General features: G+C 44.7%; 10 protein-coding genes across 17 annotated transcripts; 5 read left to right on the forward strand and 5 right to left on the reverse strand.

The window, feature by feature from the left end:
• Positions 1 to 32,780: 32,780 nt before the first annotated feature.
• Ak2 (adenylate kinase 2) lies at positions 32,781 to 54,055 on the reverse strand. Of its 2 annotated transcripts, XM_042680869.1 has the most exons (7): positions 53,845 to 54,054; positions 44,171 to 44,296; positions 41,440 to 41,550; positions 40,923 to 41,017; positions 36,328 to 36,400; positions 35,078 to 35,273; positions 32,781 to 33,002 (listed from the first exon to the last, which is right to left on the reverse strand). In XM_042680869.1, the coding sequence occupies exons 1-7, from the start codon at positions 53,941 to 53,943 to the stop codon at positions 32,998 to 33,000; spliced, it is 705 nt and encodes a 234-aa protein (XP_042536803.1). In that variant the 5' UTR covers positions 53,944 to 54,054; the 3' UTR covers positions 32,781 to 32,997. The 2 variants fall into 2 exon arrangements, with proteins under 2 accessions (XP_042536803.1, XP_042536798.1); XM_042680864.1 differs by lacking the exon at positions 32,781 to 33,002 and having other exon boundaries at positions 34,908 to 35,273; positions 53,845 to 54,055.
• A 23,926-nt stretch (positions 54,056 to 77,981) lies between these two features.
• On the forward strand, positions 77,982 to 109,640 carry Azin2 (antizyme inhibitor 2). 2 transcript variants are annotated; one of them, XM_042680803.1, is made up of 11 exons: positions 77,982 to 78,136; positions 78,230 to 78,350; positions 79,033 to 79,214; positions 80,916 to 81,089; positions 89,297 to 89,469; positions 90,269 to 90,403; positions 91,206 to 91,371; positions 92,854 to 93,016; positions 94,162 to 94,274; positions 103,401 to 103,615; positions 106,498 to 109,640. In XM_042680803.1, the coding sequence occupies exons 3-11, from the start codon at positions 79,110 to 79,112 to the stop codon at positions 106,634 to 106,636; spliced, it is 1,383 nt and encodes a 460-aa protein (XP_042536737.1). In that variant the 5' UTR covers positions 77,982 to 78,136; positions 78,230 to 78,350; positions 79,033 to 79,109; the 3' UTR covers positions 106,637 to 109,640. The 2 variants fall into 2 exon arrangements, with proteins under 2 accessions (XP_042536737.1, XP_042536746.1); XM_042680812.1 differs by having other exon boundaries at positions 78,011 to 78,136; positions 79,053 to 79,214.
• A 4,306-nt stretch (positions 109,641 to 113,946) lies between these two features.
• Positions 113,947 to 139,017, reverse strand: Trim62 (tripartite motif containing 62). Its single transcript, XM_042680792.1, has 5 exons — positions 138,610 to 139,017; positions 129,025 to 129,120; positions 124,344 to 124,600; positions 122,957 to 123,072; positions 113,947 to 116,216 (listed from the first exon to the last, which is right to left on the reverse strand). Exons 1-5 carry the CDS (start codon positions 139,015 to 139,017, stop codon positions 115,666 to 115,668), a joined length of 1,428 nt encoding a protein of 475 aa, XP_042536726.1. The 3' UTR covers positions 113,947 to 115,665.
• Positions 139,018 to 194,267: 55,250 nt separating this feature from the next.
• Znf362 (zinc finger protein 362) lies at positions 194,268 to 234,775 on the forward strand. Of its 2 annotated transcripts, XM_042678224.1 has the most exons (9): positions 195,127 to 195,268; positions 207,496 to 207,621; positions 212,551 to 212,614; positions 212,778 to 213,024; positions 217,529 to 217,868; positions 218,497 to 218,721; positions 228,672 to 228,750; positions 228,855 to 229,013; positions 232,951 to 234,775. In XM_042678224.1, the coding sequence occupies exons 2-9, from the start codon at positions 207,584 to 207,586 to the stop codon at positions 233,065 to 233,067; spliced, it is 1,269 nt and encodes a 422-aa protein (XP_042534158.1). In that variant the 5' UTR covers positions 195,127 to 195,268; positions 207,496 to 207,583; the 3' UTR covers positions 233,068 to 234,775. The 2 variants fall into 2 exon arrangements, with proteins under 2 accessions (XP_042534164.1, XP_042534158.1); XM_042678230.1 differs by lacking the exons at positions 195,127 to 195,268; positions 207,496 to 207,621 and adding an exon at positions 194,268 to 194,414.
• Positions 234,776 to 241,283: 6,508 nt separating this feature from the next.
• A3galt2 (alpha 1,3-galactosyltransferase 2) lies at positions 241,284 to 257,012 on the reverse strand. The gene is made up of 5 exons (XM_042678242.1): positions 256,963 to 257,012; positions 244,911 to 244,991; positions 244,676 to 244,765; positions 244,299 to 244,436; positions 241,284 to 241,971 (listed from the first exon to the last, which is right to left on the reverse strand). The coding sequence occupies exons 1-5, from the start codon at positions 256,983 to 256,985 to the stop codon at positions 241,284 to 241,286; spliced, it is 1,020 nt and encodes a 339-aa protein (XP_042534176.1). The 5' UTR covers positions 256,986 to 257,012.
• Positions 257,013 to 259,187: 2,175 nt separating this feature from the next.
• Phc2 (polyhomeotic homolog 2) lies at positions 259,188 to 355,602 on the reverse strand. Of its 4 annotated transcripts, none has more exons than XM_042677751.1 (15): positions 355,395 to 355,602; positions 310,508 to 310,735; positions 307,776 to 307,934; positions 306,803 to 306,880; positions 306,095 to 306,259; positions 304,034 to 304,120; positions 302,638 to 302,950; positions 287,426 to 287,838; positions 286,985 to 287,150; positions 267,985 to 268,187; positions 266,368 to 266,497; positions 265,581 to 265,695; positions 264,339 to 264,480; positions 263,170 to 263,446; positions 259,188 to 260,529 (listed from the first exon to the last, which is right to left on the reverse strand). In XM_042677751.1, exons 2-15 carry the CDS (start codon positions 310,679 to 310,681, stop codon positions 260,375 to 260,377), a joined length of 2,577 nt encoding a protein of 858 aa, XP_042533685.1. In that variant the 5' UTR covers positions 310,682 to 310,735; positions 355,395 to 355,602; the 3' UTR covers positions 259,188 to 260,374. The 4 variants fall into 4 exon arrangements, with proteins under 4 accessions (XP_042533685.1, XP_042533692.1, XP_042533677.1 ...); XM_042677758.1 differs by having other exon boundaries at positions 287,426 to 287,532; positions 304,034 to 304,186; XM_042677743.1 differs by having other exon boundaries at positions 304,034 to 304,186.
• Positions 355,603 to 381,353: 25,751 nt separating this feature from the next.
• Zscan20 (zinc finger and SCAN domain containing 20) lies at positions 381,354 to 405,584 on the forward strand. Of its 2 annotated transcripts, XM_042685506.1 has the most exons (8): positions 381,354 to 381,415; positions 385,010 to 385,507; positions 397,028 to 397,214; positions 397,888 to 397,964; positions 398,463 to 398,547; positions 399,891 to 400,577; positions 402,704 to 403,120; positions 404,332 to 405,584. In XM_042685506.1, exons 2-8 carry the CDS (start codon positions 385,064 to 385,066, stop codon positions 405,570 to 405,572), a joined length of 3,138 nt encoding a protein of 1,045 aa, XP_042541440.1. In that variant the 5' UTR covers positions 381,354 to 381,415; positions 385,010 to 385,063; the 3' UTR covers positions 405,573 to 405,584. The 2 variants fall into 2 exon arrangements, with proteins under 2 accessions (XP_042541440.1, XP_042541444.1); XM_042685510.1 differs by lacking the exons at positions 381,354 to 381,415; positions 385,010 to 385,507 and adding an exon at positions 386,102 to 386,159.
• A 12,404-nt stretch (positions 405,585 to 417,988) lies between these two features.
• Csmd2 (CUB and Sushi multiple domains 2) lies at positions 417,989 to 944,816 on the reverse strand. Its single transcript, XM_042684124.1, has 71 exons — positions 944,604 to 944,816; positions 878,757 to 878,973; positions 835,645 to 835,757; positions 766,620 to 766,814; positions 759,273 to 759,480; positions 689,821 to 689,933; positions 676,103 to 676,180; positions 670,917 to 671,004; positions 670,085 to 670,209; positions 662,257 to 662,378; positions 648,485 to 648,588; positions 647,806 to 647,918; positions 631,464 to 631,646; positions 604,820 to 605,146; positions 600,825 to 601,019; positions 590,730 to 590,868; positions 589,593 to 589,780; positions 588,749 to 588,937; positions 588,451 to 588,567; positions 584,022 to 584,237; positions 582,504 to 582,692; positions 576,098 to 576,267; positions 566,925 to 567,081; positions 564,467 to 564,658; positions 560,925 to 561,051; positions 537,873 to 538,075; positions 531,922 to 532,113; positions 527,576 to 527,714; positions 524,058 to 524,245; positions 513,915 to 514,109; positions 512,972 to 513,088; positions 511,937 to 512,050; positions 504,952 to 505,047; positions 503,902 to 504,105; positions 503,326 to 503,450; positions 502,567 to 502,663; positions 500,805 to 500,909; positions 496,402 to 496,520; positions 495,796 to 495,865; positions 493,994 to 494,110; positions 490,979 to 491,188; positions 488,200 to 488,388; positions 485,106 to 485,283; positions 484,006 to 484,151; positions 474,063 to 474,143; positions 473,476 to 473,589; positions 472,198 to 472,386; positions 469,613 to 469,759; positions 466,752 to 466,940; positions 462,260 to 462,445; positions 460,936 to 461,130; positions 459,695 to 459,868; positions 457,277 to 457,450; positions 447,398 to 447,571; positions 445,838 to 446,026; positions 444,326 to 444,499; positions 442,703 to 442,885; positions 438,779 to 438,955; positions 438,344 to 438,523; positions 437,794 to 437,967; positions 434,500 to 434,673; positions 434,124 to 434,197; positions 431,682 to 431,793; positions 430,994 to 431,173; positions 427,601 to 427,663; positions 425,416 to 425,577; positions 423,784 to 423,896; positions 421,957 to 422,044; positions 420,359 to 420,497; positions 419,765 to 419,980; positions 417,989 to 418,814 (listed from the first exon to the last, which is right to left on the reverse strand). Exons 1-70 carry the CDS (start codon positions 944,800 to 944,802, stop codon positions 419,821 to 419,823), a joined length of 10,833 nt encoding a protein of 3,610 aa, XP_042540058.1. The 5' UTR covers positions 944,803 to 944,816; the 3' UTR covers positions 417,989 to 418,814; positions 419,765 to 419,820.
• On the forward strand, positions 707,442 to 708,023 carry Hmgb4 (high mobility group box 4). The gene has a single exon (XM_042679706.1). The coding sequence runs from the start codon at positions 707,442 to 707,444 to the stop codon at positions 708,021 to 708,023; it is 582 nt and encodes a 193-aa protein (XP_042535640.1).
• A 16,942-nt stretch (positions 944,817 to 961,758) lies between the features above and the next one.
• Positions 961,759 to 993,810, forward strand: CUNH1orf94 (chromosome unknown C1orf94 homolog). The gene is made up of 7 exons (XM_042685227.1): positions 961,759 to 962,081; positions 979,197 to 979,912; positions 983,014 to 983,253; positions 984,628 to 984,803; positions 987,918 to 987,995; positions 990,059 to 990,255; positions 993,735 to 993,810. The coding sequence occupies exons 1-7, from the start codon at positions 961,759 to 961,761 to the stop codon at positions 993,808 to 993,810; spliced, it is 1,806 nt and encodes a 601-aa protein (XP_042541161.1).
• Positions 993,811 to 1,153,433: the final 159,623 nt, after the last annotated feature.

Raw genomic sequence — 1,153,433 nt, forward strand, 5'->3', positions numbered from 1 at the left:
ATGCTGCTGAAAAATCAAGAAAGATAAGAACAGAAATATGACCATTGGATTTGACAGTACCAAAATCCTAAATGGAGGGAAGGAGGGTTTATCTTTAAGTAGAAAGGTGATTTGATACTAGATGGCTAAAACAATGTCTGTATCTTAATCAGAATAGTCTTGTCTCTGCTGTGATAATAAACAATTGAATATCCCAACGACTTAATAGGGGTATATTTCCCCATTCACCTAAAGCCTACCATAAGGTCAAAGTATTCTAGAGATTCAGGGATGCTTCTATTCTGGGTTTGACCATCTCAGTACAGGATTGGAAAATTCCAAGGTGAGGGTGCCAGAAGGAAAGGCATAGGGAGAAGGCAAGGGCAAGATCAATCTAAGGAAGTAAGAGCAGCAGGGTGTGACAGGAGAATAGAATGTCTGAAAGGTTGTCAGAAGTGAGAATAGAAAGGTGCTATATTATGGTTCCATTAGATGCAATGAACAGAAAGCCTGGTATGAGTAAGCTTAGGCCAGAGTGTTTTGGTTCAAGTGACTGTGAACATAACAGCTGAGCCCAAGGACCAATTGCCATCTAGCTGAATCTGGGGAACCACCCAACTATTATACCCTATCATTAATCTTTGCTTCTTTGCATGGCCACTTCTTTGTTGTTATGGTTTAAAAATTACAAAAAAAAAAAAAAAAAAGACAGGCACTAGTGGCTCACGCCTGTAATCCTAGCTATTTAGGAAGCTGAGATCTGAGGATAGTGGCTCAAAGCCAGCCTGGGCAGGAAAGTTCATGAGACTTTCATCTCCAATTAACCACCAGAAAGCCAGAAGTGGAGCTGTGGCTCAAGTGGTAAAGCACTAGCTTTGAGCTGAAGAGCTCAGGGACAGCACCCAAGCCCAGAGTTCAAGCCCCACAACTGACAAAAATAAAATAGGGCTAGGTGCTGGTGGCTCACGACTGTAATCCTACTTATTCAGGAGGCTGAGATCTGACTATCATGGTTCAAAGCCAGGTGGGGCAGGAAAATCCATGAGACTCAAAAAACCTGGAAGTGGCTTAAGTGGTAGAGTGCTAGCCTTGAGCACAAAAGCTACCAGATAGTGCCCAGGCCCTGAATTCAAACCCTAGGACTGGCATAAAAAATAAACATAGGGACTGGGAATGTGGCTTAGTGGTAGAGTGCTTGCCTAACATATATAAAGCCCTGGGTTCGATTCCTCAGTACCACATAAGCAGAAAAAGCCAGAAGTAGCGCTGTGGCTCAAGTGGTAGAGTGCTAGCCTTGAGCCAAAGAAGCTCAGGGACAGTGCCCAGGCCCTGAGTTCAAGCCCCAGGACTGGAAAAATAAACAAACAAACATAGAATGTGCCATTTTAACCAAGTTTAAGTATATAGTTCAGTGACAATCACATTCATAATTATTATGGAGCCATTGCCTCCATCCATCTTTAGAACTTTTGCATCGTCCCAAACTGGAAATCGGGACCCATTAGATACTAACTCATCTCCTCCCACCCTTTTTTTGTGTGGTGGTGGGGATGGAACCCATAGTCTTGCACATGCTACATAAAGCCTCTTCCACTGAGCTGTCTCCCTAGCCATCCTCCCACCTGCATTCATTTTCACTTTTCTTCATTTACTCTTCTCTCCAAGTTTCAACTATGCCTCGTAGTAATTACAAGCTTATACTTCCCAGCGTCCTCACCAGAGAGACTAGTAATTCTTTTTGTTCAGATCCTCAAAATCTGATAAAAGAATTAACTAGGGTTGGCTACATGTTCACACACATAGGTCATAGGCCATGAAATGCACTGATTGATAATTTGGATCTTAAATGAACCCCAAAGGCTCCTTCCTCTGGCCTCAGGAGTGACTGCTACCTGTTGTGACTCTCACCTTTTCTCTCTGAATCTAGAGTAATGAATCACTGGTTAGCCTGATCTGACTTACCTCTTAATCTCCTGGTTCTCCTGGCCTTTTCTTTTCCCTCTGTCTCAGTGATCTCCCCATCCTGGAAACCCTCTTGCCCTGAACCCCACATCCAGGTTCTATCCATTTTACTTATGGAATCTCACTACACTTCGCTAGGCTTATAGGCCCTGTCCTGTTTCAGGCTTCATTCTACGTCCTGCCTGGACTTTATCTTCAGTCCTCAATTGAACTTTTTTTGGGAAATCCACTAGCTCAGACATAAGCAAACATTTTTTCACAACCTAGATGCTTCATCTCCTTCCATGCCTCCTGGGCTCAAGCCATTTCACTTTATGTTATCTATACATGCCAGCGATTGCCAAACCTGGCTTCCTTATGAATAATGGACCATCTCCCCGTTGTGTCTATCCTCTTCATGTAATCCCATACATATGTACAGGCTCATTTCTATGGCTATCACCATTTTTTCTACAATTAGACTTACCTCTTTCCATCCTTCATGTCCCAGGGCATCATGTACATAGATGATTCTAATCAAACCTATTGTCCCCACATAATTTGCTGTCTAAACTAGGAGATCTTTGAAAAGGAAAGGCTATTAATTACTGTGGTTCAACCGGTATCCATTTTTCTGTTCCAGGAAAACTAGAATATAGGGCTACCCTCTACACACCACATCATTTGTAAATCCCATTAGCTAGTGCTCCTTTTTATTTCATCCCTGTCTTTCAGCAGCCCTGTGAGACTGATGAGAGAGCTTTGTAGGCAAACAACCAGAAAGTGGTAACAGCCAGCCTAGAAATCCAGGTATCTAAATCCTGAACTCTTCTGACTCCACACCTGTATACTCTAATATCGGAGTCCTATTGTTGAGGATAAATGACATGTGGTCCCCTGTGGGGAAGTACAAATGAAGTCTTACAGTGAAGCTTTCAGTGCCTATTTATAGGATAGATGACTGCTTGAAGATAGAAAACATGTGTTTTATCTTAAAATCCAAGCCTCTCCTCTCTCTGTAAATGATTGCTGTACATCATTCCTGCATTCCATTACCATTAAGCACCTACTTTGTGCATCTAGGGGAGTCTCAGATTGTAGTTCTCCTGCTTTCTGTCTACATTAGTGGGGGGTGGGGTGGGGAGCAAACAGGTATTCTGAGATCCTCATATCTACCCAGGAAAGGAGGGATTGGGGCCCAGATAAAGGCAACCTTTGGCAGGTTTTTCAGGTATTTACAGCCTTTGACTCCATTCAGTTCCTCTCTGTGTGTATACAGTACTGGGGATTAAACCCAGAATCTAATAGATATTCTTTGTTGTTTTTTTCCTCCTGTTAATCTACCGTCAGTTCATTATGGAATTTTCAGAGAGAAGAGAAAACTTATGACTCCCCATACTTGGTCCTGTGTTGGTGTTATGAAGAAGATAAGCAACACAGACCAGATTCCCGCTCTCACGGTGGGGAAAGCCCGCACAAAAGCAATCATACAAATAAATGTAGTGACCGATCAGGATAAATGCTAAGAAGGGGTGGGAAAAAAAAACAAACTGTATTTGAGACATAAGGAATATTTTAGAAGTGAACGTATCAGGTTTGAAATTTCAAATTTGACAGGGGCAAGGGAGAGGGAGGTGGCTGCTCAGGTTTCTGCCTGAAATGGAAGAGCAGGCTGGGAAGTGGATGTGTGGGGCTTGAGACATCTATGGGGTTTTCCTTTTTGACCTGCACCCCTCCAGCCAAGCTAATGAGTCGTCCCAAACCCCAAACTGAAGGCCAATTATGCCTGCTTTCACCCAGCCCAAATAATACACCTGGCCTCCAGACAGGATACCATGGAAAGAAGAGCAGGTGGATGGAGGCAGCAGAAGCCGAGGAGAAGGGAGGGGGGAAAGGCTGTGTGTGCCTGCGCTGTCGTCAGACCTCCCAAGCTGCGGGCAGGAGAGCCACTGGGGGCCAGACTGCGGATGACACCAGGTGGAAGGAGCAAGGCCGGCGCGCTCCGCCGGCGCCGGATCCAGAGAGGGGGCCGCGGCGTGACTGGAAACCCGAGCCAGCTCCGGCTCGCTGGGCTGGGAGACCCGCCAATCGGGCTGCGCCTGGTGGCGGTGCCACGTGACCAGCCAGCATTCCCCGCCCCCCCCCCTCGCCTCCCTCCCGGGCCTTCCAGGGAAGACCGGCATCCCCGCCATCCCGCCCCCGCCCCTCGCGTGCCGCAGCAGCCGCGTGGGAGGGCGCTCCCACCCGGGCCGGGATTCCTCCGCAGTCCGCCGCAGCGTCGGGGCGGGCGGCGGGGAGCGGGGAGCGGGGAGGGGGCGGGGAGCAGGGGAGATGGGAAGAGGGAAGACGGGAGGCGGGGAGTGAGCGAATGGGTAGCCGCAGTACCCCGCAGTGTTTTCGGCCAAGGTCAGGCATGCCCACCCGTTGGCGAGCCGGCCTCCAAAACCCTTTCTCGGACCCTGCAGCTATCTTCCCCCTTCCCCCGCCCCCACCTCCGCGCCTCGGCCCCGAGGCCTGGTCCTGATCGCAGCAACCCTGGGCCTCCAGGACCACTGACCCCAGCTTCTCGCTGGGCTTCCTGAGGGGCGAGGCGAGGGGGTGGGGGGAGATGAGGGGATGTCAGTCTGTCCCAGCCTTGCACCTTCTCAGCCATTTTTCTCATTTTCACAGCTCTTGGTTTAAACCTCTTCTGAGGCTGGGGGCATAGCTCAGTGGAAGAGGCCAGCTTGTGCCAGGCCTGGGTGCAATCTTCAGTACAAACAGACAAACATAAATAATAGACTCCAAACCCCATCTCAGGCTCTCAGTACCCTATAAGAAAAGATTTAAGTCTTTCAAAACCAAACACCTGGCTAATCCTGTCCAGCCCTGTCACCTTCTTCACCACAGACGCCAAGGCCTCTGGACCCCACCCTTTCCCCTGGCATGCTTCAGCGATTGCTGCTGCTAACTTTCCACCCAAGCAAGTCTGGCAGATTCTCAGACCCAGCATGATGATAATGCAGCACAGGGCAGAGGCTGCAGTGCCTCGAGATAAAGGTCACACACTTGAAAACCTACAAGGTGGAGGAGGAGAGAGAGATAAATAAGGATGTGGACAGAGAAATTAAAAAAAAAAAACAACTGTCTAAAGAGTGGGACCCCATAGGACCAGAATGTAGCGCAGTGGTTGCCTAGCAAGTGCAACATTCTGGATTTGATCCCCAGTACCAAAAAAGAAAAGACAAAAAAATACAGTTAAAAATAGAGTGGGACCCCAGTCTCTCTTAACAGAAGCATTTGCCTTTGGAGAAATCTAGGTCCTATAATTACACATTTTTTTTCTGTCTACAAGAAAAAAAGTACAAAATTAGATCTTTGCACAATTTTAAAATGTTGATCTGATTTATCTTTTTAACACTCCTGTGATCTCATAGATTCTTTAGGACATGACCTGCATTGTTAGGGAAGAGAATAATTTTGTGTGTGCATGTGTGTGTTGTGTGTGTGCCCATGCATGAGCTCACACACCTTATTGGTACTGGGGCTTGACTTCAGAGCCTTGTACTCTTGCTTGAATTTTTCTGCCCAAGGCTGGTACTCTGCTACTTAAGCCACTTCCAGATTTTTACTGATTAATAGGAGATAATCATTAGTTCACACTTTTCTCAGTTCTCAGATCTCAGCCTCCTGAGCAGCTAGGATTTCAAGCATTAGCTGTCAGCACCTGAATAATTCTTCCCTTCCTCCTTCCCTCCCTCCCTCCTTCCCTTCTTCCTTTCTTCCCTTCGTTCCTTTTCCTTCCTTCCTTCCTTTCCTTTTTCTTTCACTTTAAGCATTAAAAAAAATCACACAGAAGTGAATTTCATTAGGAAAATACTTTGAAAAACTGTTGAGGGTGAAGCTGTAGCCTTAAAATTCTGAGGGGTAACTGTTATGGTGGCAACGGGAAGGAAACCTGGATTTGGTCCTCCCGAAATCACTCTGGATACCTTGAACAAAAATCTCACTGAGAAGCTAGAGAGGGCTCATATAATCTCCCAAATCTAGAGGACTGGATGTGGGAAATGGGCAGGAGCTGAGGGTACTGAAGAGTGGTAGGCAGCAGGAAGTCAGCTAGGGCCACCCACCAGGATCACCTGCTATAGATAACAACAGATGGTTTTCTCCACTCTATGATGGCTACATGAGAGCCAGAATGAGGTCACTGTGCTTTTTCCAGGTGTGTTGATGGGGAAGCCAACTCTTGTAGTCCCCAAGGCTTGACACAGTGGAATATGCCTGGAAGGGACCTGGAGAAGTATCTGAGTGAGAGGAATAGCTGAACAATGCTCATGTCCATTATTAAGAGATATCTCCAGGAGGTGACCCATGATTGAGGGGCTGGGAACAAGACAGCGTGAAGGGAAACTAGAGCGAACTGAGACTGTCTTGGGAACACAGATTTTTGTTTTTGTGTGTAAATTCACCCCGAAGTTTTTCATAGCTATGATGTGATGTCCTTTGTCTTCCATTGCTGGATCTCTTTAGAAAAGTCTCACACATTCAGAAGCTGCCTTGACTCTTTTGTGAAAATAGCAGGGTCTTACATGTGTTTTGGTGTAGTGCTGACTGAGAATAGTACAAACTGCAGCAGGAGCTAAACAATAATTCCTAGGAACTGGCAATAATTTTGTAAAGAGGTCTTGGACTTAGTGCTTGGGCTCAGCCCAAAAGACCTCAAGCAATCAGGGAACTCTTGGCCCTTATCTATAAAGTATCAGCAGCAACTCTCTGAGCTGCTTAGTGTCTTGTTTATGCAAGATACTGGCTAAATGCTTTACAGACATTATCTCCATTATTTCCACAGTGATTTCATGGGGAGGAAATACCATTATCATATCCCCCTTTTGACTAATGAAGAAATTAAAGCCCAGAAGTCAGTGACTTGACCAAGGCCCACAGTACTGGGACTTGAACTTAGGGCCTGGGTGCTGTTCCTTGGCTTATTCTGCTCTAGGCTGGCATTCTTAACTTGAGCCACAGCTCCACTTCTGGATTTTTGGTAGTTAATTGGAATTGGAGATAAGAGTCTCACGGGGTTTTCCTGCCCAGGCTGGCTTTGATCCCCATATCTCAGCCTCCTGAGTAGCTAGGATTACAGGCATGAGCTACTGGCACTTGGCTGTATGTCCTTCATACACACGCACACACACACACACACACACACACACACACACACACACAGAGTGATGATGAGTTAATGCCAGAAGAACTGTTTTCTCTTGCCTTCAGCATGCCTAAGTGGTCAGTGTAGAATTTCACTTTGGGATGTGGTAATCCATGGAACTCATTCCTATTCCTCAAAGGAGAGGATGCTTGCATTTCACAGCCTGTCACATATACACTAAGAAGAAACCCAGGAGGAGAGTCAAACTTAACTGTCAATAGTAATTATCTCTGGGTGGTAAAGTTATGTGTAATGTTTATTTTCTTCTCTTATTTGCTTATTTTTTTCCTACCACAAACTTTATACTTCTGTCATCAGTAAAATGATATGGCAGGAGGTATGGCTCAGTGGCAGTTTGATCTCCAGTACCTCAAACAAAAAATGAAATCGAAAGAAAGCAAAATTATCCTCTGTTTTAACAATTATTTGTGAACCTGAGTTGTGGAGTAGGTCTATTGGAACAGTCATATAGGGGTCTTTGTCCTGAACCAGGGAGGAGGTAGGCAGTGAGAGGTCACTAGAGACTGAAGACAGGTCACCATTCTGGAGGAGTCACTCTGATCCCAGTTCCTAGTCCGTCCTTCCTTCCTTCTTTCCTTTCTTCCTTTCTTCCTTCCTTCCTTCCTTCCTTCCTTTCTTCCTTCCTTCCTTTCCTCTTTCCTCCTCCCTCCTCCCTTCTCTCCCTTCTTCCTGTGGTATTTGGGATTGAACCCAGGACCTTGACCATGTTAGGCAAGTACTCTACCCCGGTAGCCATGCCTCCAGTTCCCTACCTGCAGATCTCAGACACTAGTTTAAGAGATAAGCTATTATTTTACAGCTGAGGAAATCAAAATTCTATTTTTAATTTATATTTATTCTTTGTGCTGGTCCTGGGACTTGAACTGGGAATTTTCCCTAAACTTTTTTTTTTTTTTTTGAACATGGCTAGTATTCTGCCACTTGAATCATAGCTCTACTTCCAGTTTTGTTGGTGCTTAATTGGAGATAAGAGGCTTTCCTGCCTGAGCTAGATTTGAACCGCCATCCTTAGATCTCAGCCTCCTGAGTCACTAGGATTATAGACGTGAGCCACTGGTGCCCAACCAAAGTTCTGTTTTATAGACAAAACCAGACTTCAAGAAGTTTGTTGCTTGACCAGAGACACAGAGCTAAAAATAAAAGTGAGGGACAATTTGAGTGACTTCATAGTCTGAACACCTGGCCCTCCAGGTGAGGGATGCTTCTGTATCAACAGCTGGTCCCATGTAGGCACTCACTGATATTAGTAGAGGTGTCCAGAGTGCTGATGAGGCAAAGATCATTGATCCATTTTTCAGATGAGAACATTAAGTCCAAACAGGTCACTTGCTCAGGGTAGTTAGCTGAAGTAACAGCAATCCTTCTAGAACCCAGGCTTTCTCCCCTCAGTCAGCTCACCTCCTTTGCTATCTCCTGTAAACTGTGGAGACTTCCTTCACCAAACAAACAATTCATGGTAAATCGCTAGCTAGACTTCCCCTTTCTCAAAAGACAGGAAGTTGTGTATGTGTGTTCGTAACCCCTGTGCGTGAACAACTTCAGGTCAGTTATAAAGCAGGGAGGTGGGCATAGGAGATTGGATCTGGCAGGTGCTACTGGCAGTAGCACACCTGCATTCTTCCTTCCTGAGGTCATGTCAGTGTGTCTCTCACGTCACGCTTGAAAGCCTATCCCAAGAGCAGACTGACCTTAGAAAAATGAATGCAGAAGAGAACTCACCCTGCCTCCATTAATCACAACACCTCAGTATTATTTAATATTTATGGCACATTAACCTTTCTACCAGGCACTGTGCTAAGTGGCTGGCATGTGGACCTATTTGAGTTCTGTAACAGTCCTGCAAAGAAGATTCTGCAGCTTTGGAGCCAAATAACACTGGATTCAAATCTCAGCCATATCATTTCTCAACCGGGTGACCCAGGGAAGTTAATGACATTCATTTAACAAATAGTTTTGAACATCTACGTGCCACACGTTGTTGAGTGAACACAAAGATTCAGCTCTCTCTTTGTGTTAATATTCTGTAATGGGAAGCAGACAAACTGTAAACATAATAAATATATAAGTAATGTTAGAAGGTGATGAGGGCTATGGAAAAATCAAACAAGAGCGGTGTGAGGAGACAGAAGGATTGTTGCAGAGCAGGAGTTGGGAGGCTAGCATTCAAACAGTGGCATTAGGGAGGGTCACCCTAAGAAGGTGATATTTATACAAAACTGTAAGGAGGTGAGGAAGTTAGCCATTCAGATAACTCAGGGAACTGCTTTCTGAACAGGAGGCACAACCAATAAAAAGACCTAAGTACATTTGGTGATTTCAAAGAGCAGCAAGAGTTGGGTACCAGTGCTCATGCCTATAATCCAAGCTTAGGAGGCGGCAAAATCTAAGGGCTGTGGTTCAAAGCCAACCCAGGCAGGAAAGACCATGGACTTTTTTTTTTTTTTTTTGGGTCGTGGGGCTTAAACTCTGGGCGCTGTCCCTCAGCTCTTCAGCACAAAGGTGAGTGCTCTACCACTTGAGCCACAGTGCCACTTCCAGTTTTCTGGTGGTTTTATTGGAGATAAGAGTCTCACAGACTTTCCTGCCCAGGCTGGCTTTGAACCGTGATTCTCAGATCTCAGCCTCTTCAGTAGCTAGGATTACAGGCATGAGCCACCAGCGCCCTGCAACTATGGACTTTTATCTCTAATTAACTAGCAAAAATCTGGAAGTGTAGCTGTGGCTTCAATGGTAGAACACTAGCCTTGAGTGAAAAAGCCAAGGGACAGTGCCCAGGCCCTGAGTTCAAGGCCCCATACTGTCTGTGTGCACACGCACACACATACAAGCACACATACACACAGCAGAAGCAAGAAGGGCCAGTGTGGCTGATGAGAGTGAGGCGGGGAGAGAGTTCTCTTGATCTTCAGTACTGATTATTATTTCTTGTAACATGGTTTCTGTTTCCTTCATTGGTCTTATTTTGGTTTGTACGTCTTTTCTTCACTTCAATGTTTATTTCTTGTTTCCTTCATTAGCTCTGAGCTCCTTAAAATCAGAGGTCTTGTTTTGTTCATGGAAAGCATTTAAAGTTGATTTGATGAGGGCTAGGGTGTAGCTCAGGGATAGAGCTCCTGCACAGCATACAAAAGGGTATAGGTTCAATCTCAATACTACCAGCACATTTCCCCTTCCCCCCAATCTTGGGGCTTGAACTCAGGGCTGTTCTTCTAGACCTAGCTCAATTTAAAAAAATTAAGCTGGGTGCTGGTGGCTCATGCCTATAACTCTAGCTACTCAGGAGGCTGAGGATAGTGATTCAAAGCCAGCCCAGGCAGGAAAGTCCATGAGACTCTTATCTCCAATTAACCACCACCAGAAAACTGGAAAACTGGAAGTGGCACTGTGACTCAAGTGGTAGAGTGCTAGCCTTGAGCTGAAGAGCTCAGGGACAGCACCCAGGCCCTGAGTTCAAGACCATGACCAACAAAAAAATTAAAAAACCAGCTCAGAATGAGAGTGACTTCACCAAGTACACACAGCCAGTGGGTGACAGAGTGTGAGTTCAGGCTCACGTGTGACTCCAAATTGCTCGCCCAAAGTGCATCCCAATGGTTCTTAAAAGGGTCTAACAGGATTTTCTCCTTCAACACTAGCTGTTGCCTATTTTGACAAACCATGGCCTGGAGAGAGGGAATTGTGTAACTGTGGTCTTTAAGTCAGAAAGACAGATGGCTCTTGACTGCCTGGGAGAGTTCCAGGACCCTGGGGGACCTGATCAATCCTTGCTAGAGCCAGTATCCTGCTGCCCCTTAGATCAGAGACTTTTCTTCTCTGGTGTCTGTGTCCCTGTTGCTGGGTGGCCTGATTCCCATGCAAATGTGGAGACAGAAAACATCTGGAGTGACATGGTTGCCAGGCAACAACCAGCTAGTCATTCATTTGACAGAACCAGAGAAGTTATCTGATGCTGGCAGAGATATGGATTTGAGGCCTGGAGACCCAAAGTTCTGCTTTGCTATATGATATTGGGTAATTCCTTGCCTCTCACTGAACCTCAATTTCCTATCCCTTGTAAAAAAAAAAAAAAAAGTGGTCAGACTGTATGAGCTGCAAGATGAGCAGATGCCAGGTGGTCAGAATTAAAACAATAGGAAGGACAGATGGAAGCTCCAGGATAGGTCACCAGTAAGGATGAAGTCACTGGTTAGAAAGACTCAGTTCTCCTGCCAATCATGCCCCAGGCTGTTCTGGCCCTGGTTACCAGATGAGGGTAAGGGACAGTTCCTTTCCCACCTAGAGCTAATCTGGGCACCCAGACTCCACCCCAGAGACCACTCTTTCAGAGTCTGGGAATTGCCTTTATACACAAGAGTTAGCACAGCACTCCCGCCTACCCAGTAGTCATTTCTGCAAAGGGAGTTTCCTCCATTTCTGCCAAAGTGAAGTCATCCAGTTCTGCGTGTTCCTCTGCATACCCGTCAGAGGATCTTCAGATGCTGTTGGTGTAAATCACACTGAGAGAAGACCCCAAGGGTAGCATTGTGTTTTGTGGAATCAGCAGAACTGATATACTCCATTTCACATCCATTACAAGATATAATAACAGTGGCTGCCACTTGCTGGGCCTGGCACAGCACCAAGTGCTTTATGTATACGATCTCATTTAATCCTCACGCAATCCAGAGGGTGGGAACAAAGGCCATGCAAGGATAAGGCAATAGGACCCCAGAGAGGAGAAATGATCTGCAGAGGCAGTATCTGAACTCAGAGCCAGGGTTTAACCACCATAAGGCACTGTTTCCCCCACAGTCCCATCAAAGCAGGTCAAAACCAAAAGGGCTCAACCTATCTCCAGCATTTGTCTTACAGCTAGACAAATCAAAGTCCATGGTTGGGCCTCACCATTTGACTCCACTTCTGCCCCCGGAAGAGGTAAGAGAATAAACAAGAAGTTCCAAGTCTTAAGAAATCCCCAGCACTTCTTAGGAAGTTGAACAGTGGGAAGGGTTCACAGGCAATGATCTCCCAGAGGTCCTTGGGTTAGATAAGGTCCCAGTATCCCTCTGGGCACAGGAGGGCTGTGGGTGTTGCTCTTCTGGGCCTACAATTCCAGCTACTGGCCAAGGTGACATGTATGCGTAGAATATTCCCCTTTCTCAGTTGTCTTGCTGGCTAATGCCCTTCTTCAAGTTCAATGTCACTTCCTCTGAGAAGGTGTGAGGCATAAGCTCCAATTCTCATGGCTCCAGCTTGCTCTTTTCTATCATAGCACTGACCCATTTTGCCCTGTGGCCTCACATTAGAGGCACATTGAACTAATACCACTTTAGAACCTGTCCTCCAACCCCTGAGCTCCAAAGATGTCACTTCACAATTCAGTATAATTCTCATAAAATTAAGCTTATCTTTCAATACTCACTGGGGTGCTTAAAAAAAAAAAAGACAGAAGCCAAGCGCTGGTGGCTCACACCTGTAATCCTAGCTACTCAGGAGGCTGAGATCTGAGGATCACGGTTCAAAGCCAGCCCGGGCAGGAAAGTCCTTGAGACTCTTATCTCCAATTAACCACCAGACAAACAAGAAGTTACACTGTGGCTCAAATGGTAGAGTGTGCACCTTGAGCTGAAGAGCTGAGGGACAGCGCCCAGGCCCAGAGTTCAAAAAAAAAAAAAAAGACAGTTTTATGGATGCCATAAGCATTCTACCCAATCTTAAATTCATTCCTAGAGAGGAGGTCATTTTCTTAAAGGCAGAGTGGCTTCAGTATTCAGATTGCCTGAAATGGCCTTTCCTTGAGCTATACCTTGTAACTTAGATAGTTTGTTCTCAGATCCAAGTGTAAGAGAATTATTGTGCAGTATACATAGTTTCTTTCTGTGTTTTGTTGTTGTTGTTGTTTTGTGTGCTGAGAATCACACTAGGCCTTTGTAAATAGGAAACAAATATCCTACTATTGACACAGTATACCTAATTTAAGGTCTTTAATTGTGGATTCTGAATTATTTCTTATCACTTGACTGCTGTCTCTAAAATGGTATTTGTAGCAGGGTGCCAGTGGGTTATACCTGTAATCCTAACTACTCAGGAGGCTGACTCCTACAGGATTTAGGTTCAAAGCTAGAGTATGCAGAAAAGCCTGTGACTTTCCCTCTTCAATGAACCAGTAAAATACTGGACTGGACGTGTGGCTCAAGTGGTAGTATGCCAGCATGAGCAAAAACGTTGAACCAGACTGTGAGGCGTTGAGTTCAAGCCCAGTACCAGCACCAACCAACCAACAAACCTTGAAGTTATTTCAGAGATACCTCTCTATAACTCTAAACATGAAGACCACTGAATTTCTACACCAAGGCCAAACCAGAAGTCCTATGATTATTTTGTTTGGTTCTTCCCTTTGTACCTGCACCAAACACCATTTAAGGCACAGAACAGGAACTCAGTAAATGTTTATTGAAGAAATCAACCACATATGCTTATTTGTGAAAATAACACGAGAAGTGGTCCGTGAGGTATTTCTTTAAGACCTCTGTGCACCTGCTCCTTTGCATGCACAAGGCCAGAATTAGTGTGAATGTGAAAGTGGATGTGGCTGTATTGGCTCACACACCATGTAAAAATCAGAGACCTTATTTTATTTATTTATTAGCAGTTCTGGGGATTGAGCTTGAGGTTTTGCACTTGAGCCACTCTTCCAGCTCCTTTTTGCGTTGGTTATTTTTTTTTTTAAGGTAGAATCAATCTCTCCTTATGCTCAGGCTGGCTTAAGCTGCAATCCTTCTACTTGTGCTTTCCAATATCACTGGGAATAACAGGTGCATGCCATCACATCCACCATTGGTTGAGATGGAATCTTGCAAACTTCTTTTTGTCTAGGCTGTCCTACCCTGCAATGGCTCAGAGACCATTTCTCATCTTATAGTTCTGGAGGTCAAAAAAGGTCTATTGGGGGTTAAAGCAAAGTGTGGGCAGGGCACCCTACTCCTTCTGGTGCCTCTAGGAGGGAATACATTTCTTGAACTTCCCCAGCTTCTAGAGCTGTCCTTGTGGTCCTCCATCTTCAAGGTGAACAAAACAGTATTTTTAAATCTCTTTCATAAGGACTTTTGTGAATGTTTTAGTTGCTCAGATAATAATTCAGGATAATCTCTTCATGTTAAGATTCTTGGTTTAGTCATACCTGCAAAGTCCCTTTTGCCCTCTAAGGCTCAGGCTCCACAGGCTCTGGAGATTAGATGCTGATATCCTGAGGGGGCCATTATTCAGGCTATGCATCATAGCATACCCTGCTCTATTGAGTAGAATACTCGGTATATGTTGAGTGTGTTTGGAGAATTGCATCATAACCAAAGGAAAAACTACTGCCTCAGTAGGCAGCCCACAACAGAAGACCCTGCCTGGAGTTAGGAGTGATGAAATCAGCTGGGTGTCCATGGCTCAGGCCTGTAATCTGTGCTACTTAGGAGGCTGAGAGCAGAAGGATCACAGTTGAAGGCTAGCCTGGACAGGAAAGTTCAAGAAGCCTTATCTCAAAAAGTAACCAGAAGGGGCTGAGAAGGTGGCTCAGTGGTAGAGTGCTTGCCTTGCATGCATGAAGCCCTTGGTTCGATTCCTTACCACCACACAAGCAGAAAAAGCCAGAAGTGGTGCTGTGGCTCAAGTGGTAGAGCGCTAGCCTTGAGCTGAAGAGCTGAGGCACAGCACCCAGGCCCAGAGTTCAGGCCCCAGAAATCCGCCCCCCTCCAAAAAAAAACAGAGCTGGAGGTGTAGCTCAAGTGGTAGAGCCCCAGCTTAGCAAGCTTGGGCCCTGAGTTCAAATCTCTGTTGCCTCCCCTAATGGGGGTGGGAGGGAACATATAAAATGATTAGTACCTGCCAGGCACCAGTGGCTCACGCCTGGAATCCTCGCTACTCAGGAGGCTGAGATCTGAGGATCGCGGTTCAAAGCCAGCCCAGGCAGGAAAGTCCATGACTCTTATCTGCAACAAACTAATCAGAAAAAGTGAGAAGTAGCACTGTGGCTCAAGTGGAAGGCTCAAGGGCAAGGCCAAGGCCGAGAGTTCAAGCCTCAGGACCCCCCCCCACGACTGGCCAAAAAAACAAAACACACACACACACACACACAAACTCATCAGTACTCCATCTCCAGGCTATTGCTATTTTCTTTCCCAGAGGTACTGATAACTCTTGCTCTAATCTCTTCCAGGGATTTTTTTCTTATTTTACATCCTGAAGGAATAATTTGCAAGTTTTATTCCTATAACATCAGAATCTTGATTTATCAGTGAATCAAGGATTAAAAAAAACATTGTTTTGGTTAAGCTTAAACTTTGGAGTCAGAAGGACCTTGACTCTTTTACTTAGTAGCTCTAAAATGGTGATTTTACCTTTGTGAGGAGTTTCAAATGATGGTTCTCTTCTGTTTGTGTGTTAATCTGTGAAATAAGAGTGATAACAGAACCCATCATAGCAGAAATTTTCTTAAGGTGGTTGTGACAATATAAAGTACACAATGGTTCTCCAAGTGTAGTCTCCCGATCAACACCGTCCACATCACCTGTGAATCAGCCTCAACCTCTGACATACTGCATCAGAGACTTGGGTATGGGATTCTGCCATCTATGACAACATGCCTTCCAGGGAATTCTGGTATAAGCATAAGTTTGAAAACCACTAAGACAAATGTAGTGTGCTAAGCATAAAGAGCCAGATACTCAATAAGTACTCAAGAAATTTTTATTAACACTATAATTTACTAGGATAGTTTCCTGTGATGTTGAGTCAGATATACATGCACACATATATGTATGTATACATATATACACATGTATACATATGTATATATGTATCCCCCATCAAGTCCTACAATTGCTGTATATATTTGGATGGCCTACTAATGTCACTAATCATCTACAGCTGCCCTTTTTTGTTGTTGTTGGTTATGGGGTTTGAACTCTGGGCCTGAGGCTGTCCCTCAGCTCTTCAGCTCAAGGCTAGCGCTCTACCACTTGAGCTACAGCGCCACTTCCGGTTTTCTGGTGGTTTATTGGAGATAAGAGTCTCACGGACTTTCCTGCCTGGACTGGCTTTGAACTGCGATCCTCAGATCTCAGCCTCCTGAGTAGCTAGGATACAAGCGTGAGCCACCGGCACCCAGGTATAGCTGCCCTTTAATGAGTCAGACTTATAGCCTCCACATTTTCAGCAACAGGGGGCTCACTATCTGGACAGGTTAAGCCCTTGGTCAAACTCTATCCATATACCTGAATGCCAACTATACATGTCCTGTAAAGACCTTACCTGGTGAGTCTCCTCTCCAAATCCCTTGGCTGTGCTGAAGTTTTTCTCCAAGTTCAAGCCAGCTTTCCTGCATGCTAAACCTCACTTGAGGCCTGCCCAGCCCTGAGGCGCAATGGAGCTTTTCTTCCTCTAGTGGAGTGGTGTGTCTGTTTGCCTCATATTTTGGCAGTCACTTCACTATGCTGACTCACTCTGGTCTGAGGTCAACCAAAAGCACCAAGCCTTTTTCTTAGGAACTGCAGATGCTCTGGTTGATCTGGTCACCCCAGCCCTTGATGTAGGCAATTCATTTCTTTAAAATAGCAGTACTTTCTGAATTATGAAAGTAATGCATGCTGCTGGGCATAGTGGTATGCAACAGTAGTCCAAACACTTGGGAGGATGAAGCAAGAAGATTGCAAGTTTGAAGTCAACTTGGGCTAGAAAGTGAAACCCTGTTTTCAAAAAATAAAAGTAAGCAGAAAAGCAATGCATGCTCAATACAGTAAGTTGGGGATAATAGGGGGAAAAATCTCACTGGTTATGGTCATTTTTTAATTGGCTGATTTTCAAGAAATAGTCCTGTTTTTGTACTGAAGGAAAAGAATCCCAACTTAAGTAATTTCCATTTCTGTTAGAAGAATTGGAGAAAACTTATGTACCATAGAAGTAGCTGCAAATTCTCACACACATGTATATTTTTCTCAAAATTCAAACATATGAAACATAACCATGTACACTCATCCCTTAGAGCTACCAATGCTAATGATTAGGGTATAGTCTCTGGGCCTGTACAGTTAACATCCTATTTTTAAAACTTAAATCTAAGCTAGGCGCAGGTGGCTCATGCCTAGCTACTCAGGAGGCTGAGATTTGAGAATCATGCATGGTTCAATGCCAACCTGGGTAGAAAAGTCCATAAGACTTATCTCCAGTTAACCACCACAAAGCCAAAAGAGGAAATGTGTCTCAAGTTTTATGGTAGAGCATTAGCCTTGAGCAAAAAAGCCAAATGAGAGTGGTAGAGGCCCTGAGTTCAATCCCTAGTACTAGTTCAAGCCCTAGCACCAGGCTCGGGAGCCTCAGTTTGATCACCTGTAAAACGTGCATGATAATATTGCCCAGGATGTGACAAAGATGAAATAAATGGAAACAAAGCCGCTGGCTCACAGTTAAAAACTCATATTGGGTTGTTATGGTTAGGAACCTGCCACCTGGCCAACGGCCGTTCTCTTCCTGATCTAGGTCAGATGCCATCCACTTCCTTGCCTGGCCACTCCACACTCTGCCTTGCTGTTGCTGTCTGTTATCGTGTCAGTCACGCGCTGCGGTATGCCTCTCCAGGTTAAGCCCACCCGGTCCATTCCTGTGTCCGGCAGCGAGTGTTCTCGCGTGGGTGTCCGGAAGTGTGCATTGAGAAGGGGCTGGGTGAGGATATGTTAAGAACGGATGAGTGGGGGAGACAATTCATGAATGGATGAGTGGGCGAATGAATGAGTCGGGGCCTGCAATGTCACTCACTGCACCTATCTCCCTTCTAGGTGGAGAGGAAGCTGTGCCTCCCAGGTTGCAGAACTCGGCTCCCGTCTAGCCCCGGAAGAGAGGCCCCGCCCAAGGTGACGGGCGGCAGGGGCGGGGCTTGGAGGGGCGGAGGCGGAAGCCGCGGTGGGGAGCCGGGGACGGGGGACCGGGGAGCTGGTTACCGGGGATAAAGGAGCTAGTAGCCGGGGATCGGGCAGCCGATAGCTGGTAGCCGGGCATCGGTAGCCCCGGACAGGAGAGCCACCCACCCCGCCCCCATCCCAGTCCTTTTGTGACTGCGGCTGCGCAGACGCAGCTCTTTCAGTCTGTGGCCGCACTAGAGTAGGGATTCCCTCACCAGCTCCAGGTCTTCACAATGGAGAAACTGAGCCTCAGTGCTGGGAGGCAGCAGCCCAGAGACTGACGCGTCCAATCAGGTGCTTGATTAAGGTGTGGCCTTAATTAAAACACGTCTGCTGGTGGAGCTGTGTGCCTCCTGCTTTAGACTTGGGCACGCTTAGGAATCTTGACTCTCAGGGACCATACAGAACAGAAATCTCCGAACGGGGCACCGGAGACAAACCGGTAATCCTAGCTTCTCTCCTTAGATTGAGATCTGAGGATCACTGTTCGAAGCCAGCCCAGGCAGGAAAGTCAGTGAGACTCTCATCCCCAATTAAACACCGAAAAGCCAAGAGTGGAGCTGTGGCTCAACTGGTAGAATGCCAACCTTGAGTGGAAAAGCTGAGAGACAGCACCCCAGTCCTGAGTTCAAGCCCCAGTACACACACACACACACACACACACACACACACACACAATCTCCTAGTAAACAGAAACCTAGTACTCAGAGACTTCCAATCCACTGAGTAGCCCCTTTGGTGGAACAGAGCTCAGACAGAAAATCAAGGTTATCCTGAGCTCACCCTAATTCTTGTACCGTTCCCCCCCCCCCCCCCACGACTGGGAGGACTTCAGAGCTCCGTTGCTTCAGAGGGGTGGGTGCGCGTGGTCAAAGCTAACTGGTCAGTCCGTGGATACTCTGCAGGGAGCTTGCGGCTAGGGAGTTTTTCGAGAAGGAAATAGTAGTGAGGCTGAATGGTGGAAAACCCCAGTTCCTGTGCTAGGCATTCTCACGGTGGGATGCTGTCAGATTTTGTAGCTCCCGGACCCATTCACCTTCCACAGAAACTACCTGGTGTTTACTCGGTGCTGAGACTCAGCAGCAAGGCCTCTTTCAGCTGGTGAACCAAGCACTTGCCATCTCTGTCCTTAGACACCCTCACCACCCACTTCCCAGCAGCTACTCATCCCAAGGTTGGTCCCACCAGACGAGCTTCTGTTCTGCACTCTTAGGGTTGGGGCACAGGGAAACAGCCTTTGCAGTTCGCTTCTGATTTGCTGGTGACAAGTGAGATCCTGCTTTCCTTTCTTTGGGGGAGAGACTGTGCAATTGCATCTAGGTCTAAAGGCATGATCTTGGGCCTTGGTAGTTGGGCCAAGCCAAGTATCTAGGCTAAATTTATTTTGTCAGCTCTGGGTTGTTAGACAGTCATGAATAGCTTGGAAAAGGCCTAGCATTCTGTTTCACTTCCTCATTAACAAAATGGGCACATTGTTTTATTTCTCAGCTTCTGGAACTTGTTTGGCTTGCTTGCTTAGCTGGTGTCACTCATCCAGACTTTTTGCTGGTTATTTTGGAGATGGAGTGTCTCATGGACTTTTCTACCTAAGCTAGCTTTGGACTGCAGTCCTCCAGATCTCAGCTTTCTGAGTAGCTAGGATTATAGGTAAGAGCCACCAGCACCTGGCTAAGCTAAGCACCCCTTTAAGCTCCTCCTTCCTTCCCTGTAAGAGAGAAGGGTGAATGTATAGGGTCTTAGGGCCTGTGACCTGCTTCCCAGCTGTGCTGAAGAGCAAGCCATTGCACCTCTGTGATCTTAGTTTCTCCATTGGTCCAATAGGTGTATGTCCCCTCCCTAGTCTCAAGAGTTATACTTAGTCTCCCAGGTGACAGGTATAAAAATATTTTGAGGGAAGGGAAGGGATAGTAGGGGAAAAGCAAAGGAGGGGGTAACAATGCTCGATAGGAAATGTACTCATTACCTTATTAATGTAACTGTAACACCCCTCTGTACAGTATCTTTACAATTAAAAAAAATTTGAACCAGGTGCCAGTGGCTCATGCCTGTAATCCTAGCTAATCAGGAGGCTGAGATCTGAGGATCGAGGTTCAAAGCCACCCTAGGCAGGAAAATAGGTGAGACTCATCTCCAATTAATCACCAGAAAATGGGAAATGGCATGTGGCTCAAGTGGTAGAATGCTAACCTTGAGCTGAAGAGCTGAGGGACAGCGCCCAGGCCCAGAGTTCAAGCCCCAGGACCATTTTTTTTTTTTTTTAAACAGGAAAGAAAACAACAGCCAGGCATGGTATTGCATTCCTGTAACCCCAGCTCTTGGGATGCTGAGGCAGGAGGAAGGCAAATATCAAGAGATTAGCCTGGGCTACTAGTAAGACACTGTTTCAATAAATAAGGAGGGGTGGGGGGAGAGAGGAGGAGAGAGAGACACATACACACTAATGTCAGCTTAGACCAGTCTCATCCCTCTTTGTGAGGGTTCACAGGCATGCTCCATCCCCTCCACAGTGTCTGCTGGAAGTAACCCCCTCCACCCTCTCTCCCCCCCCCCCCCCCCTTTCTCTCTCTTGGTACTGAGGCTTGAATTCAGGGCCTTATGTTCCTGCTTGGCTTTTTCTGATCACAGAGCTCTAACCTTTGAGCCTTGCCCACAGTTCCAGGAAGTCACCTTTGGTCTTTGGAATGGTCTCCCTTGGGACTTTTGTTAGACACCTTTTTACTGCTTCTCTACTGTTCCCATAGGATCAACCTCCTCATCCATTCAAAACTCTACCACTTACATCTAACTCTTCCTATTCTCTAAAGGTACACCAGAATCTTTTCCAAACAAGCTTGTACTTTTCTACCTCCAGGCCTTTATTCATCAGTTCTAGGTTGGATTTTCCATGCCCCCCTTCAGATCTGTTCCTCTTTCACTGCTTTTAAAATCAGAGGCTCATTATATCTAGAAGCTCATCTTGGAACTGGAGTGTATTATCCTCAGTTCCTTTTCTCCCTACCCATATTTGCAGGAGCCCCAACCCATAAAAATGTTTTCTGAGAATCCACCTTTTGTGTCTTTTGTGTCCTCAAGCCATGAGGAAGTTGTGGGAAGAGACTGAATGAATGCACATCTTCTCTATGGCTGGCCCTGTGTTGACGCTGCAGGCACTCAAGTGGGTCAGTCTTTTTCCAGAGGGGCTCCAGGCTGGAGGGGAATGGTCACATAATCACAGTCCTGGACTTGCTTCTTTGCTTTCTTTACATTAGGGTCCTGCAAGTAGAATCTATAGCTCTGTCATAGTTAACACCTATAAACACTGCTGGAGAAGAATGGGACCATTCTGGATAGCCAGGGGAAGCCTCTCTCTGGACCTGTTTTGCCTACTGCATCCTGGTGTAGCATCAAAGAAGGGAAGGCTGGGTATTTTCCTACATACTTAAAAGCAATAGTTGTCTGGGCAGAGTAGGTGAAAAGAGACAGAGGCACAGATGTTTAGATGCCTGACCACAGAGGTGGGTCTGCTCCTGCCAACAGATGCCGCTAGGTCACCAAGCCCCATCCTTGTCCTTACATCTCACATGAAGATGGAGAGCCTTTTGTGGAGTCTTGACTAAAACGGGTCGCTGGTTAGCTCTTTGCTCAAGCCCTCCTGGATTATCTAATTGGCCCACGGCCTAACCTTGCCAGTGATTGGCTGCTTCTCTCCAATTTGCTAGGCCCTGGAATCCAGGCTGGGGAAGCAGAGCCCTGGATTCCTGTCTAGTGCTAGAGCAGCAAAGGGCTTCTCAGCCAGACAGACCTTAATTTCAGACCTACCATCAAACTTTGATGGAAGGGTTAATTTTACCCATTTGACAATGTTACCGTGTCAAACTTGATTGGGTCATGAGGTGTTCAGATAACCTCAGAATTAAGCCATTGGCTGTCTTGAGTCTCCAGTTTGCTGACTTGTCCTACAGCTCTTGGCTTTGCTGACCTCTATAATCATATGATTCTGTATAAATGCTTTTGGTTCTGTTTCTTTGACTAGTAACAAAGGCGTGGGCAATTTGCTTACTCACTTTGAGCCTCTATTTTGAAATCTGTAAAATATGAAAATGATTTCTAGTACAAATATTACTTTCTGCTTTAAAACTTCCATTATTAAAAAAAAAAAAACTCCCACTATTTGCTGAAAAGAATTCCAAATGTTCTTTGTGAGTATTTCAAGGCTCTTTACTACCCTGCCCTGGCCAGCCTTGCCCAAGATTCACTTCTTGGCAATGGCTGGATACTCCAGCTGGACACCTTGCGCCTCCACACAAATTGTTCCCTCCCTTGCAGTGCACCTCTCCTATCTACTTGGGAACTCTCACACATCCCTTGGGATCTGTTTCCAATGTGCATCCCTCAGGGCCTTCCCTGACTTTCCTGGGAGCTGCCTTACCCTCACAATGTCTGGCACACCCCTTGGCTGTTGCATTATTGATACCATGTTTGGGTTGTGGCTCTGCATGTCTGCCTCCTTCAAGACTGAGACCCTAGTAGGCCTTGTTCCAAACCACGTCTGGATACAAAAGCAGTATTGTGTTCCTCTTCTTTGTGCTGGTTCAGTGTTTTTTATTTTACCAAGCACTTTTAGATCCACAGTCTCAAACCCATAGACATTTGAGGAAGGAAAACGAGCCAGGATTAAAGCCTCCAGTTCATCTCCCATCCCTAGACAGGAGAACACTTGAGGGGAATAGGAGTTGGACCTTTAGCCACTAAAGCTCTAAGCTGGAGGTGGCTGCAAAAGGTGCAGGAACAGACAAAGGCTGCAAGAATGGGGTCAAGTCTGGGACAAGTAGAAAGGGGATGGATCTGAATCCAGATGTGTTCCTTTTCATATGATAGCCTTGGGCAGCTTTTTGTTTCTCTATCTTTAATCTCTTTAGATCCATCAAAGGTAGCTTTTTTTTTTGTCCCCCAGTTGTATGGCTTGAATTCAGGTCTGGGCGCTGTCTCTGAGCTTTTTCATTCAAGGCTAGTGCTCTATTACTTTAAGACACAGCTCCACTTCCAGTTTTCTCGTGGCTAATTGGAGATAAGAGTCTCATGGACTTTTCTTTCAGGGCTATCTTTGAACTGTAGACCTCAGATCTCAGCCTCCTGAGTAACTAGCATTATAGATGTGAGCCATTAGTGCCGAGCTAAAGGTAGCTTTCTGAGGGTCTGTGTAGAACATACAAGATAATCAAGCGGCAAGTGATCTGGAAATGAAAGACTGAGGACCAGAAACATCTGTCCCCCAGACATAGTCAAATGTTTAGATTGCTCCTGATTCTGTTGTTGGAACCTTTTCTCTAGGGCCCATTGCATTCTTAACCCTTTGTCAGAAACCAAAGCTCCTCTCCCTAGGGATTAGAGACCTTCTCTCAGGGATCCAGAGGGGCTTGAAAAGGGTTGAAATCTTGAGTCCAAAGACAGCTGCTCTAGTTTCAGAGTATGGAGACTCAGTGCTGAAGGGCTTGGGGCTGCCAGAGCTCACACTTCTCTCTGGCAGGTGGTTCCCACACCACCAGAGAGGCCTACACTGCCTGTCCCTCATGTAGGCATCATGTTACTCTGCTCCATCTAAAAAGCAACTGTGCTTTATGCGCAGGACCTGATTGTCCCCAAGTCAAACACCTCCAGAGCTGCTCTCCTCTCTTTCCAGGAAGGTTTTCCCAGGAAAGTCCCTTGAGTGTCTGTCATCCCAAGAATGGCTTGGCTCAAGACAAATCTGGGAAGAGGAGCACAATTTTCTTTCATGATGTCAGTAGGTTATCTCTGCTGATCACACAGTGACTCGGGGTCTTGTCTTGGTTTTGACTTTCTGTGGGACACAGGTGGATCCTTCAGGCTTGTCTTGGGGATAGGGGTGTGTGTGTGTGTGTGTGTGTGTGTGTGTGTGTGTGTGTGTGTGTGTGTGTGTGTGTGTGTGTGTGTGTGTGTGTGTGTGTGTGTGTGTGTGTGTGTGTGTGTGTGTGTGTGTGTGTGTGTGTGTGTGTGTGTGTGTGTGTGTGTGTGTGTGTGTGTGTGTGTGTACATGCTTGTTTGTCTTGGGGATAGGGGTGTGTGTGTGTGTATACCCTACCTTATTGAGGATTCAACAGGATCCTTCAGGCTTGTTTGTCTTGGGGATAGGGGTGTGTGAGGATTCAACAGGACCAGATGAAAATTCCTTGCTGTTGAGATCTGAATGGCAGAAGAATATCAATAGAAGGATGTGAGACAGCAGGTGTGAAGTCAGACAGGACAAAATGGAGTTTTGGTCCCTGATCCCCAGGGCTGGCCAGGTGACCCCAGCTGGTCCTTATACTGGCTGAGGTTCTTCCCCCTGCAGGGTCCCTGCATCCTGGGGTTCAAACTGAAGCATGGCTTTCTTAGGGACACCTTTCCTGTCTGCCCAGAGAAGTCAGCTCCCTGTGATAAAACTCTCCAGCTGTCTTTTTTTTTTTTTTTTTGTCGGTCGTGGGGCTTGAACTCTGGGCCTGGGCGCTGTTCCTCAGCTCTTCAGCTCAAGGCGAGCGCTCTACCACTTGGGCTACAGAGCCACTTCCGGCTTTCTGGTGGTTTTATTGGAGATAGGAGTCTCACGGTCTCTCCTGCCCGGGCTGGCTTTGAACCACGATCCTCAGATCTCAGCCTCCTGAGTAGCTAGGATTACAGGCGTGAGCCACCAGCGCCCGGCGTGTCTTTTTTTTTTTAAACCCAACATAATTATAATGATTGGCCTGATGGCATCTAGATTCCTAGCCACAGCTGGGCTCTCAATAGAACACATCTGCCTGTCCAGAGACCCACCTGCCCCAGTAACTTCCCGTGCCACTTTATGGGTTCTGTGTGTCAGCTGCCTCACTAAGCTGCTGGAAAAGCCTCAAAGATAGAAGATGCACCCAATATGTGAGGAGTTCAGAGTGAATGGGCTGCTATGTGAACAGCTTTATATGGAGGAGGGGCAGCATCTTGCAATAGGCAGCACAAGGAAGTGGGTGGGCCAAGCTAGGGACTCTAGAAACTTGACCTCTCCAGGCCTATAAGGCCTAGCCTGGGAACTTTTATCTGTAGCTCCTCCCACAAACACACACACACTGTCCTCTCTCTGCATCTGACACATGGAACCTACCCCTGGACTTTTGCACAGGCTGTTTCCTCAACAGGAAAATGCAACATGTAATTCAGATCCATGTTCTTCCTACTGGGAAGCTTTTGAAGCTGCTTCAGGCAGTCAGTTGCTCCCTGTGGAGCCCCATGACTATCTGGCCATCCTTCTCTCTGTGAAGTAATGAATTTACCACCCTGGGCTAATTGCTAAGTTCACTAACATCTGCTAGCTAGCTACTTGAAGGCAGGGATCAGACCAGCCTTCCTTGGTGACCCAGTGCTCAGCAGGGCCTAGCACCAAGGAGAGAGTCTAAATAACCTGGGGTCAGTTTGAGTTTCTAGGCAGGTGTAACAACTCTGTGGTGCCCCATATCCAGCCTGTTGAATGTGATATTCAGGAGGCAGGTCAAGGATAGGAGTGATCTTACTCATTTGAGAGGGCAGGGATTTGCCCAAAGTCCCACAGTGCACACCAGCCACCAAGCTGAGCCTAGAACCAGGGGTCACCAGACACTTGGTCCTCAACTTTGGCTGTGGTAGCTGGGAACAGGGTCCAGGCATGAAGCCAGGGGCCCAGAGGTCCTGGCTCTGCAGCTGCTTGGTCTGTGCTGGCTCAGTCCCTCTGGCTGGGCTCTGAGCCAACAGCTGCATGGGGTTCTAGCTGCCCCTGTCAAAGGTTGCACCGTCAGCAACTTGGGGAGGCAGCCAGGGCACTTCCTCAAGGGCAGCTTAGACACAAGACTTAGGGCAGTGTCTCCACTGGACCCAGAGCTCTGGTCTCCAGGCTGACAGTCTTTCTGACCAAGCTGATTAGAGTTTGATTAAAGCTGAGGCTACTGTCTGAAATGCACAGAGCAGAGGTAGATGGAACATGAGCTCAACAAATTGATGGGGGTGAACCCCAGCAGCACACTAACCAGAGCACTGGCCCGAAGGGGCCAGCTACCATGTAAGGTCAGACTCTACCACTGCTGGGGTGTGCAAGTTACTTCACACTTTCATCTCTGTGTCTTTACAATAGGGATTATAGTAATGCTTGTTTCCTAGGGTATGGGAAAACAAAACCATTTAGTAGGTACTTTTTTTTTTTTCTTCTCTAGTTCTGGAGTCTGAGCTCAGGCTTGGAGTTAGTGCTCTAACCATTTGACCCACTCCTGTAGTCCTGTTTTTTGTTATTTAATTGGAGATAGGATCTCAGTTTTCTGCCTGGGGCTGACTTTGAACCTTACTCCTCTGGATCTCAGCCTCCTAATTAACTCTTTACCACCTCTGTAGTGACCCTGGCTCCAAGTGCAGGCTTCTGAGCCAGACTAGTTGGGGCCAAGTCAAAACCGTGACCTCTGGGCTCAATCTTGTCTGTAAAATGGTTCTTGCAGGACCCTAAGTGTTCATTCATTGGGATAGTGCAGAGGGACTCACATGAGTCCTGCCACAGAGGAAATGCTTGAAACCTCTTGGAGGGCTGTCCTCTCCTCCTCCTTACCACACCCACTGCCTATATCTTGCACAACCGTAGAGTTTGGGCAGTCTCTTCTTTGCATAGCTTCCTGCTGACTGTGTCATCCTCCTTCCCTGCTCTGGACTCTAGTAGCCTTGTCTGCCATACAACTCAAAAGAGTATTCAACGGGACTAGATTACCATTGGTTTACCTCCTCAGATCCAGACTGCTTTTCCCTTTCTTAAATTCTCCATTTCCAAGCCTGGAGCTGGTGGCTCACACCTGTAATCATAGCTCTTCAGCAAGCTGAGATCCAGAGGATAGAAGCTAGCGCAGCAAAAATCAGGGCTGGGAACATGGCTCAAGTGGTAGCACGACCAGCTGAGTGAGCAAGCAAGCCAAGTGAGCACAAGGTCCTGAGTTCATTGTCAAGTATACCAGCCCCACAGCTGGGCACCGGTGGCTCACACCAGTAATCCTAGCTACTCAGGAGGCTGAGATCTAAGGATCTCGGTTCAAAGCCAGCCTAGGCAGGAAAGTCCCTGAGACTCTTATCTCCAAAAAGTCACTAGAAAACTGGAAGTGGCGCTGTGGCTCAAGCAGTAGAGTGTTCGCCTTGAGCTGAAGAGTACAGGGACAGAGTCCAAGTGCAGAGTTCAAGCCCCACGACTGACAAAAAAAAAAAAGTACACCAGCCCTGGCCCCCCTCCCCAAAAGAAAACAATAAAAAACATCAATTTCTAGTGGGAATCAACAGTTCAGATCAAACAGCCTTTCCCTCAATTCTAAGGGTAGGATACACGGTCTAGGCTAAGCCAATAAATGACCCCTGCCTCTAATGGCTGATTCACACGTGTTTGTGAACTTAATAGCCCACAGTGAATCTCAAGACTTTTGCTGGGAATTCTGGGATGTAGATTCAATTTTTTTCTTGTTCTGGTGTGAAATTCAAATATGATGTCTGGAACTGCTGCAGCCATTTTGCTACCTGAAAGAAGCCAGCCCGAAAGTGATATTGAGGGTAGGTAAGAGATCAAAATACTATTTCCAAGAACTCCTGGTGTTGGTTCACTAGGTTCACAGGCTGAGGCTCTGTGGACCCAAATGGGTGTGCTCACCTGAGGTGTGGTTTTCATAGAGGCCTTGATTTGGTATAGTAGTCCAAAGATGATGGGGAAGACCCTGAGGAAATGGGAATGGATGAAAGATAACACCTAAAATACTCATGACCATGGCAAGGTTTTTTTTCCTCGGCAAGTGCCAATGGGAAAAGATGAAGAATCATTTATCAGGTAGCTGCTACTTTTCATTCTCTTTGAGGCTGGTTCTAAGGCTTGAACTCAGGGTTTCCTGCTCTTGCTTGGCTTGCTTGCTCATATCTGGTGTACTACTACTTGAACCAGGCCTCTAGTCCAGCTTTTTGCTGGAGGCAGAATCTCATGGACTTTTCTGCCAGGCTGACTTTGAATGTGATCCTCAGATCTCAGTCTCCTGAGTAGCTGGGATTACAGGAGTGAGCCACCTGCGCCCAGCTTCTATTACCCTTCTAATGGATGCTGTGATTCTCATTTTAGAGTGAGTTTGTTGAAGCTTAGAAGTGTCCTTCACCTCCCTCCTTGTCAAGGCACATAGGAGGCTGGCCCTGCCAGGATCTAATCACCAATTTTTTACTCTAGTACTGGGATTTGAACTCAGAGCCTAAAGCTTGCTCAGGTGATTCTGTACCACTTGAGCCATGCCTCTAGCCCCACAGGTCATCTTTGTCATTCCCAGAACTCATACTCATACCACTGGGCACATGTTTGGAACACAGCTTACAAAATTGAGGACTTCCTCCTCCAGTGCCATAGCAAAGACCTTCTCCTTCATTGCTTAAGCACAGACTGCAGTGTGTCCAGGGAGGAGGAATGGCACATGGAATGAACTTAAAGGTGCATCAACTGTATGTATATTTTTTTCTGCTTTTTTTTCCTAAGCGTTAGCAGGTTTTGAATTCAGAGCCTTGTGCTTGTTTAGCCAGGCACACTACCATTTGAGCATGTCCCTGGCCCTTTTCATTTTGCTTTTCAGTCTTATTCTGCTAAGCCTGGTGTGGCCTAGGTTCTTATTTATACCTCCCATGTAGCTGGGATGTTAAGGCACTCACTACCACACCTGCCTCATTGCTGAGTTGGGAGCATCTCACTAACTTTTGCCCAGGTTGGCCTCAAACCAAAATCTTCCCAATCTCCCTCTTATGTGCCTGGGATTATAGATCTGAGGCCACCATGCCATCTTTTCTGGGTTCTTGATATCATTAATAAACTAACAAATCCCTTTCTATTGTATTTGTACTTTGTTTGAAAAATACTATTTCCAAGAACTCCTGGTGTTGGTTCACTAGGTTGGCACATCCCCAGCACAGCGGCCTCTCTACTTTCCCTTGGACTTCACTCTGTACTGGAATCTTCCCTCCCCTGCATGCAGTCTCTGACCTCCTGTACCACACAATTAGCCTGCTTCTCCACTCCAATTCTTTTCCAAAATAACTTACGGCAGCTCCCAACACACAGACACAAAAATGCAAAACATAAAGCAACTGGAATTGGGGTGGGGAAAGAACTGTACTAAGAAATCCTGGCAGAGAAGCATCACAGCTGAACACAACACAAGTTTCCTTGCTGCCAGGCCAAAAAAGAAAAGAGGTGTGGCTCAAGTAATAGTCTCAGCCTTGAGCCAAACCAGAGCTCAAGGCCCTGAGTTTAAGCCCTAGTACTGGCACAAATAAAGCAAAACCCAGAAAATGCTGCCCAACTAAACAGGGAACATAACTACTTCCAGTCTAAGCTCAGAAGGACTTGTCCTAAAAGTCTCTAAGGGACACTATACAATGGAATGTCTGCGCTTTATGTCTCCACAACAAATAATGCAGATGTGTTTGGTTTACAGCCATCTGCACAGGTTTGGCATCTGGTCTTGCTCTCTGATACCATCGTTGCACTCCCATGTGCTCTCTGCCTGGCCATCTCCCAGCACTCAGAAGGCAAAGGCAGCTCATCACCACATTGTCCTATGCAACTCTAAACACAGCTGCTTCCAATTTTACAGCAACAGCAAGGAAGTCGCAGGATGGTAAAAGAGAAATGGGCCTTACCTGTGTCAATGTTCCCCACTCAGGTCCTTCACACTACAAAGTACATGTACTTGATTTTTTCCTTCTCATGTGATTCATGGCGCACAGTCTTTTGTCTCAGGAGTGCCTCTGACCTTTCACCTTCCCAGACATGCTGGCAGAGCGGTACAAGACCGGATGTGGCATCACAGACCTGAGCTCAGACTTGGGTTCTGCCATTCCTAGATGTATGGACCTCAAAGTGCAGACATGACATGGAGACGATAATGGCACTGATCTCCACATGGCCACTGAGAACAAATAGTGTATGCAGAACCTCCCCCACACAAGCATTTCATATGTGCTAAGCTACTGGTAATGAAAACACAAAAAGAAAACATTGCGCATATAATCTTGAAGGTCACGACTTCTAGGAGGTGGGCAGGTAAAGAATCCTTAGCATGATTCCTGATGTCCAAAAAGATAACAGCTTCCCAAGGTCTACATTGTCTGTGAACTCCATCAGCATTTACTGAGCATCTGCTATATACTAGCCATCCTGACTTGTGAGCCTTTTGGTCATACCTGAGCAGGGACCATTGTTCCAGACCTGGTAGTGGAGGAGTAGGGCTGAGATGTTTTCTGACTCACTGAGCTATCTTCTGAGCAAAGACCGTGGTTCCCAACAACACTGCTCCTTATCCCACGCTGCACACATAGGAGATCCTAATATTATCCTGTGTTCTCAGAGCTGTTGACTCCTTCAAAACCAGTCTGGTACCCAGTGTCCACTGTTACTCAGAGAGGCCAAGTACAGCTGCAAGAATCACAAATCAACAAAGGGGAGGGGTCAGTTTCAAGAGACTGTGTATTAATTCCAAATCTGCCTCTTCTGTGTGACCTGAGGATGAATGTGACTTCTGTGAGTTTTGGTTTCCTTTTCTATAACACAGGAGGGCAGATCTGACCACACAGGATGCTGTGTGAGGTGACATGTGGGAAGAGCGAGAAGCCTTTTCATAGGGCTTGACTCCAGTCTTCCGGAAGGGATGATTCTTCTCTCACCCAATCTTGGTTTGCAAGGAGGAAACCAAGGCCCAAGGAGGCAAACAAGTAACAGCTTACTCATTCTTCTCTTTGGTGTTTCTCAGGCTGGCTTGACAAACATTTCTTCTCAATTGGATGCATGATTACCAAGAAAGGGAAGAAAATGTTCAAGCGCATTTGAATAGCTCAGGGAATGAAAAGATATGAAAACACAAAAACATCAGGCATGTTGATACCTTGGAGTTGCCAGCTAGGAAGGAATGGAGGAGTGGATGAATGAGGAAAGGAATAGCTCATGGAGCAGGATTTCTTGTGATAGCCAGGACCCTGCCTCTGTCACAGGATGCCTGAAGAATGGTGGTACTTTCAATCCAGATCCTTCTGCTTTTGGAAACAGAACAATTTCTCAGAAACCTCAAAGGCAACCTTCCAAAAGCATGAGAGTTTCTGTTTGAACTGATGGTTCAAGCTTATTTCTTCTGGGAAGTAAAAGGATTTAAATCAGGACACACAAAGCAGAAACCAAAGGTTGTAAAAGCAGCAGCTAAAAATGTAACTGAAGACCTGCTTAGAGGTCAGAAACACTGGTTTTCTAGGCTGTGTACAACTGCCCATTCCAAAATTATCAGCTTGGCAGGGAGCAGATATTTTCCAATCCAACTAACATTTACCCACTTTTATGTGGCAGGCACCAAGCCAACAGTTTCTTCTTTAAAACTCCATTTAATACCAGTAAGTCTGAGAGGGTGGCATCACCAGTCTTTTTCAGAGAAAACAGGAGCAGAAGCAGGGTGCCAGTAGTTCATGCCTGTAGCTCACACCTGTAATCCTAGCTACTAAGGAGGCTGAGACCTGGAGGATCATAGTTGAGGCAAGCCCAGGTAGAAAGGTCTGTGAGAATCCATCTCCAATTAACTAGCACAAAGTTGGTTGGGAGGCATGGCTTTTCATAAAAAGTCAGTCATGACCAAGAACGGTGAAAGTGTGAGACCCCAAGTTCAAGTCCCAATATGAGCATGTGTACCCAAAAGACATATATACATACTCTACCACCACTACCACCACCACCAATAAACAACAAAAACCCCCAAAAACCTGGAGCAGAGCTGGGATTTATTCCTTGAACTCTAACCACAGTGCTGTCTTCATTAGACCAAAGTGCATGGTCTGGGCTCAAGGAAAGCCCATAGAGAGCTTAAGGTCATAGGGTACAGGTTCTCCTTAGGAGCACGCCTGGATTCCATAGCACCCAGCTGCCAAGGACCATGAGATAGTGCTTTAAGCCAGGTCTACAACTTACTGTCAATTTTAGCCCAGATTCCCTTAAAAAAAGCCACAACAGGGGATACAAATTTTTAACATTCTTTATTGACTTAGGGGCCAAATAAGGCAGCATCTGGTCAGTTAAGAAAGGCACCTTGTTGAAAATAATACATCACAGTGCTGTCAAGTGATCTCAGTCACAGAATGTGAGGATGGAAAAGACAATCTTTGGATGATATAGCTTAGGATACGTGCTCATTTGTTTTTTTCTTCACAGTCCTGGGGATCAAACCCAGGGCCTCGCACATGCCAGGCAAGTGCTCTGCCTCTGAGCTATACTCCAGTCCTTATTTATTTAAAAAGGTTGCTTCATACACCAGGGATGAAATTCAGTAAGGCTTGAGGTGGCTGCTGAGAGTTATGCCACGAGAGCAAGTAGACTGGTAAAGTTAGGGGACAGGATTAAAACTGTTTTCTCCCCCTTCATAATTTTAGTAGACTTGCTTTACTGAGCCATCACCTGAACTAACACACTCTTTATCTTTCACAAACATAGAGATGATATTTTGATCATAAGATGTTGTCCGCAGTCAAATTCTCCCTGTTCCATGCTATAGACAGACAAGACCACGGTTTGATTTTCTGTGTTCTTGGTGGAGCACTCCATGAGGTTCTGATTTTAGAGCATTGGCTTTAAAAAAACATCTGTCACCAGTCCAGAGTAAACAAAACCCTAATTGTTTATAATACTGTATCTCCCTATTTGTATCCACACCCTCCAATCACAGTGTCTTTAAAAAAATTAATCTTTCTTTATACTTCTAAAACTCCCATCCATGTGTAAGAAAACCCCATTCACTACAGCAGCACTGCTCTTCCAAGTTATGGTCAAGTCCCTCACCACCCCTCCCTTTCCCTCCTTCCCCTGACCACCCTTCCCTTCTGCCCAGCACCTAAAAACAGGGATCACGCCGTGGGGTGACGAACAGTGGTGCAGTCTTGCCTGGCCTTCTGCTACTAAGCTGAAATAGAGGAAACAGAGAGAACAAAAGGAGTTTTTAAGAACCAAGTAAATATCAGGGAAGGCTGGCATGCAACCAATTGCATTCAACACGAGCTATTTCTCTGCCAGGTCAAAGTCTCATGCCTGCTGAGGTTAAGACTGCAATTAGATGATGCAAAAAATATAGTTCTAACTACCTCAAGGGCAAATGTATCCCCTGTGATTTTCCAGTTCTCACCTGCAGCCCACATATCACATGCACATGTCTGTGCATGTATGCACATGTAAATATACCTGGACAGAATGATAAATACTCGGGCAAGGATCATGCACATTCAAATCAAATTTTCAGGGCTCTCATCTTTCAGGCCAGAGTGCCTGCAACCATCCCCACCCTGTCAAGGAAAGGCCTCCCTCACCCCGGGAAGGATCCTATACTCCTACAGGCACAGTTAATAGTTTTGGTTTCACTCCTCTTCCTACCTCATTCCCAGCAGTTTCACTGCTTCCCAGAAATACACAAAAGTCAGAGAGTGTTTCTGTTAAGAGTGGGTGGAGTTAACTCAGAGCCAGGGAAACAAGGCAAGGCAGAGGCAGCACACACTTAACTTGGACAGGCAAAAAAAGGAAGCAAGATGGCCACATACCCACAGCCACGTCTCATGCAGATAAAGGACAAACCCTCTCGCAGTCCCAGACAGCAGGGGAGCTCAGGTTAGATGAGGACCCGGCCCTTTAGAGTCCACTGCACCGAGTCAGCAGCCGATTATGCTGAGGCAGGCAGCGTCATTTACTGGATGTGCCATTGACTTTCTAATGGTTTTTCCAGAGGCCACACGTTTTTAAAGCTTTTCACGGGGCCCATTCATCTGTTTATCACCATGCATAGCATGGACTGGGGAAATGCGTAATAGCTGGGGAGCTAAGGTTACAATTAAAAGCTGGCTCCTGTCATTAAGTGGTCTTCTTTTTGGCTGGTCTTTTCTTGGGTGTCTTTGGATCCCACCATCATGAAATAAGGGGTGAAGGGTTGGATCTGAGAGAAAGAAGGTTCATGTTTTGAAGAGGCACATTTAATTTGGGTTTTTAAGTCCTGGACTCAGACTGGCTTAGAATAAATTCTCATCAAACTGAGTCCTAGAATCCATAACCTCCAAATGTTTTGCTCAAACTTGGCAACAGAGGTGAACATTGAAAACAAAAGCAAACTTAACTGGTGCTGTTTTTGGAGAAGTAGGCTTGGCTGTTCTTAGAGGTCCAGACTGGATGTCCAGAAGACAGTCTCAGTTCCAAAGGACTTTCACCTGGCTGAATTCTTAGGCAACAATTCCATTTTTAGATCAAAGCCCCAAATGGTGTAGATCACAGAAATATTCCATCTTGGCCTGGATCTTTATACTTTGATACCTAGTAATTTCTGGAATTTGTAATGGTTTTTTTTTTCCTTCCATTTGGGGGGAGGGGAATTAATGATCCCTTTCTACCCAGTGACTCATGTTGCTTTTCACTGGAGGCTGACAACAGGTAGACTTCCTTGCCAACAATGTGCAGCAGGAACTGTGACCCTGCTTGACTTCACCTGACCCTGGACTTGTAGCCAGCTACTGGAGGTGGGATAAATACTGAGGCTTTGGAATGGGGGGTGTCTGGAATTTACTTCGGTCAAAAAAAAATAAAATAGAGGAAGTGGCGCTGTGGCTCAAGTGGTAGAATGCTAGTCTTGAGTTGAAGATCTCAGGGACAGGGCATAGACTTCAAGCCCCACAACCAACCAAAAAAAAAAAAAGCAAAAAATAAAATCAAGACAAGCTGCTAAAGAAGTAAATAGCTTGAAAAGCAATCTAGACCAAGACATAGAAAGTAGGAGTAAACAAATACTTATACTATACACACAGATGAGATGAGAGTGGCACACACCAAGATGTATCAAGTAAGTGCTTTTTAATCAATACATCCAAAGGTATTTTTGCTAGCCTGAGGAAGGAAGCTTCCTTCTGCCTACCTTGCCATTTCTGCCCGCTCCCTCAGTAGAGAAAGGAAGAAGAAATTCCTTTTTGAACCCACAACATTAGATAAACATAACCAAGTCTTTACATGTGGCTTTGGAGAAGGCTGCTAGGATGCTTGCAAACACGACATCCGGGGTCTGGGATGCATCGATAGCAGAGTGGATTCCCCGTTTACTGTAGTACTCTACCAGCGGGGTGGTCTGAGTGTGGTAAGCCTCCAAGCGGATCTTCAAGGCCTTCTCATTATCATCTGATCGCCGGATCAGGGGTTCCCCAGTGATCTGAGAATAAGATGTGGGGAGAGTGAAAAGTTGGGACTATGACCAAGTCTCCTTTACCTATGCCAGAAGCAGATAGGAGATAAGACCATTCTACCTAAGGTGCTGTCTATTCCCACAGTGCATCAAAGGCAAAGACACATAAGCTAGACCCTTTCAATGAAGAAGTGCGCTACTCTCAGAAGCAGACCAGCTGGTGCAGAGAAGTCAGGGAGAAACAGCAACTGCAAGGAAAATGGACTCACTGAAGGAAGAAAGGCAATTCTCTCTAACAGCTCTGGGCTCAGGCTGTTCAGCTTCCAAGACAAATACTTCCAGGGTTAGAAGAAGGAAGATAGAGGCCTCAGAGCTGCATTAGCAAGTGTAATGTTAATTGTCTAAATACTTAGCATAGGTATTAAAGCAACATTCACTAACATTCTAAAAGAGGCAAATGAAAAGAGGAAGAACTCTAAATGGTAGAGTTAGCAATACTGTGAAATATGACTAAGTTGACATCGTGGGTTTGGAACATGTACACAGAAAGCTTGGATGACCTGATGAACTTGTCTCATATGACACAAGTAAACTGGGAAACTTCTCGCTATTGCCTGAATGCTTTAAAACACATCACATGCACTCTTTAGAGAATGTATGAGAACCCATGGAACAGCACAGCAGTTTCTGGAGTATAGGAGTGTATTCTGGAGTAGGATGGGTCAATAAACTTCTCTTCAGTACTATTTTCCTCCTCTAATCCAGAGTTTCCTAGCAACTTTCTGATGAGGTGACAGCTTAGGGGGCCACAATGCCAGAAAAGGACTGTTCTGAAAAGAGGACAGTCCAAACTGGATGCTGGTAAACAGCTAGCACTGGTAGGTACTCTGAGGTCAAACAATAACTTATCTGAGAAACACTATGAAGAGCTGTCTTACCCATGTGATTTACTTGATAAAGATAACTTGTTATGATTAAATCAGTAATATTTGTAAAAGAGTAGAAGTTTTTTGTTTGCTTTTAAAGAAAAGAAAGAAAACAGTAAAGGAAGAAATAAAATTCCCATCCCAGGTTTACATACGTCATCTTTCATGGGTTCTTTTGGGGGGTTGAACTCCTCATGGTAGGACCGGCCACTCATGGGATGAATCAGCCTGAAAGACAGCAAGTGATCGTGAGTCAGGCAGCCTGGAAGTTCCTCTGAGCCCAAGAATCTCCAGAATGACAAGTACAGGCAGAAACTGGACAGTAAGACTTTTTGCCCAACAGAGAATCCATCTATCCACACCTTTCACTTAGGAAAATAACTGACCTTGCTTAGGAAAATAACTAGGCCAATAATTCTGCCAACAGAAAAGTAGGATTTCTACTTTCACCCAGCATTATAATGAATGCCTGAAGAGGCAAACTGCTGGCTTTACTGCCTAATTCAGCACTTGAGAGAAGGAACTCTGGTGCTGGACTCACATAGCCATCCATTCTATTTTCACTCCTTCCTAGTCTAATTCCGACCTTAACCTATATCTAGCGGTCAGGAAATGAACAAACTGCAATCTGTTCTCCAGCAACACTTAAGGCGGGGAGAAATTGTGGAGCTAAGTAACTACATCCAATTTGATAACGCTTTTACAGAGATTGCTACAATGTGCTATGGGGACAGGAGACAGAGGAATACAGCCTACTGTTTCTTCCCTTCTGTTCTTTTGAGACTCTGTTATGTTGCCCAGCCTGGACTCAAATTCATGATCCTCTAGCCTCAGGCTTCCAAGCAGCTGTGATTACAAGAATGTACGACCACTGTACCTGTCATAATCCTATTTTTCTAACCTTCTTTTATTACCAAAAAAGACCAGTGTTAACAAAAAAGAACGTTTTATGGATGCAAATATGGACACAAGACAATGCAGAACTCCTCTGAGATGACATAGATCAAGGACAGCCATTCATTCTGGGCCAATGTTCAATTCATTAGGAAAAATGACATATTAAACAATGTATGCCTATAATCCTACTCAGGAGGCTGAAATTTGAGGATTATATAGACAAATGTGAAAGACTCAACTCCAAATAACCATCAAAAAGCTAGAAGTGAAGGTGTGGCTTAAAGTGGTAGAGTACCAGCCTTGAGAGAAAAAAAAAAGGTAAGAGAGTAAGGCCCCAAGTTCAGGTCAGTACTGGGGGGAAAAAAAAGAAAAAAAACAAATCATGAAGATAGGCTTTTTTGTCACGCATATAGTTCCAGGTTCTCAGGAGGCTAAGCTGGGAGAATACTTTGGCCTAGGAATTAAAGATGACTGTGAATAACGGACAGGCAGAATGAAGTACAAGCCAGAACAGCCCAAGAACAGATATTCATTGGACACTGAGGATATGATGCTGAACCCTCTTAGATAACAAGCCCTTGTTCCTGACTGGAGATGGTCATACACAGGAGTCCAGAAACTCAAGAAGGGAATGAGGCAGGCTCTGCTTAACTGCCAGGCTTGCTTGCATTGCGTACTTTCACCAAGCTGGAAGTGAAGGTTTGCTCTCCTCATAAAGGTGTTTCCACCTGTTGGCATGCATACATACATTTTTTTAGTGGGGCCTGTAATGGCTACTCTAGGCCTGCCCAGTTGTTTGGAAGGTTGAGGGGATCAATATCTTAGCACATCAGTTGGGAAATGTGTTTACGCTTATTGCATTATTATCAGTAAAATGTGATAATTGCGTTTTATTCACAGTATCCTTATAGAAGGATTTAAGATGATCCAGTTATTGAAAAAGGTTAAGTGGGGGAAGGCAGGGTAACTCACAGAAATAAGCTCTCCTCAGCCAGGTGTTGGTGGCTCATGCCTGTAATCCTAGCTATTCAGGAGGCTGAGATGTGAAGATCACAGTTTGAAGCCAGCCCAGTTAGGAAAGTCTGTGAGACACTTATTGCTAGTAAACCACTAGTCTTAAGCAAAAGCACTAATCTTAAGCAAAAAAAAAAAAAAAAAAAAAAAAGCCAAGGGACAGTGTCCAGACCCTAAGTTCAAGCTCAGTACTGGTACCAAAACCTAAAAACCAACACTCTCTCCACCCAACAAAAAAGAAGTTAAGAGTGAGCAGGTGTGTAACTCAGTTTCATACAGTAAGGTTGGCTCCACTATTAGAGTCCCTGGGACTACCACTTAAGCCATATTAAACTGACTAGTACTGGTCTCACTTTCTTCTGACCATCATATCAGCATAGTAAACTAGGAGGCAGAAAGCAGGTTTCTGGTACTAGCCCTACCATTCACCTGTCAGACAGACTTGAAAAACAGACCTTCACTCCTGTGGCATGTCCCATGAAGGTGTGGGTCCTCTTTATTCACACTAAACCACTCACATTGCAAACTGAGGGACCCAGTTCTTCCCTTCTTTCCTTCACTCAATCCTGCAACTTGTTCAGAAACTGTCTGCTCCCTCAACTAGTAACAGGGCTCCATCACTCCATGTGGCTCACTAGTGATTCTCTCAATTTAATTTATATGCCAGCACCAAGATAATATTCTTTAATGCTGTACTTTCCCCAACCCCTAGCTCAAGATTATTCCATGATGGCAGAAAGCTTTGTCAAGTCTTTTCAGCCCAGAAGATCTGCTAAGCCCCCATACTGCTACCCAGTCCCCAGAATACTCCTTAAATTTTGGGCAAAACATGTAGTACTAGCCCCCAATTCAGATTCATTTTTGTTTCTATTCCTTTTTGGGAAAACTTCACTGAAATTCTCTTCATCCACCAAGGTTGAGTGCATGTTACACTGCTCCTAGGCAGGCTTCCTCACTAGTCCTCAGATTCTAATCTTGGACTTCCTACTGCACCAAATACAGAACAATCCAGATTTCATGCATCACTCTTGGAGGTCAGAGATGGACATCACTTTATTATTTTGCAGGGGTAGGGAATCTGTGTTCTGCCAAGGGCCATTGAGATATTTATAACATCATTTGCAGGTCATACACAGTTATCAATATAGGCAGATGGGTGATGGGCAGTCGAGCCAAGAGCCAAAGAGAATAAATGTTTGCCATGTAATGTATCAAATGACTTCAAGGGCCTTATATAGTATTCCCCATCTCTGTTCTTGAGTTTTTCCTAGTCTTTGACCTCAGGGCTAATATTGTGGCATGTAGAGATGTACTCAGGGTATTGGATCTATCCAGCCAAAGGCTCCCAGTGTTGTCTGGTTCTGCTAACATTTGCTTTGCATCTCAAGGACTCAGGTCTGATGACATCCTTATTGATAGCCTTACCGTTCTTAGCCTACATTATAACTTTGTCTTCTCTCTACCTAACAGGGGCACAAAGAAGCAAAAAGCCCTGCATTGAAGAAGTCTATAGAAGAATTGGAACATGAAACTAGAACACTTGAAAAGAAAAATAACAAAGTAGAATCAATTGTATATCTAACACAACCTTGCCAGATAACACTTTTCACGTTTGGTATAGACTACCAACACATGGAAAAGTTACCCAATCTTATAACAAAAGTCAAAGTTATAGTCTAAGACATTTTCTTCCTAAATTAAAAACTTAGCCAATCATGTTAGCACACTCTTGTAATTCCAGCTACTTTGAGATAGAAGAGCAAGTTTGAGGCTAGTTTGGACAATGTTAGCAAACCCTATCTCAAAAAGAAAATATACATGAAATGACTGGAAGCATAGCTCAAGCGACAAAGCACTTGCCTATCAAGCATGAGGCCCTGGGTTCTATTTGCCATCGCTACAAAATAGTTCCAAGTTGACACACGATCTAATGTGGTCGTAATCTTCATTTAATAGTGGCTGAAACACAAATATATGTCATAAGGGAATAATCAAGTAAAGAAAGCTTCCCTTAATACTGTGAAATATGTAACAATTGAAAATAATTTTCATGAATGTCTAGTTCAAGATGGTGGGCTGAGACTTTATTAAAATAACAAGACATTAAAAAAGCTCTATCTCACAATAAAGAGGAATACGGAAGGCCCATTAATGGTTGAGAGCTTCCAACATATTTCTGGGAAGCACAAAGCAGATGGCAGAGTGCAAAGAGAAATAGGGTTTAGGTAACAGCCTAAAACAGCTCTAAAGCAGCTCTTCAGAATAAACTTGTTCAGAAGCAAAAGCATTTCTATGCTGCACACAACTATTATACAGAAAAATACACAAAAACTAAGGTGGCTATACTAAGAACAAGTTTTCCCTCCATTTTCTAAACTTTATGTAGCTAATCATATTATTTTTGTAATTAATAAAAATTCAGTGGCAAAGTATGGCAGTTCCAATTGAAGCCATATTTAGAAAACACTAGAACAGAGAGAGACACACACTTGAAAGGAATTTGACATTTCTTAGTATCTATTGTAAGCAAAACACTCATCTATATACTTTATGTCATCTAATATATGCACAGCAATTCTTTGAGGCAGGTACTATTAACCGCATTCTCCATATAAGGAAGCAACCTTGGACAGGTTAACAAATGTGCCTGCCTGACTTCAAATCCCTTGCTCTTTTTCCTGTATCACCACATCCCATGTCACACCCCAGTCACCAAATAAGACCAATCTATGTTGACATAGCACTTAGCTTCATGGCTGGGAGCAGGCAAGAGTAACTGTCATAATCTGATAAACCTCTGAAGAAGCATGAAAAGGAGAGACCTTCAAGGGACAGGTACCTTCCGGTGATTCTCCGAATGAGCAGGGAGTCTGGGATGCAGAACTCAATCACAGAATCAAGCTTCTCTTTCCTTTTCTCCATGAGGTCATCAAGCTGTAAAAGAGCATTTGACCCACTTAAGCTACCATACCTATATACTTCAAAGGAATTAAAAGGGTCAGGGCTGGGAAGGTGGCTCAGTGGTAGAGTGCTTGCCTTGCATGCATGAGGCCCTGGGTTCAATTCCTTAGCAATATATAAACAGAAAAAGTCAGAAGTGGTACTGTGGCTCAAGTGGTAGAATAATAGCCTTGAGCTGAAGAGCTCAGGGACAGCCGCCCAGGCCCAGAGTTCAAGCCCCACAACAGAAAGAGAGAAAGAAAGAAAGAAAGAGAGAGAGAGAGAGAGAGAGAGAGAAAGAGGGAGGGAGGGAGGGAGGAAGGGAGGGAGGGAGAGAGAAAGAGAGAGGGAGGGAGGGAGGGAGGGAGGGAGGGAGGGATCAGAGTTTGTCTTCATGCAATAGTGATACTACCCACCATTTCAGCCTGCCTCACAGTCCGAGGGAAGCCATCTAGAAGGAAGCCATTTTTGCATGAAGGGGTCTCCAAATTCTTCTCAATAAGCTCCACTACCATCTCATCACTCACCTGGACGTTAAGAACAAAGGAGCCAGGCGTTGAAATTTGTTATTACGTGCTATTAGCCCAACTTCAAGGTCAAAAGTTTGTGTGTGCATAACCTAATTACTTAATGAGATAAATTGCCTCTCCCTTTCCCTCTGCCCCTCTTTCTCTCCATCTCCCTCTCCTCCCCCTTCTCCTAGCAGCTGTGCTCCATCATGTGCTTTCCACCTTGTTCTGCTGGTAGGAGCCCAGAAACGATGAAGCCAAGTAACGTTAGACTGAACCCTCTGAAACCATGAGCCAAAATAAATATTCCCTCTTTTAAGTTAATCTCGTCACAGTGACTCAAAGCTGCCAGATTCAGGCCCCATTTGCAAGCCCAAAATTCAGGATTTCCATATTTGCCACATATATAGTATCTTCTCCTGAAACTCTCCTGTGTTTCCATAAGCTGGTGAGGGAAGAGGGACTCCAAAGCCTCAGAAGAGCTCCATGTCACAGGTCCTGAAGGCCTTCCCTGCCATTAAATCAAGTCTTAAACACAAGATAACAGCTTATTTTGACAACCAGCTGTTCTCAAGTCATAAGGAAAGTGAGGGCAAGGGCAGGGAAATTACCTCAGGAGAACTAGAGCTGGGACTGATCAGGGTGCAGGAAGGTACTAACTCTCCCAGATTCACAGTTTTCACTAGGCTAACAGTATCATGATTGAGATGTGTGCTTGTCATACATTTGGCCAACTTTGGACATACATGAAGTCCTGTACTTTTTGCCCAGGCCAGCTCCCGACTGCAGTTCTTCTATCTGTGCCTCCTATATACCTGGGATTACAAGTGTTTGCCTGCCTTTCATGTCCAAAATACTTCTGAGCCTCCCTAAAAATCTCAGGAAGGTTAAGAACTAGCGGCTCAAACCTACAATCCTAGCCACTCAGAAGGCTGAGATCTGAGGATCACAGTTCAAAGACACTCTGGAAAATCCATGAGACTCTTTGATCTTCAGTTAACTACCAAAAAGCAGAAGTGGAGCTATAGCTCAAGTGGTAGAATGCTAGCCTTGAGCAAAAAAACTCAGGGATAGCACCAATCCCTCCTGGTATTCAAAAAGAAATTTTTTTTCTTTTTGTGCTTTTATAGAAATGAAAAGTTCCTATTCTGTATCATACAGATTGGCAAGCTGTTATCTCTTAAAACCAACTATGAATGTGGGGACAAAGTACAAATTCTATTACTAAGTGAAGACTGGAGATAAGCAATCTTATTGCCACATCCCAATTTTTTTCAGTAAAGAATTTTTTGCCAAGACCCAAAGTCCAAAATATCTAGCTTTCTGCTTGATTCAAGGCCTCCCTAAATTAAAGGGAAAGCTAGAAAGCAATGGGTAGAGGGGACAGATAGATAATAGTACCACTCAATATAGTACCTCAAAGCCTAACAGGACATAACTCGGGGATGAAAATGAAGTTCATCCCTTATTCAACAAATATTCCCAGTGACCCTGTGTTCAGGGATCAATCTCTAGCATGAGCAAAAAACAAAACAAAAGCAAAGGATCATACATAAAATGACTTCTGAAAGTGATTCCTAGAGGTCAAGTTCCAGGATAACTATTAGAATTAAGTTCTGGCACTAATCAAAGACCTAGCAGACAATATATTGTATTTGTCCAATCAGACTAACTGGCCTAAAACTAGGACAATCCTATTATGGTCTCCAAACAGGAAGACTGCTTTTGTCACAGTGATCAACTTTTTTGGGTGAGACACTGAACACTGAACCACAGGAGTTAACAAATACTTCTGTGACCTCTCAAGTCTTCTCTGAATACATTCGTAAATTCTAATCTAGAGACAGCAGTTTCATTTTTGACCTTATAATTTGGGTGAGTTTTTTTTATTTTGGGGCTGGGAGTAAGGGGAGGCTTGAACTAACAGCCTGGGTGCTATCTCTGAGCTTTTTCACTCAAACCTAGTGCTCTACCACTGGAGTCACAGCTCCATTTCTGGCTTTTTGGTGGTTCATTGGAGATAAGTCTCACAGACTACCTGGGTTACTGGTGGCTCATGCCTATAATCCTAGCTACTCAGGAGGCTGAAATCTCAGGATCGTGGTTCAAAGCCAGTCCGGGCAGGAAAGTCCTTGAGACTCTTATCTCCAATAAACCACTAGGAAACTGGAAGTGGTGCTGTAGCTCAAGTGGTACAGCGCTGGCCTCGAGCTGAAGAGCTGAGGAAATGCCCAGAATTCAAGCCGCACGACCAACAACAACAACAAAAAGTCTCACAGACTTTCCTGCCCAGGCTGGCTTTGAATCACAATCATCAGACCTTTGCCATCTGAGTAGCTAGGATTACAGTTGTGAGCCACTGGTGCCTGGCAAACTTGGATGTATTTTAAAAAGCATTCAAGTAGCTTCAAAGAAAACTGTGAAAAAATTAATCATCATAAATTCAGAATAAACTAAGTAACTTGCTATTCTGAAAGTTCACATTATCTACCAGTTTGTTAAAAAGATCCTCTAATTCAAGTTTCTTTCAGAAGGAAATGCTCTGTGTCTGTGTTTGCTGGTGAATGTCTGAAATGGCTTTGATACTAGACAGTTCAGATCTGCACTCAGGATAATCAGCATTCACTGGTATACTCACCAGCTTTCCAGCATCCATAGTTGCCTTCAGTTTTTTCCCAAGTTCTGAACCAGAAGCCACCATGGCCCTCAGCATATCACCAGTGGCCAAATGACAGACACAGAAGTTCTCAGCCAATTTTGGTGCCTGTGGAGAAAAACACAAAAACCAAGCTAAGATTTAAAACTGAAGGCCCTGGGTCAGATGGCCTGGGTATGAAGCAGGTCTATGTCATGTTTATACATGTTTATAAGGGGCTATGTGAACTCAAGCCTCAGTTCATCTATCTTACATTATATTCTCATGTAAAATAATTATAGTAAAGCCAGGCGCCGGTGACTCACGCCTGTAATCCTAGCTACTCAGGAGGCTGAGATCTGAGGATCATGGTTCAAAGCCATCCCTGGCAGGAAAGTCTGTGAGACTCTTATCTCCAATACAAAACACTAGAAAACCGGAAGTGGTGCTGTGGCTCAAGTGGTAGAGCACTCGCCTTGAGCTGAAAAGCGCAGGGACAGCGCTGAAGCCCAGAGTTCAAGCCCCACAACTGACAAAATAAATAAATAAATAAGTAAATAAAATAATTTAAAAACTGATTATAGGATTATGGTAACAGATATATTACAACATATGCAAAATACTTAAAACAGTACAACTAACAGAAAACAAGCCAATACTAGCTATTATTACTATGTCCACTAGACAACAACACAGATCAGTTTCCCTATTATAAATGGGAATAAAAACAGCAGTATTATCAAGTGCTCATGGCTCATATCTATAATCCTAGGTACTTAGGAGACTGAGATCTGAGGATCACGGTTCAAAGTCAGCTCAGGAAGGAAAGTCCTGTGAGACACTTATTTCCAACTAACTACCAAAAAGCCAGAAATAGAGCTTTGGCTCAAAGTCATAGAGCACTAGCCTTGAGCACAAAAGCTCAAGGAAAGTGCCCAGGCCTTGAGTTCAAGCTCTAGGACTGATACACGTACACACACACAAAAGCAGTATTAACACTTCACATAGCTGTTGCAAAGTGTAAATAAAACCATATATATATGTGTATATATATGGTATATGACACATATGAAACAAGGCATGGCACATAATATACTGAATACTTGCCACAGGAGAAAAGAACAGAGGTTTACTCCAGACAAATTTGGGCTCCTCCCCTTCCTTGTCAGTAGCACGTAGCTATGTCATTATCTTGGCCAATTCACTTAACTTTCCACAGGCTCAGCTTCCCTTTCTCATTTGCTTGATATAAAACAGAACAGGATCCTCTCAGAAGGTGGCTGTGAGGCTTAGATGAGATTATTTAGGCAGAACACTTGATGAGTTGTACAGTATAGTTCTCCCCGACTCACACTATTTAGTAGTCTGGCCTTAAACTCTGGCTTAGAATAAATTTATTCTAAGGGCATGAACTTAAGAGTCAAACTGCCTGGTCTTGGACTACAGGTGCACCCATCACTACATACCTAACTTGGGAAGTCATTTTACCCTTTTGGTTTCAAATTCCTGTGAAATGGAGATGTTAATCATGGCTGTCACCATTGAGTTGATAAGATGCTATGGCACTAGGCATTTGTAGCACACAGTATGTAAGTCCTCAGTGAGCGTCCTCTGTTAGTCACCTCTTCCCTAGTCCTCTATTCACTTACATGGAAAGAAATCATTTACTTTACCAATGTCTCTCCAAAGAACGCTGTTAAGAGTCAAGGAAATAAATGAACAGGAGACATAGATCCTATTCTCAAAAGCTCATAGTTTTGAGCCAGGACTACAGCTTAGTGGCAAAGCACTTACCTAGCATGTACAATGTCTCTAAGAATCAAACCCAGTACTGCAAAAAGAGCTCCCAGTTTGGTGCACTATAAATCAGGATGCACAATTGGACTGGAAGAGATCTTGAATGGTTCAACATAGGCTTTGTTGTGGCTAAACAGGGAAAATAGAACTCACATGGAATTGAATCAGTTCAAGTAGCTCATGGCTATCTTTCTAGTTCAGTTGTTTCAGAAAATAAGTAGCTGGGTTCCAGTTCAAACCAGTTATTTGGGTCTTAATGCAGGAAATTCTGGTTTGTGATTCATGGATTAATTCAAGTGAAGACATTCCTTCAGAGCAAAAAGGAACTCAGATAAGAAGGCATTATAAACTGCATCTTTAAATGTTTTTAAATTATTATAAAGGCAATGTACAATTACATAAGCCAAAGTCGGGTAAAAAGTATATTTCTTTTTGACAGTGTCACCTCTTCCCTCACTATACACTGCATCTTAATGTATAAAAGGGAGACTGGTGGAGGGGAGATCAGTGGGTGGAGAGAGGGAAAAAGGAGATGATACTGGGGGTGGGGAGGATGTGTGTGCATGTGTGCCCATGCATATATGTAGATAGTATAATAAAACCCAGCTGGGTACTAGTGGCTTATGCCTGTAATCCTAGCTACTCAGGAGGCTGAGATCTGAGGATCATGGTTTTTCAAAGCCAGCCTGAGCAGGAAAGTCTGTGAGACTCATCTCCAATAAATCACAGAAAACCAGAAGTGGCACTGTGGCTCAGGTGGAAGAACACTAGCCTTGAGCTGAAGAGCTGAGGGATAGCACCCAGGCCCAGAGTTCAAGCCCCATGACTGACAAAAAACAAACAAAAAAAACAAGCCAAGCAGGACTCTTATATACCATAAAGTACACACACTAGTACAAACCAAGACTACCTCTTTTACTTCCTGCTGGCCAAGTGGGGATCCATATAATTGGCTGAATCCTGAGACCCTCAATAGCTCTATGTTATCAGACTACTCAGTTCTCAAGAGTTAGCTTTACCACTAATCAAGTGGGGACAATGGCTACTTCATAGGACCCTTAGGAAGGTAAATGGAATAAAATACAAAAATATCAGACCTGCAATAAGCACTCAACAAATACAAGACTTCCATGGTCTTTGTTGTTGTTGGTTATAGGGCTTGAACTCAGGGCCTGGGCACTGTCCCTGAGTATCTTTGTACTTAAGACTAGTGCTTAAGCCACAGTGCCACTTCTGGTTTTTGAGTGTTTTAATTGGAGATAAAGAGTCCCACTGGGACTTTTCTGCCCTGGCTGGCTTTGAACTGCGATCCTCAGATCTTAGCCTCCTGAATATCTAGGATTACAGGAGTGAGCCACCAGGGCCTAGTATCATGGTCTTTCTTATGTTACCCTTTCTTTGCAGACTATAAAGGCCTGGAGAGATAACTTTATTGTAATTCCTTAGCACTTTAGACTTACATTTTACATTAGATTCTCTTACTCTGAATTACTTGGGCTGGTGGGAGGTGGGCAAGGAGTGATGCTAACTTGCAGATTTGATTCAGTACAGTAGGCATCTAGCATGTGTTTAGTTGTTGTTGTTTTTTTTTTTTGGGGGGGGGTCTGGTCGTGGGGCCTGAACTCTGGGCCTGGGCACTGTCCCTCAGCTCTTCAGCTCAAGGCTAGTGCTCTACCACTTGAGCACCTTCCCAGCCCTGCATGTGTTTAGTTTTAAGGCATCTCGTCTGGATGGGTGGCTGGCCTCTGGGCCACACTCTTGAGAGGAAAGGTCTAGAATCCACATAACCACTCTGCTGCTGGCCACACTGATGCTGAGCTCAAGGAATAGGCTTAACACCTACCTCTACCAGAACCCTGACAATGGGGAGGACGGTGGGAGACTGTTTTAAGGCGTGTGTAAGAATGGCTAAAAACACGAGAGGCACAGTATGTGGTTTTGTGTTTTCAAACTTTAGTGTACTGACAGACCCTGGCTTGCTATGGTTTGACTTATGAATCCTCTCTCCTCTCTCCTCTTTCTCCCTTTCCTCATCTCCCCATTTCTGCCTTGTGCTAGTACCAGGGCTCTATCAAAGCCCTTTTGTTCATTGCTGGCCTCCTCCAACTTGAGCCAAGCCTCCACTTCTGACTTTTTGCTGGTTAATTGAAGAAAAGAGTCCAATTCACCAGCACATGTCTACCTGGGCTTGCTCTGGATGGTGATCCTTTGATCTCAGCCTCCTGAGTAGCTAGGAATACAGGCATGAGCCACTGGACCCAGCTAAATTTTCTTCCGTGCGCCCCCCCCCCCACCTTTTTTTGGTAAAAATACAAGTTTATTCTTAAATGTACAACAGACTCCCAAAACAACACTCATTCTAGTTATGGTTGTCAAGAGGTGTTATGGAAAGGAACTTGGATATTTAAATAGAAATGGAATCAAGAGACTCTATCATCTTAAGCAAGAAGAACAGATTGCTTTTTGCCACATTTCTTTTTTTTTTTTTGTTAGGCACGGGGCTTGAACTCTGGGCCTGGGCACTGTCCAGGCTCTTCATCTCAAGGCTAGTGCTCTACCACTTGAGCCACAGCACCACTTCAGATTTTCTGTGATTTATTGGACGTTAAGAGTCTCTTACCTCTTATCTCTCTCTTCCTGCCCCGTCTGGCTTTGAACCCAAATTCTCAGATCTTAACCTCCTGAGTACTAGGATTACAGGTGTGAGCCACCAGCACCCAGCTGGCCTTATTTCTTACTTCCACCTGTGGCCAGGTTCCCTTTCCAGTGTCTTCACTCCTTTTCTTATTTCTGCTTGAAGTCTTATCTTCCCCATCCATCTCTTTTGGGCTGTTTCTTGAGCTACTTCAAGGATTTAGTCATCTTCATGGTTCATGGTTGGACATGGTTCCTGCCACCTGTGTGTGTTAGTCCAGGGGTTTGCATTCAGGGCCTGGGTGCTGTCCCTGAGCTTTTTTGTGCTCAAGGCTAGTGCTCTACCACTTGAGCCACAGCTCCACTTCTGGCCTTTTTGTTGGTTAATTGGAGGTAAGAATCTCACAGGGAATTTTCTGCCTGGGTGGCTTCAAACTGCAATCCTCGGTCACAGCCTCCTGAGTAGACAGGATTATAGGCATGAGCTGCCAGTGCCTGGCTTATGACTTTTAATGATGGGATACATTATCAGATTGTAATCCCATATAAAAAAATCTGTATTATAAATATCCAAGGCACTTACTTAAAATACAAATGCCAGACCCATTCTTAAATTTTGTGATTGGGGGGCTGGGAAGGTGGCTCAGTGGTAGAGTGCTTGTCTTGTATGCATGAGGCCCTGGGTTCAATCCTCAACACCACATAAACAGCTGGAAGTGGCACTGTGGCTCAAGTGGAAGAGCGCTAACCTTGAGCTAAAGAGCTATAGGGACAGCACCTAGGCCCAGAAATTAAGCCCCATGATTGACAAAAAAGAAAGAAAGAGAAATTATGATTGAGTGTTCTCAGGTAGTTATCTAGGTGGTTCTTCTTTCTTTCTTTTTTTCCTCTCCAGATAGGAACTCTTGCTTGATTCACTTGCTTCAACCTTCTAAGTGCTGGTATCACAGGCATGCACTACTACACTTGGCTAAGAAATACACTTGGGTTTGGCCACAGTACAGGAGCATCCTATTCCAGAAGGGAGAGAGAGAAACACAGTAAAAATAGCAGGACTGGCAACTATGGCTCAGGTGAAGGAGTGCCAGCAAATAAATAACCTCAATCAAGTATTTTAGTTGCTTTAAAACATTATTTTAATATAAAAACAGACCATTTTCAAATGGCTATTTTTTTGGTGAAACTGGGGTTTGAAGTCAGGGAATCATGCTTGCTAGGCAGATGCTGTAGTCCTTGGGCTATACCTCTAGCCCTTAAATAGTTATTTTTAAATCAAGAGTTTTCAAAGGAAAGATAATCTCAGTCATGCCCATATGGAACACATAGAACTCTGAGTTATATAGGTATAACAGGAAGTAACAATGGGAAAAAACCAAATGTCACTGAGTAGGTTCCAGTTACTAAGCCCCAGCTTAGGGATTTTACACCAAAGATTGCAAACACTTGCCAAAGATGGCCAGGCAGGCAATGCAAATGAATGAACTAAGTCTAATGTGCACAAAAGGCTGTGAGGGGCCAGGGGCCAGCAGGGAGCAATGGTGCCCTTCTAAATAGAACTGCCACTCTGCAGCTAAGGAGTACTGCCACACTGGTATGGAGGCCCACTGCTACCCAGTCTGTTCATTTCTCAAGAGAAACTGGAGCCCTAGCACAAATGAAAACATTCAATTTAGTATTTTGAAAGTTGGCAAAAAAAGAATAAATGACACATTAACTCTTCTATATAGAACATAAGACTGGGTAATGAATAAAGGAACATTTCTTCTGATAAGAGTATCTCAGCCAGTAAATGAAAAGTGAATAGAGTTAGGACACCAATCATTTTGTCATCCATAATGAATGACTGGACTGTGGCACTGAATAACAGTATCTGCAAACAACACAGAGGTGAGCAGACAGCAGGTGCTTCCTGACAGCGGAGCACCACTTGTGGTATTGGGCCCAAACCCTGAATCTGATTAAGCATATGAAGTAAACTAAGTAATTATAGGAACCATGACAGAGGCGGATGTTAAATGCTAACAGGACACACGTGAAAATTCCTAGAATAAGGAATAGTACTCCCAGGATGTACTAGATTCTTTCACAAATATATAGTATAGAAAAAGAGAAAAGAGGGGTTGGGAAGGTAGGTCAGTGGCAGAGTGCTTGCATCGTATGCATGAGGCTCTGGGTCCAATTCCTCAGCATGATATAAGCAGAAAAAGCCGGAAGTGGCGCTGTGGCTCAAAAAAAAAAAAGAAAGAAAGAAAAAGAGAAAGGAATAAAAACTTGGGAGTTCAAATGATCACATTTGTAAGACAAATACTAACTTGAACACTAATTCCAATTAAAATCATTAACTTTTTTTTTTTTTCAGTCATGGGGCTTCAACTCAGGACCTGGGTGCTGTCCCACAGCTCTTTTGCTCAAAGCTAACTAGCACTTACTACTTTGAGCCACAGTTCCACTTCTGATTGTCTGGTAGTTAATTGGAGATAAGAGTCTATGGGACTTTCCTGCTTAGGCTACCTTTGAACAATGATCCTCAATCTCAGCCTCCTGAGCAACTAGGATTACAGATGTGAGCCATCAACTTCCATCTTAAAATTGTTAAAGAATAAAAATTAAAAAGTTAACTTTTTAGAGCACTCTGTGTGTGTGTGTGTTTGGGAGTGTATCAGTACTTAAAATTCTGGATCTTGTGTTCTGGGTAGGCCTTTTTCACTCACAGCTGGAGCTCTAATATTTGAGACATATATTTCCACTTCTAGCTCTTTGTTCATTAACCAGAAATGAGAGATTATTGGATTTGTTTTCCTCAGCTGGCTGTGAACCCTGATTCTCAGATCTCAGCCTCTTGAGTAGACTTGATTGTAGGCATGAGCTACTGGTGCCCAGCTTGTACTTGTATTTTACAAGAATTTATCTTGCAGATATTCGAAATATTCACAAATGATGTGTTATGGTACCTGAGAGTTGCTGTATAATGACTTGTAATAATTTGTAACTTGTAGGGAGAAGCAATAACCACCAATTGATGGTTACTGAGGCTCATTATATTATCCTTGTCTTCCATGCATTCAGAACTTATCATAATAAAAAGTTAGTGTGTGGGGGGTGTATCTGCAGGCTAAATGCTGCTGCTGTAGACCTCTGAAACCTCTGACTTATAAACTTTTTAAATACAATTACCAGAATTCCTATTGTTCTATGAACTGGGAAGAGTACCTAATTAAGCTAAATGACATTTGTAGCTCTTACCTTTTCCTTAAGTGCCACTTCTAATCCCTCCACTTCACAAAGCTGTCTCTGAACAATTCTCACTATTCCTACACCTTTGTCAACCAGCCTGTAAGTGTAATTTTCTTCAAAACTTCGAAATAAATCATGTTTTATAAAGAAATACATCAAAATTGGAAGATGTGTTAGAAAGATGTGCGGGAAGATGTGTTAGAACAATAAGTGAGTCAATATTCATCAAACACCTATTATGCTAGGCCTTCTAGTATCCTTGTGAACTTTTTACTTTTCAGGTAAGAACATGGAGGCTCTGAAGTCACTGAACTTGCTAGTTCATAAAACTCTTGTCTCAGCATTGGAATGGGCTGTTCATTTCACAACTACTCAAACTACTGACGTCAAAAGAAAAAAAAAATCTCATTTGAACTATCCTGTTTGTACTTCACTAGTCATAGCACAAATCCACAGAATCTGGTGTAAAACCCTAAGGTTGCAGGTTACCTAATAACAGAAGTTGGCAGCAACAGGAAAAAGGAGTTATCGACATCACTGGGCACAAAGGAGGGGTCAGTACAGGTGGAGTCCCAAAGAGAAGTAGCTCAGTTTACAGACAGACCTGGAAAAGTGATCCTTTCTAATCTAGTGCATGTAGGCAGAAAGCCAAGTCACACTCATCGCCTATATTATCATGTCATTCATCCTTTTCCACTAACTCCAACAAGTTTCAAGCTGTGTGCCATAAGGGCCCCCGAAATGAGCAAGATGGTCTGTTTGCCCAGACTTCAGAATTTGGCAAGTGCCCGAAAAAGTGGAGAGAGCCCAGACCTACACAAATTCCTTCTTCATAGTCTAAGGATGAACTAGGGCCCAAGACCTAAGGTTTGATGTGGGAAGGATGGCAATGCTAAACCCTAAGGCAGAAAAGTGGCATCAACTACCCATCCCATGAGTTTGAGAATCTAAATAATACCATAAATCTGAACCCTAATCTATGACCCCATTATGGCCTAGATCTAGAGAGAGCCCAGATTCCAAGTGAAACCCTGTGATCTGCTAGGGCAGAAAGGCAACTACAATCTGGGTCCTCTAGGGACCCAAAGCTTCTAAATTTCGCTTCATGTCCAGGAAACTAATTTGACTAACTTGGGAAAGCCAGTTGATTTCTCTAGACTTGTTTCCTTACCTGTTGATCCGGGAAGTTATTTCGAGTTCCTTCGCATCTAAAATCATTTGAATCACCTGAGCAGCTGCTCAGCCTTCCTTCAGACTGATCCCGGAGTAATCAGAGACCTCGTGTGCATTACCAATCCTTCATTGGGGCACTATTCAAAGGTTCAAACTCGGAAACCCTCATGGATCCAGAGGTTACAAACCAGATCTATTCTTCCACCTCCAGCTTTCCAGACAAACGGGGAGAATCTTAGGGTTTCCTCCCACCCCCCCACAACATAAAAAGGGCACCCAGGTCACACCTCACTCTTCTCAGTAGTACTTCTAATCAGTACATACCAGCTCCCACTCGGCCCCACGGGCAGGAAACAGCCCTCCACCCCAAGTCAATAATCATGATTAGAAAAGTTCTCCTACAAGCGCCGGGGAGTAAACCTGATTCAGGACAATCCACTCCTAACTCGCAGGTACTCTGAAACTTCTGGCCTCCAGGTGGCCTGTAATCCAGAGTCTCAACCACCGGCTCCGCCACCCCTTGAATCTCCCAGTCTCTTACCGCCGCCGCCCCCCCACCCGCCCTGCCCCCCCCCCAAGGCATCTAACAGCCCCTAACATCCTTTACCACACCTTACTTCAGCCAGGGGCTTTCAAGGACCCCAATCCTAACCCAAACCTGCCGACCTCCAATTTGGATCCTCCCCCTGAACACTTCACCAGACCGTAGCGAGTCCCCCTCCTCACTAGGCCTCGGCCCATCACCAGATCCTGGGCGAGAAAAGGGCTTTCCAGAGCTCAGGCCGCCTTGACCTTGGAGTTTCTCGGGCTCTACCACCGAGCCCGGTCTGGACGCTCACCTGGGTACCTTTGCCAGCTCCAGGAGGCCCCAACAGTACCGCCCGGATGCCTTTAGGATACTTCGGTTTGGGGTCGGTCGCTAACGCGGTGGGAGCCATGTCCGCCAAAACCTCTCACCGCCACCCGCCAAGCACACCTCCCAGGTCCAGTGCTTCCAGGCCAGCGCGCCACGCACACCACGCACGGCCCACTCTCCAAGGCTGCACATTGGCTAGGTACCGAGTCCATCAGCCCTCTCGGTCCGCCCCTAGAACTAACGGACAGTTCAGTTTACCAATCGCTCGTCGACACTGAGGAAGGCTGCTTCTAACTGGATAGAATGAATTCTAGAGTAAGGAAGAGGCGGGCCATCACGAACTGAGTGGGGCGGGGTGTTCGTGAGGCTCGCGGCCTGTGTGCAGAGTGGGCGGGAAAACGTGAAGGCAGGCAGCGGCCAGGACAGGGAATTCTAGTTCGGCAATTGACAGTTAATGACAACTGCAACTCCCGTGGGCAATGGGTAAAATAACTCTTAGCAAACAAATAGATAACTTGTATTACATACAAACACTTTAGTTCAGGAATTTAAAGGACATAATGATACATATTAAGTTTTGTGTAACAAAGATGTGGATTATTACCCAAATCCCAAAACGAAACAGAAAGAAAGAAAGAGATCAATTATATTAATTGCAACAAATGTGCGTATTGAACCTTTCCCATTGCGTGACTATCTAAATCACTGGGAAATGTTCATTTGTAGAATACAAAATTACAGTTACAACAAAACTCCCAATTTTGTTTGATCATTACAAGTGGAGATCTCTGTCCCGTGACTAGAGCAGCTTCTCTCCTTCGTGCAGTTTTATATTTCCATAATGAATTCTGTAGTAAATAAACAGATACTACTTTTTAAAAGGGGGAAAACCAACCTTTTTAAAGTCAGGGGGGAAAAAAAAGATCTATTTCTCAGGAGAAATGACTCTCAAGACAGTGAAATAATTGCTACAGCTTTTTTGGTGTGTCAAAGTTTCATCTAGCCCCAAGAGTCCCTTTGGACCTAAATTTAGTGAGAGTGTGATTAGGAAACCATTATGTTTGGCCTACAGGCTCATAGCAACTATTTTCTACAACTTAGTAATGAAATTGCTCTCCAGTTACTTCTACTGTACATCCCAGAAGTTAACCTTCACTTCTCATCTCCACACTGGGCTTTTATAAGTTGCTTCCTTGATTTTGTTGGGTCCTCCCAGTGACTTAGAAGGAAGCAGAGATGGTCACACCCATTTTTTTTTTTTTTTCCCCAGAAAGGAAGCTGAAGTCTGGAGATAGACTGTGATCAATCCACAGTTACACAATAGCAGAATTACAAAAGACTGGGGATGACAAGCTGGCACCCCAGAGGGCACAATGCTCTGGCAAGTAAGCACTTTCTCTTTGGTGGAAGCTTCTATGTACCCAAAACTTGTTTCTAATAAGACAAGTTTCTTGGGATTTGCTGTGAGCAGGGCATTACGAAAGGAGTAATGGAGCTGCCTTGCCTTTCCACTACCAATTCCCATAATGATTTCCTTCAGGCATGGACTCCTGGGAGGAAAAGCAGCTAAGACTACACATAAAGACACAAAATGTAAGATTTATCCATTCTGCTAAAATAGTCAAGGCTTTGGGGGCATAGTAAGGAGCCATAAGAATATTGACATTCCAGGACAAGAGCAACCCTCATTCATTTAGTCACTCAACTATTAATCTTTAATTATAACTGCACTAATCTACCTATTACTGGGTACTAGGTATGAAGCAGTGAGCTAAGAATTTTACATGTATTAGCTCACTCCTTACAGCTACCTATAGATAAGTAGCTACTTTATTATCTGGCTTTAACAACAACAACAACAAAAATGTGTGTGTGCCGTTAGTGTTGCTTGGACTCAGGGCCTGGATGCTCTTCCTTAGCTTTTTTAGCTTCAGGCTGGGGCTCTGCCACTTGAATACCAGCTCTACCTCCGGCTTTTTGATGGTTAACTGGTGATGAGTCTCTCTGATTTGTTGTCCAGGTTGGCTTCAAACCATGATCATCAGATCTCAACCTCCTAAGTAGCTAACAGGTGAGAGCCATGGGTGCCTGACTTATCTGCATTATTATTATTTTTTTAAACAGAGGAAGCTGACATACAGAAAGGTTAAGTATTGCACCTTGCCTGAGGTCACATGACTAGCTGTGGCTGAGCAGAGATTTGAGCTCTGGTCTGGCAAGCTGGCACCTAGCACTGTCAGGTAACAGACGTGGAGCTCACAGTCCATCTGGAGTTCATCAGGTATGAAACAAAAATACCTTGAAAAAAAAGTACCTTTGAGTAGGAGACAGTTCAGGCTGACAGAACCTCCAGGAACAGAAGAAAGCAGATGTGCTATGGGTTTTATTCACTTGGCTTGGGAAATTGGGAAGTTTCTGAGGCAGCAAAATAATGACCAAACTTGCATTATTTTATTTTATTTGTTGGTCATGGGGCTTGAACTCTGGGCCTAGGCACTGTCCCTGCACTCTTCAGCTCAAGGCCAGTGCTCTACCACTTGAGCCACAGCACCACTTCTGGTTTTCTAGTGGTTTATTGGAGATAGGAGTCTCACAACTTTCCTGCTGGACTGGCATTGAACCGTAATCCTCAGATCTCAGCCTCCTGAGTAGCTAGGATTACAGGCGTGAGCCACCGGCCCCCTGGATTGCATTATTTTATTAATTTTTTTGTCTGTCATGGGGCTTGACCTCTGGGTCTGGGTGCTGTCCCTCAGCTCTTCAGCTCAAGGCTAGTGTTCTACCACTTGAGCCACAGTGCCACTTCCACTTTTTCTGTTTATGTGGGGCTGAGGAATCGAACTCAGGGCCTCATGCAGGCAAGGCAAGCACTCTACCACTGAGCCATCTTCCCAGCCCCAAATTTGCATTATTTAAAGATCATTTGCAGGACCAGACTGGAGAGGAGGGAAAGAAGTCAGTGTAAGATCAGTTAAGCCAGGTGCGGTGGCTCACGCCTGTAATCCTAGCTACTCAGGAGGCTGAGATCTGAGGATCACAATTCAAAGCCAGCCTGGAGGAAAGTCCATGAGGCTCTTATCTCCAATCAACTGCTCAGAAAACCAGAAGTGATGCTGTGGCTCCAGTGGTAGAGTGCTAGTCTGGAGCTGAAGAGCTGAGGGACAGAGCCCAGGCCTACAGTTCAAGCCCCATGACTGGCACAAAAAAAAAAAAAAAAAGACCAGTTAAGAGTGTTTCTGAGCTAGGTGTCAGTGGCTTGTGCTGAGATTTGAGGATTGAAGTTTGAGGCCAGCCTGGGCAGGAAAGTCCATGAGACTCTTATCTCTTATTAACCAGCATCAAGCTGGAAGTGGAGACATGGCTCAAGTGGTAGAGCACTAGTCTCGGACAAAAAAGCTAAGGGACAGAATCCAGGCCCTGAGTTCAAGTCCCAGTACCTGAAGAAGAAGAAAAAAACGGCGGTATGATTCACTCCTGTATTCCTAGCTACAGCAAGAAGTCTAGAGAGGAAAATTACCATCCAAGGTCAGCCTCAGGTAAAAAGTGCAAGACTCTATCTGAAAAATAAAGCAAAGGAGGGCTGGGGCCATAGTGGTTTAAGTGATAGAATGCCTGCCTAGCAAGCGTAAGTCAAGGAATGATGACAACCATTGAAGCTGGGGAAGGAAGATAATAGATTCTCTGTTGGAAGGAATATGGCCCTGCTGACCCCCGCTGATCCCTGGGATTTATCCATAGAAATCCACTTGGTCTTCTGATATTTAACATTGTAACATCATAAGTTTGCCTCAACAGGTATCTAACATTTTGGCTCATTGGCTAGCGTTCCCCCAACTGAGCCACACCTCCAACCCCAAAAGATACATGCTTTTTCCACTATGTTTGGGGGTTTTCTTTTCTTTTTGTTGGTTGTGGGGCTTGAACCCAGGGTCTGGATGCTGTCCCAGAGCTCCATTTTTGCTCAAGGCTAGCCCTCTACCACTTTGATCCACAGTGCCACTTCCTGCTTGGGGGGGGGGGAGGGAGGGTTGTTGTGGTTTTATTTATTTATTTTGAGTCAGGGTCTTGTTTTGTTGCCTAAGCTATCCTAGAACTCCTGGGATGAACCAATCCTCTTGCTTCAGTTTCGTGAGTAGCTGGATGTGTAGTCATGCCCCACTGAGCCCAGCTAGGCTATGATTTTCTAGTACTACCTAGGACTGAGTGGAGAGGTGTAATTTCAGCGCACATATTTACCAGTGAGCGTACATCTCAAACAGCTGTCAGGAATAAAGAAGACATTCTAATCTCCCTCTACTTTATTTCTGTGGCTTTTGCCTCATTTGGTTCTTAACTTTGGTAAGACCACTCCCTAAAACAAAAGATAATTTTTTTCTTTCTTTTTTTTTTTTTTTTAGGTCTGAGATCTACCACTTTGGCTCATTGGCTAGCACTCTCCCAACTGAGCCATACCTCCAACCCCAAAAGATTTTTTGTTTGCTTTTTTGTTGGTCATAGGGCTTGAACTCTGTGCCTGGACACTGTCCTTCAACTCTTCAGCTCAAGGCTCGTGTTCTACCACTTGAGTCACAGTGCCACTTCCAGTTTTCTGAATGGTTTGTTGGAGATAAGAGTCCTATGGACTTTCCTGCCTGGGGCTGGCTTTGAACGGCTATCCTTAGATCTCAGCTTCCTGAGTAGCTAGGATTACAGGCATGAGTATCTGAGCCCCAGCTAAAAGATATATATTTATTTTTTTACTACTCATAAAATAAAATTTCTTTTTATATAAACATTTTCCTCAAGCCTACAGGAAATGAGAGACATAGTTCTCTAAAAGCAAATGATAATAGTTTTCAAAATAAGCAGAGAACTATTGGTTAGAAGCAAGGTACACTCTGAAGTGATCTAGTGCAAAGGTCCAAACCATGGAGGCTGAATTAATGGGACTTGAGTCCAGACCAGATGGGGATAAAGAATGCCCGAGTATGGAGCCAAGTGACTTAGACGATGGTGGTAATGGAACCACCAATATTAATGGAATATTCATCTCTCATTCTTGAACTAATTTAAAATACACATAGTAGGTTCTTCATATGTACCCAGTATTGTGTTTGCTGCTTAGGATCCAGTGCTAGGTATGGTGGGATGTCCACTCTTGCAGTCTTGTGAGGAAATACACAAATAAGACAGGATGGCTGAGTGCTGGTGGCTCACACCTATAATCCTAGCTACTCAGGAGGCTGAGATCTGAGGATTCCGATCCAAAGCCAGCCTGGGCTGGAGAGTTTGTATGAGACTCTTATCTACAATTCAATACCAAAAAGCTGGAAGTCGAGCTGTGGCTCAAGTGACAAAGTGCCAGCCTTGAGTGAAAAAGCTAAGGGACAGTGCCTAGGTCCTGAGTTCTAGTTCTAGTACCACACCACACAGACACACACCACCACCACCACCACCACCACAACAACAACAACAAAAGCCAAGGATGGGAGATGTACAGGCTATAGAGAGAACACAGTAGAGACACGTCTGTCTCAGATTTGAAGTGGAATTTCATCCAAGTGAGAAGAAACTTTCGGGATGAGGTTGAGAAGCAGGTTCCAAAGGGAACAGTGTGTGCAAAGGCCTAAGACAATGGAGCCTGAGGACAGCTGAGGTGAACGTCAGGACTCAGCAGAGGAACCCCTTTCCTGTGTAAATTCTCTTTCTGCAAGGGGCTCAGCAGAAAGCAGCCTGTTTCCCTCTACAGAGGTAGGAAGAGCGAGTCTTGACTGCTACCTGACCACAGGGGAGCAAACATGACTAAGTGCAGCAGCTGGGTGTTTCTGCCCAGGACTTTGCCCTTTGAAAGGAGAGAGATGGAAGGGACAGGTCTGATCTTGGAGGGGGTGGAAGGCCAACAACAGTGGGTATCCAATGGCCCCTAGTGGTTGTCCAGCCAGATTCTGTCTGTGCTATGTCTGACTAATTGCTGTTGTTTCCTACTTGGTTTTGAGATTGGTGAGAATCTTACATAGTTCAAAAGATTTTTTCCCCCACTACTTAGGTTGGCCACCAAAAATCCTGAATGGTTCAGAGCCAGGATAGTCTAGCTGGAGTTACAACAAGAGAGGGTAAGGGCAGCAAAATAAGAAAGGGGAAGTAGGGTCCCACAGAGTTTCTCCAGGAGCCTTTTGGGGGAAGACTTTGCTTTCCAGTAAAAAGAAAAAGAAAACATGGCATTGGTGATTCACATCTATAATCCTAGCTACTCAGGAAGCTGAGACCCAAGGATTGCAGTTCAAAGTCAGCCTGGGTAGGAAAGGCCACAAGAGTTTTTTTTTTTGTTGTTGTTGTTTTGTGTTTTTTTTTGGGTCCGGTCGTGGGGCCTGAACTCTGGGCCTGGGTGCTGTCCCTCAGCTCTTCAGCTCAGGCTAGCGCTCTACCACTTGAGCCACAGCACCACTTCCGGCTTTTTTTCTTTTTGCTTATGTGGTGCTGAGGAATCGAACCCAGGGCCTCATGCATGCAAGGCAAGCGCTCTACCACTGAGCCACCTTCCCAGCCCAAGGCCACCAAGAGTTTTTATCTCCAGTTAACTACAAAAAGCTGGAGGTGGAGCTGTGGCTCAAATGGTAGAGCACTATCCTTGAGCAAAAAAACCTCAGAGACAATACCCAGGCCCAGAGTTCAAGCCCTAGGACTAGCAAAACAAAGCAAAGAGCTGGAAGGAGAAACTTCATGCCTGCTTTTAGATGCTGAGAGAAGATGCCATGTCTGAAGCTCTAGCTATCTTGGAACCATAAAGGACTCAAAAAGAAGCTGACCAAGGATACCCTTGAATTGTTGAATTAAACAACCTGGTGACAGAAGGAAAACAACCTCTAATTTTTAAGCCATATTTTATTCAACTATCCAGGTATTTGCTACTGTAAACACTTTACTAGACATTGTAAGTCATCTGACTTCTCTGGGCCTCAGCTTCTCTTTACAGAATCAGGTTGGTAATCCCTACCTTACAGAATGATAGTGAGTGCTGTGACACAACATTAAATAACAGAAATAATTAGTTAGCACAGCACCTTACTTATGGTAAATAATAGTAAATGTTAACTATTACTACCTAGATGAGTTTGTCCTGGAAGAAAGAGGGTATAGAGAAGAGAAAGGGGATGGAAACCAAACTCTGAGGAAATCAACAATTAAGAAAAAAGAGGTAGCTTGACAAAGAGTCAGGGAATTATTAGAGAGTTAAGAGGAAAACATGACATTTCATTCAACTACTCTTTTTCATCTGGAAAACTCTTACTATTAAAATCTGGTATAAAGTCAAGCACTGGTGGCTCACACCTGTAATCCTAGCTACTCAGCGTAGATCTGAGGATTACAGTTCAAAGCCAATCCCAGCAGGAAAGTCAAGGTTGAAACCCTCTTTTTTTTTTTTTTTTGGAGGGAAGGGGAGAGAGGATTTGTGAGGCTTGGACTCAGAGCCTGGGCACTGTTCCTGATGCAGATGCTGCTCAAGGCTAATGAGCTCCACTTTCAGTTTTTCCATGGTTTATTGGAGATAAGAGTCTCACGGGGACTTTTCTGCCTGAGCTGGCTTCAAACCGAGATCCTCATATCTCACCTTCATGAGTAGTTAGGATTACAGGCATGAGCCACCAGTGCTGGCCAAGGCTGAGACTCTTATTTCCAATTAATCACCAAAAAGCTGGGCATGGATCTGTGGCTTAAGTAGTAGAGTGCTAGCCTTGAGCACAAAAGCTCTGAGACAGTCCCCAGGTTCTGAGTTTAAGTCCTGGGACCAGCACGCATGCACACACACACACACACACACACACACACACACACACACACACACACACACACACATTATCTGGTTTAAATATTTCATTCTCTGTGAAGGCTTCCTGGGCCCTTGGTTTATAGACATATGTTCCAAGCTAGCTGTCCTGATGCTCTGATTCACCTTCTGTTCTTGCAGTTGTTGTGATTTATTGTGTCATGATTTTTGCTCTTTCTTCCATCTCATGCTTCAAATGGTGGATGAACTCCTGAGAAGACAGAAAGACTGACTGGCTCTCATGCTCTCAGCCTGGGGTCTGACAGCTAGTAATAATAGTAAAAGCTTGTCATTTGATACAGGGTGCTAAGAATCTTCTATGTGTTAAATCATGCAATCCTCATGACAAATAGATGAAGTAGGTGCTGAGGTTCAGTGTCTTGCAGAAGATTATGGCTAGCAGTATTGTGGCAGAGCTAGGCTATACATTCAAGTGATCTGCCTCTGTAGCCTGCACTATATCCATTCTGTTATATTCTCTCTTCTATGAAGCAGATGCTGATAGTTTGTTTGTTGATTTAAAGGGTGAGGAAAGAGTGTTATCAAACACAAAGAGTTTTTAGCACATATGTTAGTTAGCTTCATTTAAATTGCGCTGCAGTGACAATCCCAAAGCCCAGCTTACAGATAGAAAGGTTCCATGTCAGCTATGGATCATGACCCTATTGAATATTAGGGATACAGGTTTATGGAACAGCTTCTAATCCTATCTGGAACAATGCTGTTCTTAGGGGAGAGCATAAGACACATGGTTATTGGAGTTGGCTTGCATTAAAGGAGAGCTGATAGTGTGCACTTCTTCTCAACCTCACACTCAGTAGCAGCTTAAATCAGTCATAGTAGGAACATTAAAGCTATGGAAGCCAGTAAATAAATTTCCCTTTAAAGAGCTAGTTGTTAGATATTTACCAGCACTGTACTAGAAAAGGACAATGAGTAGCACACATTGCTTCTTAACGCCTCTGCCCAGAAGTGGCCTAGGTTATGGAAGTACCCACATATGCCCACAGATCACATGTGCTCACAGTTTACTTGTCAGAGAAGTCTCATGGACAAGCTGCCATTGGTGGGACCAGGGATATACTTCTTCTTCATTGAGGGAATGAATATGGAGAAATAAAAACAACATTTAACTCAGATACTAAGTGGCTCAGGCCTGTGATCCTAGTTATTTGGGAGGCTGGGAATAGGAGGATCACACTTCAAGCCCAGCTTGTGAGACTCATTCAATCCATAGCTAGACACAATGATGTGTATCTGTCATCCTTAACTGTGTGGGAAGCTGAGATTGGGAGGATCATGTTTCCAGGTCAGCCTGGAAACAGATAAGTCTGAAAGATTCCCATCTCAATGGAGAAAAAAATTGACGTAGTATCTGTCAGCAATGAGTGGATCAAAGTCTAGGTGCATGCTGAGCAGAAATCTCAAAAATAACCAGCGAAAACGTCGTTGGAGATGTAGCTCAGGTGTAGAGCACCTACCTAGCAAGTACAAAGCCCAGTTCAAACCTTAGTACCACCAAATAACCATGATCCACCTTCTTGGAGGAGAAAAGATGAGAACTGAGAAAAGCCCTCTGGAATTATCACCAATAAGTTTGTCCATGATCTCTAATGGGGAGTAGTTTCAGTTTCAAAAATGGCCACAGGCTTCCGTGTTACCCTTATCTTGTGCAATTTAAGTTCTTTATAATTTAATTTTAGAAAGTTACCATTTATTGAGCAAGTATTTGGGCTAGGCCCTTATGCAACCCATTACATCCAGTCTCACTGAGTCATCACTATACCCTTGCTAAAGTAGAACTACTGTTCCTACTTTATTCTCAGGGACACAGGCGCAGCATGATTAACTGGCTTGCTTGGAGTCACACAGCTAGTGAAATCTCCCCCACTTTTTTTTTGTGGTAGACTACCACCTTCCATAAAATTTTCTTTTTCTCCCCCTGATATTGTACACATGTCCTATTGAATTTGGATAGGGGCACATGACTTGCTTTGCCCAATGATAGAGGAGCTGAAGTCATAGATATGTGGCTTCATGATGTTACTTTTGAGGACCTAGGCAGGATTTCTACATTCCCTTTCCCCTTCCTCTGAGGTCAAGGAAACCTGTGGTAAGATAGAATCTCCATTAGCATAGGTCTTCTTTTTCTTCCTTTCTCCTTCCTTCCTTCTTTCCTTCCTTCCTTCCTTCCTTCCTTCGTCCCTCCTTCCCTCCCTCCCTCCTTCCCTCCCTCCTTCCCTCCCTCCTTCCCTCCCTCCCTCCTTCCTCTCTCTTTCTTTCTTTCTTTCTTTCTTTCTTTCTTTCTTTCTTTCTTTCTTTCTTTCTTTCTTTCTTTCTTTCTTTCTTTCTTTCTTTCTTTCTTTCTTTCTTTCTCTCTTTCTTTCTTCACACCATGAAGCTTGAACTCAGGGCCTGGGCACTATCCCTGAGCTTTGTCTCTCAAGGCTAGCTTTCTATCTCTTTGGCCACTTCAGGTTTCTGGGGGTTAATTGGAGATAAGAGTCTTACAGGCTTTGAACTGTGATCCTCAGATCTCAGTTTCCTGAGTAGCTAAGATTGTAGGCATAAGCCACCAGTGCCCAGCTCCAGTTATTTCTTATTGCAAAAACTAGCCCATCCTGACTGATCTGCCCCTCATTGGAGTCAAAACAAAGAGGCTGGAGGGGTTGGTCTTAGCAGGTGGGCAAGATCTACTTACCTTGGTCACTGAAGATTTTGAGTCCTAGGGACTTTTGAGCTGCACAAACCAACTCCTCCCACTGTAATATACTTCCTGTCCCTTTGCCATTCAAACCACAGCAGTAGAATAGCTTTCTAAAGAACTAAGCCAGCCTTTCTACTGAATAAAGTAAGCCTTTCTACTACTGTTTTGTGGTCACTATGGCCTAGTACTGATTTTCATAAAAGCTGCCAGCTTTCCAAAAAACAAACAAGCACAAAACAGCTTATGGTATTAAAAGCAATTGTTAAAGAAAAAAAAATCCAAGGAAACTTGTTAAAGCAGAGTAAGGCAAATTTGCTGGAGACCATTATAGGTAAAGTAGGACCACTGTTAAAGAGTCTTGCAACAGGGAAGACACAGTAGGGTAACTTCTGAATGCAGAAGGGCCAGGTGGAAATTTATAGGGAGCAGAGGAAACATAGTCTGACAAAAGAATATTATGACTGAACCCATTGAACGGGATTTTTGCTGAAGGCAGGCCAAGGTGATCAGACATCTCCTGGAAGATAGTTGAGCACAAGGAACTGAGCAAATACCAAGAACGATCCAATATCCAGGATGGAGAGTTTTTTTTCTGAGCTGATTTAGCTGGATTTTTTTTTTTTTGTCATGGTGCTTGAACTCTGGGCACTGTCCCTCAGCTCTTCAGCTCAAGGCTAGCGCTCTACCTCTTGAGCCACTGCACCACTTTCGGTTTTCTGGTGGTTATTGGAAATAAGAGTCTCATGGACTTTCCTTGCCCAGGTTGGTTTTGAACCACAATTCTCAGCCTCCTGAGTAGCGAGGATTATAGGCATGAGCCACCAGCACTGGATTCTTTGCTAAACTTGGTTTTTAGAAGAAAGTAAAGCAAACAGGTGGGTGCTGGCACCTTCTATCTGTAATCTTAGCTACTTAGGAGTCTGAGATCTGAGAATCCTGGTTCAAAACCAGCCCTAGCAGTAAAGTCCATGGTTAGGTGAAGACTCTTAATGGTGAAGCTGTGGTTCAAGTGGCAGAGAGTCACAAAAAACTAAGGGACAGAGACCAGACCCTGAGTTCAAGTCCCAGTACTGGCATGTGCACATATGCACAGGCACATGTGCGCGCGCGCACGCGTGCACACACACACACACACACAGATGGGCCTGGTAAAAGATTCGGAAGTCTGACTGAAGTTTTTCCAAGCACAGAATCCATATCACAACAAGTATACAATCAATTGGAAATGTTACACATTAGACACATCCTGTGAGAAAATTCTTATGGAATGAGCTAGAAGTTTTACTGGAAAATGACAGTTCAGAGCAGAGAGCACTGGGATCAGAAATATTTGAACTTACTGAACACCTACAATGTCTGGTGGTCAGAATTCTGTGGACTCTGAGTGACAGGCAAGTTAAGTGAGCAGGGGTGCTAAGACATGCTAACAAATGAGAACTGTTGGTTCATCCATCTATCCGTCATCCATTCTTCCACGAATGCTTACTTACTGGGCTGTCCTGCTATGCTAGTGACTGGGCATTTAGTATAAACAAGACAGGGCCATCCTTATCCTCTTGAGTTAAGGTCTAACAGATATGAGAAGTAGGTGCAAATTCCCGTGGGAACATTTAGCAGGGGCAAGTGACCTAAGGTAAAGTGGGATGAAGGTGGAATTATGGGATACATCTTTTAGAGGACATTGTCCCAGAACTGAGTCCTAAAGGATAAGAAGGAAGGAGGCAGAAAAGACTGGGAAGGGCATTTCGGGCAGAGGGAACCAGCATAAGCAAGAGCCTGAAGGCATGAATCAGTTTAGCTCATTAGATGAACACAAGGTGTTTGGCATGACCTGAACGCATGAGTATAAAGAGGGAGACTAAAGCTGGGTGCCAGTGGCTCATAACTGTAATCCTAGCTACTGAGGAGTCAGAGATCTGAGGATTACAGTTCGAAGCCAACCAGGGCATAAAAGTGCCCGTGAGACTCTTATCTCCAATTAACTATTCAAAAACCGGAGTGGCACTGTGGCTCAAGTGGTAGAGCACTAGCCTTGAGCACAAAGAGGCTCAAGGACAATGCTCAGGCCCTGAGTTCAAGCCCCATAACTGACGAGAGAGAGAGAGAGAGAGAGAGAGAGAGAGAGAGAGAGAGAGAGAGAAGACAGATAGGGACTACGTGTGTGTGTGTGTGTGTGTGTGTGTGTGTGTGTGTGTACTAAGGCTTAAACTCAGGCTTTATGCTGGTTAATTAGAGATAAGAGTCTCGTGGACTTTCCTGCACAGGCTGGCTTCAAACTATGATCCTCAGATCTGAGCCCCACAAGTAGGTAGCCACCAGTGCATAGCTGCTTTTTGGAATGATTTTTTGGGGGGGAAGAAAGAAAAATGGGGTAGATGGTAAGATATCAGAGCCAAGAAAACAGTGCAAATAAGAGACATTGAGGCCTTAATAAAAGCAGAACTATCTGCATTAGAGAAATGGCAGAAGATTTAGGGGGTATATCTAGAAATTGAATGCACAGGGCATGGTGGTCAAGTGGTTAGACTTGGTGTTTAGTCTAATTAACTTGCTTATCAGAGCCTGAAACTATAAATGTACTTGAGTAATTAGTCACCTAATGTCTTCCTTCTCTGGTAGATCATAAGCCCATGAAGACAGGGACTGAACCTCTTTTGCTCATCACAAAATTTTAGGATCAGTGTCAGGCACAATTCTTTTTTTTTTTTTGTCGGTCGTGGGGTTTGAATTCTGGGCTTGGGTGCTGTCCCTGCGCTCTTCAGCTCAAGGCGAGTGCTCTACCACTTGAGCCACAGTGCCATTTCCGGTTTTCTAGTGGTTTATTGCAGATAAGAGTCTCACAGACTTTCTTGCCAGGGCTGACTTTGAACCGAGATCCTCAGATCTCAGCCTCCTGAGTAGCTAGGATTACAGGCGTGAGCCACCGGCACCCAGCTTCAGGCACAATTCTTAACATACAGCAAGTGCTTATGAGTGAGTGAATAAACGAGCTTTCAAGATGGCTGTACCCCCTTGGTTATCATAGCTGCTCTGCACATTGTCTATAGACACAGTTCACATGTGGGGGAGGGTAGAAAGGTGATGACGTGATGGATACCAAGCGGCTCTTCTTTGCCGCTGGCTTCTGAATTTTTCCTGCAGCAGGGCTTCATAGCTAATTTCTACAGCCCTAACTCTGGGGCTTGTGGACCACTTGATCCCTTGACCTATTATATTCTGGTAACATCCTTGGCTTTCTTTCTCCGGTGTCCATCCTTTCCCTTATTTTCAGTAGCACGAGGGCAGGTTGGCAAGGAAGTATAGTAAGCCACTCAACAGGCATCAAGGAATGAGAAGTCAGACACCCCCTGGTGGCATTTCAAGGCAGATGACTAATTCATTTGGCTTCGTCCCAGTTATCTTCAACTGGGTAACATGTTACCCTAACCTTGGTAGCATAACATCATCACCATTTTTATCATACTCATAGAGTTTGAGTCAGAAATTTGCCACAGGAGACATGACTTGTCTCTGCTCGTAATAAGTGGTCTCCAAAATGTCTCCCTTTGACGCTGCTTTCCTGGTATTCATGCTACATGGAGTTTTTGCCCACGTTGGATTATGTCGGTCTATCTGACCAGTGGAGCATGGTGGAAGTAATATGTGCTGTGGCTTGGGGATGGTCTTATTGTGTTTCTCAGAGGTTTATGTGCTGAAAACTTGATCCTCAGTATATATTGAGATATGAAAACCTAGGGGAAAGTAATTAGGTCATGAGAGCACCACTCCCAGAAGGGATTAATGCTCGAGTAAGTTAATTCTACTAAGAAGGAGTTGTTATAAAGAGAGCAAACCCTGAAGCCTGAATCCCTCTGGTTTCCTGTCTTGTCCTTTGTTGTCTTCCTTCCACACATACATACTTCTGCTACTGTGGTGCTGCCCTCCACAAGACTCTCATCAGAGGCCAATAAGTTGGGCTGCTTGATGTGGACTTTTAGTTTCCAAACTGTGAACTAAACAAATCTCTTTTCTTTAAAAAGCATCCAGCCTCGGGTATTTTGCTATAGCGATGGAGAAAAGACTGTAAGAGCTAGTGTGACTTTTGGCTCTTGCTTCTCAGATCATTTGTTTTGGGGAGAGCCAGCTGCCATATTGTAAGGTCTCTCCTTTGAGGTACCTTGCCAATGGCCATGTGAATGGATCTTAGAAGTGGATCTTCCAACTGTAGAGAAGGTCTTGGATGGCTGCTTACCTATTTTTTCAACAAATGCACTCTAGGCAGAGGAAGGAATTGTGCAAAGATTCTAACATGAAAGAGAGCTTGGATGTTAGCAAAGCAAAGAAAGGGGATTCACTGTTGTTACTTTCCTTGCCTAGAATGTACCCTCCTTCTTTAGATAACAGACCTCCCATTCTTCCTTTGGGGAATTTACATTTTTCACTTTTTGCTCAAAGTAAGTGTGGGGGGGTCATACCAACCTAAGCTGGTGGAGGGGACAACTGAAGATCCAGATGTAGCCAGTTAGAGATGGCCATATCAATGGTTGGGGCCAAAGAATAAGAGATAAGAGATGGTGCCAAGAGTCCGCCTGAAGGAGAAGCCAACTCCAACGAGGGCTGGTTCATGGAGCTGAAGGAAAGCTGGAAAAATGACTGTGGGGAGAGTGAGGAGATGGGCATAGATGGCTCTAGAACTGAGTCCCAGATGGAGGATATAAGGATCTGAGACTTTGTTCCAAGAATAATGGGCAGTCATGACCGAGTTTTATTTTTTTTGGGAGTCCGGTCGTGGGGCCTGAACTCTGGGCCTGGGTGCTATCCCTCAGCTCTTCAGCTCAAGGCTAGCGCTCTGCCATGTGAGCCATAGCACCACTTCCGGCTTTTTTCTTTTTGCTTATGTGGTGCTAAGGAATTGAACCCTGGGCCTCATGCATGCAAGGCAAGCACTCTACCACTGAGCTGCCTTCCCAGCCCAAGTCCATGATATTCTTATTTCCAATTAACCACCAGAAAACCAGAAGTGGTGCTGTGGCTCAAGTGGTAGAGCACTAACCTTGAGCTGAAGAGCTGAGGGACAGCGCCCAAGCCCAGAGTTCAACCCCCTTGACCAACCCCCCACCAAAGCAGAAGAAGGAGAAGAAGAAGAAGGAGAAGAAGGAGAAGAAGGAGAAGAAGAAGAAGAAGAGAATATGACTTAGTATTTTCTCTTCACCTCTCAGGAGCTCTGTTCCACTGTAGACAAAGGCCAGCTCCTCTGCTGTAAGGCCAGGTGGAAGCTTTGACTTTCAAGGAGTGACAGAGAGGCCCAGTTACACCAGTGTCCCCAATGAGCTTCTAGATGACTCTAGTCCCAGCTGACATCAGATTACTATCATACAGGAGAATGTCTTAGTCAGTTTATATGTTACCACAAAGTTCCTGAGGCTAGGTAAATTCCTAAACCCATGGACAAACTTTTGCAGTTCTGGAGGATGGGAAGTGCAAGATCAAGGCACCAGCAGGTTTGATATCTAGTGAGGGCACAATCCTCATAAACAGTGCCATCTAGATATCCTTGCACAGTGACAGGAACAAAAGGAAAGGACATTCTCTGAAGCCTCTTTATCTAAGGGCATTAATACCATTCATAGGCCCTAAAGGAAAGGGCTTAATTACTTCCGAAGGCCTACTTTTGAATGCCATCTAAGTGGGATATAAGTTCAAACATACAAATTTTGGAGGGATGCAAATATTTAAACCATAGCAGACCCTAAATGAGATCAGCAAAAAAACAAAAACAAAAACAAACCCTCAAAATACCAGCTTAACAGGGACTGATCAAACTATTTGTATTGTAAGCAATAATAGAAATTATGAGTTGATGTTAGTGGAATGAACCCCAAGATAAGTATTCAAATTTTTTTTGTTTTTTTTCTTTTCATGCAATTTTTTTTATCATATTGATAAGATGGTTTCTATGTTGTATGTCCCTCCCCCACAGTATAACCCATACTTTCACTGTATTTGATGTTGGTATAATTTGTGGTGGGGAAGGGAATAAAACAAATTATTTAACTAGGGATACAGGTGGACCCATTGCAACAATGAGATGTACAAGTCGTTATATCAAAAAAACGAACTTAACAACTTTGGTGGGGGGGTGAGGGGAGGACCGGATGTGGGGAAGGGAGGAGTATGGGAAGGGATGGGAAGGGGAAACAATGAGGAGGCAACAATGCTTGATAAGAAATGTACTCGTTATCTTGCCCATGTAATTGTAACTCCTCTGTACGGTATTCTCACAATTAAAAATATATATATATACAACTTAAATAAAGGCTGGGAAGGTGGCTCAGTGGTAGAGCGCTTGCTTTGCATGCCTGAGGCCCTGGGTTGGATTCCTCAGCACCACATAAGCAAAAAGAAAAAAGCCAGAAGTGGCGCTGTGGCTCAAGTGGTAGAGTGCTAGCCTTGAGCTGAAGAGCTGAGGGACAGCACCCAGGCCCAGAGTTCAGGCCCCACGACTGGACCCCAAAAAAAAACCAACTTAAATAAAATATATAAATCCCTAAAAAAAAGAATTAAGTGGAGAAAATGAAAAAAAAAGAAATTATGAGTGATTTTTTTTAAGCCACTGAGATTTGGAGTAATTTCTTGCAAAGCACTAGCTAATGGAAGCATGTGTAAAAACTATTCAAGAAGTGGAAAGGAGTGGAATGGAAGAAAAGGTATCAGAATGGATGTGAAGGAGTTTAGTTTGGGAATGAGTTCAGAAATGAGAAAGGAATCAATCTGGAAAGAGGTGATGAGTAGGATTTTGGATACATTATTTCTAGATGCTAGGGATGTGCCAGGTCATAGTTACAACAATCCTGTCAAGTGCTTTTGTCCAGGCTGTACCCTGAGCTAGAGTTGAGCAAGGACAGATTATAAGGAACAAAAGCCCACCCAAGCCAATGCAAATGACAGGCAGTAACAATGGAAACCTGTATATCCCCAATTGGATCAGTGACTTAGTCCATTTTGATGACTATATCTTGGGCTAATTAGTTAGTTTTTTGTCAGTCATGGCACTTGAACTCAGAGCCTATACGCTATGAGCTATGAGCTTTTCTGCTTAAGGCTAGCACTCTATTACTTTGAGCTATATAGCTCTACTTCTGGTCTCTGGTGGTGAATTGGAGATAAGAGTCTCACGGACTGTCCTGCCTGGGCTGGCTTTGAACTGTGATCCTCAGATCTCAGCCTCATGAGTAGCTGAGGATTACAGATTGAGTCACCAGAACCCAGATAGACTAGTTAATTTATAAACAACAAAAATTCACTGCTAATACTTCTGGAACTAGGAAGCCCAGTGTCAAGGAACTGTCAGACTTAGCGTCTGGTGAGGGCTGTTCTCTGCTGCTCCAAACATGGAAACTTCTGGTCATTCCTGTAAAGGCCACTTTCTGGAAGTTGATGTCACATTATGGCTTCTTAGCCTCAGCCTCCAGAGCCCCAGGAAGGTTACAATCCAAGTCCAATTTATTTAGAACCTTCAGTCCAAGACCCCAACATCATGACCTCAGCTTGTTCTTAGTCTTCTGGCTTTGTGGCTTTTGGTGCTGTGTGTTGCTAAAGCAGGAGATGTGGTTGCTGTCTTGGTAGATGTGACTGTGAGCAATCCTGATGCTGGTGCTTGCTTGGGGGTATATACACAGTGAACTGGGCAGATGTGACTTTGAAAAGCTCCCAAAGCAGGGCTGGGAAGGTGGCTCAGTGGTAGAGCGCTTGCCTTGCATGCATGAGGCCCTGGGTTTGATTCCTCAGCACCACATAAGCAAAAAAGAAAAAAGCCAGAAGTGGCGCTGTGGCTCAAGTGGTAGAGTGCTAGCCTTGAGCTGAAGAGCTGAGAGAAAGAGCCCAGCACCTCCCCCCCCCCCCCATGCCACAGCCCACCCCGCCAAAAAAAGAAAAGCTCCCGAAGCAAATCTTGCTCTGAATACCTTTGTGCTATTGAGACAAAACCTGAACTTTAATCTTGGAAAGTTACCAAGAAATCATAAGAGTGGAGGGTGATTTCATTTCACATGCTTAGTTGTTTCCCATAAAATGGGTACAAACATATCTGTTCAAGAAAAAAAATTCTTTACAACAAAGGCAATGAAAAGGGAAGCCTATAAGTTATATTTATGGCTTAGGAAGGGAAGCAAAGAAGTAAGATGGCTTAATTTGTAGTTTCGGAATTCTCAAAGCACACAAAAATAAAAGAAGCTTTTATGCAGAACCCCAGGGAGTCACTACTGTTCAGTTATAACAACGGCTTCCAGCATCACCAGAGTCTTTTCTTTTGGTTAAATTGATCAAGTTAATATTGTACTTAGAGACCTAAGAGTCTCCTAACAATTGAAAATTTTATCTCTGGGAGAAATGTACAAAAAGTATTCAATAGGTTGGATACCAAAATGGAGAAAAGATAGCAAGTATCTCCCTTCCAGAGAGGGGCCGGGGCAGGAGGCTAATGGGTCTTTCCCTCCCTCTTTCCTTTCTTTCCTCCTTCCCTCCTTCTTTTCTTTATTCCTTCCCTCCCTCCCTCCTTGCTTCTTTCTTCCATCCCACCTTTCTTCCTTTGAGATCTGGTCTATGAATCTCAGAGTAGCTCCTGTAGTTATCTTCTTTAGTGCTGGGACTACAGATGTATACCACCACCCTTGGCTGATGACTTCTTCCAAAGGTGCATTGCTTTGACCTATTTGCTGCCATACTTCAAGGTCTTTTATGCTGGGAAGGGTGGTGGTGGTGGTTCCCAGGCCAGGAGCATCAGCAAATCTGTGGAGCTAACTGAATCAGAAACTTGGTGTGTGTGTGTGTGTGTGTGTGTGTGTGTGTGTAGCTAACTGAATCAGAAACTTGGTGTGTGTGTGTGTGTGTGTGTGTGTGTGTGTGTGTGTGCTCTGTGGCTTCACAAGCTTCCCAGGTGGTTCTGATGTCTATCAAAGACAAAGAACCCTGGAGACCAGGACAGAGGCCCAGCTAGTAGGCTCATCCACTGGGTTCTCTGATGGTCTGAAGACAGCAGGGTAGAAAGTATTTTCAGTTGAGTGGCATGTGTGTGTGTGTGTGTGTGTGTGTGTGTGTGTGTGTGTTTTATCAAGTTGTAAGAAGTGACTCAGGTCTAGTTGGAGGGAAAGTATGTGAATTCCTTAACTGTCACATGTTGTACCTGTTTTTCACATTTGTTTGTAGCCCCCAAGAGAATGAAAATAAAAAGAAATCCTGCCAGTAGCTCACATGTATAATCCTAGCTACTCAGGAGGTTGAGGTCAGAGGACTGAAGTTCAAAGCCAGCCTGGACAGGAACACTGTGAGATTGTTATCTCCAATTAACCACCAAAAAGCTAGACATGGGGCTGTGGCTCAAGTGGTAGAGCACCAGCCTTAAGTGAAAAATACTAAGGGACAGAACACAAGCCTTGAGTCTAAGTCCTAGTATTGGCATAAAACAAAACAAAAATCCCTAACTACAGAGTTTAGCATCTAAGCATATTTGTCCAGGAGAGGGCCATAAAGGCAATTCCCTATTCAGTTAACAACTTGGACTTTGTCTCCTTTGTTCCTGCATAGACAGGCTGCCTAGAGACAGATACCCCACTTATAACTAGATCTCAAAGGTTCCAAGAGCTGGGATCCTGCGTTCTATTAAGAGGACCCTAGTTAACAAAACCCTGTTTTGAGTTTAGGCTCTGCCACTTACCTGCTGGGTGATTGTGGGCAAATCACTTGGTATTTCTGGGCCTTAGAATCCATTTTTCCCCCAACGGGAGATAGGACACAATTCAACCCAAACTGCTACTGAACACTTCTTTTCATATAGACAAGACATAGATAGAATTGGCCATATCTAGCTGCAAGGGAAGTGGAAGATGTAGGCTTTAGCTGAGTGTATTTCTGTTCCTCTCACCTCTATAAGGCCAAAATACTAGGAAAGCAAGGGAGAGTGGATATGTGTGATGACTGGCAGTCTCTGTCTCAATAGGAAAGATTAGTTCCCCCTTTTAAATGTCAGTACAGTATACCACCAAATATGGTGGTATATGCCTATAACCCCAGCATGTAAAAGGTGAAATCAAGAGGACTTCAAGTTTCAGGTCATTCTGGGATATATAGCAAGACGCTGCCTCAAATGAACAGCAACAACAATAAAGTCAGCATACCCACTTTAGAATTATTATGCCATATATTCCATAGGGAGAGGTAGACAAAGAAGTAAATAAACATTTATTGAGAAACATGCTGCATAGATGTTGCCAAACAACTGATCGCCAACCCTGCAAGAAAGATGTTTTGATTTGAGTTTATACACCTAATGAGCAGTGACCAGGAATTTTGGTCTGTCAACTAAATGAGATGTGAGATGTGAGGAGATGTGCCTTGGAATAGGGCATAAGGCCAGAATAAAGAATGAAAGGACCAGACAAAGAGAAAACCGCAGAAGGCCAAAGTAGTGGCTGGACTTCAAGGGAAGACACCAGATTAACTCATAGAAAAGTACTCAGTAAGTACTGCAAACTCCCAAGAGCATCAGTGACCGGAGGCCCTGAAGTCACAGAAGACAGAAGCAGAGATTTGCAATGTAGTCAATTTGGTCTGGAACTTAGCATCCTCCTGTCTCAACTTCTTCAGTGCTGGTATTATAGGAGGGAGTCACCATACCTGGCAGCCTCAGGACTTTTTGAGGTTGGAGCTATCCACATCTAAAGGATGAAAGCTGTTCCTGATCACTGTGCTCTCTGCTTAATAGTAATTGCTAATATGCTTGCATGCTTGCTATAGTATGTCTATATATTTATATGAAAATCTTTAAATAACCAAGCATCAGTGGCCCATTCTTGTTATCCCAAATACTCAGGAGGCTCAGATCTGAGGATCCTGTCTCAAAGCCAGCCTTCGCAGAAAAAGTCTGTGAGACTCTTATCTCTAATTAACCAATAAATACTGGAAATAGAGGTGTGGCTTAAGTGCCTTGAGCAGAAAAAGCCAAACAAGAGCAAGAGGTCCTAAGTTCAAGTCCTCATATTAACACACACACACACACACACACACACACACACACACACACACACGCACACACACACAAAACCATTTTTTTCCATCTTAAAAAACCTTCAAAGCCAGGCGTCAGTGGCTCATTCCTGTAATCCTAGCTACTCAGTAGGCTGAAATCTGAGGATCACTGTTCAAAGCCAGCCCAGGCAGGAAAGTCCATGAGACTCTTATCTCCAATTAACCACCAGAAAACTGGAAGTGGCACTGTGGCTCAAGTGGTAGAGCGCTCACCTTGAGCTGAAGAGCTGAGGGACAGCATCCCAGCCCAGAGTTCAAGCCCTACGACCAACCAACCACCAACCAACAAAAAAACCCTCCAAGATAGAAAGATGACATAGTGTTCTATTCTATTGCTGTCTCTTCTTGCTCACATGTCATGGTTTTATTTCTTCTTCTAATGTCAGGGTAGAACTCAGGGCTTTGTACTCAGTTTGCTTTACTGGCACTTTACCATTTGAGATACACCTCTAGTCTGGCATTTTGCTGGTTAATTGGAGATGGAGCCTCATGGACTTTCCTGTCCAAGCCATTTTTGGATCATGATCCTCTAGATATCAGCCCCTATTATTCTCTCTATATAGCTAGGATTAGAGGCATGAACCACTGGTGCTTTGGCACCACTGGTAGTTTCTTTTCTTTTCGTGCTATATAGTAGAGGAAATCCCTTTTTTCTCTTTTTTCCTCCCTCATCTTTTTTCCTCTCCCTTCCCCTCCTGATCCTTTATCCTCTCTTCTCCTCTACCACTGAGCCACATCCCTGGCTCCTTCTTTCTACTTTTCCAATAATTTTTTTTTCTATTGATCATGGGTCATTGGTCATGGGTGCTTGAGCACTTCAGCTCAAGGCTAGTACTCTATCACTTGAGCCAAGAATTTTTTTTTTTGTCTCTGGGCCTGGGCGCTGTCCCTCAGCTCTTCAGCTCAAGGCTAGCTCTCTACTACTTGAACCACAGTGCCACTTCTGGCCTTTTCTGTTTATGTGGTGCTGAGAAATTGCACCCAGGGCCTCATGCATGTGAGGCAAGCACTATACCACTGAGCTATCTTTTCAGCCCTCCAAGAATGTTTTGACTTCTCCTCCTCCTCCTCCTCCTCCTTCTTCTTTTCTTCTTTCTTCCTTTTCTTGTCCTGGGGCTTGAACTCTGGGCCTGGGCGCTGTCCCTGACCTCTTTGGCTCAAAGCTAGTATTCTATCAACTGAGCCACAGCATTACTTCCAGATTTTTCTGAATGGTTTATTGGAGGTAAGGTTCTCATGGACTTTCTGCCCAGGCTGGCTTCAAAACACAATCCTCAGATCTCAGCCTCCTGAGTAGCATTACAGGTGTGAGCCACTGGCACTGTTCTTGAATAGCTGTTCAGATGCATTTTTTTTGTGTGTGCCAGTCCTAGGGCTTGAACTCAGGACCTGGGTCCTGTCCCGGAGCTTTTGTGCTCAAAGCCAGTGCTCTACCACTTGAGCCCCATCTCAATTTCCAGCTTTTTGGTAGTTAATTGGAGTCTCATGGAGACAGTCTCATGGACTTTCCTGAAGGCTGACTTTGAACTTCAATCCTCAAATCTCAGCCTTCTGAGTAGCTAGTATTACAGGCCTCAGCTTGTTTATTTTTTTGAGATGGTTCTGATATGTAGCCCAGGTGGCCTCCAGTTCATGACCTTTCGGACTCATCCTCTTGAGTGTTGGGGTTACATGGTCACCACCACACGGGGCACTTTCAGGTATCCCAGGCTCCTCTACTACCGTAAGGAGATAAAGTTTCATCCCTGTCTTTGGAATTTACAGAGTAGCCAAGAAGTGTTATCATGACAAGAAGTGGAAAACATCGGGAACCTTAGCTACAAGTAGAGACTCCAATGAGTGAGATGTCCTGGCAGAAATAAGTGCTATGAGTTATGTCGTCTCTTGGGGCTAGAACAGCCACGGAAGGCTTAAGAGAGGAGGCAACACTATATTGGACTGTGATGGATGAACAGGAGTTTGTTGGCATTGAAGAAGAGAAATGCTTTGAGCCGAGGAAGTCAGTCTCTTGGAGGAGACACATTTTACTTAACGACGGTGAATATGGATCGTCCTGAGTCTGGAAACTCACAAAAAGACTATGTGAACTCCTAAGCGCTGGAGCATGAATTTAAAAAACTGATTTTATTAGATAGAAAACAATATAAGATGACATCCGACTTGGTCTTCGAGGGAGGAACAAATACTTCACCAGGCCAAGAGAGTTCTGCCGTGACGGAAAAGCCTTCCTGGATTCAGAGTGGCCGTCGTGCGCGCTCTCCCAAGAAGACCCAAGATGCAGGATCGCAGGTTTCCATCCGCGCAGACGCTCGGAACTCATCGGTGACGGCCCGGCAGTTCCCGATTTCCCAGCGTGGACATCTACACAGAGAGGTCAACGCCGAGGTCTGTGGCGCAGGTTTGCCGAGCTGGCCCGCACAGCTGAATGCTTTATGTCCGAATCGACCAATGGGCTGGCGGCACCCGGTTGCCAAGGATACGGGGCAGGCGGAGGCGGGGTCTGAAGGCGAGGGGCGGGGCCGGGGCGGGGCTTATATAAGCGGGCCGCGGGCGGAAGGCGGGGCGTGGGGTCGGTGGCTGCTGGGCGCGCGGGGCGCAGGCCGCGGGGCCGGAGGCGGGGGGAGCGAGCGAGCGGAGGCGCCGAGGATCCGGTTCACTCGCTGGGGAGACCTATGGGCCGAAGCCGTGTAAATGCGTTTTAAGGCGAGTGCAGGGAGTGGCTTGGGGAACCCCAGGGAGCGAGCGCCCGGGGCTCCGGTGCTGACCGGTGTCCGGGCCCCTTTTGCCCCCTCTCAGCAGGGGCCTCGGCTCCGCAACTGCCACTCCTCCTCGGGGTGTTGCACAAGTTTCGAGGTCACCGGCGACCCCCCCTAGCAGCGCGCCTGGCTCTGGCCCCCGCGAAGGAGGACGGGGCTTGGTAAGGGGGTTCGGGGGAGGGGCGGGGCGGGACTTTCGCCCTGCACTCGAGAGGGGTTACCCGGATAGAACCTCGGCTTTCAGCCCTTGCCCGGGAGCCCGCGGACCCCACCCGCTGTGTGGCGACCCCTCCACCCCCCCCCCCCCCCACCGTGCACGCTTAGAATGATGTAGCACGGCAGGACCAATCGTTTACAAGCGGGAAACTGAGGCCCCCAGAGCAGTCACGCTGCCGAGAGGGCTCGCCAACCTCTCAGCTCCAGTTCTTCGGCTGAGAATCTCTGGGCTGGGCCACCGGCGCCCCCTTTAGGTGGGCGTAGCCAGGACCAGGGGGGGCATCCTGGAAACTTGCACACCTAGGTTTCTCAGGTTTCTTCCTCCGTTGTTTAATCCTTTCCTTTCCAATCCAGACTTTTAGAACTGGAAAGGAGCTCCGAATCCATCCATCCCTTTTACAGATGGGGCAGCTGAGCTCGGGCTGGCGTGACCTGGAGGCATACAATCCCATTGCGGAATCCAAGATTCCTGACCCATCCCCACTCCTCCCAGTGAACCTAGCCCCCCTCTCCCCTCCCAAGTGTGTGCTGGGGAGGGGAGGAAGAGGGGATTGGGTGTGCCTAGATTGGGAGGTGAGCCTGCGCGTAAAGGTTCTTCCATCTCAGCCTCCTCTCCCCCACCCACAGTGTGTTGCATACTTTCTAAGGCGGCTGAGGCGGCAGTTGCTGCCGGGGCTCCATCCAGCCAGTGGCTCCTGGTCGGCATGGCAGGCTACCTGAGTGAATCGGACTTTGTGATGGTGGAAGAGGGCTTCAGCACCCGAGACCTGCTGGAGGAGCTCACTCTGGGGGCCTCCCAGGCCACCACGGTGAGGAGCTGGGAGTGGGGATGGGCATCTGTCCAATCCTCTGGAAAAGGACCCTTCATCCTATAACACTCACTTATATAGCATGCAACCTTTGCTTTTGCAAGAGACAGGCTAGTTTTATCTCCACTTCCTTGGACCTTGCCCCCAAATCCATCGAGTCTCCTGCCTTGATGAACAGCCCCTAACTTTGCAGTTCAGAAATCTGTGTATTCTCTCTCTCCGCCTCCCACCTCATCTCTAGGTATTACCAAGCTCTCTGAAGTCCACTTCCTTAAATAACCCTCCAAGCAACTCACATAGAACTTATCTTTATAGCCCAGTTCCAGTCTCCCTAAGGGCCCTCTGACCTCAGTTTCATTCCACCCCCTCCAACTGTATTATACATAGCCCTCCTCAAAATCAGAATTCCTTGGCAGTTCCCCATTGCTTCAGGATCAAGTCTGCCTCATCAAGTCTCCATCAGCCTCATCCCTGCTCCATTCATGTTTCCCAGTGATGAGATACCCTTAATTCACATGCCTTTGCCTGGGGCTGTTCCCTTAGTCTGGAGCATCCTTCTGCTGGCCTCTCCCCTTTACCCATTTGTAGTGTTCCTTACTTCCCATCTGTGTTGCAACATCTTGGCTGCCCCAAGGAGGTTTTATATTTTCTTTTTCCATAGCCCCTAATACCTTTTATTTAAGTGCAAACCTAGCATTTGTTGAAGGGACTTGTAATTAGTTAAGCGTCTATGTTCCTCCAGACCCAAATTAGAGCTAGATCTCTCTCTGGTCTTCTCTGTCCCTTACCATCACCCCTGGCACCAGTGGATACCAGTAAAAATATGTTAATGTGCAACAGGGAGGGTTGGATAATATGGTCTCATCCACCTCTTCATCATTCACACTCAGTGTCAGCCACTCTGTGATGCCCAGTTGACCACAGTGGCAGTGGGATGAGCACTTGTATGTAAATTCCAGAGGGTTGTGGGCCACAGCTTCTGCCTTCCCCAAACTGACCTTTTTCTGGACCAGACAGATGGCTATACTATTCTAATACACATATGCTTTGAAAGCAAAAAATTCAACAGTTAGACGGGCACCAGTGGCTCACACCTGTACTACTAGCTACTCAGGAGGCTGAGATCTGAGGATCATGGTTCAAAGCCAGCCTGGGCAGAAAAGTCCCTGTGAGATTCATCTCCAATTAACAAGACTCCTCTCCAATCAACCACTCAAAAAAAATGAAAGTGGTGCTATGGCTCAAGTGGTAGAACACTAGCCTTGAGCACAAAGAGGCTCAAGGACAACACTCAGGCTCTGAGTTCAAGCCCCACAACAGAGAGGGGGCAGTCGGGACAGTAGTCCTGAGAACCTTCATGACCACTTGCCTTTTGGGCTTGAGGAAGAAGCATTTGAGCTGAAATTTGAAGGTAGATTGGGATTTCTCTAAACCCAGCAGAGAAGGCTTAGAGGTGACAATGTGATCCAGTATGAGTTTTGTCTGTGTTGGTAAAGAAGGTCTATAGTGCAAGATTACAGAGCCTTGAATTCCAGCCTGAGGAGTTTGCCTTCTATCCTCCTGGAGGCTTGAGGAACATCCTCCCCCTTCAATGACAACAGGCTAGAGCTGAACTGGGGGGAGGGGGGGGGAGCATCTATAGGGAGGGAGCTGGGTGTGTGTGGGGGGTATGTGTCTCACATCCATATGCCTTTTGTATAGGATAAGGTTGCTGCCTTCTTCGTGGCTGACCTGGGTGCTGTAGTGAGGAAGCATTTCTGCTTTCTGAAGTGCCTGCCTCGAGTCCGGCCCTTTTACGCTGTCAAGTGCAACAGCAGCCTGGGTGTGCTGAAGGTCCTGGCTGAGCTGGGGCTGGGCTTCAGCTGTGCTAACAAGGTGAGCTCCTGACCCCACCCATGCACTGACCATTAACGCTGACAAGTGTAGCCTTGTTGCTGTGGGTGGATCCTGGGGAACAAGAGTGACCTGCAGTTGGCCACTGTCCTTTAGGAAGGCCACCCACCAGGAGGAGGCAGCAGGGAGGAAGGAGGAGGAAAAGCATATAAAATCTGTCAGCCTTGACGGTCCAAATTGGATCCTGTATATCCTTAAGTAGAAAAAGTAGAGGTTTTAATTTTTTTCTTTAAAAAAATTCAGTTGGAAGTTTTAATAGCTATATATGCTATTTTAATTAAAACAAATACTTCTAAATTATTGTTTTTTAAAATAATCAACCATGTGTATTTTTCTTAAGTAATCCTTGTACAATTCTTTTTTGGGGGGATCCAGTCATGGGGCCTGAACTCTGGGCCTGGGCACTGTCCCTCAGCTCTTCAGCTCAAGGCTAGCTCTCTACCTCTTGAGCCACAGCGCCACTTCCGGCTTTTTTCTTTTTGCTTACGTGGTGCTGAGGAATCGAACCCAGGGCCTCATGCATGCAAGGCAAGCACTCTACCACTGAGCCACCTTCCCAGCCCCTCCTTGTACAGTTCTATTGCTGTTGTTGCTGCAAATTCTAACTTGATTTCTGCTGTTAATTAGAGGTTAATTTCTTACTGCTGTCTTTTGTGGACTTCGCTTACATATTGTGACTCAGCAGTCATTGAACTAGGGTGTTGTAGCTGACTCTGCTTGGGGGAGGGACTGCTGTAGAGCCAGGCAGACCTTGAGTTGAATGCTTGGTTCATCTACTTTCCTTCGGTCCTTACTAGATAAAAAAAAAAAAAAAGCCTTGATCTATGAAGTTTCCTCAAGGTACAGCTTTGGGTACGACTCATTTATTCATTTAGCAAATAATCACTAAGCAAATAATGCTGCCAAATATATACTAGGTGAGAATATAGGCTAGAATAAAACCAATTTAAAAAAAGCCTTTCCTTCTTGGAGCTGGTATTCTAAAGAATAAACAGACAGTGAAAATGTATAGTGTTATAGGTGGGAAGCAGGGAATGCTGAATGACAGTTTGATCCAGGAAGGCTTGCCAGGTTTGAATATAAACCTAAAGGAATCAGGAGGTCAAGCCAGGTGGAGAAGTAAGGAAGAGCCTGCCAGGTAGAGGAACTAATAGATATAGAAGCCTGAGGTTGAAGCAAGTCTCTAGGCAGTGGTTTGTGACATTGGCACTGCCATCATTCACAACTTGTCATGATGGTTCTGAGGCAATCCCCTTTTAACTCCCAAGTTGGTAGTATGGCTTAGATGTTGTGAGGAGGGTTCTAGGAAGTATTCCCAGAGGAGAAGGGAGGAGAGCCAGCCAGGGAAGGATGACAGGGCTGGAGCCACAGCTGAGGGACAAGTGTGTATAAGATAAGAAGCTCAGAATGTGTAAACTAACCTTTGCCAAAGGCCGAATGCTTTTGCTCTTTGCTGTTTATAGTCTATGAGCCTCCTCTTCTGGCCCTGGCTTTCTTACAACTTGTTTCATGTGTCTATTACATGAAAATCTGTGAGGCACTCAGAGGAGACTCTGCAGAGCCAGAGCTTTACCCTCTTTTGCTGCCTTCCATGACCTGGTGGGCCTCCCTGCAGAGTTACAAGGGACAGTATCCAAACCCCACTAAGTAGAATCCTGGTGAATGGCTGGTCCTCCAGTCTCAGGGACTGGCTTCCTAAGGGCACAGCTATTGGGCATAGAAGTCATTGAAGACAGTAGGGGACAGTAGAAGCTTCTACTGTTGGTTGACTGCAGCTGCTGGGCCTGGCACTTTGCCAAGCCTTTTCTGTGCATGATCTCACTTTATTCTTGCAAAAACCCCATGAGGTGATTACTGGGATTCAGACAACAGTTCTGGGAAGATACATTGAACATAGAAGGGAAGGCAGAGATTGAGTGACTCACTAGGGTTATGCAGTGAAAGGTGACAGCCTTAATTTACCAATGTGGTCCTCTCAGCCTCTATTACTGTTGTCTTTTCTAAGATCCTCAGGAAGGATGTGGCTGAGCTGGCACTTGTCCAATGAGGGACACCTTGCCCTCATTTTACATCAAGGGCAAGAGGCCTAAGCCCCATCCCTGGAGTGGGGGTATGCGGACTTTTTGGTGCAGTTACTAAGATAAGAGATGGCTCCTGGAACTCCCTTGCCCCTTGTGCTGGAGAATATGGTAGGCAAATGCTTTCCCACTGGGCTCCATCCCCAGGTACCTGAATTAGAACTTTTTCTAATAGGGTATGTCTGCCCTCTTGTGGCCAGTTTTAGTGATTGGTCATGCATAATGGCACCACGGCTTTCTGGATGTTGACCAATGAGCTTGGCTTGATCTAAGGCTCATGGAAGGACAGACACACATTGGACAGACTCCAGGGCTAGAGACACAGGCTATAGCTTGGCAAAGGGACGCTGGCTTACCAGACCTCTTTCCTGAGTAACTTGTGTCATCCATTTCACCCACCTCCACCCCTTGCTCTTTTTTGCCTAGGTCCCTTGCCCTTCTCCCACTTAAAAACAAAACAACAAAAAAGCCTTCCTTGGATAACAGCTGTCTCCAATACAAACACTCCTTCCTTGTTACCAAACTCAGCCCTGCTTCTCAGCCTCTACTCTTACTCCTCCAACGAATTTCCTCTAATCAAAAGTACCCAGGAGCCTCTAGGATTCAACAAATACTTTATGTTCAACAGTAATTGTGAACTATTCAACTAATACATGGATTCATTCACCCACAGAGAAAATGAAACACTAGCTTTATATCTCCATAGATAATCACACATCGTGGGTTTGGTGGGTATATAGCACTTCAAAATACACAAAATGTCCAGAGAAAGTATTTAAAATATTTTGGGATTTTGTAACATTCCTGGTGTGCATCATGTTCCAGCAGGTTTTGGAGCTTTGCCCATGTGGATGTGGATGGATTTGGACCTGGGCTGAAGGACAGTCCTTGATTTTCTTCATCTCTCTTATCAACATTCAGCAGGACATTCTTTTTTTTTTTTTAAGTACTTAATAATAAAATACACTCCCAGTTTTAAAGACTAAAGTAGTACCTAGGATGAGCGTGAACATTGCTCCAGATCTGCCTGCTCCCCCCCCCCCCGAGACTCTCCCCTCCCCCCCCCCCCCCCCCCCCCCCCCGCCACTGAGGCTTCCCATAGGGCTCACATTCAAGTTCTGACCCCCACAGCACTGTCTTTCCCCCACTTCCAATCACACCTTGGTCCACCTGTCTCTCATTTTGTTGTACTGCATCATAAACCCTCCCTTCATACTTTTGACTACTTGTCATTCTGCCATGGATCAGAGTCCATTTTTGACTGCTGGTATTCCCCACAGCCTGAACACTGTGTACAGTCCAAGACCCTGGCTGCTTTCTTCACTTGTTTGCATCATACAGGTCAATGGATGATCGAAAGATATCTGCCACTGGAAACAGATCTGTCAGTTACTTTCTCAGCTATGCCATTATAAGCTGTGTAACTCTGGGTAGTAACTTAACCTCTGTTAGCCTCAGCTTCCCACTTCATATGATTATGAAGATTGAATGAGAGTGTAGATGCAATTTCTGTGCAAAGAGTGACACATAGTAAGCCTTCCTAGAATGATATGCTTATTTACTAATCAAGGCCCAATCACAGCCTCTCAGTGCCATCATTGCTCTTTTCACTCACTGTGCAAAAAACACATTTGCCAAATCACCCAAACTCTGGATGGGGGCACATTTGCCTCAGGGAAGTGAGCTTTATGGCCATAAGTCCAACCCTGGAGATGGGCATTTGTGTCCTCCATGTTGTTCATTGACTGTCATCACAGGCAACAGACCCAAGACAGGTTTTTCCTCTGTGAAATGTGGCCAGATAATACTTCCTAGGATACTTAAAGGAGTTATTAAATAATGCATATAAATACCTGGTGCTGAAAAGTTACCAAATCCAAATTCATCTTAGGGTGGTTACAAATGGCTCTTCTGTCTCCTACCATGTTTCAAGACTGGCTCTCCTGACTTGTCTCCTTATTCGTGGTGAGTCAGACCTTGGTATGGACATTGCTTTTGCCAGGTAGCTGCTTCATAGCCTTAGCATGTTTCTTTCTCTGTAGAATAGAGCTTATACCATTCCAATAGGTTGCAAATCCAGTGTTCCCCTGATTTGTCCTATCCTAGCCACGCACATTCACTTTGGCACATCTGTGGTTGCTTTCATGCCACCATGGCCGTTAGGTAGTCATGGCAAAGACTGTATGGCTTGCAAAACCTGCAACATTAACATGAGCCCTGTAGAGAAAATTTTCTCTAGCATTGAGGAACTTCCTGAGACTACACCCCTCCCCTCATTATCTCTGGCCTTATAATGCAAAAAACAAGCTGCACCATGTCCTATAAAGGGAGGAAAGGCTGGATGTGGAGCTCGGGGGGGTAGAGCATCTGCCTAGCATGCATGAGGCCCTGGATTCATCCTAGGCACCACAAATAAACAAGCCAGATGCTAGCAGCTCACATTTGTAATTCTAGCTACTCAGGAGGCAGAGATCTGAGGATTTCAGGTGGAAGCCAACCCAGGCAGGAAAGTCTATGAGACTTTTTTTAAAAATAAGTTTTTTATTGTGAAAATACTGTACAGAGGGGTTACAATCACATGAGCAAGGTAATGAGTACATTTCTTATCAAGCATTGTTGCCTCCTCCTTTGTTTTTCCCCTACCATCCCTCCCAGCTCCACAACTACATTCCCCCTCTCCCGGGAATGACCAAAATGCTGGAGGTGGAGGTATGACTTAAGTGGTGTAGTGCTCCAGCTTTGAGCAAAAAAGCTAAGAGAGAGCATGAGGCCCCAAGTTCAAGCCCCACTACCAGCACAAAAACAAAACAAAAACAAAACAACACAGAAAGGTGAGGAGGAAGAGGAAGCCCTGGGGAGAAGGCTGTGTGGACTCACCCAGCACAGCTCCCCATACAGCACAGACCTTGGGAACTGAGTTGATCTGTGGCAGAAATACTCTTCATCTTGTAGACTTTGAAGTATACCAAATAGCATTGTGATTTCTTTACTTAATAAGTTAATAATAGTTATATGTTTGTAGTATGCACATGATGTTTGGTGATTGGTTTTTTTTTTCTTTTTTCTTTCTGGTCCTGGGGCTTGAACTTGGGGCCTGGGTTTGTCCCTGAGCTTCTTTGGCTAGCGTTCTACCACTTGAGCCACAGCATCACTTCCAGCTTTTTCTGAATGGTTTATTGGAGATAAGAATCTCACAGACTTTCCTGCTCCCAGTGGCTACAGACTGTGATCCTCAGATCTCAGAGTAGTTAGGATTATAGGTGTGAACTGCCTGTGCCTAGCTCACACATGATGTTTTGATATATGGATAAGTTGCTGAGTGGCTAAATCAAATTGACACATGAATGAATCACATTTTGTTGTATTTTTGTGATGAGAAAACCTAAGTTCTTTGTTTTTAGCAATTCCTAAATATGTAGTACTCTGCTACTACCTATTGTCACTATCATGTAAAGATCAGTCCTAAACTTATTCCTTCTAGCTGGAACTGGATATTCATTTACTCACATCTCCTCATGACTCCACCTCCCCTAACAGGCAATGACTGTCCACTCTGCTTCTCTGAGTTTGACTTTGTAGATTCTGTATATAAGTGAGATCATGTAGTTTTGGTCTTTCTGTGTATGGCTTATTTCACTTAATTTAATATTCCTCTAGATTCGTTTATGTTGTCACAGATGACAGAACTTTCTTCTTTTTCAAGGTGAAATATAATATTCCATTGTGTGCATGTACTACTTTTTTTTTTTTCTTTTTTCTTTTGCCAGTCCTGGGACTTGAACTCAGGGCTTGGGCGCTGACCCTGAACTTCTTTTGCTCAAGGCTAGCACTCTACCACTTTGAGCCATAGCCTCACTTCTGGCTTTTTCTGTGTATGTGGTGCTGAGGAATTGAACCCAGGGCTTCATGTATGCGAAGCAAGCACTCTACCACTAGGCCACCTTCCTGACCCTGTACTACCTTGTTGTTTTTTTTTTACCTTTCTTTATTCCTTCTCCCCCTCCCCCTCCCCCCGCCTTTTTTTTTTTTTTTTTTTTTTTGTGAGCACTAGGGTTTGAGTCCAAAGCTTCATATTTTCCAGGCAGGCACGCTACCACTTAAACAATATCCCAAGTCCTTTGTACTTTAGTAATTTTCCAAATAGAGTCTCATTTTTGCTTAGGCTACAGTGGATAGCGATCCTCCTGTTCAAATTTATCACATAGGATCACAAGTGCATATCATTATACTCAAATTATTGCTTGAGATAGGGGCTTGCTAACTCTGCCTGGGCTGGCCTTGAACCTTGAGCCTTCTGATTTATGTTTCCCAAGTACCTAGGATTCAAAATATGAATCACAGGCCTAGTTCTTTTATTTAGCTTTTTTTTCCTTTTCTTTTTTTCTCTTTCTTTCCTTCCTTTATTTCTTTTCTTTCTTTCCTTCTTTCTTTCACCAGTCCTGGGCACTGTCCCTGAGCTTCATTTGCTCAAGACTAGCATCCTACCACTTGAGCCATAGCACCACTTCTGGCTTTTTCTATTCATGTGGTACTGAGTGCATGCTAGGCAAGCACTCTACCACTAAGCCATATTCCCAGTCCAGATTTTTATTTTCTTTACTGTTTATTTTTTTCTATTTTTGAGACAGTCTCATGTGTAGTTCAGGCTGGCCTTGAGCTTGCTATGGGCTTGGGCTGGTCTTGAACTCCCTATTCTCTTGCCTCAGCCTCCCACTATGCCTAGCTATACCACATTTTCCTTTTATTTCTTTCCTTCCTTCCTTCCTTCCTTCCTTCCTTCCTTCCTTCCTTCCTTCCTTCCTCCCTCCCTCCCCCTCTCCCTTCCTCCGTCCCTTCTTCCCTCCTTTCTTTTCTTTCTTTCTTTCTCTCTCTCTCTTTTTTTTTGGGAGGGGGGGTCTGGTCGTGGGGCTTGAACTCTGGGCCTGGGCGCTGTCCCTCAGCTCTTCAGCTCAAGGCTAGCGCTCTACCACTTGAGCCACAGTGCCACTTCTGGCTTTTTTCATTTTTGCGAATGTGGTGCTGAGGAATTGAACCCAGGGGCTCAGGCATGCAAGACAAGCGCTCTACCACTGAGCCATCTTCCCAGCCCCTTCTTCCTTTCTTTCCTTCCTTCCTTCCTTCCTTCCTTCCTTCCTTCCTTCCTTCCTTCTTCTTTCTTTCTTTCTTTCTTTCTTTCTTTCTTTCTTTCTTTCTTTCTTTCTTTCTTTCTTTCTTTCTTTCTTTCTTTCTTTCTTTCTTTCTTTCTTTCTTTCTTTCTTTCTTTCTACCAGTCCTGGGGTTTGATCTTTTTGCTCAAGCTAGTGCTCTATCACATGAGACACAGCTCCACTTCCAGCTTTATTTTTGGTAGTTTAGTGGAGATGAGTCTCACAGACTTACCTGCCTGGGATGGCTTCAAATGGTGATCCTGAGATCTTAGCCTTCTGAGTAGCTAGGATTAATAGGTGACTTTTAAAAAGATATCTGATAATGAATATACTGATTTTGTTAGGATGTGATTTTTTTGGCAGTATTGGGATTTGAACTTAGGGCCTCATGCTACCTATGCAGATACTCTTAACTGCTGACCCATGTCTCCAGCCCTGATTTTTTGCTGGTTATTTTTGCTGGATTGTACCTTAGTGCAATCTACCCTCGTTAGAATTTGTAAGATAGGTAGCTAGGCTAATAGGAACACTCCAGCTTGCCTGGCTCTTTGTTGAGAAGGAGGTCTCATAGATTTTTTTTTCTGCCCAGCTAGGCCTAGAATTGCTATCTCAACAATCTTAACTTCTCAAGTTGCTGGGATTATAGGTGTCAGCCAGTGGTGGCACATAGCATTAGAATGTGATGTTTTAAGGCCAAGGAATTATAATAATGTCTATTTGCCCCGTATTTGCTGTGAGCTGGCTCCCTGGAATTGTGCAGTGCACTCCCCATGTGCTGTATGTAGCCTGTCAGAGAGTGGTGGCTCACAATAAAGTCCTAATGGTTGTGACTCTAAAGGGCTACCCATTTGTTAGGGGCCTCCCCAGTAGCAACTAAGACTTTACCCCTTTATGTGTGCTTCGTTGTGCTCCATGGTCCAATAGGCCCTGGTACCTTCTTACCACTGTTCTTGGGACCCCACAGGCAGAGATGGAGTTGGTCCAGCGTATTGGTGTCCCTGCCAGTAAGATCATCTACACCAGTCCCTGTAAGCAAATTGCACAGATCAGGTATGCTGCCGAGCATGGGGTACAGCTGCTGAGTTTCGACAATGAGATGGAGCTGGCAAAGGTGGTGAGGAGCCACCCCAGTGCCAAGTAAGCCAAGAACTACTCAAACGGTCGGGGGGGTGAGGGCAGTGGAGTGAAGGGACCCAAGGAATGAATAGAACATGGGGAGGGCATAAATGGAAAGCTGCAGAAGCAGATGCATGGGTGTCAGGAACAGCAGGGGGCATCAGAGGGATAAGCAGAAATTTGCTGTGCCTCAAATGTGCCGTGTGTGTGTGTGTGTGTGTGTGTGTGTGTGTGTGTGTGTGTGTGTGTGTGTGTGTGTGTGTGTGTGTGTGTGTGTGTGTGTGTGTACACATTATGGGGAAGGGACACAATGGATGACACACTGGCCATGGAGCAGGTACCTGAAGCAAATAGATTCTGGAATGGTCTAAGACTGGTCATCTTGCTCTGGCTATGGCTTTTACTGCTTCCTTGGCACCCTGGGGACCCAGAGAGGGTCAGGGGTAGGTTGCATGGTGGCCTACTCTGGTTCACCCAAAGCAGCTTCCATCATTAGGGCCCACTGTGGGATTTTGATTCCCTTCATCCATTGTGAGTTTGAAAACTGCTTGGAGTGGAGCCAATTTGGAGGATTGGACTGTCTAGAGGAGACCTGATGGGGCTGGGGTGGTCAGGGGCGATGGGAATGGGTCCTGGGTTGTTTAGAGACTGGGTTGAACAGGACTTAGAGATTAACTGATATATAGGTAGAGGAGGGAGCAGGATTTCTGTGTGCCCAGTAGGACCCGAGCCATGTGGTTCACAGTCCTGGTTTCTCAGGAGATGTGGCAGGAGTGGGACAAGTGGGGCTTACCCTCTTCCATGTACTGTGTCTCCTCAGGATGGTTCTGTGCATTGCTACTGATGACTCTCGCTCCCTGAGCTGCCTGAGCTTGAAGTTTGGGGCACCACTGAAATCCTGCAGACACCTGCTTGAAAATGCCAAGAAGAGCCACATGGAGGTGGTGGGTGTGAGGTGTGCGCTGGGAGCCCTCCCCCACTCCCACCCACACCACACCCGCTGTCTCTTTCCCGGGAATTAGTCATGCTGCATAAAACTTTTCCCCCAAAGGTTGGGCCTGGAATTCTGTCAGTTGGGAATTTCCTCTTTTTTGAAAGGAAGTTTCTAGATGTTCCCCTGCCCTAGCCCCACAATCCAGAAGGTCTTGCCCATCCCGCCCCCCCATCCCTCCATCCCCTCTCCATCCCCCCCTCTAGTCTCTCTGTCCCCCTCCCACACCTGGCCTAGAGGGAGTTGAACCAGCTTATAGGCAAAGGTTGTACAGCCAGGCTCTGGAACTGCCTCTTTTTTTTTCTTTTCAAGGATATGGAATAACAATGGTCAATTATATAGCTTCATTTATTTAGTTTAGTCATTATTCATTATTCATTTATTCATTATTACTTCCCACACTGCTGAGAGTCTCATCTCCATCATTCCACAGCCTGTGCTACAGGCACTTATCCTTGCTTAGTAGAGAGGGAGACATGTAAAGGTCAAGCTTCGGTGGCTTGTCCAGGCCTTACACTGACAGGTACTCCAAGTCTGGATACCCTGGCTCTCCTTCCAAAAGTTTCTCTCTCAGGGAAGCATTGAAGGGTAGAAGGAGCACCAAGTGCCTCCTGTCTATTCCTCACTTGCCATATGGCTCTTTGCCACCCATTTAATGTGTTAGGCGTCAGTCACTGTACCTGTAGCATGGGCACATTGTCCCATGTATCTGTTCAGGGCTGAGGTGGTGGCACCTGGGGCTCTGAGACTATTCTTCCCTTCCCAGTTTTCATGTTGGCAGTGGCTGTCCTGACCCTCAGGCCTATGCTCAGTCCATCGCAGATGCCCGGCTTGTGTTTCAAATGGGTGCCGAGCTGGGCCACACGATGCACATTCTGGACCTTGGTGGTGGCTTCCCTGGCATAGAGGGAGCCAAAGTGAGACTTGAAGAGGTAATCCTGGGCTGGAGTCTCTTGCTGGGCTCTTTGGGTAGGGAGTGGGGAGAGGTTTCAGGGCAGGGAGAGTAGAATGATTTTAGGCCCTACCTTGATTGTGTTACCACTTATTAATCCTGTTGCTATCGCTGAGTAAACTGGAACTCATAGAGGTTTCAGTTGCCTGACACCACCAGCCCATGAACTTAGCCAGCCTATATGAGGCTTAGCCAATATATGGGCATGTGACAATGCTCCTTGAGGATCTGAGTATGTCCTATTCACCCTCTGACAGGCTAGGGAGAAATCTAGTAGAGAAAGGAAAACCCACCTGTGAGATGAGGGTAAGAAAAATGTGCAATAGCAGTCCCTACTGTAATTACTAGGGGCACAGCTCCTTAGAAACAGGCTGCTTCTAAAATCTCCACATTTAGGAACTGACCATCTGAGACAATTCAGGAAAGGATCTAAATAATTAGCTTCATGGCTCACTCCTGTAATCCTAGCTATGGAGGAGGCTGAGATCACAGTTCAAAGCCAGCCTAGGTAGGAAGTCTTTGAGACTCTTATCTCCAGTTAACCACCAAAAAGCCAGAAGTAGAGTTGTGGCTTGAGTGGTAGAGCACCAGCCTTGAGCAGAAAAGCTAAGGAACAGTGCTCAGGCTCTGAATTCAATCCACGCTGGCTCATACTTCACACACACACACACACACACACACACACACACACACACATACACACACACACACACACACACACACACACACACACACACCCATGACAAAAGAATATACACACAGCCAGGCACTGGTGGCTCATGCCTGTAATCCTAGCTGCTCAGGAGGCTGAGCTCTGAGGCTCTGCTAGCCTGGGCAGGAATGTCTGTGAGACTCATATCTTCAATTAGCTACCTGAAAACTAGAAGTGGCACTGTGGCTCAAGTGGAAGAGCACTAGCCTTGATCTGAAGAGCTCAGGGACAGCGCCCAGGTCCAGAGTTCAAGCCCCACAACTGACCAAAAAAAAAAAAGAATATGCACACAGTTCCCATCATATTTATAATAAAAATTGTGCTTGCATATTGGGCATAGAAATAATTAATAGAACTACTCTTTTAAAAAGTCCACAATGTTTAGATTTATCTGGATAATAGAATTAGAAACATTTATCTTTTTATTTATCTATATTTTAATTTTTTCTATAATGTATTATTAACTGGTTATTTGTGAAAGAATGATCTACATCATGGCTTCTGGAATCTGGTCCCCAAGCATTACAGTAAGTGCCCCTTCCCATTGTGGGGTGTTGAGGAGGGTATCCACCAAGCCCTGTCCCCCTTCTGCCTTTCTGGCTAGCTGTCCCCAGTTACCAGCTGGGCCTTAGCAGCTGCCAAGTTCTTCCTAAAATCAAAACAACTCTCAAGAAATAGACTTGGATCTGTAGCAAGTCTGCAGCAGAAACACCACATTTCAAGCACACAATTGTTCCCCACCCCCACCAGATTGGTTCTGTGATCAATTCAGCTTTGGACCTATACTTCCCTGAGGGCTGTGGTGTGGACATCCTTGCAGAGCTGGGACGCTACTATGTGACCTCCGCCTTTACTGTGGCAGTCAGCATCATCGCCAAGAAGGAAATTCTCCTAGACCAGCCCGGCAGGGAAGGTAGGTATTTGGTGGGCTGCAGAGCCCTGTTCTGCCCTGAGGCTGGCCACAGAGGGGTAGGGGGTAGTGAGCAGTGTCTGGTTTTGGGTGCAGTGACAGGTTGGGGAAATCTGGGTAAGAGGACTTGCTGAAGGGAGCTGTATTGTCTTTCCTTCTCATCCTCAAACAATATTTAGCATTTTTTCTCTAGGTGTGTTCAAATTCTGTGCAGGTTGAGATCAGAACATTAGGGAGGTGAGATACTCTTTTGATCCCATTTGACAGATGGGGAAACAGAGTCAGAAGGAATAGAAGTGAAATGATTAATAGCCAATCAGAGGTGAAGCCTGCATTTGACCCCATATCTATCTTCTCTGTGAAGTACAGGCTCAAAAATCATTATATTTGTTTAAGTCCATTTTACAGATGACAGAATGTAGGTTGGGAGAGGTTGAGTCACCAACTCAAGGTCATTCAACTGGTAAAGAATAAAGTTCAGGGCATGCTGACTCAGAACTGTGTGCCCCACACTGCCAACATCAGTGTTCCTCCTTGCCTGCTCCAGGTAGATTAGACCTACCTGAAGGATCTTTCAGAAGCTTGTGAGTGGCAAGTGTCAGGGAATCTGGTCTCTTAGCTGAGGGGGATGGGGGAAAATAATAAACTTGTGTAGAGGGGTGGTGGGCTCTAGTTAGAATGGTGTGTGTGTGTGTGTGTATGTGTGTGTGTGTGTGTGTGTATGTGCACAAGCACATGCACATGCATGTGTACATGTGGGTGCACATATTGACATTCGTCTAGCCATCTCTATAGACCTAGGAGACTGTCCTGTCTAGTCCGCCCAGGAGCCAGGAAACCTGGCTTCTTGTTTCATAGCATTTCCTGTTATGTGCTTCGTTCTTGGAATCTTGTGTCTGGGCAGGCCTGCTCTTCTGCCTTTGCTGGAGCCTTTAGGGGCTCAGGTGCAGAGGAGTGTGTTCTGGCAGAGAGTTTTGGCTGCAAAGGACAGTGTTCCCACTGTGGCAGTGAACCCTTGTCACTATGATGGCCGTTGGTGAGGAAAAGGCAGCTCTGTTGCTCTTGCTGAGCCACCATGGTTCCAGCGACCTACTGCCAGGCCCCTCGCTTTCTGCTTGTACTCCTCCTGTCACCTCCCTTCCCTGCAGAGGAAAATGGCTCCACCCCCAAGACAGTTGTGTACCACCTTGATGAGGGCGTGTATGGGATCTTCAACTCAGTCCTGTTTGACAACATCTGCCCTACCCCCATCCTGCAAAAGGTGAGCCTACCCTTATGGGTCTCTTTACATTGTGTGTGTGTGTGTGTGTGTGTGTGTGCCTTTCAATAACATCTCGTGCTTATATCTCATTCTGTTCATTCTCTTCAGAGGAGCAAACTTAAGGCCTTGACATGCTAGGCAAGCATTCTAACACTGAGCTACACACCAAGCCACATATTTTTACTTTTTTAAAAATTAGATACAGGACTGAGGATATAGTTTAATCATAGAGCACTTGCCTGACGTGCATGAGGCCCTGGGTTAATCTTCCCTCAAAAAGTAGAAAAAAATTGACAGAAAGAGGCTAGGTGTGGTGCATGCCTATAATCTCCATCTTCAGGAGGCTGAGGCAGGGGGATCTTGTCTGGTATTTGATGCCAATCTAGGCTTCACAATGAGATCCTTTCTCAAAAAAAGAAAAAGACAACAAGGTTAAATATTATATTTCCTTTTATTCTTTTAGAAAATTCATTTTAGGGGCTGGGAAGGTGGCTCAGTGGTAGAACGCTTGCCTTGCATGCCTGAGGCCCTGGGTCGATTGCTCAGCACCACATAAGCAAAGAAAAAAGCCAGAAGTGGTGTTGTGGCTCAAGTGGTAGAGCACTAGCCTTGAGCTGGAGAGCTAAGGGACAGCGCCCACCAGAGTTCAGGCCCCACGATCGGACCCAAAAAAAAAAAAAGAAAAAAGAAAATTCATTTTATTTTGCTTTCATAAAGTTGGGATCATATTGTTCTGAAATATATATATGTGTGTGTGTATATATATATAAATAAATATATATATATATATATATACATATATATATGGATTGTAATTATTTCCAAGTCATTAATCTTTCACAAGTTTTTCCATTGCTACATAGTATTTCAACCAATGTGACTCTAGTGGTTGGCCATTTGGTTTCTTGTTTTGAGCTTTGTGAGTCTGGGGACATACAACTTTGGTTACTACCCTGGGGGTAAATTCCTAGAAGTAAAAGAATGTTAATCTGTGATGAGTTTTTCATATTGGTAGGGGAACAAGAACAACAAAACAACAAAACATTCCTGGGTTTCCAGTGGCTTTAGTGGGAATCTTAAGAGGGAAAAATTGGCTATGTTGTTGTGTTTTCATAGCTCTATGTCTTTGAAATCAGCTTCTCCTGGGAGAGCTCTTCTTACCCCTCATCTCTCTGTGGGGGGAGAGGGGGCAGGGGATGGGGGGGGAGGGGGGGAGGCTGTGTCCCTCTACTTCTTCTAGGGGCCTAGATATTATGCATCAACATAGTGGGTCCTCATTCCATAATTAAATATGATTATTCAGTTTTCTACTCAGACACACTACACCCTACTGGCTACATTCTTTATATATCCTATATCCAACAGGCCACACCATACCAAAAAAGGGACTGGACTAGTCTGGGCCAGCCAAGCCCAGCTGGTAAGCAGGCAGCAGCTCTCCTCCTTGTCACCCTCTTCTCATTTGGTGCCATCTCTGACTCCACTCTCCATTCCTTTCATCAGCGGCTCAGAAGAGTAGATCTTAGTCCCTGCCTACCAGTGCCCCAACCCACTTGTGAGTTGTCCTGCCAGGGGCTACGCTTTAACCAATCTCTAGACGGCCTTTCTGGCTTGAGTACCAGGAAAGATGCTCCTGTTCCTTGTGGTTTGTGCTGTGCCTTCTGTGGGTGACCTACCTCAGTTTACTCCTTTGGGCTGTCAGACACTCAAAGCAATGGTTACAACAGATTTGGGATCCTGTTTTTCCTTCCCAAGGACTTTGATTTTGGATTTATGGTGTGAAAGGTTGCGTTAGCTGGGTGCCAGTGGCTCGCACCTGTAATCCTAGCTACTTAGGAGGCTGAGATATGAGGATTACAATTCAAAGCCAAGCTGGGCAGGGAAGTCTGTGAGATTCTTATCTCCAACTAAACACCAAAAAGCCAGAAGTGGTAGAGTGCTCCCCTTGAGCACAACAAACAAACAAACAAAAGCCTCAGGGACAATGCCCAGGCCCTGAGTTCAAGTCTCAGGATTGACCCATGTTTACATGCAGGTCCATGGGCACGCGCACGCAGACACAACACACACACACACACACACACACACACACACACACACACACACACACACACACACACACACACACACTATGTAAGTAACTTAAAACCTTCAGGGAGGGCTGGGAAGATGGCTCAGTGGTAGAGCGCTTGCCTTGCATGCATGAGGCCCTGGGTTCGATTCCTCAGCACCACACAAGAAGAAAAAGCTGGAAGTGACTGGTTCAAGTGGTAGAGCGCTAGCCTTGAGCTGAAGAGCTCAGGGACAGCGCCCAGGCCCAGAGTTCAGGCTCCACAACCGACAAAAAAAAAAAAAAAAAACCTTCAGAGAAGTTTTAAAAAAGTAAAACCCTCTCCAACACTCTGCCCTGATGGAAGTCCTTCCATATCACAATCCCTTTTCTGTCAGCATGCACAGGTAGGGCTTTGTGTTTTTCACCACACATATGTGAAGGCTAACATTAGGGTGTACCTATGGTAGCAGGTACTGTGCTAAGCACTGGGCATGACAATTACTCTCTTCACATTTGCCAAAATCCTTTAGAGTAGACCCTATGGATCATTTTACACTGAGAAAACTGAGTTCAAAAAGGTGAGTTACCTTGTTTAAAGTCACATCCTTAATAGGAGGTGATGCTTGTTAACTACAGCTTGTGAGCCCTTGGGGGCTCATGGCTTAGTCATCTCTGATTATCTGTCTGGTGCCAGAGAAAGCTCTTAACTCTTTTCCTATAGACCTACACCTTCCTATAAAGTTGCTGTATCATTGGGCATTTAAGCATTGATTGCTCTCTTTTTTTCATGTTATTTTTATTAGTCTTCCACCAATATTCTCATGAATATTGCTTGTGTGTTCTTTGCTAATCTTCCTGCCTAGATGGCTTATTCTACATGGTAGAATGAATGTATTCATTTAAAAAACTATTTTCATATGATGAGTCCTTGAATTATTACCAGGTGTTTCCAGCTGATCTTCCCACAATCTTAGTCTAATATGTACTGTAACCCCGTGTACCTTTTTCACAATAAGCTCACAGGCATTGCCTCCTGTGACCTTTTATTGATGGACAGTGTATCTGAAAGGTCATATTTTAGCACAACGCAGGTCTTTGATAAACTAAAGCATTTTGTTTTGGTTATTGTTTTGTATGCTTTGATGTCAATTTTTTTTAATATTTTTTATTGTGAAAATACTGTACCGAGGGGTTACAATTACATGGGCAAGATAATTCAATGGCTTTTTTTTTTTTTTATATTCCCTGTTCTTCTAATTTTTTCTTGCCAATCCTAGGGCTTGAACTCATGGCCTGGGCACTGTCCCTGATTCTATTGCTTAAGGCTAGCACTCCTACCACTTGAGCCAGAGCACCACTTCTGGCTTTTTCTGTTTATGTGGTACTAAGGAATCGAACCCAGGACTTCATGCATGCTAGGCAAGCACTCTACTACTAAGGCACATTCCCAGCTCTGTTCTTTTAATTTGAGATGTCTTAAAGTGACTTTTGTTTTTTATATTTTTTAAACAAATAGAGAAGATCTTGGAAGGGTTTGCATGTGTGTTTCATGTGATAGTTGATAGTTTTTTCAATCTGTTCATTTGTTATTCTAGTTTTGTGATTCTGATATACAATTATGTTATACTATCATGTGGTTTTTTTTTTGTGTGTTTTTTTTTTGGGTCTGGTCGTGGGGCCTGAACTCTGGGCCTGGGTGCTGTCCCTCAGCTCTTCAGCTCAAGGCTAGCGCTCTACCACTTGAGCCACAGCGCCACTTTCGGCTTTTTTCTTTTTGCTTATGTGGTGCTGAGGAATCGAACCCAGGGCCTCAGGCATGCAAGGCAAGCGCTCTACCACTGAGCCACCTTCCCAGCCCCACTATCATGTGTTTCTAACTGTACTCTGAGTAACTAAGTTGTAAAGATATTTGTCTCACTTGTGTTATTCAAGTTGTAAATTATGTATGCATTACTCCAGTGTTTCTTGTTAAGGAAATAGAATGTTTACTGGAGAAAATTTAGCACAAACAATAAAATTAAAGAATTTATAAATCTCACTGGTAGCACATAACTCTGAAAATTTATCTTGATTCCTTCTTTTTAAAAGGTGTTACAATCTGGACACTGGTGGCTCACACCTGTAATTCTAGCTACTTAGGAGGCTGAGATCTGAGGATCACAGTTCAAAGCCATCCCAGGCAGCAAAGTCCATGAGACTCTTATCCCCAGTTAACCACCAAAAAGCCAGAAGTGGAGCTCTGTAACTCAAGTGATATAGAGCTAGCCTTGAGCACTAAAACTGAGAGGCAGTGCCCAGGCCTTGTGTAGGGGCACACACACACACAGACACAGACACACCAAAAAGTATTATAAGTACATATTGTTTTCCAAGAGGTTAATTTTATAAATTTTCAATAGTTAGGGCTTTCTACTCAAGATTATACTGCATTTCTTCAATTACTAAGATTTTAAAAACCTCTGTAAAAGTTATTTTCATGCAGGGACTTCACCGTTTTTTTTCTTCCCTTCTCCCTCCCTTCCCTCCCTTCCTTCCTTCCTTCCTTCCTTCCTCAGGGTCTCATACTTGCTAGGCAGGTACTCTACCACTGAGCCATACCTCCCACTTTTCTCTTTTTCTTTTTAGGTTGGTCATAGGGCTAGAACTCTGGGCCTGGGTGCTGTCCCTGAGCTCTTCAGCTCAAAGCAAGAGCTCTACCACTTGAGCCACCGCACCACTTCCATTTTTTTGGTGGCTAATTGGAGATAAGAGTCTCATGGACTTTTCTACCCAGGTTGGCTTTGAACTGTGATCCTCAGACCTCAGCCTCCTGAGTAGCTAGGATTACAGGCATGAGCCACCAGCACCCATCTTTCTCTCTCTCTCTCTTTTTTTTTTTTGTTCCAGTACTGGGGCTTGAACTCAGAGCCTAGCTCTTTCCTTGTTAATTGGACATTAAGAGTCTTATGGACCTTCCTGCCCAGACTAGCTTCAAACTACAATCCTCAGATCTCAGCCTCCTGAGTAGCTAGGATTACAGAAGTGCTACCAGGGCCTGGCTTTCTAAATGAGATTTTAATTACAAGGTTTGGTTCTATATTAACCCCCCCTTTTTTAATATTGCCTTGTTCATCACATTTTTTAAAAAATATTTTTAACACTTTATATATGCAAAATTTATTAGGAATTATTGATTTATTTTTAGAAGTTGGGGGATTAATGAGGAAATGTATTAGGTCCTATATGGTTTTAGTGTTTGATTTTATTTCTTCTGGGGAACTATTCTCATTTTAGGCCTCAAAGGAAAGTAACTGGATTAGTGCTGGCTCAGAATTCTGTTCGTATAACTATGTCAGAACTTGCAGCAAGTCATGTCCCCTCTGAGTTTTCTAATCTCTAAGACCAGTTGTGCAAGTGTGCTGCCTTACCTCTTAGATAGGATGTGAAGTTGTAGTGGGAACGCTTTATAAATGAGGAAACCCTGACCCTTTTCACCGAGGGGCCCAACGTGCACATAATTAGGCATGTTGTTTAGTTGCCTTCAGTTGTCAGACTTGTAAACAAGGCTGAGATTATCATCTTTTTTTTTTTTGCCCTGGGGTCTGAATTCTGGGCCTGTACGCTGTCCCTCAGCTCTTCAGCTTAAGGCACTCTACCACTTGAGCCACAGCTCTGCTTCCGGCTTTTTCTACGTATGTGGTGCTGAGGAATTGAACCCAGGGCCTCATGTATGCAAGGCAAGCACTCTACCATTGAGCCGCCTTCCCAGACCCTTGTTGTCATATGCTTTGGAATATTTTTTTTTAAATAGTGGGTTTAAATAGTGAAAAGGAGCCTTGCATACTGGTATATGCCTATAATTCCAGCTACACAGGAAGCAGAGAAAGGAGGATTTTTGTTTGAGACCAGATCAGGCAAATGAATGAGACCCTATCTAAAAGGAAAAAAAAAAAAACAACCTAAACTAAAAACTAAAGATGAAGGTGTAGCTCAAATGGTACTTTTTGCCTAGGAAGCTTGAGACTGAGATCAAACCCCAATACTTCCAAAAGGAAAAAAAATAGTAAAAGGGTAGATTGGCTTTACTTTTTCATAAAGTTTTAAAATCTTATTTTTATACATTTTATTTGTACCACTAATAAAAAAATGACAGAATGCTGATGTATTAGAACTCCAGGGTGCCTTTTCTCTTTATTGTGGGAGAATATTAAAGCCTGTTTTCTTAAACATCCTTGTGGATACATTTATAGAGTGTTTCTTTCCTAAACCTTTAAATGTTAGCTTAATGTTTCTTAATGATGGCAGCTAAGGGAGATGATTCAGAGAAAGCAAGATTAATTTCACTCATTATCCAAAAGCTTGTAACAAAAAGAACATTAAGTTAAATGAACAGTATTTGTTTCTCTCCCCTTCCTGGAACAGGAACTTGACAAGCATAGGAACCTTAGTTTTGTTTTTTTTTTTTTTTTGGTCGGCCATGGGGCTTGAACTCTGGGCCTGGGCGCTGTCCCTCAGCTCTTCAGCTCAAGGCGAGCTCTCTACCACTTGAGCTACAGCGCCACTTCTGGTTTTCTGGTGGTTTATTGGAGATAGGAGTCTCACAGTCTCTCCTGCCCGGGCTGGCTTTGAACCGTGATCCTCAGATCTCAGCCTCCTGAGTAGCTAGGATTACAGGCGTGAGCCACCAGCGCCCGGCTTCGAACCTTAGTTTTTTGTGAATGCACACTCACTGATGCATCTTCACTTCTGGTACCAAAGCCTGGCACATAGCAGATGCTCAATTAGGACTTGGTAAATGAACAAGTCAAAATATAGAAGTGTTCCCTTTTTTTCTTGTGGGCATATTGGGGTTTGAACTCAGGGCTTTGCATGTGATAGGCAGGTGCTATACCATATGATACATGCCATCCAGCCCTTTTAGCTTTCATTATTTTTTGAATAGGGTCTTGCTTTTTCTCCTAGGTCAGCCTGGACTGTGATCCTGGACTGTGATTCTCTTGTTTACATTTCCTGCCTTAGCTTAGAGGATAAACCCCCACTATCATATCCAGCTTTTCTTTGTTAAGATGAGGGTCTCCTGAACTTTTTACCTGGGCTGGCCTTAAATCATAATCCTCTTAATTTTAGCCTCCTGAGTAGGTGGGATTACACGTGCTTGCCACTGCCTTTAGCTCCATTCTTAGATTGAGTAATGAATGCATGTTGTTTTTTTTTTTTATGGGTAGGACCGATTTCTTATTAACTACTTTCAAATATGTGAGTGTTATTTCTGCTTATAGAAGCTGAGACATATTTTTCCCTCAGTTTTATTAATTCCTGTTCCTGCTAAGGTGTCAAAATGACTTTTTTTTTCTCCTTGGTCTTTACTACCTCCTTCTAGACTTCTCTATGGCTTCAATTCATATCTTTTTTCTTTTCCTTCTTGTTTTCAACATCTGTCCATTTAAAAATATTGCAGTGAGCAAGGCACTGGTGGCTCATACCTTTAAAACTTAGCTACTCAGGAGGCTGAGATCTGAGGATCATGGTTGGAAGCCAGCCTGGGCAGACAAATCCTGAGAGACTTTTATAAAACTTCAAATAGCCAGCAATATGCTGGAGGTGGAGGCATGGCTCAAGTGGTAAAGTACCAATTGTGAATGGACAAGAACATGAGGCCCTGAGTTCAAGCCCCAATACCCACACAAAAACTATTACAATGAGCATCTACTTTGTGCTGGACTGCCAGGCCCACAGGAGTTGGGGAAGACCTGTACTGATGCCATCCCTGGACTTGTAGAGTTTTGAATTTGTCAAGAAATTTAGGCCAAACCAGATTCCACACAACTGTCTCATTACTAACTATAGTAAGTGTTATAGAGATAAAACTTGGACAGTTTAGAGCTTTAAGAAAGGTTTCCAGAGCCTATCTCTTCTGGAATCTACAGGAAAGGTAGGAAGTGGCAGATTTCAGGTTCTCAGGGGACAGCCTGGGGCTTTAAAGGAAAGGGTTGGGAGAGGGAAGCTGTTGTTACTGGAGTGAGAATGCAGTGGAAGGTGGAATGGGGATGGGCACATCTTGTCCCTTGGTGCTCACCTTTCCTCGAGGGCCTCCTGGACAGAGGCCCCACACTGTGACTAACTGCACCTCTGGTTTGTCCAGAAATGATCTGTATCGTAAACACCTTCTCTGGATCTGGAAGTCATTTAGGAAACATTAAAAATACAATGTTCCTTATCATCTATTCAGTTGCTACATTTATTTTTTTCTTCTTCGTTTTTTTCCATCAGATGTTATGTATTGCGGCACAGGGATTTAGTCCATTTTGCATTATTTGTAGGTAAATTTTATAGAAGACTTAGATAAATGGATGAAAATATGTTTATCTTCAGTGGAAGGCTGGATATTGTCCAGATTATCTGATTCTGTAGGGTCTCTATCCTTTATTGTCCCTGAATTATTTTACGTTATTGGAAATTACATGATACTTATGGTAATGCAGATAATTTCCTCCCATAGAAATGCAAATTTTATCTTTTGGGATTCAGCTGATTATTGCCCTATAGACACTGAAAAGATTTAAAATTTTACATCTATTAAGCAAATATATTTTGCTTTTCTTAATGACCTGTATATGTGTGGGTTTCTTTTGAATTTTCCTTTGAACCAGTTGTAATATCTTACTGTTTGCTTTACTGATGGAGTCACTAAAAGCTTTGACATATATGCATTTTATATCTACACAAAGGCATGATTTATTTTCCTTAAAAAACTACTTAAAATGAAAAAATAAGAAATGAATCTTCTTCACCTGTCTTCTTAGCCTTATGAATATCTAGTAGGTACTATTTATCATTCACACTTTACAAATGAGGAAACTGAGGCAAAGAGTGATTATCTTGTCCAAGGTCACACAGCTAGCAACTGCTGGAACCTGGCTGCCAAGTGCAGGGGGCCACAAATTTGGGGAAGTGGGGAGGGCCTTGGATGCCAGCCTAAGAGGGCATACAGTCTTCACCCTGTTGGCTAAGGGAGCCATGGAAGGCATTTAGGGGAGGAAGTGCCCAGGCTGTGGTATGTGCAGGAGGGCTGACACCATCTTTGTCTCCCACAGAAACCAGCTGCAGAGCAGCCCCTGTATAGCAGCAGCCTGTGGGGCCCGGCGGCCGACAGCCATGACTGTGTGGCTGAGGGCCTGTGGCTGCCACAACTACACGTAGGGGACTGGCTAGTCTTTGACAACATGGGCGCCTACACCGTGGGCACAGGGTCTCTCCTCAGGGGGACCCAGGCCTGCCGCATCACCTACGCCATGTCCCGAGTAGCCTGGTAAGGAGGCCTTGCTGCGATATGGGGGCGGGGAGGCAATAGGGAAGCTGGGGGGACCTGAGACCCTGCTGCTCTGCAATCCAGTTTGACTGGGAGCCCCTGGCTGCTGGCTCTAGGTGAGGTCTGGGCCATGAATGAAAAGCTTACAACTCGGCTCTGTGAATAATGCCGTGCTGGGCAGGGCTGTGGCTCTCTGCAAGGCCCAGGCCTGTTCTTCAACAGGTGGAAGTGGTAGGCAGCAGTAGGTGGGAGGGGCAGACAGAAGTCCTGGCAGAAGGAACTCAGTGTGGTGTGTTTCATCCAAGGTACTGTTTCAGGTTGGCTATGACCAGAGAGGAGGTAGCAGGCAAGGCCTGGAGGCCCAGTGAAGGGCTGGGGTGGTGGGAAGCAAGGACTGAGTTAACACCTAGAAAGACCACCCTGGAGATACTGGGTTCATTAAGGAGGGCAAAGATAGACAATTCAGCAGTGATATTCACTAGACATTATATTGGAGATGAACTATACAACCCGGAGGGGAGGGGAGACAGGAGAGGGAAAACAGAGAGAACAAGGGTGTGGGGTGACACTGTTCAAAAGGAAATATACTCACTACCTGACTGTACCCCTCTGTAATCATCTTTATGATTTTTTTAAAGCATAGACAGAGGTGGCTGGTCAGGTGGCAGCTCTGTGACCTGGGAAAGGCTTGTTTCTACTCATCGAGCCTCAGTTTTCTCATCTAAGAAATGAGTCTAACACTAGCCCTCTCTGCTTTGCCAGCTGGTACTGGGATCCTGTAAGGCCAGAGGTGTAGGAGATAAAGAGTTATGCCTGTGGAACCCTGATGTCAGATCTTACATTAGGTAGCTTCTGTTTCTTCTTCTCACTACACAAAACTCTAAAAAGATCCATGTTATCACCAAGTGATGTAATTGTCCTGACAGATCCCACAGCTGGTTAGCAGTGAAGGGCCAAGGGAACAGGAGCACATTTGAAACTTCACGCGGTGTCCTGAGGCCCCAGGACACTATCAAACCCCGATCCCCAGGTCCTGATAAGACATCAGGAAAGTTGCATTTTTTTTTTAACCTGTGAGGGGCACAGATTGGACTTAGTCCTGAAGGGAGTCAGGACCCATTGAGGGTTTTTAAGAAATGGGGCCAAGCCATGTTTAAAGATAAGGAGATAGAGATTGAGACAGAAGGAGCTCTCCCACAAAGGTCACCAGCCTGACTGCTAATTTGCTGTTGATCTATACAGATCAGCTGAGAGGAAGGCCTTCCTGCCAGTGTGGGACTGGAACATGCTTGAAGTATAGAAGGACTAAGGGGAAGCACTGGATAGAAGAGGGAGGGTCTTGTGGAAACGCAGATTCCAGCAGAAGCAAAGGCAGGCTCTTGACATAGAACCCAGCCCTCCTTCTCTACCCACCGTCTACCATTTCCCAGTCTAGTGGTGGCTTGCTGCCTGGCACACTGGCAGTGGGGGCCACAGATGTCTTCCCTACTTTGCTGTAGGTGAAGCAATGTCAGGGAACAACCAGTAGATCTTGTTGTTTCCAGAATGAGTCCCACTGTGTTTGGGTCTTTGGGGGTGTCTCGGCTCCCCTGAGCTCTGTCACTGAAGCTGAGATCTAGAAGTAGAGGAGGAGTTAGTCGGGAGAGGGCTGGATGATACAGGCAGGAGACAAGCACAGTACAGGCCCAAGAAGGTCCACTGAATGACAGGATAGCATCTGGAGCCACTCAGAATAGAATGAGGGCAAGGTAGGCTGGGTTGATCTCTTGGGGCCTCAGCATGGAGGGAGAAGCTGGCGACTCAGGAGCAGGGGTCTATCTTTTGGAAAGATGCATCAGTGCTGGATCCCTCTGGAAAGGCTAAGATTCAGTCAGAGAGCCTGTGCTGGCAGTGTGAATGGAACAGGGTCTGGATTTGCTGGGGCTAGGCTGGGTGTGAGACAAGAGTTCCTGCGGTGGCCGAGCAGTTGGCCCCATACTGGAGCTCTTTATTCATTAGGGGACAGAGGAGGAGAATTTGTGTGTGGGATTGTCTGAAGGGAGCAGGGTGTTGTAAGGTGACTTATCCCAGAAAAATGGAATATTGGAGCTCTTATTATACAGTTAGCAGGCTACAGGCAGCCAGTTATTACAAAGGCCTGCAGCCCCCAAATACACACAGCACAGCCAGGAAACAGGCTAGAGAGGAAAGGAAGAGTAAAAACAGAGTAAAAACCAGCAAACCACTTCAGCTCTGATGGAGAGCTGAGTAGGAATGCCATAATGACTGGAAACAAAACAGGAGACAGGACATGACCACAGAGAGACACATGGTATGGCATAATGGCGTCTGGGTTGGTCTGGGCCTAAACAGGGTCAAAGCAGGCAGTAGGTCCACAGGAAATCCCCAGTCCCAGGCACTGGACTGACAGATTCAGTAACCTATCATCCAAGGGCCTGGTGGGGGTGTTTCCTTCTCCCAGTCTGAAGACAAGATGCCGGACCCTACCAACCACTATGTGTCCAATATGGCACTGGCCAGACCTGACCTTACTTCAAGGGAATGAATTGTTCACAATCCTTAAGTTTGGGGGCTGGGGACTGGGATGTGAAAACTGGAATCCTAGTTCTGCTCCCTGCTAGGAACATGGTGCTGCATAGTTATTCTTGATCCTTAGATTCCTCTCCAGTAAAACAAAGGAGGTAATGCTTCCCTAAGAGGGGTTCCCATTGTTCAGGGGAAGATGTAATTAGACACTTAGAAAGTGCACAATAAATGTAGGTTCCTTTCTCTGGGCACTGGGGTCAGGTCATCAGGCTTCCCTGGCCTCTACCCTTGGATTGAGGCTTGGAGGCAAACCCACCCCCAATGGGGCCAGGACTATGTGTGTCTCTTGCCCCCAGGGAAGCACTTCGAGGGCAGCTGCTGCCCACAGAAGAAGACCAGGACGCTGAGGGCGTGTGCAAGCCTCTATCCTGCGGCTGGGAGATCACAGACACCTTGTGTGTGGGCCCTGCCTTCACCCCAGCGAGCATCATGTGAGCGGGCCTGCTCCCCCCCCCCCAACCCCCGAACCCCAGCGGGGCCGCGGAGATGCCTCTGGGAGAGGTGGGGAAGGCGGTGAGCAGGCACCCTCTGGCCAGGACTCTGGTGCCTGCTCTGCTGCCCCCACACTCCACCTGTAGTGTTTCTGCCCTGTAAATAGGACCAGTCTTACACTCGCTGTAGTTCAAGTATGCAACATAAATCCTGTCCCTTCCATCCGTGTCTGCCTTCTCTGCAGCGCAAAGGGCCTGGTCAGTCAGGTGTGGGGGTGTTCTTGGGGTCTTCCTTAGTCTCCTTCCCACCTTTGTAAATATGAAACAAATAAATATTTAGTAGTTTTTTTTAATATTCCAGTGGAATCTGGAAGTTCAATTCACAAAGCAATCAGGGCCAGGCCTGGGAGAAACTTCCCTAGTCACCATGAATGAACCCCTGCACTTCCACTTCTGTACTGCCATGCTCTGAGCCCTGTCTACAGGGTGGCATCTCCCATTGGTACCCACCTCTCCCGATTTTCCCCTGTCCTCTTCACAGGCCTCTATGCCTGGTCTCCTGAGGAAGGGTGAGATGTTGGGGCAAGGCAGGGGTCAGAACAGCTTCATTTCATGGGCTCATGACAAGCTAGTGGCCTCGGTGTTACCCACCACTCAGCCTGAGGTCTGGCTCAGAGCAAAGAAAACTGATTACTTGATACAGCTGTGGAGCAAAGGGGGCAGAGTCCACATAGATTGCTTTTTTGTTTTGCGGTGCTGGACCTTGAGCATGCCAAAAGCAAGTGGTCTACTGTTGAATTGCACCCCCGCCCCATAACCCATTTTTCTTCTGGGAGGTTTTAGTAAGCCCTGTGTCCTTTCAGTAGAGTAATGCCAATATATTGTGGTTGGTTTGGCTCTCAGGCAGTGAGTGTTAGAATGAGGCCAGGCATAGTTTGTTGTGTCCAGTGCCAGTGGGCACTGCCTCACTCTGGCACGCCTCAGATGAGCAGTTCTTACCAGGACAAAGTCTCTTTCATACTGCCAGGATTCTAAGCTATGAACCTTGAGAGTATGAACTGCTGAGAAAAAGACATCAGATTTTAGATTGCCCTCAGCTGCTGTACGGGAAACCTAAATTCTTTTATCTACTTAGCTTTCTTTTTGTGCTGCTACGAGGCTTGAGCTCAGGGTCTTTCACTCTCGCTTGGCTTTTTCCACTCACAGCTTGTTCTCTACTTTTGGAACCACACTTTCAGTTCTGGCCTTTTGATGGTTAACTGGAGACTAAGAGTCGCTTAGATTAGTCAGCCCAGACTGGCTGTGAACCACTAACCTCAGATCTCAGCCTCTTGAGTTGCAGGATTATAGGTTCAAACCACTGGAACCCAGCATTTTTATTTTTAAGTGAAAAAAAAAAGATATAACTCAAGTAGCATAAAAATCTAGCCCTTTAAAGCATAAAAGTGAATGGTCTTCAGTGTATTTGGTTGTGCAACTATCACAACTACCAATTCTATACCTGAAACTCCCTAAAGAAGCTCCTTACCCATCAGCTGTCACTCTTTTCCCCTATCCTCAAGCCCTGGCAACACACATCCACTTTCCATCTTTATAGATTTGCTTCTTCTGGACATTTCACCGCAATAGTTTTCATATTTTCTTGAGGGCAGGCTTAGCCACCCTGCTTCACTTACTGCACATGGCGCTGAGGTAATCTAATGAGGCCATGTGCCATGTGTTGAGAGGAAATTAGGAGCAACATCTCCATTTGCAAGGTTGGGCCTCGTTTTTGTACTCAGGACATCAGGAGACTCAGCACACAAAGAGGTCTCTTGTCTCTTTGGTAACCACTCAGAACCATGCTGTCCAAATATTCCCATGCTGGTTCCAGGGCTCTGCCTGTGAGCCTGTTTCTGAAATGTCTTCCAAGCAGCTGAATCCATTCATACAGCTGCTTTTTTCCTCCTCCTCCTCCTCCTCCTCCTCCTTCTCCTTTCTCCTCCTTCCCCTCTCCCCCCTCCTCCTCGTCCTCTTCCTTCTTCTCCCTTTCCTCTCTCTCTCCACCCTCCTCCTCCTTCTTCTTTGTGGTGGAAATGGGGCCAAACATTGGGTTTTCTTTGAAACTGATAACTGTTGGCAAGTTACAGGTGTAACTCAATACTTGGTTGGGCGCTTGAGGGCCTTCTGTGACTTTTGAAGTGACAAGTAGCTTGACCTGGAGCTTCAACAGATCACTCCCACTGGAACCTTTCCCGTGTTTCTTGTGCTATTTGCGGTAAGGATTTGAAATTTGCTTTTCTGAGAAAGTTATGTACAGGGGTCTCGATGTGACTTATTTACTCCAGACAGGCACTGAACCTTTCCCTCTCAGGGCTTGTCCTTTCTTCCTCTTCTCAGTCCACCCTTATTCAGAAGCCAGATCCGTCACTCCTGTGACTCCATTTCACCAAGAATGACAAAGTCCTCACCAAACTACCTCTGACTCCCACTCTTCCCCCCTCACTAATCCTGGCCACACTGACCTCTCCATTCCTCACATCCCACTGCTGGTTTTGCATTTACTCTCCCCTCCCTCTGGAATGGTCTTTCCTGTGGCAGTCACTCACTTAAGTCCTTCTATTCAAATGTTTTCCTCAGGCAAAGTCTTCCTGGATCACCTTTGAGAAAACACCACTTCCAAGTCTCTTTTTCCTATTAACTGGCTTTTCTTTCATATTGTACCTATCACTACTACTCACGTTTGTCTGTGTATCATCTGTCATCCTGTCTAGAATGTAAGCTCCTTGGCAGCAGGAACCCTATTTATTTTTTCACTTCTGTATCCTCATCATCCAAACAGAGCAGGTGCTCAAAAGTATATGCCAAATAAATAAACATAGCTCTTAACCAATTGTTAACTCATTTGTAAAATGTGGCTACTCAATATATTTCCTTCAACGGGTAGTTATTAAGTAAGATGGGTAGAAAGCACTCAGCTCAGTGCCTAATATATCATTAGATGCTTAATAAATGACACTGGAAAGTCATTTCTTGGATGTTTGTTTATTTCTTTTTTCGTCAATTGTGGGGCTTGAACTCTGGGCCTGGGAGCTGTCCCTCAGCTCTTCAGCTCAAGGCTAGTGCTCTACCACTTGAGCCACAGTGTCACTTCCTGTTTTCTGGTTGTTTATTGGAATTAAGTCTCACAGACTTTCCTGTGCAGGCTGGCTTTAAACAGCAATCCTCAGCTCTCAGCCTCTTGAGTAGCTAGGATTATAGGCATGAGCCACTGGCACCCAGCCTGGATGTTTATTTCTTACCGGGGCTAGGTCTGTGCTAGAGACTGCTAATGCAGAGATGAGACTTCGAAGAACCTACAGGGCAGGAGTCATTGAGAACTTGAATGAGACAATTTGGAGCAATATGGAGCACTATATATTTCTGAAACACATGCATGACAGGACCTTAGAAGGCCTGATGGTGCCATGTTTTTCCTTTATCCCCCAGCCTGGGAGAGGTAGGCCTAGCCAAGGAGCCTGATGGAGGTCAGAAAGGATGAGTTGCCTCTCTGCTCCTGCTCATAAGGGAGATGGTGACTCTGAGCAGGAACTGCTTTTCTACCTCACCTTCAAGAAGTCCACTTGTCCATGACAGCTCATGCTGCCCTTCGCTGCATTTTAAACTCCTTTCCTGGCATCTATGAGATGAACAGCTAAATTTGTGCAAAATTACCTGCTAGGGGTCAGAGAGGATTAATGTTTTGAAACCTGACTCAATCCTGTCAGTCATCTGCCATAATCCTCTAGCTAATTCCCACTGAGATCCAATAAAAACTAAATTGCCTGAGATCCCTGCCTACTCTTTTCTCATATTGCACTTCCTCAGTATCTTGAACAAACTAGTTTTAATAGGGTAAAAGGTAGCCCTACACCCCCAGAAAGGAATCACTTGGGCCCCTCTCCCTAGCTCTTGAATAATCCTCAGTTTGTGCAGTGACCACTGGAAGAGCTGGGAGGAGTGTTGCCAGTGACCTCAGGGTTACAGTTGGGAAGACTCAGCTCAAGATATTTAGTGAGCTAGCCTATGGCCAGAGACATACATGTATATAAGACACCCTCAACTCTGGGTGACCTTGGGGTCAGATTGCCAGATTAAAAAAAATATGGTACACTCTGAAATTTCTGCTTAGATGAATGAGGGATACTTTTTATCTATCTTGTGCAATATTTGGGGTATTTTTTAAAATATTAAAACAGTACTCGTTTTAAGTTCAGCTCTCACTGGGTGTCTTTTTTTTTGGTCGGTTGTGGGGCTTGAACTCAAGGCCTAGATTTCCGCTCAAGGTTAGCGCTCTATCACTTTGTGCCATAGCACATCTTCTGGTTTTCTTGTGGTTAACTGGAGATAAGAGTCTCACAGACTTTCCTGACCAGGCTGGCTTTGAACAGCGATCCTCAGATCTCAGCTCCTTGAGGTTTTGTTTTTTTTTTTTTTTCCCCTTGGGTCCGGTCGTGGGGCCTGAACTCTGGGCCTGGGCGCTGTCTCTCAGCTCTTCAGCTCAAGGCTAGCACTCTACCACTTGAGCCACAGCACCACTTCCAGCTTTTTTCTTTTTGCTTATGTGGTGCTGAGGAATCGAACCCAGGGCCTCATGCATGCAAGGCAAGCGCTCTACCACTGAGCCACCTTCCCAGCCCCTCAGCTCCTTGAGTAGCTAGTATTACAGGCGTGAGCACCGGACCCTGGCTGGAGTCTCCATTTTATTTGCTAAGTCTGACAACCCGGCCTGGAAAGTCCTCTTCGGCTGTCTGGACGTCCCTCTATGGATTTCGTTTCCTCCATCCGTGGATCTGGGGGTGTTTCTGAGAGTTGCAAAGCGACTCCTTTAGGCGGGGAACCCCCACATCCTCCTGCTCAGGACCCGCAACTTTCGGGGATGGAAGCGATGCTCTTAATTACCGCAGAACGGAACCATGCCTGCGCGGCTTCTAGCCGCGTCGCCCCGCACGGTCTCTCACTCCGTCGGCTTCCTGTTTCGTGACGTCACTTCCGCATCCCCGGGCCGCCACAGGGTCTTGCGCGCTCTGCCCACCCGGAGGCGGAACCGACCTAAGTATAAAAACCAATGGAAGCCATTGGTTGAAAGCTACAGCGGCAGCTCCGCCTCCAATGGGAAACGGAACTTTCGCTGAGGGCTCCGGCGGGGAGGAGGTCAACCCGGGACGAGAGCGGCGTGGGGGGCGGAAGGCGGGGCGGGAGCGGGAGGGGGGAGAAGTGACACGGAATCCACCGGAAGGCCCCGCTTGTACCGGAAGTGGATTCTGGTCTGTCTGCGACTTCCGCAAGTTCCTAAAGAACCGGAAAGCCGGGTGGACGTGAGAGGACTCGTCTCTGCTCTCCCTTCGCTGTCATTTCATACTTGGGAGATGACATCTTTCTGACAGCAAAACGAGGCTTTGAAGGAGCTCTACCGAGGAGATGTTTGGCATTTTACTTTATTGTAACTCCTCTGTACAGTATTTTCACAATAAAAATAAATTAATTTAAAAAAAACATACTTAAGGGCTAAGAATGTGGCTTAGTGGTAGAGTGCTTGCTTAGCGTGCATGAGGCCTTAGGTTAGATTCCTCAGTACCATATAAACAACAATAATAATAAAATCATATTAAAAATTAAAACCATACTTAAAACACTCAAAAAGTTCCTGACAAATTAGAAAATTGAAGCTTAGATGTGAATTAACTTAAGAACAGTTAGAGCAAGTTGGGAAAAGTGTTTGCCTAATCTAAGGGACCTATCAATCACCCAAGCTGCTTTCATATACAGACTTGGTCACACTGAGGCCCAATGTTTTGGGGGAAGCTAACCAGGACCTGGGGCTTTATGCCTCTAACTTCTGTACCCACCATAGGCTACCTTTGTTGTGGCACCACGATAGGGAGCTCCTACGGCTGGGGCTCTGGGCCAAAATGTCAACCTTCCCTTACTTTACTCGACTCCCAGGAAGAGAATATAATATTTTAGAATAGTCAGAAATAAGAATTTATGAAAATTTGAGAGCAGACAGAGGACTTCTGTATTTTATATTGATATTAAAAACATAATTTTCACAAATACAAGGAACAGGCAAGTGAACACACTTCAGAATAAAAGCATTTTTCAGTCTGTTGCTAGTTTTGGACAGTTGAGTGTCTGAGTAGTATCACCCCACCTTTCTTCCTGCTCTGGTCTCTATGACCTCTTATGTGGTTTAGGATTCCCAGAGAGCCTGGGTAAAAGCATTGGTCCTCCAGTAAGGAGAAATACACATGTCCTGGTAGGCAGTTAGGATCTATCCATTCAGCACCTCGGTCAGTACTCCGCTCTTTTCTTCCCTCCCCTGAAGTCCCATGCATTTAAACCTATTACAAACCTTTGCAACTGACTTCAGTGGGGGTAAGTGGTAAGAAGTAAGAGGAACTGGTTGGAGAAGGGGGTAAACTGAGCCTGGACTCAGGCAGGAGGGGAGGAAGCAGAGTGCTGCCTAGATCTCAGCAGTCAGCTTCCTGGGATGGAGTCTCTGGCTAAGAGGGAAGGCCTGTTCCCAGAGCCCCTGAGATGAACATTGAGTTGCAAACAGGCCTTAAACTGTTGCTTTCTGTCTTTACTGTCACTCCAGAGAAAACTACCCAAAGATACTGGCCTTGTTAGGGACCAGGCAGGCCAAGATGTGGGACCCAACATTAGAAATACAGAATCCTGGACCATTGGTATTAGAATCCTGACAATCCGGGCTGGGAAGGTAACCCAGTGGTAGAGTGCTTGCCTTGCATGCATGAGGCCCTGGGTTTGATTCCTCAGTACCACATAAACAGGAAAAAAAAAAAGCTGGAAGTGGTGCTGTGGCTCAAGTGGTAGAGTGCTAGCCTTGAGCTGAAGAGCTGAGGGACACTACTGAGGCCCAGAGTTCAGACCCCACCACCAACCAAAAAAAAAAAAAAAAAGCTGACAATCGGTCTCAATAAACACAGGGAAATTGAAGCCCAGTGAGGTAGAAAGACCTGCTCAAGATCTCCTAAGGTTGTCATAAATCTACCCTGGGAATCATGGAGACACATGAAGCTTGGCCCCAAATTGAGATTTGACTTACAATCACACAATTCCATGAAGGCTGGTTTAAGCTCCATTTTGAAACTCAGGGGATCACAGTTCTGGTGTCATCACTGGAAGCATCCTCAAAAGTTTAGTTAGAAGCAGTATGGAATTTCCCCCATAGGATTACCCAGAGACTGGCCTAATGTAGTCATGTTAATTGTTTCTACATGGACAGGTAGGCAGACCTCTGTGTTTATCAGAATGAATGGGAATGACCACTGGCATCCTATAACTTTAATAAAAATTGACCATAGCTCACAAAATGGGCAATGTTTAAATAAAAATACTGGTGGAGGTGGCCCAGATTCTGGGAGTTGAGGCTCATAGGAGGCCCCAGTGAGTGGCAGTAGAGTCAAGCTTAGCTCTTCTGGCATTTTTAAGATGGGTGTGTTCAGGCACCCCCAAGTACAGAACTGAAGCTCGAGGATTAGAGAAGCCAAGGCTGAGGAGACATTTTGTCTTGATCTTGCAGGTTTACTTTTGGACTTTCACCTCTAGTTGCCAGCCTCTCTGCATCCTAGAAGGTTCCAGACGCCTGGCTGATGAGGGCCCTTGTCTAGAAGTTGCTGAGGACTTTGATCATTCTGTGATACATGTCCTTCGGGTTCCTTTAGTCACAGCAGTACACCTCCAGGCTGTGCGCCTTAAAATCAATACCTCAAGGTAGACTCTTCTTTGTTCTTCATGGTCGTATGCTGTGACAAAAGGTGCAGATGGACTTGTTCAGTGGCCACCTGTTTTAGTATGGCTGAGGCTGCAAAGAAGAAAACTACCTTTCCCAGATTCCTTTGCAGCTAAGGATGGGGTTCTGACTCAAGTTTCCACCAACAGAATCCCCTGTGGATATGTGTATTTGGGACCTGAGTTAAGTGGAGAAAGGCAGGCTTCAGAACAACCACTTACTGGTGGGGACGGTGGCAGTGGGAGCGCAATTCTCCCGTCAGTGGCTTCCCACAGATGGGAGCAGCTTTCCTGGTCATGAGAGACCCAGTAAATCTGGCAGCTGGAAATTGTTCTGGACATTCAGCAAAGACTGCTTCTTCAGCCCTTTGAATAATTTTGCAAGCCACAGGGGGCTGGCAATAAATCCTTGTCTAATTAAGCCAGCTTAAAGTGGCTCTTGTTTCTGCAGTAGGGTTCTAAGCGAGAGAGATGCCAAGTCTGAAAAGCATTCCAGCCTACAGTCTCTCCAACAGCTGCTCCTAGTGGTCTCTCTGCTTCCTAGCAGGTCACAGAGACTGGCTGGTGAGGGCCCTTGTCCAGAACTGCTGAGGACACTGATCATTCCGTGATGTCATGTCCTTCAGGTGTCTTTAATTAATGGCCTCTATTTCAGCCTCTGGGGAGCCCTTAATCTGCCTTTAGGTGGTGGACAGGAAAGTGACATGGTAGCTTAACATGTGGGCTCAACTACTGGGTGCCTTCCAGAAGCAGCATTGTCATCTCAGACTTTCAGACCATGGGAAAAGAGGAACCACAAGCTCTTCATACAAAGTAGGCAGAAGGTATTCTTAAGCAACCCTAGGATCAGCTACTGCCCATGTCCACTGTAGGCTGGGGTCAAGACTTAGTCAGAGTCAAGTTTTAGACCATGAGCATAAGAGGATTTTAGGCTGCCAACTATTGGCCACATTTGATAAACATCCCAAGGCCAGGGCAGCTGGACAGGAGGGAGGCAGAGGGAAGGAGTCCTCAGGGGGTGAGGGTAGGCAGAGGCTGCCCTGAGAGGCCATGTCAAGGTCAGGACAACAAAACATCAATGCTGGGAGAGAGTTTAAGAAACATGGAATACCATCTTCATGTCACAAGACAGGACAAGGCAGCTGGAGGATGAATCACCAGCTTGAGGTCTCAGAGTGGCTGTGGTAGGCTCAAGTCCAGGCCTCCCATCTGCTAGGAAGGGCGCTTGCTGGTGGTAGTGGCCCCAGAAGGCCTGGACTAGATGCGTACAGTGTTGATCCGCAACGGCTGGACATTCTTGCCATTGGCGTGGCTCTGGCCAGGGCTGAAGTAGGAGCAGAGCTTACCAGGGAACTTCTCACGGAAGGTGTAGAGCCAGGACATGTCATCGGCATTATAGAAGATGAGCAGGCCCTGGTCATAGTCCAGAAAGACACCCACCTTGTCAAGCTTGTCCCGGACGTTGAGCCGTGTCCAGGGCTCTGTGCAGGCGCTGTACTGGTTGCCATCATGCATGACGATGCAGTAGAAGCCACGGCTTGGCTGAATCTGGATGCTGCCCTTGCGACTGGCAGCTTCGTGTGCCAGCCCAATCACCCACTGGGTCTTCTCTGCCACCACCACCTCCCAGTAGTGGACACCACTACTGAAGGCCTCGGAACCAAGCACCGACACCTCGACGTCGAAGCGCTTTGGTGAGTCCTGTAGCGGCTGTGGGTGTAGGTTCCCATAAGCCACGATGGTGCAGTCATCAGACAGGATCAGGCGCTGGTGAGCAGTACCTGGATCCAGGGTCAGGGCAGCAGGCACTGTGGGGTGTGGAGAATGAACACATCAGTAGAGAGAACACTATAGTGCCTCCTCCAGGGAAGGGTTGTGGCATATGCTCCCAGGAAGGTCTCTGACATACCACATGGCCCTGAATAGAAGCCTGACCCGTCTAGGTCTCATCGTCCCACCCTGTAAAATGGAAAGGGTATTTAAGTCTGCTAGCTTTGCTCTCAGCTACAGGCAAGCAGGAACCTGGCTGTGTGGTCACTGCATGGAAAAGGTACAGAATGGTCATTTTATAGATGTGGAAGGTCTGGAATTAGGAATTTCAGAGCTGAAGAGAACATAGATTATTCAGATGCTACTGACCCCTAGAGGTTGATTTGGAAATCTGCAAAGGTGTTTAGGTTTATTCTTGACACAGGTGGGACCCAGGGATGCCAAAGACCCTGTGCGAGAATACACAGGACAGTGCTACTGAAGGACTAGCTCACTGTCCAGCTTACCAGTGATGTCCAAACGTCATGTGGATGAAAGCTTTCTTATAATGACCTAAAACTATAACATAATTCCATTTCCTTTATAAATGTGAAATAAGTTTTCAGTTTTAATATACACTGAGCATCTGCAATGCAACTACCATGCTGGAGGAAGGCTGAATTTTTTTGTTTTGTTTTCTTTTGGTTTTGGTTTACAATTTCATTAAGGACTATCTGCCTTCATGGTAAATACATCTCCCAGGGCAACATCTGTGTGAATGAGACCATGTCCCTGTATGGGTGGCAAATGAGGTAGAATAGTGTTTGACCTATAATATGAGCACCTGGCAGCACCGTTACATTTCCCAGGGTGGTTCTGAGTGAGTTTCTACACAGTGACACACAATATTAATAATAAAAAAATAATAATTTCCTTCTATTTCTCCTTTACATTATCATTACAGTATATAAATATATATACATGTAACTATATATATATATATATATCTGTGCAATAATTGTATCATCTTTGAGACATCACAAATTCTTTGTAATGAGAAGTATACAATGTGTCTGGAAGAGCTGAAAATTACTAATTCCCAGTCAACTCTTCCACTTGATAGAAAGGAAAACCAAGACACAGGGAAGGAAACATGACTGATCTCAGGTCAACCAACACCCAGCAGAGCCACGAGCAATCTGGCCCCAGTGCCTTCTACCAGCCCCACCCCACTCAGGCCCCAAAGCCATTGCTCATACTATCCCCCTAACTCCTCTCTGCTATTGTGATTACCCTACAAGGCTCAATTCAAAAGGACTGTACTGCTCAGCAGGCATGCCCCCTGAATTCCTGAGCTTTCTTGGTCTTGCTCCTTTCCTGGTATGGGACATCATCTCTTGTGCTCACCTCTTTCTTCATTTGCACGAGGAGTGCACGCATTGTGGAAGTAAACAATCTGTGTGTGTCCATTGGCCAGCACACAGCCTGCATGGGGCAGGCCCTCCAGAAATGCTTACTGATATAAGTTGATCCTTTGATGTTGGGAAGAGGTACAGCCTGGGTCACCTGCCTGTGGGCTGGCCATTCTGGATTAAAAGGTCTGATCCGGGCTGGGAAGGTGGCTCAGTGGTAGAGTGCTTGCCTTGCATGCCTGAGGCCCTGGGTTCAATTCCCCAGCACCACATAAGCAAAAAGAAAAAAGCCAGAAGTGGCGCTGTGGCTCAAGTGGTAGAGCGCTAGCCTTGAGCTGAAGAGCTGAGGGACAGCGCCCAGGCCCAGAGTTCAGGCCCCATGACCAGACCCAAAAAAAATATAAATAAATAAATAAATAAAAGGTCTGATCCTAACATCTCAAGAACCCTTATCAAGATCTATGTTTACACTTCCTCTTTATTCTGATGACCAGCCAGAGCAGTAGAGGGAATCCTGGACTTCAATGTCTGTAGCCTGGAGTAGCTATTTCCAGTCCTGAGCTGGAGAGGGGAGAAGTGGACAGAAGGGCTCATGCCACAGTTCCTCAGGACTTCTCCATCCGGAGCTCTGTTCTTTTGTATTTGTGGGAGTGGGAATATGAGGACACAGGCTGGAATGTGGCTCTCCAAATACCTGTATGATGGACTGTCCCAACAGGGAGCAGCAACCAGTTCCTGACTTGTGCTTCTATTCCTACATACACTAACAACAAGCTGGTGACGGATAGATCCCCCTCTTCCTGTCAGGAGTAGTAAATTTAGCCTTGCATTTCACACTTTTTTCCTCCTGCTCTTAGAACTCAGAGGGCTGTAAGGATACAACCAGCCCTGGGAATAAAGGGACACAAAAGAAGGAGCCTAGAGAAAAAGACTGTGAGTCCAAGGATGAATTGCCTGTGGTCTGACTGGTAACAGTGCAGCTGGTGAGCATCAGAAGGCTCCTGGCCCAAGGCATTGTGGGGAATTCCCATGGGTGGGGAGAGGTTTGTGTGTGTGTGTGTGTGTGTGTGTATGTGTGTGTGTGTGTAAGGGGGGAGGGAGAGAGGGACAGGGACAGAGATAGAGACAGAGACAGAGACCATGGAGAGGATCCCCTAATCAGGCAGAGGTAGAGGCAACCCTAGAGCAGTCTACAAACGGAGAGGGGAGCGGCAAAAGCAGCAGCAGTTCTCAGTGCTGGGGAGAATGTGACTTGCATCCCAGGTGCCCAGGATGTTACAACACACTAACCTTGAAGTTTAGGATGGAAGGACCACAGGGAGACTGGCAAGAAAGCATGAAGACAAGCCTCAGACTCCTAAGCCATTGTTGGGCAGTATGGGCCACTTCTGGAGTCACTGAGCAGTGAGGAAAATTCTAGAAGGCAGTGATCAGGTAATCAGGGGAACCTGACTATGCCAGTCCTGCAAGTGAAGCAGGGTAGGGCTTTTTGTGACCCATCACAGCCCTAAACCCCCAGGGGCTAGTCTCCTAAGGAGGGGGGCTAGAATTCTTTTTTTTTTTTTTGGTTGGTCATAGGTGTTGAACTCTGGGCCTGGCACACTGTCCCTGAGCTCTTCAGCTCAAGGCTAGTGCTCTACCGATTGAGCCAGAGCACCACTTCTGGTTTTCTGAGTGGTTTGTTGGAGATAAAGAGTTTCATGGATATTCCTGCCCGGGCTGGCTTTGAACTGCGATCCTCAGATCTCAGCCTCCTGAGTAGCGAGGATTGCAGGCATGAGCCACCGGCACCCGGCTAGAATTCTTATAAGACGGGTGTAGCCTGGCTCTCAGGGACCTCCTACAACCTCAAGGGTTAGTCTGGAACCTGATCTCCCACCTTATCATTATCAGCGGGTCCATTTTCTCATATCTCCTTTTTCCCTCCCTAAATCTGGCAAGAATAACAACCTTCAGACCTGAGAGAGAAGCCAATCCCCACAGCTCATGATTCACCCCCAGTAGACGCAGCTGACCTTGTGAAACCAAGGCCGTCCCCTGGGCTCAGCATTATCCAGGCCAGAACTCATTTCCAAGTTGTGGGACTCTGAATTCATAAACACAAAGGTCCGGTGTGAGGTGGCCTGTCTGTTCTCCAGGCATGTCCTTTCTTGAAGCCTGAGACCTCCGGCCACAAGGCAGAAAGAATAAGGGCTGTGGGGACCTTAGGATGTGTTTATTTCTCTGTCCCAACCACCACCCAGGCAGCAGAAAGAGCCCTCTCAGAGCACAACACAGTACCCCACTACTTGGCAGCAAGTGGCTTGTGTTTCTTTGTTCTCAAGGACAGCGGGGGGCAGGGACAGCAGGGGCCTAACTGTACAGGAAATGTGCAGCTTCTCTCCCCAGGCCTTCCTAAAGTCTGTTCCCTGAGTCCTTCCACTTTGTCAGACCTCAGCTGCCTGGCAGGAACATCATACAATTCCACACCCCCCTAGTGAGGAGGACCACCATTGCAATCCTGAGGGGCACAAATTACTGCACTTATTATTTTGTTTTTGAGGGAGAAACAGAGGATCTCTGAGTTCAGGGACTTGCTCAAGCTGCTCTGTGAACTGAGGACCAAAATTGGAACCTGAGCTAAGTCTTCTTACATCATGTTCTGTCTATCCTGTGGTCCCAGAAAGTCTGTTCAGCATCCGATGATTCAGGAGAAGAATAACCAGTAGCAAGTGTTTACTCAGTTACAGTATTATTATCACAAATGTATAAATTCATTTGTTTCCATCCCTACCCTGGGAAATAAATGTGACTATCCCTGTTGCACAGATGAGGAAACTGAGGCTCAGCCTGGGGCACTTTGCCTTGGATCAGGAGGGCGGGCCAAGAACCCGCTGGGAGTCAGCCATGATTGGATCCAGATGGGCAGGGAGAGGAGTGGCAGGAGAAGCAGTATCGAGTGTCCTTGGGACAATGGGCAGGCTGGCCCATGGCAGGGATTAGTGTCTGGGAGCTGGGTAATCAGGCCAGGTAGGTAGAAGGATGGCAGTGGGAAGAGGGCTGGGGGGGGGGGGGGGGAAGGGGATGATGCTGATGGAGAACAGGACAGGTGCTCAGTGGAGTTCATAAGCAATCCAGTAGGAAGCTTTGCGCTATGGGGGGGAGGGGACAGGAAGCTTTTATAAGCCACAGGCTGGGTCCCAGGGGTACCCCTCCCATCTGGTGCTGGCAGAGGAGCCAGAGTGACTTTACAGGCCCCACAGACAAAGGAAGGGGCCCAGTCAGCGGGCCCAGCAATCTGATGTCCCAGGGGCCTCTGCTCTGAGCAGGGTGTTTGGGGGCATACCCTGTGCTCCCTCGGCCCTTTGACAGGCAGCATTTTCTGGGGCATGGATGGTCTCAAGTTTGTTTCCCAAGGGACACTGGGAGATGTCACGACACTTGGATTTGGTGAAATGAGGCAAGAGGCCCTGCTCTATGCAGGTCAGGGACCTCAAGGGCTCAAAGGCAGTGGTGCTGAGGCAGAGAGAGTTGCTGAGGCAGACATCAGCAAGTTCCCTATCAGTTTGCTCACTGATGAGGGAGGTGAAAAGGAACCAGCATCTCTTACTCAGAGGAAGAAACTGAGGCTCTGAGGTGGAAGGGCTGTCCAAGGCTGTGTGGAATGGGAATCAACTTCACCATCATTCATTGAGCATATTCCATGTTAGGCACTATTCTAGAAGCAGAAGCTAGACTTGAATCCACTCTTCATTCATCAACCAACCTTGACTGTGCTGGATGGTAAGGCTGAGTCAGACCCAGTTACTGATAATTGCTTAGAGCTCACAGAGACAGAGCAGCAGAGAGACAAAGAAAAGGACAGAGACAGACAACAACAAAAGAGCAAGCCCCCAAATCTAGAAAAGCTTCTCAGACAAGCTGATTAAAAGCTAAAAGGCAGCTGGATGCCAGAGGCTCACATATATAATCCTAGCTATTCAGAAGGCTGAGATCTGAGGATCATATTTTGAAACCAACCTGAGCAGGAAAGTCTGTGAGACTCTTTTTCTCCAATTAACCACCAAAGAGCTGGAAGTGGAGCTGTGTCTCAAATAGTAGAGCACCAGCCTTGAGTGAAAAAGCTAAGGGACTCAGGCCCTAAGTTCAAGCCCTCAGAACAGCAGCACACACACCTAAAAAGACAAAGTTGAGTAAGAGTTGGCCAGTAAGACTGAGAATGATGGAGAGAGCTCCAGGCAAAGAGAACAGAACACACAAATGCATGGAAAAAGATCACAGCCCACTTATAACCTTAAGATGGCTCAATGGAGCCAGTGTGATACAGATGGAGGATGAGACGTTCGCAAGGCCCAGGTCTTAGAGGAACTATGAATGCCAGGTTGAGGTCCCTAGACTGCCTCTCTGAGCTGGGATGAAGCAGATGGCAACTAAGATAGAGAGCTCCTAGACTATCTGCTTTTTTGGGGGGGTGGGGGTGTTCCTGGGGTCCAGGATGAGAAGAGAAGGGGAGCCTGGATTCTTGCCTCCCTGGCTTACTGCTGCTTTCCCACGCATGGCCCTCATCCTACTGGGCTCATGTAGGACTCCTCAGGATGGGAACACCCAGCAACCAATCCTAGACAACAGCCTAGAACCACCACCCCGTCTGCCAGGAAATGGGCTCTTCCCCATCCCTTGCTCCCTTTGTCAACAAAGGTCCAGAACCAGAGACTTCCTTTCACATCAATCACAGTAGGAGCCACCTATCAGAAGAGGCCTGGCATCCATGGGAGCATCTCAGCTCTTATACCCTCAGCAATAGCCACAGGCTCTTGCTGTTCCTCCACGGGCTCAATTATGAACATCTTGGGATCCTCCATGCCCCAGCCGCAGATCCATCCCTCAAGCTTCCAGCTCCTAGTTCAAGCATCATTCGGAGCTTCGCTGGCCCCTCCCTGTCCTGCTTTTCGCCTCTTGTTCCCTCTGAGCTTCCATGGCACATGTAAGTCCCTTGTCATTATCCTGTCCCACTAGACTTGAATCTCTGGCTTGTCCCCTTTGACTCCTCTACGGGGTTCTAATACTATTTGTAGAGTGAAAATGAATCCAGGGAGGTGTAAGAACTCTGACTGCTGTGTGACCTCAGGAAGCCAGTGAGCCCCTCCGAAGCTCCCCGGCTGTCCCCCCAACCCCAGCTGGTATCAGTGGAAGAACATCTGTATTTCCATTTGGAGGATGGGTTTTCTAATAGAACCTGTCTCATAGGATGGGATTTGCCGAGCAGGGGGGTTGTGTGGATGCCCAGAACAGACCCTAGGACAAAGGCAAGGCACTTCGCTCATATCCCAACCTTGCCTATCCTGTCCAGCCCATAGTAATTCATACGTTTTTCTGGGCCCTCTTAGGGATAGCAGGGAGAGTTTCACCTGGATGGATGTCCTGGAACAGAGACTTCCAGATGGTGTACTGCAGGGGGCCTGTGTATTTAGAGGTTGGGAAGTCTTCGTATGTCAGGTTGGTCTCGTGGATTTTCCCCTTGAGTCTGAAAGGACAGCAGAAAGATGGTTCATTAAGGCCTGGATTCCTCCCACACTCTGGGGCCCTGTGGCCACTTTGGAGGTGGCTGACAAAGGGTGAGGTCACTAGTGAGACATCCACAGATTCAGATGCCAGTGTCTGCTGGTACCACCTCTGACCCCTCCAGCCATTACCCTCGGTCTTCGCACCTTTCAAGTGGGCACTAGGCTAGCACCTGCCTTCTAGGCTTGCTATACAGATTCCATGGTGTAATATACATTGAATGCTTACCACAGGGGCTGGGAAGGGGGCTTAGTGGTAAAATGCTTGCCTTGAATGAATAAGGCCCTGGGCTCAATTCCTCAGCACCACATAAGCAGAAACAAGCCAGAAGTGAAGCTGTGGCTCAAGTGGTAGAGCGCTAGCCTTGAGCTGAAGAACTCAGGGACAGCGCCCAGGACCAGAGTTCAGACCCCACAAACAAACAAACAAACAAAAGGCTTACCATGGGGCTTGGCTTATGGCCAACACCAAACTCATGATTTTGGTGTTCAGTGTTGATCCCCAAAACTAAGGTGTGTGTGTGTGTGTGTGTTTGTGTGTGAAACCTTTGATTCCTGCTCAGTCACCTTGTTGAAGGACCTTGGCCTCCTGATGTGGTATCTCGAAGCTCAGTTTCCACATGCATGAAATGGGGTTGACAGTGGTAACTACCGCTAAGAAAGTTATTATAACACATCACTATTACTGTATTATTATATATTATTCTATTATTATAGAATACTATATCAACCTAATTGTATGTAATATAAATATAATACACTATAAGATTATAAATACAATCAAATCACTTATCCTATAGAATACCAACAGCATACATTATACAGAGAATAATATAAATAAATAAAGCTTTCAACACAGACTCTGGCTCATAGCAGATATCCCATAAATGATTGATGAAGGAATGAATAAATGGCTCTCCACTGACACACTCCACTGCCCACAACTGCCCACATCCCAATTTCTTTTTTTTTTTGGGGGGGGGTCCGGTCATGGGGCCTGAACTCTGGGCCTGGGCGCTGTCCCTCAGCTCTTCAGCTCAAGGCTAGCGCTCTACCACTTGAGCCACAGCGCCACTTCCAGCTTTTTTTTTCTTTTTTTTGCTTATATGGGGCCAACGAATCGAACCCAGGGCCTCATGCATGCAGGGCAAGTGCTCTACCACTGAGCCACCTGCCCAGCCCCCACATCCCAATTTCTTCGCATGGGCTGGGAGAGGCAGCAGGTGGCACTTACCGCTCAGACAAGGAGGCTACCCCTGCCAGAAAGGTGTGCCGGTCTGTCTCAGCCAGCCGCTCCTGCAGGATCTGGGTGCCCTCCTGCACCTTCCGTAGCTGCTGGCTGTACCGCTGGACCTTCTGCTCTATGTCAGTCAGTGTGCGGGCCGTGTCAGCCTCCAGCTCCTCCAGCATGGCCTTCTGCCGCTCTCGCAATAGCCGGTGCAGGCGCTCGAAGGCCTCGCCAATGGTGGTCCGCAGGCTCTTAGTGGAAGACTGTGGGGAGACAATCACCAGGGGTTATGCATGGGACACAGTACAAGTAGGACTTAGCACAAACCCTACCATGTTAGTCTCCAATGACAACGGGAAGCCAAGAGCCTCAATCAGCAGAGGTAAGGTGGGGAAGACATGAGTGGATGGTGGCACAATCACAAGTAGGTAGGGACGGCATATAGTTCCATGAAGTCCATTAGAAATGAATGAAATGGTCTAGAAGAGACAAGAAGGCTGAGGAGGCAGAGATGGGAGCTCAGCTGGGCAGGGAAGAGGTATAGAGAAGATGCATGAGAGAGGATGTATTCAGTCTAGGGACAGAATGGGTGTGTGTGTGTGTGTGTGTGTGTGTGCGAGTGCTTGCACACATGTATGCATGCACATGTATACCAGTACTGGGGCTTGGAAATCAGGGCCTGGGCACTGTCTCTTTTTCTGTTCAGCACTGTGTTCTACCACTTGAGTCATAGATCCACTTGCAGCTTTGGTGGTTAAATGGAGATAAGAGTCTCACAGAAGCCAGGCACTGATGGTTCATGCCTGTAATCCTAGCTACTCAGGAGGCTGAGATCTGAAGATTGGGGTTCAAAGCCAGCCCGGGCAGGAAAGTTCATGAGACTCTTATCTCCAATAAACCACCAGAAAACTGGAAGTGGTGCTGTGGCTCAAGCGGTAGAGCACTTGCCTTGAGCTGAAGAGATGAGGGACAGCACTCAGGCCCAGAGTTCAAGCCCCACGACCAACCAAAAAAAAAAGTGTCTCACAGACTTTCCTGCTCAGACTGGCTTTAAGCTGCAATCCTTATGATAGCTTCTTGAATAGCTAGGATTATAGGCCCAGCTAAGTGAAGTCTTTATTTTTCACCTTTGGCTCAAGAGGAAACAAGTTCATGAAAGTCAGAGAGCTTCATAAAGTAACAAGGCACTGGACAAAACTTACCTTGTCCTGAGACCTTGGACTCTAAGCTAAAGATCAAAGACTAGAGTGGTCTGTTGTCAGAAAGGCCAGCATGTACCTGCATGGTTCTCTGCTTGTGGTCACCGTGAGGCCCAGGAGGATGAAGAGGGTTTGGTTTCCTGCAGCCTGGGAAGAGCTCCAGCTCTGGGTCCCTAGCTATGGCAATACCAGTAGCCTAAGCTTTATGAATTTTTATTTTCCTATCTGTGACATGGGTAGCAAAAATGACAGGGAAGGGTTTGGAGGTGTGGTTCAGCTGTTAGAGCGCTAGCCAATGAGCAAAAGTGTCAGGTACTAAGTTTGAGTCCTGGTCTCAGATTAAAAAAAAAAAAAAAAAGGCTGGGAAGGTGGCTCAGAGGTAGAGTGCTTGCCTCGCATGCATGAGGCCCTGGGTTTGATTCCTCAGCACCACCTAAGCAGAAAAAAGCCAGAAGTGGCACTGTGGCTCAAGTGGAAGTTGCTAGCCTTGAGCTGAAGAGCTGAGGGACAGCGCCCAGGCCCAGAGTTCAAGAGTTCAGCCCCCACAACCGACAAAAAAGAAAAAAAAAAAAAGGCCACGGATGGCAGGAGTTTGCTGAGGACAAAGTGAGGGGGTGTCCATCAGCTGAGAGGCAGAGCCTGGGTATAGCAAAGGGATGAATTCTGACATACACCCCTGGGGAGTCTTCATGGCTTTGAACAGGACATCTATGAGAGTGGACAGCGTCCCTTGTGGGTGGATGACGGGCAAAGGGCACAGCCTGAGGAAAGCTGAGAGGCAGGCGACATAGGATACGGCAGCATGTGGGGCCTGCCTCTGCAATTTCACTTTGCAGGCTTCTGGCTGGCAGTTCATGGAGTCAGACACCCCACTGTGTTCAGTGCCCAGGGCTCTGCAGGAGGCTCCACAAAGGCTCAATTAGGGCCTGTTCCCTCCCGTAGTGGCTGCTGGCCTGCAGGAAAAGCTGCTGGCAGAGGGCCAGCCTCCCTGCGCATGCCCACCCAGCCGGCCAGGCAGACAAAGAGGGGGTGGAGGAGAAGCTGGAAAGAGACAGCCAGGCAACCACAGCCTCCCAGGGCCCCTCACCCAGGGAGGGCTGAGGCCACTGCTGACGGGGAGGATGGAGGTCTGCCTCCCTTCCCCATACTCTGAAACTGACCTCCACAGGCCTGTGGGTCCTATATTACCAATCTGGCTCCTCCTAGCCTATGGTGAAGCAGCATTCATCCAATGGCCACCCCTTGCAGATGGAAAATCTTGGTTTGCCACATCTTGGGGGCAATTCCTCATCTAAAACTCAGCTTGGAAGCTCCCTTCTTAGTTACATTTAGGGAAGTTAAGCTGTTTCCAGGGCCTGTCTTAATACTCTCTTACTGTATTGACCTGCCTCTCCTGGGCAGGAATAATATCTTCCTCAGCCCTGTCCCCTGGGCTTCATCCCAGGGCCTCGCATCGGGCTGTGGCTCAGGAGCTGCGGAGTAGTCTGGAGGGAAAGAGGAACAGTGTGTCCTTGCTGATAAAACTGAGATAAGACATTGGTGGTTTATGCTTGTAATCCTTGCTACTCAGGAGGCTGAGATCTGAGGATCACAGTTCAAAGCTAGCCCAGGCAGGAAAAGTCTGTGAGACTCTTATCTCCAATTAACCACCAGTAAACCAAAAGTGGTGCTGTGGCTCAAAGTGGTAGAACTAGGTTTGAGCAGAAAAGCTGAGGGGACAGTACCCAGGCCCCCTAGTTCAAGTCCCATGACCAACAAAAAAAGAACAGTTCCAAGCTGGGCATCAGTGTCTCACACTTGTAGTCTTAGCTACTCCGGAGACTTGAGATTTGAGTATCCAGATTCAAAGCCAACCTGGCCAAAAAAAAAAAAAAGCATGTGAGACTTTTTAATTGACCAGCAAAAAAGGCAGAAGTGGAGGTGTGGCTCAAGTGGTAGACTCTTAGACTCTGTGCTGTCATGAAGGTGATGCTGTTGTAGAGGTGAAAATAAAGGGAAAACATAGATCTCAGCATAGAGAAAAGCTCAGTTCAGTAAATACTTTCTAGGCTGGAGCTACCCTGCCCCAAACCTTTTTGGTGCCTTGGCTGAAAAAAACAGCCAGCAGCCAGGCCCACCACATCCCTGCAACATATGGAGTTTGGAGTGGCTTTTTTAGAAAAAACACTGCCAAGAACATGACACCTTCTGGGCCGACCAAGGAAAACATAAGAGCCAGAGGAGGGAGTCCAGACAGGCCCCCAGGCCCCACCACTGGAGGGCAGGCGCCACAGGAAAACCAGTGAGGCCCCAGGTGAAATATGGCCTCAAAACCTCCATCAGCATTTCTTGTATAAATACACTGGTCCAGACAGGAAGCAGAGCTGGGGGAAATGGGAGGAGGAGGGAGCCCCACAAGACCCCCCAGAGGCAGACAGATGGACAGGAAAGCAGGGCAGGAGGAGGTCACTGGAGAAAAACAAAAATGTGGGGGTGGGAAAGGGAAGCAAATGTTGCTAGGGGTGGGGTGGGGTGGAGAAAGATCTGCAGATCTTTGCTCATTCAGAGGTTATTCCTCATCTCCAGAGAGGTGCAAAGTCACCAACTACACAGGGAAACTGAGGCTGTGAGCCACAATAAAGCTATAGTCCTCTGCCTGTTTCTCATTGGTTGCCCATTGAGGGTCCTGCCTGAAGGCTCTCTGGAATGTTCTCTGAAGAAATGTGTGGGATGACCTCTCTGAGACCTCACAGTGGGTTGGTGATCATGCTGGGATACAGATCTGGGTTTCCAATGGTTTCTCCAGGGCCTAGGCTGACCTCTGGGGGCTGAAGGTCCCCAGCTCTGCTCCAGCTGCTTAAGAACAGAGCCAGCCAATTGCTCTCCATGCTCCACACTATGTGTAATTCCTCTGTTATAAGTGAGACTCCCACCCTCCAGGCTCCATCCAGCCCTGGATTGCGTCCATCTCCACTGCACAGAAGGAAGACTAAGGGTCCAGAAAATTATGCAGTATATCTGAAGTCACACAATTAGTGCCCAGATTAGAATCCACAGTATTAAAGAAAAAGCTCCCCACCCCCACCACTGTAGCCAAGATACTGCAGGGTCTTGCCCTGTTTTTCCAAGTCTGTATCTCTATGGCCTAAACATAAGAGGGCTGGGAGATGATTTGGCTTGGACAGAAGAAGCTCATGGTTGGCTCTTTGGGCGACGCTGTGCTTAATAAGGGGGAGCAAAAGCCCTTCAGGTTTCCAACGGTCCCTGGCCCCATCCCATCTCCCATCCAAAACTGGAAGAAACAGACTCATCCTACATCCAGACATCAAAACTCAAATCCTCGCCTTCTTTCAACCTGAGGTGGGTCTTCCTCTTTATTTTCATTTAAGATCTCCCATGCCAGGTATGGCACTCAGGGAAGTCAGGTCTCCAGGTGGAGCCGTGGCCACGCCCCTCCCTTCCCAGATAGCTCTGCCCCCAGAAGCCCCGCCCCGCCAGGCTCAGCTCACCTTGGTCTCAGCCAGCTGTCGCTTGAGCAGCTGCAGTGCCTCGGTGTGCTCCCGTTCGCTGTCCTGTAGGGCCTGAAGCTGTTCCTTCAGCTCCCTCTGAAAACACATACAGGTCAGCACAGGGGACAGGCCACACCTGACCTGGGAATCCACGGTGATGGAGAGCCCAGCCCTGCTCATCCGGGAAGCCTTATCCTGCCCTCTCCTATCCATATCACCCCTTCTCCTTGCAGTTCAACCACCAGGTTCTGTTCAGCCCATTTCGTAAATATTTCTAGGATCCGTCCTCACTTTCATCTGGACGTTTGCAACAGTCTCCTCTCTGGCTTTTGGCCTCTCCAACTCCACACAACCTCTGCACACACACTACCCAACTCTGCCCCTAGTTAGTCACTGGTTCCCATTTAGAACCCTGATCCACCCATGATACACCATAGCTCATAGCTAGACTCATCCCTCACATTCCCTAAGCACGCACCTGGAACAGGCACTGCTCTCAGCCCTCAGTCTGTGTTCATTACTTAGACCCTCTGAAACTCTAAGCTAGGCTATGTCACTCTGTTGTGGGGAAGGAAGGCACACAGGCCAAGAAACTGACATCATGGCTGGAACTCTAGCAGCCATCTTAGGTCATGAGGCAAATGTAAATATGGAAGTCACAAGCCAGAAGATTAGAGGAAGGAACTGAGAACTGTGGAGCAGCTAAGCCACTGATATGCTCAATGACATGTAGAAATCTAGCTCTTTGGGTTAAAAAAAAAAGGAGGAGAAATGGTGAAGGAGGAGAACGAAGAAGAGGAGGAAGAAGAAGAGGAGCAGGAGGAGGAGGAGGGGAATAGGGAGAAGAGGAAGGAAAGAAGGAGAAAGAGAAAAGGAGAGAGGTAGGGAGGGAGAGAAAGAAATGGAGAGGAAGTGGAAAAGGAAGAGGGAGGGAAAGAAAGAGGGAGGGAGAGGGAGGCAGGCAGGATAGTGTTTGCCGATTTCTATGGGTGTCATTGCTCCTGCCAAAGCAATCTCAATTTGTCAAGTGTGAGGTCACTGGGTGCAGAGTCAGGAAGAGATGTATACAAGCAGCTCTCAGGAGCTGGTGCAGCAAATACAGCAACACTACAGCCTGGATCTTCTCCTATGGACTTGTTTTCTATGACAGAGAAAGATTTCCACATGGAATCCAGCTACTTGTCAGGTCATTTCTAATGTATCCCTTTCTCTTGGCTGAGTACAGAATGACTGCACTCAGACAGCCTTGAGTCTGTCCAGCTTGGTACTCCATCTGACAGAGAGGAGATATCTAAGGCAGGCCAAGTGCTACAATCCCCATTTGGGGTTCTGATGAGTTCATATAGGGCCCAGCCAACCAGATAGTTTGTCAGTATTTCTGAGAAACAGTTCTGGATGCTACTGTGCCTCACACTGCTCTAGCACCCAAGAGACCTGACAAATTTCTGCCTAATGTTGGACTAAGTGAATGAGAGGACTGGCCTGTTCCCTTCCTCCAGGACCTCCCTTCACTCATTCCATAAAATGTGCTGAGGTCTCCTTGGGCCTGCACAGTGCTGTGTCAGAGATGGGAACAGGGATAAGGGACAAACCCCTACCCACAATGCCATGTTGTGTGCATGAGTTGAGGAGAAAGGCATGAACACAGACACAGGAAAGTGAATGGACAGTGTTAGCAAACCCCCAGACCTGTTCCTCCTCACTGAGGAAACATGCTATCCACCTCTGTGAAGGGTAGGTACCCTACTAACACCATCCAAGCCAGAAGCAGGGACTCACCCTTCACACATCCTGCCCCAAGTCAGCTCAATCAGCAATCTTGTTTGGAATGTGATCTCTTCTCTACACAATGGCCCCTCTTTCAGTTTTCATACCTTCTTTTCTGGACTGTGGTACAGCCTCCTTCCTGCCTTTGCCTTTTCCCTGCTGCTCTAAGCCCCTGACATAGCAGCTGGAGTAACAAATGTGTAAAGGCTTCTCCCCAACTCTGGTGTCTTTCTGCAGACTTTCCACTGTCTGGGAGAAGGGTACAAGGCCTTAGGGTGGCAATTCAAGTTCTTCTACCACCTGCCCCAACTTTTGCTAGGTCCAATTATGGCTGCCAAGAACCCATTCAGCTATTTAAATTGCAATGACTTAAAATGAAGATCAGTTCCTCAGTAGTAGTGACCTAATTTTAAGTGCTCAATAGTCACCAGGGACTAGCAGCTACTATTACCAGTCAGTGCAGATGTAGAACTTTCTAGTGTTCCAGAACGTTCTATTGGATAGCACCAAGTGTCTTGTAGTGTTCTCTCTGGCCTTTGCATGCGCTCTGCTCACATGCTCACATGCCTATTTTCTCTCTACTGTGGGACTCACCTATATTAAGACCTAGACTAAAAGTCCTCTCTGCTGAGACCCCATTTCCTCCACTCCCAGTGCTGCCTCAGATACCCCTGTGTGGAAAGGCCCACTTTGCACGGCTGTGGGCTATTTACATTTTAATTCAAGATTACCTGTTAATCTCTCCTAATAGGACCTGAGTTTATAAGGGTGGAGACCAGGTCTGAGAGATTTTCACACTCTCAGTACCTAGGACAGGGCCAGGTACAGCCTGACCTCCTGCTTTGGTAGAATGAACCTGCCTTTGCAGGCAGGGCTGGGTCCAAGCTCCCCTCTGCAAGGGGCGGGGGGGGGGGGGGGGGGAGCCAGTCTATGCAATCAGATAAGATAGGAAAACAGGAGTAGCAGCCCAGCAAGCCACTCTCACAGGACAGAGCGTAGGAGGCAATCTGTGTTCTGCATCACCCTCCACCCACAGATCTCCTTCTAGGCTAGGTCATACAGATTTGGGTGAGGACTTGGCTAGCTCTGCCACCTACTGTGTCCCTGGGATGTCACCCAGCCTCTCTGTGTCTAGTCTCTTGCCTGCAAAAGGTATACTACTTCATTTCAGAGTTGAGATAGGACACAGGAAGTTTTTAGCCTCCCAGGACACAGACACTGGCACACACAGATGCCTGGAAGATGGGCAGTCCTGATGTGTATGAGGCTCTTCCAACACTTCATATGTGTCCAAGGGGCCCCTCCCTGCCTCCTCAATTGCAAGAGCAGGAAGAATAGGAGGGACCATCTGTTCTAATCCTAATCCTCCAATTGCCAGGACAGGAAACAGAAGTCCAAGGAAAGGGAGTCATTGGCCTATAGCCACCCAGTTCACCAGTGTAGAACAAACCGGAAAGTCGACTCCCAGCAGTGAGGTTGGACAGGAAACAGGAACCTGTTGATCAACTCATAAGTGACAGAGCTAACCAAGAGGCAGGACTCTGTAACCACAGCATGGCAGAGGCTCAGGATCAGAGGGGCTGGGAGGAGATGGACCTGGTTTGTGGGTTTGAATTTCATAGGCCTCTCATCACCTAGTTCTGACAACAAAGAGCAAGGTCCATCTCATGGATGGAGGAATTAAGGATCAGAGAAGTTAGGCAGCTTGCCTGCCTGAGGCCACACAGAAAGAGATGGAGGCAAGACTCTGAGTAACCCTAAAACTACCCAGCCTCTCTGTCAATGAACTCAACACAGCAGTGGTTTCTGAGCACTTACTGGGTATCAGGCTTTGTGCTGGTCACCCTGGGATTTGATGAGTTTGTTGAAGAGGCAGAAACTCGGATATTGAGAGAAAACAATTCTCATGGAGAGCAGTCTACCTAGAAACTGATATAGCTGTCATCAGTGGGTCATGCTTGTGACATTCACCCTTGACCTCAGTTTCCCCACATAAGTAAGTTGCAACAGCACTGGCTCCAAAGGACTGTGACCATCAGATGACTTCCTCTCTGACCCCGCATGCTGTACACAGTGAGTTCAATCTACCTAAGTCATTGTCACTCTATCATAAGTATATTCAAACCAAGCCTGTGAACTGGGAACACATGGAGGATGAGCAGGTGTCAGGGCTCCTTCAGTCTCCAGCATAGGCCAGGCCATTTCAGGTGGGGAAGACTGATTGGGCAGGAAGTGGAGAGGCTGGGACTGCCCAAGCCAGGTATGAGCCAGGTGAATAGAGTAAGTAGCTGGAAAGGCCAGCTGGGATGAACTGGGCTGAGGTAGAGGTGGCAGAGGCCCCAAGTCCCAGCTGGGAAGAGCTGGTCCCATCAGAGCTGGGTGAGGATAGAGAGAGGACTGTAAGTCACAATGAACATACAGTTTCACAGTTTTTTGTTGTTTTTGTTGTTGTTTTTGCCAGTTCTGGCGCTTGAACTCTAGGCCTGGACTCTGTCTCTGAACCTCTCTGTGTTCAAGGTTAGTGCTCTCCTACTTGAGCCACAGCACCATTTCTGGCTTTTTCCGTTTATGAGGCACTGAAGAATTGAACTCAGGGCTTCATGCATGCTAGGCAAACACTCTACCACTAAGCCATATTCCCAGCCCAGTTACACAAATTTGTCAGTTGCAAGGCCATTCCCATCAGTTTGAAGAGACTGGGACTGGGCACTGACCAGAAGCCAGGACTCAAATGTTCCCAAGGCCAAGGCTCAGATTGGCCTACTCTTAGTTAACTCTCTTTCTGGCCCAGAGGGACAAAGCTGCCGAGGAAGATATTTCAGCTCTGGCTTTAGGGACTTTTCTTATTCCGATGGAGATAGCATGAGCTCTGGAGTCAGAATACCTGGGTTTGAATTCTGGCTTTGCGATCTTAAGCCATCATTTCTTTAGCTCTTAACTATCAAATGATGAGAGGGGCCCTTGGGCTGTGATGTCAGAAATCCACACATGTGATGTAGACTTTTTCTATCACCTCATCTCCCACTGTGCCTCTGGATCCCTTTGGACTGTGCAATCCCTGCTACTAGTGATACCAGCTGCCCCCTTGCCCAAGGCCTCCCACTATCTGCATTTATTTTTGGAGGGCCAGACCTGGGCACTGTCCCTGAGCCTTTATGCTCAAGGCTAGCGCTTTACAACGTTTGAGCACAGTTCTACTGCCAGCTTTCTGTAGTTAAGTGGAAATAAGAGTCTCATGGGTTTTCTTGCCTGATCTGGCTTTGAACAGTGTGATCCTCAGATCTCAGTAGGGCTTGCACTCAAGGTGGAAAGAATTCTTAAGTGAATTTCTTTTCTTTCTTTCTTTTTTGTCAGTCGTGGGGCTTGAACTGTGGGCCTGGGCACTGTCCCTCAGCTCTTCAGCTCAAGGCGAGCACTCTACCACTTGAGTCACAGTGCCACTTCTGGCTTTTTCTGTTTATGTGGTGCTAAAGAGTTGAATCCAGGGCCTCATGCATGCAAGGCAAGCACTCTACCTCTAGCCATCTTCCCAGCCCTCTTAAGTGAACTTCTGAATCCAAGTCAGAGCCCTTGTCAAAATCTTCCGCACCCATCATCAGTGTCTTGTCAGGTAACAGCTGGGGGTCAGGTGTCAGGTAACAGCTGGGGGTCAGGAGCAAGTGATAATGCTGTGAAATCAACTTGGACTGTGTGGGTGCGTAGCTTGGTGAGTCAATCTCCTCATTTATAATATATGTAGAGGGTCAACCAGATGACTCATGCCTTTTCTGATGCCCTGAGATGTTAGCGTGCTGATGAGGAGGAGGGGCTTCCCAGACAGAACCAGTGGGTCCCAGCTCTTCTGCCTACTTAAGAGTGAGATCAGTGAGCCTCAGGTCATCATCTGAGTGAATGGTGCTAATCCTTATCCATCCCAGAGGATAGAGGCTGTTCCAAAGATTAAAAAATGCTTGTCACATAGTACCTGCCATGTAATTAAGTGCCTCCATAGCTTACATTTTAGAGCTATTATTGGGCTATTGTCACCAGATCATTTTATTCCTAGAAAATAATCATCTCAAAGTCCCTAACTTCAATCCCCAGTTTCTATTCCATAGCCTACAATCAGCCTGGCCAAACTGGACATTCCTGCCTGACTACCAAGAGAGCTGCAAAGAGGGAGGCAGAGATGCCAAGAGTCAGCCCTCCTCACCCCATAAGACTGCTGTGTGTTCATAGACTTCGTCCTATCCTGACAAAAGTGACAGTCACTTCCCAGGATTCAGAGAATCCCGCTGGCTCCCTGACCTACCCGTGAGTGCCTTCACACTTGTCATCTCTTGGGAGAGACAGCAGCTGTCTTTCCCTCTCTACATAGCAAATGCACAGTCTTTTCTGGCTCTCATTTCTCTGATTGGGGAAATGAGAGAGGACAAGGCTGAGCCTTCCACATGCCTGGAAGAATCCAGAGCCAAGATTTGAATCCCACCACTCCCAACTCTACTCTTTCCTTGTGGGCTGCCTTGGGCTTTCTGGATCATTATGTCCAACTTGTCAGAGCTCCCATCCAAGGGCTGTTCCTTGCTGCCTTTATTGGCATCAAAGAGGCCTTGGGAAAGGCTCCAGTGGTTACATGAGACCTGGAGGGGGTGGCAGAGTCGAATCAGATCCCCTCTCCAGGGGTCAGGAACTTGAGATGGCCAGAGAACCGGATGCCACGTCTGACCAAGATGACATCCCAGCCACCTGCCCTTGGGGTGTCAGCTGGTACTAACAGGCTGTGTTCCTGGTCTGATATTGTGCTGAGTGTTCTCGAGACAAAGACAGGGTGGTAGGAGACAAAATCCCCACTCCCAATTCCTTGAGGACTGTCCAGAGGCTTTATATGGCTCAACAGACTGGCCTCAAGTCTAGGCCCTGTCATTCGCCAGCAAAAAAGGCCAAACAAATCTCATAGCTCCTGAGCTTGTCTCCTCACCTACAAAAGGAAGACATAACAGCAAACCTACCCAGCAGGTGCAGTGAAGGTCCAACAAGACAATGCAAGCAAATGTCTCACTGCAGCCCCAGGCATGGGTTGAGAAACCCCAAACCCTTTGGAGATAGAGCCTCTCCCTCCCCTTTGCTCTGTGGATTCAGTAGCAATAGAAACAGGGAGGAAGATACTAATACACACATGTTACATATTACTCCTACATAAACATACAGTAATTATAGCAATAGTGGGAGTATTGGGGAATTTTAACTTTTCCATTATATTTCTCCACTCCCTATGCAAATTGTGTGTGTGTGTGTGTGTGTGTGTGTGTGTGTGTGTGTGTGTGTGTGTGTGTGAGCTTGAACTCAGGGCCTCACATTCTCGCTTGGCTTTTACACTCATGAATGGTACTCTACCACTTGAGACACACCTCCACTTCTGAAATAACTATTTTTTAAACCAGGCACAATTCCAGACATATTTGACCTATGACCAGGAAGGTTGTTTTGCCTAGTGTTAGAAATGACAACGAGAGGCTTAGCAAAGACCACTGGCTTAGTGATCTTAGTGATTACTGGCAAAGATCACTGGTGCTGGTGGCTCACGCCTGTAATCCTACCTACTCAGGAGGCTGAGATCTGAGGATCATGGTTCAAAGCCAGCCTAGGCAGAAAAGTCTGTGAGACTCTTATCTCCAATAAACCACCAGAAAAAAAACTGAAGTGGTGCTATGGCTCAAGTGGTAGAGCACGAGTCTTGAGCTGAAGAGCTTAGTACAATGCCTGGGCCCAGAGTTCAAGCCCCATTATTGACCAAAACATAAAAACAAAAAACCAAAACCATCACTTGACCAAGGACATGTGGCATATCAAGATCAGACCCCCTAGAATCTGCAGTTCAGAGCAAGTGTGCATGGCAGAGGAAGGAAGACAAGAGCTGCACAGAGAAGGAACACTGAGCTGAATCTGGAAGTCCAGTGGGCTTTTACTAGTATAGGTTCTTGACCAGGAGCAACTTTGACCTCAGAAGACATCTGTTGATATTTGGAGATATTTCTCTGGTTGGTTGTAACTTGGAGGAAGGGTGTTGCTACTGGTACTAAATGGGTAGAGGCCAAGGATGCTACTGATCTTCCTATAATGTACAGGGAACCCTGCAGAACAAAGAATTACCTGGTCCCAATGTCATTAGTGCAGAGTATGATGTAACATGTGATAGCTATCATTTACTGAATCACCAATGTGCTTAAATTCAGTTCTTATTTAATCCTAACCCCATTAAGAGTTAATGATATCAATAAAGATCCTGAGGCTCAGAGACAGCAAGTCATTTTTCTAAGGTCAAACAGCCAGTAAATAGCATAGCCAGGATAGAGCTTTCCGAGTTCAAAGCCAGAGTTCTCAGTCTTCCCATTTTGCTGCCTCTAGAATGTAAAAGACATGTAAAAGCTCTAGGCCAACTCCGAGGTAAGATATATGGAGACTCCAGCTCAGTATTTGGCTTCCTCTGGCTTCAAGGCTCTGGGCCTCTCCTTCCTCCCTCCTGCCGTTTCCCCATCTGTCAAGTAAATGTTGTACCAGATGATCTCCAAGGTCTTGCCAGCTCTGAGTCTGTCATTTTCCAGGACTGAGGCTACAGCTTAAGCTCCAGCAGTTGCCAGCTGCCAGGAGAGGTGGAGTGTGAGGACAGATGCAGCCTCATTCCCAGTGCATCGAGAGCTAATGAGTCCTGCTTCCCCACAAGCCACTAGGATGCAGAGGCAGATGGGAATGAGGAGGGCTTGAACCCTACTCAGGAATATATCCTCCCCAGGGGGGAGGCAGGTTTCTCTACAACCACCTAGCCAATTCCAAAGGATATACCAAAGCAAGCCTCCATATCAGGTGAGACAGGTGGGGCAGGTGTCGGGGGTGGGGGAAGGGACACTACGGGAGGACAAATGAGCTCTCGTGGGAGAAGAGAGAATAGGAACAAATGTTGTCCCAGTTCTTACCAACAATTTAGGCATCCAGAATAACAGGCTCAAGCCAGATTGGCTTCAGGAAAGTCCAGGTAAGAAGGTATGGTCCTGACTATGACAAGTATCAAGGTTTACCTGACATGTGGCTCCACTGAGTTATAGACAGCGCCCGAAGCAGGTCTAGGACCCCAGGACAGTGCACTAGAATTCATTCACTGCAGAATGAAAAGCCCCCGGAGACTCCTAGATATTCAACCTCCACCTTCTCAAATCACCATTGGGCCTTATTCTTCAAGGCTTGAAACGTATGCACTTTCAACAGCCTCTCCTCTGATTTAAATCCAAATGGGTCTTGCTATAGATGGACGACTCCACCCCAGTCTTAATCCTTCATACATCTTGGGGCTAACCTTTGGTACCCAGACCAGCATTATTAGCAGTTGGCTGATCCTAACTCTAACCCTTCTCTTAAGCACTTAACTCTTACCTGCCTAACACAATCACACCTGACTTCCCTCTACGTCCTGAGGCACACCTGACCAAGTCCCGCCCCTTCCCACCGCGCCCCCAAACCTGGCTACACCACTAAGCTCCTTGTAACCTAAACTGACAGTGGCTCTGCCCTTGCCCAGCTCTGATGTCCCTAACCCGACCTCAACCAGTAAACTGATCTAGCTCCGATATCATCAGTCTCCACGATCACGGCCCTGGCAGGGCCCGGCTTCCATCACCGCCTGAGGCCACGCCCCCGTCGGCAAAACCACGCCCCCAGTCAACACGACCACGCCTCTCCTCACATTAAGTCTGATAGGTCCCCGACCCTGCTGGCGGCTCCGCCCCTGGACGATCGTGCCGGAGCCCCGCCCCCGGTGCAGCCCCGCCCCCGGCCCGGTCCCCGCACCTGCAGCTCCTCGAAGGCATCGTCTATGCCGGTAACCTGGTGCTGCTCGTGCAGCGCGGGCTCGTCGCAGAAGAAGCAGAGCAGCGCGCGGTCGGTGAGGCAGAAGAGCTTGACCTTGTCGTGCGCCTGGCAGGGCCGCGCGGCGCGGCGCGCGCTGAGGATGGCGTCCAGCGGGAAGGCGCTGTAGCGCTCCACGATGTTGGCCAGCTTCAGGCTGGGCGCGAGCGCGGGCTCGGCGAACGTGCGCCGGCACTCGGGGCAGTCGCGGGCGCCCTGAGCCTCCTGCCGCACCCAGTGCTCCGTGATGCAGCGGCGGCAGAAGTAGTGCTCGCAGCCCAGGCTCACCGGGTCCTGGTAGATGCTCAGGCAGATGGAGCACAGCAGCTCGTCCTTGAGGCTGCACGCCATGGTGCCGGGGGCGGCGGGCTGGGGGACCCGATCGGCCGGGGAGCGGCGGGCCGAGCGCGGCGCGGCCGGGGGCGGCACCCGGGGAGCTGAGCGGGGCCCAGGCCCGTGGCGACACGGGCAGCAGCAGCTACCAGAGAGGGAATGAGGTGCAGCCTGGGGAGAAGACGATACACGGACGGGGTGCGGGGTGGAGACTCCCAGAGATGCGAGCCCGGGAGGGCGGTTTCGTAGTAGCGGGTGCCCCAGAGCGATGGGTGCGGGAGGGGAGAGGCCGAGGGTGTCCGAGGGCTGATGCTCCCGGCGAGAAGGCTTCAGAGAGTGGGACAGTCCGCAGGGAGGGGTGCTGGGAGCAGGAGACCCGGGAAGGGGGCGGAGGACATAGGGGGGCTGCAATCTCCCGGCGGGGGCAGTTGGGGGAGGGGGAAGAGCTGAAGATGGGAAATTCTGGGGGAGGAGGAAGCCACAGCGAGTTGCACCGCGGCTGTGACGGGCAAAGGAGAAGGGTGCGGGCGCGCTCAGCTGCCTGATCCCCGCCACAGATCCCGGCCTGGCGCGGCCCCTTACCCACGCCGGCTCAGCGGCCACCGCTTCGGTCCAGCGCAGCCTCTCAACCCGGAACCAGCCGAGCCGAGCTGCTGGCCGCCTCGGGTCCCTCCCCGCCCCCCGTGGGCGGCACCGGGGAGACTCCGCCCCCGAGGCGGGAGGTGGGGGGAGAGGCGGGGCCTGCAGACCAGACCCCGCCTCTCCGCTCTCCTCCGGCTCCCAGCTGTTCTTCAGCCGCTGCAGGCGCATCCAGGTCTTGCTCCGGGTCCCCGCGGCAGGGGGAGGGGAGGAGGAGGCAGCTAATGTGAGAGGACAAAGAATAAGGAGCGTCCTTCTGGATCCTCAGCTTGAAGACGTGGGAGAAACAATGTTCTGTCTTAAAACAATCAAGAACTCGTAACCTGCACAGAGGATATATATATATATATTTTTTGCATAGATTGTAAAGGTTCTTTGCTTAGAGCAAATCCAAGGCCCGCACACTCCTAAGCGTTAGGGTCCTATTTCCCCTTCACTTTCTTAAGGAGTACTTGGGGAGTGGGGAAGATGGGAGAGAGTCCTCACTGGTGTCTGACTCCAAGGAGTTCCCTCCACTCGAGAAACGATTCTGCAGTGCTGCATTTGTGTGTGCGTGGGGGGGGGGGGGGTGCTGTAAGGGGGACTAGGACAGGAGAGAGGGAGAAAGAGTAATGGAAGGTTTTATTTTCTGTAGCAGATGGAGAGGAGGTAAGGGATTTCTAAGCAGATGTGTATTGTGTGTGTGTGCGCGCGCGCGCGCACCCGGAAAGCCAAAGATGTGAAAGAGAAGGGCACCTTGATTAAAATGCCTGCCGTTCTGTACCGTTGGGGTGGGATAGGGAAGAAGCTTGGGTAGAATGGAGGGCATAGAAGGTTTTAGTAAAGATTTCCTTGAAGGTTTTGGGCTTTCATAAAAGGAAATACGATTTGGCTGGATTTTCATGCTATTACTCAACTGTATATCTGCTGGATGCCCAACACTACACATGCACAGAGCCTTGAGCCAGGGTCCGGTCCCTGCCTTCACTCTGTTGAAGGTTTAACACGCATCTCCAACTGTTATGCCAAGGTCGCAGGAACCCCCCCCCCCCAAAGAAGACCACTGAGAGTCAGACTCTACAGCTGTTTTATTTAAACGGGCTGCAGCTCTGGCCTCGTCCTACACTCCGACACAGCGCAGCCTAGGAGGAAAGCCCCAAGCTAAGGATTTGCAGGTCTTATAAAGGCACACAATCAACCAGGTGTTTTGATTATCACCACATGTTGCTTTGCTAGACAGAAACAAGCAACACGTGGTGGTCAGTGCCTCAAACTTTAACCTTTCATTCTTATCACCACCTTATCCCAGATCTAGAAGTGAGTTCTGTTTGGCCCAAGTTGATCCTGCCAGTGATGGTTTGGCCATGTCTGTCTTGAGTTGAGTAATAGCAGCAAGAGCATGGGTTGCAGGAGGAAGAAAGACTGGTCAGGGAGGTCACTTTGTCATTGAGCCTGTTGGAGGTGAGACAGAAGAAGAGAGAAGGCTAAAGGATTAAATACAAGAGCTCAAAATCCCCTTCCTCACCCCACCCCCAAGTACAGAATGACTCACCCTTTATCCAAGGTGCTCTTTCCCTCCACACTTCTATGGCTTTTCACACACACACACACACACACACACACACACACACACACACACACACACACACACACACACACACACACACACACACACACACACACACACACACACACACACACACACCCCTGTCTGCTTAGAAATCTCTTACCTTCTTTCCATTGGGCACAGAAGACCCTATGAAATTTAGTGAGGGATTGGATATGAGGATAAGGGAGAGGAGACACTGAAAAGGGTCTCCAGTTTCTTCCTTCTCCAGCAATGTATTTACCAGACTTAAATTTTACTGAGGTGCAATTTTTAAGAACGCTGTAAGTTTAAGCCTCTGTGGTACATATGTCCCCCAAGACACCCTCACCTGATTCGTGTCCCTACCATTGCTAGAAGCAAGTTGGTTGCTCAGGTAGCAGCTGTTCTTCAACTTTTATCTTGCACCCAGAGTTGTGATTTTGTACAGGGGGTCCCTTTATCCCTCTGACCAAGGGAAGACGGACCCTATCCCAGATCTAGAAGTGAGTTCTGTTTGGCCCAAGTTGATTATAATGGTTGTATCGTTCCTGCCAGTGATGGTTTGGGCATGTCTGTCTTGAAAAGCTTATTAGGTGGAGAGAAGACTTCTGGAAATGGTCTCCTTGTGCATGGAATTTTAGAAACCATCTTGCCCCCAGTCTAAGGATGCAGACTGCCTGGGAGCTGTTGGGGGGCGGGGGGAGAGAGGAGAGTTCTAGGGAGGAAGAGCTATTTCTCTGATGTAGATCCTGGCCTTTTGGATATGTGAGATGGTCCATCTTATTGTTCAGGCAAATTTAATAGTAGCAGACTGTCACTTGACAATCCAAGAACCCCAACTGATTTGTTGACAAACATCTCCTTTTTTCACTTTTAAACAGGGCATAGTCTAAAGTATTGAAGCATTTGAAGTGAAACGATGAAATACATGATGATGGGCAAAACGGTGACTTCCTTAGTCCACATGTATCTGCTGATATTGACTCTAGACAGGCCTTGAGTGAGTGAGTGGAACAAACTATGCCCCTTACTATTAAATAACTTGCAGTCTAGAAGGGTGAACAAGGAGAGATTCTTGATATCAGGACAGTAGAGGGTGTTGTCACATATATTATTGGGTCTGAGTCCCAAGGCAGTCTTTTTTTTTTCTTGTCGGTTGAGGGGCTTCAACTCTGGGCCTGGGTGCTGTCCCTCAGCTCTTCAGCTCAAGGCGAGCGCTGTACAGCTTGAGCCACAGCACCACTTCCGGTTTTCTAGTGGTTTATTGGAGATAAGAGTCTCATGGACTTTCCTGCCCGGGCTGGCTTTGAACTGAGATCCTCAGATCTCAGTCTCTTGAGTAGCTAGGATTACAGGCGTGAGCCACCAGCACCTGGCCCATAGCAGTCTTAACTATTAAATATTATTTCAAATTAACTGAGCCTCAAGGAATGGAGATGGTCTGGAAATTTCTATGGTCCACTGAGATTCTTCCTCCTATTCTATTGGAAGAGATTGCTAGAGACTGAACTTCCTAGCTTCTCTTACAACAGAGTATGGCTTTGTGACTAGCTAACTCTTTCCAAGAGATCAGAAATAGAAATAGGCCTAAGGCAGTGGACTTTTGCTCTTCCATGCTCCATTTCCTCTCCCCTTGAATTGGAACACAGATACGTCAGGGAACTCAGCTTCAAAAGGGCTGACAGAGAAAAGAAAAGGAAAAAAAATACTGGGTTTCTGAATGTGGAGTCGCATCCCACTGACATGAATGGGAATCAATGGTCTGAACTAAGACTTAAAATTCTGACTGTGGTGCAAGCCACCGGCTTCCACTCATACGCAAGAAATAACATCAGGATTTTTTTTTAGGAATTGTTGAATGAAAGAAAAAAGGAAAATAGGAAGACCCAAATATACATGGACACACACAGACCTGGGCATAATTTACAAACAAGGTGTTATTTGTGTAATAAAGATTCTTCAGAATCATATAGAAATTTGAATCATGTTCATCTGTGGGTTGGAATTATGAAAGAACTTTAACTTTTACTTAATGTATCTCTGCTTATTATATTTTTGTTCTTTTCATTTTATTTGTCAGTTGTCATTTATTTAAACATGATCACTCAGGTGTTCTACAAAGGGCTATCAATTCAACATGTCAGTTTCTGAGTACAATGCATCTGGATCATTCCATCCCTTCCATTGTTCTCCCAATCTCTCCTAACCTCATCCATTTCCTCAGGTTACTCACTTATTATATTAATTTTGTAATCAGAAAAATTCAGAAAAATCAATAGTTGATTTTTCATGATTTGTGGCTTGAGGTTTTACAAACTCCAACTATGCTTTTTTGCAGGGATTGGCTTCTGAGCCGTGAGCTAAAGCCACAAATTCAACTAGTCTTAAATTTTATTTGGAACTTTCAAATCAACATCTGTGGCGCTTTGGCAGCTGTTTGTGGAAGTACTTGTGGGCAGAGGTGAAAATAGAGTTGTCCCTAAGTCTCTTCCCAGCTGCAGTGGAGCAAGGAGAGGCTTGGCTTGCTTGTTTCAGCTCTCATTTATAAACAAGCATCTTTTGTGTGACCTACTCATTGCCACATTTCTCTATTTTTTTGTAGGTGCCCTTTCTCTCTTTTGGTGAGTTTGCTATTTAAAATGGTCCCAAGCCTAGTGCCCTAATGCTAATGCCTAGAACCTAAATGCAAGAAGGCTGTAATATGCCTTTGGGAGAAATATATGTATGTATTATATATGTATGTATGTATTATGTATGTATGTGTATATCTATAGATAGATAGATATACACATATATATTTGGTAAGCTTCAGACATGAGCAACAGTATTTTTAGCTATAGTTTAATGTTCAACATATGGCCTACTTAACCATACGTTCTGAATATATAGATTCCATCAACTACAGATTGAAAATATTTGAAAAGAAATCGCATCTGTACTGAATGAACATGAACACTTGTTCTTGTCATTTCCTCCTAAAATATGGTGCAACTCTTTACATAGCATTTACATTTATTGGATATCTTAAGTCATCTAGAAATGATTTAAAATCTATAGGAAGATAGTTGTGGTGTTTTACATTAGAGGATTTGGGTTTTGGTAATCCTTGGGGCTTCTGAGGAGCTGGAAGAATGACTGTTATATGCTAATTAACAGAAACACAAATAAAACAAAGATATGCATTGATCAGTTGCTAAAAATATGACCCTAGACTTGCAGGAACTTGACTCTATTTCCTCTTGAGGTAATGACTCAGTACTTGTTAATTCAGTTTTTGCAGGGACTTTATAGATCATAACCATCATGAATCATGAGAATCTATTCTATTTAAGGTGGTTGTCTGTACCAGCATTTACCAATACCAGATACCAGCATCTGGGAAACATCAGCTCAGGCTAACTTGAAGAGAGAAGAGCAGGAAGATGAACAGTGTCTGCGCAGCTATTATATGGCAGGCATTGAGTCAAGTCTTTATGTCATTATTTTATCAAATCCTCACAACAGCTTCCTAGACTGGATGTTTTTCTCCCCATTTCCTCTATCTACAGCCACAGTGCCATTGACTTTTTTACCCCAAGCATCAGAAAAAGTATCCATGGTTGTGAGGCTAGTACCTGGATCAAATCTTAGCTATCATCTCAGTCCTGGAGCCTTTAGAAATGCTTCTGGAGGGCTCCCTCTCTCATTCCCTCTCCATCATCCTAAACCTTGGGATGGACTCCTCTAACTCAGGGAGACACCTGCTGTTTCTCAGTGGGAGACCTTGCCTCCTATACAGAAAAGGAAGTAGAGTGTCTCTAGGGACTTCTCGGCTTCCAATCCCCTTCAAGCTATCAGTGTATCTATGGAAACCCTGCAGATCCTCCTGAAATGAGGCAGAGTGTAAAATAAACAAATGCATGAAGTAGATGCACTTCTCTCTTCATTCATCCTCCCTCCTGTCCCCTTCAGAGAACGAAGCTGGCCTTCTGTTCGAAATGAGTTCCTCCTTCTGGGCCCTGGTCTAATTCCCACCTCTGGGACCTGACTCCTTCAATTATCCCTGCTAGCAGCTCTATATTCTTGTCTCCTTTGTTACTATTTGGCAGCTTTTCCTTCCCCTATAAACATGCTCAAGATCCTCTAAAAATGACACTTTCTAGTCCCCCATCTTTAGCTACCACCCGTTCCTTGCTACCCTCCATGTAGCGACACATCCTCTGCCATGTGTCAGCTCACCGGCCCACCAAACTCATTATTAATCTCCTAATTGCTAATTAAAAATAGCTTCTCACGCATAGTGGCTACTGTTTATCAAAACAAACTAGAGGGAAAAACTAAGAGGAAATTTGAAATATTTGTGATTCCACCAACCAGAATTAATTGTTTTTAGTGTCTGTATTTTTATCCTTACAGACCTTCATCACACATAATTTAGACATACACACATATGGAGAATGGGGGAAGAGAGGAGGGGAGGAAGAACTATTATTAACATTTCTACTTATCTTTATAGACCTTTATCACACATATTGAGGCATACACACATATGGGAGAATGGACAGGAAGGGAATGGGGGAGGGAGAGAGAGAAAAAGAGGGAGGGAGATTTTGTGCTGGTATTAGGCCTGGACTCTCCTTTAGCTTTTTCATTCAATGATAATATTCTACCACTTGAGCTGAACCTCTATACTCAGATCTCAGCCTCTTGAGTAGCTAGGATTGCAGGCATGAGCCACAGCTTGAGGGAGAGACTTTTAAAAATAGAAATGACTTTGCTCTCTAAACTGCCGTTTCTTAAGATACAGTCCTCGGAGCACAAGTCTTTTTAGCGTGGGTTCTCCCATGAGCTGACAGAGACAAGGACTCCAAGGAGGAGTTTCTTTGAGAAGTGCATGAAAATAACTTCAACAGGGAAGTAAGTGATGCAGGGAAGGGGGCATTTGTATCATAGAGGCCAACTGAACGTTTACCCTGCAAGGGAACCCTGGGTAATGCCCACGACTGACCTCAGAATTACCCCAGGACAAGGGCACAGGAGCTGGGATATTTATTCACCATCCTGGAGTGCTGAGGCAGCTTCCTAGTGGTATTCAATTCTTCCGTACTTGAGAACTGTCATGTGTATGTTCACCTCTCTTTAGTTCTGGGAAGATCTCTTCAGCCATGATGCAGATGGAGGCTGGTCGTTGAGAGTCTTGGTTTTTTGGGGTTTTTTTGTTTTTGTTTTTTTTGGGGTCCAGTCGTGGGGTCTGAACTCTGGGCCTAGGCGCTGTCCCTCAGCTCTTCAGCTCAAGGCTAGCGCTCTACCACTTGAGCCACAGCACCACTCCTGGCTTTTTTTCTTTTTGCTTATGTGGTGCTGGGGAATCGAACGCAGGGCCTCAGGCATGCAAGGCAAGCGCTCTACCACTGAGCCACCTTCCCAGCCCTGGTTGGGAGTCTTGGGAGCACAATGATGTGTTTCAAGGACAAGGGCAGCTCAATGACAGGATTTGTCACAGTTCCCGCTTACACTTGCTCAGATATACTGACACTCACAGTCAGTTTCTAAGGTGGTGGCTAGTCACAATTAATAGAAGAGCTGGGTGCTGGTGGTTCACAGCCATAATCCTAGCTATTCAGAACTATGATCTGAGGATCATAGTTTGAAGCCAGACTAGGCAGAAAAGTGCATACAGGAAAGTATCTGTGAGACTTATCTCCAATTAGCTAACGAAAAGTTGGAAGAGGAGCTGCAGCTTAAGTGACAGAATATTAGCCTTGAGTGAAAAAAGGAATAGCACCCAGGTCCTAAGTTCAAGCACTTGTAATGGCACCAATAAACAAATAAGTAAAAGAAACTGGAGATGGGTGTGTTGAAGAGAAGGGGAAACAGACACTGGGAAGGTTCTGCATGTAGAACAAGTGTCAGCCCCCACTGCTGTAGTTAGTTCTTAGACTAACTCATCATCTCATCATCTTCCTCCTCTACCATCCACGTATGACATCCCTCACCTAGGGCAGCGGAAGTTACCTAACCTGCTATTGTAGGGATTCCTATCTTTCTTTCTTTCTTTTTTTTGCGGGGGGGTCCAGTCGTGGGCCTGAACTCTGGGCCTGGGTGCTGTCCCTCAGCTCTTCAGCTCAAGGCTGAAGTGCTTTACCACTTGAGCCACAGCGCCACTTCCGGCTTTTTTTCCTGCTTATGTGATGCTGAGGAATCGAACCCAGGGCCTCATGCAAGGCAAGCGCTCTACACTGAGCCACCTTCCCAGCCCAGGGATTCCTTTCTTTGCCTGCTGGTTTACTAGCATGAGGAGCCCCAAATTGCTCAGAGGCAGATATAATTTTAGGTTTCATAAAAACATTACTAGATCGTCTGCTACATGTATTTTTCCCTGTCCTCTGGGAAGTAGAATCTTTAGTCTAACAGAGCCTAAAGCTTTGGAGATAGGAAGGAGCATTTTACCAAGTGAGTCACTAAGAATAAAGGTGAGAGGAGGCCTGTAATTTTAGCTTCTCAGGACTGAAATCCGAGGATTGTAGTTTGAGGTCAGCCTGGGTGGAAAAGTCCATGAAGCTCTTATCTTCAGTTAACCACCAGAAAGCTGGAAGTAGAGCTGTGACCCAAGTGGTAGGTGAGGAAGCTAAAGGAGAGCACCCAGATGAATAAATAATAGATATTTTAACAAAGGTAAGATGTACCAGGTACCAGTAGCGTATGCCTATAATCCTAGCTATTTATGAGGCTGAGCTCTGAGGATCATGGCTCAAAGCCAGCCTGGGCCGAAAAGCCCATGAAACTCTTATCTCCAATGAAATATTCAGAAAAAGCCAGAAGTGGTGCTGTGGCTCAAGTGGTAGAGCACTAGCTTTGAGCAAAAGCAGCTCAGGGACAGAGCCCAGGCCCAGGACTAGCAAAGAAGAAGAAGGAGGAGGAGGAGGAGGAGGAGGAGGAGGAGGAGGAGGAGGAGGAGGGGAGGGGGAAGTTAGGGGAGGAGGGGGAGGGGGAGAAGAGGAGGAAAGGAAGGAAGGAATGAAGGAAGGAAAGGAAGGAAAGGAAAGGAAGGAAGGAAGAAAGAAAGAAAGATAAAAGTCAAGTGACTTCTTAGTTCCCAGACCTAGATATTCTGCCTATCAGGGATTCAGCACATACATAGTGCAATGGGATCAAGCATCATAAATATATTAAGGACAGCTTCTCAGCCCTGTCTCTTCCAGTTGATGCCTTAACCTCATCTTCAAATGGTTCTTTCAGCATGTTCTCACAATGGAAGCTTCTGGTAGATATGGTTTATACTAGGACACTTGAACAATAGTCTTGTATCCATTTCCTTCATGGCTGAGTTATGGAGAGTTGCGTGGTAAATGTGGGAATGATCATGTAGCAGTGTTAGCCAGGGCACTGTGATCAGAGAAGTCCATTCTGTGTCAACCCATGAAAACCTAGAAGAGCCAGAGCACTTGAGACCAATGCAATCAACCTATATGGGTGACTGACTGCGCCTCTTGAGGGCTGCTACCAACTCAAGAGCTAGGCTTCAGGCTCTGCTCAGACAGATTGAACACTTAGTGGTAGTAATATCTAGGTTAGCCTTGATGAAAGGGAGTTTGTGCTGTTTAGAATGTGTGTGTGTGTGTGTTTGCATGTATGTGCTAGTACTGGGGCTTGAACTCAGAGCCTCGTGCTCTTGCTCAACTTTTCCAGCTTACAGCTGGCACCTCCACATGAATTCCATCCTTGTCACCATGTTTACTTAGTTCATGGGTCAATCCTCCATGCTTGGAAGTAGCTGAAAAGAGAGGTAAACTCATTCACATTGAGTCAGTTATCCTGTCTACCTGGTTGTTCAATGCCTGCTCTACCTGGGGCACTCTATGGTAGACAGTAAATTGGGACACCATTCTATACATTTTATGTCTCCTCTCAGAGATCAGTCTCCATACTTGTTCCTTAGTCTTCCTTAACTGCAATCCTCTAAGCAACTGGCCAAACCATACACCATTACCCAGCCATTCTTGACCTTACACTACTTCTCTTTCTGTACCACATTGATGATTCAATATACTGTTTAAGGTTCTGCCTCCTGGAAAAGTCTCTCCTTTGGATGCCCTGCATGAGGCTGTAGTGTAGTAAGTTAATGTATTTTTACCATCCACTAACCTATTATGCCAACCTGTCTATGAGCCATGCCCAAGTATTTTGCTCTTCTGATAGCTGGTCACAAGAAATTCTCCCCGAGTTAACAGGTGTTAGCTGAGGAAGAGACTATGATGTAAGCAGAACTGACCACATGGGGGATGGGCCTGATTGTGTAGTTTTCAAACCCTCTGGTTCTGCTTAGGCCTAAATCCTGAACGTTCCATGTCTAGCCTACAATGGGTTGCTCTTGCACCTGCCTGACTGTGTGGCTCAGTGGATCTGAAAGGACACAATATAATCTATGAAGTGTTGGTCACATGGTCAGCTCATCTGCAATATCCAGCTGCTCAGTTTCTATTAGAACTAATGTCAGTCATTGGTTTTAATGATGAATGGTTTCTGCTACACGGGAATGCCTTTACTCCAGAGTCTTGGGAGTCTCTGCAAAGGCTTGACTAAGACAAGGGGAAAGTCCGGGAGAACTGATTCTGTACATACTGAACACGTGGCCTGTGGGACTCTTTCCCAGAGGAACCCAGTCTTTCTTTCAAACAATGGGCTCTGGAACTGAGGATTCAAGGGAAATTGTGATGGCTTCATCAGCCTTCAGATCGCCTGCTTTTGGTCCATTTTGGTTATAGGGATCAACAATATTCTTGTAGGTTGTCCGTTGATCTCACCCTTAGAACATCCTTAGGTAAAGCCCAAGTGGGCTTTCTGACTTTGCTGTCCATTATGGTAATTCCATCTACCTTGCTTTTGATGGTTAAGTGTTGCTACCTGGCCTCTTTGGTTTTGGAATCCCATTGCTAGCATTAATAGACACCAAGGAGCCTGGTTTCATAGCAACCTCCCCTACTGTTCACCTAGCTTGGAAGAGATGGCCACTGTTCTGCTGCTCAATAATGCTAGTGCTCGGCCTTTCTCCAGTAGTAATGGGGCATACACAGCTACTGCTTCCTCTTATTGTAGGCAATGAATTTCTTCTAGCAGGTCTATCTCTCTGACCCTTTCAATGGCTTCCTTTAGTGTGGCAGTTCATGCATTCTTTCAACATTTATTTGAATGGGTCTTTCTGGCAGTGAAGCAATTGCTTCTTAGCCCACCTCTAGCCCTTTATGACTGTATTGTGTACTGCTGGAGCTGAGACCTAGAAAATCACATTCATCATTTGCAGTTGCTTCCTGCCCTGCCTTGCCATTGAGGAGTACAGAGGGAGCCAACAAGGACTGCATCCGGAAGGACGTGTTTCTTCCTATTGGCTTCCTGTTCCTGTGAGCGTCGCTCTAGCAACACATCTTCCCTCTGGCATCAGCAGTGCCTTCCCTTGGCAGTAGCTGAACCCAGTTTGCAGTTTTCCCAACACTTTGCTGCACCAGTTCCCAACATGCTGGCATCCTTCCTCGGAGACTTGAGTTTCAGCTTCTTGGAACTCCTCTCTAAGCTTCTAAATTTAATCATGTGGCCCTCTTAGCTTGTTTCACCAGCCTGACATGGTACCTGCTCCAATCCTTGCTTCCTGTGTGATAACTTAGCACTCTTTACCTTTCGAAGCTCAATATCTATTTAACAGTAACTTATATTAGATTCTTCACTTAAAATAGTGTTGTGATTTCTTTTTTTGTATTTTTTTTTTTGTTCCAGTAGTAGGACTTGGATTCGGGCCTGGGAGCTATCCTTAGCTTTTATACTCAAGGATGGTGCTTTACCACTTGAGCCACCGCTCCACTTTCAGTTCTTTGGTGGTTATTGGAGATAAAAATCTCATGAAGTATCCTGCTTGGGCTGAGTTTGAACCACAATCCTCAGATCTCAGCCTCCTGAGTACCTAGGATTATAGGCATGAGCTACTGGTGCTCTGCTAGTGCTGTGGTTTCTATCTCTAATAGATTCTAATCATCATTCCTCCCAAGTTGCCCCAAATCTTCCCCACTCTAGGTATTCTTGCTAGGATGGTAAATGCAGAGGTTCGGGACAGTGCCTCAATAAACTCTTCTCCTTTGCATCCTTATGTTCTATTCCTGTCCCACCCATCACCATCAATACCATTCCCAGACAGGTCCTTCAGCTTTCTATTGGTTCTTTTTATTTTATTTTATTTTTTTGTCGGTCATGGGGCTTGAACTCTGGGCCTGAGTGCTGTCCCTCATCTCTTCAGCTCAAGGCAAGTGCTCTACCGCTTGAGCCACAGCACACTTCCGGTTTTCTGGTGGTTTATTGGAGATAAGAGTCTCATGAACTTTCCTGCCTGGGTTGGCTTTGAACCTCGATCCTCAGATCTCAGCCTCCTGAGTAGCTAGGATTACAGGCGTGAGCCGCTGGTGCCTGACTCAATTGGTTCTTATTAACCAGGTTCTGCAGTTCTTTTAGCAAAAATAGAAAGAAAGAAAGAAAGAACGAAAGAAAGAAAGAAAGAAAGGAAGAAAGAAAGAAAGAAAGAAAGAAAGAAAGAAGGAAAGGAAAGAAAAGAAAGAAAAGGAAAGGAAAGGAAGAAAGAAAAGGAAAGAAAAAGAAAGAAATCTTCTTTGTCCAAGTGGAGGTAGTGTTTCTTCAGTGGTATCATCCTGAGTCTTGGCCCCAGTGACTGGCCTACAGCCACAGAGGAGGTCCAAACAGGTCTTGAGGAAGACAAGTATCATCTTGTAAAGTATCTGCTTCAATGAAACCTCTGCACTGCCTCTAGCAAAAGGGAGAGGAAGCCTAGTGCTCCGTAGCAAAGGGAGTGAGATGTTTCTGTCACCCTTATCATTAGGTCATGGACCTGATTTTCAGCCCTCTCTGCCCTCCAGCTGCAAGAGAAAAAAATGTCATCATATGGGTTTTCTTTTAGGCCATTCCTAGTTTAGTAATTGGCTGGGTTGGCCCTATAATTTCCCTTCCTTTAGCACAATGAACAAACTCTACCAGTTCTTAATTGCCATTGCTTCCACATCCCACAGATGCTGGAGAGACACATAAACCACAGTTGTATCTGAGCACTCCCCACTCCCAGTTCATTACAAGCAAAAATCCTTATAATGGGGCTCCTACAACATGGTATGGACTACCAGCAAGAGGATCTAGCTGCCACTGTCTGGCAAGTTATATAATTCTAGAATCCATCTTAATGATCTTCTTTTCAAGACCATTTCTAGTATAAGCTGTCTTAGGAGACCAGAAGCTGAATCTTAGTGAAAGTAGCTTACTCAGAGAGTGTCAGTTACACTGGAAAGGAAGCAGGAACTGAAGAAGGAAAGGATCACAGCCAATAAGAGTGTGCAACTGGGATGAATTTGATCCAAGGACATTACATGCAGGTACAGAAATGCCACAATAAAACGACTTGGCACAATTAATATACACTAATAGAGAAAAGGAAGAGTGTACTATAACCCAGTTACAAGATTGGTTATTAAAGCCAGGAAAGTTTGGGACAATGTGCATAATGTTCTTCAGAAATAACCTATCTGAGAAATGAGGAAGCTGAGAGCCATTGGTTAAAGGTAGACACTACCAAGTGTCAGGAAGACCTAAGAGATATTGGTTGGGAATTTGATAATGTCTGCAACAACTTACATCTATGTCTGTACCACCCAATCACTTTCTTAAAGAACAAGTTCCTGATTAGGGCAAACCATGGTAACAGAGTAACATAATTTCTCTAAAACTTCCTGTGAGTCTACAAGCATTTCAGAATGAAAAGTTAAAAAAATAGATGACAATAAAGGAAACAAATGCAGTTAGTGTGTGTGTGTGTGTGTGTGTGTGTGTGTGTGTGTGTGTGTGTGTGTGTAGGTAGGTAGGTAGGTAGGTAAGTGGCTATTCAGGAGCCTGAGATCCAGACAATTGTGGTTTGAGGCCATTAGGGACAGAAAATTTTGTAAGACTACATCTCCAATTAGCCAACTGGGCTAGATTGAAAGTATGACTCAAGTAGTAGAGCACTAGCCCAGTGAACGTGAGGCTTCGCATTCAAACTCTAGTTCTGCCTCCCCAAATTATATATATATATATATGTATATATATATATTATATATACATATATATATAATATATATATGCTATTCACAAATTAAATTTTCAACTAGTGCACAAAACATTAAAAATTTACATGTTAATAGGGTCCATGTGATGCTTTTATATAAGCATACATTATGAAATGTTTAAATCATATGTGCATACATACATTATACAGATTTAGAGTGGGCTCCTGAGTTTAGGAAAGTATTATAAGAGGAACAGAAGCCCCTTTCTTCTCTTACTCTAAACATTTAGAAATGCTGTACAGAACATAGTAATACATGTCGAAATATATAAGCTTGCTGGGCACCAGTGGCTCACACCTGTAATCCTAGCTACTGAGGAGGTTTGGGTCAAAGCCAGCCTGGGCAGAAAAGTCTGTGAGACTCATCTCCAATTAACCACCAGAAAACCATAAGTGGTGTTGTGGCTCAGGTGACAGAATACTAACCTAGAGCAAAAAAGCTAAAGGATAGCACCTAGGCCCTGAATTCAAGCTCTAGTACCAGCACTATATATACATATATATAAATATATAATATATATAAATGATATATGTGTATGCATGTTTAACTATATATATATATATATATATATATATATATATATATATATATATGTTTAACTATAAAGCTGTAGGTAGGGAAGAGCAAGCTGGGAATAGTTATAATCACAGCTTGCAATTGAGCCAGGGTGGGTGTATATCACTATAGCATGGTAGAAGTGGTGGCTAGGGGAACCTTAGCCAAAAAATAGACACAAAATTTGTCTTGGAACTGATTAAAGTCATGGAACTTCTTGTGAAACTGTTCATGGTACTCCTCCACAGTGTAGGGCATGTGAATTTTCTTTTGCCCTAAAAACAGCTCTTAGTGCAGATTATCTTACAGCGCCAACTTTACAAAGTATGAGCAGGAAGAGCTGCTAGGAAAGAAAGGCAGAAGATGAAACAACTTGAACAAGTTGTGTGTCATGTTTCCTGAGTCCTCCAGAAAGTGAATGCAGAGGTGGAGTTGGGGGTGCAAGGGGTTTGTTGAGGAGTAATAACCACAGAAGCTAAGGAAGAGGAGGAAGCCATGCAGGGCAAAGAGAGCCTAAGATGGGAATGCAGATCTGACAGAGTCTTGGAGAACTACAGGACCAAAGTTTCCCATTAGAAGATCCTCATGTTGAAAAGCAATGACAGTAGCACTCCTGTATGCCCTGATATTGCTTAGAGACTGTGGAGGAAGAGTATAGTCCCTCCACAACAACAGGGGCAGATCCAGATAGCTCAAACATCTTGAGGTTGCCACCTGGCTGTATGCCTCATGGCTGAATGACAAGTTCTTTTTCTTAAAAAAGAGATTGAAGCGGGGGGTACAAATGCCTAAAGGTAGGACTATAGAACAATTCTGAAAGACTTTATTCAAGTATGTTTTAGAGGGAAAATTAGGAATGCAAACATAAGGCAAAAAGAGGTTATTAAAAAAAAAGCACCAAATAGAAAAATTAAGTATTAAAAACTCAATAGAGCCAGGTGCCAGTGGCTCACGCCTGTAATCCTAGCTACTCAGGAGGCTGAGATTTGCGGATTGCAGTTCAAAGCCAGCCCTGGGCAGAAAAGTCCCCTTGAGACTCTTATCTTCAATTAACCCCTCAAAAAATGAAAGTGGTGCTGTGGCTCAAATTGGTAGAGCACTAGCCTTGAACGAAAGAGCTCAGGGACAGAGCCCAGGCCCTGAGTTCAAGCCCCATAACCAACAACAACAAAAACCAACAGCAACAACAAAAACTCAGTAGAACATACAAGGCCTTTGGTTTAATTCCTACACTGCAAAACAGAACAGAGCAAAAAGATTATCTCATATATGTTTTGAAGGGTAGATTAGACCCAACTGTAAAGAGAATTACCAAACACAAGTTGATTGGAAGTAATGCTCAGAATGCAGCACAGAAGGAAATCTAAAGGGGACATTATGGAGGACAGTATAAATGCAGAGTCTGGGCTCTGCAGATCCAAAGCTGAGGCACAGTCTCAATCCTGTAAGTCACGGTACCAAGGTCTTAGGTGTGTTTTTCAATCTCTCTGTGTGTCTCAGTGGGGATATACTACCTCAGGATGTTGCTCTGAGGATTAAGTGAGTTTATAATTCTTGGCACAAAGTAAGTGTTCAGTAAATACTAGTTAATATTATAGAGGAATGGAAAATATGAAAGATAAACAAAGCCTCACAGAGGAAAAAATGAGGAATTCCGACATTTGTATTGGATTAGTATTTGGACTGGCAGCTTTGGGAGGAGAAGATAAGAAAGGGCAACACTAAAAAAAAGTGGTAAAGAATTTTCTGTAAGTGAAGAAAAGTGGGCCCCTAAAATGAAAAGGGACACTGAGTTCTGAGTTAGATAAAAATTCCATCCCTAGATATGTGGTTGAGGAGTTACAGAATAGTTAAGATAACGAATAAAATCTGAAAACCTACCAAAAGGAAGCATTACCACCCTAAAATGATATTCTGTTTAAGTTGACTTTTTTAGCAGCAACAATAAACACCATTGTTCTAATAGCTTAAGGAGATTAAAAACATTACAATCTTGCATTTAGCTATCCAGCGTCCAGTGTGAAGTTAAATAAAAATTTCAGATATACAGAGATTCAGCGTTTGCTAGTTTTTTATTTTTACTAAAAATTTATGTTCACTGTACACTTAAATGTTATTCTTTTCCACCTTCCTCTTGCTCAAATAATGTAGAAATGATGAACTTTAACAAGAAGAAATTAAACTCACAGGTCAGGCACGGTAGAAAGTGACTCAGCTCTGGGAAACTGAGGTAAAAGAATTGGGATCCAAGACCGAACCCTGCTTCCTTCTCCCCCAAAAAGCGAAACCTTATTTGAAAAATAATTATTGGGGGCTGGGAAGGTGGCTCAGTGGTAGAGTGCTTGCCTTGCATGCCTGTGGCCCTGGGTTCGATTCCTCAGCACCACATAAGCAGAAAAAACCCAGAGGTGTCACTGTGTCTCAAGTGGTAGGACGCTAGCCTTGAGCTGAAGAGCTGAGGGACAGCACCCAGGCCCAGAGTTCAGCCCCCACGACCGACAAAAAGAAAAAAAATATATTGAAACAATGGGCTCAAGCGGTACAGTGCCTGCCTAGCAAGTGATAGGCCTGAGTTCATACCCAGTGTCACCAAATAAGAAGATGAAGGAGAAAGAGGTGAAGGAGGAGGAGGAAGAGAAGGAAAGGGAGAAGAAACTAAATTCATAAGGATAGGAATTATCTTCTGGGCAAGATGGGATAAGAATAACCATATAATCTAGAGCAATAATAGTAACAGTCACATGGACAAACTTAACTGGTCAAAATATATGAAATAATGACTCTTGAGGCATTGGTCATTATACAGCAAAGGTTAGTGCGATGAGAAACAAGCAAGATGGGCTCTACAATTGTACCTGCTTGCTACCCAGGGAAGGTTCCCAGGCCACAGCAGACCCCAGATGGCTTCCTGAGATGAGGAGGCAGGGTTGCAAGTCCAAGGAAGCTATAGCCTGCAGCACAGAGAGCCAGACTAGAGACTGCTTCACAGTGCTGCGTGTTGACCAACAGGAAAGATCCCAGGTCTGGGGAAGGAATCCCCCAAAAGTTTAAAGGAAAAAAACTCAAGATTTTTTACCTACAGCTAAGAACCAATCACAATGGGGGGGGGGGAACCTATTTCTTGGTACCCTGGGGAAAGTATTCAGTTTATTTAAGCAACTGGGAAAATGAACTCTAAGCTGATTGCTGTGCTAGCAAAGATGTTAAAAGCTAGACCTGAAAGGATCGAGTTATTTTTGCGTAATTTAACCACATTTAGAACAAAGCTAAAGAATATTTATAGGAATAGGAAAATTAGCCCACACCCAACAAAATGTGAAATTCACAATGTCTAGCATCTAAATTAAAAATAAGATCACCAGATGAGTAAATCTGAGAAAAACATTTTTTTTCCTATCAAAGTATTTTGCTTCCTTTCTGTTAATGTTGTGAGAATTATTTTTCTGAAAAGGTCCTACTTTGGCCAGGGGGCTTGGCCCTTGTTAATTACTTTTAGTTACATCCTTTTCTCTGCTGCACTTTAGAACCTCCCATTAGAAGCCCCTTGAATTTTAATTACATCTTTAATTAAGCTACGTCCTTTTGCACGTCCTGAGCTCAGCCAATGTGAGAAGAAGGGCGGGAACTACTGGGTGAGAGATGAAAAGGGAGCAGCCTGCCTGCTCTGTGTGCTTGCTTGTCAGATTTTTGGCTGATGGCACACCCTTCTACAGAAGTAAAATCTTGCCTTGTTGAGTTCCTTTCAGGTTGATGTCATTATTGTGACCTACATGACACCTCAACATACTGAGCTATTTCAAACACAAAGAAGTTGGAGAATACTGTTTATAAGTGAGTTAGTCACATTGCAATCACTGGGAGGAGAAAATTAGCTTAAAAGAGACTCAATTTAGCCTGGCATTGGTGGTTCATGCCTGTAATACTAGTTACTAGGAGACTGAAATCTAAGCATCAAAGATCAAACCCAGCCTAGGCAGGAAAGCCTGGAAGACTCTTATCTCCTGTTAACCAGCAAAACAAAACAAAACAAAACAAAAAAAACCCAGAAGTAGAGCTGTGGCTCATGTGATAGATAGTGTCCTTAAGGGAAAAAGCTAAGAGAAACTATCCAGGCCCTGAGTTCAAGCCCCAGTACTGGCATTAAAAAAAAAAAGAAAAAAGAAAAAAAGAGCTGTGTGGGTGGCTCACACCTATAATCCTAACTACTTAGGAGACTGAGATCTGAGGATCGCAGTTCAAAGCCAGCCAGTGCAGGAACATCTGTAAGACTCTTATCTCCAATAAACTACTCAGAAAACTGGAAATGGTGCTGTGTGGCTCAAGTGGTAGAGTGCTAGCCTTGAGCTGAAGAGCTGAGAGACAGCGCCCAGGCCCAGAGTTGAAGCCCCATGACATAAACAAACAAACAAACAAATAAATAAGCTGGATTTATTTTGGCTCATGACTTCAGAGGTTTCAGTCCATAGTCCATTGATAATTGCTTTGGGGCCTATGGTCAGGCAGAAAGCATCATGGTAGGATGTGGTAGAGCAAATCCATTCATACCAGAGCCACAAACAAAGCAAGAGAGAAAGAAGAGGGTCTAGGGTCACACTGTTCCCTTCCCGGCTATGCCCCAACATGGGAAGGCAGAGATCTTTTATGAGTTGATCATTTAATGGCTTTTGAAATCTAATTACTAGGCTATAATTCCCCCAGAAAGAGGTTTGCTGGGTCACATACAAATGAATGTGTGTGTGTGTGTGTGTGTGTGTGTGTGTGTGTGCGCGCGTGCGTGCGCGAGCACACATGCGTTCTTTTTTTTTGGTCAGTCATGGTTCTTGAACTCTGGGCCTGGTCACTATCCCCGAGTTCTTCAGCTCAAGGCTAGCACTCTACCACTTGAACCGAAACGCCACTTCCAGGTTTCTGGTGGTTTATTGGAGATAAGAGTCCCATGGATGTTCCTGCCTGGACTGGCTTTGAACCGCGATCCTCAGATCTCAGCCTCCTGAGTAGCTACGATTATAGGCGTGAGCCACTGGCACCTGGCTATGTTCTATTTTTTGTTTCTGTAGGAAACAAAACGCTGCTTTCTTCCACAGCCGTACTAATTTACATTTATACACACACCACCCAATAATGTACAAGGATTCTCTTTTCTTCATTCTTAACCAACGTTTGTTCTGGCTTGTGTGTTTTTTTTTTATAATAGTTACCCTCACGGTGTGAGCTGATATCTCGCTGTGGGTTTTGATTTGCGTTTTCCTGATGATTATTGACATAAGACATCATTTTTATATACCAGTTGGCCATTTTTGGCTTTTTTTTTTTTTTTTTAAAGAAATGCCTGGGCAAACCCTTTTTCTATTTTAAAATCAAGTGGTTGTTGTATGGGTCCTTGATATATTTGGGATATTGATAATCCATAGGCTGCCTTTTTATATTGTTCCTTTGTGTGCAGAAGCTTTTTAGTTTAACTTAGTTTCATGTGTTTATGTTTGCTTTTATAATCTGAGCTTTTGGGGTAAAAATCTGAAAGACTCTTGTCAACTTCAAGGTCAAGGAACTTTTAGGAGTTTCAGAGTTTCAGGTCTTATATTTACCTCTTACTTTGAGTTGAAGTTTGTTGTTGTTGTTGTTGCTGTTTGATTTTGGTTTTGTCATAGTATAAAATAAGGATCCAAGTTTATTCTTTTGTGCGTGGAAATCCAATTGCCCCAGTACTGTTTAATTGAAGAGGCATTTCTTCTGTTACTGTGCTTCTTTCTCCTCATCTTCCTCCTCCTCCTCTTTTCTTCATCAGTACTGGGGCTTGAACTTAGGGCCTTGCATTCTTGCCTGGCTTTTTTACTCAAAGCTGGTGCTCTGTCACTTGAGCCATACCTGTACTTTCAGCTTTTTGCTCATTAATTGGAGATAAGTCTCATGGACTTTCCTGCCCAGGATGGCTCCAAACTATCCTCATATCTCAGCCTCCTGAGTAGCTAGGATTACAGATGTGAGCCACTGGTACCCAGCTTCCATATATATTGTCGGTCGTGGAGCTTGAACTCTGGGCCTGGGCGCTGTCCCTCAGCTCTTCAGCAAGTGCTCTACTACTTGAGCCACAGCGCCACTTCCAGTTTTCTGAGAGGTTATTGGAGATAAGAGTCTCAAGAAGTTTCTTGCTCAGGCTGGCTTTGAACTGCGATCCTTAGATCTCAGCCTCCTGAGTAGCTAGGATTACAGGCGTGAGTCACCAGCACCAGGCTTCCATATAATTTTTAAAACTGCTTTTCATGTTTTCGTGAAGAATGTCATTGAGATTTTGATAGAAATTGTGTTGCACTCATGTATTACTTTGAGTAGTATGGACATTTTAGCAGTGTTAATTATTCTAATCCATGAACTATGATGTCTAGTCCATAAACACATGCTGTCTTCTCATTTATCAGTATCTTCTTCAGTTTGGAAGAGTAACTATGGATAACCCTACAGCTTACATTATTCCTCTTGGCAAGAGACTAAATGCTTTCCCTTAAGACCAGAATCAAGGCAAGGATGTCCATAGCTGCTCCTTTTATTCCACGTTGTTCTGGGGATTCTTCCTGGTGCCACTAGAACTAATAATTAGTAAGGCTTCAAGATAAAAAATTAATATGCATGAATCTACTGTACATCTGTATGCTAGCAGCAGTCAGAAATTGAAATATAACACATCACTTAACAATATCATAGAAGTATGAGAAATACTTAGAGTTGAATCTGACAAAAAACAAGAAAGACTTAGATACTGAACACCACATTGAACAAAACATTGAGGAGACTTTGTTTTTTTTTTTTTGGTCCGGTTGTGGGGCCTGAACTCTGGGCCTGGGCACTGTCCCTCAGCTCTTCAGCTCAAGGCTAGCGCTCTACCACTTGAGCCACAGCACTACTTCTGGCTTTTTTCTTTTTGCTTATGTGGTGCTGAGGAATCGAACCCAGAGCCTCATGCATTCAAGGCAAGCGCTCTACCACTGAGCCACTTTCCCAGCCCATTGAGGAGACTTTGAAGAAGAGCCAAATGAGGGGGCTGGGAAGGTAGCTCAGTGGTAGAGCGCTTGCCTTGCATGCCTGAGGCCCTGGGTTCAATTCATCAGCACCACATAAGCAAAAAGAATAAAAGCCGGAAGTGGCGGTGTGGCTCAAGTGGTAGAACGCTAGCCTTGAGCTAAAGAGCTGAGGGACAGTGCCCAGGCCCAGAGTTCAGGCCCCACGACCGGACCCAAAAAAAAAAAAGAAAAGCTAAACGAGACAATATGCTATGATTTAGACTAGAGGATTCATGTGTAGCCAGGTATGGTGAAGTACACCATTACAGGTGTGCTCTCACATTTGGACGACACCAGAAGATCCTCATAAAACAAAAATAAGTCCTTAAGGACTCAGTGTTGCTAAGGCATCCATGCTCCCAAAATTCATCAACATAATCAACATAATCCAATGAAAACCTTAGCAGGATTTCTGAATTTGAGTGTGAAAATGAACAAGAAAACTCTAAAAATGTATAGAGTACTCAGAACAGCAAAAACAATTTTTTTTCTTTGAAAAAGGAGAAAGTGGAAGAACTTATGCTACTAGACTTCAAATGTTAACAAATCTTACAGAGATCAAAGCCCCATGGTATTGACATCAAGGTAGGGAAATACATCCAAAAAATTGAGAGTCCACAAACAGATCTGCACTGATTAGGCCAATTGCTTGTTGACAAAGATGTGAAGGCAATTCAGATGAAAAAGGATCATCTTTTCAACAAATAGTATTGGAGCAAATAGATATCCACAGACAAAGCCAAAACCCAAACAAAGCTTGAGCTACAAATCAAAATGGATCATAAACTTAAATGGAAATGTGAACATATAAAACTCCTAGAAAAAAAATCATATAGGCCTTGGGTTAGGTAAAGATTTCTTGGATATATCAAGAAAGAAAAAAAATTGGGTATAAGGCACAATTAAAAAATGGATAAACTGAATCTTGTTAAAAGTTTCATGAAAACTATTTTTGATAGATATTGCTATAAAATGAAAATATAAGCTACCAGAGTGAGAAAAATACAAATATTTGTATTTTCAAAGGTTTGGCTAGCTTCAAACTGAGATCCTCAAATCTCAGCCTCCTTGAGTAGCTAGGATTACAGGCGTGCGCCACCAGTGCCTGAAGTAGAAAATCTTGGTAAAGATCTTGTATCCTTAAAATATCAGTAAGTCCTCCTTATGAAACTCTCAGATGTCTGAAACCATCAATGGCCCTGGACACTATTCTTACTGTCTTCTTTTACATACATATCTGTTATAACCTATACATAAAGCACGCTAAGAGATGAACAACAAAAATGATAACACGGAACAATGAAAACATGGAACAATTATAACAATATATTGTGAGAAAAACTTGAGCTGTGGAGCCATTGTTAAGTGAAACAAGTTACTTGAGCACAAGCGTCCAAGATGGCTACAGGTGACAGGTAGCAGAAGGTCCACATACAGTGTAGATACACTGCATAAAGGGATAATCCAGGGTGAAAGGGCACAGGATTTCATGTTACTCAGGACAGTAAACAATTTGAAATGAATAGTTCAAAAGAACTCTAAAACCCAATGATAAGAAATCATACAACTCCCACCAAAGAGCCAAAATATGTATACATTTGCTTTGTTGAATGGCTACTCCTTTGCACAACTTCTTAAAGACAATGAAAATAGAATTTTTAAAAAATGTGCAATTCATTTGATGAAAAATATATATGGATGGGCAGGCACTGGTGGCTCATGCTTCTTATCCTACTCAGGAAGTTGAAATCTGAGGATCACAGTTTGAAGCCAGCCTAGGCAGGAAAGTCCCTAAGACTCTTATCTCCAATTAACCACCATAATCTGGACATCGAGCTGTGAATCAAGTCATAGAACACTAGCCTTGAGCAAGAAAAGCCCAGGGATAGCTCCAAGGCCTAGAGTTCAAGTCCCAGGACTAGCACACACACAAACAATGTCCATGAATGGTAAATTAGCCTATAGAAAGATTTTTGAAGGGCCTGCTCAAGTGATAGAGAAAGACCTGCCTAGCAAGTGTGAGACCATGAGTTCAAATTCTAGGGCTGTAAAAAAAAAAAAAAAAAAGTTTGGCATCATTAGTCTTCAGTAAGATGCAAATTAAAATAAAACCACAGTGAAATAATGTGTCTTAGACCACTATTAAGTGCTGGTGAGGATGAGGATAACTTAATTTTTCTCGTTTTGCTGGTGGGCATGTCAAATGTACATTTTGGAAAAATTGTCAAGTAATGTCATAAAACACTAAACATATACCTACCATAGATATCCCACTCCTCAATACCCACAAGAAATAAAAGCACATGTTTTTATAAAGATTTATATACCCAAACCTTTTTGTCTTTATAAAGATTTGTATATCAAAACCGTTTCTGATTTATTTATAATGGCCAAACTTTGTTTCTTTTTTCTTTTTCTTTTTTTTTGGCCAGTCCTGGGACTTGAACTCATGGCCTGGGCACTGTCCCTGAGCTTTTTTTTGCTCAAGGCTAGTATTCCACCACTTGAGCCATAGTACCACTTCTAGCTTTTTCTGTTTATGTGGTGCTGAGGAATTGAACCCAGGGCTTCATGCTTGCTAGGCAAACACTCTACCACTAAATCACATTCCCACCCTTGTTTCTTATTGCTTTTTAAGAGCTCTTTGTATGTTGAGGATTTAACTTTAGACTATCTGGTTTCTCAGGGTCACTGGAGTTAAGCAATGCTATTTCTTGTGAAGAGACTGAAGCCAGTTTCTGCCTCTGGTCAGTGGAGGGCAGCAGTGAGCAAGATTCACTGTCACTATGGATACACTCACCTACTCAGGTGCTGAACACACATATGTGCACATCCCTCTCCCCATGCACACACGAGATAAGAACCTTACACAGTATTTTTCAGGAAGTCTCAAGAACCCCCTACATTGTTTACTCCACAACCTACTCACCAGTCTCTAGAGAGCACTGCTCAGAATAGAGAAGAGAATCAGGCTGTAAAGTCAGAGTTTCCTCATTTGTAAAGTGGGCCCATAGTACAGTAAGGAAAGGTGAGCCCAGGAATGTTGCCTGCTAGCCTAGGAAGGTACTCAGTGAGTGTGTACCTGTGCTTGTTCCTGCCAGACCACTCGCAGTCTCTGCCCCACTCCCTCATTTGCTGAGCAGAAGGAGGCACTGTTCCTATTATGGTGGGTGGTGAGTGGGCTCCTTCCCCTGCTCAGGTCCACCAGGTTGCATTCATTCTGAGTTCTAGGACAGGACAATGTAGGGGAGAAGGTCAGTGAGGACCCATCCAACCTTAGGGTTGGGAGAGTGTTGGTGGCAGAGATTCTGTCCGCAGGCTGGAAAGGCTGGTACCAGATACTGATTAGCTCTGAGGGACCCAGGAGACAGCAGAAAGGTTCAGTTTTGTCTTGGAGGATATGAGTTGTACCTGCACTGTACTGTTTGAGGTTCCAGAGGGCCTTTCAAAGTGCTCCCTGCAGTAGAAGTCAGGACCTTACCTGCTCTTTCTCCATCCTTGGTCCTATAAAGCCTGGATCCATTTGGTCCAGGGATCATAAGGCTCTAGACTATTCAGGCTAGGGAGGAGATGATCTCTTCCTTCTTCTCTACTCTCCTATTCCATTGTTCCTCCAAATTTGCAGAGGAGAACAAAGGGGAACTATTTTTCTGGCTCAGAGCAAGGTAGGGCCTGAGGAGCTCTACATTGCTCAGGAGGAGAAAATGGGAAAATGGCTTTCTGATGGACACAACTATGGCCTGGAGGAAGTTGAATTACCCAGTCAGTAGTAGGAGAAGCAGGAAAGGTCCAGTTCAGGCCCTGAGATGTGGGCTTTGGGGAGAGGAGGGCCAGCAGGGAAGAGGGTGAGGTCCTAGGGTTCCACAATGGGGGAAAGGAGGGAGTTGTTTCTGTTTCTCTTAATCTCCAGCTTGGTCCCAGGACCAAGGCAGGACCCTTGGCTTCTGTTGATGGTAATGGCAATAATAGCCACTGATTCCTATAGGCTTGGCCTCCTGTTAATCTGTGCAGAAGCATTGTTTCATTGAATCTTCATTCATGATCAGGCTCCAATTGATAGATAAGGACACAAAAACTGAGAGGTTATGCACCTTGCCTCAGGTCACAGTGAGAAGCCAGGACACAGCCTTTTCTTTGATACCAGGGGCTAAGAACTCCCATCTTGGCACATGCCCACGTCCATCTCCTCCACCCAAGTCATCATTGGACTGCCCTCATGAGAAGGTACCTGTGTGGGCAGAGAGGTATTCTCAGAACCAACCAGGGTAAGCCCAAGTCATATGGGAGGCCTGGCTTGGTCTGTGGCATCTAGGGTCTGACTGTGACCTAGACAAAGACTCTTTGGTCTGGCTCTCCATGTCCCTTTCTGTCCAGAAGCCCCCATCATTTCTAGCCTAGGGTCCCAAACACCCAGAGACTATGAAGGCGAAGAAGCACAGAAGGTGCTGGACACCTTAACCACCATTAGATCTCTCAACCCACAGCTTTCCTGATGGCATACAATCCAGGCCAAGTTCTTTTTTTTGCTGTTGTTTGTTGTGGGGCTTGAACTCTGGGCCTGGGCACTGCCCCTCAGTTTGTCAGCTCAAGGTGAGCACTCTACCTCTTGAGCCAAAGCACCACTTCAGGTTTTCTGAGTGGTTTATTGGAGATAAGAGTCTCATGGACTTTCCTGCCTGGGCTGGCTTTGAACTGAAATCCTCAGATCTCAGCTTCCTGAGTAGCTAGGATTACAGGCGTGAACCATGGGTGCCTGGCTTCAAAGTTCTTTTAATCTGTGTGTCATGGGGAAGAAAAGAATGAAATGGGTTGACATTTGGTGCAGTACATAGTGAGGGGCCCTCAGACTGATAGGGAACAGTCAACAGAAGGAGGGTGTCAGTGGCTCTTTGGGGTTCCTAAAAGTAGTACTATGGGGGTATAGAGGGAGGTGGTATTGGCAATTGACCTGTGGTCAAGGGAAAGAGGGATGTTCCTCTCTTCTCTAGCTCCAGATAGACAGTCAGTGATGGGTGGGGCTTTCAGAATCTTATCAATCCCACAGGAATGTACGTGGCTTTAGCAAACCCCAGCCCCAGGCAGAGGAGTAGGGCTGCAGGCTGAGGCCTGTCCTGGCTGTGGGTGGGGAGCCTGGGGAGGGCCCCCACCAGGCAGGCTTGGGCCAAAGCCAGGTTTAGGGTGGAGCTGGCCAAGGAAACAGCACAGGAACACCAAATACCCCTATGCAAACTGTTAGGTTCCACCCAGCTTCTACCTCTCCATCGCTGGTCTAGATCAGTCCACAGGGTTGGTACAGCCTTAGCCATGTCTCAATGATCAAAACACAGCGTGACTGGGGCTGAGAAGGTGGCTCAGTGGTAGAGCGCTTGCCTCGCATGCATGAGGCCCCACCACATAAGCAAAAAGGAAAAAAAGCTGGAAGTGGCGCTGTGGCTCAAGTGGTAGAGCGCTAGCCTTGAGCTGAAGAGCTGAGGGACAGCGCCCAGACCCAGAGTTCAGGCCCCACGACTGGAACAAAAAAAACGACAGCGTGACAACTACCAGGCATTTCTCATTAGAATCAGTTTCAATTTTCACAATCCCTCCAATTTTTATTTTTAACCACTAGCTTATAGATGTAGAGATGTAAGTCTTAGCAGGGTTAAATGACTTGTCCAAGGCCAAGTAGCTACTGAATGTCAGAGCCAGGTACACACTGGCAGACTCCAAAGCTAATTCATCTTTCATTACTTTAGGCTGGGGTTTCAGAGAGACTAAGCTACATGCCCTTGGCCTTAAGAGGTACCAGCCTATTCCTAGAGGGATGAACAGACAGAAGATCTAACCATTACTATAACAAATGCCTGAATTTATCAGCTTTATAATGAGAAAAGGTTTGTTTTGGCATTACAGTATTAGAGGTTTTAGGCCCCTCTGCTTTGAGCCTGTGGTAGGGTAGCATATTATAGTGGGAGCTCATGGCAGAAGAAACCACGTACCTCATGGCTGGGAAGCAAAAAAAAAAAAAAAAAAAAAAGTAGAAGAAAAGACTATGTTCCTACAATCTCCTTCAAGGGCATTCTTCCAATGACCTAAAGGCCTCCCACAGTCTTACCTCTTAAAGTTTCTACACCCTCCCAATAGTCTCAAGCTAGGGATGAGGTCTTCACCACATGGGCTTTTGGTGGACATTTCAGATCCCAATTATAGATGCTGCATGAGTGGAGCCAGTAGAACACAGTGGATAGGCAGCTGCTTCTTCTTCTACTGTAGATAGTTTCCTCTGTCTGAGTGTGAGTATAAACTGAAATGATTCCAAGATTAAACTTCTCCAGCAAACGAAGAGAAGAAAGAAGACAAAGGAAAAGGAGGAGGAGAATAAAGGAAGGAGGAGACAGAAAAAGATAGCAAGATAGTGTGTGTGTGTGTAACACGTGTGTGTGCATACATGCACATAATGTACATGTGCATGTGTGTTGTTAACAGTACTAGCACCTGGATTCAGCTGCCCTGGAGCCTTTATTTCCAAAGTATCAGCCAACAACTTTTCATTTTTGCCTGGGCCAGTTTGACATTTGCAGCCAAGAGACTTCAAATTAATGTGACTCATGTGGCAGGCAATGGCTTCAAAATAAAACTTGTGCCTTTTATCCCTAAAATGTACACCTTTTCTATTCTCCTAGAGCTTATTAAATAGTTCCAACAACCATTCTATTGCTCAAGCCCTGTTTTCTACCCATCATCTCCACATCTAACCTAGCAACAAGTCTTGTAATTCCTACCTAAACAGATCACAAGTCCTTCTCTTTCTGTACATTTACATGAAACACAATGGAAATGTTTAACTTATATGTAATTGGACTCTAGGAGTGAAAGGAAAGAGAAAACAGGAAAATAATTAACGAGATAATGGTTGAGAGTTTCCAGAAGTGAAGAAAGACAAGGAATCGTAAGATGTATGACAAATTATGAACTCCATACAATAAAAAAACACAAAGAAATTTTACATATAAAAGCAAAAATCAACATCTGAAAATGTCTGAAAACCGAAGACAATAGAGAAAAATGTTAAAGGAAGCAAGAAGGAAAAAAGTCATACTATCTTCAAATTAGCTACAATAGGACTGTCAACAGACTTTTCCACTGAAACCATGGAAAAAAGAAGACAATGGAATAAGTAATAATCTCAGAAAACATGAGAATTTCAACCTAAAGTTCTACATCCATTCCTATTATGACTATATTTTCTTCAGTTCTCCCCTTCATTCAGTTTTGGTCATATTGGCTTCTTTGTTCCATACATGTTCTAGAACTGTTCCCATTATAGGCTCTTTCCCCTATGACTTATTATTCTCTCAGATACCTATGTTTATCTATCATGTCCTCATCATTTTCGAGTCTTTTCTCAAATGTCACCATTTCAGAGAGAAGTACTGTGACATATTCTGTCTCACATTCTCTCTTCTATATGTATCATTACCTTCTGAAATACTACAAACTTTAGTTCTTTATACTGCTTTGGCTGGTCACCTGTGGCTTAAGTGTAAACTGATAAATATCATTGTTTAATTTAAAAATCTATTTAAAATTAGCCAGGTACTAGTGGTTCATGTCTATAATGTTAACTACTCAGGAAGCTGAACTCTAAGGATCATGGTTCAAAGCCAGCCAGCACAGAAAATATTCATGACTCTTATCTCCAATTAATCTGCAAAAAGGCAGAAATAGAAGTGCAGTTCATATGGTAGAATATGTCAGCCTTGAGTGGAAAAAGCAAAATAAGTCCTGAGTTCAAGCCCCAGTATAGATAGATAGATAGATAGAGTAGATTGGCTGGATGGATAGAGAGACATACAGATAGACAGAAAGAATAGATGGATAAAAGATAAGTAAGTAGATAGATATCAATCTGTGTTTGAGTGTGTATGTTGTCAATTGCAACTTTCAGGGCACCCAACTACAAATAACTAAAAGAATAAAGACATTTAATCTTGCATAGAAGTCATCCAGAGGCCAGACTTCTCTAGTATTGGCTTAAGAATTACACAAAGTTGTTGCTATATCCATGTTGTGTCATAGTCAACAAGATTATATTCTTGCTAAAGAGTCCCCCACCCTCCCCACCCCCTCATCCACTATCTGTGCTGCTTTGTTTCAGACCTCCTTCTGTCTAATTGAACAGTAGCCAACATCAACAGAAGGCTGACACCTGACTGAAATCATGGTTCCATAGATGGGCAATCTGAGGATCTCATATAAAACATCTCTTAGTTTACAATTTAAAAAGTCAGGGCTGGGAAGGTGGCTCAGTGGTAAAGTGCTTGCCTTGCATGAATGAGGCCCTGGGTTCAATTCTTCAGCACCACATACACAGAAAAAGCCAGAAGTGGGTGCTGTAGCTTAAGTGGTAGAGTGCTAGCCTTGAGCTGAAGAGCTCAGGGACAGTGCCCAGGCCCAGAGTTCAAGCTCCACCACTGACAAAAAAAAAAAAGTCATTTCATATCCTTGAACTCACTAATCCCTAGCTAGCCAGAGATATTTTTGTCATCTTATTTTGCTGCTGAAGCTCAGAGATACTGGGTAGCTTGATGAAGATGAGAGAGTTAAAACATATCCAAATCCTGTCTAGGGATAGCTCTCCAAGTCCCATCTCCAGTGACCTACTTCCTCCTACTCTACCTCCTAAAGTTTCCACCACCTTCCAAAATAGCACCATCAGATCAGAACCAAGCATTCAATACGTGAACCGGTGAGGGGACATTTCACATCTAAATTATAACACTCACCTATGAATCAATGAAGGTTTTAAAACTTGGTCATAAAACTAGTACCTGAATACTGGGGCTGGTTCACGCTTATAATCCTAGCTACTCAGGAGGCTGAGATCTGAGAATCATGGTTTGAAGCCAACCTGGGCAGAAAAGTCCCCATGAGACTCTTATCTCCAATTAACCACTCAAAAAACCAGAAGTAGAGATGTGGCTCAAAGTGGTAGAATGCTAAGCCTTGAACAAAAAGAGCTCAGGGACAGAGCCTAGGCCCTGAGTTCAAGCCCCATGATGGACAAATAACAACAAAAAAAAAAAATTAGTACTTTAGTGCTAGTACATTAGTATGTAGCCAGAATCATTCATGAGTCAAAATACTTTTTGTAAAAAATAAAAATGTCCATCAACTAATGAAAGGGTAATCAAAATGTGGTGGAGCCACACAATGAAATGTTATTTATTCAAGAAAAGGATGAATACAGATACATGCTCTAACATGAATTAACCTTGGAAACGTGTTGAGTGAAGGAAGTCAGGCCCACCTAATCTCTTCCCAGATCTGGGGATTCCTTGGGTGCTTTGGAGAAGCAGATATTACTCATCCTGGGGAGAGCTGGATCTTGCTTTTTCCTATTCAGTTCTTCTCTGAGGGCATTTCCTTCACATCACAGATAGTTGAAGATTTCTGCTGTGGGTTCAAATTCCTGCAGTAGTTCTTGGAACACCTGCACTGATAACTTATTTGCCCTAACTCCAGGACTTGAGAAAAGGGTTCTAGCGTGTATGAATTTGCATTTATTCTATACAAACACTTGATTTTCCTCCTCCCATTCTGTTTTGGTCTTGTACAGGTTCCAGGCCACTCCTTGTCCCTCTCTGATGTCTGAACCCATATGGTACTTGTCAATACATTCACACACACACACACACACACACACACACACCACCTTCCCCTCAATCCCCACTCTTCCTGCTATGTCTGCAGATGGAATACCATCCTGCCCAGCAGTCCAAGCCTGTAGCCCAGGCCCCTCTTTTCCTTTGGAAGCTCACCTCAGCTCACTTCTAGACCTTCTTTGTTAACATGGCCTTTCGATGTCACTTGTGTTTTGATGCTTCTGGTCCTCATCTTTCCTTTGAATCCCCCTCCAACTTTACCTGTCTCCATGGATGGCTGAAAGGGACCTCAGACTCAACATAGCCAATAGCCATCTCTGGTTTGCCCTCCACAAACCTGGCTCTGGAACATCTTCCTTCTGTTAGGGAAAAACCACTTGGGTTTCCCATTCTCCCTGTATGGACCCCGACCTTGACTTTCCCTGGACTTCTTTTGTGGACCATACATCCATGAGTCAGGCTTTGTTGTAAGTACTTGGAGAATCCAATCACTGCTTAGCCTGATTCTACCTCTCAGAAAGCCTTGTCATCTCCCCAGGATTACTGCAATCCTCCCCCCCCCCCTTCTGCCTTTGTCTAGGTCTCACATGGCATCTTCGGTGAGCTTTTCAGGATGAAGGCCAAGGTGGAAGCTATCGCTGGATTTCTGTCTCTCTCAGATAAAGTCCGAGTCCTGATAGGGGCAGGTTCACCCCTCCACCTGCTGTTCCACCTTCTTTCCAGTCACATGGCCCTCTGTGCTCCTCTGAGAAGATGCTCTTACCAACACAGCCTTTGTCACTGCTGTTCCCTCCACAGGAATGGTTTGTCTCAATGCTATAGGGCACTTTTCCTCACTTTCTCCACGTGGATGAAGATAGACCATACTAAGACAGCTTTCCCTTAAACTCCAGCCCTTCCCTCCGTTTCCCTTTCCTGTAACACTCATCTTTGTCTTCTTCCCGTTTTACAGAAGCTCTGTGAGCTCGTGGATGGACTTGCCTTGCTTGTACAGCCCTGGTTTCAAGAACAAGATTCGGAGTACCAGAAGACACTATAGTAGTTACCTGTGGAGTGAACAGATCCCAGGCAGCTGTGCTTGTCATTTTTATTTCATCAGCCATGTAACCATTCATACCCTAGTCAATATTCCCTCTCAGACCTCCCTTCTTCCCTAGACAATTGTGCATAATCATTATTTAAATTTTTGCCTTTCTTTGTGTCAGTACTGGAGCTGGGACTCAGGTTCTTGTACTCTTGTCTTTTTTGATTAAAGCTGGGTCTCTACCGCTTGAGTCACATCTTGACTTTCAGATTGTTTGCTGGTTAACTGGGGATAAGAGTTTCACAGACTTTTCTGTCCAGGCTGGCTTCAAACCAAGATCCTCAAACATCAGTTTCCTGAGTAGCTAGGATTACAGGAGTTTGCCTACTGTCTGAGTATAGTTGTTTCTCTTGCCTCCTTTTCTCCCTGTCCACCCATGCTTCTGCCACAGCCATTTAAAGCTTTAGTTTTACTGGGCTTAATGTTTTATGCCTGTAATCCTAGTGACTAGGGGAGTAGCAATGGGAGGATCATGGTTTGAGGTCAGCCTAAAGAAAAAAGTTTCAGGAGACCCCTTCGACTCAATCCAGCTTGGCATAGTGGTGTGTATCTACAACAGGTATGGACAAGACTATACTTTGAGGGAATCATTTCTATAGTTTGTTACAACAGGTATGGAAGTAGCATAAACAAGAGGATCACTGTCCAGGCCTGCCTAAAGGCAAGACTCTGTTTGAAAACCTAAAAAGTACAACTGGTTAAAGGTGTGGCTCAACTAGTAGAGTGCTTGACTAGGAAGCGTAAGGCCCTGAGTTAAAACCCCACTACCACCAAAAACCAAAACAGCTTTAATTTTATTTTTCCCAACACATATTGCCAACGCAAGACACAAGTTAATGAAAAAAATAAAGGGGTGGGGGTATGGGTGCTGGTGGTTCATACCTATAATCCTAACTACTCTGGAGGCTGTGCTCTGAGGATTGTGGTTCATTGCCCACCCAGGCAAGAAAGTCCATGAGACTCTTATCTCCAATTAACCATCAGAAAACTGGAAAGAGAGCTGTGGCTCAAAGTAGTAGAGTTGTAACTTTGAGCTAAGAGACAATGTCCAGGCCCTGAGTTCAAGTCCCACCAAGAAATACAATAAGTTAGAAATAAGTAATCATGATTCAGACTATGAAATGTCTCATTTCTTGTTCCTTGTGATACTGGGGATGGAACCCAGAGCCTCAGGCATGCTAGGCAAGCACTCTAACACTTGATCCACTCCTGCCCCTTAGCTGTCATGTTTCTACATATAGTTGTGCCTTTACTCAATCATCAGATTCATGCCCTAGTTTGACATGTAACAGGAACAGCTCATGGTTCCATTTATTGTGCAACCTTAAGCAGGTTATTTTCTTTTTCTTTTTTCTTTCTTTCCTTTCTTCCTTTCTTTCTTCCTTTCTTTTCTATCCCTTCCCTCCCTCCTTCCCTCCTTCCCTCCCTCCCTCCGTCCCTCCTTCCCTCCTTCCCTCCCTCCCTCCCTCCCTTCCTTCCTTCCTTGCATTCTTTCTTTCTTCCTTCCTTTCTGTAGTGCTGAGAATGAAACCCAGGGCTTCATGCAAGCTAAGAAAATGCCCTACTGCTGAGTCACACGATCATCCCTGTTTATTCTTCAGTGCCTCAGTGTCTTCACTTGTAAAATGGGAATGCTATTCTTACCCACCTAATAGCAAGCAGGGAGGATTAAATCTGAACATGAACTTGGAAGTTGCTCAGTAAGTGTTCACTGTTGTTGGTTTCTGAGCACTTATGCTATACCAGGCACCATTTCAAGAATATTCTGTGGATGAACTCAGGTAAACCTACCAGCTGTCCTCTGAAATAGACCCAGTAATAACACAGTAACTTAAAGAAGTTTACATGGTTTTCCAAATGGAAGGGACAGCAAAGCTAACCTGGCTCTCTCCAGCTTATAGCAGTCAATGGAGGAAACATAACTCTAATAATTATAGTTGGTTGTCACTAAACACAATCAGCTTGAGCCCAGTTCTAAGAGTTTCATGTGCAGACATTCTTCTCCCAGCCTGTTTTCATAACTGATCTGCATAGAGCTTGGTGGGTCAATTAGAGAAGCCCATTTGCATACTGAGGCTTGTGATTGGTTATCCATGGATGGGGGCTGGAGGGATCCAGGAAACTGCAGCTGTCTGCCTGCCTGCCGTGTGGCAGCTGGCTGGGTTTTGCTTTGTTTATCTCAACAATGGCTGCTTCTCAAGGTGTGTTACTGATGATGCTGGTAGTGACAGAAAGAGGAAGACAGCATTTCTTTTTTTGTGTGTGTGTGGAGGGGGGAGGATAGAATCTAGATATAATCCAAGTTCAGGGATACTCATCAGCGCTCAGGTTTTAATGCTGTGCATACGTTGCTATGACAAATACCTTTATTATTAATAGATCCACAAGAAAAAATGACTTTGCAATAACTACACTGAATATCTCAACCCAACCACATTTTTGCATCAAGTTTTATAATTAACTTCAAAAGAACAGTAGTAATAATAATAACTTTCACTAACATTTATTGAGACCACTATTCATTGGGCTCTTTATACAGACGATCTATTTAACCTTTACAAGAACCTTCAGTTACTATGGGCTCCACTATTCAGCTGGGGGGATTAAGCTGCAGGATGCGGGGGAAGTTGCTCAGTGACCCTCAGAAAGAGGTAGAGCTGAACTCAGCACATGTTCTGGCTTGACCTGGCTGTAACCACTGTGTTATCCCTGTGGATTGCTGATCACATGAGGTTTCTGACTACTACAGCTACTCCAAAATGGCTGAGTATCCACATCATCTATTTAATTTTCCTAACAATCTTGATGATTAAATTTCGGACAAAGACCAAAACATGGAGATGTCCCACAAATCACCTCTGCAAAATCACCGAGCCAATAAGGGTCTGGACACCAAATGACACTCCCTAAATCCTGGAAGTCTTCCACTTTCCTGTCTGAGCCATCCCCTGATGTCTCCTCCCACAGTGCCCCATACTTGCCAGTCTACAGCTGACCATGACGGTCCTTCTGTATCACCTTGTGTAACTGAATGGTTGTCTCCCCAACTCCATGGCAAGCTCTGTGTGGCAAGATGAAGGTGGAGTTTTGCTTATCAGCATGTTCCTGCCACAAAGTGTATGGATTGAATAAGTGAATACTAGCTTTCTTTTGAGACTCTGAGCAGGACCTAGGGGCATCAGGACCCCACCCAGGTCCCTCTGTCCCACTGAATACAGCTTTTAAGCCTTGGGATGTTGGACTTTGCTGTCCAAACTCAGGGGCTATAGAAGCAAGTCAGTGCCTGAGGCCCCAGAAGGTAAAACCTTGAGTCACCTTTGCTTCCTCCAGCCCAATATTATCTGTTGGGCTGCTTGCTTAGATGCCCAGATAAATGTTTTTATTTTTTATTTTTTTTTATTTGGGTCCAGTCGTGGGGCCTGAACTCTGGGCCTAGGCCTTGTCCCTCAGCTCTTCAGCTCAAGGCTAGCGCTCTACCACTTGAGCCACAGCGCCACTTCCGGCTTTTTTTTTCTTTTTGCTTATGTGGTGCTGAGGAATCGAACCCAGGGCTTCAGGCATGCAAGCCAAGTGCTCTACCACTGAGCCACCTTCCCAGCCCCCAGATAAATGTTGATGACCTGAATGGATCAAAAAATGTGGTATATATACACAATGGAATTCTATGCCTCCATCAGAAAGAATGACATTGCCCCATTTGTTGGGAAATGGAAAGGCTTGGAAAAAATTATATTAAGTGAAGTAAGCCAGGCCCAAAGAAACATAGGTCCCATGGTTTCCCTTATTTGCAATATCTGGTATATGTCTGAGTCAAGCAGAAAAGGTCAGATAAGGTGATGTTAGGGAAATGAACCCTAAGATATCTATTCAAATGTTTTTTTTTCTTTCACATGTGTTTCTAACACATTTATAAGATTATTTCTTTGTTGCTTTGTATGTCCCTCCCCCACAGTATAACCCCTGCTTTCACTGTATTTGATGTCGGTATAATTTGTGGAGGGGAATGGGAAAAACAAATCGTTTAAAAGGGATACAGGTGGACCCATTGCAACAATGAGATGTACAAGTCGTTATGTCGAAAATGAACTTTACAACTTTCGTGCGGGGGGGGGGGGGGGGACTGGGGAGGATTGGATGTGGGGGGCTGGGGGAGGATGGGAAGGGATGGGAAGGGGAAACAAAGGAGGAGGCTACAATGCTTGATAAGAAATGTGCTCATTATCTTGCCCATGTAATTGTAACTCCTCTGTACAGTATTTTCACAATAAAAAAAATTGTTGATGACCCACACACTCCTACCTCTCCTTCTTCTGTGCAGGAAAGGCCTTTTTTTTTGTGGGCCCTGAACTCTGGGCCTGGGCACTGTCCCTCAGCTCTTCAGCTCAAGGTTAGCGCTCTACCTCTTGAGCCACAGCACTACTTCCAGCCTTTTCTGCTTATGTGGTGCTGAGGAATTGAACCCAGGGCCTCATGCATTCAAAGCAAGCATTCTACCACTGAGTCACCTTCCCAGTTCCAGGAAAGGCCTTTTTTATGAGTAAAAAAAATAACACAGTGTCATTGTCCATAATTATGTGACACACTGTGACATTTTAATTCACATATACAATGTGTAATGATAATATCAGAAAGATTGGCATGTCTATCCTACTGGACATTTCTCATTTCTTTGTGCTGGCAACATTCAAAATCTTTCTTACTAGGGATTTTGAAATCCTCAATGAATTGTTGTCAGTCATATTTATCCTATGGTGCTGCAGATCATCAAAGGTTATTCCTTTGGCCAAAAGTGCATCCTGGTACCCACTGACCATCCTCTCTCCACCCATTCCTCCTCCGAAACCCTCCCAAGTTCTGGTAACTACTATTTTAGTCCCTTCTTTGAATTTCCATTCATAAATGAGAACACGTGACAGTTGTCTTTTGGGGCCTGACTTAATTCGCATAACACAATGCCTTCTACTTTGATCCGCATTACTGCAAATGACAGAATTTTATTCTTTTCATGGCTGAATGAAAAGAATCTTCTTTATATATTTGTTTGTCTGTCCATGGAAAGACAGGCTGATCCCCTATCTTGGCTGTTGTAAATAGTATTTCAGTAAGCATTTGAGTGCAGGAGTCTCTGCAACATTCTGATTTTAATTATTTTGGAGATATACCCATTAGAGGAATTGCTGGGCTGTGTCGTAGTTCTATTGCTAGTTTTTTTTTGAGACAGCCCCATACTGTTTTCCATAATGGTTGTACTAATTTACAGATCAGAATGAGTGACATGTGTATGAACACTTCCAGTATGTATGAACACTGTATAAATTTCTTTCCCAAGGAAAGGCCTGGTAGGTTTTTTTGGGTTTTTTGTTTTTTTTTTTTTTGGTCTTGCCTCTTAGAGGCTACACACTCAAAGGATGGGCCCCTTTTTCAATACTGGGGCACAGATCACAATTCGTGTAAGTCATTCATGGCAATATTCTTCTTGCCAAATGTTAGCTGTGAAAGATACGTGATTCGGTCCTGGCCAATGGATGAGACTTCAGGATAAGTCTGATAAGGAGGCATCCAGTAAAGTCTAGTTCCTTGTAAAGATGCACAGGTTTAGGATGCCTTCTTCCCTGCATAGTGTCATGTCTGCAAGTAATGAAAACACTGTTGAATCTGTCTTGTGAGCAGGAGGCAAGTCACTGCCAGCATGTGAAGAAGGCTGGCTTCTTTGAAGACATTATTGAGTCACTGAATATCCAGCACCCCTCACCTTCAATTTCTCTCCCTTACTATGGTATGAGAAAACAAATTCCTTCTGACTGAAATCACCTTTAGTTAGGGTTTTTGGTCATTCTTGCTCAAAGCCTCCTGACTGTCACACTGGGAGCTGTGACTCCTGTTGAACTTATCTAGTTGTTCAGCTGCATTTCTGTGTTTTGTTTGCCTCATTTCAAGGATGGAGGGAGGTGGAGGCTGGAAACTAACATTTATGAAGTTCCTACCAAAAAAGCATTGCCTTATTCCTTCTGCTCTATACGTATGCAAAACAGGTCCTTTTTAATACTCAGTGTACTGAGAAGGAAGCTGAGGTATAGGCAGGCTAAGTGGCTTTTCAGGAGATATACCCGCAGGCTCCCTTCCTGTACATAAAACTGAAACTATTCAATCTGGCACCCAGTGCCCTCTAGGATTCATAATCCTTTCTACTGTCTTCTGTTTCCAATCTCTCCATCCTATACTCCTCACCTCTGCCATACTCCAGACAGGAGCATATAAACCTATGTATAAACCCTTGGTGTGCCCTTTGCACAGAGTGCCCACTACCCTCAGGGCAATCTTGTTTCCTTTCTGCTGGACCAAGTACCATTCACTATTCATTTTCCAGTGGTGAGGATGGAACTCAGGGCTTATGCTTATGCATATGGGAGCCCGGGGCGGGGGGGGGGGGGGGGAATGGGGGGAGAGGGAGGACTAGTCCTTTACCAGTGAGCCACTCTTCTGGTTCCCTAATTACTTCTTAGGCATTAATGGTACCATCACCATCAGCTTTTCATTCAGCATGGTGACAACTACAGGAGAGAAACAATTTCAAAGAGGAATAACTTACTTTGGCTAATGATTTCAATCCATGGATAGCTGGCTCTACGGCAGGAGGCCTATGGCAAACATAAACTCCATGGCCAAAGGGCACGGTGGAGAGAAGCTGCTCACCTTATGGTGGCTAGGAAGCAGAGAGAGAGAGAGCAGAAGGGGTTGGGCACAAGATACACCCTTAAAGCCATGTCCTGAGCAAAGTACTTCCTCCAACTAGGTCTCACCGTCTGATAGTCCATTCAGTTTTAATGTACTCATTAATCCATTGGATAAACACATTGATGATGTTAGAGTCTTCATCATCTAATTACCTGTCAATAGCATTAGTGCCAGCTGGGGCCAAGTCTTCAACATGTGGGCCTTTTGGGGGAGACAAGCCATATCTAAGCCAAAGTGCCTCCTTTCAAAAAGCCTTCCCTGACTTTGGCGATCCTTTATGCACATGCGCACAATGACCAATACTTCCCACATCTGTCACTTCCCACATTTTATATAATTACCTGGAGGCAGGTCTGTTTTCACATCAGACCATGAGCTTTCCGAGGCCTTAGAATCTGTTGTGGAGTAGTGGTCTAGAACATGTACTCTGGTGTCAGAGTTTGACCCCAGCTCTATCATTTCCTGGTTAGGGGACCTCAATGTGTCCTCTTACTTCTCTGTGCCTTACTCTCACCTCATATAAAATGAGGATAGTCAATAATTCCCCCCTTGCCCAATTGTGAGGAGGATTAGATTGGATCCTGCATATAAAAATACTTAGAACTATAGCTGTATTATTTCTAAATTCAAAGTGTTTGGCCCCTACCACACATTTGGCCAATGTTTGGTGATAGCCTAGGGTAATGAAATACAAGAGTACCCAGTGTAAAATTCCATGGGCTCTGAGGGCACCCAAAATCCACAATTGTTTAGGCTCTTGAGTCAGACAATCTTGAAGTCAAATCCTAGCTGTATGACCAGGAGCAAGTTGCTTCACCTCCCTGTACCTCCATTTCCTAAATTATAAAATAAGGAAACCAATACCTCCCACGAATGATTGTTATGTCTAGGAAAGATTCACCTGGCACAGAGCCCAGCATATAGTAGGAGCTCAAATACTTGAAGTTTCCTCCCACCCCACCCCCTCCCTGTCATAATTTTTGCCAAGGGCTACATCAGAAGAAAGAATGTTAGGAAATTGGCTTCTGTCCACTTAAAATCTCAAAGGATAAAGTAGCTTTTGTGATTTCAAGACCCCCTCCTCAGCTTGCACTGTCCAGATTCCCCACCATTCAAGGGCCTTTGAACTCACTCAGCTTTGGCAGGAAGCTGACCCCCCACTGCAGAGAGGTGGGAGGAGCTGGCCCTGCAGCTACCCGGCTGAGTGAGAGGGAGCAGGAGGAATGTGGGGTCCACAGAAAGCCGTACTGTATCCCTGATTCTGGTTCTGACTTGTCCACTGGCTCCCTGTGTGACCTTGACCACAGCCTGTGCCTCCCAAGGTTCCATGGGGCCCATCTGTCCAATGGTGCTGGACTTCATGACCTCTGAGGTCCCTTCCGGAGCAGGCATTCTGGGATACAGGAAGCAGGACTCCTGGCTGCCAGGAAGATCAAAGCGTGGTTTCCCAGAGGAGGCCTCACAGCTGCCTGCCCTCTGAGCAGCTCCTGGCTTCCTGCTCAGTACCGAGCCTGCTGTGCAGCCCTGGGAACACTGGGGGCCTCTGCTAAGGTCAGACATTGGGCTTCCTCACTCTCCCACCCCAGTCTTGGGTCACAGTTTTGACTCCATTTTCATGATGATAAGCCTTGTGGGTACCTTTGGACATGGGGGAATTTCACTGTTTTGGAACCTACCATAAATTCTCTATGGTTAATGGAAGCCAGTCACACTCCAGGTCTGGTCTTTGAGGTGCCATGATACCTATCCTGGCCTGTCTTCTTATCCTCAATCCCACTGAGCAGGTTTCTTTTTACTCTGCTCAATGTTTCCTCTTTACCTTAGCAAGTGCTATGTCTGCCCTAGCCCACCCCTCTGCAAGGTACTCAGGCCTTGATACTCTCCTGAGTCATCTACAAGAGAAGCATCATTGCTACCTTCATTTTCCAGGAAGAAGAGACAAAGACCTGGAAAGGTGTGGCTTCCTTTGGAAAATCTCCAGCACACTCCTGAGTGAGCCTAGCCTAGTCTAGACCCTACCTCCCCTCTCCACATTTAGGGCCTTGTTGAAGAAACAAAGTTTGCTGGATTATAGACTCATGTCTATAATCCTAGGTACTCAGAAGGCTGAGACCTGGAGGATGAAGGTTCAAAGCTAGCCCCAGGCAGAAACATCCACAGAGATTCCATTTCCAATTAACCAGCAAAACGCTGGCTTGGAGGTGAGGCTCAAGTGGTAGTGCACCAGCCATGAGTAAGAAAGCCAAGTGAATGCACAGTGTCCTGAATTCAAGCCCTGTTACCAGCACAGCCAAAAATAAATTAAAAATAAAAGGAGGGAAGGAAGGAAGGAAGGAAGGAAAGAAGGGAAAGAAATGGAGATTCAGTAATAAGAGTGTCATTGAATTAAAGGATGATGAGGCAGACAACATTCAGGACCATCACAAGTAGGTATGGACCACTGCAATAGGAACTGCAAAGAGGAAAAGAGATTGCACTTAGTTCCAAATATAGCAAGGGCAAGTAGGATTTTAAAGTCAAGGAGCAGGGTGGGACCAGTGGATAGAAAATGGTGAAGAGAACACATCAGGAAGAAGGGAGTTCCTAGCTAAATGGATGTGAAAGGATTTTTGTTGAACAGGACCAAGATGGTCAGACATCACCTGAGATATGGTGGATGATGGAGAGCAAATCTGATATCAAAGATGAGCAGATATCAAGGATAGAAAGTTCATACTAAATTGACAGCAAGGTTCTGTGAAACTGGACCTGTGAGAAAATGTGCAGCTAGACTGACAAGAAGATTCAAGATTCTGACCAAAGCTCAGTAAAGCAGTGAATCGTTGTCAGCCCTGTCCAAATGTCCTTCTTCTTTTAACGTTTGGAGATTCTTGGGTTTGCGTGACGTAGACATCCAACTTGAAGCAGTTAAGACCAAAGGAAGTCACTGATGCATTAGAAAGAGATCAAGTAGATCTGAAGGTAAGACTGTGGGGACACAAATGCTGTATCACTTCCTAACTGTGCAGCCTAGTTAGTGATGTCACTTTGAGAGGGCTTCCCCTCCCCTGTCTGTAGGATGGAGCTTAAACTAATGCTTCAATACTTCCTTCCCTAGTTTGCCAGGAGGGGGTCATGAATTAGGACAAAAACTGAAACCCACAGTAAGAAAGGTATTTTATATCATGATCCAGTTCAGACATAAATGCAAAACACAAATTCACAAAAACAATATTTCCCTGTACAATGCAAGATTAACTCTGATATTTTGTTCTAGAAGAGTCTTATTTTGTTTATCTAAAAAAAACCCAACATTGAGCTGTGTGTGGTGCACACCTGTCATCCCAGCATTGGGGAAGATGAGGCAGGAAAATCAAGAATTGAGGCCAGTTGGGTGTTAGTAACTCACACCAGAATCCTAGGTACTCAGAAGGCTGAGATCCACAAGATGTTGGTTTGAAGCCAGCTTGAATAGAAGGGTTTGCTAGACTCTAACTAAAAAAAAAAAAAAAAACACAGCAAAAAGGGGCTGGGAAGGTGGCTCAGTGGTAGAGTGCTTGCCTTGCATGCATGAGGCCCTGAGTTCGATTCCTCAGCACCACATAAGCCAAAAGAAAAAAGCCAGAAGTGGCGCTGTGGCTCAAGTGGTAGAGCGCTAGCCTTGAGCTGAAGAGCTGAAGGATATCGCCCAGGCCCAGAGTTCATGCCCCACAATCGGACCCCCCCCCCCCAAAAAAAGCAAAAAGCTCAGCTGGAGGCCTAGCTCAAGTGGTAGAGCACCAGCTATCTGAGCAAGCATGAAGCTCTGAGTTCAAGTCACAGTAACTAAATAAAAGTTTGAGGTCACATAGCCTGCATAGAAGACTGTCTCAAAATAAATCACCCCCTCCAAATGGTTTTATGACACCTTTCCCTGTAGGTTGAGTTTGAAAAGTATTAATGTCTATTAAGAACTCAACAAAACATCTGGCATATAATAAGGATGAATTACTTCTATTGTAGTTGTTACTAGAAGCAGACCAGCCAACCCTATATAAGGAGAGGCTGAGTGCAGCATGCACCTCAGTACAACAAGGGGTCTTTCCCACCTCTGTTTCTTACCTTGGCTACTAGTTATGCATATACATAGAGAAAAGACTAGTGCTAGTACTGGGGTTTGAACTCAGGGACTCATGCTCTTGATTAGCCTTTTTTGTTCAAGGTTGATGCTCTACCAATTAAGCTACACCTCTGCTTCTGCCTTTTTAGTAGTTAACTGGAATCTCTCAGATTTACCTGCGTAGGCTAGCTTTGAATCACGATCCTTAGATCTCAGCCCCCTGAGTAGTTAGGATTACAGGCATGAGGCACCAGCACTTAACTAGCAAAGTCTAATTTTAAAAGGATAAGTAGTGGGTTTAAAATGCAAGTTTATCTGGAGAATTCCTACAAGTAGATGGTGGCACATATAAACTGTGCAAATGTGTTTTCAGAGTAACTTCATCTGTTTGGTCGTGTGTGTGTGTGTGTGTTGCTTGTTGGTACTGGGACTTGAACTTAGGTCCTAGGCACTGTCCCTTAGCTTCTTCATTCAAGGCTGGTACTCTACCACATGAGCCACAGCTCTACTTCCTGCTTTATTGGGTACTTAATTGGAGATAAGAGTCTCAAGGACTTCATTCAAGGCTGGCACTCTACCACATGAGCCACAGCTCTACTTCCTGCTTTATTGGGTACTTAATTGGAGATAAGAGTCTCAAGGACTTTCCTGCCCAGGCGGCCTTTGAGCCTTGATCCTCAGCTCTCCACCTCCTGAATAGCTAGAATTACAGGTATGAGCCATCTGTGCCTGGCTTCATCAGAGTTTTATCAGTCAAGATAACACTGTGGCAGTCTGTGTCTCCAACCCCTTCATGTTAGACTCCGGTGTCTAGTGAACAAGGAGACTTAAAATAACAAGCACAGCAGAACAACGGCCCAAAACTCAACCCCTGTTAGTTTCTGACATTTTGTATGACTGCCTAGAGTTTTTCCCCCATGTATGACACTTTGGAGAACTTGAGACAAATGTACTCATTCTTTTCAGTCTCACTTCACTGATGGGAAATGCTGCAGAATAAAGGTCTAAAAGTGAAAAGACTTTTGCAGACAAAATGATGTCTCCACACGAAGCTGTGCATGTAGTAAGGATGGCGTTTGCAAAGTTAACCTCAGCGTTTGAAGTGCTGTGTGATCTGGAAGGCGATCTGTTCAGATTTTGCTCTCGACTGTACATGACAATTTTCCCCCCACTGAGTCATCTTTTTCTTTCTTTCTTTTTTTTTTAAGTGTCAAGCTTCAGGAGAGGTCAATCAGACACAAAAATATTCAGGATTAGCCAGAACCAACTCTGCTTGCTGTACAGTAAAAATATCCAGCTTTCAAATTGCCCCTTGTAGGTTGATATGTGGAAATTATGAAGTTCATTAACACTGCAACAACAGTGGGTAAGGAAATGAATATTTACATAGCAAAAGATAATCAAATATCAAAGAAAAGAGCTGTGGAAACAACAGAAAATGTTAGTGTGGTGTTTCCAGAAGAAACAAAGGGGAAATGTCTCAATGTCATGATCATCTTTATCAAGGATTGGATACTTGTCAAAGACAATAGAGCAAATAAGGCAATGTTCAGCCATTTTGTTTGATTCTGTAAAAGAGAAAAACAGGAGTTGTTTTTTTTTTAAAAGGAAGATCCTTTTAACCACATACAGCAGGAGTTGATATACTTTTGTAAATATATTTTCTAATTATTTATTCATTTAGTTATTTATTCATTTATTTATGTATTTTGAGGCTCTTTAGCACCGACTGGTTTTGAACTTACAAATCCTCCTACCTCAGTCTCCCAAGTGATGGGTAGTGACTAAGCTTTAGAAGAATTTTTTTTTTACTGTAAAATTTGAAACTATGTCAATTCAAAAGTAACAAAGCCACCAGTGAGGGTGACTCACACCTGTAATCCTAACTACTCAAGAGGCTGAGATCTGAGGATCACAGTTTGAAGCCAGACCAGGCAGGAAAGTCTATGCGACTCCAATTAGCCAGCAGAAAACTGGAAGTGGAGCTATGGGTCAACTGATAGAGCTCTAGCCTTGAGTGAAAAAGCACAGGGACAGTGTCCAGGCCCTGAGTTCAAGCAACATGAGCAACGGGGAAAAAAAAAAAAAAGCTGGACACTGGTGGCTCCTTCTTGTAATCTTAATTACTTGATAGGCTGGGAGGGGGAAAGTTGTGGTTCAAGGCTAGCCCAGACAGAAAAGTTCATGAGACCTCTTCTTAACAGATAACTTGGTGTAGTGTTGTGTACCTATCATCCCAACTATGATGTGAAGTTTAAAATAGGTGGATCATGTATGAGTCTGGGCAGGTAGTGAGACCCTATCTCAAAAAGAACTAGTGCAAAAAAAAGGGAGGGGGTCTTGAAGCTGGCTTAACAATAGAACACCTGCCTAGGAAGCTCCAGACCCTAAGTTTAAACTCCAGTACTGCGGGGGAAAAAAAAGAAAAGGAAAGTATCTGTTTGAGATGCCTAGACAAACCACTAAGACAAACAACCTTCAGTGGCATCCCACTGACTGTATCCCATCAGAAATATATAATCTAATTCTGATCATGAGGAAACAACAAACAGAAACTGAAAGACATTTTACAAAATAACTGGCCTATAGAATTTTCAGAAATGTTGAGGTCAGGAAAGAAAGAGAAAGGCTTAAGAATTGTTTCAGATGAAAGGAGACAACATAGATGACAATTCAGTGTAACGTGACACTCTGGATTGGGTCCTGGACTAGAAAATAGAGTTATAAATGATTAACAAAATTTCAGTATGTTGATTAGACAATGGATTAGGCAAGAGAATCAGAATGGTGTTCAATTGCCTGTTTTTTTAGTAATTTTTGTTTCTTTTGTGTATATGTATGGTGGGGGGAAGGGGGTCCTGGGACTTGAGCACAAGGGCGGAATTCCATCCTTGGTCTCTACCACTTGAGCCAAGTGGTATACTTCTGGCTCTTTGCTGATTACCCAGAGATAAGAATCTCACTGTTTTTCCTGCTTGGGCTGGCTTCGAACTGTGATCCTCAAATCTCAGGCGTAAGCCACCTGCTCCCAGCTTATATTTTTGTTTCTTAAGAAATCACTGTTGGGCTGGGAAGGTGGCTCAGTGGTAGAGTGCTTGCCTTGCATGCCTGAGGCCCTGGGTTCGATTCCTTAGCACCACATAAGCAAAAAGAAAAAAAAAAAACAGGAAGTGGTGCTGTGGCTCAAGTGGTAGAGCACTAGCCTTGAGCTGAAGAGCTGAAGGACAGTGCCCAGGCCCAGAGTTCAGGTCCTATGACCGGACCCCCCCCCCCCCCCAAAAAAAAAGAAATCACTGTAGTAGGGCTGGGAAGATGGCTCAGTGATAAAGTGCTTGCCTTGCATGCATGAGGCCCTGGGTTTGATTCCTCAGTACCACATAAGCAGAAAAAAGCTGGAAGTGGTGCTGTGGCTCAAGAGGTAGAGCACTAACCTTAAGCTGAAGAGCTGAGGGACAGCGCCCAGGCCCAGAGTTCAGGCCCATGACTGACAAAAAAAAAAAAAAAAAAAATTAAAAACAACTCACTGTTGGGCTGGGAATGTGGCTTAGTGGTAGAGTGCTTGCCTAGCATGCACAAAGCCCTGGGTTTGATTCCTCAGAAAAAGCCAGTAGTGGTACTGTGGCTCAAGTGGTAGAGGGCTAGCCTTGAGCAAAAGCAGCTCAGGGACAGTGCCCAGACCCAGAGATCAAGCCCCAAGACTGACAAAAAAAAAAAAAAAGAAATCATGGCTGTTCTTAGACAATATTCTCTGAAATCTTCAGTGGGATGAATTTGTATGTGTGTGTATGAAAAATACATATTTAGGTAGGGCCCAAGTGAATGCAGCCAAATAGGAACCCGAGTAAAAGATAATTGTGAGCTCCTTATGCGGTTCTTTCCACTTTTCTATAAAATTTAAAGTATTTCAAAATGAAAACAAATGTATCTCCCCCAGTGACTTCCAGGCACACACTGGACCCAGTGGTGTGTGACACTGAGCCTCTGAGGTCATTTTGATAATGACGCACACAGGCTTGCTACAGTGGGATAGGTGCTATTCACCCCATACAATGTATGTTCTTGCCTCACCTCCGAGAACTTGTATATACACACTTATTTTGTGAAAGGATCTTTGTATATGTAATGAAGTTAAGAATCTTGAGATTAAATCATTCAATACTTCTTAAGTGAATCTTAAATCCAATGACAATTATCCCTAAGAGGAAGAAGGAGGTCACATGATATTGAAGAAAACCAGAACTAGAGGCAAGGAAGGAAAGGGTACAGGAGGCAGCTCAGATCTGTGAGTATGAATGTGGACTTCTGGCCTCCAGAGCTGTGAGAAAATAAATCCCTATTTTTATTTTTTTAATTTTTTTTTGGGGGGGGGGGTCCGGTCGTGGGGCCTGAACTCTGGGCCTGGGTGCTGTCCCTCAGCTCTTCAGCTCAAGGCTAGCATTCTACCACTTGAGCCACAGCACTGCTTGTGGCTTTTTTCTTTTTGCTTATGTGGTACTGAGGAATAAAACCCAGGGCCTCAGGCATGCAAGGCAAGCGCTCTACCACTGAGCCACCTTCCCAGCCCGTAAATCCCTATTTTTAAAGTCATCAAGTTTGTGGTCATTCATTATGATAGCCTTAAGAAATGAATATACCTGCCCAAGGGGAAATTCGATTGGCCAAACCTAACCACAACCAATCTAATCTGTGGTTAGGGTGAACTCTGGCTGGGACCAGGCAGGGAACTGCTCTTCCACCTCTGTTCTCTCAGGTGGCTTCTTTGGGAGACATGATTGTGGGCAATTCCCAAGGGAAAATCAGCAAAAGAATTGTGATTGGTCTGTCCTGGGTTATATGACCTGCTAGTACAGACTAGAGTCATTTCCAAGGAAGGAAAGATGTTACTGCTGACAGAGGAGAGGGGCCTGGCCCACTGCACCAATGTCTACTTGTGACATGTGGGTCTCAGGCTGTGGCAAAGCCTAGAGTCTCCACAGTATAGTAGCATACAGACTGGGTCCTTCCACAATAGGGAGTGCCCAGCTCAGAGCACTAGGGTCTGGAGTCAAGCCTGTCTTGGATGCTCTGCCCCCTGTTCTTCCTGGACAAGCCTGGGTATTTCTGCCTTCCTGATGTTTGGTGTGTCACTTTGGTGTTAATGGTGCTTTCCCTCATGGTTCTGAAGGCAATGTACAAGGCCTTTGTTTTAGAGACCCCTATTTCTTTGGGCCTGACCTCTTCTCTTCCTGTTCCCTGGAAATGGCCAGAGGACATTGTAGATACTGCCTTATTGGCCACAGATGATTAGATCAAGAGAAATTACCTGACTCACATGGGCGAATAAGAGTAGCTGTGCTCAGGTGGCTGAGGCTCTGAACTGCTGGCTGGGGTAACTGTTGGTATGTGAGATAAGTCAACCAACAGATCTGTGGGTTTCAATTCATGGTTAGATTGGCCCTTGCTTTTGAGCCTGTGGTGAGACAGCTCATCATGGTGGAAGTGTGTGGCAGAGCAAAAGCTTTTTTACTGTATGGACAGGATGTGGAGAAAAAGAGAAAGGGGGGGGGGGCGGTAGGTTTGGGTGCTGATATTCTCTTCCCGACCACACCCTCCAATAATCGGAAAGCTTTCCACTAGGCTCCACGTCTTTAACTTTCTACTGGCTCCCAAAAGTGTCAGGTTGGATGGAGGCCAATTCTTTACACATGGGCCTTTGGGGTACTTTCCAGGTCCCAACTATCGTCTGTCTGCTGTTTATGCAGCTTTGTTCAACTCTTTTCATGGAAGAAATCCCCCTTTTCTGCGTACTTATTAGCCTAAGATAGAATTTTGTGTCCTAAAGTGTACAATGATTACTGCCAGTGGTTAAGTATGAATAGAATAAAGTCTAGAACATTCAAATGTTGATTCCATCTCATTTTATGAATGGAGAGACTGAGGCCTGAAGAGAAGAGTAAGTAGTGAAGCTGGAACCTTGAACACAGGACCTCAGCGGTCTACTAGTGTGAAACATGTCTTCTAAGGGCTCTTCTCTAACTGCACCCTGATTTGCATGTGATTTAAGGTGACTGGCCTTTTTCCTCTGGACCTCAATTTCCCCATCCTATCCCTGTGGGTATTCTATTCCTGGCAGGAGAGAAGGGGACCAGATGTGATGAAGTGGGCTGCTTTGAGCTCTCAGGGCTACAAAAGGCGATTATCATTTAATTACCGCAAATGGTAATTATAAGGGAAAGTAATTGTCTGCCCTTTCATTATGGCACTTCTGCCCTTTTCCTCTGGCAGCCCCAGGCTCGCCATAAAAGGTAGCTAGGTGCAGATCCGTTGTGCCTAAAGAAAATTCGGCCCAGCTGAGGAAAGGGATGCAAGTGGATTCTGCCTTCAGCCTCACCTTCTAAAGGTGATATGTTGGATAGCATACCCCCTCTACACCCAAGAACTCCTTAGGGTCCCCTAGCAAAGAGGGTCTGGGTTCTGTTCTGCCACCTCCCTTCTCTGCAGGGAGATCCTGACTGCATTAAGCCCATCAGGCACCTATTTTACACCAAAGATTTGGCAAATGGTGTTGTATAGTTCTTCTAATCCCCAAGAAGTAAGGATTACCGACTCCTGTTCAACGAGAACACTGAGCTCCACAGAGGCCTCAAATCTAGGGAGAACCTAAGATTTGGATCCTGAATGTGCCTGACCGCAAAGTGCCCAAACCTCTTGCTTCACAGCTTGTCCCCAATATGGTCAGCAGTTTTTGTTTGTGTCTTTCTTCCCAACATTGGGGATTGAATTCTGGGACTCATGCATGCTGGGTAGAAGTGCTGCCACTGAAATACATCCCCAGCCTATTTGCCTGAGCTGCCCTTGAATTTACAATCCTTTTATTTCTACCTCCAGACTAGCAAGGATTGCAGGTGTGTCACCACACCTGGCCTATTGGTCCATTTCTTAGATGAAGAAATTTGAGTGCCAGAGGTGCAACATGGCCTGCCCTGGCTTGCTTAGAGATTTAACAGAGACAGGACCTGCAGCTACACATCCTGCCCTGCCTGGTTGAGGTTCTTACTTGCTGCTGGTTTTTCTCCACCCTCTTGCCCTTTCCCCTGCTACCTGCCTCACCACTATTCCCCAGCTCATTACTGACGGTAGAGACACAAGAGGTAACTAAAGCAGAGGCTATACCCACTGGCCAAGAAAACACTAAGCTAAATTGTAAACCTGGATGCTGCTGAATTAGGCTGGCTTCTGGGTTGTTTCTGCCTATTACAGATGTAGCTAAGATTGAGGCTGAATTCTTCCTGCATTAGCACCTGGGCTCTGAGCCCTTTCACATTGGATAACAGTTGCCTGGACATTCCCATATCACATACTGTGGATATCCAATGGCATCCTCAAGATTAACTCAAATTTCAATGACATACAAAGTCTCAGTCACTTCTGGTCCAACTTTGTGGCCTCAGCACACCTGTTCTTCTTCTCTCTCTGCTCTGTCCAAGCCGCTCAGTACCAGCCTAACATAGCATGCAGCTCATTTTACTAAAGTCCAGGGAAGTAGATGGAGGTTGCATCATAGCAAGATGAAGGTCAGAAAATGGAATGATGAGTATTTCTGTTAATTGGGGATAAGGGTCTCTTAGATTTGTCTCTCTGGGATGGCTTTAAAAGAGGATCATCAGGGCTGGGAAGGTGGCTCAGTAGTGGAGTGCTTGCCTTGCATGCCTGAGGCCCTGGGTTCGATTCCTCAGCACCACATAAGCAAAAAGAAAAAAGCCGGAAGTGGCGCTGTGGCTCAAGTGGTAGAGTGCTAGCCTTGGGCTGAAGAGCTGAGGGACAGTGCCCAAGCCCAGAGTTCAGGCCCCATGACCGGATTCCCCCCCCCAAAAAAAGAGGATCATCAGATTTCAGCCTCCTGAGTAGCTAGGACCACATGTGTGAGCCACTGACATCCAGCTTGATGTCCTTGCTCTTTAAGACCCTTGTCTCTTGACCATGGCTCTTCAGGGTTTCCCCTTTTTCCAGTCACTTCATATTTCAAAATAATGCTCACATATTTTGGCTTGTTTATTTTCTTTGCCTTCAAAAAGTTGCTCTATATTACTTATTTATTAAATGAACCAGTGCAAATGTATTGAAGTTATCATCTGAAGTCAAGTTAAACTCTTAGATGTCTGAATGCAGAGTGCAGCTGGGGTAATTGTGCAAAAAGCAGAGAAGTTTCAATAGCATCCGAAAGGTGGTGGAAGACCACTCTCAGGATGTGGCTAAGGACAGAACTCCTCAAGTGAAAGGGCAGAGAGTATGGGTGTGATCAGGTGTATGGGGTACATTTGGAGAACATAGCTGATCGCAAAGGCCCTGGGGCTGAAGGAAACAAGCCTTTCATTAGCTTGCAGAACACTTGTATGGCTGGAGACTGAGACCAAGAGTGAAACAATTTTAGATAAAGATGGGCAAGGGGCAAACTATATAGTGACTCGTAGGCCACAATCCTTGCCTAACATTTTATCATATAGAGCAACGTAGACCTCTATCTCCTGTGAAGCTCATGAACAATGACAGTTTAGCAAAGTTTCCTGGACATCTCTGCTTCCCAGGGGGCCAAAGTGACTGTAAAGAAAGCAGTAGACGTTTTTCCCTCTCTGCCTCACTCCCCAGGAAAGTGGAAAGGAGAGAACGGAGAGACTGGGCTTCATAGTCACATGAATTTAGTTGCAAGGCCTGGGTGAAAATGACCTCACCACTCTCTTCTGGGTAGTAACGTGGAGGTGATGAATACCCCTGAAGCCTGGAGTTATTATTGCAGTGTTGGACCAGTTAGTAGCAGGCTCTATACAAAAACTTACTCTGCTCTGAGTTATATGCACAATAATTAGAATGTAATTAGGAGCTAGATTGTAAAAGAAAATCTAGTTAGAGAACTGGGAAGGCAGTCAGATATGGAGTGCTTCCTAGAGGGGAGTAAGGAAGATCTGCAGAAATGGAGAGGGCAAGTGTGGGTTTGCTGCCATTTTATCTCAGTGAACCTTCATTCTGATCACCATGACAAGTATTCGTCAGTAATGTGGCCACAGGGCCATAGACATCTGGGGAACCAGAGGAGAGCATCTCTGTCAATGCAAAGGATCTAGAATTGTTCCACAGAGGAGGTAATATCTGAGTGAGCTGTGAGGAAGAGGTGTTGGCCAGTCAGACAGACAGAAGAGATGGGAGAAAAAGGATGGAGACTCTCAGGATAAGGGAGGAGCCTGAGCAGAGATTGGGAGGCATGGTGGTGCATGGTGTGTTCATGGACAGGGAAGCACCTGGCATGGCTGAATTTGGAGGAGAGGAGTGTGGATGCAGGTGGCTGAGAGCTGTGACTCACCATTGCTTCCTGCACCTTCTACCATACCATTTCACAGTATCTTGGAAGGTCTGGGAAGGCTTTTGTCCAAGTTAAGACCTACAGGATGAGTTGAAGGTGGTCAGAAAAGCTAGGAATTGGCCCTTCACAGCTATAACTGTACCTACTCAGGAGGCTTAGAGATGAGGATCATGGTTCAAAGCCAGCTGGGGCAGAAAAGTTCATGAGATTCTTACCTCCAATTAACCAAGCAGAAAGCCAGAAGTGGAGCTGTGGCTCAAGTGGTAGAGTACCAACCTTGAGCAAAAAAGCCAAGTGACAGTGTGAAACCCTGAGTTTAAGTCTCAGTACTGGTGTGTGTGTGCGTGTGCACACGCACACACTGAGCAAGGGAGGCTGTTGCAGGTTCCCTTACAGAAGGGAGATGGTAAGATCTGAGATGGTGGCTCACTTCAGCTGGCTCCTGCATAGCTTTCTAGATGGCTAGAGAGGAGTCTGGTGAGGGAGACAACAAGTTTTTCCCTAACAAGTCTTTTCCAAAAGCTCCAGCTCAGTTGTCAAGGCCTGACAGGATTCTGTCTCCTCTGTTTTGTGTCCTAAACTCTTAAGTGCTGGAAGATAAGGATGGTGATATACCTGCTGAGGCCCCAAGACTATTAGCTGTGTGTTGAGCACTATGTCATTGGACCTCTCATTAATTCCATGGTTAGTACATTTTTACAGGATTTTCTATGTTATGGATTTTTCTCAGGCTATTTTTAGACTTAAAGAAAAATTGAGAAAATACAGTAGATGGCTCCCCTGTATGTACTCTCACCAGTTTCACTATTTTACAGCTTCCACAGTTAACACTACTACTGTCAGCGTACTGTGTGTTAGTATTACGATTATTGATGGATGCTTTGACTGACACATAACTATTAACTAACATTTATTTTCTTAATATTACTTTTTTCTGTTGTAGTATCTCAACTTGGACAGTACTTTATTTATTTACCAAAAAAAAAAAAAAAAAAAAAACAACCACCACCAACTTTTTTTGGTGTTAATCCTGGGGTTTGAACTCAGGGTCTGGGTGCTGTCCCTGAGCTTTTTTGCTCAAGGCTAGTGCTCTACCACTTGAACCACAGTTCCATTTCTGATTTTCTTGCCTGGGTTGGCTTCAAATTGGCAATCCTCAGATCTCACATCTGAGATCCTCAGATCTCAGCTAGGATCACAGGCATGAGCCATTGAAGCCCAGCTGGATAGTAGATTATTTAGTTGTCATGACTCTTCGGGCTCCTTTGTGCTGTGATAGTTTCTCATAGTTACTGATCATGATGGTTTCGAGAGATCCTAGGCAGGTATTTTGCCAGACATCCCATTAGTGGAGTTTGACATTTTTTCTCATGGCAAGTCTAGGGTTACAGGTTATTGGTGTCACTTTTATCACACAATTTGAAGTGTATGCACTGTCAACTTGACTCATGTCTGTTGACTTCGCTTTGGTCACTTGACTGAGGTGATAGTTGTCTGGGTTTTCCATTACAGTTACTCTCTCCCTTTCTTTGAAGAAACACTATGCTCTTTAGAAGTCACTACTACCCAGAACACACGTAAGAAGTAAGGTCTAAGGTCCCCTCCCTGAGTATCTACACAAGTTATTTGGAAATCTTCTGCAAGAAGATTTGTCTCTTCTCCATTTATTTGTGCTCTATCTCTTGGAACGTCTTAACAATGGATTGGTACTTTTGCCACTCTTATTTCTGAGAGACAAGAAGGCCCTCTTTTCTTCTTCCCCTGGCTCATCCCAGAGAGATTTTTCAGAAGACCACTCCTGTTTCTCTGGGGAAAAGAGTGGCCTCTTCTGGGTCCATACAATGCCTTATAATTTCAAACAACTCATGCCCCATGTTCTTATTGTGCCTCTGCTTTGTGCCAGATGCTGTGCTTGGGGCTGAAGGGCAAACAGCCTTTATGGGTCACATCCTCCAGTTTTCCCCAGCGTTTGCAGCTCCCTGAGGAGAGAGACAGACTTTGTGCAACTTGTTCAAGGCTGTGCTGGAAGTCAAGCTAGCCAGAAGCATAGTCGAGTAGTTTAGTAGGTCCTCAGTAAATGTTTGCCGAATAGAGACCTGGTGTGTGGAGGAGAAAGGATTATTTAATACACCGATCTTTCCCTGGGGATTGGGTGCTCCCCGAGGGCAGGGCCAGCCTTGATTCGTCCTAGTCTAGAGGCCGGATGGGCCACGGAGGGTGCCAAGAAATCCCTGCCTTGCGAAAGGAGTCGGGTGCCACAGCGTCCTCAGGTAGAAGTGAAGTTTGCAAACTGACACAGCCCAGGAGGCCGAATCAGAAGGACTTGGTGACTGATTGGCTGGGGAGGGTGAGGCGGGAGGAGGAGTCACCCAGATGGCTCTGAGGTCTAGAGCTGAGGGACAGCCGGTGCCACCTCTGATAGACTTCGAGAGGAGCCGCTGCCAGCCTCAAGCCGCCCCGTCCGTTGGGGTTCGGGCCTAGAGCCAGGAAGTGGTGGCCTGGCCTAGGCAAACTTCTACTCCCACCCCTGTGCCCTTGTCTTTAAAGGGAAAAAAACCCCTCAGCTTGGATGTTGAGCACGCTCGTTTGTTATCAGGTGTGAGGGGTCCCTCTCCAGCCTCGGTCTTCAGAGTGGACCCCCCCTCCCCAGGGCAGTCTCGCAGCGCGCGGGGTCAGGGTGGTGAAGCGCCAGGCCCTACCCGCCATCACCCGGGAGTGGAGGCGGCGGAGCCTGGGCGGGACAATGGCCGCGGCCGCCGGGGCCCCGGGAACCCCCGCGCTGGGGAAGGGGCTGTCCTAGGGCCGGGCTCCGGTGCCCTCCCCACGCGGCTCGGGCGAGCCGAGGAGGGGGGCTGGCGAGGAGTTCCTTTGTGGCTCAGCCTCCGGCGCGGGGCGGTGCGGGGCGGCGCGGGGAGGGGGGCGCCGCGCAACTTTGCCAGGCGGCGGCGGCGAGCGCGAGACGAGGCCCCGGGGCCCGAGCGGGGGCCCCCAGCGTGCGCCCGCCCCGCCCGCCGCCCCTTCCCCTCCCTCCCCTCCCCTCCCCGCGCGCCCACAGTCGCCAGCGCCCGGCGCTGCCCACTCGCCGGAGCCCCGGGGGCCGGGCGGGCTGTGCAGCGGAGAGGCGGGGGGGGCCCGACGCGGCCCCCCATCCCCCCACCCCACCCCCAGGAGCCCGGCGCGGGGGCTTCGCCGAGCGCACGGGGGGCCGCGCGGCGCTGCAGACCCGGCCTCCCACCGCCGCCGCCGCCGCCGCCGCCGCCGCCTCCCGCCGCCGCCGCCGCCGCCTCGGCGCTTGCAGAACCCAGAAGTGAACAGCAGGCGACCCGGAAGGTTTGCGCGCGGCTCCGCACCGAGCCGGAGCCCCGGAGTCCGGAGCCCCAAGCCCGGCCCTGCTCGGGCCGCCGGGCGCGGGGCTGCGGCCACGTCCCGGAGCGCCGCCAGCACAGCCAGGTCCGTGCGGGCCCGGGGCGCGCGGGGAGGGAAGAGCGGCGCCCGCCCGCGGGAAAGTTGCGCCGAGTTGCGGGCGGGGGCCAGGCCGGACGCGGGCGCTGTCAGCGCGGGCCGGGGCGCTCCGAGGGCCCCGGGGGCCGCCGGTGTCTGGAGCCCGGGGCCGGGGCCGGGGCGGGGGCGCGCGGGAGGGCGGGCGGGCCGACTCGGAAGTGTGTCTCCGGCGGGTGTGTGCGGCGGGTGTGCGAGTGCGTGTGTGTGTGTGTGTGTGCGTGTGTTTTCTTAAGCCGGGCTATTCAAACCTGCTGCAATTCTCCGGTAAACAATGATTCATGGGGCTTAATGCAAATAAACGGATTGCAAACGGCGCGGTTCGCGCACTTCGCAGCCGGCCCGGTGGAGCGGCCAGGGCCGGATTTCTCCGTTTTTTTGCAGATCTGCAGAATATGGCGTCCCTGTCCTGTTTTAAAAATAAGCCAGGCTGCCATTTTTGTTTTTCTTTTGTCTGAAAATTTTAATAAAACTGTCTGAGAATGTGGGAGAGGCGGCTGGAAGCAGAGGGGGCACCCGAAGGGTTGGCTTTTTTTCCTTTTCTTTGGCGAGAGCTTCGAGCCATTTCGGGGAGGTGAGACACAATGCAATTGCACTTTAAAGAAAAAAAAAGCGCGGGGGGGGCGGCCGATTTCGGGGGAGGGATGGGGATGTAAAGTTAACTCGGAAAGTTTTTTTTAAGCTTTTTTTTTTTTTTTTTTGGAAGGCGGTGAGATGCCCGCGAAAGGATCTTGGGGGCTCGCTTCACCCGCCCCCATCCCTCCCCACCCCAGCCCGCCGCCTTTGCAAGGGTTTGGGGGGGGAAAAGTTAACTGCCGGGTTCCTCAGTGCCGCGCAGGGGAGGGTGGGGGACGGATTGCCGAGGGCTTGGGGATGGGAGTTTTGGGGGGAACGGAGAGTCTTTTGGAAAGGGACTCTGTAGAAATGGCATTTCAAGGGACTATATTTCCAGATTTGGGGGAGGAAGGCTGGCACTGGAGACTCGGAAAGGATTCAGGGTTTCCAGGCTTGAAGAAAGAATCCTGCCTTCACACCACCCTGCCTTGGAGCATCTGTGGAACCTTCAGGAACCAGGGGTGGGCCTTGCTCCTTCCTTCATGGGTGGTCAGGACCCTTGGTAGGCAGGAATCTTGCCCTTAGTGGGTTGAGGTGTGTGTGTGTGTGTGTGTGTGTGTGTGTGTGTGTGTGAGATTCCCCCCCCCACACACACACACACTTGGGGCAAGTGGAGTGTTTGGCAAAGGAACCCCATTCTACCTGTGGTACTCTTGGCCCTCGGAGGTGGCATCTGGAAGGGGTGGTTGGTTTGTCAGGCCCCTCAGGCCGTGGGCCTCTCTCCCCTGCATTCCAGCCTACCCCTTTTTGCCACCCTTGCCCTGACACCCCAGAGGCCCCTGAGTTGGAGGCAGTTTGGACTTGGGTTGAGTTCCTGTCCTGAGGCTGGACAGGTCAGGACCTGCTGGCTCTATGGGCTGCAGAGGATCTAAAAGCCAGACCCACAAAATCCGGGGTGGCCTGTGCTATCTAAGGAGATGTGGGGTTGGGCCAGGCCTTTCCCTTGTTGGGAAAGTCTGTCTGTCCTGCACTCTGCTCTGAGCCCATGTAGCCACCTTCTCCCCCATTTCCTGGAGGGGAGCCCCTCAGGACACAGGTGATCTGTGTCCTGACTCCCTTGGGCTCTGTGAGCATCCTGAGGACTATTAAAGGTTGAAAGCTGGGGTTTAGGCTTTCTGAGCTGCAGAGCAAGGGCACGCCTGGATCAGAGGGTACCAAGACGTCTGGATTTCAGTGGGAGAAACTGAGGAACAAAGAGAAATAACTTGCCCAGAGTTCTGTTACCATAGGAGGATTGCTGAGAGCAGGACCATATTTCAGGTGCCCATGGCTAGAAGGCTCGTTTTGGACAGAACTGGATTGAGATGGGACAGTATGTCCCCCTCACTCCCTCTGACCTTTGCTCTTACTCTCCTTCTTTGGGGAAGCAGACTTCACAGTTTGCCCTGTGTGGTTCATGGTTGTTGCCATGTCAGGCTCCCCTCAAAATGGACTTGGAGTGAAATGTTAAGGTGGGGACAGTTGAGCCGTCATTATAAAATTTAAAATTAAAGAAAACAGAGGCTTGGAGAGGGCAGGCAGTGGCAGAGGAGGGTGTAGCTTTTGGCAGTTCGACTCCTTGTGTGGGCTTTTCCTAGGTGGGCCTTGGTGCTTGTGGGCAGGACTCTGCTCACTTCTGGTTTTTTGTCTTTCTTTCAAATTCTTCTGCTGACCTCAGTGACTGTGTAAAAATCCAGAGGCCCATCTCCCACCCCAAAGAATGTGAGAGATGGAAAAGCCCTAGGAGGTCATTCAGAGAGGGCAAGCCACTAGCTGGAAGTCACCCAGTGATTCTCCTCCCAGCTAGGCCTGGAGCCGTGGTCTCCTGTGTCCTCTAGGGAGTCACGGACAGGGAAGCACCCAGGCTTCCCTAGGTTTGGGGGAGAAACACTAGCTGCTAGGACTGGGGGATAATGACCACACTTGGCCATGACATAGGTTTCAGGCCAGGCGCTGAAGAACAGGCCACCTGTAGTTTTGGGGAATGGAGGTAAGCTAATCCCAGCTGGAGAGAGGAAGCTGGTATATGGTGAAGTACAGCCTGGGTCTGAAGTTACCCTGGCCCTGACCCTTCCCTGGGCACACCCTTCATTGCCCTGCCTTTCTCCATCATTCATTGTTTTTGGCTAGATTACCCATTCATTTGTTTCTATATTATTTATATATTCCTTTGTTGCCCATTCATTAATTCATTGATCAGTTATTTCAGTGGTCTGTTTTTCTGTCCATCCATCCACCCCATCCATCCATCTAACCATCCATCTGTCCATCAATCCATCCATCCAACCAACCACCCAGCCCATGTTGGACAGAAGTGAGATGCAAGTGTAGTCCTGTAAAGTCTCTAGAGCCAACAATAAGAGCTGAGGCCTCAGGCTCACCAGTCAGGGCAGCTGGCATTCAGTGAGTGCCTATCAGAGACTCCAAGGAAGGGCTCTTGGAGAATAGGAGTTCCATAGACTGTAATAGTGATAGACTTGCATCCTGAGATCAAGACCCATTTGTGACACTTGTTTTGAACACTCTCTTGCCTCTTCTGAGCCTTCTTTTCCTTATTCCTGAATTTCTCATGGGTTGTAGACTGATGTATCTGATATCATCCAAGCCTTTATGAAGCATATGGTAGGAGCTCTATCCATATACACAATGAATTCTAAGGATTGTTGATTACCTTGCCAGGCCTGCCTTTTTTTTTTTTTTTGACATTTAGAAGAAAAAAAATCCAAAATTCATTCTTGATCTTCAAGGCCCTTTGTGGTCTGTGAAAGCCCTGCCTACTCTTCAGCCTCAGCACTTCTGCCCTGCTCCTCAGTCTCTACCTTTGGCTCTCTGGCTTCTTTCTCTACCTTGAATTTACCAAAGCCTTGTTGACAGGGCCTTTGCACATTCCTTCACTTGGAATGTTGTTTCTGAAATTTACTCACCCCATCCCAATGTTACCTCCTCAGAGGGGCTTCCCTGACCATTTGCTCTATAATAGCTTTTTGCTGTCACCCTCCATCACATAAGCCTTTCGGATTGCTTTTGGGGCTCTTAGTATCTGACACCTCGTTTTTTGGGTTATGTGTACTTCTGCCTGGCTACCCCATTAGGACATTGAGGTTATGCCAGCTTTGAGCAAGGTATGGCTGATCCTTCAGCAGAGGTGAGGCCAGGCTGGGAAGTAGGGAGGGGGCTGGGGGTGGGAGGGGGCGAGGGGAGGTGGTCCAGGTGTGGCAGCAGCCTTGGTGGCTTGGCAGTGCTTGGGAAATGAAGTTATATTGAGGTCTGTTATCTTCCCCTGGGAGGCTCAGGATTGTTGTTAGGAAATAATGAGATAATTAAACCTTGGAATCTAAGAATCTCTCCCCATCTCAGAACCTTAGCAGCTTCTTAGCTCAGAACCTTTGACATCTCAAGCTTTGGCATCATCCGATCTTTGATTTAGGATCTTACCAAGTAGACTCTTACTGCCTTATTTAGTGACACAGGGAGCTCATTTGTGTCAGACCATGTCCTATAAGCCTTTATCAGTATGGAAGTATCTTACCTTCATTGTTATGACCCCAATTTTACAGGTGAGGAAACTGAGCCCTGGAGCTCTCTGGAGACTAATTGGCAGGGCCATTGCTAGGACTGGAATCCAGTAGTACTGTGGGTCTCACTAGGATCCCTGCACAGTGCAGGAACCCCTTTGCGCATCCTGAGAGAGGGACCTGTGATCTCTTCTAGAACTTTCCCTCTCATAAAACCCCTTCCTCCCTACACACCCAGCTGCCTATGGTCAGATAGTTGATGTGGGGAGAAAGATTTTCTTCTTTACGAAGTGTCAACTGTTGCAGCATTCCAGTGAGCAACACTTGGGGGGTGATGTTAGTGTTCTGATTTCCCAGTGCCTTGGCCTTGTGGTTTTTATGACGTCCATAGCTTCTTTCTCCCATCTGAGGTAGCAGCTACCTGTATCAGTTATCCAAAGAGTACTATGTTGAACATGTGAATGGACCTTGCACAAAGACTGCTGGAACACTTGGTATCTCCTGAACTTCTGGTGGTTTTGTAGTACCATGCTGGCACTTCTCTGGGCTGTTTGGATGGGCTTTCGCTGTACCTGAGGAGAGAAGGCACATGTAAGGTCTGTATCTGATGATGTTTGTCTATATAATCTTGGAAATCTAAATCCATGCACTGTTAAGAGGTTGATTCAGGTCATTTGGTCAAACTTCTTTTTACCCATTAAGGAAATGCGGGGAAGGCTTCCCAAGGCCTTACCTGGTGGGCTTTCACTCCCTGGGTGTCAACAAGTTGTTCTGCCTCTACCATATGACAGCATTTCTGGGCACTGAGGCAGCCCCGGCCCTTGAGTGACATTTAGCAAACTGGCTATGGTGGAGGTGGGTTGGGGCCATGGTAGTTGGGATGGCTTTCTGGAGCTTAGGAGGAGCTGTGTGTTGCAGACTGGGTAGGTGTTTGTAGTGGATAAGGAAGGTGTGAGGGACAGGCTGAAGGATGTGGCTAGAGAGGTCTTGCATTTTATCTGCCCCACTCCCAAGGATGACCTCAGGGTAATCCCCACCATCTGGATTCTTTTCTGAGCTTTGGATAAAGGTGTTAGATTCCTGAGAGGACAGTCTGGCTATTCTAGGTTCTGGGTTTCTGTGGAGGGATAGGGGACTGGGTTGTGAACATCCTGATAGGCTTGAGCACACAGTCAGCTATTGTAACTCCATGACTGACTTGACCTGGGCTTCCAGGAGCCAGGCAGATTGGAAGCCTGTCTGCTGGAGTGTGGGTCCATATACCCTACACACACACACATACACACACACACACACACACCCCACAAAGGAATGGGTACACACCCCGCCACTCACACGATCACACACTTGTGCACACATGCTTTTATGTACGATCACACACTTCTGCACACTTGCTTTTATGTGTAGGCACATGGTACAGGTATGCTTGTTTGCTTGGTGAGAATGCAGCCTCTTATCCTGGGCCTTGTACAGAATCCTTTGGGCACCCCCTTGCCCTCACATATTTGTGCTCCCTGCCGGAACCTGCTTAAAGAGATGGGTGTGGCAAGTACTTCTCCATTTCTCATCTGCGTTCAGTTGAGTGAGATTTGCTGTGCACATCTTATATCCCAGGTCCTGGGCCCCTGCAGGGGACAGTGTGAAAAAAACGGATGTAGTCCTCCCCTAGGCTAGGGAGACAGATTCTATACAAAACATAACCATAGGTACATGGCTCTGCCATTGCAGGTTTTGTTTTGGTGAGCTCTGGAGAGGAAATACTTTTTGGAAGGGCTTCTCTATCACTGCTTAGATAGACTACAGTGATGGGGAGGAGGGAGGACTGCTGAGAGGAAGTGACCTTTGAGCTGAGACCTGAGACCATTTCCTGGGTGAAGGGTGTTTCTGACCTGAGGTGGGAGATGCAGGAACATTGAGAAGGTGGGGGGGGGGGGGGGGTGAGTGATGGGGCGTGTAGAAGAGGGCCGAGCTTGTGGCAGATCTTCTCTGGCCTGCTCCCCTGTGGCTACCCAGCCCTCCTGGCTCAACTCTGCCCAGCCAGCCCTCCCATGGCTGCCTTGCTCTGCTGATGGCCTGCTCTACCTGTTGGCCTCTACTCAGGCCTGAGTCCACCTTACCTACCCTGCAGTTACTGCGGCATGCAGGGGTCTTTGAGAGACTACGTCAGAGGAGGTTCCTACCCAGGGCCCCTGGGATCTGTCCTGAAGGCTCCTGGAGCGTAGGCCAGAGCCCCAGCTCAGAAGTCAGCTTTTTGGTTTTAAGATTATATGGGAGCTGGAGCTCCATCCTTGACAGAACAGCCCACAGGGGTCCAGAGAGCTCCTCAGAGCTGTGCAGCTCTAGAACGCAGTAGGTTGAGTAGACTTCTACTCCCCTTTTGCAGATGATTGGGGATGGTACCCAGACATCTTAGTAGAGAACCCGCCAAGGCTGGCACTCAAGGATTCCTTCTGGGCAGGTACTGTCCTAAAGCCTCTCATCACTCATTGTGATCTGTACTGCAACCCTGTACCGGGGCCATCCCAGTTTACAGATGAGAACAATGAGGCCCAGGCCTGGGCTTCACAATCCATGCTTTCTAACATACCACATCACAACTGTGAGGGCCTAGGGACTCAGGCTGGGATTCTAACCGAGCCCCTTTATTTCTTAGATGAGGGAACTGAGGCTCAGAGAGGAAGTGGACTTGCCAGAAGGTTCTGCTCTCTTGGCCCTCACCAATGCGTGACCTTGGGAAAATCAGAACCGCTCTGAGCTTCATTCCTGACCCCAAACAAGGAAGAGGTTACTATAGAAACAGGGAGGGGAGCCTTTGGAATTGGGTGGAGACCATAATGGGGAAGGAACTTGGGGTGAAGGCTCCTTAGGTGTCCTGGGTGTGGGCTCTATCAGAAGTCATTTAGCTGTCCATGTATGTTCGAGGCAGCTTCTGTATCTGTGCAATCTTTCCAGATGCACATGCATCTGCCTGGGCAGGGGTCTGAGAAGTGCCCACCAAGCATCTGAGGTGCCTGGCAGGGAGGAAGTACTTGGCCACCTGCCATCCCTATCTTTGTCCTTTGCCAGCAGGAGTTCCCTGCTGGCATGGGAGCTAGGGGTCCCCAGAGGAGCTGGCGGTGGAGAGGGGTCTGGGCTCATAGTCTCTAGGGCATTTTCTCTCAGCCTAGAGAAAGTCCACTTACTGCTGGCTGTCTCTAGGTGGCTGGAGGTAGGAACCAGGGAGAGGGGGCTCCCAGAATGTGAAGGGCTGGAGAGTCGGAGGGCCAAGGAAGGGCCAGGGAGAGGAAGAACAGAAGTTCTCATGATCCAGGCCCAGACAGCAGTGGATAGCACCCTCCCGGGATCGGCTTCACCATCGCAATGAAAACAGCCCTTCCCAGCCCCGCAGGGCTGCGGAAACCCGGCCTAATTGGATCCAGGACCCTCGGGAGCCTTGTGCCTCACAGGAAGTTCCCAGGAGCCAGTTTCCAAGGCTGGCCTGGCTAGGGTCTTGGGGATGGATGGGGTGGGGGCAGCAGCTGGAACTCTAGGTTGAATGGAGTGTGTTCATGGGGAGGGAAGAGGGGCTGTGGGTGGTGACTTTAAGCACAAGGGTTCGAGGAATCTGAATGGTAGGAAACCTCACCACCTCCTACCACCTCCTACATGTCCTCTACAGGCTATCCTCTTGGTCCCACAAGGACCTGTCTGTCACAAACTTTGTCCATGGCTCCCACCCCCACCTTACTTTCATCTAAGCATGAGGCCTTAACTCTGGCCCTGTCCGTATCAACTGCTCCAGCCACCAGCCCCTGCCTCCCCTATACATTCCTGCACTATACCCACCCCAGACCAAACCCACTGGTGTACATTTTCCTGCCTCTGGTATTTGCACATACAGTTCCTTCTACTTGCTCTCCCAGAAAGCAAGTTGTATACACTGCCCCTTTGCCGGGAATGCTCCCCCACCTTTTCACTCTCCTGGATGGAAAGACTTCCTCCCATTGCTGCTTTCTACAGGTTTTTGAGAACTAGAGCCCCTCCCATGTGCTCAGTGCTTGGCTTAGGCTGAAGTGGTGGCCCTGTCCTTGTGGGTTTCAGCTGATGGGAGACAGAATACTTAGAGGTGCGATGTTTAGGTAGGGAGAATGCAGGGATGTGGGAGGGTATAACAGGGAGGGTATAATAGGAACCTAGCTCCTGCTGGTGAAAAGTTAGCATGTGATCTCTAAGCAGGCTGGGCTGTGGGGTTGAGTGGGGCCTTGGGGAACATAACTAAGAGCTAAACCCAAGCCTTACCCTTGCAGACTCCTGGCTTACTTGAGGAACTGGCCATTCAGCCAATAGGGTGACACTGGAGCTGAGATTCAGTGGCAGGGTGGTGTGACCCCTAGATGGGTGGCTCCAACTGGCATACTGTTTGGGATGCCTGCAAGTGGTACAGCGTACAGTGGCCTACAGTGTGGCTGGAGGACGGGTACAGTGGATATCTGTGCACGTGGCCAGCAGGGTCTTCCCGATGAAAATCTCAGGTGTCCTGCTGAGGGGTTTGTACTGCAGCCCAGAGACAGGGAGAAGATTTTGAATAGGATGGGAAAGAAGTCCTTTCCTGACTGCTGTCGTGGCTGGGGTTGGGGCTTGAGACTTTCAGCAAGTCTTGTCTTTCCCTTAGACCCTTCCCTGCTGAATGTACAGGATTTGAGGGGCTGGGCGTGTTGTTTTGCCAAAGCCTGATGGAGCTTTAGTTTTATTTAAAATGTTCCTTGAAACAGTCCTGTAGACAGACACCCTGCAGAAAAGTCATGAAATAGCAAGATGGTAAGTGAAACACCCCACTGTTAGATATGGGTATTTTCTAACTCTCCTTTCTCTTGGCATCCAGTTTTTATGTAGATATCATTGGTCTACTTATTCCTCTAATTTTTGCAGGGACCAGGTTTGAGTTCAAGGCTAACTAAGCACTCACTTACTTGGCTTGCTCCTCTACTAGCACTCTACCACTTCAGCCACATATTGCCAGCCTGGCATCTTGCTGGCTTTGAACTATAGTCCTCTGGATCTCAGCATCCTGAATAGCAAGTGGCTCATGTAGCCACTAGTTCCTGGCTATCTGTTTCTTTCTTTTCAATCTTCTTCTCCAACTATTGTATTTCTACATGACTGTAGGGAATTTTTTGAGCGTGTCTTACTGTGTAGCCCAGCTTGGCCTCAAATTCCCAGTCCTCCGGCCACAGCCTCCCAAGTGCTAAGATTGATTACAAGCATAAATCACCACACCGAGCATGCAAGGTGCTTTTGTGTATGTGTGTTCTTATAGGGGTTTTAAACTCAAGGTCTCACTCACTCTGCTTTTTCCGCTCACAGCGAGTGCTCTATTGGTTAATTAGAGATGGATTCTTTGCAGACTGTTTTTCCTGGGCTGGCTTTGAACTGGGATCTTCCAGGTCTCAGCATCCTGAGTAGCTGGACTTACAGATGCCTGGACTCTGCAGCACAGTGGTCTGGATTTGAATCCTATACTCGCAGCTTGACTTGGGGCAAGTTCCCTAATGTCTCTGTGCTGGGCTTCTGATAGGTTGAATGAGTATTAAATGAGTCTCGGCAGTGCCAGAGGCACTAGCAGTTATCTGTAGACAGTCACTGATGAGCATGATTTATAGAGCCATCTCCCTGTTGGCAATTTTGGCTATTCCAGATTTTTGCTATCATTTAAAAAAATCCTGAAGCAAACAGTTTGGTGCATGTAACTTTATCTTTGGGTTATTTCCTAGGGATGGATGACCGAGAATGTGATCAGTAGCCAGAAAGTCTGTGAACATTTGTAGAGCTCTTGACACATTATGGCCAGATTTTTTTCCAGAATGATTGTTCCAATTTACACTCTTAAGCCATAATCTGTGAGCATGCTAATTTCACCATACTCTTGCTAGGATTGGGTGTTATCCTTTTATTTCTTTTTGCTCTTTTGACGAGTGAGACTCTAATTTTCACTGCTAGGGAAGCAGAACCATTGTCTGTGCTTGCTAACTGTTCAGTCCTTGGGGGAAGGGGGGGAAGATGTTTCCAAGGCCTTACAGAACACATACAGACCCTTGGATCAAGTAGGAAATAAAGAACAACTGATGGCAGGAGCAACCATAATGCCAAAGAGGATGGAGGTGATTTGGAAGTGTGTGTGTGGGAGGGTCTTCTATCCATGCCAACACTTCCCATTCCTCTCACCTTAGCATGCATGCATGCCTGCATTCATTCATTGGTTCATTCGTTCAAACACCAGCCAGATACGGTGTAGGGCTTAAAAGGTAAAGAACTCAGCCACAATCCTTTCCTTCCTCCCCAACCGAGAGCACATGCCAGCAGCAAAGATGGATGAGACAGAAAAGAGGGTGTGCAGTGCTCTGATGATGGAAAAGTGAAAGCCCAAAGAAAAAGGAAGCTTCCTGGAAGAAGTGCTCTGTAAAGTCAGGCTGGAAGTAGGAGTTGAAATTATCCAGTGAACTGGAGAGGACAGAAGGCCCCAGGGAGGGGACACAGACTACTTGAAGGTGAGGAAAAAGGAAAGCAAGTTGAGTACTAGAAGGCAGGGCTGGGCAGAAGTAAGATAGGACAAGCAGTGACCGAAGAGGATACCAGAGTCTGCTCTGGCTGGAATCCAGACTGGGCCTGGAGTACATTAGGGAGCCACGGGAGGTTCCAGATAGGGGAGGGTGATCTGATTTATACTGTAGAATAGTCACTACAGTAGAAGAATGGGGTGGGGATGTAGAGATCCTTGGAGGAGGAGCTGAAGACCCTCTTTCCTCCGAGCCTGTGGAAATGTAATCAAGTTCAAAGTACAGATCGCCTTTCCTCACACCCACTGCCCACCCTGGTCATGTGTGCTTGGAAGGTGGGGCTGTGTGGGGCCTGGCATGCAGTGGCCGGTGGATGCCCACTGTCAGCCGATGGCTGACCCAGACTGCCCATGTTTCTGCTTCCAGACCCTGCAGCTGTGCCCCCTTGGGCTACCAACCATTTTCTTTCAAATTTCAAGAATAAATTTATTGTTTTCCTTATAAAAGCGACGGATGACATTACTAAGAATTTTGGAAATCAGAGAAACAAAGACAAAACCCAAACCAGCCCTTGCTAGCCTCCACTCCCATCCCTCCTTCCCCTGGGTGTGGTTCCCCGCAGCTTTGCCTTTCTGACGCAGGTTTTTATTTTTGCCTCTTGTAATCACAGTGTCCCGATGGCTTGGGTCCTGCTCTCTCTCTCTCTCTCTCTCTCTCTCTCTCTCTCTCTCTCTCTCTCTCTCTCTCTCTCTCTCTCTCTCTCTCTCTCTCTCTCGCTTGCTTTGTTGGGAGTTGGGTCCCATGTGACCACTGGGCCTGGGCAGATCCTGACTTTATTTAATGTCTGTGGGATGGGCTGGGGTTTGGGGAGGGGAGGGGCCTAGTTGCTTAACTCCTCCTCCTGTGTGGTAGCAGCTCCTTGGGTGGGTACAGCTCCTTGTAACCCACTGTGGCCCAGCTGCCTGCCCTTTTTGTGTGCTTCTGAACCTCCCCGTGTTGGCAGGGCCTGGTACCTGGCAGTGCCTCTTCCCTCAGTGCACGCTCGTTTGGTGTTGGCCAAGCTGACTTCAGAGGCTGCCTTTCCAGACCTTGAGCAAATTGTTTAACCTCTTTGGACCTCAGTTTCCTCTCCCATTTGTACATTGAGTCTATCGTAGCACTAAAGTCATTGCTGTAAATATTCTTGTCACAGTTCCCAGCCCATTGTAGATGACCACCATATATGCCAGATGTTATCCCTGGTGAATGAGCACCAGCTCTACATGGGGAGAGCTCACAGTCTGGTGGGGAGAGATACCAAGGTGCCATGGAAACAGACCACACTGGAGTGCACTGCTGGGCTGGATCTGAGTGGCATTGTGACTCCCTCACGTAATAGCTGTGTGACTTTGGGCATGTTGGTTGACCTTTCTGAGTTGTCTCCTCTGTTAAGTGTACATCACAGGGCCATTGGGAAGATTCAGTAACTGGGATCCTAATGTACTCAGCACATAGCCGACATTTTATTGTTATTGTTGTTGTTATTCCCATATACAAGGTGCTGTTGGGAACACAGAGGAAGTGACTGACTGGGGGTTCAGGGAAGGCTCCGTAGAAGAGGGAACACTTGAGCTGGGTCTTGAAGGATGAGTAGAAGTTCACCAAGTGGGAAAGGACCCTCTAGGTAAGGAGCCTGGCATTCCAGGTTGCGATCTGTCAATGAGGGGTTTGTTCTTTGGGGGATTAAAGCATCCGAGTGCCCCTCCTGGCCACCCTCAGGTGTGCCCTATGGAGAGGTGCTCAGCCTCCTGACACTTCCTGCTCATGGCAGTTGGGTCCCTACTGGGCCATGCTGTGGCCCTAGGTCTGTGTTTGTCCTATGTGGGGTTTGGTGCTGTCTGTCTGCATGTCTCTGTGACTGTGTTTGTCCAAGTCGGTGTCCAGAAACTTCCCAGCACCCTGTGGGGACAGCCTGCACACATCTTGGGCCTTCAGCTCTACCAAGTTACCAGGCCCCTGCCTCTCACCTCCCTTCTGCGGGCCATCTGCACAGGATCCCCCGTTGTCTCCCGCGTTGCCTCTCCAGAGCATTCTGCACACAGCACAGAGAGCACACAGAAAAGGGGTCTTTCCAAGCCACACATTCCACTGGTTACCTCCTGCTCCAGGTCCAGACTCCCACCAGGTCTCAGGGATCAATCTGCCTCTGAGCCTGGCCTGGCTGCCTCCCCAGCCTCATCTCCTATCTCCCAGTGGGCTCCCCTCACACCCATGTTTCTCACCTGTGGCCTTTGCCCAAGCCATTGGCTCTGCCAGAATGTCTCCATTTGTCTATGCCTGCCTAACTTCCCCTTACTCCTTAAGACCCAAGCAGGAGCATGCTCTTTCCAGGAAGGCCCTGGCCCACATTCTGACTGCTAATCCCTAACTTGGGGGGCACGGCAAGTGACCTGCCCAAGATCACACAGCTGGTGACTTGTAACCAGGATTTGAATGCAGGGTGTGTTGAGTTCCAAACACAGCAGACTGCTCTCTGGTGAGATGAAGTGCCACGACTAGAACTGGTAGAGAAGAGTAGGTAGATTAGAGAAATTCTAGAAATGGCTCTTGTGGATATCTGGGGATGGGTAGGGGTGAGGGGAGGGGGACGTGCTGTGGGTCTCTGTGGGTCATGAGTCTATGACAGGAACAGCTAGGCAGATGAGCTGTCCTGTTCAGAGGTAGGGGTGACAAGAAGAGGCACCCCAGAGATGAAAGCTGTGGCCAGAACAGGTCTGCTGAAGCTGAACAGCTGTGAAGCAGCCAGAGGGAGGGGCAGGGGGTAGTTGGAGAGCTGGGCCTGAACCCCAGGGCAGGGCTTGGGTGGGAGGTGGAGGCCCAGGCTTGGCTGCCCAGGAGCTGAGCTGCCTGGGGAAAGGAGAGACTCCCTCCCGTGCGGAGGAGTCCCATGCACGTAAGGGTCCAGGGGGCAGAGCAGGCAAGGAGGACATAGGGAAGGTGGTCCCTCAGCTCTGGTCAGGGGAGGTGGCTGGTGGTGGGTGGTGGATAGTGGGGCTCATAGTGGGAGCTCCTTGCAGAAGCCCACGAATTGTTGCTTCTGCTCACTTAGGAAGGAAGGGTGCTTTCCTCAGGCTCACTAGCACTGGTCCCTGGTTTGGCCCAGAGAGTGTGTCCGGGATGGAAGGATAGAAGTCTGGGTGGATGGATGGATGGATGGGTGGGCAGACAGACTGGCTGCTATCAGGAAACTATTTTTCAAGCAGCTCTAGAAATGTATCATTCATCCATCCATCCATCCAACTTTTTTCTCCTTTTAGAATGAGAGACAAAATGATGGCTTGCTAGCCCCACTGCAGGAGTCTGGTCCAGGCCCGGGGCTCATGGCCTCACCTCCTCCACCTGCCCTGCCTGACTGCCAGCCTGTCTTTTCAGCCCATCAAACAAGGATGCTCTATGGGGCTGGGAAGGTGGCTCAGTGGTAGAGCGTTTGCCTTGCATACATGAGGCCCTGGGTTCGATTCCCCAGCACCACATAAGCAAAAAGAAAAAAAAGCCGGAAGTGGCGCTGTAGCTCAAGTGGTAGAGCGCTCGCCTTGAGCTGAAGAGCTGAGGGACAGCGCCCAGGCCCAGAGTTCAGGCCCCAGGACCGGACCCCCCCCCAAAAAAAAACAAGGATGCTCCAACCCCAGCCCTACTCACTGTGGCTTCCCTAACCCTGGGTGCCCTCTGCTTCAGGGCTCCCCTGGGCTGCACACTCCTGGGAGTCTTTCTTGCCTGGATTCCCCCGACCCCTTGTCTAAAAACCTCCCTTTCCCTTGCCACCTACCACTCTCCAGCTCTTTCCCTGTTGGTGGGTGGCAGTTCATTGCCCCATGCTGGCCATGTGCTTTCCTACCTCCTCTCTTCTGCCCGAACATCTGTCCTCAGTGTACATCTGACCAGACCTCCCTCTAGCTTCGTTCCCTTCTCAATAACAGGTCTGAGTAGCCCATCCCTGAACACTTTCCCCTCACTTCTCTGCAGGGTGCATCCTCTTGTGCATGGGTCAGGTGGGTACAAGGAATACCTTCCCCAGCCCACCGCTTCCTGAATCTGGCACACAATGGTAGTTGGACATCACAGCCAGGAACATTGATTGAGTCATTAAAATACCCAGAAATCAGACAAGGGCTATGCAGATGACTGAGTGAGCAGAGCAATTTACCACCCTGGTTCTGGGCTTGGATTCCCAGCTTTTGGGGTAAGGGGCGGTCCCTGCCTGTCCAGGTCCTTGATAAGTGGCAGAGGATGCTCAGCCCTGACTATCCAGTTCTAGGAACCTTGAACTTAACATGGAGAGGATGAGGAGAGGACAATTTCCCCAAACCTGTCTGAGGAGCAGCCTGGTACAGCAGGCAGAGAATCTGGCCAGAACAGGAATAGGGAAAGGAAGGGAAGTCCATTCACTTCATCTTACACAACATGGAAACTGAGCTTAGAGAGTTGATGTCACTGCAGCAGCACAGTGCAGCTAGCTTCCTGTTTCCCCTCCATGTAGCCTAGAGTAAGGTGCTTCTGTCCTGCTGACCTAGCTTGGCCTTCTGTGGAAGGCAGTAAAACCTCTCCCCTTCCTGCCACTCTGCTGGAATTCTGAAGAGCTGTGTACACTGAGCATCTAGATAGTATGTGGGGCTGTGTGTGGGATTGTCTTCAAAATAATTTGAATTCTTACTCCTTCATTTTGTCATTCAGTTTGCATCGTAACCTCTGGGCCTGCATGCTGGGGATACACAGGTGAATTCGACAAGTATATCCAACTCCCAGACTGGATCATCTCCTCAGTCCTCTGTCCCCCCCAGCCCTTCCTTGTACCCATCCATGGGGTCACGACCATGCCATCCAGAGGCTGGGCTTATCAAGATGTTTTGTCCTGTGTTGAACAGCTAAGGGACTGATGCACTAGACTTTGAGTCAGGCAGATCATGGTGAAGTCTCAGCTGTCTGCCTACCTGTCACCAGTTGGGTGACCTTGAGCAAGTCACTTCTCTCAGAACGGTAGTTTTCTCAGCTGCAAAATGAGTACCTCCCCTTCAGTGTCATTGTGCTTGTTGACACAAGGTAGGCACTTGGTAACTTGGAGCCTCCCTGCTGTTATTCCTGTTTTGAGGGTTTTTTTTTAGGAAAGGAGAAAGGAAGTCCCCGGGGTTTGGAGCAGTCAGGGAGAACTGCAGGCAGGAAATGATTCTTGAGATTCTTGAGGCGATAAAGGGGCAGTGGTGGGGTAGGAGGCAGGGATTGACTCTGGATGGGTAGCTGGAAGGGCATCCTGGCATCCTGGTGTCTGGATGGTTAGAGTAGGAGGCTGACAGAGGGTCAGGGTTGCCTGGCTGCCCCATGGAAAATCCTTGGACCTCCAGTTTAGCCAGGGTCAGACCAGAGTGGCTCCAGGCTGGCAGAGGATTAAGGACTTTTACATTTAGGCACTGAGCTGTTTTATTTGCATGTGGGTAGGTGCTGCGCTACCAAGGACTATAGAGCAAGCTCTCCAGAGGAATCAGCTTGGGCAAATCTGGTTTTAATCTTGACCCTGGCACCCCGGTGCTCTGGTATTGGACAGGTCACCTCTGTCCCCTCTCTTCACTTCTCAAGGAAAGAATCACAAGTGATGATTTGCAGTCAGATTAGATTGTGTCTTTATTGAAAGACCCTATGCCTGAAGCCCTACTAGAGACTTCTCAGGCTCCTAAGAACAGGAAATGAGACCATTTTTGGTCTTTCTTCGCAAATCAACAGTTTCATATTAGTAACCATATCAGATAGATAAGTAGTTTCTGTAAGAGAGTTAAGAGAAACTCAGTAGAGGGCACTAACCTTATAAGTCACTTCTTGATTTATGTTAGAGTCACAGAAGACTCAAACCTTTGGAGGACTGAGATAGTGCCAAAGGTCCATTCCTGGTCCTGCCCTGACTGTAGAGGGGTCTGCCATGGATCTTACCAGTGGTGAGGACCATCAGTCAGTAGTTACACTTCTACTAAAGAACTCCAAAATGCCCTAGCCTTGGGCCTCCCTAACCCTCCTCAGCACAGGTTTTGGATGCATACTATGTTAGTTTCCTGAACATTCTAGCAGTATGACTTGAGTTGAAGGCAGGATTCATTGTCCTCCTAAACTGTCCAGAAAGGCTGTGTCTCTCTGATAAGAATATCTTTACTCAAGGGAGTGGGGTTGGGAGCAGAAGGGCAGGGATTGGGACCTACTCTGTGGACATTTGCAAAGCAGCTCCAGGCCCACCACCCCCACCCCATTTTTCTTTGGGTTGTGGGGGGATGGACCCTGGAATCCATGTGCCCATGATGTTGGCTCTGTAGCCAAGTCCTTCTGGGAGATTAGTCTGCCAGTGCCATGATGGAGGGGGTAGTGCTGGGGGCATTCTGGTCTGGATCTTCTAGGGCCCACTGAGGAACAGACTGAATTCCAGACATTTCAGCATGAAGATGTGGCTCCTTGGGCCTAGTGGGGCCTGTTGTGCTGCGGGGCTGAGGGTTCCATAGGGCAGGGGAATCCCAGATACTGGCCCTGACTTGAGCATAGCTAATGGCAACTTCCTGTGACAGTGACTCTCTCCCTGCAGGATGGCTGAGCCTCGCTTTAACAACCCCTACTTCTGGCCCCCTCCTCCCACCATGCCCAGCCAGGTAAGACTTGCGCTGCCCTTCCAGCTCTCGCCCCTGCCCATTGGAGCTGCTTCCCTTTGCCTGGGGTTTTGGGGTTACTTACATGATGAGGGATGAGGCATTTCAGACAGGCTTCCATGAGGCTCCAGCCCCTTCAGCCAGCCTGTGACTCTCCTTTCCACAGCTGGACAACCTGGTTCTGATTAACAAGATTAAGGAACAGCTGATGGCAGAGAAGATCCGGCCACCCCACCTGCCACCCACGTCAGCCTCATCCCAGCAGCCTTTGCTAGTGCCACCAGCGCCTGCTGAGAGCAGCCAGGCTGTTATGTCACTGCCCAAGCTGCAGCAGGTGCCTGGGCTGCACCCGCAGTCAGTACCACAGCCCGACGTGGCACTACATGCGCGGCCAGCCACTAGCACTGTCACAGGTAGGTGGCTGGGGCTGCTTGGCACAATGGGCGGAGCCTAGAGTGGGTGGGGAGAGTGGGCAGAGCCTAACTGTAGGTGAGACTGAATGGGCAGGGTCTGTAGGCTGGGTAGAGCTGAGTGGGTGGGGCCTAAAAGTGGGTGGGGCTGCATGGTCCAACTTGTGGCTTAGGCAAAGAAAGGACAGAGCCAGAACAGGTGTGGCCTTAGAAATGGATGGCGCTGGGGAAGACTGAGCAAAGGGTATGGGGAAGGGAATAGTCCAGGTGGGGACTTGGGGAGGGTAGAGCTGGCAGGACTAGGGTTATAGAAGAGGTTGGAATGGAGGGTCACATGTGACTAGCCATAGACCTTGGACTGGAAGGACTCCCTAACTCCAGTGGACAGGAGGAGGGCAGGTCATTGTCCACAAGGGTTGGGGTAGGGCTATTTAATAGGAAAGCCAAGTCAACATTAAGAATCTGGGAATCCCGTGAAGAAACTTGACCAGATTTAAGGGTTAAGAGAAGCCCTCCTTGGAGGTGACAAAATACAAAGAAAGACTGAGGAGAAACCAGGGAAGTGGGCCAGGCCGGGGAATAGCAGCTGTGAGGGGGAATTGTGCAGAACGCAAGTGACAGGCTGTTCAGGTTGGGGGGATAACGCATGAGGGGTGAGAGAGGCAGTTAACAGGACGTATTATCAGGACATGTTCAGCTCTGGGAAGTGAGGTGTAAGTTGAACAGCAGACCAGGTTTGGTTTATAATAACAATAGTGTGGTTTTATATGTTCCATTCTAATGTCACCATGCAACAGAAAGGAAACCGAGGCTGAGGAAGGTAAAAGCTATGTGTGTGAAAACAAGGTTTCTTGTCTAGCAAGAAGCAAGGGCAGCTGTCTGAATCTTTTTTTTTTTTTCTTTTGTGCCAGTACTGGAGCTTGAACTCAAGGCCTTGTACTCTCATTTGGCTTTTTTCACTCAGTGCTGGAACTATACCACTTGAGTCATACCTCCACATCCAGATTTTTGCTAGTTAATTGGAGATAAGAGTCTCATGGACTTTTCTAGGTAGGCTGGCTTTGAACTGTAATCCTCTGCTGAGTAGCTTGGATTACAGGTGTGAGCCACCAGCACCCTTCTCCAAGTCCAAGTCTTAATGTCGTTTCTGTGTACCCAGTCCTGCCAAGTCTGAGAGGCAGCAGGCACCAGATAACAAAGGGCTCTGTGACACACACCAATCAGTTTGGACTTGACCATAGGTCAGGAGAGAGCCATAGAAGGATTTTAAGTAGGGGAGTGAACTGTTGGCTTTAGAAATCAGTCTGGCTGCAAGGTACATATAGTTGTTAGGAACGAGCATAGAAATGCAGAAACCTTTAGGAAAGTGTGTGGGGTTAGGCCACACTGTGGGCCGGGGACACAGAGATGTGGACATAGCTGAGATACAGTAAGAAAGAAGAGTGGACAGGGCCTGGTACTGGGCAGGATAGAGGGATGGAGATACTCAGGCAGCACTGCCACTGGGAAGTGATCGCTGGAGTGTAGGTTCATGGGAAGGGGGAATTGGATCTTGGGTAGGTTGAGGTTGGTTCTCAGGGAATGCCTCAGGAAGGGTCAAAAGCTGGAGTCCCTGATGCCCTCTTTAGGGTATGGGGCACAGGCTTCCTCAGGAGGAAGTGAGGCAGCGCTCACCCCTACCAGCCAAGTTCCTCTCTCCCTCTGTTTCCTTCTCAGAGCCGCCTAAGAACTGTGGAGCTGGTGAGCCTCCCGTGGCCCCAGCTGTACTCTGCACATCTCCTGTTATTATGATTTTATTAAATTTATTTTTTTCATTATAAAAGTAATATTAAAAAAGCAATATAAGCATATTAAGGGAAATTTGAAGGGGGGAACAAAGAGCTAAGGGGGAAAAAAAAATCATTCCTCTCCAACCCCTTACCTAGAATCTTAGAGAACCCTTTGATTTATTTCTTTCCTTTTCTACATTTTCTTTTGGTTTTAATGTGTGTGTGTGTGTGTGTGTGCGTGTGTGTGTGTGTGTGTGTGTGTGTGTGTGTGTGTGTGTGTGTGGTTTTGCTGAGCTTGTGTGTCAGGGAGGGCTTTTTCTATGAGCTAGCTTCCTCATTTCCTACTTGCCATTCTGTCAGAATCACAGCCTTCCAATTTTATTATAAAGGTAGTAATGTAGCTATTAGAGAAAATTTAGAAATTGTAGACAAACTTAAAGGAGAACAAAATAGCCCTGTATTGTTAAGAATTTTAAGATATTTTCTCTATAATTTCTTTTATTTTTGTCCTTTAATCACAGATGTAAAAACCGGATGAATTTACCAGGTGAAAGATTCAAATAATATAGAAGCAGATAAACAAAGCATGAAAACCTGTCCTCCCTAGAGAGAGCTGCAGTTAGTACATTGATGTGTCCTTCTGATTGGTCCCTGAGTGTATATACATGTTTGTGCACACACATACACACAGACACTCTCTCTCTCTCTCTTTTCCCCCCTCCCCCCTCTCTCTCCTCCCCCCCCTCTGAAATAGATGTGCCCATGAAGCCTGTGGTTTACTTTGTTTAGCCAGTAGTACCTGTAGGCACTTGCTGTCTGTCCCTGTGTCCCAGCCATCTCATATGTTGGCTCTGTTGCTGTCTAGCAGGAGGAGGCCCCACATCTTAGGGTAGGCTTCTGCACACAGTCCTTGTGCCTATCTGCCAGTGTTTCTTTATGATTAGTTTTGAGAAGTTGAGTTAATTATATGCTTAAACTATTAGTGGCCCTCACCAAGTGCTGGTGGCTTACACCTATGATCCTAGCTAGTCAGAAGGCTGAGATCTGATGATTGAGGTTCGAACCCAGCCAGGGCAGGAAATTCTGTGAGACTCTTATCTCCAGTAAACTACTCAGAAAAACCTGAAAGTAGCACTGAGCTCCAGTGGTAGAGTACTAGCTTTGAGCAAAAGCAGCTCAGGGACAATGCCCAGACCCTGAATTCAAGCTCCACAACTGACTGGCAAAATAAATAAATAAGTTAATGAATTAATTAATTAATTAATGGCCCTCCCCAAAGGCTGCTCAAATGAACACTAAAGCCAACTGTGTGTGACACCAGTAAGTGAACCAGAACACACTTGCTCCAGCTTTTCCAAAGCATAGATATTTTTTGCTTACTGTTACAGTGATTGAATAGACCTTCAAAGCCCTTGGCCACTTGAGCCACTACACCAGTTTGTCAATGCACAGATTTTTGTTTTCTTTGTTTTTCAAAAAAGTAACTTGGGGCTGGGAAGGTGGCTCGGGGTAGAGCGCTTGCCTTGCATGCATGAGGCCCTGGGTTTGATTCCTCAGCACCACATAAGAAAAAAGCCAGAAGTGGCGCTGTGGCTCAAGTGGTAGAGCGCTAGCCTTGAGCTGAAGTCAAGCTGAGGGTCAGCGCCCAGGCCCAGTGTTCAGGCCCCACGACGGGACCTCAAAAAAAAAAAAAAGTACTCAAAAAAGTAACTTGAAGTACATGATAGATATATACTGATCAGTTTGGACTTTATCTTGGGTCAGGAGAGAGCCATGGAAGAATTTTAAGTAGGGGAGGGATATATTCAAACTTGGATTTAGAAATAAATATACTTAGCTACTAAATTTTATATTTCTAGTCCATTTTTTAAAAGAATAACTTTCATTACAGAAAAGCGAGTTCACCAACTGATGCTAGTGGCTTGCACCTATAATCCTAGCTAATTAGGAGGCTGAGATCTGAGGATCATAGTTTGAAGCCAGCCCAAGCAAGAAAGTCTGTGAGACTTTTTATCTCCAATTAACCAGCACAAAGGCTGGAAGTAGAGGTGTGATTCAAGTGGTAAAGCTCTATGAAGCATTCTGAGTTTATGTATTGGCACACACAAAAAGAACATTTTATTGTTAGGGAATCAGAAAGTACAGTGAAATCAAAAAGGGTTTTTGTTTGTTTGTTTTTAATTACCATGCACATTACATTTTGGTACACTATCTAATATTTTCATGGCACATACATATACAGGTTTTAAAATCCAAAGATAATGTATCCTCAGTAGAAGAGGTTGTTCACTATTTACTGAATAAATGCTTTAGCAATGTTGAGTATTTCTGGTTTTTTTCCTGAATATTCCCATTTTTGCTGTTACAATTTTTTTTTAAAAAGCAGTAGTGAGCATTTTTGTACCTCAGACTTTTTCTGCAGTTGGAATTATTTCCAAAAGTGCCTTTTTTTTTGAGGTTCTGAGGATGGAACCCAGAGCCTATGTATGCTGGGCAAGTATTCTACTACTGAACTATAGTAACAGTCCACGAAGTGCTTCTTTTATGAATTCAGTTTAGTCTAAGTTACTTACGACAGTTTATACATACACAAGCTCCTTCAGTTACCCTTGAGTAATAATTTGTGACTGAGAAGAAGTTCAGAGAGGCAAACTTGACCTGAGTCACACAGCTGGACCTCTGTGCTGAACCAGCCACTGTAGCTTCCCTCTCCTAATCCCCAATCTGTGTCTTCCCAGGTCTGGGACTCTCCTCCCGGACCCCGGCTGTGAGTACATCCGAGTCGAGCACCGGCAATGGCACAGGCACCGGCACGGGTACCAGCACCCCGTCCACACCCACCACCACCAGCCAGAGCCGCCTCATCGCCTCATCCCCCACCCTCATCTCAGGGATCACCAGCCCCCCCCTCCTGGACTCCATCAAGACAATCCAGGGCCACGGCTTGCTTGGCCCCCCGAAGTCTGAACGCGGCCGCAAAAAGATCAAGGCGGAGAACCCGGGGGGTCCCCCTGTCCTTGTTGTCCCCTACCCCATCCTGGCCTCAGGAGAGACCGCCAAGGAGGGCAAGACATACAGGTGGGAGTCTCCTTGGGATGGCGTCTGGGCAGACTGGGGTAGAGGCTTTCCAGGGCTGGAAAGGGAATCCGGGGCCTGAGAGTGAGGGCTATAGTCCAGAGGCGTAGGATGGAGTCCCACCCCCACTTCAGGCCATGTGGAAGAGGTGGGCAGTGGTTTAGCATTCACTCTGTTTCCTCCCACCTATAAACAGTGGGTTAGTATCTGGAGAGTTTTTAAAACATGCCAGGTCCATGCATTCTGAGCTAACTTGTTGGAGGTGCAGGCCCAAGGATATCAGGCATCTGTATTTGTTGAAACTGCACAGGGATTGTCATGTGCAGCCAGGTGGGGATTATTGATCATGAGAGCCTCTTCTCTTGGCACCATGGTGTGGCTGGGCACCAGCTTCCCTGGAACCTTGGAGTCTGCCTTCCTAAGATTGAGGAGCAGGGAGCTTCAGGTATCTCCCCAAGCTGTCAGCGCACAGGGTGCCTTGGCTGGCTGTCCCCAGAGCCACTTGGGTTCCTTTGCCAGCAAGATCTGACCTGTGTCCAGGGTATCCCTGATACGGAAGACCTTCCCCCAAGGTACACACTAGAGGCTGGGGGTTTTCCTCTCGGGCACAACCCTGCCTCTTGTCGCACAGGTGTAAGGTGTGTCCGCTGACCTTTTTCACCAAGTCTGAGATGCAAATCCACTCCAAGTCGCACACAGAGGCCAAGCCCCACAAGTGCCCGCACTGCTCCAAGTCTTTTGCCAACGCTTCCTACCTGGCCCAGCACCTGCGCATCCACCTGGGCGTCAAACCCTACCACTGCTCCTACTGTGATAAGTCCTTCCGACAGCTTTCCCACCTCCAGCAGCACACCAGGTAGGTGCTTACCCTGGAGCCCAGCCTCTGTGGCCTGGTGCATAGAGCAAGGGGGGGCAGAGACCTCTAGGTACCTGTTGCCCCACCATCAAGAATACATTTGTCGGGGGAATTTCCTCAAGGCTGTGTTTGATCCAGGCCTTGCCAAACTCATTGAGTGTAGCTCTCACCACTCCCAGCCTCCTCTGCTCCTGGCCTTTATAACTGCCGTGTCCTTCACCTGAGGCAGCCTGTTTCTCCAGCCAGCTTCTGGTCCTTGCAACTGGGTGTGGGGCCTTGCCTCTGTGTGCCCACGGGCCCTGTGGGTCCCCATCACAGCAATGATGGGACGGTCTGTCATGTACTTCCTGTGTGTTTTCCACTTTCTCCAACGTATTGGGATCTCTTGTTGTTGTTGACAACACTGAAGTTTAGACTCAGAACCTCCCGTTTACTAGGCATTTGATAAACCATTTTAGTCACACCCCCAGCCCTTTAAAAAAAATCCTAGTAGGAGTTTCTTGTTTTTGCCTCACATTGCAATCTTCCTACCTATGCCTTTTCCATGGTTGGAATTACAGTTGCATTCCACCATGACTAGCTTATGTATTGAGATGGGGGTCTTGCTAGCTTTTTGCCTTGACTAGCCTCAAACTATGTTCCTCTCCATCTCTGCCTCCCACAGTTAGGATTACATGCATGAGCCGCTGTGCTCCTACCGTGTGTTGGCATTTGTTAAAAATTCGTGGGATAAGTGGAGCTCTGTCCTGAGCAGAGGATCATCTGTTTAACAAATGTTTACAGAGTCCCCAGACTTTGCCAGACAATATTCTAGGCAGGAAACAACCAGGAACAAAACAGACAAAACTCCCATCCTGTGGGGCTTAGGTCTGGCTGAGTGTGTGGAAAGAAGACTCAAAGAAAGAAATACTTTATGGGAAGAAAATCTTGTGCAAGAGAGTATAGACATCAGAAGACTATACAAATGAAAATACTGTAAGTATTTATAGAAGCAAACCAAAGGTTTCTAAGATTGCAGTTGGAGGGCAGTCTGCTCTCACGGTTATCATCCCTGACAGCAGGGTCACCTGTTTGCCCTTGCCTACAGGTTCAGAGTCAAGGAGGGAAAGTGTTGCTGTGGAGTTGGGAACTTATTGACAGGACTTTTGAGGGCTGGACACTCTATAGAAGGACTCCATGTTGTTGTGGTTGTTAGTTTTCATTCATTCCATTGCCTTTGCATCCTTTATCCTAGGGTGCAGATTGGCTTACCTTGCTGTTTCTCTGACTTTGGGCCTAATAATAGGTAGGTTTAGAAGAAACCAGCAGAATGGCCACAGGGCAGGCGCTGTCTGTCTCCTTTCTTATTTCTGGCTTTCTAAGGCAGGTCTTTGACCTCACAACTTTTTGTCAGCAATTTTTTTATTTCGACATTACTTTTGTTTATTTTTAGTTTGGTCAGTGTAATATGCATACATATATACACAATGTGGATTGAGAATTACAGCACATGATATGACACAGAGTCTATCAGGAGACTCTTTAAAGCCTTGAAATAAAACTTTAACTGTGTGTGTGTGTGTGTGTGTGTGTGTGTGTGTGTGTGTGTGTGTGTGTAATTTTTTTTTTTACTTCTGCCAAGTGGTGCTTCAGTACAGGTAGGTCCCTCTTTCTGAAGAATCCTCTAGGGGGCTGGGAAGGTGACTCAGTGGTAAAGCGCTTGCCTTGCATGCATGAGGCCCTGGGTTCGATTCCTCAGCACCACATAAGCAAAAAGAAAAAAAAATCCTCTGGTTTGTCAATACTCCCAGAAAAGCAAAAATTGATTTTTTAAACATCACCTTCAAGGCTGCAATTCCACAAGCCTGGAACAGGTCCCATTGTTGGCTGGAGGTGTGGGAAGCCTCGTTCTCACATATGAAGTACCATCTTATCAGGCTTGTTGTGCTTAATTGAATAAGATTTGTCTTTAAATGTGTCATTTCTGGCACAGTCATGGTTGCAAATTTGATTTGCCCAATTATATCCTATTAGGAAGGGCAGATTCTTATTGAGTCTGTTTATAAAACTAATGAATGGATATGCAAAGGGCCTCATGGAAGGTACTGTGTATGTTTTTATTTAGTAATTATTCTGTTATTTTTAGATAAGACCATATATATAGTTTATTTTTAAATTTCTATAATTTATTAATGTATATTTGTGCTTTTTTGCTCAAGGTTAGTGCTTTGCCACTTAAGCCACACCTCCACTTCAAGCTTTTTGGTGATCAGTTAGAGATAGAAGTCTCATGTACTTTCCCATCTGGGCTGGCTTTGGACCATAATCTTTAGATCTCACCCTCTAGAGTTGGAGTATCTAGGATTATAGGCTTGAGCCATCAACACCCAACATATGTTAAATATTCATAGCTCCTTTCCCCCACCCTCCTATGAATTTTGAAGGGCTATTTGGCATATGATGCTGTTGAAGGAATATATATATTTTTCTTTTTGTTAACTATAGCCTCCTATAAACTGAGGATTAGAGACAGACCAAATGATAAAAGGGTTTTCTCATATGCCCTTTGGACAATGAAACAGCAACTGTAGTGAAGAAACTTTCGTCCAATCCTGGGTGATAATTCCTGCTGCTCTGACCCATGGAGCCAGCCTTTGCTTAGTTGTCTGCTTCTGCAATCTTGCCGTGGCCTCTAGTGGTGTCTGGTCTAGCTGGGCTGTGATGTCAGTCTCTTAGCTTGAGCCCATTAGTCTCCTGTAGTGCCCAGCCCTCTCTGAGGCTGTCCTTGTCTTGTCCTTTCTGAAGGCTTACTGTTTTACCTCCAGATCAAAGTAAAGGCCCTAAGGCAAATGTGAGGTCGGGAGAGACTGGTAAATAAAACTGAATGACTGTGGCCAATTTATTATAATCATCAACAGCATCAGAATAGAGGGGAAAAGAGCCCACTATCCAGGTTTAATACATGATCAATCTCTCAGAATACAGGCATATCATATTATAGGCAGCTAGGGTATTAGCTGGTCTGCAGTCCTTTAATTTATCCCATAAAACTAATAGATAATTGATCAGGGCAATTTAAATCTAGAGATAAATTTTGTTGTTTTTGCTGAGGATTGAACCCAAGGCCTTGTATAGCTGAGCAGTATCTCAACTGGAGACTGTATTTATATTCTTTGTCCTGGTCCTGGTTGAATTCAGGTGCTGTCCCTGAGCTTTTGTGCTCAACCTAATACTCTACCACTTGAGCCTCAAGGACTTTCCTGCCCCTCCTAGCTTTGAAGTGCAATGCTCAGATCTTAGCCTCCTAAGTAGCTAGGATTACAGGCATGAGCCAAGGCTAGCCCTCTACCACTTGAGCCACAGCGCCACTTCTGGCTTTTTCTGTTTATGTGGTACTGAGGAATGGAACCCAGGGCTTCATACATGCTAGGCAAGCACTCTACCACTAAGCCACATTCCCAGCCCTGGAGACAATATTTTTAAAGAGGGTTTTTTCAGCTACTTATTTTTTAGGGTCTGTACATTAAAATAGTATTTTTGTGTTTAGCTTCAAAATGCACAAAATAGGCTTCAGTAAAATACATATATTTAAACACACACTTATGTGTGTATAGAATTAATCCTTGGAGACTAAACTGTTCTTTTTTGATTTGTGCTGTGTGTGTGTGTGTGTGTGTGTGTGTGTGTGTGTGCGTGCGCGCATGCGTGTGTGCGCACTGGTCCTTGGGCTTGAGTTCAGGGCCTGGGTGCTATCCCTGAGCCTCTTTTGTTCAAGGCTTGAACAGCAATTCTGCTTCTGCCTTTTTAGTTTAGTAGAGATAAGAGTTTTATAACTGTTTTTGCTTTGAGGTTGGTTTTGAACCACAATCCTCAGATCTCCTGAGTAGCTAGGATTACAGGTGTGAGCCACCAAAGTCTAAGCAGTTTGTCATATTTTGTGTGTGTGCCAGTACTGGGGCTTGAATTCAGGACCTGGGCGCTGTCCTTTAGCTTTTTTCCTCAAGGCTGGCACTCTACCACTTGAGCCACAGCTCCACTTCTGGCCTTTTGATGGTTAATTAGAGATAAAGGTCTCCAGGATTTTTCTGCCTGGGCTAGCTCCAAACTGGTGTGATCCTCAGCTCCTAGCCTCCAGAATAGTTAAAATTACAGGTGTGAGCTACCTGGCTCAATTTGTCACCTTTTTTAAATACAAGCTTTACAGGGCAGTGGTTACTTTAACGTTGGTATAATTGAAGTTAGGGAGATAAGAAAACAGCCCAACTACCCTGAGCATCCCTCATTTTCTGAAGCAAGGGCTCATATCTTGGGTGTGGTCCATTGAGCATCTGGGAAGTTTGTGAGCGCTTGCCTATAAAAGACAACTTGGTAATTGTCTTGTTCTATCTAGGGTTGGATTTGAGAAAGATACTGCACACAGCTGGCAGAAAGGCAAAACAGGAGAATTAATCTGGTTAGAAATAGACACAATGCCAAGTAATCATAATGATTAAGGATTCTCTTGGTGTTTTTCAGTAGCAGACTTTAAAAATACCATTAAAAAATCTGTAATCTCCTGAAGGAAAGTATTCTGCCAGAATGTTCCTAGACCCAGAGATTTCTTCTCCATTCCTCAGGGCATAAGTTCATGCATGCATGCGCTCTCTCTCTCTCTCTGTCTCTGTCTCTGTCTCTCTCCTTCCCCCTTCTCCTCCACCCCTTCTCCCCTTCTCTCCTCCCCTTCCCCTTCTCCTCTCTCTCCTCTCCCCTTCCCCCTAGGGCTCCCTCTTCTTCTCCTTCTCCCTCTCCCTTTTTCCTTCTCCTACTTTCTCCTTCTCTCCCTTTCCCCCTTTCTCCCGTTCTCTCCCTTTCTCCCCTTCTCTCCCTTCTCCCCTTCTCTCTCTTTCCTTCCCTCCCTCTCTCTCCTCCCTCCCCTCTTTTATGTAATGGCAGGAAGCAAAACAAACAATATAAGAGGCTTCTATCAACATCTGGAAGAGAATTTATGATTCCTGAGGCTCTGACACATATAATTAGGGCAATGTGTCCTAACTCAGTGGCAAGAACATGGGTGCCCCAAATGCCCCCTAGACCTGGAATCATTTGGACACACACACAAAGCCAACAAATCCAAGCCTAAGAAAGCAACACAATTCTGGGCTACTCTCCTCTGATGTTTGATAGAGACTAGTTCTGGTTTTCTGCTCCTTGGCAGAGAACCAGACAAGGGACAATTAGATTCTATAATTAATCAAATCCATCCTTCCAGTGGTACTACCATTAATGAGGGGGATGCAAAAATGGCCATGTCCAAGGCAGAACCAGCCCTGGTCAAGAGCTAAGGAGAGAGTGAGCCAGGTCCACAGCTTAGAGACGGTAGCTGAGTGCCTGTGAACACTGTTGAGTGGCAAGGGGGAACGCAGTGCATCTTGGGAAAACCCAGTACATCTTGGGAGAATCTCAGTCATGAAAGGAAGGCATGTGTGGAGGAAAAGTAGGGGTCTGCCAAGTCTAAACACCACATGATTTAGAGAGAAAAATAAAAACATTTTCTATTGCCGCTCATGTGGGAAAGTGGCAATTGTCTCACACAGTCAGCACATGCATACAGTGGTCCCATTTCTACAGATTCCATGATTCAGGATGCCAGGTATGAAGTTGCTTCAGGAGACAGTAAATTAAAAGAAAGGACTCAGAGGTGTTTTTTTTTTTTTAATCTATTTGTGGAACTGAGTGCCAGACTGGGTGATGCTACATTTGTTGGTTTGTTTATTTGGGGTGCTTTGGTTTTCTTTTGCTGGCTCTTTATGGTGTGTGTGTGTGTGTGTGTGTGTGTGTGTGTGTGTGTGTGTGTGTGTGTGTGTGTGTGTGTGTGTGTGTGTGTGTGTGTGTGTGTGTGTGTGTGTGTGTGTGTGTGTGTGTGTGTGTGTGTGTGTGTGTGTCTGTGTGTGTCTGTGTCTGTGTGTCTGTGTGTGTGATGACAACAGCAGGGAATGCTGCAGACTTCTCTTCAATTCTGATGACAGTAATGGCGATAAAAATGATGGCAGTCAATCCTTCTTAAAAAGCTCTTCTGAGCCTGATTATCCCAACGGTGCTTGAATGTACAGGGCGCCTGTAAGTCCATACACAGCATGAGTTTGTGTTTCTTCCTAAGAAATATTGAAATTGAGAGATAACTTAGGGAAGAGTCACCTCAAGAATTGTCACTAAATCTGCATTGTTTTTGTTACAGAGCACAAGGTAGCTGAGGACATTTAGTAGTGTGTGAACACTCGAGAAATAAAAGGGTACTACTATAATAGTTATTGTCATACATTTAATAATATGAATAATAAGTTATTGGATTTAATGAGTCCATTATTTCATTTAAACACTGAATACATCCTCTCTTTGTTAATTATGCAGAAATAATCTATATTAAATATAAGTTAAGGTATTACAAACTAACTGGAAAATACTTTATGAATGCCCTGAGGTAAAGTCATTTAATCCTTACACTTCTTATAGGCTTGATTATTATCCCTATTTTAGAGATGAGAAAGGCAAGGTTACTTAGCCAAGGTTACCAACTGGGAGGTGACAGAATCGGGATCCAAGGACGGTACACAGGAGCTGCAGTAAGGAGGTGGGTGGGAATGTACGTGGTAGGAGCAGCTCAGTGGGGTGGAGGTGCTAGACAAGAATGTAGAGAGAGTCGTTGGGGCTCCCAGGATGGGGGCAAGCTTGGGCCATAGTGCAAAGAGCAGTCCAGGGACACCAGTTCTGTTCAGCTTCCCTGTGCTGGAAGAGCACAAGGACCACCTTGGACCTGCGAGAGCTTCCTGTCACCACAGATGTGGGAGCCAGGGCTGAATGGAGTCAGGGCTGGATGGTCCTGTAGTGAGAAGTAGATTCTGGTGGGAGAACTGAAAGCACAAGTCCCATTTGAAGTTCAAAGACTAAAGAGGAGAGCAGTTGTGGCCACTGGGGACAAGCAGCCTGCCCCTTCATTCATCCAAGGACTCCTTGAAGCCCTTTCTGAGCCAGCCAAGTCCTGACCCAGAGGGATCCCACAGCGAGGGGAGGATGGAAGTGTACAGCCCATGAGAAGAGAAGGATGAAGCAGAGAGTCAGAAGGAGGAGGTACTTCTGGCAGTGGGAACAGCATGAGCAAAGGCTCAAGAGACGTGCTTGGGCCAGGACAGCAAGATGCCTGGCTGGACGAGCGCTGACCCAGGAGTAACCTTTAGAAACCAGGAGCGGAATGGAAAGGGGGTTGGGACTCTTCTGAGTGACAGTAGTGGTTGCCTAGCGGAGGCCCACCCCTGAGCTGCTGCTGTGGCTGAAGTCAGGGGGACACTGAGTCAGAGAACCTTTAGAGGAGGCCAGGTGGATGAGAGGAGGCTGGAAGGCCAGTTCTGTAGACAAGATGGTCCCCAGGAAGGTGAGATCTTTACAGAACTGTCAGCCAACCACTCAGTCCACAAATGTTCATGAAATACCGTCTTAGCACCAGAAGTTGGTTATGTAGAGCTTATTTCTGTCGTCAGTGACTGGGGCAAACTCACTTTCCTTCATGTAGTCTGAAGTTATTTATTGAGGCCTGACTGGGCTAAGCCTGAGCCAGGACCTGGGAAATAGCCATGAATGAGATCAAAGGACATCTTGCTCTCATGGAGAGAGTGAAGTCAACAGTGACCAGAGACTGACAGAATAAGTACCATTAGTGAGCCTGCTGGGCACAATGCGGGAGGGGTAGAGTCTGCAGGGGTCTCACCCAGCCTGGCAGGATCAGGGAGGGCTGTCTAGGGAAGGGGATTTTGTACTGAGAATGGCCAGCTCAGCCAGGTATTCAATGTTTCTGGTGGTCTCTAGCCTAGAGAAAGGGCTAGAGGGGAGGAGGGCTCAGGATGCCAGATTTGCTGATGGGAGGCCAGGAAGGCTGGGCTCCAGGCAGAGGAAGCACCTGTGTATAGAGAGAGGAGATATCTGGGAGGGTGTTATACGGTTTCAGACAAAAGCATGTGTTCTGTGGACCCTCAGTCCTCCTGCTGCCTGCTTCCAACTGTATGAACCCCACATTCTGGAGAGGGCAAGAATGGGCTGAAATGGAAGGGAAGCCTGCATCAGCAGGAGCTGGGTCATGGCACCTTCAGGCTCTTCATTGTAGACTTCAAGCAGGGCCCTGGGAGGATGTCCCATACACGTGAGCCCCAGATGCATGCAGGTAGATAGGGGATGTGAGGACTGGCTTGGCTTCAGGTGGAAGGCATCAGTATGTTGTGGACCAGTCCTGGGCATTGCCCCTGCCCCTGCCTTGGGTGTAGAGTCATTGTCTAGAAGAGAATGGTGGGCCAGATGGCTTCTGGGAGCAGTACTGTGAAGAGGGCTTGGGATGCCTTGGGGGCCTGGGGATGTGAGAGGGGCCAGTTAGCACAGGGGAAGCTCTTCAGCCCTTGATCTTTGATGACCAGGAAGGATGAGCTGATGTCAGGCAGGCAGGCAGAGGAGTAGGGTGCAGTCAAAGCAGACTGTGGGGGAGAATCCCTAGATGTGGTTGCAGATAGTGCTGTCTGACAGGCCAGGTGGGGTGCTCAAGAGCAAGGAGGTAAGACCAGCACATCTGATGAAGGCCTAGGACAACACACTGAGGAATCTGACTGTCCATGTTTATCATAGCAGCCAATGCTTCATGCTCTTTGACAGCTGGAATACCTGGGTCCCTGTATAAGGCATTGGGCCTAGCTGAGAAGCCTTAGTTTCTTGAGTGAATTATTATTAGTTGGTGGATAGAGCAAACCTGGTCTAGGTGAGATGCTGGGCATAGGTAGAAAAGAGGACATGATTGGTCAATTCTGGATGCTCATCAGCATCCTAGGCAAATGATTTAGGCCCAGCTGGCATTTTGTTGACCACTCCATACTCCAGATTTGCCAGGACTGGTGACTCGGGACAGGTTGGGGACTAGCCCCAAAGGTCCAATATGGCATACAGGAAGGGTCATCCACTGATAGGTGCCACATAGAGACTTCATCACTCCATCCTGAGCTACTAGACAAGCACAAACTGTCATCTGCCTTTCGGTTGTTGCTACTATGTCACCTTCTCCATGAGGTCTGCCATCATACTCCTGGCACTCACGGTCTCCCTTCCCACACTTCTGCCTTCTACTTGTGGCTTCCTTTCTTACTTCATGACGATGGTTTATTTTATCAGGCAGTAGTTTTTGTCTGTTTCGTTCACTGATGAATTCCAAGTACTTAGCACAGTGCCTAGCACAGAGGTACCTGATGGAATAAATGCTGACAGAATGAACAACACTGGTAAATGTTTATTGATGCTGATGCTGACTGTGTGAACACCAGGTTTAGCCCCTTAGGTGTATTTTCCAGTGCAGTCTTCACAATTCTGGTAAGAGACCCAGTTTTTCAGATGAGGAAATTAAGGCTTGTTGATTTGCCCAGAGCCACTCACATATTGTGGATCCAGGATGAGAACCCAGGAATGGGGGCACAAGGGTTGCTCCCAGCAAGACCACAGAGGGGATGAGCCTGAGGACCACACTGTCCTGCCTGGGATAGTCCCTGGGATAATCACATTCCCATCATGCACAGGGCCTGACATCCAGAGATGGGAAATAGGAGTCAGCCAGGTCAGGGGAGCCATCTCCTGTGGGAGGAGATGAGGGGCCTGCCTGGTGGGGTTTTAGAGGGCAGGGGCAGAGTACACTCCTGCAAGCCCTGTGGTCAGGCCTAGGCATGGGTGTTTGAGTGGGCTCTGGTGGGAGTTGGGTGCAATGGTGGGGAAAAGGAAGGCTCTGTTCAAATTGCCAGAGGAAGCCAGAGAAGGAGGGAGTGGCCTTTGAGGAGCTCTTGCTTGGAGCTCACTCTCAGCCTGCTGGGGGCTCTGGGTAGAATGGGGATGGGAAGAATTGGGGCACCAAGGGCCTGGGGCTTGGAGCACTTGGAGGAGTGTGTGTCAGGAACCTCCTCACTGGGCTGCCATTGCAGAATCCACACAGGAGACAGACCCTACAAGTGCCCACATCCTGGCTGCGAAAAGGCTTTCACTCAGCTCTCCAACCTCCAGGTGAGTACCTGCCTGCCTCCCTGCCCCCCACACTTGGGAGCACAAGAAAGGGGTATGGCTGAGGGAGCCCCGTGCCTCACAGCCCCCCGCTGTGCCCTCCACAGTCTCACCAGCGCCAGCACAACAAGGACAAGCCCTACAAGTGTCCCAACTGCTACCGGGCCTACTCAGACTCAGCTTCCCTGCAGATCCACCTCTCAGCCCATGCCATCAAGCACGCCAAGGCCTACTGCTGCAGCATGTGTGGGCGGGCATACACCTCGGTGAGTATGCAGCCAGATCCCCTGACTCCCTGCTTTCTAAGAGAGAAACTGAGGCCCTGAGAGGGAAATGATTCCCCTTGATCACAGGGGTGGCAGAGCCAAGGCTTCTGCTCACCGCTTCCCTGTTTGGCTGGCCCAAGCCAAGCTCCCAAGCTCCTGCTCACCTTAGCCTGGACTCCTGAGGCCCTGCAGTCAGTCCTCAAAGCAGTAGGAGACTGCAAGCAAGAGAGGAGGAGGGTCTTCCTGCTGTAGGGAAGCTGTAGTTTCTATCGTGGCCACAAGGGGGCACAGTGACATGGCCCAGAGACCCCCCCCACCCTCCTCTCAGGGAAAGCTGGAACTGCACCAGGGATGATAGATCATACTCTAGCCCTTGTCCCCAGGTAGGAAAAATTTCAAAATGAGGGCATTTGTGCACACAGGTGAGTTATCTGTGTGTATGCCTCTGGTTTCTTGGAATATTCTGGTTAATAGGTCCTCATATAGCCAGCAGAGCTTCCTGTATTTCAGTTTTCTCACGGGTCACATTGATTAATGCGCATGATGGGTGGGGCAGAGGTGCTGGCTAGGCTGTGGCTGTGCAGCGACTTACTCCTTTTTGTCATAGGGTGCCATCTTGTGTTAGGATGATAAGTACCATCCACGGCCTTTAGCCACTAGGTGCCAAGCAGCATCCTTCTCCCCATCCTGTGACAACCAGAATGTCTCTAAATATTTCCAGATATCCCTGAGGCAGCAAAACTCTGAGCTTCACGCTCTAATAGGGAAAAAATGTTTTTAGAAACAGCAGGAAAGACAAAGTGGAATTGGGGAGCGTCTAGATAAGACCACCCAAGAAAGAGACATGTGGTAGTCAACTTTTTTTACTATGAGAAGATACTTGGGATAATCAACTTAAAAGAGGAAAAGGGGCTGGGATGTAGCTCAGTGGCAAAGCACTTGCCTAGCAAGTGCAACATCCTGGGTTCAATCCCCAGTACTAAAAAAAGACAAGACCAAAAAAAAAAATACAGTTAAAAAAAAAAAAGAGGAAAGGTTTATTTTGGATGACAGTTTTAGAAATTTTTTTTCTCCATTGACCCTGTTGCTTTGGGACTGGTGGTAAGGAGTACATGGTAGCTGGGTACAGGAGGTAGAGCGAGCTGCTCACCTCATGGTGTCTAGAAACAAAGAAAGGAAGCAGAAGCTGGGGGTCCCAGTGTCTCCTTCAAAGGCTTATTTACCCCTTAGTGGCCCAACTTCACTCAACAGGGCCTCTGAAGGTTCCATGGCATGGCATATAGGGGCCTACCTTTCAGCACATGTCTCTGAAAACCATTCTAGACTCTAACCAGAGCAGGGCAGTTTGAGGAGAAAGCGGGACAGGGATCTGTCATGCAAGAGCAGTGAATGCAAAACCCTGAGGTGGAACGAACAAACACGGTATGTAGCAGGAACCGAGAGCAAATTAGATGTGTGAGCCCAGGGGCCCTGTTAGGGAGGCTGGGTGTGTTTCCAGGTGGAAAAGGAAGCCAGGGGGAGGTGATGTCAGGAGATTGTTGAAAGGTTTCTTGCTAGTGGGAGAGGAGTGTGGGTCACAGCAGGGTCACCCACCATGCTTGACTCATGCTAGCCAGGGCTGTCATTTCTATAGTGCTAAGTGTGTGACACCCTTCCCTAGAGTTTGAGGGGCAGGAGAGACAGAAGATACACCTGCAAGGCGAGAGCCCCAAGTTGTGGGGAAAGCCCCAAGGGGGTGGGAATCCCTACTTGGTCCTGCCTCAACCCTGTACGCCAGCTTCACCATCAACCAGCCCTTCTTGTCTGGATGTCTATTGTTTGAAGTAAAACCCGGACTTACCAATATTTCATTTGTAAAAATGTTGTCTTTAATGAACTCTTTGCTTTTCTTTTTTTTTTCTTTTTTTTTTTGGTGGTCATGGGGATTGGGCGCTGTCCCTGAGCTCTTCTGCTCAAGGCTAGTGGTCTACCACTTTGAGCCACAGTGCTACTTACAGTTTTCTGGTGGTTAATTGGAGATCAGAGTCTCACGGACTTTCCTGCCCAGGCTGGCTTTAAACCATGATTCTCAGACTCAGCCCCCTGAGTAGCTAGGATTACAGGCATGAGCCACAAGCCCCTGGCTCTTTGTTTTTCTTTTCTTTCTTTTTAAAAAACACATAGAGAATATCTTTATAATTATTAATTATTTTAATTAATTATTTTAAAATAATTATTAATAATTTAAATTAATTAAAATATTTAACCAGAGTCTATTACCATCAAATGACCAGTCAGCACAGATATTGTCATTTGTCTCTTGAATGCTATATTTTGTTTTTATTTTTGTTTTGTGTCGGTCGTCGGGCTTGAACTCTGGGCTCTTGAACTCTTGAGCTCAAGGTGAACGTTCTACCACTTGAGCCACAGTGCTACTTCTGAATGCCATATTTTGTTACAGTATCATTTCTTTATCAAGATCTATACTTTCTTTTATGTGTGTGTGCTAGTACTGGGGCTTGAACTCCCAGGGACTGGGTGCTGTCCCTAACCTTTTTTGCTCAAGGCTGGTACTCTATTACTTGAGACACTGCTCCACTTCTAGCTTTTGTTGGTAGTTAATTGGAGATAAGAGTCTCACAGACTTTGCTGCCTGAGCTGGCTTCAAACCAAGATCCTGAGGTCTCAGCTTCCTGAATAGCTAGTATTACAGCTGTGAGCCACTGGTGCCTGGCACTATGTGTCTTTATCATATGCTTGGAAACTGCTGCTAAGTACTGCTGGCATCATATATAGCACTCTGTCACATGTGGGGGCTTCCTCTGCCAACTGGGAGCATATCAAGTATGAGGCTCAGGAATGGCCTCCAGAGACCCTGAGCACCCCTTCGTTCCTGGGCAAGGCCAGTGGAGGGCAGCTTAGCAGGAGTCACCTCCTTGCCCACTAAGAGTGCTGCCTTTGGGGAATGGAAGGCTCTGCTAGGATCAAGGAAGGGAGGGCAAAGGCCAGAATTTCCTCTACCACCTGGGATAAAATATAGGGACTGGGGAAGGAGAGGTCTCCTCAGCCCTCACTGCATGCTCAGGGCTTTATCCACATCACCATAGCAACCCTTCCCCATCCCTAGTAACAGAAGGAAACAGGTTGAGGGAGTTGAGATGACTGATGAAGGTCCCACTACTAAGAAATGGCAGAACTAAATGGGCACTGGTGGCTCACATTTATAATCGTAGCTACTCAGGAGGCTGAGATTTGAAGATCAGTGTTCGAAGCCAGCCTGGACAGGACAGTCTGTGAAACTTTTATCTCCAATTAGCCAGGAAAATCTGGGAATACAAGTGTGCCTTAAGTGGTAGAATGCCAGACTTGAGTGAAGAAGACAAGCAAGAGTGTGAATTCAAGTCCTAGTACTGACACAAAAAGTAAAAAGAAGCTGGGCACTGACTCACACCTGTAATCCTAGCTACTCAGGAGGCTGAGACCTGAGGATCGCGGTTCAAAGCCAGCCCAGGCAGGAAAGTCCGTGAGACTCTTACCTCCAATTAACCACCAAAAAAAATGAAGTGGCACTGTGGCTCAAGTGGTAGAGTGCTTGTCTTGAGCAGAAGTACGCAGGGACAGTGCTCAAGCCTTACCCTCACTGGGAACTTGAGCCAGGTACAGAGAGCTCTGCTCTCCTAGCAGGCAGACAAGTCAGCCAGTATACCTCAACTCCCAGAGCACTTGGCTAAAGGGCTGCCCTGCCTGCTGAGGGAAACTTGGTGCCCATTAATTCCCCAGCCAGCACTCTGCATGCTCAGGCTTCAAGAAAGCCACCAGCACTCACCCTGGCTGGAGTGCTGAGCTGCCACCACCAGCTGGCCTACCAGTAAAGATGCCCTCTAGGGGCCGCTCTGGGAACTGAAGTTCACAATGATGACAGGCTCTGTGTCTCCCCTTCCCTCCCCCTCCCCCGCAGGAGACCTACCTGATGAAGCACATGTCCAAACACACGGTGGTGGAGCACTTGGTGAGCCATCATTCACCCCAGAGGACGGAGTCCCCCGGTATCCCGGTGCGAATCTCCCTCATCTGAGCCACTGGTGGCACCGCCCAGTCCGGCACTGCCCGGCCCACTGGCAGACACAGACCCAGGCAGCATCAGGCCCTGACTTCCACAGGGGCCCACTAGGAACTGCCCAGCTCTCTTGCGACCTTCCCAACCCGCCGAAGGCTTGGTCTGCAGAATTCCTGCGTGGTCCAGCTCCCGGGCAGCCAGGCCAACTGCAAGACTCTGGACTGTTTTGGTGGCATCCAAAGAGGATCTCAGAGCACTTTGAACCTGTCTGTTGGTTTCTTTTTGTTTCCCCACCCTTCACTTGCTTCACTGTTTTTTTTTTTTTTAAGGTTTTTTTTTTTTAATAACAAAAAAAAAAAAAAAAAGATATTTATTGGCCAGGACGTTGGTGCTGCTAAGACCTAGAAATTAAATGAATCGGACAGATGGATGCAGAGAACCAGAGGGCAGCGTGGATCCTTCTCTGGCCATGGCCTCAGGTCTAGAGAGAAGGCTCAGGCCTGGGGTTCTGGACTATAAAGGGGACCACCCAGGTGGGAGGGGGCAGGAGGTGGCTGGAGTGAGCCCTTCAGCCCTGGGTCCCCAGTTTGAATCTTCCGAAGCTATGCCTGGGCTTCACGGAGCAGAAGATATGGCTGCTGCCAGGGCTGCCCAGGCTTCAGGAGGTGGAGAGAGGAGAGGAGAGGGGCCAGGAGATCTGCAGGACCAAAGGGTGCAGTGATGGGTAGGTGGCGGGCCCAGGGAAATGGGGTAGGTGGCCTGGTTAAGACCTGGCCCCTCCCCTACTGCCCTGAAGATCACCCCAGTCTACCTCGGTGCTGGCCAGGAAACCAATCGGCTACCTCTCCCGCCACCCCAGACTGTGGGCAGGGGCATGGGGAGGAACTGGAGCTTGGGACTTGACCCCCTTCCAGAATTTCCTCCAGATGGGGACAGGGCCCAGGGAAGGGGGCGTGGGAAGGGGATCCCAGCCCAGGCCCAAGCCCCTCAGCAGGGAAGGGGTCCTTGGAGAGGGTTCCAGCCCAGGAGCAGACCCTGCCCCGTGCCCCCCACAGACACACCCAAATCTGAAAGCCATGCGTGTCCGTGTATATAGAAACCATGTACAGAGCCCGGAGAAGCCCCTCCATATCCCCCCGGGAAAAAAAAAAAAAAAGAAAGCTAGACAGAAACTCATCTATATATTCTGTATCTGGAGTTCCGTTTTGAATATTAACCCTGTTATTTTTATACACTTTTTAAGCCTTAACTCGCCATTGATTTACCAGTTTAACGTTTCCTGGGGTTTCTTTTCCTAAGGGGGGGGTCTCTCCTCTGCCACCCCCACCCCTGTCCCTTTGTTTGACTTGCGTCGTCTGATATTCAGTATTGTAGCTTTTTGTCCGCATGTTACTACCCTGTAAATATGCTGTTATAATACTGTTAACACCCCTTTGCTTTTTTTCTATGGGACCTCCAGGCCACCGTATTTAGAACTAGATACCTTATTAAAAAAGAGAAAACCATTTGCTGGCTACTCGGTTTGCATCTTGGTGGCAGGGAGGCAAGGCCAGGTGCCCTTCAGACACTTCAGGAGAGATGTTTGCATTCTATTTAAAAATGGGAGTGGGGGAGCCAGACAAAACTCAAATGTGGGGGAAGAAGACTAGGGGACAAGAAACAAGGATTACAACCCTCTGCTCTTTGTATTCTCTGTTGTGAAGAATAAACTGTACCTGCACCTGGGTGGCGGTGGTGGTGTGTGGTGTGCTGTGTGGCAAGAGTGGGGTGGGGCACCTTTCCCTTGAGAAGGAAAAAGAGATGGTCGCTTGCTGTGGGCCAAGTCCTTTGCAGAATGCCTCAAGGCCCTGTGGAAGGAGGTAGCAAGCTAAGACTTTTTGCTCAGGACCATGCACTTACCAGGTCTTCATCTCCCGAAGCCTTTGTAGTTATGCTGAGTCCACCAGTGAGTCTCACTTCCCCTTTCCTCAGGAGCACCCCATCCTCTAGGGGGCTGTTGGTAGTACTTGATTTGTAGAAGCTCTTCTAGTGTAGAAGATGGAGCTCAAGAAATTGCACTCTGTGTGTGTTGGGCGGTGTCAATGTACCAGTTGTCCAAGGAGGTAATGCAGGAGTTAGTTCTTCCTCCCTCCCCAGTTTATCCAGGGCATGGGCCTGTGTAAACACAATGTGGAGGACGGAACTAGCCCAGCCACAACTCACTGTGCAGTTTATCGCTGGGGACTTCGAGCCCTCAAAGTATTTGTGTGTCAAGGCTTCCCTGCAACTGATAGGGAAGTCTAATTTAATGAGAGTTTATTGAGTTATGCAATGGGACAGTGGTGGAGCTCCTTTTGAGAGGAGTCAAAAGATGTGACTCTTATCTCTCCATTTGGCGCTGTTGTGAGTCAGCATTTCAGACACCTGTGGGGTTATCTCTGGCCTCAGCTCCGAGGTTTCCAGCAGCCATCTAGTCCTTTAGCAAAAGACTCATGGGGTCTTCCTAGTTCTGCATACTAGAACAATAGAGCAAAGCCCTCATCTGAAGCATGCCTCCCTAATGTAACCAGAGGGTATGTCACACTTTTTTGTTGTAACAATACCTGAGAGGAATTGTTTAAAAGAAACTATTTAATCATGGTTTGGGTTCACAATTTTGGAAGGTTCAATCCATGGTCCCTTGGTCTTGTCACACCTGGGCCTGAGGTGAGCCTGGATGTCAAGGTGGTGAGTATATGGTGGAGGCTGCTTACCTCATGACAGATAGAAGACAGGGTATGCCCTTCAAAGCCCGCCTCCAGTGACCTACTTTGTCCAGCTAGGCTCAACATTGTTACATTTCCACCAGCTCCCAAACAACCACCAACTGGGGAACTAACCTTCAACACAAGCCAGTAGGTAACATTTCATGTTCAAACCACACTGGCCCTCATTCCACTCTGGCTCCAGTCTATCTAAAGATGGAAAATGCATTCAAATTTAGCTCTTGAGTCCCCAAAGCCTCAGTGGTTCCAATGTTATTCAAATGTTCATGCTCAGAGTCTCAATGAGGGGGGGTGGGCGGCGAGGCCCAGTGGCATAGAGTGTAAACATTCCCATTCCCAAAGGGAGGACAGGAGACTAAACAGCGAGAGAGGATCACATCAAAGCTAGACTAAACCTCAGGATGGCACACATTAAGTCCTGTACCCATAGCAGCTGCTGCACGTTCTGACTCCCAGGAAGGTCTGAAGCGCTTGAGCAGCACTTCATCTGTAACCTTACCCTGCAAGCCACGTCTCCTCTCTTGGACTGGTTTTATGCCCTACACAGCTTTCCTTGGTAGAAGTGTCGTGGTTCTTGGCATCTCTTAACTTTTTAGGGTCTCTACTGCCTCTTGCCTGCAGCTTCACTATCACAGCCTCTCCCAGTGCTATACCAGGAGATTGTCTCCCAGACATTGCTTTGAAATCTGGGTGGGAGCCTCCATAGTCCCATGACTCGTGTGCTCTGAATGCCTTCAAAACTAGCATCATGTGGGTGATAATAAGGTCTGTTCCAGCTGGAGCAGTTGCCAAGCCTCCTTGAACAGGGCTACTATGGCCTCTGAGTGAGTGGATGGCTGAACTTCCCTAGATCTCTGTGAGCAGAGTACCCTGTAGTTCTCTCCGCCCTCTCCCTTTTTCCCTCCCCTTCCCCTCACCCCTCCTTCTCCTGGGACTTGTACTCAGGGCTTGGGCTCTGTCCCTGAGCTTCTCTGTGCTCAAGGCTAGCATTCTACCACTTGAGCCACGGGGCACTTTAAGCTTTTTCTGAGTGGATTAACTTATGGATGGAATCAGAGTTTTCATGGTCTGGTCTCCTCTCAATGATTGGACCCACCAGTTAGAGGCCACTTTCTATTCAAACCATCACAGTGTGTTACCATTACTGGAGATAAGTCACACAGACTTTATTGCCCAGGCCAGCTTTGAATCTCGATCCTCAGATCTCAGTCTCCTAAGTAGCTAGGATTACAGGCGTGAGCCACCAGTGTCCAGCTTGTAGCTTTCTTCTTAAAGCAATCTTTTAAGGAAATATGTACCTTCACACCTTTAAGCCTGTAATGTTGATTCTTCAGATGCTCTCAGGGCACATTTCCTAATCAGAGTGTGAAACATTTGGTTTATTATTTTTCCTCATTTTTGTTAGCATATATTAGTAGTAAAAAGGAAGTTTTCACTGTCTTTATTTCCATATATACATAGATGCACCCAATCAAAGTCCTCCTTACCTTTCCCAAATTCCAGCCACAAACTAATTCCAAAGGTTTTGGAACTACTTGATCAGTGGTCACAGTCACAACCTTACTTCTGGTACCAATTTTCTGTGCTAGACTTTCACCTCTATGACAAATACCAAAAAGAGACAGCTTAAAGAAGAAAAGGTTCATTTGGGGCTCACACTTTTAGAGGTTATGGTCCAATGGTTGGTTGGCTCCATTGCTTCTAGCCCTGTGGTGAGGCAGAACATCATAGAGGGAAGGTTATAGAGGAACAAAGTTGCTCAACTCACCACATTTGGGCAACAAAGAGAGGGAAGAGCTGAGGTCAAGTTACCCCTTCAACAGCACATCCCCCATGACCTTCTTCTTCCACTAGGCCCCACTTCCCTCTAATTCCCAATAATGCCACCAAAGTATGAACCCATCAGTGGATTAGCTTATGGATGGACTCAGAGTTTTCATGGTCTGGTCTCCTCTCAATGATTGGACCCACCAGCTAGAGGCCACTTTCTATTCAAACCATCACAGTGTGTTACCATTACAGTGGGGGAATGGAAGTGTATTATAGTACCCTGATTTCCTCAACACCCCAACACTCAGTCAATTGCCACAGCGGCTGCCCCTCACTATGCGAAGACAATGAAGAACAGCAATAAAGTCAAATAGCTCAGGGTATTTGAAGGCAAGCTCCATGGGGGAGGGGTGCCACTTGCAGGTGGCCAGCGGTAGTTTCACAATTAGCAAAGAAGCAAGTTACAGAAGCAGAGCTAGCAGTTAGTGGGTACAAACTGGCAATTATAATTCCAGTCATTCCAATAACCATGGCCGTAAGTCACAAGGCAAAGTCCTTATCCCAAATCTTCCCATCAAAGAAGCAAGTTAGTGAAATAGCAATTACGCTCTCTATAAGCAGAGTAATAAGTCCTCAAAGCAAAAACCACATACAAAATTTCTTATCACACTCCAAAATCAAACCACCTTCCAGGTTTTCTGGCTGTTTCTGAGTTTCACTGTTACCTACTGAATTCCAGCAACCTGGTATTTAATTCACAATTACTTCAAGTGTTTATCTTTGGAATTTTTCCTTTTAATGACTGTCCTGGAGTTTTTCTCTACAGGGAGATCCTGCCTTTCAAGTTTGATCCTATTCTTACTCATTTTCAAATTTTAGTAAATGCCAGGCCTTAGTTTGTTCCATTCCTAAGGTCTGTTCTTATGTTTCTCAGGTTACCTGGGACTTGTTTGTTCCAGTTAAAAAAGTTCATTTTTCCTTGGTCTAATTAATACTCTATTTGTTTAATTTAACCTGGTTCTAACAGTGACAAGCACATAACCAGCATGTCTTTAGCAACTTCACAGGCCTTTTCTGTTTCTCTGAAGCTGATCTTTGGTACCTGCTATACCAGAAAGGAATGGAGTCTGGCAACCATATTTGTATCACATGACTCTATTCCAGTTCCAATTGATTGGCCAGAGATGGACACCTGACTCTGTGACTCCGTAGATGCAGCCAGTGGTAAGTAACGGCAATCCTGGCTTATGAAAATGGCAAATGTTATCAGTCAGATATTTCCTTTCCCTTTCCTTCCCTCCCTCCCTCCTTTCCTCACTCGCTGAAGAAGCAGTTACTATTTCTGTATCTCTAAGGAGATAAAGCTGTCTCCTTAGATTTCTCCACTCTGTGAATCAGGAGCAAGTTAGCAGACAGTGAGCACTTGAACTGGTAGACTCTTATAGATTTACCAATTAGTTGTGGGAAAGGGTGGCTGTTTTGAGCCAGACTTACACAGGCAGGAGAACAAAAGAGGCAGAAAAAGGCAGAAACAGATGGAGACTAGATAACCTCAGTTCCTGACTTACAGTTTACATCTTTTGGTCAAGTTTATTTTCCTATTTGTTCTGACTTTAAGTTGCTAGTATAATATCAGAGTAGTTACTTAACCTCTTTGTGCCTGATTCTTCTTTTTCTTTTGTCAGTATGGGGCTTGAACTCTGGGTCTGAGTGCTCTTCCTCAGCTCTTCAGCTCAAAGCTAGCGTAGTACCACTTGAGCCACAGTGCCACTTACGGTTTTCTGGTGTTTATTGGAGATAAGAGTTTCACAGAGTTTCCTGCCTAGGCTGGCTTTGAACTGCAATCCTCAGATCTCAGCCTCCTGAGTAGCTAGGATTACAGGTGTGAGCCACTGGGTGGCCGGCTTCTGATTCCTTCTTATGTAAAATAACAGTAGCCAGTTTAAAGGTGGATGTGAATTAATACAAGTCAAATGTACACACAGCATGAGTATCCCCAAAATACACGCATCATCTCTGCTATCATTAGTTTACCCAATGTGGATGTACTCCAAGACAACTGAAGCTATGCAGGAATTTCTGGGGCAGCAAGTCAGCTAGCATGGCAGAAGGGAACACCTGGACAGGAGATTTTGCATGTACCAGTGGGACTCAGGGGACTGAATCTGATTCTCACAGGTTCCCTTAAGGACTGTTGAACACCCTGTCCCTCTGGGCAGGTGCTAAGGACAGGGGTCATGGCCATGGAAAGTACCTGCAGAAAGGTTTTCCTACCTTGCAGATCTGCCTCAGATTCAGATGGCCCTATGGCCTCTGTCCCTTCTTTAGGCCTCTGTGCTCCATAGGAAGGGACTATTCCCAAAAGGCTTCCCACCCCAATCAACCCTGCAGCTTCCTGGGACCTCTCTCCCTTCTTGGGAAGATGTCCATAGGTAGCACATGGCTGCCCAAAGCCCAGGAAACATCTGCCTGTGCCATTCATTCCCCTGTCAATCTACAAACCATTGTTCTTTGGAGAATCCCATGTACATATGAACTTGCAAGAAAAGGGTCAAACAGAGAAGGGGGGGGGAGGTATATTTCTAGAACATCCTGGCACTCCTGAAAGAAGCTGGCTGTCACCAGCCCCAGTGAGGAACTCCATCTCACACAGCTTAGGAGTGGATTTACATTCAGATCATATTAGCTTGTGGTCAGCTCTGCAGTGGTCCAGGGGTTATTAGAGTTGGAGAATATTGCAAAGTAAAGAGGAAGAGAAACTCAAAAACCTGAGCTTGGCATGGGTGGTTCACACCTACAATTCTCGCTGAAGCTGAGATCTGAGAATCATGGTTTGATGTCATCTAGGGCAGAAAAGTTCATGAAACTTATTTTTTTTAATATTTTAATTTTTGGTCGTGGGGCATGAACTCAGGGCCTAGGTGCTGTCCCTGAGCTTTTCTGCTCAAGGACAGCATTCTACTTCCCTCACTCTGAGCCACAGCACCACTTCTGGTTTTCTGGTGGTGAATTGGAGGTAGGAGTCTCAAGGGAACTCTCCTGCCTGGGCTGGCTTTGGACCATGGTCCTCAGATCTCAGTCTCTTGAGTAGCTAGGATTACAGGTGTGAACCACCCATGTCTGGCTTCCATGAAACTATTATCTCCAATTAACCACCCAAAAGCTAGAAGTGAAGCTGCGGATCAAGTGGTCGAGTGCTAGACTTGAACAAAAAAAGTTAAAGGAGAGTGCCCAGGTCCTGAGTTCAAGCCCCAGTATTGACCAGCTGTGTTCTTCCCTTGGTGGCTCACATTCAGAGGGGTTAGTGCTGGCTCTCCAGCTACTAGTATCTATCGCTAGGACTTCATTACATCCCTGGGTCAGGTCCGTGATGGTCCTCCTTCTTAATGCCTCAGTATCCCTGTATTTAAAAAAGAAGTGGGTGGGGGTTAAAACATCCCCTCCTACTGAATTCCATAAAGTCAGAGGTGAAATGTCCATGGACTGCCTGGCCTAGGCCCTGCTACGGTGGCCTGTACTCACAACTGAAAGTGTGGAAGGGCACACGGGAGGGATCCAGCGCCCCTCCAACCCCCCCCCCCCCGCTCCCCCCCCCCCCACTTTGTCTCTGCCAACCAAAGCACCACGTGGTTTCTGAAAGGGAATTCAAGTGGCTTCAGGGTCTCTTCCTCCTGTCATCCCCCTCCACAGGCCCTAGCGGCCGGGGCCGGGGCCTGCGCGCTAGTCCCGCACAACGCTGTACTCCTTGGGAGCCCAGAGGAGGCGCGGGTGGCGGATCTCAGACCGCCATCCGATGGCGGGGGCCCAGCAGAACTCGGGCGACAGCACCTTGGCGGGTTTGTGCAGCCAGAAGAACTTGTTGAGGTGGCTCTCGTCGTGCCAGCGCGCCTCCAGGCCGCGCGCGCGGTCGCGCAGCTGGCTCCGCGCGCAGTGCGCCGTCAGCCCGCGCAGCGCCGCCACGCTGCCCCCGAACACGGCCGCGTGGTAGTAGAAGTCGCCCTGCTCCGACGACAGTGCCGCCTCCGACCGCGTGTCGCGCTCGTAGGGCAGGAACCAGCGCGGCCAGCGGTAGTGCCAGGCGTGCAGCTGCGCCACCAGGTCGGCCAGTGTCTCGGGCCCGAAGGCGCTGCTGAAGTGCTGGTCCACATCCATGCAGAACACGAAGTGCGCCTCGCGGCCCAGGCGCCCGCCCAGAGCCTCGTGCAGCGTGCGCATGCGCGCCATGGACACGTCCTGCCAGCGCGGCTCCCGCGTCACGTGTTCCACACGCAGCCAACGGCCCGTGCCCAGTGTCACGTGGGGCACGGCTTCCGGTCGCTCAGTAAACACGTAGTACACCACGCGCTGGCCCACCATGAAGTGCTGCTCGGCTGATTCCAGGAAGCGCGCCAGGTACTTCTCCAAGTACCTATGGGATGGGGAGGTGTGGGGGGGGTCACCACAGTCATCCTGGACTGGCCACCTTGCTCCCTCCTGTCCCCCTTCCCCCCCCACACTCTTACCATGTCCACCGTGGGGGGCGGGGGAGGCGTCCCAGTCCTGCCCACACCAATTCTGGCAACTTCAGACCCATTCCTGGAATTTCTCAACCTTGGGGGTGGCCTCCCCTTAACGGGAAGGCCCCAAGTTGTTTGCTCTGAAGGGGTGGGGGTGCTGCTCTGTTTCTTCGTTGACTGGTTTTCTCCTGACTAGTACCAAGGGTGTGAGGATGGGTTGACCTCAGGGGATTGGCAGCATCTACCTCTTTTAATCTTTTAAGCAGTTGTATAAAGTTGCATTCATAAACAAAGCAGTTCCTGAATACAGTGCATCTCAATCAGTGTAGGCCCCTTTAACAGTATCACCCATTCCTCCCACCCTACCCCTTCCCTCACTTGTGTCTACTTCTTTTGCACTGTTTGTGTCAAAGGGTTCAGCTCTTGATGCTGCCATGATGGGAGGAAGCCCAAGCAGCTTCATAGAGAGCCCACATGAAGGGCGGGGTCCTACTTGTCTTCAGCTGCTAGTGTCCCAGTGGAGAATCAAACATTTGGTAGCAGTGAAGAACTTTGCCCCAAGTGAGCCCCTGTCTGAATCCTCTGCTCATAAATCACGAGCTACAAGAACAATCTGTTGTCTTAAGTCACTGACTGTGGACATTCCTGACAGCAGGAGTACTTGTAATACTGTACAGGTAGTATCCCTAGATAACTTGAGATACTAGAGTTTAAAGTAATAGTAATACTACCAAATATATTTTTAAGTATTTATCAAGTGGAAGACACTTCTGAGTCAATGAGCATTATTCTTTTCAAGAGTTCAAGGTGAGGGGGTTGGCTCTAGTGGTAGAGTGCTTGCTTAGTATGCATGAGTTCCTGAGTTCCATCTCTGATACCACAATAAATAAAATACTCCTAGTAACTTGTATAAGTGTACACAATTGGTACATGGTAGAGCAGGGATATGAGCCTAGCTTGACACTGGAACCTGAGCTTTCACTTGCACTGGTTTTATCCTTGGTAGAAATGTTTTGGAAACTTGAATCAGACATCTTGGAAGTCTCAAAATCCCAGGAACTAGGACTTTGGGACCCTAGAATTTCAGTTCCTTCATACTCTGGCCCTAGGATTAGTGTGCCAGGGCACTCTGCTCAGCCTCCGTAATGGAGAGGCCCAGGTCCTAAATAGTACAGCAGTTCTGCTCACCTGCTCCATGGGTCACCCCTAGGTCCTGTTTACCATCTTGTCTCAGTGGCCACACAGGCTTTCTCCCCCTTCTAGTGTAGTAGACAGAGTCAGAGGAGGATCCCAGAGCAGCTAGCTGTCTGGAGTACCTGGTAACAGAATTCTTAACTTTTATTTATGCTGTCAGTTCCTGAAAGAGTAACTCACATCTTCCACAGTAGCCTGTCCCAGCACCACAAATGTTCCCCTTATTTCCCTGGACTTGACCTCTCTTGTGTCTCATGGGCCTGAGGGCTTAGTTGCCACCCTCAGTCAGGAAGCATCTATTTTTTTTTTATCATTTCTGAAAGGTGTACACTGGTCTTAGACCCCCTCCCATCTATCATGGTTCACCCACCATACTTGCAGGGGTCTGTCCACTACCTGGGCCCCTGTTCTTTCCCTGACCTCTACCTGCAGTGATTCTACCCCACACCCTCCTCACTCACCTGCTTCTGTGACTACTCCCGACTTGTTTATCATCTGCATTCCAGTTCCAGACTATACTGTGAGGCCCCAGTGTGAGTCCCTGGTTCTTCCACCTCTGATTCCTGCACTCCCCCAAAGCTGATTCTCCAAGCCCTCTTATCTGGTGACCTTGCCACTCCTCAGTCACCCCTCTGTCACCCCTCTTCTCTACTCCTCTCCTCCATCAGGCTGTGATTCTGCAATTGAGCCATTGATCTCCATCAGGTACCTTGCTCCCTCTGTTGCTCTCCTTTCGACTTCTCCCCACTCACCTGAAAGACTCCATCATTTCCTCACCACAGACCCAGTGTCTCCATGTAGACCAGCTCTAGCTCCTAGACAGGGTCCTTCTAGGACACAGTTCTGAGCACCTGGCCATGTGTGGTGGGTGGGTTCTGTGTGTTGCTTTCCAGGGAGGAGACGAGGGGAGAAGATCTCTGGGTGTAGCTCCTAGTTGTACTTTAGAACTCCCTTGCAGAGGAGCCAGGCTCAAGACATTCTTATACACATACACCCCCATCCCACTCCCTATCTGGACAGCACTGCTTCCCTTGCCAGGCCTTACCTGCCTATAGCAAAGACAGTCAGCCCAATGGTGAGGTTCTGCCTTCTAGCCTCTTGCTGGGCTACATCTGGGTCAAAGGTGCCATCCCAAATAATGGGAGCGCCCCAGGAGGTACAGGTCAGAACTTCAGGCCGAGCCCTGGACAGGGCAGGAATGGGAAGCACAATTGCATTCACCTACCTGCTTGATATATGCACAGTCATCTCCCCAGGCTGGGCCCTTAAAAGCCTCTAGGTCAGAACCCATCCAGACAGAGGATTGTGATCAATGGGGCCTCTTGGGTTGGCAAGTGGAGCACTTAGGTGGGGATAAGAGGAAGGCAGGGCCTGGGCATAGGTAGGTTTGTGGCCATTCTGAGAGGGATGGTAGCTCCTTACCAGGGACGCAGGACACCTGTGAAGTTGTCTTTCAGCAGGGGCATTATGGCTGAAGGGCAGACACCCATAGGGATGAAGGTTTCCAGATACCTGGGGGGCAGGGGAGCAGAAAGGGGCATGTCACCTGCTCAGGAGCATAAGCCCACAGGGATCCTTGCCCATGGTGAGCCAACCTCCACCCTCTATCCCTGGGCCTGGTGGTCCCACTTCAGGTGCTGGAGGAAAAGGGTTATACCTGACCACAGGCAACCCATACAGGAACAGGCCTATGAGACCTGCAGGTAACATCAGCCGCCAGAAGAGTCTCTTCCTTGCCCTGGGGGGAAAGGCCATCAACAACTCATTTATATACTTGCATACACAGGGGAAATCACTGATTTTTAATGCTTCCTTTTATTGATTGATGTTTGAGTATGGATTTGTCAACAGGCAAAGGGATGTGTCAAGAGTCCATCCTGGTCCTCTGCATGGAGGTGGCCAGGGTTACGTTTCTTCCACATCCTTCCAAAGGAGGTCTTGGTATAGGCAAACGCACCCAAATTCAGTAGGCAGCACTCACTCTTCCTCTATTTCCCTACAGATAGCACAGTGGACATTTTGTTTTGTACCTTGTAGGTTTACTCATTTTTGAGGTAATATATTCCATCTGAGCTGAAAAGCTTTTTTTTTGTAAGTGCTGGACTACAAAATGCTGGGACTCACAAATACTAAGTAAGCTCTCTACCACTGAGCTATATAGATCTCAAGCCTCATCTCATTACTTAGAGAACCTCCCTCCTGGGTTGGGTATGGTAGTTCATGCCTATAACCCCAGCAGCTACTTGAGAGGTGGAGGTATGATGATTGAGTCCCAAGGACCGGCTGGGGAAAGCTTGAGATTTTATCTGAAAATCAAACTACAAGCAAAAAGATTGCAGTATGACTCAAGTGGTAGAGTGTGTGCCTGCTGAGCTTTAATCTCTAGCAACACAGGATGAATAAGAGGAGGAGGAGGAAGGGGTAGAGGAGGAGAAGGTGAAGGAAGAGGAGGGGAGGAAGAAGAGGGAAGAAGGAAGAGGAAGAAAGAAGGAAGGAGGAGAAGGTGAAGGAGGAGGAGGAGGAAGGAGAAGAGGAAGAAAGGGAAGAGAGAGAAGAAAAAGGAAGGAGGATAAGAAGAAAGGAGAAGGAAGAAGGAAGAAAAAAAAATACACTTGGACATGATAAATTATACAGGACTCTAGACATTCACAGAGACCAGAGGAGAATATTCTTAGGAAAGGATCACAAAGGCTCAATAGCTATGTGCATATGATCATATAAAATGATATTTATTGAATGAACTCCAAAAAATGGAAATGAGGGTTTTTTATATATTGCTTTTTTGAGGGTTTTTTTTTTTTTTTTTTGCCAGGGGCAGGGGTTCCTCCTTTGTCACTGTTTTTTGATTTCTGTATTTTTGACTTATATGTAAGTTTATCTGGTTTGGGGAGAGTTAAGGGGGAGCACAGAAATGGAGGGACAAAGGGTGAACAAATGCAGCAGTGACACTAGACACTATGTTAAAAATGAACTATACAACTGTGGAGGAGGGAGGAAAAAGAAAAAGAAGAGGGTGAGGAGGATGACGAGGAGGAAGGAAAAAGAAGAAATAAGAAGGCGAATCTCAGCTAGGCACCGGTGGCTCACACCTGTAATCCTAGCTACTCAGGAAGCTGAAATCTGAGAATCAGGGTTCAAAGCCAGCCTGGACAGGAAGGTCCGTGAGACTCCTAACTCCCAATTAACCACCAAAAAACTAGAAGTGGCACTGTGGCTCAAGTGGTAGAGCACTTGCCTTGAGCTGAAGAGCTCAGGGACAGTGCCCAGGCCTAGAGTTCAAGCCCCATGACTGACAAAAAGAGAGAGAAAAGAAGAAGTGAATCTCCCATCCTTTTGCCTAGTCACCTCATATGCCTTGGGTTGGAGAGCCTATTCTACCTCACCAGGGTTGTGAGGAGCCCTGATTCACCCTTTCCTTGGGCTAGCAGTTTTGCAGGCATGGCCTGGGCAGGCTTGGATGATAGGAATATTATTTGGGGTTGGGGCACTTAGTCTGGGTGGGGAGAAGACTGATATTGGTCAGGAGCGTCTTCTTCCCTGGACACAGGAATTTATGGCTTGGCGGCTAGAAGTAAAGAGAGCTGTCTAGGATGTAGAGCTGAGTTCTTGGACTGACTATGGTCAAAGATCACATCTTTTCCAACCCAGTCCAGCCTGGATTGAACTTCCTTCCCCACAGCTCAGTCCTGGCTAGAGGAGGTGGATACTGGAATTTGCCCATTAGTTGCTCTTCCAGGAAGGAATCAAATCCTGAAAATTTTCTGGAGACCCAAGGTAAGGAGCACAAACACTGGGACCTGGTCCCCAGGTTTGAATACCAGCTCCACCACTTACTAGTTCTCTGCACTTGGGCAAGGTCTGCTGCATGCCAGTCTCCTCCCCTGTAAGGTGGCCTTGTTTGTTACCCACCATCTTACCAAATCCCATCTGCAGAGGGCTGCCCTGGACTTGGGTAAACGTAGCTAAGCAAGACGTTGAACACTATAATCTTCCAGACTGCATCTCTAGGTCTCTGAAGAAGGCATCAGACACTCCTACTTTAGCCTTTCTTTATTGTCACTCAACTGCTGTGCACCATACATGTCTAGGACAATCTCTGAGGACCACCTTGGAGTCTGGTGTGAACATGTGTTGGGAACTGACAGTATAGTTTAACGGTCATCTTGACCCTGGTGCTCATTTGAAGGCAAGTACAAGGAACTGGCTTACTTAAAAACATCAGGTGCCCAGGATTGCTTTGCTATGTCTGCAGAGTTTGTTTTACTTTCTACCAGTTGATCTTGTCTTGTTTTTACTGCATTCTGTTTTTACTAAAATTTTCCTTGTTTTTCTGGACTATTGTAACCTTATGTTACCTCTTGACGTCTAATAGTATATATTAGGGAAAGTTAAAAATAAACGGTGCTAAAAAATAAATAAAATAACAGTGCTGCAGTCTTGAGCTGCAGACCTCCCGACCCCATCCTTTGTCTTATGTCTTTATTTTTCTGCATCCTCGCCCCCTAATTCAGGATTCCCTTTCGTTGCAGGCATTCTCCGGCAAGTGGCGCCCGAACAGGGACCTGAAAACCTGGGATCAAAGCAGAGGACCTCGCTAAGGTAAGAGGACATCCAAAAAATAGAGAGCGGGAGAGAGTATAGTCGGGAGTAAAAAATTATGGAGCAAGGTAACAGCCGCACGCTATATGTGCAGGCTCTCAAGGGTATGCTTCATGCTCAAGGAGTGAGAGCTAGACAGAGTCAGTTAGAATGTTTCTTTCACTTTGTTGAGGAAGTATACCCCTGGTTCTCGGAGGAAGGAACCATTAGTTTAAAAACTTAGCCAAAAAAAAAAAAAAAAAAGGAAAAAAGGATTCAAGTACACTATGATGCAAATGGCTGGTAAGTTAAAACATTGCTGCTTTGTAATTGTCTGGTATCTGTGTAGCCTGCAGGTTCTGTATTGGGGTTGGCAAGAGTCTTGGCGGACGCGCTATAAGTCAGCCAACTGGGTCGGTGGGAGACGTCCCCCGGATTCCCATCAGGGTAAACTATCCACTACTGCGGACATTTGGGCCCGTCTATAGTCTGGCACTTTCTGTCTGACAGTCTACAACGCGCGCGCTGTAAATGTGTTTTGTCTCAATGTTTGTGTGTATGTATTCTGGAATTCTTGGAATGTTTCTCCTCTCAGATTCATCCTGATTCGAGAGCCCGGAGGAGACTGGCTAACCCCCCTCAATATCTGCTTCTCTCTAGCTCCTCCTTTTTTACTTACATTTTAAACTGACCCCCCTTTCTACCCTTCACTGCCACCTCCTCCACCCTCTCTGGATCCAAAAGTGGGGGGGGGGGTGGTAGGGGGTAAGAAACCTGGAGCATCTAACAATAACTTAAAAGGGTCAGCAGGGAGAACTCACAGCCGGATAAAACTGCTACTGACCACCTGCAAGTGACACCAACAAGATATTAGCCTCGGGCCTTGGCCCAGGGAGTCTGAGCATGGGGGAAAACCTGTCAGTCTGAGGGGACGGCCTATAGGGACTTCTTTCCCTTGCCCCAAGATGACTGGAAGTTCTCCTCCACCTTAGAAGGCCCCTGGGTCAACGTTTGCAGGAATCTAAAAGAAAAATCCTCTGGAGGTGAGTAGAGGGAGTTCAAGTCCCCTGGTAAGTGGACTTGAGTCCCACTTGTGAATGGTGGTGAGATGTCACCCCATTCACTGAGACCTGATTTTGTTTTTGTGGCCACTTGTTTGTCTTGTTTACTTCGGTGTGTTTTCTGAGGTAGGGCTAAACTGGGGGCCCATTAGCCCCCAACTCAGCCTTTGGTTGTTGTCTTGTCTAGTTCTGTTTTAGAATTGGTACCAGTTTTAAATGTACGTACAACTGATTTTGATTTTTGCGCGCTTTAAGATCTGTGTGTGTTTTGTATGTGTTTGTGAACATGTTTAAGATAAGAATTATCAGCATGCTGTAACAATTGGGTGAGTTTAAGTTTAAAATTCAAAAGGTTATGAGGTTTGGACATTACCAAAAATTTTAAAGACCTTTTAAGGATTCTTTAACTTAAAAAATTAAAAAATCTGGTATTTTAAAATGCATAAGGCTGTTTACACTGTAATCAAGTTATCTGGCTTAACAAAAATGCATTGCTGTTTGGAATTTAGTTCCCTTGGCTAAAATTTGGGGATAAATATTAGAAGTTTAAATATAAAAGTTTGTTTAACACCGTCAAAGACATTACCTGTTCTGTCTGTCTAAAACTGTGTATCTTCATTCAAGAACCAAGAAATAAGAAAAGGAAAAAACTTAAAAGCCAAAAAAAGATCTATCTTTAGAGGTAAGGGGTGAACAGGCAAAAGTGCAGTTCAGCTGGTCATACCATACATGGTGGGACGGGCCATGGGAGGAGTCCACGCACGGTGAAAGAGGACAAGCTGGCACAAACGCAGTTCATCTAACCCTAAAGAGTGAGATTAGGTGCGTGCCCATTCTACAGGAGGGGCCAAGTGGCCCAGCTTTGTTCTGTCCTTTTTCTCTATAGATAAATACTAGAAAAATGATGGTAAAAATTAGTGATGTGATGATCTGATTAGTATTGTTAAAACTGGCCCTAGGACTTAAAAAGAGGGTTAAAAAAAGCTTTTGTATAATGTGACTTGCTTTCAATGATGTTCTACAATTAGGATATGTTTTTAAAAGTCATAAAGGTGTTAAGTTTAGCTTCTTGGTACAGTGATGGTGATTGTAATTCTTACAGTAAGAAAAAATTGTCATTTGAGTTTAAAAGTTTTAATGTGTATCTGTTTTAAAACAAGCAGCCAAGAGACAATGAGTGGCACTTGTCCTCAAGATTTTAAGGGATTTCTTTTTAAATGTAACTAAAAACTAAAATATAAAATAATAAAAGATTTATAGGAGGCTTAAAAAATTAGGAATGGATTTCTGGATATAAAGATTAAAAGTAAAATTATTCTTAACATTTGCCTCAAAGTGGAAAAATTAGGATTACCAAATTAATTGCTTAATTGCTATTCCAGTTTGTTCTTAGAGGTTTTTTAAGTTTCCAGCAAGCCAAGAGCAAAGCACAGAGGATTCTTATAAATTTGTCAGATGTAACTTTGGCTCTTAATAAGTTTCAGGTAAGAGCATGCTTAAAAGCTACTTCTATGTTGACCACCTTGTTGCTTTTATTGGAGTAAAGTGGCCTTTTATAAGACTCATTGATCTACAAATTGGTTCAAAGCCAGCCCAGGCAAAAAAAAAGGTCTCTGTGAGACTGTCACCTCTACTCAGCCAGCAGAGTGCTAAAAGCGCTAGCAGAGTTGCTTTGGGACTCAAAGTGACAGAGTGCTAGCCTTGAGCTGTAAAGCTGAGGGACAGCACTCAGGCCCCATGTTCAAGTCCAGCGACCAGCTAAGGGAAATGCCAATGAGGCAATTATCCCAGTGTAGAGAAGACATTCCTGGGACAAGAGCAATGGAGGAGCATCCAGAGGCAGTAAAGCCACTGCTTGGATGGCAGAAATGTCAGATCCTAGAGTCATTTGTGCTTGGCCCTTCAAAAATTGGTCTGAGCCAGGAGGTCATGAGAAGATAGTTTGTAAGCATGCCTAATGTCCATGACTATCTACCTTGTAGGGACAGACACTTGTTAGTAATCTGTGATAGTACTAAAAAGCTAAAGTTACAAAATGTGGGGGATGGTTTAAATCCTAACCCCTGTATGTGCCAAAAGCCCTAATTGGCAGTAACTTCTGAGCTAACTCCAGCTACATAAAATTTATCTGCTCAAGAAAAAAGGTTTGTAAACCTTGAGAGTATGTTTCTATTAACATCTGTCTAAAGGCCTATACAGGTGACTTAGACATTGTTAGGGTCACTAGAGGTCACATTCCTAAAGATGCTTTTACAAACCAGAGTGCTAAACAAGCTACACTGCTGTAGCCGGAGAAAAAGTCTGTGCATTTGTCAGAAGTTAAAATATTGTTCTTAATGACATCTAATCCTTGTAACCTCTTTGTAAAATAGACTAAAGTTATAGGTTCCTGGCTAGGTAGGATCAACACCCCTGAGTCAGCTTGAAGAAGTTACAGAAGATGAATCTTCGCCCATCATCCTCTTTTTAGAACAAAGGACCAGAGTCATAAAAAAAAAAAAATGTGGCAGAAGAAAAAGGCATGAAAATAGTAGTACAGGCCTGAGCCCTCTATATCTGCCTAGAAAATCAGCCTTATTAAAAGAACTATCTAGTTAAAAAGGTTGTCATCTTGGTAATTTGTCCTGGGCTATTGTCTAAATAGTCTTAAAAACTAGTGGGGCCACAGCCTGCCAAGCCTATGTATTACTTGTATCCTTAACCAGTCTGTGTAGAAATTTACAGCCCAGCACAAGGTGTAAGAGTCCCTTGGAGCCACTGAGAGACCCTGCTGCTGCTGCTGTGGCACTAACACAAAATGTACAAACTGCCCATTATCTTAATCAGCTTGCTCATAATACTACACAAGCCCTACCTCTGGACTCTAAAGTGGCAAAAACTGCTAAAAAACTGTTTAAGCAATTTCAATGCTATATCCCTTCCCTGACTTATGTTAAAGGACTGTTAATGTCATTGCTTGGCCTGGGAATGCTTTTGCTGATGGTTTTTCTATGCCTTCCTTGTATTATACATGCACTGCAAAACTCTCTTATGAGTTTAGCCAGCCAGCTACATAAGATCAAGCTCCATATAAATAAATTCCCCCTGAGAGGAACTGTAGCCAGAGACGGGTAAGAGGGGGTGCCAGTCTGACCAATCTAAGACAGGGCCTTCAGCTTTGCTCTGAAGAAGTTCCCAATGACGGGTAAGGCAGACAAGGTAATCCACCCAACCTAAGACAGGCAGGCTAAGACAGGCAGGTTTGCTTCTTTAAACAGACAGGGGAGATGTTGGGAGTTGACAGTAAAGTTTAAAGGTCATCTTGACCCTGGTGCTCACTTGAAGACAAGTACAAGGAACTGGCTTACAAACACCAGGTGCCCAGGATTGCTTTGCTATGTCTACAGAGTTTGTTTTACTTTCTACCAGTTGACCTTGTCTTGTTTTTACTGCACTCTGTTTTTACTAAAATTTTCCTTGTTTTTCTGGACTATTATAACGTTATGTTACCTCTTGACTTCTAATAGTATATATTAGGGAAAGTTAAAAATAAATGGTGCTACAGTCTTGAGCTGCAGACCTCCCGACCCATCCTTTGTCTTATGTCTTTATTTTTCTGCATCCTCGCCCCCTAATTCAGGATTCCCTTTCATTGCCGGCAGGCTCCGGCAAACATGTGTATCTCCTACTCCTCCCCCCTCCCAACGTTCCCAGCACTTATTCAGTTGACTAAGCCAGAACCTGCATTCAGCCAGGCCCTTCTTTCCTGCAACCAAACATGGTCAGTCCCCAGATTGTGTTGGGTTGGCTTCCTTGCCTCTGCCCTTCCTGTTCTTCCTGCAGCGGCCTCCATGGTGACCCAGGATTGCTCATTTCTCTCCTGGACTCCAGGAACTCCCCCGACTCAGCCTGCAGAGCCATCTCACAAAAAACATGGCAGCCTTCTTTAACAGTGTCTGCATTGCACCAACAGGTAAATCCTCAAGGGAGGAGCTCGTTTAGTAGGCAAAAGTATGGAAAAATCCTCACCCATTGTCACCCGTAACCAAAGACATCCAAATTAGAACAAGGTAGCAGGTTTTGCTTATAAAATGAGTATTTTATTTTGTTGGTTGTAGGGTTTGAACTCGGGGCCTGGGCATTGTCCCAGAGCTTTTGTGCTCAAGGCTACTAGCATTCTATCACTTTGAGCCACAGCTCCACTTCCAGTCTTCTGGTAGTTAGAGATAAAGAGTTTCACGGACTTTCCTGCTTGGACACTGGTGGTTCACACCTGTAATCCTAGCTGCTCAGGAGGCTGAGATCTGAGGATCCTAGTTCGAAGCTAGGCTGTGCAGAAAAGTGCCTGTGAGATATATCCAGTTAACCACTCAAAAATAAGAAGGGGTGCTGTGACTCAAGTGGTAGAATGCTGGCCTTGAGCACAAAGAGGCTCAAGGACTGTGCTATGGCCCTGAGTTCAAGCCTCACAGCTGACCAAAAAACAAAGAGATAAGAGGCTCACAGACTTTCCTGCCCAGGCTGGCTTTGAATCACAATCCTCTGATCTCAGCCTCCTGAGTAGCCAGGATTACAAGCATGAGCCACCAGTGCCTAGAAAGCCCTACTCTTAAAAAGAGGTATAAGGGCTGGGAATGTGGCTTAGTGGTAGAGTGCTTGCCTAGCATGCATGAAGTACTGGGTTCAATTCCTCAGTACTGCATACACAGAAAAAGCTGGAAGTGCTGCTGTGGCTTAAGTGGTAGAGTGCCAGCCTTGAGCAAAAGCTCAGGGACAGCCAGGTGTTGGTGCCTCACGCCTATAATCCTAGCTACTCAGGAGGCTGAGATCTAAGGATCGAGGTTCAAAGCCAGCCCAAGCAGGAAAGTCTGTGAGACTCTTATCTTAAATTAACCACCAAACTGGGTGCTGGTGGCTCACGCCTGTAGTCCTAGCTACTCAGGAGGCTGAGATCTGAGGATCACGGTTCAGAGCCAGCCCGGGCAGGAGAGACCGTGAGACTCCTATCTCCAATAAACCACCAGAAAACTGGAAGTGGCGCTGTAGCTCAAGTGGTAGAGCGCTTGCCTTGAGCTGAAGAGCTGAGGGACAGCGCCCAGGCCCAGAGTTCAAGCCCCACGGCCGACCAAAAAAAAAAAAAAAAATTAACCACCAGAAAACTGTAAGTAGCGCTATGGCTCAAGTAGTAGAGCACTCGCCTTGAGCTGAAGAGCTGAGGGACAGTGCCCAGGTCCAAAGTTCAAGCCCCATGACCGACAAAAAAAAAGCAGCAGCAGCTCAGGGACCAGTGTCAGGCCCAGAGTTCAAGCCCCAGGACTGGCAAAAAAGAAAAAAAAAAAGTATAAACTATAAGCCCTCTATCATCTTTATAATAACAATAAAAAAATTTTAAATACCTGACTTATGAAGCAGTAACTCCTTTGTACAACACCTTAATAATTTAAAAAAATAAGCGTGAAGTCAGGTCCAGAGAGACAAAAGATACATGTTTTCCCCTATGTGTGGAAACTAGAGATAGCTTATAAACTTATAATATGTTGGGTGTATGCAAGTGTATATAATAAACATATTAACTGAAATATGGTAGATTCAAGGGAGAACTCAAATAGTGTAATTCCTTAGAAAGGCAAAATCAAAGTTCAGTAAAATAAGATGCCAGGAAATGGACACTTGAAAGGGGTGGGATGGGGTCAAGAGGAAAGGTAGACAAGAGGAGAAGGGAGGGAGAATGTAATCAAGAACCCAATATATATCCCATGAAATTGGTATGAAGGTGCAGCTGCAGTCCTGCTGGAGCAGAGGTAGAGCACAGGTGGGGAATGCTGAGAGCCCAGGCTGCGGGGACCAACAAGACCAGGCCACAGGATACGCACTCCAGGCCTGGGCGCCTCAGATTTTATCTTAAGGATCAGTGGAGTCATTTTTATTTACTAAAGAAAACAAAACACTATTCGAAAGCAATCAGACTGGACAACAGAGCCTGCACTTGGTGGCCAGGAGGGTGAAAGATGAGTTCAAGGTCAGAGTACCAGCAGCAGGCATTACTGGGAATGTGAAAAGGGGTCCTGCATAAACACTTAACTGTAACTGAAGAGTCTTTGAGACAGGTTTACCTGCCAGTGACTTCAAACACCTCTCCGTGGCTGCTTTCTCCCTTATTTCAAGGAAACTCCCTTCTGGTGTCATCCTGTGATTTTCCTCCTTACAGCCCAGGTGCTGGACACCCCCCCACCCCCCCCCCCACACGACACACTCACACCATATATACCACACATACACATACCCAACACACACCAGACACACACATGCACACGAAACACATACATACCACACACACACAAACCACATGCACCCCACACACCAGACACACACCACATATATGCACATGTACACCACAACCCACACACATATGCCTGCCAGCCATGCAAAACACATACACACACCACACGCACCACATACCATACACACCATACACACAACCATACCCATGTGCTACACATGTACATCCCACACACATTCACACACTATACAAACACACAGCATTTCCCACTTCCATGGCCAATCCTCTACATTCACATCTACCCTCCCCCCCATGCTTTCTGTGACATCCCTGCCTTCCTGTAAAATTCCTTGTCGCCTCCCCCCCCCCATCATTCACCCTCCTCCCACTCTGAAGTTTCCTAAGCTTCCTGCAATTTAGTGTCTCTCCATCTTTCTCCAGGCTATTTCCATCACCTGCCAGTCATTCCTTAATTTTCAACTCCTGGCCCCCCACTCCCACCCAGTATGCTCCTTTGTTACCTCAACAAACCTTCCCTCTAGCTCTTGCCAAACTACAAGCTGTTCCTTTCCAGGAGTTTATTAGTTTGTAGTCTTGGCGCCAAATCCCAGAGCCTGCCCCCTCATTGGGGGTATCAATCATCCATTCAGAAGTGAATGAAGCCACGGATGGATGCTTTGTCTTCACTTTCTTTCCCAAACCAGTACACCTTTGTTGAGCAAGTCTGTACTTATTAACAGTGGACATGGAGCAAACACTCGGCTACAGTCTTGATAAAATCTGACCATACTGCAGGTGGTGGAGGCTAGGGTTCTTACCTTGGGAACCGAGAGGGGCGGCTCAGAAAGGCTGAAGTACTTGCTGTGGCTTACACGGCTGGTCGGTGGTGGGGCTGACTGTGGAGTGGGACCTCAAGGGTGGCATTGGGGCTCCACAGGACCAGGCCTAGTCCAAACCACAGCTGCTCTCCCAAGGACCCATGGCCCCTCCAGGTGGCCTTGTGTTTTCACCCCCAACGCACCCCAACCCCCTTGTAGCTGTGCTGTTCTGGCTCCCAGACTCCTGGGTGGGTCCTGGCGGTAGTACCAGAAGCTGGCAAGACTGCCATGCTACAGGGATAGGGAAAGGCCTCTCCGTGCCCTGAGCAGCTGTCCCCACCATCTTAGCTAGTCCCTCCCCCATCAAGCAGGTGTGGCTAGCGCAGCTTTATCTCATGCATATCTCAGGCTTACCTCCTGGAGGCACAGGCTATAACCGGGAAGAACTGACCCTGAGTATACAGGTGAAATCAGCTGGCTGGGCTAGAAGGGGTGCTGGGGTGGGGCAGGACCTACCAGCAACTCTTGTTTCTCACCCCACCACGACCCCGTCTGGAGTGATTGCCCACAGAGGTGCCTGCGTAACCCACTCTACATTCCTTGGTCAGGTATCTGCCAGAGGACCTGTTCGTCCCCAGCTCCATCTGAAGGTGGATATTCAAGCCCCTCCCAACCCCTGCTCCCCCTCTCCATTTTCAGATGGGCTAGGAGGCACTCGGTTCCTAAGCTGGACAGTCAGTCCCAGTAGGGACAGGGAGCTGTTAGTGGTGAGCACCTCTGGTGGCTGCTGTCTGCCTATGTGAAGGACGGAAGGAGAGGAGCTCGGAGGCAATTCACCCCCCTCACAGCCTCCTGGGACAGCACCTTGCCCTGACCATGTAGCCCACGTGTATCTTCTTGGAACCTCCTTCTCCCAGGCAGGATTTGTGACTCAGCTGATCCCTCTGGATCCCTTTCTACTTCCACCTCCCACCTGGTGGGGTCCCCTCTTACCTGAGTCTCTCCTTGATAGCCATAGGGAGAAGCCAGCTAGACACTCTGTCTTGAACTTCCCCAACTCAGAGCCAGGGAGGAAATGACCTGCTCCTGGGAACAGCTGCTGGGACAAATGGCTCCTCCCAGACCCTCAGCCGCAGGAACCACACCCACAGATACAATCAGGGATGGTTCACCCTGGGAGGGACCTACTCAGTGGTGTGGCTGAACAGAAGAAATTAGCTCCTGGATGCTTTCTGTACAAAAAGCCACAGGGGGCTGATCTCCTAGAAAAGGGTGGATTTCACAAGGCCAGTCCAGGTTGTTAGGAACTGAACTATTTGTACTGACTTCTTTCCCTATGATCCAGGAGCTCCTGCAGTGTCCAGTTCCTGAGTGGGCAGGGGCGCAGCAGGCTGCTCTGGTCCCAGGAGGCATAGTTTTACGACAGCTCCCTTTAAAGCCAATGGCACTGGGCCCAATGACCTTGGGCAATTCACTTCTGTTGGTGCCCTTTACCTGATCAGTAAAGTGGAGTATATGTACCCATCACCCAGGGGGGTGTCAGATAAGGTCAGGACTGGTGTTTTTTTTTTTTTTTGGGGGGGGGGGTCCGGTTGTGGGGCCTGAACTCTGGGCCTGAGCGCTGACCCTCAGCTCTTCAGCTCAAGGCTAGCGCTCTACCACTTGAGCCACAGCGCCACTTCCGGCTTTTTTCTTTTTGCTTATGTGGTGCTGAGGAATCGAACCCAGGGCCTCATGCATGCAAGGCAAGCGCTCTACCACTGAGCCACCTTCCCAGCCCCTGGTGGTGTTTTTAAAAGTTGTGTCCCATTAGAGGTCCAAGAGCCTGGTGACCAAGACTATAAAAGTAGGAACAGAGAATCGAAAGTCAGAATAATTCTCACATGCTTTTGATAAACACATGAAGTGTAGGTGTTTTGTAGATACATATGCCTATAATTTGAGTATGTATACAACATATTCCAATGAACACCTGTCAAACCTACATCAGGCTGGAGCCTTGTCTTGAGTGAAGAACTGCAATACCCATCTGACCACATACCTCAGATTCACCATGGAAAAGCAAACTCAGGTGGGGCCAGATTTTAATTTTTCCTAGGAAAGGAAAAATGAGAGGTCTGGAATGCTCAGGCTAGTAAGTGCCCATGTACAGGAAGGGCCTGTGTTCCTGAGCCCAAAGGGAAGAGGTAGGTGGGCAACTCCCTCCCTTCCTCCTTACCGTGCACATGTGTGAGCTCCAGGACTGTGCTCGGTCCTCTGGGGGTGCGGGAGGGGGTCCTACTTCCTGGCATTCCCTGCCTTTTGCACCACCAGGTTCTAGTCCCACCATATTTTTCCTCCTCCAGTTGGTGGCTACATTTTTTTTTCTTTTTGGTCAGTCCCGGGACTTGAACTCTGGACTTGGTGCCATCACTGAGAAGAAATTCTTTTGCTCAAGGCTACTGCTCTCCCACTTGAGTCACTTCTGCCTTTTTCTGAGTTTATTGGAAATAGGAGTCTCATGGACTTTCCTGCCTGGTTTGGCTTTGAACTGTCATCCTCAGATCTCAGCCTCCTGAGTAGCTAGGATTATAGAAGTGAGCCATTGGTCCTGGCTATTCTTAAAAACTACAGTGCCTAATCCTCCTTTAGAGGTTGAATCAATCAGGAGGGTGGGGGCTGGGCCTCAAAACCCACATTCTTAACAGGACCCTTAAGGAATAATCTGGTCAGGGTTAAATACAGGGTAGCAGCTCTCTTCCACCTGTGGTATGTAGGTGAAGAGTATACTCCAACCTCCCATAACACGGCACCGGACTGGCTCAAAGACAGGGCCAGCCAGCCCCGCCACTGCTGGCTGCTCATACCTCCCCTGACCAGGCCAGCTAACACAATCATTGGCACTGTCGCACTGCATTCTGACCTTGCTCATACTGCCTGGGTCTGGAATAATCCTCTTCCATGCAAGCCTTAGCTGTCTTCTCTGTCCTAATCATAGGAAACATTTGCAAAGTGCAAGCTGTCTCAAGGGCTCTTCGGGATGTCAGCTGTGTCCAAAAGCATTGCTGGAGGGTAGGAGCATCTCGGTCTGGACCAGCTAGCTCAGGAACCAAGGGGCTGGGCTATGGTTAAGACAGCCTCCCTCCCTCCCCTCCACCCTGGCCCATCCCTCTTCCTTGTGAGCAAACAACCATTTGCGCGGAAGCAGCCATGTGTACAGGAGAAAGGCACCAAAGAGCAAGGTTTTACAGATTTTATTTTTAAAAAACAAACAAAAGCTTAAAAAAGTCCTTCATTTCCAACCCTGCCTGGGGGCGTGGGTGAGGAATAGAATGAGCTGGGGAGAGTTGGACTTTCCCCAGGAGTGGTAAGGACAGGGCAAGTCAGAGGCAGGCCCTTGCCCTCTGCCCTGCCTCTCAGTTAGCTGTACCTGCTGTAGGAAGTTTGTTACAAGCAAAGAAGTGTGGGAGCAGGGGTTCAAGGGTGCCTCCCCACCCAGTGCCTCCAAGCTGTTCCCTCCCTTCAGAGCTCTGGCCCTATCTTGGGACTGCCAGGGTGGATAGCCAGATTACTGTGGTGTTCACCACAGCTTCTCAGTGCTGTTGGAGACAGCAGGGCACTTGGGAAGTGTCACCATGTGAGGAGGGCTTTCTGAGACCTCCTGGCCATCCAATCTCCACCTTTCTGATCTTGCCCTTTTCGAGGCTGCCCTTCGTTTCTATTCCCCATCCTCAGGCTGAGAGGAGTCCAGGACAAAGCACTAAGTGGCTGTTTGCTACAAAACACCTGGAGGTGCCAGAGGGCAGCTCACGTCTGCCAGTCCAGGTCCCATACAGTCACACAGTCATACATACACACAGCGTTAAGGCGTCTGTGCCGGCAGGCATGGCCAAACTGGGTCCAGCTTCTCTCTCTCCACCTGCAGAGGGGCAGCGGGTGGGGGAGCCCCCTGCTGCAGAGACAGGCTGAAGTGGGAGAAGCTGGCAACGGAAGGCTAACCAGGCCTGGAGAAAGCAGGAGGAAGGAAGGCAAGGGCTGTGAGGCCTTTCCAGGCCTGCTGGCTGCCCTTGGAAGTAACCCAACACAGGTTGGGAAGCCCTGACCATAACCCCCTGGAAAACGGGGGACGGAGGGAGGGGAAGAGAGCTGGGCTAGAGTATTGGGACTTTGGAGGAAGCCAGTGCTATCAATATTTACAAGCATAAAGCCCCATCTTCTGTGCCACCTACCTCTCTACCCCTCCCACAGAAAAGAAAGGCCCCTGAGAGCCATTGAGGAGGCACCCAGACCACCTCACCAGCTATGCCCCTAGGGAGAGCCCCCTCCCTCTGGCTGGCCCCACCTCCGGGCCCCTCAGGAATGTCTGTCTGGCTCTGCTTAGTGGGGAGGAGGAGTTCTGGGCCAGAACCCTGCTGCCCCACCAGCCCTAGGAGTCCTTAAGCATGCTGATGCGGGCATAGATCTTCAGAGCAGGCCCCAGCTTGATGTTCATGGCGCTCATCAGGTGGTCCTCCTTGAGCAGAAGCAGAGCTTGCCCATCAATCTCCTGGGCACGGAATTCCTCAGCAATTTCCTGACAGCCTGAGGAGGAAGGAACACCAAAGACAGCACTAGTGAGAGCCAAGGATTCACTCACAGCAGTCTCTCCACTTGGGGAATATTTCTGGTCTAACACTCAGAATTGTATCTTGAGGACAGTATTACTCTCTTATCTTGAAGCTTGAGAGGCTAAGTGACTGTGGAGGGAGCCAGGATCCCTACCTCCTTATGCATGCCTTTGTCCAGACCTCCGCACAAAGCTCACCAGTTAGAAGCTCCTCAAGTGACCACAGGTGATTTCTATGCTCAATCAGGGAAGGCAGGAAAACTTGCCTTTTTTTTTTTTTCTTCCTGTGCCTGTCTTGGGGCTTGAATTCAGGGTCTTGGGCTTTTTTTTTACTCTAAGCTAGCACTCACTTGATCCACAGCTCCACTCCTAGCTGTTTGATGATTAACTGGAGATAAGGGTCTCATGTATGTTCCTGCTCTGGGATTGGCTTTGAACCAACATCCTCAGATCTTAGCCTCCTGAGTAGCTAGGATTCCAGGTGTGAGCTACTGGCATCCTGCTTAGGCAGCTTATTTCGAAGGAAGCAAACCACCAGGTCAGAAAGCTCAAGCAGCTCTTAGGAGAGGTCCTGGTGGAGGGCAGCTGTGGCCTTTTACCAGAAACCAGCCCCAATTGCCATGTGAGTGCTTGGAAGCAGCTCTAATCCTTCAGAAGACTGCAGTCCTGGTTGACACCCTACGAGACCTAGGAGCCCCAGCCAGAGCTGCGTAGCTGAGCCTTCTGCATACTTCTAGCCTGCAGCACTGCTAGGTGAATATTTTTCAAGCCACTATGTATATATATATGTTTTTTTGGGGGGGGGGAGTGGGCGGGGATCGGTCATCGGTCATGGGGCCTGAACTCTGGGCCTGGGTGCTGTCCCTGAGCTCTTCAGCTCAAGGCCAGCGCTCTACCACTTGAGCCACAGCACTACTTCTGGCTTTTTCTGCTTATGTGGTGCTGAGGAATCGAACCCAGGACCTCATGCAAACAAAGCAAGCACTATACCACTATACCACTGAGCCCACTATCCCAGCCCCTCAAGCCACTATGTTTTGGAGTAATTTATATCACAGTGACAGATGACCAACACAATTTTGGTACTTTGGAGAAGATTAAAACCTCTAACTATATGGCTGTGGCCTTGGAACTGGCAGGGTAGCAGCTGGAGTGCCTGAATATCTAAGGTGTCTTGAGACCCTGAGAAGACGTGTGATGGCCATGGAGTATACTACTGGGAGGTTAAGGGGAGAGAGGAAACTACTAACGGAGGTCTGAAGAAACAAATTCAATTTGATATTGTTATGACATAGAGAATTTGACAACACCGTTGGTGATAACATGCACCTAATGAACAGAAGAGCACTAGCTACAGAGATTTTTTGGTAGGCATAGTGATGGAATTGCTGTTCATAGTAAAAAAGGGAGGAGGAAAATAAGGCAAAGCTGTTTAGCACAGGGAGCCAGTATTTGCTGGTTCTGGAGCTCCTGGTCTCTCCAGATGGCAAACACTGCTGAAATTATGAAACAGTCAAGAAAACTCAGTATACATGTAAAATGAAGGGGTGGATCTTAGGTGTTTTATTAAGGCTTCACGACAGCTAAGCATAGTGTAATCCCAGTTACCTGGGAGGATCATGGTTGGAGGCTAGCCCAGGCAAAAAGTGAGACCCTCATCTTAACCAACAATCTGGGTGTGGTAGGGGCATGCCTGGGCTCTCAGCTATAAGGGAGGCATAGGTAGGACAGTTGTAGTCTAAGGCTGATCCTGGGAAGAATCTAAAAAACCAAGACGTACTGGGGGCCATGGCTCAAGTGGTAGTGTACCTGCCTAGCAAGTGTGAGGCCCTGGGGAAAAAAAAGAGAGAAGATGGTTGAGCCAAGGGCTCCGAGGAGTCTTCAGGTAAGGCTCATATACTATTCAGCTCAAAAACAGACCTTGAGGCATAACTGCCCCTTCCAAAGTCCTTATCTATCTAAAGTAACCACACTATGACAAATCTGGATGATGTAGACAACACATATACTTTGTTAAGTTTCAACGCAGGGATTTAAACCCAGTTCTATGTGGCTTGAAGTCTGCTCCCAACCTCTATAGCATCCTCCACTCTTGAGTTACAGGCTTGTGGCTGCCATCAATGCCTGACTTGGGCAGTGGATGGATGAGAGTAGCAGAAAGAAGAGTCTTTTAAGTCCTCTTTGGGAACATCTTGGAGTGCTGTAAGATCTGCCCTTCCAGGTGTGATGTACTTGACCTCTGTCCTAAGGGCTACACAGCTGCACTGGTATTCTGTGACTTCTGCCCCTGCTCCAGCTGCTCCCATGGGCAGCTCTTTGGTCAGTATGACTTGAAAATTTTTTTAATTTTTATGTCTTATGCTCCCACCTGACACTCCTCTTGCCCCCAGAGAGGGTCTGCATTTTGCACAAATCATTTACCCTGTCAGTATCTATTTTACATTATAGCTATGGAATATTACTCAGGTTTTTTCTGGGCTAGAATATAAGCTCTCAGGGGCAGAAGCCTTGTGTACTTAATTTCTGCCTCCTAGTTCTAGAAACTGAGTTATTATCTTGAACTACTTCCATCAGTCCTTCCCTCCCATTCTGTGCTGACCCAGACAGGCCTTTACCTGGCAGAGAACGAATGAATTCATAGACATCTTCCACGTTCCACTTAGTAGGCTCACTCGGGAGGAAGTGGTGCCCCATGCCTACCAGGTCCCGCATGTGCATGTCAGGGAGCTCCAGATCCCGCTGCCCTTGTCGGCGGCGTGAGGTGGACGAACTGGCTGAGATGGGTGACAATGGTTCCTCATAGCTTGAGTTATCTGAGCAACGGCTGGAGTCTTCCTGGCTGTGTGTCAGCTGCAAGGCAGTAGTAACTGAAAGGGGTACAGTGCCTGTTGACTGGGAGCAGAAAGAAACAGCTTTCCTCAGAAGGGGAACAAGCCACCACTGGCAGCTCTGAGGGGCAAAGGCAGTGAAACAGTCTTCCTTTTCTTCTGAGTCCACCATGGCATCCTGGATTCCTGCATCAAACAGTACCTTTCTGCTGCTCCATCGCTGAACCTGAATCATCCCCGGTACTGCCCCCATGCTTTGCACTGTCCTGAAGTGATATCAATGTCTACCTTTTCTTTTAAATGTGACCTTTTAAATCTGGGCTCTCTGGGTCTATGAACTTCTTGGAACAGCATGAACACCTGGAGCATCTGGAACTTTTTACGCATGTTCACTTTGGACCAAGGCTTTTCATTAGATGCTTTAAGACAAAAACCACCATCGTAAGCAAAATTGAGCATAAGGTTAAGAAAGGTCACACAGGACTATGAGTTCCTTTAAGACTGTGTCCTTGGAGCTTTAGCCACACTAGAGTTCCCAGCATGGAACTGGGACTGAAAACTACTGAATGGACAAATGCCCAGATTGCTGGTGGGAAGTTCCAAAAATTCAGTGCTCCAGTGTCCATGTGGCAAAATGTGGAAGCTGTCATCTCACCCAGCCCTCCATGTGTGATGGGGTGACCTAAACAGCTTGTTTTCAGAGGGCCTGCAGGGGAGGTCCAATCTCCTGGGCCCAGAAGTCAAGGGTAGAGCTCAACTGCATGATGGGGATGGTTCTGGGCAAGGTACTTTGTAAGGGATCTACTAAGAGGCACAGGAAGGCTTCACCTATGAGACCCAATGTGGGATGGAAGACAGTGTGAAGCGTGCAGTAATGAGCTGTGGGAAGGGAACAGGGTGTCAGGGTCAGGTCAGAAAGGAGGATGGTAGGCATCTGTGGGAAGTGGACCTCTCACCTGCTTCTTGGTATCCTTGGTAAGTGGTGGCAGACTGGCCTTGCTAGCCCGACGGCGGTTATGGGTTGTGGCTCCTGACTTCTGCAGCTTGCTCCGGTCTGAGTGGAAAAGTCCCACTCGTTTGGTGCATCCCACATTGTACCTGTCAGAACAAGGAAGCAGGAAGTCAGAGCTACCTCAGGGCTCCTGGGTGCTAGTCAGAATAAGAACAGCCAAGCTGTTAGGCAAAATTGAGACTATTCATTGGTTTGAATCCTGACTCCATCATGTACTGCTAGTTGGAGACTCTGGGCCACCATGTAAGGACGGTGTCACAGTGACACGAGGAACTGTCACTGATGTATTACACAACCACTTGTAGCATGTTAGACACACTCTACTATAACTACCTGTGCCAGGAAATGTCTGTCCACTGTCCAGCAGGACAAGCCAGGTGAAGCTTGTGTAAAGGGCCCCGACTACCTCTAGCATAGCCTCAGGGGCTGAGGGCTGAGGACAAGAACTCCAGCACAGCAGGCAGGGTACCACTGCCTGAGACACAGACATTACCTTTGGGGCTTTGAACTTTAAGCTCAGCCACTTCTACTTTGACACAGAGATTACATAGGGCTTTAGGTTCAGAAAAGTCTAAATTCCAAAATCTGTAACTCACTAGCTGTATGACATTCAGAATAACTGTGTCTTAATTTTCCAACCTCTACAAAGCAGACAACAGTAAAAATACAATTGAGACAGCTGCCCTACAGTTATTTTGTAGATGAGGCCATAGATACCAACTGACTAGCATAATACCAGACATGCAGCACGTTCTCAATAAACCATAGTGGTTTTTATTATGCCCATCAGTCCCTAAAGATAGGTTATCACAGGGACACTGTACCTAGTGTCAGCGTTCTGGGCAAAAGTCTCTGATGCAGTGCTTTCCCTAAGGAGGTAGCAGGTGAAGAACAGGTACCACTAGGACCCAGGAGGCCACCCAGCTAAAGGGCTGCTTCCTTCCTCCAGGCTGCTCCTCTCTGATATCACCACTCCCTCCAGGTATATGGTTTCTTAGGCTTGGTATGTTAGGGATGGAACGCTACACCAGGCGGGTCAAGGAAATAGGCACCTGGATGAGCTGCATTTATGGCCTCCAAGGTGGACAGTTATTGGGGGGAGGACAGGTGTAAAAGCAAGATTCCAAGGTGAAATGCTGAGGAGAAATGAAGTGCTGCACATGGCAGCAGGGCTGAGGCCACTCACCTCTTTGCACAAGCCATGGAACAGAAGCGCTTGGAGCGCTTGAACTTATAGGCAAAGTCCACCCGGCCACAGAGCTCACACTTGAGTTTGAGGGGAGTACCCTCCTCTTTGGATTCTGAAAAGTAGTAGAAATGGTAAGTGTGGAGGGGGAGGAATTCCTGAAGGACTGTGACAGCTCCAACACAGGCCTCTGTACTCCGCCTGACTCTCCCTCATGTTCCCATGGGTGTGACACACAGTAGGTCTAGTCTGTCTGACACATACTAAAGTGCTTTCACCACTTGCTTTAGAAGGGCTGTGATTCCTGGTTGGAAAGTTTGCAAGGACACATGGTAAACTAGACAGCTCTTCTTCCGAGTGCTGTGAGCCTAAGGCACCATACAGGTGTGCAGAGTAAGCACCCTCCTTCATGAGCATGAGTGAAGCAGCAGCTCACGTGTGCCAAGTATAGTCCATGCTTGGCCACTGCTACACTTCAGGGCCACCCATTCCAAGTGCAGGCTTCTGAGGAGGGCAAGCCTGCCTGCTGCTGTCCTCACATCTGCTCCTGGGACTTGCCAATGTGTGTCATAGGAAGTACAATTCTTAAGATAGTGTTGGGCTGGAGCAGGGCTGGAGAAGCAGGGGATAAACGGTTCCCTATTCTCTAGGGATAAATGGACTGTGGCAATGCTCGGTGGACAGGAATCCTTGCTCAGAGTCCTCCATGGACAGTGAGAAAGGGGGAGTATAGGCCTTCCCTTCCTGTCAACTCAAAAGGCCTGAGATCCCTGGCTCAGGTACCTACCTTGCAGGTAGGGCTCCTCCATCTCAGAGTCAGTGGTGGTGGTATGGTCCTGCTGCGGAAGCTTCTCAGCCAAGAACCCCTGGGCATACTTCTTCTTGAGATTCCCCACCAGCAGGGACGAGCGTCCCACCTAGAGGACAGGTGACATGGAAGCCAGGAGGGTTAAGCTAGAACACATCCTTGCTGTGCAGCCTCATCACAATTACAGGTTAAAAAGCAGCCAGGCAGATGCCAGATCCCTCCTGAAGCACCATCCCCTCCCCCCATGTCATCAGCCACAGTTCCCCCCCTCAAGGCCTGATCCTATTGTCTAGCTCATAGGCAAGAAACAGTAGGCACCAAAGTACAGGAATGGCTTTGGTCCAGAACCAGTGGATGGCCAGGATGGTCAGGAGAGTATCTATTCTTCCAGGACAGAGATGAGGTTTCTTACAGTATCAGATCAAGTAACAGGCCCAGAGCTCACTAGGTAGGAGCAGGGCTAAGTCTGTACATTTGAGTGTATTTATGAAAGAGACTCAGCACCCCTTTTCTGAATTCTTATTCTCCACTTTACCACTGCCCTACTGAAGTCAGAGGTACATGCAGCCACAGGGAGCACAAGAAAGAGCTATACCCCATGGCTGCCAGACCTCAGGCTGGCTTGTTCACTTCTTTGGTCCTCCCCTTTGGGTGGCCTAGGGCCAGCTCACAAGGCGTATCTAACTCTAGGGAGATGCCAGTGTGGCGTTCAGTCACATCTGCCTAAGACACCAGCTAGTTCCCATTGTTTCTTCAGGCCAGGGAGGACCTAGTTTCTTACAGCTAAGGTGTTTCTGTGGATTTCTTTATCACTGGCCTTGGTCAAGAAGAGGACAAGGACCCATTTGGTCTTTTGGCATTTGAGAAGGCAGTTCAACCATTTTAAGTCAGTCCAGTTCTCTGCTGTCTACGCAAACCACCTATGGATCCAAAGAATGAGCAAAAGCAGATGGCATCCAGGAAGATGGCGTCTCTAACAGTTAGATAATTCTTGTATGAGGCTAGTGTGTACTGGCTCTAGGCTCTGCATACCTACAGAACAAACCGCCTGCCCTAGCAACATACTGCATAGAACCAGCTCTGGGTGCTCTAATAAAATCATCTTGGCTTCTTTTGGTTCTATTGCACTGGAGACCTCTGACTATGCTTTCTGAATGCCCTTCGATCTTATTCATCCTCCTTTCAAGGCTGTGCCCAAGGAACAGGCTCCCCTATCTTTGTTTCTGATAACATCTTGAGAACCCTGTGCTAAGCAGGTTCCTTTTGCTCTAACTGGCCACCATTTTGCCATTCAAGGTTTTGACACCAAAACTGATGAGGTCTATTATTTCCAAGATCTACAGTCTCTCACTAAATACCCCAAAGTGAAGTAACTCCCCTCTACCTAATGGGTCTTGCCAATTATTCCTGGTCACTGAGGACTTTGGATACCCTTAATCCTAGAAAGAAAAGGTTCCAACACTCTTTGGAGGATTAGCAAAGAAAAGAGCAAACTTCACATTTTCAGAAAATTTACATGGATATGTAAAAATATTCTAATATACATCCAAAATATACTTTTAAAAAAAAAGAGAGGGGAAAAGAAGTAGTCCGTACCGGGAAAGGCTCCGCCCCCTCCTGGATCACAAACCCTTCGATAACATGCGTCAGGATTTGGGGTTTCACAATGGCCTGTGGTGGTTTATTCTCACCATTCTGGGGGGCAGTGCCGGTGATGCTGGAGGCAGAGTTTCCGTTCCCTGAGGTCATGCCGGGGCTGCTGAGGTCGGTCAGTGCATGAACAATGCCCTGCCCTGTCTCTGCACAGGGGAGAGTAGGAAACAAAGCAGTGGAGATCAGAACAGAGGTGAGGCCTGGAGAGAACAGCAAGAACACCATACCACAAGCAGTCCCTCTCTTGATGACCTCCTTCAAAGGTACAGTTCCAGTGGACAGGCACCACATGTGAGTGCAATCAGTTGTGGAATGATAGTGCTAATCAGCTAACAATGTTTCTAAATTTCCTCCATGTGCTATGAACAAGCTAGAGACAAGAACCTTGGCTTAGAGGAGGCAAGACCTTGAGCAATATTGATTTGGGCAAATGATACAACATGCACTTTGGTTGCAAAATAGTATGAAGGTGACATATAAAATCAGGATGAGAAGCCCAACTATATACAGAGCCTAAGGTATAATGGGACTGTGGAGTTAAGTGAACTTGTACAATTTTCCTTGGAGGGCTGGATTTTAAGAGCACATTGAAATGTCAAAGCACTGACCCCATAAATTAGATACCAAGGGAAATTAGGGGTCAAAATGCCAGGGAACACCATATGATCTGGATTATACAGATGGTCATTTGAGGTCACAACACTGAAATACACATTCATTCTCCTCTTCCATGGAAGTTGCTAGGCAGTGCTGTGACTATCTGTGCTGTCTTTACTGGCCCTGTACCTTCCATCAAACCTCTTGCTCAGTGCCCAGGTTTCATACCAAAGCCAACCCTCAGCAGACCCTCCATCTCTCTGTGGACAAAATTCCTAAATAATTCTCCTTAGGCCTGCTTCTTTCCTATCCAAGATGCAGCAGTGCTCCAAGTATGACAAGGGGCCATTTCTCCTTCCCACCCAAAAGCACCTCACAGGAGGTGCCTCATTGCCTTAGAGGTACAAGGTCTCCTTGCCTCACTTTCGTTAACTCTCCCCACTTGCCTTCCAGGGCTGTTTATTACCACCACCAAGCACCCAGAGAGTGAAGTTACTTCAAGCTTGGAGTTCTTTAAAAAGAGAAAGTTGGGCTGAGAATGTGGCTTAGTGGTAAAGTACTTGCCTAGCATACACAAATCCCTGGGTTCAATTCCTCAGCACCACATAAACAGAAAAAGCCACAAGTGGTGCTGTGGCTCAAGTGGTAGAGTACTAGCCTTGAGCAAAAAGAAGCATTAGGGACAGTGCTAAGGCCCTGAGTCCAAGTCCCAGGACTAGCCCCCCTCCCCCCAAAAAAAGTAAAAAGAAAAAGCCATTTCTTTATTGCAACCAGCCTATTAATATTAAACATAACCCAGTGGTGGTGTATGACAGTGTAAAAATGATTTCAGTGTATTTGTTATTTAAGTAATGTTTCAACAAAATTTTTTATGAAGATGTTCTTACTTCATGGTTAGGAATCCAAAATACCAAAGGGCTGGACACTGGTGACTCACGCCTATAATTCTAGCTACTTGGAAGGCTGAGAATGGAAGGATTGCAGTTTGAGGCCAGTCCTGGCAGAACAACTTAAGAGGCCAGTTCTTGGGCTGGGAAGGTGGCTCAGTGGTAGAGCGCTTGCCTTGCATGCTTGAGGTCCTGGGTTTGATTCCTCAGCACCACATAAGCAAAAAGAAAAAAGCCGGAAGTGGCGCTGTGCCTCAAGTGGTAGAGTGCTAGCCTTGAGCTGAAGAGCTGAGGGACAGCGCCCAGGCCCAGAGTTCAGGCCCACGACTAGACCCCCCCCCCAAAAAAAAAAGGCCACTTCTTTACCCATATCAGGGCACAGAAGTGTGTCTGTCATACCAAGCTACATGGGAGGCTAAGACTGGAGGATCATGGTGCCAGGATAAACTGGTCAACAAAAAAAGTGTCCATATGGAATGCAAGACCCTATCTTAAAAATAACCTGTGTAAAACAGGGTGGGAGGGGCAGCTGATTCAGAGTTGATTCAGCCTAGCAAGCACAAGGCCCTGAGTAAACCCCCAGAACCACACACAAAATAATAAACAAGAAACCTGACAAAAACCACCACTCAAGAATTCACAGTGCCTAATTATCAGCAGGATAATAAGTGGGTCACGTGGCCTGCCTTTGTTCTGTCCAATTCATTTTTAAACTACTAATCCTGGGGATAAAAACCCAGACTAATCTTTGTTTTGAGTATGCTAGTCCAGGGGCTTTAACTCAGGGCTTGGGCACTATCCCTGAGCTTTTGTGCTCAAGGCTGGTGCTCTACCATTTTGAGCCACAGCACTATTTCTGGTGTTTTGGTAGTTAATTGGAGATAAGAGTCTAACAGATTTTCCTGCCTGGGCTGCTCTGAACTGCAATCCTCAGATCTTAGCCTTCTAAGTGGTTAGGATTACAAGTGCCTGCTTTGGCCTACTTTTTAAATGAGAAAGCATTGGCAACCCAAGAGTCTGGAACATTCATACCTTCTGAATTCAACCACATATCAACTTCAGAGCTGAGCAGACATAACTCTGCAGGTGTGAATAAAGATGATTTGTAAAAATATTTTGACATAAAGGCACATCAGCAAGTTAGAAATTCTTACTTAAACATCTGTATATTTATTTGAAAAAAAACAAATAGCTTTGGATTTTCTGTATAACATACAAATAAGTATTCACTGGGTGCCTGTGGCTCACACCTGTAATCCTAGGCTGAGATCTGAGGATCGTGGTTCAAAGCCAGCCAGGGCAGGAAAGTCCATGAGACTCATCTCCAGTTAACCACCAGAAAACCGGAAGTGGTGCTGTGACTCAAAGGGCTAGAGCACTAGCCTAGAGCTAGTTCCTAGGCCCTAAGTTTGAGCCCCATGACTGACCCTCCCATCCCCCCCCAGAAATCCCTCTTTTGGACTAAATCTGTCTGAATAGCAAAGACTGAGAAAATTCTTTCTAATATATGAGTAGCCAGAAGGGTTAAGTGTCAATTAGTTTTTCTAAAAAAGTTTTTCTGTTTATAAATATGTAAAAGCCTTCATTTATATGTTTTCCTCTGCCTTTTTCTAATAGTTCACTTCACTCTTACCACTGAACATTCTTGAATGATTTTCTAGCATTTGCTTGAATGTCTCTAGTGATGTGGGAATGAAGTACTTTGTTGTTACCTTGTATAGTACAATCATTCCTTATAAGCCCCAGTCTGTCTCTGTTAATTTCATCCCATTCATTCTGTCTTAAGATCAGAGAGACTAGGGCCAAAACCTGGATTAGAGATTGCTATCACAGAGAGAATTATGGCATGTCCTGGTCTCTTTCCAAGCTTATCTATCTCACGGGCTGTAAAATGAGGATATTAATGCCTACGTTACTGTGTTGCTATGAGCAGCAGTGCAGGCAGTGCTAACCCTCCTAAGAAATGTTCAAGAAATGCTCCTGGAGTCAGAAATGGGGCCACTCATGACTCAACTACTTACTGAGAACTGTGCAAGTTCACTGTCATCCTAGATCTTTTTCTCTTTGCCAGTCCTGGGCTTGAACTCAGGGCCTAGACTCTGTCCGTGACCCTCTTTGTGTTCAAGGATAGCACTCTACCACTTGAGCCATAGCACTACTTCCAGCTTTTCTGCTTATGTGGTACTGAGGAATCAAACCCAGGGCTTCATGCATGCTAGGCAAGCCCAGCACTAAGCCACATTTCCAGTCCCTAGGTCTGTTTTTTACTATATTTTTTTCCCTCAAAGATGGCACTCCTACCACATGAGCCATAGCTCCACTTCCAGCTTTTTGGTGGCTAGCTGGGAATCAGGCTCAGCACTTGGTTGCTTTCTGAGTAATCAGGATTGGAGATGAGTCACCAGCACCTGGCTCATTTTGTTTTATTATTATTTATAATTTTGAGGAAAGTTGTTGCTAAATTGCCTCGTCTCACTCTTACTGACTAAAACCTCTCTAGTACCTGGGTAACAGGCATATGCCAATCCCCAGTAGTTTTGTTAAAGAATCACACAGGTAGAGGAAAATGAGTAACTCTCCTAGTTTGGTGTATAATGCCTCCAGTATTAACAGAACTAAAATGGAATTAATACATCCTCCTCCGAATTCTAGGATCACCTTGCCTTTCACTGGCACTTATCAAGCAGTTTCTGATGATCTTGTCCCCTTTAGGCCTCTCATACCTCATGCTTCTCCCCACCTCTCAGATCTGTGCCTCTTTTTTTTTTTTTGGGTCCGGTCATGGGCCCTGAACTCTGGGCCTGGGCGCTGTCCCTCAGCTCAAGGCTAGCACTCTACCACTTGAGCCAAAGCGCCACTTCCGGCTTTTTTCTTTTTGCCTATGTGGTGCTGAGGAATCGAACCCAGGGCCTCAGGCATGCAAGGCAAGCGCTCTACCACTGAGCCACCTTCCCAGCCCAGATCTGTGCCTCTTAATGCACCCTGTAAGACAAGGGGCCTATGTGTTGAGATTGGAGTCTTTCAATATCGCCAGGCACCAGTGGCCCATGCTTGTAATCCTAGCTAATCAGGAGGCTGAGATCTGAGGATAAAGGTTCAAAGCCAGCCTGAGCAGGAAAGTCCATGAGATTCTTTTTTTTTTTTTTTTGGTCGGTCGTGGGGCTTGAACTCTGGGCCTGGGCGCTGTCCCTCAGCTCATAGGCGAGCCCCCTCTACCACTTGAGCTACAGCGCCACTTCCGGTTTTGTGGTGGTTTATTGGAGATAGGAGTCTCACGGTCTCTCCTGCCCGGGATGGCTTTGAACCTCGATCCTCACATCTCAGCCTCCTGAGTAGCTAGGATTACAGGCGTGAGCCACCAGCGCCCGGCTTCCATGAGATTCTTATCTCCAATTAAAACCAGAAAACCAGAAGTGGCGCTGTGGCTCAAGTGGTAAAGTGCTGGCTTTGAGCCGAGGGACAGTAACCAGGCCCAGAGTTAAGCCCTACAACCAAAAACATGTTAAAAAAAAAAGTAGATACCAGCACTAAGGCTACAAATCCAATGTTCACCTCTGTGAAGCAAAGACTTTTTGGAATGAGTTTTAAAAAGAAAAGAATTTAAGACAGAGGACAAACTAATAAAACTTTTCCTCCTAACATTAGAAGCTTCACTCCATAATAATCCTGGGGCAGATTACAGAAGGAATCCAAGGGGCAGGAGGGAGAGTGTTTTGTGAATAATGAAGGCTGGTTGCTGTTTTGCCTTGCAGTTATCTTGAAGGCCAAGAGCTCATCATCTGCTTTATTAACAAAGGAGTTTGGCTATTTCTGGAATAACCAAACAGTCTCACCCCCTGCCAAGTTCAGCACATTGAGATTAATTTTATCTGCTCTCCCATTCTCCCAGACTGCTTTTCTGCCAGCTTGGGGGAAAGCAGCTTAAACAGTGAAACTTGCAGAAACCTGCCCTGCAGGCCCTGAGGCCAGAGGAAAGAAGACAAAGAAATACTCTATGTTTGGAATTCCATTCCTTACTTAATTCTCCAGACCATTCTCCCCAGATTTAGAGGGGGGGGGCAAGGGGGGGGGGGAGAATGGGGCCGCGGGGCGGGGGAGGGGGGCGGGGGGGGGGGCCGTGATTCCCACAGGTCTCAAATGTCTCACACAGTTGGGTACCTGAACAGTGGGGGAAGAACATGCTTAGCTGGAAGGGCTAAAGAGGAAGGTAAGCCATGCTCCATTCAGGAGCATTAACTTGCCTTTAATTGAAGTTGACCACAAAGGGCCAAGTATTTGGGTCAGAACAAAACGGTTTCTGCTGGGGAGTGTTCACAAAACACATGTTCAAACTTTAGATTGCTCCCCAATTCTGGCCTTTACTCATGGGTTCTGGCAGACACAGCCTCCAGGATAAAGTAAGTACCACACAGTGTCCTCTCTATGCTCCCATCTGCAATTGTCTGCCTTGGGGTTGGCTACCTCTGCTAAGCAGAGCAGAGGACTGTAATATACTCAGTCACCTTTATGCCTTAGGGGCTGACCCAGTGTCCAAGATATGACAGATACTTCATCTGGATTAAATCAGAATACAAAGAATCCACAGTTATAAATCTTCAACATTAACATTAAGAGTTCAGGTTTCTCAAGCATCAAAAGAAACAACTTGGCAGACAGATTTGAGAGTTGCTTTCTGAAGCTACAATGGATGACTTGAAAGAGGCTTGTCTTTCTAGATGAGTGGCAATTCTGGGGACCTAACTATAAATAATAGCTATTCTTTGGCCCACTTCTTCCTGTCACAATAAAGGTTTCCTCAGTATCAGGAGTATTTAGGCCAGATATTGGAACTTGGCAAGGCAGGATGGACTCTATAGGCAGAAGCAGGGAGATGCCTAGAAAAATAGCCTGCCCTCAGGACTCTTGATAGGCCTCCAGAGAGGCTGAGATTCCAGCCAGCAGAAAACATCGCTCAAGCTGGTCCAGCTATGTAATAGCTGAACACTATGGAACCAGTTCTGATGTTCTTTACAAGCTCAGACATACACCATCTGTTATTGGGGACTGTGGCTAGGTACTGTATTTGCAGTATTGTACTTGTGGAGGAAACAAATGACACAAGTAACAGCCATACACTTCTACTTCCACCCTAGGTCAATGGCCAACCTTCTATATATGTGAGAAGGGAGTGTTTTCATTTAAAAGATATCTAACTACTCTTGCTTGGCTACAAGACAAAACTAGTTCAAAAAAATTAAGGAACAAGGTGATAGCATGGATTATTTTTTTTCTGTTCAACATAATCACCTATAAAAGAGGAACTGCTCCAGGCTCCTGGTGCTGTGGTTGGCTGTGCCTCAGCTTATAGGCCCAGTGAGTGACAAGGTGGCCACAGCAGGGACAGCAGGGCACCTAAAGAACCTGTTCTAGAGATCCTGCGTGGAGCTGCTAAGTGATGCCCATGAACCACATCCAGGAGATGATAGCCAATTTAAAGTATACCTGGTCCTAGCAGCTGGCTGCCCCAGAGTACAGTGAGCTGAAGGGAAGTATCTAGGCATTGCCTTTTGCAAACCCTTTAGTCATATCTGAAAGAGAGGGAAGCCCTTTATATTTCAAAAGCACCAATTTATCGATACTCCTCCCACTCCCCAGAGAAGGCAGGAAAGTGCATGGGAAGAGGGGGGAGGATGGAACCCCATAACAGACCTCAGAGTCCATCAATTACAGAGATTCAGCTGGATAACAACCTTTTTTAAAAATGCAAGTGTAGCATGTAGTCCTTTACACCCAGTAGTGAACCAATCCTCCGGGGGCAGGCATTTTTGGATGACAGGGCACCAGATCACCTGGGATTACAGCCAGAAAGGCCCAAATCTAAACTCTTCATTTCTAGGGAGGAGGCAATTTGGGTTCAGGGTTGAGTGATTCAAAGGTCACAAAGGCAGTCAGGCTTTATATTTCCCTGCCCAAGTGGAGCAGTAGGTGTGGGCTGTGCTTTGAGTGGTCATGGAACTCCACGAGGCAAAGCTGGCAGAAAAGGGAAACTACATTCTGGGACATGGTGAAGCCATGTGTAGTCTGGAGCTGGAGCATTCAGGTTAGGAGAGGCTATAACTTAGAAGACTGACTTAAACTGCATTCTGGGACATGGTGAAGCCATATGTAGTCTAGAGCATTCAGGTTAGGAAAGACTATAACTTGGAAGACTGATTTCCTAATAGGATTCCTGAACTATCAAGAAAAGCATTCATGAGAATAGTTAATCAGAACCTACAACCTAGATTCAGTATTTCAAGACATCTAAAAAGAAATAGCACATGTGCCTTCAATAGGGCTACATATGCCCTTCTTTTCGGTCCTGTGAGGACCAGAAGGAAGCCAAGAACCAATACCAAACGTTTATAACCTTTTCAATTCTAAGGACAGAGCTATTAGGCTTGCAAGACCTCTCTGCCTGGGCGACACAGGCTGTAGCCATCACACAGGGACCACAACTAGACTCCGAGTACCTTTCTCAGCACTACCAACAGCTACAGCTGCTCTAAGAACCTCTCCAGAGAGAAAGAAGAAGACAGTCACAGGAAGACCCTTGGAGGCACTCTGCCCAGCACAGTGGTAAGCTTTTCGGGCATGCGGTAAGGCCGTGGATCCACACCCAGCTTTCTTCTTGGCAGATCCAAAGGGCCATTGAGCTAGGTGCTCTTACTGTCACTGCAGAATGACTACGTTGAGTCTGAGTTAGCAGGGCTGGAGAAGCATGCTTCTGGAGTCTTAAGCATCAGGGCTGAGTACTTCTGGCTAAGGTGCCTATTAAGGAGGCTGGCTCCTCTCTTGCTGGCAGCCATTACCATACAGCTGATTTCATGCTGTTTCACAGGACATAGGCAAAGAGAGGGCCCTTCTGACTCACCCACAATCCCCAGCTCAAGTGTACATAAGCTGAATTATAAACAGCTGAATGACTTCCAAGCTGCCACCCTGAGTAGCGGGAAGTAATCAATGGAGTGAACAGCCAGCTGCCTTCCCCTGTGCCGCTTCGTGGAGGACAACAGGAACAGTGGAGCTTTCCAAGAGGCTCTAATGTTTCCAGCCCACAGGCTAAGTACCCAAAATGGAATGGAGGTCAAAGGCAGTGGCAGCGGCCCTGCAGGACCAGAGGGTGACTTTAAACAGGTCAGTGTACCAGGATGCAGGATCTCAAGGTAGAGGCACAAGAGTTCTGCTTAAGCACTGGCAGTGGATGCCAGTATCTAATGCCAAGCCCAGGGCTCCCAAGTAGTTTTGTACGAGCAGATGCCAATTTCAACCAGCAACAGGGAGAAGCTCTTCAGAGATACCAGATTCTCAGGAGCTGAAAGGAAGAATGGCAATGTGGGAAGAACATGAACTCTAGGGCAGATATGGGTCATGTTCTGGCTCCATCCATGATGACCTGTGGGCTTCAATCACTCAGTACTTGCTCAGTTTCAGTTTCTTTATCCCTAAGATCTATGTGTCTGGCAAGGTTACCGTTAGTATTAATTTATCTATGTGCAATGCTGGTCCTGAATACTTGAAGCAGTGTTAAGGCTCTGGGATCAGAAAAACCCAAGGCTTAAATCCTAGCTTGCCATGGTAGTAAAGTTACTCTGGTCCTCAATCTCTTTTACCTATGTAGTATGTGCCTTATTGGATGTAGTGAAATGATTACATAAGATCATGGAGTACAACACAGTGGAAGCAGCCCTTACATCATTCTTATTGAGGCTGGCCTTTTCATAGCCAGAGCCCAAATGGAGGCATTGCCTACATTTCCTAAGGTGTTGGTCTACTCAGCGTGTCCTGTCCTTGCATTCTTGAGATCAGGAGTCAGGACTTTAACAAAGACTGCAACATAACAGAAATGCTTCTGGACCTCAGCCACAGGTACTGACCCAAAGGAGCAGATAATCACCAGATTACCTTTCTATGCAAAGCTTTTGGTGTCACCAAACGAGATAAGGGATAACAGAGACAAATAAAAGGAGACTACTTAGTATCAAGGAAAGAATCAGCTGGCAATTTAGCTTGCAAAATGAAATCCATTTACAAGGCTAAAGATAAATTCATGGAAGATGAATTTCTGCATTTACAAAAAGAAATCCAGAAATATTTATAAATGCCCTAATTATTTGCAGGCTGATACCAAGGAAAGGCATCCATGTTCCCCAACAAGATGACCTATTTGTTTTTTATTACCAACTATAGGATCACCAATATTTATTAGGCAAATGGTGTGTGTGTGTATGGGGGAAGGGGGTTTGAGATGGAAGAAAGGCACCAAGTCTCAGCTGTCCTGATTACATATGATCCATATAATACTCACCTTGTAAATCAATCCTTCTATTTTGTTACCCCTTTCTTCTTGTGATCATTGTCTAAGCTTTCAGTCACCCCATTTGCCACCAGTCAACTGACAGAACAGATTAACATAGATTACTGAAGGCCTGGAAAAGTAGATTGACTTAATTAGGTTTTTTTTGAAGTAATTGTTTTGCCCATAGCTGTGGTATATGCTAGGCAATTGGTCTGTCATTAAGCTATAACCCAACATTTTATCATTCTTCTTTTCTTTTTGGGGGTACTGGGGTGTAGATTAGGTAAGCATTCCAACACTTGAGCCATGATGCTTCCCCACCCCATTTTATTTTAATTGAACGTGTCACTTGTTTTGGTTGTTTCCAGTGCCTTAATATAACTGTGTGATTTTGGGCCATATATGGATGTCTTCAAATACACTAAAGATATCAGTAACTAGAAATAATTACACAGTATTTAAAATATAATAGCCATGCAGCAGGAGTTTTTAAAAATAACTCTCAGTAGTCATGAACTTTGATTTTCTTGCCAACAGGTCCAAATACAAGGCATCAGCCTGGGTCCCTTAATTTACTGCAGAGAACTTGGTGATGGCATGGCATCTAATAGTCAACTCTTCTTAATAGAAATGAAAATAAATTTCACAGCTAAGAAATCATCCTGGAAACAAACATTTGCTTGACTTAAAAGAAAGTAAAAAACCAAACTAGGACTCTCCTCAACATCTGGATTCATCTCAGAACACTGGCAATCTGTGATTACGGCAATCATTTCTTTAACAGATGTAGAAAGAATGTTCTTTTTTGGGGGGGGCAATCTAAACTAAATTCTATTTGGAAATTGAAAGGATAGAGAAGCACGTCTTTTTCTACTATCTATAAATAACTTGGAAAGGGGAAGAATAATTAACTACTACGCTGGCCTAGATGGCGTTACAATGAATCCCATAGTTAAAGAGTTTATTATTGAAATTGCCATGTTTCCTGCTAAACTCCTCCATTCTTACTCTTTTTCAACTATAAAACAGCCCATTTCTTGAGTGTGTCAGTTATACCCTACTTTCATTACTAAAGAGGAAAATATTCCAGATTTCTAAGGACACTGGCTGGCATAGGCAAATGGATATTTATTATTTTCCTAGCCATTTCCCAAATATCCATGATATATAGTAGAATTAAGGATGGATTGCCTCTGAATATTTTTAAAATCTGAATATCTTTATAAATATCAATTCAGTGTTCTGATGTAGCTAGTAATTAAAAATGGAAAATATAAATGCCAATGCTTAATATGAAACCTATATGATTTGTAAATAAGTAATCAAGTTATCCTAAATAGCACATTAAAAATTGAGAAAACATACTCAAGAGTTTTTTCAAATGTCGACTCATGGTAAAGTTTAAACCATGTCACACAAATATTTCAAACAAAAATCTAAACATGTTCAGACTTCTACCTCAAAGGTAGTTCAGCTTTGAGTCTATGTCCCTGAGAGCCACTGATATATGGCCTCATGGGAGTTGACTAAGTATGGCAGCATTCCTCACTTTGCTTTTCCATGGCATCAGGGGCCCAAAGGAGAGATGGGAGTGACAGGCTCAGACACTGTACACAAGAGCTTCCTAACCATGGAAAAACAATTATTTTCATCTTTCAACTGCAAAATGGCACAAAGCCAAGGAAATGAAAGCAGGAATCATAACTTAGGAAAATCACTTATTCCTGTTCTCACCTCTAGTAGGTTTATCTTCAGATTTTGTTTTTTCATGAGTATGACCAAATGTCTGGAGTTGAAATACCGGACAGTAGGAGAATGTTAACATAATTTGCACCCACTTGAAGAGGGAAAAAGCCCTTGGTGATTTCTTTCTAAAACAGTAGGACAAGAACAGGAACCACCATCCTATTCCCTAATTTTAAAGATTCATTTCATTTTAGCTTACTAATCCATGATAACTGGTGAGCTTTAATGGACAAATGGGTACTGAATATCTAGCAGGAGGCCCAAGGGAGGACAGAGACCTCTGTACATTCATAACAGAAAAATACAGAGGTGAGAGAAACTCTTGAGCACACAGACATTACTAATTCAGAGACAGTCATTATTTTTCCTTTGTGTGTATGTTTCCTTAAAAAGATAACCTATGGAAGAGTATGCAAGGCTTAGAAACAAGAAGTCTTATAAGATGGTCTTTCCATTGACTCCTCTTCATTAATTTATTCTCCTCCCTCTGAAAGATCAGGACTAAAGGATCTGAAGCATCTGAGACAGGAAATGAGTAAGACAGGAAAAAGGATGTGGTCTGAAAAAGAGTGGATTCTGGGGCTAAGCCAGGGCAAGTTAACAGGCACAGGGTCAGACCTGGGGGAAGGTCTGGCAAGCAGGAAAGAAACCTCAGGGTCAGACAGCATAGACTAGAAAGTCAAAGACAGGCTGGAGAAGAGTAACTTCTGCTGTCCCTCCAAAGAAGAGTACAGAGAATGCAGAGGCAATGACCAAAGAACTCTTATTGCCACAGAAGGAAGAGGGCTTAAGTTTTCTTCCCAGGAAGTACAGACAAACCTGGAAACAGATCCTGACTGGGCAGGGGCAGAAGCAGATTTCATAATGATAGTTCCTAGAAAGGCAGATGCCTAAAGACCACCACTCCCCATCTACCAGACCCCTCTGTGGAACAAGCTGCCCTTGTGCTATCTTGCAGGAGCTGAAATTTAGGTGCATATATTAATAGTGCAAAACCAGTTTATCAGCTGATTCAAGTGTGTATATTCCCAAACAATCCAGATATTGGGGGTATGTGTTAAAATTACTTTTATGGCCAGGTGCCAGTAGCTCATGCTTGTCTGTAAGCCTACTCAGGAGGCTGAGATCTGAGGATCCCAGTTCGATCTGAGGATCCCAGTTCGAAGAGCGAACGCACGCGCACACACACACCCCTATGAAATTCTCACTGGGTCTAGGGTAGGTGCTTTACCTAAAGCAGTAGATAATGAAGGTGTGCTGAATGAAACTGAAATGAAAAATTAAAATCTTAGCTGGGCGCTGGTGGCTCACACCTGTAATCCTAGTTACTCAGGAGGCTGAAATCTGAGGATCCCAGTTCAAAGCCAGCCGGGACAGGAAAGTCCATGAGACTCATATCTCCAAAAACCACTAGAAAACCAGAAGTGGTGCTGTGGCTCAAGCAGTAGAGCACTCGCCTTGAGCTGAAGAGCTGAGGGATAGCGCCCAAGTCCAGAGTTCAAGCCCCACTACACACACACACACTCTCTCTCTCTCTCTTTCTCTCTAATGAAAATGTTGCTTTGCTGGGCATTCAAGACAACAATTCTAAGCCAATTGCTGCTGGCTCACATTGGTAATCCTAGCTACTCAGGAGGCTGAGATCTGAGGTTTACAATTCAAAACCAGCCCCCACAGGATCTCCAATTAACCACCAGAAAACTAGAAGTGGCACCGTGGCTCAAAGTAGTAGAAAACTAGCCTTGAGCAAAAAAGAGCTCTGAGACAGCATCCAGGCCCTGAGTTCAAGCCCCATGACCAACAAAAATAAGTAATATAATTCTAGCATCAAAATAATGTGAAGTTCAACATCTACTGTAACCCAAACCTAAATCCTAATCAACAGGCACAGCCGCGCACAGATCTACTGTCAGGTGCAAAGGAGAGAGGGGAGAAGAGGGAGGAGCAGGGTGTGCAGAAATACAGAAAAGAGTAGGAATTTCCTTGCTTCCTTGGCCTGTCTTTGCACGCTGACCTAGAAATCCTGGCAATTCCAACATTTGGGTTGACTCAGGAGGGGAAGGAAAATCCCAGGTGAATGATAATTGGATTACTCAGTATGCTCCAGGTTCAAAGGGCTGGAAAAGGCCAGGACAGAGGAGTATGGTCCAGTGAAAGTGACATTATTTTTTTAAACTCCAAACTGAGACACTTGGGCTGTTAAAGACAGTGGGCTGGAATCACTTAAGTTGAGGTTGTCCTAGGAAACTTTGGGACATATGGTGGATTTAGGTTGGTAATTCATTTCACAAGGAATCTGCTGGGCACAATATGCTAATAGAGGGGATTAAGGATCAAGGCTGGGAAAAATCAGAGAGGGAAAGCTGTCACTGATTAGTAAAGGAGGAAAAAGAAGAGTGCTCTGTAGATAGCACAAGAAGGTAAACTTTGTAGGTTGGGAAAGAAAGTTGGTCAGAAATCTATGCAGGCAGCAAAGGTGGGGGTAGGGTGGATGGAGGGTCTCAGCGGCAACGACTAGCATCCGACAACGTGGGTGGGAGACAGGGGTTTGGGAATTCAGACCTGTAGCTTCACCACCGGTTCGAATTCAGGCCTAGGGCAATGATCTCGCTAGGTGTGGAGTCCGACTTAAATAACAATGCAGCATACCCACATTTGGCAAGGAGGGAGAGAGGGAAAACGGTCTTCTAGAAACGGAAGGGGACGAGCTCAGAACGGCTTGTCTCTTTCCAGCCAATAAAAACCTCTGGAGGCTGAACTAGATCAAGAACAAAACTCTCCAGCGAGGACATGGGGAATGTCTGCTCCGCGTAAAGTGCAGCAGACGCCGCCGGCCCGGAGGCCGCGCTCGCGGGCGACCGTGCGGCGACGCGCGGGGCGGGGGCGTGCGGGGAAGAGGGCGCACGGAGGCGCGGCGGCTTCCAGGAGATGGCGGCGGCTCCCGGGCACCTCCCCGGCGCCCAGAGGGCGAGAGCCGCGGCTGGCACCGCCTGGTAGCCGACTAGGCCGCCGCGCGCGGCCTCGAGGGCGGCGCCCGGTTTCCTGCGCGGCCCCAGCCCTCCGGCGAGAACCCCTCCCCCGCCCCGGCACTGACCTGTCCAGGGCCCGGCTGGGCCTGGCCGGGCGGGGCCTACGCAGCCCCTCGGCCCGGCGCCGCCTCGCGCGGGGGCCCGGGCGGGCCGCCTCCTCTCGGCCGGGAGCCTCCGAGCCGGGGCCCGGGGCTGCCGCGGCGCATCCGATCGCAGCGGCCTGGCCGGCCTCGACAAAGGGCGATGGGGACGCTGGCCCGGGCGGGGGCGCGAGGCCGGGCGGGGGCGCGGGCGGAGGCCGGGCTGCGTGCGCGGCAGGCGCTCGAGGGCTGCAGCGCCGCGGAGACAATGCGGCGCGTCCGGGACGGCTCCCGGGCCGCCTCCGCCGGGGCGGGGCGAGGGCGGGGCCGGGCCGGCGGCTGGGCGGAGCGGGCGACGGACGCGGGCCGCGCGCTTCCTTTGTGCGCCGGAGCCCCGCCCCGCGGGGGTGCGGGGCTCCGGCTCTCCAGGCAATCGCCGGCCGGAGCGGGGCTGGCCTCGCCCGCACCTTTTCCACCGGCGGGGTTCGGTGACTCCGGCCGCGCTAGCTGGAGGCTCCGAAGCTAGCCTCGTAATGATGACCTCCAGTAATTGAGGGTCAGTAAGTGTCAGGGCACCCTCTTGCTTGGTATGGCTCACAGTAGCCCTCTCAGTGGTCATTATCCTCCCCACTGGGAACAGAGGATCAGAGAGGTGAAAGTAATGACCGAAGGGACCCGTCCCACCTCCATAAAGAGCGTAATCCCTACCCGTTAGCTTTAATGTGAGGGTTAACTGACCTACAAATTGCCTGCAGTGCCTGGCGCTCAGTGGGAGCCCAATAAATGTTCGTCGTCTCCCCCACCCCCCCGCCCCGCCCAACACACAGATTTAACCTGAGTTGTTCTAACAGAACACCTTCATTCAGTAAACGCGCTGGGAGGTGTGGCGTACAAAGATGCCATGTTATGTGGCACAATTCTCTCCTCCAGGAGCCACTTTGCAGACCACTGGGAATTCCTATTCCTGACCTCTCAGCATCTCCCCATTACCTCTTTCTCCAGCATCTCCCCATTTCTTGCTCTTCTTAGCATTCATTCTCCGGTTTCCTCTCACTGTTTCCAAGGACCAGCTTCAACCTTTTGTGTTTCTAAGCCTTACCTTTATTAACTATTTCCCAAACGTTTAACTAACTGCCCCCTCCCTCTTTGGTATTTTCCAAGTTTTCAAATCCTCTTTTCGTTAATATTCACATTTCCTTTCCTCTCTGCCTCTGCATTTCTTACACTTATGATCTGTTTTATAAACAGGAATAGAATATTGGCGTTCTCTCCACTTCTCAACCTGCCTGCACTTGCAGCTACCCACTGCCCTGCCTGGAATGCTGGGTCCCCAGCTTTGCATGCCCATGTCCTGCCTAGCCTTGACTGTCAGACTCAAGCGGTTAGTCAACTTTTTCTGTAGGAGATCAGAGAAACCATCTTAGATTTTACAGGCCACATGATATTTGCCCCAGCTGCTAGAGTATGAAAGCAATGTGTCCATGAATGAACTTTACTCTTTGCACCAAAACTTGAATCTCATAGAATTTTCACCTATCCCAAAACAGGACTCTCTTGATCACTAAAATCATTATTATCTTGCAAGACGATAGATGTAGCCCTGGGGCTTTGTGCCACTTCCTACTAGAAATCTATTACGATAATCTCCACTTGACAATGACATTTCCTTTTCCTAACTTGAAAAGCACTTATTTAAGTTCCATCTATAACATTCATCACATTGTAGCTTTTCTTTAGTTTCCTGCATGCTTGCCCAGAAGACTTTAATCTCCTTGAAGGTAGGAACAGACCTTATTTCTCTCTATAATTAGCTCCCATCCCAGAGTGCTTTGCATAGATTGGCATTCAAAACATATACAGAACACATGGCCAGTTAAGTCTCCAGTGGCTAGCAATTATTTCCACTGCAAAGACACCTCTCAGAGATAGGACTTCAAGAGCAGGGTGTTTGCTATATGTTTACCACCTTGCCTAGACTGCAGAAAGATTTTTGATAGCTTTCTGGACAAGAAGGGAAATGGAAGGTGAATGACAGTTCACTTGGGTGAGGTTGGAAAATAGTACTTAAAGAAATAATGTTGAGGAAAACATACTATATAAGGTATGTGGTGGTGGGGGGTGCCAAATTGAGTAGAGGAGTTAGTACAATGAGTAACAGATATGGTAACAGACGTAAGAAATTCCTGTCTCACTCCTTATTGTCTCTGTGCCTTAGTTTTCTCATCTTTAAAATGATCATCCAAAAATTCCTACTTCAGATGGTTATTGTCAGGATTAAATGAGGAAATACATGTAAAACCTGACAAAGTTTGATGAATGTTAGCTATTAACCAGTTCTTTTTAGGCTGAAACCAGAGGCTAAATTCGTAAGATAATATTTAGCACATATAAGTAAGTATATTTTCATCAAAATATAAATTGTACAAGTTTGAGAATGAGGAGATGTAACAAGGTAGCAGTCCATGTAAAAGGAAATGTCCACACTAAAACTAAACCCAATCGTTTGGAATTAAGTTGACATAGTGCTCTGGGAACCCACAGCACCATTCCCATGGGATAGAAGAATTATGTAGGGTCATAGGTACAGAGATGTGTTGAGGGAGGAGGTGTGTTGAGGTATAGGAGCAGAAGTGGCTACATGAGGGGTCTCTTTCATAGCTGTGTGACCTGGACCCTCTCCAGACTTTTTGTTCCCTCTATGAATGACAGGGATACTACTTATCTATCAAGGGATTATGAGTAAGGATATAGAATAGTACTCCACACATAATAGTGTTCAACAAATTTTCAGTTCCTTCCAACCAGTCCCTGTGGATCTAGGAAACAGTCCTGCATATTAGCAGGCTTATAAACAGTAATGGCTTTTTATATTTTGAATTAATGTGATTAATTTGAAGGATCACACCTTAGGAGAATTAATGAAAAGGTAGAATGTATATAGACAAGCCTGGTCAAAATGATGGGAATGTAGCTCTTCATGTGCCACACTGAAAAAAAAATGAAGAAAGTTTCAGATCTTTAGCCTAGAAGGTGGCCGCCAGTCTGTCTGTCTCTGTCTCTGTCACTGTCTCCCCTCCCCCTCCTGTTCATGGGAAAGAGACGCTAGAGACAAGACAACTGTCTACAGAATATGTATGGAACAGACTCTGTTACAGGTCACAAGACAGAATCATGACCAGTGGTGGCCACATTGTAAAATAATAACAGGTTTCCTTAATTAGTAGAGCAACTTTCTGATGGCCAATTTCACAATGGACTGATCTGCTTTTCTTTGTCCTCTCTCTTGCAGTGCTGGGGATTGAACCCAGGGCCTCATACATGCCAGACAAGCAGTTTCCCACACCCCAGCCCCTAATGAGCCTTTTATCATTGTAATAATACAAAGACAAATGAATGACCTCCTTCCTATCTTTACATTTGTCTAGCCTTCTTTACCTGAATTCATTCCCCTTCCCTTAAAGGACCACATAACATTTTAGCTCTACCTTGACTCATTTCTCCTTCAATTTCCAAATTCCTTTCTCTTCCCTCACCCATCCCCAGTGGCAGCACACATTTCTATCATGACTGAAAAACTGCCTTCCTGAACTGTTGGTGGCCTGTGGCACAGAATGTCACTGAGATTTGGGCCAAGATTGCTGTGCAGACTGGCATGGATGGGAAGGGAAGCAAATGGATCACTGTAGAGAACGGAGGTACTGCTGTGACTCTCCCACCAGGGTGGAGTGGTCCAGCAGTCTGGAGAAACCTAAGCCATGGAGAAGTTCACTTGTATCTCACAGATAGACAGATGGGAGCTCACAGTTCCCTCAGAGATGCTTTCTGTGAGCTGAGCTAATTCTGAGTCCCCTTCTGGCTCCTCCGAGGCCTCTGAGATATGGAACTTTACTTTCCATATTTCCAATTTCAAGAACTCCCCCTCATAGTGAAGTCAAAAGCACCACAACTGGGTATTGGGGCTGCTCTCCACTTGGCACACACATTTGCATATATATTCTATTGCAATGCCATGTAGACTCAGAGAGCGGCTCAAGAAATTTCAGCTCTGCTTTCTCTACCCCTTTACTATTCTCTCTTCCATGTCCCCTTTCTTTAGCTTATTTCCTTCCTTCCCTACTTCCCTCCCTCCCTCCCTCCCTTTCTTCTTTCCTTCCTGCTTTCCGATACCCCACGCTTCCTTAATATCTTGGTGTATTTACCCTACTGAGTGAACTGTGTCAGGGGATGGAAAGGAAGCCAACTCCTCCCCTCCCCCCAAGGGCCCTGCTATGCTGCATAGCTTCATACCGTGAGCTGGGGACCGCTGAATGCTGGGGCTCTTGGGTACAGGCATGCCACCAGATATGGTAGTAACAATGGCTTGCTGGTGTGGGGATGGGCCTGACCGAGCCTCAGGTATACTCTTCTCCCCTGTTTCCGCTTCTTTCCAGTCATCAGGGCCAGACTGGTGGGGCTGCAAGGAACAGAACCGAGAGATTGGGCTTGTTATACATCGCTTCTGCATTCAAGGGCACTACCATAGTTTCTGTGGGATGTGGAAAGAAAGCAAGAACTTTATGATTCACTGGTCACTAAGTTAGGCAGAGCCCTATCCTGTCTCCCTTGGGATACCTGGTGATGACTTCAATGCTTATCCCACTGAGAAAGAAACACACCTAGATTGTGGATGCATGACTGCCTGAGTTGTGCCTCCCATTGCTCCCTGTCCATGGGGGTTAGCTTACTCACCACTGGTGAAGCAGGCTGTAGTTGTAAAATGACAGCTGAGGTGTGATGGAGCCTGCATTGAGAGGTATGGGACATGCCCTCAGGATGTCCATTCTGAGATCCAGCATCTGGTGTGGAAAGGTGGCATTGCTGACTGCTGCCAGGCTTGTGCAGATGGGTAGTGGGACACTGGAGTGGCAGGGTAGGTGTAGATGGGCCTAGTGGCATGGCATGGGCTTCTGAGCTGGGCTGTGGGGCCAGGCTTGGGGGAACTGAGGCAAGCTGGGGCTGGGCTTGGGGCACAGGTCGAGATGGTTGAGGCTGCAGCAGCTGCTGCTGTGGCTGCTGTGCCTGTGGCTGGATCACGAAGTGGGGCTGCAGGTGCTTTGCTGACGGCTGTGGGAGGAGCTGGTGTGGCTGCAGTTGGGCATAAGCTGCAGGGGGAAAACCCAGGTTAGAAGGCATAGGCACCTCATCTGCCATGTCCCTCCCACACCCAAATATAAGCCACTTCCCAAAGTCAGGTCTCCTTTTTTGTCTTCCAGCCTTCACCTGGGGCCTGGCAAGGTGAGTGCCAGGGCTCAGCACCCTTTCTCCTTCTCTCCTCCTATGCCAGATGTTGGGCTCTTCAGTCTGTCCCCTCAAAGCCCAAAATTCACCTACTCTAGGAAGGTTTGACCATTCCAGTTGTCCTGAGAAACACTGGATTCTAAGAATGCCATGTTCTCTTTCTCTCATTTTATTTACTGGCTGTTCTCCCTGCCTGCAAAAATCTGCACTTCCCCCAACTGCCCTTTCCCAGCTTTGCATGAACAGTCCTGATACATACTTTTGGCTCTGCTCAGGAGAGACCTCTTACAGGAAGAATCAATGGACACAGTAGTTCTCAATGCCAGCAAGAGGCAGATCATTGCTGGACTACTACTTGCAAAAAAAATGGGACCTGAGATCATTTATTTCACTTCTCTCAGCTTTCTAAAATCTAAAAACTGGAAATAATAACTTCTACTCAGAAAGTTGGTGTAAGGATGAAATTAAAAAGAAAAAAAAGCCACCTGAGAATAAAATGAGAAAAATGACAATGTCGTAGCTGGGGCACAGTCATGCTCTATCATTTCTAGCTTTTACTATAAATTATTTCAGTCTTGGTTTAGGTTCACAAGGGATCTTGGCTTACCTCTGTCAAAATGTTTCTTGTGGCAGGGTATGCTGTTTCCTACGTATCTTACCTTCCAGATCAGGAATCTCTTGTGGTTAGATTTCATATATCTTTACTTAGGGCTTAACCTAATGTCCAGTTCTGATCTGGAATTTCTTTGATCCCGTGTATTGCTACCTTTTCTTCCATTCTAACCAGGTTGACCTTTGAGGTAAGGCTTTTTACATATATTTTTTAGGAATCCCTTAAGAATCTATTCATGACTTGTATGTAGTCCTTACTACATACATGTCTAGTGATGTACAGGTCAGCTCAGGCTGAGGAAAGCTCAATGAAACCTGTCCTGTTCTGATGCCACCCTCTAAAGAGTCTACCACAGCTGGAGAGCCATGGCAAAAGGCAGTGGCATTAAAAAAAAACAACCACAGAGGCCCTAAGCTGGAAGTCATGGATTTTTTTTTTCTTTTACTACCAAAGAAGGATAAAAGCAATTCTGGGTCTCAAGCTAACTTTTTTTTCTTTTTTCTTTTTTTTTCAGCAACCTGAGTTATTTTTGTTGGGTCATTAATGTCTCACAATTTGGAAATTTATTTGTATGCCACACTATTGAACTGTCTCACTGCAATGATGATGTATCAGAGGACTTTGGAAAGCAGCAGATGAATTTGGAATGGTTATGGTCTTGGGGTTGCTGTATATACTACACCATTATCAATTTTATTCATTTTTAACATTGTTATAGAGATATGATTTCCATGCCATAAATCAACTCATTTTCAGTTCTGTTAATTTTCACCCAATTTAGCTTAATAGTGATAAATTATTATTATTTTATTTACTTTATTGTTGTTATTTTAAAGATGCCTGTGATGCCACAGGTACAAAGATTTTAAAGTAAGTTAGGAGAGGTACATTCTTTCTTAAAGTTTACATCTATTCACTGCAAGTTTCCAACTGTCTCATCACAGTCCAACACAAGATTCCAGTCAGGATCCAAACAGCAATGGAAAGAACAGGAAAAAAAAAAAAAACACTAGAAAGGAAAAGCAAAATGGTCCTTTGAGCTAACTGCTGTAATCAGAATAAAGAAGGCCTGTCGGGTTTTAGTTTGGATGACACTGAATGATAGAGCTGGGAAACTTGGTCTTTGATAGGGTCTTAAAGGGAATAGGTTGGGTTTAAGGTAATGGTAGGGTTTCCTTGGGAGTGGCCAGCAGGTATTGGTGACTATAAATGGACCCAGATGCCATTCTAAGCTCTATCTCCTAATTTCACATCAGATAGCTCAGAGCAGTCAATAAAGATTTGTTCATCAGGCAAACTTAAAATTAGACAATTTAAGACACCTGTTGATAAGGTATCTGAGAGATGTTATAGACATAATGCAGGACCTGTGAGGCTCCAGCTGCCAAGACAATATGTAAATGAGAGGCATCGTTACTGGAAATGCAGTGTCCAAGGACTGTCCATCTGTGCTGAGAGCTGAAGGTCATCTAGGAAGTTAAGAGGATCAATGGCCATGCCCTACTACCTGCTGACCATGTGGCTCAAGACAAAGTATTCTTCCTTCTCAGAGCTTCAGAGTGTTTTCAGCAGAATTAAGAAGTCTGGGCTGTATGATGTGTCTTAGCTATACAGCTGTATGATATTTTTCTATACTAGAAAAATAGCTCTAAACTCTAGGATTTAAAGTAGGAAAAAGAAGCCTACAGAGGAAAAAATGGTGTAAATCTATAGTGCATAAAGAACACAGTAAGGGCAAGGACGTAATAACAGACACTTGTAATTCCAGCATTTAGGAGGCTAAAGCAAGAGAATAGTGAATTTGAGGATAGCCTGGGCTGCATTTGAGATCCGGTCTCAAAATAAATTACAGTTAGTGGTAACACATATTTCTTTTACCAAATGCTAATAGTTTGGATCTTGAGTGTCCTCCAAAAGTTAATGTGTTGAAGGCTTCTCCTCCAGGGTGGAGTTTTGGAGAGATGGTGAAACTTTTAGGAGGTAGAACCTAGTGGGATGACTTCAGGTCCTTTTGTTTCCTGAACATGAGGTAAGCCATTTTCTTCTTGTTCTGCCAAGTGCTTCTACCATGATGTGCTGTTTCTCTAGAGCAACAAGGCCAACCTTTTGGTCCAGCGTTTTGAGCCCAAACGAACCCTTTTTTCCTGATAAGCTAATTTTCTCACTGATTTACTACAGTGAGGCAATGCAAATACACCAGAAAGATCTAAAAAGGAAACTACTGACCTCCTGGTCCTCTATTCCTGTACTTCTCCTTCTATCTCTTTCTATCCCCCAACCTGTGCTGCTCATGAAAAACTAGGGACAAATGAAACCACTATACATCCAAGCTGAAAATAAGGGTTTAAATAAGTTCTTGTGTTTGGGAGGAGTGGCCACCAACTTTTTTAGGTTAATAAAAAGTAAAAGCTATGGTTTAACTCCAGCATTATCCTGGATCAAAAATCCTTTTGTAGCCGGGTGCCGGTGGCTCACGTCTATAATCCTAACTACTCAGGAGGCTGAGATCTGAGGATCTCGGTTCAAAGCCAGCCTGGGCAGGAAAGTCTGTGAGACTCTTATCTCCAATAAACCACTCAAAAACTGGAAGTGGCGCTGTGGCTCAAGTGGTAGAGCACTCACCTTTAGCTGAAGAGCTCAGGGACAGCGTCCAAGCCCAGAGTTCAAGCCCCATGACCGACAAAAAAAAAAAAAAAAAAAATCCTTTTGTTCAAGTGCCAGCCCCTGAGTTCAAACTCCAGTACTACCAAAAGAAAAAAAGGCATCCATTTGTTTCACTTTTGAGTGTTACAACAACTTTCTAACTGGTCTTCCTGACCCAGTTCCTCCTGCTATAATCTATTCTATGAATACTGTGGAATGCTCTTCTTAGTGCACAGATCCAGTTGTCCAAAGCCTCTAATAGAAATTCAAAATTTCCTTAACTATAAATTAGTCTTCTAGTTTTTATGATTTCTTTAACCACATAGTCTTTACTGTCCTTTATACGGAGTTTCTGCTTTTTCACAGATGTCTATTAGAATGTCACAGATCAAGTCACCCTTGACTCAAGCTACCAGGACTCTTCCTTTCTGTCACTAAGGTATCTCTGCTTTCCATGGCCCTCAGAAAAGCAGTGTACCCAGCAGTCAGTGAGAGCTCCAGAGTGAAATGCTTGGATTTGAATCCTAACTCTGCTGCTTACCAGTTGTATGAAACTAAGTAAGTTACTTAATCTCTTTATACCCCATTGTTATCATCTTTAAAATGGGGATGAGGATGTCACTTATCTCTTAGTTATTTTAGTAAATGATGCATCTCTTTTTAGTAGGCACATTTTATGTGATTTATTTGCATCCTTCAGAGTACCTTAGAGTTATGCTCAAATAAGCATTGTTGAATGACAGCATGGTGGAACTCTTATTTATAGGATGTCCATGGGTGATGGGTGTAATTCTCAGATCACTCTGGTTCTATGCTCCATCCTTCCTGTTCTAAGCTTCCGTCACCCTAGTGGATCAGTCTACTCATTACCTCATAAAACTGAATGTCACTTTGTGCCTTTTGGGTTTTGGTTTCATTGCTTCCACTTGGCTCAATGTTTTCTTCTGCTTCAGTGACCCTAGTTTAAGGGTCATTGGGCAGACCACGTTCCTCAGGGCCAAGCTTAATCCTTAGCTTTGGGTGTTTCCCTAGAGTTCCTGTTGTCTCATCTGTTTCATTTGTGTTATAGCATTGCTCCATTAGAAACATTTCATTTATTAATCGATTCTTAAACAGTGGCTACTATCTATACCCCTGCTTTAGCATCTTTGGAATTGAGTTGCATGTTATAGATGATGCCAGCTTGATGAGCAGTGCCTTTTCTTTGACGTAATAAAGTAATGATATAGTTGGGCTGGGCACCAATGGATACGCAGGAGGCTGAGACCTGGAAGGTCATGGTTCAAAGCCAGCCCAAACAGAAAAGTCCACAAGATAGCCTCTCCAGTTAATCAGTAAAAAGTAACTCAAAGCACTAACTATGAGCAAGAAAGCTGAGCAAGAGCATGAGGCACAGAACTTCAACACTGGTACTGGCAAGAAAAAATGATGGCACACCTTACAGTTAGAAATGTTTTAAATGAAATAAAAACATTTATATATATATATAGATATATATATATATAGATATATATATGTTGTACTGAGTTTGAACTCAGGACTTCGTGTTCTCTCTCTGTTTATAAAACTCTGCTTTTTTTTGTTCATAGTTGGTGTTCTACCACTTGAGCTAGTTCTAGTTCTGTCTTTTTGCTGGTTAGTTCACGATAAGAGTCTCAGATTTGTCTTCTAGACTGGCTTGAACAATCCTATCTCAGCCTTCTGGGTAGCTAAGATTATAGGTGTGAGCCACAGGCCTCTGGTGAAACAGAAATACATTTATGTAGCCAGTGCCAGTGATGCATGCCTGTAATCCTAGCTACTCAGGAGGTTGAGATCTGAGGATCGTGGTTCAAAGCCAGCCTGGTCAGGAAAGTCCGTGAGACTCTTATCTCTAATTAACCACCAGAAAATCTGAAGTGGTGCTGTGGCTCAAGTGGTAGAGTACTTGCCTTGAACTGAAGAGCTCAGGGACAGTACCCAGGCCCAGAGTTCAAGTCACATGGCCAAAAAATAAAATAAAAAGTACATTTACATGCATATGTCTATCTTTTCAAATTGACCATGTATTCCATGTATTTTGAGTCATAGACATGTCTTATTAGTATTTAATTGACAAGATGTGCTTTCATTAGTTTTTCTTTTCAGAAGATAATGGTTTAATTGCCAGATACACAAATGTACTTACACGTATACTCATACCCATATAATACTCCAGGGTTTTTTTACAAGTTATTTTAGGACACAAACTGAGTATGATACACCCATACCCCATCAAAAAATGAACAAAAATATCCAAATTTTACCCTCCCCCCATAATCTTGAAAACTGTCCCTCACCAATGATGTAATTCTTTACTGGGGGCAGTGAAGGAGGACATTTCCCACTGAAGCAATGGTACCAGAAGAGGTCACACCTCTCCCTCCTACAGCTAAGACAGAGTACATCAATTTTTGAAGTATTGACACATAGAAATCTATTTGGACTTTCCTTCTTATTTTTACCCAAGGACTAGTGGCTTCACTCTCCTCACACTGGAAAGTTTACAGTTTCTAAGAAACACTAGGGGGGTTATTTTTGTGAGACTCAACCACAACTTTGGAAGGCCCAATCAGCCCTTTCTTCTTTGGAACAGAGGAGGGTCAGGCCAGGGTCTCTGCAGATCAGGATCTTACTCAAAGGAGACTAGCTAATGTTCAATTTCCTGGCTGGTGCTCAGATCTTGAATAGCCTTCCTAGAATTGGAAAAGCCAAAACACTGCTTCCAAATTAGTTTGTTGATAGAAGCTAGAGAATTAAGGCTTCCCAGGAAGGAGGGTTGACTATGAGGAATCACTGGCACTGCCTCCCAATCCATCCACTGCAATGATTTATCAATAAAAGGTCTCTATTGATCTCAAGGCTTCCGATATGCAGTAAACAACTTACTCTGCACAAATACTGAAATGCCTGAACCAGAGCTTGTGAGAGGCCTAAATATCCCATTCATATAGATTTGCTTATGCTTTGGTTTTCTTTCTCTGTTTTTTTTTTTATACCATGACTTGAACTCCAGGCATCACATTCTTAGCTTGCTTGTTGGTACTTTAATACTTGAGCCACACCTCTAGCTTGGTTTCTGGCTGGCTAACTGGAGATGGAGTCTCATTTTTTTTTCCTCTGGGCTGGCTTTGAATTGCAATCCTTCAGGTCTCTGTCTGTGCATTATGAGCCACCGGTGCCTGGCTTATCCTTATTTTTCTAGGAATCCAGTTTAACTGACTAAAGTTTGGAGTTACCAGAGTAAGAGGGATGTGGGAGATGCATATCTCTTTTACTAACTACTACTTTTCAGGATTTAGAAAGCTAAATGAACATATACTTCCAGTCATTCATTCACTTAGCAAGCATGTACTAAGTACATACTACCCACTTGGTACTGGCCAAAACACAGTCCCTAGAATAGATTACAGTCTAGTAAAAAGAGACAGATGAGACAGATGGCAGACAGAGGCTCTCAGCACAATTTGGTAAATGTTGTGACAGGAGATAAGCAACAGGACATTGAGAGGAAAGAGGATTTTGCTTTGGAAGGAGGGCAGAGAGGGTTTCCCAGAGGAGGTTTAACATGACTCAGACTTAGGAAGGTGACTAAGGTAATGGCATATGGGAAGGCTTAGAGGCATAAATCCTATGCTACACTCAAGGACATGCAAAGCATGTCCAGTGTGTCTGCAGGCATTGAGTCAGAAGAGGATACACTTTTAAGGTGCATGTAAGTTGTAGCAACATGTTCCAGGTGCTATTCATTTTCCCAAATACCTTGTGTGATGGGACTTCAGGAACAACTGAGGTTGAAGTTGACTTCAAAGGTCAGAACACCACTCACTCATGGACAAAGACAGACACTGTTTTAGATAGACTTCATGCAACCCCCACACTAGGCTTAGGGACAGCAATAATCTGAGAGGGGATGGAGAGCTAAGAGGAGTTTCCTTTTAAGAGGGAGCCAAGTTAGGAAAACAGGCATACCAACTGCAGAGGCACTCAATGGTGAGCCACATAAACCTCAGCATCTTTGGACTTACTTGGCAGGCAAATTCCCTATATGCAGGGTTCCTGGCTAAGAAGTTTTGGACATTAAAAAAAGAAACTGGTAGATACATGAAGGTGGCTCACACCTGTAATTCTAGTTACATGGAAAGTTGAGATAAGGAGAATCATGTTTTGAAGCCAACCCAGGCAGAAAAGTTCATGAGACCCTTTCTTGACCAACAGCTGGGCTTATAGTGGCATGTGCCTGCCATCCTGGCTATGGGAAGCCTAAAATAGGCTAAGATCAGTTCAGGCATCACCAGATACAAAACAGGTGGAGGATGTGACTCAGTGATAGAGCACATGCCTAACAAGTTTGAGGCCTTAAGTTCAAACCCCAATAAAGAGATAGAGAGATAGTGAGAGACACAGAGAGACAGAGAAAGAGAGAGATGGAGAGGGGGAGAGATGGAGAGACAGGGGGAGAGAGAGAGAGACAGACAGACAGACTAGTATTTGCTCAAAGCTCGCCACCTAGCAGATCCTCAGCAAACAGTAGCTATTCTTAAATACTGCCTACTATTTTTATGCTTTGAACGTCTCAAATAATTCTTGTAATTTTTGTTTATGTTTTAACAATAAGCCTATGAGGCAGTTGAACTGTATCCCCTTTTTACAACCAAGAACTGAGTCATTTCCAAATGACTTCCACAAATGCATAAAGTTGAGAGGAAATTGACTTCATTTGATGGATCAGGCATGGTGCATTTACCAAATGCTAATGGCTGAGGGACTAACAGATCAGCAAGCATAAATGGATATAAGAAGTCCACAATTATTCGTTGAGGATTACTGAGAACTTTGGCAGTAATATCAAAGAAATAATGAAAAGGGTGTGGGATGGCAGAATGCTGGAGATAAAAGGTACAGATCAAGTCAGTCACATAGAGGTGAAGTGGGAGAAGAGACTAGAGCTTATATGCTTGCTCTAGCAATGGGTCTGCCTGAGGAAGCCATAGCAATCTGGGAGATGTCATGGGAGTGTAAGAGGGATCTTGAAGGTTCACTAGTCAGAAAGTCAGCCCATCAGCAGTCATCAACTGGGCCTTTTTTGGCCAGTGAGGAAATACACTGTCAGCCTGTCAGTCATCCTTGAGCAAAGCAAGAAATCAGTAGAGTACAGGTCATCAGAACCTGGTGACCAACCTTTGAGAAGATGGGTGGTGATAGGAGGGAAGAAGATGAAGAGGGAAAGAGATTGAACATCTTTTGTGAGATTTCTCTACTGACCTCTTCTGCAGGCCTCTCATTCATGTTTATGGGCTATGGCAAATGGGAAACTGTCTTACAGATGACGAAACTGAGGTTTATTGAGATTAAGTAACTAGATCCTGGGTATTAAACAGCAAGTGATGAAACTGGGGTCCCAAACTAGGTCTTACACTGAAGTCCTGCTTTTCCTGCTACCACACTACTTCCTCTCCAATAAAAGCCTCTGAGCCTGTGAACCAGGCTCCAGGAGGACTTGCAGCTGCAGACAGAGATCAGAACCTGGGAAAGGTAGAAGAAAGGACATCGTTTTTCGTTTTTTTTAAATGTTGTTCATAAGTTCTGCAAACGAGGAAGGTTTGTACACAGGCAGGATGATATTCAAGTAGAAATACCTTCTAGAAGCTGCAAATCTATAGGGAGGGGTAGAGAAGGGGGATGGACACCTACTGAGAGGCCATTGGTAGGCAGACAGGTAGTAGGTGCCTGAGAGGTGGGAACAGGCAAGCTTTCTGTTAGGGTGGAACACAGGTACACAGCACACAGGAGATCCATGGCCAGTGGCAGTTGGGGTAAGGGAAAGGACAGTAGGAACAGGTCCTACAAGACATACAGATGGTCACATGAGTACATGGCCACTGAGCTCAGATGCTTCCTAATACAGGCTGACATAATCCTCCTGTGACACTCTTGAGATGGGCTAATTTTCAAATCAGAACTCCAATTTCTACCCCTCGTTGAATTTCAGCTCTTGTTCACATTTTTGTAAATTAATTTATTTTTGTGCCAATACTGGGGCTTGAACACGGGGCCTTGCCCTCTTGCTTGACCTTTCACTTCCCACTGACTATACCATTTGAGCCATGCTTCCAGTTCCAGCTTTTTGCTGGTTAATTGGAAATAAGAGTCACTTGGATTTGTCTGTCCAGGCTGGTTTCAATACATGATCCTCAAATCTTATCTTCTCAAGTAGCTAGGATTATAGACCTGAGCCACTGGAGCCCAGTTTTGTTATTCATCTTTATAACCTCCATGGTGAATAGCATGGGTGGCACAGAATACTAAGTGGTACAGAATAGGTGCTAAAAACCATTTGTTGAGCTGAAATGAGTAGTTAAAGAGATAGAATAAAATACTATTTGGGGACAACAGCTAGTTATTCATTGTGAACTCTATCTTTTTTATTCATGGACTGAAATAATCATTGTTAGGATTGAATGAGATATGTAGGTAAAGTAGTTAGGTTGGTCATTAACTGGTAATTATTACTATTGGCTGGCAGCAGCCAGAAGTATAATGAAACCTAAGGCCAAAAACTTCCAGAAAGATGGAATGCTCAATAAGGGACCTTTGTATGTCATAGCCAGCTTTCTCTTTCTTACACACAAAGACACACAGATATACACACATACATGTATACTTGTATACAAACACATACACACAGAGGCAGTGAAGGATGCTAAGCAAACTGTAAACCTTGTACACTGGTAATTTATATGTTCTTGTTATTTTTTCCCCCTGAATAGAAGATATTCTTTGTAATTTAAATTTTGTGCTATAGTGGCTAGTTGAAATGACTTTCTGGCTTGTTTCATGATTTTAGCATCAGCATTGACAAGGTTTTGCTTCCCAGCTAGATAACAGACCCACACCTGTATGCTTTATTGTTTAGTGGATTCTCTTAAGTAAAAGTGTGTCTACCCCACAGTTTGGAGGCTGCTTTGGGAGGGCAATAAGGGACCAAGACTCTCAGAACCAGCAAGCATCACATTGTCCAGACTATCACACACATACAACACCCTCTGTGGTAAAACAAAGCAGCTATGTGGCAGGCCTGCCCAACAGAGATTCTCCCTTTAGCTGAGACCTGAGGCGAGCTGAGGATGCCAAACAAAGGCCTGGCATCTGCAGGCACAACTGATAGGGAGAAAGGGGCCAGGATTTTCCATGACCCTGACAACTCTGTCTTATCACAGCATCCCCCTCCCAGTCAGCAACTTTCTCCTCACCTGTGGGTCTGAGTGTCACCCAAAGCCTGGAGTTTATCGTCTAGAAGGAGGACTTCAAGAACCAAGCCTCCTAGTTGGAGCCGTGACCCAGCTCCCTTGGGACTCAGCTTCCCTAGAGGCCAGGCCCTAGGACCCTTGCTGCCTGCCCTTCTTCTGCCCTCCGTGATCCAGTCCTCCTGTCCTCAAGAAGTGCAAGGCCAGACCTTTTGCCTTCTCTTCCACAGCACAACCCTCTTGGGCACTCTCCCTTGGCTCCCCTCCCCCATCCCACCCCCTTTCAGGGCATAAGGGACCTTTTCTATTTGCAGAGCCTAAAGAAACCGGTTGCCAAGGTGACAGGAGCAGGAACAGCAGGGAGCTTGCCATGGGGGAGGGGCTTTGCCCCCAAACAGCTGTCAGTGGGAGCGGTCCCAGCTGGGACTAGAGGGTTTGCCTCTTTGGGAGGAAATACCCCCAGGATGTCAAATTTCTCTCTGCCATACTTCCCTTAGCACCCCAGAAGTCTCCCCTGTCTACTTTCCCTGGAGGCAGTCAGCAAGCCAGCTTTAAAAAAAACAAAAACAAAATAAAACAAAAAAAACCAACCCAGAAAAACAAATAAACCTATGACAAATGAAACCAGAGCTCTAGCCTCTTTACTGCTGCTAGGAGATCTCTCTCTCTCTCTCTCTCTCTCTCTCTCCCCCCCTCCCTCTCTCTCTCTCCCCTCCCTCTCCCCTGTCTTTCTCTCTCTCTCCTTTCCTTCCTCCCTCCCTTCCATGAACAAGCTTGCTTTTGCTTTTCTGCTCTCTCAGGCTCCCCTCCCTCCCACGGTTCATACACCGTGGGCTCGCTGGGCAGAAGGCCAGAAGTCACCCTTGCCTGGGGAACTGTGTAGCCCAGGATAGGTGCTGCTTCAGGCTGCTTCTCCCCCCCCCCCCCCCCATCAAGCTGCAAGAATTATTTCAGTCTCTTTGTTCAGAGGCACTGAGAGGATCTGCTGCTCCTATGCTTCCTCCAGTTGCCTTCCAATTGTGGGGTGGGAGTCAGGGCTTTCAGAGAGGAAGGGGTGGGAGAGAAAGGAAGAATAGGACCAACGGTGGGAGGCAGGAACAATGCAAGGCCCACTGATCTGTGTCTCTAGGGGAGAGGGTCTTTGTCCTACTTAGCTTACAGCTGCTCCATAGAAAGTTCTGTGGGGCTAATGGTCTCTGCACTGGATTATGGCTATAATACTGCTAGTCACAAGCCACACCTTTGCCCCCGGACCTCAAACCTGAGGCTTAAGAGCAGAGAACTCACCATCTGGCTCTAGAAACCCAAACAGCCTTAGAAGCACCAGGCTCTTTGAACTATGGGTTGGAAACAAGAAAGGCAGCAGAGCCCCTTGTCCTTGTAAGAGAGCTACCCATACCTTGATGATAAAAGATGCAGGAGCTCACTGTGCCAGGGGTAGAGCTGAGTCCCTGTTCTGCACCTGGGTGACCTTGAGTGAGTTGTGTAGTGAGTTCTTGGGGAACCTCCCTGAACCTTGGTTTTCCCATTGGTAGAATGGATAAGACACACCCACTTTATAGGCCTCTTTTAAAGGTTTAGAGAAGAGGTGTGTGTAAAATGTCTGTTGTATTCTCTGATATATGATAGACTAAGTGCTGGTCCCTTTTCACTGTTAAATTTTCTTGAGACCCCAGAGATGCCTAGCAGCCTCAGGAGGAACCCAGGAACATCTTTCTTTTGAGCCTTCTGTAGGATTTAGGGGGCTGGCTTAGGTTTACAAAGAAGCTGAGTTTTGGCCTGAGCAGCAATGGGGTTCTTAGGAAGTCTTGAATATTGTTCTAGGGTTTGTGGTTTGGGAACATAGAGGGAATGTGGTTGAGAGGTCCTAGCTCTGTCTCAAGTTGCTCTAAACATACTGTGTGATTCCACAGTTTTACTCTTCTGAGCCTCAGCTTCTTTGTCCATAAAAGGCAGAGGCTGGCCCCGTCCCTGTAGAAACCAATGCCAGACAGTGAGGAATATTTCCAACCCCAGCTCAGCAGTGACCACTGGAAGGCAGCTACTGACCCTTTATCCCAGTGGTGTCTGACATCTCAAAAAGGTGAATAAATGGCTTTAGCTTTGTTTTCCTCCAATTCAGTACCACATGCTCAATCTGTGCTTTCTATTGCCTTTTCACACTTTGCCTTCTGCCCTTTCCTATTTGTCTGCTGGGTCATTGCTCATGCGCTGATTCAACTGCAAAACTGTGAAGTGGTATACTACTGTAATCCCATCCCTTGGGAGAGGAAGTCAGGAGAAGGATCACAAGTCCAAGGTTAGCCTGGGCTTCACAGTGTAACTCCATTTTAAAAAAGACTCAGATGCCACTTTCTCTGAGAGAGAATTATCCTGTGTGGAAGAGTTAGCCATATGTGCCCATTGTACCTACAATAATATTACAAAATTCAATGGATTTGTTTGTATATCTGGCTCCCTCCTTTTGCCCATATACTCTTTTAAGTAAGAAATTATAGGGCTGGGAAGGTGGCTCAGTGGTAGAGCGCTTGCCTTGCATGAATGAGGCCCTGGGTTTGATTCCTCAGCACCACATAAGCATAAAAAAAAAGCGAGAAGTGGCGCTGTGACTCAAGTGGTAGAGCACTAGCCTTGAGCTGAAGAGCTGAGGGACAGCGCCCAGGCCCAGCATTCAGGCCCCATAACCAGACCCCCCCAAAAATTATATTTTGACCGTTTTTTCCGTTTCTTTTTTTTTATCCTCATACTGGGGATTGAACCCAGAGCCTCTTGTATGCTAGGCAAGTATTTTACCATTGAGCTACACCTCTATCCCCAACCATTTTGGTTTAAGTCTGGTGACAAGCATATAGTATGTTTTCTAGGAAACACACACACACACACACACACACACACACACACACACACACACACACACACACACACACACACACACACACAGTTATACTGAACTGTAAAATGGTCTGGATGAGGACAGAGGGCCAGTGATTTGCTTAGGAATGTGAGCAGAGTAATTCTCTTTTTAATGCCAAACCATATGGTCTACCACTATACTTGTTTCTCTGGAATAACAGAACTTTGTCTTGTTCTATGGACTGGTAAGGCTGGCTTCTAGGGCTCTTGGCAAACTTTTCCATTAAAGATTGCCTGTAATAGGTAGTTCTGGGAAAAGTTTAGCAGGGAGGAACAAGTCTAGCCAGGGAATACTGAATCATCCTCTTTGTAGAATTTACCCCGTAAGTAATCAGCTGAATTTGTTCTTTAAAAAAAATCCTCAAGTTGTTGCCTTCACTGGCAGACTTCTGCAGCTCTTCACTCCAAGATCAGATGGCTCTGTGCTCATAGTGCTCAAAGCTCTGAGAAGACTATGCTGTACTGCTCCTGTCCCCTCACCCAGATTGTCCTTCTTGATCTCACTGCCATCTGTACACTCAGAAGTGGCAACACCACTAGCAAACATTAGTCAACAAGTTTCTGCTGGATGAGGAAAAATAAATGGGTCACTTCCCAACTCCCTAGTGGTTGTCACACGTTCCTGGCTAATTCCTGTCCCTTTTGACGCCTACTAGGAAGTTTCAAAACAGTCTATCCTACAATGCCTGTTCACTTGGAATTAAGAGCTATAATCATGTACTCAAATTCAACACTGAGCCCATTATAAAGAAGGACTCACTGATTTCTATCCATGTGACTTCATCTTGTAAGGTTACATTAGAAGAATGAAGCAGAATCAGGAGCTAGTAAGCACCTCAAGATTGGGAGAGGGAGCCAGGCTCTGTTGGCTCAAGCCTATAATCCTACCTACTCATGAGGCTGAGATTTGAGAATTGCGGGTTGGAGCCAGCCTAGGAACATAAATCTTCCAGACTCTTATCTTCAATTAATTTGAAAAAAGTGGGGGTATGGCTCAAGTGGTAGGGAGTGAGCTTGGAGCAAAAAAGGCAAGTGAGAACACAAGACTCTTGAGTTCAAGCTCCAGTACTCTCTCTCTCTCTTTCCCTCCCCCTCCCTCCCTCTTACTCCCTCTCCCTCCCTCCCTCTTACTCCCTCTCCCTCCCTCTCTCTGTCTCTGTCTCTCTCTCTCACACACACACTCAATTAGTAGAGGAAGAGATGTGGCTGGTACTTCTTGGAGTCCTTACCTGGTGCAATGAGGGGGTGGGTAGCTACAGCAGGAACTGTCCGGCTGAGCCCAGTCCTGCTGTCCATACTCTCTGGCAGGCTGCTGTTGCCATCTCCTTTCTTGAGAGGCTCCATCACACTGTCAGTTATGCCAGGTTTAGCACCTGTAGGGGAAGCCTGAGCAGTGTTTCTGCCCTGTGAAGGGGCAGGCAGAGGCTGGCTACTGCCAGGGGTGGGTTTCAGGGCCAAGTTGGGCAGGACAGGCTGAGTAGGGGTAGGGCCCGAGGCTGCTGCAGCTGGTGTCTGCTGTGTTCGGAGGGTCAGATTCTGTACCTGGAAAAGAGGGGTCTATGGGAGTCCAGAGAATGAGATAGGAGTAATGTCAACACACAACTAAGACAGGAAGAGTTAGGGATAGATCCAGGAATGGCCAAACAGGATAGTGGGTTGTAAAATTGGAAAGAGAGAAAGAGAGTGAGTTAGGGGTTGAGTGAGGAATCAGGAGCAGATACAGTTTCTAAAGAAGACAAAAAAGGTCACTAGCAATCAGATCTACCAGCAGAAGGAACTGAATTCTGAGAAGCGACTGCTACCCAGGCTGGGGCAAAGGAGGGTAGGCTCTCCTTTCCATGAATCCTCCTTCTATTCCACCTCTAAACTATCAGGATTGGATATATAACACGCAGGTAATTTCCAGGCACAGTGAAGCATGGAGCTTCCTATGCTGGATAAGGCCATGGAAAAGTGAAAGTTAACTGCCTAGCAAGGCCATCAGGTAAAGGATTAGCTTGTCCCCAGCACAAGGCTAAGACAGACGTGCTTACTCAGCATGGTCCCTGGCGCCCTCTGCTGGACATACAGGTGCTGTGCAAACTGGTCATCCCTCCCTCCCCCTCCCCGCCTCTAACCTCCTAGGTCTCTGTTGTGGAGATGGTGTGGGAGATGAGAGTGAAAAAGTCTCTTCTCAGCAACCACAGGATTCTCACAGCTATAATAGCAGCTATGTGCTACTGAAGGCAAGAGCTTAGTACTCATCCTCGTTCTCCAGTGCCCACTTCCCCACTCTTAACTGTGTTGACAAATGTAACCCAAGGGATAATCTAATGGCAAAGCAACAACAAAGCAAGTTACTTGGGGATGGAGTGGAGCAGTGTAAGGTCTGAAGGCCTCAATATAATGCCCTTGGACTCCTTTACTCTATTTGAGGGACCAACATGAAGTCAAAAGTGGCTGAGGCTGTCTGGATGGGCATGAAAGAGTGCTTGGAATCATTGGGCTGTCCAGCTCACCTGCTTCCCTACAAGAGCTCAGCATTTGCACAGACCTAGAGCTCCTTCAGGACTACCCATTCCCAGCACCCCACCCATCTACAGTGCTGCCCACCCCCCTTCCCTCCCACCAGCATGGGGTCCTCACCTGGGCAGGGGTAGGGGGCCGGGCGGGGGAGCCAGTGCCGAGCTCAGGCTGCACGGTAGCGACGGTGGCCGTGGGCGTGAAGATGAGCTGAGGGGACAAAGGAACAGTGCCGCCTAGGCTCCTAGCTACCTGCACCAGGTTACCTGGCTGGGCCTGGAATCACAGGAAACGAGGCGCCTTTTACCTGCCCAATGTGGGCTCAGCCACAGGGCAGAACAGTTGAGCCAGGGAATAGACATAAGGGTGGCTAGGCAAGTGGAACAGGAGGCAAGAAAGGGTAGGAGGCCCGGGGATTGGGTGGAGTGTCAGGAGGCTTACAGCTCACTGACCCAAGCTGGGCAGTGGCAGGACACAGAGGTGGGGGAAAAAAGCTGCTCTGGGGCTCTGGACCTTCTATGAGGGGCTCATCCTACAGGAGTCTGTTTCCAACATACACTCAAGTCACTAATCTCCTAAATATGCTGGGGTCCTTGGGCCGATACTGGAAGATCATTTTCTAGTCCTGACCACTGGGCTGGGTTGGAACAAGACTTTCTCTCCAAAAGGATTAAATCAGAGGTGCTGGTGGCCACTTTCTGGCCAAATTTTGATTCAAGGCACCAAGAGGCTACAGTAGCAGAGGAGGCAAATGGCCCAGACTCTGCTGGCATCTTAGACTCCACATGAGTCTAGTTCTGCGTCCATGTGGATAGCACCTGTGCCTTCCCTACAGCTAATACACAGAGGCTTGTTCCTCTGTGCATGTGAATCCTCCTTTTGTGGGGCAGCAGACAGGCATGAGGACCCCACTGGGGGCACAGAGGGAGACATGGGATCAGTAAAGTGGAGGCAAGGTTGGGAAACAGAAGTCTGTTTTATGTTGTGTCCAGGAAGCATTCTCTGACAATGGATGTGTCTTAAATGATGAGCTCAGAGCTGGTAACAAAAGTGTGGGAACAAGATCAGAAAAGCTCCAAGCACCAAGTTCCAGCCACCAGAGCAAAGGAAGGGGCAGGACTGTACTCTTTTGAGATGGTGTGTTGAGCAGCAGAAGGAGAAGTCACCTCAGTGCATTACATATGATATTTGACTCTGGTTGGAGCCCACCTAGCCTCCTGGAGACTGCTGCTAATGTCCCAAGACATCTGAATATTAGATGCTTGTTAGGCTCCTAAGGTCTTCTGGATCCCTTAGGATCAGATACACAGTAGAGACTCAAGCACGCTGGTCGTAGCCTGTCTGTGACCAGTGTCTGTTCTGATCAAAGAAGCTTACCAGGATCTAGGAAGAAGGGGGCCCAGTGGGAATGGCAGTGGAAGCAGCAGCAAGCAGCGGGCTCTGAAGCTCTATCCCCAGAGGTGGCAGTGCACCTTTGGCCCCTGAGCTGGAGGTGGCTAGTCCTTCCATGGACCTTCAGGGAAAGTATCCAGGAGGAAAATCCCATTTCTGTGCAGTACCTGGTGTCTGTCTGCTCATTATCTTACAGTGTGAGTATATGAGAACTTTTGGGCACGGCTCAGGTACTGTCCTTAATTCTGAGAAATTGTTTCTTATGAGGAAACAATTCTGTTTCACTTTAGGAAGACAGGGAAGGGAAGCATGCTTGGTGGCTTTCTCAGTCTCAGATTAAAGCTCCATCCTTTTTTTTTTTTTTTTTTTTTTTGTCGGTCGTGGGGCTTGAACTCTGGGCCTGGGCGCTGTCCCTCAGCTCTTCAGCTCAAGGCGAGCGCTCTACCACTTGAGCTACAGCGCTACTTCCGGTTTTCTGGTGGTTTACTGGAGATAGGAGTCTCACGGTATCTCCTGCCCGGGCTGGCTTTGAACCACGATCCTCAGATCTCAGCCTCCTGAGTAGCTAGGATTACAGGCGTGAGCCACCAGCGCCCGGCACTCCATCCTTCTTGTAGTCCTGGAAATCATGTCATGCTCTCCCTCAGCCTTCCAGGCCCACCTTGTTTTATTCTCCCACTTGCAGTTTCTCCTGGCCCTCAGTCCTTCCTTCCTATCGCTAATATTGGTCTTCCACCTTATCTGCTTGTGTCCTCTAGTCCAGGAGTCACAGCCCAGATTGTGGGTACTCACCATCTGTGCCCTGAGATACATTTGTGCTTGGCTTGCAGTTAGAGCTGGAGAAGATGTGTTGCCCAAGAGCACAGCTTGTTGGGCAAGACCAGAGGCTGTGGCTGAGTTGACGCTCTGAGCCCGGTTGATGAGCTGAGCTGCTGCTGGAGAGGCTGCCAGATTGATCTGATACAGGAGAAATGAGTAAAAGGAAATGGGAGGCTCTTGGCGAATGGTGTCCTCATGCCTTTTTTTTTAAACCTTTGTAGCCCAGGCTGGTCTAGAACTCACTATGTAGCTCAGGCTATTCTTGCACTCCTGACCCTTCTGCTTTAGTCTAGATTACAGGTATGCACCACCATGACTGCTCCTCATCCATTTCTTGCCCTCACTGTCTTCTGTTCCTTGGTTTATGCAGTATCCTGGTTCTTGGGCCTAGGAGTTGCCTTGAGCACTGCCCCATCTCAAGCCTAGGTGCCAAACTGCAGGGAGGACCTGATGTTGAAAGACCCCAGCTAGCAAGAGCACCTTAACCTTGGAAAGATGACAGGGTGCTAATGTAAGGCTTAGAAAGAGATTCACATTGCTTTTTCCTGGCAAGAACAACATACTGCATACATGGTCCTGTATGGATAAGGATGCTCCACATTGGGGTCCAGGAAGTCAAAAGCTTCTTGGGAGGGGAGGCAGAGCTGTGGCCTTTGCCTGTCACTCACACCCAGTACTCACCGAAGATGACTGGACTGGAGCCTGTGCAGACACACTGCTGCCAGAAGTGCTCCCTTGTCTGTTGGCCACCAGGCTTGCCTGAAAAAGAACAAACTCTTATCATTAGTGTTGCAGCCTCCTCTGTCCTTAGTCATTTTTGAGTCCTTATCTTCCTGGAAGTATTGGACAGTGGTCAGGAAATCAGTTTTGAAGCCCAGACTTGCCTGCCTCCACATGGCCTTGAGCAAGGGCCCAGACTCCCTTCTTACAAGCAGAGATAATGATACCTACCCAGAAAGTTGCTGAGCAGATGAGCACCAACACCAAGCACTGTGACTGCTTGCCATCGCTACTGCCCAGCATTCCCCAGTTCTCCCCATCTCTCCACCTTACCCAATGGCCCATGGTACCATGCTGAGAGTTGTGCACACAGTCTGGCATATCCAGTCTGTCCCTCTCCCCTTGGAAAGCTTCTTAGCCTTAAAGAATTAGCTTTAATGTGACCCTAGAAGACAGTGATTCCCTGTCCACCGAGTGTAGGGCTGTCCTCCTTGTCCCTCAGTCATAGCAATTTGTTCTTTTTTCATAGGGCTTATCATAGACCTTTAAAAACATTGTCTATTTTAGTTCCTGTTTACTTGTGATCTTTCAAGGAGACAAGTGAATGAATGTATAAATTAATATGTTCTCATAGAACAGAGGTAAACTGGGCAGGTGGACAAGTGAGCTGGCATGCCTTTATTTGTGAGCATCTCCTTGGGGGTAGCTGTTCCTGCCCTACAGCATGGGATGTGGGCCAGCTGGTGAGGGCTACAGCTGCTCTAGCCACTCACTAGCAGTGTCATCTTGGAGTAATGGATGTGCTGACAAGCCATGCTTCTATGGAAGGAGCTCTGGTGGGAAGCCTGGGGGCAGGGCCTGCTTCCTGCCCTTCTGCTCACTTGTCCTGATTCCTTGAAAGGAGCCTCGGAGCCAGGGTCTTCCCATGGCTTACCTGCTGTACAGCTGCCAGGCTCTGGAGTTGTGCACTGCTAAGGTGCTGCTGCTGCAGGGCTGCTGTCTGTAACATGAGATGCTGCTGCTGGGCGGCATACATCTGCTGCAGGTACTGAGCTGCTGTGCTGGGCTGCCTGTGTAGGGCTTGCTGGATCACCTGAGAAGGACAACAGTGTATCTGGGCATCAAGTGGCTGCATAGCATGCCCCTGTGGTCATGCCTTGTTGACATCAGCTCACCAAATGGTTGGGAGAAAAACCCCACCATAACCCATCTCCCTCTCTCCAGGAGCAGAAGAGAGAGCTGTGTACAAGCTGCCTATGTTGTCTGTCTTACCTCTGCCTTTGGCTCCTCCCTGACATGTTTGCTTCTAATCAGTTGTCAGCACCCCACCATCCTGACCTACTCTCAGGGAGGCAGAGTTCCTAGGACAGGCTTGGGTAGCACCCCCACCTCCACTACCTCAAATGAGGACAAAGTTCAGAAGTCAGACTGAAGAAAGGAGCTGAGAAGAAGATCCAAGCCAGCCTGTTCCATATTCAGCAGAAGCCAGCCAAATTCAGACTCATGTGAAGGCAGCTGCCTCTCTAGAAGGTAGGGCTTCAAAAGGCGACTTGGTGCCACTCTCCAGGATCTGCCCAGAACTCCCAGAGAGTTCTTATCAGTCTCTCATGTTGTCTTTGTCTTGCTGCGTATGCCTGTGACCCCGGACTGGCACATTTTCCTTTGATTCCTTCTTTCTTTCCCTAGCCTTTTCTTTTCTTTGCTTCTTCTTTGCAGAGATTTTTTTTTCTCTCTCTCTCTCTTTCTCTCTCTCTCTCTTTAGCTTTATTGTTTTCAGAGGTGGACAACCTTCTTCCAGACAAGTGCCATTTGAATATAACATCACTTGAGCTATCAAAAATTATCAATATAGACAGATGGCTGCGGGCAGCTGACAAGAAGTGAACATGTCTGTCCTGTCATATATCAAATGATTTTTCAGGCCTTGTTTGGCCCATGGGCCAGATATTCCCCACCTCTAGTTGAACAGCAGTCTCTAGGAAATAATAAAAGGCTTTTGTTTTCAAATCCCCCATCAACCAGAATCAAAGGACAGTGAGTGCCTCCCATAGCCCTGAGACACCTGCTTTCTCATGAGGCTTAGAGACAGATCTTTCTTCTCCTGCCCTTTCTTCCCAGCTAATGTCCTATACTGGCCCTGGCCCTGGCCAGACTCCAGCCAACTTGTCTCTGGCCCAAGACTGCTCCTGGTCTTGGGCCCTGTCTCACAATTGAGCCTCTGGTCAAGATATCCCCAACTTAGTGTGATTTTTAGGCAGCTCCTGGTGAAAGCTCTGGGCTCAGACTTGGGTTTCTATGAAAGCAGGCTAAGGTTATAGATCTTCTGTAGTCCTAGTGTCTCCCAGTGCTTGTGTAAGTATCCCTCATTCTCACCCTTTCTGATCCTGTTTATATGAACTCTATTCTTTTTCACCATTGCTGCCTCACCTAAGCTTATTTTCCTTAGACTCTTGAAAGTGACATCCCCAGCAGCAGCAAGACTCTGTGACACCTCCTCATCAGGGGTGTCAATGAATGGAATCAAGCGGAGCCCCAGTGGTTCCACTAGAGTACAGAGGACAACGAGGGCAGAGTCCTCCAGCCCCCTTTGCCTGCAGTTTTGTGGGTAGTAGGAGCAAGCATGTTTCCTGCCAGATGCTGGCACCAAGCTAAAATATCCTGTGTGAAAGGGCCAAGGGAAGAAGCTGTGGGCAGGGCAAGGCAAGGTTGAGAGCAGGAAAAGTGGTTTGATTAAGTGTGACTATAACTGGGAGCAAAGACAGTATCTCAAGGTTGTCTTCATTAACTAGATTTTTCAGGCTTCACAATGTCTGCTGTGGCTTCTCCCTTATCCTCATATTTGGGCCGAGGGCCAATTCAGGATGAAGTCACTCTTCTAGTATATACAAACTACAAGGCAAAGTGACTTACAGTAAACATTTCTCAGTTGTGGCTTCTTATCTGCTCAAATGACCCAGAACCTCAACCAGATATTGTGAATCACAATAAACATTATCTACTTGAGGTTCCTGGAGTGTTTAGGTTCAATTTTTTTCTTTACCTGAATAGCCTCAGACAATTCTGAGGCTAACTGGAGATGATCAGAAGGCAAAATGCTACAGAGCTAGGTATTAAGCAAATGGAAGTGCACAATCCTGACTGCATTTTGGAACAGTATGGAATCACCCAGAAGGCATTTAGCATGACATTTAGCAAATCTTAGGGGAAAAGGAAAATGCTTCAAAGACAAAAGACCTTGAGCTTTATTTTTTGGCCCTCTATCTTTGAAAAAATTTAGACTTATTCCTTAGGCAGTTATTATTGAGATAATGAATTTGGGGTGCAGCAGAGCAGCAACCAGTCATTGGCTTTCTTTCCTGGCCTTTTGCATGTTCAAACATATGTTCTCTCAAAATAACATTCTTGGATTCACACCATCATGGAGAAAAGGAGCTTTTATTGTTTTTCGGTTATTTTTCTCCTGGTTATCTATGTATTTATTCTCTGTTCCTCCAACTTCCTTGAATGGACCCATCTTGCAGTATTTCCTCTCCTCTAACTATATGCACACATGCCACTGACCCATTCTCTCCTTAAGGGTCATTCCTCTAGACCATGCTAACACTTCCTCTTGGAACTCTGTGTAGGTGATAAAGCAATAAAGTTCTGCCTCAATTTGTACCTTACCTGCACAGTTTGCCGGTCAGGAATCCCACTGTACACAGAAATCTGGGGTCCAGTGGGGCGGCCACTGCTACCACTGCTGCTATTGCTACAGCCATTGTTACTGCCAGACCCACTGGCTCCACTAGTGACACTGGCACTGCTGGTCGTGTGCGGGACTGGCAGCTCATTCTCCATGGCCTACAGGGTGGCAGAGTCAGGGCACTCAGGTGGCAGGAGAGCAGATGGATGCTAGCAGGGAAGAGGGAGGAGAGAAATGTTTAGAGAATGCTTATTGGACAATGTACATCCATATCCTAGAGTTCTGCATCCATGAATTAAACAAGCCTTGAATGGAAATACAAGGAAAAAAATTTTGTCTGTATTGAATGTACATGTTTTTTTTTTTTTTGGTCATGGGGCTTGAACTTTGGGCTTGGGCGCTGTCCCTGTGCTCTTCAGCTCGAGGCAAGGGCTCTACTGCTTGAGCCACATCATCACTTCCATACATGGATGTTTTTTTGTTTGTGTCTAAAGAATACAGAGTTAACCAGGCACTGGTGGCTCACACCTGCAATCCTATTCAGGAGGCTGAGTTCTGAGGACCACAGTTAAAAGCCAAGCCTGGGCAGAAAAGTCCATGAGACTCTTATTAACCACCAGAAATCTGCGAGTGGCACTGTGGCTCAAAGTGGTAAAGTGGGGGCTGGGAAGGTGGCTCAGTGGTAGAGCGCTTGCCTTGCACGTATGAGTCCCTGGGTTCAATTCCTCAGCATCCCATAAGCAGAAAAAGCCAGAAGTGGTGCTGTGGCTCAAGTGGTAGAGCACTAGCTTTGAGCAAAAAAAGCTCAGGGACAGTGCTCCAGCCCAGAGTTCAAGCACCAGGACTGGCAAAAAAAAAAAAAAAATCTATCTATCTATCTATCTATCTATCTATCTATCTATCTATCTATCTATCTATATAAAGAGAGAGAGAGAGAGTAGCAACCACTTACATAGAATTTGCATTGCAGTGGGTAGTATAACTAACCTAGAGATGATTTAAAATATATTGAGTATGTGTAGGTCATATAGAAGTACCATACTATTTTATATAAGGGATTTGATCTTAAATAGTGGTGTCTGGGGGGAGTTCTGGAATCAATGTCCTGCAGATACCAAGGCATGACTATATTTGTATGCACCAGCTTTCTAAACAGCCTTCATGGGATCACTTGCAGACTAAGGCTTGGACACACATTTGCCATGAAGGCCAGCTTGGGTTTACCAAGAGAGATTTGAAATCAGGTCTGCCTGATTTTAAAGCCTATGACCTGCTCCTTCTGCTAGAGAGACAAAAAGTAGTGAAGGAAGCATAAGTAGGGGATACCCTGAAATTAACCACGGAAAGGAGCTGTGGCTAAAGTGATAGAGTGCTTGCCTAGCAAAAGTAAGGTTCTAAATTCAATCCTTAGTACTATAATACAATAAAAAAAATAAAGAAATAAAATATCTCTTGTTTTTCCTGTGCAAAAACTGAGGCCCAGCTAGGCAACACTGGCTCACATCTGTAATCCTAACTATTCAGGAAGGTGAAATCTGAGGATCATGGTTGAGTCCAATCTGGGAAGAAAAGACCAAGAGACTCTGTCCCCAATTAATCAACAACATGAAGGATTAGAGGAGTGGCTCAAGTGGTAGAGTGCCAGCTATGAGTGGAAAAAGCAGAGTAAGAGCTTGAGGCCCTGAAGTTCAAGTCCTAGGACTAGTAAAAACAAATAGCAAGCCCAGTTTGGGAGTGATTTAGTCATGGTGACATGGCTCTCTTTTGACTCTTTTCCAGTACCATGGAGGCATCCCTAGAAAGCCTTCAGCTTCAGAGAGTGGGATCTTGTCTGGAAAACCAAATGCCAGTTACCAGATCTTGTTGGGCTTTTAGTGGAAGTAAAGTTGAGTCTGGAACTGACTTAAATATGGAAGAGTTGATCACTTATAGTAGCTTCTGAACTTCTTCCATAGGGAACTTCAGGGAAGTTTTTGGTTTTCCCCACTTCTACTTCCTCCTATCTCAAAGCTGAGACTGGTGGGAAGTAAAGGAGGCTACCTGGAGTCTCGGGGACAGCTACCGAGGTGTCAGTGGACCCTCCTCATATCTTGCCTGCTGGCATACCACATTATCAACTCTGAATTTTTTTTTTTTTTTTGTCTTTTTGTCAGTCATGGGGCTTGAACTCTGGGCCTGGGTGTTGTCCCTGAGCTCTTCAGCTCAAGACAAGCCCTACTACTTGAGCCACAGCACCACTTCCATTTTTGTGGGGGGGGGAGGGTCCGGTCGTGGGGCCTGAATGCTGGGCCTGGGCGCTGTCCCTTAGCTCTTCAGTTCAAGGCTAGCGCTCTACCACTTGAGCCACAGCACCACTTCCAGCTTTTTTTTTCTTCTGCTTATGTGGTACTGAGGAATTGAACCCAGGGCCTCATGTATGCAAGGCAAGTGCTCTACCACTGAGCCACCTTCCCAGCCCCCATTTTTTTTTTCTGGTGGTTTATTGGAGATAAGAGACTCATGGACTTTGCTGCCTGGGCTGGCTTTGAACCATGATCTCAGCTTCCTGAGTAGCTAGGATTACAGGTGTGAGCCACCAGCACCCTGCTAGGAACTCTGAATTCTTAACCTTGCACTTTACCTGCCTCTTCAATTCCCTTTTGCTTTCTTCTTGTATGCTTCCTTCTCTTCCTTCTAAGGAGCACCTCATTTTTTCTCCAAGGCCACCCATTCCCACTGCACACTCCTACTGTGAACCATAGCCAGCCAATAATGGCCAACAGCCAGAACTAGAAGTCTGGTTTTCTCTGGGGTCCAACTCACTGTGTGGTTTTGTATGAGGCCAGGCTTTGCCTGACTGTGATTTCTATTTCAGCCAGTTTTCCCCTCCCAACCACAAGGGACCACTTTGACTGATGTGCTGACTGTAACTGGCTTGGAGAGTGATTATATTACCGGTCTCTGCTGCCCACAGGCCTAAGATCAGCAGCTGGAGAAATGCTGATGCTCTGTCCTTGCAGGAGCCGCCAAGTCTAGAAAACACTAGGCCTTTGTCCCCAGGGTCAGGGAAATCCATTTGCTGTGGATTACAGCTGTGACAGAGTTCCAGGCAAGCAAGGGTAATGATACTGAAAACAGAGTTCTCCAAACCTACCCTATAGCCCTGGGGTAAGTCAGAGTGAGGGTTTTCTAATGGAATCAGGGCCTAACAGGAAATGAGAGGTCTAGTCAGCCCTACAATGGCTTCTGCGGATATTAGGCCATCCTGGACTTGTGTATAGAGTTTGAAAACACAGGATGAAGGGGTTGCTTTTTGGCTGCCTTTCTCTCTGAGATAGAAGGTGGTTAGAGAAGACGGTTTAACTCCCTGGACCAACGGAGCATCAGTGAAGACCTCTTCTCACCATAGGTTACTGTCTGAGTGAGTACTTGTTCACATTAGTTAAACTATCTCAGGACAGCAGTTGGGTAGCAGTAGCAGTCGGAGGAGATAGACATACCAGTACAGGCTAAATGTACTCAGATTCAACCTTCTCAAAATATCCCATTCCCTATCCCTCTACTGCTTAAGTGTTTCTAGAAACTGGAGTAAATAAACAAAGGTCAACAAAGACACAGGTGAAAGATGTGTAGTTAGAGCAGATCATATAAGTCCTAGCAATCACAGGAGGAAGATTTCATTACAAAGCACCACAACATAAAATCCATAGAATAGTTTTCTGAAACAATATTGCTTTCTTCATAACTTACAAAAAGCAGGTTATATCAAGTACTTATATTCCAAGCTGATGCTTGTTTGTTGAAGAATATGGGAAAGAAACAGAAGGATTTGAGGCATGAGGGTGTTTGTCTTGACTCATGCATCAGTGTGTTATTCTATGGCAGAATGATACACATTTTGAATCTCCTATAGACTCTCTTCCAATTCTAATGTGGCTTTGTGAAAGGCCATGTGAAGAGACAGAGATATTCGGGGGGAAGATAGCTGTGTGAAGACACAGGCAAAGATTACAGCTCTACCACCACACCAAAGACCCTCAGAGCCACGAGAAGATAGCAGCAGTTAGGGAAGAATTTCAGGAGGGGCTCAGCCCAGTTTGACACCTTGGTTTCAAAGTTCAAGTTTCCAAAGCAGTGAGACAACGTATGTCTGTTGTTCTAAATCACCTAGTGTGTGGTACTTGGTTATGGCAGCTCTAGGATATACTAAATTATACTGCTGACTACTAAATCTCACTAGCTTAAAAAGGGCAAATGAAACTAGAAAGCAAAAGTGTAAATATATAAAACACAGCCTTGTTAACATAACAGCTTAGCATGCTTCTAGGCAGGGGCCCTCAAAATGGGGTCTTCTGGAAACTCTTCAAAAATGCCCATTTTCAGATTCCACTTCAGACCAAATGAAGCAGAAATTCTGAAATGGGGTTCGGTGACCTTTGTCTTTACCAGACACATGGGGAATTCCAATGCACATGAAGTCTGAAAGCTTTTGCTAGAAGAGGGATGTTATCAACCCCATGGGAGATCAAGAACAGCAGTCACATGTAAGACAGTTATTATAAAGTTTCTGAAAAGAGGAGACTAGACGTCAGGGAGGGACAAGTACCAGAATTTCTTCCTTGTTGACAACCCCAAATACCTGCATGTGGCAAGGAGGGGTACGGGCAGTTCTCAGACCCCCATCATGTACTATGGTGCCTACGTGCATGAGGCCTAGCATCAGTCATACTAGGCATCATGCCTATTCCCTGACCCTTCCCTCTGCCTAGGCCCCTTTCGGTGTCCCTTTCCCATCTCCCTGGCCAGAGCCTGCTCATCCTGTGCCCTTCAGTCATATCTACTTTCCCAGAATTTTCCTTTCTGTACTCCAGCCTGGATTTAGTGCCTTCTTGTTTTTTATATTGCAGCAGGACAGCTGATTGTCCTCACTAGGCAGTAACAACTATTTTCAGACCACTAAATAGATATTTATCCCTAACATAGTGCCTGGCCAGCAACAGCTTGGCCCTCCACCCCTTGCAAGTACCCATTTTCTGTTGCCCATTTTGTTGGGTTTTGAGTTTGTCTTTCTAAGGAATTACATTATTTGAGTTCTCTCTAGAGTCTCTCATTTCAGTTAATACATTTGAAACCACATGCAAACCACCCAACCTGTTTACTTATAGAATTATAGGCAAATTTTAGCTACCTTTGTTTCTCTGGGTCTGACTTAACTCATCTATTACAATTTTTTCTATTTCCTTATGAATGGTACAATATCATTCTTTCTAATGGATGAGTAAAACCCCATTGTGTATATATACCACATTTTCTTGATCCATTCTTCCATTGAGAGGCATCTGGGCTGATTACAGATCTTGGCTATGGTTACAGTAATGCCACTAGAACAACCATGTACACTGAAACTCTTAATAGAGAGTTGATATTCAAGTTTGTGAGTCCAGATTTCTATGTTCAGTGTATAGGACCAGCACATATAAATTTAGAAAAAAGGTGAGAGAAAAAATGAAAGCAGTGATAAAGTGATAGGTAATGGGTAATAGGTACTTGGTTACTGTGAATGACACATGCTGGAGTTCCTGGCTAGGTAGCTTGGGTTCTAGACCCAATCACTCCTCTGTACTGACAGAGATGATAATATCCCACCTCCTACTTCACAGAACTTCTGCAAAAATGAACCAAAATAGATAGGTATGAGAAAACATTTGGTAAAGGTAAGTGCAATGAAAACAACTGAGTATCATTAGGGCATAGCATATGCGAGTGCTACATTGGTCAAAGTACTTAACCTTTGACCAGCTCATTTTCCTCCTCCATAAAATAGACAGAACAGTAGTAAATTTCATTGATTTGTTCTAAAGAGTAGGTGAAGAAGGGGTGACATTGTCCAAAAAGATAGTCACTATCTGATTTATGAAACTGTATCCCATCTGTATATCACCTTTATAATAACAATAAAAACATTTAAAAATTTTAAAAAAGAGTAGGTGAAATGATATATTAAAACATCCAGCACAGCTCAGGCACAGACTGGTAGGTTAGTGCAGAAAATTATTTTCTCTTAAAGAGAAACTATATTTCAACAACCTCAAATTAGAAAAATCTTTCTTGTTTCTAATGACAGAATAAATTCTTTTTAATCTGATCTCAACCAATTCTTTCTTCTTCCCCTCTTTTTGGGATTTATACATAGAAATCTTAGTAGCTAAAGCTATAAAAAAAAAAAACATTATAAAAATCTCTCCGGGGCTGGGAAGGTGGCTCAGTGGTAGAGTGCTTGCCTTGCATGCCTGAGGCCTTGGGTTCGATTCCTCAGCACCACATAAGCAAAAAGAAAAAAGCTGGAAGTGGCGCTGTGGCTCAAGAGGTAGAGCGCTAGCCTTGAGCTGAAGAGCTGAGGGACAGCACCCAGGCCCAGAGTTCAGGCCCCACGACCGGACCAAAAAAAAAAAAAAATCTCTCCATACTAAATCAATACAAAGCATGCATCTGTGTGCACCTTAAGGAAACTGTAAAACAGTGGAGAAAGAGAACAGGCAAACAAAACCCCAAGCACCACACACAGCACAATTAAAAGCAACCTCTCTGACTGTTAGCATTGCTTCAGAGCAATAAGTATGGATGAAAATACAGGTTCTGAGAGATAAAGTAAACTGATCAAGATAATCAAGCTACTAAGCAGTGTCCACCAGACTAGTCTGGATATACTATTAGTGTCCAAATTGTCACCATCTTCGGTGGTACCATATAGAGAAGGAACACTCAAACATGTGGGCTTCTGATCCTTGAAAATGACTAAATACACTCTTGATCCTGGCATGGACATAAGCTTTCTATCAGCTGCCAAAAATCTCCATTCTCAAATCCTAGATATATTATTTTTAAAGAAAAGAAAAAAAGAAGAACCTTTGTCTCCAATGAAATCGGAAGAAGTGAAAAACAGAGTAGACAATAAGCTACTGGGCACATGTGTATGTGAGGAGGTCTCACACATGGGGACCTGCGCATGTACATGTGTTGGGAAGAGCAGAGGTAGGGTAGAGAGTGGGAGACTGGAAGGCAGTTAGTAAGTACTATTGCCAGCTTACATTCCCCTCACAGTTACAAGCTCTGTGTAGTACAAGTGCTTTAGAAATCTAGAGTCAAGTAAATTTCAGCAAACATTCTTCTTGGGCTACTTTTTCATGCAAAGATTGATTTATCAGCTATCATAGTATTTGGATGACAGAACATATACTACGGACATGTACGTAGCTTGAACTTTGAGCCTCCTTTCTCCACTACTTAAAGACCTCTATGCTTTGGTCTAGCCCACTAGTTAGAGGAGTCAGTCATGCCTATAACACTTTTTCCTTTTCTGCTTCTGTCCTATACTTGACAAAGCAGCCAGTTCAAAACTGTGGAATCACAAAGCAATTCCAGAGGCCCAGTTTTTGGCCTCCTTCTCATTTGTCCCAAATACCACCCTTTAATTGCAATTAACATTCCTTTCTAGCAGAAACATATTGCCTGTCTATGGTTAGCCTCTGATCTACTGTGACAACTAGCCCTTTGCTTCCATTTCATACTCTAGTTTGACTTTCCTCTTTTAGCATACCTACTGACTTTTAGCATCTAATGTTTCTAAACTATTCTTTATGATTGGAAAGGGACATTTTCCCTAGTCCTCATCAAACTGGGCAGGTCCCTTTCAATACTCCATTGTTTTCAGTCAAGTGTAACTCAACTCTACCCTACTTGTTTCTCACATTTATGAATGTAGGTAACCAAATAGGTAGAATGAGAACCACAGGTGGATATTATGAGGACACAGATTTGAACTTCACAAAAAGAAGTACTCACTAACATATGGGTGGTACTGTGAAGAAGTAGGATGGGCAGCTTCCTAAAGTGGCCACTTGGGAAGGGGAAACAACAAGGAGGCAACAATGCTTGATAAGAAATGTACTCGTTATCTTGCCCATGTAATCGTAACTCCTCTGTACAGTATTCTCACAATATAAATAAATAAATAAATAAAAAAGAGGCCACTCTGTGCTGGCAAGCTGTCTAAGCAGAGCTGGGCCACTGCATGGCAGATGTAATTCACACACCTGTTCTTCAAAAGCTGGTACAGTTTGACTCCTTGAAAATCTTCTACTGTGCATCACTAATCTACTTGAAAATTTAAGTTTTAATTCTTCCCTTTATGAATGTTATAAATACTATCCCTGTTTTTTAAGTTGCAGGACAGCTAACTGCTTAAAAATCACTTTAGTGTTTAAAGAAAAAAGTTTCATTAGTATGAGCCTCTTGATGTTCATCTTCTGTGTAAAGTGGAGGAAACTACTGTTCTTGTCTCTTGGGTGGGGCAAGGTAGGAAACCTGACCTTCGGGTCCCCAGAACACTTGTCATTCATCCTGCTAGCTCTCCCAACCACTTATTAGCTTCCATCCTTTCTGTATCTACTGAATTATAGTTATGTGCTTGGTACTGCATGAAATTAAAAAATGATTCAGATACAGACTCTGTGCTTAAGGAGGAATCAGAGGAGTACATAATAAATATAATGAGAGTAGAAACTATTTTTTTTTCTGGACAGGGTCAAGCATTTTATAATTTAGGCTTTGCAGACTACAGTCTCTGACATATATTCTTATTGTTCCTTCCCTCTCCCCCATTTTAAATCGTCAATATGGTTCTTAGCTTGTTCTAACATTAAGGTCTGGGCCTAGTTTTCCAGCCCAACAAGCATAATGAATTGTAAGCTGATAACTTTCACTTGAGTCAGCTAAAGTTCAGTTGGGGCATGTCTTTAAAGATGGCTTGATCAGGACTTGGGAAATGGGGAGGGAAAATTCTAGGAGGACAGAGGTCATTTCTGTTATATGTTTATTCTCAGAGGAGAGATTTTGGGAGTGGTCAATATCACCTGAGAGTTTTTTAAAAAAATGCATAGGTGCTGGTGGCTCATGCCTGTAACCCTAGCTACTCAGAAGGCTGAAATCTGAGGATCTAACCTAGGCAGGAGAGTCTGTGAAATTCTTATCTCCAATATCAAAAAGTGGATGTAGAGTTGGGGCTCAACTGGTATAGTGCTAGCCTTGAGCAAAAAAGGTCAGGGACAGCAGATGCCCAGGCCCTGAATTCAAGTCCCAGGACTAGAGCAAAAAAATGCATAGTCTCACAGTGTTTCTCAAACTTTATTGTATATCTTGGAGAGTTTGTTGAAAGATTGCTGAGTCCTACATAAAGATTTCTGGTATTACTTGCCCAGTGACCAAAACTGAGATTGTTCTTTGTTTTAATGTATTAAAGAAGCTGTGATGAAGAATACAGAACTGAGTCACTGGTGGAGACAAGAGGGTTTGCAGAGTGCCAGGCTCGTTCCACTGGTACCTGCACTTAGAAAGGGGCTGTGAGTTCCTTTAAACTAGAGGTGACTTCTCTCCTCTCTAGGGCAGTTGAATCTTGTTAGTCTCACCCACTGGAGCAGCAAGTCTTTGTGGGTATGTGTTTGGGGGATCTTCTCTTCTGAATCTGGGTTATTGGCACTCATACTGTCTTGCTCCTCATATATTTGCATATTTTTACTCCTACAAAATGCTCCCCTCTGCATTATGCCTGGGATTATCTATCCTCATCAGGCAAAAAAAAGGCAGTGCTTCTATTTTAGCATGTAAATTTAATAGCTCCTAAAAAACTCAGATGTGGAACTCAGAGGAGAGAGTAGAAGGAAAGAAAAGCTCAGAGGTGGCTGTGGGCAACCTGGCACACAGGAGTCATTAATCTAGCAGACAATGAGTGACAAAAGGCAATTAGCTTGCTTGGGGTTGTAGCAAGCCAATGCAGGATGGCAACAGAGGTCTAATGTAAGGGACAGGTCATTGCTAGGGACCTTAAACCTGAAAGGAGGACAAGAACAGTGGGAGGCAGGATAGTCACTTGGGGCTAGCATGCAGGGAAAGGAAAGGGCTCAGGGTTTTTATGGCCATTTATCACCCACTGGAAGCATCCAAGTGTGGCTGTACACTTGTCAGGGTTCTACATGCTGTTATCCTTGGACATAATCTTGAAAATGAATTAGGTGTTTTGGCTGTGTGTGTACATATATGCACACATGCACACACACGTCATCTACCTGCAAAGTCCAACCAGGCAGAAGGGGCAGGCTGAGGACTGCCTAGCTCAATAACTGGAAGACCACATGCCTATACACTGGTGGAGTTAAAACTGAGTCCTAAACTTCAGCTAGTGGGGCTTCCATCCACATTTATAGCATGATGCTTTTCTGCCACATGCACTTTCTCTCCTTCCCTTCTGTGCAGGCACCCCACCAGCCACGCTAATGGCTTCTTACTTGCCTACACACATTCTCCAGACACACTTCCTTTTTCACTCTCACATCCCACAAATTAAACACTACCGTTTGCTTCTAAAAACCACTTCCAATGTCAAGGTTGCTTCTGTAGCTTCTTTTCCTGTTGCCTATAGGCCCCTGCTAGCTTTTGTTGTTCTTACAAAAAAAAAAAAAAAAAGAGGAAAATGTATCAATATTGGCTTGACTGAGTAAAAGCCCAACCCAAAGCAGATTGTCCTACCGTGGGATGCAGGTTTGTGGCTGTGATGTCCCCGCCTTCAAGACCATCCCATTTATCTCTCTTTGTTCCACTCCCTCTCTCTTCCTGTACAACGCTGCAATCACACACATACACTGGGTTGGAAAAAAAGAGGACAGCCTAATTTCCTAATGATTATGTTGTTACCTAGCAACAGCCAATCAGGGACTGGGCTTTTTGTCTGCAGTATTTCATGCAAATAGTTTGGAGAAATTGCAGGGTAACACAGGCTGCTTAGTCTGTCTTCTCAGGGGACACATTACAGAATACAACCAACCCAAAAGGGGACCATTGAAGCCAGGCGCATGCTTTCAAGAGCATGACATCTGATCTCATTCTCTGGTTGCTCTGCCCAGTACCCTCTTATAAAGCATGCAGGTTCCAGAGACACTCAGAGAGGTGAAAAACTTGGAGTGAGGTTTATGAACAACTGTCTGTACCCTGGATCTCTGTGCTAATATGCTGGGCCCAGAGCAACCTCTGATACTCTGAAAACACTGCTACCTTCCCGGTCAGACAGAGTGTTGCCAGTTATGTCTTTGCCAGGGCATGGAGGAGAATCTTCCTCAGCCTTCTTATTGAGAAAAGAGCTAATGCCTGGCACTTCACCCCTGATTTTAGAGCCGACTATGGCCTGTCTCACAGGGGAAAACCTATATGTACAACTGCATTCTTCCTGGTGCTAATTGGCAAATCTTCATTTTAAATGGTTGAACAATAAGAGAGGCCATACTACTCAGAAGAGACTTCTTTTTCCTTCTAACAAGTACTGTTTAATATACAACACTGTCTAGTGGGAGCCACAAACACCAACTCTGTGAGGCTCAGGGATCATAGGAAGGGGGCACACAAGACTGCCTCCAAGTCTGAGCCCTGGAGGTCAGGGGGAGTGGGAGGCTTCAGATGACAGGATTGGAATCACACTGCAGTGAGGTGATTTCCTCGCTATTGTTGGATGGGTGCTCAGGGCTGCAGGATAAGGCAGTGTCTCAGTGCTGGGGAGCTCTCTCCAGTCCTCTCTAACACCAGCTCTGCCCAGCTCTAACCAGCTGTCTTGAAAAGGTGTGCAATTGGTTATATGGGGCAGTGAGTAGTTAGTGTAGCCCAAGTCACCCTGTGAAATGGAAAACCAATGCAAAAATCTCTACATAATTATACTCTAGTCATTATATGAAGATGGTGACAGCTCTCCAAACTCTGACATCACAGCCTCACCATGCAGAGCCATATTTGGAACTAAAGAAAGGGGCTGTCAATCTGCCTTTGTTCAGAAAGCAGAACTGGAGAATCTCATTGGTCTGGGGATGAGGATTGGATAAACCCTATTCCCACCCTAGTCTTCTAGTGAATTTCTGGTGAAACTCTTGAGTCAGGTACTTTTGCTTTATAACTTGGGTAAACACAAGAGAAACCCAATTTTACAGGGAGGAATCCGCTAAGTAGCTTGTTCAAACTCATACAAAGTGTCAAACTAGGATTGAAACACAAGCTTTTTACTTATCTAAAGCCTTGTACCACTAGAATTTCGACACCACATCATCATCATCGTCATCATCATCATCATCATCATCTTTTTGGTGCCAGTTCTGGGTCTTGAACTCAGGACCTGAGCTTTTGTGCTCAAGGCTAGTGCTCTACCACTTGAACCACAACTCCACTACCTGGTTTTGGGAAGTTAACTGGAGATAAAAGTCTCACAGGACATTGTCCAAAAAGAAATGTACTAATTACCTGACTTATGTAACTGTAACTCCTCTGTACATCATTGCTATAACAAAAAATAAAAGAAAAATAAAGCCAGCCCAGGCAGGCTTTGAACTGCAATCCTCAGATCTCAGCCTTCTGAGAAGCTAGGATTATAGGTGTGAGCCACAGTTGCCTTGCTCCCAAGACATTATAAAGGCAAAACTAAGGGGGAAAAAGTACGAGCAACAGAAAACTACTTTCCAAAGTTAACCTGAACAGTGGAGTTAAATGTTGGTCCTCAGTGGTACTCAGCTGAGCTCTATACTAGAGTCAGCAGGTAAGCAAGTCAGAAGTACATTCCTGGACCCCACTCTCCACCACCTGAAATTTTTCCTCCCCCTACCCTCTTTGGTTGGTTGTGGGGCTTGAACTCTGGGCCTGGGCACTTCAGCTCTTCAGCTCAAGGCTAGCACTCTACCACTTGAGCCACAGTGCCACTTCTGGCTTTTTCTGTGTATGTGGTGCTGAGGAATCGAACCCAGGGCCTTATGCATGCAAGGCAAGCACTCTACCACTGAACCACCTTCCCAGCCCACTACTTTTGAAAAGGGGCTGGCGATTCATTTTTTAAAGAAAATTTAATTAATAATTGCATGTATTTATGGGACTCTGTGGGTGTATGGGTGTGTGGGTGTGTATGTATGCTGGTACTTGGGCTTGAATTCAGGGCTTCATACTCTCATTTGGCTTTTTACTCATAGCTGGCACTCTACTATTGCAGCCACTCCTGCAGTTCCAGCATTTTGCTGGTTAATTGGAGATAAGTCTTGGGGATTTGTCTGTCCAGGTGGCAGTGAACTGCCATTCTCAGATCTCGAGTAGCTAGGTTAGTCATGAGCCATCCAGTGCCCTGTGACAGTGTGATATTTGACACATGTTTAATGATTAAATCAGGGTAATTATCTTCAAATAGTGTTGGAATATTTTAAAAATTCCTCTTTTAGTTATTTTGAAATAATGCTATAAGTGATTAACTATAGTCACCCTACTAAGCTACAAAATACTAGAACTTAATACTATCTATGTTTTTATACTTCTTTTGAGGTCCTTGGATTTGAGCTCAAGAACTTCATGCTTACTAGTCAGATGCTCTACCACTTGAGCCACACCTGGTCATTTAAAGTTTACTCATTTTTCTGATAAATCTTGTGTTTTTTCCTAGGACTGGCCTCAGACCACTACTATCCTATCTCCAGTGTCCTTTGTAGCTTAAACCTGGGTTTGCACTATCATGCCCACTTTATTCGTTGAGAAGGAAGTCTCAGTAACTTTTTTGTCTGGACTGGCCTCAAACTGTGATCTGACAGTTGTCAGAAAAAGAAATATAAATGGCTAATAGATACGTGAAGAAATGCTCAACATTATTATCCATAAAAGAAATGCAAATCAAAACATTTCATCCCAGTCAGAATGGCAGTCACCAAGAAAACAACACATGCTGGTGAAGGTACAATGGAAAAGGAACCCTCATATACTGCTAGTGAGACTGTAAACTAGTGTAACTGCTATGGAAATATGTGTGGGAGCTTCGCAAAACAACAAAAATGGACCTACCTTATAACCTTGCTGTACCTATCACTCTTGGGCATATATCTGAAGGACAACAAATCAATATCTCCCTGCTTATTGTAGTTTTGTTCACAATAGCCAAATGATAGAATCAGCCAAGTGAATGGGAAAAAAGAGATGATACATATATACCATAAAGAATATGAAATTATGTTATATTTAGGAAAATGGATGGAACTGGAGATTACTATGTTGGGAAAGATAAGCCAAACTCAAAAAGCAAAGTATTGTAAGTTTTCACTCATTTATGGAGTACAGACATAAAATGATGATGATGATGATGATGATGGTGTTGGTAGTGGTGGTGGTGGTAATGGTAATAGAACACAAATAGGAGGACTATCCAGGAGATGATCATGGAGAGGTGACCAAGGAGGGGATATCAAAGGGTGAAAAGGATCATTTTATATATATATAGATATACATATATATGTATATCTATACATATATATACACATGTATATGCATATGTATACACATAACCACGCATATAAAGATAACAATGAGCATAGTATAATTTAGAAGGAAAGAAGGAAGGGAGGGAATGGGAATATGGTGGAAGGGATATATTTTTTCAATATGTAAATATCACAATGAAACCTCATCATACTACAAATGTATGTTAATTCAAAAAGTAAAATAAAATTTAAATAAAGCAGTTAAATAAAAACAGAAATGGAGGGACAAAGGGTAAACAAATACAACAATAGTTCTCACTGGATACCACATTGAAAATGAATTATATAACTTGTGAGTGGAATGGGCGGGAAGGGGGGTAACATTGTCCAAAAGGAAATGTACTCTTTGCTTGACTTATGTAACTGTAATCTTTTTGTTTAATTAAAGATTTTTAAAATAGATAAACACTGACAAATAGGATCCTCCCAAACTCCACCTGCCAAGTAGCTAGGATGACAGGTGTCATCCTAGTCTCCCAGTCCAATTTTTGTACTTATTAAGCCATCCATATCTGTCTCACTGTCCCTAACTACCAGGCTCTAGCACTGCCATTTTACTCTTTACTCTCTATGATACACATTCAATTTCTTAGAAAATCAAAACATTCACTGTGTATCTCATTAAACACAAATACTACACCTCAGGAAAAAAATAGATACTGAACTCTAATAATGATACTCATGCTGCTATTTAGTGATGAGGTACACTGATATCTACAACTTACTGGTGAGTGGTGGAACGATGGGCAGTTGGATAGCTACATGATCAGGTAAGTCTGGTAAGATGTTAGTTATAAAATCTGTCTTTACAGACACATGTAATATCTGTGGCATAAGTCTTCCAATGTCTTGGTATGTTTAAATATCTTCATAAAAATTATGAGGTCTCGCTCTGGGAAGATGGTTCAGTGGTAGAGTGCTTGCCTTGCATACATGAGGCCCTGGGTTCAATTCCTTAGCACCACATAAGCAGAAAAAGCCACAAGTGGCCCTGTGGCTCGAGTGGCAGAGAACTAGCCTTGAGCTGAAGGGCTGAGGGACGGTGTGCCCAGGCCCAGAGTTCAAGCTACACACACACACACACACACACACATACACACACACACACTTATGAGGTCTCCTTAGGTGATCCTAATAAGCACTCATTGGGGGTAAAAGACAACTTTCAACCATCTTGGTGAATACCATTATGCTTCTAAAGCTCCATAGATGACTGCCATTATTATCACCCATCTGAAGTCCTGCAATTAGTATGCAAGTTGAAACAACACTTCCTAGTTTGGCTGGTCCACTTCACACTGGACTTACAAAGGATACAGGCATCTGACACGTGGCCTTATGGTTGGTACATTAAAAACTCAGGACACTATTGAAAAAGCTGGGCAATAATTTCTCTGATTTAAAAAAATAACAACGAACCATTAGGCCCCCCTCAGCAGGTATGAGTAAAGTACATATTTGCCATTGTTCAGCCCAGTTTTCCTCCAGGGCTATACCCTGGGTCTTCTTAGACTGCAATTTCCCACAAATCCACAGGGACAAGGCAGGAGAGGCAGAAGCTGGTGTGCAGTGCTCTGTGGGATGAGGAGTGAAGGAGACTAGGGAAGAAGTACAGTCATAGGCAGTATGGAGCCCAGGGCCCCGCCCTGTGCTGCCCATTTATTCTGCATAACTGCTTCAGTTCCATCCGCAGCCCATCTCTAAATGAATTTCATTACTAGTGTCTTGGACAGCATATTGATTACGAGTTTCATCGATCCCTATCTTGCTAATTAGCATATAAATTAGCCATTTGAGGGGGAAAGCATTAGGGAAAATTGAATTTTCTTCCTAATCTCCCTTCAGAAGGTAAATGAAAATAGATGTGGCCTGTTAAGGCCCATGGCCTTCCCGTGACACCATCTAAGTGCTGTTCTTGGCCAAAGAACCCTCTTGTGAAGGGAAAGGAGGCTCATAGAGGAAGCCCTCCTATTCCCTAATGGATATGGCTGCAGCCAGAATCCAGTAAATTACTCAGAAAATTTGAGACAGAGGGGGCTATGCCAGCTGAGATGCATTCCTTGGAGATACTTGAGCTGAAGAAGTCCTCCTTCCTTCTTCCTTAGACCCAAGAGCGCCTGCTATAGCACTCACTGAGGAGTTTATTTCTAAGGCTGGAGGAGAGAGAGTTCTTATGCTCTGGTTTAGTGTTAGGATGAGAAGGACTGTGTTGGAGTCTGGTATCTTACAGCTTTGTAACTTGAAGTGCATGAATTCTCTAAGTTGTAGTTCCTTCATCTGTAGGCTATGGTGTGTGTGTGTGTGGTATGTGTATGTGTGTGTGTGTGTGTGTGTGTGTGTGCGCGCGCGCGCTGAGCACTTAACACAGGGCCTGGCATACAACAGAGCTCACTGAATTTACATTTCCAGCACCATTATCACTTGGAACTTGAGAGGCCAAACAGGAATGTGAGGAGGCTGAGCGCCATGGACCTCCAGAGAGCTGCATGGCTGAAGTAGACATTGTATCAAGCTCCCAGGTGTTTAGTTTCCAGGAGGAGTCTCAGTCTGTGCTATTGCCGTGGAGGCCTTGTGAGCAGCAGGATGGAATCTCTAGGAGCAGAACCTTGTCCCCACCCAGACCCACTGTCCCAGGGACTCACACACATGGAAGCTGGAGAGGCATTCTGGAGTGATTATCTTAATTGAAGGAAGAAATTGAATGGAAGAAGGGATTTTGGTGATTACTTAGTCAAAAGCCAAGGCTCAGGAAGGCCAAGTAACTTGTCTATCATTAGGTATGTCAGTGTCAACATGAAGCTTTTGATGTCCTGACTTCAGCACTAGTCCAGATTCAGGGTGATCCTCCTGTGGCTATTTCTCCAGCAACATGGATGTTCAGCTTTCTTTTTTTTGGGTGGTCTCAATGGTATAGCTTTGATCATGCCTTCAGAGACTCAGTTTCCTTGGGGATACTGGTGGAGATTAGGAGACCTGCTTACTCAAAGGATTTCAGCAGAGGTTACTGATGTGATGGAGGAAATCCTTTGATAACCTCTATGACCTCCTGCCCTTTGAACTCAGGATACTTCTCACAAGGTCACACAAGACACTGCCATCATGATGTCCACAGAGATGATGATTGGAAGTGAGGAAATTGGCAGTTAGGAGACAGGGTGGGAGGAATGGGGACTTTTCACTGTTTCTTTCTTATCTTTTACATTTTGTTTTCTGTGCATGTAAAATATATACGAGTTAGTTGAAAATGATTTTTAACAAGAGTGCCATAGATGGCAATTGGGAATGATCGTCCATCTGGCCTTGACAGCCCATCACTTGCTCTACTCATGACTGCCTGTTTCTCCCCACTCTGGAAGCCTGAACCCTGGAAGTGCTATGGGGAGATTCTAAGGCTCAGTTACGTTTTGGTCAGGCCTCAGCACAGTAAACTGTTTCCTCATTAGCATGTAAACTGCTATAAAAATTTTAATTATATTGAGAAGCATAAGTACAATTTAGATCATGCCTCTACCCATCCAAATCACAGTGAATGGAGGGATTGGGCTTTTGTCTAGTGGCAGTGTCCCTCAGTACTGGCACACACATACACTCACAGAGTCTTTCACTTTTGCTCATACCAACACTCTACCACTTGAGCCACTCCTCTCCTTCCAGCATTTTACTTGTTAACTGGAGATAAGAGTCTCACAGATTTGTCTGCCTGGGCTGGCTTTGAACTGCAATCATCGGATCTCAGCCTCCTGAGTGGCTAGAATTACAGGTGTGAGGCATCAGCTCCCAGCCTCTTCTGGCTTTTATTAGATTTGGAATAACCAGTAAAAATAGAAGGGTAGTAAGCATGTTATAAACAGTGTGACAACATAATCCTATTTTTGTTAAGTACATGCTATTTAATGTGTAGCTTAGCTGGGAGAATATATTCCCAAATGCACAATTTTCTTGTTTCTTGTTCTCTTTATTTTCTAAATTATCTCTTAAAAAAATACCCATGTCTTAATATCACAATGTTCTTGGCACAAAGCAAATAACGGGAAAACCTCATGGAAAGGGTGCTTCTCCTCTGTCTGGACAATGGGCCACTCAGAAGGTGGTGATACTTGTCTATCATGTGGTAATGGTGTCTGGTCCTTGGGGCTGCAGGGGATGGAGGCATTCCTGGTCTCTGGAATTCACATTCCAATGGTATTTGCCCCACCCATCTATCCCACACAGGGATAGGGGGCACACACTCCTAGGACTGTCTCACAGCAGAGAGTACAGGTAATAGGCAGCTTCTTGCCCAGATTTTAACTATGAAGCTTCTTCAGGCAAGTGTAGCTGCCCCAGACAGCTTCCCTAGAGCTGCTTGGAAGGTGGGAGTAGACATCAATATAAGCACAATGGAAATACACCCAAGACAGGAGTAATGCTACCACAGACAGCAGCAAAGTAGCATGGGGCCGTGTTCTGTACTGCCAGTGCAACCTGAGAGAGGGTGCCACACCACACTTTTGAGGAGATCTCTGAGGAGTGAGGAAGTACGCGAGGAACCTCTGGAGCAATCCCAGAGCAGGTTCCCACAAAAGGAGAAGTGATTCTTATTACTGTGGGCACTGAGCTCACAAGGGCTATGAAGGGCTGTGTTAGTTACTTTGTCCTCACCACTGTCCCTGTCTAGAAAATTCAAGGAGTCACAACTGTAGGTAGATAGATGGCTACCAAAAAGCTGTTACTGGCTGTAAGTTTCCCTGGCAGATAACACACATATAGGCAGGTCTTTTTATTTGCTGTTGTTTAATTTGTCTAAGCATGGCCAGCTTTGGAGATAGATACACCAGGGGTCTGCTTTGCTTCCAGTCAACTGTTCTGGTTTTTCAGACTTCACATGACCCAATGGGTGGTTTATGTCCCATGACTGTGCCTCAGTTCACTCTTTTGTTCTTATCTTAATTTCTAAAACTATCTTTAAGTAGTTGTATGGAGGGGGTTCAATTCAACATGTCCGTTATTAGTACAATATGTCTTAATCAATGTCACCCCTTTTATAATTCTCTCCCATCTCTCCCAACCCCACCCATCTTGGAAACATCTATAGCAAAGCACCTGTACCAGTTGCCAAATTTGCAAAGAACCCGGTGTTAATAAAGGAACATAGGATAGGAGAGAGCAAAAGAGCAGAAGTCACAGACTGATCTCAGGACATCTTAGGTGGAAATGTGCAGGAGACATTGAGGGGAAGAAGAAATCTAAAATATTTGTAAAATAATATCAAGTGAACATAACTAATCCAGTATATATTACCGTATTTCATAGCAACTGTTTCTAAAAAATTTATGTCAAGGCAAAGGGTAAGCACAAGCAGTCCATCATCATTTGTAAAAAAATACAAACAATAAACATATAAAAGATGTTTAGTCTAAGAGAAGCAAATCAAAATAACATCTCTAAGATTGCAAATATTTAGAAATCATAATATCTAAGGTTGATATTAAGTGGATAATATACTTCTCAACCTGCTGGTTAGGAATGCAATTTAGAATATCTTTTTAAAAGGACACTTTGCTATTAGGTAATATTTTCAGATACACACCTAGACCTGTATTTGCTTTTTGAGATAGTCTCACTAACTTTGCCTGGGCTGGCTCAAACTAGTAATCTTTCTCCTCTCCATCTTGAGTAGCATGAGACACGTATCTGGCTTTTATTTGTAAATTTAATTCTGTGAAATTTGTTAAGATTAGAACAATGATCCAGTATATGGTCAGTTTTTATAAATGTTTCATGTATGCTTCAAAATAGTACATATATTCTATAGTTGTTATAGTTTTCTATAATGCTTATTAGTGAAATTTGTTATTTATATATCTGTTGATATGTAATAAAATATTGATATATTATTCAAATTTTAAATATTGTTTTGTTTCTATTTTAGAATAGGGTCTTTCTATGTAGCCCAAAGCTGGTCTTGAACTCTAAATCTTCCTGCTTCAGAGCCCAAGGTTCTGGGATTATAGGTGTGTACCACAATGTGTGGCTTTCTTTTTTTTGACAGTTGGTTATATCTAATGCTGAAGGACATATGCAAACATAAAACTCTGTTAGTGAATTTGTCTTTTTCCTGGAATGCTAACATTTTTACTTTTTGTACTTGAAGCAATTTTATTTTATATATATATATATTATTTGAAGAAGTGCTTTCTGACTCAATGTAATGTTGTCTGTTGTTAATGTAGCAATATTGGCTGGCTTTTGATATACATTTTCATGGAATATCTTCCTTACTATTTATTGTCAATGTTTTTACTTAGTTATGTCAGTTTCTCAATCTTGTCATTATTAACATTAGGGATAAATTAATTCTTTGTGTTGGGGCAGTCTCATGCATTTCAGTTTACAATAGATCTCAACGTACTTTCAATAACCAAAAAATAACTCCAAAGACTGTTAAATATCCCTTGGGGCAAAATTCATCCCTCTAGTTGGAAATCATTTTAGGTGTTTATTCTGTATAAGAAAGCAATAGAATTATTTTATCTAATCCATTACATGTAATGTAATACCAGCAAACTCTCTGCTTTTGTCACTAAGGGCCTTCAATTTTCCTTCTGCAATACCCATCTGAGATCAAATATCCTTCTACCTATGTCCACTTATGGGAACAAGAGAAAGAATGCATGAAGTCAAAACTGAGACACTTTGATGTTACTGCAGAGCACTACTAGCTTTTTTGATAATGTATACAAATTAAAATGGAGTACCTTCCATGAACAGAGGCTTGTTTTAATAGCCTATGGCTTGGCAAATGGAAATTAGAAAAGGGTATCTTTTTTCTGGACAGAAATACTCAGAGACAGGTACAGATTCTGGCAATTTTGGCTAGATTTTTGGCTCCATTCAATCACTGGCAGGAGGTCTTATATAACAATCTAATAAATATGAAAGCCTTGGTAGTCTCACTTCCATGGTTGTTGTCAAGAAGTTAGCCCTAAGTTTACTGCCGCTTCTTTGAAGAAGTTTCTTGACAATGGCAATGATGATGAAGGACGATGATGATTTTGCTTTTTGGTGGTACTGGCGATTGAAGCTGGCAAGCATGCTTAGACAAGCACTGCATGTGCCTTGCCCTTTTCTCTATCTCCTTCTTTCCTCTTCTTCGTCCTCATCCTTGTTCTCCTCCTCTTCTTTCCATTTTATTTTGAGACAGTGTTTTACTAAGTTACCCAAACTGACCTTGGACTTGTGATCCTGGTGCCTCAGCCTCTTGAGTAGTTGGGATAGTATTGCCATTTTAAAAAACTGTTATTATAAAGGTGATGCATAGAGGAGTCACAGTTACACAAGTCAGGTAAAGAGTATACTCTTCCCTCACTCTCTTGCAGTTTTTCCCTCTCATCCTTACCCACAAATTGTCTAGTTCATTTTCAACATGTCAGGAATGTCATTTTTAAAGACTTGATTTTGGTTATCTGCATTTGCACGATCATTTAATGATGGATTTCTTTTCATTTACCACTTGGGATTCATAAGGCTTCTTGAATCTGTGAATTGGTGTTTTATATCACTTAGGGAAAATAGTAAGCCATTATCACTTTGAAAACAAGTATTTTTTCCTCACTTTCTGGGACTTTCATTGAAAGTATATTGGGTTTTAGCACTCTACTTTCATGTCTATTTCCCTATTTTGTATATATGCTATCTTTTTGGGATCTTGACATTATTGGGGTCTGAAATCAGGCCTCGTGTTTCTAGGCAGGTCCTATACTATGGAGCCATGCCTCCAGCTATTGTTGTATATGGTCATTTTTAAGCTTCTTATGCAAGTATGTACAAAGACTGATTCTCCCAGTTTTCTTTTTCCACCATAGCTGGATGACAGGTATATACCACCATGCCCAGCTTCTTATAGACTTGTTTAAGCTGGCTTCAAACTATAATCTTCCTGCTCTTACCCTTCCAAGTATCTAAGATTACAGGCATGAACTATATTCTATCATTTTATCTGTTCTGCTACATTCACAATAACTCCTTCAGGCCCATTTTCACATTCTATTCTCAGTTATAGATGATGTGCCCATAAATATGCTTTCTAGTTGTTGTTCCTTTTGGCTGCTGTATTTTTTAGTTTTGGAATTTCTGTTTAGCTCTTTTGGGGGTCAATTAAAAGTGTCTCACTATGTAGCCTAGGCTGGCCTAAACTGATCCTCATGCCTCAGTCTCCCAAGTGCTGGATTATAGGTATGTACCACCACACCAGCTCTGGTTTAGCAATTTTAGAAATCAGTTGGAACACTTTGTAGAATCATGTTCTTACAAATATTTTCAAGCTCTTAAAAAGTATCTTCAACGTAGTTAGTACTGTCATTTTATAGTCTGCCTCATGACTGCAATATCTGAAATTTTGTAGGACTCTTGATCTATTGTTTCTGTTGGATATTACTAAGAGTATTTTGTAATTTTGTGGAATCGATCCCACTTTTCGTACAGAGTAAGCTGGTTACTGAAACCAATAAACACTATATCAAGTCTGACACTTAATCAGAGTGTAAGGTTAAAAAAGGAGCAAAATAAAAATACAAAGTTTGATACTGCTCAATTATGGCCACATAAAAAAAAGCCCCAAATGTTCAGAAAACTTCAGATATCTTAAGATTTAAAAAATTAAGTCCCAGCCGGGCGCTTGTGGCTCATGCCTATAATCCTAGCTACTCAGGAGGCTGAGATCTGAGAATCACGGTTCAAAGCCAGCCCGGGCAGGAGAGACCATGAGACTCCTATCTCCAATAAACCACCAGAAAACCGGAAGTGGAGCTGTAGCTCAAGTGGTAGAGCACTCGCCTTGAGCTGAAGAGCTGAGGGACAGCGCCCAGGCCCAGAGTTCAAGCCCCACGACCGACAAGAAAAAAAAAAAAATTAAGTCCCAGACAAGAATGATGGCTCCAACTTTTAATTCTAACTACTTGTGGCAGAGATTGGGGACAATTCAGGCTAGTGATGGCAAAAAAATTAATGAGACACCATCTTAACCAATGACTAGGGTATGGTGATGCATACTTGTCATCCTAATCTACAGGGGAAGCACAAGAGCTAGGCATACCTGTCATCGCAGTGACAAAAAGAAACACAAATAGGAGGATCACTGTCCAGGTTGGTTCAGGCCAACACAAAAAATAGCTAGAAGTTTGATCAATTAATACAGTACCTGCCTACTAAGTGCTAGTGCTGAGTTTTGCTAGTATTGCCAAAAAAAAAAAAAGTCCAATCGGTAGAGGATTAGCAGTTATACTTTCTTGAAATAATGTATTATAATATTTAATGATACAAAATGTCTACTGTAAGGTGAGAAGAGTAGCTTATGAAAAAGTGTAAGTCAAGATTTTTTGGTAAAAATTATGTAAGTTCTTATAGCCCAATGTGGCAGCTTATGGTCCCTAATCTCAGCTCTTAGAAAGCTAAGGCAAAAGGATCCAGAGTTTAAGGGCCAGTCTGAGCTACAGAGTTCAAGGCCAGCCTGGGCTACATAGTTCTCAAGAAAACAAAAAGCAAATAAATACTCATAAACTTACAAGCCTAGAAGTATTTAAAAAAATGCTAACACTGTTACTTTGGGGTGCTATAGTAAGTTTTATTTGGCTTTGCCCATTTCTTCCCCAAGTCTTCTATTCTTTTTTGGTCTGAGACTGGGACTCAAATTTGGTACGTGATGCTTTTGCTCATTGGCTAGTGCTCTACCAACTGTGCTATGCTTTCAATCCCTCCCTCTTCCTGAGTCTAAAAAATAAAGTGGTTTCCTTACATCTAATATATGGCATCAACTACTTCACAAAGTCCTCCTGGGGTCCAATCCATAAATTTACCACTGATTAGCAGATCTCTGTCCCATTTGGTCCATACAGAGATTTGGCCACCCATTATAAACAGCATTCACTCATGACTGCATAGGTGGCTCACAATATATATTTACTGAACTGAATGGATTCCTGAGAACTAGATATTTACCCAAGTAGTGCTGGATGCCAGTGATTTTCTGGATTTAAAAAAAAGTCTCCATTTTATTTATTATTATTTTAATTAGTGTTTTTTAATTGTTGAAATACCATACAGAGGGGTTACATTACATGAGCAAAGTAATGAGTACATTTCTTATCAAGCATTGTTGCCTCCTCCAAAAGTCTCCATTTTAAACTGTCCTTATGGCCTTATATTATTTCTCTCACCTAAACTAAAGAAAAACATTTCAAAAGAATGCCCCAAGGGAAAACTATTGCTACAAGGACTCCAAGTCATTATACATGAAGTATAGACTGGAAAGTGTGTTGTATAGTCATTTTGTATAACGCTGGCCAAAGAGGCTTAATTGCCTCTGCTGTTGAATGGCCTGTCGTGTAGAAAGAATCAAACCTTCCCCCACTCCATTAAGAAACAAATACATGCCTGGAATGAGCTGGAATTTCCAGGAAAAACATACCAGCACAATTTGTATAAATCCCTGTGAGATTACGGCACTGAAGTCATTTTGAATATGGTTTACTCTTCCCCTCTGCTTGGCACGACTCCTCATCTCCTTTCTCAGCAGGTTTTGCTGATCTGCTCTTAGAAAAGATTGTCTTTGTGAATGTGCAGAAGGAGCCCAAGCCTCACTCCATGGGAACGTAAGAGATGGAGCTAAAGAATGGGCTAAGAAGGCAGCTGAATGGAGAAGGTCATGCTGCTTCTGGAAGCTGAAAAGGCCAATCCTGTAAAAGAGCTGATGAGAGCATCTACTTTGATTTGACCCCCATAAGCTGTGTGTGCAGAGAAGGGTGGGCAGTGCAGCTTCACACAGGAGAAGCATAGTGAGATTCCAAGGCTGCTTTCTAGTCACACTTACTCTCTACTTGATTCAATTCTGTTTGCACAAAGAGTTTGTTAAGGCAATGGCAGACTACGAAGTCTTTAGGGATCAAGGGCTAAACAAATAAGCCTAATGGAAGACTCAATCAGCTCATGTCCCCCTGAGTGTTCCATTTGTAGGGCTGAAACTGCCAATAGGGGGATAAATTATTCTTTATATACTTAAATACTGATTTTAAAATTCCTTCTTTACAAAAATACAAGCCACAATAATAAAAAAGACTGGTAATACCAAGTAACAAATAACAAAAATAACACTCATGAAAGAGAATAAACATCAGGGGCTGGGAAGGTGGCTCAGTGGTAGAGTGCTTGCCTTGCATACATGAGGTCCTGGGTTCGATTCCTCAGCACCACATAAGCAGAAAAGGCCGGAAGTGGTGCTGTGGCTCAAGTGGTAGAGCGCTAGCCTTGAGCTGAAGGGCTGAGGGACAGCACCCAGGCCCAGAGTTCAGGCCCCACAACCGGCAAAAAAAAAAAGAGAGAATGTACATCAATTGTATTATGATCATAGCTGAGTGGCAAGTGTGATAAATCAAGACAACAATGATAACAGCCTTGTTTTATTTATTCTCTGATAAAGAACTGGGCCTTTTTTATTACCCAGGAATTTCTGCCTATTACGATTACTACTCCAAAATTTCTATAAATATGGAGTGAATTATATTTCAACAATTATATAGTACCTATCCAGCTTCACTACTCAGTATTCTCATTTCCTTAAAAAGGAAGGTCTTAAAAGAATTAAGATTACTTTTCTGTGAATTATAGGAGAGCAATCATAAAACTATTGTAAAAACTATATCCTCCTGGTATTTCACTAAAAAAATATTTAAATAGGAAGTCTCAATATGTCATTTGTTTCACTCCCAGAAGGTATATCATTGTTGATTATTATGTCACTATATTGTTTTTGTAATTGAGAAACAATTACAGAATAAGTTGAGATTTTGTACTATCTTAAGGTCCTGCCAATTCTCAAGAAATACACAGAAAAATATATTTAAATATATCTATTTCCTTTTAGTTATATATAGAAAACAATTTGAAATATTAACCAGGTATAGTGGCACACACTTGTAATCTCAGAATTTAGGTATTGGTTTTAGGAGAAGGAGGATTGTGAACTGCAGGCCAGTCTGGACTATATAGCAAGTTCAAAGCCTGAATTCACTTTGTAGTGAGACTCTGTCACCAAATAACCAAGGGCTTGAGGATGTAGTTGAGTTGTAGAGTACTTGTGCATAAGTTCCTAGATTCAACCCCTAACCTAACTCTAACCAAAAAGGAAGGAAGGAAGGAAGAAAAAAAGATCAATATAAATCACTGTATTAATAAAGAAGGCAGCTTAAGGGTGGGGCAGAATGATAGATTAGAAACATCCTCTATTTTGACCTTGTGAATGAGAAAACTCAGGTAAACAAGAGAGAGACTACATTTTGAAGGCAGAAAGAGAAGAAGAGCATTAGAATCATGAAACAGTTATCAAGATAGCTAAAACCACTGAGAAAAAGGAAGGCAAAGAGAAAATTTAAACAGTCCCTAGTTCTATCACCAGCTCCCTGAGATGGGGGTGGCCAGAGGTGAAGACAAAAACCAAAAGGTAAGCCAGATGGCTCTAGTGGTGGGGCTGGCAATTCTAATTGCAGGACAATCCCACACTCCCAGCAAGCCTTAAACCCAGTGCCCTATTTGGTAAGGCTGACTGCTCTAAGGTGATAGGCTAGCCTTGGCAAAAAGGACATTTTGTTTACTCTTCTCTCAGACAGCAAGCCTTCACCTTGTGAGGGAGCTTATTGAGACTAAGCTGCTCTGGAACATGGAAACATGAAGTAAGCAAGACTCAGGAAAACCCTGCCACAGTGTCGGGGGGGGGGGGGGGGGGGGGGAGATGATGACACGAGGAAGTTGTGGAGGGGGAGAAGGTCCAGTGTGGTCCTTCGGAAAGGATTAAACAGCAGGAAGGTCAGGCAGTGAAGCACATCAAGACCAGAGGCAATGAGTCCCATTGCCCAAGGATTATGGAAAAAGTAAACACTAATGCCTTGGCTGGTGTAGTACTTAGCTAAGTACCAAGACCCATCTCTTCTGCCAGGATGGTCTGAAAACTCTGAGCCTAGAATACCCTGTTGCTTTCCACAGCCTTCTTCCTCACTCAGGGAAGTAACTGTTGGTCAAGTCCTCTTGTGGGGATTGCACCCCAATGTGTGTTTGCTGTTAGGTAGGACAGAAAAACTTGTACGCAGGCCTTCCAAATCACATGATTTTAACAGCCTATTCCTCCTACTGGGAGGATAACTGATAGACTGTATCTAAATGCCTCTAGGAATTGCATCCTGGCCAGGGCTTACTGCCAGATGAGAGGACCCTGAGTCCAGGCCCTCCAAACCATGTGATTTCCACAGTTTATTCTCCTATGGAGAGGGGTCTGAAAGTACTGAGACCAGCAGGCAGAGTGCTTCACTCCCTCAGTTGTTGTTATGACAGGGCAGAAATCAGTGCTCTGCCTCCCCAGAGTCCAGAAAGTATTTGTGGGACAACTGCAGGTTTGGATGTTTGCTGCCCCTGGGATCATGAATTGGAGGTTGTATGGCTATGTAGGCTGTGAATTTTCTAGCATGAACAGTGGTCTCCAGTACCCAATAAGGGAAGTTATTATAGTAAAAAAAAGTCCAGAAATGGGTAACTGATTCTTCTACAAGAGACTCCAGATAGTTTACCCTGAACTGAGCAGTACTAGAGAATCAGGCCTATTTCCTTGGAAGAATACTTGTATCGCAAACTGAACTATACCACCAGCATATGGTGTGAAATAGCATCACAATCCTGTCACTACACCATCCTACTGAAACATTGAGAGAACTTCAACTCAAAGACTGTAGTTAATTAAAACTTCCAATCAATGGTTTGGCCTCAGCTGTGTAAGTCTCAATACAAAAAGCACAAGAAATATGAAAAAAAAAAAGTAGGCAGCACAACTCTTTCAGCACCTAACAATTCTATACTAATGAACATTAACAGTAGAGCAAAGTGTATAAAATCTCAGATAAAGAATTTTAAAAATGATTATAGAAAGACAATGAAATTGAAGATAACAAAAATAAATGTCTGAAAGAATACCAAGAAAACACAAGAACTGAATGAAACAAAGAAAACAACATAGGACAAGAAGAATTCAATAAACACTATAATTTCAATAGAAAAAAATAAAATTCCGAAAGTGAAAAGCTCAGTAAATCAAATAAAAAACATAGTTGAAAGCCTCTGTAGTAGACTGGATCAGGGCTTTGTAAATAAGGTAGATAGATGTGCTAGAACATTCAGATAAAGAAAAAATAAAGATGTACAAATGTAACATGAAACACCTCTGGTATACTATTTAAAGACCAAACCTATGAATCATGAACATGAAGTAGGTGGTGGTAGTGGGGGTGGAGGAAGAGGAAGGGGAGGAAATGGAGGAGGAGGAGAAAGAGGGAGAGTGGAAGTGGAAACTAAAGTTATATATAATGAATTTATTATATTCTCAAGGAATGATATGTTTCAAGCCCTAGAAGAAAAGAACAGACAACCTAGATGATTGTATCCAACAATTAGAAAAAGCCTCCGACAAAACTCAAAATCCTTTTATGATAAATGCTCTCAAAGAAACAAGAAATATAAGGGAATATACTTTAACATAATAAAGACTATATATAACAAAACCTATAGCCAACATCATACTAAACAGTTCAGTTTTTACTAAACTAAAATCTGAAATCATTTCCTCTAACATTAGGAATGAGACTAGAGTGTTTACTTTCACTACTCTTATTTAGTATAGTGCTTGAATTTTCTTTTTTACCAGAACAATAAGGGAAGAGAAGAAAATAAAAGGGTTACAAAAGAAAGGAAGAAAAAAATGATCTCTACTTGTGGATGATTTAATGATCTCTACTTGTGGATGATTTAATTCTACCCCTAAAGACTCCACCAAAAAATTCACAGAACTGATAAGTACTTTTGGCAAAATAGGAGAATACAAAATTAACATAAAAAATCAGTAGCCTTTCTACACACCAATAGTAAATGAGCTGAAAAAGAAATCAGAAAAACAATCTCAGTCACAATATTCTTAAAAATTCAGTATCTGAAATAAATCTAAGAAAATGAAAGACATATACAATGAAATTATAAAACTGTGGACACCGAAAGATAGAAATACCTCCAATGCTTATATACTGGCAGAGTTAATATTGTGAAAATGGCTATCCTTACCAAAATTCCAATACCATTCTTTATGTAACATCTGCACAAGACACCTCTTGGCTACGTTTCCACCCAGTATCTGTTACCTAGGTAACTGGCAGGCCTGGAAGCAGTCACCTTCCCCTCCTGCTAGGTCACATCCTGGGCCACCTCAGGTCACATGCTTCCCATCTGACCTTAGGAGGGTCCCAGACCCTGAGGTCACATCCCAATCCAGTGTGGCCATACCTTTCCCCTACCTGGCCACACCTCTTCCTGTCCCTGGCCCAGGGGTGGGTGACCCCTTCTTTTTTCAGGCATGCCTCTCCACCATGCATGGCGGGGGCAGCAGTTTGGTAATAAACTTATTTTCCTGCCTGAATAGCACATGGTGTTCTCTTCATCGGCTACCTAATGAAACCTACCTATTTAATATACCTTATACTTTACAGTAATAGAAAAAAAAGCCTAAGATTTATATGGAAGCACAAATTACCCAGAATAGTCAGAGAAATCCTGAGCAAAAAAGTGCAATATTGAGAGTATCATAATATATGATTTCACATTATATTACAGAACCATAGTAACAAAACTAGAAAGTTACTGGCACAAAACAGACATGGAGAACAATGGAATATACTGGATGTTCTGGAAATAAACCCACAGAGCTCTATAGCCTTCTGACTTTGACAAAGAAGCCAAAAACACATACTGGAGGAAAGATAGCATCTTCAACAAGTGATGTTAGAAAAACTTGACATTCACATGTAGAAGACTAAAACTATATCGATCTCTCTCAAAGTATAGATATCAATCAAAAAAGAACTATGCAATTTGTGGGCAGGGATGGGAGGGAGAAATTGGGGGACGGTAAAGAAAAGGGTGACATTGTCCAAAAGAGAAATGTATTTATCACCAGAATTATGAAATTGGAACTCCTCTGTACAAAACTTAATAAAAAAATAAATTTTTGTCTCTTTTTTTGGTACTGGGGATTGAACCCAGGACATTGCACTTGCTAGGCAAGTGCTTTGTCACTGAGCAACATTCCAGCCCAACAATAAAATTTTTTAAAAATCAATCAAAATGACCAAAGATCTTACTAGAAGGTCTGAAATTTTGGAACTACTACAAAAACAAAAACAGGCAAGGGGCTGGAAATGTGGCCTAGTGATAGAGTGCTTGCCTAGCATGCATGAAGCCCTGGGTTTCATTCCTCAGTACCACATAAACAAAAAGCCAAGAAGTAGTGCTGTGGCTCAAGTGGTGGAGTGCTAGCCTTGAGCAAATAAAACTCAGGGACAGTGCCCAGGCCCTCAGTTCAAGCCCTAGGACTGGCAAAAAGCCAAAAACAAATAAAAACAGGCAAAATGCTTGATGGTATAGGCATGGGAAGCAACTTCCTGAAAAGGGCTATAATTCCTCAAGAAATAATACGAATTAAGAAATGGGACTATATCTAATTTAAAAGCTTCTGCATAGCGGGGTTGGGAAGGTAGCTCAGTAGAGTGTTTACCTTGTATGCTGAGACTCTGGGTTCAATTCCTGAGAACCAAGTACCACATAGCAGAAAAAGCTCGAAGTGGTGCTGTGGCTCAAGTGGTAGAGCGCTAACTTTGAGCTGAAGAGCTGAGAGACAGTGCCCAGGCCGAGTTCAGGCCCCAAAACAGACCAAAAAAAAAAAAAAGCTTCTGCATAGCAAAGAAAATAAAAATAATCACAGGAATAAGGAGAAAATCCACAGAATGATAGAAAACATTTGCCAGTTATTCATCAGATTTAAATACTCTGGATAGATGCAGAGTATTTGAAGAGCTACAAAACTTAAATGCTTAAAGATCAAATAGTTCAATTAACAAATCTGCAAATGAAATGCACAGGCAGTTCTCAAAAGAGAAGTATAAATAGCCAGTAAGTACAGGAAGCAAAGTTCAACATCCTTAGCCACAAGGGAAATGTAAATGAAAAACTGAGATTCCAACTCAACCCAGTCAGAATGGCAACCATCACGAAACTAACAGCCAATGGTGGTGAGATTGCAGGGGGTGGGTGATATGGCATGTTGGGTATGCAACAGTTAAATTAACTTTTAATTTAATAGCTAATTTAACTTTTTCAGTTAAATTGGCCTATAAATCTGTTTTCACTGTTTTATTGTTGTTTTGACCCACTGCAGTACATAGTTTATGAAGCTATTTTTCTAATGAAGGAAACGATGAATGCCTCTTGTGGCCCAGAGAGCATGACTGCAAAGTGAGCGACCCAAAGTTGTACTAATGGTCTGCTGACAGCTGAATTATGGTGCCACTGAGGTTAGTGCTGTGTGGCATTTTAAGAGGTAGTATAGTGTAGCAGAAAAACTTGAATTTATCACTTAGTATCTGGATCTCAGCTTTTCCATTAAATATCTAATATATACACCTAAAAACTGAATTTACTGAGTTGATATAAAAATTGAAATATCTGGGGCTGGGAAGGTAGTTCAGTGGTAGAGTGTTTGCCTTGCATGCATGAGGCCCTGCGTTCAATTCCTCAGCACCACATAAGCAGAAAAAAAAAAGCCGGAAGTGGCGCTGTGGCTCAAGTGGTAGAGTGCTAGCCTTGAGCTGAAGAGCTGGGGGACAGCGCCCAGGCCCAGAGTTCAGGCCCTATGACCAAAAAAAAGAAATATCTAACATATGACATACACACTTACGTATGTACTTGTATATCTCTTGCTCTCTCACAAACACACAGATACACACCACAAATCACATATCATATACTATTTATACACAAAAGGTTAATAATTGAGTTTAATTTGCTGTCCCATATATCTTGGCTTAAAAAGAGGTTATTACAATTAGTCTCACTTACTTTCAGTGTAGTCAGCAAGAACATGGAAAGAAATGTTAATTCTGGTGTCAAATTGTCAATAGTTAAGTGAGATTGCTACAGTTAAACTCCCCTGGCATTTAATGCGTCTGATCTTCTTGTTTTAGTTTCCATCTTTATCTCAATGTTTCTGAGTGCTTTACTTCTTGTTTGAAAACTGGGATGAGGCATCAAAAGCAAACATCTCAACACTGAAGATCCCTAACAAAGAATTTAAGTAGACTGTCAGACAGTTAATAGGTTTACAGCTTGGACTCAGTAACTGGTTACAACTTTGAGCAGCCAGGATCTTTAGTAAACACAACTGCAGGGGCTGGGAAGGTGGCTCAGTGGTAGAGCGCTTGCCTTGCATGCATGAGGCCCTGGGTTCGATTCCTCAGCACCACATAAGCAAAAAGAAAAAAGCCGGACGTGGTGCTGTGGCTCAAGTGGTAGAGCGCTAGCCTTGAGCTGAAGAGCTGAGGGACAGCGCCCAGGCCCAGAGTTCAGGCCCCACGACCGGACCCCTCCCCCCCCCCCAAAAAAAGTAAACACAACTGCATCTGTCAGCCTTATTCTGAAATTTGTCTTCAATCTCCTACAATTCTTTAACAGTGAATTAGTCTTTAATCATATGACATATAGCCATATGGGAAAGACGTCAATTTCTTAAGTCCTGTTCTAATTTATCTAGATTTACTGTTTCTTTAAATACAAATCTACTTTTTAGCTATTCAAAAGCCATGTTTTTGAGGGAGGTTGTTCTGGAGTTTGAATTCAGAGCATCACATTATTGTTTGACTTTTTCGTTCAAGGCTGGTACTCAAACACTTGAGTTATATCTCTATACCTCTACTTCCAGAATTTTGGTAGTTAATTGGAAATTAGAGTCTAATGGTCTTTTCTATCTGGGCTGGTTTTTAACTGTGATCCTCAGTTGTCAGCCTCCTGAGTACCAGATGTTAGCTACCAGCAACCAGCTCAAAGCCATGTCTTACGTGAGAATTTTTTTGTTTTGTTTTTCTTCCATGCTAGTGTTTAAACTAGGGCTAGACAATCATTCCACTGAGGCAAGATAGATTAGGGACCAGAAGACATGGGAGCCAGTAGCTAGAAGCCAGAAATAAGCATTGTACTAATAGATAACTTGATCAGGAGCACGCGCTTGAATTTTTCTTTTATTCATCTACTCCCCTACTAAGTTGTAGCATACAGAAGAAAAACACATTTTGACCTTGCCGAGATGATTAATATACCCCAGTTACTAAGCAAGTATATATTGAAAAAAAATACTTATCTTGAGAAAAAAATGTTCAATAAAATACTCCTTTGTTTGCAGACATGCTTGTAGAAAAAAAAAAACCGTCTATGTAACAGCAACCCAAATTTAGTAAAATTAATCAAGATCTGATGTCTCTGGGCAGGATAATGTCAAAATTTTGTCACAACTAGAATGACTGAAATGTTCCCAGAACAAGGGAACTTTTATCTAAAGGAATGTTTAAGCAAAACTCCCTGCCCTACTTTGCCTAGTATTAATATCTCTAATGTTAAAAAGCTACTTACTGTGTTCCTCTTTATGTCCACCCTGTCTCTGAAATATATCTTTCACTTTCTCCTTGATTGCTAAATACAATTCTGCCTGTCTCTTGTGTCTCATCCTGAAATTCATTTCTATATTAGAGACAAGGACCTACATGGGTACAACTGCATGATTCTGTCTCTGGTCCAACTCTTATCCATACTATCCTCCACATTGCTGATCTTCCTAAAAGCAAATCTGATCATGTTAAATTTGAAGAGCTTGAACAGCTCAATGACCTCTACCATAGAAGTCCAAATTTCTTAGTATGGTAAACTAAGCCTTTTGGGAATTGATACCTTGTTCTGTGATTAACCTACTTAGTATTATATTGCTATGTTGGGTTGTTTGGGCTTGCCATATGTACTCTTTCCCTTAGACACCCTACCTGTGCATATACTGTTTTCTTTTCTTTTTTTTTTACGGTTAATTTAATTTTCTTTTTTTTCCCCATTTTTCTTAATTTTTTGTGAACATACTGTACAGAGGGGTTAAAATTACATGGGCAAGATAATGAGTACATTTCTTATCAAGCATTGCAGCCTACTCCTTTGTTTACCCTTCACATCCCTTCCCAGCCTCCCCCTGCACCCCCACATACACTGTTTTCTGTTTACCTGAGGAGGCCCTCCTTATACTTAATTGGTATCTCAAATGTCACTCTCTCCAGAAAAATATTCCTAACATTTCTAAGCAGAGTTAAGGGGTCCTTCCTCTAAGCTTTCAAGATCCGTTGGTCATATTCCTATTAGAGTACTACTTATAGCAATATAATAGTTTTCATGTCTGTCTTTCTTAATTCTAGAGTACTAGGATTAGGTTCTGGCTATTTTTCTTTATTCTGCAACTTGAACAGGTAAAGAAATTTTGAAAATGATTATTGGATAAATGAATATTGTGAAATTGAAAAAAAACAAAGTTTAAATACTCAGATGAAAAAAGACACAGGCAGATGCTAAAAGTCAGTGAGAGATGTGGTTAGTTTTTCCTTGTAATTAGGTTCTGTCACAGTTGGCAGCTATGATATTGCCCTCCAAGGATCATCATGATCAGAGACAAGATTTGGGGATCTATGTACTATAAATCTGACACAAACAACACCTACGATTTCATATTCTACTTCCCCAACCATTTCTCACATTTGGCTTTGAGAAAAAATTTCAAAAAATTCATTTTCAGGGGCTGGAAAGGTGGCTCAGTGGTATAGCGCTTGCCTTGCATGCATGAAGCCCTGGGTTCAATTCCTCAGCGCCACATAAGCAGAAAAAAAAAGCCGGAAGTAGTGCTGTGGCTCAAGTGGTAGAGCGCTAGCCTTCAGCTGAAGAGCTGAGGGACAGCGCCTAGGCCCAGAGTTCAGGCCCACGACCGGACCCCCCCCCCCCCCCCAAAAAAAAAAAAATTCACTTTCAGGTGCGTCAGAGAAGTAATTTCTATTTCAAAGTGCTCCAAAAGCCAAGTATCCCCCTCTTATTCTTTTTCTTTTGCTAAATAGAATGGAAAATGTCAGTGCTGCACTAAAGATGAGAACAATCTGAGCCCAAACTTACTACTGTACAACTTTAGGGAAGTTATTACACCCTCTACTCATCTCCACATTCTCTACTTTCAAACAGAATTAACTCTACTATCCGGGAGATCTCAGGAAATAATTAAAGGTAAAACTCAGACATGGCTTACTATGTACCTTACTGAGTTAACCCATCTATTTCTATAATTCTCTTAAAATTGTTACTATAAAGGTGATATGCAAAGGGGTTGCAGTTACATAAGTCAAGCAATGAGTGCATTTCTTTTTGGACAATGTCACCCCTTTCCTGCTCTCTCCCACTTTTTTTATTTCTATAATTATTTGTGGAAGGACCTATGATTATCCTCAGTGTACAGAATAAGATGGGAGCACAGAGAGAAAGTTGACTAGAATGGAGATCGCAGAGGGGGAGGGGAGAATGCAAGCTTTATTTGTAACAAGCACAAAGCAAAAAGAAGAAGAAAAGGAAAGGAGACACTGGAAGGCAGTCTTCAGATCTGGGATAGTGTTCAGTATTTCAATCACATTTCTTATCCAAGATTCTAGGACCTTGAACCATGATTTATAATGAAAATAAGAATAGTGCTTGTGATTTTAGCTATCAGGGTGGTAAATCTACCCTTTACTGGTTCTTTATCTACAGAAAAATACACTGTTATTAGATGAACATCTACCTTGGGATATGTATGGCTGATGGATCAATTGGCTAGATTTTTCTCAAGAATGATAATAAAAAATAGAAACATATCATAAAACACAGTTGTGCTATGGTTTTTCTTCAGAAACAACATTTAAAAACAAATATTTAAGTCCATATCACTCTTTACTCAAAAAGGCAATCTGGGTAAAATTCATGGGATGTCTGCTATGCATAATACAATTATCTCCAAGCTGTTACCAAGCTCTTACATAATCATCTTCCTTTTGGGGCAATGAACCATTTAGAAAGTGCTAATAAATAATTGTTAAATTCAGGTAATACAGAGATGGAATCGCAAAGGCTTGGAATTTATAGATGGTTCCTCAAAAGGAACTCTGCTTAGGATAGCCATCATTTGCTCTGAATAGTATACTCAAGTCTTTTGAGATGTTCAAGCCTCCTTTATCTGTGTCTGTGTTTTCACATCTTCTTTCCTCAGCAGAAAGAGCAGAGGAAGATCAGGTTACATTGCTTCTTGGGGCCTGTATAAATTCCTGTGAGGTTCTCTCTTCTGTCAGGAGAAGTTGCCCTGGCAACCATATTTATACACTCAATTCCCTCCTTTCCTTTGATTCACAGGTTGGTATAAAAATTAATGTATATTGAATTGCTGAAGCTTACAAGTCAATCAGTCTAATATAGTCACAAAAATTGTAGACTCTGGTTTTTGTCTAAAATTCACTTTATTTAAAAATTTAAATATAATTCTCTTTAGTTCAAATATTTAAGAACAGATTTAATATAGATGGGTAGATATTTCTGGGTGTAGACAAAAGAATATTTTCCTAAGGGAATATGTTACTCATTAGGATGACAAAGAGACAAATTGGTACTTTAGTTCTAGGCAAACAAGGAAGCTTTGAAAAAGCCCTGGGCAAGAGGAGTCAAGAACCAAGATGGAAAATCCAGGCCATCTGAAATGTTGAAATCAAACTTAAGGCTCTAAGTGATCAGAAGTCAGGACCTAGATAACCATATGGGGCATGAGTTATCAATAGTGGGGTTTCATTAATTTATTCACCTGTATTATTTAAGCAGCTATTAGTTCATAGTATTGGGGCTATAGCATTAAGTTAGCTAGACACAGACCCTGACTTCATAAAATGTAAAGTCAAATATATGAATAATGAACCAATATTGACTTTAACACCCTATGACTTTTAGGGCCATAATTTACTTCAGACTAAAGGAATTACAGAGGTTAAGAAGTCCTCAGTAGAGTAGGTGAGTTGTCAAGTAGTTTTTTGTTGGTGTTTTCTTTTCTTTTCCATTTTGTTTTTGTTTTGGTGTTACATCAGTTTAAACTCAAGACCTTGTACTTGCTAGTCAGGCATTATTACTAAAGCTGGGCTTTAGTAGTTATGGATTAAATATGGTCTTACATTTTATGTCTGGCTCAGACTGGACTATGATTTTCCTTTTTTTGTGTGATAGTCCTGAGGCTTGAAATCAGGGCTTTTTTTTCTTAAAGCTAGCACTCTACCACTTGAGCCATAGAGCCACTTCGTTTTTTTCTTTTTTCTTTTTTTTTTTTGTTGGTTGTGAGGCCTGAACTCTGGGCCTGGACACTGTCCCCCAGCTCTTCAGGATAGACCAGCGCTCTACCACTTGAGCCTCAGCCCCCCTTCTGGCTTTTTCTGCTTATGTGGTGCTGAGGAATCCAACCCAGGGCCTCATGCATTCAAGGCAAGCACTCTACCACTGAGCCACCTTCCCAGCGCCACTTCAGTTTTTTTCTAAGGTAAGAGTCTAGTAGACTTTTCTGCCCAGGATAGAACTGAACCACGATCCTTGATCTTAGCCTCCTAAGTAGTTAGGATTACTAGAGTGAGACAACAGTTCCTGGCTTGATGTTCCTATTTATGCTTACCAGCTTTTATTGGTTGAGATGGGGTTATGGCAAAATTTTGCTGGGACTGGCCATGGTCTGTGATCTTCTCAATATCTGCTTCCTATATGGCTAGGCTTACAGGGAAAGGTATTGTCAAATTTAAGGCTTTAAATAGTTTAACTTCAAATAGTTTTCTTTCCTTTTTGCATATTTTTATTTATTTACTTATTTTATTTTTTTGTCAAAGTGATGTATAGACACTTACATATGTAAGGTAATGAGTATAACAAATAGTTTTTGACATAAGAAATACTTTACATTTTTATCTCCAGGAACTATAATATATGAGCCTATCAATGGAGAGATGAAGAGCTGTATTTAACATAGGCACAGTGCAGTATACCTAGAAACAATGTAGTATACCTAACTTTTCTGAAGAAAAAAGTTAAAGTATATAAAAGTAAGAATTATTCTTAAGTGCATTCAAAACCATTTATCGAAGATCTAATATATTCAAAGCATAGTAGAAATTGAAGTTATGGGTCTGAAAAGTACATCATCCTAGAAATTACAACTAGGTGCTAAGTGCAAAGATATGTTAGGATATTAATTAAAACAAGCTGGGAAATGATTCTGAGAGGTGATGCTGGAACTGAGTTTTAAAAACAGAGAAATATTTAAGACTAATTCTGGAGGCATTTGTTATACATCAATATACAACTACAACAGTGCCTATGGAGAACCTACCACCATCCAAAAGACATTGTGGAGAGTACTTAGCTGTCCAAGTTTGTTTCAGACCGCACCAGAAGTCTCTTAGTATCTTTAATGACATGTATTGCTAGGTTTATTCTGACCACATTTGGATTAGGAAATAAGAACAATCACACTGGGGGGGAGGGGGGGTATGATTGGGTGGGAGGGAGGGGGGAAAATAAAGAAAAAAAAAAAAAAAAGAAAGGGGAACTGGCCCTTCAATAAATGATCAAACTTTAAAAAAAAAAAAAAAAAAAAAAAAAAAAAAAAGGATTCAGGTGGACCTGTTGCAACAATGAGAAGTACAAAATGTCATGTCAAAACCAGCGTTACAATGTCGGTGGGGGAGGGGAGGGGGGGTATGATTGGGTGGGGGGGATGGGGGAGGCTGGGAAGAGAGGTGAAGGGTAAACAAAGGAGGAGGCTGCAATGCTTGGTAAGAAATGTATGCATTATCCTGCCCATGTAATTGTAACCCCTCTGTACAGTATGTTCTCAAATAAAATAAAATTAAATTAAAAAAAAATAAAAAAATAAAAAAAAAAAAAAAAAAAAAAAAAAGAACAATCACACTAAATGAGAAGAACCTAGGTAATAGGCAAAGGCAACATAAGCCCAGAGTTGTCTGATTTCCTCCACATGGGAATCTATGTTGGCTGGTGTGGGACTTGCTTAGCATTTAGTTGAATTATTGCTTAGATAGAAGAGGGGAGAGAGATAAAAAAAAGGGGGGCAAAAAAATTGGTTTGGAAAAGAGCAATAACTATAGAAATAAAAACAAGAAAAAAATTAATTTGATGTCAGTTCCAAGTGATTATAAAGCCAGGAAGGAGGGGAAACACTTTTTTAGAAATAAAATTTTTGATGATCCATGTGGTAGATAAGGAATAAATAGCATAAGCTACAGAAGTAAGAGAAGAATATATAGGCAATCCATATAATTATGGTAGACAGGGCCCTGTAGTTCAAAGCTGTTGGGGTAAAAGTGTGACATCACTCTGGTTTATAATATTCCAGATCAGGGGAGATATTCCAGAGCCTGGAGATATTCTGCCAAAGTGTGTATTTGGGAGACAGCCACAGTATGCAGTTGTAGAAATGGGGAGGACTGGACATGGGCTGTTGGGAAGTTTAATCAGCAGGGAGTTTGTGTTATAAAGGGCTGGGTGATCAATGGCCACAAGCTACGGTATCAGGAGGAGGATCCTTTGCCTGTGATTACTGTGAAGACTCAGAACTCTGAGCCTAAGTCAGTCTCTGGATTTGCCTCCCTGCTGCATATGTTTTGCTCCTGGGAAGGACTGCAACTCTAAGCCCAGGTCTGGTGGATCATTTTATTTCTTTAGTCTATTACCTTACTGGGAATGATCTTAAAACACAGAGACAAGCAGACAGTGTCAGATTGCCTTCATTCTGCCCATCCAATGAAGATTGCAGTGATTTTTGCTTCTCCCAGACTCTAACATACTCAAGCAACACCCCAAAGGTTGGATGTTTACTACTCTCAGATGCACAAACCAGAGGGTGCTCTGGAGTGAATGGGAGCCTTCCCGGACAGCAGGCTGAAAAGTTTGTTGGGGTCAGCAATGGCTCTTGGGTCACAAAGAAAATGTAAATGTTGAGTTCAAACCCCACGACCGACCAAAAAAAAAATGTAACCCTGAAGCTGACAACTGTGTACTAGTCCCTACTTAGTGTACCAGAAACCATGCCCCCCCTAAAACTTGAAGAGAGAGCTATCCTAACAGATGTCTAAATTGTAACTTAGAAACATAAGGATTATAAAAAACCAACAACACAGAAGCAACACTAATCTTCCAAAAGTTCTTGATTCTCAAAAGATATTGAAATGGTTGAAATGCCAAAGAAAACATTCAGTTTACAAACTGATCAATGACCTCCAAGAGGGTGAAGTCAAATTAGATTAAAAAAAATTCAATAATTTGGATGAGAAACTCAGTAAACAGAGATTCTGAAAATAAAAACAAAATCAAATGGAAACCTTGGAAATGAAAATCAAATTAAAAATTCAATGCAAAGTACCAATAGACCAGACCAAGTAGAAGAAAGCATATCAGAGACTGAAGACATGCTAATAAATTGACATTCAGAAGGCAATAAAGAAAAAGAAAAGCCATTATGACCACAAACCCAAGACCTCTGAAACATGATTAAGAGACAAAACCTAGAAATCTTTTGTGTCAAAGAGGGCACTGAGATATAGACTAAAGGCATAGAAAACATATTTAATGAAATTATAGAAGAAATTTCACCAAATTAAGGGGGGAAATAGGCATCCAAGTACATGAGGTATTTAAAAGCTCAACTATATATGACCAGCAAAGAACCTCTCTCTATACCATAAAATAGTTAAAATGCCAAATGTCCTAACAAAGAAAGACTACTGAAAACTGCAGGAGATAAGGGCCAAGTTACTTACTAAGGCAATCCTATTAGCAGAGCAGCAGACTTCTTACCTTATACCCTAAAAGGTCAGGAGAGCATGGACTGATGCATTTCAAGCTCTGAAACAAATAGCTGCTAAGACACACTATCTTTCTAATCAAATTATTTTTTTAAATCAAATGAGAAATAAAGGCCTTCTATGATAAGCATTAACTGAAACAATTCATGACCACTAAGATAACAATAAAGAAAATACTTAAAGAAATACACCTACAGAAGATGAAGAAAAATAGAAACAAGCAGGAGAGCTTGGGAAATCTCACTAAAAGAACTGATGGACAACTAAAAAGTGAGAAAGAACCAAATATTATTAACTTAGGAAACCTCTTAGATAAAGAAAGGAGAAGTTAGTTCATTCCTCTCCATAATTACACTGTGTAAATGGTCTTAACTCTTCAATTAAAAGGTGCCCAATGGCTGAAGGGATTTAAAAAAACAACAAGACCCAGCTGGTACTGTCTACAAGAAACTCAACTCATTGGCAAAGACAGGAAGATATTTATAGTGAAAGAAAGGAACACAGTATTGCAAGCAAATGGCATCTGAAAGCAAGCAGAAGTAGCTAAATGCTTATCAAACAAACTAGAGTTCGAATCAATATTAAGCAGAAAAGACAAAAAAGGTCACTATATATTCATAAAGAGAACAATCCATCAAGAAGATAGGGTGATTGCAAGTATGTGTACAGAATGTTGATGTACTCAAATTCATGAAATAAACACTACTATATATAAAGGGACAGATGAATCCAGATACAAAATGGTGGATAGCTTTTAATACCCTTTTTTTTTTTTTTTGGCGTCCGGTCGTAGGGCCTGAACTCTGGGCTTAGGCACTGTCCCTCAGCGATTCAGCTCAAGGCTAGAGCTCTACCACTTGAGCCACAGCGCCACTTCTGGCTTTTTTTCTTTTTGCTTATGTGGTGCTGGGGAATTGAACTCAGGGCCTCATGCATGCAAGGCAAGCACTCTACAACTGAGCCACCTTCCCAGCCCCAATACCTATTCTTATTGATTATCATTTATACAAAAAAAAAAAAAAAAAATCAACAAACTTCAGCCAGGCACTTGTGGCTCACGCCTTTAATCCTAGCTACTCAGGAGGCTGAGATCTGAGGATTACGGTTCAAAGCCAGCCCAGGAAGGAAACTCCAAGAGACTCTTTTCTTCAATAAACCACTCAGAAAACTGGAAGTAGCACTGTGGCTCAAGTGGCAGAGCACTAGCCTTGAGCTGAAGAGCTGAGGGACAGCGCCCATGCCCAGAGTTCAAGCCCCATGACCGACAAAACAAAACAAAACAAAAATCAACAAACTTCAGATTTAAACTACGCTAGAGATCAAATGGATTTACTAAATACCTATAGCATATCACATCTGACATCTGCAGAGTACACATTTTTCTCAGAGCCTATGGAACTTTTCCCCACATAGATCACATTTTAGGTCATAAAGTATTAACAAATAACAACAAAAAGGGAAATTATTTCTTGTGGCTTACCAGATCAGAATAGAATTAAAAATCAATAGCAAGAATAACAATACAAACTGCATAAATACATGGAGATTGAACAATAAACTGTTGAATTATTAGTCTGTAACTTAAGAAATTAGGGAGGAAATTTTAAAATTCATACAATCAAATGAAAATAAAAACAGAACTTATCAGAACCTTATCTTAGAACAGCAAAGGCAGTTCTAAGAGAAATTTATAGCTATGAGTACCTATCCTAAAAAATCTGAACAAACCCAACCAATGAGGCAAAAGATCTTTTTAATTAAAAGTATAAAACACTGAGGAAAAAAAAAACTGGATACTAGGGAACTTACCTAACCTTACAGCTTTCATTATTACCTTCTCCATCTGACACACTTTAATTTCCCTCTTTTGACCAATACCTCTCCCTCCCCTCACACAAACACATGTGTACACACTCCCCAACACTTACAAGGTATATACACTGAAAAATTCCAGGATTTCCTCAAGATATTTAACATTTCGCTTCTTTATAAAGCTGAAAAGTCTGATTTAAACATTAGATGAATTCTGGGATGAGACCTATCTTTCCACTTATGGGCCCATCCTTGTGCTATTATCAATGACCAGGAAATTGAATTGGTAGTAATATAGTGGCATATATAGCTGCCTTCCATATGACCAGGGAGTAAAAATAGGCTGGCTATTTGACTGCCTATGAGCTAAAATGAACTATTTATAGTTTTGGAGATAGATGCTAAGGCAGCAAAATAAGAGTTTTCTCTACGTAAGACCTCAGTAAGAAGGAACCTTACAAAAGCAAATCATGGGTGGAAATTAGAATCAAGAGGATAAGATTTTTAGATGGGAGAGAGAACCAAAAGGAGGAGGCACTGGAAGTTTTCTATAGAGGAGATGGTGTTGTCCTTCCCTACACAGGTTTTGGAGGTTGTCAGGCTCACTGCTGTCCTATACAGCTAGCATCACATAAGAGTGGTTTCTATCCTTCTATTTCTATCCATGCTCTCTCTCAAACTGCTTCCCCTGATCTACCCCACAGTCCAATCCTCTTAATCAGATCCTTCCATTTCTCATCTTGTTGCTCATTTCCCTTCAGCATTGTTCCTAGCTCTGACCTGCACTTTCCATTTTTCTATGGTTTAAATCTGCCTTCCTAGGATGCAGCAGTACTAATATATTGTGGCCACTTTTCAGGTCTCTACCTGAAAACTAACCTTTTGTAATTCTGGTTATGGGACTCTTACAAGAAAAAGAGGGCAACAAAGATAAGAAAAAGTGGAAAGTGTAAAATATAGTAGAGAAAAACAATCAGAAGGAAAATACTACTTGAAATTGTCATAGAAATATAGGTAACTTTGGAAACCTATATTACAAAATAAGGGGGGAAAAGCCATGGTGGTAATAAAAAGCTATTTCCTAGAGATATTATTCTTTTTAAATGTCTGAATTCACTGATCCTTCTGCTTTGGTGATCCTGACCTTCCAACCTTCCTTGCAAGGCACACTCCTACTCGCCCTTCAATACCTTGTTTAAATGTGTTATCTGGATAGCCTGCACTGTTCTTCTAGACAATGAACTGTTCCCTCTTCTGTGTTTCCAAATCTCTTTATATATATATATATATATATATATATATATCCATTAGGCTGTTACCACTTACACCAACAATTTCATCTCTCCCACGACTTCCTTGAGGACAAGGACTAATTTTCTCTTATTCATTTTATGCGTCCTCAAGACATAGCATCTGGCATACCCCAAGAGGTTGCTGTTGCCATGATAAACGACGTGGAAGCATAATCTGCACTTCATTTGCAAAAAAAAAAAAAAAAATCCCATTTGGTTCTTGACACTTTTCATGTCCTCTTGATTTTGAAGGAATAGCTTTAGACCTAAGAAGGAAAGCCTATGGCTCAAACTGGAACACGTTGGCTTCTCATTCCCACTGGTGATAGAAACCTTTTCCCTACACACTAAACCTCTCAGGGCAAGCTTAATATTAATGACTCATCTCCTATCCTAACCATTGTTAGCGAAAGGCTAAATTACATTGCGAGTCTAAAGCCGGCCCTAGTTTTAGCGGAGTGGGGGAAGGGGGGTGGAGGGTACTAATTAAAAGCGAACTCTTGGGTAGCAGACCTGGGAGGGAACATGGCGGAGGAAGATGGATTTAAATCTTGCCGTGTAAGAAATCTGTTAGAAACTCACGTTAAACAGGCGCCTCCTCTGTACATGACAGATCCGATCCAGGTGTCCAGCAGTGACCTTTTCTCACGGGTGTAAGGTCATCGTCGCCCAGCACACAAAACCAGGGGCCCGTGGCTTCCTTGGCCATCCCTGTCTCTCTCAAACCTGGGGGTCTGCTTTCCCTTTAGGGGCTCGTCCTTCCAGCACCAACAACCACCGTTTGCTCGGCGGCGTGTCCTCCGCCCCACCCCCTCGCTGCGCCACTCTAGCCTTCGCCCCGCACCCCAACCCCCTCCCCAGGCCGGACGCAGGGTCACAAGTGGCTGCGGCCGGGGCTGTCAGGCCGCGGCTGAGGAGGGGGCGCCGTGCTTAGGCCCTAGGCTCCCCGCACTCCGCGGGACAGGACAGCGGGGGAGACGCAGGCCGCGTCTGGCCCCGGGGCTGAGCGGCGGCGGCGGGGCTCTCCAAGCCCCGGACGAGGGTGGGAGGAGGGGGTGCTCCGCGCCTCCCCCACCGAAAGCAAAGCTGGCGACGGCAGGGTCTTCAGCCCGTCTCCCGCAGCCGCCGGCAAGTCCCGGCCTCAAAGCTCGCCGTCACTCTTCCTAGTGGCTGGGTCTTCGCCCGCCTGCCCGTGCCCACCGCAATGCCCCGGCCTTCGCGCGGCCCGGCCTGACGCCAGCCGCCTCGCCGGGCCGCGCCGTGACAGCTAGGTGCCCAAAGGGTTAAGCCGGCAGAGCGGCGCCGGGTGTGCCCCCCCCCCGCCCCCCGCGCCGCGCGCGCGCGCCGCCGTCGGTCTGCCGCGAGCCGGCCCCAGCGCGCACGCGCCCGCCCGTCCGCCCGCCGTTACCTGCGGTCGTTTCCGCGCTGCTCCTCCTCCACCTGGCCGCTTTCTCCCGAGGGCCGCCCCTCAGCCCGCCCCCTCGGCTCCGCGCCGCACACCCTGCCGGCTACTCGGACGCGGCCCGGGGAGGAGGGGCGTGGGGGCGATTACCATATATTAGCATAGCGGGGGCGCGTCACGTGTCCGCTTCAGCCAATGGTCATTCTTGGAAGGCGGGGGTTGAGATGAACACGCCCCCATACTGCTCCGGGTCTGAACCTGTAGCCATGGCAACGTCTAGCCGGGCGGGGTACGGGGTGAGGGGAGGCACTGAAGCCCATTGGCTCCCCCAGGAGCATCTCCCCTACCTGAGCTTCGTGTGGTGACACCAGAGGGGCTGAATTTGACTCAGCCTGGAAGGTTCAGATTCAGCACACACACACTCATCGAGGACAACAAAATTATGTTCCTAACACTTTCTATAGACTATGATTCTTTCTATAGACTATGACATCTGTAACTAATAGCATCACTTGATAGTGGGGAAAGTGGTGGCTCAGGTTAGATCATTCCCTCAAAGTCACACAACAGCACAGAAGGGAAAAAGTGAAGATTTAAGCCCATTTCTGGACTTCAGCCCTAAAGTCTCTTGAATTATTTTCTCCAGCAGGGGTCCTCCAACACCTTCTCACAATCCCAGGTATACCAGAAGTTGAGACAATCCTAACACATAATCTGCCATGCTTTTCTTTTACTTACAATGACTTTTGAAGTTAGCCTCCAGAACACTATGTACTCTCATTACCAATGAGAAGAAATGAGGCTCAGAGAGGGATGTGACCCGCCTTAGATCAAGAAGTTACAAAGAGCTGTGTTTAATTACTGTAATTTATATTTACTAATAGTACCTCACTACTTCCGAAGTGTTTAAATTCAATGTTCTGAACATACTGGAATTTGCTCTGACCATTTTACAAATCGAGACACTGAGGCTTTGGCAAATTACACACCAATAAGTAAACAGATTTAGGGTTTAAATTCAGGTCTTCCTGGCTCCAAGGTTAATATAGAGTTTCACTGCCCAGGTTCACTTAGTTTAGAATTGGGCATTAGAACCTTTTGTCTAGTAGAACTTTCAAGAAAGTTACCTCTTGATTCTACAGCAAATATATCATAGAACATGACATTTATTGGCGGTAGGGGAAAATATTAAAAGAGAACAGTCAGCTTGGCAGAGGCACTCTAGAATTCCCCTGCCAGATTTGACAGTTTACCTATCAAATCAGAGTAGTTTAAAAAGTGCGAATATCTGCATATACATGTGTTTAGCTCAGTGGTTCTCCCACATATACTACACTACTTCTGAGGTACTTTAAGGGATCATCACAGGTCATTTTGAAAGTAAGTACATTTTATCTTACTAGATGGACTTAAAACTGAATTCTATCCAAATTTAGTGCTTATGAGCACAAATGTAGAGGCAAACTTACATTAAAATCCTGATTTTCCCACTCATTAGATGTTGTGTGTGCCCCAGAGCAAGTTATAGAACCTCTCTGGGCCTCAGTTTCTTCATTTGTAAAAACGGGAATATTGTGGGCATTAAATGAATTAAGGCACACATACAAACACAAAAATATTAGGCACAGGACTGAGAGCATAGCCTAAGTGGCAGAGCACCTGCCTAGCAAGATCAAGGCGCTGAGCTCAAACTTCACTACTGCCCCCAACACAAAGCATTTAGAACAGGAGGCCTGGTGCAAGATAAGGCCCCATATTTGTTGGCTGTTGTCATTCTGTTCTTAGAGCTTTCCTCAAAACAGCTCATGTGTATGGGATTTCTCAAGTCTTCCTAGCTGGTGTTGGAACTCTGAAGCTTTCTTCATCCCCTGTCGCACATTAAACAGTCTGTTGTGCTGGTGAAGGCTTGTTAACTTTCCGAATGACATTCTCTCTTCTTGGAACCATAAATAATTCCAGGACTCAAAGGAGCTGGTTTCTTTTGCACATCTCCTAGCACCAAATTACCGGAGTGGCTCCTTGTAGAGGAGGATCTTGACAAACAGTGGACCCATAAGTCAGCCTGTGTGCAACATTTTTATGAGTGTCTTAATGAGGGAGATGAGCTGTCTTCAGGAACTTGTCCCGTCTTTTCTGACTGCAGGAAATGAGCTTTTTGTACTCAAAGACTTCCAAAGCTGAGATGCAAAGAGCTTTCAGGAAGTAGGCCAGGAATGAGAGGCTGTTGACTCAGAGTTTCAGAGCTATACAGCCCCCATCCTGCCATTCACTCCAAAGGGTCAGATTACACATAGTCTTATGACAGCAATAGCACCAACAAGCTGCTTATCATTGGATGTGTTAGTCTACCACTGCCTTTCACAACGGAGATACTCTGATGTCTCCTCACCCCAAGGTATGACAGAATGGAGTAGTAGTTAAAAACATTTATCTTTGGGGCCCAAGAACCAGATGTGAATCTTGATCCCATTACTCAATCCTCTGTGTGACACTAGGGGAGTTCCCTAATCTCTCTATGCCTTAAGTTGCATATCTATAAAATTGGACAAATCGTACCCATCTTAAATGCTCTTGTTAGGATCGAATGAGTTACAAATACAAATTGCTTAGCATTCCCTATAGTACTTAGCAATGCGTTTGATAATTTAAAAAAAAAAGATAAAGTCCAGTAAATGTACTTTCTACAGAGGTATCTGCCGCAAAAGTGGAATACCTTAGGTCCTGTGGCAGACTTATGCTCCCCTTCAGCGCTCTCTGACTTGGAGATGGACATTATCCATAAAAGGAAGACCAGGTACTTGGGACCCTGTGTGTGAACTTGGCCTAGGTATTTTGCATTTCTGAGCTACAGTTCCATTATTTGTAAAACGAGACTAACTTGTTCTCCTGTTCTCCACCTTTGTGAGTATTCAAGTGGGTGGGGGGAGCCTGAGATGGGCAGAAGTCTTTCAGCTAAGTCAGCTTTCACTTCTACTGAGCTACTTCTAGGACACAACTTTGCTCTTCAATAATGATCTTACTCAACCCTCACGCTAAGTCTAAGAAAGGCCCAGGGAGATAAAGAACCTTGTCCAAGATCTCAGTGGAAATCAGTGGCAGAGCTAGGATTTCAGTCAGGACTATTGGACTCCCAACTCCATGCTGCTAACCATTATGCCTCCAACTCCAGCATGGCTCTCAGAACTCAAGGAATATTTCTTTAGCATTCTTCCTCCATCCATGTATACACTTTCCCCACCAGTGCCTCGCAAAGTAGGTGTTCCATATATATTTATTAAATGACTGAAAACAAGTGACTCTGACATCTTCTTATAATGATGAAATCTCTTTATTTCTTGGCCCGTCCCTAGTTGGAAGGATAACAGCTGACAGCCCTCCTCTTCATCTCCTAGCATTCTCCTGCTAAATTATATTGTATAAAGCTTCCTTCCTTTCTCCCTGGGTGAGTCAGACTTTTAGATTTCAGCAACCCACAATAGACACAATGAATCATCTTCAGAGTACAATTGAAGAGATATCAAGGCCACTGGAGCTCTCTAGGGCTCTGCTAATAGGCATCAGTGTAGTGATTTCCAAATAATGGCTTTGGATAAGCACATTCATTTCCTAGTGCTGCCACAAGATGCCACAAGCTAGGTACCTTCAAATAATAGATACATTCTATTACAATTTAGGAGGCCAGAAGTCTGAACATCATGGCTTCTGAAATCTTGGACACACAGAGAGAGAACCTGTCCTATGTGTCTTCTAGCCTGTGGTGATGGCTAGCAATTCCTAACAACCCTTTGTGGGTACATCACTCCAATCTGCCTTTGTTTTCTCATGGTGTTCTCTTGTGTATTTGTGTCCATATCTCCTTCTCATAAGGACATTGATTATTGGATTAATGCCCAGATAAACACAGTACAACCTCATATTAGCGTGTTGACAAAGACCTTGTTTACAAATAACTTATTTTCACATAAGATCACGGTTATAGGTAACTGGGAACTAAAAGTTGAATATGTCTCTTTGGGAAATACAATTCAACAGTAATATATTTGGGATAAAGTAGAGAGGAGAGAGGGAAGGAAGGAAGGAAAGAAGGAAGAAAGGAAGAAAGGAAGGAAGGAAAGAAGGAAAGGAAGAAGGAAAGAGAAGGTGACAGATGATACTAACAAGATGGAATGAGACAAAGGGTCCCTCAGGAAGGGAACTAACCTCTTTCTTCTTGGCTACTTCAATATTCCCTCAACAAGTCCCAAGATTACAGACTTACAATACCAGAATTGAGAAGGACTTTAGAGAGCGCTTCATCTACTCCACAAACATTGGTTAAGCACTCTTTGAGGTACTGGGCATTCAGAGAGAAAAGACATGTTCTGAAGACACTCTGGACCATAGAGTTGGTCTGCGTTGTCTAAGAGCACACACATCAATTGAGAGGATAGCCATGAGCTGAACAGACTGTCATGAACCCCAATCCTTAGCCCTTTGCTAAGAAGGCTGCAGTCATCTTGGGCCTGAAATTCTGGTGCAGGCTTTTAAAAACTGTTCAGAGGCAGCACCAACTTCTCCAAGCTTCCCCACATTTCCATTTGAAAGACATTGGAGCCTTGGAAAAAAGCTAGAAATATCCCTTCAATGTGGTAGCTTTTCTTCTTTTCTGTACAATTAATCTTAGAAAATTTATTTCTGGATATAGCAGCAGAATGAAATATTAGAAAATTCTTTGAGGATAGAGATAATGTTTTTTTTTTTTTTCGCCTCCAATGTTAATACAAAAGCCATCATAGAGCTTGTCCTCACAAACCTTTTTTTTTTCTCCCCAAGATGGAAGCATGAGCTCCAGTCGGTGCCAATGGCTATTTCAGTCTTATTGTGTCTATATTTTGTGACTGGGGAGTGTTGAGTTGGTTTAAGATACTGGAATTCCATTCTGAGTCACACACATTTCTGTTGAAATGAATATTCCATTTGCCATTGCATCATTAGAAGAGATGGCATTTGAGCCTAATATGGTTGGCTGATACAAATATTGTCCTGTCTCAAGCTGTCATGATGGGATGTGAGATATCAGCCTAGAGCAGTGAGGCTGAAAACTGGGGCAGACTGGGGTCAGAGATGAGGTCAACCCAGCAGGAGGTGTCAGAACAGAGCAGGGGTGAGAAGGAGGTCAGATGGGAGATCAAAGTCCAGGAACTAGGGCAGGTACCATCAGTCCTGACTCTCCCCAGGATGGGGGCCTGCAAGCTGGAGTCCATTGAGAAGATGTCTCATCTGCAAGTCCCCTGAGCAGGTCTTTGGCCTGAAGATCCCCAGAGGTGGCTTCTTTTTGTAATAGATCTTGATTTGCGTTTCTCCCTTGTGAAAAGGTTACAATCAGTGAACATTATTCAGCAGGCCTTATGTTCATATAATTAGATAAACTTTAAAATCCTGGGAAACAGCCTTGTTCTAACCACATGGCCCCAGGCTTTGCTGCTGAGTTTTAGATTGGCTGTTTTAGGCCTAATTTCTGCCTGTGCATCAGAATCACTTATGCAATTGTGAAAGTGATGATTCCCTAGGCCTTTCCCTAGGGATTCTGATTCCATTAGTTTGAGGGTGACTTCCGACATCTTGAGAAGTAGTGTGATACAGTGACTGAGCGAGACTGCTTAAACTTATAATGGTTGTACTGTCAGCTCAGTGAGTTTGGTTCTCTTCCCTTCCCTTCCCCTTTTTCCCCTTTTATCCCCTCCTTCCTTCCTTCCTTTTTAAATTTTTTTTTTTGAGGGTCGTGAGGCCTGAACTCTGGGCCTGGGCACTGTCCCTCAGCCCTTCAGCTTAAGGCTAGTGCTCTACCACTTGAGCCACAGTGCCACTTCTGGTTTTTCTGCTTATGTGGTGCTGAGGAATCGAACCCAGAGCTTCATGCATGCAAGGCAAGCACTCTACACTGAGTCACCTTCCCAGCCCTCAAATTTCTTTTTGTACTTGCACTTTGAACTCAGTGCCTGAGCACTACCCCTTTTCACTCAAGGCTAATGTTCTACTAATTGAGCCACAGCTTTACTTCTAGCTTTTTAGTAGTTAATTGGAGATAAGAGTGTCGTAGACTTTCCTGCTTAGGCTGGCTTTGAACCATAATCCTCAGATCTCAGCTTCCTGAGTAGCTAAGATTATAGGCATGAATCACTGGCATGTGGCTCTGGGTGAATTTCTTAACCTTCCTTTGTCTCTGAATCTTACCTATAAAAGTGAATAGATGCCCGATGTGGGGTAGGCTCATGCCTGTAATCCTAGATACTCAGGGGCTGAGATCTGAGGCTCACAGTTCAAGCCAGCCCAGACAGGAAAGTCTGTGAGACTCTTATCTCCAATAAACTACAAAAAAAAAAGCCAAAAATGAAGCTGTTGCTTAAGTTGCAGAGCTCTAACTTGAGCAAAAGAAGCCAGGAACAGTGCCTAGGCCCTGAGTTCAAGTCCCACAATTGGCGCATTCACACACACACACACACACACACACACACACACACACACACACACACACGAATAATAGTACCCAGTGTACTGATTTGATATAAAGATTAATGACATAGTACATGAAAAGATTTATAATACTGTTGTAGTTTGAATGTGAAATGTCCCCCAGAGGATCATATGTGTGGGAGTTGGTTCCTAGCTGGTAGTAGAAACTTGAGGAGGTGGGGACCTACTGGCCCACCTAGCTGGAATTTATTTGGGAGGTTTATGTCTTTGAGAGTCTCTGGCCCCTTTCTTCCTGTTTCCTGTCTGCTTTGAGATGAGTAGCTACCTGTTCCCACCACATGATCCTGCTGTCATAGTCCCACCTTATACCCAGAATCAACGGACCCAAGGGCTCAAGGACTAAAATCTCCAAAACTGTGAGCTAAAAATAAGTCTTTCCTTCTTTAAGTTATTTCTCTCAGGTATTTATCACAGCAATGAAAGTTTAACCAACAGGGGAAATTAGTACCAAAGAAATGGGATCAGAGCCGGGTGTTGGTGGCTCACGCTTATAATCCTAGCTACTCAGGAGGCTGAGATCTGAGGATCATGGTTCAAAGCCAGCCCGGGCAGGAAAGTCCATGAGACTCTTATCTCCAGTAAACCACTAGAAAACCAGAAGTTAAGCTGTGGCTCAAGCAGTAGAGGCTCACCTTGAGTTGAAGAGCTGAGGGATAGTGCCCAAGCCCAGAGTTCAAGCCCCATGACTGACAAAAAGAAAAAAAAGAAAGAAAGGAAGAAAGAAAGGAAGGGGATCATTGCTGTGACCAAACCTGGCCAAGTGGTTATTCTGCCTCTGGAACTGGTTCATGTGAGAAATTGGAATATAATTTTAGGAATGGCCTCACCTTCCTCCTGCACTGCCAGAGCTGAGAGAACAATATATCTGTGGTCTGTCCTTTACTTCACACCACAAAAGATGGGTTAAGATGGACACCTGACCCAAGCTGAGCCAATCATATCCTGTCTCCATGCCCCTGAAAGCTTTCTGCCTACTCTGTCTGTTTCTTAAATAGAGGTGATCTAAATGCAAGAACTGTCACCAGTGGACACTTTCCACCATGTAGATAAGGAAAAGGAAAGAGCTAGTCAATCTGCAGAGAGAAAATAAAAGCCAGTGCTCAGATTCTCAGAACACTAATGGTCCAGATTGCATTTCTCTTCTTAAGACCAGCTCCATTATCAACCCTGGGTCCTGTTACATGTCTTTTATCCTGATAGAAATGTGTAAGTCAGGTAAGTGGACACCACTTAACTCTAGTAACGATGGTCCCTGGATTTCAGGAGTTTCCAGTTGATTTCAGAAGACATGCAGTGACATGAAGAGATGGTAAACTTGCAAAGGAAGGATTCGAAGACGCTGTGTCCCACCATGAGAAGGCAGATTTCTTAGATCTCTGTAGAGCCAAGAGGAGAAGGAACATCAAAGGCTGAAGATGAGTTCAGTTTTACAACTGTGGAGAATGTAGGAGAAAGTGTCCAGCAAGCCAGTAGACAGCTGAGACCAAGGCTGGAAGGAGGTAGATTGGGGCATATTTGCAATTAGATGGCCACTGAAATTACCAAAGCACATGAGACCACAATGTTCCTTCTATTTATTGTCCATGGCTGTTGGGCCAGGGATCCTGAATTCCCAGCAGACTGACCACACAGGGCAGTCACATACACCATTTCCCGGGGAGCATCCTGCAGGGCACTGACCTAAGATGGATGCATAGTGTAGAGCTTGGCTCTAAAAGAACAAACATGCAGCACCAGTTTTATTTTATGGCCTTGTCTGATGCTAGAACACGTAGAGGCCTCCAGGTCAGCCCTGGTGCAATGGGGACATAAATCAGGCAGCATCCTCTTCCTGAGGCCTCAGCCAAAGAAGACAGGACCTGCCCAGCTCTAACTGGGATCAATCATAGGCTATTCCTCTGCCTGTTCCACAGACTCGTGTAGGCCTGGCCCCTAGAGATCTGTAGAGAAGCAGCTCTTAAACTGTGTCTATGACAAGACACAGAGCTCTTGTGGACAGGGTAGGAGAGAGACAACTATGTGCAGAAGGTAGAAGTAATGACAGCAAATGAAGAACATTTACTTTCATACCATACACAAGCTAGGCACATGTCAAACCCTTTATACCCATGATTTCAATTTTTTTTTTTCAATCAGTCATGGGGCTTTTGAACTCAGGGACTGGGTGCCGTCCCTGAGTTCTTTTGTTCAAGGTTAGTGCTTTACCACTTTTAGCCACAGCATCACTTCTGGATTTTGAGGGTTAATTGGTGATAAGAGTCTCTCAGTGCTGGATTGGGAATGTGGCTTAGTGGTAGAGTGCCTGCCTAGCATTCATGAAGCACTAAGTTTGATTCCTCAGTACCACATAAACAGAAAAGGCTGGAACGAAAGCAGCTCAGGGACAGTGCCCGGGCCCTGAGTGCAAGCTCCAGAACTGGGTGGGGTGAGTGGGGTGGAGGGGTAGGAGTGGGAGTGTTTCAGGGCCTTTTCTGCCCAGGCTGACTTTGAACCATGATTCTCAGATCTCATCCTCCTCAGTAGCTAGTATTACAGGCATGAGCCATCAGTGCCTAGCCCATGATTTCATTTTAATCTCACAGCAACCTTCCTAGGTTGGCTCTAACTCATTTTGCAGATGAGGAAACTGAGGCTTAAGTGAGGTTGAGTGACTGGTTCATGGCTGTCCACTTAGGAGATAGTAGAGTCTTACATTTAAATGAGTCTGGATATCTCTAGAGGCTGAATTCTAAAAACTAGCAAAGAGATAGCAGGGCTTAGATAGACTGTTGTTTTTGGGTATTTTCCCCTTTGGTTGTTGTTGTTTCTTTTTCTTTCTTTCTTTCTTTTTTAGTGAAATAGATTTGGATTCAAATCCTTACTTTGCCACTTCCTACCGGAGTGATCTGAAGCAAGTTACTTAATTTCAGAAGCCTTGGCTTTCTCAACCGTAAGATAGAAAGAGCAGACTTTACTTATATCACTATTATGACGTCTGAAACAACATGTGTAAAACGCATGCCAATGTAAGCAAATCATGTGAAAATATATGCAAAGCACACGCAAAGTAGTATTCTTGCCATCTCCACCATCCTCACCCTTGCTTCCTACTTTTTCTTGACCACAGTCACATAGATGAAGCGTGTTTGCAAAGCCTGCAAGCATGAGAGAAGTAGCTTATTTGGTGACCTGAAAGTGATTTGATATGGCTGAAGGTAGAGATATAGTAACAGAGAACCAATGCAAGGTTGCATTGAGCATACGGCTTTATTTGGAGGTCATTTCAGAGCCACTGGAGAACCTTATCCAGGAAGAGGACTAACATTGTTGACCTGCCATGTATGCCAGGCTCTGTCATAGGTTCCTAGGACCCATGATGCAACAAGTGTTCACAGTTGGTGCAGGGTTGAAATGTCAATATCTATATTGAAATTATAGTTCATTTATAGTCGTAAGCCAGTGAAGTCCAAAGGGATATCTGAATTATACTTTTTAGGGACCCAGGATCCCATCAGAACTCAGTTGATGGGCTCATAATGGGCAATTTGGGAAAGGATGAATGAAAGATCTTTGCAAAGGTGTGAGTAGGGATTAGGGAAACCACAGGAGATAGTTTTGATCCTAGGGTATCTCCAACTCTAAAAGTCTGAGAGGAAAGAGCAATTGCCTCAAGTCAGAGAGGCCTTTGTGGAAAGGACGACAGACAAGAGCTGAGACCTTCACTGAGAGATGTAGAAGACCATGGCAGCCTCAGAGTTAGGGAGTCAGGAATTCAGGCCTTACCAGCATCCCCTTTCTTCCTGCCAGAGTTCCTGTTGGCTAAGAGGTCATTCACCTGGTGCCCTGAGCAGAGTGAAAAAAAAAATAGCTTTGTGGGATCAAATGGAAGAAGCATATATGTGATTCTACTCTGTGTGCGTGCACGCTCATGCACATACCACAGATGTATTCAGTAATTGTACCTAAATGTCTGAGTTCTGTCTGTGATGCTGACAGCCTTACCTCTGAGAGTTGAAGAACTTATCACTAAGGAGAAATGTCTTCACTCTGATTTATACGGTTGCTGAAGAGGAAGCTCCTGAGAAAGGAATAGGAACTATGTCTGAGATCAGCATTTAAGGTATAAACAAAGCAGGTAGGTGCTTTACCATTTGAGCCATACCTCCAACTTAAGTTACTTTTCAGACAGGGACTCACATTTTTGCCTGCCTTAAGCCATAGTCCTCCCACAGGCATGGTTTGCCTAGTGTATTACAGGTGTGAATTACCACACTTCTTTTATTTGTTGAAAAGGGGAAAAAAAACATTCTTTGAATGATACTCAGGCACCTTGCTGTGGTTCCCTTTCAAGGAAGCAGAACACAGTGGAAAGAGGTTTGTTTCTTTGTCCTCTTTGGAATAAAAGGCAAAGCCCAGGATCAAGGCCTAGGTTTTGATCAAGATGGTGGCAGGCACAAGTCCCCGCAAGAGACAGATTAGGGACAAGTAGTGCATGTGAGACTTAATCCCAGGGAGCCAATGTTGAGTGTGATGTCATCTTTCTGGTGTGACGTCAAGACAGATGTACAAGATATGGCATGACTGGTATTCTGGGGTATTTTTGTTGTTTTTTTGTTGTTGATTGTGGGGCTTGAACTTAGGGTCTGGGCACTGTCCCTGAGCTTTTGTGATTAAGGATAATGTTCTACCACTGGAGCCATAGATCCACTTCCTGTGTGTGTGTGTGTGTGTTTAAATCAGATAAGAGTCTCACAAACCTTCCTTCCCAGGCTGGCTTTGAATGGTGATCCTTGGAGCTTACCTCCTGCTTAGCTAGGATTATAGGTGTGAACCACTGGTTTCTGGCTTTCTGACTGGTATTCTTATAAAAAGGGAGAATTTAATCACAGATAGCCCACATTGTAGAAGATAATGTGAAGAATTTCTGAGAGGAAATCCATGCATAAGCCAAGGACAGAGGCTCACTCCCCCTCATAAACCTCAAATGGAACATTCTTGACCACATCCTGATCTCATATCTCCAAAATGGAGCCAATGACTTCTGTTGTCTAGCTACTGCTTTAGGCAGTGCTTTGTTACAACACTCCTAACAAACAAATGCGCAGTCCATCTGTCCCATCCCGCCTCCATCCATTGCACATCAATGAGGGGGCTCAGGGAGATGCTGGGCTGGGGGTGCATCTGATAGAACAGTGCTTCAGGAAGCTGCAGCTGAGCAGGCCATGCCATATTTGTTCTGAGCCCTGGCAGTGTGGCTTTGGGCATCTGCAAGCAACAGCTGTGCCAGGCAGGAGGAGCTATATGCAATTTGTCTTGGAAGGAGGGATGAAGCTCTTCAGAGGTTGGAGGAGGAAGACAGAGAGACCATGGGGTCAGCAAAATAGCAGGGAAATGGCAGGGCCACTGTGGGAACAGATGTGTGTGTGTGTGTGTGTGTGTGTGTGTGTGTGTGTTTCAAACATAAGTTAGATATGCTTTGAGAACCAGTAAAACTCAGTGGGGAGGTAGGGCTAAGAGTTGATGCAATACTCCAAATCATGTGTACAGATTCATCAAGATTCTTCTCTCTTTACTCTGCATCAGCAGCTGAGGTCATCAGCTTGGCGTGGCCACCTTCTCTCTGCCTTCCTTTCTCATCTTCTGGGATTTCACAGCTCAAAATTACTGTGTTCTGCATGATTGTGGGATGTGGTCGAGACCTCCAGGTTTAAGGAAGTGGGAAGAAGTTCTTTACACAGGAAGGTCTTGAATTTTGCCTTAGGTAGGGAAGAAGGAAGCCCATGAATATTGGAAAGGAGGCAATTGGAAATCCAGACTCCTGGAGTCCAAGGGAGGAAAGGTAGCTCATACAGAAGGACTAATATAAGCAAAAGCCGAGATAGAGTTGGATATAGCATGCCTCATAGGGGATGAACATGAGGACCTGGTGGAAGACTGGGTTTGAGAGGTCAGATTAGGATTACTTCAAGGTGTCTGGGTGGGTGACGCCCTGGAGATGACATGCTCTCCTGGATGATCTTTTACTTTTTTTGAGACAAGGTCTCACTATACAGTCCAGGCTGGCCCAGAACTCCCAATCCTCCTGCCTCAGCTTCCTCAAGTGTTGTTGTTATAGATGTGCACCATCATGCCCAGCTTCAGGAAGACTTCTGGTCAGAGTCACTGACAAATAGCTGAGGATGTCTGTTGATAAAGAATCTATTTTTATAAATGGATTTTCTGGGTGCAAATGCATCATAAACCTCTGTCTCCCCCCAAATAGAGTCCCAGCCATCACACCAACCCCAAATGACATTCATTTTACTCACAAACTTACAATTTGGATAGGGCCTGGCAAGAACAGCTCATCTCAGCTCCGTTCAGCATTAGCTGGGACAGCTGGAATTATCTGAAGGCTCTGAAGCTTGCAAGTCTGGTAGTGGAGGTTGAGGCCTTAGCCAGGTCGCTGGAACCTACAGATGCCCTCCTTGTGCCCTGGACCTTTCCACAGCACAGTGGCTTGGCTCCCAGGGTGGGTATCCTCAGAATGAAAGCCAGATGGAGATTTGGCTAACTCAGCTTTGGAAGTCTTATGGTACTACTTCTCTTTCATTCTTCTTAATAGCAGGTCTTTGAGATCTGCTCACATGACAAAGGAGAGGAATTAGAAAGCATTTCTTTTGCCAGTCCTAGTACTTGAACTCAGGGCTTGGACACTGCCCCTGAGCTGCTTCTTCTTCTTCTTCTTTTTATTTTCTGCCCCCCATCCCTGAGCTTCTTTTGCTCAAGGCTAACACTCTACCATTTGAGCCACAGCACCACTTCCAGCTTTTTCTGCTTATGTGGTACTGAGGAATTGAACCCAAGGCATGTACTCTACCCTAAGCCACATTCCCAGCCTGGGAAAAAGTGTGTTTTGTTAGGCAGAGTGTCAAGCAAATTCTAGGCATGATTTTAAACCCCCCACCCCAGGAAATAGGCCTGATTATTTCTACATTCCAAAGAAGTTAGGTGACTTGCCAAGGTCACATGGCTACTAAAGGATAGAAGTAGGTCTAAACACAATATACCTATGTGTATATATGCATAATACCACACAAGGAATGCATACATATATGCACATACACATACACCTAAGTAAATGGTCTAATACTTTACATGATTGAACTACCACTTGGCTATATATTAGTCATTTTAAGCTTAACACCTCAAAAGAAAACTCTTAAATTCTTCTAAACTTGTCCCACAGTCTTGACATCATCTTTTACCTTCAAAATTCATCTAGAATCTAACCATGTCTTAACTCAAACCCAAGACTGTCATCATGGCTCTAGCCAACATTCTCCTGAATTGTTGCAATAGTTTCTTGCTTATCACTCCACTCTCTTTGATACTCATCCCTTCCAGCACTCTTTGAGAATAGCCTAAAAGGTTGTTTATAATATAAATAAGGTTGCCATTTTCTGCTCAAACCCCTACAACAACCCCTCTTCTTATTCAAAGTCCTAAACTGGACACCAATAGCTCATACCTATAATCCTTGCTACTCAAGAGGATGAAACCTGAGAATCTTGCTTCAAATTCAGTAGACAAAACTCTTGTCTTCAATTAGTCAGCAGAAAGCCAGAAGTGAAGGTTTGGCTTGACTGGAAGAGCCCCAGCGATGAATAGAGTGAGAGGCCCTGAGTTCAAGTCCCAGTAGTGGCATATCTGCACAAAAATACCCATCAAAGTCCTAACAACAATTTATCAGTACTATCTGGAACTTTTTTTTTTTTTGTCGGTCGTGGAGCTTGATCTCTGGGCTTGGGCGCTGTCCCTCAGCTCTTCAACTCAAGGAGAGCACTCTACTGCTTGAGCCACAGCACCACTTCTGGTTTTCTAGTGGTTTATTAGAGATAAGAGTCTCACGGACTTTTCCTGCCCGGGCTGGCTTTGAACCCAGATCCTCAGATCTCAGCCTCCTGAGTAGCTAGGATTATAGGCGTGAGCCCCTTGCGCCTGGCTCTATCTGGAACTTTCTGTTGCCCCTACATCAACCCTATCTTCTACTATTCCCTTGGCTAAGCTTCTTCAGCCACCTTGGCTTCCTGACTTTTTATCAAATGGGTCAAGCCTACTCCTTATTTAAAACTGAATCTCAGCTGGGCACTGGTGGCACATGCCTGTAATCCTAGCTACTCAGATGATTGCAGTTGGAAGCCTGCTGGCTGGGGGCGGGGGGGGGGGGGGGGCCGGAGAGGGGAAGGGCAGGAAAGTCTGTGAGACACTTATCTCCAGTTAAACACCAGAAAACTGGAAGTGGCACTGTGGTTCAAAGTGGTAGAGTGCTAGTCTTGAGCGAAAATAGCACCTATGACCTGAGTTCAAGCCCCGTGACTGACAAAACAAAACAAAACTGTTCAAGCCCCATGACTGACAAAACAAAACAAAACTGAATCTCTCTTCTTAACTTTGTTCTTTTCCATTTCCACTATTGTTTAATTTCTTCCCTAGAATTCCTGATTTTACTTTATTTTTCCCATTATAATTAAGCTCTACAATCTAAAGGATTTTCTATCTTTTGTTCAGTGATTATTTCAAGCCACCGTGTACAGTGTACACAGCAAGCTATCATCCATGAGATAAACAAATGAAAACTAAAACTGCTCTTCTATCAAATTTTCCTTCCATGACCCTTTTTAATCTCATGTAATGATTTGGCCTTAAGTTCTATTGTATTTTTATAATATTACCAAGTGATGGTCTGTCTGTTCATTATTGGCAGTACTTCAAAGTGTTTTGGTTTGTTTTGTGTAGTCATCTTATCTACTAAGCAAATAGGGTGAGAAAGCAAAACCTCCCAAAGGCCTAGGAGAATTGTTTTGTCTCAAGCAATAAGTTCCTGAAATGGAGACCAATATGCAAACCCATCAGTTGGTTTTTTTTTTTTAGCATTAACTCATGGTTAGCAAAATAGTACATATACTTTGCATATGCACACTGAACAAAACCATAAAACCTCTAAGACTGTAGAATTTAATTCTAGTGGTAGAAAGCAGACAATTTTTAAAAATAAGTATGAAAAAATACCATGAGTTCTACGGTAGAAATTAAACAATGAGAGAGAGAGAAAGAGAGAAATGGAGGAGAGGGAGAGAGAGAGAGGTTTTTCTCAAACACAAAATGGGCAAAAACACATGACTTTGAACAGATAGAAGGTCTGAAAAGTGCTATGATTTGGACTTGAATGTCCCCTAAAGACTCCTTGGTTTCCAATGCTGTGATGTTTGGAGGTGGGGTTTTTGGGGAAGTGATTGAATTATGAAGGCTCTGACTTCATCAGTGATGGGCTCACAGTTTGATTGGCTATTGGGAGGTGATGGGAACATAAGAGGTAAGACCTAGCTAAAGGGAGTGTGTCTTTGGGAGCTGTACTTTTGGGGGCTGTATCTTGTCCCTTGCCTCTTCTTTCTCTCCTCTCTTCTCCCTGCCCTGCATCTGTGTCTCATTTCTGTCACAATGACTAAAATCTGATGAACACAGAAAAATGTGGGCCCAAGTAACTCAGAGGGCCTCTCTGGATCAGTTTATAACTCTCTGCAATCTATGAAAGATGACGAGAAAGGAAAGAGATGTGGGCAGGAATCCCAAAGAACTTTCTATCAAAAATCCCCTTCTCCCTCATGCCCTCCCCTCATTTGGGAAATTAGGGTAAAGCAAGTTCATTTCCTGTCTACCATAACCTAGGGAAATGGAGGCAGTTCTAATATTTTCTTCCTTTCTGTTTGACTGAAAATTGCATCTTCAATAAGTAAAAGTCAAATAAGTAAAAATCAAAAGGTAAAGTTGACAAGTATTCTTTTGTTGTTGTTGTTGTTATTGCTTCTATTTGTAGCTCACTCTTTGGTTTTTAAATTTTTTAATTTCTATTCTAAAGATGATGTACAGAAGGGTTATAGTTTCAGTTTGCATTCGTTACTAAATGCTTTACATCATGTCAGGGAGGGGATCAGCCAAACAAAGAGCTCAGCATCACGCTGTATTCTAATAATCTGTATGTCTCCCCTCTCACTAGATTAGGAACTCCCCAAAGATACAGACTGCTATATTTACCTGTATATCACTAATAAATGTTGGGGGTGGGCATTGAGGAAGCTCCTTTACCATCCTTGACTAAGGATGGAAAAACATATCAAAAGTTCACATTGGAACTGTCTTGGAGCTGCTGACATGTGTAGGCTTCTTGATAGTAACTTCCAAAATTAGTTTTATCTATCCAGTTAAAGACAGTAAATGGGATATATGCAGATTTCTCCATGTGGGGTTTGTCCTTACAAAACCTGGAACCCAGAGGAGTGGATTGAAATGTGTACTCCCTATAGGAAAGGAAAGAGGAAGTCAGCACCACACATTCCCATCATCTCCCTCCAACTCATCATTAATATAGGCCCTACTTCCTTCCAAAGGAGGTGAAAATCAGCCCCACTGTGCTCATGGGAGTTCCTTTAAATGGAAGAAAATATCAGAAGTGTATAAGAACCACACAGTTCTAGGTATGCATCATAAACCTGAAGTTTCATACAGGTAATGGATATTTACCATATCTTTGGTTCTCTAGCATTCGTGTTCTTCTATGTTTCCTTTCAGAGGGAGAGGCTTTACTTCCCCATAGGAAAGGAGTGTGTTTCTCTCCAGAGAAATGAAAATGACAAAGACTTACCCTCTCAATATCTCTTGGGTTGTAGTGCAGACCTGTGGACTAGTATCAACCCATAAGGTGAACTTTGAATTGTAAAGTATGATTTTAAAATGTAAGAGAGAAGCCAGGCACCAGTGCTTCACACCTGTAATCCTAGCTACTCGATATGAGGCAGGAAAGTTCGTAAGACTCTTATTTCTAATTCACCACAAAGAGCTGGAGCTGTGGCTCAAGTGGTAGAGTGCTAGTCTTGAGCACAAAAGCCCAGGGACAGTTCCCAGGCCCTGAGTTCAAGTCCAAGTACTAGAGTATGTGCGTACACACACTCGCGTGCATGCGCATGAGTGTGCGCCCACGCGCGCGCGCACACACACACTCACAAATTAGGGAGGAAGCAGAATCTCTCTTTGGTAAAGGAACAGAGAAAGTAGAAAATAGCCAGCTATACCTGGCAGTAGCTCCTGTGTTTAAAATCTAGGAGCCTGGCCAGGTAGGATAAACTCAGAATGCTGTTCCCACTGGACCAATTCTGCAGTGTGGCCACTAGGTCTGTTTCTCAATTTCCCTAAGGGCTCCATGTACTAACCAAAATCCCTTTTTCATAGGATCCTGTTCTGAGTAATCCACTAGAGGTAGATTCACACACATAATTAATCCCCAACTGATGTCGAAATTTGTTCAAAGAATAGTTGTTGACAACAAGTTCCTCATGAAAAGAGGTTATGAGTCTGAGAACTGGGACTTTGGGCCCACTAGCACCAAAAGCAGTGAAAAATCCAGATTTAAGCAATAGGACTGTGACAAGTTATGAAGATAATGGTGGCTCACATCTGTAATTCCAGCTACTCAGACCTATTATTCCAGTTGAGATCTAAAGATCATGGTTTGAAGCTAGCCCAATTAGACAAATCCCAGAAACTGTCTCCAATTAACCAGCAAAAAGCCAGAAATAGAGGTGTTACACAAGTGATAGAGTACCAGCCAAGCAAGAGCACAAAGCCCTTAGTTCATGCCGTCGAATCAACACACACACATACACACACACACACACACACACACACACGTACATGTGAATGTGTACAAACACATGACATTGGTGAAACAATCAGACTTCTAATCACCTAGAATGAAATGTCTAAGGAGGGAATAAGATGATGTTAGATTGCACTGGATTTCTTGATATATGTGTTTATTCTTGTTTCAATAGGCTTTTTTGAGTAACTAGAGAGTTCTGTTTGTTTAGTTAGTTGACTGTTGGACTAAACACAATATACTGAACAAAGATAAGATGCTATGAATTCCTTGCTGTAAAATAGAAGGGAGGTTGAAATATTTTGTTTTGTTTTGTTTTTATTTTTGTTGGATGTTGGGCCTGAACTCCCGGCCTGGGCGCAATTCAGCTCAAGGCTAGCACTCTACCACTTGAGCCACAGCGCCACTTCTAGCTTTGTCTGCTTTTGTGGTGCTAAGGAATCAAACCCAGGGCCTCATGCATGCAAGGCAAGCACTCTACCACTGAGCCACCTTCCCAGCAGGAGGTTGGAATATTGAGTATGTTTCTGTGTACAATGTGTCTCCTACCTGCTAAATGTAGTCCCAGAATGGACTCTGAAAACAATCACTTTGTGAAGGCATTAGTGAAAGAACTGAGAGCTTGAGAAGTGAAGCTGAGGATGATGGTAGGAATTGAGCTCCCTCAATTTAGCAGGGATGACAGGATGCTAGGGTGGTTAACTCCAAGGACAGCATTTCACCACAGGAGGCAGGTGGGCCTCCAAGTAGGCTTACCTTGGGCTTACCAAGTAGGAATAAGAAAGAAGTTCAGAGGGATAACACCCACCTACCAGGGGAGCCTCTCAGGAGGCCAAGATCTGAGGATCAAGGTTCGACCCTATCTAGGACAGAAAACTCTGCCAGACTCATCTCTAATTAACCATTCAAAATCTGGGGGGTAGAGCTATGGCTCAAGTAGTAGAGCATCAACCTTGAGCCAAAAAGCTAAGCAAGGGAGAGGACTCTGACTCTGAGTTTAAGCAACTAACACTGGCACTAAAAAATGTAATAAAATGAAAGCTCCAAATTAGAATAAAAGTTTAAAAAAGTACTAAAATACAGTAAAAATTGAAGAAGTCTCTTCCTTGGTTCTTCTAATACCTGAACCCATCAGACTAGGGGAGGGGGTTGATTCTATCTGGAGTCTAATAGAGTTACTCTCATATCCCACTTTGCAGATTGAAAACTGGTCTGGGTTAAGAGAATATCTCCGGGGCTGGGAAGGTGGCTCAGTGGTAGAGTGCTTGCCTTGCATGCATGAGGCCCTGGGTTTGATTCCTCAGCACCACATAAGCAGAAAAGGCCAGAAGTCGTGCTGTGGCTCAAATGGTAGAGCTAGCCTTGAGCTGAAGAGCTGAGGGGCAGTGCCTAGGCCCAGAGTTCAGGCTCCATGACCGACAAAAAAAAAAAAAAAAAAAAAAAGAGAATATTGCCAACATCAGGGCTGTATTTGGTCTACAAAATTCCCTTCTTTACATACTCAAAGCTGCTGCTGGCTCCAGACCTTTGTTGCCTGATGATCTGGATAATTCCTGCTCAATCCAAAGCTGTTTCCCAACCCCAGTTTGTACACCCAGAGGCATCAAACGTCTACACTGATCCATGTCCCCAGAGTGAATCAGAGAGTGTGAGATAGGAAACACCACTGTTTTTTTTTTCATTGGACGAAGAGGACGGAGGGAATTCAGCTGGCTTTCTGCCTGCTGGTCTCAGCCCTTTTAGAAGTAAACTATCATTCAGGAGCCTGGGGAAATCAAGCAAACAATTAGATCTCCATCTCCACTGTAACCACAGGAGAAGGGGGTTACTTGGCCAAAGAGGTTGGGGCCATCACCAGCATATCCTCTACAGCCAGAGCTCCCTGCTGCTTCAACTTCTCAGGCAGTACACGAATCCCAATCCCCATCTCCATGATGGTCTGCATTATGATACTGAGCAGAAATAATAGTTTTCTCATTCCTGGCTTTCAATTGAATGCATTTAGAATTATATTTGCTGTAGATCTGGGATAGATAGTCCTTTTAAAGTCAAGCAATTTTCTCCTCTGTGTTTATTGTTTTTTTTCAAAATCATGAACAGATGTTGACTTGTATTGAATGGGTTACTGCATTAAGATAATCATAAAGTGCCTTTCTTTTTCTCCCTTGGGTCCCAGCTCTATCCTGGTAGTTCATGTCAAGGTCAAGGCTGTAGAGATTTTCCTTTCTTGCTCTAGCCCATATGGCATGAATGGAGCTGTCTCCACTCCCAGCCCTCATGGTTAAAGTGGAAGCTGAGGCTTTCTGGAATTTTCTATGTGGAATATTACAAGCTGCATACAATGGCATTGTTTTGGTGCATTGTTTTGCTTACAAAACATCTGTAAGCTTTAAAAAGCAAGAACTCTTTTCTATTAGGAACCAGAGAAGGAAGTAGTAAAGGAAGTGATGAGAATTCCACTCTGAAGCAATCTTTTAAAACAGAGCTCATAAATCCAAAATGTTAGGTGATACGACAAAACTAACAGGACTTAAGAAACAAAGAACTCCCACTCATCTGGTCGAACCACTACTAAATATCCCCATGCTGCTGATCACATGTATGGTGTATAACATGTGAACACCATTATATGTTACAGACTGTGATAGACAATTTGCTCCAGGAAAGTTAGAATGAACTTGTGACTTTAAATGAGTATCATTATTCCACAATACTGTGAAATTCCGGAAATTATGCAATCACTTAATCACAATAAATAAAAAAAAAAGAACCTCGGGGAAGGTAGGGAGGGAAGGGATGGTAGGGGGAAAACAATGGAGGGGGTAACAATGTTCAAGAGCAAGTGTACTCATTACCTCACTCATGTAACTGTAACCCTCTGTATAGTATCTTTACAATAAAAAAAAAAGAAATGTACTCATTATCTTGCCCATGTAATTGTAACCCCTCTGTATAGTGTTTTCACAATAAATTAAAAAAAAAAAACAGAGCTCAGTGTGCTCCTTCTACACATGAGCATTTTGAAGCTCACAGAAGTGAAATAACTGCCCACAGTAATGGCAGAGTGAAAATCCTTGTTGAACGGCCCCACATCTTGTGCCTGGATTCTCCCAACCAGATTATCACTAGTGTACATCTTCCTTTCTCTGATCCTTGGAACCTCAGTGGAAAGCATCTCCTAGTTGGGTCCAGCTGTCCCATTCAATCTCTTGGCAGTTCTACAGTTCGAAGCACTGTGGCCCTCTGACCCTTCTCCAGGCCCTCCTGGGTACACTGATGGATGTAAATCCTGTCATGGCTGTGAGTACTGTGTATGTGCATGCATGAGTGAGCAGGGATGAGCAGGTCTGAGTTCCTCTCTGGAAAAGAGATGGCAGCTGAGAGAGGCTCTTATTCTGCTTTTATTAGACCCTTAATGTTGTTTGGTTTGCTCCTGTTCTTCTGACCACAAGCTGATTGGCTCCAATTAGTGGCCAACCTGATAAAGGTCTTGGAAGCTGTATCTAAGACTGTGGAAGATCTCTGCCTTCAATTTCTGTTCTGCCCCAGGATGCATTCTTTAACTTCTCTGGGCTCAACTACCTGAGGCTGAATCTGCATTTAACTCTATTCCTGTGAGGAGCTCTTTGGGACCTAGATAACTTCATAACTTCTTCGAAGTACCACTTCTTCTGATCTCCCAATGCCTTTGAGATTCTCCAAAGCAACTTAAGTTCTTGGGCCCATGGTTGAATGGCAACTTGGGTGTCCAATTACCTCCTGTTTACCACAGCTGATTGTTGAGTATAGGTGTCTCCAGGATGTGAATTAGCTGGCTCACATCTTTCCAGATCTGGTGTATGACTCCTCCTTTGGGGATGCTTGGATCTGGACATGTTGAATCTGGGATTCAACAGACAGCTAAAGATGGCTAATCCTTGTGCTTGTTAATACCTCCAACTAGGAACTCTGTATATGGACCACATGAAAATAGAGGCAGTTACAGGGATGGGCCAGCAACTGCAGGGGCTGGATGTCCTGTTTATGATGGTCACTGCCATAGCAGAGCTGCCTGTAAAGGCAGTGGCCCACTTGGGACAACAACAGCTGAATTTGTGAACCAGCCAGGCTTTGGGAGGCTCTGGAGGCTGAATGAGAAAACTTGGGAGGTAGCAGGTGGCCATGTGGTATGTGATAAGATCTCAGGATCTCTAAATCCTCCAGAATTTTCTAATTTCATCAAATGCTTGGCTTGATTGCTCTTCCTTCCTTCTTCCTTTTTCTCTCTCTCCTTTCTTCCTTCCTTCCTTCCTTCTTTCCTTCCTTTCTTCCAACTCACCTTATTTAGAAGCTAAACTGCTTGCTTTTTAGCCATGTGACTTTGGGATGCTACTGAACTTCTCTGTACCTCATTTTCCTCTTGGTGTTCTAAAAGATGTGATAGCATTACACACATTCTCAGAGGATTTCATGAGGCTCAAATGAGTTAATATGGTTGAAGCACTGAGAGTAGGAGCTAATAATGCATTATAAATATTCAATGAGGGTTAGCAATTATTACATGTAAATCATTTATGTCAATGTGTATAGGCTGGAAGGATGTACTTCCAAATGTTTTACCCATAGGAGTGTCTGATTGGAAAAATTTGGAGATCAGGCCCTGGAGGCAGCAACCAGTGTTGATTCATCTTGCATAATTGGAGCCCAGTTGAAAGAGAGTTCTGAGAACCAAAGGTACCAAATACTTGCAAGTTCTGATGGGTGCAAAACCAGAGAGAATATAGGTATAGTTCAGGCTCTGTTGTTTATTTCTGTGTGATATTGAACAGGGCACTTGGCCTCTTGGGGACTTCCTTAGTTTTCATCTTTGTAAAGTGCGAGTCTAGAATTAGACAAAAGCTAAGAGGAACCACAGAGCAATTCGACGCTGGATTTAGGGTAAGGGGCGCCCTCTTGTGTTCTAATAGTGTCTTTCCTTTTGGTATAGATCATCATCATTTCAGTTCCTCCTCTTCAGAGCAGCTGAATCAAGAGTCCTTCCCAGACCTGCAAAGCTGCATTTCCACCTTCAGATCTGACATTCTCTTGGTGTCTCTCACATACCCAGTACATCATATTGTGGCACAGTCTACCCACAAAGTCCTTCCCACCTTCTGCCTACCATCTTTTTCACACAATGTCTTAGAAATTTGCCCAAGGGTTCAAGTTCCAGCCCTGGTATGTATTGCCTATATGATCTTGAGCTGGTCACTTATCTCTATAAGCTCCTATTTCTTCTTTGTAAATTGGGGACAGCAATACCAAACATGTAGGGCTGTTGTGAGGCTTTAATAATGAGTACTCACAGATTGCCATTATATGTACCTCTACTGAGTAAAATTACATGACATATTTCTTCTTCTTCTTCTTCTTCTTCTTCTTTTCTTCTTCTCCTTCTTCTCCTTCTTCTCCTTCTTCTCCTTCTTCTCCTTCTTCTCCTTCTTCTCCTTCTTCTTCTTCTTCTTCTTCTTCTTCTTCTTCTTCTTCTTCTCTTCTGCCAGTCCTGGGCACTGTCCTTGAGCCTCTCTATGCTCAAGGTTAGCACTCTACCACTTGAGCCAGAGTGCCACTTCCGGCTTTTTCTTTTATGTGGTACTGAGAATCGAACCCAGAGCTTCATGCATGCTAGGCAAGCATCTACTGCTAAGCCACAGTCCCAGCCCTAACACATTACTTTTAAATAAGCATAGTTCACAGAGAAGGAATTTGAACTAGATTATTTAAACTAAGATATAGAATTCTCCTATTTTTTTTAACACTAGCCACTACCATCTTCTGCTAGATAATTTCAATGTGTCCAAATTCTCATAACCATTAATAAGAATCATAGTTGAACTTTGTGGGTCAGACACATGCCATGCTCTTGATTTACTTTCTCCCATTTATTTCTCTCAGCAACCCTGTCGTAAGATTTTTTTTTTTTTTTAATTTTCATCCCCACTTTCTAGATGAGGAAATTGAAACATGAAGAGGTTTAGGAATTTGTCCAAGGTTTCATATCTTTGTGCCACTCACTAATTTTTTTAGCTAGTGAGCTTGAAAATGAGAAGTTTTAGACACAAGCAGCTCAGCTCCAGGGACCATATTTTTCCCACATCATGTCATTTAATCCTTTACTGCCATGTGGTTTCTGTTATACCTGCTTTTGCAGGTTAAAAAAAAGAAAAGAAAAGAAAAGCAATGAGGTTCTTATTCAAGGCCACACAGAAAAGCAGCTGGGTGGGGATTTGGATCCATATCTGACTACAGAAGCCACATTTTTAACTCCATAGATGATTGCTCACACCTCAAAAGATTCACAATGGAACAAAGGCACTACATATTATATCATTACAGGTATAGTCTATAATAATGATTAACATTAACACCCACAAAATGCCAAGCACTATACAAACGAATTTACATAATAATGGATAATATTCTCCGGACATTATTAGCTGTACTTTCTAACATAAACCGGTGACAAAGTGCTTTCCTGTAGATCTCATTTTACAGATTAACAGGCAAGGTTCAGAATTCATCCCAAGCTGGAAACTGAACCTCAGATTCTCCAATTCTCTACTGATTATCTGGTTTCCTCCGCTTTTCCCTTATTATTTATTATTTCTGCTTTGCTGTCTTGGGGCGCTGGAGGTGGGGGTGGAGAGGGTCTTCAATGAATCCCACCCATTTTGCTCTGGTGCCCGCCCACCTTGAGGATGTCATTACCACTGAGCCAATAGAAATGGTCAGAATCGCATCAGGTCCCGCCCCCCAGGCATTGAACCTGTTCCGATTTGTTCCGGTGCTAGAGTTCATGAAAAGAACACATGCCTATTGGCTGATGACATTTGAAAGACGGCAGAAGAGGGAGCCACTCACCAGCTCTCGCGCGGTGCCTTCTGGGAGTTGTGGTCTAAGAACCTAGATTCCCGGGGTGGCTTCGTCGGGACTCAGCGTCCCAGCATCCCCCGCGTGAGCCCCGGAGCACTTCCGCCCGGTTGTGAAGTGGGTGTCTCGGTGGGTGAGTCCGGGTGGTGGGGCGGGGGCATCCGAGACTCAGGCAGGGGTTGGAGGCTTAGGCGGTGGTAGAGTCTGTCACAGGGGGGCTGGGGAATGTGAGAGGAGAAAAGCAATTTCAGTGGGGTGGAGGGTGAGGGGCGTCAGGGGATGGGCAGGGTCATGAAGGGGTCGGGGACGAGGAGGGAGTGTGAGGCCCAGGGACTGAGAAGGGACCTTAGAAAAGCCTGTGTGTGCGTGAGGAGGCAAAGGCAGGTTTTGGAAGTGGGGAGTCACCTCGGGTATGTGTGTGTGTGTGTGTGTGTGTGTGTGTGTTGGGGGGGGGGGTGTCTGGAGAGAATACCAGGGGAAGGTAGGACGTTTGGGGGCCTTGGCACGTGAAGAAAAGAGGGCCCGATCGTAAAAATCGCATTTCATTTTCTATCTGCCCGCCTAGACCATTTAACATGTTATCCCCTCTGCTGGTTGGTACTGCTATTAGAACCTGCCAGGCTGGACTGTCATGCTCTGCCCTAAACCCGCACTTCTTTCCGTATTCCTGATGGAAGTGAGTGGCATCGCCATCCACCTTGCCCACTTACATCACCTGATCCTTTTGTATTCATTCTTTAACACTCACGGATCGTCGCTCCGTTTGCCCTCTCTAATACGTCTTGAATCTGCCCCCATTGTGTGAAAACTTTCACAGAAATGTTCATCTTTTTGCTTCTGCCTCCACAGTGGTCAGATACATTGTTGCCAGTATGATCTATTTAATCCCTCCACATCTCCTGCTCTCATCACGTGTTAGATTAAGTTTAAACATCATAGCCTGATACTCCAGACCCTTCATAAACTCCCTTCACAGCCTGATTGTCCTATCTCTCAGCAGGGCTGTCAAGGGTTTTCCCCATTTGTTGGGAAGGCCATTTGGTTTTCTACCATTATGTATGTTTATGTTGTTCTTTCTGCTTAGAACACCCATCTCCCCATTCTTTGTCAAGAGATCCACTCTTTCTTCAAGAACCAACATAACTGTTACTCTGTCAATAGATACTTGGTGAAAGTGTGAATAGAGATGATCAGGGCAAACTTTGTTATTATACCAGATTGCCATGGATTTCCAGGGGCATGAACTTTAGTCTTCTGTCTTTTTGGCTGTCTGCTGGAAGAAACATACTTGACAGCGAAGCATAGGGGTATGTGAGAATCGGGCTGGGAAGGGTATTCATGAAGGGTCTGGAGTATCAGGCTATGATGTTGTTTGAACCTAGTAGAAGCTGAGGCTGATTCAGTGCAGATGGTAATGGCAAGACAGGAGGTGGCAAATACCTGGAATGTATGCTGCCACTTCTGTTTTATCCATAATAGACAACTTGGGAGCCATATTACTAAGCATGCTACTCTGTTCTAGGCAGTCACCTTCAATTGATTGGAATTGATGCTCTAAATGAAACCTATTTGATGTCCCTAAGGTTTATCACCTTAAATGAGATCATTTTGCTTTAAGACATCAGCCAAGGGGGACTGACAGCCATTGAGAGCTCCCTGATTCTGCTTGGAAGTCGCAGACCAGTCTTGGCCTTTCTCCTAGTCCTGAGGAGAATCTTCTGCTTCCCATTACAGTTCATGAGAAGGCAACCTCCTCATCTTCCCATTTATACTCAATACCCCAGGACCCAAGGTGCTTCTTAGCTCCTTATTTTTAAAGTGATTTTCATGTTTTCAGCTGTCTGAATGACTACCATATACACAGGAAAGTGTGTGGGAAAGGAATGGTTTAAAAGACCAATGTGGGCTGCAAATGTGGCTTAGTGGTAGAGTACTTGCCTAGCACACATGAAACCCTGGGTTCGATTCCTCAGTACCACATAAACAGAAAATCCTGGAAGTGGCACTGCAGTGGTAGAGTACTAGCCTTGAGCAAAAGAAGCTCAAAGACAGAGCCCAGGCCGTGAGTACAAGCCCCAGGACTAGCAAAAAAAAAAAAAGAGAGAGAAACCAACAGCAATGGGAGGATTTGAATCTGGGCCTATCTCCTAGCTAACTCTACCACTTGCTGGTTGTGTAACCTTAGAAGAATCTTCTTTGTAGAACTGAGGCATACAATGTTATTAATTGAGAATACAATGGGGTCATACTTTATTAGATACATTCTAACATCAGCACAGAAAATGAAAAGTTACACTAGACAAAAATCAGTGCTTGGAAATCCTCAACAGAAAGCAAGGCTTACGGGAACTAAGACCAGAGTAGGGAGTGGCACAATCATGGGTATCGTCTTCACATGATCATGCTGTAACAGATGTGGTGATTGGATTGGATGCACTGTTTCAATTATGTTATTTCTCTCTTCCTGGTCTTGGAATATAGTGGAGGTTGTAGGTAAGTGGAATGCAACTAAGCCCTAATAACACACCATTGGCTTGCCTGGTGAGAATTGCCACCATTTGGTGAGAATATGAATGTAGATCACTTGACACTCAATGGCCATTCTTTCTAGTCCTAGTGAAGCCTAGATATTCCTGATAGTTTCAGGACTGAGGATTGCCTTGTCTAGGTCTGGGCTCACTATGTTGACCTCCTCTCCACAATAGACTGTTATCCATAGTTGTCTAAGAAAGGAGTGGGAAAATTTTAATATATGGTCCTTTCAGTTTTCTGTTTTCTATTTGAGACTCACTTTAGGGATTTTCTTGTCTTCCCAGAAGAAAATACCAATTATTGGAGACTCTTGGCTTTGGGCCTGATGGTATCGCTGCTTGCCTGATGGTTGTGATATCTTCTATGAAGGACCCCAAAAGTCTCTGCTTATTATTGTCTCTCACTAGATGGTAGCTTTCATGAAGACAGGGACTTTCTGGCCTAGCTATTGTTGGATATTTAGCTCCCAGTACAATGTGAGTGAATGACTAATAAATTAACCCTTGTGCAAAACAGAGACAGAAATGTGTTTGGACTAGTGCCTCAGAAACGTGGTAGTTTAAAAATCATGAACAGTTCTTTAATAAACGTAGACCATGCCCAATAGATAGGTCATCAGGTTTTTGCCATGTCCGATTTATGGTTTGAATAAAAAAATTACAAAACTTTTTAACGAGCCTGCTATTTATTGGACACTGCATCAGATACTAGCTATACAGAATGGATGGTCCTATTAATATAGCCTAATGGGGCTGTAGGATATAGGAACAGATAATTTCAATAATGTGGGAGAACTCATATCTCAAGAGGTGTGTTCCAGCCACTTTGGGAACAGAAGATCTGGGAGGCATTTTTTTGGTGAGCAGGGAAAGCGTGGGCACAGGGTATCTCAAGGAGGTAACACATGGTCTGGTGACTGAAACATAAACAGGAAGTTGCTTCCATGTTCTGGCCCAGGGTTCTAGTCTAAGGTTAGGCATAGACTCAAGCATGTAACTCTGTGCTGTCCACCCAAGGGACCTGGCTGCTGGCTTTGCTTCCAGATCCTGGTCTAACTTCCTGTCTATAGGAAAGGAGCATCTCTCAGCACTCTGTGCTTTGCAAAAGTGGTGGAAGGTTTGGAGGAAGTGAGGAAAGTAGTACTCATGGATCCTCTTGCTTACTCTGTCCATTGTATTTTTGCCTTCATAGTCCCTCCCCCAGGACCCCTTTGAAGAACACATCATTGATGAAGGAGGTTACCAGATGAGGACAGCACAGCTGAAGATGGCTGTGGCCCTGGAATCTGAGGTCCAGACCCCTCCCCCTCCAGGGCCTGAAGACCTTTTGATTGTGAAACTGGAGGAGGACTCCTGGGGATCAGAATCTAAATCCCAAGAGAGGGGCCAAAACCCTGGCCTTGGTCCTGGTCCTGAGGTCTCCCGCCAGCGCTTCAGGCAGTTTCAATATAGAGATGCAGCCGGACCCCATGAAGCCTTCAGCCAGCTCTGGGCACTCTGCTGTCATTGGCTGAGGCCTGAGATTCGCCTCAAAGAACAAATCCTGGAGCTGCTGGTGCTGGAGCAGTTCCTGGCCATCTTACCCAGGGATATGCAGACCTGGGTGCAGGCACACCATCCTGGGAGTGGGGAGGAAGCGGTGGCCCTGGTGGAGGATTGGCACCGAGAGGCTGAAGCTGCCGGACAGTGGGTGAGGCAAATAGTTTGTTCTCCAAAACACCATCTGGGCAAGGTAGCAGGGCTATGATTAGGCTAATAATTGCCCTAAATCACAATATTGCTAACAGTGTTTACTGAACAAACAATGTTGACTTAGCACTGCTCTCTAGCAGGTACTGTTCCAATTGTTTTACTTGTGTTTGCTTATTTAATCCTGTTAGCATTTTTTCATAAGAGTAGTTACTATTAATTTTACCAATGAGGAAACAGGCAAAGAACAGATAGTCAGTTTGCTCAAGGTCACACACAACTCCCAGATGGAAGAGCCAGGATTTGAGTTAGTTTGTTTTGTTAGTTTGACAGTAGAGCCTGCCATCTAACCACTAACATAAACTGCCTCCTAGTACCTTACTCAATGTGATTGATGTGTTATGCTTTATCTTTAACACAGTCAGTCTCTTTGGATGTTTGTGGCAGAAATGAATGTAGAAATAAACAATATTTTCATTCTTATTTCATAGACTAAAGCCCTAAAAGTCAAATAGCTCACAGAGATAACTCATTTGATGGACCATAGTCTAAATCCTAAGCCTTAGGTTCCAAAGTCATTGTCTTTTCCACTGCAGATATAGATGCCTTTCTGCAAACCATGGAAACAATACTGCTGAGTTCATGAAGCCCAGGTGTAGTATAAACTAACATTTTGTGAGTGATCATTGTGTGTTTGTTTTAGACACTGTTCTAGAGCTTTCCCCCCGCTTTTTTGATGATGCTGGAGTTTGAATTCAGAGCCTTACACTTGCTACGCAGGTGCTCTACCAGTTGAGCCAAGCATCTAGCCTTGTTCTTAGGTTTTAAATATTTATATCCCTCATCTAATCAACTCAGCAACCAAAAGGTAGTTAATGTTGTCACTGATGTTTTTCTAGTGGGTCAACAAACAGAGGTAAGTAACTTGTCCATATTTATATAGCTAGATGGTAGAGCTGAGAAAAAGGAAGTGTGGTATTATGTATTTAACAGTCACAGTTTCGATCATTTGCAAGGAACCCTAGAGACATTTGATATAATATAATCTTGCTATGACATGGAGAATTTTAAATCCTGCCTCAAAGCTGGTGTATGTCGGCAGTTCCTTTAGCAGGCTATGGTTTGATCCATAACCTTCAACTAAACATAACCCTGCCTTTCTCTATTTGTTATAGTCACAAATTCTTATGACATCATACCTAATCCTGTTTTGCTGAGGAACATAATAGATTTGAAAATGTATGGCCTGCAAGTGGCAGGGGCTTTCTGTACACTTACATTGTAAACTTCTACACAGATGTGAATTTATGACAAGAAAAGGTTAAGGTCTATGCTTTCCTTTACAGATAATAATTAAAGTAGGAGAACTGAGTCTGAGGGAATGTGCCTTTTTATAATATACTTCCCAAGCTCCATATTATTTCTTTTTGAAGAAATTAGCTATTAGTCTATAGCAGTGAAGAAACAATTGGAAGTCTTAGGACTTCAGAGCTGGAAGAGGCAGAACTTGAGACCAATAGGATGAGCCTTGACTTAATTAAGTTCTTCTGATTCTTCTCTAAAGTGAGAGGGTTGGACTAGAAAAAGGTTATCAAATTAGGCCTCTTGTAAGTGTATCAAAAGTTGAACTGTTTCTAAAATGGAGGAAAAAAAAAAAGGTAACAGAATCTTCTCTACTTTTCTATGAGTTTTTTAAATTAAAATTTAAAATTACTTTCTCCTGAATGTTCATAAATTTTGAAACAAATAGATTTGTAAGAATGGAGCTTGCCTTTCTTCAGACATGTATATCATAGCTTGTGGTCTTGAGTTGCAAGGCACCTGTCCATATTATCATCTCTGCAGATAAAATGTTTCCAAATGTTGGCAAGGGAGTGAAATATATTACACTCCTCAGAGTGAAAAACCACCACCTAGCAAATGTACCTATGTTTAAGGTTAAGTGGCCTCTGAGAAAATTTCCCCCAAATAATCTTTCAGTTCTGCTATTTGTTTTTTAGCTTTTAAAAAAATTATCATCACTTTTTACAAAATCCCACTCTTCAACAAGAACACAGATAAGTTTTTTTTTTTTTTTTTTAAATGGACTTTAAACCGGGCACAGGTGGCTTATGCCTGTAATCCTAGCTACTCAGGAGGCTGAGATCTGAGGACTGTGGTTCAGAGCCAGCCCAGGCAGAAAACTCTGTGATATTCTAATCTCCAATAAAACCATCAGAAAACTGGAAGGGATGTTGTGGCTCAAGTGGTAGAGTGCTTGCCCTCAGCTGAAGAGCTGAGGGACAGTGCCCAGGCCTAGAGTTCAAGCCTCATGATAGACTAAATAAATAAATAAATAAATAAAATGGACTTTATTTTTTAGAATAGCATTAGGTTCATAGCAAACTCGAACAAAAGATAGAGTTCTCATTAGTCTCTGGCCTTTCTCCAAGCCCTATCATTAACAGTGTCCCCCACTCCCATGTTACATTTTGTACCATCAGTGAACATACACTGACATATCACGATCATCACAAGTCTATAGTTTATACTAGTGTTTACTCTGGGTATTGTATATTCTGTGGGTTTTGGCAAATTGGAAATTATATATACTACCATTATAGTGCTTTACAGAATAGTTTTGACTACCCTAAAATTCTGTGTATTCTACCTACCTATCATTTTCCCTCTCTAACCCCTGGGGCTGCTGATACATCTTCTGTCTTCATAGTTTTTTCTTTTCTAGAGTGTCACATAGTTGGAATCACACCATTCGTAGCATTTTTTTTTAATTGGCTTCTTTTACTTGATAATACATCTTAAGGTTTCTCTGTGATATTTCATAACTTGTTAGTTCATTTGTTTTTGTTTTCTTGTTGTTGAATAGTATTTTGTTGTCTGGATAGGCTACAGTTTACTTATCCACTCACTTATTGGAGGACATGTTGGTTGTGTTTTTGTAGTTTTGGTAGTTACATATAACACCATTCTGAGGCTTTTGTATAGACTCACATTTGCAGTTCACTTCAGTAAAGAAGCTGCCAAATCAACTTCCAAAATGGCCATGCCATTGTGTTTTCACCAGCAATGAATTACAGTTCCTGTTCTACGTCCTTGCTAGCGTTTTGTGTTGGGCTTTGCATTTTGACCATTCTCTTAGAAGTATCTCTAAGTATCTCATTTTAATATGAAGTTTATTTTCTCTGAGACATTATTTGAACTCAGTATCTGATGCTTTTACTGGCTGGCACTCTACTACCTGAACCATATCTCCAACCTCTAATTTGAAATTTCTTATAATAAATGATATGGAACATGTCTCACATGTTTGTTTATCATCTTTACAGTTTCTTTGGTGAAGTGTCCAAGGTTTTGGTCATTTAAAATTTTTGAAATTCAATTTAAAAAATTCTTTGTTTTATATAGTAGTTTTTGATCAGTTGAATCTTTTGAAAATGTTTTCTTCATCTTGTTCTCTAGACAGAATATTTCATAGAACAATTTTTAATCTTAAAAGACAGCTTAATACTTTTTTTTGGTAGATTATTCCTTTGGGCAAACAGCCAGTTACCATACTTAAGACCTTCTAAGTGTTCCCTTCCATTATGTCCAAACAGTTTTTATAGTTTTGCCCTTTGTTATTTAGGTCTTTAGTTCAATTTGAATTAATTTTTGTGAAAGGCCTAAGTGTGCATCTAGACTTGTTTGCTTTTTGCAGTTGATGCCCATTTTGGACCATATTACTATTGCTTCACTATCTTGCTTTGTTGTTCTGTTATAGTCCAGTTCACTATATTTATGTGTGTCTATTTCTGGGGCCCTGTTCTTTTCCCTCTGACTTCAGTTTATTCTTTCACCAATTTTGCATTACCTTGGTCACTGTAGCTTTATTGTAATTTTTGAAGACATACACAGTCCTTGGTATTTGTTCTCCTTCAGGACTGTGTTAGTTATACTGGGTCCTTTGCCTCTCCATATAAACTTTAGAATCAGTTTGTCAATATTCGCAAAATAATGTGCTAGGATTTTGATGGGGACTACAGGTACGGAAAGCCCCTCCCATTTGTAGCCCATACATTTTCAAGCCTATTATTTTCCTCAACAAAACAGGATTAGGTATGATGTCTTAAGAATTTGTGACTATAACAAATGAAGAGTAGCAGGTTGAAGGTTATGGGTCAAACTATAACCTGCTAAAGAAACTGCTTATATACAGCAGCTTTGAAGCAGAATTTAAAATTCTCTGTGTCATAGCAAGATTACATTATATCAAATGTCTCTTTGCAAATGAGCAAAACTGTGAATGTTAAATACCTAATACCACACTTCCCTTTTCTCAGCTTTACCACTTAGCTATATAAATATGGATTACTTACCTCTGTTGACCCACTGGAAAAACATCAGTGATAACAGTACCTACCTTTTTGGTTGCTAGGTTGATGAGGGATACATGGAATATTTCTTCTTTTGTTTAGTCCTTTATATCTTTCATCATAGTTTTAGTTTTCTTCCTATAGTGCTCAAATATATTTTGTTAGAGTTATACTTAAGAATTTTATTTTATTTTATTTTTGCTAGTCCTGGGGCTTGAACTCTGAGTCTGGGCATTATTCCTGAGTGTCTTTTTTGGGGGGAGGGGGTCCGGTTGTGGGGCCTGAACTCTGGGCCTGGGCGCTGTCCCTTAGCTCTTCAGCTCAAGGCTAGCGCTCTCCCACTTGAGCCATAGCGCCACTTCTGGCTTTTTTTTCTGCTTATGTGGTGCTGAGGAATCCAACCCAGGGCCTCATGCATGCAAGGCAAGTGCTCTACCACTGAGGTACCTTCCCAGCCCACCCCTGAGTGTCTTTTTGGCTCTACCACTTGAGCCATAGTACCACTTCCAGCTTTTTTAGAGTAGTTTATTGGAAATATGAGTCTCATGGACTTTCCTGCCTGGGGTGGCTTCAAACTGCAATCCTCAGATCTCAGCCTCCTAAGTAGCTAGGATTATAGGCATGAGCCACTGATGTCTGGAAGTATTTCATTTTCCGATAGGGTAAATGGCACTGTGCTTTCAATTTACTGTACTTTTGATTCCACTTCTTCATCACTGATGTACAGGAACACGATTGACTTCTTTATGTCTTGCAACCTTACTCCAATCTCTTGTTTCAGGAGGTTTTTTTTGTTTTTGTTTTTGTTGATTCTTTCAGATTTCTCCATAGGTAACATTTCATCTGCAAAGAATTATTTTCTTCCATCCAATCTGCATACCCATTATTTCTTTTTCCTCTTTGATTAAATTAGCCAGGTCTTCCATTATGCTGTTGAAATGAACAGTGAGAAAGGACATCCTTTCTTTGTTTCTAACCAAGCAAAAGCTTTGAGCTTCCTGCATTAAATAGGGTGGTAGCTATAGCCGTTTTGTTTTTTGTAGATGGTCTTGTCAAATTAAGGATGTTCCTTACTATTCCTAGTTTGTTGAGTGTTTTTATCATGTGGAATTTTGTCAAATGATTTTCTGTTTCCATTGATATAAACGTATAACTTTACTTTTTCAGCCTGTCAATGTTAAAATATTAATTGATATTCAACATTGAGCCAGCCTTTCACACATGGAGTAAATCCTATTGGCTATGGTATATATATATATATATTTACAGTTATTGAATTTGCTCTGCTAATTAATATTTTGTTGTTTTTACACCTAGCTTAATCTCTGTTTTTCTTTTATGGTCTTTGATTTTGGTATGAGGTTAATGCTGCCTCTTAGAATAATTATGGAAATATTTCCTCACCTGTCTTCTAGAAGTGAATATAGAGAAGTAGTATAATTTCTGCCTTAAAAATTTGGTAGAATTCACCAGTGAACCTGTCCATGCTTGTTTCTGGTTTGGAAGGTTATTATAGATTTAGTATTTCATATAGAAAATACAGGTTTATTGACATTGTTTGTTTCTTATGTGAGCTTTGGCAGATAGTGAATTTCAAGGAGTTGTATTTTTTTCATCCTAGTTATCAAATGTGTCAGCAAAGACTTTCTCATATTCTTTTATTGTCCTTTAATGTCCATGGGATTTGTAGGGCTGGCCTTGCTTTCATTTCTGATATGAGTAATTTGTCTTCTGTCTTTATTTTCTTACTCTGACTAGAGGCTTATGTGTGTTACTGATCCTCTCAAAGAAACAAGCTTTTGTTTTTGTAGATTTTTCTCTATTGAGTTCTTGGTTTCAGTTTCATTGATTTCTGCTCCAGTTTTTTTTTTGTTTCTTTTTTTTTTCTTCCGTTGGGTTTAATTTACTCTTATTTTTTCTCGTCTTTTCAGGTGGAAGCTTAGATTATTGATGTTAGATCTTTCTTCTTGTCTCACATCCATATTAAATGCTATAAGATTTCCTCTAAGCAGTGCCTTCACATGTTCCATTAAGTTGTATTTTCATTTTCACTTACTGAAAATACTTTTAAATTTCTCGAGATATCTTCTTTAGTCCATCTGTTGTTTAATTTTCAAGTATGTTGGCGTTTTCCAGCTAGCTTTTTGTTACTGATTTATAGTTTAATTCCCTCGTGATCCAAGAGTACACATCATATAATTTTCTTATTTTAAATCCATTAAAGTATAGTTTATGGCCCAAAATTAGTCTATCTTGACAAACGGGAGCTAAAAAGAATGTATATTCTGCTGTTGTTAGAGAAAGTACTTTATAGGTTTCAATTAGATCTGATTCCTCTCACAGTACTGTTTAGTTCAACTGTGCCTTTGCTAGTTTTATGTCTGTTAGTTCTGTCTACTTCTAAGAGAGGGAGCGAAGTCTCTGACTATAACAGTGGAATGGTCTGTTGTTTTTTTTTTTCTTACATTCCTCTCAGTTCTTGCCCCATTTATCCTGGTGCTCTATTGTTAGGCACATTAAGGATTAAGAGTACATGTAATACTTACATATATTGAGGATTATTTTGCCTTCTTGGAGTATTGACCCTTGTATCATTTTATACTTTTTTTTTTTTTTTTTTTACCATTTTATGCCACTCTTTATCCCTGATGATTTTTCTTATTCTGAAGTCTATGTCTGAAATTTATGTAGCTTCTCTCCCTCCCTCTCCTTCCTTCTCCCTCTCTCTCTCCTGAGGAATTCAGGGCCTTGCTTGGTAAGTAAGCAAGCACTCTACCACTTGAGCTACATCCTTAGTCCTTTTGCTTTAGTTATTTTTCAGATAGAGTCTTCTACTTTGCCAAGGCTGGCCTAAATCCATAATCTTTTTACTTCTACTTTCTTAGTAACTGGAATTACAGGCATGAACTACTTTTAATATTTTTATCTTTTTGGACCTGGACTGGCTGAGATCCTCTTATCTCCACTTCCTAAATAGTTGGAATTACAGGCTGTACCACCACCTTTACTTTCTTTTGAATAATGTTAGCTTGGTTTATCTTTTCTCCTCCTTTTACTTTTTAATCTATATTTGATATTAATCTATATTTAAAGTGGACTTCTTGCAGATGAAATGTAGTTGGGTCTTTTCTTTTGACTCAACTGCAATGATCTTATTTATTTATTTATTTTTGGGTCCCATCGTGGGGCCTGAACTCTGGGCCTGGGCACTGTCCCTCAGCTCTTCAGCTCAAGGCTAGCACTCTACCACTTGAGGCACAGCGCCACTTCCGGCTTTTTTTCTTTCTTTTTTTTTTTTTTAAATTTTATTTTATTTTATTTGAGAACATACTGTACAGAGGGGTTACAATTACATGGGCAGGATAATGCATACATTTCTTACCAAGCATTGCAGCCTCCTCCTTTGTTTACCCTTCACCTCCCTTCCCAGCCTCCCCACTCCCTCCCAACCAATCATACCCCCCCTCCCCCCCCCCCCCACCAACATTGTAAAGCTGGTTTTGACATGACATTTTGTACTTCTCATTGTTGCAACAGGTCCACCTGAATCCTTAAACGACTTGTTTGTCCCCATCTCCTCCACATGTTATACTGACATCAAATATAGTGAAAGCGGGGGTTACACTGTGGGGGAGGGACATACAAAGCAACAAAGAAATAATCTTATAAATGCGTTAGAAACACATGCATGAAAGAAACAAAAACATTAAAATACATATTTGAGGTTTTGTTTTCCTAACATCACATTATCTGACTTTTTCCGCTTGACTCATACCTATACTAGATATTGCAAATAAGGGAAACCATGGGACCTATGTTTCTTTGGGCCTGGCTTACTTCACTTAATATAATTTTTTCCAAGCCTTTCCATTTCCTAACAAATGGGGAAATGTCATTCTTTCTGATGGAGGCATAGAATTCCATTGTGTATATATACCACATCTTCTTGATCCATTCATCTACTGAGGGGCATCTGGGTTGGTTCCATGTCTTAGCTATGGTAAATAATGCTGCAATAAACATAGTTGTGCTGGTAGCTTTAGTGTGGCCTTGTTTGTGATCATTTGGGTAAATGCCCAAAAGTGGGATTGCTGGGTCGTTGGGGAGCTCTATGTGGATTCTTTTGAGGAACCTCCATACTGCTTTCCAAAGTGGTTGAACAAGTTTACATTCCCACCAACAATGAAGTAAGGTTCCTTTCTGTCCACATCCCCTCCAGCATCTGTTGTTGTTAGAGTTCTTGATTTTTGCTGTTCTAACTTGAGTGAGGTGATATCTCAATGTTGTTTTGATTTGCATTTCTTTTATGGCTAGGGATGTTGAACATTTCTTCATGTGTCTATTGGCCATCCTTCTTTCTTCTTCAGAGAAGCTTCTCTTTAAGTCTTTCCGGCTTTTTTTCTTATGTGGTGCTGAGGGCTTCGAGCATGCAAGGCAAGTGCTCTTCCACTGAGCCACCTTCCCAGCCCCGTTATTTTTTATTTATTTATTTAGTTAGTTCAGGTTGTGGGGCCTGAACTCTGGGCCTGGGCGCTGTCCCTCAGCTCTTCAGCTCAAGGCTAGCGCTCTACCACTTGAGCCACAGAGCCACTTCCGGCTTTTTTCCTTTTTGCTTATGTGGTGCTGGGGAATCGAACCCAGGGCCTCATGCATGCAAGGCAAGTGCTCTACTACTGAGCCACCTTCCCAGCCCCAAATGATCTCTTTTAAATGGTGTATTTAGACCACTGATAGTATAAAAATACCTGGTCTGATAATTTTTTGAAAACTTCCTGGCCCTTAGATGAGACAAGAGGCCTTAAAAGGCTTCAGTTGGGCATTTCCTATCCTCGAGTCTAAGAGTGGAAAGAACTGGAGTTGGAACCTCATTTCTGCAAGTTAAGTGAAACGCTGGTAAAATAACTCTCCTGAGGGCAGGCCTACTTAACAGCAGGCTTTGTTAATACAGCAGAGTGTGCTGGTGTGTTCCCCCTTAGCCTTTGGGATGCACAAAGGGATTTTTCTGTGATGTACACTTGAGAACCTGGTACCACTCCTGTGTATAAAACTCACAAAGTAAGCTGGGTGCTGGTGGCACACATCTGTAATCTTAGCTACTCAGGAGGCTGAGATCTGAGGATCATGGCTTGAAGCCAGCTTGGGCAGGAAAGTCTATGAGACTCTTATTTCCAATTAACCAGCAAAATGCTGTAAGTGGACCTATGGCTCAAGTGGTAGAGTGCTAAGCCATGAGCACCAAAGCTCAGGGACAACATCCAGGCCCTGAGGACCAACACAAAAAGAAATAACAAAATAAAGCCTCACTAAGTGTGCCTGCCTTCTGCTCTTCCAGCTTTTTTTTTTTTTGTTATTGTTTTTCAAAATGGTTATTATAAAGGTGATGTTCAGAGGAGTTGCACAAGTCAGGTAATGAGTACATTTCCTTTTGGACAGTACTCCCCCTTCCTCTTAGAGCTTTTAATCCTCAGAGTTGTCTACACTGAGCCTTCAGCAACTTGTCAATTACAGTTGAGTGTTTTTGTTTTTTTTTTAAACCCCAGCACTAGTTCTTAAAGATGTTTCTGCTCTGGTAAACTGTATGCCATGTGAGCTTCCTGCCCTGATGGATGCATGAAGAGCTGTTGATTTTTGAGTTTGTTCACCTTAGTACTTGTTGAGCTAGAGTGGCAACTTGTAAGCTCCTTACCTGCTGGGTTGAAACCAGATTGCTAAATTATTCTTGTTTTAAAGGTGATAAACAGTGGTTACCTTTACATAGTCAGGTAGTAAGTACATTTTCTATTGCACAGTGTCATCTGTTCCCTCCTTCTCATCTACCTCCTCCCTCCCCTTTCCACCCACAGATTGCATAGTTCACCTTCCTTGATGGCCTGTGCAGCCAGTGTGCTGCACTGCTGCACTTTCTCACCATTTTCCCTGATTCTGTGCCCTCCCTCAATCCTCCCCCAGTTGTGCATGTGAATACACCTTATAAGGTCAAGAATACAGAGTCATCCACAACTGAAAAAACAAATTAAGAAAAAAGTCCTTTTTTCATATCTTTGGAGTTCATTTCAGTATGCGTATTATTTTATATACATCTGAAGAGGCGCTTGGGTATTGCACCTTTGTGATTCTCTCCTATTCTCTCTCTCTTTTGGTCTCACTGTATGTGAGTAGCTGGAGTTCTGTGTAACTGGTCATGTCCCAGTGTGTTTTAGATCTAACTTCTGCATATCAGGGAGAACATGTGCTGTTTATCTCTGTGGTCTAGGCTTGCCTCACTTAACATGATTTGTTCAAGTTCCATCCATTTCCCTGAAAATGACATTATTTTATTCTTTCTAATGATTGTGTAAAATTCTATTGTATATAGGTACCACATTTTTTGATCCACTCATCTATAGTGGAGCATCTGCATTGGGAAACCAGAAATTTTTGCTGTATTATCTTTTAGATCCCTTTTTCTTTGTCATCAGTTACTGTCTGTGGACTCAGGGTGTTTCTATAGGGATGGTGGTGGCTGAAGGGGCTGAGGTTGAGAATAAAGACAGTCACCGCAGCTGGTCACACAGTACCTCTAAGTTATAATTACCTGAGAGGCAAACAACTTATTTTTATGCTTATAAATTATTTTCCACTGTCACAAAACTTTACATAATTTATCTTTTTATGAGTCAGAAATGTGTTGAATAGTAGCAGCATTTTTTGGTAGAGGGAGAGCCTAACTCAGGGCCTCATGCTCTCATTTGGCTTGGCTTTTTCACATAAGACTGGCACTCCACCACTTAAGTTACATATCTACTTCTGGCTTTTTACTGGTTAATTGGAGATACAAAAATCTCACAGACTTTAATGTCTCAACTGGCTTCAATTTGTGATCTTCAGTTCTCAGCCTCCAGAATAGCTAGGATTATAGGCATGAGCTCCCAGCTCCCAGATAGTGGCAACTGTTTTGAAACACTTGTATAACTTCCCAGAGCTGAACAAAGCAATGATCTTTTGGTAGAAAAATGCTGGTCTATATTCTTAGTCTGGTAACTTTGTCATTATACTTGAAGCTGTCTTTGAGTCTTAAAGAGCCTTTTAACTCCTGGATCATACTCATAGGCAAAATAACATTCTGTGTTACTGAAGTGGAAGGACCATTGTTGAACTGACCTTTGGGAATTTTGATCCTCTGTGTGCAGGAATTGGAGTTGTGTGCAGAGGAGAGCGGGTCTTTAAAGGCAATGCAAGAATCTCAGAGTTTGCAGCTGCAGCCTGCAGATGAGTGGCCTGAGACACAGTCCCGGAAGCAGTGGATGGAAAGTACATGCTCAGGCATTCCCAAAGATCTACCTGCCAAGATGGCGCCTCAGCCCTTGAAAGAGAGTGGTGAGTACCAAAAATCTGGCAACATAGAGATGAAGCCAGAGAGAGAGAGTTGGAGGTAAGGAAGAGCACACTGTGAGGATCCTCAGGACCCTTCCAGAGGACCACAGGGGAGACATAAGGTTTATTAGAGGGGCCATATCTCCCCGGGAAAGGGAGCACATGGCGTAGGCCCACTTCTAAGTCGCCGGTGGGTGGGGAAGTGAGGGAGGAAGTAAGGTAAATGAGTGCGTGGGTGGGTCTGGGCGGAGAGAGGGAGTGGCCAGCTGTAGGGCAGGAACTCCAAGGCAGGGAGGAGCTCAGGTCTGGATGGAGCTGAGGACTAAAGGTGAGGATAATGCTAACACACACAGGAAAGGAAGGATACGCAGAATTCAAAGCAAGGGATAATATCTGAAGGACACACTTACTGACAAAGTAAGAAAGTGAAAGAGGAGGAAGCTTTTGATAGTGCCAGCGAGCTCACTGCAGCTGGAGATTGGGAATGGGGTGAGTAGGGAATAGGAACTCCATGTTCTAGAAGGAATGTGGAAGAAGAGGTCTGTGCTGGCCATGGCAGTAACTCAGTGGGATCCAAGCATTGTTTTTAAAAAAAGGTAGATTTTAGAAGAAAGTGGTTTTTAGAGTCAGACCTTGGAGTTGAGAGTTTTTCTTTTTTTCTTTTTTCTTCTTCTAGCTGTCCTTACTACTCGACTTCCAATTGTCTCAAAGATAGGAAGCATTGAAGACTGGGAGGTGATAGCTGAGTCACAGGTGAGCTGCAATTTGTTCTTTCCCTCCTATCATTTTTTTTTTCTTTCTCATACCAGAGCTTGAATCCAGGGTCTTACAATTGCTCAGATTACTTGCATGCTTGGCACTCTACCACTTAAGCTGTATTTCCAGCCTGGCTTTTTGGTGGTTATGTTAGAGATAGGTCTCATGGATTTTCCTGGCAATCTCACTGGCCTTGTACTACCATCCTAGATCTTAGCCTCTTGTGTAGCTAGGCGTGAGACACCAGCATCTGGCCTGTCATTACTCCTACTGTGTCCTTGCCTTCCAGTGTCTTCCTCTTCCCCTAGGCTCTTCCCAGCAAAAGAGTGTAAAACCCAGGGTGTTAGCTATGGCCCCAGCCCAGCCTGTGGGACCTTTCTGTGGTCTTGACACTGTGTGATAGTCTTACACAGATCTCTCTTGGGGCCTGATAGGACTCCCAACCTGTTTCAAGGATCCATAATATTTAAAGTCCTTCTCTTGCACATGTCACAGGAAGCCTTGGACCCCGTCAATCATGCTGACAAGTTGCTCTGTCAGGACCCTCCAACAAATGACTGTGAGAACAGCGTGCATCTGGGTAAGGAAAGCATGCCCTTCCCCAGGGCCCAAGATGGCCTGATTCTGGTACACTCAGTTCCCAAAGAGTTGTGTGCCACTCCTTTAAGATTTATAGCTCTGCAGTCTCTGGAATTTCAAAGAGAAGACACAACTTGCTCCTTCAAACTAACATTGTTCCTGCAGAGTCAGTATTCCCAGATTAGGGTTGGAAGCATGGCTGTCCAGAGCTGGCCCTCTTGTGGCTCCTTGACTTCCTCTCCTCAGTACATTACTCTGAGCCAGGAGCTGGGCCTAGCCTGCTGTCTCAGAAATCCAGTCTTTCTCTATCAAAAGAGATCTGCCTCTCTGGGGCAGACTCAAGTGAATGAAGCCCGATGAGCCCGGTGTATAAAACTGTAAAGTATCATAGGCCTTGACGTACTTGACGCCCATGTGACCAGTGCAGACTCCTTTTTCTGTAGCACACCTGCATGGGAAGCCAAGCACTAGTGAGCCCTCTGCCTAGGAAGCTGGGGTTACTGGGAGGGGAGTTAGACATGAGTGCGGTGAAGTAGAAGATACCTCTGACAGGCCTGACCCTTGGTAAGGTAAGATATAGAAGTTTCTTGATTTGTTGTACTTCCTTGACAGTAGGATTCTTTTTTTTTTTTCTTTTTCTTTCTTTTTTTAAAATATGGGTACTATGGCTTAAACTCAGGGACTAGGTGCTATACCTTAGCTTTTTTTCATCAAGGCTAGTACTCTAGCACTTGAACCACAGCTCCTTTTCCAGCTTTTTGGTGGTTAATTGGAGATAAGAATCTCACAAACTTTCCTGCCCAGGCTAGCTTCAAATGACCATCCTCAGATCTCAGCCTTCTGAGTAGCTGGGGTTGCAAGCATGAGTCGCTGGTGCCTAACATCATATGTTTTTACTTATCATGTGCTTGGATGTTGCTGATAAGTACCGCTGCCATCAATCTAGCACTTGGCCACATGTGAAAGCTTGCTTGAATTATGGTCAAAAAAAAGATGGCAGTGTCAATAGAGGTCATAAGTTTCCTGGCAAGAGAGATACATGCACACACATACACACATGCACACACCTACTGGAATTCAGTCTGATTGGGCTGATTTATGTCATGCTTCTGTCTGTGAGTCATTCATAGTCATTCTTTGGCATATAACAAACAACAACATAACAACTACAAAAGTAAATGACCAAAGCAGTCACTTACCTGTTCTGGTAGGATGATCCTGTTACTTCTCTCCAAGGAGACTCTTTCATCAGACTCTCTAAGTGAAAGGATGTAAGCTTTAGAACATTTTGGACAATGTTCAACAAAACACTTCTATTTAGTCATTTCTCTTCTTTTTGTGTAGGAGCTCTAGTTTCAAAACCAAGTGTCAACTCCCAGTCAGAGCAAGGACAAGAGTTCTGGAGTCTAAGCCTGATGAATTCTGGGAAAAGGAACTCTGCAGATTACAGCTTACATAGTGAGCAAATAAAATCAGCTCAGGCATTGGCCTGGAGGGACTCAAAGGCCTGGGAGGAGCAATACCAAGGCGATGTGGACGACATAAAGGTGTCCGGCGTTCACTGGGGCTATGAGGAGACCAAGACTTTCCTGGCAATTTTGAGTGAATCTCCTTTCTCTGAAAAGCTCCGGACTTGTCACCAGAACCGCCAGGTATACCGAGCCATTGCAGAGCGGCTGAGGGCACGGGGTTTCCTGCGGACACTGGAGCAGTGTCGTTACAGGGTCAAAAACCTCCTGCGGAATTATCGGAAAGCCAAGAGCAGCCACCCACCAGGGACCTGCCCCTTTTATGAGGAGCTGGAGGCCTTGGTGAGGGCTCGGACAGCCATCAGAGCCACAGATAGCTCAGGAGTGGTTGTGACACTTCCCAGGCTGGGGGACAGTGATGCTGAACTGGATGAGCAGGAGGAAGGGGGCTGGGAGACCGAAGAAACAATAGAAGATTGTGATAGTTCTGGCCTAGCCACCGAGGAGTCTGCCCAGGGGTCCAGGATTGCAGGGGGTCCAGCTCTGCTCCACAGTCGTATTGGTAAGAACACGGGGATTAAGCAGATGCCGATTCTAACCCTGTTTACTAGCCAGCCTGTGGTTCCTGAGGTTAAACACAGACTAGAGGTCTGGATTGATACCACTAGATTAAGATGCTAAGTTCCTTAGGCATCCTCAAACCCTCACTTTGTTCCCCCATGATGAAATCTCCTTGCCCAAGTCTTCTTAATTACAGAAGCAAACACTTGTAAGACAGACTTGTATGGCAAGACCCCAGTAGTTCTCAGCGCACTCCAGTTCATATGGGAATGATAGTAGGTGTTACAAGAGTGAACTTTTAGCTCCCATGGGAACGTTTCTCTTAGTATACATGAGCCTATGTGCCTGTGATTTCACAGATGATAAATTTGATGTGGAGAGACATCAAGTGAAATTCCAAATAGACAGCAGAAACTAAGTGTCAACTTGACAGTCCATGTCCCAGTAAAGATGAGACAGTGAAGCATTTGATTGAAAGATACACAGGGGTTCCTGCCAATTTCACATGGCTTCCTTCCTCAGTGCCGCCTGCCTGGGCTGCATCACTTACCTACATAGGAACTGAGCTTAGACCTCCTTCTCTTTCTTTCCTTTAAAAATAACTTTTCAAGTAGTTGTACAAAGGAGCTGCCATTTAACAAAGCAGTTTATGAATAGAATGCATATTGACCAATGTCATCCATTGATCAACATTCTCACCCATTCCCCCCAACCCATCCCTTTCCTCACTTTTCTTAGTTTTGTAGGCTATATATTGAATTTTTTGGCACTTAACAAAGCATTTTATGTATATAATGCATCTTGATCTATGTCACCCTCCAAAACTTTGTGGTATATACAATGAATTCTTGACTGCCTATCCTCTCCTTCTCCCTCATTCATCTTCCCCTCTCCCCTGTGCCCCCCTTTATTGTACTTGTCCATTATAAAGAATGATATTGTGCCACTCGTAAGGAAATGGAAAAACTTGGGAAAAATTACAGTAAGTGAAATAAGTTAGACCCAGAGAAACAAATGTTGCATGTTTTCCCTGATTTATAGTAGCTTGGATATACCTGTAAATCTATATGTAAACACATTGGATGGTATGCAGGAGGTTATAGATGAATTAACTAAAGTATAATAGACTCTATGGGGAGGTCAAATAGTATAATTCTTTAGAAAGACTAAGTCAAAGCCCAACAAAATAAGTACCAGGAGATTAGATCTCCTTTTCATTCCTTCACAGGAGAGGAGAGGGAGCTGGATGCTGGTGGTTCACTCCTGTAATCCTAGCTACTTAGGAGGCTGAGATCAGGGAATTGGAGTTTGTGGGCAGGAAAGTCTTTGAGACTCTTAATCTTTAATAAAAGCCAGGAGTGCTACTGTGGCTCAAGTGGTAGAGCACAGGCCTTGAGCAAAAGAAGCTCAGGACAGCACCCAAGCCCTGAATTCAAGTCCTAGGATTGGAACCAAGTGTGTATGTGTGTGTGTGTGGGGGGGGAGCATCATCAGTTGGACCTCTGTTGCATAGGTTTCTCAGTTTTATTAAAGGGAGAAGTAACAAAAGAGATAGATAATATGTGATATAGGGAGAATCTCATGGATTCCAATTGCCAACCAGTTGAAGCCAAGTGAGTGGGTTCAGTTGGTACACTTTTCTTTTCTTTTCTTTTTTTTTTGGGGTCCGATTGTGGGGTCTGAACTCTGGGCCTGGGCACTGTCCATCAGCTCTTCAGCTCAAGGCGAGCACTCTACCACTTGAGCCACAGTGCCACTTCTGGCTTTTTTCTTTTTGCTTATGTGGTGCTGAGGAATCGAACCCAGGGCCTCAGGCATGCAAGGCAAGCGCTCTACCACTGAGCCACCTTCCCAGCCCCTCAGTTGGTACACTTGATAGACTATGACCACCTAAGTGTTCCCCTTCGGAATATTCAAAGTGTTAATAGGACCTTTTAGAACAGGTGTTGTAGGATGCTCTCGCTGACTTTCCTAGCAGACTCCTGAGAATGAAGTTTGTGTTCCTAAGTATCTGGACAGTTTCTGAGTTGCTTGTGTTCTAGATACTTAAAAGGGCAGGTAACGCCAGTCCTTAATAACTCAGACACAGCTAAAATCTCACACTTGTGAATTCTTCCCTCCTGACAGCAGGTGTGCACTGGGGCTATGAGGAGACCAAGGCTTTTCTGGCAATTCTTAGTGAGTCTCCATTCTCTGAAAAGCTTCGCACTTGTCACCAAAACAGTCAGGTGTACCGGGCCATTGCAGAACGACTATGTGCATTAGGCTTCTTGCGGACACTGGAGCAATGTCGTTACCGATTCAAAAACCTCCTTCGAAGCTACCGGAAAGCCAAGAGCAGTCAACCACCAGGGACCTGTCCCTTCTACAAAGAGCTGGATTTATTAATGAGAGCTCGGACTTCCATCAGGGCTATGGAGATTGTCAGGGTCCCTGGGTCTGGGCAGAAGGATATTAAGACTGATGACCAGAAGGCCTGGGGTGAGTTGGCAGATGGAGATGTCATCAAACCTTCAACCCCATGCCCTAAAACTCCAGATACAGGTAAGCCTAGAGCCCTTGGGAGTCCACAGATCCACAGACATGTAAATATAGGTGACCTTAAGAATGGGATTGAACAGGAGAAAGGTGTGGGCTTTCTCACATAATCTCTAGCTCTCTGATTATTTTTACTTAGTATGGATTACATATGTGGACAATTATAGAACTTACTCAGTCTTTTTTTTTTGATTCAAGTGTTAGAAGTTTTATTGATGTTAACATTCCATGAGGTCATATTTAAATCAAATTGCAAAAAAGTTTCAGGAATACAAACTAGCCTCTGGTTTAGATGTCATCTTTCTTCTAATTTTAATGACATATATGTCTGTATGAGGTGGGTTAGAAACCTGTATCTTCAGTCTCATGGAATCCATGTTAAAGAACCCTGCTTGGTTGTACATGTCACAACATACTTGTATTAAATCCATTGTCCTCAGTTTCCCATACTGGACTGCCATCTTGATTTCTCAGTGGAAGGATCCATTTGACTCTTTAATCTGAGTTGGGTGGCTTGATAAATGTTCCCACCAATGTCTTGCTGCTTAGGCCTTTTTTACTTCATATGGGGAATCAAATTTTTGCTATGTAAAACAGGTTTTCCAAGGGGTTTCCTTTTATCCTCAAGGATAAAAACCTGTCTTCAAAATGGCACACACCTGGGACAAAAGTTGTATTTGTTCACAACTACCAGCAATCAATTAACTTTAAATCTTGGAAGTTACCAGGCCTGCGCCGCCCTCCGTGAGCTGGTCCTCCAGTCCTCGGGGTCCGAGGGGCCGCCCGCCCAGCCTGGCGCGGGGCCTTGCCGAGCCGCCATGGCCTCCATGGCCTTCGCGGAGCCGCCCAGTGGAGCTCCGGCCCCCCCTTACTCAGTCTTGTATGACACAAGGTCTAGTGAATTACTAGAAGAAGGAAGGAGGGGTTTATTATTGAACACTGAGATAGGGTAATTAGCCAGGGAGACTGAATAGCCAGCTGCTTGGTCTGGACCTTGTGGGGTTTTTGGTTGAGGGCATCATGTTCCAGACTGTGTGGCTGAGCTGTGCAGGTTATATTCCCTGAAACTTGATAAATTTCAAGTAAGTCACATTTATAAGATGTGAGGTATAAGATAACAAGTTCACATTAGTCAAATTCACATGACACAAAATACAGATAGATACATCAGGGCTAATTAATGCATGAACAAAACTGTATTCTGTCTATTCTTTCAGGGTTTGAGTTGAAGGATGAAGATCAGATTTCAGAGCAGGACATTTTTGAGGATTTGCCTGGAGCCTTAGCAAAATGCAATACTGAAGCTGTGTGTCAAGCTGGTTGGGAGGAAGACAGTGAAAATGAGCATGAAGGTGCAGGGGAGTGGAAAGAGCCTCCCCAGGAACAGTGGGACGACTGTTCTTCTGAAGAGGACTTAGAAAAACTCATTGACCACCAAGGCCTGTACCTCGTGGAGAAACCTTATAGTCGTATGAAAAGCTTCAGCCGGAGTTCCCACTTTCTTGCCCACCAGCAGACTTACACTGATGAGAAGCCCTACAAATGCCTGCAGTGTGGGAAAAGCTTTAGTGACCGCTCTAACCTCAATACCCATCAAAGAATCCACACTGGAGAAAAGCCTTACGTATGCCTTGAATGTGGGAAAAGCTTCAGTGACCACTCCAATCTTATCACCCACCACAGAATCCATACAGGAGAAAAGCCCTATAAATGCGGCAAATGTTGGAAAAGCTTTAACCAGAGTTCCAACCTCCTGAAACATCAGAGGATACACTTGGGAGGAAGTCCCAACCAGTATAGTGAGTCTGGTGGGGAGGGCTTTGAACAAAGTCCATCTTTTAGTGTTCCATGGCAGAATTCTGCAGGGAAGATATCTGAGCAACTTCAGAGAGTTGGTGTGAACTTGAGCTCTCCCAGACCCCACAGTACCAACTCAGGGGATAAACTGTATCGGTGCTTTGAATGTGGGAGATGTTTCTCAAAGAGCTCTGCTCTCCTCAGCCACCAAAGAATCCACACTGGAGAGAAACCATTTGAGTGTGCTGAATGTGGGAAAAGCTTCAGTAAGAGCTCCACCCTGGCCAACCATCAGCGAACCCACACTGGGGAGAAGCCATATAAGTGTACGGACTGTGGGAAGTGCTTCAGTGAGCGTTCCAAGCTCGTCACGCACCGCCGAGTCCACACAGGGGAGAAGCCCTACAAATGCCTCGAGTGTGGGAAGTTCTTCCGGGACCGCTCCAACCTCATCACTCACCAGAGGATTCACACAGGAGAGAAGCCATACAAGTGCAGAGAGTGTGGGAAGTGCTTTAACCAGAGCTCTAGTCTTATTATTCACCAGAGAATCCACACAGGGGAGAAACCCTACAAGTGCATGGAGTGTGGCAAAGATTTCAACAACAGCTCCCACTTTAGCGCTCACCGGAGAATCCATACAGGAGGGAAAACATCATAGGAGGACCCCTCCACTCCCAACAAAAGAGCAATCCCTCTGAGTTCACACTTCCTAAGATTTTAAACCATATACCAGAAAGAAATCTTCCAGTTTTTCAGTTTTATACCCAGGGAAGTAGTAGTCTTGGTAATTGCTAGGTAATTTGGAATTGAATTACAAATACTAAGTAAGGATCCAGAAGGCACTTTTCTCAAGTGTAATTTGTTTTTCTACGATAAAGACCTCCACAACAGCCTTAGGCTGTCCTTGTATTTGCTGTCATGTGTGAGCTTTATCAGTATTTGAGCCAGACTGGTGACTTAGGGGATTAAATCAGTGACCTTGACCAATGATTCCAAACTGTCCCAAACTGTTACTTGGTCTCTGCCCTGTCTATGGAGTTTTCTTGTGGGGTAGTTTGCTCTCAGGGCATATCCTCAGGAAAATATGAGACTCCCTAGTGAGAGGGGGAAGAGCTGAGAACCTAGAGCCAGTGGCCTAGTGATTAGTTCATGAATTCTCCCTTGAACAAATATGGAAATTGAGATGCTCTAAAGATGAAGACCTGGGCTGTTTAGAATTGGTGAAGTGCTTTGAGCAAGGCCAAGCTATTATCAAAGTGATGAGTATGATATTTCGTCTTAATAGTAATAGGAGTGAGAGATGGGTTGGCTAGGATTGGGGAAAACACAACCAAAGTGATATTTTAAATCTCTTCTCAGAAGTGGTTTCTGCTTCTTGTTATACTTGGCTGACCAGACTTAAGCCTGGTAGAGCTAGTGGCGTCCCCTCCACTGTTTAATCATCCCTGGCCTCCCTGGCTTCTATTTGTTCCTAATCCTGATGACAAGACTGAGGTAGAGGAAGTTGGTATATGGTTCTCTATTGAGAAGTTCCACGTTCCAGCTTCACGGTAGCATTTTATCATGAGTTCTCTTTACTTAGTCTTACCCAGTTAGACCATTTGAACCAGCTTTTCACATAGGCCAAGTTGGACAAGTTCACCTGGGTGATTTTCTCATCTCTACCATTTTGGCCTCCAGAGTTGTTCCTTAGAAGGGTTTGTAAAAATGTAGGCCAAAGCCAGGCATTGGTGGCTCAGGCCTGTAATCCCTGCTACTCAGGAGGCTGAGATCTGAGGATCGCAGTTCAAAGCCAGCCTGGGCAGGAAACTCCATGAGACTTATCTCCAATAAAACACTAGAAAACTGGAAGTGGTACTGTAGCTCAAGTGGTAGAGCGCTTGCCTTGAGCTAAAGAGCTGAGGGACAGCGCCCAGGCCCATAGTTCAAGCCCCACAACTGACAAACAACAACAACATCAACAAAATGTAGGCCAAAAGATGTGCACTGGTGGCTCATGCCTATGATCTTATCCACTAAGGAGGCTGAGATCTGAGGATCATGCTTCATAACCAGCCTGGGTAGGAAAGTCTAGGAGACTCTTAATTTCCAAAAAGGTGGGAAGTGGAGCTGTGGCTCAAGTGGTAGAACACTAGCTTTGATTAAAAAGCTCAATGACAGCACCCAGGCCCTAAATTCAAGCCCCAGGACTAGCACACACACAAAAATGTTGCCCAAGGTCTTTGATTTCCATGGAATTTTAAAGCAAATTCCCCTTGCCATGATCTATCTGTGGCATTGGGGCCTTATTCATGTTCTGATTATTTCTGACCATAGGAAGTATCTATCAGCTAATGGATGTGATTGGAACTTGGTGTGCACATGTGAGGAAGTAGGTGGAGTGGAGGCTTTTGTACTCCCATGGAACAAGGTCAGTTCTTAACCCCTCTCCCTGCTCCAGAACCTTCCTTCCCCAGAACCAGCCCACTTGGGGTCACAGCTAGTTTACTTTTTCTTGCTTATGTTATTCTGAATGGCTGGGGTTGAGGGATAAGTCCTGTATTGAAATGAACAGATCTCGGCAACTACAATAAGATGATGATATAAGAGAACTATGAGAGCTGGAAAGAGAGGTCCCAAAGAGAGAAGGGAGTTCCAGAGAAAGGTGCTGTAGTATGATGTAGCATGAATTCAGGGTACAGATGTGGGACTGTAAGGACTGTAAATTATTATTATTTTTACCACTATTGGAGTGTAGAATTGGGGGAGGTAGGGAGTGTTGGGAGCTGAGAGTGGAGAGGTACTTGGGTAAGATTATATATAGGGAAAGCTTGAATGCCAGGCCCAGGGAGACAGGTTCAAGTATCAGAATCTAGCAGCTGATTGGAACCTAGAAAAGCTTCAGTTACCAGCTATGCAACTGTTAGGACACTATGGCATGGTTCCAGTTAGAAGGCCAGGGCCTGAACTAGAGCAGGGGTTACACTGAAGAGGAAGGGGCGCATCTGTGGGGTTTCAGAAGTAGATTTGAGGACCACAGAGGAAAGCCTTGGGAGACTGGGAGGAACACAAATTGTTCAAAATTGGGGACATGAGGAGGAGATGAGAATGTCACAGAAGGGCAAAAGACTTAAGTTTGTCTAATGGTATTCCTGACCACAGTACACTTATATACTGGGCTTGAGGTCAGAGGAGAGGAGAGGCCTTGGAGTTAGCTGTGTGTGCAGGGCAGTTAAACTCCTGACAAAGGGATTATGTTTAACGTCAAATGAGGCATCGGGCCTACAACAGAACTTGAGAAGTGCCAGAACAGGGAAGCAGGTGCTGCTTAAAAGTGCTCTGGACTGTCCTCACTCTTACTGCCCTCTGGGGCCATTGACCTCCTTGCTGACACCTGGAGGGTTTTCTGACATCTTTGCTGTGGAAGCCAGGCTGAGCTGTGTGTGTGGAAGTGACATGGTAGCCCTCTTCCCACTTGACTCACCCGTTCCCTGACCTTGGGACTGTGCCAGTGTCTTCTGTTTGCAGTGAATTTGCCATGCCCATGATTTGTCACTGCCTTCCCACAACTCTTAACTGGAGGTTCAGCCATGAAAGCAAGGGCAGCATGGGTCGGGTAGAAGCTTGGGCCCAGGTAGTCCCCTCTGTTTACTTGACTCTTGGGAAGAAGCATTCTTTCAGGGGGTGTCATCGTTTGACACCCAGAACAATTCTGATTGACTTGAGTACCCCAGCTACCTAAGCTGTCTCTGTCTGACTGGAAGCAGTAGCTAAAGTCAAAATGAATCACGTGATGTATCCCCTTATTTCAATGTTGGTCCTCTGCTCCCACTGACCATCCCATAACCCCATCCATTCAGAAGTCCCCACTCCAAACTGCCCCAGGGTGTCAGGGCTGCCTGTAGCACAGGGGTCTTCAGCGGGGCACAGGCCATTGGTTTTCCTCTTGCTCCTGGCTCTGTTGTCTCCTCACATTCTTGCTCCTGGCTCTGTTGTCTCCTCACATTCCCAGCATTGGTGCTAGCATGTTTTCATCTTTTTTTTTTTTTTTCCTCCCTGAGTTTCAGCAAATCTAGAGTCTAATCTCCAGATGTACAGTGCTTTAAAGGTAGGGCAAAGGCTTGCTCCTTTCTTACCCCAGCACCCTGGTGAATAACCTCTTCCCATCCTTTTCCTCAGTCACTTGATCTTTCATCTGATCTCTGTCAGAGTCTCCTATCTGCTAGAAGGAGGTGGCAGAGTACAAAAGAGGCTCAGGTACTCTAGCATACAATAGGTTATCTTCTCTAAAAGCTGACAATGTCTTTAAGAGCCATTTGATTAAGCCAAGAGCCTCAGAAGAGCCTCAGAACTGTGAAGGGCAGAAGCTAATGAAATAATTTTGCCCAAACATACTGAACAAATTGACACTGATTTTCAACTCAGGGAAGTATTAGCAATTCTCCTTGCATGTAGATTTGGCTCATGACTATCATTACAGGATACTTATTTCTAAAGTTTCACATTCTCATTGTAGGGAAATACCCCCATAATTGCGCCCCCTAGAGGATGAGGGCCACAGCAGTGGAGACTGGGAAGGCAAGAGTCTCTTATGTCTGGTCCTGGGGTGGCCTTATGGGTTCAACTGAGCCCAAGCAGAAGAGAAGCTGCAGACCTGGGGCTGATTACTGTTGTCACTGAAGTCTTGAGAGCTACTAGGGCTCAGTAAACCCTACTTTGGTGGCAGGTGACAAAAGTGACACAAGTGGAAAGGGACCTTCTTTCTCTTCTTTCCACATAGAATTTGGCTTGGCCATATTCCGTGGTTTGGAGAAATGAGTAACTCCTACATAAAGGCAGCCAAAACCAGCCGAAAGTGGCTCAAGGGCGCCCTCTGGAGGCAGTGATGAACGAAGCTTCTTTGCCAAGCACCTGGGGCAGGACAAGAGGCTCCTTCTGTGACCAGCATGCGCTAGGGCTGGGGTTCAATCATGACCACATCTGGAGAACCCTGCTCCTGAAGTTGCCCAGAAATGTATCTCTATATAGGGAAACAGAATATACTTGCTCATCTGCAGGAACATTGGCCTTGGCCAGCTTATTTTTTTAATGGAACCTTGGCATTTGTGATAGAATTTGGTATCCTCTTGATGATTGAATTCAAAATGGGTTGAATCCTGGCCTCCAGGAGGCTCTAGAACTTAGGGTCTAATTCTGAAACAGAAGAGTCTCTTTGGTTTGCAATGTGTGCTCCTCACTTCATTGATCAGACTTCACCTTTTGCTTTTCCATCTTTTATTATTTTCTTTTCCTATAGTATTATGTGCGTTTCCTAAAGCTAGTCAGATTCTATTTGATGGGGAAGCCTGATGAACAACTTACATCAAACTATTTCCTCCCTCTCCCTCCCAAAAGGAATTAAAAAAAAAATTTCTCTGGCATTCCCTGGTTACACCAGAAGGGTAGAGGGAAGGAGGAAGGGGAGTAATTGAAAGAGTGGCATGTCAGGGGAATAGGGACCCAACATTTCAAGGCCTTTGTGCTTGGAGCATCTTCCCTTCCTTCATCATGGTGCTTCAGACATGGATGGATGCTCAGCTTTGGCATCATTGCCTCTTACCACAACAAATGTCTCCTTGATTGCTGGCCTGTTTCACATACATCTATTGATAATGTCTTCAGGATTTCCTCAAAAAATCTGAGGTACCCAGGAACTCAGAAGATACAAGGAAAGTGATGGATGAGATACCTGGGTATTTCCAGAGGATTGAATCTTACTCTTCTGATTCCAGAAATAGAGCCTGTTGTACTTGAGAAGGAGAGAATTGCTACAGAGTCTTCATGGGAATTCTTTTTTTCTTTCCTTTTTTTTGGGGGGGGGGGGAGTCCGGTCATGGGGCCTGAACTCTGGGCCTGGGCGCTGTCCCTTAGCTCTTCAGCTCAAGGCTAGCACTCTACCACTTGAGCCACAGTGCCACTTCCGGCTTTTTTTTTCTTCTGCTTATGTGGTGGAATCAAGCCCAGGCTCATGTATGCAAGGCAAGCGCTCTACCACTGAGCCACCTTCCCAGCCCAGGAATTCTTTTTCTATCACCCATTTCTTCCTGGAAACATTCAGGAACTGTAGCTTAAGGTTGAAGTTTCCTAATAAACTCTGGCTCTTACTATTGTCAAGTGGGGTGTTAGGCAACTGGTCGTCCTCATAAATTCAGATTGTGAATTGGTAGAGAGAAAGAGAGAGTATGTATGGTATTGCTCAGAATCCATAGGAAACCTGTGTCTTCCTGAGTCAGAATCCATGGCTAGGCCATAGTGGTGGCCTGCACTACACATCGCAGGACAGAGATGAGACTCTGGAAGGACTTGTTTTCACGTGTAATGTCACATCTTTCTAACACTGCTGCACTACTGACCAGACCTACAGGGCATACCTTCCTGGAAAACAGAATAGAGCCCACACACTCCTCCTTGTCCATACTCTGGCTCTTAGCCAGTTTCACCACAAGTATATAAAGCACAATTCTGAGTACTTGGGTTCACTAAGACTGACTGGCCAATCCAGATAGGAACACGAAGTCCATTATCTGAAAAGGTTCATTCTAGACAGCTAGCAGGCCAAGGCAGCATGACTGAGGGTGCAACACCAGGGGGCAAAGCGCACCTGAGGGAGATGCCTTGTTGACTGGACTGGCTGTGTTTGTTCTCAGGTCAAAGAGCTGGGTATTCATGTAGCCAGAAGTTCTGAGCTGGCCCAGGAATCTGAGTGTCAGGGGCACCTGAACCTTAGTTAGGTGGTGAGGATCATCAGTTCAGGAGGGCATGTTTAGTATTGAGGTCTGGAGATGAAGATCGGGTGAGAGACCTGATCATTACAGGGCCAAGGGAAGCTTGAGGAAGGGACCAGGTTGGGGCCTAAGGAAGGAGAGAAGAGAAGGGAGCGAGTTGGAGAAGGAGGGAGATGGGTGAGAAGAGCAAATAGAAAAGGAAGAAGAGGAGCAGAAGAGGGATAAGCAGGGCGAGGAGGCAGCCATGATAGGAAGAAAAAAGGAAAAGTAGGAAGGGTGAGGGTGGAAATAGGGGCCAGCTATCTAGCAACCTATGAGTGACACAGGCAGCCCGCCAGGAAAGGTGGGACCTGGTGGTACAAAGTTGGAGGTCAGTGGAGTAGGAAATGAACAGGTAAGAACTGAGGATTGGACTGCTTGTTTCAGTATCCCACAGCCTTGTTCTGTCACCAAGGTTCCATGGTAACTAAGATCAAGGATTCTTGGGTTGTGCTGTCCAAATTGGAAGTCTCTAGCTGAGTATGCCCGTAGAACCCTCTAAATGTGAATTTGTATGGGAATTTCTTATGTGTAAAATACACACCAGACTCTGAAGACTTACATGAAAAAAAAAAGCAAAAAGGTTTCAATATTTTTTATATTGGCTAAATGTAGAAATATTTTTTATTAGGTTCAATAAATATATTATTGAAACTAATGTCATCTATTTCCTTTTACTTTTATAAGGTGGCTACGAGAATTTAGATTGCACATATGGCTTGCACTTATGGTTTGTGTTGTTTACATCCATTGCATTATTCTAGGGTATTTGAATTAGAAAACATTGTCCCTAGGGGCCTACAGGCCAGTGTAACAGTGCTTGCCCTGGGACCCCCGTTGGTTGACTGCATCAGTATAGAACCCTCTCGTGGACCCAGTAACTGGGCAACTTTGGCTGGGCCCAGGCAGCAGGGTGGCCCCATGTCTCACTTTTCACAAGCTCAGGTCTTATTCAAGTCCACTTGTGCAGGAAAAGCCATGGAACCAAATGCAAGTAGTAGCAGTCTGACAGCCTCAGCAAGATGTCCCTGATCACAGAGTTGTTTGGATGCAGGGAGTTTCTGAACCCAAGTACAGGGAAGAAGTTAAAAATAGTCTTTTTCTATAGGACAGATCAGTGTCAGAGTTTTTGTCATCAAACTTTACTTCTGTGAAGATGTGCCAAGTTTACAAAGAAACAGGCTCACAAAATCTTGTCCAGAACCCACAATCCAATGAATACAGGGGTAGGAACAACAAGTTGTTCAGCTTGGCTTTCTGGCAACTGGGTTAGAGCTTTCCAGAACGCTCTAGAAAATTAATAAGATAGCTGAGTTCCAGCAGACTCATTTCCCACTCAGGACTTTTCAGTGCTCATTTGCTCTTGGTCTCTGTGGAATCCCATGGCAGGGAAGATGGATTATGGTTCCCTTCCTAGACCACCCATATCCATCAGAAGACTGAGGTCAGGGTCAAAATCCACCCACACTGCCCACCTGAGTGCTGATTGACTTGGCTCAGTCCTCTTGGCCCTCACTATTCATGTTTCTTCAGAACTACTACTCCACCACATTCTCCCAAACTTCCTCTTGCTGTCCACAAAAAATGGACACCCGTAGATGAATTAGATGAGATGAAAGTATCCAGTATCAGGAGTCAACTCCTCTCCCAAGTCTTCCCTCCAAGGCTGATTTTATTGATAATCCTTCCTAATGCCGAACTACTGCTTTTGTCTTGAGCCAACTTTTTAAGATCCTGCTGTGCCTTGTCAGCCCGCCCCCATCCCCTTCCATTAGCCAACCTCCCTATAGTCTCTATCACTTTATAGCTCCTTCTGGAAGCTAGGCATTTGTGGAGGAACCCTTCCTCCCTGGCAGGCCTCCTTCAAATACAGGCCATTGAGTTGTTTACAACCCAATGCCTCCGGGTGAGAGGCAGGCTTGCTGTTCTAAGGATGAGGTGCACAGTAACAATTTCCGTCTCACTGCAATTCAATGAGAGAGTGTTGTCATTCCTCCTTTACAAAGGGGCCAGAGAGGCTCAGGTTAGTAACCGGCTTCAGGCAGCAGAGCTAGTTTAGTGAGAAAGCCTGGATCACAACTCAGGTGCTGTAGTTTGGTTCATCTGCATTTGTAACCATCACTCCACTGTGGGTTCCTTTGAAAGGCCTGGTTCAGTATCACTATCTGGATCCTCTATATCCTCTTCCAATCTTGTCAGCTGCCACTTGCTGAACATTCCCATGCATTCACCCAAGACTTCTTTTCCCAGCTGGCAATTGTCTGCATCCCACTTTTTGCCATTATCCTGGATGAGTGAGGCACACAACAGAGTCTGTGTGTATCACCATCTGACTTCATGGCTACCTCCTCCTCCCTACCCTACCCTACCCACCATCAGTCCAATGAATTGAGACACTAGTCTCTCTCCTCAGCTTCCAGTTTGCTTAATGAATTATGTGGCATTTCCTCTGGGGCTCAGCACATTTCTGTGAGTTTCTTCACAAAGCTGCTTTCCAGCTGGCCCAATACTTTCTTTTTCCTGCTCTATCCAGTCACTCAGACATGTAGAAATCATCCCTGAGTCTCCCTTGCGTCTCCATCGAATCAATCACCATGACATGTGGGATAAACCCCAATGACATCATCACTCCATCCATTTCTCTCCATTGCCACTGCTGTCACCCCATCTGGCTGACGTTAGCTGCTGATACTCTGGGGTCTCAGGGTCTCCTCAACCTAAGCTCTTAATAGTAGTGCTTGTTTTTGTTCTGGTCCTGGGGCTTGGACTCAGGGTGTCAGCTATTCCTGAGCTTTTGCTGTCCAAGGCTGGAACCCTACTACTTGAGCTACAGCTCCACTTCTGGCATTTTTTTTTTTTTTTTTGTGCCAGTCCTAGGGCTTGAACTCAGGCTCAGGGCCTGGGCATTCTTCTTAAGTTTCTTTCACTCAAGACTAGTGATCTGTCACTTGAGCTACTGTTCTACTTCTGGCTTTTTTGGTAGTTGAGTGGAGATGAGTCTTATGGGCCTCCAAAATCTAGGCCAAACCCACCCTTCAGGGAAAGGAACTTGTTTACCCCCAGGTTCCTATCCTGAGCTGACTTAGGGTCCATTATTTGAGTATCTGAAAGTTTTACTGTGATAAAATACATGACAAAAACTTACTATCTTAACTTGAACAGTTCAGGAGTGTTTAGTACACTAGAGTGCAACCAATTTCTAGCTCCAGCTTACCACATGATCCAACAAATCTACATCTAGATGTATGCCCAAAAGAATCAAGAAAGTTGGGTACAAAAATATGTTTGTAGCTGAGCGCCGGTGGCTCACGCCTGTAATCCTAGCTACTCAGGAGGCTGAGATCTAAGGATCTCGGTTCAAAGCCAGCCTGGGCAGAAAAGTCCATGAGACTCTGATCTCCAATAAAGCACTAGAAAACCAGAAGTGGTGCTGTGGCTCAAGAGGTAGAGTGCTCGCCTTGAGCTGAAGAGTGCAGGTACAGCGCCCAGGCCCAGAGTTCAAGCCCCACGACCACCACCAACAAAAACAAATGTTTGTAAGCCGGGCACTTGTAGCTCATGCCTGTATTCCTAGCTACTCAGGAGGCTGAGATCTGAAGATTGAGACTTGATGCCAGCTTGGACAGTCACATCCATGAGACACCCATCTCTAATTAATTAGCAAAAAGTAGCTCAAGTGGTGCAAAAGCCAAGCAGGAGCTTAAGGCTTCCAGTTCAAGTCCTTGTATCATCAATAAAAATAAATAAAATGCTTGTAGAACGGTGTTGATAGTACTGCCAGTCACAATACCCAAAGGTGGAAACAAGCCAAATGCCCATTAGGAGATGAGTTAATAAACAAAATGTGGTACATATATACAATGAAATATTACTCAGCATAAAAAGGAAAATAATTCTAGTACACAAATTAACCCTGAGGACATTCTGCTCCATAGAGACAAATGCTGTGCCACTTACAAGAGGTCCCTAGAGCAGTCATATGCATAGAGAGTAAGATGGAGAATAGAGGTTACCAGGGGCTGGGGGAGGGAGGAACAGGAAGTCACTGTTCAAGAATTGCTTCAGAGCTTCTGTTTTAGAAAGCTTTGCATGTGTGTGTTGGCCATTTATGTTTCCATTGGAGAAATGACTGTTCAAGTCTTTTCTAGAATCTCTTTATGCATCCTAAATATTTCATATATTTAGGATTTTGAATATTAATACTCTATCAGATATGTGATTTGCAAATGTGTCCCCCATCTTTATAGCTTGCCTCTCACCTTGTTAACTGAATCCTTTGGTGCACAGTTTTTATTCTTTTTTTTGGGGGGGGTGGATCTCATCGTGGGGCCTGAACTCTGGGTGCTGTCCCTCAGCTCTTCAGCTGGCGGCTAGCGCTCTACCACTTGAGCCACAGCACCACTTCCGGCTTTTTAAATTTTGCTTATGTGGTGCTGAGGAATCGAACCCAGGGCCTTGTGCATGCAAGTCAAGCGCTCTACCACTGAGCCACCTTCCCAGCCCATGGTGCACAGAGTTTTTAAAGTTTGATAGTGTCATGTCCAGGAGATCATTGCCAAGTCTACTGTCATGAAGCTCCTCTCCCTGTGTTTTCTTCTAAGAAGTTTATAGTTTCAGGTTTTCTGTTTAGGTCTTGATCTGTTTTCAGTTAATTTTGTATCAGGTGTATCTACTCTCTTTGCTGAGCATTTATCATGTAGCTGTGGTGAAACGGTACAGACAGGAAGGGACTTCGAAGCTGTGTGTGTAGTGCAGTGTAGGCCTAGCAGTCAAGAGGCTGAGGATGGGGGATCATGAGTTCCAGTCCAACCTGGGATACATACCAAGACCTTATCTCAGAAAAAAACAACAAGCAAAAAAGAAAGAAGACACTTCCACATGTCTGGCTCCATCTACAATAAGTCTTTCTTCCTTTTCCTCAACAAGAGCTACCCCTCGCCATGGAAGGAAGTCATAAAAATATAAGAAAAACCAATGCAAAAATTTATATTTTATTTGAATTCAAAAAATTTAAAATTGCTTTCAAATTCAGGAAAGTACCATAATGCAGAACCCCAGGGGAGCCCTCATATACAGAGACAGATAAATTAAATGTATATACTGCAGACAAGCCGAGAAGGTCTATACATTACATATTTACAGTGTCTCATGTGTTCTGAAAACTGTATTTATACATTTTATTACATTTACAAAAAAAGGCTTCCACTACCATTTACCTACAATAATGAAAAAAAAATTTACACCTGTTTTTCTCTCTCCTTTTTTTGGTACTGTACAAACTTTGTATAATAAAAATATATCTCTGTACAAAAGATTTTTTTTTGTTTTTGTTTTACTTTTTTTTTGTGGGAGGGGGGATGGCGGTGGTGGGTAGATGGATGAATGGCAAGTGGAAGGTCTCATCTGGCCCTGCTCCCCTTCTAAGAAGCCTCTGGAAGTGGAGAGAAAACGCCAGAGGTGGGAGAGGGCTATGCACGGCAGAGTGCTGGGTGTGAGGCTCCGCTGCAGTGCTCCTTGGGTCTCTCACACTGGAGCGGGAAGGGGTGAGGCTGCAGGAGGAGCTGAGAGGTCTGAGAGTCGAGGGGAGAGCCAGCAGGGCGTCCTGCCTTTGTTTCCAGAGATGGAAAGGGGGTGAGTGTGAGTGTGTGTCTGGACTGGTACTCTCCCACTTGGCCCCGGGGATGCTGCATCCTGGCAGAGGTTCACAGAGGTGGGAATGGACTCCTGCCATTGTGAAACTCCATTACAATCTGCTAGAAAGGGATGCCTGCATTTACTCTAGTCTGTCCTGACATCAGTGAGTCAGAAATTGAAACTGTGCCAACCAGAACTGACTTTAAGAACCAGGTGGTCCTGCCCCTGTGCTCACATAGTTTGAATTCTTATCTGAATGTGCCACATGAGCATCAGAGGCTGGTGTGACATGCTGGCACAGGGAGTGAGCCCATGGGGACCTTCCCAAGGACAGACGATTTCCATTCTTAAGCTCCCAAGGTTCTCAACAATGCTCATATTGAATTCACTAATAACCCAAACACAATGAAACTTAACACAAGTCAAAACTGAGAGAGAGAGAGAGAGAGAGAGAGAGAGAGAGAGAGAGAGAGAGAGAGAGAGAGAGAGAGGTTGATTCATTTGCTCAATTCTTTTGCATTGGGAGCTGCCATTGGCTATGGTCAGAAGCTTCCAGGAGCCCAGAGGCAGCACCAATTGCAGGAGGCTGGTTGTGCTGGGTCTCTGTCTTGATGCTGCCCAGGTGGAGCAAGCAGAACTCAGACTGGACCTGGGTGGTCCCCTGTGTGTCCTGCTAGACCTAGCCACAATGACAATGGAGGGACTACCCTGTTCCTCCAGCCTCTGGTCTCTCTTCCAGACCTAGGTTTCTGGCAGCAGGTGGACTTCGGGGTGAAGGAAATTTGAGTCTGCATTCTAGCTCGATTCTTATTTTGTGGCTCATGCCTCTACCTTCCTGGGCCTTGTTTCCCCATTTGTAAAACAATAATAACAAATCCAGCTTTGGTGGTGGTTTACAGACTAGAAATGATACATGTGAACAGTGTCAGGCACGGAGGAGAACCTCAGGAAGAGGAGGCCATTCCTTGTTGGGTGCCATGGCAGGCTTGTTTTCCTTTCCTGTCCATAGTCATCCTATGCAGATGGCACAGGCCCCCATGGGACATGGGATAGGGGCAGGTCGGTTTCAGAGCTGATGGGCCCCTCCTTGCGTCACCTCTTCTTTGTGTTTATGGGGAGCAGGGCACAGGGCATCGTACACACACACACACATACACACACACATTTTCTTTTTAGAAAGTCTCTTCCATAGGACACAGCCTGCACACACACATGTGCACATATGCACATACATACACACACATGCATACATATCTACCAGTTGCTCTGCTATCTTAAATCCATAAACTTCTTCCTGTCTGCAGCCCCTCCTCTTCCTTTACTGCCCCAATCCAGGAAACAGAGGGAGTCCTCTCCAGGGTGGCAGGCGCAGATGGTGGCGGGCAAAGGCCCCAGTCCAGCAGCGGCAGACACAGGCAGAGAGACAGACGAAGATGGGCACTGGGCACTGTGCTCAGGGGAGCTCCTTCCTGCCCCCTGGGGAGCTGGAAACACACAGACCACAGAAGAATCATGAGAAGAGAGGAGGAGGCAGGAGAGGTTGGGGACTGGAGGAGGCCGGGGAAAGTGGCCAAACTAAGGCATGTAGGGGAAGGTTACTCAGCTCCATTTGCAGAGGAGATTTCTAGTCTTCCCGGAGGGAGAGTGGGGTAGGCAGGGATGACACACACAGAACATCTATGTTCCTATCTGTAGTCTTTTCTCCACTGTGGGCCTACTGCTTCTTAGCTGGGTTATCACTTTTTTTTTTTTTTTTTTTGGGTCCAGTCGTGGGGCCTGAACTCTGGGCCTGGGTGCTGTCCCTCAGCTCTTCAGCTCAAGGCTAGCGCTCTACCATTTGAGCGACAGTGCCACTTCCGGCTTTTTTCTTTTTGCTTATGTGGTGCTGAGGAATCGAACCCAGGGCCTCGAGCATGCAAGGCAAGCGCTCTACCACTGAGCCACCTCCCCAGCCCCTGGGTTATCATTTTTTTTTGTTGTTGTTTTTTTTGTCGGTCGTGGGGCTTGAACTCTGGGCCTGGGCACTGTCCCTCAGCTCTTCAGCTCAAGGCGAGCGCTCTACCACTTGAGCTACAGCGCCACTTCCGGTTTTCTGGTGGTTTATTGGAGATAGGAGTCTCATGGTCTCTCCTGCCTGGGCTGGCTTTGAACCGCGATCCTCAGATCTCAGCCTCCTGAGTAGCTAGGATTACAGGCGTGAGCCACCAGCGCCCGGCTGGGTTATCATTTTTATGGGCTCAGTTTTTCCCTTTTCTCATCTGCCACGAGAATGCTAACAGTATCTACCTCCCAGGTGAGGTGAGGACACAAGGGGATCTGGCAAGTGCCCAACTCAGTGCACAGCACTTCTCTTTGTGCCTGAGCTGTGTGTATGGGTCTGTGTGCATGTACAGGTCCCTGCCTGCCTCCTACCCAGCGCCCAGCCCCATCTCACCAGCTGCTGAAGGCGGGGCTCTCGGTGGCGGTGGCGGTGGCAGCCAGCTCTGGGGGCTATACTGCAGTACACACTGTGCTGACTGTGAACTCCGCCTCGCTGGCCATGATGTCTGTGGGCTGGATGTTGCGATCGTACATGGGGTTCTCAAACGTGGCTCGCACATTGGTGTTCTCATGGCCTGCGTAGCCATTGAATGGGACTTTGGGTCTTCTCCTGGGAAAAACCAACAGTGAACTTGACTGATAGATGCTGAATGACAGAGGTCCGAAAAGGGAGGGGAAGAGGAGAAGGGGGAATGGGAGAAGAGAGGACCGAAGGGAAGAGGAGGGGAGAGGATAGGAAGGCAAAGGAGAGAAGAGAAAGGTAGTGGAGAAGAGAGGAGGAGAGAAGAAGGGAGAGGAGAGGAAATGACTAGAGGAGGGGAGAGAAGAAGAGAGGAGGGAAAAGAAGGGAGGGAAGAGAGATGAGGAGGGCAAAGAAGAGAGGAGGCTCATTTCTTCTTTTCTGAAGGTTAAGAGGGTGGGGTTGGGGTGAGGATAGGGCCCTGTACATACTTGCTGCCCTCCCTGCCCTGCCGGGCCTTCTTGGTACCTGTGCTTGTACAGGTAGAGCACGAAGCCTGCGATGATGAGGGCAATGAAAGGCACCAGGATGGCGGCAGCCACGGAGCTGCTATTGGAAGCAAAGTGGCGGCCGATGGACTCGTGGTCTGACTCCAACAACCGGAGGTCTGCAAAGTCCCAGAAAGAAACAAGTCATAGAGAGACAGTTTGATGGCACAGTCCCCACTGGCCACGTTACTCAACCGAACACTCTTAGGAAATGTCACCACAGGGCAGAGGCCCTGTGCCGGGAAGCTGGTGCTCAGATCCTAGCCACCTGCCATCTGCACACAGACACACAGCTCAGACATCACCTCCCCTCCCCAGGGGGCCCTTGCCATTCCTCTGTACTGCTCAGATGGTATCTGAAAGTGTCAAGTCCAAGAAAAGACAGTCTGTGGGTAGACCTGAAACCGTGTCTCTGAATAAGATCTTAAAAGAATGCAGCTTTAACACAGGTGCTGGTGGCTCACACTTAAAATCCCTAGCTGCTGAGGAGAGTGAGATCTGAGGATCAAGGTTCAAAGACCCTGAGAAGAAAAGTCCCTGAGACTCTTATCATTGGTTAACCTGAAAAAGCTGGACATGAAGATGTGGCTCAAGTGGTAGAGCACTAGCCTTGAGTGCAAAAGCCGAGAGAGTATGAGGCTCTGCATTCGAGTTCTAGTCCTGGCACAAAACCAAAACGATTGCAAAAATGTAGCTTTGTAGACATTTCTATACTTCTGGCAGAAGCCTTTTTATCAGATGAGACTTTATATCAGATGACAAGGTAGAGTTGTTCTGGTTGCGGGGGGGGGGGGGGGGTTTAGGGTAGGCTAAAGCTACCCTTTGTCCCCTGACTGTGAAGTTCAGATGTCCTCAGCTCCATTCACTTATCCCTCTGAGTGTCCACTTCAGGGAGGGACAAGAAGCTCATTTTCTGATCTGCCCCAATTCAGCAGGGACAGTAGTGTGTATCCCTGTATTTGCAGGGCTGCTGATGGAAGAGCCCTGCTTTGCTTCAGTAACTGTGGGGAGGAGCTGGGAGGTCAGGGAGCCACAGGGAAGTAGATTCTGCTTAATAGAGCTTTGGGGTGGGGTGGGGTGGGGAATCAGAGCTAGGAGGTAAGGGGACTGGAGGTGCTGACAGGGCCTACAGTACTCTTCCTCAAGGACCTCGGACTGCTGTTTCTTCCTCCACTGCTCCTCAGGCCAGGGTTCCTCCTTGCATCAGTCTGTGCTTGGCTTGGATGACCTGGCACACAGGGTCACAGAGCCTGAGTGAAGTGAAGGAGACATGCCTTCTTGGTGCCCAGGTTTCTCATCTGACACGGGCGCAACAGCAGCCTTCTGGGACTGCGCTAAGGAGGAGCTTCTGCTGAGGGCCCACGCGTGGGTGCCTCAGATCTCTGTTCCTCCAGGCAGGACTGATGCCGGAGGTACCCGATGGCCAGGAAGTCAATTCAAAGGCTGGTAAAGGTGAGGCTCTAGGCATAGGTGTGAAAGCTCAGAGGTGTCCTAGGCATTTTCTCCGTCAGGTATGAACTCTGCCACTTCTCTCCCGCCCTGTCAGCTCACACGTTTGGGGGGACACAGGCTAGTTACCAAGTCTTTGAAAGCCGAACTGCCCGAAGCCTTGGCCCTTGACGGAGCCTTGGTAGATGAAGGTGCCTCCAGAGGATTCCGAAGAGACCTGTTTGGGGCAGGGATGGGGGAGAGGAGACAGCTCAAGAATAAGGGTATTTAGAAAGATCTAGAACTCTGGCTGGCCATGCCATACCATACCATACCACAGATACAGTCACAGGTAGGCTGGTATTGCCCACTGATCCCCTGCTCTGACACACAGGCATATTTGTCTCTCCACCCACACCCAGGTGAGGGGCACAGCAGGACTGACAGAGCAGAGCAGGGAACCTGACAACCTGAGGAAAAGACATGTTCTCTTCTGCAGTCAAATCATCATTCAAGTGCCTGAGCCTCACTTGCCAAACAGGACACACGATGGTATCTATGTAGTAGACTGAATGAGTTCCTCCAGGTAAAGCTCAGAACTCTTCATTCACAGACCTTAGCTACGTGAGCTTCTGTTACTGTGTTGAAAATCATCTTGGAGCATTGTGGAGCACCCAGAAACACGGTTCCAAGGTGCAAAGCAGACTCAGCATGTTTCAGAGAAGTCGTCCAGCCCAAGATGTTGGCTTTGCAGGGTAGCTGGAAATACTACTCTCCCTGGCCCCTCTGCCTCTGAGCCTCCATGATGCTCCAAGGTGTCCTATGGCATTAGCAGCTGAAGCATGTGGTTGGAAGATGCTCAAACCTGTGCTCCATCCCCAGGGACGCCCTCTGTCCATATGCTCACCTATCCTCTTGCACAGGCCCTGGCTGGGTGTGCAAGGGCCCCCCATGGTTGCCCATTGTCCTAGGCAGTGACCCAAACTGCTTCTGGCGTCACTGTTCCCTTCTCATCTTGCCCCTGGTCTGTCTTGCCAGCTCCAGATTCCAACCTTGACCCTTATCCTCTCACACCTGGCCACTCCCCTGGCATGCTGGAATTACTTGCTCCTGCTCAGCCGCAACTGAAGCTGGCTGATATCTGGGTAAGTATGAGGGTCCTTAGATAGCCTTGGGCACAGCATAGAACTAATTGCATGCCAGTCCTCTGGAAAAGCCCCTTGGTTCTTCTAATGGGTTTATAAAGCAAATCTGGCTCAGTTCCACTGTTCCTCCAGAAACTCTTGTCTCTATGAATTCCATGACTCCTCAGCTCTCTGCTACTCTGGCCCATCATGACCTCTTGCTCTCTTCTTTCCTTCCTTGTCCGACTCTGGCAATCCCAGTCAGGGATGCTGATGATATGGTGGGCAAGACTATGTTCAACTCCAACACCTACGCGATAGGAATGTATGGGCAGAGGAGCATCGCCAGGGATAGCTTCCACCCCAAGGATGCCCTAGAAGGTAGTATCTTTCCCAGAGGGAATGCAAGGAGGTTCAACCCCTCCCCCCTGTCCTGGTATCCCAAGTTGTGAAAAATCCCTCACAGCCCTCCTCAAATATGAGTAGATGGTTGAGGTAATCATTTGGGATTCACTTTCTTCTTCCAGCCCACACCACAGAACCATGACCTTCACCCTCGGATTTGCTCTCACAGCCATGACCTTCAAACCCTGCTCCTAGTTCTAACAGCAGAACATACTCATCTCTCTCAGACATGGTGGGCCTCTTGACTCTGAATCTTTGGGCTCTTTTTATCTTTTCCTCTGTCAATTCATTAGCAGAGAAGGAATCCCCTGCTTCCAGGCCTGGTCCCTCTGGCCTCCTCCAAACTCCTATGGGATCCTGGGAGTTGCCACATCCTTTGCTTTCTCTTTCCTGTCAGTGGTTTGGGAAGTGGAGATAGGACAGGGCATGCCAAAATTGCTGAACTTACATGCCCATCTAGAGCCCAGTGGTCATCTTTGAACTTATTCACAAAAATCTCCACAGGCCCTGTGATCTGGTAGACCTGGAGTAAGAGATGGAAATCTTCTTTCTTGTAATGTCCTGAGTAAGGAAAAAAAGTTAGAGGGGGTATTCTTGAAAGAGTTGCAAAAATAATCTCCAAACACCAATTGCTGTGCCTGAGAATTTCAAATGCTGGTAGAAAGTTTCCTGTACATTTGAATGTTCCTACGCACCTGTAAATAAGTACGTAAAGAGTTATGTGTGTGCTGAATGAGAATCTTTGCAGGAATGTGCATGGACATGTTAGTAACTGCAGTGCTGGGCAGACTTGGTTCATGCACGCATCTGGGACAATATGGTTTTGTGTCTTTTGATCTGATTGCTAATGCACAAGTGTGTTTACAGGCTGGTTGGTGCAGGAAGGTATCAGGCATGCACACAGGTGTATGTCAGTGTGTTTATGGCTGCCTGGAGCAGCGTGAGTGCTTTACGCATGAATGAGTGGACCTCATTTCCAGGGCTGTGATTTCTCACGTTCACTAGGCATTCATTCATCTAACCATCTACTCAAAACAAACCAAAACACTTATTTTCTAAAGAAGTCAGTTTTTCCGATAATACTTGAACTTTGAAAAGTACAGAGATGAACAGAGAAAAAAATCTCCTCTGATTTGCTACTAAGTAATAACAACTGTATTCCTCAAGTATGTACAATTGTAAAATGTACTAAAATAACTATTCCTAATGCTTGGTGTAAATACTTCCTTTTCTTTCTTATGAGTACATTTTTTCTTTCTTTCAGAAACTAGAGTTGTATTTTAAATGTAATGTGCAAAATTTCCCCAAATTGGCACGATATTTATCTAGCAAATACAACATGACAATATATATGCATATATATGTATACACAGACATATGACTTTATTTGGGGAAAATTCTAAATAGCTCTAGAAAGTGGACATTCTTTATTCATAAATGTTTGACTCCCTCCACATCAATTTCTGATGATAAAATAGAAATGTAATGAATAGACCCAGTTATTTTCAAGACTTGATATAAGTTGCCATTTTCTAGAGCTGTATTACAATTGTATACTTTGCCTGTTATGGTCAAGCTGGACCAGCCCTGAGGATTATTGTTTTTAAAGCTGTGAACAGATGAGCAAAGTGGAAAGTGATACTTTGCGTTTACTTTGATTTGATTGCTGCTGGAAAATTATTTTTTTCATTTTTAAGAATTGTATTGGGCTGCTGAGGGCTCTCTGTTCCTATTTGTGGTTAGGCTTTAGAGCTAGCAGTGTCCAGTCTCTCTATATACAAGAGTTCTTCATACATTTGAGTTTTTGTGTTTGTCATCCAGTATTTCCCTTTGCCCTTGGTGATGTCTTTTTCCCCCATGAAAATAACAATGAATAGACACCTGTTCTTCCCCATGGTCAATGAACTGGTCTGGGTCTTCCATGACATGAAATAACATGACATCACGACAAATGACATCATGATTTGCAACATCATGATGACCTATGACATCATGATGACAAGAGACTCATGCTTACAAAGAGGTGTACCCATGGCCTGTATCATCTGCCCTGCTTTCATGGTTATGGCCTCCTCCTTACCAGCCAGGTGCAGCTCCACACCACTGTGATCAATCATGGTGGCATTGACCTTGCTGTTGGCCACCTGGAAGCCAGTCACTCTGAGCATGGCTGGCTGCTTCTTCCCCTGGTACTCATAGGCTCCTTTCCATAGGGAATTTTTGGCAAAAACATCCCCTGGAACTAGAGAAGTGGAGAACCATATGTGAGAGAGAGAGAGAGGGACTTTGTGTGTTGAAGGTGCATCAGGGCCATTTGATGTCAGTTCCCAGCTCACTCGTGGAAGCAGTTTCCCTTCCCAGTATCTAACTGGTGGTAGAGTGGTAGAGTGCCCTGTGCCTCTTTCAATCCTTTTGTGTCTCAGGGCAGGTGCATGGAAGGAATTGAAACCAGGATGTTGATGAGATGTCTCTGGGTTCCTGTTTACTGCAATACTAGTCACACAATACTCAAATTATGGGATCAACCAAAGTTTCCACCAACAGATCAATGGATAGAAAAAAATGTGGGATGTATAGACAAGGCAGAATATTCTCCATTTGTCTCAAGAAGGATAAATTGGTATGACCTTATGGTAAGTGAAATAAACCAGGGACAGAAAGATAACACAATCTTACTTCTAGGAGCAAGCTGAAAGAGTGAAGAGTGACAAGTTTCTCCTCGACAGGAGAAAAAGGTATAGTGACTGATTGTACCTCAGGATGATGGTGGGTGATAATAGAATAATATTTCAAAATTGCTAAAAGAGCATATTTTAAATTTTGTCTCAAGAAAATAACACAGAGGGTTAATGGCTATCAATTAGCTTCACTTAGCTATACTGCAACACAGAAACACATATATGCCTGTTATAACTTCGCGTTGTAATCCATAAATACATTTATTATTTGTTAATTATATATATAAAAGAAAAGAGAAAGGGAACTGTAAGGAAGACAGAGGAGAAACAAGAAGAGAGGAAAGGAGAGAAAGAGTTTATAAAACAGAGAGGGGAAAGAGGGAGACTGATGGGAAATAGTGTGCTAGGAAGACGAAATGTGGGTCTATGAGACAGACAGTCTGGATTCCATCCCAGCTCTGTCACTTGCCAGCTTCTTCCCTGTTCCTGCCACACCTGTTGTTCTATAAGTGAAACCATTCCACCTGTCTCTTAGGGTCACCACAGGGCTCCAAAGATGAGTACTGGGAGCTGCATGAGGCTCATTGTGGAGGGCATAAAAGCCTTTGGTGATTCACAGCTATTAAAGTTTCTTATTTGTCCTGGAATAATTTTAAGGCAAGAATTTTGATCCCAATTTTTCAAAAAATAAACTGAAGCTGGAGGTGAAGTTTGTTTGCCCAAAGTCACAGGTGGTCAGGGACCAAAATGGCACCAGAATTGAGTCTGAGATGCCTAATCTACTCTTGCTTCCTGTGCGATGCACATGCAAATGTACAGCTATAGTTTGAATGTTTTCCAAAGGCTTCATCCCTAGTATGGCACTATTGGGAGGTGGCAGAAAGTTTAAGAGTTTGGGTGAAGTTGGAGGTTTTAGGGTTTGGGACATGCCATTAAAGGGGACTGTGGGCCCCAGACTCTTTCTCTTCCTGGCTATGAGGTGGACAGGCTTCCTCCACCACATGCTTTCTCCATGATGTGCTGCCTTGCCACCAGCCCAGAAGTATCAGGGCTAACCAATCATGGACTGACATCCAGAACTGTGAGCCAAAATAGACCTTTCCTCTTCATAATGATTATCTCAGGTATTTGTTATGATAATAGAAAGCTGACTAAAACATGTGCTAAATGTATGTAAGTGTGTATAATGATGTGATATTCTGTAATAGTTTTATTTATCAGGGTAATTTGTCCTTCTCTGGACAAATTTGAGACACCTGTCTCAAAGAAGTAACCACTTCCAGGGACCAAGTGGATAGAACCTGGGTCTCTGTGTTTGTGTGACCACTGACTGGCTGGGCCTGTGTCAGGAAGGGTCAAGGATGATTTTTGGGAGGAGCAGCCTCTCTCTTCTGGATGAGGTTTCTGATCTCTCCCTTTAGAAGTCTTCTTAGCTTGGGAGCTGGGTGGGGACATCTATTGGATGTTCATCTACAGAAGGTTCCAGATTGTCCCATTGGGCTCTCAGTCATCCTATCTGCATGGTTAATTTGGCAGTAGAGCCAATGCCCATCAATTTCTTTAGCCCACAATCTGAACAATAGCTACCTGAGGCTTGAGTGAGCGGAGGCTCCCGTACAGTGTTGATAGGTCTCCCACTGGGCCGGACCTCTGCTGGGGAAAGAGAATGGAAGGTAGAAAACAGAGTCAGCTTCTGATTCACACTGTTTGAAAAGTAACGGCCAACGGATCGACATTAGGTCAATGGGCTCTCTGATATAAGAGCAGGAGGTAGACCTGAGTGAGATGATGGTCTAGTGATATTAAGGACCCATCTCACAAATAAGACCCATCTCACAAATAAGAAAAGGACTAAGAATTACAAAGGAAATCAGTTACAGCAGTTACACCCCTTGAAATGTTAAACATTGTCTTAGGATATACTAGTAAATATAATCATTACTACATTAAACAATTAACAGGAGCTACTATAATCTTGAAGTAGCCAAGAGAAAAACCTAAAAATGAATATAAACCATCATGATCCAGAAAAATCCCACTTCTGGAAAAACACACAAAGGAATAGAAATTGGTATTCTGGAGAGCTGCCTGAATTCTTGTGTACACTATAACATCATTCACAATAGCCACGATATGGAATCAATTTATTCGACTGTCCATCATTTCTCTGTGCCCCTTTCCCCACAGTGGAATATTATTTAGTCCTTACAAAGACAGAAATTCTGTCTTGACAGAATGAAGAAATTCTGTTTAGTGAAGTAAGTCAGGCACAGAAAGACAACTACTTTATGAGTACACTTAAAGTGGCCTCTAAGACAATCAGACTCAGAGAAGCAGCCTCTGGTGTTGCCAGGACTGGGCAGGGTGGTGTGAAAGGTACAAAATTTCAGTTAGGCAGGAGGAATAAGCTCCACATTTATTGGCCATAATAGTGAACATGACTGACTACAATGTAAGATGTAGTAGAAACTTGCTAAGAGGGTAGATTTTAAGTGTTCTGACTATAAAATGTTAATTATGTTGACAATAGATATATTAATTAGCTCAATTTAGCCATGCTACAATGTTGACATAAGATGAAACATCATGCTGTAGTGTGGTGTATCAATATTTGTCAGTTTAAAAAAAAGTAAGTAATTAGGTAAAAAGGTTGAGCAAATCATGAGGTACCACTGTACATCTGCTTGGGGAGGAGGTACTAAAAGATGGCTAATAACAAGGATAGGTGAGGATGTAGAGGAATTGGGACCCTGAGCCATTTCTGGGAAGACTGAAAAATGGTACAGGCATTGAGGCAGAGCTCCTTAAATTGTTATACATACCTAGGGTTATAGCTTTACTCCTATATAAACCCTAAAGAACTAAAAACCCCTGTGTCTATGTATGGTCACAGCTGCACTAGTCACCAAAGTCCCAAATGTCTACCAACTGTTGAAGGGATAAACAAAATGGTATATATGTACACACTGGAATATTATTCAGTCATAAAAATGGAATGGAATTCTGGTACTTGCTAAAAACATGGAGCCGGAACAGGTGGCCTGGGGCTGGAGCAAGATTCAGTATGAGTCAAGACCATTATACCAAATAAAATAAGCTTGACACAAAAGGACAAATATTGTATGGTTCTACTAACTCAAAGTACTTAGAACATGTAACTTCCTAGAGACAGAGAGAGTAATAGAGGTAAGGCAAGGGAGAAACAAGGAGCTGTTATTTAACAGGTAACAAGTTTCTTCTCTGGATGATGAAAAAGTTCTCAAAATGGATAACAGCTACTGACTAGTACACCCAAAATAGTCTATTATAAAAATGAATAAAATATAAAAAATGAATAAGTGTACTTTAAAAAAAGATCCTTAGGTTATTACTATATATGGAAAACACAAAGATACCGCAAGTGGCAAGCCAGGTATCACCATACATGCCTATGATCCCAGAACTTGGGAGGCTGAGTCAGGAGGATCATGAGGCCAGCCAGGGCTACATGGTGAGATCCTGTCTCAAAACAAAACAACCACAAAAACAACAGCCTGAAACAAAGCAAAAAGAAATGCTAAATGTTTGACGAGCTAATTGCTCATTATACTGATTTGATCATTACACTGTTGTGCTATGTGCATAAATATGCACCAGTGTGTCAATTAAAACTTAAAAATTATCATTAAAAATAAATAAAACAATGCAACCCTTTAAAGAAAATTTATGACAACTCATACAATGAAAGTAAAACAATGAAGGGAAGGGAAAGAACAAAATGCTTAAATAGGGACACAGGTTGGCCCATTGTAACAATGAGATGTACAAGACACTATGTTGAAAAGGAACTTTACAACTTTGGGGGCGGGTGGTAGTTGTGGAGGAGGGAGGGAAGGGATGGTAGGGAAAAACAAAGGAGGAGGCAACAATGCTCAATAGGAAATGTACTCCTTACCTTGCTCATGTAACTGTAACCCCTCTGTACAGTATTTTTACAATAAAAAAAGGTAAAAAAATAGAAAGTAAAATAATGAATGCCACTTCATGTGAGCTCTGATGACAGCTCTGATTCTGGCCTTTCCTCGGAGGGGCTGGATGGAAAGCAAGGGCCCTAAAAATTAGACTAGTCAGTTCTTTTCCTTCTCCACCTCTCTATGCCTGCTTCCTCAAAGTCTGACCATGAGGATGAAGAGAGTTACCCAAGGACTACAACAATGCCTGCACCTGTTAAGAGAGGACTCATGACTGTTCTAGTACCAACATGATGCGTCATCCTTCATCTACACATCACCTTCTCCAGGAAGCCTTCCTTGGTGGCTCCTCTCCTGCTCTTTAATGCCCTTCCTCTTCACTCCCCAGCAGTCAGAGCATCTCTTGATTCCTCCAGATGACTGCTCCAGCTGGTAACACCTTTGTCTTCACAACCCTCTCTTTGCTCTTTCAGGGCAGAGCTGTGATTTGCACCTCCAAATCCCCAGGGCCCAGGACAGGTACGGTAGGGATGATCAAGGCACAATGAACGGAGAAGTCGCAGATGATGAAGATGGAGAGGTAATGACCACTGCGAGGAGGCAGGCCCTCGCCCAGATTTGAATGTTACGCAGTGTGTATGTGTATTAGAATGTCCTGTATGCAGGTGCAGGTCTTATATATCCGCTGGAAAGAATGTAAAGAGAGGGAAGGAGGTCTGGGACATGGTCATGTCTTATCAAGGTTCTAATATGCCCCTGCCCGATTGATTGCAAGACCAGTCTGAGCTTCTCTCAGGAAGTACACTCCCATGAGAGCGTGTCTAATGCCAGGCAAGAGAAAACAGATGGGTCCACCTTGGGGTCTTTTTATACTGCTTGGGTTTGATCTCCTGGAGACACAGCAGCTCAGAGAATCGGAGGACAGGTCTACCCCTGCAAAGCTTGGTTTCTTGCTTTTCCTTTTTTCAGCTCAAGCCCAGCCTCCCTCCTGGCTCTGCTCTGGAGCGGCTCCCCCAATGTGCTCACTCACCCAGGCAGATGGGCGGTTTGCCTGTCCAGCTGCCGTCCGCTTTGCAGGTGCGGTGCTCTGAGCCGCCCTTCAGGGAGAAGCCCTCCTGGCAGGAGTAGATGAGCGTGTAGCCCATGGAGGGCAAGTCCAGGGCCCCAACATTGGCATGTGTTGGCGTCTCTGGCTGCTTGCAGTGGTGGGCTGGGGAAGAGGAAAGGCATTGCAGGACCTGAGGGGGCTGAGCCCTTAGGGGGATCATTTCCTCCCTTCTCCTGTTCTTACATGGAATTCTTCCTTCCCCTTCTGGGTCCTTCCAGGCCCAGTGTCCCCCTTCCTCACCCCATCCTTCTAACCGCAAGCATGAGGTCCCTAGAAAGGAACCCATGTAGCTTCTGGCTTGTTGAGTTCTGGTGAACTTAAGCCAATGGCACTTTATCCAAGGGAAGATGAGTAATCGTGGCCGACACCTGCACTCTTCCTAGAACTCTGCTGCCACTGCATAGAGTTTTCTTAGCTAAGACCTAGGGATGGCTTTCAATTAACAACAACAACAACAACAACAAACTTTCATGTGGAGACTGTCAGTGAGGCTCCGGGTGTTGGTACACAGAGGCCAGCTTTGTTTTGGATGGGAAGGTGGGAGCTGCCTGCCATTGCAGCCCTCGGGCTGGGGGATGTGGGTGACGTCTGGGGTGAGCCCCACACTCACGGACACAGTCGGGTGGCGTCCCGCTCCAGGTCAGGTTGGGGAGGCAGGTCCTGGTGGTGGAGCCCTGAAGCAGGTAACCTTTCTGACAGCGGAAGAGCACCGTGCTCCCAACCTGTGGAAGGACAGACAGGTGTCATCGCCTTCCATCAGGCCCAACGTCTCATGGTCCAACCAGAACTCATGCCATTGCCTCCGCCAGTCTTCTCTGCCCAGATAAATCTTACTGATCCTTTGGGGGCAGTGGATGGCAAAGGCGGCACTTGGCTTCCGAGCTACATCAGGGCCCTTATTGGATGGATTACATCGTGAATGAAATCCTAAACCATGGCTTCCGAGCTACATCAGGGCCCTTATTGGATGGATTACATCGTGAATGAAATCCTAAACCATCGTCGTCTCACATGTGAAGGTGTGTGTGTGTGTGTGTGCATGCACGTGTATGGGTGACAATTACTCTGGCACGCTGTGCCACTCAAATGTGACAGTGGGCTGGAGCATTTTATAAAATGTGACAAGCTGTGTAAAATTAAATGATCACTTCAGTTTCCCCATACCAGGATTTGAATTCAGGGCCTCATGCTCACTGAGCTTGCTTGGTTAGCTGGTGTTCTACTACTTGAGCCATGCCTCCAGCTTGGCTTTTTTCTAGTTGGTTTTGGAGAGGATAGACCTTTTCTGCCCAAGCCACAACAGTGTCCTACTTGTCTAAGAGCTTCCTCTCTTAACCCCAATTCTCCACTCAGCAGCCAGAGTAGTATTTCGAATGCTGGATCAAACTGAGTTGCTTACAAATGACATTAGAAATAAAATCTGAACTATTTCCTCTGGCCTCAGGGTCCTGTGTGACCTGGCCCATACCTTCCTCTTTGTAAAAATTCATTTTGTGATCATCTGAGGCATGCAAAAAAATATGAATAGAGATAACAAGAGTAATAATAAAATGAGCTCCTTAAATGGAGCACTTCAGCACAGGAGTGTGGGGCAGGGCTGCATGTCTATGCATTCCTCCCTGCTTCTATATCTATGCATTCCATTCCTCAGCTTCTCTCTGTCTGCAGAGTGACCATCACCTGAAATTTTGTGTTCTTATTTTCTTTTTTTTGTCGGTCGTGGGGCTTGAACTCTGGGCCTGGGTGCTGTCCCTCAGCTCTTCAGCTCAAGGTGAGTGCTCTACCACTTTAGCTATAGCGCCACTTCCGGTTTTGTGGTGGTTTATTGGAGATAGGAGTCTCACGGTCTCTCCTGCCCGGGCTGGCTTTGAACCGCGATCCTCAGATCTCAGCCTCCTGAGTAGCTAGGATTACAGGCGTGAGCCACCGGTGCCCAGATTTGTGTTCTTATTTTCTTGCCTTGATAAAAACAAATCTTATCGTACACATGCCCCATTCATCTCTAAACTAGTTAGTAAGTTTTCTTTTTGTTTTTAGTCTTTATCTCACTTTCGTTATTCAAAAGAATGGTGATGGTGGTGGTTCCTGTTCATTCATTTGCGTAGCTGTATAGTAACCTGTGACTCTACCACAGTGTTGTTCTTGTTCTTGGTGGCACTGCTAGACTATCTCAGGGGTATGTTTGAGGAGTAAAACTTCTGGGCCTTTGAGAGTGTGAATGTACAACCTCACCAGCCAGAGCCTGATGTCTTCAGACCTAGCCTAGTGCTCAGCATTCCTCACCTCCCCTGCTCTACTGCAGAGTCAGGAATGCAGTCTTGCTCTAAATAGTGCTGACCTTTCTTGTTGTGAAGGCCACAGTTCAAATGCTATCTTTAGAAAGCTATTCCTTAACTGCTCTTCCTAAAAGGACAACCCACCCTGCTCCCGCCCCCTTTATACCACACCCATCACTTGCCCTCTGTCACCCGCAGGGCAGCTGCTAGAACAGAGCTGGCCCCATCCTGCCCTGTCTTCCCTTCTCCCCATTTCCTGCTCCAGCCCGAGTGCAGACTGAGGAGTCATGACATCATGTGACTGGTTCCAGCCTGCCACTTGCAGGTTAGTTGCTGATCTCTTCTGGGGCTCTAGCCCACCTCCCTGCCCTGAGATCATTCCAGTGTCTCTGCTTCCTTGACTCTGTTCAGAGTGTCCCGTCCAGGCTACCCAAGAAGGCTCATTCTGAGAGGTGGGTGCAGATGTGTGTCTGCATCCCGACAGGATGGCCGGCTGGTGGACCTGACCTTCCTGCTGTGTCCCTTGTGGTTCCCACTCTGGGCCTGCTGGGCGGCGTTTAAGGCAGCACATGGTCTCCCTCATCAATCTTATTGGTGTTGGCGGACGGAAGAGCTTTACTGGCTCTGCAGGGAGTTCCAGTGGAGCATGGTTCCGAGAGGTAGCTTCTAGGTTGACCTCCCTTTGTGCTGCCCCCAGGAAGGACCCTGAGTCCCAACACTGACGGCGACTGGAAGGGGGATGGGCACTGAGATCTGGTCTTGGCTGACCATATTACCTGGTAGCCCTGGGAATTGTTCTGTATCCCGAACTGCGGCATGCCGGGGTCCGCACACATGGTCAGCGTGGGATCTGGAGGGACAAAACAAAGAAGCAGACCCTATGGTCCCTGATCTCTCACTCCATATTCTCCCACACTGAGAATCAGGCCTAGGAAAGAGAACACTCCCCCTTGCGGCTCCCCTGCCTTCTGAGATCACGTCCTGCCTCAGGGATCCTGACTGACTGTTGATTCCCTAGAACACATTAGCTCAGGGGAGGCCTCATTCCCCAGTGCAGATGAGACCACCCAAGCTAGGCAAGGAAAGCTAGCATCTTGCGCCCACCACCGGGCTGGCCAGCAGCTGGGACACTTTGTCCACGTGCCCTCTCACCTATGCAGCTGGGCTGCGTGCCGCTCCACGTCCCATCAGACTGGCAAAACCTCCGTGGAGAGCCCACCAGCACCAGAGGAGGATGGCAGGAGTAGGACACAGATGACCTGTAGGAGAAGCCTCGGTCCTCTCTCCTCCCACGGGGAGGAACACCAGGATCTCCGCAGAACACAGCTGGAAGAAGGGGAATGAAGGGAGGATGAAGGGTCTAGCTCCATGGCTTGAACCCAGTCTTCCAACCTCCTGCCCCTCCCCGCCTTTGTTCTTTGTCTTTGCTGCTGGGATGATGGAGAAGGAATCTCACGAACTTTTATGCCATGGCTAGCCTACAACTATGATCCACTTTTGCATCCCAAATAACTAGGATCATAGGCTTAAGCCACCACACACACAGGTCACACACACACTACTTCAGTTCTTTTAAAAATAGGATCTCATCATTTTGTCTGAGGCCAGTCTCAGGCTACTATGTTTTTACCTTCATCTACTTTGTAGCTAGAATTATAAGCTGATATCACTTTAACCAGCTTGTTGGCTGAGATAGGAGTCTTGACAACTTTTTTTGCCTGGGCCATCCTGGAGCCTTTAACCTCTCCATCTCTGCCTCCCAAGTTGCTGGGAGAACAGGTGTAGCACAGAACGCTAATGTGCAGGAAGTGCCACTCCATCTGGAATACTTGTATTATTTTCTTAGGGGGTTTTCTAGGAGTGGGCTAACTATCTTCAAAGGCTTGAGTATGTTCTCAGCTCTTGATATGTGCTGTGAAATTTCTTTTGAAAGAGTTCCATTGACACTCTGGTCAAGTTCCCATCACAGAGTGCCATAAAAAATTCAGTACCAGTCAGGCACTGGTGGCTCACGCCTTTAATCCTAGCTACTCCAGAAGCTGAGATCTGAAGATTGAAGTTCTAAGCCAGACCAGCCAGGAAAGTCCATGAGACTCTTATCTCCAATTAACCACCAAAAAGCCAGAAGTGGCACTGTGGCTTAAATGGAAGAGCACTAGCCTTGAGCAAAAGAAATCTCAGGGTGCCTAGGTTCTGAGTTCAAGCCCCAGGACTGGCATAAAATAAAATCACTACCAAAAGCAAAGCTCCCTATGATAACACTACAATTATTGCAAGTGTGTGTGTGTGTGTGTGTGTACATGCAGGGTCTTGAGGTACCCTGAAAGCTGGGAGTCTAGGTGACTGATTAGAAGCCAGTTTAAAGCCGAGCTGAACAGAAATAATCATATCAAGGAAGGCTGGCAAGGCAAGAAGGAGCAGCTCAGCCTTTCTAATTAGCAATGGAGGCCATTTATTAAATAATGAGCTATCTCTTGAAACTCTTCAGATTTATAGATATTTCAAAAAATTGGCAGAACCTATTGTTGATGAGGGTGTGAGCCAAGAAACATCCTCACAGCTTCAGGGGAGAATATAAATTGAGCCATTTTCTTTTCTTTGTTTGTTTCTTTCTTTCTTCCCTCCCTCCCTCCGTCTCTCCCTCCCTCCCTTCCCTCCTTCCTTCCCTCCCTCCCTCCCTCTCTCCCTTCCTCCTTCCTTCCTCCCTCTCTCCCTCCCTCCCTCCCTCCTTCCTTCCTTCCTTCCTTCCTCTCTTCCTTCCTTCCTGTACCAGGCCTTACATTCTTGATTAGCCTTCTTACTCACAGCTGATATCCAACCATGTGGAGATGGGGTCTCCAGAAAAGTCTCAGATTTTTTTTTCATGGAAGAAGACTGGCTTGAACTGGGATCCTTCAGATCTCAGCTTCCTGAGTAGCTAGAATTATGGGCATGAGCTATCAGGTAGGCTGATAGGCAATTGGGCAGCATATGTCAGAAAATGCAGACTTGCTGCCCACTGGTTGAGCATTCTCTTTGAGAACTTAACCACAGGAGAGAACAATGCCATTTCAGGGATATTTATGACACAGATGCTTTTAACACAAAGTGGGGACAAACTAAACTCATCCCCAATAGGAGAAGGATAAACAAAGTGTGAGACGTATAACAAGGACATTCTTTAAAGACATTATAAATGGTGATGCATGGGTCAGTGCATGCTGATGGAGAAGGATTGGTGGCCTGTCAATAAATTTGTCATGCAGTACCACGTGCAGCACAATCTACTGTCACTTATAAAATCATGTACATAGTTGGCTAGACATGCAAAAATGCATCATGATCCATGAGGAGGCAGAGTGCAAAGCAATACCATGGCTATCTTTGGAAAGTCTTATTTTTCTCTTTGTACTTTATAATATGGAATATTTTTTTGTGTGTGTGCTGTACTGGGGCTTGAACTTAAGGCCTGGCACTATCCCTTAGCTTTGTCACTGAAGGCTGGCACTCTACTACCTGAGCCACAGTTCTACTTCCAATCTTTTTCCTGATGGACTTTCCTGACTAGGCTGGCTTCAAACTACAATCTTCAAATCTCAATCTCCTGTGTAGCTAGGATTACAGGATGAGCCTCCTGTGCCTGGCATACAATTCTCTTTTTACAATGACCACAACTCATTTCATGTGTATATGTCCATGTGCATGTGTGCTGGGTAAGAACTTGGTGCCTCATGCATGCTAAGTATGCTTTCTAACTACTAAGCCACATCCCAGCCCACACAATTCTTTGTTAAAAAAGCAATCCAGCTATTTCTCAAGAGGAAAAGCATCCAGACAATCCTGAGACTTAAGAGGTGTTAATGTGAACCACTTGCTTGTGTCTGCTTTTGAGTAGGTCATCCTAATCCCTGCTGAAGTTCCCAAATTGGAGCCAATTTACAGAGATATTTAAACAGTATCAGGAGTGTGTGGGCAGTTTTCTACAGACTAATATAAATATACAGCAAAAAGGAAAGAATAGGTCCTATTGTCTGTCCAACCAGGAGCACTGAGACAACCTTCCAGAATCTATTCTCCATGTGGGTCACAAATCCTACAGCCTGCTTCTCTGAGGACCTCAGTACAAAACCAGGCCTGGAATGGACTTGGGCTCATCAGAACACAGCAGACACTTTTCCAGCTCTGGATGTACTTAGAGCCAGTTCACCATCAGCTCAAGAAACCCCTTCTTATTTCTGGCTTCATCTCCTTCCACTGAGACCCCAGACAGTGTCTATAACCAGGGTTCAATTAAGGTATGATCATCATCTTCTTTTCAACTTCTTTCTTTACCAGTGTCTTGAGGAAGCTTTTCCCCAATCTGGATTGAGATCTACTTATTCTGGGCTTTCTGGCAGTAGAGCCCTGAGGAGGAAGGGAAGAAACCATGACACAGGATGTACCCAAAGCCCCTTGCAAGCCACTTACGGAAGCACTGAGGTAGCTCTCCGGTCCAGGATCCATTTCCCTCACAGGTGAGCACCGCAGGCAAGGACAGCTGGTATCCCTCAAGGCAGGCATAAGTTACGCTTGAGCCCCACATGAAGTCAGAACCCACCACTTTCCCATTGGGGACGAGCTGAGGGGGCTTGCACATGATAGCTGGGGAGGGGAGAGGCAAGAGCAGATGTCAGAGTTCTGGAGAAACCGTCCTGGGCAATGCCTCCTACTGCCTACCGTGCTCGACCTGGAGTCTGAGCCAAGTAGGAAGAACCAAAAAGAACCTCTTTACTGTGGTGGTTCTGATCTCTTTTGCACCTTATAATGAACCCTCTGAAGTGTGGCAACCTCATCCTCTCTTGGCTTCGATGTTCAAGGTCCAGGCCCTACCTTAGTGCTTTCCAACTCCCTCCTCAGGACCAGCCCTTCTCCTGCACACTCCTGGTAAGACATTAGGGCTTGCCCTTGTTACCTCCGCCTATGTCCATTTGTGTCGCTTCTTTGGCTCTCTGTCTACACCTTCCACCCTCAGACGCACCTTTGCAGACTGGCTTGGTCCCATTCCATGTCCGGTCCTTGGTGCAGCTCAGCACAGACACTCTGTGTGACTCCATCGTGTAGCCAGGGACACACTGGAATGCCACTGTTTTGTTATATCTGAAGTCGTTGCCCAGCCGGATGCCATTGGCTGGAATCCCAGGGTCACCGCAGTTGATGACTGGGGTAAAATAGATGCAGTATTCTTCACTCACAGCTGGACCCCATTTCTCTTCAGGACTCCAATGTCATGCATACTGCTCCCCCCACCCATCCAAGGAAGAACACCTTCAGATTGGGGGGGTCCTTATTGACCCCCATTGGCACTGCCCATTCTAAAGTCAGTTAGTTAGGTCAGTGCTTCCTGCCTCTCCTTCCCCACAGTCGCAACATCCGTACGGATCCCATTCTTAAGTCAAGAAGACCTGGCATTCACCTGTGCACTCTGGGTCGCTGCCTGTCCAGGTGCCATTGACGGAGCAGTGTCGGCTGAGCAGGCCTGTGGCGTAGTAGCCTTCCCGACACGCATAGACGATGGAGCTGGAGAAAACCAGGCCGTCACTGAACACAACGCGGGCATTGCTTGGAGTCCCGGGGTTCCCACAAGAGATCACTGGGAAGCCGAAGATCACATTATTTACCAGAACAATTAAAAATATTTTTATTATTACCTTTTTTTGGTGGAGGAGGCTAGGGGGACTACTGGGGCCTTGTGGTTGCTAAGCAAGTACTCTTCCTTGTACCAAGTACTCAGTCGATGACCCTAGTCTTTACGGCTTTTAGTTTTTAGGCAGGGTCTCGTGCTTTTGCCTTGGACCAACAGTGATTCTACTACTTACCCTTCCTTGTGTACCTGTGATTACAGGCAGGTGCCACCATGGCTGGCCTGATTTTTTTAAAATTCCTAAATAATAGTGTTTTTGTTATTTGGGAAAAGACTGTTTTTATGATCACATCCAAGATTTTACATAATTCCTTCTTGTCATCAAATATTCCAAGAATGCTCAATGTTTCTTAATTATCATTTTTTTGTAGTTGATTTGTTTGAATAAAGATCCAAATAAGGCTGTGGCATTTGGTTGGTGTGTCTCTAAGACTTTGAATTCGGGGATTATGGTTTCATCTGCTATAATTTATTTGTTACAGAAATCAGGGCATGTGTCCTGCAGAACTCCCCATCTTCTTGATTTTGTATCAGTGAGATATTGTGGAATTTGCTTCTCAGTTCCCTGTCATTCCTGTCATCATGTTCTACTTTTTGGCATCGCTGCTTTAGGTGTTTTGGTGTTTTTCCTATTGCATTGTGTCAGGAGACACAGAATGTCTCCTTGTTTTCTGCTTTGTGAGGTTGAGGCTGATCAATGGTGGCAGGCTCACCCACCTAGTCTGGTATTACAAAAATCCCATTATGTTCTCACTTCATGGTTTTAGCAATAATTGATGATCATTGGCTAGGTTCTCTAATAGAAAATTGTGATATTCTAATTCTATCATTTTTTTTTGCATTAGCTAGAGTTAAGGGAATTTCTCATCATCAAATATATTTGCTTTCCCTAAATGTAATTCATTCAGGAAGGCTAGAAAATGCTTGACTCTTTCTTAAAAAAAAAAAAAAGACACAGGGTAATGAATTCTTAGCAAGTTCCAAAGGTGACCAATGAGTTTACTTCTTGAACTCATTGACTTAAACTAACTTACATGCTGCCATTCATTATCATTTATATCCCATCTTTGGTGAGTTTGGGAGCCTCTTCATGTTGGCTCCTGAGTTCCTTCCACATGACTCCAGTTATCTTTGGTGGATTTCCTGCTGCAGGGGTTCTAGAGTCCCTGCTTATCTTGTCTATTCCCTGCTTCAGCCCTGAACTCAGCCATTTTTCCAAGGAACCTGGTTCCTTTAATGGAGGATAGATTTGGAGACCACAATCTGAGCATCAAGGGTTCTTATTAGTCATCCATTCTGAGTAGTCATTCATTATAGAGGTTTAGATTGCAGAGAGCTAGGAAAAGTAACTTTTAAATTGCAAACACAGGGCTGGGAAGGTGGCTCAGTGGTAGAGTGCTTGTCTTGTATGCATGAGGCCCTGGGTTTGATTCCTCAGCACCACATAAGCAGAAAAAGCCAGAAGTGGCACTGTGGCTCAAGTGGTAGGGCACTAGCCTTGAGCTGAAGAGCTGAGGGACATCACCCAGGCCTAGAGTTCAGGCCCACAACTGGCAAAAAAAAAAAAAAATTGCAAACACATTGTTTATGTTGATTTTATCAACTCAAATTTAGGATTAGGTTTTCCCTTAATTTCTTGGTTTTTAGATTAGAGCTCCTTGATGCTGAAAATCTTGGTCCTTAATGGTAGTAAATAATTTGTATTTGTTTGTATCCATGCATATTATGGTATTGCATATGTAATACTTTCAGCATAGTAATGTCAATATTGTTACTAACAATATGATTTCTGAAAAGAGTTTAAGAATTCTTTGTAGTTCTTTTTGTCCTTAGGTTCTAGCCACAGTCAAATTACACTTTTTCAATCAATTGAAATCATTCTCTGGGCTATTAAATTACCAACTTAATACATATTTTCTCTCATATGTGAATCTTAGACAAAAAATATAACCTCCCATATAAATATACATAAGGGCATATGTATATATAGCTGGCTAGAGTATGTGATGTGACTCCTCTGAACAATTAAAGTTTAACAAAATGAATATCGGAAGCTGAAACATAAAATATGTTGGAGGGGAAGGGGAGAGTGGGAGAGGTGTAGACAAATGGAAACAGGAATGGTGGACGAATATAGTCCTAATACTCAATGTATGTATATAAAAAGGAAAGTGGAAAGTTAATGTAATTGGTGGGGAAGAGTGTTCTATAGGCTGAACTTCTCAAAGAGAGATTTGGGGACTGGCTGCAAAAAGTTGACTCTGGAGAGAGAGATATTTAAAAATAGACCCTTCTGGGTAAAACAAATCGTTTAAATAGGGATACAGGTGGACCCATTGCAACAATGAAATGTACAAGTCGTTATGTCGAAAACGAACTTTACAACTTTGGTGTGTGTGGGGGGGGGGGGCGGGGAGGACTGGGTGGGAGGGTGGGGGAGGGGGAGGATGGGAAGGGATGGGAAGGGGAAACAAAGGAGGAGGCTACAATGCTTGATAAGAAATGTACTCATTATCTTGCCCATGTAATTGTAACCCCTCTGTACAGTATTTTCACAATAAAAAAAATAGACCCTTCCCTCTAGACATTACTATGTGTATAGGCAAGTACAGTTTCTCTTATTGGTACAGCCTCACAAAACATCAATGAAGGCCTAGATTACTTTTAAAGGTTTTTTGTTGTTTTGTTTTTCTTTTTTTTTTTTTTTGTCCTGTCATGGGGCCTGAACTCTGGGCCTGGACGCTGTCCCTCAGCTCTTCAGCTCAAGGCTGGAGCTCTACTACTTGAGCCACAGCGCCACTTCCAGCCTTTTTCTTTTTGCTTATGTGGTGCTGAGGAATCAAATCCAGGGCTTCATGCATGCAAGGTAAGCACTCTACCACTGAGCCACCTTCCCAGCCCTGTTGTTTTGTTTTTTAAATACTGCACTTGTACTTTCCTTGATACTTTGAACATTTGTTTAATGGTCCCTTCCCTTTGATGGTAAGCTCTGATTGGAGAGGTTGCCTTCTTTAGCCTGTCCAGGCTGCTATAACATAATACCATAGACTGGGTGGCATATAAACAACACTCTGGAGTCTGGGAAGTCCAGGATGAAGGGATCTGTAGAGTGGGTGTCTGGTGAGACTCTGCTTTCTGGTTTGTGGATAGTACCTCCTTGCTGGGTCCTCACATGACCGAGGAAAGGGCGCTCAGTGACCTCACCGAGCTCCCTTGTATAAGGGCACTAACCCCATCACAAGGGCTCTGATCATCTCTTCACCTCCCAAAGGTCCCACCTCCTAATAACATCCCTTGTCACCTTGGTGATTGAGTTTTACCAAATGAACTGTGGGAAGAGTGTATGACACAAGCATTCATTCAGACCATAGAAGGGTGTCTGTCTTCTTCATTAATGTGTCCCCAGCACAAACTACAGCATTTAGCACACAGTGGTTAAATGAAACTGTATGAGAAATGTATGAATTAAACTTAGTCTTTCTGGTTTCTTTCCTTATTGGGTGAGGTAGGAATATATGATCTTCGAATGACTGATGGAAATGAATCAAAGTTATATGTTAGTACCCACTCCCCACCAAACCAAGGGTTTAGTGGGGGGGGCATGGATGATGTTTTTCTGTGAGAGGCTGGAGTGGGAGGAAGATGAGAACACTAGGGTGGGGCAAAGGGGAGAAGCAGAATGATCACATACATTACCTCCACACTCAGGCTGCGAGCCACTCCAGGAGCCACTGGCCTGGCAGGTCCGTTCTGATGATCCCCGGAGCACATGGCCAGCTTCACAGCTGAAACGCATCAGACTGCCCGTGGCAAAGCTGTCCCCCAGTCGGATGCCATGGGCTGGGATCCCAGGGTCACCACAAGCACCTGTGCTGGTTCCTGAGAGAAGCAAATAAATCATGGTTTATGCATGGTAGAAAAGGGAGTGGGGGACTGGGGGAGAGAAAGATGGGGCCATCGTTAAGGGGAAGCAGTACTGGGGATTGAACCCAGGGCATGGACTTGCGAGGCAAGCACTCCACCATGGGAGCCACACCCCCAGCCTGCAGATGGCAGTTCTTTACATCGATGAAGGTGATGATGATGGGGATGGGGACAATAAACTTCCTGACATGTGGTTCAAACTCCTGAAATGTCTGCATGTCCATCATAGTCCAGGGGCTGATGGCTCAAGGACTCCAGCAATTTTGTTATACATTATGTGGTTCTTCCAATTGCACAGAATGAGGCTCAAAAAATGGACTCAGGAGCTGGGAAGGTGGCTCAGTGGTAGAGTGCTTGCCTTGCATGCATGAGGCCCTGGGTTTGATACCTTAGCACCCATAAGCGGAAAAAGCCAGATGTGGTACTGTGGCTCAAGTGGTAGAGCGCTAGACTTGAGCTGAGGAGCTGAGGGACAGTGCCCAGGCCCAGAGTTCAGGCCTCATGACCAACAAAACAAAAAAAAATGGATTCAGAACTTAAGGAGTAACAGGAGATGATGTAAAAGACAACCTAGGTAAAATTTCAGGAAAAAAGGAACTAAATCTACTTTGTCCACTGGTATATACGTAGAGTTACTTCTTGATGGTGTGTTTTTCTTTTCTAAGGCATTTAAGGGTCATTAATTTAACATTAGAGGATTTATCTTCATTCTGTCCGAAGAGATCTGCAGGAAGGCTCAATTTATGGTTCTGGTCTCCTAACTGCCTATCATCTCTGATGGATATATGAGAGATAAGACACTAAGTATTCTATAGGCTATTCCAGATCAGAGATTGAACAGCAGAATGTATGTCCCTTTGTGAATGGATACCACGTTCTCCTGAAGGGTTCCTTGTGTTCTCATGCTCTCAAAGTGACTTCTGGCTTCTAGTCTCTCTTAAGGACTTTTGATGTTGTCAAGGAAGACTGTCCACATTCTGGATGATCACTTAGGAGATCACAAAATAATGAAAGCTCACTCAATAGGGTTTTGGAGGCTTACTGGCTTAGTTCTCTATCCTAGTCAATAATCATCTTTGCAATATTTTCTAGCCTCCTTAATAGAACTCAGTGAAGGGAGATTATACTTTGGGATAGAAGAGACTTTCAGTTTCATGCTAGGTGGTTAGAAGAATAGCCATACGGTTGATCTTAGATACTAAAGATCAGAAAGCACTAGAAGCTTTATTCTGGTTTCCTTCCAACCACAAGGACTGATGTCCAGTTGGGATCTCTCCACCTGTGAGGGATGGGATAAGAGTCCCAAAGGTGTGATCCCTTCCCATCTATGGGTCATGTTCATCTCTCTCCAGCCAAAGTTCCACCAGAAGACTTCCCTGATGCCAGGCTCCATACCTGAGCAGTGGGGGAGGGAGCCCGTCCAGTGTCCATCCAGCCCACACATTCGGGTGGCATTTCCCACCAGAGTCCGCTTGCCCGTACAGCTGTAACGCACCACGGCCCCTACGGTAAAACTGTCTCCAGACATCTGGGAATGAGGTGGAGATCCTGGATGGCCGCAGGATACCACTGTGGGGAACAGCAAACATCTCAATAACTCTACAGGGATGAGTTGCCATTACTTTGCACATGTTGAGGACTCTTGTCATGGGGGCAGGGAAAAAGGGAAATCCTGGGTTTCTATTGGAGCATACATGTTCACCCGCAAATGGTGCCTACCCACCTCATGGTACAATTTCCAAGTCAACCAAGTGAAGAATAATACCGTCTTTTCATAAGGATATGTGAGGGAGTACCATCAGATGTCCTGGTACTGAGCTTTTCCCCAAACTTTCTTTCCATGTGGTCCCTATAACTTTTCCTAACGATAATTGATGCAGTTAACTACTTATGAAGTAGCTTCTATGTATCAGATAACAAATGAGCCATTTGTGCAGAATTTTTACCATTTAATCCCTTGTAGAATTAAATACTGGCATCATTTTCATAGCAGAAGGAACCATAGCTCTGGAAGGTGAGCAAAGTTCTCCCAAACAACATAGCTTGTTAAATGGAAAAATCTACAGCTGGCATTCAGGCCAGCGTGCCCTCAGAGCTAGGCATTTCTGCTTCAATTTCCCCAAAGAGAGGGGGGTTTGGATATTGTTTTTCTATTTTGTTGTAAAAGTGATGTACAGAGGGGTTACAGTTACATAACTAAGGAAATGAGTATTATTTCTTTTCAAAGAGTGTTACCCTTTCCCTTGTTTTCTACTTTCCCTCCCCCTAACTCCCCTCCCCTCCAAATTGTGGAGTTCATTTCCAACATTATGTCTTATGAGTATCACTGTTGTATTGGTTCACTATTTGTCCTTTGTCTTACCGTTTCTGTGATTTCCCCTTCCCATCCTCAAGTTATGTAAACTTATACCATACAAAGAGTACAGAAAAATAAAACAGTGACAACAGGGGGTAAACCAAAGAGGGGAAAAATGAAAGAAAAATAAAAGAAATAACTGTTTACAGTACACTAAGAGAACCCCCCCCCCAAAAAAAAATCCTGGAAGCAACTAAGTGAGGAGAAGGGGCCCTGATAGATAGCTTCCTTCTAAAGGTAAGGACCTCTAAAGTCTACAGAAGTTGGTGGCAATAGTGGAGATAGGAAAGGGATTGGCTTCTAGCCGGGAAGTGAGCACATGAATTGGTGAGGCAGCTTCCCAATAGGACTTGAAAAGGGTCTGGATGACCAAGAAGCAGCCAGGGATAATGCCAAGGGCACTCCTCAGTATGCATGCACTTATACACAAACCTGAACGCGCGTGCGTGCGCGTACACCCACACCCATCCACACCCACAGAGAGGCATGAACAGTGAGTGATGTGGCATGTCACACCCTGCCAATTACTCCACACAGGTGCATCTACTCACAGAGACACTGTGGGCGGGGTCGGTCCCAGGTGCCATCTCCCTGGCAGCTGAGCACTGGGGTGCCTAGGAGATAGAAGCCGTGGTTGCACTGGTAGGACACAGTGGTTCCGAAGCTGAACCTGTGTGGGCCGCTGGCATGGACTTGTCGGATGCTGTTTTCTTGGTGCCCGGGATCTGTACAGTTGATGACTGCAAAGGAATGGGATGATTGGAGATAGAAATGTGGATGGGAGGATTTTACTCAGCTTTCAAATGCAAACTCAGAAGTCTTGACAGACAAGCATTCTCAGCCCAGCAAAATCTCCAAAGCTGGTTGACAAGGCAGGTCCTGTCTGCAGGGATTAGGGGTTGGGGGATAGGGGTGGGGTCTGGTAGATGCAGGTTTCTGTCCACCTTAGACACTTGGTCAGGTGATTCATTTATCCTTAGAAAGGCTGGCTGGACTGGATAGCCCTGCCCTCTTTAGTGCTCTTGTTGACTGCCAGTTGGGACTGTGAGTTCTTGCTGTACTTGCATTCCTGGAAGGTACAACCATCTCAGCTCGGTGTACCTGGTCCCTGGCCCAAAGTGGCCCCCACAGCAAGCTTGTCCACTGTAAAAGTGACACATTTGAACTGACTTGAACGGCAACTGGTCTCTTTTGGAAATAGGTTGAAATACTTTTATGCATATTTTAGGGAACCATAAATGCCCTGGGAAATACAATTGATTTTAAAATGTCCAAGTGCTTCTAAAGCAGTTTTATTAAAAAAAATGAGAGTGAAATTTTTGCAGAATGACAATATACCATAAATGCGTTGGCTTTCAAAGCACAAGTCCATTTTCTTACCTGAGTTTCACATTCAGAATGGAATGAGCAGGAATATACCCTTTCCTCTTTGATAAGGCACTATCCAGTAGTTTTGCCTTTGACAAGCCTTTGACTTCACTGCCATAAAAAGCCTTTAAAAGCTTTAGAAGTTTCTTCCTAAGTAATCCAAATGAGGCCAGAATATCTTCTGTGTCGTCTGGCTCTTAAGTCTTTGGTTTCCTTTGTGTCCCTTTCATCTTAATTCTTAGACACCTCTGCTTTTTTACTTTTTAATTCCAATTCTACTGCTTTCACATTTTCCACTAGCATAGGTGACTATCTAATGTAGTTGCAAAGGAGCTTCAGCATCTATTTTGCAACCATGAGGAACCATCAAGATGTTGCTCTAGATTTCAATGAGCAGCTACAGAAACAGTACTGCTTCTAGATTTCTTGTTTATATGAGAAAAGACACTTCTGTACCAAGAAAAAATAAAATTAATGGGACTTTACAACTATGACAAATTATTTGTTCCATGAAATATAAGCAAGTCTTGAAAAATGAAACTAAGTTTTGACTTTACTATGGAAACTCATGTGGAAATTTTACATAGCTCTCTATCTAGAGGTTGGAAAAAATCCTCATCTCTGAATTTCTTGTCTGAATAGAATACCATCAGGACCGAATTCACTGGGCTTTATTCCTTGGTTACAGAAACACAGATGTCAGAGGTAGTGAGAAAAGCAGGGGGACAAGAAAGGCAACTCACTTCTGCAGGTGGGCAGTGCATCACTCCACTGCCCACTGGCCAGGCACTGGGACCTAGCAGCCCCCTCAGATATGTACCCAGGGTTGCAAACAAACTTGACCACATCGTTGAGATTGAACTGGTTTCCCTGAGTGAGGCCATTGAGAGGGTTGCCTGGGTGTCCACAGGTAATTGCTGTAATCAAAAGAGAAGATAGGTAAGCCTTGTGATTATTACATACCTTCAAGATTCATCCTCTTCTCCCTGACATGACATCAGAACTGGGTCTCCAGGGAGAGGAGGACTTGGCAATGTCAACGAGGTTGGTGGGAGAGTGAGGATAAGCTTCACAGGGTTTATGAACCCACTGTCATTATACACATGGAATTGAGTATAGGCAGCCAGTTTGGATGAGGATCTATCATGTTCACCAGATTGGCAAAGGGTCATGAGCGGCATTGTACCCCTAAAGGTTACAAAACATTCTTGAGAAGTTAGAGAAGAATTTCTGGGGATGACCTTTGGGATGCCACCTTCTTAAATATGGATAGGCAAAAGTCTGCAGAAGGACTTGAGGAAGGTTCATATATAACCCAACAAAGCTTGGCAGCATGGGCAGTGGACACCAAAGCCAGGGGGACAGTCCCCACCTCATGTTAAGACTCCCCAATAGCTCAAGTAAGATGAACACAGAAGAGCATCCACCATTGGTATCCCTAGTGACTGGAAGCATCTCTTGCTGAGTTGCAGCTCTGGCTTATTTCCTGCCTTACATTCCCAGGACACAAGCTCTGTCCAAGAAGCCTCAGGAGCACTTGCTACCTCCAGGTTCCTTCTCCCTTTCCCACATACTAGTTCCTTATGCCCTCTGGGTCCTGAGCTTGCTCTCTGCTCATCTCCAGATCGTGTCCTGCTACTCCCAGGCAGCAGGGTCCCCAGGACAGTGCATCATGCCCAGTACCAGGGCTCTTATTGCTGGGCATGTAATTTCTGGCTGGAGCAGAGAAGTGATGAAGAAAGAATTCTATAGTGGCTTTTGCTTCTAATAAAGGGAAAATGTGGGAACAATGTAAATGGGTAACTTTTCAAGCAGCACAACTGTGTCATGGCTAATTTTTTTTATCAATGGGTCTAGGCTATGGCGCCCAGATATATGGTCACACACACTCTCCATGTTCTGGTGAAGTTATTTTAAACATTACATTAGGAGACCGAGTAAAGGCGATCACCCTTCATAACATGGGTGGGCCTCACCCAATGAGTTGAAGGGTTTCACAGATATGATTTTACTTCAGGAGGAAGAGAGCTTCTTCCAGAAAATAGCCTTCAACCTTGAACAGCAATTCTCTGCTGGGGCTCCAACCCACTTTCCTCCCCAAACCTATCTGCAGATTCTCCATTTGGCAACCTCTACAGCTGCATGGCCAACTTTAAGCACACACACACACACACACACACACACACACACACACACACACACACACAATATCAGTCTATTTTTGTAGGGAATAATACCAGCTGCAAAGGGGAGGACAAGGCATTCCTAGGAGAAAAGCAGTGGTCTTACTGAGGCCTGAGTATCTAACTGGAGCTTGAGCACATGGACCTCTTGGCCCTAAATTTCCCAAGGGTGAGATCATGGCACATTCATTTCATGTTTATCTACAATATCCAGCACAATGCCTGGCTCCTGGGAGGTGCTAAGAAAGCGTGTGTTGACGATGTCTTATAGGCCAAGCTGCAGAAAGGTCAGGGCAGCAGAATAGAGGAGAGAGGTAAAACTAGACTGAGTTCACTGAGGAGGAAGGAGGGATGGGGATTCATCGGGGTCAGGAGCGAGCTTCTTTTATTACTGAGAGGAGGGGAAGAGTGGACAAGGGAGAATGCAGACAGGATGGAGGTGTGGGTACGGAAACAGGAAGTGGAAGGTCTCATTGATAGATACTATCACCTGTGCAACATAAGAGACTGAGATCATTCTGTTGTTCAGATTTACAGGCATTAACATATTTTATCCCCTTTTCTCTAAGGGTAGTACCATCCTTTTCTCAATGGGCAAACAAACTTTCAGAGATTTAAGGTGATTTGTTCAAGTGGCTCTATTTCTTTTTCTTTTTGGGTCCGGTTGTGGGGCCTGAACTCTGGGCCTGGGTGCTGTCCCTCAGCTCTTCAGCTCAAGGCTAGCGCTCTACCACTTGAGCCACAGCGCCACTTCCGGCTTTTTTTCTTTTTGCTTATGTGGTGCTGGGGAATCGAACCCAGGGCCTCATGGATGCAAGGCAAGTGCTCTACCACTGAGCCACCTTCCCAGCCCCAATCAAGTAGCTCTATTTCTAAGTGGTTCCTCTGAGTTCTGAACCCTGCTTCTCTGATTGTTGGTCATCCTTATGGTTTTTTAGCTGCATGTTTACACTGCAAATAAGGTGATGGAGTGTGGGTCTGTAGAAGACAGATAAAAGTGTGAAGCAGCTAAGCGGAGAAAGGTCATGAGAGCTCGTAGAGGAAGTATAGAGGAGAGCTGGGAGAGTGAGAGTTGAGTTGATACTGGGAACCTTGAATTTATGTGTGATGGAAGTGGAAACATAGAAAACTGCAAACCTTATTCTTTTGCTTCTGCCTTCTTTTCCAGAGAACACACAAAATCTGTGATCCAGGAGAGAATGGGGCTTGGCACAGGGATAATGGGTTCTGTGGTATAACAGGTGGCAGATAATCCTTGCCATTGTCTGTATCATCATCATCATCATCATCATCATCATCATCATCATCATCATCATCACAGTATAAGCAGTGTCATCAGTGCAGCACCAGTACCATTCTAACCATTTATACGTGTGTATTAATTCATTTAAAATCACAGTAGTCTCTGAGGTTCCCGCTTTTCAGAGATGAGAGAATGAGGACTGAGGGAAGGCGGTTGAGTTGTCTACAGTCATAAGAGTCATGGGGCTGACTGCAGGTTATTCTGGGATGTGAACTCAGGTGGCCCATACCTGAGGGTCCAACTTTGGGCTGCACTAATCATTATTACAACGTAGGCCTCAAGTTGGGCATCATTAAGTTAGGCCCCAGCATACCACACTATTTACACACAAATATCTTGATGTGACAGTTTGCTGAAGGCATTTAAGTCTGTGCCCTCAGCTGGAAATAAATGTGATTTCTTTTAAAACCACATCTAAAAGAATGACTGTACACAGATGAGTCTTGCATCTGTAAACCTAATACTTAAGTCATCAAGACCACTTTTCACCCACTGCTACAGAAAAGACTCATTATTTTATTGTCCTAACTTGCATATAAAAGATCAAATGAAAATGAAGAATTAAAAAATAAAAATCCATGTTATAAAAATTAAGAACAAGTCCTTGCATTTTACATAAAGACTCTCATTAGGGAACTTTAAAAAGTGAATAATTTCCCAAATTATTTCCCAAATTACTTCTAGGCAGCCAAGGATAATGATCACCTAAATCCCCAAAATGAAAATTAATAAGAAGAACAAACACAAGTACAAAAAAAAAACCAACAACCTCAAGTCTGCAGGATAGCTGCAAGGCAGAGAATGCTACAAACGTTAAATTACTTGGAAGCAGAGAAACAAGCATAAAACCAAGCATAGTGACCAGAACTAGTATTTAGAATTATAATAGAAGAAAAATCTTTCAGAAATAAAGCAATGAAAAGGTCTGAATATTCGAATACCTACAGAATACTGGGAAATGGTCTTAGAACAGTGAGCTTTAAGGTACATGTTTGTAAAAATATTAGGCTCTAGGGAAAAAGGAAGAAAAAAAATCAAGAACTCTGGAAAACCACCAAATAACTTATTAAGATAGAATTAGACTAATATTATAATTCTAAATGCTGAATTCACAGACACAGAGGACAGGTGGCAGTTACCTAGGGGACATGAGAGAAATGGGGAGACTTGGCCAAAAGGTTCAAAGTTGCTAATATTACATAGAATAAATGCAGCATGATGACTAAAGTTTATAATGAATGGAAATTTCCTAGGAGAATAGATTTCAGGTGTTTCTATTACATATACTCAGAGATAAGTATCTGAGAAAATGGATATGTTCATTTGCTTGACTGTTGCAATCATTTCTCTATGCATGTATACATACAAACATTATACTGCATAACTTAAATAGGTATAATCCTGAGACCAAACAAGAAGACAAATACACAAGGCAAAATAAAATGGAAGGAGTATCTTAGAAAGTCTTGGCAATAATTGGTTATATAATTATTATATGTTAGATATTCTTGCATATTATTAAATTATATAACATATATATATATATATATAATAATTATATCCAATTCTGTTGTCTTTCCAGGTTTTTATTTTGTGGTACTGGCAACTAAAACTAAGGGCCTTGAGCATGTTAGGTAAATGCTCTATGGCTGAGTACACTTCCAATACTCCTTCAAATTCTATGGTACAGACCAACAGTTTAAACTATGCAACAAGTTGGGGTACATTAGGATGTTACTGAAGAATCTTTTAAAGACTTTACTAAAAGATAATTGAGAAAACTTCAACATTTGTGCATGCTTGCTGTATTTAAGTGTAAATCCAGGAGGAGGGTAAAGGTGAGGCAAAAGGACAGAAGCATAATATGGAACACTATCATAATAAATGTCTTATGCCCTGACAAAGCAGAAATAGTGCAAGTGAAAAGGAAAGGGAAAGAGAAAGGGGAAAAGAGAATTCAATAAGCTCATGGATTGTGGTCTGGCCAATATGTGAAAGTTAAAGAATGCTATTAAATATTGATAAACTAGATAATAAAAGGATAAATAATGAAACAGGGGATATATGGCAATACAGTGTTGTAAGTATAAAAGTAAGCAAATGGAAAAAGATCCAAACCTTAAATGCCAAAAGAAATGTTTGAAAAAAAAAAAAAAAAGCAAAGAGCCAAGCCCTAGAGCTGGTGGCTCATGTCCGTAATCTTAACTAAACTACTTAGGAGGCTGAGATTCAGCCAGCTTAGGAAGGAAAGTCCATGAGACTTATGTCCAATTGACTAGTAAAAAAATTGAAAGTGAAGCTGTGGACGCGCACACACACACACACACACACACACACACACACACACACACACACACACACACACACACACACACACACACACACACACACACACACACACACACACACACACACACACACACACACACACACACACACACACACACACACACACACACCATGAGCTAAAGCTGGGCAATTTGGCTCCATGAATGAAAAGTCAAGAGTAACAAAAGAGAAACTACATACATTGGGCAGTCTTAAATAGGTACAGGACAGGGGCTGGGAAGGTGGCTCAGTGGTAGAGCGCTTGCCTTGCATGCCTGAGGCCCTGGGTTCGATTCCTCAGCACCACATAAGCAAAAAGAAAAAAGCCGGAAGTGGCGCTGTGGCTCAAGTGGTAGAGCGCTAGCCTTGAGCTGAAGAGCTGAGGGACAGTGCCCAGGCCCAGAGTTCAGGCCCCACAACCGGACCCCCCCCCCCCCAAAAAAAATAGGTACAGGACAACTTAAAAACATGGAGAAACAGAAAGGTGAAATAGGAAACAGTCTGTAAGTTCCAGCCTAGGCTCCCTGGTAGGAAGGCGAAGTTGACACACCACCACAATGTAAGCTAGAAGACAGTACACGCCTCCTGTCACCCTTAAACACAGTGCATAGCTTTGGTGCAACACTGACTTCTCATGTGCGGTAGAGTAGCATCAGACAAGAAAGATTTTTGTTCCCCATAATGTAGAGGGTTATAGAAAGATGCTGTCTTGAGCAAAGGGGCCTATGATTTAAGACAAAGGTACTCTGGGCACTTGAAAACATTGCAGTTTAGGGGGTCATGTTACATCTTGCCACAGTGTGTCAGCAAGAAAGTTTATATGGACCTGCTGAGAATAAAGAGCACAACGATACGTGGTTCTGTCCTTCCTGGTGAGAGAAAGTCCTATTACCTGAAGATCAATGGGACACAATACACTGAGTCCCTGGCTGGTAGAATACATGGCCTGGAGCTGCATGCTGGCTGCAGGTGTCTGCTACCAGTTGGGTTGAGAGTTCTGAACACAGGACCCAGGGATACTGTGATCTCTCCAACTTCTTCCTTCCCACAGAGTGGTGAACTACTAGGTTGAGTCTAAAAGCACTGAGACTGGTGGGCTGAGTGCCTAAGTCTCTTAGTTCTTTATTGTCACTGCAGACTCCCATGCTCTGCTGTTCTGATGTTCTGGAGGAACTCCCTAAGCTTGAATACTTGCTGTCCCTAGGGCACAGTTTGGTGACTTGTGCAGCAAGTGGGAACGTGCTTGACCCCAAGACTATAGACCTCCTGTGGCTAGAAGTGGCTTCTACTACTAGTGGCTTCCAGTATATAAATAAAGGAATATTCTAGGGTGAAAGCAGAACAGATTATTGATTGGTCCTACCCTCAACACATATAACAACAAACTTTAAACTATGAACTACAAGAGACTCTACCACTTGTTGAGCAAAAGACAGTTGAGCAAAAGACTCTCTAACAGTGTTATGGAAATGAACAGAAGAAACTAGATCCCTCTGTCTCTCACCTGAAAAAAAGCACACAGGTGAAACGTTTGAAGATAGAGCCATATTTGAGGATAGAATCTGAACAGGATTCTAATTGCTCAGGAAATTATGACAAGAATTGAAAAGCAGCATTTCATCAAATTAAAAAGATTCTGTATAACAGAGGCAACAGTTACTAGAATGAAAAAGCAACCTACAGAATGGGAGAAAATATTTGCAAGTTACTCATGAGACAAAGGACTAATACCTAGAATATATAAAGAACTAAAAAAATTAAACAGCAAAAGAACCAAACAGACAATTCTTGAAAGGAGTACAAATGGCAAATTACCTCATGAATAAATGTTCAACATTCATGATTATAAAGGAAATGTAAATAATAAATATTATAGAGTTCCCCCCCCACACACACTTTAGTTGATTCTCAGGTAGGATCTTCTTACATTCATAACTGGACTGACTATGGTTTGCAATCCTTCTATCTATAGCATGTCATGAAGCTAAGATTGAAGGCATGTACTATCATACCTACCTTATTGATTGAAATAGGTAGGGTTCCACCAACTTCTTGCCTAAGCAAAGCATAATCTGCCCAATCTTTACCTCCCAGACATCTGGGATGCAGAAGTAAGCTATAACACCCAGGCTGATACTGAGAGTTACCTCAGTCAGAGACTATCATCAAGAAAACAAGCAAAAACAAATCCTGGCAATGTAAATTACTGAAGTTAGTATGGAAATAAGTAGGGACTTAAAAAAACCCCTGAAAACAGAAGTACCATATTATCTTGTATACCACAGTTGGACACATATCTAAAAGAATGTAAGTCAACATATAATAGGTATACATGCATATTGTAGCACTATCCACAACAGCCAAGCTAAGGATTCAGCGTAGGTGTCTCAAAACAGATGAATGGATAAAGAAAATGTGGTGTATATACAGAATTGAGTACTCAGCCATAAAAAGGATGAAATCTAATTTGCAAGAAAATGGATGGAACTGGAGATCATGCTGAGTGAGATAAGACAAACTTGGAGAGATTAAATATCACATGGATATGACACCACAGAATGACATATTTCATGTAGATGAAATACATAGAATTGTGACCTAAAATATAATAACATGATTGAAAAATGGGGACTTTTATAAACTATGTGTCAGGGACATATATTTATGAATGTAATCTTAGTTACTTAAGAGGCTGCAGTTTGAGGCCAGTTTGGGCAGAAAAGTTTGTGAGATCCATAGCTGAGCACAGTGGTTCAGGCCAATATCCCAAGCTATGTGAGAGGCTGAGACTGAAAGGGTCTCAGTTTCAGGACAGCTGGGGCAGAAAAGTCTTAAGACTATCTCAACAGAGGGAAGCTGGATGCAGTGGTATGTGCTATCATCTCAGCAATGACAGGAGTCATAACTGGGAAAAGCAGGGTCTAAGCTTACACCTGGGTGGGAAGTCAGAACCTGTCTCAAAAGTAACCAGCCAGAAGCAAGGCTGGAGGTGTGACTCAGCAGTAGAGCACCTGCCTTGTAAGGGTGAGTCCTTGAGTTCAAACCCCAGGGTTGCCAAAAAGGGGGACTGTGAGGAGGAAGGATAGGATTTTAGAGAATGGCCAGGAACATATTACATTATATATACATGTGTGAAAGCAGCGTAATGAAACTGGTTAAAAAAAAAGTGGAGAGATGAGAAAGAATAATGGAGGAGGTGAATGTGACCAGATACATTATATGTACGTGTGTATATGTATCACAATGAAATACCTTTGTTCAATTAATACACGATAATAAAAAGGCAAAGAAAGCATGTTTTATGGAATACATCATAAATATAAGATTTTTATATTAGATAAAACATGACATAATTAAGATTGAACATTTGAGACCTGTCAATGTATATAAATGAGTTTAACCTACAAATAAGAAGATTTCCAAGTTGGCTCATAAGGCAATGCCAAATCTATTACTGCACATAAGAGTCATACTTAATTTAAGAAATTCATCCATCATTAAACAGATGGTTGAAGGTGTGACAGGAAAAAGATGGGAGTAGGAGTTTTAAGCTTAGTATCAAGAAAGTAATATTCGAGCTGGAAAGTTAAAAATGATGAGGAAGACATCTTACAAGGCTAAAAGTGACAATTTGTAATGGAGATACAGTACTTTTGAATATCTGTATGCCAAGTAACACAACAACTGCTTTTATGCATTAAAACCTACAAATATGCAAAGAAAAATATAGAACTACGCTGATAGGAAACTTTAAACACATCTTTCAGAACAAAATCACATGGGGAAAAAAGATAAGTAAGAATATGGAGGATTTAGACAACATGATTTATAAATCACATATCTTATGAATCTCTCTCTCTCTTTCTCTCTCTCTCTCTCTTCATTTATCTGTATCTATACCGTAGTTCCTGGTTTTCAGGTACACATGGGCATTCATAAAAATTGGCCAAATTTTAGGCCACAAAAAAGCACTAGTATACTCCAAGAGGTGGAAATATTGTATACAGTGCCATAAAATTGTAAATAATACAAAATAAATACCTAAATACATAAAAAAGTACATAAATACAAAAAGACCCTTCGGCCTAGAAATTTTTAAAAAGATCCTTGTATTAAAAGTATAAGTAGAAAAAAAAAGTATAAGTAGAAGGGAAAATTAAAAACTACAAAACTACAGAATTTCTAATAAATAATAAATATTCATTATTAGAAACATGAGACACAATTAAAACTGCTGACCAAAAGAAATTTCATGGTTTCTAATACATGTATCTATAAAAAATCAATGTAGTGAAAAAATGAAAATAGGTAGATTAAATACTCAATCCAAAAATCTAGAAAATGGACAGAAAAGTAAAACAAAAGAGATCCCAAGCTGGGCACTGGTGGCTCACCCCTAACTACTCAGGAGGCTGAGATCTAAGGATTGTGGTTCAGAGCCAGCAGAAGCAGAAAAATCTGTGAGACACTCATCTCCAATTAACCACCAGAAAATCGGAAGTGGTGCTGTGGCTCAAGTGGAAGAGCACTTGCCTTGAGCTGAGGAGCTCAGGGACAGCACCCACGCCCAGAGTTCAAGCCCCACGACTGACCAAAAAAAAAAAAAAAATCCCAAGGAAGGAAATAATAAATTTTACAGCAGGATGACGTAGAGACCTGAAAATAATAGATGAAATGATTTCATCTCTCAAAATAAAAATAAAAATGAACAAATAAACAAAACCCCTAGCAAATATAATCAAGAGGAACTGAAGAAAGTCCATGTTGGATCTGAGCCCACAACTAGGGAGAATGGATGACATACTTACGCACACAGAAAGGAGTCTTGCCCGACCAGTGATGGTCTTGCTGGCAGATGCGCACAGACATGCCAATGAGGCGGAAGCCAGCATTGCACTGGTACACCACACTGCCCCGGTAGTTGTAGTTTTCCCCATTGATGTGTCCGTTGACAATAGGCTCAGGAGTCCCACAGTGTCCAGCTTTGGTGGAGAAAGATGGAGGAGAAAGTAAATCAGGAGGAGCTTCTAGAAAATGAGGTACAGAGCTTGGTCAGGATAGGGATAGGCATAGACAATGGGAAAAGGACCAAGTCCCCCCAACATCCATCATTTTCCCATCTGCCCTTAGTGAGTAATTCAGGAGTGACTTCAAGAATCCTATACATGGAAGAAATGGTGTTGAGGGTTTAGCAACTTTCAGTCCCCAAACTGCATCTCAACTGGCCATCCCTTCTGACTTTTAGTTTCTTTGTATGCAAGTGGGAAGTTATCACTGTTCCTGGTCTCTGGGCTTTCCGGAATTTGGATAAGTCTCCAAAGGTCCATAAGTTAAAAGTTTGGTTCCACAGTGTGGTACTAAGAGGAGGTTGTGGGACCTTTAGGGGGTGGGGCCTAGTGGTAGGAAGTTAGGTCATGGGGGTGTGATCTTAAAGGGAATACTGGAACCTTGGCTACTTCCTCTCTGTCTCTGTCTGTCTCTGTCTCTGTCTCTCTCTGCTTCTTGGCTTCAATGCCCCATGCTTTCCCATGGTATACTGCCTGTCCATAGGCATAAAGATAGATAATGGTGAAAAGTGATTGTGGACTGAAAACTCTGAAACTGGGAGCCCAAATAAATCTTTCTTTTTTTGTAAATTGATAGTCTGAAGTAATTTCTCACAGTGATGGAGAACTACTACAGGAACTACTGCTTTCTTTTTCAAATCAAGTAGCGTTTTCTGTGCATCTATTTCATTTCGTAGGAAGCATCATGCTCTAATTACAACCATCAAAACTTACTTGTGCTGAGAATAACTATTCACCTAAATTTAAACTGTTTTTGTTGGTTCTACTAGGGTTTGAATTCAGGACCTTGTGAACTTTGCTAAACAGGTACTCTTACTGCTGTTCCATGCCTCCAGAGACGGTTATTTTTATTGATTATTTTTTAGACAGAGACTTGTTTCCTGTGCACTGGGGCAGGTTCTACCTAGGTTAGACTTCTTAGTTGCTAGGGTAATGGTGTGCATAACCACGTCCTGCTCTTGGTTACGAAGGGGTCTCCTAGATGTTTTTATTTTTTCTGCCTGGGATGTCCTCTAATCTCAATCCCAATAATCTTAGCCTTTGAAGTAGTTAGGATTACAGATGTGAGCCACTGGTTCCAACTCACAGTTTCTTAACTAAGGCAAATGTTTTTGCTAAATGAGTTGGGTAGGGCATATTCCTGGTATTCCTTTGCTCCTGACCTCCTTCTAAGACTGTGTTCTTAATTGGAGCCTGAGACCTAGGAGGGTAACACTGGTCTCCAGAGTACAACACTCAGTCTTTTCTATTAGGTTTGTGTGGCTAAGACACTTTAGATTTTAGAGGTCTAAGGCAGGAGTAAGAGAGAGAATGTAGAATCTAAGACTCAGGCAAGGAGTCTATCAGTCATTGAAGAAATAAAACTTTGCCTCTTGTGAGTCAGAATGTCTTACAGGTGTCTGTTATTTACTTAGTATAGCTGTACATTAATTATATATGTTATATCAATTATATAAATTGATGTACATCTATATTAAGCAAATTTGACCACCATCTATAAAATTATACAAATTGATATATATCTAACATATATATTTGAAATAATTCTATGTGTGTGTGTGTGTGTGTGTGTGTGTGCATGCATATTTGTGTGTATGTGGTATGCAAGTACTGGAGCTTTAGCTCAGGTCCTGGTCCCTATCTCAGGTCCTGGCCCTATCCCTTAGCTTCTTTGCTTAAGGCTAGTGCTCTATCACTTAAGCCACAGCTCAACTTCTGGCTGTTTGATGGTTAATTGGAGAAAAGTGTCTCATAGTGTTTTCTGCCCAGGTTGGCTTTGAATCACGATCCTCAGATCTTAACCTCCTGAAAAGCTAAGATTATAGGTCTGAGCCACCAATAACCATATTAAAATAATTTTCTACTATGACATAAGGGGTATTTGAAATGCATTATGGGATTGTGTCTCTGTAAGGGGGAAGCTGGAGCTGCATGCATCATGCCAGGGTCAATTCTGGTCATGCTGGTGATAATGAGAACCTCTCAGAGGTTTGTCTCCTCAGACTTGAAAGTGTTATTTTAGCTGCCCTAACAGAAACTGGTTCTGGGTTGTAGTCATAGTGGATGTCTGATAGTTGGTACCTGGCATAAGCACTTTTTAAGAGTAGATACAGGCAGCTGTTTGAAGGCATGCAAGATGGGCCTGGAGTGGGTACTCACCAAGGCAGTGGACTTCAGAGCCACTCCAGAGCCCATTGGCCATGCACTCCCGCACCCTGGAGCCCACCAGCGTGTATCCGGAATTGCAGGAGAAGATGGCAGTTGCCCCATAGACAGACAATGTCCCGATGCGGTGCCCGCTGGGGGGCACGGGGAGCTCTCCACAGGAGATGACTACAAGGATCAGGAAATACTCAGTAAGCCAGCCCAGAAGGAGGCTGTGGGCTGCTTCTGATGAGCAGAAATAGTAACAAAGGAAGGCCTGCTTAACCTTGAGCTCCTGAAACTTAGTACTATGATGTGGACTGAGACTATTTCAACCCAGGGGTCCCTAAAAACACGGGGTGGGGGACTGTTAACATGCTCAGGCTCTTCCTGAGATGCATGATCCACAATCTCTGGAGGTAAAGTGCAGGTGTATGTGCTTTTAAAAAGCCTCAGGTAGTTCACGTAGATTCTGTGGCATGCTCCCCTGTATCCAGGGCAACCAATGCCAACAATCTCCCCCTACATAGCTGAGCCTAAGTGGCAGCCTCACAGTCCTCAACAGGGCATGAGATGGCCTCTGAATGATGTATTAGTTGAGGTCACTGAGGCTACATTGCAGTGGGCTGTTCTACACTGGTGGCTGCTACTCTGCCACATACGGTGAAATTCCACCCATGGGGCCCAAGGCTTCCATTTTCTTTCGTAGGTTGTGATCCCAGGCACACTCTCTAGTGAATCTCTGTCTCTGTCTTGCTTTCTGGGAACCCTAAGCTTTGAGACTATTTCAAAGAACCAAAGATAAAACAGTTAACAGTAAAGAGAGGCAGACAGACTCAGGGTTGTCGTCTGTGCTGTCCTCATTCCCACTGTCCAGCGCTCTTCAAAGGTCTCATCACACACCACAAGGGCATTCCTTCTGTGTCTATTTCTCCCGTAGACTGTAAGCTCCCTGCAGGCAGGAGTCACCATCTTTTCTCTCTGTACTTGAATAGTACCTGACATATAATTGGGGCCAAATAAATTAATCTGTGTATGCTGACCCGGATAACTTATTAAAAGGCGATTTCTAATGAGATTAAAAGATGGTATGAAGTACTTTGTTTAAGAAATAGGCTTTTATAATCTCCCAATTCTCATTGAGTGTCCAAAAAGAGATAGCCCACGATCCCTGGAAATAACCCTCTTCTCTTCCGCTGTGCTTCATAGGCAGCACCATGCATGCAAAAGTGCCCACTCTCCCCTCCTGGGCTTACTTTGGCAAGTGGGCATAGAGTCTCCAAGGCTCCACCTGCCATTGGCCTGGCAGCGGATGACCCTTTGGCCAGTGTAGTAGTAGCCAGGGTCACAGATGAGCATCAGCTGGGCCTGGAACTGGTACTGGGTCTCAAAGATAAGCCTCCACCGGCCATGCTCCACGCTGATGCTGCTGACATCAGGGCAGGTGACAGCTGGGGGAGCAAGAAGGGAGGAAGACTGTGAAATTATAGATAACATTCCAAGAGTCCTGGGCTGGGAACTAGAAGGGCCTACTGCAGTAACCGTGACAAGAAGCTTCAGTCCCTAGGCAGCTTTGGTAAAAAAATGAAAAAGATGATTGGGGGAGTGGGTTTGGCAAACTAGGGAGTACAGAACTGCCAAAAATAATCAATAAAAATGGAGGCAGATGATATTTAGTCCATGCTGATTTTTAGATGTGTGATTGAACAGTCCATTTGTCAGATGGACCTATCTGGTTCATCACACTATAAACTCAAAAAGGATTAAAAATGTTTTTATTTTTGGTCTGCATTAAGGTTTGAATGTAAGGCTTTGTACTTGCTTGTCTGGTACTCTACCCCTTGAGTCATGCTTCTAGCCTGTCTTTGTTGGTTATTTTAGAGATGGAGACTCTCACATAGTTCTGCCTGGACTTGATTTGAGCTATAATCCTTCCTTCCTTCTTTCCTTCCTTCCTTCCTTCCTTCCTTCCTTCCTTCCTTCCCCCTTCCCTTCCCTTCCCCTTTCTTTCTTATTTTTTTTGGCTGTAGGTCTCAGCTCTTCAGCTCAAGGCTAGTGCTCTACCACTTGAGCCACAGCACCACTTCTGATTTTCTGGTAGTTAATTGGAGATCAGAGTCTCATGGTCTTTCCTGCCCGGGCTGGCTTTGAACCGCAATCCTCAGATCTCAGCCTCCTGAGTAGTTAGAATTATAGGTGTGAGCCAAATCTTTAAAAATAAAAATACAGTGTAGTCCAAACAAAAAACAAAAAAGCTTTATTTTCATTCTAAAGATAATCCAAGGTGCCAATTTGCAACTATGGTTTGAAAGTTGTCAATTCCAAGTCTTGGGATCCAGGGACACATTTCATGTGTACATTTCTCCAGCATGGCTTATGAAAACATCTTAGGTTACATTGGTTTATCTATGCTCTGAGAGTAACTCTCAATGGAGACTCAAGCTGTCTAACACCACTACCCACCCATCTCCCCTCCCGAGTCCCCTAACCTTCATGAACATGCTTTTCCCTCCTTGCAGGACACATTCCAACTGCTTACCCACCCACTGCTTATACCACCTCTACCACCCCAGGACTCACGGACACACAGTGGGGGGATGTTGCGATTGCTCCACAGGCCTGTATCCAAACACTCTGTGGTGGTCTCAGCACCTGCCTGGAGGTGGTAACCGTCATTGCAGCTGTACACAGCCTTGGTCCCCACCGTGTACTCCTTGCCAAACACTATTCCATTCTTGGGGGCATCAGGAAGGCCGCAGGAAAGAGCTAGCAGAGGAGAAAGGATGTTCTGAGCATTTCTGGTTCAAGGTCGTATTCTGAGCACATACTGTGAGCTCTTCTTTCCCCCCAAGGCACCAATGAAATTCTAGTAAAAGCCAATAAAATGGAAAAGCAGCAAAATAAAACAAAAGAAAATGGAAAGACCATTAGCAGAGATTTAAAAACGACAAATCTGAAGCTGGAATGACGATTGAGTGTGTTGATGGATTAAATGAAGCAAAAAAGGCTACGACTCAAAGTACCTGGGAAAGAGTCACAGGGTGAGACTCTTCCATTTTCCCCACAAGTACAGTGTAGAGACTTTTAAGTATCTACTTTCCAATGAAAATGAAGATTTTTTTTTTCTCTCTCTCTACTAAAAGTGAGAGGATCTAGAATTCCTCTGAAAGATCTGGGAATGCTAAGATGGGTGTTGTTGTCCCAGAGGAATGCTCTTTTAATCCTAGGATTTAAGGTCTTTCAGAGTAAAGGCTAGCCCTCTGCTTGCACTGTGATTCTCCAAGTTGAAGCTTCCTAGGTAGCCGGAATTATAGGCACGCAATTCCAATTATGTCTAGCTATTAGTTGAGGTGGGGTCTTGGAAACTTTCTGGGTAGGCTGTGATCCTCTTGATCTCTACCTCCCAAGTAGATGAGATTACAAGCATGAACTACTGATACTGGCCTCCATATAGCTTCTTATTAAAGGTAGAGATCTAGTGGGCAAAGATATTTATATAAAATAACAAAATAACACATCTGCTCCCTGAAAAAAAATCAGCCTATTACTTTTAAATAGAAACAATGAAAGGTTACCACACAGATGAAGAAAAACTGTAGTAGGAAGGAGATAGAGAGTAAATAATCAGGGAAAAGTCCCCTTAGGAAACATCTAACACAGGAAACCAAGATCTTTAAAATGAGACTTCGTTTTTGTATCTTGATAAGGTCAAGGTGACATATGGAATGCACCAAATAAGAACACATTGCTTTGGAAAAGTACAGCAAAAAAAAGAATGAGGAACAGCTCTTTAAAGTTAAAAAAATGTTTGCCCAAATACACACTGTTTAAAAGTAAAAGGAAAATTTCAAGAATATAGAAAAACAATCCAGAGAGAAGACTGAAAACATACAGGGAAAGTCCAGGAAGTCCAACTGTTCAGAGTTTCAGAGATGGAGAACAGAGAAAGCAGATGGGATGGAATAATTATACATGAACATTTTCTAAGGCTGAAGAAAGACAAAAGTTTTCAGATGGAAAAGCAGCCAAAGAGATACAAAATGAACCATTCTTAGTTGGAATTTCTGAAGTCCAAAGAGACACAGTTATTCCCACAAGTTCCCAGAGAGAGAAAAGACATGTCATCCCTGGGATGTCAGTGATACTGGGTGTCCAAAGAAAATGGAACAAAGCCTTTAAGCTGCTGAGGGAAGTGATTCATAACCTAGAGTTTTATCTAGTCAACTCGCCAACTGTGAGGGTGAAACTAATGATGGTTTCGTACATTTATAGACTCAGAAAATTTACTTCATGGATCTTTTCTGAGAAACTTACTTGAGGCTATTCTCCATCAAAAAGAAGGCTGGATCCAAGAAATGACAAGATACAGGATATAGATATAAAAAGGACAGTACTAACTCCTGAGTACAAAGAACAGGAGAGGAATGTATGTAGAAGTTTGATAATGGGTGTGTGTGTGCGTGCGTGTGTGTGTGCGTGTGTGTGTGTGTGTGTGTGTGTGTGTGTGTGTGTGTGTGTGTGTGTGTGTGTGTGTGTGTGTGTATTTTTTGTTCTGGTCCTTGGGCTTGAGCTCAGGGCCTGGGTGCTGTCCCTAAGGTTTTTTGCTCAAGGCTTACTCTCTGTCACTTGAGTTACAGCACTACTTCCAACTTTTTGGTAGTTTATTGGAGATAAGAATATCACAGAGTTTCCTGCCTGGGCTGGCTTTGAACTGTGATCCTCAGATCTCAGCCTCCTGAGTAGCTAGGATTGCAGGTATGAGCCATCGGCACCCAGCTTGATTTTGTCTTTTTTTTTTTTTTTTGTTAGTCGAAGGCCTGAACTCTGGGCCTGGGCGCTGTCCCTCAGTTCTTCAGCTCAAGGCTAGCCCTCTACCAGTTGAGCAACAGTGACACTTCCGGCTTTTTCTGCTTATGTGGTGCTGAGGAATTGAACGCAGGGCCTCATGCATGCAAGGCAAGCACTCTACCCCTGAGCCACCTTCCCAGCCCTGATTTTGTATTTCTATAGGAGGAATACACATTACTTAGGTAAGGGTACACTGTGTGGTCTTTGAAAGCAACGAATGCTTACAGAGCACACTTGCTTTTCCGTAGTTGGGGAGCTATGACAGGGTCATGGCACATGTACTCTCAGGAGAGCCCCAATCCACAGGGAGTGAGACGATCTTACTGGGGAGTGAGGGAGGGCATATGATTATTGGCCATTAAACCCGGATGCCAGGGAATAGCTGAGACCAAGGGCCTTCAAGGGAGGGATGGGGACAGACGTAAGCAGTATGGGGCTGAGAGGCTTGCTTCCTACTCAAGCTCTGGAGAGACTTGTCCATGTTGGATGAGGTTAGACACACAGAGATAGAAACCACATGTCATTTGTGACAGTGTTCTGTGACCTCGGCTTAGGATTTATGAAAGAATATTGATAAGACACTGGCTTTTGTTTGTTTGTTTTTTGTCAGTTGTGCCTGAGGTCTGGGCCCACAGCGCCACTTCCAAGACACTGTATTTTGAGAAACCACAAGGTTGGGGGGTTCACAGAGATGATTGATGTCATGAAAAAAGGACTTTCACTATTTACACTGGAAACCAAGAAAAATAAAAACTAGACAGCCTATAAATGGCTGTTTTTCTTCCTTTTGTCTTTCTTTCAATGTAGTACACCATATGGGAGAAAAGGCAACATTAACTGTTAATGGTAGAAGAAGAAATGAGGATATTTCTAGATAGCAATAAATATCAAAAGCTGTAAATTTGCCAAACCAGTGGTTCACTCCTGTAATCCCAGCTACTCAGAAGCTGAGACCTGGAGGATTGTGTTTTGAAGCCAGCCTAAGGATAAAAAAATTCAGCAAGACTAGATCTCCAATTAACCAGCAAAGTGCTGGGCTACAGGTGGGGTTCAAGTAGTAGAGCCCTATCTGTAAGCAGAGAAGCCAAGCATAGAGCTCATGGCCCTGTGTTCTAACCCAGGCAACAAAACTATAAAAATCTGCATATGTTATAATTCAATCATCTCACTGCTTGGAATTTATTATTATTTCTAATATATATTTTTATTGTTATTGTAAAGGTGATGTACAGGGGTTACAGTTATATAACTCAGGTAATAAGTACAATTCTTTTTGAACAGTGTCACTGGTTCCCTTGCTCTCTCCCAGTTTTTCCCTCCTGTCTCTACCCACAAGTTGCATAGTTCATTTCAACATAGTGTCTAGTGAGCACCACTGCTGCATTTGTTCACCCTTTGTCCCGCCCTTTCTGTGCCCCTTTTACCCTCCCCCAAACAGATAAACTTGCAAACAAGACAAAAGATAAAGAAAATAAAAACAGCAACAAAGAAAAAAAAACCTTCTTATTTCCACTTCTTGGAGTTCGTTCGGGTAAATCTTATTTTATATTTAAGGAAGTAAATATGGATATCCCTAAAGCAAATTATACAGAATTCCATGTGACCTTCAAAAAGGTGATGCTTGAGTAAATGTCAGTTTTCCCAGGGTCCTATGCAACCATGACACTAATGACAATTTACACGCTAGATGTTAACAAAAGAAATGTACTGAAATGTTCATGTTAGTGCTTTCATGTAACAGGATTACAATTTTTTTCGCTCTTTACTTTTTCTTTATCTATACTTTTCCCCCTCAGATTTCCAGTCTGAATATGCATGCAAATTCAATGGTACATTTCAAATGTTTACTCAGTACACTTGCTGCAGAGGCCTGGGACACTCTCTCCCCTTTCCGGGAGCCCTCTGTCACTGGTTCATGAGGAAGGTGGGACTCTTTTTACTTTGGGGCTCTCTAACACTGTTTCTACTCCTGTTATAGTCCTTCCTTGCCAGTTTGCATTTCTGCATGCACGTATTCCCCCATTGGTTCTGAAAATAAAACCTTCTGTTCATATAATCCCCAGGGCTGGAGTAGCTACAGATCCTTAATAAACATCTGCTCAAAGAAATGACCTCATTATCAAACCCACAATATCTTCCATGTGGAAGTGACTAGTCCTGACCGAGGCCCAGGATGTGAACTGGATCAGAGTACCTTGAGACCCGCTTCCCATGTGCTTCTTACCTTGACAGAGAGGAATGGCCTCACTCCACAGGTGGTAGCCCTGGGGGTGCCGGGTACAGATGGCCATGCTGTGTCCCACCAAGCGGTATCCTGCGTTACAACCAAAGTGGATGGAGCCACCTGGCTGGGTGCTGGTCTGACCCAGAATGAAGCCATGGAGTGGAGCCCTGGGCAGGCTGCAGTAAGAAGCTGAACAACAAGTACAAGTATGAAGACAGACATCGTACTACCTGCTGGACCCTGTCCTTTTTCCCATGCCCCTATTTCCTTGTCCCTGCCACTGCTGGGTCCTTTGCTAATTATTTAGCAAGGTCTGAGTGGTCCACACTGAAAGACAGTAGGTTAAGTAGAGCCAAAACAACAACAACAACAACAACAACAACACGAATTTGAAAGCAGAGAAAACTGCTCAGTGGTCCTTTTAATGGCTTGAAGACAGGCTAGATTGTGTGGCTCAGTTCAGATGTTCAAACTCCTTCAGCATCAAGGTATCCTTGGAAAGAAACCCAATGGCCAGGGTTCCCCAAAGATGTGACTGCCAAGCTGTACAGTTTCTGAACTTATCACAGATCACTGAAATTGGACCTGTATTACTGTAACTACATTGTAAGTGTTGGGGACAATTTAAAAATAACCATGTTTATAAAGCTTCTAGTATAACCCAGGACATTTAGTGTTCAATAAATAGTTATTTTTCTTTGTGTTGTGTAGGGGATCCTGTGGGAATCCAGGACATCTATTTCTCTACATTTCCCAGGGATTGTTTCTCCTCAGTGGATGGCTTGCATGTATTTCATTCATTTGTTCAATAAATAGATCTCTAGTGTACATTAAGTGCCAGCTGCTGCTCTAAATGCTGGGAAATTAACAAAGACGGAAACAGACAAAAACCATAGCCCAAGAGACCGCATGTCACAAACCCTACCAGAGATGCTCAGAACATTAGTTGGGAAGGATGTCAAATTACCAAGTGCTATCATGTCTTCCAACTAGCATTCTTTTCCTTTGCTCTTTCCTTCCTTCTCCTATCCTCTCCCTCATCCTTTATTTCTTTTTTTTTTTTTTTGGTATCTTTCTTTTTTGTGATACTGGGGACCTAATTCAAGGCCTTTAGCTTACTAGGGAAATACTCTAAAGCTTGAGCCACAGCTTTTTCTTTTATTGTTTTTCAGATAGGGGCTCAGGCCTTTGCCTGGGCTGGCCTTGGATATAAATCTTCCTATCTCTGCCTCCAAAGTAGTTGGGATGACAGTTGTATACTACCATGACTAGTTCCCAAGCAATAGTCTTTTTTGCATGGTACTAGGATATGAACTTAGGACTTCACAGTTAATTGACTTGCTTGTTTGGCTGACATTCTAACATTTAAACTATGTCTCCAGCCTGGCTTTTGCTGAGGCTCTTTTTTGGGGGGGAAAGGGAGGTGGGGATGTAGTGATATGATCTTTGGGATCTCAGATACATCATCTTCTGGATCTCAGTCTCATGAGTAGCTAGGATTACAGGTGTGAACCACCAAAACCAGCTCCAGCTAATCTTGTTAAAAAAGGTGTCCAACACTTGTTTGGAATGCAGGTCAAACACAGTGAGGGAGACTGCCAAGGGAGCACTGGTGCATGGTGGAACTCTACATAGGCACCAGATACTCAGTGCTACTATGAAGCCTACAGGGGCCAGCCAGCAGCTCATTGGGACCCATTGCCTTTCAATGTGGCCATCAGACAGCTTGTCACATTTTTCTCCAACCTGGGCAGTGATCTCCATGATGGAGGTTCAGATAAATTCATTTTTTTTCTACTTCATCACATTCCTAGAGATACTTTTGTGCTCCTTATAGATTGTTGCCTGGGTTGGCTGTCTCAAAGGCTTGGCCTTTGATCTAACTTGGCCTATAAAATACAGATTGCCACGGAAAAGACTGAAATCCAGTCATTTATAGAAAGCTGGGTAGAAACAGAAGACTTATATTAAGAGCAATCAGCCAAGCACAAAAAGGCAAATGCCACAGGTTCTCACTCTTATGTGCAAGCTGACAAAAGTGATTTTATAGCGTAGAGCATACAGTCAGGGTTCCCAAAGCTTGAGGAGAGAGTGAAAGTGGGGAAGGTATAAAAAGAGGTCAGATATACGGTACAAAAATACAGTTAGGCAGGAGGATAAAGTTCTGGAGTTCTACAGCACAAGAAAATGACTGTAGCTAACTGGAAATTTATCTACTATTTGAAAAACACTTGATGTTGATTATTCTCAATCCAGAGAAATGAAAGATGTTTGAGGTGATATACTAATTTCCTTGATTATATCATTACGCATTGTATATATGCACAAAATATATCACATGGTACCCCACAAATATATGCATCTATTATATGTCAAATGAATAGCAACAACAACAAACCAGAAAAGATCGGGCTTGCAGAGAATCAGAGATGTCTCTGGTTTGAAAACACAGCCCAACCTTCACTACCTCTTTAACACTGGCCAATAAGAGATTTGTTCTCTTCCTTCTTTTCTTCACTGGCTTTGGTTCTCCAGTTAAGAAATTTACATTAACGTTTTCTAAATTTCTAAGGAGACAGGATTCCCTAAGGCATTATTAGATCATAAACTTATCTTGGAGACACAGGCTGGCAGGGGGAGGAGAGGGAAGAATGTGAGAAAAGGAGTAGAATGAGGGAGGGAGGAAAACGTCAAAGACCACTCAGACAGTCACAGGGATACAGATTTAGAGGAAAGAAGCCCCCAACCCCCACACAAAAGCATACTACCTTGATGAAGAGACAGATCATGGCTTATGTGGGATAATATCTTAGGAGTTTAGGGGCCAAGGCCTTTCTCATGAATCCTCATGACTTACTCACCTGAATACCGAATCTTAAAGCCCTTCCGATTGTAGGCATGGTCAGATGACCAGCGCAGGTACACAGAGTTGCCGGTGCTGGTGACAATCAGGGGAGCTGAATAATTCCCACTGAGGGCTTTCAGTAGAGGACTTTGTCCTGAGGGACCTGAGTGAGAAGGACACAGAGGTATAAGCCATCCTGACTCTACAGAGAACCACAGATGTAGACATGAGATTCAGCTGGCTGGGTGACACTTGGCATTTCCACATTGCAGAAGGGCTCTCTCCTCTTGAGCCCCATCTAGAGCTCTGCTCCAGAAAAGTCCCTGCCCACCTACAGAAATTGGCAGGCAAGATGACATCTAGTTGCTGTTTTGGGACTTGGCTAGGGTCAAGCAGCTGGTTGCTGGAGAGCTGGTTTCCAAAAAGGGGAAACTCTTCCACTTGGCTACCCTACTTCTTGTGTACACGCTAAAAACAGCTTGATGTCCTCCATATGTACAAAAATATCCACTGAAGGAATAGATAACAGTAAAGCCACAAAAGAGTCAGGTTTCATAAACATAAATAGCCGAGTGCTCCATATCCCTTCCCCAAGGCCCGTTGAGAAAGGCTTTTCTCTGCCTTTTTCCCCAAGATAAATGACTGGGATTGCAGCCTGAGGGGTTTGGTTCAAGGTTCAGGTGGCATAAAACTGGAATATCCACAACCCAGGATTTCTGTACCTAGAGGAAGTTCTAACATGTTGTTGAGAAGCTTGGGAGATTGATGAGCTACGTTTAGTAAAGTGGGACCACCAGAAATGCTGTGGCGAACCATGACACACAGGGTAGAGAGGCTCAGGAAGGGGCATGCTGATGCTCCCACAGGTCTGTCTTGACAGCAGCAACCCTGCAGGCTGACTGTAATCCTCAGTGGTCCCGAGGTCCTCACTTAATAAAGCCAGCTGTGAAGAGCATTTTGGTGACCAGTGAGTACCGGTGATGCTGCCCTTTGTGGGCTGAAATGGATGAAGAAGATACTATCATGGAATTGGGCTCCCTAGTGGAGCTGGCAGGATTCTAGAATCTTCTAGCTAGGAAGGCCTGGCCTGAAGTATCTAGAGAAATAGCTTGTAGGACATGGGATTTTTTTTCCAATCCTGGGCGCTGTCTTTTGGTCAAAGCTAGCACTCTACCACTTGAGCCACAGCTCTACTTCCAGCTGTTTTGGCAATTTATCAGAGGTAAGAGTCTCATGGACTTTCTTACCCACGCTGGCTTTAAACCATGATCCTCTGATCTCAGCCTCCTGAGTAGTTAGGATTACAGGCGTGAGCCACTAGCACCCAGCTGGATATGAGATTCCAAAGGGCTAACTAGATGGAAGGGAGTCCAAAAAGGTATGAGTAAAACAGACCATGGGATGGTTAATCAGATGAGGAAGAAAGTCACCCCCAATACAGAGTTACAGTCCCTTCTCTACTTTGTAGGCCAGGCCAGGCTTCCCTCCCCATTCTAGAACACTTTATGCTAAGGGAAAGCCAAAATGGTGCAAAAAAAATTAAGATCAATTGTAGATAGCAGTGACTCATCTACTTCTTCCTCAAAAGACTCACCAATATTTACTGAGATGGCTGAATACCGCTGAAATGAGAATGTGTAAACACATGTGAGATGCTGGATTCAGAGTGTGGATTGGTGCCTGATACCTGGCTGCTCTGAATGGGGAGGGGTTATGAGGAGAGATGTTGGTACAAAACAGAGTCCAGTTCTACTGCCCAGTTCTACTCCACATGTAGGTTAAACCAAGTAGCAACCTAGTAGTGGCATTTTTGCCAGGTATGGTACCTTCATCAGAGCAGATTCCTACTCTCATGGTTTCCTGGGAGGCAACCACGGATCTGATGATGTATTCTTTTCCAAACCCATCAGAAAAGAAGGTCAGAAGCCATTGCAGTCACATGAGGTAGTTGACAGTACCTATTCATTGTTCTGTCCCACAGCTATGTTAATTTTCCTGCTTTTCCTGTCATAGCATACTATGAGGGATGGGGACCATCTGGACATTCTGCAGAATGGAGCATACTGCTTTACTATATTGGAGATACCATATTAATCAGATCTGATGAGCCATTAGGGACAATTAGCATAGAAGTTTCTGCAACGCTCCTATGTTCCAGAGGGGAAGAGAGAAATTCTATGAAGTTTACAGTGAAATTTCTAAGGTGCAGTGGCTTGGGGTGTGCTGAGGCACACCCAAACTAAGGAGCAAATGGACGTATGTTTTGCTTCCTACCACCAAAGAGAAGCAGGGTGCACGGCAAACTCCGTGAGTTCCATTTGGGAACACTGTTCTGATGTGTTCATCAGTGGATGGTCAAGACTGCTTGTGGGCTTTGAGTGAGAATTGGAGTGACAAAGCGTTCTGTGTAGGTCCAGGATGCCAAGCAAGCAGCTTCTCTAGAACCTACTTGACCCCGTGGTCTTGGGTTTAAAATGCTAGAGCAAGGCACTGCATGGAGCCTCTGGCAAGCCCCAAGAGGAAAACTGCAGTGCAGAATCCCTGGGGCCTAGAGCAAGTATGTGCCTTCTGCAGCAGAAGACCACATGGTCTTTGACTCACCATCAAAGATCTCAAACTCATCATACTGCTTCTCACTGAGGAAGTATTCCACCGTCAGGGAGATGTTGTAGTCTGGCTCGACTCTCACCAGCCAAGAGCAGGTCTGGAACTGGGGGTAGCTTCCAGGGTAGCTCTGGCTCAGGATGACGCCAGTGGAGTCTGTCAGAAGCTCATTTGTTGGGCAGTGTACTGGGAGAAAGAAAGAGACACCAGACACATGGAGTGGGGATGGAACCAGAGCCAACACTTTGGCTTCTCCCTGGTGCAGAAGATACTGCTGGAAACCAGGATTTGAGCATATTTATGTAAGACCCCACACCTATCATTCTTCCGCTCCCCAAATATGTTTCTGTGTCAATGTTGCTGTATTGCTGGGACCCTAGACAGACCAGTTGGTGTAAATAACTTCCTTGTTCATATATGGGCACTGCCACCTGGCTTTGAGATAGATGAGGTTGGTACTTAATATAGACAATAGCAAGATCCCCGAAATCCAAAAGAGGTATCTATAAAATAAGCATAAGAAAGCACACATGGGATTTTAGGATAAATACACTTGGATTTACAGCAGGCTCTTCCTCTTCCTGCTTCCCAAGAGGTGGAAGAAAGTGACCTGTCCTTCCATTGATCTGTCTGTCATTCCATGGATTTGTTGGTAACCAAATACTAGATGCTCTAATAGTAATAGTTACAGTAATCACACCCAATGGGAGCAGTTACTATGTGTCACACATCATCCTAAATCACTTCATGTTACCAACCCACTAATCCTTACAATAACCCCAACCCCATGGCACAATTCGGCCATTATGCTCATTTTACTGGGGAGACAACCAGGAACTTCGCTCAGGGTCAGTCACCTAGTGAGTGGAGAAGATTGGCTTTGGTTTCAGCTGGGACAGCCAGGTAAAAGTGATTTCACCTTCTGCCTGGGTTGCACCCAGTACCCTGAATGCTCACTTTCACCCCTGCAGGAGAAGGGTGGTGTGTGAGCCACCCTCCCCTGACATCCTGGAACTTCCGCTTCCCTATGCACAGCAACATGCAATTCAGGGAACAGCCAGGTAAGGAAAAAAGACAGGAACAAATGTGGCCACTGTAGCCACTCCTCAGTCCTAGAGCTCGGAGAAGGGTTCTCATTCATCCATATTCCTTTGCCCATTCATCAGATAGACTTCTCTTTGGGGCAGGGACTGAGGTAAGAGAAAGATACACAGATCCAGGGCTTGGTTTGGGAGGATATCTAGGCCCCAGGAAGACATGGCCCAGTATAATTACCTTCACAAATGGGGGGTGGGCCTTCAAACTGCAGATAGGTTCCAAGTTTGCAGGTCAGGATTTCATTCCCCACTAAGGTAAAGCCAGGTAGGCACCTATAGCGCACGATGTCACCTGTCAAGAGAGATCTACATGGGGATTCTCTGGGGCAGTGAGATGGTGCTACTTAATATTAGTATTTTGAATCAATTTAGCATTTTTTGAACCCACTTCCAGGCAAGACAACCAATGGTAGATCATGTACTGTTCAGTAACAAGCTCAACTCCAGTCAATGGCCCAGGCTGCTGCTCCTTCCTGTAGCTTGGTCTTGTCTGAGACCATAGGTATTTTCATATTCGAAGACATTTTATACTACCTTACATGGATTTATTTCTCAAAAATCACACAGAGGTGAGCTACTTCCCCAGCTCCTCTTCCTAGGGTTAGCTGGAAGGATAACGTCAGTATTTGGGGCTCAGTGTCAACTCCTTGCATGAGCTTTGTCTCTCTGCACAGACAGGAAGTAGGAATGAGCTGTGCTGCCTGGCCCCTCCCACTGGCCCAGCTCTGTTCCGGGGTTTCCTGCTGCTATGGAGATGGTACATACCTATGTTGAATTCTTCATTCTCAGTGACTACTTCAGCATTGGGGAAGATGGTGGGAGGAGGACATTTGGTGAGTGGATAAGCTGAAAAGATGGAAGGACGTAAGTCAGGGCAAAGAGTATCATTCTTGGAGATATACAGTCACTCATCGGATCATTTATTTTTGTTCCTTCACACAGAGGATGTATATTAATGAGTATTTATCTACTCACAGGTCAAAAGCATACAGAGGAGATCTACTTGCCCGGGAGAGTCATAGTTGGAAGCCAGGCTGGGCAGAAAAGTCTATGCGACTCCACCTTCAATTCACCAGCAAAATGCTGGAGTGGAGGCATGGCTCAAGTGGTAGAGCACCAGCCTAGCAAGCAAGCTGAACAAATGCAAGGCTCTGTGTTCAAGCCTTGGTACTTCCACAAACAACAACAACAACAACAACAACAACCCAACTCAGTGTTTTTGAAGATATGTGTAAATACACTGGGATTGAAAACCTCAAGATTTTCTATGAAACCAGTAGGAAGATAATTAAACGCATCCATTGTCTTCCCAGAGATGACTCCTGGTAACTTGTTTACTACAAGCTCTTAAGAGTATGTGTTTTTTTCTTACTAAATTTGCTCCATATATTATATACTTACTGTGGTTCCTCACCATCTCAATACCATAGTAGGAGGCTTTTCCTACATGATAAAATTTCTTCATCATTATGAGATTGAAATGACTTCATGATTTCATACATGCTGGCATTAATTAGTTAGTTTTCCAAAGCTTTGTAATTAAAAACAAAACAAAGCTGTGACCTATGTATCTTTGTACACATGTAATTTTTAATGCTTTTTTTTCTTTTTCCTTCCATTAAAAAAAAAAAAACTTGGAGCAATTAAAGTGAATGACTTTTTTTTTTTTTTTTAAAGTGCATGCATTTCTTTCCCAACATCAACTGAATGTCTTCTAGAATTCCAAATGGGACCTCCCACCCCCTTCCTTAATATCTTAAGTGGGCAAAGATGATGCTGCATTGTATATCAAAAACGAAATTAAAACACAATGAATACCTATCAACATAGCAAGCTATTATGCTGAAAACTGACCACTTAAAACATGAGTTCATGATTTTCCAACAAATGGCTATCATAAGACAGTAGCTTGGTGCATTGCACAATATTGTGCATCCTATATCATATATCAGTGCATTGTGTTCCGTTTTCAAGCTTTAGGATTTCCAAGTGTTTTATGTTGTTAATGTTTTTTCTTTCTTGGGATTGTTTGTAACATATTTATAAGATGATTTCTTTGTTGCTTTGTATGTCCCTCCCCCACATATAACCCCTATTTTCACTGTGTTTGATGTTGGTATAATTTGGGGAGGGGAAGGGAAAAAAACAAATTGTTTAAATAGGGATATTGTTGCAACAATAAGATGTACAAGACGTTAAGTCGAAAAATGAACTTTACAACCTTGGTGGGGGGGGGAGGGGAGAGGGAAGAGATGGGAAGGGATGGAAAGGGGAAACAAAAGGAGGAGGCAACAATGCTTGATAAGAAATGCACTCATTACCTTGCCCATGTAATTGTAACCCCTCTGAATGGTGGAATAGGATCAGAATAGTTCCACTGACATGGACAGCACAGCGTGTCACCTCCTAGAACCAGCAGCATTGGACACATATGCAGCCCTCACCAGGAACGGGAGTTCCTTACCAAATGTTCCAGTGGGACTGATATTTTACCAACTGTGACTGAAATGTAATAGAAGACTTGTCCTGAAAATAGTTTTCTTTTAAGTATTGTATTACGTTCTGAGGATATACCTTGCAAAAAAAAATTTTTTTTATACAGATGCATCGGCTGACAAGTGTCTAATGAGAGAGATGTAAGCTTTGTGAAGTATTAAGACTTAAGAAACCCTCTTGAGGTAGCCAAGTGCATTCCATCTCAATTTAACATAAACCAGGAAGATGGTGTCTGAACTTGAGGCATGCTTCCATTTTTTTTTTGTCCAGGAAAATTTTTGCAAGGGATGCCATCTATAGATGATGGTTCCAACACTGAGTGTCATTATTCTTGCATCCAATTTACTGAATGATTAGCTATTGAGAGCTCACTTCTGGGTCAGTGCTGTGGTTGGGGCTGAAGATGCAAGAATCAACGAAACAATATCATTCTGATATATATCATTAAAACTTCTATAGCATGCTTAAATTTTCTAAAAAGAAAAAAATCAATGAAAAATCTTCCCTTAAGTCTGAGTATTTTGTATTTTATGGTTATTATTTGGATTGGGGTAATTTTTCATTGCATAAGGCAACAAGAAAGGTTCAGAGCCAGCCCAAGTAGACAAACTCATGACTCTCTTATCTCAGACCAACTAGCAAAAAGCTAGAAGGAAAGGTGCGGCTCAAGTGGTAGAATGCCAGCTAAGAGCAAGCAAGAGCAGCAAACGCAAAGCCCCGAGTTCAAACTCTTAGAAAAGTGTAATTGTATAGAATATACTCTTTGTTCTTAGAAGCTTCGATCACAACAGCCAATGAGGGGAGGCAATCCAAGCCCACCAATGGTTGGACAAAAAAACCCCAAAAATGTGGTGGTGTACACACCACTGTTGGATGTTTTCAGCCTTAAAAATGAAGGAAATCCTGAGATGTGTGACAACATGGATGAACCCTGAAGGCATTATGCAATGTGAGATAAGATGCCACAATAGGGCAAACACTGTATAACTCCTCTCCCAGGAGGTTCCTACAACTGTCAGAGTTATCGAGGCAGAAATCAGAAGGGCTGGTGTCAGGGTTTAGGGAAGGAAGAACAGAGCCTTAGTTTTACAAGATGAGAAACAGTCCAAAGGTGATGATTACATGATGATTTGATTGTACAGCATTCCACTGGACTACACAATGGTACACTTACTTCATCACATTAAAATATTACTGCTGGTAACCGGGTACCTATGGGTGGCTCACACCTATAATCCCAGCTACTCAGGTAATGGAGATCTGAGGATCATGGTTCAAATCAAGCCCAGGTAGGAATGGCTGTGAGATTCTTATCTCCAATTAGCCACCAATAAAAAGTTGGAAAGGGAGGTGTGTGGCCAAGTGATAAAGTACTATCTTTGAGTGAAAAAGCTAAAGGACAATGCCTAGACCTTGAGTTCAAGCCCCATACCAGCACAAAGAAAATTATTGCAGGAATTCATGTTTTCCATTGAATGCTTTTTGCTTTGAATTCTCTGAAATCTGAATTTCTCAGATTGTTATTGCTATTGATGTTTGTCGAATTTATCACTGACCACTCATTCATTAATTCATTTTGAGAAAAGGTATCATTATATAGCTTAGGCTAGCCTTGAACTTGTGATCTTACCTCAGCTTTCGAGTACACTATCCTTTTATTTTTAAAAATATGTCATTTTGTTTAGTTAAGGAGCTAGTATAGAAAAAATAGTGTTTTCTTTCTAGATTAGTATACTTGTATTTTTCAAAATTAACTTTCACTTTAAGGCTTTATCTTAGTTTGTGCTATCTGCTTCTTTGTCCCTTAACCAGTTTCCAATGCTTTCTACCTCTCACATTAGGGCTACATTTTACTTGATTCTCTTATTGATTTAGAAGTATAGAGTTCTGTTTATAATCTATTAGGGTATACTTGACACCCTTATTTCTCAGTATCAAAGTCAGCACTTGAATAATAGTTACTGATTCTTTTCTCACAGAAGAGAAAGACAGTCTTCTATTCTTCTTCCATCTACTTGGGTGCTCGTTAGTAAAAAATCATTATTTTTAACACTGTAAGAATTATAGCTATTATGTTATTTGCAACAAAATGGATAGATCTAGAAAATATGAGGGAAGTAAGCTAGGCTTAGAAAAATAAAGGGTATATGTTTTTTCTCATGTGAATCTTAGATGTAAAATACAATTTTCCATGTAAACACACACATGCATACATATACATGACCAAGTCAACTAAAGTACAATATATACAGGAGTGAAACTCCATGGAATAACCCTTTAAAAATTAACAGAAAGTTTAAGGAAATGAATATCAGAAACCTGAAACAAAGTTGAACAGGTCTGGGTGAGGGTGGTAATCGGAAAGGGGTAGATAAATACAGAAAAAATACTCAATGTACATATGTGACGAAGGATGTGAGAAATCTGAGTTTGGGGGTGGGAACAGACAGGATGAGGAGAATGATGGAAGGGGTGGTTGATCAGAAGCACTGGACACATACATGGACATGTTTATTTTTAATCTCTTATATAACCATTTCAAGTTTTAAAAAGATAAAAAACGAAAAAAAATTATGTTTGAATTCTGCCTCAAATTATCATTTTCAATTCGCAGACATAATTTAGTGCTTCACTGATATCACTACTTCCTTTACTTCTATATGTCTCCTCTAGTTGGAGTCTTTGGTTTATCCTTCCTTGGGTAATACGTCCTTGAGTGATGGTTAAGATTGAGCTAGGGTGGCACTGTCTTTAAGCTCCCAAAACTATGCTAAAGACAGCCTTGTCCTGTTCCCCACAAAACCCATTCTTACACCTCTACACAAATTCCTCCTTTATGTTCTGCCATGATATACTATATGATATTTGCTTTGAGAATGGCCTGAATTTGATTCCTTTGCAGGTTCTCAGCTTGGGCTCTCATGGGTTTCAACTACCCTTCCACCTTTATAATTTGCAAATATTGTCAGGCTTTTCCCCCACCAATACTTTTTCATACAATCAAAGAACTGATCCTATGTACAAAGTTGTCTATGTATAAGGTTATCTTTTGTCTTCAAAAAGTGGTATTTCTCTTCCATCCATTTGACTCTTATAAACTGTTCTCTGTGTATGTTGGTTTTTGGTTTACTAGACTGTCTGTCACCATCTTAAATCTCCATCTTCTTCCTCTCCCTTTCCTCCTTCCTCTCCCCTGAGGCTGTTGCTGCTACTGACTGGCTTTTTTAGGACGGCTCTCTATTTCTCTATTTCTCTAAATTGTTTCTCCAGAGTGGGTTCTGCTCTGTGCTGATTTTTGTGCCAACTTAAATTGTGCTAGTACATTTCTTTCCCATCTTATTTCTTATTATCTAGCTCACCTTATAAATAAAAACTAAGGTAGAGAAAAAGTTGGAAACATAATACAAAATGTTTTCCCCCCATAAACTATTTGGAAGTAAGTAATCAACATAAATCTTGTAACCCCGACAAAATATTTTGTGCATGTATTTCCTAAATGAGCATATTCTACTTCCTAGTCACAACCCAGTGCCAAGAAGAGGAAATGAACAGGACCTGCCCTCCAATCCTTGCATCCCATGCACTTCTCTGTTCATATCAATAAAGCCCCCAGCAGCAGAGGCGCCTGCTCAGAAACTTGTGCTTCATGATTCCTTTAGTCTGAGCAGTTCGAAGTCTTTTCTTGACCTTCATGCTTTCCATAACTGCATGCAGTGAATTTATAGTATGCCCTCTTGATTGAGGTTTGTCTGTCTCTTCTTGAGTGGATACAGGTCCTCTGTGGTGGCTAAACTGTCATGAAAAACTTCCTGGGTTTGTTCCTATTGCCATTTCTTGGCTGGAAGTCTGATGCCTGCTGTGACTCTCTGATTAAATGGCATGTTCCAGGGTTCTCCACCCTCAAGTTAGTCTTTTCTCCTGTAACTATTGTAAGGGAGATGGTTTGAGCTGATGTAAGTATTCCATTCTCTAAAACTTCTAAGTGATTCATTTATGTGGAAACACATAGTGTTCCAATTGGAAAGAGCCTGAGTATATTTTTCTTAGAGTTTACTATACATTGCAGAAGTTGTATTTGTCTACTTACTGTCAACACATATATACACTCTCTCTTTCTGTCTCTCTGTCTCTTTCTCTGTCTCTGTCTGTCTGTCTCTCTCTCTTTTGTTGGTCATGGGGCTTGAACTCTGGGCCTGGGCTCTGTCACTCAGCTCTTCAGCTCAAGGCTACAGCTTTACCACTAGAGCCACAGTGCCACTTCTAGTTTTCTGAGTGGTTTATTGGAGTTCAGGGTCTCATGGACTTTCCTGCCCGGGCTGGCTTTGAACTGCAATCCTCAGATCTCAGCCTCCTGAGTAGCTAGGATTACAGGTGTGAGCCAACAGTGCCCAGTAACTGTCACTCTCTTTTGAGGAAGGAAGCTTCATGGGGAGCAGGCGTTTTATAGAACAGGAAGTATAAATATTCAATGAATTAGCATAGGCAGGAAATGCCATTTCATCAATGCACCAGAGTGGTTAAAATTTAAAAACCTGATGAAACCAAGTGTTTGCAAGGATGGAGAGTAACAGGAGCACTTCCTTAGTTGCCAGAAAGAGTGTAAATAGTTATAATCACTTTGAAAGAGAAGTTTTGCAGTTCCTGGTGACCTTAAGTGTGTCAACACTTACAACATTACAATTCCTGGTGAAATTAGACTCTAGAGAAAGTCTTGTATGTGTTCACTATAAAGGAATACACAACAATGTTCATATTGCTTGAAATAAAATAACAAAATGCTCATTAGCAATAGATTAGATAAAGTACTGTATTTTCATCCAATGGAATGTTATATACTGTGGAAAGGGAAATTAAGTACAGACACATGCATCAACTTAAGTTCAAAAGTTACGTTTTCAAGTGAAAAAAAAAAATGATGTCACAGCTGGGTGCTGGTGGCTCACACCTGTAATCCTAGCTACTCAGGAGGCTGAGGTCTGAGAATCACAGTTCGAAACCACTCTGAGCTGAAAAGTCCCTGTGAAATTTTTATCTCCAATTAACCACCAGAAAACCAGAAGTGGAGCTGTGGCTCAAAGTAGTAAAGTGCTAGCTTTGAGCAGAAGAGCTCAGGGATAGCTCCCATGCCCTGAGTTCAAGCCCCACGACTGACAAAAAAAAAAAAAAAAAAAAAATGAAGTCACAGGAGAATATACGGTATGGATGGTAGGTGCTCTGCTTCGCAAAGGCTCATGTGTTGGAAGCTTTGTCACTGGTGTGTGGCGTTGGGAGGCAGTGGGACCTTTAAGAGGCAGGACTTGTTGAAAGGTGATAAAGTCTCCTGGGAATCCTACGATTCCCACAGGACCCTTAGTTCTCTTGAGAATGAGTTATATAAACAAGTCTACCTTCCCCATGCCATTTCCTGCCAAATCCCTCTAGGTGTGGTTGTCATCCACACCCCTACTCTTGCTACTGTGAGGCTCCCACCTGAGGCCAACAGGTGGGACTGCCTGTTAGGGACTTTTAGTCTCCAAACTATGAGCTAAATAAACCTCTTTTCCTTATATATCACCCAGACTTGGGTATTTTGTTATAGTGATGGAAAATATACATATGGAAATTTATTCCATTTGTATGATGGAAATATCAGGACAAATGTAAACAATACATATTTCTGGAGAAATACAATACAGTTATAACGAAAAGGAATGATTTAGAACAAAAAGGAGAAGAATGAAGAATAAACCAGGAGCTTCAAAAATTTGTGTCCTTTACCTTAGGCTCAGCCACGGCATTCATTTTACTATTCTTTCAACTGTACACATGTTGAAAACCTTTGCTATCTTCCACAGCTGGTGAAAGGCTCCCCAAAGCATGGGATGGATCTCTGTCACTTGCTCAGCCTGTCCCCCATGAGCTGAGGGCCTGGACACAGAAGTAGCTCCTCTTTTTCCCTAGGTCCTTGCCTAGTCTTCTCATCCATGAGGCTTTGGATTCTGGTCTGAGCTGGCCTTTTGGGACTTTCTTAGAGTTTAAATTGCTATAACAAATGACCATACATCAGGTAGCTTATACGTAATAGACATTCATTTCTTTCCATTCTGGAGGCTGAGGAGTCCAAGACGGAAGTGCTGGCAGATTTGGTGCCTGGTGAGGGTCTCCTTACTGGTTCATTGTCTTTTCACTGTGCCCTGACACAGTGTAAAGGACAGATGAGCTCTCTCAGGCCACTCCTGTCAGGCCACCCAAGGTGGCTCAGCCTTCATGATCTCACCACCTCTCAAAGGTCCTGCTGCCTCATGCTGTAACTTTCAATATGGAAATATCAGAGGGATGTTCAGAACAGAGCAAGAGCCTTGAGTGTCAACTGAGAGATGGAAGGGCAGAGCTCCATGGAACAAGTGTAGTTTTGGGGAACAGAGAAGTCAGGAACAAGGATGGCTTGGCTATGCTGGGTCTGCTTCACCTGGTGCTGGCAGACAGCTCAGAAACAGGAGCTGCAGAGCTGGTGAAGTACCAAGGTAATGTCACCCTGGGCTGTCAATATCTAATAGCGATAGCAGCGAGAACTAATAGAGCTGCCATTTATTAATACTTTTTATATCTAGCCTAAAGTTAAGGATTTTCATGCATTATTTTATTTACCTCTATGAGGTTAGGAACTGATATTATTCTTACTTAGTGGATAATAAATTTGAGCCCCAGAGGGTAAAAAGGAAGACCTAAGGTCACCCAGCTCATGTGGGATAGAGCTGAGATCAGAACCCATGGCTGTGATTATGAGTGCCACACCCTATTATTCTAGGGGAGAGTCAAGGAGACTTAAAATGAATTCACTTCCAAGCCTGGGGCCAAAGCCTACCCTTCAGAACTGGTGTGGGCACTAAGACTGGCCAGAAGGCAGAGCCTCATCTCCATGGTATACTCACTCTGGGCTGTAACTCCTGGAAAGGTGGTGAGAGACTGACCTGTTCATTCCTCTCTTTCTCAGTTTCTCCATCACTGCCTCACTCAGAGGCTTAGGCTCAGGGACATGTACTCACATGCACTCACACTGCATGCACAGTGACAGCAGAGACCTTGTTGCAGAAATCAAGGACTTGGTGCCGTCTCCTATTATATCTCACACCCAGGCAAGTCCTAGAACCTTCCTCTGCCTCATTTGTAAGAGGATGGTGGTGGTAATCATATCCACTCAGTACCTCACACAAGTCATAAATGCCAACTTTTCACTGAACAGGTAAAAGCATGGAGGAGTCAACTCAGGAGGGGAAGGGGTCACACAAACCTGGTCCAAGGTGCAGGAATTAACTCAGCTTTCCTGATTCCGGTTCAAATATGTGTAGATTAAAAACCTGGACTACATTCCATAGAGTACAAAGCCTGTACACTTTCTATGACTCTTTTCCTGCTATGCACATAAGAACATAACTGATAATTAGTTCATAACTAAGTCTGGACTCTTTGCATTTTCCATTTTTTTTATGCCTGTACTGGGACTTGAACTCAGAGCCTTGCACTCTCACTTGGCTTTTTTTTGCTCACCGCTGGTGCTCTATCACTTGAACCACAGTTCCACTTTCAGCTTTTTGGTGGTTAATTGGAAATAAGAATCTCATAAACTTTCCTACCCTAGCTGGCTTTGAACCTTGATCCTCATATCTCAGCTTCCTGAGTAGCCAGGATTACAACCATCAGCTGCTAGCACCCAGCCTAATTCTAGGTTCTTAGAAGAAACGAGGCTGCCAGTAAGGGGAAAGCTACCAAACTGTTCATGCTTACGCTACTTGAAAGCATTATGCTTCCCTTTATGCACAAAAACACTCTTTGTAAGGTCAGAAGAGGGCTTGGGTCCCTGCAGAGGGACATTGTGTTTTAGAAGTGCTGAGACCAGCCAGGTGCAGGTAAACATACAGGACTTGGCTTGTGAGTTGGTCTGAACGAGTGGACTTTGGAAGAGTTGGGTCTGGTGCCCAGGATCATTCTCTTGTGCCTCGGTGCACTAGTAGTGTGTGTAGGAAGAGAATTCGCACAGATGAAGGGAGCTCAGTGCTGGCAGCTGTCACAGGCTAGCCCATTTACTTCTTATAACTGGGACATTGAGTCTCAAGAGAGGCCATGCAGCTCACTCGAAGTCCTACAGTTAGCAAATGGCAGAGCCAGGAGTCAAACTCAGCCTTGACCTGAGAGTCTGAGGTCTACTCCCACCGGCCTAAGCTTCAGTACTGACCAGAGAAGGCGATGGCAAAGATCCCTCCTGTGGCCGCATCCTGGTGGAACTTGAGCAGGACCTGGTTGGTGGAGCTGTGCACGGTTTTCTTGGCCAGGCTCCGGGTGAAGACGCCAAGCTGTGGAGACGTCTGCTGTGGTCCATCCCTGGGATAGTAAAGAAGGTCCTGGCCTGACACAAATCATCCCAGCTACCTGCTCCCCTAGTGCCCACAGTGGCCTTGAGAGAGACCTGGAGAGTGTGTATGTGCGTGACTCTTCTTGCACAAGCTCTTTCCCCTATGCACTGGTCAACTCCAGACAGAGGTGATGGCATTCATAAAGTTCATTTGCACAAAATCCCCATTCTCCTCCAGTCCCCAGTAGGTTCTGGGAGGTTGCAGGCACTGTGGAGCAGAGCTGCAGGTCCTACTGCAGGTCTTCTCAGTCTGAGGTAGCCCTGGGGCTGGGCTGTGGAGCTCAGATGGACATCTCTTGCTACTACTTGGTCCAGCCCCATTTCCTTGTCTCTTAAGCAAAAAAGGCACACCCATGTTGCTTTTCTGGGGAAAGGATTTTTCTGGGCTCTATCTAGAAACAGATTTATTTATAGATATCTATAGTGTTAGATGTATCTAAAGATCTATTGATAGATTTATATCTATCTGTCTGTCTGTCTGTCTGTCTACCTACCTACCTACCTACCTACCTACCTATCTGTGTTGAATTGTTTCAGTTCAGTAGCCACTAGCCATGTGTGGCTTTTTATATTTTAAGTTCATTGATGTTAAATTTAAAAGTCAGCTCCTTAGTGACTCTAGTCATATCCATGTGATTGGGAGCATGTGTCTGGGCGCTTCTATATTGGATAGCATGGGCATAGAACATTTCCATTAGTGCAGAGGGCTCTTATGGACAGCATTGGCTCAGAAGGATGTAACTCGAAGGACTGCACACAACTCTACCTAAGCCTCTTCCATTAGTCCAGGTAGCTTGGCTATGTCTGTGCAGAATGTTGGTTTGAACTATGGAAATATTAAGGAAAGTCTATGAGGCCCATCTATTCCCATTCACACACTTGTTAGTAATTTCATTGGATGTTACTATGGCACCTGGTCCTACCAGACAGTGATGAAGTCTCCAGAGGGCTCTGTCTGTAGCAGGCTGAGGTTGAGGTGGACCCCATGACCAATGGGCACAGTGATCAGCCAGACACAGTCTTGGGAGCTGGAGTATGGACTGGGGTATCCCGGGGAGTACACGGTGCCATTCGGAGAGCTGATGTTCCCACCGCAGGGGACTGTGAAGGAGAGAATACTAATATATAAGTGCTGGAGACCCCACCTACCTGAGAACTCAGATGACTTCCTAACAGAACCCCAGCTCCAGCGTAAGTCCTCCTGAGAGGAGGCTAGGTAGGATGGGGACAGGAGTTGGGATTGAGGGGCTGTTCCACCAGCCTCACACACCACACTCGACCTGACTCTGTGCCATCACTGTAGGCACCTCTGAAGGCACCTCACCCCAGCCTCCCCTTTCCCTTCGGAAGGACACAGAGGAGCTATTCCCTCTCCTCGCCTAGGAATGGGAGGAGTGGGCGTTAGGTTGGAGCTGCAGTATTTTTGCTTGGAAAAGCTCAGACATTACTATCTCCCTTTTCCCTTTTCTCTTTTGGTGAGGATTTCTGCAATGAGGCTAAGATTGGGTTAAAATCACAGCTAAAGCACTTATTGACCTGATGAATTTAAACAAGTAGTTGAGACTCTCTTAGTCAATGCTTCTTCGATTGTGAAATAGGATTAAAAGTACTCCCTCATGGGACTGTGGTGGCAATTAGTGAAATGACATGTGTCAAATGTTCTGCCTGAGGCTGGGAAATTATCTCAGTGGTGGAATGCTTGCCTAATATGCATGAGGCCCTGAGTTTTATCTGTAGGACTGCCATCAATCAAACAGTCGATCAGTCAATCAATCAATGATCGTTGCTAGTTGTCTTCCTGATCTCCCAAAGCACAGGGTCCTCATGAATGTAGATGTGTCCTCTCAGAGGCCATCTTTCCACATATGGTGACTATCTACTGGGTGCCAAAAGAGGCCTGGGAAATAAGATCCCCACGTTCGGCTCCCTGGACACAGCCAAGAACACCTACAGCACAGGATGGCACCTGTCACTGTCAGGGAATGTCACAGGGACATTTGAAGGAGTCATTTAACTGGACTCATGATGGCTGAAAGGGATTCCAGCTGGAATTCACACTAGATGGGAGAAACCGAAGTGACCTCTCTTCTCTAAGCAGAACCAGGTTGAAGTGAAGATGATGGAGCGGCTCTGCATTCTCTCTCCGCAGGTGCGCATATTGGTTCCATATGCGTAAGCCTAAGTAGTCAAGGTGGGACAGAGGAATGTCATATGAGGAAGGAACAGAGGGTGCTAAGAACCAGAGGCAAGAAAAATATGGCATATGGGAAAATGGAGCATGGCCTCTGAATGGAGATAAGCAGGCACCAGGCTGTGCTATATAAGAGTCTGGGAATTTGCCCCAGAGGAGAAGGGGATGCCTTGCTGGCTTCTAAGTCAGGGAGTGTCAGGAGATGCTGTCCATCTGGAAGGCTCCCTGCCTCTCTGGTGGGCACAGAGGATGGAAAAGCTGTGTGTGACTTAACTTGGTGAAGAATGAAGTCAGACCACATCTAAGCAGTGGGTTGGGTTAAGGTAGAGGCTGAGGACAGAAAAAGGTAGAGGCATATAATATATGATATGACTTCCTACTGTGCATGTGTATCACATATACACACTATAATTAGGACACAGAGAGCCAGCCTCAGTGAATCTGGGAGATCAGGGAAAGGAAGGGTTCCCAGGCTGAGGGCTGAGTGCCCAGGCACCTAAGTCACTAAGTTCAACTTTCAATCTTTTGGGATTTAAGTGCTCTGAAATAAGTGAAGATATTAATAAACTGGATATATAGGTGTCTTCAGAAAGTAGCTGTGCTGTGCAGATAAAGATGGGGTGTGGGAGTGGATGAGAGAAAGAAGACAGGCAAGAATAAAGGGGCAAAGAAGAGAGGACAATAAAAGCTGGTCTGCGTGGCTGGAAGAGCAAGCACATACAGTGCCAAAGACACTAAGGGAAGAAGCTTTCCCAAGAGGGAGAGGAACCTCTGGCTCAGACAGCAGACAGAAAGAACTCTTTTCTCTTTCCACACACCATAAAAAGATAAACAATGAATCAGAAGGGAATCAAGGCCACAAGGTCCACAGTGAAGGTTGTCCGATAGCATGTGGTTAGAGAACAATGGCAGGATGATTGACTATGCTCAGGATAGCTCTGGAAATCTGAATAGCTAATTGGGGATTGATACTTTTAGAAATAATGATCTTATAACTCCAGGACAGCTCAGTGCTGGGAACAAGGCCTCTTTCTCTATGAAGAGAAAACACTGAGCATTCAGTTGGTGTAATCTTCTCATGAAATGTCTCATTTTACTAAGGGAGAAACCAAAGCTCAGAAAGACAAGTGGTGCAGGGATGGAAAGCTCAGCTAATCTCAGATCCAGGGAGCTTTCTCCTGGGTGGTGATGGCTCCCAGGCCGTTCTTGTTTCAAATTCCAGCATCTCCTCCAGCAAAATGCTGGGCTGGTTGAGTGAAAAATGAAAGAACGCAGAACCAAGATGTGTATCTGGTGATAGAGGAAGCACAGATGCTGGGTCATCTTCTACCTGCTTCTCGCAAAGGAAGAAAAAGTCCCATCAAAGTTTCACCTCCAGCTCTCTGTGATAGCTACTTAGCTCTCTTCAGACACCTGTAGGAGGGAGAGTATAACAAGGGTAGAAGAAGGGAGCCAGAGACGTCTTAGGAAGAGGTGACATTCTCTTCTCCCTTTGGAAAGGTGCTGTTATTGATCCTCCCAGCATACACTGGGGGCATCTAGTCCGTCAGCCTGGATTTTTCTAAGGGCTGGTTATGTCATTCCCTTGGCAACAGCCTACATCTCATCCAGGGCCTTCCTAGGGCTTGCTCAGTGCTCTGTTGTCTGGATTTTCTTCCTGACTAGGCTGGGTCACACTCCGGTGAAAAGAGGATAGATGAAGTTTGCCTAGATCTCCAGCAGTAGTGATTTCATGGAGCAGACAGGTAGAACATGGGGCTGCTCAGAATCTGCCTCTATTACAAACCACCCTAGGAAGGCCCACCAGGGACAAGGGAGGGACATACCTTCACACCTGGGCAGCGGATGGTCCCAGTTCCGATTGGTGCCATGTTGACACGTGAGGACAGGGTGGCCTATTAGTTGATATCCTGACAGGCACTCGAAGGTCACTGATTGTCCAACATTATAGCCAGCCCCTCTCACTATGCCATTAGCAAAGGGCTCTGGATCTGGGCACTCTTGAAGTTCATAGGCTAGAAAAGATCAAGAGAATAAGGTCACATTATTCCTATCAGGTATTTTTTCCCCCCCAGACAGATTAGGAAAGGATCACCACAGTTGGTGATACTCTAGATTTTAGACACAGACAGAACTTGATCATTTACTTGTTGTTGGCTTTGGGTAAGTTCCTCCCTATGCCCCTGTTTTGTTTTATAAAGTGGCTATAGTAAGGAGGAGGTAGAGGAGGTATAGGAGTGTCATCATGGCGCTCTATACAGTACTGGCTCACAGGAAGAACACTAACCATTATCCTTTATTAGCATTGCCACAGGAAAAGGACGCTCAAGGAATGATTTGTTAGGAGGAACTGTTATTCACTGAGCACCTATTTGGGGCCAGGTGTTGGTGTGTGTGTTTTCCTGGTCTCTGCTGCTTGTGTCATTGAGCAATGACAAGATCACAAACTCAGACAGAGTGAGTGGAGTCTTTCCAATTTTGCAAAATTAGAACCTCTAAAGAAGAATTTGGTGGGAACAAGCCAAGCCTGCAGCAAAGACAGACATTTTCCAGAGGGACTGGTATGGCTAGAAAGAATGTGTGACTGTCACACAAACCAGTCTGTCCAAAGAGCGCAAAAGCCCCTCCCATGGTGATATGTGAGCTGACTCAAGGTGTTTTCCTGGGATTGGCTGAGGTCACTGAGGGACTGACTGAGCATGTGCCACAGAGCAAAGCCTTCTACTAATTGGGTCCATGGGACCAAGAATATTCTTCACGGTAGTAATTGGACCTACTTTACACGGAGAATCAGCAGTGGGAGGAGGTGAACCATTTCCACAGTGGAAAATCTCTATGGGAGCAGCTGAGACTGCATGAATATTCCACAGAAGTGGATGCATTTATCACACATAATAACAGGATAAGCAGCAATGGCTGCCAAGCTAATATTTCCTAGGTGCCTATTTGGTGATGGTGGCTGTGTTTCCACTTGATACTATAGAGGTCTGGCAGGTTTCTCTAGAAATCACTGAGGTAATTAGGGGTGCTAAGAACTGAGCAGTCATGGAGGGGAGGAGCGTGTGGAGAGATGTGGTTCTGTCCCTGGAGAGGGTTTTGGCTATGAAGTCTTGGTGGAGGAGCTTAATGCCCAAGGGGGGCTCTGATGTTAGGCTAAGGAAAGCCTTTATGGAAATTATGTACACTCCAAGAAGGTGACGAGACTGAAGAGGGTGTGTGTGGAAAAACTGGAGTAGCTGGGAGTTGGTGGCTCACACCAGTCATCCTAGCTATTCAGGAGGCTGAGGTCCAAAGATCACAGTTTGGAGCCAGATAAGGCAGATCAATCTGTTAGACTCTTATCTCCAAAAACACCCAAAAAGCTGGAAGCGTAGTCATGGCTCAAGTGGTTAAAGTGCCAGCCTTGAGTGAAAAAGCCTCACTACTAGCATCCCATAATCCACCAAAAAAAAGAGCTAGAGCAGCTTTGATGAGAGTAGTGGATGTTGCTTATGTGGATTGTCTAGTGGAAAGAAGGTTTTCACAAAGAGAAACCATTCTATGAGGAGGTCTGGATCTCTCTTGTTGCTGAGACAAATTTCAGAGCTCTGGAAGAAGTTGCAGGGGAGAGGCTAGACAGAAACCCTGAGAGATGGGCATTACCTCTTGCCAAAGTAGGATATCTATGGGAGACAATGAACTATACTAGGGAAGCAGACAAAGGGGAAGCTAGGCCGACTCAGGGCTGCCATGTACAACTGCACAGGTTGGACACTATCCCCATGGTCACAGGATGGATGGCCCCACACAAAGGGAAGCCCAAGTCAGAGCAATGGAGCCTTTCAGGGAAAGCATGCATGCCAGAAGTGAAATGTGGGGGAGAGGCTGCTATCTCAGGGTGACCTTCTGGAAGTAGAGCCTCTGTGAGCAGGCTGGGCCTTATACTAGAAAACTCATCTCATTCTGCAAGACTTGGGGCACTCTTAGGTCTGTTACCTGAATCTGAATCATCTATCCTGCCCAAGGAGGAGCTTTGCTCAGTCACTGGTCCTGATGGATGGTAGTAGTTCAGCTTTTCTTTTTTTGGTGTGTGTATGTGCCAGTACTGGGGCTTGAACTCAGGGCCCAGGCACTCTCCTTTAGTGTTTTCACTTGAGGCTAGCACTCTGCCACTTAAGCCATAGCTCCACTTCCAGTATTTTTTGCTAGCTAATTGGAAATAAGAGTTTCACAGACTTTCCTACCTGGCCTGGTTTTGAGCCATGATCCTCAGATCTCGGCCTCCTGAATAGCTAGGACTACAGGTGTGAGCCACTGGCGTCTGCCTCAGAAATTTCGGCTTCTTCAGCCCATTGGGAAGTGGAGGGTTGGATAGTCAGAGATGCCCAAGAAGATACAGATGGGCAACTTGGCCAGGGAAAGCTGTTGGCTATTTACTGGGTCTTGATCCTTGGAACCTCACTGGGTGCTTTGGAGTCCACAAATGGGGGAAGGGAGATCTAGGACCAAAAGTATGTCTATAGACATGCCTGCCACCTGCTGCTCAGCCCTTTGAAGATAGAATGCTGGGGAGACGGATGGTGGTGGGTAAGGCATGGGGAGCCAATGGGACACTCCTGACCTTACCCTGGTACTCCAGCTTAAATCCTGGCCGGTTCTGGGAGTGGTCGCTGTGGAAATACACAGTGGTCTCGTGGGATGTGGAGAGAAGGGAACCTGGCAGCTCACTTCCGCTGAATCTGCCCATCATGCGGCTGGTCTCGTAGGGGCCATTCCGAATTTCTATGAAGTCATGGTTGGGCTCCGTGGAGAAGTTCAGGAACTGGATGTGAGCTCCTGGGAGCAGGACAGAGGCAGACAGTTCCCAAAGCTGCACAAGTCTGTTACAGGTGAAGTCAGCTGCCCCACAAAAGCATGTCCTACCAGAGCTCAGAGTCTCCCCCCTGCTCCCGACTTCCCACACACTCAGGGGTTCCAGGATAAACTGTGGGAGCTGGGTCTAGTCCTTTCTTTGGTCTTCAAGCAGAAGCAGAGTCTGTTATTCATTCAAAAGCACAGGCACCAATCGTTTCCAAGCTCTATCCTGAGTCTATTTTATTTGATTGAAAGTGAAGTTCAGGGTCAATGTGTGACTTAATTTTTGAGTCATATGTCTAGTCTAATAGCAACATAAAGATAGTTTCACTGAAGTTAAACTTTTTACTGAAAAATAGCAACCCTGACTCTTAATGAAAAGACATGACTGTTAATACTGCAATTTTCTAGACCACTTAAGGGGATTTTGAAACATAAGGCTGAGAATTACACATTATCTCACTTGTCCCATTGGGAAACCAACTGAAATTTACATTTTGATGTCTTCGGTGGTGAATCAAGATCTAACAACCCTTTTTGGTGGTATAGGGAATTGAACCCAAGGCCTTACACACGCTAAGCAAGTACTCTACAACTTCAGTTATGCTCTGGGACCTTTTGTGTTAATTTTATTTTTGAGATAGGGTTTTGTTAACTATCCCCAGTCTGGTCTTGAGCTAGAGATCCTCCTGTCTCCCTCTTCCCTTTTTGCTGGGGTTATATAATCGTGTGCCTCATTGCCTAGCTTACATAAGCCCTTAAAGATGTACACATTTACATAAGCTTTTTAGAAAGGAGATGGAAACATTAATAACTGTTTACTGATTCAATTTTTAAAAATCGGATGACAATGGAAAATGTTACTGAAGAAATCTATTTACCAAGCACAAAGAAGTGCTCATAACATAGTGTTAACTGTGAAAGAGCAGACTGTAAACTAGCATATAGGATCCAATTTTAGCATTTGTGTGTGTGTGTGTCTATTGAGCATGTGCCCTGCATGAGGGCCCTGAGAGGTGTGGTCTAGGAAAAACAGGATCAGTAGGTCAGTGTCCTCAAGAGCACCGCAGCTTAATGGTGGAGGACTGAGATATTTCTGATTATTTCTGCATGATGAGATTACAGATGGATTTTGACTTTTAAAATCTGTGCACCTGTACTTCCTAATTTGCTAGAATGAGCACATACATGCAAATGTTTTTATATCTAATTATGTAAAGAATAAAGAGTTGGCATATAATGCTCAGGATCCTCCATCTCCTGCCCTGTTCCATTCATTTTAACGACAGATTAAGTAATCACATCATAAGAATTACCCAACCACACAAACCACCCTCCTTCTAATAAAGAGGCAGACTATTTCTGCAGACTATTTTGCTTGGCATAGATAGGCGGTCTATTGCTTGAGCTACACCTCCTGCACAGATACTTTTGTACCCAGCACCTGTGGAGCTGAACATTGTGTTCCCAGAGCAAGCACCCTCCCAATCCTGGTGAAATGATGACTGCCACCTAGTGGCAGAGGTATGTACATGCAGAGGCAGGTTAGAAGCAGTATTAGCAGTAGGACAATGTATGTGGCTGAACCTGATGAGTCTAAATAAACACCCGGGACTTAAGAGAGTTCTGGTGGCTTAGACATACGGACTCACAGGGAACAGCCTTCCCATTTAAACTTTGGTCCTCTGTTATATGAGGTTTGTCCACCCCCAACTGTGAATTATAAAAGCAAAACGGGCTCCTTCCTCAACTTCTCAAAATCTGGAGTCTCCCACGGCTACTGGTCATTTTGTGACCCTTTTCCTCCAGAAGGAGGTAGTATGGGTTGAAGACTCCAGTTTTTGGAGGGCGACTGACCCATTCCCTCCTCCAGTCCAGTTAGAAGGCTTTTTCTAATCTGGAGGCACACTCTGTGCTGAAGAATAACCAAAAAGATGGGGGAAAAATCCCATTTCTGAGGCTCCCATACCGGGAGGACCCAGATATATGCAAGAACAACCTCTCTTGGGAGGAGGGAGGGGACTTAGAAATGATCATGGGGGAGATTATGATCAAAGTACAATATACACACATGCATGAAATATCACAAGGATATCCATCATTGTGTACAATTAATATACACTTTATAACATGTTTTAAAGGAGTAAGCACTACGGGACATTTGTGTCCCAAGGGCGGAGCAATGATGAATAAAACGACTCCTGCATAAAGCCCATTGGTTCCCTATCAAACCCTTTACCCTTCAACACCAGTTATCTGGAGATAAATTACATTCCCAGAGCACCATACAGGAATCACCAGCAATTATATTTTGTACCTAAATTAATGTCTTCCATATCCAACCCACCCACATGGAGTATACTTCATTTCAACCTCCTTCATCTCCAAAACCTTTCCAAATCTCTAGACCAGTAGAATGTGCCTTTGAAGAATGCAAACTCAATTTCATATTGACCTTGGCTCAATTTAATTAGGATGATAAATCGGATGGGGAGTCCAGTCTCGGTAAAATAGATTTATTTTTCCTTTTTTAAAACATCCCTGGGTAATTTCCTATTCCACATTTCTGGATTTTGGTTCACTACTCAAATGATAATAATGGCAACACTTAAGAGTTTTTCTTTCCCCTTATACTTTCATCTCTGCCATTCTCAATTGATCTCAGGACTGCGCAGATGTCACCAAATGAGGAATGGAGAAGCAGAGGGCTAAATGGATTTGACTGAGGTGATACTGAGGTTAGGAAGATGGCTATTGCTTGTCTCCTGAGGAGGCTGGAGGCCTTACCAAAGCCCACTGGCAGTGCGATCTTCCATGAGCAGTCCATATTACTGGGGTAGTTGCCTGGAAAGCCGGGACTCAGGATCACCCCCTCCATCTCTTCCACAGCTCCCCCACACTGTGCTATGACAATGAGACGTGATGAGATTAGAAGAATATTAAGGAGAATGTGGGGCCAGGATAATGATTAGACACCGCCCCTCTTCCCCCCAGGGCATTAGCATTAAACTTTTCCTGAGTCATAAACACCTCTGCGAAATTTAAGAATCTCTCTAAAAACTGTCACACAATGGCCAAATTAGGAATATGAATCGAGGAGGGAAGCATACCCTAAGGTGCCTAGGAATCCACAAGTTATGAACTTTCCACCTTGAGTAGACCCTTCCCAGGTCAAGGCCCTTAGCATGGACAGCTCTGTTCCAAGAGCAGTCTGATCACTACTGGTCAATACTATCTTCCCTGCCCAGTCAATGCTTCCAGGACTGCAGCAAAGGGCAAAGGAAGGAGAGGACTGGCACTCTTGGTGTCTGCAGCAGGCACCATGCTCTTTCCAAAAATATCTCTTTAATTTGGTATCAGAAATAAGATCCAGATGTCTGTTCCATAGGGCAGAGTGGTGGGCAGTTTGGGCTCACCAGGAAGCCTCCTTCAGAAATGAGATCATCCAATGGGAGCCAACCAGGAGACTGTATGAGTGTTAGCCAACAACGTTGGGAGGATCTGGGGGCCCTCTGTCTGAGAACACAGGGCTAGGCTCCATGGCAGCTAGTCAGCTGATGACATCAAGTCTCATTTTATCAGTAAAGACCCTGTGAGCAGAAAACGGGCCCAGGGAATGGCAGGAGGGCAAACACGTTCTGGAGGGATGGTGACTTGTAAGTACATCAGACTAGAACATTGTGACCATCTGGGTTACTTCCTGTGGGGCTATCGGCATATTCTAGACTCCTTAGCTTAATTTCTCCCAGCTGCAAGGTACAGCCAACCACAGTGCTGATCCCAGGGTTCTGTGCTGCAGGAACAGGGAAAGCCCTGGGCTTTACCTGGAACAGGGCAGGTGTATGCAGTAAATGCTCAACCAATGACAGCAGCTGTTAACATGGTTTCCTTGGCCAGGTCTTTGTAACATGTATTAGGGACGAGAACCTTGCCCTGAGCTGTCTAGAACATTTCTGACCTGCTTTTGCACCCTTATGCTCAAGTGACACATGTATGTATGTATGTATACATGTATTTATTTATTTATGTGATACTTTCTTGAGTCTCTTCATCTCTTACCCTAATGTCAGCCTCGAGGGGTGGTACCTTATAGTCAACTGGGCATCTTAGCTATCTATTTCTGACTCTTTCCAGTAGAATAATCAATCCATCAAGAGGGGAAACGCCAGGCCTGGCACAGATAGATAATACATATTTGTTTTCTCCTTGTTTGACCTGACCAAAAGTCTCCAATTAGGGTAAGCAATGAAATCAAACCAAACTTTTGTCTCTCACATAAAGTCCTTGGCATTCTTGGTGGATCTGTCTGTCCCACAAGTAGGCTGTGTCCCACGTGTTTAGAAATACCATGTGAGGCCTGGTTGGTTATCCTAAAGTTTTCAAGTGGGCAAAGCTCCTATAATTTTTCCATTTGTTGGGTAGAGCTTTCCAAATCATGATGGTTTTGAATATGAGAGACAAATGATCTGTCTAAAACTACTGACTTGGAACAATTAAACATCAAACTTTCTTCTGACTTGAACTTGAACTCTACAACATGCCTCTGAACTCATGCATTTGCATGGGCTGAGAAGTTTAGGCTCTCTTACCAATACAGAGTGGAGGAGGGTAGTTCCATCGCCGTACTGTTCCAGGCATGCAGGAGATGTGGGCGTGGCCCTGTAGGTATCAGAAACAAGGATGAGCTAGGGGCTCTCATGTACATTAAGTGTAACTCAGAATGAGGGCTTGTTCTGGGGGCTTGTGTTAAGGAACAAGACCTATAAAGAGATACAGATCCACTGTAGAATTTGAGGTAATGCAGAGGGAAAGAGATTTTGAGGAAGGACAATTATTAACAACCATTCCTCTAAAGAATTCTCATTACTAAAGGTTTGCTGGTGAGATTCCTTTAATTACTAAATTCCCTTGTGGGCTTCAAAGGAAAATTAAAATTTCCTAAAGTCCAATCCAACTCAACTTTGCAGGAACATATGTGGAGCTGGCTCATGCCAGATTGTTAAACCTAGCTTAGTTTGTCTTCTGCATGAACAGCTCCACGAGGGACTAATGGTCCCCAGGGGAACTGAGGGCTACTCCCTGTTCCTTGGTGACTGCGGCTCTGCTGGTCATGCAAGGCTGGACAATCATCTCTCAGGGGAGGGGGACAGGCACCTGATTCCCATCCTGGGGTTTTGGCAGAGGGGCGGTGGTACCTGGAGAGCATATCCTGGCTCACACTGGAAAGAGACCACATCATTCACCAAGTAGCGTTCACCAGTCTTCACCCCATTACTGGGCACAGCTGGTTCAGGACAACTGCTCAGACCCACCGCTGGACAAGACAAAGAAAGAACATGAAGAGAATAGACAAGCCTGGAAGGTTAAGGTGGCTGGAAGCCTGAGGCTACTCCTCATTGAGGGGAGCGCAGGAGAACAGTCAGGCCAGCACTTCCCAACCTCTTTACCTCACAGGCCACACAAGAAATGTGTGTGCATGACCAAGGTTATCAGACCCAAACTTCCTGATGTAGTGGTACATCACCATGGAGACAGAGTGCCCTGTCCATCTATTGGGCTCAGACAGAGTTCTTTACATGTCACTCTGCCACTGGCTCCCAACTTCCTTTCCTCTTCCTTGCTCTAAGGAGACAGCTCCTGCTGGCTTAGATCCTGGAAGGGGTGGTGGGGGGGGGCACTATAGGAAGGCTAAGGGTAAATGAATAGATACAGGTTGGACACCTCCATGATGCCCAGGTCTCATTTCAAGTCTCCCTCTCTGGGACAGAACATTCTGAGATGAGTTTGCCAATGGATAAGACTCCTTGCTGTCTTTCTTCCTGCTGTTCTCAAGTACGGGCCAGCTCCATCCCAGGAGGGGTATGGTTGGATCTTCACTGATACTTCACTTCCCATGTTCAGTGCTGGTCCTTACTGTCAAACCTAGGCCAGATTCCTGTTGTCCTCTGCCCTAAGTCACTGCTATTCTTGTCCATCTACCCTCATAGACAACAGACATCTCTTAAAATCTCTTTCAATTGTGGCCTTCCTTGCTCAGTAGTGTGATGTGGGCTCCTGTTGTCTGCCACTCAGAATCCAAGGACCTTTACTAGCTTGTTCATATCTCTTTTCAAAATCACCTCCATGAGTTCTCAAGTTCTCCTGTACTCTTACTTCTTGACTTTTCAAATTCATCCAGTCCTTGTTATATCCTTGGCATTGTGCACACTGCCTTGCTACTGCATCTACCCTAATTTCCTCCTCCTCTTTTCCTTCCTCCTTCTCTACCCTGCCCCTCACTGCTGCTCATATCATCTTTGAAGAAACAGCAGCCACTGAGTATGTCCCTTTAGCAAGGTATAGGTAGTGGGTCACATGCCACAAATTGGTCCCTTAAAGCACCATAGGTGAGGACCAAGGACACAGTCCAAGGGTGGCCTAGCCATGTACTATTGAGCACAGAGCAGAATTTCAGGCCCAGCTCAGTCTGACTCCAGGTCTGCCAACAAGAAGGCCAAATCCTAAGGCCACAGTAGCTCATGCCTTACCCTATTCCCCACTCTCCCTGCCTCCCTTCCTGAAGTCTCCTTCACCCTGATGATTTCCACAGCAAACAGAAATACAGTGTCTCCTGGATGGGGCCTTGTGCTGCTCTTCAGCCCCATGGGAGCTCATCTATATGTGTGCACACTTAAGACGCATGAACTGAATCTCTCTGTGTTGGTGGACTGCACGTGGTGTCCACTTTTCCAGGGGCAAAGGCCAGAAGGCATAAGAGAAAGCAAGTATTGTGGCCAAACCCCGACTTGTCTTCCAACTCCCAAGTGCACTTCTCTACTAGGGGCAGCAGGAGAGGAGGGTGGAGGAGTCAACCATCTGTGTGACTGGCTCTGAGCTGAGTATCTGCAGGACCCCAGGAAGGGGCACACTCTGCCTTCCAGTGGGTCTCTTGAGGGATACTGGCTCCCTGGGAAGTCCATGTATGCCCAGCACCTGCAAGGGGATAGGCACTCATGGGGAAAACAAACAAGAAAGAACTGGCCAGCTACCACCAGTCCACCTTCTTGTGCAGTATCTGACCAGTTGAGATGCCATATTCAGAAACAAGACTCAGATAAGGTATTTTTATTTATACAGAATGAAATAATAAATTATACATGTCCATGTGGTGAGGCTTTCACTTGTATAACCCAAACCCTACTGAAATTGTAGGCATTGCTATCATTCCAGAAATTGCCTCTCAACCTCCCCAGGCAGTTTTTGTGAATATGAATTTTGGGAATTAAGATGTGAATATGATATTTGGGAATTAAGCCTGTTAGGGTCTATGTCTAAAACCTCAGTAGCTAAGACAAAAGATCCTGAGATCAGGATTAAAGCCATCATCAGGTCAAATCTGAAGTACTTAGTCTTTTTTCTCTTCTGGTCTTTTTCTTGGCAAACAAACCTCCATATTTAGTTGGGTAGGCATAACCTTGTTGTATGATAACTATCACTAGAAATATGGTAGACAGATGGAGGGGGAGGGAGAATAATGGAGAAGGAGAGAGAGAGGGAACAAGAGTGTAGTGGGAGGAAAAGTAGAATAGGGAGGAAGAGGAAGCCAAAGGGAGAAAAAAGGGGCAGAGTGACAAAAGCCCATGTTACTTTCTCTTATTCTGTGCAGCTTGGTTTTATTTATTTAAGCCTTGCTTGCAATGAAGGAAAATTATTTAATATCATATATAATTTATTACTTTTAGAGGTTATTGCTCCATTTCAATTTCAATTAAATAAAAATTAAATATGAATCACAGTAGCATATGTGACTTCACTGCATTCTTTCAGGGGTTAATGGACCTCTACAACAATAGCCTTTCCCATCTTCTGAACCCTCTGTAGATTATCAATAAAATATAACCACAGAGTCTTGTAACTCCAGCCTCCAAATACCCCCAAGGGCCCACTCTTTTCCCCAGCTCTGTTGCTGGTGAGGGTAGGTGGACTGGAACAGCAGTGACTCAGGGCAGAGGACAAGTGGACAGGACATGAGCCCCACCAGCTCCCATGGACAAGGAAAACAGGGAAGGAGTGAGTTGTTCCTGGGAATGAAGCATTAGAAGAATAAGGAGATTTAAGGAAGGAGGATAACAACTTTGGAAGAAGAATGAACAAACAATGGTTCTATAGAACACTTAAGGACTCAAGTTAAAGTACTGGATAAGGAAACAAATCTGGAGAGAACCAAGAGAAGAGAGAATATAAGGGAAAATGTGAATTATTCAAGAAATGTGAGGTTATTTCACTCCAGCAGGTACTGAAACCCTAGACATCCGTGGGAGAGAAGGTCTCTGAGGATCTGTGCTACCTCCCACTCCTCAGGGATTTTGCTTCAAGATGTTCTAAGTATGTCCTACCAAGTACACAGTTCAGTTTTTTAGGTGATGAACATTCTGGAAACCATTTGGTCTTCCCCTATCTGGATAAAGTTCCTTCTTTTAGACGACCCAGATGGCCATCTATATGACAACCCCTTTGGCCTCTGGCACCTTTGAGCCTTCTATCTGCACAATCATGATGTCACAGGTGATTGAGCCAACTTGGCATTCCTTGTCCTTGCTTCCCATTCCAATCCTAACTCAGGCCTCCCCTGCTGCAAGGCTGTAACTGGCTAGGTGTGGCTTCCTGCCTCTCAATTTCTTTAGCATACCGTGTTTCACTAACGTAACTGTTTCTGTGCCCATCTCTCCTCCCAGGTGTCTGATTCACCTTTGCCCTTTGAGTGTCTAACACAAGACATCGAACATTGCAGGAAATTATTGGCCCTTCATGATATTTGCTTCTCCACCTGCCCCAGATAAAAGTCACCATCCTTTACTTTGAATCATTGCTCTGTCACCTAAAACATCTGCAAAAGTAGCTATGATGTCTATCTCTCTCTGGTAGATTTGGTATGTCTATCTCTCTCTGGTAGATTTGGAGGGATGAACTCATCTCTATCCTACCAATCAGAGCAAAACCCAAGAACCTGTGACATGATGTTGCTGCCCACCTACACCTTTCTACCCCCCACCCCCCAAAGGAGAGGGCTGCAGGGCAAGCAGTCACACAGTGGAGGCAGTATCCTTGGAAACCTCTTTATGCCCCCAGAAGATGTACATCCAAACAACTTTCTGTTTAGTCATGGCCACTTTGGAGGCAGGAAATTAGGAAGTACAGCTCTGAGACTGGAGGAAAGAATCTTGTAGAAGAGGAATGTAGTCACCAATGAGAGAAGGACTCTGAAGACAACTGCATCACTGAATCAGGGATCTGAAAGGCTAGTTTAGAAGATTCGAGGGAGAGACCAACCCCATTTTCATACAATCCAAATTACATCCTGGGACTGAGGCCAATGACCAAGCCCTTTTCTGTTTCTAAAGTGTACACAAAGGGAGCACACTGGGAGGACCTGGATATCCCATACTTGCTGGCTATCTAGGCTGGAGGAGTTTTCAGACCGACTCTAAACCTTACCGTCTTCCTCTGGGTTGGGTGGGATGGAGAATACACAGATGACTATAGCCCTGCTCGGGGTGGGCAGCAGTGGCCATCTATTCCCTCCCAGAACCCTGCCTGCCGCCAAGACCCACATTCTCACTTTTGTACTCCAAGTGGAACCCTGCAGCAGATACACTGATGTCCGAGTAGAAGTGAAGGTAGAGCTGGTTGGAGGTACTGTTCAGGAGGGCAGGCACGGTTGTTCCTGGGCAAAGAAACCAGAGGTTGTTTAGGAGTGATCCCTGGCCCCCAGCTTCTCCCCATTCTTCTTGCTTCTGATGCTTACTAACATTCTTTCCCAAGGTCCTCAAGTGCCCCAAGTTATCAACCTCACTAAATGACAAATGAGCACCCTTTAGGGACTCCAATGGCCAAGGTAGTGGAGAATCCAAACTGTTCCCTGAAAGATGAACAGTGCAATAGCCTTTTGCCAGCCAGAGGATGAGCTTCTCAGGGAGTCTGTGAGTTTGGTTCACTTGCAGCCATCTTCCAAATGGTACTGACATAATTATCTGGGTAACCCAGTAGTGTAGACAGTTTGTTTGGGACTACATGACTCCTGTTTATATCTCAGCAATATGGAGTATGGGACTAGCAGAATCAGAAGATTGGTTTGGCCACTGAGCAAAACACCACAGTCAGGCGGAAGCCCATCACTGAATGGGCAATGGCACAGTCACTTTGGAAAACAGTTTGGTGGTTCTTAAAAAAAGTTAAACAGTGATCATATGGTACTTCAATTTGGATATATATCCAAGAGAACTGACAACAGATGCTACACAAATACTTGTACATGACTGCTTATACTAGCTTTCATCATAATAGCCTCAAACTGGAAGCAATCCAAATGCTCGATAGATGATTGGATAAACAAAATATGTACTATCCAAACTACTATTTGGTGAACTCTTAAGATGGGACATCAAATGAAAAAAACTAGACCCACAAAGTTAGGCAAGTATAGGGAGGGATAGTGAGTGAAAACGGGTACTTGGTTTCTGTGTGTGTGTGTGTGTGTGTGTGTGTATATGTGTGTGTGTGTGTATGTGTGTATATGTGTGTATGTGTGTATGTGTGTGCATGTGTGTGTATGTGTGTGTGTATGTGTGTGTATGTGTGTGTGTATGTGTGTATATGTGTGTGTATGTGTGTGTATATGTGGGTGTATGTGTGTGTGTGTGTGTGTGTATGTGTGTGTGTGTGTGTATGATGGTACTAGGGCTTGAACTCAGGGCCTCATGATCTCACTTGGCTGTTTTTGGTTAAGGCTGGTGATCTGCCACTTAAGCCATACCTCAAGTGGTTAAAAAGAATCCAAAATGGAAGTCTGGCTCATGTGGCAGCTCAGACTGACTCTGAATCATGATCTTCACATCTCAGCCTTTTGAGTAGCTAAGATTTCAGGCACTTGATTTCTTTTCAAAGTAGTAAAAAAAAGTTCTGCAACTGGTCGGTAGTAACCTTATGGACAAACTAAAAACCCACTGAAGTGCACACTTAAAAATGATGAATTTAGCTGGGTGCTGGTGGCTCATGCCTGTAATCCTAGCTACACAGGAGGCTGAGATCTGACAATCATGGTTCAAAGCCAGCCCAGGCAGGGAAAGTCCATGAGACTCTAATCTCCAATTAACCACCAGAAAACTGGAAGTGGCTCTGCAGCTCAAGTGGGAGAGTGCTCGCCTTGAGCTGAAGAGCTCAGGCACAGTGCCCAGGCCTAGAGTTCAAGCCCCACAACGACCAAAAAAAAAAAAAAAAAAAAAAAAGAGATGAATTTATGGCATATAAATGACATCTTGATAATGATGACGGTGGTGATGATGGTGATGATGGTCTGATCCATCACATTGAAGCCCGCTTACCTGAGAAGCTTCCAAGCATCGTTACAGTGTTGTCTGCACCATCGAACACTTCCAGGGAGTCCCAGTTCTGCTCCGTGACAAAACTGATGACCTGGATCTGGGAAGGGAGATGTATTGAATGGTTGGAGTCCCTCCCTCCCTTCATTGTTTATTTAACATATTGAGCACCAACTTGGAGCCCCAATATCCAGATAGATTCTCCCATTAAATTAGATACAGACTCTACCCTCCTTGTGGAGAGTAGGGAGTCTAGGGATAAAGACAGATGTGAAATAAATCATCATAAGACAGTGGGATATTTTTCAAGGTAGAGAATGGGGACCTGACACTCCAGGAAGTGGAAATGCTTCAGTCCAGCTGGCCTTCTCTTCACCTCTGGAGTTATCTTTGGGTTTCTTTACTTCTCTGGCTCAACTATGTGAGATACGTTGCAGCAAGAAGCCAGTAACCCACTCCACACAGGTCAGGTGTGTCTAGCTCAAGTCCAGCTTGCTCTCTGTCTGGCTGGCAGGCCCTGGGTTCTTTTCTGAACCTCCCTGCATTTAGCTTTTACCCCTGAGTGCCAGTTTTGCATGCCCCCCCCCCACTCCCCTGCCAGAGTTGAGCTTCTACAACCCAGGCTGCCTATGTGTTGCCCCAAGTGAGTTCCTGGTGGTCCACATCTTAGCCACAGGTGCAGAGACAGGGCTGGAGTGTCTCTTCCTGGCTCAGGGTTCAGCCAACAGCTAGCATTTGCCCGAGGTGCCTCTTTGCTCCTACCTGGATGCCAGCTCCTTCTGGCACCATGATCTTCCATACACAGTTGAGGCTGTTGAGGTAGGTCTCTGGGAAGCCAGGGGAGAGGATGGTGCCCCTGCGCTCTGTGAGGTTGCCGCCACAGGGCACTGGGAGGAAACACAGCTGTGGTCAGAGGCTCCTCCTGTATGTCTTTGTGGTATCTTCACAAAAGCCTTTTCAGATTCTTCCCCCTCGCCACTGCTGTGACTCCACCTTATGTTGGCTTCTCCACGTAGGGCCCTTACCTTCTGTTCTTGGACTCCTCTGTGACTTGTGCAATCAATCATCCCTCAGGGATCTGGACCCCAGTTCCTCCTGTAATGTGCACTCCTCCCGATCTCCACCACATTTGGTTGTCTTCACACCCACCCACAGGATGGATGAGCAATTTGGTTTTAAAGGGGCATCATGGGCTGGGAGGAGCTGCTATGTACCTGGGGCCATTTGTGCTAACTGGTTGTCTCTCCTGCTTGCAGCCCTCCCTCCCTCCCTCGCTACTTCTCGCCCTCCCTCCTTCCCTTCCCTCCCTTCCTCAGTCCTGGTAGTCCAGGTTCTCACCCACACAAGTTGGTGCTGAGACATTCCACTGGGCCAATGCCCCAGGCACAGGGAGGCACTCAATTTCTGGGGACCCCTGCAGGGCATAGCCGGAGTTGCATTCGAAACGAACGATGGCCCCCACGGAGAAATCACTGCCCAGCCTTTTGCCATAGCGGGGTTCCGGCACTGAGCTGCATTGTGTGGCACTGGTTCGGGGCACCGCTGTGGAGGACAAGGGCACTGAGAGCAGGCCTCATCCCTGGAAAAACTGGCCCAGGGATACCCAGAACAGGACTGATACAAAGGCAGTCCCAGCCCCCTGGGAACACAGAGCACTTTCTTTTAGGGTAGGAGTGATGCTCTGCAGGGTGAGGCCCATCCATTTTCTTATATGTAGTTAGGTATGCAATGCTTGGAACCTGGGCCCAGTTCTCTTGGATAAGGGGAAGTTGAAGCCTGCAGGTAGATACCATGATGTTCCAAGACTTTGCTCTTCTGGGTCAATAAAGGATGGGGATAAAGATTGATTATTATCTACTTGATACTAACTACTCTGTGAACTCTTCTTTTAATCCTACCAATGATGCATGAATGGTACTTTTATTTCATATATGAACAATTTGGGGCCCCAAGACATGGAGCAGCTGATGTCTATCTGCCAGAAGAGCCTGTGCTATATATATGCCATCTTTATTTTGCTTTACAGACAAAACTAAACTCCGTGAGAAAAACAGTCCATTTAAGAGTGGATGGGCATCCCTAGTTGTCATATGGACTGTACCAGATGATGGATGGTCAGGGTGGGGTAAGGAGGAAGAGAGGAGGAATTTGCTTCCCATATTGGATTCCTTCCTCATTCAACACAGAATTTGGTTTAAGAAATGTCTGTTGAGTAAGCAAATGTATAAAATTCAATTGAATATCAGGGTGTTTTCTCATGCACTAACAATCACTCCCAAATACCTTGAGAAAAAGACTTTAATGACTTAGACCCCTTGTTTCCTGAGTCATGGAGTCACTGAAGAACTGAGCTGGCCTTTGAGCCTCCAGTACCCACGTCCTACATACCTTGGTAGACAAAATGGAAGCCTCGGGCTGGTGCTTGGCCTTTGGCACTGAACTTAATGAGAACTTGATTGGAGGTGGCCAGGGGCAGTGACTCTCCTGCCAAGGTAAGGGGTAAAAAGGGGACAGTGAGACCAGAAGTCAGGTCCAGAAGATAAAATCCTGGCTGGGAAGGACAGGCAGCCAATGCCCACATAGTAATTCCTTCCTTCTATATGTCAGGACTTGCATCAAACCATCACATTTTCACAGCACCTTATAGTTTCAATTCTACAGAGGGCTTTGTAGCCATGGTCTTCCCTGGGCCTGTAGTCACTGTGAGGGTGGTGTGGCAGGGTTCAGCACCCACATTTTACAGAACAAGACTGGAAGGTTTGGGAAGATTACATGACTTTCTGGAAAGAAAGGAGTTGCTCAAGATGTGTAGACCCCCAGGGATGGAAAGAAGGGCCATCACCACACTGACTGGTGGTCTACTTATGCCAGAAAACTAATATTAGAGTAAAAATAAGTTAATAGAATACCTCAGCCTTGGGGAAGGAGGGTGATGTGATCACTGGCAAGAGAAACTGGCCCTTCCCAGGCTTCCTGGGAAAATGACAGTAAGCAGAATGTATTATAATTTATTGCTCACAGGAGGACCCCTTTGAGAATAAAAGGGCATGCTAGGTTGGATTGTCTCAGCCACATGAGCGGTATTCTCACCTAAGCAAGAACACACCAACTGGAGAGAAACCTGGATGGGCATGGGCAGCTGGAAGAGGCAGGGAGCCTTTGCAACAGAAGGTACAGGAGGAGGTCTGCTAGGGATAGTATGGAGGGGAAGACAGCGCCAACTGTACCCATAGCCATGAACCCCATCCTGCTCTTCGTCCCCTGCCTGTGGAAGCCCAGGGAGAATATGGTGGCCAGGAGTGGCCTCTGAGAGTGGATGCAGACTTCATCCTCAGAATAAAAGTAGGGATGAAGAGAGAGAGGCTGCATCCCCATGGGAGCTGGGGGGCTGGAGTTTAGACCCACCAAGGAGCCACTGGAAGGTGCACTGATATTTCTAGGAATGCCCACATATTGCTACCAGTTAGCTATAGGAAGTTGAGAGCACACTTAGATTTACATGTGGTCCAGGTGGCTGGTCTGGGTTGTGAGATACTACCCTAGCTAACTTCTGGATATTAAAGCACAAAGAATTTCAGGAAGGCAAAGTCCCTTTCATTACCAATACTCTCCTAGCCCCTCCTCTCCATGGAGCTGAGTATAGTGAGTGTCACTTTCCCGACATCCCATCATTTGGGCTGACAGGTGGAGATCACTTCAGCACTACTCACAGAGCCCATGCAGGCCTCTCTCTCCAGGAAAAAAACACAGAACAATTCACTGGACATAAGAATGATCTCAAAGTTCTAAGGGGAGAGAGTACCTTGAGAAGCCAAAGAAAATATTTTTATGTGAACTACAACAAAAATCAGGTGAAAATCTGCATAGGTTTACCTTCCTTCCTCATTTTCTTCCTTTTCTTTCTTTCCTTCATTCCTTCCTTTCTTTCTTCCTTCCTTTCTTCCTGTTTCTTTCTTTCTCTTTCTCTTCATTTCCTTCCTTCCCTTCTTTTTCTTTCTTTCTCTCTCCCTCCTTCTCTCTCTGTTTCTCTCTCTCTCTTTTCTCTCTCTCCTTCCCTTCCTCTCTCCCTTCCTTCCTTCCTTGAAACTGGGGATTGAACTCAGGGCCTGGGCACTGTTTCTTAGCTTGTTTGCTTAAGGCTGGTACTAAACCACTTGAGTCACACACCCACTTTGAATCTCAACCCTCAGGTTTCAACTGCCTGTGTATCTAGGATTTCAGGTATGAGCCATGGACCCCTGGCTTGAAGGTTTTTAATCATGATTGTCACCAGGTTAAATCTAGCATCATAAAGGAAGGATCTGAGATTAAAAATGCTATATAAGGATGAGAAATATGAATTGCTGCTTGTGGATTCTAAAGCAATTTAATAGAAATTTGGGGGAATTCTTCTAGAATGCCCAGAAAGTGGATAAAAAATCAAAACAGCAAAAGAAATGACATGCCACATGGAAGCAATGAGAGAAACCTAAAAGGCACATGTCAGGAATTCCAGAGACCAAAGGAAAATCAAAGACTCTAAGTAGAGAGATTCCTTTGCTAAGACTTTAGGTTCAATGTGTAGCAGCTTGCCAAGAGAGATGCTGAGTGACATGAGACCCTGCTCTTACCACCAAGGTACAACCTAGTTGGCTATTTCAAAAATAAACAAAATCTGAAATTCATTGGGACAGAAAAGCACAGGCTACTTATATGTGCAAGGAATCAGGATGGCCTCCAATGGGTTTGTCATATTAAAGATTGGAATAAAGTGAAACAGTTATTGAAATTTTGAAAAGACAAAGTATGTGACCCATAGTTTGATTTGCAATAGAGGTGTCATTTATGTGATATGTCAAGAGCAAGGTGACAAAAGGTACTGCAGTTACAATCCCTAATTAAAAAAATAAAGTAGGAAATGAAGAAGTAGCAGCAATAAATTCAACCAGAAAAGATGGTTACACCCCTAGTATTGCTAATGAGTTAAACAGCAAAATGAAGATGTCAAAGCTATTCTTTGGGGAAGAAGTTCATGATTTAAAGATAATTATGAAGGCCATTAGCACCAAAACCCTAAAAAGACAAAAATTTGGGAACTAGTGAGATGGGCAGACAGGAAAGGAAAGGTAAGGAGATAGAATCAACACAGCAATGCTAACCTCCAGAAAGAGCAAAGCAAGCTGACATCTACCAGTCCAAATAGCTCACTGGTCAAACTCAAAAAGAAAACTCTCAAAAGAAAAAGACTAGGAGAAAGTGAGGAAAGACAGATTAGGTAAACACAGATATGGAAATTGTTAGCAATACCTAGGACAACAAAATAACACAATTGTTAACCACTGATATAACACAACATGAAAAGGCTCAAGAGGGTTCCCAAGTGTCTTCCTTAACCCCAACACATCTTAGAGACAGGCACACGGCTCATCTATAGCTACACTATTGTGAATGAACCTCATCTCATCTGATCTTGGAAGCTAAGCAGGATCTGGCTTGGTTAGTACTTGAATCGGGGACAAGGACATGGTTTACTATGGCTTTAGGTGTGGTTTCACATCTGTCTTCTTCAAGTGAGTGGTAAGATACTCAGAATATGTTGACACTGATGTCTTAGGTTGTGTCTTTTTTCCTCCCTACTTTCTTCCCTTTCTTCTCCTTTTTGTTTCTATTGGTCTTGTAAAACCCTATCTATATATGGGTATATCCATTTTTTAACATATAGATCATGTACCTGTACTTGCACTTCTGTGTGTGTGTGTGTGTGTGTGTGTGTGTGTGTATGTATCTATCTATCTATCTACCTAGCTATCTATTAATCTATCCATCCACCAGTTTTGAAAACCATCTTAGACTGATTTATACCCTTGCTGGAGTATATGTGTGGATGGTGGTACGGAAATATTATTTAGGAAGAATTCCTAATAGATGGGGCTTTGAATAACAAACTGAGTAAGAGTCTCTAATAGCTATTTGAAAGTTCATTTGCTCCTATCAATATCTCTAGAAGGGAAAACTCTTATTCTCTGAGTTTCCAGATGAGGAAATTGGAGTTCAGACAGGTTAAGAACTGTGTTCACAGTCACCCAGGAATCTAGCAAGTGAGCGAATGGAGATGAGTCCAATCAGCGGGACTGCAAAGCCTGAGCATGTCTGTTTTACTAACTGGCCTCTACTGCAGAATGCATACATTTTGCTCAAGTACTCACAGAATTAAAAAAACAAACAAACAATGTCCTTGGTGCATTTTGAGGTGTAAATGAGAAGACCAAAGAAGAAATGTTATAGGCAACAGTCTCTAACCATGGGGTGAATGAACATAAAATTAATGCAATAAGGACAAAATTGGAGTTCTTGTGTGTGGGGAGTGACATTATTAATCACCTCAGGTGAAAAGAATAGCATGGAACACTTCAAAAGCAGCACATACCAAAGCCTATTATGGCATGAAGTTCGAATTTCATACATTGCTACCAATATACTCTTATTACACTGGGAAAATGACTAACAAAGCTCTCAGTTTATGAAGTTAAAGCAAAAAGATCAAAGTCATTTGAAGACACAAAGGAGGAGAGAAATGAGGAAATAAATTCAGGATTTAATTAGAAAATACAAACAACACCCCTCAAAACCTTTGGTACAGCTGAGAAAAATGGAGAGCTATGCACATAACATTACACATTAGGAAAGCAGGAGGTGCAACCTCTAAAGCAATACAATATCATCATAGTGTGTTATAGAAATTACATGTTCTAACTTAAATTCTGGAATGAATTTCTTACTAAAAGACCACATATCAACATTCAAATTAAAATAATGTACCTAAACAGACCAGTAGCCATGTGAAGATGCAAAAGGGAAACCACTGAAGAGAAGGGAATAAAATAATGAAGGAAATTTATTTGCAAATAGCATTGCTTCTTGCCTACAGGCCAAGTTACTGCTGTTGGCAAGGGTTCACTGCCTTTGCAAATGAGTACACCAAAAATGTCAGTCTTGGAATTTACTAACAAAGAACATCTAGAAAATAAAATGAGAGTGTGCATGCATGTTTGCGTATGTGGATATGTGCATGTGTATGCATGTGTGCCTGTGTGTACTTTTGTTTGGTTGTTACAATACTCATTTATAATAAAGTAACAATAAAAATGACTAGAAAAGTCTGCATGAAATATGAAGAAATAAAATCAATAAAAGTGAATGCTGTTTAAATGAAATGGTAGCTCCTTCTCAAGAGCTACATAAATGGAGAGACACACCACATTCCTGGGTAGAAAGAAGTGTTAATATATGCATATGAGTTATCTCCAGTTGAGTTTGTAAGTTTTAAGAAATTCCCGTCGAAATTTCAATGTATTTCTAAAAATGACAAAAATGGCTCTAGATTTTATATGGATATAGAAGTAAAGCAGTAAATAGCCAAAAATCAAAATCAAGAATGACTACAGGAACTGACAGACCAGGAGCATAAAAATTAGTATAACATTAAATATGATATAATAACTAAAACTTATATAAGAATAAATACACACTTGGAGAAAATAGATTAAAAGGTCTAGAAAAAGTCCTGGACTGTCCTCAAAATTTAGTATATGTGAATCTGTCACTTTGCAACGTCTACTGGGACAACTTATGCACTGTGATTGGTTAGTCTCGGGAACAAATAAAAAATAGATTCAAAAGGTATTATTGTAAAACACTGAAACTAAAAAGAAGCAAGAGAAAATAGAGGAATATTTATTTGAGCAGCTAAAGCAAAGGAGAAAACTATAAAGAGATAGATTTTGATACCATGGGAAATTTAATTTTTCTGACATTAAAGCAAACCCTGAAGAAAATTAAATGGCAATGACAAACTAGAGGAGAAGGCATTTTATAGTCTATAATCTAGATGGAAAGCTTTTTATTACTATTGCTTATAGTAACATGGGTCTCTAGTTGAGAGAAATAGACACAAGTTTGCAAAAAAAAATGCATGGGTCATGAAACACATTATCAAAAGGTTATCACCTAACTGGCCATAAACAGGGCAAATTAGAAAATGAGATAACCATTTTCACTTTTCAAATTGATGATTTAAAAAAAAATTTGGCTTGAATTTAGGACCTGGGCTCTGTCTCTTAGTTTTTTCACTCCAGGCTGGTGCTCTACAACTTGAGCCACACCTCTACTTCCAGGTTTTTGGTAGTAAATTGGAGATACTAGTCTTCTGCTTGCATGTGTGATCTTTAAATCCTGAGTAGCTAGGATTACAGGTGTGAGCCACCAGCGCCTGGCTGATGTATATATGTATATATCTATATATCTATCTGTGTGTGTGTGTGTGTGTGTGAGAGAGAGAGAGAGAGAGAGAGAGAGAGAGAGAGAGAGAGAAGATAGCTTGCCCACTTACTAGCTCTTGGTAAGCAAGATCTGTCTCAAGGGATATTTAACAATCTGTATAAAAAGCTTTAACAATCTCACAAATCTAACTTGGCCATTCTACTTCTAGATTCTGAGGTTGCAGTTAGAGATATGCATATATATATATATTATATAACAAATTACTATTCATAACAGTACAAAATGTAGAAACCATCTAAATGTTCAAAAATAGGAAATTCATTACATCAATATGAAATAAATGTATGAGTGACTACTAAGTAGTATTTAAATGTCCTATTATACAAGAAAAATACAGTGACAGAGAAAAGTTCATAGTGAATACTTCCATAAAAATATGTGTCTTGTTGTATTCAATAAAACACAGAAAATATTAAACCTAAGTAGATATAATGATCAGAAGGAGATATACTATACTTTATTAGTAGTTCTTACTGGGTGGTTTTTAATTTAAATTCTCCATTACAATGATTGTTTCTTGCCCTTAAATTTTCTACAGAGAAAATGAAAATGTAACATGCTTATAATCAGAAAAAAAGCTGGGTGATAGTGGCTGACACTTAAAAATCCTAGCTCCTCAGAGGGCTGAGATCTGAGGACCGAAGTTGGAAGCTAGCCTGAGCAGCAAAGACTATGAGATTCTTATCGCCAATTAACCTACAAAAAGTTAGAAGTGGAGCTGTGGCTCAAGTGATAGAATAATAGTGTTGAGTGAAAAAGCTCAGGGAAAGCACCCAAGCCCTGAGATCAAGCTCCAGGACCAACCAGCACACCCTGCCCCCCAACAAATAGGTTGGGTCTGCTTATAAACCAAAGGAGCATGCTATAACCAGTGTGTGTGTGTGCATGGAGCGGGGAGGGTTCCCTGTCATACATGGCATTGTGTTGTAGAGACATCTCAGCATATCACAAACAAAACAGTGCAGGTGCACCTGCAGCTAAGTGGGGTCTGTCCCTAGAGTCCGACGTGGGACGCCCACCCTACCTCATGCCCCCATTGACCCAGCCCTGGTACCTGTGTGGGAGCCAGAGAGTGAGCTGAGGAGCCGAGCGTGCTGGCTGTGGCCATCGTGCACTTCCACCACGTCGTTGAGGGCCGTGTGGAAGAAGGCAAACTGACCAAACACCACTGTGGAGGAGACACAATGTGGTGGTATCAGGGTGGAAGATGGGGGCAGGTGGAGACATGGAGAAGGGATGTGGATCTGTTGGGATGGGGCAACCAGAGGCAGTTGTGGGTTTGGGGGCTGTGGGGGAGGGTGATGCTGGGAGTTCAGAGAGGTAGGAATATACCTCAGGTCTCAGTAGCCCCCAGGACCAAGCAGAGCTCATGGCCCTGGTGGGTGGCAGCTAAATGTTGGCTACGTGACTCAAGCATCAGGCCCTGGGTTCATCCCATCTTATCTTTGGGCATAGGCAGCCGGCTTTGCCAAATGGTCAGGGCACACTGTGGCCCTTCCCCACTGTCAACATCAATCATGTTTTGAAACAATTGTTAGGAGCTCATGAAAGAAAAGAAGCCAGGCTTGTCACCTGGTCACCAGCTTCTAGGGCTGGCAGGACTCTTGAACAACCCCACTGCAAAGTAGGTGATAAAATTCTCTTTTCTTATGCCTGGATCTCTTGGGATCTGGAGGTTTCTCTGTGTTTACAAGGAAGTAGCCTGTTCCCCTCATCCGTCGCTGCTGGGCGAGGCTGGGTTCTCAGAGGAGATGCTGGAGTGATGCATTCCCCCTCTCTCCCTTCTCCCACACTTTCAGGCTCAGCTCCATCTCATCCTCTCCTTTCCAACCACTTAGTCCCTCCCAGGCCACCAGCTCCTGGGTTCCCAGCATGCCTGGATCTCACCCTTGCTAGCCCCCAGCCCACGTATGCCCTCTTCCCTCTTGTGTCAAAAATGCCTCCTGCAGCCTGTGTGGTAGCACCAGCACTCAGCCATCCTACTTGGGAGGCTGCTCTGCCCTTTCTCACAATGACAGAAGAGCCCAAAGAGTTGGAATTTTGGAATGAGGAGGAAGAGTCATTAATAACAGAGACAAAAACACCATACCATAGTCCTTGGGCACAGTGACAAAGTACAAGCAGGACTGTCCACTGGTGTAGTTCTGGGGGTAGTTGGGAGACAAGACCACACCATCAGAACCCACATACTGGCCTCCACAGGGGGCTGAAAGAGAAGCCAGAAGAGTCAGGTGATCTTGCATCGGCTAACATCTGCTCATCACTTGAGCCTCTGGTCCTGGTGGGGCTCCCTGAGCTGGGCAGTTTTGCATGTAGAGAAGGGAGTCAGGTTACTGCTGGGTCCTGTCCAAGAATATCCATCCACCCTGGCCTGGACAGGACCCTCCTGGGTACCTGCTGGCCTTTGCCTTATACCTTAACACTGGCATGGGTCTCCAGGGGCAAAGGCTTTTCTGTTTTCCTGTGGGCCTAGAAACTGTCTGCTGTCCCTTGGCTGATAGACACTTGGGAAGGTGGTGTCATTTTCCTCCAGTGCTGGGAGCCACAAGGCCCAGCCTCTTGCTACTTGCGGGGGCCACCCTACTTTTAAATTTGGTGGGGGGCGGGGGGTCCCCATGCTTCTGAGATTCTGACACTCATTCCCTCTCCTCTTGTCCAGGCCCACTGGAGTCAGTCCAGTCCACGCACTTCATTTACAGAGCTGACGTCTCAGGGATGCCACAGGCCCAGCCCCAGGCCCACCCCTGACCCCCTCCTGCTGTGCGCTCCTGGGGAGGCGTGTCTGCAGGCTTCCATTGAGGACGCAAGCATCGACCTGAGTGGGAGTGGGAACCCTATGCGACCGGCAGAGGTGACATATGACAGGGACTACCGCTCCCAGTGAGTGTGGCTCCCATCACAGCAAGCCCACACTGGCCAGGCCTTGATTGCTGGGCCTGCGTCACCTTTGAAAACAACGTCCCACTTCCCCTCCCTCTGGCCAGCAGCCCCACCTGCCCCGGCATTGCTCCATCACCAGGCCCCTCCCCGACCTGTGCAGAGCGGACGTGGGTTGTTCCACACAGGCTTCCCATCCGGCCCCAGGACGCAGCTCAGGGTGGAGGTGCCCTCAACCTCGTAGCCTGCGTGGCAGTAGTAGGTGATAGAAGAGCCCAGCTTCAGGTCGGACCCCACTCGTGTGCCGTTCTTGATGGAACCCGGGTCAAAACATGACTCCCGTGGGTTTTCTGGAAAGACAGATAAGCAACTAAATAACCATAGAGGAAAAGCTCGTTAGCAGCTTATTTCTATGGAAAGTCCATGGAGATGCAGGGTTGCTGGTCCTGTTCCCTCTGGTCCAGACACTTCTGTAAACTGGGCTGGAAATTTAAGGTTGGGGGGATGTGTAGAAGGAAGTCTTCCACCTTTTTGCCATGACAGGCAGAGGAAGAGAGAGTGCTGGCCTTGGTTCCCCTAGGGGGAGCAGGGTTGTTCGATCTGCAGGAAACCACCATCTAAGCCCCTATCATAGGCTGGAAAGTCCAGTGCCTGGCAGAGCCCATTCCTTTGTCCATCACTGCCCCTCCCTTAGCATGGCCTCTAGCTGGAAAGTGGGTGCTTTCTGCTTTTGGAGGCTGCAGGTAGAGCTAGCATCTGCTCTGCAGGTCCAGTCACATCCTTTTTGTGTACAAATCTGGGTACTGGGCTCCAATCCAGGGTGAAGGTGATAAAACCCATTCCCCTTCCCACAGTGGGGGCTCCAGTACAGTTTCCGGGGCTTTCCCCAATGGGCATCGAGTGCTTGGAGTGGGTCAGAGCCACAGCACTTTTCCATGGGGCCACTGGTCTTCATGTGTCTTTCCAATCAGGAAGACTTTGGATGTTCCTAACCATCTCCCACTCTTGGCCCATCTCTTCTGTGTTGGCCACCACTTGGCCTGACATTGTTCAAGGACTAGGAGTACCAGCCATGTGTCTGAAGGATATCCTACGGCCTCCTTCCCCATCATCTGGGAAATCTGGGCAGCTCTGGAGCCAGCTTCCACCTTTCATTGCTTTTCTCAGTCCTCCTGTTCCAGGATCACTGATAATTAAGAGGCCACCAACAGGCCTAGTCTGTGGCAGGACACTGGTTAAAGTCACATGCACTAGGGACATGCCATCAGTATCAGGCTTTGGTTGGCATCCTAGTGGCTATGCTGTGTGTATGTGGATGGCAAGCGGCCACAGAGAAGATTAGAGAATTCAGGCTCACAAAGTGGCTGGCAGCCCTTACAGAAGGCCAAGCTAACAAAGACAGAGCAGCAATAGGAAGGATCAGAGTTCTGAGATGAGTAACTCTGGAGGAATTTTGCTGAGGGCAGTCACTGTCACCTGGAAATCTTGTACACTAGTACAAGCTGCTGCTTGATGCTGTCACTTAGCTGCCAGTCAGCCTGCTGGTGGGGTTGGGACACCGAGTCTACAATCCCATTATATCCAGACACTCTTGCATCTGAGCTTTTCTGATCACCCTGCTCTCTAGGTGTCCCCGTGATGAGTCATGGAACTCTAGTGGACTGAGGGAACTGTCACTCAACGAACACTCACCATGGCTTCTTTGAGCATAGCCCTGACCCCTGCATCAGATGCATCCTCTCTCCAAAAGTGTGTCTCTAGCCAGAAAACAAATGCTTACTCCTGTGACAATAGTAAACACCACAAACTGTCACCATTGCTTTTTTCCTGTCCTTTTTTTTTTTTTTTCAAAAATCAACTCCTAGTAGACCAAATCTTTAAGTTCGGAACAACTAAGTAACTGAGAGCCAAACTCACACAGCTAATGAGAATTACCCATGGCACCTAATACCCTTTCCCCACTTCATCCTATGAAATAAGCGGAGGCTTCATTGGAGCCAGAGCTTTGAGGTACCTGCGAGGTTTGCATTTTGTAGCCTCCTGGGCAACCAGTCAGGTCTGAGACATAAAAAAGTCAGATCAGGTCTGCTGAAAACAATCTAGCAAACTTTCAAGTCCTTCAGAGAAGAAAAAGTCCTTTCAGGCCTGCAAGGTGCTGCTGGTACTGCACCCATCATCCCCCGTGACCACCTGCCACCATGCCTTTGGTGATGTGGCCTCACACAGATTAGCTTCTGTGCACAGAGCCCCCTCCATGTGAACAGACCTTTCTCTCACCTCCATTAGAACTCAGTTCAGTGTCTCTGTCTCTGTCATCTGTTCCTGAGTGGCTATTTAACATCCCTTACTATTCCTTTCTCCTGCATTTATCTTCTGCTTCTTGCCTATGTCTCTTCAATGCAGTTAACATTCTCATTGCTATATGTTTACCTTTTTTTATCTCTTGCTACTACCACGTAGGTTCTAGAAGGGTAGTTTTGTTCTGTTCTCTGCTGTATTCTGAAGTCTGACATGTGGTCAACCCTCTATAAATATCTTTACTGGGTTTATATGAAACTTCTAGAATGGCTACATAATATGACTCAGCTGAAAGAAGGCTCATTGGCCCTTCTTTCTTCCTTTCCTTTATCTTTTCTGCAATCTAGAACTCGAGTGTGATGGCTGGAGCCCCAGTTACCATCTTGGATTCTGAAGTAACCTTGATGATAGGGCTCCATGGTCTAGCATGAGCATGAACACACACACACACACACACACACACACACACACACACACACACACACACACACACACACACACACACACACACACACACACACACACACACACACACACACACACACGGCCTAAGTAGAGCTATGTCATCAGGCCCTTATCCGATCCTTTGGATTTCTTTTACTAGGAGAAAAAAAATTTCCACCTTGCTTACATGTCTATGCTTTGGGGTATGTTGCTACACTGGTGCTGGTCCCCGGTGGAGAATGACTGCCCTAGAACTTTATATGCCATCTTCCTTTTCTCTGTGTGGCAAAGTCCTATACTTTCCAACGCCACCTTCTCAATGGTGTCTTCTCTCCTGCAGAAATCTGTTTTTCTCTCTGACAACAGTAGCTCTCGTGTTGTCTTGGTAAGCTGGGCAAGTACATTTCTCTCCAGTGGGTTCCAAACTCCTACAGTATGGTGTCAATCATCCAGTCCTCTTGTCACCCCAGCAGCTTGCACAGAACTTGCTACCGGGGCCAGCTGTGTTTGGCATACAACATGGGTATAAGAAGCAGCTGCTGAGTTGTTTGGCTGAACATTTTGGGGCTTGGAAAACCACCGGCCACCTCAATGATTCCCAGCCACCAACTCTATTGTATATTCCCTCACATTTCAGAGGGGCAGGTGTATCATCCCAAGCATAGCGCCCTCGCAGTGATGGTGGTGTGGACAGCAGTGCCTTACATGGGAACATTGCCTTGTCATTTTCAAGGCCCTTTATAATCTGTTACTTCACAACACCCTCTGCAGCAGGCAGGACCAGATGCTCAGCTTCAGGTTATACCTAAGAAATACAGTGACCAGAGAAGCCAAAGGAGTCTTCCAAACCACTCAGTTATTAAAAGGTAGAACGAAGCTGAGTGCTGGTGGCTCCCATCTGTAATCCTAGCTGCTCAGGAGGTAGATACCCAAAGGTATGATGTTCAAAGCCACCCTGAGTAGAAAAGTCCATGAGACTCTATCGCCAACAAAAAAGCTCAAGTGGCAGAATGCCAGTTGTGAGCAAGAAAGTTGAGAAAGAGTGCAAGGCCCTGAGTTCAAGCCCCTGCATTTGCACAACCCCCCACATCCACCCGCACACACATGCATGTGTGCACACACATGCAAAAATGGAATTAAGACCCAAACCAAGTGTTCAGTCAGCTAAACCAGAGCTCAGCTGAGATTGATAAAGCCAAGTGACTAAATCATGATGATAATGATAAATAAAATCTAAGCCCTCCACAGTTAAGAGAATTTTAAGAGAATTATTAAGAAAATCATCTTTTCTCTGGTCCACTTCCACATCTTGTAACTGAAAACAACAGCCCATTCAACCACTAAAGGAACTGGTTAGAAAGGTTGGATTAGAGCCAGCCATGGATACAATTAGCCTTTAAAAAAGATAGCAAGTAATTGAATACTGCTGTAGGAAGAGGCCCAAGGCCTGGTGTGTGTGTGTGTGTGTATGACATACACTGATGGGTGTGCACACACGCTCAACCCCACACACACCCTCCCCTTCTCCCCTCAGCATACACTCACACTCATCTTACACACACAACCAGACTATAGACTAGTATATGTAGTGTGATCTCCTTCATAGAAAACAGGGTTTGGCAGAATTCAGTGCACTGGTCATGGGCTGCTTGCTCCTGTAAATAAAGTTTTACTCAGAATACAGAAATATCTACTTGTTTTCACCTTGTCTGTGGCTGCTTTAGCATTAGAACGGCACAGCTATGCAGTAGGGACTGAGCCCACATGGAGCATAGCATCCACTTCCTGCATCTCAACAGGATGTCCGCATAGACTTTATGTTACTTTCTATTTCTCTCCAGCCACTAATAGATACTTCTTGGGGATGGTAGCACCTTTACCCCAAAGATGTGCTACTTAAAAAAATAGGTAAAAGAGAAGATATTTATTTCCATGTGAATTTGTGAAGGGAGACTCATGGCAGTGGAGGGGTGAGGTGGGTGGGGGAGTGTTGGTAGATTTGGTGATAGCACCTGCAGCATTATGTGCAAAGATTTGAAAGAAAAATAGATTTTTTTTGGTCATGGGGGCTTGAACTCAGGATCTGGGCAGTGTCCCTGAGCTGGTTTTTTCTTTTCTTTTCTTTTCTCAAGGCTAGTGCTCTACCACTTTGAGCCACAGCTCTACTGCTGGTTTTTGGGTGGTTAATTGGAGATAAGTCTCATGGACTTTCCTACCAAGGCTGGCTTCAAACTGTGATCCTCAGATCTCAGCTTCCTGAGTAGCTAGGATAATAGGTGTGAGCCACTGGGGCCTGGCCAACAGACAGACACTTTTTAGTGTGCTCTGGTAAAAGTTGATTCACCTTGATCTTTCCTAAGTTATTTCAGTTTCTCTCACACATGTCTCCAGTTTTCCATCCCACTTCTGCACAAAAGGCTTTTACTCAATTTTCAAGGTCTGTTTAAACAGCCCCTGCTCAGCAAGGTCTTTACCAACTACCATTCTGAATGGGTGCTCCACTTTTCTTCCTCAGAGTAGAATGCTGTTCTCTTTTCTAACTTTTATGGTTTGTCTGTGCTGCTGTCAGTGTGAGTTACACTGGGGAGGGATCACTACCATCTTGCACACAGGGTGTGGCATGAAGCAGGAGCTCCATAGGCACTGGTGGTATGAATAAATGCTCCTCACACATGCACGCACATCCTAGTCTGCCCTGCTGGGGCTACCACACCTGCTGCTATCACTGGCCAGGAGAAAGACAATAAGCTTCCCTGGGACTCATTTGTAGTGGTCATCTCCCTGTCCTGACTTGGTTCCTTTCCCACTGAGTACAGTCCCTCAGGACTGAGGATCTCGATAAACATCTTAGAACAATGGTGATGGATACCCATCATGATACAATTACATTCAGAATTCTCTAGAACTCAGACACCACTGCTAACTTCCAGAAGCAACTGAACAGAGTCACCTACTTTATCCCCCCTAGACCCTTGCACTTTGCCTCACAATTTGCTGGGTCTTCACCATGTCTCTGTGCAAGTCTCGCAGCCTGATTGTTACCAGGAGGCAAAATCCACGGAGGCAAGGGCTTTGGTTCCTTACATCCTTCTCAGCTGCTGTATCACTGTCTGGCACATTGTAGGTGCTCATTGACCACCCACTGATGACAAGCAAAGAGCAAGGCCCAAGTGGCTCCCCCTGGCCCTCCTATACATGCTGCTGCTCAGTGGACATTGACTTAGGCTTGCTCCCTCTGAGGGTGCCCTGGAAAAGCTGAGATTGAGGCAGACATGGCTGTTCTAGGAGGGTGAAGAAACATGGCAGGCTGACCTGCAGGGAGGGGACATAGAAAATACTCAGAAAGGAGCAGGGAGGAGAGGAGTCCCTCTCTGGGGTCAATGATCTCCAAGGCCAGCTCTCCATCCTGATATGGGTCCTGAGAGTTTCTACTTCATGCTATGGGCATGAAGCAATGACACCCCCTTTCTATCGAAGGCTATGTTCAAAGGGTTTCTATTTCTTTCTTTCTTTTTTTTTCAGTACTGAGGATTGAACTCAGGATCTCACATTCACTAGGCAAGCACTCTACCACTTGATCTATGTCCTGGGTCTGTTTGCTTTTAGTTCTCAGACTACAGCTTCAGCCTCAGACTACAATCCTATCTCCACATACAAGTAGTTGAGATTAAAGGCATGTGCTACTACTCTTGGCTTCTTGTAGTTTTAGAACAAATTATCCTTCTTCCTTTTTAACTTTTTTCCACCTTAGGTCTATCTGAGTGAATTGATTTGACTGAAACTAAAATATTCCCCTGGATTAGAGCAAAATGTTCCTGCTTCCTGCTTAGAAGTTGGCAGGATTTGGGAAGGACTCCTGATCTTACTACCTTGAGTCAGAGTGGTTTCCATGGTGCTCAGCCCAGCTGACTTGGGCAACATGTTGCCATGTGGGGGCTCTGTGAGTACCTCTTATCTCTCAAAGGATGTAGCCCCAAAGCTGCATCCTACAGGAGCACCAGATCATCTGTATTAGCAGGCCCTGAATCTCCCTAGAAGATATAGGTATCTAGAAGACATAGGTGCTCCTGGGTGGAAGGGAGTTGCTTCATCCCTTCCTAAGGACCCAGACCTGCTTCGTGTGACAATCTTCTCTGTGCTGAACCTTCACGGGGTTCTGCAGACTGGCAGATGGTATAGTGTCTGAATTCTTAGTCAGGGATACACACACACACACACACACACACACACACACACACACACACACACACACACACACACACACACACCACCTCACAAATATTCATATGGCAAATATTCCCATTTATACATATACATGTACAAAACATGCTCATGTTCTACATCTTCAGTAAGCAAAAAAGACAGTGTACTGTGTTTCCTGGGGTTAGCCCCAGAAAGAAGGGCCTATGCCCTTTTCCTTTCCAAACAAGGACCCAGAAAATGAAATACCCATTAGACAGGAGAATAACTTTGAGATGGAAGTGTATATGTTCCTGGGACCCCCTGGAACTTGGCATTCTCATTTGGTGCTGGGCCTACTGACTGACCCTCATACTAACTTCCTTTAGCATCACTGTCCCCGCACTGAGATAACAAGGCTGGTGCACAGAGAAGTCAGGTAGTTTGTCTCAGGCCTAATTGTTAACAATGACAGAGACACTATATAATATACTGAACATGATAGAAGATCTTCAGGGCTCTGGGATTTGAGAGCAGTGTAGACCCATTCCAGGAATCCAGGGGTAAGGAGAATCCATGAGAGAAGGCAGAGATCCCTGGATGCTACCACATGAGCTACCAGACCAGAGGCCCAGGGAGAGAGCTGAGGGTGCCTAATATGAGTGGGTATGGGGTCTGGGAAGCCAGGCAGGCAAGGCAGCTCTGCCACTAAAACCTACCCATTTATCTTGGTACTTGCATCACAGACCTAATGAGGAAGGCTGTCCTACTCCTTCCTGCTCGTAAGTCACTGGTCTTCTCGTAGAGACTTGGCTGGTACAGACAGCAGCTGGGAAGATCTTATTCCCTGGATTGATGAAACCTCTAGATAACAGCTTGGATCACTGAAGGTGGGAAAGAGGGAAAGAGGGCTTGGAGGTATGGTCCTCAGCCCGTGCATTTCAGCTGAGAAGACCTGGGACGTTCACAGTCAGGTGGCCCTGAACAAGTGACTGGGAAGAAAGCTGAGGGGGTTTCTGCCCAGTAGCTTAGTGTCTCCAAGGAAGTGAGATAAAGTCAGCCTATAAAGACAAGACTGATGGTGAAATACTGGAGTCTACCAAGGAGAAGAACCCAGCTGGGACATGTCAGGCAGCTCAATGGTTGCTGGGATTTGGCTGGGGTTCAAGGATAATCAACTGTAGTGGTTTTAAGTGCCACACTTATGCAATGTCTTCTCACTTCCTTGGCCATTTGGTTGTGGGGCTAACAAGAGCGGAAGCTTGTCAAGATTTATGCAATGGGAGGATTGGGGTCAGAGAAACTAAGGGAATGAATGAGATTAGGAATAACGAGAACAGAAAGGAATACAGAAAATGATTGTGAGGATGCAGAGTGGAGTTGGTGGTGGGTGAAGCAATGGAGGTCCCAGGCTTGATCTACCTTCAGAAGGGATCTCAGAATGTCTGACTCTGTGTATCCTGATATATTGGTATATGGAGAACAGGTTGAGTAAGCTGTCTGCTTGGCAGATGCTTGGAGGAAGAGAGAATAGCAAAATATCCATTCCTCAGACCAGCACCATGAAGACTACAGGCAAGAAGACTACAGATAAAACATTCTGTATTTTTTTTTGTGGGGGGGGGGGCGGCGTTGGGCATGGGGCTTGAACTCTGGACCTAAAATTGTCTCTGAGCTGTTTTTGCTCTACCACAGCTCCACTTCTGGTTTTCTGGTGGTTAATTGGAGATAAGCGTCTCACAGACTTTTCTGCCCAGGTTGGCTCTGAACCGTGATCCTCAGATCTCAGCCTCCTAAATAGCTAGGATTATAGGCATGAGCTAATGGCACCCAATTCAGCTTGTATTCTGTATAGCAAATATCTTCTAAAACTGTCCTCGACAAACAAGACAGCCCTAAGGGGCTCAATGAGTGGATAGATAGGAGATGTGTAGGACAGCAGTGGCAGCTGGTAAATACCAACTAAGCTATTATCATGATTAGCATTATTTGTGGACTCACAGCAGATATTCCCAGGGGTTGCCAGGAATCTTTAATTAAGGGACATTTTAAAAGGTGGCTGAAGCCCTCCATTATGCAAGTGGGAAGCATGAGCCAATTTTAATTGGTAATGTGAGCTCATATGTATACTCAGGCTGAAGGGGCCTTTGAACTTACATTATAGCCCCAATAACAAGAATCTATCATCTCTAACCTATCTATTTAGGACATGCTGTGTATCATACTAATCTCTCTCATACATATATATACATACATATATATGCACACATCTATAAAGTAAGTATGTAAAAAATATCTGAATCTTAACCTTCTGTGCCATAATTTTTATTGCCCCCATTTTGTCGTTGATGGTGTGGGAGATAATGACTTGCCAAGCTCACAAATCAAGCAAGAAAGGGAGCACAGATTTGGATAATGGGGTCTGTGATAATGAAGGAAGAAGAAAAGGTCAGAGAGAGAATAATAGAGTAGAAGAAGGTAGAGTGCTGGGGAGCCTGGAACTCTCACTATTATTAATAATGTCTGAATATCACCGAAAGCTTGCTATATGCCAGGCAGCATACCAAGGACGCCAGTGCGTAGGCTCATTGATCTTTGCCATATTTCTATGAGGCAGGACTTCGAGTATCATTTTGCAGATGAAGAACTGGAGGCTTTGGAGGTTGAGTAACCTGCCCAAGGTCACAGAACTGCCAAGGAGCAAACATGAACTTCCAATGCAGTGAAGCTGACAATCTGCACTTGGCCAAGGCAGGGATCACAACTCATTTGTTTCTGTGAGTTTTTACTGGCAGCTGGCCATGCTCATTCATTTACTTGTTATCTGTGACTGCTTTAGCGCTTCACTGGCAGAATTGAGTCACTGTGATAAGAAAATTTAAACTATTTAGCATCTTTAAGAAATGGTTGAAGCTGGGCACCAATGGCTGTAATCTTAGTGACTCAAGAGGCTGAGACCTGATGGCTTGTAATTCAAAACCAGCCCTGACAGAAAAGACCTGCAAGACTCCATCTCCAACTAACCAGCAAAATGTCAGGCTGAGGTGTGACTCAAGTGGTAGAACACCAGCCATGAGCAAGAAAGCTAAGAGTACAAGGTCCTGAGTTCAAGCCCCAAGACCAGTATTAAAAAAAAAAAAGAGGAGCAATGATGGAAGAAGAGGTGGGTACAAAAAAGAATTCTATCCCCTGTCTACCTTGGTCCTGGGGCATATAAGTGTGAAAGAAAAAGCCATCTGAGAGCTGTGGGAAGCCAGGTCCTGGATGGGAAGCAGTGCCAGGGTTGGTGCAGGCTTCCTCTGGGCTGGTCCCAGGTTCTCCCTGCTGCCGGGCGTGGCTTGCCCTGTCCATGGGAATCTATGGCCGTTGGACCTTACCTGTGTAGTCAATGACGAAGCCAGCGTTGCTCACAGACGCATCGCTGCGGAATGCAAGGAAGAGGCTGTTGCTGCTGCTTTCAATGCGGGCTGGGAGCTGGGAGCCATAAAAGCTTCCTATGAGCGGGCTGAGAGAGTCTCGTCCATCGTAGATATGGAGGAAGTCATAGCCAGGCTCCAAGTTAAAGCTGGGGAACAAAAACACCCCACCCATACCCAACAGAGGTCAAAGGCTTGTGCTGGGGTCTTAGGCTCATTCCAAGGATGGGGCCTCTCCGGGAGAATCCCACTATCCCATTGGTACCCAACCCCTAAAGAATTAGGTGGTTTTATCTTCCCTTCAGTCAGGCAAAGAAGCTATAAAAGTAGATTTGGGGTAGAGAAAGCAGGTTTCAGAATTGCTGTCCCAACATCTGGGGCTGAAAACCTCATGTCTTTCTTACATAGAAGGTAAAATAAGCTGCTAACTCCAGGAACCAAGGGCCCAGCCAAGTCAGGTCCAGAGCCCAAGTGGCTTTCCTGCCTTCAGTGTTTCATCTCATGCTCATTTGCATCTCCTTTTCTAAGAGGAGTGAGCTGCCTGGGAATACATCCCCAGGTAGGAAATGGCCAGGATCCACAAAGGACCCCAACTTCACCCCTCCATTCCAAGCCAGCTGCCTGGTTCTTCTAGGATCTGCCACTACCTCACTCTGCACACCAGTTCTCTCTGACTTCCTCTCTGCCTCTTTCTCAGCTAGCTTGACCTTGGTGTGTGTGTGTGTGTGTGTGAACTCCATCCTAAAAACAATCTTAGTTTAGCGAATTGAATATTAGAGTTCATGAATATAATTTGTCCCACTGGATAAATTCACTAGAGTGAACATGGTGGAAAAGGCCAAGCACTGGCAAGAAGGTGGAGCCCCTGGGGCTCTCGTGCCCCGCTGGTGGGCATGTAAACTGGCTCGCCCACTTTGGAACCCTTCTTACTGCATCTGCTCACTCTGGACATGAGCCTGCTCTCTGAGGCGGCAATTCTGCTCTTAAGCATATATCCAACAAAGGCAATTGATACCAATCAAGTGTGCACTGATGAAAATAATAGAAAAGTAAACGAATTGGCAGAAAACAGGTTTCTGATGCAAATTCATTCAGGTCCAGCCATGGGCTGAATGCTCTGATACTCTATTTGGCTGAAATGAGAATAAAATGGTCCTTCTACTCCTTATCTAAAGCATATGGTGGAGAGAGGGGGTATTGCATGTCTAGGACAAAGGGATAAGGACAGCGGGGAGATAGTGTGGGGGTTTGGGAGACAGATGTGCACCTTCCCCCTCCCCCGCCCCCCAGCACTGTCTCATCTCATGTGTGTTGGCTGCAGTCACCCTACACTGCTGGGAGAGCTGGTCTTCTTGCTGAACTTCAGCCTCTTCTCACCTGCTCTTTCCAAAGTGTCCAGGGAAGTGCTCTGGAGATAAAGTTCCTATTTCCTTAGTCATCTGATTCTATCTGACTCCCCTGAAAGATGCTAGGCACTATGGTGCCCAACACCATAGTGGGGGACATGTCAGATACCAGCCTTGCCTTCCAGAAGGTGATGGTGCCATAGGAAGTGATGGACAGACCACAGAGTAGAACAGAAGGTTTCTGGGTCACAGAGCAGGAACACTGTGCCTTGGGGAGTGTGACTTTCAAGTTTTCGTGGAGGACTAGCTTGAACTCATCCTGAGAGACGAGAAGTCCCTTGGTAGTGGAACAAGGAGGGAAAAGGAAGGTACTGGAAGGTAGAGACAGCAGAAAGGTCATAGGGCACAGCAGAGTCCATGGGACCCTGGGAAATGCCAGGAGTTCCCATCTAGCCAGAGCTCATGGCATAAGATGGGGAGGGCTACCCGGAGAAGAGGGCAAAGACCAGATCACTGGGAATCAACTCTAAAGTTCAGACTTATTTATAGACAAGTCAGAGTAGCTAAATATTTTTTAAAAGTAGAGATTTGTTTCTTTGCTTTTAAACTGGAATGTAAAACCAAGACCTAGAACATCTCTACCACTCAGAAAATTCCCTGTTCCCCTTCCTGGTCCATTTTACCTACTTCCAGAAGCTGCTATTGATCAGTTGTCTTTACCATGGAGTAGTTATGCTAATGTTAAAACTTCACAGAAGTTCTGTGTACTTTTTTTTTTTAAATATCTGGCTTCTTTCATGCTACCGTAAAATATTTTGAAAATGTATCCATGTTGTTGCTCATATTAATAGTTAATCTGTTGAACATATGTATTTTTCTAAATTGCTGGATGCTATTGTCAGAGGATATTTGAATGGAACATGGGGTGGTTATTTCAGCATTTTTGAGAGACAGGGTCCCTCTGAAAGCTAGCTACATATGAGAATGGTATGGAAGGCAAAATAGGACAGAGGGACTGGCATGGAGCTTAGGTCAGTTATTGTGGGAGAAAAAGCAAATAGTAGGGGCTCAAAGCCAGAAGCTGGAAAGAGGGAAGAAGAGGGAGATGCACAGGAAGCTGAGGGCAGCAGGAAGTAATGAGGAGGGAAAACAGTGCCACTCCTTGGGTTCAGAATGGATCTCGTGGGGAGTGGGGCGGGGTGGGGGGTGGCTGTGGGGTGGGCAGAACAGCAGGCCAGGCTTGGCTCTCTACACGCCCCATCTGTGGTGCCTGCACCGCCAGACCTGCGGCTCAGGTGTGACAGAAGGGTACCTTCCACTTTCAGGCCATGGGCATACAGTATCATGCATGCTGTGAGTTATGTAATGTCTTAGAAGGGGGGGAGGGGGAGATGAGAAGAGGGGACCAGAGCAAAGCCTGGCAAGGGAAGATGGGTAAGGAAAGATGGACAGGAAGTCACAGAAAAGAACAGAGAAACTGAGGAGAACTTCTCAAAAGCCACAGGGGTGGGGGAGAGAAAAAAAAACCCAGCATAAAAACAATGGGCATGGTCACGACAGGGAAATGTTGTTCAACACCGGAAGTTTACCAGTGTCTTTTAATCAGAGAAGTTTCCAGTAGACCCATGGAGGTAGAAGCTGGATTCTAGTGGCTGAGGGAGAGGAATAAGAGATGCTGGGGCTGGTCTTCTGAAGCCTTGCTGGGTATGATGGAAGAAAGAGTGCAGCAGCGAAGTGAAGGGGATGTGGGGGACCTGAGCCAGGTCACGGTTCAGGGAGGAAGATGGACAGGACACTGGGGAGTGCAGGAGGAGAGGACAAAGGGTTCCAGCAATGGCCTCCTTTCTCAGTCTCAGTACCTTCCAAGATAACAAACGAATGATAGCAGCTACTTTATAAATTATTACAAGAATTACATAAGATGATGTGTTCAAAAACACTGGTGGTTGGCAAGGAGGAGATGGGCAGGGAGGGCTGCTTTCATCTGTCTGTCTATCTTCTTTTCAAGTTGTTCATCTCCCAGGGAACTGAGAACTCTTCCCCCAGACCTGCATATACTCACCTGGGCACCCAAGTCCTCCACCCCTTGGCTGCTCTGACCCCTCCATCTCCCACCCAGGGAAAGGTACATACATGTTAAATACCAGGGCGATGACGTAGTCTGCAGACACAGTCACTTTCCAGTCACATTCCTTGCCTGGTGGGTAGGGCTCTGGGTAGTTTGGTGACAAGATGACTCCGGATGGTCCTGTCAGGTCTCCCCCACAAGGAGCTGAGGAGAGAGGAAGGGGAGGGTAAGGTGGTCCCTTTTACATTTCATAGGTACTAGAAAGGGGCTGAAACTGACAGCCCAGGCCTAAGGGAGGGAGGGAAGATACAGCATTACTTGGGGGCGATGGAAATGTTCTAGAAGTAGGGTGGTGATATCTTTGAGAATTTACCAAATGCCACCGAACTGTTGTTACTTTAAAATTAGCAACTTTATGTGATGTGCATTTTACCCCAGTAAATTGTTATTTTAAACTACACCTGCTCCCCCCCCCCCACAAAAAAAACACCAAAAAAAACCTAGCTAGCTAGCTCTGTCACTTCTAGGTTGTGTGACCTTAGAGATATTACCTAAGCTCTCTATGTCTTTTTCTCTATGGTGAAAAGAGATTGTATTCTCTCTGTGGAGTGGATGTAGGATTACTGGAGAGACTTGTTACAGCATTTGGCCTAGAGCATGGCACCATCAAATCTTTCAGACATAGACTTCCTACTGCTGCCTTATATCCAGGTTCTAGGTGAGACTTATGGGCATTTACCAAAAGTTCCACTTATGGATGTAGCCAGATGCAGAGAACAGGCTGCTTGCCTGCCTAGTGTATCTGGCCTTCTCTACTGCCAGTTCTCTTGGCATCTGCCTGGAGCTCAGATCCCTTCCTACTTTCAAAGACTCAATCCAAGACTGAGTTCGCACCTCAGCAGGATGGAGATGTGACAGTCCCCAATGAGTCCTTGGTGGTGGCCCTCTCCTGGGGAGGACAGGCTTCTCCAGCAAGTGGGTAGGGGCAAGGTTGACTGGTGACTCAGAAAGCTACTTATGTCTGGGGGCTGCTGGAGCCTCCTCAGACCCTAACTAGCTGGAGGTGCTGCTGTAATGTGGTGGGAGGTTGAACAGACAGGGTGCTAGGAAGTGTGTAGGGTTGTGAGCAGGAAAAGATGGCCAAGACTTCACATAGGGCTCCCTCTGGAAATCACAGCGCACCACTGAGGTTGGCAGTGGAGTTAGAAAACTGTGGGCCCACCAGAGGGCCAGCGCGCTGGACAGGGTGGTAGTGAGGCGAGAGCCAAAGGGTGTGTGTATATGCACCAAAGTAAAGGGCAATCACTTGCTTATTGCCATGCTGAGCTTGATGGCTACACACTGTGGCTTTTGCTCAAAGGCTTAAAGGGTTGGGTCAGCCACAACAAGGTCTCTAAAAAGGTCAGGGTAGGCCACACAAACCCAGCATGCAGAAGCTTAGCCCTGGAGGGCCCACGGTAAGTACAGAAACAGTTAAGCAAGTGCCTGTCACATGTCAGGTGTAACACATTACCGTTTGGATCTGCCATCTCATCCACAAACCAGTGAGCTGTGGATTATTCTCCTGGATTATAAAGGGAGAAACTGAGGTCCACTGAAGTGAAATAACTTGGCCTTCTACTCTGAGAATCAAGCCCACACTATCTAGATGTAAAGCTGGTCTCCTTCCAGCTCTGGAGAGTGTAGAGTCACCTCTAAGCATTCCTGAATGAGGACCCAGCAGTGTCCCAGAGTGAGGGTCAGGCAGGGCCAGGGCTCCTTGACTCCACTGAGTCCTCATTAGAGCATAGGACAGACAGATGCCTGGATGGTCAGGACCACAAAGCGACACTGTGAGGTCCATTCCCAGAGCGTAGGCTGGCTCCTAGAAATGTCTGATGTGGCCAGGGAGAGCTGGGAACCTGTGTCCCATCAGAGGTGCCTGGAATCTTCTCTAGGGAGCTCCATGAAGCCTCCATTCTGGGCATGGGTTACAGTCTCCACCTCCCTTTGCTAATCAGTCCAGGGGTTTTTCCCTCAAGATTGCTACAGCTGGGATGAACCTTTGCCTCTCAAAATATCCACTACTCTTCTGCTGGCCCATGCCCTGACATAGTGCTGTACTACATGGTCCCTGGTGTGAGATACTCAGGCATCTGCTTCCTCTTTGGATCCTGTCTGGGCTTCCTCTCCCTTGGATGGCTATGACTGAGGTCCTGAAAGGGGGCTGCATTGCTAACAGGATTTCCTGACATTCAGAGACTGAAGAGGGGTATGAGTGAGCTCCTTAAACCTTTCTGCTCAGATGGGATGAACACCAGCTGCCAATCACTCCAGATGTCCAAGAAATGGGCAGGGACTACAGAGGGGCAAGAGTTGTGAAAAGAACATGGATTTGGAAGCCACACAGTCCTGGGTTCAAATTCTTACGCACACACGCACACACACAAAGCTGTGTGACTTTGGGCAAGCTCTCTTCCATCTTGGAGCCTGTACTTTCGCATCACTGGAATAAAAGAACAATGATAACAACAGCTTCTAACATACAGTGTGTTATCAGGAAACAGTCATGTTTCTGAGTGTTTTATGAAATGATACCTTGTTTAATACTCAAAAACAACCCTATGAGATTGGTACTCTGTTTTACAGGTAAGGAAATGAAGGCCCAGGGAGGTGAAGTAATATACATAAGGCCACACAGCTGTCTGGTTGTGAGGAATCTGGAGTGGAACCCAGAGTTTGAGCTCTTGAGTTCTCATTCCTAGCTTAGCACATACTAGGGGATGATGCTCAATAAAGGTTTGCTTTCTTTCTTTACTTCCCTCCTGTAATGAAGGCCATGAGGCCAACTAGCCCCCGCTGTGGCAGACTGCCAGCAAGCTGGACATTAGGGACTTGTCACTGAGATTTCCAGTCTGTTTGTGAGAGGAGGCAAAGACATTTATTCTGTTGCCCGAGGAACACTTCCCTAAGACGCATGTAGAGCGAGTGGTGAAAGCTGAATTAACCTTGCCGCCCTGCTTGCTACACATTTACACCTCTCAACTAGCGCCATGCAGCCCTCCTACTCCTGGATGGGCTCGCCTCACCACATGCTTTTCTGTAAGATAAGGCGCAAGACCCCTAGCCTGATGCATGGTGAACCTGGAAAAGGCTTTACTGGAATTCCCTCCATCACCTGGAATTCTGGCTCAGGGAAGGGAAGTGAGCAGCCTGCCCCACACCTCATTGAAATCAGAATCAAATGGGGGAAGGAAGAAAAGGAGAAAAACCAGTATTTCTTGGGATGAGGGCTAGGTGTGTTGTCATTCAAAATGCCATAAGGGAATGTATTTACCCTCACAATTGAGGAAGTGTCCTGGACCCTCGGCTATGCTCTGCCTCATACACCCAGGTCAGCCAATTCCCACCAAAGGATGGGGCTCTGTGTCTTGCTTTCAGTGCGAGGACTTAGGAGTCATGACAGGCCAAGGCCCATCTTCAACATCTGGATGGCACCGCCCTCGCAGTTTGCATGGAAAGAGGCAAAGAGCCATCTCGGGTGTGCACAGCTGGGGGAGGTCTCTGGAAATTCTTGAGCCCACCTGCAGCAAGGGAGTTCGGCACAGGAGGTGGGAAAGCCAGGCGCTTGGCATTCAGGCTGGTGTGGGTGTGAATCTTGGCTCTGCTGAATCCTAGCTCTGCCATTTGGGGCAAAATATCCAAATTTATCTATTTCAGTTTCCGCCATATAGACGAGGGAGTGATGCTAAACTCAGCGCTACGGGGGAAAAAGCTAAATGAGGTGATCGAAGTGAACATCACTTCCTGGTGGGGAAGTGTGGGGCTGGCAGGCACATGGACAGGCCTTGTGGCTGCTCATTCTCTTCTCTTCCAACACCCATCATTAACTCGAGAGATAGAAGCATCCATCTCTTCACCTGAGCATGGAAGGAAAGCACCTGTGATGTTTGCTTCTATCTCTTTCTCCTCTTCCCTGTCCCCTACTTTCAAGCTCTTTCCTCCTCTCCCTCCCAGGTAGTTATAGGGCAGGAACTAGGGGCTCTGCCCGACAAGCTACAGCATCTGGAACAAGTGTCAGAGTCTCTATTTTTTTGTTTTTTTCATTTGTCCTATGGTTTAAAGTCTGAAGACAGATCTCATGAAACCCAAATTCCCTTGAGAAGAGGAAGAATGAGTTATCTTTTCCTTTGCAGGGACCTGTCAGTGCCCTTCCAGGGATGTCCTGATGACCATTTTGGAACCTGTTGACCCTACTACTCAAGGTAATCCATCAGACTCCTCGCAACCTAGACAAAGAGAAAGGGACAGATTGTCTGGTTTGGAGACCATTTTAGCAAATGAAGCACTGGGTGTGTGTGTGTGTGTGTGTTGCATACACAACAGGGTAAATTTGTGTTTTTCTGCAACTTCCGGCTATTCCATTTCTCACCGATGCATGTGGGCGGGCTGGGCTGCCAGAAGAATCTGTTTTCGATCTTCACGCAGCTGATCTCGGCGCTGCCCTGCAGTGCGTAGCCAGGATCACATTGGAACACCGTGGAGTCACCGGCTTCCCAACTGTTGCCACTCCGGCTCCCATTCTGTGGAACCCCAGGGTCATTGCAGGATGTTGCTGTGGACACTGGCACAAGAAAACAGAAGGACTGGGGCTGTCTCAGTGTCTCCTTGTCAACAAGGAGCTCATCCCCCTTGCTGACCACCACCAAGGCCATGGCTGTGACCACCATTACCTCCTCACCATTGTCATCAGTGTCACCATTTTCACCAGCATTATTGTCCCTGCTTGCACCACACACCACACATTCATGCTCACAGCCCTCACACTGTTCTATCTGGGCCATCTGGTGCCCAGCAATCACCTGTCATGAGACACACTGTGAATGAAGCACGATTGCACTGTTATGATGGAACTGAGTTCAGTTTGGTTACACCACATTGTTGCACAGTCAGTTCTATATAATGTAACTAACACTTTCAGTAGGAGGGATGAAAAAGAAAGGAAGTCTAAGTATTTCATCAGAAGGGTTTAATTCCAAATGAATGGGAGTTTGTGTTTCCAGAGGTTGCTGAGCAGTGGTTATGAATCTGCAGGGAGTTGAACTTGGCTGAGACCACATTCTGTCTTGCAGGCAGACAACCCAAGAAACTCTTTAGACGCAACATCACATTCAAAGAAAAGTCAGATTATTTGTAACAGTTGGTAGAGCAGAGTTCAAAACCAATGTTAGTAACGAGATAAAAAATCTTGGGAATTTAGTGTTTGTGGTCTAGAACCTAACTGAGTCTAAAACAGAGCATGTGTTTTATAAGCAAGTACTGAGGCTCTAGCTTGTAATTTCAACTACTCAGGAGTAGTGATTGGGAAGATCACAGTTCCATGGCTAGCCCATTAAAAAAGATAGTAAGACTCCATTCACATCTGTAATCCCAGATACTTTGGCGGTGAGAAAAGTAAGTCATTGTCCAAGGCTGGCCTTGGGCCCGAAGCACAGGAGGAATGTATCTAATAAAATAAAAAGCAAAGGCAAAACAACTGTGGAGAAGGGGATAGAGGTCTTAGCAAGGAAGGTTCAATCTCTAATGCCACCCACACACACAAAGCAATAAATAAAACCCCAAATGAACAGCCAAAGGGAGGAATAGACAAATAAAACACTGAATGGACAAAGGCAGCTTGAGAGGAGATGGCCTAAGAAAGTTCAGGGACAGAAATCTGAGGCAGGGGACAGGGGTCAGGGTAATAATATCCATTGCAATCTCAGGAGCTCGGAGCCCACAGCAGGGCCTCTTTTGTATACTGCCACCAGGGTTGGCAGACCCCAGGGGCAGGAGGTCCTGGAGACCAAGGAATAAATAAGCTCAGTTGCTTACAGGGTCAGATTTTCCTCTGAAAATTTGGGAATAATCACGTTTCAATTGAAATCATCTGTACATGACACAGAATGTGAAGGTCACATTAGCTTGTAAGCAAGAATACACAGCCTCTGAGAGATTTTGTGCATGCTATGCCCTTCAGACCTCCAGGGGGAAAGGTACCACCTTGCTTGCTACAGGAGGACTTGGATGGAGAAGACCTTACCAATGGTAAGATCAAGGGCTGTGTGGGCAAGTCCGGAGTTAAAGTGTCTAACTAATCTTTATCCTCAATTACGCCCAAGATAGTTCATGATAGACAGTGGCTCACACCCAACTCTGACTGTATGTTTGCTTCTATAAATAAAGCTTTATTGGCAAATAGGCCCACTCATTTGTTTACATGTTGTCTGTGGGTGTCTTCATGCTCATGCAGCAGAAACCAGTTGTTACAACAGAGACCATACGGCTCACAAACCCCGGGGGACCATCTAGTCTTTTTGTCTGTTTTGGGACAGTACCAATACTTGAACTTAGGGCTTTGTGCTCTCAGTGGCTTTTTTTTTTTTTTTTGCTCAAGTTTGGCACTCCACCTCCTGTTCCATATCTCCTCTTCAGGCTTTAGTTTTCTGGTTAATTGGAGGTAAGAGTCTCATAGACTTTTCCTGCTTGGACTGGTTTTGAACCACCATCCTCAGATCTCAGCCTCCTGAGTAGTTAGGATTACAGGCATGAGGCACTTGTGCCTGGCCCATCTAATCTTTGACAGTAACTCTAGTATGTGTGTGTATATATATGTATATGTCTGTGTTTTATATATATATATGTATATATGTTCTCTCTCTCTCTATATATATATCTCAGACACTCTTCTTTTGAGATCATGCTTTGATAACCTATTTCTTGCTTTTATCCAGCTTCATTCATTAATACTATCAACATGCACTATCATTATGCTCCAACAACACTTGTAAATTTGTCTTCCAGCACCACAGGCTCAGTTCTCTCTTTCTTCCTTCCCACAGGACCTTTATACCTACCTGACATTCAATTTTCAACCCAGTATCACCTGCTGAGACAGGCCCCCTGGATGACCTTCTTCTGGACTCATCCCTTAACCCCTTCTCATAAATCTCATCAGATTACCCTGCCTGCTTCTCTTCACAGTGCAATCTGTAGTAATCTTGCTAATTTGTTAGCCTCTTTCTTGTACATTGCTTGGTTTATCTATGAGAACAGAAATCTTGGCTGTTTTACTCCCAGCTCCATCCCCAGGGCTTAGAGCAGCACTCAAGCACACAATAGAGCTCAGTAAATATTTGCTGAACAAATGAATGAATGAACGAATCATCAGCATTTGACACTCACGGAATTTATGTATAAAGCCAAAGAAGAATCAATTTTCCTTCCTTCCCAATTAGAAACACACTTAGCTTACACCTCTAGCTTCATAGTGCACTGTACAAATGGAAATGATTCCTTACAAGAGTAGGAGCTCCGTGTTCTATGTGTATGTGGAAGGATTATTTATACGGGAAGCAAGCTGGTGCAATGATTAAGAGCTGGGTCTGGGAATCAGACATGCGGGTTTTGATCCAGGCTTTACTACTTATTAACTAGATGACCTTGTATGAGAAAGCTGAGAGCCCACATCTGCAGCACGGATTAATAACTGTGTCCGTACCTTCAGGTTTTTATATAATTTCTAAGAGATGATATAGTGGGGAGTGTAGCCAGGGTCTACTCCATAGATGGGTATTGTTATGCTTTCTGCTCACCTTTTTTTAATTCTCATTTTCTCTCTTGGATATTCCTGAATTTGAGCTGTATGGCAATGCCCCCTGGGAAAGGGTGGATCCATGTGCTACAGCCCGGATGTTAGATGTTACACAGTCATGTTTACTTAATAAAGCCGAGCCTGAGCTAATCGTCTCTGGCATTTCCGCACAATCCCCTGTCAAACACACACTATAAAGTTAACATGGGGTAAGCCATTCGCCCTTCCCCAGAGTAGTCCTGGTATTTGCTAACCAATGACAGCAACAGGAAAGGTGACCTTTCCCACACTTTGGTGATGCCCAGAACACTAGGCCAGGTTGTTACAGCTTTCCTGGAGCCCAGGCTTGGTAGCTGTGACCACTGGACTCCCTGTGGGGCTGAGGCAATGCTTAGGACAGCTTGCCCAGGGGAGCTCTGGTGTTAGGGAAAACCATCCATTCATATGTTCCTGTGACGGGCGGCTCACTGAGGAGAGAGTGAGCCCCTGCTGAGTGCAGGCAATGCTCAGGCATCTGGGAGGCCTGGAGTGTGTTCAGAGGGGGAAGCAAGGACAGGGGAGAAGGATCTACCTGCTCAAGACATGGAAGACCTTGTCAATTTATCCTAAATGGGAAGATTAGGAGGTGGTGGCATCTGAGATGAACCTTGAAGGATGAATTGGACTTCTGAGAGCTGGGCAATGCGTAAGAAAGTGGTCTGAACCAGGGAATAGCCTGGGGAGAGTACCAGGGACTGGCTGTCCCACATGGCCACACCAAGGACATGGGAGGCCGGAGAATGAAAATCTGTGTTTAAGTGTGTCTGGGGGATTTGTCAGTACCATGGTGGACTTGTTTTTTGTGTCTTTTGTTATTGTTTTTGCTTTAAGCTACCCGCATCTGCCTGGGCACAGTCAGAGAAAAATCCATGTGTGTTTTAATTATTTATAATTCTCTTTTCCCCAGAGAGTGCCTGAGAATCTCTCCAGCATTCTGCTTTTCTTCTGCAAGGACCCTTCTATTACTTATCCCAGCAATTTGCAATGTTTGTGCCTTGAAATGCTGGTCCCTAGAGCCAAGTTCAAAAGAGTCATCCTTGGACCAATCTGTTTGGGAAACTGTGACCTACCAGACACGTTTGGAATATACCAACATTAATATACCCAGTGTTCTCATAGGCCACATCTTATAGGCAATAATTTCTTTAGATCTAGCTGACTAAGCACCTTTCCAATATTACTTGATCCTGCCAGCCTTCTTTTCTTGCAATACCAATTAATATTCCTAAGGGCTCTGAGAAGAGACTAGAAATGCTAGACTGGAAGCCTGCACATGTGTTAAGTGGACAAGTTAATAAGTATGATTGTCTCACAGTATTCTGGAGGGATTGGTTCCAGTTGGCTTCCTCTGTCTTCAAAGAATACCCAAATCGATGCATTCTGCAATCCCTCACAGAAAGTGGCAAAGTATTTACATATAACCTATGCACAACCTCCTGTGTGCTTTAAATCATCTCTAGATTGTAACACCTAACGCAATGTAAATGCTACGTAAATATTTGTTCCACTATATTGATTTGGCATAATCACAAAGAAAAGAGGTCTATCTGTGTTCAGTGCAGATGAAATATTTTCCCCCAAATATTTTCAGGCTGGGGTTTAGGTGGAGCCAGGGATCTAGAACTCAGGGCGACTGAGGGCCAAGTATGTGAAGGGTTGTGATAATGGAGCCCCTCCTCTGCCCCACACAGGCTCAAGGCTCAGCTTCACTGAGAAGAAGAGAGATGCAAAAAAGAACCTGAAGCAGGATTTGCAATCCCTCTGCAGCCTCACTGCAACAACTGGGAGGGAGTGTGGGTGTGGGGAGCAAAGCCAGGACATGGGTGCCATGCAAGGCCTTGTTCAGAATCACCATGGAAACCTCCCCCCACCCCCATTGGAGTAAGGCAATGATGGTAACAAAGACAGCTGCTGTATAATAAACTCTGGCAGAAACCAAGGCAGAGTCACTTGTTCAGGGAGAGGAGCCACTTCAGAGGCGATAAGATGGTGTGTGCCTGCGAGTGGCAGGGCCCATCATAAAAATGACCCAATATTGGGATTTAGATGGTTGAGTGTTGCTCATTTTCAGTAGCTCTTTGTCATGTTCCTCCATAATTGGTGACTGCGGTGCATGATTAATTGAATTTAAATTACTCATGTTTGCCTTCTAGTCTTTACCGTGACTAAGTGAAGAGGCAGAGTGCATGGCTTGGAGGAACAGCTCTGGGTCCTACAGTGCTGCCCACTGTGTCTCCCTGGCATGCCCTGGGTTTTGGTCTCAGAGGATACACTGAGCTGATCCTACACTACTCTTTGTACCTACAATGCCCTTTTCTCTCCCTTCTATCCACTAAGAATCTGCAGATTCTCCAAAGTCCAGCTCAGGGGTGCCATTCTACACGATGGGTGACCATTGCTTGACTTACATCTAATCATCCTTCAGCTCTGAGCTTGGACACCATCTTTTCTGGAATATCTCCCTTGATGCGTTCTGGTGATCACTAAAGCTTGAATTTTTCTGCCCACATATTCAGTTTGTGTACAAAGTGTCTCAATTCACCCACTTTCCCCACCTGAGTAAACTCAGTTACAGATATTTGAGCAAATGCTAACCACGAGCCGGATACACAGCAGACGCTCAATAAATACCCTTCACATGGATGGAGAGGAGGTGGGAAGGCAGGGATGGGGAGGCTGAGGTCATGTGACAGGGCTCTTGGCTCACACACCTGAGAACTGAATGGCAAAGCCCTGCTTGCTGGTGAAGAAGTCCGTGCTGAACTGCAGGACGACAGAGTTGAAGGTGCTGTGCAGATCCTTGGGCAGCATGGGGCCGCTCAGCTCTTTCAGCAGCACCCCGCTCTCCACAGGCCCATCCCAAATGCGCAGCACGTCGTGAACTTCCTCCGTGTCAAACACCAGAAAGTGAAGCCTGGATGGAGAGAAGAGGCAGGTGGTCATGCCTGGCTCAGATCCTTTTTTCCATGTACTTTGGTCAGGGGACGTCCTAAGCCTGGGAGGCAGGAAGGCAGTGTCTGGGAGAGTTGTTATGCTTCCCACTTGCCAGCTCCTCCCACTGGGGCCACTAGCCCTGAGACAAGGATAAGGGGGTGCAGATATTGTGTCTCTGTTTATTTATCTACTCCATGTTGATATGGTCCGACTCCAGGGCCCAGAGCAAGCCTGGGAGGCTAAATCATTCTTATTCTATATTGCAAGGGGTCTAGGTTGAGAAAAAAAATCGTGTGTGTGTGTCTATATATATACATATATATAGACACACACACATACAGTTTTTTAAAGATTTTTTTAAGGGGGTAAGGGGAATGTGGGATCTCTACAAAGCTAGCTCAGCTCAGCAGGGCAAAGATGAGCCTGTATCTGAGATTCCCAGAGAGAATTTGCGATTCAGGTTGGGGTTCAGAAATCACTGCAAACCTGAGCAGGCCACAGGAGAATCTATGTGCATGTTGAGGGGTCGTGGTTGAGTTGGGGAGACCTGAAAGCCACACACAGAGCTCTTAAAGCAAGAAGTTCAGCAGTAAACCCACATTCTTCCTGGCTAAGGGTACGTTGGCTATAAGTCTATGTGATTCTATTAATCACTTTTTGGTTCTTTTTGTGTTAGTATTGAGGCTTGAACTTAGGGCCTGAGCTCTGACCCTTAGCTTTTTTGATCAAGGATAGCACTCTATCACTTGAGTCATATACCCTGGTTTTTTGGTGGTTAATTTGATATATGAGTCTCACAGACTGTCCTGCTTGGGCTGACCTTGAACCATAATTCTCATATCTCAGCCTCTTCAGTAGCTATTATTACACAGGCATGAGCCACTAGCTTTGGCTTTATTGATCATTAAAAAATGGAATTAATTTTGAGTTAACAGCAAATTGGCAAAGAGAGAGAACTCCTATAGATACTTCATGCCATTCTCCTATGACTGACATACACTTTTCCAACAACTGAGAAAGCAACCCTGGAGCATGACATGAACTTGAACTCCAGAGTTGCTGTGCATTTAACAATTTTCCATTGATGGCCTTTCTCTGTTCCAGGATTCAATTCATTTATTATGCTTGGTTTGCAAACATTTCTTTTTAAATTATAAAACAGAGATGCATGCAAGACAAACTACAGTACATGTGCTGAAAATTTGAAAGTCTTCCTTTTGCATACAATCATCTACTTAGTCTCCAGAATGTTTCACTTAATAGTAGGTTTGATGTGTATCCTTCCAGACTTTTCTCAATATGCACATGTATGTACTGTCCTTGCAACATGAGGTTGTAGTTTAGGTAGCTTTCTTTCTTTGCTTAATATTCTATCAAAGAGTATTACATCTCCTTGATTTTTCCTACAGAAATGGACATACTATTTCCTATTAAATTGGAAGGGATGGCTGGTTGCCAGTGACTCATGCCTGTAATCTTAGCTACTTAGGAGGCTGAGATCTGAGGATCATAGTTTGAAGCCAGCCTAGTCAGGAAAGTCCATGAGTTTTTTTTATCTCCAATTAACCACCACACACACAAAAAGTCAAATGTAGAGCTGTGGCTCTAGTGGTAGAACATTAGCCTTGTAAAAAATAGCTAAGGAATAGTACCAAGACCCTGAGTTCAAACCCTAGTACCAGAATCCATGTGCATGCAGAGAAAGAAAAGTTAAAAAGGAAAAACAAAAAGATTTCAAGGAAAAATATTGTAAGTATTACTCCATCTGTATCAGCAGCCTAGCTCTGCACAGTTCTGTTGTTGAACTTGATCAGTAGAAATAGTGTGTGTGTGTGTGTGTGTGTGTGTGTGTGTGTGTGTGTGTGTGTGTGTGTGTGTGTATGCGCACGCATACACCTATACTGGGATTGTAATTAAGGTCTCATACTCTTGCTTGGATTGTTTGCTTAGCTGCTTGAGCCATGCCTCCAGCTCTGATTTTTTTCTGGTTATTTTGTAGACTTCTCTGCTCAGATGGCTTCAAACCACAATCCTTAGATCTCAGCCTGTTTAGTAGCTAGAATTACAGGCATTAAGCTACCAGTGTCTGGATGAAATAGATGTTTTAGGGGAGGGGAAAAGTATCTAAATGATTTTTTTCTGATAAATACTGCCAACCTCTTCTCTTAAATGATGATTTATCGCTTTATAGCCCCACCAAACACTATGGATTTTATTTTTTCTAAATTCCCCCTCTCCAGTGCCACATATATGGTTGCAAATATATTCTATATTAAAATCCTCTCCCATCTGCTACACTAAAGTGGAATCTCACTGGGAGTTTGGATTTAGATAACTTAGAATTTTACATAATGTTGGAAATCTTCACACATATTCATTAGACATTTTTATCTCTGCAAATCCTTTATCCGTCCTAATTGAGTTATTGGTCTTTTAAAATTCTATCTACACATTACAAATTTTATTTGTTATGTTTGCCTACATTGATTCCTCTTTGACATGATATATATTTCAATGCTTGTATTTTCTCCTGGTATCTGATTTGTTTTTTCTTTTAAGTTTTGTTTATGGTATCTATTTTGGTATAGAAGTTATTCATTTTATGTATTCAAATACATATATCTTTTCCTTTAAGGATATAAACGGTCAGATTATGCCTGAGCAAGTCTTCTCCTTCTACCTGAGAATGAGGAAATGCTAAAACTTAATATTTCCTCCAGAATTTATGTGTTGATGTTTTCTCCTAGCCAGTATATTACCCCTATTCATCTTTTTTTTTTCCCCCTGGTCCTGGGCTTGAACTCTGGGCCTGAGCACTGTCCGAGCTCCTTTTTGCTCAAGGATAGCACTCTACCACTTGAGCCACAGAGCCATGTCTGGATTTTTCTGTGATTTATTGGAGATAAGAGTCTCATGGATTTTCTTGGCCAGGCTGGCTTCAAACCATGATCCTCAGATCTCAGTCTCCTGAGTAGCTAGGATTACAGGTGTGAGCCACGGGCACCCAGCTAGCATCATTTTTGAGTGTGGGACCAGGCCTTGTTACCTTGGTAGCTCCAGACTTAGGATGGCTGGAGAGTTCAGATGGGGCTCATGAACACCCAAGGCATGAAGACAGGCTCATACCCAAAGAATCCAGGTTTCCAGTTTAAAGCATCCTCATGGTCCTGGGTCTATTTCTATATGCTCTGCCTTCCCAGCACACCCTCCTTTGCCCATACTGGTGTTTCTTATAAACCAGGAACATGACTCTTCAGCTGATGGTGGGTTTATAGGGCATGCTCTTTTTCTATCCCTTCCCCAGAATTTCCTAGCTAATTTCTCAAATTCACTCTATCAGACAAACTTAATGGTTCCTAAGTTTTTAAAACAATCCCATTGATATTTTGATTGGAATTGCACGTATTTATTAACTAACAAAAGGAAGAACTGATCATCTTTGTTATTCATTTCTCCCATTGGAACATGGCAGATTCCAATTTGCATATTTTGGTAATGTCTTATGGCTTCCCCCTTTTTATGATTACCTTTTTCCCACTTCATTTTTATTATTAAGATTCTTATTAGTATATATCGGTTGTACAGAGAATTTCCATTCTGACACAAAGGCATACAATACACCCCATCAATCTCACCCCTCTATCACTCTTCCTCCCTCCCCTTTCTTAGAACTGTTTTAACATGTTTCACTGTTCTGTTTTCATATACACATACAAAGTACATCAATCACATTTCTTCTCATTTATCTCTATTTTCCTACCTCCCTCCTGCTGGTACCAACCCACAACAGAGGCTGATTTTAGACAAACTGTGGAATCAGTTGAGTATCCCAATTGATGAATGGGTAAAGAAAATATAGTACATATATACCATGGAATATTACACAACCATAAGGAAAATTGAAATTATGCCAGTTGCACAATTTGATAGTCTGTAAATCTGTGAATTTTGGTTTTGTCATGAAGTGGAAGTTAATTTTTATGTATGTATGTGAGCCTCTTAAATTTCCTAGGTAGACATTTTACAGATATAGGAGGTACCTCAATATAAAGAGAATTGGTATGAGATTGTGGCCTCACCCTTGAGTGAAAAGGTGGTGGGAAGAGGCAGTTTCCCAGTAAACTCTACTCTGCCCAGCTGCCCCCTTCCTTCCGTACTTTTTCTTGCCACTCAGTGCACTGTGAAATCTGCAGTCAGCCATTATAGCAGCCAAGGGTGCTGTGTAGCTGGACCTGCTCTGGAAAAGAGACTAGAGTGGCTTCACCGGTCATAGAAAAGAAGGGGAAATGAGACTTGATGGTTGTTTGGTCTAAAAGACAATGTGTTTTCTTTCCTTTGAATTAATAGAATAAGACAAGAGTAGGAAGCAGAGAGGAGGTTAAAGCGGCTGGGAAGGAAGTGGTTCCATTCTTGAGCATGGATGTCAGGGGGGATAAGGCAGGAAGAGAATGAGAGCTTCGGAAGGAGCTAGAGAAATCTGGGCTCTGTAGTCTGCAAGCTAAGACTGGCTCCTGAGAAGGTCTGAAGATCCTGAGGGTAAACAACTGAGTGGATGAGAGCTTGATGAATGAGTGATGAGTGAATATTGAACTTGTAGCAGAACCAGCCAGGGAGGAAGTCAGGAAAACCAAGAGTATGGAGACTGAGTCAAAATGAAAGAAAATATGTTTCTATAACAACCACTGTGAAGCCAGGCAAGGCGGAACCTACCTCTAATCCCAGAGATAGGATCAAGAGTTAAAGGCCAGCCTGTACTACCCTAGAAAGAACTGTCTAAGAAACTAGGCTCCCTCAAACAGCAACAACAACAAAAATCGATCAACAACCACTGTCTAGTACGCCATTTTCCATGACCATACAGAATCTTTACATGTAGCATCAACCCTATCCCTTTGTTTTGAGGACTTTTTATCTTTCAAATTCATTTATTTATTTTTATTGTTATGATCAAAGTGATGTACAGAGAGGTTACAGTTACGTAAGTCAGGTAAACAATGTCACCCCTTCCCTCGCACTCTCTTAGATTTTCCCTCCCATCCCTACCCACAAGTTGTACAGTTCATTTTCAACATAGCATTTGCTGTATTTGTTTACCTTTTATCCCTCCATTTCTATACCTTCCTTTATACTCCCAAAGACATATAAACAAACAAATAGAACATAAAAGAAACAAACAGCAAAAAGAAAAAAAACCTCGTTTCCATTTCTTGGAGTTCATTTTGATAAATACTATTTTGTATGATCAGATGCACATAGGATTGCGCCTTTCTGTACCTCTCCTAAGAGTATCTTCCTTGGGTCTCACTATGTGTAAATGCCTAGAGTCCTGTATAATTTATTATGTCCTGTGTATTTTAGATTTAGCTTCTGCATATGAGAAAAAATACGCACTATTCATCTCTCTGCACCTGATTTACCTCACTTAACATGATTTATTCTAGGTCCATCCATTTCCCTGTAAATGACATAATATTATTCTTTTTAATGGCTGTGTAAAATGCTACTGTATATAAGTACCACATTTTTTTAGATCCACTCATCTATTGTAGGGCATCTGGGCTGTTTCCATAACTTGGCTATTGTGAATAGTGCAGCAATGAACATGGATGTGCAAATGTCTTTATGGTATCTTGGCTTGTGATGTTTTAGGTAGATGCCCAGGAGTAGTATGGCTGGGTCATAGGGAAGATTTATGTGTAGTTGTTTGTGGACCCTCCAGACTGTGGTACTAGATTACATTCTAACCCCATCTTTTAAACTGAAAATACTAAGACTCAGACAGCTTGAGTAACTTGCCCAAGATTGAAGGCTGGCTAGAGAGAGAGTCAGAATCACCACTTTATCACTATAATATATTATATCATTATAATCCATTATAAGCCAGACTTTAGACTTCTCCCTTCAGGAGAAGGTAGAAGAGAAGGAAAAGGAAAAGAGGGAGGAGGTAGAGGAAGAGAAAGAGGAGGAAGGAAGAGGGGGAGGAGGAGGAAGAGGTGGCAGGTATGGCTGAGAGAGCCAGGCATGGCTGGTAAAGGGGGCTCCTTTCTAATCCATAGATTACATATGTCTCCTACAAAGATGCAAGATCCAGTTTATTGTATTCAGTGTAGCAAAGCTGATAATCGCAGACTCAAGGCTTCTCATTGATGAGACTGAGAGGAGGGGGGAGGGGGGAGGGGGAAGGAACAGGGGTGGAAAGGAGGAGCAAGAGCAACAGGAGGAGGAAGGAAGAAGGGAAAGGAAGAATGGGATATTCTGCATGCACCAATAAGGTATAAGCACAACTAAAAGGACAGGAGCTCCAGTTTTGAACTTCTTTAACACTTACTTAAACACTTTCTACATGTTGGGTGTTGAGACAGAATGGAGAATACAGGCAGAGTGCCATTTTCCAGGAGTTTCTCCAGATAGGTGATCGGCCCTGCATACAGAGACCATGAAGAGGAGTAAAGAGCTGTGGCAAACAGGCTGGGAGGCCTCGGAGTGCTCAGATGGAGTAATGCCACTTTTGGAATGGTGGCTGGGAAAGGCCTCTCCATGAGGTGACCTTTAAGAAAGATGAGAGGCTTCTGGGGAGCCGCCATGGCAGAGCAGGCAGGGTAAGAGGTGGAAGTCAGGGCCGCCCATTTAAAGGGCAGCACATGCAAAGGTCCTAAAAGGAAAGCAGTCCAGGGTATCTGGGCCATGGAAAATGGCCCTGGAGGCTGCAAATGGGTCAAGAATTGGCCTGCAGAAGCCAGGCTTGCCAGGACTCAGTGGGTCAGGAGAGAAATTTAGATTTTATTCTATAGATCACTGAAAGTTGCTGGAGGTCTATTTGCTGAGGCCTCACAGGACTTGATTTGTATTGTAGGGATATTCTTGTTATAAGGATGGATGCAGAAGGATTAGCTGGGGGACCACAGTGACCCCTTTCATTATATACACCAGGACAATAGCCAGAAGGACGGGCTTTTGCCAAACCAGCTTTGCCAAGAGTCTGAGTACTGAATGTTTTTCTCATCTTATAGCAATTGAAGTCTCTAAATGCTAATTAGAGGTTCCAATCAATAGAGATAATTCCAGGCCTAAACAAACATTGGCGTTTGCTGGAGCAGCTCACCTGCAGGTAGATACTGGGTCTTCCTTTGGGTTTTGGAAGACCAAGAACCCTGAGAGTTGAGGACCCTGCCCTCACTGTTGCCAGGTGGGGAGGTAGTGAAGAGGTGGGGAGCCAGCCTTTCCTTCTGATGTCTGGTTCCTGACATGTGTGGGTGCTTATGTCTGGGCTATAGACACAAGATAGGCCATCTCGCCAAAAGGGCAATGGGGTGCATTTGTACATCAGGCTTTATGCTGAGAGCCGCTGGAAAGTGCATAGCTCTGTCTTGGCTCAAAGGTTGTTGCTGCTTATTGAAGAAGACACACAAAACATGGTAATCTGTGCAGTGGGTGCTAAAAAGGTGGATAAATACAGTGCTATGGAAATAACCAGGGGAGAGACAAAGCTAAACATTTGCAGACAGTCTCCTACAGGTAATGGACTTACGTATGTTGCTTTATGTCCTCATGAAAACCCTACAATTTAGAGTCTATTTTTTGCCATTTTGGAAAGGCAGAAGTTCCAAAGGGCTGACGCAGGCAACAGGATGGGGAATAGACAATAAGGAGCTGGTGACTGAACTATGTCTACCTGGGACTAATCCTTTATATCATCTCCTAATTCAGAGAGGGACAGGGGGCTTCCGGGAGGAGGTGTCTTTAAAGCAGTTGAAGGAAGAAAAGAAAAGCATAAAGAAATTGAGAAACAGGCAGAAGGTAAGAGAGAAGAAATATTACATGGATGTATAAAAAGGGAAATCAGCCTTCTTGGGACCAGGCTTGCTCTGTCCCTTCCAGCTCCTCCAGGGTTGAGTCTCACATCCAACTCAGTTCCTCTTCCTTCCTTACAAATAAAGTAAGAATCCCTAAGGTACACACCAGGTTCCTCGTGAGGGTCTCTCTTACTTTCTTCTGTTCCCCTCACCCTTCATGCATTTCTTTTTTTTGCTTTGGGTTCTCCTGTCTGCTTAGAAATTCCACCCTCCACCCCTTTCTCCCCCGCCCCAAATGCCTCCACATACCTGTAGTGGTGTTGCTGAGCTGTGACCCTCCAAAGAGACATATTCAAGTCTTAAGGCCTGCTATCAGTGGATGTGAGAATGTGACTTTATTTAGAAATAGGATCTGTGCCAATGTGATCATGTGTATGATAATGAAGGACCCAGGACAAGGATCCAGCTGTCTAAACCTATACGTTTATAAGAGAAAAGGGAGATATGGACACAGAGAACTAGAGGAAATCAGGGGAGGGCAGAGGTGGAGCTTGGAGTAGCTTGGAATCTACAAACCAAGGAATGCCAAGGATTGTCAGTAATCAGCAGGAGCCAGGTGGGGCATGAAACAGATTCTTGGGTTTCAGAGAAGGTCCTGATTTTGGACTTCTAGCCTCTACAATGATAAGCATCCTGATTTTGGTTGCTTTCAGTCATTCAGTGTGTTACAGCAGCTATAGTAAACTGATACCACCCGACTAATGTGGGTATCCCCCTGGGGAGTGCTGATGCAGGCTCCTCCGCACCTCCCATAACCCTGGCCAGCGGACTGCTTTCTCTATGAGCTCCACTGCCTCTAGCATCCCCTGAGTCATCTGTCCTGCTGAGTTCCTTGGCTGTCCTGCCTGTGTCTCACTCATCTCTACATCTCTAGTACTCAGTACTTGGCCTGGTCCACACTCACCCCTTGGTGCATGTTTTCTGGTTGAATTGTTGAATAAATGAATGGTGCACAGTTTTCAGGGATCCTACAGTTCAGCCCAATTCACTCACAGTCATTGCTAAGTACATACCAATTTGCAAGAGGCAATGGGAATAAATCCTCTATACTTAGGAAGACTCCCTGTTTCTCTGCAGGTTCTGATTGATGTCTCTCTTTCCAACCTACATCCAGCCCCTTGGATGTTCCAGTGGCCTTTTTGGGGACCCTATCATTACCAGAGAGATAAAACCCAGCCCACAGACTCCAGGCCATAGCTGGCTATGGCCTAGAAACCCAGGAGAAACTGGGCATTTGGTAGTTAGTATCTCTTCCTGTGGATGAAACCCTGCAGGGCCTCTGGATTCACTCAGCAGATCCTGATGTTCACATGTTCAGCGCAGGCAGCTCATACACCCAGGAGCATGGCCTGTTTCTGTCCCTAAATATGGTGGGTTAGGACTGTGGTAATGGTATGCATGAGGGACTCCAATTTGGGCTGAGGGATGAGCAAGGCTGAGTCAGCGAAGCACAGGATGCATCCAGATGGGAGTAGTAGGTGGGAAGTGGGAGGAGAAGGTATGTGGCAAAGACGTGAGGTGTACAAGGGCATGGGAAGGCCAGAGAGGGACACAATCAGGAGGGCAACATACCAGGTGCCGTGGGAGTGACCTGAAGCCATGGCCTTGGACAAGCTCACCAGCAGGTGGCAGAGTGACACACACACAGAGGATGGGGCTCTGGAAACAGTGGCAGGGAAGATGAACAGGGAGGAGACACAAGGGATCCAGGAGGAGGAAGGAGGGCAGGAAAGGGTACAGCACATACGTGGGCAGGAGAGTGACAGGTAATGGAGTACCATACAGGCTGTGGAGAATTAAGGATCCTGGTGGTACTGGGCAAGGCTGAAGGCAGTGAAGGAGGGATACCTTCCCACCCAAGGAGTGTCTTGACCAAAGGCTGGTGTTCGATCTGCTTGGCTGCAACCCAGGCAGCCCATAACTAATAGTCTGACCCTAAAGGATATTCCAGCTCGGGGAACTGTCCCAAATGGGTCCTTGGTCCTTTTTTCCTTCCTGGAGGTCACTCTAGGCTTGGCTTAAGCTGTTGGGACTGGATCTTTATCCACAGCTGGCTGAAGCCTGCATCTCTGTCAGGGAAGGGATGCAGTAGGGCTGTGCTTGTTCAAGTCTGACATTGCCACACTCTTTTTCCTCACTGTGTTTTGAGCCATACTTAATATGCAGCTCCCTTATAGCAGGACCCCACTGAAGATGCACTCAGCCAGTCCTTACTCCCTTTCCTCTTTTCCCTGTAGCCTACCACTAACACTCTACCATGGCCTGCTGGGGAGGATGGTAGGTAAGGTCTCTGACATGTGGATGCAATACAAGGAAGAGATCCTGATTGGAGCTGAAGGCTAAGCAGCTAGGGAGGCCCTGGAATCCACTGCAGACACCTGCCCCATTCAGGTATGGTCCACAGGTAAAACTTGTCCCAAGGGTTTGCAGTCAGTAGGAAACTTGAGCACACCAGGCATGTTTTAGATACAGCCCAACTCCTAGATGGTCTATCTGTATCCAATTCACATTGGAAAGACATGCCAAATGAGAAAAGAGGAGAAAATAAAAACGGCATCTTGACATGTTGATTTCACTTGTCTTTTGACTGGGGCCCAAGGCACTTCCAAGCAACTGTCACCATGGCGTGAACCCCGTGGACCTTGCATTTACCCTCGTGCTGACAGTGGGCCATTCCATCGGGGAGGATGGCATGTGAGCGGAACAGCTGCTGCTGGAGGGAGGGGGTCAGAAATCACTCCTGTCCTCAAATGAGAATGCAGCTGAAATTATCCTCAGTGACATTGGAAATGACAATAAGAAAATACTACTTGTTCTATAAAATGCCCCCCTCTGAGCCACCCGAGTGCAAACCAACAATTAAACCATGAACATAATGGTAGACAATAATAATTAAAGTATCATGCAATCCAAAGAGCAAGTGAGAAGTCATCCCAAGGCCCAAAGCTAACATTGGTATCTAGAGTTACATATGAGGGTCTTTTCTCCTAGGGCCAGCTGGAATTCAAAAGACAGTTAAAAAGACCAAACATTTTTTTTTTCCTTTGGTTATTTTTGAAAGTAGAAAAGAACTGGCCTTGAGAGGCAGGCTCATGCCTGTAATCCCAGGTACTTGGGTGGGAGACAGATATAGGGAGAATTGAAGTTCAAGGACAGCTTGGGTAAAAGATTATAGAGACCCCATCACAGTCAACAAGTTGGGTGTAGTAGGGCCTATGCCTACTATCCCAGCCATGTGGGAGGTAAAGGTAGAAGGATCAGAGGCTGGCCTCAGGCAAAAACTCAAGATCCTATCTGAAAAACAACTAAAGCAAAAAAGGGGTGGGAGCAAGGCTCAAGAGGTAGAGTCTTAGTTAGGCTCTGAGTTAAAATCTCAGCACCATCAGGAATGAAACAACACAATACAACCAAACTGGCCTTTGCATGGCTGAGAAAGTCAAACATTCTAGAGCTTCTAAGTGTCTGATGTTGTGGACTTGGATTGTTGCCATGTGCTTCTCTCTAATGTCCTGGGATGTCCTTGGACCAGTTACCTTCTCTCAATGTTAATCTTGTAACAGGGTAGATTCTGCCCTATATGTGTCAAGAATTCTGTAAGGAAAAAGATATAACTTTGACCTTGAAAGGAATGTTTCCCATAAAAGATACAGCCAGATACCCTTGCAGAGCCTCAGTTTACTCCTTTGTTAAAAAAAAAAAACCCATCATACAGCAGAGTGTTGCTGAGAGGATTATTGTAAATGAAACCACACATAAACTGCCTCCCACTAAGCTTGATAAACACAGCATAAAATCTACAAATGGAAAAAAAAATCATCTGAAACAAATGCCATTTTTATCTTTTTTTTTCTTCCTTTTATTTTACTTGACGAAGAAAGATGGGTTGAAGTTTCTATAATGATTGTCAATTTCTGCCTGGATTTCTGACAGTTTTGCTTTATGTTTTCTCATTAGGTTATTTGGTGCATAAAGATTCATGACTGTTAGCATTAGTGTGGCATATGTATTTTATCATATGAAAGAATCTCCTTGTTAATAGTTTTTTTTTTTGGCTGAGAATTTTGTCCTCTCTTTTTTTTCCTTTTAAATAAAAGCAATATTGTGATCCCTGATTCCTATTTATGTGTGTTCAGATTCTATTCTATTCCTTTGTCCCAACATTTTATGGTTAATATTCTGTTGATCTACGTAGTAGATTTTTCTTTTCTTTAGCCAACTTATATCTTGCAATATGGATGTCTTAGGTGCAGCCCCACAGTTGAGCAACCTGCCCACAGGTTGATCAGTAGTGGACCCACCTGTAGCAACAGAGGATGCTCCTATTTGCTGCCCATTCTCCATGCTTGCAACACTGGCCTGCTCCAGAGGCTGCCTCTGCTCCCCCTTTTCCCTCAGCTTTGCACAGTAGGGTGGCCAGACAGAAATAATTCATACTTATCAGAACTGATATGTTTGTTCTTGGTTGAAGAGATATGCTGTGCGTTCAACACTTATCCATTCTTCCTTGCAGACCTGATCATCCTATAATTAGGGGCATCCATGAAAAATGTTTTGGTCACTGGGATCGAGGAGGAAGACCTGTGTTATGGACTGGATGTTGGTGTCTCATTCAAAATTCATTTGTTGAGATCCCAACATGGTTTTAGGAGGCGGAATGTTGAGGGGGTAACTGAATCATGAGGGTGGGGCCTCCACAAATGTAATTAGTGCCCTTACAAAAGAAGCCTGAGAGAGCTTGCTTGCCCTCACACTGAGAGGACAGCAAAAAGGTCTTTTTCATGAGGAACAGGCCTTTACCAGAGGCCAGCACCTGGGTCTTGGACCTCTTAGTTTTCAGAACTATAGAAAACAAGCGTTCATTGCTTTTTCCCTGACGCTGCCTGGGCTGTGGCTTGGCCTTCCCTATGTGGCTACTTTTCTTTCATTACTTCCACACCTTTGCGTCTTGCATTCCCTAGTTTGTCTCCTATCTTTATTGTCCAAGTGATATACAGAGGGGTCACAGTTACATAAGTAGGGTAATAAGTACATTTCTTGTCTAACTTGTTACCCCTCCTCGTTTTTCTCCCACTTTCACTCCCCCCAAGCACCCCCTTCCCAAGTTGTATGGATCATTTCCAACATATTGTCTTGTATGTATGTCACTGTTGCATTGGTTCCCCCTGTCCTTTGTCTCACCATTCTGTTGTTCCCCATGACTGACAAAAAATGTTTTTATTTCTTACAAGGCGAACACTGGTATTGTGGATTTTAATTGTGACTGGGGAATTACTTACTTCATATTTTTACCTGTCTCCATCCCAACGTTTCTGTCTCTAGAATTCTCTCTACGACTCACCATCCCTCTGCTTATCATCCTTACTTCTTATACTTAGTCATACTATTATGTCTATAGCCCTTCAAATTTTCTTGTTATAAACCTTTTCAGAAAAAGTATTTTTATATTTCTTAATAAAATGCTTATTCTTATGAATCCTGTGCTTTATGAAGCACACCACAAGTTTTCTCAATTATTCTTATTATTATTCTTGTCTCATCTCAAGGGGAGATCTGTACTGACCTAGTATCAGTCAATAAGGTGTGTGCATTTCTTTGAATGAGCTGCTAACTCTTTTCCTAAGAGCTCTTATAATTCATTCTTAGGATGGAAAGCTGACAGTCAAATGGATAAATTCTGGCCAATTCAACTGTCCAGTGCAGCTTGGCTGGGTAATCATACTTGGATAATTTGAAGGAACGTGTGCGTGCGTGCATACGTGTGTGTGTGTGTGTGTGTGTGTGTGTGTGTGTGTGTGTGTGTGTGTGTGTGTTTAGAGGTGATCCAGAGAGCACCAGATCCAGAGAGGTGTGCCAGACAGCACGGCCACCTGTAAAGCTACATTTACATCTACCAGGCCATCTACTTCTCTCTTTCAAAACAACTTTCCATCTCCTTTCAGCTAATTCCTGCTTTGCTGAGATCTTAACATTGACAGAGGCATAGCTGCTACCCAGGCTCAGCAGTGTAGTCCCTTCAGGAGATCAGCTCATGCAGTGCAAGTACATGGACCTCCTCTGTTTAAAGTTTAAGTTAGGGTTGCTGCTTAAAAACAAACCTTCTGCAAACCACTGAACCTGAGGCCAAGATTTCTGTCAAGAACTGTGAACACAAGCTTCACTTCTGGTGTCTTCTACCTCCTTGGGGCCAGCTGCTCACTTGCTACATAAAGAGAGGCAGACTGACCACTGCGGGGAGCTGCTGCCCTCTGACTAACATGAAATTGCAGCAGTAGGGGACTCGAGGCTATGGCACAGCCAGGAATTTTGTCTTGTCTGGTGTCCTTTGGGGCTGACAAACTCCACTAGGCAGGGGAGCTGGTGCATCAAAACCAGGCCCCTTCTCTCTGCAATCCTGCTGCTTTGTGACCAGCACTGAGAATGGATCTTCCAGCCTTCCCTCTGCCTTAATCATGAATAAGTCTCCCTACAGTGAAAATTCAACAGAAAAGAACATTCAGCCATATAGGCAGTTTATTGTTACACAAGGATTAGGAAGAGAAATTAGAGCTCGAAAGCAAGCAGTTCTCCATCCTCCATGTATCTCTGGGCTTTGCAGAGAGGGTACACCTGCAGAGAAATATGTCTTCTCTCTTCTCAACTTGCACCTCTAAAACAGCCATCTGTTGCCCAAAGTCCCAACTGAAGCTGTATGCAAGAAACTCAGCTCTTCTGACTATAACCAGGATCCTTCAATGGTTCTCTCAGTCCCTCCCTTGTTTCCCTGCCTTGTTTCTCCCTGCCTTGCCACCACTGTCACCTCAGACTATGAGCTCTTGCAGATAGGATGTGCATATGCATATTCACTCCATTCTCTCTATTTTATTTTTTGTGCTGATACTGAGGCTTGACCTCAGGGCCTTGTACTCTTGTCTGGTTTTTTCACACAAGCTGGTGCTCTACCACTTAAGCTACAGTTCCACTTTCAGCTTCCTACAGGCTAATTAAAGACAAGAGTCTTACAGATTTGTCTGCTGGCTTCAACTTAAGATCCTAAGATTTCAGCCTCCTGAGTAGCTAGGAATACAGGCATGAGAGAATGGTAACCAGATCCACCTCTTTTGTAAGCCCAAGAGGTCTTTCCCTCTACCCTGCAGAGCAATCTCCTCCTGTTCTTTAAAGCACAGTTAGAGCAGCACTTTTCCTCTCACACCCACCTGTCACCTACAATCATCATGACCCATCATCACAATGCTTCTCCATTTGTTTTGTGCATTCTTCTCCTGTAGCATGTATCATACTATGCTAGAAACAGAAGCAGATACTGCAGAGTGCCCGAGCTGTACTTCATTTCCAAACCTCTCATCTGTCTCTCCTATAGAGACTGTAAAAACAAAACCAAAATTGATTTCTCACTTTTCCTTAGCCAGGCATGGCAAGTTCTGACTAAAGCAATGTAGAAAGGTATCTCTAAGGATGATAGCTCTTCCCAAATAAATACAAACCCTCACAGGAGAGAGCTCCTGTGCACCTTCTTCTTCCTTCTTCTTTTAGACTAGAACACAGATATAATGTCTGGAGATGCAGCAGCCACTGAAGTAACTTAGGATGAGAGCCTCAGGATCGTAGAGCAGGGGAAGTTCTACCAGGTCAGGATGGAACCTTTCAATTCTTATTTCAGGAGAAAAATGAACCTCCATCTGTGAAGCCAGTTTTAGTCAATTTTTCTATTTCCATTCCTAGATGATATAATTTCTTTCTGTAATTTTGAGTCCTTCAAGGGAAATGACTGTTTCTTATTTATATTTATGCCCTCAGTGCCTGGCAGAATGCCTGGGGGAGAGAATGCTCCAGTTTTTTTCTTCTTCCTTTTTATTTTTTACTGGAATTGAATGCTATTCCTGTCTTCAGAATGTACCAATGGCTTGGGTTACACTAGGAAAGTCAACAAGAGTTCTCATTCCAGCCCTTGGCCTTATGTGAGACACTCCTCCCCACCCCCACCACCCTCTGTTCATATCCATGCAGCCTTTTCTCTCTCACATGTGACTCAGCACATCAGGTGATTTCACTTTGGTGGACAGACCTAGTATCTACAGTGCTCAGGTCTTCATTCCCTTCCCCCAATTGTAAAACTGCAGGCAGTTCCAGGCAGGCTTTCCTTCCTCTCTCTTTAGTGGCTGGCACCAACAGCTTCTGCCTGGTTTGGAGCCACCTGCTTCTTTGACATGATTCCCACTAGAATGTGAATCCCTGAAGATAGATGCTGCTTGCATTCTATTCTCAGCATTTCTACCACGCATCACCATAAGGTCCCTGGTGCAAAGGAGACATCAAAGGCTCAGTGGAACCAGGCTTAAAGAGCAACATGTGGTTTTAGAGTCCAAATTATCAGGCACTTATTTCAGGTCTCAGTGCTCTCATCTACAATACGGTACTGTAACATTGGTGCAGAACCTGAGTGTTACAGATATTTGAGCTAGACCATTGGTCATAAGCAGGAAAGCTTTGACTCTGCATTGGAGACAGAGCAGAGGCCCTGACCTTATAGGATGAGCTCTCTTTGTACTGGGTACTGATATGAGATTTGGCGGCATGGGTGGTATCACTGCTGTGAACCTGCTATGAGTTGTTAGAATTTGATGGAGCTCTTTCACTTTCTACTCTCATTCTTGGTCCTCAGGACAGAGCACCTACCAAAGGCTATAGAGGTCACACGGGTCCCAGAGAAAGTTTTTGCCAATCACACCAGGAAGGACCTATTCTCCAGCCTGGTTCACATCTAAGAGGGTAATGGCCAGGTTCCTTCAGCCACTCATTGTCTCTCTTGGAGTCTCCTGAGAGGGGCTATCCCTGCACAACTTGTTGGAGTGAAAAGTCCTCCTGGATACCTGCAGTAATTAGTTTGGGCAGAGCATGGGTCCTGGAAGTGATCTCCTTTCTATGTCCCCAAGGATCATCTCAGGGGCTGGCCTGCTACCACATGTCACCTTTCATCTTGCATACTTGCTCTCACTCACAGCACAGAACCCCCACCTGTGACTTTTAGGGGGCACTTATAAACTGCTATGCTTAGGTGATGCCCTGCCTGTGTAACACAAACAACCATCTTTATACCTGTTAACTCATTTATCTACACAGGGACCTTATGACATTCACTGCCTTTAGTCACAGTTGCACAGACATGCGAACTGAGTCAACAGCCCCAAAAGAACTTTCCACACTATGTAGTCAACCCATAGGTAGCCTGGAATCTGAATCTAGCTCTTAGCTCTGATTTGCCTCTGAATGAGCAATAAAGCACACAAAACAAAGAATCTGGCAGAATCATCAAATGACCCAACTACAATATGTAGTTGACAAACATGTGACACTGGAAAAAACAACAACACAGTCTCCTCAAGAGAGTTGCAGGGAGATACGCTAGTAAAAACAAAGAGAGGCTATCATATCAGTCAGAAAACACAAAGGGCTCTTTCCTCTGAAATAAAAACAAAAACAAGATTTCTAAGACAAGGAAGAGGCACATACCAAGATAATTACAGTTGAAGACAGAATTAAGGAAAATCCAAGACCAGCAGCAGAATGTAACAGGAGAGAAAATTATCAATCACAAGAAGAAACAAAAAATACAAAGCCAGATACATCACCCAACAGCAGGAGAGTAAAAAAATAAAAGGAAGCAGTAAGATGTATAATGTCTTGTTTGAAGGAAGGCATATAGAACCTCTTTGTATATTCTTAAACACACACAGAAGACCAACAAAAAGGAAATTTGAAATAGTTAAACAGGAATAAAATTACAGCAAGATGAAAAAGGTCATGAAAAATATACAACCACCTAGTAATTTTTAAAAAAGTTCTTTTTTGTTGGGAGACTAAGACCAAGAAGATCACAGTTTAAGACCAGCTTGGGCAGAAAATTTCTTGAGACCCCTTCTCACTGCTGGATGCAGTGGTACATGCTTGTCATTCTAAGCTATGAAAAAAAATTCTTGGGTCTGTACATGGTGGCTCATGCTTGTAATACCAGATACTTGGAAGGTGGAAATAGGAGGATGCAGTGTAAGGCCAGCCCTCAGCAAAACTGTGAGAACTTATCAGAAAAACTAAAAGCAGTAACACTAGTCACGGCTCAAGTGATTGAGCAATTGCTCAGCAAGTACAGAGCCCAAAGTCCAATCTTCATTTTTTTTTTTTGTCGGTCGTGGGGCTTGAACTCTGGGCCTGGGCGCTGTCCCTCAGCTCTTCAGCTCAAGGCGAGCGCTCTACCACTTGAGCTACAGCGCCACTTCCGGTTTTCTGGTGGTTTATTGGAGATAGGAGTCTCACGGTCTTTCTTGCCCGGGCTGGCTTTGAACCGCGATCCTCAGATCTCAGCTTCCTGAGTAGCTAGGATTACAGGCGTGAGCCACCAGCGCCCGGCTCCAATCTTCATTATTGAAACAAAGAAAATCTTAGATCTTCTTGGATTTAAAAGAAATCTAAAATTGAGATGTTGAGCTATTTAGAAATGAGCTCAGGTGAACACCAGGCAAAAAAGACAAGGTACTCAAAAGAAAAATGTACAACAAAGTGAAAACAGCAATGACTTCTAAATGTCCTATTGCCCATCAAGTTGGTAGAGATGGAAAGGCAAGGCATATATGTAATGTACATATAACATGATATATGGATATATATCATGTTATATGTACATTACATATAGGCATGTATATGTTATATATATTATATATAGGCATATATATAACATATATATATATGCTTTACACACACACACACACACACACACACACATAATCACATAATACTGCTGTGTGGGCAGCCAGCCTTCCCATGGGTGTGGGTGGATGTGTGTCTTGCTATAATATCTAGGGGGAAATTTGAGGACATGTGCCAAAATTTGCCTTCTAAGAATGTATCTTAAGGACATCATTGGTTATCTGAAGATGCATGAACAAGGATGTTCCATGGGGTAAAAGTGTGAAAAACATTCACTTTATCAATAGAGGAGCAGTTAAGTCGATTACAGCTCTGTGCTTAACAGAGTTCTGCAGTTATCAGACAGGATGAGGCAGATCTATATACATTGACACAATAAGACGATGATGTATGACTAAGTGGAAAAACAAAAAGCCAGTCACCGAGATGGTCTTGTTTTACAATCGGTGTTTACTAAATTTGCTTTTGGTCTATATTTCCACAGAAATGCCTGAAAATAGATATCAATAGAACAAATACACACCAATGGCTATGTATGGAGGGGTAAAGACACAGAGACAGATAGTGGGAACTTAGGGTTTATGGCTTATTTACCTTCTTTATTGCTGCATTTAGGATTTTCAAAAATGAGTATCTAGTTTTGTACAGAAAAATTCTACAAATATAGTCCCAGTAGAAAAAAATCTAACTAAGGACTCAACATAAGAGTGTCTCTTTCATGTCCATATAATTATTAATTTCTTAACTTTGCTGCTAGCTGTTTCAATAAAGTAAGGTGAGAAAGGAGAGGGAGACAAAGGAGGGAGGGAGAAGGAGGAGAGAGAGGCCAAGAAGAGAAGGGAGAAATAAGAAGAGGGGAGAGGAGAAAGAGAGGAAAGAGAGAAGGCAGGAGAGAAAGCAAAAAGAGGGAAAGGAGGGAATAGAGGTGAGGGATGAGAGACAGGATTGCACAGACACAGCACACAGGTGTACATGTGCGTAGGGTGGGAGGCTGGGTGGGGACTAGGAAGGACAAGCATCTCAGGACTCTCCATGCTAATGTCTTAATGCAGCCAGAAGATCTCTTCCCGTGGCTACAAGGGGCCTCCCAAGAGAAGACTGATGCTGCCTTTGCATTCTGTCTCCCATCTCCTTACATACATTTACAGCATGCCTATGGCTCCCTGCGTCCCTCTGCTGGAGAGGGTAGTGTTTGCTTTGATCTGAGCTTCTTGTGCCCCTGCCCCTTGCTGGCTGTTTTAATTAACAAAGACATCTTCATTCCTGCCCACTGATTTCTCAGGCCTTCTTTGTGCCCAGAAGAAGCCTCAATTCCTGGACAAATGCTGCTTGCTGTGCCTCTTAGGGATGCTAATGGGGCTCTGCCCATCACTTTGGAGGATGCTGGCCGAAGGATTAGCAACCAAGTATACTGATGCCAATAATGTACTTACTGCTGTTTCAGCCAAGAAGCAAAAAATGAAGGAAGTACAAAGAGAGAGGCACATATGCCAACAATATTAGCAACATCGTGTCTGGGTGGCAGGTGTGCGTGCTTGGCTACCGTTTTTCAACTTTTCTATCTATTTCAGATAAGAGAACCTCCATTTACATATTTGCTAAAGACAGTGGGTTCAGTTGATGTGATCACTTCCATGTCTCCTGAGTCAGTCCCTTCGTCTCCATCTCTATTGCCACTTCTGGGTCAGCTCACCCAACACACCCTAAAACCCAAGGGACGGACCCAGGCTGGTCCACTCAGTCCATTACCCATGACACTGGCAGGAGTTAAAAAGAACGAGGAGATGCTAGATGCAGCTCACTGTCCCTAGGCCCTCCCAGGTCCGGCCACCCCTGCTCCACCAGCTCCATGTCTCATGGCTGGTGACATCTACCATATCACAGGCAATGGTTCAGCTCCTTGAGGCAGTCCATAGTGCCTACCCTCTTTTGTTGGGAAGCCCCTCACCTTCCCCCCAAACCTCCTCCTTGACCAGAAGGCCATCCCTCAGAACAACATGGTCACCTTTTCCAATATGACTTCTCTGGTCTTCTTATCTGTCTTTCTCATTCTCTTTCTTCCTTAAGTTCTGTACATGTAGGCAGTAATCTCTTTGTGTTCAGTGAGTGGACCTTCTTCACTTATTTAATAGCATGAAGTAAACTAACAGAGATCTACTATCTGAGGACATGAATGACTGAATGGTATGCCAATTTAGGAAAGTGGGCAAACTTTTATGCTTTGCATAGGCACAATGTAAAGTGAGAGTCCATGTGCTCAAATCATTGTTCATTCAGTTTTCACTGAGGGACTAACACTCTCTGTAGTCACAGAGCTACTTCATTCACTGCAAAGGAGATTGCAAAGAGGAGAATTGGGCACAGACCACTGGTCTAGGAGAGTAGGGGGGACAGGTGTATAAATAAAGAGAAAAGGGCTTGGGTCTTAAAGAACTATAAACCACAGGAAATGAGAGTTGGACGAAGGAGGGATGACTCTTAGGAAGAAGTGGAAGAAGTCCTGGTGGGTAAGCTGACACTTGCACTTGACTTTGAGAAATGAGGAATTTTAAACCTAAGTCTTTGGAGGGGGAGATGATTCCAGGCACAGGGCAGAGTTATATGCCAAGGCATATAACTAGGCCAAGAGGGTGGTGTCACTGGCATCATGACCTTAACAGAATGTCCCTGAAGAAAGATGCTGGCAACCAATGTTAGGGTGGTAGGTAAAATTATGGCATCTCTGGAGCCAGAAAAGACATCCAGCCTTTACTCTATGATGGTGTCCTTGGGAGCCAGATAAGATGTACAGCTTTCACCCTATGAGGACCATGTCCTCTTCAGAGGTGAGTGGATCTAGTGTGCTGATAGTGGTTGGTCATCCCAGCAGCAGTGTGCAGGACAAGAGCGGATGTTTAACTAACTTGTCCTCCAGCAACTCAAAGTCCTTCTGAGCAAGGCTGACCTCATTTTGTGCAGGGTATACCTCCAAAGTTTGGACATAGCAAACACTCACTGTATATAAGTCTTAATGAACACAGGAATGTCCATGTCTTACAACTACTGGGCAGTGCTTATTCAGCCAGTTCTTCATTGAGATCTTTCAAGGTCAGGCATCTCTCCTAGCCACAACACCACTCTTTTCTTGGCTCATTCCACCTTCATTCTAAACTCTCAGCAATTTATTCTTGGATCACCTCTAGTGGCTTTCTTCCCATGAGCTCTCTGCACTGCCAATTCCTGGTGGACCAATGCTTCTTAAGAACTTTCTTTGGCTGTGTCTTATTTATTTATCTCTTCCTTATCCACATGTATCTCACACTCTGGTCAGATTGCTTCCTCTCCAGTTTCCATATTCAATCCTCCTTTCACATCCCCACTCATACTGCCACCTCCACCAGCTCTTAACACCCAATGTCATCAGACAAGTCACAGCTCAACACCCAGTCTTTAGGCAGCAAGTTTTCTGATGTATAAAATGATAACAATAATGTCCATTTATAATTATCACATTTGGGTATTGTGAAATGGAATGAGATAGGCCCTTGCACTCCAGAAGTGAAGGGGAGTGTACTCATTTCTTTCCAGGCACTCTGGAACTCCAGTAAGGGATCTATACTATTCAGGGCCTTGTATGAAAGGGAAGCCATACTTTGAGGGAGACAGCAGATACCACTGGGCTTTTGTTGTTTACTTTCTTCACAGCTTAACAAACAAGTGTTTTGTCCTCATTTTAGATATGAGGAATTTGACTTGAGAAAAGGGAGCAACCAGCCTGGGGGAACAGAACTTTAACTGAGCCTACTGACACTCAGGAACTGCATGACACAGTTCCTGAACTGTCATTATGTTCCAAGGGTTGTGCTGAACTCATTACACACAACATCTCACTCAGCGCTTTCTTTCAAGACCCACACTGTCCAGAAAGAGATGATGAGACTCATCAGGGATAAAGGCCTTCCCAAAGTCCCACCAACAGTAAATTCAAGGGTTGGGATTCAAATTTAGCTGAACAGCTTCAAACTCATGCCATTGGCTGCTTTACTGGGTCTCAGCTTACCTAGGTGGTGATGTCCCTGGCTCATGAATGTTACCTTGAGAAATGGGCCTATCCAGGTTTTCCACAGAACCCAGCCCACATCTGGGGTCATGGAAGCTACTGTTGAATTCAAAGGCCTCCAAGGGTGGTAAAGAGTGGAAGTGGAGGTCAGGCATTAGCTAAGGGGGACCTGGTGATGGTGCTGATGATCATTTTCCTTGGCAATTGGCAATGTTAACTTTGTTGGTATGGCCACTTACCCAATGGTGCAGCCAGCGTCTGCTTCTATGGTCCAGATACAGTTGAGATTGTGTTCGTAGGGAGCTGGGTAGCCGGGTGACAACACTTGCCCCGATAGCTCTCCTCTCAGTATTCCTCCACACTCAGCTGAAAGAAATCCCAAAAGAGTGAGTTTGGTTAGGTCTCCCAGTGCCTAGTGGTCACTTGGCGGCTCCTCTGTGCTAGTGGCCCCTAGTCCTTTGCCAGCATTTCAGATGGTTAAGTCAGCTTATAAGAAAGTCCTTGTTGGTTGCATACAATTTCACCATATATATATATGTATATATATATATATGTGATATATATGTATATATCATGTGTGATACGCATGTAATTATATATATGTAATGATATATATGTAACGTATATATGTCACAGTTTTTGATCCATTCATCTATTGTGGGATATGTGGGCTGACTACTGTGAACTGTGTGGGTAGATCTGGAAAACATGTTGACTGAGATAAGACAGGCCCAGAAAGAAAGAAAAATGCATGTTCTTATTCATATGTGGATCTTAGATCCCAAATACAACTTCCCATATAATCACAGATAGGGGCATATGCTTATATACATGATTTAGTTGACTGAAGTACAGTAAATGCAGAAGTAAAATGCCAAAGAGCAAATCTTTTGAACAGTTAACAGATAGTTTAGCAAAATAAATGTGAGAAGCGGAAATGATATTGTAAAGGTGGGCAGGTATGGGGAGCGGCAGGGGGGTGGTGGTGTGGCCGATGAATGAAAAAGGAAAGGGACAAATACAGCAAAAATACTCAATGCATGTATGTGATAAATGAAGCAGGGCATGAGAAATGAGCCTAGGGAGACAAGGATGAAAAGGCTGATTCTGAACAGGAAGCACTGGACACTTAGATGGACACATTAGATTGTAACTCCCTTGTACAACTTTCTGAAGTTCAGAAAAAATTAAATTAAATTAAAATACAAGAAGGTCCCTGGATGAAACTTGTATTCAGGGCATAACCCAAACCCTCTCTACTCAACAATAAAAGGATCCAATTAAAAAATAGGCAAGGGATGAGAATAGATATTTCTTCAAAGAAGACATATGAATGGCCAATATATGTGTAAAAAGATGCTTAATAGCATTTGCCATTAGGGAAATGCAAATCAAAATCACAATGAGATCCCACCTTACCCCCACTAGGATGGCTATAAGGGGAAAGCATGCATATATGACAAAATAGTAAGTACAGGAGAGGATGTGGACAAAGTAGAACCCTCATATGATTGGTAGAAATGTAAGAACAACAATAACAACAATAATAATGAATAATAATGTGCCAGGATGAATGGGCTTATGGTAGGGAATGGAGGAGAGAAAGAGCTACAGTTGGGAGAAAGCCTGTCTGGCCCCAGGAATAGAGCGGGGGAGCTCGGACAGCAGCAGGATACCAATCTTGTCCTTATGTTTCACACAGGACAGTACCTCCTGAGGCATGTCCCTAGGGACACAAATTCTGTTTCTTTCTCCACTGAACCACTTTATCTGAGGACAGGCAAATGACAGGAGTGGCTGAACAGGAGTGGCCTGAAGCAGATTCACCAGCAGTGATACTTTTCCTGGTTTGCTGGGTTTGGCTGGATTTGGTCGCAGGGTTTACTCATCTCCAGAACACACTTACGTCTCCCCTATCATGACATGTGTGAAAATATGCTCATATTGCTCCAAACACATAGCTTCAGTCCCCTGGAAGCAGTGACCAGAGGGGTGTCAGTGGGGAAGGCCATCAAGGCCCAAAGCATAAATGGTCTTTTCAGCCTTGCTTGAGTGGGTTCTCCAAGTCCAGTCTTACCAACCAAATCAATCTTACAGCAAATCCAAAGAAAATAAGTATATCATCACCCTTTACATTTGCCTGCTCTTCCTACTAGCTTATTCATTTTACTGTTATCTGTTTGTGAGTTTATCACCCTGGTGGGCCTGGAAGCTCTCTTCTGTGAATTCCTTGTGCTTGGTCCAGGAATGAAGGAAACTAAACAGGGATGGAGGGAGAAAGGGAAGAGACATGTCCACAGACTGGACAGACCTCAAGGACAAAAGGAAAAGATGACTTTAGAGGCTTCTCACAGGCCACTACTTTGGTCTATTTTCAAAGGCTCAAAATCTTGTCTTTGAGCCTTTGTCCCGTGGCATGTTGATAATCTAAAATATTTCATCCTGGAGAATAGAACCAATTGGTAGCCACTGACCTTTCCTACCTCATCTACCTCCCCTCTTCATCCCTCCTGTGAGTGAATCCTTGTTATCCTTCCAATCTTAAGTGAAATACTAATTCTTAAGCAAATCCTCCTCATACCCCTGACAGTGTGTATGTGTGTATGCTGTCCTGGGGCTTGAACTCAGGGCCTAGTGCTCTTGTTTGGCTCTTTTTGCTCAAGACTGATGCTCTGCCACTTGAACCACACCTTCACTTCTGGCTTTTAGCTGCATAATTAGCGATAAGGGTTTCCTGAACTTTTCTACCTGGGTTTGCTTCAATCTGCAATCCTCCAATCTCGGCCTCCTCGGTAGCTAGGATTACAGGCATGAGACAGTGTCCAGCTTGCATAAAGCTCTATTGACAATGCTCATCTTGTATAATAGTGATCACTTGCTGTGGTGATTCATACATTCTTGCTAGAGTAGGGGCTCTGCAAGGTCAGGGTTATTGACTTCCTTCTTTTTCTCTTTCTCTGTTTCCATATGCCTAGATATACAATTATCATTTCTGGCATGTGGGATATACTTGTTTGTCCTACGTATGTTTTCTTCTTATAAGAGCAGCCAATGCCTCACAGACATTTTGGTGTGTGTTGTGGGATGTGTGTATGTGTTGGGGGTGAAGGGAGGTCAAGGCTGGTGCTGGAGAAACAGAGTGGTACCATGGGAACTGGGTCCTCCGGGAAGAGGACCAACAGTATGAATGGTTTTGCCTATTTTGTACTTCTGGCTGGGGCCACTGGATCCTGTCCTCTGATGTGTGCACCAGGCCTCCAGAGACCCTCTGTTCACATTTCAGATGTAGGCTTAAGAAGGTTCATTACTGTATTCTTCTTCAAGAGTGGGCTTGATTTTAATTCCTTATCTCACTCTTCCAACATTTCTCCCGCAAAGAGGAGACCAAAGCCCATTTCACCTATAGGGAAACTGAGCACCAGAGTGAGCTGGAGATTTCTTTGAGTATTGATGTCATAGGAATTCCTGGAACTTCTTTCTTTTTAACAGATTCCCCTATCACTTTTCCACTGCCTTTGTTACCATTTGAAGCAACTAGCTAAATGTGTGGCAGTGGCAAGCTACCGCTTGACTCCACTGCCACAGGTGTAATGAGTGTGAGGGAGAGCAAGTGGAGAAGGGTGTGTGTTTGGGGAGACATTGAGCCACGCTGTCCATTCACAGAAGAATCCAGTCCCAGTCAATGGCCCCAGGCTCTGGATATCCTTAAAATGAGACCAGGACTGAAGCTTAAGTCAGGGGAGACCCTAGGGGGTCTCTTGCAGAACAAGAGGCATCCTACCTACACAGGTGGGCAGTGGCCGGTCCCAGGTCCTTCGTTCCCCACTCAGACACAGCAGCTCTTCACTGCCCCGGAGGTTGTAGCCAGGATCACAGCTAAAAGACACAGAGCTTCCTGCAAAATGACCTTCATCATGAACCTTGTAGCCAAACTGTGGGGTTCCTGGGTCTTCACATTTGATGAGCTCAAAACCTGGAGGAGAGTGAAGAGAGGAAGAGTGAACAGAAACCAAGCTGGCAGAAGCTAAGCATCCCCTTCATCCCAACCTATATCCTCAGGTTAAGTGACCTGGGCCAGCATTCCTCCTCCAGTTTCTCTAAGCAAATGATTTTCAGACTTAAGATCTTCAATTTATTTTGTTGATATTGTAGCAATTTGCTGGTGGTATCTGTTCCTTCCATTCTGCTTGCTGAGACATTGGGACAGGATTGGGTACTATGGACAAGCCACTTTCAATATATATTCAAAAGCTCCACGTTGCCCTGTGTAACCATACTGTATTGAAAAAGCTGGAGGAAGAAACAGCTTCCAGGATCTCTCTCAATATAGGACTTCACATATATTCCTTCTCATTTGTTATTCACAGGGATCTTACAAGTAGGTATAATTATTGACAGTCTACAACTGAGAGCATTGACCTAGAGAGGTTAAATAAATTGTTCCAAACTCACACTATTTTCAGTTAATAGAAATGCAATTCAAATGTGAATCTACTTAATCCTCTTGCACTGAGCTGCCTCTGCAACAGACCAAAATCTTCTGCCAGCCTGGTACTGGAGGATCCACTGAGCTCTTCTAACCCCACCAGATTCGCTGTGACATAATTTCATATACCCAAATTCATCTGTCCCCTGAACTTCTGAGCACCAGCAAAGGCAACGTCATCTATGTCTCTTGTCTACCATGGATGGACAGCTAGGCAGTTCTAGGACATTTTTGTTACCTCAGAAAGAGCTCATTTGCATTTTCCCCTCATTTTCTCAGCCCATTTGCCTTTTGTCTCTATTCCATTTGCTTGCTCTGGGGGAGTTCCTAAAAACAGAATCACATAGCGTGTGGCCTTTGTGACTGACTCAGTGGAATGTTTGAGGCTCACTTCTATCGAAGCCTGCAATATATTACTTTATGGCCAAATAATAATTGTATACACATACCAAATTCTGTTGATCCATTCCTTAGATTTTAATGGGGTCCACTCTTTGTGTCCAGTGGACAAAGAAACTAATAAAACTATGATAAATTAAACAGGGCTCTAAACACTCATATAGTGAGACCAAAGGAGGATATTCTTAGGAGAGGATCACAAGGGCTCAATAGCTATGTGCATATGATCATATAAAATGCTGCTTATGAAATGAACTAAAAGAAATGGAAACAAGAGGTTTGTTTTTTATTTATTGTAAAGGTGATGAACAGGAGGCTACAGTTACTTAAGTAAGTTAATGAGTACATTTCTTTTTGAACACTGTTCCCCCTCCTCAACTTCCCCCCCATTCTCCCCTCCCCCGCATATTGGTTTTTTTTTTTTTTTGGGTCCGGTCGTGGGGCCTGAACTCTGGGCCTGGGCGCTGTCCCTCAGCTCTTCAGCTCAAGGCTAGCACTCTACCACTTGAGCGACAGCACCACTTCCGGCTTTTTTTCTTTTTGGTTATGTGGTGCTGAGGAATCGAACCCAGGGCCTCATGCATGCAAGGCAAGCGCTTTACCACTGAGCCACCTTCCCAGCCCCTCCCCCACAAGTTGTAAAGTTCATTTCCAACATAGTGTCTAGTGAGTATCATTGCTGCATTAGTTCATCCTTTGTCCTGCTGTTTCTGTGATTCTCTTTCCCTTCCATGGATCAGATAAACTTATATACAAGACCAAGGGTACAGAAAACTAAAATAGAAATAGCTACAAGAAGAGGTTTTTAACTTTACTTTTTGTGGTTCTTTTTTTTCTTTCTCTTTTTCCCCTTTTATCACTGATTTTTTTTATTTCTATGTAAGTTTATCTGACTTGGGAAGGGAAAGGGAAGCACAGAAATGATCGGACAAAGGGTGAACTAATTCAGCAGTGATATTCACTGGATACCATATTGGAAATGAACTGTACAAGGAAAGGGGGTTGGGAGGGGAAAAACTGGTAGAAAATGAGGGAGGGGGTGATACTGTTCAAAAAGAAATTTACTCAATACCCGACTTACATAACTGTAAACCCTCTGTACATCACCTTTACAACAAAAATTTGAAAAAAAAGCCAAGATATATGCACCGCTGCTGGCATAACAAAATGTACTGTTGTGTAGTCAACTGTTTGTACTTGGGAACATTCTCTGCAATGATTACATTCAAGTGAAAAATAAAGCAGTGACAATTACTGTCATTATCAAATATCAGAAAAAAGAGAAACTAATAAATGAAGTAATGAAACAGGATAGGCAATTTTCTTGTTTTAGGGATTTCAGATGTGAACTTACTGGAAAACTGCAGTTCAAAGCCCATACTGGTATTTTCAGCATCCGTGACGAAGTCAAGCCACAGGCTGCTGGATGTGCTGTTCAAAGTCACCCCCAACATCTCAGTGCGACTGAAGACCCCCAGCAGACGGGCGGAATTGTTGCTGCCATCATAGACCTGGAAACAGGGGACCTCAATCCAGTGTCATCAGCAAGGCTGTATTTCAAGTAATTCTCACCCTGCAGCCCACATCCTCAGTTCTTAGCACCAGTGGCAGTTTGTTTTCAGATGCAGGAGAGACAGCCCAGTGAAGCCAAGCTGTGGAAGTTATCTCGGTCCCTCTGGTTGTCAGCTCTGTGCCCAACCCATCTAATGCAAATCTCATCTTTGGGAACTCGTTGCTGTTCTAACCTTTACAGTGGAGGTCTGCTTCTGTTCCCTCCTCTCCCACATGCCATCAGCTTACTCTTTGTCAGCCAGGGAAGGCCCAATGGGTCTGCCTGACTTCCCAAGCCATCTGTTTCTGCAGACAGACAGTCTGAAAGCATTCAACATCTCAGCATTGCTAAACTACACAGTTCTGTCCTTCCAGTGCATGAGACAGTCATTCTCCCATTTGACTTCACCCAACTGTTGGCAGTGGCCTGTCTTGACCACTCTGCTGGATATGATCCCTGGGACCCAGGAAGGATGGAGTTAAAGTGATTGGCATGTCATGGAGATTTTCTTTCCCTACCCCCTGTAATGAAGGACTCTGCCCCTTTCTCCCTTGTAATGAAGGATCCAGCTAGGGCCTGCTGGGCTTGCCAAGGGTGGAATCGCACAGGCATCTGGCCTCCCTGATTCCCATCTGTCCTCTGAACTTCTGAGCACCAGCAAAGGCAACAATCATCAGAATAATGAACTGAACTCCCCAGGTTTTGAGGTTGCTGCTCCTTTGGAGATAATTGTACAAATAACAACAGAAGTTGTGATTGAGTGAGAGACCCCCTGGTGTTTTGGTAAATATCAAAGACGGGATCTATGGGTGGGTGATGAATATTTGTGCATGGCACACAATGTGGTGCCAGCTGCCAGCAAATTGGAACAATATTTCTGTCCTACTATTTATGAAGCAAAGCCTTGAAAAAGGAGCCATCCTTCAAGCTAACAGTGCTGTAGATTACAGAGAGTTGTTTGGGTTTCTAAGAGCCTCCAATCTGTTTCCAGATCCTGTGTGCTATTGTTTTATGTTGACTGACAGAATCCTAGTGTTCCATCTTGAGATCACACCAGTTTGAAGTTTACCAATTATTGTATCCCAATTGTTATCCATCCATATATATATATATATATATGTATATATATATATATATGTATATATATATATATATTACCATAAAGACATACATTGAAATTAATGATTCAAGGTGTTGTCAACAGTTACTATATCATAATAAGAAGGAAAGTCAAAAGTAATAGCCTTCTTGATGGAAGAGAGATCAATGTGAAACAAATGGAACCTGATCAGATCAAGCCTCTAGATACAATTTCCATCCTATAAGAATCATAGAGAACTGAAAGAACATATGAAGTAATACACTGGGTATCCAGAATGTGGAAAATTCCACTGAACAAGTAGACATACTTTCTCAACAAATAAATTACATGGGGAGAAAGATGAAAAAAGATGAAGGGAAAACCTTCTAGTTCACAAGAACATGAGACAAGAAAATCCCATGTGTGGACTTTATTCGGAGCCTGATTTAAATAAATAAACTAATTTTTTTTAAAAAAGTATGGCATTCATGAGATAATGGAAAATTTGAACACGCATTGAGTGTATGATGGTATTAAGAACCTATTTTTATTTTTAATTTTTTTATTGTGAAAATACGGTTAAGAACCTATTTTTAATTAATAAAATATAATAGGTACAGGATCTCCCTCTTCATCCTACTAAGATGTCAGTCTTCCCAGGTTTTGTTCTATGAATTTCTTTAACATAGATTTATTTCATATATTTTTACAAAAACACAATCGAGCTATAGATATAATAGAGCAACTCTCACTCAAGCATAATCAATTTATTTTTCAAGGCATTAAGTGCCATTTTCCACAACAGCATTTAAATATCTGTAACACTGGTAGCTCAACTCTGTAAGCCTATGTACTCAAGAGGCTGAGACCTGAAGATTGTGATTTGAAGCCAGCCTGGACAGGAATGTCTGTGAGACTCATATCTCAAACTAGCCAGCAAAAATCTGGAAGTAAAGGTGTCGCTCAATAGTATAGCACTTAAGTGAAAAAGCCAAGTGAAAATGGGAGGCCCTGAGTTCAAGCCCCGGTATCAGCACTGAAGGAAGGTAGGAAGAAAGGAAGGAAGGAAGGAATAAGTATCTATAAGGAGGTGGATGGGTGGCTCACACCTGTCATCTTAGCTACTTGAGAGGTTAAGAATGAGAGGATCCTGGCTCAAGGCCAGCCTGGGCAGAAAAGTTTGCGAGACCTCTTAACTCATTCAACTACCATCTCAAGATACAGGGTTGGCTGAGATTAGATGGATCAAGGTACCAGGCTAACCCCAGCAGAAAAGGCTGAGCAATTCTGTCTCCATGGAGGGAAGCTGAACAGGGAGGTGTGAGTCTGCAATCCCAGAGACAATAGGAAGTCAAAGATATAGACAGATCCAATCTCAGGCACGTGTCAAGGCAGGAAAGGAGACCCTATCCTAAAAATATCCAATTAAGGACAGGACTTGGAGGTATGGCTCAGCAGTACCGGGCCAGCCTGCCCCCCTCCCCACCCCCACTACTCAAAACCAAAAATAGTTGTAGGAATTTCCATCATAAAATAAACCCAACCCAGAATATAATTATTGACCCATCAACATCCAGACTTTCCTTGGCTCATTAGAGGCACTTGGTAAGTGTATGATAAATAAGAAAATCAGTGTTTTCCTGTAAGTAAATTCCATCTAGAATTTATTTTTGCATTTGGTTGATTGTTTATCCAACCAAATCCTGTTGGTAAATATTTACCCACCACCAAATTTAAACCATCTTAATCCCAGATATAATTCATGCACCATCATATAAACTTGGTTTTATTTGAAAACCTTCTATTCTATTGTCTAATTTGTGAATTCTTGTGCCTGATTTACACTACCTTATTGACTACAGCTTTATATTTAATTACACTATAGTGAAAGACCTCCTGTGTTTTTAGCTTAAGAATATATTTTCTCACATTTACTTTTCTAGATAAAACTCAATAAGTTTTTATGAAATTAAAAAAAAAGCAAAACCTCCCCAAAGAAAATCTCCCTGTCATTCGGATTGAGTTATGTTAAATGTATGGATTGATTTGAGGAAAAACCTGCACCTGTGTGATATTAACTCCTCCAATCCATATTCATGATGTCTGGCTCCATTTAATCAAGCTGTCATTTGTGTCTCTCAGTCACATGCTCTTATTCCTAACAATTTGCACTGGGACTTGGGCCTTCATATATATTTATCTCTTCACAGGCTATGGCTATCAGTGTTATGTCTCCCTGAGAAATCTAAGGAAGTCCAGGCCATCCGGTACATCTAACAAGACAGATCAGCAAGGTGGCTGGTTTCCGAATGAGCATGCTAAAGTGAAGAACTTTCCACATGCAGTAACAAACAACACGGGCGCCATTGCCTTGAGCATTCTTTGCATGCAAGTGTTTTGAGTTTCACTGGGATGAGCAGCTCTCGCTGGAGCTGGCTGCAGGTTCAACTTTGTTAGATATTGTCAGGTTGCTTTCCGAGGAAGGATACTAATTGGCACTCCCAAAAGCAAGGGATGACAGTTTTCATCGTTTTTATCCTCGCCAACACTTGGTAATCTCTGGCATTCTGATTTTTTTTTTTCCAGTTTGATGGAGGCCTAATAGTTCCTCATTCTAATTTGCATTCCCATGATTACCTCTGAGGTTGAGCTGTAGTAATTGCATGTTTATCAACAATTCTCTCTTCTTCTGTGTATTGCTGGCTCCTATTATCTGTTCATCAATGAGCATGACATTTCCCGACATTTATTTTATATTGTCTTCGAAATAAAGTCTTATAATTTTCTCAGTAAAGATTATACACAAGTTGGGGGACATAGTTCTGGATGGTTTACAGTTTTCATTTCTATTATGAATGAGACTTTTTTTTCTCTTCCTGATTACATGCTTTAATTGGTTATAGGAAACACCAGCTGCTTTGCTGAATTGTCTTATTGGTCTTGATAGCTTATTAGTTGAATTGTTTGTATTTTTTTAAATAAATGAGGCAATTTTCCATATTCCTTTCTAATTTTCATGGTTTGTTTTTATCTTTTTCATTTTTGGGAATAACTGTAATGGGCTGGATCATTGGTACAATGCCTAATATTACTAGGGATGGCTGTATTCTGGAATTGACTGGAAATCTTCTGGAAGTTTTGCTGCTACAGTACCATGTAGACTGTAGGTGTTTGGTAAAAACTTTCTATCACATTGGGAAATATGATAGAAATGTGGCTCTATTAATAAGGTTTGGCTTTTTAAAAGATCTTTTTAAAAATCAAGAATGGATATTGAATTTTTTTCACTTGGTATTTTGGGATCATGCATTTATTTCTGCTCACAGAATATTAGATTGGGTCACATGAAATTGCCAATATTTGAAGAGTTATGACCCATGCAGTGTCTAGAAAATAACACTGTGACTCTGTTCTGTTGACACATCCTTATGTTCCTGGCATTGGGCCTGTTTGGTTGCTTTGTCTCTAACCCCTATCTAGATTCAATCTGACACCAGATCCTGGATTTTCAGGTATGTTAGCATAAGACAGGCTTCATAGTTTCTGGCTTCTGTTTTTTTTTTTTAAGTTTTTAAAATGATAAATTGACAAACTATCTTTGCATATATTTATGGGCTATGAAGTGATGTTATGATTTACAAAAACAAAGTGGTGAAAATTAAATCAAACACATTAACATATTCATCACCTGAATCATCACTGCTTTTTTGGAGATATTTGATCCATTTCTGTACTGCTTACCATATTAACCATGTTGTGTAATAGATCCTAAATACAAGAGCTCTTTCCTCCTATCTGACTAGGGCTTTGTACCATACCCATTACCTCCCCAATCTCTCTTCCTCTGGCTTCTGCAAACCACCATTCTACTTTTCAACATACATGATTTGGGAGAAGGATCACGACTTATTCTTTTGTGAAATGGTTTGATTACTGCAGAGATGAACAGTTCCTTGAAATTTTGTTAAAAGTTTACCTGTAAAATAGTATAAGCCTGAGGCTTCTGAGAGATAGATAGTGGAACTGTAATTTTTAACCTAAGACCCAGTTTATTCAGATTTCCTTTCCATTTTTAATTAGTACTTTTTGTGGTGCTGAGGTTTGAAGTCAGGGTCTCTTTGTTTGTCAGGGAGGCACTCCTACCATTCAAGCCATACCACCAGACCTTTCTGCATTGTTTATTTTTTGAGACAGGGTTTTAAACGAAAGTCCAGACTTGTCCTGGTCTATGATCTTCCTATTTGTGCTCTACGCATAGCTGGGATAACAGACATGTACTACCATGCCAGTCCATTGGTTCAGATGGTGTCTTGGGGAACTTTTTTGTTTAGGCTGGCCTCAAACCAAGATCCTTCAATCTCTGCCTCCTGAGCAGCTAAGATTGTAGGCTTGAGCCACTGTGCCTGGAATATGTGAATGTTCTTTTAATTTCCATTGAATTTGAGCTCTCAGATGTCTTAACTTGTTATTTGTACATATTTCTTATTTTAATAATCTCTACTATATTCATGACTATGCTGCATTTTTCATTCCCCATTATTCTACATTTGTTGTTTATTTCTTGATCAGTCCTACCAGCTTTATCTATTATAATAGTTATTTTTCAAAACACCAGTTGTTGTTTTGGTCAATAACAGATATAGCCTCCTCCCCCGGGGTCTCTGGCAGTCTTTCCTGCCTTTATTTTTACAAGTACCTTTCTTTGACTTTCTTTGTGTTGTGTTATATTATTTGAACTACTCAAATCCTTATTTATTTTTAACCTAGGTGATATGTCAGAGACTAACAGAGACATATTAAAATATTCTATGATGACTGTAACTTTATTAAATTCTTTTACATTTCTAGCAGTTCACATTTAATTTATTCATGCTATGTTACTTGGCACATAAAGTTTTATTATGGATTGATTGTGCATTTTATTAATATAAAAGAATTCTCCTTTTCATTTCCTTATGAGATGTGGGAGAAGTTCTGTAATGCATCCTATAATGACCTGATTTCATTTTTCTTGGTTTACCACCTTATCTTCATTGCCTCCATTCCAGGGTTTTAATTGGGTGATCATGTTTCCTGTCTCCATTCATCTTTCCTCAGCTCATATTGCTCTATTTTCATTATTGCCTATTTTTTTGTCCCATAAATATAATATTCTCTCAAATCCTGTTAAGAAAATACAAATTAGTAGCTTTTAAAGAATATTTCTGTTCTTCAGGGGGACAATTAGCTCTGATTACTCAGATATGCCTTCTTTTGATTTACATACATATCTGGTTAATTTCCTTGTAGGCACAGCATCAAGAAGGGAGAAGGCAAATGGAGAATGTAAACACTCCCTAATCTCTACGGAGAACAAGCAGGAACATTCTGAAGGGGGTGGTGGTAGAGATCATAGTATATTTTCTTTAATGAGCCTGGCCACTTGTGATAGTCATCAGTCATGTCATTACCTTGCTTTCTCTGAATGTCAACAAAAGCCAGATGACCTGGATATCATGGTTCTGTGTGCTCCTTCAAGTTCAGTATGTGTTCTGAGGAGTGATAAGGATTGGGATCTTGTCCCTACCAATGATCCAAGTTTTGTTCTTGGCTCTATGTTCCGCTGCTTACAGCTGGGTGGGTTTACAAGGAGGTTTTCCTTAATGTTTCTGGCACTTAATCCACAGACAAGACTTCACCTCTGTGAATTGTGGTTTGATTAGGCTCTTCTCAATTCCAGTTCTTTCTTGAACATTTCATTTGGCAGAAATTCCTTTCAGTTGTATGTGAAAGACAGACACTCTCATAATTTCTAAGACTGAGGCCATAATCCTCTGCTTTTATGCTCTTAGAGTCATTCTCATGAGAACCTGTGGAGGACATAGTTCTATGTAGGCATTCCATTTGCCATCCTGAGCTGGGAATTGCCTTTCTATACTTTTGCATTTTAAGGCTCTTCCTGTCTTGCTTATGTCAGTAGCAGCAAGGTCCCCTGGCAGGGACTAAAATAAAAAGAAATCAGATGGTGATGGGAGACAATGTGTATGTGATTCTGTGTGTGTGTGTGTGTGTGTGTGTGTGTGTGTGTGTGTGTGTGTTTGTGTTTATGTGTGTAACAAGTTTTAGGAAATCTGCAGTTACCAGGATAAGGAACAGATCAGAGGTCACACATGCAAGAGAACAGGGATTTCCTAGGTCAGAAATAAAGACCATAGAGAGCTTAGACAATCACACATACACAAAAGCAATTTTTTTTGTCGGTAATGGGGCTTGAACTCTTGGCCTGGTGCCTGTTCTTGCACTCTTCAGCTCAAGGTAAGCACTCTACCGCTTGAGCCACAGTGCCACTTCTGGTTTTCTAGTGGTTTGTTGGAGATAAGAGTCTCACAGACTTTCCTGCCCGGGCTGGCTTTGAACTGTGATTCTCAGATCTGAGTCTCCTGAGTAGCTAGGATTACAGGCATAAGCCACCAGCACCCAGCAATTTAAGATAGATATAAGCAATTTAAGCAATTTAAAAGCAATTTAAGATAGATATAAGCTCAAGATCTTAACAATTCTCTCTCTATTACCCTCACCACCATCTAATTCCTACCATTTCTTTCCTTTATATCAATCTTCTTTTTTCTTTTGCTGATACTAAGTTTGAGCTCAGGGTCTCACACTTTTGAGACAGGGTCTGACATCCTGCCTTCACACAAATCTGGACCATGATCCATCTATTTTAGACTTCCCATTGTAGTTAGGATGACAGTTGTTCACCACCATGCCTAGCTTCATTCATTGAGCAAGAGTCTGATAGATTTTTATGCCTGAATTGGCCTAGAAAACACAATCCTTCTGATCTCAGCTTACCATGTAGCTAAGATGACAGGTGTATGCTTCTATATCCATCTATTGGTCAAGAAGGGCTCTTATATGTATGGCTGGGTTGGCTTCAAACAGTGCCTTCCCAATCTCAGTCTCCCAAATAGCTAAGATTACAGACATGAGGCACTAATACAGCACATGGCCCTAATACAGATCTGAACACACTTTCTTGTGCTCCACTGTCACCCACAGAGTACCATCATGATATACTGACATTGCTGTATTCTCAAAGAAGGAATGAATGCATACAGATGAAACATGCTGATATTAAGTATATACAGAAACAGATCCTCTAGACCCGATACACATACAAATTCAACATATGAAAATGTGCATATGAAAGTATCTACAACTGGGTGTCAGTGGCTCACACCTGTAATCCTAACTACTCAGGAGGCTGAAATCTGAGGATCCCAGATCCAAAAATTCCAAGTCAGTCTGGGCAGCAAAGTCTGTGAGACTCTTGTCTCCAACAAACTACTCAGAAAAAGCTGGAAGTGGTGCTGCGGCTTAAGTGGTAGAGTGTTAGTCTTGAGCACAAAGAGGCTCAGCAACAGTGCCTAGGCCCTGAGTTCAAGCCCCAGGACTGGCAAAAGAAGTATCTACCTCCACAATGTACATATATAAATACATCTACAAACACACAGGGGCACACACACACACACACACACACACACACACACACACACACACACACACACACACACACATGCAGGCACATCTATCCTATGAGATGTTCATTGTCCAAGTTGAAGGTCACAGTTCATAATGTGAAGCCTGATCTACCAGCTACTTTAATTTCGTTTGACACGACTTTTGATTATGCAGTAAACTTGTAGAGCAGACAGCTCCCAAGCAAACTCCAACACTACATTCTTAGACCCTGAGCCCCCAAATCAAATTTGGTTTTCAAATTGGTGACTGAGGACACCATCTTGAGAGGAAGGAAGGAGAAAGGTTGGATCATTTGCCTGGGGATAATGACAGAGTAGGTATACCTTTGCACATGGAAACATACATGTTCTATGCAATCTATCAACTTTACCTTGAGGACATCTCCATCAGAGAGTTCAAAAGCCTTGGCTCTGAGCTGAATCCCCTTCCCTGGCTGGGTCTGGATGGAGTAGATGCATTCATGATTGTTATTGTAGTTCACAGGAAAGTTGGGGGACAGCAGAGTACCCTGGGTGCCCGTGACTGAATTCCCACACTCAGCTGGAAAGAGAATCAAGATAACCATAGATTAACCCACCTCAGTGGTGTGAAGGAAACATCTCATAGCTCTGGAGAACCTCCAAGTTTGTTTGCCTGCCTACTTGTACATCTGCCTGTTGGTCTCCAGGACTGCCTATTAGCCTTGTAAAACATATACTTCTGCCCAGTTTTGCCATCTCTCTCCCTCCTGATCTCTCTCTCTGCTGTATAAACAGCAACTAACCACTAGACATCACTATCTTTCACTGTATTAGAAAGAAGTTGCTCCCCACATCCGTTTGTATGATATTATAGTATCAGAAATGGCCAAGAAGGAGGCAGCCAAGCAAGGAGGGAGGAAGCCTTTCAGTATCCAAAGATGGAAACTAGCAGGGGACAAGATTGAATAATAATTGCTAACTCTTCTTTACAAAGCACCAAGATAGATCTTCTGCAAGAAACCTCAGCTATGCTCACATAATCCCATGAGGCAGACACAATTATCACCCCTAGTTTAAACAGAGGCACTGTATTTAAACCATTTACATGAAGTCTCTCAGTTCCCTAAAAGGAAAGGCCGAGAACATCACTTCCTTGGGCCTGAAGTTTAGGGCCCTTAGGCACCGAGAAAGTTTTCACACCATCTCATCAAAACCCTGTTGTACTGATCAACTAGTGAAATCCCACCCTTTCCGGAAATCTGTTTCTCTCCTGGATTAGTCATTCATTTCCATTGTCTTCTCGCTGTTATTTATAACACGTATGCCACGTTCCTTGATTTGTTAGGTCTCCACCTCCTCAGCTCTACTGGGATCCTTTGGGGCTTGTCACATCTCTGTCACACACACACACACACACACACACACACACACACACACACACACACACACACACACACACACACACACACACACACACACACACACACACACACACACACACACACACACACAGCAGCTGGTTGAGACAGGGTCAGTAACAGTACATGCCCAGAGACCTTACAGTGGATTCCCTGAAGTCCTTAGCTGTGAAGTCCCTCTCAGACCAGGGCACCTGCCACATTTTTCCTTGACTGTCTGTTACCTTCCTGTCTTCCCTCACCCAAACTGTGAGCTACTTGAGGACTCGGGCCATGCTTGACATATCTATGAATTTCCAAGGCTTAGCCAAGATCATCTGTAAAATAAACATTTGCCAAATGAATGAATGGATGAATATGGCATACACTGGCCTCAGAAGATGCACAGTCCTAAAAATAATTAGGTTCCAGAAGGATGTAAACACAAGGCCAGATGGCAGACTCATTATTTGTCTGGACATATGGGGAGTTTGGAACATGTTTGGAATCACTGCAGTGGATGGAAGCCAGTCAGATTTCTCCAAATCACCTACAGTGTCCTTATTCTAGGCACAGTCCTTGGCTGGAAGGGCCCTGAGGTCCAGACCACTGCTTCCAACCTTAGTTGCTCTAAGCTGGTAGCCTACCGGCAGCAGAGTTGCACTCCCCACAGACATTATCATACACTTGTATGTTCTCTTGTCCCCAAGGTTGCTCTTAGTCCTTTGAAGATAGTGACCACACACTGTTTTTTGTCCTCCAATACTTGGGTTTGAACTCAGAGCCTCACACTTGCTAAGTGGATGCCCTAGCACTTAAGCAATTTTTACAGTCCCTTTTTGCAGTGGTTATTTTCAGGCCGGGATTATGTTTTTTACGTTTTGGCTTTCTTAGACTGTGATCCTCCTGTTAGTGCTTCCCTTTGCCTCTGGAATACAGGGGTGAATCATTGCTTCCGGCCATTGTATTTCCCCTTTAGTTTGGAATGACAGGCACATGCCATTATGTTCAGCCAATGATTGAGACTGACCCTCACCAACTTTTATGCCAGGGGTGGCCTTGAACCATCATCCTTGGATTGCCACTTCCCAAGCCTCTAGGATATAGTGGGATGGCTTGAGCCATCACACTGGGCTGAGTCCCTTGCTTGGTAGGCTTGATGGCCTTGGTAGGCTCCCTAGCCTTGAGTGCTTTCAATAAAACTGATTTGTAAAGCAAACCATCTACTTTGATGAATACACTGAGCTGGGGCAGAAAACTGAAGGGCCAGTGGTAGATGGCATCCTGGGGGCAGTGGCTGTCGACCTCAGCAGCTTTGTTTCTGAAGTATGTGCATTTGCTGGGAGCCCTCACTGAAGGTGGGGGCTCACAGGGCCTGCTGACGATGGTATAATACCACATGAGCAGCTCTGAAGCACTGCCCTTCTGTCTCTGGGTCAAGACCTCTCCTCCATCTAGGCAGATGGCACACTGTGACAAGCACAGACCCTGGAGGCAGACAGACAAGTTACATCAACTCTGGACCTCGGTCTCCTCATCTGCTTCTAGATAGTCAGTCCCTCACAGGACTGGGGAGAGTGAAGGCCTGCAATTTCATGTGAGATGTAGGTGATAAATGGTGGAGGGGTTAGCATATAGTAGGCCCTCAACCACTGTTATTCCTCTTCTCTCCTCTCAACCTATCACAGGCGAATCCTTAGAGTTTACTTATTTCCACTGGGAACCCTAGCTGCCTGTGCTCCACAACTGGCGGAAAGTCAGGCAGCACATGGTAAGAGTGCCTCAGCTGCCTGGGGCTCATTTCCCTGTTTTTTTTACCTTCTGCCTTCATGAAAGTTGCCTTCCTTTAAACATGAGGATCTAGCCTATTTTTGGACAGGTTTCCTGGGCCTGGCTTCCTGCATAGTCACTCTGTGGGCTCTCTCTGCCCTCCCATCTTGCCTGCGTGATCAATATCTTTTCGGAGGAAGGAACCAAGGCTGATAGCTTCACAGTTGGCCAGTCCCTGACCAATGAGCAAGGTCCTGACTTCCTGACAGGGTCTTGGTACTAGGCAGCAGGGAAGGTGGAGCAGGTGGAGGGCCATGTCGTTTTGCTTCTGGGAGAGTTTCCAAAGTAACAGGGGAGGTGAGCAGATGCACTGAGAAGCCAAACACAGGCGTAAATGGAAACAAATAAATGTTCCTGAGAAACAAGCAGTCATATGCACCGGCAAGTACTGCTGCTGATTCAACCATCTGCGACTTCTGTCACCCCTGTCAGAGGAGGTCGCATCGAGGGCAGGAGCTGTATCTTATCTGTCAGTCTGCGGCTCCCAAGGCACAGGGTTAGGTCTTCTCTATCACTCTGGAGCTCCCCAGGATGGGACTGTGGCTCTTGCTATAGACTGGGGGCCTCAGGGTAAGAACTATCTCCCTCACATCAAAATCAGAGGGTCCTTGAGGTCAGAGCTACTACCCTCTCCCCCTCCCTATCTGTGGTCACACCATGCTTTGGAGGCCAGGGCTGCGAGTGTTCTGGTAGTGCTGGGTAGCCAAATCATCCAATTGACACCTACTGGGTGGGCGGGCTCTGGCCGGGAGCACCCCAAGTGGGCATTCCTGCACTCGCTCTAGCATGAGCTTCTGTAGCAGGGCTGGCAGTAATTAGAGGTGATTATAATTACTGTGCGTTATTAATAACATGTGAAACAGAAGACAAATGTAATAATGAAAATATTGTGAGGTGTCATGAACAAACAGTAATTGGAATAATAAGCGAAAGGATGGTTTGTGTAATGAGATCAATGAAGCAGGAGCACTGGTGTGTGTGCATGCATCTATGGGCTTGGAGAACCCATTCAAGAAAAATTTCCCCTGAACCATCTCACCCAATGGTGTCTTCCCTGAGGAGCAGCTGGCTATTTACCTAGGGTCAGTTCCATGTGTCTGAGTGTGCCAACTCAGATCTGGTAATAGCTGCCTGGGGGTAGGTATAAGAGAATGAATAAACTTTGGGGTTATTGGATTGATTTTTAAAAATGGAATTCTGAGAAGAGCATGGGAGTGCATGCCAGTAATCCTAGCTAAGTGGAAGGCAGAGATGGGAGGATCACAATTCCAGGACAGTCTAGCAAGTGTCAGTGAGACAAAAAACATAAGCTGAGTACCAGGATGCATGTCCATAAGCCCAGCTATAAGGGAAGTGGAGATAGCAGGATTGTAGCCTGAGGCTGGTGTCCAGGGAAAACCATGAGTTCTTATCTGAAAAATAACTAGAGGAAAAAGATCTGGGGATGTAGTTCAAGTGGTAGAACACTTTCAAGTATAAAGTTTTGGAGTTCAAACTCCAGTACTACCCTCAAAATTAGAAAAATGGAATTCTATGCCTCTTGATCTTAGTATTTCTTTTCTATGATTGTGTAATAAAATGTTACCAATGAAATAATGACAGTTATTCATAAATAAATGACAAAAAAGTTATTAGACAAATGATAACTATTTGGTGTTCACTGGCTTATGGTTACATAAGTCATTTCATCTAGAATAAGACCTTTGAGTTAGACATTACTGTCTTCACTTTTTAAACAGAAAGCTGAGAGATTTGGTGACCCTAATGATCAGTACTGGGCAGTGGAGAAACTTGCCCTTTGACCAATGTTGCTGTTCAGTGGGCTCAGCCCACCGTGACAGCCTGGTTTAGTGGTTCTCTGCAGAGACTAGGGTTCCACAGAGCTGTCCCAGGTAAGGCTGGTTTCAGGGATGGTTCCCAGGCAAACTTCCACTGAGTGACCTCTCTGGGCCCCATGGGCTTTGAGATGAAGATCCCTGTCACAGTCACTGCAGGGTTGCTTTGATCTGTGTTATGTATCTGATGGGTTTTATGTCATATCTTACATTCAATGAACACTAAGTACATTGCTAATTCAGGCACTCTTTCATCCATCCCTGCAAGGAGACCCATAGCTTTACAAATTAGGAACAGCTAGCAATTGTCTTTGTTCCCCGGGATACCACCCTATTTCCCCCATACCGCCATCCCCAGGCCCTGAGCTCTGATCGGCCTTCTGTGGGACTCTGCCAAGGATGAAGGCAGGGCTGCCAAGCCCTAACCTACCACCTCCTTCCTTGTTGCAGCCCCTCCTGCTTTCCATCCACCTGTTTCACACCTGCCTTGAAGTCTTTCTTCAGAGACCAAGCAGCCTCACTGCTGGGGCCTTGCCCCTCTGCTCCTTCTTGTTTAGTCCTCCACATATCACAGCTAAAATGCAACTCATCAGAGACGCCTTTCTTGTCCATCCCTTGAAAAGTGTGATCTCATCTCCAGCACATTTTTGAGGTCCTGGAGTTTGAACTCAGGGTCTCTAGCCTGTTAGGTAAGTTCTCTAACACTTGAGACACCACCCTAGGCCTGTGTTGCTTTATTAGTTTTCAGATAGGGTCTTATGTTTTTGCCTAGGGCCAGCCTTGGACCATAATCATCCTACCTGTGCCTCCTAAGTAGCTAGCATGACAGGCATGCCTCACTACACCTGGCTTCCTGATTGAGATGTCAGTCTTAGGTGTTGCCCAGGTTGGTTTCTGCTGAGATCCTCCTGATCACTGACTTCCAAGGACTGGGTATAATCTCTAGCATATTCTAAGCTGACTTGATTTTTTTTCTCTGTACAACACTGAAGGACACAGTACTTATCTGTGTTTGTGGCTTCTGTCTCCCCTCAGTAGAAGGAGAATGTGCACTCCAAATGGAGAGCCCTTCTTGTTTTGTTCACTATTTTTTGGGGAGGTGGGTAACTATTTTTTTTGTCTTTTCTTTTTTTGGTACTGGGGATCGACCCCATGATGTTGCATTTGCTAGGCAAGTGCTTACTTCTGAGCTACATCCCAGCCTTGTTTAGTTTACTTTTGATCTACAGGCCCAAGATGCCTGTAATGTAGTAGCTTGTGTGATGGGTGCTTCATGAATGAGCCTGACTCCTGTCTCTCTTGCTTCTCAACTGGCTGGATGGTCTCCTTAGGGATTCTCCAAACAAACACTCCCATCAGAGTCGTAAGGCCCCAGTTAGCTCTATGAAACTGGACCTCCTTGCAGTAGGTCCAATTGATAGCCCAGCCAAATTTCTATGCACCTTAAGGCATGGGCCTTCAAGTAAAGGGAAGAGGAGGTGCAAGTATCCAGGTCAATTTTGTTTCAGAGCCCATGGGAAGCTTCTTTTCAAAGACCAGGCCTGGCTACAGGACAGCCTCATCCCTTCCTATCCTGGAGAAGAAGTCAGGTTCCTGTCTAATGTCCCACCACAGGTGAGCGCAGACGATGCCTGCTCTCAAACCCCAACCCCTCTCTGCCTCTTGGCCATGTGTAGTCCACCACCTTGCACCACTGGACTAAATTTTGGCCCACCCCATTAAGTGAAGCAAAATGAAAGCACGTGACCACCTACCAACACACCTTGGCAGAGGCGAGCTCCACAGGCGCCGTCTGCCCCCCAGGCACGTGATGCGGGCGGTGCCCTCCAGACGGTACCCGGGGAAGCAGGAGAAGGTCAAGGTGTCACCCACACCAAACTGTAAGCCCTTCCGGATGCTGTATGCCGGGACCTCGGGCTCCTCACAGGGCTCCAAGTCGTACTCTGCAGAGATAGTGGAATTGTAGGGTTCAGGGACACCCGGAGGGGTGGGGTTCAGGGATATCTTGGGGAGCTAGAGAGAGAAGGTGAGAAGGCACAGGCCAAATGTCAAAGGGAAACAGGGTCAGAGGCAAGGCCAGACAGGGGTACAGACAATGCATGGCACATTGGCGCAGGAAGGGCCAGATAGGCTGTTTGTACCCTCGGTGTTTTGAGCACTGGCCTGGGCAGAATATCTGTAAGGGAGACCCCCAGGGAGGATTTCTGATGTTTCACAGGCCTCAGCAACTTTTCTTCCCTGTCTCTGTATCTCCATTTGAGCCCCAAGCTTTGGGATAGGCAGAATCTCCCACTCTTTGGCTCAGTACAATCAGCTGGTTCCAGAAAGCCAGAGTCCATGACTGGCCTTGGGCCTTGCGCAGCTCACACTGGGAAAACAACTCCAAATGGACCCTGTGAAGTGGCACTGGCTTTGAGGCAGATGCTGAGCGTGGTGGGGTGGCATTTGTGGACCAGGGACCTGCCTGGTGCCTTCAATGACAGTGTGGAAGAGGGCATCTCCCTTCTGGATACAGCACCCAGGACTCTAAGTGGTTAGGAGAGTCTTTTTCACATAGTCAAGGTTTCCTGTCTCCCTGTGTCTCAATGGCTAGGCCTTTCCAAGACACTTGGCAGGTGGCTTCTAGCATGGAGGGCCCGTGGAGACTTATCTGGGCCATGTTCCAGTGCCTAGAGGCCAGATCTCTCTTCTCCATCCTAAAAAGATTTATTGATATCCCTTTCCTGCCAATGGCCAGGTGGTGGGAGGCCTGGGGACAACTTAGGACAAGAGCGGCTGAGGGCTCAGTATTAGAGGATCAAGAACCCACTTTCTTTTCAGGATTCCTAAACACCAAGATAACTACCTATTATTATGAAATTAATATTGATGATGAAGACCCAAAATGAGGCTAAAACTATCTGATCTGTTAATTTTCTTTCTTTGGTAATTGCTGAGGTTGTAAATTAGGAGAATTTGGAGTAACTAGGGCAGGAAGGGTTTTTTGTGAAGTCCTTCCTCTAGTTCAGCCAGCTCTGTGGGTGGTGTTCAGAACAATCCTGGATCAGAGGAGTTTCCCCCAGTGAACCTGCTAACTCTTTCCAAGATCATTATAAGTGAGTTCATCCTTGTGTCTAAGCCAAGTACCTCTTTTGGCAGCACTGAGAATATTCTCAAGCTTGGAGTGGTCAATAAACATCTGCTAGGAAGACCAGAGACTGGCAACAGAGTGAGAGGGAGAGATAGAATGGCTCTACAACCCCTTCTCTCCAGGGAACCTTCGTGCTCCTTACCTGAGAAGGTGATGTTGAATCCTTCGTATGACATAGAGAAATCAGAAACAAAGCGGACCTGGGCGGTGAAGTTGCCATAGAGCCCAGCACTGATGGGAGCTGGTAGCCTTGAGCCAGTCAACTGCCGCAGGGGCTGGGTAAAGCTGCCATTCTCAGTGATGAGGAGGTAGTCGTGGCCACTCTCCAAGTGGAAGGTATGGAAAGTAAAGAACACACCTGCCAAGAGATCAGAGGGTCTGGTTGGGGGTAGGGAGATGGTTGGAGCAGCCCAGCTGTAAACCAGAGTCTGCACAAATATGTCAGGTTGGTGCTGGTAAAAGGTCCAGTCCGTGACGGGCACTTCCTGTGGGCATTAGCATTGAAAGGTAGGATTTACAGCTAGGTCTGTGACACTGTTTCGCATCCATTCATTAGTTCATCCAGGTCAGAAGTGTGTTTATTCCCCTCCCTGGTACACTGGGTGGATGGTGGGTGGTCAGACACAGTAGCAGGTTGGGGATACAAGTTGATTAAATACCAACTTTACACTCTGTTCTTCTAGCATGCAAATACAGCTCTTCCCAAGGAGTAAATATTTGGCTGTGATTCTAAGGAGAAGCAAACAACTGAGATGAAACCCCTGGGTTTCCCAGCTGTGCTGACTGCTTTGGGCTTTTTGGTCCATTGTGAGAAAATGAAGACATTGTCACAGAAACAGAGAAGCCCCATGACGGGGTATGAATCTAGCTTTGGTGTGATGAATGCACACCCTGGAGTGAACCGTGCTGAATCATGGGGTGACATCAATCCCTCATGGAACAGGAAAGCTAGGAATCAAGCACCTGTTTAGCAGCCCAAGCGTCATAGCTGAAGCTGCGCGGTATTCCTGTGCTCTCCTGTCTCTGGCTGTCATGTGTGGATCACAGGGTCACCTTATAGGTGGCACTTGGTGAGACATCTGGGACAACACATGCAACATACCCAGGCACTTCTGGCACACAGCAGGCCTCTACCAATCAGTGTTCTCTGCCCAGATCACCTGATCCCAAGATAGCCTGTGGACTAAGGGACACCAGACCTGGAGTCTCCGCCAGAATATATTCTCTGGATGCTTGGAGTGCTTATTTCCTGATATGTGATAAGCTGGGAAATTCTGAATTTCATCAAGCTTGGTTTCCCCAGCTGGGTATCTGCCTCTTTGGGAGCAACCTACTCAGTAGCCTAAAGAAGGGTCTGGGTTCATTTCAACTTAATTCATGTCACACCCATACTTGTGGGATTCCTTGTGAACCAGGCAGAGGGGTAAGGTGCTGTGGGAACTACGTGACACAAAAGACTTGTGTATCAAAGACTCCAAATCTTCTGGGGAGGTGGATGAAGAAGCAGGTTCTATCCATTGGAGTGAAGTCTAGAGCTAGGAAGCAAAGGATGCTGTGGGAGCCTACAGGAGTGGACCCAGCCTAGGGATAGGAGAGGAGGTTCAGGAAAGGAAGAACAAAGAGCTAGCCAAACAAGGGGACTTGGAGTCACCACTACTCTGCTGGCTTGGAGAGAAGAGTTATAGAGACAATTTATACCTTGTGCCAACCCTGAGAGGAAAGAAAGCTTGGCACAGAGGTGTATGTAGCTAGAATTCTATTTAGAAGGCTTAGCATGAGGGTGAGAAACATAAGCTAGTGCTGTAGGCTTCACAGCTAGTTTATACTTAAAGGTTGTAGGCTAAGAGTTCAGGGAAACATTTGCATGCCTCTAAGAAAGAAGTGACTTGTCATTCACCCATGACCTCTGGTCCATTCTGTGCCCAGTTACTTTCCATCCTAGCCAATTCCTGTGCATCCCTGAAGACAAGTTTATACTTGAACTCCAGGGTGCCCATCTAACTCCTCAGAACTGGGCTCCATTTTCTAGAGGCCTCTGTCTGCTTTATCATACACAAACCCTACTACATGGAGATCAGGATTTAGGCTGTCTGTCTCCACCACTGAGCTCTGGGCTTCCAAGCACAGGTATTACATAAGATTTGTTAAGTACCTGATGATTTGCACTGACTTCTAAACTAAGGCAAATGCCCCCTATAATCACAGGTGATGAGACACAAAAAATCATGACCAGAGGTTGTTGCTGTAGTAACCAAGAAGGCTTCACAGCTGCCTGAAGGCTCCTGTCTTTGCCTGGCCCCAAGCTCCAGGCCATTGGGCCTTATATTATTTATGGTTTCCCTTATTTGCAATAACTAGTATATGTCTGAGACAATAATATGTTTTATAGATCATATAGATTGCTCAAAAGATTTTTAAGGACAAAAGAGATAACTATGAGATAACTACTAATACTATTTTAGGGTGGGTCTTTTTAGGAGCTATTGGCTGCTTCTATGTAAATGCCCTTGTTCATATTTCACACACAGAATGCATTTATTCTTTGGGAAAACGTTGTTTGTTAACAATTTAATGCAACCAACTCTGTGGGTGTGCAAATATTCTTTCCTCCTGATCCCTTTTAGTAGCTGCCTAGTATTTCATTCTCTAACTGGACCATATGTTTATTTGACATTTCCTTATGGATGGATAGTCGACAAGTTCCTAGTTTTCTAGTCTGATAAATAAATAGCTTAGGTTTGCCTGCGTAGCCGCATCTTGATGTATTGTTTGTTTACTCTCTTCAGGAAAATTCTAGTAAGGGGAATTGTTGACTTTCAAGGCACATGTCCTCAGAAGGCTTCTGATCCCTATCCTCAAACCACCTCTAGAAAACCACTTCCCACCAGGTCAGCAGTGACCATTCTCTCCCTGCTGGTGTTGTGATTTTCTTTGAGAATATAAAAAAGGGAAATGGTATTTCATTACCGGCTGAAATTGCCTTTCTTTAATTATTGGTGGGGTTGATGTTTTTTCAATTTGAATTGCAATTATGAAGTGTTAGTTTACAGCTCTGCTCATATGGCAGGCCACTGGGCCAAGCATGTTTCTCTCAGAGATATTTTAAGAGCTTTTTACACATCAGGCTGGTAATCTTTAGTCAATTACACATATTGCAAATATTCTGGGGTCTATTTACTATTTGACTTTGCACGTTTATGGATTTGTTATAAAGTCTTTTCAAGCTTTATGTTAAATGGTAGCTAGTAGCCTTTACCATGTAGATCTGCCCTGGGAGTTACTTTTAAAAGCATATCCTCAGCAGAAATTAGAGATCCATATGTTTCTAGGGATTTCTGTGGTGAAATGTATAGGGGTATGGATTGGGTTTTAAGCTGCTTTCATATGGTGAAACCACCATTTATGAAAGAATCTTTCATCCCTTCAATGACTCTGAAATGATGCTTTAATCACATACTGAACTCTGTCTTCCTCTCACCTGTGCACAGTTAGGTGAGAACACACATGCATACACATAAATGCATCGATTTCTGGACCTTTCTTGCACTCCCCTCTCCCCACTCCTGCAGGTGTCTACAGTATTCAAGCTACACTATTCATGTCATTTAGTCCATTAACAACATTTAAATATCTGTGGGGTTATTCTATCTTAATATTTTCCTTGGGCCCTTTTGAATATTATTTCTTCTAAATCAGTGGTTCTTCATTAAAGGCATGCGTCAAAATTACTGATGAAGTGCTCTCACACACAGAGGCCTGGTTTCCATCCCCAACATAGCAGATCACAACCTCTGGTGTAAGAGGGAAGCACTACGACTCTAGTAGAACTTTGGAAGAAGCTCCCGAGAGCTGTCTGTGTCTGCTTGGTTACTACTTATCTCCAGCCCCAGTGTCTTCCATGTGGAGATATTTAATAAACATTGAGAATTAAATGTTGGCCGAAAGTGTTTATTAACTAATGCTCATGTGAGGGAAACTGAGGCAATGGGGCAGGCTATTGAGGAATATGCCTGTACATAACCTCAGGAAGAGTAGAGTTATATACAACCTGAAGGGTAGGCTAGTGTGGTGGCACATGCCTTTAATCCTGGAGCCAGGAGGCTGAGGGATCATAAGTTCAAGGCCAGCCTAGGCTACAGTGCGACCTCAAAAAATAAGTGGGCATGAGGAAGAGGGAGCAGAAGTGTGCTATGTTCCTCCAGGGAATGGCACGGGACATCTACCTAATAGACTATGATGAGGAAAGAGACCTCATTTATGGGATGGGTTGGTCATGTTCCCACTGGTGTTTAGACTGAGGGTATGCTGCCATCTTGTAGGAGGTGACTTAGATGGGATTTGATGGTTGGTAGCCAATTAAGATCTCTATTGGCAGGGCAGTTTATATTCTGTATAACATTTATCAAATGATTTGCATGATTCAAAACAATGAGATAATTCTGGAAATTTTCATGTTGATGAGAAAAATTCAGACTCAACAAGCTGCTATATAGGGAAATGTCAGTTGAGTTCACCTTGATCTGGGGACTTGGGGTTACTTTCCAATATCTGCCATTGATGTAAACACTCACCCTTTCCATGAGATGTTTCAATAATCCAGGTGCAGTTCAAGTTGTTGGGGTAGAAGTCAGGGAACCCTGGTGACAAGATGGTACCAGTGGAGCCTTGAATGAAACCACCACACAGTGCTACAGGAGGAGTGAAAAGAACAGTGAGAGACCTGAGTGGCCCAGGGAGCCTCCCCTAGGATCCTCTCCAAAGCCCATTCTCACTGAAGGCCTGAGAAGGAACTGGAGTCCTTTCCAGTGCCTGGTTTTCCATAGTAGGAAAGACATGTGTTCCTTCCGTGCCCCCGGTGGCATGCCTCACCTTCGCAGCTGGGCAGGGCCCGGCTCCACTGGAAGTTGGGCTCACATTCCAGGGGCTCTGAGTCACTTAATGTATAGCCTGAATCACAGCTGAATGTCACCAGAGCACCCACATAGAAGTCATTCCCATGACGTTGCCCGTTGACGGGGATCCCTGGATCCAGGCAGTGGTCTGATTGCAGTGTTATAGCTGGAAAAGAGAGGCCACATCTAGAATCAACAATATGTGCTGTTAAAAACAAAGAGATGGAGAAAAGGGCCTGGATTTACAAAGGTTGAAGTCACTAGTTACTGACTCATGAAATGTGGCTGTTGGTATTTGCAGAGAGGTTATTTGAATACCTATCTCTTAAACAAGCTGGCTAGACCATTTGTCCATTGGTCCATTCATTCGATAAACACGTGTTGATTGTCCACTGTAGCTAAGGCCCTGGGCTAAGGTTTAGGAATACAAACGAGTAAGAAAGCAACCCTATCCTCATGGTATGTTCAATCTGAACTTTCCATTTCAACCTGCAAAGAACTCAAGTGACACTGGATCTTTAAATGGAGGCAATGGATATGAAATGATGAGGAGAGGGTTTACAGCCAGCCAAATTCTCTGTCTCTAAGTGCCCAGCCACCTGCGTACAGCAGTGTGCATACGGGACCTGGTATAAAGATCATGAACAACTGTTATCTCCCATAACCCATGAGGGATGTTGAAAGCCAGGGGTGCCTTCCAAAGGGCATAGTCTAAGAACATCCTGGAAGGACTTGAGTAGGTACCTGTGGAGGAACATAATCCCAGGTTCTCACCCACTGGACCTCATCTACCTCCTCACAACTTTCCCACCCAGACTCACTTTCATAGCGGAGCTGGAAGCCAATGTCCGAATGACTCTTGTCTGTAGAGAAGAGGAGGTAGAGGTAGTTGCTGGTGCTGATGAGGAACTGGGGGACCTGGGTCCCGTGGTAAACCCCAATCAAGGGTGCTGAGTACGTCCGTCCATCTCGTACTTCCAGGGTGTCATAGTTAACCTCAGTTTTAAATCTGTCAAATTATGTAAAATGAAGACTTCTTAAGAAATCCAAGGCTTATTGATTTACTAATGATAAAAGACCGGCCCTGTCTGACCCAGAGCTTTAGACAACCAGATTTTGGCAGGGTGGGATCTTTTAATATAATTTGCACACATTTTCTCATGTTATGGAAGGACCTTCTCTACTAAGCTCTTCCTCCTTCCATTGCAAACTTCCCAACCAGTCCCATAGCCTAGGCTGTGAAGATCTAGAGGCTCAATGATCTAGAGGTCAAATGACTAGCCTCCTGGTGATCAGAATGTGCTAGGCCCAAGATCAACACACTGAAGCTCCAGGGACAAATCTGGCATATGGCCTGGAGAGCTAAGAATGGCTTTTATATTTTTGTGAAGGGCCAAAGAAAAATAGCAATAAACAATAGACAGCAGAGATTCACAAAAAAGAAACTTTCCCACAAACTCTAGAATATCTAATGCTTGGGCCTTCACAGAAAAGTTTCCTGACAGCTCTGCTAGGCCATGATTGCTTTAGGTGGAGAAAGTTCATGTCTACATTTGTGTAGCTACTTCCTTACCAAGGGCTATCAGGAGGGTGGGGATGGCTGTGGGGCTCATAGACAGGATTTGGGACAGGTCAGGGAGATTGCCTTCCCATGCTGTGTTACAATCCTTTGATGCTATGTTTTGCTTTAACATCTAATGGTGTCTATCTACATTTCTCCCTTGGGGGTTAGGAGGTAGGAAGGACTCTGGCATCTCGGGTGATACTCTGGCCTTCCCCTCCCTGTGGCAGTTATGCCCTCCCAGTAGCACAAACCAAGCCCAAGGGCAAAGCTTTTCCCTGAGCTTTTGTCCTGTTTAGGGAAGTCTCTCTGGTGTCTCCACCATGCTGGTACTTTAGTCTCACTGTTGATCCCACCCACCCACAACCCCTTCCCACAAGGCTGTGGTTCCCAGAACCTGTCAAAGGTGATTTTGATGGGGTAGCCTGGCTGTGCTTCGATCACCCAGGCACAGCTCAGAGCATCCTTGTAGAAGCCAGGCCAGCCTGGAGAAAGGATGGTACCACTGGGTGAGGTCAGATGACCACCGCAGGGAGCTGGGGGATAAAGAAAGAAGGAGAGAGAGAGTGAGAGAAATAGCTTTCTTGGGGGACAAATGAAAGAACAAACAAATAAAAATTCTCTTTATAAAATGTGTCGGCCAACAAGGAGTGTTTTGTTTTTATGGAAAATTACATCAACTATATAAGCCGTGAGTTTTGTCTGTTGGGACCTTTATGGATGTGTCTAGTTACATCATTTGGAGGTTTATTAAAGGCTAGAGGGGAGAAATGAAAAGAAGCCTTTAAACAAAGTCCTTTTGTCACGCTGGCAGGGCTGAAATACAGCTAATATTTGGGTCACACTGGCGTTTTCTTTATTCCTCACTCAATTGTCAGGCCTGAGGCAGAGGATCAGGCGGCCTGGCTCCTCCCATCCACACTGGGGAGTGAGTAACTAGAACTCTGCTAGGCTCAGGGCTGCAGACTTCGTGCTCTGCACCATCTTGTCAGCCACAACTCAGAACCCCGACATTTCATACTTAGCACACAGCTGTTACAGGCTGGGTGAATAGATGAAAGGATGAATGAATGCAGCCCATGGCAGGTAACGCCACAAGATACTGATTCCTCATGATGTCCCCACAAACTGTCTGTCTATCTCTGGTCTGGCAAAAGCCTGTTATCCCTTCTCTTTGGGTGGATTCCAATTATTCAGCTTCTTTGGTTTCATCTCCCATCATTCAATTCATTCCTTCTATGTATCATTCAGTTTCTCTGGTCTCATGCATCTGTGCGCCACTCCTGTCTTTCTGTCTTTCTGGCTCATATGATGGTGACCAGAGATCAGGGCACATGGTGTATTTCACTGTTTACCCTTTTTGAAGCTACCATGTGATTACTTTGGCTGATACAATGGGAACAGATGTGATGCACATTGGGTCTGTAATGGAAATACTAAGAGGCAAAGTTTTCTCTTTTTGTCTCAGTCCCCTTGGAAACAGGTTGCGAGCTGGGACTGCTAACTACTGGGCCTGACTCTGAGGAACAGATCCCCAAATGGCCTGTGGTAAACACATAGCTTGAGTGGTCTGTAATCCTGCTTTTAAGCCATTAAAGTTCGAGGGCTGTTTGTCAATGGTCTAACCCAGTCCAAGCTTGAAGATGAGAATGATGGTACCAACCCTCACCAAGGCTGCTTGCCACGGACATGACCACTGCCACTGGCTAGATCCTCACTCCATATCAAGGCATTACCCACATACATAGTCATGTTCACTCCTCATAGAGCAAACAGCCCTGTGAGGTCAGCACTGTTGTCATCTCTTAAGAAAGCTGAAGCTTATATACTAGGTGAGGATTTGCAAGTCATAGAGCCCAGATTTAGACTTAGGAAAGACAGAAGAGAACCAGGGATTTCAAGCTAAGCTCTAAAGGAACACGTGCTTCCTCTGGAACCTCTAACTACAGTGTTACCAGAGACCCAAACCAAACCACCCACCCAACTAACCAACCAACCAATCAACCAACCAACCAACCAAACAAACAAACAAACAAACACACAAATACCCAACCACCCAACCAACCAAACCAAAAGCCTAACATCTGAATAGGATTAAGAAGGGTAGAAAGAAGCTACATAACATGTTTTTGGAGACTCTAGATTTCTCCAGGTATATTTTACCAGTTTCATAAAATATTGCTAAAGGTACCCCACCCCTCTTTTCTGAATTATATAATGTTCTGGAAATATCTGAAACAGCTGGTGAACATTCTTTTTTTGTTTTTGTTTGTCGGTCAATGGGGCTTGAACTCTGGGCTTGGGTGCTGTCCCTCAGCTCTTCAGCTCAAGGTGAGCGCTCTACCACTTGAGCTATAGCACCACTAAATAGATTATTTTTTTTTGGGTCCAGTCGTGAGGCCTGAACTCTGGGCCTGGGCGCTGTCCCTCAGCTCTTCAGCTCAAGGCTAGCACTCTACTACTTGAGCCATAGCGCCACTTCTGGCTTTTTTCTTTTTGCTTATGTGGTGCTGAGGAATTGAACCCAGGGCCTCATGCATGCAAGGCAAGTGCTCTACCACTGAGCCATCTTCCCAGCCTGAGTGGTGAACATTCTTTTGTTTTTCTTTTTAATTGTGAAAATACTGTACAGAGGGGTTACAATTACATGGGCAAGATAATGAGTACATTTCTTATCAAGCATTGTAGCCTCCTCCTTTGTTTCCCCTTCCCATCCTCCCCCGCGGGGCACCCCTTTCCCCCCTCCCCCCCTCGCACCAAAGTTGTAACATTCTTTTTTTTTGGGGGGGGGTCTGGTCGTGGGGCCTGAACTCTGGGCCTGGGCGCTGTCCCTCAGCTCTTCAGCTCAAGGCTAGCACTCTACCACTTAAGCCACAGTGCCACTTCCGGCTTTTTGCTTATGTGGTACTGAGGAATGGAACCCAGGGCCTCATGCATGCAAGGCAAGCACTCTATCACTGAGCCACCTTCCCAGCCTGTGTTGTAACATTCTTAATATCAAATTATACTAGAACTTTAATACGGAAGACAGCAATAATCATAATCATAATAGTAGAAACAGTCAACTCATACTGATGAGTTACTTTTGCTAGTTGCTTCACAGGCATTACCTAATTCACATGTTTGTGAAGTGATCATCTCCACAGAAGAGAAAGTTAAAGCCAAGCAGGTTAAGACACTAGATTGGGAACACTGGGCTAAGGAAGTTAAATCTGAGACTTAACCTCAGACTTCTGCTGCTAAATCCCCTTGTGGTGCATAGCATATTGCAGTCATGGCAGGTAGTAACGAGTTCAGTGCATGAAGAGCTTAGGAGATATCAAAACTTAAGGGTGATTATCTTTGTGACAACTCTATCACTAAAAGGTACATGTATTATTACCCTCAGTTTGTGGAAGGGGATTATTACCCTATTTTCTGTGAACAGAGGCTTAGAGAAACTAAAGTAATTACATAGTGCTTACACCAAACATTGAGAAATAAATTACATATGCATACTGTCACTTCAAGGGTAACCCCAGTTTTCAAAACCTATCCATCATCTTATCGATCAGCCTATTGCTTCTCTCTCCTCCTTCCCTGCACTTTTTTAGACCTTGGTAGTGGACAGAGATATGCCTATGGTTATGTCTCCTTATGCTCTCATGAGGATGCTGTGCCTCAGCAGCCAGGAAGGGCTCCACTCTTTCTAGGCTCCAGGTCAGCACTGGCCCAGATTCTCCTCATTCAATTTCCGGGAAGCTATACTCTACTCCGTGAGGGCCCATCCAGAATCTCCAGAGAGGGAAACTCAGTGTCTGTCTTTGGGGGTTACCACTTTGTGTTCTTTCTCTGTTTGATTGTCTTGTAATTTTAGCTAGTAAATCATTTCTTGTGTTCAGTGATAAAAAGCTGGTCTCTCTATCCATCTAGTCCTTCCTCTCTGTTGTTCATCTTGCTATTCAGTGTGATAGTTGCCTGGCAAGAAGTAGGAGGATTCCTAACTGCAAGGTGTCTTTAATACTTGAAAAGATGCTTGACTTCATTTTTAATTAAAAAAACATAGATCTTGAAACTACAGGGGATCATATTCCTTATCTATTAGCGAGGCACAGACCAATGCCTGATGACATATATGGGCTACAAGAAATTAGAAATTGTGAACCTTGCTGGTAAAAATGCAAAATAGCCCTTATGGAGAGCAATCTAGTAATATTCAGCAAAAAAAATCATATTCACTCCCTGATGCAGCAATTCTATTTCTAGCACTCTATTCCAAAGATATCCTAGCCCAAAAATGTGAAGAAAGCACATACATATTGTAAAAGGCGATACAAGGCTGCATCATTTGTACTCACAAAAGAGCGTAAATAGTGCACATGTTGGATAATAAGAGTCCAACTGAATTAACTCGGGTGACCAGACAAATGGGCTGTTTATGCAACTATAAAACAAATACAAGGAACAGGGAACATAAAGTTGTGGACTAGTCTCCTGAATATGTTACTGGGTGAATGAAAGCCAAGTAGATTATTGTGGGCAAATCTAATTCTGCATAAGAGGAGTACTAAGGTTAAATTAATATTAAAGTGTTAATAATCATTTAGATCAACAATCAGTGCAAAGGTAAACCAAAGCCAGGAAGATTCCACAGAAAGCAGGAAGGGACAGCGTTGAAACTGAGTAAATGTTTTACATAATTACAAAGGCAGATTAAATTTGATATGCCTTTTCTCTATCCCCCAAATGAATATAATAGCATACTGGTTGGGAATGTAGTCAGACAGAAAAAAGTAGCTGAAGAGATTTTTTTTTAACAGACAGTAGTCAGATAGTCCATTCCAAAGAGGCAATATGGACAAAAAGAACTGACAATTATGGTGACGATGAAGGTTGAGACTATTTTTCTTCATCATGCTGAGGTGCTGGTATACTATCCCTATGCTAAAATTCCAGGGAATGAATTATGACACAGGGAGTTATGATGGTGTTTTGGAACTTGCAAATACAGATATGATTATCAGCAAGACTACGGTAAAAAGAAATGAAATGAAATGAACTCACAATGTGTTTTCTTTTAAAGAAACATTTTTCTAGCTGTATTCATTGAAAAAGCTTAGAAACAAGAATTAGCATCCAGTGTCCAGATTCTAAACATCAATTTCCACTAAAAGGAACCAGGGCTCCTCAGAGAAACAACTGGCTCAAGGTAAGGGGTAGAAAATGGTGGGCAATTCTCAAAAAGCTCTTTTGAGAAGGAGGGGGGTGTTGGGAGGGGAAAAAGTAGGAGGGGGTAACACTGTTCCAAAAATAAAGGTACTCATTGCCTGACTTATATAACTGTAATTCCTTTATACATCACTTTTTTTAAAAAAAATAAGTTTTTATTGTGACAATACTGTACAGAGGGGTTACAATCACATGAGCAAAGTAATGAGTACATTTCTTATCAAGCATTGTTGCCTCCTCCTTTGTTTTTCCCCTACCTTCCCTGCCTTCACATCTCCACAACAAATTAAGCCCCCCCCCCATTGTAAATTTCGTTTTTCAACATCTCATTGTTGCAATGGGTCCACCTGTATCCTTATTTAAATAATTTGCTTTTTCCCTTCTGCTCCCCAAATTATACCAACATCAAATACAGGGGTTATACCGTGAGGGAGGGACATACAAAGCAACAAAAAAATCACTTTTTTTGTTTGTTTTTATTTGGTCAGTCATGGGGCTTGAACTCTGGTTTGGGCACTATCCCTGAACTCTTCAGCTCAAGGGGCAAGTGCTCTACCACTTTAGCTATAGTAACACTTCTAATTTTCAGGTGGTTAACTGGAGAGAAGAGTCTCACTAACTTTCCTGCCCAGGTTGGCTTTGAACTGTGATCCTCAGATCTCAGCCTCCTGAGTAGCTAAGATTACAGTCGTGAGCCACTGGTTGTACATCACCTTTACAATAACATTTTAAAAAAGAAAAAAGAAAAAAAGGGACTGCTGCTAGCTAGTGAGACAATGAAGCATCAGTTAGAATCATAACTGCAATAGACTTAAATACACAAAATTGCAATCCAGTTGTATTGCAATAATATTTGAAAAGATTCTACTTTGAAAGGTGTTAGGTAGTCAACTTGCTCATATGAAAACTTGTAAATAAAGGAAAATAATGGAAGTTATTTCTCCCATCTTTCCTTTGCTTTTTAAGAATCCCAGCTCATAAAACAAGGAACTGAAATGTCTCTGTGCTATGAACATCAATAGCTCCCAACATCCTCAAAAGAGAGGCCATGAGTCCTTATGTGGCTCTGATAGAGACATAGGTTCTGCCTATTCAATATTCTGGTTAAAGTATGGAACCCAAGTTGTGTTAAGTTTCTAGAGCTTAATGCCAATTCAAGCAAATATAAGAGAAAGGTGAACATGCCAAACAATCTCTCAGGGAAGTAATCAGCAAAATTCAGAAAATAAGAAGAGACTCCTCAAGATGAATGATCTGCCTTCTTCAGTTTAAAAAAAAATCACAGGAGGTAGGATGAACACCCATGGCTTAGAAAATGACTTGAGACCTCTCTGTCCACTGTAATGGATGATTTCATTTTCTAAAGCACAGGTATAAGAAAAGAACACTTGATTTTGATAAGTAATTACTTTTTAAGATAACAGAACTGTGGTTGTGGGTGTGTGTGTGATTTTTTTTGGTGATACTGAGGTTTGAACTTGGGGCTTAATGCTTACTAGGTAGGCACACTGCTGAGACACACTGGCAATCCTTTTTGAATTATTAATTTTTGAGATAGGGTCTTTCTTCTGCCTGGGTGCATGCCTGGACTGTGATCCACCTATCTGAGGCTTCCTATTGTGGCTGGGATGGCGGGCCTGGGTCACCATATCCAGTTTCTTTTCCTTGATATCATTTTGTTTTAAAGGGTTCCTTTTTATCTGCTAGAAATACATATTAAAATGTATCAGACTTCTTTACTTTCTTTTAGATGAATGTAATATTATATCTCAAATTTATCCCAGAGCAAGCAGGGCAGTGGTGTAGGGAAAAGTAGAGGCCATGGATTCACAGGGCAATCTGAGAGAGAGGTGTACGGGGGTTCATTATTCTGTCCTATCTGTTTTGGTTAAATTCTGAAGTTTTCTATTGAAAAAAAAGTTAGGGCAGGCTGAGTGGTGGTTCATGTTTGTAATTCCACCTACTTAGGAAGAAGTGGAGATTAGGATCTTGGTTCAAGACCATCCTGGGAAAAAAGTTAGTGGACCCTCATTTCCCCAAGAATACTGGATGTGGCTGTGCAAGCCCATATCCTTGGCTATGTGGGAGATGTAAATAAGAGAACTGAAGTTCAGGCTGGCCAAGGCAAAAACACAGGTTATAATCATCACTTAGATTTCTATGGGGATTGGGGTGCACTGACTTTTTCCTTCACTGCCTGATTATAAACATATACAGAGACAAGTATGTGGATATATTTATAACAAGTGCTTTTTGTTTGTTGTAGTTGAAACAATAGCAACATATAGTTCAGGCTGGCCTTGAACTCACAGTCCTGCTGCCTCAGCTTTCCAAGTACTGGGATTAGTATACACCAAAGTCTTAAACCATTTTCCTCTGGGGAATGGGACCAGGAAATGAGTGTTTTCATGTTGAACTTTATCACACTTCTGTGTACTGTCGACAACTTTTACAAGTCTGAGCATCCCTTTAAACATTAAAACATGAAAACACACTAAAAAATGTGCTTCTTGTAAGCAGAATATTTTTTTCTAAACTCAGTCTTTTTCTTTTAGTAGGGATTTTAATTACCTTTATTATCATAACTGATACATTTGTTTCACTACTGTCATTTTTTTAATGCTGTCAATTTCTGCCATGTGGTGTCTTGTCTTCTTTGTCTTTTGTAATAGGCAATGTTTCCTTTTGCTTTAATTTTCTATTGGGAGGTAGAAAATAGAAACCTCACTTTTCATTCTTATTTGTGGATGCTTTTAAGTCTTTCATAAACATACTGTCATTATAGTCTCTCTAGTGATACAGTTCAAAAATTCATTAGCACAGTAGTCAAGGGTCTGTGTGTGAATTCTGGATCCACTAGGTACAAACAGTGAAGGCCCTGAACAGGCAGGGTGGGTCACTGGAAGGTGACTTGCCCTTCTGAGCCGGGCCCTAGTGGGGACAATAACTATAACTGTTTCTCTGATGCAAGGTTAAGTGAGGTGACACTTGTAAAACACTTCTGTTGTTGAGTACAGTTATTTGATTCTTTCTTAAGGAAAATCAAGGAAAGGATGAATGTGATCAATAATCAGACACCCATAGTTAGGGGCTGACCATCACTGCTGAAAAGTCTTTCTTAGGAAACTTCAGATTTTAAACACACAGACCAATCATGTCCTCTGTGCTCCAGATTTATGTCATCAAACTATTGGCCACAAGTTAAACTCAACCTGCCTGGTTGCTTATGTTATGAGAAAGCAGCCTGTGGCCACAAGGTTGGAAACATTTGCTCTCTGGCTCTTTAAGAATGCCCACCCCTGCTTTCCATCCACCCAATCATCCTCCTTCCTTCTAAATTTAGGAGAAGCCATTTTCTCTCATGTCCTGTTACTGCCTCTCCAAACCCAAGTGGCTCTTAGCATATATTAAAAGATTTTCTAAAAGACCATTAGCTTCTGTATTTAATTGTCCACAAGGTGGGGATGCTTAATCAAAAACAAAACTAGACAAGATGGAAAGGACAAAGATGCTGACCACAAAGTAGGGACCTACCAAGGCTTGAACCAAAGGAAGGAATGGGGCCAAGGAGGGCAGGTTCCCACAGGCTTCCTTGTGAGGTTTCAGGGCTGGGCTTTGGCCTTTATCAGCCTCTGTCATGGACTGCTCCCAGATCCCACAAATGATATCAGGAATGGCCATCACTCTGGGAAAACAGAGTCGGCTCCCTCCTGGGTCAGACAGGGGATCAAACAGGCCATCTCTTATTTTGATGCCAACCTTCCCCAAACATACAGTGTGACCCCCAAGTTGGAGTAAATTCTGATCTAATTGGTTCAAAGTGGAAATGGTTAAACTAATGCTACTCTTCCAGCAGGTACTAATCCAGCAGCCACACACGCTTCTACTAACCTTGCGAGGAGGCTCCATGAGTTACCTGCATTTTACAGTGGCCCAGCTGCTTGCCCAGGGTGACCTGGCTGGTGAGGTGTAAGGTAGAGAGCGCAGGGGGCCTGATGAGAGATGGGGCTTTGAGGAGCTTTCACTGACACGTTTCTCACTAGGAAGGTTCTAGCCTAGTTACATTCATTCATTCATTCATTTGCTCAGTGACTTATCAACCAGTAATGACTAGTCATGTCATCTACCAAGTGTGCTAGGTGAGATGAGGCTGAATTTATGGAGCTCATCCAGCAGTGGGACCTCAGCTCACATTTGTGAACATTTTTTTGCCGTGCTTGCTCTTTTCTATATACATCCATACTCTACTTATTCCTACCTCTGCTGTTATTTTATTTTATTTTTAAAATAAAAAAAACCCAAGAGGTCCAACAATCATCTGGATCCCAACTACATATAGCGTGGTATGGATTCTTTCTCCCTCTTTTCCTATATACCCAACCACCAAATCAGGGGCAATGCTCTCTTTAAGTTCTCCTACTTGTGGTCAGGCTGGTCAGACTTGGGGTTGGGGATTGGGCATGTACAGAGGCATCTGGACACGAGACAAAGAGACTTTCACCTTTCATAAAGGTGAGAACCACAGCCTCAGTCTTCTTGGTCACTGTCACAGTCCTTCAAGGACCTTTGGGATATATATTATTCATCTATCATTGCCAAGTAGCTATTGAGCACTGATTCTGTGCCAGGCACTGTGTTTGGCACACACATGGGACATGATCCTTACTCTCAGGGGGCACCATCTGCCTTTGAAGTGCCTGCAGTCTGCTGGAACAGACGGCTGGTCTCTGAAGTTGACTTAGAACTGCCCTGTGAGGTGAAACGGGATGAGCAGATGCCGTAATGAGCCCAGCCCTTGCGGTGAGCTATGTTTCTTCCAGCTGTTTTGCCCTCTGTTACCCAGAGATTAACCAGAAGGATATCAAGTTAGCATTTAACCAGGGCACAAGAGCTGGAAGAGGAAGAGAGCCCAGGGAACTGGGGAAATGAGCACGTGGAGGAGAAAAGAGTGACAGGCAGCCTGAGAGACTGGGGAATTCATATCACTGCCAGTTTGTGTGTGGCTGCAGGCTCCTCCCTCTCCCCCCACCAGAAGCTGGAAACAAGGCTTCTGGTGGCTGTAACATGGAGAGTTCCCAGGAGAAAAAAAAAAGTCCTAGGTTATGGTTCAAATTGCTGTGCAGTGTTTCCAACTAAGCCCCATTTTTCCAATGTGAGGATGAGGGTGAGCAGTGGCCTTGAGCCCTGGAAGAAGTGGATGCTGAAAGGGATCACTGTGATTCAGGCCTCTTGGTTTGGCTCTCCAACCTCTTTGGAGCAACCCCCAGGCTCTCTCGTCACGTACCTTCACAGCGTAACACAGCACTGTTCCAGACCACGCTGCCCTCCTTCAGCACACAGGTGATGGTCTCTGAACCCTGTGTGCCAAGGAAGCCTTCATCACACAGGAAGGAGATGGAGCTGCCTAGTTGCAGGCTGTCACCAAACCGTTTGCCATTGACTGGAACACCAGGATCCGGGCACTCATTGTGACGGAAGGCTGTGTGGATGGGCACCAGGACACAATTAGAAAGAGCTGGTATGAAGATGGAACCCCAAGGAAAATGAGCTTCATTATGATGGTCAACACCAGACCTCTACCACTTCCCCAAGTTCCCTCAAGAACTTGCCATGCTGGGACACAGGATGCCAGGGTTCCAACTGGTAAGCCCCTCTGGGTATGAAACAGGGACTTGTTATGTTGAGTTCTGGCCTTTCCCTGGTACTTCCCTTCAATGGATGTTTATAAATTAGGCAGTGAACTAAGTGTTTGTTAGCTCATGTGCATCAGAGCATTAGTCCACCAAGTAGACATCATTACAAATGAATAAACTGAGGCTTACTGTGGCTAAGGAACAGACCTGGTTCTCCAATGTCAAATCTATTCTGTGTTTCCCTAACTTCTGACAATGATGGGATCATTTATGCTGCAGGTAAGCTCCCTCTCAGTTCTGTGATTCTAATAGACACTAAGTATCGTAAAAGAGGTGCCCTGGAATTAACCCTGTCTGAAGCCATTCCCTTCATTTCCCTGCCTCTTGTCAGGGCTGATTCTCCCTCTCCCCAGGAAGAATGATGGTATAGAGAGCAGAGAGAGAAAAGAGATTTCACTGGGAATTTGTTTCTTATTATGATTTGGTCCTGGACATCCCATGACATCTCACTGAACCTCGAGTTCCTGACTTCATTTGCAGGCTTATTCTGAGATGGAAAGGAAATGGACATAGATAAGAATGTGAAGGGAATAAGTATTGCATGGTGTACCCTAAAGATGATTATATATGCTGAGAGGACGCATTCCTTTCTCCTCTTCCCCACGTGGAGATGCTCCTTCCTGTACCATCGCTGCCATGCACATTTCCAGCCTCCCTCCACCAGACATGTCATGTCATTCTCCTGTGAAATGTCTCTGAAGCCAGGCACTATGTCTGTCTGCACTGTTCTAAGGATGGTTGACTTGTCCTGGGAGACCACGTGCCGTGGTTGCCTGGGCATGTGTCATTTGAAAGAGATCTATTTACAGGTCGCCGACATTCCCTAATGACAGAGACACAGGCACAGTCAGGCATAGACTGGCTCTGGAGGCGGCTGGATCTTGCCAAAGACCAGAGGCCTGCATAGCTCTGATCCTCCCATGGCAGGCGGCTATGGGTCTCTGATGGGCAGACTTTTGGGATGACTTGTATAGGGTTGAGTTCTCATGCACAACCCACACTGCAAAGTCCAAGTCAGTCCAGACTCAACCTCTTACCCTTTCTCCATTAGGAACTATGTCTATGAAGGTGTTCTGGCACGTAGGTGTGGCATGGGAAGAAAAGTGCTGCTTGGAGTCCAAAAGTCAAGGGCTTTTCTATTCAAACTCTATCAGTCACACACATACACAAATACAGGTACACATCAGGAATTGTCAATTTCTAATCTCTGAGAGCAAGGACTTAATGCCTTGTTCATTTTCTGTCTATGCACTTTCTCAAGGCCTATTTTCTTTGACAGGTTTAAGCAGATGAAGTTTCACTGTGAGATCAAGCAGTGATGTTGAAAGAGTGCCCTGCACAGGGACTGGCACATAGTAGGTGCTCAGAAAATAGCAGCTACTGTCATCATTGTCCAACAGAACTCTGTGTGCAACAATGATTAGTTTTGCTCCCAGGAATTTACAAAGGTGGTAACAAATTACTGATCCTTGTTACAGATATGTAGATTTCAAGTTACATGCAAGAAACACATACTTACTGTGTCAGCAGAGGTGAGCTCTCCTATACTGTGCAAAACAGAGCTTACCTTGGATGATCAGCAGTTGAGATAGGGAGGAGATTTAACTTCCTTCCTGCATTAGCTCCCAAACACCTATCCAAGGATGTATTATACACTGGCTGCATTTGAACCCATCACCTCTACTGTGAGAATACAGCCTCTGGTTCCTCATTCCTCTAGTGGTTCTGATTAGCAGGTCTCAGATAGGGCCTAAATTTTAAAGAAGTTTTCCTCCTTGTCCATCTAGCTGTCTATATGCATAAATGCACAGAAAAACATCTGCTCTCTGTGATCAAGTTGCTGAATGCTGGCAAGAATTGTTTCTGGAAAAGGGATTTGGGGAGGTAGTTAGCATTTCTTTCTTGGTATATCCTGCCCCCCCCCACCCCCTTTTAAAGAATATGTGATGCTTACAAAGCTAGGGAGGGCTGATGACATTCAAGTTGACATAGCTCTCTGAGCTAACCTGGGCCTCCTCTTCCTCAAGGACTCACCCATTCCCCAAGGACTCAGGATTTGCTCCTTATTGGACAGAAGGGGTTTTCTAGGATCTCATTTGTCTTGGACACTATAAGCATCCGTTTTGTCCCAACTTCTCTCTCAGTGATTTCTCAGCTTTCACTAACCCGGATGAGTGGGGGCTTCCTTGGTCTCCATCTTTCCCATATTCTTGTCACTTCCCCTGGCTATGAAAGAGCATGTAGCTAGCATTCACAATCCTCCCATCTGCTAAGTACTCCCTGATACTTACTGCACACACTAGGCAGGCCCTAGGCTGAACACAGGATAAAAAGAAGGGTGATCAAATCCCTTACTTCTTCCCAGTGCTCAGATCTCATGGAAAACAAGTATAAGAATAGAGAACTACAAACCAGAACCCTTGATGCTAGACTAACATGTTTGGGAAAGGCAGAGCCAGTCTCCACTTCCTTCTGTCCTTGGATGATGGAGTCAGGGGTCCCCTGGAGGAGATGACACTCTGGGAAGGTTGATTGTTTTCAGCTAAGTCTGGTGTCCTAAAGAAAGGTGGTGACTGGACTGGAGCCTTAGTCTGAGTGTTCACTTGGAACACTCAGACTAACCACATAGCATTGAAGTCTTTAGTTCAACTGAGTTACAAGGACAGCTGGGAGGGTCAGGAGGGCAAGCCCTTTATTAAAAGGGTAGGGTCAGGAGCAGTAGTTCTGTTCAAAGTATCTATCAGAGGAGGAGCTCTCTCCTTGTGTACTGGGTGTGAGTTAGAGCCTAAATTGGGTCTTTGGATTTTCAAGCAGCCTCTAGGAAAGCACTTGGTAATTGTTCAGAAGACCTAGCTTCAGCCCCAAATGACTATAACTAAGTTCACCAGGAGGCTTGTTGTACCCAGTCTCCAAGTTTCTGCCAATCTAGCTACCTTCCCCTCCCCCATGCCTACTGCAATAGAGAAATGAAAGGAGTCACGGTTGTATCTAGAGAAGGAGCCCAAGGCAGAGATGAGAGATGACAACTTCCAGACTGGAGCCATGAGATGAATAGAGAGAAAATGTTCAGGGAGTCAGCTGCAATATTCCCTGGGGATATTGCTCTCTACTCCTGCTTCGGCTTGACTAGGGAAATGTGGTGATCAAAGCAGAAGTTTGGGTAAGAATACCAAAGGTGAGTAGGCAGTAGTGTTCAGGGGTCCGGGGGAGCACATCAGAGAGGGAACCAGGAGCTAAGTAAGGAGAGAATGTCAAAAGCTTTCTTCCTTTAGATCCTCCATACTTCTTGCAGGAGGAGGGAGAGAGGTCAGGAAATGAGGTTCTTGATTCTTTATAGGACATCTACAATCACCCAAGGAAATAGAATGCTCACAGAGTGACACCAGACAGGAGCAGCCAGGTCAGCGAGCAACCTTCATGATTTACTCTGGCACATTGTGTGCTCAGAGCTTCACGTTTGGCCCTATAATCCAACACTGTCCTTGTCACCAGCCCACTCACATCAATAGTCCTCCATGGAAGCACGCTGATCATGCTCACAGGTGGACACTGAGGGACAGTCAGCTGAAGCAGAGGGAGCACTCACTGGTAAAGGTGATGTTGAATCCTCTCTTCCCTGTGGAGTGGTCAGTCTGGAATTCGAGGCGGGCCACATGGCCGCTGCTTGTGATGGATGAGGGGAGCTGGTTTCCAGAGAAGGTACCCAGGACTGGGGCCTCAGCAGTAGCTCCATCTTTGATGACTAGGAAATCAAACTGAGGCTCCACGTCAATATCATTGAAAGCCAGATGGATGCGACTCTCAGGTCGAGCTAGGATGAGCCAGACACAGTGGAGGTGGTTGCCATAGTCTTCTGGGTAGTTGGGAGACAAGACAATCCCAGAGGGGCTGGTGAAGTTGAAGAAACAGGAAACTGCAAGAGAAAAGCAATGTGGTCAGTTAGTGGCTACAATATTCTACTAGGGCCACTTAGGGCTGGCATAGGGAATGTTTTCTCAACTATAAAGCAATAGGAAGAAAGGGGGTCACTGGGATTGAGTTAGACTACTTGGGCTCTGAGCTCTAGTTGGGAGGAGGAATACTAACATCCATGCTGGGGAAGGTGCTAGAGGTCTCTTTGGCAAATAATAGACATGGTGGAGTTGGGTTGCTTTTGGACTTGTTCGCCCTTTCAATATGTTAGTGCCCAGGAAACCTCTGCCTGCTTGGTCCTTGGTGTTGGGGGAAAACATTGTTCAAGCTTAAGTGGAGAGAGGCACTTTCTCAGCTTGGTTTTCAGCAGGGCAGGGATTGTTTAATGATTCAACAGTGGCAATCTCCTAATGGAGATATTTTTGATGGGGAAATGATGAGGAGCCATGGGGATTCTGACAACTTCAAGCCACAACAGATACTATGAGGATGAAGAGCCACATGAGCCCTGCCTTTCAAAGACCAAAGCTTCTGAGTGATGTGGGTGAGGGAGGTGACAGGGCCCTATGATCTGTCCCCTATTTCACCCTAATAATCCACTTTTCCAAAAGCCCTCATTTCAAACCATTTCCATGCCAATCGCTAACAGATTCCAGAAGGAGAGTGAAGGCAGAAAACTGCTGTAAACCAACCAGTAAATTTGAAACCAAAACTAAAAAAGGAAAATAATAGCATGTAAACCAAATAATTGCAACAACTATGAACAGGAAGCTGTCAATATTGAGTTGAAGCTTTTATAATTCTACAGGATTATCACCAAGATGATAGAAAAAATGCCCAGAGGATTCATTTGAAAGAAAAGAGAATTAATTTGAAAATACAGTCCATGTTGCTAGAAAAAGATAAACCTCAATACTGTTGGGGCTTTACAGGAACTCATGTATTTACTGCTGGTTACAGAGTGAGGCAGATGTAACCCTTCTGGAAGTGAGTGTCTTGAGATCTTACAAGGATCCCCAGAACTATTCAAATCCCATTTGTAACCACTAGGAATTAACTCAAAAAGAGCCACATGGACAGAGATGATGAGACTGACACAATGGGATTATGGAGGGAGAAAAATGCAACAACTTCTACGTCAGCTCTATAAAGTAAGGTGAATTACAGCTATTAACGTGGCATAGCACGATTGCATCGTTAAAATGATAAATATGACCCTGCAGAGAGGGTGTTCGTGATCATTTTAAGTAAAACAGAGATCGTAAAATTATATGTGTACTTTTGATGAGAGCTATTAAACACTTGTGTGTATGTGGATAAAGATTGGACTTGAGCCCCCAAATAAAAATGGTGTTAGGGTAGTGGGTTTCTGAATATTATAATTTTAAAAATGCAATGACACTTTCTTTTGTGACTGCAAAAATACTCTGGGTGTATTGTCAATATTTTGTTTAAAATATATAAAAGTCTGAGAGGTTAAAATGAATGTGTGTAATCATTTAAATCCTTTCTTAACATTTGTATTTATATTAGGTGCTAATAATATTGGAACATAAATGAGTATAACATTTGGCTTACTAATTACAATGAAAGTAAGATGAAAAATCATAATGAAGTCATGTTTGCCAAAGGGGAAGTAAAAAGAGAACACACAAAATAAAGACAGAGGCAACTCATTGTCAGGAATGTCTTCCTGGTCCTATCTGTGGGACCCTCTGCACCACTGACATTGGATCTCCTTTTCTAAGGAGGTGTTTCTTTTGCCAGCCTGCTGCTGAAAATCCATTCAGCAAATTCAGCAAAGTGAGACCAGACCCTAACACACACTGATCAGTCTCAGCTTTGTAATCCTTGTCTTTGTTAAGTATAGAAAGAAATTTGGCTGGGGGAGGGAAAGATATGGAAAATTTTTTAGACAATAGAAGATAAAGTCAGTATAAATGATTGGGTCCGGAGCTAGTGGCTCATGACTGTAATCTTAGATGCTCAGTCTCATGGTCTGAAGCCAGCCTGGAAGACAAATCCGTGAGACTCTTGTTTTCAATTACCCAGCAAAAAAGCTGGAAGTGGAGGTGTGGCTCAAATGGTAGAGAACTGACCTTGAGCAGAAAAGCCAAGCCAGAGCTTAAAACCCTGAGTTCAAGCCATAGTGTTGGAGTGTGCACATGTGTGCCCCCACACACAAATACATACACATACACAGCAGTGATTGGTATATTCTACTGAGGGTTAGCTAAGCACAGATACCCCTCTAACCACTCTAATAATTAATTACAGTTCAGCTGCCACAATAACACTATGAGCTGGGAACCATTAACACTGAAAACTGAAAACACTGAGGCACAGAGGTCAGTAACTTGCCAGGGTCACCTAGCTGATAAACGGTAATGCCAAATACAAATCCAAGCAGTTCCACCCCAGGGATGAAGTTCACATCCAACCCACAATAATACTGTCTACTGGATCTAAGTCCACCAATAGAGTCCTTGAAGTCCTGGCATGCTGCCTGTCTCCCTCAAGTATTCCATGAGTACTAGATGGACTAGATGTGGATGTACACACAGAGCCATACACAGTCTCTCTCTAGCTTTGGGCTAGCCGAGGTGGGAGCATCATGAGAACTACACCCAAAGGCAGTGACCTTCAAGACAGAAAGAGGCAAATCATGTGCCCTATTAAACCAGTCCAAGATGGACTATAGACAAAGATAAATGGCTATAGTTTCATAGGAAAGATGGTTAGGGACGTTGTAAGCATGGGAGCAGACTGACGGTGCAGAGAAGACTTTAGTAACAGCTGAGCTCTCATCCCCTACCCCTGTCACTCTATTACTTTATTATGTTTTCTTTATAGCCTTTTCACTGGGGTACTACTTTGGATTTTGATGGTAACTTCATTTATCCCTTGTTTACTTGTTTCTTTGCTTATGGTCAGGACCTCCTCTCCCCAACATACATACAGACATCCAGGGGGCAGAAGTCTTGGCTGTTTGAGGCCTCTGAACTTCTAATGGCTCCCACAACACCTAGCACATTGTAGGAACTTAAGCAATACTTGTGAATTCCTTCACAAGGAATTTCCAGAGTTAGGAACCACCTGATGGTGACATTGGAATGTGGGCCTTGCCACCCCATCTTATACCAAACCTCAAACACCAGAATTGGTCAACACCTATAACAATAGACTTGTGTCAATCTAGAAACCAGGGGGAAATAGTTTAGTGTGACCCTTAAAACATTTCTCTTAGGTGAAATGGATATGTGGTTCTGAATAACTTAAAGCAGAAAAAGGTGTGATCCAGTAACACCCTTCAAGAGCAATGACAACAAACAGCTATTCTCAAGTATCAAAGACTAATAACAGAATATTCACATAACATTCATAAAGTAGCCCCTGAAGATTTTTTACCCAACCTAGAGATTAATTAAAATGAACACCTTAAGGATAGGAAAATGTGGTGAATAAGCAATAAAAAAATTAATGCCAGGTGCCAGTGGCTCACACCTGAATTCCAGATACTCCAGAGGCTGAGATCTGAAGATTGTGGTTTGAAGCCAGCCTGGGCAGCAAAGTTCATGAGATTCTTATCTCCAATGAACCAGCAAAAGGCCAGAAGTGGAGCTGTGGCTCAAGTGGTAGAGTGCCAGGCTTGAGCAAAAAAGCAAAGGGACAGCATGTAGGCTCTGAATTTAAGACTGCTATGGGTGTATACACACAGACACACACACACACACACACACACACACACACACACACACTTACAGAAAAAGAAATAAAAGAAGTTAGCATCAAGCAAATACACCACTATAGTAATGAATCTAAATAACTGCTATAAAGGTGGTTCTAAAAATGGAATGTAAATGCACCAACATTCCTTGGAATACAAAGTATGGGATATGAAGCCCACCCAAACCCTAGAGTGAAATATTTCAGATCATACAGGAGAAACAGTAAAGTTGGAGCAAGGAGATATGCTAATGCCTTCATTTTGCAAGAGATTCAGTTTCATAGTTTCTGTGGTTAATTAGAGAAATATAGGTTAGGAGTATGTATTTAAAGATGTTATATGTAATTAGTAATAGAATATGAAGTACCTTATCTTCAAAATTACCAAAAGGGGATACAGCAAAGCAGTCAATTTAGAAAAAACAAGTAGGAATCAAAGGAAAACAAAAAGACAAGGAAATTCAAAGAGGGAAACTGCAAAGTAAAAAGCATTTAAAAAAAAAACCCAAATGTAATTTAGAACAATAAATGGATACAGGTTAACCACCTAATAAAATTAAACTCTGGCCTGGCAAAATATAGCCTGAAACAAAGTGATTAAATACATTTTTCAGTGCCCACAAGCCCAACTTTCTTACTTGATTGGTGGAGGTCCTAAAAGTTCCCCAGGTGATCCTATATTGCAGCTGGGGTTTAAGAACAGCTGGGAGCAAATGGTTGTGACCACAATGAAAACTGGTTTTCATGTTAACATTAGATGCCTGCGGAGTATGCTTTATTATTTTTTAAAATATATTTTATTATTTTTAAGTAGCTGTACAAAGGAGCTGCCATTCAACAAAGCAGTTTCTGAATGCAATGCATCTTGATCAATCAGATTAACAGCCTGCTGAACACTTACTCAGACATTTCTTCTTGTGCTTGTAAAGAGATGGGAGCTAAGAAGTTGATACCATGAGAGTTAGAATGTGGCCTTACAAAGTCCCAACTTCCAGCTCAAAAGGTAACCCTGCCCTGTCCCTTTGAGGATAGGAGAAGAAAAAAAAAGATCCATAAAGGTATAATCAGAAGAATATATATGCATATTATATGCACAATATAACACAACATGCATATATAGTTCAGAAGATAAACTTTTGATCTCTACTAGAAATCAGGAAGAGCTGGTTTCTCAACATCTCAAATAAGAAGCAATAGAAAAGACTTCAATTGGATTGCTTCACTGTCAGTCATTCTGCTTAGACGAAGGGGAGATCAGGTCCTCCCCTTCTAAAAGTAGTTATTAGACTGTGCTGTTGAATCTTGACCTTGGATAAAGCTCTAAGTCAGAGGCTCTTGCCTGACTTAGACATTTGGGGAATAATAAAGGTGGAAAACTCATTAACAAGTGGGTGTGCAATTACTCTGCATAATATGAATATAATATGATCTTAAGTAGAAAATAAAAGGGGATGTTGAAAAAACTCTTGTAGCATGTTTTCTTTGCTTCACTGATTTCAAAATGCTAATTTAATGGCTGGATGCCTGACAAAGGGAAGGGGGTCTTCACTCACACTGGCAATTCTAAATCAAGAACCTAAGACAGGATCTATAATGTAAATGACAGACAGTTCTGATTCTGTGTGTCCCAAACATAGGCACAGACACAACAGAATATATAGTCTCAAGTTCAAAAGTTTAGGTGAAGAAGATTCTGATGATATTATGAATGGCTATGTGTTCTATGAAACTGTGGCCTTTAAATTAGGAACGCATCCTCTGTACAGTGCTCCTGGAATACTGAAAAAAAAGCACAAAGCAAAACTACTGGGTTTCATTTTCTGATGATAGGACTAATGAGATAGAAATAGTAACGGAAGAATGAAGAAGCAGAGCACCAGTGGCTCACAACTGTAAACTTAGTTACTCAGAAGGCTGAGATCTAAGGATCACAGTTCAAAGCCAGATTGGGCAGGAAAATCTGTGAGAATTTTGTCTCCAATTAACCAGGAGAAAGATGGAAGTACTGCTGTGGCTCAAAGTGGTAGAAAACTAGTCTAGCAAAAAAGCTCAGGGACAGTGCTGAGGCCCTTAGTTCAAATCCTACCATGACTGACCAAAAAAAAAAAAAGGAAGAAAAATTGCCTATCACATGAAAATTCATGTACAATCCTAAATGTTAAGAGGAAAAAAAAAAAGAGCCAACGTAGACTACTTATGAGAATATAAGGATGAAGATACTAGGCCAAAGCTGCAGAAAAGGGAAAAAGTATGGTCCAACTCACTGTTACATAATAAAGAGAAAGAAATGAACTGAGTGTTTACATTGAAAAGGTTTGAAAATAATAACTAAACTAAAATCAGAAGAGAAGGGAGAAGAAATTCAAGAGCAATAAAGGAAGAAAAATAGCTGGCTTCTAAAAAGATGAATAAAAGAGAAATTTCTGATTGGTCTGATTAAGAAATAAAATAGGGTCTTATTACTTCATATATATGCACATATACATACATATATACATACATATCCATCTCTCTCTATATATATCTCCTACCACCACCCTTCTAGCTGCCGGGAACTCAGACTAATCCTAAACTACTCAAGAGGCTGAGATGTAGAGAATGGTGGTTCAAAGCCATCAAGACAGACAAGTCTGGGAGACTCCATCTCTAATTAAAAGCTACATTGCAGGTGCAGCTCAAGTTTTAGAGCACCAGCCATAAGCAAGCAAACCAAGAAAGAGAGAGCAAGAGAGGCTCTGAGTTCAAACTCTGTAGCAGTGTATAAGTTTGTGTGTACACACACACACACCCCCAGAGAAAGGGCAATAATGTAATCATAAAAGAATAACATGGAGAACATCCTAATAAATTTGAAAGCTTGGAAAATGGACAATCTTCCAGACAAATGTAAATCACCAACTTAGTATGAAGGCAAGATCTTGAAGTAACTAGGAAGTAGGATAGTTTCATGACCAGTGTTTAAAAATCTCAAATGAACTTGCAATAGCCATGCTATTTAAATTAATCTTGATAAAAATACTCCTATAAGTAGAGACTCTCTCATATACACATTCATATCCACTATGCACACATGGGCACACCTTCAGTGTGATAAACTATCATATATACAAATGTTAGCCAATCAAATTCAGCCTTAAACCAGTAGGAATATAAACACACACACACACACACACACACACACACACACACACACACACACACACACACACACACACACACACACACACACACACACGACTTTAGCTCATTAACCTCAGAGCAATCTCTGAGGTACAACTGCAGAAACTGAGTCCAAGAGTTCAAATGGCTTCCCACAGTCTCACAGCCTTAAGTGATGACACTTATTTCCAACCAGTGAAAGGAGGGCTTATAATGCATGTACAAAATACAATATACTAATGCATCCTAGTTACAACATTAAAATATGGATTATACTGGTTTCAAATGAGAGATCCATGGATTTGAATTAAAAAAAAACTCAGAGTCTATAAGTTTAATACACGATGAAAGAGAATTTCAAATAATCAGAGTGAAGGTTGTTTAACTCATTCAAGATGCTAAGACAAATGGCTAGCTACTTTATACTTCATCCTATGTACTATACAGAACTACCAGAAAATATAGGGATTATTTGTATAATTTCAGGCAGGGGAGAAATTTCTTAGCATTTTACCAAATTGGAAATCATAAGAGAAACAATATTTTAAACTAAAAAAATAGGGGGGAAAATCTGGCGAAATCACCATAAATGCAGCTTAACAGCGAGGAACAAATGGAGAGAAAGTTATTACAATATTTGCAAGTTATTGCAGTTGCATATTTACTAAACTTTGAATATAGAGAATCACAATTCAATAGAGAAATATACAAAATAAAAATATTGGCCGAGGATATTGAAGAGTCCACTAGCACAGGAAGGTACAATGAAGATCTAGCCAATGAAGATCTGAAATAATTGTACAACATTATTATAGAAAACAAATGTAAAATGACAGAGCTATTGAGTTGGCAGAGAAAAACAAACCATATGGAACTTTTGGAGACAAAGGAAACTACCCTACAAGTCAGGGCTAAGCAGTGAGGAGGCAAAAGGCTCACACCCATCATCTTAGCTATTCAGAAAGCTGAGATTTGAAGAACATGGTTCAAAGCCAGATGGGCAGGAAAGCCTATGAGACTCTTTTATTTCTTAACCATGGAAAAAGCCAGAAATGGAGGTCTGTGTCAAGTGGTAGAACACCAGCCTTCAGCAATCAAAAAGCTAAGGGAGAGCACTCAGGCCCTGAGTTTAAGCCCCAATACTGGTACAAAAAACAAAACCAAGCCCCCAAACAGACAAAAGAGGCCGATCAGTGTTAGAGGTTTGTTGAGCACAAGGCTGGAGCAGGGTGGGATGGTGTGAGTCTTGGAGATGAGGAATGTGCACAGCACAGATAAAGATCATAGATGTGAGAGAGGGTATTGAAGATCTTGCCTAGAGTGTGAGAGTAAGGAGGAGACTGAGAAAGCATAAATGTTGGTGGTAAGAAACTGGCAGAGGAGAGGGGTGTTTGAGGAGGCAGGAGGATGGATTGTTCTTCTACCTTTGTTGTTGTTGTTGACAGTCCTGGGGCTTGAGCTCAGAGCCTGGATGCCCTCCCTTAGCTTTTTATTTGCTCAAGGGTGGCTCTCTACACCTGAGCTACATTTCCACTTTTGGCTTTTCGCTGGTTAACTGGAAGTAAGAGTCTCATGGACTTTCCTGCCCAGGCTGGCCTCAAAATTTGATCCTCAGATCCAAGGCCCCTAATAGACATACCATGGATACTCGACTTGAGGATGGATGGGTTCTTGGGCAGCTACTTCCAAAGGCCCAAGCTTAAGGGGTTGATTCATACAATGTCACTAATGAGAGGGGTAGAACTTGAGAGGTGGGTCTTTGTCACTGAGGCATGGACCTCAAGACTCCACCCCTTCCTTTCTCTCAATCTCTGACTTCCCGGTTATAGGGTGAGTAGGTTTTTCCTTCCCCACGAACCTGGCCTGATATGCTGCCTTGGCACAAACCCCAGAGCAAGAGGCCTGCCCACCAGACTAGAATCCTCCCCTTTTTCTCTTTTCTTTCTGCCATTTTTATTTTTGGGCTTGAACTTAGGGTCTAACCCTCTTGCTTAGTTTTCTTGCTCATGGCTGATGCTCTACCACTTGAGGCATAACTCTACTTTCAGCTTTTTGCTGGGCTAAGAGTCTCACAGACTTTTCTGTCTAGGCTAGCTTCAAGCCTCAATCCTCAGATTTCAGTCTCCTGAATAGCTAGGATTAGAGATGTGAGCTGCTGGCAGGAGGCTTTTCCTATGTAAGTTGATTGTCTCAGGTATTTGTATAGTGGTGGAAAGTTGACTAACACAAAAAGTGAGAGCTAAGGGAAAATCATTAACAATAAAAGTCCTTGGTGAGTGGTCATAAAAGTGACATGTTGAGTCATGAGCTGACTGTTAAAAAACAGAGCAAAACAAACAGCTCCCAAACTAAAGGAAGATCAAGATTATCTTGTCAGAACAATATCTGAACTCATTATAGGCAGTAAGTACTGTTTATGAAATGTATATTTCAAATACATACTGAATGCAATATAAAAATGAGTTTCTTATGATGATTTTAGAAGTGTTTGAAAGTTCTTTGGCCTTATGCCTAAATGTGGGTTTATTAACATTTTTTGATGTATAATCTGCTGTGATGGGCTTTTGCTAGGAGAAAAGATTGATCTTAAGCCAGGTACTAGTGGCTCACACCTGTAATACAACCCACAAGCCAGCCTGGGCAGAAAATTCCATGAGACTCCTATTTCCAATCACCTAGTAAAAGGCTGGAAGTTAGAGATGTGGCTCAAGTGGTGGACCAGACTTGAATGAAAAAAAAAAAAAAAAGCTGAGGGGCTGAGTTCAAGTGCTAGTACTGGTGTGCACGTGTGCGTGCATGAGCACGCACCCATGCACGAGCGCGCGCGCGCACACACACACACACAAAAGATGGATCCTATCTTTGTTATAAAAGGAGGGAAGGATGGAGAGGGTGGGAAGCATGGGTCTGTACTCTCAAGTGTCTCAAGTATCTGGAAGTTGAGTGGAAGTGGAAGGCAAGGTAATTCTCAAGTGCAGGGAGAGGGGAGGGATGGGCTTGGGGATGGTGGATAAGGCTTGAAACAATATCTATGGAGAAGTGGAGAACAGATAGTCTGGAGAAGCACAGGTGAATTGCCAGGCACCGTTGCAGGCTTGGTAGAGACTGGGGACCATGAAGTTAGAGCACAGCCAATTTTCCTGCTTGGGTTCCAGCAATGCTCACCCAAGCAGAAGGGGTGAATCCTCAGGTGCCTGCTTCATTGTTCCTCTCTGGATCAGCAAATGGAAGCAGCTCTCCTGATTAGTGACTGCAGAGCTGGAGGCAGACACCTGTCTTACAACCCACACTTTCTTTTACCCTGATCTTTTTTTACCCAGCCCAGTGTATGTCCATTTCCACCTTCCATTACCTGGATGCCATGTCTGGCACTGGAGCTTGGGGAAGGTTATGAGGGGAACTTTACTGGTCCCAAGGAGTCTGTGTGAGGTTCTCAAAAGTGATAGATTTCATGGGTGATCATGGCAGGGGGCATCCTGATCATAAATAAGATTGACTTCAGCCCCAGTTTGGAGACCCCTGTAGATACTTTCTAGAAATGCAACACAAAGCTATCACGGAGGACAGGGGGACAGTGTTGGCTACTTGATTCCTGAGTGCTCAGTAAGTCCCTGGTCAATTCACAATTGATCTCATCTGATCCAGAAGCCATGCGTTATGCTTAAGTGTCTGCATCTACTTTTGTTGTCCAATCCCCATGTCTTGGCTGGTCAGGATTTGAGCACTGGTATGGTGAGACACATTAGCAGAGTGTTGAACAGCTGCTCCCTCCTTCCATGGCTGAGACAGGGTCCGTCTGTTTTCTGTGAGTGCTGCTCCAGCTTGGGCTGCCTGTCCCTGGTCCTGTAAAGCTGTTCATCTACAGACTGGTATTTTGGGCCCTGGAGGCATCTCTTCCAGAATTGACCTCTCACACGACGGACTTACTAGGACTCCCCCTTCCCCTCCCCAACATACATACACTGTGCCTCCTAACTGTTTATCTTCAAAGCAGACCTCCCCTCCCCGTGGTAGGTGCAATTGTCTCAGAATGGTCCTCACCTAGCTTAAGTTTTGACAGTGATGGGGCACCTGCCATGGGCCACTCACTGTTCTGTGGATGGGTCAGCAGCTCTAAAGAAGGATAAGAAAGCCCCTGGCCTCTGTAAAGTCTAACTTCTAGGTGACCAAGAACATAAGGTTGGACAGAGGAAGAAGGACTGAATGGAGCAGCGTTGGGCAGCCGTCAGAGATAGCCTGTCTGAGACTGTGTGCTCCGAACTGAGGCCCGAGAATAAGGAGCCAGCCATCCTAAGGAAGAACACTGTAGGAAGAGAGAGAGAGAGAAGTACAAAGGCCCTGGGGTGGGAATGAGCTTGGCGTATGTGAGGGGGAGAGGAACGCAATATGGCAGAAGTATGATTATCAGAAGACACGATGAGCTGGCGGTGATGACAAAGGTGATTTCAGATCACAGGAAGCAGCCTGGATTTCACTGCAGCAAATTAAGTGAAACCTGTTCCAAACGGAACTACTGGTTCTCTTCCCGAAATTCTAGGACCTAAAATGTTCCCTGGCATCAAGAAGTAGCTCAGCCTTGCCATCATGCGGAAACGGATGTCCCCTGGACCCTCTCCTCACCCCCAGCTCTCTCCTCCATTATTCCATTGTCTCTCTAACAAATGCTAAGAGCCCTGACCTCCTGCCACATTCCAGAATTGATCCAAAGCTGTCAGCTCTACATTTCTACTGCAGATCTCCTGGGCATCTTACATGTGTGTGGCCAAAATCGAACTCTATTTTCCCAAAGCCTCCTCACTCCACATTTCCATGAATGATGAAATGCATAAGCAACACACTCCAGACAACCTCCCCCCCCCCCCCCGCCTTGCTAATCAGCAACGGCTTCTGTGCACTCATCCTTTGAACATATTATACCCTTGTCACACTCCTATGAAGCTGAGGGCCTCTTGCCAATGGACTCTCTCCCACTCTCCTCCTCTAAGTCTCCATCCTTCTGAACCCATCCTCCATGTTGGCACAAGATGGAGAGTCCATTTCGTTCACCACAAATATTTGTTCTGTTATGCCCTCATGTGAAACTCATTGCAGACTTCCTTCCTGCAGCACTCAAGGTAAAGTCTAGATTCTTGAAAGGTGCCTAAGTCTCTCCGCCCACCTAAGGCCCTTATCAAGCTTTGTGTGGGTCCCTTCCTGCTAGTAGACTCCTCTATATTCAGGTTAGATTAGCTACTTGTAGCTCTGCTACTGTGCAAAGCATACCCATGTCTGTTCTTTCATCCAGGCTATTTTTCTTTTTCTCTAGAATGTCCTCCTGTTGGTGAGTGATGGTATGATGCTGTAGTCATGGAGACTGGATAGCAGGCTCAGCCCATCCAGTCCCCACCACACCCTTGAATTCCATGCTACCAGACTGAGGGTCTAAAAATACAACTCTGTGGCAGAGAAGCCCTAAGTGGCCAAATTGGCTTTGTCTCCATAACACTAAGACTGTTGGATGCAGTGGTGCATGCCTTTAACCTTACCTACTTAAGAGGTAGACATCGGAAGGGTTGTGGTCCAAGCAAAAAGTTCATGAGTTTCCATCTCCACAAATAAAAGCCTGGTGTGGTGGTGCATATCTACTCCCCACAGCTAACTGAGAAGTGTAAAGAGCAAGAATCACTGTCCAGGCTGGTCCTGGGCATAAACATGAGCTCTTATTTGAAAAATAACTAAAGCAAAAAGGACTAGGGCATGGTTGAAGTGGTAGAGTACCTGCCTAGCAAGTAACAGGCCCTGAGCTTAAACCCCCAATACCACCAAAAGCCAAGACAAAACAGAACAAAACAAAAACCCTACTAATTCTCTTAATGGTAATGTACCTAAAACAAAAATAGGAAGGCATATGCACTACAAATTTGCTGAACTCCAGTGGTTGAATTTGCCCCCAGTAAGGGTCAGACAACTAACAAACAGAATAAATACTACTTATGGTGACAGACTGCACTGTGGGCTCCATCTCTGGCTCACTGCCTGGCTTCTCGCAACATCCCTTCAGGGGGAGCCCTCTTCCCCACCTCAATGACATTGGTATTTGACTTGTATTAGCTTTCAGCCATGGACTGTGAGGGTGGCATGGCTCTGTCCCCTTTGAATTTGCCTCTGGTCGTGAGAACAGCACACTGAGGTACAGGCTGACCCCCAGTCCTTTCTGTTCCAGAATGAGATGCTATGTGCTGCCTGAGCGGGGAACATTAGTTGGTACAGGCTATTGGGTCACGGGGCCTGTTGATGTTGCAGTAGACACTGACTAATACACTTATGAAAGGGAGTATGAAGAAAGGACAAAGTTCAGGACTGCTCTTCTGGATAAGATGGCAGTGAAGGGATGCTGAGAAGGAGGAGCATTCTGACACTGTCAACTGCAAAGGCATTGAGGTAGGGCAGAGCTCTGCAGAAGAGTGGTGTGGGGTGAGGGAGAGAGCGGAGGGGTGAGTCATGCACAGCCTCATAGAAAGTTTGCTCAGGATCTCCCTTGCAGTCCAATTCCCTCAGCTGAGGCCCAGTCCCTTGATTGTTATGGTGAGAGTCACCATAGACTGTTCAAGCCCAGACACTGGCAAATGAAAGGTAGCACTGGTAATAATTTACCTGGAACTAAAGGGACTGACTGGCAGACTTTATCCATGTAAATAGCTTCTACTGCTACAAGTCTGTACCTGCATCCCAATCTCCACAGGAACTGGAGCCCTACACTGAGGAACTCAAAGGTGGGGGTCTAACAACTGATACGTTCTTGTCTCTTATGGCTAGGCCCTGTTCCCTGTGCCCTTTACAGGCAGACCCTTGGCATGTATCACCTGTCTACCTACCAGTACTGCCTCTGTGAATGCCCTACCCATGGCCTAGAATTGTCCTACAGCTGTGGCCGATTCATGCCACACCTGGCCCTTCTTAGTGCTTGTCCTAGCCCCAGGATCTCTTCATGGCCAGGGTCAGAACCAGACATGTCCTGGTGTGCTTGTCAGCTGCTGGTGCAGCTCTCTTGTCTCCAGCTCAGGACAGATCACTATGGCGTAGGCTGTGGGAAGCAGCTGAGTCAACGCTCCTAGGGCTTAGCCTTAGACTGCATGTTCTTTGGAAAATACCAGTAGCCAGTCTAATCCTAGAGGTGGAGCTAATGGGAGTCCTAACATTTTCACTTTGATGGAGAGAGGGGTAAAAATATTGGTGTGTGTGGGATAATACTAGAGCTTGAACCTAGGCCCTCACACTGTCATTGGGCTTTTTTGCTCGAGGATGGTGCTCTAACACTTGAGCCACACCTCTACTTCTGGTTTTTGGATCATTAATTAGAGACAAGGGTCTCATAGACTTTTCTGCTCATGTGATCCTCAGATGTCAGACTCCTGAGTCACTAAGATTACAGGCATGAATCTATTTCAAGCACTGAGCTCAAACACGGTCTCCTTTTCTTTTTAACTGAGTCTTCCCAAGTGCATTAAAACTGGATTAATAGATTTCAATTCTGTGGTGAAGAGCCAGTGTGACAAAGTTTGGAAGACATGGAGTACAACACTGCGCCTGGAGCCTGGGAGGATGAATTCTGTTATTGCTGAGTTGGATATAGGAGGTATCCTAGTTCTGCTGCTGAGGGCTCCGTCTCCACACTATGCTTCTGGTCAATGCAGCCCCTAGTCTCAATTGGCCAAGTGAGGCAGCAAGAGAGGTGTCGCCTTATTATATCATAGCACAGCCTGCAGGGCACATGATTTGCTCTCTGGCTCTCTGTTCTCTTCTCCTCAGTGGATGAACAGCCAAACATCACCCCAGAAGATGCTGATGGAACCCATCAACTGCTCAGTTGCCAACTGTGATGTGGGCAGAAGGGATACTCTGTCAGAGGCAAAGAATTCCTAGTATAGATTAGGTCTGAACTGGAAGGGTGGCTATTTCCTCAGTGTCAATGTCAAGTCTTGCCCTCTGCCCAGAGGAATCCAAGAAAAGGTGTGGCCTATGTTTCCAATGGCCCAGAACATGCTCTGAGGGCCACAGACCCAGTCACTGGGGCTTTGGGCCTCAGGGTCTGCTATATTACCCAGTGCAGTTTCATCAGTGCTCATTCACTTATACCTAGAATCAGCCTTGTCCAGTCACGCCTCCAACAACCACCCAATGATGGTTTCAGAAAGACACAAGCACAGTCACAATGAAGCTGTATAGACTTCCCTCCAGGAGAATCTGCCACAATTCAGGTGTGTACAGTTTGCCTGAAGGAAGGACTTTGAGAGCAACTTGTTTGGTTAATAAGGAAGCCCAGGGCCAGCAGTCCCATTCCTAAAGCCCCACCCCTAAGTGCTCCAGAAGATTGCCTGTGTACTTAGGGATTGGAGGGAGGACCATCAACTCAAGAAGGATAACCGAAGACTCCTCTAGAAGGTGAAGGTAAGCAGCGCTTTCCTGAGAACTACAGAGCCCAAGGAAATCAACAAAATCCAGGTCAACACAGAACATTCACCAAGGGATTCAAAGAATGGAGGAGGGTCCTGGCAGAACTTCAAACTGCAGTTCCTAATCTAGCCAATGGGAGAACAGATTTGCTGGGTGAAGCTCAGTTTCTATCTCAATAACTCTCTGAGTCAGACACAGAGAGCTTGGGGAACAGGTACATCCAGAGTTTTGGACACGAAAAAGAAAACAAACAACAACCAACAACAAACTGCACCTGTCAGCTAGATTCCAAAGCCAGAAGCAGAAGTGAGAAAGACAGCAATGTTACTGCAGGTCTAGATTCCCCCAGTTGAGCCAGTTTTTCCAGCCCCCATTGTATGCAGGTAGCTGGGGCCCTGATACTCCTTTGGACCAGTGCTCTTGGCTGTAGAGGATGGCCTGTGGACTGGACATAAGATTCAGCCATGTTCTCAGTTTGGTTCTGGACAGATGCCTGCATTGAATTGGACTGAGATTTCATCTATGCCATAATCCTCCAAGAAGACTTCTGTAAAAGCTGCCAAGCCCATTTTTTTCTTCCTCCCTCACAACACTTGGTGACCACATCTATTACTGTAAAATTTCAGAGAGCACTTTGTCATAAAAATGTGTTTATGTCACTTACTAGACTATGAGCTCCTGGAGGGCCAGAACCATGGGAGAACCATCCCTGATACTCGACCAGCACTGAGCAAAATGCCCAGTGCACCTTAGCTCCTGCCAACCACATTGTGTTGACATTTAAACAAAATGAAAGCATGCAATCACAACATCAAGCTGTAATGTTAAAGTACTGGATCATGCATCCTGTTTCTTGCTGGGATATCAACATGGAGGTCAATATCCTGGGATCCCCAGGGGACTACAATTATCAGAGTAAACAGGTTTTGGCAGCTTTGGTCTGGACAGCATCATAGCAGCATAATATATCACTTCATGTATTATAGCTCGAAGCCCCATGGGAAGCCATCTTGTCAAAGGAGCAAACCCCTCAGGAATATCATAAAACTCCCTGCAAACAGTTAGCACACAGTAGGCATTCATGCTAGTAGTTTAGAAATCTGACATCTGGGTCACCCAAGGATTTAGAACTACAATTCCTGTTCCTTGTTCTAGGCTGACTAAATTGGAATTTCTGGGAATGAGGCCAGGAATTCTGCATTTTAAAATGCCTGTGAATGTTGCTCATAGCAAGCTGGATTGGGGTCCATTTTAGACTAAGCAGAGCTACCCAAGATACCAGCTAACCCACAAAGTAATTGCCTGATTAGACATAAAAGTAGCAGGCAATGCCCAGGATACATGCCGGCTGGATAGGAAGCATTACATCTACTTCCTAGGGCATCTTGATAGGGAAATGTGCTGGGACCGTTCTTGGTGAGTTCTTTCTGCCCTGGAGTGATCTGACCTTGGCCAGATCACTGAATGCCTGTATTCCATGGGTCCAGTTCTCACAGGCAGAAGCTAGGTGAATCCCAGCAAAGCCTCATGCTTGGGATGCTCCATCCCCACAAGCCAGTGTATTCTGTGTGGGTGTGCCTGCATTGAGTCAGCATCTACTGGCCTTGGGTGGAGCCCTCTGAATGTTAGAGCCCTTTCCCACTGCTAATCGCTCCTCATCATGTAAGCCCTGGCCAGGGACTGGGCTTCTGGGCTGCTTCTTGTATTTTTAATTCCATCCCTGCTATAAGTGATTTGTGCAACTGTGGCCTCCACCACCTGCTCCCACTTTAAGGAAGATCCTACCTGTGAGAACTAAACCTAGAAGTCCCCTCCCACATCAACTATTATCTAATGAGAATGGTAACACGTGGTGTGTGTAACTCACACTGGCTTGGTAGGACCAGTGTTGGCTCTACACCCTTAGGCATTTTGATAAGCAATGCTGGCAGTGTGCTTTGTGAGCCATCTCTACATCCAGGGCCAGTTCTCCCAGTCCTGGACTCTCTCACCTCTGGCTGGCCCTTCCCAGGCTGCTCCTGCCATTCCAGGATATTCCTCATCCTTGACTCCAACACAGGTGCAGATACTCCTCCCACTTCTGGCTACTCCTGGGAACTCTGCTAAGACAGTGGCCCATCAGAGTCTTCCTACAGAGCAGGCCAGCTCTGTACATCACTAGCAAAGTGATGGATTATGTGTCCAGGTTTTTGAAGATGAAGTAATAGAAGGAACCTATAGGAGAGGCCTCTGGGGCCCTTCAAGTACCTGGCTTATTTCCTGGGGCCCTCTGTGGTCCATGGGAGGTGGAAGGGAAGCCTAGAGAAATAAGGAGAACTTTACATCCAACAGAGGAAGTTCACCTAGCCCCGGCCCCATTCACTAACTGTTCCAGAAATATCCCCACCACACACTGAGGCTGATACTGCCAGACCCTCACAGCTTCCAACCCTGGCTGGGAACATGTTTGTAAAATGGAAATTTCTGAGAACTCTAGCTATTCAGATCAGATTTTCTGGGCTAAAAGATGTCTGAAATGGGAAAATCTGGGATTATACACTTGTAGGGAATTCCAGGTTTGGACTACAGAGAGAGAGGGGAAAGCAGGGCATGTTTTGTGTATGTGAGGGGCCATAAGGGTCGAGGCAGGCTGGGAAATAATAAAAAGCTCCTGCTTATTTAAGAAGAAGAGGTAACAAGCCACGTAGGTGACCTCTTTGAAGAAAACATAGAGCTGTTCTAGTTAGAGAAATGAACGTTAAAGGAACCCAAAGAGAAACCTGGCACGCATCTCGATGGGAAAGCTGCCTATTTTCTTCAAGTTAATTTATAGTTTAATAGGCGTGCGCACACAAAATCCCAATAGGATTTTTTCTTTTTACTCTTAACAAAATGATTCTAAAATTAATCTTGAACAACAAACAGATGAGACTAACAATGAATATTCTGAAAGAGAAAATAATTAAGGCAAGAAGGAGTTGTCTCTAGCTCTGCTAGGTATTAGAGTATATTGTAAAACAACAATTAAAATTATTCAATCCCAGCAATAAGACAGATGCAGAGCAGAAGAACAAAGTGGTTGAGACATAGCTTTAACTACACTTGAGGATTCAATACGTGATAAAAATGTCCATTTCCCCACAAATCACAGGGGTTGTGGCTCACAAATAAATTATGTTGGAAGAGTGCCGAAGAGTTGGACAATGAGACATATTCATCTAAATCAACTCCAGATGGATTAACAAATCATAGTTTAAAAAAGCAAATTACCAACAAATAACTAAAAATAGAACACACTCTTTCTCAGACTTGTGGCAGAAGGACAACTTTGTCAGCTTTGAAAAGTAACCACGAATATTGAGGGATTTGTCTAAATAAAAATGTAAAAAAAACCCCCAACTGTACAATGCAAAATAGCAATATTGAAAAAAGGGAATGTAAGAGTGACAAAAATGCAGATATGAAAAAAAGACCACAGAGAATTTCTAGACACACAATAGAAAGAACACATTTGTATTAGAACAGAGAATACCAATATCTGTTAGCCATAGTCACTGCATTCAGGAAGTGCATGTCCCTGCTTGAAAGAGTTAGGCTCAGGCTGATGGGCCACATCAGGGCAGAAGCCCTGGTCTAGTATCCTGTGATAGAGATTTCAGTGCCCTTCTTGATACCTCTTTCCTAACTGTTGTCCCAACAAAGGCATGCTCTGGTCCATGGCTGCCTGTAGCTTCTCCCCAGACTTACTCTACAGCCTCATCCAGTTCCTTAGAAAACCACAGCAAACCCAGGCACTGAGATTTGCAACACGTGTGAGCATGCACATGTATGCAAGTTCCTGGGCATACCTGTATCCATAGGACATCTCTCTTCAACATAGGCCCATACTCTACATGCCTCTCAGAAACCACTACTGATGTTTGCTTGTTACAACATGACCCCAATACTGTCCTCTGATTTTCAGGCCATCTGATGTCAACTATGACATCAAGCATGATGTCAAGTCTGTGCTCAGTGAGCAGAGGGGCCACTGCAGTCTGCTCAGTACCTACTGCGATGCCACACACACACACACACACACACACACACACACTCTCACTCACTCACTCAGAAAGGTAATGTCACATGAAAGAACTTAGGGGATCAGCAACACCAGATCTTCTCATGGGAAAACTAAATTGTGCCCCTTCCCCTGGGCCCCTCCACCCCGCCCCCGCCCAAGGGCTCACTTCCATTCACATAATTGTGCCTGTATCTCATGGAGGGAGCTCCTTGGGGTCAAAGCCTGTATCCACTCATCTCCAGATTCACAGTCTTTATTACTTTGGGTACTTTCCTGTAGTCAAAAGGGGTGTGCTGTAGAGAGAGGTTCAACTTACACTTATTAAATTTGTATGTTTTTAAATACTTGAGTTTTAGTGAAGCAGATAATGGTTTCATTTATGCGAAGAAACCCACAATGCTGTTATCGCTAAAAAAGGGAAAGCCAATGAAAACAGAGTAGACACACTATGTTTTTACAAGTGAAAGATTTGCATTTAAGGTATGTTATTCTTAATCTCACAGCTTAGTATTGTTATTACAGGTACAATATTTTGCTATGAGTGTAATATTGCTATGGGTATATTTGGGGGAGGGAGGTCACAATGAAACAGCACACATCAAGAGTTATAGAAATGTACCCACTCTGACCCAAGAACCTTATACCTGGAAAATTTACCCTGCAGAGAAGAAGGGGGAGGAGGAGGGGGAGGAGGGGGAGGAGGGGGAGGAGGAGGAGGAGGAGGAGGAGGAGGAGGAGGAGGAGGAGGAGGAGGAGGAGGAGGAGGAAGAAGAGGAAGGAAAAGAAGAAGGAGAAGAAGGAGGCGGCAGCGGCGGCTGGGTACTGGTAGTTTATACCTGTAATATCAGTTGAGATCTGAGGATCATACCAGCCTAAGCAGAAAAGTCTGTGAGACTTTTATCTCCAATTAACTAGCAAGTTAGAAGTGGAGATGTGGCTCAATTGTTAAAAGTGCAAGCCTTGAACAAAAAGCTTGAAAAAAGGCCACAGGGTACTAGTGACTCACACCTGTAATCCTAGCTACTCAGGAGGCTGAGATCTGAGGATTGCGGTTCAAAGCCAGCCTGGGCAGGAAAGTCTGCGAAACTCTTATCTCCAATAAACCACCAGAAAACCAGAAGTGGCGCTATAGCTCAAGTGGTAGAGCGCTAGCCTTGAGCTGAAGAGCTGAGGGACAGCATTCAGGCCCAGAGTTCAAGCCCCAAGACTGACCAAAAAAAAAAAAAAAAAAAAAAAGCTAAAAGCCCTGAGTTCAAGCCCTAGTACTGCTACAAAGAGTAAGAGCACATGAAAGAAAGCATGAGAGTTAGAGAGAGGAGAGAGGGAAAAAGAGAGAGACAAGAAAGAAAAAGGAAGGAGAAGAAAAAGCAAGAGGAGAAGCCATATGCATGATAATGTTCATTATAGCCTGCATGAAATATTTGAGCACAATTGGTTGAATAAGTCACACTCCATTCACTAGACAGAAGAGTCCCTCAATCTTAAGGTAAATATGAAAGACATGTAGCAACACAGTGTGATACACTCACAATATGAGCTCAGCATGCAAAATGGTATGTTCACTTTATTTAAACCCACATGAGAGATATGTGTAGGTGGGTAAAAATCTAAAAACAACCCCACAAAACAAAAGCCAGACAATTCGAAATAAAAGAAGGGAAATTAAGCAAAATTTAACTTTCAAAATGTATTTAGATTGTTAGCCTTATTTAAACTTTGAAAATACTGGACCATGATATTAAATGTACAGTCTGTTAAAGTTGAAATATGTAACTTGAGGGTAGGGATGGGAGGGAAAAATTGGGTAAGAATGATGGAAGAAGTGATACTGATCAAGATGCATTGTACATAACCTCATGTATGGAACTGTAACCTCGTTGTACAACTGGTTAATAACAAAATTTAAAAAGAAAATATGAGACCTTACCAAAAACCTGTACTGAGTTTTGGCCACTGAGCTTCAGATGCTTCTTGATCTGCTGTTAGGGCACATAATGTGGATATGGCATTTAAAAACCATCTGCTCTCAGCGGGATTATCACTGGGATCCTCTAGTTTAGAATTTGAATAACAAGAGTCATACCCCTCTTATGCTTCTTTAGGTATAAAATCAAGATGGATAGGTAAGTGGTTGGGTTGAATGAAAATAAAAAGTAAAGACTAGGAGAAAGTTCTTTCCCAGTAGGTTGCACATGGGTACACAATATAATTGCACAATATAATTCCTGTCCAACTTCATCACTTCCTAGGGTAACACAGCCAACAGTGTGCTTCTGAACTCTGGCCTAGTATTTTGTCCTAAGAATTCCTTGTCTTGGCTTCTCCAGTTGAGTCTCTGGATTCTAGAAATTGGGTGCAATTGAAAAAGCACAGGCTTGAAGTGAAAACTTGGGTTCACGTTGTTGCTGTCAACAAACAGCTCAAATTCTAGCCTGAGTTCAATTTTTAAAAAAATTTCTGTCTTGAATTTAATTTTTATCTATAAATAGTTTGCAAAGTTGCAGGGAAGATTCTTCTCATCCAATGATATAAAGTGTGAAAAAAAATACCAGCATTGTCTCTTGTCTTGGATTTCTGCACCAGTATAATGCTAAGGCTTTAATCATAACCTCACAATGCAAATCAACTGGGGTCTCCATGTTAGAGAAGACAAGTTCTTTATCTAGAATGAGGCTTCCACCCAGACAAGATCTGGAAAAGTCAGGGGTGTTTTGGGTGGTTACAACTGGTTTGTAGGGTGGGTGCTACTGGCAATTAATGTGTAGATGACAGGGTTGGTGCTACATCATCTTGCAATGCCCAGGATGGCACCACACTAAGAATTACCTGAGCCTCAAATATCCATAGTACTGATACTGATAAACCCTACACTCTATTAATGGTACATGGGAGAAGACAGTACCTGATATGTAGCAACAACTCAATCTATCTTTTTCTAGGACTGGGTGTGTGTACGTGTATGTGTGCATGTGTGTGCGCATGTATGTGTAATTCCAGAGTGGGAGGCGGTAGGATGGGGAGGAAGCCAAGGGAAAGAACAGAAGGATGATAGGAGAGCCATTTCTAGCAGCACTGCTACATGGGTCACCTCCTTTACCTTCCAACTCTTGTAAGCCTAGCTTGAGCTGTTTTGTAAAATCGCTAAGCACCCAAGGACCACGTTCTCCCTCCTGTGACCTCTACGGATTCAGTTGCTCAACTGTAACTCAAGCTGTGTAGGTCCTAGGAGGCTTTGCTTTCTCATTTCACACCTATGCCATATATATTAAGGATAGAGCAATTAGGATTCACACCTTCTTATGGGGCTTTACAAAATGGCGGAGGGAAGTGAGCTTTTGTGTGGACCCTGGCACATCTCTGGCGAAGGCTGTTTTGAAACTTCTTCTGAAAGTGGCTGCTAATGGACTGATAATTGGTTTCCTTATGAAGTGTGAAGCACTCTGCTGGCCTGTCAGCAAAGCATCAAAGATTGAACAAACCACCCTCGGACTTATTTGTATCTCCCTCTCATCGTAGTTCTATTGGGGAGGAATGGGGCTGGGTGAGGATGTGTGAGAGCAGCTCATCATTCTCCAATAAGGTAATAGGTAAAACAAGCAGAGATTCTGGAAGAACACAGGCAGTCTGGCCAGAGTTCTCTCCTCAGGAATAGCCAGGCTGAGTAAATTTCTTAGCCAGAGCCTGAACATCTTAGATTCCAAATCCCAGGGCTTAGCACAAAATAGACGCTCACAAATATCACTGAATGGATGGAGAGTAGAACTACTTCCTAACTGATTCTGAGCACTTGTCCCTGAAGATGAGGATTAACCAAGAAGGACAGAAGGGCCAGGGGTGGGAGGGAGAAGTTGGCTCTATCTTTTCTTTTAAAATGCTCTGAACTGTGAGATACCTCATCTTACTGACAACCTAGATGGAAAAAAGACTGTCTACCACTGTGAGGGCAGCTCAAAAGCTAGCGAAATGATTCTGAAGTCACTGCATGCTGCAGAGAATGTTTGGAAACATGAAGGAAGTGTGTACTTGTGTGGTCTCTGTAGGGCAATTCCCCAGTAAGATGCTGTTTTGAAGAAAATGCTTCAAGAAAAAGAACCATGAGCTGCTTCATACTTCTTTGGACAACTGTTCCAAAGACATCTGAGCTACCACAATAATTTTCTCTACTGCCTTCTAACTCCTAAGGAGAGAACATTAAATTTTTTTTGCTAATTAATATTTATATTAAATGTTAATATTTATTGTGACTGATATGGGGAAAAGTCAGGCCATTTATGTCAACTTTTGCTAGAAGTGTTCATGTGTACGCTTATGAACACTCTACTATACACAGATACAGCCTTACTCTTTCATAGTTTTATAGATCTTTACAGATGCTTTACCTTTTCTATTGATCAGACAGTATGGTTTTCTTCTTTTCTTTTGATTCAGAGTTTGGAGCAGAAGTGTCTCTAAATCAAAGTATGACCGGTTTTGTAATGACCCACTTTATGAAGCAGTTTCCAAGCACCCTTTGTGCAGAAAACATAGGGGCGACTGCTGACAGTTATCTTTCACTGTAAATATGATCAAAGAGGCTTAGCATTTTTGTAGTCAAAATGGGAGTTTGACCCTGTTGAATTGATTAGGAAGCCAGCATCCAGGAGACATCCTGACTACAGTCTGGAAGTCAAGGCAGGACCAAGTATTAGGGTCTTCACATGTTGAATTCCAAGTTATTTCACGGTATCTACACTTTCTTATCACCATCCCCAAGTTACTTCAGGGTATCTACACTTTCTTATCACCATCCCCTAACTACCGGTCAGATGGCAAGCATCTGGAGGGCAAAGCCCAGGACCTCAGAGGGTACAACTCCAGGTTAGGGATTGGGTACTAAGCAGAGAGAGACAGATGATGGTCCTTCTTATTCATGAGGCACACATGTGACCTTGATATGTGGTTCAGAGGCCCAGGGAGAGTTGTCTGGTCTCCTCCACTGAAGCCAACATCCTTCAGCCTCAGGCTGTGATTTCTGTTCCACACAAGCATACTGACACAGTTGAGTGATGGAGGTGCCTAGAGTGCCATCATCCTCTACATTCCACAATTGTCTATAACGCTCACCATGCCAGCATCCCCAGAATATCTGTTTCACAGTTCTGACCAACAAGCCTCAGGCCCCTGGTCCTGTCTGAAACTACAGAAAATACCAAACCATACTTGCAGGGATGGCTCAATCTTCTTTTCTCTTGGCTATGTATGAGCAGTGTCCAGTTCTTTGGAGTCTGTCAGCCTTGCTTCTAGAATCTAACCCTGGTGAGCAGTACTTCAAGGTCTCTTGCCCTTGGTGAACATTTTAGAAAAAAATATTCTAAAACGAATCCCAAGAGGCAGAAAGTCACTGAATTCTTGGAGTATCTGAGTGCTTCTTACCCCCTACTCCTAGGTGACTTCTGCTTGCTATCATACCTCTGTTTTTGGGGCCTGGGAGCCTTGTGCTGGTCCTGAGTACATGGCTAGCTTCCCTTGCCTGTTCATTTTTTCTGGCTCTCTACCCTAGAACCTTCGTTGGCCCTCTTCAGGCTTTTGTTTCATCTGCATAGATTTCAGAAGTTAGGAAGATGGTTCCTGAGGGTCCAATCATCTAGACCTTTGCCTCCTTGGACACTGACTCCAGCCAGCAACTCTAGAGTTTTTGTTCTGTTCACTTTTGCCTGGATTCAGTTCACCAGTGCTCAGAACCTTTGTTCTTGCCGGCCTTGAGCTGCCCTTCTAACTCTGCTGATCCTTCTGTCCCTAATGCTCCCAGCATGCTGTGGGGCTAACATTGGCAGGAAAATCCCAGTTCTGCAACTATAAAGGGGCAGGGGAGGGAGGAGGGCAGAGAAGGGAAGTGAGCAGATACCACACAATTGGTTATTTTTGTTTTAATAAAGGTGATTAAGTTCCATGTGCATTTAAGAGTGATTTGATCTTTAAACTCCTGAAGAATTTTTACACAAGTAAACTAACAAGTTATCAAAAATGGTATGCCAGACATAGTCAGTGTTTTGTTATTGTTGTTTGAAAAGCATAAGCACTGTGGTATGACCCACCTGGCCAACTCAACCACCCACTCTCATTCAAGCTCACAGAGATGCTAACTGCCTCTCAGGCTCTTCTCTCTGTGGCATATGGAACTCAGAAGGCCTGAGCTGCCCACTGAGGGAGGTGAAGGATCAGAGGGGCCGGCTGTCTGCCCTTCCCTGGAAGGAACCCATGGATTGAACTGGAGAAGGTTGGGTGGCAAGGAGCAGGAGAACAGATGAGAGACCGGAGAAGCTACAACTTTGGATTTCCCAACACAGGACATGCCTGGCTGCCTCTTACCACCCATAAGTTCCTCATACTCCCTCCCCTCCTTCATGACTTAAGACTCCCAGTATCCTGTGTGCTGAGAAGTATGGCCAGTCTGCCCAAGAGGAAGGATGACAAGCTTCATCACTGTCTCAATGCAAGAGACTCAACTCCAACCTCCTTCCGAAAGAGCCCACATCCCTTCACGAATCCCATACACAAGGCAGCCGATATGGGAAATGTTATGTCCTTCAAGGCCCTTCCAGGAACCACCCAGAGGCTACCACCATATAGACCTGCCAGTCCCTCCAACCCCACATGGTCAGTGGTGGTGACCAGGGAGGGGAGGCTTACTTGGGTCTCAGGCTCATGGGGTCATGCCCAGGTGTCTGTCTACCCTGCCCTTAAAGATCAACAGGGAGAGTAAGATGACATCAAAGAAAGTCCCCAAAGGTCAAAAGCAACCATCAATGCTGCAGTCTACCATGTTACTGCCAGAAATGGAGACCCAGCCAGCCACATTTGGAGGAACAGGAGAAACAACCAGAGTGGGAGCTATGGGTACCCTTCTCTGTGGTCCCAAGGAAACCAGCTTGCCTCTCCTCTAGGGGGAGCTCTGCAGCAGCCACCTCCGCTCACTTACACACACAGACTGGCTTCTTAGCTGACCACTGGTTATTCTTTTGGCATGTGATTGCCTTCTGCCCCACCAGCTCAAAGGCGGGCTGGCACTCAAACTTGAGTGTGTCACCGTGGTGAAAGCGGGAACCTTCCCGCCGGCCGTAGGCAGGTATGCCAGGGTCGCCGCAACTGCCCTGCTCGATCTCTGAAAGACAAGGAAGACAAGAAAACAGAGACAAAAGTGACTTCGTTCCTCTTCTGAAGCTGCTCCACCCACTGCCCTCCCTCCATGAGTCACTGCACAGAGCCCATGGGGAGACGGTTTGTCCAAGGATGAGGGTCCTGCTTACATACTGTGCTGTCTAAGGAAGCCACAGGTTTGTCACGCTATACAAATAAAGGGCTCTAGATGCTGGGATATGTTCGATGTGGGAAGAGGGGTGGGTTTACATGTTTCATAGGTTAACTTGTCTGAGGTGTCCTCACAAGTTCCAAAGTTTGGAGACTTCTTGGCTGACATGGATGTTGAATTCAGTCCATTGAGTGGCTAACACAAACATAGACCACAAGGCAGTGGTCTTTGTGATGAACCAGAGATTACATGGGAATCAATACTGACTGTCTTCTGATAAAGATGCACTGTTTCAGGAAGGGTTTTTTTTTTAAATTATTCCATTCCATCCCATTCAATGGTAGCCAGTAAAATGAAGTAAATGATTCACTAAGTATACTTTTGTTTTGTGGTGTTGATCCTGGGGCTTGAACTCAGGGCCTGATGTGGTCCCTGAGTGTTTTTTGCTCATGGTTAGTTCTCTATCACTTGAGCCACTGATCCAGTTCTGGCTTTTTGTTGGTTAATTGGAGGTAAGAGTCTCATGGACTTTCCTGCCTAGTCTGACTTTGAACCAAGATCCTCAGCTCTCAGTCCCCTGAGCAGCTAGAATTACAGGTTGAGCCACTACCCCCCACCCCCACCCCACCCCAGTAACTAAATTTTAAAGTTTTTTCTAGGTGATAGTGGAGTCAGCCATGTGTAGGGGGCCCATGGGAGGACCCCAAGTGATGGGCACCTCATGAGAGTGTCTGTCAGGACCCAGAAGGAGTGTGCCTTGGCCATGTCCTTGGAGCTCCTCCAGTCACCCCCCTAGCTACCATGCTGCATTCAGTTAGTACTATGAAATGAAGAAGGCGGTATGTCCTGGGAGGGAGACATTTTGTGGGAGGGACAGGAAGTCATTAAGGAGGAAGATGGCAAAATAACTATGAGAGTCTTGACATTTGGGTGACAGGGACCTGGAGGCATTAGCAGAGTATGCCAGACTTGCACAGGATTCCGCAGCCAAAGGGACCCAGACTTTTCTGTGGATTGGTCTAGATTGTCAGAAGCAATGGCTCTGAAGTCACTGTGTGTGACCCAGAGAATTGATTCTTAAAGCCTTCTTGCCACAACTGTGGGGTGTCTGTAGGCTGATCAGGGTAGCCCCAGACTTCATTACATGTGTACAGGCTCCTGATTGTCATATTCAGGTTACTCCCAAAATCAGAACCTCTAGTCCTAGGAGAGGGGAAAGAACAAGGCATTTTGTGGTGAGGAGTGTGTGTGCGTGTGCGTGTGTGTGAGTGTGTGTGTGTGTGTGTGTGAGAGAGAGAGAGAGAAAGAAAGAGAGAGAGAGAGAAAGAGAGAGAGACAGAGACAGAGAGACAGAAAGATAGAGAGACAGAAAGACAGAGAGACAGAGAGACAGAGAAGAGATCTGGAGTCAAACAAGTCATGAAGTGCACTTGAGTGTATAGATCTGTATGACCGTGTGCCAGATCTAAGGAATCTCGAGTACAGGTTCACCCACCTACCATCTCACACATCCCCTGGCCTCACCCTTTACCTTCCCCCCCCTAAATCATAGCTGAGCCATCTTCTGAGCTGCCTTTGTGCATGCTCAGGTAGGTGGGCGGGCGACACTCTGAAGCATTTCAGGGAAGATGGGCCCTTTGCTCCAGTCCCAGAGCTCCAGGCTTCTGAAGGAAGAAGGGGCCCCTGTGACAAGTGCATATGGGGAAGCAAGCAGAGGCTGCCCCTCCCAGTGCCCCAGCCATGCTCTCCACAACTCATGTTCCTGGGAAGCCCGGACTGTCACTTCAGGCATTGGTGACCTGGTGAACATTACCTGGCATCGGAAGACAGAGCTGGGTCCTGCTCCCAGATGGTAGGACCCAGACCTAAGGTTTTCTATTTTCCACTGTGAGCCCTTTATGTGTACTGACTCATTTCACCTTTTGGTCACTGAGAGCAAGGTACTATTTTCCCTGTTTAAACAAGAGGAACCCTAAAACATAGAGGCATTACACAATCATCTAAGGTCATAGAATTTAGAAATAGTGGATTAGGGAGCCAAACTTGAGTTGTGAAGCTTCTATGGCCCTTTCAGAAAATTATCTTTAAGTAGTTGTACAGAGGTGCTTCAATTCAACACATGGGTTGATGAGTATAATGCATCTTGATCAATGTTACCCTTTCCATAATTCTTCCCCATCTCTCCCAATTTCATGGCTCTGTATTCCTATGCCACAACACACTGTACTCTGCAAGTTTGTACAAGTTTTCTACAAGGTGATGAAAGCCAGGGCTGGAAAAGGCTTTGATGGGCCTGCTGAGGAAACTGGACTTTAGATGGTGGGTAGTGGAGAGTCTGTGAAAGATTTCACTCAGTCAGTGTTTAAAATCTCCATATGAGAAAGGTCAGAGTGACCATTCAGTCTGAAGAGTGGTCTGGAGACGGCCAGCTGGAGGGAAGGAGAGCATTCATCCCCTCAGCAACACTGGAGTGTCTGCTCAGAGTAGACCCCTGTGCTTGGCGTTACAGAGGAGACTGGAAAAGATGCAGGGCCTGACTCTGTGACGTCTCTACACGGCTAGGAAATTCACAGTAGGATTAGGGAGATGCTCTGATGTTCTGCCCTGGCTTGGGAAGTAAGCATGGAGAGAAGTAGGAAGGTATAGAGGCCTGATTTAGGAAGAAGCCATCGGCTATAGTGGGAGTGAGGAAGAAGGAAAGGACAGAGGTCTGTCATGCCATGCTTGAGGGCTGGGCCTGGGTACTGAGGTTTGTTCTCTTGAGACAGAACGGCAGGTCTGAATGGTGGGTCTTCACTAGGGCATGCTGAGGTTTGTTTTTTTTTAAATCTCCTCATGGTATTTTCAAGTCGAAAGAGTCTACATGGGTTTTAAGTACAGGGAAGAATTCAGGTCTAAAAAAAATTGAAACTGAGAGATAGCACAGATGATAAAAAGAACCCAAGAGTGGAAACTATCCAAGAAGGGTGAGAAGAGATGCGGGCTCAGAATGGGTCATTAGGGATGTAATGGGGAGCAGCATGGTGAAATCCTGAAGCTTGGAGGAGGATGAACTTTGCGAAGGTTAGCAGACTCTGAAAAGCAGATTAGCCACAGGAAGCCACCTGTGATGCAGACAGGAGTAGACTGAGTGTCCTGATGGGGCCAATACCCAAAGAGAGAAGGGCTCCACGATGGCATGGAAGAACAGATGATGTTCAGTGAAAAGATTTCTTGGCCTTGAAAGAAAAGAGAAGAATTAGGCAGCAGCTCATGAAGAGATATGGCCTTGGGTAGGGATAGTGGTGAAAAATAGTTCTTAAGATGGAAGTTTGACCCGATTTTAATGCTAAAGAAGAACAGAGACAGGGAGGTACAGAAGATGAGGAAGCGGAGAAGAAGGAAGGGAGGAGGGTGACAGATGATTACATAATCAACTGAAGTACTGGAAGAGAAATAGAAAAGGTCAGCACTAACATCCAGAGAAGGCACCCTGGGAGTGCAAGAGCTGGCCTTAGCAACTAGATGGATGCTCTGCTGGTAGAAGCAAACAGGGAAGGGGTGGCTTCATGAGCTTTCTGGTAGGATGGCAGGAGGTGAAGCAGGAGGTCATGGTCCTTGGGACAAAGCAGGTGGCCAGTTCTGGGGATAAGGATTTGACAATGATACAGATGTCTACAGCAGTTACTCAAGAGAAGAGAACTCAAACCAGATACACGCACACCTGTGTGCCCACTGAGGGTGAGGTGACTCACTGTAGGAGCTCTACCTTGCCGGGCTATGCACCCTGTCCCAGCAGCAGTTAGGGACTTCCTGACCCCCCTCCCCCCGATATACAGGAAGAGGTGACTGGGAATGGGGTTGAATTTGGAGACACAAAAGGCAATAGGCAAAGAATGTGAAGCTCTTAACTAAAAGTTTGGCTGAGTGCTAGCTGAAGCAAAGGAGATGCTGGGACAAGTGAGAGACCACAGAAGCAGGCAGTGGTGACAAATCAAAGACTTGAGAAACCAAAGGTCCCAGGGCAGGATGCATGACCCTGAGATTTGAGAGGTGCTAGAGGATAGAGTCCAGCAGCCAGAGCGGACAGCTCTGAAAGGAAGTGAGATGGGCAAGGACTGATAGACTACTAGGCTATGGCAACACCTAGAGTTGAGAGGAAGGGACCAGTATCAGTGATGAGCAAGGGGTAGAAAATAGGGAGCTGGGAGGCAGAGTAAGGTCAAAGGAGAAGGTCACACAGGTGGATGAGCAGCGGAGAGAAAGTTTGAGAGCCATCTGCGCAGCATGAAGTTCATCTAGTGTGGAGAAAAATGAGCCTAGTAATGGTGACCTCAAGGGAGGTAGGGCTGCCCTGCAAAGAGGTCCTAGTTATATGTGGGGAGAGGAAAAAACAGAGCAGGGTTGGGTAAGAATTGGGGAGCTATTAGTAGGAAGGCAGAGAGGATGGTGGCTGGCTTCTGTTCTTTGATTTCCCTTGTCCTGGCATGGGCCTTTCCTTTAAACCTATCATCAACCCTGGGGAGAACACAGGGATTCAGACCCCCTGCCTTCCTGAAGAGGGCTCCCTGTGATCCACTACCCTGCTACAAAGGCCCTTGTTATTGGTTCTCATGGTCTGGTTCAGACCAAGACTGAATTGTCATAATTCCAGGAAGACATATGGAATTTTGACATGGAGAAAAATCACTCTTGCAATTTCCTGTTACCTCATTTAATGCAATTCTACTTTATAAGTGTCCCCCTTCTTTTGCCAACCAAAAGGCAAGCTAGGAGGCAGGAGACATCTGCTTGTGAGGCACCTCACCCCACAAAGGGAATCTACTGAACATGGTAGATTCAGGAGCTGCCATGTTTGTTTTCCCTTCTGGATTCTTTTATCCTTACTTTTCTATGAGCTCTCGGTCTTCCCAAGCTTTTTTAATTTTTAAGAAAAACACTTAAAATTGTTATTATAAAGGTGAAGTACAGAGGGGTTATTGTTATGAAAGTCAGTTAAAGAGTGCATTTCTTTTTGGACAATATCACCCCTTCCCTTGCTCTTACCCATTTTCCCCCTTCCATCCCAAATCCATAAGTTGTATAGTTCATTTTCAATATAGCGGCTAGTGAGTACCACTGCCACATTTGTTTACCCTTTTTCCCTCCATTTCAGTGTCATCCCTTATCCTCCCAAAGACAGATAAATGAACAAGCAAGCCAAAAATAAGAGAAAACAAAAACAACAATAAAGGAAAACCCCTCTTGTTTCCATTTCCTAGAGTTCATTTGAATAAATATTATTGTAAATGCTCACAGGCACATAGGCATTGCATCTTTGTGTTCCTCCCCTAAGATATCTTTCTTTGGTCTCACTGAGTGTGAATGCCTACAGTCTTGTATAATTTGTCACATTCTGTTTATTTCTTCCCAATTTTAAACAGTTAACTGGAATCCTCTTTTATGACAACTTCTGTCCAGAAGGAACTGTATCACATGTCTATAAGTTCACTGGCTCTTTGATGTTCTCCAAGGGAAGAAGAACATTTAGAAGGAGACAGTAGTCCAAGCCTGGGCTGCCTTTCCAAGCAGTGAGCCTTCATTGCTCCTTTACTTCTGTCTCAGCTCAAGCTAGTGCTTTCTTTCTTCTCCTTTCATGTGGTGAACTTCCCAGCCAACAGACAGGAGCTTACACCACTGATAACTACTGACACACTTTCACTGACTTCTCACCTTAGACTTCTTACCATTCTCTTGGTGCTCCATTCTTTCCCTCCATAGAGCTGATTGCCCCTTGTTAACTGTTCATCTGTTCCTTTCACCAGTATTCTACTAGTTACTGTCCTAGACCATGGGGTCATAGCAGCAGGGAAAGGACAAAAATTGTCCTCCTGGAGTTTACCATCTGATTGGGCATCAGGCATAAGCTGAGTGCCCAGCTTGCCCTGCCTCCCCCTCCACTGTGAGCTCTATGGAATCAAGCTCTGATTAAGTAGTATAGATCACTGTATACCCAGCACCTTGCCCAGAACACACAGAGTATTTGGTTTAATGTACGAATTCAGCTACTACTTACTGCATGGAAATTGTGTCAAATGCCACACTAAACACAGAGAGCCTTGACTTCTAAGCCCTGGGTTAGGTGGCTATGACCATGAATCCAATGCAAATGATGGAGGGACTTGAGGAGGTATAGAACTGATGATAGGGTTTAAGGGGAGGCAGCTCTAGCCTCTAGCTGGAAGCACTGGGCAGGCTTCATGGAGGTTGTCTGAAGCTGAAACCTGGGAATCAGCTCCGATTTTTCCCTTTCCCATTGCTCCTGCTGTCTCTCTGATTATTGGCTCTTCACTTTCAATGCCCCAGCATCCTCTGCTCTTCTCTATTCTCTATCTGAGGTCACCATTTCCCACCTGGGTAGAAGTAGGCACCTGGAGGCTCCTTTTTCTTCCCTCTATTCTGTACTCTAGGAAGCAGCCCATGATGACTCATACTGTCCCTGCTCCATGGCTTCTGAAACCCCAACTCCTCAGCATGCTGGGACCTGCCCCACCCCAGTCTCATCTTTGGCCAGATGAGATTCGCACATCACAAAACTGAGTGCTCTGCAGGGAGGCCAAGCAGGCCAATGGCAATGGCCAAGCACTGTGAGGTTAGAGTCTGGACCTGAGTCCTGGTTCTGACACCAAGCGATAGACCTGAGGCACATGCTTATTTATTTTTCCTTAGTTTTGTCATTTTTAAAATAAAAATGATTACAATGTCCCTCCAGAATCATCATGAGGATTAAAGAGTTTTGTGCATAAGGTGATTGCCAAAATGTCTAGCACATGGTGTATAACCAGTAGCAAGGTGATATTTCCTAGCTGCTATTATTGTCACTGTTGTTTGAAGAGCCCTGCCGGCTTTCCCTTGGTTCAGACTGGGCACCTGCTATTTGCTATTTCTGAAATGAACACCCCCTGCTCTTCTGCCAGACAAAGAATCATCTTTCAGTGTCAGCACAAGGTGTCCCAATCTAAGTCTTCCCTACAGTCACCTGGCAGAGGCCTGAACCCTTTTCTCTTGTTCCTGCCCCACCTTGAATACTTCTGCTACAGTTGGGGTGCTGTAGTTTGGGACATGTATTTCTCCCTGGCAAATATCAAGTTTCTTGAGGACAGAGTGGGAAATGCCTGTATTCCCATTTCTTGTGAGTGCAGGTTATAGAGTGGGCATCTAGGAGGTGTTGGAGGGAGAAGAGGATGGAAGTGAGGAATAAATGGAGGGAGGGTGGGAAGGGGAACAAATGATATGAGCACAGTGCCTGGAGAATAATACGTTCACTGTGGCAGGAAGTGCAAAGGATGGTGAAAAGGGATGTGCTGAGGAAGACCACAGTGAGCCAGCAGCTGAGCTTTAAACATAAAGCTTAGGGCACCAGCCCCTCCAAGCCCCAAGGCCCATTTCTTATTCTGTCGGCATCTTCAGAACCCAGACCAGTGCTGTAGTATACTAAGTACTCAAGACCTGCTGTTCAGTTAGCACAAACTCCTACCCAGTGACCAGGACATCTTGGATGTGCCACGATTGTACCCCTGGGGTAGATCTGGAGTTCCTTAGAATCACATTCTACCTCCACTTTCCCTTGGGAAAGGTACAGGGAGGTAAGAGGGCTTGCGTGTATATGCTCAGAGACGCATGATGGCCGTAGCTGGGATGGAAGTGTGGAAGGAGGAAGTGGGTGGTGCTTTCCTCTCTATCTCCTTCCTCCTCCATTCTCCTTGGTCTGTTACTGGCTGAAGAAGGCTGGGAGAAAAAAAACAATGTGTATGGAAGAGTAGAGTATTAGGATGCCTCCAAGCTGTCTGTCTCTGCCTCCAAACTGGAGCTTATGGTTTACAAAGAGCCATGAATTTAGAATCTCTCCTATTGGCAAATTATATCCTGCCAAACTCCAGTGCATCATCCTCTGCTGTGAAGTTTTCCAGGCCCCAAGGTCCAAAACAGACTGGATGCACTGGGTTTTCTGATAAGACCTGCTTCTCTCTAGCTAAGTGTCAGCTCTCACTGCCTGCAAAGTGTTGAAAGGTATCATAGAAACTCAGTGAGTATCTTAGGAACCCCTTTTGTGTTCTGCTTGGCCAGAGCAGGGTTTGTTGGACTGCTCAGCTTTTGGGGACTAGACAACAAAAAGTAGAGGTGTCTTGAAAACAGCAGATGAGAAGCTGAAAATGGCTCTAGGCTTAAGGTCTGGCATGAGGAAAGGCAATGTGTAGAAGAGAATGTGCTGGCTTGCTGTCCTGGGTCTCTTTTCAAGCCTGGGTCTAATCCCCCTTCGTTAGGAAGGCTGTCCTGTGCACACTGCCAGAGAAAAGGGACATGGACTGTGCTGGTAGAGGACAAGTCTTACTTTTGCAATTTATTCCTATGGAGATTTTAGCTTTGTTTCTATCTATGTGTCAGTTTTTGAAACCAACTTGTCCCTCTGCTCAGAGGTGTCTGAGAGCCACCTTTTCATGCTTCAAGTAAATCTCACTTGTCAACATCAGCTCCTCTAAAGATCCATCCCTGGTGCCCTCCAGCAAGGTTAGCTTCTACTCCTTTCTATTTCTCCATCTTCTGGTCCTTATTCAATGCTGACAAACACAGACTATGAAATAGGTGAAGACAGAGACAGTCTTTACAACCCCAGTGTCCTGATTGGTGCCAGCAACACATCATAGGACCTTACAAAATGTTCAGTCAACAGATGACTTCATTTCTAACATGAGACCCTGGGCTCTGGGGTATCCTTCCTGCATCCTCTATAGCCATGCTCCTCCATATCTCTAGGGACAGGTTTCCTGCTCTTTCCTCCCCTGGGCCAGCCTCCAAGATTGAGCATCAGGCTGCCAGATTCCAGCCTCCAGTTGGGAAGCAAGGAGACATCCAGATTGATGTGAAAACTTGTTAGCAAGTTGTGTGTAATTTTATAATGTTTCTGGTAAGTGCTAATTGCTTGTTCCTTAAATATTTCTTGTTCTACTGGGAAGCAAAGCAATTGCAACTATGAATGCACTTCCCACAGCTGGCCGCCCCCATGGAGGGAGACTGAGTTTCTAGGCTCAGAGGACTCGGATATTGACAGATCTTGAGTCTCCTATCCTACCTGGTCTCTTCTAGCAGAACAGGACAAATTTCTAGGAAGTAAATGTCACAATTTTTCTCCCAGGGGCTCAGGATCTTAATGAGGGGAAGGATGTTGTTGCCCAGGCATCTGCCTGCCCTAAAGTAGCATCACTTTGCCCGCAGCGGGGTAGATGTGATAGTAAGGACCACAGAACCAGGTAGACCTACAGGATGGGAAGTGATGGAGCTGGAACTCCGTCTGCCTTTAAATGTCTCAGGTCATCCTATGGAACATCCTGCATTCCACTAATCTATCATTGCTGAGTCAAGACTCCTATCACTTATGGAATCCTATGGACCTACAATCAATGTGGAGCCAAGATGGAAGCAGAGGTAGTACTGAAGCAGGTGCAGTGGTGCAAGTCAGAAGAGCTGCAGTTATGGGAGAGGCAGGGGAAGGGAGCAAACTTTCAACACTGTCTTTTATAACTCCTGGACCACATTCCAGGCACTTGAGCACACTGAGTCCTCAGGAGCCAGCAAGCTGACTGGTCACCATACTCTCTTCACGATGAGGAAACTTAGGCTCATCCACAAGGAGAGACTGGTTTGCAGGGGTCTGTGAGAGAGCCTGAATATGAATTGGATAGGTCCCACCCCCAAAGGCTATGGGAATAACAGAGAATAGAGATAGACTCTTGGATCCGAGTACCAGGAGGTGGTAAAGTGGGCCAAAAGAAGCTGACGGTGTCTGAATGTACCTGTATAAAAAAAGTCACTGCACTAACAGTCTTCAAAGCTTTTCATGGTGGTTACACCGCCCTACACCAGGCTGGGGCCAGGTATGTAGTACTGGAACAATGAACAAGCTGTGATCTCTGCCTTGGACAGAGTCATCGGACTCAGGGACTCAGACTTTGGTTTGTAATCATTACCCCTGACAACTTGGGATGCAACAGGAAGATTTTATAGTTTCTTTTGGAGCCAATGAGAAGTTGTCATTTGGGTCTGGTTTTCTTTTGTCCTTTCTTTTTTATTTTTTAAGTAGGAGAGCACTGTGACAGAGTTGGATTCTGGGAAGATCACTGTGTGCCATGTGGCAGATGGGTGGGGAGGGGAGGCTGGGAAGGCAGGCTGTGCTGTCAGCATGGAGGAGGGAGGGAGGAGGGAGGGCCTGATCACAGTGATGAGAGTGGGGATACTGCAGAGGGGAACTGATGGGATCTGACTGCCGGTCAGAGTGGGGAGAGAAAAACAAGGAAGTGAAGATGGGTCCTTGTGTTGGGGTGGATGGCAGTTCTACTTGTTCATATGGGGGATATGGGTGAGGTTCAGGGGTCATGGAAGTAGGTATAGATTTGGTGATCTTAGTTTTGGGTAGTTATACAAACTGAATGTTTGTGTCCCTTTGCTCAAATTGTATATCTGGGCCTTTAACCCTGAGTACTGTTGTATTGGGAGATGGAGTTCTATAGAAGCAATTAAGGTTAAATGAAGTCAGAAGAATGGTGCCCTAATTGAATAGGATTTATATGTTTATAAGAAGAAGCATTTGAAGGCTTGTGAATTCTCCAGAGAAAGGTCACACAAGGACATGGTGAGAAGGTGGCTGGCTAGAAGCCAGGAAGAGTCCCTTGCCAGACAGTATAATGATCAAGACTTTGGTAGTGCATTTGGAGCTTCCAGAATTGTGAGAAAACATGCAGGGCCTGTAGCTTAAGTTATGTAGTGATGGGGCCATGGGTGCATAGCATAATTTGAAGCAGCTGAGGGGAGGCTGTGAGTGTGAGGAACGTAGACAGAAATGCAGGAGGGGAGCAGATGGGCAAATTTCTAGGGTTCAGGTGAAGGTGGAAATAGATGCGACCAACTTAGAAGGCATTAGAAAGAGAGGACTGACCCTAAGAAGGGACAGTGAGGAACCGTGCAAAAAGGATAAAGGGGTAGATGGAGGGGGTGAAGGACCAGGAGGTGGAGGTCAGAGGAGAGTCAGAGAGACTCAACCCAACACCTTTTGACAGAAGTGGTGACTTCTTACACTATGACATAGGACTAGTGGGTTTCATTCCTCCCATCAAAAGTTAAGATTAGAGAACAAAAAAAGAAGGACTGTTTTTTTGGTCCTGATAGTGGGGCTTGAACTCAGGTCTTGAGGGCCTAGTGTTATTGCTTGGCTTTTTTGCTCTACCACTTGAGCCACATCTCCACTTTGGTTTTTTGCTAGTTAACAGGAGACAAGAAAATCACAAACTTTCCTGTCAAAGCTGGCTTTGAACTACAATCCTCAGATCACAGCCTCCTGAGTAGCTAGAAATACAGGCATGAGCCACCCGTTCAGTGCCTGATCTAGGACAAACCTCTTGATTTAAACCCCATACCCCAGGATCCTCTCACTAAACAAAGTTCAAAGGCTTTATGCCACCTGACAGCTTTCTGTGGGTAAGATTCTGCCTCCTGCCATGTCCACTGTTAGACTATGGAAATGAAGCACTTGAGCACAGGCTCACATGTGGAAGGCTTAGTCCTCACTAGTGACATTATTCTGGGAGGTGCTGTAAGCTTTAGGGGCGGGGCTTAGTTAGACGAAGCAGGTGGCTAGAATGCTTAAAAGTATTTTGTCCCTGGCTCCTTGCCAGTCTCTCTTGCCTGTCCACGAGAAGGTAAGCAGTCTCTGCCACATGCATCCCTGCCTCCACGCTCTACCTCACCAAAGACCCTATGAAAGGTAACCTCTGAAACTCTCAGCCTAAATAAATCCCTTTTCCTTTGAGTTGTCTGTCAGGTATTTTGTCACAGAAAAAAAAAAGTCTGACAACACAGCCTACATACCTTGCACGCAGCACATGGAACCATGCTATTTCTCACCTCACCTGGGGAGGGAAGGCCCTGCTGGAACTGCTGCTGTGAGGGAGAGATCTAAAACCAGGGCCTGCCAGTGCCAGCCAGTATGGACCACAGTGAACAGACCCTAGCCTGGCCCAAAGGACTGGAATGCAGAAGGTTCAAGGTAAAGAGCAACATTGATGGCCTCCCAGGGAAAGGCACCATCATAGCACCAGGCAGAGTTAAGTCACTTCCTGCTACATCTCCTTGGCATAATAACCCTGCCAGGGTGGCATTATTATCTATGTTGTGAGTTAGGAAGACAGGCTCAGGGAGACCGTGTGATTTGCCCAAGGCCATGTAGCTGGGCCCATGCTGGGATTCACAAGGTTTGGTTCAATCCCAGAGTCTGTTTCATCTTTACAGAACCTGCTGCCCATGTATACAGACCCTGACAGAGCCACGAGGGTTAGTGAGTCTCTGAGCACTTAGACTGTCCTTCCTAATTTGTCACCGGTCCAAGCAGTCTTGCTGACCATAGTCGGTGACCAGCAAAACCCAGTGGATATGTTTAGACCACATCTAGGTTGCTTGTTATAACAATCTCTGCACTCTGCATAGAATCAGTCACATAAAAAGTGTTAAATCAATACTGGCTGAGTGAAACAGACAAATGAACTAATGAACAGAAACTCTAATTTCCAATGACATGTTATCCAGTTAATGCATAATGATACATTAGATGGGGGCAAGCCTTTGGCTTTATGAAGATCTTTTAAGGAATTGAAATTCTATGATTTGAGGAGGATCCCAGTGTGGAGGGGGATAGGGAGACAATCAATGGTTTTGAAGTAAGAGAGACATGAGATCAAATCCTAACTCTACCAATTCCCAGACTCCTGTGTGATCCCAGGCAGGTGACTTTACCCTCTTTTTTCTTTGTACATCATGGGGCTTGAACTCTAGGCCTGGGCACTATCCCTCAGCTCTTCAGCTCAAGGCTAGCACTCTACCAGTTGAGCCATAGCACAACTTCTGGTTTTCTGATTGGTTTATTGGCAATAAGAGTCTTGTCATCTTTCCTGCCCGGACTGGCTTTGAACTGCAATCCTCAGATCTCAGCCTCCTGAGTAGCTAGGATTACATATATGAGCCACCAACGCCCGGCTTTACCCTCTTTAGCTCAGATTCTCAGCTAGAAAAGAGCAATCTTCATATAATTGTCACACTGTGTGAGATTAAGTAATATTTTAAATCAGTGTTTACATATAAATACTCTCCTTAAAGAAGTCTCCTTAAAGAAGCTGGATGCTGGTGATTCACACCTATAGTACTAGCTAACTAGGAGGCTGAGATCTGAGGATCATAGTTTGAAGCCAGCCTTAGCAGGAAAATCCATAAAACTTATCTCTGATTAACCAGCAAAATGCTAGAAGTACAACTGCAGCTCAAGTGCTAGAGCACAAGTCTTGAGTGTAAAAGCTAAGGACAGTGCCAAGGCCTTGAGTTCAAGCCCAGGATTAGCACATAAACACACACACACACACACACACACACACACACACACACACACACACACACACACACACACACACACACACACGTTATGAGGAGCCAAAAAGAAGGAAGGAAAAAATAGATGCAGAGTCAGCATCTCTTGCTCCACCTTGGGAGCCCCTGGGGCTACCATAAGTCTTTTCATAACATCACTTGCAATCTCTGAAATGACAAATAGGAAGCTTTAGGCACACAGTAGGCTTTCATGAAATGTCATTCCCTTTGCTTTCTGACAAGACTCACACCAAATAAATCTGATTCTTATCTCCCATGTGGCAACGCTTCAAATATGTGGATGCAACACTCCAGTCTCCTGAGTCCACCTCTCCCTCAAGTAAACATCTGGGACTTACAAATACTTCTCACAGGGATTAGTTTAAATCCTCTCCTCCTCTATCCCACACAAAGATCTTCATGTTTAAGCTGTTCTCTGATGCCTGATCAGGTAGAATAAAACACAACGAATTCCTAGGGGTAAATATTGGCAGCTAATTCTTTTAAAAAAATTCTTCTCACTTCATTGTATCCTATTAATTTAGTTAATAGCTCCCCCCTCCACTTCCAGGCTTGTCTGCATTGTCTGCTGACTGGTATGCTCATGTTGTTCAGGCTCAAGCTGTTTGTGTTCTATTAAAACCACTGGCCAAAATGGACCAATTACAGGCAAGTGGATGACACCCATCATCCCTCTCCATGTCTGAGAACATTTGCTGCTGAATGAACATTCACAGATTTTTCAGAAACGGGAGGAATCTTACAATTTTTTTTTTTTTTTGGGTCCGGACGTGGAGCCTGAACTCTGGGCCTGGGCGCTGTCCCTTAGCTCTTCAGCTCAAGGCTAGCGCTCTACCACTTGAGCCACAGCGCCACTTCTGGCTTTTTTTTTCTGCTTATGTGGTGCTGAGGAATCGAACCCAGCCTCAGGCATGCAAGGCAAGTGCTCTACCACTGAGCCACCTTCCCAGCCCCGAATCTTACAATTTTTTTTAACCCAAATCCATTCCCATTTCCAAAGTAGTGAGTGACAGAGCTAGATCTGAAATAAGGACTGATGACTTCCTGTCTGGGGCTCTTTGCATGGCCTTAGAACTGCACAGGTAGATCTTTAAGTACCAGGACAGCCCATTCCGTGAAGGGCCTATGTGCTGTTACTTGCTGCCTTGAGTGTTCACTTTTCAACAGTTCTCATTCTCACATGTTTCTATCTTTAGAGATTTCTCTCTTTTGCAGATGAAGAAACAGTCCAGAAAGGTTGCATGGCCTGCCACAGAGTTGGAAAGTGACAGGACTAGATTCGTCACCCATTAAGTTTTCTGTCTCCTGCTCTGCCTTATTTAGACACAGGTTCCCTTCTCTTGGAACAATAAAACTGCCATCTTTACCCTGGGAGACATCATGATATGATAATATTAGTGTTGGACATTCGACCTAGCCTCCTGTCATGCATTGAATTGTGTGTCTTTCCTCTCCAAAAGATATACTGAAATCCTACCTCCAGGATCATTTGGAAATAGTCTTTGCAGATATAATCAAGTTAAGATGAGGTAGGCTGGTGCCCTTAGAATAAGAGGGAAGAGAGAAATGCAGGTATGTTTGTGTTAACAAAAAGAATGGAGAGACACAGCTATAAGCTAAGGGAGACCCGAGGATGAGGCATTAAAAGATACTCAGAGTGGACATGCCTTACTGATACTTGGATGTCAGACTCACACCTTGTAAACCAGGTAAGGACCTGTATCTGTTGTTTTAAACCAGTTTGGGGTGCTTTGTCAGGGCAGTCTCAGCATCTCCTGTGTGCTCAATTTGGAAACAGCATAGGTTTTAGTATAGGAGGAATCCTTGATCTACCAGTGTGAGCCTGCCTCCCTGAAGGCATAACTTCCTTTCCCTGTCCCTCGTGTCTCTCCAGTGGTCAGAGTCATCTTAAAGACTTATTACTGATTTTCTTGATAAAGGGTGTCTGCTTCCTGCTCTGTGCTCCCAGTGGGCTGCCATCTTGCTTTCACACTCATTTGTTTTCTCTTTCTCACTTGAAAGCAGAAGCCACTTGGGGCAAGGCCTAGATCCGGCACATCTTATTCTAGGGCTGGTTTAGTGTTTGGTAACTAACAGAGGCTTTACAACTACATGGAATGGCCTCTTCTTTCTTTGCTAGCAGATATTGGTTAACAGGTTTGGAGATTCTTGAAGGGCAATGGTGGGAACACCTTTTGGGCCCTATATTTGCAGTTTCTTTGAGGCTCCTTCCCAGAAGGGGAAGACTCTTGCCTGTATCCTCCCTAATCCACTGACAAGGATGTATATCTGTCCTTAGTAGTGAGGCTGAGAAACGTTATGGGGCCTCTCAAAAGGCTGTATGAACCAGGTATGAGTTGAGGAAAGAATAGACATACATATGAAACTGAGTAGCCAAACATTTTAACTGATTCATCCCACATAATCCTTAACCCACTGACCAAAGGGAGCAAAGCCCAGAGAAGTTGAATAATGTGCCTAAGAAAAGGAGGCCAGCACAAGGCTGATCCAAGATCTGAACCCAGGCTCTGTGACTCTAGATCCAAACCCCAAGTCTCTAAGCAGTTACCTTCATAGGAGGCTTTGAATCCCAGAGAGCTGCCACTGCCATCTGTCTGGAAGAGCAGCCACATTTGGTGGTTGGTGCTAACAATGAGATCTGGGACCGATGTTCCTGTCAGGCTGTTGGGAGAGAGAGATTTAGAGTCTTGTCTGCGAGAGCAAAGGCCCAATGCAGAGAAATACCACAGTAGAAAGACTACATCATCATACTGGCTTTTCTCAGCCAAGAATACTATGCCTGTATGTTCATGAGTCTCTGAAGCCATCCACATCCCGGATGGTTCTGAGCATGTGGGAAGGCTAGCACAGCCCTTTCCTGGTCTCAGTGGAAGGTCAGAGTGCCAGAATGTGGCCCTTAGTTACCACATGTGGCAGAAGCAGTGTGGGCACAGAAGCAGACACCCAAGGGGAAGTGTCTAGGCATGTGCACGGAGCCGCCATGTGCCCTGTCCTTAAGGGACTGCTCAGCCTGTTCACTTTAAATGTGTATTCTCAGAGGACCAGGCCCAGGGTTCTGTTCCCCTTGGCTGGAGTAGAGATTGGTGAAGATTTTGCTACAACCAAGAGGCTACAGGGCATTGTCTCTGTGGCATGTGGTCTAGATTCCAAGCAGGACTTAACACTCTACCCCACCCAAGGTCCATGTGCTGTCCCAGCCTCCAGATCACACAGAGTATTTTACTTACATATAGAGAACTGTCTTCTGGTCCCCATCCTGCCCACCATCGCCAACTGTCAGGGTGTCATAGCCCCTCTCCAAATCAAACTCCTCAAAAGCCAGCTTGATCACCTGGGGAAGAAAGCACAGCATTAGGGCTAGTAGGGGCAGTAGGGAAGTCTCCAGAAATCCACAGAAAGGTAGAAATGTCCCTGGCTATGTCTTGAGGTATGGTGGGTGTCAGTGATGACCCCAACCTACACTCCCTGGATGAGGGTGAGCTCTTTCTCTCCAAGATATACAATCTTTGGGGCCCTGGATGTCTTTGAAGATGCTCATAGCTAGCCCATTCCACTGGCCATCACTGCAAGAGCAGAGACACATCTGTCTAGCTGCAAGATGACTGGAACCTTCCTTCATGCTTTAATGCACAGAGATCCCTGTGGGCTTGGTTAGCAATATCAGGCTATGTGTGGAATCTCAACTTTTTTTTTTGCCCCCAGGGACTGGCAGGAGGTTTTGCTAGCCTCTCCTCTCATACTCTTGCTTTTATTCTACCCTTTTTGTTGGTGTATTAACTGAAGACATGAATGTATTTGGAAGGGTTTTTTTTGACAAGATTTCTCCCTCTTAATTTGCCTTAATATCAACTAATCAATCTGCCATCTGCAAGGCTAAGGGGTAGGATTTCCACAGTGATCTCGACACTGTCCCTGCATTATATGAGAATGAGGATCTAAGAAGCGAATGGGAGAATCATAAGATCAGGTGACAGGTGTTATAATGGTAGATATGGAGTCCAGAGAAGCTTGTAGTGGGGAAGAAGGTGACATTACTCATGATGGTGGCACTTGAGGGAATTCTGAAGACTCTATCAGACCAAAGTGGACAACTGAGAGAGAGAGAGAGAGAGTGAGAGAGAGAGAGAGAGAGAGAGAGAGAGAGAGAGAGAGAGAGAGAGAGAGAGAGAGAGAGAGAAAGAGAGAGCGCTGATGTCTGGAAGGACTTGGGTATATAGAGCATTAGCTGTGGCAGAGACTGACAATTCTAGAATGAATTGTTGAGGGTCTAATGATGGCAGATTGACAAACAGGCACACCTGTCAATTGTCCTGCTCTGGGGGATGACATGGCTGGGCCTGTAGTGCAAGGAGGTGACTTTCAATGTCCAGAGGTAGAGCAGTTCATGTGGAGCTGAACTCAGAAGACCTCATACCCCTCCCCTGAAAGAACTGGGTTTCTCCCCTCAGGGAGACAAAAGCACTGGGCTGGCTGATGATACACAACTGACTGGCAGCTGTGAGGTGAGCGGTAAGGTAGAATCAGGGTGTTGTATCGTGCAGGTAAGTGATGAGGCGCAGTAGTGGGATGGGGGAGCTCAGCTCTTGAAGGCATTCAGGGCTTCGTGGCTGGATAGATGTGAGAGTTGGGATGGGAATAGACTTCTCTATTTAGGATAACTTGCAGGTTTCTGCCTTGGGAAACTGGGCAGTGAGTGGTACTAGTTATAAAGGGTGGACACATAGACACTCACTTCTAATGTGTCATCTGGTCTCTTTTGACCACTGTAATCGAATGAAACCTTCACTTGACTAATAGGGAGGCTGAAGGTATTCCTTGGCTTTCTACTCCACACCTCCAAGGAATACAGAATTCTCATGGATACCCAATGTTTGCAACTGATGATTTCTGTAGACATCTCTGTCCCAATCAAATAGGACAGCACCCAGCCTGGATGCCAACAAAGTCTCACCCCACAGGTGCCTTTGGGTATGTCAGCAAACTGACCCCATCCACATCTGTGAGCCTGGTACCCTGTGTACAGAGCCCTGCTGCACGAGCCTGGAATGCACAGAAAGAAACAACTCCAGACAGAATATCAGGAGTCCTTCAGAAGGAGTATAGGTCCACATGAGGAAGGAGACAGGTCACTGGCTGGGAGGATCATCCTGGAGCAAACTGAGCCCAGGCTAAGAATGGAAGATGAAATGAACAGAGTTAAATGCATGTGGGGTAGGAAGCAGTCCAGGGGGAGTTAACAACAGGGGCATGGAGCAGTGTGACTTACCCACAGACTTCTAATGAAGCCAGAGTTGGTTAAGCGAGTGAGAAGGTGAGGAGGAGGTGAGGGAGATATGGGAACAGTAGGAGGAGACAAATTATAAAAAGCTGTCTGCCATACAATGGATTTTGAGTTTTCTCCTAAAGTCAACTGAGAATTATGGGAGAATTGTAAACATGGCCTGACATGAGAGTTGTGCTTTAGAAGCATACACACTGAGGAATGGCTGAAAGCCATGAGACCAATTACTGGGCTGTAGCAAGGGTCTGGCTAGGGAGGATGCAGATCTTCAGCAGGCAGAGTCTGGCCTGGGATAATAAGTGAGTAGGAATTTAACTGTCCATAAATGTTGGTGTGCAGTAGATAAGAGTCTGGGCTGGGTTAGTAAGGACAAGATAGAACTTAATTGCCCATAGAGGGTGGGGATTCCTTGGCCCCTCTATCCAGAATGTCCTCTGCTGGCTAATGGGATCACTTGCTCAATCACTGACTATCCATGGTCCAGCCATGTAGGAGTCGCAGGTTCTAGCCTGACACACAAAGCGGGGACCTCCACATCTGCTTCCCGTTGAGCCCCTAGCATCAGCATGGTCACCTTGTCACACACCAGGATTAGTTAAGGTCTCCCTTTTCCCTACTGTTCCCTAGCAAATTCTTCCTGGCCTTGAGCTCCTTTGTGGCCATTTTTGCTGGCCAGCCTTTGAGGGAGGTCCTCCCTAACCATTACCTCCCCCTCCTCTACGGTACTATGATCCATCTGTTTGCTTGTTCTTCCACTATACCATGAGGTCCTAGAGGGCGGGACTGGGTCTCGCTGCTTCAGTGAACCACTGATGTCTGTCAGTGTGCCAAGCGCATACCAGACATTTAATGTAGAACAAGAGAAAATTTCCAAACCTTTCCTGATTCCCAGTATTGCCATGTCCTTGATTCTCTTCAATTGTTACCATCTAGAATAAAGGTGGGCCAACCTTTTCTGTAAAGGGCCAGATTGAAAATAGTTTCTAGTTTGGGAATAATATATACCCCATAGCAACTTCTCTACTCTGTTGGCTTAGCATGAACACCACCACACACAGCATGGGCATGGCTGTGTTTCAATAGAAGTTTATTTACAAAAATAAAGCAATGATCTGTATTTGGTCAAAAGTCCGTAGCTTGCTATCTCCTGGGCTAGGACATCCTTTGAAGCCCTTAATTGTAGTCTTCTGTAAGATTTCTTCATTATAAGAGCTAATGCCTTCAATAAAGTTAATTTAACTCTGTTCTGAGATCCTTCCACAAATCAACTCATATAAAACTCACTACAGTCAGGTACCGTGATTACTTACATTCTACAAGCTGGATTGTCAGACTCAGAGATGTGAGGTAGCTTGCCTAGGCTCCCATAAGTAAGTGGCAGAATGGCACTTGCCCAGGTAGCCAGAGGCCAGGCTCCGTTATTATCAGATCATCCTGCAAGGCCTTAGGTCCACAGGCAAGAAGACTGTGACCTCACTGCTCAGTCATCCAGCCACCTCTGTGGCTGGATCTCAGCAGTGACTATGTGCTCAACACAGAACATCTTCCTCTGTAGGAGGAGGGCTGAACAATGCCAGGAAGAGAGGACCTGATTGCATATGGTCACTGCATCAGGCCCTTTTTGCAGACCTAGGGCAGAGGACACCACTCACCAAACCATCTCTAAAAAGGGAGTGTGTGATTATTAGGCCTGTAATGGATAAATACTGCTTTGAAGGGCAGAACTCAGAGCCATAAAATGACTTGCATCACTGGCTAGCAGTGCCATGGATGTGAACCACGCTTCAAAGCACTGGCTGTAATGTAGGGGTTCATAATGCCCAGAAGACTGCTCAATGCACACAGTGCTGCTGCTGCAGCTTCAGGAGAGTCCCTAGCACAAGGTACTGCAGCCCATACTTTCTTTTTCCTCCTTCAGTGGACATTGTTTAAGGACAGGATCCTGTAATGATTCATTAATTAATGTGCAGATCAATCATGCTCTCAAAGCACATTATGCGGCAGGAGAAACAGCAGCCTGAGAAACAGGTATGGTCATAGAGGCACATTTGTATACAGCTCAGACACCCGACTTAAACCCATTAGATAAGTGAATAAACAAACCCATCACCCAGGGCATAATTACAGAGCACCTGCCATGTGTGCCAAGCACTGAGTGAGCTGCTTCCTCTAAGTTATGGCCTGAAAATTCAGTGCAGCATTGAAATGCCAAGGAAACAGTGCAGATGGTAGGTGTTGAGGCTGCTCAGAAGAGAAAGAATGATGGAAGGAAGGTTCGAGAGAGAGGTGGGTGCATTGGACCTGGCAGTGTGGCCAAAGGTGCAGTCTTGGGACAGGCAGTGCTGAGCAGAGAAAAAGGAAGCAGGGAGGGCAGCTGAGGCAGGGAGAGGAAGGTGATCTGCGTAGGGGGCAAGCAGTGAGAGCCAGTAGCCTGGTTATCATGGCCAAGTTCATAGGCAGCTATGACTCAGCGTGAAGGGAAAACTGTAGGCAGAGAGCCTAGGTGGGAGCTGGTGCAAGGTCCAAGGGCAGGAGCTTGAGTCCATATTCTTGGCAAAGAGTGGGTGGGGGAGGGTTGGCTGGAAACCAGGCCTTTCAGTACATGGCTATTTGCCCTGAGAATCATCTAGGATGGAGTGGGACCAGGGAGGATGTACTCATGTCTCTGGGGGAACATCTCCCTTCCTGATCCTGCTGTCCAGGATCAGCACAAGGACAGGCCTCCATGTCCTGCCAGCCTGTGCCCAAGGTTGCTCCCAGAGATCTGACAACTCAGGGAAATTTCTGCAGGGAGGGACAGGGAAGATGATCTACAGAGTCTGTTTTTATGTAATAAGGGCCTTTGTATAACAGCTTCTTAGTCTGGCTGACCTCTGCTGTCCATCCCCTGCTCTGCCAAAGGCCAGGAGGATGTACCCTCACCCCACTGTCCCCAATGGGCTGTAGATTGGGCTCTTTTGGGAACAGAGCTGAAGACTGAATCTTTAGGGATCTCAGGAGAGGGGCCTACAGCAAATTCTCCCAGAAGCTAGGAACTTACTGGAACTTTAGTCATGACCTCATTCAATTTGATGATGTTGAGAGCAGTGGACTGTTCCATTCAGCCATTGCCTCATTCATTCAGTGGCTGGCTTAGACATTCCTTCATTCAGCAATCCATGCAATAGTATACATTTGCCAAGTGCTAGGCTCTGTATGGGGGGGGAGGGAAGGGTGGAGGGGTCAGGTCCATAACATAGCTGCCATTCTCAGAGGCCTTAGTCTGGAGGAAGAGTCACAGTAGGAAAGGGGGGATGAAGGTATACAGAACACAAGGTAGTGTGATGATTGCTGAGACAGGATGCTCAGGAATGGGGCAGATGTGAGGAGGGCAAGCACAATCTTGGCTAGGAGGTAGCAGAGCATGTCCTAGCAACAAGGAAAGGTTTGCAGGGACACTAGGACCTAGGCCATGGGGTGGTGGAATGGCATCCTGTGATGTGACATGTATAAAGGAATCTGTGGAGGCTGTGTGTGTGGAGGGGGCCAGAATGGAGAGGTCTGAGTGTGAATGTTTGTTGGATGAATAAGCAAGTGAGACAATGGACCAACAAATGTGTTCCTGAGATTGGCACTAGCCAGTAATCTCTTGGCTGTAGAGTTGTTTCTCAGTTCTGCCAATCTATAGAGGGTAGAGTGGCCTTGGTGATCTGCAAGCAGAGAGTAATTACAACACTATTATCTTTGGCTTTGAATTTCAAGGAAAGAGCTTTCTTTCTTCTTTCTCTCCATGCCATCTCTATCTTCCCTCCCTCCCTTCTTCATTCTCACTCCCTTTTGTTCTGTCTTTCTTGTTTCACTTTCTTCATCTTCTTTTCTATCAAAGGTGGATTAGCTTTCCTGTCTTGGATCCTCAGCATAGAGCTGATGAGAAGCTACAAATTAACAATGGATGTGTACAGGTTGGGGGATGACATAGGTCTGGGTTTCCCTTCTGACCACAGGAGTATCATCTGTCTTGCCTTCCTTGGGAGACTGAGCTGAATGACCCTAACCAGGGGAGGCCCCAGATCCTGGGGAGGACTCAAGCCCTACGTGGGTGGAGACACATCCAGGAGCTCCTCCTCCATCCCTTATTGATGCATGAAAGCCTCTGTGGAACTCCTCTGCTGAGCAGAGATTAAATGCAAAGCCACATGTCTTGGGTGCTCAAAGGGAAATAGATTCTAAACACTGCCCAATGTGATGGGCACACAAAGAGAAGGTGCTGTGAGAATACTGCAGAGCAGATCAAGGACCAAGACCTGGTGGGCACCAAAGGCTGCTCAGAAGAGTGGCTGTAAGACTGTATCTCCCAGAGTGGATAGAAACTTGCCTGGAGAACAAAAGGTATAGAGGACAGCATGTGGGCCCCACAGAGATCTGAAAGGGCCCACAGTGGGTAGCCCCCTTGCTTTGCTAGGGACCACAGCTTGGCTTATCAAAGCCATTGAGGTACTATTTAAAATGAAGGATCCAAGCAATGACTCCAAAATAGAGGTTACCTCCACAAAGGCTTGGAAATAAGTGTCTTTAGCTCCCAGGTATTTCTGATCATCAGACAAGATTGGGGAATGTCATGTAGGCAGATATAATGTCCACTCTAGTATGAGATAAGTGTTGTGAGAAATAAGATAGCACAAATGTCCAAGGGCCGCCATTGGTTCAAGATAGAAAGCACTGAGCCATCACCCACCGGCTTACCCCAAGTGTCTACCATACGCCAGGCATCATGAAGTCCCTTAAGAACACTGAGTAAGACCCTTTTCCTTCCCCACACTCAGCGTCCACATCCCATCTCAACCCTGAACTCTCATCTATCTGCTCCTCCAGGTCTCCAAAAGTCCTGGTTGATGGTCACAGTCTTCCTACTGGAGTGATGCTTTAGTCTGCTACCCGTTGTTGCTCTCCCAGGGCATCTTTTAAAAACTTAAGACTTTGGGGCTGTGGCTTGGCTTCAGAAGACAGCATGACCTTTACCCTTCCCGCCCATTCTAAGGCTGCTAGTCCCAGTGCTTCCCGTCTCTGAGGCCCAGGTTTATCCAGAAGCACAGCACAGCACAGTGCTAAGTATGAGGGAATCAGAGACACAAAGACTGGGTTTGAATCCCAGCCTGGCCACTTACTGTTTCTGTGCTATGATTGCTCCAGACTTTTACCTATCCACCAACTGGATCTTCATCAATCAAACTGGACTGTTAGAACCTAATCCACGGTGCTACTAAGAGAAGGAATTCAAGCCATTTGTCCAGAGGGATTAGCTCAGTGGTTAACACAGGAGAGAGACATACTATAAAAACTATTCTTGTTATTAATAACAGTCGAACTATTAGTCTTAAAATCTTCTGTTCCAAGACAGAATCCCATTGTCTTTGCCAAGCACACAGGCTCATCATGATCTGGATCCTGCTGCCCTTTCTGGCTTTGCTCTAGTCATATTGGTCTAGTCATATTAAATTCTTTACAGTTCTTAAGAGGCTTTCCCAAACCTCAGTGCCTTTGCATGTGTGCCCAGGTTGAGATACTGGTTTCATCCTGCAAGTTCCTGCTCAAATATTACCTCTTATGAAAAACTCCCTTGACCTTCCAGTTAGTGGGTTTTCCTTCCATCCTCATTAGGCCTTGTTGGTACTTTTAGTTTTTATTTACAGGCCTGTCTTCACTCCTCTGAGCTCCTCCCTAGAAGAGGTTTTATTTGAAGTCAATGAACCAAAGAATGTTCATTTCACCCTCAAGGGTAGAGACTATATTTACAGTCTATGAACCAATGAATATTCATCTCATAAACATAGTGATCTTTGAGAGACTATGCTTTTTTGCTGAAGGAGATACCCTAGGGTCAAGTGACACAGGACCCATTTGTGTCTCCCCTGTGAACCAGTCACCTGAAATGAGGAAGGATCTCAGAATCTGCTCCCCCACTATATACAAGCAGAAGTTTCTATGCTTTTGACCTAGACTTCGTTATTACAGCTTACGCCTTCTAGCTTTCTCTTATGAGTGTTTCTTGGCTTCTCTCCTGACTATCAGAATGAGGCTCTCTGGGACCGTCTGGACTACCTCAGTATTTCCTGAAACCCCACTCCCAGGATGTACAAAGATGTACGGACAGGCTTCTGCATCTGGGGTGTGCCTGTCAGAGGGATTTGCTTCTAAAGCCTAGGCTGCTATGGCACACAGAACTTATGTACAGGGGCCAATATGGGATCAATGACCACACAATGGACAAGTCTAGACCTACGGGCATCTATCAGATTGTTTGCCCAAAAATGTAGGACTGGAGCACATTCCCCTGTATATCATACCTTCAAGTTCAGAAGGAAGGGGAGATAAATGTTTGTGAAGATTTCAAGTTAGCCCTTAGGTCCATAATTTACTAAGTTTATGTTAGTCAGTCCTTCTTCTGGTCTACCCTCCATCCCTCCTGCATGAATGTGACCAAAAAACAGTTTTATAAGTTTTATACAATGAGAATAAGTCTTTCTTTGTAAAATGCAGTGCTGAGCAGTTGTGTTTCCTTAACTATGGCACTTGAACCAAAGGATTTTGAGCTGTTGGGTAAAATTTAAAAATAAAAAGCCCTTTTAAAAAACAAAGTAGTACTATAGACTGCATTATTCTCCCTCAAATTCCTGTGCTGCAGCCCAAGTGGACTGGATGATTCAATTTGGAGGGAGGCTATTAAAGTTAAATGGGGTCATGAATCTGGGTCCCTAATGAGAGTGGCCAGGAGACCTTATGAGTAGAGGAGGAGCCCAGGAACTCTGTGGAGTAGGAGCCTCATGAAAACTCGCTTGTGCCCTGAGCACACAGAAAGGGCACTGGAGGACACAGAGTGCAGATGGCCATCTGAAGGCAGTAAGACAGCCCTTACCAGAAACCAAACTTGCCAGCACCTTGATCATGACTTCTAGCCTCCAGAACTGGGAAGTAAATGAATGTCTATTGTTTATGCCAAACACCTGCTGTGGATTTTTGTTACAAAAGTCAGAGAAAATTAACATAATGGAAAACATTCAGAGTCCAGAACATAAAGCTCTGTAACTCAGAGCATAAAGCTGCCTTGGGTCTCTCTGGTGGAGAAGAGGACAGGAACCCAAAGTCAGGACTTTATAAGGCCCCCCTGAATAAAGCAGGCTGGCTGGAGCTGGAAGGCAATCTGTCTGCCTCTTACTTCCCATTGCTATGCTGTGGGTGAACTAGAGGCTGAGTCAAGGTGGACCTTGAAACTGAGTTAGAAAACAAAACTTCTGCTGAGGCTCTGTACCCAGAAGTGGGTCTCCACAGGGGTTCAGGCCTTCATGTCATTGGGTAGTTTAAAATCTTTATACTAAGAAGTTAGTTTGAGAGGGTTAGGCTGACCCTGCTCTAGCACAAGGCAGAAGCAAATGTACATTTTCTCTGGAAGCAGCTACCATCTCTACCACCATCTACCCAGGTGTCTAAGAATCTCCACAGTTTATGACCAAAGATACCCCAAAGTAAAAAAATTACACAGCAAGGAAGAGAACATATTATTGGGAGACATGAAAGGGAAAAACAGACCATAGAATCATACCAGCAAAGACTTCAGATACTGGCATTAACTCAAAATGGAAAATCATTATGTTTTATATAATCAAGAAATTAAGCAAAGATCTATGGTTAAAGAGTAAGGGACTATAAAATATGACCAAGAACATTTGACAAAGAATAAAGTAGGACTTAAGAGATGAAAAATTACAGTTGAAACTAAAATAAATCTTCAGCAACTAAATTTAGCAAATGTTAGATGTAGCTGAATAGAGAATAAGTGAATGGGAAGAGAGAGGAGAGAAAACATAAGAGGAGCTATGAAACAGAAAACAAGATGAGAAAGATAAGACTTCTGGGAGAAGAGAAAGAATAAAAGAAAAGCAGCATTTTCACACACTGATGAAAATCACCACTGATACAGTTGAAAAGATTAATGAATTTAAGAAGAATGAATTAAAAAAAAAAACCTACACCTAGACCTGCCAGTGAAACTGTAGAATATAGGGGACAAAGAACGGCGTGGAAATGCACTCATCACCCAAAGGACTGACAGAGACAATGGGAGCTGGACGATGTTGGAACAACATCTCCACGTGCATAGAACATTACCATCAGCCCAGTCAAATATCCAGGGAACACTGGTGTTCTTTCAAGAATGAGGTAGATGGTAGGGGGAGCTTTAAGTAATGAGAATTGAGAAAGCTTGCCATCAACAACAAAAAAACAAAAACAAAACCCCCCCAAAAAACAAAACTTCAAAATCATGTGCTTTGAGCAGTAAGGATATTCCCAAGAGTAGGACAGATATGGAAAAAAGAATGACAGACAAAAAAAAAAAACCCTGGTAAATATGTGACTGTCTGAATAGACATTAGCTTCATTAAACAAAACTATAATTTGTGAAGAGTGCAGTAGCATGAAAATATACACATATACATATACGCATACGAATACACACATCTCATAGTATAGTGGGAAATTAAGGTCATGGTGTGTAAAAATCCTTGAATTTTTCAGGAAAACACAAAATTAATGTTGAATTATACATATTAATATTTCTAGGATATTTTTATTGTAACCCTGAAAGAAGAGAAATAATGTGCTGAGTTCTCTAATGAAGAGACTGGATTTAAAAAAAAATCCAGCCATACTGGATGCTGGTGTCTCACATTTGTAATCCTAGCTATTAAGGAAGCTGAGATTTGAGGATTGAGATTCAAAGCCAGCACAGGAGAAAAAAGGACATAGTACCCTTATCTCCAATTAATCATCAAAAAATCCAGAACTGGAGGTGTGACTCAAGGAGTAAAGAAACAGCTTGGAGTGAATCAAGTCAGCGCAAGGCCCTGAGTTCAAACCCCAGTAGCAGCAAACACACACACACACACACACACACACACACACACACACACACACACACACACACCAATTAAAAAAAACACTAAGTTATCCAGCCATGCACAAAGCACATATAAAGCATAAGGAAGCAAAGAGATCATAGTAAGAGAATAGCAAAGATTTATTAAGGATCACAAGAAATGAATGTAGCAGCTATTTGGAAAAAAATCTTTAATGTGAAAAATATTACCATAGATAAAAGAGGACCAGCTGAAATAATAGGAAAATATATAATTTTCAACTTATATGTCCTAGTAAGAGTCTCAAAATATATAATGTAAAAGTCAGCAGAACTTCCAAAGACTAAGAGACAAATGTGCTATTACAGTGGTAGGTTTTAATACTCCTCCTTCTGAAATGGATAGATCAAGAAGACAAAAATCAGTGACCATAGAAAAGATATAAAAGTACTTCTTTAACAAGTTAATATATATGATGAATGTATATATACACACACATGTATACTATAACTATTTATACAAAGCTACAAAATACCCCATGTTTTGTCAAGTATGTATAAAATACAGGTGAAAATGACCATTTCTGCTCCAAAAAGAACATCCCAATAAAGTCCTATTTATATAAAATAAACAGGGTTCTATAACTACCAGCTTTATAATCACTAACAGAAAGAGAAATTCATTGTTGGGAAACTCATATGTACTTCTAAACCATTCATGGCTGAAAGATGAAGCAGTGATGGAAATTGAAAAAAATATGCCCCCCCAGGGCTGGAGAGGATGAACCTCAGCTCTGAGAAAATGTAAGTAAAATTCAGGGGGAAATAAACACTTTAATAGAAGTACTGTGTATAAAAATCTGTAGTGCTTGGTGTGGTGTTTTACTCAAGGAGCTGAGATTTGGAGGATCATAGTTCTAATTCATGAGACTCCATCTTAACAAATAAAACAAACCTGGGTGTAGTGAACCATGCTTATTATCTTAGCTATTTGGAAAGTCTAGGAAGGAATATCATAGTCCAGGCTAGCCAGGTCATAAATGTGAAATCTTATTTAAAAATAACTGATATATAAAAGGGCTGGTGGCCTGACTTGAGTAGTAGTAAAGTGCCTTCCTGAGTCCCTGTAAGCACCAAAGAAAGAAAAAAGAAAAAAAAAGGTCAAGAAGTATAGTCAAGGTAGTTCTCAGAGGAAAATGTGTAGTTTTAGCTGTTTAAATAGGATTAAAAAATGATGGCTTGAGTATGCAAAATTAAGATGCTAGAGGAAGAAAAACCCAAATGACCCAGAAGGAAGGAAATAATAAAAAGCAGAAAGCATGAAAATAATTATAAGGTACAGCAACTAGTTCATTGAAAAGACTAACAAATGTGCAAGTTCTAACAATACTGATATAAAAAATGAGAAATTAAAAAGGAAAGAGAAACACACTAATAGTAAGAATCATAAATCTGGAATAGTATGTACAACTTTATTCTAGTTGTGAAAACATAGTAAAATGTACTCAAGTCAATTTTCAGATGGCCTAAACTATCTTTTAGTCATTACATTTATTAAGCATACAGTCTAAATCTTCCAACAAAGAAAACACCAGAGTAAGACAGTTCTGCTGAAAAATTCCACCAAACTATCAAGGCCAAAGTTGTGCAATTACAAGCTTTTTAATCACTATCAGCAGGGTAGAGAAATTCAGTGTCTGGAAAATCAAATGCATTTCTAAACCATTAATGGCTGAAAGATGAAGCAGTGATGGAAACTGAAAAAAAAATATTCACCCTAGGTATGGGAAGGCAGCTTAGGGACAGCACATAAAATAATGCCTACCATCAATGACTTGACCGTACTACAACTCTACTATTATGAGTGAGGCAAGAAAGTGAAAGGTACACTGATAGGAAAGGAAGAAACAAAATGATCATCCTTTGAAGCTAGTAACTTATCTATATAGACATAAAGAAATCAAAAAGATGTAATATATACAAATCAAAATACAAAATCACATCTCTAAGTAACATCAAGAAACAAGTAGGAGACACAGTTAAAAATATATGACTTATAATAGCAATAAGACATATAGCTATTTAGAAATAAACATATATGGCATTTGTAATGGCAAAACAAAATTGTAGAAGCTAATCAAAGCCATGAATGAAGCTCTACGCAAGCAGAGACGTATATGAAAATCATAGACTAAGTATCATAAAGATGTATGTTCTCCAATTGATTTGTAGTTTAGATATAATTGAAGATGAAGATTCAAATAGTTTGTTGTAGACCTTGCTGTAAAACTTGAAAGCGAGAACAAAAGATACAGAAACAAACAACAACAACAAAACTAAAGAGGAAATAAAGATGTTACAAAGATACACATAATAGTGTAAAACTATACACACCACAGAGTGAATCTGATTTAGAATACAGTACATACAACATGATTATATTTATATGAAGCACAACTATGTGCAACCGACACATGTTTAGGGTTATGAAGATAAATGGGAAATAAAATGGAAAGTGAAGGTAGTACATCAGTGGTAGTTGTTAACTTGGATCGCACATAGAATAGAATAAACATACATCACTGAGGTCACTATGTTTCCTTTTTCCCTTTCCCAGGTGATGGGTACATGGGTGTTTACTTTATTGGCAACACTACTATACCTTGGTAATATTTTATAAATATGTTTTTATTTCTTTACTTTTAATAAAAGCCATTTTAAAGGAATGGTCTTCACAGAAGCTACAGCACCAGGTAGGGTTTGAAAAACTCTGTAGATGAATTACCCCCAAGCTGCCCACAGGACCCTCCCCATCCATCCCAGCTTACCTTGGCAGGGTTGAGCGCTGTGATGATCCACACACAGTGTGCATTGTTGTCATACTGAATGGGGAAATTGGGGGAGGTGATGATGCCTGAGGGGCCTCGAAGGTGGGCATCACACATTCGAGCTATAGAGAGGAGATAAGACATGCCTTTCAGTTTAGACCACCTCTGGTTCCCATTCCTACCTCTTCTCTAAGCCCATAGGAGACAGAATGTGTCCAGCCTCACTGCAGGAAGTGACCTGCCTCCTTCTTCCTTCCCTTACAGCTCCCAGCATGCTCAGTGGGAATTCACAATGCCTGGAGCACAGGGATAGAGCAGGCAGGTCTATATACCCTGCCCTGATGTCCTATTGTGAGTTTCCAAGGAGAGCTAAGGAATCCCTTAAGCCAATGCCCCACCTCCCATACCCAGAACTCTACCCTCACACTCCCAACTCCATCGCAATAAAGCAGCTGTCTTCACCAACAGGGTTTAGACACCACCATTCATTCACCCCTGCCTTACAACTAGGTGGGTCTCAGGTGCCTACAGACCTGCTAAGCAGCCTGTTCCTTGCTCTGCTAACCTGCTTCTGCTTCCCTGTTTGTACTCCTCTATCTGCCAGCCCAGGAGTCTGACCTCTTGCCAGTTCAGTCCCTTCCTCTACAGCCTCACAAGCCTCCTTAAGGAGAATCTCAGGACGTCCTTGTCAAAGCCACCCCTTGGGATTCCCAAATTCTTGGGACCAATGAAATCACCAAGGCTTCAACTCAGCAACCAGGACTAGCAACCAGGATGATACTGTGCTATTCCAGTGTTTCCCATATCCTTCTCCACAAGCTGCTCATGCCTGAAACAGGCTTTTGACTGGAAGCATGAAGACTTAAGGTGAATTAGAAGAGGTGCTCTACTCAAGTAGATATAAAGTGTTATCAATCACAGCTTAATCTAATTAAGCTCTTTAAAATAGCTTCTAAACTAATTAGATTAAGTAGTGATTGATCACAGTTAAGGTACTACATTGTATTTAGGTGTTTGCTTCCTTTAAAGAACTCCTGTTCCTGTCCTAGCCACTTCATTCTTCAATGTTAGTGAGCAGTTCTTTTAATAAAGGGCTCCATGAGTCTCCTGTTGCTGCCCACATGGCAATTTATCCTAATAGTAGGCCAAGTAAAGAAAGAGTAAGCAAACCCAACGGGCCTAAGTATATAAAATGAAATGCATGTCAAACCTGGTTTCTGCTGATGAACCCAAATACCTTGGAAGCGCCTCTCCACTTGGCGACAAAGCTATGGCAAACTTTTTTCCCCAAGAGCCCTGTCCAGGAGGGTCTGGGAAGCAGGCTTCACAGCTCCTGGACCTCTTCTTACTTCAGGCACTTGTTCCTACACTTATTCATTCATTCTAACACTTCTGAAGTGCCTAATATGGCCAGGAAGAACATGGAAAGAGAAAAATGTCTGGGCTTCATTTACCTGAACTGCCCTGGCCAGAGCAGAGGCAAGCCTGAGGCCATCCATGACCAAGCACAGACAGTGTTTACCTGAACTGCCCTGGCCAGAGCAGAGGCAAGCCTGAGGCCATCCATGACCAAGCACAGACAGTGTGCCACAGGGGTATTTACAAGGGGCTTTGCGTCAGAATTGTTCTCTCCTGTTTTTTGTTCACTACCTTTTAAGAGAGGATCATTCTGGTGTCTGAACCTTCAGGATCCTTTTCTTCCCCTATCCTGAGCTCCAATATTGATGGAATGGAGTTTTGACATGCTCCCTAACTTACCTCAGATTCAACTGGTTGCTCCACTAATTCTGTGCTGAGAAACCCAGGATTATAGAGCCATAGATCATGCTGATCTATCTGGGTCCTCAGGGGGTGTGGCATTGTTAAGGCTTACCAATTTAGCCTCCTGGGTTTTAAATCTACCTAGTGTTAGTTGGAAAACATCTCAGATATTATTCTTCATTTGGCAAATCGTGAGAATGATAGCACCTCACTGACGTGTGGTGGTGATGGGATTTCATGAAATGATGGATGGGCAGACTCAGTCCAAAGCCTAAGACAGTGTCAATATTCAACAAAAGGGGTCCCAGGCTCAATGCTATCTTCACTCCTATTCTCTGGGCTCAATATTTCTCTCAAGGTAAAGGAGCTTCTTTGCATATGCTTTTCCCTCTGTTTGCATTTAAGTCTGACATTACCAAAAAAATGAGGATATGACTTCAAACACCAAACCTTTGCAAAGAGGAGCTGCAGACCCAAGTTTCTAGTCCTGCAGAGAATCCTTATAAATCTCCACCAGCTGCACTTTCCAGATTCTAGAAAGTTAAGATTTTGCTGCCAAAACCCTCAGCTTCAGATTCAACTTATCCTGAACTTGTTTCCAAGAATTAGATGGTATTTGCAGTCTGTTGAGACATGCTGGAGGTAATTAGAGAGAACAGGTCAAAAAGGCATTTACCACTTTAAGGGCTTGGAAGGGTTTAATTAAAATATTACAATCTGCAGATTGTTAGCCCAGAGTACCTTAAAATAGGTTCTGAGTGGAGCATTAGCTACTTTTTTTTTCCCCACTGCTGTCTGGGCAAGAAAACGGATGCTGAAGACAGAGACTCCCTCACACTCCTACCTTCCCCGCATCAGTTTGTGGAACCCCATCAACTGATGGAGAGCTCTTTGCTGCAACCCACAAAAGCTGAGAACATGGGAGGTGCTCAGACATGGTATGAATGAATGAATACATGTACACATCTCCGAGTTTCTCTATTTGCCCTTTCCTATCAGGGTCTCTTAGATAGCTTTCAGGAGAGACTTCTCTGAGTCCTTCTATGTTTGGGTTCTGTGAGACTTCCCATTTCTCCTGTGGACATGACTGGGCCATGCCACAGGAGACTGTGTCCCACAGAACCACAGCAATGCCCATGGATCCACAGCCAGTTCTGGCAATGAAGCAGCTTGGTACCAAAGAAGGGAATGTTCCATGTGTTAGAGGCATGCAAGTACCTCCCATCTCCTAGCTTCTCCCCAAATCATTTCTACCACAATGCAGGTTGCCTCCTCTTCCTTCTCGAACAACTGACCTCCCTAGTTCCCTGCCTGTGGTCCTTTGGAACCATCTTCCCACCACTCATTCTAAGGTGAACAAACCTACTTGTATTTGCCACATCTCCAGAACTCCTTGCTCCAATTCCTACCTCTAAAGAAACCAGTCCCTCCCTCCCCAGGCTACTCTGCAGTGGAAAATCCTGTCCCCCAACCTCTAGTCAACACTTCTTTACACAAAGGTTCATTGAAGCCCAGAACTCATATTCAATCCACTAACACTAAATATTGGTGTCTGAGTTCTGTCTTTATCCAACTTAGACACACCAAGGCTCCTAAGTCTGAGCACTTTCTGGCAAATTCTCCCCAAGTAACTTCTTTTTCCTCTAATAAGCTGCCTTGAAGACACTTGAAGACACATAGTTATTGTCCCATGTCTCCTAAGAAAGTATGAACATGGAAGCACTTTGCGTAATGCTTCATATGAGCATAAATAGCTTAATAAATGTGAGATGTGTCATTAGAATATGTAGGTAAGGGACTTATGGACAATATTGGGGATGGGGCATGTATTTCAGTGCCATTAGTCATCCCTACCAAGTGGACAGAAAAGATGGGATAGAAGAGGAAAGAGATGAGAAGAAAAAAAGAGAGGAGGGGATGGAAAGGGAATGGAGGGGAGAGAAGAGATAAGAGAGGAGAGGAACGGAGGAGAAAAAGGGAAAGGGGATAAGAAGGGAGGGAAGAAAAGAGAAGAGGAGACAACAGGAGGAGGGAAAAGGAGAGGAGAGAAGTGAGAATAGATGGCAGGAGAGGGCAGAAGAGGAGAGAGAGAAAGAGAAAATGTAGACAACAATAGCATTTAAAGGGGAAGGTACAGGATGTCAGCCTGGTGAAGGCCACCAAGTAGGAAAACAATCACCTATACTGGTCTTAGCATTTCACCAACCAAGTTTGTGTCCATGTTTTCATGTCCTACTCCCATTTCATAGACCAGAAAGATTCAGAGTTTTTCAATTACGGATTCTGTGTCCTATGGTTTATTAATAACAAAGGTGGACCTTGAACTTAGGTCTCTGAACCCCATGTCTTCCATAAGAAAGAAGTATCTTCCAGATGACAATACCACATACACACACAGTCATATTTAACTACGAAGCAAAAAGATAATATATGGGTTTGCGTTAATTACTGACCTTGTAAACAAGTATCTGTAAGTACCTTATCTGGGGCTGGTTTTTGTCTTCTTTGTTAAACCAGTGGTTTGCCAACCATGAACCAAGAGCTCAGTGTTACCTGGGTAGAGGGCCTGCTGACAGTGATGAGAAAAGGCGGAGAGGGACCCAAGTCTCCTGCCTCTACTTCAACCAGAGAAGCTCCACTTGTATTATTTTATTGACCAGGCTTCTGCAAAAGCGTATGAGCAAGCACTGGGCACCATAGGAAAACCCTGCATTGTACCATCCGGCCTCTGCCTAGGGCTGTAACAGAATGAGTGCTCTAGTGCTCTGCATCACCAAACGTTATGTTGGAAGCTTATTTCTTCTGATGGGAGATAAAGAAAAGGAAGGGCCACGTGTACCTAATTTTATATTCCAAACTGAGGGTGTGGTTCCATATCCATTCATTTCCATTTCTGATTCATTCAGGTGGCCCTCATTTATTGAGAACCTCTCATTTGCCAGGCCTCACATTTTAGGAGAATTAATTGTGTGAGGAAAAATGAATACTTAAAACCAAATCATATTTTAAATGCATTAGAGGAAAAAATAATACCACTCTGTATGGTGGCCAAATGCTTTTTAGAAGGTGATCTTTTGGTAACCTGCCTTTCAGTAGAGCAACTTATAATTGAAAGACTTTTGTTCCTTTTTATTGCTTAAATGGGGGTCTGCCTAAGTTCTCCTATGAAAATCACAATTAGAAGAGATTCCATTTAATTAAAAACAAAAAAAATTAAAGAAAAACATTAATGGCTACCAAAATGAAGAGACCTTTGTATCTAATAGGGAGCTCAGCCCTTGGCCTGTAGGGAAGCTCAGGACAGATCAGCCAAGTCCAACCCAGGAGCCTTGGCCTTTTGTCTGTCTGTCTCATAGCGGCTTGTGGGAGCAAAGTGACAGAAGGATGGAGGGCAGGAGGGCCAAGCTGTGCTGAGAGGCCAAAGATCACCAGTGGATGCCTGTGCCTGAGCTGCTGCTGGCAATCTGCAACATGACCGTTTACACATTACGTCAGCAGGTTGAGCAGGCTTTCTGTTCTCCCTTCACTAACAAGGCCAAGGCCCTGGCATCTAAAAAAGATCAGAAGCCTTCCTGGGCCAGCCAGCTAATAAATGGCAAAACTGTGGTCCAGATTGGTCTATTGACTCCTAAGCCATGGGATGGCCATAGAATTAGATAGACAATGGTTTCTGGGAGAACCCATAGCCTCTAGAAGCTGCAGTTGGCTCTGTGGTTTAAGCTAGATACCACATATGCAGCAATTTAAGCTGAATAGCATGAATGGCAGCATCGTAGGTTACATGAACATCACTTCTACAGGTCTGGGTCACTTTCAAGTTCACTGGCTCCTCTGGTTCTTAAAATGATGTCACCAAGTAGTATCCTAGTATTACTTCAATTTAGCAGATGAGAAAACAAAGAGAGGAGAGAGCTCCAGAGAAGAAACTGACCTAAAGATACTTGGCTAAAATATGATGATGGCGGGATTTGAACTGTGATTTTCCCCATCCCTACCCTCTTCCCCAGTGGCAGATGATAGAATATGATAACAGATTAAAAAAATAAACTTAGCTCAATGCTTAGTGGAAGTATAGCAGAGAATTCAGTCTACTGGGTCAAAATTACTTGGAGATAGTCTGCGTGAGGCATACAATATATTTAGAGAAAAAGAAGAGTATATTATTCAATGATGACCTTCCTTCCAAAATACGACAGTACTTCCTCCACCCTAGGCATGTTCATGTTAACAGCTACTATTACTAAAAACAATTTCTTCAGAGGAGAAGGTCTTGATGAGTGGGATCAGATTCTACCACTGCCTAAAGGCACTGCTGTTCTTGCTTCTTGAAAGGAATTTTGAAAGGACAGATTGGCTAGGGATCCCTTTGTCCTCAGACTGTATAATTCTAAGTTTCTCTACAAGGCTGACGGCTTGGCTCAGAGAGGTATGCTCTTCAATTATTCATTCATTTAATCACTCATTCAACACATTATTAAAGCACTACCATGTGTCAGGCCCTGTTCTAAGTATGACTGAAGTGAAGTCCTCACCCTGTACAACTCATATTCCAACTCCAAGACATCTTTCTTCCTTCTAATACTTGCCAATTCATAAAATGTTGACATATCCACAACTGTATACAATCTTCATATTGAAAATGAGAAGTGTAGGGTAGGTACAATTAACTACATTTGTAGGTAAGAAAATAGGGCCAGGGAAAATAAATGCTTTGCCCAATTGCTTAGAATAACACTAAGAATTCTTTTGTTTGCTTGATTACAAAAAATAACATTTTCTCTGTAGAATCCTGGAATAATGCAGTTAATATGAACAGAAATGTAAGTTTCCTTATAAACCACAAATCACGGACACTTCAAAATTAGGTTGAGGACAAATAAATCTAAAGCTTATTTGAATGATATTTTCATGATCCTCTGGAATTCCAGATTCCCTATTGGTACATTTTTAAAAGGGAGCAAGTTCCAGCTCTAACACTGTACATTTGTCAATACAATAATGATCTGTTCTCTTTCCTGGACTGTTCTTACTCTGCATGAATTTCATCTTGATGTATGTCCTTAGAGGAAGGCAAGGAATTTGCTTAGTTGGAAGGATCCAGAATGCAACTTTAGAGTAGGTGATATACCTTCTTTAGCTTTTTAAGGGTAAGGCCATCTAACAGCCTGGTGCTTGAGTGGTGTCTCTTTGCTCATGCCCAGGGGAATGGGAATGGGGATTCTCCACTGAAGCTGCTGCAGAAGCAGCTGCAGTCTGGCCTCAATGAAGAGTTACATTTAGGCTCTGCTTTCTAATTGTCTGGAGGGGGTAGTGGAGGCAAAGCCAGTTTATCTTTGGTTTATGTACTACGTGGAAATGTGAGTGGCAGGGGCCTTGAGAACAAGATGCCCAAGTATGAGATAGGAAGAAATCCACAGAGAAGTCTTTTGACCTGTTGGCCCAGGACATTGTAAAGTGTGAGCCAAGAACCAAGGGCAGCCAGGTACTAGTGACTCATGTCTGAAATCCTAGCTATTCAAGAGGCTGAGATTGGAATGTGGTTTAAAGCCAGCTCTAATTAATTCAAGAGCTCTGTCTATCTATCTATAGATAGTGTATAAAACATCTATAAATGGATAGATACATATTTATCTATAGACACACACATATATGAGTACATGTATACATACACACATATATACATGCATACATACATGTGTATGCGTATGTGTCTGTGTTCTAATGGAGGGACTCAAGGTGACAGTATAAAGGGTGGTTTCCTTTCCTATTTAGGTGGCTGTAATGTTTTTGTGCAACAAGTTAGTAACCTGCTTCATGGATACCTCTCTCATCAGACTGTGGAGTTCATGCAGGAAAGAGTCAAGGTCTCTCTACCTGTATGTTCTCATCCTGGTCAAGGAATTTATATAGAGAATATGTCAAATCAATGTCAGCCAAGAAACACAGGACATGAGGACTGAGGAGCAATGAGGGAGCAAGGTGAGTCAGCTTGAATAGGAGTCTAGGCTTCAGGTTATAGGAGCAGGTTTTGATCTGCATGCCCAGCCCTTCTCTGGGGCACCCTTACCTCGGCAGACTGGCCTGTGGTCGCTCCAGGCTGCAAACATGTCGCTCACTTTCATACAGGTGATCCGCTTGGACCCTTGCAGGTCGTAGCCCTCGTTGCAGGTAAACTGGACACTGGATCCTAACCTGGGAGACAAGGGATGTCTGTGAGCCCCAGCCCTGCCTGCACCAAGTCCTTCCTGATTCCTCAAACTAGCCCCATGGGGATTATTATTTCTGCTTCTGACCTTTAATCTCTGCTTACTGCTTAGGATTTAAATCCTCCACGAAAATTCAGAGCATCTGCAGATGCTCTTCATAGAGCATCTGCTCTTCATCTTCTCTTTTCTTTGGATCACTAATGGTTTTTGGATTGAGTTAAAAGGTGACTTTGTGAGCAAATAGCAATTCTCTAAGATAAGTATCAATTAGGGCAGTGAAGAGTAGGTAAATGATATCCATAAATGATGTGAAAATGGAGGATTATGGGGAGATGCCTTAATAGTTTGAAACATTGCAAAACACATCCTCTTCCAGGGTCCTAGGGCTCCTAGATGATAGCAGGAGTGAGCTGCCTGCTAATACGTCAGCCCTTTCATCCCTGGCTATCTAGGTTTTCTGGGTAACTCTGGAAGTTTTCAGTATACTTTCACTCCCAGATATGGTATGGGCATCTTTCCAAGCACTGGATCAGGAGAGATAATCAAAGACCACGGGTCTTTCCCAGCCAGGGGCACTTCCTGTCTCCATACCGTGCTCTTCATATCCTATCAAAAAGTCTACTCCCTGTCCTCCCCACAACCAGGCCACCCCACCCTTGTTGCAATCAGAAAAAGTTGTCACATAGCTCTTACCTGAAATCTGTGCCTAGTCTTTTGCCCCTTTCAGGTATGCCAGGGTCTGGACACATATTATGTCCTTGGGACACACCAACCTGAGTTACTACAAGGCAAAAAGACAGCACATACAATGATGGATAGTCACAGGAAGACATCAGCCAGTACTGTGTTTCAGGGTGGGAGGTGGAGGCAGAGACGGAATGAGACCCTGCTCCACTGGGACTCTGTGGAGTGACTGGAGACGACTGGACTGGACTTTCCTAAGAATGCAAGGTGGGGAGCTGCTCTTGACAACCCGAAACCCCACATCCAAATGAAATTCAGTGAGACTTCCCGACCCCATGGCACTCCTCATTCCTCATCCCACACCAGTGGCCAGCGGTAAACCGTCCATAGCCCCTTGTGACCTCCTCACCCTGTGCTTCAGATTCGGGAGTGGAGACTAGATGAGATGAACCCCTCCAGCCCCAATCCCGAATGGAGAGATGATTCAAAGAAAGTTAAATAAAAGGTGGATACATGATCAGAAACGGTAAAGAATGTAAAAGAAAGCTGCAGTTTGAAGTTCAAAGCAGGGACTTTAGCTCAAATGCAGATGTTTCTTTTGAAGACCCTCTTCCCATCAGACACTTGTCAAGTCAGAATAAGCGGTAACTGGAGCACACCTTCCACATTCCACCCAACGCAGAGGCCCAAGGGCACAGAGCAGAGATGGCGACTGTGGTTCTGGCAGGAGGTTTGAAGCTCTCGCACCCAACAACAACAGATCCCATTCATTTATAAACACCACACAACTAGTTGTATAGGGCAGAGCAGAGCTTGGTTCTGGGGCGGCGGATACACACATACAGTGCAGAGGGTGGGCCCTCCATTCCCTGCCTGGCCATTGTTCTCAGATGCTCCTGCTAATGGAATCAATCCTTCACATCTCTAGATTCCTGGCTTGGAGGGTGGCCAGGAGCTGGGGCTAGGGCGGTGGCCTGACAAGAGTTCCATTCCAGGACTCACCAGTCCCATGATCCCAATAGCAAAATCTGGATGAGGGCTTACATGGCATCTGCAGCAACAGTTCTTGAACTTACCCACATCCCTCCCCTTCCACTCTATGTCCCATAATGTGAGCAAAGTTCTCCATCACCCATTCTTGCTCTCTCTCACGCATTCCTTCACATGGGCACAAAACAATAATTCATTGAATACCTATTGCATACAATGCCTTCTTCTGGAAAACATGGGAAATGTCAAGGGTAGATAGGATCACTGTCTTCAGGGAAGGAATGAAATATGGAAAGGATCATGGAAGGGAAGTGATGAAGGATACTGGTACAGAGACGCTTAGAGGAAGACCCCTCCTGTGGTGCTGGAAGAAATATGAAAGGGCCCAGAGGAGATCACACTCAATGTGGACCTTGTGAAGAGGTAGGATTTGGGCACATGGGGACAGAGGGACAAAGGCAGACAGTCAGCCATGAAAAGTGAGATGGAGACATAGAAACGGAACTTAGGGTTGCTCAGTGTGGCCATGGCCAGAGTAGGAGGGATAAGGAATTGGAAGATGAGGTTTCAGAGATCAGACGCAATATTAAGGAGGTTGAGTCTGATCCTGAACACCGTAGACAGTCATTGGAGAGTTCTGAGTGGCAGAAGGGCTGGTGAGACTTACAGGGTGAGGCTCCTCAGTGAGGACAGTTAGGAAGTTCTGCAATGGTTCAGGTCAAGGACAAGCCTATTAGTGGAAAGCTAGGAGACAGGCATGAACATGGGAAAGAGAACCACCAGGGCTCGTGAAGACTAGGTCACTAGGAGGAGCATGGGGGCGTCCTGGGCCTGGGCCCAGAAAGGATGCAATGGTTGATGGTGTAGTGAAGATAGACAGTCCCATTCTGGATTCGCTGAGTCTGAAGCTCATGTCTATAGATAGAGGCCAAGTGTAGACCTGCTTCAAACTCTTGGTAGCCTAGGTTACAGCTGACCAAGGGAACCTGAAGGTTTGGATAGAATGCATGTTCCAATCAGACAACAGGTATCCTGTTGATTGTATGGCAGTGTGTGCAATTCCTCCTGGGTAGCCTCCCTTTTTCCAATACTCCCCACTGCCAGGAAAAAGCAGGTCACTTCCACTGGATCTTTACCGTCCCCATCCCCTTCCTTTCCAAGCCTCTAGCTCCAAAGTTTTCACATCCTTTATGTAACAAAGCCACCATTCCTATCAAGCCAGAAACCTTCAGGGTAGACATTCACAGATCCAAAGCACAGTGGGCTTCTGCTTCCCAGGAGCCTTGGTGTTTTGCAAGTAAAGGTAGGAAGAAGGTAAATGGGGCCTTCAGAATACCCAGGGGCATAGGAACCACGGACCATCTTTTCAGATAGGAAATTATCCTAAGAAGGAAGGGAAGATGACCCTGTATTGTCCTTTCTGGTTTCTCTATTGATAGGCCAGCCCTCTATGCTGCCTTGATGGTCCATTTCCACCGTGGACTTCCCAGCTGCACATCCACACCGCCCGCTCCCACCACACACATACAACATCCTCCCCAGTTCCTACTTACTTAACTGTTCATGGTCCTCACCCAACCCAAGTTTTCCTGCAGACCACCATGTGGAAACCACCCAATCGCTTTCCAGAACAATGATGAGAATATACAGCAGCTTCCACTGGCCTCTCTGGCCCTTTCATTCAATACCAACACCATCCAGGGAGCAGGCAGAACAGACAGCTGATTGGTCATGTTGAGGCTGGGCCAGAGGGCAGGCACATGGCAATGCCCACCTGTTGAGCCAGTCCCAGCCCTGAGAACAGATCCACTGTTTCCTTTTAGTTAGTGAGCCTGCACCTGTCCACAAGTCTCAGGCATCCTTCAGGAAATCACAAACCTAGTGGTGACGCAGCTCATACCAGGCCAGTGCCCTGTCCCTGGGCAGGCAATTGCAGTCCCAAGAGGACCCTGGAGTATCCCTAGGAAATAAGCAAGCCTCAATCCTAGTGAGCACTTTAGAATTACAGCAGCAAGGGTTCTTCTTCCTTTCTCCTTCCAGTATTTAACACTAGCTGCTCGTGTTCATAGCATTGTTTTGCTGTTGGCTACTGGGAGATGAGAGCAGAGTGGAACCCCTGCCTGCCCCCAGGAGGCCCCCAATGGCAAGGTGTAACATGCTCAGAGAGGTGATGTCTTCCACCCAAAGTAAAGAGAGGCACAGATAGGTGGGTGGCCAGGAGTGACAGTCAGGGAATCCATGGTTTTTGTGGACTGTCCAGTAGAGGCAACTGACAAGGTCTGCTCCTGGAGTCCAGGACAGCTATCCTCAGAGGATGTGGGCACAACACAAAGACTCAGACACTTATATGCATTTGACTCCCTGCCTCTGGTTAGCGGAAGTCATACCTACCCCTTCCTGAAGAAATCTTACAATGCAGATCAATCAATACCTTGTTGGGAGAAAAAGGGTTTCCATTACTTCCTTACAATAGGGTTTCTTCATCTTTTGTGAGGGTGTTTTGGGCATCTTTGAGTGGGTAACAAAAACCATGGACTTTCTATGAAAAAATGAAAACCATGGACTTTACAGAAAAATGCATCCCAAACATTACATGAAGTTTTTCAACTATTTGTCATTCCTCTGGAAATCCTGGGTCATGATGGCCCTTCTTACATACAGCAACTTCCTTAGGAGGAAGGCAGGCTAGGACTTCCCCATTCTACGGAAGTCAAAACTGAGACTTAGAAGGTCTGAATAACAAAAAGACCCAAGACAGGATACAACTGTGATAAATTTTTGGTCTTTAGCTTGTGACTTCCAGGTAAGGTATAAAATTAAGGCTTATTCCCATTCGTCTTTCTCTGTGGCTACAGAAAGAAAGATTATGAGGGTCAGGTTGCAAGTGCACATTCCCAGGCAAGCCTTGGGCTCACCTACAGCTTCTCCCTCAGTCAAGCTAGGCCTCCCAGCTGTCTTCTGTCATTCAGAGCCCATGGGACAAGGCCACCAGAGATGCTGAATCCCCCAGCTATAGCCAGAAATCAGTGGCAATATCTGCACTCAGAGGACTTGAAAGACCAGAGCATGTCCCCACACTTAGGCTCATTATGGTCAGGGACAGGCCTCCAATGCCTCTGCCCCTAGTCTGCTCATCTGACAGGTGCCCCACTCATGAGCCAAGAGCTTGGGGAGCCCATGGCCATGGTCTGTTCTCAGAAAGTACTTTTAGCAACTGAAGGCAAGTGAGTACAGGGAGGTGTAGTAGAGGGCAGGGAGCCAGGCAGATACAGAAAGAGAAACACAGGAAAAGGAAATAGGTGAAGGAAGAAGGAGAGGGGGGAAGTGGAGGGAGGGGGATAGATAGGGGAAGTAGGACAGGGATGGGAAGGAAACCCAGAAGGACAGTCATCTGGGGGACCAGGGCAGGTTCCCTGTACTCACTTCCAGAAGGAAAATCAAAGAGACCCCCAATCTCCCCTATGTTCAAGTCCAGCCTCCTTGGCGGGGGACCCAGAACATTCCCTACCCACTTCCTGTCCTCTCACTCCAAGCCCTTCAGCACAGCTCTCATTGGGGGTCAACATTCCAAACCATATTCCAGTCATAGACCCCTTTCATTCTTCCAAACACAGGTAGCAGAAACATGTTTTCAAAGACATAATCTTCCCATGCCCAAGCAACACCCAGCATTTCCCCACCCTTCCCCATCCCATCCCACCCTCGAGAGGCAGGACCACCACCCCTGAATCCTCTCTCTGTCCAGCCAGGTCCAGAGCCCCTGGAGGACGTTAGTAGGCCTTTTCCTTCCTTCCCTTCCAAATCTAAGATTGGGACCTGGAATTAGGGCCCTGCAGCATCCCTCCCCACTTCACCCCAGGTCCCAGCCCAAGGTTATTACTCCAAGAAGAGGAGCCAGAAAGAGGGCTGTCTTAGCAGGTGAAAGTGATTCAAAAGGAAAAAAAAAAAAAACAGAGAGAAATGTAGCAGTAATGACTCCCTGGACTGCAGTCAATGGGAGGTGAGGGAGGACAAGGTAGGAAGGAAATGGGAGGAGGAAACAGCAAGGGACAAGCCCAGGGCTGCCGGGTCAGTGTATCCTTGTGTGGATCCCAGGACAGAGGGAAGCAGGGGTGAAGGAAGTCCCCCAGCATTAGCTGGCCTCCCTGTGGTCATAGAGTTGGTGGGTCTGAGCTGAGCAAGAGACCCAGCGGGTGGACACTTACACACAGATGTCTTCTGGTTGTTGTCTTTGCTTGGCATCAGTTTCACACCTCGAGACTTCAGCTCAATTTGCTTCTTGACTAGAGAGGAGGCAAGAGGAAAGTGTCTGAGTTGCTGTGTGTGATTATGGCTGAGATCCCTGGAGAATGGCTCTCTTTCCTGGTTTGGGATATTGCATAAGGGGATGAAATCTAGAAGCTCCTTCAGGCAGGGATATATCAAGGGGAGCTGTGGAGGACAGCCCACTGAGGGGAGGCAGAAAAGATGGTGTCCTCACCCATTTTTGGGTGAGATTTTGCCACTGGAACTACTGAGTGGGGTCTGGTGGTCTAAGAACTTCTCATGATAATCTACATGTGAAGCCTTGCAGTGTGGATCTAAGATGGACCCAAAGGCTCTGGGTTAAGGGCTCAGTCCCCAGCCTTTGTGGTACTACTTGGGAGATGATGGATTCTTTCTGAGGTGGAGGCCAGTAGAAGGCTGGAGGTCACTGAGAGAATGACCTTGAAAGGGATTATACCCTATCTCTCCTTTTGCTTCCTGGCTGCAATGAGGTGAGAGGCCTCCCCTGCCATATCCTCCCACCGTGATGCACAGTGATGCCACAGGACCAAGCAACAGAGCTGATAAACCATAGGTGGATACTCCCGAAGCCTTTTATCTTCTTGCATTGATTTATCTCAAGGATCTGTTATGGTAATGGAGAGCTGACCGAGTCAAGTCCAACCTCTGCACTTACATTCCTCTGTGGATTCTGCCCTGCCCCATTTCTGAGTCAGCCCTGATAGGGTGTGGTAAATGGGTTTACAAACCCAACTTGTTTTCCTTCCCTGATTCCATACCCTTTGTGATATGACTTTTATAGTTCTTCTCATTATAGAGGTGGAGTATATTTTCCTATCTCTTGACATTGGGCTTGGCCATAGAGATTTGGAGAGCTTGACATGTCCAAAGGTTTGCAAACCATCTGAAGGTTAAGCTTGCTTTCTTTCTTTTCTGCTATCACTGTGAGAAGTAATTTTTGGTCCAAGGAGAATGAGCAACATGAGGGTGGGGATGGGGAAGGCATAGACCATAGGCCTAGCTAGGCGGAGCCTGTAACAGCTGACCTTGTGGGCAGGGTAAACTAGGTCCTAGAGGTCACTAGAGGTGGGGGAAATGGTACTCAGGTGAGAGCCTAATGGATTAAATATGGCCTTGCCCTTGTCTAGTTCACAGTTCATCAGGACTTTGCTACATGGCACACCAAGTATACCAACGTCATAACCTCCATGATTCCAAAGGCTATTCATCTCTATCCTTTGCTCTAGTTATATGCCTTGGTGCATCTGTCCATCCTATGTCCCCTGTGCCATCCTTTAGCTGGCCTCTAACTACTGACTCAGCCCTGCTAAGACAGCAACCCAGGTATGGTGACAATTCTGATCAGCTACTTCTTATGTGCTAGGCCCTGGGTGCTGTGTAAATTCTGACTTAAATCTCTTCTACCCATGTAGGATCTCTCAGTAAATTCTACTAAATATATCTCAAGTGCAACCACTTCTCATAACCTCCAGATCCAAGTACCTGACATGCCTCACCTTGTTACAACAGGGGGCAAAGGGGCAAAGAGAACCTGTTAAAACATAAATCAGACCATAACACATCTTTGCTCAGAACTCATCAGCAGTAAGCCCTCACTCCTAGAGTAAAAGCTAGAATTTGAAATAGCCTGAGAGAACCAATCTGTTCTCTCCCTGGACTCTTTGGCCCTGCCTTTGACCTTGTTCATTCTTCTCCAGCCTTACAGGCTTCCCTGGTATTCCTGCAATATGCCAGCAGTCTATCTGGGCCTGCCCATTCCCTACAATTCTTTCGTCCCATGTGGATGAATGGCTTGCCGTGTTTTTCCTTGTGAAGTTATTGTGCAAGCCCTACTTCCTCACTAAGGCTTTTCTCTGAGGACTCCATTTATAAAACACTCCTAGTTCTCAGCTCTGCTGAGCCCTCTTTGTTTCAGCTCCCCAATTTCCTTAGACATGGTAGCATTTACTGGGTTGTTTTCATGACTCCATGAAGGCCAAGAGTTTAAGTCATGGCTGTAACCTCAATGCCTAGAAGACACAGTAAGCTTTAAACTTTAAACAATAGTAGTTATTATGTCTACTTGATAGAAAACAAAACTGGAGTTCAAAATGGCTCAGGTAACTGGTTGTGAGGCACACAGCCCAATAGCAGCTGTGTTGTCACTGAGCCTGAGCTTCTTTAGTGGTCTCCTCTACAAGTAATTCTGGGGCACTCCCCCAGTATCTGTCTATTCCCAGTACAGGCCTGAAAGCTTAGGTGCTTGATCTATACTAGGATTGGTGATATACTAATCCTAAACCAAAGCTCACAGTGATCAAATATACAGGGGTCAACTAGATTCCCCTACTTCAGCTAAATCCAAAGGGTACGTCCTTCTGAAAAGCCTACAATAAATGTCTGATAAAATTCAGTTCCCACCACAGAGTCCCAGCCTCCCAACATGCACTCAAACCTCTTTTATAAATGTGCACTGCTCTCTGTGTGTATCCAGCAGGAAAATTTCCAATGAACACTAACGTGGATGCATTATCAAACAGAGGGCATTAGTAGGGAAACATGCATTATTCAAACCTAGTTAATATGGTATGACATGGGGAGAAAAATCCCTGACTCAACCATCCCTGAATGAAGCAGAGCAGTGCAAGCACAGTGAGGCTCATTTGGGCCCATCTCTGATGCCCCAGGGGAGACGTGTGTGTGTGTGTGTGTGTGTGTGTGTGTGTGTGTGTGTGTGTGTGTGTGTGTGTGTGTGTGTGTGTGTGTGTGTGTGTGTGTGTGTGTGTGGTGTCTTTGTGGCCAGGTGCAGCCCATTGGAGATGGTTCTTTAGACAAGAAGTAGAGGTAGAGTCAGTCACCACGGTCTCCTGTCTCTACTTTGGGTGTCCACTGCAGGAGGGAGGAGGGAAAGGACCACAGCACCAAGGATGCCATTCTCAGGACACGTGCTACTTCAGGCTTCCTAGTCTGTGGACAACCATGAGAGCTCTTCTCCTCTTTTCCAAGTCACACTGAGCTAAAAGTCTTATTCCTTTCAAGAACCTGAAAGGAATTCCAAGTCCTTCTACTTCAGCTGTCCTTCCCTAAGAAGGATTGTCTAACTGTGGGTTTGATGCCTAATAGCCATTGGCTATCATCCCACCCAAGCTGAAACTAACATCTGTTTTTCCTCTTTTAGGAGGAAGTTTGCCAAGGTGATAACTTTCTGGGTGGAAAACTTCTAAGGGGCCCCAAATCATACCATCTTTGTGAGGTTTTACTCTTTTGAACTACGTCTCAGAGATCACATTACCCATGATGCTTTTGCTCAGCACATGCTCATCACATACAGATCTCAATTCATGGATAGAGATTTTGTCTTCATCACATTTGCCTGGAAAATGTGGAGCTTACAGCTCTTGTGTCTCCCCAAGAGCTCATATTATCAATACAATCTCTAAGAGGATGTGCATTCTGATCTAGTTGTCACAGGCATAGGCTCTGGTGAGGTGGGGCCTCCTCCAGCACACCCTGGAGGAGGTGATACATGAATGGGCTAGGGTTTGAATATGAAATGTCTTCTGTAATCTCAAGTGCTGAAGCCTAGCTCTCTGGATAGTGGTGGTGTTATTTCTGGAGGTGCTGCACATCTTAGGAGGAAGTGCATACTTGAGGACTGAGCTGGAGGAAGTCGGCCACCAGGGATCTTTGGGGGCTCTTCCTTGTCCCAGTTCCTTCTTCCTGTTCACCATGAGGTGAGCAGCTCTGTTCCACCAAATGCTCCCCACCACCATGTTCAGCCTCATCTCAGTCCACAGCAAAGGAATCAGTCGACCATGGACTGAAACCTCTGAAGCTGTGAGCCAAAACAAAACGGTCCTCTCATCAATTCATTTGTCCAGTGACAGGTCTGACTGCACAGAAAGCTAGTACCCGAGGGCTTGGATCACTGGTGGACAATGTCATTCAGGATCTTTGCAGCTGGTTTGTTGGAAGGGGCTAGAAGCGTTTGGGGACACAAACAAGAGTAAGCTCGGAACGGTGTTATGGGTATTTGTGGTAAGGGCTCAGAAGACCTGAATAGTGAAAGGAATGTGGATAGTGATGAGATTTCAGATGAGAATAAGGACTGTATTTGGGAACTGGACCCAATTGAGGTCATTTGAATTGCACTAGTGGCAAAGAACTTGTCTATAGTTCAGACTTTGAGGGAGGAATTTTCAGTTGTACTAATGACAGTTATATCATGTTAGGTTGATTACAATCTTGTTATTTTCCTTATTTGGAGACTACGTATGGTTTAGGTTTGGATGTCAAGTTGCAAGGGTCAGACATATGTTTAATCATGATTGTCAAATTAGTTGGATTGAGAGATGCCTTGGATGTTAGTGAAATTGCCTCTGGTATGTTTCTGAGGAAGTTTCCAGAGACCATTAGATAATAAGGATACTGACTTAATCCACGGGTTAATCCACTGATGGATTCCAAGTGTGTGACTGGACTATGGAATAATGGTAGGGAAGTAGAAAGTAAAGGTGGGGCCTCATTAGAAGGAATGGGTCACTGGGGATAAGCCCTTGAAGGCCCTGAGCACTTCTGGTTATTCCTTTCTTCTTCCCAATGCCTGAGGTGAGCTGTTTCCTCCTTCACAATTCCCAGTCACCATAGTGCTTTGCCTCACTTCTGGGCCGACATAATAAGAGCCTGTGGACTTTAGAGTAAAACCTCTGAAATCATAAGCAAAACTATCTTTCCTTCCTTTAAGTTGAAAAAAAAGGAAAAGCAGATCTAGAAGAGATGCATAAGAAAATGTGCTAAACACACATATACATACCCCCCCACACATAAACACACACACACAAATCTTATCCATCCATCCAGAAGAATTAATCTGTCATTTTCAGGGAAATGTACAGACCTAGAAAAAATAATTTTTGAAGTAAGTCAGGCTCAGAGAGAAAGGGCACATGTTTTTTCTCATATGTATAAGTTAGATATAACTGATTATAAACATACATAAAACATACAAAGGACCATATACACATATAAGCAACAAACTGACTAGTATGATGCATGCAGGAGAGTTATTTAAAGTTGTTCCTTTGAACAACTTATTTACGGTTTAATAAAGTGAATACCAGGAAGCTGAAATGTGCTTTGTCAGAAGAGGTGAGATTCACGGAGATGGGATGGGGCAGGGGAATGAGGAGGAGAACGAGTGACCCCAGTCATAATAGTAAACGCACATATGTGAAAATGCAACCAAGTAACGTGAAGGCATGGGTGGGGTTAGGACAGATGTGCAGGAAAAGGATGGAAGTACTGACATTGATCAAGAGGCATTAAACTCATAAACTGCCATATTGAATTGAAACCCCTTTATACATCGGTCCACTTTGGCTTTTTGCTGCTTAACCAGAGATAAGATTCTTACATACTTTCCTGTCTGAGCTGCCCTCAAATCAAGGTCCTCAGAAATCAACCTGAGTAGCTAGTATTTAGATGTAGCTAGAATTATAGATGTGAGTCATGAGAGCCAACTAAAGATAGTTTTTTAAAAAGCTAAGAAGAAAACAAAGTAACAAAGAAAAGAAAAAGAAAAAGAAGCAAGACACTACCTCCCAAATCTGGAGTCTCAGTTTGTAAGCAATCCCAGGGAAGCTGTCACTCCTGGATTGTATAGAAGTTTATGTATGAACAGTTAGCCTGGGTGGATGGTGAGAGAGCAGGGAACACTGTATAACAAGTGACAAATCAGTAAAGAAGCAGCATGGCAGATCCAGGAGGATGAGGTCTAAGGGTCAGAGTATAGGTCAGATGTCTCTCTGGACCTCCAGAGTGTAATACTGTAGTCCTAATCAGAATGGAGGGTCAACCCATCATATGGACAAAATAGCAAGAATGAAGATTTCTGAGATTCATTCATTCATTCATTCATTCATTCACAGTGCTTATCGACACTGAAGAAGATTCAGTAGCTATTGATGTAGTGGACCTCATGTATTTAATGCACACATGTGTGTAGACGTATATGCACATAAGCATATTCATGCCTACAACAAGCACCCAGACAAGTCCACTTATACTTGTACACATGTGAAGACACAGTTACAAATATTCACACACAAAATGCAAGTCAAATGCACATCTATGCTTTTCCCTGGAGATGAACAAAGTCAGGACTCCCAAGAGAAGCTTGCTGGCTATAACTGGTTGATGGAAATCTTACTAGGTACATTCATCTCCTCCGAATGATAATGACTTCAGGAGACTGCCAGGCTGCTCTATTCATCCTTTACATTCTGGTTAATTATAAGACATTTCCCCCGCTGTTGTAAAGGTTAGCGGGACACATGGTACACATTTAGCTAGAAGAAACCGGCAATACAAATGGTTCTCTAGTCTGCAGCATGAGTTATCGGGATGAGCTAACTCAAGGATCTGTTAGGGGAGAGGGAAACCTAACCTGTCCCTAGGTATATGGGAGTGGAGAGTTGGAAAGACTCTACGGCTGCTTTTCATCTATGTAGATTCAGACTTCCCTCCCTGAGGGCAGGACCTTCCAGGACCCTGATCACTGAACGCTGTCCTTTTCCTCTTCCCATCCATCTTGATGGCTGGCTGACTTTGCTCTTCCCAACACCCTATTCCCTCACCTATCTCTTCCCTCAAATCAACTCATTCACGCTCAGAAAAGTTGCCCAGTATGTGTTCTTTTAATATTCATTCTAAACTCATCTTTTCTTGTTTGACTTTTGTTCAATCCCCTCTCATCAATCCTCTCAAATGTTGTAAAAGGTGATCTTGCAAAACCTGACATCTAATCTCTTATTGTGCTCACATCCAACATTCTGCCTCTTGCTCACTGCTATTGAGGTTCAACCTCCCTGTGTGACCATACACCCTTCAGATCCGTTGTCACTACCCATAGTCCTTTGTCAGATGATGCTAGTGTCCAGAACACTGGCTCCCTAACTCATTCAGATATATGCCAAAGGTGTGAGATTCAGTGCAGGTGCTTGAGACCTAATGTTTCAAGGTATAGACCCAACAGATGTAGTAGCCAAGATGAAGAACAGTGATTTCTAAATACAGGTAGGGTAACCTCAAAGTAACAAGAGGTGATGTGTCTGTAGCCAGGTCAACCAGCTCTCAGGATTAATTTATAAAACTGTCAGTACCAGACTTGAAGAAGAGACTGGGTATTACCACCACTATCAGCTACTGTGCTTAGCTACCCTACAGAAGGCTTTAGGAAGATCAGCCAAGATATTTATCCAGTGGAAACCAGCAAAGGTGTGGTAGGGCATACCAACACTGTAATTACTAAGCTTAGGGAACTGTCTAAATACGTTACAGCTCAGTGTCTGCAAATGGAGATGGAGGAATCAAGAATGTTGGAAAGGCCACATAAAGGACTAAAAAGCATTGAATGATGAATTTTAAATTGAAGGCATAGAGATTGACTTACTCTTTAGAGAACCTATCCAAAGTGTAGAGAGGTTTCCAGGATTTTCTTTCAAAATTGCTAATGACCACTAAAAGTCTTTGCTCATGATTACTGGAGATATTCTTACTACTTTCATTTTGAATAGACTAAAATTTGGGTTTCAGGTTATACCAGTTAAAAGCTCCAGATTATGGTGATATGAAAAGAAAACAACAACAAAAACAGGCAGAAGGTGGTGGCACATGCCTATAATTCCAGAATTCTGGATGTTGAGGCAAGAGAATTGTGAGTTTGAGGCCAGCCTGGGCAAGATAATGAGCATAGTGAGACTCTGTTCCAAAAAGAAAGGAAGGGAGAGGGAGAAAGAAAGAGGGAGGGATGGAGCGATGGATGAAGGAAGGGAGGGAGGGAGGGAAGAAGGAAAGGAGAAAAGAAGGAAGGAAAGAGGAAGGGCAAATGGACAGACAAAGCTACTGATGTCAATGAGATGGCATTTGGAAAAGATCTGGGCTCTACATCCTGGAGGAGAGGTTTAAAAAAGTCGAACAAGTTATTGGGACCAAAAATGACATTATAATCTTGTAAGGAGAAGATAACAAAACTCAAGCTGAAAGACATTGTGAATGAAATCATCGAGCTCCTAGATATCTGCCACTATTTTGTCTTTGACAGAGGGAACTAAATGAACATCTGGCCAAACTTCAGATGCAGTGACTGCATTGAAGACTGATGGGCCAAGTGACATGGAAGGGAATGGAAAGAAATAGCCACCAATAAATCAAACGCTACAGCACCTGCTGTTGGATAAAGATATCATCTGCTTTGGTGTATTCCATCCCTGGAATCACTGCCCCAGCTAGTGCAGGAAAACATTTCTTATGGGTATAATTAAAAGAACGTGTCAAGCTCTGGTGCTAACCTTTGCTAAGAATGTGGGTGCTGAAAAGTCACTAATCATTGAGAAAATTATGCAAAGTGGAAGATTTCTTGGATATGGTTGGGGAAAAAAAAGGACCATCACCCCAATTAACCTTGTTGGATTCTGCTTCTCTGTCAACCATAGTAAAACTTGGGGCCACTGGAATTCTTAAAGATAGGGGTTTTTGTGTCATAGAGGGAGCATGGCATGGAGATTGCAAGCTCCAATTCTTGGAATAGTATTTTGCCTTCATTAGCAACTGTGGAAGGGAATCTCCAGAGCCATCCATGAGTTCCTCGTCTAGCTCTTCTCTCTACCTGGAATGTCTTCCTTTCATGCTCTGCTTGGCTGCCTCATACAGGGAGAGAGGCCACAATCAAAGCAAAATTCACCCTCATCTGCTTCTGTCCTGGCCCAACTTGGCTAATATTGTCTTTTTTTTTAATGTACTTAAGTCAAGCTGGAAAGCTGAGATTCATCATTACCACTTCACCTCCTTCTCTCAGACCCTCCCAGAGTCCAGTGCAGTATCCATGGAATCTCTCCTGGTCTGTCCCCTCCCATGGAAGGTCTTCATTCTTCCACCTGAACTCTGCCCTTGTCATTAACTTCTCAGACTCCTAATTGTTCCATTTCCATTCTTGAGCAGAGATCGTTCTAAAATGGACATAGGATCACGGCCTGTCTTGCTCAAAACTTCTCCTCTCTTTTGTGACCTATAGGAGCCAGTCTAATAGTACAACAAGGGTTTCATGATAATATGGGTGTCTCAACCTGATTGCATGCCACTTTGAAGCCTGAGCTTATTTGAATTCTAGCTTTCAGGCTCACCTATGATGAGCAAATTTTGTATGAAGCTTCTGGCAGTGAAGCCATGAGGCTTGAAGGTCCCACCCTGCCATAGACCAGTCCCTTCTGCCTGGTAACAGCTGAAGCATCTACACACCATGCCTGCGTGAATGACAAAGCCATGCTTCAATAAACCTTTTACCTTGACACTGCAATCTGAATTCCATATAATTTTATGTGTGCTATGAAATATTATGTTTCTTCTGATTTGTTTCCTCCTTCAACTGTTTAAAAATGTGAAACTCAGCCAGGCGCTGGTGGCTCACACCTGTAATCCTAGCTACTCAGGAGGATGAGATCTGAGGATTGAGGTTCAAAGCCAGCCAGCCCAGGCAGGAAACTGAAAGACTGTGAGACTCCTATCTCCAACAAACCACCAGAAAACTGGAAGTGGCGTTGTAGCTCAAGTGGTAGAGCGCTCGCCTTGAGCTGAAGAACTGAGGGACAGCGCTCAGGCCCAGAGTTCAAGCCCCATGACTGACAAAAACAAAAACAAAAAAACAAATGTGAAACTCATACCTAACTTGAAGGCTTTCCAAAAACAGGTGAGGGCTGGATTTGTGCTACAATCCACACACACATAAATATTTCTGGTTCCTTAGATTGAGAAAGTGCCTTTTTCTCTCTATTGGGAATGATCTGTTCTACTGTCTGTCTGACATCTTGTTGAGACTGACCTTGAAGCCATTTTTTCCTTCCTTCCTTCCTTCCTTCCTTCCTTCCTTCCTTCCTTCCTTCCTTTCCTGTCTGTCTGTCTGTCTGTCTGTCTGTCTGTCTGTCTGTCTGTCTGTACTGGGTTTTCAACTCAGTGCCTAGTGCTTTCTCTTGGCTTCTTTCACTCCAGACTGGTGTTCTAACACTTGAGCCACAGTGCCACTTTCAGCTTTTTGATGGTTATTTGGGGATAAGAGTGTCATAGACTTTCCTTCCCCGGCTAGCAATGAAACTCAGTCTTCAAGATTACAGTTATGAGTCACCAGTGCCCAGCTTTTTCTTTTCTTCTCTTCTCTTCTGTTTTCGGCTTTTTTTTTAATTCTCTCTAGTAAAACTATCTCTAATTCTAGGACTCTTAATAAGGTCCCAACTCCATGCTGTGTAGAAGTTAGTCAGTTTAGTCTGCCCCTCTTTAGTAACTATCTTTTTTTTTTTTTTTTTTTTTGGGTCCGGTCGTGGGTCCTGAACTCTGGGCCTGGGCGCTGTCCCTCAGCTCTTCAGCTCAAGGCTAGTGCTCTACCACTTGAGCCACAGCGCCACTTCCGGCTTTTTTCTTTTTGCTTATGTGGTGCTGAGGAATCGAACCCAGGGCCTCAGGCATGCAAGGCAAGCGCTCTACCACTGAGCCACCTTCCCAGCCCTCTTTAGTAACTATCTTGTTTGAGAAAGACATGGCACTGATCATGTTTGTCTCATGCTGTTGCATAGAATTCAATAGCTGACTCCGTTTGGCCCGAGCTCAGACCCTCTGTTGAATGATGTACACCAGAATAACCCTCACTGGACTAACACAAGAATGGAATGTAACATGTTAGGGTTACTTATCCTTAAAACAACAACAAAAAAAAAAACAAAAAATGACTTAGGTTTTTGTTTCCTAGAGGGAAAAACTATCCATCAATAGAATTAGGGGTTGGTAATTATGAGCTGTGAAGGGCCATAAATCACTGGAGTCTAATGACCAAAGGCTGAGCACTAGTGAAGCCAATCCTAAGCTGATGACTCTTCTGCCTAGCTAGGGACTTTCTTCAGACTTTTTGTCCTGCTCTGTGCCTAACCTGGCTGACCTCTGTGGATGACCAGAGGGTGGGCGAGCCTTTGGTAACTCCAGCTGGGCTTCCAGGGGCCAGAGCAGGTGGTCCTGACTTCTGGTTGGGCTGGAAATGGGAGGCATCGCATACTGGTGGGAGTGGGGCTCAGGTCACTGACCACTGGGACCCCTCACCAAACACTACCTACTGATTTTCTGTCCCTTCCTCTGCACACAGTGGGTTGGCAATAGCTTTACGGGTCTACCAGGGACTCCCTCTTCATGGATCCAGATACTCCACAGCATCCTTAAGCCAGCCACCCTGCTGTCAGTCCCTGGGGGCAAGGGACCTCATGGTCTCTTGAGTTCCACTAAGCCCTCAACTCTGGAAACTGTCCCTTCACCGATCCTTCTTTAACTAAAGTGGTGAAGTGTGCAGCCCTCCACGTGCACAGTGCTGGGGTGAAGGAACCCAGCTTCCTGGAGTCTTCCAGGTGTGTTTGCACCATGTACCTGTTGGGGAAATACTAGAAGAAGTACGTCCCTGGGGACAATCATGTATTGACACACTAACACAATGAGGCAGTTCAGAGCCATACTAACAATACCAGGTTTCAAAATCCCACACTCAACACACTGTTAATGCTACCTGGGCCTGTGGCCCCCTCTTCTCCCTCCCCTATAAAATAGGGTCAACAATATACCTGCTTCACATAACTCCAGTTAGGATGGGTGAAGCCCGAAGTGCAAGTGCCCACAACTGGGCTAGTCCCTGAATTACGGGTTACTAAATATTATATTTCCTATAAGCTCTATAACACCAGATGTTATATATCACATTTTGTATTCTATAAGATATATGTTATATAGTGTCACATATTTTATAAGATATATTATATGTTGTGTCATATATTCTATGAGACATATAACAATGTGTAACATATATTAGCTACTGTAAGGTAGAACATAAAATAAGCATTTTAATATATATTCTATAATATGTAATATGATTATTATATATGTATATACATATAAATGCATTATGTATTACATAATATATTTAATGATATATATGATAATACATAAACATATTATAAACATATATCTATTATGGAGGGTGAGATTAACAAAACAGATTAATTGGTCAAATAATTGGAAGATACCCTAAGCACCATGATAAAACAAAGTCCCTGTAACTTTACAAAGAAACTTGCATTGGCTTGTAAATGAATTCACAATTCATCACTTATGAGCTGTGTGATCTTGGGCTATTACATAACCTCTCTGAGCTCAGCTGAAAAAAAATGAGACCCAAAGCCCACATGTCTATGTGGAAGAAAGGAGGAAACGATGGACACAGGGAAAATGCACAGAGCATGGCATGTAGTCGGGGTTCAGTCCGTGTGTGATCTAGAGACTGCTTGGTCTGTGTTCCTGTTACTGTTCTTGGCATCAAACTGTAACCTACTACAATGACAAATGGGTCCTCGGGAACTGCGAGTATTAGACACAGCCAGCACTTATTTAATCAGAAGAAATTATAACGTTCAGCTCTGATTTTCTATTCTGTAAAACACAGCATCAAGATTGAGACAGGTACTCCCTGCACACATTGGCCCAGTTCAGGAGAAGCAAGATGCTACCACCGACACTATGGGGCCAGGCTTTAGACCGAGGGGGTCTCTTCTTATTGTTTACGTTTCTCTAAGGTGTCCTACTATGCTAAGCTAGTTAAATGAGAGTCCTAAGAGGCCTGGATTTTGAGCTAATGCCTCTGCCCTTACTGCAGCTGTTATCTTGGATTCCAGCCACAGAGCCTGGCCCCAGAGAGCTAGGGGAGGGGCTGAGCTGCCTCCAGGAGGAGCTAGCTAGTACCTGGCCTTGAGGCCCCAGAGCCTCGTAGAGGACCTTCGACGTAATATGTACACAATATAAGTGCATTGCCGAGTCTATTAAAATGAACATCAATTTGTGATTGGTAATAATGAGGACTTAACGAGCACATCATGAGGCCAGCCTCCATGTTTATACATTTTGAGTACTTAGAATAAACTCAAGGTTGAAAGGAAGGTCTTCCTCCCATGCGGCCACTGGAGTTGAACCCTCGGGGATGGAGCTCCTGCCTGCCAGGTTAAGCCCCTCCTTCCTTACAGGTGGCTCTTCCCTGGGATGTCCACCTGCTGATCTAGCTCTGACCACTAGACAGTTCTTTCAGACCTGAGCATGGAAGGCAGGATGGTCCTTCATGTGATGTCTGTGAGTACTCCTGTTGTAGAAAGACTGGAAAGTGGAGAGATGGGAGATGCTTCCTGGCTTAGCATGGCTGGCTGGCAGGGTGGCTCTGGCTCTGTCTCAGGTAGTGCAGGTAGCCATGGAAGCAGGCTTACCTTCTTTTAGCCTCAGTTTCCTTGTCTGGAAAGTGGGGGTAGTGGGAAACCTAACTCATGGGTAATGCTTGGGGTTACAGGCAATAATGTCTATCAAATGCCAAGCACTGGTCCCTGGAAGGTGCTTCCAGAGTCCTATTACAATTAAGTCTGACAAGGGGCAGGTTATCTGGGACAAAGGACCCCACAGGCAGGTGCAGATTCAGGTGTCAAGATCTGGGAGTCTGAAAACTGGAGCAGGCTAAAGGCAAGGGTTCCCCAAAGCCACACAGGATCCTAGTCTGTGTCTGCCTCCTGCAGAGGAAGCCTTAGCCCCAGGACCCACCTACCTTGATACTGAGCACTGAATCCACGCTGCCGATGGTTGCCATCTGATGTGAAGTGCAGCCTCAGCCAGTTCTTGCTGCTGATAACAGGGGCTGGGAGGCTGGCTCCAGTGAACCTGTGGAGACAGGAGACAGACAGGTCAGGGAGCAGTGTCTGGCAGACAGGCACCTAGACATCTAGTAGTTTCCCCCACTCCATGGTACGCTCAGCCACTGCTCAGGCCTGAGGCAGAAGCGAAAGAACAGTAGGTCATACTGGCAGTCAAGAGGAGCTAAGTTCTGCATACTTGCTTCTTTTGCTTGGTTTTTGCCTCATCTTTCTGGAACATTCTCATCCACTACCTTTTCTCCTGCCTCATCTAGGTACCTAGGAGGACTCCAGGTAGCACCAGGGGTATCGCTGTCCCAGGGGAGCCTTTCTATTCAGCCTTGAAGACACAGGTCTCCTCACTGTCGCCTCAGACCTGTGATTTTTATTAATTATATAAAATTATTGTTATCTTCAAGTAGTTGCACAACAGTGTTTCGGGTCAACAAATCAGTTGATGAGTACGCTGCCTCTTGGCCAATGTCACCCTTCCAACACTCTCCCCCATCTTTCCCAACCCTGGGCCCTCCAGTTACCTGGCTCCATTTTCACATATGTACATTGAATATTATGAGACTGTATTCACAAGTCCTTCTTCTCTCTCCATTCATCTTTTCTCCTCCCTTTGGCACACCACCCACCAAGTGTTTTGGCTTTCATGTATTTATTATGTCAAACTATAAGTTTGCTTTGTGATTCATTCTAAGAATAAGAGCACCAGTGCTGGGTACGCAGAAAGAAACGAGAGAAGAGGCTCAGAATTCAGCACATAGTAACACACTGCATACAACTTTCTTCCCCACACGGTGCAAGCAAGGAGTTTGTTCCAAACACAATGCAGCCATCCAGATGTGATCATCTTTGGGCAAGCAATGAGGAAGTGCACGTCCTGGAGGGGTCAGCTGTGCATGCTCAGGAAAAATCACCTCAACCCTCTACAGCTCAGCAACCTTACTATATGTGTACACAAGAGCCACCTTTCCTTTGAAAGGCTGCAAAGATTCACTGAAATAAAAATCCACAACAGATCCTCCCATGGTGCCTGGCAAAGCAAATTCTTGGGGATGTTCCCAGGCTCTGGAGGACATCACCAGGGAGGGGTGGTAACGGGTCGGCCTGTTACCACTCACCCTCCTGGAGAGGAGAAGAGGCAAGATCCTAGAATGTATAACTGCATGGCCAATGGCATAGCTTGTTTGGGAAAAACTAACCAAGAGGGAGCAAGGAATGTATATCCAAAACTAACTTTTTCCTCTCCTCCAATCTCTTATGGGTGTTTCTGTTGAATTATCCAATTAGTAGACACAAGTAAAGAGATTCTGATGCTTCCTTAAAGGTTAAGTTTCCCAAGGCACGGAGCTGGAAGGAGAGGGCAAAGGGGGAGGACAGGGAGGGCACATATCAGAGGTCCAGCACAGTGGCTCTTCATAAATATGCATTGAACAAAAGAGTTAACCAAGGAGCTTTAATACCCTGCAACATGGAATTTTTACTCTAATGAAAATGCTGACACAAAGAAAACTCTAGGCATATAACCCAGACTGCTCTGCTCTGAAAGAACTATTACAGAAACTAATTACTGTATTTCACCAGCTCCCCCAGTTAAGATAGTTTATTACGGGGTGAGTCACTTAAGTTTTCTAAGGTGCCTCAAATGGTATTGTGGGCTTTTTTTTTTTTTACTCCAGGCCAAATTCAATTCCATTTTAGTGACAAAGCTTGCAGGCTATTTACATAAGGAAGTAGAAGGAGGGAGAATTTACCTGAATAATTCAGAACCAAAACTCCTTATTGCAAAATGGAATAAGAGGAGAGGACAGGGTCTCAGAAGCAAGGTGAGGTTAATGATCAAGATGGTAACTGGAAGTCAGAGGGAGGAATTGATTGCTTTAACTCGCTGTACTTTCTCCCTCACCTTGAGCCCTTCCAGGAATCCTGCCATGTTCACTTTCCTGACTCCAGAATACAGGGCTCTGTGCCACCCAGGTGCCATAGGTTAAGTGTTGAGAGTGAGAGACAGGCAGAAAGGGAAAGAGTAGGTAGATAGAGATAGTGGCCTGGTGGAAACAACATCCCTGCCTCTTCCTGAAGACTCTGGGAAACAGATAACAGCTTTGACAGAAGGCAAAGCCCCCTGATGACGTTGGGGCAGGAGACAGGTGCCCCTCTCTTTGGAGTGAGGAGGTGGATAGTGACCCAACCAAAAGCCTCAATAGCTGAAACTCACCCAAAGGGATATAAAAGGGGGACACTGAAAATCTTACAATGGGCTACTGATTTCCAGGTCTCAGTTCTCACTCTGTACCAAGAAGTCTTTCCTTGTCAATGTGGTCCTCCTCCTCCTCCTCCTCTTCCTCCTGATCCTCTTCTTTATTTGGTGTAGAAAAAGGACTCAAGACCCCTGAATGGTGTTCAGAGTTTCCTTGGTCTATGTAAGCATTGGGCACCTGCATGGAGGAGAGCTCTTCATCTAACCCCTTCAATAATGGGCCAAACTACCCTGTGAGGAGTTCCAGGCTGTGCGGTATGAGTGCAACTGTGATTCATTCAGGAGATTGGTGAGGCAGCAGACTCCTGGTCACCAAGGCTGGGGTGACACCAGAATATGGGAAATGTCTGGCTAGGAAGAATAAGGGAATAATATTATGTTCCTTATCATTTTTTTTAACAAATCTTTTTGGTGCCACTTGAATTTGAAATCAGGGCCTCACACTTATTAGGCTGGTGCTGTACCATGTGAGCCACACCTTCAATCCTTTTTTGTCTTATTTTTCAGATAGAGTCTCAGGCTTTTTGATGAGCTGGCCTCAGGTTGGGAAGCTCTGCTCCCTACATAGCTGGGATTACAAGCATACACTATCATACTTAATAGAAATGTTCCACCTTAAATGAGATATTAACTATATGGGATGGATACATGTGTCTAAGCTCAAAGAACTGTGCATTTACAACAGGCAGTTTTATTTAAGTTATACTTTAAAAGTAAAATGAAACAAACCTTCAATGACTCTGGTCCTCAGAGTAGAAGACCTTGCCATGATACACAGGTCTTTGACCTCCAACTCCCTTGCTCCTTCCCTTCTTGCCCCTTATGCTGTAGTGGAGCCTTCCTGGTCTGACTCTTGCCTGCCTTTTCATCCTGAATGCATGTACACACATGTACATGAACACACACGTATATACACACACACACACATACACACATACATCAAATAGAAGAGTACATTGCTCCCCATGCTTCTCTGCCTTTGTACAGTTTGCTCTTTATGCTCTTTTTCATTGAGTCAACTGGCCACACAGAGAGGTAAGGAAATTTACTCAAGTTAAGATTCAAGCCTTTGCCATTCCATCCAGAGTCATCATGTTAGACATCAATCCATGTAAGCATGAAGGAAGGTAGTGGTACAGGTTGGAATGAATTCTATCCTGTTACTTTTCCTCCTACCCTCCCCCCAGGATCCTTCTCAGAATCATAATTAAAGTAGAGGAGCACAAATCTTTATGTCCACATTAACTTCACTCTGGGGGGGCCTAGGGAATTCCAAGTTTGCCCAGTAAATTGCTGCTTGCACTGCAACATAAAATGTATTTAAGCAATTACACTCAATTTTTTTTCTTTTTGGTAAATTGACTTCTGTTAAATGGGGCTTCATTAATGGAATCTGGCTTGAGGAGAACAGAAAAAAAATCCCTCCTTTTAATGCATGTAGTTGATTGTGGGAAAGTGGCTTTCAGTCGCTCTGCAGAAAGCTCTATGCCTTTCTCTTGGTAATAGAATAGCTCAGAGTCGAGGTCTCGGAGAACATTTCTTTCTAGAAACTTCTGTGCAGTGAGGATGTTGGGGTTCCCAAAGAAACCCCACTACCATAGTGACAATGATGTCAAGGGACAGCTGCCTGTCTGGCAGCTGAAGGAAGAGGTTGGTTTAGATGCCAGCATCCTCAGGGACATTCATTCAGCTGCTCACCAAGCACATTCATTCAACATCCTGTTGAGTGTGGAGCTAGGACTCTCTGTGAAGCCTGTTGTCTTCAGGTCAGCTGCCATCTCCTCGGTGTAGCCTGCAATGCCTCTTGGTCCTATAATCCCAGTATGCCTTCTGAGGACAAGCAGGACCTCCACAGCATGGATTTTGCACAGCCCAGCTGTGAGATGATGCTTCTCTATACTGAGCACAAACCATCCCTCTATCCCCAGGGCTGGCTTGGGATAGTGTGGGATACTGGAAGTATGTGTGACCCTATCTCTACTTCCTGTGTCTGCCACTTACACCTGCTATGAGGGATGGAGAAGTCACATTGACATGATGCAGAGAAAGCCTAGAAATGTCTTGGTCAGTGATGCCAAAAGGTGTCACACTATGTGTGGCAGGCTGAACCTTGGCCTTCATCTATCATCCCCAAAGTTGCTGCTTGGCTGGGCCTTCACATCCAAGCTCATGAGAAGTATTTCTCACAAGTTCTTTTCCACTTAACAAATTCCTAGGACTCATTAGGTCAAAACCATCACATGACAGTCTGGTGCTGGTGCTTCACAGCTGTAATCCTAGCTACTCTATAGGCTGAGATCTGTAGATGACAGTTCAAAGGCAGTCTTAGAAGAAAAATCTGAGAGATTCCTTCTTTTTTTTTTTTCTGGGTCCAGTCATGGGGCCTGAACTCTGGGCCTGGTGGCTGTCCCTCAGCTCTTTAGCTCAAGGCTAGCACTCTACCACTTGAGCCACAGCGCCACTTCTGGCTTTTTTCTTTTTGTTTAAGTGGTGCTGAGGAATCGAACCCAGGGCCTCATGCATGCAAGGCAAGTGCTCTACCACTGAGCCACCTACCCGGCCCCTGAGAAAGTCTTATCTCAAATTAACCATTAAAAGGCTGGAAGAGGTGTAGTTCAAGTGGTATGGTCCCAGCCTTGAGTGAAAAAGCCAAGGAAGAGACAAGTCCCTGACTACAACACACACACACACACACACACACACACACACACACACACACACACACACACAATCCCATATTTCATATCTTCCCAAAACAGGGTAAGTGCCAGTAAGGAGGACCAGTATATCTAGGAACTGGATTGCTCCAGCCTTATTTTTTGCAAGGCCACATGCCCATCCCACCAGGGATTTCTCCCCATTTCTCCCACTGGACTCCACGTTATGTAGGTAGCTCTAAGAGGCCAGAGCTATTTCCAGCTGCCTAGCATCTAAAGGTCCAGTTACTGTGAATAAGCTGAAGCACCTCTTCCCTGACCCCCACTGCTGGTTACACCCCTTCTCTCCATTGTCCACACTTTTTCCCAGGCACCCAGCTCTTGCACCACCTTTGGCCCTCTCCTTCACTCCATGGCCAGGTGTGGCTGAGTCATGACCTTGTCATTTTGTACTGGGCCTGTAGAGATGGCCTTCTGAACGGTCGACAACTTCCCATATATCTTCCACACTGAAGAGACTGGATCCTTTACTGCCTTGATGGAAATCCAGCCGAGTGGCAAGCTAGTGGGTTCCCTAGAATATAGTACAGACGTTAAATGTCTTCCTCCCAGTGACAACTCCAGAATGGCTTCTCTGTCCCAGGACACAACAAGCTGCCCTGACTTTGTGCCTCCAGTTCTTTTGACCTGGAAATCTACAAAGTTGTTCTCTGATTTTTCCTCTCTTTCCTAATGTATCTCTTCTGTACTCTGGACATATACCTGTCATTGTCTTGAGCATATCATAATATTTTTTTTCTAGATAGGTACTGTACCCTGTGAGCCACACAAACCCTTCTTGCTCTATTCATTTTTCAGGTGGGTTTTATATTTTTTCCCAGAGTTAGCCTTGGATCTCAATCATCCTACCGATTATCCTTCCCGCGTAGCTAGGCCCAAATGTTTGAAACATTAGGCTTGACTTACTGCTGAAGATGAAATCCTGGTAACTGTTTTCTGGACTGGCCTGGAACTATGATCCTCCTGGTCTCTGTCTCCTGAACAACTCAAATTATAGGTGTGTATCATGATTCCCAGTTCTATAATGATCTTTTGATGTGGTCATCTCCCCAGCTAGAATGGGAACTTCTGTGATTCTGTACTTCCAGGCGTTGTGTGCAGAGGACACATCAATGCCACAGGCCAGGGGTTGACATATTATGCCTAGAAACCTGTTTCTATAAACACTGCTTCACTATTCATTTGCACACACTGTCTGTGCCTGCTCCTAGTACAGTGGCAAAGTTGCTTTTATGCCAGAAACAATGCCCTGTAATGCTAGAATTATTTATTTTCTGGCACTTTCCAGGACAAACTTAGCTGCCCCATCACAGAAGTTTCACAGAGGATCCAGTTAGTTAATAAATGAAAACTTAATTTCTAAGTAGGGAATTATAAAAAGGACACACACATAACTTAAGCGTTTCATTACATTATAAAATATTTAAGCATCCTCTTAATTGGCAATTTAAAGCAGGACCAAGGCCCTTCCTCTGACTAGTCTCTGCACTGTTTATCTTTCGTAAATTACACCAATACTGTTATTCAAGAGCTTCAGCCCTCTAGGCCCTGCACTAGGCACTAGGGGTATGCATATCCTAGGCTATCTGTCCCAGGGACCTTACCCAGTGGGACCCAGTGCTCTCTTTCACTCACACCTAATATATAGGAAATGATTCTTTTTAGAAACTCTCCTTCGTGGAGCCATTCCAAAGCATTCAATTGAGCTTCCATAGCTGAAGCTCTGTTCCTTTTCACACTCATATTTCATCAGTTTATGTGATGTTTAATTTAAATCACATAATTACAATAACAAGTATGACTGGCACTGGGGAGAACTGGCAACAAACCCAACCGATTCTCTGAACGTGCAAGACTCAGCTGGAGAGAGCTGAAGTGTACGGGCGCTGCGGTGGGGAGTGGGAGCAGGCCTGCTGGCAGGGAGGTCATGGGTGCCAGACAGAATGATCCACTGAGGCCACAGGGAGCTGTTGTAGAGATGATGGCTGCAAGACACTTTTGTCAACCCTGCTTTGTGAATGGATGAAGAAACAAAATGAGCCTGGCACTGGTGGCTCACACCTGTAATCCTCACTACTCAAGGGGCTGAAATCTGAAGATCAAGATTTGAAGCCAGCCCTGGCATATAAATCTCAGAGACTCTTCAATTAAGCAGCAAAAAGCTGGAAGTAGAAATGTGGCTCAAATGGTAGAGTGTGAGCTTTGAGCAGAAAAAGCCAAGCAAGAGTGTGATGCCCTGAGTTCCACCTCCAGTATGAACACCAAAAATAAGTAAATCAACAAATAAGCACAAAATGAGCAAACAGAGCCAGGTGCAGGTGGCTCATGCCTGTTACTCAGGAGGCTGAGATCTGAGGATTGCTGTTCAAAGCCAGCACCGGCAGAAAACTCTGTGAGACTCTTATCTCCAATAAACCACTCAGAAAACCTGAAGTGGCACTGTGGCTCAGTGGTAGAGTGCTCACCTTATGCTGAAGAGCTCAGGGACGGTGCCAGGCCCACAACAGATCAAAAAAGAAAAAAAGCAAACAGTAGTCCTTTACCACTGCTTTTATAATTATATTCCCTCTACAACTGGGAGTTTGGGGACAAACTGATTAATCTTCCAATCTTAGACTTAAGAATGACTTCAGTCTTTTAGGTCTAATACCCCATGGTGTGTGAATCCCAGCAGTCCCTGTTTGGAGAATAATCAAGAACTGTCCTCCATGATGAATTCTCCCTTTTCACTTGCAGCTGCTCCACCCTTTATCTAGTTCCTTCCTCTCATTCTTCTGGTGACTCAGTCACTGGCTCCCCTTAGCTTGCTTGTGTCTTGTGCGCAATGCCTGGACCTGCCTCACATACTGGCTCACAGCTGTTCTTTCTTCCTCGTCCTTTCTTCCTTGGTACCTTGCAGAGTGCCTGCATAAGGGAAATCTTATTCACTGGCAGAAGCAATGACTGGCTGGGTGCAGGAATGAATGAGGGAGCAGAGGGCATACAGCACACCTACTGGCTGCATCCTACTTTCCCAGGGCAAGCCCCAGTCATATCAGGAAGACACATGCTTCCTCCGTCCTTGTCCCTCAGCCTGGATGAACCCCCCTCCCCTTCACTTTAAAGCTACTAGTACCTTCCTTGGGGACTCTCCAAATATAGACTTACCCATGGCAGCAGCAAAAAGGTCTGTAGCCAAGGTAGAGTAAATGTTTCCCTTTTTCCAGAGGCAAGTCAATAAACTCGACAAACCATCAGTGCTCTTTCCTACTTAGGTAATTGTTAGCTCCAGGAATCCCCGCAAACCATGCCAGCTAAATGTTCTTCGTCCAGACGCATGGCTCTGTGTGTCAGGCTGGAGCACTGAAGGACAGGACACTGGCTGCGCCTGCCTGCCACAGAGGCGAAGGCTTTGTCATTACTGGATCTTGTATATGGCTGAGGTGGCCCACTGAGAAAGTCGTGTGGGGTGTCGGCCTGCTTCCATGCCAGACTCTGTGCCGGCCACAGGGCTGACATGTAAAATGCATCCGGCCTGAAGGAGAAACTATGACCCGGAAGTGGAAGTGACCTCAGCTAGGATGGGTCTGAAGACGGGAACTGGCGCTGGGTGCTAACCTCTGGGTCACTGAACTTGTGGTAGACCTCCAGGAACCTTTTGAGGATTTCCCATCTCTGTCCTTTATTCGTCTCCAAGCCTCAATCAGGCAGTTCCCCTCTTTTGGGAGCACTTAAGAGAAATCTGAAGACCAATATCCCCCCTCAACCCACAGCTCTAAAAAGGGCAGCCATGTGTACCATGTGATCCATAGGCCACAGCTGATTGGCTCAGAATTGCCATATGACTTAAACTGAGCCAATCAGCGAACAAGCCCCTGGGTTGAGGTTGTTAGATGGAGAGAAGGGCTGAGCGAGGCCTTTCAGGCCTGGCGACTCCTGGCGTACCTCTCTACTCCTTCTTGTCACACATCCATCTTGTCCTGTGCCTTAGTCTACCTCTAGCCTGTTTGGTTTGGGACAAGGTGTCAGAGCAACCTCTGTCCTGGCCAGCTTCTAAGCCCTTTATAGGCTGAGCTTTGCTCTCAGACAAGTCTCTATTGCTGTGAGTTATACCTGAGATCCAGGATGGCAGCCCCCAGGCCATAGGATGCCAAAACTCCTTGCTCTCCTCTCCCTCCACCCCCTAGCGTGGACCAGGGTGCAGGCTTTCAGAGCCTGGTAGCCACAGCAATTGCATACTCTTAGCAATCCTTCCCTTCACTGGGTCAGGTTTCTGCCTAAGTGGAATTGCTCCTGTATAGCTCATTATCTGTCTTGTTACTCCACAAACAGTAGTTGTAAAAGGTTAAGGGTTTAAGGGCAAACATAATTCTGTATTTGCCCCCAGGCTCCATTTTTTCTTAGATAATATGAGTGAAACATGTGGTATAACTTCTAAGCCTTAGTTTCCTCAGCTGTTCAATGCGATTCTCTGAACAGCTGTGTCCCATGAGTATAATGTATATGAGACTATGTCTGGTGCATGGTAGGTGCCTCAGATACATAAGCTATTTCCTCTGTTGTGAAGGTCTGAGATGACAAAGGTGAGATTTTTACCAGTACCTGGAGCCCTCCTTCCAGAGGAGAAAGGGGTTAAGCAGATCCCAGAACAACCTAGAGTACGTTTTCTAGGTAAATAAGAAAGCTGTATCCATTCTGGAGTCAGGCCATGGCTGGGTAGAAGGATAGGATGCTTCAGTGTACCAACTATAGTAGCTGCTCTATTATCCTCCTGGCCTCAGTCTTGCCCATCTTCTGCCTCTACTGACCAATGTCACTCAGAGAAGGGACTTCCCCTTCCAAGGAGAGTGCCATGCCTTGCAGCTACTTCCAGTACTGGACAGTACCTCCACTATAGAAGAAATGTTTGCAGATGACTTATAAGGAGCTGCTCATGCCATGATTGCCTGCCACCTACATGCCATGGTGAGTCTGAGCTTTCCACTCTGTGGCCCATGAGGCTAAGTGAGTGACTGAGCCTCTCTGGAGAATGCAGGGTGGGAGAGGGTTAAACACTTCATACACACTGAGGCCAGCAAGGGTCCTGGAGTCACAGAGTTGGATTCTGAGCCCACCTGTACCACCCACTGGCCTTTGTGTGACCTAGCTTAGTGGCTTCACTCTGCACCACAGTCACATGGATACTTGATAGCTGTGGGGGTTAAAGATGAAGATGTGACAATGAAACAGCTCCTTGATGGCCTCAAAACTCAGCAGTCCCTTTTCTTTGCTCTCTGGCTCACTTTGGAAAGTAACAGACATGCTTTGGGTCATCTACTGAATAAAGACAAGAGCAGCACCCACTACATAGTGGTTTCGGTTAGATGGTGAACACAGATGGTGCTAGTGCAGTGCTTGGCACACAGTGGGTACCTAGAACATTCTCCAGTACTGTGAGGGCCGTGATGTACAATTGCTATGCATGTTGAACCAGAATGACAAGCCAAGGGAGCTGCCACCAGTATTTTGGAGCCACCAGACCGAGAGGAAGGAGAAAGAGAGAACTAAGAAATGGGAGAGCGCTCCTATATCCTTACATTGCTTGCCCCTACCACATCTGGATTAATTTTCTTACTTTTTGGTTTCGGGTAGAAGAAGACTTATCTGCTTGCAATGGAGAAGAAATTAGTGGTGCTATAGCCAAACGATAGGAAGAGCAAGGTTGCAGGTAGCCCAGAACCAGGACCCCAGTTGTCACTGGGGTCTCTGTTTCTCCCATGCCCTGTCTGCTGGTCTTTCTCTCTTTTGCAAATGGTGTCTGCTCTCTGCTGAATCACAGCCAGCCTTCATAGCTCCCCGATTCTCTCTCTTTGCTTCCTCACTCAAGGGAACACACCGATCTTTTACTTTGGTCCTAATTGGTAAAAAGCCCATGGGAGACCTCTGGTCCAGTTGGGGGATGTAGCTTACTTCCCCAGCCAAAGGCCTGGTCCTCAGGGACCCCATGACTGGATTGGGAATTATTTTTATACGAAAGAGTATGTTCAGAAGTATGGAGGGTGCTAGAGATATCCACTGTGCTTGGAAGCATCAGCAGTTAGACAGAATGATCATTTAAGTTGCAGCCAAATAATATGGGTCTGTCAAGGCCCGTGAGAGGTATCTAGATAAAATACATAATTAACCCAAAGCTTGTCTTCTAGATTTGTTTAACAAGGTTTGCAAGCTCCTTACCACAATTGTCCCTTTCCGGTCATGTCCAATTTCCTGTTCACTACAACACCATTCTACAGGGTGCACTGGTCAGACTCTGCTGTTAGGAGTAAACACAGGCTGTGTGATTTGCATAGCCAATCAGCCACCTTCCGAATTCAGAGCATCCCAAGACCAGATAAACTAATCAGATCCATAAAGAGATCACCAAAATGAGAAAATGAATTATTTGTTTGTGCTGCTACTGGGACTGGAACTCTGGACCAGGGTTATGTTCCTTAACTTTTTTGCTCCAGGCTAGTGCTTTACTACTTGAACCACAGCTCTACTTCTGGCTTTTTTTGGTGGTTAGTTGGAGATAAGTCTTATGGACTTTCCTGTATTAGGCTGACTTTGAGTGGACCCAGATCTCTGCCTCTTAAGTAGTTAGGATTAAAGATATTAACCAATTGTCCTGGTTCAGAATTTCTTTAGACATTTATATTTAGACAACTTATATTCTTTCCACCTAACAATTCCTGAAATACTTGGGCTGTTCCTTCTTGGCATCTTTCTCTCCCTGGATCTAGTCAAGAGAAAGACTAAGCAGTCAGTAATGACTAAACACATGGACCAAGGAGTCAGACCTTTGAAACTGTGTGGTCTTGGATAAAGTAATATCCCCCCTCTCTCTAGGCTTCCAGGGACAATATACTTACATTGTCATCATTTACCTGAACTATTATTTTCATCTGAGTATCGGTTCCTAGGTTAAGGTCAAGGCCAAAAGCGTAGGTCTGGTTGCTAGTGGCCTGCCCTCCCCTAGGCTTGTATCTTCTAGGCAGATGTGCAATAGAATTCAGCTGCTCCTGAAGTCACAGCCACCCCCCTCTCCAACACCTCATTTCCTCTAGCCACTGGGGAAGGAGCCACCCTGCCCTGCCACAGTAGAGCCACAACTCCACAGCTGTTGTCTGAAATATGAGAGAATGAATTAAAATAATATGAATGAATGAACTGCTAAGCTAAAGAGGGAATTAGTGGCAGTGAGTGTTGTGAAGAAGAATGTGGTAAACAGCTAATCCTGCCCTCTGCCTCCTCACTGAATCTAATCAATGGTGGTATAGACTTTTCCTCTTTATCCACACAGGCAGGGTTAAGAATAGAAAGTTGCCAACCTCTAGCTGAACAAGAAAGACCCACACTAGTTTCCTGCAGCTACTTTATCAAATTACTACAGTTTCAATTGGTTAATTGACACAAATCTATTGATATGCAGGTAAGAATTGCAAAGTGGACACTTCCCTGGGCCAGGTTCAAGACCGTGGCAGGGCAAAGCCCCCTGTGGGGGCTCTACAGGAGAACCCTTCTGTTTGTCTTTCCCAGCTTCTCAAAGCCATTTTCATTTGTTGGCTGTCTGTCTTCATAGCCAGCTGTGTGCCATTTCCCAATCTCTCCTCTCATTTTGTGTGTATGTGGTACTGAGGTTTGAACTCAGGGCCTCACACTTACAAGGCAGGCACTCTGCTCTACTAATTGGAGCCACACCCCCAGCACTTTTTGCCTTAGCTGCTTTTTATGTAGGGTCTCATAGTTTTGCCTGGAGTAGACCTTAGCTGAAATCCTGTCTCCTTGTATAACTGGGATCACAGTTATCCACCACCATAAACATGAGGGTTCTTGCTAACTTTCCCTTTCTCTGCTTTCCCATTACCTGGGATTGCAGGTATGAGTCACCATGCCTGACTCCTCTCCTGTCATCTCTTGTGACTCTCTGACACCTTTGCCAAGGACCAGTGATGGCATGAGGTCCATCTAGATAACCCAGGGTTCACTGTCCTGTAAAGTATCTTTAGCCAGGGGACTTCACAGCGTGCAGGGCTCAGGATGTGGGAATCACTGGACAGCCATTGTTCGTATCACAGATATTGCTTAGGGAGGGGCAGAAGGGGTAGGAAGACTCCAGGATCAAAGGCCCATACCAGGTGCTTTGACTCTTGCGCTTGTGGTGGCCTGAACGCTGGTATTTCTTAAAGTTTAGATCATTTCAGCATAATCCCCAATTGGAGAAACCCTCCTACAGTGCTATGCCAGGGGTAAAATCTGGTCCTGGATTCCTGGAGGTCTCAATTCTGGATGCACAGTACTATCAGTGGGAAATCTGAAAAATCTTTCTATCATCCCTTTGTGGTTTTTTTTTTTGAAGTGTTATAATTTAAACCACTTTGTTATAGCCCTTTCTATTTCTGTGTCTTTTGAGATAGTGTCTTACTTTTTTTTTTTTTGGTCTGCCATGGGGCTTGAACTCTGGGCTTGGGCGCTGTCACTGCACTCTTCAGCTCAAGGCGAGCATTCTACCACTTGAGCCACAGCACCACTTCCAGTTTTCTACTGGTTTATTGGAGATAAGAGTCTCACAGACTTTCCTGCAGGGGCTGGCTTTGAACTGCGATCCTCAGATCTCAGCCTCCTGAATAGCTAGGATTACAGGCGAGCCACTGGCACCTAGCAGGGTCTCACTTTTGCCTGGGTCCAGCCTCCATGAGTAGCTTGGATAACAGATAACTACACCTAGCTGTTTTTATTTTTGTTGTTGTTGTTTTGTTTTGGTGGGAGGACATAGGATCTTGCTAAGCCTCCCTTCCACTCCCCCATTGGCTTTGAAATTCTCATATCTCCATCTCCAGTATAACTAGAATTACAGGTTGTGCCATCACACCTGGCAAAAATGTATAATTTTAAAATAAGAGACTTGCAAAGACAGTACTGAAATTACACATACACCCCTCATTCAGATGCCCTATAACCAATCTGTCTTACATAAACAAGGAACACACATCACAGCTAAGAATCAGCATTGCCACAGTTCTATTAACCGTGTGAAAGTTTATTCAGAACTTCCCAGGTTTCTAGTCATGTGCCTTTTGGTGGGGGCAATTTAGCACCTCTGTCATGTGTAGTTTTCAAGGCTCATTTGCCTCCAGCAGTCTTGGTCCACTTTCAAATTCTCTCCACACCTTGAGACTTACATAGCACAGATTACTGGTTTCCCTAGGTGCTTTTTCAGGACTAGGCCTAGGCACTGGATTAAGAAGGACATGGAGAGATGAGATGCTCTTATTATGGCATCATAGAAAGAGGGTGTGGGATGCTAGTGATGCCAGTAACTGTGGCTGGCCACTTCATCTAGTTGGTACCCTCCAGTGTAAAGACAACTCTTCTATCCTTTTCTTATCTCCAAGTCCTGCAGGAGGAGGCATGCCAACAGCTTTGACTCTGGTGCTTTCCCATGCTGCCACTATGGGAAAAGGTTCTCTGAATCTCCAACAGTTCCAACTTGCCTTGCTTGTTTCCATGACCTCTCTGAGATATGTGTCTTACACTGGGGGTAAAAAATAGCACCCAGATAGGATTGTTACAAGGATTACATGAATCTGATTTGACACAATGCTCTTAGAGGCTGGAACATATTAATCATTAGGTGAATAGTAAGCTTGGGTATGTATATATATATATATATATATACACACATATATATATATATGTATATATGAAAATGAGTCACAATATAAACTTTTTATTGTAGGTTGCAATCACCATGTTCAAAAGCAGTAAACTCTTCTCTTTAGACCAAGGCTCACAGATTTAGGACCCACAACCTATAGCTTGGTTTTATGAATAAAAAGTTTTATTGACACAGTCATGTGTTTACCTGTTTACCTGTCCTCTAGCTAGTTTGGAACTACAGTGGCAGAGCGGAGTAGTCACAAAAGAATCCCTGTGGACACAAAAGCTAAAGTATTTACTATTTGGCTCTCTAGCCCAATGCCCCTGCCTGGAGGTGATCTTCTAATGCCCTGCCATGTTCCTGTCTAAGCAGATACTGCTCATGCAAGGCACTTCAGGCTATGTGATTTCACACACTTGGGTCTGCAGATGGACACAGTCATTAAACAGCAACTGAAATCAGGATAATTTGAGAAATGTTCAATAAAGAGGCCACCTGAAAAGGTGAGGGCAGGGGACAGGAATGTCACAGGATATAGGGAAGTGGCAGCAGACTCAGAGCCAGGAAAGGAACTGTCACCAGCCCAGGCAGAAGAGGATGGGGCCACTGAGGGAATGCATATGGGTCAGCTTCCAAGGGCATACTGGAGTAAGATAAGGTCACAGAGGGAAACTGGAAGGGCAAATTGACACCAGCACACATAGCTGAGGAAGGAAGGTGTACAAAATATAGCTGACAAAGGCATCCTCCTGATCATCTCTTCAGGTGACTAGTTCAGCACAAACATCAATAGGCTGCCATAGCTTTTATCTCTAACTTCCTCCCTCTTCCTCTTCCTCCTCTGTCTGCCAGTTTCATGACAGTCATCATGGAACTGGGGTCCTCAGATCTCATCCTCATTAGACGGGTGGAAGATTATGCACACGGGCCAAGTAAACTGGACATACTGCGTCTGTGATTAGAACATATAGACTCTACCTAAAGATCTGCCTCCAGTCCTGACTTTTGATCTCAGGCAGGAACTGTGCCCAGTAACCCAGTCTGAGTCAACACACTGAAGGTAATCCAACTGTCAGTCCCTTGGAAGAAAGAACAGAGTGAAGAAAGCTTCATAGGCCGGTAAATGTCCACCATAATGGGTTCCCAACACAAGAGGACACACAAGCAATCCAACCTTCAGTTCTTTGGGAGAAAGAACTAGAGTGAAGAAAGCTTCATAGGCTTGTAAATTTTGAAATAAACCTGTTTCCATTATCCAGAACCTCCTTCCCAGTCACACCCTCAGATACACCCATACATACAGATATTCTCTATTGGCACCTGGTATCTTACAGACCAAAAAACTGCAGCAAGTCACCTGTTGGAGGGCTGCCCTGGCCAACCCAGACACTTAGCTTGAGAATTCACAGGCTCATGAGGAGGAGGGGTGTGCCACTCTATGGCAGAACTGGGGCTAGAATTCAGGACTGGAAACTAGAATCAGTTTATATGGTTCCTAGAGGCCAAAAACTGATGCCAATCTGAGGGCCCCAAGGAAGGAGCTGGGGCATGATGTGATTTCGGGTATTTCTTTCAGCCCATATATCTGGCCTCCCAGCTCCCCCAAGTCTTTCCCCACCCCCAAGGCAACCTGTGAGCAGGACAAACACAGACCAGAGTCAGGCACTCAGCTTTCAAAATCCACACAGTCCCACTGGTTAGTAGCTGTTTGACTGTGAACTTGTCACTTGTTCTTATTGTTTGTCTGAGTTAGGGCTGTGCTCTCTATCCCTGGATGGCCTTGGAACTCATGGTTCTCTTGCCTGAGCTTTCTGAGTAGGGGGATTATCGGCTCACACCCTCATACCAAGTTTGAATTTGTTCCTCTTTAATGAAATCGTTTTCTAGTTGTATAAACATGTTGATGCCATCAGCCACTGTGTTGTATTAAATCCAATCGTATACAAGCAAACTCACTGCAGGGTCCAAAGGCCTACAGATAAGACTGTTCTCAGCTTTTCCCTCCAATTGGAAGACTGGTAGACTATTCACAAAAAGCCAGAAGCCAAATGATTGGAGTATCATGGTTAGAGTTCCATGCTCTAACCCTAAAGATGTTGGGGACCCTTTCTGAAGGAGTTGGGAGGCTTCTTAATGTTTGAAATGCCCTTACATTTTAATAGACCCAATGTAATTAAGAAAAACCTCAAGTTTCTCTTCCCTCTTTCCCCTCAAATGTCTTCCTGAGAAATGGAGGGTTTGAGACATGTAGCCCAAGTGCTCTGGTTTTAAATTAGACAACTTTGTCCTGACAGGAACGGAGTCACAGCTGTCACAGCTGATTATTTTTAGAGTTACTACTAAACCCTTTGTACAGTATGAGTTTCCACTGTTCAAGGAAAACAGAAAGACTTCACATTTTATCATGACAGCTCCAGAGCTATCCACCTCCTCATAATCATTATTTCCAGCCTGTTTGGAGGGGTAAGGCTGCATCTTGACATTCTTAACTGCAAAGAAAGCAAGACCCATCAGAGGGCTTTAAAGCCCCCAAAGCTGAGAAGAAGAAAAAAAAAAAAAGCCCACTGCTTCCAGGAAGCCCCCAGGGGAATTATTCCCAGGGGAAGCAGTTGCTCCTATAGCTGACTTACTAGTGACCAACCAATCAGAGCCCCTATATTCAAATGTCCACAGAGGCTAACCAGGATTGGTCAGTTTGTGAGCAATGTCACAATTTCCTTTCTCTGACCCAATAATGTTACTACCACATAAAAGGCACTGCCGGACTGCAGATCTTTAGGGAGAAAATTTCACAGCAAGCAGAGCACCTTCTAGATTGCTCCTGGGGTGTGGGACAGAAGTCTTTGCTGTCCAAGTTACTGAAGCCAGAAAAAAAATCATGGTTGTATGAACATGGGAAAAGAAATCCAGCTAAGGCCAAAGGTGAATGTCTCATCTTACATCCACTTTTTTCTGAATTACAGAAACAAATTCAAGGAACAGCAGCCTAATACCTACCTTGGCTTTAAAGAGTTTTCTAGAAAATGTTCGGAAAAATGGAGATCCATCTCAAAGAATGAAAAGGCCAAGTATGAAGCCCTGGCCAAACTTGACAAAGCCCGATATCAGGAGGAGATGATGAATTACATTGGCAAGAAGAAAAAACGGAGAAAGAAGAAAGATCCCCAGGCACCCAGAAGGCCTCCATCATCATTCCTAATCTTCTCCCAAGATCACTATGCCCAGCTGAAGAAGGAGAATCCTGGCTGGTCAATTGTGCAGGTGGCAAAGGCAATGGGGAAGATGTGGTCCACAACAACAGATGTGGACAAGCAGCCCTATGAGCAGCGAGCCGCTGTCCTACGATCAAAGTACTTCGAGGACGTTAACACCTACCGCCAACAACACCGTGGCAGGAAGAGGAACTTCCGGCTGTCAGCCAGGAACCAGCGCAGCGGGAGAACTGAGCCCAACAAGCGAGTGGATCCGGTTTGAAAATAATAAAATACCATTGAACCGTATTACCTGGCTCTTGCTTTGTATGTGACTTTCGAGCAGGCATCACCACTGCACTGGGGAAGTAAGTGGTTGATGATGGTGATAGAGGAGTGGTGGTTCTGGGGAAGAAGGCCAGTGGGATCCCAAACGGCTCAGAGCAGAGGAGTCAAGATTGTGGGGGGGTTGTCTGCTGGTCAAGTGGTCATCTAGGTTGGAGGATCCTTCTTGGAGTCATAAGCCCAGATGTGAGGGTGGAGGGCATGGTGAAGTGGGTTGGTTCAAGCTCCCATTACAAGACCAATAGAGAAGACACCAAGAGGAATTCAACCTGAGTAGCACTGGCACTGAAAGAGTTCAGCTGGACCTAAGGGATCCAGGATATCTGTAGTTCCAGCTATCAAACCTCCAGCAGGACTTAGCTACTCTGACGGAGCCACCTAAAATTGGAATTTAGATGGAATTTCATCCACCTAAAATTCCAAATCTTATTGTTATTTTTCTGTAGCTAAAAGTGTAACACATGTCATTGAACATACCAGCCTGACCGGTCGTGGGGCCTGAACTCGGTCTGGGCACTGTGCCTCAGCTCTTCAGCTCAAGGCTAGCGCTCTACCACTTGGGCCACAGCACCACTTCCAGCTTTCTCTTTTCAAACCCAATGCATGCAAGGCAAGTACTCAACCGCATGCACTCTACCACTGAGTCACCTTCCCCGCCCCCAGCTTGACTCTTTTGTGACCAAGCGTCATAGGACAATCTCCCTGGCTACAATAATTGGCTCAGATAAGGTCATGTGACCCAGGCTGGTCCCATCAGAGGAGATCTTAGCCCCACAGGGCTGCCATTTGCCTTCTCATAGCCTTAAGTCCCTTGGCATGTATTATGCTAAGAGATTTTGTCAAAGTTGAGCCCACCTGAGTCAGACTTTCTTCAACCTGATGATAAATTTCTGTTCTCAGACAATATTCTAAGACCAAATCAAATGTTGTGAAATTCTTGTAGCCTCTGGCTGGCAAAAAGATGGGGCCAAAATGTTAAACTGATTTTTGTTTCCCAAAACTTCCCCATTTGAACATTGAAAATACAAAGAAGTATTCTAGAACTGTGTGCGTCTTTAGGAATGAGAGGTAGTATCCTGGAATAATTTAGAAACCTGGGTCTAGACTCAGGATTTGCAAGTGCCAAGCCCTCTGCTAGGAATTGAGGAGCCTCTGAAACCTAAAGCACAGCTTAGCAGCCATAGGGATGAACGTGAACACACAAAGTATAGGGAAGGAATGGGTCCACCCACCAAACCCATCCCTCAAATCTTCACAGAGGAAGCAGGCTCAAGATAGGTGACCACCTCTTCCTCATGCTGGCAAGATCCTCATCCCCCGTTGCCGACAGCCGCTAATTCTAGCTTGGCTCTGATTCTGCTTCAGTCCATCCTCCGTCCTCTCAGGAGAGGCCCTCATTTTCTGCTTCACTGAGAAAACAGAGATCATCAGACTTAAGTGCCCTCAGTTTTCTCTCTCAAAATGCAACCCACACTCATCTTTTTCCTTAGTCTCACTGGCTCATAGGGAGCCCCACTACTCCTCCCTCCTTTTCCTCTTTCTCCTCCTCCTCTTTTTCCCTGTTTCCCTGCTTCCCATAGGCCCCAGTTCTCCCTCCTTAGGCTGCTAAGCTTCACATGTTCACTTGATGTGGTGACAGTGGTTCTGAGCTTTTACTAACAAGGCTTTGGGCAACTCCTCCTTCCTCTGAGCCTCAATAGACACCATGCCTGGTGTACAGGTTGTTTTAGGGATGCATGTAAAAGTTTATTTGGCAGTCTCAAATACCTGGGAACACACTCTGGCTAGCCTATGATCCGTCCTCTTGGGATTCACTCCCTTGTCTAATCTCCTGTTAAATACGGGCAAAATCAATTACTTGGGTCTAACCAATGTTAAAGGAGATAGGATGATTATGCAATTCCATACAATACTCCAATTTGTTGGCTAACTCACACGAGAGAGTGTTCTTGCTTGGGATGAGCCAAAGTTTGGAACATCCATGTGGTGAGGACCTGTGGGGAATGTCCAGTGGCTGAGGGGGCTTCAGACCAGCCACCAGCCACCAGCCAAAACGGAAAGCTCTCTGTCCCACAAGGCACACAAGGATGTGGCAACTACAGAAACGAGTCATAGATACTTCCCTCATAAACCATCAGATGAGAACTAAGTCTCGGCTGCCCCTAAGATCATAGTCTTGTGAGGCTTCAAGTAATGCATCTAGAGAAGCTGTTACCGGAACCCTGGCTACTATATACATGTAGGACTAAATGTAGAAATGTTTAAACCCTGTGAAGGTATGGTATGCTGTTGAAAGTCATTAACTTGTGGTAATTTGTTACACAGCAATAGATGACGAATACGTTGATAAATATATGCCAGTTTATAACTCTAGAAGAGACTGTCTTCGGTCTTGTTTCTCTCCCAAGTCTCTGCACTACCCATTTAATTTACTTTGCTACCTACTCCTCTTAAAAGGTGGTGGTTCCCCTCTTCCCCACTCTAGTAATTAGACTCCAACAGTGCGACTCTGCAGTGGCTTCAGTAGGCTGCCTTCTTTCCAGCCCGAACTGTGGGCACCTGGTGGGCAGCAGCTGTGTGCGGAGAGGCCCCTACACAGCTGGGTCCCCACCCTCTTGCCACCCCTGTGATTAATTACATGAATGTGGGTGGCTCAGTCAAGAGTTTTGACAACAGTGTGCTGGGTCCCTGGAGAAAACCAACTCTATTAACAAGGTTTGAAGAAAGACACAACCCGAAGGGCTAAGTATGCTGGCTTCTAATGACCACAGCACTGACGTCAGAGGAAGAGGGAAGGAGGGAGGTAGAAGAGGAGCAGGGCGAGTCCAGACCCAAGTAAGTGGGCAAGAGAAAAAGCAGACAGGAAAGCCCGTGGGACACCAGTCTCCCAGACTCCACTAGCCAGGAGCCTTGTCCTTGGAAAAGTGTGTGGGTACAGCCTCTGTGCCTATCATCCTCCACTCAGATCTTTCTCTTCTATATTCATGTAGTCATTAACTTATTATTCATTCATTTAACCAATATTTATGTAAATCCTATTCCTGCAACGTACCAGTAGCTGTTTTGGTGCTAAAGAGGAGAAAGACAAATAAGTCAACAAACATGCCAGACCATTTTTGATAGTGTCAAATGCTTGGAAGAAAACAAACCAGGGTGATGAGATAAACAATGACAGGCAGGGTGCAGGTCGCTTGAGGTAGGCTGTCGGAGGTATGCTGTAGGATGACATCTAGTGATTAAAAGATGAGTAGAAGCCAAGCTTGCCAAGGTATTAGAGAGAGGCCTCTAAGCAGTGGGGCAGCAAGTGCCAAGGTCCTGAGGTGGAAGCATATAACAGGTAGCATATTAGAGGCCAGAGTGACTGGAAGTGTAGGATGGTGTTGGAACATGCAGGTTATGGCAGAGAATTTAGTAGGGAGCGAGAGGCAATTCAGAAGTATGGAGGTGCGTGTGCTCCCATCTTTGAAATCTTTTTTTTTTTAATTATTATTCTTTTTGGTCAGTCATGGGCTTGGCTCTGTCCCTCGGCTCTTTTGCTGAAGGATAGCTAGTACTCTACCACTTTGAGCCACAGCGCCAGTTCCGGTTTTCTGGTGGTTAATTGGAGATGAGTCTCATGCCCTTCCCTGCCCGGGCTGGCTTTGAACCATTGATCCTCAAATCTCAGCCTCCTGAGTAGCGAGGATTACAGGCATGGGCCATCAGCACCCAGCCCATCTTTGAAATCTTGATATTGGTCATTCTAGTCCTCAGAGATTGCTAAGGGGCAGTGATGTCACCCCCTGCATGGGCTATAGGAGGAAGGACAGACAGGAGGACATCAAGCCCAAGGGTTGCCCCTTCTGAAGCAGAGATACCGAGGAGCTTGTACTTGACATTGTTTGGGAAGGCTACAGGCTAAAATCTGAGTGTGAAAGCTATGGCATTTATCTCTGATTCATTTTTCCAGGAAGCAGAGACCTCAAGTGGCTGGATATGCTAGGGGAGACACTTCTTCCTGGACCTCTTATGTCCATGTGGGGTATTGTCCCCCACCCCAGACTAGTGCTTCTTACACCTTTATTAGGATGCTGGTAGCACTGAGATGGATGCTCTCACGCACATGTGCCTTGGGCTCAGTATTTCTGGGAGTTGGGCCTTTAATTTCTAGTTCAAAACACACAGATGATGTTGATGCAGATAGCCCCTGGACCACAAAAGAATCTCTTTCCCATTCTTCTTTCCTCAACTCCTCATTCACTCTGTGGAGAAGGCAGGAGGCTGCCTTAGCTACTGGGAGCCTGGGATGAGCTGGCCATGTTTGGTTCATTCTGTCTCTCCCTCTCTTACTACAGATATACTCAGGTCTTCTTCCTTCTAGTCAGTTCAATCAGTAATAACGCTCATCTGGCTCTCTCCTATATCTGCCAATTGATTCTGCACCTGAGAGGGAAATAAGTAGATTTTATTTATTGGGTTTCCCCTCAAATCCCAGCAGAGAAATGAGCCTTAGTTGCAAAATAATGTATTGGCATCTGGCTGCACAAATACACTGGGGTTTTATCACTGGGTTTCATCCTCCACTAAAACATCAATTGTTTGGAGGAGGACCTCCATAAAGTCCAATTCCCAGGCTTGTAAGACTACAGGTCAGGTTCATGGATAGGGGAGGCCATCAGGATGAGGTCACAAAGGTACTTGTTCCTCTTTGTCCTGTCATGTGACACCTCCACCAGCAATGCCTGCCCTGCAGGTGTGACAGGGTAAGTATAATGCCAGGAACATTGTTGTAAATGAAGTCTGGTGTGTGGCAAGTGCCTAGGCCCCTGGAGGATGGTTTAGAGAAGATGAAACCTTAATCAGGCAGTTTTAAGCTGGGAAAAACAGGCAAAGCATCTTCAAGGGTGGATTACCAGTAACACAATGCAATGGTGGTCTTCCCTGTACCAATTGCTTAACCCCAGCTCTCCTAAGCATGGCTCTCTTTCTAATCTTCCCAGTGTTCTGGCTGGTTGAGTTTAAAATTCGCCTCTTCAACAGTGAGCTATTCCAGTAGCTGCCCATCACCTATGGGTGTCTTGCATGACATAATCGGGCCATTGAGGACTTGCCAGGTGCATGTCTCTGGGCACTGGAAATGCTCCAGTGCACACTACCTCCCCATATTCATATCTTTGTGTAATCCCACGCCTTTGAATGTAGGCTAGACCTAGAGACTCAGAACAGAACAGGGAAAAAGTGTGTTGGGATGCCACTTTTAATATTATACTATGAAATCTTGCGAGTCTCCCTGGCTCTTTTCTCTCATGCTCGCTTGAAGCAAAGTGACATGTTGAAAGCTACCCTATGGAGAGGCTCATGTGACAAAGGACAGAGGATGGCTTCCTGCCAACACTCAGTAGGAACTTTGGCTCACCGTCTAACAGTCTGCAAGGAACTGAATGGTACTGGTAACTGAAAGTAGTACGCTTGGAACTGGATTGCAAGGTGAGCCTTGAGGTTCTTGAAGCCCAGGGGAATAAATGTTCTACAGCCTTGTAATAGACCCTGCTAAGATGTTTCTGATTCCTGACACATAAAAATTCATATGTATTGCTCAGGTCACTGAGTCTTGACAAAAATGTGTTGGAAATTGGAGTAGTTAGTTGAGTTCAGATTTTGGTTTAAGAGAAGAATAGCTCTGTGACTTATACCCAAAGGTGAGAGACTGCTTCGGAGTCAGGCATTGGGGAGAGGCTGGGAGCAATTGAAGAGATGACAGGAAGAATCTCCATTCCCTCAATGGCATTGTTGATAGAAATCTGGACTTGGGAGTCCAGATTGGTGTAGGCTTTTCTCTGTCAAGAAAAAAGTAGAGGGGCTGGGAAGGTGGCTCAGTGGTAGGGTGCTTGCCTTGCATGCTTGAGGCCCTGGGTTCGAGTCCTCAGCACCACATAAGCAGGGAAAAAAAAGTTGGAAGTGGCACTGTGGCTCAAGTGGTAGAGCGCTAGCCTTGAGCTGAAGAGCTGAGGGACAGCACCCAGGCCCAGCATTTAAGCCCCACAACTGGACCCCCCCCCAAAAAAAAAAAAGAAAGAAAAAAGAAAAAAGTGGAGGACTGGAAACAAAGCTCGGGATGGGACTGTGTAGTCTTTGGCTAAGACTCAGAAGGATCTAGGCATGGAGACCCTTACGGAGATCAATGTGCCTTATGGATCGATTCCACCCAACAACAGTGGCCGTGGGATGTAGATGTAGCTTTTGAGCACAAAGGGAATCAAAATATGGTTTACCAAAGACCACGATGATTTTTGAGAAAACTATGACTGGAAGGTGACATCTGGGACTAGAAGGGACAGAGATAGTACAAAAATTTAAAGAACCCATTGAAACCCCAAAACTACTTAGCAGGACACAGGTTAAAGAATTAAGTCTGCTTCAAACACAGGCTGTCTTTCATGGGCAAGGAAGTGACACAGAGGGAGGAACTAACCATACAGGGGAGAGTTAGAATTATATCAAGCCTTTGAAACATGGTTTCAAGATGGTGACTCCTTTACACTTGCCACATCCCTCCCCCCATTATGAGTAAGCACGTCTATCACCATTAACCCCAGTCCTATCTCACCACTGGATACTGGACATGAGCGACCATTTATCTCTGCAGTTTTGCAAGTCATGAAATCCACAGTAACAGTTTTCTAGCGTCTGTACTTAAGGAATTATAGCCATAAACCTCAGGTACCGCTGGCCAGGATGTAGATGGTGGTTCTGTACTTGCAGTTCTTATTACCCCATCATGGGGTGATACATTGGGAGATCATGAAAAGTAGTGACTGTATTTTGTATGTGGAAAACACATGGATCATGAGGATCAGTGAGTAGACTGGAAGCAGAGTCAGAAGTGACTGTACATAACCCCTGTGCCTCCTGGACCCATGCTTTGTGCACTTCCTCTCCTTGCATTTGGGCTGGACCTACTGACTGACTTTTGGTGAGTTGAATATAGCAAAAATAGTATCATGTTGTGTGTGTGTGTGTGTGTGTGTGTGTGTGTGTGTGTGTGTGTGTGTGTGTGTGTGTGTGTGTGTGTGTGTGTGTGTGTGCGCCAGAACTAGGACTTGAACTCAGGGTCCAGTGCCCTATCTTAGCTTTTTCATTCAAGACTGGCACTCTACCCTTGGAGCGATACTTCCACTTCCAGCTTTTTGAATCTCATGATCCTCAGATCTCACCCTGCTGAGTCACTAGAATTTTAGCAAGAGTCCCATGTGACTTCTGACAGCAAGTTTTGAAAAACCATGACTTCTGTCTGATTCTCTCTTTGGTTTGCTCTAATAAAGCAAGCAGTCAGAACAAAAGTTTTCCTATGGAAAGAAACAGGAGCTGTCTCTGATTACCAACACTGAGGAGGTGAAGCCTGAAAACAACCACACCACATGGATCTGTTTGGAAGCCATCATCTGCCCAGGTGAGTTTTGAAATAAAGGCAGCCCTGGTAGATACTTAGATTTCAGCCCTATGTGAAGTCCTAATCTGAGAACCCAGCTAAGCCACACCTAACAAAGACAACATCTAAGATAATAAATCTTTTCTCAAACCACTAACTCATGGAGTAATTTATGACGCAAATATCTTAGTATCTTCACACCAAGGTCTCCCTATACTGTATATCCCCAAGAAACACAACTGAACACCTCTTCCTTCAAAAGCTCCCACAGGGCCCTTGCAGATATTACTTCAAGCCAGGATCACATTACATTTTAGGTCTGGGAAACTTAGCTTATCCTTCTGGACTCAGAACAGGAAGTCTTCTATGGCACTCCCACCTGCTCTGTCTCCTGTAACAGCTGCATAAGTCTATACATGGCCACTTCAACATAAAGTATACTGTAGCTATTGTCTGTCTCTCCAGCTGGTGGAGGATAGCCTCATTGGTCAACCTAAAATCCAATACAACTCATCATAGAGTACAATAATGACATTCCATTGAATGCCTATGCCTGGTCATCTTTTGGGGGTAATTTCATGCAATTATCTTAATTTTTGAAAATCCAATGTGGTAGGTACCTTTTTGTTTTGTATTTGCTCTTTCAGTGCTGGGGATGTAACACAGGTCCTCAGTACATACTTGGCAATTAGTCAGTCTGGCACTAAGCTACATGCCCTGTGGGTATACAGGTGAAATAAAAATATCTTATAGATGAGGAGTTTAGGCACCAGGTTAGGCACTCAGCTCATATCTGCTGGGAAATGATCAACTGGATCACATAAGGTTGTTGGCTCTTCCTGTCCCAGATGTGCCAGTCCTCCTTGCTCCTAGGAACTCTCCACAAACACCAAAGTGGGACCAAAAGATCTCCCAGGCACCTAGACACATGCTGTCTGCTTGGCTGGCTATGGAGTTATTTCCAGAGAAAAACTTGGAACTACCCCCTGGTGCCTATACAGAAGAGCCTGGATAGTACCCAGAAAGTGTGCTGTGCAGTTGAAGCCACACCTCCAGGCCTGTGCTCACAGAAGCAGCAGCGCTTGTGGCTCATAGGCATAAAGCAGCATTTTCCTCTTCTCATACCCTGTCATTATAAACCACACAAATTCCCCAATACCCACGGTAAAACGAACAGATGCGGCTCTGTATTTTTAATGCATTATCTTGCAATTAGCAACAGTGGGCATGGAAGAATGCTGTGGTCCCCAGGGCTGCCCTTCACTGATGCAGCTGCGAATACATTTGTGCTAAAGAATCTGGCAGGGCTCTTCTGGCTCACACAGCCCTGGCAAGGGGATTGAGGGAAATCTCCATCTGCAGAGTGTCTCCTCTGCCCAGGAGCAAAAAGGAGTTTGCTAGGGTTTGATTATCTCTCTACTGCTAACCTGGTCTCATAGAGAGGATGTCCCTCATGGGATCCCCAAATACACCACCCCAAAAATCCGGGATGAAAGAGATTTCCATCAGCTTGAGGCCTACAGGTGTGAAGACTGTAGAATGAAGGGAAGTGCTTCAATACCCACAGTTGCCATAAGGGGGCATCTGCGTGGACTTCAGACATGAAGGAGCTGGTTGGTTACTTCATGGGAAGTCCTTAGCTCTGCCAAAAGGGGATGGTCTGTTATTTTACAGTAACAAATGGAATGCTAATAACCTGCACTATGAACCAGACCTGTTTCTAAGTGTGTTGCACACTTAAGTCTCAAGGAGAAGTCAATGCCTGCCCTTCCCTCCCAGCCAATGACCACCAGGCATCTGCCTATAGTTGAGTGAAATTAAGATTATAGACTGTCAGGAGTAAGGAAAACACAAGGATCCACAGAGCCTTAGGGAGACGTTTCTGGAAAGGACTAGATTCGAGGAAGCAGAGCTCTGTCTTGGATTGGATGCGGCTGGAGCATTAGCACTTAGAATAGTTAGGAGGTGGGAAATTAAAACATAAGTAGAGGTGGGGCTCTACTTCAAGAATGTTCTCATTTTTTTTTTTTGTCTGAAATCAGACAAGATGTGGCTATGGATCTTGTAACTGTCTTAATCCATCATGGTCACAGAGTGGCCTTGTCTGGTGTTAACACTGTGAAGTATTTAAAGTCACCAGAAGAAACCTAAGGTCTCAGTGTAGGTGCTGGGCCAGTTTCTGGGACTGAGTCCTATGAGTGCTGGGCCAGCCTCCAGGGATCGAGGGCTGCTATTCTTTTCCTCACTTGCTCATGCCAGTTTGCAGATGTAAAGAAGTTGCAGCTCACAGAGATGAAACAACTTGCCCATGTTTCCAGGGCTAGGAGGTGTTGAGACTCCTAGACCACCAGAACTCCAGGAGGTACCAAGAAACCATCAGGGGCCTAGTGAATGAGGATGCTGGTGATGATGGAGAAGCCAGGCTGGCCACCACTGGGGTGTGGTCTGGGGGAGTGATATGAGAAAACACATGGTGTGTGAAGTCAGAGATCTCCTTGGGAATCTATTTTTATTGCTTATTACCCATGTCGCTCCAGGCAGTTTATGCAATAGCAGTGATTCAATTTTTCTTCAGTATTGTGAGATAAAATGAGAAACTATAGTAGAAAGTATCTGAGCAATACTTAGGAAAGAGATCCTACCCAGTACTTCCTACATACCAAGCATGGTTCTAAGTACCTCATAGCTACTAGAGCATCTAACACAGCAATCCCATGAGGCAGATTCTAGCTTGCTGATGAGAAGGCAGAGGCCCAGAGAAGTTGAGAAACTTGTCTGAGGTTGCACAGCCATCAAACAGCAGAACTCAGGTATTCGGGCTCCACCACCATCCTCCATCATCTCATATAGAAGCCATGGGGCTCCTTTCCTTCTTGTGTTGCTCCAACTCATGAGCTTTAAGACTCTAGCCATGTTTCGATGGAGATTTAATGCTCTGGAAATCTCTAGACCCCAGACATCTGCTTATGGATCAGTCTAACCTGCTTGCCTGGTGCTGGTTTGGAGCATATTCGTTTCCTTAGAAGGTCAAAACATTCTTGACACAACAGATAATATAGATTCAGGTCGCTATAGTCAATGGACCAATTAAAACATTGGATTGCTTTACAGGTGTTTCTACACTTTTCAGTAAGCACTAAAGTCAGAGAAAAACATTGGAAAATGAGGAAAAATTAGATGGGGCGGGGGATGGCCTGCAGTTGCTGCTTAGCCCTCTTTTGGCAAGACTGATGTGTGGGCAGAAGGCAAATGGCTGCCAAGAGGAAACAGGTCAGACTTGGCCAGCCTCTTCCACTCCTGCAACAGCACAAAGCTGTTTAGCATGGCCATGGCTCACTGCCCAAGGCTGACTCAGCATTTCTAACCTGTGGAGTGGGTTCACAGGCTGTGTCCCAAGTTCGAGGAGAATGGAAGGCTAGGACTCTAGGCCCAGTGGCTCCAGTAACTGAAGTCCTTTAGGCCTCTGACCTCTTCAGGCCTTACTCCCCAACCACATGAGCAAGAGGAAAGTCAGGAACTCACATTGCAAATCTCTCTGCAGTTTGATGCATCATTACCATCAGGCTCTCTGAGGCTCATCTGGTTTTAATTATATCTCTAAATCCCAAGGTATTACAATTCTTGAGAATTTGGGGAATCTGGCTACTTAAAGGACTAGTCATAATCACAGTAATCCTGAGTATTTACCAAGCTCCCTTTCACGGGCTGCAAAAGCTAGACAGACAACACTGAAGTGTTGAGGACACCCTGAGATTACTCTCAAGTTCTCTTCACCGAGGGCCAGACCCTTAGACTGCATCATTTTGTTTAGCTCAAGGATGTGGATGAAAAATATTTTTTCCTTCATTACCTTCTGAGGAAAACCAGAAGGAAGAGAAGTTGGCTAAACCACTGTAGTAGGGGGACCTCAAAGTGTCTGCCAGACCCTCTTCTGGGGACTGCTTTGCTCCCCCTATTCCATCACCAAGGGGATCGGTGCAGGCTGCTATGGTTGTATCAGCTGAACTTGTTCCTTCCCAGTGTCAGCTGATTGGACAAGGAGTAGCTAGGTGACTAATGAACAGGGCCAATCAGATTCTCTTGGTAATTTCAATAAAAGCAATAGAAATGGGGGCAGCCATTAGGCTGCTAAAGCTAGAAGGTCAGGCAGATTGAAGGAATGGAGTGACCACTCAGGAACAAGTGCAGAGAGAAGACGAACAGCCAAATGAGGCAACCCAAGAATTGATCTCCAGAACTTTCTGTTCCATGTACTGATTCAACACACACACACACACACACACACACACACACACACACACACACACACACACACACCAATTCCAAAGCAAGGAGCTATTCCACAAGAACACTGCTTCAAGGCAGTGAGGCACTGAAAATAATCTGGCACTCATGCTTCATTTTCTCATATACACCATGCCTTCCCTTCAGCATCAGCAGAAGATGAGGCCACCCAGCCCTCCCAGGCATATGTGCACAAGATGGGACAGACAGGGGAGTCCAGCACATGGGCCATTCCACAGACCCCTGCTGACTTTTATCAGAAGCCAACACAGACCTCCGTAGAGTGGCTGGTGTGTTGGACATGATTGTCCCTGACCTCCCCAGCTTGACAGAGAAGGACTGAGCTAAGTCCCTGCAAAGGAGCCATTGTTAGGGCACAGCACAGCCATCTGCTCCCATATTGATCTGACAGCAGCAGTATAGGCTGAAGACACAGACAGGAGCCCAGGGAGCAGCACAATTCGATGAACAGGCCTCATTGATCCACTTACCTGCTTGATGGCTGGCCAAGCTCTGTGTTTGAAAGACTCATGGAAGGTCAGAGCTAGAAGGGCACCTTAGGGAGGCCCAGGACAGCGCAGGATTGTCACAAATGGGAAAAGCAAGGCCCACAGACACTACTGAGATGTGACCTTTCTAATTTCAATCAAGGGGATCCAAATAGCTCCACTGTTTATGGGATAGCTTTGGGGTGAAAAGAAGGTTTGGCTTTTTTGCCTCATTTTTCCCACAAGGAACAGAAGCAAAGAATGTGTGTGTGTGTGTGTGTGTGTGTGTGTGAGAGAGAGAGAGAGAGAGAGAGAGAGAGAGAGAGAGAGGCTCCTTTCTGAAGGAATGAGTTGTAGCTGTTGGACTGAAAGAAAAAGCATGTTCTTATGTTACCACCAAGGTAGTAATGGGTTGTCACTAACTCAGAACCCTTCTTCCCATCTTCTGTGGGACACCAGCATAGTCAAAGCATTCTCTCAGCTGTCGGGGGGAGGGGGAGATTCCAAAAAGAGTATGAGACCATGACTATGTGGATGACAGCTTTTCTTAAGCCAATTTTCAAGTCAAGCTCCTGCCCTGTTCCAGTGCCAATGAGTCTCTAGCCAGCAATTCAAGAGCCCCAAGTGAAACTTGCAAATAGTCTGCTGTCCTTCATCCTTATCTAAGGTAGCTGGGGACATAGCCACCAGATTCCCTTGGGAAATCGTGAGGCCTGAGCACCTTACCTGAGTGTAGCCTGAGATGAACTGGTATGTGTCTAGTCTATGATCCCCCAAGGACTAGGAGACTAAGGAAACTCTGTGGGTGGCTGGACTTGGGTTCAGTCTCTCAGGATTTAGGATTTATCCTCTCTCTCTGCTTAGATTTTTGACTTCTGAAAATGCCAGTCGAGATAAGGGTAGCCTTTATCTTACTTCCTCGGATGCTGAACATGGAGAGCTGGTCTGTTCTCAACTCCTGCTCTAAGCAGCCTCCCTGCAATCTACAGAACTGGCTGTAGAGGAAGAAAGGACAGGTTAGGAATTCTGTATACACTACTGACTAAAGTGACTTAGGCAACTTACCTAACCTTATTCTTCTGAGCCACATTTTCTTCTCCCTTGAAAAGGGGATTTCAAACCTACTCAACACAACGGGGATAAAGGAGACAGAATAAATGAGGCATTGGACATAAAGCATTGGGCCCAGTGCAACACCTAAGGCTGATATGTAACACTCACTGAGAACTTGTTATAAGTTCTACGCAAAGTGCTCTGTGGGCATTAACTTATTTAATCTCCACAATAATCCTGTGGATTTTAAAATGAGAAATCAGAGGCTTGGAAGGTTAAGTAAATTGTCAAGGTCAACAGCTGGTCAGTGACTGAGCAAGCATTAGTTGTGATCTTGTGGACACCAAAGATAATGTTTTATCTAATTTAACGTCTTACTATGTCTATTATGTTGTAGAAACTAAGGAAAAAAGTGTGTCTATCAAATGCATGGCTCCCAAGAATCCTTTTGCATTGGGTTTGAAGTACTAACTTACTCATTCTCTTTCTCTCTCCTTCTGTCCGCTTGCCTGCCTGCCTCCCTGTCTGTCTGTCTCTTTGTGGGAAGCACTAATAAGCTACTGCTTTATTTCTGACAGCATTTGTTTTCTTATCACTAGTATGGCTATTACTGGATCTTTTAATCCATTCAAACCTGCAATCCAAATGAACACGTTTCCACACCACCCACTCTTTAATCAGAGATTAAATGATCTAAACTCACAGATTCAGCACTTTGGACAGAGCCAAGGTTTTCTTGCCATAACTGTAGTCAGTATTGGATTTGCATTTTAAAACCCGTTTACATTAAATGTGTGACCCACATATGAGAAAAGATTGCACTCTCCTCTTCTAGTTCAGTCATTCCGGATCTCCTTTCCTGCTCCTAGCCAGTGAGATGAGGAAAGGCTGACATAAAGATTTTATGAATCCAAAAGGAATGTTACTCAGATAGGAGTGATTTCAAAGGCATCATTCTGAAACTATGACATGGTGTTTAAAGAAGAAGCAAAGCTCAGAGTGGCAGGCTTCTTAACTGAAGGAAAGCCTCAATGTTGGACAGAATAACATCTTGATAACTATTAGACGAATGACTTAATTTGATCCAGGCTATATGTAAAAAGTTATCCACAGCACTGGGTCTGTCCTTGAAACTGACGACAATAACAATAACAATAAGACCATCTCTTGGGCTAGATACTGGTAGCTCGCACTGTAATCCTAGATACTCAGGAGGCTGATAAGGACTCAAAGCCAGCCCAGGCAGTCCAAGGGACTCCTATCTTCAATTAACCACAAAAAAAAGCAGGAAGTAGAGTTGTGGCTCAAGAGGTACAGCAGCAGCCTTGAGGGGAAAAGTCAAGTGAAAGTGCAAGGTCCTGAGTTCAAGCCCTAGTAGCAAGGAGGGGAAAAATAATATATTCTTGTCTCCATTTGTATCAAGACAAAGAAGAAGTAAGTACTGTACTGGAGCTTTCAGATTTCATCTTTGGGTCAAAAATGTATTTATGAGACCTAATATGTACTTAATATTGCAAAACCAACAAGGCTTAATAACTTTTGCCTTCTATCCCCTTACTGGCTGGGGGAGACCTGTATCCATATGCAACACAAAATACAGTGAGATAGGATTATGAGAGAAATAGGTACCAGAGCTCACTAGCTGGGAAGTCATTCCAGAATTGAGGCATGTCTATGTCTTTTGTGTAGCTTACAAGCTCCTATTCGCTCTCCAAGATGTTAATCTATGTGTCCTTTCCTCGCTTACCAAGAGAGAGTTAATCTTTCTTGCCTGGGGTTTCCACAAGGTCTTGGGAAAAGGAAAATGAAAGTGATAAATAGACACACTGATTGGCAGCCTAGGAATGCTGGGAAGATCATTCTGGGTAGGGAAGGCAGGAAGGATAAAGGCATAGTAGTGCGAATGGCTATGATGTATTTCTAGAGCAGCAAGTAGCTTGGCTGCCTTAGGCAAAACACATGGGATTGATGTGGGGAGATGGTGGTGACGGGGAAGATGGCAGAGGATTCAGGCACTGGGTTAGAATGCAATCAGATTTTGAAATTCCTCTGTTAGGATGTTTGTGATGCATCCTGTGAGTTCTAGGAGCTATCTAAATACATTTTAAGTGGTTGTGGTTTTGGCTCAGTGGTTGAACATGGGCTTACTATGCTTGAAGCCCTGAGTTCCATCCCTAGCACCACATACACATACACACACACACACACGCACGCGTGTGTGTGTGTGCAAACGACCATAAAGTAAAAGTACGTTAACGATCTCTATTCATAGCTATGGGTGCTGACAATTTTTTCTTAACTTTCCTCCTTTTTATAACTATTATATGTATGTATGTAAAACTTTTGAGTTCATGCTATAGATTCACTTTTATGTGCTGAGTTTTTCACTATATATATGAAGCATTTTCCAATTTATTTGAATATTAGTTGAGATTATAATTTTAATGGTCACGTATTTCATCTACTGCATGTGCCACACTTAATAGAACCATTAATGTTGGATGGAGGCTGTTTCCTTTCTCCCTCTATAAGAAATAACACCACAGTGGACATCTATGCACATATCATTTTGCACGAGCCTCTCACTACTTCCTTCATATAAATTCTTAACAGTGGTATGTGCCTGTTATGTTTTAATCAGCTCTGTGAAATTACCTACTGAAAAGGTTGTGCCAATTTATAATCCCACCAACAGGGCGTGCAACTCAAAGAGGTTAAATGATTCATCTAAGATTAAACACCTGTGAGTAGCGGGCTGGGAAGCCAATGTGGGCACTGGGATCTACAGGGTGAGGCAGAACCATAGAGGAGAGGTGGGGAGAAGACTAGCCAGAGGTAATTGAGTCTGGAGGTCTGAAATTGACTCAGGGAAAGATAGGATGGCCTAATGAAACAGCTTCAAAGGTGAAACCTGTCCCTCTCTCTTGACTGCATTGTCTTTGTAGACTTGAGCACTGGACTGACATCAACAGAGAGAGCACAAGTGAAAACCCATCTGCTCTTCTGTAATTTGGTTCAAGAATTCCCCAATTAACACCCTGCCTTTGCCAAAGAGGTCAACTGTGGAAATATACTCCAATCGGCCCTAAAGGACATCAGAGGTACCCATCTCTCTGCAGTCACATATTTTCTCAGTTGTCTTGTAAGTTAAAGAAAATGATACAAGATCCATAGTTTTCTCAGTCCTTGTACTTTGAACTTACTAGGTAACTTCATGGTGTGTGCAGTCCTTGCTGAACACTCTACTGGTCTCCTTCTCCAGGAAGCTAATCTGCTCTTAATCTATTCTATTTGAAAGATCTTCATGTTGAGTCAAGATTTGACTTCTACAACTGAACCATTGTTTTAGTCTTCCAATTTTCTACACCTTCCGTAGGATAGAGACGTAATTACCTGAAAACAGGAGCCATTTTCCAGCCAGCAGGTGCTGTGTTGGTGTACAAATCTCAGACAGATCTGGGGTTTCAATTCGAATGCAGCCAGAATCCAGCTGTGTGACCTTGAGAAAGCTGTTAAGCATCTCTGAGTCTCATTTCCTGAGCCTTATTTCAGGGTAGGGAGAAGCCAAGGAAATTTTCATAATTTGTTAAATAGTGGGGTGTGCTAGGTCTTGTTGGTCCTCACAATGACCTCTAAGTCAAACTTCTCAAATGTTGCGTCACGATAAACGTTGGTAAGGGAGGAAAATGCAGATGGGTCATTTTACTAATTTACTGACTCACAACTGTGAAAGCAGGGTCTAAACACTACTGTTTGCTCAGCTCTTCAATCATTACTCAGGGTGCCAAGAAGTCAGAAGACCTTAACAATTACATGCTGATGCTTTCCAAAAGGACTGGAGAGCATTAACAGTCCAGGGCCCATCAGATTCCTTGAACCAGGGAACGAGGCCTGATATTTAGAGCATTTCACTCGTTGGCTGAGTCTCAGCCTTCTGGTTTTTATGGGATTACAAGTGTGTACCACAGGGTCCTTGGAAAGCCCCATGTCTACCAGGTCTTGAAGTATTCTAGGAACAACTTCAATAGAACCTGAAGGACAGGATCAGGACTTGGGGTGGGAGAGGGAGAAGCAGAGTATGGCAAAGGTTTATGGTCTCGTCTTACAGACTGGTAAGTAAGCCAGGCAGCAAAAGGAAGGAAGGTAAAGACAAAGTAGAAACCCAGGTCTTTCCCTGACACATGTGACATCAGCATGACCATCTGTAGGTCTACCTTCTGTCGTAGCAGGGGCTCCTAGGAAGCCCCTTGTAATTGCCCCATGTATCCTCAGTCCTCCTGTCTGCTCACTTGCCCTGCTGTCTCCCAGTCAGCTTGCTTCTTTCCCTAATTTTCTATTAATGGATTCCCAAGACTATTTACAAGCCATACCACACCCCCAAACTGAGATCCTTACATCAATGAACCTTGGGTAGTCCGCAGACATCTGTAGCTCGAACTGCCATCACTCCCTCTGTCACCTCTGCCATTTTATCCAGCCAAGCCGACCTGGAAGCCATCTTTATTTATCCTCTCCTCTGCCACTCTGGCTCACTAGAGGCTAAACAAGCATGCTGGGTCTCATAAATTGCCCCTTCCTCACCATCATGGATGCTGACCATGCCAATCCCAACTTCATTGCTTTTCACTGGCCTTGTGCTACCATGAGCAGCTCCTGTCTGTGCCCACACCTACCCCTCCACCCTGTTGTCTAGATCAAGCAGAGGGACCTATCAACAATGCAAAGCTGATCAGGTCATTCCCTCCTATAAACTTTTCAATGGCTCCCTATGGATCCCAGAATAAAACACAATTGACCTGATCGCTATCTACATCTCCAGGCCCACCCCCTCTCAGTTTTCCCTGTTTCCTGGCGATTTTTCTGTATGTATAACCTGGAAACTCCCTCTTCTACCAGGGTTCTGGTCTGACCAAGGTGACTCTGTGCCCTTTGAAGACCATACTTTCTGTTTCCATGTTTTCCTTACTGACTAGACAATTCATCAACTATTATAATTATTGCCCAGATCTATGCACTCTTACCCTACATTATGCATAGTGTAGGAACTTGGTATTTCACTTCTCATACAACATATGTATGAAGTACTAAAGGCCCAGGGAAGTTAAGTAATTTGTCCAATGATCTAAGTAGTAGAGATGATTGCTAAACCCAGATTGTTTTGACTTCCAGGACATATCAGAAAACTATATCAAAGAACACACATGATTCAGATCAGTTTCCTAGGATCTATGCAGGAAAAGTTACCCAGGCTGGACAGAAACCCCTTAAAATATACTGTTCTCAAAACCTAAGCGCTCAGCCTGGCTTACAAGTGGGAAGCAATGTTAGCTACTACAAGATGATTAGGACAACAATGAACTTAAATTCTAGCCATTGCTTGAGACTATCTGCTTCGGAATTCAATTTGGTTCAGTCCAATCCAATTTAATTCAGCGTAGTTATCAAGTATGCACCACATACTCTGGGAAGGCTGGCCACAAAAGGTCCAGAGAGCAAGCTAGAGGCCTCTCCTGGGAAATCATAAATAACCCAGGGAGGAATGTGGATGGTGGAAGCCAAGGAAAGGCACGGATCTTTTGCCTGACCCTGAAGCCCTCAGAAGAAGATTTTTCCAGTTCTCATCATAGTCCATTCTGTCATGTTCAACACAAAGGTACTTGTACTGAAGGCCTGATCCCCAACTGGTAGTTGGAAACTAAAGGAGGTAGGGGCTGGATAGAGGAAGTAGGTCCTGGGTGTGGGGAACCCTGGAGGGCCCTTTCCTTTCTTCATCCCTCTGCTTCCTGGCTGCCATGTGGTGAGCAACCTTGCTCTACTCTTCACCCCCTGCCATGATGTTCTGCCTCACTGCAGATAAACAACAGAGGGGCCATGGACTGAGACCCATGGAACGATGAGAAAATGAATCCTTTCTTCCTTTGTTTTCCTCGGGAATTTGGTCATAGTGATGAAGAGCTGATTAACACACTACCAGCTTAGTCTCCTAGTCTTGGTCAATTTGAGACTGATGACTGGCTGAGGAAATGGGCTCTTGTGACCAAAGCCATCGCCATATTTTTCCTAGCAGAGCAAACCTTGGACAGGCTACGGTAATGACTAGGGATTCCTCATCTATAAAAGTGGAATGTACAAAAACACTGCTCATAGGACTGTTGGAAGGGTTAAGAGAGACGGCACATACCAAGTGCTTCATTGGTACAGCCTGCGTTCCTCCCAAAAGTGCAGCAAATATCACCTTGTCCTAGGTTGGCTAGTTTAAGACACATCATCATGATACCTCCAATATCTTCTTTAAGTACTAGTTCTTGATGCTTAAATGCAAAATGCTTTGAGTGTGTGTGTGTGTGTGTGTGTGTGTTTGGCAGTGTGTCAGTACTGGGTCCTCCAGTCCTCACTTGACTTTTTCCCTCAAAGGTATTGTTCTACTACTGAGTCACACCTTCAATTCCAGCTTTTTGCTGGCTAATTGGAGATAAGAGTCTCATGGACTTTCCTATACAAGTAGGCTTCAAATTGTTATTCTCAGATCTCAGCCTCCTGAGTAGCGAGGATTACAGGTGTGAGCCACCAGTGCCGAGCCTGAAAAATGCTTCTTGCACAAAGGAATGCATGAGTGGGGTGCATGAGTCAGGAGTGGCAGGCAGTGGAGGACCTGAGATGCAAGCTAATGGTTTAGATGACACCCCATTGGGAACAGGAGCCATGGTGTAGGGGTTTCAGCAGGGAAGTAGCACGGCCAGGCTCACAATGAGCCAGAAGAGAGGATGGGGGACAAGGAGCCTATAAGCAAGAACAGTGGCATTTAGAAGGTGGAACTGGCAGAATTGGTAAGCAGGATGTGAGCACAGATGACACCTATCCTGCTCCACTCAATGTCCATAGGAGAAAGAAGCCCGGTGACCTATCAGGAAGAAGCTGATGGCCTCTCTGGAGCCCCTGACCATGACTGTCACTGGGGAAGCCGGGCTGGCTGCTTGTTCCCACAGGCACAGAGCAGAGGTCAGGCCGCAGGGTCTGAGTGGCCTGTATGCAACAGGGATTGTGGCTGGTATTCCACGGGACATCCTTCCACATTACAGGCAGGGCCAGCAGCAACTGCAGGAAAGGGCTTCTCCTTGGCTGACAGGCCTCGGCATGGGGACAGAAGTCATTCCTTGCTGTAGCATGTTTTTCTCTTGAGCCGATTAGGAAATAAAATCCTCTGAAAATGGTCCAGATAAAGGGAATGTCACTCCTGTCAGTTTGTAGCTTCTTTGTGCCAAGGCATCACCAGTATGATTCCATTCAGCCTTCAGCTCGCCAGAAGAAATTCGAATTCACTGCATGCTTTATAGATAAGGACACTGAGGCTCAGAGAGCTATTTCCTTTGGTGCCTACACTGGGGCTTGAATACAGGGCCTCCAGCTCTCACTTGGCTTTTTTACTCAAGGCTGGTACTCTACCACTTGATCTATAGTCCCACTTCTGGCATTTGGGTGGTTAATTGGAGATAAGAGTCTCACAGACTTTCCTGCCTAGACTGGCTTCGAACCTCGATCCTCAGATCTCAAACCTCCTGAGTACCTAAGATTATCAGTGTGAGCCACCCATATCCAGCAAGGTTGGGTTTTGTTTTTTGTTTGTTTGTTTTTTAATGATTCACAGTGAATCGGAATTTAAGCCCAACGCCCTGACTCCCAGGCTTATTCTCTTTTCCCAGTAGCATATTTCACAATCTTTAATTTTAAAAGTCCCATTTCTGTGGACATTCATATACTGCCAGTACTGGTGCCAAATGATCGAAAGCTTTTAGGAAGCAATTTGGAAGAAAAAAAAAATAATCAAGAGTCTTAAAAAAAAATCCATTCTGGGAATTGCTCCTAAAGAAATAATCATAAATTCCAGAAGAAAAAAAAAACTTTACAGATGAAAAATATTCTTCAAGGGCCCTATTATAACAGAAACAACTGGAAATGGTCTTCATGTCTGTCCACACAGAAAGGGTTAAGGAAACTGTGATCCATCTAGTTAGTGGATGTGCAAAGGTTAAAGTACAACACTACACATCCCACCCTCCAGACAGGACAGTCTCTATCCGATGGTGCTCAGGGATGTGTCTGTTTCCTATTTTCAGGGCTTCCCTGTCAGGCTCAATCAACCTTTTCCAAATCACTCAAGATTATTTATTTGTTTACTTATTTATTGTGCTGGTACCGGGGTGGGGCTTGAACTCAGGGCCTCCCACTCTCACTTGGCTTTTTCCCTCAAGGCTGGCATGCTACTTAACACCTGAGCAACACTTCCACTTCTGGCATTTTGTCAGTTAGTTGGAAGTAAGAGTCTCTTGGATTTGTCTGTCTGGGCTGGCTTTGAACTATGATCTTCAGATCTCAGCCTCCTGAATAGCTAGGATTACAGGCATGAGCTACTAGCACCTAACTCTATATTATTTTCTAAAAATAGTACTATTTAATATAGAATGTGTGGTTTCTCAATTTTATTTTAAATGAGGGTAAAAACAGCTCTAGATGGCTTTCTGTTTTTATGGATGAGGAATACAGAATTTAGTAAAATCTGTGCATGCCTTTATATGTCTCATAGGCAGAAACTCTGAAGCTGCCAAACCTGTTACCTGTCTCTAACACAGTCTGGAAACATTAGCCATAGGGGAAGGCAAAACCAAATGAACAAAAACAAGACAAGGAAAAGAGCACAGACAATGAAAAGGAAGAATTAAAGCATGACTTGTAGCTAATGATTGTCCAACCTAGAAAATCTAAAATAATCCATTTTAGAACTATTGGTAGAACGTTCAATAAAACGATGGATTAGCAAAATAAGTAAATATATAAATAAACCTAACAAGAAATTTACTAGATCTGTGTGATAGAAAAAATAAGTTTCTTTTTACTAAAGAGCATTTTTTTTAAAAGACCTGAAAATTGAGAGACAGTCAGTGTTGTGACCATGTCAGTTCTTTCCAATCGTTCTTCAAATTCAGTGAAACGCCAACCCAAATCACAATGGAATTTCTTTGGAAGGAAATCTGAAAAACTTGTTCTCAAATTCATTTGCAAAAGCAAATGCATAAGAATTGCCAATAAAATGTTTTAAAAATAGTAATAGGGAGGGAAGCTTTTCCCACCAGAAAATAAAACTTACTATAAAGCTATGATGAAGTGCAAATGATACCATTACGGTACAATAATAGAGGAATGAAGTGGAAGGCAGCAGCTCTCCCAGAGCAGTCAAGCAGCAATGGGAACTTGGTTTATAATACTAGGGCTATTGCAAATCAGAAAAGACAGAGTTAGGGATGATTTGATATGGGAACTAAAATAAACCTAGATCTATTGTTCTTATCCAGTACAAAACTATAATTAAAACAGATTAAAAAGTTGAGTGTAAGCAGGTGCTAGTAGTTCACACCTGAAATCCTTGTTACTCAGGAGGCTGAGTTCTGCAGACCCCAATTCAAAGCCCTCCCAGGCAGACAAAGCTGAGAAACTGTTATCTCCAATAAAACACATAAAGGTGGAAGTAGAACTGTGGCTCAAGTGGTAGAGTGCCGTCTTGCATGAAAAAAGCTATAGAACAGCATCCAGGCCCTGAGTTCAATCCTAGTATCAGAACACATACATTCTTTTTTTAAAGTTCAGGGCAAAATATGAAAGTCTAAGAATTCTAGAAGAAATGAAGACTAGTATAATGATTTCCAAGCGGGGAGGTCTTCCTAGCTGATAGAAAACTCAGGAGTTTTATTTGATGAAATTAGAAGATGGGGTGACTGGAGCGGACAAGCATTTTTCCTTTTTTGTACTGTTCCTGGGACTTGAACTCAGGGCCTGGGTGCTGTTTCTGAACTTTGTTTTTGCTCAAGGCCAGTGCTCTACCACTGAGCCACAAGTGCCACTTCTGGCCTTTTCTGAGTAGTTTATTGGAGATAAGCCTCTAATGGATTTTTCTGGCCCAGGCTGGTTTTGAACCACAATCCTCAGTTCTCCATTTTCTGAGTAGCTAGTATTATAAGCATGAGCAACTGGCACCTGGCTATAGAACACACAAACTTTTGAAACATCTGCAATGAGTGAGAGCAGAACAATGTGATTAAGACAAGTCACTGACTGACAACTATTTCTTATAATGTAGTAATATTTCAGATATATAAAGAGCTCTTACAAATCAATAGGAAAAAGAGCCCAAGAGAGATGGATAAAGAATATGAACAAATTTAGAGAATAAGAATAAATTTGGAAGAGATTACTGGTCACCTTACAAGTTGGAAGAACGGAAACCAAAAGGTGCTATTTCCTTTTCATTTGGAAGATTGAGCCTCACTCACTATGTTGACCAGGCTGGGCAAACTTCTGAACTAAAGTCCTCCCATCTCAGATTCCCAGGCAGCTGAGATGACAGATGAATGCCACTGAACCAGGCTAAATGTGGGACTTCTGTTCACTCTCTGAGATGCATAAAAATAACAAAACGGCTTTGGGAAGGAGGATGGGAAATAGTCTCAAAACAGAGCTGACAGAAAATTAAATTCATCCTGGTTTTTAGAGTACGTTTTGGCAGAATCTAAATTTAAGCATAACATATACTTTGACCCCAAAATTCCACTTTTAGAAAGCTCTCCTATAAATGCCTCAGTGCACAACCAAGATAGATATAAACACAAGATGGTGTTAAGTGTAGGAGCCTGAAATGGTGAAAAACTGCATTAACACCAGGTGATTGCTGACCACACTGATACAGACGTGTACACACACACGCACACACACACACACACACACACACACACACACACACACACACACACACACACCTGGAAAACTGCCCACATACATGTAAGAGAACCAGAGCAAGATGCAGAATAAAGTATGCACATGCCACCCCTCCATCTTGGGCATGTATATACATGGAGAAGAAAACAGTTCTACCCACCAACTTTGTAATGGTGCTAATCTCTGGGGACAATGATGAATTTAGAGCAGAAGTTGACAAAACAGAACATTGTAAAAATTTTTATTCTGTATTCTTGGGCATGTTTTGAATTTTTCACAATGTGCATGAATTGCTTTGTAAGTATCAAGAATAAACACACACACACACACACACACACACACACACACAACTGTTTAAAGTAATAACAAGACAAAGAAAAATGGGAAGGAAGTGCAGACAAGGTTCATGCACAGAGACATTAGTTATCTGGTATTTCCCCATTTCCTCAATTTTCTTTGATGACCAGCCCTCGGTAGTTATAATGGAATTAAAATAAAAATCGAAAACCCTTTATTCTTCTAAAGTCCTGTTTCTGTTCTTTGGCTGGAAACCTAATTTGATAAAAAATAATAATAATAATTGTTCTTTCCCTCTTTCAGTCAGAGGCTTGGTCAGGTGGTTTGGGAGGAGAAAGTGGGGGTACAGCACCTCAAGGCATTAACTAGAGAGCCTTTGCAAAAGGACAAAACTAAATGCAAATGAGAGCAGAGTCCAATGGAAAGGTTCGCCTCATCCCATTAAAAATGATGAATGGGATGTTTCTAGCATTGTAGGATGTGAGCAATCAATTGACGATGCTTTATTGTGCTTGTGAGTGGATCCCTCATGTGCTCCATCCACTGACCCCCGCACCTATTGAAACATCTGGGTCACATCTGGGCCTGGGACAAGAGAAAAGGAAAGGAATTAAGCCAGTAAACTAAAATTACTTCAGAGAAAGGAAGGTGGGGGGGGGGGATGTTTATTGAGTACTTAGTATGTGAGCTTAGTCACTTACTGAGGCAGGCCCATGGAAATGGGTTTTATCAAAGTTTGGGCGGTGGGCTTAGGACTGGCCTGCCAGGCAGAGGAGGGGAGGGGAGGCCCGGGACAGTAGGAGTGGAGGAGCGTAAACTAGGGTAGCTAGAAAAAAAGCCTTTTTCCCTTTCTGTCCAAGATGACTTCTGAAATTTTTTTTTAATGGTGTTTCTAGAAAGTGACACAGGAAATAAAGTCCTCAGGTAGGTGCTGCCACTCAGCTATGCATGAGCTCCTTGTAACATTTACCATGGGAAGGAACATGATTTCACCCCATCCATAGCCCCCTAAATACAAACGTGTCTAAAATATATGAATGTTGGCAGCAGACTTCCCTTCCAGTAATGATTGTGTGTGTGTGTGTGTGTGTGTGTGCGCGCGCGTGCGCATGTACAGGTACAGGTACAGGTACACATATATATGTGTGAGTGTTCTTTAAATCTATAGAATGCACCATTCTGTGACTTTACAAACTATGTTTCATATCTTTGTTTTTTTTCAAATCTCAGTGGCTGACTGACAAACAAGCAGAGAGCCCAGCTTTTTTCCCTGCATCAGAGAGCAGCCTCCACATGAGCTAGAATGGCAGGAGAGCCACATATATCTGCACATGGCATCTCACCTTCCTCCTGTCCAAGGGAGCTTCCAAGGCTGCTATCTGACACTGGTGATAGGAAAGGGGTTTATAGCCTCTTGTTTTGTGGGGCTCCCTGATAGTAGAGCCTCACTGTCCTTTGTCCCTGCTCCCCAGAGTAGATTGCTGTGGTTCTGCCCATCTCTGCAGGTCTCAAGGCTAAGGGAGGATGCTCCTCCTCAGGGTCCCAAGCAGAGAGTTGGTACCATCATGGCTACATAGCTATGAGGGTTAGGGCCATCAGTTCACCTGCACACCACTATTCCACACGCTCATTCCTGCAGCAGGTGGTGCCAGGGCCCTGCTTGGTATCCCTGACCTTATGGGTGGACTGCTTACTGCCCACTGCAAGCTCCTGCATTCCTGCATTCCAAAGGGACTTTAAACCCCGTGCCAGGCCACTGTGTCCATGTGTATAGCACACTGGAAGGGCTGTGGGATGAACACCTGTCATGGTCTCATGTCTGACTCTCAGGAAATGGTGTGTAAATAGCCCAGACTCTCTTCTTCTGGGTGAAGCCATAATAAGGCCTAGATCTGCAGACCTGGGCTTCCCAGAGTCACCCTGAGAATCTTGTCACTTGTTGGCTGACACAATCCTACAACCTTTACTGGCTGCAGGACCTTCTCTGGAGCAGGTTCCCTTCACCATTGTCACCTGTAGTGGCCAACAGGCTATTTACACTTGAAGTGGGGCAGAGTGGGCAGAAGGGCTCGCAGGATGCGCCAAGCACAGCCCTCCTCTGGCTCACCTACCAGGGCATGCTGGTTACTGACAGGGTCTCCAGCTTCCAGACAGTCCAAAATTCCTCACTCCCAAGATGCTGCAGATAGTTCTATGGAGAAGGCAGGGAGGCCTTGCTTCCCAAAACTACTACTTTAGGGTTCCACCTTCCACACAGGAAGAACACTGGGTACCTGGGTCAAGGCTGTCCTCTGAGGATAAAGCTCTGTGACTGGGAGGCGCGACATGGTGGGGGTGGGACTGGCACTCTGCTCAGGCGCAGGGAGAGATTCCCTCCAGTAAGAGTAAACTATTATTGTTAGGAGCCCTGTTTAAAAGCCAGACACTGGTGGCTCATATCTATAATTCTAGCTACTGAGGAGGCTGAGATCTGAGGATTGCAGTTCAAAGCCAGCCCAGGCAGAAAAGTCCGTGAGACTCTTATCTCCAGTAAACCACCAGAAAACCAGAAGTGGCGCTGTGGCTCAAGTGGTAGAGTGCTTGCCTTGACCTGAAGAACGCAGGGACAGTGCCCAGGCCCAGAGTTCAAGCCCCATGACCAACAAAAACAAATAAACAAACAAATAAAGAAATAGCCAGGTGCTGGTTCCTCAAATCTGTAATCCTAGCTATTGAGGAGGCTAAGATCTGAGGATAGCAGTTCAAAGCCAGCCCAGGCATGAAAGTCCATGGGACTTTCACATCCAATAACCACCAGGAAACCACCAGTGATGTTGTGGCTCAAAGCAGTAGCACACTAATGTTGAACAAAAAAGAACTCAGGGATAGTACCTGGGCCCTGAGTTCATGTACCACAACTGACCCCCACTCCAAAAGAGAGAGAGAGAGAGAGACAGAGACAGAGAGACAGAGACAGAGAGAGAGAGAGAGAGAGAGAGAGAGAGAGAGAGAGAGGAGAGGAGAGAGGAGAGAGAGAGAGAATAGAAAAAGGTAAAGAAATAGAGACTCGGGACTGGGAAGGTGGCTCAGTGGTAGAGCGCATGCCTTGCATGCCTGAGGCCCTGGGTTCGATTCCTCAGCACCACATAACCACATAAGCAAAGAGGAAAAAAAAGTCGAAAGTGGTGCTGTGGTTCAAGTGGTAGAGCTCTAGCCTTGAGCTGAAGAGCTGAGGGACAGCGCCCAGGCCCAGAGTTCAGGCTCCACGACTGCCCCCCCCCCAAAAAAGAAAAAGAATTAGAGACTCAGAGAAGTTTAGTTCCTCACCCAAATCCTGAAAGCAAACATCCTGTAGTGATATCACAGCCAGCAAAAGAGACCAAGAGCTCTTGCTGTGTGTCGTTTTGTGTGTGTTGTGCCTGGTGTGTACTGTGGTGGCATGTGTGTGGTGGGTAGTGGGAACTCTTACTGAGCAGTCTATATGTGGTGTCTGCTATGTATATGTGTGTGGTGAGTATATGGCATGCAATGTGTGAGTTGTATGTGGTATGGCATGGTATGTAGTGTGTATGTGGTATGTGTATGTGTTATGATATGTAGTGTATAGCTGTTTATGTATGTAGCATGATGTGTGTGTATGTGTGGTATTGTGGGTAGTGAATGGGTGTTAAGTGTATAATGTTGGTATGTGGTGTGCAGTGTGTGTGGTGTTATATTGTGTATGGGTATGGGTGTTCTCTGTGTATGTTGCCTATGGTATGGTGTATTGACACATGGTGTGCAGTGTGTGTGTGTGTGTGTGTGTGTGTGTGTGTGTGTGTGTGTTGTTTGTGCAGGGGTCAGGGACAAGAGGAGGCAGCCTGGGTTTGGATGGGGTCTGGGTGGCAGTAGTCTCAGTCCAAGGAGGTATGGACCAAGCTGGGCTGGTGTGGGCCAAGAGCAGCATTGGATGGAGAACAGGATGGGCAGTGTGAGGTGACAGAGGTTAACCTCAGATAGGACAGGACTGGTGACAGTGGGGCTGTGGAAGGAGGCACGGCGCTGCTTGGCCAGCCTGCTGTCTCTCAGGAAGAGGAGTGTGGGTATCTATCTGGTGTAAGAACCTAGCCTAGGTGGTGGTGTTGGCCGACAGGTGGTCATCCAGGCACCGGGCTGTGGGCTGTGGGCTGTCTCAAGCCCCGACAACTTTTGGAGTAGTGGCTGCAGAACATTGGGCAGCCAGGTCCTCTGGCTTACATGATAGGGTAGGTAGTCTGATGCGGTGGTTCTGGGGGATCTTTGCGCTCCACTTCCTCTTTCAGCCCAGCCCCTGGACTCCTTGCCCCAATCCCTGAGGAGTTCCCACATTGCTCCTCCCAACACAGCCCCCAGCCAGCAGCATCTCCCACCCTTCCAGAACCCCAGATGCGGGAAGCCATGCAGGCCTGAAAAACAGGCTGGTTTTGCTCTTGTAAAGTCCCAGGATAAAGCACTGTACATATTAATCAGGTTAGGAATCTGAGCACCTATCAGGGGATTGAAATATGCAGATTTTGATGATGAATTCACGCTCATCAGAAACCCAATGAATCATCCTAACTTCATTATCGGGAATTATTTGATGGGGGAATTGGCAGGGGGAGGGGGCGAGCAGGGGGAAGCAAGGGAGGGAAGCAAGGGAGAATAGCAGGCATTGGTTCTTAGAGCACACTGTGTTCTCTTCCTGTAAAACAAAATTGTTTCTATGTCACAGGTCCGTGTGTCCTGCACATGGCCACAACCTGAGGTGCCTCAGAGAAGCTGGGGGACTTCATCTCAGGGACCCAAAGCAAACCATATCGAGCCACAACTAACTCCCTGACCCTCCAGCCTTTGCAGCTGCTTAAATTCACCCAGCCCTGTCACTAACTCCCTGGGTGACTCATGAAGTCACATGCTCCTTACCTCCCCATGCCCCAGTTTCCTCCCCTAGAGAGTGAAGGTGATGGCGATCCAACAACAGAGCTTCTGGGGCTGAGGAAAGGGGTGAGAAGCCTCAGCCCCTTGGTGCTCAACTCCAATGGAATCTAATGGGGAAGAATCAGACACTAAAACTCTGAGGAAGCACCTGTCAGCATAAACAGATGCTCAGGAAAGGCTTGGAGGAGAAAATGGCTTTACAACTGGCAGCTTAAAAAGGCCAGAGGATGAGTTCTATAAATAATGAAGAAAAGAACCTTCCAGATTTGTTTTTTTTTGGGGGGGAAGGGTGGGGAGGTAGCATGTACAAAGGTCTTGAGGTGAGAAGAACAAGTCTGCGGCCTAAAGAATAACAAGGTGACCAGTGGATGCAGGACAAAGAAAAGGAGGAAAGACAGGAAGGGTGGGGCACAGAGCACGGAGGGGGGGATCCCCGCTGTGAAAGAGAGTGTTGAGGTCCAAACAATATTGAGAAAAGGAATCAGAAGGTAACATGTGGCTCTGCTGTGTGGTAAAGCGACAGAAAGCCAAAACAGGTAGCCAGGAGAGGAGCATGATGTGAAGTATAGGGTGCCATGGGAAAGATGTTTTAGGGTTGACAAGAATATCACACTCAACATGCTGTCATGTTCTATCATGAACCCTCCCAGAGGCTATGAAGGTGGGATTTCCCTCCCAGTTTACAGAGGAGAAAAACAAGATTCAGGAAGCAACTAAGGCATCTGAAACCACAGGGCTGGGAAGTGTGGTATACAGGGTACTGGGGTGTAGGGTGTGGGGTGTGGGGTTCATCACCACTGAAACACCTCTCACTGTCTACCTACCTTTTTGTTGTTGTTGTTGTTGTTGTTGTGGGATTAACTTTGGGCCTGGGGACTCCCCCTGACCTCTATTTTGCTCAAGGCTAGTGCACTACCACTTTCAGCCTCAGTGCCACTTCGTTTTTGTTTTTGTTTTTTTTCCCCTAGTGGTTTATTGGAGAGACTCATGGACTTTTCTGCCCTGGCTGGCTTTGAACCACGATCCTCAGATCTCGGCCTCCTGAGTAGGAGGGATTACAGGCATGAGCCACCAGTGCCCTGTTTACCCATTTACTCTTAATCCTAACCCTGATCCTGGGAGATGGCTGTAGATAGGAAGAAATGGAGGCAGGAGAAGGTGAAGGGCGCAGGGACAGTGGGTGGCACAGCTGGTAATACTTGCCAGCCCACGGCATCAGGTTGCTCTCTTCCTAACCAAGCACCCTACTCCCCCCCAAAACCCCACCTGGGTTGTAGCTCTCACTGAAAGGACCTGAACAGACTCATTACCAAGACTGGGAAGAGATAAAGCATTGCAAATTGAATGAGAAAATCTATTTTCACTTCCTGATGAAGATGTAACTGACATCAGGAGAGGGAATGATTCTGCAGCAATTCACCACCCTGCTTTTCTCCTCTTTAAAAAAAAAAAAATGAAAAAGAAAAAACCCAAACTTGGAATTCTAGCTTTAGAAAAATAAGAGCAGCTGACTATCACAGATAAAAATGCCCTTTTGCCTAATTGGATCTTTAATAAGGAATCCTAATTAATTCCCCTGAATGGCGAAGTTTTACACTGGTTATCTCAGCCACTTTCCTGACGGATTGGTTATTTCCAGATACAGAATAATGAATCTTTTCCAGCTGGGCTAGAAGTCACCAGAGACCTGTCAACTTCCTGGTTAAGGTAATTACTGGCTGAGGCAGCAGCGGGAGGCGGGGCATGAGTGGGTGGGGCAGTATCTGGCCAAGAGCAGGGCTAGGGGCGGGGCCTTGGAGGTGGAGACTGTGAGGGGGGCCTGGGCGGAGCTTAGGTGGGGCTTGGACAGGGTTGGGAGGATCTCTAGGTAGCTAGGAAAGGCACTGCATTACCTAGCAAGGACAGAAGCAGCACTGGTAACTGCAGGCATTGTTCATGGAGAGGGAGGTGTCAGTCAGCACCTAAGGTGTCATCCTCAGCTCACAGGGAGGCCTGAGGACACAGTGACCAGTGTCTCAGTGTCTGTCACTTGACAGACTCCTGTCATCATGAGAGCTGCAAACGAAAGTCAGGAAGCCGGTGATGCTTTCTGACCAGGGCAAAGGCTGGGCTATCACTGCCTGGGGACCCCTACAGCACCACAAAGACCACACTAAATGAAATGGGTTACCTGGACAACCTCAGGCCACAGACCTGCAAGGAACAGGATGTGGCTAAATGACTTGGGCCATCTGTTTGCAGTGATGCGGCTATGGGCTGATGGCAGGCTGTCCCATGTTTGCTGGGCTTGGCTTCCAGGGAATGGGCAGCATGAAGCTGACAAGGCCTAATGAACTCTGCTGCCCACTTTCCAAGGACAAAGCAGCACAAGGGCAACAAAGCTGAGGCCTAGGCAGACATGGTGCTTCAAACTTATAATCCTAAACTACTCAGGAGGTAGAGATCAGGAGGATTTATAGTTCAAGGACAGCAAGACTGCATTGCAATAGACAAACTGAGTATGTTAGCATACTCCTGTAATCCCAGCTATGTGGGAGGTACAGGGAGAAGGACTACAGACTGAGGTTTGTCCTGAGCAAAAAGTGTAAGACCCTTTAAACAACAATGACAACAAACAAACCAACAAAACCCAGCAAAATAAACACCAAAGCTAAAGAGGGCTGGGGTGTGGCTTGAGGGGCAAAGCACCAGCCTTGCAAATGCTGATGCTGAGAACACAAACTCAGAAATATCTTACAAGAAATCTAGTCCCTTAAGATCCAGGTGAGACTAAAACAGAAATAAATAGGCTGGGAGACAAAGCAGGGTTCAGCCTGGGCCTGGGAAGCTGTGTGGCCCTGGGCACGTGACCTCCTTGAATCTCCCTGCAGGGACAGCAATCAGCAGGAATGCCTGGTAGACAGTGGGCAGGTTCTCCACAACTAGTACTTGGGTTTTGTGGTGGTGGTTTTCTCTTTTTAGCCCCTCTGGCTCCAGAAAAATCATCTGCTCCATAGGAAGGGTGGTGCTGTGCTGATACCTGAACAACTGGCAAGTGTCAGGGTACCAAGTCTGCAGTCCCACCAGGAGGCTCTGGAGGATGGCCACTGCCTCCTGGGACAAGGGAAGTCAGAAACCTACACAGCAATAGCACCAAAGCCACTGATGGTGGCTCTGACTTTCTCCCCACACCCTCCACAGCATTGCTAAATGGCCATGGGCCACAGAGCTGCCCAGCCTAGGGGCAGCTGTGGCCTCCATCCTGAAGCAGCCATCTTGAAGCATCAGTTACAGAGGCTGAGACCCAGAACACCTTGAACCTTGGAGCAGAGGCTGTGGGAGGCAGGGGGCGGGGGTGTTTGGGACAGAAAGGCCTTCCAGGTGCCATTGAGACATGGTCAGAGGAAGGACAAGAGCAGCACTGGATCTTGGCTTGCTCAAATTCAGCTGGGCCAAATTATTTCTTGTCCGTCTATGTAAAGCCCTGAGAGGTCAAGTTTACTGAGGCCAAGCCAATAGTTGGCAGTACAGTTGGTACAGAGGCCTAACAACGATTTGGAAGGCTACACTCCAGGCTGCCTTCCTTGGGGTCAGAATAGGGGGAAAACTCAGAGCCAGGTAGCATTGTGCATGCCTGTAATCCTAGCTACTTGGGAGGTACAGATCAGCAGGATCATAGTTCAAGCACCACCCTGGGCAAATAAAAAAAGTAGACCTGATCTCAATCAATAAAAAGCTGGACATGGTGATATAGACCTATCATCCCAGCTACATGGAAAGTGTAAATAGGAGGATCATTGTCTGGGCTGGCATGGGCAATGATTTGAAAAACATATTTGAAAAACACAATGAAAACTGGAAACTCAACTCTCTCCCTCTCCCTCTCCCTCTCCCCCCCCCCCTCTCTCTCTCTCTCTCACACACACACACACACACACACACACACACACACACACACACACACACACACACAGATCTGAGATCTTACCATCTCTGTATTTTTCTCGAAGTCTTATCTCAACACCACTTGAAGGGAAAAAGCACAACCTGAGTTCTTGTGGCCTGGGCTCAGAGCTCTTCAGCAACAGAGCAACCATCAAGATAAATCAACACCTATTATTAGCCATAGTTTTCACTCTGTATATCAAGTTTTCAACCTCCTCATGTGCATTTGCCACTTTGTATCCTTTGTCTGACTGCTCCTAGTTCTGACACTCTAGCCTGACAACCACTGATTATTTTCTATCTTGGCCCTGTCTTGGAGATTCCACAGGTAGGTAAGATCGTGGGATGATTCATCTCCTCCTGTGTCTGGGGCAGGGGGGGAGGGAGAGCTTGAGGGAGAGGGATGGGTAGCTGCATAAAATGATGGACAGCCCAGTTGGTTTCACCATGGCAACAAACATGCACACACACTTACATGCAACCTAAGACATCATACTGTATACCATTAATAGACATGATCACATGTATTACCTGCAGGCTGGTCTCTGGGGCTCTAGAATGAAGTGAGGCCTGCACCTATATGGGATGGCACCCCTGCCTTGGCCGAGTGGTTACCACCCCATTCGGCCATCCAAGTGAGCTACCAGCACATACATCTTGCACATGAAGAAATGGAACCTCCAGAGGTTCAGCTTCGTTTTCACCCTCCTTCTCCTCTACTGCAAGATTTTCCATTTGGTTCCTTCCCCAGAATCCCAGGCTAGTGGTTTCCTAGGGTCACTCCTTGCCATTGGAGCAGGCTTCGGTGCCACTCCCAGCCTCTGCCTGCCTTCCTTTTGCCTTACTGCACAGCAAGGTTGTGGCTACCCTGCGCTAGACTCTGTGCTAAGGGTTCGCATGCATCTTCTCATTCACTTTAGGAGGCTCTTAGGAAAAAATATACCATTGTCCCTCTTTTATAAGTGGCAAAGTGAGAGGGAAAGATGAACAGATCTGTTAAGTGTCACACAGCTAGTAAGCTTCTGAGCTGGGCTTGGAGCCCCAAGCACTGGGCTCTGAATCCTGACATACCTCCATCTCTTCCTTCTCTTCCTGTGCACTCCTTCCTTCCTTCCTTTCCAAAGTAGGGACCGAACTTAGGGCCTCAAGCCTGCTATAGAAGCCACATCCCTCAGCCTCTTCTACACTTTGTTGTTATTTGTTTGTTTGCTTTTAAGAGAAAAGTTCTTGCACAGCTACACAACTAGCCTGTGATCTTCCTGTTTTAGCTTCCTCTTGGTAGCTGGGATGACAGTCACACACTACCACCACACCTAGCTTCTTCCATTCACATTGCAAACTTTTGCCCCAGCTGGCCATAACCTTGATGATCCTCTTGGCCACAGCCTCTCAGGTACCTTAGATGACAGGCATGTGCCAACTACTGTTTCAGAAGGGCTTTGTAAATAAACACTTGTCCAAGCTAGCCTTGAACTGTGATCCCGATCTCAATCTCCCAAGTAAGCTAGGAGTACAGGCATAACCCACTGGTGTTTGGCCAGAGAGCAAATCTTATTTCTTCCTTTTGGCTTTATTTATTTATTTTTGAAGTTTATTTTTCAGTTTGTTGTTTTTTAAATTTCTTTTTGAGATTAAATGATTACAAAAATTTCACAGTGCTGTGGGATAGTGATATTTAGCTAAAGTCACAAATACATTTTAACCTTCACAAGGCGAACTGTCATTATCAGGGCCTTTCAAGCTTGTGAACTCTACAAACTCTGACAGTATAACTATTTCTTCCAAATCGGGCGAGATGTACATTTCCTTTTGCTTAGTGTAAGCTATTCCCTCTTTCTCTCTCATTCCCTCCCTCCCATTGCTGCCCTTGAGTTGCTTAGTTCACTTTCATCAATGTCCAGTGCAGTTGATGGACCCTTCTGCTTCATTTTTTTACCTGTTACCTTTTGATTCTGTGCCCTCCTCTTAGCTTTCCTCAGATGTACACGTGTATATACCATATGTGGGGTCAAGAATGTAGAGTCATCTAAAAACACGACAAATTAAGAAGAGGGCATTTGTTTCTTGAGTCCTCTTTATATCATGTTGTGTTTTGAATGTAACATCTGCATATCAGGGAGACCATGTGCCATTTGTCTCTCTGGTCTTGGCTTATTTCGAAAAGTCAGACTTCTTTTTTTGGTCAATTGTGGGGCTTGAATTCAGGGCCTGGGTGCTGTCCCTGTGCTTTTTTGCTCAAGGCTGGCACTCTACCACTTTGAGCCACAGCTCCACTTAGAGAGCAAATCTTTACCCCTGTCTGAGCCAGGACTTACACTGAGCATTGAGGAGTCAGTCATGAGACACACCCATGTTCACAAGGAGTTCGTGTTGGGAGGAAGATATCTTTGAAAAAACACCCCAAAAAACAGAAAACAGAAAATACAAACCCACATCTCAAGGTTTCAGGGGGGAACAAGGAAGTGAGAGCAGACTTCAACAGCCACTTGAAGGGCTGAGATGTCCTGGCTTGGTAACACAATCACCAGGACTCGCCCTAAAACTGGTATGGAACAGACAGGCAAAATTGTGAAATGAATGGACAATACTCATGTTGCATTTTAAGTAATAGATGTGCTCACTCAAATTCTGTGCACAAACTGTAACCAAACCCACATTCAGCCCTGGGCATCTGCAGTGTGGAACACCTTGTGGGCAAATCTCCTGAGCAAGACAATGGTCCAAGTGTCCCCACTGAGGAGTGTGGGGTTCGACCTAGGGGACCACTTTATGTTTTGTTTGTGTCAGGATCTCACTATACCACCCAGGCTGGCCTCAAATTTGAGATCCTCCTGCCTCTGCCTTTCCAAGTGCTGGGATTACAGGTATATACTACCATACCCCACCTTTGAAGGTGTTTGTAAAGGGAGAGTATGACTGAGACGGGTCAGTTCTAGGATCCTTAGGAATTGCTGTTTTGGGGACCCTCTCCTCCCTGCACCTGCTCTCTGTCACCTAACAGACTGATGTCCCTTGATTTCTGGATGACAATTACCACTACCACCCCAGCCCATTTCCTATGTCACTCTGATACCTTCATAAGCTTTTTTCCTCAAAGTCCCCAACATTCCCTCAGCTCATGGAGCTCTACTGTGGTATAAATAAACTGCTGCCTGATGCCACCCCTGGGCATTCTAATGTAGGTAGCTGGGGCATCACCTCATCACTCTGTTGGCTCTAATGACAATCATGGGTTATACTGAATCCTTTCTGCCCAGGGATCAACATTAACCTGTCTGCTTTCTCTAAGTCTCCCTTTGGCATTTCTCTAGTGACCAGAAAAGGATGTAGAAAAGATGAAGCCACACACAGGCCAGGGGTAGGAGGCTGTCCTAAGGATGCAGGCTTCAGACTAAAAGGGGGTCAACCAAGTTCACAACTGACAATGAGCCATCCATTCACCCCAGGTTCCTTTCTTCCTGTCTTCCTGGGCTGTGAAGGCTACAGACCACACACTGGCAGAATCCCTGATGGGACTGGTTGCTGGCGACTCGGTTCTGCCCAACCCTGTTCAGGTACTGTGACCTGTGTCCACCAGATCTTTGAGTCCTTACTGCCAGGCTCAGAGGGCTGAGCTCTGAGGAAGAAAGAGAAGAGCTAAAACTAGCCTGGTGGCAGAAGTTGACATCAGGCGCCAGACAGGCATTTGCTTAGCAAACTGGCTAATTTTAACCTCTGCCTCCCAGACCCAAACTCTTTTGAAAAGGAAGGAACAAAAGAGAAAGTGATATTTAACACATTTCTATTTCGGTGCTCCTAAGGTCTCTCTCTGAGATGGCAAGTTGGAGCTTAATTGATTTCTTAGTCAAAAGAAGGAAGAGCTAGGGGAGAGACAAAAAGGAAAAACAAACAACCAGGAAGCCGTTCACTCCCTCACACTCACCTTGCAATCAGACCTCTCCAGTCCCGTCCACCGCTGAGCTCTCCCAGTTTTTTTAAGGCTGGCCAAGTGACTTGCATAATTGAAGATCTTTCCTAGAGCTGATCAGCCTTCTCTGGCCAAACAGTTGGCTGATTAATTATTAATCAGACTGAGTTTAGAAGGAGTAATCAGCAAGAGTCAGTGCTAATTTGCAAATGTCCCTGGGAAGGTTATTACTTAAAATACTTGGTGGAGGGGTTCCATGTAACCTTTGCAATTAGCCACAGGACATTGTTACCAGCCAAGCAGGAGCAGATCTATTCTCCAAACAAACCCACCCTGGCTATCTACTAAGGGCCAGGCGTAGGGCTGGGGCCTTTTTTTTTTTTAAATGGTTTTGCAGGCAGTAGTCTTAGAGGGGAAATGCATGGACAATAGACAAAAACACAAAGAAGCAAGAAAATATAAAATATTGACAAATGCCTAAAACAAAAGGAGATGCTGTAAAAGAGAGGGAGGAGCTGTTTTAGACTGCCCAGGTGAAAAAGGCCTTTTGGGGAAGGAGAAATGGAAATGGCACTCATTTCAAAACAGCTAGCTCCTTCTTTGTCTTCTCCCTCCCTTCGTGCCTTCCTTCCTGCTTCTCTCCCTTCCTTTGGCTTTGAAGTAAGAGTATTTGAAGATCTTGAAGGAACAACTCGGGGCACTACAGAGGCTGAGGGAGGGTCTCCACTCAGCCAGTCTAGGGCAGAAGGAATGTGGTGAGGCTGTGGGATGGGGAGGGGTAAGGTGGGGTGGAACACAGGAGGGAAGTTGGAGAGGAAACAGTGGCTGGCCATGGCAGAATTTTGTTTTCAATGTGATGGGAGGATGTTAGTAACTCTTAAATAAGGAAGACTATGATTTGATTTACAAACATTAAGTTGTTTTCATTGTTATATGGAAATGGATTACAGAAGAGGGAGAAAAATAGGCGTCAGCTATTAAGCAGCCCAAAAGATGCTGGTGGCAGGGAATGAGCAGAAATAGCCACTCCTGGGAACAGACAGCTGTGGGAAGTGGTGGAGAAAGGCAGGAGAGGAAAGGATTACGCTGGGGAAGGATGAGAAGTAAAAGCTGAACACTATCAATGTAACACACAGTTACACACACATACAATGGTATATTAGACTTAAAGGAAATGAAATTTGGACAAATGCTACATACAATATGCATGGACCTAGAAAACAAGCTAAGAGAAATAAGCCAACACCAAAGAGTACATCCTGCACGGCCCCACTTGCATGGGGAAACTAGCAGAGTCAGAAAACATTGTGGTGGTTACCAGGGGCTGAGGACGATTATTGGATGGATGTGGAGTTTCCCCTTGGAAAAAGCGACAAGGAGGCAGAGATGGACAGCAGTTCTGACCACCATGAAGTGTCCAATGTATTCAATGCCTCTAAATCATATACTTAAAAATCATTAAAATGATAAAAGTTTACATTATAGTTATTTTACCACATTGAAAGGAGAAAAAAACCTGAGCTTGCTTTGGACATATTCATCTGAGATTTCTGTTGATCTGTGCGGAGCCCAGAAGACCTATTGGGGCTAACATTTTCAACTGAGAGCTATTGGCATATAGGTGATATTGAAAACCAACCTGTGATGGCTGAGTTACCTAGAAAGAGGAAAGGCAGATAAAAGGAGAGTTTTAGGACACCCCCACTCAGCTAGTCTAAATGAAAAGGCCAGCAGAGAGGTTGAACGGTGGGGAGAGAGAAAAGGGACACCTGACCAATGTCATGTGATGCCAAGAAGCAAAGAAGATGACGATGGAGAAGTAACATTGGATTTTATCACCTGGAAATCACTTAGTAAAGTCAGTGTTAATAGAAAAGCTGGACAGATAGGAAAAAAACAGAGAATTTTTAGTTGGGCAAAGCGATTCACGTCTATAAATCTAGCTACTTGGGAGGTGGGGATAAGGAGGATGGGAGTCTGAAACCAGTCCAGACAAAAAGATAGTGAAACTGCCATTTCAATCAACAGTTGGGTGAGCATGGCAGTGCACACGTGTGGTGTCAGCTATGTGGGAATGTCAGTAGGAGGATCTCAGTCAGGTATCTACCCTGAGCAAAAATGTAAGGCCCTACCTGAAAAATAACTAAAATAAATAAGGGCTAGGAGTATGGTTCAAGTGGTACAGTTCCTGCTTAGCAAGGGAGAGGTCCAGAGTTCAAACCCCAGTACTGACAAAATGAAACAAAAAATTATGAGAACTGTATTTGATATGGCTGAGATTGGGTGGCAGCTGAAGAGATGGAGAAATGGAGGACTTTGTGAGTGCTGTTGTGGTTTTCGGTTGAAGATACTACAACATGACTGTATTCTGTTAGAGGCAGTCAAAAGATAGGGAAAGAAGGGATAGAAGAAGATGGGTTTAGTCAGGATGCTTAAGGGACAATGAGAGTTATAATACAGAGGCAACTTTCAATCTGTTGAAATAAGGTGTGGTAGAGAAGTTCACTCTCCAAGCCTTTCATCTACTCATCCACATTTCCTTTGCAGCTAGTCTGGACCACATGTCAGTTTCTGGCCAATGGAATTTGAATTGGATGTGAAATCAATCATGTCAGGCTTGGGTTGTGGATAAGCCCTGTTAGATTCTCCCTGCCACAGCACTGGAGAAGGTCATACTTCAGGTGAAGCAGTCATTAAGTGGTAACAGCCCCTGAGCTTGGATTCCTACCTGCATAATTTTGTGGAACCACTCCCACTGGCCCAGGATGGGTGTGTACCATAAGCAAGAAATATTCCTTTGTGGTGGGACACCACTGAGTTTGAGGGTTCATGAAATTCAAAGAAGGAAGTGTCCAGACATGAGATCACATTGGTAGGGAAGGGTTAGCTGTAGAGGGGTCTTGCATGTCTGATCAAGGGCTTAAATTTTATTCTGTTAGACAACAGAAGATGATTGAAAGCTTTCGCCTGGGGCTTAGCTTGTCAGAGCTGCATTTTAATTAAGCCTTTCTGGTAGGCAGTGGGGAGAATGGATTGAAGAGTGCCAAGAGGCTGGGAGATCAGTCAGGAGGCTATTAAAACCCACAAAGAAGGAAAGATGATGGGCTGGAACCCAGGGAGTGGTAGTAAGAATAGGAAGACATCAGGAGAACTTAGCAATTAATTAAATGTGACTAGTGAGATGGAGGTGAATCAGATGACTTCCAGGTTTGGGATGAAGTAGGTGGAGGATGGTACCATAAACTAAGTACAGAGCCAAACATCTGGACATTTTTCAGTGGTCAGTTATGAGTGGAGTTGGGAGACATTGGGGTGAATCAAGGTGGGGGATGTCCTCTGGACGGTTGGTGGTAATGTTCGGTGCTCAGTAAGAGGCTGGGAAGAGCAGAGTTGGAAGGAAAAACAAACACGTGGTATCACGTTGCCCAGGGAGAATGTCCCGAACACTAAGAGAGACAGAAAAAAAAGGAAGAAAGAATTGGCAAGGAGGGCCAACAAGAAGAAAGAGAGTTTGAAGGTAGAGAAAGGAGGGCTCCACAGGAAGAACATAACCTATATAAAGTAAGTATCACTCGTGTCGTTTTAAGGCAAGCTCGCAAAATACCTTCTGGAGGTAGAATTGAAAGTGTTGGTGTTTGGAGTGCGATGGGAGTATTCTCTGCTAATGAGGGAATGGGTTCAGAGAAAAGCGTGGGGCGGGGTGTAGAAAAGAGGGAAGTAGGTGAATGGGTGGGCAGAGAAGACATGGAATAACTACATGACTATTCTTCTAGATGTAGGGATACAGGGCTGTGCAATGTCCAGAGGCACTAGAAGTTTCCGTCCTCCAAGAGGTCTCTCTCCTGATCCCTTCAGACTAATCTAGCCCTCTCCAGACCCAAAGATGCAGACTGCTGAATTCAATGGTGGTTGTTTTGCTAGTTCCAACAGACCCTTGAATAATAGTTTCCTGTATGAATCCTGCCTTTCTAGTGAGTTGATGAGTGTCACACTCCTACCACTGCACAAGGGAAAGCTGAGATTAAAAGAAGTACCTCAGCCAAGTGCTCATGGCTCACACCTTAGCTACTCAGGAGGTTGAGATGTGAGGATCACGGTTCAAAACCAGCTCAGGCAGGAAAGTCTGTGAGATTCATCTCCAATTAACCACTAAATAGCCAGGCGTGGAGTTGTGGCTCAAGTGGTACAGTGTCAACCTTGAGCAAAAAAGCTAAGGTACAGCATCCAGGCCCTGAGTTCAAGCCCCAATACTGGGAGAAAAAAAGGAAGTAAGAAAGAAAGGAAAAAAAAAAAAAACAAGATGTATGTCTCAGAAAGAGAAGCTAGGCCATGGGTCAGTGCTAAGAAGTGGGAAGAGCTAACCAGCGACAGATGCAAGCAAACCTGTGTGAAATACTGTGCAATCAAAGCCAGGAGCCTGGACAACAAACATTTATGGCCAAATAAGAAAACAGAGACCTTGGTTATTCTGAATGAATCAACACTGTTCAGAAGACAGGGCTTGCCAGGATGCAGGGCTTCTGAAAGAGCCCAGAACAATTCTTTCCATCTGTCTTAGCTGTTCGTGCAGGCACCTGGCAGGTCCTCGGGAGAGGCGGAGGACAGCATCTTGTCTGTGCCCTTCACAGCACTGGCACAGGCTTCCTTGCAGGCAAGGTACTCAGTACAAACCTGTTGCTGGCAGTCAGCCCCCGACCTTGGTTTTCTCTGCACAAAACTGCCTAACCTCCAGCTTTAGCAGAGCCTGCGGCAGATAGCACCCCCTCGCATCCAGCAATTCCTAGCTCATGGTCTTGCTCTCTTTCTGGAAATAAGCTGTCACCTACTGAAGCCAGGAGGTCAGACTGTCATTCCATAGCGAGTCCAGGAGCCCAGGCCTGGCTCCTGGAGGTGATGCATGCCAGCAGCATGCCCGGGGCATTGGTCCTCTTCTATGGGGCCCAGCTGCAGAGCTTGTAATGCTATTTCCAACTCAGAGGGATAGGGGAGATGAGATTTTAAAGGGCTAGTTATTGATGGCTGCAACAGATGCAATTTCATGGGGCTCTATCAGAAGACATAGGTTTCTTGGTGCAAGGTGGCACCAAGAGGGAGAGGGCTGCACATACCCCAGCAGGGAGCAGGTTCTGGGTTGCAGTTAGGAGAGGGCTGCTCTGGCTTTACTGGTTCTGGCAAGCCATGCTCAGCATTCTCAGCCCTAGCAGCCTCTCTGCTAGCTCAGGATCTTGCCTCTGCAAAGCAAAGGACAGTTGCCAGGCCTGTGTCCTTCCAGGCATGAAGGCAAGTAGGTATAGGTATGATGAATCTTTCTGCTTTTGTGCCTGGAATATTGTGACCCAATTCCTTCTCAACAGGCAGGTATCAGCTGAAATCCCATCTCCCCAGTGATGTCTCCTTCAAATGTTTTATTTTATAAGGGGGTCTTCGTCCTCATTCTGTTGATTTCCGTATGGTGCATCACAGATGTGTGGTTTATATTTAATTTGATTTTTTGAATTACTGTGGACCTCATACACTCTTGGCCTGCTTACTCAGTGGGCTCTCAACCACCTGAGTCATGCCTCCAGCCTGGCTTTTGGCTGATTATTTAGAGATGGAACTAGTGGACTTTTGTGCCCAAGCTAGCCTCAAAATATGATCCTCTGGATCTCAGCCTCCTGAGTAGCAAGTGTGAGCCACCTGTGCCATATGTTTTTGATTGTTTTGTAAATGAGCCAGAAGTCCTACAAAGGCACAGGACTGTGTGTCCCCTTCTGTATCATTGGGTTCCCAAAACAAAGCCCACTGTGTGTTTAGGGGGGACAAGGGCCCAAGTAGTTTTTCTGGGTAAACAAAATTAGGATGGAAAGATGTGGGTACTGAATGTGGAGATGGAGATCAAGGAGAGAAAGATGAGCAGGTCACTCATCACGCCCAGGGGCCTCTGACATTGAGTATAGAACAAGGAGCTACTGAGTTCACCCATCACCCTCCTCAGCCTTATCACAAAGTCTGTATACCAGTAAACAAGAGTACTGCCGTCCCTGATCAAGCCTTGTTTCCTTCTGCTTCTCCCCCTACACTTCGTGCTCAAGAGGCCAGTGCCTGCCAACCACCCCCACACAGGTCCAGCCCAGCTCCTTCCTGTGTTTCTTTGTTCAGTACACAATCCACTGTGGCCATCCAGCCAGCATGGTAGGCATTGCCTCAGACCTTGCCCCTTCCTCCGCCCTCCCTCCCATGGAGCTCAGTCCAGCTGATTTTGTACCTGAAATGTGTTTTATTTCCTTCCATGCCAGCCTCTCCTCTCCAGCCCACACAGATGCCACAGCTCAAGGTTGGATCACCTCTTATCTGAAGGGTGGCCAGCACGGTTTATTGTTGCTTTCTGGGACTTTTAACACCATTAAAACTCAGAATGATTATTTTCCTTCCTCACTGAAACCATCAAAAAGCTTTCCACAACCTGTGGCACTGCCTCTAGCCATGAACATGGGGCAAAGCTCTCTCTGATCCAAACTCTTCTGTGGCTCATTGCTGACCTCCTTGGCCTGCCCTTCCTACTTCACCCCCTGCTCCTGACTTGCAAGGCTCTAAACATACCAGGGCACTTTCCTGCTCTGTGCTGATGGCAATAACTCCTGGCTGCTCAGCTCATATTATGGAGGGCTCAGTGGGGAGTTCATTTCTCTGGGTCCTCCACACAGGGCCTCCATGTGCCAGGAAGATGGGAGGACAACCTTATTTCTCTTCAAAGACCTGAGATTGTCTTTGTTGGACCACCTTACTTCACTCCCAGCACAAGATCCGAATGGGGTTGGATGTCATTTGACCTCAATGTAACCAATGAGAGCCCCTCTAGCTTCAAAGTATAGAGGGTGGGCACATGACTGAGTGTGGTCTAATTCAGGATCAGCTGAGGACTTTCATTAGAGCCCTCAAGAAAGATCCTCCCTTTCTGTCCCTAACACAGATAGGCCACAGGGACCTGATGGGAGTCATTTTTTTCCCAACGCATGGGGACAGCCTGGCTGAGAAGGAAGCAAAGCCAAGGGAGAAAGGGAGAGTATGTTAGCTCTCTCGTATTAGTTGTATACCTTGATCTAGTAATACCTGAAGCCGACTCCTAGTCTTTGCAGTTACAGAAACCAGAATACTCCCTTATCAGCTTGAATAAGCTAGAGGTAGGTTTCCATTTCTCTAATTGAAGGAATGCTGGCTATTATATGTCTCTCTTGGGTCCCTGGGGAAACTCATTTATACCTCTTAGAAAAGTACCTAGTGTATGATATTGTAAAACATTTAATAATGTTCTCCTCCCGGTCCTGACTCTAAGCCGCAGGGTCCGGTGAGTGTATGGCTATTACACAAACTTTAGTGTAGGGAATAAATAACTCCTCAGGACCCCAGGCTGTGTCTTTGTCTCCTGGCACCTAGGAAAGCCTGGTTAGTAGAAAAGTCTAAATCAATGCTTATGGAAATAAATAGAGGGAAAGTAACCATGAATATAAAGAATCTAAAGCAATGGCGTGATACAATATATATGAACGTTCAAATAAGTGACTACAGGTAATTAACAGACACCTCCCAGCCCCCGACATGACACGCCAGTCTCATTCTGACTCCATTTGTGTCTAATGGCCCCTGAATGCAATACCTAGTTAAAAGTCCCTGAGATCAAATAGCTCTCTGGTCGGCTGAAATTCCATGTGTAGAATGCCTAATAATTAAAACAAGATCTTTCCATAGGAGAAAGAAGGTTGCTAGCAGGAGGTTCAAAGCGACTGTCTGTGAAGTAGATGGAAGCTTTGTGTCCCCACCGAAAGAAATGAAAGCAAACACAAAGGAGAACAAAGTTCAGGGGCTCTCTCAAAGCTCTCAGTGGGGAGAGGAGGGATTGAGGGGAGGGGGTGCGGTGAGGGAATCCAGAGTTGGTCCAATATGCTTTCCAGGGAAACTCCTTTTTCCAAAACCAGCCCAGTCCACTGAGTGGCCTAGGGCAGAATGTGGGAAATTCAGGGTGGTAGACTCAGATCGCTTCTTCTCAGGCAGAGGAGAGGGTAGCCCAGACTAACAGGTGGATACCAGAAGCGCTGGTGGGTGCATCTGGGGACTGTCTTCCCCAGAGAATTCCCAGGACCATGTCCTGTCCTCTCGGAGCACTCTGGGCCAAAGGGCCATCAGCATCCCTAAAATAATGTCCTCTCTCCTTGCCCCTCATGTCTCAGATCAAAGTGGTCCCTGCTCTGAGGCTGAGTTTAGATAGAGTCTCCACCTGGGGCAGGGGAGAGGGAAGGTCTTCCACCTCTACTTGATTCTGATGTGCTTGGAGTGGCTCTTCCTCTGAACCCTGGAGCAAGCTCTCTACTCTCCTACTCTTCCCATGTTTGAAGAGGGAAGTTTGACAGAGGGGGTATGGAAATACAGAACGGGCAGGCAGAGCCTGACTGTTCAGAAGGAAGTAGAAGTCTGGTGGAGGGGGCAAGGTAGAGAGGCTGGGAATCTCCTGAGAGGCCAGGTCACAGAGTCACAGTTGAGGACACTGGGGATGGTCCAGGTCCATCCGGGACCTCTACCCTCAGGACAAACCTGGCTTCAGTGGTAAGCTTGGGCCAGGCCCTGGCTCTGCCTCTCCTCCTCCCTGCTCTAAAGGAAACCACCACTGGGGTGGGGGCAGAAGGGAAGAAGGGAGGCCCAGAGGGACCCTAACCCCTACAGCCAGAGACGGCGAGGGCCCCAGGCAGAGATGCCTTCTCCTTTCCCCTCTGTCACATAAATGTACTGAATGCCTTCTCCACACGCTGTCCCTCTCCCTTTCACTCTGTTTGTGGGTACCCTGGGGGGAGGGGACCAGCCACTCCCACTGCGTAGACCTCACTCCTCGCCCTACGCAGAGAAGAAGCCAGAGCCAGCTGAATTTGTGGGGCCCCTTTCTGCTTCTTTCAAGCAGCAGCTGGCTGCCCAGGATGCCCAGAGAGGCCACACTGCCATGATGACAAAGTTCACTGTCCGCGCCTGCCCTCCAATTGGCCTCTGAGCTTCCAGCAAAGTCTCTCTCCTGAGCTCGAGCAGCCACAGGCAGCCCAGGCTGTGTCCTGCCTGGTAAGATGCCCCGGGCTTGGAGGCTGAGGATGGCCTCAGTGGCCCCAAGTACAGACTCTGGGCTGGTAGCATTCCCCATCCTCCCCTTCCCCTCGAGTGATGCCTTGACTCTGCTCCCCATCTCAGGAATTTCATACCTATGAGGAACCAGAGAGTAGTGCCCTTGTAAGCACTCGCAGCGTGCCCTATTGCTTGTATAATCAACCCTATTTTCAGGTGTGGAAACCGAGGCTCAGAGGGGTTAGCAAAAATCCCAGGACTACTAAAGGGAGGGAGGTCACGCTGATCTGACATAACACCTGTAATCTCAACACTCAGAAGGCTGAGGCAGGAGGACCACCAGTTCAAGGCCAGCATGAATTACACAGTGAGTTTTAGGCCAGCCTGAGCTGTATAACGAGACGCTGTCTTAAAATCCAAAAAGAAAAGAAAAGCAAAAAGATGCCACCATGTGGGAGTTAGGTCTGAGTGGCTTCTGGCTTGCCTTTCTTTCAGTGACTTCACTTGACTTTCCTTCAGAGGCTGTCCCAGCCACTCATTTCAACGTGTCCTGATATATCATCCTGGGACGCAGACCCCAGGATTAAGAAGGTCTTCATTGTCCTTAACCCCAGTCCTCTAAAAACCTCTGGGACCTCATGAACATTAGGCATGGTAAAAGTATTTTCCTTTAATGAGAGGGGGAAGGGCCAGGACGTCATGATGGTCAGAGAGAAGAAAAGAAGAAAACACCTTGTCCCCAAGAAGGATCAGGAATGGAGAATCTGACCTCTAACTTGAGTTCAGTGAACTGGAGATAAAAGTGTGTGCATGTGTGCGTGCATGTGTGTATATGTGTGTATGTGTGTATGTGCGTGTGTGTGTGTGTATGTGTATGTATGATGGGATGTATAATTAGGGAGCAATACCAAATCTACTTCCAAGATCAGCCTTGCCTGCTCATGGTCAATGTCACACACACACAAAGCAACCAAAACAGGGAGAGTACATCCACTTTATACCCAAGGGACTTTCAAACACATCACAGTAGCAGGCACTAGGCTCGGCACAGTGACAGACTTTTCTGGCTGAAATCTGCACCAATGGATTCCTGAAGGCTAGTACAAACCACACAAATGGAGAAAACCCAGGCCACAACAGCTGTGGGGGGCAGGCACACCTGGGTCCTGGTACTGATACTCTCTGCTTCCGTACATTCCCCCACCCTAGATCCCCCATCTTTTATGAAGTTGGTGCAAGGTTACCCAAGATTAGTTCCTGCCACACTCTGGGCAGGAGTGGGATGTCCTGTTTTATGAAACAGCATGCTGAGGACTTGCTAGGTTTTCTTCAAATATCCTGACTTGGCAAAATACAAGATTATCAACCCCACAATTCCTCCACTAGTCTGTGAAATGTACATCGGCTAGAGCCCTTAATTAAATCTCTACCATGGACTTTCGGCTGGGGGAGGGGAAGTGTAGAGACTGAGTCAAGATATTACATGCCTCCGCCCCTGCATGTGAGGGAAGCCAGGCCCCATGAGGAAGGGGGCCCTATCTTTTTGATAGGTAAGCGATGCCCAGTTATTCAGATCCATCTTTTCCAGCACTATCTTTTCTGCTGTCTTTCCACACCTTGGCCAGAACTCAAGAGAACAGCCTGGAATCTTAATGCATGCTAATGAAAGCAGTAGACTCGTAAACTAGCAGCATCGAATTTTCACAAAAATCCAAGGATCTATGACAGAGAGGGACCGGGAGAGAGCGGATTCCTCTCACACAGACATCTTGAGCCTCCACGTTTGTTTATCTATAATTGCTGTGCAAGTATAAATTAAAACAACAAATGCATCCTGCCTGGCAATGGTGACACGGAGCCCTGTAAATAATTATCATTTAATCTTATAGCAAAGAGTTCTGAACGACTCCCCTAACGATTTCCTCTGTTCAATTCCTGTCCTACTGAGTGACTTAATAGGAAAAGAGATATCTTTCAGATTGGTTTCAGTCCAGAAGTTTGGACAATGAACAAAGCCATAGCTGGGGGTGGGGAAGAAGCTGCAGGAAACCATTTGGCTTTAGCCCATGGATAAACAAATGAGTCAAACAGATCTAAAGATTGGGAGGAGAGGGAGCTTGTATGGTTATTGATGTGTGTGTGTGTGTGTGTGTGTGTGTGTGTGTGTGTGTGTGTGTGTGTGTGTGTGAGAGAGAGAGAGAGAGAGAGAGAGAGAGAGAGAGAGAGAGAGAAAACATGCGCACGCTCACGTATGTGTACTCCTGCACCAGTTCTGGGGCTTGAACTCAGGACCTAGGCATTATCCCTGAGCTTTTTCGCTCAACCACTTGAACTATACCTCTACTTTGGCTTTTTGTTGGTTAACTGCAGATAAGAGTCTCATTGACTTTTCTGCCCAGGCTTGCTTTGAACCATGATCCTCAGATCTCAGTCTCCTGAGAAGCTAGAATTATAGGTGTGAGTCACCAGTCCCTGGTATGGGTTATTGATTGTTGCATCTATTTATAGGAAGACAAGACTCGGGCATAATCTAATAAGAGACCAGGCCTCTGTGTTCTGAAGAAGTGCTATACAACCATGAGGAGTATCTCAGACCTAACATGCTGTGGTGGGCAGTCTCAACTAGAAGACAGGCTTGGGACTGGGACTAACCTGGGGTAGAACCCCAACTCTGTTCCTTCCCAGCTGTGTGACCTCAGTTAATAACATAACATGTTAAATTAAAAATACACAATGAACAGCAAGGTGCTGATGGCTGACACCTATAATACTGGCTACTCAGGAGGCTGAGATCTGAGGATCACAGTTTGAAGCCAACCAAGGAAGGAAAGTCTGTGAGGCTCTTATTTCCACTAAACTACCAAAAATGCCAGAAGTAAAGCCATGGTTCAAATTGTAGAGCACTAGCTTTGAGCAAAAGAAGCTTAAGGATACTGCTCAAGCCCTGAGTTCAAACCAGGTCTAGCACAAGGAAAACAAGACGAAGCTGAGTACAGTGGCTCAGATTATATAGTCCCAGCTACACAGGGGGCTGAGATGGGGAGGATCATGGGCCTGAGACTAGCCCAGGCAAAAAGTTCACACTTCTTAACCAATAACTGGACACAGTGCTGTATACCTGTCATTCCAGATATGTGGGAGGCTGAGATTAGGAGGACTATAGCTCTAGACCAGCGAAGACAAAAATGTTCACAAGAATCCATCTCAATGAAAGAAACTGGGTGTGGCAGCATATTCCTGTTATTCCAGCTTTTGTAGGAGTCTTACAATTGGAGGATCATAGTCCAGGTGCCATTCTCAGCAAAAATAATGAAATAACAGTACACAAAAGGTCTGGGAGTATGGGTCAAGTGGTATGATAATACATCTGCTTAACAAGCGTGAGACCCTGAGTTTAAACCCCCTAGTACTACAAAACAAAACAAAATCTATCACACCACCACCAACAGAAACATAGAGACAGCAGGTATATTGACTCTAACGTTGTACTATTAAAATATCTAAATATAATGTATATAAACAGCCAGCTAGCTTGACATTTGACCAAGCCAACACACACACACACACACACACACACACACACACACACACACACACACACACACACACAAGGCCAAAAGGGAGTACAATGGGACTTTAAAAATGTTGGTGTTCATTCCACCTTTGCACATTTTCCATACATCCTCCAAGCAGCCCTCCAGAAAATTGATATTTTACACAAAATGGCCACGCCTGAGGGTCTGCAGGCTTGGCCTTACAGCTCATGAGGATTAGCGAGCAGTGAAAGTCCCCTGCCACCAACCCAATGCTTAGCTGGAGTCACTGGTGCTTATGGAACAGCAGGGTTTATGGATCAGAGCAAGACCTCAGCTTCCTGGGTTCCTTGCATAGTCACTGAGCCAATGAATTCTGGACAGCAGGTCTCCTGACTCTGGGTCCAGTCACCTTCTACTGCACTAGGAAACTTGAGTTCACTGGGTAACAAGTTCCCAAATCTGTGAGTAGTTTTACAAGTGTCCCTTCCCATGTCATCACTCCTAGGCCCTAGCCATGAGTTTGATGGATTTCCTCAACCAACCAGGACCCCCTCCCTCCAAAGACCATGTCTCATTCAACTGGAGAACTCATCACTTCAAAAGCATCTCTCCAGAAACATGCGGTTAGAGTCTCCTCCTGTTTCTTTCCTCTCTCTCCCCTTCTCTTTCTCAGCTTGCTGTTTCATCCCCTGACATCATGTCTCCATCCCTCCAGACAACAAACTTCCTTGTCTCTTACAGCCATCCACTTCCTGCTTTACCCACAATCCTAAGTGATGCCCCTTCACACTCTATCCCTGGGCACAGAGCCCTGCCTGCCCCTACCAGCCTATAGCAATGGAGGCAGAGAACATGGCCATCCCTGCATGGTACGCACTAGGACGTGCAACCTTTTACTACCTCCTGATGGCTCATCATAGTAACACAGCCATATGAGAACACAAGAACATGTCCTAAATGACCCACCACTATGTGTAAAGTCAGTCCCAGCAGAACACTCTACAACCCAACTCAGCTTGGCCACAACCTGTGGTCCAAGTGTTGGAAGACACCAAGAAAGCAAGACTGGAAAAGCCTTTTTTTTTTTTTTTTTTTTTGCAAAGCCAGGACAAGAGGAAGCTGGTCTTTGCATAGTAAGATAGGAGCTTTTCTGCAACTCACAGCTTGGCAGAGGGGGAAAGCATCATCCCTGAGGTTCATCTCTCTGTGGGGTGCTCTGCCTCAGTATCCAGAAATAGATGCTGTCAATATCCTGAGACCATTTTAGCCAAAGTCAAGTTACTCGTCTCAGACCTACCATGAAATTCTTCAGGAAAGACAAGCTTTATATCAGATCTAGAAATCCCTGTAAAAATGTACCCTGGCTTTACAAAACATGGTGGAGATTGTGCTTTGTGATAAGACACAGGTTCAAGTACAGGTATAAGGAATAACAAAGAAGCTTCAGGTCCTGGCATTGAAAAGACCCTATGCATCCCAAGCCAAAGAAGCCATGGGACCCACAAGAGGGGGCCAGGTGTGTACTTACCACAGGGAGGAGCCTTCGGTCCCTGTGACCTCCAGAAAGTCGTATCCGTCCTCTAACTGGAAGTCAATGAAGACCAGGGCGATGGTGTCTCCGAGCTCAGCCAGAATGGTCCATGTGCAGTCAGCGTTGTTGTGATACTCAGAAGGGAAGTGTGGGCTGGAGATGATGCCGCTCTGACCTCTCAGGGTCCCACCGCAGGCATCGTCCGCTGCAGGTACAGAGACAAGAGGATCACATGAGTGCTCGGGTTCCCAGTGGCACTGCCATACATGGTAGGCTTCATTCATGACAAGCAGAAAGGGTCCTGAAAAGGGATATATGCACACATCGGTCCAGACTGTGCAAGTAACAATGACAGCAGACCTCCACAGCCCATCCTAGGTGTCAGATACTGTACTGACAATTTCACATACCCCTGTTCTCATTCAAGAGGAAAAGAAGGCCATGCCAAAGGTAGGTTAAAGTAATTTGCTCGAGTTCACACAGCAAATGGGTAGCAGAGATCATCACTGAATCCTGATGAAGGCGGCACACGATAACTGCCATTATACCACAGTAATCCTTGATACCCACGAGAGAGAAGCCAACAGTCAGAACTGCGGGGAACAGCATGTGGCTTCCTACTAGGCTATAGTAAACCTTGGACATGATCAACGAAACCCAGAAGGTAACACAGTTCCCTAAGAAAATCTCAAAGGGCATCCCAGGCTGGACAGGACAATCTTTCCATCTTCCCTGCCCCCAGGCAGCTCAGTCCCAAGTTTTACTTTCAGACCTCCTGCCCCTGTCCTTCTACATATGCTGACTTTTTCCCAGCACATGTCTCATGAAGCTTCCAGGCCCAAATCCTTTTCTGTGCTCCCTCAGACATGGTGCTCTGCTTGTTCCCATGGCTTCTGCACACCACTGGGACTCCCCAAGGGCATAAACCTTGTGTAAGTGGTCCCTAAAGAGGGACCTGGCATTGCCTTGCTGCTCTGGCCTGAATCCCAGCCAAGATGTGACATTCATTCAAGGAAGAGGATCCAAGGGTCACGCTCTGATTCATGCATGGTACTTTAGAGCACTAGTTTTGAAATACCATAGGCCTTGGGAATAGATATGGCTCTTTCTATGCCTAGGGGATCCATTGTGAGTTGCCCACACTCTCTAGGCTTGTGCCCCTGTGCCTCTGAAGCACATGGGCTGGCTCAGAAATGCAGAGAGGAAGACCACAGGCATGTCAGTGTTCAATTGAGCCAGAGGTAACAGGAACCATCAAGCCAGACACTGTTCACTAAGCTCTTATCCCAGGTACTCTTCTAAGTACTCAAGCATATTGTAGCCCTGTTGTTCTCATTTTACAGGTGAGGAAACCAGGACAAAAAGAGACTCAAGTCACTTGACAAAAGTGACACCACTCATAGGGCCAGAAGGGCCTGAAATTCTAAGCCCCAAAACTCTGCTTTGGGGGATGTGGTCCTTGGCCAGTGTATTTTTCTGTCTTCCAAGAGTGCAGTTCATAAAATGTAGGACATTTGCTTAAGATATTGATTCCATTTCGGAAGGCTCAACAGTGAAGACATCATTACAGCTGGGTTTTGAAGGATGTATAGAAATTCTCGAGATACACAAGAAAAAGCAAGGCATTTCATGGAAAAGCATGACCATGAGCATAGAAGAAAGTACCAAGATTTGTCCAAGATAAAGAGCTCTGTGGACTCCGTATTAGTCAGCAGAGGAAAGACGGGCAGCAGCAACTGGAATATCATAGAGACTACATCCTACAAATAGCCTCACCAACTTTTGTTGTGTGGCCAGGATTGGCTATGAACCATGATTTCCCCCAATCTCTGCCTTCCAAGTAGCTGACATTGTCTGAGGGTTTCTCAGAATACTCTATCTCTTTCTGGAACCATCTTCTCTACCTCATGGGGCCTCCCTGGCTCCCCCTGCCAGCCTTTCTGTACCAGACTAAGTGTTATTTCCTGGACGATCTTTCCAGAAACAACTCCCCATCCCATGCATTCATGTTCCCATAATTACTTTCCATACTTTGTTTATTTCATATCTAGACAGCAAACTCCCTGAAAGTAGAGGCTATGTCTGCTCTGTCTCTAGCACATTTCTGGGTAAGCATTCAATAATTACCCAACACCTTTTTCCCTTATCCATCAGGCATTCAATAAGTACCTAGCATATTTCTGAATATACAGCAGGCATTCAAAAAATACCTCTCACCTTTCTAGGTATATAGCAGGCATGCAATAAGCACCTAGCATCTTTTCAGTTTCAATAAATACCTAGCATATTTCTAGGTATACAGTAGGCATTTAATAAGTAACCTTTCCAGATAAATAGCAGGTAGTCAATAAACACCTATAGCACAAATAAATAAAGAAGGAAACAGAATCACACAGGGTGTGGCTAAGCCAGTTGCAGCTGAGTGTCTCCAGCTGTAGAGATGTAGTCTAGATGTAGTTTCTGTGATGATAAGGCCTCTCTGTTTGGCAGTGCTTGGCTAAGCCATTGTAAGAGTGCCAAACTTTACACTGTTTGCCAATGACTGCTAGACAGTGCTGACACTTGTCACTCAGTGTGCAAAGCTTCTGGTCTTCTGAAAAGACATCATCCTAGCCCCCTAAGCTCCCCAGACCCCCTCACTCCTCCAGCACCATCTCCTTTGATGGAAGACGCTGTAAAAGCCATTTGGAGATTTTCCTCACACTTTAAACAAGGCATCATATTTCATGGTTACAACTCTGGAGTCATAAAATATAACCTTCAGCTGACACCACAGGCCTAAAATATTCATCGGCACTGTTCATTCCTTCTCTCAGAGCATGGGCTCTGTGCATTTTGGGGCAGGGCGTTATGCTGATAGTTGCCTTTTCAACTTTTATGGCTTTATTTACGACTGGCTTTAGGCTCTCCTAAAGTCTCTTCAATTAACCGTAATTTTAGAAAACTGTCCCTAGGTCTCCTCTGACATCTGTTAACTCTACAATGGCAGGCATTTCGGGGAGGAAGGAATGTTCATGAGAGACCGCTCCATTCCAGGCCACCTCCAGTGTGCCATCTTGGATTCTAAGGTCTTCAGCAGTGGAACTCCTGTCCACTTTTTCCCAGCCCTGGGCTCTCAAGCTCAGAGGAAATGGAAACATTCAGGGGTCTGGGTAAGAGGCTGCCATGTTACAACTCAAGTACAACACTAAGAGAGCCAATGTCCCGGTGCCTTAATGTCACAGCCCTGCTCTTTCTCTTCTACATAGCTCCATGTGTCTGTCCATGTTGGGACCTCAGGAAATGTCCCAATCCCACCTTCTAAAGCTTTGAGCTTCACACCTTCAACCTTGGCTTTATCAAAGACCTTGCTTCATCCCATTAAGAAATGAGTGTTACTGTGGAGATGTATGTCTGTAATCCAAGCTACTCAGGAGTCAAGACGCAACTGCTTAGCATGCTTAAAACCATGGGATTCAAGCTGGACAGCAATTGCTCATACCTGTAAGCCGAGATACTCAGGAGGTGGAGATCATTTAGGACTCAGTCACCTATCACCTCTGTGGACAGCCATTTATGTATTTGATTTTTGTCACTTTTCTATGCTCTGGCTGCTGGCTGAGAAGGTCCAGGAGATTGTGGGATCTGGTCTGGCTGGATCTTCACTGCAGCTCTCTGTAGTTAGGCCGATATCTGGCATACGATAGGCAGTCGGTAAACAAGAATTGAATCCATGACTGGCTGGGCACGGGAGGTACTCACAAAGCTGTTGGCTCACTGGGTGAGTGAATGAGTAAGCAATCAGCCCTGGAAGGCTGCTTAGAGACCTAGATTTAAAGCTCAGAGAGATGTAGCGGCATGCTAGTGGCCACTCCGCTCTGCGTTGGCCTATATGATGCAGAAGCCAGGCCTGTATATTACTCCAGCTACCACTCATGCCCAGCATACCTCCTGCCTCACATTCTGCAGATTCCTCTCCCCAGGGTGGCAAATCTGCAATGCCACTCAACACGAGCCATCTCAGCTTCTGCAGACTGTACGCCTGTTCCCCCAGGTCTGGTGACAGCCGGCAGTGTTTGGCTTGAATCTCCAAGGACAGTTTTCTCTTCACCACCTGCTTCTCAGACCCTAGTGTATCTGAATTCCTTCCTTCCTTCCTCCTGAGGCCTCCTTTGATCCAAGGCCAATGTCACTCACAAGTCAGAGGCCAGATGCTGAAATATACGCAGTCTTCATTGTGTGGGTCAAAGAGGTTACACAAATCCCAGTATTACCCAGGGACCTCCGCCTTCAAAAATGTGCCCAGAATGAGAGAACAAAGTGAGGATACAGGCCCTGCTTGACCCCTGTCTCAGCCAGCTTAATCAAGCTGCCACAAGCAGCATCCTTGGCCTAGGCCTCCATAAGAGTCAGCCCCTTAACCCGTTCTGCTCCAATCCCAGCTGTGCCCTCTGCCCCCGTTAGCCAGCAACTGGCATCTCCTGGATGGAGAAGATACACACAGTACTCCAACCTGCTTGAGAAGCCCTGGATTTAAAGAAATCAGGGTCACTCAGAGCAGTGGTGCAGGTGGTAATCTGGACCAGGAAGTTGTCTCTCAGGTTGTGTGCCTGTTGAATGCTGGTGACAAATTAGATCCATCCAGGCAGCTGTTCACCCAGCAAATATTTATGGATGGCTGCCCAGTGGATGAGGTCTATCTGCTCAGGGATGCCAGCCCTGGAGAGTTCTAGACTAGAGAAAGAAAAGGCCAAGAGACTCATTCTCTCCTGAATGTGAACCTCATACTGACAGGGCTGCAGTTTCTGGCACAGACTGGGCATTTGGTAAGCACCTTTGGCTGTAGGGTGGTTCAGTCTCCTGAGCACAAGTTTGGAAAATCATTTTTGGACAAGCCAGGCTCTGCAATTGAGGATGCTTGTCAAGACGCTCCTGAAGCTGTGGCCAATTAGAATAGAGAAATGGACCTGAAGGGCTGGGAGTGGGGGAAACCCTGGGAGGTGGAAAGAAAGTGAATTTGTTTTCTCCCAGCCTTTTAGCCCAGGCACATCTGAGTCTCTATCTCCCCCTCCCCCTTGGCTGCAGGGAGTCTCCAAGAAGCCCTTCTGAGAGCAAGACTTGACCTGCCCAGCCTGCTGTGTGCTCAGGTAGGGAGCTACTTCAGAGGAGATGGAATGACAGTAGAAAGGCTACTCTGGTAGTCTGGGAGTCTTTCTGGAAGCAGCTGTGCTCCATGCTAAGGAGGTAGAACTTGACCCTGTCAGGGATGAAGAGCCTCCGATGAGATCCTAAGTGATGGGTGATATCGTCAGATCTGTGGCTCAAAGTTCTCACCTGTGGGGGAAGATGGACTGGAGTTGTTGGGAGCTGGAGGACAACTGTCCACACAGTCCCTGCAGTGAGGCAGCTGGTGGCTAAGGGGGCTCAGATATCACCAGGGCCTTCTGAGAAGTGCTTAAGGCAGGACCTGGCCGGCAAGGCATAAGATACGGGAGAGATCAATATTACCCACTGTGCCCAACTTGGCTGGCTTGGGTGGCAATGCTCCTCTAGGAGCTGGGGCAGGCAGCAGAGGCTTGGGGGAAACTGGAAAGAGTTCGGGTTTAGAGATGGGCCAAGTCTGAAGCAGAGGGGGAGAGGGTTAGTAGAAGGCTCAGTGTCCTCTGGGCTAGAAGCTTAGGACAGTGAGTAACTCAGAGAAGAGTTCAGGAGATGCATGAGTCATCTGGGTGGGGTGGCTCATGCCTGTAATCCTAGCTATTCAGGAGGATGGGATCTGAGGATCCCAGTTCAAAGCCAGCCTGGGGAAGGAAAGTCTGAGAGCACCTTAGGTCTAATTAACCAGCAAAAAGCTAGAAGTAGAGCTCTACCTCAAGTGATAGAGCATCAGCCTTGAGCAAAATATGCTAAAGACAATGCCTAGACCCTGAGTTCAAGCCCCAGTACCACTGAGGAAAAAAGTTCCCAGAGTAGAGGCCAAGGCTGCTGTCTAGCATTTCAGGGGCGGAGGAGGGAGAGAAGTCAGTTAGGAGAAGGAAAAGCGTTTGGCAGGAGCCAAAAGAGACTCAGGAGAGATTTAGGGGTGAATCAAACCATGGCAGCCACTCCACACCTGTGGACTGATGTGAATACAGACCTGAGTGGTCTCACCCCACCTTGTTCTTGCCCACTATGGCAAAACATCCAGACGCTGGACTGTGGGATGCAATCAGACCTGGCAAAGGAGAACCTCCATGTCCCTTACTGCTTGTCTCTCACTTGGGAGGGTAATGAGCAGGAGGAGAACAAGGAGGAGGAAGGGGAAGAGGAGGAGGAAGGGGAAGAGGAGGAGGAAGGGGAGGAAGAGGAGGAGGAGGAGGAGGAGGAGGAGGAGCAGGAGGAGGAGGAGGAGGAGCAGGAGCAGGAGGAGGAGGAGCAGGAGCAGGAGCAGGAGGAGGAGGAGGAGGAGGAGGAGGAGGAGGAGGAGAGTGCAGTATATTCTCAGGGGGAGCTGGAGCCTCAGGGTAGAGCCAGATAGAAGCTTCCAGAAGAAGAAGCCAAAAGGCTGTCACTCATGATTCATTTCAAGTCTCTTGCATTGTCCTGAAGTCAAGTCTCTGTGCTTCTGTGTTCTGCAAGTCAGGTGCTGAGTGCAAACACCTTCAAGATTATGTTGGGGTTTTGCTTTAGTTTTCCAAAATGGATGGGTGGAGAAAACTGGACCAAGCTCCCAACTGAAGGTGGCAGAGCAGAGCCAGGGTGGTGAAGTGGGACTGTGGGTTGGAGGGTCCTGGGAAGCAAAGACTGGAGAGGAATCTGTCACTACGGGATATGGAACTGATTCAACACATTGGCCAGGGCCTCTGAAGGGAAGCACCCCTCCTTCCCAGGACAGCCCTCCCTGGGATCACACCCCACATTTTTAGTTCTGCCTTGAACATGGGGCACTAGAACACTAGGGTGATACTCCTAGTCCTTCTGGGAGAACACTGGTCCTTTTTTCATGGCCTGGACCTTGATATCATTTACTGTCATGCTGACTCTTCTGTCACCCTGTCACCTGCATGCCACCACCTATGGAGGATCACACCACTAAGGGTAACATCCCTGGAGTGGGCAGGGAAAGGGTGAGGAAGGGCTATGCAAAGGGGGTCAAGGTCCCATCTGACCCACCTGGTCATTCCTGATGCCAGTCTCCTCCACAGAGGCAGATGCGGAGTTAGATCTAAGGACCCTCCAGAGCTTGTTTCCTTCCAATTTAGCTTCTGACAGTGGGGAGGGGAGTAGTATCACTGCCTGCTTAAGACAGATCCCTCAGGAAGCCTCAGCACCCCTCCCAGCTGCTACCCCCCCCATACCCCCATGAGGCCATCTCTGGCCACCTACCTCTACAGGAGGGCAGAGGGAAGTCCCACATGGCACTGTTCTCAAAGCCAGCATGGCAGGTGAGCACGGCGTGGCCCTCCAGGAAGAAGCCGGGGTTGCAGCTGTAGCGGACTTTGTCGCCGAGATTGAAGGTGGAGCCCTGCTGGATGCCGTTGGGCAGCCTCCCGGGGTTCCCGCACGTGTGGCTGGGGAGAACTGTGAGGAGAGGGAGACCGGCAGCAGGTGAGCGGGGTCGCAGCCTGGACACCCCCACATCCTAGCAGCACCTGAGACCAGTTACCCTCTTAGGCATTTATGTCTTCTGTACCTGGGCTGGCAGATGCAGGCAGACACCCCTCCTAAAAGCTGCCAATTCTCAGAGAAAAGGTTCCACATAAGAGGGGTCAGAGGTGAAGGAGGAGCTACTTAAGAGATCTGTGATCAGACAGTGCCTTCCCTGCTTTTTCTAATGCATGGCCTTGGTTTAACTTAGGTCTGTGATGACCTAAGAGCAGCCCCAGTCCCTCGGGCATAGCTGCTTTCACTTCTGACTCTGCAAATGGGACCCTGAATACACCAGAGAGTAGTTGCTGGTGAAACTTAGTGTCCTTCCTAATGTGTGTGCTCTGCGTGGTGGCTGAGGATCCTGTGGCTGGGGTGGGGGGGGAGGGGTGGGCGGGAAGGGGGAGGTTAAAGGGACGGCTGATGCTGGAACAGGAGATCCAGAACCTCAGCCTAACCCACTTAGAAAGGGAGATTCATTCAGAGCTGGAGGACACGGTGCAGAGCCAGAATCATGAGGCAGTCACAAGTGGACCATCACTTCTAGAAGGGATGCCTGGAGACATTCAAGAGCACCCCCAGCCACCACCAGCAGTGGCGGGGGGCAGGAGGGTTGTGGGGGACACACAGACATTCCGGGTGGGTGCAGCACCCACTGCCCCTGACCCAGCTCGTGTGGTCCCTGCCTTTATCCTCAGCATTGGCCCTGTCTGTGCCCCACAGGTCATAGGTCCACCATTCCAGGACAGCCCCCCAGGACACAGATCAGCAGTGGTGCCAGCCACAGTCAGGTGCTGTTCAAGGACCTCTCTGTGAGTCTATCCAGCCATAGTTCATGAAGACTTCTCGGAGATGGAGAGGAGTGTAGAACACACACACACATACACACACACACACACACACACACACACACACACACACACACACACACACACACACACACACACACACACACACACACACACACACACACACACACACACACACACACACACACACACACACACACACACACACACCCTGCCCAATGGCTCACTTTAGGCAGGAACCTTGAGCAAGTTTCTTAACCAATCTGTGCCTCAAATAGGAATCACAACTGCACCTTCCTCAAAGGTTTGTGAAGATGGATGAGTTACAGCATGCAAAGCCTGGCCACCACTGAGTACAAAACAGGTGACCATGTAAGTTCCTAGTCCCAAAGAAGATGTGTGATATTAAAGATAGGATAAGTGTCCTACTACAGGGGCCAGATAGGGTACCAATCCCAGGTTAAGGGATGACTTCTTGGAGGAGTAAGAGATTACTAAAAATTAGTCTAAGCAAAAAGAGAAAATAGCATGTGCAAAGGCCCTAAGGCTAGAGAATATGTAGACAATCAGGGATCCTGGAGTGAGAGGATGGGGTAACGATGATGAGGAACAATGATAGGTAGGCTGGACTCTACAGCCTCCCAAAATCCTTGAAAGACACTCTTCCTGCCCATGGTATGTTGATGCCCATGGTCTTGGACCCTCTTTACTGGCCCTGGTGATCTCAGAGCCTTCTGTAGAACAGTCTTTCTGCATTGTCTTCCTCCCTTTCTGATAAGCTTCGAGGGCATCCTGATCAGAGTCTGAAACCAGGTACTGTCAGTGTTTTATTCTGCATGGTCTTGAGTCACATGACCCTTGGGAGCCTTCATTTCCTCAATGGAGTTTCCTATTCCACAGGCCGTGTGGTCTTAAGGGCTCAGTTCTAGGTGATTCATCTGTGAATCCTGGAGAAGAGATGGAGCCTCATTTGTAGGGAAACGTTTGCCTGTTCCTTCATTAGTTGTTTAAAGAATCATTCAATCATCTGTTAATTTCTTTGTACAACACCGAATTTATTGTGGGTCTACTGTGCTGGGAATCTAGGTATGAAATGGCAATGTAGATCTCTGTTCTCCAGGCTTGTATTTTTGCTGGATAATCTTGAGGCCCAAAGAGCACTTCCTTCTCTAATCTCTGCCTCTGATATATGAGATGATGCTGATGAAGGAATTCTCTTCCATCACCCCATCCACTGGCCAAGCTTAGCATTTCCTATGACCCCCGGTGCAGGCTGGTTTGGCATTTCCTACCATCCTCTGCTGCCTACCTATAGTATAGGCAATATGAGTGTGTGTGTGTGAGTGTGTGTGTGTGTGTGTGTGTGTGTGTGTTGGGGGTGGAGAGGTAAGTAGGGTAAACATTTGGAGAAGAATACAAGCCCAGGTGAGGGGAGGGAACCCATCAGGGAAATGGGCTGGGGACCAGTGTAGAACTAACGTTTCATTTTCCGCAACAAGACGCAAAGACCTAGTTTAATTAAATTACTAATGTCAAAATTTTAATGAACCTGCTTCTACTTTGGGGCTTTCTTCCTTTGAAATTAATGACTGGAACGTCACTATAAATAAAAGTCGATTCTTCTTAAAAAGTCAACTCTCAAATGCTTACCCTTCTTTACTTAATGAGCTGTTCACAATCAGACCCCTCTGGCCTGGGGACTCTCCTGGGACCAGGATATAAATGAATGGAGCCCATTCCCACCACCATCTTCTTTGGTATCTCAAGCTCTGATCCCAAGAGGTCTCCTGGTGAATGGAGAGCAGGCAGACCTGGTACTCAGAAAGATCTGGGTTCAGATCTTAGCTTGACCATTCGGGCTAAATGAACTTGAGTTGTAAAGTTTCCTTCTCTGGGCTTTAATGCTTTTTCTGGAAGCAGAGATTCTCATTCTTCCTGTAAGGGGTGTATTCGTTTGCTAGGGCTGCTGTAACAAAGTACTACCAGCTGCAAAGAACAGAAGCTTATTGTCTTGCTTTTACAGATGACACTGAAAGATGGAAAACTAGGGCTACCTGCATGCCCATCCTTCCTCTTCCCCTACTACTTCTGATGGCCATTGGCAACCACTGGTGCTCCTAGGATGCTGGGTGCATCTTTCCCACTGTTCAACATAAGCTGTTCCTCTGTATCATGGTGCCCACGTTTCCCCTTTCTATAAAGCCACCTGTCTATTAGCTAGGGCACATTCCAATCACCTCATTCTGATGTGATCATCCACAAAGACCACATATATTTTGAGGGGACACAATTCAATCTATTAAATAGAGCTGCTGTGGAGATTAAGATTTATACTATTTGAGTACCTGGTAGGTTTCTGGTTGTGGGCTAAATGTTTATTTTACTTATTGCCCCCACCTCAAAGAACCTGTAGGATGTGTGTGTGCGCATGTGCATGCATGTGTGCGTGTCTGCCTCATTTTTGCAGGTGACAGGGCTAGGGCACAGAGAATTTAAGTAACTTGCTTCCTCCCAGGCCAGGCTAGGAGACAGCAAAAGCTAGGCTGGATTCTTTCCAGCTCTACCAATCAGCTCTTTGATTGAAAGTGACATTCCTTCTGATGAAGGCAAAGCACCCCCCCCCCACACACACACAGTAGGTATTTTATAAAAGAAAATTCTTTTCCTCCTGTGTCCTTCTCAGACAGCCACAAGACAGTCATCTGATTATCCATACTTAATAGTCCATTTGGGCAGCCCTGTACTTTTTGAATAAACATCAAGGGTAACATTTCAAGCGTGCCCTTTTGTTGTGTATCTAATGAGCAACTGGCTGGACAGAGGTGGAAGATTGGAGATAAGCCACAAAGCAAATCCTTTCTAAGGCACGGCCTTCTTTTATTAATTTTTTTGTTTTGTCCATGTGTTTTTCCGCAGCAATATTATAACCGTTCATGCTCTCCTGTCTATAAAGCTTCTCTTTGATTGCTTACAAAATGAAGAGAGGATATTTACATCCAACGCAGCCCAGAACGATATTATTAAAGCTGTGCCTGACATTGAACAATTCCACTGTAGATTAGCTGTGGGGAATTTTGTCCCTTCTACAAAGCCCAGCTCGTGCCAATCAACGTAACAGTTTCTGTGATTGTATGACAATGACTCTCCTCTGTGGCTTGAGTGCAGCTACATCAGGCCTTGTGTTATTTTTAATTTGAGACTTTGGTTCCTGTATTATAATGAAGAGTCATTTACGCTCTCTGGACAAGCACCCTCCATATGTTTTGGCTTCTTATCTTCCATCAAGGAACTCCATTCATCTTGGTGGCCATATGATGGATGCAAAGTGGTAGGAGTGATGAGAAGGATTCAGGCAAAAGGAGCTGGTCTTCCTGTAGCCCCTCCAAGGAAGAGACTGACAGAGCTGCATGTGTGCATGTGTGCAAAGATCGGGCATAAGCACACATATGTATAAGTATGTGACTGGGAGTGAGTGGCTAGGGCTGAGAGGGAAGCATTCCAAACACTACACATGATCTCGCTCCACTTTTACAGTCTTGTGTCCTCAGTCATTGACCTCTTCAATTTAACTTATTAGAGACAGACATTGGTGGCTCACATCTGTAATCATAGGTTCTTAGGAAGCTGAGATCTGAGAATCAGGATTTGAAACCAGCCTGAGCAGGAAAGTCCATGAGACTCTTTATCTCCAGTTAACCAGTAAAAAGCTAGAAGTGGAGGTGTGGGTCAAGTGATAAAGCAACAGCCTTGAGCAAAAAAGCCAAATGAGAGCAAGAGTTACTGAGATCAAACCCCAGAACTAGTACAAAAAAATTATATATAATTTGTTGCAAACTTACTCTGTACCATCCTCAGCATTAAGCATTTTGCATACAGTTCCATTCCTAAACTGCCAACTGAATTTGCTGTCTCTGGTTCTTCTCTGCTCCTCTCTGGAGGGATTTTTTTTATTATATGATACATTTGATATATATTACCTATAAATTTAACAATACCTGAATATATGCTTTATAATAATGATATATTCGAATATAAAGTTTACTATCTTCAATTAATATAGTAATTTATAATACATTAATTACTTGGAATGCTTATGTGCATACCAAGGAAGACAGACAAATGTAGGTCCTCTGTCTGGCCTTTTGGGTGATTCATATGAGAAACAGTAATTGTTTGAATGGCTGATAAAATAAAAATGACAGAAAGAAAAAGATACTCGGAGAACTTCCCCTTTGCTGTCAGGAAAATGAAGGCTTAGGTTTTAGTAATCTGGTAGCATTTTCTGAATTCTCTTCTGTCCTGTTACGTCTCCACCTCTATTACTATCCAAACCACAGGTTCCCCTCAAGCCCCTTGCTAGCTCTCAGATTCTCCTTCTGGCAAATGCCTGGTCAGCCACCAAGGTTATAGTTAAATGTCACCTCCTCCATGATACCCACCTTGACGTTTTAGGTGTCTTGCATAAGCCAGAAAATCGTGTGAGAGCACAGCTTGCCAGGACGTAAGGAATGTTCTGTTGTTGTCAGGAAGTGACTCCTACAGTCCCGGACCTCCTGGTCCACTAACTAGGTGGGGCTCACTCTTCGTGTTCTTAATGTTGTGATCTCACAGACCCACATTTTAAGTGCTCAGAGTCTGGGGGCTCCTCTTGGGAAGTTATATTGGGATTTTACATGTACTTCAATTCCTGTACTTGTCATATAGCCTTTATCATTCATTCATTCATTCATTCATTCACAACACCCTGGGTTCCAAACAAACAGCAGCTGATTCTCCTTGCAATTGCTTCTTTAGGTGTCTATTCATATCTCTGAGGCCTCTGGGAACAGAGTGGTTTTCCTGAAATAACTAGCCATTGACTTATTGCCTGGGGCAACCAGAGGGTCCAGTTGGAAACTGGAATGTATTGAGCATACATATAGACACACATAAAAATGCACGTAAGTTGTAAAATGTATATATATGTGTGTGTGTGCATGTGTGTACATGGGTTATACTGTGTATACAGGCATGTAGGCATATGTGTGTGTTTATGTATACATACCAGTGTGCCTGTATGTGCATATATGTGTACCTGTAAATATGCGATTCCATGTGTATGGATGTGTATGGACACACATATGCAAATAGATATGCATGTATGCACGTGTATATATACATGTATGTGTCTCTGTGTGCATGTGAACATGTATGAATATAAGTATGGACCTCTGTGCAAAGGACTAGTTATAAACACAGTCTCTCTCCCCCGCGGCTTCTTTCCTGCTGGGAGAATGGCAGATGGTAACACGTGTGTACATTCCATGAGACTTTATTTATGAAAACAGCAGCAGACCTCCCGCAGCAGTGCACTCACTCATGTTTTTATCTCAGGTGAGTGATTTATAGCCTCATTGCCATTCTTTAGGTTGCAATTACAAATGCCATTTTGCCAAATAGAGAGTAGAATCAGGAGAGCAGAAGGCTAACATGGTTAGAAGTAGGACAGTAATAACAGTAGCCACCTCCTGGGGTTTAATAGGACCAGCGCATCATCTGGATTCCTCTATTTTGTTTCTTCTCCCAGACAGATGAGCAGCTACAACTATTGCCTCATTGACAGGGAGAGAGGGAAACAGAGCAGGGCTTGGGGTGAGGCTCAAAGCTGTGAATGGATCTCAGTGCCTTTGCTAGGCACTAATCTCAATATCCGGGCTTTTTTTTTAAGCTATGTGATTGCACCCCTGCCTTCCAGCCAGTGGTCTGGCCACCTTCTGAGTCCCTCTCTCTTCCAGCCCAACCCACACCACCACTGAGACTGCAAAGACACCCCCACCCCCACTGCCACAGAGAAACTCAGCAAATTCCCCTTGACTAGGCCACAATGCCATGGCCTCTCCACTATCTGCGACTCTTCAGAATCCACACCACAAAGGAAACACCACAGGCCCCAGAACCCTTGCCACATAAGATACAAGTTATAACCTTCTAAAGGTATAACCTTTAGAGTATTTGGGATACATTTAGGCTAAGAAGTATTTGTTCTTCAGCATGTAAATTTAACCATCCATTGTGTATTTAGCAATCCTCACCCAGAGACATTGCCTCTTAAAAAAAAAAAAAAAAAGCCGGGCGCTGGTGGCTCACGCCTGTAATCCTAGCTACTCAGGAGGCTGAGATCTGAGGATCATGGTTCAAAGCCAGCCCGGGCAGGAGAGACCATGAGACTCCTATCTCCAATAAACCACCGGAAAACCGGAAGTGGCGCTGTAGCTCAAGTGGTAGAGCGCTCGCCTTGAGCTGAAGAGCTGAGGGACAGCGGCCAGGCCCAGAGTTCAAGCCCCACGACCGACCAAAAAAAAAAAAAAAAAAAAAAAAAAAAAAGACCAAATCTTTTTTTATTGTTGTTGTTCTGGTGCCGGTAATAGGGCTTGAACTCAGGGCCACACAGTCTCACTTAGCTTTTTCACTCAAGGCCAGAATGTCACCACGTGAACACCCCTACTTCTGGTTTTCTATTGGTTAATTGGAGATAAGAGTCTCACAGGCTTTTCTGCCCAAGCTGGCTTCAAACTGGGATCCTTAGATCTTAGCTTCCTGAGTAGCTAGGGTTAGAAATGTGAATCACTACTGTCTGGTCATCCTTTAACTCTTAAAGCGCTAGGACTAGGGGAAGAGAAACAGTAAGTGCTTAGAGCTAGGAGGTTGGTGGGGGGTACTTCAGCATTGGGGCAGGAGAGTAGCCACAGAGTGAGTAGCTTTGACACTCTTACATAGGGCCTGAGTAGCTCTGGGGTACCCCAGGATTCTGGGGAGGAGGGGGGCTGGCTTCTTCTCTGAGGGAAGCTTTGCTTTAACTGTCCAAACCATCTTTCCCCAACCATACTGGAGCCCAGGGATTGTCAAAACTGTCTAGTCAGAAAGAAACACACACACACACACACACACACACACACACACACACACACACACACAGGGAAGGAGGGGGGGAAGGGAGAGAGAAAAGGAGAGAGCGAGAGAGGGAGAGGGAGAGAGGGAGAGAGAGGGAGATAGCAGCACCTTAGGGGGCTACCCAACTCCCATCAACATGTTCAAAATCTGGAGTAACTACATATGCAATTTGGAGTGATCAAATGTAGAATGGAGCTTTGAAATGTCCCCCCAAGTTTTTCATGGGCTGGGAGTGTAGCTCGGGTGGTAGAGCAGGTGAAAATGAGCACCTCTCAATGTGTTTCACAACACAGAAATGAGCAGTAAATTCCATGAGAAGAACATTTAGCAGACCAATCCATTGCAGGAAAGACTGCAGAAATTCCCTGCTCTGCAGGAACCAGTGCTCAAGAGTTTCAGTGAGGGCTTCTGCTGGACAGAAATTTGGTGAGCCTCACTTGACTCAGAACTTCCAAAGATCTGTAGAATCCCTCTTCTCCTTTGACTCCTCATCAGCACCACTGATTGCCCTGTGGGCTGTGCTGTGGCCCAGGTTAGGAAGAACTGGATTGTAGGAGGAGGGAGATCTGAGCCACCTGGCTTTCCTTGTTAATCAGCAGCTCTGTAAAATCAGCCATCGCAAGGGGAGGTGACATTCACTTAGCTCTCACAGCTTAACGCAACTGGGTTTTTTGTTTGTTTGTTTGTTTAAATTTTAACCAATACAACTCCCTCTGTAGAATATGCAAACCTACACAGATCTGGGAACAGGGATGACTACAGGAGGGGGCTCAGGTTTCCCAGGCCCCACTGATCAGGAAGTTCTGGTGTTCATATTAATTCTTACCAAAGAGATCAACATGTCACTTGCAGTTAAGGACCACTTAAGGCACAGAGGACAAAGAGACAGGTTCTAGCTTTTCGTCTGGCATCTTCTAAGCAGGCTATGCTTTGTCTTTGGCTGGGATTGAATGTCCTCCCCAGGCCTGGCTGGGCCAATCTTCTGGAGGCTGATGGTCAGGCTCAGTCATGCTTGGCCTCACCCCTACTCTGCTGCAGAGTGACGTCATCAACCTCGAACACAAAGGACCTGGACGAGGCTCTGAATCTGACCACATGAAGGGTCCTGCCCGTTGGCTGCGCCCTGGAACTCTGCCTCTGCAAAACTATCTGTTGAGTAGGTTATCCTGACTCCTGGCTGCATAATTTCCCCTTAACCTCTCAACAATGGGAAGCCCTGCTTGGCCCAGACTGTGGAGCAAACTCTCAAGGTCCAGATCCCAGTGCTCTTTCCCACAATGGCTACTAGGGCTGGAAGGCTCATGTCCAGCACCAGCTGGGATTCCCATGGCAATGCCCCATTGACCAGCTTCAGCTTCTTGGACAATGGAGCCTAAAGCTCCCATTTCTTCCACTTGGGTCCCTGTCCAGAGCTCAGAAACCCTGGCACCCCTCACAGACACTGCTCCATTGAGGCCAGAGATGGCTGAACTTGAATCCACTGGAAGAACACATCTGGCCAAAGATGTTGGACATCTTGCCCCAGGGAGAGTTAGACAGATGGGCACAACTGAGATGCATGGCTTCTGACCACCATCCCACTTGTTTCTAGTATTTGCTGCAAAGGATGATGGATGTAGTGATGGCAAAAGACAGTGATTTAACAGTAGGGGGCATTGGAATCCCCAGAGGGTGACCCACAAACCTCCTTCTCTACCTTCTTCATGATCAGCAGCAGCAGCAGCATTTACTGACCAAAAATTCTACAAACTAACTTTATACTTAACCTGTGTCCCATAAACATCCTAATAACAGCAAGGTAGAGACTCTGCCCATGGTACATGTGAGGAAACTGTGAAGATCAGAGAGGGTGGAGTGCCTAGAAACCAGGGTATAAATCCAGTCCATTCTCTACACACATACCAGATGGAGAGACATGAGGCTGTCATTGGTGCTAAGAAGTTGACTTTGAGGTTTCACTGCTCACAGGACCCTCCACCACCATGGGGCCGGGGGACCATTTTTCAGTCTGACAGTCAGAAGAGAGGGAAGAATAGTCCTGCCTTTTGCTTATCCCTTTCATTTTTACTCATCTCTGGAGTCCAAAGACTTCAGCAAGGGTTTTGGGGAGGTTCCAGAGCTGGGGGAACCCACCTGGTCCATCCTTCAGGGCCACAGGGCAGGAACCAGAGAGGATATGCCCTGGGGAAGCACTTTATGTCATGAACCCAAGACTGCCTTACACAGCACAGGCAGACCCACTTACTCTTACATGGCATATGCAGAGCGGTGCCTTTACATACATATACACACACACACACACGCCTATACATATGCACATACACACTCATTCACTATATACAGAAATGTGTACATACAAAACCAAGTGTGGGATGCATGTGGACACAGCTGCATGTGTGTCCTACTAAGCACATGTTCTACCACTGGGCCACACCCCAGCGATACACACACAGCCCCTAAATCTTCACACCTAACAACAGATACTATATACTTACCCTCCACACATGAAAACAGACAATCCGTGTTTATGTCTCAACAGACTAACTGTTTTCATACAGCCTCTATGGATTAATAAGCCATTCTCACTAATGTCACAGAATCCCCTGTGGGCTATTGTTACTGACTCCCCTATACTCACAAACATGCTGACTTATGCCTGTAATCCCAGCAATCGCTGGGGGCGGGGGGGGGGGGCTGAGGTATAAGTCTGTGGTCAGCCTGGACTATACAATGAGTTCCAGGCTACTTTGGGCTATGCTGAGAGACTGTGCCTCAGAAAGCAAAGCCGAAAATCTGTTACATAAACATCATGGCAAGGCACCTCCCTGCATCTCAGCGTTTCCCCCAGTAAAATGGAGACAATTCCTGTGCCCAGCTCAAAAAGGTGTGGAGAAAGTTAAGGAGAACACACCAGGAAAAGTGCTGGTCTCAATGTCTGGCACACAAGAAGTACTCAATAAATGTGGGATGTGATGACATCTAAGTCCCTGGAGCTCCCTGGGAAGAAGATAGGCCAGTTGCAGGATAAGCTGGGCAGTCGCTGAGGACAGCAGATGGCCCCAGGGTTAGGGCATGGGCAGCTGTCCCTAACTCTGGATTATGTGGACCTATTGCTGCTTTGGTTAATTCAAGCAAGGGTCTGTTCAACTGACTCTGAACTGCCCTCCCTAGATCAACTCACCAGTCTTCCTACCTGGCCCCTAACTGATCAGGGAGACATAGCAAGAGGCTGGGAGATAGTCTGCATGGACTCCAGCTCCTTCCTCAGCTGTCCCAAATTGCCTGGCTCTCCAGCCAGTGGCACACAGCTGCAGGCATGATGCAAAGCAGTTTCCTGGAAGAAGTATTGGGTATGGATTTGGCAGAGAGAGGATGGTATTCCAAGTACAAGGGGCTGTGCCTCTTTTCTAGGTCGCTAGTGTCATGGACTTCGGTCTGCAGATGAAGTCTCAGGCCACACCATCCTTCTGACGTCAGCTCCAGGTCTTACCACCTTCAGCCTCTTCCATGTGGGACTCTTAATTTTATCACCTACTGCACGTGGCCCAAACTCCATCCCATCTCTGCACCAGATCCACCTCTGTCTGCCCCTGGGAGCCACAGACCTGGCTAGGTCTGTGGACTGATGGGCTAGAATACAGGAAGCTCGGAACATCTAGGCCAAAGGAGGGCCTTGCCTTTAAAGCTGACTCTGCTCTCAGACAGAGATGGATTGATTCTATCGACCCAGGAGTCAGTGAAGACTATGTCCAAAATATAGTAGACGACTCTCATTGGCTGGATGCCTTCTGGGAATGAGTAGAAGCCCTGACTCAGAGTTCTAGCAGCACAGATATTGCTAAGGCCCAGGAGCAAGCCTCCTCATCTCTAAAGAGGGACAATGTAACTACCTGCTAGGGAAGTATAGTGATGGCTAATCCATCTCAGCAAAGCACCCTGCAGGATGCTTGGTGTGGAGCAAGGGTCTCATTCTATTACCTGTTCCCAGCTCTGGAGCACAGTGTTGGGATGGTACCAGGTCTACAGCGGAGGAAGCCAAACACATGAATTTCATTGTCCTAGGTCATAGCCTGGTAAATGACACGACCAAATTCCAACCACTGCCCACCATAGCCCTTCAGTGATGGTAAATATAGGGTTGCTAGGGAAACCTGTAGGGACCAGGGTGAGACCAGACAGGCCAGAAGAGAGAGAGGCCAGGTGAAGCCTGATGAAAAGATTTATGTACTATGAAGCACTGCTATTCACAAAGTCAAAAGGCAGAAGCAAGCAAGTAACTATCGCGAGAGACGAACGAATGTGCTCCAGCCACAGAAGGCAGTGGGGTTCAGCCTTAAAAAGGGGTGACATTCCATCACCTGCTACCACATGGGTTTGAGGATAAACCTGCCACAAAGACAAAGCATGGATGACTTCTCTCACATGGAGTTGGTGCTTAGAGCTGTCAAGTTTATATGGATTCAGAAAGTACCACATGGCTGCAAAAGGCTGACATATGCAAAAGGCACAAACGGAAGATGGGGTGGGGGAGGACTTAGTGTGTCCAAGGTTTCATTTGGGGAAGATACAGAAAGTTCTGGAAATGGATTGTGTCCAGATCTTCACAGACACGTAAGTCTTACTGGACTAGATACTGGACTACACTGGACTACATACTTCAAAATGGCAAAGATGGTGATTTTCATTGTGTGTAATTTTACCGGGATGAAAGGAAAATAAATGGTAAGTTTGTAAAGGGGAAGAAGGAGGAGGCAATGGAGATGATTTGTCCCACCCATGGCTGGACTCTGCCTCACTGGTGAGGTACTGAAGACAAGAAAGATCCCAGGGGAATCAGGCTTTCCTGCCACACTGCCCAGCTCCCCACCCTCCTCTGCCTGCCTCATCTCCAATTCCAGAATTATTTATCATCAAGGAGTCTGCCTGCCGGAGATGGGATGTGAATTAAGGAGCTCAGCTTGATTTTGTTTTTATCTTATTTTGCCCAGTGAGGTGCTGCCGGAGTGGGGCGGGGCATAAGTGGGCCTTGCTTTGTTGTGACTTGTCGCCAAGCAAACGTGGTGTCAGCCAGCATGCAGGAAGCTGAGTACAGGGCATCCTGGAGCCCAGGCTGAGGATGCGTACTCTAGGAAATAATTACCCTGTGTCCCTTTAAGTTGGCCCAAAAATATAGAACCCTGAGGAGCAAGCACTGTTCTGTCTTCTTAATTAGTCTCCTTATTTAACCTGGGCCATTGCTAGAAAGGCATCCAGCCTCTGGAAACAAACACACCAAGCTTTTCTTCAACTCCACATGCGTAGGGGCTGGCTGGCAGAAGCCTCTTCCCATCCTTTGGCCTCAGTATTCACATCTGTGTAAGGACGGGCATTAGAAGTACATGTACTGTCGGCTACGATGAAGACTGAGAAAATGACAGATGTGCACAGCCGTCGGCACACATGTCACTGTGTGAGAGCTGGACGTGTTCTTGCCTGTCATTACCGTTATCGTCATGGTCATGGGTGTCTTCCTAAGGGGTTGTTTGATATGTTGACACTATGACAAAACTAAGTTCTGGGGTTAGCTCTCCACTAAAGCATCCTTGGGGATTGATGTCTGCCCTGTAATCACACCAATGTCCGAGACAGGCTGTTCTCCACTCTGGTCGTGGGACCCACAGGGTTTCACAGCCAGGCTAGAGGTCCTAGGTTCTGGAATCAGGGCCATGCTGCAATTCAACCGGGCCTGATTTTGCCCATCTCAGCTCTGGTTTAGTCTCTGACTATTTCCTGGATCCTGGGTTTGGGTTTGTTTGGCTTAATCATGGTAAAATGCATATAACATAAAATATAGCATCGGGGCTGTTTGGAGTTGCAGTTCAGTGACATTGTGTGGCTACCACCACTCTGCCCCTTTTTCTTGCAGGACTGAAACTCTGTGTCTGCCCCACACACTCACTGCTCCCCCATCTCCAGCCCAGGGCAACCACTCTTCCACCTCCCATGTTCTGAACCGGCTTCTCTGAAACCCCATGAGTGACACGCATGGCATTTGACCCTTGGTGCTTGGCTTCCTTCCCTGGGCCTCACATCGCTGAGGGTGGTTCAGGTTAAAGCAGGTGTGGCTCATCAGGAGCTGCCTAATTTATGCAACATGGAGAATGGCATACCTCACAAGGCCTGTGAGGGTAGAATCTCTATTTACCTGCTCGGGTCTCAAACCTAGACTATTCTAGAATCCTCTTCTTCCCATACCCAACCCATCAGACAACCATGCTAACCACGCCTGCATACACACACTTCTGTGACTTCTGTGCTACTGGCACAACGTCCACCTTTCCCTCCCCTGCCATGTCCTTCACCCTGTATCTGCAGGGTCCTGTGTTCTGGACTGTTCTCTCTCCCCACATGCACACATTCATGGTCATGCCCATAAAGTTGCTCTCTGCACAATAGCCAACAATAAAAACATATTTCCCCTACTGAAAATGGAAAACCATCCCAGGCTCCTCAGGGCCCTGCAAATAAAACTCATCTCTTTACATAGGCCCACAGTCTTCATGGTCAGCCTCTGTTGGTTCCCTCCGGACTTGTCTGTCTCACTATGCTCCAACTATAAGAGCCCTTCGCTCTGCTACTCTCCAAGGCAGTTCCTACCCTAACGCCTTTGCACACATCGTATGTTCTCTTTAGTTCAAGCTTCCATTCTTGTATCTACTTACCTCTTACTTCCTCAGACAGGCCTCCCCTACATACACATACACCACCACCACCACCACCACCACACCATACTACAGATGCCTGCAGCTCTAAGCAACCATTCTATTTTTCCCCTTTCATCTACTGTCTAGCTGGTATACAGCTGATAAGCTCTATACAGTTAAGAGACCCTATCTAATGTGTAACTTTCTCCTTTAAGTATTTCAGGACTGTCCAGAGCATTCAGCAAACAAACGTTTGCTGAATGAAGTCACAAATAGCAATAAGATATAATGTAGGTGGAGCCATTCCCACAGAGAAGCCTGGCCAAGTCCCTGTAGATAGCAGTTATGTTTACCACCAGCTCATTCTAATCATTATTCTGGACTCCCCTCCACCCTCCTGCAAGGCCAGCTCCAGCATTAAGACCTGGGACAAGATCTTGGGTGTCCTACATTGTCTGTACCTCAACAGGAGCTGGAAGTCAGGGGAGTGGGGGTATGGGTGTGTGCAATTAGGGACTCACAAGTCTGTGTGTACAGGCTTAGCTTCCCAGGACATCCAATCCCACTCTCTGACAAGAACGAGACCCCCAAGTCTGCTGACAGGAGATCTGGGAGGACGGGAAGGGCAAGGCTGGGCAGCTTTGGAAGTTCTTTAGGCCACCACCACTGTAAGTCTACTGGCACAGCCACCATCAGGACCTGCATTGTTCCCACCTTGGTTCCTGTACCAGGGACACCAGCCAAGCCCCAGATCCTGTCATTGATCACATTCATTTATCAATGGATCTCCACATCTCCTGCCTCCCCCCTCCCACCCCCCCCCCCCGGCCCCCGCACCGCTCGACCTCTTAACTTGGCCACCATGTGCAAGGTGTGTGCTCCTGCTGTGTGCCTGCGGACGACACCCTGAAAAATAATCAAACAGCTCTTTAAGTGATGCTTCGTGCAGGGTTTCCATGGCAACATTTTGGGAAAGAGCAGTGAGAACTTTGGTGGCCCCCTCACCCAGCCCCCTTTGCTCACTGCCCCAGGGATCCTGGCTCCACAAGGCTGCACTGTTACCAGCACTGGGCTTCCTTATTCCCCTTTTCTCTGCCTCAGTTTCCTGACTTGTAAATGAGAGCGACAATACTGCACCTCTCATAGAATTGTTCTGAGAATTAAATGAGCTCCTCTCAATCCTTAGTGTGATAAGGTGGAATGTGTCAGACAGTCACCCAAGAGCCTTGCCAGTACCCTGGTCCCTCCCTGAAGGTGTGGGGCTAGCATGATGGATGAATGGGCCTACTCCTGATCAGGAGATACACGGCAAAGTCAAAGAGTGTTTACAGATGTAATTCTGGCTCCTGATTGGTTAACAGAAAGGAACATGGTCCCTGGTGGGCCTGACCTCATCAGTTGAGCCCCGAGGACTTGGAAGTCAGGGATGGGAAACAGCAGGGTTTTGTTGCTGACATGGAAGAAGCAGGCCACCTGATTCTACAGCTCTGTGGGAGACAGAGTCCCAGTGCTCTGGCAAGTCCCTAGCTCTACTGATAACCCAAGTATAGAACCTAGCCAACCCACAGAGGAAGGGAGATGATATGTGTGCTTTCAGGTAGTGGCTGTTCCTTACATAGGAGAGGGCAGCTGATGCAGAGAAGATGTTTGCTCTGGGTGTGTCATGTTTGCCTGGCTGCCTGCCTGCTACACAGTGCCACGGCCTGCACCACACTGCATGGTAACCACCTGCCTGCCACCACTTCCCTGCTGTCCACTGTGACCATTGACACAGACACCCACTGAAAGTGAGCCAGGAGGCATCTCAGCCTCAGGTCCTCTATTGGACACTGCCTCCCCTTGGTCAAAAGTTTGAGAATCCCATGTCTGCCCTGCCTCTGGCATCCATCAATTACTCAACACACAGAATCTTTGGGAGCTGGTCTGACACAGGCAGACATTATTATCAGACCATTCTTCTTAATTATTCCAAGTTATTTGATAAGTCTGAGCTATCAAATAAGAGGAGTTACCATAAGAAGGTGTGGATCAGATACTGGCCCTGGGAGGTAGGGTTTCAAATCTATAGGTAATGTTACAAGAGGAAGTTGAGGGATGATGGTGTGGCAGCCAGGTGGGCAGAGGCAGCGTGTACTTCCTATGGACAAGACTCACTCTGGCTAGCCTGTGTGAGCTTGGCTGGGGACTCTGAGCCTCTTCCAAGCTAACAGGAGCTCGCTGGAGCTGTCTCTGCATCCACATCTTCCTGATTCCCAAGTCTTTGCATATGGCATCTTTGGGAAGAGCCCATTGACTGCAGATACATCTAGTTGGAAAGCAACTGTGGAGCCAGTGAGGGAAACAGGGATGCAGAGAGCATGCGTGTGGCAGGTAGGGGTGGTATAGAGCACTTCTGCTGACCATTTTCTGGTCTTCAGGTTAGCTCAGACAACTTCAGAGCAGGATTTCTAAATTCATCTCCCGCCCTTCTCTCCCATTCCTGGCGAGGGCCCAACTTGAGTCCTGCCCATCAATGTGACAAACAGCATTGGTCCTATCCTTCAGCTCCCACTCCACAGCTGGAGTTCTACTTTCACAAGACAGAGTTCTCAACTGTGAATCTATGTACTTAATCCCCATTGTAGAGATGCCTGGCACATGGCAGCCCCCCAGGAGGTGAGTGCTGGGTGAAAAAGGAACTGTCCAATACATGGCTCATACCAATCCAAGATACTTGGGAGGTGGAGATAGGAGGATCACAGCGCAGGTAAAAAGTTAGTGGGACCTTGTCTCAAAGAACAAGCTAACTGTGGAGGTTCACACCAGTAATAATAGCTATGTGGGAGGTATAAAGAGAACAAAATTACTGTCTGAGGCCAGCCCCCCCCCTCCAGCAAATATGTGAGACTTTATCTGAAAAATAGCTAAAGCAAAAGGAGCTAGGTTGTGGCTCAGGTGGTAGAGCATTTGCCTAGCAAGGACAGAGGCCTGGAGGCCTGAGCTCAAGCACTCATAATACAAAGAAAGGAAAAAAGAAGAAACACAAGAAACTGGCTCCTGACTCCTGACGTCCTTTGACCCAACTACAGACTCACTGTCCCATCCTCACCCAGACTCCTGCATCTCTCCTCAGTCCTGGCCCCAGGGCTCAGCTTTAAAACTGGGTTATATCCTGGATCTGCCTCTCTCTAGCTAGCGAGTGACTGAAGACCAATCACCGGATCTCTTTGCTCCCCATTTCCTCCTTCATTAAATGGAGACACTGGGCCACAGAATGGAGAAGGATCCATGGAGAGCTCGCATATAAATCACGAAGCCTTGTGACAAGTGGCACATGGAAAGCCCTCAGGAGTCATCTCTATGGCTCCACAGTGCAGAGGCAGAGGGTCATTTGGCTCAGGCCCCCATACCAACTCTGCCCCACTCTTGCTCTGTGCCACAGGTGCCTTTCCCCTGGGTAAAGTGCACGGAGCTTGGCACAGTCTGCCTCCCAGGTGGGGAGGGAGACTTGTCCTTGCTTGCTCTTGTCCTCTTCCTGCTTCCTACAGCGGCCTCTTGGGGTGAGGCCTGATGAAGAGCTCGGCCTTACAGTGCTGCGTCCTCCCTCATTTGTGCTGCCCCATCAGAGTCTGTCATTCCTGACTTCATCGCCGTCTGGCTATGAGATGATGCCAGGGGATAAACACATGCCATGCTCAGCACCATAAACTCAATCTCTGTGTGCAGGTCTACGATCCGTGCTGACAGACCCTTCTGGGGCAGGTAGGCCTCTCCTAAGGTGACGGTGGAAGATTCCCTTGGGTCTAAGCCAATGTAACTGCGATGCTTGCTTCCAGCACTGCTCACCCGGTGCCACGCTGACATTACACATGTAGGCACAGCAGCTTCCCACTCTGTCCAGAGATTTCTGAGCCACAGGTGGGAGCGGCTCCTTCATTTGCATTGCCAACTGCAGAGTTAAATGTGCTTAGGTATTTCAAGATGGTGGCAGTAGGGCCCGAGACCATGCACAGGGCCACTGGGGCCTGGGGGACTGCACAGATTGCCCACCCATCAAGTGAATGTGACAGGGGTGAGAGGTTGCTGCATGAAGAGAGCACTGTTTCTATGAACCATGTTGCAACAGAATGAGTGATGGGGCCGGGCAGTCGCTGCCTCAGGGAGCTCACAGGATATACAGACAGAAGCGATAGGAACAGGAATGGACAACAGGAAATGATTGAATTCAACAGCCATAGCATTATGGAAGGGGGATAGACTTGGAGGAACTAGCTCACCTGCTCTGGGGAGCCAAGAGGAGGGCACAGGTGGCTTTCAGGAAGGCATGTGGAATCTATGTGTACCCCCAAGGAGTCTAGCCTGGGGCACTGGTGTGTACCCCGGCCTTCGGCCGGCACACATTAGCACAGCCTTCTCCATTGCAACTGTCCACCAGTCCTGGTCACTTCTGTACATGCCTAGCAGCAAATGTGGACAGTCTCCACTCTGATAGGTGTAAACTCTCCCAGGCCAAGTCTGCGTGGAGGGAACCTTTGGTCAGATCACAATTTTCAAGTGTGCAGAGGCTTCCTGTTTGAAAGCTAGCACCTGGAGGAGGTGTCTGGTCAGTGAGGAAATCTAGCTGATCTTCCACATCTCTGGTTCATGGGGAGGGTGGTGATTGTGTACATAGGGAGGAAAAGCTTTCTTTTTATTTTGAAAAAAGAAATCATCTCGTAAAATAGATCCAACTGCCTGGGGTGGTAATGGAAGAGAAAAGTAAGTGAAAATGCCTAAGTAAGGAATGAATAGGGTTGAGCTTGAAAATAGAGCTGAGGGTGAATTAAGGAGGGATGTTGAATATGGTGGACTCTCTGAGTTGTGAGTGTTTGCCATCAAGAAAAAGATGATTTACGGAATCATAGCAGGGAGTGTTTCATCCAGGGCAGGGATTGCTCGGTGAGAGGTGTGGACACCTGGGTGACAGCTACAAAGGAAGGAGGTGGAGAACACTGGGAAAAGGTCTAACTATGGACATGTGCCTGGGATGCCGCTGGGAGCTATGGAGCCCTTTCCACAGGTAAAGTGCCAGGTGGCACAGCATCCTTGGGGAAGCAAAACTGACTAAACCTACAGGGAAAGGTTTAAACATTTTCCACAGTTCTCCCCCTTCCCCCAACCAGTGAGAAGTTAATAGGGGTGTGACATTTTTAGTCATCACAATTCCATTTGGGCTTCAACACCACCACCACCACCACCACCCCTTAAATTCCATGGGAATGTTGATCACTGGGGCAGGAGACAAGGTAAAGGTAAGTCAGTTTTGGCAGGGAGTTGGTGGCATTGGACTTGCACTTATGGAATCATTAAAGATCCAAAAAGGCCATAAAGACATTTTTCTCAAGCACACACTTCACTGATTTTGTACTAGGGAGCATATTCAAGAAAAACATCTGAATATCTAGGAATGTCAAATTCTTATGGTATGCCCTGCTTGAATTTCAAAGACACACACACACACACACACACACACACACAACATAGAACATACACACATTTGTTCATTCACCCACACCTGCACCCACAGGTAAACTCAGGTTCAAGTGCACAACTCCTTCTTACACCATGTATCTTACACTATGCTGTCTAAATTCTGGGACTTGAACTCAGGGTCTCATGCTTTCTCTCTGCTTTTGTGCTCATGGCTGGCCCTCTACCACTTAAGCCACATCTCCAGTCTGGTAGGGGATTTTTTTTTGGGGGGGGTGTTTTTTTTTTCTGGTTAATTAGAGGTAGGTACTCAAAAACTTTTCTGCCTGAGCTGGCCTTCTGAGAAGCTAAGATTACAGGCAACAGAACAGCTCCATCTGGCAGCTTGAGACTTTCCTCAGAGGAGCTGCCTCAGCCTGCAGGAACTGCCTGAGGCCAAGTGGAACTGGAGAAGGAGACCACAAAGGCCACCCACCTTCTCCACTTCCCTGAGAGTCACAGCAAGGAAGTGATTGGCCAGGTTACTTAATGAGGGTAAGCAAACTCTGGATCCTAACGCAGATCTGTTTAAAGACCAATTGCATGCTCTGTGTCTCCTGCTACCTCCCTCCTGAGCCAACCATCTGCATTACTGCTTAATTCCTCCAGCCTCAGTTTCCTCATCAGTAAAAACCAGGATGATAATAATCAGGCTGCTGGGAGGATTAATTGGGATAATGCGTGGGAAGAGCTTAGCACAGTGCCTGGCACAGCTTCACCACTCCACAAATGAGAGCCAACATCGTTATCAGAGACATTATCATTATCATTATGCCAGCCCTGTGGTGTCTGCTGCAGCGGATAGGAAGTGCCTGGCAGTATGGAGGAACACAGCCAAGGACACCTTCCCAAGAGGAGAATAGGATCTGAGATTTAACAAGCTGCAGATGAACGCCAGCCTGTCTTCCCTGGAGGTTCCCCCTGGGCCACACTGGTGTTGAACTCAACTCCCAAAGGCAGCAGAAGTGGCCTCCTTTAGGATGCTCAGTCATCTTCCTCCAACTTCTAGGAGGCCAAAGCATCTGCAGAGTCGGGGAAGCATGGGCCCAGCATGGACCCTCCTCCTCCTTCTCCATTGCTTCAGTTTTCATGAGATGCCAGACACACAAACTGTGGTGTCCTTTCTTTGCATTGTGCTTGGGTGAATCTCAGCCACCAGCTTCCAGGCAGCTCTGGGAATCACATGCTTATGAAATGAAGCTGGAGCTACTGTTTTCCCATGGAGCCTAGCAATCCAGAGGCTGATTGCGCTCTGGCCTTTCTAGAAGCCTTAGGAAAGCCATCTGGGGTACATTCCATGCCTTCAGCAGGATGGTATAAGGTCAGCTCCTGGATGGCTAGCAGACTCCACCCTCCTCGCAGCAAAGTCTCCACCCAGTACCTGCGTTACCTAGGCAACTGGGACACCTGGAAGAGGTCACATCTGCATCAGCTGAGGTCTCATCTGAATTTGATGTGGCCACACCTTTCTCTGCCCTTACCCTAGATAAGGCCTAGCCCAGGCCCAGAGGCTCTCTCTCGCTGCTCTTTTCTAGCTCTCTCTGCTCTCTCTCTCTGCTCTCTTCTAGCTCTTTCTTAGCTCTTTCCTTCCCTTCTCTTTCCCAGCTCTCTCTTTCCCAGGTCTTTCCCTACCACGTGGAGGACCAAGATGGCCTGGTGCCAGCCAGAACGATGAATAAACCTACCCCTTACCTGAATACCACGTGCGTGGTGCTGTTCTTACTCTGCTATCTCTTTTTAAAAACCTAACAGATGGGCAGGCATCCTTTCTGTGAGGTGAGGGAAGAAGCTGAACTTCACCTGATTCCCCCACTTCTGAGCTCCTTCTGATCCCAGGGAATCCTGGGGAGATGCCAGCAAACTTAAGTCCCCTAAGATGCGCAAGGGAGAGAGAAAAGGAGAGAGGAGGGGGTAGGGCGGGGTGGAGTCTGGATGGATTTTGGAGGTGGTTAGAAGCAGACATCTGACTGACTGCATCTCAACTCAGTTCTTCTCTCCACCCAGGAGACAAAACTAATAACATTGAGGAGCTGGGAAGGTGGCTCAGTGGTAGAGCACTTGCCTTGCATGCCTGAGGCCCTGAGCTTGATTCCTCAGCACCACATAAGCAAAAAGAAAAAAAAAGCCAGAAGTGGTGCTGTAGCTCAAGTGGTAGAGCACTAGCCTTGAGCTGAAGAGCTGAGTGACAGCACCCAGGCCCAGAGTTCAGACCCCACGACAGGACCCCCCCCAAAAAAATTGATTCCCACCGCTGGCCATGGGCATGCCTACTTAGGAGAGGAGATCCGTGTTAGGTTCCATTCTTAGGTCTGATGACCCCTTAAGGTTTCCCTGAACAGAGTCAGTGGCTGGGGAATGGATGAAGGGCTAGACTACAGGTAGGGTCTCTCTGGAGACTGTGGATAGAAATCAGAACCAGAACAGGCAGGGCTTGAGAAGGGGGGAGAAATCGGACATGTGGAATTTTATCTGATCTCAGAAGCTAAACAGGGCTGGGCCTGGCTGTTACTTGGATGAAAGGAAAGATGGGGGGAAGAATAGGAGAAGGGCTGGGGACATGGTTCAAATGGTGGAGAACTGGCAGAGCCAGCACAAGACCCTCTGTTCAAATCCCTAGTGCAGGCAGAAAGTAAACAAAGCCCTAATCCAGTGAGACTAGTTTTGGACTCTGGCATCCAGAACTCTAAATGAATATATCTATTTTGTCTTTAGCCACCAAGTTTGTAGAGATGCGTTACAGCAGCAAGAAGAAACAGACATGTATGACATGATTTTCTACTGATGCTGTTCCAAGCTCTACACAGATCAAGGCACAGGGCAGTGGGATGAGACTCACGGACACAGAGTCATCATCCACGTTTCCCACTTGCAAGCTCAAAGAAAGCTGGGATTCAGGGAAGGTAAATCATCCATCTAAGGTTGTGTAGCACAAACCAAACTCAGTGTCTAACTCCAAGTCCCATCTATCCACTCTGACCTAGGCGCTGTCTCCCTCAAAGCTCTCATCCAGGTAGACACAAGGCCCAATCCAGCCAGAACCCAGACCTACTAATCTCCATTCTGCCCTCACTCCCTGAAATGATGACCAGATGACCAGGAAAGAAGACAAAGAGGAGGCAGCGAGGCTCATAAGAAGGGACACACTTGCCCAATGGGAAGGCAAAGGGGCTTCCCACAAGGAGGTAGAGGATCCATAAGGAGCTGACTTGACTGAGGGGCTAACTTGTGCCTCAGTATCTACTGTTTATTCAGGCAGTTACTACTCACTCCAAACCGCCTGGGTTCTGTAGGCCCAAGGGGCTCCCTGGCATGAATCAGGCAACGTTCCTGCACCAGAGGCTCCAGTGGGTGGAGGTGGCAGCAGTACCCTGAGGGCAATGGGGACATGAAGTACATTCTCCTCTTCCCACCTGCCTCTTCCATGCTGGGAACTCACTGGGGCAAGAGGCCCTTCAGACTCAGGACCAGACTAAGGGACACAGGGCTCCCAAATGGGATGGATCTGAGCCCCTATAATACTCCAGCAGGGGTAGGAGCCCTAGGGTTTTTGTTTTGCTTTGTTTGTTTTTGGTCAGTTGTGGGGCCTGATCTCTGGGTCTGGTCACTGTCCCTCAGCTCTTCAGCTCAAGGCTAGTGCTCTACCACTTGAGCCACAGCGCCACTTCCAGCTTTTTCTGCTTATGTGGTACTGAGGAATCGAACCCAGGGCCTCATGCATGCAAGGCAAGTACTCTACCACTGAGCCACCTTCCCAGCCCCAAGCCTTGGGTTTCTTTATAGGACAAATGCCCCTTTAGTCTGGGGTAGGGAATGTACCAGGAAAGAATTCAGGAAAAAGTCTGTGCTTTTTGTAAGAGGAAACAGAAAAGTTGAGCAGAAGTAAGGTCACCGCTCTGGTTTTTGCACAGGCTAATAACTCTCTGCTCAGGCAAGTGGTGGTATGGTGGCTTCTCTTCTCCAGCCCTGTGGCGGTGCACAGAGCTGACAGCCCTGAGCAATGGCTCAGGTGTGGTGAACACACATCATTCATTTGCCTACCTTAAGGGCAGCTTGTAAGTCTTTCTTTGTGTGTGTTTTCATCAAGAAGTAATCTTTACAACCACACCAAAAAAATGTCCAATAACATTTTTTCTCCCTTGGCAAACATTCCCTGTATATCAAAGGCTCAAGTACACAAATGCAGAGGCTCACAGGGCCTAGTGTGGGGCGATGGCTTTATAGCAGCTAGCCACCAGAGCTGTGTGAGTGTGTGGAGGGGTGTCGCATGGGTCTGGACAAATCTCATGTGGCTTCTGAAATAGATAACTCTGCAGGCAGAAGGGATTTCTCCTGTCCTTTGCTTACCCTGCCTTTCTTCTGGGAATGCTTCCCCGAGCCAAGCACTGAGCCTGAGACAAGGAATGGGAATGAGCAAAACAAGCTGCCTGGTCCCAAGTGTTGTTCTACGTGCTTTGTTTGTTATACCCTGGTGAGCCCTGGCAGAAGCTCTGGAAAGTTCTCTAACACTCTTTGCTTTTCTGATGAGGAAACTGAGACGGGGAGATACTGAAGCAATCTTTTTGATGTCATGGGACTCCTTCCACAATCCTCACCCAGGGGCTCCTGATGACTCCAGAAGGCTGCTGTGTACTGCTCTCTGTGTCCCTGGTAGGCTTTGTTCTCCAGAGCACACTGAACCACCAATCTAGTACTGCTGTGCTTGATAAGTACTCACTTTCCCCTGGAAAGGGGTATAAACAGACTTTCTTTTGCTCACTACTCAACTTCCCAGTATCTGAAACAGCACCTGATATATTGCAACAAATGAACAGACCCTTTTGAGGTTTTTGAAATCACTCACTAGATTCATCGACCCTTTCCAAATGCTCACAGTTTTACACACACACACACACACACACACACACACACACACACACACACGCATGCATGGTTACATAAACTTTCACCTGTCCTTAGTTTAGAGAATCCTACCCAATATCTAGCCATCCTACTTCCTTCCATTCCAGGCAACCAAGATCTCATTTGCTTTGAACAGAGACAGAGCCCCAGAGGGACTATGTACTGTGCCACTTGTAGTCCCCCTCCCCAATAGGCAAGGAGTTGTGGAAGCCAACATGGCCTTCTTGGATTATTCCCGGAGCTCCACTGGGGTACCGTGACTGCTCGCACCCTGGTCCCGCCTTGGGGCTGCCAAACTGATCTTGAGCTCTGCTGGCTTCCCAATGGGAGAATGGCAGCTGTGTGGGGAGAGGAGAGGGGAGCAAGGGTCCCCTCTACCCCCTCCTTCTACGGCTGCTTCCAAGCATGGCTAATGAGGACACTTGACCTCACACGCTTACCCCTGCAGCTCCACAAATGTCACTCAAGATCCCTCCTGACATCCAAAGGCAGAGGGCACGATATTTTAAATTAAAAGTTATATCCTCACATGGTTCATTTTGCTACTCCTTCAAAAGCGGCTGGCTGATCATTCTATGTCCTTTGATGCTGAGCCAGGGGAGCAGGGTCGGCATTTCACCGCGTGGAAAACGCTGGTTCCACCTGTGGAACACGCTCAGGATGGGCACTGTTCAGGGACTCCTGCATCTCCTGGGTCTCCAGTGAGTCCAGGGTTCATGTTCAGCTTCCCCAGCCTGGACAGGAGCCATGACTAGGGTACAGAGTCACCACAGGGAAGGGACCAGGAGGTAGCTGAGGATGGTGACAAGGCTCCAGATGGAGGCTGAGGGATCCCCACAGAGGAGCTGGTGAAGGAGAGTCTCAGTTCCATCCAGGGATCCCTGGAGCCTGGTCTTTTTCCTGCCTGATTTCAATATGGCCTTTGCAGCCCTGTGAGCCAAAGACTCTTCTGCCTACCTAAACCATCTGAGCCAGCAGACTGGTGGTGTCCCCTCCAGGCTCAGAGAGAGGCTATGCAGCACATGTCCCTGACCCAAGTTAGTGGTATTGTGGCCTTAGAAGGTCCCCTTGCTCCTCAGCACGATCCCTCTCACCATCAGAATGCTGGAAGTTCCATCATGGAAGCCAGGCCTCTGGCTGTGCCATAAGATGACGCTGGGCATCCTTGGGCTGCTCTGACCCTCACTTGTTAAGATGGGGACACCAATGCCTACCTCCTCAGGAAGGTTTAACTCATGCAGACTCCAGACTCAGTGATGTGAGTATGCATGCTCCTCAACCTTGTGAGGTCCCATCTACCCCCAGCACCGTCCTTCTGCTTCTCCATCTCTCACTTGCACCCTCACCATCACAGCTAACATGTACTGCATGCTCACACTCTGCCCGGTGCTGTGGTGAGTTTTCTCACAGGATTGACTCACTAAATCCTCTCCCAACCCTGAGAGGCGAGCCCTTGGAATGCCAAACAGAGAGTCAAGCAACCTGCCCAATACCACACAGTCCTGGAGCTGAGACCAAGGGCATCCATCTGCACCCTGCCTGTGCTCACAGGGCCACACTCCTTGCAGGAGTGTAAGGCTATTAGGCTGCATCCCTGCATCTCCCTTCCTCCAGGCACTCCAGATGGGTGTTTCTCTTCTGCTAGTCTCCTGGGTCACTGCTCACTTTGTCTGGGATTTTCTGTGCACATCCTGTACCCTCAGGCCTCCTGGTAAGATGCTGGGCTGGCTGTCTCAGGCCTCCTGGTAAGATGCTGGGCTGGCTGTACCACTCTTTGAATCCCTTCCTGGCTGTGTTTGGCCCGGTAGAGGGGACACTATGGGAAGATGATGGCACAGAAGCTACAGGTCTCTTTTATCTTTTCCCACCAGGGTTTCCCATGGTCTCTCAGAATGAATGGGACCCAGATAAAGTAACCATGTTGTTTGCTACCATCCACAAGAGCTGGGCAGCTGAGAAGATCCCTGCTCCAGCCCCCACCCTCCGTGGGCTGCAGTAGTCAAGGGAACCACAAGCTCCAGACTTCCCAGCCTCATTTCCATCCCTGCTGGCAGAAAGAGTGGAAAGGCCAATCCACTAGAGAGAGGAGCCTGGTGGCCACAAGAGACCCTTTCTGGCTTTACACAGAGCTTTTAGCTAGCAGTGACTAAATGCATTTCAAGAGCAGAGAGAGGAAGAAGAGGAAAGATGGGAGTCACTTTGCTGGCATCATTGGAAGAGCTTGTGTGGGTTGTGTGTGGCTCTGTACATTTGGGAGTTTGGGTGGCAGGGTATGGTCATCACAGACGATGATGCTAAACCTGAATCTGCACATCTGGGTACAAAGCCCATCTCTGTCTCTGACAAGCTGTGTGGCCCTAGGTAAATTCCTTAACCTCATTGTGCTTTGGCTCAGAGCAATGCTTGGCATTTAGCCAAAGCCTTATAAAGGCTGACTGTCATTATTATTATTATTGTTGTTGTTGTTGTTGCTGCTGCTGCTAGCAGTGTCTTAGTGTGTATCAGTCTAGGTGCTGTCTATTTCCGAGTAGGCAGTTCAGTAGCTAGAACATGTGACCTGCAGCCAGGGGACAGCCATTACGGCCCTTTCCTGACCCTACACTACTGGTGTAGGGGCCAGGACTCTTGCAAAGGACCTGGATAGTCTTGAATTGCATTGCAGTCTCAGACTATCATACCAATTATCACAGAGCCAAGGACTTCTCTTAAGATGGATAAACTGAGGTCTCAGGCCATTGGCTCCTCCCTTGTCTGTGAAGCTGCCTAGCAGAGTATGAGTAGGACTGCTTTGTCGTTCCTGGAAGGTTTCTGGGTAACTCCAGCCCCACAGTAAAGCACAGGGAAGCAAAGAAAAGTAGTTCGTACAAAAACATCCCAAGCACTGAGCAGATAACTGACTGCAGGTCCTGTCACCTAACACGTACTCGATTAATAATAGCTATTTTATTTTCTTGCCTCTACCTTTGAGGATCTCTGTTCACTTAGCCACTACTCCATATCTTCTACCCGTCCTTCCATCCAGCTCACATTTAGAAGCATCGGCTGATTCTGTGTCAGACTCTAGACTAGATGAGAAGCATGGGGATATAGTATGGCTTCCCCTTTGTAGAAGCTCCCAGTCTAGTGGGAGAGACTGAGAGACTGGCATTCATCAGAAACCCCAACATTCATATGCAAAGGAACAGTAATCATTTTCATGGAGGCTGGAGAAGTACAAGCTCTTGTAGATCCTCTGAGAAGGTGATGTTGGAGCTGAGATCTGAAGGGTGGAGGGCTTCTAGGAAGACAGAGGGCTGGCATGTGCAAAAAGCCAGGATCTGGGAAGAAGCAAAGTAGCCCCTTTGAGGATCTGAGGTGAAGTGACTGGAGCATGCAAGAAGAAAGGGGTATTGTAGGACATCAGCCACAAGCATGGGCCAGGATGGTCTCATGAAAGACAAGGATCATGGCCGGAATTCTGCATTATCAAGTTTTACTATAATCCTGACTCAGACAAAGGTGGTACTTCTCTGATAGTGAGTGGGGAGACACTGTGTTTCTCACAAAGTGCAGTTTTTGACAGCTTTGCTGTGGGGCCCGGGCCCAAGGCCTACGTTTCTCAGTAGCTCCCTGAAGATTTCCAGGCCCTTTTTTCTCTCCCTTGGTGGAAATGGGTGTCTTCAGACAGTGCTGAGTTCCAAAACTTTTTTTTTTTTTGTCGGTAGTGGGGCTTGAACTCTGGGTTTGGGTGCTATCCCTGTGCTCTTCAGCTCAAGGCAAGTGCTCTACCGCTTGAGCCACAGCACCACATCTGGTTTTCTGGTTTTCTAGTGGTTTATTAGAGATAATAGTCTCATGGATTTTCCTGCCTGGGCTGGCTTTGAACCCTGATCCTCAGATCTCAGCCTCCCAAGTAGCTAGGATTACAGGTGTGAATCATCAGCACTCAGCTAGTTCCAAAACTTTTGAAAAGAAAACACACCTCTCTCCAAAGCAATCTTGTATATGACTCCAATATATGAGGTTGATGACATGAATAATATAAAACCATTGTACCTGGGCAAATTTGCAATGCTGACTGTCAGAAAAGCCATCAATGAACACATGGCAACTTTGATGAAGGCAAGAGTCTGGTATTAAATTCCAACTGCTCTCTTACCCAGGTCTCGGAATCCATTCTGCACCACAGGGGATGGATAAGAGGCCAAAGTTCCACTTCCAGTATTTTTTTATTCTGCTTATGTGGTGCTGAGGAATTGAACACAGGGTCTCATGCATGCAAGGCAAGCACTCTACCACTGAGCCACCTTCCCAGCCCTAAGTCAGCTCTCTTGGTTTCAATCTCAAGCTACCATGCTCTCTCAACCAGGGTTCTAACTCTCTTTTTCCAAACGGAGCACCTAGAGCATAACACAGGGCACTGGCCATGGTATACTGACTTCCATTAGCACTGATGGAAAGGCTTTTTCTTTCTCTGCCTTGACACCAAAGCAGGGGACATATATCATAAGGTTGTCTCAGGCTGTGTGTGTGTACCAGAACTAAGGATGTGCTGAGGAAGAGGGACCCAGTAAAGGCTTCCTGGGAAAAAAGGAAAGCTCTAGATGCAGATATATTTGGACAGGACAGTCTTGCAGAAGCTGACATAGGTGGTGTCCTGCTCATGCATGCAGAAAGCCTGCCAGCTGGTCAGCCAGATTCCCCTGGCCCTAGGCAGGAGGTGGAAAAGATTGGTGGTGGGTGGTAGTAGATGGCATATCTATGATGTAGGTTTAGACAAGCATGGGAACCCCCATGACCACAGGAGAATAGTTCAGAAGCCATGAAAGCACAGGCCTTTGCCATAATGGGAGATAGTCTTGGGTAGTGGACCCTGAGAACAAATGCAAGGTCTTCCATCCCCCAATTCTCTGACCTTGAGTACTTCTCCTAAATGTAAAATGGTAACGATAATCATTCTTTTAACAGAATTAAAAAGGATATTGTAATTAACATTCATTGATCATATGGTATAACACTGTATTAAGTAGTATATGTATATATATATATATATATGTACACACATATATAAACATTATACTAAGTGATACACATATACAGTAATTTAATAGTCACACTGTCCCCACAACAAAATTATTATTATTACCATTTTGAAGACAATAAAACAGAAACACAGACAGGTACAATGACCTGCTCGGGTCACCCTGCTGAGCAGTCATCATGCTGAGAGTGGAACTGGGCATTGTAATCATATATCTTAACCAATATACTGCATATTTGGCCATATGCCTGACACAGAACAAGCATTTGGCTAGCTACCTCCCAGGAGGAGCTGGTCCACCTTTGGTGTCTACCCTGACCCCTGTAGATGACTCCCGATGTTGGCCCTCCAGCCCAGACATCCTTGGTGAGCTTCAAGTGCAATTTAGTCCTAAGTCCAGCCCACGACAAGCTTACCTGCAATGTGCCCACAAAGGACTTCCTCGTCATCCTACCTAGCCATTTCAGCCACTCAGACCCTGCTCTTCCTTCTGTGTCCCCTAAAGAGGGAACAAATGGAACCCACTGGACTCTATGTTCAAATCATGGACCAGGAATCAGCCAAAAAATCTTTCTCCTTCCTCAGGTCCACTGCTTTAATTTGCATCTGTATCCTATCTCTTCTAGCTTAGAGTTTTATTTGTGTTGGGTTTTTTGTTTGTTTTTTGCAGAACTGGCAATTAAACTCAGGGCCTTGCCTTTGCCAGACAGGCATTTTACTACCTAACCCCCTCCCCCTAGATCATTTCTTTGCTTTGGTTATTTTTCAGGAAATGTCTCTTGGGTTTTGCCTGAGATAGGCCTAGGACTGCGATCCTCCAATCTATGTCTCTTGCGAAGCAAACTGAGATTCAGCTACACTGAACCTCATTGACATCTCCCGGGGTCAGCCCTATTTGCCCCTATGCCACATCCCCCACTCCCTCACCACCATCGCCCCCCCCCCCAAAAAATCCAGCTGCCATATAGCAGCCAGAGCAGTCATTGCTTGGCCATTTGGTAGAGCTCCCCAGCCTGCAGAGCAGAAAGCTGAAGTACTAAGTGCATTTAAGCCTCCTGTGGCCCTGGCCCCTGAAGAGACAGTAACTCAGGACCACTTGCTCCTTCATCTCTGCCTCCCCAGGGTCCAGCGAAATGCCAAGCACACTTATGGCTTTAACACGTGGCCTTTGATTGCAAGAAATGAATGGAGGAGTTGAATCAAACCTGAAGAAGTCATTCCCAACCACTCACAGCAAAGTTCCTGCTGGAAGACAGAAGTAGCTTTGTGAGCCGTGGCCAGAGCAGCCAGAGTATAGAGGAGGCCTGACCTCCTGATATCTGAGGGAACATGGCTCTGCAGCGTAGGCGGTGTGTGTGTGTGTGTGTGTGTGTGTGTGTGTGTGTGTGTGTGTGTGTGTGTGTGTGTGTGTGTGTGTGTGTGTGTGTGTGTGTGTGTGTGTGTGTGTGTGTGTGTGTGTGTGTGTGTGTGTGTGTGTGTGTGTGTGTGTGTGTGTGTGTGTGTGTGTGTGTGTGTGTGTGTGTGTGTGTGTGTAGAGAGATAGGCTAACAGGGGATGAGCTAGGGATACGGCCTTTGCCTTAAATGCCCATGTGCAGAGACCCTGGGGCCCTACTGCCTCTTGTCCTTTAGGTCTCTGCTCAAACACGGCCTTCTCCAAAGCACTGTCCTCTGCACCCCACCCTGGCTTGTCCTGATACTTTGGTTTGTTTGCTGTTTCCAGATGAGGCTGGAAACCCAAGGTCTCAAAAATACTAGGCAAATATTCAAACATTGAGCTACACTCAGTACTTGGCCTATTACGATTATTTTTTGTTAAATTGGATTATTTTTGGTTATGTTTTTGTCTTTCTCAGTCTCCCCAGCATGCCCCCAGCCCCCCCAGCCCTATCTCTAGAATACCAGGTCTGGAAATCAGCATTTAGCATCTCTCCATTTTTTGTGCCAATGCTGGGGCTCAAACTCAAGGCCAGGGCCACTTTCCTTTAGCTTTTTCTCTCAATGCAGCTCTGCTTTTGGCTTTTTGGTAGAGTCTCACAGGCTTTCCTGCCTAGACTGACATTGAACCATGATGCTCAGATCACAGCTTCCTGAGTAGCTAAGATTACAGGCGTGAGCCACTGGTGCCCAGCAGCACTAGCTTCTAAATTCCTTTATGGTTCCTTTTGATCTTCATAAGGGAGATTATGTTCCATCTGCTTCCAGTACCCTGCTTCTTTCATTCTGCACAGGACCCACCTCCCAGCTCCACTCATGTTGCAAACAGAAGAACCAATGACAGAGACCATTCCTTTGAAGGCTGAACAGCCTTTATAATTCCAAGAAGGAATCATAGTTCAAGGTTCCTATGCATCATTTGTTAATTGTACATTGACTCCTGCAGCTAGCCTGGGTCTGAGTGGAGATTTGGTATCTTCTTCACTGCTGATGCTCACCTTTCAACAATACCTGACACAGCAAAAACCCAAGAAATATTTGTAGACTGAAGGAAAAAAAACTAGCTGCAAAAATAAATGAAAGGGCCAACTTGGAATCAACTACCTTGCCTCTTAATCAAAACATGATTGAGTAGACTTTTCAGTCATTGCTGCTGGAAAACTTGCTATTTCTATGGGGAAAATGGCCTATGATGCTCACTTTACCTTGTACAGAAATATTAACTCCAAGTGGATTATATGGCTAAGTGTATGTGCTACCTGACATAGAAAACTTTTAGAAGTAGAGATTCCTCTCACCCTTTCTTGCTGTCTGTCTGTCTCATATATATATATACATACATACATTATATATTCACAAATCACTAAAAAGAAGACAACTGCTAAAATATGGGCAGAAAACCTGAACAAACAACATCCACATGTACAAAAACAAAAAACAAAAAAAAAACACAAGAAAACCATGTTCAGCAACCAGTGGCCCTAAGAGAAATGTCAATTAAAACCACAAGGAGACACTACTGTATATCCATAAGAATGGTAAAAATTCAAATCACTGAGGACAGCAAATTCCAGCAAAGGTGAAGCCAGTATACATTGTGGGCAGACACATCAAATGGACTAGTCACTTGGGAAATATTCAAGCAGTTTTGGATTTGTTCTGTTTTAAATAAAGTTTAATCATACATTTATCACATTACCTAAATACAATTTAATTCCTAGTTATTCACACCAAAGAAATGGAAGCACGTGACTGTGCAAAGACTTCCTTCACAGTTGCTTTATCTCTACTAGCGCAGAACTTGCAACAACCCAAATTTCCAACAGGTGAATGGGTAAATGAATCATCCATTCCTTGGTCATTGAGAATGTCACAATCATAAAAATAAGTGAACTTACTCATCCTGATGAATCTCAAATGCATACTGAAAGAAGACAAACCCAAATGAATCCATGTTTGATACTACTGCATGATTGCACTGTGGTAAACTCTATGAGATAAATCTAAAGTGAAATGGTAGCAGGACACTTGGCTGAGGTCAGAGCTAGAGACTCAAAGAAAGGTTGAAGGAGAAGGTATACTCATTTTTTTTTTTTTGGTCGGTCATGGGGCCTGAACTCTGGGACTGGGTACTGTCCCTCAGCTCTTCAGTTCAAGGCTAGGGCTCTACCACTTGAGCCATAGCGTCACTTCCAGCCTTTTCTGCTTATGTAGTGCTGAGGAATAGAACCCAGGGCCTCATACATGCAAGGCAAGCACTCTACCATTGAGCCACCTTCCCAGCCTTACTCACATTTTTATTGTGGTGGTCACTAGGTGGATATATAAACTTGTCAAAATGCATAAAATTATATACCTGAGTATATTTTACTATATTTCAATTTTATCTTGATAAAGATGCCAAAAAATGATGTGATATAGTATATGAAAAATGAACTATATACAACTTGTGGGTGGGGGAGTGGGAGGGGAAAACTGGGAGAGAGCAAGAGAAGGGGTAACACTGTCCAAAAAGAATATACCTTTCATTTGACTTACGTAACTGTAACCCCTCTGTTCATAGCCATTATAATAACAATGAAAATTATTTTAAAAAATAAAAATAAAATAAAATTTAAGTAGATATCCAGAAAAAGTGCTAGGATGTATAGTAATTAAGATACATATATAGTCAGAGAGCCAAAGATCCATATATGGGTTGTGAACTCACTCCTGGGGATGGGGTTGGAGCCAATTAAATAGTTATTTAATTTGAATTAATGTGAATTCACTCCATTTAAGATGATGAGAGTCTTGTCAGAAACAAACATTACTCTTTCTCCATCTGCCTCCTCACCCTTCCCAGTTACCACGCAGCTACTTCTTCATTCCTTCGCTGCTCTGGGCCATCTCTTCCCAACATGGTGAGAAGCACAGAGAGGACCGCTGCCCTCTCACATTCCCAGCACTTGGGACAAATCATAAGCCCATATATCTATACGTCCAAATCCTAGCACAACCAAGCTCCTAGACCACTTTGCACCTGAAGTCCTGAAATCAGGTGGTGGAGGCAAGAGGTAGGCCTAACTAAGCCCATGCATTTGCCTTCGGTGTTTTCCCCCATCTCTTCTAGGTATGGGTTGCCAAATAGAAGAACTGAATCCGGGTACAATGAATAATTTTTAGTGTGAGTAAATACGGCAAGGGGTCATAGTTATATCAAAATGTTATCGTGGACACACTTGGAACTAAATAAAACAAAACAGTTCATCATTTATTTGAAATTCAAACTGAGTTGGGTATCCTATATTTCTAATTGCAAGCTCAGGCAGCCCTATTCCAGATGATCCTGACACATATTCCCGAAGTTTTAGGGCTCCAGAGAACATAGTTTGAAATCCACTGATTTAGAGCAATACATTGTTAGTGAACTTGAACAGTGAGTGGTCCATCTTTGAAGTTCATACACTGGAAGAGAGAGGAGAGATGGAAGTCATGGAGTGGAACCAAGCAACAGCCACCACCATGAAGCTCCCTCTCCAGCTCTGCAGCTCTTCAGCCTGAGGAAACTCAGCACACACTCAGGAGTAGACTCAATTATATAAAATCTGCCCACCCAACACCAGCCTCCAGTAGGAGCCAGAGGAGAGTGAGGTCTGGCTGGTAGGTAGAAGAAACAGTCACCCTGGGTAAATATTAAAAACATATCTTCCAGGACAGGCTCACACCTGTAATCCTAGCTACACAAAAGCCCGAGATCTGAGCCTCACAGTTCAAAGCCAACCTGGGCTTCAAAGTCCATATGACTCTTATCTCCAACCAACCACCAAAAAAGCCAGAAGTGAAGCTGTTGCTCAAGTGATAGAGTGCTAGCTTTGAGGGAAAAAGCCAAGCAAGAGCATGAAGCCCTAAGTTCAAGCCCTAGCACTGGCACAAGAAATAAAAAATAAAATAACGTATCTTTCAGACTCGATTTTTTCATTTCAAAATGGGTCTTAAACCAAAGTTACAAATGCAAGTTTCAGAGCAGAAGAAAAAGCAGACAAGACAGTGGCACTAGGAATATATTAACAGCTCTAAGTCAATAAGAATAAAGCAAATAAACAAACAGGAAAGAAATGGGCAGGAGATATGAACAGGTAATTCACTTGGAAAAAAAAAAACCCAGAGGATAAGCATAAGAAAAGATGCACCTTATTAATAATCAGGAAAATGCAAATCAAAACAACAATGAGAAAGCATTATTTGACAATCAGATTGTCAGAAATGAAAAAGCCTGATAAAATCCGGGGTCAGGAGAGAGAAAGGGGAGTCAGCCCAGATGGTGGGCGAGAATATAAATTAGGACAATGTTCAGGTTATGATTACTTGGGAATATCAAAATTAGGGCCTGCACACTCTCCATTCCATAGGTTCTTACCTAGGATCTTGAATGAACACATGACAATCTTTCTTTTAACAGAAAGCCACTTCACTGTCCCTCAACAACACTCAGTGACCCATGTATAGAAACCTCTAAGGCCACTAAGAAGGAATACAAATATACAAATAGCTCTAAGGACATAAAGTATGAATAAAATGTCAGGTTTTAGAGCAGCTTATTTTGTATTATCCTATGTGTGTACAGTGGTATCTTTTAACATGTATGTGCACATGTGCCTGTGTCTGTCTTTGCATCTCTATCTTGGTGTACCTATTAACACAGGTATATACACAGGTATACAACATAGGTTGGTATAAATATAAAAAAAGATCTGGAAGGACTGAGAGTATGGCTCCAGTGGTAGAGTCTTTGTTATAGGTCTACCGAGCATGAGGCCTTGATTTGAATCCTCAGTATAAGAAGGGAAGGGAAGGGAAGAAAAGGAATGGGAGAGGAGGGGAGGGCAGGGAAGGACAGGGAAGGGAAGGGCAGGGGAGGGAAGGGAAGAATAAGATCTAAAAGGTTTCACACCTGAAAACTACTCCCTCTCTCCCCCTCCATTTCCTTTCACCTGCTCCCTCCTCACTTCTTTCCTGAGCCACTTCTATATCCTCCAGCCACCATCTTTGCTTTGTTCTTTTTCTCATCAAACATCTTGAAAGGTACATCCCTCCCCTTGCCTGTGTCCCTCAAGATGCACCCATGTTCTCTCCTCCCGCCATGTTAAAGAAACACTTCTCTAGAAGCTCCTCAGCCCCACACCCCTGTACTCAGCAATACCCAAGAGTACTCCTCTACCTATCTACCATTGCCTCCTCTGTCTACCTCCACAATCCAAATCCTACCCATTGCCCCATACACAGCTCAAAAGTAGCTCAACCCCTACTCCCTCTTAAATCTCATCTCCTCCTTAGTGTCTAACAGCCATCTGCCATGTAAGTTGCTTAGCCAAGTAAGAATTATGTTGTATGATAAAGGCTTTGTCAATGGGCAAAGATCCTTCCTTGACTCCAGGATATTGGAAGCTATGAAGAGAACACTAGAAGATAAACCTCTCAGCTTGGGGATCATTAGTAGAATCTGGGGAAGAGCTAGACAAGGGAGAGGAACGGAGGGAAAACTGAAAAAGGGGTTAGATTCCAGGGATTCTGGGGAGGTAGTTTACATAGGACCTAGAGAACCATGGGCCTAGAGTGTTCTGTGAGAGTGAGGGAGAAGGGCCGCAAACCACTAAGCAGGAAGAAGGGGGCAGAAGGAGGGAGGGGAGGATGCATGTAGTTCACTGAGCGGGGACAGCTGCCCTGCTTCTCTGGCGAGCCCCCTCCCTCTAGGGTCAGTTCAATGACCACGACCTCCCCAATCTCATGTGCACAGCACCATGGACCGCTCCTAGATGGCCCTTGTCACAGCTGAACTTTACATGTGTTCATTGGTTCTTGATGAATGTCTGTCTGCGGCTCACTCCCTTAAGATCCAAAAAGGGAAGGATTGTACCTGCTAATGCTTTGCATTGTATTTATATAGCCTAACCCGGTACCTAACACATGGAACATATTCTATAAATACTTGCCCAAAGGAAGAACTTTAGTGAGTTGTTAGTTTAAATGCCTGGTCACTGGGGCTGGGAAGGTGGCTCAGTGGTAGAGCGCTTGCCTTGTATGCTTGAGGCCCTGGGTTTGATTCCTCAGCACCACATAAGCAAAAAGAAAAAAGCCGGAAGTGGTGCTGTGGCTCAAGTGGTAGAGCGCTAGCCTTGAGCTGAAGAGCTGAGGGACAGCACCCAGGCTCAGAGTTCAGGGCCCACAACCGGACCCCCCCCCAAAAAAAAAAATGCTTGGTCATTCAGGAACCAGTTCCCTGAAGTCATTTTCCACTTTTCCAACCTTGATGGGCCCAGGAATATCATCTAATTGGCTTTACCCATAGGCCAGATAGTTTACAGGACTCCCATCAGTTGTCTCAATAAATGAGTTTCTCGGTGGTGCAGGTCCAGGCAGAGTCCTACAAGGTTCATCTTTGGACATCTGTGCTCTTTGTCTCACACAATGGCTGTCTCATGTTGACAGCATGTGAGGGCTCTGGCTTTTCTAGGATGAACCATCCATTTCAAACCACTGCTGCAGGAGCATTGCAGGTCCACCACCCTCCAAAGCTGTCCTCCCCACAATTCAGACAGGGCCTGGTAGTTTCAGGGCTTTGCTCTGGGGCACTAGACCTACTCCCGAAGGACTTTACTCCCTTCTCAATTCAACAACTTGCAACCAAAACACTGCTTGGCCTCCTAACTATCTATCTATAAGTGGCCTATGCAGAGTCCTGAAGAGTGCTCAAGTCCAAGAAATAGAAAACCCAGGTGCTGATAGGTCATGTCTGGAATCCTAGCTACTCAGGAGGCTGAGATCTGAGAATCAAGGTTTGAAGTTAGTCTGGGCAAAAAAGTTCATGAGACTCTTATCCCCAACTAACTACCAAAAAGCCAGAAGTGGAGCTGTGGGTCCTGTTGCTCAAATGGTAGAGCACCAGCCTTGAGTGCAAACACTAACCAAGAATGTGAGGCCCTGAGTTAAAGCCTCAGTTCTGGCACATGAAAGAAGGAAGGAAGGAAAGAAGGAAGGAGGGAAGGAAGGAAGGAAGGAGGGAAAGAAGGAAGGAAGGAAGGAAGGAAGGAAGGAAGGAAGGAAGGAAGGAAGGAAGGAAGGAAGGAAGGAAGGAAGGAAGGGGAAAGAGAAAAATATAGAAGTTACCCCCCCACCCTCCTACATGCACACCAGGATAATTTGGTAATGACTTTGCTCATATTCAGTTCCCAGCTACAGTAAAGTGATAAGTATTCAACCTGTCTCTGTTCTCTCCTCATGTTGGGAGAGGAAATAATTTCTTACAAAAAAGGAAAAGCAATACTTTACCAATTACAAAGTCCAATTGTGTTCATATTCGAAAAGCTTTATAGTGAAGAGGCTCCCAGAGGTTTATCTGTTGATTATCCAACAAGTGTTAGTCCAGATGGGACCCTACCATCTCTGGGCAGATGCTGACCTCACTGAGGTCAACTGGAGAGTTATGGTGAAAAAACATGCAAGTGACAAAGGAAAGACAAGCAGCTAACTGGAAGAAATGACACCTGACAGGCAGGGCAAACAATGGACGGTGCCCTAACAGTAGCTTCTGCAATTACTGAAAAAGGGAAATCTAAATGAATCACTAAAGCCAACAGGCAAAGGATACAGACAGAAAATCCACAGGAACAGAAACACAAATGGCTGGTAAACATGGGAAGATATAAACTCCACTGGTCATCAGCACGGCATGCCATTACCCTGCCCTCTGGCTCTACCTGCCACCCTTTCCTCCTGTCCCAATCTAGGACACATGATGCCTGCTGAAATGGAGCTCACAGAGGCCCCAAAGTATTGAAGGAGGAGGATGAAGAGCCTCACCCTATCCAGCTTTTAGCCTCTCTGCCCTGGCTGCTCCATGAAAACCTCTTTGCCTCCAGGCTCTGGCAAAAGTGTGCAGGTTCTGTGTTTATCAGCTGTCAGGGTACAACATGCAGGGTGCAAACAGAATGTCTTGGCAGCAGGGAGGGCCTAATAAACCTGGGGCTACAGAGAGGTGGGCAGAAGAGAGGGCAAAGCCAAGCCCCAGGGGGGAGAGGGAGGAACTTGCAAAGACTGGAAGGAAAGGCTGCTCCTTGGGAGGCTAGGAAGGTCTGATCCAATGACAGAAGCCAAATCATTTCTATGAATTGATTTAAAGAAAACTACGACTGATTCCATGCATCGGAAGAAAAAATATTCATTACATTCAGCACTGTACCGATCACCTCATTCACTCCACAAAATAATCCTTTTTTTTGGGGGGGGGGGGAAGAGTCAGGGGGAGAGCAGGTAACCAGTACTGGGCATGTCCCTAAGCTTTTTTGCTCAAAGCTATCACTCTACCATCCGAACCCACAGTTCCATTTCTAACTTTTTGCTGGGTAACTGGAGATAAGAGTCTTATGGACTTTCCTGCCTGGCCTGGCTTAACACTGTGTTCCTCTGATCCCAGCCTTTCTACTAGTTAGGATTACAGGTGTGAGCCACCAGCCCCTGGAAAAACAACTTTTTGAGGAGTCATGATTAGCATTTGCAGAAACTGAAGGTCAAATCACTTGCCCCAAGGTTGTACAAAGTAGAGTGGACATGGCAATTCATCAAATCAAAGTGCTACGCTCCAAACCCTCAGCCCACACTGTATCTCCTTGAAGCCTGGCCTGTTTATCAGGCTCAGACCTAGGCAACAGAGGACCAAGAAGGAATGACAAGAGCTGGTATCTTTTCTCCTTGGTGCTTTGGAAATTACCTGAGCTGGCTGAGCTCAACAGGAAGGACTCTGAAGGCTAGGGAGGCAGAAATCACCTGGCAGGTTTGGACCTAGTGAGAGAATTCAGGTCATGACCCATAGCCCCAAAATGATCCCCAGGTAAGGTTTTTGCATGTCCCTGCGGGTGCCTGTGTATCCTTAGTAACGGCATTATTATTCTCCCCTTTCTGAGTCTGGGCTGATTAATCTAATTTGCACATGTGAATGAGAAGCTGCTCTGATCCATTTAATATGTTGGGACAGCATCCCAGTTCATTTGCATGGTAGGTCTGGCCAACAGAGGTAGCTTCTGTCCCCTGCCTTCCTCCCTCTCTGGTCCTGCCTCCTGCCAGGCAAATTCTTGCTGAGCAGGCAAATGGTGATCCGAGCTGCTGCTTTTAAGTCTTAAAACCCATTAGGAATGTATTAGCAGACGTGCTGAGAGCTCATTTGAGTAATAAAAATCTTTTTGTGTGTGTAGCTAATAAAACAGAAGAAAGAAAAGCTAGAGAGAGGTGTGGAGAGGGAAAGAGGCTGCCTTCTAGCCAAAGCTAGGAGGGAAATTGGGGGAAGGGGGAGTCCTCTCTGCATAGTCATTTGAACTCCCTGGCTTCCGTGATATGGGAGGAAAATGGAGTGAGAACCTAATGGACACTCTCTTTTCTAGAAGTATGTATTATCTGGCTACAGCCCAGAAGGTAACAGGGGCATGGTATCTGCCCTTGAGATGCAGCCCTGGGACAATGCCCACCTTAGCCCTCCTCATCCCACAGTCCAGCTCATTAGCCTGCAGAATGGCCAGTGTGCAGAAGTGACTTCAGGCCCAGAGGACAGCCAGGCTGCCCATTTCAGACTGCAGGTTTGCTGGCTTCCAGCCTGTTGGCCAGCCTGGCTCTATTCTTCTGCTTCTCCCTATGGTGGTCTCTGCTGGCTCAAGGTAAAAGAGCTCAGGGCTGTATCAGGCTCATGGAGTACCAGTTGTATCATCAGCATCCAACACAAAATGAAAATGCAAGCCCCTTGTTCAAACATGGTGAAGAATGGTTTGTGTTGGATTTTGTGTTATTGAGTTGAGATCTCACTATATCTCAGACTGTCTTAGAACTTTTTATATAGCCCCGGCTGGCCTTGAACTCATGATCTATCTGCCTGAGCCGGCTGAGCACTAAAGTAAGAAGAGTACGCCATCACATTTGCCAAGAATTTCAAGAAACCACCAAGGGAGTATACAGCTCAGCTCAGGCTCTCCAATGCACAAGCCCTATACAATTACACTGGTCACAAGCCGGTGAATCTGGCTCTGTGTACATATGCAGTACTTAATTATTTATGTGTGGATGCCCCCCAAAGAATTGATCCACCATTTAAGAAAGTCCAAATATCTGAGTGGTATAAACATCCCAGACTCCTGGAGTCTGTCTTAATGAGGACATTGAAGAAGAGGCTTTAGAAGGCCCTCTTGAGCACAACTAGCATCCTCAATACTGCCCTCTGGCTACAGCTGGCCCCAGATGTTCCAGTTTCCCCTAATGGCCCATTAAGGCCCCATAAGCCAAGACTTATCTGAGTCCTTTTGTGTGAATCCAAGAGAAAAGCTGTACCGAAATCCTCTTACAGCTAATCCCTCTGAGAATGGGGCTAAAGCTCCAAGAATGTGGAGCCAGAGGAGGAGGCAGCAAATTGGAGATGGACAGCAGGAAGGGTCTTCCAGAGATGAGCAGAGATACAGGCCTCTGGCAGCTACACAGCTTCACCATGAGCATCTGGAGGCCAAGCATGTATTCCAGAGTCTGTTAAAAATGAGATTGTTTTTGTTTCCTTTTTGCCAGTCCTGAGGCTTGAAATCAGGGCCTGGGCCCTGTTCTTGGCCTTTTGACTCAGAGCTGGTACTCTACCAGTTGAGCCACACTTCCACTTCCAGCTTTTTGATGGGTAATTGAAAATAACTCTCAGGAATTTGTAGGCTAGTTTCAAACCATGATCCTCAGCTCTCAGCCACATGAGAAGCTAAAATTATAGATATGAACCATCAATGACTAAGTCATAAGAGAAAGAGGAGGAAAAGGAGGAGGAAGAAGAGGAGGAGGAGAAAGGGAAGGGGAATAAGAAGAGGAGGAGGAGGAGGAAGAAGAAGAGGAGGAGGAGGAAGAAGAAGAGGAGAAGGAGTAGGAGGAGGAGGAGGAGGAGGAGGAGAAGGAGGAAAGGAAAGGAAAGAAGGCAAATGTCTTTCAAGGGAGAATTTTAATAAATTAAATGTCATTACATTTTATTTTCATCCTAAACTTCTATGGAGCCATTACCCATAATGACAGGGAAAATATTTTAACGATGTCATGTAAAGGCATTTACACTTCTCATTTCTAATATCCAAAGACCAAAACAATGAGAACAGAAATACAAAGGAATGCAAGCTTAAGCTTCAGTGGAATGAGGACATGATCCCAACCACAAGCCATCAGGTATATTTGTCAAAATGATGCAGACTGTGGATCTAAATAAGAAGAGATGTTCACAGTGCAAAGAGGCACTGATGCCTCTGTGGAAAATGCAGATGCCTCTAAATGAAGCAACTCTGCCTCTTCAAGACCTTCAGTGAACTTGTAGTATGAATGACAAGACCTGGAAACACGGACCAGCTACAGAAACACTGGAATAGCCAGGAGAGGCTTCTTCAGCACAGCCTAAAAGCTGAGGCTACAAGACAAACCACACTTCCTTCCCCTGATGACTCTGGCCCTGCCTGGCAAAGCTGTAGAGAAAGGCAGAAGGCCGGGAGACACCCACCCTCAAACCAGAGCAGCTTTAGCACAAGGCAAATAGCACTGGGTTCAGTGGCAGGATATCTGGACCAAAGACCCTGATCTGCAACACTAAATTGTTCAGTTCCTAATCCTCTCTGGCTCCAGAGTCTGGCACACTCTATTCTTTAGCAAATAGTTCAATCCAGAGAGAAAAGACAGAGAGAAAAGACAGAGAAGCCAGGTGCCGGTGGCTCATGCCTGTAAGCCTAGCTACTCAGGAGGCGGAGATCTGAGGATCGCAATTCAAAGCCAGCAGGGGCAGGAAAGTCTGTGAGACTCTTATCTCCAATTAAACAAACAAACAAACAAAAAACCCAAAAAACAAAAACCAAAAAACAACCAGGAGTGGTGCTGTGACTGAAGTGGTAGAGTGCTAGCTTTGAGCTGAAGAGCTCAGGACAGAGCCCAGACCCAGAGTTCAAGCCCTATCACACACACACACACACACACACACACACACACACACACACACACACACACACACACACACACACACACACACACACACACACACACACACACACACACACACACACACACACACACGACAGAAATATAAGGAACTAGTCAGTAGAAAAAAATAACAAAACAAGTAAGCAAAATAAGAAAGGAAGAATGGATAAAGTAAAAGGCCACAGAAAACTTAGACCTCAGAAGGAAGTATCAAAAATGATGAATTTTTAAAACAATAGTTTTCTAGTTTCAGAAATGACCATTTAAAATGAAGAAAAAAAGGGGCTGGAAAGATGGCTCAGTGGTAGAGTGCTTGCCTTGCATGCCTGAGGCCCTGGGTTCGATTCCTCAGCACCACATAAGAAAAAAGAAAAAAGCCAGAAGTGGCCCTGTGGCTCAAGTGGTAGAGCACTAGCCTTGAGCTGAAGAGCTGAGGGACAGCGCCCAGGCCCAGAGTTCAGGCCCCACAACCGGACCCCAAAAAAATAAAAAAAAAATTAAAAAATGAAGAAAAAAAGGTAATTCAAAGGAGAATGCAGAAGACCAAAAGAGAAAGATAAGCAAAAGAGATGGAAGATGAGCTGATATAATAGGAGGAAATGAGAGATTATCTTTGGGAGGAGAAGAAAGAGGGAGAAGAAGAGAGAGAAGAGGAAGAGAGGGAGGACACAGCAGAAGGAAAAGAGGAGGAGGAAGAAGAGAAGGAATGAAGCAAATCTAAAAACTCAAAGAACTTGGCAGGGAAGCTTGAGAAAAATAAATAAATATGTAGCAAAGAACAGATTTATAATAAACATGATGATGGTAAGTCAGAGATTGGAATATCAGAGATTGGACCAAAGAGATCCAACATATCCAGAGAAAAAGAAATATATAAAGATATAATCAAGGAAAATATCCTTGAAGTAGAGAAAGCTGAATCTCAAGAACAAAAGAGCACAAAAAGGTCTCAAAAAACTTACATGTAGCAATTTATTTTTATAATAATACAGTCTCACGAAGTTGCTAAACTGCAAGGAAAAAGAATGAATCTTAGCCAGGTGCTGGTGGCTCATGCCGTAATCCTAACTACTCAGGAGGCTGAGATCTAAGGATCACAGTTCAAAGCCAACCCAGGGAGGAAAGTCCATGAGACTCTTATTTCCAGATAAACACCAGAATACTGAAGTGGCACTCTGGCTCAAGTGATAGCATGCTTGCCTTGAGCTGAAGAGCTCAGGGACAGGGCCCAGGACCAGGATTCAAGCCCAATAACCGACAACGACAAAAACAAAAGAATGAATCTTATACAAATCCAAACAGGCAAAAGGAAGAAAAAGAAAGAAGATAGGAGGAGGAAGACGATAGAAGGAGGAGGAGGAGGAAGCAGAAGAAGAAGGGGAGGAGGAGGGGGGGTGGGGAAGAGGAGAAACAAAGAGCGATATGATGATGGTATGATTTTGGTTGGCCTTACACAGATCAATCCATTCAATCTCTGAAGAAAATCACAGCTTAAGAAATGTACACTCCGTGAAGTTGTCACATCAGTATTTAGACAACAGGCAGACATTCCTGAGCATGTAGGAATTCAAGGAATACAACACCCATGAGCCTTTCTTGTAAAAAGCACTTGACAGTAGACTTCAGTGAAAGAAGAGATCAATGAGAACATGAAACTCTAGAATGCAAAATATGTGGTAAGAAGATGGGTGGCGAGTGTTAAATCCCATTAAATATGAAACAGATTACGAAGCTGAGCAGGTGTCTGCACAGAGCAAAATAAATAGTTACAGATCTTGCCAAATAAGAAAGAAATCTTAATTTAAACCAGGAAATGCAGGTTAAGGAAATGTAAACAATATGAATGTCTCTTTCAAGGCAGGGATTAATAAATTTGATGATGATCATGATGATGATGATAGTGGTCATGATGATGACTTTGATCTGTAAATGTATTCTTTAAACTGTGTACTTCCCTTTAGAAGAACATTTTAGAAGCCAGGTGGCAGGTGCTATTAAGGAGGCTGAGCTCCGAGGATCAAAGTCAAAGCCATTTTGAGCAGACAAATCCAAGAGACTCTTGCCTACAATTAGCCAGCAAAAAGCTAGAAGAAGACATAGTTTAAGTGGTAGAGCACCAGTCTTGAGCAGTAAAAGCCAAGAGAGAACATGGGGCCCTTAGTTCAAGTACTAGGACAAGCATAAAAAAAGATAAAGGAGGAGGTAACAATGCTTAATAGGAAATGTACTCATTACCTTGCTCATGTAACTGTAACCCCTCTGTACAGTATTTTTACAATAAAAAACGTATAAAAAAGCATAAAGTATCATTGAGCTTTGCATAAGCAGACGTTAGTTCCTAAAATGTGTGTGTGTGTGTTCACACACACCTGCGCATGTGCGTGCATGTGAGTGTTCTGGGGCTTGAACTCAGAGCCTGGGTGCTGTTCCTGAGTTTTTTCTAACAAGGCTACCATTCTACCACTTGATGGATACTGGAAATAAGATTCTCACAGACTTTCCTGCGTGATCAGGCTTCAAATGTGATTTTGAGATATGAGGCTCTTGAGTAGCTAAGATAATAAGCGTTAACCACTGGTGCCTGGCAATGATACTTTTAATTTTTCTCTATTAAAATTAAATAAATCTTTCAAAAGGAAACACAAAAGGGAAACCAGGTTCAATACCACTTGAGCCACAGCACCACTTCAGGCTTTATTTGAGTAGCTTACTGGAGATCAGAGTCTCACAGGTATTTTTCTGCCCCAGCTGGCCTCGAATTGAAATCCTCAGACCTCAGGATCCTGAATAGCTAGGATTACAGGTATAAGCCACTCGTGACAGGTTATAGTCTTTCTTTTCAGCCATCTCCTTGGTATGTTTTCTTCCTGAAGTATAGGTTACATTCTCAAAATCCTAGCCAGCCATCACCCTTGGGTTGTTGGAGTTTTTTATGATTGTAAAACGTTTTGTATTTACATATTTCTTTTACTGTATTGCTTTATAATGGACATGAATTATTTTAAAAAAGACTTAAAACCAACCTTCCTTTTTAATATGCTGATGAGGTAGCTCCCTACCAGAAGGCTTCATCTTAAGTACCTAACACCAGTGCTGAAATTTTGAGCTGCATACTGCCATCTACTAACCGCCCCATGCCTCAGTTTCCCCAAACGTAGATGATAATAGTCAACAGTACCTACTTTAGAGAATATAGCTGTGAGGAACAAATGAAATAATGATGGTAAAGTACCAGGGCAATGCCAGAGCTTAATCCCTGTTAATATTCAGAGTGGCCATCAAGTCTCATTGCATGCTAATTACAAATGATTTGCATGCTGCCTTCTACTCAGTGCATCAATTTAAATTTTTCCCCCTGTTCTTTGGGGAAGAGCTACTGATTGTTGTCTTTAGGTCTTCAACTGATGGGAGGCTGAGCTGTTATTAAACAAATAATTAACCAAGGGCTTAATCTGCAGATGCACATGCATGGAGATACTACAGATATATATATATATATATACATATATATATATATATATATATATATATATAGAGAGAGAGAGAGAGAGAGAGAGAGAGAGAGTATTGGCTGTTCCAAACTGCTAAGAGAGCATCTCCACATAAATGAGCTCTTGTTATATCTCCTAACTCAGAAAATGAAAAGGAAAGTTATTTTTGGTGTAGTAAATCAGTGACCTGTAAGTGGAAGGCCAGCAGGAAATGAGCTGCCCTTTGTCTGGAGCGAGCAGCCAGGTAGATCAGCCTTCCCAAAGCAACAGAAACTATTGTGCAGGAATGTTGCCTCTTGAGGTTCTTCCTGGAGCCATGAAAGGTAGGGAAAACAGGGTCAAAGAGGACTCCCCTGACTTTCCATACCAAGACCCCCTTTCCTTCTCCAACTCAATCTTCCTCCATTCTCTCTTCTAAGTTGCCTACGTCCCAGGTACTTAAGGGACAGAAGAAGAATCGCCCAAAAGGCAAAGCCGAGATGTGTGGGAATTACATCCCCTCCGCTCCCTTGAGGTCTTACCCACAGAATCTAATTCATCTCCTGGAACCAGCAGCACTTGCTTTGTAGTGACAAAACAGCAGCTTTTGATTTCCATGAGATAAGATTCCTCCTCAGTGGTAACTTCATTTAGTCACTAGTTTTACAAGGCGAGGAATAAATAATCTCCACTACACAAGCTCAGTCTGCAACCATCATGCCAGAACCACAGGTGTTGATCCCTAATGGGTAATGACAGCTATCATCTATTGATTGGGCAGTCAGGTACCTGGTCCCTCATATTATCTTCCCAGGTGGATGTGGTCTGTCCTCCATCCCCGCCTCCCTGGCTGGCCTGGCTGAGGCTACTCCAAGCCTCTGTACTTGGCTCTTCTCTGTAGACCCTCATGTGCCCGCTTTGGGAAAGTGCCCAGAAACAGACTCCAGAGCAATGCGCCCTCTACCTCTCTCTGTCACTTCAGTGCCCTATTCCAGATTGGCTCTCCTGCTCCTTGGAGCAGACATGGTAAGAATCAAACCTCTGACTGAGCTTTCCATGGAAGAACTCTGGCTCTAGAAACTTCAGGCCCATCCAAGAGTAGAAAGGTTTTGAATTTATTTGCTCAGCCTTTGTCTTCTCAATCCTCTATCACATGGGGTTTGGTTCTGCATAATCTGTCAATCAAATCCCAAGACCTTCCCTGATCTGTGTGTGTGTGTGGTGTGGTGTGTGTGTGTGTGTGTGTGGTGTGTGTGTGTGTGTGTGTGTGTGTGTGTGTGTGTGTGTGTGAGTTGTGGGGCTTGAACTCTACCACTTGAACCACAGTGCTACTTCCTGCTTTTTCTGAATAATTTATTGGAAATAAGAGTCTCATGGACTTTCCTGCCTGGGTTGGCTTTGAACCGGATCCTCAGATCTCAGCCTGTTGAGTAGCTAGTGTCAGGTGTGAGCCACCCATTGGCATTGGCCTTCCCTGACTTTTGATCACATGACATCCATCCCCCAGCCCACTTTGATGACTCATGGGATGGGCCATAAGACCCAAGCATGACCAATAATAATTTTAGCATGACTTCCAACATGATGTTGGAGGGATATCATCTCATTCTTTCTCTAGGATAGATCATGTAACCCTAGAGCTCTCCAGAACTATCTTGTTGGCACATAAAGGAGAAAAGGCAAGGCTGAGTGAAGGAACAAGGTCCCAGAAACATTGGATCCAGCTGTTTCTGACACCATCTATCGAAGGTTTCTTTGTCAGGCTCTTACTTTGAATGTCTACCATATTTCTTTGACTCAAGCCTGCCATCAATAATGACATGCACAGTCAATTTAATTAGAACCTTTTTGGAAGGAGAAGAAACAGGAAAACACAGCTCAAGCTTCGTTTGTGGACTGTCAGATGCATTTTGACTTCAAAGGGTTAAATGGGTGGATGAAATGCAGGAAGGCAGGAAGCACATTTTGGGGATCCAGAAGAAATGGGGTTTCCCCAGGGTCCTTTGTAGAAAGAGGTGGTCTAAGGTAGTGTCCAGGCCTTCCTGTTCTAGATCTTCTTGGTCCACCCCATGGATTATTTCTAACTCTCTCCCACACCTAGGAACTTGATGTTATTCTGAGCCAGGGTCTATAACAGGCTCTGGACTCCAGTCCCTCTGTGCTCTCTTCCCGCCTTCTCCTCAGTAGCGACCTTTCCTCAATTCTTTCTGAGCTGAGCAGGGCAATCTAGGGCCTGCTGCCATTCTGTGGTCATTTTGCCAATTACCGCTGCAGACAGTGGACACAGCAAGGCTGCAGTGAGACACTGTCTCCCTCCGCTTTCCATCAATGGCTCTACATACTGACATGACAAACCAGAAGCCGAGTCTCCATTTAGGAAAAATGATCTCTCAATAGGGAGGCTAATTAGACTTGAGATAGAGAAATCTCAGAGTCTAGAGAAATAGAACATGCTCAGATCGAAGCCCATGGTCTCCACCTAGGGAGACCTTCTCTGCCTTGGCCGAGGGGCTGAGGGAGGGTAACAGATCTCCTTCCTAGAAAGTGGCAGTCAGGTGCCCACTTTTGAAGTCGATGTCTTGTGGGGTCACCTCTGAAGTGCAAGTAGGCAGTTTCAAGCTGTAAGATAGACGCTTGGTAAGGGGAGAAAAGAGGAATTCAAAACACCCCTAGCAATCTCATCTATCGAATTCTCCCGCTTCCTCTATTTGGCCCATCTGGGACCTGTGGCTTATGCAAGCTGTTATACCAAGCTCTAATGAATTCCTGTGGATGGCCCCTACCCCTCTGGTAGCTAAGATCTGTAATCTAGTGGGATCTATGCAGGTCTCTGCAACCTCCTCCCAAGGGCAAATATAAATCATGCACACCATCCTGATGCCAGCCCCTCTGCCACTCAGCAATATCTTCAGCAAGCTGAGGTAGACATTGCCAAAGAGGCTGGGATGCACCCAACCCCTCAAATCCTGCCTCCCTGACCCATTGGTGAGCCATTTACTCCTCAAATGCAGCGCCAGGCAGAGTGTGAGGAAATGGTATACAGTGCTGGTAAGAACATAAATCTTTCTGGAGAGCAACTTGGAAACACACACCAAGCATCTCAGAAACAGTTCTGCCCTTATGGGCTTATTCTAAGGAAATAATCAGATGCAAACCAGTGATTTATGGATTGGAGTTTTTCATTCCCGCATTATTTATCATCAGGAAAAAGTAGAAACAAACTAACTTTTAATCACAAGGGATTATGTAAATAATTAGAGCAATATAAATAGTATAAATATATGTATATATAAGAAAGTGTTATATATATTTCTAATTTTACATATAAACATATATGCCTGGAAGAATAAATTAATTGTGGTTATATATTAGGGGGTCAGATAACCAATGAGTCTAATTTTCTCCTTTCTAATTTTCTTTTTTCTTTTCTTTTCTTTTTTTTTTTTCTGGTCGTGGAGGCTGAACTCTGGACCTGAGTGCTGTCACTCAGCTCTTCAACTCAAGGCTAGCGCTCTACCACTTGAGCCACAATGCCACTTCCAGCTTTTTTTGCTTATGTAGTGCTGAGGATTCAAACCCAGGGCCTCATGTATGCAAGGCAAGCACTCTACCACTGAGCCACCTTCCCAGCCCCTCTCCTTTATAATGTTCCCTCCATGACTGTGGAAGTAATCAGCAAGACATGGTCTTGAAAAGACACAAGAGCCAGGTGCCGGTGGCATGACTGGCTACTCAGGAGGCTACGATCTGAGGCTTGTGGTTCAAAGCCAGCCCGGGAATGAAAGTTTGTGAAACTCTTATTTCAATAAACCACCAGAAAACCGGAAGTGGTGCTGTGGCTCAAGTGGTAGAGCCTTGAGCTGAAGAGCTGAGGGACAATGCCCAGGCCCAGAGTTCAAGCCCCATGACTGATAAAAAGAAGGAAGGAAGGAAGGAAGGAAGGAAGGAAGGAAGGAAGGAAGGAAGGAAGGAAGGAAGGAAGGAAGGAAGGAAGGAAGGAAGGAAGGAAGGAAGGACAAAAGCACCTAGGTACTCTGGTGGCTGGGATCTGAGGATCACAGTTGCAAACTACCCTGGTCAGGAAAATTAATGAGATTCTTATTTCCAACTAATCACCAAAAAGCCAGATATGGAGCTGTGGCTCAATATAGCACTAGCTTTGAGCAAAAAATGCTAAAGGATAGCACCCCAGCTCTGACCCTAAAACTGGTATATAGGTACATACGTGCGCACGCACACACACACACACAATAGACAAAAGCATACCCAAGTCTGCTTGTTATATTTATATATATAACATATAAATTGTACCACTCCCTGAAAAAGCTGCAGATCTTAATCAGACCAAGAGATGACTTAGCTTTATAAAGCACCTTAAGCAAATCAGGATTCTGAAATTTGCTGCTGGCCCCAACTCCAGTGGGCATCGGCAGGCACATCTATGCTCAGAACTTCACACTTTCATGTCTGTCTTCCCATAGGACCCCTCCATTAACCTCACCACCATAGGAAGAGGGCACAGCAGGTACTGGCAGCAACATCCAGGTCATTCCCCCTAGTGAGAGGCCTGCCTAGGATGTGAGCCAAGTGTTCCTTTTTTTTTTTCCGGTCATAGGACTTGAACTCTGGGCTTGGGCACTGTCCCTCAGCTCTTCAGCTCAAGGCAAGCCACACTGCCACTTCCAGTTTTCTAGTGGTTTTTATTGGAGATAAGAGTCTCATGGACTTTCCTGACCAGGCTGGCTTTGAACCGCAATCCTCAGATCTCAGCCTCCTGAGTAGCTAGGATTACAAGTGTGAGCCACCGGCGCCTGGCTTAGCCAAACGTTCCTCACCCCAAATTCCAACTCTTTAGCCATGCCTTGTTGTCCTTCATCAGGATAAAGAAACACGCTAGGCTCGAGTGCTAAGAAACTGACCTGATTAAAGTAGAGAAAGACATCTGAGCCTCTGAAGGCAGTCTGGAATGGTCTGGCACAGGCCTCAATCATTGTCCTATCGTAGTCAACCGAAGATTAAGAAGCTGGACACAGCTGGCTCACACCTTTAATTCTAGCTACTTGGCAGGCTGAGACCTGGCAATCACTATTCACAGGACAGGAAAGTCTGTAAGATCTTATCATTTAACCAACAAGAAAGCCAAAAGTGGAGCTGTGGTTCAAGTCTTAGAGGGCTAGCCTTGAGTGAAAAAGCTAAGGGATAGTGGCCAGGTCCTGAGTTTAAGCCCTAGTACTGGCACGCGCGCGCGCGCACACACACACACACACACACACACACACACACACACACGAAGTTAACTCTGGCATCTTCTAGACCTAATGGTGGGTCACCAGGTCTTGTGTCAAAGCTATCAGCCCAGAGGAATGGGAAAATAGTAGTGCCAGGTCCATGTGTCCCAGTGACTGAATACCGTAGGCCTTCTCCCAGGGTAGGTAAGAAGCAGAAAACCTGGGCACATGCTCCACAGTCCATCCTCCCACCCCAGAGTCCAGGCCTCTCCACTAGCTCTGTATACTATCCATAAATGCATTCTAAATGACTGAGATGAATGGAAAAGAATGATCTAGCTGCCACAGCACTAGAGTGTCAGAACCATGTCAGCTTCTGATGGGGACTACAGACAAAATACTTGCTCTGCCTGGTGTCAGTTTCCCCACTTGAACTAAGTGAGAACTAGGGCCATATGGGCTGAAGTTTTCTTTCAGCTCTAAAATTGTCTATCAGGACCAGCTTCCCTGACCCTGTGGCCTCTGGGAATGACATCTGAGTATGGCACCTCCACCCATCTTCGCCTGATACCCTGACTCCTTGTTCTCCAAGCACATGGGGCTTACTTACCTCAGTGCCTTTCCTTTGTACATGCTGTTTACCTGTCTGGAATACTCTCTTTGACACATCCTCATGGCTTACTCGTATTTCACCTCGCAGAGATTTCTCATCCTTTCTGGGGGATACCCAACTAGATAACCTAAAGTTGCAATGTCCCCTACCCGGACGCACCTCATTGGCCTCCTCTGTTTTTGGTTTGCTTTCTACACATCAATATCTGTACTGGACACACTGTACTCCCTCAGCTCGCCTGGTATTGCTCCAAACAATAGAATGTAGGCCCCGTGGTGTGTGTGTGTGTGTGTGTGTGTGTGTGCACGCTCGCGTGTGTGTGAAAGAGTGTGTGTGTCTGTCTGTCCGTCTGTATCTGTGTATTTATGTAAACTACTGGAATTTTGAACTCAAGGCCTCTTGCTTGCTAGACAGATGACCCTAAGACTTGAGCTATGCCTCCAGCCCTTTTGGTTTTATTTTTTCAATAGTTCTTAGGATTTTGTTAAGTCTCCCTCCAAATGTAGTCCTTCTCCCTCAGTCCCCTGAATAATTTAGGGCTATAGATTCATACCCTGTGCTCAGTGTATTTCTCAAGATGAAGTCTTGATAACTTTTTGCCCCAGCTGCTGGTCTTGCATCCCAGCTGCTGGGAGGCCTCTGCCTCCTGAGTAGCTAGGATTACAGGTATGAGCCCCCAAGCCTAGCCCAAAGGCTAGATTTTTTTTTAATTCACTGTTTTATGTACTAATCTTTCAACCTAGCATTTCAAACTATACTCAGTAAATATTTGTTGAATGAATACATGAATGACTCTTCTTTAAAGATGCACACTTAGATAAACAGAACTGATGTCCTATCCCCCAATCCCAAACAGCTCCTTTCATTACAACTGGGACAGCTGAGACAGGGCTCCTCTCCCCATGCTTGTCTGCAGCCAGCTGTACCCAGGACTGGCCCATGTTTTCTCACACACCCCACTTGTAATGTGTCCCCAAGACCTCAACCAACAACCAATCTTTAAAAAGAAGCCAAACACCAAACTAAAGTTACACCGTCGCTAATCATTCACCAGCAAGCTGGCTTAGGATCAGGGGGGCTCTGTGCAGCCCCAGCAGAAGGGCTTTTGGGGAAACACTGCTTTAAAAGCAAACATGCAACTCCCTTTAGAGTCCTATCACTCACTGTCACACTTATTACACATTTTTTTTTAACCCAGAGTACTCTGTCATGGGGGGAGAGTTGTCCACAAGGCAACAGTGAACCTTTGTGCTGCCACCAGCTCCACAGTCCTTACAGGCAGTGTACAGAGAGTATGCTCCAGCTCCCTGGGCCTGCCCTGCTTCTTCCAGGGCCCATGTAAAAACCCAGGGGCCTCTGAGACCTGACATTTTCTGAGTTCCAGCTCAGCTGGCTCTTTCTCTGGGAAGCTGAGATACAGGCCCAGCCCTGGAGCAGAGCCAGCTTTCCAACAGCAGGCCCTTACTGTCCTTGACCCTAGCTCTGTGGATACCGTACCTATCTTGAACCTCTGGAATAACAGAGCTGTAGCACTACAAGGCTGGTTGGAAACAAGGCTGTTTCTAGATAGGCTCCTGAGAAAGGGTGAAGGGCCCTGTCTGAATGTCATAGCTTGAGAAGTAGGGACAACCTTTCTTTTCTATCTCTTGGGGTCAAGACACTAATGCCATGGCTACAAAACTACTATTTATTTGCCCAGATGTTCTGACTTAAAGAGCATCACTGTCCCCTACCATGGCCTCTATTCCAGCCCCTCTTGTACCTCACCCTGTGAACTGGGCTGTCTCTGCCCCATCCCTGCCCACTGACAGCTCCTGCCCACACCCACAGAGCTCTCTTTGACTTCTCTCCATTGCCCCATTCCATCTGCCAGCTATTTCCCAGAGCTCTATTTTCAAATCCACGTGGGACTTGCAACTTCTCTCCCTCCTCAGCTGCTACTCTTGTCCAAGCCCCTCATCTCTCTGGGGGCTCCTGGCCCCTGTTCTGAGATGCTGCTCAAGGCTTGCAGATGGATGGATGGATGGATGGATGGATGGATGGATGGATGGATGGATGGATGGGTACATTAACAAGAAAAACTAGGTTTGCATAACCTTCACACTGTTGGGGGACCTTTTGTCTCATTTGTGCTTGATTGGACAGTATGAGAAGCCAAGAAAGAGGCTCTGTGTCCCAGGAAACCTCTGCCAAAAGACAACACTCACTGTCATGTGTGCATCTGAGCAGGGCCCCGAGGTGGCCAGGCAGCAGGGTATGCAGGTATCTCTTTTCCCTAGCCATCCTGCAGGGAGGGAAGTCAGCTACCCCATGCATCCTCCTTTTGACGTGGGGTAAGTTACTGTGAGGAGTCTGTGTGCAGCAAGAAGGAATGAGGCAGCTCAGGGAGCAGGGCTGCCCACAGCCCTGTCATGGCCCGTGTCACAGTTGAGACACAGAGGCTCTGTGCTACCACAGGGCACTCCCCAGGGAACACAGAGAAGAGCACAGTCATCGGAGATCTATGCGCTTCCAAAATAGAGCTCATCTCATTGACCAGGCTGCTCCTGATGTCCCTACCTCCAGGAGGGCAGGGGACACTGGCTAGGTGAGGGGCAGGCCAGACAAAGGGCTCTGGTCTGGCCTGATGAAAGCCAATGCCCAAGCGAGGCCACTGCTCCTTTTCAGGCCCCTGCAGCTTCCTGGTTCCCAAAGCTGGCTGTGGTTTCAGAGATGCAGGAGGAACAGGAGGAGAGGAGGGAGCCAGGCCCAGCCAGTGGTCTGCTGGCTCCTGGGGCCTGATGGACAGGCCGCAGGAACCTCTTGTGGGAGGCCTCTGGGACCAAGGACTTCCAGCTCAGCCCAGCTTCATCCAGAGAATCCCTCCATAGGAACAGAACCATGTGCCTACACTGGGATTGAGCTAAAGGCACCCACCACCTACACACTGGTCCCTGGAGCTCCAGAAGATGCTCTCTGCATTTGACTCCTTACCCTGCCCCTCCCATCATGTATGCATGTGCATGCGCGCGCGCGCGCGCACACACACACACACACACACACACACCCAATTATATCTACTTAATTTGCATTTAGTTAAAATACAGATTTGTTTGCTCTTTGATCACATTTATCTTTGTTTTCTTTTTCTCTGTGTAAGACTGGAATCTGTGCTGTTTAACATATAGACTGAGCCACACTCCACATACCTACTCAACCGCAGAGCTGTAGGATTACAGTATTTACTGATGCTTTCACATCACACAGCTCAGAAATAAGCATAAGTCTAACATCTGAAACTATGTCATCAGTTAATTGGAAGTTTTCTCTTTCTTAGAAGTACATAAAAGTTATGGTGCATCTTAAAACCATGTTATAACTTTGAGATGTAATAACTTTGATGAAGTCCAAGACACAAAACTTGTTTGAGGTAGAAGACAACAGCATCCCTGTCAGAATTACCAAATCACACCTGGCTTGGTTGGCCCCAGAGACAGGGAAATCATTACTTTACAAGGCAGCCTACTCCCAGGGATCACTAAAACTAGGTAACACATCCAGATTTTTGTTTCAAATTCCCTTGCTTCTAACATCTTACCAATGGGCAGTGTTCTGTTTCCAGGTGACAAACTTCAGTAACTTCCGGGTCTTGTCTTCCACTGTATCTTACATGGTCATTACGTCTCTTATTCATCCCTTCGATCCCCTAACCCTCCTGTATACATCCCTGACTTTGGATCTTGTGCTGGAACCACAATCTAGGACTTGCAGAAAATACCATGCTACAGATTGGGGATTTCTTAGGGATTATGATATGGGTTTCTTTCCTCTGAATGACTTCCCCTCCCCAAGATCTGGAGTCTATATTTGTGACCTCCGAGGCTCTGAGCACAGACAGATGAAATATTAATGTAATTTTTGCACAAGGTAGGATGCCATTGCTATTGGCTTTAGATTTTGACTCTGCATTTTCTCCTTCTTAATATTCATCATGCCAATTCCATTACAACTAGCCCATAGAGGAACTCAAAAATTCACCCACTCTCCTGAGTCAACTGCTTCCCATTTTTATTTCCACCAGTGTCCATCCCATTTAAGACCACTTTACATGCTGGTAATAAGGACAACAAGTTTACATTCTGCTTTCTTCCTTCCACTGAAAAGAATATCATAAACATCTTTTCTGTATTACTAAATAATGCTATTATCGTTTTAAATGGCTGCATAAATCCATTAGGTAGATGCACCATCATTTTCCCAGTCATTCCCCTATTGTTGGACATTTTTACAGTTCCCAATTTTTCATCATTATAAATAATGCTGAAATCAACACTCTCATGCATATAACTTTCTTCTTCTGTTGAATTATTTCTGTAGGATCCATTCCCAGGAGGGGAATTACTGGGTCAAACGACAGGAGCATTTTATGACTCTTGATATATATTGTCAAGTTAGATTCCCCAGGGACTCATTTATAGCCTCACCAGCAGTGGCAAATGTAGCCACTGCTTTGCAACTGTCCACAATCTCTCAAGTTTGGGGATGAATTTAATGAGGATAAAGAGCCTTTTGGTTTGTCATACTGACTTGGTTAACTCGAGAGACAAAGTGGCTTTTCTGTGTCTTGATTTGCTAACCCTATTTCCTCTAGTTCAAACCTCTGAGTCTTTCACTTACCACTTTGTGTGGGTTCTTCCATTTCCTTCATTCACCATCTATTGACTGATCCTCAAATGTGGTCCAGACCCTGCAGAAGGAGCCGGGGAAGCAGCAGAGAGCTCACAAAAGACTGAGCCATGACCACAGGAAGCTCAAGCTCAGACAGTGTGAGATGGGTGATCAGAGGGGTACAGGCGAGATCAATAGACAGGGAGGCCCACAATGTGGTTGGAAATAGCTTCCTGATGAGGGACTGTTAGAGACTTGGATGGGAGGAGGAAGAGAGCTGTGGGAACACAGGGAAAAGCAGTACACACAAGGCAAACAGAATCTAAGGAGGCTTCAAAGCTAAAATGTGCCTGGCTTGCCTTTTTCTCTCCCCTCCCCCTTGACACTTCCTCTCCCCGTAACCACCTCACAAGATGAACTCTCCCTCACCAAACCTAATCTGCACTCCTAAAAGAAAGCTGGATAAAAGTCTGGTGGGAGGGAGGAAGAAACAGGAATCAGAGGGGAGGGAGGGCAGAAGAAAAGGATAAGGGAAGGAAAGAAGGAAGGAACGGTCACAGACCTGGGGACAGCAACAACACCACAGCAAGACCAAGACTGAAGACCAGAGGCCCTGGGAAGTGCTCCAGCTTTATGCTGCTGGGACCCAGATGGGTGGGCTGGTGGGTCAGACCAGAGAGGGTAGGTGATTGGGAACCAGACCTATTTTCCAAGTGTATAGGATAACCTCAAGCAAGGTAACTCCCTTCTCTGGGCCTTAGCTGCCTTGTCTTTACAATGAGGAGCCAAGACGAGTTCCTGGGAGGGTAATAGAGTTGGGAACTGTCCACTACTAAATCACAGGGAGATTTTTCTCTCCTGTTGTTAAAAAACGCAATGACAGCAAGTCCAATCTTCAATTTTCCACACTAAGGAAGGGAAAATCTGGGGGAAAAAATTAATTGAGAACAGTAGCCAATCACCATTGAACAAGAGAGGGACTGGAAAACTTGTGTGTGATAGCCACATGCCTTGAAAGTGCAGGACTCTGGGCTCATACACTGGGAGATGTCACTCTCAGGATCAGATGGTACAAAGACACCGGCCTCTAGGGCTGAGTCCATGAAGGATGCTCTGATAGGGTCACCTAGCCCATGCCCATGGGAGGAAAGGGAGATAGAGGAATACCACCTGCCACCATTTCCACCAGAACATTGGTGGAAAGCTGGCTTCCTCCCTAACAGAAAAAATCATATGTGGGTCCCCACTCAGTGGGGCCATCATGGATGGGGCTGGTAGTGGCAACAGACCAAGCCGTGTTTGGGGTTCTGTGGTCCTCTGTCTTGGGCACAGGCATGGGAGAGAGGATCCCCCTGCTGCATCCCATGTAAAGGGCATTTATCAGAAAAGACCTCTGCTAATAGGTGTTAAAGAGAGTTCAATGCAGGAAATTGAGAAGTAATGAGACTGGGAGCTGGGAGGATAAATTAGAGGCGATCACACAGCCCAGAGCTGCCACCTGAATGCTGAACAGGAAGTGGCCTAACTACCAGAGTTCCAGTGCTAGACAGAGATCAGGACACTGAGCCCTCCATATGGAGACTGGGAAGGGAGACCAAAAGCAATTGTGCACTTGTCATAATTCATTGGCTTTAGGGTGCAAGTCTGTCTATATTTAATCTCTCTGAATTAGTGTCTACTAACTAGCAGAATTTGCTCTGCCTTAGTGGTATATCAGCTACAGATGGGAGATGATGCCAGGTACCTTGGGCATAACTCTGTCTGGATCTTTAAGCTGGGTGAGATATGTGTGTGTCCATTTATTTCCTGAAGCAGTAAGTCTCTTTCTTTCTTCCTTCCTTCCTTCCTTTCTTTCTTCCTTTCTTTCTTTCTGTCTGTCTGTCTTTCTTTTTCTTTCTGTCTCTCTTCCCTCCCCTCTCATATTCAGGGCCCTCTCACTCTTGTTTGGCTTTTTTGCTCAAGGTTAACACTCTGCCACTTGAGCCACTCAGTTCTACTTTTGGCATTTTCATGGTTAATTCTACATACGAATCTCACAGACTTTCCTTTCCTGAACTGGCTTTGAACCACAATCCTCAGATCTCACTCTCCTGAGTAGCTAGGATTACAGGCGTGAGCCACTGACCACCCAACTGAGGAAGTCATTAAATATCAACTGCATGGCAGACCCTGGGGTGGCACATTGTGATAACTCACACAGTCGCTTTTACAGTGTTCATCCATGTCAGGCACTATGAGGTACACCAATATCTATTTCCTATCTCTTCCTGACAATTATAAGCAGTGCTTATTATGGCTACTGTCCTTTGTGACAAATGTGTGGGGTAGGGGGTAGAAGAGGCTGGGTGACTTGCTCCAAGTCAGACCTGCTGCTAAATGGCTGAGTTGGGGGGAGTCAGTTCTTCCCCAGACCCAGAGTGCTTTACTGAGAGCCCCACTAAGAGCCCCAGGATAGAGAGAGGAGATCCTGGAACAGAGAGAGAATGTGATGGGGTAAGAAGGAATTATGCCCAGGGCAGCCTTCTGGATCAACTTGCTAAGAGATTAGAAGAGTTGGAGGTGGGGGCTGGTTACAACTCGGTGTGTCTGAAGAACGTGTGTGGAGACAGAATGTGGTGTATTCTAAGACCAATCCAGTGTGGCTGGGCAAGAAGGAGTGGAGGAGAAGCTAGAACCCAGGGACCTCTCTAAGGGTCAGGTAAGGAGTTTGGGCTCCATTCTAGAAGCAATTAGAAGGTTTTAAGTGGAAGTTTTCTAAAGTCCTTCTACCCTGACTGCCCCAAACATCTGAAGGACTCCAGACTCCAGAGCAAGCTCTGGGGCAAAGTCACCAGGTACACCTGCTCAGGTTGAAGGCTTCAGAAGTGTGTCCAGGCAGAGAGGAGATGAGGAATAACACCCGGCCTATACCATCCTAAGCTAGGGTCTCACAGGAGCCGAGTCCCCTCAGGATGGTCACTTGTGTTAATATGCCAAATATGGGTAGACTCGCAGGGATCCAGTCAGGAGAGGCAAACACTGATTATTCTAGCAGCAGAGTACCAATTGTGTGTTAATCTCTGGATTATGTATGACAGTGGCAGAGGAGACAAAACATAGGGGACAGTCATGTTGTTGAAGACCAAAGGCCTTGGCCAAAGGTGTTGACCATGGAAAAGGATTTTTTTTCACTCCTACGTAACACCCCAATCCTGGTATAATAGCTCCCTCTTACAAATGCTAACCTGTGACTACAGTCATGACAGGTGCTTTCCACAGCTCAATATGAATGCTTATAATCACTGGGAAGGAAAGGAGAATCATCCCATTTCTCACAGGAGGATCTTGTGCTTTGCCCAAGGTCACACAGCAGGGACATAGCAGGCCTTGAACTTGATCTCCAAACACCTAGCAGGTCTGAGCCCAGGCTCTTCTGCATGATACATTAGTGATGTTAATGAAAGCAACTCTGTGCCAGGCCCTCGCCACACAGCCACTCTTGAAACCCTATCACAACTTACCTATTTCTACCTTATCTAGCACAGTTCTGGAAGATAGAGAGATTTGCCCAAGGTCTCACAGCTAGTAGGAAAGAAAGTCATGCCACAGTGGAAAGCTACAGGTCAGAGTTCCATACCGGAGTTTGTGCTAGTGTTTTCCTCAGCATGCCTGGGGCTCCTAGAAGAAGGGGCCTAAGGCCCACCATGGGGCCACCTGGGGCAGGCATTCAGGAACTTTTAGAGAATAATGAATGGATGAGTAAAACAAAGAACTAAAGTTACAGACTAAAGCCAACTACCTGAAAATGTCTCCCCCTACTGGCACCACTTCTGACATGTGTCTGGGGTGGGGACACTGGAATTTGAGGATCCATCCTCTTAGAGCTGAGGTACCCTTCCTCCCGAGGGGGGACTAGCAGCACGCGTAATGAGCTATTTGTGGGATTATTGAGGACGTGACATGAAAATCATTCCGAATCCCCACTTATTGAGAAGTGCTACCCAATTTGTCTCAAATGTCACCTCTCGATGTATTAATTTGCTACTCCACGGTCCTGATTAAAATGAATGTTCACCAACTCACGAGGCAGAACCAGGGGAAACAGAGCACTTCCACTCAGGAAGTACCCACCAGCCCCCCTGGGCAGACGAAATGGACATTCATCGCCTCCTGCCCTAATGAAAGAGACCTCAGCAGATGCATGTCCTGGCCCTGAGTGGCCTGGATTGCATATGCAGAACGTATATACATGGATTACCAAAAAGAGCTTCCATTAGCCCAATTTTGAGATGTTGGTATAATGTCCCAGAATTGGGGGACTTATTCCGAATGAGGAAATTATCTGAGAGGCTGAGGTCTGGAGAGGAGAATGAGTGTTCTAATTACAGGAGGCCCAGGAGTCGCCCGGGGCTCTAATGTGCTGGGTGGGTACCCCTCCCAACTCTGTACCCATTTCCCTCTGCAGGCAGTGACTGGATCTCTTGCCACCTCCCCTCCCTCTAAAAGCACACTCTGTCCCATTCCTCCCCTACCTCTCTCAGGAGTAACTGAGCTGTCACTGGTAGAAAAAACATAGCATTATTTTGGAAGTAGAACTTGGCTTCCTCCCTGTTCCCCCTTGCACAGGGAGATGGAGAGGGGCAGAGGGCAGAAACTGTGACTATGAAATTGCAGTTTGAATGAAAACTCAAGGACTGTCTGTACCAGGCACTCAATTAATACTAGCTCAATGAATGGATGACAATGTCCACTACCAGCTATATGTGCGCTGTAGGTCTCTTTGGGCTGAGGTTGTCAGGCGCAGAGGGGCTCATGAAGTGGAGCAGGAGTCTACAGGGAGTCTGTGAACTCTCTAATTCTATGCGAAAGATGTATGTGTGTGTATGTATGTCCATGCATGCACACATGTGAGCCTCAGCTCACAAGCTCCTGGCTTTTGTTTTTGTGGCTCCAGACTACTGGATAGCAGATTTTTACTCCATCCCTAGACAGTAGGTACAAGGCCCCAGAGGCAGACACCTGTTACTTCCTCCCTAAGCACTCATGCAGGTTGCGTGCGCGCGCGCACACACACACACACACACACACACACACACACACACACACACACACACACACACGATCTCTAAGACAAGACATGCCATGCCATGAACAGCTGGATGGAGGGTTTTTGCAAGCTCAGGGGGGTTGGGGACTGTGACCTATGGAGTTGACATATTTCTTTTATCGCCTGCAAGAATCTCAGTGAAAGAAGGTTAGGATGAGAGAGAGAGAGACTTAATTAATTAGCTGACATTTATCGAGCACTGACAACTTGCCAGGTCTTGAGCAGAGCGTTTCATGTGACTTGTGTGTTCGCTCCTTCAATCTCCATCACAGCTCTACGAAAGGACTTCAGACTGAGTGTCCCATCTCTGAAATGCTTGAGACCAGAAGTGTTTCAGATTCCTGAGGGTTTCCCCCCACCCCTTCCAGTTTGGAATATCTACAATAGACCTAGAGAGATCTCAGGGATGGGACACAAGCCTAAACACAAAATTCACTTCTATTTCCTATGTATTTATACACAGTAATTTTATGCAAAACCCTTAGTGTGTCTGAGTTTTGCTTATGACTCATTCCATTAAGTTAAGACATGAACTTTCCCACATATGGATCAAGTTGGTGCTCAAAAGGCTTCATGTTTTCAAGCATTCTAGATTCTCAGATCAGGGACACTCTACCCAAATTTCACATTTCTGTTTTACAAGCACTTGGTAAGAACTCAGATAGATGAAATGACTTGCCCAAAGCCACCCAGCTATGAAGACAAGATGGGATTTCCTTTCAGGTGTCTGTGCTCACTGCCTGAGCACATAATGCTGTGCTGTGCCTCCTCTCCCCTTAGGCTAGCAGAGAGTTTCCAAAACTGAGGATCTATCAACCTTCTAGATGCTACTCATAAATAATAAGTGGGAGATCTAATTTGTTAAGAAAGCCTCCTGTATTTAGATAATGAGCTACCAAGACCACAGTGAGACTCATATAAGCAATAAAAAAAATTGGTGTGGGGGCGGGGGAGAATCTAGACTATATATGATGGATCTACAGAACTAAGAATCATCCCTCCAATACGGGCTTGCCTTTGCAGGAGCAAATGACAAGAGATTTGTGCTACAAAATGCAAAGTTGCCACCAAGATTAGGAATTAAATCTGCGGAAATTTTTACCTAATTGACATTTCTGCTGTGCTAGCATTCTTATTTACAAGAAGATCAGCTTCGAATAAACACAAACAATCCCATCCAACCTCGGGGAGTTGGGAGGTGAGAAGATAATGCCCAACCATCCCAGAGAGGAAAAAAATCAAGGAGACACTCAGAGTCAAAGTAGGGAAGACAGCAATACAGTCCAAGACTGAAAGGGAGTCCCAGATGCCAAGACAAGCAACCCTACTCCATAGAGATTGAACAAGTGCAAAAGAAAAATGAAATGAAAAATAAGAAGATGGACATTTCAGTGAATATTTTGTCTGATCTTGGCCCTGAAAGTAGATGTCATAAAACTGTTAAAAAAATTTTTAATTTAAACTTACAATTAGTAAAATAAAAATGAAAACTCTCAGCACATCAAACAGAAACCCATCACATTAATACTTTGAATATGCAAAACCCCATTTACAGAGATGATAGGAAAAATAACTAACAGCCTGATAGAAAAAAAAAGCAGGCAGAAAATTGGGGCAGACAATTTACAAAATGATCTACAAATGGCCAGTAAATGGTGGCAGGCGCTCCACCTTTGCTAGAATCAAAGAGATGCAAATTGTAACTACAAATGAGATTTCATTTTCCACCTATTTCCATCAATGAAGTTGATTTAAAACTCTCCCAACCTGTAAGGTAGGCAAGTGGGAGGGGAGAAGGGCCTAGGTTGTCCTTGCATTGTTGCTAAAAGTGTGAATTCATATAACCTTTCTGAAGACACTTTGGAATTCCATATCAGAATGTAAAAATCTGTAAACTCTTTGACCCAACAATTGCACTTCCAAGAATTTATTTTAAGGAGGTAATTAGAGGAGGGCTTAAAATGCAGGAACAAGGATGCTCTTTATCTAAATGTCCACAGAAGATAACTGCTTAAATAATTATGGTATGTTCTAACCACAATGGGTCCCTCACTGGTATTCACTAGAAAGGACAAAAACCAGGGCTACTTATATTAACATGAGGAAACACTGACCTCATTAAACAGATTATAAAATTTCATGTACTGAATAATCCCAAGTATCGTTGGACCTATGTAGGTGTGCAGAAGGGAGGCTAAACAGACAGCCTGCCTGGGCATAAAGAGCAGGGCAGGCAGACCTGGGAGTTGGGAGGAGGAAGAGGAGGGATTGCTCCTGGGGCCTACTTTTAGACTCTGCTAAAATGACATTGTTAGTTGAGCAATGGTGGCTCACACCTGTAATCCTAGCTACTCAGGAGTTGAGATTTGAGGATGGAGGTTCAAACCCAGCCTAGCCAGTGTAGTCCATGAGACTCTTATTTCCAATGAATCAACAAAAGGATGGAAATGGAGCTGTGACTCAAATAGTAGCTTTGAGCAATAAAAAAGCTCAAGGACAGCACATAGGCCCGGAGTTCAAACCCTAGTACCACCATAAAAGGTAGGGGGAAGAAAATAGAGAAAGAGATGGGGGGGAGGGAATGAGAAAAAGAGATTGCTAGATCTCACAAATTAAAATACAGTATGTTCAGTTAAATTTGAATTGTGTGTGTGTGTGTGTGTGTGTGTGTGTGTGTGTGTATGTGTGTTTTAGTAGATCCCACCAAGTATTGGGGACATACTTATCCTAAATGCTACTCCAATTTTTAAAATTTCAAAGTAAAATTAAATGAGCACGTTGTCTTTTGTGTGGTCCCACAGACTGAGAAACTCCAGAGACCTGTCTGGAGGAACACGGCGGCCACAGCACACCTCTCATGTCAAGCTCTGACTTTGCTCCATGCTGTGAAATGCAGTCTCTGGCCTTCCCTCTCACAAGGAGCTTTTGTGGGATGCCAGTGCAGAGTAGAGCCTTTTGTACCAGAAAAGCCTTGCTCAAATTCCTGGCCATCAAGTCCCCTTAAGCCAGGCCCAAGCCTCTGCAGAGGCTGGGCCAGTACATCTGTAAGATGAGATAGCAAGATCTGCCCTCAGGGTTGTCATGAGGGATTAGAGGTGATAATGTATGGAAAGTATCTGGCACACACTCAGTGCTTAATATAAGTTGATCCCCTTCCCTCTGGTCCAGCAGCTGCAGCCCACACTCACTCAGAGCCCCCGGGGATTACAAACCCAGCATCTTCTTGCATCTCAGGGTTTGACAACTGGCCTTTTGATCTTTCCTTAAGAAGCAGCCCTGAGCTGACACTCTTTGCCTGCTTTCACCTTTTCCTAAGTCCTTACAGCCATTCAGTTCAGTTCCTTATCTGCACTTTTCACATTCTGGATGAAGGTGGAGAAGGATCAAGCTCACTTTGATGGCAGACATTCAGGGATGCCAGCCAATGAGAACAACCAAGAGCTGTGCCCTGATACCATTTTGAAACAGAGCTGGTGACATAGAAAATAAGACTACACAAGGTAGCTGGCAGGGAGGGTCTTCTCTAAATCCTGTCTGTCTTTCTGTCTGCCTGCTCCACAGTGGACGCAGTGGCTGGCCTTCCTCCCTGAAGCCAAGTCATTTACAGGCCCTAGAAACTCCTATGTACCAATCAATCCAGCCTCAAAGTTGCAGTGACTTGATCTGTTGTTCAAAGGCTCTGTGCTGGGGATACATCCTCTGGATATATTCACAGCAGACCCTATCTTCCTTCCTTCCTTCCTTCCTTCCTTCCTTCTCTCCCTCCCTCCCTTCCTCCCTCCCTTCTTTTTTTCTTTCTTCCTTCCTTCCTTCCCTAGTTCCTTCTCCCTTCTTCCCTCCCTTCCTTCTTTCCTCCACTTCAAGGTGGTCCAGAAATGGGTAGGACTCATACTTTCCCAGATGTGAATTTCCTCATTGTCTAACAGGATTTGGTAGTAGCCACAGCCTTGGCTTATGTGTGGCTGATTCTCCTGTATGTACAAACATCTGTGATATGCTATCATGCCATACAAGGATGGCTAGGTGTGCAGAAGTTGTGCTCACATGACTGTAGAGAAACTCACAGTTGCAGCCATGGGTCTGTGCTGGTCCAGGGTTTGCAGGACCTCTTCTGCAAGGCTTGCTGGGGTCATGACTTAGATACTTAACCTAGTTATATGTGTGGGACCTGGAGTGGAATGCTGGGTGTTCTCAGGTCTGGACTGCCCCACTTGGGCCAAGCAGGTGAGAAGTGAGATCCACTAACATTTACCTCTAACATTTGTGACACTTTTACCCCCACAGACCCCAGTGTGACTCTGATGGAAGCTTCTAGCTCAGTTCCCTCCCACACATCTTCTGCAGGGATGGACATCTGCTGGCCAACACAGTCTCCCTGAGCCACATGAGGCCATCAAACACCTGTTGAGACTCTGGTGTGACAAAAATAAAATCTGGCTTTAAATTTTATTTCATTCTAATTAATTTAAATGCAGGCAGTCCTTCGGGGCTAATGGCTTAATGACTATTGTACTGGGAAGAAAGGTATAGATCAAGGCTCAGTAAGAGGCTAGAAGGTAGATACATATCAAATTTGCAGGCCACATTGTCAACTCTGAGTGCAATTCCCATGGACTCCATATAAGCCAACTGACAATGACTGTGCTTCAATAAAACTTTATTTACAACAACAAGCTACTGGCGAGATCTGGCCAGGGGACCCAAGTTTGCTGGCCTCCCCCTTCTCTGTATGACAAGATACACAGACTCTGGGAATTTTGTCTCTAATTGGGAAGCTAACTGACCTGCAGATGCCCAGAGAGCTTGATCACCAATTACAGGTAGAACCTGTATCCAAAAGGAGGCTGAATATGCTGCCATGTCTGCTCTGGGTGGAAGGGCCTGGCATTGTTGACCTATAGGCTGGAGCAGTATAGCCTGGATGAATGGCACAGGTGGTTTCCTGATATCTCATGAGAGTCTGGGCCTCAGATAAAGATTTGCAAGGGCTTAATGAGGTACTACAAGGATCCAGGGCCCAGCTGGTATGCCTTATATCCATCACTCCCAGGGTCTCTGAAGGTACCTTTTCTAGAGTTGCTGACTTGATGCCCACTATGTCCTCAGAGCTATCTATATCCAGTAGAAATTTGAAGAAGCTTCTGAAGAGGCCTGTAGTTCCAACTTGGGGACATTTATCCAGGATGACCAGGGTTACATACTTGGTCTTGGGACTGGCAGATCATTTTACCAAACAAAGTCAGGCCAATTCAGGAATCCTCATTTGGAATGCAAAAGGATTTTGTCAGGAGGCTTCAGGTAAAGGAATCTTAGGTTTAAAAAAATAGTGGAAAACAGTCAGACAACCAGTGATTCATGCCTATAATCCTAGCTGCTTAAGAGGTCTAAGATCTAGAAGATCACAGTTTGAAGCCAGTTCAGACAGAACAGTCACAAGATTCTTTCTCCAAAAGAACCATCAAAATGCCAGACTGGAAGTGTGGCTCAAGTGATGTAGGGTCAGTTGAGCAAGTACAAGGCTCTGAGTTCAAGTCCCAGGATGGAAAAAAAAAAAAGGTAGATTTACTTATCTGTGTGAGATTCTCCTGGCCAAGACACGGGGAGTGTCTATTTCTCTGTTGCTACAGCATCATTAACGAAAACATCACTTACTCTTTTAAGTTCTCAAACAAAGGCATAGGAAAGAATGCTTTCATTTAATTGGCATGGCTCCACCAGGGTGTTATGTCATTACTGTTATTAATTATCATTAACAGTCTTAAAATATGCCTATTAACAATCTCAACACAAAATAGCAGTGTAGGTCTTAGCCAAGAGCAGCATAATTACCTATTAATGAGATGTAAATTTCTCCCAGGGAAATGACAGAGATCTAGAAGTACCACCTTCTGAACTAACTTAATAAAGTTAATAATAATAGGAGTGTATAATCTAAAGATATTAGTGTTCATTTGAATTCCAGCACCATATTTAAACAGACTGAGGGAAGCGGAAATTAGCTGCCTAGTTCAAACCAAAAGAACCTTAATCCATGCTATTAAGGAAAAACTGTCTGGTCTTCCTCTAAATGATCTAAAACTGACTCTCTGAAGTCTCCATATTTATTGGAGTTTTGGCCACCACTTTTATTTCTTTGAGTTTAACCTTATATCTCCCTGCTTATTTTCACAAACAACCTGAGGTACCTCATACAAATGAAGTCCAATATAAAACAGAATTTGAAAAATAAAACACAATGAAGCCCAGTAAAGGAGAGGGAAGCAGATGTTCCTGGGAGATCCTGGGCTCCCCCTTTTAATTCTCTGTTTGTGGGAAGGCTGCCAGGACATCTCTGTACTGAGTTTTTGGCTCCTAAGCAGCTTTGTTAGGGACAGGTACAAGCTTAAGAGTCTGCAGAACCCTGCCTGTGGTGGTGACACATCACAGGCCAAAGTGGCTAAGGAGAGAGGCACCTACCTTCATAGCTGGCGTGAAAGCCCTGGGCGCTGACTGCGTAGTCGCTGATGAGGCGCAGGGACAGAGTGGTGGCAGCACTGACAATGGTGGCCGGCAGCTGAAAGCCAGTGAGCCTGAAACAGAAAGAGGCACCCATCAGGAAACTGCACATCCGTTACCCACTTACTGAGCATCTACTGGATGGGCAGTGCTGATTTATGAACAAGGAATGTTACCATTTGGATATCGCCCCAAAAGCTCTTGTGTTAAGGGTTTGACCCTCACCTTGATGCCATTAGGAGGCAGTGGAACCTGTAAGTGTGTAGCTTTGTAGAAGGAAGTTGATATTATTGGCGAGGCACTTGGAATAGGCATTGCGAATCTAGCCTCTCTCTTGTTCTTTATGATACATGGTATCAAAGTCAGGGCCTCACACGAGCTAGGCAGCACTGTGCCTCCCTTACTTCTACCCTATCCCCCACTCTCTCTCATTTTGCTTTCTGGCTTCCACATTGGGAGCAGCTTGCTACAACTGGAGCAGCTTGCTACACCATGCACTTCCAGTCATGGTGTGCTGCCCCACCACGAGCTCCAAAGCCATGGCAACAAGTAATTGCCTATAATCAATAGCTCACACCTGTAGTCCTAGCTACTCAGGAGTCTGAGATTGAGTCCCAGCAAACAAATCCTAGAGACTCATCTCCAATCAACCACCAAGAAGCCAGAAGCAAAGATATGGATTGAATGGTACAGAGCCAGCCTTGAAGAAAAAAACCAGGAGAGAACACAAGGTCCTGAGTTCAAGAGCACATGCATGCATGCGCGTACGCAAACACACACACACACACATCACAACAATAGATTTCAGACTGAAATGTACAAAACTGTGAGCCCAAAATAAACCTTTACTCTCTTTAAGTTATTAGCTCAGGTGTTTTGTGATAATAATGGCAAGCTGACTAACACAGGGAGGAACAGAAACAAAGCCAAAATGGCCGCATCACAGGCTGGAGGTTCAAAGGCAATATGACACTCAGAGGAGACAGACACCAGCAGCCTTCTGACACAGAAATATGAAGGGATGACTCCCCAACGACGTGGGCCTTCCCTGAGCTGCAGGCCTGTCTGGTATGTTTGTGTCTCTTCTCTTTTCTCCTCTTCTGGTTTCTTCTCCTGTCCTCTCCCTTTCTGGCTGAGGTCCTTTGAGGCTCTGGGTAGAATTCACCATGCATTTACAATTGCTAGCTACCACAAGGCAGTATTTGTTCACAGACTGAGGAAAATTTATCCAACTCTGAGAAGCAAAATGTGCATGCTTCTAACCACAGAATTTATTCTGTGCAAAGAATGTTTGCAGGTTTTTTAAAAAGTAATAAACATTTACTAGCTTAAAAAGAGCAATGTGAATAATGCAACATAATCCAGAAATAATAGCTCCTGGCAGTTGATATACAAGGTGAGGCAGAAGGATCGATGCATGGAATCATACTCAATGAAATAATTTCATACACACAGGATCGTGCTGTTCATGCTTTTAAAATTAAAATGTTTGTGTTTCCTTCTGGAATTTATATGAGAAACAAAAACAGGGATTGTGAAGTCTAACATGCTATACTTTTAGACTCAGTCATTTCCCTAGGTTCTTTTAGGGTTAAAGATACAACACTGGCCAGGCTTGTGTTACATATCTATAATTCCACACTCAGGAGGCTGAGGTAGGAAGATCTTTATGATTGAATAATTATACGCCATTGCATATGTGTGTGTGTATGTGTGTATATATATATATATAGAGAGAGAGAGAGAGAGAGAGAGATAGCTATAGATATAAACATCACATTGTCTTAATCCATTCATGGTGATGAACACCAAGGTCAATTCCATACTTTGGCTATTGTCAATAGTGCTACTTTAAACATTGGCATGCATGACTGAAAATCTGCTTACATTCCTTTGGACACATGTCCAGGAGTCGTATAGCCAGATTCTATAGGGAAAGCTTTCCTAAAGGTGACCTGTTCCAAGGACTTCTTTTGCTCCTATCTGCCCACCATTCTTCTAGGGATCTGTCCATGACACAGTTCTGGTAAGTCCCTACCTGCCCATTAGCCACAAAGGAGGTAAATGATAGCTCAGAGAATACTATCCCTCCTTTTTATGGTATGAGAAGAGGGAAGAGGACACATAGACCAAGCAGGGTGATTCTGTGTCCTCCCATGGGATGGGATGGGATTCTGAAAGTCATTTGGGGAATTTAATCATTAAAGTGTAGACTTGGAACAACAACAATCTCCTTATCGCCACAAAGTGCCTATCTACCTTAGAACACAAGATATCAACATAGATATAAACAAAAGCTGAGCAGTGGAACAGGGATGATAGATTTCTGAGATCTTTGATCCAGCCACGCACAGCAATGTCTCTCTTCAAATCCCAATTCCATGAGCTAATGTTCTTGATTTTTTTCTTTCTTTTTTTTTTTCTTCTGTTTGTTCCCAAGCTAGTTTGACTTAGGTTTCTATCTTTTGAAATGTATCAAGTAAGAATGGATACAGCAAGATACCCCAGGAGACTTAAATACTGACTGATTTAACTACATGGAAATTAAGTGTGTATGAATGACAAAAGAAACTGAAAAAAAAGATAAAAAGTGTAAACTGGAAGAGGAGAAAAGAGGAGGTTTCAGAAATTATACAATAGAGGAAGGGTAAATTTGTTCCAAATACACTGAATATTTCTATGGAATTAGTGCCATAAAATCCCCTTGTACCATTAATATATGCTAATTAAAGTAGATGTTTTCAAAAAGAAAAATATCCATAGCCAGAAAGTTTTAGTAAAAAATTCTACCAAATGTATAAAGAATTAACACCCATTAACCTTAACACAAGCTCTTGAAAAAAATGCTCCTAAAATAGTATCACGAGGGCCAAAACACCCAGATATCTAAGCCAGATAGTGCAAACAAAGAAAACGAAGATCAGCATCACACATGAACATAAACACAAAGATCCTGAACCAAGAGAATCCTGCAACATATAAAAAGTAACTATATATCAGGACCAAATGGAGTTCAGTTTAAGAATGCAAGGCTGGTTCAATACTTGAAAATCAACTAATTTTACTGACTGTTTTAAAAAGTGTTAAAAGTATCAAGTTGACACAACAAAAGTACCCATCCATGCCCAGAGGAGGGAAAAACCCACATTTCAGGAACTAAGAACAGAAATAAATGTTTCTCAGGAAGAGATGCCTACTATAAACAGTCACTACGGAAATGCAAGATGAAGAATACTGTGGGGTATTATGTCATCTACATTTGAGCAGCTACAATAAAATAGTGACATGATCAACCATTGCTGATGGTGTAAAACAACTGGCCCTCTCAAAACCCATTGGGAAGAATGTAAAAGCCATAGAGTCACTCTGAAAACAGCTTTGTCATTTCTTTTTTTTTTTAGATCACATACAATAATTCTACAGCTCAGCAATTATTACACTCATACACACTCAAAAATATCCTACATATACAAAAACTTAGAACTATGCCAAAATCTAGCCCAAATCCAGAAACAATACAAATGTCCTACAACAGGTGGATGATGAAAAGAACAAACAAATAAGCCCACAGCTCAACACCATGGAATGTTACTCAGCCATGGGAAGGAATGAGTGATAGATGGATGGAGAGTATGCAACAACTTGGGTACATGACAAGAGCATTAGGCTGAAAGGGGGGAAGAAACTAGTTTCTGAAGATATAACATCCTTGAAATGACAGAATAGTAAAGTGGAAAATGGCTTCATGGTTGCCAGGGGTTAAATAAGAAGTGGGTGGCAGTTTAATGAGGGAGGCTCACCAAGGCTAGTGCCTGTGGTGAAGAACAGCTCTGTAATCCCAATTGCAGTAAGTCTACATGTGATAAAATGACACAGAAGTAGGTGTGCACACACACACAGACATATACACACACAGAGAAAGACAGACACACTCACACATTCTCACACACACATACACAGACATTACACACACACTGTGTCCACATCCTGGTTTTCAGGTTGTGCTATAGTTAGGTTGAAATGAAACCAGCAAAGGAGACAGTGAACAGTAGACAGACAGGACCTTTCTATACTATCTTTGCAATTTCCTGTGAATCTATAATTATGTCAAAATTAAAAGTTACTGAACAGTACCCTTCATTAGACCTGACCTGAAGTCAGTCTCTGTGGACTGGGCTTTGAGCTCAAAGTTGGCTATTGCTAGGCCTCTCACACTGTTCCCTGTCCTTTCCTATCCACAGCATTGACTGACCACCAGAACTTCAACGCAGAGCTCAGGTCACTACTCACCTGTCCTGTGGTTTCTTGTTGATTTACCAAAGTACTCCCTTCCTTCACTCCCAAATCTGTATGTCTTCCACTGAGGTTGTGGCACCTCACTAAACCCTTTACCATAAGATAGAAAAATGTGTCCCTAATGGGACCAGCCTCTCTACCTGGCTCTGATCTCCCAGATGGTCTGGGGTAGGGGGTGGGGTGCCATACCTAGACTCCAACTGGGAAGAGCCTTCTTCAACACCAACTCTGGGAATGGATTTCTCCCATGAAGCTGTATTCCCATCCATAATTCCATGGTACTTTGGCCCTAATATTACAGATTCCTAGACCTTAGCTTCTTGTGCTATTTATTGACACTAGCTGTGAATAGCTAATGTACACTGTCAACAAACAATTACCGTTTTATCACTTGCAATATATAAGAATTGCAGCTTGCCATGCATTTTCTCTAATCTGATATATTTACCACTGTTCAGCTGTTTCCTGGGCTTGGGAGGTAATTCCTACATGAGGAATCCTCAGAGGTGCTAAAGCTGGGGGTGGGGGATTTGGAATTCACATCTGGATACTTAAGGCATCTCTCCCCTTCTTCCACTACCTACTCATCACATCTCAGATTGGTTTCAGGAACAGGCTGCTGACCATGCAGACAGGGGAGCTAGTGTGTGGAGCATTGGAATAAGCAAGTATAATTTTCAGACTTCCCCTTGCTTTATCTGACAAGTCAAACTACCCAGCACACTGAAAGGAGTAAGGGGTTCTGGAACAGTTGAGGAATGGGATAAAACAATGGCAGTGAAGACAAGAGGCTCCTGTCACCACTGTAGATGCCCCAGTCACTGCAGTGTGTATAGGACTCAGCCCTCTGCACACTAGTACCACGACCACTTAGGGATGCCAACACTCATCTGCTTTTTCAGGCATTTTTTCTCTCCCACTTCCTTCTTTGCTTCTGACCTCTGGTCCAGAGTAATCCAGAGTCCTGAGAATGGAGGAAGTCTCAGACTCTCACTGTTCAGAATTCTTCTCCAGCTTTACCACTGCTGCAAGCCTTAAGGCTAGAGTCCCTAACTCAGCCTGCATGATAGCGCTGTCATTTCCCATCCCCCTCCTACCTAGCTCTGCCCTACCCCCCACCATCTTCTGTGATCAGGGGCATCTCAAGAAATAAGGGAAATGACCACTCCCTAGTATGGACAGTATGGAGCTGCATTTCCTGTTGTGAATTTAAAACAAGAAAGAATCATGATGTATCCACACATTAAATAGCGTCAGACAATATCCTTCCCTGCCTCCTTCTCAGTCCCTTTAAAAATTACTGCCTTCAGCTTCTTCAAATTGCCCTGCCCCAGCCTCTTTGCACATGCTGTTCCCTTTTCATGTTCTTTTTTTTTCACTTCCCCTCCACAAATCTTGGGAGTTGTCTAATGAACTCTCTCTCATCATTCTAGTCTCATTACCATGCCTCAATATGATTTCTGGAAAGATATGGTCCTGACCTTCTAGACTAGCCTACCCTGCCCACAGAGGCTGCCATGTAGGTCAGTGGTGTTCTTCATCTTGAGTCCATGCCTTTCCAAGCTTTCCTTCCAGACTAGGAGGTAGAGCACCTTCCCTTTCCTGCAGAGCTCAGGCAATGACCTGGCTTTGGCAGCAGCCTGAGAACCTTTGCTTGAATCCTTCCTCTTGCCACAGTGATCCTGGGCCACCTTCATTGGCTAGAAACCCTGCCCAACTCCTCTAATCAGAGAACCCACAAAGCCCTCTGAACACATGGCATAAGCAAAGAATACGGTGAGTCAAGGCACTGAGAGTGGAAGGTGGTAGGATTTATATTACTCAGGGATGGCAACACCAAGACATTGAGAGAGATCACTGAGGTTCAGGACAAGCTAAAACCCAGATTCACCCCAAAATGCTTCTCCTGCTTCCTGGAGGTCTGGAGATCTACTACAAAGGCCTGTGTGGGAGAGTGGTCCACACATATCTCTACTCTGGGTCCTTAATGGGTTCTGCTGACACAGAAGTATCCAGGAATAAACAGTAAATACAGCAAATTGGGCATTTATTGAATGGTTCTTATTTAAGGCTCTTAGTACACCAATAACTATATAAAAAAAGTTTTATATATATAACTTTTTTTTTAAAGCATGTCAATTGACCTTGGGAATAAAAGAGCAAATGTAAGCAACATTTGTCACCATGACAGGCTTGGGAAATAGTGTTTTGATTTGCAGGCAGGCCCATTCCAGACAGCAGCCACTAGTTAAGATACATAAACCATTAAGCTAAAAACAGAACTATCATTATGGGCATCATGTAGTAATTTGCAGGTAATTGATGGACATTAGTCATAATCACACACAATGCACAGACGTACACATACACCCCTAGAGATGCACACCCTCTCTGGCAATTTGCATGTCATCAAGAGCTTCTAAAAGTGGGAGGTTTGGGGAAACTTGGCTTTCTGTATCTCTCTGGGGTGAAAACATCTTGTTCTTCACAACAGCCCGAGGAGTAGGGTTCTGTGGAACCCATTCAGGGAAATGGTATGTCTTCAGAAAGCAGGTCCCAGAGCTCAGGCTCGTCTGCTACTTTGATCATTGTTATTCTTGAATTTATTGTTATTCTTGAATCTATTGTTATTCTTGAATTTGGAATCTCTGAAAGCTCAAGTGACCCCAAGTCTGAAGAGATGGTTCTTATATGCTGAGTCTGATGGCATATGACTGTAGTCTCCGTTACTCAGGAAGGGGAGGTAGGAGGACAGTAGGCCAAGGTTGACCTAGACAAAGTTAGTGTGAGACTCTATCTGATAAACAAAACAAAAGAATGGGAGATGTGATTCAAGTGGCAGAAGGGGGGGAAGAAGGGAAGGAGGGAGGAAGTGCTGGGTGGGGGAGTTTCTTGTGTCACAAGATCTGAAGATCCTTATAATAATCTCCATTTCTGAGGACAATGTGGCATTACCCTGAATACCTGCTGGGGGGAAAAAACCTGCTATCTAGAGATTCTTTTCTCACATGCCCCAGCCTATCCTCATGAATCTACTAGCTACTAGCAGTCCTGTAAGATCACCTCTCACCTGTATAAATACACTTATTTTTTCCTTCAGAAGTTGAGATAACTAACCCAAATATAGTTGGATGGGAGCGGGAGCAATGCTAACATCTGAGTCTTCACATACACCTTCTAGGACGTGTGCTGGCTTCAGAAACAAGATCTGGAGATGGAGCAGGCCCACCTGCCGAGGTCTAAAAATAGGGCAGCAGTGAGCATGTGCAGAATGCAAATGTTCTGAAAAGCGTACACACTTGCTGTCAGGACCCAGAGGTGTTTCCCTCAGAATTGCAGCTTCTGTCTCTGCAACAGAAGAGTCCTCCCTCCTCCCCCACAGCCCTCCTCTCCCCTGCAGCTCCATGGCCACACTGCACACAACACTGTCCTGTGTGGTGTGAGATTTGCCTGAGGAAATAGATGGGCTATTTGGGGGGGATGCTATATAAAGAATAGCACTATGGTTCCCAAACTATCCATCAAGGTGTTCCAGGATATTTCTATGCATTTATGAGGTGGGACATTTGTGTGTCCAATTGACCTTGAGTTATCACCCTTTCTCTTGGAAACTAAGCTATTTGACTTGAAAAATTTCACAGTGCCAAGCAGAGGCTACATTCCATCTGCTAACATCATATTCATCCAGAGCTGGGGACTCAGGGGCTGGTGCAAGTCTAGTTCAAGGCAGCCTGGATCAGGGAGGAGGGGAGGTACATAAGATCTGATTCCAAGACTGGAGGTTTACCAGTGTCCAACCACTAGTGAGTGGCTATGATTCAGGAAGAACTCATGAGGATTTTCTTTTTCAATTTATATTCATTTGTGTTTTATATTTCCAACAGCTACAAAGTTGTTAGGGTATCGATACTTTTTCAACTATTTGGTCCTAAATAATAAATGGAGTCAACAGATAGGTTCTTCCCTTACCCACTGAACACCTTTGAAATATTACAGCAGCTCCCTGAACTAAGAAACTTTGAATATCTTTGCATTAAGTATTAAAAGCCCCAGAAATCCTACTGTAAGGGGAACAACCACAGTTGGTACCATCAAGTACAAAACTACATTACCACAAACACACTTCCTTATGTTTTCCACTTGGGAAGTTTAATGCAACCCATGATTGCTCTAGGATCTGAGAGGTTCAAAAATGAGACTCGAGGCTGACTCATTTCCTTGCTCATGATCATCCATGCAACAAATATTAATTGTGCACCCTATGAAATGTCACGTACCAGTGCTTGGTTCTAAGGATAGAAATTTACAAGACATGGACTTTCCCTTCAAAGAGTTCAATGCTCATAAAGAAGGCATTTACATAAATGTATCCAGAAACCCAGCACCCCTATTCCTGCCATACAGAACCAGGCCACTTCCACCTCTTGCCTGTCACTGCAAAAGCCTTACTCTTTCCATCCCTACTTCTCCCCTCCCCTCATCCACCTCCATTCCCATCACAGAGGGCTGGCATCACTTCCCTATACAAGAATCCTTCTGAAGGGAAACCACTTGATTAGGGATGAAAGCCAAAGTCTTCACAAATGTCCTAAAGGCCCCAAGCAAAACTGCCATCCCCATGTATCTCAATCTGTCACCTCTCTCCTTACCAACCAGTCTTCCTTTGCTTGCTCAGTGCAGTCAACACACCTGGCAAATTTTTGCAGCTGGGCCTTTGCATATGCCTCAGCTTTCTCTAGTGATTTCCTCTCTTACCTAAGTGTGAGTGGCTTGTTCCTTCATCCTCTCCGGGGTTTTGATGACCGCTGTGTTTAATTCTGCAACCTTCTTCTTTTCTTCTCATCCTACTTCCTGCTCCTGCTCCTCCTGCACCGTATTTTCTCCATGATACCCACACCATCTGACAAATCTGTATTTGATTAATCTGTACTTACTAAGTCCCCCTAGAAAATGAATTCCACAAGAGCAGGGATTTTTCTCCATTGGATTCACTGACCTAATCCTGCCATTGACAATGGGCCTAAGCACACCTAGGGGTTCACGATTAATGTTATTATTGTTGAAGACACAACAATAATCCATACAGAAAGTGCAGTGACAGAGAGGTGCTAGGGGAATATGACCTGGCCAGCCTGAGCTGATCTAAAAGGACCAATATTAGGGGATGATCACTCAAGGCCAGCGGGACCTGGTAGGAGAGGAAGGTCATTTTAATTCAAAGGGAAGGCACAGGAGAGGAGGGAAAAGCAAACCCAGCTTCCCCTGTAATTTATGAAATTGTTTCCCCAACCAATGACAGGAGAACAAATGGCTACAACCAGCTGCTCATCCTCCGCTTGTTTGCCATGACTGCTTAATTACCGGCCTCCCCAAGAGAGAGGATGGCATTGGGTTTTTTTTCGGTGGGGAGGGGTACTCAGCTTTTAAGCATATGCAGATGTTATTTTTCCTTCGCAGGAGCCTAAAGAGCCAAGGCCAAGCTTGGTTACCTTTGACAGAGATGGGGGCACGGAGTTCCACGGAGCAGGAGGGACCATCATGATCCACAGCCTGACACTCCCCTCAGTCAAGCCCCTAAAAATCACACACTTGGGAACATATAAGCATTGTTCGCTGTCAGAAAGCTTACCCCAACTCAAAGGGCCCATGGAACAGCTGAGAACTAAAGAGAACTACTAGGCTAGGATTCAAAGTGTCCTTATGTACTGGGTGCACATGGGGGAGGGAGGGAGTGGAGGGGGAGGTTCACAAATTGTCCAAATACTAAAGAACCACTAATGACATCTTCCTTGGGATCCTCCATCTCAGGAGGCCATCTGGGAAGGAAGCAGGTGGCATTTTAGGGGTGTGTAAGATAATGAAAGTATCTGCACAAGGGTGAAGGGGCTGTGCATTCAGAGTGGGCTGGTCCACCCCTTACCTGCTCCTGTATCCTGATACTCTTCCATCTGGCCCATTCTGAACCTTGCATTTGGTCTGAAATGATGGTCTCTCTATGTTAAAGATCACACTTATCACTGCACTACAAGCAGTGTCTGGGTCAATGACAGCCATCATGACCATGAGCTGCTGTACAACCAACCAAGGGTGTAGGCAATGAAGTGGGAAAAACTCAAGTCCTGCTTTTTTAATGGAGCAGCAATGCTTCTTGGATGCATTTTTGAAGCCAGAACTGGGCCACCAGCATCACCAGGCACCATGTCTACCAACTGTCCATTCTTCAGGAGTCAGATAAACTAGGGCCTGCTGAACCTTGGCCTTGGGGAATGACTGAAACCTTCCTGTGAGCAAGAGGGGCAACTTGGATCTCTTCTGGCTGGGTTTCCAGGGCACCCTGAAGTCCATAGCTATACAGTATGGAAACAGCCACCCATTCCAGGCCATGGCAAAGGTGACTGTGGTTATAAACATCAGAGAGTCAGCCTGAATTATATTCAAACCACAGATAGCCACAGTTAACACTGAAGAGGCATTGCCTGGGGCCTCTCCTGTAGCCTTAGGAGAAGACAGTCATGGAGCAGTGAGACAGATGGTCACTTGAGGTGACCATGGTGGTCACCTCAGGTAACTCCAGGACACTCAACCCTACCTCCTGAACCTGTAACCCTACTTTGCAACTCAGGGCTTCTCTAGGCCATCAGGGATGCCCTTCATATCCCTGCGCAATGCTCTGAGTTCCAAACTGCCACCTTGCCTCTGAATTCTGCCTTTCCACCCGGAAGACCCTGAGGATTAGAAAGAGATGGCTCAGCTAAGATTAGCAAAGTTTGGCTCCCCGAGGTTCCATCTTTTGGGTTACTTCTGGTGTCAGACTCTGCAAAGCAGGGAGTTGCCTAGCCCCCAAGATCCCACCTCAATTCTACAGAGACAACACAGATGAAGGCACACAATCCTAAATAGACAGTGGCAAAAAGATTTAAGGAGGGCCATGGGAAAGTGATGGAGACTCCATTCCATAGGGAGGTTCCCTGGCCAGGCCTCCTATCTTGCCCCCAAGTTCATAGGTTGAGGTCCTACGCACATGTTAACAGCATGTAGAGGTGGGCCTTTGGGAAGCAACTTGGGTCCGGCGAGATGACCAGGGTGGGGTTCTTGCAGTGAGACTAGTGCCCTTAGAAGAAGAGACACCAGAGGACTTCCTGGCTCTCTTGGACTCCCAGCTACCACAACCATGAGAAAACAGTTTCCATTATTTAAGCCACCCCGTTTAAGGCCCTTTGTTTTAGCAACCCATAAAGAAGATAGATTTGATATAAGAAGTGGGGTCCCCATGTAGTATATACATGTGCGCATCTGAGGAATGCTAAGAGCAGGGCACAGAATCAGAGGGAAACAGGAAAAAAATACAACAGAGGGGCCATCAGCTGCAGTGGACATTGATGAAAGTGAACTAAGCAGCTCAAGGGCAGTGATGGGAGGGAGGGAACGTGAGAGAAAGAAAGAACAGCTTACACTAAGCAAAAGGAAAGAATGTACATATCACCCTATTTGGAAGAACTAATTGTATTGTCAAAGTTTGTAGAGTTCATAAGCTTGATTAAACCATGATCATGACAATCCACCTTGTGAAGGTTAAAATATGGTTTGTGACTTTTAGCTAAGTATCACTATCCCACAATATTGTGAGATTTATGTAATCACTTAGTCTCAATAAAGAAATTTTAAAAAAAAGAAGTGAGGTCTCCAATAACAATGCACCACAACCTGCAGAGATCAGATGGATTATTTTTGTATGTACAGAGGGGTTACAGTTACATGAGCAAGGTAATGAGTACATTTCCTATCGAGCATCGGATGTATTATATTGGACCAATTTCATCGTGGCCAGGAAAACATTTTGTTGTTACTGAATAGACACTTATACTGGATACCAATTTGCCTTCCTTGCATGAAACTCTTCTTCCAAAACTACCTTGCCCTTATGAAGTTACAGACTGCCTTGTCCATTGTCAGGGTATTTCACACAGCATTGCTTCCAATCAAATAACTCGCTTGGAGCAAGGGTGTCCCCTGCTCATGCAGTTCACGGTCTTACTATGTTTCCTGTCATCTAATGGAGCTGCCTTGGTAAGATAATGGAATGGCCTCTGAAAACTCAGCTACAAGGAGATTTAACCTGTCAGGACATGGGCAGGGCTCTCCAGAAGACTGAATGAACATGCTGAACATCAGTACTGAATATAGTGTTGTGTCTCACACAGCCAACATCAAAGAATAGAAATAGAAATTACTTCATTCATGACAACATCAAGACCCAGGAACAACATTTTTTGCTTCCTTCTCCCCAGGGCTCTAGGCTCTGTTGGCCTATAGCTCTCAGTTCCAAAAGAGAATTATGTTTCTACCATGAGATATTCCCCTGACCTGAAGGAAAGGCTGTTACTCTGCCACTTTGTCCTCTAAATGCCCTTGAATCAGCAGACAAAGAAAGGAGAGGCTGTGCTAGCCAAGATGATTGATGTTGACCACCCAGGGGGAAGTGGACTGTTCCCCAGCAGAGGGAAGAAGAGTGGGTTTGTAATAAAGGAGATTCCTCAGACATCTCTTTATTTCATCATGCTCTGTGATTGAACCAAGGAAAAACCCACAGCAATCCAATCCAGGCAGGACCACTCGTGGCCCAGAACCTACAGAAATGGTGATGCATTGCCCCACCAGTAAAGAACCAGCAGAAGGCAAGGGCATACAGAGTACAGACGAGTTACCAGCTATGACCATATGATTAGTTCCACAAATGAAGACTATGATGATCATGTGTTCTCTGCTACAAATGTTTGCAAACCTGTACATATAAATGCACATACATGTTGTGTATGACATATATGCATATATTAAACCAATGTGTCTATTTTTCTCTCATTCTTTTATCACTCTTATCATGGAATGTAAGATGAAAGGCCTTCATACTTTCTTGTGTAAGTCTGGTTAGTTTTGCATCACAGCATTTCAGCTGCGGGAAAGCAAAGAGAAAAGTCAGCACCACTCAAGTCCTCCTGTCCTTTCGTGTGGAAGAACTGGGACCATCTTTGACTGCGTACAGGGTACTTTTATCATGTCCAGTCTAATCGAAAATCTGTTATTGACTTCAACTGTAGATTAAGTATATAATTAGGGAGGTATGTATGTGTGCCAAGTTAACAAAGGATGGGCTTGCTATGATTAATTCTATGTGCCAACCTGACATGGCAAAGGGTACCCAGGTGTTTGGTGGCTATGAGAATACTAGCTGAACCTATAGACTGAGTAAAGCAAATTGCACTTCTTGTGTGGGTGGGCCTCATCTAATCATTAAAGGCCTAACAAGAACAAAAGGCTGAGTAAGGGAGAATTCACTGTCTGCCTGTCTCCAGCTGAGATGGTGGTCTTCCCTCTGGCCTTCCTGTACAGGCTCAGACTGGAATGTGACACCCTCAGCCCTTCTGGGTTTGCAGCTTACCTGGTACAGATCTGGGATTTCTCTGTGTTCATGACCATGAGAGCTAATAACCTTCGAACAAATTTCCTACTGGTTCTGTTTCTCTGGAGAACCCTGGTTAATACGACTAATTAGTATGTATCTATTTGTATTTATCTTACCCTGCTTGAATATAAGCTACATTTAAACAAGGACTTTGTCCTTCTCCTTAGCACATGCATTGATTGTCTCACATGGTGCCTGGCACATAGTAGTTGCTCAATAATTACAGTAGAAAATGAATGAATAAATGAGGAGTTGGGAATGCTAAAAATATTTTTTTTAAAAAGAATGTTTTAAGAATTTAGTCAATGTTGGAAAGCAGTATGGAAGTTCCTCAAAAGACTCCACATGGATCTCCCCTAACCCAGCAATCCCACTTTTGGGCATTTACCCAAATGTTCACAAACAAGACTATACTAAAACTACCAGCACAACTATGTTTATTGCAGCATTATTTACCATAGCTAAGATATGGAACCAACCCAGATGCCCCTCAGTAGATGAATGGATCAAGAAAATGGGGGATATATACACAATGGAATTCTATGCCTCCATCAGAAAGAATGACATTGCCCCATTTGTTAGGAAATGGAAAGACTTGGAAAAAATTATATTAAGTGAAGTAAGCCAGGCCCAAGGAAACATAGGTCCCATGGCTTCCCTTATTTTCAATAACTAGTATATGTCTGGTTCAAGCAGAAAAGGTCAAAAGCTATGTACATATGACCAGATAAGATGATGTTAAGATAAATGAACCCCAAGATAGAGACAAAGGTGGTTTTTCCTTTCTTGCTATTGTTTCTAATGTATTTATAATGTACCATGTGATTTATTTTTTGGTATCTTTGTATGTTCCTCCCCCACAGTATAACCTCTGCATCTTGTATATACACTTTCCTAATTTGGGGAGGGGAAGGGAAAAAAAAAATGCTTAAACAGGGATACAGGTTGACCCATTGTAACTAAATGCACAAGATACTATGTTGAAAAACGAACTTTACAATTTAGGCAGGAGCAGGGGTGGGGGGTGGGGGGTGAGTGTAGTTGTGGAGGTGGGAGGGAAGAGATGGTAGGGGGAAAACAAAGGAGGAGGTAACAATGCTTGATAGGAAATGTACTTATTACTTTGCTCATGTAACTGTAACCCCTCTGTACAGTATTTTTACAATAAAAATATTTTTAAAAAAGAATTTAGTCAATGACAGAAGATACTTTGGAGGGGACAAGAGAGAGCACCAAGAGTGTGTTGGTTTTGGTAATTAGGAAAACATGTCAACTCATTCCAAAGCAGTAGAGTGAAACTGGATACCATCGTTAAAGAGCCAATGGAAACAATGAGGTCAGACAGATCTCTCAGAAGTGACTTTGAAGGGTGAGGGTCAAATGGAGACCTACTTTTAAGCAAACGCTTTTTGTATCCCCTAATTGGAACATGCTCCTATCTACCTTCCTCTTCTGCCCATCTCTTCCTGCAGCTTCTCTCATGGCACACATCATTAATCATCTCTCGTTACTGTATTTTTTAATAGAATAAGCAAGTTCATGGGTGTTTGTTTCAGCCTGATATTCATGCTCTTGGCAGGATAATAATTGATACCTTAAGTAACCCCATTAATCAGCAGTAACAATTAGAAAGATATAATTGGAGGACAATGTAGCTTGTCTGGGGAAAGAAAAGGAGGAAGGAAGGATGGAAGGAAGGATGGAAGGAAGGGAGGAAGGAAGGAAGGGAGTGAGGGAGGGAGGGAGAGGAGGGAGGGCAAGGCAGGGCAAGGCAGGGCAGGGCAGGGCAGGGCAGGGCAGGGCAGGGCAGGGCAGGGCAGGGCAGGGAAGGGCAGGGAAGGGAAGGGAAGGGAAGGGAAGGGAGGAAAAACAGATAGGAATTCACAATTCTGAATCAGATGGGCCACTTCCAAAGAGTCAAGGCAGTTCCAAGAAGGTTGGAATTCAGAGACTTAACACAGGGCCATTCTTCTTACAGATCTTGGCTACCCAGGCAGCCTTCTTTCTGGAACAACCACATCTACCTTGCTCCAGAGATTTCTGAAAAAGCCAATAAAAATACAACTTTGGTACTTGAACGTGTGTGTGTGTGTGTGTGTGTGTGTGTGTGTGTGTGTGTGTGTGTGTGTGTGTGTTGGGCTTTTGGTGGTTAAATTGGAGATAAGAGTATCACAGATTTTCCTACCCAGGTTGACTTTGAACTGTAATCCTCAGATCTGTCTCCTGAGTAGCCAGGACTACAGGTGTGAGCCACCACACAGGTGTGAGCCACTTGCACCTGGCTATAATTTTTTTTTAATAGAGTAAGTCATAGTATCTCAAGGCAGACTGTGGTGAGTTTTTGATCGAGTAAATCTCTACAAAACACATTAGCATTTTACTCCTTTTTTTTGAATCATACAACTGCCATGTGGCATGTGATAGAACTCCTTTTTATTTTATTTTACGCATCATAACTATGCATATTAATGGAGTAGAGTATGACAGTTTGAAACACAAGAACACCTAACGATGACCTGTTTGGGAGCTACTTTCCCAATTTGGGTCTAAGACCTATGGATCAAAACTTAGCTCTCGTCTGTCTCTCTCTATATATGTATATGTGTGTGTGTGTGTGTGTGTGTATATATATATATATATATATATATATATCACATTTTATTGATCCATTCATCTACTGAGGGGCATCTGGGTTGGTTCCATATCTTAGCTATGGTAAATAATGCTGCAATAAACATAGTTGTGCTGGTAGCTTTAGTATAGTCTTGTTTGTGATCATTTGGGTAAATGCCCAAAAGTGAGATTGCTGGGTCATAGGGGAGCTCTATGTGGAGTCTTTTGAGGAACCTCCATACTACTTTCCAAAGTGGTTGAACAAGTTTGCACTCCCACCAACAATGCAGTAGGGTTCCCTTCTGGCCACATCCCCTCCAGCATCTGTTGTTATTAGATTTCTTGATTAGAGCCATTCTAACTGGGGTGAGGGGGAATCTCAATGTTGTTTTGATTTGCATTTCTTTTATGGCTAGAGAGGTTGAGCATTTCTTCATGTGTCTATTAGCCTTTCTTATTTCCTCTTCAGAGAAGTTTCTCTTTAAGTCTTTAGCCCACTTATTTATCAGGCAGTTGTTTCTTTGAAGATTTGTTGTTGGGGGATTTAATTTTTTGAGTTCTAGGTATATTTTAGATATGAGACCCTTGTCCATTGTATGGCTAGTGATCTTCTCCCAATCCGTGGGCTTTCTATTGATCTTGCTAGCTATGTCCTTTGCCATGCAGAAGCTCTGCAGCTTTATGCAATCCCATTTGTCCAACCTTTCTTTGATTTGTTGTATTTCTGGCTCTCTATTAATAAAATTTTGGCCTGTGCCAAGGAGACGTAGGGTTTCTCCTATTCCTTCCTGTAATGTTTTCAGGGTGTCTGCTTTGACTCCAAGGTCTTTGATCCATTTGGAGTTGATTCTGGTGCAGGGTGATATATAAGGATCTAGCTTTAGTTTTTTACAGATGATTAACCAATTTTGCCAGCACCATTTACTGAAGAGGCTGTCTTACATCGCCCCTTTGTTAAGAAATGGAAAGACTTGGAAAAAATTATATTAAGTGAAGTAAGCCAAGCTGAAAGAAACAGAAGTCCCATGGTTTCCCTCATTTTCAATAACTAATATATGTCTGGGACAAGCAGAAAAGGTGATGTTAAGCAAAATGAACCCTAAGAGAGGGACACAAGTGGTTTTTTTCTTTCTTGCTATTGTTTCTAATGTATTTATAAGGTACCATGTGATTTTTTTGTTGCTTTGTATGTCCCTCCTCTACAGTATAACCAATTTTCACTATATTTGATGTTGGTATAATTGGAGAAGGGAAGGGGAAAAAATGTTTAAATAGGGATCTAGGTTGACCCATTGCAACAATGAGATGTACAAGACACTACGTTGAAAAACGAACATTATAATTTAGGGGGGAGTATAGTTGAGAAGGTGGGAGAGAAGGGATGGTAGGGGGAAAACAAAGGAGGAGACAACCATGCTTGGTAAGAAATGCACTTGCTCATATAACTGTAACCCCTCTGTACAGTATTTTTTACAATAAAAACATTAAAAAGAATAAGTCTTTAGATTACGTCTACGGATGTGGTGATTAAATCATTCCCTATTGAAAAGTTACCCTGTGGGAAGTACAGGAACATGGGACCAATTTCTAATCTACAGGTCTCTATAAGGCATTCATAAACTCACACAAGGGGCAGGTGGGGTGGACACCATCACAGACCCACTTGTTACGGCTCAATGACTGCACATAGGTGTCACCTGGAAAGAAGGCTCTAGTGACCTGCAACAGAGCTAAGTCCTGCCTCCTTATTTTTAAACCCCTAATGGAGTAATTTTAGATTTATAGGAAAGCTAAAAAGAAAATTCCCTATGATCTCTTCACCCAGTTTCTCCAATGTTATTAACACCTTGCATTGACTATGCGCATCTGTCAAAACTAAGACATTAGTGCCGGTATTTTACTGTTAACTAAAATCTGGACTTTATCTGGCTGTTACCTTTCCTAATTCTTATTGTACAAATGTCCTTTATTTAAGGTCCAGCATCTGAGCCAGGATACCATACTGCACTGAGTGTGTTACAGTTTCTTATCACTTGTCTGGATACAGGGGTGACACACCTGTCTCTCAGACAGAAAGAATCCCTTCGATATCCCAGAATCAAATCCAGAAGGTCCCTTCAGGAATAATCAAGAGGACTTGCTTTGAAGACTGATGAGAGCAAGCTGTTAGTCCTTAGGACCCAGATTCAAACAGGAAGAAGAAGCTCCCAAACCTTCTCAGAGCTCATGGTTGACTCTGTGTGGTTTGTTTGAGTGCTAAGAAAGTCCTGAAACCATCTGGGACAACTTCCTGAGGCTCTAGTGTCCCCACAGCAAGCCTGATGTTCCTAGTCTCTCTTTATGAGCTGATAGAACTCCTCAATGTTTTTATTTTTTTGAAGTCGTTTTTTAAAACTATAAATCTTGGGCACCAGTGGCTCACAGCTATAAGCCTACCTATTCTGGAGGCTCTGATCTGAAGAGGATCAAAGTTAGAAGCCAGCCTGGGCAGAAGAGTCCAATGAAACTCTTATCTCCAATTAAAAGCAAAGAGCTGGAAGGAGAAGTATGGCTCAAATGGTAGAGCACCAGCCTTGAGTAGAAAAAAGCTAAGCAAGAGCACAAGGCCTTGAGTTCAAGCCTTAAGACTAACACAAGATAGAAGATAGAAGAAAGAGGAAGAGACAGATGCTAGTGGCTTTCACCTATAATCTTAGCTATTCAGGAGACTGAGATCTGAGGATTGTGGTTCAAAGCCAACCTGGGAAGCAAAGTCCATAAGATTCATATCTCCAATTAACCACCAGAAAACTGGAAGTGGCGTTATGGCTCAAAGCGGTAGAACACCAGCCTTGAGCAAAAGAGCTCAGGTTCAGTGTCCAGGACCTGAGTTTAAGCTCTATGACTGACAACAAAAAGAAGAAGAAGAAGAAGAAGAAGAGGAGGAGGAGGAGGAGGAGGAGGAGGAGGAGGAGGAGGAGGAGGAGGAGGAGGAGGAGGAGCAGGAGCAGGAGCAGGAGCAGGAGCAGGAGGAGCAGGAGGAGCAGGAGGAGAAGAACAAAGAGGACGAGGAGGAGGAGAAGGAGGAGAAGGAGAAAAGAAGAGAGAAGAAAGCTATCTACCTACAATCCAATGACTTCATCCTAACACATAGTCAATGCTCACATGGTGGTTACAATTATTTCTATCAAAGTGTTAATCAGTTAGTAGCTACAGTCACCTGGGCTAGGTTTCCAGCATGGCCTAGGTGAAGAATTTGGCTACAAGAGACTTTATAGGGGAACCGAGTTCAAGAAGCACAGTGAGGAGAGAGGATATGAGACAGAGAAAGGGAGGCCACCAGCAAAGGGGCCGTGGTCACTGGGACACCACTGAGAGGAAAGGGGCTGGATAACGTTGGGGAATGCTGGCAGTCATGCAGAACGTACACCTCAGAGTTCTGCTGGTGGAGAACTCTTGGCTGGGCTATTCATCCACAATCTCCCTTCCTTTGTGCTTCATTTGTTAGTCCCCAGTGCTCTGGGGTTCATTAGACTAGCCCTGTGATCCCATTTATAGCTGAGCAGGTGAGAGAGTGGGTTGGGAGGGAAGACAAATGCCTAACAGGGCTTCTAATTGTGCCCCACTGGGCTTGCTGCCTTGCTCCCTTCAAGCCCCTCTTGTGCCAGGCACCCCACTGCCCTGACTTCTCCACTGGACTCCCAAGAGCTGGCACTAACTGGGGAACAGGACAGTTCCAGGTCGAATGGCTGGCAGGAAGCTTCCCATCTCCCTTCTAGATCCGAAAGCAAAGCCGAGCCTCCCATAGTTCCATTCTGACACTGTTTTCTGTCCTTTGCTAGTGAACAGCTTCAGACTGAGCAATGCCTGGCACACTGGCAGGATCCATGGCAACACTACAGCCCATTCTATTGATTTGTGGGGGGAGGAGGGGTGCCCCACTCCCTACAAGCAGCTCAGAGATGGGGCCTAGAAGGGTGGGCAGAGACAAGACTCAACTAACAACTCTGGCCCCCCCACCCCCTGCACCCCTCCTCCTGGTGGCTGCTTCTCAGTACTCTCTAGCACCACCCTCATGGCTTGCTTATCCCCTGTGCCTGACAATTAGGCTGTGTTTATTAAACCCTGGGATCCAGTGCCACTCACTCCCTGACTCTGCTTACAGTGGATCTTCCTGCCAGCAGTGCAGAGGTGGTAAAAACAGCAACCCACCTTGTCTCCCTGGCTTATTTACTAACTTGGCCATAAATAATCAGGGCGATTTGCATATTACTATTTGGCTTTTTATAGCACCACACATCTGAGCGCTGGCAGGCAAGCTGGGGATCGCAGGGAGGGGGGCCAGGAGTGCACCATACTCTGGGCTGGCAATGACATTGGCCAAAGCAGCTTCTGACTTCTGCCTTGAGCCCAGAGTGTCCAGGGGACTTGCCCTCCCAGTTCTGAATGCAGAGAAGGGACCAGGGAGGGCTTGGGCAAAGGAAAGCAAGCTGTAGTCACCAGGTCTGGGATAGAGACGGGCAGGTGGGCCAGGGGAGGGGAAAGGGTGATACCTTCAAGATGTCACTTCCCGTAGGACAGTTCCTGACCCTTCCGCAGTCGCCTAGGTCACACAGGAACTGTTTGGAGTTGAGAGCTCACACACATCAAGCAGGCCCTTGGCCCAGTGCTTCACACTGCGTGACCCTGGACAGGCCATGAGCTCACTGTAAGCCTTGTCTTCTCATCTGCACAATAGGCATAAAGTCAGATTCGTGTGACGCCGTATGTAAGGAAGGTGCTTAGCAGGATGTGGGACCGAGAGCAAGAAATGGACACCATGATAATGATCAGAAAACAAATTCTCTATATATCCATAGACAAACAAAACTTATGGAGATAAAGGAAGCCAAGGCCTGCAGTTAGGCAAGGGAAGCTGTCAGACTGCCATGTTCAAGGCTGAGGCATCCGACTGAACAGGTGTAAAGGGCTCCCAGCTAGAACGTTCTCCGTGTCGGTCATCTGAGAAGTCACAAGTCCTGGGGTAGAGGTTAGCCCTGAGATCCTGAGTACCTGCTGGGTGCCTACCCTAGCTCCTAGCACTCAACCAGACTTCAGTGTAGCTCACCTGCCTTCTTCTGGGGCTCCAATCATTCCCTTGTCTCAGACTCTGGGACCTGCTCCCTGTACCCCAGCCCTGAACTGCATCCGATTCCTTCCTCCCCCTGTCAGGCACACAGCATTTGAGCCAACCAGAAGCTCTGGATGCCATGCTCACAGGTCTCAATGTATTTCTAGCACTGGGCCATCCTCCAGCCTAATCAGCTTCAACCTTTAGCGTCTTCAGCCTCTTGGGTACCGGTTGGTAGACATGCCAGACCATGGAACCCAGCCCTGGTCCCACCTGCCAATGATACTCCTTTTCCTCTTTGAAGTCCCTGCCAATCTGGAGACTGAGCTACCCACTACATCCCCAGGGACAGAAGCAGGGAGGAGTCATGGAAGGACACAAAGAAGTGAGTGGTGACCACAGTCATGTGTCTGACTCTGCCTTGTCAAGTTCAAGTCTCCCCCAACTCCTGGCTCAAGAGCGCAGTGACATTATGGCTACCAGATCACCGCTGCATTTGAAAAAGGACACAGCCATCAATGTCATCAGAAGACAAGGATCTTCTGGGTACATGAAGTGACTCTGTCCTGGTGGCTGGAATAGATGGAGCAGGGGCCCATGGAACCTTCTTCAGTGCCTAAAATAAGCCACCATGTCCCTGCCATATGCCTCTGCCTGGGCCCCTCTTCTCTCGGCTCTCTCCCTTCAATTCCTACAGTGTGTCCATGAACATGCAGACAACCTGAGCGTCCCGGCCAGCTCTACTCTTCTGTTTATTTCCTGTAGGCAGCTTATCAAATATAGGAATCATTTGGCTTGCCTCATTGTTTGCTTCTGCACATCAGCTTCTATAAGCTGAGCTTGGGAAAGCCAGGAATTTGTGTTTTGATCCCCGTTTCCCAGGGCCTTGTTCATCCCCTGCAGAGCGATCGTAGCTCCATATGCTTAGTACATTATAGGCTTGTCCTCAACACCTGGCCCTGTTCATGTACAAGTGTGGAATGAATGAATGAATGAATGAATCAACACAAGCAATAGCTTATAGTGCAGTTACTGCCACTCATCTGAGATTCTAACCAGGGGCTCCTGCTTTTAAATTCCCCTGGACCATCTTGCTGGTTCATCTCACCTGAGCTCAATGCAGTGCCCATCCCTTAGGGACCTCACGTGGTCATCTTTCCTGGCCACTGTTGAGCTTGCCAAAGCCACAGCAGGGGCAGAACTGACCACACTGATGAGATATAAAAGGGAAGAGGAAAGCAGGAAAGCCACAACAAATGGAGCTGGGAGCTAGGAGAAGGGAGGGGAAGAAGGGAGGATGCAGGAGGCGGGGGAGGGAGTATAACCTGAGCATGAGCATACTGGGAAGAGGATCTGCAGGGTAAGGGACTCTAGAGCCAGGATTCATGACCAAGGGATATGTAGTAAGATCCAATTTGGATAAAATCCATGTCTAAGGGGAGAGGGTGGCTGGGGGGTGGTGGGGGTGGGGTATGTGATCTGTTTCTCTCTGGATGGCAACATTACAGCTGATTTCTTTAAATTCTCCATTATAATAGTCTGCATTTTCCAAGTTTTCTATAATTAGAACATATTTATATAACAGAAACATGTCAAAAGGAAGGGAAGGAAGAAGCCTGGGAAGCCAAGGATGTGGAGGAGGAGGAAGAGAAGGGAGGGGGGTGGAGAGGGAGGGGTCAGCAATGAGAGGGCTGCTCTCTGCTCCTGCTGATCCTCCAGGCCCTCATCTAAGAACTCTTCTTCATCAAGAGCCACACTGCTCAGCTCCCCAGCAACAACTATGGGATTTGTGCAAGTCATGGGGCTCCCTGTTTCTATTTTTTCCCTCTTCCCTCTTCTACTTTGTATTTTGTTTAAAATCTAATTTTAAACCCTCCAGATACCATATTTTTGATCTTTTCAGTTGATTCTTAGTGAAAATGGAGTAACAGAAGTACCATGAATCTTCTTTTTTTTTTTTTTAAAGTAGACAAAGATTAAAAGGCTGGGAAGGCCTGGACAGCAGTCACTGTCCAGTCCTCTCTCTGCAGGGTGTGGAGCCCTGCATTCATGGTTCCCAGACTAGGCTGCTAGGTGGCATTGAGGTTTCTGTGTATATCTTTCACCCTCAACCCCGCTCTGCCACGAAGCTGGGATGCCCAAGGCTCTACCCACCTGCATCCAGGCAGCTCATTGCACAAGAGGCCACAATCCTGTAGGTGTGGGAGAGGCCCCCAGATCCTGTTTCCTAATTCCACCCAATGCCTGAAAATACCTAGATTCTTGCAGTGGGTAGAGGGTATTCCTGGGGCCCTACTATGTGGAAGATACCACCCACACCCCACATAAAGGCTGTGCACAGGTCCAGAAGTCAGCAGTGTCATGGTAGAGAAATCCCACCACACAGCTTGCCAGACTACCTGCAAAGGCCTGATGGTGAGCCTCTACTGGCTCCAGTAGAGAGACACTGGAGGCTCATGAATACACTTGGTGGAGCTGGTGTACTGAAGGCCACTGGTCCCTGCTTCTTGGTCACCTCAGGGTGAAGAGAAAGCTTAGGGGTTTCACTGCACCCACCCTTTACAGGTGGTTTCATCTCCTTGCACCTCAGCTTTCCCCATCTGTACTATGGAGACACTTCTTCCATGGGGTTCTTTAGACTTAAAGGGCAAACATATGGGTGAGGGTTGGAAGAGTGCCTGGTAACTGAACAGTAGCTATGAAGTGTGAAAGGGAGCACTCAGCACCCTAAGTGGCTGAATCTGCAGTGTCTCCATCACACATAGAGGTGCGCACCCCCACCCCTGATTCCTGCAGGACTTCTCTGACACCAAATGGCCAGTGACTGTCACCACCATCTATGTGCATGACCCCAGAGGTTGGCAGTACTGTCCTCACTTTCCAGATGAGGAAAGTGTTGTATGGCTACATGAGGGGTCTTGCTTTATGACTCACACATCTCACAGGACAGCAAAGTGGAACCAGACCTCCAATATAGGTAGCTTACTGGCCTCCTCGTGGGTGGAAAGTCAAGCAAAATTATTATGGCTTTTCGTAACCCTTCGCTTTTTGACCTTGTTCAATCTAAATCCAGCCAGAGCATGTCTTACTAGGGCCCTTGACCTGGAAGCTGTCAGCAGCTCAGAGCAAAACCAAGCAAGCACCCACCAGGCCCTTGGCTCTGCAGAGGCATTTTAGGAAGCAGATTGGGACCGAGCCTAAAAATAAACCCTCAATCCTTCAGCTATTATTATCGCCATGTCATGCAGGTCCTTGACATCCAGGGGTGTTGGTAGCATACGTGCCTAAGAACAAGACAGGCCTGTACATCCTGACAGTGGCATCAATGCAGATGCTCCAAGCCAAGAAGTCTCTCTGCAGCTATGTTTGAGGGCACACATTAGAGTTAGAAGTATTGAAGACTGGGGGACACATGGGACAAGGAAGGTAGAGAGGGCACAGGGAGCAGAGTGGGGCACCAGGGCAAGATAATTAAGCATAAGGCCCTGGTGTGAGTGCCATCCCAGGAGGATAGCCAGGAGCAGCCTGTATGGACTCCATTTTGGCCTGGCTCTAAGTTCCTAGCTCTGCTCTTGACTCCACTGGTCTTTGGGTTTCTGTCTGAAAACCACCATGAAGTCCACAGATGAAACCTACAAAGCTGACTAGAGAAATGCACACCTAAGGCTTTATCATAAGTAGATGCTCCTGCCATGCCCCTCCCCCTCCTTGCTCTCCCTTCCTTCTGTGGTGGGCTCTTTGGATCTGGATCTCTTCTAGAGGGCCTGTACTAAACCACTCTCTTCCTTCTTGTGCCCAGTTCTGGCAATCAGATCCCACAATCCTCTCTCTCTCTATCCTTTTCTGCTCTCAAGGCATGGTTTAATGCTAGATACACACAAAAACCACAATGTGAAATAGCAGGCTTGAGCTGGGTGCCCATTTCCAAGGGCTTGGATAGTGCAAGAATCCAAACCATCCATTAGAAACCATTCCCTAACCTATTTCCCTTTCTCTCATTGGGGCTTAGTTCTGCCTAGGTAGCAGGGCACTGCTGACATCTCTGTAGAGCCTGGATGCTGGGCCACTGATGCTAACTTCTGGACCACTGTCTGGTAAGCCTGGGGGCTCCTGACAGGATGGGCTTGGGTCTAGAGGAGAGATGTAGCTGTCTGCTGCTGAGCAGAAATAGGACGGTAAAGAGCAATACTGAACAATCACAAGAGAAACATCACAAATTCCTGGAAATGAGAGTGAAACAACTCTGCTTGGAGAGGGATAGAGATCAATGGTATTGGCAGGGCGGTCATACCCTCACTGATTCACAGAGGAAGTCATACTCTGGGAGGATGAACTCATTCACCCACACCAGGAGCAATGGGAAAGGGGAGGCTAGCACGGGGAGATGGACTCCTGGAACAGCCTTGCTCGTGATTGCTTCCAGTGACTCACAGTCCTGAATATTGAACACAGGAGGAGATGTTGGGAAATACATGTTTACTCCAATCTCATGCTTGATCAGAATGAAACACACATCATTAGCCATCAAAGTAGGATTAAGACAACAGAGCATTATTTGCAAATGATAAACAGACATGGGTACAAATATAAACCAAGCCATGAATGCTTAGCACTAGCATTTTAGAACATGCTTCTTCCGTCTTGCCTGAAGGTGGTGGTGGTGGTAGGTTTGCATCCTGACCTGGCTGCTTTCCATGTCACAGACTGTTAAAGGATGTGCTAAGGGCTTGAACAGAAGCTGCCAATATCCTGTCATTCTGGGGAGCCAGAGACCCCAGGGGCTGCTAGAAGAATGTCAGAGAGCAGCCTTACTGGGCCACAAACCTACTGTCTTGGAGTCACCAGTGGCCACAGTGGAAAAGTAGACCCTCAGGCCCTCTTGGATCTACTGAATCCAAGTGGATGTTCACGGGTTCACAGATGATTTGCCTGTGTGCTTAAGACTGGGAAGAACCCAGTCTGCCAGCTGTAGAAAACCCAGGGTCCTTTATGATCCACACCAAAGAATCACCTCCTGTGGGGTACCCAATGGCTCATGCCTGTAATCCCAGTTACTCAGGAGGCTGAGATCTGTGGATCATGGTTTGAAGCCAGACTAGGCAGAAAAGTCCACGAGATACTTATCTCAATTCATCAGCACAAAGCTGGAAGTAGAGATGTGGTTCAAGTGGTGGAGTACCACTTTTGAGTGGAAAAGCCAGCAAGAACAGAGGTCCTAACTTCAGGCCCCAGTAAGGGCACAAATTAAATTTTAAAAAATTACCTCCTTTCTTCAGTAAGGTTTAAAGCTTCAGAATAAAGTGAATTCAAAAACCAAATCACCACAGAAATGGAGGGACAAAGGGTGAACAAATGCAGCAGTGTTAGTCACTACATACTATGTTGAAAATGTACCATACAACTCATGGGTAGGGATGGGAGTGGAGAAAGTGAGGGAAGGGGTGACATTGTCCCAAAAGAAATGTACATTTTACCTGACCTATGTAACTCTAACCCCTCTGTACATCACCTTTATAATAACAATTAAAAAATTAAATAAAAAGTAAAAATCACTAATCATTCTGAAAACTTCTTTTCCCCTCCAAGTGGATGGATTACTGATGCTCAGATGCAGCCCCATTATCAGGTGGGTGGAGATGGGACCCAGAGGGGAGCAGCCCCAAAAGCTCCCAGAGACAGGAAGGCAATGCCTCCTCAGGCAAGGAGAGACATAAACATGAAAAAGGACTTGAAGTCAGATACCCTGCAATGCCCATTTCACAGACTCTATCCTATCACAACCTCTATCAATGGCAACTTTTGTGTCCTCCCCCCCCGACCAGGAACAGCAATCCTCATCTCCCCTAGGGGTTTCCTTCCTCCAGGGACATACTCTGAAGACCTTCAGTATCCACTGTGCAATCTAAACTAGGTCCAGCTTCATCCTGGCCATTCTCCGCTGTCCCTTTCTTTACATTTCACCTGGAATTCGTTGAAAATGTACTCTTATTGTAAAAACAACACCAACTTACCAAAAAAATCAAACACAAAAGATTCAGGACTAGAAGCCACCCTTATTATTTAGCACACAGCTATATTTCTTTCCTGTCTATATTTCTCACCTGTCCTGTGTTCGTATACCACTTACATCATGCACACACCATTCTCAACTTGTTTTCTTCTCTTAACAATTTTATCTGGGTTTCAGCAGACACTGAGATGCTCTGACCAGCTCTGAAGAGCCAGGGACCAGGTTCTCCTCCCATGCTTTCCTATGCCCCATGCGACACTGCTCAGACTGTGTCCCATGGGGGCTTTGAGTGTGTGGCAACCCTTCCCAGCGACATCTTGTACCCTGTGCTGGTGATATCTGCTTTTAAGGCCTTGAATGTACAGTACACATTCACTCATTCATTCGTTCATTTCACTGAACAAGTATGTTTTCAGCCACTGTTTACTAAGCAGTGGGTTAAGGTTTGGGAGGCTTCATCTTCATGATGGTGGTGACCATCAAGGCAGCAAAGCCCAGGAAGGACAGACGCTCAGCAAGGACACACCTCAGGCCAGGCAGAGTGCATACCACTCAGGCATCTCCTCTTCCTCTTTGGCAAACCAGGAAGTGTAGTTCAGGGGTACTTACCCAAGTTCTGAGTGCTAGAGAGTGACAGAGATAAGATTCAACCCAGAACTGTCTGCTTGCAAAGCTCTTCCCCAATCCCCTCCATTCTCACTGAGATTAGGAAAAGCTGTCTTCCTCTCCTGAACCTTCCAGCAGAAAGGCTAAGAAATCTCAGACACATGAGACAGTCTCAACAATGTACTTCAATTATTTCATAAAAGAAAGACAAAAATAACTAGAAACTGCCTGGTCTCAGGGGTGTCTTGATTACATTTAGAGAAAGGCAGGGAAAGGGAACTTTTTCTACAGAGGTATCTCAGTTAGAATCATGAAATAGACACCGTTAGGGTAATTTAGACACCTTACTTGTCATTGGCCAGCCAACAAGCATAGGTACAATTTAAACCTTTTCAGGACCACTCTGACAACTGAGTACCCAAGAGTCAACTCAATCTGCTCCTTATCTCACTCAGACTTTGACAACCCCATCTACCCCCTTCATAATTACTCCAGGCAATCAGCACAAATGATCAATCAAACAAAGAAAATTGCAGGTTTGAAGCTTTAATTAAATCTATCCGGCACTATCTAATTAAAGAAAATCTTTACTCTTCTACATACTCTAAAATAGAAGGAGCCCACTCCTTTGGGGCTTTACAAATAATTTAAGGCCTTCACCTAGCTTACATTTGAGAAAAAGCACAGCAAGAAAGGTTTGTTGTGCAGACCAGACAAAAAGTGAGACTATCTAAAAAATAACCTAAGGAAAAAGAGCTAGAGGTATGGTTCAAGCAGTAGATAATCTTCTAGCAACTGTGAGGGCCTGAGCTCAAGCCCTAGTATCACATACACACACACACACACACACACCACACACCACACACACACACACACACACACACACCACACACACACACCACACACACACACACACACCACACACACACACACCACACACACACCACACACACACACACACACACACACACACACACACACCCCACACAACTAGTGGCACTTTACAGTACATAAAGTGAATCTTCATGTTTATAATGTTTTAGAAATACCAGGAAGGATATCTTGGGATCCTGAAGTGGAATGCTGACTAGCTAAGAATCTATGTGCACTACAGATGTATTAAACAACCTCACTGAAAGAAGTGGGGAGAGTAGTGAAAACTCATGGACTCTGTAACATCACAAGATAAAGAAAACCAGTGTAAGTTCTGGATTCAAAGCTGTACAGTTCTTTCCCACAGGAGTATGGGCTTGCAATTATCTGACCATTCCATGTGGACACTGGTCATGATTGGTACATAGTGGAAACCACTGCTATGGTTGAAATACACAGACAAAGAGAAAAGGGAGAATGGCTTAACTGATGCTGCAGTAGTGTTGCAGACTTCAATCTGTGTGAAGTCATTTTTGCCTTGCTGGAGGCACAAGTTGATACACATGGAAACATGCATAGATATGCTTTTATAGAGGGGTTACTATACTTGTATGTATTTCCCTGCAATGGCATCTCAACCATAATATGCACACCTGGCACTCAGACCCATTCTTCAACAAAAGAAACCACAGCTCCATCAACAATGGCTGACTTGAGGCCTGGCATAGGAGATACAGAAGACATGTCTGGAGTATATTGTGCTGCCAAGGAAAGATGAAGTGGTCATCATGATGGCATGAATAACACAAAGGACAATGATGATAACGGGGCAGTGTAAAAGACACTAGACCCAGCTGAAATGGCTTCTGACAGTGTGAGCCACAAAATAAACATGGTGGCATTGCTCTCTAAGCCAAAGGATAATATAAATATCATGAGTCTGCACTGACATCAATAAATGATTGAATAAATTAATAAATGGAGGAGCACAGACAAATCTCTCAGGCAGAAGCACCCCAAATAATTCACATCAAGACTCTGTCCTCAGGGAAATGAAACCTAACGCCTCATTTCTTAAGTGTGAGCCATCCAGAATACGGTGTTTCCTTCCAAAGAACACAGTATGGGCCAGGGGTGAGAGGGGGCTTTGCTGGAGAAAACAATCCAGATGACCAAGGCCAGCATCAACAGGGACAAGTCGGGCTGACACTATGTGCCCTTGATGTGATGTGATAAAAATGTGATCTCCCCCCCAACTCAAAATGTGTTACCCAAGATAAATCATGGTGAAAACATCAAAAAATCCTAAGTGAAAGAGGTCCTACAAGATTCCCAGCAAGTATAAATCAGGAGCATCAAAGTCATCCGCAGCAAGAAAAGCCTGAGAAACTGCCACAGAAAAGGAGACTAAAGAACCATGACAAATGTCATGGCAACTAGATGTAACCTGGTTCCAACAAAAAAAGAAAAATTATACCTAAGCCAAGTGTGATGATGTATGCCTGTAACCCCAGCATTCAGGAGGCTGAGGGGGGAGGATTAGGAGTTTGAAGCTAACCTAGGCTACATAATGAGATCCTATCAGAGAAGATGGTGCAGACCTATAAGTTCCAGATCCTTGGCAGACAGAAATCAGAGGATCTACGTCTAAGACCAGACAAGGCAAAAGTATGAGATGCTATCTGAAAAATAATCTAAAAGCAAACGTTTACTGGAGGTCTAGCTCAAGTGGTAGAACACTTGCCTAGAAAACATGAGGTCCTGAGTTCAGCCCCAGTACTATCAAGACTAAATAAATAAATAAGATCACACCTTACAGTTTGATGATCTAAAGTTTAGGTTACATGGTTAGACAATCTGGAGCTTCATTTCCCCTGAAATAAACAAGGCCAGTGTCAGTTCTGTTAAGCTAATGGCCTCTGCTGTCCAGAAGCTTCACTCTACAATAAATGTATAAATGCCAAGAGTTTCCATGGCTAAGGGATGGGCTCCTAAAGATCTAAGTTCGTAGACAAGCATATTCCTCCTTTATGTAAATCTCAACCAATCCGCAACAGTTGAGCAAAGTGGGCCCCAAGCCACTATTATCCCAGCATCTGGGCTGCTTCTAGCTCCTGACAGTGGGAAGAAGCCTGGCCTGTGTGGGTCCAAAAAGGGTGCATATCACCTCCACCTGCTTCCTACTGACCACTAACATACTCAGCCCCACCTAGATGCAAGCATGGCTGGAAAATCTGCGTCCCAGGCTGTGCAGCTGGTTCGCACAACAAGTCTACACTGAGGAGGAGGAAGCAGATGGATGGTGAACAGTTCTCTTTCTCTGCTACATTGTTTGTACCAAGGGAAATTGAAGGCTTGGGCCAAAGACAAATGGAAGCATTGTTCAGGGAGCCCAGAGCAGTACCTGGATTGTACAGAAATAATCCCAGATCAAAGGTACTTTATATCCCCTCTTCACAGACCTTTGGCATTATTCACTCTCACAATTTCAGGACTGGAAGAAGCCATTTGGTCCCTCTAGACTTCAGTCTTCATTGTCTAAGTAATGAGCATTCAGCCCTGAGAACAGACAACACTAGGTGAAGACTATAAGCAAGCTAGTGGATGGCAGGGATGGAACCCAGGTCTCCTGGTCCCAGTCCTGGCCATTGGTCCCATACTTCATCTTATAGTAGCTCAGATCTACCTCAGATTGCAAATGATTGGCTTCCTTATTCACTTAACCACTGAAATGTGATTTTCTCTTCCATTTATTTTAATGGAGTGAAGACCTCAGTACTTGGGAAGGTGATACCATTTTGGCTAACAAAGAAAACAGAGGGAAGGCTAGAATTAATTACAGGTCCAAATCGGCCTCTAACCTGAGAATATCCCTGGCTTCCCAAGGTCACACCAATTTGTACATCAATTTCTGTTACCCCAAACATTCAGAAAGTAAGAGTTGAGAATAAAGGTCCACCATCCTATCCTGGCCACAGTACACTGGACAGTCATTTGTGAAAAGGGGGCAGATGAACACATAGGAGTGGCCAACTCCATCCTGGAGTGATGGTGAATTTTTGACCAACTCGATGACATGCACAGGGCCAACTGAGAGGCAGGATGTGGGCACACAATTTTTTTGGCCTGTACTTTAGTCTCCACAGGCCCTTAAATTTTGGCCGCTATTAAGTAACATACTTGGCTAATGAGCAAGGTGCAGCCTTGCCATCAAAATGGACTTTGACCTTGAACTACAGGATCCTACTGTGTATGGAGAGATTGCCCAGGCCCCCAACACTGCTGCCCACCTGGCTTTGTAAATCACCTGCTGCCAGCCCCTCCCCCCACCATGTCCACCCAGACACACCCCTTGGCAGCAGGTAATGGAGCACATGGTGCTCCCCAGATTTCTGCAGTTGGTTTCTAGAGCCCTAACCCCAACAGACCCCACGTCCTCCTCTTTCAACCCTTGTCAGTCACCCTGTATGAACTTGGGTGTTGAGTAGATCTGGGAGTTTGAAGGAGGGTACCACAAGTTATGAAGCCTCTGTTAAGTCTTGGGAATAAAAATAGAGGTAGTTATTCTTACTTCTAGGATAAGTGTTACGTCTTAAGTGAGTTGTAACACATAAAGCATACGGCACAGTACAGGTAAGCATTTATTTCAATCCCAAGACCTTTCTTTAAGTCTGTTTAAATGGTCAGAGTTAGCCCTGCCCTGTGACTGATACCTGTAATCTGAGCTATAGCTGCTTGGGAAGCTGAGGTTGGGAAAATCATAGTTCTGGACAAACTCTAGCAGAAAAGTCCTCACTTCACAGCAGGAAGCTGGACAAATGGGTGATCTCACTAATGACAAAAAGTCTAAAGTAGGAGGATCAGAGTTCAGACATTCACCCAGGCAGAATGTGAGACCTTATTCTAAAATAACCTGTGGAAAGCATGGCTGCAGGAGTACCCAAGAATATTTCTAACAAGCACCAGTCCCTGAATTCGAATCCCAGTACTACCACCATCACCAACAACCACAAAGGCTCCAGAGTTCACAGTTTAAGGGATAAACTGAGCATTCCTCCCAGAAGTTCTACAATGTCTCCCTAGCTTCCCCTGATGCCCTGGGTCCACAACATGGATGGTGCCCTCACTGGGGATACCCTCCAAAGTTCACCAGGTGAATGAACAGGAAGAAAGCTCATTGTGACTGGTGGGTCACATCCCTGTCCTCAGACTCTCTGGCTGGCGTCACCCAACAGATCTTAGCCCCTCATCCCACGTCTGCCTCTTTATTAGACAATTGCTCTGATCGCCTAGGCACATAGCTGAGATCTGGGGGTCATGGTTCAAAGCTAGACCTGGGCAGCAAAATCCACAAGACTTATCTCCAAATAATCAGCAAAAAAAGTGCCAAAAGTAGAGGAGTGGCTCAAGTGGTAGAGCCTCAGGCTTGAATGGAAAAAGCCAAGTAAGAGTGTGAAGCCCTGAGTTCAAGTCCAAATACCAGCACACATGCACACATATACTCTCTCATATACTCTCTCACATTCTCTCTCTCTCTCTCTCTCTCTCTCTCTCTCTCTCTCTCTCTCTCTCTCTCTCACACACACACACACACACACACACCTATCTACAAAAAAAAAACCACTATGGTCATAGACATAGCTCACCAACAGGTTTGCCTCTACATGTAAATTTTCCAGCATTTAGGGTGAATCAAACATATTTACTTTACTGAAGTCAGGGGCTTGATAAAATCCATAATGCCTTTGGCCTCAAGCCCTCTTCCTATTAATTATTAAACACTTGTGTGTTCCAAGGGTAATTGAATCCATGTTTCTAATTAGTTTACACTTAATTCATCAGAACAATTTTTAAAGGTCTGATGGATGCCCCAATAAGCCTCATGGGCAGTTTAATAAATCTTTATTTAAGAAGAAATTGGACACCCACCAAACTGTCAGCAGTAGTTACCTCCAGGGAGTGGCTGGGACAAGGGACAAGGCCTGGTAAAGGAGGCCTGGGACTTCAGGCTCTGAACACCACTGTACTTCAGGAGATGCTAGTACTTTTACTATTTTAGAGAAACTGCTTAGGAATAGCAGTGGGATAACTCTGTGTGTGTGTGTGTGTGTGTGTGTGTGTGTGTGTGTGTGTGTATGTGTGTGTGTGTGTGTGTGTGTGTGTGTGTGTGTGTGTGCGTGCATATGCACACATGTGCTGGTCCTGGGGTTTGAAGTGAGAGTGTGGGTGCTTCCTTATCTCCTTTTTTTTTGCTCAAGGCTACCTCTTGAGCCACAGCTCCACTTTCAGCTTTTGGGTGGTTAACTGGAAAAAAGAATCTCATGAACTTTCCTGCCAGGGCTGCCTTTGAACATTGATCCTCAGATCTCAGCCTCCTGAGTAGCTAGGATTACAGGCGTGAGCCACTGGCTGGGATGAATTATTTTTGAAGGAACGCATACACTGCAAGCAAATCATCCAAGGTGTCCTGGAAGGGAGAGGAGGCGGGGGCAGGAAAAGGTGGGGGAACCAGGTTCCTGCTTGGAAACCCAGAGTTCAGCTCTACCTCACCTCTCTCTAGCTTTTGCCTGGACCTGTGTATGTCCTATTTTCTTGGCTTAAAACACTCTGCTCACTCCTCCCTCCATGCCCTACTGGAGAGTCCTTCCTCCAGAAAGCATTCATCCAGCCAGGCACCTGTAGCTCGCTTGTCATCTAGATACTCAGGCTAAGATCTGAGGACTGTGGTTCAAAGTCAGCCCAGGCCAGAAAGATCTTGAGGCTTTTATCTCCAATTAACCAAAAAAAAAAGTAGAGTGTCAGCCTTGAGAATAAAAAGGTAAGGGACAGTGTCCAGGCCTTGAGTTCAAGCCCTAGTACCAACACAAGGAAAGGGAAAGGGAAAAACATAAAGGGAAAGGAAAGAATTTGCCCATTCACTCTATAAATATTTGCTGAGCACCTATTATGTGCCGGCACTGTGTTAGATCCCATAAAGGAGAAGGAAAGAAAAAGGATGCCTGTAGTTGTGGAGCTCAGAGTCCTGCAAGAGAGATGGACATACATTAGATATTCGCACACATCTGAAACCTCAAACGATAGATGCAGATGCATGATCATCTGAACTGTATGGGGTGGGTAACTAGACAAAGTGGGGGAAAGGGTGTTCCGCAGGATTCCCTGGGTTGAGGACATGACAAAGATGTTGAGAGGTAAAGAATGAGTAAGAAATAAACAAGGAAAGGGGTGACCGGAAGGAGGCACCCCAAACCCATAGATGAGCATCCCCAAACACCTGCCCCCAAACCAGACCAGCTTCACTTGTCACAGCATTCAGCATCTTCCACCATCTGCCTGATTATTCATCTGCCTCCCCCAAGACACTGCCAGTTCCTTGAAGGCAGATGCTCCTTTGCTAAGTAGGTATCTCCAACTCCTGACACTCCTGGTACACATTCAATAAATGTCAAGGCACAACACTGAGTGACTCAACAAATGTGACCAGCCCACCACAGGTGCTCAGTTTCGTGATATCTTCTTGTCTCTCCAATGTCCTCTCTGTTTTAGTACTCAACAAAGACTTCTTCCTCATCCCCAGCATTCCTCAGTCACCTCCTGCCCACAAGGACTTCATTCCCGAAGGACTTTGGGAAAAGGACCTGCCAAGGGCAACTGTACTGATGTGCAAGATACACTTGTTTTTTTTAAAAGAAGAAATCCATCCATCAGCAGGTCCTTTGGGGGCCTCGGCTGTGATACATATTCATAAGGAGACAGTAAATCTGGCAAATTTGCAGATCTTTACAACTTCCAAACAGGTGCCTAATGCCAGTTGAGTACAATGTTTAACCAGCTCCAAATGACTGAAGTTCCATTCTACCTCAGGCTGATGACAGAACGCCTAGCCAGTAACAGAGAAAACGAGTCATAGTGCCTTCCATAACTGGAGCCCAAATGTCGAAATGAAGGGATGTGTAGCTGTGCTTAACTGGGGCAGTCATCACCAGCACCCTATAAACCCTCTGACTTAAGGGTGAGGCAGTTTATTAGCAGCATTTCCACAGATTGTGTTTAGGCGTGCTCTATTTGAAAACTTCATTCCACATTAAACTGCAATGTAATAGGAGGTTTTGCCAGCTCGGGAAGGCCATCTAATTGTACCAAAAAAAAAAAAGGCAGAGACATAGGGATTGTTTCAGTAATTCATCCAGGCAGGGCTGACACTGCATTATCTGGAAGCGCTTTGTTCTTTTCTTGCTAATTTCTAAACTCCTACAGGCTCTCCCCAGCCTTTAGGACCAGCTTCTACCCCGTTTCCCACCCTGATCCATTACGAGGAGAATCAGATCAGCTCCTATTGTAAATTTAATTTCAAGCAGCCAGACGCTGCCTTCTGGCACCCTGGGATGTGGTTGCCTGTGAATAGCTCTAGATGAAATGGGAGATGCTTTCAAGAAGATGGCTATGAACTTCTGGTGGAGAGAGGGAGGTGTCTGGAGATGAATGGTGTCTGCAGATAGCACAAGCTGTGCACAAGGGTGTCTATTGGCACTTCTTCATCAGTAACACCAGGTGTGGCTGTTAATGCACAGCACCCCTGAGACGCACCCATTCTGTAGAGGAAGAAATGGAGACTCAGATGTGCTGGCTGGCTCACTTGCCCAAGGTTGCTTACATAGAAAGAGAACTCAAACCCTGGTATGTCCAGAGCTCACAGCCTTGGCGCATGCAGTCCACCTCCTTAGGATTTCCCAGGCCCAGCATGACTGCCTTTGGAGGCAGATCTTTGCTCCTGGCAGATGCAGGATGCGACAAAGTATTCTTGGTCTCAACCTGCTACATGTGATGCTGAGTTCGTCCAAAAAGTGTCCCCCAATATTTCCGAATATCCCAGTGTACAGGACAGAACACAAAACTGCCTTCCGCTGAGAAATACTGCATTACATCATGACTTAGGAAATATCAAATGCTTATGTCTTTTCGCTTGTGTATTTTCTACTTTTTTTCTAACATATACATATTTCTTTTATTCCTCCCAAAATTCAAGTTAGTATATGAACATTATTTAACTTAACCCTCACCTACCAACCAATGAGGTAGATGTTGACAGAGTCACTTTATTCCCAGGACACTGAGGACAAGGAGGAAGTATCTTCCCATTGGCTCCCAGCAGCAGAGGAGCTGGAGCTTGCATTTGCAGGAGTATGTGCAGCTCACTGCATGGTTCTTCCATGGTAAACATGTAGTAGCAGGGTGGACTCTGCCTCTAAGCCTAAGAATGTAGGCCTAGAATAGGAAGAAGCTCACGGCTCAGCACAACCCAGGAGTGAGCTGCTGGAAAAGCAGGGAGGGTGGTTAAAGGATTGGAGGTAACTCATCAGCATTCCAAAATAAGGAGAATAAGATCAGCATGAGAAGGGAGGGGAGGAAAGAGAGGTCCATTAGGAAGACAGTGAAAGAACTGTCTGGTAAGTTTTGGACAATAAATGCAGAAAGCCCCCAGGTGAGGCAGGCAGAGAGAAGCCTGCAGTAGGCCTCTGGGTGTTCCTGCTCCACTGCCTGGGGAAAGAAGGGAAAGAGAACAATCGTGGGATCATTAATGCACTGGTACATTAGATACACTCATATCTCACACAATGCAATACATCGCACATACATACAATACACACATATACATCGTACACACATGATAGGCATACATGGAACTCATTGTACACATTGCAGAGTACATAGCTAAAGATTTAGGAGTCTGAGTCAGTGCTCGAGTGTCTGCCTCACATTTTCAAAGCCTTGGGTTTGATCCCCAGCAGCACAAATAGTAACAGCAACAATGATGACAATGATGACAACGATGACAAAGACGATGATGATGATGATGATGATGATGATGGATTGATGGATGGATGGATGGATAGATAGGCAGACAGATATAGAGCCTGCCTCACTAGGTATAAATCTAAGTCTATCTTCACGGTGTCCTACCATCTCTCAAGATGGGGTTGTACAAGGTGACCTACTAGGTGGAAAAAGAAAAACGTCCAGGACATCAATTTTTGCTCAGTCAGCAGGACACATTTTACTAGAGACTAGAATTCACTCAGGCCAATCTGGTTTGCTTTCTGTTTCTAAGCTAGACACTATGGAGTTAGTAATTCCTTCACTCTTCCTTTCTTCTATTCCCTTTTACAGTCCCCATAAATCCCAAACTGACTCTGGAGACAGCTCTTTCCCATAACAGCATATAAAACTACACCTCCTTTGTTCTTCCTTGTTCTGGTGTAGGCTACCAATGTCTTGTGACAGGCCTGCTGTCTGGTCCCTCCTCCAATGCGTTTTCCAGACTGCAGCAGACATGCCACAACCCTCTGTTTGCAAAAGCTTTATTAGAAGAGTAGCTACAAAACACCTACAGTCAATATCACACTGTATAGTGGGAAAAAAGTAACTGTTTTCCTCTTACAAGCAGGAGTCACACAGTAATTTCATGTTCACCAACAACCATTCCAATTCAATAATATACTAGAGGTGCTGGATAGTGCAAATCAAGCAGAAGAGAAATACAAGGTATTCAAACGGACAACTGCTTCTGTTAACATATATAAGCAAAACATTTGATCTAAGAATGAATCCATCAAGGCCATAGGATACAAAATCAATGTACATAAATCAGTTGTACTTTTATATATGCAATGATAGCCAAGAACTAAAATTTAAACAATAATTCTATTCCCATTGTCATAAAAATGAATAAGAACAAATAACTTTGAGAGAAATTTCCAGTTCATGATAGAAAGCCAAGTCATAACTTCTTAACTTTACAACTTTGGCGGGAGGGAAGGGGGGTGTGGGGGATGGGAAGGGATGGGAAGAGAAACAAAGGAGGAGGCAACAATGCTTGATAAGAAATATACTCATTACCTTGTCCATGTAATTGTAACCCCTCTATACAGTATTTTCACAATAAAATAAATAAAAAAAAATTTTTAAAAAGAAAGCCAAGTCATAGTGCTCCTCCTCCACCTCATCTGGAAATTTTCATGAAATGAACTAACATATGCGGAGATGGAATATTTACATCAACTTTGGAAACCAAAAAAAAAAAAAATTACCTGACATCCTACATGCTACAAAACACATAAGGATTGGCACAAAACACAGATCCTGTAAGACTCAAATAAGAAAAATGTTCACTAAGCAGGATGCTGACAGACAAATGGAGCTTAAAATATGTCATAAAGCAGTAACATTAACCACTAATAGAATAAAAATCATGGGGGGAAAAAAGTAAAGAAAACTTGAAGATAAGGAAAAGGAAGTGACAGCGTGGAAGCTTAAAAATAGAAAGCATTAAATATCACAGAAGAGCAAACATATCAGTTATCACTGAAGAAAGGTGAGTGGGCTATTCTTTCCTGTTAAAGAACAAAGATTCTGGCTGGGCACCAGTGGCTCATGTCTGTAATCCTAGCTATTTGGGAGGCTGATATAGGGAAGGCTGTGGTGCTAGAGGCCAGCTTGGGTAACCAACAACAACAACAAAAAGTACTGGAGATTGCTTCTCCACCAACAGCTAGAAGTAGTGGCCCAAACTTGTCATCCTACTTTGTGGCAAGTATCAAGTGGATCATGGTCTAAGTGCAAGAAGCAAGATCAAAAGTAACCTGTGGACAGTGACTGGAGAGGGAAACGGGGGGGCGGGGGGGGGGGAGTAAAGGAAGGGTTGACATTGTCCAAAAGAGGAAATGTACTCGTTACCTGACTTATGAAATGGTAACTCCTTGGTAGAACACCTTACTAACAACAATAAAAATTTTTTAAAAAGAAAATAGCCAGTGCAAAATAGTGCTAGAAGGCAGGAGCCAGTGGCTCACTCCTATATCCCAGCTACCTAAGAGGCTGAGATCTGAAGACTGTGGTTCAAAGCCAGCCCAGACAGACAAATCTGAGAGATTCTTATCTCCCATTAACTAGCAAAGACCTGGAAGCAGAAGTATGGCTCAAGTGGTAGAGCATCTGCCTAACAAGCAGAAGGTCCTCAATTGAAATTCCAGGACCACCAAAAAATAAGCAAATTAAAAAAAGAAAGAATAAAGCTTTCACCAGGATATACAATATATAATAATACATTGTATTAGAAGCTACTCCTAAAACCACAACATAGGTATATTAAAAATAGAAAAATTGGCAAAGATAGGCCCAATAGATGCAAATCTAAAGGAAATAAAAAGGTATCAACATTAATATCCAAATGCAATTTAAAGCAATAATCATGGAGGCTTAGAGAGAGTTTCTACATTGGAAAAATATAGGATTCCCTGTAACGATTTAAATTTTTAAAAATATTCATGTGCTAAAGCTCAGGCATCCAAGTACATAAAATTAAAACTCAGAGATAATAGGTGAAATTTACTGAAACCTTGGTGAAAATGTGAGATCCTCTGTATGGCTTAGCTAACAAACATGTTAGAGAAGAAATTTGAAAAACTTGCATGCTCCTAGAGACATGAATTTCTCACCGTTCAGCCATGCACTAGGTTCTTCCCTAAATCCTCACAGAACCTTTCCCCAAAACTTATCTTGCACAAACGGAGGAAAGCCAATACCTTCTCCTAAGCAGAAATCATATTCTGATCATAATACAGTAAAACCAGTTACATAATAATTTAAGTATAAACAAATGTTACTTGAAAATGTGAAGGAAAAGGAACAAAAATCCCAGAGTCAAAAAAAAGAACAAAATTGCAAATTAGAAGCTCTTTCTGAAATAACAGCTACCCATCAACATTTATGGGATATGATCAAAGTTTGTACTTAGGGGAAAACGGCTCCTCATGTTTTTAATATCAAACAAGAAATAATGGAACTAATTTAATTCATAAAATCCACAGAAGAGCAACCTCAGCCTAAGGTAAGTAGGAGGGGGAAAAATGGAGACAGATAAAAAGAAAAAAAAATCAATACATTAGATAATGGAGAAGGAATGAAATTGATAGCTGGAGTGCTGGAACTTTTAAAAGACCAATAAAATAGGTGGAATTCTGGCAAGACAAATGAAGAGAAAAGAAAAGAAACAAAACCCACAGGGCACAGGAGCCAGCCCAGATAATGTAAAGAAAGTCACAGTGACCCTGGGTTCTTAACACATGGCTGTCTCAGCACCATGAGTGATTTCCTAGACAAGTATGCAGATATGCACGGACTCCTGGCTCAGAAGAAAACCTGAGTTAGCTCAGGAAACAGAAAACATTTGCAAACACCCAAGGGGTCCAGATCCCAAAGCACTCCACACCTCCCAGGACAGCATGTCTCAGTGTTTCTTGGCCTATCCTCCCCATATTGAGTGTGAAGAGGAGGAGACTCTTTCCAGCCCTGCCTCTTGACTGTCTGGCCATGCCTTAGTTACTACTTCATAATGATTTCAATCAGGACAACCTAGCCAAGGCACAAGCCCAGAGTCTCCTCTTCTGTGCTATGGCTGTACCACTCTCCTGTAGGTGTGGCCTGGGAACCTTCCTCAGATGTCAGCACAGAATAGTGTAACAAGTTCAGCTATGTGTTCAATTCCTTTAGGACCACTCCCTGACCATGCTGCAAAACCCAGCATTGACTTGTGTGATATTCTCATGAAAACTCCCTGGGAGCCATGGTTTTGCTTTGTGTCATACATTCAGGCCAGCATCAGGACATAACAGGTGCTCAGGGAAGGGAGGAAGAAGATGCTAGTCCCCTTCACTAGGTTTCATTGAGCATCTACTTGTCCCACCTTCCACCAAATGGCAATGGCAATCAGGTACTCTCTCTTGTATCTGGAAGAACTACTTATTCTGATGCTGGCCTCCCAGACTTCCCCCTGCAGTACACAAGAGGGTTGAGAGAAAGGAGAGGGTTGGAGTCATCCAGGACCCATGGTGTAACTCTACTCCAGGAGCCTGGGGTTCGGAAGCATCTTAAACATAGCTTGGATTCATGAATGCAACAATCTTCCTTTTGTTTAAATATTGTCGGTCATGGGGCTTGAACTCTGGGCCTGAGCGCTGTCCCTCAGCTCTTCAGCTCAAGGTTAGCACTCTACCACTTGAGCTACAGCGCCACTTCTGGTTTTCTGGTGGTTTATTAGAGATAAGAGTTTCACGGACTTTCCTGCCCGGGCTGGCTTTGAACTGCAATCCTCAGATCTCAGCCTCCTGAGTAGCTAGGATTACAGGTGTGAGCCACCAGCACCTGGAAAATGCAACCATCATTAGGTGCAGTCAATACCTCAGACTCCCCAGAGCCTGGCTGGTTGGTAATCCATTCACCAATTGGCTTCCCAAAGAGCGTCTCTGGCAGGATAGGTAGAGCATGGCAGGCCTCCAGGACAGATATCCCAAAGGCACTTCACCTTTGCCTTGCCTGCAAAGGGTCAACTTCCCACCCCAGTCCTCATCAATTGTGAACCTCCAGTCTTGAGAGACAGCTGAGGGGTACAGAGGAGCCATCCCACCCCTCCAGAGCTTTCTCTTCCAGCCACTGTGATCAGATTTGGGGGGAGGGTCCAAATTCCCACTTCTATAGCACAGCCAAGGGCACTCCCATGTAAAAATATTCCAATGAAGTGTCCATGCTTCCACATAAAATGACGCAAGGCATTTCCTCTACCCTCCCTATCAGACTTCCAACAACCTGTATCTGTTGAATGCAAGGGGGTGGGGAAGATAAACAAAATCAGTTTCGATGGATAGCCTTGGATTGCTCCATTACCCCTTTATGTTTTCCATTTAAATTTCCCAAATCCTAGCTATGGGATTCTTCTAGAAAGATAAAAGAAATTGGGAACCTGAAAGCAAGCAGAGCAGCTGGGCTTGGTGGCACACACCTGTAATCCCAATACCTGGAAGACTGAGGCAAGAAGACTGCCAGCCCCAGGCCATCCTGAACTACATAGCAAAATCCAGACTACCCTGGACTACATACAGAAACTCTGTATCAAGAGAAAAAGGGAGAATAAGAACGAGAAGAGAGAGAGAGAGAGAGATAGGCTAAGAGCAAGCAGAAGAGTTGAAGGAGGGCCACCTAAAACAGAAATCAGTGTGGAGTTCTGGCTCTCAGCCAACTTTCAGGGCTCAGCTGTTTGGGGGGAGGGGGAGAGGGCAGGGAGGGCACAGTACCTGGTTCGCAGGTTCTCTGGCTGGGGCGGGCCATCAAACACTGACAGGACATCGAAATCCTCTTCTAGGGCAAAGGACTGGAACACAAGCTGGACCCTGTGCTGGTCCTCGGCGGTGATGGTCCATGTGCAGTTGGCATAATTGGGGTAACCATACGGGAACCCGGGGCTCTCCACCGTCCCATTGGGACCTTGTAGTTGAAATGTGCAGTTCTGGCCTGGAAGGCAGAAAGGAGGCAGTTCAGCATGGATTGGAGGAGTTCTGGAAGCTTCTGGATAAGGAAACAGTGTATTAAAGAATTGGTGACATACTCTCCCCAACTGATCCCTTAGGGGCTTCTCTGTGGTTGGCACCAAGGGAGAAAAGACAGATGACTCACATGGCCGGTGACCAGGTGGCAAATGTGCCAAAAGAACTCTGAAAGATGGAAAAATGAAGCTTAGAGAGCTTAAACAAAGACACAACCACAACCAGGCTGCCCAAGTGCCAGAGGACTGGTTCAAAACTTCCCCATCCACGCCCCCATGACCCTCAGTAATGTCCTTGCCTCCCCCTCTCCTTAGTACATGAAAGCCTTCAATGGGGCTTTCCTTCGCTTCCCAATTGCAAATCCTTCTAGCCTGTCCCATGCTGCCCACATTCCTCCTACCCAGTGGCCACCTACTCCATTTAGATGGAGTGAAACTCCACATGTCTGCCCTATCTCTTAGCCAAGCATGGTGGTGCATGCCTGTCAGCTCAGTTACTCAGGAAGCAGAGAAGCCGAAGACTGAAGAGTCAAGGCCAGCTCAGCAAAGACAGCAGTGAGACTCAAGCTCACGAACAAAATAGAAATAAAAGGACTAAGGACTAGAATCAAGTAGCAGACAGAGCTCTTGCCTATCCAAAACAAAAACAAATAAAAATAAAAATAAAACAACACCCAATAACAGACTCTATCATCTCCTCTCCCTGCCACCCAGAGACTTTCTCATTTTGTGCTCCAGATTTTATCATTCAGAAAACAAATCCCAACTCTACTCCTCTTCTCCCTCCAGCCTGTCTCTCCCTCTCTCCCCTCCATACCCAGATTTATAGACAACACAATCTGTCTATACTTTCTGTCTCTGCCCTCACTTCCCATCTACTTGCTAACTGTGCCAGTTGCCTGGCCTCTGAAGATCTGGTGAGCTCATCCACAGTAGATAATTTGTGTGTGTGTGTGTGTGTGTGTGTGTGTGTGTGTGTGTGTGTGTGTGTGTGTGTGTGTGTGTGTGTGTGTGTGTGTGTGTGTGTGTGTGTGTGTGTGTGTGTGTGTGTGTGTGTGTGTGTGTGTGTGTGTGTGTGTGTGTGTGTGTCTGTCTGTATGGAGCACAGCTCTACTTCTGGCTTTTTCAGTGGTCTGTAAGAGTCTCACGAACTTTCCTGTACTGGCTAGATTCAAGTCACCAGCCTCTTAGCCTACTGAGTGGCTAAGATTATAGGCAGCACCCAGCTTTTCTTCACGGTACTAGCCTTCTGTCCCTGATACTGTTGCTCAACTGCTCCCCAGCCTACACTATGTGTATCACCTACAGATCTGGCACCAATGGAGATTTGAGTTTAAGTCAAGAGAGAAGAGCCAGTGAGCCCGCACTTCCACCTGGAGATGTGATGATTTAAGGGCCTGGAGTGGCCAGGCCATTTTCCTTCCTCGATATCCTTTCTCCTCTCCCACTGCTCTTTCTCCTCCGCTCTGTGGAAGGACCTTTCTGCCTCTCGCTAGAGGAGCTCACACGGTGGGCTGCCAACATCGCTGAGCAGGCCAGGCCAGGTGCCGCCTCCCCATTCCCTCCACTATCATCCTTGCTCGGGATCAAGCTGTCCTTTGGGATGACCAGGCCGATGGTGCCCCCAACCACTCTATCCTCCTCTGTTGCTTCTTCTCTCAGAAAAAGGAATATGCTTGCACAGCCTTGTCTGAAGCAGAAGCTATCATATACAATGGCTAATACCACTGACAGGAAATGACGCCTTCCTCTCCTTCATAGTCCCACGGCTAAGGTCAGCCTGTCTCCATCTCACCTCCCCCAACCCACAGCAAACTCTTCCCTGGACTCCCATCTCAACTGCCAACTGGCCAGCCTCGCCGCCTTCATCACAATGCATCCAGAGATTATCTTTCCAAACCAGAAATCAGATCAGGCCCTCCCCATAGCACCATCTGCCGCAATCTTTCAACGGTAACTCACTTCTCAATAAGGAAAACAAACAAACAAACAAACAAGCTTCAAGTCTTTGAGGATCTCTACATGTTTAGGCCCTTAGTGATCTCTTCCTTCATACCCTCCAGTGTAACGGCCAAACCCCCAATTTCCTCGCTTCTTGGTACCCGCCATAGACTTAGCCTGGGGCCTTTGCATGTGCTGTTCCTACTACAAGAACACGCTTCCCTACCTCCTTAGGAGGCTCCTGTTACGTGCTCTCCTTCCAGTCTGGTCTCTGTGAGGTAGCACATTACATAGAAGCATGCTTCCGTGCTCCCACAGTGGCCTGAGAGAAGCATCTTCTCTCCCCGGCTGCATGCTATATTACAACAGGGCCAGGCCAGTCCACTTACCTTTGAATCCACCTCTCAAATCTGTAGCTGGCACAAGGTAACTTTATCATCATTTCATGGGGCCCTGTGTCTACTTACATCTTCACCTCTATCGAGTTTCTTTTTAAATTGCAATTATTTTTTTAATCTTTAAGTAGTCCTACAAGAAGTTACATTCAACAAATCAGCATATGAGTAAGATGCATCTTGATTGATATCACCCCTCTCATAGCTCTCCCCCACCCCTCCCAAACTAAACCCTCCCCTCAAGTTTCTTAATTTCATAGGATACACATCAAATATTATGACTGCCTTCTCCCCCATTTCCTCTCTTCATTTGTCTAGCCCTCTTCCTCTTCAACTCCCCCTCCTTACATCTTTCAAGTGCCTGATAAGACAAAATGAGTATCAGGAAACTGGCCTCTATAGGTTTAATGCTCACAACAGCTATGTATGGTAGATACAATTAGTAACGTCTCCATTAATAGACACAGAACAAAGGCAGAGTGAAATGAAAGAGTGAGAGACCCAAGTCATTGGGACTCAGAGGAGAGATTTAACATAAGCAGTCCACTGTCCTCACCGTCATGCTGATAAATTAACTCAACACTAATTTTTTTTAAAGCCACTTTAGAGATTAACTGACAAAAGACACTTAATCTCCAAATGACTTTACTATGAAGAAATCTCTTAATACAAAGTGTCCCATTAAAGGAGGAAAAAAGTTAAGGGCTTCTGAATAAATGTTAAAGAGACATTTTAATAAAATTAGCCATGTAACTCTGATTAAAATGAGTAACCAAGGACTAAGGAAAAGATGATTTCCTTTCCATGCTAACCTACCTTTCTCTCTCACATTTTTTGTAAGGTACTGGGCACTTGTGGCTCACACTTGTAATCTTGGCCACTCAGGAGTCTGAAATCTGAGGATTGATGTTCAAAGCCCACCCAGGCAGAAAAGTCTATGAGAGTCTTATCTCCAATTAGCCACCAAAAAGTTAAAAAAATGGATCTGTGGCTCAAGTGGTAGAGCAGTAACATTACTACATACCCACAATGGATAAAAGTTCTTGCTTATGGTTAATGCAAGTGCATAGAATACATAGAAATAAACTTGATAAGAAGTGTATAGTCAGGGTACAGATGTAACTAAGTGATAGAGCACTACTTGCCTAGCATGCACAAGGTCCTAGGCTCCATCCCTAGCACCAGGAAGAAAGGAGAGGGGGGGGCAGGGAAGGACGGAGGGAATGAGAGAGGGATGGAGAAGAGGGAGGAAGGGAAAGAAGGAAATTTGCAGGCCCTGCATGAAAATAACTTTTACCAAGAGATTTTTTTTTTTTTTAATCTGAGTAATTGAAGAAATGCAGTGTAATCTTGAGTAGAAAGGCCTAACTACTGGAAGGTTAATTTATAATATTAACCTCTCGGAAAGTTATTGAAAAGTTAATTTATAAGCTTATGCAATTCTAATCAAAAGCTCAATGACCTGTTTTAAATTTGGTAAGAAGATACGGGAAAAATAGGTTACCATGGACAATACAGTTTTTTTTAAGGTAATAAATTTAGTATTTGCATCCCAACAGATACAAAATAGCATCATTAATAAGAAATGAAAATGGTGTGGGGGTTAGCCCCAGTGTGGAGATGGAACCTGAAACCATACCACTAATATACAGAAAATGTGAAACACATAAGCATGATATTTAAATCAATGAGGGAAAGATTTTTGCAGACTTAGTGAATTAACTGTTTAGGGAAATATATATTCCAAAATACATTTCTAACGGAATAAGGAATCTTTCTTTCTTTCTTTTGCCAATCCTGGAGCTTGACCACTTGAGCCACAGTGCTACTTCCGGCTTTTTTGAGTAGCTTATTAGAGATAAGAGCCTCACAGACTTTCCTTCCTGGGCTGGCTTCCAATCATAATCCTCAGATTATCCAAAGCCTCCTGAGTAACTAGGATTACCGGCATGAGCCACTAGTGCCCAGATGGTACATATGTCCTAAACGTTGTAGAAATAATTAGAAAACAATATAGGTGAAGAATTATCTGACTGTGGTATTCCGCTTTTCTTTTTTTTTGGCTGGTCATGAGGCTTGAATTCAGAGCATAGGTACTATCCCTGAGCTTTTTTGCTCAAAGCTAGCACTCTATCACTTTGAGCCACAGTGCCTCTTCTGGTTTCCTGGTGGTTAATTGCAGATAGAGTCTCATAGATTTTCCTGGCCAGACTGGCTTCGAACAGCAGTCCTCAGATCTCTGCCTCCTGAACAGCTAGGATTACAGGCGTGAGCCACCAGCAACTGGCTCTGATTTTCTTTTTTTGTGTAGAAGACACTGTAAGATTGATGGTTTTATGCAAAAGCTATGTGTGTCAAAAACCAGACACCCAATCAAAAGGCATACACAAACATTAGGCAGAAATGTGACATCCTGAATATGGAAATAACTGTTTCTAGCAATAAAAAACAGAGCACAGCTTACAGTGGTAAACCTGAACAGGGCAGATCTGAGCAAGTAAGTTTACAATAGATGTTGTCAGTCACCAGGAACCAGAAAACTAATCAACCTCAATAATAATGAGCTAAAACTATTTCTACAACTTTCCTGAGGGTCTCAGGTAGAGTTTCCTGAACTCCTCTTTACCAGCACAGGCTAGTCTACTGGTCTCCTTGCCCTAGAAAGCTGCCGGGTTATGTCAATATATCCTGTCATTCATTCACTCACTCATTCATTCATTCATTCACTCATCTACTCATTTCTCTAGGTCAGACTTTATGGAAAGCCAAGAGCCTAGATCACAGGCTAGATGATCCATCTATGGGAAAGCCCTATGCTAAAGGGGTCTACAGTGATTCTGCAGTATGAAGCTGCCGCTTCAGGGCCACACTCCTTCATGCTGTGGACATGGTTGAGACTAACATCCCCAGTACTCCTGGAAAATCACCCTGTCTCAGACATGCCCAAGCCTGGAGATTCAGATTTGGAATTTTGGCATAAAGAGAATGTCTTGCTATAGATAAAGAGGCAAAAGGGCTCAACACACAGGTTCCAGGTAATGGAACAGGAAAGGGGACACAATAGGGGCCAGATAGAATTGAAGAAGAAACCCAGAGGGTAGTTTATACCAGAGAAGGTAACTCAAGGTGGTGAACAATGAGAGACTTAAGATGAGGGTCTTAAACTCCGAATAGCTAAAACGATCCTCAACAGAAAGAACAGTGCTGGAGGAATATCAATACCAAATTTCAAACTCTCCTACAAAGCCATAGTAATCAAAACAGCTGGAACTGGCACAAGAACAGACCTCAGGACCAATGGAATAGAATTGAAAACCCAGAAATGAACCTACAGACCTATAGCCATCTAATCTTCGATAAGGGAGCTAAAAAAAATAGAATGGAAGAAAGACAGCCTCTTCAGTAAATGGTGCTGGCAAAATTGGTTAACTACTTGCAGAAAACTAAAGCTAGATCCTTATATATCACCCTGCACCAGAATCAACTCCAAATGGATCAAAGACCTTAGAGTCAAAGTAGACACCCTGAAAACATTACAGGATGGAATAGGAGAAACCCTAGGACTCCTTGGCACAGGCCGAAATTTTCTTAATAGAGACCCAGAAACACAACAAATCAAAGAAAGGTTGGACAAATGGGACTGCATGAAATTGCAGAGCTTCTCTATGGCAAAGGACATAGCTAGCAAGATTAATGGAAAGCCCACATATTGGGAGAAGAGCTTCACTAGCCTTACAACAGACAAGGGTCTCATATCTAAAATATACCTGGAATTCAAAAAATTAAATCCCCCAACAACAAATCTTCAAAAAAAAACAACTGCCCAATAAATAAGTGGGCTAAAAACTTAAAGAGAAACTTCTCTGAAGAGGAAAGAAGGATGGCCAATGGACACATGAAGAAATGCTCAACCTCTCTAGCCATAAAAGAAATGCACATCACCCCCACAGTATAACCCTGCTTTCACTATATTTGATGTCAGTATAATTTGTGGAGGAGAAGGGGAAAAATAAGTCATTTAAGGATACAGGTGGACCCGTTGCAACAATGAGAAGTACAAGTTGTCATGTCCAAAACGAATTTTACAACTTTGGTGGGTGGGGGGAGGATTGGGTGGGAGGGTGGGGGGAGGCTGGGAAGGGATGTGAAGGGTAAACAAAGGAGGAGGCTGCAATGCTTGATAAGAAATGTACTCATTATCTTGCCCATGTAATTGTAACCCCTCTGTACAGTATGTTCACAATAAAAAATAAAAATAAATAAATAAAAGAAATGCAAATTAAAACAACATTGAGATACCACCTCACCCCAGTTAGAATGGCTATAATCAAGAACTCCAATAACAACAGATGCTGGAGGGGCTGTGGCCAGAAGGGAACCCTACTGCATTGTTGGTGGGAGTGTAAACTTGTTCAACCACATTGGAAAGTAGTACGGAGGTTCCTCAAAAGACTCCACATAGAGCTCCCCTATGACCCAGCAATCCCACTTTTGGGTATTTACCCAAATGATCACAAACAAGGCCACACTAAAGCTACCAGCATGACTATGTTTATTGCAGCATTATTTACCATAGCTAAGATATGGAATCAACCCAAATGCCTCCCAGTAGATGAATGGATCAAGAAAATGTGGTATATATACACAATGGAATTCTATGCCTCCATCAGAAAGAATGACATTGCCCCATTTGTTAGGAAATGGAAAGACTTGAAAAAAATTATATTAAGTGAAGTAAGCCAGGCCCAAAGAAACATAGGTCCCATGGTTTCCCTTATTTGCAATAACTAGTATATGTCTGAGTCAAGCAGAAAAGGTCAGATAAGTTGATATTAGGGAAATGAACCCTAAGATATGTATTCAAATGTTTTTTTTTTCTTTCAGGTGATTGTTTCTAACACATTTGTAAGATTATTTCTTTGTTGCTTTGTATGTCTCTCCCCCATGGTATAAGCCCTGCTTTCACTGTATTTGAGGTTGGTGTAATTTATGGAGGGGAAGGGAAAAAACAAATTGTTTAAATAGGGATACAGGTGGATCCATTGCAACAATGAGATGTACAAGTCATTATGTGGAAAAACGAGTTTTACAACTTTGGTGGGGGGGGGGGAAGGATGGGGGACAGGGGGGAGGATGGGAAGGGATGGGAAAGTGAAACAAAGGAGGAGGCTACAATGCTTGATAAGCAATGTGCTCATTATCTTGCCCAGGTAATTGTAACTCCTCTGTACAGTATTTTCACAATAAAAATAAAAATAAAAAATAAAAAAAGATGAGTGTCTTAAAAGAGGTAGCTTGATTTGATATCTAAATGGTCCTTCTGGAAGAAGTAGCATGGAGAATAAAAGCTCTGTCCTGGCCCATTGCATTCCCCAAGTCTACAATTTAGTAAGTATTTGCTGAGTGGATAGATACATCAATTTTAGCAACGGCAGGCAGAAGTATAACAAGGTGGACAGAGGCCAGATTGTAATGGGAAGAGGTAGAATTGAGCAGTGAGAAGATGCAAGGCCATTTACATCTTTTTTAAAAATTGCATATAGTTTATTCATTGTAGAAAATTTGGAAAATACAGGCAAGATTATATGAAAGAAGGAACTGTAATCTATATTTCCTTCCAGAGGTAACTACTATTAATATCTTCTCTTTCTATGTTTCCATGCATATTTCACAATGTTCAGAAAATACTGCATGTGTAATGGTGGGGGGGTGTTCTTTTGGCAGTAAATTATTTAAAAGGCAGTATGCACTGGCATACACATAGATATTCACATATGCAATGCACGTACAAAGACAAGTTTATTTTCATCTCCCTTTCTGACACTCTATACAAAGTTACGGAAGTGAATGTCCAGGCTCATAATCCCCACCTCTACCTTCTTTCTTGTCTCTCATACAAACACATAAACACAATCTGGGAGAACTTTTATTATTTTGTTCTAAAAATGAGATTGCAGTTTAACTTATTTCTCTGCATCTTGTTTTCTTACTCAACAATCCATTGGAGATGATAGATTCCAGGTCAGTGGATGGTGATCAAACTTACTTTTTCTATAAATGTGTGGTATTCCCTGGCATGAATGTATCTCAATTTATTCTACCACTCCTCTGTGGACGGCTATTCAGGTCATTTCTTGGTTTTCTTTTTACAACAAGTCAGTAAACATTATAACATGAATTTTCCCCCAAGATAGCGAATCTGTTCATAAGCAGCCTTTTGGAAGAATGTATGACATTCCAATGTATGGTTATACTGAAATTTATTCAACCATTCTCCTATTGTCAACAGTTAAATTGTTTCTGGGTTCTTTTTTATTACTCTGCTATAAATAAGATCTGGATCCATAGCAAGGACTGGTGACAAGATGCAGGTTGGTGCAGAAGCAAACACTTTTCTGTGGCCAGAGTCTGGAACGAACGTTCACTTATACAGTAGCCATGTCCTGCTTTGCTTCCTGATGGCTAGTGCTATATTAGGCTGGCTTGACCATTATGATAGGCCTTTGTTGCGATGGTTAGAAAAGGTTAGGGGCTTGACTCACTTGGAAATCTCCCTGCATTCAACAACACCAGTGCAGTGAGAGTTACAACCCATCACAGCTCCTCCAGGCTGAAATACTAACACAGGGGGTACTTGGTCTGAAATGTGCAGGTATACTTCCATGTCCATGAAAAAGGCACTTCTTCCAAGAAAATGGCTACCTGTCTCTCATTTCTAGTCACTGATGATCTGCCTCATGCATGGAAATGCTACTACTGATTTGTGTCAGAGACACATCTGGCATTTCTCTCCTATTACCTAGAAGAGTCTGCTCTGTCTTTGGCCTTTGGTCAATGGGGCTGCCAAGCAAGACCAAGGCTAAGGCTCAAGAACAAACCCAGAAAATGGGACTCTTTGAGGTTGTTTTTCATTTGTTTCTTGGATGATTTCCTTAGGACAGAATTTTCCAAAGTGCAGGCTACCAGGTCAAAGGGTATGACCCCCTACTGAGACTGGTTCTAAATCACCAAAATACTTGCTAGAAAACATGCACCAATTCTTCTCTTAACAGCCATGTCTGGAACATCTACCTCAACTCATTTTTCACCAGCATTTTGAATTATCTTACTGAGAAACCTTTTTCTGCCTAATAGGTGCAAAATAACTGCTATCATATTTCAGCTGGTATTTCTTTAGGACTCGGATTCCATATCTTTCAACTTTTTTCAATAATTTTAATCCTTCCTTTTGGGAACTATCTATCTGATGAAATCTCTGGTTTCATTTTTCATGGTGGTATTTTTGTCTTGGTGATTTACATACTCATGTATTATGCATACTATATGCAAATTCTCCTGTACATCCTTGTGCTACATGTATGTTTTGTGGTTGCTTGAGAGATTTAATTTTATTGAGTTTGGTGTGCAGAAGTCTCTAAATTTTGTATATTCAAACCTCCTATCAGGTTTTACTGGTGTATTGTCAATGTGTACTCAGTCTTTATAGAATCAGGTGGGTTTTTTAAATCTTTTTTTAGATGATCTATAATATTTTTAATGTTATATACAAGGGTCATATAATTTCACTGTAAATTATTATAGCTAATAAGACCTGAGGTTCTGTCTTAATGTAAGTTGCTATATTCTTTCACTGAGTAAATTCAACTGCCTTTAAATACTGCTTCTTTTTTTGTTGTGTTGTTGTTAATACTTTTTTACTGTAAAAATAATGCACAGAGGGATTACAGTTACATGAGCAAGGTAATGAGTACATTTCCTATCAAGCATTATTAACTCCTCCTTTGTTTTTCCCCTACCATCCCTTCCCTCCTACCTCCACAACTACACTCCCCCCCCCCAACTAAATTGTAAAGCTCGTTTTTCAACATAGTGTCTTGTGCATCTCATTGTTACAGTGAGTCAACCTGTATCCTCATTTAAGCTTTTTGTTTTTTCCCTTCCCCTCCTCAAGCTAGAGAAGTGTATATACAAGATGCAGAGGGCACCAACATCAAATATAGTGAACACACAAAGAAACAAAAAAAAAATCACATGGTACCTTATAAATATGTTAGAAACAATAGCAAGAAAGAAAAAAACACTTGTGTCTGTATCTTGGGGTTCATTTCGCTTAACATCATGGAACAATAAAAGACCCTGAATAGCAAAAACGCTCCTTACAGAAAGAATAGTGCTGGAGGAATATCAGTACCAAATTTCAAACTCTACTACAAAGCCATAGTAATCAAAACAGCTTGGTACTGGCACAAGAACCGACTTGAGGACCAATGGAATAGAATCAAAAACCCAGAAGTGAACCCACAGACCTATAGTCACCTAATCGTTAATAAGAAGCTAAAAAAATAGAATGTTAGAAAGGCAGCCTCTTGAGTAAATGGTGCTGGCAAAATTGGTTAATCACCTGTAAAAAACTAAAGCTAGATCCTTATATATCACCCTGCACCAGAATCAACTCCAAATGGATCAAAGACCTTAGAGTCAAAGCAGACACCCTGAAAACATTACAGGAAGGACTAGGAGAAATCCTATGTCTCCTTGGCACAGGCCCAAATTTTATTAATAGAGACCCAGAAACACAACAAATCAGAGAAAGGTTGGACAAATGGGATTGCATAAAGCTACAGAGCTTCTGTATGGCAAAAGACATAGCTAGCAAGATCAATAGAAAGCCCACGAATTGGGAGATCTTCACTAACAATACAACGAACAAGGGTCTCATATCTAAAATATACCTGGAACTCAAAAAATTAAATCCCCCAACAACAAATCTTCAAAGAAACAACTGCCTGATAAATAAGTGGGCTAAAGACTTAAAGAGGACTGAAGAGGAAATAAGAATGGCCAATAGACACATGAAGAAATGCTCAACCTCTCTAGCCATAAAAGAAATGCAAATCAAAACAACATTGAGATACCATCTCACCCCAGTTAGAATGGCTATAATCAAGAAATCTAATAACAACAGATGCTGGAGGGGATGTGGCCAGAAGGGAACCCTACTGCATTGTTGGTGGGAGTGCAAACTTGTTCAACCACTTTGGAAAGCAGTATGGAGGTTCCTCAAAAGATTCTACATAAGAAAACTAAACCTAGATCCTTATATATCACCCTGTACCAGAATCAACTCCAAATGGATCAAAGACCTTGAACTCAAAGCAGACACTCTGAAAACATTACAGGATGGAATAGGAGAAACCCTGGGTCTCCTTGGCTCAGGCCGAAATTTTCTGAATAGAGACCCGGAAACACAACAAATCAAAGAAAGGTTGGACAAATGGGATTGTATAAGGTTGCAGAGCTTCTGCAGGGCAAATGACATAGCTAGCAAGATCAATAGAAAGCCCACGGACTGGGAGAAGATCTTTACTAGCCATACAACGGACAAGGGTCTCATATCTAAAATATACTTGGAACTCAAAAAATTAAACCACCCAACAACAAATCTTCAAAGAAACAACTGCCCAATAAGTAAGTGGGCGAAAGACTTAAAGAGAAGCTTCTCTGAAGAAGAAAGAAGGATGGCCAATAGACACATGAAGAAATGTTCAACATCCCTAGCCATAAAAGAAATGCAAATCAAAACAACATTGAGATATCACCTCACTCCAGTTAGAATGGCAAAAATCAAGAACTCTAACAACAACAGATGCTGGAGGGGATGTGGACAGAAAGGAACCTTCATTGTTGGTGGGAATGTAAACTTGTTCAACCACTTTGGAAAGCAGTATGGAGGTTCCTCAAAAGACTTCACATAGAGCTCCCCTATGACCCAGCAATCCCACTTTTGGGCATTTACCCAAATGATCACAAACAAGGCCACACTAAAGCTACCAGCACAACTATGTTTATTGCAGCATTATTTACCATAGCTAAGACATGGAACCAACCCAGATGCCCCTCAGTAGATGAATGGATCAAGAAAATGTGGTATATATACACAATGGAATTCTATGCCTCCATCAGAAAGAATGACATTGCCCCATTTGTTAGGAAATGGAAAAACTTGGAAAAAATTATATTAAGTGAAGTAAGCCAGGCCCAAAGAAACGTAGGTCCCATGGTTTCCCTTATTTGTAATATCTAGTATATGTATGAGTCAAGCGGAAAAGGTCAGATAATGTGATGTCAGGAAAATGAACCCTTAGATGTGTATTTTAATGTTTTTTTCTTTCATGCATGTGTTTCTAACACATTTATAAGATTATCTCTTTGTTGCTTTGTATGTCCCTCCTCCACAGTATAACCCCTGCTTTCACTATATTTGATGTCAGTATAACTTGTGGAGGAGATGGGGAAAAACCAGTTGTTTAAGGATACAGGTGGACCTGTTGCAACAATGAGAAGTACAAGTTGTCATGTCCAAAATGAGCTTTACAACGTTGGTGCGGGGGGGGGGGGGGGGGGGGAAGGAGAAGGATTGGGATTAGGGGGGGAGGGGGGAGGCTGGGAAGGGATGTGAAGGATAAACAAAGGAGGAGGCTGCAATGCTTGGTAAGAAATGTACGCATTATCCTGCCCATGTAACTGTAACTCCTCTGTACAGTATGTTCACAAATAAAATTAAATTAAAAAAAAAAAAAAAGATTCTACATAGAGTTCCCCTATGACCCAACAACTCACTTTTGGGCATTTACCCAAATGTTCACAAACAAGACTATACTAAAGCTACCAGCACAACTATGTTTATTGCAGTATTATTTACCATAGCTAAGATATGGAACCAACCCAGATGTCCCTCAGTAGATGAATGGATCAAGAAAATGGGGTATACATACACAATGGAATTCTATGCCTCCATCAGAAAGAATGACATTGCCCCATTTGTTAGGAAATAGAAAGACTTGGAAAAATTATATTAAGTGAAGTAAGCCAGGCCCAGAGAAACATAGGTCCCATGGTTTCCCTTATTTGCAATAACTAGTATATGTCTGAGACAAGCAGAAAAAATCTTTTATCATGGTCATTGCTGATATTGTTTTCTGCCTGGTTGTGTGCTTTTAGTTTTGTTTGGATTGCACATGCAGATTAAAATGTTTGGCTTTCACAGGCGGCCACATTTACCTCTCTTTTCCCGAGTGTTATCTTCCCTTTATTTCCATTAGGAAAATCTCTTCAACCAAGAATTGCTTGGCTTCTTAAGTCATAAATGGGAACCAAATTCTTTCCCATGACCCCAGATACTTAAGCAAGTAGACTACCATTGTCTGTCTCCTGTCTTGCCTCTAACCCTTATCCTTGAGATCCCAGCTGCTCTGCATCCTGGATGTTCCTTAAACCCATCAATTCACCCACCTTGGCAGCCTAGTACTTGCTGGCCCTTCAACCCAGAAAACTCTTCCTCCAATAGCTCTGTGACTTGCTCCCTCACTTTTAGGGACTGAGGCCCACATCACCCTTGGTGAAACCCAGCCTGTGGTCCAAGCCCCGGCCTTATCTTTTGCCAGTGCTCACCCTCTATGAGATCAGGCCATTTGTTCTTTCCTTTTACCCTAGCTCTGCCCCTGGCCCTGCATAGACAGACACAGTAGAAGGTGGAATAAATGCATGCATACTTCATGTCCACCAGCACTCTGTGTGGGATTGTTCCTTCACCAAGCTCATCTTGCACTCAAGACTCATTGCCTCCTCCAGAAGCCCTCTCAGATTTCTCAAGACAAGCTCAAGTATCTTCCCATTGCTAGCTCATCATTGCCTGTGAACATCACCAATGGTGACATTATATAAAGACATGTGCACACTGCTGTCCTCACTGGGAGACCTCTTAAGATTTTATCTAGATTTTTTTTCTCTCCAAGACCTGGCACAATTCTTGCCCTTAGGAAACATTTGGTACTTTTTGAACAAACAGTTAAGTAAAACAAACTAATCTTACTATAACATTCAGAATATGTCCCTCACCTTCATCTGTCTGTATGTTTACTGGTTGTTTGGGAAATGGCTTCAGAAGCAAAATGTCTTGGAAGCAAAAATCTTGGGTTCAAATTTCAAGTTTGCCACTTAACATTTTGCCAGCTATTTACTCCAACTCTTTTTTTGTTGTTGTTGGTTGTGGTGGTGATACTGGGGATTTAAACCCAAGATCTCATGTGTGCCAGATGATTGCTCTACAATTTGAGCCACATCTCCTGCCCTAGATAGTTAAACATTTTCAACTTTAGTTTCAATGTCTTTAAATGAACATCCACTTCTAGGATGGATGTATGGATTAATGTCTGCTAACTGCTCTGCACATTACAACACTGACATGTTATAAATGGTCAATACATACCAGCTAATCTTTCGGTAAAAATTTATACCATTCATTATACAGGTGTTCGTCTCATCTTTGTTATAGTTATTATTTCCAGACACTTCCCATGCTTTTTGTTGCTCTGGTGCATTTTCCCCATTACTTTTTTCCAAACTGGTTATTACTGATGTACAGAACACCCTATTGATTTTTATATATTCATCTCACATCCAACCAGGTTTCTGAACTCTTATTAATTCTGAAGATTTCTCAAGTTGATTCCCTTGAGCGCGTAAGGTACACAGTCATGTTGTCTACAAATAATGATCATTTGCGAGGAGATAACTCTTTTTGAGAAATTTGGCAGGAAAATTCAATTCAATTCTGCAAATATTTATTGACTGATAAGGTCAATTTTGGACAAATTTAGGTGGAGATGCCAGTGGGATGTCCAGACAAAGATGGCCAGAAGGCAATTAGGCTGTTGACTGGTATTTGGGAGCACTGATATTTGGAGAGATGGATTTGTCAAAGCCATGCAATTAATGGAGACTTCCTGAAGAAGAAACACTGAGGAGAGCAACAGATGCTGGAGGTATCTCACCTGCCACAAGGGCCATCATTGGCTAGTCTGTGACTAGCCTCTGGCCCATTGCTACACAAGCCTCCTGGCAGCGTAACTGTCTGCAGATGGGAAAGGCGGGCTCATGAAGTACCACTGATGTCTGCAATAGCCCTTACCAGAGGACTGAGAACTCTGTTGTGAGGGATGCTGGCCCTGAGCCTCAGCTTAATGCCCTCCTCTGAACCTCACGTGTGAACTCTCTAGCCCACTTCTTCACAGGGGTAGGCCCTTTCTCTGGAATGTCCTTCCCTGTCTCTACCTGGAGTCTAGCTCACCGCTCCAAGTTCTTAGTTTACACAGCAGCTCACCTGCCCGTGTCTCAGGCAGACATATTATGCCACCCCTTCCTCCCCTTCAATTCTCTCCACTCCCATCTCCCCATGGCAGGAGCCATGCACCAAATTTCAGGCCTTCTTCCTCCTAATCAGTGCCTTTCAAAGAAATAAAGACAATGTGTTTCTCTTGCTTAGTCCTTCAGTAGCTCCTCTGGATAAAGCGCAAATTCTAAATATGGCGCACGATTCCCCAGTAGCCAAACCCTCTCCTCTCCTGGGCTTCTTCTCCTGATGCTCTCCCTTAAAGGATGTTCCAGCCTATAGACAACTCTGTGCTGCCTCTGATGGCCTGTGTTGTTGCTCGCTCTGAGATCCCAAGCCTGTCTCCCCAGATGGAGTAGCGTTTCCCTGACCCTTACCAGCTCCACTCATCTTTTCAAGTCACTGCTTGCGGTTCACTGCCCCAAGGTGGCCGTCCTCACCATTCTGGCCACCCCCACCCCAAGTCCCCCTCAGCACAAAGTGAAATCCCGCCCCCTCCCAGTGCGCATCCTACATGTTCTCAGAGTCTGGAGTCTCCTCTCTGGAGCACAGGCACGTGTCATGGCATGTTGTCTATCTTCTCTTGGATGTGGGTCCCATGGGTGTAGACACCATGTTCTGTCCCATTCAGCCAATCCCTAGGGAGTGCACTATTGTTGGGCATTGCCTCAGCTTCCTCCTGGAGTACAGGTTTGAGTTTCTTATCCCAGTAGGAGGCTTCCCCACCCTGAACGCAACCTCCAGTTCTCCACCTTACCAGCTCCTCAGTGATCAGTCCAAATATCTGCCTTAAGAAATGGAAAGACTTGAAACAAAGAGGAGACAACAATGCTTGATAAGAAATGTACTCATTATCTTGCCCATGTAATTGTAACTCCTCTGTACGGTATTCTCACAATAAAAAAAAAACTAAAAACAAAAAAATCATTTCCCCTCCCCCCCCAAAAAAAAGAAATGGAAAGACTTAGCCAGGCACCGGTGGTTCATGCTTGTAATCCTAGCTACTCAGGAGACTGAGATCTAAAGATCACAGTTCAAAGCCAGCCTGAGCAAGAAAGTCCATGAAACTCTTATCTCCAATAAACCATGAAAAAAAACGAAATGGTGCTGTGGCTCAAGTGATAGGACACTAGCCTTGAGCTGAAGAGCTGAGGGACAGCACCCAGGCCCAGAGTTCAAACCCATGACCGACAAAAAAAAAAAAAAGAAAGAAATGGAAAGACTTGGAAAATATGACATTAGCAAAGTAAGCTAGACTCAAAGAAATATAGGTTGCATAGTTTCCCTCATTTGTAGCAATTAGAATGTGCCTATAAATCTACAAGTAAGCACAAGATGGTTTAAAAAAAATATGCTTGGGCATAATAAATTAAACAGGATTCTAAACATTCACACAGTGAGACCAAAGGAGGATATTCTTAGGAGAGGATCACAAAGGCTCAATAGATATGTGCATATGATCATATAAAATGATACTTATCAAAATGAACTCCAAGAAATGGAAACAAGAGGGTTTTTTTTTAATTTTACTTTTTGTGGGTTTCCCTGCATTTTGTTGCTGTTTTTTATTTCTCTTTATTTCTCCTGTATGTAAGCTTATCTACTTTGAGGAAGGGAATGGGAAAGCACAGAAATGGAGGGACAAAGGGTGAACTAATTCAGCAGTAATACTCATTAGACACTTTGTTGGAAATGAACTATACAACTTGTGGGAGAGGGAGGTCAGGAGGTGAAAAAATGGAGAAAGCAAGGAAAGAGATGACACTCCTCAAAATTACCTGAATTACATAACTGTAACCCCTCTGGACATCATCTTTACAAAAATAAGCAAATAAATAGCTAAAGATCTGCCATAAGCAATCATCTTCAGACACACTCCCTCACCCCCACCATGGGACATGGAGATAGAACCTACCAGCCCTCACACCCAAGTGAAATGTGCAAATAGACCACACGGACTGCTCTCAGGAACAGCGGGATCTCTGCAATGTGTACATGCTTGCCTTAAGCCCACGTTAGTTCACCCAGTGAGAAGCCTGCTAGCATAACTTATCTGGACCCAATATAGGTCCTTCCCATAGGCTCTATGTCATTCTGCCATCTTCTCTCTGAGACTTGAAGGCAAGGAACTCTGTTTCTGGTATTCCAGGTGTTTAATCCAGCTGCCTCCTATGTGTTATCTGAGCTGACTGACATTTGCAAACCTAACTTTCCTTTCAGCCAAGGCTCTCCTAGAGAGGGGTTATCTTTGCAGAAGTAAACTAGGCATAGTTGAGAAGAAAAAAACAAAAAAAATTATAAAAACAAGGGCTATTGCCAGTATGAGCAAGCGTCCTGGAGGAGGGTGACAGGTGGACACTTCAACAACAGGGTGACAAGGGTCCTGTGACAACAACACTCAACAACCCATCAGAGCTGGAGTTAATGGCCGCTGTTCTGAAAGGCCCATCATATTGCATGTGGCCAATAAAATCCTGAGGATGTCTGTATCTTGCCTATGACTCATACACCCAAATGAACGAGAGACTGAGCCCATCCCGGATCTCTCACTCTTCTGCAATCTAGTGCCATGTTCACAGTCTGGAATATGTTGTAGATGGGCAGCAGTGTTGAAAGAGACTGACCACAGGTGTTTCAGCTTACTTGTACTCCCTAGAGAATTACCCTTAATGAGTAAGAGTCTAATTCAATATTTCTCAGTCTCAGTAATGATGAACATTTGTGTGTGTGTATGTGTGTATATGTGTGTGTGAACACACATATACATGCACCAGTACTTGGGTTTGAACTCAAAGCTTCATGCTCTTGCTTGGCCTTTTGCTCAAGTCTGACTCTCTACCATTTGCGTCACACCTTTCCCACTTCCAGCTTTTTTGCTAGTTAATTAGAAGTAAATGTCTTACAGATTTGTCTGCCGGGGCTGGTTTTGAACTATCATCCTCAGATCTCAATCCCCTAAAATGCTAGGATTACCCATGAGAGCCACCAACACTCAGCATGATAGACATTTTAATAATGGCGATTCTTTGTAGTGGTTCTTGCTCTGTGCATGTAGGACCGTTACCAGTGTCCTAACCTTAATCACTGGATACCAGTAGCATCACTCCCCCTCCCCCGATGGAACCATGTGTTTCATTTATAGACACTTTAGAGTTCCTAAAGAAAGTAAAAGACACTCTAGAATAACAGCCACAGGAACCTAACCCTTTTTTCAATCATGTCAGGGAATTTACAGGCCAAAGTTTCTTCACCCTCATTGTACATAGCCCCTTTGGCAGTCTGGTGATTCCAGGCAAATAATGTCATTAAATGTAGAGGAAAAATACATTGACTTTGCAAAGGAAACCAATTATAATGAAATACTGTTTTCAAAATATTTTGAATATTCATCAGATAGTGTAATATAGGTTTTCCTCCATCCAGGTACTATTACCAAGATCTACCAACAGGTCATCTAAATAGCAGAGTTAGAAGCATAAATGCTATGTAGAGATGGTTATAACAATGATAATAGCCTATATAAATCTGTGATCTTCTCAGCGACAAATGCACAGGTACATTAATATCAATGTGCTTTGTGGCCTAAATTCATGATTGATAGAAATACTAAGTTTCAAATAAAGATGTGATTTTCTCCATCCAAGTTAGGCTATCCCTTGAGTCCAATGAAAATCCCAGAGACCCAAGCTAAATACAATGTATCATTCAGCAAGTCTGAGGGAAGGGATGTGGAGTTCAAGGCTTTATGTATATAATGGGGATGGAAATACTAGACAGTCAGGGATTGGGGAGATGAAAAGATGTGGATTGAGTAGGATGGCTGTGTCCTCAAGAAGTTCACAACGGAGGGCCTGTGCATGGTGACACAGGTCTGTAACCCCAGGTACTTGGTAGGCATAGGTAGGGCTGTGGTTCAAGGTTGGCCCTGTGGCAGAAAAAAATGTGAGACTCTATCTGAAAAATAACTGGAGGAAAAAAGTTGGAAGAGTGGTCCAAGTAGAAAAGCACTTGCCCAACAAACATAAGGCTCTGAGTTCAAATCCAAGTACTGCCAAAAAATAAAAAGTTGACATTATCAAAGACAGCCAGTCCTGGACCATCTTACTATCTTCTCCTAACACATGGCTCAAGCAGACAACATTGAGAGATATTAGGGGAACAGAACATAAACCAACCAGCCTAGAAACATGGATGTTTTGATGGTAGCCTGGAAAAGAAAAGACCACATCTCTCCAGGTGTTTTACTGGCATCATCCCTTTGACATTTGCGAAGGCTTGGATAAGGCTATGTTTCTATACCCCATCATGTACAGGTAAAGACACTAAAGCTTGAAGAATAACACTACATTCAAGGTTCACCAAATAGTAGGGGAAGAGCCAGGATCCAAACCCACTCTTCTCTGAAAGCAAATCTCTGGTTTCCCAATGCTGCCACCCCTCCCTCTACCTGGAAGCAAGGACTTCATACTTTGTCTAAAGATTCACTCTCAAAGCCCTAGTCCTGGGTCCATACTGCACCTAGCACCATGAGTCGCACAGCCTTTGGATTTACTGAAAAGAGCTTAACACAGTTACCGTGCCTCAGCGACCCAGAAACTGAACAGGCTCTCCTTCTTCTCAAGCTGGGGATGCAGGAGACAAAGGCAGAAAACAATGCATGGCAAGATAGCAAGCCTGTCTCTGTACCACAGCCAATTGCTCTGTGGGAATAAACCCATGCTGCTCTGCTTCCTAATTCTACCCCCAGGCTCTCAGATCCTCTTGGACATGCTTAACACGGAAACCACCACTGTGGACCAAATATGATTTTCCCTGCCTGGCAATACCGATGCAGCTCATTTTTCATCATCTTGAATCAACAACAGCCAGGGGTGGTTCATTGTGTTGATGGGGAGTCCTAGACCAGCACAGGCATCTCTGCTTTGCTGATGGCAGACTCTGTCAAGTTGTGCTATGTTGCTGGACTGGAATCAAGACAAGGGGTCCAGATATAAATTAAGACCTTGTCTCTGCCAAGCTGGGTGGGCCTACATGTAGCTAGGTTTTTCAGAATGAAAATCCTATCTCCATATGATTGAATTTGCCTTCTGAGAAGATGTCGGTGCTCTGAGTTTGGTTCAGGGAAGGGTGGCTGAGCAGAGGGGATGATATTTGAAAGTTCAAGGCTTAGAAAATGCTTGGCTCATTTTGTTACTTGCTTAAAAAAACAGTACTGGTTAGCTGGATCTGGTAATCCTAGCTACTCAGGATGTTGAGATCTGAGAATCACATTTTGAAACCAAGCCAGACAGCACAGTCCATCAGACTCTTAGTTCCAATTAACCATCAAAAATGGATCTTTATGAATGGATCAAGAAAATGTGGTATATATACACAATGGAATTCTATGCCTCCATCAGAAAGAATGACATTGCCCCATTTGTTAGGAAATGGAAAAAGTTGGAAAAAATTATATTAAGTGAAGTAAGCCAGGGCCCAAAGAAACATAGGTCCCATGGTTTCCCTTATTTGCAATATCTAGTATATGTATGAGTCAAGCGGAAAAGGTCAGATAATGTGATGTCAGGAAAATGAACCCTTAGATATGTATTTTAATGTTTTTTTCTTTCATTCATGTGTTTCTAACGCATTTATAAGATTATCTCTTTGTTGCTTTGTATGTCCCTCCCCCACAGTATAACCCCTGCTTTCACTATATTTGATGTCAGTATAACTTGTGGAGGAGATGGGGAAAAACCAGTTGTTTAAGGATACAGGTGGACCTGTTGCAACAATGAGAAGTACAAGTTGTCATGTCCAAAACGAGCTTTACAACGTCGGTGCGGGGGGAGGGGAAAGGAGAAGGATTGGGATTGGGGGGGAGAGGGGAGGGAGGTGAAGGATAAACAAAGGAGGAGGCTGCAATGCTTGGTAAGAAATGTACGCATTATCCTGCCCATGTAATTGTAACCCCTCTGTACAGTATGTTCACAAATAAAATTAAATTAAATTTTAAAAAAATGGATCTTTATTTCAAGTGATAGAGCTAGCCTAGGCCTGGAGATCAAGCCCCAGAATACACACACACACACACACACACACACACACACAAAAGTACTGGTCAACCACTGAGTCCTAGGCACTAACTGCCCTCATAGGTTTACAAACTAATATCAGATAACTAAACTTTTTTTTCCGTGCCAGATACTGTTGTCCTACACTCTTTGTATATTATTAATCCACTTCACTCCCATAATTGTATTAGACAGGTATTGTTATTCTTCTTATTTTCCAGATAGAAAATGAGATGGATGAAGGGAGGAAAGGTAGGAGAGAAAAGGAGGGAGGGAGAGAGAGGGGGGAGAGAAAAAGGGAGGGAGGGAAAAAAGGAGTGAGAAATGAATGGCTGGGGGTGGACAGAGAGAAGGAAGGATAGATGGATAGTAATGGAAGGAGATAGATGGATGGAAAGGGAAGGAGGGATGGATGGATGGAGAGATTGAGAGATGGAAGGATTAAGGGAAGGAGCTATGGATGGATGGAGAGTTAGAAGGATTAAGGAAAGGAGGAACAAATGGATAGAGAGAGAGTTGGATGGGTGTGAATAAAGGGCATGACGAAGGGAAGAGAAATGGATGGAGGGAGGAATCGATGGTAGGAACAAGGGAAGGAGGGTGGGAAAGGGATGGATGAGGGGTGAATAGTTGGCCTATTGAGTGCAGCATAGGAAGCCCTGGCTCTTTCTAGAACACTCTCATAGAGCAAAGAACTTGCTCAGGGATCCCTTTCCTCAAGTGTCAGCCATCTCAGCTTGAACTCCTAGACTTCATTTCTGTGTCCTGCCTTCTGGGGCACAAGCTTACCATGGCAGGATGTCGTGTAGCATCCAAAGGGAAAGCATATGGGAAAGCTGTGCCCATTGGATTTCCTAGAGGCAAAAATGAAACAAAATCTAATAATGACTTGGCAAACAGACATGAATTATCCAAAGTATGCGAGTGCACACTTGATTCACTGCTAAATCCCAGCACAAGGGTTGGCATTTCATGGATGCTCAGTTTACATTTGTTGAATAAATAGGTTAACATGTGCAGATGTCACCTGCAACTTTATTTATTTATTTTGGCTTTTTCATTTGCTTTTTTATATCCACTGAAACCTCGTAGATGCTGTTTTGTCTGGTACATATGTTTACAGAGGAAGTGACCTCATCTCTGTGGAAATAAGAAATAAGAGAGCTAGCTTCCTCTTGCCCTCCTCTCTGCTTCTGAGGACTAAGGGCCAGATACATTTGAAGGCCTTTGCCCTCATGAGAGACACATCTGAAAGTTAATTTTAAAATGGTAAAACATTGGGAGTGGCACTGTAGCTCAAGTGGTACAGCGCTTGCCTCGAGCTGAAGAGCTGAGGAGCAGTGCTCAGGCCCAGAGTTCAAGACCCATGATTGACAAAAAAAAAAAAAAAAAAAGAATTAAAAATGGTAAAAAAAAAAAAAAAAAAAAAAAAAAAAACTCTAACACATGTACCCTTAGGTTACCTAAGGTCCTTGCCTCTCCATCTGTAAAACAGAGTTCACAGAGCTGTTCTGAGATAGCTAGCTGACTCAAGTGACTGGTGGAAGCCTACCTAGAACTAGGGCCCTGTCCATGGTTCTAAACCACTAAAGTCCAGAAGGCAATTGTTCCTCCTGACTTGGAGCCTCTGAAGATGTCTATCCAACCTCTCCCAGGATGTGTGAGAAAAGCCTCAATGACATGAAGAAGGATAGAGGAAGAGAAGGAGAAGGGGAGAGAGGCGAGAAAAGAAGAATAGAAAGAGGGAGAAAGAGGGGGGACAGAGGAGGAAGAGAGAAGGAAGGGGAGAGAAAGACTGATGGGGTGAAGAGTAGAGAGCAATGAGGTTCCATTTGTGATCCTGAGTGTGACACTGTCCTTGAGCCAGACAGAGCCATTGGGAAGTGGTCTGCCACAGGAAGCTGTGGGATAAGATGAGAGAAAATGGCAGACCCTCAGAGGTGCATTCACAAGATGTATCTGGCCCTTAGTCCTCAGAAGCCAATGGCAGAGAGGAGGGCAAGAGGAAGCTAGCTCTCTGGTGCTGAGGAATAAGGGACTCAAATCAACACACGATGGCCAGAGTCAAGGAGGACATGACATGTGGTCACCAGCAGCTGGGCACAGCCTCTTCCTCCTCCATCATGGTCCAGCCCCATTCTTCTAGTGGCTTCAGACTGAACATCTGCTGGGAATCCAAAAGGTCTACTCACAGAGGCATTCACAGCATCCACAGGGCGCAAGCTCAGTGTAGACATTACTTTCAATGAAAGCATTCAAAGGTCATCTGAAATTTCACTCTGTTTTTCCCAGGCTTCAGCAGATGTGTTGCTCTTTTTTTTATAAGCCAAGGGAAGAGCTTTGTGTCTCAGTGCCCCCGACTGCTCATTTGAATTTCGTATGAGCTCTGTCCCTGATCTGAAAATTGCCCCTATCAAAAGGGAGAGCTCAAGCTAATTAGCAATGGGGTCAGTCCTGCCCTGACTCAGCTCAGACCAGTGTGAATGCCAGCAAAGACTCATAATCCAGTGTGGACATTTGCTGTGCTTCTGCCACATGCCAGCCACAGGAAAGACATAGACGCTAGACACTACCCTCCCAGAGCTCCCCTGTCTGGTTCACTGCTCGCTCCAGCCACATGTGCTTCCTACCTCTGCCTGACAGATTGGTGGTGCTCTCTCCCTATGGCCTTTGTGTGCACTTTCTCTTCTTCCCACAAGTTCTTTCTCTCACACATGGAAGATTCTTCTTCCTTTCAATCCTTGCTCAGCATTGATTTCTCTGAGGTTGACCTGACTGCCCTCTATAAAATATCCAACCGATCCCGACCCATCCCCGGACACTCCAGTGCCCACTTTCCACTCTAGTTTTTCTTTATTCAATAGCCTATGTCACCCTATGGTGCCCTGGGTGATTTATTTACATATTGTGTTTGTTTCTTTCTGCTGTCTAGTCTGTCTATCCTCCATCCATATATTGCCCTTTACAAGATCAGTGTCTTCATTGCATTCACTGATGCATCCCAAACACCTAGAACAGTGGCCTGGCACTTGGAGGCATTCAGTAAGAAACTGCTGGATGAATAAACAAATCCAGTGCATAAGCCATAATCCAGTATACAAACAGAAAGCACAATGCAAAGGAAGCCAACTCCCTAAAAACATAGGAAGCCAAACCACTTGGTGTAGCTTTATCTCAAAGCAGTTTAGGATGGAAGAGGCCCAGTGCACAGTGGAATTAGAACTAAGAAGGGAGGAAATTTGGGTACACTTGCCCATGGCTCCCATAGCCATCTATCATCCACTGGCTCCTTGATGTACCATAGCACAGTCTGCCTCTTCTACCACTCCATCTTCGAGGCCCAGAAGAGGACACGCATGCCAGTAAGCAGGAAGTAAAATATCTCAGTCATCATTCATCACCCCTGACTCTGTGCCCCACATAATGCTGAATCCTGTGACTCACATCATGTCTTCTAAACATTGTGCTATCACAAAGAAGGTATTATGTTGACTCTAGCTAATCAATGAAGTTTAAGGTGAGATGAATAACACCCACCTTCACACATACACCAAAAGTTGACAAGGTTGAGGTTCCAACATGGGTCTGTCTAAATCTTGAGATTGAGGGTTGTTTTTGGTTATGGTTGTTTTATTTGCTTGTTTGTTTTGCCAGTCCTGGGGCTTAAATTCTGGGCCTGGGTGCTGTCCTTGAGCTCCTTTTGTTCAAGGCTAGAACTCTATCATTTAAGCCACAGCTCCACTTCTGGCTTTTTCTGTGATTATTTGGAAATAAAGAGTCTCATGGGCTTTCCTGCCTGGTCTGGCTTCATTCAAATCATGACTCTTAGAACTCAGCCTCTGGAGTAGCTAGGACTACAGGTGTGAGCCACTGGTGCCAGGCTGAGATGAGATCTTAACATGCATGTTCTACCACTGGACTGGGGTGACAGAGAAGGAGGGGAAAAGAAAGAGAAGGGAGTAAAAGGGAAGAAGGGAGGAAGGAGGGAGGGGGAAAAGGGAAGAAGGAAAAGAGAGAGCAAGCAAGGGAGGATGGGAAGGAAGGAAGAGAGGGAGGTGGGAATGACGAGGCTAGCCAAATGCTACATTATTAAAAAGAACTAGAAGTGTTTCTCTAGCTGAACATGGCTGCATTACAGCCCTGTCCTCCTTTTTCCATCCCCAGAGAAAGGATAGGGGAAGACAAGCACTCTACCACCTGAGCCACAGCGCCACTTCCAGTTTTCTGAGTGGTTTATTGGAGATAAGAGTATCTCGGACTTTCCTGCCTGGAGCGGTTTTGAACTGTGATCCTCAGATCTCAGCCTCCTGAATAGCTAGGATTATAGGCATGAGCCACCGTGCACCCCGGTTGAGAGTTTCTTTTAAAGTTAGATTTCTCTCTCCCTCTTCCTCTCTCTCTGTCTCTCTCTCTGTCTCTCTCTGTCTCTCTCTTTGTCTCTCTGTCTCTCTCTCTGTCTCTCTGTCTCTGTCTCTCTCTTTCTTTCTCTCTCTCTCTCTCTCTCTCTCTCACACACACACACACACACGCACACACAGAGCATGGCTCGATTAAATGAACTTAATAATTCTCCAGAAACTAACCTTAAAGAAACTCTAAGAGATCTATGAATTATCAAAAAACACAAAATAACCATCTTAAAGGGGCTCATATTCTACAAAAGCACATAGAGAATGAAACTCAATCAGGAAGATGATGATTTATGAACAAAGGCGAAGATCAACGAAAAGACAGAAACTATAAAAAGCAACCCAAAGAAATTCTAGGGCTGAAAAATATGGTAACTAAGTTTAAAAATTCATAAGAGGGATTCAGTGTCAGACTGGATCAAAGAAAAGAATCTATGAACTCAGAGATAGATCTGTGAAAATTATCAAGTCAGAGAAAACACATAGAAAATGGACTGAAGAGTCAATAAAGCCTACAGGACCTTAAGGAAACCATTCAACAGGCAAATATACATCATAGGAATCCATAGACAGACAGACAGACATATGAAGAGAGATCTTAGTTGAGGAAATAATGGAGGAAATTTTTCCAAATTTAAAGAAGATCCAAAATCAAGGATCTTTCAAGCAAAATAAAAGTGCTTTGTCATGCACTAGGGAGGTTCCATAATATTAACAGCAGATTTCTCAGCAGAAACATTGTATACTCTAAGAGAGGGAAATGATATGTTCAAAGTACTGAAGGGGAAAAGTTTTTCAAGGTAAAATATTTTATCTGATAAAACTGTCCCTCAATCAAGAAGGAGAAATATAGGCCTTCCCAGATGAACCAATATTGAGGGAGAGCTGCCCCAAGAACTGCTAAAGAAAGTCCTTCAAGTTGAAAGAACAAAGTCGCCAGCAACATGACTAATACAAAAAGCACAGAGCTCGGGCTGGGAAGGTGGCTCAGTGGTAGAGCGCTTGCCTTGCATGCATGAGGCCCTGAGTTCAATTCCTCAGCACCACATAAGCAAAAAGAAAAAAGCTGGAAGTGGTGCTGTGGCTCAAGTGGTAGAGCACTAGCCTTGAGCTGAAGAGCTGAGGGACAGAGCCCAGGCCCAGAGTTCAGGCCCCACAACCGGACCCCCCCCCAAAAAAAAGCACAGAGCTCTCTGTAAAGATAAATAGGTAAACACAGAATCTTGTAAAACCGTGATAATAGTTTTCATTCTGTAAACTATAATATCTTTTCATTCTGGTACAGTATTTAATCATGTGAAATTATGCTCACTGGTACAACAGATGTGCCATCAATAACAAAGTATGGAGGGCTACGAAGAAGTAGTGCTTTTTGTAGATGGTGGACATTTAATTGTTATCTGCTGAAAAGATTGTTACAAGATGTTTTATCTAATGGTAAAGAAAACACTTATAGAATATACACCAAAGAAAATGTAAGAAAGGAATCTAAGCCCATCACAACAAAACACGAGGAAGGCAGCAAGAGAGGAAGAGAGAGAGAAATAGCTCTAAGACATATGTAGAAAACGTTTAGCAAAAGGATAGTAATAAATACTTTCCATCAACAGTTTCAATACCAATGGATCAACTCAAGAATCAACATAGAATGGCTAACTAGATTAAAATACAAGATCAAATTCTATGTTCTTTGTAAGAGACTCACTTTAAAGACAAGAACATATATGAGCTGAAAGTGAGGACACACAAAATAGTCCATCCCAATATCCCAATGAAATGGAGGAGAACATCTATTTATAACTAGATGTTAAGTCAAAAACTGTAGTGAGAGACAAAGAAGGACTTGATGTAATACAATGAGGGTCAATTCAACTAGAATGTTAAAACATTTTATGTGTATGTGTGTGTGTGTGTGTGTGAGAGAGAGAGAGAAAGAGAGAGAGAGAGAGAGAGAGAGAGCCTATCAACAGAAAGAGAGAGACAGCCTACCTACAGAGCCTCCAAATACATGAAGTAACCACTGACAGAATTGAGAGGAGAAACAGACACTAACACAATAAGAAGAGACTTCAATACTATACTTTCAATAATGGATAGATCAAGTGGACAGGAGATCAATAGGGAAAAAGAGGATCTGAACAACACTAAAGACCAAATAGACCTAATACACATACAAAACACTCCATCCAACAACCTCACCATACTCTGTTTTTCTCCTCAAGCATACATATAATGTTTTCCAGCTAGATCACACGTTAGACCACAAAACAAGTCTCAAAAACTTCAAGAAGACTGAAATCATTTCCAGTCACAATAGAATGAAACTAGAAATTAGTAACAAAACAAAAGCTGGAAAATTCACACATTTACAACAACTGACCATACTCTTGAAAAACCAATAGGTCAAAAAAGAAATTCCAAGGGAAAATTTAAAGTATCTTGAGACAACTGAAATGAAACATGGCATACAAAATGTATAGAAAGCAGCAAAAGCATGATTAGGAGGGAAGCTTAAGACAGTTTTGTGCATTTTTCTTTAAAAAAAGATCTCAACTAACAATCTACAAATTAACTTTTCATTTCAAAGACATAGAAAAAGAAATACAAACTAACTCCAGAATTAAAAGGAAAGAAACAAGATAAAGATTAAAGCAGAAAACAAGGAAACAGAAGACAGAAAACAAGAGTCAACAAACTAAGAGTTGTTTATAAAAGATCAATACAATTAGCAAGCTGCTAACTAGATTTGCTAATAAGAGAGAAAACTCAAATGAAAATCATCAGTAAAAGATAAAATGTTATAACAGGTTGCTTTATAAATTATGAGGATCATAGAAAACTATGAACAACTACAAGCTCCAAATTAGATAACCTAGAAGAAATGGACGTTTCCAGAAACACACTACCAAGATTAACTCATGAAGAAATTGAAAGTCGGAACAGGCTTACAATTGGTAAGGAGACTTAATCACTAATCAAAAACCTTGCAACAAGGAAAAGTCCAAGACCAGATGGCTTCACCAGGGAATTCTACCAAACATTTAAAGAAGAATTATCAGTAATCCTTTCCAAACTCTTCCAAAAATTGGAAGGAACACTTCCAACATCATCTTGTGAAGATAGCATTAGCCTGATACCCAAATTAGGCAAAGACACTATAAAGAAAGAAAACTACTGGCGAATGTTCCTGATAAACAGAATTCTAGTGAAGCAACTTTGGCAAAAAACAAAAGGATTAATTACTGCCACCAAATAGGACTTAGTCTTGGAATGCAAAGATGGTTTGCCATATGAAACTCAATCTCAATATAACACATGAATCACTACAATAAAAATTGCATGTAGAAAGATCATACCTAACATCCTACTCAGTGGTGAAAATGGACCTGCGACCTGCTAAAACCAGGAATGAGCCATTTATGTTATCTCCCACCACCTCATTCTATATCATCCTGGAAGTCCTGCCCAAAAGTCAAGAAAAGAAATAAAAGTCATCCAAATCAGAAAAGGAAAAATAACAGTAATTCTGTTTGCAGACAACATGACCTATGTAGAAAACCCCACAGATCACACACACACACACACACACACACACACACACACACACACACACACACACACACACACACACACACACACACACACACACACACACTGTTTGACCTAAACAAATCCAGCAAGAATGCCGGACACAAAAATCAACAAACAAAATCAGTTGTTGTTTTTTTGTTTTTGTATTGACATGTTGAAAAGATAATTAAGAAAACAACCTTACAATGCCATCAAAAGAATGAAATACTTATGAATAAACCTAACAAAGAAAGCAAAAAACTTGAACACTGGAAACTGAAGTGCTGAAGAAAATTAAAATACAAATAGATGGAAAGGTATCCCATCCTCATAAATGGGAAGACTTACTGTTAAGTCTTAATATTAAGAATCATATTATAAAGCTGGGAGCTGGTGGCTCTTGCCTGTAATCCTAAGTTCTCAGAAAACAATGTGAAGGTTCAAAACTAGCCCAAGCGGCAAAGTCCATGAGACTCTAATCACCAATTAACCACCAAAAAGCCAGAAATAGAGCTTTGACCCAAGTGGTAGAGCCTTGGGAAAACTGGCTCAGAGACAGTGACAGGCTTTGAATTCAAGCCCCAGGACCATCAAGAAAGAAAAAGAGTTAATGTTATAGATTAGCCAAAGCAATCTATAGATTCAAAGCAATCTATATCCAAATTTCAATGTCATGTTTTTCAGAAACAGGAAAACTAATCCTATATTTATATAAAAGGATCCTGCATATCCAAAACAATTGTGAGGGGGGAGAGCAAAACAAAACAAAAAAGTAAAACACAAATTTCTGGATTTCAGAATAAATAGCAAAGTCAAAATCATCAAAATACTATGATACTGAAATTTAGGAAGACAGACAGAATAGAGTCCACTCAACAGAACAGAGCCTGGGAATGAACTGTCATATGCGTTCTTTAATGGCCTTTGATAAGGGTGCCAAATGTTACACAAAAGAGAAGGCATCATTTCTCTAGCAAATGATATTGGCAAACCTGGAAATTCACATACAAAATAACTTGCCTTACCATATACAAAATAATTAACTCCAAATGGATTAAAAACGCAAAGGTAGAACATGTAATTTTAAAACTCCTGGAAGAAATAACTAGAAAAGCTTCCTGACACTCTATCTGGCAATAATTTTTTAGATATAAAAACCATAAGAACAGACAATAGAGGCAAAATAGGCAAAAGGAAGTACATCAAACTTAAAACCTGTACATCCAAAGAAAAGAACAAAGAGGCGATCTGTAAACCATGTATCTGATAAGGAATTGGTTTCCAGAATATGTAAAAAAAAAAACTAAGGGGCTGGGAAGGTGGCTCAGTGGTAGAACGCTTGCCTTGCATGCATGAGGCCCTGGGTTTGATTCCTCAGCACCACATAAGTAAAAAGAAAAAAGCCGGAAGTGGCACTGTGGTTCAAGTGGTAGAGCGCTAGCCTTGAGCTGAAGAGCTGAGGGGACAGTGCCCAGGCCCAGAGTTCAGGCCCCACGACCGGACCCAAAAAAAAAAAAAAGAAAAAAAACTACAACTCAATAACAAAAATACTTTTTATAATAGATTTAACAAAGAAGCAAAAGACTTGAACAGACATTGTAAGAATTATCTATAAGTAGCTGTACAAAGAGGTTTCAATTCAACACATCAATTTGAGTACACTACATCTTGGTCAGTATCACCCCTTCCATCATTTTTCCCCATCTTTCCCAACCCCATCCATACACCCAAGTTACATGGCTTCATTTTCACATATGTACATTGAGTATAATAACTGTATTCATCCACCTTTCCTTTAGCCATTCATCTGCCCCAACTCCCTTTGACCCTCCCCAGGCCCCACCCAACAAACCATCCTTCTTCCTCCTGCCTACAGAATAGACATTTTTCCAAAGAAGATGACCAACAAGCAAATGAATTGATGCTTCTTATTAATAGTCATCAAGAAAACGCAAATCAAAACCATGGTGAGATGTCCTCTGATAACTATTCAGATGGCCATTATCCAAAACACAGACAACAACCAACATTGGTAGGGAAGTAGAGAAATTGGGACCCTGGTATACCAGTTAGAATGTAAAAGGACACAGCTGCTCTGAAGAATGGTATGAGAGTTTCTTTAAATATTGTAGCTAGAATTGCAAACCTAATTCTGGTTATATATTGAAAAGAAGATCTCTAAGAGATTATCTGCATACCAATGTTTGCTGCAGTATTATTCACAATGGGTAAGAAGTGAAGGGATCATTAATATCCACTGTTGTGTGACTGGAGAGAAAATGTGGTATGTACACACAATGGTACGCTTTTTCTCTCTTTTGAAAACAAAAGAATCCTTTCATAGCTACTGCATGGATAAGCCTTGAGAGAATTATGCTAAGTGCCACAGACTAGTCACAGAAGACAATACTGCATGGTTCTCCTGGAATGAGCTACCTCAAATAGGCTCAGGGAAATAGAAAAGGAAAATGGTGACAGTGATCAAGGGGCCCTGGAAAGACAGAGAAGGGGAATGGTCCATGTGAATCAGTCCTAAAGATAAAAATGTTCTAGAGATCTGTTGACACAATGGTCCTGCATACTTCATAGTTAGAACAGTTCATCATAAATGCATATGTATTATGTATGTATGTATTTTTTAAACAGGATAAGTGAGCGAAGAGCTTGGGATTTTGAGTAAGATATAGATGGAGAGCAAGAGGAGTAGTGTAAGGGGACGAGAGTCAGATGGTAATTTTAATAACACTTCTTCCAACTAGCAGTAGAGAAGGGGCACTTGTTCCCTCTTTGCATTCACTCAAGAGAAGCCTTTCCAAGCACTCTCTTTCCATCTCTCTCTGCATGTGTTTACCCAAGCAGTTATTACAAGCCACCACTTGTTGACTTGTTTATCTACTCATTGTCTGCAGACTCCTTGAGGACAGGAATCTGTTTGATTTCTGCCTAGTTGTTGTATGTGGACCATAGAGGAATATTGCTGGATGGACGGGTAAATGTGATGATGGGAGGGGGTATCTGGAGCCTGGGGCTTCTTTTCTGCATTCTTTAGCCTTCTTGGTACAGACAAAAAAGAGGAGAAGGAGGAAGGTAAGCAACAGACTAAGGGGGGGAGGGCAGTATTATAAGAATATTAAGAGGAAAGTATGAGAGTTTGAACTTGGAATCTAGGCAAGTGCTTTACCATTTGAACCATGTCTTCAGCCCTTTTTATTTTTAGCTATTTTTTCAGAAAGGGTCTCATGCATGTTGCCCAGGCCAGCCTCAGACTGTGATCCCCCTACTTCTCTGCCTCCCAAGTAGCTAGAATTACATACATGAGTCACCAGGCCCAGCCTCGCAGCTGTCTTTTCATTGAATTAGTGAGAGCAGTTACACCAACTTCTGAAGCTCAAGGACAAAGAAGGCATAATAACCCTTTTGCTGTCACTGTCCCTTTGACAGCAAAAGGATACAGAGTATGTCAGGCTGATGTAACTGTTTTTCCTTAAGAATACTGAAATCAGTAAACTCTACCAGCCAGGCCAAAAGGTCTTCAGGTCTTCCTACTTTTTGGATATGTCCTAGGTCAGAGCTTCTCAAATTTTACTGTACATAAAAATCATCAGAGGTTCAGTGGATTTAGACACTTCCAGGCGATCCTGCCAGCAAGCTTTGCCCACAGAGGCTGTTTCTCCACCCTGTGGCACCAGGGAAGCTCGGTAAAATCACAATGCCCAGCTTCCTACCCCAAACCAATTAAATTAGTCCCTCTGGCAATGGGATCTCAGCAACAGTGTGGCCAACACCAAGTGCCAACATGAAGAGGCTTTCCTGGCACATGCTAACCTCACATGCAAACAGAGCCATTGTCCAGGGATTGTCCTCACCCAGTCACTGTGTCCTTCCTTAACATCCCTGCACTGCCCAGATGTCACTATTGCTACTGAAGGCTACTGACAGCCCACCCTGATCTCAGGATGTAAGAATGTTAAGACCCAGGCAGTTGGAAGGAATTTTGCTGTCTTTTCTGCTTCCTGCTTCCACTTCTCACTTCCCTTTCCATCTGATAGAGAGTTATCATCCCCGTCAGGTCTAGTACAACTACTCTTTTCAACTGGAGAAGTGAATTTGCTCCCAGGGAACATTTGGCAGTGTCTGCTGACATTTTTGATTGTCACAACTTGAGGTGGCGGGGAGGGGGCATGGTGCCAGTAACTGGTGGGTAGATCCTGCTAAACATTCCGCATGCACAGCCAGAGCTCCACAAGAGTCCAGCCCAAATGGCAGAAGAGCTGAGGGTAGGGTGCTGCAGTTGAAAGCTAGGAGCACAGTTGCCGTTGCTACCCTTTCCTTCTCTTCTCTTCCCTTCCCCTATCCGTCCTTCCCTTCCCCTCTACTTCTCCCTTTCCCTCTCTTCCTCTCCCTTCTACCATCCATCTATCCATCTGTCCATCCTTTATCCATCCATGCAACCATCGTTTCATCCACTCATCCATCCAACCTACTCATCCATCCTCCCCTCCATCTGTTGATCCTTCCACCCATTCTCCAATGAACTAACCTATCCATCCAATCATTCATCATACAGTCAATAGACACATTTACTTACACACACACACACACACACACACACACACACACACACACACACACACACACCCCTACACAAGTATGTACCAGGCCTCAATGTTGAGGTTCCTGAAAGAAATCAGCCATGTCTCCTCTGCTTTGGAAGTTTTATCAGTTGGAGGCAGCATGTGGGGATTGTGCTTGGACTGAGGAGGAAGAAGAGGGCAAAAGGCACAGGAAGACAGAGGATCCTATGTCTACTTTTGCTCTGCAGAACTGAGTAGATGTGGGACCTGGGGGACCCTAATCAAGCATTGCTCATGCCATCTGTCATCACCTGTGTCAGATGGCCCTGACACTCACTCACTCAAACTCCCCTGTGGAATTTCCTTCCCACCCCTCCTCTCCCTGGCTTGTTCAGAACTTTTGATTCCTAAGCATAGCTGGGGGAGAAACAATCTGGGACCACGTGCTCTCCAATGGATCAATGCAAGGTTGGCATCCCAACTTATCATCCCAAGGTCCCAGAGAGAAACCAAATTGTGACTGTCAGGAACACGACAGAACTGTCAAAAGCAGACAAAATCAGCCACGTAAATTGTGAAACCAAAGTCACAGTTCTATTTGTTCTGCGAGAGTGAGCATCTCACATTTGTGTGTGTGTGTGTGTGTGTGTGTGTGTGTGTGTGTGTGTGTGTGTGTGTGACGATGGAAAATAAAAACAAACACAAACTAAGGGACTTGGAAGCATTTTATCTCAGTGAAAAACTCCACCACCCACCCAACCCAAGACACTGCTAGCAATGGCCACTGCCCACAAACCTATGGTCCACTTCCAAGTAGAAAACACCCAGGAAGCATTACAATGGAAATGAGTAAGTACATTCTCAACCATGATTAGAACCCATTCCTGACCCTTGACCATCTTATATCAGCCAACATAATGAGAATACAGAGCCAGACCTGACCCAAACCAGCAAGAGACAATACAGAGTGGCTAAGCCTAGAAAGGCAGAAGCAGGGATGGCTTCTTACAGAGTTAACACTGTATTGGGTGTTGGACGGTGAATAAAATTTACCATAGGAAAGGAAGGGAAGAAAACAAAGTTGACAGGGGAAGGCAGATATCAATGCACAGAAGTTGAAGCAGGTAGAGAAAGGGACAGAGAGATACTAAGAAGTCAGTCTTCAATGTTGTGCAGTAGCTAGGCTGACAAGGCTGAGCTCAGCCGTATAACCTTGCCCAGCCATGCCCCCACTATGGAGACTTAAGTGATACCTTCATATATGTTCCATGGTACACACAGGTATTACCTGTGTGCAAGCACACATCCCATCAGCCTCCGAAGCATGTGTGTGCATCAGTGTGGGGGCGGGGGAGGTAAGGGGGCTTGAGGATTGATCTGGAAGGCCTTTCGGCAGAAGCCTGCAGTACCACTGCTGCTCACTAAAATAGCATCGAATAATTTAGGTCAGGAATAAAGGCTATGTTATTATTACTAGTTACTGGTGAGGTTATTTAATAAGAATGTCACATCCAATTGAGAGCATGGTGGGAACTGTCAGCAGGGGAAACTAATTACACTAACCGGAGGCGCTCCAGGCCCCTGCTGTCTGCACACCTCCATGGATCCAACCTGAGACGAATTCTTTTCCCACCCCACTGCTGCCTGGAGGACATCTCCTAAGGCTGGACCACCATATATGTCCCAGAATAGCCACATTACGGTGCCTCTGTCCAGGCTTCACAGAGGCTGTTGCAGGAGATTTTTCAGGACCCCCTGGGAAGTCTCCTGACTAATCCTATGCATGGCCCAACATCCTGTGACATTCGGAGGGTCTATTATAGCTCCACATAAGTTCCAAAACACATTACTATAGACCCAGGAAGGCCAAGAGTCCATCCTACCCCAGGCTCTAGTCTAGATCCCCTCAAGTTGCCCACAATTGTAACCTGCTTAAAACACTGGAGCTCTGTCCTGAAGCTCTTGCTATGCTTACGCCTCAACTGGTGTTTCTGTAGGCCTAAACCATCTGTCCTTCTACGGGGTAAGGGGGAAATGCTTTGCTCATCTGAGACTCCACTGAGGCCAAGGTTATGGGAGGGTCACGTGGTGGCATTCAAAGTTATGGGAACTATTGTGATCTGGATATGAAGTGCTTCCCTAAACAGGCTCACTTACTAGAAAACTGTCTCAGCTATTCGATCTAGTTGTTGTGAATGACTGTCCCTGAGGGCTTTGCCTTCGGCAATGGATCCAGAAAATAATGGTGTTTGGGAAGAAGTAGAAAGCAGGGCCTGGTTGGAGGGAGCAGGTCACTGGAAAGGTGCCTCAGCCCTGCCTAGTATTCTTCTCTGCTTCCTGGCTTCCATAAGCTGAGGAACTCTGCCACACACTCCTCCCATCATGGTGTTCTGCTGCAGCCCAGGCCCAACGCAATGGAGCCAGCTGCCCATGGGCTGAAATCTCTAGAACCATAGCCAAAACAAAATTCCTCTTCCTTTTATGTTTAATTTGTCAGAGTGATGAAAAGTCTTGACTCATATAGAGTCCAGCATGAAGCTATTGCCCGTTCACTGTTCACCAAGGATCCCAGGGACACAGGCCAGGCTGAGCTCCTACTTGGGGTCGGCATTTACCATCATGGATGCTCACTCCCTTTCAACAACAGCTGAACACTGAGGCAAGAGAGAGAGTGAGGGCTAAAAGACTCACTCTATTGCAGGGAGGGAGAAGAGCAGGGAAGGACTCCATCCAGCTGTCGGAGGCATCCCTGCTGGCAAGACAGCTACCCTGGTAGGTAGGCAGAAAGGAGAAAGGGAGGGAGGGGAGGGGAAGGGAAGGGAAGAAAGGGAAGGGAAGCAGTCTAGAAAGGGATAGGATGGAGGAAGGGGAAAGAGAAAGGATAGAGGAGGAAGAAAGGGAAAGGGGAAGGGAAAGAGGAAGAAAGGGGAAGGGGAGGAAAGGGGAGGAGAAGGGAAGGGGAGGATGGGGGGAGGAGAAGGGGAGGGGAGGAAAGGAGAGATAAAGGGAAGAGGAGAAGGGGAGGGGTTCTTGTGCCTTTTGCCCTGGATTTCCCTGCCCAGGAATTCAGGCTGGCAAGGATCTCAGCCTGCCCTTGACTATAGTTACTGATCCATTCTTCCTAGCCTGTAAGCAATGGTGGCTCCCGCCAACTCAGCTGTGGGCCTCCACTGCTCCGGGACACTTCTGCCTCAGGTCCACAGCACAGGCATCCAGCTCCCACCTCCTCCAGCAAGCTCCACCTGCTGCCAGCTTTATCAGTTCCCAGCTTAAAGATCAGAACAAGCAGGGGGTGGGGGCAGGAAGGAGTAGGGAGGAGGGGTAGGTCTAGCTTTTGGTCCCAGGAAAACCTAGACCTATCTTGGACCCCACAGAGAACATGGAGTGCAGTCTGGGAGGAGTCTAAACCCCAAATTCTATCAGTTCAGAGAACAGCAAGCCTGATGCCTATGGCCAGGGAAATAGGGCTGAGATTTAGACTAGTAAGATGCTCCTGAAAGCAAAGGGTTGGCATGCAGATTCTCACACACACACACACACACACACACACACACACACACACACACACACACACACACACACACACACACACACACACACACACACACACACACACACACACACACACACACACACACACACACACACACACACACACCAAGAGCATACCACAGCACAGCAGGGCAGAAGATTGGCCTACAGAGTCTCACATACCTGAATTCACAGCCACTTGCTGGCTGTGTAACCTTGGGAAGCCATCTCACCCACTCTGAGCCTTTGCACCCCCTCTTTAAGGAAAGAATAACATACCCTCCCTCATAGGCATGCTGGGAAGATTAAATAAGATTATGGATGTGAAACTCCAGGCCCTAGGGAGCTCAATAAACACTAATTACCACCCACTCTCTCTCGTTCCACCCACCCCTCTGCCTTCCATTCACACAACTGATAAATATTTATGGGGTGCGAACTGTGTGTCGAGGCTGCCATAGGTGGTGCAAAGTCCCTGTCCTCATCCTCCTGCAGCTTGTTTTCTAATGAGGAAGACAGACATAAACAAGTAAATAATAGGCAAACAAAATAACCAGTGTGACCAGAGCTATAAAGGAGGTGTGGCGATGACATCACTGGGCAGAGCCCAGCAGGCTAAGAGTAAGCCAATGGGAGGATCTAGAGGGAGAGTATTCCATGCAGAGACAATGGTAGATGGCGGGTCTGGAGAGGGAAGTGATCTTGTGCTCAGCAAGGTCAAGCCCTTTGGAGAAGAGGTAGCAAAGTGGGAGATGAAATGGGGGAGGGGGGTGTAAAATGTTCTTACCTGTGTGTACAGAGGAGTGCATGAGTCAGATGGCTGCATAGCGGGTGAGACCAGAGGAATCAGGAAGGCCCAGATCAGCGAAGGGGAGAAGGTTTAAAACACTCACCTGCCCTTGCTTTTCCCACTCCCCTTGGCCTCATTACTAATACCTGTCCTGTGCCAGGTGCTTTCAGGTATCTGTTCTCATCTCACCTTCCCAGCTACCAGGTCCACTATGTCTCTGCTTTCCAAATGAGGAAACGGAGGGACAGAGAGCTAAAATAACCTGCCCAGGTGGACAGCTCGCTAACAGTAGTACCAGGTGAGAACTCAATTATATCTGATCTGAAGCTGACATTGTGTGAGTGATGGACTAGCAAACTCTGAAAAAAAAACATTCTCACAGCCTACTGACTCGGTGTATGCCAAAGGCCGTGACACTGTTCCCCAGGCCTTGCCAGGCCTCCTGCCCAGAGGGAAGCCTTGCAGCTGAAAGGTCACAGGCTAGGAAACAAAGACTGTGACAATGAAATTCTGGGTGGCTGAACACCCAGACTTTGCATGAAGGGGCCAGGGAGCCTCTGTTGGCCAGGCTGCCTCAGGCCTGGGGCCTCCACCATTCTTCCTTGTGGCTCCACCCTGCTAGAGCATAGGTTTGTCTCACCAGCCTCCATACTTTGACTCTGCCCTCAAACTTCAAGGTTTGTTTTTTTTTTTAATCTCCACTCATCACAGCCATAGCCTGAAGAGGAGAAAATATCAAATGGAAATTTCTTTTTCTCTTTTACAGGCCCAAGGGATAAAGAGCCTGGAGAGATCCCTTTGGGTTAATTTAGAAACATGAAAACTTCATATTTTCATTTTCAATTAAGTAATTACTCTAGTACCATAGTAACATTTGCTGCTCTATTTCACACACACACACACACACACACACACACACACACAGAGTTATTAAGCAGGGTGCCAGTGGCTCAAGCCTTTAGTCCTAGCTACTCAGGAGACTGAAAGTTGAGGATCACAATTCAAACTCTTATCTCCAGTTAACCAGCAAAAGGCTATAAGTATAGCCTTGCTCAAGTGGTAGAGCACTAGCCTTGAGCAAAAATGCCTAGGGTCCTGACTTCAAGCTCCAGTATTGACTCAAAGGGAAAAAAAAAGTATCAAGGCACTGTCTTTGTTGATTTTTATGTAATCTTAAAGTAAAAAAGATCTTTTTGTATAATACAAAACTGGAAAGCCAAACATTGACAAGTATGATTGTATAAACACAGTATCTCTCTGTCTTTCTCTCTCTCTCTCTATATATATATGTATATGTATATATACTCTCTATATATGTGTGCATATATATATATATTAAACTAGATGCCACACAGTATCTAAAGGAAACAGCTAAACTGAGAAAAAGATTTTCCATACTACCACAGCAGTATGTCTTTCATATACACAGAGTTCTTATAAATCAATAAGAAAATAATCAAGATATTCAAAATAATCAAGATATTCAAGCAATTTTTCAGGAAAAGTGACACAGATTTACAACACACACACGTTAGACACACACACACACACACACACACACACACACGTTAGACACAGTGGCTCATGCCTAGCTAGCTACTCAGAAGACTGAGAAGATTATTGTTTAAAGCCAGCCCAGGCAAAAAGTTCCCAAGACCTCATCTCAACCAGTAAAAAAGGTAGATGTGGTGGTTTGTGTTTGTCATCCGAGCTACACAGGAAGTATAAAAAGGAGAACTACACAGTCCAAGCTGGCCTGGGCATAAATTCTAGATCCAGTTCAAAAGGTAATGCAAGCAAAACAGCTCGAGTTGTAGAGCTCCTTCATGCCAAGTAGATGCTCAGAATCTGTTATAATTAAAGAAACACAAAAATGTGACCACCTTTCTGATGTTTATCAGATTGGTAAGCTTCTAAAACATTGCTTAAAAGATCTAAAACAGTATTTCTTGAGCTCACATGTCAGATTCCACTGAGAACTTGTTAGAAATGCAAATTCAAAGGAAAGAAGGGGAGGGGATGAGAGGAGGGGAAAGGGAAAGGGAAAGGAGTGATTTTTCAGATCTAATTCCTAATCTACTGAAGACCTACCCAACCCCAGATATACTGAACCTGAAATTCCTGGAGAGTTTTACAAAGCCTCCTGGAGATTCTGCTGCACACTCTCAATTACAACAAATTAATGCACTATGGTCTGGTCATTGGTATAAATGCACACCCCTCCAGAAGCAACAAATCCATTGTATAACCATGTTCCCTCATGTTGCAATTGCACAGGTACATACACAATTATTTCACAATGGCATTGTTTGGGGTAGCCAGAAACTAGAAAATGCCTAAATAATAAAGATCTGATTACCTGGTTTATGGTAATTTATGAATATTGTGTAGCCATTAGGAAGAACAAGATGAATCCCAAACTGGGTATCTGTACATACCCCCCAAAAGCTTATGTGTTGAAGCATTTGGGAAGCTGAGGAAGGAGAATCATAAATCATAAAGTATACAGAGAAACACTTCTTTTTTTTTTAAAAAAAAAAAAAAAAAGTATACCAGATGCTGATGGCTCATGCCTGTAATCCTAGCTGCTCCAGAGGATAAGATCAGAGGATTGCAGTTCAAAGCCAGTCCAGGCAGGCCAGTCTCTTATCTCCAACTAACTACAAAAAAGCTGGAAGTGCCCAGAGTGCAAGCCCCAGGACTGGCATAAAAGAAAGAAGAGGGAGGAGGGGAGGGAAGGAAAGAAGGAAGGAAGGAAGGAAGGAAGGAAGGAAGGAAGGAAGGAAGGAAGGAAGGAAGGAAGGAAGGAAGGAAGGAAGAGAGGGAGGGAGGGAGGGAGGGAGGGAGGGAGAAGGGAAGCGAGAAGAGGAAAAGAAAGGAAGAAAAAGAGAGGAAAAGAAAGGAAGAAATAAAAGAGGAGGAGAACAGGAGGAAGGGGACAAGAGAGTAAACAAATAGATACAGATATAGAGATAGATATAGATTATACATCCAGATATATGAGACACTTTACTAAGAAAAAAAAAATCATGTTACCGAACAGAATACATGACATATCTGGAATGATCCTATTTGATGAAATGGGAAGAATCTGTTATAATCTTACATGTTCTGAAATCTTCTGAAGTAATCCAGAAGGAGCTATTAATAAGTAGGGCTAGGGATCAGCGGAGGTGGGGGAGGACGGGATTTTTTTCACCATCTGCTCTTCTTTGCTATCTGAATTTTTGCCCTGAGCATGTATCACTTTTATAGTAATTAAAAAGTAGTTATAACTAATTAAACTTACAGGAATGAGAAAGAGCAAGTAAGAGATAGACACATGGCTGGGAGAGGAGGAAAATCAGGTCGTTTGGGTAACAACCTGGAAGCTGTTCAGCCTGGGTGGGGTCCCCAGAGACCTGCATGTTCCATTTCCAGTCACACACGTGGCTTTGGTGAAGGAAAACTAAATGCCATCCCACTGAATTGATAGCTTCCAAAATAAATTATTTCACAGAAGAAAATATCTCCCACATACACAAAACTCATTTAACAAGACAAGAGCCCTGAGATCCCCAATTTCCTTCCCTGCTCTGTATGCTGTGAATTTGCTATAATTTGGATCTGAAACTACCCCCCAAAAGCTTATGTGTTAAAGGCTTTGTCCCTAATCCATCTGTGTTCAGACGTGAAGACTTGAGAGGTGATTGAACCATGAGACACTGGTCTTTCTCTTGTTCTTTCTCTCTGTTCTCTTTCTCTCCCCTCATTCTCCTTCTTCTTCTCCCTCTGCCCCTCTATTCCCCTTCTCTCCCTCCTTCTTCTCTCCCATTCACTCTCTTACTTGCTTACTTTCTTCTCCACAAATCCTCCCCAGCATAATGCTCTGCCTCATAGAGGGCCACAGCAATGGAACCAGCTACCATGGAATGAAATCTCTTGAAATCCTGAGCCAAATAATATTTGTCACAGCAACAGAAGGTAAATAGTACAGGACTTGCCACCAAGACATCTCACATGGGCCCAGAGTTTGAACAGGTGATCTCCATTACAACATACGTGATATATACGCCCAGTGTGGTCACATCCTGTACTTACGACTCGTGGCCAGTAAAGACTGAGCTTGTACATTGGAATACACAAGTCTGTTTTCACTGAGCTATATGCACATGGGCTGGGTTTCTATTCTTGACCTTATATACCAAGTTTCCACTAAAGGCATCATGGGAATTGCTAAGAGAAAGATACACATGAGTCCAGGCTCCTAGCTCCAGGAAGTCCCTTTAAGGAGGTAATTCTTTCACTCTCTACTTCAGCCTTACCACTTTAGACTAGCCAGTCTTCAAATAGGTTTGCTTGAGCAGAACATAAAAAAAAAAAAAGCCTGGCCCATCCAATCATCCTTTCATCCTCCACCCATGGATCCTGCCCTATCTGTTCCAACACCTGTGTGTCTTCCCTGTGAATCTATTCATTGTCCACTACATTCATCTTTGCATTAATGACCATCACATTTCATCTCCTCAAGCCTCTCTGCCAGCTGTTTATTCACTCTTCACTTGTCTTTCCATTTATAAATGCATTCCATGCATCTACCCTGCCAATCCCATCTAACCTTGCATTTTACAAACTCTTCAGCCAGCCACATCCTCTCACCCCAGTCATCCAGGCATTCAACCATCCCCTATCGACAGTACTCATCTGTCCCAAACTATATGGATCTCATCTAGTTATCTGCTTACCTACCCATCCTCCCTTCTACCGCCTCCTATCCACTCATCTGCCTGCCCACCTGCCCAGCTGTCCATCCAGCAATCACATCTCTTCATCCTACTCTGTAGTTCAAACTTGATCATGCTGCTGAGGGTGACAGACCAGAGATACCAAGGTCTGGGTGCTGGTGGCTCATGCCTATATTCCTAGCTTCAGGAGGCTGAGATCTGAGAATCACAATTCAAAGCCTGCCCATGGCAGAAAAGTCCATGAAATTTCTCTCTATCCACCAAAAAGTCAGCAATGGAGCTCAAGTGTTAGCATGCCAGCTGTAAGCAAAAAATACAGTGCCCTGACCCTGTGTTCAAGCCCCAGTACCAGCACCAAAAAGAAAGAAAGAAAGAAAGAAAAAGTGGCTGAAATTACTATCAGTTCTTCAAGGCCCACTGAGCTCTTTTCACATAAAACCTATCTGTGCACTCTATCAAATGAAGAGTGAAGAAAGGGGGAGGGGAATGCAGTCATAAAATTCAATGCTTAGCCTATGCAATTAAGAACGTGGGAAGGGATGAGGTTGGAAGGGTTGGGGGAGTAGAATGAGGAAAGGGTGACATTGGCCAATATGCATTGTATTCATAAACTGTGTTGTTAAACAACTATATCTATGTACAACTACTTAAAATGCTTTGGGGTTTTTTTGTGTGTTTTGTTTTGTCAGCCTGGGCGCTGTCCCTCAGCTCTTTAGCTCAAGGCTAGTGCACTACCATTTGAGCCACTGCACTGCACCCCTTCCAGCTTTTTCTGCTTATGTGGTGCTGAGGAATTGAACCCAGGGCCTCATGCATGCAAGGCAAGCGCTCTACCACTGAGCCACCTTCCCAGCCCCCTTAAAGTGATTTTTAAAACTCCACATTCTCCTTTTGCACACAGACTCTCACCTAACCAGCTGAGACATCTACGTACCAACAAGAGAGAGGGAAAAAAGCATCAGGCTCAAAACCAACCTGTAACCTCCAGTGTTTGTCCTCAGCTGAGGTAGGCCGCAGGGTCTCCTCTTCCTCCTTCATTCCATTCTTTTCTTTTTCTTTTTTTTTTTTTTTTTTTTTGGATCCGGTCATAGGGCCTGAACTCTGGGCCTGGGCGCTGTCCCTCAGCTCTTCAGCTCAAGGCTAGCGCTCTACCACTTGAGCCACAGCACCCCTTCCGGCTTTTTTTTTTTTTCTTTTTGCTTACATGGTGCTGAGGAATTGAACCCAGGGCCTCAGGCATGCAAGGCAAGCGCTCTACCACTGAGCCACCTTCCCAGCCCCTCCTTCATTCCATTCTGACTTTGAACCTGAGCTTAGAGTGAAATCCTGTCCATGATGCCTACTCCTCTAGCACAGTTGTTTCCCTGGTCTGGGTTGATGCCGCCAGTCCTACAAACACTGACAATCAATACCACTCAGCAAGACTTCAACCAAAAAATGCACCTTCCAACTGGGAAGACTAACATGAGACCTAGCATGTCACAAATGCAACGAGGCAGGGGCCATATTGAGTGGTTTCTACTTGACATCCAATTTCATCTTCACTCTTAATTCTCTCCCTTAGGCAAAAAAGGCTCAAAGAGAAAACACTGAGGGGAAAACAGAGAGATTAAGTAATTTGTCTATTGTCATACAGCAACTGAGAAAGTTCCAGACTCTAAACCCAGGTCTGACTCCAACAAGCTGTTGTAAGGAAGACAATTTCCAGGGAGAAGAAAATAAAAATGTAAGCAAGGAAACACTCCATTTTCCTAATTTGCTGACAAGAAAAAAAATGTTCATGTGGATTATAAAATGATTTGCTAAGTGCTACCTAGCTGTCAAATGCTGATTAAAGGTTCTCTATGTGTTATTTCATTAAAAAGAGGGGACCCCCACCACCACAAGGGCTATCTCGCTATACACCAGGGGGAGTAGATCCCCACTCAAGGATTTAAGAGTTTGGGGCACAGGTCTTGTACTCTAGACTGATAAGGTTTCCTCCAAGGTGGAACTGAACCACAGATGAACCTTGACCACAAGCTTGAGACAGGATCCTCAAGTCTTGCCAAAAAAACACAGAGGGTAAATTCCTGCTTCACTTATTTGCTGGGGTTCTGTGGCCAACTTAGCACTCTTCCCCAGTAAGATCACCCACAACAACAGGACAGTCACAGACTTCATTCATTCATTCATTCATTCATTAGAAGTACATGGGGTTTGAACTCAGGACTTCATGCTTGCTAGGCCAGTGCTCTACTGTCTGAGCTTCATCTTTAGCCCTCTGGCTTTTAGTTTATCAGATAGGGTCTCATGCTTTCCCTGGAGCCAGCGACCCCTCAAGTAGCTGAGACCACAGGTATGAGCTATCTTACTCAACCTGTTTTTGAGACAGGATCTGCCTAAATTTTGCCCATTCTGTCTCAAGCCACAATCCTCCTATCTCCATCTCCCAAGTTGCTGGGATTTTTTTTGATGTCAGTTTGTTTATTTGGTCTTCTTCTTACAGTTGACTACTTAATTTTCTATTTTCCCCTCTATTATAAAGGATGCTCTGTGCCTTATACATAAATGGTTGACTATATCTCTGTTTTATTTCTTTAGGGTACATTCTTTGAGTCCAAATAGATGAATCTTCCAAGGGCTACTGATAATGCATTGCCAAGTTACTTTCCAGAAAGTTTGTAGCAATTTAGACTCCTACAGGCAATATATTAGAGTACTTGTCTCAGCAGGAGTCCTTTTATTCTGGAACAATTTTTGTATGTCTTTCTATATGCATACTCATATATACTCTTATATGAAAGCCTAAGTATGACCTCATGCAATTGAGGACTTTCATGCAGTTTTGCTGCTGATTTTTCCTCCTAACACTTGGCTTTCTCTCCCTCACTCCCTACCTCCCTCCCTCACACTTCCCACTAACCAATACACAGTCCTAGGTGTCCAAATTAACGTCTACTTTTCAGCTTTCCGTATTTTTATTCTTGCTCATAAAATCATATGCAAACATAAATTTCCATACTCCACATTTACATATCTAGTAGGGGCTTTGTGTTGTTTATCTTTTTAAAATTAGATCATATTATATATACCTCTCAGCATCTTGCTTTCCCCCACTCAATAATAATGACAGTTCAGTTAAATGAAGTCATGTCTACAGAGTACTTAGCACGGTGACTGGAGCTCTGAGTACCTGTTATTTATCACTGTTGTTGTTGTTCTAAAGCAAGAGTGAGCTGGCATCCCTCCCACCGCTGGAAGGTTCACAGCCAAGGTGGCCTCTCTTGTCCTGCCAGTCTTGTCTGGAAGGGATGGGAAGTGGCAAGGTCACTCAGCCCAGTGTATCATTTCCATCTTCCCTGAGTCATTCTTTGTATTGACTAAGCACATACTATTTGCAAAGGACTGTCTGTTGCCTGGGGACAGACTGGTTGAGCAAAGCCAGACATGGTCCCTACCCCCCTGAAGCTTATCATCCAGGAAGAGACATCTACAACAGTAGACTGAGGACCTTGATCAAAGATTAATTATCAACTGACAAAACTATCCTATGGCAAGGGTCCCAAGCCAACAAGGATACTCTAGACTTGGGGGGGGGGGGGAGGGAGGAGGGGAGGAGAGGTTGAGCCATGGTGAATGAAGTAAAAAGGGATAAGAATCCTTCAGACAGAGGAATCAGTATACGCAAAAGTCCAAACTCAAGCAGGAGGAAGCGTGGCTGTCTCTGAGCCTGAAGGAAGGCAGGAGGCTGAGCACATGTCCCTGAGCAATGCCAGGGCCCTTCATAGGCGAGGGCGGAGACCACCTGCTGCCGCACCAAGAGCTTAGGAAACAAGTTTCCTCCCAATGTCACTGATCCCACTGAATTCAGCAGGCCCCGTCACCTTGGCAACCGTGAGCAAGGACCAGGCCAGAGTTAGGTAAGTGCTTTGTGCACATCATCTGGCTGCATCAGTACAAAGACTTTGTGAATTAGGGATTAGAGTCAAGGAACCGAGGCCTAAAGAGACATGAGGTCTCTTACACAGGCCAGTGCCAGGCAGGGCTGGGATATGAGCCTCATCTATGGCCCATGCTTCTGAGGGCACCCCACATTATTCCCGAGGCCCTCAGCGAGGATATATCAGCCACCTCCAGGGGTGACTCACAAGGTTTTGTTGCGGCTGGGTCCTGAATATCAGTTCCTAATAAGTGCCCACATTCTCCCCTTCTCCTCTTCCTTCTCCTCCTCCTCACCAACCCCCTCTGACTCTCTGTCTTTGTCTCTCTCTGTCTCTTTCTCTGTGTCTCACACACACACACACACACACACACACACACACACACACACCAGGTGCTTGCTTTTCTCTCATCTGTCCTTCCAGGTCTCTTGGTTCTCTCCTCTCTTCCTCCATCCAACATCCCATAAATACTCTACCACCACATGAAAGACACTTCGAGAGAAGTTGGGCCCACCAGAGAATAAGACAGACAAGTTCCTTGATCTTGTGGGACCAACCTGAAGGGAAATATAGTAAATGAGAAAGAAATGTATAGATGATTTGCTCAAAGTTAAAAAGGGAAGCAAACTTGGTAGCTCACTCCTGCAATCCCAGTACTCAGAAGGTAAAGGTAGGAGGATGGTGAGTTCAAGGCTAGCCTGGGCTATATAACCAGACCCTGACTCCACACACAAAAAAAAATAGCTAAACCAACAGAATAAGAAAGTACCTCGCATGGAGAAACCGTGCAGGAGGGAGTTACTGCAGATAAAGCACGTGGCAGGCCTGTGAGAGGATGTGACATCTATGGGAACAGAGTTGAGGAGAGTGATAATGGACTCCTATGGTTATTCAGGGGACAGTGAGCCCCAACTCTGAGAGAGCAATGGCAGGGAACCCCTTGGGCAATGCTGAGGAAGCTGGGACAAATCTTAGGGGGTGAGGTCAGGAAGAAAGCCAAGTTTGAGAACATGGGAAGGACTATGACTTCCACAAAGGTGACAGGAACCACTTTGGAGTGGAGGAAGGCTATCTGCTTCAAGGTATTAGAAGCGCTCCAGCCCCAAAGATGGAGCAAAAGTGGCAAGAGGCAAAAGAGGATCACGGGAAAGGGTTCCTGCAGGGGTTTATGTAAGCGATGGTGTCATAGACTCCAGGAATATGGACAGATGCGTGGTACAGGGAGGGTCAAGGGTTGGAGGAGTCAAGATTTATTCTGAAAGCAGTGTAGCTAATAGGATTTGTTCATGTGTAGAGAGAGGAAGGAGAGGAAGGAAAGAAAGAGAGAAAAAGGTGGGGGTCCTGGGCCCTGCACTATGCAATGACCTCTTCAATATGCATCTCACACACACCACCACCACCACCACATAAGAGATGCACTCCTCCAGGCATAGACCATTCTATCCACCTCAGTAACTTGCACAGGGCCAGGCTGGTGATGTTTGCTAAGTACCTGAGTCATGAAATCCCTGGGACAGTGTTTCTAAGCCTTTCCTTTCCTGCTGTGGCCTTCAGGGAAAAGACAGGGGGTCACCTGTTCCTCACAATCCCTCAGACTTTCCTCTCCCCATCTGGGGGCTGTGAGCCAATGACACAGCTGACAGACCAAGGATTTGCACAAGTGGATTAGTCAGCTTGTCCTTGAAGCTGAGGCCCAGAAGTGGTTGTTCTTGGGGGCCTCCCTCAGCCTCCTCTCAAGACAGCTTCCGGCCCCTAAGATGGCAGCCCTCAAGTTGAGCCACCAGCACAATACAAGTCCAGTAGAATCAGTCTGCAAGGTCCTGGTGAACCTACCACCACCTCTATTCAAAGCAGGCAAGAATGTCTGTCATCTCCCTATGATGGGGGAGACAGAGGGCATCTTACCTACAGAACTTAACACCTAGCATGCACAGGACCCTCAGCACAAGAATACAAATGAACCCGGCAATAACAGATGAGGAAACTAAAGCCTGAGAAATGGCAGGAACATGCCTAGGGTGGTATGCCAGTATCTCACTGTTTGCCTCAGAAGAAGGTAATAAGTTTCTGCCCAGAAGCAGGCAGCTACGTGTGTCATTCCAACACCAATCCATCTCATGGGAATTTGAGCCATTACTGAACATCACTGAGCCTCCATTTGCCCATCTGCAAACTGGGGATGACAATGAAATCTGTCATATAGGCCTGCTGTAAGACTTACATTCAATGGTGTAGACAGAATGCTGAACAGAGCACGTACAGAAGGAGCTCTGTCCATGAAGAAAACGATACTGTAGCATTGTTATAGAAACAGTGGGTGACCAGTCCCAATGCTGGATGCCCAGGCTGTATGCTGTAGTGGAAACACCTGTACAAACACCATCCAAAGGCTCTGCATGGGTAGTAGTAACTGTCCTAGCTCCATCTCTTCCCTGCTGTCTATCTTCAAACCTCAGTTTCTGTACCTGTAATGTGGGAATGACTCCGCAGCTTCCCCCAGCAGGGTCTGGAGAGCCTTTCACGGAATGCTGGATCTTAGACATTCAGCATGTCTGTCTGCAGTTAAAATGGGACAGGTGCCAACTGGTCCCAGCACAGGCTCATCCCAAAGCAGCAACTTTTAAGTCATTATCAACAACAGCTACCAGGGAAAGAAGCCTTAGCTCATGCTCTTCTTGCCCCAGTTAGCTCCTCTGCCAGAATTCCAGGTCTAAGGAATATAGCCACGCTCAGGAAGACAGTCCTGATCCCAGGCTGGCTTCCTGTTCTTCTCTCTGTTCCCATAGCCACCTCCCAGTCCCGTACTAAGCTCCATTGCAATGCTCATTGCACTGAATTTAATTACCTGTTTTATCGTCTGTCCACCCAGAGGTGATATATTGAAATGAACAAAAACTTAGGGGTGGAGAAGAGAAAACCATAAACCATCAGCTGTCTATAGAGCCCAGGGCTCAGCACAGTCCCTGGCACAATGTATAAGCTCCATAAAACCTGGTTAAGTGGAGGCATGGATGACTGAATGCACTGAAAGAGAAAAGGGAAAGAAAGGAGGGAGGGAGACCAGGAAGAAAGGAAAAGCCTTGGCATTGCTCTGTCTTATGCTAGTCACTTTCTGTCCTCCCCCTGCTGGCTCTTCTTGCATTGGACCTGTGACTCCACTCAATTTCAGCCCTTCATCTGCAAAGCAAATGTATGGTGCCTGGCTCTAATCCAACATCAGTTTCTATCTAGGAGCTAACCAAGGCGAATCAGATCTGACTGGCACTAGCGCCTGTGAAACAGTGGTCCTGTTCTCTCACAATTCACCTGGATGAAGCACCCTCTCCAGCTACTCTTCCGGGGACAATGAAGAAAAGAAGAAAAATGATCAATTTATTTTCTTATTTCAACATGCCACAGAGATAAGTGAGCCAGATGATCAACGTCTTAGTCAACATCACCTCTTAGTCTAGATACGGGCTTTGAGGAACCTCCAAATTGAGAGGTGGATGGGGGCCTTCTCCTTCCTCCCCAGCAGGGGGACAGGTCTTGCCCGCCCCAGATACCCTGTGGCTACAGGTGGCCAGTCATGTGCTTGGACTCACGTCCACCTCTAATATCAGAGATTCTCACTGAATGTCCCAGAGGGCTGAGTCCCAGTTACATACGTCCTCTACTTTCTCCCAACCTGGAGGAGAACTGACTTGTCCGAAATCTGGGTGAAATTCAGGCCCAGTCTACCTCCCACTTCCTTGCACTCACCTAGCAGCCCTTGTCCCAGAAGCAAAGCCTGAGAAAGTCACCTTCACTGGGGAACCAAGTAGAAGGAGGGGTGTGTGTGTGGTGTGTGTGTGTGTGTGTGTGTGTGTGTGTGTGTGTATGTGTGTGTGTGTGTGTGTGTGTGTGTGTGTGTGTGTGTTTGCACACTGATACTGACTAGGGTTTGAACGCAGGACCTCAATTGGCTTTTTCACTCAAGGATGATGCTCTACCACTTGAACTATACCTCTACTTGTCACTTTTTTGCTGGTTAAATTGGAGATAAGAATCTCAAGGACTTTTCTGGCCAGGCTGGCTTCAAACCACAGTCCTCCCATCTCAGCCTCTTACGAGTATGAGCAACAAGCACCTGGCAAGAGTAATGCATTAAAAAGACATTGTGACCACATGTCTAATCAACTTTATCAGAGAAAAAGCTGGTGCTCCAACTGCCATTTGACTCTTCTTGTGTTTTTCACTTACTCAGTTCCAAACTTGAGAGGGGAAGAAAGGCTGGTTGAGAGGAAGGTGAAGAGGAGGAATTACACAAGATTGGTGTTTCCTGCCAAGGGTTCCCAGACCCCTGTGGGTCTTCAAAGGCAGTAATGAGAGTTTGGGAGCTATTTTCAATGTTTCAAAGAGCCTCACAGAACCTGCATTTAGCCACAATCAAAATGCACAGGACAAATAAATGCCAAGTGTCTGCTTTGGGCTGGAACAAATCCCAATCAGTGAGGTCACACGGCCCTTTGTCCATTCTGATTGGTGGGACTGAGCCATGTCCCTCTGGGGACCCCAGAGGGAAGACAATTATGGGATGCTGGTTTCCCCCAGCCCCTCTGCTTGACTGCATGAGAAACTTCAGCCCCTTGGCAAGGCTGTCTGCTGCTTACAAGAGGAATTGAAATGAAGTCCATTGGGAGGGATGAATGGGGTAGCCTCATCTTAGATAAAGGGAATGGCATCCCTCCCACCCCCTACCCCCACCAAGAAGGTACCTTTCCCAGGGCCAAAGAACAGAACTATCCATGGGAGGAAAGGGAGTGATTCACTGCCTCAAGTCAGAAGATGTACAGGGGATAGAGGAGGCAGCAACCACAATGGGGCAATGGGAGCGGGGCTGGGCTCAGTATCAGGATAGCAGGAAGGTGGAAAGAACGAAAGAACAGCCTCCTGGCTGACAGTTTATGTGACTCTTTCCCACCTGGACATACCGTGACCTTCCAGCTGCCTCTAACAAACCTGGTGACCCTTTGGGAGTTCTAATGAATCTCATGCCCACCGTTGGGCAGAGGCTCCCCCGGTAATGTTGCAGGGCAGGTGGGATTGGGGAAGAGAGCTTCTCTGTGCCAATGGGGCTGAAAACATAGGAAGAGGAGTGAGGGGACAGACTCATGAGAATCCTGATTCATCCAGGTAAATGCTAATAAATGCAGTCTGCCAGAAAGGGTGCTTGAAGCAGAGTACTCTTGGGAGGGATGTGGGCACAGGAGAACCATAGCATGAACAAGTTGATTATGTCCGGAGCAGGAGGGACATCTAGACGTCCAGCCCTCGTGCTCATGTCAACCTCAGCACACAGACAGGGGCCTCCTTTCCTCTGAGCATGCTCAGGAGGGCAGATGCCTCCTTGTTCTACCTGTACCTGCTAGGAAAGGGAGGGAGAAGTCTGTCATTCTCAGGCTGAGGGCTTCCTGGAAAAGCATATATTGGGTATACACTGGAGACTAAGCCTATCCCAAGTCTTCAGGAGCTCCTAAGCACACAGTTCTTGAGATTTAGGAGATGGGGAGGCATCCATTCCCCAGGAAGCCCTGTTCTCCAACACAGGACACCAACAGACCTGTTTGGAGGGACACAGAGCACATGCCCAGCTATTATTAAATAAATCCAGCTGGTTATATCACTCTTCATTCTTACCCCAATCACTCAGAGCCCTCCTCAAAAGGGGTGTCCATAGCCTGTCATTTGAAACATCTTCCAACGCTACTCTTAACCTAAGACCTTCCAGTTCTTTGCCATTTCCTCAAGGGGCACCAGCTTCTCATTGTTTTTGTCTTGCCCCCAACTCTTCCAATCCAAAATGCCACGCTGCCCCCTCCCCTGTGTCTTCCTGTCACAGAGAGCAACTAGAAGACAGATTTAGAATCCCAAAGTGCTGTGGCTTTCTAGGAGAGAGGGCAAAGAAGAAGTTCTACACCCTGGCTGCACTAGCAAAGCAGCAAAGCCTGGGGAATCATTAGGGAGGTAACATCCGCTGAGGGGGGAAGAAGTCAAGGGTAAATTTCAATTCCTGCTTAGGAAGCTGCGTGGCATGCTGGGTGTGAGCCATCCATGTGGTACCTCAACCTTGAGGCTCAAAGGTCCCCATCTTCCCTGGATGCCTAATATAGAGATTATCAGCACTTGGACAGTGGTATGAAAGTCATAGGAATGAATGGAGAATAAAAAGAGAGGGCTAAAAAATAAAAATGAGAGTGGGGGTGTCTGCAGCAAAAGATGAAGCAGAATCATTACGAAAGTTTAAGTGGGAAGGAGCGGTAAGCTGCATCAGATGCCTCTTGGGGCAGGAAAGAGGAAGGACAGGCAGAAGGTCAAGAGGCAGGCTGTGGCCAGACCTGAGAAGGTCCAGAAGCCAAGAGAGCTGCTGGGAGTTGGTAAATAGGAAGTCATGTGGTACCCTAGGCTAGAGCACTTCCCCTGGGGTGGGGAGGGTGGAAGGCAGATGACAGGCACTGAGAAATGACTTGGCAGACACCCTCGCAGGAAGCAGAGCTGGGATAGGAAGGAGAGAGACAGGGTGAGAGCCAGAACGGAATGCAGAGTCAGGGAAGGGGTGTTGGTGGTCTATTTTTAAGATCAAGTAAACCAGTTCGTGGAAGAAATGGGCTAAAGGATTGCCTGTTCTAGGTGCCAGGGACAGCTCTTAGACACAAGGGCCACAATGCCTCCTTCACTGAGGCACAGACACCTCATCAGGACAAAGAGGCAAGTATGGGCCTTCCCCAGCATGGCTGCAAGGACAGGGGTTGGCTCCATTTCACTAATACAGCAACTGAGGCTCAGATAAGCTAGAGCCAAGATTTGCACCCACCTGGCCTTTTCTCCACATTTGCACTCAAAGGACATATGGACTCATGCTCACCTACTCTCTCGGCCATCTAAATCATTATAGACCTTGTTAAAATACAGATCTGGTACCATGAGTAGAGGGCCAACGCCTGGGAGGCTGTATTTCTAAGCAGCTTCTTGGAGACATCCTGAGACAGACTGAAAACCAGAGTCCAGCCAGTATTTCCAAAACTTCTCTGTCAATGAAACCCTCATCCCCAGGTACTACTTAATAGTCCTTACTTTACTTTCTGAAGAAATAAATGAATGGACGGGTAGATGGATGGATGGATGGATGGATGGATGGATGGATGGATGGATGGATGGATGAATAGATGCCACCCTGTCTCTGTGCTTCCTGCCTTAGCATCCTTATTTACATAACTGGCCATTTGCCTCAATGTCCCTGCTGAGTCTCTGGCTTCTCACTAGGACTACAGACTCAAAATGATTATTACTAGGCTATGGCTCTGCTACCCTAGCGACTCCCTTTGCTGGGTCTGGGTCCTGTCCCAGCCAAGAACAAGAGAAAAGCTAGAGCCTGGGTATTTAGCTACCTCCCTCCAGAGCTTCCTCTTGGATGCCCATGGCCGCAGGCGGGCTGTCATGAGTCTGCCTGTTGTCCTCTTGCATTCTAAACTACCAGCAAGATGAGGGGAATGGCAAAATGGCATGTTGGTGCTTTGTGATTATGAAACCTCAGTGATTATTAAATCTAGAATCATGGAAATCAGTACACAGAGGAAGAGGTGAATAAGACCCCCCTCCCCCAGGTATCCTGAGTTCTCATATAACAAATGCAGACTTGGTGATTTAGAAGCTCCAAGCTGTCTCTGTGGGAAGACCCTCACCCCCAGGACTTTTGTGAAGTGTGCTAAGCAATTTAGGAATGCTACTGCTTGCCCAGTCTTTTCTGGGGAGGTCTATCTATTGTCGCTAACACAAACTTGTCACCAACACAATTCTGTCACCCTGGTAACCACTTCTGAGGTACAGCAAGAGGTGAGGGGGCGGGGAGGACAGGTCCTGAAGGGTGATAATAATGGAAGGGCAGAGGAGGTTAGTGAGGAAGGGTACTACAAATAGCAGCCAGGTGTGAGCTGACAGGCAGAGGAACAACCTTGGCTCCAAAGCCACCCAGAACTCACTCCCTTCCTCTGCACATCCTGGGTAGGGTTATCAGCAATTAAACAGAACAGTGGATGGTCAGGGACCATTTCCAGTGAGCTTCACCTCTGGTGCTGGGAAACTGTGTACCTGAGGGGTTCCTACACTGATGGAAGGTAGACAAGAGCAGAAAGGACTTACAAGACACGGGTCCCAATCGGACAGTCCCGTTCAGAAGATCAAGGGAGGGCCCAGGAACAGTTACTTTGACTCAAGTCCCAGATGACTAAGTTTGAGGTGAGCTTCAGAATCAGAGGAGGTTTGAGTCCAGACCCTCTCCTCCCAAGCTGTATAACTTCAACCCTGGTTTCTATAAGGGCAAAATGAACTACTGATGAAGAGTTCATTGGAGGATTGTAAGATATAGAAGGAGGTGAAAGCTCTTTGCACACACAAGAGTGTTCCATAAAGGAAGTGAAGGTAACAATGCCAGGGGGAAGAGAGTACAAACCACACACACACACACACACACACACACACCCCACAGCTTACTACTCTCAGCCTTCATGCCATGTTCCCTCTGCCTAAGTCTTCCTACCCAGGCCCCCAGGAAATGAACCTGCTGAATAAGTCCCACCACCATCTTTGCTTAGAGTTCCCAGGCCTTTGCTAGCTGACAACCACATTTGGCAGAGGGAACACGGCTTTAAATGGTATTTGTAAAAAAGAAAAAGAAAGAAAGATAGGAAGAGTATTTGTTCAGAGCTACCATAGGGCTACCATACTAAGTTGTCAGTTCATGTCCTAGTGAGCCAGCCCTCTGGTCCTATGCAGATGCAAACAGGCAAAGGCCTTAAAACTCCCCTAGGTGGCATAAGAAGAACTTGGCAGAGAATGAAGGAGAAAGGAGATAGGTAGAAAGGCCAAACTGTAGGTAAGCACCACTGCCTCAGACAAGGTGTAGGGTGTAGTATGGCAGGTCTCACCACAGATGGATGATGAAATGACCTGTTAAGTCAACCTGTAGAAAAGCTCCTCTAATATTTTGTTGTTGTTGATACAGGGGCTTGCTATGTAACCCAGACTATCTTCAAACTCACTACCTCTGGCCCTAGAGTCTTTGAGTATGCTGGGACCGTGTGTGTGTGTTTCTTTCATTTTCTTTCACCATGAAAGCTTTGTCATGTTCGCACTGAGGCAGCCCAGTGATCTAGGATCCACAAGTGGTGGAGTTAGTTCCACCAGGTCCACAAGGATGGAGGATGAGCCAGAAAAATGTGAGAGGAACAGATCCCTTGGGACCCCGCCTGGCTTACCTCTCCCCAAGATGCTCCAACTTCTCCCACCAGTTCTCACCTTCCCTCATTGTTCCTGTTCCTTCAAGATGGAAGTTGCCAGCCAAGCCAACCTACCACCCTACCACTCAAATGCTTCCAGATGCCATATGGCAGGACTCTGTCACCACTGACCTCCCACACTTCGAACTTGAGCTCCCATTGTGGGGATACTACCTGTTGCCTGATGTCACCTGTTGGTCCTGTGATTAATAATGCTAAGAACTTGTATAGGTTGTCACTCTACTGCATGCTCATCACTGAAACTCATTTCTGTCCCCAGTGCCTCTGAGAGTTCAGGTGCAACAGAGGTCCTCAATAAATATCTTCTGAAGGCTGAGTAGTCCCTCAAATTTTCTAAGGGTAACATCCATTGGTTCATTGATTTGTACTTTAACTGGGGCCTTCAGGAAAACTTAGCACCTTGAGGCAGAAGAAAGACCTCCTTTAAGAATTAGGATTTGCCAGGGGTGGGCAGGAAGGTAATCGACTCTTCCAAGCCTTACACATACACAGCAGCCCTGCAACAGAGAAGTTTCAGATGAGCCAGGAAACCTAGCCTGCCACCCAGCTTATCAGTATTCTCATAGTTCTCAACTTCTGCCTTCTGTAAAGTACTGATGGTTCTGTCTGCCTGCATCAAAACTTCCCAAAAAAAGACACCATAATCAAAACAGACACATGAAAGACTAAGAGACATTATTTGTTCCCTCTCAAACAGACAAAGGGCAATATCTGGAAAATAAGCCCAGGTTTATGAGTAGCTATGATCACAGGTGTGAACCACTGGTGGCTAGCCAAGCAAAAGATTTTAAAATTAAGAATCCAACCTAAAAAATGAGCAAAGAACATGGGGTAAACAATTCACATGGAGAGAAATACAACAAATGAGTATATAATCTTACAAGTCATCAGGGCAGTGTGCATTTAAACAATGAGACATCACTTTAAACTTGTAAAAATGGACAAATTAGAAAGATGAGTAATACTTGGTATGAGGCTATGGAAAGACAAAGTACAAGTATACAGTAGAACTAAAAACTGGTCTAGTATTCTGGAAAACTATATGGCAAAATATAAAAAATTAACTCATTAATTCAAGGATCTTAGTTCTCCATTTGTTCAGGCCAGAGTGAGTTATTCTCCAACAGGGTCCTAGGAAAAGATACCAGAATATACTTCAGAACTTGTAACAAGACTAGGCCAACAAGTCAGGGGTCTTTTCTCAAGGGAACTTCAATGCATAAAAGGTGACAGATGTCTAACTCTTAACACAGCACAGCAGTGAGAAAGTCCAGGCTGGATAAACACAAGGAACATGACTGAACTTTCAAAATATGGAGATGACTAAATAAAGTAAACTAATGACATACATACCTCCATGTCATTGACAGCTATTAAAAAGACACATGCATAAAAAAAAAGACCCATAAAAGCCAGAGGCTGGTGGCACACACCTGTAATCCTAGCTACTTAGGAGGTTGAGATCTGAGGATCAAGGTTCAAAGCCAGCCTGGGAAGGAAAGTCCATGAGACTCTTATCTCCAGTAAACCACTCAGAAAACCGGAAGTGGCACTGTGGCTCAAGTGTAGAGAGCTAGCACAGAGTTCAAGCCCCACAACCAAAAAAAAAAAAAAAAGATAAAAGAAAAGACCCATCATACTTTATAAGAGTCAATAAATATATCAAGACATAGCCAGGTGCTGGTGGCTCACACATGTAATCCTATCTACTCAAGAGGCTGAAATGTGAGGATCGAGGTTCAAAGCCAGCCCAGACAGACAAATATGAGAGGCTCTGATTTCAAATTAACCAGGAAAAAAAGCCAGAATGGAGGTGTGACTCAAGTGTAAAGCACCAGCTTTGAGCAGAAAAAAGCCAAGTGAGAATATGAGGCCTAAAGTTCAAGCACAAGTCCTGGCACAGAAAAAAACACACACACAAAAAGACATACATCAAATATATCAGACTGGAGAAGGATGAAATTGGCTTTTGGACTGGGGATAGAAGGAAGAAAAGTTTAAAATAAGGGAGGATCCTTGCCAGGTGCCAATGGCTCATGCCTGTAATCCCAGCTATGCAGGAGGCTGAGATCTGAGTATCGTGGTTCAAAGCCAGTCCAGACAGGAAAGACCATGAAACTTATCTCCAACTGACCACCAGAAAACCGGAAGTAGAACTGTGGCTCAAAGTGGTAGAGCACTAACCTTGAGCAAAATAGTTCAGGGACAGCACTCAGGCCCTGAGTTCAAGCCCTGCAACCAACAACAACAACAAAGGAGATCTTGCACAGATAGGTAATCATAAAGCGTGATGGAGCAACAGAAGGAGTCACTTATTGCAATGCTCCTGAGATGGGGTAGGGGGAAGGGAAAAGAAAACACAAAATGTCAACTGTGCATCCTATATGACTGGAGAAAATGATATATGTAATGTTTCCCTCTGACCATGTTTCTAGAGCAAATCCCTGTGGTCCTGAAGTGTGGTAGAATTTTCATCCTGTTAAGAGTTAAAACCCTAAGTTTAGATGTTTCCCAAGGACAGATGTGGGGGGGGAGTTTAAGAGAAAGAGGGGGGGGCCCAAGGAGTGACCTCTTACAGACTGAACTTGCAGTGTTGAGAATACAACAAACTTCCGATAACGCTGTGGGTGGAGACTGTTTATTCTTCTCTTTCTTTTTATGAGAACCAGTCACACAGGCCACTAGTGGCTAAGGATGGATCAGGTCTGGGATAACCACAAGTCTGCCCTCCCTCATCTGCTCCCCCGAGCCCCACATAGGCAGGTTGTGGTCAGCAGCAGGGGCTTCCTGTCCTTTGAAAGGCCATGTCAGCCTGGCCACAGAGCAGGATCTCCTACTGGATAGAGCTTAGACTCGTAACCTTTTGGGCTCTATTCTAGTTAGTTTCTTTCTGTTTCATTGACAAAAGAGTTTCCAAGTCCCTTATGACATGGACAGGATAGGTATTATTTTTCCCATTTTATATTTGGAACTGGAGAGCCAGGAAGAGAAGAGATGATTCACTCAGGGTCACTCAGGTTGTTAGAGGCCAGACCAAGGCTGGAAGACAACTTCCTGACTCTTGGGCCAAATGGGAGTTTGACTTCATCCTGGCTGCTCCAGAGGTCAGTCTTCTGGGATTACACATAAAAAGGACCAGGAGGACAGGACAACAAAATCCTTGAGGGGCGGGGGGAGGGAAGATGCTATCCATGGAAGTGGTTATATTCATGCTAGGAAAAATTCAATATGCGTTAAGAAGAAACCATCGAACTCCCTTATTGTTAAGCAATGTGTCAGACACTACATTGCCACCAACCTGCACCCACTCGTGAAAGAGTGTGGCAGGAAGGAAACAATGAGTAGGCAGTTAAGTGGGTGAGGGAGGGTTGGGAGGCAGGCAACAACCCAAGAACAAACCTCCTGAGACCTGAGTCAACTCTACCACACTCTCTCATCTCAGAAAAGACCATCAATCAAATGCCTTCGCATTCGCTGATGATACACTTGTATCTCCAATGGTCGAAATTTCAGAGTCTCTGCTTTCTCCCTTTAAAGTTACCACCGTCACACTTGCTTACTTTCCAATCAATACATAGATGTAACTACTTAATAATGGAGCTTATTCTATTTTCTATTTGAAAACCTAGAAGCTGGACACAATTTCTTTTGGGAAGTTTCTAGATTATAATTGCACTTAATTGAGTATAAATGAGACAGTAGCTGAGGGGGAAATCTATTTGAGCAGCAATCTGAGCTCTTATTTTCTGCTCTAGACCACACAGGAGAGTCTCAGATAAATTTCTAATAGTTATCTGGTGTGCTCAGTAATTTAACTACACATACATTATTTTCAGCATCATGGACATTTCTTATCAGGATATTTTTCAAGGATAGGGCCAACATCCCTTTAGAAATCAATTCAGTTTGAAATTTCCCAACGATAGCAAAACAAATAGGTAGAACAGGAAAAGGCAATAATTCAATGGGGGAGACTCTCCAAAAGGGGAAGAGTCCCTACTTATTGGGTGGTATAGCCACCCCTCTATCTCTGTGGGAGGACCAGTGCTTTGTGCTACCCTTGGCCATGAGCTGGAGCCACTATGGTGATCGAGGCTTGTGCTGGACATACTTCTCTGACAGAGCTCCTGGTGGTGGCCACACAGGATTGCCAGCCACACTCCCTGAGGAAATTACCCAAAACTGCTGTAAAAGGGAGGCTCCAGCTGTTAAGGGCCATGCTGTGTAGGATGAGAGGCTGATGGGGTGTGTGTGCGCTCATGCATGCGAGCACACGCATCAGTCAGGACCTAGGCACGGAGCTTTTTCTTACTAATTGGAAGTAAGTCTCAAGGACTTTCCTGTATGAGCTGGGTTTGAACCAAGATCCACAGACCTCAGCCTCCTGAGTAGGTAAAGTGACAAGCATGAGTCACCAACACCAGGCAGGTCCTTTCTATCTGCTGGAAATTTCAAGCTCAGGGGAGGAGGAAACTATCCAAAAGTTCAGGAGTCCTGGGAAGGAAGACAAAGGTGCTACAATAATATAACATGTAGGGTCAAGCGATCCCACAGTGAGTTCCACCTTGATGGGTTTGGGAAACTGGAAACCAAGGGTGTTTTTGCAGTCATTTCAAGGAGAAACTGGATAATAGCTGCTTGAGGATTAGAAGTTTAAGCTCCAGACCTCACAGAGCAAAGGGGTATGGGGCAGAAGAATTCTAAGGGGGTGACACCTGCTGAGATCCTTGAGAAGTCGGACAGCAGTGTGGTCACAAGGGATCTGAAGTCAGGTAGACCTAGATCCAGAGCTAGGTCCCCCTCTAGACCTATTGCCTAGTCTATCACGTGGGAACAATACTGCCAGCCATCCTGGGTGGCAACAGGGACCAGGACAATCCAGACAAGAGCTGGAGATCTTACCAATGAGCTCTAGGTGAGCTACAGCTATTAGTGCCACTCACATGGGGTGCTCAGACAGCCTACTGAGCACAGGTGGACTCCTTTGTCCCCAGGGATGCTGCTCAGCCCCACCCTCTATTGAATGGACACATTCAACAAGACAGGAACAGCTTAGGGCCTTCCCTAAGATTGGAATTACTGTCCCGGTGCAGATGGGGAGCCTGTAACTTAGAGGTTACTGTGTCATCAAAGCCTCCAATGAGGAGCCTGGGACTCTGCAGAATGGATTGCTTGTAACACCTGTGGGTGTTACAGTGAAGATGGAACCCGCAGGACAGACACTACCAATCACAATGGTGCTGATGAAGCCACCTGCTAGACTCTTCTGGACAAACATAAGCCTGGTACTGTCCAGGCTTGTTCTCCAGTCCCTTTGCCCAAGTCCAGCCTCCCTTCAATAAGACCACACAGTCAACAGGCTAGAGATGCAAGCTCTCTCTGCAGCAATGTAGGCAGCTAATGAAGAAAACAAAACAAAGCAAAAAACCATAAGCCCACAGGTCGACTACAAATGGAAATTCACATCCAGACCCACATCAATGGCTGAGCAGTTAAATGCCTATCCTTGGCACATCAGTGTTGAGAAGTAAAAGTGCCAAGGACTGTTGCACTGGTTCTAGAACCTAGAGAGCTGTCTTACCAATTTGTGCCATTTTGTGGTAGGAAGGAAGTAACTGGGAACAGGTAACCTTATCATTGTGTTACCTCTGCAAACCAGCTGGCTTTCTTTGACCAATAACACTGGCAATTTAGTTTTATCAGTCCCTGGACAAGTGTCCAAGAACAAAATACAAAAATCACCCACTGATTTAACAGCTATCCATCAAACACCAGCTCTACTGAAGGTCCTGAGGGGATACTAGGGATACAATAGAAATCAAGCATTGAGCCTGCCTTCAGGACGCTAATTATTGAATAGATGAGGGAGATGAACAAAATGCCTTAGTGCCTTTCCATTTGTGCTATACTAGATCATGGGCACAGGTGGTCCTCCATCTCCAAGTGGCAGCCTACAGGCAAGCCCTCGGGTGACAAGAGACATTTAAAAATAAAATTAATGTGATTTTGATTTTTTTGTAAGCTATGAAAGTAGGTGATTGCCTAGGGGTGTGGGAGAGGGATCAGAATTTCATTGGAATTCCTCAAACTCACAGGTTAATGCTGCCTTTATTTGTAATCACATATTAATGGGAGGCTATTCAATGCTCAGAGCCTCTAGATTCAAACAAAAGTAGCTATGCTTGAGAATAACGGAAGGTAGAAAACTTGAAACCTTGGTGGCTGCCTGCTGAGGAAAGAGCTGAGGTTCTCTCCCAAAGTTCTGGGCTGGAGAACCGAGGAACCCTGGAGGGGAGAAGCCAATGTGTTTGCTTTGAAAGGGGAGTGAGATATCCAGAGCCAGCCAGATGTATGCGCTGTCTGGATCCAGAGTTCTCATGGGCTTGGAGGCCAATAGACATTTATTAGGCAACAGCTTGGCAGGACAAATCTGTCTGGAAGCTTCAGAGAGAGTAGTAGAAGGATGGGCAGGAATGAGCTCACCCAGGGAGTAGAGTGAAGGGCAGGGAACAGAAGGCTGAAGACACCCTACGGTAAATGCTGGATTTAGAGGCTGAGGAAGCTCACTCAAGAGATGGAGGGAGGAGAGAAATCAGTGAAATACGTTGTCCCCAAAGGCCAAGGAAGAGAACTCAGAAAAGGAGTGGTCCAAAGTGTCCAAAGCTATAGAAAGGAAGAAGAGGCGAACAAGGAAAGGATTTAGCAAGGAAGATGGTCATCTGTAATCTCTTCTAGAATGTTCCAACACAATCCTGAGAACAGAAGCCAGACCGCAGGAGTGACTGGAAGTAGAAAGGTCAGAAAAGACCCCTTTGAGAGCTGACACTATCAGGGATGGGCTGGTGGCCACAAGAGGTCAGGAAAGCCAAGAAGTCCCTTTGGCTTGTTTCACAGTGAGATGTTCCTTACTTACAGATCAAGGAGAAACCTGTTACAAGGGAATGTGTGAGGCATGGCAAGAAGGAGTTGAGGGTGCAGAATGAATGTGCTCCCCTCCCCCCATGCACACACAACTTCAAGTACTGTCCTGAAGATCTCCACTCAGCAAGTCCCTTTCCACATCCCTTCTACCTGGCAAGGCCAGACAGTAAATTAAATGGAGGAAAGATTTTAAAAGCAAAGAAGGTACTGGAAGCCTGAGCAGGACCTGCCAGGGAGCCACCACCACCACATCTCAGATCTCTCTCTCTCTCTCTCTCTCTCTCACACACACACACACACACACACACACACACACACACACACTTACTTCTGTACCCAGCATGGAGCTAGCTATAGGCGTGTGGATCTCTACGAGGCAGGATTCAGGCACCACTGAGCAGGCAGGCGGTGAGTTGGCCTTTTCTCTCCCCAGGGACATGCTATACTCAGGGAGCAGGGACAAATCTTAGCCAGGAAAAAAAAAAATGTCAGATCCAGAGGAGTTCTCCAGTTAGCTAAGCCAGAAAAAGGGCCCTCACCTAGTTAACCCTCCAAAAGGCCTGACTTTATAGTTAACAGTGGGGGGGGGGGCTCCCCACCCACCATGGGGCAAGTCTGGGTTCCCAGCAGCATCCAGCATCGGCTCAGGCAGCCTCTGGGTGGGTGTGGGTGTGTGTGTGTGAGAAAGGGGCCAGGGCTGTCTGGCTAGCGCGCGCACCACGGGCGCCCCTCTCTGGGTGTCGGTGGCTATGACTCCTAGGAGAACCTGCGAAAGTCCGGTCAAGTAAGAAATGAGAGAGACAAGAGCTGGCGTGGGGACCCCTTCTGGAGCTGGAACCCCAACATCCCGCGCCTAACGAGGGAGCTGCACACTCGGAGGTGACCAGCTCACAAGATACCACAACCCACCGTGGGCCAGAAAGCTCGCCACTCACTGTCTTGCCAGAGAAGGGGTACACTTTCCAAGAAGGGGTGCTGGGGCTCTTGGGGTGGCCGAGGCCAAGGCCAAGGCTTTGGAGGTTCCCTCCGTGGTTTAAAAAACAAAAATCAACGAAACAGCCAGTGCTGTGCTAAGGCCAGAAGGTCCGGGCCCGGGCAGCAGGTGTTTGGGATTTTCTTCCCTAGTGAGTGTCAGCTTCTGGCTAAATGAAAAATGCGGCTCCAGGCACAGGTTTCGACCCATCTCCACCTGGGCAGTCGGAACTTTCTAGGCTGTGGCTAGAGGTAAGCCACCAAGGGTGCTGTGAGGAAACCGATAGGGAACCAATTGAGGCCAGTAGCGTCCACTGAGGAGTGGAGGTTTGAGAGCCTCCCTCGCGACCTGTACTCTGCAGCCACACGTCGGGAAGTTCCGGGACTCTCCGAGCCCGCCAGGTCTGCCCTCCTCCTGGACTCGATTGCCCGGAGCGGGTCCCGCCGCCCGCGCCACCGCTGCCGCAGCCCGGGCGCTCGGCTGCAGCAGGGCGCGGGAAAGGGCACTTTGGCGCGGAGTGGAAACCGAGAGGAAGGTGGCGGCGCAGAGCCTGGCGGCGACACCCCCTCCTCCGCCCCGGGGCATAACCCCGGCCCCGAGTCCTCCCTCCTCCTCCAGCCCCCACCTGTGCCCTCCTGCGAAGATTGCGCGGGACCCCCGACCAGGGCGCGCCCGGCCACCTGCGCCTCCCACTCCCATCGGAGCGCGGAGGGCGGAGGACATTTGGGGAGGGGGGTGGCGGCCGCAGTCTCCAGACGGCTCAGGAGGGGGGCAAGGGCTAACGACCGAGCAAACGGGTGGGGGCAGGGGAGGACAGACCCCCGCAGACGCGGATACGCCGAGGGGGCGCGCCGCTCCGCGCCAGCCCCCAGGACGGGCGTGCCAAGCAGAATGGGGAGCTGGGGGAGTAAGGCTCCCGGAAAGTTTATCGGGGAAAAGCCGGGCACCTGGGGGGCTGGGCGCCCCCCAGGTCCAGGCGCCTTCGCAACCCCGGGCGAGGATGTCAGTCTCCCAGCCCCCCCCCACACACACACCTCCCCTCCCATACACACACACCGGCCAGATCCGGCCAAGTTGCGGCTGGGGTTGGGGAGAGCCGTGAGGGTGGGGGGCGAGGACGCGGTGGAGGCGGGGAGGTGGGATGGCGGATCCGGGCAGACACGAGCGAGAATGAGGAGGGTTGGCAACTGGGGGGAGGGTGGGGGGCGGGGGAAGGGACTGGGACCGCGTCGGAGCTGGGTGGGCTCGGGGCTCGGGTGGGGCGCGCGGCGGCCGCTGGCTCCCCGGCTCCCCGGCACGGCCGGACTTACCCGCGGCGGCCGAGGCGCTCAGCAGCCCCCAGCCCAGGAGCAGCAGCAGCGGCGGCGGCGGCGGCGGCGGCAGCAGCGGTATTGGGCGGCCCCAGCGGCTCCCCGCGCCCGGCACGAGTGCCGAAATCCCGGCTTCGCCGAGAGCCCTCCCCGCGGGGCAGCCGCAGCGCCCCAGCTCCCGTCCCCGCGAGCGCGGCATGGCGCGGCCGGCAGCCCGAGGGAGAGGCTCCGCTCGCCGCCGAGGAGAAAGGAGGTCAGGAGAGCTCGGGAGCTTTTTTTTTTTTTTTTTTTTCCTCTGCTCGGGGAAAAAAAAAATCCCGGTACGCGGGAGCCCTGAGCTTCTGCGGCTGGAATGAACCAAGTGTCCGCCCGGCCGGGGAGAGGCGCGCTGCGCTCTCGGAAATGACTCGCTCCAATCCCGCTTCGCGGGGTTCGCGCCGGGGGGCGGGGGGGGGGGGGTGAATTATCCCCGGATTAATCACTCCGGAGCCGCTTCTCCGCCGCTCCAAAGGCTGGGGGTGGAGGTGTAAGCCAAGGGAGGGGAAAAAATATATATATTGGGGTGGGGGGTGGGAGGGAGGCTCTTCCTCAGCGCCACCTCCACCTCCAGAGAAACCACAAATTACATCTAAAGGATTGTTTATTCCTGTTTGTTTTACCATGGACCGGTGTCTTCTCTTTAAGTTCAGTCCTCGGGTTTTCTTATAAGATCACCATGGATAAGACAACCCCCCACCATGCACACACAAACACACGCACAGTTGACACACACGCACGCACGCATACACTCACGCACATACACACATGCCTCTTCCACGTTTGGAAATTGAAATGCTGTCTGGGAACGGTAACCAAAAATAAATAAATAAATTTTTTAAGACGCGTTTCCTCTCCAAGTCGTGGCTTTTCGGAGCTGATTATAGGCAGTGGTGGTGCTGGTGGTTTTGAACTTGCAACCTTGGGCTTCGGAGGCGACGCCTAAGCGCCTCATACACCATAGCCTCTCGTACCCCTTTCCAGGATAGGGGCGTGTGTATGTAGTTGGGGTTAAGAATTGGTGGGGGGGGGGACGGGGGAAGTCACCTGTTCCTTGAACCCCAGGTTGCTCCTACCCTAGCTTAAGACAAACATCTCTGGGTGGAGAAGAGCGGCTATGTGCGCGGGGTTGGGGGTGGGGAATGAGGTTGTTTGGATGGCTGTGCGTGAGTTACTTGTACAATTTATCCTCACATTAAATAACCAGACCCTCTGATCCCCCTCTCCTCCATCCTCTCCCAGCCTAGGCTCCAAAATCAAGCGAGTTTCTCCTGAAAATCGGAGCCATTTCTCCCCCCCCTTCCCCCTCCCTCCTTGGCAGCGACTGCCTCCAAACCCCAAGGGCTCGGCCCAGGTCCCCACCCCATCCCCCACCCCGACTCGGCTGCCGTCTCTGTCTGGTCTCTCTACCCTCGGCTCCTCCGCCAGTCACGATGGCTCCTGCGCTGTCTACGCCAAACTCTCCGGCAGCGCGCAGAGACGCTGGGGAGCTGGGGCCGGGGGTGGGGGGCGGAGGACGCAGGAGGGGACCGCGAGCTGCCAGGCCCGCGGAGGAGGCCCCGGCTGGCGGCTGGAACGCGTGCGGCGGAAAGGCACCTGCGCAGGGGCGCTCCTACCCCCTCGCCAGGGGCACCCAGGAAAGGTGCTTTAAGGGACTCGCAGAGCCGCCTCGCGATTTGCCCAAAATCCGAGCTCCGGCATCTCCAAAGGCTCCGCGGACAGTAGCGGGGTGACCGGACAGGGGTATTTCCCCATGTGGAAGGGCGAAGAGAGAGACTTCGGGGGTGGCAAGCCTGGGCTGGCGGGGGAGGGGAGACCCCAGAGGGCCCGCGATCCTTGGGGGTGTATCCGGAGGGATGTGCTGCTGGGCTACGGTGGTATTGGGGAGGTCAGGGTTGGCGACCCAGGTTGGAGGAGTGGGGGCAGGGCCAGCAGAGTGGACCTCTTTTCCATCCTCTACTCCAAACTTGCTCTCCAGGCCCTCACTTTCGCCGCGTGCTTGCTGCGGGTCTTCCTCCCTCCTCCCTACCCCAAGATGTTCCGGTTTCCCAGTATGAGCTCATCTCACAGCTGGGGAGTTCGCCCGCCCCGTGGGTGCCCTCCCCCCCCCCCACCCCCGGGCAGGACAGACGCCTCAGAAATGCAGGCCCCATCCCCACCCCCAACACATTTGCTTTCACGCCCCTCCCAACACCGCCTAGCTGGGTGCCAAGAACCAGCCCAAGCAGCCAGAAAGCCTCAGTGAAAGGCCTGCTTTATATTGCTGGAGCAGTGGGGAGGGGGCTTTTTCTTCCCATTGTCCAACCCCAGCCCCTGAAAGACAGCAGCCAGTAGCCACTGGCCAGGCCTGCCCACCAGCCCTGGAGAGGGAGTGCAGCCAAGAGTGGATGTTGGCCTAAGGGCTGTTGCTTGGGCCTGGTCTGGTTGGGATAGGCGCAAGGCTCCTAACCTTGGACCTTCCCCCTCTCTTGAGGTCCAGGTTCTCCTTCAGAGAAAGGAACTGGCAGTGATGCCCAGGCCCTCTCTGAAGCCCACAGCTGGGCAGAAGAGAGTCTGTAATTGTGCAACTGCCAGCCAGTGGATTTTCCCCTACCCAGAAATCTGCTCTGTGAGTACAACTGGCTGATGAGGTTTACCCTAATACCCTCCCTGGCAAAAAGGAGTTTGTCAGCCTTCTTCCTAGGGGATATGAAGGGGAGGGGCACCCTTTTCATGCCTGCAAACGACCCAGTTCCTCACATCCTCCACCACTGGTTCTCCCTCTGATCTATTTGGGTCCACGCATGGTGACTGACCCCCTCCTGTGCTCTGGGCCTTGAGCTCAGCTGTGCTGCGAGCCATGCAGAGAAGCAGTGTGCAGGCCTGATTTGGGAAGGAAGGAGGCTGGGCAGAAGTGAAAACTCACCTCCCCAAAACATCCATAAACCCCATGGCATACTACATAAAGCCATGTAGCAAGACACTGAAGTTTTTTTCTGGCCCTTAAAAGGATCAGAAGGCCAATTTAAGGAGACAAGAGGATTTGAGCTGGACCCTGCATCCCAGATTAAGACTTAAACCAGGTGAAGATTCATTTACTCAATAAATATTTATTGAGTATCATTATGTGTCCAGGTGCTTTGCTAGATAAGTAGTAACAGTGTAGTGAACAGTCCTTGACTTCATGAAGGCAGGTATTAAGTAAAAAATGCATAAATATCTAATTAAGGATGTTAATGAAGGAAAAGTTCATATTCAATGAGCGAGTATGAGACCAACTTAACAGGATGTTCTGGGAAGATCTTTGATGAGGTGACCTTGAAGGTGGGATCTAAAATGAAGCAAGATAGACCTGCAAAATGATTTTAAAAGGCCTTGGCAGATCCAGAGCACGGGGGAAGACCTTAAATAAGGAAGGGCTCCAGGTGGAAAAGAGTAGTGGTGCCAAATCAAGGTGAGCAAGGGAGAAATGCCTAGTAGATAAGGGAGGGGCTGAGGCCAGTGTTCATCCTTTGGGGTCTCATAGGGGGTAGGGAGGAGTGTAAGGATTTTGTTCTGAGACAGTGGGAAATAGAAAGTGTGTTAGCTTGTTAGGACTGCCACAACCAAGTGACACAGGCCTGGTGGCTTACCCAACAGACATTTTTTTCTTCAGTTTTGGAGGTCCCCAAATAAGGTGTCCATAAAGTTGGTTTCTGTCTGATATCCATGACTTACACCTGTAATCCTAGCTACTCAGGAGGTTGAGATCTGAGGATCATGGTTTGAAGCCAGACAAGGCAGACAAATCCTTGAAACTCTTCTCTCCAATTAACCAACAAAAAAACTGGAGGTAGAGGTATGGCTCAAATAGCAGCAAACAGCAAAAACAACAAGCAAGAACTTGAAGATCTGAGCTCAAGCCCTAGTATTTGTGTACAGGTGCAGATGCACGTGCATGCACACATGCACGCACACACGTTTCCTTGAGCTTGTAGTTAGCTATCTTCATATAATCTTCTATGCAAAGATCTATGTCCTAATGTCCTCTTCTTTCTTTTGTCGTTCATGGGGGCTGAATTTTGTGCCTGGGTGCTGACCCTCAGCTCTTCAGCTCAAGGCTAGGGCCCTACCACTTGAGCCACAATACCACTTCTAGCTTTTTTCTGCTTATGTGGTGCTGAGGAATTGAACCCAGAGCCTCATGCATGCAAGGCAAGCACTCTACCACTGAGCCACCTTGCCAGCCCCCCTAATGTCCTCTTCTTAAAAGACAACAATCATTTTGGAGTAGGTCCCACCCTAATGATCTCATTTTAACTTAATGACTTCTTTAAAGATTATCTCTCTAAATGCAGTCATGTACTGAGGGTACTGAGGATTAAGACTTCAATGACTTCAATATATGAATTTGGGGGAGAGGTACAATATAGCTCTTTATTAGAAAGAGGAGAGTGAACAGATGCCAGACAGAATATACAATGTAGAGAATTATCTGTTGGGACTGAGGATGCCTTAGTGGTCATTTGCAGTAAGTGCATGCATAAGGCTCTGCCAGGATTGTGGATAGCAAGACTGCCTTACCAGCAGATACTCTTGGGAAAAATGGATATAGCACTGGTCTAAGAAGTATATTTTTGCCAGGTGCCAGTGGTTCACGCCTGTCATCTTAGGTTCTCAGGAGGCTGAAATCTGAGGATCCAGGTTTGAAGCCAGCCTGGACAAGGAAGTCCATAAGACTTACCTCCAATTAATCACCAAAAACACAGAGGTGGAACTTGGCTCACATGGTAGAGTATAAGCCTTGAGTGGAAAAAGCTAAGGAATAGCACCCAGGCCCTGAGTTCATGCCCCTGTATCAGCACAAAAACATGTTTAAATTTTTTTTATTTTATTTTATTGTAAAGATGCTGTACAGAGAGGTTACAATTACATCAGTAAGGCATTATGTTTTCTAGCCAGGTGTCGGTGGCTCACACCTGTAATCCTAGCTACCCAGGAGAGTGAGATCTGAAGATCAAGGTTCCATGAGACTTATCTCCAATTAACCACCAGAAAATCAGAAGTGGTGCTGTGGCTCAGTGGTAGAGCACTATTGAGCTGAAGAGCTGAGGGACAGTGCCCAGGTCCAGAGTTCCAGCCCCATGACAAAAATATATATTTTTTTCTTTCCTAGGCAATGGAGCCAAGTGGTGCAGTGTGGCTTCTTTATGGAAAATGGAAAGGAAGAGTAGCAGCAGCAAAAGAAAAAAAAAAAGAATAGCCACTTGGGAGGCTACTTTTAGTAGTATGAACTCCAACAGTCTTAAGTGATGTGGGCAAAGGCAGATCTGGTGACCCTGGGAACGGCTTCAGGTGAATAGAGAAGCAAAAGTTAGAGAGGTTCATGACCCCCTAATGTTCCCCAGTACAGCCTAGGAGAATGTGTCTCTAGCCCAGCCCCCAGAGCCAGCTCCCTGCCTTCCTCTTCCCTTCTAGAGATGAACAATAATAGGCAGCCATGGGTCGAGGTCTCTTCACAATATCACATTGCAAAAAAAAAAAAGTCCAATGCAGTGTAGTGACTTGCCAAGATAAGCCTAATATCTAGATAAGATCAGAGTTTGTTTTAGAAAGAAAATAAAGCCTGATGCTCTGGAGAATTCAGCCTGATTCAAGTAAGGACTGTAGATTCAATGCCCTGAAATTTTCATTCTGACCCAAGAAGAAAATCAAAGAACCGTCTGAAGCTGAGAGAGAAAGAGAGCACACAAATGGGTTTCTTCAGCCCTGTGATGGCAAAGATGGATGCTGGGGGCAAACTAGACTGCAGAGAAGGGCTAGGGCTCCTGGGAGGGGCTTAGAAGGAAAGCCTAGAATCTTAGTTGGGAGTGAGGATTTCAAATTGTATAATCAGCCTAAGCTCAGGGTTTCCAATGATGAGGTCATCACTGTAGTGATGACAGTGATTTTCTTCCCAAGGACAGATGACAGAGCAATTCATGGATGAACAAACCAGGACACCAAGGTAAGCCTGTAGACTTCCATAACCAGAAAGGAAAGCGGACAAGGGCCACAGCCAGTGCCACTCTTCCAGTGCAAAAACCTTGCAAGAGAAACGAGGAAAGGGACAGACCTCACACCAGTAACCAGACAGGACAATCTTTTCTTCTGTGTGCCAAGACCATAAACCACAAGAAAGGCCATCTGAGGCTATTATCTCTCCCAGAAGTTCCTTCAGTTGGCTATGGTATGTATCTTCCTATGGTTCCCTCTGCCTATGCTACTATTCTCTCCTCCTTCTCTCTTTCTCTTTCTCTCTCTCTCTCTGATTGTCACCTCCTTAGGTAGCCTTCTCTAAACTCCCCCCCACACACACACTCCTTGCAGAGTTAGGTGGCTCTTTCAGCCTGAAAGCCAACGGCTATCGCAAATACCAATGTTTCCTACATGGAATAGACCAGAGATCCTCAATTGAGGATGATTTTTGCCTCCCTGGGGACATCTGGAAACAGAGACTAGAATTACTGCTATACATTATCCATTGCATAGGTGGAAGCTCCCTCCACCTCAAAGAATTATTCAATAGTGCTGAGCTGTCATTGAGAAGTGAATGCCTAGCCAGAACTACATCTCCCAGCCACCTACGCATTTGGGTATAATCTGATACAAGGTCCTAGCCAGAAATGGAAACGAGTGAACTGGATACCAAGAAATTATGGCTAGCAGAACCACAAGACAGAAGTAACCTGGGTCTCCAAGTCTCCCCCCCGCAGAAAAGTCACCTACCAAATCACAAACAGCACAGGACCAGTATATGAGAAATTCCCATTGGTAGTGTTAGCGTTGAGGTACTGGAAGGTTGTTGTAGCAGCTAGCAATGCCCTTATACATCTTTCCTCATTTTTCCCATGGTACTCTGTGTAGTCATTCATTAACTCTTCATTCATTCATTCCACAAACATTTGATGCTGAGAAGACTAATATTAGAAAATAAGACATTACCAGTGGACCTTGACCTGGGAGAATGTTGAAGGTTTATTGAGAAGAGTTAAATGGCAAAGCACAATTCATTATGCTAAAAGAGCTACCGGGTGTGATGAAAACAAGCAGCTTAGGCTACAGGGAGAGAGGCAGGTGAGAAGTAGCACCTTCCAGAAAGAAAGCAAAGTAGGCCGATGGGTGAGGGACGGTATAACGTGAGGAATCTGCAGCAGCCCAGGATCCCGGGGCAAAGAGAAAGGGCACAAGGGAGCAACCAACCTCTCTCTTCTATGGCTCTCCAGGCTCTGTAATTGTCAGCTTTCTCATTCCCTCTCACCTAGTCGACTGACAGCTCCTAAGGCAGCCAAAACTTTGCCGTGCCTCCCAAGTCCCCACTTTCTGTATTGTGCCCGGCAATCTCTATTCCTGGGTGATCTACAAGGCCCTCCCTCCCTTTCAGCCTGTTCAGAATGGAGCAATCCATCCCATCTAGTCTCTGCTCATTTCCTCATCTCATCAGGAAATGTTTCCACATCTACCCAGGTTATTGAGCCAGAAACTTTAGGGTACACCCTATACTCCCCTCCCACTCAGCTTTCAGACCCTGACACTCTCAGATCCTAAGCAGTGACCCCAAGTTCCAGAACAGAGGTGTACCACCTCTGTTCTTCCAATGTGTCTTCTTTGATACCAATTACCTTTTTAAAGCACCAACCTGACTTCACAGTGCTCCTCGGCCTTCCGAGGATTGCCTGCATGGCCGACAGAGTGAAATCCAGAGCTCCCACTTGACCTTCCCTACAAGAGCCTTGCTTTCTGGTCAGACTCAAGTTTTCCTCCTCCTGACAATCTGAGGCTCTCATACTCCTGCAAGGAGTCATGCTTTCTTTCACCCTTTCCTCAAAGGTATGAATTTCTCTGCCTGGAATGCTCTCCTCCTCTTCCTGTGTCTGAGCTTTTACTACTTTTCCTTCAAAATTCAACATAGCATCAGTTCTTCCAAGCAATCTCTGCTGGATAGAGGGACAGATGAATTAGGTAGGTGAGTGAATGAACAGTGGATAGATGGATGGACAGATGAATTGGTGGATGGATGGGTGGATGGATGGAAAAATGAATGGGTGACTGATTGAATACATGCTTCAGTAGTTTGTCAGTAATGTTTGTGGAAGGGACTCAAAGGTATCTCTCCTCTCAACTTCATTCTTTGAGTTCCTTGAAGAAATGCCCTCACTGAGTTATGATTTAACGTTATGCTCTCTGTCTTCAGAGAACCCCGATGTGAGAAACTGACCAACTTAATGGCATTTCTGTCTTTTATGAAAACAGAATTGAATATATGGCCCACTATGTCATTCAGTGTCCTTTATACAAGGACTCATGATAAATTCATGCTTGGGGTTATTTCCAGGAAACATTTTGTCTCTGCAGATGAAGATGTGTATTTTCTGCTGTCAGAAAATAAAAACTCTGCCACCCGACGTGTTTCCATTTTTGCTTTAGCTGACAAATAAGGATACCCAGTTTTATTACCTTATTACCTCCATGCAGTCTGACCAATTCAGGTCCCCGAAAGTAGCAACTCTTTCTGCCTTTTTTTAGAGGCAGTCTATTCTAGCTTTATTCTTCAGTGCCATATTTTGTACTTTTTAATCTGAAAGCTGCCTCAAATCAACTCAGCAGTAAGCTAGTTGAGGTCTTAAACACATGCATCTTGATGACCAGAGGCTCAGCATGGAACTCAAGGAAGGCAGGACAAAATACCAAGCTTCTAGTTGACAAGGACCCCATAAAAGGCCTTTCCAGGAATCCCTGGAATACCTATTATAACTAGGATCTGACAGAATGATCAAAGCATAAGGGGATGGGTCAACTAAATTCTGGGTTTGTTACTGCCTTCCTGGGGTACCTCTGCAAGACATCTTCTTTTCCCCTGTTAACTATGGTCTCCCTTTCCCCCAGCTTTAGGTGGAGAACTCTTAGGCTGCCATTTTTACATTACAAGGTTGCTATAATAATAACAGCTGATAATGGTTCTTTCATTGAGAGGACATCATGAGCCAGGCACTGGATTGAGAACTCTTTGCTATGTGAGCAAGGAAAGAGACAATAACAAGAGCTAACCTCACCCCCAGAAATGGCAAGATATTGCTGATGATATTGCCAGGAGAGAGATGTCACCGAGACATAGCTTTGCTTCTAGAACACTGGAAGCTCCTTTTCAAAACCTTGGAGATGGTTAGCTTTTCTGCAGCCCTGTTGCTAAGACAACATCTAGGGAACCCATTCCCATAAACATGGCGTAACTTCCTCTTCCTCCACTTCTCATTGCTTGTTCCTTAAGATGTTTACCTGAGCTGGGTGCTATAGTGCCACGCCGACCCCAGTAGAGTCTGCTTAGCATGGGAAACCATCTATCAGACCATGATAGGGGCTTCGAGACCTATCTCTGAGTCTTGGGACTTCACCGAAGTCTACCTCAGAGAATGGGGCTTTACAGAAACCTATCTCCAAGTTTTGGGACTTCACCGAAGTCTACCTCGGAGAATAGGGCTTCTAAGAGGCCTACTCCTGGGAAAAGGCTGGAAAAACCCCTGGGAAAAGATGTGTTTCTGCCTTTCTTCACTGCATAAGAGTGCCTATTAATCTTTTACTGCTTCTACTGCTCTTTGTACTTGCTCATTGTCAACGTTCCCTTATTCAAAGCTCTTTCTTAAGAGTGTTGGCGACTCCAATATCTGATGAGTGTCTTAAAAATATGACTAACTCACCAAAGTTAAGTGCTAACCTAAAACCCCTCTTATGGAGGCTAGTAGACAAGTCATAAGTAAATATTGGGGGTTTCATGATGTCATTTCAGCAGAAGGAATTGTTTGTAAGAGATTTACAAGAAGCTGTAGGCCCGGCTAGAACAGAAGGAATGTATGGCAATTGCTGAGATAACTACTTAGGAGAAAGAACTTCTTGTTACTCTCTTTCATTTACTAAAAGACTTGCTTAGATGTAGGCCTCGGTGACCTTGCTATTGAGGAAAGAACAGGAAAGATCTTATGGGACAGTTAAGGCCTCTATAGAAATAAGGTAATGGTTAGTTGATGACAAAACATCGAAACCCATTATATTTCTTAGAGATAAGCCGGAAACAAGTGCCTATCAGGTGACCAGCTGGTGACCACCCAAGAAAGAAGCCCTGCAGCAAGATTGTGTAACCTTTTGCCCTTTCTCATGGAGACTTTTGCTATAAAAGTTTGTTATCCTCTGCATTAAATCGCACTCAGCATCCACTCCTAATGTGTGTGAGTTGTCTGTTTGCCATCTCCCCACCTATTCCAGGTTCCTCCCTTAGGTGTCCTCCGTCGTCCTGACAGAACCCGGTCCGCGGCACTATAGTCCTAGCTACTCAAGAGGCTGAGATCATGGCTCAAAGCCAACCCCAGCACAAAAGTCTGTGAATCTTATCTCCAGCAAAAAGCAGGAAGTGGGAGTGTGGCTCAAGTGATACGGCACCAGTCTTGAGTGAAAAAGCCAAGGGGAAGCACAAGGCCCAGTATCATTACTAAAAGAAGAAGGAGAGGAGGAGGAGGAAGAGAAGGAAGAAGAGGAAAGAAGAGAAGGAGGAAGGAAGAGGAGGAACAGGAGGAAATAAAAGAAAAATGGAGGAGGAGGAAGAGGAGGAAAGAAAAGAAAAATTTGCCTGAGATTTAATCTAATTTGCCCAGCCTCTGGGCAGCCTGATCCATTAGGCAAACTATTCATCCTAGGAATGAAAGCAAGAATCTTTTCTATGGTTTTTCCAGGTCTACAAAAATGTTGAGATATGAACATTTCCATTAGTAGCCCCACCATAGAAAGAAAGAAACCTACAACACTGAAATCAGTAAATATTTAATTAAATGCAAAGTGTAACATTATGTCAACTTCATTAACTGTAGAATTTAGTAGTCATAAAAATTTCATTACATTTGATCACAATTTGTAGGTTGGAATTTTCTCATTGCATAAAATTTCCCTGGTAGGCACCAAGTTTGGTGGGCAGTCATAACTGATCATAAGTTGAATAAATTACAGCCAAAATCTTTCAAAACAAAATAGCCAAAATCCTCGTAATTTTCTTTTCTAGCTGGAAAGTTCCATTTATTGTGAGAGACGGGTGAAAAGAACAAAATGCGTTCAGACGAGAAATAAAGCCTATAGAGTAAGCCAGTTTGAGGCCTATATGGATTTCTATTTTTGTGTTTATTTATTTATATTGTTATTTATATTTTTGCTGTTCCTAAGGTTTGAACTCTGGACCTAGGTGCTATCCCTGAGCTCCTCTTACTCAAGGTTAACACTTTACCACTTGAATCACAGCACCACTTCTGTTTTTTACTGTGATTAATTGGAGATAAGAATCTCTGAGACCTGGGACTGGAAAGGTGGCTCAGTGGTAGAGCGCTTGCCTTGCATGCCTGAGGCCCTGGGTTTGATTCCTCAGCACCACATAAGCAAAAAGAAAAATGCCGGAAGTGGCACCGTGGCTCAAGTGGTAGAGCGCTAGCCTTGATCTGAAGAGCTGAGGGACAGCGCCCAGGCCCAGAGTTCAGGCCCCACGACTGGACCCAAAAAAAAAAAAAAAAAAAGAATCTCAGACTTTCCTGCCCTACTGGTTTGGAACCACAGTCCTCAGATCTCAGCCTCCTGTGTGGTTAGGATTACAGACATGAGCCACCAGCTCCTAGCTTGCTTGTTTTTGAGACAGGGTTTCAGCATGTAATCCAGGCTGAGTTTAAAGTCTCAGTCTATCACCCAGATTCCTGAAAGCTTATTCTCTGGAGTCTTTGTCTTCAGTGCTAGGAATCCAACCAAAGGCCTTTCTCATGCTAGTGAAGAATTTTACCCTAAGGTAACTGAACCCCCCTCCACCCCGAACCTCTTATTAAGATGTGTTCTTGAGGAGAGAGGGAAGTTGACACAGGATCCCTCTATGGGCCCAGGATGGTCTAAAAACTCATTATGTAGCTCAGGCTGGCCTCAAAACCATGATCATCTGCTTTCACCTCTCCAGTGCTGGGATTACATGTATGCACCAACATCATACTCAGCCTAATTAAGATTCTTAGAGTCCAGGGGCTGGCAAGGTGGCTCAGTGGTAGAGTGCTTGCCTTGCATGCATAAGGCCCTGGGTTTGATTCCTCAGCACCACATAAGCAGAAAAAGCCAGAAGTGGTGCTGTGGCTTAAGTGGTAGAGCACTAGCCTTGAGCTGAAGAGCTGAAGGACAGCGCCCAGGCCCAGAGTTCAGGCTCTACAACTGACAAAAATCAATCAATCAATCAATAAAAATACAATAGCCACTACCACTTAAAATAAAAAAAGATTCTTAGAGTCCAGGGTATGCCTACTTTGCCAGATTTTCTAACCTGTCTATATTTGTGGCAAGTATAGGAGGCAGATGATAAAGTCTTTTCTGTAAGATTGGTAGGAAGTGTCACTTCCTCTGTGGCTTTCCTGGTTCCACACAGAAAAGGAGGGAAAAAATACCCAGAATCCTCCACAATGGTAGGCAACATAGTAAGTGCCAGACTACCTTCCAAGCTCTTTACATGCATTATCTCAATTGTCACAAAACAACTCTACGAGGTCAGTATTTTATTATCTCTGTCTTGTAGAAAAGCCAACTGAAGCATAAAGAAGTTGAACAACCCGCCCAGGGTTATATGGGTGAGTAGTAAGGGGGAATTTAAGAACCCTTTCAAGCTAAAAATAATTCTTAGATAAAATACCATCTGTGGCTATTAACCACCACACTTCAGGCTCTAAAAAAAAAAGCAAAGACCAAGTCAAGCCTCTCTTCTTTGTGACTCTATCCAGTAGTTCTGAGTGCATAGATTCCTGTGCAACATGAATGTAACTTCATGCATGTTGAAAGGAGACTGGAATAAACTCATCTGTCCTATACCTGTTCTGTTTTAATTAAAATTAAAACACCACGTGGTGGCTCGTGGCTACCATATTAAGTGTAACTTCTTAGTTTCTAAGCAGTAACATTAATGCGAAATTTTCATGAAGCTGTGTCTCTGTCTAGGCTAGTGGACTTGATTCATCTCTGGTCCCTGTGCTTTACACAGTGTGGCCCAAGAGAGATGCTCAAAACCAGCCTTGCTGCTGGGCACTGGTGGCCTATCCTGGAATCCTAGCTACTCAGGACGCTGAGATCTGAGGATAGTGGTTCCAAGCTAGCCTGAACAGAAAAATCCCTGTGAGACTCTCATCTCCAAAATTAACCACTCAAAAAACCAAAAGTGGAGCTGTGGCTCAAAGTGGTAGAGTGCTATCCTTGAGCAAAAGAGCTCAGGGACAGTGCCCAGGTCCTGAGTTCAAGCCCCACACCATTCCTGACAAAAAAAAGAAAAAAGAAAAAAAGTAGCTTGGAAAGGAACAATCTCCCCAGTTGTCGCCCCTTTCCCCTTCTCCCCCCATCCCCAACAAAAGTTCTGGCTCAGAAACTGGCAGGCGTGTCAATGCAATCAACAAGCAAACCAGTATACTGCAGGGTTATGTGCTTCTGCTGGGCCAGGTGTTATTCTAACAATTACTATGCGTTAAGCAATTACTAATAGAACAACTAGGACAGTTCTACAAAGTCAGCATTCTTTAGCATTCTTTATCATCATGCTATTTTACAGATGAGGAAACCAAGTGTTTTATGGGTTGAATTGAGCCCTCTCAGAATTCATATGTTAAAGTTCCAACTCTGGCCCTCAGAATGAGGCAGCATTTGGAAGTATGGCTTTTAAAAAGATGGGCCCTAATTCAATATAACTAGTGTTCTTTGGAGATAAGATTATAACAAGGACATATACTAGGAGAGACCCTGTGAAGACAAAGGGACAAGAGAGTCATCTCTACACCAGGTAGAGGGTCCTCAGAATGAAACCCATCCTGCCAGCACCTTCATCTTGACATGTGAGGAAATAATCATCTATGTTTTAACCCATGATCTGTGGTACTTTGTTATGGCAGACCTGGGGAAAAAAATACAAGGTACATAATAACTATTGAAATCTGAATTTGAACCCAGGTTGCCTGATTCTAGAGACCATGTGTTTTGCAATAATAGAAATGTTCTCTATGCTGTCCAAAATGATAAGTATTAGGCACATTGGACTCGAAAGCACCATGTGGCTGGTGTAGGTAAAGACTTGAATTTTTAATGTTAAAATACACTTCTAATGCCAGGTGCTGGTAGCTCACATCTGTAATCCTAGCTACTCCAGAAACTGAGATCTGAAGATGGATGGTCAAAGCCAGCCTGGGTAGGGACATCATGAGGTTCATACCCCCAGTTAACAACCAAAAGGCTAGAAATGGAGCTGTAGGAGAGCTCCAGCCTTGAGCAGAAGAGTTAAGGAACAGAGCTCAGGTCCTGAGTTCAAGCCCCAGTACTGGCACATACACACACACAAACTAGTAAAATTCAACTTCAAACAGTACCATGTGGCTAGTGGCTGCCACACTGGATGTAACTTTGTATAGTTTCTAAGCAGTAATGTTTATGCAGAATAAGTACACTTCTCTGTGTACTTAAAAAAATGCTTCCATCCTTTCTCCTTATCCCTGCTGTATTTCCCTTTATTCCTGTCCTTTCTGATTTAGTCCCTGCTGTGTGGTTTCCTGATAAGGTACAGAGAGAAAGAAAGAGGGGGAGGGCTGGCTTTCCTGAATCCTGTGGCCTAGGCAATGCAGGGTTGTTGGCACTCTGCGTTAAGCATGGGTGTTAGCCAACCAAATGCCAAGCAGCACAAACACAGAGTGACATTTTCAGAACTATTAATATTTCATCAGAAATGATCACTTTTCCTTTAAATACACTATCTTAAAAGGTTTTTCTACATTCTTAACTATAATTTTATTCAGTCTAGGTCCTCAGAATTTTCCCCAAAGGAGCACAATTCCAATTTTATAATGAAAATGAAAGGAGGATGAAGCTCAGATTTCAAAACTCAGAGTCAACATTTCCAGGAACTCAGCTCATCTGTAAAGAGCAAGACTGTGTATTAGGCACCTACTGCATGCCAGACACTGTATAGACAGTATACTATCCATCCATCCAACAAATATTTATTGAGTGCCTACTGAGTGCCAGAAATGTTATCATCATTTTTCAGAAGAGAGTTTTCTGTCATCCTTCCAATCCATCTCAAGTGTCCTTCCTAGACCACCATCTAATGGTGCCTGTCCTTCTCTCTCCATTGCTTAGCTTTGTTAGGTATTTTCTACCAGAGCCTTTATTTCATCCATAATTATAGCTTCTCGCCTTACTGGTTAGCAATTTGCCCTCCTCCATTGGAATATGACTGCTTAAGAGCAAGGGCTGGACCCATTTTGCTCACCCTCTTGTTTTTCCAGTGCCCAGCAACTCACCTGGCACAGAAGAAGGGCCACATGGGTCTTGGGGGATGGAAAAGCAGATGCCAGGTTCACACAGCTAGAATACAAGGCAGTATCAACCCTGCAGACTTCTCCAGGCTGCCATCTTCTCCTGTCTGCCTCCACTCTTTTCCCTTCTTTCTCTGCCTTTTGGAAGTCCTTCCCAGGGTGGGGAACAACTGCTGGCTTAGGGGTCAGGCAGCTGGGGCAGAGGTGTTGTGTCAGCTCTCAGTTTAAATGAGCAACAGGTACCTATCATCAGTGAAGACCTAATGGAGCCACTGGGCAGGCAGGCTTTGTGACTCATGCCACTCAGGAAGTGGAGATGTAAGGATCAGGGTTTGAAGCTAGCCCAAGCAGAAAAGTCCATGGGATTCTTATCTCCAATTAACCAGAAAAAAAAAAACAACCCACAGGAAGTTGAACTGTGGCTCATGCAATAGTTCCAGTCGGGCAAAAAAAGCAACATGAGAGTACGAGACCCCGAGTTCAAGCTTCAGAGCTAGGGTCAGCCTAGAGGCCAAGGACAGGGATCTAGTCCTAGAGTCCTGGGGCTTGAATCTCAGTCTCCCACTGCCTAGTGGACCTTGGAATAATCCCTTTGTGACTTTGAAACTCAAGTTTCCTCCCATCGTGCAGGACGGTTTGAGAAGTTGGTCCTCCTTTCACGAGCCTGAATAGGATTGAACATGGGCCCAGTTCTTGGCACAAAGTCAGAGCTCCTTCCAGAAAAGCAGTTAGGAATAAAAGCTGGCAGACCTAAGGGCAGGGCCCTCGCAGGCCCGGGCAGGCGAGTGTGGAGGGACAGGATGCTGCCTCAGTCCCTGGGAGGTCCAGCTGTCTGTGCCCCCCCCACCCCCACCCCACCCCATCCCCCACCGCCCCTGCGCCGGCCCGCGCACGCGCACGGAGCCGTTTGCGTTTGAACCTACAGAAAGAACTCCAGAGCTGGACGGACGGCAAGGGGCTGGGAGCCATTGGCAGACAAACTGCCCCGCCTGGCCCACCAGCGCCCTTTTAAGGGTTGGGACCCGCAGGGTGCCCATCTCAGCCCCGCGCGGGGGAGGGGCGGGTGTCTTCTGGGGGGCGGTGGGTCTTAGGCAAGTAGGGTGGCCCACCCGGTGGCAGGTTGGAGATTGTTTCCCCAGAAGGCGCAACAGCCACGCAGCCTTGGGAGACAGGGACCGAAGCGGGCAGCAGGGAGACCAAAAGCCAGGACCTAAGACTGGGCCGGGGCCCTTAGTCCTCCGTGTGCTCAGCGGGGGTGGGGCTGGGGGGGTCCCAGGAAAGTCCAAGCTCCAGAGCCTCCATGGTGGGCTCCTGCTCACACGGAGCCTAGCATGGTGCCAGGCCCTCCACCCCGCCCTCTGTATGGCTTGCTGGGCAAGAATGGGCTGAGCCCCAGGCACCACAGAGAATCACGGGGTGTCGCCACGGGGGCCTGCCAGCTTTTGCGGGGAGAGCCCATCCTCCCCCTCCAGCGGTTCCCAGATGTCATTCTGCCCGCCCAGGCACCTGGTTCCTGAGCTCCGAGGGATTCCACGGTTACTAAGCTACTGTTTTTTGTTGACTTTTAAATATTTTCTTCTAAGGGGGAGGGGGAGGAGGGCCAAAGTCAGGGGAGAGCAAATCAAAACAAGCCAAAACAAGCCCCAAAGAAGGCCACCCTCCGTCCACCAGCCCCACACAAACCAAAGGCCTTTGAATATAACGGCTTGGCTGGAGGAACAGCCAGACAGAACTGACCTGCTGTTCCCAGGCCCCATCCTCAGCTCCCTTTCTGGTGAATGAGGGGCGGTGGATGGTCCCTCTGTCTTCCAGCCCTGGGTGGACAGAGGGGCTTCCAAAAAGAAAGAAGGATGGCCAGTGGGAATGGACTCCCTTCTTCTTCGGCCCTGGTGGCCAAACGTCCTTCCGCCCTGGGACCATTCCCCAGATATGTCTGGATCCACCAGGACACACCCCAAGACAGCCTAGACAAGACTTGCCATGAAATCTGGAAGAGGGTTCAGGGCTTGCCTGAGACCCTGCAGCCCAGGACCACCATGGAGCAGCTCTCTGCCCCCATGGTTGGGACTCCAAGAGACCATGAGCTCAGCTTCCAAGAAGAGTGAGTACCCTTCTATCTGGTTGGCAGCAAGGGAGGAGGGGAGGAGTTGAACTCTGACCTTCTGGGGGAATGTTCTGGACCACTGTTTAGCCTGGTTCAACTTTAAATGTTGAATTCTTTCCCTCCACATCCGTAGTCTTGTGTCAAAAAAAAAAAAAAAAAAAAAAAAAAAAATAAAAAATCTTTATAGAGCTGACCAAGGTCCTGAAAGTCGCCCAAGGGAAGGTCCCTGCCAGGGTGGCATAGCACACCATCCTTTCATTGGCTCACTAAGGGAGCTAACTGCACAGACACCGCCCTCCCCACCCCACCAGAATGGCTCTGAAGTTCTTGATGAGACATCCTAGCCAAAGTGGAGAGCTAGATGGTTCATGACTATTCCCAGAGGCAACTAGAAGATCTTTCCTAGTCAGGCATCGGCACAGATGAGCCTGCTGGTTTTAAACCACATCTGGAATTTCCTAATACAGGGAGCCAGCTGTCCCATTCAGCCTCCACAGAAGCGCCTGCAAGAGCACACATCAAAATATTTACTGGGAAGGCATTGACATATTCAGAGGACATAATAGAAAATTAAAGTGCGGGAAGATGGTTGTAAATAGCCAGTTTCCTGGATGGGAAAATCCCCTGTCTGGAAATAGGAGAGCCAAGTGTTTCTCCACTAGGGTAAAAGTTGCAGAGATATTCTTGGGGTTGAATATTTGCAAAGAGAGGGAGGAAGAAAGAAACAACCTTGTTAGGAAAGGGAAGGAGATCACCTTGGGTTACAAGTGCCACTGATAAGCATTTATTTGATACCTCATCTCTTCACAGTGGCCTCCAAATGTTAATTAATCTTCCCAGAGTCCCCACGAAGCAGGTATTACTGTCCCCATTTTACAGATGGACTAAGTGTTAATAATTAAGTGCTAATTGATAATTAGGTGATAATTAAGTCCTGTCTACTCCAACACATGCTCCAGCTCAGTTCAGAGATTCTCTGAGCAGAGGCATTTATCAGCGGTCTCTGCTTCTGGGATACCTAAGCAAAGTGCTAAGAAGAAAAGCAAAGTAAACCTGATCATTCATGTCTTGTGTACTCCCTGCTAACCTTTTTCAAGCTTTTTCACTTGCTACAGATGAAGGCAAAAAGCACTATGGCTATCCCTTTCTTCTCTGGCCCTGTGCTCAGCATGGCATGGCTCAGACAAGAATGATCTGCCTACAGCCAAAATCCTGCTGTCAGGCCTTTTGGTGGCACTGAGCTCTTCTCCCCTGCCCATTGCCATCTGCTCTGAGACAAGGGCCTTGGCAAAGGGACTTTGGGGCTAGACTCAGCTCTCATTGGCCAAGGAGCTGATTGTCCACTTTGTAGACCAAAGGTCAGTAGCAATTTCCAGTAGATGGCACCCTCTCTGCCAGGTCACACTGAATTAATGGAGACAGAGTCTACTTCCAGTTTGTACTTGGCCGAAAGTTGAACTGGCGCACCTCTGGCCAGTTGATTCACTCCATTTGGCCTTGATTTCCTCATCTGCAAATTAAGGATGATGTGCTTGGCCTTGTCCACCTCAGAGTTGATAATGAGGATCAAATGTGATGGGAGACAAGGAAGTGAAAGATGCATTAGATAGAAGAGGCCACCCTTGATATGCAGTGCATTTGTGTCATTGTCATTGTCACTGCTGTTGGCTTTAATCTTGGGCATCACGTTGTGCCCTACAGACCCTAGGATGATCCAACAGCTCCCTTGGAGTGAAATAGGCTGGGTGCTAGGCCTTGATCTCCACTTCACCCAGAGCTGTTCAGCTTATTCTGTTTTACTCACCGGAGTTCTAAGTAAGGTTATGTTGGCAAAGAATTGTGCTACTGAGAAAAGAGCTAGAAACCATTAACTTACATTGGGGGGAAAAAAAGACATTTTCATGGTATAAACCAACATGTAGAGCTACTGGAATAAAAAAAAAGTCTGGGCAGGTAAAGTCAGAGAACCCCAGCTTCAGCTGCCTTGTGCCAGCTATTTAGTTAGCAGCTGTTTATCTGAGCCTTGTTTTCCTCATTTGCCAAATGGAGATGGTAACTGTGTTTTACAGGGTTGTTGGTCACTAACTATGATAAAAAGTCCTGGTAGCAATTAGGATTTGTAAAAATCCCTTATAATAATTTCTTTAAGCTATACAACTTTCACATAAGATAGAAGCAATTTTAAATACCTTATCTTTTTTTCATTTTACTTTTTATTGCATAAAACTTCCAACTTATAAAACAGCATAATACAGTGACCACCTGTGTCCCTAGCACTGAGTTTTAATAATTATTAAATTGTACCATTCTGGTTTCAGTTGCTCCCTTCCCCATTTTTAAATAAAGCTCTCTCTCTACCTCTCCCCCCACCACTCTCTCTTTAATAGAAGAAGCAACTGAGGGTTGATTTTTTTCAGGGGAAGAAAGGAAGGGTTCTTTTTTTTTCTTTGTCTTAAGTCCTACCCATTAGGGAGGTGGTCATTTGAGAAATGAAACCTGGGACCATCTTAGCCATAATGTGACACTGGTGGCTGCTTTCCCTTTTAAAAATGTGGTGTTTTGGGTGAGTCATGACATTTGGGAGTCCCCTGTTGTGAGTGACTACACATAGATTTCAGTCCAGGGAGCTGTCCACAGTATATGCATGCGTGTGTGATGCTTGCAAGCCCACAAGTCTTTCTGCTGATAGACTTGGTTGTGGTGATGTCTTCTTCTAACAGGGTAGCTAGGTAAGTTGTAAAATTCTAGATATCGGAATTTTTTTCTTGACCCTATCCTTATATGTCATAAAACCCCAGACATCTCAAGTTAGATAGCACTCTCTGAAGCCATTTTCTGCCACTTGGATCCTTGCCAAGTAGGTGCCCGCTTGCATAGATTATATTTATATGGAGTTTTTTAAATGTTATTAAATTTATCTATTTCTTTCTTTATATGATACTGAGGAATTGAACTTAGGGTCTCATGCATACTAGGCAAGCACTCTACCACTAAGCCAAATTACCAGCCCTCACATATATTCTTAGATGAGAAGATATCATCTTCCAAGATAGTTCTGACCCCATTTGTGAACTCTCTCATAAGGTCATTTTCTTCCTGTAACTGAAGTCTGTCTCTATCAGACTAATACTAATTGATCTGGATTCTGCCCTTCTATCCTCTCCTCTCAATAGCTCTTTAGGTGGTAAGAGATGACAATCACATCCTAGGATTTCTTGTCTCTACAAGCGAAATGCCTCTGGTTTTCGGAGTTACCCTTCACATGCCAACTTGGTTGTTTTCCTGCTTGCATTGCTGGTCCTCGAGACACTGGGGTTCCCAGAATCAAGTTCAGTAATCCAGGCATAGTCCAGTGTGTGCTGACTAGGTCTTCACTGCCTACAGTCTGTGTTCCTGTTAGTGGCCATTAATACCACACTCTTTTCCTTTTATACTGACTTTGCTCTATAAACGCATCTGGAGTTCATTGATTGAAATATTTACTAAGCCTCTATCGTGTGTGTGAAACTGTACTAAAAGTTAGAAGAGTCAGGTACTGGTGCCTCACACATCAATCCTAGCTACTCAGGAGACTGAGATCCAAGGATTGCAGTTTGAAGCCAGCCTGGGCAGCAAAGTCTGTGAGATTCTTAATCTCCAATTAGCCATCAGAAAACCAGAAGTGGTGCTGTGGCTCAAAGTGGTAGAGCACTAGCCTTGAGCAAAAGTGCTTAGGGATAGAATCCAGGCTCACAACCAACAAAGCAGCAACAAAAAAAGGAAGAAGAAAAGAGAAAAAAATTAGGAGAAGAAAGCTGTGAACCAAACAAAGCAAGTGAAAGTTAATAATAATATATAATATGTATGACATAAAAATTATGATAACTTCACAATGGAAAACTAGTATTTTGTTGGAAGAGATCAAGGATGACCACATACAAATAAATGATATAACTTCAGCTAACAATGCTGGAAATAAAATACAATAAAGTAAGAGTCCCCTTGGCTGGCATTTCAGATCCTTTGAGTGAGCCTTGGATGCTTAGAAAGGTGTGATGGTCAAGTGCAGAACCTAGGAAAGACATCCAGGCAAGATGGAAAACAAATGCGAAGACCTTGAGGGAGAAATGAGCTTTGAAAGGGCAGTCCAGAGGAACTAAGAGATGGATATATGGCCTAAGGTGCCATCAAAGGGTGGCAAGCAAAGTGTTAGGGATGTGGGGGCACCTCTTGATGAAACTCAGCTTTATTGGATGAGTTGTAGTATGCATGCAGAGGTTTTCCAGGAGTGTAACACTGCTAAGTCTATAGCAAGCCTCTGTGCAGAGATGGCTCATAGGGGTGTGAGCAAGCTGGAAGCTTCTGGGGAGGTTCAGGTGCAGTAATCCAGGTGAGAGCTCATGGTTAAGGCGATGGAGCCACAGCACCTGCAGTACAAATGGAGACAGTCGGGGGTTCAGTGTGCACTTGTGAGAAGAGCCAGACGGCCCACAATGGCTTAGAACACATGAACAGAGACATCCAAGTAGGATTCAGGCTTTCAGCTCCTGGGTGAATGATGGTACCCATTTATAGAGGAGGAGAAGAAGTGGGAGAAAAACATTTTGGTAAGATATTGGTGGTTCTTTTGAGAGTCAATGAAACTACAAAATTTTGCTCAGTTATTTCTTTCTTCCCTCTCCCCCCCCCCTTTTTTTTCTTTTTTTGGTTGGTCGTGGGGCCTGAACGCTGAGCCTGGTCACTGTCCCTCAGCTCTTCAGCCCAAGGCTAGTGCTCTACCTCTTGAGCCACAGTACCACTTCCAGTTTTCTGGTGGTTAATTGGAGATAAGAATCTCATGGATATTCCTGCCTGGGTGGGCTGGCTATGAACTGTGATCCTCAGAACTCAGCTTCCTGAGTAGCTAAGATTACAGGCATGAGCCACCAGCTCCCAGGCTCAGTTTTTTCTTGATCAGTCTTAAATTTGGGCAAAGAGGTTTTACTGACTTATTTCAAGGACTCCATATTCATTCATCTCCCTCACCACTAAAGCTTCACAGTGTCAGAATGGGGGGTTGGGGATTTTCTGTTCACTCCAATACTCAGATTAAAGAGGGGCATTTGTTAATTCTTCCATTTGTGGATCCTTTCAACAAAGACTTATTGTTACCTTCTGGGGTCCAGAAGGTGCTGAGTTCCAGGGATTCAGAGATTAATCAGACTGAAGCCCTTGCTACCAAGGGCTCCCAATTAGTGAATGGGGCACAACAAAGATTCATCTAAAAACAGAACGTGCAATAAACATTTATAACATTTAGTTACACCTGCTATTTGCCCAACAATGTCTGAAAGAGGAATGGGGTGATGGAAAGATGGAGACAGCCTCTATCTTCCTTCGAGGAGCTTCAGTGTCTTTTACAAGGCGGCCAGTGGCACAAGATAAAAAATAGTGCTGGATAGGAAAAGCAGTGCTGCAGAATCTTCCTATGGGCCATGCCTGGCTTGGGAATGTATCCCACACAGGGGAAGGGAAGAAAGCTAAAGGGTCTAAAGCTAAGTCCTCCCTGCACTGTGAGTGTGAAGGAAGGAGATGGGCGCAGTGCCTTGGGAGCGGAGGATGTCATGATTCCTGATAGTCCTGAAGGTTTCTCTAGGTGAAAGTTTTCCCGGAGCTAGCTCTCAAGAGGGAAAAAAAAAAGGCACCTATGGAAGAGTCCAGCAGGTTCAGGGCAGGACAAGGGTAGGGATAGAGGATAGCCTGGCTGGGTGTGGTCAAACTTGTGTGACTACTTCCATGTCCTTGTTGACTCCTTGTTTTGTTTTGTTGGTTTGCAGAGTCCAAAGACTTTGGTGACCATCTTTCTAAGCCAAGACTTTAGTAGCAGGGATTATATCTTTAGAAAGAAAAAAACTTTGCTGAAGCATTCAAAACCAAACCAAACAAAGACAAAAAGCAAATACAGAAAGGATTTCTTGTCTGGCAGCTTTGGGGAAGGAAGAAGTGTGTGCCACGTGGCATTTCACTTAGCTTGGTAGATCTTGGCTGCCTGCTCTCACCCCACAAGCCAACTAGCCACTTCATCCATGGGTGAAGCCGATGAGATTTGGGAACCTTGTGTGAATTGCTCTCCCAATGAGCCATGAAACAATTGAATGAAGTTTGCTTTTCTGGAAGAGTTGCTTAAGATACACATCTTTTTATTATTATTATTTTCAAAGTACGAGTGCAAGGAGCAAGACCCACAAGTGGAAACTTGAGCTGGTATTCCAGAGCAGAAACCAGAGCTGAAGATTTATTTTATTTTGTTTTGTTTTTTGTCTAAAGCCTCCAGCGTCCTCTCCCCTTGGGAAAGTCAGATACCTCTTTGATAGCCCCTGAAGGGTGTCTGGGTGTACCCCCTTTTGCAAACACACCTCCCACATTTCTCCATCTTTTGGAAATAATTGCAGAGATTCCCCCAGGCTGCAGATTGAAATCCTTTGTTCTGAGCCCTTGAGCTTAAACACATACCCCTCTTCTCTTGAGCCCCTAGTCTGGGATTTAGTGCCCCATCATATTGACATCAAAGCATCCTCATCTTTGGTTCTCAAGTGAATCGAAAGCAAAGTAGGAACAGTATACTGGCAGACAGAGGCTCATGGCTGTCAGCTCTTCCCTTCTCCAGTGCCCCTGAACATCAACTCCTTGTCTCCTTGCTTGTTCTTTTCCTTCCCTTCTTCCATCTCCCTGTGCATTTGGATCTTTTTCCCCTAGGATGTTTCCCACCCTTCACCAACTCTATTCTCTGAGGCACATCAACAATGCTGCTCAGACCCTGTGGTCAAACCCTCCAGGGTCTCCATGGGAGGCCCTGACTTTACCTTTAAATGCACATCTTGCTATGCTGCATGGCCTTGCCTCTGTTCTGCTTACTTCACTTCAGAAGGAACACCCCTCTCCACATCTCTCTAACAATCAAGCTCTTATCTACCCTTAAAGACCTAGAATCAGTTCTTGTCCTTTGGAGTCTTCATTGCTTGTCCCACTCAACATTTCTTTCCTTCTACTTGCTCCTCCTCTTTGCCTATGACCCTTTCTCCTTTTCCTCTTCCTCTTTTCAGTGTTAGAGATCAAACCCAGGAACTTGTTCACGATTGCCAAGCACTTTACGATTGAACTACTACATCCCAAGTCCTTCTCTTTCTTTCTTTCCTTTCCTTTCCTTTCTTTCTTTCTCTTTTTTTGATAAGTTTTTTATTGTAAAAATACTGTACAGAGGGGTTACAGTTACATGAGCAAGGTAATGAGTACATTTCCTATCAAGCATTGTTACCTCCTCCTTTGTTTTTTCCCTACCATCCCTTCCTTCCCATCTCCACAACTACACTCCCCCCTTCTCCTTCCACGCCTAAATTGTATAGTATTTTTTCAACATAGTGTCTTGTACATCTCATTGTTACAATGGGTCAATCTGTATCCCTATTTAAGCATTTTGTTTTTTCCCTTCCCCTCCCCAAGCTAAAGAAGTGTATATACAAGATGCAGGGGACTGACATCAAATACAGGGAAAATAGGGGTTATACTGCAGGAGGAACATACAACGAAATAAAAAAATCACATGGTTCATTATAAATACGTTAGGAACAATAGCAAGAAAGAAAAAAGCCACTTGTATCCCTATCCTGGTGTTCATTCCACTTAACATTATCTTATCTGGTCATACGTACATAGCTTTTGACCTTTTCTGCTTGTCCCAGACATATACTAGTTATTGAAAGTAAGGGAAACCATGGGACCTATGTTTCTTTGGGCTTGGCTTACTTCACTTAATAAAATTTTTTCCAAGTCTTTCCATTTCCTATCAAATGGGGCGATGTCATTCTTTCTGATGGAGGCATAGAATTCCATTGTGTATATATACCACATTTTCTTGATCCATTCATCTACTGAGGGGCATCTGGGTTGGTTCCATATCTTTCTTTTTTCTTTTCTTCTCTTCCTTTCTTTCTCTCTTTTCTTTTTCTCTTTTTTAATCTCCATTTTTCCTTCCTTCCTTCCTTCCTTCTTTCCATCTTTCTAATGGAGGTCTGGCTATCCAGGCTAATGTAAAACTCATGGGCTCAAGAGATCTTCCCACCTTGGCCTCCCAAGTGTTAGGACTATAGGCACATGCCACTATCCTCTTTTCATTTTAAGCAAACTGACATCTTGCTTCTTTTCCTGAGAGTTAAGGTATCTAATATAACTTGGCTGTAGCCAAGCTTCTTAAACTATCTGAAAAGGGTTCTTTGTTAATGAAATAATGTATATAATGTTTTCACAGCACCATTACCATTGTCAGCATCACCATTGCCACCACCACCACCACCACCAACATTATCATATAGTTTCCATCACTATTATCATCACATCACCATCATCATCATCACTATCACCATTACCATCCTCACCATCCTCATCTTGGTCAACAACACCAACACCACTACCACCACCATCATAATTACCATCATCATTGAAGGATAAAAATGACAGGTCAAGAATGCTGTGAAGAGAGGAGACTTTATAAAGCAAGCTAGGGGAAGCGTAACTCAAATGGGGACAGTGTATTTGCTTATAACAAAACACCATGAAACTATAATAGTTAGTCTTATTATTCATATGAGAAAGGAAGATATGTCATGAGACAAACACTTGCTTGGCTCTGAGGGTTGCATGGTGGGTGTTTTTACGCATGCACAAATGTGTGAGGAAGCCAATGATGGATGAGCCATTACAACACCACCCTGAGGACAGTGAGGCCCAGAGCAAAGGGCCACAATGCTCAGAGAAAGAAGTGAGGGATGTGGAGGCAGAGTTATCAATAAGCCAAGATGTGGCAGGGGTTGTGTCTCCTTCTACTTTAGGCTGCATAACAGGCAACTAGTAATTCCTTGAGCAACTTGTGTGTACTAAGTTCTGAATTTCAATTTTCTGCCTTGTCTCATTGTTTTTACAACCCTTTCTAGTAGTTGTCCAGTAATACTCCCATTCTGTAGATAGTAAGGTAAGGTTCAGAAAGGTTAGGCAATTTGCCTGGGGTTATTCAACTGAGAGGGAGCAGAGCAGGAATGGAAACTCTGTGGAGCTTCAAGGCCTGAGTTCTGCTGGACACCAGGGGTCCTGTGGTATATTCTGCTTAGCATCAAGAGCCATGAGCAGGACAAGGAAGATACATCGTGATTAACGTCCCACCTCCCATGTCCCCCTTAGTAATTTAGTTTTATAGTTCCAGGAGCTTTGTGGCAGGTTGTGGAAGCCTGCAGAGATGGGCCACCAGTGGTTTGGTTTAATCCCCGTTTTAATATCTTTGTTGCAACGTTCTTTCCAATTCAGCTCCCAAGTCACATTAAAAAAAAACTCTTTCTTAGGGTAAGCCTTTCCTTATTAAACAGATTCAAATGAAAAGTTTTAAAGATAATTTGAACAATAAGAATCACTCTGTAGCTCCCAGCCGAAGCTCCTTTATTGCTGTATTTATTCCCCTGTATTTCCTGTCTCATTCTCCAGCTCACTGCATGCTTCATTCCCCCTCACCCCCCCCCCCCAAGTCCATGGCCCACCTCACCAGTCTACTCCTCTCCCTGGAGGAAGGCTCGGGGAGATGCTGTGGGGACAGGTAAGGTATCTCCTTTGTACATGCCAATACACTTTCTAAGGCTGCTGTATCGGCTCTGACTGACTGACTGACTGACGGGCAGAGAATTGCTGCAAAGCAGCTATAGGGAGATTCCCAGGTACCAGGGTGTGTCCTGAGTATACAAACAGGAGGGAGGAGTTGGGGGGGGAGAAGGAGGAGGGAGAGAAGGCAGCTGGGGGAAAGGTTACCTGTTCAAGTGCCTGGGTCCCCATTCTAGGCACAGAATTGCCTTTTTTTCCAAGGAGGCCCAGAGTATCTGCATTTGAAGTGAGTACTCAGACTTGCTCTTAATGCACATCGATGGAAGTTTCCTGCTTTAGAGGGGGAGGGGGGAGTCAAAGAAAAGGAACCTTAGGCCTACAATAGGCAACGATAGGGTACAGCAACCTTAGGCAACCTTAGGCAAAGATAGGGTACAGTTTGCCAAAGAAGTGTTTGCATGGAACTAGAACATGGAAGGAAGGAAGGAAGGAAGGAAGGAAGGAAGGAAGGAAGGAAGGAAGGAAGGAAGGAAGGAAGGAAGGAAGGAAGGAAGGAAGGAAGAAGGGAAGGAAGGAAGGAGGGAAGGAAGGAAGAAGGGAAGGAAAGAGGGAAGGAAGGAAGGAAGGAAGGAAGGAAAGAGGGAAGGAAAGAGGGAAGGAAGGAGGGAAGGAAGGAAAGGAAGGAAAGGAAGGAAAGAAGGAAGGAAGGAAAGAAGGAAGGAAGGAAAGAAGGAAGGAAGTGGGTCTGACCTTTACTGAGCTCAAAGTATATGCCAGAGACACTTGAAAAACAGAGTCTGCTCTGAGTGAAGGCCTTTGCCTGCAAGTGAGATGAAGAGGCCTGGCATTCTGGGAGCTGAAGATTTCACAGGATTGTCTCCTTTGAGCTGGGGAGGATTTCAGCATTTCATCCTCACTTAGCAGATGAAGAGGCCAAGATATCAGAGACCTTCCCCAACTTCACACCTTGGAGAACAGGGCTCCTCCATGCTGTGAACTGGGTCAGCAGGACTCCAAAACCTGCAGCAAGGCCTGGCTCTCTGGCTCTCCTAGTCAGAGACGCTAACATTTGCATAGGGCCCCTTACAATTTACCAAGCGCTTTCACATTCATCTTCTTATTTAATCCTCCCTAAGACCTGGAAAGTGAAGGAGGGCTGGGGGTGGGGAGGCTGATGCTTTCCCAAGCTCCTCCCCCTAACTAGATATGTCCCAACCAACGGAGGCCATCTAAGTATCTTTTGGACACAGGCTACTTGGGTGACTGCTGAGTCTGCACCCTTTCTCAACTGACAGTCCCCCCACTCCCCCAGAATCCCCAGACTGAGAGAAGTGGTCCAGGCATAGAAGTCATGAGAGAGATAGAGTTCACCTGTCCTGCCTCTTTTCTGTCCTTCCTGGTGGAAGAAGTATGTGGTGGTTTGCATAAGTGCATGAGTGTGTATGGCTCTTTATGTGTGTATATATGTGCATTGGTTTGTGCACATGAATGTGTAGGGGTGTATATGTGGTGTGTGTGTGTTCATAGCTACTGTGTGAATAGATTGCTGTGGTGTGTTAAGCGTGCATGGGTGTGTATGTGTGCATGAGTTGTATTTTTGCTGTGGGATATCTATGGGGAAGAATAGTATGTCCTGATCTCAAGCTTAGGGAAGGTAGAGGGAGATACAAGTTAACCTTGACCTAAGAGCAGGAAGCCTGCCTCCCTTTCCACCACCCTTGGGTGCTGGGACTTGTCCACCAGATAGGAAGACTCAGACTCATACAGAGTCTGAAGCCAGAGTAGAGCTCCCCTAAGGAAGATACAGGCTGGACAGCTGGATATCTGCCCCTCCTTCACTCTTAGTCTCTGGCTTGTCCTCTGATTTTGTTTTGAAAGGTTTGAGAGTCACATGGACCTGGGGTCCAATTCTGATTCTCTTGAGTGAACATGAAAAGTCCTTTTAACTTTCCTGAGCCGCCTCCTACACTTGGAAAGAACATGCTTCCTCATCCCTAGTGATTATAGTGAAGACATGTGGCAGGTGTATTCCCTGGCACCTAGCAGAGTCATCACTGGTTGTGGTGGCTCAAGTCTCTGTCCCGCCCCATCATCACCCTCCAGGACCCCACATACATGAGAACCAGAGCTTCATAATCTCCCAACTTGGCCTTTATGTCTGATCTCACCTTGTGCCACCGCACTCACCATTAGCATGACACCCCAACTTTGTTCATGCTGTTCCCTGTGTCCAGAACCCTCCTCTAGAATTGTTCATCTGGCTATATGCTTATGATTGGTTAGGCCTCGATGAGGCCTCTCTTGTCCTCATTTAGATCTATGTCCCATACAGCATTTTGCTCTTGGTTTCTAAGGCAGGATAGCTGGACAGTTAGCAGAAGCAACCTGAGGCATTGGTTCACTTGTTTTTGTCCCTTCATAATTCTGTGACCTTTGGAAAAATCGCCTAACTTCTCTTTCCCTTGGCTTCTTCATGTTTAAAACCGGGATGATTATCTCTTCATTTGTATCAGTTAGCTTTTGACTTATAACAAAACACCATAAAAACTTTGTGGCTAAAAACTACAACGCTGTCCCTAGCCATCATGTTTACAATGAAGTAGTTCAGACTGGCTTCAGCCAGGTGGCTCTTCTGGTGTGGACTGTGCTTAAGTGGATTGGGCTGGCGCTCTTCCTCGTGGGTCTGCCTTCAGCTTGTAGGTTTGGCCAACTGTGGCCAATGGTGGTTCTCTCTTCCTCCACCTGGTGTGTCATCATGTAGCTGGTTAGCTGGGCCTGTTTACCTAGAGGGTCCCGGTCCCAAGAGAAATAAGAGATTAAGCCCTAATGCCTAAGCACATTGGAACGCTCTGACTTCTTACTGAACCAAGAATGGAGGTAACTCTGAAAGGGTGCAGGTCCTGGAAAGTGTGATAAAGTGGAGGATCTTTAATGAGTTTATCACAGGACCCCATTGGGGATGCCTGGGGATTAATGAGAGCTTCCTATGAAAAGTACTTAACATAGTGGTTGGCTTCTTAGCCCACAATAAGGCTTAATTTATTATTTTTGTGAGATGGGACTTGAGACTTTGACTGCTTGTTTAAAGGCCTGGCCTGCATGAAACTGTAGGGATTTGAATCTAGTTTCTACTTTGTGCTTGAGGGACTGACCTGTCCACTAGGCCATTATGTTGTTCTACCTCGAGTAGAGACATAAAGAAGCCAAAAGTCTCACCCACAGTCAGGGGAGGTCAGTCTGCAGATAGGCAGGCCACCATTGGAGCCCAACTCTGTATGTGACTCTAGCACTTTCTACCAGCTTCATTCTTTAATCAGTCAGGTGGCCGGGGCACCCGGTCTAGATACTGTGTTTGTGGTTGGTATAAAGATGCCATCGCTGGAGGAAAATGTTTGTGTCGGCGCTCTCCTCCAGCACTCGCATTTTCTGCTTGCATTTTTTTTTTCTGTTGTTTGGCTCAGATGAATAGCAGTTTTCATCTTTTCTCTGTGTTATCATGTACACAGAACTGCTGCTGGGGGAACTAACAACATGCTTGCTTAGTCATTATTCTGGGAAGGGGTGCCAGCCAGTCAATAGCCTTTATTTTCACATGACTCAGTACACTGCAAATGCAGAAATAATGCCGGGCATCTGAGTACAGAGCCACAATCAGACACCTATCATTTCTAGAGGTGGGCAGGGGGGAGGGAGGCAGTGTGGAAGTGGAGCCACAGAGCCTGGGCATGCATTCGGTCTTGCTTCCTGGGTGAGGCATCAAGAATTCGGTTGCCCTGACTAAATGAATCACTGGATAGAGTCTGATAGTTTGTGTGTGTGTGTGTGTGTGTGTGTGTGTGTGTGTGTGTGCATGTGTGTGTGTGTGTGTGTGTGTGTGTGTGTGTTTTAATGAACCCAAGGAGAAAGTGAACAGCACAAGAGAGGTGTCAGGTCTAGCAAAGCTTCTCCAAGAAAAGAATAAAAGGTGGGTTCCAGGAAATGCAGACAGAACATTAAACTCAGCAAAGTTGTGGGGTGCAGGAGAAATCTTCCTGTGAGCCTTATGGAACCACTCAGAATCAGTATGGATCCTGGCTAGGGTCTGCCCCGGGAACACCTTATAGAGCTTGAGAGTTTTTAGGACGAGACCAAATAGAATGGTTAAGGTCATCTGATCAACTCAACAGATGCCAGGTCAGAGGTGGTACCACAGCCAGACAGGCAGAAAGTAGTGGAAGGAGCTAGGGCATTCTTCCAAATAAGGGACAGGAATATATATAGGGGATTGAAGAACTCTTGAGAGATGGGACAAGGGCAAGGGAAAATGAGCTCGCTCATTCATTTATTCAAAAAGTACTTACTGAGCTGGAGTTATGAGCCAAGTACTTCCTTAGGCTTGGAGACCTCTGGGGTGAACCAGGTAGGAGTCTATCTTTGTGGAGTGGATGTTGTGGGGGAATAAAGGTGGAAGGGAGAGGTATATGATAGTGGTAAGCACTAGGAAGGAAATAAACAGGTAGATGGGATAGAGTGTGCCTAGTAAGGGCTGGGGGCATTAAAAAAATGTGGGCTGCAAAGGATGCTTTGAGAACAGGACACGTGAACTGAGGCTGAATGATGAGGAGACAGTCCAAGAATAATGGGGTATATATGGAGGGAGAAGGGGATTGGAGGGATATTCCATAGAAAATGCAAAGGCCCTGAGGCTGGAATGAACGTGGTTTTTCAAGGATAATAAAAGGCAGGTTGTCGCTGGAAGGAGGGGGAGATGGAACCCATGTGTGTAGTGTTTGGGGGGATCATCAGGAGTTTGGATTTTTATCCCATGAGTAATGAGATTCTATGAGAGGGTTTTAAGTAGGATCTGAGTTCTGAGCATGTCTTAGCTCTGTGGGCATGTAGTTTTCTAGAACAAATAAGAATGAGCAAATCTGATTTTCTTGAGGGTGGAAGGAGGAGGGGTGAGTGAGGTGGGTAGACATAAGATCAGGGACTTCTAAACCATGTGGCGAATCTCAATGGTGGCAAGGCATGTGGCATGGGGCTCTTGCATGCATGGTGGAGAAGGGATGGTAGCACCGGACTGCTTTGTTCCCCACCAAGTGTTGATTGCAGATTACTACCAGGCTGCTGGGGGCGGGGGAACTCCCCAGCAGAGTCCCCATGGCCCTGCCTCAGACTCTTTCCTGTTCAACATTTCTATCTGCAAATTGGCAAAAGCCTCCGCAGACAAGCTCATCAGACATGCAGCTGACACAAAGCTGTCAGGGACCACTAATGCCATGGATGACAGGCTCAGGATCCACTGTGATGATCTTCACGGGCTGGAGGCACAGGACGGGAGCAGAAATGTCCCTGATTGCATTTAGATGGAGGAGCGAAGCTTTAGCGCCAGTGCCAGGGGACGTCACTGGATAACTTCCAGAAAGGAAGCGAAAGGAAGCGTGGGCTGGGGCCGGTGAGGAAAATGAGGGCAGCTGGACCAGCCCTATTCCCACACCAGCTTCTTCCCTGTCCGCATGGTGACAAGGCTGGAGGCCTGTCTGGGTCACTGTTCCCACTCACAGTGATGACACTCTGTAATGACCAAGGGCAAGGAGAGGATCAGATAGAGTGGGTGTGGATGCCTGGCTCCACTCTCTGAGCTGGTGGTAGGATCAACACAGAGGTTGTCCAGGATGGCCTTTGAGGGGTGGTAGAGGGCTCAGAGACAGCGGGACTGCTCTGTTGTTGGCACAAGGTGCTGCCCTGTCTAGAAATGCCAACTTCTTAACAGCCTCATGGGACTGGATGTGCAGAGGATAATAACCAGAAGGGAGCACAAGGTCTGGAAGTTAGTTCCCCAAGATTGCTTGTGAGTTTGGAAGGTAGCAACCAAGATCAACATGGGTGTTTTTTCAGATGCCACAGGGCTGCAGGTAGAGACAAAAGGTGCCTTCTGCATTTCCACAGGTGCCAATAGCATGGGGGGGGGGGGCGGCTTGGGCAAAGGCTTCTGGGCGTACACCATAACTGATCTAACCCCTGATAATATAGCCTGCTAGGAGGGAGCTACACCATGAACATTTTCTGGCTTGCTGTATGACAGGCTTGTGCTCCTTTAAGGGATTCTGTGATGAGCTTTTTCTAAGTGTATGTGTGTAACATTTTTATTTAAACACACACACACACACACACACACACACACACCCCACAACAGCATTGACAGAAACCAAGCAGACTCAAGTAGAGTGGATCGTGTGTAGCCCCACGTTTATTCCTTCTGTTTAGCTCCCTCTTTTTCCCCTGCCTCGTGCTGGATTAATTTAAAAGAAAACTCCAGATATAATTTGATCTGTAAATACTCCAGCATGAGGCTCTGAGAGATAAGGACTCCTTTTTTTGTTGCTGCTGTTGTTCAAATGGAACCACAATATCATCATCAAGATTTTGAAAATTAACATCATTGTAGTGAGTCTTTAGGATTCAGCAAAGCTCCTGACATAACAGCTTGCTTTGTAAAGCACTGAGGGTGGGGAGGGAAGGCGGAAAGCAAGTCCTTCCAATGTTGGATGCTGGAGACTTGAGGCTCACCTGTTCTCTTGTAGAGCAGGAGGAGGAGGATGAAGATCAGAAACTTGGGGCCACGGATTCGCAACCTGGCAACCTCTTTATTCTGATTGTTCCCAAGGGCACAGCCACAAGCGTGGGGCTATTTATAGCCTTTCCTAGACATGGAAAGGAGGCAAAAGGAAGGGGATAAGTGAGAGAGGAGAAGATGGGAGGAGGAGAGGAAAGGGCAGGTGAGAGGGAAAGGAGAGAGGGGTGTGTAGGAGAGAGGGAGAGAAAAGAGCAAGGGAAGAAGGGTAAGAGAAGAAGTGGCCTTCCCTTGTACACAGCCCTGCTGGCCTCACAGGAGCTTGACAGGCTCAGCCCATACCTGAAGCACCCATTGCTGGTATCTACTGGGCCCCTCACCACATTCTCCTGGCCCTCTGGTGAGGCAGGTGCTGCTGGGTGTCATACTCATGTTACAGCAGAGGACTCTGAGGAACCCGCATTCGAAGCCAGGTCTGTGTGGAGTCTGCATTGCTTCTAACATTGATCTCTGTCTCAAGTCTTGGGAGGGCATTTGAAGGCTGAGATTCAAGGGCAACAGGGAGCCACACACCCCTTGGGTCTTCTCCCTGGTCCTGCCCCAGGACTTCTGGATCTCAGCAGGACCCAGAAACTAAAGAATGCATGCAGAGGACAAGAGGCAGTCCTTGAGCCTAGGGCCGGGGGCCCAGTTCTGTGTATGATGACACAGGCATGTACATGCCTAGTTCTTGACATGCGTGTATCAAGCACATGTATGTGCCCCCTATCAGTTGGCATTGCACCCTTTGGGGACGCTTGGCGTCTGTTTCCTTTCTTGAGAAAGCAGCAGGTCTCTCTCACACACAAGGAAATGTATTTTCATCAGGTTGTGCAAATCCATGCCGTCTTCCTGGGGCCCTATGTCCCGTTGGTGAGCTGGCTGGCACTTAGGCTGCCTTGTCTTTGACCTGTTTGCAGAGCTCTGGAGCTGGGCAGTGGCAAGGATGAAATCTCCCTGCTAGTGGAACAGGAGTTCCTAAGTCTCACCAAAGAACACCTCATTCTGCTCCAGGAGAGCTCCAGGGAGCGAGAAGCATGCGGTGGCGCTCCCCTGGGGACCAGAGAGCCGGCCTCCTGCCTTTTTGCGCCTCCTCTGGTGGCCAGCAGTAGCAGTGGCAGCAGCAGTACCAGCACCAGCAGCAGTGAGCGCCCAGCAGCCTCCATGACTACAGGAGGTGACAAGCATCAGGAACAGAAGATGGCCGTGGCTGTCATTGGCAGCCGGCAGGACTCTGCTATGTCTACCGTCACTGGCATCCTGCGTGCCACTAAGGTCAAGAGTAGTACCAAGGGGACCAAAGACCAGGGCCACAGCCTGAGTGCCACCAACACAGAGATCAGCAAGCTCCTGGCCCAATTCCCACTGAAGTCCACCGCAATGTCCAAAACCCCAGACAATAAGATGGTATTGGAGGAGACAAAGGTCATCAAGGACTTCCTAAAGAATAACATGTTCAGTAGCTCAGGACCCCGGGAGGCTGCGGGACTGGGCCCATTTCTGCTGCTGCCACCCCCGCCTCCTCCAGCATCCCCTGACAAGCTCACCGATCTTCCTGCTCAGAAGAGGCAGCTTCCTGTGTTTGCCAAGATCTGCTCCAAGACTGACCCTGCTGGGGAAGGCCACCATTTGATGGGTGAGTGGGGCTGGGAACCAGGCAGAAGAGGGGGATGGGCTGTTAAGATGTCCCAGAGAAGGAATTGGGTTGACAGCTATTTGGCTTCTGTTGGAGTTACCTGCTGTAGCCATGAGGTCTTTTCTCTCTTTCTCTCTCTCTGGGGCAAGACGTGGAAGTTGAAGTTACTCAGGCATAGTTCAATACTTGTTGGTCCTTAGATTTGTTTTCTGGGACTTCAGAGATGTAGAAAATGCATTTCCACTCCCTAGTGAGGGGCACAACTTCCTACCCCGGAAATCCAGGTATCTCCTCCATCTTTGTGGTCCCCCACCAGGATTCTGCATTTTGCTTTGATCTAGCCAGTCCAGGTGACCCCAAGAGGGCAGACGGATAGCAAGCAGTCACCAAAAGAGTAGAGCATCCTCATGCGAATCAAAAGTGGAATCACTCCAGGGCTGTGAGCATCATGAGTGCCTGGAGAAAACAATTCTGGAGCATTGGAGGAAGCCCAGGGAATTGAAGCCAGGGTTAGGCCAGCTGCCTGGACTCAGTGCTGGGCAGTCCTGGAAGGGCATAGAGGGCCTTAGGATGATGGAACTATAGGTAGGAGAGGGCTGAGACCCTCCCCAGGACTTCCCTTCTCTTCCTCCTCCTGGAGGTACTACCCATGCTCCTTGCTGATGGCAATGGTGATTGGAGGTATCCTGCACACTCATGCTGCCCACTGTTATTTGAGTGTCTTGGTGTACAAATGTATGGGCAAAGGTATGCCAAGGAGAGCTTGGTGCATCTGAGTTGTCTGTGTCTATTGGTACATGTGTCTGTCACATGTATGGTTTTGAAAGTGTAAGTGAGGCATAGGCAATACAGGGAGGTGTGTGTGTGTGTGTGTGTGTGTGTGTGTGTGTGTGTGTGTGTGTAGGTGGAGCCTTGCAGATGTTTAAGGGGCTGTAGGTGTGTTCATGAGGCGTCAGGTGTATTGGTCTCTGGGGAAAGGCCTATTATTAGTGAGTATGTTATTTCAGCACACTAGCTGGGGGCTAAACTCAGCAACCAGAGAAACTCTTGGAAGACTCCAGGGACAGGTTTTGCTAAAAATGTCATTGTCTTCTAAATTGGCCCAGGCTGGAGCAGCTATTCCCTTTGCTGGGCTGGCACTAGAGGAGAAGGTCCAGTCTGGTACAGATAAAGCTCAAGATGATTGGGTTGGGGGTCCAAGAGCTAGGGGGATCATGCATGCTCCCCATGGTGACACTGAGGCATGGCTCCTCTGAGCCAGCCTTACCATGCAGCCATCCGCTACACAGGTGCAATTAGCCCAGGCAGAAAGTAGGTTTCTAGCGAAGCTCTGTGGAAACCTTCAGAGACCATCAGGCTGGGGATGGAGTGAGGGAGGCTGGGAGGGCAAGGCCCCCTTCCCTGGCATCCCCCCCCCTCACTCACACACATACTTTCACACATACAATATATAGTTGTCTCTTCATATCTTAGTTTTGGGATCTCCTCTTTTGAATACCAAAACCCACAGAATCAAATCTCTTATTTTAAAAATAGCATCTAATTCCCCCATCTCCAAATTATTTATGATTCCTAAATTGAATGTACATGTTATGTAAATAATAGTCGTGGTGTATTACTTAGAGAATAATGACAAGAATTATACTATGGTAGTACAGATGTAATTATTTTCTTGGACTGTTTTCCATCTACTGTTGTGCGCATGCACGCACACAGGCTCTCACACATTCGTGCATGTAGCACACAGGTGCTCACACATATGCAGAGTTTTTTGTTTTTTATTGTTATTATTAAGGTGATAGAGAGATTACTGTTATATAACTCAGGTAAAGAGTACATTTCCATTTGGACAATGTCACCCCTTCCTTTGCTCTCTCCCAGTTTTTCCCTCCCATCCCCACTCACAAGTTGTATAGTTCATTTTCAACATACTGTCCAGTGAGTACCATTGCTGTATTTGTTCACACTTTGTCCCTCCTCTCTGCCTCCCCTTACACTCCCAATGACAGATAAATGAGCAAACAGAACAAAAAGGAAAGAAAACAAAAACAACAAACAAGAAATTAAAAAAAAAAACCTCTTGATTTCATTTCCTGGAGTTCATTTTGATAACTATTATTTCATATGATCAGATGCAGATAGGCCTTGTCCCTTTCTGTTGCATATGTAGAGCTTTAAGAAAGAGCTCCCATGCTAAGTTGCTCTATGGTGGAAGTTCTGCTAAGGGGGCCCATAGCAGTGCAGTGTCCTTGCCCAGGCAGATTGAACACTCAAGTCTATTCGGAGTAAGGCCTGAGTCTGGCACCATTGTGTCCCTTGGGTACGCTGCAGACACAGTTTGTCTCTTTTATGCTCCTCGTTTTTGTCTGTGGTCGCCCAAGCTTGTGGCGCCTTTCTCCCCAGCACCCCTGTGTGCGAGGCCTGGCCAGAACCCTCCTTCCTCCAGGGAAGAAAAGGCCATTGGTAACAAGGTGAAGTGGTGATCACAAGATGTGATCTTAGCCAGTTCCTTCTCCCATTTTATCCCTTGTGTCACTTCCCGGTGCCCATCTGCCTTATCCTGGAGCTATTTCTGGGCATGTCTCTTTCTTCTTTGTTGTTGTGAGCCCCTGCAGGGCCGTGTCTGGCTCTGACTCATCGCTGTGTCTCTAGCACTCAGGGCATAGCCTGGCACTGATGAGAGAGTTGAATTGCCCATGAACAACACAACAGAGGGGTAGAGTCTGTGAGGGGGGACCAAACAGTGTGTTGTGTAGGGATGTGGGTTTCCCCGCTAAGCCATGTGCTCCGTGATACCAAAAACTAGGTTCATGTCATCTTGATGTCCCCAGCCAGGACTGTGGATGAATGGAAGGAAGAAAGAAGATAAAGATGGATGAAAGGAGGGATGAGACAGGAAGGCTAGGATGGTCAGTGACGAGGAAAGGCCTTGACGAGAGGGGTCGCATCTAGCTGAGTTTGAGTTCTCCCTGGTCTGGTCTGAGCCTCAGTCATCTGATAAGGAGGATCCATCAACTACCATGGACCACTCAAAGAACCTGCTCCTGCATTCCAGCATGTGGGCTTCCAGAGACATTGACTCAGTTTCTTTCCTGCTACAGAATGGAACCCTGGCACCAAAGAGCCAACCAAGGGTCAAGAGAGCCTGTTTCTCAGCCAGTGGCCTCACAGCCGGAAGGACACTGGCAGTGAGGAAAGCCGCAGTGACCCAGTGGGCACCACACCCATGGCCTTACCCACCAAGAAGCCTGCATGGCCAGCTGAGAAGAACCTGCTCTATGAGTTCTTTGGGGCCACTAAGAACTCAAGTAAAGTAGAGGTGGATGGATTGGAGCTGAAATGTAAGTGGACCCTACCCAGGAAGGGGCTGTAGGGAAAGGGACCCCCAAATTCCTCGCTGGCCCAGAGGTGGCATTGCCTTCTCCATGGGGAAGCCACTGCCTTTCCTTGGCTGTCAGGAGTTTTAAACCCCTAATACGAGGGAAAATGATTTTCCCTCTGTGTCTTTTATTGGGAAAGTAGCTGATGTTCGGGAGTTGTTTGTTGTCAGCAGTCAATATGGAATACACCCTGACCCAGAATATATTATCATTTCTCAAGTCGTCCAAACAAACCAAAGAAAAGCACATGCTTTAGAATATTTTTACATTGACATGATTCATGTCCCTATTTTCTCTCTCTGGCAACTGTCAAAACTCATTTCCATAAACAATCCCCCCCCCAAAAAAGGTGACATATGCAAGTAAGGGGGAAACTGAGGACCCATTTCTGATTCCATATACCTACAGGACATCTTGTAAAGGAAGAGAACTCAAGATTGTTTCCACAAACAACTTGACCTATTGTTATTCTCTTAGACTAATTTTGAGCCACTCTACACTAAATGAGTTCATGTTTTAAAAGGTTTAAGACAATGATTGCCTCTTGATCCGTGTCATCCCCTTCAACATTTTCACCCTCCCTTCAAGATGCATTGTACTCATAAACTACTTTATTACATGGCAAAAAGATCAATACATATCCTCCAATGTATGTTTGAAAAGGGTGATATTGATCAAGACACACTGTATTCATAAACTGCTTTCTTGAATGGCAACTCCTTTGTGCAACTACTTAAAGATAACAACAACAAAAAAACCAAACAACAAAAGAAAATGATGGCTAAGCATGGTGTAGTTCACATCTGTCACACCAGTCCTCAGAGGATAGAGACCAGAGGGGTCATGAGCTTGAGGTCAGTCATTGCAGAGGTTAGCTGTGTTACAGAGCAAGACCTTGTCTCAAAAATATATAAAAGAAAATTATCCCCAGACAGAAAGAATATGGTCCCAGGTTTCCAATGCTGTCAAGCGTACAGCCCTGGTGGGAACATTTGATAAGAATGAACTCCAGTGGCATAACACTTATTGGCGTAAAGGTGGATTTTTCTAAAGCCGTTGGAGGAACTTGACTTTGTAAATAGAGGAAGCGCAGCCCTAGCACCGAGTTTATTGTATCTCTCATTCATTAGTGAAAGATCACAGGAGAGGCTCTGTGCAGACCAAGCTGGAATTTCCAGCTCTTTGGAAGGTGTGAATTAATGATGGCAAGGTGTGAACTTTGAGGTCCTCTTGGAGTCTTAAAAGACCTGACCCTTTAATAGTATGACCCCGGGGCTGTGGTGGTCTCTTGCTACCCCTGTCACTGAATCACTGTCCCTCTCCTGTGGCTTGCAGTGAATCCACCTGTACCAGTTGCTGACAAGAACAACCTTAAGTACACAGGGAATGTGTTCACCCCACGCTTTGCCACAGCCTTGACCTCAACAACATTGAATCAGCCACTCTGGCTCAACCTGAATTGCCCACCTGCACCGATGTTCACGAACCACTCCACCTTCCCGCAGTACCAGGTGAGTGAGCTGAGCAGGCTTTGGCTCCCATTGTGGCCATCATGGGGTTTCTAGTAGGGGAAGAGGAGCAGGAGGAAGTGTGACTGGCAGGAGCCTCTTTCACAAAGAGCCTTTGGATTCTGCTTGAATTGAAGTCCACCCAAGTCCAGAGGCATCACAGGAATGATGGTAGGGCACTATCAACTTGTGAGCTTGTCCATTAGGCTTTCCTTGTGATCCTACCAGACCAACCCTTTGATAGGTCCACACTCAAGCATGCATACTTAGTTCTAATCTTCTGTTGCCTGAACTCCAGTTCACAACAAGCTGATTCTACAGCTCTTTGAGAGCCTTAGCTGGTCAAGTGCTCCAACTTTAGGCCCCTAGATGAGGAAGAGGGCCCAGTCCTTGCTTCCTACCTGTTTCCTGTAACATCCTTTGAAACTGGATGGGACAGTCCCGGCCTAGATCTTTTGACCCTATTAATGGTACCCTCTTTCACTCCCTAGTGTCTTGGTTTGGATGACAAATGATGACCATATTCCTCCTTTAAACTACATCTAAGCTGCCTTCGATTATTATTATATTTTTTTCTTTTTGTACCAGTGCTAGGGCTTGACCTAAGGGCTTCATGTTTGGCTTCTTTGCTCAGGGAAGCACTCTACCACCTGAGCTACACCTCCACTACTGGCTTTTTGCTGGTGAATTGAAGATTAAGAGTGTCATGGACTTTTCTGGCTGGCTTTGAATCATGAACCTCAGATCTCAGCTTGCCGAGAAGAGTAGCTAAGATTTCAGGTGTGAGTCACCAGTGCAAGGGCAGGCTGTCTTACTTTCTATCTTCGAATGGGTTTTTCACATTGTCTTGGGCTTGAGCTCTTGGCTGAAGGAGAATTAGTGGTCAGACACAAACAGAACACCCAAGACTGGTAACAGAGTTTGATACTTTCCTAACCAAACTTACTTATGCAGGGAAAATGTCCTTTCTTTATTTTGTCCATTTAACTTAATATCCCTTAAGAGCTGCAGCCCACTCAGTCATAGGAGGGGGGATCAGATCAATGTCCACTCTAGTTGAAGCCCTTGTCCAATCCAATAACGTAACCGGTCCCTTTAGGTAGAGCTCAGCATTCTAAGATTTCTCAGTGCTAGGCTACCCTACGTGCTCCTCTCCAGAACAGCAGGAGGTTTGAATGGGGAAGCGTTAAGACTTTGGTTGGACCTATCCTTCCAGGACTTGGGCTCCTCTATTGTCCCAGCCTGACCCCACAAGCCCCGGAAAGGGAAAATGGAAGGAAATACGTTCAGTACTCAATTTGTCTTCCTTGTCTCTTTTCACTCTCCCTCAGCGGCCTGCGTCATTTATTTCTTTACAATAGAGCAACAACTTTATGGCTTAGATTGGTACACAGAAGGGGACAGCCTGCACTCAGTATAAAGACTCTGAACTGGGCACTGACGGCTCATGTCTATAATCCCAGCTACTTGGAAACTGTTAACGCCTGCCAGGGTAGAAACATTTGAAAGACCCCCTTGGTCAACTCGTAACTCAGTGTAAGGGTGCACATCTGTCATCCTAGCTATAGCGAAAAGCTTAAAATAAAGCCAGGTGCCAGTGGCTCACATCTGTAATCCCAGCTACTAGGGAAGCTGAGAGCTGAGTATTGTGGTTTGAAGCTAGTCTGGGCAGAAATGCATGAGAATTTTATCTCCAATAAACTACTCAGAAAAAGCCTCCAGGGAGGGTGGAGGCCTGCCCACCCTTCCCTGCCTGGAGAAGGGGACCGATGGAGTGCTCACGGGGCCCAAAGGAGTCACCCGAGGGAGAGATCTTTGGGCAACCTGCCCAGTGGCCTTGGAGCTCCCTGCGGGCTGAGAAAGGTTTAACACACCCCTCCTCCACTCTGCAGGGCGCCCCTGCCCAGGTTCAGGGCTGGGTTGGGTTGCAACAACACCCAGCTGGGCCATGATGTTGAGAGGCTGCCGTGGACTGTGGGATTTGGGGTCGCAGGGGGCAGGAGGCTGGCTTCAGGCAAGGGTTGGTGGAGATGGGAGGGGTGACCCTGAAGGATGTCCTCTCTTGGGGAGGTGGAAAGGGAGACACAGGGAAAGCGGGGGGTGGGGGTGGGAGGTGGTTGAACCCACAGCTGAGAGAGACATCAAGAGCGTAGTGTCAACGTTCAGGGCCTTGATAATGGGCACATGCAGAGCCCTTCGTGGCAGTAGCCCCTGGGATGCAGAGGCGCTGGGAAGAAGTCCTTGGCTAAACGGGGCTTCAGAACTGGAGCCTCACCTGGGGAAGCCTGGATTGGCAGGTGGGGATGTAACCTGAGGCCGGATTGGTCCTGGGCTAGCCTACTCCCCGTGGCGGTCCCCTGCATGCATCTCATGTCGGTGTATGGCCTCAAGACTCCTTCCGCCCCATTCCTCTTTGGCCTGAGCTGCCAGAGAGCCTTTTCAAAGGAAGGGGCAGTGGGAGACGATGATGGACAGACGTAACATTTACAGAGTCCTTACTGTGTGCAGTACTGTTCCCAGCTCTTCAGATGCATCCACCCACCCTGGCGCAGCAGCAGAGATCTGGATAAACACACGTTGGGAACACAGATGCACATCTGTACACACACGCACACAGCTGTACAGACACACACATGCACACGTATTCAGACATGGCGGAAAGACACATGCAGGGAGGCAGCCAGACAAAGTCACGTAGAAAAGACGTGTAGACACATCTGTTTGTGGCAGTCTCCACACACTGTACAGGCCTGAACACACATACTTTGGTAGAGAAGGAAAAAGAGGCACAGAGAGGCAAAGTGATTTGCCCAAGGGTTGCACAGTAGCCAGAAAGGGATAGATCTGGTTATCCCTGAGATAAGCTCTGAAAATTTTCCCTAAATACCAAAAAGACTGCTGAAGAGCGCTCCATGTGGGCTGAGTTGAGTCAATGCCACCCAACCCCAGCTGGCCTCAGGCAGCTCATGTCAATGGCCATCCGTCCAAGGGATGTGAGGAGCTCAAGCCCACGGGCAGATTCAAGTGTAATGAGCCAGAAGCTGAGCTGCCCAGCAGCTGCTCTCTGGCTGGGAGCCCTTGCCCTGCAGTGCTGAGCCTCCCTTCCTTCCTCCTCAGGGTCTCTACCCACAGCTGCCGGCGAGGTTACCTTACCAGCAAGCCATGCATCCCCAGCTGGGGTGCTACTCCAGACAGGTGAGTAGGTGACACATCTCCCCTTCCTCTGTCCCGCGCAGACCTTTGGGTCACAAGGCCATCTGCTCCCTTGTCTCTGGGCCGCTGGCCACCCGCTATACTTTCCGACCCATCACAGTTGTCTCCAGTGCTTCCCTCCCTCCCTTCTTCTCAGAAACACAAACTAATGTCCCCACTTACCCCATGGCAACAGCTGGAGCCCACATCAGTGTGCCAGACCTTTCATTAAGTGCTTGCCTTGTAATGCCTACCTACTCCTATGAGGAGGAGTTCATAGATGAGGAAACTGAGACTCAGATCAACTTGCTTGAAGTCAGGAGGCTCATGGACAAGTTAGGGTTTGCTGTGGCAACAAGGAGCCTCAGTACTGAAGGGACTTTCAGGTGGGTTGGCAGGTTCAGGTCTGTTCCTCGTGTGCCTACCTTTGGGTCTGGGCTGAAGATGCAGGAGCTTTAGGCCATTATGCAGGTGTGTGTGTGGGGGGTGTTGTGCATGGGTGCATGCATGTATATTTGAGAAGTCATGTAAGAACACAGCAATAAAAAAAGAACTTAGAGGCCATTACTCTTTACTGGTTTTGATAGATCCTTCCGGTGGTGTCTGTTTGCGTAAACTTACCTGTGTAAACTCAGATAAGGCACAGTGTTGTGCTGTTCACTGAGAGGAGAGCATGATCTGGAGAGCAGTTGACAAAGCTCCTCCATAGAATCGTGGCAACATTTCTAACACAGCTTGTTTGAGCTCTAAGATTGGCTTCTTCTGATCCAGGTTCAGCTAGGGCCAAACATGTCTTCCCACCAAGGAGACCCAGGGTAACATTATCATTATCATTATTATTATATTTATATTTATTATTAATTTGTGTGTGTATGTGCTTGAAATCAGGGCCCAGGACTTGAAATCAGGGCCTGGGCACTGTCCCTGACCTTCTTTCAAGGCTAACGCTCTACCACTTAAGACACAGCTCCACTTTTGGCTTTTTGATGTTTAATTAGAGATAAGAGTCTCACAGACTTTGCTGAGTAGGCTGGATTTGAACCTTGATCCTCAGATCTCAGTCTCCTGCCACTCTGCCTAGTGAGACCATGGATATTTCTTGCTACAGGTCACACAAGGTCCATCCTGGGAGGTGCCTGCCCATTCATGTCCCCTCCACAGGCTCCAGGCAGGCCCATCCTCTGGGGCTTTTGATGCCTGTGTCCAGTATGGCCAGTCCCTGCATCCTCTCTGTGTAGATCAATGCAAGCACCTAGAGAGGGCCTAGATTCCAGAGAGGGCACTGGCTGGAATAATTCTTAGTGAGTTTGCTTTAGGTGGTTCCAGAAACCCCACGCAATCCTGTCTTTCCCCTCTATTGTCCAGTATTCTAGCCACTAGCCAGCCACATGTGGCTATTTAGATTTAAATAAATTACAATAAAGTAAAATTTGTAATTCAGCTGCACACCCAGGCATATTTCAAGTATTCAATAGTCATGTACAATGTATTAAGTAGCTCAGATACAGAACACTTTGGCCATTGCAAGAATTTCCACTGGGCAGAACTGTCTTGGACTTAGACCCTGTTAAGACACGGAGATCAAAGCCAGAGTTGTATAAACTTCAGCAACACGTATGGGGAGGGGAGGGAAGAGGATAATCAAGTCCTTAAAAGTGATCAAGGAGCTTTGAGGTTAGTTGTTAACTGAAAGATGGGGAGTCAGGGAAGGGAAGGGAAGTGTTATGTGTCCCGTTCTTTGTATCAATGGACTCAATACACACACACACACACACACACACACACACACACACACACACACACACACCAGGCACGCATGCACACACACACATACACACACACACTACTTGATAGTGTCTGCCCATTTTACAGACAGGGAAATTGAAGCTCAGGTCAATTATCTTACCTTGTCAGGCTTACCACTACCCACGTTGATTCTTGGGCCTTTTCAGTCCAAACTTATCTTCTTGGTGGCGAGGGGCACAGAGGCGCAGAAGTGGTGGAGGGGGCTGGGGTCAAGGCCTGGGGACAATGACCTCCCCCCACTCTCCCCTCTTGACTTTCAGATGACGCCATACAACCCACAACAGATGGGCCAGCAGATTTTCCGCTCTTCTTACACCCCCCTGCTGAGCTATATCCCCTTTGTGCAGCCCAACTATCCCTATCCTCAGAGGACACCGCAGAAGCTGTCCACCAATCCCCGAGACCCTTCCCCTTTGGCAGGAGATGGACCACAGTACCTCTTCCCCCAAGGATATGGGTAAGTCCTCATCCCACCCTGGAAGGACTGATTCATAGTCAGGGCAGGGAGGTGTTGGGGGAGAGGTGCCTGCAGAGACTCTCTTGGTATATGTGTCTCATGGCTGTGGTGGTGTGGGGAGGTCTTTTGCTAGTGGAGGCCATGCGGCTCCCGGTGTAGAGGTCTGCGGACTAGGAGGCCCCATTTGAAAGTCTGTTGAGGCTGCAGTGCTGTAGTCTGATTGCAGACCGTCAAGTGCTCAATCAGAAGCAAGGGGTAACACACTCTATGGGCAGAGGCAAGTACAGAGCATGGCAGACACATTAGCAACTTGCTTGCTCTACCCCAAGACATGGGCAGGTAATCGTCTGGCTCCCATGGCCACTGGCTACCTCCTGAGTTTTGACAAGGCTTAATCTTCCAAATATCCCATTGACTTCCCAACGGGCTGTGCCCAATGGCATTCTGGTGTTTATTACAGCACGTTTTCCCACCAAAGCTCTGTCCCCAACAACAGAGAGAGAGAGAGAGACAGACAGACAGACAGACAGACAGACAGAGACAGACAGAGACAGAGACAGACAGAAAGACAGACAGAGACAGAGACAGACAGAAAGACAGATAGAGACAGAGACAGAGAGACAGAGACAGAGAGACAGAGAGAGAGAGAATCCATTTCCTGGGACCCTCTGAGGGCTTAGCAGGGAAAAAAAAGCCAACACAAACTCAATATTTAAGCTGAAAATTCTGCTCAAATTTTGTCTGCTATCCAGTACCCAATTTGTGTTTATTTTAATACAATAAGTAGCCACTCACTGCCACCCAGCAAACCCTCAACTAATTTTGATAATGCCATATGAGCTCCATGGATCCCAGGCTGCCAGACCCAATGTGCGCTCCAGGTTGGAAACTCAAGGATTAGAAGCACGTTCCCCCACCCCCAACCTGACATTGCTTCCTGGCCTGCCCACCTGCATGCAGATTCCTCACCTGGTGTGGAGGTGAGCAGGGCCTGGGGTCTGGGAGGCCCCTTTTGGAGATCCATCCAGGCTCTTCCAGGTGATACCCACCCTATGTCCCCAGACTCAACCAGACTGTTCCTGAACACCTACTTAAAAGGGGCAAATGCAAGGAAGAGGTTTCTGTAGTCAGATGGGTTTGGGAGAAACTGTGAGAAACAAAAGATAAACAGATTTCTTAACTGTTGGATTTCTCAGATCATTTAATTTCCTAGGGTGCACGGGGAATGTTCAGTAAGGTGGTCGATAGTGTTTTTTGAACATAATATCCGCAGATCCTTTTATGCTCCCTCCCTCCTTTTCCTTCTTCCCTCCCTTCCCTCTCTCCTTATCTGTCTACATTTTGGAGATCACAGGGTGGTGTGACGCACCCAGCATCCTGGAAAATGCGTTGTTAATTTGAATTCGGCCCCCAGGGGACGTTGGGATGAAAAGGACATCCTGCCTGCCTCCACACTCTCCCTTCAGAGACCGTGAACACATGAGACATGAACACAACACTATTAGTGTCCAGGCAAAGTAGAGGGCCATCAAGGTGTCCCAAGGCCAGAGGCAGAGCCTTGCAGAGCCTGTGTGTATATGTGTGTGCCTGTGCATCTGTATGTACGCATGTGTACACAGATGTGCACGTACATGCATATATGTGCATCTGTGTGCACATGCACACGTGTGTGTGCTCATACGGTAAACAGGAAGGAAGGAGGAACCTAGGAGGAAGGTCCCCCTGCCCCAGGTGGAAGGATTCAGGGCAGCTGGAGACCAGGGAATAAAAGCAGCTGGTTGAAGTATTATATTTGTCCCTGAGAAAGGAGGCATATAGGATTGGAAAGGGAAGGGTGGGGTTGGATTGTGCAAAGCTTCTGGCTGGTAAGCTTGGGGACCCAATGATTTGTGCACATCGTAGTGAAGTGCTGGGCAGAGGAGAGAGAAACAGGAGAGAGTCTGGAGGCGAGCCTGGGAAGGGTCTGTATCACCTTCCTGGAAGTGTCACTGCATGAGGCTGCAGTCAGTCCCCTAGGAGCCACTGGCAGGCCAGCAATGCTCCTAGCCCACACTGCCATGCAAGCAGGGAGGGCACCTCTGTCCTTAGGAGGGAGAGAAGACCTGGGCTCTCACCAGTCAGATGCTGAGAAGCACTGGTAGGGAGCTGTAAGAGTAGAGGCTGGAGGCCTGGTCTCCCAGAGGAAAGTGGGAGTGGCCTGAAGCATGGAGGAAGGAGCCTGAGGGGAACCAGAGAGGATGGTGAGGAGTCAGCAGAGGCCATCAGCTGGGGCTCCCACAGAGCCAGAGCGACAGTTAACACTTGAGGATCAAGTTCATGCAGAGGTCTGTTTCTTGTGCTTCTTCTTTCCCCTGCCTTGCTCCTTCCATTCCTGCTCTCTCCTTTAGCTTTTTTTTTTTTTTTTTTTTTTTTTTTGCTCAAGGCTAGCTAGCACTCTACCACTTGATCCATAGCTCCATTTCCAGCCTTTTGATGGCTAATTGGAGATAGTGGAGATTCTCACGGGCTATCTGGCTGGCTTGGATCCACAATCTCAGATCTAATTCTGTGGGGTGGCTAGGATTATAGACATGAGCCACTAGCGCCTACCACTCTCATCCCCCAAAAGTGTTTATTTTGTTCACGTATAGAAGAATGCCTTGCATGCAAATCTTTTCTATAATATGCATCTTCCCGACTGAAAAGAAGTTGAGAATCTGTGGATTAGACTAAATTTAGCCGTTTGTCCTGTTGCGATATATACTGAGCTCTGCTCCCTTCAAAGTTTCCTAGCAGATGGTTGAAGGAATTCCAACATGGTCAAGGAGATGGTTGGGGAGGGGGGTCTCTGTTTGGAAGTATGAATAGGAGTGTGCCAAAAGAAAAAGCAGGGAGGTGATAAGTATTTCTGCTCTTGGAAGCTGAGGTTCACATTTAGATGGCTTATCCTTTCCTGAGGGTCTAGCAAAGCCCCGGGCACAAGATTACTTCTCAGACACTTTGAAATGAAGGAGCTGACGTGGGCAACTGCTGATAAGTGAGGATGTTACTCTGGGATTGTCTGGACTTTCAAAATCAAATGCTAGGACCTGCCCCTTTATTCTCCAATGTCGGGGACCTTTTTGGAAGCACGCTTGGTTGAGCCACACAGGTAGGGTAGTCACAGGCATACAGGTAAGGTGCTCCGATCCAGGAACCTTCCTGTTTTTGTGATCCTGGCCTACAGCTTGCCTGAGTTCTGTAGAAATAATCCTTACTTGCTCCGGATGGGGTACGGTGTGGGGGATGGGGGTCTTCCTGATCCCAGTTAATGAGAAGCAGCTCTTTATTGTTCTCTAATTGTGTCATTTTTAATATTATTTTCCCAGAGCTAAAACTTCCAGCCTCCAAGCTTGTCATGGTCTTCATAGTCTCTGACAGCCACAAAATTAATATATTACTCTCTTCGAGTCTCTCCAATATCTGCAATTTCATCACAGCATCTATATTTTCTCTTCCAGGTTTGGCTCGACATCCGGCGGGCCCCTGATGAACAGCCCCTATTTTTCCTCCAGTGGGAATGGCATCAATTTTTAGATTTCCTTCTCTTTTCCCTCCCCACCCTTAAAGCCTTTGGAGCAGGGCAAAGGGCATTGGAATTCTGGATTCTGCAACAGCTTGGTATGAAGTTTGGAAAGCCAAGATTCCAACCAAAGTCCAAGACAGAAAACAGCAAGACCAGAATCATCTATTGACCAACACTCACGCACAACCCCCTCACACATAGCACAAACCAAAAGCACACCTTCTTACTCATACTTTTGGAACACATGTGCACCTGTATTTAGCTAGCATGAGTGATTTTTATTTTTGTTGTTGTTGGTAAAATAGAAATAAGACACTTAATTTTAGAAAGTTTGTATTTTATGATAAAACTATGAGCTGCTTGAAATAGTGCACGTGCCTATTTATTTTGGATATTATCTATCTGTCTATCTTATTGGTCAGTTGTGGGGTTTGAATTCAGGGCATAGGTGCTGTCCCTGAGCTCTTTCATTCAGGGTTAGCACTCTACCACTTTGAACCATAGCACCACTTCCTGTTTTGTTGGTGGTTAATTGGAGATGAGTCTCTTGGGGACTTTCCTGACCAGGCTTGCTTTGAACCATAAGCCTCAGATCTCAGCCTCCTGAGTAGCAAGGATTACAGGTGTGAGCCATCAGCGTCTGGCTCGATCTGTATAATCTTTACCAAAGATTTTCCCCCAGGAGTCTGAGAGTGTAGTCTGGAACCTTCAGAGGGCCACTATGATTTCTGGAGGGTAACACCAGGTTTCCTAAGTGTGAAGGATTCTCTCATTTGCCTAGGATGGCCTCTTCCTCTCCCCAAATCCCACTCAGGAATGTGCACCCCACCATGCTCTTCCCAAGTGGAAGTGTTACAGAAAGAGTCTCTTGAACCACAAACTGGGAAAATTCTGACCTAGAACACAATTTCAAAATCAATCTTGATGGGGACAGTCTCTACCCAGTATTGTATGTCAATGTCCACCCAAGAGATTAGTCTCAGCACCTAACAATGCTCCCTTAGGTCTGTCTTGTCCAATTCAGATCCAGTTGAGAGCATCTTGGTCACATTAATGGAGACCACATCTGGGAAGACTATAGGAATCTGAGAATAGCATGTGCTGTCTTTAAAAAATTCTTAAAAAACTTTAAAAATGAGTTTTACATTTGATACTTTATACTTTGCTCATGTTCACCACTCTTTTCCTCCTACCCCCGCTTCTGCCGGTCCCCTCCCCATAGGATCACTATTAAATTCATGCCATTAAAAAAAATCTAGATTCAACCTATGAGACAAAATATGAGAAACTTGTTTTTCTGAGTCTGGGTTATTTTGCTAAACACAATGATCTTTAGTTGTATACATTCTCCTAGAGATGACATAATTTCATTCTTCTTTATGACAGAATAATACTTCATTTGACAGCACATGCTTTTTAACTCTCTTAGTCTATTCTTAAGGCAGGAATTGCTGATCATCTGACATTCTATTTCTCTGAGCCTTGATAGAGCCACAGAGTTGTCCTCCCTGGGCTGCTTTATGTAGCCATTGCTGACCAGATCTGTTCTTGGAGATGAATCTCAAATGCTACCTTTTAACATAATCTAATAAAATTGGTCATAGATTTTAAAATGTAAAAATGTGTTCTTGGTCTAAAATGATGAACTATGCCCTTCCAGAATGGAGCAACATTGTCAGTTCTAACTTTCTATCTTAACAACACTGTGGTTACCTTGAAGCTGACCCCTGTAGAGAGAAAAAGTCCTGAGAAACTTGAGTAGCCCTTGTCCTAGAAGACACTGGGCTTAAGCCCAGAGCCCACAAGAGCATTGCCTTTCCCTCAAGGTATGACATCATTGGTCTCTCAATTGTTCTTCCTGGATCTCTGAAAACCAGTATTTACTCCAAGTTCCCAGAGGACTAATGTCATTTCCCTTTCTCCATGGTCTCTTTGGGGTTCCCTGTGTGTCATTCATTCATCCTGTACTTCTAGTATTCCTTGTTTTTCCTTGATAGTCTTTATTAGAAGTCTACCCCTAACAGCATCTTCAATTTTTAATTCTCAGTATTGACTCACACTTGACTGTAGATTTCTGCTCTCCTCTGATGTCAGTGTGTGTGGAGGCCAAGTAAAAGTAAGAATGGATGTACCCTTGGCTACATCTGGTTTCTTACTTTCTCATCTTGACCTTGGCAGAGAACCTGACCTCTTAGAATCTGATTTTTATTAAGGCTAGTTGTGAGAGTTGTGAGGATTAAAAGATAAGGTAACACTTAATATAGGCTTAGTGTCTACTTAATGTAGACTTGAGGTTTTCAGATCATGAAATAAAGATGTTTCTATTCTTCCTCTCTTGAAATGTACCACAAATAAGGAGAATGAGAAAACCTATACAGATTCCATCCTTAAGGAAACTAGGAGGTGTCAGCCATCCAATTCTACAAACTAGGCAGAAATTCATAGTAGAACAGAACAGATCAGGTTGAAAGTGCCAGTATAGACATTCACATACACTGAGACCAAAGGAGGATACTCTTAGGAACACAAAGGTGTAACGCTTACATGTATCTGATCATATATTTATCAAAATGAACTCCAGGAAATGGGGAGGAAAAAAGCTAAGCCTGATTGTTTCCTTAAAAAAAAGAAGCAGTCCTGTTTCTCTGCAGAGCCCTGAAGATTTCAAGAAATAGGAGGTTCCAAGTGCTGGATAAGAGAGACAAGCAAGGACTGATGTAATAGGTAGCTCCTATCATGGGCTCATAAAGTCAGGACCCATGGTCAATTCTACAGGAAACAGGAAGTATTATAAAGAGCTTCCAACCAATATTTAGAGGCTGCTGATAATAGAATGAGCAGTTTTCAATAAGAAAGAAAATGAAGAGATAAAGACCAAGTGGCATTCTAGGATAGGAGAAGATGTGACATTTAAAAAGTAAAGACCAGCTGGGCACTGATAGCTCACACTTATAATCCTAGCTACTCAGGAGGCTGAGATCTGAGGAGTATGGGTTGAAGCCAGCCCCAGCAGAAAAGTCCATGAGACTCTTATCCCCAACTAACCACTCAAAAACCGGAAGTGGAGCTGTGGCTCAAGTGGTAGAGCACTAGCCTGAGCACAAAGAGGCTCAGGGATAGTGCCCAGGCCCTAAGTTCAAGCCCTATAACTAATACACACACAAAAGTAAAGACTGTGTTCCATATGTTTATTTTAAAAAATAAGAACAAACGAGTTTGGGAAACTAAATCCAATCAGTTATGACTGATATTTTTTAAGTGCATGAGTTGGAAGCTAACATCAGTGAGATCTTATGAAAGGACATAGAACATATAAAAGGACATCAAGCATATTAGAGGAGATAAAAGAATAAAAAAGTAATAATTATATAGGACTCTAGTCATTCACAAACTGAAGCCAAAAGAGGATACACATAAGCTATATTTAGATGATCATATAAAATAATACTATGAAATGAACTCCAAGGAAAGGAAACAAGACAGTTGCCATTGTTGCTGTTTTTGTTTTCCTTTTGTTTGTTTGTTGTACTTGAGAGGGTAAGGGAGGGCACGTAAAAGGAGGAACAAGGATGAACAAATACAACAGTGGTACTCTCTAGACACTATGAGGAACATGAACTGAATATCTTGTGGGTGATGATGGGAGGGAAAACCAGGGAGAGCAATGGAAGGGGAAACATGGTTCAAAAAAAATTGTACTCATTATTCATTATCTGATTCATGTAATTGTAACCGCTCTGTATATCAACTCTACAATGACAATGCAAAAAATTGAAGCTACATCCAGAAAACCCAATATCTGGCTTACAAGAGCATCTGGTTTCAGCGTGAAAATAGAGAGGGATACAGATGACACAAAGACCGTTTCCCAGCTTGAATGGTCCAAACCAATGCTCAAAACAGTGGACGATGATGACCTATCTCAAGGCATAGCCCTATGAAATTTCAGCCTATCAGAGAGAAAGACAAGTGTCAGTTTCAAAAAAGAGTTTAAAGCATGCAAATGTCCAGGAGTCCAATCAATACCAGATTTGTCCAAATAATATTGGAACCTCAAAGATCCTGAGACAAAAGTGTTGGAATTTGAATTGGGAATGATTTTCTATCTACCCCAAACTCCAATTGATGACGGTAGAATAAAGATGTTTTCAGTTATGCACAGTCCTTAACACGTTTATCTTAAACATTTTATTTTGTCAGGAAGCAAAGGGAAGGTGTCCATGATCCATTAAGACAAAAGTCTACCCAGGACATAAGAATCCAGTGCAGGAGTGAGGTTAGGAAAGTCCCTGAGTTGAGGAAGAAGGAAGGTCTTATATCAAAGTCAGAGCACATCCTCCACAGAGAAGCTCTGCCACCAGTTCAGCTTAGAGTAGTGACTTCTAGAAAGATGTCTGGGGAGGGGATGTGTGTCTGGATGGTGCTGGAGGAAAGGAAAATGGTAAAAAAAAAATCAGAGTTGACTCTGGATAATTGCTTCATGGTGTTTGGTGATAGAGTAGGCAGACTCAGCTATAAATTCAAATTAAAAATTATCATGATTAACTTGGCAGTGAACAATATTAAGTGGGCATAATAGTAAAAGATCCAAATATGGATTTAAGCAGAAATGGTGATATTAACTCTAGTGGGAAGGAAGATGGGAGTGGAAGGAGAGTACTAATAGAGCTGAGGTAGTATTTAAAACAGATGGTCCCAGAGACAGTGCAGCTCACATCATCAGAAGTCTGGATGTAGTACCAATGTAAAGAGTGTTGGGGGCTTCAGGGGGTCACCATGAGAGGCATGAGGAGTTGGTGGGGGGAGAGAGGCACCAGGATTGCTGTCTCACTGTTGAGACTTTAGTACTATTCAGCACTATTTAACTTACATGCACTATATACATGCATTGCTTTTATAATAGTAGGTGTTTAAAGAAAGAAATTGCATGTAAGAACATCATCTAGTAGGATGCTTGGCATATGGTCAAAAATGTTTGCTGAACTGAGCCCAAGCTTCAAGTGCCCAAGCCCTGTGCCAAGCCAAAGACAATGTGAGAAATCAGATTTCCAAAAAAACTTTATGAATTTTGGAGTGTGATCTAGGTACCTTCAATTCATTTATGGGCAAGTAATTGAGCTCTACAATGAATGGATGCTAATAAAAAATTGAGGGGGACAAAATAGAAGTTCTTTTTTATTGTAAAAATACCGTACAGAGGGGTTACGATTACATGGGCAAAGTAATAAGTACATTTTTTTTAAAATTTTTTAAATTTAATTTAATTTTTTTTGTGAACATACTGTACAGAGGGGTTACAATTACATGGGTACATTTCTTATCAAGCATTGTTGCCTCCTCCTCTGTTTCCTCTTCCCATCCCTTCCCATCTCCCACCCACTCCCCACCCCCCCCCCCCCCCCCCGGCCAAAGTTATAAAGTTCGTTTTTTGACATAACTACTTGTATATCTCATTGTTGCAATGGGTCCCTATTTAAACAATTTGTTTTAAGTGGAAATTTTACCTAAGGAAAGGGCCTGGTTTGGATTATGCAGCACCTCTCCAATACATGGCTCGCTCCATCTTTATTCAGAAAATCACAGAAACAAGTGGGAATCATGGAAACAAATGGAAATGTTACCTAAGGAAAGGGCCTGGTTTGGATTATGCAGCACCTCTCCAATACATGGCTCGCTCCATCTTTGTTCAAGAAATCACAGAAACAAGTGGGAACCATGGAAAGAGGCACTGAGTGTTTTTCCGATTTAGGATGGTAAAGTCTGGGTGGGGTTGCCTATTGCAGCTCCTATCTGGGTTCCTTCCAATCAACCCCATCCCACATCAGCAATTCCACCCAGACTCACTGAAAACTTTTTCTTTGAGGTAAGCAGCGAGCCCCATGAGTTTGAAAGGACAGTCAGAAAGTCATAGTTGGTGTGGAGGATAATGAGATCCCCAAAGGGACACACGGAGAGCCAGGAGGATAGGTATTAGTGTCACCCAAACCCTAGCTCAGAGGCTCAGCAAAGTGGCACTTAACATTCCCCTTTCTTTGTGTGTGCTGGTACTGGGACTTGAACTTTAGGGTCTGGGTACTGTCCCTGATTTTTTTTTTCCTTTAAGGGTTAGTGTTCTATCCCTTCAGCTCAGCTTCTGATGTTTTGGTAATTAAGTAGAATAAGCGTCTTACAGATTTTCCTGTCTGGCCTGACTTTGAACTGCAATCTACAGACCTAAGCTTCCTGAGTAGCTAGGGTTACAAATGTGAGCCATAGGTCTCATGCTTCTTTTTTTTGTTTTGGGCCATTGTGGGACTTGAACTCTGGGCCTGGGCACTGTTCCTGAGCTCTTCAGCTCAAGGCTGGTGCTCTACAACTTGAGCCACAGCACCACTTCTGGTTTGCTAGTGGTTAATTGGAGGTAAGAGTCTCACAGACTTTCCTGCCCAGGCTGGCTTTGAACTGTGATTTTCAGATCTCAGCCTCCTGACTAGGGCGTCCAGCTTTTAACATTCATTTTTTACTATCCTGGATTCTGCATCAAATCCCCCCACTCTTGATTCTCAAGGTGTAATCCCCTCATCTAGTGCTTGCAGTCTCCTTTCTAAGGACAACTTTGTATGCAAACATTAAGACTATATGATAGCCTGGATGTGGTTTAAGCAACAAAGTTGAGGAACAGTGTGTTTTTGTGGGTTTTAGCAACTCTTCACAAAATGATAAGAGCTACTAAGCATCAAGTAACATTAAGCATCAAGTAAACATGGAGCATCCATTGCCTTTATTATCTAACCCTGTAAGAGATGTATATTTAGATCAGATGCACTAACCAGGTGCAGCATCTTATTTAACCTTATAGGGTGAATGGCTCAAGCTCAATATTCTCACTCATGTTTTCCATTTCTAGCAAACCCAGCCTCTAATGAGAGAGCTCTGTTGGAACATCAGATGGGTAAAGGTCCTTGAGTTTTTAGACAAGGAGGACTTCAAAGTCTTACTTCCAGTATTAAGCTACTGCTTTGGGAAGTAGAAGGCAGAGATTGGTCCTGGGGGAATTTACAGTGGACCCTTCCACAGAGAAAGGATGGTTGCCTCTCAGCCTTTGAACTATTCCCTCACAACTTTTGCTCCAAAGCTCGCCTTTAGGGGTGGTGGTGGGACATCTCCAGTTCTGTGTTATTTGTTCCTTGGTATGACAGAGTTTGCTTGTTGGTATGAAATACATATTTTCCATTTTTTCTTTGATAATAGAATCCCACTTTCAGCTTGTCACATGACCATCCAAAATATGTGACTGACTTCTAGCCAAATGGAATGCGGGCAGTGTGCTGTGTGTGATTTATACCAGTGTATAAACACCATGAGGTTAGTGGAGTAATAGGATTAAAGATGAGCCTTTAGAACCCCTTTGATCTGGGAGGTACTAGGCCAGCCTTGGACTGTCTGGACCTTGTTTGTATGAGAAAAACATGGATTTCTGCTAAAAAGCCATGGTTTTTGTAGATTTCTTTTACACATAGCTGACCTTCTCACTACTAGTTGTTCTATCAAGAATAGGCAATATCTGGATCAAAGACCTCGTAGTCAAAGCAGACACCCTGAAAACATTAAAGGAAGGAATAGGAGAAACTATAGGGCTCCTTGGCACAGAGTGAAATTTTTTTAATAAAGACCCAGAAACACAACAAATGAAAGAAAGGTTGGACAAATGGGATTGCATGAAACTTCAGAGGACATAGTAGCAAGATCAATAGAAAGCACATGGATTGGGAGAAGATCTTCACTAGCCATACAACAGACAGGGTCTCGTATCTAAAATATACTTAGAATGCAAAAAATTAAATCCCCAAACAACAACTCCTCAAAGAAATAACTGCCAGATAAATAAGTGGCCTAAAGACTTAAAGAGAAACTTCTCTAAAGAGGAAATAAGAATGGCCAATGGACACATGAAGAAATGTTCAACTTCGCCAGGCGCCGGTGGCTAACATATGTAATCCTAGCTACTCAGGAGGCTGAGATCTGAGGATCATGGTTCAAAGCCAGCCCAGGCAGAGAAGTCTGTGAGACTCTTATCTCCAATTAACCATTAGAAAACTGGAAGTGGTGCTGGGGCTCAAGTGGTAGAGTGCTGGCCTTGAGCTGAAGAGCACAGGGATAGCACCCAAGCCCAGAGTTCAAGCCCCACAACTGACAAAAAAAAAAAAAGCTCAATTTCTCTAGCCATAAAAGAAATGCAAATCAAGACAACATTGAGATTCCACCTCACCTAAGTTAGAATGGCTATAATCAAGAAATCTAATAACAACAGATGCTGGAGGGGATGTGGCCAAAAGGGAACCCTACTGCATTTGTTAGTGGGAGTGTAAACTTGTTCAACCATTTGGAAAGCAGTATGGAGGTTCCTCAAAAGACTCTACATAGAGCTCCCCTATGACCCAGCAATCCCACTTTTGGGCATTTACCCAAACAATCACAAACAAGGCTATACTAAAGCTACCAGCACAACTATGTTTATTGCAGCATTATTTACCATAGCTAAGATATGGAAGCAACCCAGATGCCCTTCAGTAGATGAATGGATCAAGAAAATGTGATATATATGTATACACACACACACACACACACACACACACACACACACACACACACACACACATACACAGAGTGGAATTCTATGCCTCTGTCAGAAAGAATGACATCACCTCATTTGTTAGGAAATGGAAAGACTTGGAAAAAATTATATTAAGTGAAGTAAGCCAGGCCCAAAGAAACATAGGTCCTTTGGTTTCCCTTATTTGTAATAACTAGTATATGTCTGGGATAAGCAGAAAAGGTCAAAAGCTATGTACATATGACCACATAAGATGATGTTAAGTGAAATGAACCCCTAGATAGGGACACAACTGTTTTTTTCTTTCTTGCTATTGTTTTTAATGTATATATAATGTACTATGTGATATTTTTGTTTCTTTTGTATGTTCTTCCCCCACAGTATAACCCCTATTTTCACTATATTTGATTCCAGTTCCCTGCATCTTGTATATACATTTTTCTAATTTGGGGAGGGGAAGGGAAATAACAAAATACTGAAATAAGAATACAGATTGACCCATTGTAACAATGAGATATACAAGACACTATGTTGAAAATGAACTTTACAACTTGAGGGGGGGAGAATTGGGGAGGTGGGGAGGGAAGGGATAGTAGGGGAAAACAAAGGAGGAGGTTAACAATGTTGGATGTACTCATTACCTTACTCATGCAACTGTAACCCCTCTGTATAGTATTTTTACAAAAAAAACACAGAAAAAATATTAGGTAATATCTATCCATCTATCCTTACCTCCAACCATCCCTCCATCCACTCACCCACCCACTCATCCATCATTCCAGCCACCTATCCATCCACCCATATTTGCATTTATTCATTCAATTGTGTTGTATTCATTTATTGAACATCCCCCCTTCCTGCATCAGACATGAAGTACTGAATTGCATGGATGGACAATCATATTTTCTGCCCTTACAGAACTAACTAGCTGAAAGAAGAAAGACTTCTTAATAGGAAATGTTTTCTTTGTCACAATGATACTACACAGATACTTCCAAAGAGGTGGGAAATCAGCTTAGTAGAGTGGGTCTCATAAAGGAAACACAGTTACCATTACTTCACTTTTCAAAGACAGAAACAGCCCCAGAGAATACACCCATGGCCCCTCTGTATTTTCCAGGATTTCCTTTTTCTGTGAAATGAATGGGGCCCAGTTCTCACAATCAGTCAGGGTCAAGGCAAGAGACAGACGTGACTTCATTTTAGCAGAAAGAATTTCATATAAATAATTGTTAACTTTATATTGGAAAAATTGAAAATGCAAGGGTAACAGCCACTACAGGCAGCAGCTACCACTTGAAGAAAGGAGGTAGAATCATTAACACGTAGAAGGCTTGAGCAGGAGCTTGGAGAGATGGACATTAGGCAGCTAGATCTGGGGAATAGGGCTGTTTGGTTGGTGTTTCTGGCATCGGAGGAGGGCTTTATGCAGTAATGATCTGCAGCTCTGAGGAAGAGACACTAGCCTCCTTTGCTGAAAAGCAAAGGAAACTCTGGTGTACCTATTTTTGCAAGTGTTTGGAAAATGACAAACTGCTTATCATGGCAGCTATTGGAAGGAAATGCCATTGCTAGGGTGATGCTGATCAGAACAGGAGACAAAGAGGAATAAATGCTCCCTTTTCTGTTTTCAGCCCTGAGTTCCTTGGTATCAGAAGCTAAGAGGGAACCAGCAGGTGAAGCAGAAATGGTTTGTAGAACTCCTGGATCACTAGGGGGAGATGTGAAGCCAAGTAACAGCCGAGTACCCAGAACACCCTCTGGTATGGACTGAATGTTGGTGGTCTTCTAAGTAGACATCTAAACCCAGCACTTGGAGATGGGCCTTTGGGAGGTGATTATGGCTGAGTGAAGTCATGAGAATGGGGTTGTCATGACAGGATTAGGGTCTTCCTAAGAAGCAACCCTGTACAGCTTGCTCTCTTTCCCATAGAAAAGGACTGGGGGCATAGAGCAAGATGGAGGCCACCTACAAGCTAAAAGAAGAGGTCCAGGAAGGGGGATGAAGCCTCCTGACCCACACTCGAGCCTTGGTTTTTCAAGTCTTCAGAACTGTGCGAAATAGATTTCTGCTTTTTTTTAAAAAAAAATTTATTGTAAAAATACCGTACAGAGGGGTTACAATCACATGAGCAAAGTAATGAATACACTTCTTATCAAGCATTGTTGCCTCCTCCTTTGTTTTTCCCCTACCATCCCTGCCTTCCCATCTCCATGACTACACTCCCCCCCAAACCTCCCCCTACCAAAGTTGTAAAGTTCGTTTTTCGACATAGCATCTTATTTTTTTTTTTTTTTTGTCGGTCGTGGGGCTTGAACTCTGGGCCTGGGTGCTGTCCCTCAGCTCTTCAGCTCAAGGCGAGCGCTCTACCACTTGAGCTACAGCGCCACTTCCGGTTTTCTGGTGGTTTATTGGAGATAGGAGTCTCACGGTCTCTCCTGCCCGGGCTGGTTTTGAACCGCGATCCTCAGATCTCAGCCTCCTGAGTAGCTAAGATTACAGGTGTGAGCCACCAGCGCCCGGCTATGACATAGCATCTTGTACATCTCATTGTTGCAATGGGTCCACCTGTATCCCTATTTAAACAATCTGTTTTTTCCCTTCCCCTCCCCAAATTATACCAACATCAAATCCAGTGAAAACAAGGATTGTACCATTCTGCTTTTTAAACTATTGAGTGTATTCTCTTTTGTCATGGTAGGCTAAGCAGAGTAAGGTGCCCCTCAATGAGCTTGATACGGAAACCATGTTTTTTTAAATTTTTATTCTTACTTTTTTTTCTTTAAAACTCTACTGGGGTTTGAATTCAGGGCCTCACACTTGCTAGACAGGCATGCTGCTGCTTGAGTCACACCTCCAACCTGATATGGAAACATTTTTAAGACTAGCGAAGTGCTCTGAACATGTCAAAAATATGTGGCTGCCCCTCCCAAATATCTTCTGAGATTCACCTCTGTCCATTCACCAAAGTCTTAAAGAAGAGTGTGTATGTCTTCCTGAAGTTAGAAATCTCTTGAACAAGACATCTTCATGCTATATTTGCCCCAATCACCTTCATTCTTCAGAAATGGCCCATGTCCTTCAGAAACCACCCCAGGAAGGAGGGGGATTGGGTGAGGGACTATCAGAAGCTATTAATCAACAGACAAGTCTTCTTCTTGCTGCATCATAAAATCTTAAGGTTTAGCTTCAGCAGTTTATTAAATTACCAGAACACCAAGAAAAATAGCTTTAATAACACATTTCTGCCTATCTATTATTTTTTTTATAACCCGGAGTAGAGAATTAAAAGGCTCCCTACCATTTAAAATAGCATTTTTAAAATTAAAATGAACATGTTAGAGGGATTAAAAAAAACCACCTCAAAAGAAGAAGCCATTGATTCAGTATGTGATTACTCTAAGCCGAAATTTTATGGCTAAATCTTTGTATGGTGTAAAGGAAGGAGGAGAATTGGTTTTCCCTGAAAGATTTAAAAGTATATTAATTAGAACAGGTGGATGGGCAGGTCGTGTCGTCCTCTTATATCTGTTAGTGTTACAAACACTATCGTCAGAAACTATGATGCTGAAGATACTAGGCTAGGAATATTGCCCAGAAAACAAGCTGGCCACCCAGACGGAGATTCAAGGGGGAGCAGCACCATAGTACTCAACAGTTTAGGCTTTGCTTCTGAGCTTTGCAAATTCAACAACTCTACCAGGTCCACAGGACTGACCAAATTCATAAGTTATTGTATAATCCCGATCATAATTGATTTGTGATGTGTGTGTGTGTGTGTGTGTGTGTGTGTGTGTGCTGGTACTGGGGCTTGAACTCAGAATGTGGGCACTGTCCCTTAGTCTTTCACTCAAGATTGGCATTCTACCACTTGAGCCACACCTCCACTTCTGGCTTTTTGATGGTTAAATGGAGAGAAGAATCTCATGGATTTTCCTGCCTGAGCTGGCTTCAAACCATAATCATAGATCTCAGCCTCCTGAGTAGCTAAAATTGTAGGTATGACCCACTGGTGTCCAAAGTCACAATTGGTTTCTAATGAGAGATTGTGCAAGCATTTTTAACAAGCAACAGCAGAGCTTCTTGCAGGAGATAGCCACTGTTTTATGATGACAATTTTTTTTTAAAAAGGATAGGCAAATCAGTCTGTGCCCAGTAAGTGTGGGTATGGGTGGTGGAGAGAGTAGGGGACACACACACACACACACACACACACACACACACACATACACACACACATTCCAACACAGTGTTTCTTTCTCCTGCTGCACAAAACCATAGGTGCTGTGCAGATAAATATAATTGTAGTATTAATTAACCATTACTGCATAACAAATTGCTCCCAGATGTAGTGAGCTAAGACAAGAGCATTTATTATCCCAGTTTCTGTAGGATAGGAATGTGGGTATGGCTTAGCTGGGTCCTCCAATCTTTGTTCTGAATAGACTGCAATCCAGGTGTCTACTGTGGCTGCAGTCTTGTCAGAAAGCTGACTGGGGAGGAGCTGCTTTCAAAGTGAATGCTCATGTTTGCTGGCAGGATTCAGTTCTTTGCGTGCCATTGACTACAGGCCTCCCTTGATTCCTTGCCATGTGGGCCTCTCCATAGAACATCTCATACATGGTGATGAGCAAGAAAGAAGGCAAGAAAAAGTGCCAGCAAGAGCCTACTAGCATAATACAAGTGACAGTCTTTTGTAAGTAATGTGAGTGGTATCACATCGTCTTTATCATATTCTGCTCATTAGATGTGAGGAAATACAAGGTCTAGCACCTATTCAAGGGAAGGCAAGCACCCAAAGCATAAATCCTAGGAACGTCACATCAAAAATTTTGAACAGGATTGCCTTTTTATGAGTGGGGGCAACCTATGTTACTTATTGGGAAAACTGAATCAGTAGAGCATACCAATTACTGATTTAAAACCTGGCTATTCAAAGCTTGATTCTCCACCTAAAGTATTTCCTTGGTCTCTTTTCTGAAGTGGAAGTATTCTTCTGCTCAGCACCTATTTCTTGAGCACCTTCTACTTGCCACGTAGTGTGGAAGATGCTGAGCAATTAGCAATGAACCAAGTTCCTGCCCTAATTAAGAAAAAAATACTGTAATAATTAATGACACTTTAGATATCAGAAAGTGTAAGATATCAACCTTCAGATACCTGGAGAGAGAGAGAGAGAGAGAGGGAGAGACAGAGAGAGAGAGAGAGAGAGAGAGAGAGGGAGGGAGGGGAGGGAGGGGGAGGGAGAGGAGGAAGGGAGGGGGAGGGAGGGAGAGAGAGAAAGAGTTGTAGATGGCAAGAGCTAAAAAAAGAAAGGAGTAAGAGCAGTACTTGATGTCCACAGAGGTCACAAACATTAATCATGCTACAACTACTGCTGATAAGGATCATTCAGAGAAGCAAAGCAGAAGGAACGAAGGAGTAGTGACTTATTATTATATTTCCTTTACTTTTGTTAAACTTGACTTTGAAACAATTTTACCTATAATAAATGAAAGCTGCAAGAATATAGCTTTGGCTCAGATACCCCAATTTATCGTTTTATTCTTTATTTGCCTTATCATTTTTTTTTCTTGGTCATGGGGCCGAGGGGCCTGAGATCTGTCCCTCAGTTCTTCAGCTCAAGGCTAGCACTCTACCACTTGAGCCACAGCACCACTTCCAGCTTTTTCTGCTTGTGTGGTGCTGAGGAATCTAACCCAGGGCTTCATGCATGCAAGGCAAGCGCTCTACCACTGAGCCACCTTCCCAGATCTTATCATTCTATTTTCATATTATTATTTTCTGAGCTAGTTATCAGCAAGTTGTTGACATGCTTACTCTTTCCCTGTAAATACCCTAATATGTTTTCCCTAAGAGCAAACATATTTTCTTAGCACAGTCAATGTGATTATAAAAATCAGAAAGTTTTAGGTTTTGCATCGGAGAGAAGCTATGCAATGTTTGTCTCTGAGTTGGCCTTATTTCACACAGCAGGATGATCTCCAATTTCATTCTACAGATGACGTGATTTTGTTCTTCTTAGTGACTGTAATACTCCGTTGTGTAGATATGCCATATTTCTTCACTCATTCAGTCTTTCATTGATGAGCACCTATGCTGACTCCCGTATACTGACTATTGTGAATGATACTATAATAAAGATAGATGTGCAAGTAACTTTATTGTATGCTGCCTTTTGTTTCTTTGGGTTTATATCCAGAAGTGATATATGCATAGGAGTTCTATGTTTAGGCTTTTGAGGAGCCTCCATACTGATTTCCACAGTGGCTATGAGGCAGGATAGACTAGGGAAAGAGGCATGGTACACAGTGCCAGGAATTAAAACACTTAAGCTTAAAAGCTAATTCAGGAGATATTCATCCATCTCTGTTCCTTAAGATTAAGGGAATAAAGTCATTTTAGGGGAAAATGAGGTAAGATAAATCAGGGAAAATGAGGTATGGTAAAAATATAGCAGATATTCATTCATCTACTTTTCTTAAGATTAAGGACCAAAGTCATTTAGAGGAAAATGAGGCAGGATAGATTGAGGAAAATGAAGCCTGGTGAAGGCAACTCAGAAATATGGCATTTATAAACACAAAAGAACTATCTTTGCTTCAAAGAGAGACAACCGGATGCATTCCTTCCTGAGAATTAACATTTGTCTGGTGACATGTTTGCCTTCCTGAGAAAAATGCTCCACCCAAACTTAAGCAACCATCTACCTAAAATGGAGACAACAGGAAGCCTTCCTTATCTCAAGGATAAGGATCTGTTTTATGGCAGGATTCATTCTTACATGAAAAGAAATGCCCAAAATATCCAGGATCTCAGGAGTAGTTAGAGCCAAGATAAAACACCTATCTTTGCATCCCTTTGAAGTCAGACTCCTTACCTCTACCATATAAATATCCCTGAAGCCAAAGAGTTATGTCTCTCTGTGTCTCCTCGAGAGCACCCACATTCTGTGTTAGAGTGTATCTCTGTTTTTCTGTTTTTGTCTGCTTTCTTTCTTACTCAATAAAGCTCTGCCTAGTTTGTGACTTATCCAGAAATTCTTACTCTGCAATCAAAATAAAGGACCCTAAGTGAAGAGTCCTTACTTATAGAGGGACACTTCACCTGCATCAAGTGACAGCTGTACTTATATACATTCTCACCAAATGTACATGAATCATTTTTTCCCTTTCACCCAGCATTTGTTATTGTTTATTTTCTTTTAAAAAATTTAATCAACATCCCTTCTTCATTTTTATTAGCATATCTTGTACAAGAGGATTTCATGATGGTATTTCCATATATACATATAATGTCCTTGATCAAATGATCCCTTCTGTTACTTTTTTAATTTAATATAAATTTATAATAGTGTGTTTCATTATGATATTTCCAAATATGTACACACTTGACTTTGAACAAATTCACCCCTACCACCAATTGAGATGAATATATAATTTTTGTTCATAATCTTGCTTATGTATTCTATTGTGCTTTTCTGGTCATTTTATTGACTATGTTGTTTATCCCTTTTGTTCTGCCTCTTCTCCTTCTTCTATGCCCATGATTTTAAAGTTTGGTCTTTGAACAGTTTTCCAGAGATATTGCATTGTATATTCATACTTCATTGTTTTTTCTTTTTCTTTTTTTTAAATTTGGCTGCTTTTACATCTCTGCTTTGCCCTCAAGCCCTGATATTCTGGCCTCAATCTGATTTCTTTTCAGGATATCTGTATCTATTGAATTCTTCTTTCCAACCTTACATTGTCTTCCTCACTTTGTTCAGCTATTTATTTATATTCTCTTTGAATTTATTCAGCTTTTTATACATGCCCTCTTTCATTTCATTGATCAGTTTATACAATCATACTTTAGAGCTCTGTTTCTTAGCTTTCTTCTTCATATCCTTAGTGTCTATTACTGTGAGGTTGTTGACCTTTGTATGTATCATGCTGCTCCCCTTTTTCTATTTCTTATGCTCCTGTGTTGAGATTTACACATCGGGAGACAATTTATTGGCTGGATATGTTGATCATCAGTAGTCTTACAGGTGAAGTGTTCACAATCTTTAGATAGGATTGTATAGTCTGAGATTTGCACTGTAGATACTCCTCACTGGACTAGAGGATAGCTTGGGAGCCCAGTTTTTGTCCATGCTCATGTATTCTATGTAAATTGAGGGTAGGGCTGGTCAAGGGTCAATCATCTTCTTCTGTGCTGCCTCTACTTTGGAAGCTTCCTTCCTTTTGTGTTCTAGAAGCTGTTGCTGGTCACCCAACACAATTAATCAATGAGTTAGTCCACTTGCGACACAGATTCCCTATTTATACCCCTTGGGGGCAGCACAACAGAGTGTCCTCCTTATGTGCCTGATAGTGGGAGGAATAAATAACACACTGAGTTCTGCATGGTGGTGGATGTGAGGGATTCAGATACTCGACGGGTGTGTCTTAGTTCTTTTAGAGTCTGCCTAGCTATTTGTCACCCTGTGGGAAGGTTGAGGCTAGAGGTTATGGTGTCAGCCCCAGGTCTTATGCTTGGAGGTCTCAGTCTTGGCTGACAAGGTCACCATGTAGCTCCTAGATGCTGAGCACTCTTAATGTTGTTTCTGTAGTAATCCTCAGGTACTGGGTCATACCCTAGACAAGGAAGGCAGGGTTGCCAACCTCCAGGAGCTTCACTGCCAGAGCTCTGACCACTGCTTTGAATTCTGTTTGCCCATTTCTAAGCCCCTGGAGGCTTTAAGGTCTCTTCCCTCTCAGAGTCACTGGGCTGGAACCACAAACCATTTCCTGATTCTCTCTGTCCCTTTTCTGTTTCACCACACTTTTCCACTTTCCTGTTTCTCCAGTGCACCTGGGTGCTCTTCCTCAGCTTTGCTCTTATGAATATAGTCTCTCCTTTGTTATCTAGGCTCTTCTCAGTCACAGAGTCTGACAGAGAAGACTTCTACTCTGTGGTCTTACCTAGTCCTGTTTCCTTGATCTAGCCATTCTCACTGGGGTGCAATCCCAATGTACTTTCAAATCATATTTCCTGGATGGGTAAAGATTTTTAATATTTTATTTTCATATATGTATTGCTATTTAAATTTCATCATTTGGAAAGTTTCTATCTATTCAGTTCATTTGCCCCTTTATTTATTAGATTACTTATTTTATTAATTCTTTTAATTTTTTAAATATGTCCTGGATATAAATCCCACAGCAAATTATTTTTGTACAATTAATATGAACTAATAAAATTATTTGATGTTCTAAACAAATCAGTAAATTAGAGTTACTATTATTGGCCAACCTACAAACATTACTGAAATGTTAACTTTTCTACCAATAAAGTCCTTTATTCAAAAATGAAAAAAAGGACAAGAAAAGCTTTTCTGCCCCCAGGTCCAAGATCTATATGGGATCACACATTCCATTCTGTTTTCATGTCTCTTTAATCTTCAATCTGGAATAGTTGCTCAGCTTTTTGGCTTTCATAACCTTGAATTTTTTTGAAAAGCACAGACTAGTTATTTGTAGAATGACCTCTCAATGTGTCCAATCTGATGTGACAGGGAAATGGCCAAAGAGATACATTCTTATCAGAACATGGTATTGGCAGGCCCAAGAGGGTGCTTTGAACCATTACTGGTGATATTAATTCTGACCATTTACTTAAGCTACTGTTGCCAGCTTTCTCTAGCATAAAGCCACTGCTTTTCTCATTTATAATGAATAAGTACTACCGCGGGGTAGGAGGGGGGATGCTTTGAGACCAAATAATTTTCTCATTATTCATCAAACGCACCTGACAAATTTGGCATCTATTGATGATTCTCATCTTAGAAAAACTGCTAGTACAACGATTGCTAACTGGTGATTTTAAGATTCTATCATCATCCCTTCTGAATTTATTAGTTGACATTCCACTGTGAGCCATGGTTAGCTAGGGCCTCAGGGAAGGCTTCTCTGAAAAGGTGACATTTGAGTGGAGATCCAAAAACAGGGAATTATCATAAAGATTATCTGGGGAAAGAGTGGTAAGCAGAGAAACTCTTAAGTGTAACAACTTCCTAAGGCTGTTATGAGAAGGAAATACATGTCAGGTACCAATGACTCATGCCTACAATTCTAGCTACTAGAGAAGCTGAGATCTGAGGATACTGGTTTGAAGCTAGCCTCAACAGGAAATTTTGTGAGACTCTTATTTCCAATTAGCCACCAAAATGCTGGAAGTGCCTCTGTGGCTCAAGTGGTAGAATATCAGCATTGAACAAAAAGCTTAAAGGATGGTGCCTAGGCCCTGAGTTCAAGCCCTAGTATTGGTGCATACACACATACACCTACCCCCCCCCCCCTCCCACACAAGTACATACATGACTATATGTAAAGCATGGTACACTGCTTCCAGAAATAATAAAAGTAAACTATCGTTTAATGTGGAACATCTACAATCTGAAAAACAGGAAAGCTAGGATCATGAAATTAAGTATGGGGTGTAAGAGTAGAAGGGGAGTAGATAAAATTCTAAGGTGACTCCCGAGGATCCTTCCCTCTTAAGGTTGGGGAGAAACCTATAGAGATAATGATATATCAGTCCTATAATTTGGTTATATTATATGGAATATTATATGGCCAAATCAAAGAAATCCTTCAAAGGGACAAGGAAAACCTCAAAACCAATGAAAAGCATGGGGAGGGGCTGGGAAGGTGGCTCAGTGGTAGAGTGCTTGCCTTGCATGCATGAGGCCCTCGGTTCGATTTCTCAGCACCACATAAGCGGAAAAAAGGCAGAAGTGGGGCTGAGGCTCAAGTGGTAGAGCACTAGTCTATAGCTGAAGAGCCAAGGGACAGTGCCCAGGCCCAGAGTTCAGGCCCCACGACCGACAAAAAAAAAATTCCTCCTGAAAAACATGGGGAGTATTAGACGTGTAGGAAGTTCCTTACTGGCTTTGAACATGGACTTGCCCATGACAAGGAAAGTACAGTGGCCTCCCAGAGCTGAGCATGATCCAATTCAACAGTCACAAAGAACTAGATTCTTCCAACATCTTAAATGAGCTGGGAAGATGACCTTGAGCTATAGATGAGAACAGAGTTAGTCACCTCCTTATGGTCCTATTTGTGAGAACCTGAGCACAGAACCCTGCCACATGGTACCTGAATTTCCAATTTGCAGATTGGAAATCACAGATGTCCCAATTGTCAGGTAATAGATGGATGCCATTTTAGGCTGCAGAATTTCTTGTCATGCTTTGATAGAAAATGAACAAACCCAAGCAGCAGCATTAAGAAAGGCCTCACAAGGACATTCAGGCTGGTTAAGGTGCAGGGGACCAGGGGCAGGGAGGATGGGCAGGCAGTGTGCTCAACCTTTATGGTGGTAGTGGTGGTGGTAAGGTGAACTCAGTGTACCCCATTTACTGAGAACCTTTGTATCACTCAGGGGGCTGTGTCCCAATAAGCTGGCGTCCCAGAGATAAATAAGACTCAATTTCTGTTCTCACTGAGCTCACACTCTTGTGGAGTGTAAATCTGGTGGAGTGAATCATCAAAGGTAGGAGAATGGCAGCTCTGAGAGGAGGCTTCTTGCTTTGTTGACTTAAGGGTCAGGCTGCTTGGGATAGCAACTCCACACACAGCTGGGTTGACCAAAACTGAAGCAATAGCTCATCTGGACCAGTAATTTTTAAGTAGGGGTAAGTTTGACCCTCTGAAGCAATGTCTTTATGCACTTTTGGTTGCCACAACTGGGAGTTGCTACTGGCATCGACTGGGCAGAGATCAAGGATGCTGTTAAATATTCTGCATTAGACAGGATAGTGCTTACAATGAAGAGTTGTCTGGTTCAAAATAGTTCCAAGGTGGAGAAACAACAGGCAATGGTGAAACCCTTGTCCTCCTCACAAAAACTCCCTTACAAAAATCTAAAAAAAAATCAATTCTTGTTTTGTGCTTAAAATCAGGGCTCAAGCTTACTTGGCTTGCTTGCTTTTGGCTGGCACTCTGCCACTTGAGTCAGACCTCTAGCCTGGCTTTTTGCTGGTTCTTTTGGAGATGAAGTGTCATGGACTTTTCTGTCCCTGCTGGCTTCAAACTGTGATCCTCCAGACCTTCGCCTCCTGAGTAGCTAGGAATACAGCTATGAACTACCTTGATCCTCTAAGAGCTTCACGAAACCCAGTTTTCCTTCACTGACACTTTTTTTTTAAACAAAATTATTCATGTGTTTGATTAGAGCCCAATGACTTCTTATGCTCAGTCCCTGCTTTTGGTATGAGAGGAATCAGGTAGAGAATACTGGTCAATGTTTACCAAAACTCTCAAACACATGCATATACTGTACATTTGTACCATGTTTGTTAAAATGTCACCGGGAGACAGGATATTGTGCATGCAGGTGGCAAATTATGAAATACACATCACAGTGTATTGCCACATTATTGTAGTCAAGTGGTTGTCCTGGAAACCATTGTTGATATTTTTGTCCATGTTTTGTATCTATTGACAGTGTATGGAAGCCGATGGGGAAAACGGGCAGTTCAGACATGCCTGATGACTATTTTCTATATTTTTGTGTCATTCACCAAATAACATTTATAGTCATGACAAGCTTCTAATTTTAATCTGTATTATGAACCTTTGTCCATCCCTTTCTTAAGTCTTGACAATTAAAAAGACAATAAATTAAGCCTTGATGTCTAGTGGTTTTGGATTTCCATAGTACAAATACTACCTTGGCTGACTTTTTGCTACTAGTGTGACATCATTGGACACCGAGTGGGAAGAGATGTGTTGTATCTTCCTGAATAGAGACATAGGTGGAAATCGTGTCATGGCCAACGAAGGTAGTCAATTGCAAAACAATTAGGATGTGAAGAGTTCATTGTTAGCAATACTAACTAGTATGCAAAATCCTAGAAGACATAACAATTGATTTTGTGTGTGTGTGTGTGTGTGTGTGTGTGTGTGTGTGTGTGTGTGTGTCCATCTTGGGGCTTGAACTCAGGGCATGGGAGCTGTCCCTGAGCTTTTTTTTGCTTTTGTTTTTGTTTTTTTCCCCTTAAGGCTAGTCTTGAATCATTTGAACCACAACTCCACTTCTGACTTTTTGCTGATCAATTAGAGATAAGAGTCTCATGGACTTTCCTGCGAGACTGGCTTTGAGTCACATCTTTAGATCTCAGCCTCCTGAGTAGCCAAAGTTACAGACGTGAGCCACCAGTGCCTGGCAACAATTTGACTTTTGTAAACCATTATAAATTGGCTCCAGCATAACCCTGGCTTAGTCAGTTGGGCTAATGTTTAAACTTACTCTCTGGTTGACATTTTTTGACAGATTCACTGTCAAGCAGTTATGTAACTTGGAGGTTTGGGAGTTACATACTGACCACACACACATACACACACACACACACACACACACACACACACACACACACACACACACACACACACACACACTTACATCCCTTACAGTTTGCATAAACTGATCTGGTAAGAGCCTACCATATCTGCATGTTTGATCCTATTGGTCTTGTCAATATAATGGGAAGAAAATCTGGTGGAAGCTATTGACACTTCTCTTGCCTTCTCTCTGTGGGGTTTTCCTTCAGGAAGCCATGGTGGAAGCAGAACAGGGGAGGAAATGTAGAATCACAAATCCTTACTTGATTGGCATAGGCTGCCAGGTGCTTGCTGGAGAAGCATGCAGTAAGGCACTTGTTCAAGATATTCTTAAGCATGAGGCTCAGCATGCTGTTTTACCAGTCTCCCCTGAGGGTCATTTCCATGAGACTCGCATTTTAACCTCTTCCAGGACTTGTGCTTGTTCCACTCCGTTCCTGTCTGAGTTGGAACATCTTAGTCCATTTTTGCACCAGCCCTGCTTACAGGTCAGTGTCCATATCTAACATAATCAGCAGGAGCAACAAGGCAAGGGGAATGTGGCCACATGATTCAGCCTTCGTAGAGTCCTCTCTTTTTGCATTTGGATCCCAGCAAGGTCCATTGCTCACCTTAATTCGTGGTCTCTAGAAGATGCATCCTTGAGTTATCTCACCTCTTTCTTCCCATGACTTAACAAACTCTTCATTTCTAAAATTTCCCTGGTTAAAAAGTTTTTATTTCCACCTGTGAGCATAAAACACCAATCATCCATAAACATACTTTAGCCACATAATTAAACCTTATCCCCTACCAGATCTCTTACCAAATATACTTAATGCTTACCTTATAATTTCTCTTCTTCTAAGGCAACACATTTCTCTCTTAGCCAAATTTAGACATTGAGGACATTATTTACTTTATGAAAAATAATTATTCATGCTTTTTAACAAACATCAAGGAGTGTCAGTTCTGGGCTATTGGTTGAGGCTATGTCAGCAAATAAGAGAGGTCCTTTACCAACTCCCAAGGAGCTTTTAATCTTATTGGAAAGAATGGTATAAGCAAAGATGCACAGAGACAGACAGAAAGACAAACAGATACACCCCCCCCCCCCAGACTTCTATCTGGTGGTCCTATGATAAGTTAATGTGGGTCAGGCATTTGGGGCCAGGCAAGGCATTATGAAGGAATGGGATTTGAACCAGAGTTTGGAAGAGAACTCCAGGCATCAGCAAAGGTTGTTCTCGAGCCCAAAGATGGAAGAAGTATGGGGTCAGATGTGACCCCACAGAAATGGGTCCAGATGACACAGGTGTGTGGACCTTGCTATGGTTTATTTATCCTGATAGTCACAAGTCACTGACATCTTAATGTGGGGGTTACAAAGGGCTAACAGTTCCCATTCACTTTCTTTTGTCTTTTCCTCTTTCTTTTTGTCAGTTGTGGGGCCTGAACTCTGGGTCTGGGTGCTGTCCCTCAGCTCTTAGCTCAAGGCTAGTGCTCTACCACTTGAGCCACAGGGCCACTTCTGACTTTTTCTGCTTATGTGGTGCTGAGGAATCAAACCCAGGGCCTCATGCAGGCAAGGGGCGAGCACTCTACCACTGAGCCACCTTCCCAGCCCTCCCATTCACTTTCTAAACAGATCATGCTGGATGATAGGGAGAAAGTCAACTGGGAAATCAGAACAAGAGGGAAAGCGGGATGAAGATAAGAGGAAGTTGTAGTGGTCCAAAAGGGAGATAACTGAGATGGAAGATGCTGATTGCAGTGAACAGGAACAGAAATGGGCCGATTAGAAAACACTGTTAAGAGGTGGAAATGACTACATGTTAGGGAAATCATCCTGGTGAAGGTGACAGACACAAAAGGAGCAGTCAGGATAGAGATCAGGCTGGGTAGAAGGCAGGGGTCATTCTTGATGACAAAGTCTTGGTGGCAAGGTGAAGTTTGACAGCAACAGAGAAGCACTGGAGCTGGCACAGAGGAGTGCAGACCTGTGGGAAGATAGGGAGAGAAGCTAGGTGATTTCAGCTTTCACTTGAAAGGTGTATTAGACAAAGGAAAAAAATCTCTTGATAAAACAGCCTAGCTGTTTGGGCTCCATCTCTTTCATAACCAACTGGTCCTCTGTTTGCCTGTCTTTGACCATTTGTTCAACCACTTTGACCAAGTTCAAACATTCTGAGAAGAGTATTGTTTAAAGTGTTGACAAGGTAGCACAGGTGGTAGGCTAGCCAGCTGTGAGTGGCCTGGACAATGACTTCTCTTTGCTTTATGAATATGATATCATATCACATTGAATCACATAGTGAGAAAGCAATTTCCTTTTCAATTCTTTCTTAGGCCTTCTGATTACATCAGGTAGAAAGGCTCCATTTGGTGTTAGGATGTCTTTACACCTCTCTAACTCTTGATAATCTCTCTTTTTAACAAAGAGAGAACAAGGCCATAACCTCAGAGTGTTTTTTTGTTGTTGTTGTTTGTTTTTTGTTTTTAAACAGGCCACAGTCTCTAACATGATGTTAAAAACTTGGTTTTGTTTTCTTTGTTAACAAAAGAAGACTCCCTCCTATTTATGGCAAGTAATATTAGTTTTTCATTTATGGCTGTGTTAGAAATATATGTATTTAACAATGAAGCTGTACAGAAAAGGAGGTTTGAAAAAAATGCTAATTGATAATACTACACTTAGTACATGAACAAGTACCTGCAGGAGGAACAAATGTTTAGAGTCTGGAAGATTTCACATGGCAGTTATTATCTGTTATTGCTGCATACAAACTCCTTTTGTGGAGCAACATTCTGGAAGATCATCCCTTCCCCCTATCCGGTCCCAAAGAAGTCTGTTTCTCCAGTCCTAGGAGGCAGCACTGGGAGTCTGGCTAAGCCAGTCAGTGCATCCCATCAGTTTGGCCCGTGATTGGTTTGTGAATAGGCATCTAATCCAAATGGAACCAACTGGGTATAGCTGAGACGTAAACTCAATTGGCCTTAAGTTTCCGTGAGGGAACAACTGTGCTTTCCTTCCTCCAGCATGCTCCTGTTTTGGAGTTAAGATCTGAAGATGAATATAAGAAACTATGTTAGAAGGGGGATGGGTGTGGTGTGGGGGGGGACATGTGACAAAACTACAAATGTAGCCAGACACCAGAACACATAGGGCCTGTAGACCACGAGATCTCTATCCATAAAGCAATGGGAGACACCTCATTTCTTTCTTTTTCTTTTTCTCTTTCCCTTTCTTTCTTTCTTTCTTTCTTTCTTTCTTTCTTCCTTTCTTCCTTTCTTCCTTTCTTCCTTTCTTTCTTTCTTTCTTTCTTTCTTTCTTTCTTTCTTTCTTTCTTTCTTTCTTTCTTTCTTTCTTTCTGTCTTTCTTTCTGTCTTTCCTTCCTCCTCTTCTTCCCCTTCCTCCTCCTCCTCCTCCTCCTCCTCCTCCTCCTCCTGTTCTTTCCCTTCTTCCTCTTCCTTCTTTTTTGGTGCCAGTTCTGGGCTTGAACTCAGGGCCTGGGCACTGCTCCTTAGCTGTTTATGCTCAAGGATAGCTCTCTACCATTTGAGTCACAGCTCCACTTCCAGCTTTTTGGTGGTTAATTGCAAATAAGAGTCTTACAGTTTCCTGCCTGGGCTGGCTTCAAACCTCGATCCTCAGATCTCGGCCTCCTGGAGTTACAAACATGAGCTACTGACACCTACCTTCTGAAATTTATTTATTTTTAAAATCAGGATATATCTAGTTCAGTATTGCTTACAAAAAGCACTTCACATAGATGTTGGGCACCTAGAAAACGTGCGTACTAAATTAGAGAATGCCCAACACTTCACAGGATACAAAATTGAGCTTCAGTAAATGTAAATCCCCCTCTCTTGCCTTCTGCTTGTTCCAGAGGCTGCCTCTATCAGAAGGAGCTTCTCAGAGCCTGGGGGGAAGCGAGGAGTAGTCTTAAGTAGGACGGAGCCTTGCCCAAGGGCACTGGAGTTTAGATAGCACCTGGGAGCTGAGGGCAAAGGCAGGAAGCAAAGCTAAGAGCTCTTGGAACACTTAAAGTTTGGTATCATCAAATTCCGACAGTTCGAAGGAGAAGAAAAAAAAAGTCAGGACTCTGGAGTGAAGAATTAATGAGGTGAAAGAAAATTAAGGAAAACAAAGCTGGGTTTGGCTGTTAAGGGAAAAGGTCTGACTTAACACAGGTTGCTGGAGTCAGAAGAGTTTTCTTTTTCTGGGTCTTGGCCAAGAGGCCGACAGCATGTTTAGCCTACAGGAAACAAGGCTTGTCTGCTTGCAGATCCTGTTTGCAAGTGGGAATGAATGCACAGTTACAGGAGGAAGATGAGAGTGTAATTTGAAAATAGAAGTAGTCAAAGGAATTCAACTGAGAAATAACATCCTGGCACAAACTTAAGACATGAGAATAAAATCAATTTCACAAGGCCTAGAAAGCCTGACTCTTCTTATAAAAAGGCCTCTGTGGAGTCCCAAGGAGCTTCACATGGGTTTCCCAGCCCCTTCCACTTCCCTGCCTCTGTCTCAGCCCCAGTGGGATTCTGCATCCCCTCACACCTCTGTCCAAAGCAAGCTGCAGCCATCAACTCTGCTGCTGCCTGTCCTCAGCCCCAGGCCTTCCGGATCCAGAGGCCTACACAAGTCTACCTTGCTAAGCAAAGGAGCCCCATATGTGCCCCCCCACTACCCCTGGCCTTCCTCAGCCCTGGCTTGGGCTGTCTTCGCCATCTCCCTTGATTCCCCCCTGTGTCAGGGAGGTGGCTGCACAATCTCTGGAGCTGGAGTGGATGGGGTTGAACTTGGGGTATTGGGTGAGGGCTAGGGGAGCAGGCTTTGGTGGTAGGTGGCTGGGATCTCATTCCTGGTTCCCCTCCTTAACCACGTGTAATCCCTTGGCTAGGCTATTTAAACTCCGTGGACCTCCATTTTTCTCATCTGTGAATTGGGCACAATATTACCTGCCTTGTGTAGTTCAGAAGTATCAGAAGTGAATTTGTGTGTCTTGTGAACTGACACCTAGCGAGGGCTCCCTAAGTTTTAGATGTTATTATTACAAGAATCCTTTCCCTGCTAGTTCCCAGCTGTGAGACCTTGGACATGGGGTTTAATCTAAGCTCTGCCCCAGTGCAGCAGTAATGGCTGCCAGAAGTACACAGAGTTGACCTGTATCGAGTCACCTGTGCTATCAGTAGGTATAGACCTTTGACTTTGTTCCTTTTACCTTCTGTTCCTCAGTTGGGTGAATGCAAGAGTCTAAGCCATCTCTAGAAGGAGCAGCCCGGGTAGCTTTGAGGATGGCAGGGGCTGATTGCACATAGCCTTCAGGAACAGTCTCAGCAACCATCGCGGCAAGAGGCCCATAATCACCCATTCCGATCCCCTTGTCCTCCTCAGCTCCTACAAATAATTGGCTATGAGCATCCATCAGCCCTGATCCATCTGCTCTGCTCTTGTTCTTTTTAAGTTTTCTTACGCTGCCGGGAATGGAACCCAGGGCCTCGTGCACGCCAGACAAGTGGTTTACCACCGAGCTACATCCCCAGCCTCTTGACTACGCTGCTTCTCTTCCTATTGAAACTGCCACCTGTCAGTTCAGTCTGCCTCTCTCTCTTCTGTTCCATCACCACAGGAGTCCCCAGACTGGTGGCTCTTTCTCCTGTAATTCATCGTGCCCTCTCATGGCCAATGTGACCTTTCCATAACAGAAACATGACTGCTCTGACCCTACTCATAATTACCTCATTTTCCTCACTGCCCACACGAGGGTCCAGATTTCAATTGCAAGGACCGTCACTTGCCCTGCCTTGAACATTACAGCCATTTCCAGACGCATCCCTGAGCATGACCATGGTGCCAGCCAGGCGTTCAGTTAACTGTCAGTTGGGAAAATGTATAATACCCTCCCCCCAAAAGAAATTACTATGATTGGGAAATGCCTCTGAATTTAAAAATCATTTAAATATTTATTTATACTCAAAAATAGTAGGCTATCTATGCAATATTTATTCCTTCAGTGGGAAATGCTCAATGCACACAAGTATTTGAGAACTCTTTTTTTAAAAAAAAATGATTCATGAATTTGGGAAGGTCTTTGGGAATTTATAGGCTGAGAATAATTGACCTAGAACATCAACTCTGTACTTCTTTTTTTTTTGGGGGGGGTCTGGTCATGGGGCCTGAACTCTGGGCCTGGGTGCTGTCCCTCAGCTCTTCAGCTCAAAGCTAACACTCTACCACTTGAGCCACAGTGCCACTTCCAGCTTTTTTCTTTTTTTCTTATCTAGTGCTGAGGAATCGAACCCAGGGCCTCATGCATGCAAGGCAAGCGCTCTACCACTGAGCCACCTTCCCAGCCCCGACTCTGTACTTCTTCCAGGCCATGCTCTCAGCACACCTACAGAAACTCTTAGAATACCACTTCTTCATATAGATCCAAGCTCCAGCCACGGGGGTCTCCTTTGGTTTCTTCAGAGAATACCAGCACCTGTCACACCTTCTGGGATGCTTCTCTCCTCTATAACACTCAATTGGCAGCAAAGCTAAAGGGTTGCAGTTATAGGTCAATGTCAATGTCAATGGCACTGGCTATATTGTCTATGCATGTCTATATCTGTGTATATAGTTTTCTCCCTTTGAAAGTTTCTTATGCAAAACTACCCTGATTGATTAATCATCCCTACACTGCATCCAGTACGATAGTGTGATTGGTAGGCACTTAGTAAATATTGCAGGTTATGAGTAAATGAAGCAAGTGTCTCTAAACAGATTCTATGTGCCAACAAGGAGAGGACCTGCAGATTGTAGAAAGTATACATCTTCATATAGTCCTTGGGGAGGAGCTAGCTAGGTTTTCCAGGTCAGCCAGGAGGGTGGGTGGTTCAAAGGCAGTCTGTCCAGGGAATCTTATGAGCTCTCTCCTTTTTCTTTTCTTTTTAACTGTTCTTGGGGCTTGAACTCAGGGCCTGGGAATTGTCCTTGAGCTTTTTATGTTGTTGTTCGTGGCTAGCTAACACTCCACCACTTGAGCCACAGCACCACTTTTGGCTTTTTTCTGAGAATTTTATTGGAGATCAGAGTCTCATGGATTTTTCTGCCTGGGCTGATTTGGAATTAAGATTTTCAACTCCCTCAGGATTACAGGAGTAAGCCACTGGCATCTGGCACCTCCCTCCTTTTGTATCAGGTGGCTTTCTGCCTTGCTGTGGTTAGCAAAGGGAGCCCCAAAGTCATTCCTCCTCTAGTGGAGTACTTACCTCTGATGTTCCACCTGCCCAGGACATAATGAACAGACACTGGCAGCCAGCACGCGCAGTCAGTACCATTACCAGGAAAGAGAAATCCCCTCTGATGACCCAAATCAACCTGTATTTGGTTGAATCTGCAGTCCAATGTCCTGATATGAGAGGTACTAGGTGGTGGAGGGAAGAAGAGGAAGACAGAGTCCACTGTGCCCATGGATGGTGGAGGTAGCAGGGTTAAGGCTGTGTCCTCGCCAGCTGCGGTACCAACCATGTCCCTGAACATTCAGCTTCAGCCTGTAGCTGGGGGAGGAAAAAACCGCGTACCTGCTCTGTTCACAGTCATGAAAGCCAAATGTCGCAGAAATCATGAGGCCTGGGTTTGAGTCCTGCTTCTGTTTTGAAATGCCATGGCATTAAAAATGTCTAAATGTATTATAATCATATAAAATAATCATGTTGAGTGCTTATAAAAAGGAAGATAAATAAGTATATACACACACCTGTTATGATACAGCCTAAGAAATAGAGTATTGCTAATGTCCTTGTTTTTGTTCATTTTCTTGACAGTACTAGGGTTTGAATGCTTGCTAGGCAAGCATTATACCACTTGAGCCGCACCTCTAACCTCTGGTTACACCTTTGATGCCACCTGTATTTCATACAGAATACCCACATTTCTCTTCAAAAAGTGGGGCAGGGGTTTGAACTCAGGGCCTTGTGCTTGCTAGGAGGGTGCTCTACACTTGAGTCATATTTCTGTCCCTTTTTGGGGTTCAGTCTTGTATTTATGCTCAGGCTAGCCTGAACTGTGGTTGTCCTATTTCCATTTCCCATGTAGCTGGGGATGGTAGGCACATGACACCATACTCAGCTTTTATTGGTTGAAATGGAATCTCAAGAACTTTTTTTCCAGGCTGGTTTTGAACCTGATCGCTGACTCTTGGGTAGCCATGATTACCAGTGAGAACCACTGTATCTTGCCAGGCTCATCTTCCTTAACATTCCCAGTAACTGCCCCCCTCCATGATCTTGCATGTGTGTTTGCCATTTTCCTGCTTTTTATTTTAGTTTCTCCGTATCCACAAGCACAAATGATTATGAATTGTACCTATGGGCTTTGGCCTGTCTATATTCTTCTGTGACTTGCTTTTGAAGTCAAAATTATGTTTATAAGATCCATGCATGCAGATGTGCTTAATGAGCATCCCTTTTCACCACTGTGTAATATTCTATCATATGAGTATACTGCAGCTTTCCTGAAGTCAAATTATGGTTTTGCTTTTAGTTAGGATCAGCAGTGAGTATTTAAGTGCCAACCTTTATGTGGACAAGTTGGTTCATGTCTCTTAAGTAGATAGCAGGAAATAGAATTGCTTGCTTGAAAGGCAAGTGAAGTTTAACATTATAAGAAAAAATCCCCATGTTATTTTCCACAGTGCTTGTACATTTTACATTCTCATCTAAATCACCGAGAACTCCTGTTGTTCTATATCCTTGCCAACACTTTCTGTTACCAAGTGGTAATTTGAACCATTCCACTTAGTATATACAGGTATCTTGTTACATTCATCTCCCTCTTCCTGAGGACTTAGGGAACAAAGCTTTTTCTCATGTATTTATTTATATTTTGTTCATGTAACATCTTTGGCAAAGTATCAGTTTGACTGTTTTGTTTGCTCACTTTTCACTTGGCTTTTAAAACTCTTTGTTATAGAATTATAAGAAGTATTTCTACACTCTGGAAATAAATCCTTTGTCAGGCACATGAACTTGAACACTTTCTCCTTGTCTGAGACTGGTCTTTCTATTTTTTTAAAAAACAGTATCTTTCAAAGAGTAAAACATTTTCATGTTGAAGTATGTGTGTGTGTGTGTGTGTGTGTGTGTGTGTGTGTGTGTGTGTGTGTGTGTGGACAGAGAGACCCAGAGAGAGAGAGAGACAGAGAGAGAGAGACCAATTTACCATATTCTTCTTTCATAGTTTTTTGTGTATGTGTTCTGAGACATCTTTGGCTCTTCTAGGCCATAAGTATTTTCTACAAGTTTTGTAGTTTAAGGTTACATATTTAGACAGACAACTCTCTGCAAAGGAATTTTCATGGATGGGAAAAGTTTTTGTGGGTGGGGAAATGTTTATTTTCTATATGTTACCTCAGTTGTACAAGCATGATTTATTGAAAAAAAAATGATCCTCTTCCCTATGGGACTACTTTGACACTGCCACATAGGGGAATAGAGCAGACAGCCTGGGAAAGGGGAAGCAGATAGAATTCAGAGTGCCAATATCCTGACCTTTGGGGTTGTTTTGTGTTTTCTTCGTCTTAGTGGTACTAGGGTCTGAACTCAGGATTTCTTGCCTGCTTGCCAGGCAGACGCTCTATCACTGGATGCATACTCCCAGACCCTTTTGGGTTTTGGTCTTATACTTTGCCCTTGGGGCTAACTTCTGGCTATGAGCTTCCTACTTACGTCTCCTGTGTAGCTAGGGTTACAGGTGTATGCCATCACTCCTGGCCTGTTTGTAAAGATAGTTGCAGAGGGAGGTTTGATGATTTTTTCTCAGGCTAGCCTCACATGATAACCTTGCAATCTCCACTTCCCTAGTTGCTGGGATTCCAAGTATATACTACCACACTTGATTCTTCCTGGGCTTTGAACAGGGGAAATTGTCATAATTATCTAGGGATTACCAACATAGTCCTGATAGTCCTTAAAAATAGAAGAGATGTGCAGACTAGAAGTTGGTGGGGTGGAATGTGTGAAGGACTTGAGGAGCTTGGAGATAGCAGAGGGATCTACAGGGCAAGCCCAGGTTGTTGGAAAAGGCACAGAAACAAATCCTCCCCCAGAGCCTCTAGAAGGAGGCTGATACTTAAACTGCAGCTCAGTAAGACCCGTGCTGTTCTGCTCACTTACAGAACTGGTAAAAGGATGCATTTGTGTTGTTTTAAGGCACTAAATTGGCAGTCAGATTCCTTCTGCCGGGGGAAGAGTCTTGCCTCCACGTTCGTGGCTGCTGACTAGTCAACATTGGTGTGGCTTTGGCTAACTCCTAAATAAGATAGCAATGAAGTTTGCCACATGGATGGACCCTTCCTTTTAGGAAAGACTTTTCTGTAGTGTGCGATACTGTTTCATGGCATTTTTACCAGCAGTAGAACTGCCTTCAAAATTGAAGTCAATTCTTTCAACCACTGACTACCAACTTTGTATACCATCTCATTCCATCCCTCACTGCTGTATCGACAGTGCTCACAGCATCTCCACCAAGAGTAGATTCCAGTTCAGGAAATCACTTACGTTGCTCAGCCACAAAGAGCAACTGCTCACCTGTCCAAACTTCATTGTGGGTCTCAGCAAGTCAGCCACACACCTTCTGTCTCCACCTCCATCCGCTCTCTTGTTGCTTCACCATACCTAGTAACTTCCTCCTCTCTAGTTCAGAAGTCCTCACAATCATCTATGAGTCTTGGAACCAACTTCTTCCAAATCGAACTGGTTTCTGTAGGAGTTTTGTTGTTGGCAATCCTGGGGATTGAACACAGAGCTTCACACTTGCTGAGTAGGCACTCCACCATTTGATCCATATCTCCAGTCCCTTTTCGCCCTGGTTAGTTTTAAGGTAGGATCTCGCTTTGTGGTCAGCTGGCCTGAGCTTTGATCTTCCTACTTGTGCTTCCCCTTGTAACTGAGATGACAGGCATGAACTACTAGGTTTAGCCATTTTGCTTCCCCTGTAGCTGGGATGATAGGCTTGTGCCACACACCCTGCTATTGAGTGAGAGGGAGTCTCATGAACTTTTATGCCAGGCTGGCTTCAAACTGTGACTCCCCAATCTCTACCTCCCAAATAAATTGGGATTACAGGCTTAAGCCACTGTTCCTGGCTCCAAATTGCTTATTAATGTTGATATTCTGATGTCCACCCCATGACACATGTTTATAATGGCACTGAGAATGATGAATTCTTTCTGGAAGGTTTACTGTTCATGTTATGGAGATTCATTGGAGAAAGGACCATACACGGCCACTGCAGCCTTACAAAATGGATTACCTCAATAAGAAGATTTGAACGTCAATGTCACTTCTTGGTCCACTGAGCCACAATGGACAGTGTGCTTGTGACATGAAAACCGCATTTATTTCATACATTGCCCATCTCTACCTGAACTCTTGGGTGACCCACAGGTGTGGTGAGTGAGTGGTGATATTTTGCAGCCAGTCTTTTCTTCCTGAGAATTAGGTCTTCAGTAACCATGCTGTCCGGAGACTTGTCTAGCATTCAGGATTGGTTCTTCTACTTACAAACAGGCAGTGCAGACTGCATCTCATTCTTAAGGGTGCTAGGGTTTTTAGGAGTTAAGTGGGCCCTGACTTCAGTTCCAAGCTTGCATTAGCCCCTAACAAGAGGGAGTCTCTGAAGCTTTAAAGACAGGCAGTGAGTTCTCTCCTGTTGCTATGAAAATATTACATGTCATGCTCTTCCACTACAAGGCTATTTGCCTACACTGAGAGTCTTGAGTCTGGTAGCCTCTGTATAGGCTGTCTTGGGTAAATGGGTGCAATGTGCTATGGCCACTGTCTTAGCACTTGCTACTAAACTTGGGGCATCCTTTGCTCCATTCAAGCGGCCATGTTCTCATCTCCCAGCCCTTCTAGACTTAGAGGGAGGGATGGCTTTGTTCCAGATTAGGCTTGGCTTTAAGAGGATGGTGTGACTGGTTTGATCATCTCTCCAGACCACTAAAACTTTCTCCATAGCAGCAATTCTGTAGGTCATGATGCTTTCTTCTACTCTGGGTCATGGAGTGGCACTCAGCGTTTCCTTCTTTGCATGTACAACTTGGTAACTGTTGGACACAAGGGACCTTGCTTCTGGCCTGCCTTGGTCTTTTTTTTTTTTTTTGACAGACCTTCCTTACTAAGTCATTTTTAGCTTTTGATTTAAAGTGGGAGGTACAATTCTTTTCATTTGAACACTTAGAGCTATGATAGGTTCTGAGTGTGTGTGTGTGTGTGTGTGTGTGTGTGTGTGTGTGTGTGTTGGTCCTGAGGCTTGAACTCAGGTCCCTGAACTGTTTTGTTCAAGGTTGGTACTCTACCACTTGAGCCACTGCTCTACTTCCAGCTTTTTTGGGTATTTAGTTGGAGATAAGAGACTCTAAGACTTTCCTGCCTGTCTGGCTTCAACCCATGATCCTCAGGATCTCAGTTTCCCGAGGGTCATAGGTGAGAGCCACCAGTACCAGACTTGTACTCCTGTTTAGAAAATATTCTCTATAATTCCAGTTTCTTTGCACTTCTATATAAATTTTAGAATCACCTTTTCAATTTCTACATAAACGCTATCGACTGTGAGGCCTTGAATCTCTAGATCAGTTAACTGATGTATGGTTGGTACCCCAGTCTCTAAGCATGAGGTCTATCTTTGTTTATTAGTTCTTCTATTTTTGTAGTTTTTGTTATACAGGACTGTAACATGCTTCATTAAATGTATCCAAAAGTATTTCATGTGGGTGATGGATTGTAAATGGTGTGGTTTTCTCATCTTGGTTAAACACTGACAGTTTGTAGAGTGCAATCTATTCTGTATACTGACCTTCCTCACCTTGCTTATTAGTACCAGTTTCTTTCTCTTTGTGCATGGTTTCAGGTTTTCTACATAGAGATCATGTCAACTTATACCTTTTATATCTTTGTCTTGTCGTTCTGTACTGCCAGGGACACGGAGTACATTGTAGAACAGATGAACAGAAGTGTTGTGTTGTGGACATCTTTGTCCTGTTCTGAATTTCAGGGCAGAACATTTATCCTTTTATCATTAAACATAATGCTAGCCTTAGTCGGGTTTTCTTTTTTTAAAGATGTCCATTATCATGTTGCAAAAGTTCTCTTTTATTTCTACTTTGCTGAGAGATTATACCATGAATAGGTTTCAAATGCTTTTCCAGGCTCTATTGAAGCAACCATAGACTTCTCTTTTGTTCTGCTACTATACTGAATTGCATTGATTGATTTCCGAAGGTTCAACTAATATTGCTTTCCCAATTAGTAAAGCTGTGTTATTTTTTCTTTCTTTTTTATATTCCTGTATTCCATTTGCTAATATTCTGTGAAGGATTTTGTGCCTGTGTTCACAGCGGATCTCAGCCTCCCATACATCTGAGATGACAAGCACCTGTCGCAGGTGCTCAGCTGTTGATTCAGAAGGGTTCTCCTATGTATGCTTGAGATAGGCTTGAACCATGATTCTCCCATTTTTAGCTTCCCAAGTATCTAGGATCACAACCGTGCACCACTAACACCTGTCTTCTCATTTTTCTTTAACATACTTATGACACTATATTTAAAATGTGTTTTTCATTTTGTTGTTCTATTTTATTTGAGGCAAGGGTCTTCATTGTGTAGTCCATGCTGGCCTCAAATTCATGATCTTCCTGCCTCTGCCTCCTGAGTGCTGGGATTATAGACTTGTGCCTCCATGCTATTTTATCCAGCTAAAATATTTTTTTCTTCTAGACACAATATGTTGAGCTTGCTTTGTGAATACATACTGACAATCTCTGTCTTAATTAGAGTGCTTAAAGTATCCATGCATAATACAATCATCAGTAGGGTAGAGTTAAATTTACAACCTTGTCTTTGGCTTTCTACTTATCCCATTTGTTCTTTATCTTCCTTCCTTCCTCCTCTTCTACTTCCTCCTCCTCCTCCTTCTCTTCTTCCCCTCTCCTCTTCTTCCTCCACTTCTTTTTCTTTTTCTCGTTTCTTTGTTCTCATGCTTCTCCTCCTCCTCCTCTTTTCCATCTCCCTTTCAATTTTCCCTCTCCTCCTTGTGTTCTTGTTTTTATAACTCACTTTATTTCATACTGTATCAACTGTACTTCCCTTTTTATTTACTTTTTACATGTTTGCCTTGGGATATACAACATGTTTTTGTGAGTTCTTAAGATTGTTTTAAATAATTCACAGTGTATGGCATTCCAGCAGAAGTGTGGACTGACCTTCTACATGGATAGTGGGGATATGGATGTGAAGGGAAGTTTTTGACAAGGGCTCAGAAAGGACAGAGATTGTTAGAGAGATGTTTTCGTTGCCTTTGAGAACACACACATCTTCAAGAACAGAAAGAACATCACTGGAAGCTTGAATGTGAACAATGCTGCCAGTGAAGTTTCAGACAGAAATGAAAGAAACCTTCACTATGATCCCTGTGGCAAGGTATCTCAGGACTTGGTATGATTGTTTTCTGCTGGAGGGAAAGTAGACCTGGTAAGCAGATGTTTAGCTGGGGAGATGGTTTCCTTTCCTAGAAAAAAAAAAGTAGGAAAAAGACATTATTAAGGAACATTTAATAGCAGAAAAGTAAAAGCTATTATAATTATCTTTATGGAAATCATCAATGTTTTGGTCATCTTACATTAAAGGCCTTTTTTCATAAAAATACATACTTAAGAATTTTGAATTAGCATACATTAATAACATGGAAGTTCATCAAGATAATTCCACACATGGGCACAGGGTATTCTGAACCACTTTATTTCCTTTATTTTTCTCTCATCTTCTTCTTCCTCTTTTTTGGACAGGGTTTGATGGGCTTCCTACATGCTTTCTCATCTCTTTCTAGATGTATATCCTCTCTAGATCTATACCTATAGATCTATATCTATATCTTAGATCTATATCTATATCTATATAGGTCTAAATCTAGATCTATATAGATACCTATCTATATATATATAGCTATAACTCAATCTAGAGCTATAGCTCTAGAGAGAGATATTTATAAACAGATATAGGTAGATAGAGTAATATAGATAGATAACTTTAATCCTCTTCACCTTTCAGTATTCTTTCCTTTCTCTTTCTCCTGTATCACTAAGCCTCTTTCAAATAGTCCCCCATTTACATTTGTTTTCTTCATTATTAATTATTATTGTTGTTGTTGTTATTTTTTCTGATACATGGCTTTCACCTCAGGGCCTTATGCTTGTCTTGCCTTGCTTGCTTGGCTGGTGCTTTATCACTTGGTCCATACTCTTAGTCCTACTTTGTTCTGGCTACTTTGGTGTTAAAAGTCACACGTTTTTCTTCCTAGGCTGCCTTGGAACCAGGATCCTCTGGATCCTGGAGTAACTGGAATTGTAGGTGTGAGCAGCATTCTTCAGACACCACCATCATCATCGTTGTCATCATCACTGTTATTTTAAGTCTATATTCCACAAATGAGTGATGTCATCTTAAATCCTACAAAATAAAAGTGTAAGATCTTAAGCTATATTGATATTTGACACTCTCCATTGACAGCTTTTAGAAACAGTACGCACACTTTATTTGTGTGAATTCCATGGCCCACTGGTTGCAGCATATGATGCACATATTCCATGCCGGTGGACACTTGCTTTCCTAGACAGCAGCCAGGCATTGGATGTGAGTGCTGACATCTAACTGTCTTACGGGCAGGTCACATGACACCATCATTTTTCACCAAGATGATTGTTTTTATTCTGAAAAAAAAATCAGAATTTAAAGCCATTATTTGCAAACTTTTATACAAAATATGACTCTTTAAGTGACCTATTTACTATAGAAAACACATAGGATTTCTGGGTTTCTTTTGTTATACTAAGAAATAAAATTCTTTGTCTTAGAAAAATAATACTCTTCCCTGTATAACTAACAAGTGAAAACGAACTGATAAAATAGAGGACAAATGTAGATAGAACCAAAGGGACTAGACCTTCTTCCCAGGGGTCCTAGAAGGCAGAATGTTAATCAAGGACCTTGTGACTTTTAAAGTCACAAAATTTAATAGAATTTTCTCTTGTTAGGTTTTGGTTTTGCCTGGGACCTAGAAATCTCCTTTTCCCCTTGAACTGCCTTTATGCAAGTGCATTTTCCAATACTGATTTTTAAATTTTTTTTTATTTTTAAGTTTTGCAAGGGTTTGTTTTAGTAAAACCGTTAGAGAAGGGAGAAATAGAGAAGGGCGAAACATTTTTGGCTCCCTCTGTACAAAATGGGAGGTAAAGACTTACAACAGTGGTTCTTGTTGGTAGCTTTTATACTTTCTGAAGTGAGTGAATACATTTGATTATTAGTCTAGTCTAATTCTTGGACTGTGGTTTGGGGTGGGTAAGATGAGTAAGGCCTATCCCAAACCCAAGTAATCTGCAGGACTTCCTTTTGCCACACATGTCCTTTTATCCTTTCCATCTCTACTCAATCATGAAGAGTTCTTGAAGACAGATAGCCTCTCTAGAGACTCCTGATCTTACAATTTACTTTTTAAAGGAGGTATGTTCTTCTAGTTACTCAGGAGGCTGAGATTTGAGGATCGTGGTTCAATGCCAGACGAGGCAGGAAAGTCCATGAGACTCTGATCTCCAGTAAACCACTCAGAAAACCGTAAGTGGCGCTGTGGTTCAAGTGGTAGAGCTCTAGCCTTGAGCTGAAGAGCTGAGGGATGGTACCCAGGCCCACAGTTCAGGTATCACAACAGACCAAAAAAAAAAAAAAAAAAAGGAGGTATGTTCTTATCTGCTTTTTCAGTTTATTTCCTGGTGTTTTGAGTCTGGTGTTTTGAGTCTGGTGTTTTGATATTTGTTTTACTTTTTTAAAAAATTATTATCTTTAAGTAGTTGTACAAAGGAAGCATCATTTAACAAAGTGGTTTATGAATACAGTACATCTTGATCTGTGTCACCCCTTCAACATTTTCACCTCCTTTAACATCCGCCTTTCCTTTAATTTTGTGGTTTGTGCAGTGAATTCTTGACTGCGTTCTGCTCTCTCCTTCCCTCCTTCATTTGTCTACCCCTCACCTTTGGCACCACCTTCTTTTTTGCAGGTACCTATTTTCCTGGTGCTGATTTTGTTGGGTTTTGACCTAGTCTTTCTGAAAAAAAATTTATACTATTTGAGCTTTCATTAGAGTCTATTATACTTCAGTTAATAAATTTGTAATCATTACATACCACCCAGAGAGTTTTTTCTTACAGATTTATAGGTACATTCTGTTTACCACAAATGAGGGAAAACATGCAACCTTGTTTTTCTGGGTCTGGCTTACTTCAATTAATGTAATTTGTTCCAAGTCTTTCCATTTCCTTATGAATGGTATTTGTTTAAAAATGTAATAATCTTGGATAATCATCTGTCCTCCTTCTTTTCCCACCTAAGGGACTTTGGTCCAGTGCAGAGGGTCATTGGTCCATCTTCTATAGCTGCTTCATGCCAAAAGTGGACTTTTGGACTCACCTGGAAAGATGGAGCTATCTCATTTAGGAGCCAGCCTGGCAAATTCAGTTTGCAGGAAAGCTGGTTGACAAGTTTCCAGGATCAGGACCAGAACACGATCAGGATTGAGACATCAAGTTATTCTTTTAATTGGTGAGATTCAGCTCCTGGTACAGGCTCACCAATGTCTGTCACTAGAGGATGGATAAAGAATTTCTTTAGCTTTTTGAGCTTAATGATCTCTAGTCCCATCCATTTTCTTGCAAAGGTGATTTCTTTTTTTTTTTTATAGTTAAATAATGTTCAGTGTGTATAGAGACCACATGTTCTTTATGCATTCTGCCAGTGGGCACATATTCTCCTTCCATGACTTGGCTGTTATCAATAGTGCTGCAATAAACACAAGTGCAAGCGTCTTTATTGTATGCTGACTTTGATTCCTGCAGGAATATATGCAAAAGTGGGATAACTGAATTAATTTGGGTGTTTGTGTGCACCAGTCTTGGGGCTTGAACTCAGGACCTAGGGGCTGTCCCTGAGCTTCTGTGCTCAAGAGTAGTGCTCTACCACTTGAGTCACAGCTCCACTTTTGGCTTTTTGGTGGTTAACTGGAGGTAAGAAGCTCATGTGTGTTTCTGCTCAGGTTGGCTTTGAACCTCCAGCCTCAGACCTCAGTCTCTTGAATAGTTATGATTACAGCCACCTGTGCCCAGATGAGTTAGATTTTTGAGGCACCTCCACACTGATTTCTCTTGTGGCTGGATTAATTTCCATTCCCACTCACAATGAATAAGTATTCCCTTTTCTCCATATCCTTACCAGCATCATTTTTTCTTGTTGACAGTTTTTCTGACTGAAATGAGATACAATTTAAATATAATACTGATTTGTATTTCCCTGATGACTAAAAATGTTGAATATTTTCCATGTATTTATTGATCCTTAGTATTTATTCTTTCGAGAATTGTCTGTTCATTTGTCCATTTATTGATTGGATTGTTTGTTCTTTTGATGTTCTTTATACATTCTAGATATTAATCTTGTTGGATGAATAGCTGGCAAGATCTTTCTCCCATTCTATAGGCTGTGTCTTCACTCACTGTCTGGTAATTATTATCATATATATATATATATATATATATATATATACACACACACACACACACACATATATATTTGTACTGGTACAGGGGCTTGAACTCAGGTTCTTGCATTTGTTGGATTTTCTTGTCATGGGTGGTGCTATACCACTTGATCCACACCTCTAGCCTGGCATTTTGCTCATTAATTGGAGATGAAGTCTCAGAGTTTTCTACTTGGGTTGACTTGGAGCCATGATTTCCCAGCGAGTCATCAGCACCTGGAGTGAACCTTTTAAGTTTGATGCAATTCTTGCTGATTATTATTATTTTCTGACTTTTTAAAAGTCAGATTAAGAAAGTCCTTTAGCTGCATCTTGTATATACATTTTTCTAATTTGGGGAGGGGAAGAGAAATAACAAAATGCTGAAATAAGGATACAGGATGACCCATTGTAACAACGAGATGTACAAGACAGTATGTTGAAAACGAATTTTACAACTTTGGGGGGGGGGGTGGAAGAGGGGAGGGAGGAGTTGGGGAGGTGGGGAGGAAAGGGATGGTAGGGGAAAAATAAAGGAGGGTGTAACAATGCTCCATAGGAAATGTACTCATTACCTTGCTCATGTAACTGTAACCCCTCTGCACAGTATCTTTACAATAAAATATATATTAAAAAATAAAAAGTCCTTTAGACCTTAAACTGTTTCTCCTATATTTTCATAGAATAGTTTCAGTCACAAGATGAGACATAGTGACTCAGTTTGTTTAGTTTTAGTTTAGTTTAGTTTAGTTTTGTCGGTCGTGGGGTTTACACTCTGGGCTTGGGCACTGTCCCTCTGTTCTTCAGCTCAAGGTGAATGTTCTACCACTTGAACCACAGCGCTACTTCTGGTTTTCTGGTGGTTAATTGGAGCTAAGAGTCTCACGGAGTTTCCTGCCCCAGCTGGCTTTCAACCATGATCCTCAGATCTCACCTCCTGAGTAGCTAGGATTACAGGTGTGAGCCACCAGTTCCCGGCCATGACTCAGTTTTACTGTTACAAGTGAATACCCAGTTTTTCCATTACTGCTTGTTGAGAAGCTATCTTCTCTCTTAATCTATGGTTTGACATGTTGGTTGAAAGTCAGATGACTGTAGCTGCCTAGGATTATTTCTGGGTTTTCTATCCAGTTCTGTTGGTCTATATGCCATGTACTAGAATCTCTAGATATGGCCAAACTGGCTCTATACAGGAAGTTCATAGCCATGAGGGCCTACAATGAAAATCAGAAAGATCTCATTGTGAGTCTAAATAGATTTTTATCTAATTCTTTTGACACTGAGCATCTATTTTTTACACATCTTTTTAAAATTTTAGGTTTTTTTTTTTTTTTGGTCGGTCGGGCTTGGGTGCTGTCCCTGCGCTCTTGAGCTCAAGGTGAGTGCTCTACTGCTTGAGCCACAGCGCCACTTCCGGCTTTCTAGTGGTTTATTGGAGATAACAGTCTCACAGACTTTCCTGCCCCAGCTGGCTTTGAACCGTGATCCTCAGATCTCAGCCTCCTGAGTAGCTAGGATTACAGGCGTGAGCCACCAGTGCCAGCAAAATTTTAGATTTTAAAAATGTTTTTTTTTAAATTATTTTTGGGTAGTTGTACAAAGGCGTTGTCATTCAACAAAGCAGTTTGTGAATACAATGAGTCTTGTTCAATGTCACCCCTTTCAACATTCTCACTCATCCCTCCTAACCCACCCCTTCCCTCACTTTCCTTAAATATGGGAGGATACATATTGAATTTTTGACTGCCTTCCCATCTTTTTATCTTCATTTTTTTACTCTACTCCCCCTAATCCCATTCTACCACTTTCAAGTACCCATTTCCTGGTGCTTATTTTGTGATTTGCCTTTTTGAGGAATTACACTGCTTTTCTCTCTAAATCTACCATATTGTCATTAATACATGCATGCAAACTTACATACTACTCAAGGTGTGTGTGTGTTGGTACTGGAGTTTGACCTCAGGACTGTGTGCGCTGACTTGACATTTCACTCAAGGCTGCTGATCTACCACTTGATCCACACCTTTACTTCCAGCTGATTAATTGGAGATGAGAATTTTGAGGATTTTTTTTCCTGTTCAGGCTGACTTTGAACCTCAATCCTCATATCTTAGCTCTCAACTTTTTTAGGACCCAGAATTACAGGTGTGAGCCATTGGCACTCAGTTAAAACTTGTGTAATCTTGGAATGCCTTGTAGATTATATGTTTGGAACTCTGTATTTTCTATATAATGTTAAATATTTTCTATCTAATTTAAAAATACTCTTAATATTTAAAAATATTTTAATACAATTTTGACTCCATTTCTTTCATTATTATAAAATTATCTGTATTTTTTGGTGGCTTCAGTATTTCTAAAGGAATTTTTTCATTTAAAATGTTCTCAGCCAGATACTGATGGCTCACACCTATAATCCTAGCTATTTGAGAAGCTGAGCTCCAAGGATAATGGTTCAAAGTCAGTCCAGGCAGGAAAGTCTGTGAGACTCTTATCTCCAATTAAACACCAAAAATAAGCCAGAGATGGCGCTGTGGCTTAAGTGGTAGCATGTGAGCCTTGAGTACAAAGGCCATGAACAGCATCCAGGCCCTGAGTTCAATCCCCAGGTCTAACACACACACGATAAAACATTCTCAATTTTACTATATATTTTTTGAAAATTATCATCTTTTAGTGTATACTTTTACTATTTCCAATTTTATATATCCAATATTTTAGTATTTGTCTAAAACTCTTATCAGATATTTGACTATTAGTTTTGTCTTTTTGCTGCTCCCACTCCATTAGTCATATGTCTAATTTTAACAAGTTTGTTCTTTTTTCTTAGTTCCTTCCTTTACTGTCATTGGATTTATTCCATTGTTTCCTACTTGTAATTTGGGATAAAATTAGCCCATTATAAATATAGGTAGTTCAATCTAAACATTTTCCCATATCATCATTTTAGCTGAATCTCAGTTTTTGTGTTTCATTGTTGTTGTTGTTGTTTGGTGGTCTTGGGGCTTGAACTCAGTCCCTGGATGCTGTCCCTGAGCTCTTTTTCTCAAGGCTAGTACTCTACCATTTTGAGCCACAACACCACTTGCAGTTTTCTGTTGGTTTATTGGAAATAAGAGTCTCGTGGACTTTCCTGCCCTGGCTGGCTCTGAACTGTGACCCTCAAATCTCAGCTTCTTGAATAACTAGGATTACAGGTGTGAGCCACTGATGCCGGACAGTTTTTGTGTTTTCTTTTAAACATTAAAAAAATTGTCATTATAAAGGTGACGTACAGAGGGTTGCCATTTTGTAAGTCAGGTAATGAGTACAATTCTTTTTGGACAGTGTCATCCCTTCTTGTGCTCAGTGTTGTGTTTTGATGTTGCTTAATTTTAAGCGTTTTCTATTTCCCATTACTTTCTTGTTTCCTAACATACAAACTACGTATGTATACGTCTGATTTTTAATTTTCAAATAATTTGTATAGTTACTCATATGTTATTGCTATCTAAATTAAATGTAGTCTACATAACAAATTATTGGAACTTTGTTCAGACTTTACTTCACATTCTGCATTAATATGAGAACAGCTCCTGTCCTCTAGTTACTGCTGTTCTGGAGTTCAATCAGATTATGTTTGGGTTTTTGGGAGGTGATATTTAGGTTTGAACTCAGGGCCTCATGCTTGCTAGGCAAGTCATCTACCACTGAAGACATATCCTATTTTGCTTTAGTTCTTTCTTAAATAGGGTCTTGACTTTTTGCCAAGAGTCTATCTTGAATAGTGATCCTCCTGCCTATGGCCTACCACATAGCTGGGATTACAAGAGTTTGCCATCTCCACTGTCTTCTTGATTGAGATGGCATATTACTTACAACTTTTTGCCTGTATTGGCTTCAAATCACGATCCTCCCAATCTCTACCTTCCAAGTAGCTGGGATTACAAATATGAGCACTGTACCCAACTAGATCAATCTTTTAAATTGTGTATTCAACATGCAAGGGCCTGGTTTCAATGCATACTACAACATATATATATATACATACATGCACACGTACACATATACACACATAAATGTATTATTATTATTATTAAAGTAGTTGTACAGGGAAGTTGCCATTCAACAAAGCAGTTTATGAACAATGTCTCTTGATTGATGTCATCCCTTTCATAATTCTCCCCTATCTCTCCCAACTCCACCCTTTCCTTCCATTTTCTTAATTTTGTAGAATATTTTTGTTTAATATGTTTACATGTCAAATTCATTATGCACACTGAGAATGTTTTAAAACCTCCCTTTATGAGCATGGGTTTATCAGATTCTCCTTGTGGCTTTATCTGTTCATGTCCTATTTATTTTGAAGTAATATCATTGCATGCATGCAAGTTTAGAACTGTTAAATCTTCATAGGGAACAAAACTTATCAATTTGTAGTGACTGTTCTTATCTCTGATAAGGCTTTGTGCCTTAAAGTCTTCTTAATCAGATAATACTAATAAGGACATGTCAACCTTTGTTAGTATCTAATTGACATATCTTTTCCAACCTCATACTTCAATCTGCTTACTTCTGTTACCTTCTGCCTTATATACACTGCATAGAAATGACCTGCTTTTATTCTGACAACTCTTTTATTTTATTTTTGTCAGTCGTGGGTCTTGAACTCTGGGCCTGGGCGCTATCCCTGAGCTCTTCAGCTCTAGGCGAGCACTCTACCACTTGAGCCACAGTGCCACTTCTAACCCTTTTATTTTAATTGGGAAATATATTCTTTTTATATTTATTGAGATTGCTTGTAGAGTTGGACTTCATTCTTCCATTTCATTTTGTGCTTCCTATTGACATTCCCCTTTCCTCTACTCAAAGACTGCATTTTTGCCTTCTTTTAGATTGATTGGTTTTCCCCCTTAAACTTACTTATTATCCTTGAAGTAATGTGGAAATTGAATGTCGTACTTTTGTTATATTAATGTTACCTCAGGGATTTTTTACTATGCATGTTTAACAGAATAAATAAAAGTGTATGCTTTTTACTCAAGCAATTCACAGAAGCTAACTACAAATATTCTCTTTCGGACTAAAGACTATTATTGCTCAGTGTTTTCTTCAATATCTCAAATTAGATGTTATTATTTGTACAGCTGGTATTTATTTGGGTTTACCCTCATGTTAATATATTCCTGTTTCAAAGTTGGAAAATATTGCCTCTCTTCTATTCTATTATAAAGAATAGCCAGAAGGCAGGAAAAAAATCTCATAGAAACAACTGCACTGTCTGATCTTGTATCTTCTACCTCCCATCATGTTCCCAGCAGTAAACAAGAGCCTCTGATTCCAGCACAGAACCCCAATTTTGGGGCTGTGCAATACTGATAGTTAATGATCACCCCTAAGTTAAAAGAGAGCATGGGAAGGTCTGGGAAGGTGGCTCAGTGGTAGAGCACTTGCCTTGCATGCCTGAGGCCCTGGGTTCGATTCCTCAGCACCACATAACCAGAAAAAAAAAAAGAGCATGGGAACAGAGTCAGGCTCTTGATCATATTAGGCTAATCACAAGCCAAATAATCAGACAGAATAGATGAGAGAGACAGAAAACTGTTGCAAGAATAATGCAGCCTGTGGGAAGGAGAAACAAAGAGAAGGCAACAATGCTTGATAAGAAATGTACTCGTTATCTTGCCCATGTAATTGTAACCCCTCTGTACGGTATTCTCACAATTAAAAAAAAAAGAAAATGTTCTTCACACATGAAAACATACAGTATGTGGATCAAAGAATAAAGCGCAAGGAGCACAAAGAGGGAAAAAAAAGAATAATGCAGCCTGAGTTCCCAGCTTGCTAGTTTCCATCCCTTCAAGATTCAGCAAGCAAGACCAAAATTAGAATGCCCGCGCCTTGTTTTCTGCAGCTGTACGATGGATGTTTGATAACAAAACTCCTAAAACAATGTGAAATAGTAAGAAACCGAAATATGAACAAGCTACAAAGAAAATTCCTTCCAAGCTCCAACTAGAGCTAGAGTGCTCCACAGAAAGCCAGGTCAGAACATGGGGATCATGAGCACTCACATATTTCTTTCCTAAAACAAGAGGGACGTCAGTCCTGCTTTTCCAGTACCCTCTTGAGAGTCTGCTAGCCTCCTCTTGCATGCATGTACCTGTGCTAGCTTTCTTGCTGCATAATTATATGTGCATTGTGAGGCTGTTTGGTGATTCTTAAAGAGGGCTGGCATTTATTGAGTAGTTTACAATGTGCGGCCTGCTTTGTACACATATGACTTTGTTTATTACACTGGATAGCAACACAATATTGAATCCGTACACTAACTTTACCAATAAGGAAGCTGAGGTTTGCAGAATCAACATGATTTGGAGCTAGAATTGAAGTCGAGGTCAAATTTGTCCAAGAATCCTTTTCTTTTCATCTATCGCCATCTTAGATATGAACAAGGAGAGCTAACAAGGACACAAGCCTTTAGGGAATGTTCCAGAGGCAGATGAGGTCAAAGATCCACACAAGACCATGCCCAGGGCCTTCACAGTGCCTGTCAATCTGGCTCCAAAGCCATTGGGTAGTTGAGTCTGGAAACATTGTTCTGCAGGAAAGTCTCTGCATAAGGATAGTAGTAAACATCTAGAACACAGTGGATATTTGATAAATAAGCAGTAGAAAGGTGGCCAGATGACATGATTAACGAGTGAAGCCACTTCTTATCAGGTGTACTTGACAGTCAGGTACCATGTCCAGCATCAGCGCTGCTGTCACTCCACATTCAGTGCTGGCTATAGCTGCCATGCAGCAAACCACGCTAACCCTGCTTCATCTTCCTGAAATGACAGTAGCCAGCCCAGAGGACCACATGGACACACAGTCACATACAGCAAAAGGAGTTTATTGCTAGCAGAGCTGACAAGGCCAATTCTCTCATGGGAGAGGGAGAAATGGTGCTTGTCTTTGTTCAGGGGCATTTTTATACAGTCACAGGACTAGAGGTAGGAGGTACTCCATGTACAAAGCTGGACGCTGAGGCATAGCTCATAGGCAGGGTGAAGTTTAGGTCTGGGAGGAAGGCGTTCTGCTGTCTTTGTCCTTTCCAGCTCCTTGGGGGCTTAGAATGGTACCCAGATGCCACATGGGCCATAGGCAGGCAGGTCATGAAGAGAAGAGGAAGACCCAGGCTAGTGTTTCAGAGGCCACAAGGCATCTCTCTGTGGGAAGTAGGTAATGGTAGTGATCTTGGCTTGAGTTCACAGGTTCTGACTGAGTGCCATTCTTCCTTCCAGCACTTGATGTTTTGAGCTCACAGATGTATGTTTGGGAGAAGGATGGAGCCTATGTTTTATGTGTTTGCTGTGATGGTGTCTGTAAGTCATGGCTCTGCTTGTGCAGTGATGTCCATGCTAAGTTTCTCATCAAGATGGAAAGTAAACACAGCTTTTCCCACAAGGCTCCTGATCATTGTCCTGCATCAGCCTCTCTGTCTCTGTCAGCTTCTCTCAGTCTTACCTTCAAAGGCCCTAGACAGGAATATTTTAGGCTAGAAGATGGGTGCAAAGGACAGGCAAATATATCTGGAGCCTGAGGTTCCTACTGCAATAGATGACCTCAGTTTTGCCCCATCAATTATCTCTGACAGTGGAGTGGATCGATCCCTTATCCCACTGTCTTTGGGCTTTGCCATGTCTCTTGTCTTGGCCAATGGAAGGCAAGTGACTTGACATCTGAGCAAAAGCTTTCACTTCAATGCCAAGAAAAAGTTCATGACACCTACAAGTGAGAGTGACAACTTATGTGGAATGCCTAACTCCACTTGAGCACAAGTTCCACTACACGCATGTGTTGCAGAGTCTTGAGAATTGGGAGTTGTTCGTTATACTTCAAAGATGACAAATATACCTGGCTTGGCCATTTCTAGGCAGTGTGATCTACATAAACTTGCTACATCAGTTGGTCCCAACATTGTGGCTGGGTGTTTATGATGGTACAGCCCCTGTCTAGAAGTTGGTGACAAAGAAGGGCCAGCTAACTTGCTGTCATGGAGGGAATTCTCAGTACAGTGGGGAGATAGGAGTCAAGACTATCTTAGGGGCCTCTACACCACTCATTGAGACCAAGAAGACTTCTTGAAGTCTTTCTTCAGTGTAGGTATTTCTAGGAAATAAGCATGCTAACTCTTGAAGGACAAAGAAGCCAGGACAAAAACAAAAAACAAAACAAAGCAAAACTAAACAATGGGCTGCTGGGTACTAAGTGTTGGTGGCTCATGCCTCGGAGGCTGAGATCTGAGGATCACAGTTCAAAGCCAACCTGGAAAGGAAAGTCCTAAAAACTGGAAGTGGTGCTGTGGCTTAAACTGGCAAAGCACTAGCCTTGGACAAAAAGAGCTCAGTAACAGTGCCTAGTCCCTGAGTTCAAGGCCCACGACTGATTAAGAAAAAATAAAAAGGTGATGTGGGTCAAGTTTTTCTTTCAGAAGAAATACCTTAGATGGCATTCAAACTAAGGATTGCTTAAGACAAAGCTGGGACCAGTGGCTTCTAAGATCCTCCTTCTCCCTCCCTCCTTGTCTATCTATCTATTGAGCCTTACACATACACACACACACACACACATACACACACACACACACACACACAGAGCCCAGATTCACTGCTAGCCAGTAATAGCCATTTGTGTGTACTTTGGACTCTGTCTAGACACTCACATGATGAGTGAATTGCTTTGCTTTGAGGATCAAAAGATTGGCAGTTTTTGAGACTGAACCAATTTGGAGAGGCCTTGCTCCCATCAGTCCTGGACACCAGGGCTGGGAGGTGGCGAGGCTGGAGGCTGATTCCGATCACAATTGGCAGAGAATGACTGACTCTGAGCAAGTAATTTACTTGTGTTTCCATGTTCATCAGACCAAATGAAGAGCTCCCTCATTGAAACAGAATGGATTACCCAAGTTAATCCCAGAGTCTGTCTGGGGTAAGTGAAGCATGGGAGAAAAGTACTATGGAAGACTTGCCACTGGGAAATATATTGAGTCCAAACAGGAAAAAGATGAGAAAGGGGTAAAATAGCAGTTCAGAAGAACATAGTTTCCAGGTGCTAAATCCTATAGTTAATTCCCAAACAGGTCCAAGATAATTCATGATACTATCCTCAAATCACATGTTGATTTTTCTGCTCTTCTGTTAGTTTATTCATTTAGTTGTAACTAAGCCAGAGGATTTCAGAGTGTTAACCCAGGTTAATTTGCCTGATTTCTGTCTCTGTTACAGTTGACTAATAAGCGATAAGAACCTGTGACTTTCCCTGATTAATTTCCCTGAAGTCCTGGGAGCCTGCTGTGTTTCAGCCTCTGTTCTAGGCTCTGAGGACTGTGCAGTGATAAGTCTCTGATTCATAGATTGTCTATTCTGGAGTCTTCAGGTGCCCACCTTTTAAGTGGCATTCATTAATATGCTCAACAAGAAGCACCCCTCAGACCCAGAACCACCCCAAGTTTCTGGGTTTCCTGTACCAAATTACCTTTATGGTGTCCTCACACTAGATTTGTGTGTGTGTGTGTGTGTGTGTGTGTGTGTGTGTGAGAGAGAGAGAGAGAGAGAGACAGACAGACAGACAGACAGACAGACAGACAGACAGAGACACAGAGAGAGAGAGAGTCATAGGGCTTGAACTCAGGGCCTGGGTGCAGTCCCTAAGCTCTCTTGCACAAAGCTAGTGCTCTACCACTCTAAGCCATAGTGCTACTTCCAGTTTTCTGGCGGTGAATTGGATATAAGAATGTCATAGACTTTCCTGTCTTGGCTGGCTTTGAATAGCAGTCTTAGATCTCAGCCTCCTGAGTAGCTAGGATTACAGGCATGAGCCACCAGTGCCTGGCTTCTCACACTAGATTTTAACGATAACCATAAAGGTGGCTGTTGCTGACTCCCTCTCAGAGCAGGCTGTTGGGAGACCCTGAGTCAAGGTTCTGAGCCCTTGTGTCTCCCACTTTCTCTCTAACCTGTCTCTGTGCTTGGCTAGGAGTCGTAGCCAATGTGAGTTCCCTGAATACTTTAAAAGGACTCCTTTCTTAAATCCTGCCATTCGAGACAGCACAGATGAGTTCTAAGGACATTGTGTTTAGTGAAATCAGCCAGTCATAGAAGCACACGTGTTGCATGATTCCACTGGCATGAACTATCTAACATAGCCAAATGTGTAGAGACAGGAAGGAGAGTAGTAGTTTCCTAGGGCTGGAAGGGGAGAGAGGAGCTGCTGCTCAGTGGGCGAAAATCTCAGCTCTGTGAGGTAAAGAAGTTGTGGACATCTGTAGTATGACATTGTGCTCAGACAGAACAGCGCTAGGCTGCAGGGTTTCTACATGATGCTTGGATAAGGGATCGGATCTCATCATGTTCTCATAGCCCTACCCTGACTCCTACAAGTAATCGTTCCTTTTTTCCTGTGAACTGGAAGTGTGAGCCACGTGTCCTGGGAAGAGCGAGGCACAGAAGGATCTGTGGATTTCCCCCATGTATTGTGGGGGTGGGGTTGCCCATTCAGTTGACAAGCACTTACTCAACACAGACTTAGTGCCATATATCTTTTTAGATAGTAGAGAAGCAACAGCAGAGCAGATAAATTTGATGCCTTCATAAACATGGGATTTGGAGTGGGGGCAGGGAGCGGGGAGAGGCAACAACAGCAAAAACAATTCAAACAAAAGAAGAGAAACATATTTCAGACTAAGAAAAGCACCTGGAGGGCACAGGAGTTGTGTGGGGCTGAGTTTCAGACACATGGGGATGGTTGCACTTGAAGTGAGACCTGGGGTGGGTTGAATAAGGCAACTACACAAAGCACTGGTGGGAGGGGCCAGCTCACACAGAGAGGACTACAGCTAGAGAGGTCAGGAGGCTGGGGCAGCCTTGTTATATTCACATGAATAACGCGAGTGTTGCAGGATGGCGCTGGAGAAGAGATCAGCCTGTTCCAGATCTCACGGAAGCCACACAGCACACTGTTCTTTGAGCCATGGGGAGCTAAGGAAGGATCTTCTGCAGGGGCTAAGCCCACCCACCCATTCTCTTTCAAAACATGATCACCTCTGCCAGGTACTGGTGGCTCATCCCTATATTCCTAGCTGTAATCAGAAGGCTGAAATCTGAGGACTGAGGTTCAAGACGAGACTCTTATCTCAAATTAACCCACAAGAAGCCAGAAGTAGAGCTGTGGCTTAAGTGGTAGAGCAGTAGTCTTGAGCAAAAAAGTTTAGAGACAGATCTTAGGCCCTTAGTTCAGGCCCCAGTACACACACACACACACACACACACACACACACACATCACTCCAGCTGATAGATACAGAACCAATAGAGGAAGAAGGAAGACAGGAGGCCCGGAGGTGCAGGTGCAGAGTGGGGCACACATGGAGGAAGCTGCTGGGAGGGAAGGGCTGACCCGGCAGATGCTTTAGAAGGAGCTGTGGAGGTATAGGCAGCAGAAATCTGAGGCCAGTCCTGGAGATGGGACTGGTCAGACTTGGTGATGTGTGAGGTCTGGGCAGGTGGTGATTCCTTGGGCTTGGGCTTGGGCTTGAAGGTAACATTGGGTGATTTGGAAGGGCTGAGGGAAGCACAGGTCAGAGGCCCATGGTGGATGGCAATCAGATAGTCAAGTGGGAATACTTGTCTATCTGTACCCAGAGACTTGTGAGGAAGCTTTGAAACAAAGTGGGCCATGCTGGGGAGCCGTGATAACTACAGAAGTGGCTGGGCATCGTAAGAAAATTGACTTTGCTGTGAGCCAGCTTTGTTTAAGGACGAGTAGAGTCGGAAAATAAGTCCTTGTTTTCACAGATGGTGTTTTGTTTTCTTGAAATAGTCACTGTCTTCCCACACCTTCGGGAAGCTGTCCCCAGCAGGCAGAGAAGTTACTAGGAGAGTCAGGGCTCTGGAGCCGGTCCTCCATCACCCTCTATCACCTCATGATGAGGCTGTCCCTGCAAGTCAGGAAGCTGCCAGAAGTCCTGGCCACAGCGCACGACAGTAGCTAATTGAAAAAAGCAAGGACTAGTGCCGCTGCTTCCCCAGTGAAAGCTTCCAAGGCCACAATCCACGTGAACCAGCTGTGTACACAACTTTCTTGAGGTACATGCGGATCCAGTATTGGCAGCTTGAGCCACTTAAGAAGCAGCAAACCAGACTACAGCCCAAGGGCCAAACCCACCTGCTTCCTGCTTCTGAAGGTGGAACTGTATTACACAGCCCCCCTGCCCCACAGCATTGATCACCTCTCTCTAGTCACAGCAGCAGGCCAGCGTCACCACAACAGGGACCGTTTGATCCTTAAAGTGGAAAGGGGGTTATGTAGATCCTTACGGAATACAGTTTTCAACGGCTGGTCCAACCGACTCATCCTGGAAGAGGGCCTGCAGAACCTGTGGTCGCCTGTGCTTCTTCATGCGTGGCTTTATCCTGCTACATCAGCTCCCCTGGGAAGATCTTCTTGTCCTTACACCCTACACCCTAGGGTGTAGAAATGACCCAAAATAAAGTACTCCAAAACAGCTGCTACACCATGGGATTTGAGGCTGGAGTGTAGCCTGGGACCGCCTAAGTCCTGAGTCAATTTAAGATTGCTCAACCACCCTTAGAAGCAAAATATGTCCAGTACTCTACCATGGAGGCAGCAGGGACATAAGTTTATCTCAGGTTCTCTTAGTGATTCCATTCAACCCCCTGCCTAATCTCCCCTCCCTTACTCTCCTCTCTCCCAACCCCTTTCTTGCTCCTTCTTCTTCTCTCTGTCTCTCTCCCCTCCCCTCAGGTTTACACTCCAAGTCCAATTGGTCTTTTGATCTGTAGAGCTTTCTACCCAGACCCAGGAGGGGTCTTGATGGAGTGGTCACATCGTGCCAGCATGTCAACCTCTGAGGAAGGACTTGAGTGTAAGGGAGCAATGGGACTGTCTGGAGTTCTGAGGCTGGACCCACCAAGCCTTTTGAAGAACATCAGCACGACCACTGCTTCTTCAGAGGGGTAGAAACAGGTCTTTAGAAGTGGGGTCCGGTAGGCATGGCTAGAGGTATCTGTCCCACAACCCCAGCATGTCATCAGTGAAGTATCTACTCCTCAGACTGGGAGGCAGAGACTGCTGCCTGGGGACATGTCTGTGATCTACTTTGTTTGGGAGACTAGCTGCTCCCTTTCCAAGTTTTTCTCCCAGGGCCCTGCTTTCCACAGCATCACGACCGAACGTGGCATTTCCACGAAGTTCGCCAGCTATTCTGAGAGATCTGTCCTCCCCACACCCCAGCCCTCAGTGAAGCATGAAAAATTCAGTTGTGTGGCTCATTTAGATTTTCCAGATGTCGGTGCTGAGCGAGGAGATGCGCGATGCTGACGGATGGCGCATTTTTACCTTCCACCCACGTGCTTGGCATTGTGCAGATCTAGGCATTTGGGGGAAGAAGATTGATTTGTTTTATTAATGAAAAAGTCACGAAATTACATTGGAGAAACTTGACGATCGTCTCTCACCATCCTAGTATTACAGCACAACCGTCATTTCTACTTTTTGAATATTTCTCTCCAGGTTTAATTCATCATAGGCACTTGTCAGTCCATTTTCTGTTGTTATAAAACAGTGCCTGAGACTGGGTAGGTTATAAAGAAAGCAGGTTTATTTGGGCTCACATTTCAAGAGGCTGAGAAGTGCCAGAGCAGAACACTGACAGCTGTTTGGTTTCTGATGAAAGCCTTTGTGCTACCTCCTAACATGGCAGAAAAGCAAAATGCAAACATGGGTATCAAGGGCAAACTTGATTTCTAGCAATCCACTTTCTCAGCAACTAATTTAGTCCCATAGGAACTGCACTAACCAGTGTGTGTGTGTGTGTGTGTGTGTGTGTGTGTGTGTGTGTGTGTGTGTGTGTGTGGTGTGTGTGTGTGTGTGTGACTGAGGCTTGCAGTCAAGGCCTCACACTTATTAGACAGGCACTCATCATCAGAGTCTTTATCTAGACTTCAGGGGTCCCCATTCCTGCCAGGACTAAGAATGTGAGCCCTAGAACTACAGGACCTGGGTCCAGACCTGTGAGCTGGGAAAGCTTAAGCAAGTCATTTACTCTTTATGCACCCCAGTTGGCTCCTCCATCTAGTATGGGAATAATTAAGTCCCAACCAGGGATACTAGGGATAAGAAAGTGAGAGTGAAGCCGGGCAGCAGTGGCTCACACCTGTAATCCTAGCTACTCAGGAGGCTGAGATCTGAGGATCACGGTTCAAAGCCAGCCCTGGCAGAAAAATCCGTGAAAGTCTTATCTCCAATAAACCACTAGAAAACCGGAAGTGGTGCTGTAGCTCAAGTGGTAGTGTGCTAACCTTGAACTGAAGAGCTGAGGGACAGCGCTCAGGTCCAGAGTTCAAGCCCCACGACCGACAAAAAAAAAAAAAAGTGGAAGTGAGCAAGAGAGGGAGCCAACTGATTAAAGTACTCTATGTGCAAATGTGAAATGCCATGGTGGACTCCCTTCAAACAACTAACATACACTTAAAAATGAATGACAAGGCTGGGTGTTGATGGCTCACACTTATAATTGTAATTATTCAGGAGGCTGAGATCTGAGGATCTCCATTCAGAGCCAGCCCAGGAAGGCTCTTATTTCCAACTATCCAGCAAAAAAAAAAACAAAAACAAAAAACCAGAAGTGGAGGTATAACTAGTTCAAGGGGGCTAGTTCAAGCTCCAGTACGGGCGCGCGCGCACACACACACACACACACACACACACACACACACACACACAAAGAAAGGAGGAAGGAAGGAAGGAAGGAAGGAAGGAAGGAAGGAAGGAAGGAAGGAAGGAAGGAAGGAAGGAAGAAGACAGCAGTATAAAGTGAGTCCATCTTAGTGGGTGGAGGTCTTAGTGGGAAGGGGAACGGAAAGGATGAAAGAAGGTGAAAGTGGTCAAAATACTTCATGTACATGGAACAATGGAACAATGAAGCTGTTGAAATTAGTTTTGGAAGAGGGGAGGGAAACAAAAGAAAGAGAGGGGGAGTCTGATCCAGGTACACTGTGTACATATATACATTATTAATTGGCACTGTGGCTTAAGTAGTAGAGCACTTGCCTTGAGCAAAAGAGCTCAGGGTCAGCACCTAGGCCCTGAGTTCAAGCCTAAGGCCAGCAGAGTAACTACAACAGCAACAACAACAATATCCCTTCCTCATTGCCTTGGGACAAGAATGAAGAGTCAGTGTATGTAAGGTGTTCAGTACTGATGTCTGATCCTATCAGAGCTCTGCCTTAGCTATTGTGATTGCTTTTATTAATGCTTCTGCAATGCTCTTGTCTGCCAGAGCAGGTCTACGGGACCTTTCCCTCTGTAAACCCACAGGTGTTAAATTATTTCCAGCGGGCTGCAGACCAAGCTGGCCAGTGATTGAGGCAAGAGGCTAAACCAGATCTCCACACCCCCTCTCCCCCGCCAACACACACACACACACACACACACACACACACACACACACACACACACACACACACACACACACCTCTCTATAACTGCATTTATCTGAATAATAATAGAGAAAAGATCTACTTTGTACTCAAACTGCTTAAGCATCTTAAAACTAGCTGGCTTCACTTGGGATGTTTGGGCTCAGGGTGACTCTGGCTGTTCCTTTCCACTTGCTTCCCCCTCACCCCCAAGCTGTTACTACCTCTTATTGCCCACTCCTTGCCTCCTGCTGCTCTGGTCAGCCTGGTCAGCATCTGTCTTATCCCTCCTCCACTCTGTCCTGGAAGTTTTAACCATCTTATGCAGTTCCACAGTCAGCACTTTGTATCTCAAGTAGCCAGGAAGAGAAATTGCCACAGATAACTGCACTAATGGAGGGAATGAAAGGAGGGAGACTGATGTCCCCAGCTCCAGAGCAAGCTGGTGGCACAGGCTTGCTGAATGCCACTGGATGGCTGTCGTTATGAGAGTCTGCCTGTAATGTCTGTCAGTGTCAGGAGAAGTGTCTCCATTCCCAGAAGTGTCTGAGAGGACAGTCTGCCATTCTCTGGCCTCCAAAAAAACAAAACCCACAACAACAACAAAGACCAGCTCCACCTTGCTCTTTTCCAAGTGCTTCACCTAGGCACAAGGGCATAGAAAGTACCAGTGTCACCCCTTGGTGACTCGCAGCATGGGGACTTTGGGGACAGCAGCATCAGCGTGGGGAAAGATGTAAGATTGCCAGCTCTCAGCCCCCCCGCCCATGTCTACTTTGAGCTCCCTAAGTGGGCCTTGTAACCTGGTTGTTCTAGCCAGCAGGGAATTCCACAGCCAGTTGAGGCTTGAGGCCCACCAGACTCATCAATACTGCACAAAGTTTCCTCACGAGGAGAGCCACCTGGGGAGCTTCCCACCATCACAATGGCCAGCCCAATTAAATCAGAGTCCCTCAGGATGGGACTCAGAATTTCAGTGTTTCCCTGGGTGATTCTTGACACACATTGAAGGTTGCAGATCATTAACCTAAATATTTAATAGGCAAATCCACAAATATCTGTTTTCCAATAGGACTGCACTTAGCAAAAGCCATAAAGATGTTTCACCTCAGTGCAAGAGAAGGGATTAATGCCACACTAAGGAGATGGCAAGGGCTTACTGGGTCTGTTTCACTAAAGAATCAATAAAGGTATGGAGTTGTTAAAGAGCTTGATCAAAGTCAGAAGCAAAGCTGCCAGAAGGCTACCTATACAAGTTCTAACCTAGGGTCTCAGGCTAGACCCTGAGTCTGGAGCTACACCATACATCCCATTTCACATAAAACATGTGCACCAGCTCTGTCTCGACCAAAGCAGTTATTTTAAGTCGACTTCAGCTCGTGCAGATGACATCATCAGGTGACAGACCTCAAGTGCAGAAATCAAGATGAGAAATCTGGAAGACCAAGTTCACACTCCTTCTAGACAAAAAAGAGTAGTTGGTCTACTCTAGCAGGGAGAGAAAGGACACTGCAGACACAGGCACAGAAGGCGTGGCATATTATGATCTAAGGAACATCAAAATTTATCACCTCTGGTTAGTACCTAGAAAATCAAGTTTATTCCTTTCTTTTTTAAATGACTACAAGTGTAACTTCTGACCTTGGTTCCACATCTAGTTTGTTTCTTTTTAACCCAACAAGATTCTCAACTCTCCTCTGTCTGACCCAAAACCTGAGACATGCAATTCCACTCTTGAAGATTAACTATTAGGAAAAAATAGAAAGAAGCGAAAGGTTTCTTCTGCATAAAGATATTCATCCAAGTATCATTACTGAATTTAAACTCCTTTAAGTACAAGTATTTAAAATTTTGGAAACTACAAATAAAATAAAATAGAAAGTACCATTTACAATGGAAAGAAACAAGATAGCAAAGTAGTAATTACAATGACATGTCTACTTTCTCCTGTGTGTTTCCTGTGTCCTTGAAACAGGATGCCATGATAAGAACTTTATAGGTATCCTTTCTTCCTCCCTCCCTCCCTCCCTACCTTCCTTCCTTCCTTCTTTCCTTCCTTCCTTCCTTCCTTTTTTCTATTTTTTTTTTGTCATTCAACACATCCCTTTTAGAATTCTAACAATAAAACCAAACTTTGAGGTACATGCAAGGCCTAAAAATCCTACTTCCAAAGAAGTTTTTTACCTCCTACAGTGCATTTATTTTATTAAAAAATATTTCTTTATTATCTTTCAGTAGTTGTACAAAGGAGTTGCCATTCAACAAACCTGTTTATGAACACAATGTGTCTTGCTCTATGTCACCCTTTTCAACATTCTTATCCATCCCTCTGAACCCCTTCCTTCCCTCACTTTCCTTAAATCTGTAGGATATACATTGAATCTGTGTTCATGGTTCCACATCCATGAATTCAATCAACAGGTACACAATTGTCTCAAGAAACCTCACCTATATGGAACACATTTCAAATCATTATGAATAATATCACAGCTATTCACATGCCATATGTACATTGTGTTAGGTATTAAGACATGATCTTAATGGATCAAAGAGCTTATTACCAGAGGGTAAATTGTACACCTGGATCCTTGTACTGGCACTGAATTGCTTTGACAGCTTGGATCCCTTACACCAGCCAAACCCCCTTTCCCCAATGTAGGTATCATGAGGAAGATAAAATCCTAGTTTCTTTTTTTTTTTTTTTAAATCGGTCGTGGGGCTTGAACTCTGGGCCTGGGCGGCCTGGGCGCTGTCCCTCAGCTCTTCAGCTCAAGGCAAGCACTCTACCACTTTAGCTACAGCGCCACTTTCGGTTTTCTGGTGGTTTTTTGGAGATAGGAGTCTCACGGTCTCTCCTGCCCAGGCTGGCTTTGAACCGCGATCCTCAGATCTCAGCCTCCTGAGTAGCTAGGATTACAGGCGTGAGCCACCAGTGCCCGGCCTAAAATCCTATGTTTCTAAAATGACTAAGACTTGTGGAATGTTTGTTACTACAGTGTAACAGCTTCCCCTGACTGATACACAATGTCATAATATCTGATATATTTCTTAAACCCTGACAACGTGCTTTCTAATGATTACTATAGGTCCATTTTGTAGATAAAGGGAAAAACCTAGGTTCAGGGAGATTAACAGAGTGACTTGCCCAAATTCCCAGAGCTGCTAAGTTTTCAATAAGTCTAGCCAATATTGAAAGCCATGCTCTTAATATGTTCCGGAAATGGTATGCCCATTTCCAGAGGCTATTTGTGGGTTATTAAGTTCAACAAAAGAAGCAGAGGCAGAATGTGCCTGATGAAATGATAGGTAAAAGAAGTAGATTATCACAAGGTGGGAACACTGTGCTCATATTTAGATTTCTATATATTTGCTATGGCTTGGATGGGTTCCTTCCAAAACTCATGTTGAAATATGCCCCAATATAACAGTGCAGAGGGGCCATAGCACTTTAAGAGATTGTCAGGTCATTGAGAAGGAAATCTGTGAGACTCCATCTTCAATTAACCAGCAGATATGCCAAACTGGAGGCATGGCTAAAGTGTTAGAATGCCAGTCCCAAGCAAGAAAGCTAAAAGAAAGCTAAGAAGACCTTGTGTTCCCCAGTACCCAGTGCAAGTGTAAGAAGAAAGCAAAGAAAGGAAGGAAGGAAGGAAGGAAGGAAGGGAGAGAGAGAAAGAAAGAAAGAAAGAGAGCGAGAGAAAGGAAAGAAGGTAGGTAAAAGAAAAAGAAAGGAAAGGAGGGAGGTTAATGAAGCTACTTGGGTGACAGAGATCAGGGGCTCATAATTTGAGATTAGCCTAGAGACTTCATCCCAACCAATGTCGATGTCATGTGGTACATGCTGGACAGACATGGATGCTTCCTGTTGGCTGCTTTTGGCCATCTTTCCTATTGATAAATTTGTAAGGCTCATGAATGTTATTATAAATACCCAAAAGGCCCTTCTCAGAGAGAAGCTTCTCCACTCCTGTGAGGGTCTACAGGGAAAGAGCCTGACATCAACTCAGATGTAGTGCACAAGTGTTGTCCAGGTCTGTAGTTAGGTTCTGGGGCTGAGGGCAAGCCTTAGCAACTTCTGAACTAGCCATTGTTAGGTGATGTGTTGACTCAATATCATTTCCTTCTTGGATTGTTTCTTTCTCTTGGTGGTGAGGGTGGAGAGGTCCTTGAGCAGAGGTGCTTGGTCTAATCTCTTTTCTTTTTTCTTTTTGTATGAGTAAGTAGAATTACTTTCACCCTTTCTACGTCCAGGGATCTCCACCTCCTGGCTACCCTCCTGATGGCTGAAGGTTCTCCTCCCTTCTCCCAACATGCCATCTAGATTTGTATCCTCCCCGCTTCCCCAAAACAGCCCTACCCCCAGCCTCAGAGGCATCCTACTAACTCTTTAATAAACCTAATGGAGGCCTCACTAAAGGGAGGAAACAGTGCATTTGGCTTTTTCTCCAGCCATCTCAAGCATAAGCTCCCTTCCCCGCTTCTTCTGTCACTCTCCTTTTCTTTCTCAACAGATATCACCTGTGTCCACCTTGAAGCGTGGGGAAATACAAGAGAAAAAAATGCACCAGGAGTTGGTCAAGCCAAGGTCTATTCCAGCTCTGGTGTGTATTAAACACTGATGCTGTTAATAAGCCCGTAGTGTCGATAATGGCTCTGGGCAGCCACTGTGGAGTGGTATAGATTGGGCTCACCTCCTGACTCCTTGACTGAATCTCTGTATCTGTAGCGTCTGACGTGTAACATGGGGATGGTCATTCTGCTCTTGTGCTAGTACTAGCAGGATCCTATCACCATAAGCCAGGAAAGTGCTGAGTACTGTGCCTGACACACACACACACACACACACACACACACACACACACACACACACACACACACACACACACACGTCAGTTAATGATCATTATGAGAGCTGTTATTCTGATGACATCTTGCCCTGGCCTCAGTTTCCCTAGAGAGGGGTCTGTTTGATTTCTGAGACCCTTCTAGCTCTGATATCCTGACTCATTGTCTTACCTCAGGATTTTATTAGATCCCCTCCGTTGACTCATCTTTCTCCATTTCTGTCCTTTATCATCACTCGTGAAAAATGAGCCCTCCTTTCTTATGTACTCAGACCATTGCTCCATTATATCTGCCCCAGGGGAGTCGAATAATCCAAGCCGGCCAAGCCTGCTGGGTGCCACCATCACTTGGAACCACATCCCTTTGGATTTAGAAGGCACCCAAGGAGTAGGTAGTCGATATGAATAAGCATTACACTGGGGAGGGCTCTTTCTTCTCTCTCTGACTGATGACAGCTAAATTACTGCTAAATATAGGCCCTGCATTTGCATGAATCTGCAGCTTGCTACAGCCAGGCTGGGGGTTTTATTGACAGCTGAGGAGCTGGAGGCAGCAGGCACCTGCTCTGCACACCTCTTCCCGAGGAAGTGTGGAGTTGGGCACAGTGCGCCCCTCATTCACCTCCTCTTCAAGCCACATGCGCTCATCTCCAGACTCTCTAGCTCTGATGGTTCCAGGGGAAGAATCTGGGCCATGGGTTTGAATCCTTGTTCTACCTCCTGCAGGGTTGAATCCTCGGTCTGCTGTCTAGGCTTCTCCCCTCCCTGTCTCCAGCTCCTCATTGTTGCAATGGGGTGACTCGTAGCATACAGTGCTGGCAGCATCTCACATAAGGGAAAGTTCTGAGGTAGGCTTGCTCCAAGCTTTACCTTTGCCACACAAACATGTTTGTATCTTTAGGTCATTGCCTCAAAGCCCCAACATGGCAGCTGCAGACATCAAATCAGAGTCAACTTCAAGACAGGATAAACGAGGCGGCTCTCCTTGTCACCAGCTCTGTCCTCACTTGTCTATCAAGCAATATGCTTTTTTTCAAGAAGCAACAAGGACAGTCCCCTTTTATAGCCCATAGCAGCAGCAACAACAACAATGACAATAACAGTAACCCTTATTGGTCACTTACTACATGACAGACACCTTTCTATATACATGACACAGATGAGCATCATACAGCAATCCCCAGCAACAGGTGCTATTTCTAGGCTACAGACAAATTTAACCAATTTTCCCAAAGCTACTCAAAAGGTAATAGACAGTACTGAGATCTGAACCCAAGTAGCTCAACTATAGAACTTGGATTCTATCATTACAAGAGACTCACCCAAACTGAAGGGTGACACCAAACTGAAATTCTATAAACTAAGAAACAAGGGCAATTGGTGTGGTAAAAACAAACAAAAACAGACTTGTTTTCACCAGTAGCTCACAGTGTCCTTGGAAAGTTCAAAGACAGAATTAGTCTGACAAAATGCCAGAGACTGGCTGATGTAGATAGCATTCTTTCTCATAGTTCTGCAGTATGAGAAGACTGATCTCAAGGTAAACTTCGTTTAGAGTCCAGTTTGTTCTCTTGGCTTGTGGGTGGCCACCATCATCTCATACAACCTCCGTGTGTGTGTGTGTGTGTGTGTGTGTATGTGTGAGAGAGAGAGAGAGAGAGAGAGAGAGAGAGAGAGGGAGGGAAGGAGAGAGAGAGAGAGAGAAAGAGAGAGAGAGAGAGAGAAAGAGAGACTGAGCACAAGCATACCAGTGCTCCCTAGTGTTTCCTCTAGTAAAGATGCTAATCCCACCCTCAGGGCCCCACTCTCATGACCTCACATAACCCTAATGTTCTTCAAAGGCTTCTGCTCCACACCATCATATTAGGGATTAGGGCTTTGACATATGAATTGGGGTGAGGGGGAGTCCTCAATTCAGCCACAGTAGCCCGCAAGTGCCCTTTTCAAAGTAGACATTTGATAAATGAGAGTTCCCTTCTCCTTCTCCTCCAAATATAGGTCCAATTAGCTATTCTGGACACATAATAAGAGCTTAACTTTAAGATGCTACAGTAGTTATGGAGAAAAGACAAGAAACAGTTAAGCCATGGCTTGCAGAGACATTTGCTAAAGGCCCAAATGCCTGAGCTCCTTCAAGGATGTGCCCAACGGAAGGGTGGGTCTGGCTCTTCTTTTGTGGATTTTAGTGCCCAATCTGCTGAACTTTCAGGTCTGTGCCAGATTGAGTGTAGCATAGAGAGTTCTAGTTAACTTAGAGACAGGTTTTCATACATCCCGGGCTAGACCATTTGAGGACAGAAAATCTCAGCTGGCAGGACCTGCTTTGGAGAAAGATAATTTTCTGTGGCAGGGGAAAGATGTACTAAATGTGGACGAGGCCTGAGCTCAAAGCTTGTGACGTCATCACAAGATACTTACAGAGAGATCCTGGCAAGGGCAGGCAGTCCCCGTGGTCGCAGATCCAGCCAGCCTGCGTCTGGGGCGGTTAGTTGGCAGACCTGTGGGTGGGCTGAAACGTGAGTGAGGAGTGGGTAGAAGGACGTCACCATTGCAAAGTTTGGAAAAAAGCATTACCAGAGGAGGAGGTTGGCATTAAGAATCAATGCCTTGGGGTGCCAGTTGCCAGCGCGAAGGTGGAAATGTGTTTGAGAGAGAGAGAGAGAGAGAGAGAGAGAGAGAGAGAGAGAGAGAGAGAGAGATATCTGAGCGGATCCCAGTCCTTACCAAGCACCAAGAAGTGCGGTAGTTGTGGTTACACAAATGCTACATAAAAGGCCATAAAACAAGATGCCTCTGTGGGGTCACAGCCAGCACGAGTGTCCAAGGAGTGACATCGTTCAGTGATGCTACTTCTGGAGGTACCAGGGTCTGAAGTCCAGCTACCTTTTGATTTTGGAAGTCGACGCAAACTCTCTAAAATGCTCTTTCTTTTCCTCCTGGCTAATGAAGAGGACGATCATTGAAGTGTATGGACAATACATCTGCAATATGTTCCAAGGGCCTTGTCTGTGGTGAGAGGAAGCCCTGTGCTCTGTCCTTAAGTTAATAGAAGAATGGATGGAGATGGGGCCCCTCTAGTCCAGAGGACTTTACACCAACAAGAGCAGGGACCTGAAGCATTGATACTGAGAGTCAGGGAAGCACGTCACCTCGCTGAGAGATGAATCCATGGTCAGCCGCACACAGGGGCAAGTCCTCTCATTCCACCTTTTCACCTGGCTTTCTGCCATCTCCAAGGTGTATTGAGGAGGATCCAGCTCTTGGTTTTCCAAGTTTCACTAGGGGGTGATTTGAGCTCCACCCCTCTCCCCAGGCAATCTGGCACTGACTCCAAGGCTTTGATTACAGTGGGGGTTTCTGAGAGGCTCTGGGCAGTGCTCTCCATTCAGCTTTTACCCTTGGGGACACTCCTGGTCTGGGGTCAGCCCTAACTCCCAACATAGCCAGAGGTTTGTTCTGGAAACATCAGTGGATTACAACTATGCTCAGCTGGTCTTTGTAGATCACAAGCCGAAATCTTTGTTGGAGATGAGGTTCCTACCTGGCTCTTCTTGTGTTTCCCTGCCTCTATCTACTTCCCAAGGGACAGGGGTGCTCTGTGTTTTGCCTGCCCACTGGCCATGCTGGCCATGGGCTCTGTCTTTATTTTCCCTTGGAATTCTATGGAAGACCCGACTTTGGGTCTTGCTCTCTCCTGGTCCCTTCCCTGCAGTTCAGAAATAGTTTTCTGCAGTCATCCTTTCAGTGGAGCTTGAAGTGATGGTGAAGGTCTGTCAATGTTCTCTTCCATTGCCATGACTGGCTTTACTTCACACTAGCTCTGTCTGCTGTTGCTCTACATCCTTACTAGCTCTGTCTCCTCTCTGTGTCCCTGGATGCATTCACTATCTCCCCATCTCTATCCACCAGCCCCTTCTCAGCTATGTGAGTATGGGGATAATAGGATGGACATATGGAGGTCAGGACAGAAGTTCTCACTTCTCTGAGGCCCTCAGAGCTTAGTAGCTTTAAGTAGTCCATGATCTGATAAAATGTCACAACAAAGTAGATGAATTTTCTTTGTTTCTTTTTTTTTCTTTCTTGCTTGCTTGGTTTGAACACAGGGCCTGAGCACTATCCCTGAGCTAATGAGCTACCACTTGAGTCACAGCTCCACTTCTGGATTTTTTGTTAATTAATTGGAGGTAAGATTTTCACAGGCTTTCTTGCCCAGCTGGCTTGGAACCATGATTCTCAGGTCTCAGCCTCCTGAGTAGCTAGGATTATAGGCATGAGCCACCATCTCTGGCATGAATTATTTATTGTACTAGGAATTGAACCTAGGGCCCCACATATGCCAGACAAATGCTCTGCCACTGAGCTACAGGACCAGAATAGCGTCTTGTCCATCTTTGAGTTGTTCCTAGTTCCATGTCCCATGTCAGACTCTTTGTAGGTGCTATTCATGGCTCATTATTGAATGGATGGACTAAGGTGTATACACTCTAAGCCCTGGGGGAAGATGAGGAGGGCCCTTTTCATATGACAACTTATTCTACTTGGTCTCTCAGGCAGAGCTCAGCTCTGCCCTTCTTCATCCACTCGCTGGCTCAATTTCTGGCTTGGGAGGCTGCATAGGATTCATTCTACCTCTTCAGTATCTGCCAAAGTCAGTGATGTTTTTCTGTCCCCGGCAAGGCCTCTCCTGAGATAAGATATAGGGTTCATCCTGACCCTATGTGATGTGTCAGTCTCAGATCAGCTCATTACAAGGTCTCTAGTCCCAGAATGGACCATAATACTCTTGACAGCACAGAGAAGATAGGAACAAAAGAACTTTAGAGTTGAGTTCATCAAAACTGATCATCTTAACTGAAGACAAGCAGACCAATGCCCAAGGGAGGGAACCACTGCTCTGTAGGCCCTAATTTTGAATCCACAGCTCAGCCTCCCTGACTTCCCGTGGCTGAGCAGCCTCTTCCCTGCAGCCTCCAGTATGATGCGTGGTGGTGAACAGCATCCTGTTCCTCCTGAGAAGCTCCAAATGCATGTCCCCTCTGGATGTTGAGGTTCTTTGATGAAGGGCAGGCAATCCTGGAATTCAGCCCTCAGCCCTCTGTGGGCACGTGACGTGTTCTGCACCGGCAATGTGCCAGGCAGGCCAGCTTCTGTGATTTAGGCCAGAACATGGTCCCTGGAACTAGACCATTGGGAGTTCAAACCCTGGTTTGGCCACTTCCTAGCTGGGTGGTCCTGGGCAAATAACTTGTCCGTACCTCATTCAGCTTTGCATAATATACAAAATGAGGTAATAGAGCGTCTTGAAGCTTAAACGAGGGTAAAGTATTTAAGTCAGTGCTAGGTCAGGGTTAACTATTACTCTTCCCATCCTGACTTCCCTGTACACACAGGAGCCAGCTGGCCTGTGCCATGGGCCACCCCTACAGGCACCTGGGCCTACATAACCTTTTAGGCATAGTGAATGGATCATTAGCATTCCTGAAGGGGATGATCAGCAGGATTCCCTCTTCCTGAGGAAATGTCTGTCCTAGGAAGCTTCTAGCAAGCTGGTCCAAGGAGGCTGCTTCCCAGAGGCAGTTTAATCTGATGGTTAGAGACACAGTCAGCTCGGGGCCTGAATTTCTGGCTCCATATCTCGGCACCAGCAGTCCTTAAACATCTAGTGTCTTTGCCTCTGCAAACACTCAGTTTCCTTATCAGCAAAACGATAGCTCCTTCCCCACGCAATGCAAGAGAATTAGACAGCAGAGGGAATGGCTGGGGTACAGTCTGCAGTCTATCATTGTTAGCTGTGGTGATGGTAGCTAATCGTTGATGAATACCCAGGCCATGCCAGGCATTGTCTCAAGCACTTGGAGATATATTAATTTAGTGAATCTTCACAACAACCCTATAAAATAGATACAGGGTTTCCTTTCCCCCCACCCCCACCCCCACCTTCTTGGACCAGTGAAAATGAAGCCATGGCAAAGTTAAAAGTGACTGGCTTGGGACTAAGATTTGTAGCCAGAAGCTCATGCATTTATTCACACCATGGGGTGTCATACAGGATAGGAGCTGTTGAACTGTATTAGAATTTGCCATGTATCTTGTGCAAGCAAGGGACTTTGTGGTACTATCTTTTCCTAGGAAACCTAGATCAGCCCTGGCAATATAGATTAGCATGGGAGAGAAAGTGGGGGGGGGGTGACCCCTGGTGAGAGATGGTCTGCTAAATTTATTGCCCGGTAGTCACTGGTCACATGCCCATGCTGTCATCCCATGGGCACAGAGACTGCCTGCACCATCGCTGAGTAGTATCTGACCAAAGGAATCTTCTCTGGAGACTCTGAGGGATTTTTATTACAATTGTGGTCCAAGCTAGGGTTGGGGAGGGGAAAGGAGTGAACAGTACCGAGCTCAAGATAGGAGAGAGACAGGTTCTTCGGTGCCATATCAGTGTCTGGGCTTCTTGGTCTAGCCTCTGACCCACAGTATACATGTGGAGCACCCAGATTCCCACTTAGGACTAACTGGGCATATCTTGGTATCCAATCTACCAGCATTCCCATGCAATCTCAGATCTCGTGGCCTCTCCTGAAATGAAGTCAATCCATCTTTCTAACCCTCAATGATCTGGGAGTTTTGCTAACCAAGATCTATATGCTAACTGCTAAACTCACTCTGAGAAGCTCAGGAAACTACCAGATCACCCCGCATGCAGTAGTACTACCAATGGACTGGAATACTTCTGTACCCAACACAAAGATGTGGCAAGGCACCTGCTAGCACATGGTAGGGTTCAAGGTTACCACCATACCAATCACACAGTAGGTATCAAAGTAATCAACATGCACAATACACAGTAGGAGTCAAGGCTGCCACTTGCCTAACACACAGTAGGTATCAAAGTAACCACGCTGCCAGTATAAGTAGTTATCAAAATATTATCTGTTCAACATACAGTAGTGGTCAAGGAAACTACAACATCTAACACACAGTAGTAGTCAAAGGCTACCTCTGTACATAGCACACAGTAGGTATGATTACTGTGTTTTGTAGGGGTGAGCTCCCTTGAGAAGATGCTGAACAGGAGGTCAGATGGGAAGGAAGGAAAAGTACCCAGTCTTAGACAGTAGTCAGCAGTTGGTAATCTACAAATGAGCAGAGCTGGTAGTAGCAGGGGGAGGGGAGGGAGGATGCTCCCTCTGGTCACACCAGTCGAGATTCAACCACAGGGGACAGTGCTCAAAACTCTGGACACTCAACTCTGCAGCCCTTGTATGTGATACCATGCAGTGGTCCAGCAGGCTGCAAATGTTCAGGACTAAGTGTTAGGAAGTCCAGGCCCACAGTACTCTGCACTGCAGGCCCTGTCATCCCTGGGTAGCATACAGGACTCTAGGTGGCAGCACTGGGGCCTCCAGAGTCAGAGTTTATGGTGCAAGGGAGAGTGTGTGTTCTTCCCCAGAGCAGAACCCACCATCCAGACACAGTTCTGAGGACTTGGCAAGCCAGTGCTCATCCAGACACAGTTCTGAAGACTTGGCAAGCCAGTGCTCCTCTAGGCAGCACACCTCACACTCCAGGTAATGATACTGGGCGCAACTGGTGGGGGGTGCATCCATCCTAGGGATAGGCTTTGGCCTCCTGTCTGCAAAGCTGCAGGTAGCTGTTAGTGGTCCAGCCAGGAAAGAGCAGCCTCACTTCACTTTTGGTGAGGGCCTGGATGGTCCAGCCTACTTCAGAAGACAAACCTAAACAAGAGCCCAGCTCTATGCTCTGGACCACTGGGTTGGGAGGATGGCCACGTGGGAACAACAACACACTTCAGGGAATGGATCTCCCCTCCTGAAGACTTAGGTGGGAACTCATCTGCAATGGGATGGGGGGGGGGGAGCGAGAGGGAAGGAGGGAGGGAGAGAGAGAGAGAGAGAGAGAGATCCTTATGACTGCATACCTTTTGTATTATCAGTTTTCTTTCTTCTGGAAATAGTCCATGCATACATTATCCTTTTTAGGCATCAATGTTGGAACACTTGGTACTTTGCTTTAAAAAAAATTAATATCTCTTTGATAAGACTGTATCAGCTATCTTACTTCTTTTCATGGCTGCCTAATTTTCCATTGCAGGATGTTCTGTAATTTATCTAACGAGTTCTCTATTGATTGACATTTAAATTATTTCCCGTCTTTCACAATTACTACCGATCCTGTAATCTTACATGACTTTGGCATGTACGTGAGCATATCTGAAAGCTAAGTTCCCAGAAGATAGATTGCTGAGTTAAAATTTATATACTGTTTTATTATTTCCTTGGGGAGGAGTACATGGTTCCTTTCTGGAAAGAATGGTGGACATGTACAAAGAAAATGTAGTTGATATTTACCCAGCGCTTATGGGGCGGATAGAGGTTATCCAAGGACACACGCGCTGCCCTGAAAATCCACTCCATGGTCCAGGGCTTAACCCTCATGGTCACTCTCTCAAGACATGCTTGTTAAAAGACCTTCTACAGGCTGAGCACTGGTGGCTGATGCCTGTAATCCTAGCTACTCAAGAGCTGAGATCTGAGGATCGCTCTTCAGACCCAGCCCAGGCAGGGAAAAATCCATGAGACTCTTACCTCCAATTAACCAGCAAAAAGCCAAAAGTAGAGCTGTGGTTCAAGTGATAGAGTGCTAGCCTTAAAAGCAAAAACACTTCAAAATAGCACCCAGGCCCTGAGTTCAGGCCACAGAACTAGCATAAAAGCAAAATAGACCCTCCAGCAGATCATCCTTCTGGTTCCTCTCCTATTGGAAGTTGGTTTCCATGATGGAGAAACCCCACTATGTCTACTCCTTCAGGTATGGGGCTCAGAGAAGCCACAAGGGGGGGAGCAGTTATTATCAGTCACTAGTTTATACTATTTCTACTATAATCAATGTACACTCATGTAATACCTACTTCACTCCCTTCAAACCTCTCCCGGGCCATGAAGTACATTCTCAGTGTTGAGAGGGAAGACTGGCCACCTGTAGTCTGGTTTCTCAGCTTGTTTCATCTCTTAAAGAAGATATCTGCCAGGTGCCTGTAATCCTAGCTACTCAGGAGGCTGAGATCTGAGGATCATGGTTCAAAGCCAGCTGGGTAGGAAAGTCTGTGAGACTCTTATCTCCAATAAACCACCAGCAAACCAGAAGTGGTGCTGTGGCTCAAGTGGTAGAGCACTTGCCTTGAGCGAAGAGCTGAGGCACAGAGTTCAAGCCCCTCAACCAACCAAAACAAGAAAGAAAGAAAGAAAGAAAGAAAGAAAGAAAGAAAGAAAGAAAGAAAGAAAGAAAGAAAGAAAGAAAGAAAGAAAGAAAGAAAGAAAGAAAGGAAGGAAGGAAGGAAGGAAGACAGCTGGCAAAGCTATTTATGGCCACATTATTTGTAATCCAAAGGGTAAGACTTAGGCAATGAGTGAGGAAGCAGAGGTACAGGCTGATCTGTCATGGAGGGAAATCAGGGATGGTGGGAGTCTAAGAGGTACTCAGAATCCTGGCAGGTGGCTGTGGATGGGTGAACTTGGTGTCTGAGGGACTGAGGGAGAGGCTGGTTCTGCTCAAGCACTGCAGGAGCACAGACTTCATTCACTGAACATCTGTTCTTCCCTTCGCATCTGACAGATGCTGCCAAGTGCTCCAGCAAAAGGCCTGTAGCAAGTGGTGTCCATAAAATCACCCAAGGGTGCCCATTTCCTGTCCTCCGCTTCTGCTGGCTCTTGTCAAAGCTCTGAGTGCTGTCAGTCTCCTAGGCGAAAACAATCTCATTTAAAATGTGCACCTCTTCCATCACAAAAAGGTGATTTAAATATTAAAAATATGAACAGTCATCTTCAAGTCTTTCTTTGAGTTGCCTGTGTGTTGGTTTTTTTTTAAGTTTTTTTTTTTTGTGTGAAAATACTGTGAGAGGGGTTACAATCACATGACCAAGGTATTGAGTACATTTCTTATCAAGCATTGTTGCCTCCTCCTTTGTTTTTCCCCTACCATCCTTTCCCTTCCCTCTCATCTCCACAACTACATCCCCCCCTGCCCCTGCCCTAAATTATAAAGTTCATTTCTCAACATCTCATTGTTGCAATGGGTCAACTTGTATCTCTATTTAAACTGTTTGTTTTTTCCCTTCTGCTCCCCAAATTATACCAACATCAAATGCAGTGAAAACAGGTGTTATACCGTGGGGGAGGGACATACAAAGCAACAAAATTGTGTTTGGTTTCTTTGCTTTCCCCTCCTGTTGTGTTATTTGTCATTTTCATATCAATCTATAAACACTTTTCACATATGAAGTAAACTAGGCCCTTGTCATATGTGTTAGAGATACTTTTTTCCCGTGTCTTTGTTGACTTTTGAGAGTATTTATCAAACCCTTTGAAGTGGAGAAAAGTTAACTTTTCTACTCCAATGAATCAATTCTTTCCTTTTCCAGTCTGGTTTTGTGTCTTGCTTAGAAAGGCTGTTTCTACTTCATCATCACACACAAAAAAATGCTTTGTGTTTCTTTCCAGCACTTTTATGACTTTATTTTGTGTGTATGTTGAAATCCTTGCTCCATCTGGAATTGGCTTAGTGGGAGATGGGAAGAAAAAAATCTAGCTTTGCTTTTTCCAGAGGGCTAGTACCTTGTCTCAACACACCTTATCAAGTAATCCTTTTTGTCTAACTAATTTGAAATGTCACATTCATTCTATGTTAAATTCCGGCAGGTTCTTGGATTTCTGTCGAGTCTATTTTTCTTTATTCAGCTGATTTCTCTCAGTACTAAACAGTTTTAAGTATTATAGATTCTTATTGTGTCTGGAAAGTTTTGTTATTTTTCATCTTTCCTGTTAAATTTTATTTAAATGCGTTTTATTTATTGTTCCCCCAAGCTAATATCCCACATTTGTTTTTCCGGGTAGACTTTAAACCAGTTTTTCTGTTACCCTTCCTTCCTAACTCCTGCAGATATGTTCATGGAGACTGAATTGCCCCATGATTTGCTGAATTTCCTAGGGAGAGAAGAGAGTGTGGTCACAACCAACTTCTTGACAGAGAATGCCCAGCGTAGATGTTCTCTGATATCTTAGTGGAAAGGATTCAATGATTAACTATGTTTGGAAACCTTAGGTTAAAAAGAAAACCCACAGGGCTAGGAAGGTGGCTCCGTGGTAGAGCGCTTGCCTTGCATGCCAGGGGCCCTGGGTTCGATTCCTCAGCACCACATAAGCAAAAAGAAAAAAGCTGGAAGTGGCGCTGTGGCTCAAGTGGTAGAGTGCTAGCCTTGAGCTGAAGAGCTGAGGGACAGCGCCCAGGCCCAGAGTTCAGGCCCCATGACCGGACCCCCCCCCAAAAAAAAAGAAAACCCACAGAAATTAACAGATACCTGCTATGTACCAAGTCTGGTGTGCCACATCAGGAATACTTGTGGAAGAAATCAGATGCTGTTCTGGGTCTCAGGGGACTCGTGGTCTAGTCAGGAAGATGTTAACCCCAAACAAATGTCAAATATACTTATATTTACTTGGGCTTTAGCCACCTTTCACTAACTTTAGTGATATTGGCTGCCAAGATGAGGAGTCCAGCGAAGGTACAAGGAGGAAGGGTCACTGGCTGAATCCTGCCCTTCCCTGAGTGAGGACGGCTTGCCTGAGGATGACATAGACATTGGGGTAAATACCTCTGGAACCTTCAAGGCACAGCACTTCCCAAACTGCCTGGATCAGGAACTGTACTGTGCTGTTGGCCTTTTGGGCCCATTCCTACAGAATGGTCTTTGGGAAATGCTCACATTTTACGCTTACGCTGAAGTCTACAACCCTGCTCTGTCTCACATGAGCGAGGGGACTGAGCTCTCTGAGCCTCACTTTCCTAATCTATGAAATAGTGGCTTTGGTTTCTACGGGTGCTCTGACAAATTGTCATGGTTTTTGGTGGCTTAAATAACAGCACTTTATTTTCTCACAGTTGTAGTAGAAGCCAAAGTCTGAAATCAAAGTGTGGACAGGACCATACACTCCTGCTGCAAGCTACAAAGAAAGTCCTTTCTTTGCTTCTTGTGGCTTCTGTTGGTTGGATTCATTCCTTGTTTGTGGTGCATCCTCCATCTCTGCCTCCATCTTTGTGTGGCCTCCTCTTCTTTCCCCCAGGTCTTTCTTCTGTGTCTTATAAGGAAATTTATCATTCAATTTAGGGCCTATCTGGATAATCTAGGACAGGCTCAGTCTTAACATCCTTCTCGCGAGTATGTCTGCAAATATCATCACATTGGCAGGTTCCAAGTCATGTCTTTGAGAGTGATAGTAGTTCAGTCTACATAAAGAGAACCATGGAATTGTTTCTGAGAGTTGTTCTGTAGGTTTGAAAAATCAGAGGTGGGAGGTTGTCCATATCAGAGCGGGGTAAATACAAAATGTTGCTTTGCTCCCCCATGTCTCTAGCCCCAGGTGTCTTTATTCTCAAGAGGGATTAACAGCACTAACTCACAATGAAGGGGGTGGGAAAACATGTGAAGGGTTTCTTTTCCCTCTCTGCTTCCCCTGAAGTATCTCACCCTAGACCCCCTCCCCAAGTTATCAATGTAGATGTTTCCAGAAGTGGAGGGTTGGGGTAAACCTTCCCTGAGTCGTTTCCCATTCTCCTGACAGCTCCCCGGGGACTCCTGTCTTCAAAGAACTCCTTGATGCCTTCCCTCATCATCTCCTGGGTTTTCACTGCAAAACAAAGACAGCCTCTCTGACCTCTTCTCTTTCCTGACTTCCCTTGTTGAGATGTGCTTGTCAAAACTCATGTTGAGGGGCACGAATGAGATATTGTTGGAGGAGGGAATAGGTAAATCAGGCACCAGCTTAAAGACCCTGGGTTGTATTCATGGACATGTCCAGCAATATAAACTCTCCAAACTCGCTGTGCCTCAGACCTCCACCCTCCCCCATCCCTGTGACTCTTGGCTCTTGGGTCCCTCTGTCTCTGGGGTCTTCTGCATCTCTGTCTCTTATCTCTATGCCTTTCCGCCCTCCACTTCCCATATCCCCCTCGTAATGACAAATCGATGGTAATTGCTTAAGTGCAGCTGTTCAATTCTCAGACTGTTGAGAGAGAACTTAATGTCCAAAGAAATCCCCAAAGGACCACATGCTGCTTGAATTATGTAAAGGTGAGCGGAGAAGGGTGAATTTCATATGCAGAAATCCTTTCTGGCATTAAAGTTTCATGGGAAAAAACTGAACCCTTGGACTCATATTTCTGGTCAAAGCTTATCTTCTTTCATTCAGCATACATTTATTGAACTTTTATTATGTACAAGACCACAGCCTGGGTGCCATCGAGAGAAAAGAGAGACTAATTAATCAGTCTCAGACCTTTCCTGCCGGCTCCCCACACCCACATGCATGGGCCTGGGAACCAATGAGCTGGTCCAAGATAAAACCATACCCAGGTGAGCACAGCCTATCATAGTCAGTCCATCCCCTCACTCAGCATGCATTTACTGAGTGCCTGCCCTGACCCTGGCTCTGTGATGGGCACTGGAAATCCTAAGGTGGGTACAGGGCAAGCTGGCAATTGGAAAGAAGGAGGACACAGTTATTATATTTTTACACGGCAATCTTGTAAAGCAGGTGCTCTTTCTAAGCTGGGTCTTGAAGGGCAAGTACAATTTGGGCAGAATGCTTTTATTTATACATGTGAAATATAAGCGAGGTCAAGTCCCACATCCCATTTCTTTTTCCTCCCCAGAATTTATGTGTATCTCAGGGCAAGGTCAATTCTGGCTCCCTCAGGAGCTCAGTCTCACAAATTTTTCCCTCCTAGGGCTGTCTCTTCTCTCTGCTTTACATTGACCCATGACCAAGCAACCTCATGTTCTTGACTTTTTTTTTTTTATGAGTCTCAGTGTTAGTCTGTTTTTGGGTGGCCCTAGCATAACACCTGATACTGATCAGGTGTTTCTACAGCCCTGCTAGATCATGGCCTGGTGGGGAAGCAGGAAGCAGATTTTTCAGGAAAGCCAGAATGCATGCCAGAGAGATCAGCACCTATTGGTGTCTTTGAAGGATGATGCCCCATAACCCATAACCCAACCACCTTTCCCTAGACCTCAGCTAGTAAAGATCATGCCCCATAACCCATAACCCAACCACCTTTCCCTAGACCTCAGCTAGTAAAGATGATGCCCCATAACCCATAACCCAACCACCTTTCCCTAGACCTCAGCTAGTAAAGATTTCTTCTTGCTCCACACTGCCACCCTGGGGACCAAGCGTCTAGTGCCTTCAGTAGACTTGTAAACCAGAGTAGTCACCAACTTTAAGAATCATTTGTGTGAAGGCCACAGTGGGTCTCTCTGCCCTGTCAGAATGACTCCTTCCTTCCTTGCCAACTTGCATAGCTAAAGAGAAATAGGCTCCTCTCTCCGAGTAGCATCCCTATCATACTTCTATCTCCATGTGGGTCTCAGAACAATGTGAGGCTCCATCTTTCATTGGTGGGAATGTAAGTGCCATGAGGCTTGAGAATGTATCTATCTCGCTCACTATTACAGCCCCAGGAGTGGAGCACAAAACAGTGTCCTGCACACGTAGGGACTCGAGAAATATTTACTGACTTTGTTGAGTAGATTATGTCAAACTCCAACCCTTTCAGTCCTTCAAACTGGAGGCAAGGAATTGGGGTGTAGGTACAGCAGCAGCAGGAGCCATAGTACAGGGCTCAGCCTTATCTCCTATGTTTAGAGCCGAACGCAAAGCTGCCCCCAGCTTCTCTGTCACTTGTTGTTCAAGTGGCAGTGGCTCCACTGAGCCACAAACCATGCCATTGTTGCTCCAGGCCTGTTACAATGTCTCCTCCTCTGCCCAACTGCGGTTCTCCATCTCCTGCCCCACTCATTCACCTGTCAGGTCTTTGCTCAAATGTCCATGTCAAATGCCGTCAGCTGGATTTCTCTGGGCTTGAGTTTTCAAAAGAGCTATTTCATATTGCATTGAACTGGATAGTTTATTAATGCTAACTGGGAATATCAACTTTTAAATCTTAAATCCTTCCCTCCCTCCCTTTCTCCTTTCTCCCTCCCTCCTCTCTCCCTTCCTTCCTTCCTTCTTTCTTTCCTTCCTTCCTTCCTTCCTTCCTTCCTTCCTTCCCTCCTTCCTTTCCCTAGAATGCAACTTCAACAAATTAGAGGAGGGAGAGAATGAATGATCTGGGGTCTATAGACTCCACTTAGCAGACTGGAATAAATGCAAGAGGCCACAGACTGATTTAGCTTACAAAATGTCTACTTGATACCTGTGTGTTTCAAAACAGGGCTTTGATGGTGGGGTTAGATGCAAACTAGGCAAATTATGAGGAGGTAAGATTTAGGCAGCAAGTTTTCTAGGAGGATCTATGTTCCCGTGTGGACAGAGAGCCAGAGGACAGGAAGGCTCTTGCAGATAGTTATTCTCCAGGGTAATGAGGGATTTCCACCTTCTTACCTCCGGCCAGATAGCCACCAGCTGGCTATTGCATTTTTCCTTTTGTATCCAGATGTTTTGTGTGATGTAGAAATGACCAGTAGCTTTGGAGCCATGGGGCTGGCTGCGGCCTTGAGGAATGTCTTGTGTCAAGGAGAAGTAGCTCACACCACAGCAGTGTCCTGGGAACTCAGCAGAGATGGTGGCTGGGTTATGTTTGGCCTCCCTTCCTACCTCCATCGAAAGACTGGGCCCAGGGAGCACTCACTAAACTCTCAAAGAACAGAGAAGTGGATGAATGGCGATGTTGGCCTCCAGGTTTTCTCTGTCATGTAAAGTCTTACATGACATATTGTTTAAATTTGAACCCTACCACTTCAAATTTAATCTCACCCAGCTCTGCCACTCTCCAGCTACCATGTTGTAGTTTCTCTCCTTACCCTCTCTTCTCTCCCTCTTTTGTCTCTCTTGCTCTGTCAATCTGTCTCTCTTCCTTTCTCTGGTCTTGATGTCTCTCTCTCTCCCTCCCTCTACCTCATATCTTTTCTTAATGTTTGGAAACCTATTGAGACAGCAAATTAATTTGAGATTGAGTTTATTTTTCTTGTTCTATCACCAAATCAGTAGGATCAGGATGCCCACCTTCCCCTTGCTGTGCCTCAGTTTCTCCACTGGTGTAATGAAGAGGCAGAGTCTACCTCTAGAAGAAACTTTAGCTTCAGTTCTATGGCAGTGCGGCAGTCATCTTTCAGGGTGGCTTTGGGAGATCATTCCCAGGAGGTGCTGAAGAGAACCCTATAAAAGAAGTTAACAGACCTAGGGGGGAGTTCTCGTTCTGACACCTTTTAAGTACTGAGATTTTTGATGAGGCATTTGACATCTATCCCGAATATGATGCTTCTAGCACGGTGCCTGGCATGTCTTAGGAACTGACTAAATGTTAGTTTCTCCCTCTTCGCACCATCTGGGCTTGCATGCTTGGTGCCAAATCAGCCTCAGCTTGCACACTCCGTGCATCCATGGCCTGAAAAGACTTTGCAAACTGTAAAGTGCTCCCTAAATGTAAAGGGGTTCTTGTAGTTACACACATGTCCAGTCCCCTGGCCTTCCCACACTGGCAAAATTGAGATCCCACTTGCTATTTATACCAAAACCACCTTGTGATTCACCAGCCTCACTACTCATCAGAAATGATGCACCTGAGGAGACCAAACTCACATTGGGTTTATCAAAGTCTAATTAAAACTTGATCGTCGTGTCTAACATGTTGCCTTATTATTTTGGCTTAATTAAGGTGATGAGAAGGGGCTGAAAGCAGTAATTCCAGCAGTGCTTCGATACAACATCTGGAGAGGAATGGGGCTCTGCCAGATGAGCAATTAAGCTGAGTTACACACATAGCAATCGCTGCATCTGACAGCTGTCAGGCCAGCTCCTTTCCAGTTCAGGCTCTGTATTCTTCTTTCACCTTTGGAAGTACCAGGAAGTGGTCAGAACCCTTAAGGAGCAGAGTAGCAAAGCCCTCACAGTGGGGGCCCCATCTTGCTGTTGTGACTTTTAGTCACTGGGGAGAGAGGTGAAAACATTTGTTGGTAAAAGGAAATGAGTTCTCTATTTGGTCTTGGAATTGGTCAGTTGTCATCATGATGCTGATGTGGGACACGACAGAAAACTTGGCTCTCTTTGGAATATCATCTCTACCCTTTCCATTACAAGTAACCCCAAACTGGGGAGTCTGTTGACAGCAGCAGATAGGATGCATAGGGCAATGTTTTAAAAAAAATGTATTACCACTGGGCATTGGCGGATCATGTTTGTAATCCTAGCTACTCAGGAGGCTGAGATCTGAGGATCGTGGTTCAAAACCAGCCCAAGCAGTCTGTGAGACTGTTATGTCCAATTAACCACCAGAAAACCAGAAGTAGAACTGTGGCTCAAAGAGGTAGGGTGCTAGCCTTGAGCAAAAGAGTCAGGGACAGCACCTAGGCCCAGAGTTCAAACCCCACAACCAACAAAACAAACAAAACTCCAAAACTTTACCAGCTGAGAGCTGCTCCATTAGGCTTATCAAAGTGGTTAAAGAAGGATCGCTCCTGTGACAAATAGACCTTGGAGCTTCCAAGGATCCTGTCTCCTAGTTTTCATTCTCTCTCTCTTTCTCTCTCTTTACTTACATGCATATTAGACTTTGAATGAAGATGAGATCTAGTGAGTGACTTGTTCCTAATTAATTGAATGTGACAAAAAAGAAAGACTGTCACTTCTGAGATTCAGTTACCAAGACCTGAGTTTTTGCTCCTGGAGACACCCTGACTTCTGCTTGCTTGCTGTGATGAAGCAGGCTGCCGTGTGTGAGCTCCTCCATGGAGAGGCCTGTGTAGCTGGGAACTAAGGACTGCTATGGCAGTCAGCCCATGAGGAAATAAATCTTGCCAACCATCTCTTAAGTGTTGGAAGCAGTTACTTCCTTCTTCAGTCAAGCCTTGGATAATTGTAGTCCTGACTAACACCTTAATTGCTGTTTGACAAAGACCTTGACGTAAAGGACCAAGTTAAGCCACACCTGGGTTCCTGACCCATACAAATGGTGAGATAATAAGTGCTGGTTGAAGACACTAAGACTTGGGGCAATGTATTATGCAGTAAGAGATAATTAACACAGATTCCAGTAATAGATAATGAATGTACATGCTAGTAAACACAATAGCTTAGATACAATGGAGAGGTACTTCTTGTCATTGTAACTATGTTCACAGAGACGGTCATGGTCAACATTTCCACAGCTTCCAAGATGGCTTTGAAAAATTATCTTCATTTTAGCCTTCTGGAAGGAAAGGGAAAACATGTAGTATAGGGAGTTATATAAATGATTGTTAATCTTTAAACCTGTGATGAAATATACTTAACATTCAAGTACCACAGTTGAGGGGCATCAAGCACATTCACACTGGTGTACACCTGCCACTGACACCAAACTTCAGAACTTTTCTCATTCTGCAAGTCTATCTAAGAGACTTGTTTTTTTGGTCAGTCATGGGGCTTGGACACTGTCCCTCAGCTCTTCAGCTCAAGGCAAGTGCTCTACCTGCACCACTTCTGGTTTGCTGGTGGTTTATTGGAGATAAGAGACTTTCCTGCCCAGCTGGCTTTGAACCATGATCCTCAGATCTCAGCCTCCTGAATAGCCAGAATCACAGGCATGAGCCTCAGGCACCTGGTTATCTAAGAAACTTTTAAAGGGCCAAGCCTGGAAACAGCTCACATCACTTCCTTTTGTGTTGCAATGGCTATAATGTAGTTCAGTGGTCATACAGAACTGTAAGGGAAACTGGGAGATGTAGCGTGGCCAGGCACACAAGAAGAGGAAATTAGGGATTTTTGTGGAACATCTGTTAATTCTTGTCATACTTACATCCAGCAGTATTTACATTTCAAATTAATATTAAGTCATTATACAAATGCAAACACCTTAGCTCACAGTCAAACTAACTCATGCCCTTTTACTTGGTGCTCTTCATTTTAGATTCAAGATCTTAGAGATATTTCTTTTTTTTAAAAAAATAGATGGATACAGATTCCTTGATGTTTCTCCAAGAATCTTTTCAAAATACATTTCTGGACAAGTTAAATGTTATACCAGTGTTTGCTCTCAGCATACTTTGTAATTAAAAAATTCTTGGAACATTTTCTGGAACCTGAGATTCTGTTCTCTGAAGACATTCCTTTCCTGAAGGTGGCCTTCTTCATAATATCTCATCACATCAAAGGTGGCCCAGGACTATGTGTCATCCTTCCCTCTCCAGTGGAATGGTAGCAGCTTTTAAGATGGGAGCCCTGGGAAATCCCTGTGCATCCCACACGGGGCTGCCTTTCATTCCCAAAGACAGCTACCCTTTTGAAACCATTTGAATCTTACAGAGCTTGAGTGATGGCCAACACAACCAGTTCTGTCCTTCAATTTCTCATTTCTAGCATGTTTCAGAGTCTGTGTTCACTAGAAAAATGTGCACAGATTTAGGGAAGGAGAGCAGACCCCTATGACCTCTTATAGTCTCTCTCTAGACCTACACCTTGGAGTGTAGACCTATGTATTCGAGTATAGGGCAAATGGCTTGGCAAACTATCTGTGAAAAGTTCATTTGAAGACTCACTGCCTTGGAAATTGCCAGATACACCGAAATTTTCATTTGTATATGGGTAACTGGTGATTTGAGCCCATTTGGGTACTTGGGTTCTATTTATCTGACCTTGGGCTATGGTATGGTGATATTTCAGCAAATACTCTTTTTTAGATTATGTTGGATTATAGTATTTGTCTGGGTGAAATGAACACAGTACCAGAACCCCTGGTTCACAGTCTAGGGAGGAAGACCTGATTACAACGTGTAGCCGTGGGGGATACAAGTCTGTGGGAGATATTAGGATGGCAGAGAGGAGAGGCGTGCTTCCTTCCCATGAAGGAAGGATGGGACATCAGAGAAACTTCTCAAGGTGGTAATCACCAAGCCAAGCTGCAAAGGGTGAGTAGGAGTTAGCGAGGGAGAGAAGAAGGATAGCTCATATCATGAAGAAAAGTCACATGAGTAAAATTAGAGATGTGAAAACATAGCATCTACTCGGAACTGTGAATCATGAGGGGAAGTCAATATCAGAGTGACTATACTAGATCTGAAAAAGCTGGGTTCAAACCCAGATCCACTCATTTCTTCTGGGCAGTTATGGTCCTGACATTCATTTCTCTTTGTTGCTGTTCTTTTCCTCTGTAAGAGAGGGAAATGAGCTGGGCACCAGTGGCTCAGGCCTGTAATCCTAGTTATTCAGGAGGCTGAGATCTGAGGATTGCAGCAAAAAAACCAGAAGTGGTGCTGTGGTTCACGTAGTAGAGTGCCACTCTTCAGTAAAAAAGCCTAGGGATGGTACCCAGGCCTTGAATTCAAGCCTCGATACTAGCACAAAAAAAGGGGGAGGCAATAAAGCTACAAAACAGAGTGGCTGAGAGGGGAAGAGGTAGCACTGTGTTTGAACTGTCTATGAAGAAGAGTATGTGCTATTTCCAAGTAGATGAAAATGAATGTAAGGTTAAATTTAAGAAGGCAAATCTGCAGTAGAGATGTTGTCAAGGAAATCAGCAATATAAAGACAACCACTGAGAGCCTAAGATGGAGTAAAAGTGTAATAGCTTTTGCAGCAAAGCAAATCATCCCCAAATTAGTGGCTTAAAACAACCATACATTACTGTTCATGTGTTTATAGGTTCTTTGAACTGAGACAAGTGGGTCTCCCTATCTCACATGGTTTTGCTCACATGTCCAAGTGGTCAGCTGTTGGGCTCACTGAGACTAGTGGTCTCTGATGGTCTCACTCACCAACTGCTTGGTTGGGCATGGGATAGGGTGGGGGATTGGATCGCAGTACTCTTCATATTTAGGAAGCTAGCCTGGGTTTTCTCCTACAGTGGAGAGGCTCTGACTGGGAATAGGTACCATGTTGCTTTGATCTATTCTTCTGGCCATAACAAGTTCAGGGAAGTCCACATGCAAGATGTGGAAAAACATACCTCACCTCTCAAGAGGAGGAGTTGCAAAGTTACATTCTAGAAGTATAGATAGAAGGAAAAGTATATAGTCTTAGGGCCATTTTCCCCCACAAATAGTCTACCGTAAAACCTATCCAAGATCAGGCTATAGAAGGAAGAGAGCAAAAAGCCCAGCACGTTTGTTGACTCTGCCATTCTAGGTCAAGAAGAGGAAGGCAGAATAAGAGACTAGGAAGAGTGGGAAAATCCTAAGAATAGGATATCATAGAAACCAATGGAAGAGTTTCTCGAGGGTGACATGGTTAACAGCACCAGGGTTTCTAAGCAAAATGGATGGGGTGACGAAAGGGTAACTACTGAGTTCCACGTGGAGGGTGGTGGCGATGCTAGTGAAGGCAGTATCATGATGAGAGCAAGACAATGGTGGTTTGTGAAGAGAGGGAGCCATTAAGAACTGGAGACAATGCATGTTGATTTTCAGAATATCTGCAGGAGAAGAAAGGAGGGACATCTTTTAGGCGGAGTAGGGAGAATGTGTTCACTTTTAGTGTTGTCTGGTTGGTTTAGAACAGGGAAATCTAAGCAAGTTTCAATGTAGCTGTGAAGTTGCTGATGGGGAATGACGGGGCAATATAAAGAAGAGAGAGAATAAGTAGAATATTCCACACAAGTGGAAAGGAATGGGATCTACGCTGAAGTTTGACTCATGAGCAGAAGAGATGTGGAACTGGAGAGAGGTACAAAGAATAGTTTTAAGAGACTTGAGTTGATGGAGGTGATGGAAGAATGCTGAGGAAGCTTCCTTTTCTCGTAGCTTCTGTTGTGGCTGTGGATAGAAGAAAAAGTAGGAATTAAGAGTGAGTCCTTTACAGGATTCACTGTAAAGGATGGGAGAGAGCTGACAAGGTAAATGGAGACAGATTAGCAGGCAGTATCGGGGTACATTTGAAGTCAGAGACCATAAATTCAGAGTGACACCAATGATTGATAGCCACACCAACCTGTGTGGATTTACAGCCAGAGATGAGTGATAATTAGATTTATCCAAATTTGATATCTTGCCAGAAGTTGTTCTGGAGGAATACTGAGGCAGGGGTCCTGCTAAGACACAGAGGTTGAAGTGATATGAAATGGTACTGGGGCTGAATAGGGAAAGGAATAAAGCAAGAAGAGGTGACACACAAAGAAAATACATGCTGGTGTCATGGATCAGCAAGGTATTTTTGCAAGCTCGTCTGTAAGGAGACAACTTTTCCAGTGCCTTTTATGAGCCAGGATCCTTGATCTTTTCTGTACTTGGATATGTTTCTCAGTTTACTTCCTATCAAGCCCTCCACACTCTCCTTCTTCTCACAAATCATGGTCCATAAAAAGCAGGAAATGCAAGGTGGTCAGCAGAAGCTGGTGGGTGGTCAACATAGGCAGGCCAGTGGTCAGTAAAGGCATGGTGGTCGTCAGTAGAGTCAGGCGGGTGGTCAGCAGCGGCAGGACAGTGAATCCCCATCTGTGTTCATTACCAATGCTCAGTAAAGGAAACCAACACCTACTCAATCACCCAAGCCAAATTTTGAAGAATATTCTTTTTTTTATTTCAGCATTTTGTTATTTCCCTTCCCCTCCCCAAATTAGAAAAATGTATATACAAATTCAGGGCACCAGAATCAAACACAGTGAAAGCAAGTTATACCATGGGGGAAGAACATACAAAAGAAACAAAAAAAAATCACATAGTACATTATAAGTACATTAAAAACAACAGCAACAAAGATAAAACCTCTTGTGTCCCTGTCTTGGGGTTCATTTCGCTTAACATCATCTTATATGGTCAACTGTACGTAGCTTTTGACCTTTTCTGCTTGTCCTAGACATACACTAGTTATTGCAAATAAATGAAACCATGGGACCTATGTTTCTTTGGGCCTGGCTTACTTCACTTAATATAATTTTTTCCAAATCTTTCCATTTCCTAACAAATGGGGAGATGTCATTCTTTCTGATGGAGGCATAGAATTCCATTATATATCTATATCTATCTATCTCTCTCTATATATATATCTCACATTTTCTTGATCCATTCATCTACTGAGGGGCATTTGAGTTGGTTCCATATCTTAGCTATGGTAAATAATGCTGCAATAAACATAGTTGTGCTGGTAGCTTTAGTATGGCCTTGTTTGAAGAATATCCTTGTTTCTCCAATTTTTCTCATTCTCCTCCATGAAACTCACCAACAAATTCTATTAGTTCCAATTTCCAACACGTATCTCAAATCTATCTTTCCCTCTCTGTTTGCACTTTCATTACCAGCATCCAAGCCTTCATCATGTCTCACCTGAGACTCATCCTTGCTTCTTCCTTTGTCTCTCTAAAGACTCTCTTCACACGATAGCCAGGAAGGTCTCCAGAGAGGGAGAGGTTGAAAATATAAAAAACGATACCTGTATAGACTTGTTAATCACAGCTCTGTACACAATAGCCAAATGGTGGAATCAGCCAAAGTGCTCAAAACTGATGATACATACATATATATACACACATACATATATACTCATATATATGCACTCACACATCTATAAATCAATGAATATGAAATTATGTCATTTATGTCATTTTCACTGGAGATTATCATATTGAGTGAGATGCGCCAAACTCAAAATGCCAGATACCATGTTTTCACTCATTTTTGGGATCTAAGACATGCATATACATATACACACATAGAACTCAAATGTAACTAGAGGGACTGCTATGAGGATGGAGAGAGAGATAGAAAATGAATAAAACTGAAATCCATTGCATGTATATATTAAGATGGCACTGGGAATCTCATAGAAGGAGGTTAATGAATAGAGGCTAAGGGATAGGGAAAAAGAAAGAAATAGAGATCATTATTCTGGTTAAATGAAATATGACATGCACATGCAATATACCATGGTGAAACCCTCTGATCCAATTAATACCCATTAAAAATAAATATTAAGAGAGTAAGACAGGCTCTGCTGGGGGAAGGGTATTAGCTGGAGAAGGAAGGGTGAATGAAGAGGTCGCATGATGATGTGACTGAGACTATACATAGATGAAAATAATACAATGAAACCTATTGAAATTGTTTTAAGAGGGGGAAATAAGAAAGACTGTGTGGAGGGCATACATGTACGGAACCATCACAGTGAGATTCCCTTGTAAAATGAATATATGCTAACACAAGTCTTCATTGGAAAGAAAGAAGTAGAGTGACACCCCCAGGGAGGAATTGACAGGTGGGTAGGAAGGCCTTGGATGGGAAGACATTTCTGGTCAGGCATCCTCAGGGGATGGAGATTGCCCTTGGGAACAGTGATCCAACACCCGTGATTCGAACAACGGACTGCAGTACTCCCGAACCCTCAACTGTATAGTTGTAATATATCTATCGATTGAGGAAATGCACCATGGTACACCTCTCTGAATCATAAAGGCTTTTTTTTTGCGGGGGGGGGGGGGGTCCGGTCATGGGGCCTGAACTCTGGGCCTGGGCGCTGTCCCTCAGCATTTCAGCTCAAGGCTAGCACTCTACCACTTGAGCCACAGCATCACCTCCGGCTTTTTTCTTTTTGCTTATGTGGTGCTGAGGAATCGAACCCAGGGCCTCAGGCATGCAAGGCAAGCGCTCTACCACTGAGCCACCTTCCCAGCCCCATAAAGGCTTTTAAATGAATTTCCTTTCTGTTAATCAGAACTTTATCCACTCTCGTTTAAAAATAGCTTATCTATGTGTGAAATAATCCTTTTCTAGCCTCCCCCCCCCTCCCTGAAAGTGCTTTGTGCAATAAAACTTTGCAAAGCTGGGTGCTGTCTGCCTTCTGATCCCGAGTCTACAGATCAGGAATCAGGATCTAATCTGGGCTATCTTCTCACACACTTGATGAAGTCTGTGGCTGGCTGTCCTCTCCTAGACTGGGAGATTGTTAGGAAATAGAGTCCTGTTGTTTCTACACCTCCGTACCCAGAATAGGACAGGAGATAAGATAGGTTTATACAATTTCTGCTTGAATGAATGAAAATAGGATGATTTACACGATCATTTTTTACCATTATTTAACTTGAGATGTCCAGATATTCTCACATATTCAGTTTCTAAAAAAAGAAAATCCCTATTTTTCTTGCCTCCTAGAAATAAATTTCCTTGTGGAGGCTGAATGATTAAGATCATTCCAATTCAACCCATTTGCTTTAAGGTGTATGTCCGTTGCTGCTGAGGAAGCCTGTCCCTGGCTCAGGTTCAGATTTCTGTTTCTAGACAGTTTTTAGCAATGCATCATCTTAGTAAAGTGCCTGGCTCATTCCACAGAGTAAAATGTACTAAATGTGCGGGCACATCCTGTCCTTCAGATGTTCCAGCTCCAAACGCAGATTTCTGCATTTGCACATGCTTATTTTGGCTAAATGTATCTTGTAGGATTAGTTTAAGCCACTGCACACAGCTGACTTTCTATTTTGAACAATTAAAGTGCAAATCTGAAGGGAGGAATCACCTGGCCTTTAGGTGAATGAAATAAAGGGCCATCTCAACCCTTAGCATTTTAATTGGATCCTTTGGGTGGGAGAGACCCTGTAGAGGTACCATGATGCAATCCTTTCACTTCAAGCTGTCCTTGGGATAATGGACAGGAAGCTGGTCGGGAGCTCTTGGGGGCACCACTCACCGGGAACAAATTGACAAATGGATTGGAAAGTTCAACTGCAGAGTCAGCTGTCATTTTGCAGGCAGCCCCATCATACCACTGGTAAATGTAGTTCATCTAGGCCCTCATTTAACATGGTGAGAATGTTCCACCTGGACAGTAGACACTGAGAGAGCTATTGCTTTGGAGTTGGGACAGACTGAATAGCAGTCTTGAAACAGATGGAATGCGCATGCTCCGCGTGCGCGCGCGCGCGCGCGCGCGCGCACACACACACACACACACACACACACACACACACACACACAGATTCTGTAAGGCTGGAGTCCCAACAGTTGGTGTAGATTCCTACTTTAGACCAGCTTCCTTCCATCCTTAGCTTCATCCCACACTATCTCATTCACCTGTTATTCAACATGGGTAGGACTATTGCTAGTTGGGAGCCTTCTCAGTTGGAATTTATATTTAGTTTATTTTTAAATTAGGCTTGTTTTGCTTGTTCTAGGGCTTGAACTTAGAGCCTGGCTGCTGTCCTTTAACTTTTTTTGCTCAAGGCCTAGCACCTCTACCACTTGAGCCTATCAGGTTGTTGGTAGTTAATTGGAGATAAGAGTTTCACAGACTTTCTTGTTCAAGTTGACTTCAAACCATGTTTTTCAGAGCTCAACCTCCTGAGTAGCTAGGATTACAGATGTGAAACACTGGTACACAGCTTTATTTTTACTTTTTGAATAATTTTTATTTTTTTAATTATAAATTTTAAAAAATCAGGACTTCATGCATAACTCAAGTGGCAGAGTTTGCCTAGCAAAGCTTAATCCCTAGTACCATAAAGAAATTGTAAACAGATATGTACATGTGAGGTAAAAAAGAAAATGATGTTTTGATGAACATAATGTAGAATAAATGAATAAAACAAATTATATACCCATTACCTCAAATACTTCTCATTTTTTACAGAGAACATTTGAAATTTGTGATTTTTAAATGCACAATACATTACCATTTATTATATTTATACTGTGTAACATATCTTGAAGTAAAGAGATCTTTATCTTTACAATCTTGTCATATTGAGTCATTGACACCTGTTCTTAGAAATGTTCCATTCCCTTTAGCCATGCCTCTGTAATTACCATCTATCCTCTGCTTCTTTGAGTTTGATTGTTTCAAATTTTACATATAAATCAGAGCACGTATTTATTGATTTTTCTCTGTCTATTTCAATTTTCAAATTCCAACCATATTGTCATAAATGACACACTTTCTGGCTTTTTAAAGATCAAATTGTATCTTATGATATATATGTATATATAAAACAGTTTTTCTTTATCTGTTGATTGACATTTAGGTTCAATCTACATCTTATGAATAGTACTGGGAGGGTACAGGAGAATAGATATCTCTTCAACATCATCATACCAGTAGGCCTAGAAGTGGGACTGCTGGATCCTATGGTAATGCTATTTTTGGCAAACCCCCACATAGATTTCAATAACAGTGGTACATCAGCAAATCATCACATATTGTACCTAAGGTGAATGATTGATTTCTACCAATGGTGCTTGAGAGTTGCCTTGTTCCACCTCTTTACTAACACTTGGTATCTTCCACTACTTTTTAAAAAAAATCATAGCCATTCTACCATGTGAGAACTGATGTCTCATTGTGGCTTGAATTTCCATTTCCTTAATGAGTAGTGTTGCTGTACACAGGTTTTCACATGAATTTTAGCTATTTGTATGTCTTCTTGCAAGAAAGAAGTCTATTTAAGTTCTTGCTCATTTTAACATTAGAGTGTTTGTTTTCTTTCTAGAGAGTTGAATTTCTTACAAATTTTCAATATTAACTCTTTTTCACATCTGTGGTTTGCAAATATTTCCTCCAGGTCCTTGGGTTGTCACTTCACTCTGGTATTTCCTTTATTATAAAGAAGTTATTTGGATCTAATCTCATTTATTTAATTTTGCTTTTATTATTTGGGATCAAATCTAAAAAATATCATCGCCTACACCAGTGTAGTGTAGACTTCTCTGTATGTTTTCTTCTAGTAGTCTTACCGTTTTATGTCTTTGATCCATTCTGAGTTATTTGTATAGAGTATGAGATATTGGTTCATTTCCACTTTTCGGTAGCACACAGATTTCTGGTTTTCCCAGCAGCCTTTCTTGAAGAGATGCCTTATTTCTAGTGTGTGAACTTTCTGACTTTGTCAAAGCTCAATCAGCCATGTGTACATGTGTGGGCCTCTAGTCTGTTCCACTAGTTGATAACTTTTCTTTTATATCACCATAATGATGTTTTATAAAACACTACTGATTTTTTTGTGTAGTGTAAAATCAGGTGATGTGATGCACCTAGCTTCATTCTTTTTGGTTCACGCTCGCCTTGGCAAGTTTTTGTTGTTGTTTCTTGTTGTTCCTATGAGTTTTAGAATTGCCTTTTCTACTTCTATAAAAATGACGTTGGAATTTTGTGTTAAAGTATTTTGTATTAAAATATTGCATTAAATCTACAGGTTGCTTTAAGTATTGCATTAAATCTACAGATTGCTTTAGATAATATGTATATATTAACAACATTAATTCTTCCAATTCATTAACACAAAAATCTACATTTATTTATGTCTTCAGATTCTTTTATTAACAGTTTATTGTTTTCAGAATACAGATCTTTTACCTCCTTGATTAAATTTATTCCTAAGTATTTTACATTATTTGTAGCTATGGTACATGAAATTATTCTTTTGACTTCTTTTGGAAATTTGAAAAAATTAATAAAATACATTGAGACCGCTTAACATGAATACACAACATAATAGAACTTATGGGATGTGACAAAAACTGTTCTAAGAGAAAAGTTTGTAAAAATGAATAACTACATCAAAGTTTTCAAATAAACAACTTAATGTTATGCTTCAAGGAAAGAAAGGGGAAAAAAGAACAAACTAAACCCCATGTCAACAGAAGTAATGAAATAATAAAGATCTGAGCAAAACCAAATGAAAGAGAGACTGAAAACAAAACAAACAAATCGACAAATATGAGGTGATTTCTTGAAAAGATAAATAGACCCTTAGCTTGACTAAGATAAAAAGAGAAAACTCAAATACATAAAATAAGAAATGAAAGAAAAGACATGACAGCCCAAACCACAAAAATCACAGGGATCATAAGGGAATATTATAAATAAGTAAATGTCCAAAATTGGATAACCTAGAAGACATGGATAAATGCCTAGACTAAACTAAGGAATTTAGGTTGAATCATGAAGTCTGAGTGGACCAATAATGAGCAAAGAGACTAAATCAGTAATAAAAAAATCTTTCATCAAAGAAATAGCCAAAAAGTGATGCTCTTATAATTTATATTGTTGTTGGTAGTGGCGGTATTACTTGGGAATATTGTGGTTTGAACTCAGGGTTTGCTAGGTAGGCACTCTACCACTTGAGTCACCCAGCTCTACCACCTAAATTCTACCACACATTTAAACAAATCCTTTACAAGCTCCTCCAAACAGTTGAAGAGGAAGGAATACTTTCTAAGTCTTCATATGAAGCCAACAATACTGGAGACAAAGCCACATAAGGACATCACAAGAAAAAACAACTTAAAGACCAAAATCCTTGATGAATACGGATAAAAACATTTTCATCAATCTAGTCATTCACACACAGAGACCAAAGAAGGATACTCTTAGGGGAGGAATACAAAGGCAAAAAGGATCAATGTCTATGTGCCTCAGGTGGGAGTGTAAACTTGTTCAACCACTCTGGAAAGCAGTATGGAGTTTCCTCAAAAGACTCCACATAGAGCTCCCCTATGACCCAGCAATCCTACTTCTAGGCATTTACCCAAATGACCACAAACAAGGCCATACTAAAGCTACCAGCACAACTGTGTTTATCGCAGCATTATTCACCATAGTTAAGATATGGAACCAACTCAGATGCCCCTCAGTAGATGAATGTATCAAGAAAATATTATATATATATGTATATATACACACCACATATTTACCACATATATACCATATATATATATGAATATATATATATATATATGAATTCTATGCTTCCATCAGAAAAAATGATGCCATCCCACTTTTAAGGAAATGTGAAAGACTTGGAAAAATCATATTAAGTGAAATAAGCCAGACCCAAACAAACATAGGTCCCATGGTTTCCATTATTTGCAATAAATAGTACACATCTAGGATGCTCTTAGCAGATGAGCATAATAGCTCAATAGCTATGTAATATGACTATATAAGATGATGCTAAGTGAAATGAACTCCAAGACATAGACACAAAAGATTTTTCTTTGTTGTTGTTGTTTTTAATGTACTATGTGATTTCTTGTTTCTTTTGTATGTTCTTCCCTTCTATAGTATATCCTCTGTTGTCACTGTATTTATAATTTTGGTACCCTGGTATTGTATATACATTTATCTGAATTAGGGAAAGGAAGGGGAACAACAGAATGGTGAGACAAAGGACAAGGGGGAACCAATACAACAGTGACACTCACAAAACAATGTTGGAAATAATCTGTGCAACTGAGGAGTGGGGAATGAGGAGAGGAAAAGTGGGAGAAAAATTACCTGACTTATGTAACTGTAACCCTTCTGTACATCACCATGACAATAAAAAATATTTAAAATACTCAGTAAAAATAAATCCTAGAGCATCACAAAAAAGTTTGTAGGTATTCCCATTTGTTGGGAAATGGAAAGACGGAAAAATTATATTAAGTGAAGGAAGCCAGGCCTAAAGAAACGTAAGTTCCTTGGTTTCCCTTATTTGCAATAACTAGAATATGTCTAGGACAAGCAAAAAAGGTCAAAAGCTATGTACATATGACTATATAAGATGATGCTAAGTGAAATGAACCCCAAGATAGGGACACAAGAGGTTTTATCTTTGTTGCTATTGTTTTTTTTTTTTTTTAATTTTATTTTATTGTAAAGCTACTGTACAGAGGGTTACAGTTATATGAGTGAGGTAATGAGTACACTTCCTCTTGAACATTGTGTTGCTATTGTTTTTAATGTACTTATAATGTACTATGTGATTTTTTTTGTTTCTTTTGTATGTTCTTTCCCCATGGTATGACTCTGGTTTTCACTGTGTTTGATTCTGGTGCCCTGAATCTTGTATATACATTTTTCTAATTTGGGGAGGGGAAGGGAAATAACCAAATGCTGAAACAGAGATATAGGTTGACCCATTGTAACAATGAGATGTACAAGATACTATGTTGAAAAGGAACTTTACAACTTTGGGGAGGGGGGAGGAAAGGGAAGGTAGGGGAAAAACAAAGGAGGGGGTAACAATGCTCCATATGAAATGTACTCATTACCTTCTCATGTAACTGTAACCCCTCTATACAGTATCTTTACAATGAAAATATATATTAAAAATGAACAAAAGCTCAAAAAATTTGTAGGTATGGATTCTAATCCAATATGATCAGTGCTTCTCTTGGAAGAAGAAATTTGGACACAGATATGTACAGGGAAGATTCAGTTTCCAGTCTGCTTTTGTATTTGTGCTGTAATATCAGCATTTTCCAGGGTCTCTGGCCTGCTAGCTTGCCTGTCCTGTAGCCTAAGCATACTTTATAGTTAAATAAAACAATTCTTTAAAAATGAAAAAAATACTTATTAAAATGAATTCAAGGAAATGGAAACAAAAAAAATGTCATCAAGAGCAAGGTATGTTGGCTTGAGTCTATAGTCCTAATTTCTTGAGAGGCAGAGACCAAAAGATGTTCTTGGATTTTTTTTATTCTGAAAATACCGTACAGAGTGGTTACAATTACATGGGTAAGGTAATGAGTACATTTCTTATCAAGCATTGTTGCCTCCTCCTTTGTTTCCCCTTCCCATCCCTTCCCATCTCTCACCCCACCCCCACCCCCAACCTCCGGCCAAAGTTATATAGTTCATTTTTCAATATAACAACCTGTAATCTCATTGTTGCAAAGATATTACAACATGGAGAAGAACAAGTAGGAAGAAAACCGTCCAGGCCTGCTACACAGAGAGAACCTATGTTGAAAATAACCAAGACAAAAAATGAGGCTACTAAGTGTGTAGTTCAAGAGGTAGACAGCCATGAGTCCACTTCCCAGTAACGCAAAATAAATAAATAAATAAAATCTTCAATGAGAAAGTAGTAGCAAATAAGACACATGGAAAAATTCAAAATGCAAATTCAACCACAGATGGAAAGGATTACTTACTGCCATCAAGTGAGATTTATCCCTGGGATATAAGGATGATTTAACATATGCAAATCAATACATGTAATACTTTACATAAATACAATGAAGGACAAAACCACCTGATTGTCTGATGAGATACGGAAAAGCCATTTGACAAAATTCAACAACCTTTCATTTTAAAAATAAATTCAACAAGTTAGGGATAAGAAAGCATGAAAAGCAACACAATAATAATATAGATAAGTGCACATTATCCTCGATGGTAGAAATTGAAACTCTTTCCTCTGAGATGCAGACAAGACAAGGACACCCAGCTTTTCTACTTCTATTCACTGCAGTATTGTTCCCACCGCAATCAGAGCAGAAGAAGAAATAAAAGGCAACCAAATAGAACAGAAAGAAGCTCAACGGTTGCTATTTGCTGATGACAAGATCTTACATACAGAAAACACTAAATTTTCAAGGAAAAAATGTTGTAAGTAACAAAAAAAATTGCAATGAATGCAGTTACAGAAAGCAAAATCAATTTAAAAGACAAAAAAACACCAAACCAAAGGCTGTATTTCATGATTGTATTTCCTAGTTCTTCAAGACTGGCAGCTTATGCACCATCTCTATTCTTTCTAAAAGCTACCAGTCTGGGTGTCTATCCATGGGTAAATGGAGAAAAAAAATGTAGTATAGATAATATTAAAGGGGTTTTATTTGTGCTGGTAATGGGGCTTAAACTCAGGGCCCAGGAGCTTTCTCTTAGCTGTTTCACATAAGGCTGGTACTCTATCACTTGAGCCACGGCATTTTGCAGCTTAATTGGAGACAAGAGTCTCAGCATTTCCTACCTGGTCAAAGTTCAATCCTCAAATCTCAGCCTCCTGAGCAGCTAGGATTAGAAGTGTGAGCCTGTGGCACCTAGTGATAATGGAATTTTATCCAATCGCAGAAAGAAGAAAATCACATCATTTGCATGGAAATGGATAGAAATAAGATCATTGTGTTAAGTAAAATAAGGAGGCAGAGATTGGGCAATATTATAATGGTTTGGGTATGAAAAGTCTTCCCTGGGCTCATATGTTAAAGGCTTTGGTCCCCAACTAGTGGTGTTCTTTTGGGAAGTTCTGAAGAGGAGGAGGTGGAGCTTAGCTGGGGGAAATAGGTCACCTGGGATGTGTCATTCAGGGCTATATCTTGTCTCAGGCACCTCTTGTGGTCAACTCCAGCTATGGATGAACTCAACCATTTGTCCTCACACCTGTACCCCAAGCCAATGGATCACATCACAGCCTTGAAGCTGATTCTTTTCTTCACAGAGACCTACCTGAAAAGGTATCATTCTAGTTCCCCATGAGAAGCTGCCACTTTTAGGCTACAGTTGTTCAGATGCATCATTCCCCACTCTGGTAGAGGCCTACTTCAAATGCTGTCCCTCTCTCTCTTGCAAACCTCCTGTGCATCAATTTTCTTGGCTCTTTTCATAGCAAAGTGTCTAAAAAGAGACACCACATTGTCACTCCCGGCTATTCCTTCACTCGGAGCAATCTGTACCTCAGCTGCCATGCTCCAACAGCACTGATTTGTCAAGTTACCAGCAACTGCCTCGTTACTAAATCCTGCGGACACATTTTTGCCTCATTTTATCCTTCTTCAGCTTTCAGCTTTATTTCACAAAACCCATAATTCCATCCTCCAACAGTCTCCATGACAACACTGTCACATTTCCCTGGGCTCTGACCACCTCTGTCCCCTTACAGGGTCCCTTTTCTACCCACCTTCTCTGTCCTTTCCTGTGCTGTTCCCAGGACTTACCTGACACATCTGATCTCTGGGCATTTTCTTCCCATTCTTTTCAGAGCTCTAAATGCTACCAGAGGTTGATGTTCCCTAATTTTTAGTGCCCTACCCCCCCACCCAACCATCCTTGCACTTGCGCACATTAAAATCTCCTGCCTCAGTGGCCTCTCCACTGATCCTCAACTGACAGTGTCCTAGTGTCCCAGACTCCTTTCTCCCCAACATCTGACTTCTCTCAGTCTTCTCTCGCCTTTTCCCAAATGGCATCACCCGTTCCTCTGTTTCTCAAGTCAGAAATCTGGTAACCACCCCAGTCTCTCTCTCTCTCTCTCTCTCTCTCTCCCTCTCTCTCTCTCTTTCTCTCTCTCTTTCACTCTCTCGCTCTCTCTCTCGCTTGCGCTCTATCTCTCTGTGATATCTCTCTGTCTTTCTGTATCTCTGTCTTTCTGTCTCTCTCTCTGTCTGTCTCTCTGTCTTTGTCTCTCTCTCTCTCTGTCTGTCTCTGTCTGTCTGTCTCTCTCTCTCTCTCTCTTCCAATCCCTTTCCCACACTAGTCAGGTAGCAAGTTCAACTCTCCATCTCTTAAATGTCTTTAGATGGTGGCCTTCTTCCTTCCACTACAGACTGTTCCAGTCATCTTTCTACAAAACAACCACGCTGCCCTTTATCTAGCTTGTCTGATTTGGCTCTTGGCTTCCCCAATTTATTTCCTACACAGCTGCTGCTATAGTCATCTTCTAAAAACCACAACAGACCGTGGTGTTTCCTGGTATTTTCCAGCTTAAAATCCTCTACTCTCATTTCACTATCCTTTTTTTTTGGTAAGTGACCATTCCTTATCCTGGTTTAAGTTGGCCTGTGGGGCCTGGCTCTGACCTCCTCAATGTTTTTCTCACTCTGCCTCCTTCTACTCCATCCCCACTGTCCTATAACCTCCTCAATCAGAATAAGAATTTTGCTGAAATTAAGTTGCATTGAACCTGTTCTATGTCTCAGTTTCCCTCACTAGACAGAACTGGCTTCTCCTTATTTTATATCATTTGTATTTTTTAAATAGTTCCTCACTTAAGAAAATATGATTTATACATATTAAAACACAATATAAGGTATATAGCTCGGACAAATGTTTAGATATAATCCCACCACATCCCTATCAAAGATGTTTCCTTACGTTCCCTTTCAGAGTCCTATCCACAACGAAGGCAGTCCACTGTTCAGATGTGTTTGCCATGTCTGTGCTTCATTACACATGGCTTTACTATGCTATCAAACATTTCATATTTGGCTTCAGAACAGTAGCTGTGGTGTGTTTCCATGTTTTTGCATGTATCATTAAGAACCTTTTTTAAAAAAATTGTTGATTAGTATTCCAGTGTATGAATGGATCACACATATTAAACCCAGACCAATACACGTCTGGGTTGGGTCACTTTTTTGTGTGTTTTATTAGGATTAAATTTGCCAGATCAATTTTTTGAATAAACTTTTGTTTTTATTTCTCTTGGGCAACAACTTTTTAAAAATAATTTTAATTGTTATTATAAAGGTGATGTAGAGTGGTTACACCTTACTACATAAGTCAGGCAATGAGTTACATTTATTTTTGGACAATGTCACCCCTTCCCTCACTGTCCCCAATTTTTCCCCTGACACCCCAACTTTTTGAATGGATATTTGCTTTCGTTTTTCTTGAGCAAGTGTTTAGAATTAGAATTACCAAGTCCCGGGGAAGTTCTAGGCTTAACTTTAAAAGAACCTGCCACATTTTCCCTAAAGCAATGTTTCATTTTACAGCCCCTAACATTAGATGAGAATTCTGGTTGTTCACCCTTTCAATAATACTGTTTTCAGTCTTTTGATTTTTTTCCTTCTTTTCTAATGGGTCATAATGCTATTCCTTATGGTTTTAATTTGCATTTCCTGTCAACTAATGAGATTGAAAACCTTTTCATCTGCTTTCTGACCATTCATGACTATTCCTTTGTCTCTCTCTGATATACCTGGGCTCATCTCAAGTCCTTAAACTAGATATTTATTGGGTTGTTTGTCTGGTTTATTTCAGAGTTGTAGTTCTTTCTATGTCCTGGATACGAGTCCTTTGTAAGATATATGTTTGGGGAATGTTTTCTCCCATACTTTGGATTGCCCATTCATTTTCTTGATGATTGTCTTTTCATGAGAAGGAGATTTAAATTTTGATGAAGTCTAATTTATCAATTTCTGATTTTATAGCTATTGCTTTCTATGCCAGCCCTGAAAGGACTTTGATGACCCAAGATTACAACTGCATTTTATGTGATTTTTTCCCCCTATGAAGCTTTACTGTTTCAGGTTACTTTTATGTCTGTCTGCACATCCTGAATTGATTTTTATATACAGTGTGTGTTAGGATTTGAACTTCATTTCTTCCCTGTGGTCATCTAATTGTCCCAGCATAAACTTTTGGAAGATGTTTCTTTCTTTTTCTTTTTTTTTTGGTCGGTCGTGGGGCTTGAACTCTGGGCCTGGGCGCTGTCCCTCAGCTCTTCAGCTCAAGGCGAGCGCTCTACCACTTGAGCTACAGCGCCACTTCTGGTTTTCTGGTGGTTTATTGGAGATAAGAGTCTCACGGTCTCTCCTGCCCAGGCTGGCTTTGAACCACGATCCTCAGATGTCAGCCTCCTGAGTAGCTAGGATTACAGGCATGAGCCACCAGTGCCTGGCAGATGTTTCTTTCTTAGTATGGTAAATCTATCTATCTGTCTGTCTGTCTGTCTATCTGTCTGTATGTCTATCATCTATTTGTAACAAATTTGCCACATTAATGACTTTTACAAATAAATATAATTTATTGTTATTGTAGAGGTGATGTACAGAGGTGCTACTGTTACATAAATCAGATAATAAGTACATTTCTTTTTGGATCATGTCACCCCCACATTGGTGACTTTTAAGTATATAGCTCAGTAGCATTAATTACATTGACTATGTGGATCAATGATTATTAATATCTAGTTCTAAAACATTTTTATCATTTTTATAACAAATTCTTCAATCGTTAGGCCATAAGTCCCCATCCTTATACCTTTCAACTTAGGCCTGGTAACCTTTGATACATTTTATTCCTCTGTGATGCCCCACAATGGGCATTTCATGTTAAGTTTCCCTCTTATTTTATTATCATGGCTCATCTCTGCTGCAGCATTGACCATAATTCCATTCCTTTTTATAACCGAATAATATTCCATTGCATACGTATGTATGTATGCATGTATGTATGTGTGTATGCATGCATGCATGTATGTATTTTCCATATTTAGTTTACTCTGGGGTAAACATTGACATAAAACATCTGTTTTCACTTATCATTTTTCTTTTTTTCTAGAAGGTTGGTATCAATAGCTCTACTCTCATTTCTTCTTTTAGGAATTCATTAATGTCTCTCTTTATTTTTCTTTGTTCATCCAGCTAAAGGTTAGTCTGCTTTTCTGATCTTTTAAAAACATATAACATGTTTTCAGTGATTCCACTTTTTCTCCTCTACTTCTGTGTTTACTTAGTTACCCTTCTTTTTTTGGCAGGGGTAGGGTGCTGGTCTTAGGGTTTGAACACAGGACCTGGGTCTTTCCTTGACCTTCTTCGTCCTTTTTTGTCTACGACTTGAGTCAGAGCTCCACTTCTGGCCTAGTTAATTGGAGTTTAAAAGTTTTACAGACTTTTCTTCCCAGGCTGGCTTTGAATCTTGATCCTCCTCAGATCCTCAGCCTCCTGAGTATCTAGGATCACAGGCATGAGCTATTGGTGTCTGGCTTATCTCTACTTTCTACATTTTTCTCTTTTGGTTTTAGTTCTTATTTTTGTAGATGTCATGCTATATATTTAGGTTATGGTTAGAGAACTTTCTTTTGTAATGTGGGCAGTTATAGCTACCTATTTCTTCAGAGCACTGCCTTGGCTTTCCATCAGTGTCAGCATGTTGTATTTGTATTCACATTTTTGCTTAAGTGATTTCCAGTTTCTCTTGTGATTTGTCTTTGACCAGATAAACGTGAAAGCTCCAATTTTCTTGTTGTTATTAATTAAATCCCCATTCTGTTGTAGTCAGAGATTGCACTTAGTGATTTCAATATTTTTAAGTTTAACAGATTCTGAAAATGTGCTAACCAAGTCTTGTTTGGTGGCCTAACATATGATCTGTCTTGGTGATTTTTCCATGTGCACTTGAGACCGATTTGTTTTCTGCTGTTGAGTAATGTTTTATATATAGAATGGTGTGCATATGTGTATGAGAAAGGATGTGTGTGTGTGTGTGTGTGTGTGAAAATGCTTGGGTGTGTGTGAGCATGTGAATTTATGTGTACACATGCTCATGTGTATGTGTGTGTTTGTGTGCTCATGTTTATATGTGTGCTCATGTATATATCTCTGTATGTATGCATGCTCCAGTGTGTGTGTCTGCTGGGTCTAGTGAGTTTATAAAATGTTGTTTAAATCTTCTATTTCCTTATATTTATCTGCTTCCTAGATGGTCATCTGTTACTGAAACAAAATTTCTCCTTCATTTTTGAAGGACAATTTGGTCAGATAGAGAATTCTTCTTTAATCTAGGTACCAGTAGCTCATACTTGGTAACCCTAGTTACTCAGAGGCTGAGATCTGGAAGATCATCCTTTTTTGACCCAGTTCCAGAGATTGGTACATTGGTAATATGTAGAACAGCAGCTGAGCAAGCAAACCAAACAAGAACACAAGGCCCTGAGTTTTAAGTCTTGGTACCTACCAACAAAACAAAACAAAACAAACCTCCCTCCCTCCCAAAAAGCAAAAAGACCCTTCTTTGATAATTTTCTTTCAACACTTTCAATATGCTGACCTTGCCACTGGCCTTTGTACTTCCTGGTGAGAAATGAATCATATCCACAGTCTCCTGAGGCTGGTCCAAGATCTCTTCGGGCTGACGATTTGGCAATAGCGTGTCTCCTCTTGGAGCTTCCTTACTTTTTTCCTACATGGGGTCTGTCGACCTCCTGGATTTGTAGAATTGCATCTTTCATCTAATTTGGGGATCTTGAAGCTCATTCTTCATTCGTCTCTCTCTCTTGCTTTCCTCTCAGAATTCTTACAGTAAGTATATTGGTTGCCTGACATCATCCCACATGTCCTGTACATATGTCCAATGTTGTTCATTCTTTTCTCCTTCTGCTTCCCAGGTTAAAATTCCAATATTCTGCCTTTATGTTCATTCCCCCCCCCCTCCTGCTTCCTCACATCCACTGATGAGCCCCATTCAATGAAATTCCCCATGCTATTTTCCAGAGTACTGACAAACTGCTCTGGTGTTGGGGGCAGGAATAATGAAAGTGTGTAACTCTTTACTCCGTCAGTTTGTTTATGCCACTGCTCTGAAACAAAACTTTCTTTAGTACCTTTTATTGAAAAATTGATAACTTATAAAGTGGAAGTTACTTTATGGACTTGATATCCAAGTAATTATTTTTGTCTGTTCTTCTGCTAACACCATACTTCTTTTGATTATTATCACTTCATAGAAAATCTTTAGGCTATGTAGTGTAATTCATTCAATTTTGTTATTTTTAGAGACTAGTTTTGCTCTTTTGGGGGAATCTTTGAATTCTCCTTTTATTTTATAATGATCTTTCTTTTTCCTTTTTTTTTCTTCTTTTTTTTTGTGGATCATGGGGCTTGAATTAGGGGCACTGTCCCTGAACTTTTTCACTCAAGGCTAGCACTCTATCACTTGAGCTGCAGCACCACTTCTGATTTGCTGGTAGTCTCACGGATTTTCCTGCCTGGGCTGGCATCAAACCACAATCCTCAGGTCTTAGCCTTGTGAGTAGCTAGGATTACAGGAATGGGCTACCCACACCTGGCTTATTATGATCTTATGTGTTGTATTTATATGCAAAATTCTATTATGCAGTGTTGTAATTTTTGTCTTTTAGCTGTCAAATGTAAAGAAAAGCAATAAGAAGAAAAGGACATATTTGTTATTTCTGTTGCTCCTCTGTTTTGGATGTAGCATGTTTCCTTCTAGCATTACTTCCATGTGTCTTTAAAGCTTCTTTCAGCAATTTTTTAAGAGAAGGTCTGCTGGCAACAAATTTTCTTACCATTCCTATATCTAAAAATGTCTCTATGATATTTGTTAAGAATTATCCATAGTCATCCAAATCCTTGTTTCTTTATAATAATGTTGCCCTCTCCTCTGGATGCTGCCAAGATTTCTGTCTTTGACTTTTTTCTTTTCTTTTCTCTTCTCTTTTCCCTCCCTCCCTCCCTCCCTCCCTCCCTCCTTCCCTCCCTCCCTTCCTTCCTTCCTTCTTCCTTCCTTCCTTCGTTCCTTCTTTCCTTTCTTCCTTTCTTTCTTCCTTCCCCCTTCCTTCCTTCCTTCCTTCTTCCTATCTTCCTTCCTTCTTTCCTTCCTTTCTGGTACTGGGGTTTGAACTTAGGCCTTAATGCTTGCTAGGCTTGAGCCACACCTCTAGCCCCTTTTGCTCTGCTTATTTTTGAGATAGAATCTCACTTTTTGCCCATTCTGGACCACAATACTCTATTTACACCATAGCAGGGATGATAGGTGTTCACTACCATGCACAATGTCTAGTGTTGACATGGAACCTTGCAAACTTTTTAACCTGTGGTGGCTTAGAACAGCAATTCTTTCCATCTCAGCCTCCCAAGTAATGAGTGTTATAGACATGATCCACCAGTGCCTAGGTTTCTAGTTTTTTCAATTGTTTGGCTAGAAGGTATTAGAGTTGTGGTTGTAGTAATTTTACTGTAGTGGTGATTCACTGAATTAATTGAACCTATATGTAGGGCTTTTTTAAAATCAAATTTATGAAGATTTCAGCCATTATCGCCTATGGCTTTAAAAGTTTTCTACTTGTTTCAAGAATGCTCACATGGTCTGATGGAGCATCTTTATGTTGCTTTTTTTCAGTCTTTGCCAGATAATTTCCATCTTGTTGGTGGCACCTTCCAGTTGCCTTTTACCAAGGGGGGTGAGTTTTGTCATGAGAATGTTTTGGGTTGCATTCTGGCCATTTTGAACACTGTGTCATGGAAGGTGGCATCTTCTTTACTCCCGCTGTAGCTGCCATATTGTTTTAGCAGGCAACCAACCTCCAGTCCCATTCTGAAGCTGAGACTTTCTGTGGGTTGTTCAAACATTAGTTTAGCTTCTGAAGCTTTTGCAATGTTATTGGCTCACTCTTCTACCTATGTCCTCCTAGGGGCTAGTGCTGGATCTGTATTTGTCTAGTTCTTTATCAGTTTTGAATCAGTGGAGTAGAATTATATTCACCGGGGTACAACTTAAGATTTAAAAAGTTTTATGAGTTTTCTTTATTTAGCTCTGCTCTCTTTCTCTGTCTCTCTGTCTCTCTGTTTCTCTGTCTCTCTCTGTCTCTGTCTCTGTGTCTCTCTGTCTGTCTCTGTCTCTGTCTGTCTGTCTGTCTGTCTCTCTATCTTTCTCTTTGATTTCCACAATCCTTCCTGATTCTCTAGAGCAAACCCTTTTTTCATCCTCTGGCCAGCAAGTTGGAGCTTTAATTAGACCCATTCTGCTACATGTAACTGTAATTTCCCCAGCACCAAGGAACTGACCTGCACCAAGGAAAATGGGAAGAGAAAAAAGGAAACAGTGGGATTTTCCTCTACCTCTATGCACACTCTGTTTACTAGAAGTTTTCCTCCTCCACTCATTTAGTCAGAACTAAAAGACTTTTTCTTAGAGCTCTTATTTTTTTTTTAAATTTTTTTCACCCCAGGGCTCACTTGTAGATTTTGGGTTTAGATTAGATCTGAGGATTCTGGAAGAGAAAAGGATCTGGTGATTTCACTGCTGGCCAGTGTGTCCTTGTTCTTCCCTAGTCTACTTGCTGCTATTTCCAGAGTCCCTAACCAGCCACATTCAAGGGGAACAGGCAGTGTGGGGTGTGCTTACTCCAGCTTATTCTAAGGTGGGACTGTTTTTGTACCTTCTTCAGGTAGGGAAGTTGATAAGTGACCTTCTAGTCTTATCTTTTGAAATGTAAGCACTTAAAATGTAAAGTCCCTTGAAGCACTGCTTAAGATGCAAACCACACCATTGTGTTTTTATTGTCATCCATTGTGAACTCGTTTCTAAGTTTGTTTTGCAATTTTGTCATGGACAAATGGGTAATTTTAAAGCCACATTAGTTTGGAATATTTATGGCTTTTCTGAATATCTTAGTATTGTTATATCTTTATTCAAAATTTTGAATTGTAGTGTATTTAAAAATTGTTTTCATTCTACAAAGGAGATACCATTTAACAAAGCAGTTTATGAATACAATGCATCTTGATGTGTGTTACTCCCTTCAACATTCACATCCACCTTCATCTCACCCCTCTGCTTACTTTTCTTAATTTTGAGGTATTTACAATGGATTCCTGACTGCATTCTCTACTTCCTTCATTTATCTACCCCTATCCCTCTAGTTTCACTTTTCTCTACCCCTATCCCTCTAGTTTCACTTTTCTTCTTGCATGTACTCATTTCTTGGTGCTGATTTTGTTGGACGTTGACCTACTCTTTCTAAAAGATTTATTTGAGCTTTCCATAGAGTCAATTATAGATCAGTTAATTCATTTGTAACCACTTACCATTCAGAGTGCTTACCTATAGAATTTTAGGTTCATTCTATCTACCACAAATGAGGAAAAACATGCAACCTTTGTTTCTCTGGGTCTGCTTACTTCACTTAGTATAATTTTTTCCAAGAGTGATTTAATATCTAGATGAGCAGGATTCCTTTGTGTAAATATACTATCCTTTCTTGATCCATTCATCCATTGAGGGTCATCTGGGCTTATTCCATATCTTGGCTATGACAAGTAGTGCCACAATGAACATGGTTGTGCTGATGGCTTTATTGTAATCTTTTTGTGCTCTATTTAATAAATGCCCAGGAGTAGAATTACTGGGTCATAGGGTAGTTTTATTTTAGTTTTTTGAGGACACTCTATATTGCTTTCCAGAGTGGCTGAACAAGTTTACATCCCCACTAACAGTGTAATAGAGTTCCTTTTTAAATTTTTTTTATTGTAAAAATAGTGTACAGAAGGGTTACAGTTACATGAGTAAGGTAATGAGTACATTTCCTATTGAGCATTGTTACCTCCTCCTTTGTTTTTCCCCTACCCCCCCCTTTCCTCTTCACCTCCCCAACTCCTCCCTCTCTGTCCCAAGTTGTAAAGTTTGTTTTCAACATTGTGTCTTGTACATCTTTAGCCACATCCTCACGAGCATCTATTGTTGTTTGTTTTCTTGATAGTGACCATTCTAATGGATGAGGTGGGATCTCAATGTTGTTTTGATACATGAAGAAATGTATCTATTCTTCATGTATCTATTGGCCATTTTTACTTCTTCTGAGAAGTCTTCTCTTTAAGTCATTAGCCCATTTATTAATTGGTTTGTTTCTTTGAGGGTTTATATTTTTAGAGTTTATTTTTTTGAGCTCCAAGTGTATTCTGAATATTATGCCCTTGTCTGATATATAGCTAGTAAAAATCTCCCATTCTGTGGGCTTTCTATTTAGCTTATTAGCTGTGTCTATTGCTGTGCAGAAATTTTTAAGTTTGGTGCAATCCCATTTATCAAGTCTTTCTTTCTTTGATCCGTTGTGTTTCTGGCATTTTACTTATACACTTATAATCTGTGCCTGGGAGCCCCAATGTTTTCCCTACCCCCTAGGATCTAGTTTCAGTTTTCTGCATGTGGATATCCAGTTTGCCAGCATCATTTGTTGAAGAGGCTATCTTTTATCCAGCCTATGTTTTTGGCTCAGCTGTCAAATATTAGATGGGTATCAGTCTATGGCTTCATTTCCTTGTGTTCTATTCTGTTCCACTGGGATATTGTTATAACTTGGTAACATTTAAATATTGGAAACGTTACAGAAACATTTTATTTTGTCCAATGCATTATCTGTCTGCATGAACATTCTATGTGTTCTTCTCCATAAAAACATGTGTTTTCTCTGTCATATGAAGTAAATGCAGCTGACAGTATAATTCAGATCCTTTAAAATTGTACTGACTTTTAAAAAGTGGTTATTTTATTAATACTGAGAGACAACTGTAATTATATATATATATATTTATTCTATTTCTTCCTTTAATGGTATCAATTTCACCTTCTTGTATTTTGAAACTCTGTTATTAGGTGCCTGTGTATTTGTGTCTTAATCCATTGTCTTGGTAGGTAATTTTTTTGGCTCGTGGTTCTAGAGGGCAAATAATCTAAGAGAATGGTCTTGGACTTCAAATAGCATCAGAGAATGGCATAAGGAGGTGACAGAAAGAGCAGGTGAGTTCACCTTCATAATAAACCCACTCTCAGGATCTCTGACCCATTCGCTTGATAATGACATTTATCCATTCCTGTAGCCAGGGACCTCAAGACCTGTTTTAGCTCTTCTGCAGCCTGCTTCTCAATCCCTGATAACATAAGAGATTACATTTCTAATACATACACTTTTGGGGGACCTGCTCAAACCATAGCAATTTGTGTTCATTATGTTTGAGAAAGTAGTGACACTTTAATCCTTTGATTTTAAAAAAAGTCTCTGGTAATAACTCCTTTTCAAGTCTGTTTTGTCTGATATTTATATTGTCATTTCACCTTTCAAAGATGTTTTTAATGCAGGGAAAATTGTTCACCTTTAAAAACTACTTTAAAACAATTTGTGTCTTTGTATAAATTTATATCTTATAGACAGAAGCTAGCTAGAGCATTATTTTTTATTCTTTTCTGAAAATAGAGGGGGAAGGGAGAAGTGGCTTTTCCAAAATTCATATGTACTTAGTATTTTTTATTAATATGGGCTTGTGTGCTTTTGTAAATTCATTTTTAATAAAAAATTTTAATTGAAGCAGATTCAAATACAACTGTAATAAGGCTAAGGAATACAACAGTTTGTAAGTGTAAAATAAATTCTGGAGCTCGAATATACAGCAGACGGGCTCTAGCTAACAGTCTTTATTGTGTACTGTCAGTTTGCAAAGAGAGTAGATCTTCTATTAGATCTTCTGACCACCAAAATGACAAGATCAGTAACAAAGGGGCAGGAGGAAACTTGGGGAGGTTTATGGTCTTGTGGATATGTTTATGGTCTCGATGGCGGTGGTATCCATATGTGTTTAGTTATCTCCAAACCTTCCAAGTTGTAAACATTAAATATGTAATAGGTTTTTCTATGTCAAGTATGCCTAGGTAAAGTGGCTTTTAGAAAATTAAAGGAAAGAAGACAGAAGGAAAACAGAGAACTCGCTCCTGCTTTTTGACTGATTTTCCCCAAAGGCAACATTTTGCAAAATTATAACATAAGCATCACAGCCAGGACAATGACCCTGATACCATTCACTAATCTTTTTCAGCTTTTCTCTTTCACTTATACTCAAGTGTGTGTGCATGCATGTACATTCCACACACTTTCCCCACCCTGTTTTGGTTTGTGTATCATCTGTCACAGCCAAGGTACACCACAACCTCTCACATCCTCTCCTTTCCCCCCTCCCAGGCCTCTCACTTCCCTTTCCAAAACCCTGGACCACCACTGATCTGTTTTCCATTTCTAAAACTTTGTCATGACCAAAATGCCACATTATGGAATCATTCAACGTGATTTGCTTTCTTCCTCATCACAATTCCCTACAGACTCATCCATCCAAGTTGTTGCCTGCATTATATGTTCTTTTCTGGTATTCTGGTCATGTGCATTCCATGGGCCTGGGTATCACAATTCTTTAACCAGTCATCTACTGAAGGACATCTAAGATGACTCTAGCTTTTACTATTACAAATAAAAGTGCTAGGAACACTCATGTAGAGGCTTTTGTGTGATCATAAATTTTCATTTCTCTGGGATAAATGCCCAAGAGTGCTATTACTGGATTTATGGTAATTGAGTGTCTCATTTTTGGAGAAGCTGTCTTTATTTTCCAGAGTGCCGGCACCGTTTTACCTTCTCCATGGCAATGTATGGGCGACCCAGTTTCTCTGCATATTTGCCAGCATTACATTCTCACTGTTTTAAAAATATTAAAGTGAACTTTGCAACTTGTGGGGGAGGAGAGTCAGGGGAAGGGATAGATGGAGAAATGAGGGAGGGGATAACAATGTTTAACAAGAATTGTACTCATTTCCTCACTTGTGCAACTATAACCCCTATGTACATCATCTTTACAATAAAAAAGAAATGGATGACGGAGGAAAAGGAAAAAAATAAAAATATTAACCATTCTGATAGAAGTTCAGTGATATCTCATGTGGTTTTGAGTTGCATCTGCCATATTCATGATCTCCTCACCTGTCATTTCCCATCAGGATATCCTCAATCATGAACTACCTACTCATGTCTTTCCTCACTTTCTTACTGGGTCTTTTATTAGCACATATATACTAAATTGTATAAAGAATTTCATCATGACATGTCCACACATGCATATAATGTGCTTTGGTCATATTTACCTTTCTGTTCCTTTTTTCTAATCCTTCTGTTCATTCCTTTTCCTCCCTCCTTCCACCTGGATTTTATTTTATTTTATTTTTTTACTGTTGTATTTTTAAAATTCTTTCTATATTCCAGACAATAATAGTCTCCATGCAAGGAAGATGGTGATTGGCAAATATTCTCTTTTCTTATATTTTCATCTTTTCCACACAGTCTCCCACAGAGTAAAGGTTTAAAAATTTTATTTCAAAGATAAAAGAGATTCAAAGCATCAAATCTTTTCTTTTATGAATCATGTTTTGGGTATTAAATATGAGAACTATTTCCCTAGCCCTAGACCCCAAAGGTTTTTGTACAGTTTTCCATTCCACCCGAGTAACTTTTTATTTAAGACATAAGTCATAGGTTGTAATTAATTTTCTTGTCTATGAAAGGACAGAAAATCCAGCACTATTTCCTGCAAAGCCTATTTTCTTCTGTCAAAGGTACTTTCACCTTTGTAAAAAAATCACTGACATATTTGCAAGGATCTACTACTGATTCTCTTATAATTTCTGTATATCTATTTCTCTATTCTTTCACCAATAGCACTTTTTTTCTTCAAATTACCTGGCCATTTAAGACTCAGTAATTTTTCCCAGTGTATTTTTACCCAGATTTTTTTTCTATTTTAGAGACCTATCGTTTTAGAATAAAAACTGTATTTCCTTTAAAAAATATTTCAGGAATTGTAATAGATATTCCATTAAACCTATAGATAAGTTGGAGAAGCTATCTATTTCATGAACATAGTATGTCTCTCCTTAATTTTTAAAGCACCATATAATTTTTATTATACAGGTTCTGTGTATACTTGTTTGGTTTTCTATGTAAGTATTTACTTTGGAGTTCTTGTGAAAGATATTTACTTTTTAATTTTGATGTCTACATATATGTTCCTATGTGCCTGCATTACTATGCAGAAATACAATTGCTCTTCGATCTTGTATCCTCAAACTTGGTTGAACTCAGGTATTAATTCTAGAAGCACTTGGGGTAGATTTTGACAAAAATTATTCCTTCATGTCATCTGTAAGCAGATTTGCTATATTTCTTCCTTTCCAGTTTATATGCTTGCAATTCCTTTTTTTCTTGCCTTGTTGCTATCACTAGAACTTCTGATTTTGTTTACTAAGAGTAGTGAGAGTTGGAATCTTAATCTTTCACTATTAAATATGATGTTATCTGTGGACTGAGAGTGCTTTTCATCAAGTTGAAGTCATTTTCCTGTTTCTATATTTCTGGAGATTTTCCTCATAAACCAGTGTTGAAGTTTTTTCAAGTGCTTTGTCCTCATCAATTGATATGACCCTCTGCTTTTTATTGCTTTTAGCTTGTGAGTGATACTAGTTATACTGATTGGATTTATAATCTCACACCAATCTGATGTACCTGAAAATTATCTTATTTGGTTATAGAACATAGCATTAATAGAATTAGAATGTAATTATATTGATATTTAGTTTGCTAGTGTCTCATGTATTTTCATGTTTAAATTCATTTATTTATTCTTAATTTACTCTATTTAACCTCATTTTAGTGCTCTCTTCTTCCCCATTCTCCCCTACTCCCTATTGTTCAATAGCTTTTAATGGGTTTTCTTAATGCCACCTTGATACATAGACACAGTGTGTTTTTATTTAATCCATCCTCCATCATTCTCTTTTCCTCTCTTCCCTCACCTCACCCTCCAAACAATCCCACAATGATATATATAGATATATAGATCAATATAGATATAGATATATACACATACACATCATGAGTAAAAATATAATATTTTGCATTTTGAATTTGGCTTATCTTACTCAACTTGATTATCTCCAGCTCCACCCATTTTCCTACAAATAAAACAATTTCATTTTTCTTCATGGCTGAGTAATATTTCATAGTAATATTCCAGTATGTATTTGTATCTTAATTTGTGTATTGACTAGTTATAAACCACCTTAAAATTGATTCTGCCATTTCTGTAGCACAGGTATTACTTATATATTGATTTATACTCCTTCAGATATATGTCCAAGAGAGATACAGTAGGGTCATAAGTTAGATCTATTTTTTGAAAGAAGCTCCATATTGATTTTCTCAGTGGGTGCATTTGTTCACATCCCTGCCATCAGTGTATGAGGGTTCCTTTCCCTCTACATCCCCACCAGCATTTATTGTTGTTTGTTTTCTCTGTGATAGCCATTCTGGCTTGGGTGGAATGGAATCAGGGTTTTCTCCATGTTTCCTTGTAGTCATTTTAGATCTTACCTTTCCATCTTTGGCCTATTTGGAATTGACTTTTGTACAGAGTTAGAGACAGGGGTCCGGTTTCAGTGTCCTACATGGAGATAACCAGTTTTCCCAGCACCAGTCATTGAAGGGGTTGTCTTGTCTCCAGTGTTGTTTGACTTCATTGTCAAAATCAGATGACTTGTCGTGTGATTTTTTTTGAAAATATCTTTAGCAGAGCTGTGTGATTTTATATTTGAGTCTTCTATTCCATTGGTCTTCATGTCTGGGTTTTTTTTTTGTGTGTGCTAGGATCATGTTTTGTGTGTGTGTGTGTGTGTGTGTGTGTGTGTGTGTGTGTGTGTGTGTGTGTGAAACCAAAACCTCTTAGATCTGATAAATGCTTTGAGAAATGTAGCAGGATATAAAATAAACACTAGAGAAAAAAATTAGTAGCTTTTCTATATCCCAACAAATCAGTCTGAGAAAGAAATCAAGAAAACAACTCCACTCACAATAGCCTTGGAAAATAAAATAGAATACTTAATTAAGAGTGTGAAAGATCCCCCTCGAATGAAAACTAGACAAATATTCAAGAAAGCAATTGTGTACAGTCAGTTGATATTTGGCAAAGGAGCCAAAGAAATACAGTGGAGGAATCATAACCTCTTCATCTACTGGTGCTGGGAAAACTGGGTGGACACATGCAGAAAACTGAAAGTGGGTCCTAGCCTGTCACCATGCACTAACATCAACTCAAAATGGATTAAAGACCTTAACATCAAACCTGAATCTCTGAAACCACTGCTGGACAGAGTAAGAGAGACACTTGAACTTCTAGGCACAGGAAGGAACTTCCTGAACAGAGTCCCAGGGCCACAACAAATTGGAGAGAGACTGGATAAATGGAACTACCTTAAAATAAAAAGTTTCTGCATAGATAAATAAATAGCAACCAAACTAGAAAGAAAGCCAACTAATTGGGAAAAAATATTTACCAGCAAAATATCAGACAAGGGTCTAATATCTATTATATACAGGGAACTCAAGAAACTAACCTCTCACAAATCTAACAAACCAATCTTGAAATGGGCAAGGGAACTAAAGAGAGACTTTTCAGAAGAAGAGATAAAAATGGCAAAGAAGCACATGAGGAAATGCTCATCATCCCTGGTTGTAAAGGAAATGCAAATAAAAACAACATTGAGATACCACCTTACTCCAGTCAAAAAAACCCACATCCTAATGTTAGCCAATGACAAATGCTGGAGGGGATGCAGAGAAAAAGGAACCTTACTGCATTGCTGGTGGGAATGTATACCAGTATAACAACTTTGGAAAACAGTCTATATTTAGAAACAGTCTATATTTAGAAAGCTAAATATAGACCTCCCCTATGACCCAGCCATACCACACCTCGGCATCTCCCCTGAGCAACTGGACCCAGTATACAAAGACATGTGCACCTCCATGTTTATTGCAGCACTGTTGACAATAGCCAAGATTTGGAAACAACCCAGATGCCCCACTACTGATAAGTGGCTCCAAAAATTGTGGTACCTATATACAATGGAATATTATGCAGCCATTAGAAAGGACAAAATAATGGCATTTGCAAGGAAATGGATGGAACTAGAGCAAATCATTTTGAGCAAAGTAAGCCAAGAACAGAGACAAATGGCACATTTGTCTCCGTGATATGTGGATGCTAAAGCTAAAATACAAGAAGATATGACACAGTAAACAGGACTCAAGAAACAAAGGACAGCCACCCATTTTGTCATATCATTGCTAAATGACTCCATGTTCTTTTTGGGGGGGGGAGGGGGGTCTGGTCGTGGGGCCTGAACTCTGGGCCTGGCACTGCCCCTCAGCTCTTCAGCTCAAGGCTGAAGAGCCACAGCGCCACTTCCGGCTTTTTTCTTTTTTTGCTTATGTGGTGCTGAGGAATCGAACCCAGGGCCTCATGCATGCAAGGCAAGCACTCTACCACTGAGCCACCTTCCCAGCCCCTGACTCCATGTTCTTAACCATATATATGGTAGATATATGCACACAATGGAGGGAAGCCAGGAGGAGGAACAGACTAAGTGGGAAATGGAAAAACACACAACAAAGGGGCCCATCAGCTGCACTGGACATAGAAGAAAAAGAACTAAGCAACCCAAAGACAGCAATGGGAAGGGAGGAATGAGAGGAAAGAGGGAACACCCTACTCTAAGCAAAAGGAAAGAAATGTAATCATCAACTGATGTGGAAGAAATAATTTGTATTGTCAAAGTTCATAGAATCCACAAACTTTATAGACCATGATAATGGCAATTTGCCTTGGGAAGATTAAAATGTGTTTGTGACTTTAACTGTCACTATTCCACAATACTGTGAAATATGTGAAATTTATGTAATCATCTAATCTCAATTTTTTAAAAAAGTGATAGAAGGGATGGGTTAAAAGGGATGGGTGACAATGTTGTCAGACACATTGTATTCATACACTGTTTTGTAGAATGGGAACTTCTTTGTATAGCTACTTAAAGATAAGAATAATAAAATATGTAAATAAAATAAAGTAATTGAAGAAGACACCAGAAAATGGAAAAGCTTACCCTGCTCACAGACAAGCAAATTTAAGATCATGAAAATGGTCATACTACTGAAAGTTTTTCTATAGATTCCCTGCAATGCAATGCCCATCAGAACTTCAAAACTAGAAAAAAAATCAATCCAAAAATTCCTATGGAAGCACAAAGACCCCCTAAATACAAAATGTAATCCTGTGCAAACAAGAACAACATGGGAGGTATTACAATACTGGACTTTGACTGTTTTAACTTGTATCATTGGCTTGTATCATTTTGTTTCTCAGATCAGAATAATATGGATCCTCTAAAATTAACACAGAAATGTGTCCTTCTGATATTTAACGCTCTAATGTCATTAGCTTTCCATTACTAGTGTAACAGATGACCATAAATTTAGTAGCTAAAAAAAGGGAAAGAGAAAGCAACAAATATTTATATTTCAGAGGGCAGTCAGAGGGCCATAGAGGGATTCAGTGAGCTCAAATCAGACTTTCACCAGACATCTCGACATCATTCCAGGAGCTCCATCTTCCACTTTTAAAGTCATCAGCTTGGCATCTGAATATGATCCTGCAGCTCCTCTCTTTCATTTATAAGGAAAGAATAATACAATTTATACAGTCCAAACAACAAAAGGAGAATAGACTGGAAGAAAATTCAAACAGAGCCCCAGACACCTGTAGAGAAATAGGGAACTGTCTAACATCTATGTCATTACTGTCCCTGAAAGAGGAGATAAAAATCTTACTAGAATAATACTGGAGACATAGTGGCTTAAAACTCCTTAAATGAAAACAAAACAAAAATACTCCTTAAATGTGGCTAAGGACATAAACCTGTGTAATCCATACATTTCCCAAACCATAATCTTCTTGTAATCATGCTGAAACCATTTGTACAATCCAAGAGAATGTCTCTATCTCCACTTTCTTAATAAAAATACTTTTTACCGTGTGAAACAACAACTTCACAGGTCCCAGGGCCACAATTTTGACAATTCTCCTATATTTTTCTGCATGAATGAGATTGCAGAAAGCTGGTTTTTAATTTTTTCTTTAAATGTTGCTCAAATTCTCTAGTGAAACCATCTGGGTTTGGCTATTACTTTGTCTGGTTTTTATAGTTATGGATTCCATTTCCTTGATTGTTTCCAGACTAGTCAGATCATCTGTTTCATCTTGGTTGAGTTCTGGTAGCAGGTTGTTTTGGAAGCCTTGATTCATTTCTTTTAAAGATGTCAAATTTATGAGCACAAAGTTACCTCTACTCATACAGTCTGTAGTGGTCCTCTATTCTCTTAAAAAAAGAGAGAGTTGGTTTTGAGAGCAGTTGTAGACTCACAGCAAACTTAAGAAAATGCACACTTTCTATCCACTTCTGTTCTCTTATTTCCATGGCTTCTCTACTACCTTCTGCCAGAGTGTGCACCTGCTATACTTTAGAGACCCACACTAACCTGTAATTGTCACTCAGATTCCACAGTTTACATTAGGTCTCACTCACCATGTGGCACATCCTGCAAGTACAAACAAATGTATGACATGTTCCCATCATGGCAGTCCTTTCCTGGGATTCACCACACTGAAAGTCCCCCCGGTGCTCTCCTGATGCATCCCCTCCCTCTGCAAAACTTGAACCCAAGGCACTTTCTGTTTTCTTTTACTCTTTTTCCTCCCTCCCCTCCACTCCTCCTTCTTCCATTTTCTTTCATCTTTCTATGAGATTGGATCTATCTAACTCAGGCTGGCCTCAAGCTTTCAATCCTCCTGCTGCAGGCCTCTTGAGTATTAGGATTCTCAGAATGTGCTACCATGCCTTGTGTGTATTGCCAATCTGGTTTTGATTTTTCCTCAGAATCTCCTATCACTGGAGCCATACAGAATAGAGTTTTTTAAGATTGACTTCTTTTGCTTAGTCACATGCATTTATGTTTCATCCATGCCTTTTCATGGCTTGATAGTTCATTTCTTTATAGCCCTGAACAATAATATTCCATTGTCAAGGGCTACAGAGGATGTATCCAGTCCACTGCAGGGGGACATCCTGTTGTTACTTCTTCATTTTGACACTTAGGATAGTATAGTCATTCCTGTGCAGGCTCCTGTGTTGATAGACTTTTAAATTTTTGTTTTGCCTGTATTGGAGCTAGGTGTGTCCCCTAGCCTTTTTGCTCAAAGCTGGCATTTTACCACTTGAGACACATCTCTACTTGCTGGCTAATTGGAGATAAGAATTTCACAGACTTTTCTGCCCAAGCTGGCTTTGAACTGCAATCCTCAGATCTCAGCCTCGTGAGTAGCTAGGATTTTATGCATGAGCCACCAGCAGCCAACTCATGGGTACATGTTTTTTACCTTTATTGGGTAGTAAATACTAAGGAAGGTGATGGTAATAGTATGGTTAATTTTTTTAAAATGGTGAATTGTGTTCCAAAAATGGCAATGTCATGCGGCATTCCTTCCAGCAATGAGTGAGAGCTCCTGTTGCTCCATAACTCCATCAGCATTTAGTGGTGTCAGTGTTTGAGTGTTGGCCATTCTGATACATGCATATTGGTGTCCCTTTTTGGTTTTGCAAGACAGGGTCTCATTATGAGGCTCAGGCTGGGCTACCAGTACCTAACCCAAGCTGGCCTGGAACTCTGGATCCTCCTGTCCAAGCCAGCATGGTTGTTTTACTTTGCATTTTGTCTGATGCCATGAGACTATCTTTTAAAATTATTTTTGGTCAGTTATGGGGCTTGACTCAAGGCCTGAGCACTGTTCTGAGCTCTTTTGCTTAAGGCTAGTGCTCCACCACTTTGAGTCATATCATCACATCCAGTTTTCTGGTGGTTAATTGGAGATAAGAGTCTCACGGTTATTAAAATCAAATACAGTGACAACAGGGGATATACCATAGGGGGAAGAACATACAAAAGAAACAAGAAACCACATAGTACAATAAAAACAACAACAACAAAGAAAAACCTCTTGGGGTTCATTTCACTTAGGATCATCTTTTATCCCATTTGTCACTGTATTTGATTTTGGAACCTGGTATTGCATATACATTTATCTGAATTATGGAAGGGAAGGGGAACAGCAGAATGGTGAGACAAAGGACAAGGGGGAACCAATGCAACAGTGATATTCACAAGACAATATGTTGGAAATGATCTGTGCAACTTGTGGAGGGGTGAGGGAAGGGAAAGTAGAAGAAAATTGAGGGAAGGGGTAGCAAGTCTGACAAAAATATACTTATTACCTTACTTATATAACTGTAACTCCTCTGTACCTCGCCTTGACAATAAAAAGTCTCATGGGGACTTTTCAGCCTGGACTGGTTTTGAACTGTGTGATCCTCAGATCTCAGCCTCCTCAGTAGCTAGGATTACTGGCCAGAGCCACCGGCACCTGGCTTAGAACATTTTTCATATGCTTATTTGTCATTTGCATTTATTTTTTGATGAGGTGTCTATTCAAACCTTTGGCCTATCTTTTTGGGTTGTTTGCTTATTGTTGAGTTTTACGAGTGCTTTGTGCATTTTGAATAATAGCCCTTTATCAGATATGTCTTTTGCAAATATTCTCCCAGCTGGTGGCTTCTCTTTTATTTTCTTGACAGTATTGTTCACAAAATAGAAAAAAATTATATTTAATACAGTCTGGCTTATAAATTATTTCTTTCATGGCTACTGTTTTCATGCTGTCTAAAACAACAACAACAACAACCAAAACATTGCCAAATGCGAGGTTGTCTAGATTTCCTCTTCTAGGAGTTTTATAGTTTGACATTTTACAATGAGGTTTATGATCAACCTTCAGTTAATTTTTGTGAAAGGTGTAATGTCTATGCATTATTCTTTTCTCTTTTTTTGGCATGCAGATGTCCATTATTTGTTGGACAAAAACAATAAAAAAAAGTATCTTTTCTGCTGAATATTTTTCTCTTACATATTTTTTGGGGATTCCCTATTGATTACTTACAGTGCATTTAGACATATCTCTCTATAGAGATTTCTTAGTCATTTGTTGGGGTACTATAATATGTCTATGTAATTTAGCATAGTGTTATCAACATTTGACCAATTGAAATGAAATGTAGAAACATAGTTTCCACTTAGATCCCTTGAGCCTCCCTTTTTTTGTTTGTTTTGTTTTATTTCATTTTGTCAGTGGTAGAGCTTGAACTTGAGGCCTGGATGCTGTCCCTGAGCTCTTTTTCTCAAGGCTAACACTCTACCACTTTGAGTCATAACACCACTTCTGGTTTTCTGGTGGCTAGACATTCTGCTTGCACTGGGTTCAAACTGTGATCCTCAGATCTCAGCCTCCTCTGTAGCTAGAATTACAGGTGTGAGCCACCAGTGCCTGGCAATCCTCCATACTTCTAGGGAAGTTCTGACACTTAAACTCAAGTCCTTGAACTTGTTAGTCTGGTACTCTTCCACTTAAACAATACTTCCAGTTTTGTTTTTGTTTTTGTTTTGCTTCAGTTATTTTTTGAGATTGGTCTTTTTTCTCCTTTTTTTTGGGGGGGGGTGTTGCTAGAGAAACCTGGACTGCAATCTATTTATGCCTCCTAAGTAGCTTGAATGACAGATGTGTGCCACCACACCAGCTTTTGTAAATTGAAATGGGGTCTGACTAACTTTTTGCCGAGGCCAACCTTGAACCATGATTCTTCTGCTCTCAGCCTGTTGAGTAGCTGGGATTGTAGGCCTGTGCTGTAATGTTTGGCTTACTTTATTCATTTTCATATTTATCTTCAGTATCAGATGGTGTTATAATTTTGATTCAATAATCTAATGTGGTTTATAAAACAGGGAACAAAAAGTGTATATTGTATTATGTATCCATAATTCTTTCCTTCTTTGTCCTTTCCTTCTAAGATTTCTTTCCTTCCTTCTTTCGTGTGTGTGTGTGTGTGTGTGTGTGTGTGTGTGTGTGTGTGTGTGTGTGTGTGTGTTAGTACTGGGTTTGAGTTCAGGGCTTTGTGCATTTTAGGCAGGTGCTCTAGTGCTTCAGCCATGCCCTACCCCGTATTTTTTATTTTTGGAATAAGGTCTTGCTGTTGTTGTTTTTTTCTCCCTGTCTGGCCTGGACTATGCTCCTGTTACTATGTTCCCTGTGTAGCTGTGATGACAGATGCATTTCACTGTAACAAGCTTTTCAACCATAAACCTCCTGATCTCAGCCTACTGAGTCAGTCTGGGTTACCACACATCTCACTCAAGATTCCTTTTTTATTATTATCATTTCCTCTCTGTTTGAAGAATTTGATTTTTCCAGTTTATAAGCATAGATGTGCTAGTGACTATTTAGTTTTATTTAATCCAAAAATGTTTTTCTTTATATTTTCCCCTTGATTCCTGAGGCATTATCTTGCCAAAAAGTGAGCTCATTGACATTTCTTTATTTCACCTCATATACTAGTGTACTACTTCCTCCTGGACTCCATAGTTTCAGATGAGGGAGCTGCTGTCATTCAAGCTAGCTGAATGAAGGGAGTACTTGCCTAATATACATGAGGCCTTGGATTGAATCCCTAGCAACAGCTTTTTATCCCCAAAAGGTAGATCACTAAAGTGATCACTAAGGAAAGGAAAAAGGGTTAGATGTATCCTTTTCTCTCTGACTGTATGCAAGACTTACTAAAGTTTGCAAAAGTTTCATTTGAGTGTATGTTAGCATGGATTTCTTTTTGCTTATCCTGGCTAGAATATGTATCTACTACTCCTTTCAGCCTTCTAGAACATTCATAATACTGGATCCCTATCATTCTATCACTTGCTATTGTCCAAAAGATATTGAAGCTCTTGTTCTGATTCTTTATTTCTTTTCTTTTTGCTGGCACCAAGGTTTGAACTCAGTACCTCATACTTGCTTGACTTACTTGCTCAACTGGTATTCTACCATCAAGCCAGTGCTGATAATCTACCACCAGCCCAGCATTTTTTTTTTTGCCACTCCTGGAGCTTGAACTCTGGGCCTGGGCACAGTCCCTGAACTTCTTTTTTTTGCTGAAGGCTAGCACTCTATCACTTGAGCCATAACACCACTTCCTGCTTTTTCTGTGTATGTGTTACTGAGGAATTGAACCCAGGGCTTAATGCATGCAAGGCAAGCACTCTACCACTGAGCCACCTTCCCAGCCTGAGCCCAGCTTTTTGATGGTTATTTTGTAGATGAACTCTTGAAAACGTTTCTCTCCAGTTGGCTTCAAAATATAGTCCTCCAGATCTCAGCCTCCTGAGTCACTAGGATTACAGGTGTGAGATACCAGAACCTAGTTATTGAGGTACCTTGAGCTTTTTAAATCTTTCATTTTAGCTAGATGACACCCCATTTAAACCTAGTATATGAGTCTTGGCCTATCCTTGATGATTATGGTTCTAATGGAAATTTACTTTTCATGGTCATACAGTGATATTTTGTGCTTCTTGGTTTATTCAGCTCCACTGGGATTAGCACTGGTTCCTACTAGTGTTGCTTGAGGGGAAGAAAAGGATTTCTCAGATGTCATTCAGTGAGGGAAGAACATGGGGGAAACCCTCTTCCGCTGCCCCCTAAATATCTGGAAAAGGTGAGGGGAGTTTCAGGCCTGTGAGGACAATAAGTCTTAATGGACCATGCTGTCTACCTGAAGGAGGGTGGGCTTCCAGCTTATTCTACCTTGGTGTGTCTTCTGGGAACTACCTATTAACCTCGTATCTATAAGTAGAAGGGAGAGTCTCAAGTTCAGTGGAAAAGGAGCGTACTACCTCTTGTACAATGATCTCCCTGTTAGAGATCTTGTACTCATTTGACTTTATTTAAGGGAAAAATTGTGCTATTTAGAGGAAGAATATGCTGTCTGTTGTTGTAGACTGGAATTCAGGAAAAGCTACACTAAGGTGAGCTTCTTCTGTCTTCTAAAGGGAAACAGGCCAAGGGCTTGTCTACCATGACAGGATGTAGTGGACTACCTTTATCCAAAGATGTCTATGTTTCCAAGACTTTTTGTGGAGCATTGGGGCTTGAACCCAAGACCTAGTGTTTTCTAGACAGGTACTCTACCACTGCACCATGCTCCCCCCCCACACTTTAATTCTTTATGTCAAATTTGAATTGTATGCCTGGAGGTCCTGCTCCACCATGGATGCCATAACCTGAGCTCCCAATGAACTATAGGATGCTACAACATTCTCCAGGTCCTCCTGTAGCAATGAAGATATTTTTTTTACTAATTTTGTATAAACAATCATTTGATGCTTCACAATGACTATGGTAGTATCTTCCATAACCAACTGGCTGAAGACCCATATCCCAGCTGCTCTGCAGAGCCTTGCCCTATGAGCAGCCTCGAAATTTGTCAGAATCCATGCCTGTGGCTTCAGCCACGGTCCCTCCAAGAAGTCTGAAGTTTGTGCAGATCTTTCCTTCATTTTCTTGCTTTTACTTGACAACTCTGGTTCTACTAAGAGCAGAAATACAGATGTTTTCAGAAAGAAAAAAAAACACATGAGGATACTGTGGGGTTATCATTATTTAAGATACTGCACACATTAAAAAAACTATTAAATGACCAAGGTTTTTAAAAATAAGGTGAACATTCTTATTTGTCCCTCCCCACCCTTTATATCTTATATTCAGAGACAGAAGACAAGATTTCCTCTGGAGAATAGGTACATCATGAAGACAAAGACAAAAGCAGGCAAAGCAGTTCTGCTTGGCAGTTCTGACACAGTGGCTCCCAGACCTCCTTTTCCATGGCACATGACTCACTGATCCTTCACCCACGTGGCCAGAGGGGAGGGAGCAAGAGGACAGATCTATTTAATTCTCACTGTTCTCCTGCTACCCATTCTGTAATATCATGATATTCCCTATGGAGTCTGAGACTCAGAAAGGTCAAGTCATTTGCTCCAGATCACTTGATTAATTCCTAGTAGATACAGTATTTTACTTCATGAAGGGCATACTTCAAAGCTTGTGTTTGGTGCCTGGATGCAGCCCTAAGACCTTAATGTAGATATTTGGTTGTGTATTGGAAAGTCAAGGGGAGATGCAGAGAGGGAGACTGGCTGGTGAGCACAAACCATATCAGAAATAAAGTCATAAAAGCAGAAAGGCTTGTGGACAGGATAACATCTTTTTCCCCCTTGGGAGAGGTTTATAAAGTTGATAAAAACTGAGATACTTGAGAACTTAGATTGATCTATGCGACAAATAAAAAATTGTTTTGAAAATGATGCTGGAGGAAGGAAGCCTATAAAATGATCACCCATGATCATTTGGCTTCTAGAAGGAAGAGGAGGAGGAGGAGGAGGAGGAGGAGGAGGAGGAGGAGGAGGAGGAGAAGGAGGAGGACGAGGATGAGGACGAGGACGAGGAGGAGGAGGAGGAGGAGGAGGAGGAGGAAGAAAAGAAAGCAAGCGCCCCTCAATACTTTCCTTCAGTCCCAGAGTGGCATACCTGTTCTCACCAGGAAGGAGCTGGGGTAAATGGAGTCTAGTCATTTTGTGTGGATAGAAGCTCTGCTCATTGTTTTTTTGCCTCTTCTATTTTTTATTTTTATTTTTTGGCAGTTGTGGGGCTTAAACTCAGGGTCTGGGTGCTGTGCCTGAGCTCTTTGCTCAAGGCTAGTGCTCTACCACTTTGAGCCCTAGCTCCACTTCTAGTTTTTGAGTAGTTAATTGGAGATAAGAGTCTTTTATAAGATGATTTCTTTGTTGCTTTGTATGTCCCTCCCCCACGGTATAACCCCTGCTTTCATTGTATTTGATGTTGGTATAATTTGTGGAGGGGAAGAGAAAAAACAAACCATTTAAATAGGGATACTGGTGGATCCATTGCAACAATGAGATGTACAAGTTGTAATGTTGAAAAACGAACTTTACAACTTTGACCGGGTGGGGTGGGGGAGATGGGAAGGGATAGGAAGGGGAAACAAAGGAGGAGGCAACAATGCTTGATAAGAAATGTACTCATTACCTTGCCCATGTAATTATAACCCCTCTGTATGGTATTTTCACAATAAAAAATTAAAAAATAATAATAAAATACATGAAAAAAAAAACAGTCTTAATGGGATTTTTCTGCCTGGGCTGGCTTTGAATGGTGATCCTCAGATCTTAGCCTCCAGAGTAGCTAGAATTACTGGCATGAGCCACCAGAACCTGGTGCCCTTTCAATTTTTTGTTTCTCTATTAGGTTATTTTTTTGTCTGTCTTAATTAATTGAATACTTTTAGCATTCTATTTTGATTACTTCTTTGGCTTTTTAATCTATTCTTTTTTTGCTGGTTACCTTGGAGATTCTAATGCACGTATTTTACTTGTCTTGACCTCCTGTGTTATATTTCAGGAATTTTTATAGTTTTGAACTTAACGTTTAAATCTTTGATTCACTTTGAGTTATTTTTTTGTGGAAGATGTAAAGCCTTCATCTAGGTTAATGTTTTGGCATGTGGATGTCTAATTGTTCCTGTACTGTTTGTCTTTTCTCTATTGAGTTGTCTTTTCCCCATTGTCCAAGATCAGCGGACTTTGTGTGGGTCAACTTCTAGGCTCTCTATTCTGTTCCAGTGATCTATTTGTCTATTATTTCACAAATACTACATTGTCTTGTTTACTATAGCTTATAATCAGTATTGAAGCTGGGCAGTGTGAGTCCTCCAACTTTATTCTTCTCTCTTAACATTGCGTTGGCTAGTCCAGGCTTTTTTCCTTTCTGTGTAAACATAGATTTCATCACATTTATTATTTTCTTCTTGGAGATCTGTTTTTTCCATAATATCAATCTTATACACATTTTGGACATTTATACCTCAGTGTTTCCTTCTAAAAATACTGATGCAAATGGTCATCTTTCATTTCAAATTACAATTTTTAAAAATTTGGTATATAAAAATCAATTGTCTTTGTATGGTAACCTTGTGTCCTACCATTGCTATTCATTCTAAAAGGGTTTTTTTAAATGATTGTTATTTTTGTTTTTGTTGATAATTTGGGATTTCCTATATTGCCAATCATGTTATCTGCAAATAAAATTATATGTCTTCTTTTGCAATCTGTATAGATTTTATTTCTATCTAATTTTGTTATGTTTTGAGTATGTCTCTTCTAAGATCCATGTGTTTGAACTTAATAACTAATGAAATGAAATGGTGTTGAAAGATGGATAAATCCCTTTATAAATCTTTGGAGAGAGAAAAGAGATAGAAGAGACAGAAAAGAGAGATAGAAGAGAGACACAGAGAGATTCAGAGACAGAGAGAGAGAGAGAGATTGTCCCTTTTGCCTTTTTCTTCCTTTCTATTATGTAGTGACACAGCATTTTTTCTTCTGGAAGACAGAGAAATAATAAGTCATCATAGAAGTGTAGCTCAATCAAAATATTAACCTCCCCCAAATAAACTCTCAAAGAAACAATAATCCAATTAATAAAAGGGGTAAAGACTTAAAGAGAGACTTCTCAGAAGAAGCAGAAAGAATGGCCAATAGACACATGAAAAAATGTTCAACATCTCCGGTCATTAAAGAAATGCAAACCAAAACAACATTGAGATTCTGTCTCATCCCAGTTAGAATGGTTATTATCAAGAAAACTAACAATAACAGATGCTGGCAGGGATTTGGCCAAAAGGGAACACCACTACACTGTTGATGGGAATATGAACTTGTTCAACTACTCTGAAAAGCAATATAGAGGTTCCTCCAAAGACTAAACATAGAGCTCCACTATGACCCAGCAATTCCACTCCTGACATTTATCCAACAGACCACAAACCAGGTTCCACTAAAGCCACCAGCACAACCATGTTCATTAAAGCAGGTTACCACAGCCAAGATAAGAAATCAACCTGCTTGCCACTCAGCAGATAAATGGATCAAGAAAACATGGTACATATACACAATGGAATTTTATGCTTCCATCAAAAAGAACAATATTGTACCGTTCATAAGGAAATGGAAAGAATTGGAAAAAATTATATTAAGCAAAGTAAGCCAGACCCAAAGAAACATAGGGTGCATGATTTCTCTCATTTGTTGTAACTAGAAAGTGACTATAAATCTACAAGTAAACACATTGGATGGTAAAAGACAAAAAAAAAATACATTTGAACTTGATAACTTATACTGGACTCTAGAAAATACCATAGTGAGACCCAAAGAGGATATTTTTAGGAGAGGATCACAAAGGTTTAGTAGCTATGGCCATATGATCATATAAAATGATCTTTTTGAAATGAACTCCAAGAAATAGAAACAAGAGGTTTCATGTTATTTTGCCTCTTGTTATTTTTTCCTCTTTTGTTGCTGTTTTGCTTTCTGTACCTTTCATCTTGTATTACGTTATTCTGTTTGGGGGAAGATAAGGGAAAGTACAGAAATGATAGGATAAAGGGTGACAAATGCAGTAGTGATACTCACTGGACACTATGTTGAAAATGAACTATACAACTTGTGGGTGAGGGATGAGAGGGAAATACTGGGAGAAAATGAGGGACGAGATGACACTGTTCAAAAAGAAATGTCTTCAGTACCTGACTTACATAACTGTAACCCCTCTGTACATCACCTTTACAGTAAATATTTTTTTAAAAACCTCTCAAACGGACGAAGAGGATTTTAAAAAGTAATACCAACAGACTGAATTTTAATTTATAAAGTATATTAGATATATGTATGTTACTATCATAATGAAAAAAAAAAGTGTAGCTGAGGATCTCACCAGACACAGAACCTGCTACTGCCTTGATCTCGAACCCTCAACTTCTAGAATTGTGAGAAATAAAGATACATGCCTTATTTCACCTTACAGGACATTCAGTAGAAGCATTAAGATGTGTATCCTTGAATTATTCCTGATATTAGCAGGAGAGCACCTCATTTCTCACTATGAAGTATGTAGTTGTAAGCTTTTCAATTGATGTTTTCATCAAGTTGAGGAAATTCGTTACTTTTCATAGTTTACTGGGAATTTTTATTTTGAATGGACATTGGAGTTTGTCAAGTGCTGTTTTGTATCCATTGACATGTTCTCTATGCCTTTTCTTCTTTAGCTGCTGATGTGATTAATCACATTGATAAATTCTCATCTAGATAGTTTAAAATAGTGTTTGCATTTAGACACATGTATGCATACCTTATTTTGAAATATTCTCTCATCTTCATAAGCTGTAAATTCCATCACATGTATATCACACATTCATAAATATTAATCAAATGAATATATTATCCCTTGCTTATATCTGTTTGTATCTATTGAGGAGCTATGAAAAGAGGGTGGCTAGTCATTGGAGTAGCTATGAGGCAGAGATGGAAGATATTGTTGTGAGTGATGCTCTAATAATCTACTTCTTTCTGGTTTCAGATAGCAGGTTTGAGCCTTACTGATGAGAGGTTTAAAGTCAGCTGATAGCGTTGTTTTGTGAAGAGATATCTTGGACTTGAGGGACAGCCCACTGCTTTGGGCTCAGGTGACAGAATGTGACAGAGTTGTCGAGAAGACTGTGATCCTGTTTTATAAACATTGCAGGTGGGAGTTTGGAGCTATGGTAATTCGAGTGCTAAATACGACTTCTTTTTCAGGCTACATTTGAGCTATGTGTAATATATAAAAGAATAGGAGTTTGATGTATCTCAAAATGTTTTGATTTCCTAAAAATCCAACGTTTCTTTTCCAGGCATTTTTATCTCTTCTCTGAGTCTTAGTCCCGGCAAAACTGGTTTCACTTGGCCAATTTTATAGTACCTAACTGTACCCAAACCCTGGGCCAGTGGATCCTTCTAGGTGCCCTGAACTATAGGACTCCATCTAGAAGACCTTCTCAAGAAGCCTACTTTCTTCATCACTGCCCATTATTTGCCTGTTTGTAATTCACATTCCTTGCCTTGGTGTTTGTCCGCTCTGCTTTCAGAAAAGTCTCAGACTTCCCCACAGAAGTCTTTGCATTCTCATTCCATATTTGCATACATTGCTGCCTGTAGTGAATGTGAACTCCTGTGGGCACTGCCACCACCCCTACACATATTGACCTACTCTCTGGTATTTAAAATAAGAGTCCTGTGTTCCCTCTGGAGAGTTTGTCTTTCCCCACCCTAAACTCCAATGGGGTTGATCCCCTAACCGCTCTGGTAGGAGCTTAATTAGCCAAAACAAACCAGTTTCTAGCAGTTTAGGAACTAGGATTGATTTAAGTATGACCACACAACCACATTGGACCCCAAAGAGTCAGATCCAGACCTTTTGGAAAAATCATTGTGAGAATACCTTATTGTGCTAGATGAACCAGGTTGGAAAATCTAGCTCTAGCCTAGTGGCTTGTTTTTAGTCCCCAAAGGAGGAATCTGCTATAAAACAGTACACTGAGGACATCAGAGATAGACTAACTAGTCGTACTGGCATTGTTTCAACTCTTGCTTCAAGAGTCTTATCCATGGCATTTCTCAGCTTTGTAGTCCAATGAATTCCTCTTTCTAATTATTAATTGGACTTCTTCTGTGATTTTCAGCCCTCCCGCCCCAAATCCTGAGAGTATATTATTTATCTTCTAAAACCTTTCCACCTAAAAGTTTCCTTCCTTTCTCCATCCTCTGTTGTATGCTAGCATAGTATGACTGTACATGTACCTTTGACCTTGATTTTTTTCCTGGCTTTGGCTTGACTTTGTGATCTGCTGGATATGATGTTGGGACTCCTCATGGAAGCACGTTCCCCTGATCCGTCAATCCCACCACCTGCCTGCAACGTTATTTTCTCAGTCTCTGACAACCATCTTCAGCCTTGCTTGGGCACTCCTGAGATTTTTGTCTTTAAGTTTTTTTTTCTTTTTTTCTTTTTTTTCCAGGGCTGAGGACCGAACCTAGGGCCTTGTGCGCGCCAGGCGGGCGCCCTTCTGCTGGGCTAAATCCCCAGCCCCTGTCTTTAAGTTTTAAACTAGTTATGAGAGCTTAATTTGAGTTATCTTCAGGAAGAACTTTTTCCCATTCAGCTACTAAACTTACCTTTGTTCTGAATGAGGAAAGAGCTCAAACCAACTGTGTCACCGATTCCATCCCAGCTTCTAATATTAGCTGAAGATCTGTGTGTTCACATGTGTGGCTGAAAACCAGCCAATTCTCCCAGGGTTTCTGTTCCCAGTACAGAGACACTTATGTTCTTGAAAGTACCCATGACAGCAAAGGTATCATCAAGGAAATAGCACTTCTCCCTTCTGAATAATCCTGCCTGATAGAGTGAGTCATGGATTAGCCCTTTCTACTCTATAAATCAAAGTAGCAAAGACCGAGAATCACAGAACCTCAGAATGTGTAGCAGGAACGGAAGAGTCCCAAAGTAGCTTAAGTCATTCTTTCAATAGCCACAAAATGGATCTGAGGCCCAGGGAAGACATGTGACCTGCCCAAGGTCTCATGGAGTCAGGATAATGAGTTAGGCTTTTTTGCTTCCACAGCAGTGCTCTTGGAACACATCCTTCTGTGGCTTTATACCCATTAGTAGAATTGCTTTGGGGTTTGAACTTAAAGCCTCTTGTTTACTAGATAAGCACTCTACTCCTTGAGGTACTTCTCGGGTCCTGTTTTAGTTTGTTTTTCAGATAGGACTCACACTAGCTTTGCCTGGGTTTGGTCTCGGATCATGATCCTCCTATCTCTTCCTCCTGTCTAGCTGGGATTACAGGCATGTGCCACAGATGATTGACTTTTGCAGGTATTTTACTCTTTAGTAAAAAATCAGATTTAATTCTTCGCGTAAGGAAGAGTAACTAGAAGCATTTTTAAGGTAATAAGGATCTTTAAACAGTGAAATTGAGTAACAACCATTGACGTGCTCACAGATCCATGGATGGGTTATAGAGCTCTTCAGGTTTGGGTGCGGCCAAAGTGCTTACAGATGCGTTCATTTCATTCATGATTCTTCTGTCTGGTGGGGACTGAAGGTCATGGAAGGGCTCAGTCAGTTTGGTTAATCTCTGACCCATGTGATTTTTTTCACCCTTCAATCAGATAGCCTAGACCTATTCACATGATCACTAAGCAAATTTCCTGGAGATAAGAGGAAAAGACTCTAGGTCTAGTGAGAGTTAGTCTTTGGATTGATGTACTGACATTTCTGTCACTTTCTATTGACCAGAGAAAGTCACAAGACCCAGCTGGGATTCAAGGGGTAAGAAAATGGAGCCCACTGCTAGATGAGAGGAGATGCAGCATCATGTTGCAAGAGGCATGCACAAGAAGCAATGATAGTTAATACTTTCATCAACTACTTACCACAAGAGTTGGGTAGGTTGCACTTTTGTTTTTGAAGAGGGACTGAGCCATTCCTTGGCATAAATATAGCAGGAGCTTATTGCCTAGATGCCAGGTATGTTTTACCACATGACTAACCACAAGAGCATGTGTGGATATGCATGGACACTCTAAGGATATATACTCTGTGTGTGTGTGTGTGTGTGTGTGTGTGTGTGTGTGTGTGTGTGTGTATCACACATGTAGATTTGTGCTCTCTTAAGTCTTTTGAGGCTCAGGATTTTTTGTAAGAATTTGACGGGAAGACAGGACACCTCAACTGGAGCAGCCTGACCTGTCAGTCTGGTGATCTCTGGTCCCAGTAGAACCCACCTCAAGGGGGAGATGTTAAATTACACTCTTTCCCGGTAACAACAGGACATTAGATAATGGAGTTTTTATGTTCTGACATTAGAAAACACAAATATGTATCTTCACAGAAGAAATATTTCCTGGAAAATCATCTCAAAGGGATCACACTAGAGAAAATCAGCTTCACAGGGACTTGACCCTCAGGAGCACAATCCCTTCAGTCTCTGATTACATACCCTCTCTTTTAAGAATGGGAAACCTACACCTCCTCTTTAGCATCCCTGAATTAGGAAATGTTTTGGGGAATGGAAAGGGAAGTATCTACAGATTTCTTTGTCTCCAGACACTGTGACATTTTCTTGGCCAGCTTCTTTGCTTTGGGGGACTAATCCAGAGGGAGCACCAAGGCCATCCAGCCTTCATGGACTGCACTCTACACTCAAGCGATACAATAGTTCTGTGTCCTTTTAGGCTTCTCTTCTCATACCATAGAAGTGCAGGATGCTTCCTCCCTCTCCTTTTAGCCTCAGCCACCCTCGTCCCTGCTGTCATCTGATCTTCTCTGGCTCTAGGACCACAGCTCCCTTGGGTTAAGACTTCAGACCCGTCAGTAGCACCAACCTAGAAAGCCACTTTTCTCCTCATCCAGAAATCCTACTCTTTACTCTCTCCCCCTACTTCCCAGGGCCCATCCACGAATGAGCATTCATTAGTTAAATGGCCAAGTGATTCTGCTCTTTGGGGAAATCTTACCTTCTTTGCTATTGCCGGTGAGCCAATGCAATCAACCTTCCACTACCAATAACACTTTTTTTACCCTCTCCTCAACCTTTTCCACCAACCTGATTTTTTTTTGAACGACATCTCCCGGACACATCATATCCAATAACAATAGCTAACCTCACCAGAGCACACGTTGCTTTCCAGTCTGTGAATAAGTTGATAATATAAGCACAGTGAATTACATTTTCCAAAGTTGACCACCACACTGTCATTACCCAATATGCTCTCCTACAGCTAGCCTCACCACCTGTTTACAAGCACAATTTAATCGTCTTCCCCTTAACCTGGCTGTCTTTGGACTTGCTCTAATCAACAGAAAGGAAGTGATTGGCTGATTGCTGAGGCTCTTACAACAAGCATGCAATGTCCCCTTTTAGACAAGAAGCTCTCTTTTGGATATCTGAGTTAGCGGTCAGACCTCAAGACTGCCGGGTAAGGAGTCACAGGCAAGCTCTTCCACGGAGCAGCTCCCTGGGTGCCATGGCCCAGCTGAGACCATGGCCACGCACCCAGGATGCTTACTCAGGGAACCCCTCAGATGGTAGCTTCTAGTGACAATCACAGGAACCTCCCACACCGTATCTGCCCTGTCTAGCTTTTTCTACAAGTTGTATTGAGCTGCCAAGTTTGGGGATGTTTGTTACCAAGCAATAGTAATCAGAATAATAGTTAATATTGTATGATTGTGTTTGACTGTTGGGAATCTGAGCTCAAACCAAGTAAATTTTTATAATGTAATGTCTAAGAGCTCTGATCTTATTCAATAAAAGTCTGAAGTCTTTCCCAGCACAAGGCCTGGACTATCACTAATCCATCTGGCTCTGGGTTTGATGCAAGGTCCTGAGATCATGAGCTTTTCTGGTGTCCAGAAATCAGCCTCAGAAGCCACTCTTTGGCCTCTATCATGGATCCAGGGGCCATGGGCACTCCATACCTGTCTGGTAACTGGCAACAAGTTTTCTTCAATAACAAAAGCAGAAGAAACTGCTGGGTTAGGAACTCATGGAGCGGAATCTGCATGTGAGTTTGGAGAAGAGAGTCATTCTTCCTATCTGAGCCTCAGGTTTCTCAGATGGAGAATGGGATGATGATGACCAACCCTAACTCAAAGGGCTACCTTGGCTGTAAAATGAAATCATATATAAGGTACTGACCACATTTCCTAGTAGTCAGAAAGTTCCAATTAAACATTCCTTCTTAATTAGTTACTATTTCTATTATAGGCTAGGGACAGTCACACATTAAGTCTGAGGAAGAAGCAAGCTCTTTCCCCCTCCTACTGCTCCATGGAGCCCCTTTAAGAGTACTTAATTTACCCAGTCATCCTCGCAAAAGCACTAATTAAACGTAGACACTTACTCGGGTGAGTAAGAAAACACACGCTGAGTAAGCAGAGGTTTTATTAACTCTTCATCCCAGCTCTGTCTTTCTTCCCTGGCAGACAAGATCGCCTACACAGAGCAATTAAGAATTCCAGTACTTGACTTCTTTGGCTTTCTGTGTTCTCATATACAAAATATGGAAATGAGCCAGGCAGTGGGTAGTTCATGCCTAGCTACTAATCCTAGCTACTCAAGAGGCCGAGATCTGAGGATCATGTTTTGAAACCAGCCTGGGCACAAAAGTCCATGAGTTTCTTGTTTCCAATTAACCCAGTGGAAAGTCAGAAGTGGAACTGTGGCTCAACTGTAAGAGAGTACCAACCTTGAGCCATAAGCTAAGGGGCAACACTCAAGACAAAAGAAAAAAAAGAGAAAAGAAAAATGATATTGATTACCTTGATGAGAGGATTAACATAACATCTGAAATACAGTGGTGCTTGGAGAAGCCTAGCTCTTCTTCCTCTTCCTCTTTTTGTCTGCTTTGGGTCACTCTTCAAACAGTGGTTGCCTATTTAGTTCTCTCCCTTTCTCCCCTGCCTGTAGGCAGAGAGACCTGTGCTGCAGAAAAGGCCTTTCAAGGCACTGACTTCCTCCCATGCAAACACCAGCAAAGCTACAACACCAGCATCCCAGCCATCCTTCTCTATCCTTCTTACTCCCCAAAGACTGGAAGATCAGAATGTGTAGCTTCTCTGAGACTGTAGGGGCTCTGAGCTGTCACCTAGACTTTGGGAAGCCCATTGAGAGACAAAAAGATGGTAGTAGCTTGGGGTCAAGGGAAGAGGATTGGACTTGAGGGTCTGATTTCCCCCCCCCCACACACACCCCTGCTTTGACTCTATCTCTCCTTAGCAATGTCCTTAGCCCTAGGCATCTTCAGAAAATGGAGATGGTTACATATTTGTCTTACAAACTTATGGCGAGTTTCAAAGAGAATAAATGGGTCTGACTGAGTCTCCGCAGGTCTCCTTCATGGATCCAGTCTGTTAACACTACACTTGTCCATCCTGGACAAGTAGCAATTTTTTTTTGCAATACCCTCATTTTTTTTGCTCTCAACATCCTCCCAGCCAGCCCTGTAGAAACCAACTCTAGACTCAGCCTCTAATTGACTGTCCACATCCAATCACCACCAGGTCTGATGGATTTAATAAGAATAATTAGTAATTACAGAGTACTTGCCATGTACCAGGTTCAAAGTGCTTTACACGGATCAGTGCATCTCATTCATGGAACTACTACAAGGTAGTTGCTGTTATGGCCCAAGTTTCCTGATAAAGAAAACCAGGTGCCAGGAGGTTAAGTAGCTTGCGTGAGGTCACACACTGTGTGAGTGAGCCAGGCAGACTCAGAACACTAGATGTTGACTCTCAAGCTTCTGCACAAAACCACTTTACCAAGGCTCTTCCCTGTGCCAATGAGACACTGCGTCTGCATCCTCTTGTTGGATTCCTGCAGAATTACCTTGCTGCAGGAAGGGGCCCTGGTCTTACCTCTCTACAAACCATCCTCCACACAGCTACCAGCCAGCTCTTTCTAAAAGACAGCCTTGGTCAAGTCACGCTTGGTTAAAGGTTTCTCAAGGGTTCTCCATTTTCCACAGAATTAAGTCCAGGCCCCTCCAACTGATCCATAAATCCCCAAACAATGCAGTTCCTGCCTTCTTCCCACCTGCCTTCTTCCTTCTGAACTCTGTTCATTTTCTACATAGTTATATCACCTAGCTTGAGCTCAGACCAGGCATAGAATTCAAGTACTAAGGCTTGAGCAATGTCCCTTACCTTTTTTGCTTAAGATGGGTACTCTACCACTTGAACCACAGCTCCGCTTCTGGCTTTTTGCTGGTTTATTGGAGATAACAGCCTCATGGATTTTCCTGCCTTGGCTTGTTTGGAACCACAATCCTCAGATATTAGCCTCCTGAGTAGCTAGGATTACAGGCAAGAGCCACTGGCACCCAGCCAAGATCCATTTTTGAGCAACTAGGGAAAGAAGCAGAGAAGGCAGAAGAGGACTAGCAAGGTGGGATTTTATGAATTTCAGGCCTATACTTGTGTCTGCCTTTCTACCTGGCAGGGCTGTGAGCTACTCAAGTGCATCTTAGATACGCAGTGAGACTGAGCTGGAGATGCTGTGGAATGAATGAATGAGTGAAGGAATGATTCACTGGCCCAGGTTGTACTGAATTCTTTTTTCAGTGGGAGGGCCACTTCTATGAGTAACCTGTAAAGAGTTACTAGGAAATACTGTATACCTTGCAAAACAAGCTGGGTGGAAGATGCAGAAATCATTGTTCCTTTAAGATACTGTCACACATAAAATGCCTCAGAACTGAGCCCCAATCAGGGGGAAGAGAGAGGAGGGAGAAGGAGCCACAGCTTCCCATGGCCCAAGACTTGAATTCCAATTCTCCACTTGAAAGGGAGACCATCACCCGCTTATCTCTGCAGCAGCCCTCAGGGTAGACCTAGGAGAGACTGACAAGGAATCTGCCAGGTGTTTTATTATTATTTTTTTGCATTGGTGTGTAAATGACATCTAGCTGTCTCTCTGGCCAGAGGGAGGCTTCTGCTTAATTCAGACTCAGGAGAGACTCTCTGCACCACGGGCTGAGAGGTTCATCTAATTGTGCATGCATATCCACATTCAGTTCTGCTTCAGGAAACTTGGCTATTTATTGTTCACCCTGTAGCCCACAAGCTGCCACTTCTTTGGTGACACCTTCCCAGATTGTGGCTCCCAATCCTCTCTTCCAGAGTCTCTTATCATCAGACTGCATCGCCCACATACAACACACCCAAGCACAGGGTTCCCGTAACTTACAGGCTTAAGGTAACAAACACTGAAAACAAATAGCAGTCTACAATTCAATGGGTGGTCCTTGCTGGTCCATTGGGTCTCCTCTTGAAATCTACTTGTCACTGGCAAACTTCTACTCAACCAACTCCAATACAAAGCCTTTCCTGTGGGGCTGGGAAGGTGGCTCAGTGATAGAGCGCTTGCCTTGCATGCATGAGGCCCTGGGTTCAATTCCTCAGCACCACATAAACAAAAAGAAAAAAGCCAGAAGTGGTGCTGTGGCTCAAGTGGTAGAGCGCTAGCCTTGAACTGAAGAGCTGAGGGACAGCGCCCAGGCCCAGAGTTCAGGCCCCATGACCGGACCCCCCCCCCCAAAAAAAAAGCCTTTCCTGCCATGACAAAGCCCTTTGCCATGACAAAGCCCTTTGCCCTCTCTTCAGACACTTGTGAGTCAGCTAACCTCTATAGGTCTTACCACACATCATTCACCCTTCAGAAAACTGTCCTGGCCATGTCCTCACTGTAGTGCTGGGTACCTGACAGAGGGCAGAAGTTGAGGGGCCCATAGAGGCCTAAGCTCAGAACTTGCACAACATCCCATCTACCCCACTGCATGGGTAAAGCAAGTCCCAGAATCCAGCCAGCATCAGTCCTGGGGTTAGGAAGCTGGGCTTTCATCTTGCAAAGAATTGTTCGTGCTGGGTGCTGGTGGCTCACACCTATAATCCTAGTTATTCAGGAGGCTGACACCTGAGGATCGCAGTTCAAAGCCAGCCCAGGCAGAAAAGTCTGTGAGACTCTTATCTCCAATAAACTACTCAGAAAAAGTTAGAAGTGGCACTGTGGCTCAAGTGGTAGAGCACTAGCCTTGAGCAAAGGAGCCGAGGGACAATGCCCAAAGCCCTGAAAAAAATTGTACTTACAGGAAGAGAAAGAATCTGGCAATTTCCATCCATCAGTGGTCTATCTTGCTGTTTCATGACTTAAGCCTATACTTGACACAAGTTAGATCTGAGGCTAAAATCCAGGAGTTCTGAATTCCACATAACTATGAAGAGAAAATAGAACAACTGGCTTTTATAGAGTGGACTTTGGAGACCTCAGAACTAGTTGTCTTGTGAGTCTTGCCTATTCATCATATGACCTTGGGCAAATCATTTCCTTCTTCAGGCTTCCTTTTCCTCTTTGGCAAAATTGAAATATGAGCAATACCAACCTTGCAAAAAATTATTGGAAAGGATCAAGTGATAAATAAACATCAAACTCTGAGCACAGTACCTGGCCTGAAGTATACTGCTTAATAAAAGTGGCTTTTATTGTTATTGTTATTTTTTAAAAACTATTATTTTTACCTGCCATATACTAAAAGCTATGGAATTTTCCCCTCTCACATGTTTACACTGTAAGTTCCCCCAGGGTACAGACCATAGGTACAGAAACATGCACTGCGGCCTTGTGTCTCATAGGAAACATTGAAAGCTGCATAAATATACAACAGTAGGGCGTTGTTTAAATGAATTTTAGCATATCAACCCAAAGGATTGTGATGTCATCATTAAGAATGATAGAGTGCTCCGTGTACCCACATCGAAGGTTGGACATGATGCATTGTCGGGTGGAGAGAGGTACCAAAGGGTTGGTGTTAAAGATGCAAAGTGAGACAGGCTTTGTTTTCGGGGAATGCGATTACAAGACATTTCCCCCTTTCTTCCTGGCTTTCCTAATTTCTCCACCATGAAGTCTGTTACTCAGCTGGGTACTGGTGACTCACACCTACAATCCTAGTTACTCAGGGGCCTGAGATCTGAGGATTACAGTTGGAAGCCAGCCCAGGCAGAAAAGTCCACAAGACTCTTACCTCCAATTAACCACTAAAAAAACCCCCCCAAAACAAACAAACAAAAAACAGAAGTGGAGGTATGAGTCAAGTGGTAGAGTACCAACCTTGAACAACACAAAAGCTAAGGGACAACCCCAGGCCCTGAGTTCAAGTCCCAATACTGGCACACAAACATACAACTGAATGTTTTTAAAAGGCCCATTCTAGGTGATGGAAAGATACTTGCCTTCCCCCAACCTGGCCCTGGCTTCAGACCCTGCTGAATCATGTCCCATCCCCTTCCCCCTACCCAAAACATACTTGATAGCTGTAAAAGAGATAATCTGGAAATTGAGGGTCAAGTTGTTTGTTGACATGCCTGCTAAAAACAGCTGCTATAAAAACCCCCTTTCCTGTAAAACCAAAACCCTTCTTTCCTATAACTCAAGATTCAATCTCTGCCTAAAGAACCCCTTCCCTTGTTCCCATCCTGCCCCCTCCCAGGACAAACTGCACCAGACCCCTGCCCAGCCTAACTTCACTTTCTGCCCCATTAGAGACCTCCCTTGTAAAAGAGCATGCCATTGTCTCTCCAGTTTGGCGGGAAGACTTTGTCCTCCCTCTCAGGCTTTGACCCCCACCTCCCCAAAATAAAAGTCTGTTGGTCTGTTGAGCTGCTTTCAGCTCTTTCTTGTCCCTGATACCCTCATGACTCAGTTTACTAGCACTGGGTCCTAAGGAAGGAGTGCTCAGCACATTGCTGTGTGCCAGACCTTCAACTTAGCACTGAAAGCTTCTGAGCCTGTTCATGTCAGGTGCTGGACTGGTGTCAGTGCTTCATTGAAGCTCAGTGCTTCAGAAACTGGAACAGGTACTCTATTTATTTATTTATTTTTATTGTGAAAATACTGTACAGAGGGGTTACAATTACATGGGCAAGATAATGAGTACATTTCTTATCAAGCATTGTAGCCTCCTCCTTTTTTCCCCTTCCCATCCCTTCCCAGCCTCCCCCCCCCCAATCTTTTCCCACCCCCACCAAAGTTATAAAGTTCTTTTTCGACATGACAACTTGTACTTCTCATTGTTGCAATGGGTCCACCTGTATCCTTATTTAAACGATTTGTTTTTCCCCTTCCCCTCCACAAATTATACCGACATCAAATACAGTGAAAGCAGGGGTTATACTGTGGGGGAGGGACATACAAAGCAACAAAGAAATAATCTTATAAATGCATTAGAAACAATCGCATGAAAGAAAAAAAACATTTGAATACATATCTTAGGGTTCATTTCCCTAACATCACCTTATCTGACCTTTTCTGCTTGACTGAGACATATACTAGTTATTGCAAATAAGGGAAACCATGGGACCTATGTTTCTTTGGGCCTTGCTTACTTCACTTAATATAATTTTTTCCAAGTCTTTCCATTTCCTAACAAATGGGGCAATGTCATTCTTTCTGATGGAGGCATAGAATTCCATTGTGTATATATACCACATTTTCTTGATCCATTCATCTACTGAGGGGCATCTGGGTTGGTTCCATATCTTAGCTATAGTAAATAATGCTGCAATAAACATAGTCGTGCTGGTAGCTTTAGTGTGGTCTTGGTTGTGAACATTTGGGTAAATGCCCAAAAGTGGGATTGCTGGGTCATAGGGGAGTTCTATGTGGAGTCTTTTGAGGAACCTCTATACTGCTTTCCAAAGTGGTTGACTAAGTTTACACTCCCACCAACAATGCAGTAGGGTTTCCTTTTGGCCACATCCCCTCCAGCATCTGTCGTTATTAGAGTTCTTGATTTTAGCCATTCTAACTGGGATGAGGTGGTATCTTAATGTTGTTTTGATTTGCATTTCTTTTATGGCTAGGGAGATTGAGCATTTCTTCATGTGTCTATTGGCCATCCTTCTTTCCTCTTCAGAGAAGTTTCTTTTTAAGTCTTTAGCCCACTTATTTATTGGGCAGTTGTTTCTTTGAGGATTTGTTGTTGGGGGATTTAATTTTTTGAGTTCCAAGTATATTTTAGATATGAGACTCTTGTCCGTTGTATGGCTAGTAAAGATCTTCTCCCAATCCGTGGGCTTTCTATTGATCTTGCTAGCTATGTCCTTTGCCATGCAGAAGCTCTGCAACTTCATGCGATCCCGTTTGTCCAACCTTTCTTTGATTTGTTGTGTTTCCGGGTCTCTATTAAGAAAATTTTCGGCCTGTGCCAAGGAGACCTAGGGTTTCTCCTATTCCATCTTGTAATACTTTCAGAGTGTCTGCTTTGAGTTCAAGGTCTTTGATCCATTTGGAGTTGATTCTGGTGCAGGGTGATATATAAGGATCTAGCTTTAGTTTTCTACAAGTAGTTAACCAATTTTGCCAGTACCATTTACTGAAGAGGCTGTCTTTCTTCCATTCTGTTTTTTTAGCTCCCTTATCGAAGATTAGATGGGTATAGGTCTGTAGGTTCATTTCTGGGTTTTCAATCCTATTCCATTGGTCCTGAGGTCTGTTCTTGTGCCAGTACCAAGCTGTTTTGATTACTATGGCTTTATAGTAGAGTTTGAAATTTGGTATTGATATTCCTCCAGCAGCGTTGAGGAGCATTTTTGCTATTCGGGGTCTTTTATTGTTCCATATGAATTTTTGGATTGCCTCTTCTATTTCCTTGAAGAATGAGCTTGGAATTTTGATAGGTATCGCATTGAATTTGTAGATAGCTTTGGAAAATATTGCCATTTTTACAATGTTTATCTTGGAACAGGTACTCTTGATGCCCCCCCACCCCACCCCACTATCAAGTGAGGATCCCTCCATGCCCCATCCCACCACCAAGTGAGGACTTTTTTCCCTGAAGGCCCCAACACTAACTTCTTCATGTCTCTGCTTCTTACAATGCTCTGGAAGGTCCCATGAAGCCAGAGTTGGGGTAGGAGTAGGAATCTGTCTCAGAGAGTTACCTCCTCTCCCTTCCCTGTAGCTGGGAGATGAAAGGAGAGGGACTGGACCCCGGTGCCCAGGCTTGCATCTAGGCCACAGCAGCAGTGGATGGGGGAAGTGCCTAGAGCATCCAGGGGCAGGACTGCTTGCCCTGTCTGTCCTCATTGACCAGGGTCCAAAAGGATAGATACCAGTCAAGAGCAGCACCGCTGGGTTCAGAGACCTATGGGGGATGGTAGAGGGTGGAGAGCTATTTGAAAATTAAGGATGTCCACTATAATCTTCCCCAGGAAGCCCCTCAAGCCGTCAGGGAAATGAACAGTCCATTCTGGGCAGCAATGTTTCACCCTGACTCACCCAACTCCTTGGCTGCCTTAGCTCTGGGGTCTGTGAACATCACCTACCCAGGACATGGCCGTCAGGCTCTCCTCTCACTGGTTGACTAGCACCCCCTATAGGGCCTTGTGAATCAATGCCTTCTCAATAGTAAGCAACAGCAAAATGCATATAGTTTGACCACCAACGCAAGAGGACATTTGGTGCTTTGTCATAGTGGATCAAACAAACTCCATCAACATAGGTGGCAGTGAGGGCATAGCTTCAGATGGGCTCAGGCTTCTGGTAAAACAGTGGTTGTTGCTGGTGTTGCTCAATGGCTGAGAGCTTACCCAGCATGGTAACAGGGACTGAGATAACCAAAGGCAACAGGGTCTTGGGGGGGGGGAGGGGAGGAAGGACTCATACACTGATTCTTAAGCTGTTTAGCTGGAGTTCTTCTCTCCTATCTCTGCTTAGATCAATAAGGCTGTTTCCTTGGGTCCTCATAGAGAAAACTAGTAGATAGGACACCTGCTTCTGTCATACCATGCACAGTTTTATAAGGCCAGTATTAGGGTGTAAACTCAGGGCTTGGGTGCTGCTCCTTAGCTTTTTACACTCAAGGCTGGCACTCTACTTCGTAAGCCACAGCATCCCTGCTGGCTCTCATGAACATTCCTTCTCAGTTATCAGATCTCAGACTCCTGAGTAGCTAGGATTACAGGTGTGATCCACCAGACCCAGGTCAAAATGCATGTAGTTGAGGGTATGGGTGGATGCTCTGCTGAGTGACAACACTGTTAATTATGAGGGCATTTAGGAATGGAGAAGGTCATTCTCCCACCCCTATTTGTCAACAATGAAGGCCTGCCTTCTCACCATGATTCTTTCTTCATCTTTTTTCTGTATTGGGTTAGAAACCCTGTTACACAACCATACCTTTGGAACTTTAGGACAGTTAGAATGCTTTACAAGATAGGTCATTTGTATGAGGTTCGGAGATGAATAGCCACACCTGTAATCCTAGCTGCTCAGGAGGCTGAGATCTGAGGATCCTAGTTCAAAGCCAGTCCAGGTAGTATAGACAGTGGTGGTGGGCCCTCTGGGATTGATATGAGAAAATAAAACTTCATAGTGGAACTTCTGGGCTATTTTCATGCCACTTTGGCTTTGTCTCTGATTACCTGTGGTCTTGGACACATATCCTCAGTCTTGGTATTTTCATCAGAAAAACAGGGAGATTAAGCACATGTGCCTTACAAGGTCAACACAAAGTTTAATAAGATCTTTGGTTAGAAAGGAACTTGGTAAACATTGATGGCCACTGCTACTGTGATTAAAGTTCACAAGACTGCAAAGGCTCAGAGTCTGTTCATTGGGAACAATCCGAGGTAAATATGGCATGGGTGAGTTTTGTTTTCAGACAAGTTGGCCTCCAGGGTCACGATTATGTGTTTTAACCCAGCTCCCTGCATAGTGACAGCGACATGCAGCTGGAAGAAAACTTTTCCATTATGTCCCCCAACCTTTTGTGAAGCCTGATAATTAACCTGCATACCCCTGCTTCATATTCTGTGTCCATAGTCCTGATCACGATTTCATAGTGCCTTCTTCCTTCTCCTCTCTGAGTAGTAACCTTCCCTTCTAGTTCCATGAGGAAAATGGAAATGCTCAGAGGGTATCTTTCTTAGATTACCAAGACTAACAGTCTACAGAGCAGCCAGTGTGCTCTGCATGTGTCCTGTAATGTCTCGCCCCTCAAATTATACCCTAGATCTCCTCCTTTCTTACACCAGCAGAATGTCCTTCATCCTGAAAACACCTCCTCTATTTCTTTATCACAGTTCTCTTTTCCACAGGCCCACTCCCTAAGAATCCAAATAGCATCACAAAAACAATCCAGCCTGTTAGTCACAATCCTGCCCTTTCCTGCCCCAGTCTTCCACTCCCTGCCACAGCAAAGACTCTCAGAGGTGTTGTCAGTATGTGCTCTGTCTCCATCCTCACCTCCATTCCCTGATCACCCAGCTTCCTTGCCTCCTGCTTCACAAAATAGCTCTTGTCAGGGTCAGCAGTGGTCAGTTCTCATGCTGTACCCTCAGCCTCTCCACAGCAGTTGACACATTTCTTTTCCCTCCTTCCTAAAGCCCTTTCTTTTCCTAGCTTCTGGACCTTTCCAGGCTGTGTTGGGCACTTCTCTACCTGCTCTCTTGGGTTCCTGCTTATATTTGTTTTTTTTTCTTTCTTTTTTTTTGTGGGGGGGGGGTCCGGTTGTGGAGCCTGAACTCTGGGCCTGGTTGCTGTCTCTCAGCTCTTCAGCTCAAGGCTAGAGCTCTACCACTTGAGCCACAACGCCACTTCCAGCTTTTTTCTTTTTGCTTATGTGGTGCTGAGGAATCGAACCCAGGGCCTCAGGCATTCAAGGCAAGTGCCCTACCACTGAGCCACCTTCCCAGCCCCCCTGCTTATATTTCTTGGCTTCCAATGTTGAATTGCATCACTACTCACTTCCAATCTTTTTTTCCCATCATCTGTCTGTAGTATTCTGTCATAGGTGGTCTTGTAACTTTAAATGCCATGTCTAGCCTAATGGCTCCCAAGTATATATCTTCAACCCAGATGTCCCCTGAGTAGCCACATATCTGATGGCTTATTGAGCATCTATCTTTTAGGCTATCTAGCAGGCATCTCTAACCTAGAATATCCAAAGTTGGACTCCCAAGAGTTAACCCTATCCCAGCTCCTATCTACCTCAGAAAATGGTATTTTTATTCTTCCAGCTGCTCAAGCCTCAAATCTTGGAATTATCTCAACCTTTCTTGTGCTCTCCATATTCAATCTGCCAGCAAAGCCTGTTGGCTCTTCTCCAAAATTGGGCTAGAATAAGACTACTTCTTACAACCATAGACACTGGTACCCTAGCCAAGGATGTCTTCTCTTGCCTAAGTTTATTTTTGTAGCCGTCTAATTGGTCTTTCATTTCCACCAGGACACTCCTACATTGAAGCTTAACATAGCAGCTCAGTGGGACTTTGATCCTTTCAAAGTACACGTTGGATCATGTCATTCCTCTGATATAGATCACCCGCCCTTCACCTCCCATTTTATTTCAATAAGGAGCCAAAGGCCTTTCAATGGTCTCCAAAGGCCCCCACTGTCTCTGGACCTCAGCACTAGCATTGACTCTGTTCTAGACATATCACTTCCTTGTTGGTCCTTGAATATATAAGCAAGCACTTGCTCTTCTCTCTCCCTAGATGTCTCTTATTCAATACCCATATAATTCATTCCATTCACATACTTGCTCAAGTATCATCTCTGTAGAGGTATCTCTGATCTCTATGCATCTTTTTTTCTCCACTGCTCTAGTTCCAGACCAGCACACTTAAGAGCTCTCAATGAGCTTTTTCCTGACAAACAGATAAATGAACCTACCTTTCCCCAGTCCTTCACCATGGGCTGACATTGTTGGGCTGGCTAAGAGAAGAACTTGGGAAGTTAGATACAGTTATATAATATAAATTATTTATGGGACCCTCTCTCACTAAGATTTGACCTGGGAAGACATGACAACAATCAAGTCCTTTAATGTTGTATGATTCTGAGGCTATGTCTTTATCTGTAGAACTCCAGAACCACCACTGCTAAGATATGAGGAGATTTGTGAAATGGGTAAGCATTAGTGTAAGCAAATGTGTGAGCATTTGCCACAGATATCTGGACCATTGTGGAATCTCATTCCATGGAAACATCTGTTGTCCCTTCAAAGATTCTGGAGGCAAGTAGTGGTCTGTTATTGTCTAGCACTCCCTAGACTCTTCTGGTTGTCACAGAAGTTAAGCACATGGGAAAGGCTTATTGCTAGATTGGTTGCTCCAGAATGTAGGAAGATACCTGAAAATGGGATTACCATCTGACTCGTAACTAGCAATTCCACTAACTGACATCTCACTTCATTTACAGTGGGCTTTCTTGTCTGTGTTCTTTTCCCAGCAAAGCTATTAGATAATTTAAGCTATAACCTCCAGGTTTCAGTGGCTTAACAAAACAAAAGTTTTATTTCCCATCCATGTAAAGTCCAAGACAGGTGTCTGGAGACTGGATTTTTCATAAAGAAATATTGGAACTCCAGTCTATTATTTTCATGGTTCCAACCCAAGCCTTGGAGTTCTCTATTAAAAGACAAAAGGAGAACAATTGAAACATATGCAGGAGCATCATCTGAGCCAGGTGTAGGAGTGGCCATCTTGCCTAGCCTTATGCCATTGGCCAGAATTCTATCATATAATCACACCTAGCTGCAAGGGAAGCTGGGAGATGTCATCCAGCCATGTGCACAGGAGGAAAAGGAAATTGTTTTGATGACTAGAAGTTGAGTCCTGTCCACATAGAAACTACAGATCAACTTCAGCTTGTCTTAGACCACAAAATATTGGTGTCTATTCCTTGTGTAACTTTTGATAACTTCAAATCATCATGTCTTCTTTTTCTCTCTCACCAAATCCTCTCCCTCAATCTCCTCTTTTGTTAATCCCACTAGAGTTAGCTCCATGAGGGCAAAACTAAAGATCAAAATACCCAAGCTTTGGCTACTTTTTCATTCTTCAGGGTTGTACTGGTAGGTCTACCTCATAGTTCATACTGAGATCTGAGGTCTGTGGCATCAGAAGCTTGGCAAATGCTTCTGCATCACTGCACTGTTATTATTCATTAGTGAGAGTGTCCCAGGCAGAGGCAATGACATAGGCAAAGGCTTAGTGTCAGGAAAGGACCCAGGGTGTCGGAAGAGCATCTGGAGCCTGGATGTTTGGCATGAAAGCCGTGGCATCAGGCATCTGGAATCCCCACTGCTAATTGGGTGAACAGAGACAAGTTAAGTGACATCCAAGGCTGTTTTTATATCTGGAATCCAGGGATAATAGATGCATTGATCTCATAAGTTCATTATGGGGATTCAATGAGCTAACACATCTGGGGTACTTGGAACTGAATCTGGCACTTCGCTGTGATTATTGTTAAGTCTATCACCATAATTGTACCATAAATTATCAGCCATCCTTTGCCTAAATCCTTAGTTCAGAGAATTTTTCCTTTTAGGCAGTGTCTGCCTTTCTAACCCATTGTCCAAATGACACAACCACTGAAGCAGATTGAACTGTTTGTTTTTGTTTTTTGGAGACAGAAAAAAAAAAAACCTACGTGACCCAGACTGACCTCAAATGAATGATTCTCCTATCTCTACCACCTGAGTGCTAGGATTACAGGCATGTGTTGCCACATCCAGCTCTCAGATTGCACTTTTGTTGTAGGCTGCTGGCTTTGTAGCTCAGCTTCTCAGATGGTGTGTTTTCTAGTGTATGCCTTTTGCTCAGCTTCACATCAGCCATGTGTGTTTGAGTTACAGTCATTGTATAGTTGTTCTGGAAATCTTTACTCTGCTAGGAGTTTTGTATTTACCTGCATGGCCATTGTGTGTGTGTGTGTGTGTGTGTGTGTGTGTGTGTGTGTACACACGCACGTGCTCACACATGCTGATACTGATACTGGGGTTTGAATCAAGACCTGGGTGCTGTCCCCTAGCTTTGTCACTCAAGTCTAGTATTCTATCACTTGAACCATACTTCATACTTACACTTCTGGCTTTTTGCTGATTAATTGGAGATAAGAATCTCATAGATTTTTCTGCTGAGGCTGGTTTTGAACTGCAATTTTCAGATTTCAGATCTGACTAGCTAAGTTTTACAGGTATGAGCCATTGGCTTGCAATAGTCTTTAAATTTCAGTAGAGAGCTAGAGCCAGGAGATATCTAGAGCCTCTCAGGATGAAACTCTTGTGACCAGGAGACCAGCTGGATTAGGGTCTCTAGTGTTCCTTGCAGGTCTTCTCTAGGAAGAGGCTGCCCTCCCTCTTCCTCAGGGACTGCTCCAGACAGCCATGGATCAAGAGGACACCACATAAAACCTCTGGAAACAGGAAATCTCTGTACCATCAAAGGATTCTCTAGTCCACATCTCAGGGCCTTTCATTCTAAGCAACAGGCAGTGAACCAATGTTTCTCTAGGACAAAGGGTTTCTGAGAGCTTGCAGAGTTCATTATGTTGAAGGTATGAGCACAGCTGAGCTGGCATGCTGCTGAGAGTCTCCTGCAGTGTTCTCACACACACACACACACACACACACACACACACACACACACACACGGAGACGCGCTCACAATAGATTTAACCCTTTATAAGTCTATCTCCAATTTAGCTCTAATTGTTCATTCATTCATTTGTTTAATCAGTCAATCAAGAGGGATTTAATAAACAGTTATTATGTTGTAGGCACTAAGATTACTGTTGGGAACACCAGAGTACACAAGGCTGTTTCTTTCCTTGAGAAAATCTAAACATACAAGATGCCTGATGGGATAGTGAGTCAGAGATGGGTTCCAGAAAATGGGGCCCAGCTCTCCTAAAGAAGCAGCAGAGAAAGCGGGAATATGTGGAATAAGGTTATAGGCTGTCAGTAAGAGAAACTGGATGCCTAGTTTAAATACAGGAGAACTCTCGGGGGCATCCTGGTTGTTTGTAGGAAATCTAAGGAAGAGGTGAATTCAGGAGCAGCAAGCAGCCAGAACCTAGTTGCTCTCTGGTCCAGAATTCCAGATTCTTAGAAGAGCCTGATTGGCTCAGTTTGGGTGTAAGACCTATTCCTGGTTTATTGAACTGGACTAGAAAATCCCACTCCACTTGAGTTAGATTCAGCCACTGAATCCTGAGTAGTTCTCAGAAATGAATGCCATAAGAACTTGCCACCTACCTCAAGGCTACTACAAGGAGGCATTCTGGCAGTAGTGTGATCCAGTGCCACGAAGCACAGAGAGAAGAGGGGACATGCCTGGGTGGCAGCAGAACAATTTTGATTGACTTCCTTCGTGTAATCTCTGGAACATTACATGCAACGTGAACACTCATTAATCATGTCATGTTTTATATGCATGAAGGGAACCTATTGTTTACAATCACTTTAGTGAAGGTTTGTTGACTAACTTAAGCAAAAAGAGTATTTATCAGGAGCTTATGGGAGGGTATCACAAAACTCAAGAAAGGTTAAAAAAAAATCCCTCTTGTGATTGACAGGATGGGAAGAATGCTGGGAAATCTTGGCGGCAGACATCTTTCTCTGGTCATCATTCTTCCTCTGGTCACCCCTGGTTGGAACAAAATGGAGTTGAGCAGTGCATGGGAGGATCTCTTGTGAAGCAGACATGGGGTAGGGACAAGATGACCAGTTCACATGAAGAATGCTAGTATGGGAGTCAATTCAGGCTCCTTCATGTGACCAGCTTGCCAAGGCCTAGTGTTGGCACATGAGAGGAACAGTTGCTTTGTGGAGAAATGACTGCTGTAAGAACCAAGACTTAACATTGGCGCTGATGTTGGGAATGGAGACTCAGCCATTGCTTCAAGACCCATGCAAGGCCTGTCCAAGGCCTCTGGAGAATGTGCAAGTAAAAAGTACAAGAGCAAGACTGTGTATGTTTGCTTCAGGACCCCTGGAAGGAGGTCCAAGGACTCAACTCTGGAGAATGTGCAGGTGAAATGTACAAAGCAGGGCATGTACATCCTTTCCTCATCACCACTTGAATTGTATCTCCCAGAATGTCCCCTGAACCTTACTGATTCCCTGCCCAATAGACATTGAAACTATGGTTGCCTGAGTCAGACAGGCTGGATGTGTCTCCAAACCATCCCTTCATAACTGGTAATCTTAGGGATTCCATGGAGCCACAGTACTTCTGTGTGAAATATGATTACAACTCTGCTCATGTTTTCAAGTAGCTGTGCAAATGAAATAATGACTAAGAATCACAGGATGTATAGTGAGTGCTCAACAAATGGCAGTTGTAGTTATGGTCACATTTTTAAAACATTATCATTGTCATCTTATTATCACCATTTTACAAATGTCTAGGTTGACTTTTGCCTATGGACCTAAAAAAATCCCATAAAAGGGTTTCTCTTGCTTGCTCCCTCTGAGAATCTTTCCAAACATTTGCTTCCTGAGTCTGCTGGTCCGCCTTACCTGTTTCTTGTTTATGAACGATGACAAGAGATTTGCATTTCGCATTCCCCCACGGGACCAGGATTGAGTGAGTGGCACAGCCCCTCACAGGTTGTCATCTTATCCTTTAGGCTGTGTTCACAGAGGCATGGAGAGATCAGACTGGACTCCCACTGAATCCCACATTGCTTAGGAATACACTCACCTGCAAGTAACAGAATACTTGGTTAAAAATGGTTTAAACAAATACAAGGTACCCAGAAGTCAAGACTTCTGGCTCAGCAGCTGGATAAAGTCAGAAGTGGCATCTACCCCTTGAATATCCTCTTGGATCTTACCCTTTGTTTTATTTCATGACCACAGGATGATGGCTACAGCTCTGGACATGGTACTAAAGTCCCAGGCAGGACAAGAAAGGAAAGAAAAGGAAAGAGGGTCAATCCAGCCTTGCCTTCCCCTTTTATCAAGGAAATAGAAACCTTTCCAGAAACAGCAGCTACGTTTGGTTTACAACGTTCAAAGACCAGCTTTACCTGAACTAGTCATGTTTTATCTACAAGGCCTGGGCATATTGTTCCTCTGAACCAAATCAAGGCTCAATGAACAGAGAAAAAAGTGGGAATGGTATTTGATGAAAAATAAATAGAATCAGCTAAAAAGAAGTCAACCTTGGGCCAAATGATGGTGGTTCATACCGATAACCTAGCTACTCAAGAGTATGAGACATGAAGAATGTGGTTTTGTTTAGCCCAGGCAGAAAGGTCCATGAGTCTATCTCCAGAAAAAAAGCCAGAAGTGGAGGTGTAGCTCAAGTGGTAGAGTGCCAGCCTTGAGTGAAAAAGCCAAGTAAAAGTGTGAGGCTGAAGCTCAAACGTCAGTACACATACAGACACACACACACACACACACACACACACACACACACACACACACACACGTACAGAAGTCAAAATTGGTAGTGAAGCTGGCAGCAACAGCGTCAATGTAGTCATGTGAGGTCATCCAAGTTTTTCCAGAAAACCAGCAGACATGGGAATGTGCCTGTAGTAGGGGGTGGGATATTGAAAAAGGTGAAGAAGGGTTTGCACAGCCCTGGCTTTGCTGCACTTCACATGACAATGCTTAGGTACCAGGAAGTCCTTGGACTCACTGCTCACCTGGCCTGAAGCATTGGCTGATTCCCAGCATCCTACATCAGTTTCCACCTTTAGTCTTGGTTCTTAGAACATCCTTTCCTCCAAAAAATTTTTGTTCCTTCCAAGTGTCAACTCAGATCTTAGAAACCTAAATAGGTTTTCTGAAAGAGCCAGTGTCTTCCCACACACTGGCACTCTTGGTGTTCTTCTGAGGAGCAAAGTTCCTAGGACCCTGTAAGTCCTACCTCATCCCATGTCTGATTTGCACATCAGTAGATGTGTCCTTACTTAGTGGCTCCAAGTTTCTCTTTGAACCATGCTATGTTCATTATTTGGGCTTTTCCCAGGATCTTTTGCCTGGCTAGACACCTGCCCCTGAGCTGCTACTACAGCAGATAAAGTAGCTGATAGCTTATAACTGTGATCTTCTTTGGAAAATTTCCCTTGGCTTATAAGAACCCTTGACCTACGAGGTTGTACTCAATAACCAACAGGAATCAGTGTATTAACACCTGGCTCTTTGGTCTTACTGAACCGCTGTTCTGCTGTGTGACTTACTATGGTTAGGCCAGGTTTGCTTGGGTCTTTCTTCTTTCATTTCTGACTCCCGTCTATCCCTTGCAGGCTTTCTTGAAAGCCTTTCTTAGCAAAGCACACACCTGCAAATCCCACAGGCTCTGTTCTCAGGGACACAAACCTAAAACAAACCTCCCAGGACAGCCATATTTTGCAAGTGTCATTGCCCTTCAAGGACAGAAGATTCTCCAGCTTCACACCCCTGCCATTCATCTCAAAAGCTCCTCCCCTTTTACCAGCCTTCATCTTCTCCCACCCTTGTTCTCACATATTGCAATCTGAGCCTTGTTCCAACTTCCAGTCTATTCCCATTCTGTGGCAGACTGACTTATCCACCTGCTCAGCCTTTCCCCAGAATCCTCCTCCCACCTCCTACCTTAACTGATAATGAGATCTCCCCAGAGGGCACTGCCACCCTCACAGTCGTCTCAGGCTGAGGCTGCTCATCTTGCTGAGGTAGAGATCCTTGGGCCAGAGTTGTTCTCACCCTTCAGGAACACTTCCCAGCCATTATGCACCCACCCTCATCTGAAAATGAACCTCTTTTGCTTCACATGCCATCTGACTGGATCATTAATACTGACTGATTACATGTCTGTTGACACAGCAATTCCCCTTTGTACAAAAATATTAGTGCAAAGTGAGAGGCTATATATGAGAACATTTGTAATAGTATTGCTTATAAGAGTAAAGGGAGGGAAAAAGAAATGGGAAATAATGTAAATATCTATCAACAGAAAGCTGACAAAAAGTTACAGGGCAATAAGAGAGTAGATCACCACACCCCCATTAGAAAAAGTGCTAGGTCTTTTGTACTGGCATGAGGAGACATGTGTGCTATGTAACCACAAATGGGGCAGGAAAAAATGTAGACAACTAGACGATGGTCTCCTTTTGAAAAAGGGAACAAAGGAATTCCATTCATATGTTTATAAAATTAGGAAAATTGTCCTAGAATGAGGGAACCTTGTTTAGCAATGTCCCAGGACATGATCTTCAGAGGGCATAGAAATGAGAAGCCAGCTACTTACTAATAGCTCACATCTGTAATCCTAAGAGGCTGAGATCTGAGGATCCTAGTTTAAAGCCAGCCAAGACCAGAAGGTCTGTGAGACTCTCATCTTCAATTAGCCACCAAAAAGCCAGAAGTGGTGCTGTGGCTCACGTGGGTAAAATACAAGGAAAGCTATGGATGTGATACCCTGATGCTTGTCCTATGTCAAGAGTCTAATAGGTTATAGTAAGATTCTGACATCCTTTCTCAGAAAGCTCTATTACATATATTCCTTCAGCTGTGTGTATGTCAAGAGTCCCAGTATTATTTAGATAGGAGAGCTGCAGGCTGACATGTGCCTTGTATGTCAAAAGTTTGCTATGCAATCCAACTCTTCTGCTTTTTCTTCCTCAAACTGTGATCAACTAAATCTAGCACCATTGCCGCTTTGCCTACTTTTGTCAGTAGGGGACAGAGATCCATAGTGGACAATATGAATTTGGGGAAAACACAGACTTTGAAGTCATGTTGAATGCTTTTGTGCTGCTGAAATTTGCTTGGAAAGCAAGTAGCGTATTTCTTTTTCTTTTTTGCTGGTCCTAGACCTTAGCTTTGGACCTAAAGTTCCTTTTGCTCAAGGCTAGCACTCTAACACTTGAGCAACAGCACCATTTCCAGCTTTTTCTGTGATTAATTGGAAATAACAGTTTTGTGGACTTTCCTGGCTGGTCTGGCTTTGAACTGCAGTCCTCAGATCTCAGCTTCCTGAGCAGCTAGGGTCACGACAGTCATGATTCACTGGTGCCTGTCTCAAACAAAGCTTAAATGTGAATGAACAAAATACCACTTGGCTCATGCTATCCTTTGAGTCTTTGGTGTCCCTAGTTTGGTGTACTTGGGAGATAGAATCTCTCAGATGAAGGCTTATTGGAAGGCTCTGAGGACAGAGTGGAAGCCAGTCCCTTCTTTTATTTCTCATGACTCAGCCATAAGGTAAGTGGCTTTACTTCATCTCCTGGCATGGTGTACTGTCTCACTGCAGCCCAAAAGCAATGGGGTCAACAAATAGTGGACTAGAATCTCTAAAATTGTGAGCTCACACAGACCTTATACACACACACACACACACACACACACACACACACACACACACACACATGTTAATTATCTCTAATATTTGTTACAGTAAAAGGAAAGCTGACTAGCACAGTCCAGCATGCCCATGATACACTTACCTAAAGATAAAACCCTGCTGAAGAGGGTACTGTGGAGTCCCATGTCCAGAGACAGGAACTGAGACCCACAATGTTTGGGGTAAGTTACTTAATCTTTCTGCAGAATAGCTGCATAGTTTGTGTCCTCCACAGCCTAGAAGGCTCCCTACATGCAGACTTCCGTGAGAATGACAGGCATCCTAGTTGCTGTGTCGTGCAGTGGCGCAGGGAAGTCCCTCCTTTGGGTGCTTTGTTTCTTCATAATGAAGATAATGATGGAATCTCTCTCCGAGCTTTAGCCAATGCCCATGAAGTGCATAAAACTGCAGCTGATGCATCCTAACTGTAGCATACATATTGGCTCTCATCAACATCATCACCATGACACACCACCACCATAATCATCACCAGCACTGGCATTACCACGGTAAATCCAGGTTCCAGGCTGTGTCCCCAATTTCCAATTCAAATCTGCTTACTGAGCACAAACAACAAATCAAACCCCAATTTGGTCCAGAAGAAAGACCTTCACTTTTACTCAGGGACGGAAGTTTCATTGTCTAATGAGGGACAGTGAGCGAACTGAAGGGCTTAAGGCAAGGTGCAGTGGGAAATGGAGCAGACCTAGAAATTGCTCTGAAATTACTACACGCCAGGAGAGGAACTATCCATGGTCCTGATCTTGTGATGAACCTGCTCCCCTTCTCCCCTCTCCCCCCACCCCCAGAAAGCTTTGTGCTGTCCAACCTCAAGCTCTGACCATTGGCTTTGCTACTTGGCTTGTATGGCTTTGGAAGAGTCCCTCACCCTTCACAGACTGCCTGAATTCTAATAACAGTCAACTTTCTTAAAAAAAAAGATTTGTGTTTTAAGGAAATTTAATCCAAATTAAAATAAAATACATTTGATGGTGAAATTTACTGACCTTTTGGAGACAAGACAAAGTATTTTTATGAGGAGACTTCCAAGAAGTCTACCTGACAGGTGGCTATTTCCAGCAATCCTTGAGCTGTGTGTGTGTGTGTGTGTGTGTGTGTGTGTGTGTGTGTGTGTGTATTCTTACAAAGATCTTCCTTATGGTCCCATAAATATGTCACTGGAAGTCAAATACTCAGAGGCTAGGAGGAAGGAGATGCACTCATACTGTAGAGCCTGTGCTATGAGCTAGTGCCAGGACCCAACCCATTGAACTCATTCCCTTGGGCAAGAGTAAGGGGGAGTGCCTGTTGATGATAGACAGGATTTCAGCCCTGGGCCCTGGAAGGACACACGATTATGGATTGGTAGGTTGTGAGAAGATGGGAGTCTACGTCCCACCAAGGCTGATCCACATTGACTTCTGAAGTCGGTTGGTTGCCAAGAAGTTTAAAGGAAATGGAGGAAGTTAAAGACCTATCTTTAGATCTCAGGCCAAGACCTGGGCATAGACCTAGTTGGAAGTAGTGGAGCTTGGGTACAACACCCTCAGTCAGCATCCAATAGTGTCTGAGATTCCTCTCCCTGGAAAAGAGGCAGCGTGTTTCATACCACCTCTCCTCCCTGTTCCCTTCTTCATTTTTCTATCCTCCTCCTGTACCTGTGATTTGTACTGCACACAACTCTTCTATCTCTAACTCCAGCTGACAGACTTCTGAGTCACATTCACTCTTATACACCTTCCTGTGAGACAGATGCATCTGTATTGTTTTCTGGAGCTTTCTTTGTCATTGTCTGTAACATCGTTGTGCCTAGAATTACCTTGTGCTCTTTATAGGTGCTTCTAATCTTCACAGTAAGTCGGTCAAGTTTATTGTGCCTTTTTCAGAGTTAAAGATACTGATGTTTAATTCTCTTCCCCTGCACCACAGGGAGACTAAGACCCTCCTTTGTTCCACAGCTGTGAGCATGGGACAGGACAAGACATCAATATACATTGTCATTGTCACTATTATCCTACTCAGCCTCCTTTCTATGCAGTAATTTTCTCAAGTTGTGGAGCAATCTGTTTCTTAGTTTGAAACTCATACGGTTGCAGGGAGGTTTTGCTAGTGTGCCCTAACATTCACAGGATATAGAACTACAATTCATAGAATAAGAACCTTCAGAGAGGACTGCCTCATTATGGTTTTCTACATCGATGCGCCAATTTGCTGGGGTAGAATGATAATCATAATTATCATATGATCATAATGCTGATTATTATTATCTATTGAACATAAGCTTTCAGCCTGGATCTTTGCTGTGTATTTTCCATGCATGGCGATATTTAATTCAGGCAATGTTGGGGAATGAGCCTAATTTTAAGGATATAGATTAAGGAAAAGAGGTTCTACCTGCACATCCATGTCCTTGTTTTTATACCTTAAGACCCTCCATCCCAAATACTCTTGAGATGCATGCCTTAAATAGCTGCACCATTTTCACTTTTCTTGGCGACTTAATCACCCAGCATCTCATTTGGAGCCTGTGGAAAACTCACTCAGAGCCTTCTGTGTTCTCTCTCTCTCTCTCTCTCTCCCTCTCTCTCTCTCTCTCTCTGCTTTTAGCATCTTTAGCGTTGAGTCTGAAACATGCTACCAAGCCCTTGATTAGATATATTGACTTCTAGAAACCAATAATAATACGAATAGTAGTGACTGCTTATTGAACCTTTAGTAACTGCATTAGCTCATTTGGAAGTACAACTACTTTAGTTGAGAATTATTACAATTCCCATTTTACAGATTGAAAAGTGAAGGTCAAAGTCATTTGTCCAAGGTCATCAAAGATTAAGCATCAAGAGTTGAGAGTTAGGGGGCTGGGAAGGTGGCTCAGTGGTAGAGTGCTTGCCTTGCATGCATGAGGCCCTGGGTTTGATTGCTCAGCACCACATAAGCAGAAGAAGCCAGAAGTGGAGCTATGGCTCGAATGGTAGAGTGCTAGCCTTGAGTTGAAGAGCTGAGGGACAGTGCCCAGGCCCAAAGTTCAGGCTCCATGACTGACCAAAAAAGACTACACTCACTACAAAACTGCCCATAACTAATGCACCCGAACCATTCTGCCTTTATTGTAGATCTTCATATTGTCTGAACAAGAACAGAAATGCTTTGAGAACAATGGACTTTCTGGCTGTGGTGGTTCAGTGTAGGAGATGTGCTGGTAGTTTTCTATTTGAAGGTAGTCATAGCCTTGAATCACAGCTTACCAGATACTGGCTGAGAAGTACACATCACAGAGATGGCATCAGCAGCAGTGGACTAAGTTTGCATCATGGAAATAAGAATGAAAAATAAGCAGCCTGATATAGTGGGTTGAAAGTCCAGGGACCCAGAAAAGAATGCTATAAACAGACCTATTTAGAGGCTGCATAAGCCAAGTAGACATGATAAGGACTTTCAAATATCTAGTTCTTCTCTTCTTCCTGAAGAGCTTCAGAGTTTGGTGGAACTATGTTATTAATTCTAGTCAAGGTTAAGAGTCGACACAATGTATGTCACTTTGGGAAGGGTACAGGACAAGGCTCTTGAGCCACTGTTCAAATATACCTCCCAGCATGGCCAACCATGTCGTAGGATGTCAGATTCCCTGAGGAATACCACCAAAACCCTAAGGTACTGATAAAAAGGAATTACTCTTGAGTGCAACTTAACTTCTGGTAGGCTTTTTATGAGAAAGAAACAAGCCTCCATATGTGTGTGTATGTGTGTTTGCTGTGTGTGTGTGTGTGTGTTCTGTGTGTGTGCGTGCACACATATATATGTGTGTGGGTACCTCTACTTCTGGCTTTTTGCTGATTAATTGAATATAAGAGTCTCAGGGATTGTTCTGTCATGGTTGGCTTCAAACTGGGATCCTTAGATCTTAGCCTCCTGAGTTGCTAGGATTACAAGTATGAGCCACTGGTACCCAGATACCTCCAAATACACTTTGGATATTATTTGTCATTGCAGTACAACTTTTTCTGTCTTGGATAATTCCCAAATCTACTTCCCACACTCACCTGGATGGAAAGAAGGCTGATCACTGGCAATGAGCTGAATTGGAAAGAGAAAACAGATTCCAAGAGTGAACAGTCAAGAGTGAGCACTAAGAATAAGTGCCAGCTTTACTGAAGGGCCAACGCTAGAAGAAGATCACAAAGGAAGAGAGTTAATTGTTTGCACAGTTGACCCTACTCCCAGGACCTGTGCAAGTAGGTACAATGACCACTGCATTTAGCTTCCCAACATAGCCCCCAACATGTTGCCCCCTGGTGGAATCAGAACTCATTTCTAATGGCCAGTGTTTCCTGCTTTATCATGCACAGGGTTTGTTGAAAGTCGAGCTTCAAGAAGATACAGTAAAGCTGTCATGCTTCCGTGAAGTCTTCGTACCCCACCCCCTTCTCCTTGTTAGATTTTGCCTTTGTCTTCCCCATCTCTGGTAGCATGCAGGCTACATTTTTATTTTAAATAATACCTCCTGTCTAGCTTAACTCAAGAGTTCCACATGCCTGGTTCTGTCTCCTCCATCCAGTGAGCGCCTGGAAGAACTGCATTAAGTGTTGTACAGATTGGAAATTTCCCTCCTTACTTTGTTCTCTCCATTGAACATCTTCAGTTACATGGAACTGAAAAAGAAACTTCACTGGACTCACAAAATAAAAGTGAGTTTTGTGTTATTTCTGATTTTCAACCTGAAGTTCCTTCCTGTAATTCCTGAAGTTGCCCTGACATTTGCATGGAACAGATTATATCCTTTATCTATGAGAGCATTTGATTAATACATCTCCACTGAACTCTGCAAGAACAAAACTTAAATGTGAATCACCCTGAATATCATATCCAGACCCTACTATGGAGTCCGGTCTGTGGACAATACTTGATAAAGGTATTGAATAAATGAATATACTGCTGATTTAGGAATTCAAAATGGCATATTTCTCCTTCTTGCCAGCTGAACATACCTCCCAGGACTTTCTTTACCAGCTACGTTCTTCGCCAAGTGTTAAAAGGAGATCATTAAATTCTAATCCTCTCTGTCCCCCATCTACTGACCTCACTGGCTTGTGACAAGAGCTCTTCATTGGAAGGTTCTTTGGCTTTTCATGAAGAAGAGGAAAAATGGGCCCTTCATTTAGCTGATTGAACCAACAAAAGAGAAGTTTGAGACAGAAAATGAATATAGATCCAGTTGCAGCAATTAGAGGGGAAATCAATAGAACATCATCAACAGCATCAGACCCATGTAAGTCGGTGTCTCTAGGGATGGGCCAACAAAGCAGTGCTCATTTCATTTTTATTTTCCTAACTTAATCCCCAGCAAGTGAGGACCAGTAGGTATGGTGGGAAGAAAAGGCAAGGATGGGGTGGAAAAGAGCAGAGGAGGGGGAGGTGCCTTCTCTTCTGAACTGCCCAGGTTCACAGTAGGGAAGTCCATGGTTAGGCAAGTCTAATCCTTCATTCAGCAGCTGCAGCAGGGCTAGATTTGCATACGCCTAACAATGACGGCAAAGACCTCTGTGTGCTTCTATGATTAGCTGACTGAGTCTCTCTCACAGTAACTAACCTGTGAAATGGTCATCCAGTTGGTGCTCACAAGGAAATGAAAGAACTCACTCAAGTCCAGATTGAAGACAGATGCTACCCATTGGCTCCTAGTCCTGCAAAAGGTATAGATTTCTTCAGTATTTCCTTTCTTGACATCCTCACCTAACCAAGCTCTTGTCCACTTGTCTTAGCCTTTGTTGGGTCATCCGTGCTTTGAGAAATGTAGCTGTTGCAAACATACATATTTATTCACCAGAGATCCAGTTGAAATACCTGCCCCACTTCTTGTTGGCTGTATGGTCTTGGCCACATGACTCAGTCTCCTTGTGATTTCATTTCTTTAGGAGAAAAATGAACAACAAAACTTATAAGGCATGGTGCAGACTAACTGTGTGAATAGGTAAATGTGTGCCTGGCATACATACCCATGTGCTTATCATTGATCGAGCAATGGAAACACCTTTGGCAGAAAGCACATTTGGTACACAAATGAGCACTCTTGTGAAACCAATCCCTGACTCTCGTGTAGTTATCTTGCAGTCCAACCCGTAGTCTGATATTCATTTGCATGCATATCTGGACCTCTGGCCTACAGAACTGGGTCTGTAGCTCTGTGGAGGTCCTGTGTGTGCTTTGTATCAGATATTCTCGATCCCTGCTTAACACCAATTCCATTGCCTTCTGCTTTGAGGGTGCTGCCAGGGTGAGATTCAGAACAGAGATTCCACCCATGCCAGAGGTTCAACGTGGCTCAAGAGATACAGTGAACTTTGATCAAGGACAGACTTGACATCTGAAAAGCTGATCCCAGAAACAGGGGTTAGGAAACAGCCATAGAGGCCCTTGGTGATCTCAATCCAAACACCAAAACATAAGGAACAAAGCCAACCTGGAAAGAGGCATGGGAGATGACAAGATGGGAAGTGTGGCCCTGGCCAACTAAGCCCTCAGGGATTCCAGACTGAGAGACCCTAAGGAAGGCCCAAAGATGTCCTGGAAGCCTGTCAGAGGGGCAGATTGTACCTAGCATGAGATGACCATCGCCACTGTACAGCAGACTTATGGTCACACTGCTCTCTGAGAAACCATTCCCTTTCCTAGTCCAAAATTAAGCCCTATCTTCATTTGTCCACATTTTTGGATTGGGGTGAGCATGAGGTCTAGTAAAAAACTATTGTTGCAACACTGCAACTTTTCTTGGGGTGGTGGTGGGGATCTGGGATGTTTCCTTGGCTGGGCTTGAAGTAGAGTGTGATTGCTGGAACTGCAGCAACCCTTCTGATACATAAGGAAAATGCCTGTCTGAAAATGGAGAAAACTTAGAGGGGAAAAAATCAGAGACAGAAAAATAATTTCACTCATGGTGAAACTGCTTGAGCTCTTATATCAAATTGCACCTGTATGATGTCCTAGATCTTAATTGTTACTAGAGCCATAAAACACCTTTTACTAAAACCAGTTTGTTGTGGGCTTTCTTTAATCTGCAACCAAAAGATGTTAAAATAGAATCTTGCCTTCATGGTGTGGGGTGGGGATCTTACTGTTTACATGGAAGAAAAACAAGTAAATTCACATGTGTGCCAGATCCTGTGGTTTCTCCATGGAGAGAGACAGAGGCCTGGGAGCTCCTAGAGCTTGTATCTGGAGAGGTGGGGGAATTCCCTCAGTTCTGAAGAAAAGGATGGAGATACATGGGAAGTTGGGAAGGTAAATGAGTGTAGACAGAGAACATTTCTGTCTTTACTGTCAACATTACTTTGCAATTTATAGGCCATCGCGCATCTGCTTACTGCTTTTAGACAAGACTTAATATTCATCCATCTTTCCTTCTACCCACTCATCCATTCATTCATCCATCTATCCTTCCTTTCATCCATCCATCTTTCCTTCCTTCCACCTACCCATCTACTCATCTACCCATCATCCATTCACCTATCATCCATCCTTCCATTCATCATTCCTTCCTTCTCATTATCCATCACCTCTCCTCCACCATTCATCACCCAACCTTCTATCCATTTTCCTTCCTGCCTTCTACCTCCAACTCATTCATTCTTTCATCCAACTGTCTTTCCTGTTTCCATCCCCTCATTCACCCATGAGACTAGACACCAATCCACCATCCCTACATCTGTCTATACATCCACTTACTCACTCAAACTGAATTGTAGTGTCATCAGAAGTAAGGCTAAATCAATTCAGTCTATTCATGGGACTCTTAAGAATTTCACGAAACTGTGCTTGGGAACTGAGGTTCGTATACAACGTCTTCATCCAGGACCTCCAAATCTCATCCTACCTCAAGATAGACATAAATTTCCTGGAGAGAAGATTATGCAAGTGCCAGAGGGAAGGATGGGCAGTGGTAAGAAAACCAAGGTAGAAGTTGCCTCCATGGTGCTACAACCCCTCTCAGAACCAGGTTGCCTGGGAGATGAGAGCATCCTGCGGGCCCCAGTCCACGTGCAGTGAATGTTGTCTCAGAGGGGAGAGAGGAGAAGGCAGGATTACTAAGTATGCTGCTCATTCATATCTGTGGTCAGCTCCTTGTCAGTCCTGAGCCAGTCACAGCGGTGCTGGGACACATCCTGCCTCACCCAACAGCTGACCTCACACGAGCGAAGTTTCACCCTGCACATTCTCCGTGGTGCTCAGGTGAGCTTCTCTGACGCTCAGCCCTCCGCTACCAAATGAGACAGGTCCAAGTGTGTGACTCACTTTGGAGCTGGGAGACAAGTCCTACTACTCGAATACGAACAATTATACTATTATTACCTATGACCAAGTAGAATTATTTTATTCATGACATTTTATTTTCTACATATAAAAATAATTCTTTCAGGGGGAGAGGGAAAGTGGGACAAAACAAGGGAGAGGGTAACAATATTTGACAAGAAATATACTCATTACCTTACTTAGTAACCCCACTGGCATCACCTTTACAATAAAACTAACTTAAATTAAAAAATAATGCTTGATTAATTCAGAGAGTTTGGATAGCACACAGGAAAAAAAAACTCACAAAGGACATAGAAATCAGTAATCTACCCTCAAGAGGAAAATAAAATTAAGACTTAGAAAACACGTTTATAGTGTGAACACACATACACACACAGAGTGCTAGCTATATTGTTTCTTGGCCTGCTTTTTTTTCACCCAGCAATATTGCACACATTTCTATATGTTAGTAAATATTTTCCAGTAACTTCAATTTAATAGTTCCATTGCATCTCATATTAAGGATGTTCCATAATCTGTTTTACCAACTGCCTATGGTTGGATATGCAGATTATTTCCAGTTTCCATTAATATAAATAAATGCTGCATTGGATCCACTTGTGCATGAGTAGTTTCCAATGGGTTGGCTTTAATCACTGAGATAATTCCCTAGTAGGGAAATTGCTGAGTCAAGAATAGACATTTTTAAGGCCTTTGAGAGATATGGCCAGATTGCCCTCTTAATAAGGTGTCACCAATCTGCATTCCCTCCACCAGGGCTCAAGAAGCCCAAGTACCCACACTCAAGGCTGATTTAATTTGCATATCTTTTGTTTCTAGCGAGACTTAATGTTTCTTCATATGGTTATTGTCTATTTGTAATTTTTCTTTAGTGAATTGCCTATTTATGTCAATTGCCCCTTTTATGGGGGTACTTATCTCTCCCTTTTTGACTTCTGAGAGCTCGCCATATGTATCAAGCTTTTGTCTATAATATATGTTCAGTAGTTTTTCCCCAGTGTAACATTTGCTTCTTAATTTTGCTTATGGGGTTTTTTTTTTGACCCAGTGAAGATTTTATTTTTAACTAATCAAATTCATCAATCTTTTCCTTTATTATTTTTGCTTAGAAATGCTTAGATGTTTAGGAACATTTAGAAAGATTTAACAAAGCTGGGTGCCAGTGGCTCATGCCTGTAATCCTAGCTACTTAGGAAGCTGGAACTAGAGGATCTTGATTCGAAGCCAGCCCAGGCAGGGAAGTCAGTGAGACTCTTATCTCTGATTAACCACCAAAAAAGTAGAAGTAGAGCAGTGGCTCAAATGGTAGAGCACTAGCCTTGAGCAAAAAACTCAGGGACAGTGCCCAGACCCTGAGTGCAAGCCCCAGGATGGGCACAAAAGAAAATCGAAAAAAAGAAAGAAAGGAAGGAAGGAAGGTTTAGCCATCCTTAGTTTACATAAACCTCCTTAAACTGTTTGAATTGTTTATGATGACATTTTTAATAATGTTAATTCTTTAACCACAATCAACCAATCAATACATGAAATTTTATTTGCTTATGCTAGAAAGCCATACTGTAATGGCTATCATTTAGTTTTTTTATTACATAAGTCAGTGAATGCATTTCTTTCAGCTAACAAGCCCTTCCAGCTCCGTGTCATTCCATTTCCCCTTATCTGAAGCAGATCTGTGCGATTTCAATCATATCTGGCCAGCTCTGGAGGTGGCATGGGTTTGTCTGGATGGGATGGTAGGCTGGAGACAGGCAGGACCTGGCTTTTTTTGTTGTTGTTGTTGGTCGTGGGCCTGAACTCTCGGCCTGGGCACTGTCCCTCAGCTCTTCAGCTCAAGGCCTGCACTCTACCACTTGAACCACAGCACCACTTCTGGCTTTTTCTGCTTATGTGGTACTGAGGAATCAAACCCAGGGCCTCATGCATGCAAGGCAAGTGCTCTACCACTGAGCCACCTTCCCAGCCCCAGGAGCTGGCACCTCCATAAGGGAGC

Source organism: Dipodomys spectabilis, unplaced genomic scaffold, assembly GCF_019054845.1.
Source record: "Dipodomys spectabilis isolate Male_0828 unplaced genomic scaffold, ASM1905484v1 ptg000002l, whole genome shotgun sequence".
Lineage (NCBI taxonomy): Eukaryota > Metazoa > Chordata > Mammalia > Rodentia > Heteromyidae > Dipodomys > Dipodomys spectabilis.

Bases quoted from the DNA above. Each gene is read 5' to 3' on its own strand.
- Ak2 (XM_042680864.1), bottom strand. From the start codon at position 53,943: ATGGCTCCCACCGCGTTAGCGACCGACCCCAAACCGAAGTATCCTAAA. The intron at 41,551-44,170 runs GTGAGTATACCA...CTTAACGTCCAG, and splicing joins CTATGGATGCTGGAAAGCTG to GTGAGTGATGAGATGGTAGT. The intron at 36,401-40,922 runs GTACCTGTCCCT...GCTGTCTTTCAG, and splicing joins ATTCGGAGAATCACCGGAAG to GCTGATTCATCCCATGAGTG.
- Azin2 (XM_042680803.1), top strand. From the start codon at position 79,110: ATGGCAGGCTACCTGAGTGAATCGGACTTTGTGATGGTGGAAGAGGGC. The intron at 81,090-89,296 runs GTGAGCTCCTGA...GGGACCCCACAG, and splicing joins GCTTCAGCTGTGCTAACAAG to GCAGAGATGGAGTTGGTCCA. The intron at 90,404-91,205 runs GTGTGCGCTGGG...TTCCCTTCCCAG, and splicing joins ATGGAGGTGGTGGGTGTGAG to TTTTCATGTTGGCAGTGGCT.
- Trim62 (XM_042680792.1), bottom strand. From the start codon at position 139,017: ATGGCGTGCAGCCTCAAGGACGAGCTGCTGTGCTCCATCTGCCTGAGC. The intron at 129,121-138,609 runs GTGCGGGGACCG...ATGTGTTTTCAG, and splicing joins ATGCCTTCGAGGAGCTGCAG to AGGGAGCTGAAGGAACAGCT. The intron at 123,073-124,343 runs GTAAGTGCCACC...CTGTCCTTTCAG, and splicing joins GTAGCCTCCTTGTCTGAGCG to ACTCAAGGGGAAAATCCACG.
- Znf362 (XM_042678224.1), top strand. From the start codon at position 207,584: ATGAGTAGAAGTTCACCAAGTGGGAAAGGACCCTCTAG. The intron at 207,622-212,550 runs GTAAGGAGCCTG...CTCTCCCTGCAG, and splicing joins AGTGGGAAAGGACCCTCTAG to GATGGCTGAGCCTCGCTTTA. The intron at 217,869-218,496 runs GTGGGAGTCTCC...CTTGTCGCACAG, and splicing joins AAGGAGGGCAAGACATACAG to GTGTAAGGTGTGTCCGCTGA.
- A3galt2 (XM_042678242.1), bottom strand. From the start codon at position 256,985: ATGGCTATCAAGGAGAGACTCAG. The intron at 244,992-256,962 runs GTAAGAGGGGAC...CTTTCCCCCCAG, and splicing joins GCTATCAAGGAGAGACTCAG to GGCAAGGAAGAGACTCTTCT. The intron at 244,766-244,910 runs GTATAACCCTTT...CCTGCCCCCCAG, and splicing joins TATGGGTTGCCTGTGGTCAG to GTATCTGGAAACCTTCATCC.
- Phc2 (XM_042677743.1), bottom strand. From the start codon at position 310,681: ATGGAGAATGAGCTGCCAGTCCCGCACACGACCAGCAGTGCCAGTGTC. The intron at 304,187-306,094 runs GTGAGTACCCAC...CTGTGATTCCAG, and splicing joins TGTATCTCAGGGCACAGATG to GCCCAGCCAGGTAACCTGGT. The intron at 264,481-265,580 runs GTGAGTGGCCTC...TTGTTCTGACAG, and splicing joins TCCATGGCTTGTGCAAAGAG to GTACAATGTGGGATGCACCA.
- Zscan20 (XM_042685506.1), top strand. From the start codon at position 385,064: ATGAGGACAGCACAGCTGAAGATGGCTGTGGCCCTGGAATCTGAGGTC. The intron at 400,578-402,703 runs GTAAGAACACGG...CCCTCCTGACAG, and splicing joins TCTGCTCCACAGTCGTATTG to CAGGTGTGCACTGGGGCTAT. The intron at 403,121-404,331 runs GTAAGCCTAGAG...CTATTCTTTCAG, and splicing joins CCCTAAAACTCCAGATACAG to GGTTTGAGTTGAAGGATGAA.
- Hmgb4 (XM_042679706.1), top strand. From the start codon at position 707,442: ATGGGAAAAGAAATCCAGCTAAGGCCAAAGGTGAATGTCTCATCTTAC.
- Csmd2 (XM_042684124.1), bottom strand. From the start codon at position 944,802: ATGCCGCGCTCGCGGGGACGGGAGCTGGGGCGCTGCGGCTGCCCCGCG. The intron at 485,284-488,199 runs GTATGTCCCTCC...TCTCCTTCACAG, and splicing joins TCCGCTGCCCAGGTGTGAAG to TCCCCTGCGGTGGGAACATC. The intron at 461,131-462,259 runs GTGAGTCCTGGG...TTGCTCCCCCAG, and splicing joins CATCCCCCCACTGTGTGTCC to CTGTCACCTGCCCTGATGTC.
- CUNH1orf94 (XM_042685227.1), top strand. From the start codon at position 961,759: ATGAGGGGCGGTGGATGGTCCCTCTGTCTTCCAGCCCTGGGTGGACAG. The intron at 962,082-979,196 runs GTGAGTACCCTT...ACCTGTTTGCAG, and splicing joins GAGCTCAGCTTCCAAGAAGA to AGCTCTGGAGCTGGGCAGTG. The intron at 984,804-987,917 runs GTGAGTGAGCTG...CTTCCTCCTCAG, and splicing joins CCACCTTCCCGCAGTACCAG to GGTCTCTACCCACAGCTGCC.